Source organism: Corvus cornix, chromosome 7, assembly GCF_000738735.6.
Source record: "Corvus cornix cornix isolate S_Up_H32 chromosome 7, ASM73873v5, whole genome shotgun sequence".
Lineage (NCBI taxonomy): Eukaryota > Metazoa > Chordata > Aves > Passeriformes > Corvidae > Corvus > Corvus cornix.
The window spans coordinates 9,230,603-10,164,069 of record NC_046337.1 but is presented as its reverse complement, the minus strand read 5'-3'; the positions used below and the strand labels follow the sequence as shown (position 1 = coordinate 10,164,069).

Genomic DNA, 933,467 nt, shown 5'->3' with positions numbered 1-933,467 from the left:
AAATAAAGCATGATCCCACATAGAAATTATGGGACTAGGCAGTCTTCAGTTTGTAAATGTTTGCCCAACTGTGCTAAATTGGATGAGTGAGAAGTCCTTTCCTAAGATCTGCAGTGAATCAATCACACCAATGCCTCTAACTAGTCAGTCACATCAACTCAGTAACCTGGTTGTTTTACACTGGTAACAGAAATTCACAAATGCACTTCCCTCTCTCTATGGAATAGTTAAAAGACTTGAAGAAGTCACATGTTTAAATGCTGTGAGAAGGTTGTAGGTATTTTTCTGAATCCATAGTGAAACCCATGACTGTATTTCCTGTGTTGTCATCATTACCTGATAAGCTTTTAAATTCTGGTTTCTTGAGGGTGTGTGAGAATGCAGTTTGCTTTCCATACATATTGACTATCAATTGCCATTAGATCCAAACCCATTGCCTGCCTTTTGGTTTTCTTAGTAACTGAAAACACATGTTGTGGTACTGACTTCCCCTCATATACTTGGGTTTCTTATACAGAGACTGCCTGAATATGAGGTAGTGTGGAAAGATGCTGATGTTTCCTTTGACACAAGAAGTTTGCTCCAGTCTTCTACATTAACTATACAGAATCAGAGTGAGTGAGGAATAGCAAGACACAACCAGGATAGTGGTTCAGTAATCAGTCCTGGCTGCTGAGTGACGCTGGAAACAAAAAGGAAATCTTTTGTGATCACACTCACAGCAAAGGCACAGCCCTGCAGAAGCAGCTGTAGCAAACTGTTACATGAAGCCTACAGCTTTTGTCCCTGTCTCTCCAGCTGTCTTCCCCAATGCTTAATTTGTCATCAATTGTCTGGAAAGGAAAAAGCTATTACAAATATTCTTGCCTCATTGATCCCTGAAAGAAGACAGTCAAAGTAATTCCCACATTCCTAATAAAAGATTTCTTCCTGGCTTTCAGTGGTTACCTGGTTAAAACATGATTACTTGGTCTCCTTTTGCAACAAAAACATCAACTCAAAATCACAATATACAGCATCTTCATTCAGGACACCATGGAAGTATGAATAACCTTTCAACTCCGAGCAGGTTACATGCTAGGGCTATACACTTCAGCCACTCAATTTATTCAGTAAAATGTCCAATATTCCTTACACTCTCAAATGAGTCTTCTGGGAGATTAAGTGCCTCCTACATGTGAGCCAGTCCAGTTATAGGCAATATAGCACTCCCTTCCACCTGGGGATAAGCACAAATTAAAAATGCATCACAGGAAGTATGCATCCTATCTGCCTCCATTCAGAGGATGAAAGTTTTCTGTAATCCAGTATCGCCCTCAAAATACTTGACTTGGGCTTGACCTAGGCTTTTCTTTTTGAGGTGTGCTGTGATATGTGGCGAGCATTAGTGATATCAGAACTAACTGGATGGCCAAAGCCCGTATTTGTTTGGTACATTTAAGAAAGATTATAGCAAAAATACTTCATAAATAAAGTGGGAAGATAAAGTGGAAGCACATGAATGATTACAAGTCATAAAAATACAGGTAAAATTAACAGTCTGAGTACAGATAATAACTAGGTTTGTAACTACTGGAAGGATGTTAATTTTACAGAAGAGTGGCCTGAATAATTTTGTGTTTATCAGTGGACATTTATTCATGTGTATTCTTTCTTTGGCAAGAGGGGTATGACTTGGGTGAGCAAGTGATCTGAGTATGAAAAATGGAAATCTTCAGGGCCAGAGGAAGCACAGCTGAAGAAATAATCTACTTTTCACTATATAGAAACAGCTAATAGATCAGTATTCACCATCTCTTGTATTTATATTATCCATATGGAATATTTATGGATGTGTAAGTGGAGCAAATTACCCAAACTAAAAAGGTAGTCAGTGTTTACACTATTACTGGAATAACAGAATAAGAAACCTATGGATGTAGATTATCAATGTTTAATGTATTTGCCCCAGAAGTGGGAAAGATATCTCTTGCTCTTTGATTTGGGACCTTTAAGAGCTCTGGTGTGATGTCTTTCCATTCTCTCCAAGGCATCCTTCCTGATGTCTGGGGAACATCACTGTGGGCCACAGCAGATGTACAATAAACAGATTCAGATCTCTGGCATCAAACTTGACACGTCAAAGCAAAGAAGGCAAGCCTAGAGGTCACCTGGTCTCTTCTTCTGCCCCAAGGCTGGATCAGAGATGTCTGTGCCCATCCCACCAGGAGCCTGCTCTTGAAGACCTCCAGCCTTTCCATGTGGCATTCCATGTCCTGCAGCCCTGAGGGCATCAGTGGCCTTACTGGTCCTGCCCAGCCTCCCTTGGAACAGGCCTCATGCCTGCCCTTGGGCCAGGGACTTTTATTTCAGCCCAGCCAAGGGCCATCAGTGCCTGCTCCTGCAGTGCTATGGGATGCCAGGCTCAAGCCACAGCCCCACTTTGCTTGGCCATGTGCCTTCCTGATCTCAGTCTGCTCACTGGTGTTTGGCTTCACCTCGGACCTGCTGCATCACCAGAACTTGCCAGATAACACTGGCTTGACCTGCGTCCCCTGGCCTGCCCTGATTCCTTGCTAGGAGCAGTGGGATGGGCCCTGTGTGGGGGTCTCTGCCCTGCCAGTTGTGGCACTGGTCGTGGCTCCAGGCATCCCACCCCTGAGGGAGCCACTGGCCCTTGTGCACTCTGAGTTACCATCCTCCTGAGCAATCTGTTGCAATGCTTCACTGTGAAAAAGTTTGTCCTGCTCCCCTCTTAAATCTTCCCTGGTGGATTTGAACCTACTGTTTTATTATCTATACTTCATGAACTTGGACAGCATCACTTCCCTTTCTTCTTTGCAGTAGGGTTTTAAAGATTTGAAGGCAATTACTATGTCATTGTTGGTACTCCATTTTCTGTGGTAAACAACATGAAATTGCTCAATCCTGCTTGTGTGTTGTGTTCCATAAAACTTTATTTACTCTTATCTGAAAATTTCAGCTGATAAACATCTTTCTTGAAATATAATGCCCAAAAAGGGACAAAACACTTCAGCTGAGACCTTACCAATGCTAAGAATAATGGGAGGATTACATCATCTGTCTATAAATGTTACCCCTGTTTATATTTCCCAGTACAGTGTTTTTCTCTTTTGCAACAGCACAGTGTTGTCAACTGACGCTGAACTTGAATTGCATGATAGTCCCCAAAACTTTCTGCGAGAGTGTGAGAAATCCAGTTGTTCTTTATGTTGTGTATATTGCTGCTGAATTCTGACTCACTGTGTTGCACATTCCTGTATTGAATAGCTACCTTTTTTTCCACAAGACTTCTCTAATTTGTTAAAATATGTTAAAGGAATTTTTGATCTAGTTTTCATCCTCTAGGTCCTTGGGATTAGAATCTGCTTCCTTTAATCTACCTACATATAGCAACCTCTACACAATTCATATATCAAATACTTTCCCTTCCTATCAGCAAAGTAATTAATAACACAAACATTTCAATTACCATTTTGGTTCAATGTTAACATCACAGTATAATGAATCAGTTTTGTCAGAAAATGTTGTGAGAAAAATTCAGTGTTTTACACCTTCTGTACTGCTTGGGTATTCCAGGTTAGGCTTGCTGCTGTAGTGGTTTGGCTTCAGAAAGTGGCACTGGGGTGACGAGGAAATAGATTCACTGCAAACCTTGTCATTACATGTTACCTTGCTTATGTTATATATATATGTGTGTGTGTGTGTGTGTGTGTAAAATTAAGTAGTATTTTTGTAGGTTTGAGAAATTCCCTGATGCATTAAAAAAAAAAAAAAAACAAAACCACCAGACTTCTCTGCCTGTGAAAATTATGAGCTTTGATTATCTTTCTAGGGAATTAGGTAAGAGCTGGGCCAGATACCACCATCCATTTAAAATGGAGTCTCAGCTGGGCCCAGTAGAATTGCTGTAAATCCACACAAGTCCCTATTAATCAATACGTTTACCTGAGCTAGGAAGCTGACCTGTATTCTTGGTTTAGCCACTGGGAGCTTTCTGAATCTGAGCTTATCCGAGCTCCAAATATTTCTTACTCCTTTTGGACCTTAACCTCAAGCATTTGAAATGATATGGGAACTTACTATTTATTTAGTAGTAGTAAGCTTGTGATTATTTCCTTTATAAACCACATAACAGTGCTGAAAATGTATCATTATCTGCTCCTTGAAACAATAAGGAAATCACTAAAAATAAGCATGTGTTAGATATGTCTCCTTAGCACTGGGACTACATCAAAGGATGCAAGTAACGGCTTGAAGGCAAATTGTTGTCTTCACCTTAAATTATTCAGTAGAATTAAAGAGCATTAAATCATCAATATTATCATCATCTTCACCTTAATTATCTTCTCTGAGAAAAGCAATTATTGAAGTAGAATAGAACTTAGTCACAAAAAAGCATTTATCCTTTCAGCCCAGGTTCTCCTAACCTGTTTCATGGGACGAGAACTATCCTTCACTTTTTCTCATCCAGCTCCATCACAGTCTTTACCTGGAAAGTTTGCTTTTGATCTTCAATATTTCAATATTTCTCAGCTAAAGCACTCAAGCAATCATTTTTACTTCCACTTGTGGAACAGCCATGCAAATCCTATGATATCCTGCTCATCATATTTCCTGAAGTATTTGGGCAAATAATTAGACAACCTTTCTCAGGATCTGTGTCATATCTCTTTTATGTTAAAAAAACAAAATTAAAAAGTAAAAATCATTGCCTACTACTTTGCCCAGCCTGGTAATGAAAGTGACTGGAGATCTTTTCATATCTTATGACTCTCTGTTGTCTTATGAGAAATTAATTCAGTGGTCTCACTCTGCTTGCTAGTGAATATGTTAGCATAATTTGTGACTCCCACAGCAGAGAAGGCTGAAAATATAAAGACTTAAAAACAGTTTTTCCTTTTCTAGCGTAAATTATTGTGGATTACCCCTGAGGGACCCTGCCTGGCTTAGGCCAGGGAAGCTTGAAATGTTGTGTCTGTGCTTCTCCATATGGTGAGACATAAAGGAGCCATATATGAGAACTTCTCTAAGGCTACATTCTCTGTCCTTCTCCAGCAGCCTACATTGTCAATATTGACTTCAAACTCAGATGTTTTGCAATGGTTGTTATATCATGGGCCTGGCTGCCTTGTGAGCTCTGTAAGCCTTGCCTCGGGTGAACCAGGGTATTCTCAGGCCTGAGTTAGGCTAAGGTGACCCAATATGTTGGTCATACAGAAGATGACCTGACCTCCAGGGCCTGTCCTGAATTTTGAGAAAAAGTGGGATTTTTTTTCCCCCTTATTTGGTTTCTCTCAAGATGTTGGATTTTCACCCTTTCCTTCTCTTTGATTTGATTTCCAGGGCTTATATCTTATTCACAGCTTCATTTTCAGTTTCACTCTCAGAGATAAAACTGATGGCCTTGGTCTTGGCATCTGGCAGAACACACAGAGAAGCTTGCTGACTTGCCGTAAGTTTTTTGCTCCGTGTCTCCCACTGGATTCCTCACTCATAACTCTATTCCCCATTCTGAGTGCAGTAGTTGTCATCTCCCTTAGTTTATTTCCTATTTCTTTTGCCTTTTTCTTGCACTGAAAGTGTAAGCCCTTGAGTTATGGTGGGCCTGTCTTTACAAGGTTCAGTGCTGGTGTCTTGCTTCCTGTCCCACATGGTGTCTTGCAGAGAGGAGTATAACCTATGCTCTCGTGTTGTGAGCTCAGTGGGCACTTCAGTAGGTATGTGATAGATATAGATTTGATTTAGTGTTTGGATTGTGTTTCTGCACACGAACCAGAGGATCAAATAGAAAAAGCTATTTACAGTCCGGAAATTTATTCATTGACTTTACCTGTTCAATGTGATTAAGAGTGAAATGAATGGGGAAAAAAAGTTATAATAATCTCCCAAGTGATTACTAATAGGCAAAAGGAAAGTGCTAGCTCAAAAGCAGTAAAACAAAAAAACACTGCTGGAGGTGAATCTTAAATAACTTCCAGCAGAAGTTGGCAGTACTTGTTTAAGTGACTTTAGTGTACAAATGAAATAGAAATGGTTATTTTATTTCTACATAAAAAGTCTTTCTCCCTCCCTGATGCTTTTGTCTAAAATTGTATTTAGGGATATCTTTGAAGGTCAGAAAATGCTGGGGAGTTAGCCTGCTGCTTGTGGAAGTGAAACTCTCTTCCTTCAAGAAGTTCCTTTATTTTCCACAGATGCAAAAAGCTAAATACTGTTGCTAAACTGTCACTCACCAAAGCGTGAACTGGATATTGGGGTTAGGCAGCTGAAGTCAGTGCTGAGCGGGCTGCAGGCTTGCTGAGGATTTTTGATGAAGTTCTCATGCTCATTTATGTGTTCCCCTATGTAACTGTTTCAAGTTGTGAATAGGCTTTATGTATCCCAGAAAGATTTGTTACTAACCAATTAGCACTAATAATATTACTTTCTCTTTCTTGTTGATGTCAGAGCTGGCTTTTGTACTTGAAAATTGTAGGAAGAGGATGGACATCTTAATTAGTGAGGGCTGGATCATGCTGCCTTGTAGGAAACTCTGTGGGAGGAATACAAAAGAAAGCAGGATTCCTCCATCAAAAGAGAAGTAGTAGAAGGCTAACTTCTCCTTCCCCCTGCACAGAAGGCACGGGGAACACTGTCGCTAACACTTGTAAACAATCTGTAAGAATCACTGGCCTCAGCAGCAGTTGGACTTCATGCTCTTCAGGTTGGCAGAACACTGCTTACAGAAAAGGAAACGGGAGCTTGGTATAAATTAAAACCAGAAGACTGCTTTTATCTCTTTTATTGACTCCCCATAGCACCTGGGAATTGAACATCTATCTCTGGGCTTCCTCACCTTCAGGATTCACAGAAACCATTTGAGAATCTTCTGAAAATATTCACCCTGACTGCACATACATAATTATTTTACTCTAGATATACATATTTGTATTTAAACTTATTGCAATCTAAACTGGCTTTAACAGACAAGTAATTTTAAATCATGTTTTTTGTATTGTAATAGGTCAGAATATAATGACAAAACCATCATGTTTAATTCTGTTTCTCCTTTAAGATATTTTGTGCAAATGCAATAGAACATGGGCAGAGCAACTTTTTCCTCTGGATTGCTAAGAGCAGAAGTAAAGCTTGTGGGGAATGAATTAAATCAGTCTGAGAAACTGCAAATATAGACACTTAGTCCTTGAGAAAATTAAATTAAACAATCTTTATTGGGATTTGATTAAATAATAGGCGATTTTTGTTGTGATTCATATTTATATTCTATTATTCTTTGCCATAATTTCTTACTATGTAGAATAGTTAATAAACCTTGTTTAATAGGAATGTATTTCATTAATCTCAAAAGAGAGATGAATTCTTGGTTCAGCATAGCCTGGGCAATTTTGTGATAAAAACAAAAGCGTATCCTTAAACTTAATGAGTGGATCCAGGTGTGCAAAGGCAGTGTCCCAGAGAGAGCTGTGTGGTGAGCACATCACCACTGATGGAAGGAAGTCACAGGAGGCCGCTATGGATGTGCACACTACAAGTGTTAGGAAAACTCTGCCTGCACTCCTTCCTCCCCCAGCTGGCTCCTAGTGGTTCATCCTTCTCTAATCCATGTTTTGATAAGAAGGCGAGAAGAGAGTCTGATCAGTCCTTCATGGGTTGAAGCACTGGGATCATTTGACAAACACAAAAATAAAAGCCAATAGCCCAGGCAGTGGAGGCAGGCTGTGTTTGCATCCAGGCTTTCAGAAAGAACGGAGTCTGTAAGAGATATGGAAGAATGACAATGAAGAGGAGCTTGCTGGTTTTGTATCACCATATCCTTAAATAGGGAGGGGAGACTTGAATGTTTTTAATTTCCCTATTTGTAGCCATAGCCAAGGGAAACAGGAGCCTTGCACACCCAGCCTTGCATATATTGTCTGCTCTTGGACCTTAGCAGGGTGCAGTACCTATGTAGGTGGAGGGACTTGAATGCTGAATACATTTTGAAACTCAGATATTCATGTTCTCATGTCAAGGATACATCTTTCATCAAGCCTGGGAGGTCAAAATCAATTATTTACTGTAAGTTCCTTGTTCGATCTTGGTTTTCTGACATCCAATCTGACAATCCAAGGGCAGCAAAATTAAGTAGGGTAGCTCTTTCAGGCAGCAAATTTTTCATTCCCTAATTCTCTGGTGCAGGTGGGATGACACAGGAATGGCATGTGGCCATGGCTGAAGCAAAGTGTGCTGTCACTCATCCTAAATGACCCCTGAGCCTTTCCAACCACCTGCTGCTCTTACACTCGGCAGGAAAAGAAAAAGGACCGTCATGACCTGGTTGCTGGATTTTCTTATTTCATGGCCCCTATGCTTACATGAGTGGCAGGAGGAAGCCTGTTCATCATGGCTCATTTGGATCCCATCAGCCATTCCTCCACTCCAGTTCTCCTGTAACCTCCATGCTTCAAAGAGAAATAGAAAATAAAGCAGCTAGGGCAGTTTTGTCACTCTTCTCTCCATGATCCAGCCAGCATCCAGCAGAGAAGTTGCTATACAGCTGCAGCAGGGAAGGAACACTGTCTCACTCAGCCATGCATCTACTTCTGTGCTTGCTGGAGAAGAGGCAGAAGAGGTATTGTGTGATGGGTTGCCAGCTACACCAATAACAACTGATCCCATCAAAAGCCTCCATGTTTTCAGCTCTTCATCAAATACACATTTTTGTTAAGTCAAATTGGCACCATAGGAACTACAGGCCATCAGCAGGTGAAGGCACAGCACCTCTGACATGCTGGTGTGTAAACATGGTTGCTTTCTGGCCTTGGCTTTGAAAGTTTGGAATCAAAGAATGGAAGGTCACAGGGACATGGAGGAAGGAGATTCATTGAACAAGCTGTGAGTAAAAGATGACATTCACACCACTTCTGTGAATCCACCTCACACTTGCAACATCTCCCTGCCTTTCAGTCTCTCCTTTCTTCTGCCGTGTGGATTTCTCACTCCCCACATCTGTATCTCCCTGTGTCAGGAAGGAGACTGCAGTGTCCTATTGCATCTGTCCAGATGTTTTTAAGGACAGAAAAGACCCATGTTCATACTGTGTGACAAAGGCCACTGGCAAATGTTACATTCCTGACTCTTGTTCTCCCATTGGGCCTCTTGGTCAGTCCCCTGCCCACCACCAGAAACCTGCCAGTTTGGATAAAAATCTCCAGTTTTGGTCTGTTTTAACCAGTCTTTTTTGACATTGCTAAAGTAAAGAGACCAGAGCATTGCAAAGAACAGTACATAATGAAAGATGGAAGTGCTGTGTACATCTGTACATAATTTTAGCTAATATCTAAATTAGCAAAATATTTAAAGCATCTGAATTTTGCTTTGACTTTTAATTCCTTTGGTCCTTTACCACATAACTGGAACTCTCCTAATACTGCATCCGTATACTGTAAAGTGGAAAGCCCAACTCCATTTTAATAGAATCCATACTGAAAATAAGAAAATAAGATGAAAGATGAAGTTTTTGACTTCTGGGCTTTATCAGTCTCTAGGAAAAAAAATTTACATTTTCATCTGAAGAGAAGAGGAGCTGGGAAGCCAGAGCACATAGATGAAGAAAGATGAAAGCAGTTGAGAAAGAAGAGGAGGAGGTGAATGAGGCAAAACAGGGTGGAGGAGGTATGAAAGGGTCAGGTGCCTTACTAGGAAAGCAAAAAAAGGATCAAAGGGTAGGAAGCCGAGGAGCAGAAGAAAGAATTATAATTTTCAGCAAACTAGAATAGAAGACTCTTGATGGTGCACTACTGGAAAGGGAAACTGAAAGGTACTAAAACATAAAATTACAGTAAGATAGAACTTGTGGAGGAAACAGCAGAGACCAGCAAATAAAAGTGGCTGCTAAATGGAGAAGCATTCTGTCATTTGTATCAAGGGATGGTGGCATAAGAACAGTAATAGATTCAGCTTCAGCTGTTCAGGGAGAGGTGTTGGAAATCCTTTTGCAGTGGTGCAAAGAGAAATGTATTTTCCATATTATGTTCAGCTGAGGCACTTCAGCAAGCTGGTGGAAGCAATTAGCACAGCTGATTGGTGCAGTATTCTTTGGATACTGGTCTGCTAGACCTAGTTTTGGCTAACACATGATACTTACAAACGTTTCTTTCAAAGCATTAAGTTACAAATCAAGAAACTAATGAGAAACTCATGGTAAATATGATCCTGCTTTTAAGGACAAGTCTGGTGGCAGAGGCTGAATAATGATCTTCATGTGGGAATGGACTGACCTTCAGGAAGGTTATCAGGTGGGAATGGGAGAAAATAAGAGTGACTTTTCTCATTTTCTGGCTCTAGTTTTTTCTGTGTCAGCTTTTGTTGCAGTCTGTGTAGGTGGTAGAGAGATTTGAGCTCTTTATCATGGGAGCCTGTAGAGGAATCCACAATTTCTTTAGATTCTCTGGATTTATGTTGAAAATGATGCAGCAAAAATGCTTTCTATGCATATGTTTTATTTTGCTTATAGCTTTTTTTTCCTTCTGTATTTTTCAGTTATTTCTCCATTCTCTACTATGTGACAATCTTTTGTGAGGGTTTAATCCCCATATTGTGTTAACAAATGATCAAGATTTTTAGCACCTCTTCTAGATTTGGCTTGAGCCAAAAGCACAGCAAAGAAACATAGAGTTGTCCTTCCTCAAATTTCTGTGATGGAAAAAAATATAGACAGAAAAGTCAGGCATAGACACAGTGTTTTCCCTGGAGAGAGAGAAAAGAAAGAGGGTGTCAAGAGAGAAAATGTATTGTTTTAAAATAAGCTCTGTTCACTAAATCATAACTATGAGCAAGATTCCAAACTGTTTTCAATGAACTGAATAACAATTTTCAGTTTTAGTGACATTAAATGGCAGAAGACCTCCAGTTCACCCTCTCTCCTCACAGTGTTTTGTCCACTAACAAGGGAAATATGTGAGGGATGATACATCAGCAGAGAAATACTGAAATCAAATAGCAATAAAATGGGAGAAATTTGTGTGCATGTGCAGGAGGTGTTATCCCCTTCCAGTGATAATTCTAATGATTTTTACCTGATGGGTATCTCAACAGATAGTCTTCTAACCTGTAGAAGAGTTATACGTGCATGTGTGCAGCAGGATTGAACCCCAGATTACTCCTACTGCATTCCATTTGCACCCTTGCTAAAACTCACCAGCTACTGCTCCCTCCTGGGCAGGTGACAAGAAGCCTTGGCTTTTTCTTGCTCAGCCTCAGTTGCCACACACCCACATCAACATGCTAGAGAAACTTGCTACAGCAGCAATAGCTCACTACAAAATGGGACAAGTTTCCATGTGCCTTTTTTTACCCCTAATGCAATGGCCCCTTTGGTGCTGGCATCTTCTTGTAATCAGGGCTTAAGCCTGCAACCTTACCCACAGGTTTTGTATACCATGCATGACAGTTTGCAAATAGGATATTGAGTTTTCAACTCACTGCTTTACAATGTATTTTTCTTAAGCTTATGTGTCTCTACTGCCACACATTTTGCCCATTATGATTCTTTCTTGCCCTCTTTCAAAAGCCTACAGTTCTTCAACTAAGACAGAATTTTCTTGCCCATCCATGCTGAGGGAGGAAAGATGTTCTGGGACAGTGGAGAGGACAACTGGGGTTAAAGTGCCCCTTTGCCTATTTCCCAAATCAGCCACAGGGCCCATTTCAGTTAATGTCATTGTAAATGAACAAATTAGACTGACATTCCTACTATGTTATTTTAATGTAAGTAAGGTTCAGAAAGACTCTGGAGCTTTTCTTTGATAAATAAGAAGAAACTAAATATGACTGAAAACTTTTCAGTGAAAAGAAAATAAAGCCTTGCCTTTTATGATCTTGAAGAGTAATGTAATGGAAGTACCGATTTGAGCACCTATCATAAATCCTTTAAATTCAGAAAGCCTATCTCCTTCCTTTGCCTAAACAAGATGAAATCAAATAAGGTTCATTTTAAGGTTTTGTATTGTGTCTAAATTACAATTCCCTGGAAGAAAGATCAGGGCTTGGAATGAGGCCCGGGGGAAGAGGCAGACCAAGCTGGTGCCTGGGGTGCCACAAGTTGCTGCAGGGCCAGTGGGGGATGGAGGCAGTGCTGGGAAAGGAGCCCTGGATTGCCCTGGTACAGAGCTGTGTAGCAGCAGAGAGAAAAACCACCTCAGTGGCCTTCAGCTGCTAACAAGGGAAGAGGAGAGAGTCTAGTGCTGGCTTAATTAACAGACAGGTCTTGCTGTATAGCAGTTGTTGGCTAATCAGGAAGGCTGCTAAATCACAGCTTTACTGTAGAGAAAGAGCTGATGTATTTGAACACAAAGTGAAACTAGAGAATCATGTAATCCTGTTGTTACAAAGCAGTCCTTTTGTCTGCCCCGTGTTACTTGTCACTCTTCTGCTTTGGATCATTTGAAAATGAGAGCCTGATTTCTCTCCTTTCCTGGCCCTGGAAAGGCAATCAAACATTCCTGCCCAAAGACCCTTCGTGTGAGTCTGTTCCTATGGGTCTGAAATGGGCTCCTCCCATCACCTACTGACACTGGCAAAAGGAGCAGTGTCTTCTGCTTCTCCTGTGAAGCAGCTGTTGCTGTACAAATAACAACATAATGACCATGGGAGGAAATGACTTGGCAGTGAAAGTTGGAAGGAGACTACTGTTGATTAGTTTAGCAGTCAGAGCCTGCTTTTTTCACCTTTTGCTTTGATAAAAGTGGTTGGATTTCTTACAGCAAATAGAAGCATTATGAAGACAAGTTGTCAGTAGCATAACTCTGCCCACACCACGCAAGCACCATTTATTATGAATATGGGGGAAAGCTGTGAAAACATAGGGAATCTGCATATCCACAAGTTATGTACTGAGAGTTGAGTCTTCATCAAGCCTTTAAAGGAGCATCTCCTAAGGGAAAAGCAAGGGAAGCGAGCCTATGATGCCAATGAGAGATAAGTTCTTTATTGATTGAATTGGATTAGTTAATTTAGTTTTACCCAGAGTCCATGAAAATCTAGTTGAAAGGTAAGCTTTGGATCAGCTTAAGTGAAGGGCAACAAAACAATGAAAAGACACAGCCTTGATACATTATCATATTTATTAATTAAACCAGTCAAAATGACAAAATCAGAGTCCTGAGCTTTACTCATACATCTGACATGGAGATTTCTTTTCTTGTCACCAGAGGCTTCTTTGTGCCTGGAAATGCTTTAAGATTATTGTTGGAGAACTATTTCTGGATGATGAAAGGATGTTGGTGCCTCCCCAACCTGCTGCAAAACTAACAACAAATGTAGGATTCAATCTTGCCATAACATTGCAGTGTTGCAGCTGGGACGATCCAACCTTAAAGTGTAAGTAAGACAAATAATAGATCAAAACATTCTACATTCTAGATGAGATGGCATTATTGGTAAAAACCAGATGTGTTTTGGCAAATGTGTACCTCTTTTTAGGGAAAAGTATTTCAAAGGCCTGGAGGAAGAATTCTGCACCCAAAACCATGTCTGGTGTTTCCCAGTTATACCTGCTGAACTAATAAAAGATATTCCTTGCCTTTGCAGACCATATCTCTTTTTGTGATAGCAGTGTGATTTAAGATCTGGGATCTTTGAAATTTATCCTCTTTAGTTATGCTCATCTTCTGTGATGTGGAGCAGCTGGAGTAGCCTGTTGCTACCCTCCTCTAATCTACCATGGATGAAATGTCAGATGAATTAATAAAGTATGGTTGGAGAGAGAAGTTTTAGTAAAAGCTCACTGTTTTCTATCTGTTCTGTTCTTTGTGCCCCAACAAAGAGAGCAAGGACTGGAACAGCTGCAAGGTTTTGGTGAAAGCTTGAAGTTGGAGGTGCATTAAGGTAATGAAAAGCCACTTTGGCATTATATCTCACTTTTATTTTTTCTTGTCTTTAGATAAGGAATAATCAAAGTGGAAAGGAGGTGCATGTAAAGAAGGAATTTCCTTCTTGTATTTTAATGTGTGTTTTCTCTTTACTTGAAATAAATAGCTTTTGTTAATTCAGTTGGTGGTTAAACATCTAGAACTTTCAAGTTTAATTTAAGACAATAATCCTTGTGTCTGAAAACAAACACACCTGAATATCAAATCTTTCTGTCCAGGTCACGAAACCAGTTTAGAACTAAAAGTTTTGTAAGTAGTTCCAGACTTGGCCAAGTCTTTCATGCCAAACCCCCCTTTGTTCTCTTTGTTTGATGCTTATTGTGGACGCTTTTCACTTTAGCGTATTCTGAAGTGCACAATTTTTATTTTGTGACTTATTTCTTTCCTCTTCTAAAATGAAAAACCTTGGTGGAGGAAAAAAAATTGCAATTGTATGTGCTCATGAATCCCTGTAATTCCAATTATACACAGGCCAGTATAACTCTAGATTGAACTCAAGGCTGGCTATACAGGTCTCATGGAATTTTAAAATATGTTTCTGAATAATGGTTTTAATTAGATTCAAGTGATGGTGCTGCTATTTTGGATGTGCAGTCTTCACAAGGTGTTTGTCCATGAAGATTCTAAAGAAAAAAAAAAGTCTTTTTGAACTTTAAAATAAGTTTTTATCACTGGAAAAAGCTGTCCTAAGAGTGGTCAGTGGCACGATAATGTCAAAGTCAGAAATGCTTAGAAGTGATATTGAACTTGTGTTCTCTTTTATTAGCGCTGAAATCTTAGGCTAATGATTCACATTCATGCATTTTAAACTAATGCAGATTTATGGGGCTTCAAGCCCAAAGAGCCATATGCTTCCTCAAGCAGGGAGCCCAGAGTGAACAAGACGCTAGGAAGATGCTCCCCAAAGTGCCTGCCACTGCTTCCTGGCACAAAAGAAAAAAATCTCTTATGTTTAAATGCAGTCATGATTTCAGATCCTTGTGGGCTGCAGAGCACAAAGAGCTCATCCATTGCTCAGTGAAATCAGTGAGGATTTTACTATTGATTTTAATCAGTGATAAATCAAGAAGAGGTGCTTTATCCAAGCTGAAGAGTGGAGAGTGTGTTAAAACTAATCATTTGAGGAATCTTATCCTATGTAACTCAGATCAGCAGAAAATCAAAGTTCTCTCATTCCTTCCTGTAAAATATTTTAGAGAAATGATAGAAGGGAAATATTTAGATGGGAAGTTTGGAGGCGTATGAATCTTTTCTGTCCTGTGGTCTTAGAAGTCTTTATCAAAGATGCTGCTGCCTGTGCAAATGCCATGCAGGTCCGGGGTGATGTTCTGATATTTACTGGCCGTCAGCCCCTCCTTGGCTGGACTCCCTTTGCTGCTGATTGCTTTGAGCCATAGCAGAGACTGAGAAAGAGAGAAGGCAATTTCATATTGCCTCCCAGCAGGAATCTTGCACTAAAAATCTAGTGGCTATACTCTCATTCTCCATTACTGTAATATTGCAGAGAGAAGCAGCTTTTTTCTTAAATTACGAATCTCTGGTTGCAAAGGAATAAAGCCACTGAAAGACCAATTTGGTGCTAAGGCAACTTCTCTCTGTCCTCTGCTCAATAACAATCTATTTTTAGATGGTTTGGGTAAAATTATGTTTGGCCTCTTTGGCCTTTGACAGAGAATCAGAGTTTGTTTGAAGACTTTTTGGGTGAGCCCAGCACCTCGGCACTGAGCTGAGAAATGAGGCGGTTCTGGTAACGGAAGGCTCTGTGTGATTCAGTAATCTGCTTTCCCATGCATGTACAATTCAGCCCCGTAAATCTCCTCATGAATCACCTTCTTGTTTATTTTCTACTCTCCCTGATTAATTTGCTGATTTCCTCAGTGCTGATGTTCATAATGGGAGGCTGTTCAAAAGGTCAAAATGCCTCCCACTGGGCACTTACTATTTCTTTTTTTCCTTTGCCACTAGGAAACAAGAGTGTGATCAGTGTCAGAAAGGTTTCCTCATGTGTTTATGTTTTTAAGTTAAAACCTGCAGATACCTTGCTGGTTTTTAATATAGTGAAAAAAGAAACAAAAAGCATCGTGTTTCTTTGGATATTCTTTCCACTGCATTGCGAGGAAACATAATCATTTGGTTAAGTCATTCTGAAAACATGTTTTTTGTTGCTGGTTTTTTGATTAGTTGAAGTACTTTTAATTACTTTGATTGTATTGTATCACCTGTAGTACAAAATCATGCATATTTACAGTAGAGGGAGCAATAGCCCCATTACTGCACTATTTCTCTTTGGCTGTAGGTTGTGTTATAGCTTTATAGAGCAGATATATAGAAAAACAACAATTACTGATATGTAATGATGTGTTCTTTTCTGCAGTAAAGTTTCCCTCGTGATTCATATTAACTATAGAAATAATACCTTTCTTTTAAAAAGCAGAACATTTTGCTTATGTTGTCTTACAATAACCTGGATGAGCAGAGCAGCAATACTGTTTCAGCCTGAAAGAGATTTCCTTTTTCAACTGCTACCTGAAAACTATGCTCTTATCAGAGAATTTTAAATTATAATCAGCATATTTAGCACCTTTTTTTTTTTTTTTTTTTTGAGACTTGCTGAATGGTTTAAAACCTTTGTGAGTGTTTTGTGCTACCTGTGGTTAACAAGACCCTTCTTGGTGTTGCTATGGAAATTGTGAGGTTACAGTATGCACATTCTGGATCCTCTCCACACTCAAATCAGAGTGGAAGAGGGTGATGGTGGTTCAGCATCTCTTTGTTCAACCACACTTCCCTGAAGCAGGAGGCAGTCAGAAAAATTAGAACATTTTTTGGGTAAAGTCATCTTAATACAGGATGACTTACGTCATATATACAGTGTCTTATGACCTCTATTCAATGCAATCAGACTTACAGGCTGTATCTAGTATCAGCCTTCCCAGACTGGACTTTTTACTGCAGGTCAGATAAAAGTCAATGCAGCCCATTTTCACTAATCCTTTGGGTGGTCACTCAAGAAAGATTTCTGTATTGTACAATGTTTTTCCTTCAATTAAAGAGGCTCTTGAAAAGGAGGAGGAGGATGTGTTCGGCACAGATGTCAACTGAAGCTTTTCTGTGAGGCTGCAGTGGCTGCACATTGGTGTAGAGCTTGAGTTAGTGCCTCTTCAGATGCACAGGTCTGGATGATGTAGCCAAGAAATGAAATATGCCTAAATGCTGGTCTGGATTGCATCTTCTGCCCCATCTTCACTTCAGCACAATTACGGGAAGGATATTGATTCTATATTGTTGGGATTTTTTAACAGATTGGCTCCTGAAACATGTGGTGTCTTTTGAAGGGCAGAGATGTGACACATCATGGGAAGTGGTTCAGGTTGGAGGACTAATCTTAGGTGAGAATGGAAGGGTGAGGAACTTGAGCTGAAAGAAAAAGAAAGAAGGAAAATTTGATTTTTCCATCATAAAATGGAAAAAAAAGAAAGCCAGCAAATCAGGAATATTCCTGTCAGGAAATTTTGAAATCTGGAAGACTGTTTTTCTTAAAATGTAATACTTTGGTTGAAACTTCCTAGTCAGTTCTGCTGTTCAGGCTATAAACTCTTCCAAACAAAGGACTGTCTGCAAATACAGTCTAGATAGCATGTGGCAAGATAAGATCTGATCTTAGCATGTTCTCTAGACTTTACAGTAAAAACGAGACATTATAGGAAAAAAAAAAAGTAGGAATAGAGCTTTCCTCTGGTGATCACTGACAATGAGTAAATATAGATCTCAAGAGTGTTGTCTTTATGAAACCACTCTTCTCACCAGAAATGCACTTTACAGTCTCTTTGGAAGGTGATCAGAGGAAGGGGGGTGGGGGGGGAAAAGCTCATGGCTCAAATGATCCTCTTGCCATTCAAGATGAACAGTCAAAACGTTGTCATTTATTGTCACTGACTCATTTAAAAAGCTGAATCACTAATGCATAAATGGCTCTTGTTCATAACATGATTTAAATGGAATGCCTCTGATTTAGTTCAGTTTAATTTGGACGTCATGCCATCTTTGCAGAATCGTGTTAGTGTCACTTCCATTTTCTTGTTAAAGGCTGCTCATCAACAATTCCCAGCATCACCCTTTCATTTCACTTTGGCAGCCCAGTGTTGCCTCCATGTGTGCACACTGAGAATTTCTGATATAGACTCACAGAATGGTTTGGGTATCGTGACAGAACCATGGAAACATTGTTTTGTCTCCGTAACGGTGTTATAATTACATCATAATGTCTTGAAGCCATTAGTATTACAATAGTATGTTACAAAGTGTGTGTGATGTGTACATAGCAGTCTGTGCTGTAGCCTTTGTTTGGTTTGTACTGAAGTTTGTTTTGCTGGCCTCCAAAGAGTGGTAGTTTGTTATAAATGTTTACACAATAATTAGCATTTGGGTATACTTCAGCAAAAAAACCCCGAACTTCCTACCTTGTCATAAGTAATTGCCTTTTTCTGTGTTAACTCAGAAAGAATTGACATATTAAAGCTATTTTTAACCACAAGGTTGACAATTTATAAACCAATTAATTCTCCACTTTTCTATAGCACTCCTTGAGCATGTCAGAACACTGTAAACTAGAACAAGGGTTCCTTGCCACTCTTGTGAGGCAAATAGTATCACTATACCCATTTTACAGAAGTATAAAGGAGAGACTCAGAAATGTGAACTGCTTGAGGTTGTTTTGCAGATCCATAGCAGAACTGTTACAAGATCCAGAGATTCCTGTGTGTGTATCAGAATGTGTGTGTATGCATACATACACACTCGTGTGTGCAAATCACCCAGAGCCATCAAGTCTTTTCACTTACTGCTGACAACTCTGTCACACAGTTGTTGAGTTTTACTGATCAACCTCCAACTCTATTTTTTTATTCAGATACTTTGTCTTTCATTAGGATTATAGAGAAAAAGATGGAAAATGACATTTCTAAAAACATGGGTAGAAAATTGCCAATTGCAAGAAAATGGAAAACACTGCCCTAAAGAATCAGGAAATACAAATAAGAGTCAAGCACTGCAGTTGTTCTCTCTTTGAAATCTTGAATGAAGTCTAATGACAACTTTGTTTCATCTGAGAGTATTCCCAAAATGAGTAAGGATTTGAGAGCCCTGGAACTCAAACTGTCTTTCCTCTGACTTCTGTGACAATTGTACTGGACTCCAAAGGACTGGGTGTCTTTTCTTGTGTGGTGAACTAAAAGCAACATCTGTTGGGTAGGCTCAGAAGGAGGTTTCGGTGACCTTTTCATGGATTGGTTTCTTGAAGACTGACAAAGTTTTTTGCAGAGGGAGATTCCTGCTAGGTTGAAAGTTCAGAGCAGATTCTGAGTCAGTAGCTCCTCTGCCTGATGTTAGTGTCTAAAAATGTCCACCTACACTGTTATGGACAAAACCATAGCACAGCAGGGAGGCAGCTCTGTGCCTTGGCAAAGTGTGGCAGATGCAGTCATTTCTTTAGGGACTTTTGAAATCATTTTCATGGTCTTAGGCGCTAAATATCCACAGAACTGTAGTGGAAATGGAGTGCCTAAATCTACCAGGCTCTTGGCATAATGCCAGCATGGTAATGCTTTCCTTCTCTCCTCTTTTCCATTTCACTAATCTCCCTCTCTCCACTTGGGTTTGCAGGAGATAGAAGAGTTCCTAGAAGGAAGGTGAACGTGTCAGCAAGCAGTAGCAGGTTTGTGATGCTCTTCCCAGGCATAAGGAAAACTAAAGCAAATGCAGCCACTGCTGGTGCAGTGGGGATGTTCAGCTCCCTCGCACTGGAGGGGTTGAAAGCTTTAGGCTCTGTTTTAAATGTCTGCTTTTGTTAGCATCCCATAAACCACAGAAAGTGTCACTGGGCCTGGAACAACAAAGCATTGTGTCCTGGGTGAGCATGGGAGGCCCATCTAGCTTTTGTTTTCTTTAGGGATGTATGTTGGAGTATTTTTTGTTGTGTAATGCTTTCATGGTTGTGTTTCTTGCACCACTGAATGTACCACAGCAAAATCCAATTCAATCTTAAGAATAATCACTTTGTAGTTTGGAGAATATACCTTTCAATACACACCATAATGATCTAGAAGATTAATTGAATAATGAAGTGGTGAAACCAAGCAAGAAAGTATGGAGGACTGGGAGAATGTCCCGAAGGATTTCATAAATTGGATGATTGGGCAATAAGATGGCAAATTAAATTCACAGAAGATAAACACAACAATGCATTGGGGGAAATAATTTAAGCTGCTCCTGTGCACTGATGTATTCTGAATTAGCTGCAACTTCTCAAGTGTGAGAACTCGGTGTTGTCAAGGGTAGTGTAAGGTCTAAGAACTGATGAAGGAGGAAGTAGTGAGGGACATCCTGGGTGACATTAATACCAGGTGGAAGAATAATTTTCTGATCAATGCACTTTACTGAAAGCATGTAGAATGCAAACATGTTGATTTTTAATTCAAGTAAGAAATTGCTCCCGACTAAACTTCCTAGGGCTCGTTCTGGTTACATAATCTAGATCTATGATAAACTGTGTTGATAGTAGTATTTGAACCTGAGATTTTCAGCAATAAAAACATCTTATACTGATCAAATTGAAAGGCGTTTGGACGAAACAGTCTTTTTTATTTTAGAGGGACTTTGGCTTTTAATTTCACCAGATCAGGGACTTTCCTCCAGTCCCACAGTTAAAGTCAATAGCAGACAGAGGACACTCATGCACTCTACTGGCTAAAACTAAATGCTCTGTTGGGCCAGTGTTGAAGATACAAGGCATAGAAAATTTATTTGGTCTAATGAGTTAGACAAGATGATAGTCATTGGTAAATAAAGAAAACTATTTAGTAGAGGACATAAGTCTTCATTGCCAAAACTAGGGGGTTTTTTCCCATATTTTAGAAAAATACATACATTAAGAAAAGAATGTGTGTGTGAAACTTTCCATTGACTGTGGGAGAATCAGCAGAAGTATGCATGTGTACCCACACATATATGAAAGGAACAGGAGGCATGGCCTTGGCAAGAGATTAAAATTACTGAAATGCCATTACACGTAAACAAATACGAATTTGTGGATTCCAAATTATATTTGACTGCGTGAATGATAATAATGACTGTAGTGTTTATTTCTGTTGCCTAGGAAAGCCTCATATGTTTGCAATATTGACATTTGAATCTTAAATTCATGTTGTGCTGTTCAATTTTATAACTGATGAAGAGATGTATCTTTGAGATAAAAGCTTCTCCTGGCAGAGCTTACAACTGGTTATTCTTTAGTGCTAGCAGAACTTGGAGCAGAGGTGGCTGGGGTTTGGGTGTCGCTTCTGTGAGCAAATGGGGACCAATGTGGCTATTGCTCAGACTGCACCAGCTGGGAGGAGTTGACAGAAGCTGCAAGAGGAATGTGTGTTCTTGGGCACCAAAGTGTCCTGCTATACCTCTCTACCATCCTCCATAAATCGGAATGTGGAAACCACCTCTATGCATAAGATCCAGTAAGGCTTCTCACAGGAGTAAAATTCACCCCGAAGCTATGTGTTGTTCAGCTGTAGATCTAAGAGTATTTCACTGAACCGTAATGAATCTAGCCTTTCCCTGAAGGCAGGAATACACTACAGCCCTGTTGCAGATAGGTTAATTATTATTTAGAGGGGTAAGTGTTCTCTGGAATGTCACAGTTCACAGCATAAAGAAATCTTGTATTTGAATCGAAGAAATATCACTCCTAATACTTGTTTCTAATATAGATTTGTTGTTGGATCTTGGTAGCCAGATGGCCTGTGGCCTATAGCTCAGACTTCTGGCAGCTCTGGAGCGTGAGCTGTCTAGTGCTGGCTATGCAATAAGGCATGCTAGCATAGCATAGCATGGAATTGGTCTCTTCCAGATGGTCACCAGAGCACAGGGAAGAGCTGACGTGACAATCAAGGAAAGGAAGATGGTTGGTTCTTGTGTACAATTTCTAGATTCATTATATCAGTCAGTGATACAGAGCACTTCTTTTTAGCATATATCAGTGTTCCTAAACAGATCCAGATGACCACAGAGGATTTACCCTTTGAAGGAAGGCAGTACTTCAGCTCCAGCAGCTGTGAGGCATTATGTTTTCAAAGAGACTTGGAATCATGTGTGGTCCTAAAGAATTTATAGCACAGCTTCCCTGGAGGTCAATTTTGATACCAACCCCTATCAGATTGACAGACGGGGCTGTAGAAATACCTACCTTGAAGGCAGCTCTTCTGCAGAAAGTATGTCAGTCTTACCTGCTGTTACATAAGTGACCTCCCTCTCAGAGCAACTGTCACAGTGGTTTGGAACATATTGTTTTGAAAATAGTATCTGCAGATACTGTCTTGCCCCTTCTGCAGAACAGTATCGTCTGTGACTTCCCATCTGGTTCCTAATTTTGTCTCCTTCTAAGCTGTCAGCACACCAGATCCACACACTTCTGTATGAATCTTGGCCCCATCAGCACCGGAACTAAAAATACAGACATCAAAGTGGCAATATGTATTGAAAACTCAAGTTACACAGAGGTTCTTTCTTGAATGTTCTGCCACTGAAGCATCTCTTCTAGGGTGAAAAACATTAATACTTGCAATTGTTGAAATGGGCACAAAACGTCATCAGGAATCTTCAGTACACCATATGTACATTATCGTCCCTGACTGTTTGGGCCTCCTTGTGAGCCATAGGAATCCATCCCTGACTTTTTACTGCACGGAAAATGTAAGATACTCTGAGCAAGATGTGGTGGCAGTAGAGACCTACTTTTAAAGTTCAGAGATAAGCTGGGCTTTGAACTGAGATCTGAAGCACCACTGCAGGTAGGTAAGTGCCAAGTCTGGAGTCACCATGGAGAGGGGTGGAAGGCTGGTCCTCAGCCCAGGGTTTTGGGAAGCACAAGGATGTGCCCATCTGCATGGGCACATCTTCCTCCTTGTCCAGTTACAAGTCTTTGGTTGCAGTTACATGTGCTTCTCCTTTATTCCCAGTATCCCAACACCTCTCTTCCATCACACTTGCCTGTAGCAAGCAATACTGGGAGGAAGCTGGAGCTACTCTCCATCCTTGTGAACCTCTGTTTATAGGCAGCAGGGAAAGGAGACCTGCTGTTAGTGGAAAAGAAAAAGCCAAAAAGACAATAAATGAAGGACAACATCTGGAACCTTTCCAGCCATAGCTGTAAACCAGGCTGAAAATATACCTGGGGAAAGTGACAGAAGAGGAAGTGAGCTCAGCAAGGCTCTTAAAGCCCTCTGGAGAGAAGTGGTTACTTGAAAGCCGAGAGACGCTGAGTAACTGAGCCCTACTCCCTGTGTCAGGAGTGATGACTGCCCCTGACATGTAGCTGCAAGAACTGCTGTGTGTGCCTTTAGGAGTGTGGGGGAAAACTCAAAGTCACTGAATGACTCCAGTGCATCAGACTTGGTCTCAGTAATTTGCTGATTGCTGCCTTTGAAAACACTAATTTTTTAAAAAAAAACCAAACACCCCCTGCCAAAAAAAACCCAGAAACAAGCTAACAAAGCAACAACACAAAATCTAAACTGCCTCAAAAAATCACCACTGAGGGGTATCTTCTGACAGTTCCCCGGGTGAGGCTCTGTAGATAAGACTTACCCAAATCTGTTAGATGAGCAATATTGGGATATTTGCCTAAAAGCAAAATAAAATTTATTTTATTAAATTTATTTATTTGGGTAATTAATGGAAAAAACATTCCCTTAGTGACTGGAGTCTAGTATGAACATCACTATGTATATTTTCAGTGTTACAGCTATTGCAAAGCACTAAGCTGGATAAACAGCTGCCAGTTACAGGGGCTGCTGGCAGGATTTTCAAGGACTGTACTTTGTAGTAAGGAGTTCTAGGGGATTTTGAAAGGTTGTCACCTGATTCAATAAGAATGCATGACTCATTTGATGTATTAGCTGATTAATTTTTCGTTTACTAGGGCTTCTGAGGGGAATCCAGAGTTTAAACATTATGGTACATTTACAGAGCCAAAACTTTAGTTTTGTAACTATTTGTAAAAAAAAAAATAGAAATAAACTGGGCTCATGCTGTTTTTGTTTTTGCATACACCACTACTAGTTTTATCATGGGAAGAAACTTCTTTCTCACACTAATTTATACTGGTGAAATGGAAAACAGGTTAGTATTTATGTCCAACCATGTGTGAAATTAGTATCCTACAAGTGCATTGAAATGAGTGCTTGTGGTAATAAAGTAGTAGTCACTGTTTAATTTTAATGCATGCTTCACTTTAAAATTGGTTTTCTGAATAGCTACTATGTACATTTACATTCTTCCTAAAACACTTCAATATTTAATACTTCCTTTTTCTGGTCTAGTTCTGTAACTCTTTCTGCACTGGTCAGAACTTGCCTGAGAGATTGCTTGGAATTTAGGAGCTCCTGGTAAATAAGTACTGCTCAGTATCACTAAGAATCTGGCAAAATTTCAGAATCAGGATTAAATGTTTGCAGGGAACTTAGAATAAAATGTTCCAGCTTAACCATGCTTAAGACTGATGTTCTTTATGTACATAAAAGTACAGTGTAGACTTGGCCAACACAAGCTTCTCTTTTCAAGCCTGATGTAGCTAAAGGAGCCTGGCTGAGGGATACCCCTTTTGTGTTTAGATTTATTTATTTCATTACTTAACAGAATCTGTGATCCACTAGCACTTATTAGCAACTTATTTAACAAATGAATCCAAATAGTTACCAAGGAGAAAAGGATTTTCAGTCACTGTTGGCTCTTCCAGATTCATATCCATAAACTTAGCTAAGACTTGTGTCTTCTTAGATTCATCAGCTGTTCTGCTTGCTGCTAATTCAGTCTAAACTTCTGTGGCCAGAGGGGCAAATGCAGTTCTGAAACTTATGGAGACACACTTGTCTAACTGACGATGCTAGTAAACCTTTGCACTGCCACAGTGATAAAAATATTTTATATTTTTAAAATTGTTTTTCTAATAGTTATTGCTTTCTTCTGGGTGGGGTGACATTTCTGTAGATAAGTGATTATTGCTCAGCTTTCTGTCCATGTTCAGGGAAATTGGCTCTGAAAGCAGGAGGCTAGATGGCAACTGAGCAGACATTCCCACTTCAGCTGTGATCCAGAGGGGGAGGATAACAAGAGTAGAGATGATACTGGGACAGGGACTTTGGCATGGTATTAGAGTTTGCTCTATGCCTGCCCATACAGCTGTTCCACATCTGAGCAAACAGTAGAGCTAAGCCACACGTGTACATGTGACTGTGGCTTCTGCAAAGCCAACCTTGATGTGTGTGTGCTGTCTGTCAAGGCAGAAGTAATCTTTGGCATATACATGGACATTTCAGTCTAAGCATATGAAATGTGTCTTCTGCCTCCTCCATCCTGCCCTGAAGGCTTCTCTGAACACCCTATTTCCAGGGACTTGTAGATTTTCTCTTGCAGGATTCCTGATAGTCTGGAATACAGATGGAAATTTCCACCTCACTGTGCTTGGTCCCATGTAAGAGCATAGTAATTTCAAGTCTAATACCTAGACATAGGCCTGAACAGGTCTCTGGGTGTGAGAAATTCTTCTCTACATACCCAGAATGTAGCTGCAAATAACTTATTAACAAGGCAGCCCTAGGTGCTTTTAAGACACATATTTGCCTGCTCTACTATTCAGGTTTTCTCTCAATCCCACCTCCTAATAACAGTCTCCATTTAGACGTTGCTGTGTCACTGAATGGGAGGGACTTTGGGCACAAGCAATGGTCTCTGCAGCACCTTGCAGACTGCAGCTCGTCTGCTGAGCCTGGCTGGATGGTTTTCCTCCCTGTCCCTTTTGAATGACAACTCTTGGCCCATGTACTGTGTTTTGTAGCACTGGACTCCTGAGCCTTTGTGCAGGACACCCCTTTGCATGTGCCTTCTCAGAGTTCTGTTCTGATTCCAGCAGTGCAGCTGTCCTAGAGCCATCAAATATATTTCTCCTTTCTTGGATCTGCTGTCTTGGAAAGATGAATTTTACTGATTTCTTGTTCACATTCTTCTCCCTCCTCCCATCCTGTAGCATGCAAGCTCATGAGATTCAGCTAAAAAATGTTTCATCTCAGATGCTACCTATTGCCATCCCATTGGAAAACTTGGCTGTAGCAGAGGCCTTAAATCAAAAGCCTGTGTAACAGTTTCTGATCTTTGAGCAGCTTTAGGGGCTGTCAAAAAGAAAAGTATGCGTACCTAGTTATATGAAGTTGTTTGGTATGGATTGAGGTATTTGTCAAGTAGAGCCAGGCAAAAGATTAAAGCAGTGTCTGTCAGTGAAACTACTGTATTTTGGCTAACGTAATTCTACAGGGTTTTTTTCCATGTTCTGCTTTTCAAGGAAACTGTAGGTACCTTCAGCATTATATCTAAAAAGGGAATTATACGTTGCAGATAGTATTTCATTCTATATTTAACAGCTCTTCTTTGAACAACAAAAACTGTAAACTCATTGCTGGGACTTGAACTGAAGTCATGGTGGTTCTTAGTTGTTAATGATATTTTACAGTGACAGTTCTGTTCTGCTTGCAGAGTTAAGAAAAACAGTAGCTCCCTCAGTGTCTGGGTTTCCACTGAAGTTTACTGATATTGTACTGTAGTACTGCCCGTCCTGCATTGCCATGGTGTGTGCATATGAGAGGTGTGTGCAAAATGTGACAGCAGGACTGCTGCTTCAATGATAAAGCCATGAAAACAGTGAATATATTGTGCAGGGCTTCCCTGGCCAGTGGAGCTGCAAGTAGAGAAGAACAAACTTGCTGTGTCTTACACAGCAGAGATGAGCAAGACAAAGACATGGCTAAGTCTTGATAGACTTAAATGAAAAACCTCTCCAAACATCTTTATTCTTTAAAAAGTGGAAATTCCCATTTGTTTTAAATTATGAGAGATCTGGGACCATTCATGTTCTAATGAAGCTTTTCTGTGAAGAAAAAAAAAATCATTTGTTTTCAGAAGATGCTGGTATTTTATACAGTTAAATATGAGTATTTTCACTGGTTTAATCATTAAGCAGGAATCTGTGTAGGTATTGGGATTATCTTAGCTGGTAAGCTAAATGAACTTCTCTCCCTCCCCTCAGCATTTTCTAACACCTTCAATTGCAGATTATACAGAAAAATGTGCCTATATGATTTCTACAACTGATGTTGTAGGACACATCTTCAGGGTTCCTAATGAAAGGGGAATATAAATTTCTCTGTCATTGACAACAATAATTCCCTTTGGATGATGCTAAGTCTTCCTTGCCTATGGGTAACTCCTGTCTAGCTTCTAAGGATGCTCCAGAATGCTTTAACTGTAAAAACCACCAGGTTGTATCAAATCCTGAGTGGATTCCAAGTGCTTCATGAGGAAACCACATTCTTCCCAGCTACCAAACTCACACTCCTGAATGAGCATGTATGTAAGACTCCCGGGGAGCAAATCTGCTTTGGGCTAGTGAATATTCAGAGGTGAGATCTTGAGATGGCATTCAAAATGGTGCACCTTGCTTAAGCCTGGAAGAAGGAAGGCTTTTTTGCACTGTGCTGTGATGTGAAAGGAAGGGTAAATGGTCACTGAAGAAAGTCTGGTGCTTGAATGACTGATTTTACTCAGGTGCTTGTACTGTGGTACTGCCCTACTGCTGGCATGCCTGATATGGAGGTGCTTCTGGCATCCTGGTTGTCCTAAGGAGAGGAGCTCAGAGGCTGCACAGGGGTCTGTAATGGGCTTTGGCAGGATGGACAGAGCCTTTGTGGTGCTACTTTCTGCAGATAGTTGTGAAATGACCTTTATTAATCCATAAACATAAAAAGATAAATGGCTTCAGTTAAAACCAGCTGGAGGTAGGCTTTGGAAATGGCACTACACGAGATATCAGGAGGGAGGGAATGAGGAAACTAAATGCTAGCTGGATCTCTGTAGGATGTTTGCTCTTATTTCTAAGTCCGTGGGTATGACGTATTCTGTTTTAATCACAGTAGTAAACGGTAAGGTCAGAGGAGATATGACTGGGACCTCTGTGCTCATCCTGCCTGGTCAATACTATTTAGACAGTTAAATTTATGCAGGGAAATTTTCAGTCTTTTTATCAAGTGCAATATACATCCAAATCCAGCCTTCCCTTATGTTCTATTGAGAAGAGATCAGGTGGAGGAAACCCATGCTCCTCTTGCATCTAAAATAATCTGGGCTGAAACAGAAAAGGGTCTGCCAGCCTCAACTGCTGAACTACCTACGGATTGAGAACTGATGCAGACAGTGTCACTTACAACCAGTTGGCTCTGACACTTCTGCTAGCCAGAGTATTTTCTTCCTTAAGATGCATGAGACAGATACCTCTTTTGAAGCTCCAGTGCATCCCTCTGTGCTGGCCAGGATTTTGGAGAGGTTTTCTCCTCAAGTCCCTTAAACATCAGAGATTTTCAATAGCAAATGAGTGATGATTAGGCATTACCCCTACAGGGTAAAGACACAGAGGCCACAGGGATGTCCTGGCTAAAAGACTTCTTGAGAGCGATGGATGGAATTTTGCAGCAAGGATGGGTTATATCCAAGGGTAATACAGCCAGAGGGGTCATCACACCAACAGTTGCTTTTTCTTTCTAATGGTAGAGGAAGCAAAGATGAACAACTGTGAAGTGTGAGAGTAACATTCCTGTTTTACAATGGTAGTTTGAATAGGTGAAAAAGCAACATTTCTCCTTAAGCTCATTTTAGAGCTGTTATGCGATTATAGAAGAATGAGGAGCTGGGGCAACTTCAAATACGTGAACAGGAGAAGAAAGTGCCCAAATGGCAAACATCTGTCTTGGTCTATCTCTGCCTGTCTGTGCTTGAAGTCTTGATAGCTAGGCTCAGGGAAGAACATTTAACTCAGCGGCTAACAAAGTACAAACAAGTATTCCTCACAGCACTCCTTTTGAAACAGCAATTATTGTCCCAAATCACAAATATTGGAGCTACAGCAGAGAAATCAAAATCATTTAGCGAGCAGAATCAATGTCTGAGCTGGGACCAAGATCCTGGCTTTCCAAACTCCTTTTTGGCTCTCTAGTCACCGAGGACTGTAAAGAATAAAATATGAAGGCATACCTGCAACAACATGCACTTTCGCTGATCGTTTCCAAAGGAATCGTTCCCCAGAGCTCCTGAACATAAAAAACCCCTAACCCCTTTTCCCCACCCCAAAACAAAGAATATTTTTTTGTGTCCGTGTAACCACATCAGCGTTCACTTTCGCTCCCCGAGTACCTGCCCAGCTGACAGCCGAGCGCCGCGCCGTGCCGTGCCGTGCCCCCGCGGCTCTTCACCAGAGGGGAGACACGGCAGCGGTGCAGCTCGGGGATCCACAGCCACACGGCTGCGGAGCGCACAGGGGTAGGGAATAAAAAAAAAAACCCTCCTGTCCCCGCGGGGCGTCTGTGCCCGCACCTGTGCCCGGCCCGCCCCGCCCGGAGCGGCCGCGCCCCGCAGAGGGGCTGCCCCGGCGGCGGGGGGCGCCGCAGCCTCCCCGGCCGGCCCCGGCCTGGCTCAGGAAGTGCCGGCAGGGAAGCGGCGGGGGCGGCCGCCGGGGGCCGGGCCGGGCTGGGCTGTCAGCGCGGCGAGGGGCAGCGGCGGCGGCGGGGGGAGTGGAGCGGAGCAGGTCGGAACAATAGCGGGTGGAGGGGAGGGGGCCGGCGGCGGCGCGGCTCGGCACCGGCACCCCGCCCCGGCCGCACCGCCCAGCGCAGCCCGGGGGCAGCGCAACCCAGCCCCGGGGCAGCCGCCCCGCAGGCACCGCGGAAGGGATGATCCGAGCGGCGCTCGGTTGGGCTCGCAGCTGAACGCGCCTCCATCCCTCCCTCCCTCCTCTTCTCCCTCCCTCTTTTTCTCTCTCTCTCTCTCGGCTCTCCTCCTCTCTAACTCACTGGATATTACCAGCCGCCGGGCTCGCCGCTGCCTCTCCCCCAGCCATGAATCCCGCCGAAGGGGCGGCGGAGGAAGGCGCTGTCCCTGACTCCGAGGTGGATGCTTTCTTCCGAACAGGTAGGGGAGCCGCGGGGAAGGGGCCAGGGCAGCGCCGGGCCCTTGCCTCCGCCGCGGGATGCGGGGCTGGCGGCTGCGGCGCGGGCACCGCCAGCAGCGGAGCCGTGGGGAGAGAAGAAGAGGGGATGGAGGGGGTCCCCGCCTGCCTCCTCGCTTTGTCCGCCGCAGCCCCTCGGTACGCCCGTGCCCCCGTCGCCCCTCCCGCCCCCGGGAGGATGCTACCGCGGGGCTGCGCTCCCACCGCCTCGGGAGAAGACCGGCCAGGCCCCCGCCCCAAGCATGCACAAAAGCCCCGCGGGGATGCTCGGGGAGAGCTGCCGCGTTGCCACCCCCGCGGGAAGCAGCGCCGGCTGGGCCCCGCCGGGCCCCCGCCCCGGGCGGCGGCGGCCACCCGGGTACCGGCTGGTATTTGCGAGCGGAGCTGGCTGCCTGCCCCGCCTGCCCCGCTCCAGCCGGGCGAAGCGCCGGGCGCTACCCCTGCCGCCCTCGGGTGGGCAGTGACTGAGTGCAGAGGCGCCCTGGGCAGCCCCGCTGCCGGCCGGGGATGCTGACCTCGCGGAGACGGGCTCGCTAAGTAGCTCAGGGCTGGGCGAGAGCCCGGTGTTTCACTCTCCCGATTCAGAGGATGCCGAAGTGCAGCCAAAGTGTAGCTGGACAACAGCAGAGCGTAGAGGGCCTTTGCTAATGAAGCAGTGGTGAATTAAATGTTGTGGGCAATAGGTACGTGCTGGGGTCCCCACTGCATCATCACCCGTTTGTGAGGTGGTGTTTGTGTGGGAGCCCCCAGCTCTGAAACATGGCTTTGCACAGGATGAGCATCTCAGCTGAAGCAACTTGTGGTCTGCATGACACACCCCCCTTCTCCCTCACTCCCTCCCCCGTCAAAATCTTAAGAAAGTTTTATAATATTCTTGGTAGATTATTGTAAAGGATTAAGTACTTGTTTCATAAGGGGATTGACCCTTTTGGGATAGGACTGACACTTACTGCCATAGCTGTTTGTCAAGACTGTTTTTCAGCTGTTTTCCTTCTTCAACCTGCTCATTAGCTACACACAATGCTTTGAGCTCCAGTTACAAAAAAGCAATTATGTAATCACCAAAACTTTAAAGAAGTAAAATCCTGAAGGCCTGCAGCAGCTCCCTGCTATGGTAGACTGCACCCCATTTATGTGAAAACCCTTTGATCTAGAGGATAAGTATGATAAAGTCTGGCTGTGTGTATCTTATAATCCACAAGTCATTAAGCCATAGGATAACTGCCTGTTGATAGCCTACCTGGTTACAAGATAATTTCCTAAGTCTCAACAATGACAGATTTGTTAGAAAAAAGAAAAGAAAAATAGCCCACCAATTTTCCTTTTAAAAGAAACGTGCTAATTAAGGTTCCCCCCTACTTTTTCGCTCTCTCCCCTCCTTCACCCAAAGCTGAATCATTTCTCTGTGACACTGCCTTCTCAATGTAAGCATGTTAGCAGAATTGAATTTGTAGAGAGTTAAATCTGTCTAGCTTATATAAAAAAGTATTCTTAAATGAGGGAAAAGCGCAGGGAGCCATGTAGCTAGACATTTCTCCCAAGCTGCTCCCTTCACCTGAAATTTCACCTGTAGATCCATAAATACTCTTGTAACCTGCATTATACATTTAGCCCTGAGATTTCAGAGCGTCTCCTAACACTTCTGCTTCTTGAGGAAACAAAATCACAGCAACCTCAGCTTAGGAGAGGTGCCTGGGTCCTACCCGTGCACTGAAGCATGTATGCATAGGCCATCCCTGATGGTTGTTTGCTTCACCTTAAGCTTCATCAAAGAAGATGGCAAAATTCTTGTTTCTGCACCATTACACTGCATTTTGTGTCCAAAAAGATGATGTGAAAAAAAAAAAACCCAGACTATTAGTAATTAATTTTGGCTGTCTGCTGTTAGAGTGGCCTGGCAACATCCCTGAGAAATGGGGAAAGCACAAGCACAGGTATGACTTGTGTGAAATGACACTGCTGGTTCTCTGTGTTGTTTGGGGCCCCTTCACTTGTGGGGTTTGCACACTGCTGTTGTGCCTGTGCGAAGTTGGGTTTAATGGGTGGTAGAGAGAACAGCTGATGTGGGGCTTGGGAGGACAATCGTAGCCAGGACACAACTGACTCCCACACCTCTCCAGCTGACAATGGCAATCCTGTCTGAGTAAGGACTGTGAGATGGGGTCTGATTTGTAATAACTACAGAGACCTGCATTGACTTAGCATTCTTTTTCCTTTGATACTAGATTTTTTCTTTTATACCTTGTCTTGACTTGTGTTCTTGATTTGTAAAGCATAACCATTGTCTTAAATGCTCACATCAAATAAAAAAATGGATCTATATGGTTTAAAGATTAGCTGCTCTAATAACTCAAGTGTATACAAAGCAGCCTAAACTCTTCCCAAATTCACTGTTACCATATGGAAAAGCATGAAGTCATCATTCTCTGTTTAAAAAAACCAGAGTTGAAACAACTAAACCTCTCTCAGAGGTTTTTAGCAACCAGCTGGGCTTTGCACTGAGCCGCGAGGATCGATAAGCTGCTCCCTGGTACCGGCAGAGGAGGCTGATGCTGAGAGTGGCGCCGCTCTCAGAGCAGCTCCCCAAGCCAGCGCCCAAACACTCGAGGTACCCATCCCTTATCAGCGGAGACACCTGAGATAGCAGGTTTCTGAGCTGGACCTGGAAAGGCAAACTGAAGATACTAACTTGAAGTAATAAAGGAATGTCTGTTCTGGTGCTTATACCGATGAGAACTAGGAATGACTTTTAAGAAAAGGGTGGATTTAACAACGGTGTAGTTGATGTTGGCAGTCAGTTAAAACCTCCCTGGAGTCAGGCAGGAAAGGGACTATTCTAATTTTCACCATCAGATATATGCAGTAAGAAATTCAAGAATTCTCTTTTAGAGATTCAATCCCATGTAATTTGGATAAATATTAACAGACAGAGGGACACAAAGGGCAGAAATTACTATTGCTGTCTTCAGCTCTGATTTCTAGGATAACACCATCTGCTGAATTGTAGCAGCAATTTCTGCATGATGTCTGTCGCTTCTGTTGAGTAAAAAACTGAATCTATGCCTAGGTACACCTTACCAAGTTTCTTATGTCTGGTTTTTTTTGACAGGTAAAATATGACCAGGTTCTCTGGAACTCATAATAGTCTGTATTAAATGTGTACTGAAACTTTTGTATTGCATGGAATTGAATCCAAATAATTACAGTTTCAAACATAAAGTAAGTCACTTTGCAAAGTGTGCAAATAAGAGATATCATATGAATGCAGACACAGAGAGAAAGCTTTAGCTTCCTGCTTAAGCTGCAGTGTGTTTTGGATACAGGGGTGAAACACATAAGAAAATTCTTTACTAAAAATTTAAATATTTGTAGAGGTCAGTGACAGAACAATTTAGCAAACTACCAATTACTAGTGAAAGAAGTCATCAATATTTCTTATGCTCTAGCAGGTACTGTTTTATTTTCTAATTTATTTTTCTGGCACTTAAGTATAACATTGATTATGTCTGATATAAAGGTGCTGACTTTGTCATCGATACTTCCTGTGAGTGAGTTGGAAATTGACGTTCCATCTTCTTTGGATGCGATGAATTATTCTGTTTGCTCTCTGCTTTTCAGCCAACTGTACTTCTAGTGTTGTTCATTTGTGCACGAGTGACTGGCAGTTCTGCTATTAAATACCTTTAAAATGATTGGCATTGGCCAGGCTGTTTGATCAAAAGATGTGCTTGAAATGATGTCAGCAGAGAAGTGCTCCTCGAGGGTGATCGACTCAAGTGTCTCCTTGCAGAGCAGGTAACTTGATTCAATGGAGTTGTCACCAGGAGTGAGGTGTGTGTGTGTGATGCCTGGCTTCCTTACTTTGAGACTTTGTAATTCATAAGGCCTGGTCTGCTAATGTGTACTGATAAAGGAGGCTCTGTTGTCAGGTCTGTCCTACTGTTTGGAAAGCTCTTGTGTTCTTTGATGCTTTTAATCAAAATCTGTACCACTCTCCCAAGGCTTTGACCTCTGACCCTGTGAGGAATATGAATTTTGTTGTTTTCTTTCTTTAGTGTCTAATGTAGGTGGTTTTTATTTTTTCATGTGACTGACATGGGGGAGGAGCACAGTTGTTTCCCTACAGGTGGGCACCCAGGTTTCCCCCAAGCCTCCACAGTACATGGGGAAGGCTGTGTAGCTCTGCCCTGTGGTTGTCCCATCTCCTCCACCTTGGGACTCTCTGAGGCAGATCTGCTAGTTCAGGAATTTTCATGTGGACATGGGAAAGGACATATAGATGAATCAAGAGGTCTTGGTGGGAATGACTGTCCTCCAGCCCTTCTTGCCATGCAGTTGCTGCTGAGAAATGGGGCAGAAACTGCTGGATTCTGGGGTCTTGTGGCAAAGGAGAAGGATCTCTTTTTGTCTGATGATGGAAGGAAGCAATTTAATGAGTGATTTATGTTCAGAAGAGCGTTTCTTTCCCATACTACTTTCTTGCTTCTCACTCAGAAGTATGTACAGGCAACAGGGATGATATCTTATTTACGATGTGTTTATTCTGGATGAGATTGCATTGTGTTATAGGCCAGTAGGAAGATACTTATTCTATTTGATATTAATTCAATTAATGCTGAACTTACTTTCAGAGGAAGGGGCCTTTCACACCCAGCTTCTGTTCAGAGCTCATCTGTACTGAAGTTCACAATCATTGATTTCCAGGTCAAGGTGCAATAGGGAACATAAGCTAAAAACACAGACATGAGTAAAGGGCACTGTAATAAGGCTTGATAAGGCACCTACAGAAGTTATGTGAGGGAATCTGTTGCCTACACTGTGGTTTTGGGTCGAAACTCTGAAAGAAGTGTAATCCTGCAGTCATCACAAAAGAGGAACCCTCCTAGTGCTTGTGTAGACCGTTTTACCTGTGGACTTAGATGGCTGTGTGAGTCTTGGAATGATGAGTGGCATGGATACAAGTGAGTATCCAGCCTGGCAAGGCAAATACAACTATCACTCTTTCCTACCACCTGCCTCCCATACTGTATTTTATCAAGTCCCATAATAATAACCTACTGGGGAAATATGAGGTTTTAAAAATGGGAGCAACTTTGATGAGTTTGGTGGGTTTTCTTTGCTGTAATTTCCAGGCACACCCCCATGTTAAGAGCCTTTTTGGGAGTCCTCTGGCTGCACAGGTGCTCTGGGCCTCTTGAAGGTTGGGAATGAAGTATTCTGTTGTTTCAGCTGCTGTGACCTTATGGTCTCTGGAAAGGCTGATTATGGATGTATAGCAGCTTTATGGCTCCATGGTGGCATGTACCATACAGTACCCAGTGGTATTTTAAGTACTTCATAGTTACATCAAAGAAAATACTTATGGAGTATTAGGCCTTATAAACCCATAGTGCTGTGCCTTTTACAGCTGGAACTTAAAGTCATGAAATGACTTAGAGGTATTTGTGCTTTTGTTTGATTTGGACTGGTGTCCTGCTTTTAATATTTCTTTGGATAAACAACTCCTGTTTTACAGCCTTGCATGGCTCACGCACCCTGTGTTTAACTGAAGGGACTCTGCCACTTGGGGAATTTTGCCTAGAGAATCTGGCAAGAATAACAGTGAATATTCCAATACACATTTTGCAAAAGAGAGCTGGATATGAAAAGAGAAGTCAAATATGATTGTCTGAATGGAGAGCCTTAAAGTGTAAAGGACTGTAAAAAAAAGAAGTCATAATATTTTGAATTATTTCTTTCCCACTTGCTTCTAGAATGGATTGTGTTACTGCTGTACAGATCCAGAGAACTTCAGAGGAATTGCTTGGGAGTTTTCACGGATGTAACTGAAAACAGAACTTGGCCCAGGCACTGCAATGGCAATGGGAAATCTAGGTTTAAGTCAGTCACCTGTGTGATATGTGGCCTGCAGTGTGTTGAAATGGGATTTAGAGCATTTTGTGCTAGGAATGGAGTAACATTTCAGCAAAATAGCTAAGTTTTCGTGTCGTATTTCATATTTGGTTCAGAATGATCCTTGTATTTGAATCCAGGTCAAAGACTTTCCTCTGTTTATAAGTCATTGTGAAAGTCATTAACCTGTGTGATTACTGTGGATTCACATTAGTTTCAGTTGTTTTTAATTTATTTTATTTTGAACTATTCAGTGAACATATAAGTGATATAAAGTGATATATTGAAACTATGTATGTTCAGTGCTGGAGTGTTAAATATTTAAAACATTTGTTGCAGTTCAAGTAATTTCTGTTACTTAATCAAGGGCTTAGAAGATAATTCTGTTTCTACTTTTAAATATAAATATTCATTTTGTTTGCTCATTTTCTTTAACAAGTTCCCAGAATAAACTGTGGTTTATTGGGTTTTTTTGGTCTCATATCAACGTGTGGCTTTCTTACTAAAATCTGTGAGTGCTTTTTGTTTCTTTCAAATTGCACAAAATGAAAACATTCAGGTACATAGGTCTAATTTGTTGCACTTCCACTTCAAGGCAACAAATTACCTTTAAAACTAAAAATGAAATTCCTTTTATAATAACCTTAATTACATGAACCAGCATTTCAGTTTCACTGATGGAACAAAACTACCATAATTAGGCACACTGTAGTTTTTAGTGTAGGGTCACATCATGCTTTGCTGAGAATAATAAGAGGAAATGAGCTTCAATTTAACATCTTGGTGACTGGCAGACCAGCTGCTCTGGTCATTTCTTTTAGTGAAGTGGCCTTGGGAAAAAGGGTGAATGTATGTTGTTTGTGAGAGAAATTAAATTAACCTTGTTACATAATTAATACCCATATAGAGATGGTGGAGTTTTCAGGTTTTTAAAATACTTTTTTTTAGGTGGGGGGAGGGTAGTTTTGGTGTGTGGAATTAGCTGTGCTGAAGTGGTAGTAGACATGCCTTATCTTTAAAATAACAATAATAAAAACATAACAAGGAAAGATTTGACTCCAAGATGTTGCTCTCTTCTGGGGATTGTGACCCTTTCTTTGCCAGGTGACTGCTTGGTGAAGCAGTAAAGGCAGCAGGTCAGGCGTGCTCCAGTGCAACTGCAATAGAAAGGGTAGTAGTCGGCCCGGGTTGGTTTGTTACCTGAAATCAGAAAATATCTATATCTGTATCTCTCACTGTATATAAATATATCTCCAAAAGCTCTTGCTATAGGTTTCCCGGTAATATCAGTGCTGCTGGCATGGTTCCTGGCTCCTGGAGCGTAGCCTGGTGCTCCTGCTGTTTTAGTGGCAACTGGCAGCCTACTTTGGGAGCAGCATCGTCAGCTGGAAACAATAGTGTCTGATTCTTGTTTGTCAGCAGGGACAATACCCCGCTGATGGGCTGCAGCGGAGGAGAGGGGGCTTCCTTTGTATGGCAGTGCGGGCATGGCAGATGGCTAATTGGACATGATAAACCACGGGGGCAATGGGGAGAAAAAAGAGATCTGCAGGGATTAGCGGCTTGTATCTCCCACACTACAGAAAAAATGTATTTTAAAGATGTTATCAACTTTAGTGCTTTGCCATGAATATATCATCCAGTAATGAAGAAGGAGGACATCCTAATTGAAGTCTTTCCTCGGTTGATGTGAAGTCCACTTTATTAGCTGGGAACAAATCCTGTTACTGTATGGGAAGGTAGGTGAATGCATGGCCCCCAGAGGCGCTGGCATGGCACTTAGGAAAATTAGCAGTGCATATTTTTCACTGGTCTTGTAAGTGAATGTCGGACCGTTGTGCCAAACAGCATCCAAGCTGAACACAAAGAGCTTTGCCAGCTGTGTTTGTCATGAGTGGAAAGTTACGATCCTACCATAGCTTGACTTGATAAGAAGAGGTGTTCCTCAGTGTTGGAGCACTGAAAAGCTAAGCTGATTATCAAAGATGGAATTTATTTATTTAAATGTATTTTCTTGGTCTTATGAAGCCAAAGCCTGAGACCCTTGCGCAAACAAACTTTTGCTTATTTAAAACAGTTTAGTGAAAAACGGAATTAAATCCTCGAGGTTAGGCCCATAAAAATGATCAGAGGAGCTGGACACCTGTCCTATGAGGCAAGGCTGAGAGAGCTGGCGTTCTTCAGCCTGGAGAAGAGAAGGCTCAGAAAAGGATCAGTTGCAATAAGACAAGAGGCATCATTTTTAAAGTAAGAGGGAGTAGGTTCAGAGTAGAGATAAGGAAGAAATTTTTATGATGAGGATGATGAAACCCTTGAACCGTTTGCCCAGAGAAGTTGTGGGTGCTCCATCCCTGGAAGCCTGGACTCTGAGTAACCTGAGGCAGTGGAAGATGTCTCTACTTGTGGCAGGGGTGTTGAACTAGATGACCTTTAAAGGGCCCTTTCAATCCAAACTGTTCTATGCTTCTAAGGTATCCCAGGTAGTTTTTGGTATGAGATGTGTAGGCTTAGCTGATGGCTTCAGCAGCTTCAAGCTGTGGGCTGTGAGCCCAAAATTGTGTCCACAGCCTGGTAGCAGAAATCAAAATTCATTCTGATAAGTTGGATTAACTTCAGTTCCTTTTTTCCTCTCCCTCCCCCCCATCCTCCCAACCAGTTAAACAGCAAGAGAAGGCACATCACAACTTTGGGAGTAACTCCACAGAGGAGCTTTAAGAAGTAAGGCTGAAAGGGAGAGGGGGTCATATGCACTGGTGGCTGCTGCAGTGAGTAGCAGTCAAGTCATTCATTGCTGGCTGTAATTCCCTATTCTGCAAAATGGTATCAAGTGCCCAGAATACTTTGCTATTTTAGTGTCTCCCATAATAATAATGTTATGGCATATAACAGATACATTTAAATTGTAGTAAAAATAAATCTGCAAAAGGTTAAAAATAATAGCTAGCAAGAAACATGCAGTTCTCTGTAGAAGCAGATTTACTTTCTGTGGAAATATCTGGACTGTGTTTCTCTTCCACTGTTTACCACTGCCTTTTCCCACGGGACAAGTGTAGTGGAGACTCCAGATGAAAACTTTCAGGGAGTTGCCTTTGGTTTTCAGCAGGCCATTCAAGTGCTGTACCTGTCAGTCTGCACAGCTTTTGAAGCTCTAGGTGCTTGAGAATATTAAAAACATTGTGAGTGAATGCAATAAAACTTCCAGTTGGACTGTCCTCCTATAGGACCTACGATATTGTCATAATGCAATGATGGTTCTCTACCAGGCCTTATTATTTGTATTGCTGTTCCAGCCACTGATTAGTTCCTTCTGAAGCAGATGCTGTGGGAACACTGAACAAAAAGATGATCCTTTCCATTGAGTGCTTATGATAAAAGCTGTCAAGTGGACTGTGAATTCATTTAACCAAAGATTCATGTTTTGCTTTTGTTTTTAAACATGTCTGAAGGACAAGCCTGAGGAGTTATGGAGTCAAGCACTGGGTGCAGAGCAGAAGAAATGGCTGAGAATAACATACAAGCAGAAGGATAGGGAAGAAATGAGAAAATTGTAGGGAAAGCATGGAAGAATGCCGTAAAGTTACCTAAGAGAGCGCTTCAGAACTGTAGGGCACTTGGCTGAGAAAGGCGTCACAGCCTGCATCCTCTGGGGAAGGGAAGCAGATAATGTCAGTGTGGGGAAGGTCAGAAGCCAGAGGAAATCACAGGAATGAGACAATAAGAGGTTTGATTGGAGTTGTTGCTTTTGGGATAGAAAGCCAAAGGTAGGTTTTCTGACACTAGAGAATAGAATGGAAAGATTGCCTGGGTACATGGTGAAAGGAAGGAACAGGTAAAGCCTATGCATGTTCCATGCTCAAACTGGGTAAGACAGCTGTAAGCGCTATGTCAAAGCAGAGGAAAAATAGCAAGGTTTTCTCTTCTAGATGTCCCTCACCATTGAAGACTGTTATTATCACACTGTAGTCTTTTAATAGTGGTGCACCAGATGCCTGCCTTGCTTTGATGCTGTGAAGAGAAGGCATTTCCATATGAAGTGAAGACACAGAGCCAAAATCCTTGTGTGTTCTGCTTCATGTTTAATGCCTCTTGTTCACAGAAATATGTCATGGAGAGCCGACCTCCTTGGATCTGACTGCCACTGTTCGCAGCAATTTAACTTTCCTGCTCTGCTTTTCTGTGCCGAGGCAGAGAGTTCGGGAGTGGTGCTAATTGAGTCAGTCTGAAGCATTCAGATAAATTTAGTCCGAAGGAGAAAGTCAGGCCTACTGGGTAAATGGTAATGATCTTGTGAGCTTCGAGGAGTTAGATCTAAGGTGTGCGAATCTCCTGTTAACAGCTTGCTCCTATTCAACTCAGTCTTGCTCAAAAGTTAGCTGGAGTGTTAAATAGGTCACTTATCTCTTACAGATTCCTGCTAGTCTGTAATCTGTCTGCTGCTTCAGTTTATTTATCAAATCCCTAATGAGATGGTCTTGAACTCTTTGAGCTAGGAGAAAGTTTTTAACAGTGTTTTGGTTTAAAACACCTCTGATGCTAAAACTGGAGGGGAAACCCTGTTGGTTGGATGAGTTTAAATCAATTGAAACTGATCCATGTGGTAATGGGAGTTTGTAAAAATGACACTTACCAGCATATAAGTCTTTATAATAGGAAAAGATGATTTTTTTTTTTTTAAAGCTGATTGTCTTTGTCATTGAGCCATGCAGTAGGGTGGTACTGTCACCTTGGACCTGGTTGATGCTATTGGGATTGATTTCAGTGTTTGTTCCAGCTTCAGCTCCATCATGATGTTTCAGCCTGGGGGCCTTATGATGCTCATTTGCAGTAGTTCAAACCCAATGACTGATAGGTTCTTTCTCGGGTAGACAAAGGGAAAGTTTCTACATCATCCACCTCCAAAATCAAGAAGTGCTTGATGTACAGCAGGGTGAACAATAATTTCTTTGCTTGGCTCAGCCATCCTCAGCTCCTCTTGGTGTGCAGTGGTAATGGAGATAACAGTAATTAGAAAAAATACACAGAATTAGTACAGCATTTCAGAACACTCTTAAATTTTGCAGTCTTTGTACAAAATAGGGAAGTCTCATCTACAAAAAGGGGAAAATCATGCACAAAACTGTAGTAAGTGGTTTTCTTTAGGTTGTATGGACTTGGTGCCCATGTACTTGAGAAACCCATGTCCTGGTGGTAGAGCAAACCCTGACAAAGCACCTAATGGCTTCACCTTCTGTTGGCAGGGCATGGGCCATGAAAAGCACACCAATCCCTTTTTACTGTAGGATTTTCAAAAGTTCATGCTGAAATGAGAAGTGAAATCAGAAATATATGCAAACTCTTGTCTGTTCTTAAATGACTTAGTATGGGTGCCTATATATGGATGCAGGTGTCATACTTCAGACAGGTTGTACTTCTTGGCCTTAGCTGGAAATGAGATTAACACACCTTGCCTATGTCCACACCAAGAAGTCCAATGGTTTTAAGATTTTTATTACACTTGACCCTATTTTTAAATATATGTAGGTCAGAGCCACAGCTGGTATAAAAAATGGCCCAATGCCAGTGACAGCAGAAGAGCTACAGTAATTGACACAGGCAGAAATTTTGGCCCACGTTCGGCTGACAGACCTGTGTGGGGATAGGGCCAAAGAAGACTGGTAGCTGAGTAAGGATATTTCCAATTCAATGTGTTAATACTTCCACATGATTTTTCTCATCACTGTGCTGCCCAAACACTGACAAAAGAAGGCACTTGGGCTCTGGGTCCGTTCTGCTCACTGCTTGGTAAGGTCCATGTGCCTTTTTGGTAATGAGCATGCTGCTGTGAAAGTTACATCTACTAAATACTAAATGTAAGAGAGGTTTAATGACATGCTATTACAAAGTTCCACCTACCTAAGAATACTTTGCTTTCCAGCCCAGGTTTGCTAATGTATTCCATATTTCACAGAGATCTCTCCATGAATAGAGTGCTGTCAGGAGCCATTTACAGCTCTGATCCTACTTTGTTGTTGTTTACAAGTGCCAGGTTCCTTTTTGCTGCAGAGTCAGCTGCCCTACCATGAAGTTTATATTGTGGATGTCTCTCATGAGCATGTTAGTTACTTGGGGCATGGGATGTTACCTCCTGACTGGTTCTATACAGCTGAGTTTAATAGAGCTATAACCATAGTATATGATTTCCTTTTCTTGGTCTCATTTTTCCTTGTACATTTTCCTCTTGGACTATATCTAGCAAATGTAGAACCTGTGTGTTGCTATTCCAAATGTTTGCTTAATGTGGCGTCGTCTGGGGTAGAATAAATACCTGTGGCCTTCTGAAGAGCACTGATTGATTGCACATCCCACCTATGTTTGCCCAGTAACATTCTCCATGGAACATGTGAATAAGACAACTGCAGAGACTTCTAATTAGGTGCTACTCCAAAGAGTAATTTTCACACTGACAAACAGAAAGTCACATTGCATCTTCCTTTGGGAATCTATAGACAAAGGAAAGTTTCCTCTTTGGAATTTAGCTTTAGAGACAGAAGCTGTGGGAGGTGTAGCACAGGCCGTGATCACCAGTCTGAGGCCTGTAGAGATTCATGTGGGAGCTCTCTTCCCCCTGTAAATGCCTGTGGTGGGTTGACCTTGGCCGGTGCCCATCAAGCCACTCTGTCACTCTCCTCTTCAGGCCAGGGGGGAAGAAAATAAGATGGAGAAAAAACCCTCGTGGATCAAGATAAAGGCAGGTTGATAAAGAAAAAGCAAAGGTTGCACACAGAAACAAAGGAAAACAAAATATTTTAATGTCTACTTCCCATGAGCAGGCAATGTACCACCAATTCCAGGGAAGCAGGGCTTCGGTGTGTGTAATGGTTGCTCCAGAAGGCAAGGGTCATAAATAACAAATGACCCCCTTTCTTCCTTCTTTCTCTTAGCTTTTATGCTAAGCAGACATCATACAGTATGGAATATCCCTTTGGTTTTATTTGGGTCAGCTGTCCTGGCTGTGTCCCTTCTCAAGCCTACTGGTAAGGGAGGGAATGTGGGAGAGACGGTGGTGGTGCTGTGAGCTCTGCTCAGCAGTAGCCAAAACACTGGTGTGTTATCAACACCTTTCTAGCTACCAGTGCAAAGCACAGCACTGTGAGGGCTGCCATGAGCTGGCAGCATGCCCAGGTAGCCAAGGAGGTCGGTGGCATCCTGGCTTGTGTCAGAAATAGCATGGCCAGCGGGACCAGGGAAGTTAATCCCCTGTACTTGACACTAGTGAGGCACCTCTGATCCTGTGTTCAGTTTTGTGTCCCTCATGACAAGAAGTATCAAACCCATGCCCTGGCTTGTAGATGACCCCAATCCAAATGGGCCTCCAATTAGTTCTACTGAAGGAAGGAGAGAGTGCTATCACTCCTTTTTGAGAGACTCTGTCATTCCTTTTCCTCTTGTCCTGCTCCTGGGATGTGCAGTGACCTCTGTTTGTACACAAATTAGCTGAATGTCAAATAGTCAAGACAGAGACTTTATACAGTTTAAACTGAAAATCTTGAAACTAATAGGATAAATGTGGAGGGGAGACTAAGGGTGCAAGCAGGAAAAAAGGGAGGTTTTGGGGTGTTTTTTTGGTTTTGGGTTTTTGGATTTTTTTGTAAATCTGACATGCAGCTATGTTAGCAGCTGCAGCTAATGACTTCTGGAGAGATCTCCTCTCCTGGCTCCTTTTTTGCTCTCCAATCTGTATTTTCCCTGTGAAGTGTTCCAGGAACTGCATTTAAACCTCCCTAGACATTACTTTTCCTTTTGGTGTGAGGACCCCTTGCAAGCAGTGGCTCAGGCAGGAGGCTGAAGCAGTTAGATTCCAGAGGAAACCAACTGTAGCAATCTATTTTTGAAAGGTTATTCTGATGAATTGGATTTTATGACCTGATTTGAACTGGTGTTGAGCACCCATGTGTTACGTTGCTGCAGCCTGGACCACAGGAGTGTCCCCGTGTGCTGTTCTGTCATTCCAATTCTATCTGCTTTCTGTATCAGACAGTACCAAATTATTCTCTCCATTCTTAATCCTGTGTCAGTAGTGGAAAGTTGCAGATCTTTTGCTGAGGAAAATAAAACTTGTTACATTGCAGTTTCTTGGCTGTTCTGTTTCCCTTCAAGTAGTGGGAGTTGGGGTTTGGGGCTTTTATGAAACATTATTATGCTTATTTTGACTATCTTTAAAAAATTATTTAAAAATCTTCTATGACCAAAGATTTTATGCAAGAGTTGACATAAGATTCATCCTTAATTTTGTTACAGAGCTAGAGATAAAGGTACTATACTAAGACTTAAAACATCAAGCATCCAGAACTCTCAACTACAGCTGAGAATGAAATTTGAACAACCCTGATCCAGAAAGCCAGGGGCTGTTGCAGAATCAATCCCTGGCGCCTTGTCTGGACAGGTCCTTGCACTGCTCCTCTTAATATCAGTGGCACAGGAGCTTTACAATGCGATTTTGGCGGGCACCAGCCTGGGCTTGTACTTCCTTGTAGGAGGAATTCAGCATGTAGGAGTGAATATAAACCTTGTATTCAGTCCCTTAAAACTGTCTCAGTATTTCTATTGTATAATTCTACACAATATTTCAATTGTGCTGAAGTAACTTGAGTTGATTCTCAATCCAGGAACAAATGGGAAAGCCGTAATGGATGGCTTTGGATTAGGTATTGATGCTCAAGAAAGCTGTCCAAGTGACACACTTTTACACATGGATAAGTAAATGAATATGTTAATGTGTAAGTTTAGGACTTGTCATGGAGTGTGGAGGTTTTTATCATACTGAAGTCCTGCTGAGACTCTGCTGACAAATGGGAATTTTAGATAGAAAGCCTCCATGGATGAGTAGGTGCTAAGGGCTCTGTGGTTGGCACCCATCTATTTGAGCCCCTAAGTGGCACTTAGATATTAGAAGTTCACTTTTTTTGAAGTTAAGGCTTGAGGTTCATGGTTTTGAAGCTGTTGGTACAAATAAGGCATTCCCTGTGCAATTTCTGGAAAGGAAGGCTGCATTTCTATGTCTTGCCCAGATTCCTCTTGGGGTAGCTATATTCTCTGCTTTTCCACTTTTCTACTCTGTGGTTGTGCTTTGCAGTGCTGGTGTGCATGAGTAGTAGCTGAGTTTGACTGCATGAATTGCTGCATTTTCATTTTGAGAGGTGATTTGTATATGTGACTCTTCCATAGGGCTTCAGTGTGAAAATCATATTCTTAGCACCTCTGCTTGTCTTTGCGTAACGTCCCTTGCTTTAGTTAAGGTAAAATAAACACAGTCTCTGGCAGCTGTGTCAGGAACAGCACATACAGACACCATGTCCAGGCACCCCATCCTTCCCGGCTGCTCCCAGAGCCATCCGGGAACACACGGGCTTCCCCTGCGTCACGCCCCAGCCTCTGGGCCTAAAGGAAACCTCCTTGGATCTTCAGCTCTTCCTGTCCAGCTGCACATGGGTCCAGCACGTCACCGCTCATTGTTTCAGATGGCAAAGTGCGCCGCGGTCTGCAGCACGAGAGGAACTGGAAAATGTTATTTTACAACAATGTTATTGTTATTAAAGAGCTCAATAAATGGTTAAGTACCATGTGTTGGTCGGACAGAGCTTCCTTACTTATGCTGCTTGATAAGAGACTTACCAAGGTGTGAGAGAACACCTGCTATGAAAAGAAGGGGAAAGGCAGGCGTTGATTTTCTCCAGCATCCCAAATCAATGGGTGCTTTTTCTGGTGTTGACTGGAATTGAGTTCCCAATATCTCAGCCCTCTTCTGCTGTTTTGCTTGTCATGTTTTTATAGGCTTAAATTTGGGTGCAGCAGCTGAATTGCAAGCGCTTCTAACAAGAGCTCTTGAGCTTCTGCATCTGTAACTTTCCTGAGGCTCCCCGAGGAAAAGGCTGGCATGCTTTATCTGGCAGACAGCTCAATTGATACTTCTAAGGGTTTACTTTCGTGGTGTCAGTGCATCTAGGTGCAGCCAGAAACATTCATCCTACAGTTGTGGGTATCCCCAAGTTCCATTTACAAGTGGCAGTGTTGCAATAGAAATGCCTCAGCAGTAAGGCAGTAAGCGAGCATAAAGCAGTAAGGAGTGCTGCATCCCTGTGAGACAGTTGTATCTTTTTGGGTGGGAACCATAATTTGGATATGGAACCCAGGGTTTTAATTTTATGCATCTCACCTCTTCTGATCTATGCCAGACCAGAAGGTTCCTCAATTACTCTTGTTCATCTTAAATACCAGTTATCCCCTTGCTGTGGAAACAGATCCATTGCAGAACAAGGAATTTTTTGCCTTAGAGTAATCCTAAGAGAAAAGATTGCTGCTGTGAAAAGTAAAGCTCTTGGTGTTCTTGTTCTGTGTTCCCCTTGTCATCATTAAAGCTTCTTGTGTTAGCTTGTGAGCAGCCCACATCCTTACCAGCTTTCCCTGCTGTTGGAGCCTGCAGTGAGACAGTAATCCTGCATTTACCATCACAGTGTCTTCGCATACAGTGTGATTTTACAAATCTGATATTATGTTTCTCTGCAGGAACAAGAGCAACAACAAGCCAGCTAAACAGTGGTGTTAGCAGAAGTAAGCAAGTATCATGCCATCTGACAGTGCTGGACAAACAGCAAACTAATTTCCGCCTTGTAATACCAAGGTTGTAGATAAGTTTAGAGGATAATGTAAAATGCTGGAGATGAAGACCCTACTTCTGCTCTGGCCTACTGGATGATATTAGGCAATTAGTGTTGCTCCATGCCTCAGTTTCCCTCTGAGAGTTGGGTAATTGGCTGTGGATAAAAAGCCCTGTAAAATAATAGCCCTTAAAGCAGTGCATATAACAGTTATAAACACAGAACATTGTCATCATCTCCACTCCATAAATGTGAGGAACTGAGGCAGAAAACGGTTTGCCAAAAGCTATTGATGTAGCTGGGGCAAGAGTCCTCATTAGACCTCTGGAGCTGGCAGCTGCCTGACCAGCCTGCCGGCTTCATGCTGCTCATGGCTCTCCTGCCCCTGCCACCAAGCACCACAGCCTTGGGGGAATGCAGACAACTTTGGTGTGGGGAACAGATTTAGGCCCATTCCTTTCACTGTTCTTGCTGAGTGAATTGGAAAAGTCATAAACAAAATTGTTTTTATCTAGGAAAAAGGTTTTAGAGTCGTCTGCTAAATAGTACAAAGTATATGGGACAGCATTGTCCTAATTAGTTTTCTGTCAAAATTAACAGCCTTTGAGTTCAGTAGGAACAGATTTAGGCCACCATAGTGTCTTTGAAAAATTCACAAACTTTTTGAATATGAGTTTGAAGCTTCAACATCATGGAACCTCCTCTGAGCAGAGCTTTACTCTTCATATAAAACATTCTCCCTCCTTAAAAGCCTGCGTCTTAGTGTAATTTGAATCCATCTTATTTTAGGGTATATATTTAGTATCCAGCTGATTTTTTCCCTCTAAAGTTCTTGGATAGCAAGTCCACTAGGAAATCTCAGCATTGCCAAACCATTTTAAGACATTTGGAACTTCAATTACCTGCTGAACTCTTAAAAAGTAATTTGGTAATGAAAGCAGTGAATGCATTCTGCAGTGTTGAAGGATTGCTTACAGAGATAAAATGGTTTTGGCTGTAGGTCAGATAAATACTTTTATGATGAAGCATATGTGGAACCAGTTTTTCTCCTTTTTTTTTTTTTTTGAATGAATCTGAAGAGTCTAATCCTTCAGAATATCCCCAAACAAATTTTGGATTACTAGACCCTGTGTTCTTAAATGAAGAGAAACATTTATTATTTTGCACCTAAGGAACATCTTTCATCTTGATATATTTTACACAGACAAATATGTTCAGTTTTATCCAAACTTCTGTGAAACAAGAAAATGTAATTTCCCACTCTAGAGCTATGTTAGCCAGCAGTAGGACATGATCTGACTCTCAAGTTGGGCTGGTAGCAGAGATTGCTGGAAAATGATACGGGATGACATGCCTAGGTAAGAAACTTGGGGAACAGATTCTTGGAGTCTTGCTATGTTTGACATTGACTCAAATGTGATCCTGGTCACAAGTCTGGTGCCTCTTGTGGGGGAACAAAAGAAGGGTACAAAACTGTTTGTCTCCCATTGTGAGTTGCAGATTATGTTTGCATGGATCCGTTAGGAGTTCTGCCCATGCCTGGGAAGCCAGAGAAGGGCTCTGGTGTGTGTAACCACAGCCAGCGTAGAGGAAGAGAAAGATCTGAACTGCCTGGCTACCATACAGGTAACACGTGGAGCTTTTCTTGAGGGAGAGAAACTTCTCAGCTCTTCTAGTGTGCTTCCATTGCTTCCATTTTAAAATTCACATTTCTGGAGTGTGGTGGCTAAAATAAATACCCACAGAGCCCTGGTTTGAGAGGTGATTGAATTACTGTGGGATGCCTGTCTTGGTGTGTGGCTATGTAGTATTAACAAGTTTATTCTAGTCACCCTAAAATGAGGAATTTAGTTGAAAGATGAAGACCATTAGTACCAGAATTGGAGGGGGGAAGGAGGGGGAGGTTAAACTGTGATAATGGAATCTGAAGCTGAGTTTCGGAGTTTCCTGTGAATCATACTGTAACTTTTTACACTCCATAGTTTATCTAGGACACTGAATGTAGCCTCATTTGCCATTTTTTTTCCTGAACTTACAGCATCTACAGCTGTGGCCAGATGTGCTACTTGGCTTGCAGCTGAGCTGGGTTCAAAGGCTTTGAACCCAAGCCAGACTTAAAGTGCCTGGGCACTGTCCCCACAGCTGGGGGTTGGTGTCTGCAAGCGTAGCTGCACATGTACTCCTTCTCTAACCTAAATCAGTCAAAATTGTCTGGGTTAAAGAAAACCCTCCATGCTTTTAAATAGAAAGCCAACCTGGATCGTTTTGACACAACCGGGTTAGGGAGCGACTGCACACAGATATAGTGACAGATTGTAGGGGCAGAACCCAGCTCTGCTGCTGCTGTACCCTGAGTGGGACCACAGGCCAAGGAACACTGTTGTGTGAGAGTTCAGGAAGCTGCTCTGACTTTTGTCCTATACAATAGTCTTGTTTGTAGGAAACCATGAAATAGGCTAAGGGAGAGAAATGCAGCTGGTGTTTCCCAGTTTTAGCCTCTGATGGCCACTTTGCAGCCTGATGCCATCTATTGTAGATGTATGTTCCTGCCCAAGGGCCTGGTAATGGCTGCATTTTCCCCTATAGGCAATTTGGAGCAACTTCAAGATTCTGCTAAACTGTGCTTGCTTTCCTGGGCTGAAAGGAGGCTGCTACCCCGGCAGTATTTTCTGTATAACGTCAGTAATTTTCAGATATTTATGCACATGAGTGGCACACATGTAATCTTGACATGAGAGATGCTCTGTGGGTTTTCAGAGTGTTCTAAACATGCTGATAAGAGGCAGATACAGCAAGACTTTCTGCAGAAACTGAATGAAAACATTCAAGATTTTAGTTCACAGAGGGTAGTATGAAAATCTCTTGGGCGAGTTTGTAAGCGTGTGGGTGTTTGACATTGGACTTGACAGTGATCTCATTGATTTCTGCTGTGCTCAGACTCAATTACTTTGGCTTAACATCAGTGCATTTGAGAGCAGAGTTAGGCCTGCTGAAAGTATGGATACTTTTTCTCTCGTCTTGGGGAATCTTTTGGCAGTGGTTATGCAGGTCACGTCCACATGCTGTGACCTGTCTGCACAACAAGCCACCACTCTATCACTTGGCTTTAAACATTTCCGATACCTTCAGCTATGAAAAAGCATTTTCTCACCCTGTCTTCCCTCCCCAGGAGATACAATTCCCTTGTTCCCATAGCACACACACTGGATGCTGTGGTCCAACCCCTCACCAGGGCATTGTGTTCTTGCCATCATGTCCTCTTTCAGTTTCTGGTGGAGACAACAAGAGGAGAGTCCTGGTTTTGTGTGTAGACTCATTCAGGAGAGTCGAGCATCCATATAAACAAACGGAGGAAGCCCTGCTTCCACCAACAGTGAGATGAGCGGTGTATGGTGCTGAGGAGAGATGGCTGGGCCATTGGATAGGGTGTTCCCCAAACACCAAGGCCTGTGTCATTGACTTCAGTGATCCCATCTGGTGCATGTTGCAGGTGTGTTGATGATGACTTGTGACAGCTTCATGTCCTGTAGCCCTAAGGCTCATGAGAACCAGAAAGAAAAGACTTTTCCTTGTTGGCAATTACTTCCAAATGCATTCACAGCACAACACAGTGCTTCCTCCAGCTGTCTGAGGCAAAGACTTGACCTCTCCTTGTTTCACCTCTTGTGACATTTAGTCATAACAAACAGACCTAGATGTGGCAGTATGTTTTTCTGGGTCACTGAATGCATTGTATGCTTGTCCTTCAAAGGAGAAATACAGTATCTTTCATCACAGCCCATTAGCTTGTTTTTGTTAGTTTTAATTTTGTTGTAGTCTTTTAAACCCAGTCATTTTGGGGCTGTTAGGGGAAGCCATATAAGGTGTTCGGACAGTACTCTTGGGCACATGGTGTGACTCTTGGGGGTGGTGCTGTGCAGGGACAGGAGGTGGACTTGGTGATCCTTGTGGGTCCCTTCCATCTCAGCTTATTCTGTGGTTCTGTCAATAGGTGTAGTTCATCTGGGGAGAAATGAATTGATTCATACTGGAAGCACACTTCCTTGTGCGCACACTCCTGCAGGGCTCCACCATGAGGCAACAGCCATGAGTCCAATCCAGAGGGTCAGTTCCACTGCTGTGCAACCTCTGAGGGGGTGGGATACAAAATCCCACAACAGACACCAGTGGGGCTGACCTGTCCCAAAACAGACTCTGGCCTCAGGTGGTTGCATTTGGCAAATCTACAATTTCTCCTGTGTTATGAGCATGTGCTCCCAGCCAAGGCACTCCGGTCTCCGGCTTGCTGTGTTATATGTAGAAACAAGTCTACACACAGCCTACAGGCTGTCTTCAGCATTTTGAAAACCTCTGTGCATGAATGGTTTATCTGCACATCTGGAAATGAGTTTGATTGACACAAAAACACAGGGAAAGCTGCATCCCAGATGCTTTTGCTATGATTTGGTTGTGTTTTCTGTGAATACTTGGCATTTGTAGCACTGTCTGGTCTCCTTCAAATCATATACCTGCCTGGAGGCTAGGACTCTGTGAGCTCATGGCTTGAGCTGGAATTGGCTACCTTCAAACTTAAGCACTACTTTTCTGCAACAACTGTCTTTTATTTGTAGAATTTCAGTCCAATTTCATGGTATGCAGGCTGTTTCACTTATCATTTTGCATGCTTTTTCCACGCCATCTCTGTGTCCCAGCAGTGCAATGGTCTCCACATAACCTCGTCCTGAAAATTTTGGTGGTAAGAATAAAAATGTCCATGTTTATTGATAATTTCAGGAGAAATCTCTTCAGCTTTTCTTAAAAAAAATAAAATCAGATAATTTGACATGTTTGGACAAAACCACTAATAACTGAAAAATTTTGTTTGAAAACTACCCAGAATATTAGAATAGAAATTATTAGCTGGTAAGTACTGTATATTTCCCAACAAAAATATTATTTTCTTTGAGAACATGGGGCACTGATTATTTTTCTGAGTCAAAGACATATTTCATAATGAAAAGAAAGTTTTGCTGAAAACTCCTTGTTCAGCCCTGCTCCTCCAACTAGTTCCTTAAGCACCTCCTAAAAAACCATTCTGTTTGTATCACCAGTAAACTACCATGTTTTAATACTTCCTTCAAAATGAGATTTGATAGCATATTAACAAACAAACAAACAAGCAGGCAAGCCCGTGACCTGCATGTGCCAGAGTTAATGGAGCTGTCAGCTCTGTTCGTGCCATGGTGATTGATGGGTGCTCTGATGGAGTGGCCTCTTCCCTCTCTTTCTGCCTTGTCTGCATGTTAATACCTCCACTCACTGAATAACGAGGCACTTTAATACAGTTTTGTCTTATTTTGTTTCTGAGTGCTGGCAGGGCTGGGATTATGTCTGTGTTTCTCTGAAGCACCTGTCATGCTTCTGGCCAGGAGGAATTTTACCTGGAGATGAGAATGCCCTTGCTTTATGGGAGCACCAACCAGTAAAACCGGTTGCCATGTTGTATTTCAGTGAATCTACAGATTTGTTACTAGGGGTAGATGAGGTCCTTATCTTGGAATATATGGGATTGCATAGATGTGCGTGGGTATGCCTGGCATTTTGGGGTGGTTTCAGTGTGACAGAGGTGTGGGTTTGAGGGCATGAGGGGCACACAACGGACTGTTCGTGGGCTTCTTGCAGGAGTTTCTCCAGGAAGCTTTTGGGGGACACTCCTGAAAGTAGAGAGCAGACAGACAGATCTGTGCCCATCTTGTCCTTGTGTCTGCTCCTGAGCCAACTTTTGAGGACCAGTGTGGACACAACCAGTGCAGTTGTATGTGGTTCCCTTGTGGATGTGCTGGCTGAGTTATACCTTACATGATGGATTTGCTTGACTTTACACTTTATGTACAGGCACCTGAAGCTCATGTTAACCATCACAAGCAATGTTTCACCATGTGGACATGATTCCTTGTGGAAAGTTATCCATAAGGGTGATTTATTTCTACCCATGAACCACATATCTCAAATATACAGATTGCCAGTATTTTGTAGAAAGCTTTAAAACCAAGAGGTCTCAGTGAAGTTTAAATCCTTAAGTGTTTCTGTTGATAGTTTGGAAGACAGTTAACAAAGCTTAAACCATCCCCCCACTACCCCCAAAACAGCTCTGCAGCTTCCTAAAAGGAGGTTGTAGCAAGATGGGGATCAGTCTCTTGTCCTAAGTAACCAGTGATAATAGGACAAGAGGGAATGGTCTCAAGTTGCACCACGGGATGTTTAGGTTGGATATTAGGGAAAATTGGTTGAAGTTTCAACACTGAAAAAGGGTTGTCAAACAGGCTGCCCAGGGAAGTTGTGGAGTTATGCGTAGAGGTGTTTAAGACGTGTGGATGTGGCACTTGAGGACACGGTTTCATGGTGGCCTTGGCAGTGCTGGGGTAATGGTTGGACTTGATTTTGGGGTCTTTTTCAACCTAAATAATTCTATGATTTTAGAATTTCAAGAGCTCAGATCTTTTCCTTGTCACAATGATGGTCCAGATCACTCTTTATTCACTTCTCTGGTACGAGGCAGCGTTCTCTGCTGCAATGCACTTCCTGTTTGTCCTACTCGATATTCCTGTCTTTAATATGGGCATTTATGGTAGGGCCAGCTCAGCATGTTAATAAATTTACGAGCCCTTGGTGACATTGTTAGTAAGAATAAATATTTTAAAAGACAAAGGCAGTTTAGAGATCCTGGGTTAGGTGTCTCAATTTAAGCAGGAAAAGTCAATTGATACTCTGAATAGCATGTGCCAAGACTAGAGATTTAACAGTGTGGAAGGAAGGGGGCTTCGGGGAAATCTGCCACCAGTGAATATGGGATTGTTTCAAACACTGCAAAAGACCTTAAGATGTTTGGATCAACTACTGCTGTGTGATCACAGTGTGTGAGGAGGGTATATGAGAAGCAGGAAAGCCAAGATTCTCACTAACAAAATATAGTTCCCCACATACTTTTATACTGTTTCAAAAAAAAATTATTTTGGGAGTCTGGTGGGTCAAAGTGGTCCCAGGGCTGCTGTCTTGTGTAGGATACTTGGAAATCAGTAGACCTTAGGGGTAAGTAATTCTTTCAAGATTGCAAATACCCTCTCCCTCCTATTTGCTTCAAAGATAAGTCTTGGAATAAAAGAAAATTCCCTGTTTCTGTTGACAAATATTGCAGAATATAGCTATGTAGTGTATGTGTGGGAAAGCACCAATTTACCATGTAGCTGCAGTCAATTTTCATGCTATTTGGAAGTCAAAAAGTATCACAGTTCCAGAAGGACAACAGAGCTGCAGTTTGCAAGCTCTGCTTGCTCCTGCTCTTGTGCAGTATTTATCCACCAAACTGTGCAGAGGGCTGTTAGCCACCAAGGTGCTTGGAGATTTATCTCCCAGGCTGGCTTTGTTTCACTAAGGGGTATGGAGCTTTCATCCCCTCATCAAGCTACTCTGGAGAGGTTTAGTGTTGTGAGAATGCCAGTGCATGGTACAGCTGTCATAGTCCTGCTGCTCGAGCAGAAAGTTATGGCAAGAAAAGACAGATAGATGTGGTGGTGGGTTATGAGACTGACAGATTTGCTGTCATGTCTCATAGCAGTTTAGGTGAGATAAAGCTGTTCTTTATTTATTTTATTTTGTCATAGAGTGCAAAACTTGAGCAGAAATAAGGGATATTTAACAAGTAAAAGGAGCCTAATTTTCCTATGGGTGTAAATGTGGAATTTCTCTACTGACTAGAGATGATTAAAAAAACCATCTCAGCTAAGTGATTCAGAGGAAGCAGACAAGGTACAAGGCAGTGACAAGCACAACCTCCAGCATTCTGGGGACAGAGTCCCAACCCTCATTGGGACAATGTGAGCAGTGCTCACCTGCAATAGGTTATCACAACTTTATTGAAATTGTTTTCATGTGTGAATTGCTGTCATCCTTCCAGCAGCTGTCAAAACCCTCCCTTGGGTGTCTTCTCAGAGCGCTCTGATCCTGATGCAGGAGGCCACTTGAGCCTGGGCCCCCTGAGAGGTTGCTGCTCATGGCTGATCACACGGGAAGATGTGCTACACCACATGAAAATGAAGCAATTAGGGAAAAACCTGGAAACTGGGTTTAAAGCCAAGATTTTTAATAGTTATTACTGACTTACTAAATATTCTGGCCCCTGCCAGTAGTTCCTGAAAAGGAGTTTAGAAACTGGGGCTAGTCCATGCTGTTAGTATTTGTTAGTATTTATGTTTTGATACCATATATGTGACTATTTGTGTCAGAAGCTGTTGCCTTAAGCCAGCCAAGTAGTGAAATAAAGGTCAGCCGGTCTCTTTCTCCTTCTTTGTGCCTTCACAGTAGGTCTGCATGCCCATAACCTGTCCACTGAATGTGATTTAGGATGTCTAAGAGGAAAAGGATATTTTCCTGCATATATGAGTGTATTTCTGTCTCTGAAGTAAAATGTGAAGAATTAAAAGGAAAAAATCCATTCATTATGTAATTTCCTCCCCCACTTTACTGTATTTCCTTTGAAAAATGTAATCCCTATGACACTTGGATGTTCCAGTGAATTTGTTTTAAAAAAATCTTACAGGTGATTCCAAATACTTATTACTTCCTTAGTGGAAAATCGGTTTCTAGAGACTTCTTGGCAAATGTTTTTTTTTTTTTTTTTTTTTTTTGCTTTTCTTCCTACATCATGGTCACACTCTTGTCTAATTTATTGTCCAGCTCTTTAGAAAAAGAAATGAATCTAGGTCACATGGGCATGACCAGAACCATAGAGAGAACACTGTTGTGACTTAAAGCATCAGAAAATGTGTGTCCTTCAGGCTGGGGTGATTCCTTTGGGATTGCTTAGAAGAGCTGGCAATAGATACAGCCAGGTCTACCCTAGGCATGACTTACCTGGGCACGTTGGAGCACCTTGGCATTAATGTAGGTTCTGCATTTACCATGTTGTCAGGATGGCACCATGTATTGCTATGAGCTGTCTTTTATATCATAACTTCATTCTGGAGAATCTGCTGCCAGATATTTGGGGTTTTTTTCCCCTTACATATCTCTTTGCATCCCAACAACTAAGCTGCTCTGTGTACAGATATAAAATAATACTGCTTTTCTGATACTGATACTCATCTGAAAAAGAAACCCATTGTCTTGGTCCAAGATAGATGTCCTAAAAAGGAGAAAATATAACCTTCATGATTGCTTTGTAAATCCTGACATTCACTCCATTTTTTAGTGAATGGATTTCTTAATTTTCTTTGTCCACAGGGAAACCAGAAATTGAATGACTGCAATACTTGCTGCTTTTCATTATTTGTATATTTTTGGTACTTCACAAAGAAATATTGGTATTGGGAAAAGAAGCTCGAGATTTTTTTCCCCTTTCACCTCTGTATTTATCAAGCTCTTTTGTTTAAAACCTAGTATTAAAATGTGTTGAATATCTTCTGGTGGCTTTGGTTCAATCCAGCAGCAGCTTATATTGTGCCTTGGGTAAAGTATTTTGTTCTTAGTTTTCTGAAAGTTAATATCTGCTTTACCTGGAGTATTCCCTCAGCTAATGCAGCAATTTATGGTTATCTTTTATCCTTTAGACCAGCTGGAGTTGTTAACATCTGAACACCTTTAAGTAAAATATGAAACCTTGTTGCCTCATTCATGAAGCTGCTGACATGTACAGATGCTGAAAAAGAAAGTCACTTATTGCTGAGTCTTTAGTAACTAATATTCCAAGTATCACCAGTTCAGCAAACAAAACCACAAGCAAGTAAGCAAAAATCCCCACCAGCCCTATTGGGAACCCAAAGCAACCCAGTTGTTATATGTATCAAATATTCAATTTGTAAGCAAAAAGGTCTCATCTTCTCCATCATTGTGAAAATGAATTTTGATACCAGAGCTTTATGGGATGCGTGTGCTAAACGTTCAGACAGCAGTTCCTAATATTAGACATAAAACTACATTTTGGACTTGGATATGAGGAGAGTGCATTTTGGAAAAGAGCAATAACACAGCTCTCTTGAACATGTGCAAATGAAGTCACTTGTTCAGGACTGTGAAATAGGTGTCCAAGATGCTGGCTGTAGCTTTCAGAGTCTGAGTTGCAGCACAACTCATACTGGTGTTTACCTGGAGCGTCCTTACACCCATGGTGGGGGCTGGACCTGTGAAGAGCAATCTGTGGTGGTGCTCATGCAGCACAAACAACGAGGTAGTTGTGTCTGTTCTGAACAAGACAAGAGATAGAAATACTTCTGGTCTGATTCGTTAAAAGTGGGATGTTTGAGCTTCCACACCAAATAAGGCTGTGGTAGCAACAAGAGGTCAGTTTTTCTGTGACTTGCTGTCTGTTCTGTATCTTGCTTTTGTTGTTTATTTTGGTGATCAGGTGCTGTTCACTTAATGTCTCAGACATGCAGCCTGGAGCAGAGAAAATTTGAGAAGGAAAAATATGTTTTCTCTGAACAGTGTAATTAGGAACTTAGAATGATAAATGCAGCTCTGGCAGTGATGTGTCTCACACCCTTTTTTTTGCCCCACTTTGCTCTTCTTGAATTCACAAACAGCTAAAATGTCAATGGTGTAAGAAATTTTCACACTTTAAAGAAACCAGAAGCAATAACTCTATGGGTTTTAAAAACGTTAGTTAGAGTTCAGGTTCCTGACACCTCTAGTTAGCTATTTTCAGTAATTCTCCTTTCAGCAAAGTCAATGAGAGCTTTGCCGCTGCCTTTGGTAAGCTTAGGTCATTCTGCAGCAGAGAGAAACAAAGATTCTGTGATTTATTGAAAAAAGCAGGTCTGCTCCAACCACCAAAAAGTTCCTTTCTCTCTAGTCCCTGATCCTTTCTTTCATTGCTGTTCTAGCAGACATTAAAAGCAGTAGTGTAGCAGCAATATTGGAGGCTTGCTTAAATTCACATCTGTCTGCTGACGTAGCAAAGCTCTGTGCCCTGCTATCTGCAAGTTTTCCCCAAATTGTAAAGTGCACACACACAGAGGCTTCCCTCTGCCTCTCCCCAGTGCCATCTGGGCTTTGTTTATCTGTGTGTGAAGTGGGTGGTTTTATGTGGCCTCCCTGTTGCTGCACTGTCCTGGTGCATGTAGCCTGAGCTGGGTCGCACATGGGCTAAGTTGGGTGCTGTGAGCTGTAGCCCCTCAGCTCTGCAGCTTTTGCCAACAAAGGGAAAGCTCAGCCTGTGCCCACGAGGCTCTGCTCCAGCCAGGATCAGCACCAGCCTCAGCTGGTGCTGAACTGCCCTCCAGACCTGGATCCCCCCAAACAGCTTGGGTGCTGTTGGGAAGGCAGCTGAAATGTTTGAGCTCTTATTTAATGTTTTGTGCTCCAGTGAGCCTATATCTACTCTCTCCTTCATCCAGTTCTGATCACTGCAATTTATTCACAGTTGTGCCCCTACAGAATAGCCTATGACAGTTTACTTGAGCTGACTAATTGCTCCTTTCTGTAATTTTTTCTTCATACCAAGTCACGCTCTTTTTAAACCACTTGAGGACTAAAAAGTAAAACAGGACGTTACAAGAGGCCATTCTCCGTGCGTGAAATGAGGGGCTGCTGGTCTGTCCCTCTCATCAGATCTGCAGTGTTGCTCATCCTCCACAGTGGCAGGGCTGAAAAAAGTGTGTTCTTACTCTGCAATGCTTTCTCTCTCTACTGCTCCATGCTGGACTGGGAGGCTGCAGAAAGAAAGTTAGAATTTAAATTTTAAATCACATTCCTACAAAGTGATGATATGGAAATATGGAAATGATATTTATTTGGTGGTTGTTCTTTGTTGACTATGGACTTTTTGTGGGTTTTTTTGTGGGTTGTTTCTGTTGGGTTTCATTGGGGTTTTTTTTGGTTGCTGTTTTTGTTTTTTCTTCTTGATCATAAAACCCAATTCTGTTTTTTTTCAAATTCTTTAATCTCCTGTCACACTTTCTTTGAAGCAGAGTGTGACCCAAACTGGACCGCAAAGGCTGTTCTTGCACAAGCTGCAAGGAGACCATGTGATCCCAAACCTGATCTTACTTGAGATCATGAGATCTCACTTTACCCCACATCATCCTGAACTGCAAGATTTACATTAAAGCTGATAAGAGAAATTTGTTTCACTGGATTTCCTGCTTTGAGCGGAACTGCATATTTTGCTGACATGGTTTGACATTGCTGAAATTGTGAGAGAAGTTGGACCTTTCCCAGGGTCCCAGTTGTGGAGCCTGCCAGCTCTGCCAGCCACCATGGGGTTGGCAGTGCCCTCTTGGGAGGGATGTGGTGCCAGGGCATGCAAACCGCTGTGAGGCCGAGGATCCTGGCATCACAGGATCTGTGGCTCAGGCACAGGCTGCCAAGCCACTAGGGCCCCATTTTTCTGTTGGAAGAAAACCAGGTTTTTAAATACTGAAATGCTGCATTAGGCAACAGCCTTTTTCTTCCCAGCTCTAGTTGTTCCTGACCCAGAAGGAAGAGAACCATCCCAAATCCCCTTCTCTCAACAGTTAACAATTCCTTGGATGTTTCCCATTTAACTATTCATTTAATGCAGTCCTTAGATCCCAACAGAAGAAGATACAGCCCAGACAGCATGAGAGAAGTTCATTTAGTCTGAAATAAACCCAATGAAAACTTCCTTGGTTATTCCTTGAAATATTTCTGCAAAAACTACCATGATCACTTTTTAAATTTTTAGGATCTGCTATGGTTATAAAACTGTTGCTGTCTCCCATTTAGGAAGCTGAGTGGAATACATAATATAAACATGCACTTTATGTGTGCAGGCTTATCGGGTACAGCTGAAAGATGAAGGCTTTGGGCTGGCATTGCCTCCCATTACAGAAGTGTTTAATACCAGCCCAACAGGAGAGAGAACTGCAATCAGCAGTAGGTAGTGATACAGCAACCCTCATTAAAACAGGGTGAAAATTATATATTGATTAAAAGTTTTGTCATACCCAAGAATGTGACAGATGGTTGATTTGTAGGCAGGGAAAGGTTATTGGCTCTCAATTATTTATTTATTTCAGCAATTCAAACATACTCAGTTGCAAGACCTGGAGAATATGTGGAGTAATTAATAAGTTGAAAAAGAAAAGGGGTGATGCTGTGTATGTCCTGTGAGCGCCCATCAGCAGGACTGAAACACCACTGAGCCCTGACGAGTTAATTCACAGAACAGCTGTGAGATGTGGGGGATTATTAGCATCTCTGTTTTACAGATGGCACCAAAGCACAGAGAGCTGGTTGAAATGGTTTTGACAATGGTTGAGAGAACAGAAATTGTTCCAATTTTCTCCTGCTTGACTTCAGGACCTCCTTTCTCCCAACACTGCCTCTTGTAAGAAAAATTAGGTCCTGTGTCAGGTCCAAGTTTTGCCTGAGCATTTTGTGTGATACTCTCTGAGTTAGTGGTAAAGGAGGACAGGGAAAGGCTTTCATTGAACTGGAGCCTCAGAGGGATTGCTGGCCTGTTAATGGCTTGGATTACAACCAAGAAACCAGTGAGAAGCTGGTCAGCCTGGCTCCCTTAAGCTTCCCCCTCCTGTTGCCTCAAGCAGAGAGAAAGCTGCTGGCTGTGTTAGGTGAAATAACTCCACTGTCACCCATGGAGTAACCTCAGACAGGCTTGGGGAGAGTACTGGTCAGAAGAGCTCAGTGAGTTGGATGTGAGAACTGAAGGGAACGTACCTGCCTATTTTGGCACTTACTGCACATTTCCAACAGAAAGACTGTAGAATCATACCTGATGTACTGCTGCAGGTCATAACAGCCTGAGCCTGCTTTGTTGGATTTCAAAGAAAAGAGGAGAAACACTACAGTAATAATAGTAGCCCTTATGAGCACCTGCCAGGCAGTCAAGAAAACCAGGTTTTCAGCACCAAGCGTTCACATTGCCGTGTTAATGTCAGTGCACTACCCTCCTCCAGGAGCTTACGTGTCTCTTTTTCCTCTAAATGAAAGCAGAACTCCTTGAGACCCTCACTGATAGTGAAGTGGTTACCCTGGTGGTTTGGTGGTATTGGTCATTCAGGGTGTATGTGACAGTCTGCAGCAGCAAGTGTTGAGCTCACTAAATGCATGAGGTGGGAGAGGTGAAGGTGAGCAGTTCACCAGGCTAAGCTGTGCTCAGGAGTTGCAGCTGTCTTTTTTAAAAAATTGTTTTATTTTTTAATTAAAACCCCCAAGCTAATTGGGTGGTATCTGTGTTTTCCGAATGCTGGCATTAGGAACACATGGTTCTAAACAATCACCACATAAACCAGGAGGTAGTGATCTCCACAGAACTACATGCAAGTCTTAAGAAATAATAACTTAGCTTTTGGGGAAAACCGGAGCATTTGGAGGGTATGACTGCAGTTCTGAAATTCCACTTAAAGCCAATGTTTTCATCCTTCCCTCAATTACCTTGGATAATTGATTAGTGGGATCTCTCAATCCCCACCGTACTCCCTTAACTTTTCCTTATTTTAATTTGTTGTCTTGTAGTGAGCTTCTCTGTATCCTGGGCATCCTTTCTAACACTGACAGTTTTGGAGGGTGAGTTTTTAACGATTGATGATTACCTACATATCTAAACAGCTCATGGATTAAGAGCTCTTCAAAATTTTTTGAAAGGGCTTAAATTCTCCAAGTTTTAGTTCCAGATTTCTCTTTTAGACAGTGATGGATGAGATTTCTCATTCACCATTGCACTGATGGCATAATTCTAAACACGAGGCGAGGGGGGTACACACTTTGTTGGTTTTCTATGTGTGTGATAGACTTAATACCCCTGTTTGTCAGTTCCCAGCTTCAATTTTATAATTTGGAGTTAGTCAAAGTACAGTTTGTTCAGCATCCTCATTAGGTTTTTATGCTTATAACTGCTGCTTTAAACAGATTCAGCTTGCAAAGGGCCTCAGAAATCTTCAAAGAGTATTTACCAAAGGTCCAAGGAAACACAGTTCTTCTAATTGTATTATAAATTCAATAGGGACGTTATGCTGCTGGTTTCATGCTAAAAATATTATTTGTATGCAACAAAAGAGACACTTCCATTTGCACATCTATCAGTTCTTGTAAAGCACGGTTGTTTTCTCAGGATATTTCTTACCTGCACACTAATAATTAAACAAGCAACTTGTAAAATGGGCTGAGAAATTGAATTTCTCTAAAAATACAGGGGATGCCAGGCCAGCTTGTGTGTGGGCTAGATGGTGATACGAGGTGGTGTAGAGGTCTAAATGGCAGTGTAACAGATCCTCTAAAATGACATAAAACAAAGGCACTCTTCTGATCATAATTCTGAAGGGACTATGTTGCCCAGAGAGTAAGTTTCCTTGCACTTTCTTGGTGCTAGGAAGCTGTAGCTAAAAGTAAGAGATGAAGACTAGTAGTGAAATCCCAGTATTTTGGTCTAATTTTAGGTGTGGAGACACACTTTGGTGAATTCAGAAAATGGAGATTTCTTGCTGAGTAAACCCAGGCTCTTCAGCACCATGTTTTATTCTGTTTCAGCATTGCTCACCTACAGTGAATCCAGTTTTATCAGTAAAGTATTGAGTGATATATTAGAGCCACATTTACTGCTCTGGGGATTAAAATCTCGCAAAGCTGAAAGGAGTGTGCTCTCAATGGATGTGTGTATCTAAGTAGGGAAAAGCAGCTTTCTGTCATCCTAGAATTGATACAAATTTAGTCACATTGAAGCATCACTGCAAGAAGTACAAACCCCATTTTGAATGCACATCTTTGCTGTGTTGGGAGGTACAAAGGTCAAGTTAACCAGAGGAGGTCATGAGGTGATACAGAAAAGATACAGTAGGAGAAAATAATTGAAAACAGGTAACTTGTTCCCATACACTTCATAAATGCTAAGAGAAGGATGGGAGTAATGTCATTAATACACAGTTGGAGTTGCTGCGCCTGAGATCCGTTCATACAGTGTTGTGTTGAAAAACATAGGTTAAAAACCAAACTAAAACAACACAACCTCCCCTCTCACCATCTTTTTAACCAGTTCAATCAGATTCATTTGTACTGTGTTTGGAAATTACAGGCTTTAGTAACAGAAAGTCCTTTTTGTGCTGACTTTTCCTTATTTTGGTGTTACAACTGAAAATAGAGATGTAGCCCAAGATGGATGTGAGAGTCCTCTGGCCGATTTGCAAATGTGGAGCTGTTCATCATGTCTTGCATCTTCTGAGCTGAGTAGGAAGTTCTTTGTCATGTCCCAGTGAACATGGCAAAGATGTGGTGTTCACCCAGGTGTGATTTAAACCAGACAGTGGACACTATGAGGAATTCCCTCAAACCTGAGAATTTCCCCATTTTACTGGGAAAGCTCAACAAGCTCTTACTGAGTCTTAATAACATTTGAAGCAACCATCGGAGTGCTACCTGCACTGGGAAGAAAGCAAGGGATGTTACAGGTGGTAGCATCTCAGGGAAAGCAGAGCTGCAGCTGAAGTGCATTTCTTGATGATGACTTTGGCACACTGCATAATTGACAGGTCCCAATAGGCATCTTTTGAAAATTGGTCCTTTCAGTAGTTATTTTGTATAAAGGTATAAACAGGGTTTGCTTGTCAGGATTTTACATGTGTTTCTCATAAACTCCGTGTGCAGGTATCTAAGGAACAGTTTACAAGTTAGCAATATGTGAGAATGGAAAATATTATTTTTGTTGTAAGTAGTATTGGCTGAATGAATGAAGTTTCTCATAAAAGATCCAGCGCTTCTGAGGTGCCTGTGTCCCTGAGGAGCCTCCATGCTTGGAAGAGGATATATCTTGTGGTTCAGGACTGACTGCATCCCACACTCTGTAGGAATTTCAAATTTCCATAGAAACTTAAATGCAGTATGTCATTCAAGCTAGACAACTTTTGGCCTTTTGAAAGTTTTCAGTGTACACAGCCTCGGTCTGATGCTGCTCTTACTAAGGCTAATGGGAGCTTTGCCATCAACTTAATAGGAGTAGGAAAGAGTCTGTCACAAGCTGTGCCTATCCAAGCCATGGCTTATTTTGCCCAAGTCAAGGTCTTTGCTTTAGTTGATTTTTTTTCCCTCATTGCTATATTTTTCATTATTATTTGTATAATATATTTTCATTATTATTTGTCTGAGCTTAAGTACACTGTGCACTGTACAAACAGGTACCTGGAGAGAAGCTTGCCCCGAAGAGCTTGTAATGTAAATAGGAAGATATGGGAAAGCTGGCAGGGAAAGAAAGAGAACTGTGCAGAAGGGACACAGCTTGCTTGGAATGGCGGCAAGGATGAGGAGTCCAGCCAAGTCTCTTTGGTCCAGGTTCAGTGCTCCCAAGCACACTGCTCTGTTCTGTGCTGGATTAATTTTGGATCTATTCTGATGGGATTGAAGGAATTTTCAAATTGATTTCAGCTGGAGCACTATCTGCCCCTTGCTGTTGAAGGGCAGAAGGAGAAGGGACAGACTTTTGTGTATTGGGGAATTACAGTGCCTGTTATCATGGGGAATAGAAGGCATGTACAGCATTTCTTTTTGGCTTATCTGGTCCCATGAATAACTGTTTGCCTTCTAAGGAAAGTTGTCCTGATGCTGAGTGATGAAATGTGCTGCGTGGTGGAGTGCTCTTACGAGAAACACAATTGATGTTTTTCCTATTGGTGTTTCAGAAATGCCTGAGATCTTTGTTAAAACAGGAGTGAAGTCAGTCTCCTGGAACTAAAATGCACCTTCTAGTTAGAATTAGATGTTTCCATTTACGTTTCTTTATTCTTCAGCTTCTCTTGGAGAGAAGGAAATGTGTATTTTCATTTGGTTCATGATTAGTGAGGGTTCCTTAATTTTATCAACTGCTGTGAAGTTTCTTAATTTCATTCTTTTACTTGTATTTATTCTCTCTACAGCTCTATGGTTTACATGTCTTAAAACCACAGAATGGTTTGGGTTGGAAGGGACCTTAAACCCCATCTCGTTCCAGCCCCTGCCATGGGGAGAGACACCTTCCACTGTCCCAGGTTACCCAGCCCCATCCAGCCTGATCTTGAACGCTTCCAGGGATGGGGCACTGCAGCTTCTCTGGGCAACCTGTTTCCATGCCTCACCACCCTTAACGTGAAGAATTTCTTCCTAATATCTAATCTGAACCTACTCTCCTTTTAAAGCCATTCCTCTTCTGAAAAGGAGATTTCTGTTTTTTTGCAGGGGCTGGTTTATTTATTCCTAGGAACAGTCCTTCACCTGTTGAAGAAATGAATTAGCAAAGCCTAACAAGTTCTGGATTTGTCTCAACTAATTAATCTACTCTCTTCTGGGCAATATCCCAGGCTTTTTTTGACTACAGGGCAAACATGGTATCTGTTTAGCACAGGAGAACATGAGTTTTACCTGTGAGCAAAGACTACATTGCCCACACAGGTGTATTTATTTTAAATATGTTAGCATCAGACTTTATGCCAGGATAAAAATCCTCTTCTGTTTTCCGAGGTACATTTTTGTGCTAAATTTTGAGTGAAATTAATTCACTGTTGCAATAAGAAATATGACAACATAATCTGCTTCCTCCCTGTAGGAAAAGCCACCAACATGTACGACATGACAAATTGGCATTTGCTGTTATGAGCTTTCTTCTGTTTGTGATACTATTTGAGAAATGGAATGCTATGGTGTATTGAAGAGCTGAGTTGTAAAAATGCATATGCACAGGGGGTAAAATTAAGGTTGCCTGGGTAACCTTAATTCTGGCATTTCCTGATTTTTGAATGCTATTTTGTGCAACCTTCTCATTGCCTCAGAGTGGTGTTTGCACTGTGTTCTAATTATATGCACACAGTATAAACAAAAATAAATATTTTGTAATGTTAGTAGTGGATTTCAGCTGGTCACTTGTTCTTGATTTCATGCTTGAGTTGTTTTGTCTTTTGAGTTTGTTTTTGAATGTTTTTAACAGTTAATATTCAAAGGAAAATGTTACGGAATTTGTCTTTCCTGTACTGAACTCAGCTCTTTCCAACTGAACCTGACCATGTAGGGGTGAATCAGAAAAGAATTTTGCTCAAGTGATTTCTATTTCCTTTGGTACTTTTCTCTCTGTTTTGCAGTAGTTCTGGATACAGCTTTTCAGTGAGCAATATGTTTCTCCTACAGTTTCACTTTACTAGAGGGATCAGGATGGAAAACATAACATCCAATCAAAGTGATGTAATCTCCAAGGGAAAAGTTTCTTCAGCTTGCTATAAGTAGAAATTACGTTTCTTTTTAGCAGGTCTCCTGGATCAAGCTGTTTAGAGCTTCTAGAAGGGAGTGACTGCATCCAAATGGATTCTCTCCAAAGTAAAATGTTCTTTTCTTATTTGGCTGTGCTTTTAATAGCAAAAGTTGTTTTAGTTCTCATCAATTTCTAAAAAAGATAGAAGAATAAAGTTCATGGAATCATCTGAAAATGTAGCTGATAAGTAAGCATAAGAATCAAAGTGAGGAAACAAGGACTGGAGTGTAACCTATGATATATGGGGACCTCGAGGAAACAAAGATGAATGAGGTGTTTTATTGAAGCTAGGAGCAGGAAGGAAGCAGGTGGGTAGAGCTAGCTCTAAATCAGATAGCAGTAAATATGGTCCAGGTTATTTTTAATATTACATCTCAATTTCTTTTGATGTTAGGAAAGTATTTTGGTTTCCTGAGGTCTGGTAATTGAACAGTAAAAAAAGGTTCATGTTTGCAGTCAAGACTGATGGTGAAATCAGTCTTGCAAGATAACTAAGGGAAGAACCTGGTTAGTAATTAATTCCTCTTCACTATCAAACTCAGTAAATCTCATTGCCCTTTGGAGCATGAGGAGTGAGGGCAGGTAAACACCTTACCAAAGGGGTGGTGGGGTGCAGTACTGGGTAACACCTCCATCACTGAGTTAATGGCTTCCAGCAGCCCTGTGTCCAACCCAGTAGACACGATCCCTTTCTAAAAATGTTTGCTTGTACTGTGATTTAAAATTAACATTCCTCCCCAGCACATCATGTGATTTTTCTAGCAGGGGTAGAGTGAATAAGAGTGCTCAGGACACTCCCAGTATCAGCTGTTTAAATCTAAGTACGAGTAAGGAGTGGTTCGATGTCCTTCAGACCTGCTTTCCAGCCTGGAACATGCTGTTCCTTTTTCCCATCCTGACCTTTTCTACGTACTTTGGGCCAAACTGTCTGCTGAAGTAAACACCCAGAGTACCATTTCAGTTTATAGAATCCCAGACAGGTCTTCCTCCCAGTGGGGGCTGGGGAGGGTGGGGGAGTATTTTATTAGAACTTCCCCAAATCTAAGAGCTGCAATCACAGTGAGTTTGAAGTTTAAGAGACACTTAAAATAAATCACTATGATATATTATGAAATGCACAATTAAGTCAATCAATCTTTATACTAATGCCCTGCAATAATGTTAAATGTGTGATGAAGGAATTTAAGTGGTTGTGGTCCTAGAATACATGCAAATAATTATGAGGTACATTTGAGTTATTGCTTCTTCTCCTTCTGGTATCTTGTAAGGCAAAGACAATTCCTGCAAGACAGAGGAATTGAATCCTTGATTCAATTTGCAAAATGAAATTCAACCTAAATATTGATTTGCTCAGAGTACTGTCACAGTGAGATCATGCAATGACTTGCAGCATTTTGTGCCAGCTTCTGTTTCCATCAAGATCACTGGGAACTTTGTCACTGACTTCCTTGGGAGCAGCTCTGGGCTGTTCACGTGTACTTGTCATGCCAGCACTCCCACTCAGCAGGGCCTGAGGATAAACTGGTCTTGGAGGTGATGGGTCAGTGCTCAGAAAGCCAGCGGGGAGAGATGTGAATTTTTTGATGTGAGGTTTTCAGTCACTTCCTGGACTGTTTGGAGCCTCAATGCCATGTGGTTGTCACTGCTGAGCTTCTTTATCCATCACAGCTCTTCTGACCAAAGGCCCTTGCACAGATGCACCTCTACCAGAGCAGCTGTGCTCACCCTGTCCTTGAAAAGACTGGCATAAATCTGTCAAGCAGTTTTACCTTTTTTTTTTAACTTATAAAAGCTGCATCTAGTTGTCCTGGTTTAATTGCATTGGCATGAAACCCTTGCAACCGGCAGAGCTCTGTGAGCTGGACCAAAGACCTCAGCACATCCCTGGCAGACACAGTGTGCAGGCAAAACTGTGTGGCTATTTCGACACTTCCTTGGTGCTGCTGTAAGCCTTCCTTGTTTCCTTTTCTCCAGGCCATGACATTCCCAGTGATTAAGATACAGTTCTTTATAAAGAAATGACATAGACGGGTCTTGCCCTGGACATACTGAAAGTCAGGTCTTGGGTGTTTGTTACTCTGCTCTACAAGTCCAGCCAAAAAACCTGAAAGTTTCCCTTGTTTCTGCACTATCAGAAATACTGTTACCTGCATTTATCTTGAAAAGCCACCTGTATAAACTTATTGTCTTCAAATTATGCTCCCAGTGGCACATGTACAACCCCAGAAAGGAAATAGCGTTGGCCAGATGATACAGGAGAGATAATTAATGAGTAATGGATTTGCACAACACTGAACCTGAAAGGATTTGTATTGTTACTGATGATGCATGAGCCAGAAGACAAAAAGAATTTGACTTTCAACTTGAGGTGAAATTTGCAGTGGTGCTGTTTTCCTTTTAAACTCAGTGTTATGTTGTAGTGGTTCTTAGCAGCTGTACAAGCTGTGTACAGAGTTGTACAGAGTCACAGTGCGGGGCTGACTGACACCGCACAGGGAAGATGGCAATCCTGAACAACAGGAAAGCTCTCCCTAAAGACACAACAGTCCTCTGATGAGGAGAACAAAACTTTTTCTTTTTTACCCCACCAGGAAAGTATGTGATGGAATTGGAAAGTTAGGAATTCTTTCCGTCTCCTAATTCACAACTTTTAGATCAACATCACAGTACGTCATGTTGGAAAATTAATAGCTACAAGCTGAGTTTTGTCACAACATCCACAAGTTGGCCTTTACAGCCCAGCAAAAGCACAGACAGTGCTGGTTAAATTGTTCTCCGAGGCAAGACTTCTGGTTTATTTACTTCAGCAGTGTTTAGTTACTAAATATAATTTTCAGGCCTAAATTTTCACTGTTAACACTTGGATTTACTCTGTTATAGTTTGTTTGAAGCCAGCAATGCCACACTGTCATAAGAATGAAGTAAAAGAGAAATCTCTTGCTTCAATCTAAAGAGTTATCGGATGCTAACAGTTATGAGGAGGAAGGGCCAGTATTTTCAGCGCAGCATTCTAAAAAAGACATTTAAATCCATATATGGACGTGTCTTTAACACATGCCTACTTTCAGACATGCTGATCTCTGCAGTCCTTGTTTGCATAAATGGAAATCGAGATGTTTGTTGCTAATGCTTGTGTAAGGCTTTGGGTCTGCTTTGCACATGTGCATGCCCAGTACTGGAGCATCCAGAACTTAGAGCCAGATGCTGAGCTCCCAGCTCTCTGGGCTCGGTGGGCTTGCCATTCTCTCTCTTTTTTTTAGGGACTTCCTGCACCAGCCCTCAAAATTGTGAGCAAATAAATCAGCTTGAAAGCACAGAAGGCTATGATAAGACTTCCTTCAAGTCTCATCAGTGCTTTTCCTTATCATCTAGTTTCTATTTTCCAGACCCTAAGACTGGGGCCAAAGTGGGCTATTGCTGAACAAGACGAGATGTACCTTTTTCTGAAATAAGCAGCTTCTCTTGCCTCTTGAGTGTCCTCAGCCTCAGGAACAGCAGACAAGGGCCATTATTCAAACATGGCTTGGCACAGAGATGCAGTCACTAAGCTTCCAGGCTGGCTACAAGTTGGTTCAGTTGAGCAATTTTATAGAAGGCTGATGTAATTATTTCTTTTTTTTTGCTTGTAAGGGAAGAAAAAAATTCATATTCTTTGGGTTTGATTAGAAGTTAAATGATCCTCACTACAGTATTTCCCAAACTACCATGTAATCCATATAAGTCTGGATTTGACTGAACTCCTGTAAGAGGCTTAGTGATATCTGAGCCATTGTTTTAACTTAATTCTGTCTGGTGGGTTGATTACACCTAGTGTTGTAATGCTCAGAGGTTTGTTTTGCTTGTTAAATTGTGGATAAAGAAGATGAGAATCCTTTCTTCTCTTAGAAATTAACAAATCCAGCAATTGCTCATTTAACGGTTAACAGTTTGTGGCATGTCTCACTGTATGGGCTTTTCAGGTTGTATTACCAATTTGCACTTCTGATCTGTATGATTTTGGTGGAGCTGTGTGCACAAGGCATGATGATATTTTGGAAGTTTCACATCTTTATTTTAAGAGCCTCTCTCAGTGGGGGTCAAATTCCTCTCTTTCACTGCTGCAAATTTAGTGCAAAAGCTATCTAGTATAACACATCCGTGCTTCATCTTTTAATGGATGAGATTTACTGGCCTCCTATTCCTTGTTTGTTCTTGGCTAGCAGTATGATTTGCTAAATTATTACCTGTAGCTGCCAGACCTGTATTACGTGCCTGCTTACATCTTGTTAAGATAAAAACATGACAAAGGATCAGTCAAAATGTCTACTCTGAGGCTATTGTTATTAAACTATAACTATATAGATATCAAATATATATATTATATATATATAAAATAATATATATAACTGTGTAATATCAGTGGCAGAAGAATAACTCTGTGCAGATGTTGTAGCATATAGGAAAGAAATACTTTCCCAAAACTCTACCATCAACTATCAGCATCAGGAGAATGTTACAAATTGGCATCATTATGACAGCAGTGCCCAAGTTGTGCTCCCACTCAGATGTAAACAACCAGGGCAAATTCACAGCATAATGATGGAGTTATTAAGCACTGAGCCACACTGTGTCCTAGTTATTACCTTTGTGAATGTGTTCTGCTGAAGAGGTGATTTTGGGGGGAGCCATGTACCCCTCTGGACACATATGCCTAGTGCCTGTGCAGGGCTTTCAGCATCAGCTGTGTGTCCTGCTGAATGCCAGGCCTGTCCTTGAGATGCTGGATGGAAAGGAGAGACAGTTTGGCATCGTGAGGGCTTGAGAATCACAGGGTGTTTAATTATAACATCATCTGGCCAGCAGAGAGTTGATACCAGTTTGACAATTTAAACTGAAATCCAAAGATGCTCTGGGGAAAGAGGTGAAATTGATTCCCTCTTGTCATACAGGTATCTTGTCTGATATTTCGGTGACATTTACAGTGATTAAATAGAGAGGATCTGTAAACCTATGATTTAAGGTTTTTAAAAAATTTTATTTTAAAAAAGTCATTCAGGATTGGGAAGAAAGCTTTTATGATCTCTTTAATCAGTTGGGGAAGACTTGGTATTACAGCAGCTCATGAGAGTCTGGCTTCATGGCATCTTCTTTCCTGAAGTACTAACTGTTAGCTGTATCATCTGTATTTGGACTAACAAAAAAAGTATTGCACACTGGGGAATTTCTCTCTCCAGCTTCACTTCTTTCTGTAATTTGTATGAAAAATGCTGTGTCATGTGTTGGCATAATACACTTCCCAGGTCCTTGCCTTATTTCAAAGCATCAACTTGAGTTTTCTTTTTCACTTCCTTTATAATTTCAGTGCTGTTGCATTCCTGGTGTTTCAGATCAATCCCAGATGAGCTAATGACAGCAGGCAAAGTTATAATTCTGATAATTTTATTTATTTATCATTTGGTGACACCAAAAGCCTTAAAGAGGGTCTGAGGTCTTTCCCAGGTCCTGTACAGGTGCTTGCTGCCTGGCATTCAGATTTGCAAATATATTTAAGTGCCAAACTTTTCTTTTTGGTCTTAGGTCCCTACAGAAATGAGTAAGAATTTAGGGTCTAGATGCATCAGAAAATTAGACTTTCATTTTCCACTGATTTCAGTAGCCAGAATCTCATAAATAAATACTTATTAAGACAGGCAGTGAACATGAAGTAGATTGTGTGGATGCAGGTTACGGAGTGAGTGCTGTAGCTTTGTAAGTATTTTGGTAACTGTCCATGAGTAAACCCTTAAATTAATGAGTCACACGTCAAAATGCCATTTGAAATCTGCTTTACTGCATTAACTGCTGCAGCTGAGGCGTACAGTCTTCTTGATGTGGCTTGGCATCAAGGGGACAGCACACCAAGTTGTGCTTATGTTGATCAGGTACTTCCAGAAGTTGTGGAGCTTTTCTTGCCAAAATTATAACCCCTCCACCTGGACATTAGTGCTGTTATAGCTCCAATAAACACATATGGACCTACTTTTCCAATTGACAACAGCAGCCTATTTTTATTTGATGGCACTTGAGTCCTAAGTGGGGAACATGCTATTAATAATTTACTAAAAATATTTTGTAGTGAATTTATCATTAATGCAAAATGTAATTTTTTTTATTTTTGGAGTAGCTTCTCTGATTGCTCATTGGATACTGGTGGATATGGGGGCAATGGCCTATGTAGAAACTTGGAACTGGTTATAACAATTTTTTCTCTGACGACTTTGAAGCTGTTACTTTGGAAACTTAATGCTGGTTTACCTTCCCCTTCCTTTCTTGGAAACTTCAACCTGACTCCATCCTGAGCTGGGAGAGGAGCTGTGGCCTGCACACGAAACTGATGTTTCATATTGACCAGCAGGGCTGAGCTGCAAATGGAGTTCAGAAACCTTAGTAAATCTCTATTGATGTTTTTCAGTCCTAATAAACACTTGTATAAAATTTTTCAGAGTGCTGATGGGAGGAACTGAGATGGAGCTAGCATACAGCCTTACAGCTTTAAATGGAAATAATAAGTTACTGTGCTCAGTGAAGTAGGCTGATACGCAAATGCAGTCAGCTCAGTGGTTAAGGAGGACAGTTTAGTCACATACTGAATCTCTTTTATGTCTGAGGTGTGAATTCACCTGGAGTAGCCCTCAGATAGGTTCCTGTGCCATCAGGTGCCTCTGAAAGTCTCATGGTAGTTTCGGTGCCATCACAGCAGGGCAGTGGTAGCCACACCAGTGGAGGACACCTGGGGCAGCCTCTTCAAACACAGCCTCAAATGTGCAGCCCGGTCGTGTTGGCAGGAGAAACAGGCTTGTAAGGTCCTGCGTCACTCCTGTGTGCACTAAATTGAGAGGGTCCCTGTGTCATTACAAATTGATTTATTATTTTCAGGAAAAGGAGATCATTCTGGAGACCTCTCCTTTCCACAGATTTGTTTTTTCATTAATATCTAAAAGATTATTTGTGCTTCTCAACTCAAATATGGGGCTAAAGTGATAACTGCTCTTAGGCTTACAAAATGCTTCAACCAGAAAGAGGAAATATCTGAATTTCTATAGTCCAGTTTAGAAAAAACATTGGCTTTCCCTTTAGAAGAAGAAAGATTTTGTGTTGAGGGAGAAATGAAAAACATTCCCAGACATGGGTAAGTCTCTTACATAAGCCGTCCTTTCTTTTCAGATGCCCAGCAGTAAATGATGCAAATGAAAAAGATACAGTGTGGGGAGTACTATTTCAGTGTAATCTTCCACCTCACGACTGATGCCTGAATGATTTTATTATAAGAACAACATGGTTTGGGGCACAGTGTCAGAAAGTCAGCTCTTGCCTGGAGCACACATTTGAACATTAGTAACCCCTCCATTGCCAATTGTCCAGAGAAATCCCTCTCCCTTATATTGTAAAACACTTTCTGTGCTGAATACTACCACTGAATTTCAAACACAAACCCACTGAGAAGGCAAGGGCTCTCATATAGACTGGCTTTTCAGTGACATTACTGAACAGGCTGTTCAATGTGGACAGCTTCTTGTTAGTGTCAGTGTTAGGATGCAGTGTTTGTAGTGTGACTAGATCTTACCAGCTTGTCACCAAAAGGCTTCGCCACTGTCACTTGCTTCAGGAAAAGCCTCCAGATGCTCTTTGGGAGGGTGCTGTGTTAAGGAGAAGCTTGCAGGGTGGGCTATAGCAGTGGTTTGTAGCATTGCAGGTGTGAGGAGGTGAAAAGGTACTGCCCAATGACTTGGGTTTCAGCTTTCCCCCAGGAAGAGATTTTACTTCATAGAAGAGTGTGCTGTGTTGGTACTGCAGGAACAATTTGCCTGCATCAGGGAGAGAAAGTACAATCCCAGAGAGAATGTGGAGAGATAAATGAACATCAGTGAGATTTGCCTTATGTAGACACACCCTAGGCAAACTGTCATTGCTCTGTAGTATGTGCTCTCCTGCAGGGTCTGCACCAAGTCTGTCTATTTTTGGAGAAGGACTTCCCATGCTGACCCATGAGTGCCAGTCATATTTAGGGATACAATTAAATGTTTACTATATGGTCAGTCCATAATATATTTTACTTCCAGGCCAGTGCAGAAGTGATGTGCTGAATTACAGCCTCCCCCAGGGAGTGCCAAATGGGTGTCACTTGTGAAAATAATTACCTTCCTGGGACAACACGGGGCCTCCTCACCTGCAGCAGCTTGGGCAGCCTGTACTGCTGCCTGCCTGGGACATGGAGATGCTGATGTGAATTCTCTCAGCCATTGCTCGTCATTTTATTTCATTTTATTTTATTCATTTTTATTATGTTGAGCTGTCTGGAGTGGATGTTGTCTTTACTGTGTGTACGGTGGCCAGCTCGAGTTTGGTTGAAAGCCCCAGCTGCTGCAAATGATGTTACAAACAATAGCAAAAAGGCAAAGAGCTGCTGCTGGGAGAAGTGCAGCCTGTGCCACTGGCCCGGAGCAGCATGGATGGGGAAGTTGTTCTTCCATCTGTATGGATTGTGTGGACCCTCAAGAAGAAAGCAGCCTTCCTCACCCAACACCATAGCACTGGTCCTTGTTTTCTGGGAATCAAATAAACCCCAGGATGCCTGGGATGAGAGAAGCAGCAGCAGAAACATGGCAAGGAGCAGGAGGGGTTCAGCTGGTGTATGAGGAAAGGAGATAGGGTTTACCTTGCCATCAGCTTCATGTGAGGATGGTTGCAGTGGAGCAAAGTTGAGGGCTTTGGGTGCTGAGGAGCTGGGGAGGTCAGTGATGATTCAGTGGCTGTTTTCTGATATGTAGCCCTGCTCACCTGGCTGTGCTAGCTAACACAAAACTTGATGTTTTTTCAGATGTAAGCATGTTTCCTCCAAAACCATGTTTTCTGTCCCTTTCCACCCTCCACCTCTCTCTAGTGCACAGCCCCAGGCAGCAATTGATTCTCCCAGTCTTGGAGATGAACCTCTCAGCACTTTCAGCTTCTGCACTTTTGGACCTCACATTAAAACCTTTACTTTTGGCTGACTCTGTAGGGTGCAGCACATTTCCCACATCTGAGGGCATGTTGCATGACAGGGAAGCATTTAAGTGAAGGAAATAGTTTTTCTGCCCAACACATAATTAAACTAGCGAATTCATTGTCACAGGAGGTTGTAGGGTTCAAAATTATAAATGGATTCACAGAGGAATTAAAGGAACTCCAGCAAAAAATGTTTGGAAAACAATTTAATTAGAATTTGTTTCAGAGGAAACTGAAAGCTGTTTGCTGGGAGAGCATCCTGGAGAAGCATCACTTGTCAGGTGCCTGGGTCTTATATCCCTGTCTGTGAGGGTTCCTCAGGTTATATCAGTCCTTCCTGGGGTCAGGCCTAGGGCTGAACAAGTATAGCATGGCTGTTGTCCAGAATGATTCTTGTTTCTTCATGACTTCATTTTTTTTTCTGTGGTAAGTATGAGGATAAAAATAAAAGAGTTAGTAGGATAAAAAAAGGTGAGATGTGCATGTATATTCTTGCTGGTCTCTAGACACCAGCACAGTGAGTCCTCTCTTGAAAAACAGAAGTAACTTCTTGGGACCTGTGAGCGCAAGTGCTGGGGATGTGGGTGCTGTGTTCCTACCCTTGGTTCTTGGGGTGTCCTGTGCAAACTGAGCTTTAAAGACAGTATAGAAGCATTTTTTTTCTGCCTTGACTCACTGTATGCGTATTTCTTGGCTTAGAAGTAACCAACAACACATTTGAGAAAATCTGCAAAGTTTTGTTTAAGTTATGTGTAACCAAAATTAGATGGTTAATTTGGCAGGTGAATTTGTTACTCTGAAGCTTTTGCTGGTCTCTGATTTTGGGCCAGGTAGGTTTGTTTTTGTAGTTGATATTGCTTATGTAACTATTTAAGTGTCGTCGTGCCTTACTGAACTCTAAATGTGTCACCTCTAGTAATGTGTACAGAGTCAATGTGTTTTGTTTTTTTAATCAAACATGGGAAAATACTGATGCATAAGCGTATTGCAATCTTGATTTCTTTTACAACTTCTTTAAGCGCTTAAAAACTGCAAAGCCCCAACTTCAAACACTTCCTGCAACTACTTGGGGATTCATTTGAATTAAGATAATTCAAATGTTGGCATGTAACTATGAGTTGGGCTTTAAAAACAAAAAAAACTTTGCAAAATGAAAGGATTTAATTTTTTTTCCTAATAAAAACAAACAGCTGGGTCTCCCATATGGTATTCTCTTGTAAAATATTTACATTTGAAAGGCGCCCAGGCTCCTTGCAGTAGAATACAATTTAAACAATGAGTCCAAGTGAAAAAAATTCTATTGTTGTTGGTTCTGATTGTAAAGGTTTTCAGTGTGCACCTTCCTCCTTCTGACCCTTCTGTGCTCAGCATTAGGCTGTCATCTTAGTGTTGGAAGATTTGCCTTGTTGAGTAACTCAGTGTTTCCTTTTCTGAAGAAATAGTAATTTTCATCAAAGCTCAACCTAATCCATGTCAAAGGGTGTGTGAGAAGCAGGATATTGTGAAGGAATTGGGGGGAAAAAATGATAGAAGGGAATGAACTAATAGTTCATGAAGTTCTTAATGGTTCTGTACTCTGAACTGCAAAAAAGTTGGCAGTAGAAGAGTGTCCCTGGAAGCACCATCTCTTCCTGGTTAGTGGAAGCAGTTTCCTTGGCTGCATGGCTGCCAGAGTCTGTCTTTTTTACCCTACTGCAAGGATAAATGTTAACTTTCCAGCTGGAATTGCTCTGTTTGCTTTCACAGTGAAAATAGAACTAACCATTCTGGTAATGTTATTAAAAAATATTTGTCATGTCAAAAAGTCTTGCTGCCTGTAATTATGTTTAAACATCCCAAACTGAATAGCAACATTCAAACTCAGCTGAAGTATTTGATTAGACTCAGTTAATTGTTACTAATGGCTGTACAGCTTGTATGTAGGACTCGAGGGAGAGAATGGGGGAATTAATGGCAAGATTATTTGGAAAGCAGTGAATGACTGAAGATCTGTGAGGTCTTGAACATTGTCCTGTCCATGGAGTGGGGCAGGGAGGCTTGTCTCAGGCCTGTTTCATGAAGCAAGAGACCTGATCTTACCAGATTAAGGCAAGATCTTAATAGAAAACAAAACTGGTTTTATGTCTGATGAATGCAAGGTTGATGGGAGTTTCTTTTTCTTGCTCTTTTTTTTAATTTTAAAAAAGTTTCTGTTTTGCCTCAAGCCCACAGCAATCCTTGCTGGCTGTGTGTGTTGCTCATGTTACACTCTGCAGAGCAACAGGGACCTTAGTCTGTGGCATTTTATCAGCAAACTCTGATTATGGCTCATTCATGGTGCAGGACACATCTGAGTTTGCCAGATACCCACGGTAGTTTTCTAAGGCCTTCTCTCTTGGGCAGCTGTATCACTTGTAACACCCCCAGTGCTACTAAAGCAGTCCATCACTCCCCAGTGTAGCTGCAGACTGGAGTTTACAGTGCTTTTCCCAGAAAAGGTTGATGCTCAGGCAAAATTCTGCCTACATGAACAGAGGTGAGCACTGCAATCGTCCCATGATGCCACAGCAGGGCTTACTCTGGGAGGCTGCATTTACAACTGTATTTTATAAAATCCCATCCCTCACCAGCAGTCGCACGTGGAGAAACTGGGTACAGACCTGGCTTTGATAATTAAAGAAATCCATGCAGTTTTCATTTTATGTCATTCCAGTTTACCAAGGCCTCTTGGTATAAGATTCCCTGCTGTCCATGAGGATGTAGAAGTATGTTAAGAAGGAAGCTGTTTTACCTTGTCAGTGCCATCATGACATCTTGAAGAACTAGTTTCCAGCACAACTTTGTCCTTTCTCCTGTTTTTCTTCTGTATTTCCCATTCTGAGGACATGCTCTCCTAGTTGTAGGAAAAGAGTATTTCCCTATTGAATTATTTATCAACTCCATCCAGTGCATGTTGTTTCTCAGGAATAAATATGAACTCCTAACAGAAAGATAGTTTTATGCTTTCTGGCAGTAGCCACAAGATGGTGAAAAAAAGCTGCATCTTTTTATTATTTGCAACGCTTGGACTTTAGGAATATGTTCTATTCAGAAATAATGTGTAGCCAGCACCTTGGGAAAAGCCATGAGACTAAAGAATGTTTGGTTTTGTTACTTAAAAAAAAGGTTGTAAAGATAATGTTTATGACACATCCAATGTTTGAGATAAACTTGTTATTGGGGTGTGAAGCAGCATGCTGGTCTGTTGTTTGCTGTTTTGAATGGAGGAATTCAAAGTTTTGGATTTACAAATGCATTTTTTTCTTAATTTGAAAAAGAATCTCAGTAGGTCAGAATACAAGAACAGTTAATTTCAGTGCAAAACTGATGGTGTCTTTGAATAAGTCCGGATGATGCATTTCTGACACAAGTGCTAGAAACTAGTGCCCATTTTAAAAGCAACACAGGAAAGGCACAGCTATTTTATACTGGAAAGGAAAGCACCTGGCATGGTTACATTGAATTCAGAGTCCCACATCCCGCCCATGTTTTTGGACAGGTCCGGAGGAGATGACAGGAAGATAATAGCAAGTTCAAGGGGTGCTGCTTACAGCAAAAAACCCCAAAGCAAGGTTTTAACCCCTTGCTGGCTGCTGCTTTTCTCCTTGGCCATGTGTTGCCCTGGAACAGCTGTCGGCAGCTCTGAGCGCGCCAGGCTCAGCGCACACAAAGGCTCAGCGACACAGAGGTTATGACCTAATGTTAATGGTGCTGCCATTTATTGTGTGGCTGCCATGGGACTTCCCCTGCTTTGTCTAGGGTCCTGCCTAACCTAATATTCTCTTTAAAAGGAAGAATTATGAAATCAAACTTTCCCTTTTATTGTAGCAGCTTGTGTTTACTCTTGACGTGCTTGCTCAGAAAAGCTATTTTTGTCACCGCTGGGGAGAAGAGAGTAGGTTCCTGCGTGTCCCGTTTAATCAGAGTTTCAAATTCTTGTTTTCTAGGGGACAAAAAAAAAATCGGGTCAGCAGTCAAGGGATCTTTTTATGTTGATGGTGACAGTTTTTATTCTCCGGGAGTTTTAATCTAGATGAGAGAGGCAAAAGTACTTGGGGACAAGATATCTGGCTCTGCAGAGTAAAAATGTTAAGTGTTGCTGCAAGGCTGAATGTAAGTCTTTTTCACTCGAGTGCTTTACTGTAGCAGTGCAATTTCGCACCATAGATTTTCCCTTGTAAAATCTGTGCACATCTGCTTTAAAACTCACCGTAGTTTGTTGCTTCCTATCAATCAGATGGTGAGAGGCATTTATTTATTACATGCTTGGAGGATGTCTGTGGTATTCCCCCAACAATAATGTGAATACATACAGCAGATCAACTATGATTAATGATGATAATAGTAATAATTTAAAATATCAGTCCTTAGATATCTATCTTTCCATCTTATCTTTCTTTCTATGTATCTATCGAAATAGAACTCTTATCTGCAATAGGAGATAAGTCTAATTCCAAAAGGGCAGCAAGGATGGAGCATTGTTCTCCAGTTCCAAGAGCACAAGCCCTCTGCTAGCAGCATCTGTTCAAATTTGTCTGTGGTTATTAACTTATAGCTGACCCGTAGTACATGTTTGGGCAGTCCTTTTTGGGACAGTGAAGGGCAGCAGTGCTCATGCATGCTGGCCAATTCATTATAATTAGTTTTTCAAACTGGGAAATCTAGAAGAGCAAAGGTTGATTAAGCACAGGATAATCAGAGCTGCAAAATTCAGTAAAATACTATTTGATTCTAACTGTGCCCAGGGGATACTTAAGGGAAAAGCAGATTATAGATGCATCATGGCAGACACAGTGCTATACAGTCCTGTCCAGAATTATTCCCGATGTTTTTATTCAAGTATGCAGTTAAACTTGCCCTTTGGTTAGTCATATTTAATTTGAGATTCAAGTGCCAGAATGAGTAATGTATATTTCAGGTTCTTGTTTCTGTTGTTTCTAACTGGTGCCTAAAACTGAGATACCTGAAATAACTATGTGCTTGTTAAAATCTTTGTTAGGTTTTCATTCAGAAAAATGATAAATGGATGGGCAGGAACAGGAAACATTTAAATTCTTTGAACATAAAAGCCTCATGTGGCAGTAGAAACAGAATAGAGGCTTTTTGCCAAATGCCTGGGACAGACGCAGGGCCCTGAGCACCCCCACGTACTTGTGATGCCAGCGCTCAGCCACATGGTGAAATTCTAGCTCGCCAACTTTGTTTCATTACTTAGAGAATCTGTTTCAAATTTACTTACATAAAACCCCCACAACCTATTAAATATGGCTCATTACCAAGTTTAAAGGATATCTGTAATGGATATTTCTCAAACTTGCAGGTAATGGAGGGTACCCTTTGGAGAGTTACCTAAAATGACCCTTTGTGTGTTTAAACCATTTTCTACCACCACTGCAAAATGAATTATGAAGATATTTTAAAGGAATGCGTATTGATTAAGACACTCCTGGGATCCTTTAGCTGTGGTTCAGATTTGTCACAAGGATGATGCTGTCAATTGTCTGATGTTTCACAGCTGGATTTTGCATAGGGGGACCCCCATGTTTTATCTCACCAGAGGTACATGAGAGCCCAGTGCTTTGGATAGGTGACACTGGTGGGGCCTATTGCTCATCATCGACATATCACCTTTTGAAATGCTGCTTGCCAAAGTCGGGGGCATGTTGTGTGCAAAACAAATCATAGAAAATGTGGCCCTCAAGAGGTTGCACTTGCCCAGTCTATCCCGAACTTTGTGATGGGGACAGTGACTAGTGTTTTACCTAGCAGCTCCAGCAAGGAGATTGCCACAGGCCTTGCAGTGGCATGTGTTCCAGCAGTTCACTAATGCACTGTTTGCAAATGTTTTTTCCTAAAACTTTATCTCATTTGCAGAAATTTAAAGAGGAATCTGCAAGTCTGAAGCTACCCTTTCATGAATTTGTTTGAAAACCCTTTGTATGTCTTTCCATAGTCCTCTCTGATGGAATAACCCCAGCTCTTTCATCTTTCCCAGGAGCTGGTGTGCTCCTGCATATTTATGCAGGAGTTCATCTGCATTTTTATATCTCTGGGGAGGGTTTTTTCTTTTTCCTTTTTTTTTTGGCTTTTGGAAAAGTTACAGAATGTTTGCAAACAGTTAATTGGGTAAAATAGAAGGCAAAATGAAAGAATTAACATTTCATTGTTCAACTAATTCAGCTTGTTCCAGGTGGCCCAGTGCCAGTTTAGTGAATTTCTTGTAATTCTGATGCAAGTGATTGGGATGGTTTCATTTCCTGAATGTTGCAATTCAGTTATTGTCTCTTATTCCCTTCTACTTCATTCTATAGTATTTACTTGCTGCTAGTTTTCAGGTGGAATTCTTGGGTAACTGAGAATGAAACTAAGAGATCCAGCACAAGAAGGTGGAAATTTACTGACTTCCCTGTTCCATCCCAGCCACACACTGATTTATCTCTTTCTTCATCTGCAAGCCAGCTGCCCTCTCTACTTTCTAACCCTGATTCAGGCCTCCTTGCTCTTGTTGCAGTAGGGTGGGACATAGGAAAACTTCTCCTGTGTTTCCCTGATATCCTGAGACTGTTGAAATTGTATCTTAGCTTTTTCGTTGTGTTCAAGAACAAAAAATTCAGCCACAGAAATAACCTGAACTCAATTTTTCTGTGTTTTGTGAATGTAAATCTTGACTGGCTGTTTGCTGACACCAGCCATCCTCATGGCTGTAAATGAGAACAGAATATGGTCCTGCTTGTTTATAGAAAAAAAGAAAACCCACATCGTTTGGACTTTCAGTGATATTGTCTTTTGGTTGCTGATCTGTCCAATGGTTTTCAAATTATGATTTCTAAAAAGTTACTCATAAGGCATCTGCTGAAGGATTTTTGGCTTAAGCAGTTTGGCAAAGTGCTGGTTTTATGGGATCTGTAGCAGGGTACTTGACTGTTAGTGCTTCTACTGACTTATCGTTTCTATGCTGATTTGCAGCTCTGAGTTGTGGTTACCTGCAGTAATAACTTTGGCCCTTTCCACTGAACAAATGGCCCAGATTCAGCACTGGAGTTGCAGAGAGGTTGCAAATCAGGGCCACATGTATAGACTTAATATTTGCAGGAATATGGATTGAAGGCGCATTTCTGTCAGGGGAAGCAGCCAAACAGGACGGAGTCTCTCGCAGAAGCCAAAAGTTGGGGTTGTGCAGTGAAAATGCTCAAATCGCAGTCATGCTGAGATGGCTTGGAAGAACAGCTCTTACCTAAGTTGGCAACAAGATTATGAAAAAACCATCTCAAAAAGCACAGTCCTTTAGGAGGGAGGCAGCAACCATAGCAGTTCTTCAAGCTTCTCAATGAAACAACCTCCTGTGATGGTTGTATGTCTTCTTCAAGTATTCTTGGTTTTGTAGCAAAATGTGAGAGAATTTTTTATTAATCTAATACTGTAAAATAAATTTGTCATATTTGCATGCAGAAAAAAATGAAAGAATAAAAAGTACTGAACTTTGCCATACTCAGAGCAGTGTCTTGGGATGATGAAATGGATGATGGAGACCTGTGCATGACTGTCCTCTCTTTTGCAAGTTTAGTAGCCACAGGGTGCAATGTGGTGACAACAGGCATTTCCTGGCCGGGCCTGTAATTCTTAGAGCAGAATATTTTTGCATGCCTCAAATAAGTTAGGATCCAAATGTCCTCTTTTTATAGCTGAAGGAAACCATCTCTCTGACCAATCTTTTTGTTCACTTACTAGCTGTGCTCAGCACTTTCCAATCCGCAGTCATCTAAGTGACAGAGAGTAGTTGGCTTGGACTTTCAGTCTTGAAAAATACATCTCATGGAAGGGATCACATGCTGTTCTTGGATTTGGAGCTCAGGACACTCAGAAGTGCTGAGGAATTCCCATGCTGCTACATGCACAGTAGTAAATAATATGTAAGAGGGAATGAATCTGCACCTGAGAGATGGTTGGTGTGAAGGAGCTGATGTTTGAACACTGTGTATTTGAACACTGTGTATTTTGACTGTTGCACTTTGGACCAGCCCAGAGCACCCATTTGTGGGGGATGTGTGTCAAGTCATTTGAGCATCATCCAAAAAATGCTCTTTGGCTGTACATAAGCCCCCTTGGCAGCACAAATCAAAGCAGCAGGGAGATTTCTTCAAAAGTGCATTCTGGACCTGTGCTTTGGTGCTGAGATAGCTGCACCTGCTCTCACCCTTGTGAGGTGTGGGGCCGCTGCTCTCCCTCTAATCAGTGATAATTACTGCTGTGGCTCTGAAGGATGAATGCACATCCAAAACTGTCCTTCCTTACATTTTCTGTCCTCAGTGTGACACATTTGTCTCTGGCACCATCCATAAATCTCCCCTTGCAATACAACCCCTACTGCTGTCCGTGGGGGCTGTGCTGTGCCCCTCAGGCAAGCACCCAGCCTCCCTGCCTGGCCCCTTCACCTTCCTCTCTGCCAGGGAGTTGTGTGCACACATCAGCACTGCTCCCACTCAAGTGGTTGCTATTTTGGAAAAGAGCAGAGAGGATACCAGCCCCTGTATGGAGCACTTACTGGAAGTGCCTCACTGACTCACAGCAATTACTGGGGTATCTGAGGTTAAGGGAGTGATGAGTAATTGAGGTCTTTTTCACTTCAGGGATGCCAGATCCTGTCTTCTTGTGCACCCAATGGAGAGAAGTAATTTGCAAGCCTTCAGTAAAAGATTTATAATCGATGGAGTATTTTTTTTACCTCAACAATACTATCGGTGTCTCTAAAATGTCCCTTTGCGTTGATTGGGGGTGTCAGCAAGGGCAGAGAGTGTTGCACACTGCATCCTCTGTGAGAAGGGTGCAGGGCTTTACTCTCTACCAGGCCCGCAGAAATTGTTCTGAGACCTGACCTTTTCCTGCATAGCTGCTCTGAATTTGTTGTATCACATAGAACACAGGGTTGTGCCTAAATAAGATTCTCGCTGATAATCTTCCAAGAGTGCTCTGTGCTTCTTCTTTATCAACTGGTGAGCCACATCCCTGGCAGACTAACGATTGATGCCTGATAGCAGACATTCCTGGGAATACAAATCCCCAGGCTGCTGTGTTATGCATTCACGAGGCCATTATCAAAATGGAGCTGATCTTGCTGAGCATATAATTTGGATGCTGAATAATCTCTACTCAAACGTAGTATCAGTGCAGAGTGAAGGATCTGTTTTTTGTGCCTGAACATGTAAATCTTTGAGCAGAGAATACAGCCCAGCAACTCGGGTAGCTAAAGCATGTCAGGACTCTGTACCCACAGTCCATCTACTGCAGTTTTCTCACCTTCCTGAAGCAGGTTCTGTTGCAAAAATGCTTAGCCATTATCGGACACTATATATATTCCTATGAATTATTGCAATTCCATCAGATGTACCAGATGGTTGCTCCTCCTTTTCTTTTTAGACTTGGCGTAGTTTTCCATGGGCTTTTCCATGTGTCTGTAAAATTCAGAGAAGTTTGGCTGTCGTTAGTCTCTTTCCTGCCTTCCATCACCAACTTTGCTTTCCTTTGTTGTGATGCCTGCTGTGCCATCCTCCTGGAGGATGCCTGCCACAAGGGACTGGAGCTGCAGCCCATACACATTTAATTCTTGAACTAAAAATACAGAGATGTCATTCCAGTCATTTCTACCCTGAGGCCAGACAGGCTTGTGGGGTTTTTTATCATGTAATGAAATGCTTCCAGTGACACAGTCTAAATGAAGAATAATAACTTATGCATCTTGTGGAAATGAATTCAAAACTGACATGTAATTAAAATTGCTTCTAAAGAAGAACAAATCATATTGAATTAAAAATAAGGAAAATTTCTTTTAAAACATTCACTTTTCTGGAGAATGTTGGGTTTTAGTCTGATTCATTGAAGTAAAGAGAGCTTCCAGAGATCAATGTTTGTCTAAAAACTATTGGCTTCCAGTTATGTAGACTGCATATGCAACCAGAATGGACGAGACCTTTCAGGGGAGAACAAGTTTTGGTATCACTATTTAAAAGCAAGTCAAAAGAAGAAAGCTTTGTTTGAGTAAAACCTTTCATCCTAAGCTCTGGAGAGAGCAGATATGGGACTGAAGAGTGGCTTGTAGGGTCACAGCATCACTCTCTCTTCTCCTCAGGATCAAGGCGAAGTGACCTGTGGCAGGTCCTGGGTTTTGTTGCTTTACAGGGCTGTGTAAAGTGTGGATTCACAAGGCAAACCTCCTCTAGCATCACACTTCCCAAAACTTCCAGAACCTGGAGAGTGTCTTCTATCACGCTCATAAGGCTTCAGATCTAAACCCAGAAATGACCCAGATCAAAGCATTTTTTCCTTGGTGGTTCCCAGCTATGCAGAGTGGATTTCCGACCCTATGTTTTTGGGATTAAACCAGGAACTCCTCATGGCCCTTGGGTTTTCCTTAACCCAAGCAAGGCACCAGGGCAGTGACCCTGGGCAGACCCAGTTTTCTGCACCAGCGCCCATTCAGCCAAAGCCTGGTAATTGTGCAGCCAATTAGTCTTTGTTGGGAGCATCTGTGACAAAATACACTTTGTTTTAATAACAATCATTATTTGAAAAGCCACTAAAAATTAAAACAGATGCAGCCATTATGTAGCTGCTTACATTTGTGTGGCTCTACCGGCTTTCTTCAGTCATGAGTGAAATTGTAGCTTGTTCAGGGAATATGACAGACCCCTAAATATGGAGATCAGGCAAAATATTTTCACCCGGCTGCCTTCACACAGAGGAGCTCACACACGCCTGTGCTCCCAGTGGCTCAGGGTGAGACAACGAGCCGACAGATTTCTGAATTCAAAATAAATTCAAGGCAGCCTCAAAGGCAGGCATGGGAGGGAAGCCTATCTCACTCTCTCTGCCCCTCTTCACTCGTGTGAGTGTTAGGTCCTGGTAAAGCTCCAAATGAAAACATAATTTGCAGGTTGTAGTTTTGTGAGCATTTTTGTTCTCTTGAAAAATATTCTCCTAGGAACTCAATTAAAAAAAATATCTTTCCTCCACCTTTAGTGGTGGGAATGCATTTTATGGTAATTACAGTACCAGCAGTTACTGTTCTTACACTGTTCAGAGACCCTGCAATATTTGTCAAGGTAAAAATCCATAAGAAAAAAATGTATCAGCTGAATGGTACGGGAAATACTGTTTGGAAATGTCTACGTCATGGCTAAGAAGACAGCATCGTCTTGTCACAAAGCCTGTGATGATATTCTTAACATGCTTATTACCAGGTAACAGTGCAGTGGTCAAGTATTATTATATCTGCTAGGAGAAGTAACGAGGACTTGTTGAAAGTTTTCAGTGTATCATTGCCTGAAGAATATGACAGACCAGGAAAAGGAGTTAAGTGAGAGACGTGTCTTAGTTTAGTACATGCCACACTTGCTTTTTCCACACTGGTCCTTATTTGCCCAAAGTTCCCTTCCTTTTTCTGCACAATCCATGCCATGAGCTCCTATGAACAGCAGGGTCTCTGTTCTTCATTTGCTAAAGGGAAAAAGGATGTGATTCTCTTATTTTTCCAGACTTCATCCCTCACATCAGAGCCTCCTTCAGAAACTGCTCTTCCTCATGTGTTCTTACTGCCTCCCCTTTTCTGACTGTTCCACGAAGTTACAGCTCTCAGTAACAAACACTAGTTATGGACATCATGCATCACAGGGAGCACCAGCATAAGTAAAACCAGAGAAACGCTTATTGTGATCTTTAACTTCCCTTTATTTTCCTTTCTTCGTATTTCCTGCTGTACTGTGCATCCAGTAGTGGCCAGTTAAGTACCTGAAAATTTCCTTTAAAGTCAGAGGGATGAGCAATGTCAGCAAGAACTACTCACCTGAGGAAGAACTAAAGCATGACACTGGAACTGCAAGTCAGATCTCCTTAGGCACCTATTGGCTTTATTTCCACTTTCTTATTTTTGTAAGGCTTAATAAAAGTTTGTGATATCAGGGAGATTAAGTGAGGAGATCACACTCCCAGGCAAATGTGAGTGCTGAATTTGTGGTGTCCAGCAGCAGGACATGGAGCTGATGTGATGGGGTTGGTACCAGGTGTGTGCCAAGGTCTGCCTGAAAGGGCTGCCAGCCACAGCCTCCTGGCAAGGCTGCCCAGTTCAGGGACTCATCAACCTTTTGTGCCAGATCTTTGCAGTGGGAAAGCAGCTTCTAACTTGCTGTTCCTCTGCATGTCAGTGCTTAAATCATGACATTTATTAATTAAAAACCCCAAAATCCAATAGATGAAAAGATACACAGGGTGCATAACTTTGGAAAGATGATTAGGGACAGTAGAAAATGTGTTATATTAGAAGACCTTAAAAGTGAATCACACAGACCTTTAAATAAATAATTGATCCTAACCATAGTTTTGTAGAGGAAATTTCTGAGTAGAAACTTTTTTCCCCATTTTTCAAGTGATAGTCTGGGATGCAGTCATGTTAGCGGACTCGTCCAAAACTCAGACAGACAGTTTCAGAAGGAGATTAAGAAAGCAGAAATTCCTGGCTCTTGGCCCTGCTTTCAGACCATTTGCCCTAACATAGAAGAGGAAACCACAACACACCAGGCATTTGGTTGGAGTACACTCCATTAAAGAGAATACGAGAGTTTTAAATTCAGCTCTGTTTCAGTAAGGTGCTTTCAGTGTGCACTTAATGTTGTGTGATTTATGCAATGACTTCACATGTTTTCCATGGGGTTACTCACGCTTAATGTTATTTGTTTGCTGAATCAGGGCCTAAATCAGATCTTCTTTTAAAACTTCCTAGTTAATTAGTGATCTCATATTATTTTGTGCCCAGAGCATTTTCCAAACTGGCATTTTAGAACCTGTGGGTACAGTTAGCTTAAAGTAATCAAGATAAATGTTAGATTTGGAATGCTATTCCTATCCAAATTGTATGTTAACTAAAAATACTGTTTGCATAAGCTCTATTGAATGCAAGTAATATTAAAGAACTGAACCAGCCCATGTGTGCAACTTAGGAGATGTTGGAGAACAGGAAGAAGAGGGAGTAAATGAGAAAGCTATTGGCATATTAAAGAAGAAGTCACTGATTTCTGTCAGATTTGTGACACAAGGTTTTGCAGTAACTAGGGACCAGTATATTTCTCCAGCTGTTTTAACTTGGCTTAAACTTACAGCCAATTTTTCAGCTGAAGTAGAGGCATAAGATGATGGAGGAAGAGAGGTAATGTGTTTATACTACGTGACAGAAAGTCTTGTTCAGTTCTTGTCCTTGCTATAAATGTCCTGTTGGACCGTGGGCAAATCTCTATAAAGTTTTGTGGGCCTCAGATCTCTGTTTTCTGCTTAATGTTTCATTTACCCACTGGCTGCATAGCCAGAGACTGGGCTTTCCGGAACAAGAGTCCAATGACAAAAAGCTGAAAAAGTTTCAATATTGCTTCTGGTATTTTCATATCCCAAGAACTAAACACATATTTTCCATCTAAACAAGCTTATTTTAGATATAAAGAACCATGGTAATGGATAACCATGAGACCTATGAACAAATCTTCCCTAAGGGCAGAACTTTTAGAAATGTAAAGATGTTGTCCAGTGCATACACAAGAGAAAAATAATCTATTCTGCAACTCCACACATGATACTAATTACTTTTACCATGTAATGTTCACTTTAAATAATAGTGACATTTCATGCTTAAAAGCATTTTGAGCTAGACAAAAGGACATATTGATCACAATTAAATCCAGTGAAGCAACATACGCAGTTTGAGCTGGGATCTCGATGAGGTCCTTGGTGAGGTAAAGTCATGGAGCACTGCATCCACCATTGCAGCCCTGAGCAGTGTGGGTTACTGGAGTGGTACCAGGAGGAGCTGGGAGAACTTCAGCATCTCTTAGGGAAGCAGCATCACTTGTAGGACAAGATTAGCACAGAAGAAATGAAGCCAGGAGAGTAATTTTTATTTTTTCCCAAATGAATAAAAATGACAGAACATTGTAGTTCATAGAATTTTGTGATTTGATTATTGTAAATTGCATGTTGTTTTTTGTGTTTCAGAAGCACCTACATATATTAACCAGATGTAGGACCCAGTGTGCTAAAAACTGTATAGTTCTGTAGCACATCTGACTTGCATATCTTCTTCCCCGGTCCCTGTGTAACAAGATTGAACCCATATACTCTCATTTGGTCTTACCTTGAAATGTAAAGAAAAATGGGCCCTTGTCATTTGTAAGATTGCCCATCTCCATTGTCTTTAATTTTGTCCAAAGGAGACCTAGCCTATGAAAGTAGATAATCCAAACATACCTTAGAAGCACCACAGAGTAAGTTCAAATGAAATAGTTAAAGAATGAAAGCCATCATGTCATAATGTTAATATTTTTTGGTATAATTACAAAATAAGATTTGTTTGCTTGGTGTTGGTGCTGGTATAATACTGTTGTGCATTAACACAGAAAGCATGAGGTTGTGTTTCAAGTTCATCTTTATCAAGCAGCATTTCAACTTCAGTGTGATGTAGCTTCCAAATCAATCAGGAAGTATGGAAAAATTTACTTACTGGGTGGAATTCATCAATTAATTTGAACTGCAGTAGAAGTCTGTGTAGATGATTTTAATCTCCATGCTACCAGTAGTTCTCTGTGGTGGAATAAGATGACATTTTGTGATCTGCCAAAGTTGCTTGCATTTTTGACACAGATACATGGCATTACTAAAGTTAAGTGAAAAGAACCAGAGGGAATTAAATATGAAAGATTATTTAAGGTGGAGCAAATACGTTCTTAATATATGTAAAATGACAGCCACCCATCAATCATAGTCAGGAGCTGCAAGAGATGGACTTTTTTGTTTGAGTCCTTCCAAAATAGTCCTGGGATGTCTCAGAAGTCTCTTTATGAAAAGAATCAAAATGTGTTGTAAATCTTGTACCACTTCTCAACTTTAAACACTGCTAAGGTATAGAGAAGGAATTTCCAAACACCCTTATTGTCAGCCTACCTCAGCCTTCTTGGTCGTTGAAGCTTTACAAGTGATATCTGAAGGAAAGCCTGACCAACAAAGAGCTCTGAATGCTTCCTTTTCTTCTTATCCAGCCAACATGTAGATGATCTCAGTGCTACCAGGTCATGAATATACATTCAACCCTGGGAATAAACAACAAAAAAACATTGCATAAGGCATCACTAAAACTCTTGAATGCCAGTGAATCACAAGATTTTTTTTTTTTTTTTTTTTACTAGTACATGAATAGCCATTTCCAGGGGTTGCAATACTGGGCCTGTAGTTATTTGGCCAGCAGTGTGCACCTCACTGATGCAGAACCTAAAGTGTGATTTGCAGCTAGAAGTGGAAACATTAGTCTCTGGCTTCTATACCTGTATATTAATCTGGATATGCAGATACCTCATTTTTAAGTTCATTCAAATACAAAGCCAGCTGAATGATATCTCCAGAAGAAGTTGAGGATGTAAAAAGGTGCATAATAATATTCCCAAAAAATACAGGAATAAACCAGATGCCTGGCTAATACAGCTTGAAATTGCAGGTCTTCAGGCTTTGCCTGAAAGTCCATTGAAGCTGATGGAGGGATTCTCCTTGCATCACCTAGGGCTTGCTTTTGACTGCAAGTGTATGCCAGTATTTCAGAAGCATAAAATATGAATAATTGTCAAAGCAGCACATGAAAATACAGCAAACAGTCTAAAAAGCTGACGAACAGGTTAATTAAGGGGATCCTCCACAGGTTCTCTCTGTTGTGTGACAGTGCTGGGAGTTTGGAGATAACAGTAGGTGAGGTATAATTAAAGGGCATCTCAATTTAATGTGCCAGAGTTTGAGGTCTGCATGGTACATTATCAATCACTTAGCCTGGATTTTATTACGTGCCCTGTGCAGCTCAGCAGCTTCTGAAGAATAGTAATTTAAATGCCCTGCAAATGAAGAATTGATTTGGTGGCTATCCTGTTAGATTTGAAAACAGAGAGCAATGTTAGCCTTTGGTCTTTCCCCTGGATTCCTGTGGCCCATACATGGTCCCAGCTATGAAGCAGTCATTGAAATCAACAGTTTTCATGGGCAGAACAAGTACGGGGTCCATGGTGCTGCATCGCAAGGGCCTTCGTGACTTTCAGGAGATCAGTACTCCATTCTGCTGGCATTACCATTGGGGAAAAAATCCCATTCCCAGTTAAACACATGTAAACCGATTGACATCAGTCAGGCTAAAGGGGATTTAACTGCATGGGGGGCTTTAACTGCAGGCAGAACTTCGCAAAAATGTGAAAATTATATAGGAAATAATAAGTTTTCAGCTTGGAATAACTGATGAGACCTTGTCAGCATTTGATGGATAATTTTCATTTATCAGTCTCCTTTTTCTCCCTTATAAAGATTGGCTATGATGACTTGTGGATTTTTTTTTTTTTTTTTTTTTTTTGGCATAAAAGGATTTTTCCCTCAGCTGGTTTGGACAATACTTTGCTGAACTGTTTGTACCAGGGATGCTCCCTCGCACAGGTAATGTTCAGATGCCAGTGCAATCGAACAGTGAAAAATGTATCTGTGTTATAGGAGTGGCTCCAACCAGATGTTCTTTTAAAACTCACATACAGATCCTTCTCTTGCATTTAAATGCTGTAAGGGGAAATGCAAAAGCTTGTTGCCTATAGTTACAAAGGGTCGTCTTCTGTTCCATCATGGGCTGTTCCGACCAACAGAGTGGGATTTTCAGCATTTCTGTTAATGAAGAAGGGGTTTGGAAATCTGTAGATTTTTGCAGGCAATGTTTGCTGCTGCCTTGCAATGTGCATATGAGCACTTGAAGCAGACTATAGCAAGTCAAAAGGCTTAGCGTGAAATTTTGTTTGATTCACATGCAATAAGATACAGGAGGTCTCAAGCAAAGCGTCAGTGTTGAATAACTTAAAGAGTCTGTGGTAAATGCAGCCAAACAACTTTAAGGTGCTTTAGGGGAACTAAGGAAGTTGTCAGCAATTGAAAGAGTTGGGAGGTTTTAATCACTGAGAGATGTGGGTGGGACTGTCTTCACCAGTCACTGCTGACCATAAAAGCTCCTTCCTGCAGCCCTTAGGCGAGGCTTTCCTTGCCTGCAGTAGCTGTATAATCACACCTAAACATCCCATCAGTGTTAATGTCTGGCAGGTCATTTCACAAAGCAGCTGTTGGTTGTAACTATGTAAGCATATCTGCACTCCCAAAAACTCAGCGTTGTTATTGGCTGCTGGTTAGGAGTTTACATCTTGTGTTGCCCAGAAGAGACCAAACGTATTTACATTTCAGCGCAGAGAAAAATTATATTGGGATGGTTTAGTAAGCATTTATAGACAGGCTAACAGCTCCCATTAAGAGACACATAAAAAGGCTGTTCCTTGGCACGGCCCACACAGTTATGTTTGATGAACCTGAAGATGTTTTGTACAGAGAGACCTTGCTATGTTTTGTCTAATTGTCAGAAAATACTAATAATGTATCCAAGTTGCTGTTGTTTTCCAGAATACAGTGGTAATAATGAACAAGGAATAAAATCTTCCCAGCAGAATGATGTCATATGTTTAAATATGTAAACTGTGTAAGTGGCTCTCCAAATGACTTGAAGGAAGCCTATAAAAAGCAACCAAACATTACCCTTGTGTTCCATGCAGCAAAGGCCCTTGCGTGTGCCCAGAGTGGTCACCAGTGCCCGTGGGACGGCCCTTGGCTGGTGCATCGGTGCAGAGCTGGTGCGGAATCTCCAATTCTCTGAGGCGGAGATCATGGCAGCTGATGGCTCTGAAATGCCCGTCAAGTCGCAGCCTGGCTGAGCGGGTGCTGGATGTTGCTAAACAGCAGTTTAGTGCTGGAGAGAGCCCCGAGGAGAGAGTTTAGTGCTGGAGAGAGCCCCGAGGCTGAAGTCATTCATTTATGCATGGAGCGTCCTGCACCCAGCAGCGCAGCCTGGCCCCGCGTGGGGAAGCACCCAAGGCTGCCGGCATGGGACCAGCTGTCCTGGGCATCCTGGTGACTTCTGACATGGATGTGTGCCTGGAGAAACTGTCCAAAGGCCGCTAAGGCTCCTCCCATCCACCGGGGGTGCCTGGGTCAAACTGGGGGGACTCTTGCTGGTGATTCCTGTAGGTGGGTGACTCACTCAGCCTTGAGCCACGGCCATGCTTCCAGCTGCCCAAGCTCCTGAAAGGGTGGCATCCGAAATGCAGGACTTTTCCATATCAGTAATGGCTGGAGTGGGCATGTAAGTGAAAGGCAATGGTGATGTCTTCAAAATGAAAGCAAAAAGTAAGGGTATTTGGGAAAGTCTGGGGAGCATGGGCGCTATTGTACAACCTTAAGGCAGCACAGGGAATTTGCTTCCAGGAAAGATTGGATAGACTTGAACTGATGACATGGAAGTGACTGAGCATGGGTTCCTGTGGCCTCATTTGTCCACCCCACCTCAGGAATTGCTGTAATATGTATTACGTTTGTCGTAGCTGCTGGCAAACATTTTCTTAAGGCAGGGATGGACTGGCAGAACAGTTAATTTATGGGCTGCTTGTTTCCTTTGTCCCGTCCATATTCTGCTTCTCTAGAAAGAAAGATGTTTACAATCGGGCTGGATTACCAAACTGCCACTGATGCTATCAGGAGTGATGATTTAGAATTTATTTATACCCACCCAATAGGAAGTGATGGACAATGCTGTTTCTGGCAATCCTCAGCCACCAGCTCTTAAAGGAGACAGTCACAATTTCATGTGATCAGGATTTCTTGTTGTTGTCTCAGAAGGCAATTAGAATTTTAATTAAAATCAGCACTGTCTTTATTGGCTACAACTGTAAATATCCTAAAATGATCAGACATGTGTCTGCAGCCTTTGGAATCATGAATAGTGAACAGTTGCCAAAGGTTGAAAAGAAGGAAAGTGTTGGCATGCATTTAAACCCCATATAAATGCTAAATTAAATCTTTCAGATTGGATAATAATCTCCATATTTATTTAAAACTATTTTAAGTATATCGGTCTCAAAATAAAGCAAGGAGGCAAAGGGAACGACATATACTTTAGACAGAACATTACTCATCAGTCTTTTAACTTCAATGATCACAAGTCTTTTAAAAAACTCTCTGTGCAATACTGTAATGCAGAACATATTTTCAGCTGAATGTTTAGGACAAATAGTCAGTTGCTACAAGTCAGAATTAAGCCTCCAAGAATGAGCTTTTTAGAGGCACTGGGACGGCACTATGGTGGGGAAAAGCTGGTGACTTCTTGTATAATTCTCTTCTCCTCCCATTACTGGAGTAGATTACAAAGTTTGTTTACTTTTTAAGACTGCAGTAGATTTTTGTTGTATTAATATTTCTTCTATTTTAATTTATGTTCTTAATTTAAGGAGGTTTCAGCATATACTATAGGCAAAGAGTCTTGTTCGGGAGAAACACTGGTTTGAGGAGGAAACTCTACCAGCATGGCTTGGATCTGAGTCCAGTTGTATAGATTTAAATGAATGTGAATAAGTCAGAAAACCACCCCTATTTTGCTCCTTAAAGGTTAAATCACAGCCTCAGAAGCAAACTTCTTGAAGGTGTAGAGTCAAGGGATGTCTGCATTCATGAGGTATCAGGCTGTCAGCAAAATGGAGAAAAGAATCATAGATAATATAAAAAAGGGAATTTTATTTTAACGTCCCTTCTGTTTTGCATCCTTGAGTCTGACAGTCTCACCAGGCCTGCAGGAGAGGAGTGTCCTTCACTTCCAACAGAATCTCAGTGTTACACAATGGATCTCACCCAGGATGTTGTAAAAGCCCTTACAGTCTTTGTCCTGGTATTTGAAGCTGCAGGATGCTGAGTGTTTGCCTTGTTTGTTATGGGTTGGTTTTTTTCATGCAAAGAGGAAACCTCAGAAATGTGCATAATTACTAATACTGAACAGCCAGAGTGCAGTAAAAATAACATTAGGTCTTGGTGTAGTTGTAGCCGCAGAGCTGCTCTTGCTGGTAACAGCCACATGCTCAGCTGCTCCACCAAGTTATGTCTGCCAAGAGTCCAACTGACTGTTCTGCAGTCTTTATGTACATAGAGACTGTTGCTGTGGACAGAGGTGTTATTAAAAAGACACAGAAATTATGTTTTCTGGTTTTTCCATCCCACATGGAAAATGCCCTCCCAGTGCCCATTGCAGAAGTTGGGTGAGAAGTCAGAGGTGCATCGAAGAAAGAGTTTCCATTTTCTTTTCTGTACATTGATGCTCTGCTCAGGACTAGTGGTTGATTGCAGCACAAGAGTTCTCCATGTTAGAAGGTAATTCTTTGCATTAAATATGTGCCTTGATAACAGGGGGCTAAGTCCAGATATCCTTCTGTCACTGAGACAGGTATTCTTCAAATGTAGCCATTTTTCTGGCCTGCTTTTGTTAATCACTGTCATAAATAGTCCTAACGAGGCCAAAAACCTCCTCTCTCAGAAATGAGAAAATAGCAATGGTTCCTTTGGTCAGTGATATGTAGGAGGAAACAACACATCAGGAAGTTAATTCCCAGAGAAGTGTTGCAAGTGGGCTTAAAGAAGTAAGTTTGGTTAAGCATAAATTTGATCAGCATCAATAGTGTCCTGGTAAAAGCAGTGAGGATAACAGAATAAGATGCCCACTTTTTGAATGGAAAATTTCAAAATTATCTTCAGTGCTCTGTCCTTATAGTTGTGAGTGTACCTAAATCGAACCTCTGTTTCTCACACTCCTATCAGCATAAAGGAATCACCGGGCACAAGGTTGTTTAGGGGTGCAAGGTTTCTCTTTCCTTTCTGGCATATGATAGGGATCATTTGATCAACTTAGTCAGCTGGAAGCCTCAAGCAATATTGTGAACCTCAGGCTTTCAAAAACTGTGGGTTGGGTTCACCAGTGCCTTCAAAATGAGATTTGCAAGAAGTATATTTTTGCTAGCTTTTTGTATATGTACCCTGGTCTGAAGACCTCTAGGATGTGTCCTTTTAAAGTTTACATTGATAACTAAGTTTCAAGGGAAGCTTCAGGAGGTTTGCGGTAAAATCAGGAGCAATCCAATCTCTGTTTTACAGTGTGTTAAGTCCAGTATTGGAGAACTGAAGTTTTATATCATATTCTCTTATGTGTAATATATGTACTTCCAGATGTGACACAAATGGGACTTGTTGATATTTATCCAACACAATGCACTTATCATATGCAGTAATATTTTACAAATTTTATAGAGATAAAATTTTGGAGTTTGGAAACAAATTAGTCTGGCTTATTTGAACACACTTAAATACACACTCTGAGAACCTGCAGATCTCTGGGTGTTTTCCATTTCTGGTAAGATCTCCAAAGCTAAATTAGAGCAAAAGGCCTCATTAAAAGGCCACACAACTGCCACAGTTGTATCTCACCAACCTGTAATTACAAATAGTTCCCACCAGTTTGCCTCACTGACCTCCAGTGAGAGCAAATGAGCATTTATTTGGCACTGTGTCACAAATTGTCCCATGTGCTTCTTGATGTACATTGACTTTTTTATTCTTTCTGCTTTGTGTCTTTGTTTTTGGGGAATCACCAGTTGCTAGTATTTTCCTAAAAGTTATAAAAATAGGAGAGACAAAACTTTAAAAGTGAAGGGGGAATGTGTTGGCAGAAAAAAAATCCATTTGAAGCCACTGTAGAATTCCTACTGTCACTTGAAATGGCTGTTGTGGGGGGAGATAATATAAAGGCCTGGATTTTTAAATGTGATTAAGATAAACAAGCAGTGTTTCTTATCCTTGAGCTGGTTACAATCTAATCCAAGCAGCTCAGTGTAAAAGTGCATTTTTGGCCTTAATTGATATTTTTAATAATGTCAGTGCACAGTCTGGAACGATCACATTTTGCTTTGACAGCATAAAGCATTGTGTAAGTTTTCATCCATACCACTGAACTATAAACACTGCCTGAGCCAGCCCAGCAGAGCTTGAACGTTTGAACTGGAGCCGGCTTGCCTCGAGTGCAGGAAGGAGCCACTTTTCTTGCCGAGAGCAGAGTTGTCAATAGTGGTTTGGGGGGACACCAGCAGGGGCCACTTGCTAGAATTTTAGATTATATGGGTGTGATTCCACAAACTGCCCAGCACTGAACTCTCAGGGAGCAGAAGAAGTTGTATGTGTGTATGAGTGTGTTTGTGTGTGTGTGTGAGAGAGGCAGGTAGGACTTGGCCCCAAAATAGTTTTAGGTAGCTGCCTGTTTCTGGTGCAATTTCAGTATTGATGGTGAAGAGCAATTCCTTAAGTACTGAGAAATTCCTTAAGTACTGTTGGATGCTAAAGCCCTTGCACAATGGCTATCACGACTTACCCTCCCTGATTATTTGCTTTAAGGGTGTTAAGTCCATCTTAGTCCTTTGTAAGCCTGAGACTGAAGTTTTTGTTGGATCCCTATCCGTGAGCAGTGTCTCCACTAGTGGTGGGTTATCCCTTCTGGCCCTGGAGAGTGCTCACCTCCAGCCAAACAGGACTTTTGCCAGCGGATGCTTCCCTCTTACTCAGAGCAACATTGCCCTGCGCTTAGAGGGGCAGCAACAAAAGAAAGGATCTCAAAGAAAACATGAATCCTTATTTATTACATCCATGGTGCAGGTCAAGGCTTTGCCTGCTTGTTGCTGTCCCCAGGGTGTGGGGAAGCTGCTTTGGTTGCTGGGAGCCATCCAGACTTCTCTGTGTTTAGATGGTCTTGAAAAGCTTTGGGTAGCAAAGCATTGCCCCCAAAGAGTGGACCTCTCTGCCCTGGACCTGGCTAAAATGATGCTGCCATAGGTTATAATATAGCACATTACAGAGAGATTTGTAGGCTTTCTGCAATGATTTCCATCACTTGAATTCATCTCTTCCATTCGTCACCTCAGTTTCTGCCCTGTCCCCAAACCCAGGAGCAGAGAGGGTAAAAATCTACAGGAGGGAAAAACTACAGCTTTTCCAAGCAGCAGTTATGTTTTGATTTAGGGATGCATGGAAAAAAAGCTCGCTGTGAAGCAATAACAAAAGCAAAAGAAACCAAAGCAGAATGCAACAACATAAAAAAAATTCCAACAAACAAAACAGGAAGGGAAGATAAAGATAAAGTAATTTTCTCTTTGCTTTTGAATTTAGAAAAAAACCACCAATTCATAATGCTATAAACCCATATCAGTTTTATCTTACTCAACCCATTTTGTTTATTTGGAGTAGGAAAAGTTTGTATTTACTCAAACTAACTTACTTTTTATTTTGATGTATGTAGTGTTGAAGGGGTACAGGATAATGTTGATGAGAGCCAAACACCACATGGAAACACTGCAGGGTCCCCACACCAGCAGTCAGTGAGGGGCAGGCTCTGAGCTACACAGGACATTTATAGCTCCCACTAAAGTAATTTAAAGTTCTGCTATTCAGTACCTTCCACCTATATTGCTTTTCCCTTTAAATCTGTTCGCAGTCTATCTGTCTTCATCCCTTTAAAATAAATTTCTCAAAACTCCTCTTTGTTTTCAGAAGCATGAGATCATTGTTTTTGATGGTTAAGGGTTTCAAAAGAGAAAGAACACACTCATTTGCTTCATGTAGTTTGTTTACAGACATGAGCAATGACATTCTTTTGGTTGTTTCTGCTTCATCCAAAATCTGTATCTCTCCTTTGCAGTATTTAGTGGCCTAAAATTGTAAATTAAATTTTAGAGTTAGTTTGCCTGTGGGAAAATAAAACCTGGGACAAGGTGGCTTGGCAATCTCCAGACCAAACCTACAGCATTGAATGAGAGAGCTGGGAGCAAGTGTTGGTGAGCAGAAGGAACACAAACAAGGCACTGTTGAGGTTGGAAAACCAAAATTGGTTTAAGTGTCAAAGCTGCTGCTCATGAGAGTGAATGGGAAATAAGATGTGGAAAAGCCAAACCTCTGTGTTTTCATCTTGACCCACAGAGGCGACACTGACATGACAGAACACATCCACATGTGTCCAAGGACAGTCTCTGCAGGACACAGCACTGGGCTGTTACCAGCCTGTCTCCTTGCAACCTTTTCATACTCTGTGAGAGGAAAGCTGTGGTCATGGTTGGCCCCATCACAAGAAGACTCGTAGCTCTGAGTGCTGAGTGAGCTGGGATTTTAAGAAAATGACTAGTTTAGATATATGTGTTTGTAAAGCAAAGGGATGCTCTGAGTTTTGTATTGGTTCATCACTCCTGGTGTACAAGTGCTTCACTTAATTCAAAATGTAAAGTCAGGAATCTCTCTGGACCAGTTCCTCCTTGCTCAGCTGTGTATCTAGTAAGACAAAGAAAAATTGGTACTATCGTGTGAAACACGGTGTCTGTGCTGACTCTGCATCACCAGCCAGCTGGCTCCTCAGAAAGAATTTTAGTCCCCTCTGAAACCTGTGAAACACTTCACAAGTTCACACAACCTCAGTAGCCAGATCTTGCCAAGGTTGGCTGGGATCCACACCACCCTGCATGTGGGTAGTTCAACATGCCAGACTCCTGAACAGTGTATTTGGAGCTGGTTGATGATTTTGTATTTATCGAACAAACCTTGTCTGATTATATTAATTCACATCCTCTTTGTGCTTCATTGTCAAACAACAAATTAACCTCTCCTTATTGTCCATGACACAGATGTGCTCTGGGATGAGGAGCATGGACACCTGTGCACAAACATACAGTGTGGTGTCCAGCTAAAACCTGTCTCTTCATGGGATATTCCTATGTCCGTCTTGTTATCTTCCATGCTAATGAAGAACTCATGAGGGTAAAGTTGATGCTGATGCAGACACCAGTGGCAACATGACTAAGATGTTGACTGCACAAAACTTAATCCATTGCACCAGATTCTGGTTTATTTCTTGCAATTTCCCTCCATCCATTTCTTGCAATTTCTCTCCATCAATTTGGTGCACCCTCCATCTCATCAAACACATGTTGCGTGGCTGTTTTGGAAGAAAGAGGTCACAAATATTCAAGGCATCCTCACCAGCAGCAGAAAGGGCTCAGTTATGAGCACTTACCTGGCGAAGTAGGAAAGGATTTCACTTTGGCTCATCAACATCTTCAGTCTCTATCCAAAGCATGGACCCAAGGTTTTTTGAGCCTGCCAGTGGCAAAGCTAGGCCTCCCAACAAGATCAACAGAAGTTCTGTTTTAGAAATGGTCTGGTTTTGCTTCCTGCAAAGATAAGAGTTTAAAATATTCAATAAAGAAACGTGCGTCTTCTAGGGCCCTTAATTCTGTCTTGATGAGACTTCTGAGACAAATTTTGCAACTGTCGTCATTCTTTCCATTCCTCTTATAGGTGAATGGAAGAGCTACAAAGCTTCAATAGCAGGGCTCCTTTCCAGTCTTTTTAATGCATATATCACACAGAGACCTCACAGATCTCTATCAAAAGTCATCCCAGAATTCCATCCAAATTGGCCAATATATCCATCAATATTCTTGCAAGAACTTAAACATGGAAAAGCTGAGTTTACAGGACATTTGGGTACAGTGGATTTTATACAGACATGCATTTTAGATCCACTCCTTGGCTTTTTCCACCTGCTGCAAAAACAATAACTTAAAAAAGTGTATCTATGTGAGCATAAGGTAATCTTAGCCCAGCTCAGCTTGCATTTTGGAGACATCCTTTTCACAGACAGCTTGTGGCACATGTAGAGCTCTGCATGGGATGTTCAGAGGAGCAGCACCTCCCAAGATGAGTGCCTGGTACTCCCAGGGTGCTCATGACTGCAAAGCCCATGGTCTGTCTGCAGTGGGTTTTTCATTCCTCAGTGTCCTCTTTTGATGACAGCTGCAAAGAAATGAAGACAAGAACTGTTAAAAGTTAAAATATGTCTTTGTGATGTTTCAAATTAACACTTGGTATGAATTTTGGGGGTTGGGGAGTTTTTCTGGTTTTTTTTTTTCAAGAAGTTTATCAGATGAGCATGCTTGGTTAGTGCCTTTCAACTATAATCTGCAATAAAAACGAAGCTTGTGTTCTTGGCTCAGAATCAGCTATGGTAAACTTCAACAATGTGTGTGTATGTGCATGAGAGAAAAAAGATTTTAAGAGAATGACTTGGAGTAGAGAACTAGAAGCTGTTTTGGTTACAGCACAGTAACCCTTTTGCTTCAGACGAAACTGTTGGAGGCTGGTTAAGGGTAGTTGACTGAAGACAGTGACACTGAAGTTACTGAAAACATCAGGGAGTGGGTAACTTCTTTGTTCCTGGCGATGCATTTCCCTAAATCAGTTTGCTTAGAGCGAGTTGTCTGATAAGAGCTCTGTTCACTGTTTGAATGAGAAGTGGGTGTATTTAATTTGTGTCATCAGAGGTTAGATAATGCTAAGTCAAGGCAACTGTGCTGACAGATGGGAATGCTTAGTCACAACCAGCTGCTGGAGCCTGTAAGATCTAAGATTTATAAGGACCAGTACATTTGTTTTCTTACAAGTGATAAGGGAACAAGAGACCCTCTACAGAAACATTGATTAAGTCTTATTTTCTCTCCTAATGCCCTGAAGTTATCTGATCCTTCGTGAGAACTTGTGCCTACTTATCCTATTTAATTTCTTGAAATACTTTAAGCCTTTCAAGTTATCCACAGGCAGTACAGAAAAACTGATAGAAGTGTCTACTTCAGCAGCAGAACTTTCTTATTTTACTGAGGTTTGGAGGAGAAATAGATGCTGACACCAGGAGAAAACCCCGCTGGTATGGCGGATGCATTCATGGCAATTAGTCAAGGAGCTATCAGCAGGAATCCTTACATTTCTGTTGTCTGTGACATCTTGAGATTATCCTTTCCCAAAGTACAATAAACTTCAGGAGGCAAAGAATGCTACAAGGAAATTCCAGCTATGAAACACAGTGTTTCTTCAGTGTTATAGTGAGGAGAACAGAGGGGCTTTTAAGAGCATGGAGACTAATAAAGATCAGACCAATAATGCCTAGAAGTGTAAATTTCTGTACTTTTTAAAAAATGTTTTTTAATATTATTTTGCTTTTTTTGTGTCTTTTTTATTTATTTCCTCTTTGCTTATTGAGATGGAAGTGCATATCAAACATATTAAAAAAGCAGTGGTGCTATTTTATTTCAGGATGTTACATTTGTCCCATTATTTTCAGTCTATTGGGTGGAACAGTTTCATAGCATGCTTTGCTTGCAGCAGATATTGAGAAATGGACGTTTCTATCAGCTTTGATGTCTACTTCTTTTCCTTAATGATTGCAATGCTCTCCATTGAAACTCATTGTAAAACTAACTTGATCTTAGTGGAAATAGAATTTCACCTAGTGTGTTGCAGAAAGGTCTAATCATGTAGCTTGGTAAGACGCACATTGACACAAGGATAGGATTCATAAGGACAGTCTCATAGAGGCATTGTCAATTCAGGTCAGAATTTGAACAATTTGAACTTTTTTGAACTGACATCTTCCCTCCCAAAAGCCACAGGAAAATTTCAAGGCTAAATGATTTGTCATGAAAAACTGCATCTGGCTCAGGGACTGGAGTCTGAGCTCCACCGAGTCAGGGTTGCTTAGGGGTCATGAGAGCAAAGAGAAAATATCATCCATTGGTGGACATTTTCAGGGGAGCAAGAGTGGAAGGGAATTTGTCTCTGGGGAGGGGGAATTTGCTGGAGAGGAGAGGAGGGAAGCAAACGAAGGAATTGCAGGAGTTAGAAAGGGTTTATCTATGGACTTTGTGGTCTCCTTTGAGCATGCATTTAGGGGTTCGCCGCTGTAAAAGCTGTAAAGGGTTGGTGGGTACCTGAGTGTCCCTTGGCATATGCACAGGGTGGGGTGGAGCATTGTATCCAGACTCTCCCAGAGCAAAGGACTTGTCCTTTGTTACTGTCCTCGGAAGACTCTGCTGCCAACTGAAGTGCTATTTGGGTTCATTCCTCAGCTTACTCTTTTGCAACCTCAATTAAGAAAAAGTTCAAGCAAGAGCTGTGTACTAACTCCGTGAAAAAGCCACTGTGGCCTTGGATCTTTCCTCCCTCTTCAGATGTTGCTGGGGATGCATTCTTTCAAATGCTGATATTGTGTTGCTTCCAGACTGAGCCATTTTAGGATTGTGGTTAAATATCATATTGTTGAAATTACTGCTGTTGATATTAAATTGGCTGGATGGTGACTCTTGCTTGGGGTTACCACAAGAATAAATTCTTTCTCTAATGACTGCTTCAGGTTCAGTGCCACTAACATTGTGCAGCAAATCTGTTCTGAATGTGCTTAACTAAACTTCTTGGCATTAACAGATGTGTTGCTTCCACTGGTGTACACAAAACAGATCTTGCAGAATTTCTTTGTTTTGGGAAATCTGGATTCTTGACATCAAAGGGGTGAACCGAATGTTTAGAATAGATTTATGTATGTTTTAACTCTTGCCCTGTGAAAATATTGTACTGTCTCTTAGATGAGATACTTTTAGATTTATATCCAATACTGTTGACAGCATGTCTCTTAGAATTTGACATCTGAGTAGAATGCCACATACTATTTCAATGTGGAATATCTTCCCCTCATTTTATATGCATTTAAAACCTGCTAGTGCCAGCAAAGAACCCCTAAAAAGTACTAATTCTCTGCCAAAGTAAGCTTGGAGACATACAGTGGATAGAGCATGAGAAATGCATTGCTCTGCTCTACTATATCTCGTTTGCTTGCTAGAAGCAACATTTCCATCTTGGTTCTTCTGTTTGTGTTCCCTCATGTATGTGGATGTGCTGTGTATTTGTTAAACACTCGTAATATTCTCAACACCGCAGGAGATGCAAATATTAAAGTAGTCCCTTCCTCAGGTATTTCACAACTCAGAAAATACAAAAATAAAATATACACCTGAGTCAGGACACTGATAAGTCACCCAGCCCTACCTGAGGGGACAGAGCAGCCTTATAAAAAATGTTTAAGTGACAAGTGTGTTCTGATGCTGGAAAAAAAATAAGGCTTTTGTAGAGGTCAGTGTAAATGGGGAACATGAGCTCTCTGTGCCAGTGCCTGGGTGATGAGGAAACTGTTGGATTTTTCTTTGACAGCAGCTGCAGAGCATGAGGCAGGGAGGCAGACTGAGATGGGAAAGGTGGGACCTGTAAACGCTGCAGTTTCTCAAGCACATGAAGTGAAAGCCAAGGTGGGCAACTCGCAGTGGGCTGGTGGGAAACCCTATGGAGATGCTCAAGGTTGGGTGTCCCTGAGATGGTGGGTGGTGGGGAGGCCATGGCTCAGCTCCAGGACAGGGTGGCCGTGGCCAGCATTGGGTGTCTGTCTACCTTAGGCAGTTCTTTGCATTTAGCTCAGAGTTCTCTGAGGAGATTTGCAGCCTTGCACCTTCCAGCCAGAGGCCCTCTCTTCTGAACAGAGAAGGGCTGGGTTGGAGAGATTACAAAGCTGAAAGTAGTTTATTTTTATGATGGCTTTGTGACTCTTGTTTACATGGCTGATACATAAACTCTCTCCTATCTCTCTCCTCGCTTTCGTGCCATCTCCTGCAGTCTGCAGCATCTAAGTAGCACTAGTTATGTTTATTTAAAGAAACTTTTATGTTCTGTCCCTTGTACAGCTTCCTTCAAATCTCTCCTTTCTTACTTGAACCATTACTTGTCTGACTGCAAAGGGGAAATAATCTTTAGAATTACTCCTGGTGCCTACAGGGATAGTGTGGGAGTCACTGTCTTAATAGATCCTTCCAGAGGCTAACAAAAAGCAGTTGCTTGACCAGGGGGACTCAACATGTACTCTATGCTTGTAGAGCAATTGTAGGGTGCTCTCTTAGTAGGGGAGATTTCTTCATGACAAAGGCACTTCCAGAGGAGTTCACTGTGCATTGAAAAGTATCAGATTTTTATTTATAATGTGAAACCAAGTAATTTTCTCCCTTCATTAACCTGTGAAAGTACAATTGCCAGAGGTCTAACAAAATCAACAGAGCTGAGGCCTCTCTGATAATGACAATCAGTTTCTAGCTTTAACTTATGAAAAAGAAACATGATAGTATGTGCAAAGCCATTATTAACTGCGTAAGTCTTTGTAATTTATTTTCTTGTCTTCTCTAAACAGTCTTTTTGCCTTGGTCATTTGCATTATAAATCGTTGCTGCTATATCATGGGTTTAAATTTTTAAAATTGAATGTAATTAATGTATAAATAAGTTCATTTGTGTTGTAAACAATGCTAGGAATTCTGACTGAATAACTAAACAGATCTTTTAATTCTTCTGTTGTTACTAGACTACCAAACACTGTCAGGAACCATCATCCCTAGTGATGGATCTGGTATCAGTTGCTAGACAAAGATCTTCTTAAACTTTAGGTTTTCAGTTGTTTATATAGTCCTAATTAGCTAATCACATAGCATAATCAGCTCAGCTAAACCTCTGGCATGTTTAGAAATACCTGGAATGGGATGTGCAAACTGTGATATCTATACAGAGCATAAGATGTAGAAAAGGCTTTGCAAAACATTTTGATAAGCAACTGAACAAATTTAGTTTGTTCCTTAGCCTAGTTTCTTAAAGAACACCACCGCTGTGGTGATTGAGATATACTGACAGTTCTCTGGATAATTTTTGAGCCCAGTGGGAAAAGACTGAGTATGTATTGAGTTATATCATTATTAGACTGTAGAGAAGTCCTATTGTAAAGAGTGGTTCTGAAAGCCAAGCTGTAGAGAAAGCTTTGGATCAAAACATGTCTTACACCCCAGGGAACTCCTCCACAAGACAGAAACCCATAAGAAATGGACATTTTTAATGCCAGTGTTGATTGCACTTCATTAGAGCATGAGGTTGGGAAGCAGTAAATCTCTTGGTTGGTTGGGTTTTTTTCCTGACTCTGACCTTGACTTGCTTTAACTATTTGGTTAATTTTTTTTTACCATCTTGGGTAATCATTAAAAGGATTAAAATGTTTGGCCCTCTGTTCTACTCAGGGCGGTAAAACTGCTTTACTTAGAGAAATGGCATTTAGCCCTTGTGTCATCCAGACCCACTTTTCACTACACTGTGATGTTCTCATTAATGGGAATGTTTCTGGAAGCTTTTATTCACCCACAGGAGCAGGGCAGTGTTACTGAACTTGGATACTTACAGATTATTTCACCCTTCAAGAAGCTTGATCTAGCATTGGCATAAGGCTGTTTCAGAGATTGGAGGGGCCAAAAAATGCTCTTTTGTGACACCATATTATTTCTAGGCAAGCACAAACAGTGTTAAGGTTAGGATGAAATCATTCCGAGTCAAATCAGTGGAAGCTTTGCCAATTGCTTTGGAAAACCCAGGCCTTTAACATAATGATTAATTAATGAGAAAAAATCCTCACCAAGAAACTCCAGAAGCACACTTTCTACCTTGAAAGTTCAAACTCAGTTTACTCTTTGATGAAAACAAGAAAATGTTAAAGAGTTTGGAGTAAACTGGAAATCAACAAAGCATAAGCCTCTCCCTGGCTATGCTTTTCATCCCCACTTCAGGCTGTTAACCTGATAGGAACTCATTGATAAGAGCATTAAAAACTTATTGATAAATTGTTGAGAGAAGCCATGCAAACAGACGGGCCTGGGAAGACTTCTTTCCCAGCTGCATATCAGTTTGCAGATACTTTCCAGCCTTCTGAGCAGCCAATCTGAAAAGCTATTTACTTTCAGACATATCAGGTTGGAGTTCTAGCAGCTGGAGCTGAGTGAATAATTACTTCAATTAAAATACATTCAGCAAGAGGTCAGTGAATATTTTGTGTAACAACATACCCAGTACTTAGCAGCTTAAATGTGTGCAGATTTTTCAGCTATGCATATATACAGAGTGTCAGTTCGGGCCAGTTGTGGGAAGCTCAGGAGAGCCCAGAGGTCTGGTTTTTACTGCCCTGCTGTCTGGTGGTGGTTGTGCTGGGCTGTGGGGCTGGAGGTGTGATGGGGGGGCAGCAGCCACAGGGGATGTGCTGCCCTCCCTGGGTCAGGACTCAGAGAGAACATCCGCTGGTCTTGGACTTGGAGTGCAGACTTACTGACACCCGAGACATTATATATGAACACTGAGCACGCAGATGGGCTGTCCTCTGTTATTATTATGCAATAACTGCATAAAAATGCTATTAAGCTAAACATGAAATTAATTGAACATAATATGGAACAGACCCATGAACTGACTCCGTGGTCTGTCTGAGACGCTGTGGTCTGGTATCCACAAATATGGATTTATTTCTAGGTCTCATAACCCATTTTAGTTGTGACAGGTAGTTAAGGCACCTGACAGGGTGTTCAGAGAATAGCATGTCCTAACTCCTTGATGACCTGCTTGTCCTATTTGTGAAGTGGAGATATTAATTCTACCCATCAAAAGACCATGGAAAATATTCTTAATTTAGAAGCATTTTCCTTTCCTCTTTTTTTAGCCTTTCCATATGTGTATCCGTATTTGAAAAATCTTTACTCCTTTCCCTCTTTTTGTCTTTCAGTTGAATGGTTCAAATTCATTGAGCCTTCACCAGGTGAAGGGCAGGTGGGTGCTGCGCAGGTAAGGGGCCCGGGCCTGAACTGCAGAAGTGCACCAAATTCCCAGTAAGACATCAGGGCATCTGCTGTGTGACAAAGAGTGGATCACACCACTGAGCTTTGCTGCTGTGAGAAGTAGGGGACTGTGGGTCAGGGTTGACTGTCATGCTGAGTGCACAGCTTTTTAAAGGAAAATATTTTACTCAGCCATCTGAGGCTTAGCAGTTGAGTTAATTTGGCTTTTTTTTTTTCCTTCCTTCCTTTCTTTCTTTCTTGAACAAAATCCTGTTTAATACAAGGATAGTGACAACTGGAGAACTGACATAGGTCTTCCTAGAATCAAACTTATGGTTAGTCATGCTCTTTATATAGGCTTTTTCATCTGAAATTTTTTTCTAGAACTGGCAGGAGTTAGACCTTGTGATGTAGTCAGATGCTTTATTGCTGGTAAACTATGTAAATTAAGCTTTTGAAAATCTTGTTTTAGATTTTGTTTTCTATACTTTTATTTTTTATGGCAGTTTCTGCATCACTTTCAAAATTTCAATCTCACTGTAGCAATACTGATTGTAAGCTAGAGTAGTTTTCCAGTTTTTCTTCCAGTTCTTCTCCGTTAGCAGTCCTCTGTTTGCAGATCCCTTTTGTAACATCACTGAATAAAGAACTTGGGTTCAGCTGCTGTAGCTCATTAACCTAAATTCCTTCAAACTTGCTGCCTTCCAGAGAAGGTCCCACTTTCCCATGCCCTTTGTTTCTTGTATCATTTTTCACCTTGCTTTGTAAAATTACATGGTCTTGGAATGGATTCCCAAGCAACCCAGATGGTGGCTGTGCTAGAGTACTAGACTGTCCTGCCTTCATCACTCTTTGCTGCTTTACCAGGCCTTGTATTAATCAGGCATTACAGTAGTAGCAAAGTTACTTTTACTTCCTGAACACTGATGAAAATGTTCCGTGGCTTCAAGCATAATAGTAATAATTCGTGAAGAAACCTCTGCAAACACCCATCCTTCATGTGCAGTTTGAGATCTCAGTTAGCCAGGTCTGAGTTAATTTAATGCACACTGCATTGGGAAACTATCGTGCTAATTTTTAATATGGGTATTGCACCATACTAATTTAAAAATTTTATAAATAGATAAGTGCACTGTGCCAATACAACCAGACTTAAGCAGCCTCATTTTGCTGGCTCATTAAAGAATCAAGTCAGGTTGGTTTGACAAGATTTTTCAGTGATTGAAGTATGCACTGAGGTATTGACCATATTCATCTTTATCAATTGCATTTTGTATTAACTTTTACATTCATCTCCCTGCAGTTGATGTCAGACTCTATAGTTTACAGTTGTCCTAACTCTGTGCTTGTACTTTTTTCAGAGTTGGCACAGCATTAATTCTCTGCTAAAGATTTTTCCCTGGCTTAGTTTGCAAGCCAAACTTCTTAGCCGGCTTTAAGACCCTTGGGGTTTGCTGCTTTTTTCATTCTGGTTTTCTTTTCTATAGATTCTGCCTGAAAATGTTTTCAGGTTTTGATTACCTTGAGAGGAGTTCATCATGTTTGCATGATGGGAATTCATTGCCCCATTTCTCTCAGGGCACAGTGCTTTTTTTCCTGGTAACAATTCAACTTCTGGCATCTAGCAAAAAGGGTCTACATAATTGCTAGGATTATAATTGCTATGATTTCTTTTTCTACAGAAGTTTATATAAAAATCTAAAGTATACAGAAATATAGCTGAGGAAGAATAATTTACTGTAGGAAGTAGATGAGCACTCTGCTCTTACAGAACGCTCAGATCTAAAATGAAAGTTCAACTTGGCTTCTGGAGCAGCACGCTGTGTAGTTTTCCCTTTAAAGACTTTTCCACCTTCTGCAGTGAAACCTTTTCATATAGGGCTTTTCTTCCTTGAGAAGATCTCATGCTGGTTAATGTCAGTAGATACACCCACGGCTACTCAGGAGGGAGATGTCAGAAAGGCATCCTGCCAGGTTTGGATTCCGAAGGCAAGCTGGGTACCCTGCTCATGAAGGGAAAGAAGCTGAATGCTGCCTCATGCAGCAGTAATTTTCCCTGGTTAAAATGAAGCTTTAAATACAAAGCCCCATACTCCCTCCCCCACAAGCCTAATCAAAATACTTATTTCTTTTGTTTAAAAATCATAAATCACTATCATTTCATGTACTTGTGCATGGCCTAAACTGAAGCTACCTAGTTTTTCATTATAAAGACCTCTATTACTGTGACCTGTATTATATTTTCTTTTTGCAATTTGAACTTTTAGTCTTTGATGTTATTGTGATCTGTAAAAGCATGGCCAGTAACTTGTGTTTCCTCCTGTCCTGTCCTGTTTTATCCTATCCTATCCTATCCTATCCTATCCTATCCTATCCTATCCTATCCTATCCAGCATTCATGTACTGTGCTCACCATATCCAGAGCTGACTGTCCTCCAGTGGTACATTTGGCAATCTGAAGAGCTGAAACACGTGACAGCATTACCACAGCTGAAATAATTACTATGCTTTAATGGCTGACTGACAACTACAAACACACAGTACTTCCAAGCTCAATGTAAGATGAAATATGTACAGAAACCTGGACATCTCTGTTAAAGAAAGGTGTCAAAAAGAGCTACTGGGATGATCAAAAAATTGGAAAAGATACATATGAGTTCTTGTTGAAAAAAAACTACTCTAGATGGGGTTGTTTATTTCTCTAGAATAATGAAGACTGAGGCGAGATGAGGGTTGTTTTCCAGTACATACAGGAGGAGATAATCTATTATACCATCACTAAAAGAGATTGAACTCCATGTTATTGTCTAATACAGAATGTGTCAGAATTTCAGGTCAAGTTAGATTGGGTTAGCAGCTGGAAATTTTCTGAGTTTTCTAGGAAATGGGAAGTTGGTCATCATTTGTGAGATTGTTGTGAGCTTCTTCTAAGGTCTGGATAGATCCTTTCAAATCATGACCATTGTCTGGTTTACTGAATCAGATGTCTTGGGGTAACTTAGTTTCCTGTGACTTGCAAGCATCCTGTGAATACTTTCACTGATAGGCAAAGGGAGAAGATGGAGGATCTTGTGACTGACTAAGGTCACTCATGCACCAGCTGTGGCACTGCATGGCAGGAATGGTGTCACACCGTTGTTGCAATTAGCCAGGAAATTGTACAGGAAAGTGGGAGACTCTGGAAACCATGGCTAGCTATTACCTAAGGGAAAGGCAAATCCTGGGTTTTAGCCAGTCATCATGGATTGGTCCTCCCATTCCTACACTGCTGGACCCTGGATCTGGAAGCTCAATCTTCAGAGAGTGTGACTGATGTTGCTCAGCAAAGGCTGCAGTTATGGCAAGTCCTCTTGTACTCCTTCAATCCCTACAGCTCCTATCACCACTGGGAACACAGAAAAAACAGGCACAAAAGATCCAGTGAGAGCAGCTTTCCAGTGCATTTAACTGTCATACAGTTGATCATCTCCCTTCCCCCCAGTGTTTTCTGACTGATCCATAATTTGATAGATTCAGGATGATCCTGAAAATATGCGTAGAAGACTTTTTGTCTTTTATTTTGTTTTGTTCAAAGAGAAATAATTAATTCCCTTCCTGCTGAACTCAATTCTGTTGCAACTTAATTTTTATGCCTCATCTTACCACTTGACAGGCAAAATATGTTTGTGTAAGAACTGGCTTATTAAAGTGGGATATCCCAGTAAAACAGAAGTAAACCCATTGAATCCCAGTAATATCCTTGCCTAACAAAAAACCAAATATCATGCAAGTGTCCTTGTTTATTGTTCCAGATTACATAAAAGTTGTGCCAGCCAGTGATGGGAAATAAATTCTTATTTTTCTTTTTATATTTGAGTTTTTGGGTAAAAAAAAGAGAGGAAATATTCAGCTCTTTGAAAAGAAATGCCATCTAATCTCAAGCCATGAGGAGGTACAGGCCAGATGTCTGGATGCTATCTTTATACCTATCCTGAAGGTCTGTGGGAGGGTAATTTCAGGGCAGGCATGATCCAAATTGTTGGGTGCCAGATAGCTGGATACTGACCACAAATATTCAGTCACATTTGGATGGCTGATGTTTGTGTTATTCTGAGGGTAGGTGTTTCCTTTTGGTTTTTTTCTACTGCAAGGACTTTGCCTTTTTATGAACATCTTAGATGAGGGGGAGGAAGAGTTGTTGAGTACAGAAGGTCGGCAGCAATTTCATCGCTTGGAGTAGACTCAACTTGTTCAGAGAGAATAACCTTCCTTTTTACTCATTAAATGCTAATAGCACATTGGCTTTTGAAAACCTTTCTTTGCTCAGGTACTTGGCTGGTATCTGTGAATCGTGGTATTTTATGGAGGTGGGCTGAATATTTCAGTAGCTGCAGAGTACTGTGTTCCCATAGCAATGGAGAAATCTTAGTGCCTTGCACAGGCACTTGCATGATTCACAGCTAGGAAAGGCAATCAAGGGAGAATGGTGGTAAAGCCTACACAGTCCTAGATCTTTGGGACAGTTTGTTGTGTCTGCTCCTTGCTGAGGAGGAAATGCTGACACGGCAGTACTGGATGAGTTGATCAAATCGTGCTGAAAAGGAAGACATCTGATATGATTTCACATATTGGGGTGACAGTGTTCACCTGGATATGTGTTTAATGTTGTGGCTGTCCTGTCCACAGCTGAAAACAGGCAGGGTTGTCATGTGGTTGTCCTGTTTATCTGCCCACCACACCTTTCCTGAGGAGAAGGAATTTGGGACCAGCATTTTCCTGGTAGTGCCATTCTTCACTCAAGCTTCAATGCAGAGTGAAGAATCTGTGCATTGTGAATACCGAGGTACTGAGCTGTTGAGCAAACAGCTGCATGATGGTTTTGCTAGCTTTCAGGAGCAGCCAAACTTGGGAGAGGGCCTGACAGAATGAATTGAGAGGGAGAAGTATCTGAATATATTTTCTGTAAAATAATCTTCTATTAGTTCTTTAGTTTCTTTGCTTGATAAAACACAGAACTAGAGAAGTAAGGAAAAAGAGAATCTGGATTGTACAGACAGATTGCCATCTTCTGAGCAATGGATCGTAACAGACATCCCTGTGCAGGCTGAAGTGTCACTCCAACTTCTCCCTTAACAGGCTCTGTCTCTTTGGGATTAGAGGTCACGATGTATCAGGTGGGTTCGGTGGTGGAGTGGTTTGCTTGGACAAGGACATCGGGGACTGGATGCCACCCAGTGCTTGGATGCAGGTTAGGGTGATTTGTGCTCTATCAGTAATGCAGTGGGGCTGTGCCAAGATACATTCCTTGGGCCAGCCAGGCAAAAGCAAACATGGGTTTGCCTTTATGAATGTGCAAGGAGGAACTTCAACTGCTTGCAGACAGCACATCCTTGAGAGTGCTGTTTTAGTGACCTTCCAGACCTGATGTGAGAACAAGGCTCAGTAATGCCCTTTGGATACTCAAAGGAAGACACACCACGTTAAACAGCTGTTTAGTTAGTAGGAAGAGGCATTCTGAGATCCTCCCTCTGGAAGCTGTAGGCAGCTAAATTGAAACAGGAAAGATGGGTGACACTTCAGCCATCAGGGTTATGGCATTGGCAGCAGCTTACCAGCGGATGTTGTGTTGGAAATTCTTAATTACCTGCAATATTTCAATAAAGATTTAATATCTTTCTGAAGTAAATGATCTAATGTGACCACAGCATGTAGCTTTGTTTCCAAGAACTGCTAAGGAATTATCTGCAGCTTGTCTGAGGTGGTGGATATAAATTCCTGTGCTTGTGATAGTCTCTTCTTGCTTCAGAACACAGGTACTCATGCTTTGACTATTTCTGCATATACCTAAGTAGTGAAACTGAAGGGTTTGAAAAGGCAATGGATTAACATTAATTTTTGGCTTTGTACTTTTAGGCTTAAAGAATTCTCAGGATGAGTTTCAAAACACTTTTTGTCTTAGGCTTATTTATTATATATGTCTTAACTAATGAAAAAAAAGCATGCTGAAGTAAAGTGCCTCGATTAAGGTCACACAGGAGGGCAGTGACGTTACTGAGACTGGAAACATACCATGATTTTTTTAATATAATTTTTTTCTAGGACTGAGGAGACCCCATAGCATCTGTACTGGTATATTCTCTCCAGTTAAATTAGCTCACTTATACCAATACTTGGTCTGATGATCTGGAGAATTCGACTTCTCTGTCCATTGCTAAAAAAATAATGGGGGGAAAAAAGCAAGACAAGCCTCATTCATTTTGCATCCCATTCCTGAGCTGAAAGAAGGGTTTCGCTCGTGAACTTAACTAACTGTTAGCAGATACTCTTAGCTGGCTGGCTGAAAGAACCTTGACAGAAATTATAGTAAAAGCAGATGAGAGATACTGAATATTTTTCACTACATACAACTTTTGACCATCTATGCGGTCTGCTTATAGATTCTGGCAAAGAAAATCCAACAGAATAATAATGTGCTTGCCATTTTTGTATTTAATGATGTGATATTCCTTCTATCAAATCAGCAGAAGTTTGAAGCTCTTTCACAGGCTGCCCATTATGTTTCTAAACAAAGAAAAATGCATAATTGTGCCTTTATACTGCATTAATTAATAAACAGCAACACAATGGTTACATAATGCCTTTTGTGTCTCAACTTTACAACAATTAACAGGTAAATAATGTTTTCAATTCTTTCAGAGGAAGGAAAATGAAGGCGAGGACCATGTAACTCAGTGAACCAAACAGTGCTAGAGCTGACAACAAAGCTCCTCAAGTTCAGCTCCGTGTACAAGCAGCTGTCAGCTACCAATAATCACTGCTTTCAATCATGACTTGTGGCTTCTGTTTTATGATATGACTAATGACAGTGATACACAACTGGAGCACATTTTTAGAGTCTGAGCCATAAACAATTTTAAGAGCAAGTCTTATTAAATGTCTCTCAACATCACCTGCTAGTTTCAAACATTCAGATCTGTTTTCATGTAAATGTTGCTGATTTCTTTGTCTTCTCAAGAAAATAACATGTACTTTTAGGCTGAATTCTCAGAAAAGCCAAGCTGTCATAATCATTCTCTCTAGCAGAAAGAATATGTTGTTATCTGAACTATCAGAGGGATGAACTTCAGCTTTTTGAAGAATTCAATCTAAATCTTGAAATGTATCAAAGATCACAGTGATTTAGCAGAGCTTACCTGAACCTTATGAAAGTTCTTCTTTAATGTTTTCTCTACTGAACTTCTGCTTCTGAAGGTATTTGGGATGTCTGGGAACTTCAATTCACTTTTAACAGAAACCTCTCTTGATTTAGCCCATGAACAACAGCTGTGAAGATCAATAACCCACTGGTGGCAAGGAGTAAATTATATTGGCAGGATTATTTATCAAGAAAGGAAAAAAAATGGTTTTAGAATAAATCTAGAAGTTTGATAACTCATTTCTACTGTATTTATAAAATTTCCTATGAGCTTATGCATAGCTTTGTATAGACAGATTGGTGTAATTCTTAACCCAAGTGAATATTAGAATAAATATTTAATCAAACCACTTACAATGTGAATCATAGAATGAAACATAAATCTCATGTACAAACTCTCTATTTCTTGCTCTGAATTTTGATGCAATATTTATTGACTAGGTCAAGTTGAATAATTTAGACTAGCATGGCTGGATTTCCCAGAGCTGTGTGTACCCAGCAATCCTCCCATGGACATTGTTTACCATCTTTTCTCCAGGAGTAACTGAAAATGTAAATCTCTGAGTGTTTTTGATTTCTGCATCACGAACTTACAAGAAGTAAAACTAAAAGCAGAGGTAGTGTCCAAAGAGTTCAGTAACCAAAGGGGAAGAAAGCAAACCCAGCTGTAATCCATTGACATATTTTCTGTCTCAAGAATCTCTTCAGCAGGTTGGTTCTGTTTTTATAGGCTGGCTGTGCAATGAGCAGCATCAGTGATACAAACCAATGCATACTTGCACTGTTATTAGAGCAGGGAGACTTCCAAAATGAGTGTTTCAGGAGACTGAGCTGCCCCCAAGGCACCTGTTAGAGAAAGTAGGACAGCATGAGCATCTGGTATGTGCTGGAGCAGAGGTTCCTCTGCAGCCCGTGATGTGGACTGTGGTGAGGCAGGTTGTTCCTCTGGGACACACTGCAGCAGGGGGATGCCCAAAGGAGGCTGAGACCCCGTGGGAAGCCTGTGCTGGAGCAGACTCCTGGCAGGACCTGTGGATGTGTGGAGAGAGGAGCCCACACTGGAGCAGGTTTGGTGGCAGGACTTGTAAACCTGCAGTTGACCCATGCTGGGGCAGTCAGTTCCTGAAGGACTGCACCCCATGGAAGAGACCCACGCTGGATCAGGGAAGGAGTGTGAGGAGTTCTCCCACTGAGGAGAAAGGAGCAGCAGAGATGTGTGATGATCTAACCACAGCCCCCATTCCCTATCCCCCTGCACTGCTGAGGGGAGGAAGGAAAGAAATTGGGAGTGAAGTTGAACCCAGGAAGCAGGGAGGGATGAGGGGAAAGTGTTTTAAGATTTGGGGTTATTTCTCATTATCCTCTTCTGATTGATAATAAAAATTGTCCTCATTTCCCCAAGTCAAATCTTTTTTGCCTGTGATGGTAATTGGTGAGTGACCTCTCCCTGTCCTTATCTTGACCCATGAGTTGTTCATGATATTTTCTGTCCCCTGTGTACTTGAGGAGGGGAGTGATAGTGTGGCTTTGTTGAGCATGTGATGTCCAGTCAGGGTCAGCCCACCACTGAAATCAGAATCTCAGATACCAGATTTTGATTGGCAAAGTAAATCTGTGCTTTATGCAGCTCAAACATACAGAGCAGCAGTGACCAAAGAAAAATGAAATCTATCTGTTGTCATTGAATTACAAATAATGCCTAACACATGCATGTGATTATGACCAGGATTACATAGACACAGAGAGCCAAGTGAGAGCTGTAACATACTTAAAGAACCAGCAAGATCTTTCCAGTCCTGTAGGGATTATGTGACAGCATATTCATTTTACAAATATGCTTGTGGTCCTAATGCTCCAATTTCTGCTCCTGATAAGTTACTGTTGTCTTACCTCTCATCTTGACAGCTGTTTAACTTGGAGATCTTTAGTTACATTGTCTTGGGGACCTGGGAAGACTTAGGATGAAGGGCTAATCTTCAAGGCCAGGCTGTCATCAGATGCCATGCATCTACATATCCCACTGAACAAAATACTACCTGGGGCAAGGGTTGGCCAAGTGAAAACACTGGAGAGAAAAAAAACTTGTTGAGAATGTAACAACACTGGTAGCAGATCCATGGTTTTGTAAGTACTTTCTTCACTTACGGCCAATTACGGTGTAGTTCACTGTGCAATGAAAATTTGCAACACCTGTACCCCTTTCACATCTCTGCTGCACTGGAGAAAATCCAATGGCCCAACAGAGACACGAGGAACGGGTCTGACTTGATATCAGCTGAGGTGTTTATTACAACTATTATTGCTGTTACTGATCCCTTACGCCATGGATATATCACTTGTTTAAGCAAAAGGGAAAGTACAGTAGTTTTCCACATTTTGGAATAGAATTCAGTTAGTGTTTAGTTGTTTTTAGAGAGAACAACTTGAAACTCTTCTGTTTAGAAAGGTCCCTCCCTACTTCGTGAGTCCAGACACATCCTGCTGAGAAGTACCTTGCTGTCTCTGACATCCTGCATGTCTTGCCTATGCCCCTGGTGTGAGCTGCTGGTCAAGGAACAACAGGTGCATAGGGAACATGAAAAAGAATGGAGTCTCCTACTCCTGTTGATTTGAAAATCTGCTCAGGTGCATACTTTAACTCTGAGTGCTTTTGCACAAACCCACTAATGTTTGCAGCAGTAATTCTAGAAAATCAGTTATTTGTTTGCATTTTTGGTCATGATCATGCAAAACAGAAAAAATTAATGGTTACCTTAGATTTCCTACCAGGATAAGGCAGACAATTTTCCCCTGCAGCTTAGTTGTAGCTCTTTAGGGACTAATAAAAATTATAATACTGTATCTTGTTTAAATCATTAAGTAACTTTATCCAGTTTTATAGAAGAAAATATTGTCAGATTATCTGCTTGCTTTGATGTAGAAACTTCCTTGGGTAAAGCTTTTTCCATTGAAGTCTTATTCATGTCGTTTTTATTATTTTACTGTTTTCACACGTGGACCCTATTATCAGCTTAGGGATGAAATGGTGCTTCTATATTCCTTTAAATAGAGAGTTCAATGAAAATATTATTAATCTTTCTAGAGTATTTATTCAGCATTACAAGTAGCAAATCTGTGGCGTCAGTGTTAATGATTTTGTGCAGGAAGGAATGACATCTCTCTGTTGACCCTTAAAGCACTGTGGGTTTGCCAAGTATTATTTTGTAGCACAGACATCTACTACTGGTTACTGTGGTTCCACGGAAGAGTGTATTAGCTGCAGCATTGATTTTTCTTGTGCTCTTATATAGACAGGAAAAAAATGTGTTTGCTACAATTCATTTGAAGGGGAATCAAGCAAGGTTTTTGCATTCCTCTAGCCTCGGCTCACAGGGAAGTTTGGGTCCTGCCTTCGTAGGTGATACTAAGGTGGTGGCACAAAAAATAGTAGATTCTTTAAAAACCATGGGCTAATGAGCTACAAGTGAAATTTATTGAGCCTATGCTCAATATGTGCCTTATTCTACTGGAAAATAGGATGGAAAAAAGAAAAATGTTGACCTTTTCCAGGAAAAAGTAAAAGCTGCACTCCGAAATGGAGGGTGGTAGCTGATGCAGCACCCTGGCCAGAACCTGACCACTGCCCATAGTGGAAGATGCCAGAGAAATCCTTGTATTTGTGTCCTCTGAGTGGATCAATTCTGTAGCTGTATGAGGTATGACAGGCCCCCAGTGCTGCACTTTAACTCTTCTCACACCGTTAGGTCTGGCTCTATGTCCCTAGTTTATTTTTAGAAGTGCTTTGGCAGAGACAGAAGTGCCGAGACTTGCCCTTTCCCTGTGGAGGGGAGCTCTGATTATTCCTTTAGCTGCTGCATTCTTGTTTGTCTGTCTCTAATCTATTCTACCTCTGGAGGCATTTCTACTGCTCTCATTGCTGTGGTATGTGAGCACTTTGTGCAGTGAGCTGAAGAGCAGAGTCAAATACAAAACCCCCCGGCAGGATCCTGCACCATGTTCTGCTTCTCTTTTCAGGGAGGTGCTGGGGTGGGGGAGGGAACTGTTGAGTTTGCCATCCCCTTTCTGTACCTTCTGTATCTGGCCCCAGGGTGGCTATTGCTTGCTGTGTTTCCTGTCCCACCACCATGTGCTGGATGACTTCCTATATGGGGGTTTCCACTGGAACCTTTGGGTCCAACACACTGAAAGGACATCGACTATGATGGGGCTGCTGCAGTTCTGCCCAGATAGTACCCTTGATATCAAACCAGGATATCCCACATCAGCAACAGCACGTGTCCTCCTTTGGACCATTTCAGAGTGATGTGATTTTTAAAGTTGTGTGCTTGTTTTAGACTCATCTGTGCTCTGGACTACTCCCTTTCCAGCTTGGACAGCAACCTGCGAACTGTGACACTTCCTCTACAAGCAGGTCTTTATCTTTTCCCTCTCATGAGCTGATATGATCCTTTAGTTGCAGTGCCATCTGCCCTTGCCAGGGTTTAGTCACAAGGCCTGAGTGTGTGTTTGTGTCACACATGTCATACCTGGAGCAGAGGGGTTTTGTCCTGTTCCCTCATGCAGAGGCAAATTGCTGCCAGATATGTGGAGGGGCAAAGAGCCGTGCACAGAAAAGTAGAAGCACACACACTTGGTGGCAACTTGGCATGTTAGGGACACTGCTTTCTGTAGCTTCCCCCCTCTTGTATCCATAGTGTTAGGGGAAAAAAGACAGGTTGAAAAGTGCCTGAGTCTCCAGAAGATGCAATTCCCTATGCTGACAACCCACTGTTTGTGGTGCTGCTGAGGTGCCTGTCTTATTCCCGGCTACATTCCCTGTGCAATATTGCAAAGAAACACACTTGTCTGTGACGGTTCAAACACTCTGCTAGCTGCTGAGGTGTTTCAGTTTTTCCTCCTTTTGGCAAGGGATCCCTGCGAGGTGGAATACTTCTGTTTTCAGCAGTGATGGAGAGAATAAGAGGTACTCGTTCTCCATCTGCTGAGCACTTAAATTGTTATTCCTTCATGCTTTCCCCACCCTTCAAACATAAAATTGGCAGAAACAAATGAAGCTGTAAAATAACAGCTCCGAATTAAAGCTTAATTGTGCCAAGTGCTGTTAAAAGGAGCATTGCCCTCAGTACGCTCTTAACACTTCGGCTGTTACGGCTGCTGGGAGGAGAGGAGAGTTGTTCATTTTTACCTGCCTGGATACTGTGGGGTTAACAGACCCCACACTAGGTCAGTCAGTGTTAAAATCATTGTCTGGAACAAGTGGAAATCCTACTGCAAATGCAGTTGAGCAGCACCAGTTAATAGCCTGGCTGTTAATAGCTGGATGTGCGGGATTGCCAGTGAAAATACCCAGAAATGGGCAGGGCACTGCTTAGAAGGAATGCCTAGTAGGAGCATGCACAGTGCTGCTGGGAAGGGGGTGGTATTTTCACAAGGGTCATCAAAGACTGATGTGGGTGTCACATCTCTTGGACAAGACAAAGTGAGCAGTGTAATGCTGATCTATCATAAACATTTGTTTAAAGTCTTTCAGGAGACTCACCCAAGCCCAGGCAGGGGGCCCACTGCATTAGCTGACTGTCAAGCAAAGATACTTTGTATTCATAGGCAGGTAGCAGCCTGTCTGAAAATCTGCCAGATTTTCTATTTAATTATTTAAGAGGGATGTGTCACCATTAGGACTGTTTCCTATTTTGCATTCTTTGAGGAAACACAAGAACAGGCTCCCTCTGCCAATGACAGGGAAATCCAAGGATGCCTGGGAAGAGTGGCTTTGCTGGGGCTGCAGCTCTGTTAGGGGTAGTCAGAAAAATTTGGCAGAGGCCTCACTCTGTGCATTGAAGCTGAAATGTTTTGTGGTAACTGGTCTCAGGGATGTTTTCTAAAGGAATGATTTGGGAAACAGTGTAGACTGTAATTACTTCTGAAAAGAAGGAGAAATGTCCCCATCAGACCTCTCACCTTTTCTACCTTGAAACAGATATTTTCAGTGTACTGGTTTTCCTGTAAACTTTGAAAAGATTTTCAGTCGAATGCTGAACTCAAACGAAAGAAATGAATTTATCCTTTTTTTTAGCTCTAGGTTATGTCAGGGCAGGGAGATTCACAGGCCAGCACATCTGAGAACCTAAAAGGCCATCTTACATTTTTAGTTGGTAAGAGGATGCACGTCCTGTGTACTGCAGACTGAAAAATCTCTTCTAAGATCCACGTGATTTTCTCTAAGATTCAGGTTGTTTTTTACTTTTCCTTTGATTATTTATTGTTGGTTTGCTCTGCAGTGAGAAAACTGGTTGCTCAGAGCAATAATCTCAAGCTCATGTATGTCAGATGAAGATGTGTGATTAATTGGCTGCGGTGAGGAGGGTATCTCATTTAGATTATTAGTTTGGTGATGGTGGCGTGGGGCTATAGGTGAGCCAGCTGACCGGCTAAACGCAGCCACCTGATGATCCCATAGCAAGATTGGGTTGCTTATAGGTAACAGCAGGTCTGGAGCTGCCCTGAACCTTTATTGGCATGTCAGGTCTGTGCACTAAATGTGATTTATTTGGAACTTGATGGAAATATTAGACAAGAGAATAATATGAACAGATCTAGTTATCTACATTCTGAATTATTTAGAAATTCAAATTAAAGGACTTAGATTGTGGTGCTGCCAAGAAGCAGTAACAGCCAGGGGATTCAATCGAGAAGAGTGGAGCTCATATTCCAGCTCCACCACTGACATAGTGGACAGTGCTGGGAAAGCATTTTCTTACTTTGTTTCAAAGGCGTCTCTTTGGGTGCAGAAGCTGATGTGCTGTGTGCTTGGTTTTCAATGCCAGAGCCAGGGACCGGTGCAAATGCTTCGGGCTCGCCACTGCTGAGAATTTGTCATGGCCATCCTCATATTTGATGAGAGGACATTAAAGAACTCAGAGTCATGAATGTCTTTTGGAAACTCTGGCCAGGGGCGTGTGTAGAACTGGAATGGCAGCCAAGGCTTCAGCATCTTTTAATCTCCCATACAAGTACTGAGAAAAATGGCAAATTAAATGGACAAAATGGCCTCCAGGATTCTGGTGGACTAAAGCAAGTAGAAATATGAAATATCCAGAATTTACAGTGGTCCAGCCTCAAATGTCTTTGGAAATGAATGGGGCATACAAGATTTAGTCACTTATTAAGGCAATCCAGGTTCCTGGAGTACCCTTTCCTTCAGAAAGGAGTGTTAGCAAGCAATCCTTTGTTCAAGAAATGTATCTTCAGAATGAATTTTTTAAGTCAGAAAGGAAAAACTAGAGAAGCTTTATGGACACTCAGGGAAACTTAGGCTGAGAGCAGGTCAAGATACAAAGAAATCACTACTTTACTCTTTCCCTGCAACTTCATATTGACATTATTGGAAAAATACATTAGCAGCTGTGCACTTTTCTGAGGAGAGTGCAAGTTGCCATAATTAAGAGAGGGATGATGTATTATTTAAGAGTAATTTGCAATTAGTGTTCCTAAGTGCTCTACTATATTATTGGTTTCTTCTCCCTGTCTTGATCAAATGCAGTTGGATAATCTGTAAATTAAAAATGATGGAAAAACCACTATGAGTACAGCTCTGGTTCTCTGGACTGACAAGAGCTGGAAGAGAAATTGGCCGTTGCTACTCTGGTTGCAGAGGGCGAGTGGCAGAGTGGTGGTGGTGGGACCCTGGGGCACTCTGGACATGGGAGATTTGGGAGTAAGATGATGTGTGGGACTTTTCAGCCAGTCCAAGGCACGGCTGGCAGGGAGGGGATTTGCATCTTCCCATGGGACCACATTTCTGCAAATACTTCTCTCCTTGGAATGGGATCTCTGCACAGTAGGTAAAGCAGAACTTTGCTGTCAGACCTCCTGGATGTTTGCTGGAGGAGAAACCCACCTGTCCCCAAGTCTCTGTCCTGCCTTTGGGAATTGCACCTGCTCCAGACTTTATCTTTGTCCATTCACTGGAAAAGGTTGTAATTATGCTTTACATACCCAGTGATAATTGGGTAAATGCCGATAGAGTAATTATTTCTCAGAAGGTGTTGAAAAATGAATGTCTCATCCAGTGTCCATGCTTCTCCATGGACACTGGATAAGGAATTTACATGCTTTGAGACCAAGGAAAAGTTCTTTACTCTGTTAGAAGCTCTTTCTCTACACAGGCACGAGGCAGCACATGTTGCCACTGTCACATAATGCCAAATGAACAAGTTTCTCAAGCTCTTTGTCACCTTCTTGTATTGTTACGTTTTCCTTTCCCTTGGCAGATTTATACTTGCAGTGGCTGTAGCAGAGAATGATCAAATATAATTTATTATTTCAGACATTTCCCCACTGTTCGTGGCTTTAGCAATGTGGTAGGAATATAAAAGTGTTCAAGCTGTAATGTCAATGCAAAGAATTAAATATTTATCATATGTATAGTATTCCAGGGAGTGACTTGGGATTGATTAATGTGTAGATTTGCATACAGGAGCATTAGGAAACCCCATGAAGTGGATCATTCTTTTCTAAAAATACATGCAGAAACATGTTTTGTTTTCAAATTTTCAGATATATGTGTTTAAAAGAAACCTGAAGAACTGTGATTGACATGATCCTGTAATTCTGCTGGCTTCAATGGGTGATTATGCTACATATCCCATAGGGCAGCTGTCTCAAAGGCTTTTTTTCTATCTATGACTGTCAGTCTCTACTGTTTCTGAATCAGCAGCAGTTTTAATTTGAGCTGGTGTCACTGTGAGCACCCAGTCTTTCAGCTACCAGAGTAATGGTTAATTTGCATGGTTGGAAGCAGTCAGGTAGCTGTGGCTTCATAAATTCTAGTTTATCAGGCAAAACACGCTAATCTATTCTTAGTGTGCTCTTAGATTGGTGGGTTAATACCTCTGTGAAACAGCTGCAGATATCCCCGACACACATTTCCAGCAAATGTATTTTATTACAGTGCTGAAGTGGGCTTCAAGTGCTCACACACTTACTGCAACTCAGAGGATGGGCAGTAAATTGCTGAGCTGTAATAGCTCAATCATTTTTGGTTATGGGAATGTAGCTATGCTTTCTGGGTTTTTTAAGAGTTTGATTTTTTGTTACAGGCCAAACTTGAGTTGGCAGTGGTGAGCTGGAAATGCTTTTGAGCCTTTTTCAAAATCAAGCAAAACAACTTCAATATTTTAAAGCGGTTTATATTTGTTGTCACTAGTGCTGCCTGGCCATTTAAGCAGAGCCTTCTAAGAGCTCATTTCTTTCATAGAGGCAAATGAAATTGCTTACCCAAACTAGAAAACCAGGAGGGTTTTAAACCTCTTTTCACTAAGAGGGTATTTCAATCTCTCCTGTGTTTAGGCTAGCAGTTTGTGAGATACCCACACAGGAGTTAGAGGCCTGTTTTTTTGGGTTTTTTTTCCAAGCTGAGTCTATTAAGGTGTTTGATACTGGTTTGGCTTGTAGAGCTTGTGCCGAATCCTGCTGAGAACCTGGCAATTCTCTTGCAGAGATCACGTCTCACCATCCTGTTGGAGGTTATAGCCCATGGAAGATCTGTTTGTTCTGTAGCTCTCAAATATCTTTCCCTCTCCAGAAAGATAGGAAAAGCCCTCTTTGATTCCACAAAGCTCTACTGGTGTTAAAGGGAAATACAGAATAGAACTGAGCTGACTTACAGATATTGCAATATCTACCTTGCCATCAAGTTTAACAGAAAACTGTGGCTTTCAAAAAGCCTCTTGCATTTAATGGAAGTAAAGAATTCCGATTGGAGTCCCTCCATCATAGCTGTACTCCTGATAACAGTTTCCAATATATTTGCAACAGTCAGCATGGCTCCAGGTATTTAAGAATCCTAACTAGTCAGAATTGCCCAGATCTTTTTTACTTAATATTCTTTCCCAGTTTCTTGTCTCCTGGGAGAGGAGTGGGTGCCAGAGTGGGTACCCAAAAGAGTGGGTGACCCTAAGCCCGTTGAAGCACCTTATATGATATTTCCTGTCTTACCAACAATATTGCTTCTAAGTAGTGACTTTTTTCTTCTTAAAAACTCATTTCAACCAGAGCTGTGACGTTTATTTGTGCAAGTGTAAATGTCTGATATATAAATATTTCTGGTTTCTTTGGTCTTTTAAGTGTTCAGAGCACCAATATGACAGAATGCTGGGAGTTTGGTTATTAACAATAGATATGGTGATGCTATTCTGAGGATTAGATTATATTCAAGGTACAGCCCACAATGCTCATTCAGTTTCTGACTTTCTTAGAGAATTCAGACTAATGAGGGACAAACCTGAAAGAGAATTATCATTTGTAGGAGCTATCATGATGCATGATAGGGTAGCACATTGTTGAATCAGCTGGTTTTAGAGGCCAGGTGCCAATCCTGTGGTGTTGATAAAATTCCATAAAAAGGAAAAATGAAAGAAATGGAAAAGAATAAAACATGAACCAAGAGTTGAAATATTTTATGAAACACATGCTAAATCTCCCTGCTTTAGGACTGATGGCCTACAATGGAGCAGAGCGCTGGGCCAAAAAGAATAAATCTTACTCTAAATCAGTGAGACAATTTTATGCACAGCATGAGTTTAGAAAGGGGAGGAAAGGAGGAGGCCATAAGACAAAGCTTAGCAGGCACAGAAAGAGGTAGAATATGTCTGCAAGAGAATGCAATCATAAAAGGAAAATTGACACAATATGAACAAAATATGATGAACTCACTTTTTTGTTCTATGGCACTTTGTCTTCTCTGTCAAAGCCTATTCTACCATTACCTCACTCATTTGCTGAGTACTAACCTGTGCTTCCCTGGGTCATCTGTTGTTCCCAAGAACTTCACTACCCATTCAGATCACCTTGAGGCTTGATTTTGCATTACGCAGGTGACACTGGGTTTAGTCCTGATTTATATTGTTCTAATCATATAAAAATCGCACACTTCATTGGTAACACTCAGCATTTCTTTAGGGTTTATCATTCATTGATCTCAGAGCACTCTGTGGCAGTAAATAATGATCATTTCCAGCACACGGCAGATGATTAAAAAAACCAAGGAAAGCAGGGAGCACTTGCATGTTTTGCCAGTGATCACGTGGTATGGCAGGGAACACAACCCAGATCTCCTGATGCCTTGCCTATGAGATCATGCTGCCTCCCTAAATAAAATTAAAATGGAGTTCTGCAGTAAAAAAGGAATGACTCTGGTCTGATACTAGTCTTAGTGAGATCAGCACTGGGTCTCCACTTAATAACACTGTGTTACTGCTGGCTTCACTGGGAACACTATTAGACTGCCTCAATAACTGGAGAAGAAAGTGCCCAAGCTTTGGTTTCAATCTGTACACAAAATGCTGTACAACATGCAGCAGGAGTGTTCCAGCAGGTGAAAAAAACAGTCTTTCACCTCACAGTTTACAGAGCAAAGCAAATATTTGCTATATCCACCCAACTTGTAACTGAGATACCCCACTGTTCTTTTCCCTAAGGTGTCCCCAGTGTCCCCAGTTTATCTGTGTTCTGAGACTCATGTCTTTCGTGGGATGCATGTGTATCCCACTACCCCTCTCCCTCTCTTTCTACTTCGTTCTGGTTGGGAAATGTGTTTTTAATATTGTGAATCACAGATTGTGTTTCCACGCTACCAGCACCACAGGAAATTCAGCTCTTGCTAATAATAAAAAAAGACTTAGTGATTTCAATTGGAAGGGAGTTCAGGACAAGTGCAGTGTGCAGTGTTCCACCACAGGGATGCGAAGATGTGGGAGCTGGGCAGCAATGGCCATTGGAAGAGCTGTGGCCATGTGGAAAATACACCACAACAGGGAAAATACAAAGCAGTCCCAGGGTATGAAGCAGTTGGGATGGCTGCTTAGGCCTGTCCTGGTTGGTCTGCTCAGATGCTCAGTGGGCACAATGGCTCTATGGCAATGCTTCATGGAGACATGGAGATGCCAGGGTCATATTGCTGAAGGACACTAAGCTTACAAGCTCCCCTGTTGAAATTATTAATTTGGTACTCTGTACTCCAAAATGAATGGTGTATCCTGTAGACAAAACCATTTATGCCTTTGTTTCCCTGTATGAAAACAATGTAGAGGAAAAAAGAGGTTACTGTTTCACTATTTGCAGGTATACCATTTATCTGGTTTTCCTTGAAGGTGTACACTTTCTCTTCTTGGATTTTTTCTTCCCCTCTTAAGAAATGCTTTACATCAAAAGTTCTGGATAAATGCTCATAGCAGCTGTTTAGGCCACCTTGGTGAGCATTTGTTTATTTGTGTTGGGTCAGTTGGGCTCTGTGTGGTGTGTGGCCCACAGATCCTGAACACCTGAGGCAGAAAAGTTTTCCTTGCAGAGAACAGGAAGTCTCTGCTCCACAGTGCAGACAGGACCTCAGTTCTGCTCACCTTTTTCCTGTGTGCAGCCTTGGCTAATTGTGTAGGTATGAGGGGGAACAAGGGTTTGTGTCAGGCAGCCTGACCCCAAGGTATCAGCAGTAAAGCTCTCTGATGGCAATGCAAATGTGTGGGTGCCCTGAAATAAGATGCAATTTTCTGGGAAATAATAAACGTAGGGCAGCAGAGCCTAGGTACGTGAACATAAAGTAGTCTGTGATAAATGACAGGGCAAAGGTGTAGTGCTACTTCAGTGAGATGGAGGCTGGGTTTATACCTTCCAAAAATGTGGCTGTGATTCATCTTCATGGGTCAAGGTTTGCTTGTCATCCAGTAGAAGAATGTGTAGGAATCTGAGCATGAATTATCTTAATATTGCACAATTGACCTGTAACATTGAATTCCTGTGGTGGCATGAAGTGACCTATTGTACTTTCTTGTGCTTCTTCACAGGTGTGCATGGTCAGGGCATCCCTTGAAATACTTCTGAAATGATAACGTGCTGAATGTGCAAGTCATATCTGTAGTGGTGCTTTGCAATGACTGACCATTTTCTTTTAAAAGGTTTTAAAGGACATATTTAATATGTATGCTTGATGGCATTAAAATATTTTGATTGCTTTAAAACAACACAATAGGAACAAAAAGCAACTCTGAAGTTGGTGTGGAGTTCTTGTCTTCCTTTGCTTTGGTACTTCAAGTTTATACAGAAAAGAAATACTGGATTGCCATGGTAACTGCTTTTTCACAGGTTCACCCTGTGTAACATGCTATAAATCTTTCTTATGTGCTAGATGGACAGAGATAAGGAGGTAAAATCTAGGCTCAGAGTTTGATGTATGGAAAGGAAAGTATAAAGTGTGCTCATGTGGAAGTAATTCAAGCAGTGCAAAGCACACAAATGTGCCAGTCTATCAGTGCATCTCTCTCTATTTTAATTAGTATTCCTCTCTTGGGAGTACCTGCTTCATCAAGTTCCCTGTATTTTTTTTCAGGCCATCCAGTAGAACTGAAATTGTAATGTTATAGCTCTGTCATGTGGCTCATGGTTTTCTTAATAAACTTTGCAGCCACCTATTTCTTAATGGGATTTTCTCAAAGCAGACTGACAAACAGAATTTGTGATGACCTCTGTGGAAAATCATTATTGCTTTGCAAGGCAGTTAGTAGCCCGTAAATCAGTAAGATTGTAACTCTTGCACTCTCCACAAAACACAGCTCCTGCCTCCTCTGTTGCCCTGCTGGGCTCACGCATTTGTGCTGAGGATAATGCCTGTGCTGGGCTAAGCTCCCATTGCACCAGCAGATTTTAAAAGTATTTCAGTTCTGTTCAGCGTGCAGTTTGTAGTCAGTATCTAAATCTTAATAAGGAAAAGCTTTAAATTGCAGAGAAATGCATGTCAAAACTGCAAACATCTCTTGGTCATTTTTGGTACTGAGAGTGCAGCACTATTCTGACATGAGCAGTTTCTACCTTGAAAAACTTTTGGACCAAAGGGAGGCAGCAAACAGAAGTTTTAAGACAGAAATACAGGTGTGTCAGGACTTCCCAAAGAGCACACAGAGGTGCAGCAGTGTGGTGGGTAGCTGAGGGGAGCTGAGCACTGGGTCCATCTGGCTGCAAGGCATTGCTGGGTTTGTCCTCAGTGCAGGATTTTGTACACATTCATAATTTTGAATGAGACAGAAAACTGAACTTCTCAATCTCTCCTGGTGATTGTAACCTTGATGTGTGTTGCAGGGTGAAGCAGGGTGAAAGCTCTGGAGTGAGAATGTTTTGAGTGAAAAAATATGAAATGGTTTATTAGCATTTGTACCAGATTTCAATGACATCCTGGCTATGTACAGAGAAATATGCAAAACAAAGCAGTCCTTGGACACACAGTGTTTTGGTGCTACTCTTACAGGTATTTGATATTCTTGAGTTTCTCAAGCTCACTTCATCTTTTCACCCTTTTTGCTTTGTGGGGAGTTGTGTTCATGGTGAAACACAGCGTGGGAGACAGTACATTAAAACGTGAATAACTGGGAGCATACTCTAGTTCTCTGCAATAGGTAGATCAAAACAACACAGAATTTCCAACAAAAACCTGGCTTTCAGCCCTGTTTCCATTTTTACTGGTGGAATGAAAGCCTAAGGAGAACCTTGACAGCAAGCAAGTGCATGTGGCTTTTTGTCTTAATCTCTTTCTTAACAGATAGTGAAAGTCAGTTTTGCTAGAACTCTGAATTCTCGATCTGTGATTCACCAGGTTGGCATAAAGTGAGATCTGACACCTGAAATACTGGTTTCAAGGTCTGTCCCACGTTCCTCTGATGATCTGCAGCACTACAGCACCACACTGGCTTTTGCCAGTGAGATTCTTTTTGCTAGGCAATAAACTTAGTTGAGGAAATTACCCACATCATGTTTATGTTAGAGGAGTTGCAGCTAATTGTAAATATCCATATTGTATTTATTTATCCTAGAACTCGGGAGCAGCTTAGACAAAAGCCTAAGGTTCAGATTCTACTTACTGAAGGAAAGAAGTTGGACAGCGTCTGATTTTGTTTGCATTGATTGCTTTATCCATTACGCTTATATAGAGGGGAGCTTTTGTGAATGGTATCAGGCTGTAGGTAGGCAGCATAAAGAGCTGCTGGCGGGATGCTTTGCTTATTACCAGCCCCGCTGTGGATGGGGGCATCAATTGCCAGGAAAGTATTGAACGGTGAGACAAAAGGCTGACCTTGTAATGGGCAGCATTAGGGGCTTGTTATGGACCATTTCCTGGACAAGCCAGGCACTTTGGCACCAGCCTCATCATGCCCCATCCACACGAGAAACAAAAGTGCCTGAGAACCAGAGCCCACCTTGGCCATCGGGCTGTTCCTGGCATAGGGCAGAGCCACTTGCTGAGATCTCCTGTGAGTTCTGTGCATAAAAAAAAAGAGCTGCAGCCCTCACCAGAACCCAAAAGTCTGATCCTTAAATAAGGGTCACAGGTAGTAATAGTAATTAATAATAATAACAATAATAATAATAGTAATAATAATAATAATAATAATAATAATAATAATAATAATAATAATAATGTTGTGCCTTTTAGGGGATAAGGTTGGAAAATGACAGAGCAAAGGCAGTTTGGTCATTAAAGACCTTTATAAGCTTCCTGGGTGCCAAGTGTTTTCAACTTTCCATGAATCAGGAGTCCCAAATGATTTAATTGGCTCCAAAGCACAGAAGGCTGTGCTAAGTCCCAGTCGTTCAATGTGTTAAAGCATAACTTGGGTTTCCTGAATGACCTCGGTTTTCTTCCATTGAACACAGGACCTGGAGAGGAGACAGTGGGACTTAGCACTTTCCCCGATGTTAAGTTGGGATGTGGCCAGAGTATACATCCAGAGCAGTGGGAAGAACTTCCCAGACAGGATGGTTTAGATGTGCCCGTGTAAACACTGTCTGCTTTTCCTGATTTATTTGATGATGTCACCTGGATAAACTTCTACAATGCTAGGCAGTACCTTTGAAACTCCATCTCCTGCAGGGAATACTCACATATCACTTTTATGCTTTTGATCTGAGTACTTCAGTCACCAGCTTAGGTGATCTGTATGAACTCACTGGAGTTTCCAGTGGCAATTCAGAGCCTCTAAGCATCAAATTAGAAGCCACTTCTAAAGGGAGGCTCTTTTACATGTCTTTTTCTAAAACTGAAACAATCCAATAATGCTCTTTAAGTGAATTGTAGTAGTCCTATAAGAACTCATGAAGCGACTGTTTTGAGAGACCTGGAACAAAAAGATAAAAAACATCTTCAGTCTTACTGTGGTTGACGCTATCGCATCCAGATGGAGGATAACTCTGGTTAACTATGTCTCAGAAAGAAGAGTATTAGGTTCCTAGGTGTTAAAGGGAGCAAAGCACAAGGTGAAAGTATCAGAGATGATGAGGATATTGACTTTAAACATGTGCAATAGAGATAACACTAATTTTGTAATGGTTGCATAAAGGTGTGTGGGCATGAGGTTTTTTGTCTACTTGAAGTCACTCAGTTCCTGTACTGAGAGTTAAAATCTTATACAACTTCTGATCAGCTTGAAAAGTTTATTAAAGCATTGAATATCTTTTCAGCCTGGTTTTCGTACAGGGCATGGCACAGTGAAACTCTTCTCTGGAAAGGGATCTTGTGTTGTCACTGTGCATGTAATACATGTGCTTCTTGGCTAACGTGTTTCCTTTTGATTGAACTTCTTGAAGAAGTTCCAGATGTATCCATGATTTTGTTAATGAGATAACTATATCCAGTTTACAAACAGGAGGCAGCCTCTCTCCTGTTGTTGTGGTTCTTTTAATGCATCAATAAAAAAAAAGAGTATCTTTTTCTAGAGAACATGTTTTTCATGCACTGAAGTTCACTCATACTGTCATTTCTTCAAAATGGAAAAAACAAGTTCATTTGATTTTCCATGGTGCAATCATCAAATCATTAACAGAAAAAAGGATAAAACAGAAATGAAATGGAAATAATTTAATGAATCATATTTAAAGATTTATTGTATATCTGCCTTATTACTCTTCGTCTGCCTTTTTCTTTTCTAACCAAAATCTATGGCAGATTACAAAAACTGGAAAGCTTTTATCCTTTCTCCACCTTCTAGAAAGCTGTATGTTAGGCAAAACATACAGGCACTTGGACAAACTGTTAATAAATTAGCATCTTAATTGATTTTAAAGACCCCATCAGGAGACAAACACAAAATAGTAAATTATGACATTATATCTTTATATGTAAATTACTTACCAGATTCCCTCAAAAGAGTTTAGTCCCAATGAAAATGATATGCCCGTATCCTTGTATATCCAAAGCACATAACATAACCTTTCCTTTAAACTCTTGTAGTGATGAATTGTAAGCTCATTGTATTTTTTGATGTATCCATAATTGATTGAGATTACGAAAGTGTGACAGTAATTCCTCTTTTAGGAGAGTTGCTTTGCATTAATCATACTTGGTTGTGGGGAGAAGTGTGGGTGTGACTTTTCAAATTAAGCAGCCACAGAAAAAAACACCTAGTGATTTTCTTCAAGTAAGTTAAGGTTTTGAAAATTATTTTCATTTGAAAGCAAACAATCTTGAGATCTGGGTTCGAGAAGGAGGACCAATCTTGTATTTTTATTCTCATTTAATGTTCCACTCTCTTCCTTGGCATTTTACTTGCACTAAAAATATTAATTAACTCAATTGAGTTCATTTGGAAATAGTAACAGAAGGATGGCAGACACGTTTGTTGACCCTTTCCCTAATGAGGGAGCATTGTGTCATTCAGTAGCTGCCCAGTGCCGTGCATGCATGGAAGGAGTACAGCAGTGGTCCCACTCCCTCTGCCTCTTAATGAGCAGAAAACGTCCCCCCACTTCATTACCAGTCTGTAATAAAAGCTGTAAAGATGGTCCTGCTAGTCCCCCACTGGGGGTGGCAAGGCCGTATTTCTCATGCCCATTCAGGGCCTTCATTGTCTGTGTCCAGATTGAAGAACTTTTAGTAGGACAAATTCTTTGGAAAAAAACAACCAAGATGAAAAATGAAGATGTTTCCATCTGGAAACAGGACAAGGATGCCTCGTTCCTCTGTGCCTCTGTCATCTCTGAGCAGCTGGTGTTGGCATCGCTGCTGTGGCCCCTCCAGTCCTGTCCTTCTCTGTGGGTATTTGCAGTTGCCAGCCCTTCCTCTGGCTTTTCTGTGTGTTTGCATGCCAGTGTGTGTGCTGGCTTCAGATTTTTGTCTGGGCTTCCAGGTGCAAGTGCTCTGTGAAAAGTAGTTCTGTGCACCTGAGTAACAAACATCATCTGGGACAGGAGGTTCACTCGGAGGGATGCAGCCAGCGTGAAGTTTTTACTTTATGCTGGGATCATGCAGGGAAAGCTGACTGTACAGAAACCTTAAATAATCTCTCAGGAATTTACTCTTTTTACTTACATGGATCATCCTTTAAAAAAAAATTAATTTTTCACTTATTTTTAAAGCTGAAACTGACGTCACTGTTGGGGGGTTTATTTTTTGGGTTTTTTTACTTCCCCTATCTAACCAGACATCCAAGGAGACAGCCCAGAAGTCAAGAATAGGTGCAGGGGAGTTGGGGGCTTATCCTTTGTGGCACCTTCCCTTCCCCCTCGGGTTCAGGCTTCCTCTCCCCCCAGCTGCAAACGAGTGGCTCAGTTGGCTGCGTTGGGGCAGCAGTGTAGGCACGGGTGAAGACAGATCCTCTCCCACGTCAAGCCTCCCACGAAGCTCCAGAGGTCTAAATTTTTCTCATCATTTACGGTTTCAGCCTGGATGTTGAAAACATCTGCTAACCTATCCACAGACATGAAAAAAAGGGGATTTATGTATTGTAGTCAACTTGATTTAAAGGGGTAAGAGTTACTGCAAGACAAGGAAGTATTGGCTGTTCTTCCTTGCAAAGTGAGAACCACCACATGGCCACAGTGGACTGTTTTTGGCAAGCACAGCTGAAGTGCACTAATGTGCGTGTTTCCTATGAAACACGAGGGATGAGCCATGAAAAATGCCAAGCAGCTCTCCAAGAGCAAGGCACGCTTGGCTTTCCTCACTGCTGAGCCCTGTTTCCCCAGGGTGCTTCGGCTCCTGAGACTCTGGTTTACCACACCTCCCCTGTGCAGCAAAACACAGACACACATGCTTGAAGTTAGACCTACTCTTAAGCCTTATATAACTAATTAAATACAAGCATATGTGTTTAAATGCTCTCCTGAGTGACACCCTCACAGCACATGCCAGCAAACACGTATTGAATTTCATGCATTTGGTGAAATGTTGATTTTGCTTTATTTATTTTTGTGCCTGGTGACACGGAAAAGTTCTTTTTATTTTTCTGCAACTTTCTGTATAGAGAGTGTTGAAAACCTGGACTCTACACCATCAGTGAGGAGCTTTGCTACCTACTAAATCTAATTACTTCCTCTTGTAGTTTTAAAAAATCAATGGTGATTTCTAAATGAGTGTGCTATATAATAAATTAAATTATTTTAACAACAGTTTGTATCTTTAATATCTGTCTGCAAGATAAGATGTGTTAGTGATTGGGCATGATGTGTAGAAGAGGCAACATTCCCCAGTATAACTTTGTGCACCAGTGCCCAGTATAACTTTGACAACAAACAAGCAGTCACATTTATTCATTAGGAGAAGAACTGCGTATTCCTGCAAGTGAGATGCCACCATACAGCCCCAGCTCAGCAGAAAACATCCTGGCTTTGCTCAGATATTGCATGAGCATGGCTTTACTGGAGCAAGGCAGAATTTTGAGGAGATTTCTTATACATTTTTCTTCCAGGTGAACGCCATCTTCCCCCTTGCATGAGGAGTGCAGTTTCCCTATTTAGATTGGGCTGATTATTACAGATTTAGTTCAGCAAAGCTTTTGATCATGTTCTTAACTTCAGCAGGAAGTTGATGAGCATGCTTTGATGCTTGTGGATTCATCACTGCCCCTCTGATTTGGAGCAAGGTCCAACTAAAGCTGAAGCAGGACTAGAGCTACCGCACTTCAGATGTATCCAGGTTTGACTATTACTAGGATAAAAGCTCTTAAATTAATACAGGTGGAAAATTTGTACCAGCAGAGGTTTTGACGTGGGATCTTCATGGGGAAAGATGAAGCGCTTCTACTTTTCTAAAACTTGTACTGTCCTAGTGAGATTTTTATCTTTTTAAATAATGCCCTCCAGGCCTGGAAAGGAAACCCTCTTTGTTTGGCCTGAATGTGCAGCGGCGTTGGTGAATCCCATAAACAGACCTGTTTGAAAGTATTGTCTCCAGAAGAGTTGCTGAGAAAAGTGAAGGACCAGACAACATATTTTTATTATTTTTAAATGGCTAAGAGATGAACCATAAAACTGTAAGCTAGTTTACTTTAGAACAGGAAACTTCTTGGAAGCTTTCTCCAATGATGTGATAAGAAAACACCTGAATAAGTGTAGTTCCACTGTGAACAAGCAGGGTGAGGGCTGGCTGTGGGGGTCATGCTCAGCCACCTTCTGGTGACACTTGGGATATTAGAGGAAGAGCATTTTTTAGAAGAACTGCACATAGGCCTATGGCGGGAGACAGCTTTTGGGAAAAGGTCTGCATGGATGAGCAGTGGCAGAGGAGCAGTTGTGTGCTGCTGGAAACTGGCCTGACGCCAACAACTGATCACTGCAAAAATCAGTGATTTGGATTCAATCCAAAATTGAAAGGGGTCAATGGTGTGGAACCCTGTGGCACAGCCCTGCTCAGCCTCACCAGCTGGCGAAGCAGCAGGGTGGGCACCAGGGCAGATGTGGTGGGAGGCTGGAGGCTCCCAAGCCCCAGGCCTCCAGCAGCTGTGCCCCTGCATCTGGGGGCCCATCGTGCACATGGGACCACTCCTCCCCCGGGCTGTCTGCTTGGTACTGGCAACTACAGTCTGTGATAGGAGTCAGAAGTTCTCTCGAGGTATCATTGCCTTTATTAAAACAGGGTAAATAATGAATATTCTGGGGGTTTTGTTTTGCAGGTGGTGGTGGGAGGGGGTTGTTCATGCACAAAGGTTCAAACCAAAGTAGCGTTACAACTTTCCTATTTATTTTTTGTTATGCCAAAATGAGAAATGTATGGTGTCCATGATGTCTTATAATCAAAGTCTGTCCTGATACAAATGCATGTAGTTGCATATATTCATTTCTTTTGGACACAGGAGGGAATTCTTCTTGCTCATCTTTAAAGGTCATTGTCCCTAGTCTGTCTAATAACAAAATATTAATTGGAGTAACTGGTATAATCCTCATTTATCCCTGACAGTCTGCTAAAGCCTGCAGAACCCTGCAGGCTTACTACCAAATTGTAGTGAGTGCAAAAGATGCCTTGGATTTGTGGTCATGGTCGTTTCTTATGCTGTAAGTAAATGAAATGATCAAAATGCACAAGCAGCGTCTGACATTAATTGCATGAAATACAGTTCTACTGAGAGTTAAACAAAAGAGAAATTCACTGCTGGAGACTCCTTGTCTTTAAGATTGATGCTACGTGGGACAACAGCCTTAAAATTCATTATTTAAAGTTCGTTGGAGGCTGCTGACAGGGGAGGCCATCTCGATGAAAAGAACTCTTCATGTGGGATTTCCTAGCTTCCTAAATAGGGTTGGGCTTTAGAGAACACTGTGTTAATAGTAGTTAGACCTTTTGGGTTTTCCTTATGTTCTCTGTAATGTTCAGTAAATCTGTGCTGCTGCTCCATATTCTCAGATTCAGAAGTAAGGTGGTGCAGATATAGGCAGCTGCTTAGTGCACTCAGTTTGAAAAATGACATTTCCATTCCTGTTTGGAAGCAAAAGCACTGTGAAGCTTATTAGAGCTCAATTAACATAATATATTGCAGTTACCACTCTCAGAATGATACCAGACATCCCCTGTGGAGGGGGTAAATTGAATCCTGATAACTGGCATTTAAACAAAACTGGAAACCAGCACTTAATAATAGAAAAATACAGAATGTAATTGTTGCTCTTCTGAGTTCAGCTGAGTCTGGTTGCAGGTGAAGAATTAACCATAGACTTCCATCTTTTAAGAAAAAGTAAAAAACAAAGAAAACCTTAGCCTGAAATAATCATTACACTTCATAACATGGTTTGCTGTCAGTACAGAGCTTAGAGAGAAGAAGGAAGGTTTTATGGTCCTCAGCTCAGCACTTGATGGACATTTATGGACTTTATCAGGCATTTCTTCCCAGGCCCTGGTCTCATTTTCTTAAAGGACAAAGATAATCATTTTTCAGTCTGCTACAATCTCCCAGACCTCTTAATATGATCCTTTACTCCTAACACAGGAAAAAAAAAAGTGCGTTCCAGCTAAAGCCTTAAACAGAATTGTCTGTGTCCTCTGTAACATGATGGGAGAAAAATTAGTGTTGAGTTAGTGCCTCAGAAACAAAAATTCAATGGCTATTATGTTGCCCACAAATCAATATGATTTTTAGGTTTCTGAACAGAGCTTTGAGTTATTTTGGTGTTGTAACCAACAGTTTATGTGAAAATCTTTTTCTCTAAATATCTGTTTTTATCATGCTAGAAAGTCCCAGCTGGAAAATTTGTCAGTTGGAAAGGAAAGCTGAGTTGCAAGACCTGTAAAAGATGTGGGGATCTATGAAACAGAAAAAATGGTGGTGGGTCTGAGGGTATTTAGTTATTTTCATTACATGTAAAACACAGCTAAAATAACTTACTGGGATTATTCACGTGTAACCTGAAGTAATTATGACAAAGAGCTGGCAGGTAGGAGCTGCCTTCACGGGCCACTAGTGTTCACACTCTGCACCACACTTTTCCCAGGTCCTTTTTCTCCCCACACTCCCATTCAGCAAGATGCTTGAGGCCATGCTTACATCCATTAAAGCTCTCTTAAATGTATGACTAAGTACTTTATTAAATAGAAATCTTTGCTGAATTGGGGCAGTCAGTGCCATGTCAGCCTTTCTTGTGACCTGCTGCCTTTTGCCCCATGCTCAGGGCTGGGTGCCCTCAGCAGAGCCCATCCCTGTGGCTGTGCAGCAGCACACAGGGTGTTGAAGGCCTGATTACTGTTTGTTAAGTGATCTGAAATCTCTGGAAGGAAGTTGTCACAGGAAGGCAACATACTGCAAAATATGTCTGTTCTGATGTACTTGTTAATAGGTTCTGGGATCCCCTGGAGATGGAAAGTGTGGCATAAATGTGAAATTTCAATTATTTCATGTAGCATTACTCATGCAAAGGTACTGCAGACCTCTTCTATCTGATTAACATCTGTGCTGGTTAATTTCAGATGTGTTTAAATATTGTTATTGGACAAATTGAAACTACAAACAAAACCTAATTTGTAGTTTTATATTGATGGTAAGACTCCATTATTATTTTTTATGTAACTTAATACAGATTATGTGCATATATTAATTATGAATAAAACTGTACAATGGAATGGGTCATGAGTGGCCAGTATTTCAGTGATTAAAATAACAAAGCACAGTGGAAAGAAACATAAATAAATTGAGACCCATTTTTAATTAATATGAGCCTCTTTTGAAACATGTCATGCAGGTCTGAGAGTGGTGCTGCTGATGTCCATTGCAGTTTAATAGCCTCCTTTGTGTGGTTCCAATTTGCATGAGATTTACTTGGGAATTGATTCTTCTCCAGCCCTGCTAGCTGCTATTTTGGGAAGACAAAAGAGACCAAGTATGGTGCTGTAGCTCAAGCACAGGGCAGGATTTCAAGAGCTGCACCCCAACAGGCTTTGTGTGGCTGTCAGGCTGCTTTGTTTTCCTGAGCTGCTCCTGTCCAACCGCTGAGTTCGTGAGCTTTCTGTCTTACAGAATAGAAGTAATCATAGTTCAATTATTATTTCTAAAAATAGAAATAATAGAAAGTCCAATTTTCATTGGACCCCAAGCATTTAATAATCTCTTAATGATTTATGCAAGTTCTGAAGATGAGGAATTTCAGCTTCTTTGTAGCAGATGAAGCCCAAGTGTCTGTATGAGCTTCTCAGTCCTGCCCTGGCAGCCCTGTTCTGGTACAAGGAGCAAGACAGTGCCTGAGCCCAGTTGGAGCAGATCTCTCCCTACCTGGGAACCCAGCTGCCTCCCCAAGGTCCTGCAGGAAGGGTTTGAAGTGTGCCATGTAGGAGGCAAGGGCATATAAGGGACCTGGATTTACTAAGGAGGGTGTGACTGTGTATTTCACATACTGCAGTGTAACCACAGCTCTTAGGGCAGGCTTGAGGAAAGGCTGTGACACAGAGAAATCATCACTGAATTATGCCTATGGCCTTTCCAGCCCCAAAGTGTTGGGATTTGGAGTGAACAAAGAGGCCTTTGAGCCACCCAGGGCTGCTCTGCCCCATTGGCTTTAGCCAATGGTCATAGCATGGTTTTGCACCAGGTGACCTTATTCAAGTGGCTCGCCGAGGTGTGACCATGGCTGGGTGTGCACTCAACACCAACTTGACAAACATGTGAAGGTGTACAGGTACAGCACACTAACATCAAGGGTAGCATCCAACAGAAGATCAAATGTGGGAAATAGAATTTACACCACAGCCCTTGGCATGTCTGTTGAGTTTGTAGACAAGGGTGCCAAGCAGTGTTGGTGCTGAAGTGATTTTTGGGATATAAAGACCTATTTAGCAGCATTAGCACAAAAAAGATTACAAATTTGAAGCAACTGAAAAGGTAAAATCTAAGTAAACGGGAAGAAAAACTTAGGGTGTTGTGGCAGGGTTTTTATACAGTCTTCAAAGTAGAAACATATAACTGTAGCACCATCTGAGTCTCTAAGAGAGGCCGATTCTGCATGGTCCAGATTCTTGTAGGAAGCAGAGCGTCGGTGGGAGCTGAGATGACAAAGCTCCTGGCAGGATGAGACCAGGAGCTGGCATGTTTTACAAGTGGCTCTTTTTGCTGCTAGCAACCAGCTCTTCTTTGACGAGTAGCAAATTAAAATGAGTGATGTGCTTTTTTGGTTCAAGGAAGGGTTTTAAAATGTGATGGAGAACTGCCAGGATAGGAGCAGCTCTCCTCCCTTATCCTTGTTTTTGATGTGCAGCAGAGATGAAGGCATTGCCTTGAAATAGTCTCCTGCACTGGGCAAACAGGAGAAGATGAAAAGGAAAAAATTCCTCGTCTAGACCATGGCAAAAACAGTGTGCAGAATAGCCTCTGTAAAATGTGTCACGATAGGAAATCAATTTTGAATTACACTATGTGACACATACTGTATTTTCCATCCTTCATTGTAATGAGCAAGCACAGCCTTACGTAATTATGGCTTTTTAAGAGATTGCCTTTGGCTGAATTTAGTGCCAGATAGATCTATCCCATGGTGTTTAAACTTCACAATGCTATGAAATGTGCAAGCTGGCTGAAATGGCAGGAGGATGCTTGTAAAACTTCATGCCAGTGAGGGCCATCTTTCTTTTGCTCTTTCACCTCATTGATCTCCTGCAGTGGGTGAAAACCAACACAAACTGGTGCCACAGATCTTTTGCAGGAGCTGAATTTCACCCCCACTTCCTCTACCACAGCAGCAGCAACACTGCTGTAACAGGAAGAAGGGGTTTTCCTTAGCACTGAGATCCTCTGTCCGTGTATCATGTCCTGAAAGGAAGGCTGAGTAGCTGCAAATATGCAAAGGTGGTGACAATCATTGAAACCTCGCACAAACTGGGAAATGAGGTTTATGCTATCATTGTGGAAATCCCCAGGCAGTTTAGATGTGACTGGCTGCAAGCTGTTGGCATGCAATGTCTACAGTTTCACATTCTTCCACAAGACATTTGGGCACATTTCCCAGTGTTACCTCTGGGCTGAGACATAGTAGAGGCCCTGAGTGAGCCACTTGAGCTCAAATGGGAAGGGAGATGCTCATCTTCCATGCACATTTGCTTCCTCAGCCTTGCAGCTAAGGAGGCCGGTGCAGATGCAGGTTATGATGGTGGCTTTTGGCATGTGGGCATCCTTCCATTCCAAAAGCCTGTGGATGGATGGATGGATGGATGGATGGATATAAGTTCATGGAAGCCAGATATTGCATAATAACGTTCAGAGGCTGGATTTGAACTAGACCACTGTAGAAGGAGTGCTGTACTGGCTGTTTGCTGCTTCCTAGCAGGCAAAAAAATGCACTTCCAGTTGCAGTTGGACTGAACTGTCCTCTTCATCTTAGAGTGTATTCATAATTGACAAGACAAGATGGGATTTTCACATTTTCTGTATTTTTGTTGCTAAGTTTCTTTCTGCTAATGGTGTGGTGAAATCCCCCTCTCCTTTTCAGAAACTGGAGTACTATTTAATGAATATGAGCTCCCTCTCATCTTGGAAGACATTTTCAGCAATGCTCAAAGTGAAACTCAGTGATTTATTTGCTTCTAGAAATGGCTAGCTATCCAAAATTCACCCAGGAATGTCAGAGTGCTTGTCAGAGAGTCATGTTATAGCCCTGCTCAGCTGCATGAGATGATGATTCACTAAAAACCAGAAAAACTGAGGACTCCGTTCCTGGTTTTGTACAGTGAATTTAAAAGATAATTTAAATTAGAAAAGAACTGGGTTTGAGTTTCCATTTTGACATCTAAACTGGACTTGGTTGGATTATTCATTGTGTTTGCAAATTCTTTGAAAAATGTTGATATTTGTTCTACCCTTGTCCATTGAAATGAGGAGGTATCTCCTGGGTCTGAGATGGATGAGAGGACCCCAGCATGGAGCCTTGTCCTTATAGCCCTACAGAAGCCTTTCACATAAATATTCTCTGCAGCCCTGTTTCACTGGCTCTTTAAGGGTTACTTCCTTCGTGTTGAGAAGGTCAAAATACCATAAGGAAATTGAACATAACTTCTTGACATTTGAGATCGTGAATTTTCCTTTCGAATTAGAGCAGTAAATTTGCAAGTTAGTAAGAATAAAACTCTGAACCCTTCAGATGGTTTGGGGAGGGGGGCCAACTCTAATTAAATCCTCCAGGTCGAGCAGTCCTCACTCGTCTGGTTTGATTTTGATGAGCTGTCTGAGCTGGTGTGTACAGAAGTGTGCTGCTGTTTGTTTTGTTTCCCAAAGCACAACTGCTCGAATCCCCCAGTGACAACAGCAGACCTGGATGTGCTCAGCTGTGGCAGATTGATTGTCTTGGTGCAACCCTTGGAGTCACTGGCTGTTTGCACAGCACGTAGAGATGGCTATACATCACTCTGTCCCTTAGAAATGCACTGAGCTGAAGCTCCCCAGCTATAGATACTGGGGGGTGCTTAAGTGCAGATCTGGTTTGCACCTGAACTTTTCCTGTTCTCATCATCCTTCCTGTCCCTTCCTCGCCTTCGCGTTGTCTCAGCTTTTCCAGGGGGCTGTAGGGTTTTTGTTTGTAAAGTGATGGGGGCAGGACTTTGGTTTACTCTCCAGAAGGATGTGGAGGCTTCAGGGCTGCCCTCTCTATCCTGCATGCTGTGATCTCTGGATGGGGAAGGAGAGCCATGCCAGAAGCCAGCATCTCTCTGTGTGCATTCACGTGAGGTGGCAAGAAGTAATTCCCATACTGCAGCATAAGGCTCAGCAATCACCATCTTATTGAGAAAGCCACTGAACCTGGACTTGAAAGTGCATCTGGACCAACAAGTTGAATGTGGTTCAGATTGTTTTCTAGCAGTTAGGGCATCTGGCATGGGCCAGCCAGTTTTGTGCTCATACCATGGTTTAGCCTCCAGAGCAGGGTGGCTACATGCAAATGGCTCATGAGAAATGGTACATGGCCTGTGCTACCCTGCTAGGAAGTTGTTTAGGAACAGACCAGGTTAAATCCTGCCAGGCACCATTCATTCAACAGCAGAGAGTGTGGACTTCCAAACTGCATTTAGTTTACTCATCAAATGCAACCCGTGATGTCAGAATTCAAAGCAATGATCATCTAGTCCAGCTTCTGGAGGAGGCAAGAGGAACTGGCTGCTCCTCAGCTCATGCAGACTCCAGGAGGCTAAACTTCCCCAGAATATCCTGCAAGATGGGCAGGGAGAGCAGAGCTGTCTAAAGAGTATCATGAAACCTGTGGTTAGACCAGTCTGAGTTGGATCGAAAGAGCTGCACCAATGCAGAATAGCACAGTTATTTTATTAGAATTTTCCCAGGGAAGCATGGAGTGGTCAGTGAGGGTGTCTGGAAGCAGCAATAGGCTGTTTGATCTGCTAGTGTAAACAAGAAGTAAATCTAAAGCCAAATTCAGATCTGGTTTTCAACATATGATCTGCCTTGGCTTAACGAGGGTTAATGAGGTCTAACCCTGGGCTGGTAATGGGCCCTGAGAGGTTCCTTCTCGGCTGTGTAACAGACCATGGATTCTGCCTCGCTCACTCATAATTATTTCAACAACAACTCTGGGTCCAGAGTCAGGAGATCTATTTGTTCTACACAACAGAACAACTTTCCAGTTTATGGGTGTTTTACAGTGCTATTTTTGTTATCACTGGACTTATCTAATCAGTCTCTTCCAGTTCCAATTTCTACAGGTATTTGCAGTACAATTGCATTGCAGATACAAATATGGCAGCATTTCTCGTATCACTACTGCTTCCTATATGGGGTTCCTCCAGATTTTGGGTGGATTTTATTATCCATTCCTGCACAGGTGTATTCCAGCTCACAGTCACCACCGTCATCCATTAGTCCTTACCAGCTCTTTGGTCTGTGTTTGAGCAAAGCAGGGAGTCTTCCTGGCTCCTGGTCCAATGTGGGAACCTATGGAACAAATATTGAGTTATATATTTTTCAAGAACTACTTCTATCTGCTTTCTTGTATGGTGTCACATTTTCTAAGATTTTAATGACTTTTTGTTTTCTTTTTAAAGACATATTTCCTTTCCTTTTACATGCTTCATGCAGCTTTTCCGAAACATGCAGGGGAATTTGAAACACCAGCTGTTTCCTTTCAAGGTCTCTTTGAAGATCTCCGGGCCATGTACACCTTATTCAGCTCCTGCGTATCTGCAGGGTCCATGCTCCATGCAGACAGCAAGGGAACAGTTTCCAGCCTCTCAGTCTCACTCAAGAGTACCTGGGCCTGACTTGTCTCTTGCTTGTGACAACTCGGTCATCCCAGTCCTACCATGGTGAAAGCATGTGACATCTCTGTGACTGTCAGTGATAAAAATTCCCATTTCTCAATCCCTGTGAGATATGCCTCCATGCTAAAGAGCAGCAAGGCAAAACATGAGCAAAGTGAGAAAATACATTCCTATGCAATTTGCAGTCAGAATTTGGATAAAAATTACATAGGAGAGGTGGAAATTATCACAGCTGGTCTGTTTTAAGAATAAAGGGCTACAACAGATAAAATGCACTCAGCCTCCAAGGAGTTTAAAGACACCTGCTGAGAGCAGCCACTGAAGAAATGTAGGAGTGGTAATGCTGGACTTGGTCCTGGAAACATTCCACTGTAGTCAGGGGAAAACTGTAAATGGTTGCTAGGATAAAGTCCTGACTGGCCCCTGGTACATTTCTGGGCATGCTCTGCAGTTGGGGTCATTACCAGGATGCTGAAGCTTTCCCCATGAGCCCTACTCCCATCCCCATGACGAAAACATGTCTGGTATTCCCACTACATTGATGCTGCCCTTGCCTGGACACAGCCCACCATCCTGGGGTGATCAGTCCCATGGAGCTGGTCATCCTTCCCTACCAGCTCAGTGCCAAAATCTTCATGCAGCCAAGAGCATGGAGATGTGTTTGAAGCTGAGAAGTGGCAACTTAGTTGGTCCATGAAAGGACCTGGTTCTGTCCATCTCTCTCTTGGTCCCAAAGAAGGGATTTAAGGTGCTCTGGCTCTGTGCAGTGCCAGCTCTGGCTCTGTGCAGTGCCAGCTCTGCAGCTCAGTGCCATCCTGGCATCGGAACTCTCTGTGAACTTTTGGTCATCACAGAGGATGTGGCTGGCTGTGTCCATGCTGGTGTATCCATCCCCACACAGTGCAGGAACTTTTCCCCCTGAATGATACTCCATCATGAAGAATATTAGCACCAGGTGTAAAAGTAAATCCCAGTTAAGAAATATTTGTTCTAATGATGCATTCATAGCATTGCGTTTCTTTCTCTCGACAATGGTAATCACATGGGTTTCTGGAAGACCCTGCAGCTAAGAGATAACCATGGCCTTTCTATTGCAAATATGCCTATGGGTAACTTTTTATGCATATGCAGCCTCATTAAGCCATCTGTAGAAAATTAGACTGCTCACTGCATAATTGTTTGCAGGAACAGGAACTGGGTTCATCGCCTTTCTAACAAAAATTGTGTATCTGTCTAGAGAATGATGACTTCATCTTAATTTGCATCAAGGCTGTGGTAATGAGGTAGGCTTGATGAAAATGAAAAGCAGACTGTGAGAACCTGGCACCAGAAGTGAACTCCTGATAGCAGAGTCTCATTTTCAGTTCATCTTGAGACTGTGCTGTGCTGGTGCTGGGAAAGTGTCAGCTCCTTATTTGTATCCTGAGAACATCAGTCTTTTAAAGATCTATATACCAATATTGATACTGTGTTCTCACTGCTTATACTGTCATATACAGGCACTCTCTTTTTAAAAAAAAAAAAAAAATTAGAATTTTCTTCTTCTTCTTTTCTTTTGGAAAGGAAGGACAGTCCTTTACCTGAACACTTGACTGCTGGATTGAGAAGGTTTCACTCCCAGCTTTTTCTCTCTCTGGTCCTGCAGTTTGTTCATGGCATACATAGGATTGTGCTCCTTCCTGTCTCTTACTCTGTGTGTATTGTCTTTAGAGATTTTCTTTTCCTTGGGAAGTGTTACCTCCTCTGGTTCCAAGCTAATGCAAGCAGAGGTTGCCAAAGGAGGGGCTGGCATGTCCCTCATGCCAAGTGCAGCCTGGTTTTGTTCTGCTACAGACAAACCTCTAGATGTGAGCCTGCTGGAGAGCAAAGCTTCTTGCTGTGCTGGTGATCACACTGCCAGGCAATGCACAATGTACTTTGGTGTCTACTGTGTGTCAGGCACCTAACTTTTAGGATCTTATGGTAGTCAGCATAGAGGTTTGAAATGTGTTGTTGGTGGTTACACCATCAGCTTTTGCCTAAACTGTTGAAAATCTTCCTTCAAGCGTCATGCTTTTTTCCCAAGGCATTCCCCCCTCTAAAGCAGAATGTGTGGTGCTATTTGGCCTAAATATGTTGGTTTGCTATTAATGGCAAAACTCCATGCTGAGGAAACACAAAGGCACCCAAGGATCTCAGCTCTCTGAAGGTGTTGTGGGTGGGATTGGTGGATCCTACTTCAGAAGTTGACAACATTTACACCTTCATTTGGGCTAATCATGAATCTCTTTGTTGTTAATTTTGAGAGGTAGACACATTTAGAGAGTGATGCATTCGATTTCTCTTTAGATGTCTTTCAAATGAGATGAATTCTCCCTTATATCATGCCATTTCTCTGTTCTCTCCTTTGATTCTGTTGCAAGCCATTTGCAGCCCATGGAGCAAAACCACCAAATGTTGGCCTCTCCAGTTGTCTTCCAGCACTGAGCTGCAAGGGGAGAGTTTGCACCTGCCCCAACCCTATGCAAAGTGAAGGCTCAGCAGGAACCAGGGAGTTAGAAATGCTCCAAAGTGTTCTTATGTGAAAAAACAGTGATTGAAACCCACAACTGAAGGTATTCCTGAGCCCACACTGCGCTGTAGGGCTTTATTACTTTCTGTGCAGTGCATCTTTACAACCTGCACTATTTCTCTCACTTACTTTTCTTCTGCTTTTCTCAACTGGGAAGCTTCTTTGACTTGGAAGGGAGCAGTGAGAGACAGCGGCAATCCGCACTCTACCACTCCACATGCTTTGGCAGCTGAAAGGGAGAAACTACTTGAAGTGGAAACCTCCTTGCTTGCATTTTGCCACCACACACAGCCATAACTTACAGCCAGGGAAGCAGATATTGCATATGGGGCACTGATTCATTTCATACCGTTCTCTTGTGAGGCAACCATGGACTGAAGTGGAAGCACGCAAAATGGCCAGTGCCATTAGGGGTCCTTAATAAATATTAATTTAAGTGCCTGCTTTCCTGCCAAGAAGGTGACTGGTGAGCAGAGTGCACGCTGGCAGCTGTGCACAAATTAAGCTTTTCCATTTGCTGAGCTCATGCGTGGCCACAAAATGACATGGGGAGAGGAGATGCACCAAAGTGGGCAGATGCACCCTAACGTCATCACACCGCAGAGTCCATCCAGTCTCTGTAATTAACATCAGAAGTGTCTTTGTTTTTCTTTTTTACTTTTTGGAGTTTTTACAAGTTAGACTTGGTCTGGTTTAGTAAACTTTAGGATATGATGATTTGCCAAAGTACATAGTTTACACCAAATCTGGCAGTTTTGCCAGCAAGAGACTACATCGTACTCAAATGTAAGCAGTTAAATAGCTTCAAATTTCTTTCTCCTATTTGCAGCTTTTAGGCTTTAATCACTTAGAAAACAGTGAGCAATTTTATTTTTATTTACCAAGTTACTTTTCATTCATAGTTTATACCAAACTTGCTAAGGATGGAAATTGGATTTCCGTTTAAATGCAGAAAACCTGTACTGTGAAATTGCCTTAATATTAGTTAAGTAAATCTACTTGTGCTGGATGAAGAGGTTTGGCATTTTTTACTAATCCAAATATACTTGTATTTTAAAATGTTTAAAATACTATTTTTAAGCAATAAACTAGACTGAATCTTTTTGAGGAACCTGCCTTTCTGAATTATTAAATTCCAGTTTTCCACACCCATTTCTTTTTGATGTAACAGCAGGGGAAAACAAATCTTCCTGTTGTGTTTTTTTCCTCCCACTACTCACTCCTTCTCTTGCTCATGGTGAACTGATTGCACTGCTTTTACTGAACTAATTCAACCTAAGCTAAATGGATCATTCCATTGAGACAGTAAATGTTTGCAAGGGTGGCCAAACCTGGGCCTAGTGATAGATAAAGCAGTATCAAAAGGAAATAGATGTACTCGACTTTATTTTCCAGACCTTGAAATGTTAAAGTTTTCTGTAAAACTGTATTTAACCAAATGCATAACTCAGTCATTCCTAGATCCCTAATGATCAATTGCTTGTTATTGATTCCCAATGCTATTCTTGATCTAAAATGGACAAGAATTGATTTTAAAATGGTACATAGTACAATTAAATGAGGCGAAAGTTTTTTATGTCCAGAATATTCACTGAGATCTAGATAAATGAATAATCATGTGATTTCAGAGTTGAATATAAGTAGAAACTGAAAGAGTTCTTATTGTTAGCAAACATAGCTGTCGATTTTTAATACAGAATTCTTATTATTTATCTTTATGGTTTGTAAAGCTAAGAATTGTTTATACATTGGAAGTCAAACACAAAATAAGTATTTTATATGCAGAAGAAAAAAGTCGTGTAAATATATCGGGTTGGATTTAGTTGAGTGAGGTTATTAAATTATTCAGTTCTTCATGTGATATTTAGATAAATAAAGTCTCATTTTCCACTATGCAGCTGATCTCATTAAAGGGAAAAAAAACCCTTTAATGTTTAAACCATCCTCTAATTCTGAGCAAATCCCTAAGAATGTTCTAAGGAGAGAGAATTCTTAAATCGCTGGATTTTGTATCCTAATTAAATCTCTTGACAGCTCTCTGCATTCTGTGCAGCAGTGGCTCAGTGCAATACAGGAGGTGGAGTTCAGCTTTTCATCATTCTCCTGTTTTACAAAATAAGGCTTATATTTCCTTTTTTATTCTGTGTGCTGAGGAGCGCTGTTTCCGGGTGATCCAAGTTCAGTTACCCCTTGGAGGTTCTGTTTTCTGGGGTTTTTCCTTGGCTGGGAAAGGGGGACTGTCCAGAGGAGGGGTAAATGTTTCTTGTAGTGCAACAAATTAGGAGGAGGAGTGGATCCATTTCTGAACTTGTCTTAAGACTGAAGTATGGGATTTGACTGATAGATTTTAAACTATAAATGGATTAATTAGAGTGTGACTGAGATCATGTATAAAAAAGGAGCAAGCTAATTAAGTCTGAGCAGTACTCCAAATGCCTTTTGTACTGATGACTGGAGATCAAAGGCTAGAGCAAGTTTTTTAAGATTATATTTCTTTAAATGAATAAATGAGCCTTACTAAGGGTGGACAGGGCATTCTTTTCAGTCAATCCAGGCATATTTCTACCTGGTTGATATGCTTAGAAGTGCCTGATTTTTAATTGATGCTTGGGTATTCAGATATATTATGCTCCCATTCATTATGGCAGAATAGATTTGTCCTTTTGCATTTTGATGCTTAATTTAAGAGGAAGAATTTTTCTACTATGCCTTGGGCTCAGTTGTCAGAGATTCTGGAAATTTTATTATGGGTAGACTGTAGCTGCACCAATCCAGGAACTGCACATGCCCTGGTGCCTCCAGTCATGTATTTTCCTACACTCTGTCCTGTGTTGCTGCTGCCTGCTCTCCTTGCTTTTTGTGGCTGCATATATACATCCAGATTTGGGGTTTGTGGACATTTTTTGGGGCCAGGTTATTGTCATCTTGTTATGGATTCAAGGCAACAGTAATAAATAAGAAAAAGCATCTCCTGTGATGTGCTGAATGCCAACTATGAGCATGGAAATTGGGAAAATAAGGGCACTCAGCTTAATACAAAGGAGCCCTGAATGTCAGTGAGGATTAGGAGTCTAAGTGGCACCTTAGTTTTTCTTTAACATTCCATTGCTGTAGTTTAAATAGAAATTACAATTTCCCTGAGCAGAACAAGCCAAACCCAGATACATTCTTGTGGAAGTCAAGAGACGGTAGGAAGGCAGAAGGACAGGTGTACACCTCACTGAAAACTTTGGCATTTCCACATGCATGCGATTTTGATGTAAATTTTCTGTTTTGAAGTTGAGGGCATTTTTTTCTTATAGACAAGAAAAAGGCAAGGAGGGGGCTGCTAGTTTTTGGCAGCTTCATTCTAAACTGGGAGCTATGTCCAAGTGAATTTTTAAGTGAAAAGAGTAGGTTTTTGCCACTTGTGGGGTGGCATGGAGCAAATGATGTCTTGAGGTCCCTGGTTATGTTTTCCCCAAGTATGTCTTAGAAGTGACCCAACCATTCAGAGTTACACCATTTAACTCATGAGGCTTATCCTATTTCCTGTCCTGTGGTTCAGCTACCAAAATTTAAAGGACATTTAGGACAGTGAGAGTCACTGGTTGATGCCCAGGTGAATGTGCAGATTCTCCTGCTGAGGGTGTTGAGAAGCTCGGCTGCAGATGAAGTTTATAAGATATTACTCCTGGCAACCTCATCAGTCAGATTTAGTCTGATGTGCCAAGACTTGTGAATGGGATTGAAGGAGGATTTATTGTCCTCCTGCCCTGGATGGCCCGAGGTGGAGTGCTGCTCTCCAGCCTGTGGATTGTTTGCAACATCCCTGTAGCTTCCCATGCATCACAGCACAAACTGCTTCAGCCTGTAATGCTCCTAGAGAAATATCACCTTTGCATGACAGTAAACATCACTTGATGGATACTCCAAAACAGGTTTTATTGACCTTTGTGTCTTTTTATATTTTCTGATTTGTTTCTTTTTTGGTATAATCCATTGTAGAATGATATAATTTCAGAAATGAGAATAGCTGCTAGCTGGAGGCTCGAAAGCATCTCCTGTTACCAGGTTTGACCAGCAACATAGGAAAACAGGAAATAGCTGGTTCCTCAGCATTTTCCTCCTGTGTGAAGAATGAGTTGATGTTTGGTACCTTTCAGTCCTCAGCACTGGTTTAAGCCAAGAAGGATCTCCACCTCCCACTGTGCAGATGGGTGCTCTGCAAGCACCTCTTTCTTTCTCCAGTTCAAACTGGAGCGCCCAGCAACTGATTGCAGATCATTACAGTGGGATTTGGACACTGGAGAGCCTATGGCACAGCAGTTTTTAAACCTACTCAACGGCAGAGGGGACCTTTAAGTATCCAAATCAATAGCAGAACTCTTAGACTTGGAAAAAAATCCTAAATACATCTAAGGACAGATCTGTGTACAAAGAAGTGTAAATATTACTTTGTGTGTCTTGCCAAGTCCACTTAAACAGCTTTCCTAGATCTGCAAGCAGTTACTATTTGGAAGACAGATGACTACCAGCCAGTGTTCAAGCCATATCTACCTTTCTCAGGGCCTAACTGAATGAGATGATGCCTCTCGAGCACTTTTATTTGCAAATAAAAACAGCTCAAAAGCATATTATGGACAAAGGAAGAATTCTGTGGACAGGGAGATGGGATATATTGTGCCTGTTCATAGAAATTTAAACTGGATTATTTGGCAGGGCACAGCATGCATACAACCGCCTGTATTATGGAACCTTATTACTGTATGTAATAGAAACAAATCAAGTGCTATTAGATAAAAAATGTTATCATCTCCATTATTCTAACAGCAGCAGCCATTCTGCCTAGTTCAGGTGCTGTGAAACAGCGCTGGAGTCGCTCTCTAAGCACACAAAGGCAGGTAGGTGCCAAAAAGCTGTTTGCTCCTTGGCTGCTTGTCACATACTGAGGAACAAGTCTACAGGAAAGTCTTGTATTCAGGTACACAGTATGAGCAAATCCACTGTAAAATTGTGATAGCAGTTGCACTGCAGAGATGTTAAGTGAAAGTACATTGAGGACTTCAAAGTTTTCAGGAGTTAGAGTGGAAAGCACATTTCATTTGCTGTGTAAGAGCACAGCATAACTCAGCCCCTGGAATCAAAAACCATGTCACTCACAACATCTTAACCAGGTGGCAGCCAAAAAGAGCCATGCCATGGATGCCATGGGAGCTGGGCAAACAACATATGCCATCCATTAAGCCAGAGCAACACACGGTGTGGCCACATCTCGTAGAAAGCCAGGTATCTCACAGATATGGATGGAAAAGCAAAAAGCTCTTTCCACACAAAAGCATTTCCAAAAACTGTCTATCTCAACTGCTGTTGATGTGGCACTTCTTTTATATAGGCTGGTAATCTGACAGGTTTATACCATCCACATCTATATATGTGTCTCTCTCTCTAGGTATGGATGGTATAAACATATATATACACACATGCACACACACATGCTCAGTTTTCTCTCTCTGGCTTTCCCAACTCTGACTTTTGCAAGTGGCCTGTACAATGCATATATAACACAAGCTATGTCCTTTTATACCTTTTTTCTTGTTATCTGGATGAGTTTCTAAGCAGTGCTCTCACTGCTGTCTTGGAGCAGGGCTGGTGACTGGGAGGTTGCTTTAATAAGACAGGAGCAGAAATCTGAGTCTGATCTGTGTAGCAAGTAGTCAAAGTAATTTGAGATTATTGAATGGAAGATGTGATGCTTAATGCAGAGCACTCAGGTAAGGCTTTTGAAGCCCTGAGCCTTTATTGTGGTTTTCAACCTTCTAACTGAATTTAGGGTGCAGAATATTTTCTAGATCTTTGATATGCAGCCACACAGAGGCAGAAGGAAGCACAGGGATTTAGCCTGTCTCTCTCTTCTCAAGGCTGGCACACAAAGGGAGGTGCCCTAATTATGCGAAAATTACACCTGCAAAAGACATTCTTCTTTTGAAATCTCGCCCTGTCTGAAATGCAAGACAGAAAGGAAATCTGGTTTTTTCAGTGAATTGGGAAAATGTGGAACTTAAGTCAGAGGAACTGCTTGTATATGTGCTGCTACTGTTTGTCTTCCACAGGAATAAAATTTAATATGAATATGTTTATTATTACCTCATAAAGCCAAGCAGCATTTTAGAGCAGAAAATATCTTTGATGGATTGTTTCCCCCCATTGGAATGAAATCCCAGTGAAAACAATAACATGTTTAAGGAGTCCTTTGGGAAGCAGGGGATGACGAGGCTGGAAAGCCTTGTGCAGTTTCACACTGGTCTGTGAACAAGCTCACACCTCTCTTCTGTCTTTTCCTGTCTCTATCCACCTGGGAAGATGTTTATTTATAGGACACTACCTGTATTTATATTGCTGTCTCTGGAACTAGAAGCAGTTCTTGTACTAACAGGATTTACTTTTGAAATTTTTTGAAGCTGTGAACATTAAAAATTAGAGTTGTCCTGTCCCTTTCTGGAGTTAATTGGATGTGAAAGCCTCGGTGTATTTCACACCTTTAACTGCTTATAGAGTAGGGTAATATAAGTGATATGTGTGCTGGGGGGAGTTTTGTATCTGAGAGGGAAGCACAGGAAAGTGGATCCTGCTCCTGAGGCATGTAGGCTGCTGAGCTTGTGTCCGCTTCTCTACATGTATGCATTGCTCACAGTGAGGCTCTTACAGGGTTTTTGTGATGTCAAAACCCACAGTGGCTGTACTTCTCTGTCCCTCTGCTTGTAAGACTTGAACATGGACACAGATCACTTTGAAGTTTAAAGGGTAACTTAATTGACTCTAACGGACACTGTCTCTTCCCCACCCTTGATCTCTTCAAAACACCTTGCTCTCCCAATGGAAAGTGCTAAAAAGGTGAACAGTATTTTTCCTCCTGCACATACTATAATGTCCTTATTTTTCTTAGTGATTTGAAGGGCTGTTTCTGTGCCATTTGGCAGAACGGCATCATAATCTCCCTGTCTATACAGAAATATAGGCAATTTGATTTACCCCCCCTCAACAAATAACGGTCACCATTAGTTATCAAAAGTGTTAATAAGTGGAGCACATAAATATTACATTGACTATCTGCCTCAAATAATACAACTCCTGCAAGATAAGCTTCATTATAAAGATTGACCTGTCTGTCTGTTGAAATTTTTATGGAATTATACCATGCCAACCATCACGTGGGGGAAGCAGCTTAAATTACCTGGAGATGTAAGATTTGGGGGGGGGATAGGCAACCCCATTGCTGCAAGATTCAATGTCCAAAACAAAGAAATCCCCCCCCCCAACCCCCCCCAAATCACTTATAAAAGGAGAAAATTTAATTAAAAGATTGAACTTGGAGGCAGCAGTTGAATCAGATTTATAGTCTGAAGATCTAGGACACTCCTGCAAATCTTCCATCTGGATCACTTATTTCTTAGGAAAGGAATTTTTCTGCTGTAGATAGTTTACTATTACACAGCTAACATTTATGAAGCAACTGAAGTGGAAATGGTAAAAGAACCCACCTAAAAACCCCAAAAGAAGAAATACCCCAGAAGCAGTTTAGAGCAGCGAGGTGTCTTGTCCCAGCCAGTGCTGAAGGTCAGCTTTGGTTGTGGTGTTTTTCCTCGTGCCTTGCTGCACTCTCACGTGACGTCGCTTTTCTGTTCAACCCCTCAGAGATGTCCATCTTTTACCAGCAAATCTCTGTAGTGTAGAAGCTGGAGATGAAAATATAGGAGGTCCTGTCCTGCACTTGTCCTTTGCAGAATATTGTTCTTCAGTGTAGTTATCATTTCCTACTTGATTATGTTTAAACTGTGTAAGTGGCCTTACTGCTGAAGATGAAAGTAATTTGAAAGTGCTGTCTTTCAAGGTGTTGAGCATCCTTGTATCTATTATAAAGTCAGTGGGAGTTGATACCACTAATCACCTCACAAGAAGCATTTACCATCCATGAGGGTTGGAGTTGTACACTACAAAGTCCCTCAGGGAAGGAGTCTGTCATGATTTATTTGTCTTTGAATCTCCTGAGTCCCCTATGGTGCTGTATAAATAACAACACCCTTCTGGAAATGCCATTTGTGCAGCCTTGCTAACTGACCCATTTATCTTAAACATCTCAAACATCTCAAACTTCTTTCCTACTGTTAGGCCTGAGGGTGCAATGTTTGTGCTCTCAGGAAGCTGAGCAGGGCATGCTGGCAGAGATCTGGGGCCCCCAGCCCAGCAGCCTCCCCTCCAGCACCACACTGCAAAATGGCACAGGCCCAGGGGCTTCACCTGCCCTGGGAGCACATAAGAGCCTCACTCGTCATTAAAAGTTTAGCTGGAAACTAGTTTATCAAAGAGGTGACCTGCAAACATTGAGAAGAACAAAGAATTTTAGGACAGGTTTCAAATGTCTCAGACTGAGATGGTGGGGGAGATTCGTGGCTTGTTTTCTCCCTGTCCTAATTAATGGGATCTCAGTGGCTGGTTTGGGTGTCTGGTGCAGGATACGCTCCCCTGTCTGTGTTGAGGCATTGAGGTAATCACTTGCCCTCCACCACTGAGCATTGCTGTGTGTTGCCTCTGGATTTCTCAGCTTGGTTTGAACAGCAGAGCAGATCAGCTCACCCTCGCCTTGGCACCCTGCCTGCAGCTTGTGCTGGGGTGTCATCGTCACTAGACAATGATGTAGGCGTTGGATCTCTCACAGAAGATTCTCTGAGTGATCCACACGAGGTGCATCACTGCTCATTTCCATGAACCTAATCAGCAGATGTGTCTCCAGGTGGGAGCACGTGAGACCCACTGTCTAGACTAGGCGGTGAGGAGAAAAAAAAAGATAAAATCTGACATCTGTTCAGTGTCAGATGCCCCCCTTATCCTGCTGTTCAGCATGCTGCTGAATTACAGATTTACTGCAGAGATTGAAGGCTCTCCCTTTTAACACAGCCCAGTTGATGCAGGTTTAGAGGGCTAATTTGCTAGCTCCTCTGGAGAGAAAGGCTATATACTCCTTTGCTTGTAGCAAGTGAGTTCAGCAAGTACAAAAGCCTTCAGAGCAGCTTTGCCAGTGCATTCAGCGCTGGGAGTGTGCAGGGTGGTGAGGCAGGACACCAGCTCCTGTAGCAAATCAGGTGTGTGTCTGTGAAATCACACATGATGATGTATCCTTGGGGTTTGAATTTTTGTACTGACTAGTGGGGCAGGGGAGGAATTCAGGCTCAGCTCTGCAGCTTGAGGTCACCATGTGCTCTCAGTTAAGCAGGGAGTGTCACAGTGCAGCCCAGGCACTCATAGCGCTGTCATCAGAGCAAACCTGCTTGCTGCTTGCCACCCTCAGCTCAGGACAGGGCTGTCTTGTGGCACTGCACTGAGGGCAGCCACTCAGGAAGCAGCTTTTCACTCCATTTCAGACATTCTGAATTCAGTTAGAGCTTTCCTGGACTTGGTTAATTCAAGTTTTTGATTTTACACTATGCTGTCATTTCCTTCAGGGGAATGTGGAGGCTGAGCATAACTACTGTTTCCTTCTAGCCATACCAGCCCCACCGTTTCAGCAATGGTGAGAGCTCTATAAAAGCTTTTATACATGGATTGCAAGGGGATTGCTCCACATTAAAGTGCTTTCTGATCAATGATTATCAAGGTCAGCTATTACTCTGTAGAAGTTTCAAACCTACTTTTAAATTAGGAATTTTTTTTAGGGATGCAGTCCTGGAAGTACTGCAGATCAGGTGTGTACAATCCTCTGGCAGAAAAAGCTTCCTGTCTAATTCAGAAATACTTACATCTAGTTTTCAGTTGTTTTGCAGCTCTTTTTTTCACCTCTTCATTACACGCTCATCACCAATAAAAAAATAGGAGAATCTAAAATCCAAAGTTCACTTCTGTGGTCAAATAATTTTTTGTCTCATGTGAGAGTTTTGCTGTTAAATGTGTTATCTGCTGCAGGAGACAGAGCTGACAGGCCCTGGGCTGGGAGTTTGACTGTTAAATCCCGACAAGGCTGTTGATGACTTTGACAGATAGCACGGCTTTTATGTTGTGGCTCAGCTTCACATTCAGATTTTCTTAACCTCATAATATTGAGATCTTCTCATGAGGAGATGCTCTGACAAGTTGAAATACTATTTCAGTGGTTGCCCGCCAAATACACCTCTTATCCAAATGAAATTCTTTTGGCATTTTCTGTAATTACACAATGAGCCAAGGAGGTCTGTGAGCTACACAGTGAGGGCTGGGGACTTTCTTGAGGACATGTCTGTTGATGAACCAGCCTCTTGCTGGGTTTTTTTCAGAGGCTTGTCTTTAGTGTAACTCAGCAAGGATGTCAGGACCTCACAGAGGCTGTGGGACACCCTGAGGTCGGGGTGCATCACAAGGTGATGTGATATCTAATGTGTAAATGCAGAAAAGGGGCCCAGGGAGAAACTGGTGTGGGTTGTACACCTTCTTTCACGTGCTGAAGAGCTCTGAATAGCAGGGCTCCAACTCTTTTACAAAGGGATGGGTTCATCTGTGGATTTTGGATACACTTCTTCCCCAGGAGCCTGGCAGCCAGACCCTGCACAATGCTTCCTCTCCCCACATGGCCATTTCATTGGGGTTCATCTCTGCCTGTGGTGTTACTTCCCAAGTAGCTCACCGTCTCTCCTGATCATTATTTTGTATTGGAGTTTGGAGGAAAGCAAAAAATGCTGCCTTTTTTTTTTCCCTTCGTGTGTGTGTATGTGTGTGTATTCAAATCTGCAAAGTGCTGAGTTTTATTTAGGACTCACTTGTGCCAGTGAATGAATTAAAGTCGTGGTGATGCAGCTGATTTATATGCAGAGAAATGCATAGCAATATCCAGTGCAAAGATCCAGGTAGGAAAGGATGCCATGCACAGATTTATGTCCCCACCCAACTTTGGTGCAGGGTTGTACAGCCAGGTAGGGGCTCAGTGGAGTCTGTCCTTCCTCTCCTCCTGTTAAAGTGTCGGCCCCTTGTGCTGCATAGCCAGATGGCAGACTCGATGGCTCCTCAGCCAAGCTGCTCCCCTTATGATGTGATCTCTCTCCTTCTGTGGGCCAGATCCTCAGCTGGGACAAATCATAACAGCTCCCTGGGTTTCACTGCAGCAATGGGAAATTACAGCTGCTGACTCCAGCTGCTGAGGATCTAGCCGGTACCAAACAAAGAGCCCAGTGAAAACCTTAGCTCATGGAGATGGCTGCCAGAAATTCAGATGCACAGCTGTAGACCCAAAAGCAAATCTGGGCTGTGGTGTCATTGCTCACCATTGTGCCACTGAACCAGTGCTTTAAACCTGATGCTGCAATAAATACTGTGAAAGTGCTGGCTACACCTGCACAAATCCACTTCCAAACCCAGGGACTCAAAAGGCTGCACAGACATACCTGAGGTCAAAGTCTGGCACTCCCCTTTCCGCCTCGTGCCTTTTCTGCCTGCTGTTGGCTTCCTCTGACAGGTGCCAGCTGGACCTTTGCCTTTTGTCTGCCTTGGGTTTGGTGAGCATCACTTTACCCCCAGTCTGCCGGTGGACAGCCATTTACGACATGTTTATTCTTGTTGAACCAGTGAAACACTCATCTGGGAGAGCAGCCTGCCAGTCAGTTTGGTAGGAATGGGGCTGTTTCTCATGTTGTGCCATTCCTGATGTAAAATCCATGAGTTTCCTCACGCCTGCAGGAGAGGCCCTGGGGTACGGCTTCGTGCAGGGTTTTGGAAGATGCCCACCAAGCTGTGAATGAAGGGCTCCAGTGGATTTCAGCACGGCTTCAGTCCCAAAGCATACAGGGTTTCTGGCAGCAGGTTTCTTCCAGCATCACACTTTATATATATACATAAATACATATATATTGGATCTCACTTAGTCGTGAGTGTTTTTCTTTTACAGGAAGGAGGAGATGCATAGAAAGGAAATGTAATGGCTGCATATAGGAAAAATGTTACTTTCTTTGGCTTTAAAAGTTGAGTTCATACAAACCACAGAAATATTCCTCCTCCCACTGGGAGAGTCAGGTTTTGTCTGGGTATCATGTCATCTGTCCGCATTCATTTTGGATCCAGGAGAAATTATTAAAAATGATTGAAAAATCAGGCTTTGAAACAGTTGGTATGGAAGTGTGAGACCTGTCTATCACCTTCCATCAAAGAAGTCTTGGCACCTTTCTTGCCATCTGACAATTCTCCTCACTCTGCTTCTGTAAAAGATAAATGCTGGCTGCTTTGATGAATAATAGGGGAATGCAGCCTGGTTGATACCAGCAGATACTCTGTGCTTACCACGTGACCTGTTGGTAAACAGCCTTGATTTAAAATTAATCCTTTTAAAAGCAAATTAAGGAGACTGGAGGCTATTACTGTGCCCAAAAACACATGTTGGTATTTGGGATATGGTCCACAAGAAGTCTTTTTCCACTTTTTGTAAAGGAGGTGCTTTCTGTTCTCCATCATTGACCTGTTTGATTTTTTTTTTCTGCTCTCACAGGTGATGCTTTCTTGGTCAACATCCTGCACCATCATCTAGTCAGATTTCCTTTCAACTGTTTGTTTTCCAGCATTATCCCCTTTGTCTTCTGTTCTCAGAAGTGAGTGATTGACCTATTTTCTCATTTCTTCGTGTTTCTTCATCAGTCTTTTTATTAGCAGGCTGAAGTGTCACTCACTAATCTAGGAAAACAGTCCTGTCCCAAAGTAGCATAGCCATATGCCTAAGTGCCTTCTTGAGTTTAAAACTAAATCCATAGCCTTCTCCTGCTGTCTCCCACCAAGAGAGATCTGTTTCCGAGCTAGAAATTCAGAAATCTGTGCATGGCATCCTTTCCTACCTGGATCTTTGCACTGGATATTGCTATGCATTTCTCTGCATATAAATCAGCTGCATCACCATGCCTTTAATTCATTCACTGGCACAAGTGAGTCCAAATGAAGGGCCGCAGCAGAATCAGTGCACAGTCAGTTGGCAGCCCCAAACTGGGATTAGGTTAGAGGCTGGGACTCAGAGCTGTTGACTGCTCAGCTCATAGGCAGCTGAGCGACTGCAAGATGGGAGCAGAAAATTTGGACTTGGTGCTGACACAGCCTTTCAATAAGTGGATCACAGGTGCAGAACACCTCCATATGCACTAATATGTATACAGCTTTTTGAACAATAAGGAAAATTACCCCACATTACTTTTCCTACCTGCTAAATTACCACATATCTACTCTTCTGCACTTGCTCCCATTGGCTATAGAGAAGGTACTTGTCTGCTGAAAATAAATTCAACAGGATTGCCTTATTCATTCTGGGTCTGTCCTCATTGTCATCTCCCTACAGGAAAAAAAATAGGTCTGTCCACCTTGACACCCCTCCTGTGAATGTGTGTCACTTTTTATTCAAGTTACTGCCAGTAACTTTTCCCAATGCTGAGGCCAGGCTCAGGGAGACAGATATTCCTCACTCTCTGTCCTGAACCTGAGCTCGCCTGGTCTCTCATCTGCTTCTCATGGGGAGTTAAAGGGCTTCCTCCGTACATACAGGTTCTTCATGTTGTTGCTCCTGCCTTGCTGATCCTCCTGACCTCTCCAGAGCATTGTTTGATTTTAATAGTTCTTATCTCTTTTCTCAGTCATTTGACATACTTGCATGTTGCCTAGGATTTCATTAATTTTTCATTTTCTGCCCCCGGGAAATTTCTCTCCAATTTTGGCATGTTTCCCTCATTCTCCCTGCACTGAGTCAAAGAAATCATTTAGTTTCCTAGTAATATCCGCCTCATCTGTCATCAAGAGATAAAATTACTAAAACAATGAACAAAAGGTTAAAAAAAAAGCTGGATATGTCCAACTGCCAGATTATAGGTCCTTGCCGTCAAATACTGGTTGTGTGTGTATTTTCCCAGTATGTGTTCACATTCACCTCCTGCCTACTCCCTCCCCTGTGCTGAAACAACTTCATTTGATCTGATCCATCTTTCTTGCCTAAGAAACGGGGTGGAAACCTCTCCTGAAAGCATCATTTTTGCTGATGGGACAGATGAAAGGTTTTTGGAGATGTCTGTTGACTGTCGTTAAAGGGAAGTGTTGAGTGGTTTGTAGCACTAGAAGTTTTATCGGGATGCTTGTGAGTGGGAATGGGCAACCTTTGCCTTCTCAAAGCATGCAGGAAATGCTCAAAACATTGGGTAGACAGAGCCAAAAAAAAACAGGAACAAGAAGTCAGTCTGCTTAGCAGAAAAGAGGAAATTCATGGTTTATTATTATTCATATTGTAAATGAAAGTGTTTTACTTGGCCAGCAGATTGTACACAGCACAATTATCATTATTAGTGCTGAGAACAAGGATCTGCTAGTGGATATACCCAATTTCTATGGGTAGAGAAACTCCTTTGGAAGGCAACGGCTCACACAGGTGGGATGGATGTAGTGAATGACTGACGGCTTCCTCCAGTTTGCCTTCAGGATCCTGAGGCAGCACATGTTAACAGGGTGTGCTGCAGGTCCTCGGGGTGTGCTGCAGGTCCTCGTGGAGCCAGGCGTGGGAGGAGAGTGCCAGGGCCAGGCTCTGTCCTCTGCTGGGTGATGCAAACCCATAGCTCTTAGGGCAGTTACACCGGATTGACACTTGCATTGCTCAGATGCTCTCTCGTAACTGCGAGTTAGTTGAAGGTCTTTTAAACTCCAGAGATCTTCAGGCCTCTGCAAATTACCTTGCTAGTTTTTCACAAGCGAGTGTTATGTCCCAAGTTAGTAAAATTGAATAAAACGTTGTCTGAGTCATCTAAAATTTGTACTGGGGAGCTCTTGTTCAACAGAATGAGACTATCTGTATGTTTCAAACAGCTGTCAGGCTGAAGCTTGCTTTTATCCCAGATGTGTGAATTTCCAGCAATGTTATTAACTGGATTGTTCATCCTCAATGCTGTGTGAATTCCTTCCTGCTATTGCTATTGAAGGGAACAAAGAAAGAAAGAAAAGGCTGGGTGGGGTGGGCTGGGTGTTGCAAGGTGTCTTCTGCTTTCCTAGAGTGATTATAGAATAAAACTTCTGACAAAGCCAGACTCTGCAAGTCAGTCGATGTGTTTCATGTGATAAAGGAAAAAAAAGGTAAAAGGCCTCAATTTATGTGTCAGTTTGGAGTATTATGCTTTGGGCTTCTGGCAATTTTGGTGGTTATTTTGAAGTGTAGAAATGTGTGATGGCTTCTTGACGTGTTAGTACCACTCAAAGCCACCAAGTCACCACTAGCCAATGGGGAAAGTGCATTTTTCAAGTCTTGACAGAAAATATCTTTGTGTTTTGCATTTGGGCTGCAGTTCAATTTGAACTCTTTGAAGACCTTCTCATCTACGCTCCTCTGGGTTTGGATTTTTGCTTTTAAAATGTGACAAAGAACTCTTCCTGCTTGAAAAAAGACCATGGCCCTGCCTTAATGGTGCATTGATTTTCATATTGTTTAAGCATATGCAGAGCAGAGAAATATCAGCAAATCATGATCTTTATTTACAGAGTAAGTAAATATTGGCAACCATTAAGTTTATATCATGAAGTAAGATGGAAGACTTTTGTCCAGCCACTGATTGTCCAGAAAGTCTGTGTGTGGTCTGTCCTTTACAGCCCGTGGCCATGCTCTGTTGTGAATTTGCCAGAAGAATCAGTCTTTTTAAAAATGTGTGGTTTTCCAAACTGCTATGGGAGCAGTCCTAGACCACTTGCTATTCCATAACTCAGGTTAGTAAAACACTCTAAGTTTGCTTTTCTCATTTTAACTTGATGACCTGTGATGAACAAAAATTGAGCGAGCTATTCCAGTTTATTTCCCATGTGCATTTTAATTCTGCATCCAATGCAGGTTGCTCCATCAATTTATATTTTTCTTAGATCAAGAGTTGCTATTTAATTTTTCCAGATATTTCAGCTGTTTTAAATTTGCTTTGTTAAATGCCCACTAAAGCATCAGGATGACAGTTAGTCAACACTTGGAAGTCTGTTTTATGAAAAATTTTGACGTTACCAAATTTGTTTTCTTTCAAAACTCGAATAAAACCAACCTTGTTTGAATTTCTCATTAGAACAGAATTTACAAAGCTAGAGGTGAAATACCTCTTTCCATCATAATTTAAAAGTGTGAGAGGGCTCAAAAAGGCTGCAGGAAGCAAACCCCATCATTGGCAGTACGGAGGGAACTCTACTACTTTCTAAAAGACAAGGCAAGTAGAGGGATTGAACAGAAGACCCAAATTTTAAATCCATCTCCATGGCCCGTTATTGCTATGGCTTCCTTGCATTTTGCTTCAGACACCATCAAGACCCACTCCTTGTCCCCACAAATGTGGCAGATAAGGACTGGGGCCTCTGTCTCTCTCTTTCTCTTGTGTTTAAATGTACAACTCCAGTGATCTGTAGTATACATCACCAAAAGAAAACATACGGATCCTTTTACGTTTTTATTCAGAGGAGTGGGGATTCTAAGGTGACATTTCTGGTAGTCTCTAACGAGCAGCTTTATAACATGTGCTTGCATATGTATCCTCTAGTATAAAATCTCGACATCATGTCAGGGTCCCATATGACTTCACATTGTAAATGTCATTAGTGTCTTGTATGTTAACAACCCTAATTGTTTTCAGTGATCTGTCCTGAATTGTTAGCTGAGGACACCAGCTTTTAGCAGGAGACATTGCACTAATTACCTGTTTTTCACAGATTGGCTAAACCTTTGGCCTTTTGAAGTTTGTGTGTGTGTGTGTTTGTGTAATCTTTGTTAAAGGCATACAGATGATGAATAGAGCATTCAGCTGTGCTGGCATCCTCCAACAGCGACTATGGACCTCAGTAGTTCCTACCAGTGAGTTCCTGGGAAGAGCCAGCTGTTAATGACCCTGGCTTCTCTCTTCTACGTTCAGAAGCTCCCGGAATAAAAAGACACTACAGAACCTCACAGTTTATAATTTGTGTGAGACCTTGTTTAGCTTTGAATTATTTGGAATCTTACTTCTTGGAATCTGAGATCACATTATACAAACACACTTCAGCCATAAATTCTGCAGACTTGCAAAAGTGATTACAAAAACCAATGCTCTGAAGTGGTGAAAGCCCTTCTTTGGTGCTTTAAATGGTGTCTCACTTATTTGCAACTAGTGAAATTCAACTATAAAAATTCTTTTCTTAATGAAAGGAACTTCTGTAGTAAATAATCCTGACATCTGTAAAGCAATCCAGAGTAACAGCCATCTTCAAAGTAACGTGACTTACGAATTTAATGGCAAAAGGAGAATTTCTCCAGAAGACCAGGAGAAACAATTTGGGGGACAGTAAGGATTTCTCTTGCTGAGCAGCTACTAGAGCAAATCTCTCTGCTGCCTGGTTCAGCAGTTCCCTGTCTTATGGTAATTTTGTCCTGCCATATGAACCTGATTTGAGGTTCCCTGAGCCAGGCTTGTAGTGGTGATTTCCTTGTGCACAGTGTCACTCCATGCTGCTCTGTGGTGACAAATAGCAAAGCTGACAGGAGATGCTGGGACCCAAGGAGAACCCTCCTCAAATTGCTGTCCTGGGGTCAAGGGATGCCAGAGGCTGGGTTGGGATCGTGGAGGGAGGGAGCCCAGCATGTAAGCACACTGTACTGGGCAGCATCTGCAAACACAAGCCTGATGAGCCAAGGTTCAGGGAACTCTTCTGTTTTTAAAGTAATAGGGAAAAAAATGTTTGGTTTTGGCAGAAATTTGGATTAAATTCCATTTCCATCAGGTTGTGTTAAAAGAGAAATTGTGACTCCCTCATACTTGTCACATAGAGTTTTACTTTTTGAAGAAACAAAATATTAATAGATTCTGAAAGTGTAAGACCTTGTAGTGCTTGTGTTTTGATTTATGGCTTCTAATAGCAAAGGAAGCAATACTGTGTGAACAAATTATTCAGAGATCAGAAAAAGCCGGGAGGCAGGGGAGAGGGGGGAAACAAGAGGCCACTAAAGAAATTTGCCTGAAGAGGCACCTAAAGTGATTCCTCTTTCCCAGTGGAGATCTGGGATAAAGTGTGCAGCACTGAAATGTGGCTGAGCCCATCCCAGATGTATATTCAGCAATGCAGAAAGAGGAGGCAGAAATGGAGAGCAGAAAGGATGTTAAATGTGAGGGAAAGGAGAATGTTTGGGGTTTTTGTGGGGAGAGGATTTTTTTTGTGTGCTGTGCTGTGCTGCTCTTGCAGCAGTGGGGATTAGGAGGCTGCCTGGTACCACAGCAGGTCTATTGAGGACTCCTGTCTGAAGCAGTGCTTTAGCATTCATGATACATACACTGAACTGCTGACAGTCCATTCAGCAGGGCAAGTGAAAAGAACAAAACTGCCCTGTGTTCTGCTCAGCTGCACTGCTCTCTGTTTTGGACTAATGGAAAAACTCTGCTCCAACAGCAAAGGAAACTCACATCTCTTACTAGCAGTAGATTAGGCAAGCTTTGGTTGTATCTGATATTCCAGTTGCTGAAGTGTGGGATGGGATGTGTGAACGTTCTGCTTTCGGAATTGCAGGTTGAAAGAGTCTGTCATTGGATAATCCAATCTATACAATTCTCTTTAATCTCTTTTCCTAGTGGAGTCATTAAGTACACAGGAATGTTTGGCAGAGAAGTGATGGAGTGTGGTATATCTTATTTTGGGAACTGACTTTCTTTTTTAATAACAATGCACATTTTTTCCACCCATCACTTTTGTGACTGACATAGGAGATGTAGTAAAACTCCTATTCAGAAGTGTTAGGTCAAGCTGCAGCATTTCCTACATACACAAACAGCTAACAACATTGTCTGGGTAAACCCCTCAGATTTACAGCCAAGTATTTGCTTAAACTTCCTAAGCATGTTGAAAGATTGATCTTAATGTAAACAGGACCTGCTTGCAGCACTGACAATAACACCTTACTTTAGTGGGAGCAGGAGGAGGATGTACAGGGAATCCAGCAGGCTGTGTCTGGTACAACACTGAGATGAAATTTTGCTAATGGAAGCAGATGTTTTGAGAGTTTATATTTTCAAATTACCCTTCTGGAGCCTCCTACAAAGAAGGAAGGTTTAGAGCATGCTCATCGCTTCTCTTCTTGAAATCTCTACTCCTTAAGAGGTCTCTTGCAGTTGCTAAGAAACTAGGTTCCCCAAATGGACATCCCTTTGAAAATTCTGGTTTATTGTCAGAAGTGTTTGTGGTATTTCAAAGAAGACACAAAATGCTGAATAGTTTTATGTTTTGTTTTGGGGTTTTTTTGTTGGTTTTTTTGGGGGGAGGGGGTTGGTGTGTGTGTAGGGTTTTTTATTGTTTGGTTGGGGGGGGTGTTATTTTTGTTATTTTTGGCTTTCTGCTGTGGGCAGGAACAAAAAGAACCATCTTTTCTCATAGAGACACCTTGCAGATGAGAACCTTGGCAGAGGAAAGGACGTCCATCATCCCTGGTCTTAGGAGGATGCTGCTTTTATAATATGAGAAAAGTGGTCCATGTACACAGGGCCAACATAACACAATCCCACCTCACTCAGGTCTCTTTTCCACATCTGCATGGCTAATGCAGGTGAGGGAGGACCATGGGGACAGAATAAGGAGCATCTTTATCTTGACACCATGTCCAGCTTTTGCTGTTCAGGCTCTGCTTTTTCACTGCCCTGTGTATCTCCATTCCAGACCCAAAATATTGCAGTGAACAGGCTCCAGGAAGAATTTCCGGATGGTGAAGTTGTTCTTGTGGTTACTGTGGCAAGGTGACCAAGAGGCTGACTCAAATGGGGCCAGCTTGAGCAGCAGTGAGTGCTTGAGCAGGCCAGGGCACCCGTTTCTTTTGCCTAGAAGATGGGTAATGGCTCTGCCAAGTTTTCTAATGTGGTAGCTCATCAAGTGCACTTACAACTGCTTCATTATCTGTACATTCCACTGCTCTTTGACATGAAGACCTCCTCTTGTGAGCTGTCCTCAAAATCCTTCTCTGCTTCTCCAGGAAAGTGAAGACCCATCATCACCCTTTGCACTAACATGGTTTTGTGTTCTTCCCTGGGAAAACAGCCATTATTTGAGCCTATCACCAGTCTCTACTTTGCTCCATTTTTTGTTTAAAGACATATTATCTTCAAAAATAGAAATCAAGTTCTAACTTTTCTGATTTATACTCCATGCTACCCCCTGGTCCTGAATCTGCAGTGATTCTGTGTAAAGATTTCCCATCTCTTTCAGTGGGTGTTTCATGCATGGATAGTATGTACTGACTTGGCCTTGTAATGATATGTTTGCTGGCAGTATGTTATTAAGCTGCTAGTTATCTTTGTGTACTGTAGAGAAATTCAGGCTAGATTTGCTACTTGCTAAACAGGAAAGCAGGGTGGGAACCAAATTCTTTTTATGCATGTCAACTCCTTTAGGTTTTTTTTACAACAAATATCTTCTGTTCAAGAAAACAGTGTCTGACAGGAGAAAAGTGGGAACAAAATGATCATGGATTTTCAGCTTGGACAAGAAATTGCCTACTGCTTTTATTCCAGATTCTGGATTTGAATATTATCTTGTCTGGAAAGGTTTGATGAGGTTTCACTGCCAAATATCAGCATGTTCTTATCAATCCCACACCCTGTCTTCTTATCACCATGGAAAAATGGATCATTCAGGCCTGGTTTTTGTTCAGAAAGGCAGTTTATAACTTGAGCAAGTTAGCCTGAAATAAAGAATTGTGGCTTGGATGTCTGTCTTCCTCATCTGCATGAATTTACAACACCTATTTGAACTGGCACTGATTAATAGTCTTTAAAATAGCACAGGACATTTAATTGAAGAGGACTGACAATATGCAAGGAATAATAGGCTGTGAAAGGAATGAGGTTACATAGCTAGATGTTTTCTTTTTCTTTGTAATTTGCCTTTGAGACTAAGATAAATTTCCTTTTCTGTGTATATAAGATAAGCAGTAGTTATTGGTCTTGTTTGAAATGATTTCTTGATTTCATTAAGGGTCCAAATCATTCTGGAAAAATAGAGGCTCAGGCCCAGTGCAGAAGTCACACCGTGCCTGGACTGCTGGTCTGTAACTATGCATTTGCTTCAGACTTACGGATTCCTCCCATCTACCTCAAACTCAGGGATCGTTTGGTTTCCAGATCTCCCTTGGTTTCCAGATCTCCTGGCTATTCTGGTTTCTTCTCTTTATTTTTCCTTTCTTTTTATAAAAACACTTTCCAGTGTCGTGTCATCCCGGGATATCCACTGGCTGTTGGGTGTCTCTCATACCAATGCGGACATAAGTCCCATCCGTGCATCCAGAGAAAATGTGCTGTGAATTTTCTGTTTCCCATGAGTTGGGTATTGAGGCACAGCTGTAAACGACAGCCCAGGTAACCAAAGGGTAAGTTACTAGGTTGTTTCTAAGCAGGGAGAAAGGGGAAGAAAAAGAAAGGACACTCTTGTTTAACAAATTATTCTGAAACTTTTCCTCATAATCTTAATTATTAGTTCCTCACTATTTCCTTCCATAAGTAATTATGAAGAAGAACAGTCATAAATTATAACTTAATTTGCCCCAATTAATGTTGGATGATCAGAGCAGTTTGCAGAATTGAGTGATTCAACTGCACTAATGGATCATGGTGAAAATGGGTTTCTGTCACGTTATATAATGCTCTGTTATTGTCTTTAGCTCAGCCCATGGGATGTTAGAAAATCTCTTGTTTGCACTTGCTTGGAAGCTGAAGTCTGTCTCAGCTTGCTAAGCAAATTACGTGGATTTTCTCCTCAATGCTGTTACCAGGAACCTTGACAAAGTCCAAACCAGGAAATGGCTGGATTTCTCATTCAAGAGTTATCTTTATGGCAAAAAACCAGTATGAACTCATTACAGATAAGTGTATTTACTATGTCCTTCCCTAAGATCATGGTCTTACATATTAATTTTCAGGACTACCAATTTCCCAATAGTTTGACTGAGATCTGCAAAAGCCATTGATAAGAGTCTTTTTTCTGTCGTGGGACTAGACTGTTTTTAATTACCATGCTACAGCTTTATGTGTAGCAGAATATTGACTGTTTAGAAGACAGGATTAAAAAAAAAAACCTGTATAAAATGTACTTCTTTTAGCTTGTGCCACATTCAGATTTTCTTCTTTTGACTTTTAATCATGCAATTTAGTAGGATAATATTTTCATTAAAAAGTGAGTCTTCCTGTCTTCTTTTCTCTTTTTTAAAATTCATTGTCCTCATTTTCACTAATTATCTGTCTGTTCTTACCCCAGTTCAGTTTCAGCTGGAAAGGCCTGGTGATTCTGAGCTGTCACACAATCTTTGTCTCTTAGGAATGTCCTATAGAGTGCATTAAGTTCTTATAAATTCCAGTTGGGTTAAAGGAAGATCATAGGATTGTTAAATTACCCTGTTTTCAAGAAATAATATGTATCTGTGACTTGAATAAATATGTATTCAGCCTGAAGAAATGATAAGCATTGTCTTCCAGATGACTCAAGTTCTCTAACAGGAAGCTTCTATAAAGAGATATGGCTCCAGCCTGGAGAGATTGGAGGTGAGCACATCTCTTTATGACTTCTTGACTGCCTTTCAGGGCAAGTTCCCTCATAACAAGATCCAGGTCTTGGCCTAAAAAAGGCCTTGGAAAGGCCTTGGAATTTGGCCTTCTATGCCAGAAGAACATGTGGCTGGGACTCACTGTACTGGAGATGCATCTGAGACCCTGGATGTATCTCCTGTCTGGAGGAACAGATTTGACTCGAAGCTACAAGTCCTGTGTGAGACCTGGTTTCCCTCACAGGACAGCAGGATGAAGGACAAAGATAACCTAATCATGAATAACATCATATAACATTTCTCTGCTGCCCATTGCTATTTTCCCTCATTTTTGGTATGCATTTCTTTTTCATTTCTTTTGCCACATTATTGATTAGTTGACCAAATGTAAAATCACAGACACTATCAAACCAAGTATTCCAGAGTAGGAAGCTGTGGCACGTCTGATTAGTCTCTTCTTCAGCTTTTGGTCCAGATGTGACTCTCTCGCTGGGAACAGGAGGAGTCTTTCTGAAGCTTTCTGGTTTTTAACCACACATCAAACACGACTGACTGCCAGCTCCCTCTCCATGTGCTGCTTAGCACCTCACATGCAACCATCTGGGACAAGCATTTTAAATGAGAGGTAATTTGGCATCAGTTTGGCTGGTTCACCTGGCAAACAACTGATTACTCCAGATTTCAATGTGTAGGTTTTCCTATTGAGGACCAAATTTTTATTCTCATTTCACTGAACATGCCACACCAAGTTGGGGCATATGCCTTAAAATGAAGGTGATGGTTTTGGTGACCAAGTGCTCTTGCTTTGCAAAAACCGTTTTACAGAAGATTCGTGCTGTTGCCCCACACTGCAGTTCCTTTCTGCAACGGTGTTGGCAGCCTTCAGGCTCATAGATGGAGGAGTTACTTGCTCCAGTACCCTGGTGATTAGATATGTGGCTTCATGCTTTATTTTCAAATCTGTCAACTTTTGGAGCTGTTATTGCTCAGAAATTTAGTGCAGTCTTTGTCAGATATAAGGAAGACGTGAGGAGGAATAGATCTGGGCTAACACCCACTTTGTGCTTAAATGCCTCTTCTACCAACTAGACTCTGTACCTTCTGATGATCACCACTTGCTGTGGTGGGAATTTCAGGTCTAATGAAATGGTTGAAAGCTCAGAATATTGGAAATGTGTAAACACACTTCTGACACAGGCATCTTTTTGAAGCGTATAGTAAAAATACCTGTAAACACCTGCAGAGTGGAGGATAAGCAAGTGCCAGGTTCAGTCCTGGTCTGTGCCAGGGCAGACAGGCAGTGCATGGCACAGGGCTCTGCACAGGGGACAAGGGTTTATCCTGAGCCTGTGATAACCCCCTGCATGACCCCAGTGAGGGACTTGGCTTTCCCATGCCTCTCTCCCTTCACCCACACAGTAGATTTACTTTAATGTTTTCCATGGTGGCTGCACCAGAATAGGAGCAACCCTGCTGAGCTGTGTGTGTTGAAAGCTCAGGGATGACTCAGACAAGCTGGTTTTCTTTCTGAATTTCTGAATGCAGTATTTGCTACTCTGATTTCTCACTTCCTTCACTAAATATTTGCACCGAGTGCTGGGTTGCAACTGAAGGTCTTCACTGGGTCAGAACAGGGCAGTGGAGCAGCTGAGAGTAGCTCTCTCTGACCACCATGTGCTGGAAACATTCTGAGGCTTGCACTGCTGGTAAATTAGATTACACCCAGTGAAGTTCAAGCAATCAGCAGACTAATTGCTCAAGACTTCACTTGGCAGCAGTGCTAATGTGTGGCACTTGAATATTTTCTCACTTTTTTAGAGATGGACATTTTCTTTCAAGAACAGCTTTGTATCTTTGCTTTCTGCTTTTCAACTTCCCTCTGAGTAAACCGTACAGAAAAACACCCACTTAGCACTGATGGTAAGAAATTTTCTTGGCCAGTGGAAAGACAAGATGCTGCCTCCAGGCTCTGTGGCTGCTCTCGGGAGGCAAGGAAACACGCTGTCCCCAGCATATGGGTGAACCAAGATGCTGGCAGACTGAACGATTTGCTTGTGAACACAAGTTATGTCAGTAGCCAGGATTAAAAACCAAATGTTTCTGGCTAACCCTGATAACCATTATCCTTCCTTATCTTGGGACCACCATGGAAAATGTCAGAGCTTCCTGGAGATGAGAGCTGGCACAGCAAGACCCCAGGCAGAGCCACTTGGAGCTGGGGGAAGATCTCACATGCTGGGCCAACTGCAGCTTTTTTCTGCCTCACTGTGACATGGGTTACTTCCTTCACAGGCTTTTGGAGAGGGTACACCAAGGAAGGGAAGGCTGTTGCCTTCCAAGGAGTAAACTGCAAGTGTAGATTCAGTGCTAATTTCTAGAGAGTGTTCTGAAACGAGCCTCCAGAAAAGACTGGGACCTGCACTGATGTCTGGGTGTCTCCATCATCTGCTATTTTTTTGCAGGATAACAGTTAAATGAATGGTTAGAAACATCCCATGTTTATAAGGCAGTCACTGTTTCTTGGGACAAATTAATTTATAAGCAACTTTGAGTAAGATATAAATCCTGAGGCTTTTAGCCTTTAGATTGTCCATGATGGCGTTATTTTAATGTTGCATACCTCTGTGTTACTCTTAGCAGACAGATATGTGGTCTTTTTTTTCTTATCCTAGAATAATTTAATAAGGGAAAGATAAAAAATGAAATGGGCTTTCAGTATCAATTTAATCTGCAAAGGGCTTTCAATATCAATTTAATCTGCATTTATCAGTAGTACTGATAGTAGTACTAGCCATAGCTGTGTACTCCTTCCCTGGTATCCCTGGAGGCTCTGCATTGTTGCTAGTGTGCCTAAACATTGATTTCCATACTTCAGCTGTCTTGATTTGCTTTGACATTTAACTCAGTTCTGAATTTTCTGATATTTTTGTTGTTGTTGTTGTTGCCTGGAATAATTACAACTTCCCACAAAATGCTGCTTTTGCTTTCAGATATCTGAATTTACTCAACTTAGATTCCAATTTAATGTTATTTTTTATGAAAATCCAAGTAACTATGCAAGGTCCTGTGCTGTAAATGGCAAGGAAAATCCATTTCTTCTTATAAGGAATTAAAATAATTTGCAGAGAGACCATGATGAAAGTCACACAGAAGTGTGGAAGTGAAGGATGGTTTCAGAGGGATAAATCTACAATTCTCTGAATACTGTCAAGTGCTGCTCCTCTCTGCATCAACATGACAAAGGACAGGGTTTAATCCAAACTCTAAAGCCACGAGTATTGTGAGGGCTCAATTTTCCCTCCAGACCCAAGCAATTCTGCCATCCTTCCATGCCATCTGTACAAGGCCCTTCCCCTGACGTGGAGCAGCCTGTAGCTCTCCAGGACTGGGCTCAGCTTGGAGCACTGGGAGAGAAGCCGAGCTCTCAGCCTGCAAGCAGAAACACTGCGTTACCGGTTGGGAACTATTTGCGTTCTCAGATGAGGATGACTCAAATAGCACGAGCTGTGACGACTGTGCTGGGAAAATATCATCCGGAGGACGGAGTGAGCCACAAGTACACCCATTCCTTCTCACTGTGCTCGTTTCAGAGTCCCCTTGGCAGTTTATGAAGGCAAGTCAGCAGTGGCTTGTTGCAGGAGCAGCAGCCTTGCCTTGTGTGACTGTGAGTTTCTAAAATCTCCAGGCAGATTTCATCATCATGGGCAAGACCTTGGCTGGGGCTGGCTGGGAAAGGATTGGCAATTGCCTGGCACTAAAACACTGAGTGATTGACGGGACTCCTTGGGAATGAATATGTCCTAAGCAGCACAATTAGCATTTGAGGCTGCACTTGCTTAGCTTACACCTGAATACATAAAGAGATCCAGAGAACAGAAATACACCTCTCAGCACCATAACAGCCATAATTGGCCTGATGTTACATTGATCACAGCGCTCCTTAATGATGAAAGCCAAGCGCGCTGCTTTGCAAATCAACAATTTTACACTTAGCTAAAAATGTTAGCATTTGGATTTAATTAAACACCCTTGCTTGTCCTTGTTGGAGGGAGATAGCAAAGGGAGGAAAGCCACAGTAAAGCTGCAAGGATGGCCTGGCAGGACTGCCCTTGCAAGCAGGCACCTCCAGCTTATGAAACCAGCATGGCAAGGCCGGGTGTGTAAACCTGGCTAATATTTTGGAATGTTCCTCAGAACTCGCTAACTCAGTACATCTGCAAATGCTGGCCGTGTTCCCAGCCTTTATTTTCAGACCACTTTTCCTGTAAGCTCTTATGCATTATCTCTTTGGTTGCAATCAGACATTAACTCCCAAAGGCACAAGGACAGATGGGGTGGTGGGGTGGTCAGCATTAGTGCACCTGTACACGAAGGAATGCTTTGGGACAACTGGGTAACGGAGCAAACATTCCCTCAGTTTACCCACCATGAATCTGTGTTTCACAAACAGCTCAAAGCTAATGTTTCTGCAAATCCTTCGCAAGGCTCAAGGTGACCATCACACTGGGTTCCACAGAGCAGCCCTGTGTGTATATGTTTGACTGGTGGCATCCAAAACCATTTGGCACAGGAGCCCAGAGGAAAGAGCTGGATGTACTGGGGGAGAAGCAAAGGCGTGGCTGAAAATTTTTGCTGTAGGGAACTCATAGAAGACATGACAAAGGATTAGACGATCTGTATGTCAACATGGTAGGAAGCTAATCTGTTCCTCTGCCCCTAGAACATCTTGTTTCTTTCATGTGCAGGACAGTGGGGCTCAGATACCTGATTAGGACAAGCCAGAGTTGCCATGAGGGAAACCTTCTAACCCCTACAAACTGAGGTTTACAGACAGACAGCTGGGGAATGGTTAAGTTACATGTGCGCACGTGGGTCTCTGTAAGTAAATTGGCCATGTCTGTAATGCAGCAATTTGCAGCTGTCAAATAGTTAATGTTAACTCAGCCTGTGGACTCATAAATTTTAGTTTAACGTGCAATTCTGCTCTGACAAATGTCTATATAAAAATAACACCTTCCTACAGAAATTATCTGCTATCTATGTGTAATCACATGCAAATCTGATTAATTTGCTGACTAAATTAAGGGGAACAGTTTTGAAAAATGGGTGTCTAAAGTTAGGTACATACTATTTATGTACCCAAATATGCAGTAAGATTTTAAGTGGTGCTTAAGTCTTGTCACTTCAAATTGCCCTTGGAGTAGCTTTTAAAATCAGATTACCTTTCTGGAGCCCTGAAGCACAGAATTAGATAAGTGGGTTTGAAAATATTGTCTTCATTTTTATTCCTTATTTTCTCTGTTGAAGCTGGAAATACACAGCCGCTCCAGGAGCAGGCGAGCAGATTTCTTTTTCATTTTTCTTGCAATCGTACAAGCCAAAAAGATGACAACTTAACTTCTAGATCCCAGCATGAGTTTGTAGACCTGGTAGCTGGAAAAACAAACCAAACATCTTTTTTACTTGTAAACTGACTGCATTTGATCTGGAAATCATTGAGATGCAATAAAAATTAACTCCATGATGCTGTTTTTATGGAGTCAGTTTTCCGAGTAGAACTACACGTAACAAAACAACCATTATAGTTGAATAGCAATGCTTATGAAAAGGACTGGGTTGGAAACACTGATGACAGAAGCCTTCTGTTTATCCCTTGAACAGCAGTGACAGTGGTAGTGTAAGCTATATCACAGTGTTCCCCAAACAATTGACATCCAAGGGACTAACTGGTGTTACAGCTTCAAGTACACTCTTTGGCTGGGTCCCTGATTTCTAGCAGTGGTGGGTGCTCCTGAGCTAGTGGTGCTGTAAATGGTTGCAGAACCACTAATCAGGTACTGGTAACTTAGTGCACCTCACTGGCACTTTTGTAGCTATGCTATTGCTAAACACTTTTTGGAAGCAAAGGGGTGAGGAGGTAGCTCAGCTGCTATTGCTTGCTTGGTCTCCACAGACAAGCTCACTGCTGTTCTCTTGATTACTGCTGGCTGTGCAGAGCTTGGACTTCTTTTTCTCCCGATCTTTTTATGCTGACATCTGTCTGTTGGACATCAAAAGGCAATCTTTCAAAGCCAGAAAGTCATATGACTTACGGAACACTTAAGTGATGATCTGCAGAAATGCGGGTGAGCTCGCCCCTGGAAGAGGCATTCTGCTGTCGTGATGCGTTAAAACAGCTCTTTGTATTTGGGCAATTACAAAGATTCATTTGAAAGTATTAGCTATCATCAGGGCTTGACCTCTTCAGAAAGTATTCTTTAGTCAGGGTTTTAAAGTGGATTTGGAAAGATAATTATTCTTGTCCCCGGGTAGAATCTGGGCAATTTATGTGTTCAGCTGACTTGCTACTTTGGCTTCAATGGATATTTATTCCATGAAGTGCATGGTTGTGCTGTGTGGCAGAGGACTATGGTAATGGGCAGATCAGATAGATGCAGACAGAGATACTACTCAGGGTGATACATCCTTAATTGTCAGTAGTCTTATAACAGGCAGTGTGCTCAGTACTGTAGCACTTCAGTGCAGGGGAAGATGACACTATTTATCTCACTGGTTTCTTCTCTTTGTGTGAGTTCACAAAACATTGGCAAAAAAGCTTCATTTCATGGCCATGAAAAGATTGCTTGTATCATTTAAGCCAGTATACCACTCAGAAAATTGAATTTTGTACATCTCCTGCCTGATAACTTTCTTTCTATAATATTTCAGTATGCATTTTTTGTTCCCAAGATGTCATTATTGCTTTATCCTGCAGCTTTCATTAGTAGCCAGTGTCGTGTATCTCAGCTTTCTGGAGTTTCTATAAATGGATATAATAACATCTGATAGGGCTTCCAAGGAAAAGTGGTAGAGAGGGTAGATGTATTTCCACAGGCTGAATTTTCATCAGATCACAAGATTCAAAGAGGCATTATTAAGAGGATATTTTTCTGGCTCTCTCAGTCCCATGTAATAACCCAGAACTCTGATGTTGGGTCAAATCCTGCAGTAGGATCCACCGGGTGAGGTATAAACCAGAGATCTGTGGACTCACGAACATGTGTTCCTCAGGAGCAAAAGCTCTGGGTGGAACATCATAGCTACTTTTCCAGTGCAGGCTTATAAATATCAGGTTTATAAAAGGCTATCATAAACGTCCTGTATCAAATACCTGGCCATGATACCTGCACTCTGCCATCAGTCAGCTCCCATGAAATCTGGAAAATGAAGTTATGTGTCTGGTTGTCTCCCACCATAGCTGGCTCTGGCCACTTTAAGCACTTTGGAATAAAAACTGCTCTCTGTGATGTGTTCATGCAGCTCTGCCAGTGCTGCTGACTGGACCCATAACAAAGCTGCAGGATGCAGATGTAAGAGGTGGTGAGGGGCATCAGCACAACTACTACTTCCCATGACTGACACATGCACGTTGCACCAGCTGGTGGTGGCAGAGGGGTGGAAACAGATCTTCTTAATGTGCACCTGCTAATATAAATTAATTATTATAGTAATGAAGCTAAAGCGTGATGAATCTATTCAGTCTATCTTTCACTCTGCTTTTCTTTGTAAGCAGGTAGAAAAACATCACTGCATTTCTTTCTTTTCCATTGTGCAGTTAGTTTGCTATTTCTGATTTGTCATCGCTCCTAATGTTTCATTGACTTCTGACTGTGACTTGTTGTTTATTCAAAGTGCTATTAGCACAGTAGTGCCTAAGAGTTATTGAACAACTAACATAATGGACAAGTCATACCAGCAGCAGAGCTAGAGCTTGCAGGAAAAGGTCATGGAAACCCTGGGCTGAGATGTAGGTTGGAAATGTGGACATGGTCTGTCCTTCTATCAGCAAAGCTAGAACCCAAATATGAGAAGGTACATGTGGTTCCATGTTTGTGTGGGAGAGCAGGGATGGCTGGCATGAGATGTTTATGCAGGATGAACTCCTGGCTGGGGAAAAATATAAAAATGGATTATTAAAACTGCTGCAGCCAAAGGAGTGAAATCTCGCCTGCAGTAGATGTGGGAGAAACTGTTTTCTCCTCATCTCTTATTTACTGAAGGTATTAAATGTCCTTTGGTTGACTTAGCTTGGTTTAGATTGGGATCTGCTCCTCAGTGTTGTACTCAAGGGAGGCTCGACAGCTGCCTGTAGCAAGATTCTACAGGCTGAAATAGGTTGTCTCAGATCAAAGTATAATTTCCCTATCTTTAGAAACCTATCTAATAAACTTTGTGGACTGACACATTGAATGGGACAATTTCTTCCCGCCTGGAATTGCTGGTTTTTGCAGAGCATGCTGCTCAGTGAAACCACCAACCAGTAAAATCCCTTCAGAAGAAGGGAAAATATGTGTGGGAAAAGGATTTTACAGTTCAGTCTGTGAAATTAAAATATCATTGCCAATATATTGCACTTTTGTCACCTCCATTAAAAGAAAAAATGCAACCTGGCAGTGGGCTGGAAAGAGGGCCCCCAGACTATTTCCCTGTGTTTCAGGGAGGAGTTGGATGGTCATCTGACTCCAGCTGTCCCCAATCTATAGAGCAGCAGCTTGCACCCTCTGGAGATCAGTCAGATCCCATTAACCTGTAGCCAGTTATTTGTGCAGCTCTGAGCTCCCCCTTAGTGAAAAGAAGGCAATTTGCTGCATTTAGGTGATAATCTTTTAGCCTATTCCATAAAGAAAGGCATGTTTAGGATAGAGAACATATTCCTGGTAACTCTGGTATCCAGAATCACAGTCCAGTGGGTTTAGTGGTGGATTTGGCAGTGCTGGGTTAACAGTTGGACTCGATGATCTTAAAGGTCTTTTCCAACTTCGGTGATTCTATGACTCTGTGATTGATAAGATGCAACTAAATGCATACCCTCTGTCTTTGAAACCTGCCCAGTGGCTTTTTGTAGCTCTACCTTCTGATGAGTATCATTTTGGCAAGTTTAAGGGCTGCTTGTCCAGAAAGAGATTCAGACAGCTCACGAGACTTTAATTCCAGTTATCTCTTTATATGTGTCTTTAGCTGGAACAAATTAAAGGAAAGCTGCATTTTCAACCTATTGGTGATCCTTTTGAATTCAACATTACAGTAACAACAGGTTATTAGCACAAAAATGTCAAGCTTCTGACAGCACTAAGTCTTAGGGCTGTAAACATTTATACTAGCATGCTAAAGAGATTTGGGCATAAGGGGCCATGCTGGCATCAGGGAGCAGCTGAAAATATGAGTAGGCTAACATTAGATTAAACAGAGGCAGGCAGTAATTTAATTGGCATTTATACATAGAGAGAAGGAAAAAATAGTAAGTTAAAAAAAGAAATGCGGCTAGGAAGCTTTTGGAAATCAGGGAGGTAATTTGCTTTCCAAAATGATTCACAGCATCTCGTGTTAGCTAATTAACAAAACAGCAGGTTTGTGAATTTAACTGCAGCGGGGTTAGGGCTCTGTGGGCTCGGTTCTCGTCCATGTGTTCGTTGGGATCTGTTCAGCCCCCTCGGTGCTTTTGCTCTGCTCTTTGGCATCGGGGGGAGCCTGGCCTCTTTCAGAGGGCAGAGTTACAAGTGGCTGCACTCTGCGATAGGAGCCAGATGAGGGTGAAAGGGGCAGGTGGAGAAGCAGGGGATTATCCATTGACTGGCATGACTCAGCCATCCATAAAATGATTTTCATTAATGTTTAATGTGTGTCAAAAATGTCAGCATCTCTAGGAGAGGCAGATAAATTATTTAGTCCTGTGAGCGTCTTGCCTTCCCCCTCCCACTGATGTATGTAAAATGTTTGCCCTGGTTTTGTTTGGATTTGGGATGCTGGTGGGGAAGTGATTGCTGTTAGACCCAGAGTGTTTCCTGGCCAGGCCTTTGGAGGAGCTGCTGCCACTGCCACTTCGCATTTCAGCGCTTGGGCAGAGAGGTCTGGGCAGTCTGAAGTCAGCTGCAAGTGGGTTATGCACAGGCCCTGCTGGTGGGCTGGGGCTGGTTGTAGATTGGTTTGCAGAGACCCTGGGAAACTGCAATAAGCACAGAAGAGTGGGGCGTGACGGGAGGTCCTGCTCCCCAGGTAAGGACTGTGGAAGGCAGCTCTTGGAGTAGCCCAGCATCACAGTGCAGCCCCTGAGCATTCCCTGTGCTCCCAACAGGCCTGCCTGAAGTGCCACTGAGATCTGCCTCATATCAGCTTCAGCTGGAGTTCTTTCTGCTGCTCTTCTTGCTGCCTTGGTTTTGCTGGGCTTGTCCAGAGATACATCACCCAGAGACCTGAAACTGCCCTGTTTGGATGAACTGTGTCCAGCTCAGGGGTGGGAGCAGCCTCTGCGATCTCACCAGGGCTTTGGCTGCTCTCCCATGTACCCCTCTGCAGGGACAGTTTCTTTCTCTTGCCTGCCCTGTCTTGCTTTATCCCTAACCAGGGAACTGATGCACAGGAAGGGAAACTCCCTTTTGAATTGCAGATTTAGGTTTTCTTTCATTCCTCTTTTTTTTTTTCTTTTCTTTTTTTTTTTTAAATCAGCTTCCCAGGATGACACAATAGCTGCAAGCTCAAATCATAAGCCCTGGCAGAAAGAAAGGGACCAAAGGAGATGAGCGAAGGCAGAAATGTATCTGGTCAGAAGGGATTTGAGGCGACGTGTGACAGGGGAAATGTAAGCCTAATTAATTGTGGGGTGCTGGTTTGTGAATGTTGTATGAACCACAGTCAAAAATGACTAATTTAAAACCCACTCTGAAACTCATATTAGACTCAACCATCCTTCCTGGACAGGGTTTTTTCTGAAGTCAATGGGAACTATGTCAGTCTGTTTGGGGTATGTCGAACTCTGTCAGAAAAACTAAAAAGAGAAAAGGTAGAGTGTTTTTAAATGTGGGGGGAAATGCAATTGCCTTGTTGTTTAGGATGTTTTTTTTCTTTTTTAAGACAGTCACAGGCTTTGGGACAAGGATCTCAATTGGCCTCTAATTAAAGTTGCTTTCTTAGTGTCTGGCATGAAATCCCCCTGAGAGGCAGATGTTTGCAAAGCACACTTGGGGCACTGGCATATGGTTCCTTTGTACGGCTGGCGTTTCAGCAAAGTGCCTCCTCAATGTTGTACATAATTAGATATTTTATTTTATTTTTTTGTCCTGGAGAAGTTACTGGTGGCTGGGGACCTCCAGGATGTGAGTGGGAGGCTTTCTGGGAGACGGATGGGAAACCCTAAGCACGTCACTGCTGTGTGACAGGTGCTGGGAGATGCCCTTTTGCAGCTTTTTGGGAAAAGCCTGTTGACTAAACCAATGCCAGTTAAAGGATATTATTCTAACCTACAGAATTTAATAGAGGATGGGACCCTGGGTACCCAGCCTCTACTGCTTCAAAGAGGGCCTGCATCCTTCCTGCAGGAATCCATCAGCAGTTCTAAACTTTTTATGGGATTATAAAATTCTGAGGAATGTTTCCATAAGAAACCCAATTGTAATTGAGAGGGGAGTGAAATGAAAAGAAAATATTTATGCACACTAGGCCTGGATAGAGACCATGGCTGTGTTTAAAACGTGACTTCAGATTACAAATGGCCCGTAGCTGTTTATTAACACCATAAAAGACTCTTGCATCTGGGTGGTCACTGATGTGTAGAGCAATCTGTAGATGGCAAGAAACTTAACCACTAAAAGCTCAAGGTGCTGAATATACTTATTTCCCTCTAGGGCAGCACATCTATCCCTTGTACACTTAAGAAATAAAACACAGGATTTTGTGTCAGATGATCTAATTTTTCCAGTTCTCCTAACATCTCCCATTCCCTCCCAGAAAGCCCTTTCTGTGATCACCAGAGCAAGGCTTTCCTACTGTCAGTGCCTCATTTTTGCCTGTCTATAAAAGTGCACTGCAACAGTTCCCTGCCTCAGAGAACTCAGAGAGGTTTTTTCAGACAAAATTAATTCATGTTTGAAAGGTGCTTTTGAGGTCTGTGAACCTGACTGTGCTTTACTAATGTGGGCAGTCATTATTTCCGTTCTGTAGAGAGGAAAACCAAGATCTGGCACAGTTAAAACAGCTTGTTCAGGATCATAAAGCAATTTAGGAGCAGAACCACAAATAGAGCCAAGTCTTTTGATTAGCAGTCAGATGTGCTATCCACAGGGCTACCTATAACGTCTAATTATTTTTCTAAGTGTAAGAACTGAAAGATCTCAGCCTGATTCCAAAGTCCTGATGAAAATGAAAAGGAAATGTGCAAAAGATTGACTCACAGCCATTGCATTCTCTTAGCATCTCTATTAGTGCATGTTTAAAATGAAATGAGTAAAATCCCCCATGGATGGAGTTGAAGCAGAACCTCCTCTGCAGATTGTGTATAAATTCAGCATCCTTCTGATGCTTTGAATTGTTTTGTGCTACTTATGAAAAGCAAAGCCTGGCTGTTGGCTTAGGTGGGATGCACAGGGTGGGATGTTTCGGCTTCAGATGCTGAACACTTCTTATTAGAGGCCACACGTGCACACAAGGCTAATGAATTTGCATGCTTGCTGCAAGCTGCTCTGTCTTTCTTGAGGCCTTGCCTATTCTTTGGCTTGATTTCAAGCTGAGGCTACTGTTTAAATGTGTGGACATTCAAAGGCTGTGCTGGGAGGCTCAGTGCTGCCAAGTACCTCGTGGAAGGAATAACAATCTCCGCAATTAGCAAGGTCCCCCAAACCCCAGCCCTGCCTCTCTCGGTGTTACAGGCAGGAGAGGGAAGACGTCTGCGCCGGCAGGGGCTGTCCCTGCGCAGGGATTCGAGCAAGGAGAAATCAGAGGGACCGACCTGTTGGTGTAGAGGGGAGAAAAGTAGCTGCTTTTGCCGCTTACACTGGCAAAACTCAGAAGTGGAGGGTAGCCTGTGGCACTGCCACCTGATAGCTGTGACCAGAAGGATATTTCAGAAAGCAGGAGTGGTGTGTAATTAATAAAAAGAAGGACAGAATAAAGAAGCACAGAAAAAATAATATTACTCTTGGACTGAGCCTAACTATTACATATAAATCCAACATTCATGTTTTAATTTTAGAATAAATGCAGCAATGTAATGCATGTGACTTTGTCTCAGCTGGGATAAAGAGTGTGGCATGTGGTGCAGTGGGATTAGTCTTTTGTGCAGACTATTTGTTTGGTGTCCATGGTTCTTGCAACTTTTGGAGCTCTAGCATGGATCTATGTGCCAGTCTGTACACTGGATCTGGTGGCTGGAGAAAGCAAACACAGGAGCATAGAGGGGCACAGCACCGCCATCCTTGCCCCAGTGCTAATCCAACCTGCCTTTCAGCCTGTCCCTGCCACACTCCAGCCTGCAGTCCTAAATGCTTCCCCTGAGACCAGGTATTACCTTATATTGGTTATTATGGAGAAGCATATAACTCTGGGTTAGTCTTCAGTAATAGCTGGTGATTATATTTACAGCTTGATTTTGTGGTTTTTTCTCTCTGGTGCTGTCTTTAGATTCAATTCAATTGAATCCTTCCTTCCTCTGTGAAATCTAAGCCTGCTCTTCTGCTGCCTGCAGTGGAGAAGGATGATAGGAGAGCCTTGCAGGCTCCTGGGGAGCTCAGGGCACCAAAATGATCTTTCTTTGCATCAGGGATCAGGCTGTTGTCCACAGAGGAGCGATCGGCAGATGCAGAGTGTCCAGCCTCATTTATCTCGGCCAGATGGTGCTAAAATACTAGTCCAGAGCACATGTTGCTTCTATTCAACCAAATGCTTGTGCCATGCTGTGGCCTCTCTGCCTTGAACCAATGAGCCTCGGCCAGCAAAATCCCAGCGGCAAAGGCCCCAGCAGCCCCTGGCTAAGCCCCTCTGCATGGCTTGTGGAAAATCAGAGAAATCAAACTGGGAAGGCTCACAGCCCTGCAGGGACAGACAATAGCCTGCAGGAAGGGGAGGAAGGGGTTAAAGAGGGTTTAGCACACACAAAAAGTAAATATTTGAGGCATAAATGCAGAAGGAAAGAATAATGGAGAGAGAAGGGCAGGAGGAGGAAGCCAGAAGTGTAAAGAGAAGAAAAAGGAAGATTATATTCTGCTGGAAAACAAAGGGATGTTTGTATGAGAAAAGCGTTGGGGAAATGAGGGTTCAGCTCTGCACAAACTTTCTGTCTGACACTGGTCAAGTCAATCTCTCTGTGTCTCAGTTTGCAAAGGCTACAATGGGAATACTAAAGTCTCCTTTGTTCTGCCTCTCTCTGCTCACATCAGACATTCCTTCTGTGTGTTGTAGAAAGCCAAGACGCTACAGTACTGCAAAGACAAATAAATTCCACTGAGACTTTGAGGGGAGAAAAATAAAAAGGTGGGAAGGCAGATAGGCTATGATAAACCTGGGAGATAAATGCCCCAAAAACTGGGGTATGGGAGTGGGAGTATAGAAATACAGGAGAGGCCTTTACTGGGGGAAGAAGAAATACGGACCAGATTAATCCTACTGTTGCATCCTGGACTCCAGTGGAGTTCTTCGAGGGATGGGTTTAGCCCAAGGAGTTCAGTTTTGTTTGGTTAAAGAAATTTTATGCCAAAGTTTTAAAATAGTGAAAGCTGTTCTGAGAACTATGAGAATGTGGGCTGCCTTTCTTGAAATGTTGCATGGGACTTGGGATGAACAACTCTTGCTGAAGGCATCAGGAGCCAAGTGATTAAGCCCCATGCAGTGCTCTGACAGGAGGCCTTCTTCTTGCCTACGCATACTTTTTTTAAGTATAGAAAGTATTTCCATATTTCCAGCAGCTGATCTTTATTTGAAGCCAAGAGCTGCATTTTTCAGATTAGAACTGAGGCTTTTCTAGGAAAAGCCACTCTGGAGCAGACCATTGCTCTATCTAGCCCAAGACAGTGTCTCCAACAGAGATCCTGCACTCTGCTTAGAGAAAGAAATACTAAAGCTCACAGGGCTCTCTCTGGGGATAATTTATTTTTCACTCCAAGAGTTACAGCTTGGCTTTCACTTCAAAGTCTGTAGGCTTACATTCTTTCCAAAACTCTTGCTTATTTTATTAATCTTTATGGTTCTCTGGAGATGTTTGTTGTTTGCAGATCTCCAACCTGTTCAGGAAGCCCCTTGAGCTGCTGACCTCCATGTCCTTCAGCAGTGAGCTCTCCAGGCCAACTGGGGCATTTGTGCAGGGGAAAAACAAATTTCTCAATTTCAGAATTGCTGCGTTTACCATGGAAGCATGCCTTAAGCTTCTCAGCTCACCCATCTGGTTTCTCATTACAGCATCTCATCTAAAACTGTGAGCTTCTTCTGCCACCCAGGGAATCCCTTCTAGGAGATGTTCTGTGCACACGTGATGCTGCTCTGCCCTGAAACGTAAATCAGCCATGCTGAGGATCCACTCTTAATTCTTCAGTCCTTCCAAGTTTACAAGAGCACATACTGTCGGCTGCTCAGGCTGACATGGTGTGCTTTCTTGTTGGGTCACTGGAGTAATAAAAATTTGTGGCCAGTCATAGTGTCCCTGCTCTGTGAGTAGCACACTAAGCCAGGATGTGATGAAGGTGTGAGGGGCTGCAGGGTGACAGGGTCACAGCACTGTGCTCTCTGTGCCTCTCTTTTGGTAAAGGGGTGATTGAAGTGCTCGAGTACCTTGGCAGACCATGCAGGTAGAAAGCAAGAGGGGCTTTGTTGTGTAGTCCCATGTTTATGAGGATGGTGAACCAGCAAACCAATGCATGGACAATGGGCAGGATGGCTCAGTGTTCAGCCTGCCCTTCCTTCGTCCCTTTGTCCTTCTCTGTCCATCTGCTGCAGAGAGGAGCAGTAGAGAGGTGTAGGGCAGACTACAAAGCACAGCCTTTGTGTGCGCGGGGCTCTCTGGCAAAATGAGATGGTGCTCTGCAGACATGGCCTTGGATCCAGCACACAAACAAACAAAACAAATGTATTAGAAACAGCTGGGGAACAGGATGAAAATGAGCATCATTAGGGATATGCTTATAATAACTTACAAGCTGGGGAATGCAACATTGCTATGCTGGGCCCTTCTGGAGACAGATTTGCTGTTGCTTTTGGAGTCTTTGTTACAGCCATTGGTTTTCCCATTTATGCATACCTTGCCCCAGCTCTTGCTGGCAACCTGACAGCATGCTCTGAGATGTAGCCTCCAATGAAAGGATTTTGTCAGGAACTGGAGCAACCTCTGGAAGCACTGGCCATGGCCTCATCTGTGGGTCATGAGCTGCTACTTGGTTGAACACCGTGCATTGCTTTAGGTGCTGATCTGCCTTCCAGAGTTTCCTTCCTCATCCCAAGGGAAGTTTTGCAGCTCTTGGGACTTCTTGTTTATTCCTTGGTTGTAGGACAGCCTCACAGTTTTCCAATTCATTCATCATTTATTTTGGAGTGTGTTTGACCTGTCCTGGGCAATACTGAGAAAGGGGAAAGTACTTGCTGCAGCACTATCCCCACTCAAGTCTTTTCTCGCCTCTCTTATGCACAGTCAGGACACAGGGGCTGTTAGCAAAGAGCCCCTTGCCTGCAGCCTGCCCTGCTACAGCTCAGGAGGTGACCATCTTTTAAAGTCATACATTTCTCTCCCAGTCTCCATGCGTATTTCCTCTATGAGATGCAGTCCTTCCTTGCAGGAGTGTCTGAAACTGGCCTTCAGCCCTCAGTATAGTGGGTTCTTGCTAAGAAGTCCTTATGGTATGCTTTACATACGCCCACCAGCTTTTTTTAGTAATGCTCACAAAGATTTCAGTTGCATAGTCTGCTGCACAGTTGGATGCTTAAGAATTGATTTTGCCATTTTCCTGACAAATTTAACAAATACTGGCCAAGACTCTACTTGCACTGACACTTGCAGCTGGATAAATTTTGCCCACTACTCCACTTGAGTGTCTTCAAACCCTCATGATGTGTCTCACACATTGACTGTTCCTGTTTGCTTCATGGTTGGATGAGATGCTTATATACAGAGCTGCCTAAATTCCAAATGTTGCCTGTGGCTGAGCAGTTCCTACCTTTGATGTGAGAGCTAGCCGCAGCCTGGGATCTGAGAGGTTATTCTTGTCAAGAGGAGAAGTTAATAGCAAAGTCTCATATATTTAACACAGAGTGCACAAAGTCCTGCTTACTTGAACACAGAAAGAGTTCAGCAATCAGGAGTCATTTCCCTGTTCCCCAAACATTTTACTGACACAGTGCACTCTTTAGGCATCCCTCGGGACTGTGCTCCAGTGCCTGTTCAAATTGCAGTTACTTTGGTCTTGGCCTTACACTGAATTACCTCAGTCCTTTGACTACTGGTTTTCACTAGCTGTAGGTTTAGCTGGTGAGCTTACACGTCTCCTGGAGACACCTGAGAGCAACTGGGGACAAAGAGAGTTAGCTGTAGCTTTTGGTCACCAGGGAGGGACATATTTACGTGTACAAGACATCCTTGTTGCACAGTCTAACTGTGAATGGCAAAAGCCACTAACTCAACCATAATAACACTAACACTTGTAGTTCAGCTGCAGGTGAAAATGGCTGATTTGGTCTTCATCTTGTCTGTTCCAAATGTCTGCATGGATTGGACCACTTTGCCTTTGCAGGCTGCATGTTGGGAGCAATAGATGACAATATAAAAGGGGTGCTTTTATCCCCAATCCCTCTTTCAGACCCAAACAGTCAGGGTATCATCTGCTGTGTTCAGTGAGGAGGGTGTGATGGCCGCAGCAATGCCCTGTTTCTAGCAAGCTGCTTAGTGAGAAGATTTTCTTGCCCTGGCATCATCTCAGAAGAATGGTGGTTGCTGCCTGCCTGCCTGTGAAAGGCAGAAAGGGAAAATACAGGGTTTCAAATATGTTATATTATTTGGTGAGCTGGAATAGATCTAAGACCATATGGAAGATCACTTGTCATGATGGCTATTCACTACCCAGTGATGGATGACTTATTTTTCAGGGGAACGGCAAAGATGTCCTTCAAACACACCTTTTGTGGGAATAGCAGTGGCTGGCTTGGTTACTCTGGGGTGATCCCTTACTGCCGGTCTTTTGCAAAGCCAAAAGATACTGCTGGCACCTAAAACTGTGGGCAGCTCTGTTCCCAAGAGAGTAAAATTCTGTAATTTCTTAGGTGAACATTTAGGAGACCTGAAGTAATTTGTCACTTCAGGGAATACAAATGGCCTGCTCAGGTATGCTTAATCAAACAGCATGTATTACCTGAGGATGTGCAGGGGCTTCAAACCTCTCCTTACCCAGGGAAAACTTTGGCTGGCTTGTAAGGAGCATGTCCTCCGAGTGTGGTCCCATCTTGAACCATTCCATCTCAGCTGTGCTGTGCACAGCAGAAAGGGGGAAAGGAGAAAATCCCTTTTTAAGCCAGTCCCTGTGCAAATCTGTCTCAAGGGCTGGTGCTAAATGGATGTGTATGTGCTGTAATGTTCCCTGCAATTTTACCTGGGCTATGTTCAGAAGAGTGAAGGGAGAAAGCTCCTGACGCGCTGTACAAGATGGGCATCTCCCAGGCTTGATAGTATGGTTTGTGAAAAAGGCAGCAGGGATTAAACTGGTTACTTGGTGGGAAATCTGTTAATCTTTCAGAATTTCTGAAGGATAGAGCAATGAGCTGATTCTCGGTATTTAATTTTTTTCCATTAACATATCTCTATTGATGTTGATGCTGTTTGTTCATCAGCCATTTGGGTCTGTTTCTTGGTGCTTTTATGTAATTTATAGCATTTCTCCAGTCTGATTTTTGACAAACATGGCATGTCCATGAAGCTGGGAGCAAGAACCTGCTCTCTTCTAACGTGGCTTTCCTGTTTTTCTCTGTTTTGCAGGTTCTTTTCGAAATGATGGTTTAAAAGCTGCTGATGTCCTTCCTATACTGAAGGAGAAAGTGGCCTTTGTGTCAGGTGAGCATATCTTTCTTTGATCCCTCCAGTCCATGAGCACTGTCTGCCACATCCTGGTCCTTATGATGCTGCAGAATCTCGAGGGACTGGTTTCATGTTTGAACTTGGTAATACTTAAATTAGTTCTTTGCTAAGAAAAGGGCTGTATGTGGACCAGGAGTATCCAGTAATACTGAGGGCATTGGAAACTGGTCCATGTTGATTTTCTTCATATTCTGAAACAGGGGCAAATGAGCAGCACAGGTAGGATGAAAGGCACCTTCTTAGCTCCAGCCCAGATGTGAGCTGTCTCAGCATGCAGAACACTTCAGGGATCCTGCTTTTGGTTCAAGGTCAGTGGATAGCATTAAATTCCTGTATCTAGGAAGCACTCAGACCCATAAATCACTGGTGTTCCATTTACAGTCCCAATCGACTTGCAGTTAAAAGTACCATTGATGCTGCATTTGCATAATAACTCAGATGCTCAAAGTTCTCCTGCCATTCTGTACAAAGATTTACAGCCTTCATTCAGGAGACAAATCTCAAGCATCTGGGGGTGGATCAGGACTAGACAATATGGAAGAGGCTTTGAGAATAGCTTGGATGATAGTGCTTCTGGTGTGAATTACAACTTGTCAGTGAGAGGGGGAAGAGAAAGTCTGAAGCAATCATAATCTTGCATGAAGTCACTCAAATTGGCAGCATAAACCCAGGGTATTTCCAGTGGCAGCATTTTTGATGATTACAAACCATTCAGGCTGCTTGCAATGAGAAAACCTCCATCAAGAACAGCCAGCTCCCCTTGTTTGCAGTCTTTGCTTTTTTGTTTCCTTCATCTCCACAGTAATGCTGACTGCAGAGGGGAGGAGGTTGCAGCAAGGCTGTTAGGTGCCCACACTCTTCCTCCCTGGCTCTCTCCCCGGGTGCTGGAGTTGAGTCCCCAGGCCCATGAGGATGGGGCTCATCACCCTGCTGAGCCATGGAGATGTCATCCAGGGAAGAAAAGCTTTCCCCTTGACTGATAGCTGGTGTGAGATACCTTCCCATATAGGAACAGTTAAATGGCCCAGGGATCATGAGTCCAGCTGTGACCTGGGGAAACAATTTGAGGATCTATAAATGCTAAACTTTCTCATCAATGACATGAAAATCCAGGAGTTTGAGGGAAGTTTCTGAAACACCAAGTCTTGTCTGAAACCCTAAAACTATCCCAACAGTACTCACATGCAGGAACACTTTATCTCACACTGAAGTCTCATTCTGAATGTCCTGAAATGTTTTACATGGTTGGCTTTAACTGCTCCGAAGAGGGGAACATAGTCATAAAAACACAGCGTACCTGCACACTTGTTTGTGACACAAAAGCTGAACCGGGTGCTCTGGGAAAGTGAAGGGGAGGAATTTATGCAGGGACTGTACTGCAATTTAGTTTTTGGCTTCTGCTGTTGCTTTGCATGGAATGACTGCAGGATCATTTGGTAATTCACGGAATCTTTAATAATGACAACCTGTCTGGATTGTTTATGTAGCCCCTTCCACTGACGGTGCCTGTGTTCAGCTCTGAGCCAGAGGGTCTCACATCAAATCATCAGCTCATTAGACACTGTCCTGTGCCAAGCCTGCCTTGCAGAGGGGGGTGTTAAATAAGCAGCACCAACACAATCCCCCGGGCTTTCACACCATGATCCACTGCAGGCAGGGTACAGTTTGCTCCATATAGACTCACCAGCCTCCAGACTTGGATCTGCTCAAAATGTGCTGTTCCTGACATAGCTAGAGGTCCTGGGATTTACACCTCCTCTTCATGGTCTCCAAATGCAATGACTACAGGCAGCAGTTGCCTTTGCAGGCAGAGCACTCTGAACTGCTGGTGTTCACTGCAATAGCCCCAGAATTCCCTTCCAGCCCAGAGTGTAAGTACTGCCCAGTGTTCCCCTGGACTGTTGTAATAAAGCAGATTAAGAAAATTATTTTAGCATTTCAGCTGATGGCTCGGTTCTTTTAAATTAAAATGGAATAATTTCCTAGGCTATGCTTTGAGCACAGAAGAGAAAATGTTTGACAAAACAGAAAAATCAAATACCTGGACTTTCCAAGATCAACAAATAAAAAAGTTCTGTAGTTAGCACAGCCTCTGAGAGCACATTGTGTTTTAATCAGGCTTCTTTGAGGAACAGGAGAGTTTTATTGAATCTTCTTCAGAGTTTAATACTACAGTTAATTTTAACAATAACAGTACAGTAAAGTTGTCAAGGGGGTTCTCCTTACACCAGCAGAATTTATCAGCACACACAAAAACTCTCAGCTGAACATGTCAGTTACATAGTTTATCGCTTTTCTCATCAGCTGTGGCTCACCAGCTTGTTTGTCTGTGATTCAACAGGAAAATTGCAGGGAACACACAAGACCCTTCAGGCAGGGGCTGCACTTTGCTTTGTGTTGCAGTGGATGCTCCACACCTGGACCCTGCAAAGCAAAAGGGCAGAACAGGCAGGGCAGGGAGAGCAGCTGCCGCCTGCTTCACAGCAGGCACAACAGGACCTGCTTGCACAGCCGTGTCATCTCAGAGGAGCACTCAGGCTTTCACAAGTGCACTTAATTTCAGAGTTGACATACAGCTCTAACTGTCTGGGCACAGATTCATCCAGCCTAAGTGCTGTCTGGGGCTCTGTGCCTGGCACTTCCCCTTGGCTGGCTGAGCCAGCAGCAAGCAGCGGGCGCGGGGCTCTGCATCTGCATCCCTGCACCGCGGGAAAGTTGAGGGGTGGTGGATAACATCAAGATTTTTTCCTGGAACTAGTTCTTGGTTTCTTCCAGTGATCTCATGTATGAGCTAGACTGAACCTGAACAAAGTTCACATGTGTGTCTAAAGAGTACCTGAAAATCCCATTCCATAGCTCCTATGCAGAGCAATGGAGTGAGCAGTTGCGGGTGGGGTGCATCCCAGCCATCGCTGTCTGATTGCTTCCATCACTGACCTCCTGGAAGCAGATTAAGCAGGGGGCTGGCAAGGGGGAGGCTTTGGCCACCTGCTTGTTGTCTAAACCCTAATAAAATCTTGGCTTTGCCTGGGTGGTTCAATGTGCTGCTTTCAGCAATGGAATGGCTTTGGGAGCCATTAGGGAGTGAGTTACAAGCCAGAGACTGATTTTTGTATTCTGAGGAGGAGAGGAAGTAAAACAGGTTGTAGATTATTTTAGGTGCTTTTTTTCAGTGAGAGGTGGTGAAATATTTTGGAAACTGGGCTTATAGTCTTTCTTGGGAAACACAGACGTGGTGTAAACTGGGGCATTGTTCAGCTGCTTGATTATATTTATGGGAGATTTTCTATTGATCAGTGCAGTACAGAACAAAGTGGATGAACTTTCAAGAGAGGGAAGGGAATGTGTTATCATGTTCCCTTCCCATGCACAGAACTTTTCATGTACTTAGGCTATAAAAAGCTTGTTAGTTGACTGATGTCATGGGTCTCGCAGAAAGCGTTTCCCAACATCCCACCCAGAGGAGTTTCTCAGGATCCTTCCTGGTACTTCCGCTCCCTGGAGGGCTTGGAAGAGTGGTGGCGCGTGGGCTCCTGCTGTCATCCAGGTACTGTCTGCTCATCTGCCGAGGCAGGAGTACAAAGGAGGAGGCTGGCCAGGTTTCTGAGAGCGTGGTTGAGCACGGAGGAATCAGCAGCAGAGGGTGTAATAAGCTGGTGAGCTACTGCAGCTGTGACAAGCAGAGCTCCCAGCATGTGTCTGCAAAGCGGGAGGTTTTTCTGTGTGCTTTGGGCACCAAAAGGGCACAGAGCAGGGAGAGGTGGATGCAGTAACAGCTCAGCCATCTCCAACCTTTGGTAGCCCACTGTCTCCAACCGCACGTCTCGGGAGCAGTCTCGTTGTTGGGTCAGAGTAACGTCTGAACCTGACTGAGAGCCTTAAGGAAAAGCAGAGATTTCCTGAAAGGTCTTCCAGAGGAGGACTTTCAAGGTAAATAGTTCTAAAGAAAGGACAGCTTTGCAATTAGGTTCCACCAAATTTAGGCCAGCAGGATGAATCAAAGAGGAAAACTCAGAGAAGACACTGACCTTCCCAAAAACTTGTCCAAGGACACCACAGGTTGCTTAGTGTCAGGGGTACCACATGTAGAGGTGCATGTTTTTACTTTTTCTGCAATGGATGCACTTCACTCTTCAGAGAGAGGGTTGAAATGAGACCCCCCAGTGCCTCTGGGCACTGGAAGAGTTCACATCCTGGTTTCAGGGGGTCTCAGATGCTGATTTGTGGACATTGGAATTTGTATTGGGTTGGGAATAAAATTAACCAAAATATTTAATTTGTGAATGATGTAAACATTTTGTATTTGCACAAAAAGTTTTTATTTAAATTAAAAGTTTCCATTCTCCTCTTCCTCTGGAATGGAGATTTCAAATGAAGCATCAACAATTCTTCTATATTTTGTTACAGAAAAATATCTTCCATTTTATACCATTCCCTGGTGTAGTTTGAAATCAATGGAGATTTCAAAAAAGGGAAATCTGCTATTAGAAAAGCATGATTATTTCTCCATGCTTGTCTCAAATGAGGAAGAGAAGGAGTGTATGATCAGGGTGTATCTGACCTCTCTTTGTTTCTCCTTATTCTGTACAGCTTCTAGCACTGTGCCCTGTGGTGTGAGTTTGGAGTGTCTGTCTGTACCACCACCAGCAGTGACGGCATCACCATGTGCTCTTCCCTTCCCTTTTCCAGCAGCAAGAGGGGTGTTTTGTAGTGCAGTAGGTTTTGCAGTGGGGTGTTTTGTGTTAGAAGATTTGGGGTTTATTTTGTTCAGTCTCTCATACATACAGCTATTCCCATACATCTGCAATAGAGGACACAAGATCAACAAACGTTATTTGTAGCTGGGGCATAAGGCAGAGAGCTTTAGTGTCAGTGTTGAAGAGGAAGGTACAAGTGCTCCCCTGACTCCTCAGCAATCCAGCTACTTCCAGAGAAAAAAACCAAGCTCCTCTGTACTCTCTCTGGAAGTTTTCCTTCCACATAGGAAGGTATTCCCTTCCTTTTAATGAGTCTCACTTGTCCTTAGTTATGCCTTGCTGGAATAACTTTCTTTTTGGGAAATGAAATTATTTCCCCTGTGGCTTGTTGGCCAGTGTATATTTAAAATTAAAGAAGTACCCCAAAATACTTGCATAAAGCAGTGAAAACTAATTACAAGTCACAACAGGTGGTCTCTTCAAATCCATGCAGTGGCTTTGGGTGATTGAAGAACAAATTTACTTGGTAGGAAACAGGACCCTTCAGTTTCAGATGCTGCACTGGGTGTCCCATCTACAGCCTCTGACCTGCTCTGCCAGGTGATCTTCTGGTGAGAACAATTAGCCTTGTTTGGAGTCACTAACCCTAAAAGTAATGTTGTAAGGGTTTGCCATTAGAATTTGATTTGGGCAATTGACTCTGAGACATGGATGCTGCAAAGAGCAGCACTCTGGAGAATCAGGCCCCGGTGATTGCACTGCAGCTGTGTTAATTGGCTTGTTGTGGGAGCTTAAATTTCCATCACTTGCACTAGAATCACCTGATTGATACCAGCTGAATTGGAGGGTGGTCACACAGCTAATCCTATGTATGACCCTTGCAACTAATTAGTCTGTCTTGAAACTGAAGGAGTTTTAGTATAGAAGTCTGCTTGCAGTAAGTCCAGTAGCAAGCAGACTCTCCCAGTGAGAGCTCAGCTATGACAGGGAAAGGAATGTTATTTCAAGACTCTGGATACCAATTCCTTGATACTTTCCTTTCCTAGGAAGTCTGTTAATTAGATTTAGAAATCCAGAGTGTATTGTTTATCACCGTATTGAAGTGCCTGACATCAACTGAGCTCTGTCTGTCTCCTAGTTCTCTTCATTATAATTCATTTTTTCACCATATTTTGGACTGAAATACCTGATGAGGATTATTTCAGCTTCTCTGGAAACTCACTTACAGTCTCAGCAGGGTCTACAACATAAAGATTGATCAGCTTATGATCTACAGGGTCAGATGAAGTGGCGCATTCACTTGAACTGCAGTAGACATCTGAACAGAGGCCAGAGACACTGTGTGCTGCTCCTGCTTCCGTTGCTGGTGTGCTGCAGGGTGTTAGAAAAGGTTCTTGGGAACCTTCACATGCGTGGACGTTTGCCTGTCTCTGGTTAATCCTTGTGAATTCATGCTTATGAAGGGAGTGTGAAAGGAAGCAGAGGGTTTAAAACCCTTAAATGTGGATCACTGCAAGCAGGTAAGGATCGTGGTGGAAGGGCTGACAGAACTGGAGAGATGCAGAAACAGAGCTTGATAAAATCATTATCTGCTGTATGCAGGAAGCCTGCATTAACGGAAACTGATAATTTCCTGTCCTCAACAGGACTACAAATAGCTGGAATTCCAGTTTATTGTGTATTAACAGGGATGGATGTGCCTCGGGACTTGAGATTGGTAAAGCCTGTACACAGAGTTCATGTCACTTACACTTTGGGGTGGCCAATTTCTTGGCTTACCTGTGGGCATTTGGTGCCACTGTATGCAGAAACATTTGGGCCCACTGGTTAGAGGTGTCATGTTCAGGCAGCTGCCAGAACAGGGATCTTGTCACTGGAGTCTCTTTCCTCTTAGTTGCAGGCTTGACTGAAAAAGTGGTTATCAGAAAGCCACTGACTGTGGTGCTTGCCTGCATGCAGGTTTTCTGAGGTTTCTTTAAGGTTTTCTTTTAATGTGGTATGCATCACGATGCCTTGTGCCATCACTGCAATGTCCCTTGGATGATTTGTGGAGGAAAAAATTATGTGATCCCACTTCTGGGAATAAAACCTGAATTTAGCCATGGGCTCTTATAGGACAGAAGAAAGAGAGATGGGAAGAACTGGCAAGCAAGCCACTGACAGGAAAGGCCATTAGCAAAGGATTTTGTAGGAGAAATGCAAGGCATATATGGCTAAATATTTGTTCTCAGTGTACTTTGTGCCCTGAAGAACATGTGTTTTTCTAACTCTTTTTTTTCCAGAGCACTAATAACTAGACCATCTGTTTGCCTCTCTAAATCAGAGCAAAGCTCATGAAAACCCAACTTGAAAAACAGTAAGAAATTATCAGCTGTTTGTTTTAGCATTTAATAACTGTAATTAGCAAACCTAATGACATGTTTGATTATTGCATCCCATTTCTGTGAGTCCAGGGGGAGGCAGGAGATGGGACTTATTGATTAGAGCAACTGAGACTCCTGGCTTCCTTCTACTTTTCATTGTCCTTTAAAACAATGTGCTGAGTAGCTCTCTGAAGACTGCATGTACAATCGATGTGGAGATCATGGCTGACTTGGGGCAAGATTTGTCTCCCTGAGTGGATTAGTAACAAGCAGAGACAGATTCTTAAGCACTGTGAAGCTCTAACACAGTGGATCAAGTCAGAAAACCTCAGTTCTACTCCTGGTTTTTAAGTGACTCACTGTGGGATCTGCGCTGAACTTCTTCCCTTCTCAGTACTTTATTATTCCCCTCAGTAAAAAGATAATAGTAAAGAAAAGCAATGGTATAGACAGAGTCCCTGCACAGCCAATGCCAGAAGATTTTCTTCTCTTTTAGTGCCTGTTGCTACTTCTTAGCAGGCTCCATTAGAGGAGATGAGTGTCCTTATGTAAGTATGTTTGATGGTGCCAATACCCCCTTTAGTCTGCCTAGAAAAGCTGAGATTTTGGGTTACAAAGTGCAAGGAAAACGCAGCGTATTATCAGTATTTAAGAGAGTAAACCAGTTACTGAACTCTGCAAATCTGATGGAGAATTAAATATACAGTGGTTAGCTCTAGAAGAAATCTGATGTTTCTTTATACAAGCTCTTGATAAAATTGTAAATTATGTAGGGATTCATAAAAATTAGGGATTTCTCAGTAATTTGGATTGCATGGAGTTGAAGGACACAATTGAAGGATTCTAATATATATGATGTATTTGTAATAATTTCACTCTATTGCTGAAACCCTAGAGCTGAACTTCCATCAGAAATGAGAAACATTTGTCTCTAAACTTAGCCTATCTTACAGGTTATTATATTTTACCCAAGTCTTCTTGTTTTTGTGTGTTGTAAGACTAGAAGGAATCAGTCCAGGCACTTATTTTATCCTTCCATCATCCAGAAACCTCCAACTGGGTCATCATGTAACCTTCCCCCTCCAATGAGAATTAACCCATTTTCTCTGGTCTGTCCTGCTAACTTCTGACCCTGTGCCTGAGCCTTATTTATCCTGCTCCCCTGAGGACAGTTTAGATGAACTGTTGAGGGACAATTTTTATCCTGAAGCAAAGACAGGACAGGAATGTTCTGGATCCTATTTTCTCTTCTGTTGCTGAAATCCTTGTGTTGCTGTTACTAAAAGGGTAAAGAATTTTCTGACTTAATGTTTTCAGCCTACCAGAATTTACACAGGTTTCTTATTTATTTATTTTTTAGAGCTCACTTTGGTGGAATGGTAGGTGTTAAAGGGGTCCCTGCCTAGAAACACAAGGTTGGGTTTATGAAGCCAAGGTGAATGGGCAGCATCAGTGATTAGTGCTGCTGGGCTGTGGGAAGCTCATGGCCCTTTCCAGGTGTTTCATATCCTGGGAGAGGATTATAAATGTGGGCTTGGATGTCTTCTGATCATAACTCTTGGTGCTTTTCCACGCTGTACCAATATTTAAATAATTGGGAATGGAGGAGAGAGAGAGCCTGAATGAGTAGCGGGTAGCATGTTCTTCTGGGATGCAGTTCAAGTTAAGGTCTCTGCTTCAGCAAATATCTGGAAGCTTTTGAAAGCCTCAGTTACATCTTGATATGATGGGAAATTTTTCAAAACCTTGAAAAGCTTCTTGTGTTGAAAATATATTTCCTTCCAGCTTTAGTTACTGCATTGGTCACTGTATTTGCTATTCTATTAGTTACTGTATTTGCTATTCTATAGGCTGGCTTGCTTTTCTGTTGGACACATATCATGCATGATATAATGGTTTGGCATTGATGTGGTGTGTGAAATAATCTCAACAAAGGGAGAATGTACTTAAAATGAAGAAGCTTTTTTTCATAAAAAGGTCTGAAAATTTAAATGAGTTTATTTCCTTGTAAACTGCATCCTTTCTTACATTATGCCCCCATTTTCATGCTATGTGGCAGAGGTGTGGATCTGCCAAGGTGACGCTGAATTCCAATGGACCTTCCTCACCTTCATGGTGTAAAGCCAAAGGCAAATAGAAGGCACAGAGATTTGGGTGGAGATTAGAGAGGACAGTTTTTGTACTCCGTATGTACCGCTATCTGCATGAGGGCTCAAAATAAAGATGACATCTGTTGTTTGCCTCTCCATTTGTGTCCCTGGACAAATCAGACATGACCTGGTTCCAATGGAGACTTGCACAATGTAGCCCTTCAGGTGTATTGCATCCACTGAAAACCATGGGAATGTGAAGGCTGATGAACAGTGACATGGGGTACCAGTGGCATCTCTGTCTATATAATGAAGTTTGTGTAACAGACTGTCTTGTACAGGCAGCAGTGATGTAGAAGACTCTCTAGGCAGGTCTTAGCAATTAAAAATTATCTTTATTTTAAGAAAACTTATATATAGTAACAGGAATGTGCCAATAGCACAGCCTGCAGGTGTCCCAAGTTCTTAATGAGAGAGCGCAGTGTAGATCAGTGCCGGAGATGTTCATGTCCTTGTGTAGCTTTTTCTTCTTGTTGGCCAAGTGAATTAGCTCAGAAAGCATGTGGGTTTCCTTTCTCAGAAGTGATATTTCTGTTAAAGGGATTATACTTTCCATTGAGAAGTGCAAACTCATGTGCATTTTTACAGCTTGTTTGTGAGGTCCTTGCAGTTCCATGCTAGCTTTTTGAGCTGTAGTTTAGCTTAACTTTTTCCTAGATAACAGTGCAAACATGTATCTAACAACACACAATTCCTGGAAAAAATCCTGAGATAATATGTGAAGAAAGAACTAAACATTGAGTGATGCACTATATTTCAGTTTCAATCTTCTTAAACTCTATTTACAGGAGAGAATAAAATAAGGTGCTGTAGAATAGATGGTATAGTTCAGGGTAGAGTCATTCCTTTATGGCTAAGCCTTTAGACAATTTTTGTAAAAGATGAAGGGCCAGACACTGACAGTTTAAAATAAGGGTTTTTTTAAGACAGGAAAGCTACAGGAAACCCCCCTCCAAACAATTACTCTGATTGCCAGCAACAATTTATAGATAGAAAGCTTAGGAGACATGAACTTCTAATCAAAATTTCATTTTAATGAATGATCTGATAGATTAGAGCATTGTGCTGCATAAACGTTACTTGGATACATCCCTTCAAAGTGGCAGGACGTGGTAAACTATCTTGGAATGAATGGTGCAACACAGTGAGTAACAGTGAAAAATGCTTTCCCTCTCTTGCTGTTGACCAGTTTAAAACTATCCCCACAGTAGGCTTTCATTAGCATTGCCTGCTTGGAGTGGCAACTTAGATTTGATGGGATTAGGTGAAAGAAGAAGTGCTAGTAGCAATTTTCCTTGTGTGGGTTTTTTTTTTTTTTCTTATATCCCCTGTTTGGAGCTCCAGCAAATGCAAGCTTGTCTTCCTCAATTAGGCAAGTCTGAAAGCTACAACGGGTGTGCAGACTCTTAAATGTGCTGTAATTTATATTTATCAATTTGGTGCACATAGTTTTTTTGACGTGTGCTTCCTGCCTGATTTTCTAACAATCCTTTATTTTCCACAGGTGGCCGTGATAAACGAGGTGGTCCTGTCTTGACCTTCCCAGCCCGCAGCAATCATGACAGAATAAGGCAGGAAGACCTTCGGAAACTTGTGACTTATTTGGCCAGCGTGCCAAGGTAAAGCTAGAAAGAAAACACTTCAAAGCTTAGGGTGGATGGGTGGGTGGGGAACTTGTTCTTGGCAGTTGCTGATTTCCAAGTATTAACATTTAGTACCTTGAGTTCTTGGGGCGGAGGAACAAAAGTGTTCCCTTCCTCCTCCTGTGTGTGCTCCGGTGGTTTTTATGGCACACGTGGTAATGCAGGAGCCCCAGAGCGGGGACAGTGGGAGCAAACCTGGGCTTCAAGCTCCTCACAGCAACGAGGAGCAGCTCTCATTCTCCATGTTTCTATGCAACTGTTTCAGGGGAGTGCAAAGGGGGGAATGCTTAGAGGTCTGCAGTTAAATATAGCAAGCTGGAGAGAGCCTGCTGTCTGTTGTTGCTTTTTAATACCTTGTAGGAGAGATACCTCGGGAGAGCTGGCGTAGGGGACTGTAGTTGCTGGGGAGGAGAGAGTGCCTGTACAAGGAGGCAGATCTTGGTGCCCCAGCACTTTCCAAAGATTTCTCCAGGGTGGGGAAGGAACATGGGTGGACTCAGGAGGAAACTTTCAAAGAAAGCGTTTCAAATTGTTCTGAATGTAAACCACCACCTTTCCCCGCATTAGTCTCTGTGGCTCTCTTCCAACAAGCAAGTCCCCATCCTTTTCCCAGGGATGCTGGAGGAAAGGTGTGTTGCCAGAGCATATTTATTTTTTCAAGCTTTGGGAGATCATTTATAGGGCTCAGTGCCCAGATAGGTATTTCTGATCCAGCCTTAGAGAGTATGAGATTACATATGCCCTCATCCACCTTCCTTTTCCTGTTTTTAAGCTTGCCAAATATCCTTGCCCAGAAAGTACTGCACCAGCTATTGAGGTGAGCGTTACCCCAGGGCAGGTGAGGGACTGAGAAGGGATGCTCAGGGTTGTAGGAACACATCCTGTGCCACCCAGGAGCTCCTTCTCTTTTAAACCCCCAGAACATGAGTTGTTACACAATTGCATGTTTTGGCAAAGAGTGTGAAGTTAAGACATGACGAGCAGGTGGGTTGGCTGCATCTAGAAGTCAAGAGGTAAGGGTCTTGGAAATGCACTCGGTTCCTTAAACGTGCAATGTGCAGAGGACAAAGGTTGTGTTTGGTATGGTAGAGGGTTAAGGGCTGTTTGGAGACTTAATCACCTGGCTGCAGAGCAAGTGGCAAATGCAGCTGTGTGTACCAGATCTGCCAGGGCTTGTTTCCTGGAAGTTGTAAGTCCTCTGGTGATGCACTTTTTGCTCTGTTGGACTTTCAGTTGTCAAGGTTTTATTAATAAGCTGAGTCTCCCCACCCCCCTCATTTTATCCTCTAGCCAGCTCCATTTTCAACCATATTGTGAGAGAGATTACAGACATGCTGCAGGGCTGGGGAGCAGTAGGTCACTCCCTGGGAGTGTGCCCCAGAGCTTGGTAATTCCCCCCAGCTGCTGCAGTAATGAAACTGGTCCCTACATCTTACCATTTTTTGCATGGTTGCAGGTATGAAGATTGCTTTGGGTTGCAAGCAATTGCAGAGCAAAAATTACTTTCTAACATGTCAACCTTTTCTATTAATTGCTCTTCCCTCATGGAGGTGGCAGTAATAGAAAGATACATCTTTTCTGTTCCCCCCTGTCATACAACTGAATCAATTAGCTCAGTCTTTGATGCTGCTTTTGGTTGCCTCACTCTGGATCAGAGCAGCAGTGATTTTTCTCTGATGATACAGAACCTGGGGTCAGAGGTATGTGCTGAAGGAGCCAATATAAGACCTAGCTGCCTGTCTCTCTAGAAACGTTAAAAAAACATTCTCCTCCTGGTGGTCACTACAAGGCCTTGTTCTGTCCTGGTGTGTGAAGCCTTTGGAGATGTCTCTCTAGTTATACTGGAGAATATCCCTTCCTCTGTGGTACAATCTCCTGTCATGAAAATGTGCCCAGCAGTGAGGGGCTTCCCAAGTATCCTTGCAGAATGGACCTCTGGAGGTATTAACTGGAGTACTCTTTCCTTCTTGGGATATTTGCCCATTGAGAGGTGTGGAGCAGAAAGCAGCAAGAATGATCAGAGGTCTTGAAAAAGTGGCCTGTCAAGGAAGGATTAAATGTGTAGAGGTTGTTCAGTTGTAGAGAGTGAAAAGGGTCCATGCAAGTATGTTGTGATGCTGCAAAAGGAGAGAGTTTGTAGGGTGAAGGCAAACAAATGTGTTACACTGAAGCAAGTGAAGATTAGGCTGGATATGAGGAAAAGATTTGTAATGGATCCCCATTAGCACTATAAGTCATCTAATTTTTTTCTTAGATCTTTCTATTGCTGTATAGACAAGCCTCTGGAATTGATATAAATGTTATGGAGAGGGTATGCTAGATCAGGAGGTTATTTTTCCCAGTTCCTCCTAGTCCTGTTTTGTCTCGTGCAACAGCTGTGAACTCACTGCTGTAGGAGGGAAATGTGACCACAAACTTCATGGGCTTAGCGCATGGGATTGTGTAACCTATGTGGTGTAAGGAAACACTGAAAACTCATTTTCCCTAAACGTTTTGTTCACTTTAACAAGGGCAAGCAGCAAGCAGAGCTTTCAAACTTATGTTTTGGAAACAAATATATGGAAGGAACAGTTGGAATTCCTATCGCTGACTCTCAGCTCATGTTTATTCCAAGATGAGTGCTGTAGTTACTAACTGCATCAGCCATCCACCAAAATAAACAATGTCATTAGCAGAGACTCTGAGCAGGATGTCAGAAGAAACTGCTCTGATGTTGAGTGCTAAAAGGGGAAGAGTTTTTTGTGCTAGCTGAAAAACTAAAAATTCTTTGGGAAAAAGAGCCTGTAATTTATCATATTGACACCAGGATAATAATTCTTTCTTTATTCTCGGTGCATTGGTTTCTGAGTGAGACAGATTGCTCTCCACGTTGATACTATCTGTCACTTAACCCTTGTTTTATATCTTAATGGAGGGGGCAGAGGTGGCGCAGTGCTGGGAGCTTGGAGCAGGTATGAGATTGGTGATGAAATGTGATGACAGATTAGGGTAAGTGAAACCAGGGTCTTGCTAGCAGTTTTCAAAGTTTCTGATTCAGCTTTCTGCAGTTCCTTCTTCAAAACCAGAATAATAATGTGGGCTCTCTGAAAGCAGCTATGTGTGCTTGAGTTAGAGCAGAATAGTGAGGGCTTTCATGCAGCTGGGAGCCACAGTCAGGCAGGTGCCTGCAGGCAGTGGGGTTTCCTGTGTGGCTGAGGATTACTGCCTGGGGGTGAAGATCTAGGAACACAGCTTGTTCCTATCCCAAAATGGTAACTTTTCAGTCCATAGTGCCTGGGGTAATTTAAAGCTCCTGGAAGGTTCAAAAGCCTGATCTTGCAGTTTTGGGGAGGAGGAGGAGGTTGTGAGTGGGTATCCTGACACTATAAAATAATGTGCTCCTGCTTTGGTGCCCTACCTTGGTTCTTTCAGGCATATCACAAGGTCCTTTTCTTTAAACAGTGCCACTGTAATTAGTTACTAAGAAACGAAGATGCTATTCATTAGATATAATGATAATTGCCACAGATGCCAAGTTTCTACTACTCTGCCATTTTCTGCTTGGTTTACATTTGCACTAATGCTTTCTGGGTAGGCGAAGCTGTATTTCTTGTGACTCAGGATAGCTTCTATTTACATGCAAATTTAAATGGATGCAATGTTTAGAAATTTGGAGGGCGTGGCTGAATCGAGGATAACATGTTGTTTATGATCAGTGGAGCTGAGGGAGAATTTTCTGGCCTTGCTGAGGATTTTATATTTTAACACCACTGCAGTGCCATCTATTCCAGTAGACTGAGCTTTGATTTATATGTGTGTAAATGAAACTAGCACCAGGCCAATCTCCTCTGCAAGCCCTTTGGAATTAGGAATTAAGTTATGTGTAGGCTATAGGAGGATAAAAAGGAGACAGAATATTATTAGCCTGAGTTATCTCCTCGAATGGTGAAGCAATACGACGAAGGAAATGTTCTCTGTCAGCTATAGTGAACCTTCCAGCTGAACACATCAATCTGTTCTGGAGCCAAGATAAGCAATCTTCGGTGCTCTCTGCAGAGCGGAAACCCAAGATGCCTCAGGGACCTGTGTTTTTAAAGACATCTACTTTTTATTTGTCCTCTGTTCAAAAAGCTGCTCAAATGTTTCCCTGTTCTGAGGGACATCCAGGGCTCATAACAGCAGCAAAGTGTTTCCAAGGGCCAGCCTTGTGTGTTTGAACAGCTCCTCAGAACTGCCCAAGCTTGATGAGAGGTGCTAGGAACAGTAAAACAACTGAAGTGCCCCTAATAATTAGTTCAGTGACTGGGGCTTTGTAAAATTAGAAGAACAATACAGGGAATGGCAAAATGTAGCAATACTCACCCACTCTTGGATTTATTTTAAGCTCTTCTCCAGTGACCTGTGGTACTGTGTATATTAGCTCCTCTGACCGGGAGTAGTGTGAAACTCATTTTGTTGATTGATAGGAATTAAACCCTAGAGCTCTGCTTTTTGTTATGTGATCTTAGCACAGAAGGAGGTTTTGAGGACTTTTTTTTTTTTTCCTGGAGGCTATTGTAGATCTACAAAAATAACCATCTATTTAAAAAATAACACCAGGGACTTCATACTAATTTTAGTAACTAAATATCTGGTGCCATCGATAAGATAATTATTCTACCATACACATGTACCAAAATACAGCAGTAAAAAATGTGGTGGAACTAATGAGCCTAATGGAGACTTAGTATTCTGATATAATCTGAAAAATAATTGTAAGGTATTTTGGAGAAAGGGGTTCATTGGAAGTAAATAACTGATATGAGTACTGGTGAATTTAAGAGTGTTTTGCCACTCTGTAGCCAGTTCAAATCCAGCCTCTACCATATGTGGTATTGGTGTGTGATGTTTTTATCACTCTGTTAGGGATTGGGGGACTTCTGTTGAAGTGGTGGTGTTCTTACCTTGTCTTATTAAAAGGCTGCTGAGCTCACTGCTCTGTGTTGCTTTCTGTGTCCTCTTACTGACTACCTCACGGCCAAGTTACTTGTTCACTGCTTGTTGGAAATCAGCACTTCAAAAGGGGATCTCTGATTTCCTTCTAGCTGTGTTAATAACCTGTTGAGGCATTTTATTCCTAGATGAGTGGATGTTGGCTATAATTGATGTTGAAATTCTGCAGCAAGTGTCTACAGCTGCAACCTTGGAAAGTCCCATTTACCAGAAGCTGTTAGAAAATGTGGACTTCCTAGAAGTGCAGAGGGAGTGACAAGAGCTGTCAGAGCCTGGGGAGCAGGAGTTAGGAGAAAAGATTGAAGGTGTTGGGGATGCTTACGTTAGAGAGGGAAAATAAAGTGATGTGGTAAAATGCACTCTGCAAGCCTGAGCTAATATAAACAATTTAGTCTCAGTGCACATGAAAAATGGGGAAAAAAAAGAAAGTGAAAAAAATCACAGATTGAAAAACTGAAGCAGGTTTCTGTATCCTCCCCATCTTGAAGACCCTGTTAGGAGGTGTGTCAGGAGGTACCCAGGTCTCATCACGCCTGTCTTGCATCAGAGGCATGAAAACAAGTCACTCCAGCTTTTGTGACACTGTTTTGTATAACGATGTGGGGTTTTTAAACAAATACACAATTTTAATTTCCTTTGTTTGTTTTTAAATGAACACAAACCTGAGGGGGGGGGGGTGGGATTTGGTCTTGGTTTCCAAATTACTTCCTGCTTTCACTGCCTGTTGCTATTTTTCTGGATAGTGTGAGGTCCAATCTTGCACAGCTTTGGACCTAAAGCAGATACCCTCTATTCCTCTGCCCTCTATGGGAGCTGAGAGTGCTCTCTGAGTGATTCCAGCCTGGTTACCTGCTGAGCCCTGTTCTACTGTTCAGCTCCATAAGAGTGCAAGTGTTTTCAGACTGGTTTTGTGATAAGCAGCACAAATAGCATGATACAGAGCTTTGCAGTTGGTGTACTGTGAACTGCACAGCTCATGTAGCCTTTTCCCTCTAAAGACTAATAAAAGGCACTGTAAGCTGGGCTCTGCATCTCATTTCTAGCAGTGATCATCGATATGGGTCTAACAGAAGTTTCTCTATTGTGAAATAGAAGCAAATGAGATTAACTTAATGTTAATATTGAAACAAGCTCATGAAGATTTCATTATCTTTCTATTTATTATTCTTGTTTCAGAATGTGAGTTTGGCAATTGAAATAAATAAAATAAAGGTTGGTGTTCTCTCAAGAGTGAATTCCTTATTTAAAGTAAACTCCTTAAAGTACTTACAAAGGGATTTGCAAAGTATTTTCTAAGTTGTTTATCTTGTATCCAAACATTTTGTACTGTTTTGGAAGACCTGAAAATCTTACTGGTTCTTTTTGCCCACTAAATTCTACAATATTTGTTTATTCTTAAGTATAGCTTGCTCCATTTAATTATATTTTAATTGTATTCCAATAAATAATTGAAGTTACTGATTGCCACATGCAGAGAAACTAGGATTTCAACTTGTCATTGTGTTTTTAAGCATTGTATTCAACACTCAACATCTGCTTAATTTTAGACTATAAATCTGCAAATGAAAACAGTTAATATGAAGGAATCCCTCATTTATTATGTCTGAATTATTTCCAAGGCAATTGTTCTATTTTACAGTGTAGGGGAGGGAGTTCAGTTCACTCTTACTGCCAACCATGCAGACTCATGCTGAGATTTCAAAGTCATACTGGGTTCTTTCTGGTTCATCTAATATCTCCAGCACAAATTCAGGGTGGTTAATAATTTGAAGATTTAGGATTGCAGAGAGCACTACAGGCCAAGTTTAACATACGAGGGAAATGCACGGGTCTGGAAGAGAAGTTCCCTTTCCTGGCACTGGGCTGTTTTCCATCCCAGTGGGAGCTCAGTCGTACCTTCTTCAGTGGAGTCAGTGCATAGGGCTGGTGGAGGGAACACATCCAATGAAATAAAAGGTTACTGTTTTACTTTGTGCTCTTCCCAGGCTGCAAAAGTAAGCACCTCTACCCAGTTCAGGTCCAATGACTTTATTGCTTCAGCCCTGCTCTCCCAGCTGCAGAGCATTTCTCCTTCCCACAGGCAGTGCGTTCAGGCTGCAAGTTCAGAGCAGCCACAAGGATGGCAGGGAGTGGATTCCCAGCCACAGCTCTTGCAGCACCACCACACCTGGCCTCTCTCTTTCTTACTGGGAGAGGAGCAATGCTGTTAAAACCCTCTGAGCACAGTAAGAGATGCCTGTGGCAGTGCTTCCTGCCAAAGCCAGGGCCAAGGGGACCTGGAGACCACTACCTCCTACATGGGTGGTGATTCCATGCAGTAACATCAGCTGAGCCTTCTCAAGGTTTGTCAAGGGTCTGAGCTTTGCCAAGGCCCTGAGAAAACCTCAGATGTCTTCTCAGGGGAGCCTCAGGTGTTGCTCAGCTTCCCTGCAGGGGCTGCGAGGTGCTGGTTTTGGGTCTCTCACACAAGATGGGTGCCTGTCCTTTGCAGCCACTGCCCATGTTGCTGTATTTCTGTTAGCAATGATGTAGGTAGTACCTCACTGCATTGCCAACAGAGGATTCTGGCTGGGAAGGATTCTGCTTGGATTTCTCCAAATCTGGAGCAAACAGCAAAACAACTCCCCTCACTGTGCATGCCACCACTGCTGGGACACAGGAGCCACCATGGCCTAGTGACACCCAGTGGTTCTGGTAGGGTCTGGGGCCTGATCCCATCCCCTGAGTTGTCTCATGTAGAGCTGTGCTGCACACTCTGCTTTTTGAGCTCTGTCCAGGCCCTCAGTCTGGCGATTAGATCAGCATTGTTCCTCCTCCTAAATGGCTTTTGCATGTTGGTTGTACCAGCATCTGCTGCCTGGAGGCAGGAGTTGAGGTGATGGAGAAAAGGCAGAAACTTGTAAACTACGATATATCCTGCACCCATTCTCTGGTGAGGGAGCGGGTACCACAGGCTGCTATAAATTTTATTCAGAGCATCATTTTCTCCATCCTCTTCCTCAGTGGCTCTGACAAGTCTTTTGTGAGTCTCTGCAGCACACCTCCCCATGCTGCCCTCTCTGGCCTTGGCCATGCTAGTGCTGGTGTAAAGCTCTTGCATGTTCCTCATGGGCCTTTTAACCATCAGAACTGTGGCTCCACCATGCTCCAAGAGGTCCAGGCAGCAGTGACTGGGAGAATTCCTCAGAGAAGGCAGGCTTGTGCTAATGTGAGCAGTAATTCAGAAGAGCTAAAATTAGCAGACAGAGAGGTTTTGTGGGAGCGTCTCGCTGGCAGCAGAGCTGGCACAGGCTGTGCACAGTTCCCTCCTGAAGCTGTCAGCAGCCGTCAGTGGAATATGCAGCAGTTCAGCCAATCCTAAATTTTCTTTTAGGTGATCTCTTTCCTACAGTTTTTGCAGAGACTGTAAAATAGTTTTTGTCTCATTCCACTATGGATGCTTGTGTTCCTCATCAGTAACTCCAGTATGTGCTATATCCTTTTCACTATTAGAAATTATTACTATTTGGAAGTGGCTTATGCCATCTCTTCATGGATGTCATTAGAAGCAGGAAAACAACTGCTGTGCTTTGCAGTCTATTTTGTAACGGGCATATTGTCCAAGGTATCTCAACATCCATGGAAAGCTCTTCTAAACTCCCATGGAGAATGGATGAGATCTTTGCTGTGTGCCAGTATGAAGCAAGTAATAGGAGATGCAGAAGTGGAGTCGTCTCAGCCTAGACAGCCTGTTTGTTATCCTCATTGGATGCATGGAGGTGTTGGGGATGCTGCTCCAAACTCTGGGTTCCCCAGTGCACTGCTCGGGTAGGACTGAGGATATGTTTTCAGGAATATATTTTTAGCTGTATCTCCAAATGAATGATAAAAAGCTGATGCCATCATGCTGTCTGTCAGTCACTGTTAAACCAAATCTGTCAGGGAAAATGTTGAAGAATATTAAATTTCTACAAATGTAATGAGAATAGACAGCTGCATCAAGGAAAGAGACCTAATTAGTGTACACAGAGAGGGGAAGGTGGTCTGAAGTCAGCCCTTCTTAGAGACTGGAGGTGTGGGGGTATCTCTAGATCATGTAAGAGGCACATTTGTTATTAACCATTAGAGAATCAATGTGCAAACCACTACCAAGGGTTTGGCAGTTCTCATGCTCGTAAAAGCACATGCTAGTTTATGGTATTAGAAAATTTGATCATATTAAGACAGAACAATGACCAATTCACGGTAACATGTGGGATTGAGCAGGATAGCATGGAAAGTATGGCTTGGGACTGGCAAAATTTGTCTCCGAGGTTGGGATGCTCAGTTCCCTGCTGTTTGCAAAGGGAATTGGTATCCAAGTTTGGTAGACAGTTGTAAATCTCATCAATGGTTTCTTCTCGTTTTCCACAAGGTGTTCCTAACCAAGTCTGTGGTGTTTTATGTCTTCCTTGCGGATCCTGGCACAGCTTCAGAGTTCCCTGTGGATCCTGAAGCACTGCATGTAGCAAAACATAATTGTAACTCTATGGTGTGAGACTGCTGGGGTACTTAGATTAAGAGAAAAAAGAGAGAAAGAAATACTTTAATACAAAGTAAAATCATAAATAAGAAAAATAATTCTAGACTGTCTCCCCCCAGGAAAAGGCAGCAGAGTGTAATTCAGACATGCTTTTGGTTTGGCAAACATTGTCTGGTCAGCAACGTGTGCCACGTTGGGCAGGATTCGTTTCCCTGACTGTGTACACAGGGCTTTATTTTATGTCTAGCTTTAAAGAGAAACTGTAGTCTCTAGAGAATTTTCCAGTGATGTAATATTTTAGAAAGATCCTTTGTGGTATTTCACCAACAAGGCAAAGCACCAAAACAGCTTTCCCTTGTCCTGCAACTGTTTTCAGGGAAATGTTCCACCTCTTAAACATGCCTGCACTACAGTGCAAACAAGAGAAAGCAGGAACCTGCTGTAAGCTCCATGCTGTATTTACAAGGGACATCTTTGCTGAATGGTCCTTTTGGTTAAAGTCATTGAATAGAAATTGTAATAGAGCATGGGCTTTGTAGAATAATTGCATCCCTCTCCAAAAATCATAGCAGCAGTAGTCCATCTCCAGCCAGATTCAGGCTGCTTTCATATGCCTTTCCTGTCCCTTTCCCCTGTTTCACACAAGAAAGAATTGACAGTTTCTAATATTAATGCTGTGCTATTAGAAAACTTTCACTAGAAGGATAAGTTAAGTTTTATAGTTTGTTTATTTATTTGAGGGTCTGCCAAGCCAAATGCTTGTGCTATTTTTGTTGTCATTCAGGATCGAACAGATACTACTTTTTGAAGTTTAGTTTGAAAGAATTACTAATTAAAAGTACTTTTTGCTTGGTATAATTCAGCCCTTCTTCCTCCACTACTCCTAAACAAGTTATTAAGTGTACACATTTAAGGAATAGAAATAATGTGGATACCAATACAGCATTAATACAGAGATGGGTGGGATCCTTGACAGGAACTTGATGACATTTTAAAATGCACATTGTACTCATATATGGGCTGTGATACTGTGGAATTCCGGGAGGGATTTTCAAATTTTCCTTGTATGTTGCCATTCTGCAAGTCATGGTTCATGGCTTTGATGTTCTTGAGGGACAATCTGCAAAACCCTTAGTGTCAGGTCAAGAGGGAATGCTGTGTTCTGAAGTGCTGTTGCATGGTATTTAGCTGCTCCATGGGCAAAAATCACATTCCACTGGGAATAAAAAGAGTTTTTTATACCTTAGAGAACTCCCAATGGGCTTCCTGTACATGTGCCGTCTGCTATGCACCTACACTTTGAATGTCACATGGAAAAGGCATGCATACTACCTACACACTACACAGTCGTGGTAGATGGAGACCACTATTTGTTAAATTATACTGCTATAAACTATATGTCTAAATTAGTTTCCCATCATTTCTCATTATTTGCATGTTAATTTAATGCTAGTGAAAAATTAGCTACAAGCAATGTAGGCTTCTGGTACTGATTACTGTCCTCTCTTGGAAAACGACCAACAACATCCCTGGTTAAAATGATTTAGGAGGTCTCTTCTATCTCAGTCTTCTGTGATTCAGCAGTTGACTTCCCTAGAGGCCAAAGTCCTCTGTTAATGCAGCAATGCAAATTTTTTCCTTCCATTGCTTTTCTGCTCTGAGTCAATCCTAACTGGAGACTAAAATTGCATTTTCATTTCAGTAGATTTAGCAGCTCTGCTTAGACCACCAACTAAGGACAATGTTTATTAGCAGCTCTGTTCATGTGTTTTGTTAATTTTGTAGACAGTAATCAGATGGAGCCTCAGGTTTAATTTAGGCCACCCATTTAGGTCACATGCTGGAACCTGGAACATCAGGGAAGACACACAGTCAGAGCTTCCTGAATTTTAGTTCAGGACTCAACAGAGAGTTATTTTCTCCCTTGGTTTAACTGCATAACCTGTATTTACCAGTCCATACAGGAGACATCTCGTAAATGTTTGGGAAACCATATTAGCTGATATTTCAATATCCTGAAGATAGAAAACCCTAAGTGGTTTTATTATAGATAAAATACTACATGAGGCAGAAGTACACATCCCTTTAATAGTGTGCACCGATTAGACCTCTAATTTCTGGGAAGCAGGGTCTTAAAGCTGCCTTTCCCAGTACTGAATTGGGAGCACTGTGTAAGAAATTAGCCGTGTACTGTGTCGCTGCCTGACCTTAGAAAATGCACTTGGAAAACCTATCTCGTTATGAAATGTACCATTTTGCCATGCAGCAATTCTAGGGAGTGGAAGAAGAATTTAGGGGACAACAGTAATCCCAAAGGTGCCCAATTAACTAATGGGTGATCTTGCACATAGGAGGCATGTCTGAAAAAGCTTCCTTGTTAATAAACTGTTAGTCTAAGAATTATTCAAATAGGCAATATGTTCTTTTTCCTTAAGACCTCTGTTTTTCTTTTGTTCTGAAGACATAACTAAACTCTTAGAACACTGATTAATCACATCCAATGCTGTGGTTATGTCCCCTTATTTCTCCATTCTTCTCTTTCTACAACATTTGTCATTTAGTTCAGAAACTGCATCTGGAGAAGCAAACATTTCTGGGATCACAGATTAGTTAAGATTTTGCTCCCCACTGGAGATTTGTGGGTAGGAGCTGCAATTCCATTCCAAAATCTAATTAAAAGTCAGGTACATAGGAAAGTAGTGAAAAATCTTACCCATAGGAAGAATGTCTGGGAGCTCTGCTTTGTTAATGACCTGTTAGACTAGGAATCAAATACACAAGCAGTATGTGCAGGTTTTTTAGGGTTTTATCCCTCTCTGTTCACAAGGCAAAACTCAACTGTTATATCATTCCACTCTTACCAGACTTACTGGAAATCTCAGTTTCTCTTTAATTTCCAGAACAGCCACCCCAATGATTTTGCAGTGTCTGACTGTAAACTGTAGGTGACATGGAAATAGGGTCAGGTAAAAATTTTCCCTGGGATTTTCATTTAGGAATGAATTCTGTAGTACGCTTCACCACAGTAGTTTTAGGGACTGTTAAATTTTGTCTGTGTGTGTTAGCATCAGCAGCACTTGCCTGATGACTTGTTGGGCACTACTAATTATATGAAAAAGGCATAAATTTTTGTTCAGTAAAATCCACTCAATACCTTTGAGAAAGAGGCTACTTGAGAATCCACCTGCTCTAACTTGGACGCTAGGTTTAGAAATGTTCACCTTAGCAAATAAGATGCTAGTTGTCCTCATTATATATTTTTTACATTCCCAGGGGCACTTGGAAAATTAAAGCAGACACTTTTGAGTAAGGTAAAGAAAGTGGAGCAATATGAATTGAATGAATGTACTGGATACAGTACCAGTGCAGAGCTGTCTTGATCTCCATTTCTGGGCTTTTGAAATTGCTGACAAGTATTTCCAGAAGCTGAAGTCCATTTTGTTAATACTGTGCTCACATTGCCCTTTTAGAGGCAACTGACTTATAATTGTTTTTACAATGAAAGCATATTTTTTCCCATTTTTTGTGGGAGAATACAAATGCACAAAGAACTTTAACTGTGTTCATGCTGCCTTGAAAAGATGCCAGAAGTCAAATGTGTAATTAGGGATTCTATTAAAAGTCTAATTCCTACACCTGTGAACATTTTTTTGGCACATAGCTTTTTGAGTCATTGCTTTCCTTTTTGTATTTCTTATTCTCTTTGCCAAGAAGTAAGTTCCTTTTCAGAGGAAATTGTCATAGATCTTCTGGCATGTGATTTGTTCTTTGTCAAAGTCCAGTTTTGGTTTTGAGTGAAATACTCTAAAGCATAGTATTGGACCCTGTTTTATTTAACACCTGATTACTCATGGCAAAGCTCTTTAAAATCTCTCATAAGATGTTACATTTTAAGATGATACAACAGGTTATGTCAGCATTCCTATAATGTAGGTTTTTTCTTGCAGTGGTAAAATTGAATGTTTCTAATGCTGGGACACTGTTCTATGTCACATAGGTTCAAATATTGGTGAAGGTCTAACAAAGCTAGTGATAAGCCATTTCAGGCAGATAGGGCAGAGAGAAGAGCAACAAAATCATTATCACCAGGATTTTTTGGGGTGGATTTTAAGGTAGTTGGGAACAAATTATTATATTAGGTAATTTTATGAGTTAGTCTCAATTGATTTATCAAACCATTAGTTCTTCCTACCTTTGGTGGGTGCCTCCTGTGAAAATTACAGGATTCCCCTGTTAGTTCTTCCAGGCTACAGCTGACTTCAACAGAATCTGAATGAACTGGAAATATATATCTGCTCTGCAAACAGAATTAAGCAACAAATGAATCTCAAGATAACAGACTAGAGAGGATTTTTCTAGGCAGCCATTACCAAGCTCTCAGACTTTTCCACAAGTCTCCTACGTCTTAAGACAGAATAAAGATATTTATTCATTGTGTAAGTTGCCAGGGGCATAAGAAGGAAATCATTGAGGTGGAAACAGGCATTCACCATGTCTGCTCTTAGTCACAAATGAAAGGAAGATATCAATACTTTTTCAGGCTAACACATTAATTTACTACAATAAAATTGGAAATTGATGCAAGAGGTCAACCAAAGCAGTAAAAGGCCTGCCTGGCCTGCAGGCTTCTACTTACTGTGTCTTTTTTCTAATTCTTGTTTAAGTACTGTGATCCTCCTCCAGAAAAGCAGTCAAGTGTGATCATAAGTCCATCCATATCCAGCAAGTGTAAACATGTGCTTCATGCACCATCTTAATTGCTTAATCAAGCTCCTTCTATTGTGAGGGACAACCATACATACAGGAACCAGATGGAAGATATTTTTATCAGATGGGCCATAGGACTAAAGAAACATGGTCATTGAACATTGCTGTCCTTAAAAACCCCAGTGTTAGGATACAACTGCATCCATGCAACATCCCCACCATGTGATGATTCAGGCAGCAATCACTGTCATAAACCCGGACTTGATCTTACCTCCCTCTTCAGATATCAACAACCTGAGCTTGCTTAAGGGAAATAAGCACACACTGATAGTTATTTTAGAAGAGTTTATATTAAAGAAGGTTGAAACAGTTCTTTACATTTGGAATCAGGGCTGGCTTTTTTTAGGGTCATTAGTTTTGTGGATGATTTTAGCAGTTTGGATAACATCACTCTCGTAAGAGACCAGTGCAGTATTCTTTTTGTTTTCAAGTGGTAAGAAAAAGTCTATTTGAGCTGTTTTTCAAGCATGTCATAGCAACAAAGGTTTTAACTTGTTTTCCTTAGTTTTATGTCATAAAGCACTTTGAATTATGTACTAAACTAGTGCTCCTGTGGGTTCTATATCAAATCCCCAGTAGTTGTGCTTTTGCAGTCTTTTCCACTGTAAGCTTTGAGTAGTTTGATTATGCTGCGATCACTGCTTTTACTCCACACAATACAAAAAGAGTAAAATCCTTGATTATAATTGCAGGCCAGGTACTTGCTCAGTCCTAACTGACAGCCTGAATTGTGCAGCATGGCCATCAAAATGGGCAAGAGCTTATGTGAATAATTCATGGCTTTGACAAGTGGTGTGTCTGCAGCTTTGGTGGCAAAATTAGCAGCAGTGAAATAGTTAAGAATTCTGGTATTTAGGCTGCCAGAATAGGGTTTTCAGTTAACACCCCAATAAGATGGAGAGTGCAAGTTCATGTTCTAGTCTTAATGTTTCTTCCACTGACTGCAGACTCAGCAAGACAAATGTGCATTAGTTTATATTGTCAAGGCTATCTTTGCAAGCAGATGGGCTAGAAATCTAATTAAAAAACCCAAAAGCTTTGATTCTGGCAAAAAAATAGAAAAGTCGGTGGAACAACCCTAAATCCTCTGAATTAAATGGGTGTTCTAGGTCAATGCTGTTCTATTGTTCCACTTTATAAATAAAATATGAAGGGCTCTACTTTCACATAGACCCATAAATGTGCTCATTTATGAGTTTAATAAAGCATGTGTATTCAGTACAATTAGATAAGCATATGTATGGAGCAATAAATTATTCCTATATAAAATCAGCACACGTGTAACAGAGAATATATCCCAGTATGGATAAATAAGCACATGCTTAGATTATTAACTGATCTCTTTTAAGCTTTTGTAAATCAATCATGAGGCAATTTGCAATTTTTCTGCAATTCTGGATCCTCCCTGTGTCTGAAGATGTGGTAAATATAATACATTCCATGGAAGAATGCAGTGGCATTTTTCAATAAAGCAAAGTGTGGTAGCACACACAGGAAGGGGGTGAATAACCCAGCGAGGTTCACCTGACTCAGTCTCATCCCTTGGACTAAAGTGCTCCAGCCAGGTGTAAAAAATGCATAAACCGTGAAGCTATAATTGCAAGGAAAATAGCTGCATATATTTGTATTATCTCAGTATCAGGGAGTCACACGTCATCAGCTTTTCTTAAACTGGGGGATGTGTCCAGTGTGAGGCTAAGGGGTTTGCAGAGCAATTGTCAAGTGGTTTCTGTTGATTCTCGTCAGTTGTTTTCTGGTGGGGAGGGGAGGGGGTAACTATGGTGGTTCAGCTTGCTACAGAAACCCACTGCATTACGCCCATTTCTGCACAGGAAGTTATACTGGCATTAGTTTAACTCACAGGTAGGAAACCCGTTAGTGTAGTGGAGTAGATGTGTGTTTGATGTGCCTCTTCCAGGTCAAATGAGTGGCTCAGTATTAGGGAAATATCCTTAGGTGCAGTATTTCAAGAATCTGCTCTCCCTGATTTACATTACCGTGAGCTTGCCGACATCTACAATAAATAGTAATTTCTCTGACTAGCTGATTCCTATCATTACTATCCTGGCATATGTTAATTTATCAATATAATTTTCAGGTCTGTCAACAGGAAAAGCACCACCTGGGGTATGTAGTTCTTGAGATGAATAGGTTGATGTTCTTTCACATGTGGCACTTGTAGATGGATTTGCCAGTGAAGTTTTATTGTGCTTTTGATAGAGAAGCAATATAGCTAATAGGGAAAAAGGAGCAGGCAGTTGAAACCAGGCAATCATTTTTCAGAGCATTTATCTGAACCTGCTTCAGCTGATAAAACAGTTCCTCTGGTTTTTCCAATTAGAGGTGACTGATAGGTGGTAGAGGTACTGATAGAGAACTGAAATTATTTGCAACCGTGATGAAAGTTCAGGATTGTAAGGGAAACAACATTAAAACTGCATTGCCATGACAGCAATGTGTGAGTTCCTGTCGGTGTGGGACACTGCTGTGGGGTGATGGACTGTGAACCTGAGGAGACCACACACTGGCACCTGAGGAGCTCAGTCTCCTGCAAAGGTGACAGCATCTGAGGCTGGAGAAATACTTCAAGTGATCTTGGGAAGACACTCAGAGAATGTTAGCTCAGAGGCTGACTCAGCTGGAGTTTGCATATTTATTCCCAGGATTTTGACTGTTGGATTCATTTTTGCTTTCCAGAAGCTTTTTTAGATCCAGCTTTCTCACTCTGGGTGTCAACGGTATCTTTGAGGTCTTCTAATGCCTTTGAAATTCTGAGTTACCAACCTGTTTGTGCTCAGTCAGCTCCAGTGATTTTGATCTCTCCCACATTTATGTCTCCACACGTGAAAAGGGATGATACCTCACATCCAGTGGCTTCATTGGCACAGCTTAGCCCCTCTTGCTAGACACAGTGAGAGAGCCTGGCCTTGCTAGGAGACAGAATCAGAATAAATTGGACATAAGCTAGAGGTTTTGGAGCTGGGTTGGGAACAGCACATCAGTTTCCTCTGTCTCTTGAGGACTCTGTAAAAAGGACTTTTCCTGCTCTCAATGCCATCGTGGTAGCTTTTTGAAAGAATGAGTAAAGTCTGCTGTATAAAGGAATACACAAAAATTGATTTTACAAGTGTCTCTTACAACACAGATTGATTTTGTAGCTTCAGAGCAAGTCCTCTGGATGTAATACAACAGGCAGTCTTCACCCAGCCTGGCATGGCAGGAAGCATCTATCTGATAAGTGAACTATTTTAGGTAAATCATTGTGCCTACAAAGACCTGCTTTGTTTGTATATGGGTGGAGCTCAAAAAAAAAAAAAAGAGTACCACTAATTTATTAGTCATGGACAGTCCTCATTGTCCAACCTGGGGAAAAAAGAGGCGTCAGTTTTTAATTGTGCAACTCTAAAGAGAACTGAAATTCCTTTATAGTATCAAACCAGACCCACAGCAGGGACCACAGAGTGCTTCTGGGATGGAGTACTCAACCTTTCCTCCTAAAAGATACACTGGAATTCAGTGCTTGCCCCTATTTTGTGTGTGGATTCTGGCCAAAATCCTGTAAGTCTTAAGGAATAGTTAAACCATTATTGCTTAGAAGACATAAAGTGCAAAGCAAATCTCGTGCTGAACTCTGCACTGCAAATGGGCAGAAGCTAAGTCACTTAGTTGTGGAAGAATCTGCTATTTTGAAGTGCAAATTTTTAAATGAGGAAAAATCCAAAAGATTTAGAAATTTCCCACAAATGTAGCTCTGAAATGTTATGGCAGTCAAAATACTTTGATAAAATTCAAAGTTTTTGTACTCTTCTTTTCTGAGTAGACTGATCCGAAAAAGGAACAAAATGAAAAAAATTATTTCATCTGAAAAGGGTTAAACAGAATATTTTGCTGTTATAAAAGCTTTTTTTCAAATTCAGCAATACTTTAATGAGAACCTGCTCTAATAATGAAATATCTTATTTTGAATTGATATGTAACATCTCATCTTTTCTCCCTAGTTCCTTATTTTAATTACAGTTCTATAAACGGGTGTGCCTTGCTCTCTTGCACTGTCAGGAGCAGGGTGTGGGAACTGACGAGTGCTTACTGCAAGAGATGTCAGTACTATGTAGAAAAAGTGATTTTACTGTCTTTGAAGAGGGGTTTTTTCCTATTATCATCTATGAGCTCAGTGGAGCCCTGGATCAAATGTGCAAGTCCCAGAGTGGTTATACCTGCCTGCATCAGGAAGGAATTTGGCATTGTGTCTGCCTGTGGACATTATTGGATTTTACCAGGTGCTGCTGTTGACTGTCTAGACCTACATTAATCATTCTTTGCATGAGTTGAACATGTTTGCAGGCTTCTTTATACTACTAAAGGTCTTTCCCCTCTGGGTTTCTCTGCCTCCCACAGCGCATTTCAAGGAAATGTATGTATTTGCAATCTGGAGGCTTTCCACTCCAGGGTGACCCTGTTTATGGCGCTGACTGGAACTCCTGGAGCTGTTCACCCTGCTCCATTCACTCACTTGTTAAGTCACTGATGTTGTGAACTGATAAATTAGGATGCTGTGTCTAGGACCCCAAGCACTCATTGCCCAGATGAAGTATCCCTTTCCTTGTGTGAAAATCTGGCAGTGCTGACCATAGACTAAACTTCATAGTGACAGCATGTGAAATGGCCTTCACAGTCTCCTTGCCTGAACTGCAAAAAACCTCATAGTGCAAGTAGAAAGATCCATTTATTTTCTGAATCTTAGTAGTCTGGCTGTTCTAAGCACAGCCATATATTTATTTATATATCTATTTCTCCTCTGGAAATCCAATGGATTTGAATCTTCAAACTTACTTCCAATAGCCTCTGCTCATCCAAACCTTTCAAGAATCATGTGTTTATATTTCAACACAACCCTAATATTTATTTTTTCCAGCAAATGTCAAGAACATATAATTTTCATTTGGTAAAGCATTTTTGTTTTGTTTCTGCTAAATCATCTCAAATACAAGCCTTTAAATGCTCAAGAGAGAGTTGAATGGTACTTACTGTTCAAATATTTCTTCGTTGTAGTAACAAATCTTTAAATGTAGCCCTGCTTCAACAAAAACAAAGCCCTGATTAATTTCATATTTATCTCAGCAGCTGTTTCAAGGAAGACCTGCCAGATATTGATCCAAATATAGTAGACGTGCAACAACAAAAGGGGAAGAGGGTAAATGGGTGTAGATGAAGACATAATTTACCAGCAGAAACGGAACAGGAATGTGAAAAATTACAGTTTTTGTCTCCAGATTTGGCTTTAACAGCTGCGATCATGCAATTTTTGGACACAGCTGTGTTTTATATCTTTGCTATTTGAATGAAGACAGGAAGCTTCTCAAATAGTGTTTATTTGCTCAGTTAAATAGGAGGCCAAATGCCTGCAGAGCTCTGGGTCCCAGTTCTGGTCTGGGCTGTAATGATGTAGTTCAGGATTTTTACCTGGGTAGAAGAGAGCAGAACACAGCCCTGTTGGACCCTGACAGAGGTACGAATGGGACCTGCACCTCTCAGAACGACTCCCAGGAGCTCATGGGATCATGGTTATATATTGGAAAAAGGTTTTCTTACACCTAGCTGGTATCTGTTCTTGCTAGCTTACATCATTTTCCAACAGAATTGCTTGGAGTTCAGAGCCATTTTTCTTAGAAGTAAAAATTGAATACCAAAATGAGTTACTTCCTTGAGAATAGCAGGAGAACCCATCTGGCACCAGTTAGCTTCTGCTGATGTATTTGGGTTTTTTCTGCCTTTCTGTTCCCTTCCTGTTGACTTGGGGCCAGAGGCAGGGGTTGAATGTGGATGTTGTGCAGCCCACACATCTGCATTCTTGTGCCATTCACAGACACACCTCATGTCCCCTAAGAGCAGTGGCTGGAAATCAGAGACAGGAGGTTTGTCTCTGCCTGGACCTCACTGGCTCCAAGTCTTTTTACAACACATCACTGAAATTTCTCTAGATCACTGCTTTATGTCCAGCTCCAGCCACTGTGAAACTGGCTTTGATTTCCTTCTTTCTCTCTCTTTTTAAAAAAGAAAAGTGAGAATGAGTGATTCCTTTTCAGTGCTGAAAGAGAATAAACAAATTTAGGTCACACTAAGGAAGAAAGGATTAATTGGAAGTGGAGTCTGGGTGGCTGTTTCTCCTCTAATTGCAAAAAACCATTGTGAAACCAAGTTTGAAAATGTAAGAAGGAAAGAAGGATGAAGGATTGTCCACCTACAGTCTTTTAGGTGGCTGGAGTTCTCTGGCAGGAGCTTGCTGTGAATTGTTACTCCAGAGCAGTGGTGCTCTTGGGTTGTGCACCACTAAGCTCCTCCCCTGGTCTCTGATACAGCAGCACACAAGGGAGATGTGAGGACTAGGAGTCACAAGTGTCCCAGGATCTTTGCAAAGACAGTCTGTCTCATCCCACTGAGCAGCTGCTGCCACTGGCAGTGGTGGGTGACAGCTCAGACTGGCAGTGTGACACTGCAGGAACACATCTCTTAACTGGGATAATAAGCAAGGTACATTTTGCTGAGAAGTATTAAATAGAACAAAATATTTTAATAAATAATGCTGTTCAGGAGTGCTTGGCAAACAGGTCTACTACAAAGTACTATATTTGGTCCTCTAAATGTATTGGAAGGTATATTATGAACATGGGTACTGACTCTTTCTATTGACAAGGTGAACTTCAGGCTCGACATGGTGATGAGAAATTAAACTATGAAAGTCGGCAAGTGATGCTGATTATAAACCTCCCTGCCTAGTTTTATTTTCAAGCTGAGTAAATAAACCACATACAAAATGAATAAAAAATTGCAATTAACCAAAAATATTAACATATAAATTACTGAAGTGAACCTTGGTGCATTTTGATATGGAGACTAGGCAGCAGAGTTAGTCAGATCTCATATGAAGTGAGGCCTTTGGGATAACAGTTTGTGCTTGGAGGCTTTCACATACCTGTTTTTCTGCTCTCGCTCCCTCTTTTCCACTCTCAGCTTGTGAACCAATTGGCTGACTACAGCCACATTTGTCAAAGGAATGGTGATCTCAAAAACAATTAATTTCCTACAGATTTTGCACTTATGTATTGATGCCTGAAGAGCTACTTGTTATTCTGATAGTGTCTCCTGACAAGGTTATGCTGACCTGCCTTAAAAGAGATCTTGCTCTCCCCGTTAACAAATCGTATTTAGAATGAGATGTTGGATATGTCAGATCTGGGCTTTTAGTGGTCCAACAGGAATGCTAAATGTGCTGCTTCGTCATTAACTCATGACTGCAAAATGAGAATGGAGATATTACGCTATTTCAGCTAATCAAGTGCTGAAGCTTCAAAATGCCAGAAGCTTTGGCCAAACCATAAGGGTGAAAAATACACATAACAATAGGTATCTGAAAGATTAATCAGAAAGCATGAAGTCCTTAAATTCATTTGGTACCCAGCAAGACAGCTCTTGCCAAAGAAAATACAATTTAGAATGCGCTTGAATTAAAGAGGAAATCAAAATAGAGGCATTTATTTTTACAAAATTATCACATCTGCTTCTGAGTTTCAGTTTTATACCTTTTTTTTTTAAATTCAGATCATAAGTATTATTTTCACAAATATTCTAGGGTATTTTTATTAGACTGAGAAGCTGCTCTTTGCTTAAAAGCAGTGGAGCAACTGAAATGACTTATCAACTATCAAATAATTTCTGCTCACCATTGCAAATCTAGCCCAGATGAGCACAGCCAAAAGGTTGATGGATTGTCCAAATACCTTGATTTGAGCGTTTTTCCAGTTTCTGGTCAAATATCAATACCGGAAAAAATTAAGCACCACAATCAACGTTAATTGCCTTACTAAAGTGGTTACTTGTGTGTAATAGATATGTGTATTGATGTATCATCTTGGGAGCCAGGAATAAGGCATGTCTTGCTTGGACAATGTGGAGGAAGCTTGATTGCTGCTGCTGCTTTTCCCGATCAATTGCTAGATTGGGAAGGGTTTGGGTTGTTGCTTTTAAGCAATAAAGTTAATAAGCATGGCCAGACTATTCAAAAGGAATGTCGGGTCATTTCCTCAATCCATGCTGAGGTAACTGAAGAAAAATGACTGATTGTCAGAGATGACAAATCACCCCAGACTGCCTCACCAGAGTTTATCGGAGCTTCATTATGTCTAGGCCAACTTTTTTAGGACACTGTCAATAGCTGGAAATATTTGGATATTGCAACTTGAATTTCGGCCTTTTTTTAGTTTGGTTTTTTTTGGTTGGTTGGTTTGTTTTGTTTTTTATTAAATTGCCTGTGAGGTGTCCCCACAATTATGTAAGCCTTGTGTACTTCCACCTCCATGTTCAGTTTTGGTTTTGCAGACCATTATTACTCATTATTTTTAATTCCCTAGATTTGCATTTATGGTTTCCTCAAAAGTAATTCATTGGAATTCATTCCAGACAGCTGAAGACTGTAGTATGAATATAGGTAGCTAGAGACCTCTGGCAAGGCAGGCTCCTTAAACAAACACAGCATGGCAGATGGTCCCTGCCCTGAAGAGGTTACAGTTTAAATAATTTTCTTGTCTCCCACTTCTTTCTTTGAGATATTAGTACCTGATTAGTATCCAGCTACCTGTTTGTGCAGGATGAGTGCTCTCAAAGGCACCATCTCTGCAGCAAGCTCTGCAACTGAAAGTAGAAATGATGAGCAGGCAGCTTTCTGTCTTGCAACAATTTAAACACTGTTAAATAATAGATTTTGACAAGCAGGTTTAGAAATCAGGTGCTAATTTTCTGCAAGAAGTCAGAAGAATGTGGAGTTATCACTGTGCTGGGGGGATCAAATTGTGTAGATGATACTACAGACCCACAGATCTTGTTACAGGTTAGTACCATTTATCAGATTAAAAAAAAAAAAAATTGCAATTTTGGATCTGGATCTTTTTGTGTCTAAGACTCTAGTTCAGGTTCATGAACAGGAGACTTCAGTGTTTCAGGACATTTTTGTTCTGCTTACCAAAATAGGTTTTTATGTTGTTCATTAATAAGTGTTAACTTACTGTTTTACATCAGATTTGGTAAGTTGGCAGGTTGGCTGTGGCAAGGGGAGTTGGAATGAAGCTAATATTGGCTATGCCTTGCTGTGGTTGCAGTGGATGGTGGTGGTGTATTTACTTATTTATATCAGAAAAGACAGATTGCACTTACCTGTTACTTGTCTGCTGTTGGAGCCCTCCATGTGTCCATATGACTCCTGCATCTCTTTGTCAAGTGTTTGAAGAAATCCTTGGAAAAGTCAGTTTAGTAAAACAGGGATCAGTGATTTGGCAGAAGTTCCTGAAGATCCTATAAAGATTTGCAAGAAAAATAACACAAAACACAACCCCCTTTCTATTCTTTGCTCTCTGATTTGATTCCTTGTCTCAGCTCTTGTTCCAAAAGGCAAGAGGCAGTAGCACCCCCAACAAAGCTTCTTTTACAGCCTTTCTTTGGCATTAGTTATGAAAGGATCAGATGTCTGACCTTTCAGCAGTAGGTAAAAGCAGAATAAAAAGATCTGTATTCCTGAGTGTTTGGAAGTGCCTGGTCTCCGTAGTTTTTCTTTGCACTGACTATTTTATGCAGTGTGCTGTGGATGTACCAATAATGCCAAGGCAGAGGACCAAGCTTGTTGTCTCTGAGTGCTCCTGCCTGGCACTATGTTGAGACTGTTCAAGTTAGCTGGTTCTCTTAACATGTATTAGTCCGGTGTGTGCCTCCTATGAAGAATATTCCTGTCCTTGTTCCAGCCCAAAAACCTAATTGCAAGTTTATAGAGTTGCTTTCCGTTGAATATGTAGGATGGATCTTATTAGCAGAAAGAGTGTTTTAAGAAGTTAAAGAGGTAGAGTGTAGTGAAAGTCCTCCCGTGTGTTTGTGCACTGGGAATATTTCTGTGGAGGCTAAAGAGTCTTACAATTTCTGCATTATACATATACCTCTTTTTCTGAGGATAAATACTGCTATGTCCCTTGAAAAGCCATGCTGAAAGCTGCACAGACTTGACTTGAATGGAAATATGCTATTCTTTCTCCTCTCTTCTTGTGAGGAAAAAGAAGAGGTGTGTTTCCAAGTGAATGCTCTGGTGTTGTTGGGCCCCACCCATTGCTAGTGACCAGGCCAGATAACTGTCTTGGACTTCTGAGAAAGAAGGAGTAAAGGCTGTCAGAAAAGTCTCACTGTGGATTGAAAAAAGGTCCTGTAGCATTTGGAAGATCAATCATGAGGGAAAAGGGCCCCAGTGACAACAGTGCACATGCTGAGTCACAAGGGCCTTCCTGTCAGGGAGTAATTGCCAGGCACTTTTCTGGAAATGACACTTTTCTGGAACTGGAACTTTTTAAAAAGCCCTTATAGGGGCGTCTAAAAATGAAGGCACCCAAATTTACAAGTAGCCACTAATGCTAAGGCACAGGACCCTGCTTGTTGACTTTGGCTGGGTTGAATATGTTGAAAGCAGAATCCATTGTATGTACACATAAAGAGCTTCTATACAGATATATTGGATTCTGTTTTCAATTGTGTGAAAGTATGTATGATTTCAATGAGTATTTGAATTACACATGCTTGGAAAATTAGAGATTAAACTGTAATCTAGACACTTGAATTTCATGTAAATTACATTATAATATATGATTTATAATACATTTAATATAACCTTTCTTATAGCCTTTATACTGTACTATCTTTAGTCTTTTTCGTTCATTATTCCTTGCTTTGCTCTGAAGCACCAAACACCAGCAACAAAAGTCAAGCCTCCGTGTGGCTGCCCACAATATTAATTCTCATGATATGCTTTTATTCCTGCAGCGAAGATGTTTGCAAACGAGGATTCACTGTTATTATTGATATGCGGGGATCCAAATGGGATTTGATCAAGCCTCTCCTAAAAACCCTTCAAGAAGCCTTTCCTGCTGAGATTCATGTTGCCCTGATTATAAAACCTGATAATTTCTGGCAGAAGCAGAAAACAAACTTCGGCAGTTCCAAGTTCATCTTTGAGGTGAGAACCATGTAGAAATGTAAGCATTATCTCTGATAAGAACCTTTCTTCAGGTAAAAAACCCCCTGTGACTGAAAGCAAAATATACCTCTGGGGGAAGGTGGCAAGACTAGGCTGATGCCCTGGCATCAGGTTGTTTTCTGAGCACACTGGTGGAATGAGTTACATGTTTCATCCCAGAGGTTCACATAGTTCATTTTGCTGAGGGGTTTTTTTTGTGGTATTTATTTTTGGTGGTGGTGCATTAAGTCTTTCCTTTGTTTCTCATAGGAAAAAAAAACAAAAAAACCCCACCAAATACCAAATCAAGTCAAAATGCTAAAGATACTCTTTTCTAGATGCAACTGTATGGGTTTGTTAGTTTACCTCTACCAAACTTCCACTAGTGGCTTTTATTTTATAAAAGACATTTGCTAAATTGTCACCTCTTTCACTTAATTGAGATTTACAATTCAGGGGTGACATTAACAGCTCATGTGAATGATAAGGTGCCTCAGGCATGTCCTTTGAGAAGTAACCAGTATATAACAACTGCATAATTAAGGAAATTTTACTAACTTTGTTGTTGATGAAGACAAACCAGCTGTGTTCTCTAGAGCACTTCAGTCTTCTGTGAATTTTAGCTTCTTATCCAAAAAGAATCAAAACTCAGGTGCATGAAGTGCTCATACATCAGTCATGCCCTGCCATGACTTAGTCATGCATTATCTTTTAATAATTCACTGAAAAACATTTCTATTGTTGGCTGTCTTACCAATCCATTATTTTCAGAGAGACACACAAATTTTGCATTTCTGGAATGCAGAAGAAAATTTGGCTATAGTTATTAATGTTTACTGCAATGGAAGACTGTATTTAAGTATCTATTTAAGTTTTGGTGAAGTTGGTGTGATATAAATGTGTCCTTATTTTCAACCTGTTCTTGCAAGCACCCTTGAATGGCTATGAGGAATTATGTTGGCGTTACTCATTAACACAATTTTACATTATTATCACATTTTAAGTGCTTGTAAATTTTCACCCGTTTCACAAAATCCAGTCAATTCATAAATTTTGCTTTGATTAAATCAGTCTTTACACTCCTTGGTACCTTTGAGGACTCAGCCATCAAAATAACTTCCACTTGCTATCCCATATGTGCTTTTGAAAGCAAAGCTGCCCCCAGTATGGGTTTGTTAGACTCAGAGATTCCTCATGCTCACTGCCGTCACTGGTCCTGGCAGGGCAGCTGCCATCACAGTGCAGTGACATTGGCATTGCTGCCATGGGGAATGAGAGGGATGGGGGCGGTGGGGAGGAGAGGGGAGTTGTGTGGCTACAGCAGAACATGGAGCAGGAGGGAGCCTGTGCAGAGATTAACAGTAGGATAGGTTTAGGGCATGGGGAGCTTCTGTTTAAAATGTATGAGGGCATTGAGGGGCAGTCACATAGTAGCCCAAGAATATGAGTGTATATCCAACACTGAATTTCAATTCTCCAGTGCTTTAGAAAATGTCTTCCTAAAGTTTCATAGCCTAGAGGTAAAGGAACAGAGTTCAAGTATGTATTTTTAGGACATGGGTTTGGTTTTAAAATCAATACTTTCTGGAGGCTTGACATATGTTTTTATTATGTGGAGTTGTGATGATAGTAAAGAGTAAACTGTGATCAAGTTATTCTTCATGGTTACACCTCTGAGTCCGTAGTGTTTAAAAAGCTCTGGACTTGTTTGCTGTACATGCTGGAATGAATTAAATGTATTTTCATTTTGTGTGTGTTGTGAGTGCCCTTGAGCCTTGGTCTGTCTGCAGGGCTGTTCACATGGGTGTCCAATGGTCCGCAAATTTTTGGCCCAGAGGGGGAGAGTCAGTGCTTTCACTGTCTATTGAACCACCTGCAGACACTCAGAATCACAGAATGGTTTGAGTCCTTCAATTCCATGAATCAAACCAAGGTTTCCTAAGCTGTGGTCCACCCTACAATATACACACCACAATCAAGGAACTTCTGTTTAAAGGATTCTTTGGGATGTTACTGCTTGTCAATAAGTTCAGGCTCTTGGGCAGCTCATGCTCTCTCATAAGAACTGTGAATATCAAACAAGGCCCACATTTATTTGGTTTATGTGGGGCAGCTCACAGATACCCTCTCTGAACTGGCCTGTCGTGGCAATTTCCCACAGCTCGGCTCAAACACGAGGGCCTTGGCAGGAGCACGCTGCAGTGGAAGGCAATGGGAGTCTCTGCTGAACTATCCCATCCACAAACTCAGCAGTACCCAGTGTTACTTTTAAGGCCAGTTATTTTTAAGGTTTTGTATTTTTTGAGCTTAATGGAAGTATTATGTGTGTGCCAGGGCACTGTGACCCTTAGTGGAGGCTGATGAACTGGATTTTGTGGGGTGAGATTCCGGCACAGTGTTTCTGTGTCACAGTCCAGAGTGAAGCATGTACACAGATCTTCACCCAGAAAGAGAAAGAAAAGTGTTTGGTTGATGTATGTGGATCCCAAAGTTTCCTGTCACTTTGAGGAATGGACCAGGCAGCTTACTTAGCATTAATTCAGAGGTGCCTTCAAGATTATTTTCTTTCTCCTGCTGGAAGAGTCTAAATACTGGGCAACACTTTTAAATTGATTTCAAAAGAGGGATGAGTAGTGCCTAGGAAACAGTAAGCACCTACCTACCTCACTAAAATTGTTTTCATTAGAGTTTCAATAACTACTTAAAAAATCAAACCTGAATAAAGAAAATTTCTGCAGAATTCAAGAAACGAAAAGCCTTGCTACTATCTCATCTCAGATTCTGTCCATGATTAGAGCAATGTTTCCATTAGCTTGGATCCATGAGAGGGATCCCCAAGTGTTAGCCATCAAGAGAAATATTTCCCTGACAGGCAGTTAAACTCTAAATTGAATTATCTTCAAGGTTTCAGTGTCCTGATAAAGAGGTTTAAAAATTTGAAAACCCTCTGAAGCTACGTACTTACCTTCCCACTGTTTCTTTGCTCTTCCCACTCTCCTCACTTTTCCTCAATGCAAGGAATATTGCAAGAACATTTAAAAATAATCTTTCTCCTGAGCTTAAGTTCAATACAAGCTCAATTTTAATACATTGCAGAATGCCTGATATTTTTGGATGGATACAAATTGGAAGAAAAAGGCTACTATTAACCTTTAACCAGTGGCTAGCCTACTATTATGGACATAATTCAGGATAGTGGTCAGGACTTTAGGTGTTTTTCTTCGTAGATTACTTTTACAAGAGTGCTGTGATTACTGGGTGCCTCCATTTCTGAAGAGCACAAGCTCTGGCATTCTTTAGAGGCCTGATCTCTAGGGGATAGATGTGCAGTTACTGATGAAGATACAAGCCTTTAAGGACTGCCATCTTGGGTGTTAACATGACAGCACTGAAAATCTCTAGTTACATATGAAACCCTATGCTCCTAATTTCAGAAAGAAGTAGTTTGTCTAAAACAAATGGGAAAAGCTATCAGTTTCTGTGTCCTTGAACTGTAATCTGTTTTCCAGACATCCAGTGCTTTTCTCTATCACCAGTTACCGAGTCTGAATGAATTAAAACCATTTCTCATTGATTGTGTATGATTCATGAGCAGTACTTTCTATTGGCAACAAGTTCTAGTTGTTAATACTTCAATGACATTTCAGTTTTACATTGATTTTGGTATAATTACATTAGGAATTGCTAATATGGAAGAGTGACAAAAAGCCAGCTGGAATAACTTGGAAGAAGAAACCCAGTATATTCTCAGTTATGGCAGTTTGCAATACCTGCTTCAGTTCATGCAACTGAAACTTTTGCTTCTGGGTAGCCACTAGCTGGGGTGTAACACAAATAGCAGAGTCCCTGTAATACCTGTACCTGTTTAGTGAACAACCACGTCCAGATATCCAAAGGCTGCAGTAGGAAGTCTTCCGTGTCCAGCTGGGCTGATGAAAAGCTGTGGCAGAAGCATTTTCACTACATGTTGTTGATAGTCAGGCCAGCTAAAAAAGATAGGCATTATTTCAGTAAATATCATGTCTTTTAATAAATAAATAAATAAGTGCCATTAGTAGCAAAGTTTTCTGTCCAATTAATACATCAAAATTAAACACAGTCCTTGACATCTCTTACAATGTGCCTTCAGCTATGTATTGATGAGGAAAATACTCACTTCATGCTGTTTATGGGTTGTGCTGTTAATTCTGATTGGATAGCCCCTGATTTAAATGCTGTCCCTTTCCCTTCCTTAGACAAGTATGGTGTCTGTGGAAGGCCTGGCAAAGCTTGTTGACCCTTCTCAACTGACGGACGAGTTCGAAGGGTCCTTGGATTACAACCACGATGAATGGATAGAGCTGCGTGTCTCCTTGGAAGAGTTTTTCAACAGCGCCATCCATTTATTATCAAGGCTGGAGGATCTCCAGGAAATGTTGGCTAGGAAGGAGTTTCCAGTTGATGTTGAGGGCTCAAGAAGGCTGATTGATGAGCACACACAGCTTAAGAAAAAAGTTATTAAAGCTCCTGTGGAAGAACTGGATCGTGAGGGCCAGAGGTTATTACAATGCATAAGATCCAGTGATGGTTTTTCTGGTAGGAACTGCATTCCTGGAAGTGCAGATTTTCAAAGTCTAGTGCCAAAGATTACCAGCCTTTTAGACAAGCTGCATTCTACCCGGCAACACTTGCATCAGATGTGGCATGTCCGCAAGCTGAAACTGGACCAGTGCTTTCAACTCCGGCTTTTTGAGCAAGATGCTGAGAAGGTAGGGAATAATCTGTTCCTTTTTTCATACTTTAAACAACACTCTGTTGCAAGGGTGACCATTTTTTCTATAAGTGGCGACATGAGGTGTTCATCACAGGTGTAAATCTCATGTTGCCAGCAGATATACTTCATGTGACTCATAAACCAAATTCACCAAGGTAATTGTTGGATGTAGCAGGCATAATAATATCCAAGAGTAACTTGTCTCTGTCACTTTTGATGAAAGCTAATCTGCTTTTCTGTCTCACAGTGAGTATATTTGTTAGACATTAGCACAAGAATCTGGCTTTTTTTTTCAAACTTCTTTTACTAAGCTTATGAATATATTTGTTTGTCACAGCACTGAAAGAATGATTTTGGGGTTTAATTCACTGTGATTATTTGATCTTCTTGGAGTCGATGGGAAATTTCAAGTATAGGTTTCAGGGAATTTACTTTAGAACACTGTGTAGCACTAAAGCCTTGGCTTTCTTAATGCAGAAGTGCTTGGCACCTTCTTAGGTGATTTTGTGAGAAGTCTTTGTTGCACATTTAAAATTCCAGGCCACAGAGGTAGGGTATTCTCAGTGGAAGAGAGAATCGTGAGCTCTCAGAATCATGTTTATCTAGTCTGTATATCCATCAAAATCACCAATCTCTGAATCTTCTCTACTTAATGCATTATCCAGTTGTCTCACTAATGTGTTTGCCTGGACAAACCCAGGAGGAGTTGCAAAAGAAAAGCAGACCTCATCTGCAGGGGGATCTCATGAGGATGGTTTTTTTTAATCAGCTACTAGTTAGTGTTATTTTAAAACACCCTGGAGAAGCACATTGCTGAAACAAACTTAATCTTGAGTAGTGCAGAACCAGACACTTGACATTGGATTTCAATGCATGTACTAAATATCTCCAAGACTTGCTGGGACTGTAAAAGCTCCATCATTTTATAATCAATCGTCCTGTTGGGAAAACCTTGAATTCAGATGAGTCCCTCTAAAATAAGAGTCACTGCAGCATCACTCAAGGATGCATAAGAGCAGAGTTTAAATTCCAAATGCTACAATAGTAGCATTTCCCCTGTTCATTGTGTGTCATATGCTATAAGGAGGCCACTCACTTTTGTCCTTCCCAGCAGTGGCTGTACTTCAGTCAGTGCTTCACTCTGGATTTTCAGTTTCTTTGGGATTATTCGGATGACCGCTGCTTATTAATTTTATTTTTAAATTTATTATTATTATTTGATAATATTATTAGTAAATATTTAGGAAGTTATTATAATTAATAATGTTATAAGCTGAAAGGCTCTCAGATCAAGGCAGTGTTTGAGAAGTCCTTGTTGCCAAGCATTGTTCTGTGGCATTGAAGGAAGTCTCCAGGGTGTTTCCTTTCTACCTCTTGCACAGGCATGAAAGGATGATGTGATATAAGTCTAGGCAATGTGACAGCAAAGCTCTTTGCATGTGTTATTCTGTGGTTGTTATGTGTAAGGTCTAGGCAAGTCAACAAGTAAATGAAATTTCTGACGTGAAGGAAGAAGTGAGAATGTGCTTTCTGCCTTTCTAACACTGGCTGCCTTGAGCAATTCCAGTTTGACAAAACCAGGATTCTCCTCTTCTCAACTTCTCTTCTTCATCTGCCACACATTAACTAAAGACACAGCTTCTCTGCTTTAGCTCTGCTTGCCTTTTCTTTACTTCTGTGTTTTCCCAAAGAATATAAAATATTTTCTTCTTTTATATTCCCAAGTCTGTGTTTTTAGTCTTCTCAGTTTGTGAGTCCCTAAAATTCTTCCTGGAAGGGTTGCAGACCCTTTAACGTCACATTTCGCACGTGTAGACTGATGTAAAACACTGATGTGCTTTTCCTCTGTAGCTGCCTTTTTCAGATCTCTTTGAAGTAGTCTGACCACCTCAGACTGGAAAGTACTTGTTTCATAAAATGTTCAGAGCTAAATACAGTCTGAGTGCTGTCTCCACTATAGAAATAGCCACCAATATGTCTGCATATTGAATTTTAGAGTTTCCAGGTACCTCCATTTGCTCAGTTGCACTCTACTTAGGTGTGGTAGCAGAGCCAGGATACTCTTCATCTCCTGGAGAGAGACACAGATCTTTTTGTATAGCCTGGATATGTCGTTTAGTTCTAGTCAAATGACAACTCTAGTAGCCTGTGAAAGCTCAAACTCCAACATAAAATTCTGAATATAAACAAGGTTTTAGGGTCTTTAAAAATATCTCTGTATATTCATTGGATGATATTTCAAGAAACCTGTTATAATAAGGAGAAAATGGAGAAGCACTTTCATTTTCTGGACATCTCTGATTTCAAAAATTTAATGTGTCCTTATTGTCTGAAAAGTTCTTAAAAATGGGATAGAAAAAAAAAGGGACACAAGGACTAAAACACATAGTATTCTAAGGAAAGTTAATTTTTGCACCCTTTGGTATTACAATACCCCAGATGTTCAAAGCAAATCAATTCACTTTTTTTCCCCTCTTATAGATCCCCTCTATTGGAACATTTAGAAATGGCAGTCACTGCCAGGACACACAAAATATTTAAATTACAGGCATTACAAGTCACAGAAGTCTGTATAGTTGTGGGCTGAACAACTCATTGCCAAAATAAACAGAGGGGGTGGCAGTCACAGCCTGGGCTTCTCCCACTCAAATCAGTGGGAGAGAGCAGGGCTCTCTGTGGAGAAACTGTGTCCCCAAGTCAGGGCTTTAGAGTTTTATTTTCCTGTACTGGGGCCAAGGGAAAGGAAAAGTGGGGCTATCACATAGGCACAAACAGTGCAGTGAGATTGAATCTCCAGATGGAGACTGGAAGCTCCTTGAAGCTCAAGTCAGCAGGCAGGTCAGCCATGTGGGGAGCTTTGGCAGAGGGGTGTGAGGAAGTTCACATGCTGTGCAGTGCTGACTGTAATGATCTGCTGATAAATAACACATTTCAGCTGCTGGCGAAGCCCTGACCCTCACTGTTCAACAAATTTATTGCTCACCAACTAATGGAGAAATACATATGTAGATATATATAATTTTGAAACTAGAACTGAGGCTTCACTGTGTTTTACTGGGTAACAGGGAAAATATTTTTAGTCACCACTAACATTAAAAAATGTATCCCAGTCTAAATTGAATATTGTTTGAAACAAAAAACCCACAATCAGCGTAGATCCAAGTATTAGAACTATCTGAGAAATGATAATTAGTTGGTGGAAATCTGGACAGGGAGAAGAGTTCAGGCAAGAGTCCACATGTTTTGCACTTGAATAAATACAAAAAAAAAAGGCAAAAAATTATACTTACACTCCATACTTTCCAGCTTTTCTGGAAATCATTTGTAACTGGCACCCAATTTGACTTATGTAGGAATTTCCACATCATTCTGTGTTGGTTCCACACCAATTTTACTACCCCAACATGTCTGTGAATGAAAAAAACTCATGATGTAATCAGCATTGTCCATGTTAAGTATAAACAATACAGTCACCAGCTGGACCGAGCTAAGGGTCTGCACTGTAAGCTCCTCACAGCAGAGCAAGGAGCTGCTCTAACACTGTGGGAATCAGCCCCAATAGCAGGCAAGAGGGGGCTTGGCATGTTCTCTCTGTCCTCACCTCCCCTCTTGCTTCCTGACTTCCTACACAGTCCACCACTACACAAAGGCAAACTCCAAAAGATGGAGTTAGAAAATGCCATGAGTGAATTTCATTGGAAGTTTGCGGTGGGAGAAACATTTTATTTGGATCAGGCCAGCTTTGTAGAAAGTCTAGTGGCAAACCACAGGCCACATCTAGTCTTCAAGGAGCAGTGAAATAGCAGGCTTACAGTCAAAACCATCAGCCCCGTGTAAACCAAGGCTTCCCTTTGAAAAATACAGCTCTGCCAGTGATTTTCCTTGTGGAGCAGGCGATGGGAAGCTGTGCTGGCTGCTGGGGCTGCTATGGTGTGACTGCTCTGCGGGTGTCTGCAGGGAGCGGGAGGGGAAAGCATGGGTAGCTTGCAGCTCCTACTCCACAGCAGCTGTAGCTCCCTTTTTCCAGGTGATGTGACCAGCCTGGAGCAACAGAAAGATTTTGGTGAGTGCAAGAGTGATTGGAATGTGATTAACACTGCAAAGTTCATAGATAGGAGACAAATTTGGAGGGGGGTATAAGCAAAATAGTTAAGAGGAATAGGGTGCAGTAACAATTGCAGCAGTTCTCCTGCCTCCCACTCCCGGTGCAAGTGTGGGCAGTGAGACCACGGCACTGAGGAGCAGACACTGCCTTCCTCCCTCTCACACCCACTTCTGGCCCCTTCCTCAGTCAAGTCTCCTTACGTAAGGGAACCGTTGTGTTATTCTACTGAATGGGTGCTATTAAAGTCAGCCCCCGCTGAGTGAAATAAATAATGTGGCATTTGGTTTCTCAAGGAGGAAAGTTACAGCTGTATCAGATGTACTAGACTCCTGTCCAGTGTCCGATTCCAATTCCTAATGAAAGTATTGGGAAGACTCCTACTGATTTTCAGCAGAAGCACATTATATCCATTAACTAACAATATACCCATTCGGAAGTGCCAGATGAAATTTAGGAGTTCCTGGTTAAGAATGTCACTTAATAGGCAGAGTTAGTCTAGAAAAATACAGAGAAGCTCTAGCTCTGTAGTGAAGTCAGTGGGGGGGAAGAGTATCCAAGAATATATAGTCCAAGTACTTGAACCATGCTCATGCTCGTTTTGGAGTATTACATCTGCCAAAGGTTCACGTTCCTCAGAAGGAAGGAATGTTGTGCAAGCTACTCTTTCTCTAAAAAGATGCAGGATGGCTTTGATGGATAATCAAGTGCAACATGTAGAAATTTATGCTGTGGTTCAGGTGGGAAAAGATGGCTTTACAGAAGAAAAATTGATATCTTGATGTTTGGGAGAAAGGAAACTATCAGTACATTTATGATTGTATGACACCCACTTTAACTGTTTCGTACATTACTTCCCCTCATACTGCATTTAAAAATTCTGATGCTGTATGTTTTGTAATAAAATGCATTACAAAACTGATGATATGATTCTTCTTGCTAATAGGAGGCAGTTTATTTTATTACAGTCCATTAAGTAGAGCAATTGTAGCTGCTCCTTTAGTCAAGGGAAGCATTTCCTAGAAATGGGTCTTAGCTGACTTTCTGGAAAAGCAGTATAAGCAAGATTAAAAACCAACTTTGCTTCCTTTTACGTTCTACATCACCTCTAAGTTCTCTTCTTTTAGCGGTGTCAAAAGACCCTTGAAGTGATACCTAAAGCAAATTTATAGAGTTTTCCTCTTTGCAACACGTCATATTAACCGTTAAGGACTTGCATAATTCCACCAGGCACAGCACCTGGGACAGGCTCCTCTGACTGAGATAAAATCCACTTAGTGAAGGACCATTTCCCCTCTCTGATTTCACTGCTGGAAGCACTTGGTTTCTTTGATCTGTGCTATGTGCCATATATACAATTGCCTCCAAGATTTCATGGGAATTATTGGCTTAGAAGTTACTGTGAGAGGGTAGTGTCCCAGGGAGTGAGAACGGGAAGCCAGTGAGGAGAGTTCAGAGAAGGTGACAGGGGAACCTGTCATATGTGAAATGAATACAAAACGAAGGAGTTCTGGGGAGGTGGTTAATTAGGAGTGGGGAGGAGCCAGGAAGCACATTAAGAGGGGACAGAACCACAATGAAGATTAATAATGAGGGCACATCTGAAGTACATATGCCCCATGTGCTGTTTGACTATGAAAGGATTTGTTACTGAATGAGTGGTATTTAACAGTTAACAGTAGTAATCATACAGGCATAATAATCATGGATTAGACATGGATTTTTGTATAGGATTTAGATTTCATTTAAGTTACATGAACACTGCATTGGTGGGCAGAACTCAGCATGCCCTGGATTTTCCATCTAAGTACTTACACCATGGATATCACAACAGCACAGTGAGCGAGCATCACAGTAAGGAGCTTTCCTGGAGATTTGGAACACCAGTGGTGTTGTTAGGCCTGAGGTAAGCTCCATAAGACTTCTGCAATAAAAGGAGTCAATAAGCTTAGTGTCTTCTGCAGAGACATTTGACTGAGGGTCTAAGTGAGACTCATTTAAACATGTTTCTGTCATGCTTAGTGTATTTCAAATGTCTGTGCAGAGAAAGGACAGGGCCATGGGGTACGAATTCTGACTGGCAAAGGCACTGAACTGGCTGTCTGTGTTTGTGAACATGCACATGTTTGCAGAGAGCTTTATAAGAAGAGGGACCAAGAATTTCATGCTGAGCATAAATGAAATCTCTTACCTATAATTCCAGAAAAAGAGTTCTTAGAAGACAAAGCTGGTGGTGGTAACTACCCCTGTCAGCCCAAAGCAACAACTACTCTCTTCAGGTGAAACAACTCAGTTTCAGGCTAGTTTTAGCTGTACTCCTGATCTAGTTGTGTTTTGGAGCTTGAGGTCTCCCTGAGTCGTGTGCTAAAAAAGACAGACCTGGTCCTGTAAAACAGAGTTTCAGCTGCTATTGAAATGAGTGAAGGACTCGAGGTCTCTATCAGAGCTCCCAGTGACAGCACTGAGTGAGCTGGAGCAGTGTGGCATTCCCTGGTACCAGCTACTGGCTCTGGCTCCAGCTCTGCTGATGGCAGGGTCAGCCGTGGCCACCCACTTACGGTAACGAGGCCATGTCTCCATCTGTCCATGCTGGTGTCCCCATCCCGGGATTCCAGTTGTGTTAGCTCACATCTGAAACATTATGGGCAGCCTGATTTGCCAGGGCTTGCAATAGTCTTAATATCAGAACAATGAGCTTTGAAATGAATTCCTGACACAATTGGTTCTTATTTTTATTGTATAGAATAAATATACATTTCTCTACATTTATGGATCTGGAATAGACATTGCTCAAGAGTCTTTGACTTTAGTCAAAGTATTTTAAGTTACCTTAACATCTTTGTCTTTTTTCATGCAATGGACTCTTGAACAGAGCACGTAGTGTCTGTTCTCTCCTGAAACCTTGTTTCCAAATCTGGCATCTTCTCTCACATGCTGCCAATGAAAAATGCTTTATTTTATAATCTGAAGTTTCCCTTAGCATATGGTGCCTTTTTTTTTTTTGCTCTAGAGATTCTCACTAGATAACTGTTCACAGAATCAGGCTTGGGATGCCTGTGTTGGGAAGGAAAGTCAGCTGCCAGCCTAAATAAGCTACCATGTGAATAGAAGGTCATCATCTCATCCCATGCTTTGTACTTAAGCCTGCTCTGAAACTAAAGCAACAGAGGGCAGGTCCCATGTTCAACATGAAGTGTTTGCTCTGACACAGAATTTCTAATACTGGGCATAACACAAAAAATAAGTGCAGATAGGTCACTAAATTGTTAAATTGGCAGACACCATCTTACAGTATCAGATTATAAAATGTTGAAAATGTCATTGTATAGGTGATGTGGAAAGGAGGCGTGAATCGAGATTGAGTTGGGTGCACAAACAATAAAAAGTTGAGTGCGTGTTTGTATGACATCTAGCACAGTGAGGTCCTGAATCTGACTGGGATATTGGTTGTTTCCAACAAAGAAATGTGGATTTTCAGTTGAAAATGGCCCTTGGAGATGTAAGGGTATGACAACACTCCTATGGAATATGTATATCCACACAGGATTTGGGTTGCTTTGGCATATACTGGGAGTATACTGCTTCACTAAAGCTGTTTTGAGCAATAACTCTTCTGATAGCATCAATCAAGGACAGACAAAGGATCAACACAGGAAGTTCATATCAAAGGGGGAAACTGTACATCTATTCTTAAAAATCTCTGTATTTCCCCAGATGACCCTATGCCAGCTCTAATCACTTTTATTTAATTATTTCACACTTCCTAGAACAAAAGAGGCTCTAATAAACAGGTGAGAATTAAAAGCATGTAGCAAAAACTCTATTGTAGCAGGTTTTAATTAATTTTCAGTGTTTATTCAAATGTCTTCTTTGTCATGTTTCTGTAGCATTTTAAAATAATTCAGTTTTTGCTACTGAGTACTGCTTCTGCTTTGTCTTGAAGCACATCAGTACTTGCTGTCATGGGTAAGCCATTATGAGGTGTTCTGATGCAGCTGAATAAACAGTATGATATTCTGAATGCATCTTTACTGGGTTTTTTTGGAAGCTCAGTGGTGGCATAACAGGCTCATGGATTTCCCAAATTACTGGGTTTACCTGTTATCAGATTTTTTTTTTTTTTTTTAAACAAACTAAATAAAAGAACAAAGTTTGCCTAGAAGCAGAGAAAACATTATAACAAGGGGTGGTTGTGCACAGAGTGTGTGTTGACAGTTCCTTGTGATGCTGTGAGCGTAGATGTCATGTGCTAAAGAGATGTCATAGTGGGATCAGCACCTTCCATTTTGGAAGGCTCTGAGAGCGGCAGCTAAACTGTGTCAAATCTGCCATTTCCCTCACCTAGTCATGGACAAAAAAGAATCATTGGGTAACTGTGGGGGCGAACCTTCTTCAGCATCTATAACAATAAACTACTTGCAAATCCCTTCATCTTTAAGAGGAGGATGAATCCTGCACAGCCTGCATCTCTCAGTTCAGGAACCTGTGTGCAGGCACTTGCAGCCTTTGCAGGCTGCAGCTCTCAATTAAAGATGCAGCAAGCTGACCTCTGCTGTCGGAAGTTGCCTTCTGACAGGTTGCTAATTCCATCCACAATTTGTTGCCCCCAATCTAAAGTGAAGAGTTGTCGGAGCGGGAAGTAATCGTGGTGGGCTCTGTGGGAAGTGTTCATTATTTTGACCACTGCTGGTCACACTTAATAAGATCCTGTTCTTGGCACCTGTAGGAAAAAAAACCACTACCAGATTTTTGCAAGATCAGGAGATCATTATAGAAGTTTTTAACTTTCCTCAAGCAAAAACAGAGTTCATTTCTGCTAATTTGACTGTAAAAGAAAAAAGCCTTCATTATTAGTGATATTCCAAAGGAGCTTGCAGCTTTTTCACCATGTCAGGCTTGTATCCTGCTACTTTCCAATTTATCAGTCATGACCACAGGGGGTCTTCCCTTGTATGCCAATATTGTGAATGTTTGCTTTTCTGCCTTTCCATCCATCAGGAGAAAGCTTGGGGACAAAGCTGGTGACCACAGGACAACCTCACAAGTGCACACCAACTGCTTTGTGCTGCTCCTACAACTAAAACCAGCTACAAACCCCATTTTGCTATCTGGTTTGAGGAAGCGTGGGATTGCCTTGCCTGCTGAGCAGAGCAACTCAGGGGTTGAAGTAAATATATATATCAGAAATTCTCTTCCTTGTGGCTGTTGTTCTAGTGGTGAATGTCACCTTCCATGGCTGTAACCATCACTTATTTTTCTGTGGTAAAGGGGGCAGGACCCTTTTGTAGCCTCCCATTGACATTTCTGTTTCTCTTGCAACATGTCTGCTGCTGCTGGCTCAACAGCTCTGAGGGTACAAACTTCCGCCCTTAACACTTCCATGACCCAAGTTCAGACTCCAGAAGCAACGAACACAAGAATCTTCTGAAGGCATTTGTACTAATTTTTCAGATGTGGACAGCTGTCCATAAGGAAGGGCAATCATCTGCCAGACACTGATTTCTGTTGAGCTGGATTGGCTTTGGAGTAGCAGAATGAAGTGCAAAGGACTCAAAGTTCAAAGCTAAAAATTGGGAATTAAAAACCACAGGGGTTAACTGCCTTGCCTCCTGTGGCACAGGAAGCCTGTGCTGCAGTGGGAGTCCCGATCTGATGTGTAAAATAAATATCCCAGTGCTTTCCTTCTTTCTTTATTAATTCATTCTGCCCTGTGCTGCCAGATCGGGTGGGGTTTTTTTCTTTTACTGGCAGCTAAATATGTTGCCTCCACAGCACTTGGAATTGAACCTGATCTTTTAGCTGGGGATGTAAAAACACTAACAATGCCTCACTCTGCTGCTGCAGCTCGGGATGAGGAAGAGCTGCACGTTTCCTTCATGCTGAGCGTGCCCTATAGCACAGTTACGGGATCCAGGGTCACTCTCTGTCCCATTTACGCTGGAGCATCCAGCACACTCGTGACCTCTCAGTGTAAGAGGGCACAGCACTGCCTGAGCCATGGTGTGGTTCCTGCTCTGTTTGCAGGCTCTGGCAGCAGCCACCTCGCTGCCCATCCACCCTTGACTGTAAGGAAGCGGCTCGGAGCCGCCGCTGCTGGAACTGGAACATGGTGTGCTCTGCTATTTGTAGTTTCCTGCTGCCGACACTGGATACGCAGTTACTATTCCTCTTGCTTCCTCCATGAACATTAGAATGGGTCCAAAAATAATTGAAGGCAGTATGTTCTGGTGGAATATTTTTGCATTTGCAGAAATTTCCTCTTTCTTTCGCTTGCCAATTTTGATAGGGAGCATTTTGAGGCTTTTTCAGCATCTCCAACTTGGCACTGCTGGGAGGCACAGGAATGCTCCCCTGATCAGTATGGCACAAAAAAGAGGTTTGGCACCCGAATACAGGCTTAAAACTCATTTTTAAGGATGATTATAGCATGTTTTAACCACAAAGTTCTGCTTTAGCTAGTGAAGATGAGAAGACCCAAATGCTCTAAAGGGCAACAAAGCCCACACATCTAGAAAAAGAGAAGAAAGCTGGTTTTTTTTTATTTATTGCTTTGATCCTCAAAAAGGTTAGGTGATAAGAGACTAGCTGTCAGGAAATAATGTAATTAAGATGTACATGAGGTTCACAGATTTATTGTGCAGCATCTTTCAGATGTAGCCATGTGATTATTTCTAAATTAACGTCTTCCTGGCCTGGCTGAAATGCTTTCAGTGGCCCACATTTGGCAGAGCTTGGGGTCTTAAAAGTGTGTCTTAAATTACCCTTGATATCTATTTATAGGGAACAGATAAAGGTGGGTATACAGCTGAGAGGTTGCTTTCTCAGGAGCTGGTAAGGGTTGAAGAGGAAAAACCAGGAGCATGGTCTGTGGATAGCTTCCAGAAGTATCAGTGTCATTTAAAACCAGGTCGCTCTGAGTTTTTTTCTTACAAATCATGCACATTGTAGAAACTAATTCAGAAATATTTTCTTGAACTCTCATGTCTCTCAAGACCTCTCTGTATTATTTGGCACCAGAGTCCTGGATGCCTTATGTCCTGCACAGGTGCTGAAGAGGTGCCACAGACAAAACAGTCTTGAGTTGAGGAATTTTGCTCAGTTTAAAGCTTATGAACACAAACTTCTGATCTTGATTTGGGTGTTGAGAGGAAAAAGCAGAACACACTGCCATAAACACCTACTTTTCTCTGGCTTAAATTTCCCTCATTTTTGACTTGGTTTATAACCAGTCCATCAAAATTTTTTTGGTGGGCTGGTGGGCAGCGGGGCATGTCAGGGATAATATTCACATAAGTTTGTTTTTGCTGCTGTTATAGCTGTTCTCTGGTTCTTAATTTTTTTCTGCTGTTGTTCCTTAGAGTTCCTACCCTGACATGGGCCACTCATCCCTCAGGTGTGACCCCACAGTGTGTCTCCAGCCCTCAGCAACCCTCATTTTCTTTCCCTAACAGCTTGTATCCAGGTGTTCTCTGGCTGATTAATGTTCTGGCACCACGGTCAGGCTCTGGCCTGTGGTGGTCCCTGATGGGGCCCCCCTCAGTGCCAGAGCTGGTAGGAAGTGGTTGGTGGCAGCTCAGGACCCCCTGAAGGCCACCTTGTGAGATCCAGGGGCTCTGCCAAGGGGGCAGTGAGACCCAGTGCCAGCTGTGGAGCCACCTGTGCCACCTCACCAGCTGCAGACACTGTCTGCCCTTCCAGCTCCACAGATTTGCCAGAGCAAGGGGAAACATTGAACTAATTGATTTGTGGGATGGAGTAAGGAGGGCTGTACACCCCAAAGTCCAATGGAAAGCTGATATCCTTGGCTTTTCATCAGACATTCCAGCAACCAGACATGAAGCAACATGACATGTCAGGAGTTTAAAGCTATGGTTACACCACAGCTCCATCTCTGGGCCTCAGACACACTTGGGTTTGGTAGGGGAAATGCCATGATTCTGGTACCAACCAGTAAACATCTGTCTGGCTGTTTTGTTCTTAGTGGCAGCTATTTGGAGTCACAGGAATGTCACACATTCAGCCAGGAAGAGAAACAGAGTCTGTAACAAAGTCACCAAACTTCTACAGCATTTTCAACTGAGTGAAAATTTCTTCTGAAAACTGAGAGGAAGATCCCTCATCTAGGGGGGGAAATTTTCATAATTTACACTGTGTTTTCCATTCACATGGCTGTTGTCTGTTTATATCTTTTACTATTACATTCCCTATCCAACCAATGAATTAATTTCCACTTAGACAGAAAGCAGTTCTCTGTAGATGATCTGTGCCCAGAAAAGGCCATTTCCATTTTAAGGAACAGAAAATCCTTTCCAGGAATTCCCAAGTGTTTGATGTTACTAAGTGTGGTGGAAAGGTGCAATATTTCAAAAAGCAAGCAAAAAATGCAGATGTATAAAATACGCCCAGATGTCATTAGTCATATTTTTGTGTTCAGGATCTGTAATTTTCTCCCACCTTCAACAATAAAATTCTTACTTTTTTATTCAACATTGTAGGAATTACAAGCCTTACTTTGTGCATGGCTGTGGCTTGATATGTGTCAAGAAAAAATACACAGATCTCTTACTCTGGCATTTAGTAGGAACATTCAGTGTGAGTATGTTGGAAGTGGTGCTCTGCTATAAATACAAAGCTATTTGTCACGTCACACATCTCACTAATTTTCTAGTGGGTTGACAGTTGGGCCCATTGTCTGGAATAATTTAATGTGCTGTAGCCTTACTTACTGTACTCTATGAATCATATACACAGATATCCATAATGGAAAAGCTGTGCTCATGCAGCATGGAGGTTTACACAAATACAGCTGTGGGTCTGAATCTTCAGCTGGTGTAAATTGGCCTCGTTGGAACTACACCAATTTATCCTGGCCATGGACTGCACAGAACACATGTGAAAGGGAAAGATCTGGCAGAAGTATTGGCTTGTCCGTCACCATCTGTAAACACGAGACAAACACAAAAACAAACACAGTGTTGCATTTAGGCCCTGGCTTAGCAAAGCATTTAGATGTATGTAGAGTTCTATTTTAAAGCTGCAAGTGCTTTGATTTAATTAGGGCTGTATTTATAGAGTGGCAGCAGGAATTACAGCAGATTGGAATTTTTTTGTTGTTGAAACGGTTTCCATAAAATCTGTTAATTCATGAAAAAAAGTTAAATGTGCTATCAAAGTTTTCTTTAAGTCCAAAATTTATTCTGGAGCCAGTACCCTGCTGCCTGAGAACAGCCATTTTGCTGGTGACTGTGCAGGTACCCAGCCCACTGTCAGGGCCCTGTGGGCACTGGTGGACATTAATGACCAACCTCACTGCCAGCTTTGCCACAGGCCCTGCTCAGCCTGGCCACAGGCACTGCTGAGCCAGACACTGATCCATCAGTTCATTTTGTGGCATGACCTGGGACATCCCTCGTTGCTGTGGAACTGTGCTGTGGTCAGGGGCTGCATCTGGTTACCCTCACTGGGCCTGATCCTGACCTGCTGGTTGACTTCAGAGCTTAAGCTTAGACTTGTCACCAGAGCTTGTGTTATGTCCTCTTGTTTAAATCTGGTTGCTGTCAGGTTTAAACCTCAGGGGCTGTGGGACAGGCTCTGGTTAAAGAGGCCCTTGTTCTACTTGTTGGGTCTTAGTTTCTGGCTCCTTATCCCATAGGGAGCAGCTAGCCTGGACAGTCAGCATCAGTTCTCTGTTGTGCTGAATTTAGCTCAGAGGCTTGACTGGAGGGATTTTTCTGTATTCCAGGTAGAAGTCCTGATTCTTTAGACTGTTGGCATTTCCCATGTGCTCCTTCATGGAGGTGTTGCACTTCTGTTGGCCTTTCCCAGCCGTCTAGGTGACCTAGACATATGGCTGGTTCCAATTAAATTGTAGTTTTGATTCTAGTCTGGAGACATTGGGGGAGTTTCTTGATTGTCTCTTATAAAGTTAGCTCACATGCAAATCTTTCCTGGATTGTCCCCTTGCATGTCAGTGTAGATTGTGTGTGTACCACAAATCTGTTGCACAGTATTCTTTTTTGTTCAAATACTGGCTAAATTCAATTGCAAAAGATGTGAGAAATATGCCTTGGTTTTTGTTTAATTGAGTTGTTGTGAATACTTGAACTCCCTTAATGAGTTAGGAATAGACCTTGTAGCTGGAAACTTTCTAAACCTCAAGAGAGGAACTCTGGCAGTTACTGTTATTATTTCGTTTATATTGTGGAAACATATAAAAATGAACTTGCTTAGCTGTACATGCTCTCCGTGTGGAACTTTCTGTTGTAGATTATTCAGTTTTAACACTGGCTGGACATTTTTGAAAATACAAAATGCACGTGGACTCTTAAATGGACCTCTCTTTAATAAGTGATGTATGCTTACCTCCAGCATTTCCCAGCCTGTGAATCATGGATATTAAGTTCCTTCATAGTTGGGGAAGGTATTTGATAAAACAGATCTATTGTTGGAAGCCCTTAAGTGGCTGCAGTGCTTGCCTTGAAAAAATTTATGGGGTCCACAGATTGGAAGAGATTGGAAAGCACTAATCTAGTAGGGATTTCATCTGTTTTATAATTTCTGATCTACCCTCTCCTCAACTACAGGCAAGACATTCTTTTAAATTAACATTTTTTGTCTCCTTGTTAGCAGCATAGGGAGGCATAGTGAGAGAATGCATTTATGACTACCTGGATTTCAAAACCCTGCCTCATATTTTTCCTAAGTGCTCTTGAACTTGCTCATATTCAGAACGTCACCTGAGTTGTGCTTGTCAGAGTAAATCACATAAACACTACTGGTCTTTGTCAGTATTTATGCAGGGAACTACCAAGAGAAAAGATACTGAGGCAAAGCAGAAGGTACTGACGTTGATCCAGCAGCTGTTGCTCTCCCATTTTTGTATCTCCTTTTCTAGAGCTGATGCCAGAAGCACTGCACAAGTTACCCGAAATGATGTCAGCTGGAGTATTTAAAAAAAAAAAGAATCAACATTTCTCAAAGTCCTATTAGGATCTCAGCTGGGATTGAAAGATATCCATGAACTAAAACAAGTGCAGAGAAAGGCTGTGTATCTTAAGAAGCTTTAAAAGAGCTGGGCTCTATTAAAACAAACAGCAGGAGAGACAATGAACCCACCTGTTCCACACTGGAAAAGGTTAAACACCTGGTTAAACACTTTTTTAACTTGTAGGGAAATATTGACCTTAGAGAAAATGTGTATAAACTGGATGTGAACCTTGTGTAGATCAGAGTGTATACGAAGAGCTCAGTAACAGGAGCAGAAAGTTTTTGGAGCTGCTTCTCATAGGAGGAGCCAAGCTGTAGCACTTCACTAGTTTTCAGGTGGAGCTTCATCTCTTTACGAAAGGAAATTTTATCCTGTGGTTAGCTGCCAAAGCAGTGATTGGACTTGACCTGAATATCCCTTTGGAACCGTTTTCTTTGTATGTGTCCTATATTGTTCCTCAGGATGGTGTGGCTATAATGGTTATCATTCAGCCTTTAATTATATAATAATAATATATATAATATATAATAAATATAATAAACCATATGAGTTTGATATTTATGGCTCAGAACCTAGAGAAAAGATGATTTGCTACAAGCCTGTTCATAATTAATTCCAGCCATCATATAGCATTCGATAGATTTGAGATTTATTATTTCCAGCATGTTTAAACAATTTCATTAATAAATATATTCAGTTCACTGGCTGCCAAGGACATGAGGCTGTAATCCTCTCATCAATACCACTTGGCATAGGGTGTGCTGCCAGCCATGTGCTGGGCACATTATCCTGTGGTGCTCTGCACTGCTGTGTTCAGAATCCAGTGCTAAAGCTCCTCAGCAAGCACTGACAAAAGCCAGAGAGCAGAGGTTTTTATCTGAAATGATGTTACAAATCTCATTTTAGCTGATGTAGAGCTGGACTGTGCACAGCCTACATACATGCTCTTCCATATCCGTGTGTTTCTCGTCTGTTCTCAAACAGCTGTTCTCACCCTGTACTCACTGGCCTGCCAGATGTTACAAATCCAGGGAAAATATGGAGTCACGTTCTTTCTCTGTAGGACTTATGACCAGCTTGAGACCTGCTGTTTGGTCTAACACTTAACCTGGATTTTCTAGTAACTCATCAACTATGATGACAAAACATGAAGTTAAGGACTCATTGTTGCCAGCAGGACTGATGCTGGAGATGTGATCTGATACCCTAATCTCAAGTGAAGTTGCCTCAAGACCACATCTATAATAATTACTGGTGCATATATGATCACTAGTGACAGTGAGGCTAGATGCTTTACAATGCATGGGGAAGAGACCCTTTGGATCATTCTTAGTTCTTCTGACTCTCTTATAAAAGACTAATTTCCTTAATAAAATGTAGCATTTAACATTCTTCAGCATATGCATTCAATTTCCTTTATGTATTGTTAGAAACAGGACTACAAGAGATAATCTCATTGAAAGTTTATCTTCTTTTTTATGTGTTCTTAACCCCTCGCCTGCTTCTCAGTCACTGGAAAACTCCTGACTGACTACTTAACTGGTCTCCAGATTATCTACAGCAATGTGGAGAAGCGCCAGTCTGGGAGACATTGAGGACAGTTGGTTCATGTGTTTTTAGTGATGTAATGTCCAATCTTAGTTATTCTGCACTGCTGTTTAGTGTGAATTCATGACCGCAGGAATGATTAGAAGGCTTGAGAGCAGAATTATTTCACTGGCAGTCAGCATGACTCCAACTAAGAAGCAAGTCACAGGAATAATTAAAGATCAATTAATTTTATGGTAATCACTAGACTAGGTGTTAAGACAGTCTTTTTCATGGATGGGATGAGATCAGTTGATACATTGCTGTATAGCAACGTTAGAGTGACACAGAAAATCTGTTTGCTGAGACACTGTGTCTGGCTTAAACTGATCTCATGGGGCACATTCTCCACATTTTGATATTTATTGTATTAAAAACTCATTCCTTTGACAGGGAAACTGACTTGTCAAAGGATCTTGAACTTTTTTCCAGGAGCCCATGTTAGCCCCTTCAAACTGGGGCAGTCCTTGCAGGGTTGAGAGAAATTGCAGTTGTTGGGTCATTGCCATGTTCACATCCGTAATGGTGCATTTTAATTAAACAAACGAGGCAGCACACTTGCTTCAGGAACACAGGAAGCATCAGAGTTCCTCAAGTGGAAAACAAGTTTCACTTGAAAGCTTTCAGGACATATTGCTGGTAATATGGGCCAGGTTAGACAATGTTGACAGACCTTCATATCGGAACTTCCTGGCCACCCATTGCAAACTCTCACAGCACCATCACAACTCACCTGTCATCTGGTATTTTCAGAGCCTCAACTTGGAGTCATATTGTTATGAGAAAATTGTTTAAGACCATTTTAGATTTTTTTGGTCAAAGAAAACACAATCCGTTATATCTCAAAAGGAAATAAGGCCCCGTTTTTAGGTATTTCTTTATTTAAATTCCATCATTGTTAAGTAAATCTTGTGACTTGTGGTAGTGTGTAATACTTACGATTTCCATGCATCCTTGATCAGGAGGATGAAAATAAAAAGTATTCCATGATGCCAGACCTGTGCAATCAAGAAATTCCAGTACTCTCTTCTGGGTACTTGGGAAAATGCCTGCAGTTAAGTAAGCATTAAGCAGAAATCCTGGAGAAGTCACTGAAGGAACCAGCCCTGGTGTCAAAATCAGTGTGGACAAATCCAAGCAGTCCTGTGCCAGGCTGTGCTGTTTGGAGGGGCAGGTTGGTGTTTCTGCCCTGCACAGGACTGTACTATGCAGAGGCACCAGTTCATCTGGAACTTGTTTGGGTACCTCAGACACACCAATCATTGCTTAAGGTCGGCATGTCTGCAGTTTGCAAAGCCCTGGCTGCTGGCTAAAGCAAGAGTGAATGTAAACACTGCTTATTAGTCATTAAGACTTGAGAGGAACAAAAGTTTTTACAAAAAGCAAAAGCATCATTAACCCTACTTTAGCCCATAGTGAATCTGCACCATTTTTTACTCTCTACTGGTCCCTGTGCATCTTGCTTGATTTTCTCCTGACTCCAAACCATATGAAACTCAAAACTCTTCATTCTCTGGGCTTTTGTGTGGGATGTGAGAGAGTCAGGATGAGATTCTAGATTGTACTGATAGGGGATAATTTCCTACTGGAAAACTGGTCTGCTGAAACCAAAGCAGTATCATAGAAAGATTCAAAGTCTAAACTGAAAGTGAGTCTCTTTCAAAAATGTGCTGTTATCTACGGATAGAACTGGTTTGGAAGGTGGTACATATCTCATTATTGAGGTCTATCGCTCAGTGTTGCTCAAAATTCTTGAAGGACATCCTTTAAACTGTTGTTGTGTATTTCAGTTGATTTAACAAGACAAAAAAAAGGCTAATCATCTCTTAAACTGCTTTTCTTTTTCTTGATAGTTTATTATTTTATGTTAAAAAGGAGAAGCATGACTTAACTTAAGCTAGATTCTCATCCAGCAATATGTGTGTAGATTAGATGAAGGAAATGCTCCCTATCCACAGAACAGTAGATTACTTGTTTAAATTACTTGTCTTAAAAAGATCCCGATTCGGCTTTGCTGAGCATAAAATATTAAATTACTGTTTATTTTTAGTGGATTGCTGCCAATTTTCTTCTCCCTGACTGTCTTCAGATTGTTTAAAACATTAAAAAAAAATGTTCTCATCAAACATATATCTACTTACAAGAAATCTCTGTTGGTCTTTCCACAGAGACATAAAATTTTGTTGTTGGGACATGAACTTTGCTGTTATGGAATTTTCCTTTCTTTATTACCTTTGTGGTTTTCCTGTTCTCTTTTTTTTTTTTTTCTTTAAGCCCAAGAGTATGGCAAATTATGTTGTGCTAATGTTGCTTATTAAATCTTCATAAAGTGAGAAAATGGAATCCAAGGAGAAAGCTTTAGATGTCTCTTCAGGTGTAGTAGGTTGTTTCATTCTGTTTAATTGGCAGTAATGTTTGAAAACTCTGACCTCATCCTTGCAAAAATTTTGTTAATTGTTTCCTGAAAAATGGTGATAGGCCTGGTCCGCTCCATTGGTAGAAATGACAAAGTAACTGTGTCACTGATATTACTCTGTACTTGCATCTTTGTAATTTGAACCAAATTTGGCTTTTAGGAGCATTTATCAACACAAAATACAAGGCTGGTGTAGAGTCTATAGTTGCAAGTGTATTTTCATAAATAAAAGATTAAGAAGTCAGACATATGTGACAGATTTTTGGGACCAGGTCAGTGTAGTGTGTCTGCTGACACTTGGAATGTTTATTTGCCTTTTGTTGAAAGGGATATTCAACGTTATTTTTGCAAATCCCCTCCATACAGCAGAGCACTCCCATGCTGGATTGAGTGCTCAGCATGAAATGCTGTTTTTCCTGAGGGAATCTTAGGTGACCCATGCAGGGCCTTTTCTCTCCTCTCAGGAGCACCATCTCCACAGGGAATGGGGAACTGACCCTGAGCAACTACAGCAACATACAGTGCCTCAGCAGCGGGCTCTGAGTGTTCTTCAGGTGTCACAGGTCAAAAATTGTTATGCAGTGCTGAAGAACAAACCAGCTTTTTACTGGAGGACATGTAAATGTTGTAACAAACATCTGGACTGATCTTCTGACCCTAAGGTGGTTACTTAGAAGGTGCATCACTGCCTTTTTGCCTTAAAACACTTTCTCTAACACCAGGGACTGAACTGACCTGACCTTTGCTGCCTCTATAATTAGTTCCTCTTTTTTTATAATGAATTAATGGGGGGGGGGGGGGGGGGGGGGGGGAGTGTGCGTTGTTGGTGGTATTATTATTATTGTTATTATTATTGTTGTTGTTGTTGTTGTTGTTGTTGTTATGAAAGAGTTCTTATTAATGGATAGTTCCCTAGCTTACTGGGATGGAGATAAGGGAACATGATTTTAAAGGGATCCTGCAAAAAAAAATGTTTGCAGGAAAGAAGAGATCTGAGATTGCAATTTCCTGCAGAGCTGTAGTCAGGGGTAAAGAATGAAAGGTTCTCACTTTGAATGCATTTAGTCTCTAATACAACACAGAACAAGCTAAAACATGAATGCACTATCTCTTAGCTGACTTGTGACAGCTCATAATGAATGAACGTTCTGCAGATTGAAATGTCACACTGACGTGCTTCTGAATAAGGAATGAGTTTCATCAGCTTTATTCAATATATTTCTATCTCTGTCTGAAGTATTGAACAATCCATTTTGCTTGGGAATTTATTTGGAAGTGGAAGAAGTTGAAATGTGTGCTCTCTATAGATATTAATAAAGTACTTTTTTTCTTTTTTCCTCCTCATTCCCAAAAATAGTAAGTGAAAGGCTGGATTCTGGCTTTGAAATTGGAAAGATCTATGAAATAAAAGTGTAGAAAGTCAACTGGCTATTTGAATGTAATATTTGGAAACTTTATATATAGATAAAAAAGAAAGGGGTTTGAGAAAATCACATCATAATACTTACAGAATTTTTGGTCCATTTATGGATTAAAAGTACTTTACAGACTGCTAGATCTTTGGTCAATGAAGCAATCCCTGATTACAGTTCCTCTGCTGCTATCTTTCTTTATATGAAATTCCCATTACTTATAGGAAAAGACTATGGGATCAAGCTTACTGAGGAACATGTTTTATGAATTATTTTTCCTGACCTATCATTCTGCTAATAGTGAAATTTGGCAATAACTTCAATGCTTCCATTGCTCAACAGCAGTTTATTTTAAAGGGCACCATAGGTCAGGTGATTTTCTCTGTGTTGCATACATTTATCTCAGAAGAGGACTTTTATATTTTGCACTCTCTTACTGTTTCCCTCCTTGTCTAACTCTATTTTTTTTCCCTCTCTCTTTTGCAAACCCTTCTAGATGTTCGACTGGATCAGCCACAATAAAGAGTTGTTCCTACAGAGTCACACGGAGATCGGTGTGAGCTACCAACACGCCCTGGACCTGCAGACACAGCACAACCACTTTGCCATGAATTCCATGGTGAGTTGAGGGCACACTGTGACCAGCACAGGAGGGAGGAGAGGGCCAGCACAGGAGGCCACCTCCAGTGCACAGGGCTCTATGGACCTGTGAGAGGTGATGTAAGGAAGGTCAGGCTGGCTGTGACAGCAGCAGTGTTGCTCTCTACCCAGACACTGATCTATGGTTACTTCCTTGACTTAAGAGCAGCACAGTCCTGCGGAGTTTGTCTACATTTTGAAGAGCAAATACAGTATTTTTTAAGTTTTTGACATTTCTTTGACAGGGAATTAATGCAAGCTGTAGGTGGCACCTTAATAAATTATGCTTCTCCCTCCACACCCTGCTAAGGTACTTTTCAAAACCTTGAAAAGGAGACACTAATCAAGCTGTCAGTTGTGGCCACAGTGGGATTTTGCCTCTTTCAGTTGTTAATCGGTCAGAACTTTTGAATGCAAATCAAAATACCTTTCTTTTTTTAAAAAGAAAAATCATCATACCTTTGTAAGTGCTTTGCTCATTTTCTTATTCTTTCCAGACACAAGGTATTTGTTCTGGAAACTGCCCTGCTTTCAGCACAGAAATGAGGACAAGGATGTATTGATGTTTTGATTATTGCAGTGGGATAGAAAAATGCATGGATACCCCCTGCTGCAACTGCACAGTGCATAGATGAGCCCTCTCTGAACACTCTCTGCCAACTACAGCAAAGCTTGCCCTGAGTAAACCACTCCTGCAGGTGAACCTCCTCCTGCTGTGCAGGGTCAGGCTACAGCTGCACAGGGGCTGACACCTCGGAGGTGGTTGAAGTTGATGGTGTAAGTCACTGGAGAGCCACACCTGCTCTGGTACTGGAGAGCAGCTGTCTGAAATGGGAAAAAGAGATCCCACCTACCCGAGGAAGCTACAGACCTCACACTGCTTTCATCAGGTTACAGGCATTAACCCTGGGATTCTGGTGAAATTCCAGGTCAGGTAATTAACTTTTCTGACCTGAATTCCACAGGCCGTTTCCACCTACCTAGCTATTCCCCACTTAAATCACTGTGCCTCACTAGGGCATTGCATAACAGTGGGAGATGACAAATGTTTATAATGCATATTAATGTGTTTATTGGGATTATATCTGAACAGAGCAGTGAAAACCAGGCTCTAGGCACCTCATTGTTAAACTTGCCATCACAGTGCCATCTAGCAAAATCCAGGATAACACTGCCTCCATATAACACTGCTGCTCTCAGAGTCCCAACAAGTAAATGTATCCTGGAGGTTAGTGCATTAAAATTCATTTGACTTATTAAAGATACAAATTTGGCCATAATTCTTCAGAAAATACCATTAGAAGAGTCATGCTGAAGGATCTCCCTTTATCCTTTTTTATGGTAATAATACCACAAAATATGGTAATGTAAAATAATGTTGTGTGGTATTTTTCTTAAAATAACAGGCAGTTAGGCTTGGAAAGAGATCATTGCTGTTAATAGAAAATTAACGAGTGACAGGGATAGGCCACCTAATGGAAGAAAAGTTATTTTCCTCAATTTTTCTTCCATCTGTCCCCAAGTGAACCTTTAAGAATGAGGAATGTGAGGAAGTGAGAGATTAGCAAAGTTTTTGAGGGGAGGAGCCCCAAAATGTAACAAATATCCCAAACACTCCCTATAGGAATATAACAGATACAGCTGTACATCATTCTTCATATGCTACTTTTCCTTTAGCTGTAGTTGAATTTTAGAACCAGAATCCCCTCTGATGATGGGGTGATGTCTTCTCTTTGGTTTTGGATCAACATCAATTCATATAGAAAACAGGAACAGTTTATTCAACTTAAATTTTTCATTTGAAATAATTCTTGTGCTGTGCTCTTTTAGTAGGGACTTAGAAAAATTCTTCAGCAGATTTCAGTTGTCAGAGATAGGACAATGAGTTGTGGTATTGTTATTGGCAGTATGGCAAACTTGGGTTAAAAAAGACTCTAGAATTCCTCACAATCAAAAAGGTTTTTCTAGACTCTCCCTGTGGCTGAAAGGCTTCTATTTGGATTATGCATCTGCACAGTGGCCTTTTTAGAGGGTATTTCAATGCCAGGATTGCACAGGTTGGGAAATGAGGTGAGTTTTCCAGCCTGAAGAGATTGGCTTGTGGAATTAGACAGGGCTACTGTCCTGCAGAAGGCTGGGCATCCCACTTTTGAAACAGCAGACGTGGGGGTGTATCAGGCTGAAAGGACATTTGGAAAATAGTGGGGAAAGGGTAATACCATTAAGATATGGCTACTTGAACTAACCTGGAGCTGCTGTTCTACGTGAGCATAGTGCTACCCTCAGCAGTGATGTACCAGTTTTTTAGATGGAGCAAAGTCTTTGCCAGAAAAATCTGGAGTGAGTCCTGGTTTCCTCAGAAGTCAGTGTTGTGAACATGAGGGTGTTGGCATGCAGGAGACATCAGCTTGCTGCATTAGAGTGTTGGGCTGCATACAAGTCACTCCATAGGTAGTAAAGCATGCAGGAAGAGCCAGAGGAGACTGAAACTAAAGTGACCTTTTCCTCTCTTATTTTTATGGCAATATCTTGTTTCTGTTGTTCATGCTGCCATTTGATTTCTGTTGGAGACTGTTGGAAAATGACTGCTACATATTACTTGATAATGTTTATATTGCAGTAAGAGCAGGAGATTTAAGGCACTGTTACAGCTCCTGAGCACTTTCAAAGGAAGAAATGGGTTTTGCCTTGCTGTCTGTTGACAAAGTCTCTGCTCCTACAATATTAATATACATAAATTTTTTTTGCCCCTCAAAAATATTCTTGCATTAGATTACCCACTGATAAACATTTGTGAAGTTCAGGATTAGGATTAAGTTATGTAGTGCAGAACATGTTAGAGAAACTGTAGCTCTGGTGAATTTACTGTTGTGTAGTTGCAGATAGGTACTCATTAGTGTTTATAATGCAATATTTCTCAGTCTCTTCATGTAATACACTTGGCTGCAAAAAGAAAATGTCAGGAATTCTTTCCAGTGTCTTTAACAGAGAAAGGGGAGATTATTACCGTCACATTTGTTTGCTGTCCCAGGTAGAGTACTGTGACCCACACAAGTCTGAAAACTTACGATTCTGGAGAGCTTTAATAAGACAAAACAAGTATTAGGTTTATATCTGAGGAGTCTACAAGCTCTCTCATACTAATTACAAAACTCAGATATCTAGCTACCATGCTTCGGGCTCAGGACATGGAGATTGGTTCAAGAAGAATGACTTTTCAAACCCAGTTAGATGGTGTTTAAATGTTTTGTTTGTTAGTTGGGATTTTTAAATATATATACTATATATATAATTTTTTTTTTCTGAACTTTGAGAGTGAGCTAGATCACACTATAAACTTTTTTTTTTTAAATGGGAATTTGCTTTTAATTGTGATTTTGCTAGAAATTTGATTTATAAGTTAGCTGGATCTTTTTAGATGCAGTACATCAGCAACTATTGGATTGAGAATAGCTCAGCTGTTGGAAGTCTGAGTAATAAAATAATGAAATCTTGAAGTACTTTTTTTGGTTGTGGGGCTTGGGCTTGTTTATGGTACTGGATTTTGTTTTGTGTTTTTAATACATTAAGATCAGTATCGAGTGAAGATCTGGAGGAGGACAAAGTAGCTAAAGGTGCTGTATGTTTTGCAGGGAAAAAGCCTATAAACTTCGGTGGAAGTTGATCAGATCTTGGATCTCTGAGGTGTTTGGTTTTGATTGTGTTTGTTGTTTGGATTTTTTTCTTTACACTGTGCCTAGTGTCCCTTAAGCCTGGCATAACTAATAATAATTAAAATATGATCTTCAGTTTCTCTAGAAAATGCATGCTCCTAATGTTTATTGGGTCATGCCTTTTGTTGCATGATCTTCCTGTACATCTCTGTAGGCATGCTGTGACCAAAGCTCCTTCTCGGAAAAACAATTTGGTACTCTTGTTTGTTACAATAATAATTCTTCCTTTTAAATGATCAATGTGGGATGTGGGGAAATCATATATTTGAGGTAATAAACTGTAGTATGGTATTTTTCTTTTAAATAAGGAGCATAGATTATTTTTTTCTGTGATTCAAGGCAGTGCTTGTTTTCACTTCAGTTTCAAAATAAATTATGTTACTCTTTATCGCAGCTGTATAATGTTTATACTGAAGCAATAATACTTTCCACAAAAATGAATACTTAACTCAGGCCTTTTTCAGGTAATATCAATAATCTAAAAAATTCACTAGAAAACAAAACCTCAGTGTTTCAGTATGGCACAAAGCATACTGGGCTTGGATACCTGGTGTACATGCCATTTGTTCTGACTGAAGTTATTTGTATTTCCCTTGCCTGGACTTTCTTATGCCTGGATCAGATAACTTCCTTAAATTATGAGTTCCTGCTTTCTGTGAGGCATGCACACAAAAATGGGACTGTTCAGTGCAGATATTGCTGCCTGTCCTGCTGGCAGGGAGTTACCTGTCTGACACCACACAGAGATCCACGTTGTCCTGAATCACAATATATTTCAAACACATTACAATTATCATGTAAAGGCTAATAGTGTCTGTTGAAAATTCCCAACATCTGTCTTAAATTATTGGTATTTTTCTGTATGTAGGCTGAGCTAGAATGCCATCTAATACTACACAGACCAATAATTGGTCTTGTTCTAGAAACTTAAAGGTCTTAAAGACATCTCATGAGGGGATTTTTGTCACTGAAACATTCTCCTTTGGATTTATGTGTTATGGTCATTTCACATATGGTTTCTAAAGTCACAGTAACACAGTGCAAACTGGTTATTTATTTAATTTTAAAGAAAAACCCTTCAGCAATCAAATTTCATTTTCAATTAATCTGCAGACCCTTTCTCTTGCAGCCCACCTTTGCTGCTTGCCATCACAGTATCTCACCTAGTCCTCTTCAGAATGAGATCAACACAGCCTTGCAGATTTAATGCTTCCCACAGCTCATTTTTCTTTTGTGAGTGTCAGGCACTCTTTTCATAAGTGTATCATAAGAAAGTGTTGTCCCAGCCACGCTTGGAGGGTTTAATTAGGAGGGGAGGTCTCCCAGCATGCCCACGAGATGATCAGGGATGAATTACTGTATATCCCTGAGGGAGATCATTCCACAGTTGCAACTCCACTGCTGTCAGTGCTTATTGCTGACACTGAGGGCTCTTAGCACGTGCTGGGACCTGGGCAGTGCTTGCTGTGCTGGAGGGAATGGCTGAGTTAAACACGCTGGGGACCAGAATCAACGCCTTGGTTTAGCCACAGAGATGGACTGAGATTTGGTGGATAAAGAGGGGAATGTGAACTTGCAAGGCATTGCTCAGGGCTTTCCTAAACTGTAAAAGAATCTCTTACCTATCATGATGTTGATATACATGTGGGAAATTTTTGTTTTGTTTGCCAGCCCAGTGATTTTTAGAAGGCAAAAATCCCCTTTTTTGGACTAAAGTTTCAAAGCTGAAATAAAGCCAATAAAAAATTACTTCTAACACGAGGAGTGCTTTTGAAAAGTCTGCACATACATGTGAAATAAAGTTTTTTCAATGCTGAAAGATATATATTAGCCAAAATTTCAGTGTACCCTAGTGTCATGACTACGGAATGTCAACTGAAGTGCTTTTACTTCTAGACATTAATATATTGTTTCCTTATTGTTTGACCTATTTTGGTTATATATAGCCATAGATTAGTGATCCCTTGCAGTCCTCTTTGGGGACCCCTCTCAGTTTTGAAAGAAAGGTGAGGTTACATTGAATTTAAAGCAAGATTCTCCGTGCGCCTGCTATGGTGGATTTTCCAAGCTTAAAGGTAAAACAAAGTCACAGAAATTAGTTGCTCTATTGAATTTATTTCATATAAAGATTGAAAGATCCCTGTAATAGTGACATAGAAAAAAAAAATCTCAATTCACTCAGTTTATAAAAGTGAACAAACCAGGGGGAAAGGAAGGTTTGACTTTGTGAAATGTCAACAGATGATTTTTGTCAGCATAGATTTTTCCATTTTACTCAGAACATTACACATTGGCAGATAAAGATGAAAGAAAAAAAAAACTGTCTTACAATGTTGTTCTTCTTCAAGGTGGAAAAGAAATGTCTTGCATTTTGTGAATTGTGGTCAGTTAATGTTGGGTTTTTTTCCTGAAAGTAAATTATGGATTGCCTTGAAGCTGTACTGCATTTTACTTCAATCTGCAACAGCACTACAGAAGAGCACATCAGAGGTGATACTGCCCTTGAGTGCATTTGTTGCTCAAAAACAAGCAGGAGAAGCTCAGGAGTCTCTGTTTTCTGAGCCTTTTCCACTTGGTGCTCAAAGAACAGTGGTGTGAGCAGGTGATTCCCAAGCTGCTGCTTGCTTCCTGCTGAAAAAGCTATGGAGTTAGTGGGTTGGTACCCTTCCATGAAAAATTCTCCTATAGGAAAGAGAAGTTTCATCCTCTTCCCTGTATAAAAATATAACAGACATAAAAATGTATAAATCTCTCTGACTTAAAAACCAGATTCAGAATATCTGCTGCAGTTCAATTAAACTTACCCTTGCCCTCCTGCTGGGTAACACATCTATGCACTGGAGCCATTGGGAGCCACAGAACTCACAGTTGTTTCCTCCATGCCCATTGCATTGCAGTGGCTGAGATAATTCAGCATGGGGAAAAACAAATAAATAAAATCAGAATGAAAACAACCATTTACTACATGAAATCAAAACTTCTGGAACCTTTCCTTCAAACACAGCAAAGTTCCATGGTGCAACTCAAACAAGTTATAGCAGCTGTAGTGATGCTACACTACTTTCTACCAAAAGGATTGACCTGAAATGCTGCAAAATTATCTTGGCTGAGGTTTACTCATGGAGAATTTCTGGGAAAAAGGCTTAAATATTTAGCCTGATTTCCAGTTTCTTACCTAGCGGGACACAAGGAAATGTTTGACTGTGGCTGGTGATCAAGATTTCAAATCATAGTGTCTTTTTTTAGTATACTTTAAGCTCCAGAACAATTTTGATTGGTTTCTCTAATTGTACTGAAAAAAAAATATTTCTTTAAAATTAATCTAATGATTTTGAGCCAAATACAAATTTTAAGAAAAGGCTTTGTGATAAGGGGAAAACAAACAAGACTGAAGCCTGGGTATTGCTTTAGATCTATGTTATTTATGTGGCAGTTGTCACAGTCATAGTTCTACCAGGCAGAATTGAGTGGCTCAAAGGGCTGGGGCCCAATCTTTTTCCTTTAGCACCTACCCTTATGATGAATGTACTTCATAGTTATCCCACACACTTTGCAGACATACTTTGCCCTGCTTTACAACTTAGGTTGGACCTGTGCCTACTTTGGCAGTGCTCTGTTGCATTTCATGTTTGGATTGGCAGATACCTTTCCACGTTTTGCTCCCACTCACTCTGATGAGATCCTGCTCCAACAAACACTTCAATCTCTGATTTATTATTTGCCCATGAGTAATGCTGCTAAAATCATCAAGGTTGTGTCTGTCCTTGTGCGTGAAGGTCTTGCAGATTCTACTCTTAGAGATTTTTAAAGCCCTTTGGAAATAGTTTTGAGAGACAAGAAAGCAGCAGTAGGTCAACATTAGCAAAACATCTCAAATTTTGAGATGTTCCTTTCCCCTGATGAGGAGGAAAGAGAAAGGAAAAGTGCTTACATCAAATGCCTTTCCAGAAATCTGCAGGACAGCTGTCATTTGTCTTTTGATGGTGCATCGCTGTAAGATGTAAGTCATGATGGCTATTTATTTTCAGCATAAATTCCTATGCAGAATGTGGGGGTATTGTAATGCAATTACATTGCTGTCCACAGTTCAGTTTGAGAAAAAACTATTCTTCCACTTCTTCAAGGCTGAATAAAAACAATAATGGAAAACTCTTATGAAAGAAAAGAAAATATTACCCTTTTAGAGGCTTTTGAATCCTTCTAAATGCAGAATGGAGTTGAATAATATCTCTGCTGGAGAACAGCTTAAAATAGCCTGCAGAAAAGATAACATTTTAACTGAAGGCTATAACGTAATAGACATTTCTATGGAAACACTTATATTTCTGTAGAATATCCTTATAAGCTCTTTTAAATTCTGTAAGACTTTTCCATTTGTTGACACTACACGTCTATAAAGGATTATCAGACAGTTCTCAAAGGGCAAAAGCAAACCTTTTACTTACCAATGTGTCCAGAAATATGAATTAATGCAACAGAAATATCAGGAATAAGGTAGAAGCAATGAGTACACCCTAACAGGTGAGTAAATAGCTGAAGTATGCCAAATTAGTTTTACATAAATAAATTCAAGGAGAGAGGGGGAGATAACAGTGTTAGATAATGGCATAGATGTACAGAAAGAATCCAGAGGGATGTGTTTTTAGAGTGGCAGGTAGTATGACTGCTATTCACGCATATTTAAGCAGGTGCTTGATTGCTTTCACTGAACTGCTTGGCTTTACTCCAGCTGATGGTGTTTGGAATGTGTAATGAAGGCAGAGGGTGGTCACAGTTCTTCCTTCTCTTTATTTATGTCTGCTTTTTAATTTTCAGAATGCCTATGTCAACATCAATCGAATCATGTCTGTGGCGTCAAGGCTCTCCGAGGCAGGCCACTATGCTTCCCAGCAGATTAAACAAATATCCAGCCAGCTGGATCAAGAGTGGAAGAGTTTTGCTGCAGCTCTGGATGAGCGCAGCACCATCTTAGCCATGTCTGCTGTCTTTCACCAGAAAGCTGAACAGGTGAGTTCCTTTTGGGAGAGGCAAAATGGTCCAGTGCTACCTCGATAATGATGATACTGCAATTTTTACTTCATGGCTTTTGGCTTATGTGCAGTGAGGCTGAGAGCTTTGTTCCTGGTGGCTTAGTGTCTCAAAAACAAACAATAACATTTCCACCCCAAAAATGGCCCATGTCCCCTGATGGGTAAGAAATTATGTTTTCACCTTAATAATGAGGAAGAATCTGATCATAACTGAAGTGCACCAGTGCAGTAACAAGCTGTTTTATTTCTAATACTTCATTAGTGCTGTGGATAAATTCAGGTTTATTATGGTCAGGAAAACAGCATCTGCACTCAAATGTGTATGTGCTATGTGCACAGGAATGTTCACACATGTGATATAGACCCAAAACAGCAGGCAATTTCTAGGAGCCAAAGAACATTGTTGTTAATGAAAATTACAGAATTCATTCCAACACTTACTCTTACAGTGCTCTCCATAGCCCCAGACTTTGTTAGACCTCACCAAGTAGAGATTTCAGAGACAGCTGTGAACATCAAAGAAAATTTTCCATATCCCTGAACTTTATTTTGTGCCTTTAACAACTACTAGAATGGTTCCGTAATTCATAGCTAGAAAAGATTTAAAATGTCACTGAATAAACCTTGTGCTTTTTTTTGCATCTAAACCAGGTCCACCTAATGATGGTGGTTCAACATCGATTATATGTTGATTACATTCATTATCCAGTGACAAACACTGCTTTGGGGCTCTCTTCAGTGTTGTTGTGTGCTTGTTTTTCCAAGTAGTTAATACCAAAGCTACTAAGTGGGTGTGCTTGACGTTTATAAAATAACCCATACTTGAAGAATCTGAAGAAGAAATTGTAAGAGCTAAGCCAGAAACTGTGTCTCTTAAGGCAGAATATATGTATAAAAAAGGTTATCTTAAAAAGATTTTCCTAATTGTTTGTTTCTTACTGTAGAATTACAATGGATTTTTCTTTATTCCATGTTTCCTATTGACAACAGGCAATAGCATAGAGCAATTACTCACCCTACTGGGCACTTACTCATGTAAGCACACTCAGGGCCTTTGATGGGACTGATAATCTAAGATGCCCAGGACAAGAACTTTCATCTCCTTACAATGGACACTGTAGGGATTAGGTGTAGTCTGCATGTTAATAATTGGTCAATCATCATATATTCATAAAGTAAAATCAAAACTAGAATTTATATGCAGTCTCTAGTCACAATGAAAATGTTTAGGATTTATTAAAGAATTAGATAGTTCTTGTTTGCTTAGTTTAGGCTTGGGGTAGTTTTTATCACTTTTTTTTTTAAAATGAGTTATCCCCTATTTTTCTGAAGTGTCAGTCTTGTTTGCTGTTTCTGAGGAGCTGCTGAGGTATTGTGCAGCATGAAAGGCAATAAACCAGAAAACTTTATTGACCTGCACCTCTTCCCAACAAACTGAAGTTTGTGCTGTCTGACAGAAGCCAATCTCTCATGACTAACAGACAGGAGAATTCACTAATTGTGACAGCAGTTGCTTCTCACTTGCAGTAAGAGAAAATTCAGTGGAAGATAAATGCTGATATAAATCCTGTGAACTCAGCTACAAAAAAGAAATGTGGGTGTCATTGTGTCCATGAGCCAGGACTAAAATTTCATTCCTGCCTTAGTAACTCTGGTGGGATAAACCAATGGCTTGAGCTAATAATTTGGTCATTTAAGCTCTCTACAGTATAAATAGTGAGGTGTTTGAGATTTGGTCTGTTGTCTATCAGACATTCCTTCCAAATGTGACTCTTTATTATTTGGCATCAGGCAGGGGTTTTTTTTTAACTCAAATCAGGGCTTCATTATTTTACAATAAATAGGGCTTACTATGAAATAGGGCTTTATTGTGAAGCAAAGATATAGATAAACCCACTATTTCCTCTGTTGCAGATAGAATCTATTTTCGCTCTCTTTGTTCTCTCAATAAGGGTAATCTTGTTGCAGATGCAGCCATTTCTCCCACAGTGTATCCCTGCTTCCCTCACACCTATCTCTGGTGCAGATTGTCATTCCTTCTCCAGTGCAATAAGCTGCTACCGTCTCTTTGTTCATTCCTTCCTATTGATTGAAGGTCTTTGTGATGCCAACATGAAGCCAGTCTACTAGGACCATAATCTTTCAGCCTCTGGCACACCCCAGCCTGCAAAGGAGTCGTTGGCTGGAGACAGAGATTTATGAAATATCTATAATATGCAAGCTGAGCAGAAAGAAACTTGTTTTTTCAAGGTCTCTTCCTTAAGACCCCACACAGAAAACTGCATAAAATACAATTTTTCTGGCTTGGAAGGATGAAAGGCTGAGGCAACCCTGCTGGGAATTGAACCTCACATCTGTCTTCATGTGCCTCAGAATCACCATGCTTTCCTGGCTTTTATTGCAGATACATGTGGCATGTATGAACGGGACTCAGCTGAACGGATTCTTGGATGTTTTATTTCTTTTTTTTCCTTTTCTGTTTTTTAGTGTGTGTGCACATAATTGTCTTTCTTAAATTTTTAAGCACAACTAGCACATACTAAACCATTATCAAGAAAACAGCGAAGAAAAGAAAGAAAGCAAGACAAACCTTGCCAACTACTTAGCCTCCAGCTAGGCACCCTTCAACACAGGTGTTTGATCAAAAGCCAGTAGACTAAACTCGAAACAACCACTTTTTCCGGGTCAAGGTACCCCTCAGCAGATTCAGTGGAGGTTGTTTCCCAAATTTCCTATCATTCCCCCTGCTACAAATCTCTTGATTCTTTGGAGTTTTTTCCTTCTTTCCTCTTTTTTTTTTATTTCCCCTCCCTTTCTCATGCTTATGTGGAGATATTCTAGAGCAAAAGAGAATCTGCTTCTCTATGTATGTCTGAAACTATTCAAAGTGTCAGAAGGATGTAGGACAACATGTCTTATCTCACTGAGATTTCAAGAGAATGTGCTGATTTACTCCAGATGAGATTTCAGCTCACCAACCACCAGACGGGGGAAGCACCCACACCAGGTGTCCTCCCCATTTTGGATGTAATCTCTGAAGGTGTGCTAAAAGTGTTCGTAAGGTGTTCACTCTACAGATCCTGTCAGAATGAACAAATTAATGTTTTGAATCAGCCAGCAGATCTCAACCAATTAATTCTGGGTCAGTCTACCCTCAGAAGTGCACGAGCAGAATTACTGTTTAAGGTAGTAGGTGTTAAGTGCACACATTAGACGTTTATGCTGATTCTCAGAAAAGTGACCCCTGACCATTTGTTTCATGTTACTTTACTCCCCAGTCAGGACGATTACTGTTCTCATCTCTCAGCTCTGCCTGGATCTCTCTAAGCACATCTTCAACTCCCTTATAGGAGGCAAGGAAATGAAAAAGAGAAGAGAGAAGCGAGAAGCGAGAAGCGAAGAGAAGAGAGAAGCGAAGAGAGAAGAGAAGAGAAGAGAAGAGAAGAGAAGAGAAGAGAAGAGAAGAGAAGAGAAGAGAAGAGAAGAGAAGAGAAGAAAGGAAAAGCCAGTTAATATCTATAAGATGCAGGGCTAAGACCAAGATAGATAGGGAAATTCCAGAAACAGCATCAGGAAATATACAAGTACCTTCATACGAAAAATTTAAAAATTCAGGGTAGCAAGAGGTATTAAGAGTCACTGAAGAAAGTTGCTTCTTGGCTTTCTTCTCATCTTTCCCCACAGCCATGCTGGAACATGAAAGCACACTAGAATTTTGGTTTAAATTTTCTGGATCCTGGAGAACCACCCTGGTTATCCTGCAGCTTCCACACAGAGGCCAACAGTAAGCAAGGAGTGTGCAAAAAAATACATAGAAATAAAGAGTACAAAATGTCTGAGCTGTGTTTTGGAGCAATCTCGTGGTACAGCAGAGCAGTCCCTGAGGAAAATTAGTAAGAAGTCTGAGAATCCTTCATTACCTGTTAGAATCTGCATACAGAATTTGCAACTCATGTTGTGATTTAGGAGTAAGTGTAGGTCATCATTTTAAAGTTACTTTTGGATTGAATCAGAGGTACAAAGGTACCGTAGGGACTTCTTTATTTTTTGGGAGACATTCTTCCTAATCTTTCTCAAAGCCTTGAAAAGCATGGACAATTATTGTAGCCTGTCATTTCAAATCATATTTAAGCAGTTTTTATGTTCCCAATAGGAGATATTCTAGTTAATAAGCTAATTACAAATTTAAGCATTTCATTTAAATGGTATTGAGTTCTAGTAGACAGTAAGGACTCCTCTTCCAAACTAAGTTAGTAACTTACAATTTTAAATTCAAGTTTTTGCAACTCAGTCAAATGGTGATTTTGTGATAAGAATTTGCTTCTAGCATGAAGGACTACATTTAAATAATTTTTTTGTCTGCCACAGTGTATGACAAATAATAAAATTTTAAAAAGCTGCTCTTTTCAAAACATCCAAATCAATAGTCCTGTGGCCTGAACTAGCACTTTGCAACAATCTTTAAAAAAACCCTATTTGCTCTTCCTGCCTGACACTGCACAAACAGCACAGACCACTCTGCACTGTTTCAGAATATCAAACACTGACAGCCTGCATCTCTCAAAACTTTTTCAAACATATGATGTCAACTGCTCTTGCTAGTGGCAGAAGCAAAATTAACAAAGTATTTGTGACATTGTCTATGTACAAAAGATAGATGCAAGACAGCAAGGTGGACGTGGTTCTGTGCATTGGATCTTCTTGAGACTTCTCCCACCTACTGTGCAAATCACAGTCTGGGGATGTGACAATAGATGAGTAACATGACTATAAGAGCTTTTACTAAAATTGGTAGAATTCAGCAGTTTTGATAAGAGCCATAACAGTGTGACTCCAGCTGCAGGAACACTCATCTATGAAGTGTAAAGGTCTTTTGTTCACTGTTTCGACCAAGAGGTTCATGGTACAGCCCCGAAAGGGATCAATCTTGGCTCTGGGCTCTTAAACTGCATAGGAAATTATGTGAATTCTATTACTTTGGCAAAAAATACGATGACTTCAGCTTTATGCAGGGGTGTTTGGGGATTTCATCGGAACAGATTCAACAGATCATAAGTCAAACCAGTGCAGGAGAGCCTGCCATCCTTGCCTCTAGCTTTCTAGAAAGCACAGTTGTCACTGGTAGATTTGTACATTGTAGACATGAATGCTTAAGAATTCATCTTTGTCACCAAATCTTTGTGCACTGAAGTGTTTACAATGCACACACTTTGTAGCGTTGATTACACAGCAGCATGGTGAATAGCTTTACACTACCAATAGAAAAGGATGCTGATGCCAGAGACAGAGTTGGACTGGAATTCTTTGCTTTGAATCTCACAGCCCTTCACGCTGTGAGTGAGTGCTTTACTAACAAGCCACAGGTGAACACTTCAGGAGGCAATAAAGCTGTGATCCTGGGGTGGTTTTGTGGCATTATACATTCGTCCTACAGGGCAGCGCATCTGTTATATAATTAGCTGTTCTTTTTTATAAATAGCCCAAGGTATGGCAGGCTGGTTTAACAGAAAGGTGGAGGAAGAGAAAGCATTAATGAGAAGTAATGAGGTGGCATTAGGCAGTTCATATGGAGAAAATATGAACATGTGAGCTGTGTCATTGAACTAAGCCCTGCTTAAAAGAAAAACAGGGTGGGTCTTAGAGACTAAATTCCTATTTTCTTTTACGGAACAGGCAGCACCCAGGAGAGCTTCCTCAGTTTGTTCTGCCAAAGTGCATCAGCATTACTCTGGAGGCCTTTAAGAGTGGAAAAATATTTTTTTCCACCCCTTTGCTCCCCAAAGTGTTCAGTTTCTGGCTGGCTGTTAAGGCTTCCAACCAAGGTGCTAAACCATATCAATTGCAATGGCAATGCATTTTTTTTTCTCCCTTTTCATGGACATCTGCCTACCAGGAACTGGACTGAGACCAGCAGCTCATTTTGTGCTGGCTGCTTAGCAGGCATCAGATGGTAATGGTATCTGATCAGTGCTGACCTGGGCCAGAAGCACTTGTGACCCATGGGCTTAAAGCCTTGGCATCCTAATAGCAATCCCACTGAGCTGGACCTGGGTTGGGAGCTCCTTGAATGCAGACTGCCTGCCTTTCACTGAAATGAATGTCAGCAGTGATTTTAATGGGAGTTTTCTGTTGCTCATGCAAGTAGTTTTAAGGACAGGTAAATGACTGAGTAAAGACAGACAGATGAGTCAATGCCAAAGGCAGCTGGAGCTGGTCACTGTGCCCTTTTGTTCTTCACACTGATGGTTTTTTTCTAGACATGTTGCAGCCTCCCTGATGGTGTGCAAAGGCTTTTAGAATGAGTGTTTGCTGAACCTGCCTAAATAAGCATTTTTAATCCAGAAGAAACAGAAAACATTCCTTTGGATCCAGGTGTCATTGGAGTACTGAGGAGGTGACAGGAATGTGCCTTTTCAAAGTGCCCAAAAGGACTCCTTTATAACTGCTATGTTCTTCTCAGTCATTGCTGCAGTCACATGTGGCACTCTACAAAGTTTTTTAGTGTTGATCAGAGGTTGTTTTGTTGCTCATTGTTCCTGGAATTGTCTCAGTTCCTTTCAGGTGTGGATGCCTGGTGCAAAATGTGCAGTGATGGAGGCCTCCCCTCAGAAATGCAAGACCTGGAACTGGCCATCCACCATCACCAGACCCTGTATGAGCAAGTCACACAGGCCTACACAGAGGTATGTGCTTCCCAGAGAAAATGTGAGTACCTGCTGAGTGATAACAGACACATGGCTGCATTTAGGAGCTTAGCTTTGCTAAATGAGCTAGGTTCTCCTTTCCATTTCTGCAGCTCTTTCAAAGATAGAGTCAGACCTAACCCCAGGCTGTAGTATGTGACTTCCCAGCAATTTGCTTGTGAGGGAAGAACCAAAGGACAAATCTGAAATCATACAGAAATGAAATCTAGAACCAGTGTTGGCACCCCAAAGAAGAATCATTTCACTGCTTCTGCTGAACTGGGAACCCCTTTTTGCCACCAGCACCTTTACTCCTTGTGCTTTCCTTCTGTGGATGAGTCCTGGCTCTAGCACAGGTGTGCTAATGGCTCAAAGGATGCCAAAGGCTTTTTCCTGCAATGTACAAGTCAAGGAGATGTAAGGTCCTGATTGCAGCAAATGCTCAAAAGACTCGCTTTAGATAGAATCTAGAATCATTTAGGCTGGAAAGGACCCTTAAAATCCTGAATCCAACTGCTGAGCTAAAACTATCATCTACTACTAAATCCTGTCCCTAAGCACCACGTCAGATGTATTTGTATATACTGTTGTAAAATATCTCCAACCTAAATAGGGTATGTGCTTTTTTCCTTTAAAAGAAGATGCCAAGAATCCTGAGACAAATTCTCTGTAATTTTGTCAAAAAGCCCCGCATGAAGTTCTTTACTTGCTTTTTTCCCCATTCAGGCTATAGAGCATGAAGTAAAATGTCACATTTCCCTGGACTGTGCTCTACTGGAGTGTCTCTCTGGCTGTGAAGGGACTTTGCTCCTTGCAGAGTTTTCCAAGCTGGACTGGAGGATTGTGGTAGTGTTTGCTATACTTAGTAAATTACCAAGTGAAGACTTCAGGACAGAATAGAGCAATATTTTACACACACACACGTATATCTGTATCTATCTATCTATATGTATCTCCTACATGCTCATCCCATCTCTTGCTCTGGTCATCATATCCTTGAAAGAATCTATAGTACAAAATAGAAGAGAAGCTGATTTACTGTTTAATCTTGGTGGTAGGCACTCATGCATTCACAGTGAAGTTGTACAGTTACCCTGATGATGAATGTAAGGAGTATTAGAAATCTCTTCTTCCCCAAACACCTGCAAGAATTTGGGAGTTAGTCAAATAAGAAGGAACAAGTCTGGCTTGCAATCACAAACGGTGCTTCCTTACTCAGTCCTCAGGCTTTACAGGAGTAGTGCATTGTGTGCCAAACACAGAAGAGTCCTGTTGACCTATCTAGTTGCAGCTGTGAATTTCATACAAGTGCCTAGTCAGGTGAAACTACGTTTTTAGGTTTCATTTAAAAATATTTCTAAAAACTAAGTCAAGTTTGGATTAAATAAAAACTAATGTTTTAAACTAGCATTTTATTTGTCAGCCTTGATTTTAGTTTTTGTGAAATGAAAATTTTGTTTAAAACTCATTGCCAAAAGTACCCATTAACATCCATAATGCTTTTGCTGATGCTTCCTCAGAAGGATATAATTTTTCAGAAACACAGATGTTTAAATTATCTCTATACTGTTTTACTAGAAAGTACATTTTGAAACAGTATGTAGAATTGCCAGAATTGTGCAGGTCCATTCAGCTTAAGACTTTTGCAGTACTTAAAAATACGTTGCAAATAAGATGTGAGTGAAGCGATGTGACTAACCTGGGCTGTTTTCATTGTCTCCTTGCACAGTCCTTGAAAAATTAAAAAAGATTCACATGAAAAGAGTTTTGTTGATTTATTTTTGCAGTTATAAGGAGAACATGGAAACGACTGAAAGAGCACAGTAGGTGGCTTCTCCATTTGTGAGGCTGTTCCTTTCTGAAATCTGCTCTTTGGGGAACTCTGAGAGCACAAACCTTCTGAGATATTGATTGGGAATACAATATTATTCACAATTTTGGAAAACAGACTCTTTAAGCTGAAGAATTTCAGAGCTGCAGATGATACAAAACCATGGAATATCTATGTAATCCTTGTGAATACTGAGTACCACTGGTTACCTGATGGTCACCATGCTCCTTTTCATTTATTTAGTCCAGTTTGATGGGACAGGGGTGTAAACTGGAGAGCAGAAAAACACTTCTAATAGCCTCTGATTTGTATTAATGATTACTAACAGGACAACACAAGGACTTCAAATTTGGGGTTTTATCTGTCTGTGCAGGGAATAACTAGGAGGTTATCCCCATTAGGGAAAAATCATAACTTGTCATCTCTGGGGCTTTTTAGACAGACAACAGAAACAAACTGCCATACAATAGATAAAAACCCACATCCCATAGAAGAGGAAGGAGTAAGAGACAATACAGAAGTGTAGCTATTAATAGATCTGTATTATAGCACAAACGTTGTAAGAAAGTTGTCCTGAGTAAAACATGTCTGTTATATTTTCTGTGCAATCACATCGCTTACTGCTAAAGTTTTGAACCTTTATTTTTAATCCCAGTTCTGCTGCGACTGCTAGTAGTGTAAATCAAGAGGAACTCCACTAAAACCATTGGAACACCACCCAGGGGCTGATTCAGACCAACTCAAAGCCCAAAGCCCAGTAACAGATACATAGTGAATTACACAGTGAATTTCGCCAGTGCAAAGAGGGAGTTTCTGGTCTAATAAGCTGCACCCGCATGTGTCCATAGCCTTGGTTTCCTGTTCCCAGTGATTAAGTAGTTGCTGATTGCCTTCCCACAGATGAAATAGGATGTAGTATGCCTTATCTCCTTCCTCTGGAAGCTGCTTCTTCCTGGCTAGCAGCTAATGCCATCTCCATAATCTTGCCAAGGTAACACCTGTGCCTCAGTGTTTCCTCCTAAAATCCTCCATCATATCATATGTTGTTCCCTCTCTGACCCCAGAAGGCTCCGGCATGCGCAAATTATTCCAGCTGATCTTCAGCAGCAACTGAAATTGAGTGTGGGAAGCCACTCCCTATGTACTTTACACATATTTCCTCATCTAATTCCAAATTGCCTTGAATACTTAAAAAATATCCAAGAACTTGCCTAAGGCCACCAAATAATCATAAATATGATGAGATTTTACTCCAATTTTTGCCAGCATGCATCTCAGAAGGTATCTTGATTTCTCTGAAAATGCACCAGGTACACAGTGTTACCACAGACTGGAACGTGGCATGGCTTGCCAAAAGACACAGGTTTGGGCATTAAAGGTTATTTGCTACATTTGAACATGCAACTTATAATACAGGAATAAATGAGACATGGAAATCCTGGAGATGTGTTTTAACTTCGATAATGTTCAAATTTTGAACTGGATGAAAAACATTCTTTACCCTATTTTCTGGCAAAATCGGTAATTGTGACTGCATACAAATACACTTTTCAGGAAATCTTGTCATTTTCACTGCAGTTTGTTTCAGAGGGAAAAGAGAAAAGTGGGCTGGGAAGAGAGAGGGATTACAATAGTGTCCTCATTCACCATTTCTGTTGAACAAAATATTTTAATTTTATAATCTGGAACTGAAGAATTATTTCAAAAAGCCTTTTTTTTTTTTGAGAATCCGTGCATGCACACATTTTTTACTAGAAATCTGCTTTTTATGGTTACATTTGTCATTTTGCCCCTGCAATATGAAAATGGTACAGGAATGTTCCAGAAAAAAAAAATCTCGCATTCTGCAGGCATTTTGATTTTTTTAATGCCCAAATGCCTTTGCATCTGCAAATATCTTTTAATGTGCTTGAAAAAGGTGACATGTGTGCAGAGGGCTTTGCATTTACCAGCAAACTTTGTAGTCCATTGAAAATGGAGACCACAGGTCCCTCTGAGCTGTTCCTGAGGAAGAAAAGAATCAGTCATATACTAATTTATTTTTCACTGCCACTGAATGAAATACAGAATGGAATGTCACACTTCTCAACGTATAGACATACTTAGTAATCCTATGAAGAAAGGACTTTCCCTTATTATACAGAATATGAATGACTCTGCCATCTGTGGTTTTCTTAAAATGCCACCTCCTCACAAAAATAGGCCCTCTCTTGCAAATGCCAGCTGTCACCAAGCAGTGTGCGTCAGGAGTTTTCAGTGCCCGAGTGTCAGAATGGAATATAGCCCTGGGATCTCTGTGTGCAGCCCCAGCAGGGTGGTACCTGTGCTCCTGCTGAGTGACACAGCGGGCCCACTAAGAAGCAAAGGCAAGTGCTGAATGTGTAAGTACAAGTCAAAAAGAGATGTTATGAGCTCTTTCTTCCTTTTTGACTGAAATGAGGAAAACACGCAGCAGAAAAAGAATGAGCTAGAATGTTCTCTGTCAGCTGTTGCATATTTAAGTACCAGTGCAGTAAAGCAGACCTATTTCTTCATTCAGGTGAGCCAGGATGGAAAAGCCTTGCTGGATGTCCTACAGCGTCCCTTGAGTCCTGGGAATTCTGAATCTCTCACTGCCACTGCAAACTACTCCAAGGCTGTTCACCAGGTGTTGGATGTGGTACATGAAGTCCTGCATCACCAGCGGCGCCTAGAAAGCATCTGGCAACACAGAAAGGTCCGGCTACATCAAAGGCTGCAGCTCTGTGTTTTCCAGCAGGATGTTCAACAGGTAATATCCCTATTGAAGAGATTAAAAATGACCCTTTATTTGCAGCCATAAAAATTAGTGATTCATCCAGAGACTGGTGCCATAACCAAGATTTCACACACAGTTCTGTGTATGCTAGAAATCTGCTAAAGTCCTAATGCACCTTTCAGTATCTCTTGGTTTCATGTTGGAAATCGTCAGTCAGTCCATTGAATATTGATCAGTCCATTCCTCATAAGAATGTGACACTATTTTCAGTGGTTAATTTGTCACAAGTGAGCAATTAGCTATAGGTACTCTGCTGTTCCTGAGAAAGTGATGTTTAACAGAAAAAAGAATTTCAAGTGTAAAAAGCAATTGAACTGTGGTGTATTTCACCTTCCTGTGTGGAAACAACATAAACTGACACTTTAGTGATGCTGTTTAGATGATCTTTGCACTGTCACCACTTATGGAGTCCACATACCCATGCTATGAGTTTGCTGGCTCCAGTGAGTGCACACCCCAATGCTCAGAGCCCTCCTCACAGAAATACAGTTTATACAGCACAGGCTCGTCTCCGAGATCCTTGGCTCCAGGTGGATAACTTTTCTCTCCCAAAGGAATGCATATGAGTACCATCACAACAGTGTGAGTGACAGTAAGTATGAGATGCCATGTTTGTAGCTGACAACTATGCAAGCACAATCAACAGATGTTCCAGGGCTCTGCTCATTCAGGATGGTGTGGTTTGTTTAAGGACCCCATTACAGCCCAAAGCAGATGTTGGTAGCAATATGGTACTTGCTTTAAATGAAGAGGCTGAAAGCTCTAATCATGTTTATGGAGCATTCTAATGTCCCTGGGGTTCTTTATGCCATTGCCTTCCTCCAAGTGAAAAATGAGGCAGTGACAAAGCTGTCACATGCAAAATAGACATGAACCAACAAGGACAGGAGACAGGCAACTGTTATTCAACATGCAAATATGTGGTGCTGTTAGTGCCGTAGCTGGAGTGCACCAGCAAAGACAGAACTGTAGCTGTGGATATCCTTTGCAAATATTTGTGACCGTTTCTTTGGCAGTCTTCAAAAGTTTGCCAGTAATTCTACCTACTCAGGTTTTCCTCTAAAACCATAAAAATATTCATGCCATATATATAACTAAAACTGGGACTGAATGTAGCAGATGCTTAATTTAAGCAACTTTGCTTTCATTATGTGTCAGCAAACATACTGCATGGTAATGAAATTCATAAGCTATATATTAAATAGAGCATGTATTTGGTGTTCAATTGGAATACTTTCAGCAAATATATGAAGTTAATACAGTTTTAGGGCTAAAATCTGAAAAATCTAGGGGTTTAAATTCTGATGGTTTTATACTTTTTCTAATTGTGTTATTTAATGTCAATAAGAATCTGTACTATCTTAGGTATTCTTCATTCCCTAGGATGATTTACACTTTTGTTCAATCTTTCCAAATTGAAACTTTCTCTCTCACTTCTTCTGAATTCAGTAGAAGTGTTTGTGAGGTTCATTCATGAAACCCATTCAGACTTTTACTTCCTACGCATGCAAGGCAATGAGGCTGTGTCACTAGTTTTCAAAAGGAACAGGTCTTTGTATGTACTGTGGCTTTTGGTGAGAGAAAAAGAAACAGGCAGTGAGAGTCTCTGGAGCACAATCACTTTAGAGAGCATTACTCTGCGTGAGTTCTGTTGGCAGCAGTCTTTCCAAATTTTTCTCTTAATGGGTAGTTATTATCTGGGAAGCAACAACTTAATGGCAGACATGCTTCCATCCTAGCACACACTGGAGGCATGTCTTTGTGCTACTTAGAAAGTAGAGAGGAAGAGATGAATCATTCTGTTCACTAAACATCTGTACCATTCAAGATAAATGCTTTGTAACTCATAAATGAAATTATCAGCTAAACAGAAATATGAATTGCAGATTCCATGAGGAGGAGGAAGATATCTACGTATGGTGTTGGGGGCTTTTTTTTGAAACTAATCACCTCCTGTATATCTGTCATGCAATTCCTATTATGCTTATTTTGTTAAATGCCCATCAGTTGGCAGATGATGCTGTCTACCTGTATATTGTCACTGATCAAAAGCAACATTTATCTACAATAATTTCTTGCCTTGTCAAAATTAAATAACCTCCAACTGAGTTCCCCCTAATTCAAGTCTAAAATGAAAAGATGTGGGAGAGCAAATCCTGACAAGAGAGCCCTGAGTTTATTAGACTTCTGTCTTCCAAGCACGTAACGATACAGCGTAGTTTCTCTAAGGAAGACACTCCTTTCACACAGCTCAGAATTAAACAGTTTCTCACAGGTGCAGTTTTCCCTGTCAGAATGTCCTGTGGCTCACCCTCTCCAGCTGTTGTCCAGTGCAGTAAAAGTTCTGGTGAAAGACGATCTCTGTGGCAGAGCTTGCACTCCTTCACTTGCTCATCCATACCTGTCTTGTCACGTCACCTGTTCTGCATCAATCTTGTCTTACACGTGGATGTTAATAGGAACAGGTTTTGTTGTGTTGTATGTTCTTAATACAGACTCCAAGATTATTTTGCATCCTCTCAGTCTGCTAATAACAGCATTAATAGATTTTGGTAAAGATATCTCCAAGAAGATGGACCCAAGAGATCAGTAAATCCTTATCTAACTACTCTGGTTTTTCTTGCCAGAGGGATAGAGTATTTTGGCATGGAATATCAACTGTGCACAGAGGGGTCTTGCAAAACTGACTAGCTGGATTAAGGCTTTGTGTAGGCCAAGTGTGTGCCATTTGGACTGGGTTTGAGGGTTAAGCTGTGTTCAACAGGGCTCATTCATATAATTTCTAGTCATCTGCACCATTTGCAAGGCAAGACTATCTGCTGTATGTACTAATGGCACGTCAGGGCTATGTTCTCAGCGAGTTTCACACTATCAAGGAAATACTTCTGATTCTAGCTGAGCTTCATTTTGAACTGCACAAAATCCCTACAGTCACAGCCTAACTGAAATACACATTGTGCTGTATAAAAAACCAGTGTAAACACTGTGGATTGCCAAGTTACAATATTAATGTAAGAAATGTTATGTTATAAAATATCATTAGAAATAATCACTACCTCACACCATCAGACATTTTACAAGACTATTTGCTACTACATCTATGTATTAATACAATTACATCCATTTGCACATGTGAACCAAGGTAAATAATGGTGTGCTGAGGATGCTGAGTTATGAATATATAGTGTTTTGAAGAAGGAAAGAAAATAAATGGTGTGAAACTGCATTTGCAGCCTTCACAGGAAATATAGCATCATTCACACAAAAGCAACAACAGTTAAGAAAATTTGTGAGCTGCCATGAGGTTCAACACAGGCAGGAACTGACAAGAAACTCTTTTAACACCAAAAGTATTTAGGATCATTATAAAAAATGTTGGGTTGCTGAGTGTGTAAAATACTTCATTGCTTCAGTTGTTTTTTAGGAGTTCTCTGGTTTCAGATGGAGAAGAACTGTGCTGTTTGATCCTCTTAGAACACAGCTGTGGGAGGAGGTGCTGAGATTCTGTCCTGCAAGAGAGAAGAAAAATCCCTTTGACTTTCATGCTGTTATTTTGTAGTTGCTGCAGATGCATTGGCCCATTTCTAATACCTTTTCCCTTTTGCCTCCCTCTGCTCTGAGTTTTCCCCTTCTGCCGACTATTTAGCATCAAATTAACACCATTTCCCTTTCTGTTGAGATTTGAAACTGTTCTCATGTTTTCTCACGTTTCCACTGATTTGCACTGTTAGGTTCTGATTTATCCTGCCAGCCTCTGCGTACATCTCTCCACTCTAACATGTTCCCTTTGCCTCGTGAACAGCAGCACCATGAAACAGCAAGGGTAGCAAAAGGTTTGTAGCATGAGATGTTACCAAACAGCCTTAGAAATATCTGAACTAAGTTTATAAGGCTGGTCTTCACCCCACTGCCTCCCCCATCCCTTTTGTTTCATATGGGCAAGCATTTCACCTGAATTCTCTTTTCTATAAACTCATTCAAGTGAAGCACACCTGCTGAAGGAGAAGGAGAATGGAGACCCATTAGAAGCATTACCGAAATGGTCTGGGCAAGCCTTGAGCTTGGTACTTTAGCACACTTTCATGTCAGAATAGTCACACTGATACTCTCATTCTGCAGGCTTCATTGCTTCTCATTCTCAGCCTTTCCATCATGTCCATACCTACATGCCAACACTTAGCCTGGCACAGGCAGCCTGTTTCTCCACAGACTCACGGGATACTCTGACGGTCACTGCTGGTGCTACTTTCTTCTTGCTTCACTTTGGTTGGGATGTCTGCCTATAAATGAAGACCTGAAAAATGGGTGGGTGTAGAGGTACTGTGTGTGCTGGTGGTTTCTTGGCTATGAGCAAAGTGTTGAGTTAGATGTGGTGGCTCTGTGTGGCAAAATGGAGCAGGCCCATCATTGCAGATGAAGAGCAGTGGTCAACAGCAAGATGACACTAACAAACATTTACTGGCAGAGGGTAGGCAGTGCTTAGAAAGCTGGAACTGTTGCCTTTCCAGCTGCAGTGATGTCTCAAATCCTCTTGGTTATTGAGAAGGTCAAGCTAGACTAGTGTCAGGTTCATCTGATTTCTCTAAATTGGGGATTTGCCTTCTGTTGGCTTCATGCCCAGATACATTAAGGGACATAGTTTTGGTTTTGGTTTCCTTACGTGGTTATCTGCCTCTGGTGATGGATAAAAAGGCCATGTGGCCATTCTGATATCATTACATTTACCAGCTGCCATTGTTGTGGGAGACTGCAGAGTATTGAAGAGGAAAGGCTGTCTCTCTTCAAAACCAAGCACTTTAACTTGTAATGTGTCTGGCTTTTACTGGCAGAGAAAACAGATCAGGACATGATCCTGACATCATTTGTATGGAAAAATGTCCTGCCAACATCTGTCTGTCTCCATACACTATCTGAGAATGCTGAACACTTCATGTGATACATGTGATCTATGTAGTCCATTTGCAGAAGAATGCTTGGATATTTAAGGCAGTTTATGTTTCATTTAACTCTCACACAAGATTTTAGAGGATTAGGTCTGTAGATTACTCCCCCATTTGCATGTGTACACTCAGTTGTTTTGATCCCTTCAAGGCAGTGAAGAGTTCTCCAACATTCTGTTGTTTTCCAACTTGTCATAGTTTGTTTCAGAGACAGAAGAAATGAGACTATATATCTCCTTTTATGCTTTGTTTACAATAATACCTTTGCTGGGTTTTGTAAAACAAGAGATTTATTCGTAAACAATTGCTAAGGAAAAAAAAAAGAACATTTTAAGTAAGTCAAGATTGTATTTACTAACAGATGACTTCAGCTGCAGCACCGTGCAAGAATACATCACATGCTCTGTGTGCCATCTGAACATTTTTAGCCTGCAAATAGCTCCCACTGTCAATCACTAATTAAAACATTACAATTCAAAGCATCCTAGAGAATTTTTACAACTCCTTTGGTAAATTGATGAAGTCATGAGATGCACCTAATGTTTGTCACTTACATGTTTACATATTCAAAGTATTACTGCTGTACTTCCTCTGAGCTCAGAAGGTGTGTGTGACATTACCAGCTGTAAGCGATACTGAGTAGAGGTCCTAATCATGGTTGTATTGCCCCCCAAAATAATGAAAACAAATCAATACTGGTAAAACTTCTTGGCAACCTTCTCTCAATGGGATTAAACAGGAGAGAAAACAGCCTTTTATCTGTGATTAAGAGATAAATACCTTTGTTCTCACTAACCCTGCCCCCCAGCAGCTGGTGAGGCCACAGTGTCCCTGTTTATTATCTATTATGAATATCTCAGCGGACAATTCTGATAGAATTACTCCTCAACCAGATTGTGTTGGATTTGCCACACAAGGAGCCACACTAGGAAGGAGAATATTGCCCACATATTTCTTCAGTTTCTGGTGCTTTCATAGGGATGTTTCTCTAGTTCCTTTAGCTTGCAAAGACATGGAGCATTTATAGACAGTGTGCTCAGGGTTGTCCAATGCAAACAGGACAGGGTTCTTGGAAAAAGAACACAACTGAAAGAAGTAATGTGCATTTTTCCTCTTTACCAATAACTCTGTCTTGGAAATCCTCCCTTTGAGGGGCCACAGCAGAGCTTCCTCAGTGATGTGCTTGATATCTGGGCACGTTCAAACAGTGGCTGGTACAGAGGCAGGCTCTGTGTTTCTGTCCAGGCAGTCATATTTGCACCCTGAAACCACTGATCACTGTATGGTATAAGAACACCTCAGATGTCTCAGGCTACCAGCCTAAAAAGTAAATTGATTTACATACTTCAAACTCACATAAGAGAAAGGGAACTCTGTTCTAACTTTCTGACAATGCTCTTAAATTTAGGCTTGTATTTTCTTGTATTATTTTTGTGCCAAAATTCTTCATAAAGAACTATAGGTTTAAATTTCCATTTAAAGATATTTATTCTGGAAATCCCTTAGAGGTTGCTGATTAACAACACACTATCCTCTTCATAATTTGATTTAAAGTGTAACTTGAAATTATCTGGAAACAACCTTTGTCTCATTCTTCCTTTACATAGTTATTAAGATGAGCAGACAATTGTTCTTTATGCTTTTAAGGAGTCGCTGATGAAAAAATAATAATGATCACTTTTTAATTTATACACAGAGCAAGGGATATCAAACTGCAGGGGCCAGATTCAGTTACCAACTGAAGTTTACTTAGCACTGATGTATGAGCAGTGCGAGAACACTTTGATGAGTTTCACAGCTGTCTTGGGAGATAAGATCTGAAGAAATCTGAACCAGCCAGCTTGATCTCTGAATCTACCAAAGTGAGAAGAGGAACTTAAAAAAAAAATTCCTTTGTCTGTCAGAAAGTGTTTTTCTTGTTTAGAGCACTGTCTGTCCTTCAAGACCTAGTACTTTCAGTTGGTCTTTTTTGCTACTTCTTGAACGGCAAATGTTTGGGTTCTTAGGCTAAGGAGCTCTTGTGGAAACCCTCTGAAATTATACTGACTCATTGAGGATTTGGATCTCTCTTTTAGTGGATGAGGAGGAAACAACTCATGGTATGGAGAAATGGAGAAGGCGATATAAAGACGCAGTTCCTTCTCTGTAGGCAGATGTAACGATCCATGGTCTGTATTTATCCTGCCTGTCTTTAGAAGCACAACTGAATCATCCAAGTCAGGAGCCTAATGCAGAGTCTCCTTTTACAGGCAGTGGAGAGACACTGGCATCTCCTGAAAATGACTCTAATTGTACCCTGGATCCTTCCCTCTCTTATTGCAGACTGTCAGGGAAATAATGATAATGTAGGCTCTTCAGACAAGACCTTCACTGCACTACCTAATGCTGAGTGAGATGTATTAGGATGCAAGAACCCAAATCCTGTGTGGGGCCATTCTGCTGGGCATTCAGTGTCTTCCTGATCCCAGATTTGCTTTGCAGCAATCTGCGGAGAAGTCAGTCCTAGGCAAACTGCTAAAATTTGCTGTTACACTTGAACAGAATTTGTAGTCATTATGTATCATGTCCTCATTGTCTATTTCTGTCCCAGGATTGTTGGCATGTCAACATTTGTGAAAATATCGTGTGTAGTTTATTGTTTCTGAAAGGCATCGTTGGCTCTTAGTGTCATGGCAAAAGAGGAAAGAGAATTAGGCTTGTCTGTTACTGATTAGCCCTACAAAAATAGAAGGGTTGCAGTGGTGAGGAAAAAGAAATAGTTTTCTCCAGCTATATGTATATTTTGTGAAAGCAATGGCTAGAATGAGTAATGGTCACAAGGACATGGAGAAAAATAAGGTCTTTGAGTAGGTGTAGACTGGAATGCCAGAAAACTTTCTCCCCTGTAACTTTAAGAAGTAACAATAACAGTAGTGCTTCTTGCTTATTAAGGTTTCTTTCATTTCAGGATTATGGGTTTTCTAAAAGGTTGATGTTGATCAACCTGCCAAAGGTCTCTGAAAGCTTCATGACTAGAACTTTTCATGTCAGGATGTCTGAGTCACAAATCCCTGCTCTAAACCATCAAAGTCATTACTACTCCAATTTTACCCCTTTTGGAAAGATCTTACAGGATTTATTGGGACTATCTAAAAATTAAATAAAGGTATGTTATGCTAAGAAATAAATATGCTATTTTAGGCACTGTTTTAGGAGTCCAAAATAGTCATTCTTTTCTACTCCTTTTGTTTCCCTTGATCTTTCCTTTCAATTATCTCCTCATATGGCCTCCCAGCTTTTTTCATGGTCCTGCCTGTCACTCAGAGTGATCAATCCTCTTTCATATTGCTTTTGACTGATGGCCAACAAAAGGTATTTTCATTGATGTGAGAAAAAACCTTGCCAGACAACAAAGAGCATAATGAAAGCTAAGTTCCTAATGTATAACTATAACACTTTCCTGTGTTTTCCTCCACTGAGCAGATGCTCAGCCAGCTGGTTACTTTCCCCCTCTGTAATGAATTACACTCATGGTTTGAGATTATGATGTCTTGCTGGGTAGCAAGAGCCAACTTAGGCTGAGCTGATCTGGCACCATGACCTGTCTCTCCTAGCTGCTCCTCTCTATGCTGGTCATTCCCATTAGTTCTCGCTCATCCTAGCAGCTCTGCCTTGCTCCATGCCACAAACTACTTTCCCTGGCTGTGCTCTGCAGCAGCTCCTTGCTCTGTTAGCATCTCCTGTGGGCTGTGCCTGGTTCTGGTAGCTGTCTTAGCAAACCAACTAGACTGAAGAGTTCTGGTATTTCTGTCCTTGGAAGAGAGGTTGTGCACTATTCTGGACTAAAAGCAGAGTTTTAGCTCACAGGAGACTTTTAGGCAACTTCTTTTGTTTCATATTCCTCACAGGGAAGACTTACACAAAGCTTTTTGCTTGTTTTAAAAGTTGTAACCTGGATCATAGTTCTGGAAGCTATTGCCTAGGCTGGGGTAACCCTTCAGGCACATTTAGACAGAGCTGCTTGGCTCCAACTCCTGTATACTGTTACAGCTATAAACTTCTTTTATGTTACGCTATGGTTCCCTTTTAACAAAATGTCTTTCAAATGTGAAAACATGCAAACCAAACACATTTCAGGTCTATCCATTGGTCTTTCACCTTTCCACTCCCTTTGTTTTGAAAGTTCTTGACTTATTTTTTTTCCTGCCTTTTGGATTTTTTTAGATGGAACGTGTGTTGAGGGATGGAGAAAATTACTTTTATTTTTGGCTTCAGCAACATATAAAACATTCTGACCTTCAGATGGTTCCCTTCCCAAACAAGGAGGAAAAGTTGTGGGGGAGGGAAACCACAAAATGAAACTTTTTTTGTATTATTATTTTCCCTGTCCCTCCAACAAAAAGTAACTTTAAACAAGCAAAATATATTTTGGATATGGTTTCTGCTTGCTTACCTCCTCAGGCTTTCAAAGTCCACAAGGTTTTAGGAAACAACAAGAGAAGGAAGTTCAGGATGAGGGGATGCTGTAGCCCTGGAGCCATGAAGCTAGAAGAAAAACAAGAAAGAAAGCAGTTTTTCACATACAATTTAAGTTTGGGGAAAATTGATCCGTTCTTTAAAAAGGTGCTCATAGGGAAAGTCCCCATCCACTTCTGCCCTTCATTCTGCCCATGACTCTCACTCCTGGAATCATTTAAGTGTCTCCTCTTTTCCCTGAACAGGTCAAAGTTATTCTTTGCTGAAAAAGGTTTTCGTAAGTCTGATCCTGCTTGCCCATATATTCTAGTCTATTTTTGCATTACCTGTCTGCCATGGGAGTCTGGGCTCACTATCCATTTACAAACAGCTCCTCATTATCCATGGCCTCCTTTGGTGCATCTGTAAGGTCACTAGCCTTTCACCCTTTGAAGCTCTCAGAAAAGGATCCTCCTCTGCTGTGGCATGTGGAAGAATCAGCAGTAGATTACACAAGGATGTAAACATTCCAGCCTTTTTGTTTCAGCCCTGCTTGTCTGGCATAGGGAGTGCCCAGCTCAGCAGGGGTCTGTGTGCTACAGGTAAAGCTTCTCACACACCACAGCAACTTGGCCCTTTCCCTACTTCCCTGCAGTACTGAGCTGTGATTTCTCTGCCCTGGTTTGCCTGAACTGTGACTGGCAGACAGGAAGCACCAGCAGAAGAGATGCTGCAGTTGCCTTACAGCAAGAGAAAAGCTGTGGTGCAGGTTTGAATCGCTGGGCAAGACCCAGTGTCAGCACTGCCAGGAGGTCAGACATAGCCTTGTACTGCACTCCTTTCTCCCTGCACACAGCCTGGCACATACAAACTTGGAGATAAAATGTTGTGAGGCACCTGGATATTTATTTAAAAGACAAGAGATCATAGAAAAGTCCCTGATGAAGAATAGCCACTTAAAACATTCAGGGACTTCTTTCATCCCTGTTTTCCTACTTCTCCACTTCTCCTGCTTCTTCCCCACATGGTTCACACTCTCATATTTTGCCTCTAGTTTCTAATCAGGTCAGAGCCCCATGGAGAAAGGTTGTGTTTGCCTAGCTGTTGGCAGGATGCTCAGCCCCAAAGGGCTCTGTTCCTGGCAGGGATGTTTAAGACGGCTGCAGTGCTTTGCCATCCTGGTGAGTTTTTCTATTACTGTCACAAGACTGTACCAAGACCTGTTTGACCCAGCTGGGATTTGTTCTCTTGCTAAACCTGTCTCTGCTGTGTGCTGTGATTGTAAGCCTTGTTAAATTTGGATGATTAAATCATCATCTCCCCACAGTAACCCAAAGCAGTGCTTTATTTAATATCCTGGTCAATCAGCAGTTTCCTCTGTGGTGAAGTAGGCAACTCAAACACCGTGGGGAGTGCCTGAGTGCCTATCTAGGGCCTAGAGAACAGCACTTGCATTAAAGACACTCTTGCAAAACTCACCCTTGCTTTATCAGTCGTTTCTAATTGTTACTTACCTTTAAATATCTTGTTTAAACTAGTAACAGGTTTCAGTGGGTTGATGCTATCAAAATGTACATTTTATGATAGCAGTAATTATACTGTTTTCCTAGTCTGACATTATCTGACAGAGAATTTCTTTCCTTGTTTTACAAACTGAGGCTCTGAAAGGGACCATAAAGCAAATCAGTGTTGGAACTGTGAAGAACAGTTGTGTTTTTTTCTGAACCTTTATCCACCCTCTTTTAGTTTTGCTTTTTTTCTCCTCTTGAAAACCATAGGCACATCTGTCATTGTTGGAGTTAAAATCAATTGCTCTATTTACACATTTGAGAATAATGTACTTTTCTAAAGAGCTCATGTAGCTCCTCTTTTCCCTCCTGCATACCTGCTATATTTCTACATATTTCTTTCTTCTACATTTTGGACACTCCCACTAAGAGAAAAAAAAAAAAAAATGAAGCAAACAAATGCGAGGAAAATACTTCACAAGCCATGAAAGACCCCACTGCAAAATGCACAAATTTCTCTATCAGAAAGCTTTTCCTCTAAAACACGAAAACCAGCACTGTGCTGCTGTGTTCACAAACATGAACATTAACTGTGATGATAGCTGTCATTAGTAGCAACAACTTGGAGGTCAAGATCTCAGACATCTAAATCAGATGAGTCCTGTGTGTGTCTCCACTTACTATCAGGTCTGCAAATGCTTTTTTTCTGCTGGTGTGGTGCCAGAGAAGCAAAACAGGGAGTTACTAGAGGTAGGAGGAAACACAAGATGCTAAATAATTTGAGGAATTAATAAAATCTCAAGTGCACATGGTCACAGCAGAGTCTGAGCATTATTAAAGTAAAAGAGGTTTCAAATAATTAGGATATAGTTTTACCTGTTGGTTCTAAAGAGCTGTAGAGATCCCCTATGTAAGTGCATTGGGAAAGAAACTGGGCCAGACATTGAGAATGCTCAGGTGTTTCCTCTTCCTGGGAATTTCAAAGAATAAGCTAAAGTGGTGGAAACAACCATAGAGGAAAATGAAATGGAGATTTGCTTCAGCAAAAATCAAGGGCTTTTCAGGTTGCCTTTGCTTCAGTGCTTACTCTGCCTGGGACAATGTTCTTCCCATCCTCTTGAGCTGTGAGAGACCTGGGACATTCTTTCAGAAAACTCTGATTATGTCCAAGCAAACAGCCCAGACAGGGGGAGCCAGACCTAGACTAGAGCTGGCCACAGCCATGTTTGACCCAGTAGTTGCATCTGGAAAAATTATGTGAAAGGACAAATATGGGACGAGAAAGGGGCATCTGGAGAAAATGTCTTAGTCTCAGAAGGAGCAAAATCACTGTTCTAACTAGTGCTATGGACAGCAACAACCAAAAGTCTCTATATGGCCCAAGTAAGAAAATATTTCTGTATTTCTGAATATTACCATTGGTCAGAGTCTGACAGACTTGATTAATTGTATTGCTAATTCATCACCCTGCAGCTAAGTGCCAGGTATGATTCCTGAGAGCTGCAGAAAAGACTCACAAACAGCAACCCAGCAGCATAACTGCAAAAGAAATAATCTACCTGTCAGCCTGGAGAAGCTCCATGCAGAGCACAGCAGCATCTTTCCATGCTGATGCAGAGCACATTTTCTGTGTCTTGTACAGGAGGAACATGCACAAATGTGGTTATTTATAGCTTCTCCACCTACATGCAGCTTTGAAATTTTGTCTAAAAGAAGTGCAGCATTTAAAGACTACAACAAGGTTTTTAACTTGAAGATATGTTTTTTCTTTTCTTGGTTTCTTTAAAAACAACATTCTGGGAACATTAGTAACAATCCAGGCATTAAGGAAGAAACATTAGTTCTTCATTTGTCTGTCTATTGTTCTCTTACTTGGAATGTTTTCAGAGAGGCAGTTGCCTAATTTTATGAAGTAAAATATTTAATCGAGAAAATGAAAGATAAGTGGGGTCCATTTGATGAATGTGAACTTTACCAAAGGAAGGCAATGTTAAGTTTGAAGAGGTTCCTTCTCAGGGTAAGAGAAGCATGTGGTGTATATTCCCACTCCCTTTTGGGGAGCTCACATCCCAGATGATGGCATTTAGTGAAGGAGCAGGCTGGGGCTGCGTGACCTCAGGCAATGCCCAGAGGAAAGGGACAAGTCCCGCTCTCAGAATGCCCAGTCTACACCCAGTCAGCTCTGCCAGAGCCCGGAACTGAACGTGCTGTTTCCAAGAGACACATAACTAAATCCTACATTTTGCTAATTATTAGAGCTGGGACCAACTCTTTTCTTTACAAGAAGATGGATGGGACCAGAAGACGTTGTATTCTCGCTCTTCTCCAAACTCTATGAGTTTCAAATTGTGATGATACTTTTATAGATGTGAAGAACGTGCAAGTACATAAAAGCCATCTGCAGAAAGCAGACACAAGGTTATTTTTGCCATATAAGCCTGTGAAAAGGTAAGGAGTTTAGGTGGAGCAGCTCTGTGGGGGGTGTGTCCCTCATCATCACATAAGGGGAGCAGCCATGTTGCCCATGGAGGGTGGCATGTCTGGGAGCAGATGAGTAATTGTGACTATTGCTCAGGTCTGCAGGTCTACAGTAATGGGAAAGTTCTTGCAGGTAGGTGGGAGATGGCAGAGCAGTGCTGCAGCAAGTCACCATGAACTCCTGAGCCTCTGCTAGAAAAGTTGTGAACAGTCTTGTTGGTGTGCAGTCCATTGCTATGGGAGATATTTAGGCTGTCTTCACTTAGTCATCCTGTTAACTTTGCAGCCTTTTCATAACCAGTTTGCATATTTTTGCAATAGAAACTTCTAAGAAGGGGGTTGCTGGGGGAGTTGTTATTCTGTAGTGTTTTCAACTGCAGAAGCTGTCGATGAACAAAGATCCTGCTGCAAGGACTGTCTTCTCTGGATAAACTCCCACAGACCTGTTTCCAGATGGGCTTGTAGGATATCTGTGGGTGCTAGAAGCAGTGAGGAGTGTGAATAAGACTATATACATGTATTTTTGCATTTAGGACTTTCCTGACACTCCTCTGGACCCACATGTCTCAGTAGTTGTATAATTTACTCAGATGTGTTCAGCAGTGTCGGCTGTGCTTTGCAAGACTGCCCCCACTGCAAAGAACAGAACATGGATGTTCTGTTTTGACAAACTAGTGGGGCTTTAAACTACAGAGGTTAGATTTTTGATGTTGAAATGAGAAATTGTGCAGAGGTGAAACTTTCACGTAATGTCCAGGAAGCTCATAAAAACACCTACAATCTGACTTCACAGGGACTTCTTTTTTTGGTTGAATGTAGACAAGGGAATAAAGGAAATTTTAAAAAAAAATGTTTTAATTGGCTGTGCATTTAATTCCCTCGTTAATTTAGTTGCAGTATGAAGCAAAATACTGATAGGTCTGTAAGGTTGTTTTTCCCTCCAAGGCTAAATGGGACTGTATGCTTTTTCTTTTGAAAAGACCTCTTTAATTATGTGGTGGTATTTGGAATAGTTACAATTAGAGAGCAAAAGCAGGGAGTGATTAAAAACTCCTACTTAATAGCAGCTGCATTAGTTCTCTGGCTTTTGAAAGAGACCCAGGCACAGCTGAGTCCACACATACCACACAGACGAGTTGTGGTGAAAAGGAAAGGCAAAATGGTGGTCAAAAATTTTTGACTGACTTCAGGGAAAACTGTCTGTTCCAGTGTTTCAAGAGAGCTCTTCCTTGAGAAACTATTGAAGTGTCAAAATTCATCGTTCTTGTCCAGTCTTCAGACTATGTTAGTGAGTGTAGCTCTGTTCACTCAATTCCACCTTAAACAAACATTCAAACATACCCAAAAAACCCCTCTGAAACCTCAGATTGCTTGTCTGGTAATAGTGGGATACACCATGTCTCAAGACAGTTTGAAAGAAGTATGTCTGAGCTGAATTAAATACAGGAGAACTTGGTAGGCTGGCTGTATTATTTTCTGAAGATGAATTAGTCATTCCTGCATGGTCAGATCAAGCTATGGTATTTCAGGATTTATAGGTACCCGCTCTGCAATGAGGCATTTGTACCAGAGTGGTTTTGGAGCAGCTTACACCTGGTTTTAAAGCCCTGCCTTTCAATGGATTGCCTATTCCCTTTTGTACAGCTGCCATCACGTTGCTTATTATTTATATTTCACTATGTTCCTTCAGTGGAAAAGGTTCCTAGAATCCCCAACCAAATTTGGAGCCACATATTGCTAGAGGCTTCAAAAACTTAAAGTGGAAGGCAGCTTTCTTTCCACTTTCTCTGTCAGCCTTGCTTTTTTCAACTGTAAATATGATTAATGTCATTTTAGGAAAGTGAATGGAGGCAGGGACGTTGAGTCATTTGCTGAACTGTAGTACTGGGCGCTGAACCAAATCATTCCAATTCCAGTCTACTTTTTATATGAAATCCTTGTTGCTTTTTGCTTATTTCTGAAAACTTTTCCTGATATGACATATTTGACCAAAGGCAGGGAACAGAGTAAGGCCCTGCTCCCTCCTGCTGCTGCTGAGCTGCACCAGCAGGGCTCTACCTGTCCATGGGGACTGCACTTACCTGCATCAACATGTGCAGCTTGGGACATGCTGTCCTATGAACTACACATGTTCACAGGTTGCTACATGGGAAATAGAACATGGTGTTGAGATGTGTGTCCAGAGACTCAGATCCTGCTGGATGCACAACTAGGTACTGCCTCTTAACTTGACAAACATGAGGTCTTTGATCCACATTTGCTGAAGGCAGTTGAAACTTCACTGTGGTTTTTCTAGGAACAAGATCTGAGTTTCAAAGTCAGATATAGATGCCTTTGGAAATAAAAATGATTTCATGGGAGCCAAAGTTGATGTTTCTTGTTAAAACATGAGGTGTGATCCCCATCTTTAAAATATTTTGTAACAATATTTTATTGTGCCACCAACATAAATTTATAATGAAGAAAGAAGTGAAAAAGGGAGATCAGTTTTTATTAGGAGGTAAAATCCACAGATGAGAATGACTGACTTTTGTTTTGGGTTCTATTATAAACCATTAATAATAGCAGGAAAACCAGAGGATAAGTTCCTTTGTATTTCAGTGTATTTTCTCAGCTAGACCTTTACTTGACATTACCCTGCTGTGACAAGGCCAGGGATAATAAGGAAAAGAAATCTATTTTCAGCAATGACTTGGAATACAAAAAGAAACTGATTTAAATCAGACTTTGTGTGCATTTTATTCATTACAGAGGATTAGTATTTCTTAAGTCTCCTTGAGTTGTTGTGGGTTTGGGGGGATTTTTTATTTTGTTTTTCTTCTGTTTCTCAGTGTTTGTTCTGTCTTCCCTGGTGCTGTTGCTGACACCAAGTTCTCCTGGAGGGCCTGGTAGCAGGCCAGGGGTTGCCATGCTGCGCAGAACAGCATTACCCACTAGGTGGAACGCCAATGGATAGAAATTGACAATCCCACACTGGCTGCTGCCTTTGCTCATAGTCAGTGGTCTCCCTGGCAAATGGGCAAAGTATCTCTTAAAGGCCCTTTTGCCTCCCAATAAAGGAGGGGTTTGTGGGTAACCTGAGAGCACATCTTCTTTGAACTGTGTTGTTCATAAATGCATATATGATGTATAGCTTCTAGTTCTGCTAGAAGAAAATGAAGCATCTTCTGCCAAGAGATTCTGTCTTGTATTTGCAAAATCTAGTACATCCAGTAAGTATTACTAACTAGGCTTGTAGAATTTTGAAGGGCTTTGACAGAAAAGATTGGATTTTGTTGCTGTGCAGTGGAACAAAACGTTTACAATAAGCTTTGGATGTAAAGTATGATCTGAAATATGAACCTTTTAACTGCATTTCTTGGTTACAAAAAGCAGGCTTGGCAAAGGCAGAGATTCTGGAATAGGAGTTTCAGACATGCAGGGCCTTGGAGTTAGAGAGCATTCCTAATAGCAGCTACAGAAGAAGTAAAGATAAGGTTTGATTCTTGTGAGTTTTGAAGTGCCATATGAATTCCTGGTATCACACCAGCGTTTAGTTAGCCCATAGTGTCTCAAGAGCAAGAAAGAAAGTGCTCATAGGGGCAGCCTGACACTGCTTGGCTTCCTCTCACTACAAGATTTTAGAGGCATTATCCACATGTTTAAAGTTAGGCAGTGCTTAATGCACCTGTTTGAAATGGGGCCTCATTTAAAGCTGAATAAATTAGGTGGGATAGCTCTGGAATTTATTACAGCTCTGTTACCAAAGAGTTAAACTAACTCCTTTGGGTTATACCAGGTTGGTACTGTTTTGAGATCAAGATCTGACTCTTAACTGCTGAAGTGTAAAATGGTATCATTTATTTTCAGTTTTCAGAGTAAGCTAGTTTTTAGAGTCACTATGGCAACAACAGTGAGTCCTAGGGTAACAAAGATTAATGCTTCCCTTGGCCAAGACACTTCAGTGGGCCACCTCACTCAGGAGCAGTGGAACTGTTCGACATGGCCTGGGTCAAATGCAGAAGTCAGGGTGCTCTGTCACTGCTGGTACAACACGCTGCATCTTAATCACCAGCTCGCACTTCTCATCTCTTCCTGTTGCATGAGGGCAGGGGTCAGGGACGGGTGTGTTTGAGCAACCCTCAGTGTTCAGGCTGCCTGGGAAAGTGTGGACACACCGCCCCTGGAGGCATTTAAAAGACACGCACAATCTTAGGGACCTGGTTTAGTGGTGGGCTTGGCAGTGCTGGGTTATTGGTTAGAGTCTGATATTAAAGTTCTTTTCTGACTTAAATGATTCTGTGATTCTTACCCAAGTCATCTTCGTTTCATCTTCATTTATTTCTGCTAAAAGAAATGTAGTTTAAAAGATGTGAAAATACAGAAGTCTTTCAACTAACTTCAACAGCAGATATAGTTCCTTAAAGTAATGGATTTACTACTTCCTTTGACATTTTGTATTCATGTAAAATGGGTGCAGATCATGAGAACTTGCAAGGAAGGAACTGGTTCCCAAGGAGATTTTGATTTAAATTGGATAAAGTTAAGAGATGTTTTTTAGTTTTCACATTTCCTGATTAGGAAAGATACCTACAGAAAGAGACTTCAAAGTGCTACATTGAAATGTCTGTCTGCCCTTTTGAAATAGAGCCCCATTGCTTTTTCTTATTATTTAAAAATCAAATTAACTTTTTTTAAAGTTTTTAAATAACTTGACCTTAACTGCACTCATGCAATCATCTTGCCATATTCCCATCATACAAATTAGCTTAGAGGAAGAGCAATTATCATCCCAGAGCTTTGCTAAATTATTGCCTGATTGCTTCTTCAACCTTTTTCCTCTAAAACCATTCTTCCATCTCTTTCTTCCCATGTTTTCCTACGATATCCCATACAAACTATCAGCGTTCCCTGCAAGTGGACTCTCAAGTACATTTTTCCCTGACCTCACCTGGGCAGGATTTGTTTTGCCAGTTTAGTTGTGCTGTAGGTCATAGATTTCCTGTAGGCAGGACTTCAATCCTCTGCAAAAAGGAGTGTGGAGAGGGCTCTGGAAGTGGCTCTCTTCAAAGCACCTGCTTCCCAGTGCTGTGCTCAGATGAAACCTGTCTGAATTGCCACTAGTATTATTTCAGCAGTTACACAGATCATTCTACAGGGACAGTTAGGGCTATTCTTCCTCCAGGCAGCATTTTGAATCTTGTGTTCATCCAGCCATATAATGACTGTAACAGCTGGCACAGTCAGCCTGCTGTAGCTGTACTGAGTTTTATTTCATTTTCTCGGTGACCTGAGTTTGCTGCATGTTTTTTTGGGTGTGTAATTGTGGCCCTGAGGAGATAAGGAGACAGGAGATGCACATCATAATAGAAAATAATCCTTCTATCATTTTTGATCTTAAACTAGTGAAATACATTTTTTTTAAAAAAAGATATTAACACATTTTTAGCAGAGGAACAGGAGAAACAGCTACCCCAATGAGCTTGACAATAGTGACTGGGTCAGTAAGGTGTGGGATGGGAATTTGCCACTGGTGAAGGTAAAACACCAAGACTTACCCTACAATCCTTTCAGCAGCTGTCTGTGAGTTATGATGCTTCCTAGGTGATTCCAGGGATGGCTGCACCCATTCTTGGAGATGTCTTGAAGTCTGAACTCAGCCATGTTTTCATTAATGCAGGACTATGTAATGGACAGCAGCCTGGACTGGACAAGGCTGCCTGCATGGGGAGTGTGTCCACACGGCAGTGGTTGGCCTGGAACTCAGCTGCAGGGTCAGGCAGGGTCAGGCTTCACTGTGCAGGAGCTGCAGAGCACAAGGGCCTTTCTCAAGCACCTTTCAAACCAGTGCAAGCACAGGAGTAAATGCACCCTAGAGAGCTGGCATATACTGGAGTTATAAAATACATTTTATGCTTCAAGAAACACCTCAGATGATGGATCTGTCTGTAGCACAGTATTTTAATTCCAAAGAACTCATGAATTACAGCCATTTCCTAGCTAGAATAAAATGCAGCTTGGCAATAAAGCACAATTAGGAAACCTGAAGATTTAATTTGGAAAACACTCTTAACTGCGTTTTTAATGGCATCTTCAAGCTGCTTAAGTTTTTAAGGGATAATAAAATTATTTGAACTAAGTCACTGTAACTTCAATGTCTACCTGTATCTCAGGATGTTAATTTTTGGCAGTGGAGCAAGTTATACAGTCTGTGCTCTCAATTACAATGTTAAATGTTTATCTTGAATTATTACATACTTATTCTAGTTCTAAAGACATTTCCTTTCTTCGGGGTAAGGAAGAATTTCTCCAAATACACTGACATGTAGATGTTTACAAGTGCTGGTGATTTCAGGTTTGATGGGACCTTTCAGAGTTGTTCCTGCATTTGCCACAGACTGACTGCTTAACACTTCTCATTGTTTGCACTGGGGAATAAGAGCTATGTCTCCACACAGATTTATGTTCTTGCTGTAGTTTTATTCACTCAGTTATTCCATACATCAGTTGTTCCATATCTCAGCTTTTTTAAGTGCCAACTTTCTGTGTCTTTTATGATGGAAACAAAAATGTGATATTTGTCCGTGTTTGCAGATTATTGTGATCCAAGTGCTTTATATAAGGAAAAAACATACTATCTTTATTAGCACCTTAGCAAATGCTGAGGATTCTTTAGTTAATTATGGCTATTGGGTTATCAGAGCCTCATCCTAATATCCTGTCTTTTCCCAGCTTCGTGAGACACCTCAGGAATTCACTTAGTCTTTTTATATAATATCTGTAATGTATATATGTAATGTTTTTATTTTCTTCTCTTCTATGCAAAATGAAATTATAGCATTTATGTAGTTCACAGAATGATTGTGAAAACAAATTCATTGATGACTGGAGTGATCAGACATGTTAACATGGGTTTCCAAGAGCAGAAAGTGCTATTCAGCAAGTTATTCTCTAATTACTACTTCAATGCTTTAAGCATGAAAAAGTTATTGGAATAGTTTTCTTCAGAGTTACAGTAAGTGGCTATCAATTATTAATAAATAAAAAGCACATACTGCATCCTAATTTAATATGAAACATTGTTTAAAGTAAAGCCATTTTCTATTTGAAAAAGAATATTAGATGAGATTTTTTTCCAAACTTGAATTTGGCTCTGCTTCCATTTTTAATAGATACGTTGAAAACTGACAAGAGGAAAGAGGTTGTTAATGGGATTATTTGCAGACTGTTAATGACACAAATGCTTGGAGATTGGCCCCCAATAATTGTTCTTATAAGTCATATAGTCATTCCTGGTCAAAAATATATTGCAGAAAAACTCTTAGCAGACCAGTTGGGACATGGATTTCAAACAATTTGAAGAAATATATTTGGGATTCTCTGTGCAGAGCAAATGGGAGACAAGCTGGTCAGAGAAATGGAAGCAGGAAGTGATGACTGAACTGCCAACACTTCTGGTCCTGCTTCCTCATCCCCACAGTGTCACTTGTGCCAAATATGTGTTCTCCCTTCAGGACATGAAGTGCTTTGATACTCCGTTCTGTGAAATTACTTGTATGCTGTGGATGGAAAATAAGTTGTAAGCACAAAATATTAATTAATAAAATGCTTTTCTTTGTAAAGAAGTAGGGTTGGAACATAAATATATGTGTATAAAGGTTTGTTTGTACCTAGGACTTCCTATAAAATATGCCTGGGATCTACATTACAAAAAAAGCTCAGAGCCCAGGCGGCTTAGATTCAAACCATGAAATAGTTTTACTTGCCTGAAATAATAAATAAATAAACAAATAATCACATCTTCCATGTCTCCAGTGGTAGGTTTCTAGGCTTAATCAATAATATCTCTGATACTATCACTATCCTGGGTCTGCTTGCAGTGTCTTGTCCCTTCAGAGTGACAGAAGTTCCAGCTGTTGTTTCCCTGTCCACCAGCATTGGCTGCAGTGGGGATCCAGAACTCGCTGCGAGTGCAGGGCTCCTTGCTGAAGGAAGTCCCACCAGTTACAGAAATTCCAGTGCTGCTCAAGTACTCTGTATTCCCTTAGCTTTTGTGTGTTGGGAAAGAGAAGAACAGAGTATCAATCTCATCCTGAAATTTCCCAACCTAATATTGTCAAGTTTGGGGTTTTTTTCCAGCTTGTAGTAGACTCCAGACAGATTTGATCTATATTTTAGTGCCCGTGTTACTGTGAGGAGAAACTCCACATGGATGGTGCTCATAGAGATAACATACTTTTAAAAGAGAATCCTCTGTAACTCTCAGAATATCAGATTAGTCATCCTACTTTTCCATAAGGATCAGTTAACACTTGGAACTCAAGAACCTGAAATGCTTGGAGGGTTCACATTGTCAATATTTAATGGCCTGCAGTGTAGGTTTCTCAGCCTTTTCATTCCAGTAACTCTGATAATGCTTTCTGTCCACATAAAATAGATTTTAACTGATCCTTCCACCATGCTTTTGGACTCCCTCTCACACTGAGGTGTGAAATCAGCTGTTGCTGTTTTGCAGTTTACACAAGCTCATCAGAGGGTACTTCCTGTAAAAGATTCCAGATTTCTGATTGCCTTCCCCCAAAAGTCATCTGTGTGAAAGTAAATATTTAATATCTGCCAGGCTCAAATAACTAAGCTACACTTCAAAATAAATTGAATAGCAAAAATTCAATAAACCTAATTTAGCAATAGCGTCCATGAGCATTTATCTTCTCTCCAGTTAGAATGGACTTTGACAGAGCTGCTTGTGTTCAGCCACAGCAAGCACAAAGCATTCCTCTGGAGCTGTTCCATCCTCACCTTCACAGGATTTCTCTGTGCTGCTGAGACAGGAGAGGTAACTGGATGTTCTTCTTTTCTGGCAGGTACTGGACTGGATTGAAAACCATGGGGAAGCCTTTCTGAGCAAACACACAGGAGTGGGGAAGTCTCTACACAGAGCACGCGCGCTGCAGAAAAGACATGATGATTTTGAAGAGGTAGCACAGGTAAGAGTCAGAGACTTCTGTTGTCTGGCTTGATTTTTGTTACTCCTTTTGCATATTTAGAAAAAGGTATCTCTGTTTTGGGTCACACTGCTCTCTTCAATCATTTGATGCTGCCCGGGATTCAGTCACCGAGGTCTGGAAGTCAGCATGAACACTGCAGAGCAGGATAGTGGCAGGACTTACAATCAGGAAATCACCACACTGGGTCGATGAAAGGTCTCAAAGCCCATGAGGAATTACAAGCAGTTTACAGGAAAGTAGCACAAACTGTTGGGACATAGAGGAGAATGGTTATGAGTGAGAGCAATGAAAAAATCAATCGTAACTCCTACGGTGGAAACTGAGGGCCTTGAGCATAAGGTGGGAAGCAGGGGAAACATCAGAGAGTGTTTGCAGTAAGGACTAGTACCCTTCCCATCCTTCAGTGCATTATGCAGAAGGGATTTTTTGTTTTGGAATGAGAGGCAATCATTACAGGTAGACATTGTTATTGTTATTAATTTTCCTCATAGAACACTGTAAGCAAGATTTTTCCAGGAATTTAGTACGAAGCCAAAATCTTACAAATTTTCCTCAAAGTGGAGTCATAGTAGATGTTTAAATATACATCCTGTCCTTATTTATAGAAATTAAAAGAAAGCGGACCTTTGGTAAGTTCTTCCATGGATTGAGTAGTGCTTTTTTTTTCCCCCCTAAGTATCCATGGTCAGAAATTTTCCAGTCTCAGCTCTGGCTGCCAGACTGTGTTACACTCTTTTGGGGTAGATTTGAAACATCTTCTATCTGTAACTGATAATCTGTAACAGTACTTCTCCTTTGGGTATTTTGGATAAATTCCTGATTGATTTACGTAAAGCAAAATGTATCAAATGCTTTGTCTTCCTGATGCACACAGGGCAGGTTATTGCTCAAATGTCTCACTGTGGCATAAGATGAAAATTTGTTATATTTTAGTTTTGGTTTTCTGCAAAACCTTTCCCATGTGCTGGCCTAGTTTAGTTTAAGATATTTCCAGTAACAGGGACGTACCTCTTTTACTGTTTCCTCAGGGAAAATATTTCACTGCCTGATGGCAGCTACCGACAACATTTTTTTTCTCCTCTCCCTCATATTGAATTTATATTTCTCTCAATCTCTTTTTTTATTATTATTCCCTTGTTTATATCCCTGTAGTCTTATTTATCTCTCTTAAGGAGATAAATCCCAGGAAATGGGATGAATTAACAACCCTGAAATACCTGTAGAATGTTGGCATGTCTTGTCCTATGTGCCTCAACCATATTCAACATATTGAATTCTGCTAATATGTTTTTATTCACCAATCCCTTGAAAATATTTTCCTATCTATGTTGTTGGAGATTTAGATTACCAACATTCTTCTTTTCATTAGATGTTCAGTTCTTGATGGAGTATCCCATTGCTTGGCTTGCTAATGAATTTCAGTGTTACCTTTCAGCTGTGATGGGAAATCCTTACATACCATTGACAGATCACACAGTCTGAAAGCAGCAGTTCTGTATTGGTGGGTTTCTAAAATTTCATGGGATCACCTGTGGATTTAAGCTTTCTGGTAATAGGCTTGAATTTCTAAAAGTTTAAATTTCTGCAAATTTCTTAAAATGGATTTTAGGCTGGAGGTTGAAAACCGTGGTTCTATAAGGCCTCATCCAAAAGCACAAGATAGGGTTAGTTTTCATCCTAAAATCAATATTAGGGGCCTCTCCAGAATGAGTGCTTGAGTCAGCTGTGATTGGATGCTATACTGGGCTAGCAAATGAAGATTAGGATCATGTAATATACAGGAGCTGAAACAAGGTGATTTCATGTCCTTTGTGTCATTAATATTTTCTAAATCACTCACTTCTGATACATTATCTTCATAATTCCCATTCCATCTCACGTTTTCTGGGTCACAGTTAGCATTTTTTTCTACCTCCTCTTTGAGTATGACTTAACTAGAGATGTAGGAAACAAATTATGAACAGGTGAGAAGAGACAGAAAAATAACACGGTCCTGACAGTAGAGATGAGAGCCAGCCATGTAACTGTCTGCACATGGAAACAACAGCTCATTTGGCCACTGCTCCCCTGGCTGATGTAATTTGGAGACACATCCCCTCATCAGGGCTGAGGAACCTTCCAGTGTGCAGTTTGCATGTGTAGGTACTAGGGTAAGTCAAAATATAATTACTTTGCTGAAGACTTTTCTAACCTCCCTGTTAGGCCTCCTTCTATACCGTTTCAGCACATCTCTCTGTGAATAACTTGAGACACGTTTCCTTTCACTTCACTAGGCCAAATTCAGAGCAAATGAATTCTGTTCACTGGGTGACCACATGTGTTCAGATGAAGGTGGGTGTTTCAAAGGGGGATGCAGAGGAAAGAAAGAAGTGTCATTTACATGGTTATAGAACCTCTTGGGTTCCTCTGAATCTGATTCCTTTACAGCTGGTGAGTAGAATCAATGAGCATCTCATTGCTCTGCCTGGACTGCTGTGAATATGAAGTTTATGATGCCTCCTAATTCCAAATAATTGACACAAATTGAACCTGGTTCCTCCCCAACAGCTTTGACAGGAACAGCTTCCCCTGGTGCATTCACATGAGAATATCACTGCTAATTTATGAGGCCTGTCTGCAGTGTGACAGTGGAATGTGGTGCTGGCAAATGGACATGGGGACACGCAGTGAGGGGAAGTGAAAGGAATCTCAGGCTTTATCTGAGGTCAAGGACTTGGGAATACAATACTCTTTGCTTTGGACAGAGTAAAAGTGAGGGTAAGAGGAGAGGGCATAAATCTATCATGCCTGGAATTCTCTTGCAGAAGCTTCTAGTGGGGTTGATTTTGCCGTTGGAGAATAAATCTCCTTTCTACTCTGATTATGACCAATTTTTATTCTTCCTAATTCCCTTCTTGATGCTTAACACTTTAGAGTTGGTTGGAAATTAATTCTAAGTTTAAATATTTTTTATTTTTCTTAAGCTAGCAAACATCTTTGCCATGACTAGGGTGGATAACTGGCAGGACTTTTTCCCAATATAATCATGTAATAAAGCAGATATGCCATCATCCTCAACAAACTATTGAGTTTGCCCATTCCCCTCATCAGGATGTTAATTAGTAGCTTTCCTGGCAATAAAAAGGATTATGTTTATTTTTCTTAAATAATATAAAAAGTCTTCACCTGACACACCTGGTGAGCTTGACAATATAAGCAATAGTATTTTCTATTGGCAGTTCTCTGATAAGAATGCTTAGCCTGCCATACAGTATAAATTTATTCTCAAAAATACGCTCTCTTTGGCTCTGATATATTTGTTCTTATCTCTTGCTGTTTCAGGAGGGCATTTGCAAAGGTCAGACTAGAAGCAATTTTCAGGAGTCTTCTTGACATTTTTAACAGGGGGCAAAACATTCCTAGTTTTGCCTTACTGCATGTTTACCAGAGTCTTGTGTCTGTCATTGCTGTGCTGAGAAATGCTCTGATTGACTGACCTGCCAAGACACTAGATTGAGAGGTGGAACGTGCTCCCTCTAAGTCTGATTAGAAACTGCAGATTGATAAATCTGGATGTAATGATTCAATCAGGCATGGCCCAAATAGATCCCATTCCTGCATGCAGCTGTGCTCAGAAAAATGTCAGTGATTTTACAGCACTGTGTTGTGGGCAGTAGGAAATGTAATTTGGGGTCTCTTTCTCTCCTAACTGCTGTTTAGACAAAGCTCTGGCAATTTTTCTGACTGTATTTATACTACACGGAACACACAGATGGCAAATGTTTGAATTTGGATTAAAAAGCCTGAGCTCCTGGGAGGGAGGTTGTTGTCTTGTATATACCTGCAACTGTTTCTCGGTCGGTGCTAATACTGTTCACAGGCTGCTGCTGTGGAAGTGCCAACCTCGGCACAGCACAGGGCCTGCTGTGCCCTGAAATTTAGTAGCCTGGCATTATCAAGACATCACCAAAGGAATATCACTGTGGATGTAGCTACAATGTTCCAATGATGGCCTCTTTGCTTGGCTGGAGTTATTTTTTGCAAATCAGATTAACTGTAGTTCGGCCAGTTATGGTTGTAAATGAAAAGACAATTTTATTTTAGTCTCTTTAACTTTTCCTTATTCAGGGCTTTTATCCTGAAAACGGCATGCCTTCCAGTTGGAAAATTCTCCCAACACTTCAGCACTACCTAGCTGAACTGCATGTGTTGTTCTCTGTATATGAAGAGAGGGTCACAGATCATTTTCCTCTCTTGTGGCATTCCCAGCAATCAGAGGTTAAGGTGGCCTTCTCAGCATCCTCTGCTCACAAAGAGCATTGCTGCCTTTGTGCTGCTGCAGAATTAGGAAAGGTACTGGGAAGCTGCTCTGACAATCCCTTGCATTCTGCTGCCACAGGTCTGAGCGGTTTCGTGAATGGTCTGAAACGAGCATTTCTGCTGCCTTTCTGCCTTTACGAGCTTTTCCCTCAGACGTGCCGATAAGATTTCCTGTCGTTCAGGTTTATCCGCCCTTTGGCCGGCGAACCGGTGCGGATTTCCACCTGCAGATGGCACTCGCAATGCGCTGGAGAGCCTTGAGCCCTAATGGGAAACAGAGCCGATGTTTCTCATCCAAACTAACCAAACATTGTCTCGCAGTGAAATGAAGCAGAAGTGGAAGCTGGCTCGCTCCCTGTCCCGTGGTGTTCTCCCACCCCTGCCAAAACCCACGTTGTTCAAGGTCACCCAGAAAAACAACCCCCCTAATATTTCATTTTTTTAAGTGCAGACCTGGGCTGTCCATGGTTCAAGTCAAGGTGGTGCTTGTCATCTGTGTTTATGGGATAAGCTGCCCTCAGATCTTTGGCGCTTTTCTCAAGGCTCTTGGGCCACATTCAGCTCACAGCTACAACTGGGTTTGCACTCAGTACCTGTGTGTGTGTTTTCATGCAACAGTTGGTGTATTTTTCATGGTAATCCAAAGGCACTGATGTTTATAAGGTGAAATATTGCAACAAAGCACATGTTAACAGCCTTGGCTCAAAATAAGAAGGCTGTCCCTTCTTATCAAACACAGTAAGAAGAGTGACTGGAGGCTGTGTGGCCATCAGAGTTCATGGGGTTTGTCCAGTGCAGCAGCTCTTGGTTCAGGCCTTGTGTCTAAAACAGTTTTGATGTAGGTACATGGCTGGATCTTCTATTCCTGACTTTTAAAGCTTTATGGGATTCATTCTGCTAAGGTATAAGTGCAATGTAGTGGACTGTTCTTGAATTATTACAAAGAAGAAGAGCCAGACAAAATGTGAAAAAAATGCTGGACTTTGCACTCTGGCATTTGGGAAGCCATTCAGTTTTCCTGTTCTTGGATATCTGTGCTTGCCTTCCTCCAAGACAGCTTTGGAAGATGATGATTAAACACCTGAACACTGGCTTTGTAGGTTTGTATCATCAAAGTTACCCTTATGTGTACATGCACAGTTCCTTTAAGATTCAGCTCTTCCTTTTATTCATCTCAGGGAGTTAAATATATTTTCTGTAAATGAAGGCTTTCAGCAGAGACCTTGCAAGCCAAGGGCCTGTATTAGCTATAAGAAATCAAGGCTCAGGTGATAGTCCTCATCTAAGAAGCAATTTGTTCTCCACTATTCCTTTCTAGAGTATTCCCTTCCTCCGTTCTGCTGTTCCTAAAATACTGTCAGTTCAAAGTTTTTGAAAAGCCCTTGCAGATAAAAAGAACTTTAGGTGCAAATATGTTGAAAAAATATGATCATGTTGTTTGTCATGTGAAATGTCCAGAGGATCCAGTAAGAAATTTTGCAGGTAAAAATGGTGTTGTGTCACCTCTCAGTCCTACACAGTTTTACTTGAACTGCTTTAAAACTAAGTGTGGTAATGGAATAGTCAGGCCAAAGCTGAATTGCAAACAGCTACTTGTTTGGCCTTCAGGATAAAAACCTAGTGCTTTCCCATACAAATTCCAGCTCTGTTGGATGTCGTTGTTCTAAAGTTTGGCATGAAGTTCGGTACTGATGTAAAACAGCTAGGAATAAATTAAGAGTCCATGTTGATAATGAGCACTTAGGAAGCATTGTCCCAGGGTGGGTTTTTTAACTATTATTTTGTTTTACTTTTTACAGTTTTGTGACCTATCTGGTTGTTGAAAGGAATAGCTTGCTGGGTATACTGGGTTTTTCCCTTTGGGCTGAGTGACTAAAATCTTATGTAGGATGAAATCTTAGCCCAAAACAGGGAGAAAGCAGACAATTAAACCTGGTAAGAAATATGCTCAAAGTTGGCAAAAATAACTGTACTTTCAGTAATGCCAAATCTTTTTTAAAATAACAAAAGCATGAGACAGGCAACAAAAAATCAGATCTACTCTTATTTTCATCATCCTTTACGTGGCCATTAGCAAGTTCTGAAGCTATAATCTGCTTTTTCCTGTTCATTTATGTAAATGTATTCACTTCTACACAAAGAGGAAAAAATGCCCACTGGCAGAAGATTACACAGGCCTTTGTACCACGGTGCAGGAGCTCCAGAACTCTTGGTTTCTCCTCCTGGCTGGCATCAGGCTGCATCTGGCAGTCACAGCCAGCAGAGATCAGTGGAATTGCCAATACATGGGCTGTCTGTGAAGGTTATCTAGGGACTGCTGGATCCAAAACCTTCTAACAGAATATCTGGGGGCTGGATAGTTTATCATGGGAGCTGTATTACAACTCTGTGCATGAAGTCTAGAAACCTCTGGGTGCCTCAGAGCGTATCTGCATTGCAAGAGCAGAGATACCAAAATGGTTCTGCATAGCCTGGGCCAAGAACCAGAAAGGCTGGGAAGGGCTGGGCAGATTGCCTGGGTCGGATGTGATGCTGTGGGGACTCGACTGCCAGACCTAAGTCAGAAGCAGGGCATGTGAGATGTGTTTTCCCTGAGGAAGTGTGAAGGAAGGACTCTTCAGAGCACATTATGGATATCAGTCCCATGGAGACTCCAGTAGCAGCAGCCTGGCAAATATTCTGGAAGCCATGGAATTGAATTGGTGGCCAGTGGTACTCCATGATCTAGTGGTAGTGGGGAACCTGTTTTAGACAGGCTCTATAATGGCACAGAGATCTTCCTGGCAGTCATATGAAGAGCTGTGTCTATTATGCCATGTCTTTGAGTTTGCATTTCAGTGTATTTCTCCTCCAGCTCAAGGTGATTTTCTTTCCTATTTCTTCTCTTCCAAAAGCACTTGACAGCTGAATCTTTTCATTAAACCTCCTGCAGCATGATTCACAATCTAAATACTCCCTATAAAATCTCAAGTTTTGGCAACACTGTGCATTTTTTTCACAATTGCCAGGAGCTAGCTTCCTATCACTGGTTTATTTGGGTAGGTTTATTTTTGTGTCTTTAAAATATGTTCCTTTAATTTCCTATAAATGCATAATGCTCTTCCCATGGCAGAAAGGGAGACAATGAAGCTATTTAAGAAATATATATTTTTAATTCTGGAGGTTCTGGAAAATAGAATTTCTATTGTGTGCTGAATTCTGAGATTTTGAACTGATTTCTTTTTGAATCAGAAAAGACAGCCAATGTTTCCTAAAGAAGATAAATCCTGGAATTTGTTTCTTCAAGGCCCAAAACTTCTTAAAGAGAACACTGGAAAATTATAGCACTGGTATGTTATATAAACTGAGTACTAAAAATATATCCATTATGATACTGATGTATCAACTGAATAAACCTAGAGCTGAAACAAAAGGTCTGACAATTTCTGTGAAATATACCCACTTAAAAGAACTGCTGCTGTTCTGACTGACCTGTCTGTGTTGATGAAAACCATCATCATCTAAAGGCTTTTAAAACTTTCTGGTCATTTTTCTTTGTGCTCTTCTTATTGGCAGGTCAGTGGGTTATCAAACTGTACCTTATCGATTCCAGAAGATTAATTGCAGCAATGTCCAAGTCTCATTTGTAATGATGGTGGACTGGTATGCTTCAATTTCTTGTAGCTATTGATAACGGGGAGGCTCCAGGGAAAAAGAGTGACACTGTGAATCGTATCAGCATTTTTAGTTTGTGATTCTGTTCTAGTGCAGTTGAAGGACCTGCCCCGGGCTGTGCTGCTGCCTCTGGGCCAGCCAGTGGTGGCTTTAGGAGAACAGCACAACATGAGCCACAGCAACTGGTTATGACATTGCTGCCAGTCACAAGTATGCTGCTTTGCAGGCACTGGTAAAAAGGAAATTTCATGTAGATTAAGCCAATATAAGAGATTTGTATGCAGTAACAGAGCAAAATAATTTTCAAGGACAAATTTTAAGTATTTGTTATCATTGCGCAAATTTTCTGGAAATAGACCGAGTTCCATTGATCATTCTGCTGCACAAGGTTTAGAACAAAATCACATTCCAATTTCAGACAACTTGCTTATAATTAGCTTGTTCTAAAGAGTGGAGAATCTAGTTCGATGGCTCTGCAATGCAGAGAAGCTGCTTGGCAGTGTGACTGTCCCTCTCTTCTTTCCCAGTCGTGGATCCCTGATTGTCCAGATGAAGGATGTTCTCTTAGTCCCACATCAGGCGTTTGAATTGTCTAAAAACTACACTTGCCTTACGAGACTATTGCAGAGGCTTTATACTGATTATACATAAATTGAAATATTCAACCAGCATTTTATTGCATATAAACCTATTTTTAAATTTTATTTTCCTGGAAGAGTGTTCAGATCTCAATTTCCCCTCTATAAGATAGGGAAATCTCAATGGATTTACACAGTTCTTTTGGAATTACACATGTGTGAATAGGGACAGAAATCTTAATGTGTGTATAAATAATTCACTTGTTGATTCAGTGCTTGTAGCCCAGCCATTAATATTGCCCTCCATGTGGTCTGTGAGGTCTGGTTTTGCGTAACCAAGTCCCAAGGAAGCACTGTTTTGTGTCACTATGGAAATGGCTTCTGGTTCAAGGCATTTAGGCACCTTTGTTTAGTGTCTGGTTCAGAGCACCACCACATACAGAGCCCTCTCCTCCTTTGCTGAGCTAGGGAGAGAAATTCGAAGATTGACATGAGGAAAGCAGGCAGAATCATCCTTGTCATGCCTCTACATTTAACATGAAGCTTGTTTGGGGAGAAGGAAATTACAGAATTTGCAAGAAGTCAGGAACTGAGACAGGAGGTGTCTCTGAACTGTCAGTGAGCGTGTGCACACGTGTTAGTTTAGCATGACTGCCTGTTTTAGTATGCAGCTGATACAACAGAAACCACTGCGTGCTCCAGAACAATGGCACCAGCTCCTATTAACACGACTCTCATTTTTATTAGGGTGTTTTGTCCAATATGAGATTTTGTCAGTGCTGGATTTTTTCTGTACAGTGTAGGTGAGTCTTTGTCACACTGGTGAGATCCACAGCTTTGCAGCAAGCAGAGAGCCGAGCCTGCTGTTGCCTCCTTTGGAGTAAAGTTAAGGCTCAGTTCAGAAGCACACAGTGTAAAAGGGTGGTTGTGACTCGTTAATATCAGGGAATGGGCAGTGCAGCCTTCACATTAAATGTGTCAGCTGAAGCGAGTGCACTGTTGGGTGGAATGAAGGGTGTCTCTGCCTGGAGAGGAGAGATGGCTGACACCACTGGCCTTTGGCCTCTGGCCCCTGGTTGTTTTGCCAGTGGCCAGGATTTATATTGACAAACCAGAGCTTGGATTTGTCAATGCCCACACATCAAAGTTAAGTACAGGAAGGACTGGAAACCTGCAGTGCTCCACGGTGGGGGAGAAGGGTCTGGTACAATCTCAGTGTTACTTTCTGTTGTCTTCTTGGGTTTGTTTTAGGCTCAAAATAGATCTAATTGAAACCTCTTGAAAATCAGAGGTACGTGTTTGCTCCCACCACAAAAGTGGCTCAGACAAATGCTACCCAGCCAGGAATGCATTTATAACTCTCCTCCTTTGGAAAAAGGTAACCTTTTCTGACTCGGGGTGGAGAGCTGCTCCTCCCAGTTCCAGGCCCTTTCCCAAAGGATTGACAGTTTCATCTGTGCCACAGCACAGTTCCTCAGTGCACACTGAGTGATGGGCACTGCTCAGGCTCCACTCCTTTGTCATGCACTGAAAACCAAACGGGAGAGAAGCAGCCCCGCAGCACGGCCAGGGCTGTGCAGCCACGCTGAAATGCCAGTCATCTCTTCTGAGTGTGCTCCCCCTTGGGATGGGGAATTGGGTCAGTGGGTCATTTAACCATTGCAAATTTAAGGTTTTTTTATAGGCAGGCGCATGTAAATGTGGGTCAGAAAAAAAGAGATTTTTCAGAGCACAGACGCGAATCTGATTTGTGTGCTAGCATCGGGATGTGCAAAAAGGAGATTTTGGATGAGAATGCTGGGAGGAGAGTGACTTGCAGTTTGGATGTGCTGGACATGTCTCCAGGGTGGGGGTAGGTGCCCAGATCCTACTGTTTGGGGTTTGGCACAGGGACAGCAGGCAGAGAGAGATCAAAAGACAACTCAAAGAGAATTTCTCTGATCTTTGCTTTTGTCTCGTATCATGGCCAGTCTTATCCTTTGGGGGTTGATTTGGGATTTTTGAAGGGGATTGGATATGGAGAAGGAAGGACTCAGCAACACTAAATAAAGAATACAGTAGAAAGCCATCAGGATATGGTGGATCTTGACTACAGAGGCAGTATCTCATATGCCTCTGATATTCATGGAGATCTACGACTTGCCAAGAATCAGTATGTTTTATAGCATGAAAATTTCTGGTGGGAATGCCTCTGTACCAGATCTCTCACTGTAAGTCATTATTAAGATATATTTATCTCAGATCATGTGTGGCCCCCTAATAAGAGCCAGAAATAAAACCGTGATATTTTTCTAAATCTTTGTTGTGCTTATGGATAAGCTGAATTGAATTTCATTCACACAGTAGAACACATTTTTAAAATGGACCCCATATGAGTGATTTCTGGCCAACATGAAAAATGTTAGTTCCTGTCTGGAACTTTTCTAAAGTCTGGTATAAAATAAATAAAATGTTCTGTTACTTCCAGGGTAGTGAAACCTCCTTCCATTTTTCCTCAGTGTAAGTATGCAATACATCTCCCTAGGTGTTACAGGAGATTTTAATCTTTTGAAGTTTTGGGGAAGACAAAGCCATTAGTCCATCCTGCTTTGGTGGCACCTCTGAAGAACTAATTTGATGGGTAAGCCTTACAGACAGTTCAAATGTCAGAGAAATAACAGTGGTGAAAAATGGGTTTATAAATCGAGTAAGATTCAGAGAATGGTTTCTACTCATTTGAAACAAATTCCAGTGTGTAAAGCACGACAGAGAGACGAATTAATGTTGATAGTGAAGAGATTCTCAATCCAAAGGGACCGTTTTGCTGACCTGCTCCTAAAGATGCTCAGCTAGAACAAGGAAGTGAAGTAAAAAGTTACTTCAACTTTAATTGAAGCTGAAGGAGACTGTTTTATTATTGTAGATAGCAGAGGGGCATTCTCCATGCAGTTATCTGAGGTCCAGAGAGCAGGGAGATGGAGATGGATGTTATCTAAGTGGTGTGTTACTATTCCTGTTCATAGAGTATGTTGAGAAGCCTCCTCTTGCCAAATGGAATTATCCAAATTGTGAACAGAAGTGTCGGTGTTTTATTCTAATTGTGTGTTTGTTTCTGGTAGGCAATGTACTGAAGTGTGAGGTTTATTCTGGAAGGAAAGTGCTTTTTTTTTTTTTTTAAGTGATGAATTTTTAAGTGATTCCTTGCTACTAGTTAAATTTAACAGCGCAAGTAGGAGGGATCCAGGAGAACACCAAGGGGCTCCCTGCTTCCCTCTGAATCTCCAGGGAATATAGACAGTGCTAGGACATGGCACCACATGATGTGATGCCCTCACTGAGAGCATCTCCTGCACCACTCCCACCTGGGCTGGTGCACAGGAGCTGATGCAATGCAGCGTGTCGGGGAGGAAATCTGTATTTCAAAGGAGCGGCAGCAAAAATGTAATTAAACCTCGGCATCCTTCCTCAGGTAGCAGCAGTGCACTAACTGTGCTAAAAGGATGTGGTGTATCTTCCTCTGTATTTTTTTCTGTCAACAATCAGTTTGCTTGTCAGAGGTGGCTTTTCACTTATGGCAAAAAGAGCTCCCTGCAAATCTGGAGGTCCTATGATGCATTAGTGGTACACTTACCTTTTTGCAGCAGGCTGTGTTGCATTTTTGTCATATATTACCAGACAGAAACAATGATTGTTATGTGATGTATATACAGCACTGTCTTGTGCTCCAGACTGCCTGGTCTCAATATTCAGCTGTGTAGGAATTCTTAAGCTGAAAGCTCAGGAGAATGTGGGTCAAAGTTTTGCCGAATTTTCGTCCATTAAACATTATCTCATTCTATGAACAGTCCCATGCCACTTCAAATGGGCTTCAGGAAAGATGTAATAGCCTGTCCCCACATTCATGGCAATAAGAGCATAGCTGAGTCAGGGTAGTGGCTGTGAGGGAAATGGAGAGGAAATGCTTTGCTATCTTATTTAAAGTAGCTTTTATAAAAATACAGGCACAGAATTCACATTCTCACAAGTTTATTTCTGCTTCTGTTTTCAAGGCAACCATGATGCCAGTTGTACTTGGTGCTGGCTTTTCACAGTGCTGAAGACAGCCCAAAGCCTTTGAATACTGTTGTTGCCATGTCTTTGAAATCTCCAAACCATGAGCATGATATTAAATCCAGAATGCCTGGAGTTACTTCAATTCAGGAGTCCAACTGGACTTGATAAAGCTGTCATAATTGCACTCATGTCTGTAGGGCTCAGAAAAGATGTGAACTGAGCTTCTGGGACAGAAAACAATACCATGCCCTCCTGAATTGCTGCTCACCTTGGAGCTGCTGCATGTTTATTTCTTCACCACCCGCTTTCCCTTTTGCCCCTATCATAAAGAAGTTGTGGAGCTTTACTGTGAACCACCTGGGTTTTTTGATGATATTAATCATTTAAGAAGCTTTCAAAAGGAGCTGCATTTCACTCCTGACAGTTTGCTTTCTTGTGCTCCCTTGTCATTTCCACAAAAGAAAATGCTTTCCTCATTTTTGCTGAATTTCAAAGGCTCAGTTACCATACAGTCACTTGAGCAGCTCTCAGTTGTACACTCTGCAAGTTACTCAGTTATGAAATTGGGCAGTGATAATTCTGTTTTAGTGGTACACTCTCTGTGCTGCATAACAGTGAGCAGAATCAGTTTGGTTTCATGTTTGGTACCAGAACAATTGTTTTGTTGTCTTCATTGTCCTTCTTTCCCTGCTGCTGCTCACTTTCACATTCCTGTTCCTGTACAAGGATGGTCTCAAAGTGAAGGGACCAAGCTATTTTCATGTATATTACCAAGAATAAAATACTAGAATAAAACCTAGCCAATAATCATCAATTTCAAATATGTTTCCTAATTCTTATAGATCCTTGTAAAGACCATAAAATAGTGAAACAGCAGGGGTATTTCATCATCTCATTTTGATATTCTGTTTGGATATGCTTCTACCAGAAGAGCAGTAAGGTGGCAGAAAATAAAAACTGAAATATTCTTATAAGCACAAAATGAGCCTCCATGTAATTTGCTTTCCCAGCTGTCCGCCTCTCTTGGTCTCAGGATGACATTGAAGGGGCTGAGAAGTGTAGATCCTTGCCAAGCCAGCTTTTGTTCTTTGTGTATTTGTAGTATGTACACACAGATGTGCATCTATGTGTCTTTACATACTTACTAATATTGGATGATGTGTGTGATTTTAGATATAATTTAAGACATTATTTCACTGTATATTTCACTGGCATTTCGTTGAGTAATGGTTGTGATCACACTGGAGTTAATTAGCATGATTGTGGTAATGGGAGTGTTTTCTACTTGAGGTATGAGTGCACTCCTGATTAAGATGAACAATTGATGGGATGAAATACACCATAGCCAACTTTTTTTTAATCTAAAGTAAGCACTCAATATGAAACAGCACTAAGAGGAATTATTTTTGCTAATGTATTCCCACTATTAATTCCAATCTTGCTTATTTATTAGTTTGAAGGTAGCTTTTAATCAATTTATCTGGTATTTCAGCAGTTGATGTAATGTGTAAGTGTCACTCTTTTAAATTCAAATAATAAATTCATCTTGGTTTGTATGTGAACCCTGAGGGAAAAATCATAAATAAAAGTAACAATGCATGGAAAGATACTTGGTTCTTCACAATGGTCAGTGAGGATTCTGGGTTGTATCCACCTTGTCATTCCTGGGAATATTTCATATCTAATTAATACTGAAAAATGCCATATGCTTATATTTAAAACATATTATATACAGTATATTATATGTAGCATTTTATACAGTTCACTGAAATAATGAAATTACTGGAGGTGTAAAGTAGTCATTAGTATGAGCATGATATGAGTGCATGGAGAACTGGGGTAAAATTATGACAAGAAAAACTAAAGATGAATTGCCGTATTTAAGGGAAGAACAGTCTGAAGAAGAAGGTGCTGATGGAAACTTCATTAGCCTGGATATTTTTTTAAAAGGTCTGAAGAAGTTTCCATTCTAGTGTGCAGTGGGGAACAATCTTGTACTGACAGAGTGAGTGGCTGCATGACCTCAGAGAGATGTTCTGCCTGTAACTTCTGTAACTGTAATTCCTGGTAAGTCTGTTTTGAATTAGAGCCACAGAGCACAAGTAAGAATATGTATCTTGATTTGATTATGTGCAATTCAAACGGAATAAAATCACAACTTATATTAGATCATCATATGCACTTAGCCTTTGCCCTTCTTAAGGGAGGAGGAATTTTGACAAAGATGGATGCTTCCTTAAACCCCAGATTTCTTTATCAAAGAAATGTTTCATTGTGGTCACTTATTTTAGCTTTAGAATATCAAGTTACTAAAGATATAATTCTCCACAAAGGCCTGACTGTGAGATCACTTAACCTCAACAAATACTGGAGCTAATTTTAACAAAGTAGCTTGAGCAAAGAATCTGATAGCAGTAACTGAGCTTCATAATTAAGGATAACAGTAGTTTATTAGGTTTGACAAGAACTGCAGAATCAGCTCTATAGTTATGGTTTTGCCAATGTGAATCGTGCTGTAGTTTCTTTGGGCAGGAGTTCTACTCACTGTCTGTGCACAGAACAGGTACCAGGCCTCCAGAGTACTATTTTTAGCTCTTTGCCATTTTTTTCTCTCCTCCTGTGATCTTGGGGAGATGGTTAGAAGGCTGACCCAGTTCTCCCTGAAGTCAGTAAAATCCTTTTTACTGCTTTCAGTAAGAGATGGATCAGGCTTTGAACTTTGTCTCAACATCCCAACTTCCCAGCAGGAGTGCTGATACAGAGATTTCATCTTTGGTGTTGAAGAGTCGAGTCACAACTCTAAAGAACATAAAGGAGATATCACTTCAGAGAAAGCCTAATAAGTCTCCTAAACTTCAGCCTGCAGGCATAATAAGGGATTCACATCACTAGTCTTTAGTCAAGAATATCAGATCTAAGCTAGTCCTCTTTCTCTCTCTAGTTGGTACTTACTGGCTTCCAGAGATGCCATCTCTTCCATGCCTTTTTCGTGGTAAAACCCTGGTGACAAAGCTCTCTGAATCAACACAAGGAACCTGGAACTGCCTTGCACAGCCCCAGAACTTGGTTGATACAGGCTAGTGCTACCTCATTCCCCTTATCTCATCATCTACTTGGGAAGTGAAGTCTAGGGCATGTAGTTTGTGTTTAATGTGATCATGTATCTGATCACCTGCCCTGTTCCCCTCCCTCATGTTTCTCCTCATGTTTACAACCAACATCTTTCTCTGGCTGGTGGGAATGGTTCAGAACACATTGGAGAACTTGGAGACAGTTACCATAAAAACCCTTCAAATATAATAAACTGCTGTAAAATAGTGTGCAGGGAGAGATTTTCTGGAAAAAAATTGTCCAGATTAAGGCCATGAACTCTGCCCTGGACTACCACTAGACACAGCTATTTTCAATGTAATCAGCCTAGAAACATGCAGCAATAAACTAGTTGCACGTGTAGTTCCTAGCAGTAGATAAAAACTACATGGAATAATTTTCTGTAAAACCACTTGGGCCAAAACCAAAATGCTGCACTAAATTGAGGGATGCCTTAAAAATGTGGGGAAGATCACAAAGATATAGGTATATTTCCCTTGTGTTTGCAGATTTCATGATAGAAATAGGTCATTATGCAAAGATTGATCTACAAAGATTTTTAAGAGATAGGAGGTGGAAGCTGGTTTTGTGCATGAAATGGTGCAGAAGTATAGAATGCCTTGTAGCAGTTCACTGAGAATTTCAAGGGTTTGCACCTGACAGTTCTATCGTGGGTTAATACAATATTAAGAAAAAATGCCACACAACCCTAACATTTCAGAAAGCATATCATTGTATGCCTCATAGATTATTTTTTTTCTGGATAACTCGTGCTATTATTATTTGTGAGGAACTAATCTCCACAGATGAACCTGAGAAATTCTTCATGGGATCTCCCTTCTACAGGGATTAGTCATTTTTGGTGTCACCTTCTTCAGAATACTACAGAAAACTTCCATGGATCTGTAGTTTGCAGAAAAGGGGACAGCCATGATTGTCCTTCTAGTAGCAAAAATTTGCTTCTGCAGTTGCATTAGATCTTACTTTCTTCCAAAGTTTTGAACTGTGACGCCAGTTTGCAGATGCGCCAGATCCCATCCTGCAGCTGGATCTCAGCAGGGCTGGGAATCTGAGCTAACCTCTTCTGGCTGGGGATGATGGGACAAGGAGGCATTTCATGCTTTTCTTCATTGTAAAACTTAATTCTCTCTTGGATTCCCACCCTGACAGATCCAGGGTTGTGTCACACCAAAAAAGTACAAAGTGCTTCAAACAAAATAAGGGTGTGTACCCCCAAGAGCTTACTAACAAGAGAGCAAGCTCAGGATGAAAATGTAGGGAGCAAGGAAGCAGTGCAGCATTATAGCACCAACCAGGATGAAGCTCTCAGGTTCAACAGCGCTTTGGTTCAGTGCTTGTAGAGAAATAGTTGTGCATTAAAATATTTGATATGTGTAACAACTTCTGGTATGATTTATGTGCACTTTAAGCAAACAAACAGAAGAGAAATAGAGCAGGCCCTTAGCAGATGAGTAACCTCTGGCTTATTTGGCCTGTGCTGTGTGTACATCTCGACAGCTGACAAGAGAGGACAGTCCTTTCATGAGCACGTCAGCCTCAGGAGCTCAAGGAGAGGGGTGGGTAACTCCCAAATGTGGTTGCTTATTTAAAATGTATCTAAGTCTCTTAAATCTGCAACAGTGAGCTGGAAATCTCTCAGCACCAGGCCTTCCTTCTAGAATGAGCAGGAATATAACCATTAGTTGTTTTTCCTATCATAAACTTTATCTCTTTTTAAAATCCAGACACTTACCTGTGACATCAGTGGACAGAGACAGAACAAGAGGTGAACAAAAATTACTCCATACTCAAAATGCTCTGTGTTCAAACTTTTTGTGCATGACACATTTATGCAAACACATCCAAAATTAGGTATGAATTCTTCAGGGAAGCATCCCTGTATGCTGACAGTGCCTGTCGCAGCCCAGGGAAAACACTAAGTGTGGCTCCTTCCACACCCAACCAGCTTCCCTGCAGAAAATCCCCTTTGCCTTCAGAAAATCTTGTGCAATGCAAAGGGGCTGCTATATCTTTTATTATCTGTGCAGTGAAGCCAGAGCTTCTTTTGAGGCCAGTCTGCATTCTTTTTCCCCCAAAGTCTAGGGTCCAACCTACACCCTTTTCACCAGCGTATTTACATCTGGTCATTGTATCAGTGAACTCATCTCATCCTTAGGTAATTCAACACAGCACATGTTGGAGTCAGTAAACTGTGATGGCTTTCAACAGAGATGGACCTAAATGTGTTAGGGACAAATGCAGCAAAGCTGTGTTCAGACTGTATTTCAACAAAAGTGTTCTGTGTCCCAAATCTGTGCCACATGGAGAAAAGGAAGGCATTTACAAGTAAACTAAATAATACATATAAAAGCAGGAACAGTCTTCTGCTCAGGGAGCTGGACTGCTGTGTGAGCTGTTGTAGTGGTAATGTGTGAAAAACCCGGGGGTGGACTAGACTTTGAAAAATAGTGCTAGCTTTGGCATACACTCCAAATACTATTGGAAGAGGATCATTCAGAAAGGATGCTGTTAAGTGAAACCGGACCCTAATTCAGATCACATTAAATGGAACATTTTTTACAAACTCTCAGCTAAAGAGGTTTCCAAAAAATGATTATTAAAACATAAAATTTTGCTGCTGTTAACAGCCTAACCATTATAGCAGTAGCCTGAAAGTGAGGGAATAAAAATTTACAATTGGTAACAAAACTGTCTTGAATATGTTCTTCACAATCCAAAAGGAGAAATGCAAATACCAGATATTTATAGTCAGCCCTCAGAAACTGGGAAGATGAACACTGAATGAGATGTTTTCTTTTTGCTTTTTATAACTGGAAATATTTTCCCCCATTAAACACTTGGAGGTCAGCGTTCCATCTCTGTATTGAATATTTTCTCAAACAACAACTGTTGGCTGCAGCAGGATATTACCTAAGTAGGAACAACATGGCTTGATTCATGGCTTTTATTTTTGACAGTGTTCATGTGTGGCTCAGAAGTACATGTGTCCACGGTGTTCAAAGGTATTTTGTGTATATGCATCAAGTTAATGCATTTCTAAACTGAGGAGGATTTTGACAAGGAAGGTGCTACAATTCTGCTTCTATTGAAGCAGAGGTTAAAATTCCCACCGGGAGCAGTCTTAAGCCAATGCCAAGAAGTTCTGAAGATCTAGCCCAGTAATGGAAGGACCCTTAAGTTGGTATCTTTGTCTCTCCTTATTTTTGTTAAGTGTTGAATACCAAAGAGCTGTTGGCCTCATTTTGAGTGAAGAAATCTTTTATATGATGGCAAGGGCTGGCTATGTTTAGTTTGCTAAACACAGCTGACGAAGGCATAGCTCCATGGTTCTGGAGAAGATGACTGCACTCCCTTTCCATTTCTCCTGTTGTTTATGAGACTCTCTGGTGTATTAGTTGAGTGGTGTTTTCCAGAAATGTGAAAAAGAGAGAGAAAGGATAGGCAGGTAGCTTGAAACCTGAGGTAAGTTGAATGGAGTTCCCCTCTCTTACTTGACAGTCTGGCATATCTTGGGTACATTAATTTGCTTCTGGGTTCTTCTGTTCCCTCTCTGTAAAGTAGGAGTCATACACCTCATATCACAAGGGCCCTAGCTGTTCAGGACAGTGCAGTGTTCAAATTTTTAGGTAGTGCAGGGCAGGTACGTGCCCTGGGCAAACTGGAAATGAGCTTTACATATTGGCAGCTGCAGACAAATCGCATGGACTCACTCCATTTAGAAATGCATTGCAGGACAGCAGAAAGAGGAAAAAAGCATAGAAGGAGCTTGAAGACATGGTCTGTCTCACAAAAGCCAGTGAAAGGCAAATATTTCTTGGGGCTGAGACATCTCTGGCTAGCATGATTGCATGCTGTAATGTGAGAGCAGTTGGGAGGCCATTGCAGTGAGCTGGTGGCTGAGTGTCACGTGAGGCATGGTAGCCTGAGCTGGTGAGTCCCGCTTGCTTCATTGCATTATCTTTGAGAAGTTGCAGGGAACTTGGAAATAAATAAGTGGGAAGTCCTATTGCTGTGCCTGGCAGGATTGTGTTGGAGTGGTGTGTTTCAAATAAGAAATTATTTCATGTGTACTCGGGGATTAGTCTACGTGGCTTTACACGTTCTCCTTTCACAGATGGCAATGCCACTAGGAAATGCTGCTATTGTTTTAAAACTCTGGTAATCACCCGTTTTCATGCCTTAAGGATAAACAGCCTTCTTCAGGGGTTTACTTGCCACAGTTGTATTACTCATACTGTGTTTCTTGCTTTGTTTGCTGGTAGAATACATACACCAATGCAGACAAGCTCTTGGAGGCTGCAGAGCAGTTGGCTCAAACTGGGGAATGTGACCCTGAAGAGATCTATAAAGCAGCCCGGCATCTGGAAGTTCGGATTCAGGACTTTGTCCGGAGGGTGGAACAGAGGAAACTTCTCTTGGACATGTCAGTCTCCTTCCATACCCACACCAAAGAGGTAAGATGTGCATGAGGGAATTTTGCTGTGTATTGTAGCGTGCTGCAAGAGGCTGTCTTTGAAAACTCAGATCACAGAGAAAAGGCATTTTCACCACACAGGCTGTAATTATCCAGTTCATTTCATGCATATGAGTAACTGTTGTAAAGAGGATTTAAAATGTGAATTAAGCATATGAGTGTTACAGGACACTAAAATACAGGGACACAATATCAAGTGGTGCTTAATCACAACTAGGATGTATTGTTAGAAAACAAGAATTCTCTTGTAAGAACATGAGTTAATATTAACTCATTAGGTATAAACATGCCAGCAGCGTGATCCTCTGAGGATTCCATTTAAATGTACAGTTAATTAATGTATGCAATATCATTATGTGTTACTAGAAATCTTACATTGTTTAATGAGGCAGACTTGACTTTTCAAAACAACTGTTAAAGAAAAAAACAGCCACATACTGATACAGTGAATCAGTGAGGACCTGAATAAATGCTGTTTAGTGTAATTGAAAAATATCCAGAGATAAGACTGTCTTGCCAGAGATACAGTGGACAGGACATCAAATGGGAGGCCACTGGGGATGTAATTAAAGCATACTTCACATTTTCTGCAGTCCAAAGGCCATTCAGTGGTGAGTGACTTTTAAAGATAGGGTTTCTGCTGAGAGAGATGGAATTAGTCGGGACAGTTGTTTTCATGCTCTGCAGCATCTGTTTGCAAAAGCACACTTGATCAGTAAGATACTCTGAGAAGCTGAAGCTTTGCCTGTGCTTGTTGATTTACATGTTACAAACAAGTTGCATGTATCAGGCTTCAGCGTGTTGGCGAGCCCCTGAAGTAGAAGGTGCATGCACACCTTTGTTTATATGTGTATGGAAGATGGAGTTACAGCATGTCCATTATAGCTGTTGGTACATGAAGGTTTTTCTTTAACATCCTGCTTCTGCAATATATTAAAATACAGTTAACTTTCAACTTGTGGATAATGCTGTTGTTCCCAGAGTTGCTCAAACACTATGCTGGTTTGCCACTGGGGAAACTTAATTGGTTAAATCCTCAGTAAAAATTATTTCATAACAGTTTCCTGCTGTGATTAACCTTGATTCACCTATGCAGGTGATGACTAGTGAAAAAAAGAAAGTTACTGGTATTGTGTAGGCTAATTTGGCTTTGGGAAGTAAAGCCTCCCTATGTGAAGGGATTTGGATTGTAGTGCACTTTACTCCTGTTCTTCTTCAACAAGAAGGGAGTTTGCCTGCTCTGCACACCTGGTTTTAATGAGCTCTGATTTGGTGAATAAAAATGCAGATGTATTAAAAAATCACATTTTTAAAAAATTACTTTTAAAACCAGTCTTTTGTGATAGCATCAATGCTGCTCACTAGATGTTGAGAGTAAATGCTAAATCTTTGCCTCATTAATGTTTTCTTGTGGGACAGATTGGTTCTGTGATGTCTTTTTGGAAAGCTCAATAATTAATTTTTTTCACTTTTAAGGAGATCCAGAGTGGACAGACTCTGGGTGCCTCTTTCCTATGAAGGTCCCTTCCAAACCAAACTATTCTATGACCCTGTGACTCTCTCCAGAGGGACAGTCAAGAGAGCTGTAGCATTGCTGGGACAACAGTAAAGTCAGGGTGAACACAGGAATCCACGTCCATGATAATGAATGACAGACATTGGGTTGGGTTGATAAAGTTGTTCAGTCTCCAAGAGTTCCCCAAAGTCTGAGGATGCCCAGGAACTCTGCAAGGGGAAGTTTTCGCTTACTTACCCCTGTGTTAATTCACTCCTGTAGGGGCCAAACACTCTGATTTTCTGCAGGTTCAGTGAATGTCATTGTGTGCCACTACCTGGCTCCTTCAGTGCCATGTTTCTGTGCTGGTGGAAGCCACACAACTCAATACCTCGGCATTTTTTTGCCAAAACTATTAAGTGAGGAAGTTGCTGCGGTTTTAGTGTTTGTCTGCCAGCTCTGGGGATCCTCACAGACACAGTGAAATAACAAAAGACTGCTGGGGGGAATTGGTGCAAAGGGCAAAGCATTACAACAGGAGAGCCTTAGCACGTGTTTGGATCTGTATTTGCCTTTTAATGCTATAAATAGATTGGCTTAGGTAAAAATGAGTCATTGCTTGGCCTTGCTGGGCCCTTCTTGTGTATTGTAAAATGGCAAGTTAACCAATGTAATTGTCATTCTTCAATATGAACACAAAACAGGTAAATTTAAATAATAACAAATCAATTTAAATCACAGCAGATGTCAAGGCAAAGAATTTTTTTGCTGCAGCAGCAGTAAAATAGTGGGAGATCTGAGGTCCATTGCTGCTGTTTAGCAGGAGCCATTCCAGCCACGGTGCTCACACAGGCCTCCCTTGCCCTCCTACCTGCCATGCTGGGCCTGATGCTGGACTTGCTATGACCATCTAAACCCATCTCCTGGGAGTGTCCTGGAGTGAGGAGAAAGCAGTTTGGTTGCCATGCTAACCTGGTTAACACTTGACGTATTTTGCATTATTCTAGAAGGCATTATTAGTTCCTTAATAATAGCCATCATTATTAATTTCATCATTTGTAGTTCTTAAAACCATTTCTTAAACTATGAACAACTCTTTCTCTTGTGTCCTTGGAAATGAAAAAAGGTTCCCTTCATATTTTTTTGGCCCTGATGCAGGAAACTATGGCCTGGAAGCATTTTTCATCTAAGCTTCACAAATTCTCACTATTTCATGTTGGATTAATCTATTGAGACAGAACTGGTGAAAGGGAGAATTAAGTAGGAAGAATCAGTCTTACTGACACTTTTTCTTTTTTTGGAATTATTTTAAATATCTTCCTACAATGAACATGTTTCTTCTGACAGTCTTCGTTGCACAGCTGAATTGTATTTCTGATGTGGTAATTCCCAGGTGTGGATGAGTTGATTGACTGTGAACTTCTCATTGCTTCACCTCTACTCTGCCCACCTCTTCATCTCCACATGCAACTGCTCAGATTCCCACCACCTGAGAAACTTTTAACTGCTCCTACTTTTAAAAAGTGATCTTATCAAAGAACTGTTTCCTTTTGTAGTCAGTCTTCCTATAATTTCTTCAGGACAATAGGTAGTGTTGAATTAGGCAGTCATTTAAATTACCCCCATGGGTAATGTAAGCTCAGAGTTGCTTTTCTATACTACAGTAGACTCGAATCACTGCCTGTTTCATGTGAAAGCACTAAAGAGGATCCCTTCTGCTAAACACTGACTCATACAGTTGAAGGAATATGAAAAATGCAGTCAATTAAGCATAACAATAATTTTGATGGGTTTTTTTTTTTAAGTGGCCTTATTTAACAATACATACAATAGGCTGAAACAAGGACTTTTTGGTGTGGTAATAACACTTTAGAGGCATAAATTGGAAGCAGTCCCCTAAGTGCTTGTTGGTAGCATAACTCTTGGGTAATGTTGGTGTCCTATTGCTATGCCTGTAAATGAGATTTTGTGTGTCTCACTGTCCTATAGCATTCATTATACTCTTCTAGTTTTGTAGTCAATATTTTCGTACCCTTTTGGACCAAGGCATTTCTGATGGTGTGAGCAGAAACCTGGTACCCTGGGAATCAAATCCAATTATCTGTATGGCAGGGTAAAGTTATAAATTATTATCACTGGGATAAATGCATTCAACAGCGTCGTACCTGAATAATTTCTCTCAGGATTAAGTGTAATTAAATTCAGGTTCTTTCTTCAAATCTGAATCAATTATTGTCAGGATTGTCGGATCTTTCACTTCTATCACAAATCTCATGATAGTTGATGTTTTTCTGTGAACTTTCTGCTTCTACGATCAAATGATGATACAGGATTTTTGGCTGCCATTTGATTTTGTTTAAAAGAGAATATTTTTTTGAGCCTCCTGGAGAAGAGGTTGCAGATGTCATAACATCACACCCTGAAGACTCAAAACCCTCAAGGCACATAAGAAACCATCTTGTAATTCCTTGTCTAAATCTTAATATTTTACTGTCTCACAGTTTTATACTTAAGGTTCTGCAGTGTACTTTACATTTCCAAGTATTAAAATGTAGACAGGAAAGAGCACTGTCACCATTTCTATATCCTTAAAAGCTTTTAAAATCCTCTTGCATCATTAAATGATAACTTAGGTTTGTTGTGTTGCTTGTTGTATTGGCTGATAATGCAGTTGCTAACTTAAGAATGAGGAGTAACTTCGCTGAATTTAGAGTATATGGGCCTTAACTAAACTACAAAGCAGTTCTGCAATTGTTTCATAATTCTTTGGGGCATGAAAAGCATGTCTTGCCACCTCTAGGTTTCTCATTTCTCATTGGCCTCAGATTACCAGTTCTCTGTTGAGTCCAGCACAAAAAAACAGCAAGGGAGAGAATTGTGTTTTCAGATCATGTGCCTTGTGCTTTGTTGGCCCTTAGTGGGTCAGAAGAGCAGGAGGACAAGATGCTCAGTCCTGGCACTTCCATGTGGAGCCTGCCATGAATACCTGGCCCTCAGAATGGGGGATGAGTATGCTCAGAAAATATTTAATGTTGAGAAAAAGGAACTGCCAGATTCCTAACAGGTTCCTATGAACATGAAACCGGAACTTGGCAGAGGGCTTTTGAGTGACCAAATTTGGGAAAATTTTCACATGAATGACATAATGTGTATTCTTGACATCAAGGCTAAGCCCTGCAAAATTTCAAACCCTTGCTTAAAAGCATGGAGGGTCTGGAGCATCTCATTTGAGCAGAAATAAAACTCCTAACACAGGCAAAGTACCTTTTTTATCCCTTCATCTCATTCTGGACTTTTTACCTCAAAATTCATCAAGTTCAGCCTTAGGCAGACACCTGGTATGGAAAGTTTCAGTCTGAAAATCTTGTCTGATAAGGCCATGAGAAAGTGAGAGCTGAGTCCTGGACCATTAGGTGTCAGACAGCTTCCTATATTATAACCTAAATTATTTGTGGTCAGCAGGTCACCTTGGTCACCCCACAGATGTCAGTGGGGTTACTCAAGTGGGTAATGGAGTGGGTCTGCCCTATCAGTCAGGAACAGTAATAGTGTTTTATTGCAGGCACTGCTAACTTAATTTTGCTTGATAACAAAGACCTGTGAAATTAAATTTTCTCTGCTTCAGTTGAATATTGTGATTAGGAGATTATTTCAGTCTAGATCACTAATTCTGACAGGGCTTGTTCCTCACTTCAAGGCAGAGCTGCTGGGACGCAGGGAGCAGAAAGCTCAAGGGACTGAGGTCAGCTGCTATTGACTCCCATCAGAAGAGTTGACAGAATGTATCAAAGTTAATCATGGAGCAAACATGACAGTGGTTCTGGGATATATCCTGTAATCCTGTCACTCACTGTGAATTGACACAGGAATCAAAGTTAATGTTACTGAACTTAAAAATTTGTTGTTTGACTTTTACTGCTAATATTGACTTTTCAGAGCAATCACCCACTATATAATAAAGATTTGTGATGCAAGGGATATTCAGTTTAGCAACTCCACTTGCTGGCAACTTCTGGAAGTTCTGAAAATGTCTTGTTCTCTGAACACGTCTACCACGAAGTGTTTGTCTTACACACTCACACACTGCTCCTGTCCTGGACAGCACTTTTTTTTCCTTTTCTCATATTATGTCCAGATTAAAAAAAAAATAAAAAAGGAAAGAATAAAACATTAAAATGATCCAAACTGTCTCTGTGCACATAAAATATTCACTGAGTAGCCAATTCACACCCCAGAACTTTTCAGTGTTAGAATTAAGGACAATGTGCCTTGTTCAAAAGCTTGAAATTTTGTCCTTCACTGGGATAATATTAACAGCTGATGTAGATGCACAACAGCATGCAAAATCAAACTTTGAAAATATCTGTGCCTCTTCTCACTGCAGGGCTGTGAAACATCAAACCTTAGACTTATGCCTCTTATAAGTATGACCATTATTTTTGCTGGGAGCTGAATCAGTGCAGTGGTGGTGCTAGATGGATGGCTGGACTTAGTGATCTTAAAGGTCTTTTCCAAATTTAATGATTCTGTGATTCTATGATTCTAAGTGAATGCTGTTTTGTTGTGTTTGTTTGGTTTTTTTTTAAGAAGTGCTCAGTTCCTGGATATTCTCCTATTCCCATCAGAGGTGAATTAGCAGGCAGAAGTCAGAGGGTGTGGTAGAAGTGAACTGCCAGATGTACAAGTAACACATGTGCTGTCCCTTGCCTGGGTGGCAGATACCTTGAAGAAGGCAGATCGCCTGTCAGTTTATCATTCTGATAATTGTGGCTGTGGAGAGGGCTCTGCTGGTACAAAAAGTGTTATTTTTGTGTGAGCTATATAAAAGTGCACTTTGGGTTATCAGCAATTAATTACCATGAAGCAGTTAAACAAAAGCAAATCCCCCCCAACTCCAGAGGGTAGACTGTGGCTTGGACCAAAATGCCAACATTCACCAATCCTTAACTTTGGTGATTCTTTTGCAGAGCTAAATCGTATCTGTAAAGCTACCAAAGATCTGGGACTGAGGAACCAGGACAGCTGGGGTGGTGCAGGGTGCCCTTCTTTCCTGTCCATTTGTTGCTGAGAGGCAAGTTTTTTCATGAAGGATTAAGTAGCTGGGAAAGAAAAGAGCTGTGGTATCCTGGCAGCACATCCTGCTCTTGAGCAGGGGAGTTTGAAGCACAGCCAGACCACTAGTGAATAAAATTCTGCCATCTGTGATGGCAAAAGATTGCAAGACAGAATCAAAGTACTGAGAATTAAATGCTTGTAAATGCAGCCACATAAACCAAATGTCAGGAAGTCAAACCTGTGCATGGAAGAGAAGTTCTTTCCACCAGTCTGCCATGTGCTAGCCAAAGGATTCCTGTAGACTGCATTTAAGTTCATACTTTATTATCCACATTTTTCAGGCCATTCACCATTGTTTCAGACCAATGGCTCCACTCAAATATTGTCCTTGGCTTTTGAGGGCCTTTGCATGTGTTTTGAGTGTTGTGGAAATGGGTCTCCAGCCTGTATGCCTTGCTCTCCAAACATCAGTGGGTCATGTTGCAGCTAAAAGGGAGTTTTATGAGCATCTTTAAATAGGATGTGCCAACTCTCATGAAGTACTCTTTTATTAGACACATTTCTGCCCGTTCCCCTGATTTCCTGAAGCTGAGGAAGATGAGCTTCTCCCAGTTCCAGTGTGTGGGCTTTAGTGCTGTGTACAAAGGCAACGGAGTAGGCAGCCAGTGCCTGCAGTAATGAGTGTACTGAGTAAATCTCCATCAAAGCCATACAGGGACACTCCTGTAATTCACTCATCACTCAAAAGACACATTCTGTCTTTCACCTGAAGTGCATGTATGCACAGGAGTCTATTTAACTAGTTGAAAATGGTGTCAATGGAGTGGCTCAAGTCAATGCATCCAGCAAGACTGATCAGTTTAAGAAAAGTTATGCAGTTTTTTCAGTCCTTAGCAAGTTTCAGAATGATACAGAATTGTCACAAATGATTTGTTTCTGCGATTCCCAGGGCGTAGTGCACAAAGTTGTACAAAAGGCTCGAAGCAACAGATCAGGGTAAGAATCCCAGTGATAAATACAACCAGTCAGTGGAAAAAGCATAGAGGGAAGGGGTGTTGCAACTTCCATTTGAGAAGTGATGAGATGTTTAGAACCAGTGAACAATTTAGAGGAGAATGTAATGGTACCTACATTTAGTTTAATAAATTGCTGCATTTGTAGTGTGGGAAGCTTCTGCACCAAACTGTTCTGTATCACACTGGTGTAAAACTGAGTAAATCTTCCAGTGTAGGAAGAACTTTTCTAAGCCTATTACCAGTATGATCAAGTGCAGAACTTGATTATTACAGTTACTGAAGTTAATTATATCCAGATTCCTAATTACAAATTACGTACTAAAATTATGCTAGAAGAGGAACATGTTTTTACAATTCATGATGGTAGTAGAAGCAACATAGAGCATGTACATTTGATTCTTCAGTTCTAAATCAATCTTCTCTCCTAGAGTAAATAGTTCCTGAATTACATTTACATGACCTTGGGCTGGAGATCTACACACTCCCTGATGTAAGCCTAGCTACCCAAATCATATTTCCCTTGAGAGGAGATTATTTTGTGCTATATCAATCTGGTCCACGCAGGACTTGGAAAAAGCATCAGATGTTTAGGCAGTGTAAATCCTTTTGCCATAGGCAAGGTTACTAATTAAAAAGCCTGAGCATACAGAAGCACCAGATGCAGCCCAACCAAGGATGAATGTCAAGAAATTGGCGAGGAAAAGGGAAAAAGCAAGAAAGAGGTTTCGAAGAGATCAGATGGGTTTTTTCACAGAATGTTCCCTTTCCACTTGTCATTTCTTCCCAACCAGTTTGGTGGTATCTGACAACATCAGGTCTTGCAGCAGGGAGTCTTACGGGTTGTGTCTTACCATGGAAGTTGCATATTGTGGCATTTCATACATAGTGTCTGGTCATATCCCATCCTGTCACATTTTATTAGTGCTGTCATTATGTGACACTTCGATGGTGGCATGAGGTCACTTAGCAACTCATCATTGCAGACCTTGTTTTCTGTATTTCTGTTGACGTTTCCTTGAGAGCTTGAATGTGACTTCGGACAATGTTGTTGAAATATGCTTCCAATTTACAACAACCCATCAGTTCTTTCAACTGAAACGGGACTATTACTGCAGGCCTAGGGTATATCACCGTGTCCCACAGCCATAGGGAGGAGGAGGAGAGAAGATCCAGCAGGCAGGAATTGTGCAGCAAGATTGATTTATTTAATTATTTTACAAACTCTTTTATAGACTTTTTTCTTCATAGTCTAATTGGACAAAGGATCAGCCACCCCTTGGGGTGATTGGCTAAAATCCTAAAACATCCATTGTCAAAATATTTTTCTACTATACTATAAACAAGACTTTTCAAGGTTGCAGGTGGCTTGGTTGTTTACATTCCCTGCTACCTCTTCTCCGTGAGAGAGAAGTCTCTCACGGACTTAGAAAATAGCAAGAAAATCCTTGCTAGCAGCATTTTTGTATCTACACGGGACTGGATGCGTTCTAAGTGTGACTAAATACCAGCTGATGAGGGTTAATTGTGCTGGAAAGTTTTATTTTCTCCACCATGTTGGTGTGGGGAAATTAAAGTAGAACAGACAATTTACTGAAGGCTGTGCAGTCAAGCTGGATGCACAGCAGCCTTTGAACAGACGCCTAAACACAAGTGCAGGCTGAAGTTCTGCCATAAATTAACCTGAACTTGAGATCTGTGTGACTTTCTAGTGCATGTTATGCATTCCTAGCTAAATGTTACTGCCATAGAATAGGTTTGGACAAGCCTGGCATAGTAGCAGAGGGAAATAGGGTTGATGGACATCTCTCTCTGGAGCAGTTCTGCTTGTGTGGTTTTGGGGTTTTTTTTCAGCCTGCCCTTGGTTCTCTGAACACTCACATTGCAATGGAGTGGCAGCAGGGTCCCTGTATGTCACTGAATTCTCCTGCATTCTGTTCTAGTCTTCATTGCTGTGGTGAATGTTCTGTTCCTGAGTTGTCATGAGCATCCTTTCGGGGCCTGCCCTGCAATACCGGATGCTTCTCTGACATAGTAAAGGGGTGGAACATACACCCTGGGAAGTTGCTTGTTTCCATTGACATCCTTGTTTTGAAGACTAGCAAAATGATGTAGAGTGGTAAATCTCATGGATTGAACTGACTGGTTCTTTACACTGCTCCCATTACTCAGTGCTTTTAAACTGCTTTTGAGGGGATTATAACTCATCTCTGTCGTTTACAAATAGCAGCATATAAACATTAGGTGTTTAAGAGTTATTCCAATCATGCAGGCAAGATTTTCTTAGCAATCTCTTTAGGTTTTGGATTTTGTTTAAAGTGGTTTCTTGCTCTAAGTCAAAAGTATTAATTTTTAGGTAACAGGCACAGGTGTCCTTCAAACCTCCACTAAGTGGTCTCACTAAATACTTGAGTAAAATGAAGGGTATTTCATCAGATTAAGTAGTTGGGAATAAAGAGCTGTATTGTCTCTTGGATGGAGGGAAACTGCCTGTGTTTTATATCCAAGAAAGGCACAAATGTTGTTGTCAAAATGCATGAGGGGCGCCAGATGCTCCCCCAAAAGAAAGGAGGGGTGTCATTCTTCTTTCCCACTGTTCTAGTAATCAGAGGAGAATTAGTTTTCTTGTTTAAAGCCTTGATAAATAAAGCCTCAGTTGTGGAGCTACTATGGACCTTCAGCATGAATGTCTTAGGGATAGGTATTTACCTGAGACTCCAGTGTAGCTGACAACTATGACACATTTACATGTAGCTTGCATGAGTCAGATTTGTGGCTGGATGTCTCTGATAGACTTAATTCAGGTTCTACCACTAATGCATTGGTATTTCCATATCCATTAATCATATTAAAGCATAGATCAGTTGAAGGAAGAACAAAACTTACTTTTGTGATACTTCTTTATTGTTTTCTAGGATTCTGTATTTTTTGTTTAGTACCTGTAAAGTAACATAATGCAGAGATTATCTCCTTTTCTGGACACATGCATCACTGGCTAACTTAGTGAAAGTCACCACAGGTAGATGTGGAAATACTGTCTTTATATGTGGAATATCTGCATGTATCTACATACATCCCCTGTATGGGATCAAGTGGTACCTTGGTAATAGTTTGAATTATGTATGAGAATGGGACAAATGCTCACCAATTTTGTTCATGCTGAGAATAAAAGTCAGTTTCTGCAAATATGAAATAAGAGTTGTGCTGTGCAATAGGTCAGATTTAGATGAAAAATGGGAACAGTTCCTTCAGTAATCTATCTAGCTTAGAGTAGGTCACAGCATGGACTGGAAATGCACCAGGTATCCAGTGATTTGGGGCTTTAACTGTCAGGATTTTTTTTAATCGGTCAAATACTTCCATTGGAATGAAACATCATGCTCTAAGAGGGACTGATTTTCCTGAGCAGTGACAACCAGGATGTGATTTCTGTTTTATGATTAACAGCTGTTCTGACTGTGGTGTTGCAGTGATACGGAGTTGGTCTTGTAGTTGCTGTGGCATTCACAAGCGATGCTTGGTAACAATTTGTTTCAGGTGCTGTTAGTTGTAGCACAGAACCTAGAAGGTTTTGGAATCAAGTTCCTATTGTGAATTGTTCCTGAAAGGTCTTCCTAATCTTACTAATATTGACTGATTCTTTGTATTAGGGTTTTCCAGGGATTGGTGGAGTCTAAAGGATTAAAGGGCTCTGAGTCAAGGATGACCTAAATTCTGATAGGTTTTACTATGCAAATCCTTACAGTCAGAGGTCATTAATGGAAACATCTGAAGCTAATATGAATTAATGTATTTGACTGCTCTCTGAAATTAATGAGTGTTTTGGTTCCAGGTGAACACAATACAGTTTATGTTTAAGTATTTTAAAACTGCTTCGATTTAGAAGCCTACTCAAAAAGTGAAGTAGGATATTAAGTGTCCAATGCTCCTGCTGAAAAGCTGGTTTCTGGAGATACTTTTGAAAACAGGATTTTTCTCTGAAGGTTGGAAACTTTCTCCTCTGCCCTAACATTGATAATTTCAAGAAAACAGCAGATTCCTAACAATGAACAAAGTTCCTTATTTCACTTTCATTTTTGTACAGAAAATTCCCTGAGCTTTTTTTTGTTAAGTTGACAAGTGAACTAAGAACTGCAAGACATTTAAAAACTACTGTATTTCCCACCTCAAAACAGAAGGACGATTTATACACATAGCTATTTTTCTGTATTTACAAAGTACTCTATTACTTTAAGGTCTGATAAGCAGAAGTAATATTCCCTGAACAACCTGGTCCATGTCTGTTATAGTCCAGCTGTCCCTACTGTTTGAGTGGGTACAGGGATTGGATCAAAATCAGGAAGATTCTCAACGTAATTAATATATAAAGGCACTAATGCATTCTCCTTTATGGTAGCTTCCCGAAGTTCAGCACATGGACCTCAGACCAAAAATGAAAAAGCCTTCTATTTGGCTCTTTAAGTATATTTTCATTTTTTCACTTCTTTCTCATGCCTATTTACTTACATTTTTTCTTTTATTAATAGTTGCCCTTTTATACCACGCCTTTTACCTAAGAATGTGAAAGTATGTAAATATCCCAAGAGAAGACATTCCGTTTCAGGCCAGTAGTAGGGCAGGCCATTATGATTAGGCTATTTATGAATAAACAGAGGCGTTTACCCAAGATATTCAAAGCTGACTCTGAAAAGCCTACAAGTTAGGCATATGTTTGAATACTTGTTTTTGTAAGTCTGTTGAGCAAGGAGTCAGTAGCAGAGGTGGGGACAGAGCACAAGGCACTGGGCTCTCCCTTTTCTGGTATCATGAGTGTGCTGGCACAGGTTCTAAGTTTGATGATTTTGGTTTGGACTGGGGTGATATCCTTGAAGTCTGTAGCATGTATATAGTGTAGCATTTAGTGACTGGCCTTAGGTGTGGGCCCTGGTTATGGGAAGCTTTGGCAGCTGGAGCTTTAGACGTCCCCATCCTCCTCTCATTTAATGTGGACGTGCAGAATTCACAGTCTCGGAGGAAATGCTGTAGGATGGGATACAGTGCAACTCGTTTTGAACACAAACATTTTTACCAGCTCTTTGCCACCCACGCACAATGTCCTCCTCTGCTTCACGTTCACCCCAAGGTCCCTGCGGGACAAAGCCGTGCAGTCCCTGGGACGGCTGGAGAAGCCGGCGCCGCATCCTTTGACATTTCCCAGTGCGCTGGTGCTGCTTCTCACTCTGGTACTTCGCTGCTACCTCCAGCGCATTCCAGCAAAATGTGGGTTAATGGGGCAGGCGTGGCACAGAAAAGAGTCTCTGGTGGAGTCATTAGGGTTTGCTGGCAGGCTGCCAGCTCGGTTGGTGCGATTTTGCACTCACTTTTCAGCACAAGCTTAAAGGGGAAACCTCGGTTCGCTTTAAGCCTTTACAGCCAGCGAGAGGCTGCCGGGGCATTCCTGCCCCTGTCCAGACCTCTGATGAACAGCTGGATGGAAATTCTCATCTAAGCACTTGCAGTGATTTGTTGCTGTGATTGTGGCTTTAAAACTGGTAGTCAGGACTATTCAAAATTAATGGAGCTGCATGGGGTTGATTGGTAATATTTCTGTCTTCTATGTTTGGATTTTCTCAGAGTTAAAATGCAGTCTGAGTGCATTTTGAGGAGGGGGTTTAAGTGCTGGAAACAAAAAAAACCCCAAAACCTCAACCCCTGGGAAAGCATAGCAGAGCAGGCACAGCTAGACTTCAGTCAGTACTGTACACACATACCAAAGATTGTAGGTCTGTCCTGCAACAGGCTTCAGCTACATGTGAAATTAATAGCAGCTGATAGTGCTCAGCTCCTGAAAGGGTTAGGTTATCACAGCTGTAGGGGATTTTAATTTGTTACTTGTGTAAAGAGTTAATCAGAATAAAATAATTAGTTATTATGTTAGTATAATGAACAGAAACTGAATTTTTTTTACAAAACTACCTGGTATTATGTTTATTTTACTTTATTGCTTTAAATAGAATCAATAACAAATGTATCTTTTTGGGTTTAGAAATTTGAGGTCAGTTTTCCTGTGAAACATGCATCCCTAGCTAATGCCTATTGATCTGGAATTAGAGAGGAAAAGGGTTAAATCTCAATCCCTCTCTGATTTATATTTCCCTCCCCTCTACCCAGCTGTGGACATGGATGGAAGATCTGCAGAAGGAGCTCTTAGAGGATGTCTGTGCTGACTCTGTGGATGCAGTTCAGGAGCTTATCAAGCAGTTTCAGCAGCAGCAAACAGCCACCCTGGATGCTACCCTCAATGTTATTAAAGAAGGGGAAGATCTAATCCAGCAGCTCAGGTAAGCATCCACCTGGGGCACAGGTGTTGAGAAATCTGATGCATGCTGTGCTTTAGGGGTGCCTAAATTGGGAAATGCAAGCTAGGATCAATTGGGAGAGTTTGTTAATTCTTTGCTTATTTGTAATTCTTCAGATCCTTTGAAGGATCCTTTCAATGTTTTATTGAAATTACAAGGAGTGATTTGTGTGGACTGATTAGAGTAGTCTGTGGATGAACATGGGTTTCCTGTTTGACAGAGAGATTATTTATAGGCACTGGGAAGTGAATTGAACCAAATGTGTTTGAAGTGAATATTTTTAGTTGGTATTTATAGAAGATTGTTAAATGGTTGTGAGCTGAGGCCTCGTGATTTATATGGTTTAGTTTCCTGATGTAGGGTAAGTGTAGTCCTCTTAATAAAATACACACGTGTCTAGCAGTCTTCACTGTTTCATTTTGCATGCAGCACCCTTCTATTTAACTTTGTGTATGTGGGGTTTATTCATAGTGTCAAAGAGGCTCTTATACTGCTGATTCTACTAGCACTATGAATTAAACCAGCTCGTTTTTGCCTAATTTAAAATACATGAAGAGACTAACCCCAAGAATTTATCAGAGGGTGGGGGGGAAGGGGTGTCGGGGTTTTTGTTGGGGGTTTGTTGTTTTTTCTTTCTCGATCTGCAATTATCATCAAATGAATATTTGCAGAGTAAGCTTATACAGAATTTGGAGTTGTGAAATCTCTCTCATTTGTTGTAACAGTGGTTTTCTGTGCCTTTAGCTTTGTTGACAGCAGTGAAGTTTTCCTGCCTTTTAGGGATGTTACTGGGCACTGAACCATCACTTATTATTTAGATCTTTGTATTGGTACAGGTTGCCCTTATCCGCATGTACATGGTGTGCATGTTCTGTATGCATTATAATATGCAAATATCCCAGGTTTTATGCATTTCACCAGGCTGTCCCAGATAGTTACAGCATCCTCCTCACCCTGAGCTTTCCTAATCTGATGCCTTTACTTTTCACCTGAGATGTGCAGAAAGTCATGAGCCATGATAGGAACCTGATAAGAAAATCCTAAGATGCTCTGGAGTAGAATGGACATTGAGGGCTCTGGTGGAGCTCTGCCCTTAAGAGCCCTCCTGGGGTCCTTAAGTATTTTACTACTGCCACATGCTGAGCTTTCCTCTAAGCTTTTTCTTGTCATTCTGGATGCAGAGTTTTCTCTTCTGGGTCAGGGGAAAAAAAAAAAAAAAAAGAGGGATTTGAAAGGACTGCTCTAGGTTTTGATTGTCATTCAGCCCTGGGCAACCACACTGGAGAGCCCATGGAGATTCCTACTCTTGCTGTGTGTGATTTGCTGGCATCATGGGAGAGGGTGAGGGACCTGAGCTGTAGTATTGCTTGCCAATCTTAGAGTTGGAAAGGAAGGATCAGGAGTTGACATAGGTGGGTTCCGTCCTTCTATTCATCTTTGCTGATGAGATCAGTAGGAAAGAAACATGCTGAGTAGGCTAAATGAGCTGCCAGAGGGGAAGGGGTTTTAGCTGAGAATGTGTCTGTGGCCAGCTGTAGCAGGTCAGTCAAAGGTCTGCATGGTCACTTACTTATGTGCAAAGAAATTGTTTGCAAAGTTTAGGGCATTTCTGTGAGATCAAAAAATGGCAGTGAAATTGTGGACTAAAGACTTTTTGTTATTCTTCCCAAGTATTGGAATGGCATCACTTCAGTGCAAACACCCATGGAGAAAAGTCTGAAAGGGACCCTGTACAAGGCCATCAGGTGGAGTGTGAAGTGGTTTGTGGGGTTGCAGAAAGTGTCTAAATTCAGAGTCCTTGTTCTGGTTGTGAGATTGGCCTAAAGGCTTTTTGCCTGCACCTGAGTTGTAGGGAATTGTGGAGAGTGGCCAGGGTAATACCTGGAGCTGAGAAGTCAGTGGAGCATGAGGAAGAGGTGAACTGCAAGGTGATGTGTGGGACTTGAGGTTTCCTTAATGTGAACATGGTCAATTCTTAGTTTCAATCTTGGAAAAGTGATGGTGGCCTCCGCTTTGAGACATTGGAGACATGGAATTCGTGTCACACTCAAATGTTTGTAAAATACCAAGGCAGGTTTCGTGGTGGCTGTGTTTAACAAAAAAAAGTTGGGTTTGAGGTCTGGCTTGTACTCTGGGCAGTGAGCAAGGTGGAACAAGGTGAACATATTTGTGCAAAGTGATTCCCTGCTTCTGATGGAGTTAACACCAAAGCCACATAGAACGGCTGCCAAACTTTTGAATGCACACAAAAATTTGCAGCACTGAACTGAACTCATCTGAACGTCAAGATTAGCTGGTTCAAGTGTTGGATTTGAGCACTCTGACTAACTGCAAGCCTGTAATGTGATCCTGGACTCTTTCAAAAAGTGAGGCAGAACTGTGTGAAAAAATGCAGTGAAGCTGCCTCTGTGTGTGCCCACTCTTAAAATCTTTCATGGCTGCTGGTAATGGTAAAGAACACACAGATAAAGAAAAAAAGGAAAAACTAGAATTGCTGCAATCTTTCCTTAACACTGGATTGCATTTCAGTGTGGATCACCTTGTACCTGCCATGAAGAATAGATGAAGATTGCAAACGCTACAACAATGAAGAGAATGAAATACACTGCTCTTATCAAGCATGTCAAAACACAGGTTAAAAGCAATAAAATTGCTGGAGCTTTGGAAAGTTTTGTGTTTCTTGTCCTTATCTTTGAGAGAACAGATTTTGGTTTAGAGAGGATCACTTGTGTAATAGCACTCTGTGTTCCCTCCAGATAGGCGATGAAAAGCTCAGCTGCCTGAACTAAATACCTTGCCTGGGACTGCTCTTCACACAAGGTCTTCAAGGCCTCAGTGACTACATCAGGAGCCCATACCTATCAGGAGTAAAACAGGCCTACCTAGCAACTCTGTACATGTCATGATTCACATTGGAAACACTTTTCACTCTTTCTTATCAGTGCTTTACTGAGGTGATTGTTGTTCTCAACAGTCAACAAGAAGCAAACCTTTTGAACTGCGGTTCCAGGGGTGCTGCTGGGGGCAATATTTCTGCTCATCTGTGAAAGGCAAAACAATGACTTGCTCCAGTGAGATGTGAAAGAACAGGAATGTTCGTGGCTGGAAAAAAAAAAAGCAGCCAATGAAGAGCTAGGTATCTTGCCCATAAGCTTTAGAAAATGGGTATTTCTCACTGAGCTTTCTCACAGTTAAAGCACTGAAAGTGGTTTTAGGAGCACAGTGTTCATTTTAAACAAAGTCAGCAGCAATGTACTGAGTCCAATTTTATGTTCCCCGAAGTTTATTTTGGGGATTTTTTTCCAATAATTTCCTTGAATTTTAAAACTCTAATCCATAGCCTTTCAAAGATTAGTAAGGATCTTATATTTATTCTTTCCCAGAGTTTCTCATTGCCAGACAGAGCAAGAAATATTGTGGCAGAGGCGTGCAATCTCAGAAATGTTTTTTTTCTGTAGGGAAATCTTTCTTGAACCAGACTAGCTAGGGATTGTCAATACCTTATCTAAGGAGACTTAAAAAAAGTACCAGATTACTACTCTTAAACTTTTATATTGCATCAGTCACTGAAATGCAAGTGCGGCTTGATTTGAGGAGTGAAATGTTTAATGAAATAGAATTTCTAAAACTAAGTGTGTCTCTAGATCCCGTGAGAGATTATTCAACACTAGTCTTGAATAATTCATTGAGCAATTTAGATAATATATGAATAGTAATAATCCTCCATTTGAGTGAAGATTTATTTCATGTCCTTTTATAGGAGACAGGTGCTGACTGAAGGAAACAGAACTTTATTGGATGCAGCCTCAGATTATGCTGTAGTTTCAAAATCTCTGGTTGTTTTCATTCCTTCTTCCTCTGTACAGCTCTAATGTGGAGGCAGAGAGAGATCCTGTGATTACCAAGAATGTGAAAACAGAGTGGGGCAGAAACCATAACACCTGGAGAGAGAAATATTGATGTAATATTATTCCCTTATAAGCAAGGGAAATCGGTAGTTCTTGCTTTAGAATAATGCTGGAGCATCTGAAGTTCAGCGTATTAAATATCAAGTAGTTGAGGGAAAAGAGGTGAAACGCATCCAAAGAGCTAATTACTGTACAGTTAATAGTATTCTGTATTTTTAACTTTATTCTCAGTCTTAGATGTTCAGGCAAATGCTTGTTCATTTCCTTCAAGGCACTTAATGAAAACAGAATAATGTGTGTGTTTTATTGCCTTAGAACCTGAAAGGTGTGTTTTAAACACAGCCAAAATGACCCTGTGTTAAGAGCCCAGTTCAGTTTTAAAAGCTTCTGCTAAAGATAATGCTTGATTTTTTCTCCATTATGCTCCCTGACAGTGTTAATATTAAAGTTGACTGCTGTTGTTTTATTCTGACCCTGTGTGATGACAATTTGCATAGGTCTTTCCAACAGTGTATTTGATAGGGTTTTCTGTTGTTTTAGTTTAAATATACCAAATAATGCAGTTGCTATCACACACCTTTGAGCAGGTTGGATGGAGAAAACTATTGCATCTGAATCTTGTTTTAGCTGACGTGCCAAAGCCAAGATTAAACTTTGGCTTCAGAGTTTCCTTTCTGGCCCTTCTGAAAGTTGAGGGCCTTGTGTGGAACATTTGAGGATAAATTTCACTTCTTTATGTCTGCAAATGGTATTTATCCATAAAACAGTCACTGAAAAAAAATTGCTGAAGACATAGCAGACTTTAGGTGAACCTATTAATATACATGAAAGCACAAATAGAAAAGGAACTGTCAGGACTGTCTTGTGCCCATGCTAAGACTTCTTTCAAGAACAGCAAATTCCCCCTTGGCCCTGGCCCACCAGTTAAAAGGTCTGCTCCCTTCTGCTGCTTGTAAATGGAAAATGTTAACTGGAGCAGTATCTGACCTGCCACAGTCACATCTCATTTCACTTTTCCAGTGAAAAGACAAGTCAGAATCTCTCTTGGAGTGTTGGAAAGGTGTGTTGTGGTTTTTTTGCACTGTATTCTGTATCCATTTCTGTACTACGTAATCCAGAGGATATCAAGGCATCCCTAGCCATTGGTCTCAAATACTCATCATTCTAATTCAATTAGTCTGTAAGTAATAAGGTAATGCAGGAAATTAACTTGTAAAGGTCCAGGTGGCTGATGTGAGTATAGGCTGGAACAGGTGACCCTGTAGCATTAAAGGTGATTGCCTGCCAGTCTCCTCAAGAGAGCCATTGAGATTGATGTGCCATCTCTTCCCCTGCCCCTCCCAAGTGTGTAAGGTCACAGTGTCACCACACAAAAAAGGATGATCCCCCTGCTCAAACTTTGTGCCGAGCTCAGGAGCAGGAGGATTTCAGCAACTAGAGGAGATGAGTGTTGCACACACCTTCCCTCAGCCCTTTGTGCTTGGGTTTTCTCCTCAGCAGCACACAGAATCACAGATGTGTAGTTCTTGCTCTTTTGCCTGCCTCACAGCTCAGCTTTAACCCTGCTCTCTGCCTTGCTACAGGGACTCTGCTGTTTCCAACAACAAGACCCCCCACAACAGCTCCATCAGCCACATTGAATCTGTCCTTCAGCAGCTCGACGAGGCCCAGGTACAGATGGAAGAGCTCTTCCATGAGAGGAAGATTAAGCTAGACATTTTCCTTCAGCTCCGGATTTTTGAGCAGTACACCATTGAGGTAAGAGCTGGCTGCATGACCTGAGCAGGGGGGAGATGTGGGAGAGAGAGGACACGTGAACATAGCCTCTGAGGGTATGTCTCGAGCTGTTTGTTTGTGCTCAGCTGTCCAGTGAGGGGGAGAGCAATTTACAACCATTCTTTAATTCAGACTGTTGGACCTAAAGTATACTTTAGGATAAACTGCCAGAATGCACTGAAATAGGTGCATGGGTGCTTAGCTGACTATACTGAGAATCTGCCTGCTTTGCAGAGAAGCTTTATGAGATGCCTGTTATAACTCTCTGTTGACATGAGTCACTTAAGGATTTGAAAGTCGTGTGTCACTTATCAGTGAGGTTTGTCTCTTCAGATACAGATACATGCCTGTCTTTAAACCACAGAGTGAAAACTGTGTTATGCATAAAAGGAAAGGATATTTAAAAGGTGGGCTTTTCAGACATTACAGTGGATTTATTTAAAAAGGAAAAGAATATTAGAGGGGAAAGTTAAAGTACATTTTATGTCTTCATGCAAAAAAGGTCCGTCAGTTGTGTTTTGAACTTATGTTTTGGAATCAAAAGCACTGGATGGAAAATTCATCAAAACATTAATAATTGGGGTATTCTTGGACTGAGAAATTTTGAAGAGACTCCAGCCAATCTCAGTAATTAGTTACTGTAGTTCTGATAGGACATGATGAAAAAAGAACAAAATGTATATTAACTTGTACACAAAGTCCATGAGACTCATGTCAGTGCTTGTGTCCTTTCCTGGGACGTGTTCCTCCTGCTGTATCCCCCTGGTGCTTGTTTAGTTCAGGGAGCACGTGTAAGTGTTTGAGGATGATACCTTCCTGAAGGTATTGCTGGTAAATCCCTGCATACTGTCAAGGTGGGTGCTGGTAACTAATGGGAGGTTTAGAATGCCACATTACATTTTGTGTTTAAGACATGGCATGATGAATTATAGTGGAATAAAAGGCAGGAAACAGGTGTCCTGTTTCCTAAAAGGTGTCCTGTTCTATAGCTGAATGCCAGAGATAGGAATCAGTGAGGAGTATCTGAGCTTGTCTGTTGCAACTGCACGGTGAGGTATTTCACTGCAGTCTGTCCTACAGTGCTTGTTAATTATGTAAATTGGAATAGTTTCCTTTACTCACCAGTTATATGCAGCCTCCTTGCTATTGAGAGGCAGTATTCTTTGGTTGTGTATGTAAATATAAATGTATTTATTTCATATCAGATACTGCTCTTCCAGCAAAGTATGTCACCTCCTATGTTTAAATAGAGGATACTTTGATACATGTGGTGTGGCAGATGCTGAATAATTGAGAGTTTTACTCTAAAGATGTAAATGGGTGTGAATGCTGTACTTGAACATACCTATACATGGCACCTGTGTTTTCAAAAATGAAGAAAAAAAATAAAAGAGACAACCAATATGTGCTTCTGGAACACCCAAATGTGTTTGTAGGCAGTATGTGGTGAACCCATGTGAGTTATGCATTAAGGTCTCAGCCTGTTTCACTGCAGATTCAAGGTCTGAATCTATAATTGTGCTGATTTAAGTAAAAATCTTTTTTAAAAATTAAAACAAATCATTGTGCTAAATTACTTTTCTTTCTAAATAGTCTTTCAATCAAAGAGTGTCACCACCAGGCATTACTTTACTGATGGGGCAACCGAGGCATCAGGAGAGGATGTAATTTACACTGTTCCCCTCCAGATGGGATACCAAAATGGGAATGCTTTGTGGATACCTCTGATTTGCTTCTGCATAGATCCTACTTCTTTATATTCACAGAATGGAATGGCTGTGATACATTAAGATATTTAAAATTGGAAATGTGCTTCAGAGTCTTCTAAAATCAGATTAGCTAGAAAGGATTTTAAAGAAAGTCACCACTTAGTTGTCAGTGTAGATTTGCTATTTTTTTTATCAAATGAACATCTGAATTCCCTCTGCAAGATTAATATTACAGGGAAATCTGAGAGTATGTTTCATAGAGAGTCTATGGGCAGATGATTTTATTTAGAAAGCTCCCTCTCTCAGAAAAATATTTTTTGTTTTAGAATAATTGTGACAATTTCTACTGAAAACATGGTGAAAAATATATCCAGGTCAGCATCTTAAACCCTGTAAGTACAGTTAGTACTTAAAGAAGAAAGGCAGTTTGAGGGATAATAAAACAAAGGCAGTTTAAAATAAAACGTTAAGTAACACATGTATGCTATGCATTTCAAACAACAGCTGAATTGGCTCAAATTGATACAGTAATGGTGCTTAGAAAGTAGATTTCAGTCAGTTGCCTCAGCTGTGTAATAAAGATTCCAAGTCAGTAGGAAACTGTTACAAGAATTAACAGAATTATCTCATGCCATTGTTGAGAAACAAAGAGATTTTTTCATCACCATAATTTAAAAGCGTGTAGTATTTCTAATGGTTGACTCTTCCCAGCTATTGAGGGGAAAAGATGATGACATTTAAAACAGGAAATTAAGTATTTTTTGCTACTAAAGACAAGTAGCTTGAGCTATGACTGGAAATGTATTTAGGTTTTAATTTTCCATAATAGCCTAGATCCTGCATAGATTAAGAATAGTGAAATAATGTGTACCAGTATGATTGATTGTCAAATGAATTTCTCCTTTTCTAGTCTAGATAAGCCCCCTTCCATCTGTCCAAAGAGCAGAGCCATATTGAGCACAACCTTAGTGAAAGACTTCTACCTGCTGCAGCTGCGTTAATCCTCCCTGCGCTCACACAAACTGCCTGCAGAGTGTGGGCCCTCCTCCTCCTCTTCCCGAACTTGAACACTTTTCTCCTCATTGCTGCTTCTGCCTTGTTAAGCCCCAAGTTTCCAATTTTTCCTTCTTAGGTCTGTTATTTGGGTCTGTTGGTTCTTGTGCTCCAGGGAATCCCTTGAGATGAGGTCCCTTCCCTGGCAGCTCTGGCGAGAGGAAGATTTGCATCTCTCTAGTGGAAGCCAGAGGGATGCAGCTGTGGGAGTCAATCTGCTTCCAACAGCTTTAGGGAAGGCTGCACGTTAGAGCTCAGCCTCAGAGAACATTTACATCTCATGTTTTCTCTTTCCATCCAGTTTTGGTACTGAACATTTTCAATTCTGTTAATTTTCCCTGCTGCTCTCTCTCCTTTCTAATTAATAAAGCAGACAAAGTATTAGGATTTTTAAAAATTCACAAATGGCAAATGAGTGATTTGCCTTTTTGTTTAGGAAGTGTCTGCCTTTTGTTCTTTGGAAACTTCCCTGCTTTGTCTGTTCTCCCCAGATATCGAAATTTGTGCCACAGATCACATAACCCGTTCCTCTGGCACCTTCCTAAACTTACACTGTGCCCATCTGTTTTGTAGCCCTCCTGGTTTTTGAGATTTTCTATAATCTTTGCTTCTTGACAGAAGTTTGGAGTCCAGACAGACTTCAGGATTAATGATTACTGCACAAGCAACACTTATTTCCATCTATTTTGGCATTATTGATCTTGTACTTCAGTAAAACCTGTCAACTATTGTTGCGTTTTATCTTCAGGAAAAATGCTTTCCTTTAAGAGAAGCCACCTGCCCATTTCTTCGGCAGGGCAGGCCAGCTGTGTTCATTTAGGACTTTTAAGGACTTCTAAGCCTCACAGGCAGCTTTTGTGTTGTCCTGGAGTCATGGCAGGTTTGGCAGATATGAATTTGGGTACAAACCCACAGGCCCATCGCATGAGCTGCCTGTTCTTTCTTGCCTTAATCTCATTATATTGACTGATATTTACACTCTGGATTCTTGGGTTAAGTTATGAAATCCCAACTATGGCAACACCTGGAAACAGACATAACAGAAACATGAGAGAGCCTGGCTGTCCCTATGGGAGGCTGTTCTGCCCTAAATTTTAACACCACAAAATGACAGCCCATCTTTTATTTAGGAAACGTGTCCAACTCTGATGCCTGATATGTTTTATTCCTTTACCAAGCCACTGCGCATTTCAAAACAAGATGGGATCATTGGGATTATATGGTTGGTCTTTCTGTATGACACTGACTTCAACTGAGTTTGTGCAGCCAGCGAGGTAACTCGGGAGATTTCATGGAATGTGAATGTGGTAGCTGATCTGCTGCGAGGAAATCGGGAGTAAGGCTGGAGGGCTGAGGGCTGGCAGACATCAGCAGCAGTGCTGGCACCACGCTGAGTGTATTACACATATGAAGCACAGTCTTGCTCCAGAGTTCTATCCTCAGGAAGCTCTGTCAAGTATACTTTGTCCTTTGCTTCAGGAATAGCAATTCAGAGGCTTATTAACCATTATTTGAGTGACTGCGAATGTACAGCAAAATGCTGACTAAATGTGTAAGAACCAAATGGTAAAATGCACTGAGTTGCACCCCCTAAAAAATTACTGCCATGCAAAGTCTTTCTGCGTATTTTTCCTTTAAAGCTTTTGTAGAGAGATTATCAAATTCACCTGTAGGCCTCTGTAAAACGCTATGACTGTGAACAGGAATGATCTCAGCCAATATGTGTCCAGCAGCATTTGTTGGTTACCTCAAAAGAAACTTCCTTCTCCCTTTCCCAGAAGTGTCCAGCTCCTTCCCTTGCATGTATTGTTTCTTTTCCTACAATGTGCAATGCTAGACAGAACCTGTGTTCTGTAGTCTTAGAATGATGTGGTTCCTACACCAGGACAGTCCTGGGAGGGATTAAGGGGGTTCCCACAGTACAGTGTAAATTGGATCTTGTATGCAGTTTGTTATATTTCGAAAAACCCCATGATGACTAAAATCTTCACCTGCTGGACATCTAATTTTCCCCCATCAATTTCTTTGGCTCTGTTTCACCTGCTAATTAAAATTTTCAGTCTTGGTTTCTCTTGCTGGCTCTTCTGGCTGTTCACAGCCATCCCTGAGCATGAGTTTAGGAGGAAACAGGAGGCAGCTTTCACAGCAGCTCATTTCACTGTTATTTACAACTTGTTCGAGCATCCCATTCCAGCTTCATAACACTAGCAGAACCTTTCAAGAGCATTAGCTGCCTGCATGAAGGTTTTGTATGTAAGATGTTTTGTAGCCCCCTCACTGACTAAGAGCTGACACCCAGGTATGAACTTCTTTATTAGAAATAAGTGTTACAGTGATTTTGAGATAGATTTGAAAGGAAGAATGGTGAAAAAAATTCAGCCTGTTCTGTTCATAAGCTGGAATCCTGTAATGTTTCATGCTTATTGAGCTTTTGTTTCTCTTTTCCATGTATGCCAAGTTTTCCAACTGCATGTCACTTCATTTTAAGAAAAGGAATGCTCTAAGCTGATCTGGGCACCCTGGGTTTTGGAGATGAATTCCATTGTTGCTCCAGATATTTTTGGGATTCAAAGGAGTCAAAAGCACCAGAGCAGAATCATCACTGTGACAGTCCTTTCACACTTCAGTGGCTCAGGTCCCCACTAAGCCAGTGCGGCATCTCTGTCTGTTGTCAAAAAATTGGGGTGACAGTGTTGTCATTTTGCACAGCATCAGCCAAAACCAAGGCCTGAGAAAGAGGAACAGCAAACTTACTGCTTGTATGATCTGTAGAAGTGACAGTTCAATTTACCCTTTCCTATCTTAGTCCATTCCTGGACCCACTTACACGGTTGCATCCAGCCCTCTGCTCCTTCAGCCTGCTCTGAATGCTGCTGCCCTTGGTATTCCTGGTGCCCAATCTCTGGTGTGTGCCTTAGAGTTCTCACCAACTCTATTATAATTCCTTTCTTTCTGCACTCACAGACGATCCCTCTGCATCCAGGAGTTGGAATATTTTTTTATTCCTTCCTGGATCAAATCTTACCTCTCATCTCATCCATCCTCACTCTGTTAATCACAGCTGTATGGCTGTTACTTTTTTTCTCTTGAGCTAGATCTTGCCTTTTCAGTACAGATCTGCTCTGTGCCTGTGTGACTGTTCTTCGTGTCCTGGCTCACCCCCATGCTCTACCCACTCTTCTCACCTTTGCTTCTCTTCCTACTTGCACCATCAATTTTTGTTGCAACCTGCCTCCTACATTTGCTTATTCTTTGCAGGCATCTTTATTTTAGATCCCTCTCAAGCCCACTCTCTTTGTGTCCATAGCTTGTGCTCCCATGATAGAGCGTTTTTCCCTCCTCCTCATATGCCCTTCCTCAGCCCATACTTCAGAATATCAGCTCCTATGTGATTCATTTTCCATATAGCATTTATCTTCTTTCACTTCATTCCTCACTTCCCCTCTCCACCTCCTTCAACTGGCAAACAAAATTTTCAGGTTGCCACTAAACAACATGACTTTAGGTGTTGAACACTGAATTAAGGCTAAACAAGGAGCATTCAAGGCTCAGAAGCACCATTTTGTAGAAAATCTCAGCAGCAGCAGCAGCAGCGTAAAAAATATATACTTAAGGATTTAGATAACTTATTGGAGATGTACAATTGCCTGTACAGCAGCTGCTGCAGCTCTGGCAGGCTCTTTGGCTTAACTCACAAACAAGCTACAAGGTAGGCATGAGCTGCCTGGACTGCTCCTATTGTTGCTATTATTAATGCTACTACTTTTCACCTGTGTGTCTCTTCTCTATACCTCTCATTGTTCTCCAGGACTGGAGAACATGTCCCTCTCCATTTGGTAACGTCTCCTGCTGGTGTTGCAACATGATAAATCCAGGAGGCAGCAAATGCAGCAGTATTGCGGCAGTGGGAATTTGGATATATTAAATTGCTGCTTTAGGAGGATTCCTGCCTAAAGACCATGTGGTCTAGACTGTGGTCACTGTGTCTGCCTGGAAAACAGACCTGGCTGCCATAGTCTATATATCCATAATTGCTCTGTGGTGGTCTCATGGAGCTCACACAAACCCAGCATTTGCTCACATGCTTCCTCCATTTCTCTGATAAGGATATCTCAGATATCTCACTTCATACTAGAGTGGGTTCACTGCCAGCATTGCTTCTCCTCCTGTCATCGTGGCAGCAGGAGCATCTGTTTCAGGTGAAGAATTACAAAATGTGCTTCCTAAGCTCATTGGAATCAACAGCTTTGTCATGTCTTTCTCTCATCAGTACTCCTGGATCATTTGACCTTCCTTTAGTACTAGGGAGCTGTTTCTTGGCCACTGACCTTGTATGACCCACAAAAAAGGAGGGTGGCTCAGTCCAAGGAGTTGGCTGAAGTGTGGCTGACAATGAGTCGTATGTGCAGCTTTCCTTGGAACAGTGTGGGAACCAGGGGATGAGGCTGCTGCCTGTCCTAGTGTAGACCTGTGCACTGCTGCTCTTGCTGCTCCCACAACCCTTTTACTTTGGTACAATTTCTTTCTCAAGCCACAGCAGAACAGAGCAGAGCTCAGATCTTCTATTACAGCAGGGCTTCCCTTCTCTCACTGCATGTGAAGGTTGCTGAGGTCTATTTAGAATCACAAACACTGGGAAGTAAAGTGAATAAAACAAAAAGCACTGTCAGTTCTTCCCACCAAAAAACTAGCACATGAACAGGGTAAACTAATCAGCCATTCTTCTTTGTCAAAAGGGAATAAAACAAGTTCATGGCCAAGTGACCCTCATTTATGAGAGAATTCCTGATACAGAGCCAGTGCAATTGGGTCTTGCCACAGCTTAGGGAACAGGACACTTCTGTTCGATGCAGTCCAAGTTTTATCAGAGATATCAAGGCCTGACTAATCTGTGAAAGCATCCAATTTTTGGACTTGAAAAATATATGACTGTAGTTAACAGAGCTGCCTAATTATATCTTATTCCTTAAGAAAAAGAAATCATTTTCCCTGTACCCAAAGCAAACCAGTAGATCCAGACTCTGGCACCATTTCTAAACGGTCCTGTTTGAAGTACAGAAAATGCTGGGATTTTGAGGCATTGTCTGTACAGACAGAAAAGGAAATGTCTTAATGAGATATGTAAAGCAGCATGGACTCTGGAATAGGGCACCAGATTGGGATTCAGGAAACCTAGGTTGTTATCACAGCCCTGCTATTGCTTCTTGCCTTAGTGTGCATTAGATTCCCTGCTAGCCATCTGTTTGTTACTCAGAGCAATGTACCCAGCCTTCCTGTACCCACTTAGCCTGAGAAATTTGATGTTGTTCCACCTCTTGCTGTGCCTGATTCCTTCCTCTCTTCCCCTGACCCAGCACACGGATGACTGTCACTCCTTCATCAGCCCCCACTCAAAGGCTGCTTCCCTCCTTCCCTCTACTGGTGGCCGTGCTCTTGGCCTGGCAGAGCTGGCACTCACTCTGACAGCTTTGTCACTGCTGGACGTGTCTGACTGTCTAGAGCTGCTCAGGTGCAGGCTGAGCCTCTGTTCCTGGCCCTGACAATGTGACATGGAGCACGATGGGCTGGCCTTGCATCCCGCATTGTTTATCAGCTTGTGTCCTCACTGCCTTGTACCATCCTTTCCTCTTTAGCTGGAACACTGATGTGATCTGAGGAGTGTAGATAATGGAGCAAAAACCCTTTAAGCTCCATTGTCCACAAGGGACAGGTAGAAGTTTAGGTGCAGCTCCTTCTGTGTGTGTAGCCTGGTGAAAGCTGGTTGCTGCCACAAGCATGAACTGCACTGGTTTTCTGGGAGCCACCCTTCTCCTGAGTGTTTGCAGATTCCTCTCTGCTGCAGACCTGTCTTGGACACTCAGGGCTTAGGGGCAAAAACCAGTATGGTCAGGAAGAACCATTTCCCAGTGCTGGGATGGAAATTATTGTAGATTTAACAATAAAAGCAGTGCTGATCAGTGTCCTTTCTGCAGCCAAGTGGAGAAGTTACCAAGAGAAAGTTCTTCTGATTCATTTATGTCACGTGATTTTCCATTAGACATAGCAGAAGAGATTTTACATTGAACTTTGTGTTCCTGTCATGACTGTAGGAACCTGCTCTCACTCTGACTTAATTCTGTTGTTTGTTGTTTGAAATGAGGTCAAGATCACCTCAGTTCTGATTACTGTTAGCTGAGCATCTGTCCCTAAATGTAAATGTATCTAGTAAAACTCTTCTCCACCATCAACTTTGGACAGTTTTCCATAACTGTTAACTCTGCCAATAAGTCTCCACAGTCCAGGAACTCCTGCTGTGATATGTGTATGAATCAGAGGCTGCTGGAATCAGGAACGGGGCCAAAGACAGTGTAGAGATAGCTATTATTTAAAGGTAATTGAGTGGAATGGGCAAAGGAACAAGCTGAAGAAAAATAGAGGCCCCTCAGGATAGCCACACTCTGCCTTCTACCCTGCAGCTGAGTCCCAAGTTCTTCATTGAGTAAGTCTGCTTTTCTGCTTCTCTCAAAAAAGAGCCTAAAACGTGCACTTTTTCCTTCTAGTACAAAACTATGCGTTCCTGTCCATTCTAATGTGAGAAAGGCTGAGAGCTGGTCCGTTTGGGTCGTCTTCCTAAGCTTGTGTTGCATATAATGTATGTTTTCTGGAAAGGAAAGCTGAATGGAATATTTTGAATCTTGGTTCCTTAGGAAGTTAAGTATCTCACTGCACACAGGCCCTGAAGAGCACTTCGTGCACAAATGGGAATGTAGATACCTACTTTTAGCTCTCCTGAATCTAGCTATGAGGAATTGACCTATTAATCAGAATTAAGGCATTTATTTAATAATTTTCAATCCTTCTAAGACTTGTATTCTGCCCTGTATGACTTAATTCCCATTTCCCTTGTCCCCCTTCCCTCATTCATTGTCACTAGCACATTCTTCTCTTTTTTGCCTGCGGTAGCAGAACCTAGGTTGAGGTGAGACTGGGCTGTTTAGGTGGAGACTAGATCTTACTTTAATTGCCCAGGCAAAATTGGAGGACTTTGATACCAGCTGGCTACTGTGGAGAAAGATGTAAAATGCAGAAGATACAATAAATGGACTGCTAAAATCGGTCTGTGTGTCACAATTAGGAAGCAGAGAAAGCAAAGAAGATTTTGCATGTTCCCAGGAGTTACTGGCAGGTCTTTGGTTACAGCCAGGTACCATTCATGAATCTGTAGATGATTCACCTAAACCTTGAGTGTGATGTTACTGTGTTGTGCATTACATCTGTGATATGTAACATTTAGTGTGTTGCAAAACGGTTTTAGAAACATTCAGGCCATTTTGGGATTGCATGTTTGCAAGGTGCTTTGTAATTCCAGAAATGTTATTTTTTCATTTAATTTGATTATATTCAGAAACATTCTTTCTGCCATCAAGGATAATGTAGTGGGTATTCTCTTCCAGTGTCATTTGGGATGTGTAAGGGAAAAGGAAGGTAACAGCTTTTGTTGGACTGATAACCTTTTCATGGATCCTCACCTAAAAAAAATGTGAAGTGTGATCATTAATTGAGCAGGATCTGGAGTGTACTGTGGCTGTGGTTTGAAGGTTTCTGGATCAGAGTCAAAATGTGAAGTATTTTCTGGTCCAAACATTGTTTGAGAGTAAGGTATTTCATTGATCCTGAGTGAATACAGTGCCTGTCTTCTGCCCATGAAGGTCACAGCAGAGCTGGATGCCTGGAATGAAGATCTGCTGAGACAAATGAATGATTTCAACACTGAGGATCTCACTCTGGCTGAGCAGCGATTGCAGCGGCACACTGAGCGGAAACTGGCCATGAACAACATGACCTTTGAAGTCATCCAACAAGGGCAAGACTTGCACCAATACATTATGGAGGTCCAGGCTTCAGGTGAGCAGAGCAATTTGGTCTCTATTCCACTTGGAGAAAAAAATAAAACAAAATAAAACAAAACAAGAAAAAGCCCAAGACCCCCAGTTCAGGCAAAAATGCTGCAATACATACCAAATAAATAAGCTTTTAACGTAAGTATGGGCAATACCTGTCTCTTCTCTCCCAGAACTGTTCCGCTTGTTTTGAGAATTTTGATTCAGGATTTTATGTAAAAACCTGCTGTTTCTTTGAGATTGAAACTCACTGAGGAAATGAAGCTGACTTTCAAGTTTCATTCAGAAAGTTTCACAGCTGCAGGATGTTTGTGATTGACTCCGAACTGGATGGAGAGGGGAGGGCAAGACAAGCTCCTTGTCCTTGCCTCCAGCTCAGAAACAAGCACTGCAGAGTCATGAGCTACAGATCCTTGAGCTGGGCAGTCAAACCTCAGGTCTGGATGAAGTCTAGTTGTTCTAGACTTCTTAGCTTGTTAATCTTACTGCAAATAGACTTTAGTGAGAGTCAAACTGACCAGTTGGGCCGGCTTCATTCTCTTCAGACCTTTTCCCTGTTCCCCATTTCAGGGTGCAGACATGCCCAAGGGGAGAAAGAATCTAGTTATCCAAGAGTCCTCTGGGAAAGAATCCAAATATGAGAGCCTTGAAACCAGTCATGAAATGGAGCTCTTGTTTCCAGCCAGTTCTACTTTGAATTTTTTTGTGTAAAAAGGGAATATGATAAACCATACTGGAATTCTCCTTTTCAGAGTACACTTAAAAGTTAAAGGTAGCAACTTGAGTGTAAAAAAGCCCTTTGAGATGTGCTCTTAAATGAAAGTCTTGATTCATTTCGATAGGGAGTCTTCTGATTTTACTCTGCTTCTCAGCATAAGATCCTATTTCTAATACATCCTAAGAGTCAGGATTTTTGTATCCTTGCATTTTGCATCTGGAAAAGGAATATCATAATTCAGATTAATCACTGCATAAAGCCCAGAAGTGAATGTTACTTGTGTAGTGTTTTAACCTTCTAAAATGTTTGGAAAGAGTGCAAAGCAAGAGCAATTCCTGTTCCTTCCCTCATTTGAAATAAAAAGGATTTTATGGTTTTATTCTTTGGCAAACATTTTACATCTAGGCACCTACCTTCAAAACAATCTGGCAGTATCCAGCCTGATTTGGCAGGCTGCACTCAACAGCGGCTTGAGGACTGCTTCAAGAGTATGTTGTGAACTAGATAATGTGGTGCATTCTGTGACCCGTGTGTGAGCCTCTCTGGGATGTGCCCACACAATGCCTGGCCCTGTGCTTCAGCCTCCCTGCTTTCTGAGTTAGAAAACTCGTCCTAAGACATTGGTTAAGATGTTTGTGCTCTTTTGTCTGTTTTTTTAATCCTGAAGGAATCCATGGGAGGTAAAGAATATGATCCAGAACAGAGCACAGTCAGGAGCCTCAGTGACTGAATTTTAGAAAATAAAAAATAAATAAATTCTGTGTTTGTCAAGAAGTTGGAAACAACTTCTTTTGGCTTGCTGACAAAAGGTTAGCAACTCAATGAACTGACTTCTAAAATGTTTTTGTAGAATTATCTAAGATGACTTTCTATGAAGCCTACCCAATAAAAATCCACTGCTCCCAAAAGCAGGGAAGCAGAAGTCCCATGGGGATGTAGAGTAACTGCAGTTAATCAAAGGTAATGGCCATGTCTGCTATGCATGGAATGCTAAATGCTGGGAGAATGGAAAAATAAGGGAGAGACATAGCACTTGGGAGCCTACTGCTTCTTGCTTCAATAAAGAACAGTTTTACTTCATAAAAAAGTGATTTAATTTTACTCCCTCTTCCTGAATCCTTTATCATAGCCATTCAGTGCATAGGGTAGGGGATGATTATTCTTAACTGCCAGAGCTGAAAACTTGCAGGGGTTCTGGGAAATCAGATGCTATTGCTGCTGCCTATTGTACACTGTCACCACTGCTACAATCAAAACTCAGTTGCAGCCACAGAAGATAAAGCCAGAAAAAATGTGATTTTCCAGAGCCATTCTACCTAACCAACCACCCTTAATTGACCAAGTTTCTTCCCTTCCCTGTAACTCTCTTTGAGCTTTATTCTTTTCAACGTGCCACACAGGAAACTGACTTGATTTTGATCACTCTGTCGTTTGGCTTGGAGGTCTTTAAGCCAGCAAGTCTGTCAGATAAAATTACATCCAGGTGTTTCCATTTGTGATGTCTTTTTCACTTGGAAGTCTTGTGGAGGTAGAAAAAGAAGGTTTTAAACATTCACCCATGATTTTTGCATGTCTGATGCAGACTGACCCTTACTGGGCTGTGGAGTGTCTGGAAATCCCTGTGAACGTTCTAATGTTGGCACAATAAATCCGGTGGTTCTGTGATGCACCAGGTCAGACTCTGTGGATATTGAGGGTATCTCTGCAATCAGGCATCTCTGCAAGTCCAGTCTTTCCAAAGTTCCATCCAGCACAGGGTTATGTTCCTGCGATCACTTCCACTACTCCAGCACATGCGAGTGATCCTGGATTAGACTGTTTCAACCATCGGAATAATTATTTTTTAAAGAAATGTTTGGTTTTGTTGGGGAATAGGTAAGATCTGGAAGTCAGGTTGTGTTTCCTGAAATTTTGCAGTACTTGCAAATTGTCACTAAAATCTGTGTCAATCAGGAAACTTTTGCATGTATAGAATATAATAACAGTACTCTCAACAAGATTGGAGTTTTTAATGATCCAGCACTTTTTATTTCAAGGAACCTATCTGCTACTTTTCCTGTTTGATTATAGCTCTACCACTGATAGCAAAGCTAAATATGTGGGTAAATACTCTCAGAAATGCTTATTGAGTTTTCTGGGTGCCTAACTCAATATGTTGAAGGGGCCTGGTGTTTCCAAAAGTGACAACTTGGACATTTCTGAGAAATCCATTTCGCATGGAAAGTTTAGGATAATTATTCAGGAGTGATTTACCACTTGAGCCCAAGCTGTGGTGACGACATTCTCAGGTAATTTATTAGCATATGCACCTTAGTTAGTCTGATTCTAGGCATTAAAAGCAGTTACACTTTAATAGCTGGTTAATTGATTATGCAAATTTATTTGATTATTAAAGTCCATTTGCATTGTCAGTATCATTGTCATAATGAGCCTCCAGCTGGGAGTCTCCAACGGTTTACAGAGCTCCCTTTTTCTATCTTAGACAAATTGCTTCTAAGCCAAACCTGAAATACACTGTAGAGCTGAAGTTGGGGACACTACCTGATATGTGTAAAATTCAAAGTCTTTTTGCTTCCTGGTCATCAAGCTAACTCTTTTCACCTCTTTTCCAAGTGTTGCGTTGCTTAAAAGGGAAGCAGAAATCTACTTCATTTGGTTTGTGACGTCCTTTATAGTTAATTATAACTGTAGTTTATATTGCAAAGAAGAGACTATAAACTCTGCTATCACAGGCTCTTAGTGTTTCAGGCCAAAGCAGGTTTAAAGCAGTTTCAGAGGAGTTTTGTGAAGATTAAAAAGTAATACCCCTTCCCTAGACTGAATTGTACCTCACAGTGCAAGCAGTTCAGGTGTCACTAATGTATGTTTTGTAGGATGCCAGTTAGTGTGGCTCAATACTCTCCTTTAGGATTTTTTAAAAACATTTCCAATTCAATATCATTCACTTGACATCTGCTGTATTGCTTGAGACATTAGAAGAAAATGGCAACCAAGTTTATTTTATCAGAAAGTCAGCTGTGCTTTTCTAGCTGTCAGAACACAATGTAAAGATAATATGTATGAAATTATTCGGAAAACAGGGCTTTCTATTTTGCCAGCCAATACTTGAGAAGAAAAAGTGCTCTCACTGCATGCACTGGCACTGCAGAATAAATCTGTGTGACATATGACAAGCAGGAAAGGGCAGATCATTCATCATGGGGAGCACACACTGCCCTTGGATAGCATCCCAGGCAGTTCCCTGGTTGCTGCTGATGAGTTAGCATGATCAGAACTGCACCAGCTGAGTGTGCAGGAGGGAAAGCTGTGCATTTAATATCCAATAGGTGTGGTGAAGTCAAGCATAAAAAAATCCATCATGTCCTCAGGATACAGAACCATATGCATGCTAATTGCAGCAACAATGCCTGGTGTCTGGCAATTGAAAGGAACTTCACTCCTAAGAATAGAAACATATATTAAATTTCCAGTTTTAAATGGGAAGCCAGGGGCCATTCCATTTTATTTGGTAACGAAGGAACTGTTTTATTTTGGCTGGGAAAGGAAATAAGCCAATCATTTGCATTCCCATGTGCTTTTCCTGATAAAACCAGAAACCAGGAAAAAGAGATAGGGTTAGTAATAAGGTCATATTTATTTTGTGTGCTGTCCTGTGTAGATACCGCTGAATGAAAGTCATGAACCTCTGAGGTGGATAGAGGGGGAGGTAAAGACAACTTTCTAAATGGTTTTTTAAAATAGTGTCCAAGTCTTTTTTTCAGCAGCTTCTAATTAACACATTTCTTTTTTAATGCTGTATTATTCTGTGAAATCAAATGGCTTTGGAGGAAAGTGCAGTGTTTTCTCAGCATTACTGCAATCACATTATTTTTATATTAGGTTCCTTATCCTTCCTGCTTCGAGGCCAATGGCAAAATTCCAGTAGACCTTACTAAGGGAAGAGTCAGGTCTTTATTAGTTTGCAATCCCAGGGACTGCAGTAACATGGGATGACATCATATTTCCTCCAGGCCAAACCTTCCCTGTTGCACTGGTAGTGAACCCAGTGTCGCAATCACACCGGTGTCACCCCGAAGGAAGCTCTGCACTGTGTGTCATATAACCACTACACACGTGGCTCACAGTGTCAAAAAAACATTCAGGAGGCAGGAAGGATCTCATAAAGTCTCTATTTCAATCTCCTGATCAAGTCAGGACAAAGAAATCAGACTAGGCCTTTGAGGGGTTTTTCAAGTTCACGTAGGATGCAAGGGAGGGGGATGTGGTACTAAGACACCCCTTCTCTTTGGTATGTGAGGATTGGATGAAAGTCAGTCTGTGGAATAATTCTGAAAGAACTAAATTCTGAGTTAAACTAATTCATTGTTAATGATCCTCTGCAAGCATCCAGATGGAAAAAAGTTTTCACCATGGAGTTCCCCGCACTTGTAGCACTACTGTAGATCTGGTGCCTAGAGTTGACTTCCCATATTTCACTTTTCTATTTTCTTCCTCTTTTCTCTTCTAGGTTTTTTTTCAACATGCATTTCTAAAGTATAAGTCTATGAATTACCCTAAAACACGGAGGTCTTTTCTGTCTTTTTAAAAATTTGATGTTCATGCAAGTTTTTTGATCAAGACTGTGCTTAAGTCATGTCCTACTGGACAGATGCCAATGAGTCAGATGAGCAATGATAACCAGAGAAACACTGTTTTGTAGAAAAATATAGTGATGAAGGGTAGGCAACTGGGAAAGCCAAAAATTACATGTGAGAAAGTTAAGTGAGAAAGAATTACTCACAGAGTTGTAAATTATTGTGTTAGGTGGCAAAAAATTTTGAGGTTTACAGTTCTGCAAATTTGAAATTTCAAGTGAGTGTGATGATCTCTCTCTCTCTGCATGTTACAGGCATTGAGCTGATCTGTGAAAAAGACATTGATCTTGCGACACAGGTTCAAGAATTGCTGGAATTCCTTCATGAGAAACAGCATGAGCTGGAGCTTAATGCTGACCAAACTCACAAGAGGTTAGAGCAGTGCCTACAGCTCCGGCACCTCCAGGCTGAGGTCAAGCAGGTGAGAGTTTTAACCACACGAGGGGCTTAAGGCAGGTTTCAGCCATTGCAGACATTCAAACTGCTAAGCCAGTGTCTGCCAAGTGACAAACCTTTAGGTGAGCAGTCTAAATCCCCCTTTTTGTAACAGTACTTGATTTGCTGACAGGTTTCAGAATGGCCCTTTGCAAATGAGGAGGGGCTCTGCTCCCCTAAGTGCGCATGTTCTTGAATTCATGAGTAGTTGCAGGAATTCTGCACAGAACTGACCATGTAGCTTCTCAACTGGAGAAACAGCCTCAAACTCCAAGTGTTCTGGGAATATACTGATTTGACTTGTGCCCCAGAGTTTAACTGAGGTGGAGAACAGGCCCAAAGCAAAGGCAACTGAGCTGTGACATACGTATGACATTATGGTAGTTTTACCTTTTCATTTGTTGCTATACATCTGTTGTCTTGCAGGAATCTTTAACATCTTCTGGTGATTTAAAAAATTCTGTCAGTGGTCTCTAGATCCCAGGACTTGTTTAGCCATCTTTGTATTGTTACACTGCCTTTCTTTCAGATTTTATCCTTGTGCAGGCAGTCATGTTCTGCCTCCCTTGGTTTTCCCTACTATTTAATTTGGATGCCTCATGTTTCTTTGTTTTACTTTGCTGCACAGGATAACATTACACTTCCTGCTTCCTAGCCCATAGGTGGCTTCACACTCCAGTGTATGTCTGGATTTTAATTGAATGGTCTTCATTTCATCAGGAAAACCAAGAATATTTTTCCAGACACATGGAAAATTTAGTTTTCCATTTTACTTATACAAATAGGTGGGTTGGGAGTGGTGTTGGGAGGAGTGTCCAAATAGTACAAGGTGTTCATGAAAGATACCTATCTGCTTATTTGTTTACTTATACACACACACACACTCTGAATGCTCAGTACATATGATCATAAATACTCACTTTTGATGACAGAATAACTGAGTGGTGCTTTGCTGAATTGGTTTATCATTGCTGGCAAAAAAAAAAATCCTTCACACTCAGAAAGCTGGCAGCATTAACACCAGTGCATACATTTTCTTTCAAAGTCTAGTTTGATGTGAATGTTTTGCAACTCTACCTGAAAGTAGCATAGAACTCTCCTAATTTTTATTTTTAAAATATGGTCATTTTGCATTTGTGATTATTGAAGACCAGCTCCTCATGAAGTTCTGGAGCTCTGTTGACTGCTTGGCTTTCTTCTGAAAAGAATTAAAAAAGAAAACAAGCAAAACCCAGAAACACTCTGTGATATTTACAATCACTATCTTAACATGGTTATGAAGTATATCCTTTTTTTCTATAGGTTCCTGAAGTTTCTTATACACAGCTTAGCTAAGCTTGGAGGTGTGTGTGATAGATTTATGATGAAGCAGAGCCATTTTAACTTATGACAGAAAACTGGGAGGAGTTATATGTGTAGCAGAAAAGCTCAAGATGCAGGTTGCCCACTTGCTCAGGATGAAGTGCAGTCAGCCCTGTGGCTGCTCCTGCAGCCATTCAGTGGCAGTGCAGCACCTTCTGCAGATGCCTGATGTTATTTGCTTTATTATCAAATATCTGCTGGTCCTTAACTGTTTTACAGCCAAAATCTACCCAAAGGAAGTGGTTATAGGACTGAGCTAGTACTTACTGTGAGAGAACAGCTGCCTGGAATTAGCATTTCCCTAACGGAGCTTGGGACCATCAGAGCCTTTGTTATTGTGTGACCTCTCAGCAAACCAGTAGTGAAAAAACATTTTATTTGTTCAGCTGAATACTAAGGGCTCCTTTGCTTGTTAACCCATAAATTACCACAGCTACAGTCTCCCTTAGAAAGGACACAGAAATATTTTAACTTGCCTCTTTCTATTTGGTTTCCTGTAGATGAGTCATATTCCCAACCATTTAGTAAAATTGGGAAATATATTGATTTTGGCTTGTAGTTCATCTCCAGTCTGGTCCAGGTTTCCTTCACTTTCAGTTTAGTGCATCTGAGATGATGGATGATCTCATTACCAAATTGCCCTTTCTCTTGTGAATGAGTTGAGATGTGGTTGTTGCAAGACACCTCCTGTAGCTGTGTTAAGTTCTGCTGACAGAGTAAAATTGGTCAAGGCTTCTACATGTACATGTGTTTGCATTTTGATAAAATGGCTCATGGAAATAAAAAGTATTTTAACTGTCTCTATCTATTTAAGTTTCGTTTACCAGAGATTTCTGCTTTATATCCTACACACCAAGGGTGAATGCCAAGACAATGAATTGAAGTTTGGAGCCATTAAAGTGGAGCAATTCCAAATGAGATGTTCTGTGAACTGCTTTAGCGTGGAAATAGTAAAGATCAGTAATTCACAAGGTCTTTGTTATTAAGAAAAATTCTGTCCAAGCCTGATTTTCCCTCATTTGGATCCCACTTATTTCTGACAGAAACTACAGAGCTTGGACTGTTTACATAAAAGTAATAGCAGGATAGATTTGTGGAGATCAGTTTAAAAAAACAAACTCTAATGCTCTGCCTGCAGCTGTTTGGCTTCCCTATCCCCTTAATTTATCTTTGTATGGTTTGGGCTTTTTTTTTTTTAATAACTGTTGAACTTGACCTAATTTGCTCCAAGATATCCTCAAGGTGTCCCACTATACTTGCTTTCCAGGTTGTTTTGAAGTATATTTAGTCCTTTTGATGTTCTTGTTATCCATCTATTTTTGCTGTTTGGCGTAAGATTTACTTCAAAATATATATGCCCAAGGGATGATGGGAAGTAGTCATTTGAGAGACACTGAATATAGTTGGTTTTTTTCTAATCTTATGTCAAAAAGCTCCTGGAAAACTGATGCAGTTTTAAACATGGTTAAAATTACCAGAAGCTGTCCTTGATGGTTGTGTCTGTGTTAGTAAAAGCTTCTCAAGGAATCTGCAAAGGGTCTGGAGGTGTAAAAGATTCACTTACATTGTTTTGTCTTTTAAACATAAAAATCTTTTCTTATCTGACTGGAGAGGTATCCATAGCAAGGCCTTAAGTCTTTTTTAGAAACATGAAGGAAGGCATTCTGTATAAACTGAGTAGTAGACAAAAGCACTGCATGGTACAGAACTTGCATTTCTTGAGGATGCCTGCACAAGGGATGCCTCAATCTTTATTTTTCCTGTAGAGTCTGATTCTGTGCTCAGTGAAGATGGCAGATTTCCAGGGAAGAAATTATGAGTTTTGGAAGAATTTGGTACTATTATTTAATTACAGAGAATCCCTGTACAGGAGCTTGGCCTCTGTAAAGCAGATTGGAATCAAATGTGGGAGTTGTTTCAGAGCTGTGGTGGTTGCCCTGTTAAACTACCCATGCCTTGCAGTGAAACTGCTCTCCAGTGACAAGTGCCTTTTATATAAGATCCTGTAAAAGTGTTCCTGCTTCTCTGTTATAAAAAATAAAAAATTGTTAGGCTGTATAAGAAAGTCTTTGAAGATTTATTTAACTCCAGAATTATTTAATCACTGCTTCTACAAAGCTGATAAAATGTGTAATTTGTAGGAAATGTCTGTTTAAAGCTATCTTTTAGGGTTGACCTGTCTGCACATTGCTAAATAATGGTGAACCTATGAATACAGGAAATGATCACAGAAATGCCTTGATGTTGTATTAGGAGCTTTTCTAGATATTTTAATGAAAAGGTATTAAGTATTATATGAGTAGGAGTCAATTTGTGAGCAGGTCTTGTAAACCAGTTACAAATGTGTAAATGCCCCCTTCCAGCCAGTTCTAAACCAGAGACACAAGGACTATCTCTGCAAGTGTCTGAGTTTTGAACTTAGACTTAAGAAGCCTTAGTTGTGCAACTGATGTTTTTTTCCTTACTGTATGTAAACAACACACACAAGTAAGAAAGAAACATTACTATGAAAGTAGCAGATGCAATCCCAGATGAGGCTCTGACATTCTGGCAGACTTCTGGAAGCAGAAAGGGTCGCTGTAAGTGCTTCCAAGCAAAATTTGCTGCTGCTTGGGTGCTCCTTGGGCCGGGAAAGGGGAATGTAGGAGCCCCAAAATGAGTGTCTAACCCCGCACTCCGGGGGAAGGAGAGGGGGCAACTACTCAGGGATGGCAGCAACCTTTGTCAGAAACGGTGCTGGCAGCATTGCTGGCACATGGAGTCCATCAGCCCACTGGAACTGCTTTCCCCTGGATAATTTGAGTCTGCAAGACACTTGAATAGAGGGATGAATATGTGTTGTTAACACTAGAGGAAACCTGGCAGACTGGTTGTGTGGTCCCTCTACCTAATCAAGTTGCTTTGTTTTAAGACTGAGTTTCCACAGATTTTTATTCTGATGTTTTACTATTTAGAGACTCAGATATTTGTGTGAAATCTGTGTCAAACTGTCTGTGGCAGTTTTTGAAAAATTCAGCTGAAATAAAAGCTGTTCCACAGAGGGGGAAAAAAAAAAATCTGGGTTTTTATCATACACGCTGAGTTTTTTCTACATTCCAAATGGTCCAAGCCTGGATGTATTGCAATATGTAAAACATGAAAGCATGTCTTGCCTCATGATGTCCTCAATTCAAGCCTTTTCCAGGTACTGTGATCCTTTGGCTAACTTCACTGTTTGGTACCAGATAGTTTGTAATAATGTAGGGTTCAAATAGGATGGATTATAGAACAGGCCAGACAATACAATTGCCATATGCTAACTCGATTGCTTTTCCGTTAAATGTGTGATGCATTTCCCACAGGAACAATTACACCTGCTGATGAAAGACAAATGAATGAAATGAAATCTTCCACACTGTTGTACTGAGCAGAATGTAATTTTCTACAAATTAGGGTCAGCTACATGTATAGATGTCTTCCTTTTTTCTCCTAGGGAAAACTCTTTTTTTTATCCTACAGGGAACTGAATGGCACTAACTAGGGTGATGCATGATGTAGGGATGAAAAACAAACAATAGAAAATCCCTGTTTGCTTCAGGCAATTTAATGGATCGCTTGGAGAAAAGGATAGTACAAAAGGGAAATTGCTATGTAGAATATTGCAGCAAAGTCAATTTTAGAAACCGTGAACTAAATTTAGGGTAGTCATTGAGCACTCAGAATTTCCTGTGCATCTATGAATTGGATTCAGCAACTTTCTGGCTTTACTGGACTGATTTGACACCTTCACAGGTAGAAAAAAGGCTTTGAGACAACACAGGAAAGAACTTGCATGTGCATTCTGGGTGCAAACACGTGTCTTAAAATAGCAGAAAACGTTGGTGTTTAAATGAGTGAGTACAAGCTTGACAGATTAATTATGTACATTTAGGACTTGATTCTACAGTCATTACAGCATGGATTGCATGCCTACGAATAATTTGAGCATCTCTGAAGTAAGGCTTCTTGATTAAATACAAAATGCAAGACCTGGCGTTTTTTCCTAGCTCTGTGTGTAGGTGGAAACTCCAACTGCATCTTAACTCCATGCCAGATTAAACCAACTGTATCTTTTCCCTCCTCACCCCTAAGCTCAGACTTTTCTGTGAGAGAAACACAGGCAAGTGAAGCAGAAAGGTGTTGCAACATCTATGATTCCAGATGGAAATTTGAAAGATGTTTAAATTCAAATTTCCCTCATTATGCTTTGTGGTTTTGACCTGGGGTAGTTCTATAGGGGGCCATTAATTTTTGTGGTCAAACCTTGGAAATGAGTGCTCTTTGCTATCCAAATATCCACGTAAAGCATATCAATGTAAAGCGAGTTTAATTCTTCAAGCAATAACTTCTTCAATAAGATCTTTGCCTTCTAAAAACGTGTGTCATTAAGATCTTATCCTAGGATTTCTTTCTGCTCACAGATTCAGCCCAAGACCACACCTGTTGTTCAGCTAGGCTGAAGCATTTTGTGGTAGGTGACTGCATAAACCTTGGTACAGAAGCAACCTTTCCATGAGCACACCCTTTGTTTGCAGGTGCTTGGCTGGATCAGGAATGGGGAGTCAATGCTGAACGCCAGCCTTGTCAATGCGAGCTCCCTCTCGGAGGCTGAGCAGCTCCAGCGAGAGCACGAGCAGTTTCAGCTGGCAATAGAGGTAACACCAAGTTAACTTTGTTTCTCCTTCCCAGGTGAACATCATACAAAAGCTTATCTCATGGGCATCAATCATTGCTTTCTTGAAGGAAGGGGAGGAATAGAAGCTTTAGAAAATCAACTTACTGTTAAACTCATAATGTAACCAGAGGCTAATAGTGAAATAAATTATTTATCACTTGCAGCTAATTCTTCTGCTGCCAGATATCAGATTTTCCATTCATGAAAATGACACTCAGGCATCTCCTGATAATTTCTTTGATAAAAAATTAAGAAGATTAAAATTCATAAAGTGATTGGAAATGGGAAAAGTTTGTCAAGTCAGTTTCTTCCCACATCCACTGTTTGCAGGTCATTTCACAGCATTCATTTGTGAATGTTTTCTTACTGGATAATGCTCTCACACTAAATAATCTTTCATTCAGCTTTCCTTTCATGAATACCAGAAAAGAAACTCATTCCAACCCTCATCCTCAAATAACTTTGACTAAGAAGCAAGAGGGGCAATTGTTAAGAATTGCCTCCTAAACTGCTTTTGCCCCTTCTTGCTCTGGAGTAACTACACATCTTTGACCTGGCCCTTGGAAACAGATTGTGAGCCAACCCATTTGCCCCACTCACAGGGCAAGGAGGAAGAGCCCCTGCTCTGAGCAGCTTTCCTTTGAATGAGAAGGTAGTGAAGGGCTAAGGTCTGCCCTGCGTACAGGATTCCTAGTTAAGTTCAGTACTTCGTGTGTCTCTGTTATTATGAGCAAACCCAACACACAGGGTGTGCTCACTTCAGCTGCTAGAAGGAGGTTCCATTGCTGTCTCCTGTTCCATCTTAAAAGGTCTGTCTGCTTCCCAGATTATGCTAAGTGTCAGCTTTTTACAGAGAAAAGAACAGTTGAAAAATACCCATATACCTGAAAAGGAAACCAAACTTTAAACTCTGAAAGTATAGAGATTTGAAGAGATGCCTGACTGGGGGTGGGAGGTGGGGGGAAGAGGAAGGGATGTCTCCTAGTAAACTTGAAGTAAATCAATATACATTACAGTGATGCTAATAAGTTTAGAGTTTAAATCTCAGGTAATGACTTATTTTGATCCAGCTCTGCTCAGAGTAAGGAAGGAGCAGCTGTTGCAGCTCCTAAAGGAAAAGGAAGAAGTTTTTTATCAATTCTGTATGAGCTGGCTGGTACCAAGCTGTGCTGACCACATCTTGGCAGCCACCATCAGACAGCAGTGGGGAACACGACAGCCACTGGCTGAGTTATCACAGCTTCTGACACTGGGGAAGTGCTTGCATTTGGTGGTAAATGCAAATCACAGAGGGAGAAGAGGGTTACACCACATTAAGAGGAAAATAAGTTTTCAGAAGGAAAAACCACTAGATTAAATATTTAAAGTATTTAAAGCTCAATATGGGGAAGAGATCAGCAAAGCACATAAGGCAGACTGTTCTCTAGAAGCATTCTAGATGTGGAATTGATTTTCAGTTGAAATCCTTCAAAGTCTATTTCAAACAAGTATTACAATTCTAACATCAGTAAAGCAGCTGGATATTAAATTTAACCAGTTGTTCTTGAACATCTTCCTAAGTTTCTGCCAAATATTAATCCTCTTTGTTTTCTAATAGCTTTCTCTACATTGCTTTATTCATCAGTGTATTACCAGATGATTTCAAGCTTTTTCCCAGGTTGATGGCTTAGATCATAAAACTATCACATGAGAATTTGTCAGCAACAGTTACAAATGGGACGTAGCAGAGGAGTCTGAGAGATTTTAGGGCTTCTGTTCAGAAGACTAAAATCAAATACTGGACTGAACCATGTCTGAACACAGTTACTCAGGAGGCTGTGCAGGGATGGGGGCTATTTTAGCAGCCCACAGAGGAAGGTGTAGGCACCACTTGGTAACTCTGTGAGGAGCTGGTGTAGGCTGGGGAAAGGGGCAGGTAACTCAGTCCTGCCTATAAAGTGGTTACTGAGTAAACTGAGGAATGGTAGAGGGAATGTTTCGACTCTCCCCAGCTCTGACCTTAAACGTGGGAGCATAAGTCTGATCTCCAGTATGAGTGAACTGCCTTTCAGAAATGCATCTTGTAGGGGCTGATATCTGTGATACAATTCATGCCCTTTACTAAGACATCTTCGTATCTTCAGGGATTGATGTTTAGAACAACTGCACAACTAAAGCTGCTGATGCCAGGTAAATTGCCTGGCAAGGGCCAAATTAGGGTGATTAGGCCCATAGTTTGCCAACTGTTTAGAGTTTGCTTTTGGGTCTGCAGATTGTGTGGGATGCAGTCAGCACTGAGGTTGGGTGAGAGCTCAGCACAAGAGCTGTCAAAATGGACCCCTGGGAACTTACCCCATGTTTCTGCCAAAGGGGCAGTGGCTGACCAGTAGAGCCGGCCCATCTTAGCAGTGCTTACGCATTCCAAGCTTTAATAACATGTTACAAATGTGTGTGAATAACTGAAACTAAAATGCTTTGCAGAAAGTGACTGTTAACTGAAGATAACTCTCTGAAAATATTTCACTCTCTCACATCCCCATGCTCACGCCTCACTTCACCTTTCTACCATACATCTGGCACATCTGTACAACCTCCCTTTCCTCCCCTCATACACAGTCCCTCTTTCATGCCACTTCCTTACAGAAGACACACCAGAGTGCCCTGCAGGTCCAGCAGAAGGCCGAAGTGTTGCTGCAGGCTGGACATTATGATGCCGATGCCATCAGAGAATGTGCTGAGAAGGTGGCCCTGCACTGGCAGCAGCTGATGCTGAAGATGGAGGACAGGCTCAAACTCGTCAATGCCTCGGTGGCCTTTTATAAAACCTCTGAGCAGGTGAGCTGGACAGTGTCATCTCTGGGCCATAGCAAACCAAGCCTGAATCACTAAAATTCTTTCTTTGACAAGTATTGTAACACAAAAAAACCCCAAACGCAAACCAAACAAAACATAACCCCCTCCCCAAGAAAAAGACAAAAAGAGAGCAGCAAGCAGTTTGTAATTACCTTCATCTTAAAGTTTTCAATGTAGCAATGCAATTCTTGAAGTTGTTATTTTTGTTGGGTTTTTTTTCAATTTTCCCCTTTCAAACAGGAATAATTTTTGAAATCCCACCACTTTTGTTTCAGGTTCTCCTGATACTTAGTTTTCAGGAACATAAATCTGCTTTTCCTTGAGAACCGCTTGCAATTAATTAATTGTTACTTTGTGAGCCAATGTCCTCACTAATATTTAAATACCACGATGCCAAAAAAGATGCCAAGATTCAAAGGGATTCCTCTTAAATCTACCTGCAACACAGATAATTACAGCAGGAACCCATTATATGCTAGCACAACTCTACTTCATTCCAGGTGTTCATGAATTGCAAAACACATTCCACTTGGCTGCTGGCATGGTGGGATTATTCATCCCTTGCACAAGCAGGTGCCCTTTATACTGTAGTCAGTGAGAATTAGTGTCACAGTGTGGCTACTCGAGCAGCCTCGCCTGATGTCATTTACTGCAGCCAGGCAGTTGGTGTTAGCATGGACACTGCAGGAACCTGTGGTTTTACACAAAAGGCAGCAGTGATTGCCATGACATTTTCTATTGTTGTTATCACACAGTTAGGTCCTCAATTAGAGAACCAGACATGGGAAGATTTTTAACACAACTAGATAAGTCATTAGGGAAAGAGTGTACTTTTCCTTAACTTGAAGACTGTAGTTGATTCTTGGGCCACTTCTTGGTGTCATTTGTGTAATGTATTTTAAGACTGTTTAAGATGAATTCATTCCTTGTAATTAATGTATTTCACTGTGAAGAGTTTCAAACAGATTTACAGTCCCTGAGGCATTCAAGATCAAAATGAATTACTGCTGATGGAGGAGTGTGAGAAATGAAAACTGTTAGGGGATTCATTAGAGCTTTAGGCAGTTAAATGTGCTGGCCAAAGTATGCATAGCCAGTAATTTATGAATTCAGTCTCTCTTCCTGTTTCAAAGTCTCAGACAAGCACCCTGCAGTGCCCACCAGTTCATTCATTGCTTGTGTCTATTCAGCAAACGTGTAGGGCAGGGATCGCTCAGTCTTTGAATGCTCACGAACTCATGCTGCAAACCTGTCACCTTCTCTTGGGCTGCACAGCTGATCTACAGTCCTTAACGGTCTGCTCCCTGACTGCCTGACAGTGGAGTGAATAATTTACTGAATCCTGAATTCTCTGAGTGTCTAGAAAAAGCAGCTAAAAGAGCAGAGAGAGTGTCACATCCAGCCAAACTTTTTCATGCCTGTCTTCCCCAAGTATATTATATTCTTGATGTAAGTGGTGGAGCCTTGGATTTCAAATAGCCCAGTTTCCCTCTGACTTTATTGACAGCCCATTTTATATTCACTTCTCTCACCATTTTAACAGAAAGATGATATTTGCATGTGCAGGGACAATTCTTTTTGGAAAGATGTGAATCCCAGGCAGTCCATTTACTTTCATTCTTTAAATCACCGAAGTCCAATAAAATGTCAAGGTTTTCAAGAAGTGAAATGGAAATGCTTTTCTGTGCTGAAATAACACATGGAGCACTTGCTCTCCACTAAATGTTTGAGGGTGAATGCTGTTTTGCATCCAAGCAAGATGATTTCAGATTGCCCAATGCATAAGGTGCTTGCATAGGGCATAGTGCATGAGCCTGGCAGCAGGATCAGGTATCAGCTCACCTCAACTCACCAGTTTTAAAGTGGAATTTGATGTGCCCTTGATCAGAGTAACATAAAAATGGCCTGTGATAGTGGGGATGATTGGTGGGTAATTCTGGAGTCTCCTTCAGACTGTGCTCTTAATCACATGGGGTCCCCTCAATTATAACTGTGTTCATGTGAAAGCTGCAGGAGTGAGCAAGAAAAGAGTGGACATAGCTACCTGGATGCCAGCAATAACTGAGTGGATCATCTCAGCAGTGGAGTTTGTAGGAAGAGCCCTCTGGGAAAGAAGAGGAAGGTTCCAAATGTCCTGGAAAACTTTTGTGGTGTCTGCACAGGCCACTGAGAGTATTCTTAGGATCTGCAACAAAAAGGACTCAGCCTTGTCTGAGGCAACTGCATAATTTCCAGGCTGTGTTGGTTTATTTACCTCATTTCCACTGTTCTGCCATTCTACCAAGACAGATGTGTGTGAGCCCCGTGCAGTAGAGAACCTGCATCCACCTAAATTGTGACACTGATTTAATGTCTATTGGTTTCCATCAGCCTTAAAAAAGCTGTATAGGGAGCAACTAAAATGCAGCTGAAGAGAATTAGTTCCAGCTTCAGACTTTGTTTCAGGAAAGTATTTAAGCATGTGCTTTCCTTTAAGTATATGTTAAGTCCCTTGACTTCAGTAGGATTTAAACTCATTCTAGAATAGGGATTGTTTCCTAAATGATCCACTGTGGCTGGACTAACCCCTGCCTTGATTCAACCTTTTCTTCTTCCTCCCTTTATTCATTAGAAGAGAAGAATGATTTATCAGCCTTAAACCAGATAAATTGTATCCCAAACAGTAAAGATCCCTAGGGGTAAGAAAAACACCTAGAATTTTGTCTAGGGCCTGTTTTATACTCAATTACCCCATAGTACAGGAAGGGTAGACTTGAAAAGTCATTGGTCAGAGACTTCTGAATGTGCTCCTCCTGGTTATGACTGTAGATAACTGAGTTGTTGTGTTATGGGCATGTTTCAGGTGTGCAGCGTGTTGGAGAGTCTGGAGCAGGAATACAGACGGGATGAAGACTGGTGTGGAGGCCGAGATAAACTTGGACCAGCAGCTGAGATAGACCATGTCATCCCTCTGATCAGCAAGCACCTGGAACAGAAGGAGGCTTTTCTCAAGGTCTGATTTTAGTTCTCTAGTAAATCAGGAAAACTCTCCATTAAGTAGACACTTTAGAGCAGTGTTGGTAAGTTTGAGAGGACACTCTGAGGTGTAATTCCAGCTCAGCTACTGGCTGGCTGTGTAAACCCTAGGCTGGTTTTACTTTGTTATAGCAGGGGTAATAAGCATTACTATCGATACATATGTAGTGGTTTGGTCCAAAATACTCATTACTGTTTATCTGCTGTGAGATAAGAATTAGGAGAAATGCAAAACAGGCACCAAACTTGAAAGAATATAAGAAGTTTATTAACAGACCTAAAAGAAGAAAAAAAAAATTATACCACCTTCAGAACTCTCCTCCTTCCCCCACCTTCCTCCCTTCTCCCACTGACAATGTTCAAAGACAACCCTTAAAATGTTCAGTCTGTTTACCACTGCCATAATAACCTTGTTCAGTCCATTTAGAAAGAGAAGTCTCTTCTTGCTCATGCTATGAAAACATTATCACAACGAGACAGCCTCCCACTTCCAAATATTGTTCAGTCCATTTAGGAAGAGGAGTCTCTCTGCCTGCGTGTGAGTCCTTTCCCCCGACTTGCAGCTTTTCCCGCAACTGCTTTCGAGGGTCCACTCTTGAAGTTTTTGGGGTACAATTTTAAGGTTGAGCCGTTCAGAAACAAAAACAGAGGCCCTTCTCCTTCCCTGGGAGCAAAGGGTCTTCATCATCTTCATCTTTAGGACTATCTCTGGGAGCATCTCTAGGGACTGAGGTTTTCTCCTTTCCCGTTTGGAGCAAAAGTCCTCATCTGGTTCATCTCTCCCTGTCCAAACTTCTCATGAAATTACAGCTGCGTCAGCATCTGCCTATCTCAGCGCAGGTGCTTTTGCTCACGAGTTGAACACTCCACCCCCCATATCTTCATGAAATTACAACGGGATACTCTGATATATCATAGCTTCACAACAGAATTTCAGCTTTAAGCATCTCCTCTCTCTCTTCCCTCAGGTTTTCAGCTCTTCACAGCAGTAAAAAGGGTTAATCTCACCTCGGCCTTGCAGCTTTGCAGCTGGAATGTTGAATGTTTCTTATCGCAGTGGAGAGGGGGGAGAGCCGAGCCGCTCCGGCTGCCCACGGCAAGGCAGTGGGGGGGGGTTCCACGGCTGGAACAGGTCCATCGGCTTCAGGATGGCCGTGGCCCGGCCCAGCCTGGCCCAAGCAGGGCCTGGCCGGGCCCACTGGGCCCTGCTCGGGGCCTGCAGCCACCTGTGCCAGCACCAGAAACGAGAGAGAGCTTGGAGGGGAGTTTGCCTATTCTTAAATGTGGATCACAGAGGTGGTCACAACTTTAAGTGGCTTAGAGAATTGTCCATATTCAAACTGGCCAGCTGATAGGTTCTATCAGTTCCCAGAGGAAACTGTAAGCACCCCTTAGCAAGGACGTCCCTTCCGGGACTATGCTTGCTAACCTATGACAACATATCTCAGAGAGATGTCATCAAGACCAATTAGGTGGTGTTTGCATTGCACTTGCAGGATATTAGTTGTTGTGCTGGTTCAAAGTTCAGTTCTTAAAATTGCATTATAAATGACAGGTATTATACATCATTTTGGTGTTGGCTTGTACAAACAATCCAGCATTTCAAATTTTGTCCTCCAAGCCAATAACTGAAGATCTAATAACAACCAAAGCAATTTTTTCCCTGCAAGGCAGCACCAGGATGGAGACAGAGATTTCTTCCTGCCTTCCAGGTGCTGCTTTGGAAGAACTGGGGAGCTGACAGGCTGACAAATGAACTGTCAGCCAGCCTCCCACCTGCCACTAAAACGGATACATAACATGAAACTACACTTGCAGTCAAGGCTTAAGAAATTATGCCTCTAGATTTGTGCATTTTTTGAAATGAGTACTTTTCTAGAGAGGTGCGTTACATTTGTTTAGACAGAAAGTATGTGAGGTACCAGTTCTTAACAAGTTCTTAACAAGTTTTATTATTGTCATTAATTTGCCTTAATATATAGAATGAACCACTGTATTAAACATTACACGTGTTTTAATACATCTATGAGACTGTTAGTTTATTAGCTGAGTTTTTTGACTCTTAGCTGAAGTTCTCATTATCTTCCCAGATGAAAAAGAACTCCTCCTTGCAATTTAAGCAGAGAAGTCCCGTGGGTCTCCCTTGCTTTCTTTGCTCGTCTTTACTGATTCTTTTTGGTGGGGGCTGTATTTCCTAGGCCTGTACCCTGGCTCGGAGGAACGCCGAGGTGTTTCTCAAGTACATCCACAGGAACAACGTCAGCATGCCCGGAGTGGCCAGCCACACCAGAGGGCCCGAGCAGCAGGTCAAAGGTTGGTGCATGACAGCGCTGAAGGTCTGGTTTGCCTCCCCCTCTGCAGTGTGGTCATCCTAAAGTCTGTGAACATGCTCAGAAGGCAAACTCTGTTCTAGCATCATTTCCTTTATCAGATCACTCTGCAACTACACTTGCTTTGTGGTGGTTTCTTGTGAATGTGGTTTGGGTTTTTTGGTTTTTGGAGATTTTTTTTTAAGCAGCCCCTTTGAAGCAATGCTTGTTTTTAAGAAGTGCGATCTTGGGCTCTGCTTTTGGGAGCAAGGTCCAGGCAAAGTATTTAAATTCAGCATTTCATAGCTTATTTCTGTATGCAGTCAAAGAATCCCTAGTCATGCAGATGTTTTCCTTTGCCCTACAGCCATTCTGAGTGAGCTGTTGCAGAGGGAGAATCGGGTCCTTCACTTCTGGACCCTGAAGAAGCGGAGATTAGATCAGTGCCAGCAATACGTTGTCTTTGAGCGCAGTGCCAAGCAGGTAGTGTGAGAACCCCACCTTGTCTTTCTGTCCTGGCAGTGTGTAAAATGTCCTGTATCCATGTAATGCCTCTGTGTGGAGCTCCTGTTGCAATCAAAGTTGTATTTAAACACTGTAACTTTGAAAACATGGTGAATATAGGCTTTGTAACAACTTAGGACAATTCCAAAACCCAACAACAAGATAGAGTATTTTTGTCACCTCAGATTAATTTCTGTATTCGTTCATTTGTTTGAAAATAAATATAAGAGCAAACTTGTCTTATTGAGCTATTTCTGAATGAGAAAACTGCTTTCCCTGCAGGTTTATCTGTATATAGGTAGAATTCCCTACACTCTTTTTTGTTCTAGGAAACACAGAGTACCCTTTTGTATCCTTTCCCACCTGCTTTCATTATTTTATTCTTTTTATGTGTTCCTAGAAAGTGTTTTAGTATACAGAGTATTAAGTCCCAATGCATTTAATATTCTTTGTTTGTCAAGGGGGATTTTTGTCCAAGGATTAGTTCTTGAAATACAAAGACTGTTTGTTTTGTTTTTCCTTTGGTGTTTTTGATACTCACAGGCCTTAGACTGGATCCAAGAAACAGGCGAATATTACCTCTCTACTCACAGCTCCACAGGGGAATCAGCAGAAGAAACTCAGGAACTCCTGAAGGAATATGGGGAATTCAGAGTACCTGCCAAGGTAAACAGTGACTTTAATCTAATTATTCCATCTGCTTTAGTCTGTATTTATAGTCCTGTTTCAATGCCTTAGATCTCTGTAATAATTTTCTCTTGATTTTATAGTTGCCCTCTAAAAATCCTAGCCCTGAAGATAAATGTCTTTTGAGAACTTTTGGCAAGATACAGGCACAAAAAGGAGGTTTTCTCTATCTTGGTTAGTACAGGTTATAAAAATTTTCTGTTCTGATCAGAAGGAAGAGAAAGTCCATTTGCATACAGATTTCAGAGCAATCTAAAAAGACATTCCCTCCTCAGACAATCATTCCAGAATGGAATAGCCTGACTAATTGATCTGAACGCATCCAAGGTCATGATGGACTCCTAGTCTCTTTCTTCTGTCATTAAAACCACAATTTGTCTCACTAATTCTAGTGGGGTTGATCATAGATGATCATTTATCTCATTAGAAATAATCTGCTGATCCCAACAAAGTACTTTAAATAGATGAGTCTTTAAACTCTGGGGTGAACATTTTTGAATACAAAACTGCATTACCAAGAATATATTAATTTATATGGAGCAATTCTGGGAAATCTGGTGGGGTTTACAGAGGAATGGTGATTGGATCTGCTTCAGAAAAATTAATTCAAACCACAGGTAATTCATAGACAGTGAATCCACAGGGGTATTAACAGTCTCTGATAAGGATGTAAACTGCAGAGCTGGACTGCAGGAAGACCACGGCTTTGGTATTATGTAGCTGCATTTCACTGTGTCCTGAAATTGATCTTCTGTAATCCTTAAATTCCTCGTTAGGCTCTCCGTGCTTGTATGGGTTTGACTCAAAGGCTTTGTGGTGTTCTTGTCCCCTTCTTTTAGCTTAGCTTGCATGTTTCTGAAAATGTGAGATAACTAGCAGTGGATGGAAGGTAATTTCATCAGACAGGACACATAGGACATTCTTTTAACTACTTCTGAATTCTAACCACCCATAATTTCTCCACCTGAAATGACGTTCTTGTTCATAATTTAATTTTTGTCATAATAATCCAAATTCATAACGAAGTTTCCAAATCATTTTGACTCTTGACTTAGCCTAGGATTGGATTTTAGACCTTGTTGGTTATTAAACATTACTGGCTGTTTCTTACACTGACACATCCAGTCTTGCTCCCTTGGGCTGACCTACTGCTCCTACTGCTGACATAGAATATTTTCACTGCCATGTGCAATCTGGTAAATGCATGTCATTCCCAGACTGATGTTATTCTCAAATTAACCTGTAGCTGAAAGCCTTCCTGATCCCAGTAACTTTCTGGCCAAACTGATTGTTTGGAATGCAAAATTGTCAGCAGCTGTTGGGAATGAAAAACCTTTAAACATGACAGGAAGTCAGATTTTTACATCTCCATACCTAGCCTTGCTTAGGTACTCATTTAATTTGTTAGGATAATGTCTGATTCAGCTGTTAATCTATTATGGTGGTGAAATTTCTTGAATTTAGTTTTGTGTTTGAAATCTACCGGATATTTTCTGGTCTGACGTGTGTTTGACCATTTGTGGTCAGATCACTGATAAGTCAAGTATCTGACAGTGTGTCTTGCCTCAGGCATGGTGGAAAGTCCTCTCTATCTTTGGCAAGAAGCTTGCCAGTGCCTCCTTTCCTGGGATAGATTTGGAATCAGAGCTAAAGTTTATAACTACATCATTTGTGCCAGTTTTGACTAAGGGGCAGTTAGAGCCTAAGTGGAATAGAAAAGACCTCTGGAAGGTTTGGGGGCTCAGTGTGTGCTTTGGAGTTCAGGCATCTTTTAGCTGGTAATGTTCAAACTGGACCTAAAATACCGATGGAGGATTTTATGGTAGACCATGAGTTTGGATTTAAATTCTGTTTGTTTTTGAAACAGAGTAGTAATGACTCAAAATCACTTCCTGGGCTGGTATGTGGTGTATTAATGACCTTCCTACACAGATCTGCAGATCCACCAGGTATAGACTCAGAGTAACTTGGTGTATTTTATGAGGTGTGATTTTTAAATCTTGTCTTCTCCAAGGCTCACAAAAAATAAGCTCTTGCTTATGGGAAAGAGGCTTGTCTAACTTCCAACATGCTTTATATGTTTGTGTCTGCGGGGTTTCAAAAACTTGACTTTTTCTATCTTCTTCAGCTGCATGAGTGTCCTTATAAAAATGTCATTCCTTTTCCTACTGAAAAAGTTTAAAATGTCTGATTCTGTATAAGATGAAGTACAGACACTCTCTAATGATGTATAAAAATTGTGATCTTCTTTGGACTGCTGTGTGAGTTAAAAGCAAAGGAAATAGTAATAAAACATAACCAAGGACCGTATTTTGGGCAGCAAACAAAGGAGAAAGTGAAGCTCCTCATCCAGCTGGCTGACAGCTTTGTAGAAAAAGGACACATACATGCCACTGAAATTAGGAAGTGGGTCACCACTGTTGACAAGCGCTACCGGGACTTCTCTCTCAGGATGGGGAAATACCGCTACTCCCTGGAAAAAGCCCTTGGAATCAACCCAGAGGTACTGTAAGACCATGTCCTGTCGGGGTTTTATACCAGAGTCACAGAGGAAGGTGAAGTCTGTGGTATGAGTGCTGTAGGTTTTCATGTGCCCGTTAGAAACACTGAAAATTCAGCCAGCCTACCTGGCCAAGCTCAGAAGTGCTTCTGGAGAGAAAGGGTTAAAGGGTTTTTCTGTGGTAGGTCAGTGATGTGAGGAGGAGAGAGATGAAGATCAGAAAGATTTTCTAAACAAATGTTTGCACTGTTTATCAGGACACCATACAGCTTTCAGGGGTGGGGGGGGATAAATTATTTGAATAAAAATCTGTGTTGATTTTGGTATAAATCATAAATCCTGCTCCCACACCATTATTTTGCATCACACTCAAACTTTGACTCCAAGTTGTCATTCTCTAATCTTTTAACTAACATAAACAATTGATCCCCAACCTCATCTCTGAACTCTTTTAGGTGAAATAGAGCATCATAAGAAGCAAAAATTAGGATCTCCTGCTATTCTCTGGCCGTAGTATTAAGGGAGAGTGCCAGAACCAGAAACACTTCAAAACCTTTCAGTCAATGACTCTTTGTAATTAAGTATCACAAATAAGGAATAAATTCCCTCACACCTTCATGATACTTTAACTGCGCTGTTCCTTGTAGGGTCTCTGGTTTAGACAGAGTTCTAACCACAGCCTGAAAAGGTGTTCCGTGGTAAATGGCCACTGAAAGTTGTCTCTGCATGGTGCTCTACTTTATCAGACTGGTTTTTATGAAGTCCCATACTAGACAACTAATTTAGGTATGAAGGAGTAAGGTAATTTAGACTTTTTTACCAATTCCAGGTTAGGAGTAACAGTGAAGATTACAATGAATATTGTTGATAATTTTTTAAGATTTCTCTCTCACCACCATACTTCTCACAGTACTACTTCTTTCTGAATTTCCTTCTTTTTGATATTATCTTACTTTTGTCCCTTTTTACCTCTTTGATCTCATGAACATGCTGCACTTTACACAACAGTGGGATTACAATGAAGTTAAGCTCTGTACTTCTTGGTTTTTTCCTAGGATAACAAAGACCTGGAACTCGATATCATTCCAGCAAGTCTTTCAGACCGGGAGGTAAAGCTGAGAGATGCAAATCATGAAGTCAATGAAGAAAAAAGGAAGTCAGCCAGAAAGAAAGAGTATGTTCCCAAACACTCTGTCTGCATGGCCCATTATCTGATAAAGAATGATTCTGTGATACTTCCATGACCAGAACTGACTGGCAGTCCTAGAACTCCTTCCAGCTGCAGAGTTATCAAGATAAGTCTACAGGTGTAGGGTAGAGGTTGATACTTGTAGGTTACAGAATTTCAGAACATAAAGGTTGAATTTCTTTTGGTTTTAATCAGAAGTTACTTTTGGAAAGGGAAAGTAGTGAGTCAAACACTTGGATTAAACCTGATGTTGTGGAGTTGCTAATTTCTTTCTGGTTATATGTAGAAAGTAAAATTAGCAGGAAAAAATAAAGAACATCTTTAGATGTCTAAGTGTTATCTAAACATCAGTGACGCAGGAGTTCACTTGAAGTTCAGGATCAAATTTCAGCAAGCGTAGGACTGAGAGAACTGGAAATAGTTCATGCTAGAAGAGATACTTGAAAAGTGCTTGTTGCGCTCAAATCTATAAACAGTCCATTTTCATGTTATTTTGTCTTATTTTTTTTGTAAGAATACTGGAAGAGTATTTCTCAGCCCTCTGAAATTGTCACTACAGTGCGTGATTGATAAGAAACCACTTTTACTTTTGGAAATGTTACTCTTGGTCTGCCTGTGGCAAATTTGCAAAACATTGGGAATTTCAACTTTGAGGGGCCCAGCCTGAGGCTCTACAGATGCCACTGTTGCATTTCCCAGCGTCTGGATTTTCTCTGGTCAGATACCAAGCTGTTGAAGTCTCTTCAAAGTAGTGGTGTCTCTTAAATCCATCTGTATTGCCTCTGAAGTTAGTTTTAGGGTGACTTCCCACTGGCTGTCAGCAAAGATGCAAATGTTGTTGGTGAATCACAAATTCTTAACCCTGGGTGGAAAATATTCTGAGAATCAGATGATAGTTAAGAATAGGCATGTAAATGGTAAATCCCATGGACTCAAGGTTGCAGAAATACAACTTAATAGGATTTTATGCAGAAAAGACTTTTAGAAAATAACCCTGCAAGGGACTGGAGTATGAAGTAGCATTTCAGTTCTTGACCTGAAAAGTGCACTGTAAGGCAGCTGAAGGTCTAGGGTGAAAACACCCTTTTTCCTTACAACAACAGGAGGATGTTTTGTTTTCTGTTCATTGTAGAAGTGATTATAATGTCCAAAACACCTAAAATGGTCCCTTTTTTTCAGATTCATTATGGCTGAGCTGCTGCAGACAGAAAAAGCTTATGTCAGGGATTTACACGAATGTTTGGAGGTAAGTTATGGCCCAGGAGGCCTCCAGTATTTCCTGGAAGCACACGTTGTCCTCTGCACTGGGCGTGTTCACTTTACTGCACAGGCCGTGCACATTGATGCATGGAGTATTTCCTTAAGGATTCAAATCTATTCCTTTGAATCATCTCATACTAGAGAAACTTCTGGATTTGCACAGTCAAATACCTTGCCTAGCTGTACAGCAGGTTGTTCCTAAAGTGGATGGTGATATTCAAGGCAAAAAACAGAGTGTAATTCAGTGAAATCTGTCAGCTTTCATATTCCTACAGTCTGACAGAGATTTTTATGTATCTAATGCTACTGAAGTGGCAAATCTGGCTTATCTTTCAGCTGTTTCTGCCTGCAGTTTTTGGACACCATCAGGTGGACAGCAAAGATAGGTGTTGTTTCCCTGTTTCTGCTTTTCTCTCAGACAACTTCAAAGTGTCAGCACTTTGAATTTCTCCGGAGAGCTTTCTGTAACACTGGAAAATTTTTGCTTTTAGCTTGTTTATTTAATCTCAAAGTACATACTTCCCTTTCAGCCTGTGCCTTTGGCAATAAAACAGGGAGATCTATTCTTTTCCACTGCATTTGTTCACAAAATTAAGAGTTTCTGGTGTCTTCCAGACTTACCTTTGGGAAATGACAAGTGGAGTGGAAGAAATACCAGCTGGAATCCTTAATAAAGAACACATCATCTTTGGCAATATTCAGGAAATATATGACTTCCATAACAAGTAGGTTTCCCTAACAGTTCTGTTAATGTTTAGGCACTTAATGCATCTGCAGAGAACACCTACAGTACAATGCACAAGGGAGTGTAAAGCATGATCCAGATTTGCAAAATAATTTCTTGTTTTGTTTATTTTACAAAAATGAATTGCCACTTAGTTCAAACTTCACCTTCAAGCTGATTAACAATCTTAAAGTCATATTATACCAAGGCTTTGCAGTCTGATACATGATTTCCATCTCACAGCACTAGATCTAGTCTGGGTACTTGCCTGTCAAAAATATGATCTTGGAAAACACGGAGGGGAAACGGGAATTGTTGGTGTGAGCTGAGTTAATAAGTAGCTTTCTGCCACTTCTTGGAGACTTTCTGTATTTAATCTGTAACTAAAAGTACTTCATCTTGTTAAGATAAGACTGTGTACCAGATCATCTTAGAGGACGTTGTTTCCATGGTATAATGTGAAGGCAACAACAATTATAAACTTAACATTTAGGGCTGTCTGAATTTCGAATCTGTCTTCAGGGTACACATCAAAACCAAAATGGTTTTAAAAACATATCAGAGAACCTTTCCCTGTTCAAGTTCTGGGACATTTCAAGTGCTCCAGCCAGATAAACGTGGCATCACATAATATGGCCCAGCAGAGCGTGCCATATGCATGCGTTTGTGTGAGCAGCTTCAAAGCATGTCAGGATTGTAGATTCAAGCTACATAATACATTAGAAAAGCCTTTAAATAATAGATGAATTGACTTCTAGCCCACAAGAATTACCCTGCCATACAGACAAATATTCTCCCATTTAAAACTATCTTATGATCAACCAATTGCTTTCCCACTTCCCCTTTCTCTGTGGTGCTATATTTATTGTTTTGGTGACCCTCACTGATGCCATCTGATTACCCTCCTTTTTGGCTTTCCCCTGTTCCCATCTACCATCCCTCCAGCCCTCAGTCATGTCCCACAGCTTCTCACTGCTTTCATTTCTCCTTTCTCTGACCTCTCCTCCTGCAGCCTGCTCTTCTGCATAATCCTTTTTCCTCTAAAACTTCTTTCTAGCAATACTAAAATAAATTTCCCCTGTCCCCTCCACAGCCTGCTCCTTTGGCTGGTGATGTTAAGTCATCCTCCAGCCTGATTCAGAATCTGTGTCCAAAGAAGGGCAGCAAAGCTGGTGAAGGGTCCAGGAAACATGTCCTAGGAGGAACAGCTGAAGAAACTGTTTCACATCCCTCTTTTCACCCAGGTGTTGTGCAGGGCTCTGTCTGCAAACAAGTGTCCCTTGTGGTACAAGCTGTTGAGAGAGAGTTGATTAAAATAATCTGTATTTTGGAAGTTTACTACTTATATATTAAATGCTGAGCTTGTTTAAGTTGCTGTCCTTTGTGCTGAGTCGGGTGTTGAAATCTGGCAGCTCTGGGCTTCCCTTTTTGCTCTTCCTCTGAACCATTACACAGCAACTCTTTGAAGATCTGTGTTCAAATAGAACAGTCCTGAACATGCTGACTCCCTACTAGGGATTGCCTCTATTTCCTTTCTAGTGGAGTCAGGCATGACTGTACTCAAAAAACAAAGCACACCTTGGCAAGAGACACTTTTTCCACTGGCTGGGCACTTGAGTAGCTTCATAATCAAGATACAAGTATTGATCATTAGCACTGATTAACTCATTGGTTATCCTGCATCTCCTGGTATGTGACTGTAAATAATTACATTGGTGTCTTCTTTTTTCAGCATTTTTCTAAAAGAGCTGGAGAAATATGAACAACTGCCTGAGGATGTGGGCCACTGCTTCGTCACCTGGGTAATGAGGCTGCTGCTTCTCATTATTTATTCAGATTAATTCCTCCAACACAGACGGGAACAAGCTGGGAATAGGTGCAAGGGTTATGTCCCCAGTGATAAATGAGATTAGGAGCTAGTCTGGAGCTACAACTGCTTTGTCCTTCACCTGCCCCAGCATGGAAGGTTCCACCCTTCTCAGCAGTAGTGTGAAGGCTTTCCAGAGCCCCTCTCCTTGTCCTGCACTGACCAGCACAGCTTTTATTTTACCTCTGCTGGTTTCTGTTTAGCAGAACTTCATCAACCAAACCTGTTTTTAGGGGTGACATTCATTTCCCTGTGAAAGGACCTGGGAGGGGAGACATTTAAACTCTTAATATACCTTCCCTAAGGAATTTTAGTCATGCCATGAGAACTCCACAAAGGTATGAAGAACATATTTTATTGACTTTTTTCCTCCAGAAATTAGTGTCAAATTTCTGAGCCACCGTGCTCTCTCATTCCATTATGCAATGCCAGGATAATTTCCAACAGGACTTTGAAATCTTGATGTGAAGAGTCTTCCTGAGCGTAGGAGGCTCTGGGAATTGGCTACAGTAATTTATCAGTATGAAAGCTGTTCCCTTTTCAAAGTATTTACCAGTCAAGTCAGCCATCTTTGTGTTTTGTCTGATGATTTTATTCATATATCAAAGCTAGGAATTAGAATTTTAAGAGTAATTATGGAGTATTTTCACTTATCCAAAAAATTAGCATGTTTAGATGATTTCAGATGGGCTTTTAATTTAAAAACACGTCACAGGTCTTGATGAAATGGATGCAGAAATTTTGTTTACAAAGAACAGGTTACCTGTATAGGAAAGGTGAATGCATTTATGTATCATTCTGTGCAAGATCTTCATGGTTCTTTTAAGATACTACAGCATCATCTCAGCAAAGGTACCTGTCCAGAGCTGTGTGTATGGTTACAGGCATACCTACAAAGCTGCCTGCCCAGTTGCAGGATCCTACTCTTTCGATACCTGGAATAAAAAATGCAATAGCAATAAAAGGAAAATATCCTCCTCTTTTATTTGCCTCCCTCTTCTTGAGACCAGAGTACGGTAATAAGAGGTGGGAGTGCACAGATGCTTTTAATTTCTGCTTGGAAGTAAACAAATTAGGAAATAAAATGCAAAACACTCCTAGCACAACATAAAAATTGAGCCATTGAAGTTTGAACCAAGGTAGGGAAGGCAAGTCTGGGCCAAGTGTCACAAATTTCAAGTAATAAATGGCTTGAGCCAGTTTAAACTAGATTTAAACACTTGCCCAGTTTCTAGACTGATTTTATCTGCAAGTAGGTGATAGTCAACACTTCATGACTGAGTTTTGAGACCTTCAAACTCTTTTGTAACACCATTAGAGCTCTTAGAAATTATTTTACAGCTATATTAAAGTTTTAGGCCTTCCCTCTGTGATACTTGTTAAAGAAAGCCTCCCACAGCCCTCAGAACTACTCAGGTAAGGTATGAACCTTAAAGTCTTCTGTTCTTAATTTACAGTTCCTGTGTTTCTTGGTGGCAGGGTGTGAGGGCAGGGGGGTGGTGGTGGGTGTGTGGGAGAGAGTTGTCACCTGTATTTATCCTGGTGTGCCTTAATAAAAACCTGTGGGAGCAGAGAAATAGCTTATCTTGCTTTTCCTTTGATGTTTGTTTTCACAGGCAGATAAATTTCAGATGTATGTCACCTACTGCAAAAACAAGCCTGACTCCAGCCAGCTCATCCTGGAACATGCAGGGACTTTCTTTGATGTAAGCAGCCGTTGCTGTTTTCCTGCTACACACCTGGTGCAGCTAAACCACCTCTTTTTCACACTTGAGGAGTGGGTTCCTTTCTGTGCCTCGGCATTTGGGTTTTTCATTCCACTGCAAATATCACATGCTGTGAGAACTGATAGGCTGTGGTGTGGTGTGTGATCATCAGTGTGCTGAGGCAGGCAGACACACATTCTTATGGGAACCTTTGGGTGTTTTTCCTACCAAATCCTTCCTAAAGACCTGGTTTAGATGTCATCTCTGTTTCTGGGTTTAGTGGTAAACTGAAAACCTCAGATTCCATTGTATTTTGTGACCTGAAATCCCTAAATCTAAAATGAGATCTTGTCCTCCTGTTCTGCCAATTCTACCCAACCTATTCCCCATTTACTTCATTGTGCTAATAAGGAACTCCATTGACTCCAATTAGACAATGTATGTATTTCCCATACAAGCTCTACACCCAGTGATAAATGTTTTTAGGCTCCAATTCCAATTTTGTAGGCTGAGAAAAATCTTTAAAGTTTTTGAGTACATTGGAACTAAGTTCTTCCTCTTATTTCCTCATCCATTTTGCCATGCTTGTCTACTGCCGTATAGCTTTAACTAGTTGCCTTTCTGAAAAAAAAAAAAAAAAAAGGTGCAAGGACCTCTCTTCAAAAGCATTGAAACTGTTCAAAAATGTAACAGGATCAGCAGGATCCACGCTGTGATGGAGTTGGCAGCTGACCTACAGCAGCTCCTCTGGGGTTTGTATGTGCCAATGGTTGTAGCATTTCAGTCTCACTCGACACCAAAAGGTCTCCCATGAGCCACAGGAAAAGTGATGAACACGTTTTGCCCAACTACCGAATGGTCTAGCAGTCGAATGGAACTGAAGGGGGTTTTCCAGGAGATGGCGCTTGAGCCTGTTGAATGGGTTGTGCTGGTCTGCGACTCGTAGAGGCTCGGAGCCGCCTTAGGTGTCTGTCAGTGCTGTTTGCACAAGTTAAAAGCGTTTCCTCTGCTCAGCTTTTCCACTCCAGCTCTCTGTATGGGCTGGAAAGCTGCCTGATATTGCTTCGTAGTGCATATTCATGTGTCAGCATCTGCTGTTTTGCCAGGGGCAGGTGTTTGCCTTCCATGGGTGCTGGGCCACCCCAGTGATGCCTGTGCAAAAAGAGAAAGCTGTCTGTCCCCCCAAAAAGCCTCAAGGAGGCACTCAACGTGAGGGACTAAGGTAATGCAAAGTACCTGTAGATCCTCCTTACCTTGTTCTTGGAGTGACAGTGGTTCAGTAGTGGGACAGGACAGCCTGGCACAAGGAATAGAGAGAAAATAGTTGGTTCTTTTCTTCCAGGCAGAACCTGGAATTTCCCAAAACACCCTGATGATGAGAGTGAATTATCTAGAATAACACCCTGTAGTAAGAAGCCTGCTTGAAAATCGCAAGTGTTCCTCAAATTTCATAAGCTTTCATAGAAAGCCACCTTTGAGATGAAAGCAAGCAGTCCCAGTAATTTGTTTGAACCCTTCAAGTCCATGGAAAACTTGCAGCTACAGGGCTCGTTGTAAGGGTTGACTAATTAGGAGAAGGAGCAAAGATAGGTGACATAGCTCATTTGAAAAATTTGAAGAGAATTACGAGCCATGCTTAGAGCTGGGATGTTCTTAGGATGTAAGTGAAGCAATGTCTGTAGAGAAAAGCAATTTATTTTATTGAACCAGTTGAGACAGGTGGAAAACAATGCACAAACTCTCAACTATGAAACATGCCTAGTTCATCTTGCAGCATTAGTCTAATAAAGCATAAAGATTACCATCTTCCTTCCCTACAGATGGTGCTTTGTTTGTAAAATTCAGAAGGTGTTGGTATGGTTATGTTAGCTGGAAATTGCACAGGGAATGAAAATAGTGTGCTTATTCTGACTTAACTGCAGTAGACTTACTAATTTCACTCTTTCAGTTTTTGTGTCTGTCTTGTTCATCATTACTTAAAACTGTGTTCTTTATTCGGTAGTTTCAAAGATAAATGATGCCTGCCATGTTTAGCAAATTTTAGTATTTGTAATACCATATACTTCAGGCTAGCAAGGTATATTTTTGATTACCAACATATGTTAGCTGTCAACTTCAATTGGTAGAATCAGCATATTACTGAGGTAATCATGTTGATTTTAGTGTCTTTATTTAAGCAAGCTTCGATCTTTGGGACAGAGTTTGGTTGAGCCATGTACATGCTTCTGCTACTTGGAATACTTTTTTTTGCTTTGAATCTTGGAAAAGATCGGGTTTTGTATTCAAGAAGCCACAGGGCACTTTTGATTTGCATGACCAGCATGGAACATGGTAAAGCTCATTGACTTTGGTAGCATTGCAGAGCATGGTGTTTCTGCATGGATGAGAGTTCCTGGACAATTTCTCACAATGTCCCTCAGGAAATGAGCAGAGGCACAAACAGAGGGGCTTAGTTTCTCCTTACTAATATTTTTTCTGGAATTGCTCGTCACATTTGTGTCATGCATGACAAAACCTAAATGTTTCATGGGAGTTGTAATGCTGAACCAGTCTACTTAGCATGTCTTTGGTCTGTGTACCCAGTTCAGGATACAGTTTGTTCTCCTACCAACCAACTGTACACAACTAGATGACACCTAAATGTGTGAATCTCTGGATATTTGATACAAAATTTGGGTATGTTATCATTGCTTCATGGCCAGTTCAGCAATTTTTATGGTGTGAAATTTTGTTTAAGTATTCCTGTCTCCATGTTGTCCATCCAAGGACTTCTGAGGATCTTGTGCTGCCCTACACAAAGAATATTTTTGGGTTTTTTCTGGGATTCTGTCATTGCATGTAAGACTATGTGTTCTTCCTGCTCTGCAGCTCACCTGGTTTGCAATGCACAGCTGCCAGCACACGCTGTCTGTGATGTGCCTTCATTTCTTCCAGGCCCTTGGACACTTTTCCACCTTAGGAATAAATAAAGTTGTGAGCTATGGTGATGCACTTTAATGTGAACCAAGCTTGCTTTAAACAAGAAGCAGGACAAAGTGGAGAGCACAGAGCCCTGTGTCGAGCTTGCTTCTGAAACTTGCCAGCTGCTTCAAGGCTCAGACACCTCTGGGCTTCCTGTTCCTCAGAGATGTGTGAGACGTCTGCTCAGCCTGCTCTCTGCTGCACAGACCTCTCTCACCTGTAGCTCTGCCCTAAGTGAGTCCAGACCTCTCCAAATGTCACAAAGCCAACCCAAGACACCCCCCAAGACACACTCCAGCAGGCTGCCTTCTTATCTGACACTTCAGGGACCAGAGGGAGGAGCTGCAGGGAGACTGTCCCTTCCCAGTAGTGCACTTGTTGAATGTCATTCCACCAACCGTCTGTGTCTGTGCACAGTCTGACCAGGGAACATCCTGGCAGATCAAGGAGTGCCCAAAGGGGAGGCATCTTGCTGAGAGCATGCTCTGCTAATTCCATTACTTGGATCCTACAAAAACAACTGTACTTTGCCAGCACCAGGAAGTTCACAGCCATGGCCGAGGTCTTGCTGGCTGCTGCAGTTATGAATTGAGTCCCAGCCATGTGCTCTGCAGGCACAGTTCCTGTGTCAGCTGTGACTCAGCTTCGTGCGAACTCCATTAACCCCCAAACAGAGCCCCTTCCCTTTTGGGTCTTGTTCATGTCACCAGAGCTATTAAAAAAAAAAAACCCAAACAACTTGTCTAGTAAAAAAATCAAACCAGCAAACCAAACATCTTTTGGTACATTGTGTGAATAGTGCATGCTTTTGCATCCCAGCATTAAGACAAACACTGGAGCTAAAAAGAAGCAGTAACCTCACTAGTACTCAGCAGAAAATCAGATTGTATACAGAAAGAAAATCTCTGTTCTTGGCAGCTCTTCCCCCTTCATCTTCCTTAACTTCTTCACTTTACAGTCTCAAATTTACACTCCAGTAGCTGGAGAAAAGTCCCATTCCCCTTTTCCATTTGCTTCCTTAGGAATCAAGGATTTCCTGGTGGCCAGGAGCAAGGCAAGGCATGCCCAGGGCCTGGCAGAGACCCTGGGTTTCCAGAGAAGGGTTTCCAATCTGTTCTATTTCAGCAGGGAATCTGCCCCTGTAGGGCATGAGTTTGGAATCTTTTAGATGCTAAATATGTCCATTAGGGTCCTGTAGGATTTCCAGGAGCTCCTAACTCCCCCCAGAACAGCTGGGAGGAGGCAGCTGGGTCCTTTGTAGCCCTCAGCAGGTGCCTCTCTGTGATGTCTCCAGAAATTCATGAGCACATCACACTGATCAGCCCAGACATTTTGGGTGAGGTTCAGGTGACGAAACAGAAGTGTTCAGTGCTGTAACAGGTATCATAAAGGGTATCTCTCCTGGCTCCCAGGTGCCACCTCAGAGCAGAGCAGGTCTGTCAGCACTGTGTCAGACCTGTTATTCCCATGTGGATATTTCAGCTACCCCAGGGCTCTCAAATGGGACTCGATGCCTATGTTTAGACAGCTAAATTACACCCTACTCATGCAATTTAATTTAATGTCACTTCAGTTTAATTGAATGTTAAGATTCTGCTTTCAGCCTTCATAGCTAGGGGAAACCAAATGACATGACAGGTAAGTCATACTTAAATCAAGGCCCGTTTACTCAGGAGAGCTTTAGCTTGACTTGCAGAGGGACCCTGCAGTTTAAGTGGCCTTAGGGGGACTCTGAAGTTTATTGCTAGGCTCTCTGAAACCACACTTACTTGCATGCAAGCTTAAAGAGAGTTAAAAGACTAAACATAGAAATGCAGGGATCCAGAGCTAAAATTAGTTATGGGTGGTTCTGTCTGGCAGAGGGTTAATAGTTTTCCATGACTGACTGCTGTTTTTATCCCTTCTAGGAAATCCAGCAAAGGCATGGGCTGGCCAACTCCATCTCTTCTTATTTAATCAAGCCTGTCCAGAGGATCACAAAATACCAACTCCTACTGAAGGTAGCTCAGTGAGCTGCACAGATCAGCTCGTGCAGAGCACTTCACAGGTGTAATGAGTCACCTTATGCTTAAGGGAGCTGCTTCATGACCCGTAAGCATAAGTCCCCAGAAAGCTTCCAAGTGCACAGTCTCCATTGAGGGCACCTTGTTTGGTTTTGTGTTATAGTTGTTCCCATTTGACCCCCACTATTTGTGAGCACCCACAGTGGGGTTTGCTGCAGTTCAGCTTTCTCCTGTCTTGAAGCAGCTGCACATACCTAGTAGCACAGTTGGGTGTGAAGGCACCACCTTCATCAGAGTTTGTTTATGGGTGTCTGCCTTGCTTCTTAGGAACTGCTGACCTGCTGTGAGGAGGGCAAAGGGGAGCTGAAGGATGGTCTGGAAGTGATGCTCAGTGTCCCAAAGAAGGCCAACGATGCAATGCACGTCAGCATGCTGGAAGGTGGGCAAGGGCCAGGGCAGGGGAGGGACCTGCTGAGAGATTGTTTGTAACTTGTGATGAAATTTAGCAGAGGTTGACTGTAGCAATACTGTTGTTTCATCATAATTTTTAGGTACCTCCTGGCTCTTTCCTGGTATTTCACCAAAAGTCTTGAAAGAATAAAGCTGGCTAGGAAGTTTTGCGGGGGGATGGTTATTTATCTATATCTTCTGTGTTTGTATAAATATACATATGTGTGTGTGTGTATGAATATGCATATGCAATGTATGTATATATATTTAGCTAAAACATTCCTTCTCCATTAAACGAAAAAATCCCCTCCTGAAACAGTACAGTTTAGCTGCTGGCAGCTGTAACAATTACTGGATGAAAACATTTCTAAATACTGTTTCAGCATTTCAAAAGTTCTGATTTTCTGAGTCAAAACAGCTTGTGTTTCAAAATGTTAGTATAATTATGCCAAAGATTTAAAAAGAAGTATTTAAAAAAATACTTTAAAACTACAGGAAAAAAAAGTTTGATTGGCACAAAGTGAAGTCTTTTATTGGCTTATTATTGTGTGGAGTATTTCTAAAATGTAAAAATTTTATGCTGGACTGAGATGCTTTATTGTGTCTCACACATTTTCTTGGCTTAGGAAAATAATTTCCAGCCTGGCTTGAGGAAAACCAAGGAACAAGCAGAGTACTAAAACAAGTGAAAAAAGGAACTGGTGCCGGTAGCCAGGCAGCACAATAAGCCCAGGTGATTAAAATTGCAGGAGGGCAAACTGAATAATGAAGTGCATAGGATTTCTTGCAATGCAGTTCTGTGTGCAGAAACCACCAGCAAAACCTTCATAATGTTAATTTTTGAGCAATTTTTACTACACTTCAGCAGTAGCCTTATTTAGCACATATGAGGTATTTGCGCCTGGTGAAGTAATTACATCATTGCAATAGGAAAAAAAGGAAAGTATTTTCACTGAGGCAATGGATACCCATTATTGTCCTTTCAGAATATGAAGGAATAAAAAAAAGAGAAAGACTCCTTTATTTCAAGTCCTTACTGCTCTGGTTTTTCTGTAAATTGCTCATCCCAAGAATAAATACAAGTGATTGTATTTTGTGCTTTTAGGGTTTGATGAGAACCTGGACGTCCAGGGAGAGCTGATTCTTCAGGATTCCTTCCAAGTGTGGGATCCCAAGTCTCTCATTCGGAAAGGCCGTGAGAGGCATTTGTTTCTCTTTGAAATCTCTTTGGTGTTTAGCAAAGAGATCAAAGATTCTTCAGGACACACAAAATACGTTTACAAGAACAAGTTACTGGTAGGTGTGGCTGCAAAGAAAATATTCTGGGTGTTGTGTTTTTTGTAGGTAGAAGTGGAGTTTAGGAAGCTCATGTGTCCCCCTGCTGGGTTGGGGATACTCTTGCCCCTGGAAAGGCTGGCCCCGAGTCCTGCAGGACTCACCTGGAAGTCAGCCTGCAGTGAGTCTGGAGAGATTTAAGATTGTGAGGGTGGGGGGAAATGCGAGCAGGATCGCTCCAGCCGTTCACTTCCCTGCCACCCCAGAGGCTTTCTGTTTCTTTTATCTGTGTAGCACACAGAGATAAGATCCTGTTCCCCTATCCATCCCAGCCTCCCCACTTCTTCCTACAAGTCCAAAGTTTTCTGGACTCATGAGGCTTCATATACATGAAATCTTTCATCATCTCTCCTCTACACTAGACCTCAGAACTGGGAGTGACTGAGCATGTTGAAGGAGATCCCTGCAAATTTGCTTTGTGGTCTGGACGAACACCATCCTCAGACAATAAAACAGTGCTCAAAGTAAGTATTTTCTTTTTGTTTTCTTTGTCTTTAGCACTTCTGGTTCAGCCCTTGGGTTCCTGAATGAAAGGTCGGTTTCTTGCCTCCTCGCATTCACATGGCTTCCGTGTCTGCCAGTGGGGTCATGCCTGCATCAGGAGCAGCTGAGCTCTAAGGCTTCAGTAGGAATTGGGACAGTTGTGCAGCCCTGCTGGAACTGCATCTCCTCTTGCAGCCTGGGCATGCTGACACAGGGCAGGTCTCAGGGTGTTTGGCTGGGAGGTGTAATTCTCTTAGTCCTTTGCCACTGGACTTATCAACAATCAACCTCTTCCACAGACCTCCAGAGGTGACAGCCTGTTCTGTCAAGTGAGTCTCAGCTGAAGAATTCAAGTTATAGTTGTTTTGTCTAAGGAAATCCCAGCTGTGCACTGATAACCTGTTTCCCCTCTACTGAGCATGCTGTGTTGCTAGCATTAAATGTATTTATCCAGAGCTTAGCTGCTTTGCTGTTGCTTGCCAAGTAGGTCTGGTCAAAATGCTCTCAGTTCCCCTGGGGTTACCAGGTACTCCAGCAGCTGCAACAGTGCAGCAGAGAGGACAAACTGTTAATCGTGGCATTCATCAGCCAGCCACAAGTCCTCTACACAGGAGGTGAGAACATGATAGAGTCTCTGTCTTTCTGCCCTGTGAAACTTTAGGCATCCAGTATTGAAACAAAACAGGAATGGATCAAAAATATCCGGGAAGTTATTCAAGAAAGGATCATTCATCTGAAAGGAGCTCTGAAAGAGCCAATTCAGCTCCCCAAGACACCAGCAAAGCAGCGGAACAACAGTAGGAGGTAACTTCAGTCACAACCTGAAATCACTAGTGTTTTCTCAACCCACAGCAGTGTAGTGTCTGTGGACTTTTTACTGGTTTTTACTGTAGTCAAAGCAGTTTTCATCATCTTGGCTTCTTATATGTTGTCTTGGCAAAAGTAGCTAGAAAGCTTTTTTTATGATATATGTACAAAGATCTTTTATTTTATACTCCGAAGTATAAAGAGAAACAGTAAAAATTCTTCAAAGTCCAAGGTTATGGTTCTTTCCTAAAGTAGATTTTACTTCTTCACATTTGAGTAAAACCAGACATTTTTTTCCTTGTTTGGCGTGTTTAAGTGTTTGACAATGGAAATCATAGTTGATCCTGACAATAGATTGAAGAATATGTAGCGAAGAATCTGCATTTTATCATCAAATACAAACTTGTTTCAGCCTGTTAAATAATATTAGAATTTTTTTGTCAACTGGTTTCAATCCTGGATTAAATAGAAATTATAGATAACGAATTGTTCTTTTTCTGTTGTGGCATTCCTAAAAGCCATCTGTAATTTGAGCATCTTCACTTACTCGTCAAATTTTATCCCTCTCTTACTTCAGGCTGTGTTGTAGGGACATCCAAAGCATAAATAACCAAGGTCACCCAGGAGACCTGTAGCAAAGCAGAGATCCAGACATTTCGTCTAAGAACATGCACCAATACAAAAGTTTTCTAGTACAGAATGAGGACACTGATTTTTTAAACTTGTCCCTAAATATGTATTTTGTATTATTTAAATATTTACTTTGAAAGACCAATAAACATTTATGAGAAGTTTATCTCTACAGCCAAAGGGAAGAAAATACACTATGTTAGCAGCCTCAGAGAGGTAAATATATAGAGCTCTGTACTGTCTTTATCTATGTTTGGATAACATCTTTATGGCTTAGTATTAAATTCCTGAAGAAATTTAAACAAATGTTGTGATTATGTGCAAATCCAAACCCCATGGCTGAGGGTGATGTCATTCTAAATTCAAGAGCTCTATAGCATCATGGGCTGCCTCAGTGGGGTAATTTTAGCACAAAGCCAGCTCTGTCCTGCTGACTTGGCACTTCTCAACTCCACCTGTAACATTGTGCTCACCCTGGTGGTGTGTTAAGGAATGTCATTGATTCCCTATTCCATTTCTTGCAGAGATGGAATAGATGATGCAGACAGCCAAGGGGATGGCAGCAGTCAACCTGACACCATTTCCATTGCCTCCAGGACATCACAGAACACAGTGGACAGTGATAAGGTAGGACTGAAATGTGAAAATACATGGCAGGTAATTGCCCCCAGAAAAATGTAAGTGAAAAGCACAAGAGAAGGTGAAAGAAAGCAGCCTGTCTTCTGCTGAGTGAGCTGAAACTCGTATTCCCCTTTGCTAGGTTATTAAAATCCCGTCTGTTTCTGTGTGCTTATCAGTACTGCTCTTCTACATGGTAACATTTCTGTTATTGCAGCTCCTTTGTGGTTAATACACAGAGGTTCAATTGGCTCTGAAGAAGCAGCCCAGAGCAACCTTTTCTTGCCTAGGACAGCTTGTCCTGTGAGATCAAGCTTCTGAATGAGCAACCAGCTGGTTATGTTACATATTTCCCTCTGAGCTGAAATCAGTTGTTTGTTGGAGGGAATGCAGGTACCTACACACCAATTAATGTAGCAACACTGGGATCCTGGCTGGTATCTTGAGAGCCTGGGAGACCTACCATTTCCAGAGACTGTGATTCTGGACCCCTCTCCTCACAGACATATGGTGGAGCATATGGATGGCCCTGAGACACGCTAGATTCTGTTGGAATACTGCACACTGTCGGCACGTATGTACTTGTCATTTTACTTGTCAGACAATCTGAGTCCAGATCCCCAGCTTCACTAGGATGCCTCACTTGAATTTGTCACCCTGATACCTCCAGCTGTGCTCTTCCACTGAATTAGCAGTTGATTGTAGGAGAAAATGGGCAGTTAATAATTACCTTGGCTGTGCAGATGGGGTTTGTCATATCCTCTGAGAGAATGCCCGTATTCTCTTCGTGTGTGTTTTGAAATCACATGTAACTTGAAAAAAGCTGAATTCTCCCATGCCTTTATGGATTTATCTGTTTGTTGGGGCTTTAATTATGCTGCCACTTAGACAAGGCAGAGGGGTGTCTTCACAAAATCAGAATCCAAGTTTTGGTTGTTAAGTTCACAGGTAAGGTTCAGTGCAGATACTATTTTGAAAGCTGGACTCAGAAATATAAGTTAATTGCAAATAAATCACCTTTGTAAGACCATCTGTTGTATTTATCTTAAATGCATGTCCCCATGATTTTACTTTTGTGTCCAATAATGTGCATTAGAAAAGTATTAAGCCTCACAATCCAAAGGCCACTGTAATGTATGCAAATACTTTGCCCGATGTCTGAGAAGTCTTCAATCCACATGGACTTGTCTTACTTTCTGTGTTTTTCACATTTATCATTCCTGATAAAAGGCCCTGACTTAGTGCAATACTTGAGCTCATGCTTAATTTTAAGCACTCGCCTAAGCTTTGCTCGTTTGCCCCCAGCCCGTTGGCTCGGTTGCATGAATTCTGGCCACGTTGAGGTAAGATGCTCCATGTTGCATGCTGCAGCTGCATACAAGGGCTATGGTGCCAACCCAGGCTGTGTACCCTGAAAGACAGCCCATCATGGCAGGAGTTGGTTTAAGGATGCAAGACTGGAAATGGTTATAGGAGTTTCTATCCAAAACCTTGTTTGAACTGAACAGCAAATGTGTATGAGATAAACTGAGTAGAGCTCGTACAGGGAAAAAGTTTTTACCATTGGGGAAAGGGTTGTGCCATGCTTTAATTTTTTTTTAAGGTGGGTAGGTTCACTTGCTGACTTAAGGCTGTGTGGTTTTGTGTTGTGTTATACATTTAATGAATAGAAACATATTTGAGTGTACAGCTAAGGCTAAAGGTTACTTGTATGTGCTTTGTTGAATCTGAGGTAGCAGTGTATCATCCTTAAGTAGAGAGGCAGCTCCTGCTGGACAGTTTCCTTATTGTCACTGACGCTAATGCCAGAATACTGTGGAGAACTCAGCTCCTACAGTGCTGCATTATCATTCTCCAAGGAGAATGAACTCCCTGCATCTCTTTATAGTTCTCTCATTTTTTTTCTGTACTATGTTACCCATATTAGTGGCAGATGAAGCTGAGCTGCCTTACCTCCTGCTGAATTAGCATGGAGTCACACCTGTGTTCAGTGTCCACTCAAACATCGGGCTCACCTGCTGGCACAAAGCCCTCAGCACACGTTGCCACCTGCTCCAAGGGGACTGTCTGTCAGCAGTTCCAAAGCTCTGAAATGACTCCTAATGGTGACATTTTACTACATGGGATGTTTCTCCTTCAGTGTGTAGTTGAGCTTTTCTTCTAGGAGGGTGTGAGTGAATGTGGTTGGACTGGGAGGTTTTATATTCTCACATGGACTGGTGCTAGTTACCAGCACTGGAAGACTGGCTCATCTCATGCTCTCTAGGTGGGTTTTCTTGGCAGAGTTGACAGTGCTTGGCACACACTGTAGCACACATGCTGTAGTTAACTCGTGTGGGGCTGATAGCAGCTCTGACAGATACAGGGTTCAGCAGTCAGTGGTTTCCCTGCCTATTTAACTCCAGCAGAGTCAGCAGTGTTATTCCCATGAGTTCAGATTCAAGCCTAGAGGCTTTTTGCAGCTGCAGCCTCCATGGGTGACTTCTCTAGTGCCCCAGTGAGATCTCCATCCAGAGGAGCCAATGGAAAGAGCTCCTACCTTTAGAAAGTCTGACTGTTCACAGCAGCCTTGTTTGCAAACCCATGCCAAGAGCTTTGCAGTGCCAGCAGTGTGCCAGGATGGCAGCAGATTAATCCTGCATTGGGACCATCTATGTATTAACTCCATGCCAGAAACAATTCTCAAGTAACATGTAAGAGTTGAAATTACTCTCTGAAGGCAAAAGAACTCAAAGATTTAGCTGACACACTTTGTCCTTTCCCTAAACCTTGCTGTTATGCCTGAGGATTGCCTAACGCATTACTTGAATGTTCAGACAAGAACGTCAAACAACATTTTAGACAAAGAAAATCACAACTTCTCAAAGATTCTCAATTTCAAGTAGCACTTCTGCTTAACAACGCTCCTCATGCCTCAAGTCATGTGTGTTTCTTTCAACTTATTTGTGAGTCAACTCCTCCTGAGTTGTAAGTAGCAATTTCTGTGTTCTCTCGCCATGGCACAGCCCTGGAGCTAAGCTTTACTTTAGCATTTCAAACTCCTAAAAAGACAAAAGGTTTTTTGTTGTTAAGAGGGAATGAAATAACATTACTGTAAATTCAGCAAGGTTTCTTCTCTAGACATGTGAATGTAGCTATAACAATTATCAAGGGGATGCTTTGGTGCAGAGGATAGAGCACTTTGACTGGGGCTGAGTCCTAGTTCTGCTCTGTCACTCACGTGTTGGGTGCCATTGCAAAGTACATTTGATGGCACATTACCCTTTCCTTTTTTTCCCTTGTTTGGATGGGGAGATAGAAATTCTTGCAAACATTACATTTGTACATTAATTACAGCATTGTTCTCCATTGTGCCAACACATGATGCAGAGCTGAATTCAGACCTGTTTTTGTAGCCTTTATGGGAGCAGATTCTGCTTTGAAAATATTCTGAATTATGTGCCTGACTCCAAAAGTGTTATTAAGCCTTTAAATATGCAGGCTTTCCTGACTGCAGGCAGTGGTCAGGTGATGATATAAGACTCACCAGATTAAAAAAAAAAAGTAATAGTGTCTGTGTCTCTTTAAATTAAATACCTGATTAAGTAGCTTCTTAAATCTGGGTATGACTATTTAATATCTTCACTTTCCTTGGACTTTTCTCTCTCAAAAATACATAAAGCAATTATCCCCAGGCTCAAACATTTCATTTTCATTAAATACCATATAGTAGAAACACAGACTTCAAGTAAGGTCTGTAGGTCTGCACCTTTGTAAAAGGAAAGAAGGAGAGAACATATAAAATGTTTATTTTTCCATTCGCAATCCATGACTACTTATGCAATCTATAATCTAAAATATTTCATACACAGGAAAATATTTGGATTGTCATTTGAATTGTGCAAGTTTTATATAGAGGGGGGAAAGTGGGTTGATGACCCAGACTTAGTGCTGAAGAATCAATAGATAATGAATACTATTACAGTAATTGCAATTCCCATTGAGCATCCAGGTCAGGTCCTAGGTAACCTACCACGCAAAATTTCTTCATCCTTTTCCAAAAGGCAACGGAGACAGCTTTTGTTCTATGCAGTAAGCCCTCTTCAGCATGCTATCTAAAAACCTCTCCTTGGAGAGAAATCCTTGCCCTATTCACAGCAGACAGGATTTCAGTCTTTCTATTTGGATTCAAAGCAGCAGGGAATTGCATAAAGGAAATGTTACATGCAGGGCGTTCTCATTTGGTAAGGCCATTGAACTGCTGGCTTGTGAAACAGCTGTTTCTGGCGATACTGGCCCATCTTCCAATGGCCTCCTTTTTGTTGGCTTTTGCAGGGTACTGAGGAGAGCAGTTCTCATTTCCTTCTGTTGTTTTTGGATGTGGAAAAAGGCTCTGAAATGTGAACTGAAAATGTTTTACTCTCTAAAAATAAATCTACATTATACACTTTTATCTTTTCCATTAGATACTAGACTCAGCTCATCTTTCAGCAGTCATGAGACAGAGATCTTGACCTCTTCCACATTGGTGGTATTATATAAAGTCTGGGAATAATCATTTTTCTAACTGAAGGTAATTTGTACAAGAGGGGAGATTTTAGAATTAGGACTTACTGGAACAAGTCACTTAGGGGCAAATTCTCTTTTCTTGAGAAGCTTCTAATCAAGGTAAAATAGCTTTCTCCCTATGATATCGTCGGTGGAGGAGGAAGCGCTCACTCACTGGCAGTGAGCTCAGCGTTGAGTCACGTGCCAGAGACACATTTCTACTGCAATACTGGGGGAATATCAAGGCACAGGGAGGGTTGAGCCCCAGCAGTGCTTGTGAATGGCCAAAATATTTGTCACCATGGACTGGAGTCTGTGCCGCACCTGAGCAGTGGGACTGACCTGAAGAGCCAACATCTGTCAGTGGAAAAATCTCTCTGCCAGTGTTAGCGGGTGCTACGGATTGCAGCTGATGGGAAGGAAGCTGGAAGGTTCAATGTAAACTCTCAGGCAGAGCCAGGGGAGAGCAGGATCATGAGAGTATGGAGTGGGTGGTGAAGCAGGGAGTCACTTAAATACAGGAGCAGGAGTATTTAGAAATCTTCCTGTTTTCTGGAGCACTGTAATAGGTGCCGGCAATTTATCTGCCAGGCATTGACCTGAAGAGGTTTCTTCCTCCAACCAAGATAGTTTACTCTCAGTAAATTGAAATAGATTAAACAACTTTGAGTTTCTAAAGGGCAAAGGAAGGGATTGATTTGGTCTCATCTGTGTAAGTATTGTTGTGGTTATTCTGCCACCATCCAAGCAAGTGATGTGCCAGAATTCAGTGTACTGTCTGGAGTGCTGCTTCCTGGCAGGGACTGATGAGTTATGGGACCACAAGAAAAACTAAATTTATGTAATAGAAAATGACTGCTGGCTGTTAAGTGATTTTTTCCTGTGAAGGTATGATAAAGAGGAGTGAATTATGGCCCCAGAAGATATATTTCTATTGCTTGAATGCTGCCTAGCATTAGAGCAGTTCTCACACTGAGTCCCTACTGCCCTCACCTGTGGAAAAGGGAAAACATGATAGCAATCAAAGGAAAACCTGACATTAAACATTTTGGCACTTTAATTGGCTTTCTTGAGGGCTCACTAGCTATAGGTGGTTAACTCTTTTCAAGATACTGTCATGTAGTAGCAAAATGTTTATCTTACCAAGGGAATAAATTGTTCAGCCAGGAGCTGACATCACTCTGTCTCTCTAATGATAGTTTCTTAAATTTTCCTTAGGCTTTGGGAGACTGCCTCCTCTCAATTCTGGCTCTGAATCTTGGTTAGGACCCCTGTAAATTCAGCTCTTCCCTGATAAAAATATACAAATGTATGTATCTTTTTTTTCACTGTGACTGGTTCCCTGAAACTGAAGTAATTGAAGTGAAGTTTGGAGCTGATAACATCAGACTGGTTTGTCTCTGCTGGCAATGCTTTATTTGGCATGAACTTGCCTTTCTAATCGTTGATGTACAGTAATATTACTGTGGCACTTTTCTTTTTTTCTCTCCTTCCTATGTATAAGTAAGGAGTTTGCCTTTGCTTCCTGTATTTCTTATCAGGAATGCAGCAGTGCCAACATCTTGAAATGTTCCAGCTTTTGATTTGCAGAGCTCTACTTGTCTGTCTAAATTTGATATTTTTCAGTCTTTTGGAAAATTAACTTAAGGCTCTTGGAGTGAAATATAACACACTCAAACGGACAAAGTATAAATTACATTTTTAGATTTCCAAGTGAAGGAAATCTGGGCTGAAGTGCTACACATACCTTGAATTGTGCAAACCTTCATGGGCACTCATAGAAAACTCTGAACCTCAGAGGGGATCCAAACAATTACAACCATTCTTTGCCCAGTGTTGGGCCTGTGCTCTGCCTTGGTATAACTTAATCTCTGCTTCGGGGACTTAGCTAATAGGTCTCACAATGCCTTTTATCATCTGTATACCAGTCACTATGGCTTGTAGCTGCACAGGAATTTACCCACCTGCATCTGCAAGCAGAGTCATTTGACAGCTCTTTTCTTAGTGATTTATAATACATGTAGCACAGAATCTCCAGCTCAGGTATTAATACTGGCTCTGCCTATGGTACAGATCTCCCAGGACAATTCTGGGGCCTTTGGCCCTTTTTTTTTTTCTCTGTGGAGTGTAAAAAAATGGACTTTGGTCTTCCCTGGATTGGAACGAGATTTCAAAACAATCAAAAATGTAACTCTTACCAACCTTGATTTTTAGCCAGGTTTAATCCTGGCTTGAATTACAAGTTATGTCTTTCCTGGCACCCATTTCTAAATGTAACAGGTAGGTGATCAGGAGATTTACCTCTGAGGAGAGATATGTCAAGGGTGCAAGTGCTGCTGACGGTAGGGACGTTTGCTTTCTGTTGCCAGCAAGTTTTTGCTGCAGCTGTGGGCGGAGGCAGCACCAGGCACAGGCTGTCTTTTTTCACAGAACCTTCTTAGAAAAGGTTTTTTTGAAAAACAAAATGAAATATGATCAGCTGCTTTTAAAACATAACACTTGTTGGAAGCACTTGCAAACTTCATAGTAATTATTCAGGGGACTTTAGAGAAAGTCCTAATCAGGTAGTGGAGCCTTGTTCATTTTTTTTGTACTGCAGGGCTGGACAATTCCCCACACACCTATCGAGGAAATTATGACAATGGATGAGTTTCCCCAAAGGTCCTTTTTTTTTTTATCTAATAGTTGAATTTTACCAAGAAATTTCCAAGAGATTTGAGTGTTTCACACTGTGAAAATACAGCAAAGCCAAAACATCTGCAGTGCCCATGGAAATATCAATCATGTCGTTCATTGGGTAATATTTCCAGGAAATAGCTTCATAAAAGGCAGACATGAAATTTGCCATGCATCTTAAATATCTCAGCTGGGATTTCTGGAAGTACTATTGAACTTTAGTGGGACCTCTGCTCTCAAAATTCTTGGACACAATTCTTCCCCCAAAAGAAAGCCATTCCTGTGGTGGTCAGCACAGGGTCACTGCTCAGCACTCACAAGTTTATTTCCAGACCAGTGCAAGAAGCAGCAGATACTTTCTTAACACCTCTCCCAGGTTTGGTTGGTTTTTTGTGGCTATAAATGACCACAGATATGAATCCAGATTCAGTTTGGTGATCAGATGCTGAGAACAGATTCAAGAAGTCCCTGAAAGAAAAGTCCTACAGAAAGGTGTTCTTCAAAGATTTCTTTTCAGCATTTTCATCTGTGCAGAACTGGCAGTTACATACAGGGCAGGTAGAATATGTTCCACTTCTTTTGTAAGGTGCATTATTTTGTACATTTTCATTTCTATTGCTATCCATTTCGTAAGGAACATTTGCAATTGACTTTAATTTTTTTTTTTTTTCATTTAGGAAACGAGGGTCAGCATTCAGTATGCTTTCAGTCTTATTCTTAGATCATTTCAATCTAAAGCATCCTTTGGTGGAAAATAAGTAAATCAGTAACACTTGAAAATATAAGTCAAGTCCCCCTATGATAAAACAAATGTATGGAACTTCTTCAGACTGAAGTTCTCCTGAGAACATTGGAGGTATAAATATCAACTCATTCCTGTTGAGGGTATTTAAATGTGATTTCTGTGGCCACCCACTTGATCTCTCCTTTTTATTCCTGCAAGCAGTGTGAAAATCAGATCCTATACTAATGTGCATATGGACACCTTCCCCAGAGAGGTGCAAGGAACACAGTTAGAGTTTGTATAATGATATAATCTTAGTTCATGTGATGAGTATCCCAAATCTACTGCAAATGTGGTATCTCTCAATCACAAGACACTTCTGAAGCACATGTGATCCTGCTTAGGCAGGATGGCTGTAATTTTAAAATGTACAGAATAAGGTGGAGAGTGCTGCCCTATAAAAGATGGATGGAAACTCAGCTGTGTCCAACACTATGGTCTTACATGACAGGAAATAAGCTCCATATCAATAAATCTATATTACTAAACAAACAAAAAAAGATATTTTGATGCCTGCTGTGAAGAAAGAGGATGTTTAAGTTAGGGGGATGTTTAAGTGAATGAGTTTGGTGCAATCAAAACAGACTAAGAAGGAAGGAAGTGCAGTAAAATCCTTGTCTTTATTTCAAAGACATGATCAACACCAGTGATTTTAAAATAGAAGGATTAAGATAAATTATTGATTTGCCCAGAAGAATTAAAGGATATTCTGTTTTTCAGCTGTAAAGTGAGACCAGCTGTTGTTTGACTTTTATAAATGTGCTGTGATTTTCAAAGAATCAGATGTCAAAGATTTGTTGCCATTTACCTTGCATTAGAAATTGAGTTGGACTTTAGATGGGAGAGGAGTTTCTATCTCTGAACTGGTCTTTGACTGATGCCGAAACAATTCAAATTGATTCATGTTAGTCAAAATTAGTATTTTTTTTCCAGCAAAAATGGTTAGACAAAAACATATGTATTTGAAGAGATCAAGTGATTGATCTTCTTCCTCTTTATCTGCTAATGCAAGCTGAACTCTAAGTCATTAAAGGCCATTTCCTCATTATTGCTTATCTAAACTAACATTGTGTTCCTTCCCTTTCTCCTCGTGAATGATTCCTTTTCACCTTTGTTCTTGCTCCTCTTGCCCAGCAGAGGATGCCAGTCCTGGAGTGACACTGCTGAGGTGACTCCTCACCTGGGGCTGCTGCAGACTGACCTGCACCGTCACCTCTAATGTGGGTGCACGGCACCTGCCCAGACCCAGCTTCCCAAAAATCTGGCACCACTTTGGAAACCAGCCTGCTCAGGACATAGAATGGACACTCCTGCCTCAGCCTTGTGCTGCTGCTCCAAATTTGTCTGTTGATTAAAGGGACAAAATGGTTAATTAAAAGTGGATAGAGTACGGTGTCCCCCCCAAATGAGGACATAAATAGAATAGGAATTGTCCATCAGTATTCTGGAGTTGCCTCTGTATCCATTCTTGGGCCAATAGATCATCTAAAGTGCTTGGTTTGGAAAAGAAGGAGCAAACATTATTCAGAACTTGTTTTTAAAAAGGGTATTTTTTTTTTTTTTGTATTTCATCTCAAGTTCTACTTTCTATGTTGTCATTAAGCAATAAGTTTTTCCTTATCTAAATCCAGTTGTTCTCCTCCTGTTCTTCAAAGAACTTGAGTTCATGTTTATTTTTCCTGTGCTGTTGTTTTGAGTTGTTTCTAGGGTTTCATTCTGGTGATTACAGTGTGTTTGTTTGATTTGGATGTACAATATAAAATATATCCCTCTGGAGGAACAATATGTTTTCTTTTTGGCATAGGGTTTTTTTTCATTTTAGAATTCATCATTTGTGTGTGGTTAATGCTTACTAGAGGTGCCAGGTTTGTTCAAGAAACTTAGAAAACCTTGGAACAGGTATAAAGGGCATATAGGGATAACACAGAATAACAGTCTAGAAATGAAGAAAAGTTTAAGTGAGATCAGAACTTAGTGTTAGGAACTGACCTTTGAATAACACAACTTCATTGATCCAGGACAATAGAGGACATCAGAGATCATTCAAGTTCAAAGTTAATATTAGCAAGAGGTTTGATACTGGAAAAAACCTGTGTGTGAAGGAGGGAGACAAAGGGAAACAGTTTCAAATTCCTTTTTTCTTCATATCAAGGAGATCAAGTGAGGAAAATACAGTTCAAAAACAGTATTTATAGGAACACCTTTAATTCAGGCAGGGAGGTTTGTACTGGTGAGCAGCAGCTTTCAGGTGGGTGTTCAGAAATTCTGCTGAAGGGTCCTTTCTTTCATTAAGTGCACATGTACATCTGCAGCAGCAGCCCTTGCCACCTTGTCTCTATTCTGCGTGATGTTAGCGTGTGCTGGTGGCCTTCTCCTGATTTGGCTGATTCTTGGTGTGCTGAATTTATCGGTTCCTGGGGATTCATCAAGACTGTGTCTCCAGAGCTCATCAGTTCTTGGGAAAATCTCACAACCTCCCATCTCAGCTCATACTTCTCCCGTCTTCACCTTGCTGTCTGCTGGTCAAGGTTTCTTCATCCAAACTTGTAGATAAAACTTCTATAAAAGTCATTCACACATTCTCCTGTGGCATGGCCTCGTACACGGTGGAATGCCTGATTATGGGCAAAAGGGAGCAGCCAGATAGTGAGATAATTGGTTTTAACTCTTTAACCTCAGTCTTTGTGTGTTGCCTGGTTGAGCAGAGCTGTGACCATGGAGGAGCACGAAGTGTCAGAACACAGGTACTGGAGTGGGAGGCAATAGAAGGAGACATGGGAACATGGAGGGCAAGCCACAGGGAAGCACAGAGCTGGGCAAGTAGCTGAGGGAGGTGAAAGCTTTCCTGAGAACCGGAGACATTCCGTGTGAGGGGACTGGAGGAAGAGATCACACCACACAGTGTATCATTATTTTGTCTTCTTTTTCCCCTTAAATCCCAGTAAGGGTTTACCTCTTCTCAGCCCTAGGTCATGTAGGTAGGAAAAGGCTTTGAGTTACAGGGAGGGCTATTCTGATTTCTTCTGTTTGTCCACAAACTCACGGCCTTTTCAGTGATCTGAGGCAGTATTTATTCTGGAGCCAAGTATTTTTGCAGCAGGATGCCCCAGGAGGCACTTCCCTGCCTTGGAGTCAGCATTCTCCCCACCTTGTAAACCACAGGCATGCCTTGCTACTGGCAGCTAACAGAGAGACATCCAAAGCTTCCCCCAAGCCTTTGTGTCCAGGATCCAAGTGCTGCTGCTGTCCAGATCAACTTTATTTTTCTGTTTGTATCTTGCATTAATTTAAAACCCACCAACAACCCAAATCAAACTCTCTCTCCTCAAATGTGTGCAAGCAAGAAACAGAGGAGTGTGAAACATGGCAGAACTCCACAACCCCTTTACTCCCTGGGTTCATTTTTGCTGACACTACAGCATCACTTCCTGACCCTAGTTGCAAATAAACAATTATTGAAAGAACAAGGCTGGACCACACATGCGTGTTTTCCACTGGCATGGAGAAAAGCTGTGTGTTGATTGCTGATTATTTATTTTCAGAAGAGTCAGTTGGGTTTCTCGCTATGTCTTTAGGGCACCATCTCTACAGGTGCTGAGCCTTCTCAGCTTGCAGGAAGAATTGAGGGTGGGAGCCAGCTGTGCCCCACAGGTCCTGGGCCTCAGTTGGCATTATTACTAGAAGTTTTCCAGTGTTGATATTTACTGCATGATCCTGAGGAGTCAATAGGAAAGGACAGCAGGAGTCTACCCAGCAGAAGGAACACTTAGCCAAGCCATGTGATTTTCCTTTAAAAATGGAGTTGTAGTTAAACCATCAGTCATAAGTACGACATTTATGTAGAGAAAGGAAGGGAAATTGAAACGCACACAGAGAAACTTCAGCTTTCTGACTTGCTGCAGATAATGCAGTGAGAGCTGATTTTTGAATGAATTTCAGTGATTGTCCTTAGAAAGGTAAAGGGCTGTTTTCTCTATCCATTGCTACCTATAAAATGGGCAAGATAGCATTCAGCTTACTGGTCTTTGCCTTCACATCCTGAACACTCCTCTACTGTGCAAGCTTCCAGTGTGTGCTGGGGGCAGTTGAAAGGCTCGTGGCCCCCTGCCCCTGGACCTCCCTAGCAGCAGATCCAACCTGCCCCCAGCTTAAACAGCTTAAACAGCTGCTGACTGTGGGGGACAGGCTGGGGGCTGAGGTTCTTGCATGACTTTCTGACTTTTGTTGCAATGGTTGAGCAGACTATGGCTGCATTCCCCTCCCTCTGCCTCTCAGGTATAACAGAGGTGTAAAGCAGGCCTCCAGGGGCTGTTTTTGTGTGTTGTCTTTTGAAATCTCTGAGGTTTCATGTTATTTCTTAGGTCCTGCCCTCAGTGCAGTTATTTTGCAGAAACTCCCTCCAGCTCTGAAGTCCTGCTGCCCTCCCCAGCAACTGAACCTTTGGCACCTTTTGCCTTTATGAAACCTCTGTCTTTCAGGCTTCCTAGGAGAGAAATTTGAGGACTGAGAAAGGACTTTAAAAATCAACCCTTTCTCAGGCTCATCGAGTTCCTGCCTTATGACCTTCTCTTTGTGTGATGCCTGTGTGTTATTTATGAGCACTTGGCTGCTCATTTCCAGAAAAAAAAAAAAGGGGGGGGGGGGGGAAGATAACATTGTTGAGGCCGAAATGCAATTAGTTATGTGGCACTGCAAAGAACAAGAAAGGGGATGGTGAGTGCAAGTGCTGTAGTTCTGGGTTAGTCAGCTGCTAAGGTCAGAGAGGCAAGGCACAAAAGGTAAGTAATTTAAAGAAATGCAAAGAAAACAGGGTGATACGTAAATCAGTTTTATTTGAAGTCAAGAAAAGCACCTCACTGTTCACCAGGTGAATATCTGGCTCTGACCCTCTCATATCTCCTCATCACATCCAGCCTTTCAGGAATCCATTGGCTGCTCAGGGTTTTGTTTCAGCAGGAGCAGGATTTGCCTCCAGCCTTTAAATAAGCCACTTTCCCTGTGAGGGGGGAGGTAAAAGAATAAAAATAGTTAAGTAAGAACTGGGCTGAAGCGGATGTCTTTTAAACAAATATACAATTTATTTTCCATCTGCTGGTTCCCAGTCCTTGATTGCTGTGAGAGAGAAAGAGAAGAGCAGGAGAACCAGGATGTGCTCCCCAGGTGTAGATCTGAAAGGTGGCCACTTGCATCCATAAACCTGGAATTTTTGTTGATAGGAGCAATACAGTTACTGCTAAAATTGATCCTAATGAATGTGTTTCTTTGCTTTTCTTAATGTTATAACTGAATAGTTCCCCAAATAATTCTTCTGGGCATCCCATCGCTATGTAAAGACTATGGCCAAGTGGCTTAATAGGATAAGTACTTTGTAAAACAGCTCTGTAATATTTTAGTTGTCTCTTTTCATTTCAGTAACAAGCATAAGGGAAGCTAATGTCCAGTACACAGGCATTTGCAATCACCATTAATGGAGATAATTCCCCTCATGGGAAACAATAAAAAATACCATTGCAAGAGGTAGAACTTTGCATTTTCGTCACAACAGATTGTGTCTCTCTTGCTAAATTTCTTTGTGTTCTAGAGGAGACAGTAAATCTGGCAAATTTTAATTGTAATGATAAACTCATGATGGGGGACAGGAGGGGTTTCTGAGTTTCCCAAGACAGCATCTGTATGATTGAGGAAAATGAAATAAAATCATGGCAGCTATTAGCATTTTTAGTGAGTTTGAAATGAGTCCTGAATGATGGCAGAATTAAGAAGAGTTTTTGCCTTTTTCACATTATCATCACTAACAGAAGAGGTCTCACTTGCTGTGTGTTCTATTTTGATGGTAAATCCTGTCCTAACAAATATGCTGACAAGCTGTAAGAGAGCAACTGACTTCAATTACATGGGAGATCTGTCTCGTGTTCCATATCCATAGATCTCAGACTACTGCAAAGCAGTCAGTGTCAATTTATGGCTGAGAGAACCAGGTCACAGAGCAGCCACGTGATCTGCCAGAGCTGCCCAGCATGAGGAGAAGTCCTGTTTCAGTCCTACTTCATGCCGAATCCACTGGGCACCCTTTCTTATGGGTGATCAATGGGCAGTGCTTCTTGATGTTGGTTGTCAGGTTTGTGGAGTCTGCAAGACACCATTGCTCCACCAGGGGCTGAGAGAATCTCTTGCAGACTTCTTCTGAGGTACTTCATGTTTTTAAGGAAGCACTGGGCAAAGCTTGGTTTGACACTTTATACATCTGAGTCTTTAAATATAGCAAGAACCTTTTTTTGTTTGTGGAAAGTTTTTTGGGAAAAAACCTCTCAGGGGCTGAATGCCAGGTTACAAATGAAATGTGCTGTAAGAATGAGAACATGAAAAGGAAGGAGAAGCCTTTTAAAAAGCCTATTTAATGTTATTTCTTCTTTCTTTTCAAAATGCAAAAGCAGCTTGTGGTGCTTAAAAGTTCTTAGAAACTGGTTTTCATGTCTTTAAAATATGCAGCAGTGGAGATTAATACATTGGTTTGGATTTTAATGAGTGAACCTTGGATTTGAACATTTGCTGCAAACTCTTCTATTTAAATGCTTTCTTATTTATGGCACCATGCTTAGAATGTTATGCATAGCATTATCTGACTATTAACTCGTGACAAGATGGATTTTAGGATTAAATATATTGTGAGCAATCCTTTTAAATTGCTGGAGCCGAAGGGGTTAGGAGTGTAGGAGTGTTAGATTATCCAGCTGCAGCCATTCCCCCTGCACAGCCTTGTGATAGGTTACAGGGGTTCTGGTGGCTGAGCAGGAGGGAAGAAGTCGCTGGAAGCAGCTCGGACTGCACATCCTCAAGTCACCACACAGGGTAGGTGACCAAGCTCTTTCATGAGCAGCAGGCAGAGAGAGGGAATGGTAGCCTTGATTTAGCACAATATAAGCTCCATGCTGAGCCTATAGTTACTGTCCTTTGAAATCAGCCAGATTTGAACCTTTTGTGCTTAGTCGTGATTGCTCTGGTGAATTTTTTGCTTTGCCCACCATTATGAGGTAGCGCAACGTGCTAATGTAAGTGATTATTCCAGGAGCTCTTTGAGGGTCAGCATGTTTCCATTGTGTGACTGGTCCCAGTGATCTTTTTGGTGCAGGAAAATAGATGATTTCTCTTTTCTTCAACTGCAATGTAGCAAATATAGAATTCTCTCATGGTAGAAGTGTTGTGTTAGAACGCACATACGAGCTGTGTGCATTCAGCTGCCTCTCCCACCTGTGCAATCCCACCTCCACTTTTGGAAACTAATTCCAGGCCAAACCCTGTCCCTTTTAAGCACGCGAGGACTGGCTTTAGTGGGGCCTGAATTGGTGAACCTGCTCTCAAGCAGGTTATTGCTTTGAAACAAGAGAATGTTATGAGCCTCCCATTGGCTTTGAGCCAACACTAGTCTTTTATTCAAGCAAGGAAGAGTCATGTTTTTGGATCCAAAGATTAAACATTTCCTTCCTGCTGTCACACCTGTTTCCATTGAATAGTTCTGGCTGCATGAAGAGCTGCTACAATTTACAGTCAGCTGTTTGTTGGAACAAGGCATCCTCCCTCCCATACACACCTTTCCAGCTTCCGCTGAAGTGTGTTCCTGGGTGATTGAGTCTTATGCAAACAAACTCTTGACTGGGTGATCATTTCCTTACCTCTTTCTCATATTCATGTGTTATTCCCCCATCTGCTGCATAGTGTGCTGTGGTTTACTCCAGCTTCAGTTTTTTTAAAGAAAAAAATGAAATTTCCTGTCCTTCATTTTTTCATATATCTAGATCGAACCTCAGTGTTGCCAGGGACTTTGTTCACTGATGGTGGTTAGTCAAGGAATTGTTTTTGTCCCACCATCTAGTTTTAATTTTAGTCAGTTTTTTGGCTGGATAACTGGCCCAGTTATTCGGGTCGATATGTCTCCGTTGTATCAGGCAAATATATAGAGTTTATCTTATTACATTGACTTCAAATACAGCAGAAATCAATGTCAACTTGAACGTCACTGTTGGGTGAGGCTTTTATGTTAACAGAATGGAAAAGGAACAGGAAAAGGGAAGACAGTAAAGACTGAGTTGCTCAGTTCCACAGAAATGAAATCAGGAGGGTGTGACCTTTAGTAGGAAAGAACTAGCAGAAGGAGAAGGAATCACATGAACCTGTCTCTTATGTCAGTGGATAAATTGGGTGTGTTTCAGCACAAGGGGTAATGGGGAAAAGTGATACTGTGACTTTCTTGTCTGTTGTGTAGGCTTGAACAGTAGTGTCATTGTTTGGTCTGATGTTGCCTGTAAAATGGAGAACTCAAGGTGCTTGTGAAAGCTCTTTGGTCTGATTGCTGAGGTTGTTATTTTGCAAAAATCAGAAACACTCTCAGGCAACGTGCTTGGATAGCAAGAGGTAGGAATGAGGCATGGTGCCTAAAGTGCAAATGGTGGGGAGCAGGAGAAGGGGAACATCAATAAAGCCTAGGGACTGAGATGGGGAAAAAACAGGAAGTGAGGCATGTGGAACAGCCCCAGGCAGTGGCTGGGTGCTTCTCACCTGGGATCGGGTCCACAGCCCATTGGGACTGGTTGTGCCCAGCTGGCCAAATGGGTCTTGCTTTTCTGAGAGGAGCCTGGTGAGAGCAGCCCATGGCGAGGGGCCTGGTGGGACCCAATTGTTGGCTGCAGCTGAGGAGGAATCTGACAGTCCCCAAAGATACCAAGGAGCCTGTTGGCTGAGATTCCTTCTCTAGGAATGAGACAGCATCAGTTAAAGATGCTCTAGGTGCTGTTGTGCTAATGTCTTTCCCAGATGAGTAGGAGAAATGACTGGAAATATTGTCTTTTGGAGTAGGTTCCTTGCAAGCAAATTACATACCATGAGTAATGAATGCATTTGACAGCAGAGTTTTTGATTTTACAACACATTCATAACACCTTGGAGCACTTAGTACCTTGTTAGCCCAATTAGCATACTCTGAAATTGCCAAGGCAATCTGAACAGCTATTAGTCACATGCCAAACTATCCAAGATCATGCTTTGTTATTACTGCAGAGGTAGCTAGGAGTGGATTGGGAAAGAAGCAGCTTTCAACGTAGAAATGCACAGACAACTGGTTACAGTAAAGCCAAATAATACTGAATCAGAAATTAATACAATAAAACAAGCCATCATACCATAGACTGGCCTGCCTCATTGGTGCTTTAGTAACTATAGTGTGTGAGTGGAAGTTGCTTATCCTGAAGCTATAAAAAGAGCCCTACGTGATTTGTGCTGAGCAATGCTGACGGTACCACTCCAGCCTGGATGCTGTGCAGGTTGTTTCTAACATGGCCCAAAAAAGGAGCACAGCTGCAGCCTGCAAGTAATCAGACATGCACCTACACCTGACTTAACGTCCTGGCATTGAGCAACTTCAGATTATACCCACTGTGAGTCATTTCCAGTCTCCTGGGTTCAGGGCTAACATTAAAGTGCAGTTCACCTCTCAGGAACAGGTGATCCTTGACCTTTGTTGCAAGACAGCTTTTAATGGTGTTAATGATGTTAATGTAATGGGACAGTTTGGTCCTGTCCAGGAGGAACAGGACCAGGGATCTGTGTCACAAATTGGCTGCATTAACACGTCCATTAGGGAGCTGCTTTCCAAATCTGTTCAAGTTTCCATGGCAGGATCTCTTATGCTAGAAAAATGTCTAAGCTACAGCAGCAAAGCTGGTATGGTTCTACTGACATAGGAAGGGGTATCTGTGTTCCTGCATGAGATATAAATAATACAAAAGATCCTGAGAAGCTTTCAGAAATTGAATTTAACCTAAAATAAAAACAGTAAGAGGATTCATAAGTGTCAGCTCATTCCACCTCACCTGTGAGCTGACAAAAACATTGCAGTTTTCAAAATCTGCTGTCTCATTTGTAGTTGATACCACTGAGTTGCATACCTGGAATATTGGCTCTAGGAATAACTATGACATGACAAATAAAGAGCACGAGTTGAGTTAATGATGTATTAAACCCTGTTTATGTAATTAATGCAAGTTAGCACCTGTTTATAGAAAATAAAATTTAGCTAGCTTGATTTTTTTAATGAGGTTATAATTCAGCTAATAGACGAAATAGTGATAGATTTTTGGGGGTGTTTGATGTGGGCCATGTGATATTTTTATTAAAAGAGCAGAACAATAGAAAATAAACATGTCATGTATTAAATGATGGAAATCTGGCTAGTTGACAGATACAGATAAAATGGAATTATTACAGGGCAGGCAACTTTGTAGAGAAATCCTGAAGAGACTTACCCTTACCTTTACCTTTGTGATAGGAGAAAGTTTTTTACTTAGTTTTCTAAGGTAACTTTTTCTTTCATGTTTTCCACATCTATTTGTGTTCTGCCCTCTAACAACTTTAGTACCCATTGGACAAATTTCAAGCAATTTGGCAGAAGCTTCTGATCTCAAAAATCATTTCTGTGGAAATCAACATAAGGATAGGGAGAGCAACCAAGAATTTGCTCTAATTAGAAGAAATGTAGTAGTATGAACACATGTATTTATGGACACACACATTACTAGAGACCTCATCTCATGGCTGAGAGATGCTTGACCTTCCGGAAAAGCTTCTACTCTAGCTGGAGACTGACCACACAGCCCAGATCTGTGGGAAGCTGGCCTGTGCTGGGTCTCTCCATGGGGATTACCAGTTATGCATGAGAAGCCAAAAAAATTAAAAGTATGTCACTAATGCCTGCAGCTGGGTGAGCAGTCAGGAGCAAAAAGAACAGGCTGCTGATACAAATAGCTTGGTTGGCTTTCCATAGGTAAACAGGGCCAGCCCTAACACCTGCAGATCTCACTGGCATGGAGGGAAGGACATGAGTCACTCTTTTAGGCTCATGGTCAGTAGTGGTGTTGAGAAGGCTGGTGACTTCCCCAGCACTGAGGTGGCTTTTCTCTCACTAGAAATGTGCTGATCCAAACAGCATGTTTCTTGCAAAAAATAACCATTAGTTAAATGTAAGCTTGTACTCGATCTCATAAAAATGTGACTGGCACTACCCTTGTTTCCAAGACTCGGAAGAGATATAGGAGAGTGGAGTTGTCCAAGTTAAACATTGGACAAGAAAGAGAGTTGGGAGTTAGAACAAAGATCATGCATGTCCCAGAACTTCTGTTAGGTTATTTTACCTTCCATATCTGTATGTTCCCATTTTTAAGTGGCAAACCAATCCATGCAAACATAAAACCAGCACCTTTCTTATGTGAAGGTTTGTAACAGCTTGGGGCACTCAGCACTCCTGAGACACAATTATGGTCTGCTCCATTGCTAACGCTTCTGGATTTTAATTATTTTGCAAACGCATTTGTAGCAGCATATACAAGAGCAACAGGGTAATAATAACAATAAAGCTATGTTGTGTTTTTGGTATAAACTTTTTGGTTTGGAGTTTACAATTTATGTGTTCTGGAACTGGATTACTGCCTTATAAAACAATGCAGCAGCCTTTTCTCAGTTAGCCATCCATTTTTATTAGGGTCCTCTATAGAATGCCTGCAATAATATTTTAAAAGTGGACAAGGTTCATTATTTCACAACAAGTGACTAGCCAAGACCATTATTATTTTTATAACAGCCAGGCTTTCTGTTGAAATACAGTTTGGATTATAACCTTTTCTTCCTTCTCCCTCTTTCTTTTTTCTCTATCCAAAGCCAAGATGTGCAATTGTTCCTTTTCAGATTGCTTTTCCACTCCCTTACAAAACATGTAGTTTTCTGTGAAATGGATGGATTATAATGGGAACAGATCAGTGATAATGCATTGCTGGAATACAGCTATCCCCAAGAGAGCTTATAATAATATCCAGTCTTCCTAAGCTTTAAAATCTGCAGTTTGGACAGCCTATAGCTCTAATATGGAATCTAGCTCTGAATTTTCCCTGCACTTAAAATTCTTTGATGCTCAATTATTGTTTGGGTTCTGCCCTCCCTGTCATGTTGCCATGGCAACTTCCTTGCATAAAATCCTGTGCTCAGACAATACAGCCCCTGCTTTATAGAGGGGCTCTGGGCTCAGAAAAGTTGAAATTGTTGTTCAGAGAGATTACTGAAGATTAATGACTGTGCTTTGAGTGCTGCAGAGCAAATTTCTGAAAATCATGGTAATTAAATAAAAAAGGCATGCAGGTGGTGTGTTCGAGTCAGGAGTGTTGACACCTGCTGGGAGCAGTGGAGTTACAGTAAATCTATAGTAAAATCACCTGTGGGTATTATTCCAGCATATAGTTTCTTCATGCTAAATAGCTACGGTGCATAATTAGCTGTGGTGGTTTTCTGTCGCCTGTTCTCTGGTTGTAAAAGGAACACCCTCACCAGGGTTCCCCACTGGGGCTGGCATGGGTTGGTGTGTCCTGGGCTGGTGCTGTGTCCTGGGCTCTGTCAGCCCAATGGGCCCCTTGATGAGGCCAATGCTCCATTTCCTGCCACTGGCCTGTCGTAATTCCGTGGGCACGTTAGTGGTTGTAAGGAAGATGAAAACAGAGCTGCAAACTGCTCGTGCTGAATCATAAACCAGGATGTGTTTCATGAGCCCGTTAAGCACATGCCCCTAATGTTAAGCATATGCTGAGCTCTGTTCCACAGGAATAGAGTTAGGTTAAATATGTGTTTTTAAGACCTGCACTGGTTTGAAGGTCTTTAGAGTTGTGAACCTCCCTGGGACAATGAATTAAATATGTTGATTAAATTTGCAAAAGTGTTAGGTATTTTCATGTTCAGTAATAACATCTTCAATATTACATACAACATTAGTTGTAAGCAGCTGTCATGCAGCAGGATTTAAAATAATCTTAATGGGAGTCAAGGCATTTTGTCTTCCCCAAAAACAATAGCACAACCTTGGTTTAGACTTTGCTTCCCTCTGAAGGTGAGCAGTACTCCTTGGGATAGCCTCCAGAATCACATCTGTTTGAGAGCAGTACATTACAACCTTGTGTTACTAAAACACGCATACTAGGAAAAGCCTAGCTTAGGAAAAAATCTCCTGTATTCTGAAGGGATACAAATATTAACTCAAACCAGATGCATAAAGGCTAGGGACATCTTTGTTCACTACAGCAGGTCTTTCAAAATCTGTTTCATCTCTTATGTCTGCCACATTAAGATCTCTGTTTGCAAACATTGAGAAACCTGCAAGTATGGGAATTAATGAAAAATCTTAAAGTGTCAAGCAGGAGAAATGCATGCAGTCTGAAAGGGAACAATAATTCGTTTTGAGATCTAAACCTGTTTTTAAATTAGCTGTTTGTATGTTAACTTCCTCAATTCAGAAGCTTAGTCATCTGAGTCAGTGAGTTAGTTAGCCCTTGGCTGAAGTCTAGTCATTGTAGGAACAAGAGGTAGGGGAATCAGTAGTCCTAGAAGATCCATAGGAACTATACCCAAGAAGTTGAATTTAGCATCAATCCCAGTGCTTAAATATAAAGGGTGGCTGTTTTGATGCACAGGGCAGGAACCCTGCTGGTGCCAGCATGGCAGAGAGGCTGGTAGGGTTGCACAGCTGTAGGGAAGTGTATTTTATTGCTCCTTGGTGAACCTTTGGATTTGTTTCCATATCCAGGACATGATCCTCTTTGAGGGCTGCTGGGTTCTCCCTTGATGAAGTGAGAACAGTAATGTTGATGATAAATAAATTTGTACCTCCAAATTTGCTAACTTGTTGTTCATGGCCAGAATAGTCCATTGTTCTCCTGTTTGTGGTGAGCTGCAGGCCTGGGGTTAATTGCAGCAAAAACCTAAGAAGCATTCAGGCAGCTGGGCCAGCCTTTTCCACTGGGGTTATTTCATGTCAATTGCTGCAAATTAGACACATATAAAATTTATAATGTGTGGGTGCCTGTGCACAAAAATTTAACTTCCTCAGTATTTACAGAACATAAAACAGTCCTCCTTGTTTAAGGCTAGGATGAACACTTCTGTCACATTAGGAAAGGCGACCTTATTTCATTCTGCAGCTGCTATTTAAATTCTACAAGATCTCTTTTAATCTTAGGCAAAGTTCAAAATGAGATGTTTCAAACATCTGCTTACTATTACAGGTCATGCCTGCTAGTAGAGGTAATAAATTACAGCCGAGAAGAGAATTAAATGCCTTAATAGTGTTTTTTGTTCATTCCTTCAAAGTTTGTCCTCTTTCAGCGTTATGTGTTCTCTTTTTGAGCATGGTAGTCAGCATGCCTACAAATAAGATTGTGCTGTGGGTGAGGTGGGTGGGATCACAGTGGGATGAGGGTGACACCCTCTAGTTTAAGTAGGGGGAAAAACAGCACACAAGTTAGTTTCTCTATTTCAGAGCAGAGGGAAATCTAAATCAATCACGGAAGCGCACCCTCTGCGCTTCGTGCCAAAAACAAGGTGGGTGGGTCTAGCAGAACATGGGAGAGAGGGCATTTCAATTTCCTCCAAAGAGGAGATAACAGATCAGCTTTCTTGTTTGTCATGGAAACCTTTTGTCAACCCAGTAACAATGACGTCAAGGTGGCAGTGGCACAGAGACTGGGTTAGTTAATGTAGCATACACCTGTTGAGCTGCCAGAGGGGAAGGTATGTTGGCTTTTGCATTTTCCGTCCCTGATTCTAAACAACTTTGGTGAAGGTTTAAAAAGTGTTATTCAAGTCCCAAGGCAGTTTTCCTGAGCTGTAGCAGATTCCTACCGTAAGCAGGTGATGCTGGAGCTTTCACTCAAGGAGAAATCCTACTAAAAGCCATTTATTCAAGCAGTGCCATTCCCTCCTCTTTTGGGTATTCTTTTAGAGGGTGGGGAGAGCAGATTTGTTCTTCAAAAGAATAGCACCAAATTCCTTCAGTGTGTTTGCTTTGCTTGGGAGGAAAGGCTCTGCTGGTGTTTACCAAAGGAGTTTTTTAGAAACACTTCTATAAAAAGTGAACCCCAAATTTACTGTGCCAGATCTATACCTGTAGATGTATAGCATTACACTGTAGCTCGTTTTTGGAATGACAGCTCTCTTGCCTGTTTCTCTGGTGGGTGCTATGCTTTTGTGTTTAGTGTTGTTGACTGGCTACTTTTTCATTTGTAAAGTGAGATTAGATCACGTTTTCGCTTCATTCAGTGTTGCTTGTGTGACTACCTTCCTATTTTTAGTAATCAAAAAGTTCTTTAACAATTCCTTAGAAATAAGCTTACTTATTTTCATGAGAAAAATGTGTAAACAGGGAAAGCAGTCCATCTTTTCTGCGCTGTTCGTGTTTACCAGCAAAATCACAGAAGTTGTGTTTGCAGAAGACTTTGAATCAGTTAAAGTGTTGCACTGTGTCAATAGTTGATGCAGGTTCTATTACTATGGGTAAAAAACGAATTTACTTTAGTTGAGTTTCTTGTTTATGGTAACACATGATAATTCTCTTAAATTAAATTGTGCCCTTGTTATTGCTAAACAGTATGCATAATACAAAATATTTACTCTCATATAGCTTGAAAGAGGAGAAGTAGGACCTATTATAGGGATGATGAGTCAAATTATATCGGGTTGCAAAGCAGAATTAAGGCTGAGAAAAAGAATGGCATAAAATGACATAAAGGGATCAGAAAAGGAAAATTGAGTCAACCAGTGTAAATGACATTTATTGTACAATTAGAATCCAACTGTATGTAGTGGTGCCAGTGAGTTGTAGAATTTTTTGCAAAGGAACCATCTGGGATTATAATTGTCCAAATAGCCAATGTTGATAACCCATGGTATCCTAATGGAGATGGATGATGTCAAATGGCTGCCAAGTTTCAAGGAGGTAGAAAAAATAATACTGGGCGATAAACGCTGTTTTCTGTAGAAGATGAAATCGTCCTTCATTTGAAAGAAATAAGTTTTAGCTACATTAGTATTGTTGCCATTGTGGTATGTGTAAATACTCTGGAGATATCTGTGAAGAACTATAATTCTCTTTGGCTTCAGTTTGGAAAATGTTGTACACTCATCTATATTTTTTCTTTACACTCATTACTGGTGATTTCAGCCTGACAGAAAGGTATTTCATGTGATCTAAAGTCTCTGTAGTATCATTCAATTTTATTTGTGACTTTCTCACTGGAAGGCCAGAAAACGGCATTATAGACATTTTGAAATGAGACTCTTCCTAAGTTCTCATTACCACTGAAAGGTTACCTGCCCCCCAGGGAAGGGGTCAGTCTCAGAGACTGGCACATCTCCTGCTGCCACCTCTCAGCAAACTGCAAGTGTCCCCTCTGCCCCTGCCCTCTGTGGGGAGCAGCAGGAGCAGGGCAGTGGGAAAGGCTGTCCTTGGGGAGCCCAGGAGCTTCTCAGCTCAGGCGGGGAGCAGATGCTGTTGCTGCTGCAGCTGGGCAGTGATGTGCCAGTGACTAAAACCCTCTGTCTGTCTGCCAAGAGTGAGCCTGCCTCTGAATACTGTGTCCCCTGAGTTTTCTCTCTGTTTCCTGCAGGGGCTTTTTAGACTCTCTTTGGTTTTTTTTCCCATGCCTCAGTGGTGCATATTACTGACAAGAATACCTTGGGTATAGGAGAGAGGCAAATTAATTTATCTGCACCTTGGAACAGTTCAGACATTAGTTACAGTACAATATGGAGCATTGCAATAAAGGGTCCCTTTTTTGCAGGAGGGACAGAAGGGGGACCAAGAAAGAGGAGAAGGAAACATTGCAGGCTGGGATAAGTTCGGTATATTAAATAGGGTTGCTTTAATAGGGTCACTACTTACTAAGGCCTTGTGAACTCTGAGAAGGAAAGATGATTTACATTGTGTTTTCATTATTTTCTTGCAGAAATTTATCATTGAAAGAGCCACCACCTCATAACCATAGTGTTAGGTGTGGTGATGCAACAATAAATTCCTATTTCATCCCGTAAAGGCTAATTCATTCTCTTCTACTTCAAGTGTGTTTTCCCTTCACTTAAGACTCATTCTGGAAAACAGAGCATTTCAGCAGTTTCTGCTTTAGATTGGGTGGGGATTAATGAGGTTTGAACACACAGCTCTGCTACTGTATTGCTTGGGATAGAGGAAATTATTATTTATCATTCTTTTATTATGAAAGGAAACAGATGTTTATGCCAAAAGTCTTACAGCATAGATGATGTAATAGTGAATTCATAAAACAGAATTTGTTAAGGGAGCCTAATTCTGTCACTGAAAAAGGAAATATTCAGCCAAGGAAGTACCCTGTTGGATATTCAGGTTAAGTAGGTGGGATAATACCATGTTAATTGCTACAGGCACAAGCATGGCAGGCAGGCTGTGGATGTAAGAGTAATAAGAAGTGGAGTTGAAGCAAGTGCAACAAAGGTTAACAGTTTTTTCCCTAATTTTAAGATTCTCCAGTATGCAGTTTGAGAATCTGATCTCAAAGTGAATTAAAGTTGTGTGTGGGAATTGCTCAGTTTCTTTACCAGGTTGTTTATCAGCCTGGCTGGTTATCACTGCTGGTGTTCACCATCTTCCTTTGTTTAGCCCCAGGTCCCTGTGTTGCCATCTGTCCTCCATTGCTGCAGCCCCAGTTCTCCCGGAGCCCTATCACTTTCCAGAGCCTCTATCCCTTTCCAGAGCCTCTATCCCTTTCCAGGGCCTCTATCCCTTCATGCATGGGCTCCTGTTGTCCGTCTCTCCTGAACATAGGGTGCCACAAAACCCCTTGCCATTCAAGCTGAAATAAAACAACTCAGAGCCACTGTCAAACACTATGGATTCGCTGTCTTTCTTAAAGAGAATTTCTTACAGTTTATCTTTTTTTTCCCAGCTACTAGCAAAAAATCAAATGTGGTTCCCCTGAGTACATATCTTTATATCTGCCAATTCAGGATAAGATGGAGATTTAGTCAAGGATTTGCAAAAGAAACCCAAAGGAAGCAGTGTCCAATTCACACTGAACTTCGCTGGCTTCAGGCTCTGTCCCTTCCCAGCAGCAGCTCTATAACTGAGCTGCCCTGGACATGTCCTCCACATGGCTTTAGAGACACACTGGATATGCTAATGACAAACATTAAGTGTACTTGGATCTCAGGCTAAAAATGTTATACTTGGCTACCAAAATCTTTTGTTCTTCCTGGACAATCTTGCATTACACGTTGTTAAATATCCTGAGGATGTTTTAAGCTCAGGTCATATCACCCTCCTCTGCATGCATTGAGTGCAAAAGAGAAATGTGGGTTTAGGGAACAAAAGAGCACATGTATGAGTGTTGTGGATAAAGGCAGACTCTGTGTTTCACTCTGTGAAAACTGAGACCTCCATATTGGCTGAATTGAGTCCAGGAAGAACAGAAATGAACGTATTCATCCAGGAACAATTTACATGTAACAGTGATTGCACAAGCCAGAGCATTTTATTGAAAGTGTCTTCAGGGAAAGAAATTAAGCAGGAGCTGGGAATGTGCTTATCAATAAACCTTATTATTCTGCTCAGCCTTTGATAAATGAACCTAGCAAGTTCTTTCAGGCTCCTCTCAGTCTTCTACTTGTTTGTGCTGGATTTCATTGATTCATATTTAGCTCTCCCTGATAATGTGACATGACAGCAAATGTAAATGACAGAGTCAATGAGCATTTCCTTTCAGTTGAAACAAAGCAAGTAAGATCAACTATCAAACTCTTTGGATTTACATTCTTTGAAATAGAATTTATTACCTTGTTAGAAACTAAAACAAAACACACCAAAAAGAAAGTATGCAACCATTTTTTATTATTGTAGTTAAAGAAAAAAATTTTATGGGAGGAGTGTCCTTTGGGCATGCTTCAGTCAACTCTATCAAACAGAGCGGCCAGAAATGATAAAATTCAAAACCTGCAGCTGCTGGTTCCTTTGGGAGTCACATTACAGTAGTACAAGCAACAATCTTTCATTTTAGAAGGGAAGCATATGACTGCAGCCAAAGGCCTCTCAATGCTCTTTTAGGTAAGCTGATGTTCATAAAGGCCATTGTAATCTCTTGTGCTGCTCAGGTTTTAGGCGATATTTTCATTTCATAATACTGTTTCTGTGTCCACTGAAAACATCTGCTTAGACGTGCCAGGCTCGATTGTGCACACTGTTACATCACTTGGGAAGTGAGGTCACCTCAAGTAAATGGCAGTATTATGGGAAGGGAAAGAAAACCCCAGGATTTAACTGTTGGCACTCAAGCTGCAACCCGTCATGGGTTGAAGATCCTGCAGCAATGCTGGAAAGGCTCAGAGGGTGCAGTGGGCAAGGCAAGCAATAGGGAGGACTCAAACACAAGTGGTCATGTCTCCTTTTTCCTCAGTGTAAAACACCATCTGAGGGTATTGGCATGCAACGGATTTGCAAACTCTCCTGCTCAAGGTCGGCTGTGCTTCAAGCAGAGTTCAGCCTATCTGCAGCAGCAGTGGCCTGGGTTTATGTGGTGATTAATGGCAACACTGAGCTGAAGCAGATCATTAGGATGCCCTCAGCCATCACACATTCTTTCAGCCTGAAGCCTGCCTGGCACCCAGCACGTTCTAACAGTCATGTTGATCACTTGTGCTGGTTTCTCTAGCGTGCACTAAATCCCTCTGAAAATTCACTGTCTTCAGTGTGACATTTGCAAGGGGAAAAGGCGCAGGAAAATGTGCCAGCCAGGACCAGGTCTTCCTTTAGTGGCTTGGAGATGAACACCACTCACTGTCACCATTCCTCTCAATGTGTTTTCTGTATTCACATCTGCATTTCCCTTTATGTTTTATTAAACCAACCTAGTACTAAAAATCATGCAAAGCAACTTGTCCAAATCCACCTTGGAGTTAATTTTGGGCCTAAGGCCCTGATTTATAGTAACAGGACCTAGGGACCAATAATAAGAAAGAAAAATAGCAGCTATTAAATCTGTAAAAGGAAACAACTTGGAAATGGAGAGGGATGCGAAGCTGGTCTCTCCAGCAGTGGCAGAGGGGAGTCAGACTTACAGGACCATACGGCTTAGACATAGTTTAAATAATCTCCTCCAATTAAAAACAAAGCCAGTTTTATGTCAGACATCTGTTCGGTGAATTCATCAATTTGGGCAAAAAAACCCATCAGGGGATATTTTAAGTACTTCATTGTGGTTTTGGTTTCTCTGTGCAGATCCTCACCCGTTTTGAGGGGCTAATATCCCTGAAGGAGGACTGCTGTGGTTTCCTATGATGCTACCAGGCATCAGGGCAGCCTTTTGTGTTTCTGTGTGCTGGGCTCCCCATCCATGTTGCCTTCAGATAGCCAGCATTCATTGCAGGGGGGGGTGTTTTAGGAGAGTCCAGAGCACCTGAGGCAGGTCAGTAAAGGTCAGCAGAGTGTCTGCTGGAAGCTGGGCATGGCTGTCACTGGAGAGGGTATCTATCTAAAGTAATCAGTCTTATTTGTGTCGAAACTACGGAGGTACTTGGCTACAGAATCCTGATTCTTGCATGCTGGCAGAGGTGAGAAAGAGAATATAAGATTATCCCTTTTCTGCCTTCAAGCCCTCACTTCTTATAGCAGGACTGGGAAAGCGTAGCTTTGAAGCAATCTACAACTTCTTGTCTTGAAAATGTCTGGTTTTTACTTGACAAGGGGAGGGAGATCTCTTGCAGGTATTGTTTGAAATTGTATCACTTTTCATAAGTCCATTAAAAGTATAACTGCAGACAGCAATGTACCTGTTTAAAATAATTATCTGGATTATAAGGGAAATGTAAGCTGGGGATATGTGTATTAAACAAATCTGATCTAGTGTACAAACTGAGATTTACTTTGTTCTAAAGCATCCCCAGGTGGCCTTATTGTGCTTTTTTTTATTGTTGTATCATTTGTCCCCTTCCCAAGGGGGCACCTGAGGTTTCTCCTCAGGTTATTGTGAGCCCTTGTTCACAGTTCTTCAGGTAACTGTTTACCTTTTGGTGTCATTTAAAAGCTGAGGTGGTTAATTAAGGACCTAATTATTTCCTGATGTTGCTGTCAGGGGATCTGTAGGTTTCTTGCTGAGAAACAAATAGTGGGGGGATCATACTCAGCTGGGAGCACTGTGGAGGGAACAAGGCTTCTGCAAGATTTTTTGGTTTCTCAAAATTCTGCTCAGGGCAGAATGCACCAGTTAGATAAAGACAGATGTGCACATAACCCAGCCTTTGCAAGGGCTCATTTTCTTATCCCTTGTGTTTCTAAAGCTTCTATCAGACTCAAATCCTCCTTTTCCACCAGTACCAGGTATGTGATGCCAGCAGCTGGGTTTCTATTTTAAACTCATCAGCTGTGAAGAAAGACTTTTACTGTGCACACTTGCCTCTGCTGCTTATACCTGAAGGTGTTTCACAGAGTTCCTGGCCAGAATACATGATCAGATTTTGTGTACTTGCTAGGAGTGTCTCGGGAGTTGGTGTCTGATGAATCATCTGTGACTGGAACCCTTGATCCCCTGGTTCAAAATTGTGCCAAACATGAAAGAAAACAGCTAGTCAGCTCCCTGATTTCAGTCTATTCTTGCATTTTTATTAACCCTGGGTTGGCTGTGGCTGCAAAAGACAGCAGGTAGGGTTTACCTTGGAGGGTTTCAGCCATCTGTCTTGCTTACCCTCCAAAACTAAAGGGTTTTGGAGCCAGATGTTCCGGCTGTGTGTCACTGAGGAGCACAGATGATATCTGCTCCGTTTTGTGCTTCTCCAAGGAAGGGAAAGGAATGGAATTTGGGTACCAGCTCTCTGAGCCAACTGCCATGAGGAAACCTTCAGATCAAACACAGGCATGCTCTGGTTCAATTTGTTGAGTGAAACAAAGTGAATCTGCTTTTCTTTATCTTCAAAAGCATTTTTTATAGTTAGAAATGCTGTTTCATTTGGATCGACTTTAGTCTTACTTTCTGGAAAAAAGGCTCCAGAAATAATTCAGACAGCTCCCTTCAAGCTGTTCTGCAGATGTCAGCATATGCCAGAGTCCAAAATCCAGCAGTCAGGATATGGTCGTCTAGTAGGGACTCCAGCAAGAGATGCTGGAAAGGTATGTGCTATTTGAGACAATAACACCAGATTTCCTTTGCTTTAGCACATTTACATGTCCCACGTGCCATCTGTGTCTTTTCTTCCTGCTGTGGAATGATTTGCTGTGTCTCTGTTTATAGTGCTGCATATCCAGATGCCTCTGGAAGAGCAAAGATGGTACCTTTGGCCCATTGGATGTCACCATTATCCCAGCCATGTGTTTGATTTATTGCCTAAATATGAACAGGCCTTCCCCTGAAACTGAAGCACTGTTCCTCTCTGTTCAGTCAGACAAAACAGAAAGAGTGGGAACCACCAGCTCCATCCTAATGGAAGATGGGTGGTGGGGCCTGAGGACTGAGAAGGACTCAGATGAGTCAGGCATTCTCCACTGAATTTTCAGTCCAGAGCAATTCAGTCCAGAGCAATGTTACTGACTCTAGTAGGTTGTTCCTGGTTAGCCCATGGCTCCTGAAATACAGCCTGTCCGCACAGAAACAGCCCTGAACAGATGCAGCAAAGCATTCACCAGCACTGCCAGAGCTCACAGCTCAGCATCCTTCAGAGCTGAGAGGCTTTAGAGTGAGAAACATGGGTAACTCAGAGTTCACACTCCAAAGAGAGCCTGTTATAGAGTAAAAAAACTAAAGCAATTCTCTAGCACTGGAATTCCTCAGAGGCTTTTTCTGAATTTGATCTCTCACTCTCTAAGCTCCCAGTAAAAAGAAAATCTCTATGAAATTACAGAAATTTTCACAAAGAACTCCGCAGGGGATAAGATTTCTCGTGTCCATCCCCCAGCTAAAGTGACAGCTTCTGGATTTATTTCAGTGCAGACAGAACCAACATCTAAGTGGTTTTATTCACTTTTTTAATCTCTTGATAAGAATGCAAATCCCATTCTTGCTCCTACTGCCTCTCTCACCCTCTTGAAATAGGCTGTTTATGGTGACTAAATGCTTCTATTCAAAACTGGCTTTCTTCCAAAACCAGACAGGCAGAAAGCCCAAAAGCAAAAGAAAACTAGCAATTTATATTAGGCTGTAGTGCTGCACCACACAGAATGCTTTGTTTAAACTAGCCAAGCCCCGTGTCCTCTTGAATAGATGTAAATAACCAGCTTGTGTGGATTTCCACAACAGTGTTGGCATATTTCAAAACACTCAAACAGACTTCAGACACCCACCTCCCAAATACCTGCTCACCCTGGTGGAGAGCTAACCATGCCCACTTTACTTTCACCTGGAGTGGATTTAGTACTATATAAGATCTGTTTTAGGGATCTGTTTGAGGGAAGGAAGGACAGCCTGTGACCTGGTAGGTGTTTTCCATCTGCACTATGATGATAAATATGCCTCTGGTGTTCAGTCTTTCTTCCTCTGGCTGCTGCTTTGTGGCTGAAAATGAAACAGGTGCACAGTGACCGTGCACACACACTGTGATTTAGGAAGGACAATCTCACGATAATCCTGCACTGACCAGCGTCTGCTGGCTGTTGGAACTGAGCTGGCTCCTGCTCTTGGAGCAGCCTGGATGCCCCCACAGCAGGATGTGACCATGCCTGGGATCATTTTGGTTGCTTGTACTTCACCCTCTTGTGGCTGATGGGCACTCGGGTGGGTGTTCCCAGGAGCAGAAGGGCTCATGTGAGTGACAAAGTTCACTCCCCAGAGTCTGTGTAGGATGTAAACTGCTCACATCGATGCTCTGAGGTTTGTGAGCAGCATCCTGCAGCAGAGAGGGGAGTTTCCAATGGCTGTGGCTGGGTCCCTGCTCACACCCGTGAGTGTGCAGGGCTCCACTCCAGCTCAGATGTGATCATTAGATTAGAACATCCTGATGAAAACATTTACACAGTAAATTTACACAGTGATGTTTCCTAACCCAGGAACACGTGAAGGCAGAGGATGGGAGATGGTTTGCTGATGGCAGGCACTGTGGAGACAGACTGGGGCTCCTGCCAGCTTCTCTCAGGACATGCAGCACATTCGCTCCAGACAGCTTGGGGCCCTCTTGCTTCCTCATTGCATTTTGCTCTTTGCTTCTACCATTTCCTTTTCTTCCTAATTTTAAGGCTGTTGCTTGCTGTGTAATTGGTTAGATCTGTCCCTGTGTCAGATCTTTCAGTTATGCCTTGTGCTCTGCAAAGGCATGTTGCATTGTTATTTTTATTTTAATGTGTCTTGTTGTGTCACATACAGATTAGAGTGCTGTCTGGGTTCTAAATATATCCAGTCAGTGGCTTTAATGGTGGTTTTAATCACAGGAATAATAAAAGTGAATGTTACATGGTAAAATGTGAAGGCATTTACCTGTGAAGTTCAACCTTAAGGGCATTCTCTATTTTCTTTCCAAAACAAGTGCAATATATATGAGAAACAAGCAGTCCATCAGTATTCCTATTTCCATGCTCCAGCATAGAGAGAAGCATGATATACTTCTCTAAAGCTGGAAAATTGTGTTCTAAAAACAAATTGAGGAACTAACTAACAGCTTGAGTGATCACTTAGTAGGTGCAATGATTTCTGTCATCGGGAATCAGATGTATTTGCATTATTCCTCAGTGGCTTACAAATTGTATATGTATTCGTTTATCATAAGTTTTCCAGAGAGATTACTTTGCTGTGGGTTAATTTGGTAAGAAAATGTTCTATGTGGTGTGGTGGTATGTAAGACACGGAACAGGCCTTGGAAATACTTGGAAGCCCTTGGGCAAAAGGAAGGAGCTCCTTTTTTGTTCTTTGGAGCTGGCACCTAAAAATGATCTATGGGCCCTCCCTGAGCTAACTGCTTGTACCTGCCACCTGCACCTACCTGTAAAAGGGAAACTGCTTAATTCCACCTGCCAAAGAGGGGCTCTTTCCTTGAAGCACTGGCTCCAGCCAGTCAGTTGGAGCATTTGGAAACCCTGTCCACATTTCCATCCAGCAGATACTTAAGGAGCAGATGATATAAATTCATATGTCTTCAGGGATAGTCAGGCCTCCAGGGAGCTGAGGGAAGTGAGCTCCCTCCCTCCCACTTCAAAGGTATGGTCTGAAGTCAGTGGGGCGAGAATCTCCCCTGCTGAAGAACTTGATCCCACCAGGTGCCCAGGAGCTCCTCCAGGGGATGATGACTTCCTGTTCTCATTACATTAAATTGCTGTTTTTAATGAATCAAAGAAAACAGGCACACGGGGCTGGATGGTACCCAAGGGTCATGGAGCACACCTGCCTCCTCTGGGATAACATTTACAGGTGTTGCCCAAATTGAAGCATCTGGTTGTGTCACTGATGTTTAGTTATTTTGGAAGGGATGACAAGGCCTGCCATAAACTGATGTAAGGTCAGCTGCCCCTCAGCCCCCAGTGAGGATAGCAGGGAGCTGCTTAGGGTAGTACGTCCCGGGCTGGTGCTCCCTGGGAAATGCCTTGTTTGTCCCAAGCTTTCCCAGGTGTCATCGTAACCAGGCCTTTTTCCCTGGAATATTCCTGGGCTGTTTCACCTTTCCTGCTTAAGCAATAAAAGTTACTTCTTTCTCAAAATACAATCTGAACCATCTGAAGAAAATTTTTTAATATTCTGTAGCATCCTGTGACCATATCATTGAAAGCAATGAGTTTGGGGATCCTGTGTGAACCAGCTCCTTCATGCCCAGACACTGCACCTCATTCTTAGATAAGCACCTCGAAGACAAGCAAGAGTTAATTCTTTACAGAAAATCCAGTTGCTGTGTGATGGCAAACACGGACACCTAGTGGTACTCCGGGACAGGGCATGGAATGCTCTAAACAGCTCTCTGGGAGAGAAGCTGATACAGCAGAGTATTTGCTCACATTTTCCCCTAAAAGAAGGAGAAATTTGATTATTTTCAGAGAATATATTGTAGATAGCATAATTTGGAGAACAGAAAGTTTACTTAGCATGGAATAGTGGAAGAATTAGGAGAAATTCATCACTTTTGGTAAGATATGTCTATGTATTTAGCAAGAAGTAATCAGGTTTTTTCTTTGTGTCTTAAATATCCCACACCATGCCAAATCATACAACATATTGGATCAGGAATATTTTCTACTCTTCAAATTAGTCCATAGCAAAGAAACCTCAGCAAATATTATGGTAATATCTCATCCTTACCACCCCTGTCAATGTCTGTACTCCAGTTATGGGGAGATTGTCAGCGTGACGAGTGGTGAGTTTGCTGCTAAACTGCCCAGCTAGGGGCACACTGACCTCTTGCAGTGCACTGAGCTCTTTCTGCCAGGATTAATGCCAGCACTTTGTCTGAATGGCCTCAAACAGCTGCCATGGTTTGTTTTGTTTGGTTTTTTCTATTTATTTACAAATAATCTTTCAGAGAAATATTTCCTTCTTCTTCCCCAAATCTAGCATTTCGTCTACGGCAGAGACACAGGACAGGTGAGAACCAGTCCTTGTCCACTGACCCCTTTCTGTAATCGTGAATATCACCCCTGTGAGTGGGATTTCTTTCACATCTGCACTGAACACAAAAACCCCTATGCCACTGAGTGGGGAGACAGGCTGTTCCCATGGGAGTGTGTATTTGGAGGTGTTTGGGCTAAGATAAGGAATTTTGAGATTGTACCAGCTCAAGAGTGAAGTCTATAGAGATGTGTGTGCTCTCCTCGAGAGCTCCCCCATTCAAGCTGAAAAGCAGACCCCAGTTTTTACTGATTTCACAATGCTCAGCATCTGACAAGATTTCTTCCAATTCAGTTGGCTTTACAAGTTGTTCATTTAAAATCATTGTATATTATCCTTGGTTTTAGCTTCATATCCTAAGAAAATAAAGTTTATAGTATTATGCTTGTTTACTGTTCTCAACTTTTGAATCAGTGAACTAATTTCTATCAAAATTTCTATCAAATTCAACACTGGAATAAGGACCCCAAAGATTCCTGCATCCCTCAGCGAAGCAAGCAGCACACAGGACAAAGAAGGAGGGCCCCTAATGACAGGCAGACAGCAAGAAATCCACATTACAGAGGAGCATTAAGAAAGATTCCACAGGCCAGAAAAACTTAGATTCATTCTCACACATTTTAGACATGCAAGAATCCAACTCTGAGATCCAATTATGTTAGAAAAACCCCAAGCTTTGTTAAAAACAAATCTGTACAATACTTCTTCTGTATGTACACGCAAGTGCTTATATTCCCTGTCCCTGGCTATACAGAGACTGTGATTACACTGAGACCAGTGTTGTTCTTCGAGAGTCACAGGGTGTGAGGCTGAAGGAAAGCAGCAGTTCCAGCACTCAGTACGGAAGTAAAAGGATACGTTTATTCCTAGGTACAAATCCTGAAAGTCAGCATATAATCAATCACTCTGCGTTTATATATTTACACCTCTGGGTTCCATCAGAGAGCATGGGAGGAGCTTTTCTGATCTGCCCCATCAGGATTTCCAAGTCTCCCAAGAGGTCCCTAGAGTAAGTTTGGGAAGATGAGGCTATGTTTCTTGTCTTCCAAGAAAAGTGAAGCTGTTTCCTCACTGCACTGGTGGCAAGTGGGAATGTGTCTAGCTCATGCTTTAGAAGGATGAGCTGGAATTTGTCCCACCATGAGGCACAGCACTGAGGCAGCCTGGGCTATTGCCAGTCTAGAAAGTGACCCCAGAAATTAAAGCAACAAAAAACCCCCAGGGTTTCTGATGGACACTCGCAGCTAGAAAATTCACAACTCAAAAACTCCCCCACAGCTAGCATTCAAAAGGTTACTGGGTGGGTAGCTTTGGTGTCTCACTTCAGCCCAGCAAAATCAATAAGAAGTAAAGGAAACCAGGACCACAACATGTTGAACTTTGAGAAAACAAATTATTAACTTGGCTTCTAAGGAACACAAATCCTGTCTTTGCCAGTGTAAATATGATGCAAAGATGATTGCTTTCATCCTACCCTCGCTAACATCTATTCCTTTTCTTTTTTTTTTTTTTTTTCTCTTTCTTTCCTGTTTAACCTGGGCAGTTGTCTGGAGGGTGTGAACTAACTGTGGTGCTCCAGGACTTTACAGCGGGCCACAGCAGCGAGCTGAGCATTCAGGTGGGGCAGACAGTGGAGCTGCTGGAGAGGCCGAGTGAGAGGCCAGGCTGGTGTTTGGTCCGGACCACAGAGCGGAGCCCACCTCAGGAGGGTCTGGTCCCCAGCAGCGCTCTCTGCATTTCCCACTCCCGCAGCAGTGTGGAGATGGATTGCTTCTTCCCTTCAGGAAAAGGTAGGCAACAGTTCAGCTGGTTTAAGGCTGTTTCGGGTTTTCCCATTTGTATCATGTAAGTGCAAAGCTGCTTGGGCTGCTCCTGCAGTCGGTGGGTAAAAGGCTGTTCAGTCCTTGGTGAGTTTTGTTCCCAGGTCCCTGTGCATGGGCACAGCACAGCCTGACTCCATGTCCATGAATCAATGTTTGTACATGTGCGTCTTTTGCTATGTGGTAATCATTGTCTTGAGATTCTGGATAAAAATAAGACCTTTAAACAACAGGGGAACTGTTTTCAGTGCCTAAAGGCCTAGAAGGAGGGAAAGCCATGCTGTCTATACATCCAGGGTGCCCCAAATTATGGATATGTTATTTTATGACTGCCAAAGTGCACACTGGTTCATGTTCTTTTAGTATATCCCGTCTGTAATTGCAAAGAGGCCACCAGTGAGTACTGGTAAACTCTACTACCTTGTGAACTGGAGACATTGTGTGTAATGGCACAGTACAATGGGGAAAGAATCCTTTACAATCAATGTGGAACAAAACACGTTGCTGGTATTATCCTGAGAGCTTGGGCTTCACTCACAACGGATGGTGAAATATTGTTCGTCTCTGTGGTGTCTGTGGCCTCTTTAGTTGATGTTCTGTTCTAAGCAATGTGTGTCCCACTTACAGCATCCATGCACCCAGGCTTAGGAGACGCTCCAGACTGATAGACCAGGATTGGTTCAGCTCAGTGTGGCCAGAACAGTTCTCCTTTTGGCTATCGCCCTACTTCTGGCCATCCGCAATGCAAGTAAGGTCCAGGGAGGCTCCTATCATCCCACTCCCAACTGGAAGCCAGCAACCTGAACTGTCTTTTTAAATTCTTTTTCCACTCAGCATTAAGAGAAATAGAATTTCATCCATTGTTGCTTGAGCAAATTAGGCTTGGTGGTTTTGTTTGTTTGGAGAAAAAGCACTGAAACTGAGCTGTAGTTTGTGCTCACTCCCTGCCTACACTCCCACTGCAGAGGCTGGGAGCAGGACACACGCCCAGGACAGAGCAGTGCCATAGGGCCAGAGTCTGCTATCAGAGTTTCCCTTCAAGAGGATCTGATCCAAACCCAGGGGAGGAGAGCTCAGCTTCTCTCAGATTTGATCCCCTCAGCTGTCAGCTCTCTCTGCAGTGTGAACTCCAAACTCCTCATGCACTTCTTAGACCTGCTGCCACCTCTTCTTCCTGCTGCATTCCTGGGGCCCTGCCCTGCTGCTGCTGCCACGAGAGCCTGTCCTGGCCCTCAGCTGAGAAATGTTGCAGTTCCTTACATGCAAGTTATCTGTGAACTAACAGAAAGGTGAAGCTGAAAATCAGCCTGGTCTGGGTAAGAGCAGTCACTGCCTGGCATGACTCACAGGAAGCTGGGGACATGTCTGCTGTGTGCATGGTCCAGCAGCTGGGCTTGTGTCTCCACTCAAGGGCACTGTGAGACACCGCTCAAACTGCATTTGAGAGTGTCAGGTTGTAGAGCTTTTTCTTAAATGAAACAAAACTAAATGTTGCAAGAGTAGGCTGTGAAAAGGGAGGCAGGAAATCCTGAGGATGAAGACACGGTGGTGCAGGGCTGGAGGCTAGCAGGGCACATGGGGACCCTGCTTTTGGAATGGTTGACTGAGTTTCAGGGCACAATTGCACTGCGGGTAGGGCAGGATGGGCGCAGTGCTGGGCTGTGGCTGGCGGACCAGAGCCCGCTGGGAGCTGGGAGCCACCAGGCTGTGTCAGCAGAGCACCGAGGCTTTGCTGGCACGCTCTGCCTGCCTGTGGGAAGGTTTTCTCACTTAACATGCTGCCACTGCTCCTGGGCAGGAGCTGCCTCTTGGCCCAGCATCTCTGAGCAAGTGCTGAGTGAGTTTGGGGCTGGCTGGCTCCAGCCATGTATTCATGGCCTTTATTTCCTTTATATCTGTTTCCCCTTGGCCTCAGTTTTCTTCCTGCACATACCAAAGCTGTATCAGGGAGCCTCAGAATTAATGGGATCTCCAGAAGTGCAGCTAGAAATAGTAAAAATAACCACCCAATCCACAATTTTGGCCAGAGTACAGCAAATAGGCTCTGTGTCTAATCAGTTCTCCCTCTATTAGGAAAACAGGAAATTGTTTAAACTGAATGAACAGATGCTGGGAATAAAGAAAGAAGAGTAAGTTTAAAGGGGAAAATGCAGTAGCTGCTGAAAGAGCCTGCTGGTCTCATGAAGTGCTGGAAAGATTAGCCTGACAAATGGTTTCTGACTATTCAGAGTTGTGCCCTTCTCTACTTCCAGTAGCTTTAGGCACAGGTCATGTGCAGAATCCCTTGGTCCAGGCTTCCGCAATTTCTTGCCCTCTCTACAACCCAGAACAAAGGCTGGCACATCTTACATCAACATTAATGATGTTCCTGGTCTGCTTCAAGTATGTAAACATACACAGTTGCAGAAAAGCAGGTTAATAGCTGGATTTTGCTTGCAATTACCAAGGCACATAATTCTTTGCTTTTACAAGCACTGTAATTTCAAGAACAGAAAGTACCTATACTCAAAACTTAACATTTCTAATAATAGAATTTGGCATCTATTTTAGAAACGTACAGAGTTTTGCCAAGTATCAAAACATAGTTACATCTGCATAGAGGGAAACTGCAAATTACTGTTTGGTCCTATTGTAAGTAATGGTGGCGTATAAATGTAAATCATGGCTCACAGAAGCTACCTATTGTCCTTAAAGTGAAAAAGTAAAGAAAGTAATCTTGTCAACCAACACCTGAACAGATGAAGGCTTGAAAGATTTGGTGGGACCACCAGAACATTTTGTAAAGCATCAGTGCAAGTCCTCATCAAGCCTTTTGAACAGTAACTGAAAGTCACTGGAAATGCAAAACCAAACTTCACAACTGAACATGTGCTGTGTCTGGCTCTTCCTCACTCTTTTACACTATTCCTTTGAAAATAGGTGGTGAATTAACATAAAATATTGCAAAGGGAAAGATGTGGTGTGAATCTAACAGAACAAACCCAGAAGAGAACGTTTCCTACCTTTTGTAATGAAATATCTGTACAGATCTCTCTTGTTGATCAGTAAGAGTGCAGAGACTTTAAGGACTGGTCTCACAGCCTTCTGTCTGACTCCTGGCTGTGTTCCTTTGGAGGATACACATTTGATTTTTTCAAGACCTGACTACAGCTCAGAGCTCAAGTATCCTCCTGCCTGTCCTTCCTTTCTGATGAGCTGACAGTGTTTGCAATTACCCTCTGTAAAAAGGCAAACAGGTTTCTGGGATTAACCTTTTGCAAGTGATATACAGATGATTGAGAAAAAGGAACTTGTCTGCAGTCTCTGTTACTGGACTCCAGAATTTGCAGGATGTTTTCTTTTCTGACTAGCATTCCTAGGAAGGAAAAAGAAAGATCTCTGGTACCAGAAATGAAGCTCTGTTTGAACTATCCTACATGACTAATTACAGGAAAGCTGTGACTTTTATTTCTGTCTCTTTTACCATATAATTGAGCTCTAAGGTATTAAGCTATAAATTTGAAATTGAGAGAGAAATCCACTTGGATGGAAAGTAACTTAATGACCTAGCCAATATTCATTAAGCACGCTGCACCAAGCATATTCCTGTCAACCTGTTAACTTTGACTGAGAGATTCCAAATTTTAATTTGGCCCATGAAACAATTAGATGAAATCTTGATCTTAAAAGTCTTTGTCTTATGACCCTTTACACAGTGTTTTTCTTGTAACACTGAACACACGGAGTAATTCAAAGAGTAACAAAGGCTAGTTCTTGCAGTAATTTTAAGCAACCTCCATCACAAAAAGAAAAAGAGGGCATTATAAAAAAAGGTAGGGTTTCATGGCATTTGTTTTGGATTGATGATACGTGAGAGGAAGGTCCCGTTCAGGGCCCCAAACCAGATCCTGCCCACAGGATACTTGTGTCTGGTGCATATCTCTGGAGGAGATGAGGAATATATTTTTTAAAGATGCTGTGCAAACATCTTACTGTGCAGGCTGAAGACTGCTTAACAGCAGGGCTTTGGTGGCAGTGGTGGGTCCTTATACCAGAACAGAGTGAGAAGCAGCTGGCTCTCTTCCAGCAGAAGAGATCTTCCAAGGTGTATGTTAGCAGAGTGCCCATCTTGCCTGCGCTTCCCAGATGGGTCACTTTGTCCTGGTGTGTCACTGGCAGTGCCAGACTTTGGGGAGGAGGGATGAGAGCTTTGGTGCCGCGCCAGTCACAGCTCACGTGTTCAGGAGTCACCCGCAGCCTAAGAGAGCCTGGGGCTGGTAGGTGCCATGGCAGGCTGGAATGGGACAGCAGGGAACAGAGTAAGGATTTAACAAGGCTGGTGAGAAGAGCGGTATCAATGAAAAAGAAGTCACACTGAGACCTGCATTTTGGTAACTTCTCCACGGGAGAAAGAGCAGGTCATTTAATGCATTAGTGTGCAAAGCTGGTGAGGCTAATCCAGCTCTTGCCGTGTTTGAAAGACTCTTTCCTCCAGTTCCTGAACTCAGAAGAGTCCTCTGTGTAGGGAAAAGCATAATTGTTTCTTCCCACATCTCTGTTTTTTAAGAACATCTTGGGTTTTAGTGAGGGAAAAGAGTCTAGGCTGCTTTTGTTATATCCCTGTTCCTGTTGAGCTTTAAATTGCGATCTGCCCTGGCTCACGCGCTCTCTCAGTTGTGTTTTAAACAATCTCTGTTGCAAACGTATTTGATGGTAATGATTCCTGATGTCCCAGGGGAGCCGTGTGAGGACGATTCAGAAGTTTTAGTGTGCTGCATTAAACCTTCATTTGTCCTTGTGGAGGCTGAGAAATTGTTTTTGTTTTTGAAAGTCTTAATGAAGAGCGGTCGATTAAAATGCTTGTAAGGCTCTGAACTAAAGGAAACATTTCATTAGGTAACACGGTTGATTTAACTGGTACATAAGCTGGTCATGGGGTTTCTATTAAACAAACAGTGTTCAGGCTCCCATTGTCAATATAAATATGCAATATTTAAATTAAAAAACAAACTCTCACTTCTGTTCCTAATACTGATCCAACAAGGGTGTTCAGAGTCAAAATTTTGTAGTACAGACTGTCTTTCAAGAGAGGTCATGTAGACCCCTTCTGCTGGCATTAAGGGCCTCATGGCATTCTTGTTAAAAGTTCAAGACATGGCTTATATATTAAAATCCCATCAGGAAATGTTCATTTTCACCCCTTTTTGGTTGCAATAGAGCAGCTGGAACAAGTCAGTCACCAGCGTGGTGGGACATGGCAGCTCTGTGGGCTGGCACCAAGGCCTGCCACAGCCCAGCTCAGGGCTGCTCCTCTGCCCCAGAATCCAAGTGTGACTCCATGCAGCTGTGAAAGGAATGGGAAAATAAAGATGAAAGAATTCAAAACCACTTTGCTATTTCAGTCAGGTCACCCTTTTCCTTGTTTTTTCTCTACTGAGTCTCCCTCCTCTCTCTCATCAAACAATGTCTGTCTGCCTTCACTTTGATGACCCTTCACAGTCCTCCCCATCATCTCGCTCCCTTCTACCTCAGCGGGCAGTGTCTGCCGCAGTGCTGGAGAGCTGGTGATGCCTGACTCCCCTCCCTACTGCTGTATTTTGATCCCACGCTTCTGTGCTTTCTCCTACTTCACAGCCGCCCTGTAGAAGAACTCAGACACCCATAAAGTATCCGTCCTTAGTGTTATCTAAGCTTATACCTTCTCCTGGGCTCAGTTATCTCCAAAAGAATAAAAAATAAACAAATATTTAGCAATATGGGTGATGCAATCTGATTTTCATTGTGTCTAAGAGGTGGGCCAAGTCAAGGCTGAGAGGATGAGCCATACCTGTGTAGGGGGATTCATATCACTATGCCTGTAGCTCTACCAGGGATCTTACCTGATGGGTACATCAAGAAAACAAAACTATACTGAAAAATCCTTGGGAGATATGTGTCCTCCACTACCAGTCACAGGCACAGCTCGTATGCAGGCTGTGGGAGCCATGCTCTCAAGGTGCAGATAGTGTGCAGGCTGTTGGAGCCACACTCCCATGGCTTATGAACAGCCCTATTTCACTGATGTGGTATTTCTGTTTCATTATTTTTTATTTTCAGTATGGCATCACTAGATATTAACACCTACATTCAGCCATGGGGATTTGTTTAGGACATACCAGGTACCAGTAAAGCCACTTATTGTTATTATTATAAAGTCTCTTTATTGCTTCAGCTTCAGTTATCTAGTCAAAACAAAAGGCCTCCAGTACTCTACCTGGAACTTTATTTTTGTGGAGAAGGACAATTTTGATGAATGCTTTGATAAAACAGGAAAGGCTATTTTGGGGGAAGTTGCTTTGCTTTTGTACAGTGGATTTTTATTATTTTAAACACAGGATTCTTTGTTTAAAAGAGAGAAGGCCTGCAAATTTTCTTGTTTGCTTTGTCTTTGCTTTCCCTTCTGACAGGGGGTAAAATTTATCCACCTAGTTGCTGTTAGCTTAACCCCAAATTTCACTGTACAGTGTCTATGTTGGTTTTATCACTGGAAAAGAAAATTTGAGGGAATTTGAAATGCTGTGGACTGCTGAGATTCACCAAGAAAACCAAAGAGTTCAGCACCTGGTCTGGCAAGGAAAATGTGGAGAAACTCAGTAATGGTATCCCTCTCTGTGTCAGGCTCAGGACCGCAGTTCCTTCCACAGCCCCTGGAGAAGACCAGGGTCATAAATTCCCCATGCCCTCCTGGTTCTCCTGTCTGCCTTCCCAGCCTGCTTTCCTGGGGTCAGCCCATGCATTCCATGGCCAGGTTAAGCCAACCCAGATATACCCCTTTTGCTATCCTGCATAGAAGTGAGAACCTCCCTGCTCAGCTGCAGCTCATGAAGGGGAGGTTCCAGCTGGCCCTTGGCTGCTCAGGTGATGGCTGAGTGGGTGGCCACAGCCCTCTCCTGGCCCCACAAGCCCTCTAAGAGGGGACAATCTGAGAGGACTTCAGCTATTCATACCTAGTCAAACAAGACTGCATCAGTCTTTTTTTTCCCAACTTGTCTTCAAACACATGCTGGAAAAGGACTCTTTAATTTTTATTGCTCACATATTGATGTCCCAGCTGTTGGGAAATCACAAAGACCAAAGACAGTTCTACTGAGTAAATACTAGACTTGTAATTAATTAAGTGAGGTAGTTTCCTAGAGTAATGTGGGGTTATGCAGCATCCCATACGGCCTGGGGAAGACCAGAGGCATCTTCCTGACTCTAAGCCAGTCCCCAGGTCTCCAGTGATCCCAGCAGGTGTCTGTTCATAGAATGGCAGAGCTCAGCCTTCCCTTGTGTTAGCAGGATCAGAGCAGGGAGAGAGGGCATTGAAGGGACTGTACAAATGGTGCTCACAGAGTCTGAGCAGTGGTTGTTGTACTGAGAAAGGACTCAGCTCTCCTGCTGTGGTACTCAGGGTCAAGAGAGCAGGTCAGGGATTATCCAAAGCACTCTGCACAGTTATCCAGGGCCAGCACCTGCTGAAAATGGGCCGAATATTCCATTTATTAGCTGCAAAGGAACCTTATAGATGCCTTCTGTTTCTTCTCCTCCTGGGAGCTGCGGTGCCTCAGTGCAGTGCAGAGACACCGGAGCAAGCAGGCAGCTCAGTTTGTGCCACGAGGTTTTACACTAGCTCTGACCCAAAGCCAGCAGCCAGAGCATCCCCACGCCTCTGCCCCACCAGAGGAAGGGTATAAAAATAGCTCCTTGAGTAAAGTCTGTTTGCTCTGTATTTGGTCGTGAGTCTTGAAATACAGTAGTGTGGTGAGGAGGGGGGGTTGTTCTGTAGCGCTTGGCCCATGGAGCTGACAGGAAGGTCATCCTCAAAGATCAGCTGGAGCATGTGCATGACTTGTGTCTTGTGTTTCCTCTGAGGACAGACTAAATTTAGCATTTTCACAGATGGACATTGAACCATAATCCATGTAGGACTGTGCGGTGAAGAGTGGGATGGGAGTTGTTTGCCTGGGCTTTTTGCTGTGTAACCAGCTTCAGTGCACCACCACCCATTGGCATTCCTCAGGGTTTTCTGCTTTGTTCAATATTCTGTAACTTACTTCCTGATCCTTTTCCCTGAACTTTTAGAAGTTTAAGCCTGAAGGAAAAGTAAACCGCTGATTCTAGGTTCAGGCCTGACATTCCCACTAACTTAATGTTAAACCGTGGATGTACCTTCTAATAGCACCATCACAAAGATTGAACCTATAACTACTGGTCCTTGCAAGAGTTGCAGTAAGACAAATACTAATATCTGATGATTTTGGCTTCCCCAAAATGTTGCCTCCCCACTCTTTCAGCTTCCAGACAGCTAAAGGGACTAATCCTAAATGTGGTATTTATACCCTGCAAGGCCTGTATACTGCTGGGCTGGTCCTTTCATGGCTAATCTTAAACAAATATTTTACAAGCATGTTTTGAAGTGAACTAGTTCTGCAAAAAATCACATTTCCCTGACTGGTCTGAGCAGGAGATAGGCAAACTATGGTGCGAAGCACATGTCTATTAAATAATGTATTTCCAGTAATAGAAATTATGTTTCTGTGTATCTGCTTCAGCACACTGCACAGATTTGATTTATTGATCCTGACACAAGATGCCTGATTTTCCTGTCATTTACGCAAGCATTTTGTCAGAGCACTTATTCCCAGGTTACACATTTTGCAAAAGAGCCTGAAACAATGTCAAATTTGCTTAGTTCAGATTAATCCCAAATTTTAGAAAGTAGAGTTAATGTTATTGCCACTATGATGGTCTAAAAGTCTAGAACAGGAGGTCATCTACAAAAATGCTAGTGTATCTTTTTCCGTTCATATTAGCTGGTCTCATAAAGAATATTATTTCTTCATAAAAATATTGTCTTTTGCTCCAGAACTGTACTTTTCTTTAAGGCAGAGTCCATATTTGACTGTATTTTTCTTAAATATGTTTAAATAAGTCTCTCACAATCTAGAACAGGATAACAGAAGTTAAGCCATTCTTGTGCTTGGATGTCCTAAGCATTTCTTAGAAGGTGCTATTTTATATTTGTATCATATATTCTTCATAAATGCATTGAACATTCATTGATTCTGCAGAATTGCAATGCAGACATATAAGTTGTTTTTTTTCTTTCCAGAGTTTGCAAAATACAAATTAAATTTTACACAGCTTAGAGATAGCTTGCCTGCATATTGCAGGAAAGATTGGGATGGCCTCCAGCCTCCCTAAAGGTGTGCCTTCCAATAAAAACAGTACTCTTACACTGTCCAGCACTTAACTGATAAAGCAGCACTGGCTTCTTCTCCTTAGCAAGACAATTTGCAGCTCATGAGTGTTGGTGACTCTGGTTTTCATGAAGTGAACCTAAGGTTCCATTTTTCTCTCTGATAACATTAAAGTGCCTGATGCCAGACTACAGGGTTTCATTGCCCCTTGCTTTTGCAAACCAAAAAGATTACAAGTTCAACAGAAGCACCCAGTGTTCATTTTTCAAGGGCACTTTTCTATTTCCTAGACTAGGGAGGAACACTGAAATATTTGAACTCAAGATACACTTCTAAAAGGTATTTTTAGGTCTTTGTGCATTTCAATTTTACTTTTTCCAGACTGTACCCAGCTCTTTATTTTCTCTGTAGATTTCATGTATTTTCAGGATTTTAAGTTAATAGCTGCATTTTGCCAAGAAACATACATCCAATTTCTTTGGAAATGTATGGGAATTGCATTTAGGTACCAGAGAACAGATTCTGGCTTTAAGAACCAAATGACGCTCTTCAGAAAAGCACCAAAGAACTTATTAACTCTGCAGGACTCCTACTCAGTGGAATAAGAACATTTTTCCTTTCACTGACTACAAAAGTCAAATTAGGCTTCATGCGGTGTGAAGGAATCGGGGTGCTCCCGGTGCCAATCTGACCTGTGAAAAACCTTATTGAAAAAAGCTTTGTGCATGGCTGGCTGGGGAAGGTAGTTCAGGCTTTACACCCTGTAACCCTCATGGCCATTGCACATCTGTTCAGACAGATCTGCTGTGGTTGTGCTGTGCACACACAGTGCTGCTCCACAGGACAACTGCTGGGACACAGCCTTCACTTGTGAGCTCGACATGTTCTGCAATGTTCAATCTGCTGCAGCCTTTCATTATTCCAAAGATGTGCCTTTCTGCATGTAAAAATGCAAAAATACTCATCCCTCTCCCATCAGCTTCTGATTGCCATCATAAAACAGGACATGCAGGCACAACAGAGAGGCCTGGGCTCAGCAGCACCGGGGGCTGGTGCTTCTCCCAGCTGAGCAGAAGATTGTCAGCCAGCTGGAAGTAGTGATTTTGTCTCACACCGGGAGGCTTAACCTCCCTGAGTATCAGGAATGTGTCCTGTGCCTGCCTGAGCAGCCAGGATCTACCACAGCAAGTGGGATCACCCAGACCAGGAGACAGCACAGTGGTACAGGTGATGCAACAGCCACACAGCTTGAGGCTTTAGCGGTGAAATCTGCAATACTGACAGGAGAGCTAAGGCAAACCAAGGAACAGATCTGGGCTAAAACAAAGCCTTTTTTGACCACTAAGTTAATTTTAACCTGGCTCCACTTGCGGATCAGATTCACTGTGAGGCTGCACAAACATTTCTGTTGGCACAGGGGAAGCAGGAGGAAGGAGTAGGCACCTGGGAGAGACAGAAAAAGCAACAAAAGGATTTGGCAGGACTGTTGGCTCTTGACAACTCAAAGTACTCATGGAACTATCATGTAATGTGGAACTGTTACATACCAAGAGATTGCCTGAACATAGGAATTAAAAAGTGCTCCATGACATCATGTACTTGTCCTTCTCACAGAAAGACAAGAGGGTTTTCTGTCTTGTGGTGACTGGAAATTCCAACGCGTGGAAATCCAGCTTTTGGCAATGTCTGATGGTACCAAGCAGAAGGGGGATTTCCAGAGTTTTCGATGCTAGACTGGCAATCACTCACTGGCATTCCCAGGAGCAGCATTTCTGTACAAGATATCAGCAGAAATCCTGCCTGTCAGAGAGCTAACATCCTCAACATATCCTGGCTGCTGCTATATGGACACCAAAGAATGAAAGCAGGCAGAGGTTCTCCACACTGAAAAAAGAAGAAGGGTTGTTTTCTAGCCAGTCATTCCACCAGCTGATAAAAATAGCTTTAAAACTACTTTTTTTTTTCAATTCTCTGCACAGCAGGCTGCCTGTTATATGTGCTCTTGTTATTTATACCCACCATAAGTTTCAATAGCAGCTTTACAGATTCTTTTATGCTTGTCTTAGATCTGGTATTGTAAATCAGAAAGCTTTGCCATCTTAAACATTGCCTGGTAAGAACTCCTCTGCGTTCTTTTTACCTTAGAATAAAAGGGAAGTGGAAAATACAGTTAATGCAGTAATTTGGCCCAAATAAATATAAGCCTTTACAATACTGACATTGAATTTTATTTTAATTCCAGTGCAATTCCCCCAGATTGGCCAAGCAGAGAAAATTTTCTCTCTAAGTAACAAATAGTGTATGCCAGTTTTTAAATTTTTCTTTTAGCTTGCCTTCAACGCTGTTTGTGTTGGGTACTGGATGGGGGAGAGGTGATGAAAGAACTTGCAATTTGCTGCAGAACATCTCAGGAAAATAATCTGAATACTCTTCCATTAAACAAACAAACAAACAAACCAAAACAGGTAACAACTTACTCTAAAGAAAGAGAAATGGCATTTAAAGGAAAATCAGCTGTGGCTTCTACCATCCAAATAGAACAACCTCAGGCAAGTTGGGACAAGCAGGTCAGGAATATTTTTCTTACACTGTTAGTTTGTAGTTGCTAGAACAACTCACCTTTGTCATGCACAAGTGGGTGAGGTGCCTGTTTGTCTTGGAAAGCAGACCATGATGGGCTGAGATAGGCTCGTGATTTCCCCACCGAGGCCCAACACGGTAAGACAGGAGCCAAAACATGTCCAAAAGGCAGCGCTTTAATGCTCCTTGTCTTCTGTCATTGGGTATTGCTGTAACTCCCAAAGATATGTCTCTGTTCTAATGGAGATAAGTGCTTCAGGAAACAAACACAAAACCTGCTTTAAATTTTTATTTCATTCTTTTCTGTTAAAGGGTTGGGGTTTTTTTATTCTGACCAGTAGCTCGTTCAGGATGTGCCCACCTTCCAGCACAGCTCCCCAGCAACGAATCGATAGTGTACCAACACAATGTGGTGTGTGGTTTCGCTTACGGGGCCTCCCAGGTCACACTGGTTTGTGAGGTGAGGCTTTTTGCTGCAGAATCATCTGAGCATAACTCATCTGGTGGTGCTGCTGGCAGGCCAGACAAGTCCCCTCTGCTCACACAAGACCTTGCTGAAGCAGTAGAGCCACTCCAGGGGCAGGTGAGCCTACACTGAGGTCTGGGAGGAGGGTAACGGGGGTGTACTTTGCACCAGCTTGTAACTGGTTTTCTTAAGCAACTCAGTCAGCAAATGGTTACTGCTTAGGAAGAAGCTGTATATATAGGAGAATTGGTCCTGTGCCCAGGAAACCAGAGGAACTGGATAATGTAGGAATCTGTTCTGAGATCTCTGAGAGGCAAAGTTAAGCTGGAGGTTGAAGGGGCACATGTGTTCTGCAGACATGTTCTGCTCCCGAGAGCAGGTGAAACTATCCTAGGTTGTACCTACCTGAATATTTTGGGGACAACTCTAAATTCCCTTGAGACAGACTGAGACACATGAAACCAAATATGTGTATCTTATTCTGTGGTGTTCTCCACAGTCATTCACTTTTACTTGAAGATCTTTTTAAGACACTTTCGTTGATAAGTCTCCAAGCAACTTCTCTCCTTCCATAGACTCTTCTTTACAGAATGCAGAGAAAGAGAGAAGATAGGTTGTAAATAAGGAAAGAAAGGCTGGTGTCAGTAAAACTTGGGATGTTTGGGAGAGGTGGGTGAGCAGTATGTAAAGGTGAGGTCCATCACAGCAGAGCAGATGGATCTGGCTGTGGCCTTTGGCTTTACAGTAGAGTTGGTGTGCCAGGATGCTGTTAGGTCATGGCAACTCATCTAAGCTGCCATAAATCCATTCCGTGCTGACATCCACAGCAGAGGGATAAGAATGATATATCCTAACATTTGCTGAACATATGCCTACATTGCAGTTCAGCGTGGAGGTTGTTCTGGACTGTCTATATTTCTTCTTAATTTGTTTGGTTTAGCTAGTTGAGAATGTTCTTTTTTTACCTACCACTGCGCTGAACTGAGGAGCCAAAAACCTCTCCTTGGAGTTGTGCTCTCTTGCACCAGGAGGGAATATGACTCCGTTTATTTATTTATTTTAAATTTATTTTATCTGTTTTAGTACCCAATAAACTTGTTGTTTTTTCCAACTGGCATGACAAGGCTCTGGCTATTTTTAAAGAATGTGGTTCATTTGATTTAATCTAATGACTGTTTAGTGCTGTTGAAAATAGTTGGAGCCAGAGCCAAGAATAATGTACTGAAATGTGTTGGTTGAGCAAGGACTGCTTCACTCTGCCAGTCTGTTTCCCTCCAGTTGTTCAGATTTACCTGGTTTCATGAGTAGCATTTGCAGGCAAGACATATTGATCCAGGTGCTTTTAATACTGATTCTAAAGGCCAATAGTGCCAGAGCCACATTTTGCCACACTCATTTAAAGACATAGCTAACAATGACAGCTCTTCTTGTTGTTCAGTGTAGGATATCTAATCTCTGTTTCAGACCACTTTAAAGGGAATGTGAAATGTTGATACTCTTTTATTGCACATCGGAAAATTGAGGCATGAAATGGTCATTTCTTCCCCGAAAGTCACCCAGAAAGCAAGTGACAGAATGAGTAACGAAACCAGCATCTACTGGGCTCCTGAAGCGGCAGTGTAACTCTTGATTTCTCCATGAACTGAAATAAGACCGCAATCTGAAAACAAGTTCTGCTAAGTCCTTATTCCTGGTGGTTCTCACTGGCTGGTTTTCAGAACATCCATGTTTACTGTCCTATCTGCACCCTCTGAACTGCTCTGTAGAGGTACCTACCTCTCCCTATTAACAAAACTTAAATTTCGTGCATGTCTTTACGCTATCTGAATTTGACTCTGCAAGCCACACCACATATTTAACTGACAGCTTTAAAACCCTACAAATCCATCTTCCTTTTGCCCTCCATGAGTTATTTCTGTTAGATAGTTGGTTTGCTATTCCTCCCTAAGAAATGGGTAGCTAATACTTAAGCTTCATTGGATTAAAAAAATAAATCAACCATAGTACCTCTTATTCCGTGACAGTGATGTCCATAGGGATGGATTTTCTGCAGAGATCTCTTTACACCCTAACGCACAATGTGGAATTGACTTGCATAAGTAATGAACAGATGCTCCTGACAGCTATTACATTATTCATCTCCCTATGCATGTGCTGGGGGGAAAGAAACAGCACCTGTTACTATGGGAGAAATATTGTCACTGCTGTTCTGCATTACAGACCTCCAGGGCAATCTGGGCCAGGCGTATTTCACTGCATTTGTGTTGACCCAAAATGAAGCCATGCCAGTTTACATCCCTTCATTATTTTGTCCTGTGTTTCCCTCAGATAGATCCCTCAGTTTATAACCTAAGAAAATAAAATAGCTACTGCAGGTGTGAGGGAGCACTGAAGGCAGTGAAAAAATCTGTGTTCCATCTTTCACCCCAACTTTTTCTCAGGAAGGCTGGGTAAAAGTATTAGAACTTATTTCCCCTCTGCAACAACAGTGCTTTTAACAGACGTTCTCAGATGTCATATGAAAGGGGAACTCATATGCCCAGGGAATTCCTAAAGGTGTATTTAAGAGCAGACAGAAGTAATTCCCTTGTCATCCTGACATTAGACTGAGATGACTTCCCCTCCGTCATCTGTGTTGGGCAGGGCAGCACACATGGCCCATGGTGCAGGCACACTGCTAATGGCCTGAGCTTCAGATGCAGCTAGTCAGGGCCATAAAATTTTCTTGCTCCCTCCACTCCAGGTAATGATTGGAGTGTTTGGAGTGTGGTGCCAGGAGATGTTTCCTCAAAGAACTCCTGTGACTCAGCCTTCCAGTAAAGGGAGTTTATAGCAAAGAGGGAGGTTGCCTTTTCACATGGGCAGATAGTAATAAGACAAGGGGGAATGGTTTTGAAGTAAAAAAGGAGAAATTTAAATTAGATGTTAGGAAGAAATTCTTTACTGTGATGATAGTGAGGCACTGGAACAGATTGCCTGGAGACATTGTGGCTGCCCCATACTTGGAAGTGTTCAAGGCCAGGCTGGATGGGACTTTGAGCAACCTGATGTAGTGTAAGGTGCCCCTCCCTATGGCAGCGGGGTTGGAATAAGATGACCTTTAAGGTTCCTTCCAACCCAAACCATTCTATGACTCTATTCTTTGACTCAGGCACAGGTTAGAGCAAGGATAGGGGTGTTTTCCTTCTCAGGGGACATACAGATAATTCCATAGAGATATGGACCACAGTCACACATTAATTCATCCTGCCCAATAATCTAGACACAGACAAGCAGCTCCTTGCCCTGCACCTAGGGCAAGTGGGCTGTACAGATTTCCATCCCCCACGCAATCTCTGCGGCACTTCTACATCCCAAAGGCTGAATTCCCTATTTGAAGCTAAAGAGTCAATGCAGTTGGCAGCATAGTGCCTATCTGCTACTGCTGACAGATGTTTTTCCCAGCTAGGGCTGGAGCTGAACTAGACTGCCCACAGCATGTCTCCTCCTCTTCTTTATGGGGGCTAATTGATATGGTGTGGTTATTAAGAATATGGCTTTCAGCCTTATTTTGTGAAATATTTATTCCATGTATAATTCATCAGTGAGTATGTGTAGATGTATGTGTTTTTAAAGAGCAACTTTATAGAGATAACCTTCACAACACTGCTGGAACTGCGGATCGGGGAGGGGCAGAGCCTGCTTTCTCCCACAATAATTACTTCAATTCTGTTTTAATTAGGGATGGAGTTTTTTTAAGAGCTGAGATTGCACCTTAATTATGTTTTAAAGCTTGGCTGCAATTACAAGAGCTATGACCTTGCTTCCCAACTCTCCTCACAGTCTCAGACTCCATGTCCATGTGTTGGTTTAGCGAAGCCTCATCCCCCAGCAGGGTTACTGTGGTGCCTCTACCAGCACACTCTCCGTGTTTTTCCACCGCTCTGGCTCTCAGCTGATGGCTCTGATCAGCCCAGTTCCCTCCTGCCTCCCCGGGCTCCTCCCCACCATGCCAGGTCCTGCTGCCAGGCTCACACAGAATCACAGAACATGATGAGCTGGAAGAGACCCACAAGGCTCCTCATAATGGACATCTCTTCCAAGAGTCATGGGAATTTAGAGGTGAAATGCTAGAGGTGAGCAGCTTAGGCTGTTTCCTAGTTTCTTAAATGAGGAGTCTTAAAGGTTTTCTGAAGATGATTTTTAAAACTCACCAAGAGCTGGGATCTGGCAAATCAGGTGCTGCATATGGCCTGCTCCTGCCTCAGGTCCTGTATCGCTGGTCTGGGCAGATGCCACATGAGCAGTGAAATGCCAGTGAAGAACATGTTCACCTTACCACTTTTCTGTTTGCACACAGCAGGCTGAGATCAGGTGGGAGGCAGCCAGCCCATGGGGCAAGAGGTGGGCATGCTATGTGAGGGTGGGTTAGAAAAGAGAGATGCAGTTCTAAGTAAAAAGCAGAGGTGAGGAGCTGCCTTCTCAGAAGAGCCCTGGTGTAAGTTTCCTGAATCACTCAGAGGACCTGAGTTGGTGCCTTCTTACTGCCTGGCACTTTGGGTGGCCAAAAAAGCCACCTGAAGAGCTGCTGCCTGGAGAGCCATGGCAGGGACAAACACAGAAAGGAAGAGGTGCAGAAGGTGAGGGTGTCCCAGCTCATTCCCAGCCCACCTTTTCCTTCTCTGGCTGTAGCTTTGGTTTCTGCTTCATGTGTGACTTATTATCTCCCTACTACAGGCACAAGAGCCTTGAGTGCACCCCCGAGACATTCCCTTGCAGCTCTCAGATAGGCAAAGGCCCAAGTCAAAGAAAGACACAACACCCAGCAAATGGGAAACAGTTACAGTGCCCTTTGTTCTCATGTACTGAAAACACCTTGGTGCTCAAGGGCATTGGCAGAAAAGTTTGCATGCTTCAGGATCGTTATGAGGTTGTCAGTCCTTCCAGTGAGGCTGTAGTCAAAGAACAATTCCTGCAGAGCAACCAGAAGCAAAGCAGGAAGGTTTCATATTTGCCGCAGTGGTGGACGGAGTCTCTCAGGGAGGGCCTCTGTCCCTCTCCTGGCACCGGGTACTGGGGTCTTTCTGCCAGGAGGCCTCCAGGGTCTGCATGATCCCACCTGATGGTTCCATGGAATCACTCAGTCCAGGCCTGCCCCTGGACAACAGCACCCAACCACACAGGTGCCACCTGAGGTGGGTTTGTGAGCACTCTGCTGTGGCCACAACGCTTCCTTCGTCTCCAGAAATGGCCTTTGGCCCCCTGGGAGTGGCACTTACCCCGAAGCCATTACCAAAAGACTTAGTCCAGATCAGCAGTCTGCGGCACCAGTAGAGCCGTGCCTGCTTGGGCTGAAGCCCTGGCACAGAGCGGCACAAAGCGTGGCACATCTCCCTCTCAATTCCTATGTCTGCCTGGGAGAAGTAGCTTGTTGGGTTTGTTCAGCTTTTGATGCAAGAGTGCAAAACTATGATGCTGTTGCTCTGGAATCCTGCCCGACCTCTCCTACCAGCTGCCTCCAGCAAGGTTCGGGATGTTTTTGGCACCTCCAGTTTTCTATGCTTTAGGTGGGAAATCCTAACACAACAGGCTGGCACCTTCCAAAGCAAGCTGTGCCTCTGGATCTCAAGTGTCTTGGTCTGTGTGTCAGAAGGGTAGGCATTCCCTCTGCGGTGCTTCAGGCAGGTCTACTGCTGCAGGAAGCAGACAGAACCCTTGGGATCAGCCGGCTGGGCAGTATTTTCAGCTGGTTGTAAAGAGTTTCAGCTGTCAGATGCTTAAGTTAAGGAATGGCACGGGGAGCGGGAAGGGAAACCAAGAACATTGTGAAGTTTAAAAAAAACCCCACAGCAATACAAGTTTTGCCTTTTAAAGGCTTTGGTGGAACCCCCCCCTCCGCAACGTATCAGAGCTTTAGCAAACTTCCTCCCAGACAGTTTTTATTTCTCGCTCCCGATCTCACATGCCGCCTGCCCGGGCGCAGATACCGCCGTTCTGCATTTCTTCTCCCTGAAAACTCCGTCTTCCTTCCAGCCAGCGGCGGAGCTCGGTCCGGCCGCAGCCCCCCCCTCCCCGGCCGGGCCGGGCGCGCTCCGCCCCCGCCGCCCCCCGCTCCAGGCACCGCCCCCGGAGGTGCGCGCCGGGCTCGGCGGGGACAGCGGCTGCCGGCGGCCGCCAGCGGCTCTGCCGTGCTGCTCGGCTGCTTCCAAGTAGCTTTTTTTTTTTTTTTTTTTTTTTTTTTTTTTTTTTTTTTTTTTTCTTTAGGGCCTTTTTTATTATTATTATTTGATTTGTTGTTTTTCGCAAGCGGGCTGGTGGCTCCTTGCCATGAGCAGCCCGAAGGCAGCATGAAAGCGGGCAGGCGCGGCTATCCCGCCCGCTCCGGTGTAGGATGGCTCCTGGCGAAGTGCTGCTGCTGCTGTGCCTGCAAAGGTCGGTGGGGCCCGCGGGTGGGGAGCCTGTCCCGGGGGCCTGCTGGGGGGCTGGGGGCTCAGCGGTGCCCTCGGCAGGGCAGCGTCCCTCCGCCAGCTGCCCCGGGGACAGAGAGGGACAGCGGTGCCCTCGGCCCCGGGAGAGCGGAGGGACAGCGGCGGGTGAGCCGGTAACGGGCACGGCGAGCGAGAGGGCTGGAGTTGGTACAGTTTTACAGTTATAGTTTTTACATTTTGTCATTGCTGGTAGGAAACACCCTGGGACTCTAGGGTCAAGAGAAATATTTGCTTAAATTATTTTCTCCCCCCCTCTTCCTTTCTAGTCTTTCTTGGGCTCGAGTACGAGCAAAATGCTTGGAGAACATCTGTTTCTCACAGTTCACAAATCTCTGAATGGTGATGGGGGAAGGTCTGGGGAAGCTGGCTGAGCTGAAATGCTGAGAGGGATGTGGGAAAGCCAGGGCAGCTGGAGTGCCTTGTAAAAATAAAATCAAAATCTGGCTTTTATGTGGAACAGCGCAGCTCAGATGCATTGACTGAAGGGTTCACAGCCTGCACTCTTTATGCTGCGATATGGCTCTTGAACTTGTTCTGGATAATGTGAGGTTTTTCAAAGATCTGCTTGTGGTATTTCGATGTTTCCTGTTCTCTGAATGGCCAAGCAAAATGTCCTGAACAAAACTTGGCTTTTGTTTTGTGTCTTTCTTTTTTTAAAAAATAACTAAAGCTCTCTCAAATGCAGGATTTTTTGTAACTCTGGAACCCAAATCAAGAGCAGATAAAGATGACATTGAGGACGGGTGGGACTACTCGTTTCCTGAGGCACACGTTTGCAATGCAGGAGTCCTCTTTCCCCAGTTATTGAATTAGTCATGCTTATGTGGTGACAGCAGCAAACTAGTTGGTGATGGAGTTTGCCACTACTTCATAAGATGTGATCTTTTTTAGCCTGGGGAGAACGCACCACTTCATGCCAAGGAAGTGATTCTTGAGGTCAATGCACAACACCCCGCTGTTCTGCAGCCTTTAAGGAGGAACATGTAATCTGGTTGTAGGGGTAGGGCTGCCTGCAGAAAGGCTGTGGTACTAAACCACTATGAAAGCCAAGTCTCTTGGACAGCCTGTGCTTTAATGTGTTGGCCCATGCATCAGGCTGGAGCAGTATTCAAGCTCTCTGACAGAGCTCTGGTCTTGAAAATGTTGATTCTAATGGATTAGAGTCTCCCTGCTGCCTGTCCTGCCTACAGACGTCTCTGGAAGGGGGAAGGGGAAACAGCTGGCTCTTCTCTCTCTGGTTGAAATGTTAACTATGTTTGCAGTTCTGGTTTACTGGGTCGGTAACAAAAGGTGTTTTGCGATACAGATTGATTTACTATTTTCTTGTTCTTGTTTGTAAACTTTGGGCGAAAAGTTCTAAAAGGCTGTCTGTCATGCTGTATTTATTAAAGAAAACCAGAGATGGTGGAAATACTCCCTGAATTTAAGCAGGTATCAAACCTGACATTTGACAAGGGATTCAGGTGCTCCAGATTACAGCATCAGTGTGCCCTTGTTGGCAGCTTCTGCCATTAGGCTTGGAGATGCTTTAATGTGGCAACCAGACCTTTGAAGCTCTAACTTCGTGTATTCTGTGTTGTCAGCGATCACCGGGGGGAGGGGACACTGTTCATCCCAGGGCTTCGCACTGGTCTCAGGCTTGCAGTGCAAATAGGTGACTGAAGTTTGTATTTAAGATGGGTGTGAAGCACCTCGGAACTATTCTCAGTGCTGCCCCATAGGTGACCTTGCCTTCTCCTTTGGAAATTTGTCTCTGCTTTTTCTTGGTGTCAGTGCCTGATGTATCTTGATCTTTTGCAATAACTGAGTAGGTTTTGTTGTGTGAATAAGAGCAGTCCAGTGAGAGAAATAGGGAAAATGAGCCTGCAGTCTTTGTCAAACACAGGTTTTGTGCTCACGTAGTGGGTATGAGCTGCATCATTGCTTTTCATGGAGCTTGGAAGTGATGTGGATGCTTGATCTCCTAAATAGCAGCAATAATGCAGAGCTGAAAAAACCCAAACCCGAGGTCCCCTGTGTATAATGAAATACGTAAGTTTTGTGTAACTGGGCATTTCTCTGAAGGATTTTGACAGATGACTCAAACTCTTTTGCATTAGTATTCTACTGTCTGTTGCAGCAGTAGAGATCTTGATGCTGCTTTTTTGCTTGCTTCTCTTGGTGAGTTTCTGATCTTGTCAGCTTTGCCCATGTACAGAGCTGTTGGGATTCATCCAGAGAAAGCAAGTGACACTTAGTACCATTTGCAATTTTACTCTGACCCCGACAGTTGCCTGCAGGAACTAAATAAGGACTATTTCTCTGTTCTGCAGTATAGAGAGATACGAATCCTAATATAGGAGTGCCTCAGAGCAAGAGTCTGTCACTTGCTTCCAGCCATAAAAAGGGGTAGTTAGGAGCAGTACACTTGCATAGCCTTTAGGCCAGTGGCCTTACTAAGCCAAGAGTGAGCAAGCAAGGCTTTCTGCCGTATCTCCTAAACACAGAAGTACAAAGTCACCTAGTGTAACAGGATGCTTCCTAATGCTGCAAAACTGTCCCTGGGAAGAGGCTGCAAATTCTGATAGTCTGCTGAAAGTTAGAAAGCCATTTAAATCTCCTTAGAAATCAGCCTAAGATTTGCAATTGAATATACCCTATCTTTTTTAACGCGAAGTTTATCTCCTCAGTTATCTGTGTGGTTCAGATTAGAGATTACTTTAAAAGTGGGGAAATGATGGAAAATAAAGAGATGGGAGGGATTCCTGCTTTGTGAAATGTCTTTTCTAAAGCAAATGGTCAGCTGCATGCCTTGAAAGTGAGAAGATCAAAACTTTGTTGCCTTTAAGCACAGAGCCAAGTCCAGTGTGTCAGTGCTGTTCCTCTGCACTACCTTCTGCACAGGGGTCTGAAGCTCATCAGTGAGTGGGAACATGGACATTGGGTGGAGACTAAATTCCAGGCTCTGATGCACAGGGAGATGTAAAGACTAACCAGTAACTCAGATTTAACCTGAAAATTAAATTCTGTGTGCTGCCTTAAACCTGGGGCCTTATTTAGAGGACATTTTTTTGCAGTAGTTCAACTCACTCAATTCTAACCCAAACTGGAGGGTGCTGTGGTCTCACTGCCCTAAGGGACACCAAGAGGGTGGAAAGCACAAACAAGGTGTAGGAAATGCTTTTCTTTGAGCACAAGGAGAGAGATGTTCCCATCTATTAGACTTGAGATGCTGGCTGTGAGTGTACCAGGTACAGACAAAGAAAAGGGTCTGTGGTTAAAAGTAACCAATTTTCAGAAAAACTTAAGAGTTCAGCTGAGTAATATTACGTGGCTGCAGTGTGGCTTCAGGTGAGAATATAGTACACTTTCTACTTGAGGGTAGCCAGAAACCAGGAGGATGGATTTAAATGGATGCACTGTATTGGCTTCAATAAAGAACTCATCCTCTGCCTCCTCGAGCAGTTGCTTGAGGTTTTATCCAAACTTTTAATTTCAGAACAAAAGAAACTTAATCTGAACATCAAACCTTAAATCTCAGGGTGTTAAAATTGAAAGGTTGAGTGGGTTTCTGTCTGTGCTAAGCTCCTGGTAACCCTCTTATTTTAAATTTTCTGTCCCTCCAGCTTGTCCTATCTCCTACACTTTTGGTCTTCTTTCTGCAATTTTCGGGTTTACTGTCTTCTTTTTCTTGCCTTCCTTCCTTTTCCTCTTCTTGCCTAAATCTTTGTTACTGGGTATTTGCTGTAAGTTTAACAAAGAAAGCTTGTCTTGACAGAGTGTTGGTGACTTCTGTGCAGTGATGTGGGTTCAGCCAGACACCCTGTACATCTTTCCTAGCTGGGCAGAAACAGAGCCTTAACTGGAAGTTAGGAAAACCAGCATCATTACAAGGGCTGTCAACAGCACATTAATAAAACTTATTTCTTCATTTGGTAACAAGTAAGACCTGATGGTGCTTTTTATAGAAGGTGCTGACACTGTTACAGGAAGCTGCAGGGCTTTGCTAAGGGAACTGGTACCTTTGTGCTGAGTGGTAGCAAGAGAGTGATCTGCAGTAATATATTCAAGCCCATAACATTTCCTAATTTGAACATATTTTATTTAGTGCTTCAGGCTGAACCATGGTTGCACTGTGTAAAGCATAATGGAATGCATGGCCGAAGCAGCTCTGTCAAAATTGCGGCAGAGGAGAAAACAATAGTAAAATTAAGGGTGTCAACCAAAGCTTGCTTAGTTTCCTGGTCCTTCTTGAATGAAAAATATGAGGAAATTGTTAGGTTCCCCAAATAAAGTCCTTGGGTGATGTCCATCTGTTGCTCATTAGTTGAATCTCAGCAAAGTCAAGAGGATCAAGTGTTCTGGTCCTCTGTAGGCAGTCTCTCTCCCTCTCATGCCAGAGTTGAGCTCTGCTCTTTGTCCTGGCAAATTCATGAGCAAATGGCTGTGGAGAGGTTTGTGAGAGTTGTTGTTATTTCCTTCCAGTTCTATTAAGAGAAAACTGGTTAGCCCATGACAGGAACATCTCTTCCAAGTCCTGTGTTTTCCCACCTCTGCAGGCTGAGTCAGGAGTCAGAGAAGGTCATAGCAGAGAGTTACTGAAAGGGACAAAAGAGTTGATGAAAATGCTGCTCAGTTGAGCAAGCAGGATTAACGTGACAAGGTGAATACTATTAGCAAAAAAAAAACAGGTCACTCTTTTTGTTGGTGTGAAACTGCTTTCTCACACCTGCTCTACACCCTCCTGACACATGGTCCTCGGTTGAGCATGTCCCAAAAGCATGACTGACAGTCCCCATGCCAGTCTTTTGGGGTAAATAGACTCACTACTCTGAACCTCTTAGCATTTGTGTGGCAATGACACATAGGAGGACTTCAGGAGAAGTCCTGGGGCTGATGAGTAACCTCTAAATATGGACAGTCAAAGGAGGAGCCATGGCAGGCTGGGGGGGACAGTGAGTTCATTTTAGGATTACTTAGTTTTAATGCTTGCAGGAAGGTTTCTTCAGGATGGGAACCTTGTTCATTGATACAGCAGGTCACATTTTCAGTGGGTCTGTATTACTGTCAAATATAAAGTGTCCAAGAACGCAGGAGGTTTGAGGTTTTCAGAAGTGCTGGTTGCTGCACTTTGTGCTCATTGTTCTCATCTGCCACCAGCCACTTTCTGTAAATTGAATGTTTGTCATGTCAGTGCCAGTGTTGAGATGCTTTAGCAACTTCTTCTCAGTTTCCAAGATCCAAGCAATAATACTGTTACTATTTTTTCTCTTGAAACTTACGTGCACTTCTAGACAGCTCTAACTCTCCTGATACAAGCTACCTCCTCATCCTCTGGCTTCATGTCTCCCTGTTGTGACTAATCTTGCAGTCGTTTGACATGTGGTTATATAGAGGATGCAACAAAAAGTAGTACAGAAAATAAACTTTCAGATATTAATTCATGTGTGAAAAAGAGATAGCAAGAGCTTCTATAAACATCAGCTTTCAGTTGCTGGTCTGGGGGTGAATACATGGTGGCAAGCCTTATTATTCAGATTGCTGTGTTGTTTTCTACTTTTATAAATTCATCCAGCTTTAAAGAAACATGGGATTTGCTTTTATGCAGGCAAAGCTCCAAAACTTCCCATTCACTCCAAGGAGCATATAAGAACCCACAAAGCCTTACTCTCTTGTCAAAAACCTGAAGAAGGGAGACTTTATTCTAAGGAAAATAGAGCAGATAATTGTGAAAAATATAGCTTTGGTAACTCCCTTCTCAGTGCAAAGACATGAGGTAATTAAACATGCTGTTTTCCTATAAAATAAGTGCCTGCTAGATGTATTGTTCAGGAATTCAATGCACGGATGCTGAAATAAAATCTATCCATTTTGAAGTGAAACAAAAAGGGCAGTTATTTCACATGACCCCAGAAGGATTTTGTTTGGGTTTCTTCCCAAACTGTTATGTTTCAGCACACACCTTGTTAAAACTTGTGTGTGTATTGGGAAAACTAATCTATCATTTCAAACTTAAAACCCCCAAACTCCCAAAGTTTTCAGTCTAAAAATAGCATCAAGATACTTCTCAAGCACACCAGAACACCGTTACGTTTCAGTCTAATTCTGGTCTGTTAACAGGCTTTATGAAAACATTTTCATATTTGGCAAAAGTTGCAATTTCTTTTCCAAAGAGAGGAATTGGTTGGGCAGTTAGTGATTACAGCAGTAGTGATTACAGATATTGTGGTTTTCAGTTCAGTAAGGAAATCCAATTTTCTGCCAGTTTAGCCACTGCATCAGTTGCTATTGCAGAACTGTTCAATTGCTAATATTGCATCACACAATTCTGTGTCATGTTACCTTTTAATATAACTATAGAAGCACATCTGGCTGTTTTCTTAAAAAAGATGCATAGATCACAAGTAGGACTTCAGGACATGTAAAGAATTATTAGAAAATAATGAGATTATCTCTAATGAGATAAGCTTGAAATCATCTCCCTTGACCATTCCTTGCCATTGGAAAACCACAAAACAAAAATTAATGTGTTTGCTCTTAGCTCCTGTTGTTTGATGTGGCTGTTTATGCTGAAACACCAAGCAGTCCTTGAATTAAAGGTAGTTAGTGCATCCCACTGGGGCTTCTGTTGAGTTCGACCTGCCTCGCAGTCCTTCAGCCTCTGTCCTGGACCAGCCCCACAATGCTCTCCCCAGCAGGCTGAGAACTTGGGAATCACACCATCACCTGGGCTCCTTTCATATAATTAGGACAAAATATGAAAATGTCTCCAGTGAAGTTCTAATGAGATGAAAAATAGAACCTGCAAGCTGAATTACAGCAGTTAATAATAGAACAGCCATGGGGTTTCTTCTCTTTGATAGGGAGAGACCCATTACACACACTTCAGTTCATGTATTTGTCATTTATTTTTTGATAATGTAGCACACGTAAGATCATGTTACAGAAAGTCCTGACTGGATTTTACTCCCTGACCTCCCAGTACTTCCCAATGGTTGTGGGTGCTCCTTTACTATACAGAAACCGTGGCTACTTTTGGAAAATGGAAAAAGTGTGTCTCCTGTTTTGTGTTGCCACATGAGGAGTTAGTAACTGCTATTCTGTTGCCCTTACTGCACCCCACAGTGCACTTGGTTGTCCAGTGTGGTATAGCTATTGCTAGTCCTGGCAGAGCTCAACAGCTTTGAAATCTCAGATCCCCTGCAAAATGACATTCCAGGCTGTGAAGTTCCATAAAGGGGTGAAGCCTGGGAGCCAGACGTCCTGGAAACCCATTAGCAAACATCATCCTGGGGAACCAGTAGGTGGTTTTTGGTGGGGATTATTATCTTTTGTATTGGAAGGTTGTAAATTAAACATGGAAATTTGAAGTTGCTGTGTACAGGAAAGCACAAGTACAGTCTATACGTGAGTTTTGAGCAAAGATCTCTTGTTCACTTGCACAAGAAAACATTACAGTAAAGTTTAGGAAAGTGATGGACTGTGGCCTGTGGTGATTAGGGGCTGGATTTAGTGACCATGGAGATATCTCTACTGTTATGTTTTCTGAGCATTTTTCCTTGTCCATTTTTCACGTGGAGCAAGCAGCTCAGAAGAAAGCTGGGAGTGGCACATGCCTAGCTACAGCTAAATCCTCTGAGGACACTTTTTCATGCAGTTGAGGCTTGCTGACAGTAACAGCTACAGACTGTAGCAGCCAAGGGCCTCTTAGGCTCTGTTGGGTTTTTTTCTCATCCCTTCATAAGGCACGTGCAGCTTTGGTGAGCAGAGGTTTCTCACATCCCCAAGACACGCGGTACAGCCACAACCTCTCTGAAAACACATTACAGCTCAGTGGGTGCTCAGAACCTTCCTGAGGTCACGCAGGAAACCAGTGACCAACTGAGCATCAGATCATCAGCAGTTACAGCTTCCAGATTCATATGGACCAGTTGATTTCAGCCCTTTTGGAGGCCTGCATGGCCTGGGGAGCACATCATGCACATACCCGAGATCACGTTGTTCTTTGTGCCAGTTGACTGCGGCCAGAGCAGCCATTCCTGCTCCTGTATGTGTCCCTGCTCATCAACTGCAGTCCTGAATCCAATTTGTCCATGCTGGGAACCCCTGATGAACAAGGCCCCAGCTCTCCGCTGCCCCAGGAGCATGAGCCAAGGCAGGCCATGGGAAGTGTTGCACAACCGGTATAATTTCACCGCATGCTGAATAAATACACTTTTTAGAACTCTTTTGAAGAGATGTTGCCTAATTAATCCTGCAGGGGGTATAATATGTATATTTTTGAAATCCAGTTTTAGCATCGTGCAATTAGCTTTTATGGCCTAGGGATTCTGATTTAAGACATTCTTTAGTTACTGATGGTAATCTGTTTTAATTAGAAATGGAAATGTATTTTAGATCCAAATGTGTCTGAATGGTACAATGTAAAATGATGATTCACAGTGAATACCATTGAAGTGCCTCAAGTCTGGTATTCTTTGTACCTTCTGCAGTTTGAACTCTGAGGATCAACACAATGTTCAAACATTGCTTTCAGCTGAAGCATGTGGAGGCTGAATAGACTTCTTTAGGAAACGGAATAAATATTAATCAACAGGGATTCTTTCTAGGACAGCAGAAGAAAAATCATAGCTTTAGGCAAGAAGGAGGCAAATGCTTTGAATGTTAGTGGTAACTTCTGCTCCACAGTAGCAGAGCACAGCTCCTGCCAGGGCACAGGTTCTGAGCTGAGAGCAGCATCTTACTTGACTTTGTCTTAGTATCAGAGAAATTACCCAGGCTCGAACATTCCAGGCTGCTTGTGGCGGAGCAGTAGCTGCTCAGAGCTGTGGTGCTGTAAAATTTGATCTGGCAGTGTGTCTAAGACAAGTCTACAGCAAGGCAAGCTCCAGACAAACATCCAAAGGCTGGTGCTTGCTCAGTATTCACTGCAGTCACTTGTCCTGGAGATACTAAACTATCAGGCAGGTGATGTCTGTGTTTAGATATCTTAAAATGCAGTAACAGGTCACCTGTATTCAACAAAGCCTTTCTGGAATCAGAGAGCCTCTGCTGCTAGACTAATCCTTGCTGTTGTGTTCAAGTAAGTGTTTCTTTTTCCTGATTCCTTTGAAAGATGGGGCCAAAAGAAAGCAACCACCCAGAAATAGTGAAGATGGCTTTTGTAATGCAAGTTTATTAGGCATGTTGTTGGTAGAGCATTTTTACAGCTGTTTGCCATGAGACTCAGTAATGCAGAAGGGAATGAAGCTGTTTATGCAGGGCACCTCTCCACATCTCTGCAAAGCTGGATGTAAATTTTTTTTTTTTCCATAAGGAGGCTGCTGGTAAGGAGCAATGATGTAGGCACCATAAAAGCTGTGGGTGGCTCTGTGTGGCCCTTCAGAAGTCACAATCAATCAGTTTCTTAGGACTAGCCTCACTGGGAAGGCTGGTGTCCGGGTCAAGGCAGTGGCACAGCTTCAGAAGGCTGAGACCTCGGCAGGGTGCTGCAGAGAGTTCTCCTGTTCCCATGTAGCAGATGGTTCCTAAGACTTCAAGTTCCTGTCCATCTTTCTTGCTGACGCAGATAGAGTGTAGTAGTGACTTTGTCACCTGAAATTTGATAAACTTGTTGACTGGCATCACGGGGAAGCTTCCTCACAGAGCTGCTCCCTGCTGAGCTGTCAAACGAGAAACCAAGATGCAGATCGCGTGAGCCTGTTATATGGGACAGCAAGTGGTGTTCTGGTTTTGCTACTTAAGCTGAGTTAATTAAAGCTTCCCACAAGCCTAACTGATAGTCTTGAGTGTGCAGTTAAAAGTCCCTGAGCTGCTTAGCCATTTCCCTGTGCTGTGTTCAAAGAGCAAAGCATCACAAGCACCAGCAGTTCTTATCTGTGTGTTTTATTTCCAAACCGCTGTTTGCATTGACTTCATTCATTACTTCTTTTAATTCATCCCAACCAGTACCTTTGCTGTGAGCTTGTATTTTCTGCTGCTATTTCTGGAGGACGAGGGCGTGGAGAAAGCTGCTTTGGGCACCAGCCCTGGAGGCTGCAGCTGCAGTGTGTCTGTCGTCAAACACCCCAACCTCGTTGTTCTTGGTGGTTACGTGGTGTCCGCTCCTGCCCTGCACCACTTTTGCAACTTATCCTTATTCCGTTCTTTTCTTTTCAGGGGCTGTCAGAGCCTGAATAATTTAAGAGTGAACAAATGAGAGACGTTCATGGAGGACTCTGTTCTTACCTAGGCACAAATTGACAAGCATGTAGATTGCCTTGGGTTTCCACTGCACCTACCACAACTTTACTAAGAGAAAAGCCCCCTTTCCTAGACATCTGTGTCACTCTTGCTTAGTAAAGTTATTCAAGATCAGCGCCTTTGGAATTGGTTGGTAAATGGACAAAGACTTTCTCTTTGCCCGGAGCTCCTCACAGCCTCCAAGTACCAAAGAGAACTCCACAGCACTAGAAAGCAAGAGACAGCTGCTGAATGTTGGAAGCTACTGCATTTGGCAAAAGAAGCTGACGCTAAGATGCACACAGTTGTGTTTGTTTGTTCTGCTTGTTTTCTGTGCTTTCCGAGCCCTCTGTGTGCCTGGAAAGTTTAATGACCAATCCCTTCTTTCTCAACATGCAGTTTTTCTTCCTATCTCAAAAAGCTTTGGGTTCTGTTCTTGCTTTTTTTATTTTTCCAATTCCAAGTTTGTCACTGATACTCTTCTGTTGTTTCCATGGAGAATTGTTTGTGTACATAGCCACAGTTGGCTTTGAGATAGGGAGACTTAAATATGATACTCAAATATCACTGTCTTCCCTCCTCTCCCCCCATTTAGCAGAATGGTCCACCTTGTCATAGAGGTTGCTGGCTTCAAGTATAAGGCAGAGTTGACCTTAGCAATGATGTCATTTAACTGAGAATTACTTCAAAATTCTTACAGTAGCTCAATTTGGAAGCTGCTGAATGAAGCTGACCCTTGACACTTCACAAAAGAATAAGGCTTGTGTTTTACTAACAGCTGCTTGGAAACCATGTGTAATAAAGTTTGTTTTTGTGCCCAACATCCAGGATAAAAGATGGCATTTGCCAACTCTGGGTACCCTTACGCTCCCAGAAGAGCAGAACTGCTTTGATCAAAGTTAAAAAGTCTGCTTCTATGTGGGTGTCTAAGCATTTCCCAGTTCCTTATGCTAAAAGTAACAGTGTACTTGCAAAGGCCAGCAAATGCTGCTCTCATTCAGCTTCAAACATGACATTTTCCTCCTTGTCATCCCATACAGCTTTTCGTAAAGGTTCAGGGTTAAAACTTTTTTATGGAACATGCAAAAATCTCCTATCAAAATATTTCAAGGGGCATTTTTGCTTTGTGTTTGGGGCTTTGTTATTTTTGCTGCTAGCGACACTTATTCTGGAAACTTCAGGGTCGGAGATTATTTTATTTTTGTCACAGAATGAGGAGAGTGTAAATACAAAATGTAAAGTAGAACTGAGAGAAGTGCTTCAATGAGTTGTTTCACTACATTGAAATAAATGTTGATTTGTTCAAAAAAAAAAAAAAAAAAGCATGCCCTTTCTGGATCTTGTTAGTCTTGACTTTTTATTTCCTTTCTTTGCTAAAGAAATGCGTGCCTCTTGACTTCAGCAGTCTGCTCACCCAGCTGTGAGGCATTACGGGAAGGCTGCTCCAATGGGCACTCCCAGCAGATGTTGGACTTGCTGTCACTGTGCTCGGGGCTGGGCCAGGACATGTGCTGGGCACAAACTCGAGGCAAGAGAATGGGTGAATGAAATCAAGTCTGCACAGATAACTGCGTCTGGCCTCCAGCTCTGCTGTGTGGAGCAACTGCTTTATTTCTGAGCTTTTCCACACCGTTTTATTCAGAAAAAGCCTATTCTAAAAAGCTGTTGCTTCAAGGTTCCCTTGAAGGTATGTTACTGCCCTGCCTTGACTTCTGTCTCACAGTACTTCAGGATAGGAGCTGTCTAGGAGTATCTTACCAACAGGTTGGTGGATTCACTCTGAATATTTGTTCTCTTATTATTCTTGTTGTGAACTCACAGCAGCTTATGTGGGGGATCAGATGAGGCTCTGAAGCAGGATGAATTAGGCTGATACATGGAGACAAAAAGGCTCAAACCTCCAACCAGTGAAGTTTCCATTGCGAAAGTTTAATGTACTTCTAATGTACCCATAACAGTTGTAAGCTGTTCTGTGGAAACCCTTTTCAGAGCAGGACACCCAGAGGGAGGGACTGCAGGTGTCTCAGCTACTCTTCAACTGCTTGGTGCTATGGGACTGAGTTGAACACTTTCCTGAGGGTCTCTTTGGAGGCACAAAGAGATGTTCTGCTTTCAGGTGCAGCAGCTCCTGAGTTAAATGCTCATCTGTAGGAAACGAGACCCTGCCCTATATTCACTTGGGGAGTCATCTTGCTCTTTTCTCCTTGCCCTCCGTACGGTCACCGCTGATAAAAGCTTAGATCCACATGAAGCAGCAGATACAATAGAGAACTTCTGCATTTGTTCCTCTCACTAAGCACTCTTGGATAGTACTGAAGTCATGCTTTATTTCAGCAGGCTCTCTCTCTCTGTGCCTTCCCCTTGTGCTGTTTCTCTCCCTGGAGACCCAGCTCACTCATTCAGCATGCTCTCAGGATTTCAGTAACTTTTCTTGCAAGGTCTCTGGGGACCATGCGCCTCTGTGCTGTTTCTCCAGGCTTTTGGTTTTATCTCACTCTTTGAAACTTTCCCAGAACTGCAGTGACTTTTCTCTGACCTCCAGGAACTGCAGCTCTTGAGCCCTGACACTCCGACTGGCACAATGAAGACCTGGAGACTACTTTGGGATGTCAGCTTTCCCAGCACATGTTGGATGGAAGCTGCATCTGAGCAACACCAGCTAAAAATAAAAGCTATTCAACTGAAGCTAATGGCAGGTTGCCACAAGTTATTGCTCATTAAAGTGAATTGACAGATGCTTAACTTCAGCTAATCATTCCCTGCTGCGAGATCGGCCTGGTATGAAGCATACTCAAACGTGGGAAGGGGATTCACAATAACTAAATTTAGCTGAGGGTATGATTTCCTCGGACTCCCTCTGTAGTTAATGGAAAGAGAGAGGCTCCTACGGGGCGTGTCCCACTCTGCATCGCCCTTGGGCAGAGCGTGCACAGCTCCTTGACTGCCGAGAGCAGGAGGTGAAGCTGCTGCCTGCCACAAAAATGAGTGGCTCCAAGTGACAGTGTTTACTCACCCCAGCTGGGTCAGTGCTTGTTTTCCTCACATTAGGTTTCAACCTGGAAGTGATGATCACAAAGGTGAATATTAAAGCCAACAGATTTGTGACTGTTTCCCAAAGTCAAAACCCATATGCAGAATCCCTCAGGAGCATCCCCTGCTTCGAAGTGTGGTTAAAGGGAGTTCTGGAGATCATTCTCTATCTCGAAGCAGCTCTTCTTTCATATTTCCAAGAAATGCCAGCTATTCAATAGCAAAACAGTGTGTTCTGAATGTTGTGTGATTAATTTAGATTCTAGTCCTTTTTTTCCCTTGTTCTTTTTGGAAGTTAGTCATGTTTGCATGCTTGGCAGTGAAACAGAAAGTCAGATTTTGAGGTTTTACATTACAGTGATCAGAAACTTTGTCCAATATGTCTGCTGCTTTCTCTATTGGACTAGAAACTTTTTTATAAAATATTTAACTCCATACCATTATTCTTGAGTTTGGATAGAAGTAATTTCATCCATGTAAATGGAGTTGTGAGAATCTTGCCAGATTGATTTGTACCTTTTGATGTTACTTCCAGCTTGAAGCTTGAAATAATACTCCCAAGACACAAACAGAAAATTCAGTTGAACATTTTCAATTTGCTCATTTCCAGGAGATTATGAAGTTAGGGAGAGCGTTTGAATCTCTGAACAAAATTTGCATTTAGATATCAATGGCATAGTTTGAACGTGTCTTTACCCTCTGGTGTGAAATTCTCTCCTACACGGTCCCATCTCATTTTTAGCTCGAGCTGGAGCACGGGGCAGATCTGTGGTTGGACACGTGTGGAGCGGCTGAGCAGAGCTGGGAGCAGATGGGAAGCCATGGAAGTCTCCAGGGCACGTTTTGCAATTCCATTGCGAAAGTTTAATGTACTTCTAATCTAAAGGGCTTTTCAAGCCAGTTGTCCTCTGCCTTTGTCTGACATGGGCACTGAAAATTTCCTTGTTTTCACTTACATTCTTCCCCAGAGCCTGTTTCAGAGGCAGTGTCTGAGGAGACAACTTATCTGTTGACATTAGAGGTTGTAGGATACATTATTTGCGTTGTTAAAACCTAGCATTTTCACTAGAGGAATAGCTGTAAAGTGACTTTGTATTATCCTAATATTCTTGCCTCCCGAACAAAATCCATGCCAGGTTTTACAGGCAGAATGGGCTCCAACACTTAAACCAGGATCGGTACTGTCATCTGCCTCAGCCACAAAGTTTTGTAACTCTGACTCGTGCCAATAAAAACGTTTCACTGAGCATGTTTTGGACATTTAATACAAAAGCACAGAAAAGACCAAAGGAGCAGTGTTCATACCTCATTCTGCCATGTTTGCATCCATCAGGTAGAGCTTTAGTCCTGAATCCCTTGAGCAGATCCGAGGGGCCTCTCAAAGCAGCATTTCCCAAGGGGTAGTATAAAGGTTCAAGAGGCTGAGAACTGTGACCTGGAACCTGCAGCCTGGATGATCATGGAGGTGCTCTTGAAAAGGACAGGAGAGGGTGCATTTGATGGTTTAGATGGATCTTGTTTGTTTAGCGTGAAATACTAACACAGAGGCTTTGTTTGTGCACAGGATGAGTCTAGAAGATTCCTGCTTTCCAATAAGTTTTGGGATGGAGATTCCCATTCTTTAGGAAATTTACTCAAGTAAAGACCAAGTCTTTTACCCACATCTGATTAAATTCTGTCTTCGCACAAGTGTTATTTTACAGGAACCACTAAATGTGGAAAATGGGCTCTGTTGAGTGCAGCAGAGCTGATTTATGTGCCCATCAGTCAGATTGCCATTATTGGCTTTCATTCACAAGTGGAATTATCTCTGTTAAAAAAACCTGTTGATTTAAATGCACATGCTACTAGGACTTCAGAGTTCCCATTCTGGCTCATTTTCTTTGACGTCTGTGGAAAAATCCTTTTCTCTCAGGCTGTTTTTCTGGGATGTAAATGGAGCCATAGATAAATCAGAAGAGGATTCACCTCACTTAAAGCAAGACTGTGCCCTGCTCTAGTCTCCTGTTTTCATAGCTATATTCTGTATTATCTTCTGGTTATGGACACATATTTCTTTCCTATCCTTTATGATCTGTCATTATTATGCATCTAATAGAGAAGAGTAATGTTTTCTTCAGAGTTGCTCTGAGAAGCCTTTCCTTTCCCTGTTAGAGATCTGAGGTCCTGCAAAGGAGTCTGGTGCTGCCTGAGCCTGATCAGACAAACCTCCCCTCCCATGTGTGCTCTGGGGAACAGGGAGGTAAAAATAAAATGCCCTGCATTTATGTTCCAACAGTAATTCCTACTGACTCAAATGAGAATATTACTGTGCCTCTAAAACCAGGTCTAAGAAATTTTTGTTTTTCTTTTCACCCGAGGTTGCACAGAACTGGAACCTTCTATTTTTCAAGTACAAGAGCTGTGCTTTTACAGATGTCTGTTCATTTGACCAACAACAACAAACATTTCATGGCTGCAGCAGTGCAAAAGCTCTGAATGTTAAAGCCCTTTGGTCTGGCTGAGTATCTCTCACAGTCCTCTTGCCAGAGGTTTCTTGGAGGTTTTCTTAGGAGTGTTTTGGAAACCATCATTTCTTCTGTCTGAATGAATGGTTTGGCCAGGAAATCAATCTAGCCACACGAGTCTGCTGATCTCCCTACACCCATTTTGCTTCACCAAATACCTTTTTTTAGATGTGTGTCCTGGGACATTGGTGGGAGGACAGCTCCTCAGGGCAGACCCGCTGCAGTGTGGGGACAGCTGCTGCATCTTTCCCAAAAGCTCTCTGGCTTTTCTTAAGCAAACTGTGTTTCCAAAGAGCTCTACTAATGCAACTTGAAAAGCACAAATGTGCTAGTGCTTTGCAAGAAGAGCGTGGTAATGTGTCCTCCTCTTCTGCTTGATCCACCTGGTGTCTGGGTCTCGGGCCAGTATCGAGTGTCATGATTAATGTGTTTGTAGCCATATGTGCCGCAGAAGCAGAGCTCATGTGGCTGAGGAGTTTGTCTGCAAGGTCTTTCCTGGCAGATTTTTTTGTGTTTCATGTTTCTTTCTCTCATTTTGTGAGCTCTGCTCTTCCTTGAGCTCCAGTCCTTCCTCTGCAACCATGTCGCTGTGACCTGCTTTATGTGCCAAGGAGATCATTCTCAGCAGGGCTGGCAAAAGGCAAATGTGACTTGCTCACAAATGTATCCAAATTTGCAGTTCCTTTGAAAAAGAAGAAAAGGTTATGAATATTGTGTGTGGACTCTCTGTGTGGCTTTTGGATACTGCGTGTTCGGTAGCGGAGGGAATTGGGATGATGGGATGGGAGTGCTTTGTACCGATGTGGGGTGTGGGCAGAGATCAGCACCTACCATCAAAGGGCTCTCATGGTGGCTGTGGAGCAGGGAGATTGATGCCAGCCTTTCTCTCCCACCTCCCTGCCTATTGCCCAGCCAGCAGAGACTGCCTTACCAGGCAACATAAGGCCGTGTTTCCAGTCTTGGGCTGCATAGGCCAGGCAAAGTGTGGGCTCTGTCCCAGATGCCTTACCGTGCTGAACCAGGGCAGTTCAGCAAACAAGGAGAAAGAAGGGGACTTCATATCTGACAGAGTTGCATGGCATGACCAACATGTAGTAACTCTTTGGTAAACAGCCTTTTTCATCACCAAAGGCATGACCTTGAGCAGGAAAATCCAGAGCCTTTTTCAGGTGGGATCATTTGACGGTGTAACAGCCTCCCTCTGGAAAGCTGTGGGTTGGCTTCTGTCATGGCTGATGGCTCTGAAACCCTGATGTTCAGTCTGCAGGGGGTTCCTGGCTCTGGGTGTCAAAATTATTGCAAACAGGCAGGGTGGGCTGTGGGCCAGCTTGGGACTGGGGCTGTTTCTGCCCACATGCTGTCTTCCTAGGAATGACAGCATTACTGACCGTCACTTCCCCAGGACAGCTGAGCAAAGAGTGCGGTGGCAGGAGAGGTGCTGTGTGTCTGTCCATGCCCCAGCTGCAGCTGTGCTGCTGGGGAAAGGAGAGGGAAGCAGCAATGCAAGGGCCTGACCCTGCTGGGAAGGGAGGTCACTGCCCCTTCACAGCCATCGGGGTTCCTGGATTTGGCCCTGCCTCAAGCCCACCAGGCTGAGATAGGATTGCCACCTCAGGAACAAACCCTTGGGGTTGTCTCAGGCTTCATTAGCCTTCTGTCAGCTCCCTTCCCTTACCAAACGTTAAATTGGCAAGGTGCTGTCGACTGGAGGTGGGGGGGTTGGACTGCATTACTTACAAGCTGTAGTAAAAACCTCTCTGTACATCAGCTGAGATGTGGTGAGATCAGCTCATCCTTGGTTCTCCTCAACCTCCCACCAAGCCCAGTTCCCAGCAAAGGCAATGAGTCCATGATACAGCAGCTTCCCCCAAATCATCCCTGGGAGTGGCAGCCCCGCAGAGCCATTGCTTCCAGCATTTCTCCATCTGACTGCAGCCCATATCCCTTTGCTGCAGTAATTCCCAAAGTTAATCCTCCTGCAGCAGCAGTAGGAGCGCAGGCACCTGCGGGCACTCCTCTCAGCAAAGCCCCTAGGCCAGGAACCTTCAAGCTTCCCCCACCGCCTGAGGGGCTTTCAGTGCTGCCAGGGGTGCGAGGGCACTTGGAAAATCAAACCCACCATCGTGAAACCCTGAATTTTGCTGACGCAAGGCGCGCTGATAAACTCGCAGAGCATCACGTGGAGCCTGCGAGGGAGAGCTATCCAAAGCCTATTGAGGGGGAGATAAGCTGGCCCCTGACAAACACTATCTTGCACTGGTTGATTTAACGCTACTTTGTGTACATGGAATAACATCAGCAGGAGCTGGCTAAACCCAGGCCTTTTGGAGATAAGTCTGCTACTTTGCCCTTACAGAGGAATGCCAGAAAATCCCCAGCAGCTCCACCTGGGATCCGCTCCACCTGGAATCTGTCCTCCTCCCAGTTCCTCTTGCTCTCACTCCTGTTGTCAAAAAGCAGATGATTGAGATTTTCTTCCTGTCTGGAAAATGAACTTTTGACTTTCTCTCTAGCTTATTAAAATTATTCCTGTATGTTCTAAAATTTAACTTTTGACCTCAGGTATGTAATAATTTATTGGTTCAACTTCTGACTGATGCTGTGTATGGCTATAAAATATTCTGACTCTAATAGTCTGCATTGTGCAAGCTGGCAGACAAGGCAGGATGCAATCTCTGCTCCGTGCACAGAGAGCTGCAAGCAGCAGCTGTGCCCAGAGGGGATATGATTTCTTCATGCAGGTATCAGGAACTGGCTTCTAAAACAATACAGGTAATGATTCTCTACGAGAGTAGCTCTCGCTCAACATCTGTACAACCCAGCATCTCTAATTGTATTTATTGCTGAACTGAGAATATCTGGATGCACCAGTCTATTTTCATGTATTGTAACTTCGGTTTTTGGTTTCTGCTGGGACAGATAAAAGATTCAGTGATAACAATGTAAAAATGTTTGATAACATCAGCTGGCTCCTTTCTGATGTACAGCCTGAGATGTTTCTTACAGGAGTGCAACAGTGTCTGAATTTTGTAAAAAAAAAAGAAAATCTTCATCCTAAACTGTGTGGGATTAAACATCTCAGTCCCGGATAGGGAGGGGAGGGAGTTGCCTTGCCATGGTTTCAGAAAGTTGAAAGCGGGTCACTTGTTCCTGAAGGGCAACTGGGAAATCTTTGAGCAACTTGTTTGTTTTGGTTTTAAAGCCTTACTGACGTTGGCACATCTTTGGTCTGTTGCATTTGGGGGGAGTAAGGAGGGTTGCAGCCCTTTCTAAGGTGCCAGTCTGAACATGTGTATCAGTAACTGAGGGTGGATGTCGTTCAGCAGAACCTCCTGCTTCCATATAATGAAACTATTTTTTAGTTTTAAGCCTGTCTCGTATCTTCTTATTAAGAGTTGCCTTCGGTTTGAACAGTTTGTCGTCTTTTGTAATTGTTCATTCCAGTTGCTTAGTTCTAGGGAATGTGTGAACTCTTCTGACAGATTGCTTTCAGAGGCAAAAGAGATAATTTTAAGGTGCTTCAAATGTTAATAATCAGTCTAACTAAATCATGTCATTGGGGTCTGGAACCAGCTGAGAAACAATTATGGAATTGGAACCTGACAATGTGTTGGTGTCTGTCAGGTCTCCTGTAGTAATCTACTTTTTGTGCTTATTTTCTTCCTGGCAATTCACAATGAAATTGTGGGAGGAAGCTGAGAAATTCAGCACTTAGCATGAAAATCAGGCTTCCATAAAAAAAACCTGAATAAAAACCTGCATTTAAAAAACTTCACCATCTGTGATCTTTCATAAGGACAGATAGTGTGGTAGGAAATAAGAGAGGTGTGTGAGATTGTGGGAAATGCCCATTGCAGGGCATATTCCTCTCTCTGGTGTGCAATAAAGTTTGCATAAAGTCCATAGGTCACAAACCCTTTCCCCAAGGCAGGCTGTGTTCTCATGCTCAGTGCTGCGAGCGCCTGACGTGCCCTGGGGAGCAGAGGGGTGCTGGAATGAGCTCTCACCTGCGCCGTTTTTTTGCAGAAGCATATTCAGTCTCTTCCAATGACAACGGGGGCAAGTCTGACTCAGTGGCCAACTTACAACCCCAGCCATCCCTCAACTCCATCCAGAGCTCTCCGGGCCCCAAGCGCTCAACCAACACCCTGAAGAAATGGCTGACCAGCCCCGTGCGCCGCCTGAACAGTGGGAAGACCGAGAGCCACATCAAGAAACAAAAGAAGGTGCGAGATGGCAGGAAGAGCTTTGACCTGGGCTCCCCAAAGACTGGAGATGAAACCACTCCTCAAGGAGACAGCGCAGATGAGGTGTGTGTTGGTGTTTGTTAGTGTTCATTGCAGGAAAGAACGTGTATCTGGGATATTCTCCTCTGTGGGGTGTGAGTCATGCTTGAGTAAATGCAATTCCCTTAGGGTCTGGAGGGAACAGCCCGTGGTACATAAAATTGCATTGTTTAAAGCTCTGTTGCAAACAGCTTTGTCATCCAAAGAGCAGTGGAATATATAAGGAACAGTATTTCACAGTTTGCATATATTATTGTCTTTTGACTAGGTTTTTTTAATAGCCAATTAGAAAGCTGCCAGGGAAAGAAAGGAAGTTATTCTTGAGCAGCTGTTACCACTTTTTGCTGAGCTTCATATCACCTTTATGCTACAATGGCAGTGTAATTCCTTAATAAAAGAAAATACTCAGAGAAATAGCCATGTTTCTGTTAAATCTGCTATACAGTTAAACCTGCAGTTTTTCTGCAGGCATGTTCTCCACCAGAATGGCACGTTTCTGATAAAGTGAATGAGGAATTAATGCCAAAAATGCAGAAGATACTAACTGAACATAAATAGAGAAACACATTTTTAAAACTGTACATTGAACAGTTCTTACTTAAATGAAAAAACTGCTATTCTGTCAGCACACAGATGTAGCTGCCTTAGCTGCATAAGTGACCTATAAACCATATTTCTGTAAGCCTTAAGATGCAGCAGGATTAACCAGCAAAACCTTATGTCTTTACTGCTTCTCTTCCATTACCTGCAATTCCCTCCATCCAGCAAAATACTGAGCTGAAAAGATAAAATATGCTGTCCCTGTTTCTAATTATATTTAACTTTTCTTCAGAAGAGCAAGAAAGGTTGGGGAGAAGATGAACCAGATGAAGAGTCTCACACACCTCTTCCTCCTCCTATGAAGATTTTTGACAATGATCCTACCCAAGATGAGATGGTAAGGCCTCCCCTACTATATAATTTTTATGTTTAAGTGCATTTCTCACATAGCTATATCACAGTGGTTTCATAGTGGTCTTCTAGTATCAAGGGCCTAGGCTTGTGGTTATGAGAGTCTCCTATATGCAAATCATAATCTAATACCTTTCTCCAAGTGGATTTACAAACGAGTGGATTTTGCTGGATAAGCAATTTAGCCCTGGCATCCCATCTCATGACAGGTCGATGGTGTGCCTGTGTTGTGTGTGATTAGAAAGCCCCTGCAGATCGATAATGCGTGTTTTCTACATCTGTTTGAAAAGTGCTGTTGGTGTCTGTCTGTAGCAGTAGAAATGGTGTTTGGTGGCACCGTGCTGCTGGTGGTAGTTGTCTGACATGAAGTCAGAGTTTGCTGTGGTGGTTGGCCCTGTGGCTTGCAGAGTCCTGTCTTGGACTCGGGGTAAGAACCTGTGAATATGGCTGAGACAGTGGTTTGCATTCACAGCCAGTCCTGTCTGCATGTGTCCCCCCACCCTTTCCTGGTGCTGTCATCTCCCTTGTAGAAAACCATCCTCCTGTTCTGCAGTTTCCTGCTTTCCTGCTGGCATCTGTTTTTAGCACTGCCACTTCTGTATCGCTGTCCTCTGATTGTAATTGCTGCAGGCAAAGAGGCAAGGATAGGGGAGATTAATAAATTGTCAGGAAAGAAAAACCAAAACAACCCAGAATGTTCTTGGGGAAGGTTCAGGCAGAAGTTTGGAAATACAGAGAGAGGAGGATGTAAATATTTCTGGGACTCAAGGAGCAGAGTGATGGAGTAAAGGATTCGGGGGCTTGCTGCTAATCTGTCAGGAAATGTTATGACATTGTGGTGGCCGCAGGAGCAGAAGGAAGCAGCTGGAGCTGTGGACTCCTGCCCTCAGAGTGCTCTGTGTGCTGCTGGCTGTCTGGCGAGGGGCAGAGGCGAAAGGTCGGCGGAGCAGAGCCCTGGTGGATCCATGCCCAGCACAACAGCAATTGCTCCTGGCTTGTTCCCCATGGCGTTTAGCTAAACGTTTGGGGCTTAGTTTGCTTTTTGATTTTGGGGACATGGTTTTATTTTGTGTTTTGTTTTAAAGAAAAACAAAACTGCTGCAGCTCGGGTCACTGTTTTTGGTGTCCAACATGCCATGTGATTTCAGTATTTCATGAATACATTTCTGACAGCATAAGTGTTGTGGAACTAAGCTGTTTTCTGCTTCAGATGTCTGAGCTTTACACAGTGTTTTGGCATCCTGTTTCTTCACCCACTTCTAAAACAGAAGATTAAATAGAGCAAGATGCATCTGAAACCCCTTTTTTTCCTGGTTTTTTCTTGCCCTACTCAACCTTTGTCATGGGGGTAAAAAACGAAAGCCCATAGGGTCCTGCATTTCCTGGCACAGGAGCACCGTATTAGCAGTGTTTGAGCCATGCTGGAGCTGAAAGCTCCTTAATGGTGTCAGTTTGGGCACAGTGGCCTGCTCATGTCCGCCCTGTGTGCTTACAGGCACAGGCTTAGGCTGCACCAGCAGCAGCAGTGTGGGGCAGTAGCTGTGGTAAGCAGGAGAGGTGTGCATGTATGGGAGGTGACACTTTTCCCTGAGTCCATCTGCCAAGCAGCAGTAATCGTGCCTCACTGCTCCTGGAGGCTCTCATAAAGACAAATTGCAAGATCTCTTCGTATTAGAAATTCTTAATTTGCTTCATGAGAAATAGAAATACCATCTTTCAATTTGCCCCACTCAAACCAGACTCCTGTCAATCTCAGAAGTTTTATTTAACCCCAGAATTCTTGTAGGCAGCAAATGTTTTCATGCTTCCTTCAAAATCCTGCAGTTATTTACTTTTCAGAGACATTGAGCAATTTCAGTTAAAATAAGTGAGAGCAACAGCTGTTTAGTGCCTCCAAAAATTGGACTCCTCCTGCTAGAATGGTTATGTTTGGCAGTTATCATCAATGTATTTGTCCAGTATCTCTTCAAAGTCCTTATTTTCAGTCTTTTTTTTTTCTAAACACATCTGTCTGCATTGCAGGTGAAACAGGCAGGCTGAGTTTTTACATTAGTATGAGATTCCTGCATTACCAGCCTAATTCCTCAATTACTAGCCTGATTTCCTGTAGTTTTTGTTGTTGTTGTAATTAGAACTGTTGATTAGATGTATTATTTGTGGAAGACAAGTTGATGAGTAGCAGTGTGTTCATGTTTCTGTTCTGTCACAAGGCTTCTGGTTAGGATTAATCTCCTTTGCCTCTTTTTTTCTTCTCCTGGGGATGTGTCACTCAACAGGAGCAACCTCCCCAAAGGGCTGTTGAAAGAGGTGGCTAGCTGCCCAATTCCAGCCATCACATTTGCACATCTCTCTCCCCAGCACTGTTTAATCTCAGATGCGTGTTCGCTGGCACCTGCACAGTGACTTCATTGAAATAGCTGCCCTCCACAAGACTTTCATTAAGCAGCTGAGAGATGAATAAACTTTTTCATAATTTATAAAATTTTAGCCATGCTTTAGTCTGTGTCAGCCTGACAACAAAAGGGCTTGTAGTTTTAGTCAGTGCTTGTATTGCCTTCAGAAGAAATGTATATACAGGTGAGCTAATAAATCCCAATTCCCATAGCTATCAAGTGGGTTTGGGTGTTCAGACTGAGGTTAGGACAACAATCAAGGGGTGATATGCCCTTGTAGAGCAAAAACCTTAAACTAAAACTGAGTTTTTCTGCCCTCCTGTGCCAGGTACCCAGGAGAGATGAGATATGTAGGGATGTTTTGTCTCCACTCGTTGCTGAGAAGGGACAGAGGAGTTACACATTTTAGATAACTGAAGTTGCATGAGTGGGAGGTGTCATCTAAGTTCATTTGGAGTTGCAATTGGTCTGTGGGGAAGGGATGGAGGTGATTTGTTCCCCCCTGCCTCCCTCCCCTATTGCCTGTAACTCCATGTGTACCTTGTGCTTAACTGCCTTTATTAAATATGCATGTATGGGGGAGGGGGTAATTTCTTACATCTGCAGTAAGAAAATCAATTTTCTGGAGCCTGTAAGACCTTAGACGGCCTCAGAAGGAGGAACCAACTTTAAGAGTACTGTGACCTGTTTGTAAATGAACTTCAGTTCTTTGCTGCTGTTCCCTGGTTCCAGTCTTGGAACTGCTGCAGGGAGATGTGCAGCCAGAAGTGGATGGCAATTCCATGCTTGTCTGACGCAGCAACACTCGCTCACCTGACTTGCATGTGTCCCTCTAACCCTCCAGCCCCCTTTCCATGTTCCTTCTCTTGTCTTGGAAGCTTCTTCACTGAGCACTTGGGTTTCCTACTCCCTTCTCCCTTCTCCCTCTCCCTACTCCCTCTCAAGCTAACTTGCTTTTCCTTTGCCACCTGGTGTCTTGCAGTCCTCTTCTTTGCTAGCTGCTCGACAGAGCTCCTCCGATGTCCCAACTGCTGCGGATCTTGTCAGTGCAATAGAAAAGTTGGTCAAAACTAAGCTGGTAAGTTTAGTGTTGTGAAAACTGTGTACACAGCAGGCCCGATGTGACTCTAAGGAAGGGCTTTAAAAGGCTGCCTCTTGTTCTGGTTTCCTTGCTTTCTACCTTCATCTGCTCTGCTTTTATTAACCCTGTGTGCTCTGCTTCTCAGTAGTGCCCAGTATTTTGCTCCCCTGTGAGATGAAGCCTACATCTCACGTAGGCTCTGCACTGCATAGTCAAAAGTCACTTCTGGAGTAGGCTTTGCAGAGCGTGAGTTACTGTACTGTACACTTTCTGGGGTCTTGTTGGTATTCAAATGTTACACAGTGGGATGTTTTGTTTGTTTTATTTTAAAGATTGTTCTGAGGCACAGTGAGTTTTACTACCCACGTGAATTTGTTTGGTGTTCTGGTTTCAGTAAAAAGACCCTCTAAAGAGTAGAACTGCTTGAAGTACCACAGCTGTGCTTTAATTGTACAAAGATTCATGTGTCACTTTTAATCTGCCTTGTCAACTCTTTCTTGCAGGGAGTGGAATAAGCAATAAAAATGCTCTGGGATTAATTTGGTCAAAAATTTCAGTATTGTGTGTTCTCCCTGCTGATCCCATGTCTGCTGGACAAGGAGTAAATCCTGTTTCATATCTTGGCTTCTTTTAAGTTTTCCCTGAGCAGTTCAAAAATGTTAATGTCAAAGCTAAACCTTTTTCTACATGTCCCAGGACCTCTAAAATTAGCTAAATGCTTTCTCTGAACAAGTTTAACATAATTAACAAGCAGGGATATGATGAGCCTACAAAGGTTCATTTCCTTACATCTTCTGGAACAATGAAGAGAGTAAAAAAAATTTTTAAATCCCCACAGTGATCATTAAATTACTGCAACTCTGAGCAAGCATCTTTATCTAGTGAATAATTTCAGAAGGTTTTGGTGTTTTCTCGGTTTGAGATGTTGGTACAGGAAGAGAGTCAGCATTCATAGGGTGCTTGATAAGGCATGAGTGGTAAAGGAGCTCTTTGTGGCATGGGAAACCAAGAAGGCTATTCCCAGAAAATTCACTTTAAATAGTTTTATTCCATCGAGGGACTAACAAACTGAAAAGTATTTCATTAATCCGGTTAGACATACTTTTTTGATGATACATTATTTTCTCTCCCCCACATGCAGTCTATTAGACTATTACAACTACTTTCAAGGGATTTGGGGCAAACTTTAATTATTGTGGAATGTTGCTATGTGTCCATCTATTTCTTTTTGTGTTTTATTTTACTACAAGAATCCCCCATTCAGCTTTTGGCAGAGGAACTTCTAACCATGTGTAGCCTAACAATGGTCCTGATTGAGACATCAGGATATTTCCAGGTTGATTTGTAATAATTTGGAAGAGTTTTCTTTTCTCAGATCTACTGGAACATCTTTTTCCACCTTCTAACAAGAGGACGACAACTCTGCTTTAAGGATTTTTTGGTGGGGTCCTACATCAACCTAAAACTAGTTTGGTTGTGTTTCATGAAGTCCTGCAGGAGAGTGTTTCTGAATACTCTGTAGTGGTGGTTGCAGAACTGACTTGAATACTGATGCTGGAGTTCAAGGAAAATGTTTATTCTGTTGTTCTTTGGGGTTTTTTTAGACCCTTGAAGGAGGATCTTACCGAGGAGGCTTAAAAGATGCCACTGGATGCTTAAATGAAGGAATGACACCTTCAACTCCCCCACGAAACCTTGAAGAGGAACAAAAAGCCAAAGCAATGAGAGGCAGGATGTAAGTTGTATTACTGGTTCTTTCCAAAATATGTACCCAAGGGGGACACACAGCAGCACTGCAGGAATACTTTGTAGTCAGTGAGTGAGTGTGGAACTGAGAGTAAAGCTGTGTTCTGCTTGCATCTGTTTTTCTTAACATGTAAAAACACTTCATAAAAGCACTTCCACACACAGGAAGCTCATCTTCAATCTAAAATGTAGAGCTTTTACACCAGATAGGAAATATCTATTGCTGTAAAAGCCTCTGAAGAGCTCAACAGGTATTACTGAGATGTGTGCATTGGTAATTACTGCATTGCCAGAGGTGAAAGCTCTCAGAGGGGGAATATGTGGTTGACCTTATTAGGTACCTTTGAGAAAAAGAACAGTGAATCCCTCTTAAGATTTTTTGAAAGAGATATTTTTTGCCCTCATTATTAGCATAGGAAGGGACAGGATTCAGATGCATCTGTGGTGGAAATGTGCCACTGAAGAAAAAGTTCCATTTGGGAAACCCTCATGCCTGTGGTAATGAGAGAAAAAAGAAGTGGTGACAGCTCATGAAAGTTGTTTTTTAAAATTAGCTGTACACTCCCTTAAATTTAAAAATAATGCTTATTCCTTCAAAGCCTATAATGATTAAAGCATTTCTTAAATGTGTGTTCAGCTGAAGAACACAGAGAATTGGAGCAACGGAATCAAGAATTTTATGAAAGAAAGCTGAAGTAGCTGTTTTCTTTGTATCACCTCTTACACCAACAACAGGAACTGCAATGATTAATCAAATGGTAGATTGAGGGGAGAAGTAACATTCCATACAGATCTCATGGGAGTGTGGTAAGGTGAGAGATGGAAGAATAGCATCCCATTTTAGGAAAGATGCCAAGTCAGAGGAGAACCAGAGGAAGTAAGAGCAGTGTCACAGGTCTGTGAAAGCCATCATTTGCTCCTGCAGTTTGTTGTAGGAAGCCAGAGGAGGGATACAGTGAGGAGCTGGAGCAACTCCCAGTAGCAGACAAGGACATGACACTCCTGCATGTGTTTCTGAATGGGAGAAGTTTTCTACAAGGCAGCTGTCAGCCTTCCCACAGGGAACATCTCTGCCCATGACTGTCTCCTGAAAGCTCCTCAATATTGCAGGATCTGGAGTTCCTCTGGTGGCAGTTCATTAATTAGGTGACTGGCAGCTAACTGCAGGTTGCAGTTTTAGTGCAGAGACCTCTGCCAATGTAAGAAGAGCTAGAGGAACGCTTCTGGCAGGGACCGGCAGCCTATTACGTGCAATTAGTAGCTGCCAGAATTCCTGAACACCAGGATGTTTAGGAGCACCTGCTAGTGGCTTTCAGCACTAGACATCTGTCTCCCCCTCCAGCTCCTTTGTGTCTTCATTCTGTGTCTCTCCAGCTTGCTGGATTTAATTCCACAGTCATGTGAGGCAGCTGATCTCCCAGCTTGAGCTGTGACCCTCCAATCCCCACAACACAGCAGCTGAACCCTTGCACAGGCATAGGCAGCAATGTCCTGTGTTCCTGGCAGCACATGCATGCCAGCAGTTAGCCCTGGGGTTAGGAAACTCCTTATTCCATCAGGCTTGGTTGCTGCATTTCTGTGAGCAGTAAGACAGTAGTGTCTCCTTGAGTGTCATTGTTCAGTATAGGTCTAATAGGGAGTTTCCAAGATATCCAGATATTCAGACTCAATCAGAAGTGAGGAGGCTCTAACCTTGCTCCTGTTCATGCCAGTTTAAATACAGCTGTGTAGTCAATAACTGCTGGTGACCAGTGCAATTTGCAAGCAACTCCCTGCCCTGTTATCAGAGCAGGAGATGAGTGAACTTGAATTTTTGTCTACATGCATCTTAGAAACCTTAAATTTGGGAGTACTTCTAAGGTGCTGCATCAGGTAGGCTTCAGAGAATGAGTAGAGATGGTAAAGGTTGATTTTCCTGCTTGGTACGAAGAGGGGAGCAGAGGGAACCCTGGTGCTGAATTTAAGGTAAGCAGTGGAGGTGCAGACCCTGAGTCCTAGTAGAGGTGTAAATTGGCAGGTTTTGTCTGTTCACCAGAAACCTGGCTGCTGCACTGATTTCTAACAAACACACACCTGCCTGCATGTCCTGCAGCATTATGTACTACAGGTACCCGCTGCTTCATTTTTAGAGCAGAACTTGGCTGGGTGGATCCTTGCAGTAACCTCGTAGATAGGAGAGGTTCTCCCATTCCCTCTGCAGCTCTCTGTGCTTGTGGGGAGCAATGCAAACAGAGGTGGTGCCAGCTGGAGGGTCCCCTCCCAGCCTTCCTCTCCGGGCAGAGGGGACTGTGGAGCCTGTCCCAAGGGCACGGGGGTCAGGCAGCCTGAGGGGCTGTGCAGCACATGCCTGCTCAGGCCACATGCTGCTGGGAAAGAGCAGCCTCTTGCCTTTTGCCCTACACGTGTTTGCTGCCCGGGCACAACTTGGCAGGGCGCTCCAGAGAGCCCAAGCATCTGGTGTGGCTGCTGCCAGCCCTGCCTGCTGCCAAGGGGGCTGGATTTCACTCTCAAACCAACAAGAAGCTGTTTGACTTTTTTCTGCCACATGGCCAAAGTATCGCCTCTGCTTTGTCTGAGCAAGGGACACGTCGTGAGCGCAGCAGGAGCAGGATTTATTTTCTCAGTAGCCTCTCATAACTAAGTCTCTCCTTGCCAGTTTGGTTGGTTTTTCGCCCTCCAGGTATTTTAAACCAGGCTTTATCTTAGCACTGTTTGCCCTCAGCCCTATCACTTCAAGTGGGTCAGTCTGGTGATTGATGTGGACAGAGAAATATCAGACATGAAAGCACTCCTCTATCTTGTTAGCCTTGTTACTGCTGTAGCAAACTTGACGACAGATGAAGTTTTATTTGTCATGTGCCAATCTATGTATTGGCATAATTGAGAGACAAACTGTCTGCAGCAAACTGTAACTTTTTGAAATTGTCCTCAAAAGAACATTATGTGATTAGTCAGTTTGACTTACAAAGGAGGGGCTTTTTTTAGCTTGCTGTTGTTTGCATGCATCAGGCCTTCATTAGATGACTCCCCTACCCGGGGTTATTAGCTCTGAAATCAGAGTTAAAACATTCGACACCCACACACAGATTACCTACTCCGAAAGATTAAGCTCTTAGTTATGACGGGAGAGGGGCTTTGTTTTCCACGTGTTTGAAACTTCCAAACTGAAATGTACTTGATGAATCTTGGGCAAAGCCAGATGGACTGGAGCAAGAAATCCTCTCTGCTTGCTGCAAAATGGGTCAGGACATGTCTCCATCGTTCTCAGGGGGGCTGCATAGGGGATGGGGAGAGGAGATCAGGGAGGGGTAGTTCAAGGTACAGGCAGCTGTTTGTGCTGCTGCTTTTGCACCGTCCTGGGATGTGGTGGGGGAAGAGGGATAGCAGGAAAGAGTGGTTAAGAGATTTGAAATTCCTCTGACCTGAAATGTGACATTTTTGTCTTTTACATTCCACTGAGCTCTGAATTAAGGGTGAATTGTGTTACGTGACCTGGATGATGATGGGGTTTTATGGTGAGATCATATGTGGTAAAGGAGCAAATGGTAACATCAAGGAGTATGGTCAAATTCTTGTGTGTTCTGTTTTAATTTAGGTTTGTCTTAAATGAGCTGGTGCAGACTGAAAAAGACTACGTCAAAGACTTGGGAACTGTTGTGGAGGTGAGCTGAAGCAAACCCTGCTATGCAAAATGTTTTCCCACTAAAAAGCACCATGCTGACAAGTGACAACAACAAAAAATACAGCATGAGAAACAAACTGCTTTATTTTGCAGTCTGCTTCCATGGTCCCCTTCTCATGTTGACAGAAACAAGAAGAAATGCCTTTGGAAACTATTTTTGTTTCCATCTAGTAAATGTTGTATTTTAGGTTCAACTCCAGTGTGCAAAGGTTTTTCTTGGCTACCCTGCTTGTGACAAACTCTTTTTGCTGTAAGGAGCCTTGGAGGCATTGGTGGAGAATAATTTATCATCCTACCCCTTATTTCATGCTTTTCTTCCCATCATAGTGGGTAATGTGAACACATACTTTGCTTGAGTTTGCACCTGGACTTGTCCTTTGTCTGTGTACCTTTCTAGAAGCTGGGCCTGGAACTGTGTTGAGCTGCATGTGTGACCCATGGATTATTGTTTTGCAGAAAAGCTTGAGATAAAAGAGAATTTGGGGGTTTTTTACATTAAAAACCAGTCCTTTTTTTGCATTAAAAAACAGTCTTTTTTTTCATAAGCTTCAACTTGTAAAGATCTGGCTGATCTCTAGGGATCACCTGTCAGGTCTAACTCAGTGCAGGGTTCAGTTTTTTTCCCAGCAAGGACTCAGAAGTGGAGACGTGGGATTCACTAGTGGCATTCGCTAGTCCAGGGAGAATTATCAGTCTATCTAACAGGGATTTTCAACAGCTTCCAAACTTGGAAACCTTTGTGTAATGTTCTGCTTACATCGTGCACCACTGGCAAACCTGAGAGGGCTGTCATGCTCCAAAGGCTTACACAGAAACTCTCAGGAGGTGTGAGAAATCCTGTTCTTGTGACTCTAAACTTACTGCTTGGCTTTGTGCTCCCACAAGATACTCATGATGAAGAATGGAAGAAATCTGTGCAGAGTCTGATTTCTTCCTTTTACCAGAGAAGCCAAGAGCTTGACAAACTACTTTAACTTTTATCTTACAATTGCACTTGTCACTTCAATTGCATCTAATAATGGTTTGTGTAAGTATTGCAGATATTCCAAATAAATCCTTTGAAGTTTTCTTTTAAGAAAACTGTGTAATTTAAAGTATCTACTTGCTTTTCTGGTTTTAAATTGTTCAAAAGATATTTTAAGCATTTTCAATGTAAAATATCTTGGCATTAAGCTTTTGCTTCTTTAAAAAAAAAGTGTTTCCCCCTTAAATGAACTCTTTGCTGACCACTGATCCTTAATCCTAAAGGGCTTCATGAAGAGGATGGAAGAAAAAGGAGTTTCTGAAGATATGAAAGGGAAAGACAAGATTGTATTTGGCAATATTCACCAGATCTATGACTGGCACAAAGAGTAAGTGTTTTGGTTTAGTTCCTCTTTAGACACCTTTCTAACCACTTATCCATAGAGGGTTGGGCTATGTGGTGTTTGTATGTCTAAACTGCTTTTAATTGAACATCATCAGGTCATTCAGGGCTGAGCTGCCAAAGGATGCTGCCTCTCTTTAGATTATCTCTGTTGGTTTGTAAGGGCCGCTTAATAACATCACAAATCCTGGCTACCTTGAATCCTGAGAAGATGTTCTGATTTATGTGCTTTTAGCCACAGTTTCTCAGTACCCTAAATCCTGATACAGGGCTTTGTTTACCCAGCCAGAACCAGCACAACTGCCTGATGGAAGGCATCAGGCCTACCTGAAATCACTCTTCCCAGTGAAAAAAGAACCTTGGTGTGGGATAGCTTTGCACTTCCTGGCATCATGGGAGGGTGTTTGTCGTGCTGTCTGTGATCACAGGTACAGCTTTATGCTGGCTCAAACACAGTGCCAGCAGTGCTGGTCAGTGTGACAAGGATGCTGCACACAGGACGCTGCCCTGTGTCAGCTCTGTGCTGCTGATGGCTCTGCCACTCTTGCTGGGGAGCCCCAACAAGAGGCATCACTTGGAGAGGGACCACTGTGGTCCATCCACAGCTCCTGAGCTCATAAGTATTCCCAGCATCGCTCTCAGAGAGTTGCTGCTTGTGAGATATTCACTGAATCTTCAGAAAAGCTACTGGGGCTGCCATAATTGAGTTTCTTGGGTCACAGCTGTAGCCTCAATGTATCCTACTGATGGGCAGTAGCAGTGCTGGGAAGTCATGGTTTCCTTCCTGTGTCTTGTGGATCTCAGCAACATCTTCACATGCAGCTGATTCGATCATTAAGGCTGACCATACCGGTGGTATTTGGCTAGAAGGGTGATAAAATACAAATTCTTTCAAGATCCTTCTTATTCTGGCATGCTTTGGCCTAGTTGATGCTTTTGGCTCTGAGTTAGGAGCTCAATTCCTTGAAAATCCTACTCCTACAGGTAGATTTTGAAAAGCTGCTGGAAACACAAACCCTGGGCCATTTCCTCTGTAACTGTGTGAACAATGTCTTGCAATATGGTCATCATTTCAACTCTGCCACTCACAAATACTCTGCAGCTCCAATTAACTAAAATTTGAGCATGTATGTGTAGATGTGAGCAATGGACTTTGGGCTGGAGCTTCCTTCAGCTCTGGGCATTTCCCTCACCCAGGAAGCACAGTATCCTTGCTGTCATGTGTCCCACAGGTGCTTATCTCATGGCCTCAGCCTGTCCTTATGTGCTGACAGATGACTTTGTGAGCACAAACTAAAAAATGTCAGAGGAAGCTTCACCTTATGTTGATACCAGAGAATGGAGTGTTTTTACCAGTGCTGTTCCTTGATTAAGTGTGAGGATAGGAGTTTTCTGTAACACAAATGGAAAGATTCCCTATTTTTAGTTCTGTATATCTGGGTCAAGTAGTGTATTTAAATGCAGATGAATGTAGCATTTATAGAGGATTGGGTTATGGAAGCAGCTGTATCTAACAGTAGAAATGGTGATTTTTAATTGGGACATCTGCCCAATTTGCATCATTTTTTGAGGTTCTGGGATTTCTTGGGACCAGATTATTGCAAGCATGTCCTCTCACAAAATCTTGCTACTGTAGCAAATCCATGGAGGCATTTGAGACTGAAATCCTGAAATGAAAAAGAGGAAGATCATGGACAGGGCAATTGTTTGGATTTGCCTACCAGACAGAAAAATCTAGCAGTGTGTCTGATGTTTTCACCTCACTTTTAGGCATTCCAGTATATTTTTGATAAGGGCATTTGAGCTAGAATGAATGACCTCCTTGAAGCTGCAAGTCAAGATAGAGATGGTGTTTATGAATTACTGTGACTATCATGAATAACATGTCTATTTATTATGAAATTAAAAACAGTGACAAACAGAACATATCATAAGTCCACCAGCAAAACATATTGATTTGTTTATTCAGGTGGAAACATATGCAATCTCTTTCATGTTGACCAGTACTCCAAATCTGCTCATGCAACTGAGAACTCTTGGTCAAAGCTGGAATTTTCATAAGCTGAGTTTTCACAAGCGTTTTGATATATGGGAGAGTTTTACTCTGGGAGTTCTCAGTGAAGGAAAGCAACTCCTGCAATTAGACAGTGATCAGCACTTTTTGAAAATTCAAACCAGAAGAAGAGCAGACAGTTTGCAAGACAAGACCTCCACATTTCACAGCTCTCATCTAATGATTTAGAAATCCCACCATTAAGGGCTGAAGCCAAGCTTACCTTTTCATTTATTATTGGATACTGGAGCTAAAGTGCCACTCTTATATCTGAAGGATGACTAGTTTGCTGCTGGGATGACCTAAAGAAGTATTCTGAAGTGTTCATATCCTTTCTTTCAGCTTTTTCCTGGCTGAACTGGAAAAATGTCTTCAAGAACCTGACCGTTTAGCACAGCTTTTTATTAAGCATGTAAGTTTTGTTTTGTTTCCTATATCTAGTACAATTGTCTTTTAGGGTGTGATGGCTCCTTTTCAAAAACACCTGTTTGTGTCGACTCGATGCTTTTGCATGTCTAAACTGAATTTAAACATAAAGTATCCATACAGTTAAGCATTTTCAGTGGGCAGCTGGATTGCACTAAAGCATTAATCATTGTCTTTTTGCAGACAACTTACTTGGGGGGCAAAATTGATGTGGCCGAGGACATCTGCCGAAATACAATTATGGCAGGTGCTACAATTTACATGTTCATGTGATATTAGCCAGAGTATAACTCTAGAGGAAATTTCAGACCTGTCAGTGTGGGTGTAACATCTCTCACTGGCCACAACCCAGAAAGCTCCCCTTGCCTAAGTGCAGCTGTGGAGGACAGAACCAGTTACCAATTTTCTTTCCTGCTTTAGAGAACTAAGTCTTTGGTTAAACCAAAAATAAGCAGAACATCATAGCAGCTTTCTGCCACCTTTTAATAACAGAAGGGTGGCCAATATCTCACGTGGCTGCTGTGCCTCTTGCCTTCACAGGAGCGGCGATTGCACATGTATGTGGTGTATTGCCAAAACAAGCCCCGGTCTGAGTATATAGTAGCTGAGTATGAAACGTACTTTGAGGTAAGCACGGCTCATTATGCATTACTGCTGCTTGCAGCTGTGAGTCCAGGTCAAGGAGACTGTTCTGTAAGCTGTGGGGTTTGCCTCAAACAAACCCCTGAAGATTTTGATACTGCACGTGCTGCTGAGGTCTCTGCCATACAGAGAAAGTGTTACTATTTAATTGCTTTCAAATTCTCATGTTGTTTACATATTTACATATTTACAATAAATATTTACATATTTACAATAAATATTTAATTCAATACTAACTGTGTGTGGCCCGCAGAGTACCACAAAGGCACTCATTTCTGTCCCAAGTAAGACTTTTAAATCAGTAGTGTGCAAACAACAGGGGAGGTAAAAGCTGTTGGAGCTGGGTGGTGCCTCTCATAAATCCCCAGCAATCTTGTTTCAAGAAGGCTTTGGGACCAGACACATTGTGATAGTAATGTGAAAGAAGCGTGTTTAACAAGGGAAAGATGTTTCCTTTCACCCCAGGGCAGGAGGCCTGTTCTGCAGGACTCACTTGTGAGCTAATCCCCGCTGCAGTGGACAGAGTGACCCTCAGACCCTGCAGGGCTGCTCGGTCAGCTCAGAGGGGGAGGGATCCTGTGCTTTCCAATGCCTTCAGCTCGGCCACGACTTTAACCCAGGCCTTGCCTAAATAGGATATGCCAGATTTTTAAATCCTCAGAAATTCCGTCTTGCAAACAAAAGATTAAGAACAGACCAACTTTCTGTGGAAATAAGTCTCTGCTGAGACGTTTTATCGTGTTGTCTGTCTTACTCTGTGATTGTTTGCAATTGTTTTTAATCCTCATTTTTTAGGAGGTTCAGCAGGAAATAAGCCAGCGGCTGACCATCAGTGACTTTCTGATTAAACCCATTCAAAGAATAACTAAATACCAGCTTCTTCTCAAGGTGAGTGAAAACATACAGTTTGGATTAAACTGTAGTCTGCATGTTGGGTTAGATGCTGTTATTTTAAATCAGACTTAGACTTAATTGAGGAATAAATTCATCAAATTAAGAGGAAAGAGGGGTCTGCTTTCTGGGCATACAGTGACAGAGGCCCATGGAATATGTCCAGAGAGCAGGAGGCCACATCTGTGTGAGTGGTTTGCAATTTAGGATAGTAAACAGATGATTTTTTTTTTTTCATTTTCTTTTGGAATTTTTTAATAGAAGGGTACACTTCAAATACGAATTTTTTTCCTCTGAGGTTTCAGAGCAAACTCTCAGTTTTTTTAAAATTGGAACAAAGATACACAAGTGTATTGCTAAAGTCTGTCTTTGGTGCTGAGGCATGCTTCTAGTAAGTGCTATAGCCTCCATTTCTGAATATCTGTCTTCAAATTAGCTGAAGAAACTTATTTTCAGAATATTCTGTTGTCTTAAAATTTGGGGAGCTCACCCCAATTTTCTTCCCCAGGAGCCTGACCACTTTGGTTTATGCTGACTTATCCATAATGACAATTACTCAGCACTCTTGAAAATTCATCATGAGGGGTCTGAAGCCAATATCTAAAAGCAGGCATGTCTGAACCCACCCTGTAATCTCCAGCAGCACTGGGGCTCTGAGCTGGTTTCTCCTCTTTTTTGAGCTATACCCAAGCAGGCTGCCATCAGCCCTGGTTTGGGAATTGCACACTAGCAAAGGCACAGCAGCGTGTTCCCCAAAATGCCAAAAGGAAAAGAAAACTCTTCGTGTGTGTGTGTGTGTGTGTGTGGTCTTGTGGCTTAAGACAGGGACCAAGTAAGCATTCCCAAGGACTAACCCCAGCTTTGTCTTTTTTTCTGTGATCTTTTCAACAACCCTCCACACCCCTTTTCCGTATCTCTAAAGTGGTTATGACATTCAGCAATCTCTGAAGATGAATTTATTAATAGTAGCAAGTTTCTTCTCAGAAAATCACATGCTGAATATGCTTTTCCCTTTTCAAACTGGTGCCTTTTGTACTCTCTTTTCTGAAGTGCCTTAATGCAAACCTTTCTGCTTTCTCCAGGACTTCCTGAGGTACAGTGAAAAAGCTGGTCTGGAGTGCTCCGAGATAGAGGTACATTTTCATGCACTGGACAATAGGGCTGATGGGACTTTGTATGGAGGAATGAAAACCCCAGTATTCCTTTGACAATAGTTGAAGATCCTGCTGGTAGTCTAAATGTAGTATTTCTCTTAGCTTAAATCAGAATTAAAAGATGATGGCACAGTCCTGCATTTTAGTCCTGCACCATCCTCTTTTAGACATCTATTCATGAGGGCCTCGCCATGAGTCACTGCAGCAATTGTGCTATTGAACTTCATTATTTGACACTGTGCTTTTAGGAACCCTCTGGGTCTCTTGTAATAACGCAACATCCCTTTTCCTCAACAGAAAGCAGTTGAATTAATGTGCCTTGTACCAAAACGTTGCAATGACATGATGAACCTGGGTCGCCTCCAAGGCTTTGAGGTATGCATTTGCATTTGTCTTATAATAATAACTAGGCAAGGAAAATTATTTTATCTTCCTATGATTGTCTCTACAATCTACCCAAGCTGCTTATTTAGTGCTTGTTCTTCTGCGGTGCTCAGCTGCATGCTTTGGTGAGGTTCCAAAGGTGGGGGGGTGACACACCTCTCACTCTAAAGTTGAGGCAATCTATCTATTGTTTCTTCAGAATGTGATGTCTGTAAAAGCTTCTGTAAGCTTTAATGAGACTTATTATCCAGAGCAAAATAAGTGATGAACCAGCCTGCTCTGCCCATTAGTAAGGTCACCTGGCATTAACACATTAACTGCTCCCACCGAGTTCAGCAACATCCAGGAGGGGACTTGAGAGTTACAACCCCACAAGTTGCAGCATGTGGCTTGTAACTAAGCCAGTGTAGGCTTTGGTGAGAGGTCTTATCTCCAAAATGAATAAAGATTTGTCTTACTGTCTTATGCACTGCAAACAGGTAGGTCCTGACTTTTGCACCTTCAGAGGTGTTGTGTCAGTGGCTGCTGGCTTAGGGCATGATGGAGAGCTCTTGCCTGGAGCACTACAGTAACAAGCTGCATAATGGGAGCAGGGTTTAAAATGAAGTGTACAAAACAGTCTGATTAAGACCTCTTGCTTTTGGTTTTATATACACCATCAGTGGCAATGAGAGCAAGAAAAACCTGTTACTTGTCTTCAGCTGAGTTTTACAGGGTTGCTGCTTTGGTATCTTAGAGGGCATATGTCTCACATGAATGCAGGGCTGCCTGGAAAACTTGGGCTGCATGAAATAGAGCATATCACCTTGTGGGATCACGGTGGGTCAGGGTTTGTGATGTTAGTGCCTTGTGCTCCTCAGGGCAAACTGACAGCTCAAGGCAAGCTGCTGCAGCAGGACACCTTCTACGTGACGGAGCAGGATTCCGGGGTTCAGTCTCGACCCAAGGAGCGCAGGGTGTTTCTCTTTGAGCAAATAGTTATCTTCAGTGAACTCCTTAGGAAAGGATCTCTAACACCAGGCTACATGTTCAAGAAAAGCATAAAGGTAAGAAATGCAGAGGGAGAAGCATATTCTCTTTGATGGTTGTGTAAGGTTCATCCTGTCATAGGGGGACAGCAATGTGCAGAAAACATTTGCATTTACCTTTCAGTGGATCAGAAGCTGTTTAAGACCATCTCTAAATAAATTGCTGGGTGTCTAAATGTACTGGGCAATTCTTACAGGGAACACAGCCAGGGCAGGTCCTCTATCATTCATAGCTCTGAATTAGCAAATATTGCTGCAAAACCTGCAGTAGTCAAAGGAAGTTTACAGTAGTTGCTCTTAAGCATGATTGTAAAAGGTAGATGAAAGTACAGTGTCCAAAACAGTCATTTAGGCCAAACTATAAGTCAATACTAAGCCTTTATGTGATATTACTGGAAATACTCCCCCTAATTTGTGTGAGGGCTCTTAGTACAAATATGGAGGTTGCAAGAATGTTTCAAAGACAAATAAAACCACATATAATTCTAAAAATAAAGCTGTGACAAATTACAAAACCAGCTAAACTATAAAGAGAGTTTTGAGAAACTAATTTTGGTTTTAAATAATCTATCCAGATTATGGGGCTGGGGCTAAAAGTAAAAACTGAAAGTAACCAGGGCAAATATTTACTCGTGTCTTTTTTTGTTTAAGGGGGGGTTATGTTTGTTTAACAAATGCAAAGTTAACTGGTGAAATAGTAAGTGAAGGTGAATGAGTGCTGCACATCTCCTGGTAGAGCAGCCTTTGCTGTGCCTGCAGAAAGAGCAAAATCACTGATTCATTTAAATTTCTGGGTCATTCAAAGCTCAGAAACCAGTCTGGCATTGATTTCCTTTTCAAAGATACAGGTTAAGAGACATGGGAGAATGCATTGTGTTTGCTCTAAATTTTAAATGATGCATTAATATGAAATAGAACACTATCAGCTGAAATAATGCATATTAACATATATAACTAAACAAATTTATGGTAAACAGCATATTTACTGAAATGAGGTCGTCTTCTTGGCTGATGGAAACAGCAGCATTTACTGAAAAGCCTATATCCATTTGCAAGTCAGTGTATTTTATAGTTTCCAACCAAATAATAGGCTATAAAGGGAAAACCTAAAGTGTACAAATAAACAATCGTCTTGATTTAGATGATCAGCTTTGATTTTATGTTTTTGCTGATTTAAATAATTATTAAAATTGGAGATGGAAATAGTATGAATCATTTTTACTTCAGTTTATTGTATATATAACAATGAGGCTTTTATCTGCAGGAAACAATTCCTGAATTGTATATTGTAGATAAAGAGAGAAAAATAAATCTCTCCTAATGTCAATAAAATTAGCTTGCCTCAAGGGTATGAGTTGCTTTTCTAGTTAAACAGCCTACGAGAGAGAAGGCTGTTCCCACTGCCTGAGTTTAAAATTTTCATGTGATAATTTTCCAGCCCCTTTTCTTCCACTTGGCAAACAGCTCATTCTCCTGTTGAGTGTCTACAGCAAGTGTGGGATCCCACGTGGCTCCATGTGTGTCTCCCCCACCTCAGCATGGATTTTGTGTGCCAGCAGCTCTCACACCCTCCATCCCAGCCCCCACTTCAGCTTCAGGCTGCTTTTGCATGTCTGCTTCCCACAGAGAAGAGCTGTGGCTCTCAGTGGAGCAGGACCATCCCTGCCTCTCTGGGCTCTGGGCAGCCTCACTTCGCCGTGGGGCCTCCACCTGAGCCAGCACCACAAGTCCCATTTCTTTCCTCTGTCACAGCCACAGAGTAAAAAGTGCATATGACTTCAAATGCAGCTGTTCTGGTCTGTCAGTGAGATGAGACTCCCAAATATTCTTCTCCAAAGTCTGTCACACTCAAATCGTGAAGAAGCTTCAGCATCTTGTCCTGCATTAGCGAAGAACCCATTTTTACACAATAAGGTCCTTAGTGTTCAGAAATGGCACATCCCTTCTCAGATACTTCTCAGCTGGACACCCTCAGGCTCCCAAAATACCTAAGTGGGAGCCTTGGCAAATGCATCTCCCTGAGATGCAAATAGGAGCCTTCTACGTGGAGTCATACCAGGATTGGTTTGACTATCAACCAGAGGAAAATGAGCTCAGATCAGGAGGAACAGCACAGTCTGGGCTCACTGTGAGTCCCTTTCCTTGTCCCCATGTCAGGGGAGTTCCTGCATGTCAGTGTAACTTCACAGGGACTGCCAGAAGCAAAGGAAGAGGCTAATTCCATCTGGCAGCTTGAATGCTGGACAGTATTCTGGTGTGGAGTGGATCTCTCCATACCTTGACAGATACTCAGAGCAATTGGAGATGGACTTCTAGGGGACATTACTGCCTTAGTCTTCAGAGCTGTCTGCTTTTGACATGAAGACACTCCCTCTCTTTTTTTTTAGGGAGGCTATGCCAACCTATTCTTGTTTACTACCCTCAGTATGTCAGGAAAATCTACAGTTACGAGTACACTTAAAACAGAAGCCTCACAAGGGCGGGACAGCAGCCAGAATTGCCATCCATGTGATTTCCAGCAAGAATGTCTGTGACTACAGTCGAGTGAAGTGATTGCACACAGATGACTCTAATCTGCTAGAAATAAGATCTGCTGGAGCATCACGGGAGAATTGCTCTTTTTTTTCATTATATCCCTGTTTACAGTCCATTCCATTTTTAAAATGTGCTAATGACTGAGACTCTCTTATCAGAGGACAAGAAATATAAACACTTATTTAGATTGGAGGAATGATAGACTTCATTAACATATTAATAGGAACATTTTTGCTCTATTTATGGGTTACAGTAAATTTTAAGCCCACCAGTCAGGTCTGTGTTACCTTAAAATAGAAGTTGTAATTCAAGACAAGGAGGGTGGATGTCTGGTACATCTGTCAGAGCTTTATTAAGCATCATATTTAAGATTTAGATTTATCTGGGTAAATCTAGATGAGACAAATTCTTCTGATTATGGTCTAACAGTTTGTTATTGGACTCAATTATTTTCAGGAACATTTCACAACAGTTTTGATTCTTGTGTAATGTTAACTCATGCTCCCTGTAACATGCTTACCTTGGCTTGTTTCAGATGAATTACCTTATCATTGAAGAAAATGTGGACAATGATCCCTGCAAGTTTGCCCTAATGAGCCGGGAAACATCAGAGAGAGTCATTTTGCAGGCAGCTAATCCAGAAATTCAACAGGCTTGGGTACAGGACATCAACCAGGTCCTGGACACACAAAGAGATTTCCTAAATGGTACGTACGTGGTCTTTGTTCTGTTTCCCAAACTGTGATGCTAAATGGGATTTAGAATCTTTATGTCTTTGTTTCCTCTGTGAGAAAATTACTGAGCCACTTCTGCATGTGTCAGTTGGGTTCATGTTCCTATCTCAGGTCCCGCTGTGGGTGGTGTTTTTGTTGGTACTTTTGCCCTGGGGTTTGCAGGGCTCTGTCACCTGGTGCTTTCCATTGCGCAGCAAGATTTTAAATCTGATGCCATCCCAAGATCATGTTGAAGCCAGGTTGCCACTTTATCTACACAGCATCTCCCATGTGCTCAGAGCAAGGTTTATCCCCAAGAACCTCCTGTTAGACATCACTGCGTGCTGCCAGCTGAGGATGTGAGGTGGGAGGAAGGCTGCCTCACCGTGCACCCCCCTACAGGTCCCAGCTCTGCAGGGCAGCAGCAGCTTTCAATTAAAAAAAATAACCAAAGGAAAGGGCAAGGAAACAAGGGCAAGGGCTTGTTTCTCCTAGGAACCATGGGAGCTGTGCATGAACAGAGGCCTTTCCAAAGTATCAGCTTTGCTGTAGAAATAGATTTGAGGTGGTCTGAAATAATATTTCAAATTAAAGCTATGTTTTGAAAAAAAAAACTCTCAAAAACCAGACACACACACAATCAGCAGAACTGTGCAATTTGGAAATACAGAGGGGTCAAATTCAGTTAACAATTTTAGCTTGTTCTTGCTCACAAGTGGATGAGGGTAAGAGAGGGGAACAGGACTAGAGAAAGAATCTAAAAATAGTATCTCTTTTGTTTATTTGGAAACAACAGAGTGGCTTTGGATGTCTCCACGATAGCTTTGCACTATTCATTTCAAACCAGCTTATTTTATGGAGTTTATATTAGAGTTCTATATTTAATAGCTTAATACATGTTCAATAATAAAACATATTTGCTTGAATCAAGATGTTTTGGCTTGGCACAATATGTTAGATTTTTTTTTTTTATTTTTGGGTTTTGTTATTTGGTTTTGTGGATTTTTTTTTGCAAAATGGGAAGAGGCTCTTTCAGTTCACATCAAAGCAAAGGTTCCTTTTTCTTGAATGTGGAGGTTTTAAAAATTTTAATTCAGCTTACTTTTACTTTTCAGAAGTTAAGTGGGAAGGGGTTACATGCAAAGGTTGTTTGTGACAGTTCAGAATCTATGGCTGAGCTGATGAAGGGAAATCTATTTCAGCCATGATGCCACAACTTGGTATTGGGTTTTCATGACCTGGAATAGAAGTGGCTTCATGCAACCATTTAAAAATGATTCCTTAAATACATTGGTGAGATGAAGAGTCTAAGTTCTCCAGTTTGACCAGTTGGTACCAAAACTTGGTGGGTTTATGTCAGTGCACTTGGCTTTGACTGACGAATTATTGGAATAAAAATAAGTTCCACTAACAGTTAGCTACAGACTTTTTTAAAAAAGCCTTGTGAGAACTCCACAGGCATTAATGCAGGGTCTTTCTGTCCCTTCCACATCTTTCTTGCTTGTTCTTTTTATTTTTTAAGTATTCCCTCTTATCTTCACAGGACTTACTGCCCTGTGAGCCTCTTTTCCTACTGAGGCGTCTTCATAGCCCCTATTCAGCCTATCTTCTATGAGGCCAGCAAGCAATTTGATGGGTTAGGAACATAATCATCACTATCTCTAAAGCAAAAGTAAAAATAGATTTATATTAAAACACAATCTTAAGGATTTACCTTAAAACTATAAATAAGATCCAAGAAAATTATACTGTATCCAGTAGAGCCTGTCCAGTCCAGAACATTTTAAGTGGCTTTTAGAATGTAATCTTACTGAGGCTGACTAATCTTTAAATATGTTCTTTAGCTTTGCATTTCGTTAAAGCAGATGTTTTCTGTCTTAAAAATCATATTAAATCCACACTGAGCCAATGCTGCATAAACTTAATAACAGAATATTCCCCATGAGTTCTTGCCCAAGCTGTCTCTGATTTTTCTCTCTTCACCAGGGAAGTCCTAAAGAGTTGGGGCTGTGTACAAAGCACGGGATTTGCATCCAAACTTCATTAATGTAAAACTGTAATATTCAAGTTTTTCATATTTTTCCATGGAAAAGTAAAAGCTGCTAAGCTTGAGAAACAGGCTGTGCATCAAATGATGAGCTGTTCTGACCTTTAGGAAGCAAGGTGTAAAAAAAATATGTCCCTGCTGGACATAGTTCATAAGGAAAATGCCATTCATCTGTACCTTTTTTTTAATCATGTTTTTGGGGGGAGTTTGAGAGAGAAAGAGAGAGCAAGAAGCAGCAAGTAGATGGACACTGACACTCTAAGAATACTGACAGATGTTTAACAGGAGGCTGGAAGCCAGGCGTCACTGTGATAGTTCATGGTGGAATTAGCAGTCAGAAATGGACACTCAACTAAATACCCTTTAAAAGCTCTGAGTACAGTAGATTGTTTCAAGCTAGACTAATAAGTATCCATTCAGATCTTACTGCTAAAGACCTTGCAGCCTAATCTACTGTATACAATAGAAAAATGTCACTGTCAAAATCACTGTCAAAGTTCTCCCCAGCCTTCCTTGCCCTCTGTGGCTGGTCTGCAGCAGGACCAAATCATTTCCAGCTGCAGCTGAGGTAAGCAAGTGAAACTGGCAGTCACTGTGGCATAAATACAGTCTGCTTTTGTGACAAGGGTCGGGTTTTAGAGACAAGTAATCTTTCAGATTGCTGCAGATCTGTGTCTGTGTCCTTTTGAAGAAAATGGTGATCTGGCATCCTCCTTGATTTTTTTTTTCTTTAAGTCATTTGTTCTTTAGTATAAAGTGGTTTCTTGAGTTGCCCTGCCTTTCTCTGGAAGGGGAATGCTAGAGAGTGCTGTATGGTGCTGAGCTTTTCTGGTTTTCTTTCCTTTTCATCTTGTTGTGAAAGACATTCCTTCTGTTGTGGTTCCCTGGTGGGGCTGATGCTGTGACATTATGTCCTCTGTCTGCCTCTTGCTAGACTAGTCTCTCTGCATTCCAGTAGGTTTAGTCTGGTGCATGTACACAGTATTAACTGACTATAAATCATCTGTTAAAGCCACATGACATGCGAAAAACCAAGCCCATAGGTCTGGGGCTCATAGCCTGAGCCCAGCAAATCTGCTCACTGCGAGTCCCAGCCCTGATCCCTTCCCCTCCAAACGTAACAAATTATTTATTTCTTTACAATCTGGAATTTTTATCCTTCCTTTTCCCAGTGCAAGCTCTCTCCATGACGATAAAATCTACTCTCACAAGTAGTTGTTTTTTTACAACTGCTTGGTTTTTTACAACAGCTTATGGAACTGTTAAGTGTTGCCCGTTGGGTGTTTTCTGGAGAGGTTTGTACTGCTGGGAATAATATCTTGGTGCCATCTATACTTCCTCACTTGCTGGCCAGTTCCAGCAGTTTCCTTGAACCAAAGTTAATGTAGAAAGCACACTGAGAGCCAAGCTGCAGTGCATCTTGTCTGAAGAGTATTTAGTAGTCACACTTTCTTGGGAATATGCACATGGGACTTAGAGGTCTTGACCTGTGTTTCCTGATGTTAGCAAAATTCACTGTAAATGTGCTGTGCACCTCTTAGTCAGACTTTCATTTATTTTGACTACAGGATATGATTAATTTGTGCGATTCCAAAGAAAATGAATGCAATTATGTATGCTATAAATGGCAAACATTTTAGCTTACTCACTGTGTAGGTTAGAGAAGCTTTTCTTCCCATCAGCACGGAGTGCTGTGTTCAGTTCATGCACAGCACAGTGTAACATGCTTGAGTCCTGTCTAGCCATGAACGCACCGTGTGCTTCCATGGGTGGCATGTCCCGTTCCTGTTTGGTTTGCAGCATATGGGTCTGTTCTGTTTGAACCATCCCACCTGTTTGAACACCTCTGCAGCCCCTGGCAAGGCTGTTGGGAGCCTGTGGCTGACTCTTGTCCTCTCTTGCAGCACTGCAGTCGCCCATCGAGTACCAACGCAAGGAGAGCAGCTCGGCGGTGCTGCGGCCCCAGGCCGGCAGAGTCCCTCAGCCCAACACCAGGCCCCATTCTTCTATTCCAGTAGGGTCTGAGAAGCCTTTGAAGGCTACAAGCCGTAACCCATCTCTCCCACCCCTGAAGTTATCTACCTCCAACGGCAGCACAGGGTATGAGCACTCACAGCCTGGAGACAAGTATGAACAAAGCAAGGTACTGAGCTCATCTGATAAAACATGATCTCACAGCCCATTTCTTATACCACAGGTGATCCATGATGTTAGCTTTGATTAGCATCTAACTAGGTCAACAGGAATCAACAAACTGAAGCAATGGGGTAACGTGTGATTTGGGATTAAACAGCTCATGCAAAAGCCCTGGCATCCACATGGAGGGCACTTCATCTAGGAAACAGAGACAGAGCCTGACCCTGGAGCACTGATCCCAGTGTTTTTCAGGGCACTGTGCTTGCAGATCTAATGAACTAGATATCCATTTGCAATACTGGCAGAAGCAATATTCAGGCTTCTCTAATAGCCATTAACCACCCATTCCTGAAAAAGTCTATGGTAGGGAAGAGTTTAGACCTTTTCCCATATAACAGCTCACAGGGTGCCAGCTAAAGGTTGTAGTTTGGGTACATGTGTGCTGCACACAAACCACCAAAGAGTCAGTGGCCACCAACCCTGCTGCTGGCTGAGGCTGACCAAAGCCACTTTCAATATGACCTATATTTAACTGCGAGTATTCACTCAGCATCACTGGTCTTTCTCCCTATTTGGCTCAGCACAGACCCTTCATCTGTAACACCCGCAGATGAGAACACCCAGGGGCACGGTTGTCAGCAGCTTTGAAGTCTGATGTGAAATAGGAAACTGGTTTGTATTTGTTACTGCCACCTTTCAGGTCCTTCAAATCCTTTTCTGCCAATGTGAACTTCCAAGTGTTTTGTGTCTTTTTCCCTGGTCTGGTTAGGCTGGACATGAAGTAGTGGGATCGCTGCCAGAAAGGGCAGGTTCCTCCGCACCGGCCGCTCACCGGTTTGTGTTGTGTCCGTTTTCAGACTGATTTGGGAGGGTGCAATGGGACCTCTTCCATGGTGGTGATTAAAGATTACTATGCACTGAAGGAGGATGAGATCTGTGTGAATCAAGGAGAGGTGGTTCAGATCCTTGCTATCAACCAGCAGAACATGTTCCTGGTGTACCAGCCCGCAAACGACCACTCTCCGGCCGCTGAAGGATGGATCCCTGGCAGTATCTTGGCTCCCCTCCCTAAATCCACTACAGATAATAGCGATGGAAGCATCAAGTAAGTGCCATATTGGCTTCGCTGGGAGCACTATGTGGATTTTTTGAGGAAATTAAATAAATAAATAAATAAATAAAAATAAACCCAAATGGTAGGGAAATCCTGCTGATTTTTATCTACAGTGCCATTGGAACAAGCTGAGTGGTCAATCCGCAGCATCGGGCAGCCATGGTGGATAGCTCGGGTTTTGCTTATTTTCATTTTGTGGGATTTTGTTTATACTTTGGAGAGAAATAAAACCATAGACGGTTAAAGATATGCTTTACATGACACCATTTTACACCAACATGGACCTGCTTGGACTGGACTTATATTTATGTTGTATTAAGTTGCTAATCTATATATTGGTTATAACAGCATCTAGATAAACAAAAAAACACAAAAATCCAGGCTCTGTGTTGGACTGAGGTTCGCTTCTCAAGGAGGAGAGATTTTGTTGTCTATGGCAATTTCCTTGTACAGCTTGTATTTTTTTTTTTTTTCATTTGTTTTGGTTTTTTTTTCTGTTTGCAGTAACTTTTGTAATATATTTTTTGGTTTGCAAGACCCCCATCCAAGTACATTCCTGTATAAAGTATTTTGCACTATTTAAAAAAAAGAAGAAACAAACTCATATTGATGAAGTCAGGTTGTGCAATATAATGGATAGTCGCAATGTTCATCATTGTACCTGTAATGTAACTAATTTTAAATGTACTATTTTAAATATGTAAAATAAATTTTCACCATGAGCATGTTTTAATGAGGTAAAAGAATTAGTTGGACCCTTTTTTTTTTGTTTTGTTTGATTTTGTTTTGTTTTTAATTTTGTTTATAATATTTTGTTGCTTATTTAACAAATGTGTGGATATATATTTTTCTTTTCTGATTTTTAGAAATTTGTCAGTCTGAAATGACTAATGCAAGAAAGTGGTTTTTTGGTATTAAATACAGAAGGTACAACCCTCTTTTCAGTAATACCTGTTGATTTCTTTTAACATCTAAAATGACTAGATGGTAATGCATGATGTATGCTACAAACTGTGTTTTACCTTACACAAATACCTCGAGGCGCAGAATTAAACACGAGGAAAGATTTTGTGACAGATTCACTAAAAATAATAACTTGATCTCTGCTGCCGTTTCAGTTAAGAGAAATGATGACTTTACCTGTCAGTCAGTAATGAATGCTATCTGGCATTGCATGTTAAGCCAAAGGAGTTGCTTGGCACATCTCTTGCACATCCACCACAGCCATTCCCGGGTTCCTCTCTAGCCGCAATATGCAACCACATGCCCTTAGAATCATCCACGGTACCAGACTCCTGGTGAAGACTGATTTCATGGCAGCTGTACAGTAAAATTCTGCATCAAATTCTGTAGGTGGATGAATTGTGGCCAGGAAGGTGTAACAAAACTGAAAGACACATGAATTGCAATTCTCTCTTTCTCACTGCAGTGAGATTTAAAGTCCTAAACAATGTTTTCAGACTCAAACAGCTAAAACAACCCAGAAAACAAAAAGACACTTGAATAATAGGAGTCCTATGAGTAAAAAACAACCTGGAGCCGTGTTATCTTCAACCCTATCTGGTCTGCCAGATCACAGTGACTACTTAGTTTGAGTAATAAAACTGTTTCTTCTGTGACAAATACTGTACACAAAATATATGGTTGATCCAGCAGTGTTGGCACCATGAATTACTCACCTATCGGTCAGGGAGTCCCATCAGCCGTGTTCTTGACTCTTACATTTCCTAAAGGAAAACGTAACAGTCCTGAAGTGTTGGATAACTTCCCCTGCTCTGCACTTCTCATTTGGACCTTCTCCAGGAACTCCCAAATACCAGTCAGCACTTAGTGCCTGTCTGAGCCGTGCAGGATGCTCTGGTGCTCCCTGTGCTCAGACACGACTGCCCATACAGTCTGAGTTAGTGCAGACTCTAATCCTGGTTGCAAAAACAGTTGTTGTGACCCCGTTCACTCTTGTGGCAGTGGCAGCATTTGCTTGTTCCTTAACTGAGCTATTGTACAGCTCCCATCAGGTGCTGAGGTAAAAGCAGGAAATGCTTAGGAGTCAGACGCAGTGTTCATGGGGGAGCGTCGGCTGTGTGGGGCATCCTTTGGGTCCTACCTTGCTAACATACTGCGTTTTATTGGCATCACAGGTGATCCCTGGAATTCATACAACTTCCTTTGTAAAATGTATCAAGGTACTGTAGACGTGACATGTGCCAAACATTGGGCTTAAACATGCAAATCAAATTTGCATGACTTAAAGGTGGGCAGATGCTTTGAACCTGGATCCCAGCTCATCACACTGCTGTTTTGAGAGCTTTATGCTTTGGACAACATACCCCTCCCCAAATTCCCCCCCAACCTGTCCACTCTTCACTTTAAACCAAATGAAATCCATATCAAGAACTGTTTTGGTTTTTTCTTAATTTCTTATGTCTGCTTTGATACGCAATTCTCTTGTCAACACAGCATTGCTCTTACAAAGGGTGACATTGGTCTTTTATTATTTTTTTCCAAGAATAAGGTCATAGGAGCAGTAATAAGGGGTGAAAAATTTACTGGAAATGGTGCCTGCTGTGATGCTAGCCAAAATCCATGAGCTGACTGCTGTCCTTTTTAACTGGATTGGCAAAGTCAAATGGGAAATTCTTGGTCTTGAGAGGCACAGCAGAGCTTGTCATTCTAGGACATGACTTATCTCTTGGAAAATTAATAATGCAGCTCCTATTTATTGAGCTGTTTGTGTTCTGAGCAACATGTAGTGAGTAACCACTTGAATTTCTTAATTTTTTTTTTAATTTGCTGTACTGAGTAATCCATTAGGACCATTCTTTATATTTGTTACACTGCTTTTTTTTTCAACAAGACTGAGGACTAAACTGGTCTTTTAAATGTAGCAAAATTAAAATAAATTTCTATTTGTGGCAATGCAAGACAAAGTCCCTGAAACCAGATGACCAAGTTCTAGTTGCCTGTGCTTCCATCATGGACATTTTTTTCCTGCTCCATGCATTTAAACAGCAAGTGTGGCACAACATCTGCTTTGCAGAACTCTTTGGTTTGGTTTTGAACTTCAGCTCTCATTGCTGAGATTGAGACAGGCAGATTGCCTGCCGGTGGCTTTCACCTTCTAGGGAACTGCAGTAATTGCAAATGTGGATGCTGGTTCCCCTTTCCAAAACCTTTCTTCCTGCTATGATTTGCCATTTGACTGCTGCGTTTTTTGGTACAACAGGAAGTCATGTTCATGGCATACCCTGCGCATGAGAAAGCGGGCGGAAAAGGAGAGCAGTGGCAAAAATGAAGCCAATGGGCCACGTAAATCCAAGGATATTCTGGGGAACAAAGTCTCTGTTAAAGTGAGTAAGGCCATCTGAAAGCTCTGTGCTGCTCTCCTGCTTCCCATCCTTTCCACCCCCTGTAGCATCCTCTCCTGAGAGAGGGAGGGGGCGGCAATTTTGAGTTTGGGTTTTGGTTTTTTGTTGGTTTTTTTCTTCTTTTCAACTTCAGTTATCTTTTTTTGTTCCTTTTTTGTAGTATCCATTTTAGCAGGATTTTTGCATGCAAGATAAAGTGCAGTCTTTGTTTTTTGTTTTCTTTTTCCTGGCATCCCACATGCAAGTAAGTAATCTTCATTAAGAAACCCAACTATATACATGGTTAAATAACTTTAAATTGGGACACTAGTAGTGATTTACTGACCTCTGATCTAGCCCAGGTCTGCAGCTTCATCAGAGCAGCTGCAGCAGTGAGAAAGCCACTGGGTGAACCAATGGCCTTGCTGAAGTTGCTGAGTTTTCTTTAGGTCAGTATTTTAGCAGATATTAAGATAACGGGTTCCCAGCCTGGGGATTCTTAAGCTTTTTGGTCTAGGGAGATGGTCTCAGTGACCTTTTTCTTTCCATGTTATCAGACAGGGCAGAGATGCTGACTCTGTCTTGCCAGGAGAAGGTCTCGTGTGTGTCTGCGTGTGTGTGTGTGTCTGTGTGTCTGCGTCTCTCTCTCTTTCTCTGAGATCTCCCAGTATGGAAAAGGTTCAGAACTGTGGGGTTAAGCTCCATCTTCTGCTCTGGGTGCCTGACTACTGTGCTCCAACTCAGAGGATCCATCCCTATAAACCGACCATGAGGCCTGCTCAGGACTAATCTGGGGCTTTCCCTCCCAACAGAGGCAAGCAAACACTTGTGATTTTGACACAACCAAAGCTCAGCCTTGATTCAGGAAAGCACTTGAGCATGTCCTTTGGATCCACCCCTCTCCAGGAGAGCCCATGATTAAGTGTTTTCCTTTGCAGAGGCTTTGTGCCTTACAAGCCTGGTGCAATAGCCCTGGCATGTGCAAAGGGAGGAACCCTGACACTGCATCCCGGGCGCCCTCGCACCCTCTGGACGAGGAAGGACTGGGCCCGAGGGAAGTGGCTGCTCCAGCATGGTGGCACAGTTCTTCCTCCTCTTGCTTCCTCCTTGTTTTCACTACCTGAACGAATTGCAGAATCACTGCTGCTTCTCTGGCAAAAGCATGTCTTTGCCTTTGCTTCCCTTGTTTTGTTGTCGGTTTGTTTTTTGTTTGTGTTTCAGGAGCATTTTCCCTACTGTTGCCCATTTTCGTGCTGCTCCCAACTGTGCTGCTCTGCCCTGACTAACCAATCTCTTTTCTAATCTCTTGTTCTCTTTCTTCCTCTTCATGCTGCCAAACAAGGAGACAAACAGCTCAGAGGAATCAGAGTGTGATGACCTTGACCCCAATACTAGTATGGAGGTAGAGACAATCATCCTTGTGATTATTTTTTCTCAAGAACATGTGTCTGTTTTGAAATACCTTTGCTGCAAGGGGAGTTGGTGGGTCTGTATTGCTCGCAGACGTGTGTGCCAATTTAGTGTGAGTCACAAAAAGTGTCAATTCCGGTTTTGCCAAGCCTTGAACTGGAGTTTGGGCTTCTTTTGGAGTGGGAGCAGTGGAGTGAGCTCAGTAACAAGCTCCTGCTGAGCTGGAGTCTCACATAGCCACCCTCAGTCTCTGTTTCCCACCTGGGACCTCATTCCAACAATAATGCAAGTGTGTCAGCTGCTGATAAACGTGGCACCTTTCTATATTAAAACACCCCTTGCCCTGGCAATACACACTTGAGCTGCCAGTCAGGCCTGTGTTGTTAATCATGGAGCAAATGTTGTTGTACCACAACCAGCACTTTATCTAGAAAATCAGAAAAGACAACATTTCCTTTTTCTCTTAGCAGAGTAGGAATTGCATTTCTGTCAAGGTACTAAGGAAGAATGGTAAAACCAGTTGTGTGAATGTACCTGTATCTCAGGCAAGGCTGATGAAGATAGGTGGACCCAAATTATGGTACATTATGTTACTGTTTTTCCAGTGTGAAACCACCAGTTCTGGTGCCTTGTCGAGAGAGCCTAAAAGAGCTTAAAATCATGAAGAGTTACGTATCTGGTTCTCCTCAATTAAGATCTAGCAAGATCTTTTTTTTTTTTTTTTCCCTGTTTATAGTGACCACACAAAACATTTCTATACATTGTTCCAAGGCTGAAAGAGGTTCCTGCTGAAACAAGCAAGGGCATGGTTCAGAAAGAAGGTGATTTTGTGGTGATGACAGGATAGGTCACCGGAGAACAGAGATATCTGTGTCCTAGCAGATCTCCCGGATGCTGTCAGCCAGGCTGCACTATAAACATCCTGCAAAAAAAAGCTGATCTTCCTCCTGAAGGGAAGATAAAAAGAGGGAGAAGTGTACTGAGGTGCACCACCTAAGCTGTTAACCTGAAAGCATGTTTTTATTTTAATTGTGTTGGGATGTGTACTAAAGGAAAGCTTTTGACCCAGCTGACATCCTGGAGACTGAATGGTCCTTACCTCTAAAGCTGCATTATTCTCAGGACTGTGTTTACATTTTCAAAGAGCGTTTTGCCAGTCACAGGTAACAACTGGAAGTGTGTGTATTTGTTGTAAGGCTGTGCCCATTTTTACACGTGAGTCTGTGGAAGCTTTCACTCACTGAAAATTGCCCTGTGCACCAACAGGTGGCTGAGACACAGGTGGTTGTGCAGAGCTGGGTGAAAATCACTGTTCTTTTGCAGAGGATTTCTGTGTTTTGACTTTGTTCAACAGGAGGAAAAAAGATAGTTTAGAATATATCCAGTGGGAGGTATCTGAGTCCTTGCATTGTCAGCATTTCTAGTCTTTTTGATGGCTTGATTTGGGTTTTTACCATGCTACAGTCTACTGTTCTGAACTTCAGGAGAAAAAAAACATTTCTATTTAAACCGAAATACACCAATGTGAAGTCTTAGCTATGGAATCAATCTGCTGTTGGGGGAGTAACTGTGTGCCTTCTGTGTGACTCTGTTTACACTCAGGAAGCCCCGTCCTGCATCTCCTAGGTCACTTGCTGGAGGTGACAGTGCCGCTGTACTGCAGTCCCCAGGAGCCACTGTGTTCCTCATGGCTTGGAAAGCTCAGTTTTGCTTCTAGCAAAACTCTCTGGGGCTGAACAAGTATTTAAAATGGCAGAGGAAGAGAAAATAAGAGAACAATTGTGGGGGTGACTTACTAAGGTCACACTGCCCTGCAAGGAGCAGCATGGCCCTTGTTTGTGCTGGTTTTAGTACATCTGCAGCCAGAATTGACTGTGGTCATCTCGTTGATCTGGCTAAGAAATACTGGGAGGAAGGGATTGCTGATACCCAGTATAAACTAAATAGAATCCTCTGGAGGGAACAGAGCATGGGCAGGCTCATAAAGTGCTGGTGAAGCCCTAGAAGAGGCCTGGTCTCTAAAAGTCTGGGGTATTCACCTACTGGAAGCCACGGTTGTTCTCCCTTTCCCTTCATTATGAGATTTTGATTCTCCTTTTCAAACGTGTTACAATAATTGGGCTATATTACAGCCTGGGAGGCCAAAGTCTTTTCTCATTAAACCAGAGGCAAAAGAAGCTAATTCTAACACCAGAGCCTGATTCAGGCCTTCATCAATCTTCTAGGCTTCGTGTGCTAGGCTTAGATAACTTAAACAGCTGTGCTACCCCCCCAGCCCAGCCTGTGTGTGCAGTGAACATCCACATCTCACCTGGTTATGCTTTCCCTGCTGTGTGGAATGTCCACTGATGAGTTCCCAGGGCAGCTGGAGACAACGTGACTGACTGCCCAAGGAGAGGGAACACCTTGTCCTCACACCTGGCCAGGCTCATGAGGGGTTTTATAGATGCTGGGAGTGCTGGCAGAAGAGCTGTGTCCTGGCCATCAACACTCAGAGGTACCTTTCCTGTGTCATTAAGGTGGAGTCATCATTACAGCCAGGTAATAACAGGGCAAGTCACCTGGCTTCTCTTACAGGACTGTCACCCCTGACATCCCTCTTCCTCCCTTCGTGCATGAGAACGTGCACCCAGTGCTGGAACAGAGAGAGCAGTCTCTAAATGCAAAGCAGACATATTAATTAATTACCGGGAAATGTGGGTGCAATTTAGCTCCACCCTACTTACTGCACAAGTCAGTAAGCTGGTCATAGTACCCATGAAGTCCCACAGCTACTGTGGCCTTTCAGATCTCACTTTGTTTGCTGTTTATGAAAAACCACAGTGGATTCCATTCAGTAGATCCCAGGTTTCTGGAAGCACTTTGCCTTTGTTTCAAGGGGACACAAAGACAGAAAGAAATGTGGAAAACATATATTGCGAGAGCAGGAAACTGAAATTCTGGGTGACTGTTTAAAAGAGCTAAAATTCCACTACTGGGTTTTTGCTCACACAGGCCTTGGAGAATTTTCTATTCATTGTAGCTTTGACCAGAAATAGCATCTCTTGGTGACTGGTTTTTTCCTCTTTGTTAATTAATAAGTAATGAAAGTGCATAAAGATGGAAATGAAGTTTGTTTTTTTCTGCTAGTTTTCTGCTTTGTGCTGTAGTTTCATAAAGCAGAAGGCACGAACTCGCCCACTGAGTACGTGAGTGTAGGAGCAGGCGCTTGAGGGCCACGTGTAGCCACGTGAGTGATAGGAGTAGCCTACACTTAAGGATGATCAGAGACTCTTTCCACATGTCTGTAGTTAATTGCACAGGGACAGGCAACTCCACTTCTGGGAAGATGTTTGCCCTTGTAAATGAGCAAATACCATCCACACCCAAGTCTGGGGTCCGGGACAATGACACAACTAATTGTCCTACAGTTCTGTGTTGTAACATCTCATGGGGTTGCAGTATTGCTGAGACGGTCACAAGGCAGCTGTGCAGATCCCATTGGGCTACCTCTCTTGTCTAAGGCAATAGTCTTCCAGCAGTCACAAGATCTGACTGAGCTAAACCTCACTAAATCTGGCAGCAGCTCCCCCAGCTTTGGGATGGGCCTCAGGTGTAGGGTTCCGACATGGCTGCAAACGTTTTGCACAACTCCAGCTGCAGTGTTACAAGCACTGCTGGCCCACACACGTCTGTCACTGAGCCTCTGGTGTCTGTTCCAGTGTCTCAGCTGTGCAAAGCAGAGATGAAGCCCAGGCCAAGTCACTGGAAGTGCCATCATTAGATTAGTGAGCTGTTGCCAAGGTACATACGTTGGGCTTCTTAATCTGCTTTTTTCAGTTGTGACATTTTAGCATGTCAGGATCTACTCAGAGACACTTAGACCAAGATAAGCACTAGGAAACATCCACTGTGGCAGAATACTGTGTTAGCACTCCCACAGTCCACGTGGTTGAGTAAGTAATGGTTTGGTGGATACAGCATTGGCTCCAAGTCACCACTCAGCTCAGGCTAAGAATTCCAAGTGCTTTAGGCAAATGCCTTCAGGCCCTGCCTGAGGTTGTCCATCTCCAGAGTAGTTGTAACACTCTCTTGGCAAAATCTTGTTCAATACTGTTAAGAAAGCCTTTCCTGGCCTGTTAGTACAGTGTGAATGGGTACAATCCTGAGAACTTCCCTGTGTTTCCCTGGGACAGCCTCCATGGGCAACACCGCTGTCCTGCTGCCCTGAGTGGCCAGGGATTGCTGAGACAGACCTGGAAGGTGGCTCATCAGGTGTGACATGACCTGAGCCAGCAGCACAGACATGGTGGAATAGCTTTTGGAAAAGCAAGAAGTGACCTGCTTCATCTGCAGGAAGGTGTAGGGAGCTACAACGCAGTGCCAGGGATATCCCACAGGCTTAGCCATGGAAACCACCAGCCATTAGGGCCAGGCAGCAAGAACATGAGGAGGGCAAGAGGGTTTCTGCACTGCATGGATGCTCTACAACATCCCTTGTGCCTTCTCCATCAGTCCTAAAGGCAGCCAAGCCCATCCATGCTGGTGCCAGAAAGCATCCCCCATCCCTGCTAAAAGGCTGATGCCATGGAACACTTCATTAGATGCTGTTTTAAATTATATTTTCCCTTTGGTAGCATCTATCCATCTGTGCTGGGATCCTTATTTGCTCATTTTATCAAGAAATTTCTCTTGTTAATTTTTCTTTTTTGGGGGAGGGGAGGCTGGTGACACTGTGAGCCTGTCACCCCAAAAGTCTTAAAGTAAAGTTGACCTAGTCAAAGATGGGTGATAGATATTTTCCTAAAAATTAGAGTTCACCTAATTTCTAATTAATTAATTAATTTCTTTTTTCTCAGAGAATCGTAATTTTTGGTTTTGAACGAGGTAGCAAGGAACATGCTGCTGACTCTGCTGCCAGCACGTGCAAATGTGTCAGTATTTTATTTTAACTCAGTGACCAAGAGGTGCCATGAAATGTTTACAAAATGCTCAGCTGCTTGTCTTGGAGTAAACATGCCCTCTGCTGTTTAGGTGAAGCACCGATCTTATTACAGAGGGCTTGATTTGCAGCCTGTTCTTAAGCTTTGGGGAAAAATATTCTCACTCCTGGTTTTGATATATTCCCTTAAAATGGGGTTGAAACATGGCATTGAAAAAATCTGGACATCCCCTGGGCCCTTCTGTGCATTGGTGTGTCAGGGCTGGGTGAAATCCCTGCAGGGAAGTGAGGTAGGCATGGCAAGGACAAGCCTGCAAAGGAGAAGCAAACCCTGGCCAAGGTGAGAACCCTCCCAGGCAGCCGAGCTGTGCTTGCAGAGCGTTTTGGGACTGGCCATTGGCATGGCAGGATGGCTTCTCCCTCCCCACCAGATAAAGCCTGTGTGCACAAGTGAAAGATAAGATTACGCTAAGAATTAGGGTGGTTGGAGTCGCTTTGCAAGTGGGCTTTGCAGCTGCTGCTGCAGATGCCTTTCTATCTTTGTAACATGAGCTTCACAAAGCAGGAAAAATACTGCAAAATACTGAGTTTCTGGAGAAGCACCCATGCTGCTTTTCTAAAGCCTGATGTTAAGTTACACTTAGTTGACCTAGATCTAAGTCACTTAGATCCCTGCAGGTCCCCAAAGGCATTCAAGTACGTGCCTTATGTGCCTTTCTTGGTCTGAGCCCTGAAACAGCACTGGAAGAGGGAGAAGCAAGGTCTGTTTCTGGCTTTTTATTGAATAACCCTGACCTGTCCTCCCATTCCTTTATCTTGCCCCCCTCCCTCCAGCTGCCTGGCTTTGCCTGGTCAGTGTTAGACCCCACATCACGTGAGCAGAGGCCGTTTCATGTTCTGCCTCTTGTTACCTTGCATAGGATTTCCATTTTTAGATATCATTGTATGGAAAACAAACTCTCCTGGCCACAGAGGGGACTTTACAAATTTTCACCTGCCCTGGGCCATGCAACAGGTATTCCATCCAATAAAAAAAAAAAATTACCTTATCTCAGTTAAAATTATGTTCCAAGGAAAAAGAGCCTGGCTGTGTTTCTTACATGCACTGCAAACTGAGTTTGATCCCCTTAGGGCTTGTGTTTCCATGGTGTAGGCTGACACTGAAGATGGAGTGAGAAGTTCTTGTGCTGGATAGTTCCATCCCCATGAGTTTGTCCTCTCACAGCCAGACTGGCAGCCTCACTGGTGCAGGAGGTGTTTGCTGGGATTTTTGCAGGGAGCCCTTGTCAGCATGAGACCCTGGGCCACCTTCCCCTGCTCATGGCCACCAGGGGTGCTCGGCTGAGGGCTGGGCTGCGAGATCCTCATTCAAACTGCTGCAGACTGAGTGGGCAAGCATATCCATAAGGGGACCCAGCCCTGGCACCAGCAGGAGGCTGTGTGGAGAAGCAATACATGAGCTCCCATCCTCTGAGGGCAAGGACACGCTTTGGAGCTCCCCTTCTCCACCCACGGGGATTAAAAACCTATTTGGCAAATGAAGAAATTGTCTCCAAAGATCTTGCACTTAATCTAGGAGGACTCTATGGAGGCTGCCATCTCCTGCCACCCAGCCATAGCCCAGGAACCTGGCCAGCCTGCAGGGAGAGGCAGCAGAACCCCAGGGCTTGGGAGCAGATGTGTGAACCAGCCGAGCCGGCCCCTGGATGCAGATCTGGCTGTGAACCTTTGCTTTCCCATTTCTGCCCTTCTCACCCTATCATCTGACGCCATCCTTCAAAGCAGAAGAAATCCCATTCCCTAATAAGGTGATGCATTAAATCACTTAAACGTTCTTGTGCAGACAGACTTTCATTTCTGTCTAAGCTTACAGCAGGTTAAAGCTGTGATGTAGCTGCAGGGGTGTTGTTCGGTACCATTTGATTAATTAACAGATGAAGTTTTGGGAAAGAAAATGTAAATTTTACCCACAGACTCTTCCAATATTGTGTAGCAGTGATAATTTTCTTTCTGCTAGTCCCATGGTGAGGCAGTGAAAAAAAATTGGTAAGGCAATTATTATAAATTATTGTACCTTGGAAGTCACTACAAATGTAGAATTATTTATTTATAGGGATATCCATTGCATTCATCATTGTAGTTGCATCTTCTAATGAATCCTTTAGAGTTATAAAATAAATGTAAAGTGTTAATGGGTGTTTCTTTCTCCTGATCTCTAATCCTACAGGGATGGAGATCAGTGAATAATAAGGGAATTTAGTGCATGCTGCAGGGAAGGAAGGGTAGAGCTTTGGAGAATGGATATTTCAGTTAAGCCAAACACAAAAATGAAGATGTATGTGCAAATGAGCTGATGCCTGAGGTTACTCAGCTGAAAAGTAGATGGTGTCTGTGAGTGAAAGTGGCAAGCAATGGTTATCCACAGAGCAGCTTTTTCTTCCTTTGCTGTGTTGTGTGAGAGATACAACTTAATCACGAGGATCCATCTCTCTTTTTTTCACATGCACAGACAGGAGAGAGGATGTTTTCCATCCAGTACCCCATTGTACCACAATTTCTTCCTGTCTGCAGGGTCCAGGGGGCTGTGTGTGGGTCCTGGACCCTGTGGAGAAGCAGTTGCTGCTCCCTGAGTGCCTGGGCTGGCAGGTGCATGTGCTGATGCCAGTGCCCAGCTGCACCCTTCAGAGGGACTTTGTGCTTTCCAGGTTATGCCTGGTTCATCTGGGCTTTGTGGTGGTGGGGGTGGTAAGGGAAAGCAGACCTGAGGTCTCAGTGCTGGTACCAGAGCTTTTCCTGGGGCTATAAAGAAAGGCTGTGAAACCAAAATGAACCTGAATGTGCCCAAGTGCCTCCTTGAATGGCACCCTGAGCCATCGACCTTGGAAAACTATTTATAAAGCCAAAATGTAAATATAAATCTTGAAGATGTATCTACTTTATTTTGAAGGGTTATTGCTTCTGTTTTGTAGCCTGGTTTCTGAGCCTCTGCAAAAACCTCCTATCAGCTTTGGCAGGCCATGAATTAGGTCACTGCTTCATTGGCATCTTCCAAAATAGCTCTGAAATAAATAATAACAAAGATATTTAAGGCAAGATAAACCACACTGGTGTTTATGGTGCTTTAATATGAAATTATTAGATGGAATTTGAATAACAAGGCCTTATGAGATTATTAACACAGTTAATGAGGCTAAAACCTCTATACTATTGTACACCATAATGGAGCTAGGATCAATTCTGTAAGAACTTAGTGACAACGTCTTTGCTTTTTCCACCTTTGCTTCCAGGATTACATTGGCACATAGACACTACAGAGTAACAGTAGCTTTTCAAGTCTTTGCTAACTTGATCACTTACCTAGTTAGATAAAATAACTACTGGTTATCCAAACCTAGTTTCAAGCTGGAAAGTTTCCAGCAGTCCAATGCAAGACTGAATTTTTACTCACGTTAGTAGACCAAGAATTGTTGCAGGACTGATCCTCAGCAGTGGGCAAAATTAAGTATTTATGGTTTAGTGCTTTACATTTTTTCTCCTGAAGCTGAGCACAAGTTAAAAGATGTTTCCTCAGACCTGGTTAGTGGCCAGCATGCTGGTGACATGCCCCAGGTGCATGGTGACTGCAGGTGCTGTGTGACACAGGTCTGGAGCTGAGCACAGAGGGTGCACAAACCACCTCTGGGAAGAAGCATTAATGGCTTCATCATTATCACCCAGACAAAGAAGAAACATATCCACCCTCCTCAGCCTTGGTGTTGTTACCTTTATCAGGGTTCAAGAAGCCGTAGCTTTCGTTTACTTTCCCAGGTGTGTTGTCACCAGAGCTTGCTGCACCTGTTGGTTGTTAGAAGGTGCTTGTTGCCACTGCAGCAGCTCTGCAGTTCTGGTCAGAGTCACCATGGTGCCTTGTGAAAACAGATGTCTCTTTGTCACTGTCTAGGAAATAAATGCCTCTATCTCTTTGTATTTTTCAGATAATCAACCCCAATTTCATCCAAGAAGGTAAGTTAAGGACAGCTGTGCTGCAGTTGTGATATACTCTGGTGCCACAGCATGCTCTGCACCTACCAGCATTTGCAGCAAAGGCAGCTCTCTGCTGCTCAGTCCCAGGGAAAGCAGGCTTCCTGCTGGCTGCTTGGCCCAGACAGCCTGGGGCCACAGGCCAGGCTGAATCCCCTGAACCTGCCCTCTCAAAATCTCATCCACCTGCCAGAGCACAGGGCTGGGGGATGGAAGCTCCCCTCTACCTCTTTCTCTGAGCTGTAGACAGCTGGCTTTTACTGGAGGGCAGTTTGAATAACACAATCCCAGGACTCCCAGCTCTTTGGGACCCAGATCCCATAGTTCATCCTATAGCATATCCTGTAGCCTTGTATGACTCTAGACATCCTCACCCGGAGATTAAAAGAGGTGTCGTGTGCATGTTCCCATGGTTTTTTTTACAGTGGCTCCAGAGTTTCTTGTGCCATTAGTGGACATCACCTGCCTGCTTGGGGACACAGTGATGCTGCAGTGCAAAGTCTGTGGGCGACCCAAACCAACTGTAACCTGGAAAGGACCGGACCAAAACATTCTTGACAATGACAACAGCACGGCCACTTACACGGTGTCATCCTGGTAAGGTCCTGTCTGTGGCTCCCAATGTAGCTGGTCCTGATGGTCATGTTACCTTCAAATATGGCACCAGCCTGGCTAAAAGACTCATTAGGATGCAGTTAATTAAGCCTGGTATGGCATATCAGCACATCAGTGGGGCAAACATTGGCTGGAAAGGGTCAGATTTTGGGGCTGGGGTAGCTGTATTTGTTTCCCAAGCTAGTGTAGGGTATATCCACAAAGTACTGCTGGCAGACATGAGCTTGCTCCTGTTGACTTCCTGAGCCAGCTGCAAGCCAGAAGCCAGAATGTTTACAACCTATTAGTTTGGCTAGTATTGCCTCTGCTTGAGTTTGATGCCATGATCTCCTTTGGGACTCAAGCAGAGCAAGCCCTCACCAGCTTGCAATACCCGTATCACTGGGCATTTTCTCATCTTACTGGCAGAGGTGGGGTTGCCGTTTTCCTGAGCCTTCCCTCAGCTGTTCCTAAAAAAGCCCACATGTGCTCCTGGGAAGGCTGCATCTGGCTGTGCTTGGATGGAAAGATGCTTGTCATTATGTTCCTGGCTTGGCTAGCAGAGAGGAAAACTATCTTTACAACAAGCACTGAGAAGATTCAGAAAGATCTGGAGTTGAATTCAGGTCAGGTAACAGCCTTCTGCTGGATGCTCATCTGCAGCTTATATAAGCAATTTGGGCCAAACTGCAGTGGAAATCTCCAGGAGGCAATCTTTCATTTGAACTTTCAGCACTTCTGGCTCAGGCTGAAATGAATCCAGGGAGTACAAAGTCACTGAAAGTGAAAAAAAGAACACTAAGAGGGAAGGGACTTTACATGTTCAATAAAAAAAACCCTTACATCTGATCAAGAGCTTCCTTCAGAGACCATTGGCTTGTGCAGCTGCCCCATAGCATCCAAAATTGTCTTCAGCTATTGCTCACTATATCTCCTACTGCCTTATCTTCAGCCCCTGGCCAGGCTTGGGACGGGGGGATATTTCCATCAGGGTTCTGGTTTTCATCACGGTCCTCTGCCTGTTGGCTCCCTGTGCACTATCAGTACTTGTATTGTCTTGTTACTCAAATACTCTTCCCAGTGAAGACACTGCCTGCCAAGCAGAGGCCCAGCGGATCAGTGGCTCTTACAAATCTTGCTGGCATGTGTGTGGATTTCAGGGAGAGGGAATGTTTCTGTCCTGTTTTAAACCAGCACAGTCAGACCAGCAAAAGCTGCAGTGTCCAGACAGTTACCCCAGCAACCACGTCCTTCTTCAGTTCCCGACAGATTAAGCATTCAAGAACTAGCCTACTTTTGCCATCAAGGGAACTTATTGTTGGCTCTAAGCTGTGTCTCCAGTACAGCTAAAACAGTTACACAAGCGAAATCCTTTAATTCAGGCCAGCTCCCTCACACTGCATATTAGAGACTGAAGTGTGCAAACAGCAGTGACTATGAACAGACCTGCTATAAATTCATGAGACTCCACAGAGCTGTTCATTTTCTCAGATTGGCCCAAAGACTGAGTGTGTCTCACAAACCCAGTGCTGTGCTCTTTATCCCTGGCTGTTACAAGATGTCCAGCCTTCCAGCTGGGGCCCTGGTAGCAGTGTCAGATCAATGGCACATGCTCCAGGGGTCTGAAGCTCCCTGGAAATGTCCCCCTGTGCTGTGTGACTGCTTCCTGCATCTGTGGGAAGCCCAGTTTGTCTGGTGTGTGTTGGACTTCACTGCAGAGGCACAGCAGCTCACCATCTCCCACAATACGAAAGATCTGCATGGGTAAATCTTTCCAGATATATCTAGTCTAAGCATCCAGCTCTGGACAGGCACAGGCAATGTTCAGCTCCTGGACTGCTTGCTGCTTGAGTGGTCCTTCACATCTCCTCCTAGGACACAACAGACATGAGGATTTGCCTGCCAGGCAATTTGGACCAAAGGTTTGCTCCAAGGATTCATTAACAGCAAAACCGTGACATACGAAGGGGTTGCACTTGGGCACCAGATTTCTGGAGGGATGTTCCTTCAAATGAGTTAGCAGGATTTGTGTGCATGTGTGTTTGCAATGGGGCAGGACAGGAACTATATAAAAACCATTAGCAAGTGAAGCAGTGCTTCTAACTGGGGCTTCCTGCATCCACAGTGACTCGGGAGAGCTCACCTTGAAGATCTGCAACCTGATGCCTCAGGACAGCGGCATCTACACCTGTGTGGCAACCAACGAACACGGAACCGCATCAACCTCTGCAACTATCAAAGTCCAAGGTAGCACATCAACTTTAACACAACACAGGATTTTTCCTATGTGTGGTCCCTTGGTGGGGGCTGGGAGCATGCAGGAACAGCCCGTGCAGAGGCAGCCAGATGTGGAGCTGTGCCAGGTGAATCGAGATGTTAAAGTTGTACAACCATTCCTCAGCCACAACTCCCACTGATGGCTGAAGGCTTTGCATACTCCTTGTGCTTGATTAAGTTGTCTGACCATAAACATCACATTTGGGAAATGAAAATGCACTGGCACTGGTTCAGCTCCTGCATCCTGCTCGTAGTGCTGCTTCCCAGGAGCTCAGTGAGGTCGGCCAGGGGAAGCTCAGCTCCCTTGGGCAGCCGAGTCCCTGGGGGAATGATGCCCCAGCTGACTGCAGGAAGCTCTGGGCTTTAGAATCTGCCTGGAGTAGGATGAACTGGGATCCAGTGACACAGATTTTCTGCCTCCCCTTCTCTTTAAAGGGACAGAGGAGGTGAGAGTAAGATTTGGCCTGGGCAAAACTTCTTTGGGGATTCAACTTGGAGGCATGTCTCCAAGCCTGGATTCTCAGCACTGTAATTAGTGACCCATCTAATTGTAATGAATATGGAGTAACAAGTTGATGCTCATTGCCTCCAGCTCTGAGAAAAGATCTGTTAGCATGAGAGATGAGAGGTGCCAGCTATGTTGAAGGGGATGGTCCAGAGATTAATGTCTAACTGGAGAGTTACAGATGCAGCAATGTCACGAGCATTTAAAAGTTGATTTGTTTGGTCTCATAAACCACCCTAGAGACCCAATTTCCCCAATTTATCCAAGCAAGTCAGTGGCTGCACTAACTACTCCTGTGTTGAAGGGAGCCCTAAGCAAAGCACAGAAGGATTTACTGGTCATTTGTCAATCTGCTCCCAAGCACACAAAGTGCCCTACACACAGAAGAACTCTGAATGCCTTGCTTTTGTCATTTTTGGGCATTCAGTGGTAACTGACTCCTCACCTGCTGCTTAGTGAAGCCCCTCTACAAGGTGCAGCTGCCCCATAGTGACCTGATGTACCTGATACACCTGATCTTCAGAAAAAGCACTAGTACTTATTGCTGTGATGCTGGACTTGGTCTTGTTTCTTCTTCCCAAGGTGTGCCAGCTGCCCCAAACCGCCCCATAGCTCAGGAGAGAAGCTGCACCTCTGTGATCTTACGCTGGCTACCCCCATCCAGTACAGGCAATTGCACCATTTCAGGCTACACTGTGGAGTACAGAGAAGAAGGTAAGTGGTGTGAGCTGTGCTTGCTGGCTGTGAGAGTGAGAACAAGGTAAGTTTCCTTTATGACACAACAGGTCCCAAAAGCATTCCTATCACCACTGGCGTGCCACTAATTGTAGCTTACAGATCACAAAGTCTAAGGCAGAAAGAAGCCCTTCTACCATCCAGTCCAACCTCTCATATATTACAGACCTTTCTGTTTCCTCTAGTCACTTACAACAAGTAAAGTGTGCTAAGCTAAAACATATCCATCACTAAGGCATCCTTTAATCATTTGCATTCTACCACCATCCTTTCTGGTGTGTGCTTCCCAGAAATGCAAAACCAAATCAGTCTCATTATTTTTTTGATCTGGATAAAGTTGCAGATCCCTCCATGCTTTTCAAGCTCAGCTCTGAAATCCATTTGTTCTTAAATCCAACCATCCTTTCTTTTCCCATGAAAAATTAACTAGATATTAAATGCACTGTTTTCCCAATATGCACAGGCATGTGCTCTTGAAAAGGGCATTTGAAATGATTCACATCCCTTTTTGCATTCTTTCTGCAAAGGTGTGAGGGTCCCTGGGCAGTAAACCTTGCCTTAGGTATATGGGCTCTGTTTTTTCCCTTCATCCTTCAAAAAATCCTACCCCATTTTATTAAGTGTGTAAACCTAACCATTCCATATGATTCCCTTCTCCGAGTGAATATTCTCCCTTGGCCCTCACTGTGCCATCAGTGTGACTGGCATTTTTGTAAAAGAATAAAAGTTCCTTTATTAACAACAACCCCCGAAACAAACAGCAAAAAAACCCAGCAGTGTTTTCAGTATTCCTCCCACTTCAAAGGTAAAACTGACTCTTGTAAAACCAACCATGACCTTGTGAGACCTGGCAATCAGAATTTGTCCACAGGACACACAAAATAAATGGGTCATGGTAAATAACATAAAGGTAAAAGGCCCTGAACTTACTAAAATAAGATAAAATTTTATTTTTTCTTGAAGAAATCACCATCTGTGACAGGGCTCTGTGTTCCAGGGGTCCTTTTCTGTTCTCTGACCCTGTACAGATGAGTAAGTATTGCTCCTTTGGTTGCCACAGGTTAGGCAGTGGCTGGGTTTGTTTCTGATAGGAGCAGAAACACATGAGAGTCAGACATTTCTTTGCTGCAGTTCTGCTCATCTGCAAGCTGCCTGTGCTAAGCCTCAGAAAGCTGGTTCTCCTCCTGAAGCTTTCACTGTAGCCACCACATCTTCATCTGCAAAAGCATTTGGATTGCGCAGACACCCTGTCTCAGCTTCACCTCCCTTGCCCATGGTTTTGGGGGGTTTTGCAGTATTTCTGCTACTATTTCTCTCATAGCAGACCTGTCATCAAATCGTCCCTCCACTTCTGTCTTACCACACTGCCCTGAGACATCACTTGTAGCACACAGCCACAGCTACAGTGCTAGAGAGGTCAGCTTGTCCCCGGACTGAGCTTTTTCCATCATTACCAGTCAACTGAGGGGCATTTCCTTCATTTCTTATTTAGCCAGATGGGAAGGTGGCTGCAACACATAATAGCTTCCTGTGATCCATTTCTGGTTTAACAGTCTGCTGTAACATTGCCTCTTAAAAACCCTATGGATTTTACCCTCCCAGGGTACCACCTAAGCTGGGCAGAGGAGGCCTCAGCCCTGAGCTTGCACAGTGAGTGTTTCCCTCAGCTCCCCCTCTCTCCCTCTGTCCGACAGGCTCGCAGGTCTGGCAGCAGTCAGTGGCCTCGACTTTGGACACGTACCTTGTCATTGAGGACCTGTCCCCAGGCTGCCAGTACCAGTTCCGAGTGAGTGCCAGCAATCCCTGGGGGATCAGCTTGCCCAGCGACCCATCCGAATTCGTGAGGCTCCCGGAGTACGGTGAGTGGGTGCTGCAGGGAGGGACTGATGCACACAGGAGTCCACCTGTGCTCTGTATGGTGTGTTTTGATGGCTCCTCATAAAAACAGGGATCCTGGACCAATGAGGAATACAAGAAAAGGCCTGGGAGATGCTCAGAGCCAGCTCCTGCCCCCAAAAAGGATTTTCCTGTCTTCACCTCCATCCAGGCTCAGAGCCTCCCTCTGCCACAGAGGTTATTGCAGATTCTGAGCAGGTGCCTGCTCTCTATGCCAGGACTATTTCTTGTCTTTATCTCTGCCCAACAGGGTCCATATCCTGGCTGGTGTTCATTCTGCCTTTCCAGCAATGCCAGCAGCACCAGCAGCTTCTGCTGGGCAGCCCAGCTGGGGGCTGCAATTCCACTTGCAAAATGTCTCTCCTTGAGCAATGCAGCTGGAATGGGAATGCTGTGATGGAGGCAACTCCCAAGCGCTCGGTGCTGCAGGAATTTGGGGTGCAGCTTGTTCTCAATGGTGCTGTGAGCAGAGCCCACTTTTCCCTATGTTTTAGCAGCCCTGGTGTGTAACAAGGTCTGTGACTGGCTTGGATAGCCTGTGCTGGATGGAGAAAGAGCTCACACAATATAGTTCTATCCCCTGTCTCTGTGGCCCTTTTCAGCCCAAAATTGCAAGGACAGATTTAAGTCCCCCTTATCGATACCTTCCTCTGAGGAGCTCTTGCATTTAGTGGTCCAATGCACTGGAGCTGTGCCTGTGCAGTATGAAACTGGACTCCTAGTGATAATGTTTCCTGTCTTAATAAGATAGTCTCACGTAATTTTAAAATATGCTGTTTATAGTCCACAGCAAACTGTCTTTAACTTTGTACCTTCTTCTCTAACTTTGTTTTCTCAAAGACTCTGCTGCCGATGGTGCCACTATTTCATGGAAGGAAAACTTTGACCTTGCCTATGCAGAGCTACATGAGATTGGGAGGTAATATTAACCCTGCAATCAGTGCAATAAAACACTCAAACAATGGCTTGAAGCTTTTTCCTTGGTGGGGAGTTTAGTTTACTTTTCTAGTTAGCTTGAAAACTGCTGCTCCTTTCAAAGAGCGTTGCTTTTTAATCACTATCAGATAGTGATTAAAATACTGACTAAATTCTGTTTTTCAAGATAAGTTCTGATTTGAGAATTGCAGCTTGGCAAACTAGTGAGCAATTAGGCAGCCAAATCTCTGGAAGTTGGTATCTTCTCTGTCATCTCTGATTTGAGGTCCTGTTTTGAAGTCATGACAATTTACTGGTTCTGGATAAGCTTAATCTCAAAGACTGAGTCTGCCAAAACACTTGGGCATGTGACTGACTTATCTTTGCTGATTGGGAGGGTGAGTTGAACAGAGCCTAAACAGGAGTTGCTCATGTTGTCAGCCCTTGGTGCTCTCCACAGATAACAGATAAGGGGCATGCAAATAATTCAGGTTAATGCAATTATTTCTTCAGCTCAGATGTCAGAGACAATTCTGGGGCTGAAAGAACAGGAGTCCCTCTGGTTCTGTAGAAAACAGGGATGTATTACCAAGAGCTCAGCACACAGTTTCACTGGGTAGTTTTACTTTCAGGAATGGTACTATGGTCTGTATGAGTTTCCTAAATGCTTTCCTGACAGCTTTTTTCTTAATTTCTTACTGTGTGTCTGAAAAAGTGAGACAAAATGTTAGGTTAGTTATTATTTAACAAGGCTTTTCTTTTAGTTGTTTGAGAAAGTTTGGTCTCTTTAATAAAGCAGCTGGAGAAGGGAGACCCACGGCTAAAATAAAAGGAGACAGAACCTGTAAAAGTGGCAGCATATTGAACCCAGGGGAGGTTGTTAGAGGATATCAGTATGGCTGCACAAAGCAAAGTGACACCATTTGCTCTCAGTGTTTCCTAATCCCCAAAGAATCTCTACACCCAGGGTAAGAGATGGAGGGCCTTTGTTGGAAAAGGTTATGAACAACTTGTTAAATCTGATGCCTTGTGAAATATTAATGTGATGAATCAAAAATCACTCTGTTATTGCACTAAAAACTAGGCATGATTTATTCATGAGGCCACTTCATTATTCTGTTTTCTTTATAATTTCAGGGGTCGATTCTCCGTAGTAAAGAAATGTGTCCACAAAGCCACTCGGAAAGATGTTGCTGTAAAATTCATTAGTAAAAAATTGAAAAAGAAAGAGCAGGCAGCACATGAAGCAGCTTTGTTACAACACTTACAGCATCCTCAGTACATCACTATCCATGATACCTACGAGTCTCCTACTTCTTACATCTTAGTTTTGGAACTGTAAGTACGCGGAGCTTGGATTCAAGTGTCTGGGTAGGAATCACAGCCCTATTAAAGCCAAGCATAAAGATCACCCTGAGTTCAGCAGGGCAAAGATTTTATTGATTGTGATGTCAAATGAAATAGCCATTTTCTGCAGAGTTTCCACTGCCTTTTCTTTACAGTAAGCAAGATTCAGAGGGACAAAAAACCTGCTTTCTACTTGGGTGAAGCTTGGGTAATTTGTCCCATTGAAAAGTATCAGACTTACCTGGGCAGTTTTGTCCACTTTTTACATTTGAGTAAAAGTGCTTCAGCTGGATCAAAGCTTACATCATTCTGATGCTTTTTGGTGAAAAGACCCGTGTAGGAACCATGCTTGCCCCGTAAGGAGAAACAGCAACCAAAACCCAAGATGCTTTGTTACAGTATATCCAACAAAGTATATTTGGGCTGTTTGATTGATTGTTTGTACAGATAAATAAACTAGGTGGAAAACTTTTATTGGGTTAGTTTTCCCACAGAAAACATTACCAGCTGAAAATGTCAGTGATTTTTTTTCTGCATTACGTAACCAGCTCTATAAATAAAGAGATGAATCCAAATAATTAAGATGCTCTGTTTCCAAAGGGATTGTCTCTGTCTATTGAATCCATCCTTAAGCAAATGAGTTTACTTTAAGACTGTTGCTAAATTTGTCAAGGACTGGAGATAACAATTGAAGATTAATCATTCTACCACTTCCATGGCCTGCGGTATCTTGAGATATCATTAAACACTCATCAGATCTTGCATTTTATTTTCCTCCCCTTTTTAGGTCACAAAGTTTCCACTGCAATTTTGTTTTCAAATATTAACTGTACCTAGAGATGCCATGTGATGTTTCACTCACAGGGTTTGGTCTGTTTGTAGGATGGATGACGGCCGTCTCTTAGATTATCTGATGAACCACGATGAACTTATGGAGGAAAAGGTGGCGTTCTATATACGAGACACAATGGAAGCCTTGCAGTACCTCCACAACTGCAGAGTGGCTCATTTAGACATAAAGGTAAGAACAGAGAAGAATGATGCTGTTATTCTGCACCCTGGAGCAGAGAGCTCCCAGCCATGCAGGCAGGGAGGAGGTGCAGCTGTTGATCAGAGAAAGGAGTTATTGTCCTGCAGAGCCAGGTCTTTGCCTTCAGACAAGAAATTCACCTTTTCCTTTGAGTCTCTGGTTTGTTCCCAAGGGCTTTCTGGATTTAATGAAGGAGAACGAGGATGTCTGAGAGACAAGAGTGAGATGTCACTAGCACTGAAGGGACTGAAGGGAAACTATGTATAATTCTATGGAGTATGGTTTGGGCTCACAGTGCACCAACTCAGCCACCAAGCTTCCTGAGCAGAGCTGGCTGATGCCCAGGCAGTTCAGGGCAGACCAGAAGGAGCCCATTCCCCCCTCATATCCACAGCAGTGCCCTGGGGAGCCCAAAGCAAGGGGAGAGAGGGTGCCAGGGAGCAGGAGGTAGGCAAGGCTGGCAGGGGCAAAGGAAAAGGAAAGCAGCACACTGCATTGTGCTGCAGAGCCTGAGAAGGGAACTGGGTGGGAAATACACACAGGGAGGGGTTCAGAGGAAGAACAAAGAACAGGTTGCACTGTGGAGAAGAAATCTGGGTATTCTCTAACATCACATTCAGACTAGTACAGCTCGTACCTGCTTTTGTGAGCACACATGGCAGGAGGCACTGTACTGTCCTGGATTTGGCATTGTACTCCTGTCCTCCCCAGCGTCCCAGTTATCTTGGATGACAGAGAATTAGCCATTAGCCATTGAAGTTGTGATCAAGTGTTTCAAGTTTTGTGATCTGCAACATTGATTCTGGTTGCCAGGGATATCAGATAATCTATAACACTTCGCAGATTTAAATGACAATTAAAAATGGAGAACGAGGGATGAATTTAACTTTCTTATATAGTGGACAGTCCAGCTTCAAGGAGATCTATTCTCATCTGTCCAAGCCCCAGGCATGTCAGATGAAGTGATACTTTCATTTTTCTGCTGCCTCTACCCCTACAAAAAAAATTCCATTTGTGCAGGACCTTATGTGAGAATTAGACACAAAAGGCTAAATCATCCTGGTTTCTTTCTATGAGATTGTTTGTATTTTTTGCTCTATTGCTATGACCTGTCAAAAAGTAGGTATTACTTGGAGGTAAGAAGCTGCAATGAATTCTCTGTTTGATCCTAAGATACTTCCCAGAAACAAGGTGGGAAGCTAATTTTCTGTGACCTACTTGCAGTTCTCCTGAATGAAGGTTGCCAAATAAAGCACCTTCAGTTGCTAAGTGGGTAGCAGGAGATGCACTGGCAGTGACAGCAGACCTATCCATGGACTGTGTTGTCCCAGGATCCTGCTCAAGGATGTGCTGATTTTGTCAATAGAGACTGCACAAGAGAAAAGCAAGTGGAGAGACTGGAACAGCAGTGTAGTGAAATTTGCTTTTCATATGTGTATATATATATATATAGCCATGAGGCAGCAGTAAAATATGCATGAGAATAAGGGAGAGAAAAAAAGATCTAGAAGGGTGCAAGAAGTAAATTCAGAAATTATCTCAGAACCAACAAAGGAAGGATAATCCATGTTAAGTCCCCAGAACAGAGTATACAGGCAATTCTCAGGATCTCTCACTGAGAGAGAGACCTTAAATACCAAGAGCTGCTAAAACAGAGAGAAAACCAATGGGGATGAAATGTACTTGCATGCTGGCTTGGAAAGCATGACTGTGTCCTGCTGTGTACAGGGGCACACTGGCAGCTCCATGTCAGCCCACAGCAGCAGTAATGGCACACACCAGTCCCTCCCAGGGTAGCGGGTGCAAAATTGAACATTTACTTCATGAAAAACATTTCTGCTGCAAGTTATAAACTCTTACTTGCCAGCTGTCATCTGAACAAATGGAATCTAAAAAAACTGAGAAGATACATATATATATATCTTATTAAAATTTAAAAATCCATCAGTGCTCTTAATCTGGAGAGATTAGTTTGGGGAAAATAAACTGTAAGTATTTGGGACAAAGTGCAAAATCCCAGTGTGTTGCCCTAGTGCAAAAGAGGATCTTGTCATTGCAACTGCAGCATTGATCTTAATTTAGAGCAAACAGCAGCTGAGCTGGTTCCTTATCATTCAATCTCCTGATCTCTACCTTGCACATCTGATTAAGTGCAAGTTTTGACTGGCTATTAAACCTACATGAAACCTACACATTCTATTTGCCAAAATATAGTATGATTAAGTTTATATCCTTATTTTTTCAACAGCCAGAAAATCTGCTCATTGATTTAAGAATCCCGGTGCCTCGCATCAAGATCATTGACTTGGAAGATGCAGTTCAGATCACAGGTCATTACCATGTCCACCACCTCCTTGGAAACCCGGAGTTCGCAGCCCCTGAAGTTATCCAAGGCCTTCCTGTCTCCCTGAGCACGGATATCTGGAGCATTGGGGTCCTCACCTACGTCATGTTAAGTGGTGTCTCTCCATTCCTGGATGAAAGCAAAGAGGAGACTTGTATCAACGTGTGCAGAGTGGATTTCAGCTTCCCTCACGAGTACTTCTCCGATGTGAGTCACGCTGCCAGGGATTTCATCAACGTTATCCTCCAGGAAGACTTCAGGAGAAGGCCGACGGCTGCCACTTGTTTACAGCATCCGTGGCTGCAGCCGCACAATGGCAGCTATTCCAAGATCCCACTGGATACCTCCCGCTTGGCTTCCTTCATCGAGCGCCGCAGGCACCAGTACGACGTGCACCCGATCCCCAGCGTCAAGAGCTTCCTGTTGAGCAGGATGAACCCAGGCACGTAGTGCCTCCATCCATGGGATCCTATGCTGCTGGTCCTGAGCCGGGTGCCGGGAGCGCCGCCGGGAGCACGCGGATCCGTCTGTACATATCCCGTGTTTGGCGTTTGCATTCCACAGCTGCATGGTGGGAATCGCTGCGGACGTGGCAATGGGACCAAGGCAAAGGGGGTGACAGCAGCAGGGACACGCTCCCTCTCTTGGGGCACGTGGTATTGTAACATCCACCACCAAAAAAGGACTGCGGGACGCAAACACCGACTGGGAACGAGAGCCAAAACTGCAGTTGCCTTAATCTTTGTGAGGCAGCCTTATAAGAAATCCTCTTGATCTTGCTGAACTGAATTCAAAATGTACAAAAGATTAGGAGTAGAATAGTGGGGGGGAGTGACACCAGGCTGACCTTAGCACGTACTACAGAACTAGACCAGTCAGTTTTTGCTGAAATCATTGCAAGCCTGCTCCAGGTTATCAGTCAGATTTCTCAAGCCCCATATGCCTGGGTCTGCCATGATTTCAGTGGAGACTTTGCCTGCATAGGACATGCAAGATCAGGCTCCAGTCACTGCTGGATCAGCTCCCATGGTGGCGTGGCTTAGGTACACTCCTGTTGCGTGGTAGTGCTCAGACCAAAATCCTCCATTAAGCCCCTCCTTGGGCTTTCTGCTGTGTTAAGTCAACATGCAGCACCTTTCAGAGCTATGATTAAGGCAATTAATTCATTGGAGCATACAGCTGGTTCTGACTAAGCACAATGGGACTATGGTGGGTTTTTTAAAAGCATTTTATACACATTGTACAGAAATCTTTTGCAAAACCTGTGCATTGAGAAAAGGCAGAGTTCAATTTTTGCAGTATCTGTAAACTAGATGACGATGGTGATGAAGACAATTTTTTCTATCACAGGTTTTCAGTATACATATATTGTATCATAGATATAAATATATATAAATATAAAAGATCCTGTTCCATTTCTAGCTTCAGAATTGCTTGGCCCAAAGTCCATCTAAGCCTTTCAGAGTGCAGTAGGAGTGGTGAGTTCATTCTTGTGCTTACAGCTTGAAAATGGTTTTCAGTGTTTAAAGTATGTCATTTGTTTCATTTCCAAACTTGTAAATATCTCTCAGCCACCATTAGCACCTCATAAACAAAGCATTCATGAGGATATTTTTATGTCCAAAGCCTAATTTGTAATAAAAAAATAATATTCACAATTAAAACATTTCTCTCTTGCAAGCCAAGTTGCAACATCATCATATTGATGTTACAGTGACGGGGCCAGCCTTAGGTATAACCAACACAGGGAGTCTGCAGTGACAAATCAGAAGTTTGTAGGTTGGCAAAATCATCCTTTCCAGAAATGCGACTGGAAGGGGAAACCAGCTGGGGCTTCCCCATCCCATTGCCACACCACAAAGCTCTACAGCCTTGAGGGGTTACAATCAAAGAGATTTTTTCCCCCTGGCATGCAGGGACTTTGTTTCGGTGCTGAGTACCATTTGTGTGCCTGTAATGGGAAATGACAGTTGTTACCAAAGGTTTTCCTAAGGAAAAGGGCTTGATCTGACCACATGTGCTCATACAGACTCTCTTGTAAGGGCGAGAGTCAAATCTCATTTACCATCCAAGTAACTGCACTATGAGCATACAGGAGCAAGTGCTATCTCTGCCAGTGGGTGGTGGAGATAATGGCTCTGATAGCCCTTTTTTGATCCACCTCCAAGCTCAGTTTCACAGCAGGGAGGACACCTGGCCCTTCCCTTTTTGCTTGCTCTCCCACTACACCGGAGTGGTCAGTATTTTGTTAGTGGAGAAGAGACAAGGCACAGCAAAAACCCTCAGTGCTCAGCATTGTGTGTGTGCAACAAAGAACAGCCCTTGAGATGGGGAAGCCACAGGCAGAAGGGTGAGCCCAGGTGCCTCAGCAGAATGAGAAGTGAGAGATTTAACACAGGCAGGGAGTTGTGGAAAGGTTTGAAAGAGACAAGTGTTCACAGAAGGTTAAGCTTTTTGAATCATCTAGAACCTATCTCAGTTGCTCTCTAGAGCAGCAGCTGAATTTCTAAGCAATCCAGCAGCACCTCTTAGATAAAGACCAGACTCTCATCCTGAGCAACAGTGCAAAGTATACAATTTCTTAGCAACTGAATACAGACAGCAGTCAAGGGGGGTCTTTAATTACCACCAGCCTCAGGTACTTTCTCACTATAGGACTGTCTGTAATTCTTCTTATTTGTCAAAGCTGGCTCTTTGTGCTGTGATTGTGCTGCCCTTAAAAAATGTTCATGGAAGTGTGGTCTGTAAAACCCACAGCTTTTATTAGGCCCATGAGTGCAGTTTAACCCACAGGCTTTCCGCTTGGCGTTAATACAAACAAATTCTCATGTATCACATGTGATTTGGAGTTATTTAGCATTTTGTTTTCCTACCTCCTGCATTCGTATGTCAAACTACAACAGCAGACACTTCAGATGCACAGGGGAAAAAAGCTAGATTCTTTAAGGTAATATTTATGCCTCTCATTTCTATCAAATAACAGAAAAGAAAACCCAAAAGGCTGAAAGAAGGAGGGTATATAATTAGGTATTGGTGCTCAGATTCAAAAAAGACTCCTTGTTGAGAGAGCTGGAAGTGCTGAACTCTGAAGAATTTGAATGTTCTGGGGTTACTTTCTTCTGTGGTTTTCCTTTTTCCGTATTCATGTTAGAGAACGCCTCTTCCCAGGCACTGCTCTTCTTAAAGCACGTTCAGGAATACTTGAACCAGTTAAAACTTCCATATAACATTTGTGATTATCAGCCGTCCTTGCTTTTTATCTCAAATATTTCCTTTGCCTGAATAATGCCAAGTTGACATGGAATTCTGCCATATGATAAATACAGAGGAAGTATACTGACTTTGCTCTTTCAAAGTCTTTTTAAACCAACCTGTGGTGCCTCTGCAGATAAAACAGGTCCTGTAACTCTGTTGAAAACTGTAACTCCATTGTAAAGAGATTACAGAAGCTCAGTAAGTAGGCCTGGAGTGCACCTGCTGGGTGAGAAGCAACACAGCCAACCCCCTGTGTAGCATTCTCCAACCACTGGATTTTTTGGTGCATGAAATATTGTCTGTAACAAACATGGTTTCTCAAAAAGCTCCCCAGAGAACATCTGACCCCGAGGGGAAGATTTCCACCTGCAGCTGCACCACTCAGGGTGTTCCCAAGACAGCCAAGTGAAGGCATGGTGGTAGCCACACCCTTCAGCTTCTCCAGCAGCTTCCAACCATCCAGAATGACCAACAGGAATACAGACAACAGTGCAGCACAAGCTCGGTGTGGAGTGCCACTGTGCACACAGCCACCACCTTCAGACACCTCCACAGTGTTCTTAGCCTGCTCTGACATCAAAGGGTGGCTCACAGTGTCCCCAGGTGCTGGGTGACAAGAAGGCAGCAGCAAAGGTGCTGGTGACACAGAGCCCAGAGGACGTGGTGGCATGGCAGGCTCCTTATTTAAGATGGCTTCATTTAATGAATGTGCAATGAGAAATTAATTTGCCTCTCTCTCCACTCCACTTGGAGCAGCCAGGCCAGGGCAGGAATTCTGCTGGCCAGTGTAACAGATGTCCGGGCACTTGCTGCCCCGTGGGAGGCCCCACCTCCCACCCAAGCTACAGCCAGAGTTGTAGACGTTAGCATTTTAAAGCAATCTAGGCTTTAAAATTTATAAAATGTCTCTCTCTTCTCAGTGATACGAACAAGTTTCTTTTAGTCTTACTGCCCTTTCATTTTAAAAGACTATGGATTGGAGTTTTTTCAGTAACATGTATCTTTTTACTTCTAAGTTAATGCTGAGACAAAGTCTGTGCCCTCAACTGACCCCGAGGCTGTGGCTTCAGTGGAGTTCATTAGCATTTCTGACAATGCTGTTAGGCCTGTGCTACAAATATTGTACATAAAGGCTGAATACAGAACCACACGTTATGACCTGACTGTATATAACCCTATTTTAATGCCCTTGCAATGAGGGGACCGTGTCAATTAACCAAGGATAACATAAACTTCAGAGACAGGTGTAAAGGCTTCTCTGTGCACATAAAGCTCTAACAGAAAATTTACATGCACAGGGGCTCACCACCTTTTTTTGTTCCTGTTCCTTTCACAGCAGAGGTGGATTTTCCTCTAACACAGGGCTTGGGTTTATTTTTGAGCTCATTCACTCACGTCCCATCAGAAAATGGTGCTTTCCCAAGGAAACAAAATAAAATCCCATTTTACTAGGCTGACTGCACACTGCCATCAAGTGATGTACTCTCGTTCTGGGATCTGTACGGTGCTGAGTGTTTCCATGGCGTCAGGATGCTGAATGTTTGCTGTAAGTGTAGTCTTTATTATGGAGCTAGTGAAAAACCAACATCTTCTCTACTCAAGCCATATTTCACCTTCATGTCCTACTTCTGATGCTGGTGCTTTTACTTCTCTTTCTACCAAACTGTTCAACACTGCTCTGCCACTGAGGTCAATTTGCTGATAACTTTTGGAAAGAAAATGCAATAGCAAGTGCAAAAAACAAAATTAAATCTCAGACATTCACCGAGATAAGAGCAAACAGTTGGAACATATTGATGCTTTTCAATTTTAGCAACAATCCACTGAAGGAGGAAAAAAGAAACAGTATTGCTAACAGCTCAGCATTTTCAAGGTGCAAAGTAATTCCACAGCCTTAATTATTTCAGTGTATTGCTGGTCTGCCTTAAATGTATCTTCAGTTTTATTGCGGATTTCATTTTGTACGCACACAATGTTGGTTTGTAAAGGCAGGTTTGTAAATATTTCCTTTGTAAGTCTAATCACTCATGTGTACTGTTGTGAGGTGACTACTTGCTGTCCCATGTTGTTGTTACTATACTGCAGTATATATGATCATCTACAGATGTAGCTTCGACCTGTACATCTCCTGTCCTTGCATTCCCATAAATAGAGTATACTAACAACTCCATTTCTGGGCTTTTTTTGATTAAATAAAATTATTCAGAGAAGACCGGGTCAGTCTTATTTCACACGTGTAGTATCTTTCTGAGTGAGGTCGGGCTGGCTGAGGGCTTTATTCAGCTCGTCTTATCCGCAGGAATCTCTCAGGGAACCAGCCCGCGGGATTGTCACCCTGGCTGCATCCACCGAGCGGCCTTTTGGGAATCACCCCGGGAGCCGACGCGGCGAGAAACCCTCGGGTCACATCAAACCCTCCGTGCACCGGCGGTTTCTGCTTCCCGGGGGGAATGGGCTGGCGGCAGCACTGGGACTCGGGGAGGGCGGAACGGGCCTCGGGGAGCAGCGCCGGGACGGCGCAGCCGGGGCTGCCGCGGCGGGCAGGGGACGCGGGCCGGCCCCGCCGCTCCCCGCTGCTCACGCGGTGTCCCCGCCCCGCGGCCCTCCCGCCCTGCATCATCTCCGCGCGCCGGGCCGGCCATGGCGGCGGCGCCTGAGGGGGGCCGTGGCGGCGGCGCTGAGCGCGGCGGGCGCGCTGCGCTTCGGGCACTTCGTGCTGAAGAGCGGCCGCGCCTCCCCCGTGTACATCGACCTGCGCGGCCTCGTGTCCCACCCGCGCCTCCTCCGACAGGTGCGGGCCGGGGAGCCCCGGCACCGCCCGGGCCGGGCCCCACGTGTGTCCGTGCCCTTTGCGGCGTGGCGGGTTCCTCACGGCTCAGGGGAGCGGGGCACGGCAGCGCCGCCGGGGCTCTCCAGGGCCGGGAGCCCGCAGGGTCGGCTCTTGGGTCGTGTCGGGAAGAGGGGGTTTCATTGATTTCGTCACGTTCGCGCCAGCGTGGCGCTTACAAAGCGTTTGGGTTTCCGTTTCAGGTTGCAGGACTTCTTTTCCAAGCAGCCCAAGATGCCGGTTTGGAGTACGACTGTGTGTGCGGCGTTCCCTACACGGCGTTGCCGCTGGCCACGATCATCTGCGCAGAAAATCAGGTTCCAATGCTTATACGGAGGAAGGAAGGAAAAGACTACGGTAAAGCCTTCAAATCAAGAGTTGGCAACTTACCTTGTTTGGGAAATGACTTTATATATTTGTGGTTCTTTTGTAATGCACAGCATCTCCGCTCCAGTTTAAGGTTACCATTGCAATTGAAGAAGCAGGCCCTTTCCCCCACTAAAGCAAACCTCCCATAGCATCCCAGCCTGATCAGCCTCTCCCAGCTGTTAAGCTGCAGCTTTAGTCCTGCTGTAGGAGATTTGGAGACTCTTGAAGGGTGTTTTGTGTTTCTTTGGTTTTGTTTGTGAGAGTTTGTTTCTTTCCTTTAGCAGCGTCTTTTTTTTTTTTTTTTTGACTTGTTACCATTGCTATGGTTCTAGGTTAGTGGCCTCGTCCAGAAACAAGGATTTATAACTCATATTCTCCAGCATGCTGACACCAGAACCACGTTTTGCTCTTAAACAGAACTTTTTGCATACTGGCTCCAAAAGGAACCTTTCTAGTCTCTTCATTTATCTCTCAAACCCCTTTTTCTTTCATTATCCTGTAATCAGTGAGCCAGGTAAGCAGCAGTCCCTTCTCTGCTCAATGTACCATTTATTTGTGATAAAGGAAGGGGGACAGCAGACTGAAGCATTAAGCTGCCATATAACTGGATTTCTACACATCCTCTTCCAACAGTGTGCAATTAGAAAGTACCCATGTCAAAACTGAATGCTACTCCTGTGTCAGGCAGTGGGCCAGGCATGGAAACATTTGCTGTTCCTTCTTGTGAGGCACAAGCCAGTTGTGACAGCGATTAGCTGCTCCTGGGAAAGCCAGGCATCCTTTGTCATTGTCCCCCCAGGAGGCCTTTCATGGATGTGTGCCTGTTGTTAGTTAGGACAAAGGCACTTGAGGCTTTCCTCCTTCTAGTTGTTCTAACAGGCATATTAAGCACAGAGTGCTGCCTGTGGAAAACAGGGGACATGCTGAAGAGTGCCAATAACTTGGCTGCCTTTAAGATGTTTTAAATAGCGTGAGAATAATTTTGTAAGTCTGATCTTTCAAGTCATGACAGTAATAAACTTCTGAAGTCATCTTATTCGAACATTTGAATTAGTGCTTTTAACTGTGTGTCAGTTTTGTTAAGGGAATGTAACTTCTGGAAACATAAGGTAGTATTTTATTAGCTTGGAGAAGTAACAGTTTACACATTGAATTACAGGTCAGCGAGTGAGCTGTGGTAAGAATTGTGATAAGTGGTATCATCTATTAAAGTTTTGATAGTCTTAAGGTTTTTCTGGGTTGTCCAACCTTTCTTAATTTGGTGGAGTGTTTGCTTTTTATTTTTCAGGTACTAAGCGGATGGTAGAAGGCACCATTAATCCAGGAGAGACATGCCTGATCATTGAAGATGTGGTAACAAGTGGATCCAGTGTACTGGAAACTGCAGAAGTTCTTCAGAAAGAAGGATTAAAAGTCACAGATGCCATAGTGCTGTTGGACAGGGAGCAGGGTGGGAAGGCCAGGCTAGAGGAACATGGAATTCGCCTGCACTCTGTGTGCACCTTGTCTGGGGTGCTGGAGATTCTCCAGCAGCGAGGAGAAGTGGCTGCTGAGATGGTTGAAAAGGTGAAGAAATTCATTCAGGGAAGTGTGTTTGAGACAGTGGCTCAGAATGGTGCTGCTCCTGTGAAGAGAATCTGCAAGGAGCTGAGCTTCAGCGCCCGTGCCCAGCTGCCAGGGGTGCATCCCATTGCAGCCAGGCTTCTCATGCTCATGGAAAAGAAGCAGACAAACTTGTGCCTTTCTGCTGATGTCACCAGCCCCAAGGAGCTGCTGCAGCTAGCTGCCACCCTGGGCCCTAGCATCTGTATCCTGAAGACTCACATAGACATCTTGAATGATTTCACCCAGGAGGTAGTAAAGGAGTTGAGAATGCTCGCAGATCAACATGAATTCTTGATTTTTGAAGACAGGAAATTTGCAGATATTGGAAACACGGTGAAACATCAGTATGAAGGTGATTATCATCAACCTGGATTTACTATAACTTTGCTGCTGGTGTGTGTAACTGCAGTGCTGGCACAGGTTGTCAGGAGAGAGTGTGGAATCTGCAGCCTTGGGAAATACTCAGGGGGATAAGACCCTGAGCAACCTGACCTAGTGTTGAAGTTAACCCTGCTGAGAGGGCATGACCTCCTGAGGTCCCTTTCAACCTTAGCCTTTTTCTGAATCTGTGGTTGTGCTCAGTAAGTACTTCTGAGTAGTTGTGTGCTGTGAGAAACTGCAGCCTGGCTTCTTAAGGCAGCCTGCTATTATTGTATTGCTTGTGTGCCCAGCATGGCTTTCCTTTGGTACTCCATCTGCAGCTGCAGGACTGCTGTTCTCTTTTCCTGATCCTTATGTCCCATATGGTCTATGTGCTGTCTGGGAAGATAGCACCTGTGACAGCAGATTTCTGGGCTACCATAAATGTCTCAGTGAATATTAAAGGTGAGACACTAACAAGTGTTTGTGAAGAGTAAACTGAGAGATTACACTTTGTGGTTAGGCAGCTGTCAGAACTGTCTGATGAGACTGAACTTATAACTGTCAAGCTACAGCAGTAAAACTGTCTTTTAAATATGTGAGTGATTTAGTGTGCAGCTGTTTTTGTTTAACTTGTGGTTCCTGTTTAACACAGTTCTGATGACTCTGTGTCTTCCTGTCCATGTTCTCAGGTGGTGTGTTCAGAATCGCATCCTGGGCGGACATAGTCAATGCCCACGTGGTTCCAGGCTCTGGAGTTGTGAAAGGTCTGAAGGAAGTAGGTCTTCCTCTGCAGCGTGGCTGTCTCCTCGTTGCTGAGATGAGTTCCCAAGGGTCTCTTGCCACGGGTGAATACACAAAAGCTGCAGTAAGTGGGCAGTCTTGTTTCAGGTTAAAAGCTTGTAAAGTGTGACAGGGAGGTTTTATGTGTTTCTACTATTTGCACTTCCAAAAGTCCCTTCAGCTCTAAGTATTACAGGTGTTTGTTTTTTCCTTGGAGATTCAGGAATATGACAGTGTGGTGTTTAAAGGTTGCAGCTGTAGGCCAGTGACGTGAGATGGTCAGAGTTCACACCTGGAATTCTAGTATACGTGCCAGGTTTGCTATTAGCAACCCACACTTCTTCTTTTTTCTTTCTTTCTTTAAGCAATGCATTTCTAATTAGTTTAAATTCATTCGTGGTATTGTTTATAACATAGAAAGAAACATAATATTCACTTTCCTGCCAGAGGGAAGCAGTGACTTTACACTGGGAAAGCAAGAGGTGTTTCATACCCCTGCCTTGCACAGTTTAAAGTGTCAGAGGGTGGATGAGAAACAGATTGCTAGGCCAGCTGAGTTTTAAGTATATCATTTGTAACTGTTCACTGATCTTTTTCAGGTACAGATGGCTGAAGACAACCCAGATTTCGTTTTTGGATTCATATGTGGATCTAGAGTTAGTAATAAACCAGAATTTCTTCACTTAACCCCAGGAGTGCAGCTTCAAACTGGAGGTAACTTTTTCTAAAATATTTTTAGTCTGTTTGTAAGTACAGAAGTGATCTAGTCTCCAGTGAAAAAGTAGCTTCAGAAGAGGATTTGGATGCTGATTCTCATCTGGGAGGAGTCTGTTTCCCACTAAGGGCTCTCTTCCATATTTCTGGGTATGCTCATCCTTTTCCTGGGAACTCTGGAAGGCAACCAGCAGGCTATGCAAGCTTTTTTCTTGTTTTGAGGTCTGTGCATACTATAAAGCACATTCCTAAAAACATGTAAAATATCTTCAGATAGGTGTTAGATGAGATGTAAAACTATTCAGTAGGAGTGAAAAAAAAATTAACAAATAGAGAAGTCCAGGTGAAACACTAGGTATTGATATAGATGCAGTATCAATGAATTGGAAGTCTTGTGCTGACTAAAGAGGTTATCACTGAAGCAGATAGGCAAGATACGTTTCTCTGCAGTACCTAATTCTTAGAAAACCTAAACTGAAATCACAAGCTTTTACATTAATATTGGGGGTTATGCCTGTTTTAAGAAGGCTGAGGTTTATTTTAGTAATCCTGATTGGTGCTGCTTTGAGTAACTGTTCCATCTACTGCGATTGGTAAACCATGAAGAAGGAGGGTGCTGGCTGTCAGATTTGATCTGGGTTGGTTGGTTGGCTACGCAGTTTCTACTTCTGTTTGTGGATTGTTAGGATGAGAGCTGGAGCAGGGCACCTGTTCTTGGTTCCAGCACTCTTTGAAGGTTTTTAGTAAACACCGTTTTGTGCAAACTGAGAAAAAAATGGTGTCTGTATTTCAGGTGATAACCTTGGACAGAAGTACCTAAGCCCCAAGGAAGTCATTGGTGAAAAAGGTTCAGATATCATTATTGTGGGACGTGGCATCTTGGCAGTTTCAGACCGTCTCCAAGAAGCAGAGAAGTACAGGAAGGCAGCTTGGGAGAGCTACATGAGCAGGCTTGGTATTCCTGCAGAAGACTGAAAACCAGACACTGTCCTAGCCAGTAAGCAAAGCTGATGGAGCTGCAACCCTCATGAGAGTTCCAGTTAAATACCTGGACACTTCAGCCCATAGAAAACTGCCCTTTTGGAGAAAAATCTCTTACAAAGTTGTTTTAATCATACACACAGAGATCAAATTGTACTTGCCGTTGTTGTTTTTGATACTTGAATGTAAGAACCCAGAACTTCATGCCCATGTTTTAGCCTTAGAAAGCTTTCTTGTTTGAAAAATGTTGCACAAAACACTCCAAGGGCATTTTGTTGGCTGTTGTTGCCTTTGTTTCTTTTCCCCAACCTCAAATTTTTTTCTGGCTGTGGAAATTGTATTTTATTGTGTTCTTAATAAACTTCACCTGCACACCTGATGTGCTGCCCCACCTTCATGGGTTTATTCAGCTCTCCTGTTTCTAAGGGGCAGGTGCAGGTTTTAATGCCACCCTGTGGAATTGAATTATGTGGTGCTTAATAAATACGTTTTTGCTACCATTTTCCTTTTCAGTGGCTCTATATGTTTTTGTCCTGTGGCATAAGTGTCATAAAAAGTCATTCTGGTGTGTCTGTGACTGCAGGAATTGCTCATGATTCTGTTCACAGACTTTGTCAGAGCAATTAGTTGTGCGCTTCATTACAGGGGAGCTCTCAATTCCTCTAATAGGAAACAAAAATGTTCTTTATTAGACTTCTTGTGACAATAGCTGTAATACTTTCAGGCTTTACTTTCCTTTACTCTTAATGGTGAATAAGAAGAAGTAGAAATATTGTGTATAATTGGCTTTGATTATAAAGTATAGAATAGCCTTAAGTTTATAACTGGCAGGGATGTGGTGCACATAGCAATGAAAATCCTATTGATCAAGAGGTCAAAAACCAGTGGTGATGCAGTTCTGGACTGTTGCTGTTCCAGAGCACACAGAAAGCAGGGTCCTTTTGTTCATACACTTACCTGTACACTAGGAACAACTGTATTTAGTGAGAAAAGGTTTTTGCCATTAGTGCTGGGCTCTTCATCAGATCTTTGAAAATAGGAGATGGGATTTTTGATTGGCTTAATTTATGCAGGATGTCTAATGTTACAGCGCGGATATTGCAACACATGTATCAAACAACGAGGCCGTGGAAAAGAGATATATATGGACTGATTCTTGGTAGATGTTTCAGAGATGTTTATTTCCCCAGCTGCATGGCCGGGATCTGCCGAGGAGCTGCTCAATCACAGGACCCGAGGGTCCTTGTCCGTGCAGGGGAACACAAACCAACCAATGGGGAACGAGGCTGACCAGGGGCAGGGAAACACCGTGCCTCCCCCCAGGGCCCCTCTCCCAGGACCCCACAGTGGGGGGGGAGGGCCCCAACATTTCACCCGTTTATTTTTAACAAAAAGAGATTTAAAACTTAACATTGAAAACAACAAGGACAGTTTCAAAACAAAACAAGCTACCTACCCTCCTGAGTCTTTAAATGTCCAAACAGATTCTCTAGAACATTTTAAGGCTGACAGAAGGGAGACAGGATTCTCCGGGCATGCTTTGTGGGGAAACTGAGGCAGGAGAGGGTTTAATTTCTTCCCTCCCCCTTTTCATCCCCTCCTCGGCATCGGAGAGGAGTTGTAGGGAAAGGGAATTGTATAGGGAAGCCATGGGGTGAAAAACAGATTAGGAATAAACTGGGGATGGGGTAAACTTAGGAAAGGGCTCATATTGGGTATAGGATAAAAGGGGAAAGTAAGTTATGGGTAGGGAAGTTGCTGGGATGGATATTGTTTATAATTTTGTGCATAGCGGCTGCCTTTGACTGGAATACCTCCAGGCCCGGTAACATTCGCTGCTTGTAAACCCTTCTTTCCTTGCACTATATCAAATTGTACAGCTTCCCCATCTCCTACACTTTGCAGGTAATTTTAGGGTTATTCCTTTTAATGGCAGTTCTATGGATGAATAAATCTTCCCCTGTATCATCTCGTGTTATAAATCCATAGTTGTTTTTTACATTGTACCATTTCACAGTTCTGTGACTTTCATGGCTACAACTCCTCCTATCACATGCTTGCGTGTTCGTCGTGGGTGCCGGTCCCGCGTGGCTGCTGCCTCGCCGACTCCGATGTCTCGGCCGGGCCCCCGCGTTGCGGCTGCTCCGCGCCCTCCGAGCGGCGCTGCTCCGGTGTCTGGGCTCTGCGCGGCCCCGCGTTGCCATCGCTGCTGGCTCCATGCCCTGTGAGCGGTTCTGCTCCGCCAACTCCACGCTGCTTTGGGTGCGGCCCCGTTTCGGCTCGGCGCTGCGCGGCTTCTCGTGTCGCTGTGGAAACTGCCGCTTCTCCCTCCGCAGGGCTCTCCGAGCCGTGTTCTCAGAGCAGGCTGCCACGCCGATGCCCGGTTCCTGGCTGCTTGTGGCCCACGGTACCCGCGGCGCCTGCGGCATCGCTCCCTCACTCGCGGTCGAGCGGCCGGGGACCCCGGGACAGGGATGGGGTCCGTGATAAGGCGCGTTCTCCTGAGGGGGCCGGGCGCACCCAGCGCAGGCACCTCCGTCATCAAGGCTGCAGTCACGCACTCCTGGGATGGCGGCCGCGCGGTCTCAGCCACAGGATTAAGGCCATCCTCTGCTCTAGGGTTAATGGGACCATATAAATGCTCCTCAAGGGCTTCACTGATTACAAGGGATGCACAGAGAGGTTCTATCACTAGTGCATATTTTGTTTGATCCCTTATCCCAGATCTTGTGCCAAAACCACCCGTGATTAATTCCAGTAATTCCAGGAGGATTAATATCAAAAAGTAAGTCTCGAGAAATATAAAAGAAATTTTTGAAAAGCCAGTTAAAAAAATGTTCTAGATCTCCCGGAACAAATATTTTGTTGTTCAAGGATTCCTTTAACTTCTAGATACATTTTTTTCTGTGACTCAGAGCCACATTTCCCACGATTCTTCCATAGTCCAGAGACAATATCCAAACCAAGGTGAGAAGAGAGAGCTAGAGTGGTTTTTACTCATGAATTTTCTGTCCTTAGGGATTGGGGATTGTTCTGTTCACAATTCTCCACCATTTGTTACAGTATGGATACTGCAACACACATATCAAACAACAAAGCCCGTGGGAAAGAAATATATATGGTCTGATTCTTGATAGATGTTTCAGAGATGTTTATTTCTCCAGCCGCATGGCCGGGATCTGCTGAGGAACTGAGGCAAGGACCCGAGGGTCCTTGCCTGCAGAGGGGAACACAAAACAACCAGTGGGGAACGAGGCTGACCAGGGGCAGGGAAATCCCGTGTCTGTCCCCAGGACCCCTCTCCCAGGACCACATGGCAGGGGGAGGGCCCCAACAGTCTGAGACCAAGGGACACAGGTTGGGATCTGAGGGCTTTGCCTTATGCCTTGTGTATTAGTGACACAGAGCTCTGTTTCATGACTCAGCTGCTTGGGGGGCTTAAGATGTTGTGGAGAGAATGTTAGAAGGTTGTGTGTGTTATTTTCCTTGTGGCTACCAATTGTTTCAGTAGGCTTACGTATCACAATTCACACCTGGAGAATTCCACCCTGGGGAAGATGGAACATGTTGATCATGAGGTATCCTGTTCAGACACACTGCAATGGATAGTGAGGTGGGATATTTCACATCAACTTCTAAGAAGTTCCAGTCCTACAAAGGGAACAGAGGATTTGTTTGCTGTCTAGGTAGCTCATGGCCACGAGGCCTGCAGCAGGAACAAGACTTTCTCACTTAAACCTTTTTGCAGAAAATGACCTTTTCCACCAGAGGGAGCTGAGACTCTTATTTTCGGGGAGTGTTGACGCTCTGGTGTTTTTACAGCTTCCAATAGTTTCCAACGATTATACCAACTCTAGAATGAGTTTTCATTAGAATGAAAATCTGTACGGTTTTTAACAAGTTACACCCTTGCTGTTGGGTGTATTTAAAACATTTAAATGTCATTCAAACATTTAAAACAGTATTCTAAAACTCATTTAAAACAATCAGAAAGCTGCCTCAGGCTGAAGCTCAGCATGGTGTGTTGTGGGCTCGCTGTTACAGCACAAGCAGAATTTCATGAGTTCAGTATTTTCCACTAACTCTGCTGAATCGTGTTTAAGCATGTGGCTGACAGCCATGGAGCTAAATCCCTGAGCAGGCTCTTTGGAGAGTGAGTTTATCAGGCCTCTAGCTTAAAAAATAGCAACTGGATTTGGAAAGACGAATGTGATCTAATATCCAGTCACTTTTAGAGAGTACATGCAACTCACTTTCTTTACAAAGCAAGTTCTGAGGAACAGATCAATTGGGAAACTTCATTTCACGGTCCTTCTTTGTGCACGCCAGAAAGAGCTGTGTTCTGGCACTTTGAGTGACACCAGTGCAGCAAACATTTCAATTAGTAAAACAAAAACGTGTTACCTCCTATACACATTGTTCTGTCAGAATGACTATACTAAATAAGTGTGTGCACTTCCTTTGAGGCACCTGAAAGTGATTAAAAATCCATTTCAAATTAAGAACAAATGTTCATTTCCTTGCTTGCCCCTGCTGCTCACAGTCATCGCACAGTCCCTGCTGTTGGTCCCAACTGTTCCTAACATGGGAACTAGGTCACAATTTACAAAACTCATTTGCATCATAATATATGAATCTGAAACTCTTGCAGTTCATTCTGTGATCTGATTGAGCCTGTGGTAGAGGCCTAAGGCTATATTTAAATTTCTGGGTTTAATATTATCTGGCAAGTAGGCCTTTATATGAAATTGCGATCCTTACCCACTCTGGAGTATGGTTTATAACAGAATGAAAGGAAATCACTCTTTTTATAAGACTACAACCGTTGCCAGTGCTTGCAGCAGAAAGCTGCATGACTTGCTGCTATTTCTGAGCAGCAATTCCTGAGGACTGTGTGAGACCAGCACAAGCTGGAACCACTAAGGAATTGTTACGTAACTTTTGATATTTGTGTGTAAAGTTCACTCTGTGTCTTGGAGGTTGTGGGTCTCTGTGTCTAGAGAACCCAGGAGTGCTATGTCAAGAGAACCCAGCCAGGGCACTTGAATCAGTGTAACTGCGTAAGTACAGTGCTTTACTCAGACTTAAAATTCTTGCAAAATCTTGATAAACCCAGTGCTGAATTAAAACCAGCCAAGTTGAAACTTTTGTCCTTAAAAGTATTATTTGAATGCCACTGTATCAACATTGCTTTATTATTGGTTAACTGACAGGTCATATTATAGTTTCCATAGCCTAGTCTATGAAAATTTATTTGAAACTTAATCCCAGAAAAATAACTGAATCATTTCCCTTTATGTGGAAAGCTTGTTGCTGTGGATTTTTTTAGTAAGAGACACAAACATTGCATTTAGGGAATAGCACCAAAGGAATGTGAAACACCCAGAGGAAGTTTGTTTTCAGATCTGACTTTCGGAGGTCACTGTCTCAGGGAATGGTCAGTTTTGGAAGGCTTGTGATTGGGCTGTGGCCTAGACACGCTGGATGATTTGTTTGTTTGTAATCATGCTGGTGGTTCTTGGTCAGTCTGTACCACAGTGACAAGTACAGCTTTGAATGCTGCAGAAAATTAAAACTCAGCCTGGTGCCTGCTCCAGCTTCAGGTTTTCCTCCAACTCCTTTGGCAGGCATCTGCAGGATAGGAGAGGTGACCCTGCCTGTGTGTCTGGGTTGGCTCTGTCCTCAGTCTTGCTTTTACTGTTCCTGCATGACCCATGTGCCCCTCTGAGCATTTTCTCATAAGCTGGTGTGAGCCACAGACCGGCTGTGAAAGTGCAGGGTTGTAGGTGGACACTGGCCAGGACAAAGGACAGGAGGAAGCCTGAGCAAGGCTGTAACTGTGCATAAGGGGGTGGTGTGTGATAGGCTGTGTAATACTGAAATATAGACTTGATGCTAGTATTGATTGCAGCTGCTGTGGAAAGCCATGTTTGCTTTCTGGTAGTAATTTGTAGTAACTTGTAGAGTAGATACACTTGTTTGCCAACTCTAACTATACTTGCCTGGATAGTAGTAAACGGTAATGAATAAGAGAAAATAGGTTAATAAATCCTCTGTGTCTTCGTGCACGACAGAGTCAGGCATACTGATAACAGTTGCAATCTTTGCATGCTCACAAGCCAAGTAATCCTTCTGGGTTGTGGCATTAATTGATGTCAGAATTGTGGATCTGTGATAAACAGGTCATGGATACTTGGGAGAAGGCAGTAGAAAAGCAGTGAAAATGGTAAGATACTTGTGGAAAATCCCTCTGTGGAACAGGGATAAGGTGTCTAAGAATTGGTTGAATTTGGAAAGGCTGCAAGCTGAGTTTCAGAGATGACAGGACACTCAAATCCAAAGCAGAGAATGGCAAGGCCCCCTTTGTCGGGCTTCTCACAGAGGTGTCAGCTGTGGGTGCTTTGTTCAGCATTGCTAGGCCGGAACTGGAAGCTTTGCAGCAAGCTAAGGATGCAGAAGTGTGAACAGTTGCCTTTGAATCCCATTGTTTTGTTGCAAACCAATTAGTTAAAAACTAACCTCAGGCGTCTGGGTGTATGGCAGCTGCAGCAAAAGCCTACATGCCTGGTCAGAGCAGGATCATTGAAAATACACATACTGAAAATGGAAAAGGAGGAAGGGGCTTTGATTCTGGCAATGAGTCTTCCTCCCCCTCTTTGTTGCCCAAACTTTATCCAGATAACACAGCCTCCTTGTACCCTGACATTAAAACTTCCCCGGGGCTCCTCCTGGCTCCTTCTGGAGAGGAAGGCTCCCCCCTGCCACCCAGGGTCACAATTATTTCTAGGAATTTTCATGGTGAGCAGCTAAGGGAATTGTCCATGCAGGACAGCAAAAATCCCTATGAGGACTGGGTGGGATGGGTGGTACCTGCTGGGGGCTGGAACAGTGATCCTTTGTCAGGCTGAGGTGGGACAGATATTCCTGAGAGGAAGAATATTTCTCCTAAACACTGATGCAGAGGCCAGGCTGAAAACCTTCTCCCTGTTATCATCGATAATAAATGCTGCTAGAAGAATGCTGGGACTGTGGGGCTGTCTCCCTCCCCCTCCCTCTAGTACTCTTGATGGATTTTCTGGCTGGACAATGAGACTGACTGCTCAGGATGTCCTTAAGGGACAGAGACAACATCCTGGGACATGATGGCTGTGCCAGCAACAGCAGCAGGGGAACTAAAATTCTTGCAAAATGCCGCGTCCAGAGGGACCAAAAAAAGCCTGTCCTTAATGTTATGGCATGAAAGCTGGCACTGAAACACCATAGTGGCCCAAGGGCTGGAAAACTGACAATCCTTGTGGGGAGGCAACAAGGACAGGGAAGCACTCCCAAAAGGAAGGTCAGGTCAGGGTCATCCAGAGGCTTAAGGGAGCTCAGAGCAATAAGAATAAGGGACAAAATGCTTGAAATGCTGAAATTAATTGATCTGACACAAAATGGCCCCCTGCAAACAGGAGCGTGATCTGGAATGGAGACACTTATGGGATCTCCTGCAAGGAACAGGACTCACAGCAGGCTGACTAGAGGAGATGCCCATGTTTATCTTGCAAAGACTGTGGGGTAGGCATGATGGGGTGGCACTAGCAGACTGCAGGCAGGGAAGGAGCCACCTCCCCTCCTCAGGAAGCTGCAGAGCACAATGAGGTCTTGCCTCAGCCTCCTTTTCTCTGAACTAAATAAACCTGGAGTCCTCTGGGTGCATTCAAGGACCTTAACATCCTTCTTAAATTGTGGGGCCCGGCACTCCACACAGTACTGATTCAATTGTATTTAATTCTCATTACTGAAATCCCTTCTTACTAATGCTTGCAACTCAAACTACATAGTTAAACCACCTTTATAACCAACACAGAGATTTCTGCATTCTCATTAACTGCTGTCCCCTGTTCTTTAACAGATAGATAGTCCTCTCAGGGTCCATGGGCTTCCTCCACTCCTCCAGATGTTGTACTAATTTGGCAAGTTGGCATGAAGTGAAACAACATCATGAGCATTTGTCTTTTTTGTAACTGTTACATTATGCACACCATATCTTTTAATTACATTATTGCTTGTTCCTTATTTCAAGGATGGAATAGTGATCACTTTGTTCAATTTATGAATACAATTTCTCAAGCAGGCAACAAATTGGATTGTTGGCATTGTTTATACTACCCGTGATCATTAGAAGCCAAATTTTGAGGCCCAGGACAACCTGTCTCTGAAGCATCTTGGGGTCAACCTAATTTGGCATGCTTTCTCCCCAGTACACCAAATTATCAACAACAACCTTTAAAGCGCATTCATATGTTGAGGCCCCACGGTGCATTATGATGGCCCAGGACACAGATTCAATCTGGGTGAGGAAGACAAGCAACTGTAATTACACAGTGTTACAATCACCCCCAAGCATGGTTTCAGTGTAAATGGGACAGAGCACAAGCTTGTATTGATTCTGGAAACCTCATGGACCTGAAATAATGAATCAGCAATTACAAACAAAGGAGGTTTTAATGGACTCTGGCATCTCACATGGAATGTTAATAACATGGATTGTCAAAAGATACTGTAATCTCACCGGTCCTAATTCTACATGCTGCTGTCTGTAGAGTTGGCTTAGTACTAATGATAATTGGGACATATAAGACCCAAGCAACACAATTGGCTGTATAGATCATAACCTCTTTTGGGCACTCTGATTATAACAAAATTGATTTTTGTTTTTAATCCATGTTTTTCTAATTCATTCTACAAACATGACAATGACTCTGGGTGAAGCTGGTAGCCAACTTTTTAACCCATGTTTTTGTGGCACTAAGAGTACCACCACAGACGATAGACACTTGTACCACAGCACATCTTGCTTCTTAGGCATTTCCATCTCAAGTTCTGACATTTAACTTTAAACGCAACCATTACCCTGTAGGTGATCAGGGCAGAGTGTTTAACCCTGTACTAACAGGTCCATGAGGTTTCCAGAATCAATACAAGCTTGTGTTCTGCCCCATTTACATAATCATTTATTGACTGTGCCAGATGAAAACAGAAGTCAGCAGCACCTACTGGCTGTTCCAAGTGCTGGTATCCTATGCCTGGTTATGTCTCTGTGGTATAAAAAGGACTTACTTTTTACCCTAAATAGAGCCTCTTTCTCTGATGCATCCCAGTGCGCACAAATCTTTGCTCCCCATTGTATTTCCTTGGTGGAGCAGACTCTCACTGGGAATGCCAAGTTGACTCCAGGCTTTGCCATGTGGAGTGAGTTGACCTTGGCTGGGTGCCAGGTGTCCACTGAGCTGCTCTATCGCTCCCCTTCCCAGTGGAACACGGGAGAGAATAAGATGGAAAACACCTCGTAGGTTGAGATAAGGCAGTTTACTAAAGCAAAAGAAGACAAGTGGAAGTTTGTGTGTGCATAAGCAAAGGGAAAAGTCAATCTCTACTTCCCATCTGCAAGCGATGTTCGGACACTTCCCGGGAAGCAGGGCTTCAGCCCGTGTAGTGGTTGCTCCAGAAGGCAAACACTGTAGAGTAATGAATGCACCCCATTCCTCTTCCCCCGCTTAGCTTTTATATCTGAGCTGATGCCATACGGTATGGAATATCCCATTGGTGAATTTGGGTCAGCTGGCCTGGTTGTGTGCCCTCCCAGGATCTTGCCCATTCCCAGCCCCTTGATGGGGACACAAATGTCACAGGAACAGGTCAGCTCAGCAGTAGCCAAAACACTGGTGTGTTATCTACACCTTTCCAGCTCCCACTGCAAAGCACAGCACTGTGAGAGCTGCTAAGGGAAAATGAACTCTATCTCTGTCAGACCCAATGCCTTGTCCACCCCTTATTCCATACCATTTGCATCATACTCAGATCCCACACAATTTATATATCTCCCAACTGTTCCACTGTATTTATTTCTCATTACTGGAATGCCTTCTTGCCCACACATTCAACTTGAGCTACATCCTTAAACCATCTCTATACCAAACATACATTTGCATTAACCACTATCCCCCGTTCTTTCAAAGATAGATATTATTTTCCCATTTCATGGGCTTCCTCCATCCCTCCAGATCCTTGACTTGGGCTCCATTCCATCAGGATGAGTGGTCAGGACAGGAGAAGTAGCACACTTGATTGTTGGGCACCAACACCAGCCTGGCTCGGGTTGTCATTGCATTCTCCTTGCTCCTCGCAAAATTCACTCTTCATCAGTTCATGTCACTCCTGCTACTTTATTTCCTGCAACATACAACTCACACCACAGATTATTTTTCCCCCACGCTTAAATCTCCTTGAGGCACACACCATGTCTCCCCATCCTTCTGCATTCCCCACCACGTACACCCAGGTCCTTGGGCAAAGACAATCCCACAAATGGGCTTGCCTTTTCCCACGGAAGGAGAAATCCACACCAACTTCCCCAGTCACTTCCTTATGTGTAGTGCAGGAACCTTATCTCCTCCCACAGTGTGTAGGGGTTTAGCTTGGGCAGGACCAGGGCGGTTACCAGATCCCCTAGCTGACCAGCCAAGTGGCTTCTGCTAAATTTGCATCCCAGTGCTTCCATGGCCCCATTGCCTTACACTCTTTACATAGTTTTCAGCAGTCTGTGTCACCTTTCAATCTTCCCAGAGGCGTGTGGGTAATAAAGGAATGTGATATATCCACTCAATGCCATGTTTCTTTGCCCAAGAGTTTATGAGGTTATTTTAAAAGTGAGCCCCATTGTCTGATTCAATTCTCTCTGTAGTATCGTGTTGCTACAAAATCTGTCCCTCAAGGCTTGGGATCTCAAGGTGTCCCGAGCAGTGGCAATGGTTTACAGGGGATGTTTCCAGCCAGCCAGCTGTTGCCTCTGCCATGGTGAGGATGTAGCTTTTGCCTTGGTGTGTTCATGGCAATGGCCCAATATAGTCAATTTGCCAGGCCTCACCATACTGGAAACCAGCTACTGCCCTCTCTTCCAAGGAGACTCCACTTGTGTGGCTCGTTTGATTGCAGCACATGCTTCACATTCATGTATAATCTGTGTGGCACCACTTGGCTGCCTTTGACTCCAGCTCATATTGGAGTTCCAACATGTCTGGTACAGCAGCACTCGCAAGTGGTGTGACTTCATTCAGGCCCAGGCAGTCCACTGTCAGCCTCCATTCCCCATGAGACTTTCACACTGGCTATATGGGGATGTTAAAGGGTGAGCAGGTCCTGCTGATCACTCTTTGGGTCTCCAAGGACTAATTAGTTCATGGATGGGGGTTACAGAGTCTCGGCTGGTGCAATACTGCTGCCGGTGCACAGTCCTGGTAGCAATTGGTACTTGCTGGTCTTCAATCTGCAGCAATCCTACAATGAAGGGATCTTCTGAGAGGCCAGGCAGGGTGGATAGCTGTTTGATCTTCTCTGTGTTCACTGTAGCTACACTAAAAGCCCACTGATATCCTTTTGGATCCTTGAAGTACCTACTTGATGCCAAGGATACAAGGGGCCTCTGAGCCAGTCACAGTGGGGTGCTTTTCCCACTTGTCCACTGTTAAGCTCACACACAGAAAACTCCTGGCATCCCCCTGTCACTCCAAAGATCCAGATGGATTCTGCACTCCTGTGCCTTGATGGCATCAGTGTACACTGTGCACCGGTATCTACTAAAGCTTTACACTTCTGTGGATCCAATGTGCCAGGCCATTGAATCCACACAGTCCAGTATACCCGGTCATTCCTTTCCTCCCCCTGGCTGGAGGCAGGGACCTTCTATTCCTGGTCAGAGTATTCACTGTCTGACCTTTGTGATGCCAGATCAGAAGTCCCCTCACCAGGGTGAAAGGAAGTGATTTTAGTTCTTTTATGTCTGGGAAATCGCTGATTGCCTTCTTGTCTCTCTGTGGCAACTACACTGGCAGTCTTTTTGGGTGACCCTTTAACAGCTTTCTTCCCTCTCAGTTCACGGACACGGGCTTCCAGCTTAAAGGTGGGTTCACCGACCCATTTCCTCATGTCCTCCCCCTGGTCACGCAGAAAGAACCAGAGTTCACCCCGGGGCCTGCGCTTGGGGCTTCCCTTCCCTCTGACCGGGGAAGGAGAGGACCGATCTCTTGGGCTGCCCCTAAAAGCTGGGCTGCTGGCTTGTAGGGATGAGGAAGTGCCCAGAGTTTCTTCTACATTTCGGAGCCAGGAGGATGCCATCTCTATGGTTGGTGTATCCATCTGTGGGTGATACAATGATACTAAGCTGCTGGAATATGATGCAGGGGCGCTTTGAACCACCTTCCTCCACATGGCCATGGTGCAAGAGGCATCCTCTGGATCTTCAGGGACCCTGTCACTTTTTAGATCCCTATAGACAATTTCCAGCACTGCTAATTCTCTCAAGTACTGGATACCTTCATCTGCAGTGGTCCACTTCCCTGGGGAGTTCACAAGATCTTCCTTAAATGGGTATCTTGCCCTCACACTTGAAAGGAGCCGTCTCCAGAGGCTGCAAATTGCTCCTTCTTTTCCAATTCCTCTTTCAATTTCCCGATCTTTAGCAAGGGATCCCAGCTGTTGGGCTTCATGACCTTCTAACTGCTGTCTGCCAGCCCCATTGTCCCAGCATCGCAGCAGCCAGGCAGAAATCGGCTCACCTGGCTGGCGGCTGTAATCTTTTCGCAAGTCTCGAAGTTCTGATGAGGTCAGGGACCGAGTAACTTCAGTTTCCTGTTTGATTTGCCTCCCTCCTTTTGATTTCTTTGTTGAAGGATCTGCTTCTTGATCTAGCCCCTCCTTTCCTACTGTTACTTCCCCTTCTTCTTCTTCCTCCCATACTAATGGATGGTAAGGGTGTGTAACTTGCCTTGTCCATTTTTTTGCTTTCACTTCTGGGGCAATTACTGCAGCTGCTGTGGTTTGAGTCCCTGACTCGGCCATAATGTCCTCAAGTGCAGTTTGTGTTCCTGCCTCAGCTACAGTCCTCTGAGAATACTGAACAGTGGCTCGGTAGGCACAGGCCAAGCCCCAGTACAGGGCGAGAAGCTGCTGGTTTTCAGTGGGGTGGGCAAGGCACCCTTCTATCAGTTGATGGGTCAGTTTGTCAGGGTTGATTACCTGTTCAGGTGTAAAGTCCCAGGCAATGGGAGGTGATAACCGCCCTAGGAACCTGCCCAAATCCTTCCATGCACCTTGCCACCCAGGAACCGGATGCCTCAGGGCATCTTTCAATATCTCCTCACCTAAAGTTTGTTTTCTCCTACCCCAGGATGATGCCAGATTCCATGAACTCCATAGCATGCCAACAGTATTAGCTAATACTATTAACAGTGTTAAACGGCTTACATAAGGATGGGCAAAGACCATGGGAGCCTGCATTATAAAAGCATTCACATCCATCACCAGCCCCAGAAGATAGCTCCCCCCACACAACAAGGCCATCAGTGTAAGAGCAAAGCACAGAGCCATTGTTTTTGTTAACATGTTCCCAAACTCAGCAAAATAGAGATAAGCAGTGCAGCTGACAAACTCCGTGTCCTGCACAAGAGCTTGCTACTCTATAACTATGATTTACTTTTTACTACAGCATGCAACATAGATATAGATATACATATATATAACTGCCTTTATCTCACCCCACGTTTGGGTACCAAAAAGGATGGTAGTGTGTTGACCTTAGCTGGGCAGCCGGCGCCCACCAAGCCACTCTATCGCTCCCCTTCCCAGCAGGACACAGGAGAGAATAAGCTGGAAAACAACTCGTAGGTTGAGATAAGGCACTTTACTAAAGCGACAATAAAGACAAGCAAAAGTTCGCACATGCATAAGCAAAGGGAAAAGTTAATCTCTACTTCCCATCAGTGAACGATGTTCAGGCACTTCCCGGGAAGCAGGGCTTCAGCACACATGGTGGTTGCTCCAGAAGGCAAACATTGTAGAGTAATGAATGCCTCCCTCTTCCTCCTCCCTCCCTTAGCTTTCACATCTGAGCTGATGTCACACAGTATGGAATACCTCTTTGGTTAATTTGGGTCAGCTGGCCTGGTTGTGTGCCCTCCCAGGATCTTGCCCATTCCCAGCCCCTTGATGGGGGGGGGAATGTAAGAGGAACAGGTTGGCTCAGCAGTAGCTGAAACAGTGGTGTGTTATCTACACCTTTCCAGCTCCCAATGCAAAGCACAGCGCTGTGAGGGCTGCTAAGGGAAAATGAACTCTATCTCAGTCAGACCCAATGCATTGTTTGAGTGAGATTTCACCCACTGTCAGCTGGCCCCACTTCTGGAATGGGTTTGATGAGCACTTGGTACTAGTAACATTTTATATAACATTTTATATATGTATGTGCACATATACACACACACATATATACACAGTGACATATATATATACACACACATACATATAAGCATGCATATAATCATTTAGGTTGAAAAACACCTTCAGAATCATAGAGTATATATTTTTAGTCTGTGCTGCCATCCAAAAACCCTTGGAACTGAGGGCACAAGAGAAGGGTTGCTGCCTTTCTGAGCACATTGTCTATTGTTCAAATACCTCTAAAGTTAACCGTGACCTCGTCACTCCAAGAAAGAAAGGTTTAGATTAGAATCATAAAAACATAGAATCATTTAGGGTGGAGAAAATCCTTATGGCTATTGAATCCCAGCATTACCCCAGCACTGACAAGTCCCCCACTAAACCACATCCCAAAGTGCTACACCTACTCGCCTTTTAAACACCTCCAGGTTTGTTGACTCCACCACTTCCCTGGGCACCCTGTTCCAATGCTTGACAACCCTTTCAGTGCAGAATTTTTTCCTGATATCCAAGCTAAACCTCCCCTGGTGCAACTTGAAGCCATTTCCTCTTGTCCTAAATAATAATTACTGGTAAGTATTTTTGCTGCTTTACTAGTGGTAATTTTATAGTGACTTGTAAAATTGAAATATAGACTTGCTACTAATATTCAGTACTGCTAATAGTGATTTCTGCTGCTGTTGAAATATATATTTGCTTGAGCTGCTTTTGGCTGGGATAATTTTTTTCACAGCAGCTAGCACAATTGGGATTTTTGCTGGAAACAGTGTTGATAATACAGAGATGTTTTACTTTCAGCTGAGCAGAGCTTACACAGATTCAAGGCCTTTTCTGCTCCTCCCCGCACCCCACCAGCGAGGATGCTGAGGGTGCACAAGGAGTTGGGAGGGGACATAGCCAGGACAGCTGACCCCAACTGACCTCAGGGATATCCCAGAGCAGATGGCATCATGCTCAGCACAGAGAACCAGGGGAAGAAGAAGGAAGGGGGGGTACGGTCGGAGTCATGGCGTTTATCTTCCCAAGTCACCGTTAGGCACGAAGGAGCCCAGTTTTCCAGGGACTGGCTGAACACCTGCCAGCCAGGCTCTGAAGGAATGAACTCCTTGTTTTGCTTTGCTTCCATGCAGCTGTGGCTTTACTTATGGAACTGTGTTTATCTCAACCCACGTTTTCTCAGTTTTTTACTCTTCCGATTCTCTCCCCTATCCCACCATGGCAGAGTGAGAGAGTGGCTGTGTGGGGCTGAGTTGTCAGCTGGGGTTAAACCATGACAGCCTTAGAGTAGTTATTTGTAGCAGAGATATACTTGTTTTGCTAATCATCAGTATGTTTGCCTTGATAGCGGTGACTTGTAGTAAAATGCAATAAAGTAATTTAGGCAATAAAGCCTCCATGTCCTTGTGCATGACAGGGTCCTGCAAACCCATGGTTGCAGGCTTTGCCCATACACAGACTGGGTGATCCCAGGTCGTTTGGACAAGTTTCTGACAGGCTGCATCCAGTGGACACCATCATAAGCTAGCAGGCACGCATAAAGGGACAGGATGAAATAAACTCCTGTGTCTCTGCTGTACTGTTTTGACTTTTGCAGGCTGGCAGTGGAGAGGAGAACAGCAGTCAATTCCAGTTCGTGTGTTCAGATATGGAGGTGGTGCTGGCATACAGCAGCCAGGAGATGCTGCTGGGCTGCACATGCAGTGAGTTACCTCCCTGTGGCATTTCCTGCAGGCAGCTTAGTGATCCTTTTCTCAACACTGTAGCTCCTTGGCTTTCCACTTGGATGGAGAAACACAAGGTTAAATAAGTTCAAGAGTGTGGAGCATTCATCTTCCAGAGCCTGGGCTTTGCCTTCAGCTGTTGAGCACCTTCTTAGTCCACCATAAAGGGCAGTGAGGATGCAGGAGAGCATGCCTCACTCAGGCTTTGTAACAGGGAAGGGTTTCACTGCATCTCCACAATTAACAAAACAAATAATGCTGCTATTGGCCTTGACTTTTCCCAAGGAATGATGTGCTCTCCTCCCCCAGACCAGCAGCACAGGGAAAAGGCACTGGTGAGTGCCAGCAGCCCTGCAGCAGCAACAGCCATCAGCTGTGGCTGGGGAAACAGGAGGAGATGATGTTGCAAGGGCATCCGGATTCCAGCTTGGCTAGACGAGCACTGACGTTTTTCCATCACATTTGACCCGTTGATGCCTTCTGCTGGAGTTTTCATTCAGGAATGCTAGCTGTGGTCAGGCTGCATGTATTTACAGGCACAAATAAACTGCTGCTGACTGAAATACACCACTCCCATGACTGTGCTTGGCACTACCCTTGCAAGGGTAAGGGCAGGTCTGCTTACACAGCAACACAAAGCCTTAGCAGCACTTCCTTACTTTTTTTAAAGATGTATCCCTGGGGAGAAGCTAAATTTGGGGGACTGCTCTGCACTGCCTGGCACAGCACCACAGGCAGCATCAACCCTATTCCCTTCTTTTTGTATACTGGCTTAGCCTTGCCTGTGGCACCCTTCCCTTGCTTACTTGGTCCCACATTGCTCCCTGCCTACTCTGCAGACCAGTCTGCTTTACAGCTGAGTCTCCCAGTGCAGGGGAAGGAGGGCACTTGCAGTCCCATCCCCAAGCCTTTTCTCTGCTTTTTCCACTCTCTCTGCCCAAACCACCCCTTAGCAATGAGTCAAATCTTGGCTCCCTACAACTGCCTGGATTGCCCAGTCTCCCAGCCCTAACCCACTGCTGTGGGAAATGCCACAGCACAAAGGTAATCTGCAAGAGTGCAAGGGAAAGGGTGGCAGGGGGCACTGCCTGTGCCTCTCCTTTCAGAGTGCAGAGGGGTGGATTTGTTTTTAAACTGCTTGGTCCCTCACAAATTAACTGAAGCAGAACTGTATTCACAGCATTTGCTGCTTTGGGTGGCAAAGCTGGTTTAAAGCATTCCTGCCCTTCCTTTCCCTCCACTTTCCTTCCTGCTCCCCCTTTCCGTGCCTGGGGCAGTATGACTTGCGTGAGGCAGCCACATGAACCAAGCTAAAAGTTACTCGGTCTCCTTGTGATTATTTTCTGACTGCTTTCTACTTTTTCTTTTGTGACAATGATGAAATCTGTCTTGCCATCTTGGCACGAGGCAGTGGGTTGGTCACAAACCCCAAATTTGCCCCATGGATGCTCCTTCCCAGGCGGCAGGGTTAGTCCCAGGTATTCAAAATGCAATTTTCTCAGCCTGCAAACTTTAGCCTGGATTTCATTATTGTGTCGGAGATGTGGAGCTCTGAAGAGCTGCCCCTGTGCAGTACTCAGGCCTGTCATGCTGCTTGTGGTGCTGCGGGGAGGAGGTGGCACAGCCTCCAGCCCACCCACGGTGGGTTACATGAAGGCAGCATTTAACCAGAGCCTGCCCCTGCACTTGTTTTCAGGATGGATGTATGCACCCTCCTCCCCTGCTAGGGCAGATTTAGTGGAATCAAGTGGGAAGACAGGGTACAGATTTCATTTGCTTGAGGTTTTGAGGCTTTTACCCCACCTCATCAGCACCGATGCTGCCAATGCGCCACTTGCTGCCTCCCTAAAAATCCCAGTTCCAAGATATTTTTAGTATGGTCTGCTGCATTTCTTCAGTGCTGCTTTTAGGAGGAGGGGGGCCATAAAATTCTTAAAGGAGAGCTGTTTATACTGAACAAATAAGAGCTTCTGTTTATAGAGGCAAAAACACATTAAAAAAAAAAAAAATCCGGAAGGATGGGCCCATGGCCCTTTTCCAATGAGAAGAGCAAGTCCAAACAATGAACACCATTTGTTTTTGCTTTTCCCTGGCAAGCTTCCTTCAACTGACTATTGCATGATCTGTTCGGGGCGAAGAGACAAGAAAAAAAGAAATTTGAAAAAAAGAAGGAAAAAAAAATCCAGGCAGTAGCAATTGCTCCAGCTTCTCTCTCCTGTGGCAGCTGCAGCCCCGTCTGTGTGGGTTTAAAGCTGCAGCTGTCAGCAGGGTAACTCAAACCCCAGCTCCAGAGGAAAACAGACAGGGCTGTGGGAATAGTTTGGGGGGGAAAAAGAAAAAAAATCAAAAAAACCAAAGCAAAATGTATGTTCTGAAGCAACAACACTGGGTTCGATCCAGCTCCCTTTCCAGCCAAAAGCTCAGGGCTCCCCTGCTTTTCTGGCTGGGCTCCACTGGACCCCACAGCAACAGTCCTCTGGTAAAAAGTCTGAGGTCTGGAGGAGCTGCTGTGTGCTCCCAGCTGCCTTCCTGCAGGCACACGGGCTGGACACCTACATGCACACCCTAAGGAATGGGTGTTTAATTTCGTTTCCTCAGCCTAAACTCCCCTTTCCTTGTGTTCCCACCAGTTTCCCATCCGTTTAACACCCCTGGCTCAGAGCAGGAGCTCCTTGAGGCACTCCCTGCCCTGGGTCAACACCAGTACATTAAATCAACACAACTTCTGTGGCAGTCCCTGCAGCTCCAGCTCCTAGTTTTATAGCCATGCTTTGACTGGTAAGGCTCTATTAATAAATCCATCAGGCAGCACCACTCCTGCTTGCAGGAGGAGCAAGCCCCAGTTTTGATAGGGGGCTCAGCAAAGAAACAATGAACTCACAGCATCATATATGCACAACTGTTTTATTTTGGGGTTTATATAAAAAAAATTCCTAAAGACTGCAGAACTTTTTAATCCTAATTTCTTACACATATGGTTCCAAGACCCTGTTTTTAAGCTAATTCCCCCCTAACAACTTGTGATGGTGTGGGTTCCCCTGATTTTTTACCTAGTCACCTTTCCTAATGGGATGTGTCTAAAGCTGCAATATGGCACTTGGTTGACTTAGTTGGCAGGTTTAATACATCTGGAAAGCTGGGGTATGGAGATGCACATGGCTCAGAGTCCATCAACACAGGCAGGGACCCTGCCCTCATGTCTGTGCCTCCAGAATGAACCAGACCTTTCTCCTTACTGTGCAAATAACAGGCTTTGGTCATCGACCAGTCCTGTCGTAAGGGATTCTCGCCCCTGAAGAGAATCCCATCTTCAAGTGGGGAAGCAGCCCGGCCAGTCAAGCAATTGTCCACGGCAGTGCCAGGCGCTGAGACCCCTTCAGTCAACTGTACCGTTGTAAGACTTGTTGAGCTTGTTGAACGTGAACTCTACGTTATGCGTGGAAATAGGCTTTCGGTAGAGAGGATTGGATGCCTTTGGAGAAAGGAGCAGACAAAAAGAACAAAGATAAGGAACAAAGTCCATGTCATGGTAAAAACATACCAATTAGTTTGGTGACAGCACTGCGTTTGGCTTTGAGTGAACTGAGCATTCAGTCCAAAAGCAGTGTTATTTATCCAGGGTTGTTTATCCATCAGACCCACCTTCCATCCTGCCTGCAGGCAGAGGCACTGCCCTCAAACGCTGAGGACCCCCACTCAAAGTCTCCCAGAAGGATTCCCTCACAGACCTGACCAATTTGGCTGCCACCACAGTCTCCTCTACCTTCTTCAGCCTCCAGCTCTGCTGGGAAATAGATGATGGAGCCAAAGGCTGGGTATAGTTTTGCAGAGCATTTATAACTTGCCAAGGAGAAAGCAGTGCGACATGCTGGACCCTGAAGGCACCACAGGGTATGGACACCTGCATCCCTCGTGCCTGCCACCCTTCTCCCTCACTGCAGAGCTGTTGGCATCCCAACAGCCCCCCCATACACCAGCAGCACCCCTGCCCCAGGCTCACCATTTCATATCTGGCCCGGGAACGTTCGCTCTGGAATCGGTCGAACTCCCGCCTGTCGTGGATGGTGACGAGCAGCTTCCAGAGAGCCAGCAGGATGATCCCAATCAGCACCACGCTGCCAATCACTGCCAGCACGATCGTCACGGCGCTGGGGGCTGAGCTGCAGGCTGGCAATGAGGGAGAAAAGGTAATTAGCTGTGGTGTGAGTGTATCCCGGATTGGGATACAGGGATGTAAAGAACTGGACTGCAGCCACTGAGCAATTGACCCCAGGGCAGGGCTAGCAGCAGTGGCTAAATTTAAAAAAGCAACAGTCCCCTCTGAAATCACACTGATTTTTTTTTTTTTATTAATTAAATACATTCCTGGCTAGAGACAGGTCAAAGGGACACTTCTCATGGATGTCACCAGAGCTGGGATGTCACGTAGTGCTTCAGGAGAAGAGTAGGGCTGCAGTGCCACTGTCCAACAGTGACGCAGGGTTTTAATGCCAGGTGACCCACGTGGGACACAGAGCGTTAAGGTGCCTCTGGCAAAAGCCAGCTCAGCTTCTCCCACACGGAGACAGGTGATCACTAAGGTCTTTAAATAAGGACATTAACTGTTAGCTAGTCAACTGGTCTTTCAGTTAAGTGCAAGCTGCAGCACAAATGAAATAAAACATTATTTCCCATATTGCCCCATGACTCAGAGGACCAGAGCAGATCACAAGAAGCTACTGCTGGATGCTTGCCAGCTTGTCCTGCAACACCACGAGAGGTTTTCTTTGAGCAAGTGCACTGCATGTGATTAAAATAATACTGGGAAGCACAGCTGTCTGCACAGCCTGGGGAGGGGAGCAGAGACACCCAGCCCTTACACTGTCCGGGTCAGAGCTCTTTGGCAACGTGGAAATCCTTAGGTGGTGAAGGTCTTTCCCAACATCCTGACTTAACCAGCAGCCGCAGCAGGTGTCCCCTTCTGATATTTTTGCTTCCAGGGGCTGTATCTCCAAATCAAGCATGCTTTTTACTACTTAAATAGGCTCCATTTAATTCAGCCCCCTAAAGCTCTTCAGCCACTTGCTGGCAATGCTGATGGCTCAGGTGCAAGTTTTAATCTCACAGTTCTTTTTTAGTAAGTTGGGAGCATTTGGAGCTGGGTTTCATCACTGTAAACCACTTCAGTTTAAATCACCCTGGATTATCTGCTCACACATGCAACCAGCCTTTCTGCAACCCACCAGGCTCCCCAGCAGCCCATCACCTCTCCTGAGGCAGCCAGTGCTGTCAAAAAAGAAATCCAAGGGAGGGCCAACCTGGCTCTTTGAGGACGGTGAGGTTGGATTTCCCACTTGGAAGCTCCAAGTAAGTGAACTTCATGACGCAGTTGTTCACCGGGTAGGCGCAGAGGATCGCGTTCGGGTCATCTGTTTCTGGAACCAGATGTAAGAGTCACAGGATTTTGTATAAGTTTTTATACATTAAAAAAAAAAAAAATCCCAAACATTGCAGAACTTTTGTATCCTAATTTTTCAAAGAAATGCTTCCAACACCCTCTATTTTTTAACATAATTCCCCCCAACAACTTGCAATGGTGTGGGTTCCCTGATTTTGAACTAGTTACCCCATCTAACAGGCTATGTCTAAAGCTGCAATACAGCACTTGGTTGATTTAGTTGGCAGGTTTCATACTAGGAATTAGCACAGCTCTCCCCTGCAAGGTAAGCAGAGCTTTCCAGGGATGCCTGGGAGCAGAGGAATGGGGAGTAAGTCTGGAAAGCAGCACAGTTTGATCTCAACTCATACAAATTGTAGCTGAGCAGTGTCCAGATTTACTGCTTGAGAAAATGTGGCACTTGGCAAACATCCCATAGCAAACAGACTCAACCTCACACACACACACATTCTTCCTTCATGTAAGTCTGCTTTGGCAATAAATGTTGTTTTCTTCTTAATCTGCTAAATTTCTTGAAGAGTGGAAGGTGAAGGGAAAGCAAGGGACACCGACTCAGACGGGGCCAGCAGCAGCAGCAGCCCATGGCCAGCTCGTGCTCCAGCTGTACTGAATAGTTCCAGCTCCGGAAACGGCTGAGAAGTTTGTTTTTAAAGAGTGAGATAGAAAAGGAAAATGGGAAAAGGAGGAGGGAGGGAGGGAGAAGGGAGGAATTGGTTGCAAGGATGATGTGTAGATGTGGGAGTTGCAAAAAATGAGAGGACTTTATTCCCAGGGCCATGTGGGCGCTGTGTGTTTGTGTCTGACACACCACAGCACCAGACAGGACCTGGTCACTGTGAGGTGCTGCCTGAGGAAGGCTGCTTCATAGAAGCAACTTAAGATTGAGCAAAGCCATCACCTGAGGTTTGCAGATCTAGCTTAAGGGGTGATTTCAGCAGAGCCACTGCCCGGCACAGCCACAGCTCGTCGGATGCCCCTGTTGCAGGGACAGTGACTGGAGGCAGATGGGGAAGCATCTCTGGCTGTGACAGTAGCACAGCTCTGCAGTCCTGCAAGGGCTGAGAGTTTCATGCGAGAGGAATTTGAGGACCCAGTGCTATTGGCTGGCAAAGACATGCATGACCTTGTCTTAGGCACCTGGAAAGAGATTTCCACAGTTCTCGTATCCATGCCTGTCTGTCATGCTGAAAAATGATCGCATTAATAAGCAAGGCTACACCAGCCCCTTAGCTCTCTCCTGTCTGTTTATTTTTCCTTTCAATGCCTTTGACCTGCATCCAGTTAAAAGATTAATACCCTCCATTTCAACAGCTGAGCTCAGATGCAGCTGCCCCTCTCGTGAGTCCTGACGTGTTCCTGGTGTGGAGAAATCTCAGCTGTTCCTACCTCGGGACAGGAAAACCTGCTCTACGCACACAGTGGTAGCAAAGCATGGGCTGGAAATGTGCTGATTGTTACAAAGCAAAGTACTAACTAGATTAGTATAGATAACACTTCCATGTTTCTTGACTAATGCTCTTTCGAGTTGAGCAGCAAATCTTAGTTCCCGTAGGTCTAGCTGCTTTCACTCCCATCTTTGCACCATTATTTCGGTAAAAGACACAGTGATGAAAGTCTGAATAGTTATGGTTTCTGTGATCACATGTCTACAGAGAGAGGTGTGAGGGCCCCACTGAACTTTCAGGTCCACTGATGTGTGCTGTTGCCAGGTGCAGCTCGGAGTGGGACCTGTCATGCTCCCCCTGGAACTGTCAGGAATGCAAATGTAATACTGCAGAACCCAAGGAGATCCTGCAGAGTCCAAAGCAAGTCATACAAGCCTCCCATGAGGCAGCATTCTGGCTCGTGGGTCCAATGACAGATGCCTTGCTCTACAAAGCTTTGAAGCACTGGCTGCTTCATATCCAGAGTCAAAAGGCAGTTGGGATGTTCAAGACTGTGTTCATTGCAATTCAGTATTTAAGAAGGTCCCATCCTCCTCTGCCAGGACAATACAGACTTATGAATTCTGTGACAAGTATCAGCATTCTGCCTTTCAGCAGGGACTGTAATATGAGCTAAATTATACAAAAGCACTTGAAAACAAGGATTTGGCCAAGTCCACCTGTGAAGAAGTCCATAGTCCAAAAGAACTTTCTTTAGGAATATTTTGCTTTACCTCTTTCTCCAGCAGCCCAGATCTCCAAGTCACAGAGTGCCTTGAGCTCAGCACTATGTGCAATCTGACTGCAATAGTTCAACAGAAGCATAAGCACAATTCCCAAAAATGTCTTAAAGCAGAAATCTGGCTGGTTTTTTCTCTAAAAGCCATGCAAGGGGCTGACAAACCACAGCCCAGCCTCATCTTCCAGGGAGCTGACAGAACAAAATCTGGCTTTGGCATAGTGCATTAACGAGGCAGGAGGGATGAGTTTTGATTCCCAGCATTTGCTGGCCAGCCAGGCATTAGAAAGGAACTTTGCGTGATTTGAACTTCCAAACCTCTCGGTGTGGGCTGGTGCAGGTGCACTCCCTGCTAAACTGCAGAGTGAATGGAGAGAACAAGAGCAAGTGTCCCAAAGGGAAAGGTAGGAAACTCCACTGGTCATAATTTAAAAGCTGGACACTGGATATGGGAGGAGTCAATGGGAAAAACATCACCTGCAGGCAGCTTAGGAGGAAGGGAGTGAAAGGCTGAGCAAGGTGTGACACTCCCACCTCTATAAACTACGAGAAGAGAAGGAAATGCTAGATGCAGACAGTAATTTATCTCTGTTTGATCTCCATCCCTCCCTCCACGGGGTATTGCTAAGGCCAAGCTCAGGATAGTGATTAAATCTGCCACAAGTCTGGATCCCTTCTACTCCCCTAAATAGCAACCAGGGACTCCCAGGACATATCATGAAAAGAGCAGGGAGAAAGTCATCTGCTGAGAGATGCACATGTGGGGTGACCTCTAGAAGAGAACACAAAGGGCAGGAGATTGCCAGGGGGACTTGTAGCAGTCAGTTCCACCAAAGCAGAACTCATTGTTTTCAAAACAGCTTTGCTTTCTCTTACAAGCTCACTTCTTCCAAGATGAAACCTCAGATGATTAGAAAATGCCTTTTTTTGGGTGGTACTTTGTCCTTTTGCACTCTCTCACGATTCATCTCATCTGTCTCATGTGACCTCATCCCACTCTCTTTGTTCCCTGCACTGGCAGCAGTGGTTAGATGTGGTAAGATGTTACTTAAAATCAAAAGATTTTTACTTCAGTATGGATGATAGCCCAGAGAGAGCGTCACACATACCATACATAGACATATACCCACTACCTACCCACATACATTTCTAAATACCAGGTGTTCCCTGAAGCTTTCTTTACAGGTATGTCTTAGTCTGGTTAAGAAGAGTTCAATGCCACAGTCACTGTCTGCCACCACCTGCAGTCCTGCTGCTGCCAACTTACCAAGAACATCCACAGTGGTGATGATCTCATCCTTGCAGTGCTTTTGGCAGGTTTGGTTATCAGCCAGTCTTCCTGAGTTAAACAGCTTGCATTCAATACAATCCCTGCAGGAACACACACAGAGAGGAAGATTAAGCACACATCAGAAACTGCATGAACATAGGGGTTCAGCCCTTGGAAAGGGACTCCCTGGGTGCTGGTCTGGGGGCTGCACATCTGCACCACACAGAAAGAGCAGCTTCAGGCCAAGCATCTCCATCGCAAGGATGGATTTATTCCAGGATTTAATGAAGGTGCAAGCAGCTGGTAGGTTTGGGGTGTATTTGCCCCTTGGATCTTAGGAACTGCACATCAGCTACTGCAAAATCCATCCTGCCTGAGACCAAGGCAGGCAGTCCTGCTGCTCTGTGCTAGTCTGAGGCTGATGCCTGGGGCACCTCCATCGCTCTGAGGCAGAGACAGTGATTCCAGTCCTCCCCTCCTCTGCAGCTCAAAGCTGTCTCCACCCAGACATCTGCAGCTCAGAGTGCAGCAAAACCAGCCCTTCCTGCAGAGTGAGACAGCACTGGAAATGAACAGGGACATGAATCTCCATGAGCACTTGGGCAGCAACACTTGTTGCTGCTCTACCTGGGGTACTGTCAGGTTGCTTAGCATGGGCTCCTAGCAGCAGTAGGCTTGCCTGGGGCTGACCACACATTTAACAAAGCAAGAGTAATTCCTTAGCTGAAAAGTCTCCCAGGAACCAAAGAGCTGCTGTTCCCACCAGCAAGAAACCCCTCCTGAACTGCCTGTGAGTACCTTTTAGTGCTACAGACACCTGGGCAGGTGGGACACTTCTCACAGGTCTCTCCGAAAGCCCCTGGCTCGGTGCACTGACACTTCCCGCAGACACAGGCGCCCCGGCCGCTGCACATCTGCCCATCACTGGAAACACAGCTGTCCATCTCGGTGGAGCAGTTGCAGTTGTCCCCGATGTACCCAGCGTGGCACTTGCACTCCCCGCAGTGACACTCCCCATGACCTGAAAGCGAGAGCAGGGGAGAGGTGTCAGCAGAATTTGGGGCCACCGATGGGTGCTGTGGTTGGGAGGGACCAGCAGCCCAGCAGGAAGAGCTGCCAGAGAGACCTCACTTGGCAGAGCAACAAACAGATGCTGATGGGAAACACCTAAATATCAAATTAATATCTACATTTAGCAGCAAAAAATACCTACTCACTGATCTTCCAGCTTCCCTCTATAGTTGCTCAAGATAAATGGGCACCTCCCCTTTCCTAGTTTTGTGTGAAATAATCTCTTCTTTCTCTGTCTACATCAAGAGATATTAAGAAGGGAATGAAGTAGTGCTTCCTTGCTGGTTTTGAGCCCAGAGTTTAGCAGCAAAAAGCCTAGCAGGTCACCCACTTCATAAAGTATTTCCTTCCCTTTCTTCTTAACAGTTTTACTTAAGAAGTTCTCTTAAAACTTCTTAAAAAGTATGTCAACAAGCACCATTTCCTGTGTCCAAACAGGACCTCTGTGTCCCAGCCAGAGCCATGAAGGTTGCTGGGACCAGCTGAGCACCCCCAGGGAGTAGCACAGGGCAGCTCACAGCAGAGATGGATGAAGAAACCAATCCAGTAAGGGCTCTCCCTCCACTGAAGCATCCCCTTGGAGCTACAGTGTTTAGTGAAGGGCTGAGAAAGTCAACAGGCTCCAAGGCTGTCAGTGACAGTAAGTGGAGTGGCTGTCCACTGAGCAGCTGGTTTCAGAGAGGCATCCATCTGCTGGAGACTGCTCGAATTCTTCCTTGGTCAGTCCCTAGGAGAAGGGATGCCTTTGCAGGCATAGTTTATAGAGCTGAAGGGTTTGTATACAAGGCTCATCAGCAACCTAATTACAGCTCAGCTTTTCCACTGGAAAGAGCCTCGAGCGTCCCAGACATGATAAATTATATACACACTCCTTTCATCGACACAAACCCGCTGATCTCCCTGCCTCTCCCACCGTGCCAAGATAACCAGAGGCTGTGGACTGCCAAGCTATATCCCTTGCCAAAAGCCATGGGAGCACCTTCTCTTTTACTAGGCATCTCGTATGTCCCAGCACATCACAAGCCGTCCTTCTACAGCCTCTTCTGCACACCCATCGTTTGCTTTGGATCCAGCCTGCATATTCAAACATTACCGGACAAAGGAGATTATGTTTACAAGATCTCTAGAGGTTACCTCCTTCTGTGCCTACATCTGATGGAGATCAAAATCCCTTGCTCTGCTCACCTTCAAAATGACAGCCTTGCCCTTTCCCCAGACAGAAAGCTCTGGGTTTGAGCCCATGGACTCAGCTACACCCACAACTGCTGCTGTTTGGGGGGCTCCCAGGACCACCACTTCCCAAGCAAACTAAATGGGGTGTCTGGCTTTTATTCACAATTAATTCAGGTGATTGGGCTCTCACACACAGCAGGTTTGGTGCCTCCATGGCAATGCATGTGTCCACATTAGCTATGAACTATGGTTTTCCTAAATGGCACTATTTCAAGGAATCCAAAGCAGCTAGCAATTAGTAAATGTTCTCAGGCTTGAATTTGAACTGTGAGGGCCAAAAGAAGCAAGCTGATGGCATTCATATCACCCCTCAGTTCTCCTAAGACACCACAGAATGCAGCGCAAGATGTGACTCCAGAGGAAATCTGTTTCTGGACCATAAAATGGTTCCATTTTTAAAGGCATCAGAACTAGGTCGTAGGATGGTAGAAAGACTGCACATCCCTTCCAGCCCCTGGCAGGCTGGACATGGAGCCTGGAATTACTGTCCTGGGGAAGGGAAATGGCCATTTTCAAATAATGCATCCTATTAAACCACTGTGATTGGAAACTTAAGAAACAGTATCTTAAAGGATGTGGTTTTGTTTATTGAAGGGGATGAAGAAAAAGCCGTTCTGTATGAGGCTGACTAAGTGTGGGGTGTGAGCTTAAAATGTCAAAACATGTTATCATGTGTTTCCCGCCTCGGCCACACTGGCTCAGTGTGCAAGAAGTCACTGGCTGAAGCTCATCATGGCCAATGTGCCAAGAGCAGGAATTTCCATCTTGACCTTTAACGGCAAAGATGTCACAATCTTCACTGCTTCCATCAGCCTGAAAGAGTGGCCACTCCTGCAAGCACCATGAGCTACCCTTCTGGTGCCCTCCATCTCCCACACAGCCTGAAGACTGGAGAAACTCAGTGAATGGGAAACATTGAGTTTCCATATGGGCACAAGAGTCGTCCCACTTCTCAGTGTCCACCTGGAGCACTGGAGATGGGAATCCACTCCATCCTCTTGCTTGGGAGACAAACTGAGAGGAGCCCCAAGACAATGTGGTAATGAGGCTTTTGGTAACAGTGACCCAGAGCTGTGGTTTGCAGAGTGTTACCCAGCACTCACATTTTACAGAAAACTGTGCTGCCTGTTCCCAGTGCCAGCTCTCCCACGGCCACACACAGTGCTGATGTGGCTAAGCAGTCTCTGTGCCATCATGCCTGCAGGACGCCTTCCACCACTGCACCCAGGATGAGCCTAGTTTCACTTCCCAGTTTCATTTCCAGGGCAATGTGTCCTCAAGGAGGGTGTGTTTCAAGACACCTTTGCAGCAGCAGCAGTCTCGTGGTGAAGGATATCACCCTGGACTTTATCCCCCTTGGACCCTTTGAGTTTGCACATCCTCTGTTAAAGCCGGTTTGTGAAGCCAAAATACATTAATTATGTTCTCCAAACATAATAAGAGATGTTTTCTTCTGTTCCCATCCTTGAAATGAGACAAGCTTAGAAGTTTAAAAGATCAAGATCTAACTAGGAAATGAAATGCTCCCTCTGAATTTGATAACATACTTTCCAGCCAGCTCTTGACCTTAGGAGGGGCTAACACAAAACACATGTCAGGGAGGCTGCAGGAACCCGCTGGGAGGGTGTGCAGCGGAAAGCAATGCTTTTGTGGGGGGAGAGCAGTCCCCAGACTGAGCTTGACTAGTCTGGGATCCATCAGGGCAGGATGCTCTGCTGCTTGGAGACACCTTCTTCCCAAGGAGGCCACCACAGTAGGTGGAGACTCACAGCCCAGCTGGTACTTCCACGTCTCTCCCCATCCCAAAACACATCCCCATCCCACTCCTGTGCCCCAGCTGTGCTGCACATCTCACTGTCACTCAGACAGCTTTTGGCAAGACATCCAACCATCCTCATTTCACCCCAGCTGCCTCTGCCTCTCCCCGCCAGCTGCCCCCCAGGATGGCAGCCACAGGCCAAATCCTTCCTGCCCTCAGCCTGGCACCGCACAAACCCAGCTTGGCAGCCCTGTACCAGCGCTCTTCTCCTTGTTCCCAAGCAGGGTCATTCCCGAATCGGGATAGCAGCTTCTGGCAGAAGCTTCCAGCCTCTGACCCTGATTTCACCCGAGTCTTCCTGACAGCAGGCTGTGACCCTGCTCGGCAGGACAGCCCCTCCACAGTAACTGTGTGCCTTTTAGGAACTGCACCAAGAGGTCTGAAACTCAGTGCACTAAAAGTTCTGTCACTAGGGCTTTTCATAGAAGGTGGTTTTCCTAAAGACTCCTACTTCTGGGCACCACAGAGTTATGCAAAAAATACCAGCTTTCTTTTGAAAGAAAAAACATGATCCCAGCTTTTATGGAGAGGTAGAAAAAGTTTGAAAACAAGCCTCCTCCAACACTCCTTCTTTCCCCATCGTCTAGAACATTAAACTGATGTGCCTAACATACAAGAAAAACAAATCCTGATTTTTAAGCCAGTTTAGTGGTTTCTGAGCACTCAGGAGGAGAAAGATCATACCGTATTTTGCTCCCATTAAATCAAGCCACTTATTTTTGTGCCTCTGTGCTCACATCCAGACTTTGGGTCAGGACCTCCAAAAGGCTGTGCTTTTGTGATTTTTGGTTATTTGAACAATTAGTCTGAAACAGAAAAAGCCCATAGGAAAAACAACTAAGAGAAATAAGTTATGGCAAGCATTTTCCAGATTCTCCAGTGCCATCCCTTTAACAAGCCCTGGCTGCTGTGCCCATCACCCAGAGAGCCCCAGCGCAGAAGCCACACTTTGTTTGTACTCCCAAGGGGTGGAAGCATCAAAAACATCTGCTTATGAGAGAAGTCAAACCCTACTGACAGAGGGCACTGCTTGAGCACCAATTTTGTACCAGACCAGCCAATCTCTCAGAAAAAGTGCTCAACCTCTGGGGTAGAGGCTCTGTGAACAGCACATTTTGAGTGGGAGGAAGAAGGGCAGCAGAAAAGGCTTTGAACACTTGGAAAACATAGGGCTTTTCATTTGGGAAAGGGCTCAGGTAGACACAGACAAATAAATCATCAACTTCTCTACTGACTTCTTTCCATGGCTCAAAGCAGCCAGCACTGCACATCAAGAGGCCAGGCAAGGCCAGGCCAGGCCAGGCAGCCTGCCCATGGCACAGCTCAGGCCCATGGCCAGCACCCAGATGGTCAGCACCCGCAGGGATTTAGGGAGAGCTCGGGAAATTTTAAACAGCAGGGATGGGTTTAGGATCCAGCCCCTGGGTCATGTCAGTCTGGCAGGGAAAAGAAGGGTGGCAGGTTGGCAGCAGCAGCCCCAACCCCTGGAGCCCCCTGACAACAACCTCCTTGTGCTAAGGAGGCTACTACATAAACACAGACAGACAAATGTCAAGGGTCCAAGGTTTCTGTGAAACCTGGAATTCATCCGGCTGCCTCCACTCACACCAGGAGAGAGCTTCCCACACTCATTTATCCACAACGCAATACTGAAACAGCAAAACAAACACTAAGAGGTTAGTAAGAAGTAAATAGTGCTTTTCTGAATGTTGTTTACGCCACACACCATGGATCTGTGCATCTTCCCATTGCAGTGGATATTTATATCCTGAAGCACATGAGTTTAGCCAAGATTTAAGTCCCAGCACTGGCTGAGCTCATCAATCATCAAAAATAGCACTGGAGATGCAGACTAATGAAACCAAAGGTGAAGGAATAAATGCAGGCTCAAGCTGCTAATTCAGCCATGGATACCACAAGCCCCATCACCAGCTGGACACTACTGTCAGCATCCCCCACAGTGCAGCACTGCCATTACAAAAACCCCCCTATTCAAGAAGCACCCAATCTTCTCACTCACTTGGGAATTTTTGGGTTCAGTGAGAACTGGGCAAGGAAGACATGGTTTTGGAAACTGCTGTCTCATGAAGGCAGCCGAAAGCTATCCGGGGCAGGAGGATTTCCTGTGGTAGCCCTGGCCAGCCTTTCCTCATTTTCCTTCTCTCTGCTAAAGAAGTGGAGCTGAAATGCAACCACGAGATACAGCTGATGATCCATCAGAAAGCCAAAATAGGCAGTGAGAAGTCATTTCCTGAAAGAGATCTAAAGCTGCCTTTCTTAAAATAAAGCCTTCCTTTTTTTTCCTTTTTTTTTTTTCCAAGTAAGCTCAGCACTCCACAAATCCTTGACTTCTACTTACATTAGCTCCTCAGCCAAGCCTGCCACATGTGGCCTTTTGGATGGAGACCCAGAGCTGGGAATTGGAGCTTTCAGGTCCCGCTGCCAACTCTGTTACTGATGCAGGGAGAGCTACGGGGCAAGGGCTGGTGCCAGATCCTCCCAGAGGTACAGAGCTTCATCCTGAGTGGGGACTGCTGGGATGGATGTGCTGGATTCCTTTGAGTCATGGGCCCAAATACCATCCCACCACTCTGGGCATGTGCTCATCCTTGGCTTTGTGCCCCCCATAGCACCTGACATGGAAGGCAACAATTTATATTATTCCTTAAGCCAGATCAGAAGGGGGGTGTGTGTGTGAATCCTCTGGGGGTTTTGCCCCTACTGTGTCTCCCTCCAAATCTCTAACTCCAAAAGGGCCACTTTTCCTATCGACCTCCATCTCTTCACGTGCAGATGTTCATTGGGTCTCCCACAGGACACAGCACCACCTCTCTCACAGCAGTGCTCCTCTCTCCAGCCAGCTCTCCAGCCCCTCACAGACTTGCTCACAGATGAAACCCCCTTGAATGCAGACCTCTCCATTTGTTTCCTTTCTCCCAAAAAAACCTGACAAATAAAGCCGCTTGAAAAAAAAGAATCATTCTCCACTTGGCTCTCCCAATCCTGCCCAGATACCACCAACACCCATGGGTGCAGAGCCAGGAGCTTCTCCCCCACTTACACACTTCTTGGCCCGTCTCTGCCCAGATCTGTTTATACAACTCTGCACTTCAGCTTTAGTCACTCTGAAGGCTCTGGAAGATTTGGAAATGACATATGGCAACCACGCAGCTGCTGAACGGCAGAGAAAGGGCTTGAGAAAAGCTAAAGGGCTGCAACCCTTCCACCAACAACCAGGAAGGACAAGCTTCATTCTCCTGCTCTGACGCCTGAGCAGACTCCTACCAGCTCCTACCATCCCAAAAAAACTCCAGATATGTTCTTAAAATAAAACTTGGCTCCAGAAACAAAGCTGCACGATTCCAAATCCCTAAACTCCAGGGACAAATTCTATGGTTCAGGTCCATCCTTCAAAAAAAAAAGCAGTTTAATTTCCATCCTGCTGAAGCCCAAATGGGTTGAATGTCCTTTCTGCTGGACCTTGTTGAGAGGAGTGGGCTCTGGAGTAGAGACATTCTTTCTCTGCAAAATGCAGTGCCGTGGGAGCCTTGCCCAGTTCTGTGTTTGGATGCAAACACATCATTTGGTGCAAGTTTGCCAAAGGTCCATGGTTTTGGAACAGATTTCTCCCTTCACAAAGTACCTGGAAAAAGTCAGAATATCACTCAAAATAAGACCAAAAAAAAAAAAAAAAGGAGAAAGAATGAAAAGAATGAACACACAGGCTGTGCTGCACTTCCCTGTCAGGTCAATTGCTTAAGCTCAATTTTTTAAACAAAACTGAGCAAAGTTCACAGGTTGTCAGTGCATGTCAACAAGAAACACAGAGACCCAGAATTCCACTCACCTGATGAACTGAGGCTTTCATCTGCCTTTAAACCCCAAATACAACATTCATTTCCAAATGTGCATTTCTGTCAATGACTATCACCAGACAGACCAAATTCAGACACCAAACTCACCGAGATGCTGGCCAGTAGAGCATTTAAAGTAAGTTTGTTTTAAGACAGGCTAAGCTTTATTTTCTCAGTTTATCTTGGCAGGGTTTTTTTGAGCCTTCTATGGGGTTCCTGGCCCTGGGAGGGGGCAGCTGCACAGGACAGGGGCTTTGGGTACGTGCATGAATCTTCGGATGACACCTCCGGTTGCAACCGACACGCTGTGCCTCTTTAAGAGCAGAGCCCCAAGAACAGAGCTGTGGCTCCCATAAAGACGTCAAAGACATCACTTCTGTATTCTTTAATTCTGCCCAGGCATTTAATGCCTCATTAGCATGCATTAACACTTGCTAAAGGTCCGCTCAGGGACAAGGAGAAACCGCAGTGAAAAGAGGCAGGAACAGCAGCGCTCTGTGTGGGTTGGTCCTCAAGGAGCTGCTGCCAGATTTGGGGAGAGCTGCAAGGCTTGGACAGCAATGAGAGCCTGGGCAGGGAGAAAGGAGGGGTAACAAAGGGCAGCTTTGCCTTTTCGTGCCAGGAATACTGGGAGAGCAGTACTCGATACACTGGGGAGAGAATGTCCAACTCAGTTGCTGTTTCAGTGAAAAGCCAACACAATCCCTTGGTGTGAGCAAGGTGGGGCAGGCAGGGTATGCCTACTGCCAGGGAACGCTGAGGAACATGAGGTACAAACACACCACTGAGCACAAACACAAATGGAATCATCATTTGTGTTCCTGTGTGAAATCCATGCAAAGATCATCGAGTATCTCGAGTTGGAAGGGACCTGTAAGGACCACGGAGTCCAACTTTGCAATAACCAATAATATTTAACAGGCAACAATGTAATGCTAATGCCCGGTGGTGGAATACCAAATACTGCATTTAATTGCTGTGAAAGAAATCCAGAGGAGCATATCCATGGCACACAGAGCATTCCAGCTAACAACCATCCACCTGCACTGACCTGCAGCCACCTCTGACCTGAAGCACAGCACGGGGGTCGTTAGCAGTGCAATTAGAGGGGGAACCAGGCATTTTTACATTGCAGCTACAAGCACTGGCCATGTTTTCACAGGTCACAGCCAGCAGACAAGGGATCACCCCATGCTGTTTGTCCCAGCCCAGAGGCCATTTGAACTCTGGGATCTTCAGCTTTTTGAACGGGCACGGAGCAGTATGGGGAGGCGCACACTCTCAGAGGACAGTGGCATATGACTCAGTATTAAATTGAAAAGAGAAGAGAAACCAGGTTAAGGGGGAAAAATAAATTTGGAGAGGAAGAAGAAGAAGAGAGAGATTGGGGAAGGATGGAAATGATGCCCCAGGAGGAAGTGGTTTCAGGAGCCACCCAAGGACTGGAAATGTGAGTAAACACATGCACTGAGTCAGCCTCATGCTCCTCCAAAAGGCCACTGAGGATCTGTGTGCCAGACTTCATGAAGATGAAATTTGGAATGCAAACACCTCCCACAAGGGTCTCAGCCCCTCTCTGCATTGGAACTATGAGCCACAGCTCCCGGAGATGAGCACACCCAGAACACCATGGGACACCCTGCTGAATTTGGTCCTGGCTGATGCTCAGGAACACTTTGCCTACAAGGAAAAATCAAACACTTCTACAGAGGAATGCTACTGCCAGCCAGCCACTCACGCAACTCAAGGGTGGAACCCCTCTCCAGCCTTTCAAATCATCTGGGAGCTCAGGGCAGGGTGTCCCTGCTCCCCATCACAGAAGGTGCCACCCTGGTGCAGGGTTCGATGCGAGCACAGAGGACCGCAGGCTGCCCGCAGTGCGTAAGCATGTCCCACACACGTCCCTGCAGTTTCTGCTCCTCTTCATGCTGTGTCAAGAGCAGACTTTCTCAATGACACTCCACACTAAAGGCTGAGAGGTTTCAAGTGTTGCTCTCAGAGCTCACTGCTATCTGGCAAAGCACGGCCAGACCCAAGGCACCATGGAAAGCAGCCTGGGATGACCCCAGGGCTCAGACACCAGCTCTTGTTGTCAGAACGAGGCCTCAAAGCCAACATCCCACATGTGTCAGCAGCAGCAGGTGCCTCCACAGTTCCTTCCTCACCTGTGGAAATGTTTTCTAAATCACTGCTTGAGCAGTCACGTTCTGCTGCTCCAAAACATTGAAACAGCATGGCAGCCCCATGCTCTACAGGAGGGCAAGCAGGAATGCAGGCATGCCAACAGTTCAACAGCTGGCCTCAGAATAGATCCGGTTTATGGATACACACATTTAAAAAAAAAAAAAAAAAAAAGGCTTTTTTCCTGGTTTGGGACTTGGACATCGTGCAGTCAAATTACACTGGACACACAGCCAAACAGCATCTGCAGGGAGCTTTTAAGTAGGGCAAGAGTGGCATCAGTCCAAGCTGGATGAAGGTGGATTCAGTTGACTGTTCTTCCCCACCACAGTCCTCAGCCCTGCCTGCTCCAGCTAACCTGGTCCTTACATTCTTTTTAGGCTGACCCACTGGATGGGAATAAATGGAGCTGACCTAAACCTTCCACTTCTTTACACCAATCCATGTGACGAGAGTTAGTAGAACAGTTTAACCCCAGAAAAGGTAGAGGACAGCAGAGGTGCCCTATTTGATTTGTTTCTTATTAAATGTTTGTAGTCTATTCTTACTGGAGCCAAACTGTTTCACAGGTGGAGGGGGGATGTAAGCTGGAGAGGGGATGCCCACCCAGTGGTGACGCCAGGCACAGGTGCTCTGGCCTCAGTTCCTCACTGCTATGGGACACAGCAAGTCAGAGGTTTATTTTTCCTTCTTATTCAGGGGGATTATTTTGTTTTACCCATTTATTCTCTGGCACGCAGACATCTCAGGACAGGACCTTTGGCTGAGCAGCTCCTGCAGGTGATAAAAGCAAAGGGCCAAATGGGAATGCAGCAAGCAGAAAGGTTTTTAGGAAGCTTGAGGATAAACATGCAGTCTGACTGAGTCTTGACCATGTAAAAGAGAGATGCTACAGCAGTGCCACCTCTTTATTGTTTGCTCTGGCCCATGGCTATTCAGTGGCACTGTAGGCAAGAGACCTCAAGGTGTCTGAAACCAAGTTTGTGGACTGCCAAGGAGCCATGGGCACCCCGTGCCCCACACAGTGTGACAACATACACATACTGCTTTGTCTTCTAGCCCAGACTCAGCTTGTCTCTAGCTCCCTGTCCCCTACCCTGCTCTTTGGTGGGAAAAGGGGCATTCGCAGTGCTACAACGCCCTAGTGATACAGGGTTTTGTGTCAGAGGACTTTACTTGGTTTTGCTCACCCCAAACCACCCTCCCATGCCCTGCACCGCAACAGCACCCGCAGCCACTGACCCCCGAGCCCCCAACCTGCTGCTAATGACTGGGACTACTCACAAAGCAAACGGGTAGTGTGAGGTTACAGCACAGTGACCCGAGCTGACACTGCATCCTCTGTCACCAAAATAAGCCTCAGATATGCTGGTAGATGTGTGCTCTCCATCCTCCTCCCACGTGGGAAGCAGAGAGGGATTGACCTGCGGGGCAGCTGCCCCAGAGACGGAGCTGCATCTCCCTGCAGCTGCCTGGCTCACAGCTGCACTAGCACTTAGCAACAGCCAAAGGATTATTTTTAACTTCCATATTTATATGGTCCCTTTGTCTCTCCCCTTCAGGTTCTCTTTTACTAGGCAGTGCTCAGAAAAACCAACAGATAACAAGATTTGACGTGACTTAAAAGAAAACATTGCAGATGTGGTTTAGGCTCTGTTCCCTCTCCTCTTTCTGCCACAGGCCACCCTCTTCCCTTCTGGCAGGGGTACATTTGTCACAAGCCACCCCACCCACAGCACAGCCACAGGCAGTGGGCACAAAAGAAGCTCTCCTTCCTCCCCAAACCACACTCAGAGGTTGATAAATCAAATACTATCCATTTCTTTCTTAACAGCAGCTTCTGGTAAAAGTTTAGGCATTAGGAATGAAGAGAATTAAGACCAAAAAAAATGTTGATGTGTGTCTGAAAGAGGTGGATCACCTTTATTCTCACATCTGAGCTTTCAGATGCACACCAGCTATTACCACCCAGGACAGTAGTTTTATTCACCACTGGGCAGGTGAATAGTAACTACAAAAGCATGTGAGGAAGAAAGCCTATTTCCACAAGATGTGTCCATGGGCACAGTGATTTGTACAGTAACAAACCCCATCTAAAACCCCAGGGTGGAGATACCAGCTGGGGAATCAAACCCAAGTGCTATTCTCAAAGCACGGGGCTCTAATGCAGGACGAGAAACTGGGGCACTGGCCCTGAGCCATCATCCCACTGGCTCCCCTCAACCACAGCACTGTTAAATGTGCTACAGACAGGGGACAGCAAAAACAAATTGCAAAAGCACGAGTGAGATTTCTAACATGAGGCTGTGTTAAAACAAAAAACCAAACCAACCAACCAAAAAAGCCTTATCTTCCTGGACCTTCATACAGGCTAAAGCCTCCCTGAGCTTCCCCATTTACTGAAACCAAGAGAGGAAGCATTCAGAAGTAAATACTGAGGACTTGTATCAACTCAGCAGTTTTTGAAGTGGTTTCTGCAGGGCAGCTGGAGTTGCATCACACGTCAGCTTGGCTATTCTCTGCAAAATAAACCCTCCATTTTCAATGAGCTGTCTCTTCCCACATCCCATCTCAGAAGTGATTCTGGCACTTGCATGTACTTGCAGGTTTGACACCCGATGCTTTATTGCTGACCCGAGTTTTCTGTGTCACTGGAAGCCGTGTGCTGGCAAGGGAGGCCAGACCAGCTCCTGTGCTCCAAGGCATCATTGCCGTGTTGTGCTTTAGCCAGCCATGACCTTTAGTCACCTTAACCAGCTCAGATGCTCACAGCTGCTTACAAGCTAGAGAGACGTTGAAGGGCTTCATTTACAGATGCAAAGCTGTTTATAAATCTGATTTATTGTCTAATTCTAAAAAAAATTAAGATGAGAAACCACAAAAGACCCAATCCCCCAAAGCTGGACCACCATCAGTAGCTGCCGTGTTGCTCAGGCAGTATGGATTTTCGGGATGAGATCTTTTATGTTTTAGGGGGAGGAATGGCTGCAGCATGACGAGTGCTCTTCCATAATTAGAGATGTGCCTGTGCATAACCAGAACCCTGGGCTGAAGGGCATACAAATGACACCCACACAGGGAGCTGGGGAACAGTGGTGGGTAAGGGGAAATTTCTTTAGAGACCCATATGATGCCGTATTACTCTGTCTCCCCATCCAAGAAAAAATAGGTCTGGAGCAACTGAAGCTAATGAAGCTTGGCCTCCAACGAGCCAGTCTCTCTTCATTAGAGGCAAATGTGTGATGCCCTTACTGGGGCCTCTCCTCCCTCCTGCCACCTAGTTTTATGGGACCTTCAGGAATGCAATTAGGGCAGAGATGTTTCCTCCTTTGTCAAACTGCTTGGCAGGCAGCCAAGGAGTTCAAAAGCCTGTGGGTTGTGCAGCCAGCTGCCCCTTCCCCAGCCCAGCTGCAGGCAGGAGGGCTTTCAGCCCCTCTCTCACAGCCACCCACATTTCAGAGCAGAGGAGACAGAGTGATGTGCCAGAGATCTCAGGGCAAAAAGGCACCCTCTCCACTCAAAACTGGGAGTAAAGCATTTGAGGGTTTGGGAAGCAACTGCCTGCTTTGTCAGAGCACGGTGCTGAAGATAACCCAGCTGCATTTTAGAAGAACAAAACGCTCGTGCAACCCATCCCCTATGGCCCTTCCAGAAGCTGGATTAATGGTTTGAAACAGCTACTCTGGAGCTCTTAACTGGACTTGTGGAGCAGCAGAACAAATGCCACTTATTAGTGACTAAGTGACATTGACTAGGAGTTGGCTGCAACTTGAATCAGCATTTACTCCATGTTATGAATTACTCCCTTTTCCCACCTGCCTCACAGATGCAAGCACATTAAACCTCCCACTAGCAGGAATTAAATTCTTGCTGCTTCTTTAGATTCTCTCTCACCCAAAATCTGCTTCTCCACTTCATGGGGGGGACTACAAAAGGACTGGAGCCATGGGCAGCACTGTCTGCAGGCATCTCTCCTCTCAAATGCTGAAAAAATGAGGCTCCAATATTTATAAATGGATCCAGGAATGAAAATGTTTTTTCCTAGCCAAAGGACCAAATGCCAAGAGACAAGAAACCAGTCCATTTCAGAGCATCCCACCATGGCTTTTGCTAGGAATACAGGATGCCTGAGCATAACATGCCACCCATCCCTGTGCCATGGCAGTGACTCAATGGGGACAGCTTTGCTACAGCTCATAAAAGGAAGAAATGCCTGAGCTGGTGATGGGCTCATGGGGCCTCTGAGCTGAGGCATGCCATAAACCACAGCCACGTAGGTGCAAAGCAGTTTGCCTGAGTGGATTTTTACTTCTCAGCTCAGAACTGTGCTTTCCTCCTGGTGCTCCCCAAAACCTCAGCTCAGGCTGGACTGGCTGTTTTCTCCCTAGCTCTGTCTGGGATGGGCACTCCGACGTCCATGGTATCATCTTGCTCAACAGCTGGGGCAGGTGCAAATGCATTTGCTGGGGGACACCACAGCCTGTGTGCTAAACCTGAGGTGGGGTTCCACTGCTCAAAGTACAGTCAGTCATCAGAAATGCACTGAGAGGCAGTAACTGCCTTCTACTCAACCAGAGGATTCAAAGAGTATAAGTAAAACCCTTGACAGCAGTGATGAGATTCCCTCATGGATCCAAGCCAAGAAACTCCCAAGCAAGGACAGACAATAATCTGCAGCGAAATGACAGCTCCCTACATGCCACTTTTTTGGTTTGTGCATTAGCTAAAACTGTTGGTCTCCCCCTACACTGGGATTCAGCCTGTCAGAGTGCTGGGCACAGGGATGCCAGAGCCTTTTAGGGACAGACGTTGCGCCCAGGAAAAGACAGAGTGAGGGCAGGGTGTCATTTCATCCCCTAGCAAGAACAAAACCGGCAACCAGCCACTGTAGCAACTGCCCTGGCAATCAACCTGCTCCCAAGGCATCAGCCAAACTCTCCTGGATGCCAAATCTACATGTGCTGGTGGACAGATGGTTAATGCTGAGCTAAACACCTAAGAAGGCCCCACTTGTAGGGGGCAGAGAGCTTGGTCTGCTGGAAGCCCCAGGGATGTTTGTGTGGCAGAGGGCTGTTTGTTAGGGGCAGCTTTGGGCATAGCCCTGCCATGCAAGCTTGTGGTGGGCTGGTAAATCCCAAGCCTCTTGGCCTGACAAAACCACCTCAAAATGTTGTGTCACTGGCACAGTGCTTGCTACGATTCAGATTCAGCACCATAACTGCTGGAATTTAAGAAAAAAAAGTAAAAGCCAACAAACCACCCCGTTGCCAGAGTGCCAGACTCCACCCCATCCCTCGAGCAAAGAGCCTGCTCGGCCTCAGCCTATCCTTTGTTTTCTTTCATAGCTATGGACTGTGAAAGAAATTATTATCATGGTTCTAAAAAAGGACTTTAAAACTAATTTTAAAAACTTCAGCAAATCCCAAACCAGCTATGCTGCTCCTCCCAGCACCAGACACCCTCCACAGGGACAGAAGCAAGCAGGTGCTACAGAAAATAGACAACTTGCTTTCCAGTGGAGCAGCAGAGCTCTGGCCCTCCTGCTGAACGGGAAATTTGAGCAGAGGTGTGTCCTTCTCTTGCAGCAACTGCTATACCAGTAACTTACAACCTCTCTTTATAGCATTCTGCCCTGCTTGCTTGTAAATATACTCCTTATGGGTGGGATCATGCTATCAAAGCAATGTGGTCTTCTGGGGAAACCCCAGGCAGTACTGCTCCTAATTACTTCACAGTTGAGTTTAATTTCCCCGCCATCTACTTTCAAACACCTTTTTCCTGCTTGCTCACCCATCTTTCCACTCTTGCATCAGCAGGAAGAGCCCCCCAGACCCCCCAGTCTGGGCAGTCACTGTCAGGGTGGGACTGGCCTTTCCCATTGCTCTGCAGCAGGAAGCTCCAGGCAATTCCAAACCTCGAGTATTGCCTGCCTCATCTTCAGCAGTGACAAAGTGACAACAGCCAGAAACTTGCAACCAAAGCTTACTGCCCAGCTCTGAAACATGCAGGCAAGATAAACACCAGCAGAAAAAAAACACCACTTCCCTGGAGAAAACATAAAAAGTAACTATTTTTTCCAAGCTTACACTTGTTTGGAATTTTTGTCCAAGGTTTTCAGCTACGGGAATATTTCACTTGCTTGAAAGCAGGAAAATTTTAAAGAATAACCCTTTGCCCTGATCCAACTGAGGGAATTATGTCCGAGGACTAATCCAGGCAATTATGTTCAAGGTAAATTATTTGACCTTGGACTGATGAGGTTTTAAAACCATTTTAGCAAACACAGCTAAATAACTCTTCTACCTTTATTTAAGCAAAGCTGACTGGCTACAACTTTCCCAGTGAATGACTTGCTTTCCCAGTGGGAAGGGCAATCCATACATAAAACAGCTTTAGGAATCTTTAAAACAGCTTTTCTCTAATAAGTAACAGCCTGAAACACAACCCTTCCTTTCACCTGTGACATGCCAGGGGATTACACCAAATACTTCATCTTTAAAAGAAGATTGTTTCTGCCTAGGCAGGGAAGGATGGCACACACAGCAAAAATCCAACCTATGAACACACCAAAAAGCCTGTGCTGGTTTAATCTTTCCTAAGGAAACACATCAATGTACAAGAGATGTGCATAGTTACATCAAAATAGCACCACCAAAGCCAAGACTCTGCTCATCTCCATGGGACCCAGGCAGCAGACAAGCCTGCAGGGAGAGAGCATTTTCCAATGCTGGAAACCCAGTTCTGACAAGGATAGCGCAATTTTTGCTCTTTACTGCGGATGTCTCTAAATCTCTCCCTCCTTTTTCCCATAAGGAAAAGAAAGGGAGCACAGACTCCTCCAGAAAGAGGGCAGATCCCCTGCACACTCCAGCCCAGCAACCTTGCCCATCTCGGGGCGCTTTCCCCACTGCCACGACGCAGAGGGCACAAGGGAGGCAAGGCTCCTACCTGAGCAGAGGACTCCCTTGTACCTGGCGCAGGAGAAGTCGTCGCACTCGCAGAAGAGCCCGTAGATGTTGCCGAACTCGCTCTCGTAGCAGAGGCACTGGTTGCAGCTGCACTCCCCTCGCCCGCTGCACAGGGGCTTGCCCTCGGCCTCGCGGCACAGCGCGTGGTGCAAGACCCCGCTGGCCCCCTCCTCGCACTCGCAGCGGGCCCCCAGGTAGCCGGGGTCGCACTCGCAGAGCCCGCAGGCGTAGGTCCCGTTGCCGCTGCATTTGCCGCTGGCCGGCGCGGCGTGGCCGGTGCAGCCACACAGGCAGCTGTAGGTCACAGCCACCTCCAGAGTGTCCCGAAAGCCGGCCGGCTTGATGGTGAAGGTGTGGGATGTGTCCTCGGCGGGGCAGCTCCGCGCCTCCACGGCCACCTCGAAGGACACCTGGAGGGCAGGTGGAGATGTAAGGTAACAGGTGTGGCCCCAGAGCAGCTCTCGAGGGTGTTCCCCAGAAGGGAAGAGCAAATGTCCTGGGGAGAGTCCATGGAGCAATTCCACGGAACAGGGCCCAGCTCAGCGCATCAGAGCTTCATTCCCAGGGGTGCAAAAAAGCCCCAAACAATTGCACATCCAGCAAGGGCAGCTGCACCAACATCTGCCAGTCCCATAAGGGGTTGGGCATCCTTAGCATTTAAAAACTCTCTGTTGTCAGCCATTCACGGCAATTTTCCCCATCAGGAAAATATAATATTGGTTTCTGTGAAGTGGGAAGGAACCTGCCTATTCCCATGAAATAAACAGGGCAAAACTCTAGCAAACGGCCCAGTTTTCATGTTATTAAAACCAGAAAACTCTCTCAAAACAAGCACTATCAAAGACCTAACCAGCACAGCAAAGGGCCTGAGGTGCCTAAAAGATCATGGATTTAGGAGGTTTTATGGGACTCCTGATTTGCATGTGGAAATGTGTATCAGCCCCACAGTCCCAAGCTTTTGGCATGCTGCTCACAGGCCATTTTTAATGTACGCTTCTATCAAGCCTGGCTCAGAAGGGTTATACAGATCATTAAATGGTTATACATCACACCCCTGCTTGTTTTATGTTGCTAAAATCCAGTGTCAGGGATTTTCTCCTTGAGAAAACTAAGACCATACTTTGGTTGCTTGCTTGGCCCCTGATTTAATCCTACTCTTTGTTAGGGCTGGCCAGCACTGCCCAGAGCTGCCAGTTAGCAAGGAGGATTAACCTTATTCCAAGGAAATGAGACCCTTTCCTAGGCCTCAGGAAGGAATGCTTTCTCACTGGGGACATGTGGGGGTCACCTCAAGCTCTCACTGCCTTCACTGTCCCACATGTTAAGAGGTGATATGCAGACGAAGGCACAGCAGCCACCCCCAGCGGCAGAGCTGCACCCCCAGGAAACCTCCCTTGACCCCCTCCCATTCCCAAGGCCTGAAGCAATTAGGATAGAAGCTCGAATTACAGAGGAGAAGGAGATCAGAAAGCAAGCTATGGGGATCAGGGTAATCCTGCTCCCTTTCACCCACTGACACCCACAGCCCCAGGACTAAACCCTGCCAGATTAGGGTCCAGTGCCAGCATTATCCTCTTTGTGGAAACTTTCTTAGCAGGAGTCAAATCTCGAGCCACGTGGAAGCAATGGGGCAGAAAGGAGCTGAAAAGAGGGAGTGGAGGGACATGACCCCCAGGACCCTGTGGCACCTCTGCCTGTGCAGGCACCTCAACACTCAGGGTGCCCCTAAAACAGAGCGGTGCCAGTGCTGGCTCCCTGCTGCACTCGCTGCCAGATCCTTTATGGCACAAGCTGCAGCAGCTGGAGCAATCCCCCTGCTCCTGCCGAAGTTGGGAGTCCAGGATCAACCGCCAGATTGACTCTGCTTCCTTGGGGGTTCAGGTTTTGCTGTAGGAACACGGAGCTACAGGGATTGCTTATACCCACCTATCCAAGACCCAGTAAATGCAGTTAAAAAAGCACGGCCACCTCCCTTTTTAACACCTCACATGATCCTTATTTGGCGGGGTAAAACTCCAGCTACTGTTGACTCTTTCAAACTATTTTTATATGCCACAGCACTGAGAGTTCTGGTATGTTTGCAGAGTCACTCTTCTCAAATAAGGCAATCAGGCTGCTAATGAACCCACACCCATTGCCTCAGACAGCAAAAGTCAGAATAAAGGGAGGAGGTTCCCTGCTGGCCTGAGCCCTGCAGCCCAGCAACCCATTTATCTGCACCAATACTCAATCTCAACAAGCAAAGCTTAGCTTCTCTGCTTTTTAAAAAGCACAGGATGGATTATGCCATGTTAACATTTATTTCAGTCTGCGCTGCCACCCAATAACCCTAGGAACTGAACACAGGAGAGGAGGGTTGCTGCCCACAGAATTTCACAGGCGAGAGTGTGATGTGAATATCTGGGATTAAAGGAAAAAAGCCCATTTTTGATTTGACTATTGCATCCTGCTGCCTGATCAGGACCTTTAGCTCACTGCTGTAGACAAGATGCCTGTATTCCCTTTCCTCACAGCTCACCTTGGACTGACCTGCACCACGCAGAACTACTTCTAGCAGAGCCACTCTCTGTGGGTTTCTATAACATCATGAGGAAAGCAGAGGAAAATGAGCAAAACTGTGTTTTATTGCCCAGGAACAGACTGAAAGGCAGACTCACCGTATCTCCAATTTTGAGATCCCCACACTTCCTGAGCCCAGGATAGGACAGCCCGTCCTGGCACGTGGCAGTGAAGGTCAAGCCAATGTCCTCAGGGCTGTCCCAGACTGTGAGCTCCACCTTGGACCGAATACTCTGGAAACACAATGGGAAAGCAAACCATCAAGCTCCCAAAGACAGATGGGTTTCTTCTGCTTTACTCTCTTCTCCCAGTGTTTCCAGAGGGTGGGTAGGAAACACTGCACACACATTGACATTTGAGTTTGACTTAACCAGCCCAGAAGACTTCTGATGATCACAACTAGATTCACAGGGAGCTGCCTACCACCCCTGCAGGTGGCTTATGCCCTCTAGGATGGGTGTGATGGACACAGCAGCCAGTACTGGAAACGTATGGATGCACAAGAAAAAGAAGAGAACATTCTCAAGCGCAAACAGAAAATCTCTGAATTGAAGGTCAGAGCTTTGTGTGCACATTTGCACCTCCTCCTCTCCATAAACCTGAGCAAAGTGCACAGCCTGATTCTCCACTGGCAGCTGTCCTACAATGTCTGTTGTGCAGCACAGAGAAGATGTGAAACTGCACTAACTCTGTCCTGCTTTCTTCATTTTACCCAACTGGTCAGAAAAATGTATTCTGCCTCCTAGAAGAAAAAGCTGAACAAAAAGCACCCTTTCATAAGTGTCAGCTGGAAACAGCACCACAGGAAAAAATAAATGAGAAATCTCTTTCTTTGAAAACACTTCTCAAAGTGAAGAGCATTTTCCATCTGTGAGGTTTTGGTGTGCTTCAACCCCCTTTCTTCTGCTTCTCATCTCTCTGCCCTGCTGCATAGACAGACTTTTAAAGTCACAACAAAATGAAGTTTATAAATATTAATTCAGAATGACATTGTTTTGTTTAATTCTTCCAATGGCTGGAACTGATTTTTATACCAGTGGTGTCCAAAAACGACAGTTTTTCAAAATGGAGCTTTTTGTACAAATATGCTTATTATCCAAAGCCAACTTCCAGCTCCATCCCTCTCCCCCTTGTCCCCAGCCCTCACCAAAGAGGCCAGATTAAGGAAAAGTCCTAAATCAGACCTCTTGCCGGTACATGTGATGACAAAAGCAGGGTTCACGTGCCAGCAAATGGCCAACACTTTTAGAAACGGACAGGAAATAAACGAGTTTTGGCTGGGTGAATCGAAACAGTCCTTGAGGAAAGAAAGGAACAATTTCCCATCTCTCTACTGTAACAGAGAAGCCGTTCATGGGGCAGCAACTGGGACCATATGGAGCATCCATCGCCTGTGAGCTGAACACTGGGTGTGCCCATAAGTCTATGGATACTGCTCTGCCCCAAATCATCCTGTAGAAAATAGCTGCCACACTGATAAGCTCTCCTGTCTTCTTTCCCAGAGTATCCCGTCTGGGGCATGGCAGAAAACAGGACACCAGGCCAGGCCTCAGTATGACCTTGGACAGGCTCATCCTGTGTTCCTGCACAGACGCCAAATCCTCTTATTAGCCCTCTATAGTCATGCTGTTACCCTAAATGCAGTGCCATTATTGTCAGCCCCTTTGCACTGCTATACACCAGTGTCTTCTGACAGCACCACAGCCACCACGGAAGGCAACTGCTGCTGGCAACAAGAAACACTCCCAAGACCTGCCTGGATTTGGTTTAGGAATGTGCTTCTTAAACCAACATCCCATTTGCTCTCTTCAGTCCAAACCCAGCCCAGTGTCTGGGCATGGCCTCCTATGAGCTTTTCCATCTCCCAGGTATGTTGAGATCTGGGGGATGGGCAGGGAGAAAGCAGTCCCTAATCTCTTTTGCTTCACACCTGGTGGGATGAGGGCTAGGGGACAGCATGCTGGGCAGAAGAAAAGGGAGATGGAAGATGAAGAGATGAGGAAAAGCAATCTTGAGCAAGTCTGGTGTGTGCATTGGTAGAGGGAAGCAGATGAGAGAGGACCAGAGCTGGACAAAACACTGAAGGGGAAAGACTGAGCCCATGCCCACAACACCAGCCACTGCCACCCTGCAGGAGAGGACAGTCCCTGTTGCAGATGAAGGATTTCTCCATGCTCAGACTTTCCTTTACACAGGGAATAAAAAAAGGTTCACTCCCACTTGGGAAACAGAATTTTAGCTGTCTCCCTCAGTGAGAATTTCCTCTGTCACTTCAGGAAAAAAACAAAGCTACCAAGAGGAGACGGGCTGGGCGGGTGCCAGGTTTCCGGTGGCCCCAGGCTGACCGTGGCACAGGCGGGAGCTGTCAGCTCCTGGCAGCACTCCCAGGGGTCCCAGCCCATACCCACCACCCAGGCAAGAAACTAACCCCAGTCTCAGCAGTCGGTCATCCCACAGAGCTCATTCCATGGGGCACCTTGGTCTAAGCACCCAAGTGGTTTCCAGCCAGCTGTGCTGGAAAGCTCACAAGCAAAGAGAAGGAGGGAGCAGTGGGGCAGCCACAGGATTCCCAGTGGTTTTCATCAGCTTGTATTGATCTGCAAAGGCTTGAGAGGTAGTAAAATGGAGGCAGGGATGCATCTTACAGCTGCAAAAACAAGGGAAAGGAGGTTTCCATGTGATGGCACATGCAAACTCAACGTGGAATAAACATTCACTTCTTTCTCCCCAGCCAAGCATCTCGGACACAAGAACCTCCTTCCTCAAGGGGACAAACTGGGACAACTGGGCTTTTGATTAGCAGTATCTCCTGGGCCTCATTAGCAGCATTAGCTGTTCATTGCCTTCCTGAGAGGGTGAAGCTTTGGGAAGCACTCTTCCCAAGGGCATAACCAAATGCTGCTTTAACTGCAGGGAGCTGGGGGAAGGAAAGAAGAAATTTACAGGTCATGCAAAGCACAGCACAATCCTACATGGACTCTGGATGTGTAAACTCCTCCAAACCAGTCCTTATTGACTCCCTGCACTAATGAACACATAGTACCAAGAAGAGCTTGCAGCCATTGAAAGCTGTGTCCACAGGTCTCATGCATGAACAACCCTACCTGACCTGTTAAGGGGTCAGATCTCCAACCCAACACCCAACAATATCCTTGCAGGATCATGAAGACCTGACCCATAAGAATTTGGGGAGAAGTCAACACAAATGTTGACCCTAACTATCCTATGATCTTGCAATTTAGCTGCTTCGAATTGATCTGCTCCCTTGATCTCCATGGAGCTGGATGACATCAGGTCAGCAGTACCACCCCAGGTCCCTTGCTGTCCTCCTCACTGTGGCAGTGCAGGCTGCACTGGCAATGCCACACAGGCAGCTCCTTTGGGAGCGTGGTGATGCTCACAGGGTGCTGAAAACCACCGTGGGCTGCTCAGAGAACAACACAAGGATGCGACCTTATCTGGACCTGGTCCCATCCTTGGGAGGCCTCTGAACATCAGATAACAAAGAAATAATCTATTTTACCTACTGGTAGGATGCTCTGAGAGAGACCTGTTTTAGGTGGGGGCTGTGTTTTGTGGGTAATTCTGCACATGAGAGACATGAGGTGAAATTTCTGCTCTTGGGTATCCATGCTTCTTCTCCTCCTCACACACCTTGTTTCCCTCCCCAGGGTGGACATCCCAGCTCCAGCAGAGTGGAGAGGAGTGGGGAGGGAGGTGGCCAAGCCGGGTGGAGCTCGCCGGGGGGAGCTGAGCTGGCCAAGTTCTTAGCACTCCTCACTTCAGCAGCTGTGGTATTAAAATGCACTTACATTGTAGGCTTTGACGATCAGCTCAATGATATTCTTGGAATCTTTGTGCAAAATCTCCACTGTTGTTCCAGGAATCAAAGTGGTAAAGTTCTTAAAAAAAAAAAAAAAAAAGAAGAAAAATTAAAATGTTGAGGTGCAGAGAGGAAAGCAGAAGATGAGGAGGGATTGACCCCATGCCAGGGACACAGGGCACACACACTGCCCCGTCACCCAGTGGTGTACATGGTATGGTTTGGCTCCCATTGATGTGGAGCTTTCAAAAGTAAAGCATTGCTAATGAGGCATGTCAAATATTAAACAAAGCTCATGGCCATGGGACAGGGACAAACAGACCTGGCTCTGCTGCTGAAGGGGGCAAGACCCAGCTGCTGTGCACTGCAGGGAGGGAGGGACAGCTGTCCCGACTTCCCTCACAACCCTGAGCATCCCCAGGAGAGGGGGTGGAGAATAAGCTCAGCCCTCCCACTCCCCATGGGCGAACAGCAGCATCCAGACCATAGCAACATGGCTGCTTGTTGTTCCTGCTTGAGCCTCGAGGGCCTTGGCAGAGGTTCCCGAAAGCAACCCCGCCTGAACCACCAGCCCTGCATCCGCAGAGCAGCAGAAACCCCACAGCTCCAGACACAGGTTGGTCATTGTGCCTTGGGTCAGCTTTCCTTTTGGAGGGGTGAGCGGGAATGGCAGGACAGTTCAAATGGTGTGTGGCACATCAGGGCCCTGGACTCGGTGATGGAAAAACACAGCTGGGCAGGAACGCTGTGCATGATTAGGTAATGGGATTAAGTCACTGCAGAATGGGCCGAGCAGGTTTCTGCTCTCTGGCACGCTGCACGCTGGCAGCCGTCCGAACCTCCAGATTGACATGGAATCTATTTTAGGTCTTCACATGCTCACTAACACATATATATCTGTTTGCTCTAAGAAGCTTTAGTGCTTTCTGCTGAAAGGACTAGCAGGGCTGAGCCTTGCCTGCCTGCACTGGGCAGCCTGTGGCCGCATGCATGCACCCTTATCACTGCACACACATGTTTACCACTGCATACACACGTTTGCAGCTGCCTCCACTCCCCAGGGCCTTAAGAGGTGTTTCAGTCTCCCCCCAGCCCAGGCAACTCAGCAGCACTTACCTTGTACAGGATGTAATGACTTTTTGTAACAGCGAAAATCAGGTGGATGTTGTTTTCAGCAAGTTTCTCCCCAAGAAGTGCCAGGGAAGGATAATCCTAAGGAGGGAAAAAGGGTAGAAAGACTAGTGGGTAACATGGAAACAAAGACTAATTTCATTGCTCTTCTCTTCCCAACAGCAAAATTCATTCCAGACGCATGGCGTGTTTTGTTGTGGGATGAAGTCCCTGATGTACCAGCACAATCCCAACTGAAATAGTAGAAATCTGTTAAATATTTCCAGAGCACTCTTCACTAGACTACATGACTGACAACACCATTAGCCACAGCAACACCCAAAACACTGGGTTTATTTCTTCCTCCTTCTACTTTGCCATCAGCAGATGCGTATGTGCTAAATGGCTGCTACCTCGAGGGGTGCAAGGCAGGGAGATCTAGAACTGCAGAAGTGGAAATGTATCATTTTTTTCTCCCAAAGCAGAAACGTCCATTGCCTGTTCTTTCTGCATACTGGGACCATAAAGAGATTACAATAAGCTCTTAATTCTGCAGATTTCCCAGGCAGAGAGGATGGCAGGGAGACACTGCTCTAGCAACAAAACAATGAACCAGCGCTCAGTTTCAAGAGACCCGCTTGAGTTTAAAACTCCTGCCTGCTTCTGAAGTGCTGTCCTTGGAAAAAAACATCTCATTTACTTGCAGACTGGAGGGCTGATTGAGAGCCTCTAAGATTCAAACATAGAAACACCAAGGCAGCATCCCCATGCCAGCTCCCCAGCATAAACTCCACATAACGGAGCCAGTTCAGGGACTGTGCTCCCTTACATATACATCCACTTGCAAGGATTGCACAGGGGGTTCCACTGCAGAGCCCAGCTTCTGGCCTTAACACAGCCACCCAGATTCCTCTCCCCTTACAAGGTGACATTCAGGAACAAAAATCATAATTAGCGTATGTGATCTGCTGAATAAAGCACCATTCTGCAGAAGGATGTGACAATGAGGTGGCAGGCAAGTGCTCATTCATCCCAGAAGTTTCCTCCCCTGAGTTAAATTTTTTAAAAGGGATAGTTTGCCTGTTTATTACTAAAACTCATGTTAGTGCTGTGCTCAAAGGCTGTGAATAAGAGGAGCATCCTGCTGTACTTGCTAGTGTAGCCACATCACGGTAGATACAGCCTCCTCAAGAAGAGGCTGACAGTCCTCTGGACATTTTAGAAAAGGGATTACATATTCTGTTTCCTCTACATTTGCAGGCAAAATGTAATGCTCTTCAGGACACCAAGTTACTTTTCCCTCCCTTGCAATGAGCCCTGAAGGAACTCACTAAGTCTCATTTTTGAACATCACAGGAGCATTCACTGTGGGGGAATGCCTAAGGGAACAGCAAATTTTATTTGCAAATTGGAGAAGCTGGATTAAACCAGGCACTGCATTTGCCAAAAGCTGCTGGAATGGGGGTTGGCTGGTCTCCAGAGAGGTCCATCAGCCCCCAAGGTCTCCAAGGGCTGGGCCCCGTGCCCCGCTCACCAGCTGGCTGGACGCGCTGTACTCGTTGGCTTCATTCAGGTGGCACTGGCCATCGTGGGGCTGCACCAGCCCCCCCAGCTTCCCATCCAGGGCTATGTGGGGCACATCGTCCGTGGTGAAGACCAGCAGATGAGACGCCTCCTTACGCCAGCCGATCTTCTCCTGGGAGAAAGCAAACCCTGTGAGACAGCGGCCTGCCCCTGCCAAGCCCACACTTCACCCCTCACCCTGCACATGGTCCCAGCCACGTGCCTGGCCAGCAGCAGACCCATTAGCATTAATTAGGAGAGTACCATGCTCCTGTCTACCCATCCCTGGTAAGCAAGCAAAATGTCAGGAGCCCATCCAGCATTTCCCAGCATCTCCTTCCAACATGCTTACTTTAAAAGGCATGAGGGGAGGTATGCGGACTGTCCACCAGACCTTCTCTACCCAGATCCAAGAGTAAGAATTTCAGCTGCTTTTACAGTCAAAGGAGATCTGCCAACTTCCTCCACACACATTTAATCTAACCTTGTTTCCTCAGCTCTGTGGAGCAGCCAAGGCAACAGCAAGAGCTGCAACATCCCCACTCAGCATTTTCATTACTGCCCACTCATAAACTGTTTCTGAGCTGTGATGGACAAAGCGAGGTCCCTGCCTGAGGGGACTGGCTTTGGTGCACCCACATTCATGCCCAGGCAGTCTGTCCTGATCCCCTTCTGCACACATCTCCTGGAAGCCGTGGTGCCTCTGTTATTTCATTGTACACCTCTACACATGCCCTGAACAGCTCCAGCCCCCTGCACCACAACCCAGGAGGGCAGGAGTGCACACAGCCAGAGCAGAACAGGGACCTTTGGCACTGGGCACTAATCCTACACAACCCCTATGCACAGTGCTGCTCTAAGAAACTTCTGCCTATTTAAAAACAGGGTAGTGTCAAGACATGCTGTAGAGGTCCCGATGAAAGCACTGAGGTGTCAAGCACAGCACATGAAGTGTCCTCTGCACCCTCCTTGGTCCCTCTGTGCAAGGACCAGACATTATGGACTATCTTTGCATGAAGAGAGACACAGGAACAGATTTTTTTCAACTAAAGGGGTAAGATCTAGATTATAAACATTTCCCTCCCATGGAGCTTCCCCAAGTTTTCATCAGCCCGAGAAGCAGGTCTGTAATGGTGCCTGTAACAGCATACTGAAGCACTTCGTTGCAATGGAAGTGGAAGGAAACAGAGGTGCCCAAAGGAAATTTTTGCAAACCACAATGCTGCAGCAAACCTGCTCTGCTCAGTGGCTGCTCCTGCTGCCAGGTCACTGCCAAACTGGGTGGGCTGGGGTCTTGCTGCTGACCACGGCAGGGAGATCCTGCCATGGCACGGACTGGAGCCAGAAAGCTCCATTGCCTGGAGCTTCCCATTGAGCTGGTCACACTGCCCATCTGCCGGCAAAGACATGGCCCCACGCCTTCCCTGCCCACACACTTCCAGCATCCCCCTCCCTCCAGACCCTGGCTCAGAGCACCACCACACAAATCCTTAGGGAAAGCACAAGGGAAAAGCTAGTAGAAGGTCACTGATGGGAACATGGTGCAGATGGAGATACCCAACTCCTCCAGAGCTACTGCTCAGCTTATTTAGCAAAACCCAAACTCTGCCCTGTTTACAGGAAGGTGCTGGCCCTGCCTATGAAAAGCACTGGCGTGGGCAGGGCAGAGCAGGGCAGAGCAGGCAGAAGGGTGCAGAATCACGTCTGCCAGTGCAATTTTCACCTCCAAATGTGAGTCATAGCCCAAAGCCTGCTGATTTTTCCGATAAATATAATTCTTGCCTTGGGGACACTATTCCAGAGTAGATTCCTATTTCCTCCCTATTTCAGAAGGTTTCTTTAATGACGTTTTAAAGACCCCATGATGCATATAAGGCCATAGGAAGAAATCTTTGGCAACACACATCCTTTACCATGCACCGGCACGTTACAGTCCAGCTCAGGAAGCAATGAGGATTTTTTGCTCTGGGAAGCAGGATTCATTCCACTGAAGTTACCCCACTGGACAACAGGCTAAAACTTCATGCCAAAATGTAACTTCTTAAGATCTTAACTCAAAAGTGGTTACAGCTCTAATAATGCAAGAGGCAGTTTTCAGTCTACTTGGCCACCGGACAGAAGCCCATCCAGTTCACTTTTCTTTGAGTATCCAAAGCTGATTTCTTTTTAAATTATTAAGGCCAAGAAACTCCCAAAGAGATCAGAAGGATTAATCTCAGTTTCATTTCCTTAGAAATGTGCTGCAGACAAAGAAAAGGAGCTGCATTCAAGCAGCAGTTACACAGTCACTTCAGGGGTGCTGGTGCTAGTCGCCTGCCTGCTAAGCCCACCTTTAAATCACAGGTTAAGCATTCCTTTGCAGACAAACTCTCCATGCCTCTGACACAATTTCCAACATCAACAACATCAAAACTGCTGTGGCCACTCAGTTCAGGAACTCACTCCCACAAAGCAATGAGCACCCACAGTTTCAGTGCCAATATCCAGGCACCAAAAGCATGTGACACCTCAGAGCATGGAACCAGGTGCCTTGGATGGGCTGGCTGAGCCAATGTTGATCCCACACCAAAAAAGCTGTAGACCTACAAAAAAAGCCCCCCAAGGAGGCTGGCATGCCAAGGAGCATCTCACACTGCCTCTGCCAGCAGCTTCCAGGCACTGGAAAATACAGCTCTTCAGCATGCAGTTTCCACTGAGAAACCCAGAGCAGCACTCTGCTCCGCTTAAAGCAAATAACCAAGGAAAAATTCATTTGTTTTTATTGGACTGGGATTGTTGAACAAAAAACCCTGCACTGATGCCTACCCCCTCATCTGGTTTTTGATCCATATGGGTAAGAAGGATTTTTAAAGCAGAGGTGGGACTGGACCCAAAGCAGAGAGTAACATGTTTCCACAGGGAAACCGGGCATGCAACGGATCCTGCCCCTACTCCCACAACCAGCTGCAGTTGCCTTCTGTATCCCGAAAAAACAGCTTCTCACTCCATATACCCAACATTGGCTGGCAAAACTGCCACAGCTGCCTCAGCACAGCTCTCCAAATACTATTGAAAAGGCTGCAAAGCTTGTATTTCCATGCCTGAATAAATATCTACATTTATACTTTGGGCACTGAATAAAATCCATTCAATTGCCAACACTCGGTTGCCAGGAGGCCCCCCTGGATTCATCAATTTGTCAAAAACCTCACCAGTTTCTCACATGCAGACCTTTTTGGAAGCAAGAAACAGATACAGGTGCAAGGCAAGTATGCCTTAGGGATCAAAAGCCAAAACCTCCTTCACTTGGTACTGCTCTGAAAGGCACCCCAGTGTCTCCCAGATGCCTTGGCTATCTCCACATACCAGTGTCTAGCAAGCACCAATCAAAACCATTCCAAAAGATGCTTTATTTTCCAATCTAGCATTGTCTCCTCGCTGCATCTTAGCATGTAAGATCTGAAACTTACACATGCCACTGAGCCATATGAGGCTTGCACTTAGAGAATGGCAAAAAACCAAAACACTGCAAATGGAAAATGTAATTATGGAAGGCTGATTAATATTCCTGGCTTACTATTTTAGCATCAGAATAAAGGCTTGTTGTCTCTGGCTCTTTCATTGCCTCCAGAATAATATTTACCATATCTTTATCTTTCAGAAAGGAGCCAAACTCTGGGCCTGCTCCTCAGTCTGTATTAGCTGTACAAAGTTTCTCCACTCCTTGGGTTGAAAAGCAGGCCAAAAAAATGACTCGAGTGCTACAGAGCCCGTAGGCAGCTCATGCAGCAGAAATGCTTGCTATGCATTACAGTGTAAAAGCACCTAGTCAATGCACGAGGTGCTGTTTCTGACACCTCAGAAGGGGAGAAGAAGACCTTGTTTAGACACCATGGCTTGGAGACAGCGAGGCTCTGCTATGCCATGACCAGCTCTCCCAGGGACAACATCCTTGATGCTCAGCACAAAGTACTTCATGGGCAACACACTACATGTCCCCAAGGCAGGGGACTTTCAAAGGTGATAACTATCCTGGAAAAAGCTGGAGCATGCCAGTGAGATGCAACGGGGTACCACAGAAGTGATGAGGAAACCCACCTCAGAAGTCATCAAGGTACCTATATGCTGCTCTCCTTGCATGGGGGGGAATAGTTCCTGAGTTAACAGAAACTACTCTCTGTTTCTGGGGGTTTCATCCCCATGATACTCCATTAGACACTGCAGGATGCAAAACTCCATGCAAAGAACATCCTCATCAGCAAGCTGCACTTCACTGCCACCCCAGATGTCTGCATCCCTCACCCATCTCAGTGGTGTTGAGCCTCACCACAACCCACAGCCGCCAACCAGTCTGGGCCATCACCTGGGGACCACAAGGGAAATTAAGCAATAAGTTCCTATTTTGGCTATGGGACCAAACATCCTAATGTCAATCAGCTGACCTGAAATCCTGGCTTTTTTAACTCAGTCTTTGCTGCTCATGGCTATGATCAGAGGAAGCTGCTCTGGGACTGCCAAGGCAGCACAAGTCACGGTACAGCTGGTTCTCCTGCTTTGCACACGAGTCCCATGGACTTCCTTTCCCCCACCCAAGCTCCAGTAATTAATTAACTGCTGTGGCTGCAGAAATTCGCTGTCATGACCTGCCACATCATGCCAACAGTCATGCATGTGCACATGGTCACCTTTGCTCACCCTTCCTAGAGGGTGCTCATTCCTGAATTTAGATGGTATCAGCATCTAAATTAATCTTCTAAATTTAGAAGGGACCAGGTGGTGCATTCAAGAAGCACAGTTAAAGATTTTGGTCCTTACAACAGTCTGAGACTGGCACAAATATACAGGAAATATCTTGCAGGTCTCCTGCCTTCCACCAACACTTCAGAAATGAGCCCTTGTGATACACACTGAAGTACTGCTGCACCATAGGGGAATATTGTCCTGTTTTTGCAATAACATGGTGGAAGGGACTGCAAAAACCCATATGGTGAATGGCACAACTGAGTCACCATCCTGAGCCATCCCTGCTCTAACCATGGGAGCCACCTCTCCAAAACTGAGAAGCACTTTATACCCAGACAATTACTGGGAGCAGCACTGTAGTTGTGCCAACAACAATATCCATGGGAAGATGACTGTTGGGTGGCATCAGATCCAATGGGGCAGGCTCAGCCCTGCCAAGACCATGAAAGCACAGCGAAGCCAACCCAGGCAAGGAAAGATCTGGTTTCCCACATGCCTGCATCCCATCACTCCCACAGACCATGCCTATCTCCCAGCTCCCATAATTCAGACCCAGAAGAAAACATGCCCAACCAAAAGGATTTTCAGCAAGGCTGAAGCAAAGCCAACTGCAGCAATAGGGGAAAGAGCAAACGGAGCCTTTCCTGGTGAGCAGGGAAGCTCAGACTCATGTCAGAGTGGAGCAAACACTTTAATTCATGACAAACTGGTGCAACCCAACTACTTGCTCCAGAAAGATCTTCAGGCAAGCATCTCCAACAACCCTAAGGACATGGTTAACATGGCACCAAGCTAATGAACTCTGCTCCAGTTCTGCTGACAAAGAGGGAGAGCAGGCTATCAGCACCCAGAGGTGAGATCATCCCCACACACACAAAGAAGGAAAGTATGAGCAGTAGGAACCAGCTCCAAGCCTCAACATGGGTCAAAGGCTGCAGGATGTGTTTGACACAGCCTTGAGAAACACAGTGAGCTGACGTGCAGTGCTGCTGCACATAAGTGGATGTGAATCTTAAAGGATTCTGTCCCAGGTGCTCAGCACCATAAGTCTAACTGTGTAATGAAATCTCAGCCCTAAATTTGCATTTGCAAAAGCTCCAGTTTTATCCCTTTAAACTAGATAAAGCATTAACCTTTTTTCCTTTGCCTGTTTATCTACAAAAGCACATGAAAACAAAAGCCTCTACTTTTCAAAGCATTTTTCAGTTTCTCCAAGAAAAATTTAGTAGTTACTTCCAAGAAATGGCAAACTGAAGCTTTGCCTTGGTTCAAGAACAGAGCAGAAGAAACCCCCTCCTCCTCCTCTTTGGCTTTGTTTTAAACCCCCAGAAATCAGAGCAGCTCACCTTGCACACAGCAGCCTGCAAAATGGCATCGAAGCCACCCTCTGGAGCATCTCGGTTGCGGGAAACTTTCTGTTTCTGGACTTCTTCGTTGAAACGGTCAACTTTATCCGTCAGGGACAGGAGGTGGCGGAAGCCAAAGGATGGGACACAGCTGGGGAACAGCTTGTAGCTGCAGGAAGAACAGAGGAGTGGTCAGCTGGGAGGAACCACACCCACAGCCAAGAGCTGCAGAAACTCACGGCTCTACCCGGTTGGTCTTCGAAATTCTGTTCAGAGGGTTGAAATATTTTCACAATGCTTCGTATTTTGGACACTTCAATTTCTGGCTATTTCTCTGCAAAACCCTACACCAGAGCCTGTGGTTTTTTGTTTCCCCTCAGGGGCTTTCAGAAGCCGAAGTTTCCAGAGATCCCACCAGGACTGAACATCTCTTTCCAAACACGGTGTGAGTGGAGACACCGAGCACCAGCACACCCTGGGCCATGCAGCTCTGCAGTTTCAGCACTCATAAAGTGGTTTTCACACTGGGAATCTGCAGCCAGTGATGTGATCCACTGATAGAGAGGCTGCATTTTGGCAGATCCACCCTTCCCAGCAGCCCAGGAGGGCCATGGGAGCCATGTCCCACACCTGCAGAACCAGTGGGCTGGTGTCAAAGGGCAGGAGCATCCCTGCCAAGACCTACCTTTCCCCTCTTCTGCAGTATGGATTTTCACTGTGTCATCCCATTTTCTTGCCCGTACGAGCCACCCTACACCCACTGCACATCACCAGGCACCTGGCAACTGCCCAGTATGAGATGCAGTAATAATCCACACCAGCTCATGCTTCCTCCTACTCTCCCTGCAAGCTGGTGAGCAAATACCATCTCTGCTTCCCAGGATGCCACCAGAGCAGAAAGGTAGGAGGGGCACCCTAAGGCAGAGAAATGTTTTGGCAGGTTACCAGGAAACCTTTTTTTTTCCATACAAAACCATGAGAAGGCAGTTTTGGTGCTCACCTGGAGAGCTCAGCAGAGCAGCTCCTGTGGCGTGGGAAATCAGTGAGTGTGTGCAGGGGAGAGGGATGGGAAGGGTTAAGAAGAACTGTGTTTAAAAAGGAGTTGGCCTGGCACTAATTCACTCTTTATCTTCAAACATATAACCCAGAGTACAATTAAAAGCCTCTGCTGACACAACCCTCTATGGGTAAGTTGCAAGAGGCTTTTTACACAAAAGAGTATTCAGGATTCACCATCACTGAGAACGCAAACCCCTCACAAGGAATCCCAGACCAGGGATTTCCATCCATGCAGCCACACACACACCTAACCATGGGGCAGGTCTCACTGCCCTGGGCTTGGCTGGCAATTAGAGCCATCCCTTTTGATCCATGATCCATGTCCAGACTTGCAGCCTGCTCGCACCCAGGAAAAGGCAAGGAGTTTGATGTGCCTGAAACCCCTGCACTGCAGGGTCTCAGCAAGCTGCCCTTAGCCCATTCAGGATGCCCAGTCAGGAGCAGGGGTGATGGAGGAGACACAAGGGAAACAGGGCTGCACCCCACCTAGACCTGCAAGTCAGTCACTGCCACAAGGAAGAGAAGGGGAGAGTCTGGACCAGGGGCAAAAAGCATCCACTGCAGCTCATGTTTACTTCCAGCTTTTCTTAGATGGTTTGTTTTGACACCAGAAATAGCTGCAAACAAAACCACGCCTGACAACTCACCTCACTGCACCAGTGAGCCACATGGCAGCAGCCAGAGCCCCCTCTCAGAGCAGGCTGGGGAAGGAGATTCCACCAGAGAGCAGGGAGCTAGCATCCCTGGTTTGCTCAAAGAGGAGACCTATGGCAACTGGAAGGGAGCACCTACCAAATGAGCTGCCATGGGCAATCCTTCCTAAATTTTTTCCCAAGAGCAGGCTGGCTTAAGGTAACCCATAGAAAGAAAGCAACCACCTGGGTAAAGCCAAAAGAACAGGCAGATAGCCTGATCATGGTGGGAAAAGCTGAGGTGACAGCTCTGGATGTTCTTGATAAAAGGTCATCACAAGTTTCAGGTATGCCTTGTTGCTGAGTTGTCCAGTTCCATCCTCTCCTCCTTTTGCATCCATCTTCTCCTGCATGTTTCACTCTGTTTCACTTGGCCAAAGCCATGTCACTCCAATTAAATCACACCCCAGCCAAACAAATTTTCCAAGATTTCTCCAGCTGGAGCCTGTCCCCAGCCTAAGGGTAACACAAGCAGGTGTCAAGAGACTGAGGATGACAGAGATGAGTGAGAGGACCCTTCAGAGGCTATGCCAAATTTCTGGGAGAAGCACTATGAAGAGTGTGGTGTGCAATGCCATTGTGGCAGAGCCACTTTCCTGGCTCAGTGTGGTCACTTTCACCTCATAATTAAAACAAGAGTTTTCAGTGTCAAAATTTATGTGACTTTCCACTCTGGACAGAACTGGTGAAAAGAGAATTCAGATAATTTTTGTCTGGTCAGCATGCAATGTGCAGTGAGATGCCAGTGCTTGGTCAGTGCCAAAAGCTGGCCTAGAAACTCACAGCTGATGCAAGCTCTTTTTATCTGCCTCTCATACTTAGAGCATGCACAGAGCTTGGCATCCATGCACGAGGTGATGTTACACCGTAAGTATCCACAAATGGCTCAAATAAAAGGGTTATCCTCACTGCCCTTACATGACTAGGAAGCATCCACTGATGGATGAGGTGAAGATGGGGACAACAAAGGTGTCAGTGGTGACACTCTCCCAGGGGGGCACTTGCTGCTGTATCCATCCTTTAATTCCAACATCCAAACCTGTCTGAGCCTGGACACTCTTCCCTACATCCAATTTCACTCTGGCAAAATCCTCAATTCAATGTACTTGATCCCAACCCTGGTGTTTAAAAGGCAAACAAAAAGATTCTTGCAAAGACACAAGCAAACAAAAAAAAGGAAATAAAGGGATCAAGGCTCTGATATCACCACAAAGTAAACCACATCATTTGTGTCTTTTGTAACTGTCAGTTTGCCTTCCTTCCACAGCAATAAAGATGGAAAAACCTGCCTGCCACCTTCAAAACACTCTACAAGAACTGATTAATCAGCACAATAGGCCACCACAAATCTCAGTTCCTCCAAATACTTTTGTTGAGAAGGATTTACATTGCCTTGGTCTCCTTATCTGTAAAATGCAGACAAAAAGCTTAATTGATTTACTCAACGCCAAACTATGACTCAGAGCTAGGATCAGAAATCAGGAATTTCTGGCTCTGGCTCCTTTTCCTCAAAGACTGTAAAAAAGTCTGCTATGTCTGCATCCTTTTCAGGTACTTCAAAATAGCTTCAGGCTCCCTGGTACAACAGTTTCCCATGTCTAGATGCACAGATCTCCCAACAGCCACAGCAAAACTAGAAGCTGTCCTATTCTGAATTGCTCAAGTATCACAGCGACAGCCATGGCATCATCATTCCCAAAAGCCAGGGCTGAGGTGTGGTGCATTATTAAAAGCAAAAGGGCACTTGAAGACTGCAGCCAGCCTCTGTGCAGACACAGGGCTTGCCCCTTCAGGGTGCACCCACCACTTACCCAATGCAGGGATTGTTTTGGTATCTTGGTGCTGTGTAGGAGAAAGGAGAAATGTTCTTGTCCACGAAAGAGCCAAACCCCAGGCGGAAATTGCTCGTGAGCTTTCGCATCTCTTCAGCCAGCTTGGTCCCCAGATTGCGGATATTGTCCAGGTCGTCGTTCATGGACAGCGAGAGATCCATCAGGTAGTAGAGGTCCACGGGATAGTCCTCCACCTGCCGCACCTGAACTCGGAACGAGGTCTGGTCACCTGCACACACACACAAGGGTTGAGCACGGTGAAAAGGAAACTCCCAGCACACATACAAATCCAGACTGCATGCTGCTTTTTTCACTTTTCAAAAGAAGAGGGTGAGGGGAATAAGCTTTTCCAAATACACCCCTTAGGAGACAAACAGGAAAACAGGTATTGACTTTGGGTCCTCTAAGCTATGTAGTGTACTGGCTGGCAAGAAAAAGACATGGAGTGCATGTCTCTGTTTAGCTCTTTGGAGGTGTGGGAAAGGGTCTCTCCATCTCATCTTAGAGAACATCTAAGGGAGGGACACATGAGAAACACTGTTGCCCTGGGCTGTGTGCAGTCCAGGGATGTTTTCCTAGAAAACGGGAAAGAAAAGCAGAGTGAACCTTAAATGGATATTTCATGGACTACTGAAACACTGCCCACACTTACTTGGGTACATTCTCAAAGCAAACCAGGAGCAGTCCAAGAAGTCCTGCACAAAAGAGAGGAGGTGGAGTAGGAGAAGGAAGAGGATCAAGAGAAAAGAGCCAGCACAAGGTGAATGCAAGATGTCCTCTGTGCAGGGAAGTCAAGGTGAAGCAGACACAGAAGAAACATCTTTGAAAAGGAGCTCCCCCCAAAAAAAAGAGCTGGAGAAATCAGGGCAAAAGGGAAGTGAACTGGGAAAAGAAAGTTGTTAGGGTCACCCAGGGAAGCACTGAGGCAGAGGTAAAACTTCCTGAAGTGAAGAACACAAGGGAAGGAGCTGACAGGGCTGAGTCACAGGCTGTGCAGATGCGAAGAGAAGCAGAGGAAAGTCTGTCTCTGACCTTCCCCTTTGCCAGACTGATTCACTAGAAATCTGGAAGGGGTGCCAGGGAAGGCCACCACAGGCAATGCCTATGCCTCAAAAAAGCTGAAGTGGCTTCAAAATGAACTTATCAACTTCATACCAGATGGACCTCAGTGGAGCCAGACAGCAGGTAGCAAAAGTTTGCCTTTCACTTTGCTAAGGGAGGGTCTAAATAAAACCCCAAACCCCAACCTCACAAGCCAGGCTGGTTTGGAGATCCCATGTTCCCAGCTGCCACCTTGGCCCCTTTTCCCGTTCAGTGGGGTCTCAGCCCCAGGGAATTGGATCCTTTCAAAACCAAGATCCCACTGCTGCCCTCTCCAAGCCCTTCATGGCTAAGGCTGAACTTGGGGCAGTGGCAGGTTCTGCAAAACACTTGTGGCTTCCCCTCTTCTTCCCCAGAAATGAAACTCACATTTTTTACTATTGTGAAAACATTTCCCTAACCACTTTGTTGTTCTCCTTGTGCACAGCAGCACAGCTGCTCCCACTTACTTCCAGCCCAGCAGCAACAGCATCCCAAAACTGCCATGCTGGCATTGCACAGCACAATGCCTGGCACCTGGCACCTGGGGTAGGCTGCACCGAGCTAGGACTCCTCAAACAACACCCTCCTTCTCTTTAAGCATTTCCCTACAGCCTGCTACAACCCCACCTGGAAAAAGCAGGGCTGCAGGAGGCACCCTGGGCAAACATGCACATGTAGATACTGCCCAGCTGTAGGAAGCAGGAAGCTCATGCCATAAATATTCCTCCTTATTCTCCCCAGCTTTCTTGCCCAGCAGGAGTTGGACTTTACCAGCACAGGGCTGGGATGTGGAGTGCAGCAGGTGCTCCAGGTGGGCCTCACATTGTACCTGGCATGCATTTTAGGGAGGAACAAAGAACATAACTCATGTACCACAAAACCTGTTAGCACTGATTGAGGGTAAAAGACTGTGATTGCAAGCTTGACTTAAATTCAGTGCTGCAAAAATATGTTTAAGTCTGGGAAAATTCATTCCCATGCCCCTGTTTTTCATTCCTACCTATTTTTCCCACTAGAAAAGGGGATGTGTCCTCTGTATTTTGCAATATTTTCATGTCCAAAACACCGTTCTTCCTGCCAGAGAGGGTATTTGGAATGCTGTGATCAAACGTGCTTCTCTTAATAATTACGAATTTATTAGTCCCTGAGAAGCACCAAAACCAACAGGATCCTGTGGTTGGTTCTTCTTTCATTCCTAACTGCACAAACCAATTATGTCAGAGAAAATATCACTAATGTATGTAGATGTAAGTGCAAAAGAATTTATTATTCTCTGTGGACAGTATTACTCTCACACTTCTAGGGATAATCCAGCCCCCTCCTTCCTCATGTACTGTCGCCACCATCCCCTCCTTAGAGCTTTTACTGAAAAGTTTTAAAACCAGGGCTTAGTTCAGAAATTTTTCTTGGATACTATCACACAGAGGCAGTGCAGAAACTGGAAAAATTGATTTTGGTCAATTTAAGAACATAAACTCGACAATCGTGCTTATCCAGCTTATTCCTGCTTGGTAAGGCTTATGGTTTGATGGGCAACACAGCTTGCATCTATTCATTTTTTAAGTCCTTTTACACTGTTTCTATTTAATTTAGCTAGGACACACTGCTTTACAGCTGGACTCAAGATTAAAAAGCAATATTATAAAAACTAAATGCTCAATCCAAAAGCTACCCGGTAAGGACATTGATTTAAGGCATTTGGAGTTTAGCTGAGGACACAGATTTGGGGATGTGACTTCTGCCACAGGATGATGAGATCAAACTGCCTGGGTGGCAACAGCAAACAATTGACAATCCACTCCCTTCTGCTTCTGCTTAGCGGTCTAAGAATAAAAGATCACCATTGCCACAGACCGCTGCATGAATTCATCTTTGAAATTGTACACCCCTCATGCCCAAAATTAAATCAACATTGTCTCCTTTTTGTCTTGGGTTCACAGGGTGAAACCCATTCTCCCAAGCTCAAGGATTAATAGATAATTTAAACTGGGGCTGCTAATACAAGGGTTTAGGAAGTCATCAGCCCAGAGGTGAAGTGCTGCCCAACATCAAAAAGAGAGCAAAAACGGGAGATATTATTACAAACATCTAGGTTTGTCCCTCCTCCTGCAATGACTCTGATGCTCTGCAAGAGGAGCACAGGGAGGGGAGTTCACTGGCTCAGCATGGGAATTGCTGCAGGGGTCCTCAGGGTGATTCCTGCAGCTCACCCCAGACCTGGAGGGCTTCTCCATCATGAAGAACTGAGGATAGCCATGAGCGTGGTCCCCGCAGGGGTGGGCAGAAGCAGCACACCAGCCCTGTGCAGCCCAGGGTATCCAAGAGCACAGACCCCAGGAAGCCACAGGGAGATGGATCCCCACACCCTGCCACCAGTTAGAGTGGTGAACACTGGATGGGTAAAACTGCCAGGGATCAGGAAAGCGGAATTCGCTGAGCACTGGGCACTGCGTGTGGAGGTGGAGGTACAGGAGGTGAGAGGTGGAAGCTGAGCCAGCCCTTTCTGTCAGGAATTGCCTCAAGAAACAGCAGTAATAACAACTCCCTTTTGCTCCCTTTTCAACACAACATTCAGTGGCAGAATCCACGCATCCAGACGCACATACAGTGGTGACTGCTCTCAGGTATCTGATTTTAAGGCTTTGAAGCAAATTTTTTTTGGATTTGAGGGTCTGACCAATGATATCTAAGGAAGTTAGTTGAGAAACATGACAACTTCTAATTTACACAGCTAAAACAAAAACCTCTGCAGCAACTGGTAGGCCCTGGGAGAGCACTGGTAGCATGAACACCAGCTCAAACCCCTGTTTTTCTTGGGCAAAACATCAATATTTCACTTTTCTGTATGCTCGTGAGAGCTGTCACAAAACTGTAAGCCTTAGAAACCCACACCAATAGTTTATAATGAATCAAGCTTTTATATTTGCTTCTTATCTTTGCAATAAAGAGCTTTTTTTCCCCTCTTCAGAAATGTCAGCTGCCAAATTTTTGCAAGAATTCTAAACCCACATTAAAGCCTCCCCCCACCATGCAAAAACTTTTGATAACAAGCATGCTCGCATGGCTCAGATGAGCCGTTCCCTTCTAATTTTTAATTAAAAGGAAGAGATTGAAGAAAAGTGATGGCTCAGGAGAATGAAAGAGGGACCTGGCTACAGTCCAAGGCCTGAGTCACAAGTTCAAATCTCCATCTTCTGCCTTGATCCCATAGCTCTTTTGCATACCGACAGAAAACAGATATGTGGGTTTGTTTCCAATTTATAGAAGGAACTGTCTCAGTTTCGAGTCATGCCCTGGCTGCTTAGTAGAGGAACCAAAGTTATTTTAACTCCTTCCACGCAGTGATTCCATTTTTAAGCTGAGCAGGTTCCTTTTAAACACATGTAACTGTTAAGACCATTATTGGTAGCAGTTGTGGGTGGGCTTTGACTGACTTTGCCCAACAGCAGTGTCCTCTCACAGAGGACACGTGCCCCAGCCCCAAACCTGTTTGTGATGCACCACCGAAGGTCACAGGTATGGAAGGGGCCAGCAGTCACCTGCTTTAGTGGGCTACAAGGCCACGAGCTACAATGTGCTCTTGGCATGTGCTGGCCACCTTTTCTCCCTGCCCCCACACCCCATGGAGCCCTGGGGACTCACCAGGGCGAAGATTCAAGGCGACCTTCTGAGGCGTGATCTGCGTGACATCCAGGTGGCTCTGGCCAGAGCCCTTGCTGCTCAGAGGGACATTCCTCACCACGCTGATGCTGCTGCTGGGGTTCTCGATGGCTCCGGCACAGCCGTTTGCAATCAGGTTCTGCAGGAAGTCGCACCGGGATGTGATGGACTTTGTGCTGCCAAAATCCTGGGGGTGAAGAACGGACAAAAAGGAAGTGGAGGGGAATACATCAATCCCACAGCAGGGGCTTTGCTTTGACATGCTGGTACCTAACAACTAGGAGATGGCAAGGAGAAGCTGGTGTCCTTTGGGATGACTGTACTTGGAAGGAGCCTGCACTGAGCCTTGAGCCTTTCAAAGGGATTGACCAAAAAAGGAAATTCTACGAGGATCTGAACACTGAATTTGCTCGCAGAGCACTGAAACAGAAAGCTAAGCCTATGTTTTCAGCCCAGCCCCAGAAGCTGCACCTGTTCCCAGCCCTGGCCACAAGAGAGCAAGGCAAAGCACTTGGTTTGCTGCGGGGACAGCCCACTGCCTTCCCTATTATTTTATGCACATACGTTGCCTCAAAGGAGCTTTGCAAAAGACAGAAGAAAGGACAAGGAGGTGGCACTGAGGGAAGCAGGACAAACCCACCAACCCAGAGAGGGCCAAGTAAAGATGTGAAGCTGAAGACAGGCTGGGTGGCTCCAGGGACCTGCACCCTCTTCCCTGGGTGAGACACCACACGTCCCCACACAAGCACTGCATGGAGAATAAGGGAGGTGGGCGAGACTTCCCGGGAGCTGGTTAAAGTGCAGTCTGTGCCCACTACAGGCAGTTAGGCACAGGCAGCAAGGTGCAGGCAGTGGCCCACTCCCAAAGGATGGCCAGGAGTCTCCCAGCACCCATCCCAGAGCTCCAGCCCTTGGTGCGAGCCCTGTGCGTGGTGCACAAAGCAGCCTTGTGCAGGCCAGCACTCAGGAACAGCCGGGAACACAATGCACCCTTTTGCAAAGAGCCTGTTTGTTAGAATGCCTTTTTTTTCCTCCCCAAAAGTGCCAAAGGGAACAAGTCACATGCCCAAAACTTACTGGATTTTCAACAGTCGATTCCTACTTATTTCTGCACTACAACAATAGAGACAACCCTCTTCAGCTCCAGGGCTGAGGGACTAGTACAACATGAAATAATGCAGAGAAGATGCTTGCAGCCATGCCAGCCCCCCCTTCAGCTGTGCAGCCAAAACCAGTGTGGGGCTGAATAAACCTCACTGGTTGCTGAAGCTCCAGCATGGCAGAGGACAGGAGAGACACCAAGGAGGGAGAGGCTCCTGACAGAACCTCATGGGGTGATCTCCAGGGGTCCCTCAAGGACAGGCTTGAATACAGGGCCCTGGGAGACAGACAGAGGCTTCCAGCTGCATTTTTCTCACTACAAGGTCCCAACGCTATTTGAAAAATGCGAGATTTGCATTCCAGCATCCAGCAACGGGGTCCAGCCAAGAAACCGACGACGGCACGTCAGATGGATACGAACACAAATTTCTTGGAACACGTCGTGTAAACAGATGAACTTCCAAAAAAAGGAGGACTGGGACTATTTAAATCATCTCCAGCATGACAAAATAAAAATCAGAATCCCTCACAAAACTGAAAACAACGCCCAGCCTTTCAGAGCCGCACATTTCAGGCAGCCTTGGAGCAAAGTTTCTCTCGGATGTGGTTTTACCTGAAATTGGCAAAAAGCTGGTGGGGTCCAGGTGTTCTCCTGGGCCTATCCACCCAGCAGCAGGGCACCCAGGGAGAGACGCTCTCCTGCTCTCCCAGTACCCAGACCACAGCTCCAGGTGAACACCTCTGCCAGCTCATTTCTGCTGCCACCTATTAGAAAGGACACTCCGACTGTGCAAAAAGCAACACAAACAGCCCAGGGGCACAGCTGGAACTTCTAGTTACTCACAAGTAATTAACATTGGAGAGAAGCATCCAAATAGGACAATATTTAGGGCTGCTCACATAGCTGCAGCTGCTATCAGATGTTTCCAAGCCTTCCCAGGGTCTGCTCCAAAGACTCCAAAGGAAGTCCAGGAGGTTGGGGAAAAGCCCCTACACAACTCATAGGTTGGCAGCACCTTTGCGCTCCTCCAGTCCCCAGGTCCCCCTTGCTTGACCCAGCTATTTTCTCTAAACTTTCTTCTAAAATGGGTCCAGAGGACTTGCCAAAGGGCATTAACTGCTAAGCTGCAGATTCAACCAAACCCAGGTATTTTCTTGCTCACTGCAAAGCCGTATTACCTGATATCCACCCCTCAGGGGTGCAAATGCCTGAGGGGTGGGTGGTGCACCTCAGCACCTAGGGGCGCAGGACTGACCCCTACTTCTGCTTGATTTCTTACCCAGGCAGAGTAACACTGAGCAGGGGGATGATGGTGCCCTTGGGAAAGTCCCAGCAATCACCACGTTACTCTGCAAACACACACCCAACCTGCAGCCACAGGTCAAAACCCAAAGCCAAAACTGGGACTAGCAGGTACCACCCAATTCTAGTGCAAGGTTTTCTGTGACAGAGAAAATCAAAGCTCATGGAGGTTCAGTTAAAGGGAAAAAGGATGAGCAGATCTGGGGAGTAAAGGGCATTGCACAGGCCCAGACAGCTCATGAGGAACCACACCAAAAGGCACCCCCACAGCAGCACGCTGGTTCAAGCCCCAGTTTTCCCCAAGCAGGGAACACCCTGCGGTTAGTTAAGCAATTCAGTGCGCCCACATACCTGCCAAGCTGCCCGCAGGCCTGCTTGGGCAAGAGCTGCCCCTCACCAGCAGGAACCACCCCGAACACTGCTCCGTGCCACAGAGGAGCGCTGGCTGGGAAGGTCCCCCAGCCCCTGTCAGCAGCTCTGGCTGCTCCAGCCCCCCGGGCAGTCGCGGTCCGGCCTCGGCGCTAACGAGCTCACAAAGGCGAATGCACCCGAGCAGGCAGAATGAATGGAGACAACAGCGTGACAATTACATGCTCATCAGTTCGACAGTTTTAAGACAAATTGCTTGGTTCATGCGATAAAAATGGAGAATAGCATTCACTGTATCTAACATCTAATTCCTGACTAGGCATGTCCCTACCATTTTTTGGTTTAATCAATCCAGTTCTGCATTAAATCAGTCTGAAATATGCCTGCTTTCTCCATTTAAAAAAAAAACAACCTTGACATGTTCCCTTTTAGGAACACCCTTGGTTTTCTTTCCTCGTTCCCTAGGCATACATTTCTGAGATGGGAGAGGATGGGGTAAAAGCACCTGCTGGAAAACAGAGGGTGCCATTGAGGAAATTTCGGTTCACTTACTCAAAAAGGACATTTCAGTTTAATTAATGTGTATCTCTAGTTTGTGTGTACACACACAAATGCATCCACATAAATAATGGATAGGTGAACACAGTTCATCCACCTAACAAACACATCTAACAAACAAGAGGAGCCTCTGCACACTGGTACACTGCTCCCCAAAGCAGCAAAAAAGAAAACATCATATTGAAATTTCCCCTCCCATACTGGTACTCCCAAATGCTCTTTTGAAGAGCTTCCCCCCCTGCAATGACCCCAGGTAGGTTTATCATGATCACAACCCACACCTGTTTATCACACCTGCCCTGGCAGCTCAGAGGACAGCACTGAAGCCACTTCCAGAGCTCCCTGTTCTCCCCAGCAAACCCAACAAGTCCTGCTCAGCCTGGGCAACCAGGTGCCACTGCAAAAAATTCATCAAGCATCCTCTCCACACACATGGAAACCAGGCTGCCACAGAGATCACAACCCCACAGGCCAGTGTGCAGTTTCCAGTCATTTTACCAGCACCATGTCAGCAGTTTCTTGTCATTTCCAGCTTCTCCTGGACCTTGCAGATTCCTCAGATTCCAGCATGGATGGAAAGGCTGCAGCAGTCTCCACCACACAAGAGTCATTCTCCCTCAGAGAATGTTTCAAGGCATGCTCAGGTGATGGTTAAGGCCACATATTCACACCTCCTCTTCTAAGAGCCACTGAAATCACCTCCTTTAAGGCCTGGCTTTCAAAGTATTCTTCCATGAGCCAACAGAATCGATGTCTGCTGCCAGATTTCCAAGAGCCCAAAGGCTTGTGGTTATCTGAGCAGCCCCTGGAGGCTCTAGGGCTGCTGCACACCAGAAGCTGCTATCATCAGCTCATCCATCATCACCCCTTTGGATGGGAACAGAGATGCTGAACACAAGCAGAAGTGAAGTCCAACCAAGCCAGGGGACATGATGCACCTTGTACCAACAGGTTAGGAGGTGGCAGTCATAAAGTGAGAGCACCGTGACTGCTCTGCTGTAAGATCTATCTGTACACATCCCCTTACCCTCAATTCAAGGCAATGTAAACCCCAGGAACCTGATCCCTCCTGGGAATCTATTGGGATAGGGCTCCCAAACAAACTAGTGTGATGGTACCACCAAGTGATATTATGCCCCAAATATTTCCCCAAAGGAAATTCAAGAAGGTATACATATACAGGAAGATCAATAATATACATAACTATACTTTGTATAGCTATATATACATATATATATATATTTAAAAAACATAAAACAGACATCTCTACATTTACTGTATACATAATACACAGAATTATACATGTACTGATAGACTTCTACTATATATATATTTCCCAACAAAATTATTAATTGTTGCCTACAAAGTTGATAAAGGCTGGCCCAGTTTGCTCCCAAACCTGTAAAGTAAATGTAAAGGGAGCACAAAGTACACACAGATCAGCTGATTGAGGTTCTACCACAACAAAACTGCCATCTGTGGAAGCCATTCCAGTATGTTACCCCTGATTTATAAACAGCAGAAGAGCTGTAAAATCTGACTGGCGTATGTGCACCCAGGCAACATAGATAGCGGATGGCAGCTAATGGAAAAAGCTAAGGAAAACATATTAAGAGCTATTTAATAAATTTAATAACCTGACTAGGCTGCAGCAGAGGGAAGGGGAATAAGGTGGTGAAATGACTATGAAAAGAAAGCAGATGTTACAGAGTTTATAATATTACTTTAAAACTTTTTAAAGTTGAAAAACTCCAGGTATCTTTTGGAATCCCATTACCTCACCTGATGATCTCACCCAGAGAAATAATTTGTTTCAAACAGTACATGCTAAAAATAAACAAATAAATAAATAAATAAATACAGAATTAGAATAAGAACTTGCTAGGTTTTAGCATGTAGCATGTAATGGGAACAGCAGCTTTTAAGCACATAGCTCTTGGCACAGAACACCTTAAACTGTGTATTTTTAAATAGCTGATGGCAGGCTAAAGGTCAGGAAGTATTACGGGACTTCCCTGTAAACACCCATCTTCCTCCTTGGCCCCTCCATTCCAGTTAGGAATTTTCTTTTTTTTTTTGGTAACTATCCTGTTTGCATGACAAGAGTCGGGCTGCCAGTCCCATTAGTACAACTAGTGGTCACAGTGACCACAAGATAAACATTTCCACTAGCAGCATTTTGCAGAAAGTTGTCTTTTGATGCCAAGTAAGAAAACAACAACAAAAAAAAGCACAAGCTATTGGGTTCCCATAGCATAATAGCTGGCATTCCTGGATCCAGTCTCACCACCACAGGTTAGCTGGCTGGAAGAGGAGCTCTTACAGCTGTTTACAAGATGTGTCAGAAGCAAGATCTATTGCTTCACCCTTTCCCTTCTGCACACCAATTGCCTTGCTGGAAAAAAACACCCCATGAAAGCTATTATGCTGTCAGGCAGTGCGGTGTTTGCAGCGTTACAAGGTTTTCCTTGGAGAGCTGCAACTGTGCTTAGGAGTGAAAAATCCAGTGAAACAGACCTGGAGAGCCAGTGGCTGGCCTACCCCCCCAAGACCCAGCCAAACCAGGGGGACTGGAAGTCGCCTTCGTCCCACATCCATCTCTATCCCCAACCCCATCCTCTGCCCTGGAGCTGCAGCTGCCCCAAGCAGCCCTGGCAGGAGGAGGGATGGGAACAGCAGAGGGGGCAGTACCTGCATCCTCAGCTCAGCAACACCAGCTGCAGCTGGAAGGTGAAGTGAGTGCTCAAAAGGGGACAGGGATGGCCACAGTAGAGGAATAAGGGTCAGCAGGGAACAGAACAGCCACTGGCCATGCCCCCTGAGAGGTTCAAGATCATCCCCTGCTCTGGGATTCTCACATCCCAAACCTGGTTCCTGACACAGCAGCTGTGCCTGCAAGGCATGGTTTTTCCATGCATCTGAAAGCATCCAAAAGTCTCTCTTGAACACTTAGGATAGGGACTAAGCAGGCAACTGCTTTGTATGCATCAGACATTATCAGGTCTTTCACATACCTTGTTCTCTAGAAATTGTAAGTCTACTTGATAAGACATATATTGGATTATATATATAAATCTAAACTCATGAGCAGCCCCTAGGGAGCAGGGGGAGGTATTTGCAATTCCTCACAAAGAAAGAGGTGCAATTGAATAAGGATAAGCAGCTTCACCATCAACGGAAGGATGTATTTTCCCTCTGAAGTGCTCGGTTACTCTATGCAACTCATGGCACCAATGCCAGAAGCATGGGTCACACCCCCAAAATGACACAATAGATTCAGAAAGGAGAATTATCTTTGTTACAGACAAAGAGCCCATGCCAGGCCAGGCCACGCAACAAGGGACACGTAGCAGGACACCAGCCAGAGGCTTGGGGCTTTTTAGGGAGAGAGCTTAGGAGCAAGGCTCCCTGCAACACAGAGTCCATGCAGGGATCCAGCATCCACCGAAAACAAGAAGGTGGTTGAAGGGACAGAGGGACTGAAGGAACAGTGCTGCTCTGTTGAGGGTGCATGGGGGCCAGTGGGGTCAAACACTTATTTCCTATGATGTCAAAGAGCTGAGGAGTCACATACACCCAAAACACGCACGGCATGGAGCACCCGCTGCCCTCGCCCCCTCCTTCTATCATGGGACTGAGTCAGGAACAGGCAAGGTGAGAAAAGAACTCTCTTCCAGCCTTACAGAAAGCATGCAAGACAAACGAGGTGTGCCCACCTACCTCCTTGGAGCACCAGGCACACTTGGGATGGATGAGGAGACACTCTTCACAGGACGTGGCGCTTCCACTGGTGCACAGATTGAGACCTTCAGCAAGAGAGAACAGGATGGGCTGAATGGTTACTCCAAAACAGTGTTTAGGGATGCTCTGAGACATTCTTAATGCTAAACATACTGTAAGTTCAAACAAGAGCAAATAATCTCCTAGGAGCCTAAAAGGCAGGAGAAGCTGTAAATCTTTCTTCACCTGTAAGGAGGTCTTGTTTTCTTTTCCTTCCCAAAGGTAAATGAAAAGGACAGAAACTTGCTTTGGGGTGCTGAGAACCTCTAAAATATTACTGAATCTGGTGATTTTTCTTCACTCTTTTTCAATGGTTTCTGGTTAATCAAAGAGTCCAGCTACTCATCATCCTAATGAAGTATTTCCATTGCTGTGGACAGAATGCAATAACTGTTTGACCAGCCTGAAACACAGAGCTGGCTGTCCAAAAGCCCCCAAGACGCTGATTTTTAAAGTCACATCTTTAGGCATATCTTCTCATTTTTTCTAGCTGAATATATGGGGGAGCCTCTCCCCAGAATTTTCATATTAAAGCACTCTTGAAACACATCCATCTCCCCTTTCCGCACAGGTGATTTTCACAGCAGATTCATGTTACATTAAATTACTTTTATTTTACTACGAGAGACATTTCCACAGGATATCCAGGTTAAGCCTTGCAGTGTGTTTGCACTGGGACATGTCCAAGGAAGGCAGCAGGGGTGGAAGACAACGAGGGCTCTCCCTGCCCGTGATCCCAGCAGGAGCATCAGCTCCTGGATTGCTGGTGTCCAGCAGCACAAGGGGTCTCGAGTGAGTTTCACTTACAAAATCCACAATTTGGGCTTTGGGCTTTAAAAATGAAGTGGAACCACACAGGTAAAGCTGAAGTAGACATCAGTGGTATGGGCTTTGAATGCAGCAGCTTGTTCAAGCCTGCCTGTGGCTGTGAACGTGCCCTTCGATACCACTGATGGCCCAGCTCCCCCGGGTGCAGCTATTAACTTCCACTGTCAATAAATGATTAAAGAAATCTTCAACTGAGGTTTCAGCACAGAGGCTGCACACTCCAAATGAAACGACTCAGGCTTGAACTCCCAGTCTGCTATTTTTTCCAACCCAAATGTCAATAAAAGCATTGTCAGGCCCCTATTTTCAGCCAGTTGCATCTGCAGATACCAGCGCACCACGCTGCTACGGGGTGCAATCTGCAGATTCCACAGACTTGCCAATAGCTGCTGAAGAGCCACATGGAGTTTTCTCCTGTCCCAAGAACTTTCTGCCATGAGAGCTTTGGAAGAAGGATTTTTGCTGTATCCCACGTGAATATTGCACCGAGAAATGAAAAGCTGCCTGGGTTGCTCCCATAAGGGGCTGGGCTGTGAGCACAGGAAACAGTGAATCAAGCTGGACAGCTGGAGGAAAACCTAGCAAGCCCTGGACTAGAAACAAAAGGAGGATAAGTAGGTCCTGTCAGTCATTCTCAGTCACCGCAGAGGCCTGACTGTGCCAGAGCCCTGCACTGACGGGTCTCTGCTGCCCGCAAGGTGGTTAACTCTGACCCCAGAGAGCCAAGCCCTGCACTCTCTCTATGGCTCTCATTCAAACAGGCTCCTTGGGCTCATTCATACCAAACAAGAGCCTTCTTAAAGAGTGTGGGTTTTTTTTCCTTCTGGCTGTTACCACATACCCAGACATTTCATTCCTTGTTCCCATTCAGAAGTTATATTCCAGCTCCTGGACATTTCAAGAGCTCAAAACAGAAATAGTATAAAGCAAAATGTAACTTGTTCAACTGAGTTAAAATTTAGACAGCAATTAACACTTGCATTTGCAAACCCTAAAACGTGGCCCAAAGCCTCTCCTTGAGAGCTGCTGCTCTGGCAGCCATGCACAGGGTAACCCAGCAGAAATAATGGACTTTACACAGCAAATACTTGCATTCATACCCTGGCTACCCAGGCCTGGCTCTCCCACAGCTTCACTTGCCCATCCACATGGAAATATTTACCTCCATTCCCGACTGCTGGATTTTTGAGAGTTTACTTAGTCACAGTAATAGCTGGCTGAAAAGCAAGGTCTCCTCCTTCCACTGCGCGCCATGACCAAAGCAGCCCACGCTCCTGTGGCCAGCCATGGGGTGACATTCTTCCCGGTGGCAGCTTTTGAACTTTCCAAGTATGCTTTTCTTTCCACTCCGTACCAACACTAAACCATTTCCAGCATTGTTGTGAAAACAGAGCTTTGTGAAGCCCTCCAGTTTTAGACTGAAACCTGAGCTTTTTGAGCTGGAGTAGAAACATGCAGGATTTTCCAGATGCAAGTCTTTGCTGTGCTTGATTCAGTGCAGTCTTTCCTGAATCAGGCAGAGGAAGGACCTGATGATGCTCATGCCAGTCCAGATCCTTGCAGATACTGGGGCAAGTCACCCAGTGAGACTAGAAGGAACTCAGTCTGCTCTTTGACTGTGATACATTTAATGAAACCACTCCTGAAAAATCAACTAAACTTCTTATAATCGGGAAAATTCTATCCAGGATTTAGCTGGGATTACTCTGGAGGCAAATAATCCACCCCCCCTGGATTGCTGAGCTGCACAGCCCACATAGTCCTTCGTACTGATGCCACTTAGTCCTAAACCCTGCACCCTACTTATTTTGCACAGTAGTGTCCAGCAAGCACAAAGAACATCTCCAAATGACATCCTTCTCTTGGACTGAGCTGCAGGAGAGCCCAAAAAGCAGAGGAAGACAGTGTATCCCACCAGACTGTGGAGATTTTAATACATCAAACTACAGATGCAGAGCAAGATAGGAAACTCTCATGAAAGGTACTCAGCAAATTTACTCATAAAGATGCTCCAGGCAATCAGACCTCATTTTAAACCTGTTCTGCAAGAAATCCTAGTTTGGGCAGCTCTTCAAACAGAGGTGAATGTACTAGCTTGCTTAGGGAAGACAGAGAAGAGGAAAAAAAGAAAGAGATGCACTTTATACAGCTAAGCATGAAAAAAGAGCATTTTACCTGTGCTTGCAATAAGCATTCTAAGAGACTTGTCCCCAAGATGGTCTGCTGCAATACTGAACCATCAATTTCATGGACCAGACACACACCAAAAAGAAGTTAAGAAAACCTTTTCTGAGCTTTCACAATCATGTGCCACAGCACTCTGCAAGATAAGCCTCTTCTTAAGAGCATTCATTAAAGTATCAAGCACTGACAGTAAGTACTGGAATGGTGGGCTTAGGCATTTTGTGGGCACCCTTCTCATTAAAAAGCTTCCCCGAGCACTCAGAGAGGAGAGAAACCCCATCTCCAGAACTGCTGGAGCGGAGTTACACACTGCACTGCAATTCATCTATGTGTGTGGAAACCGTGGGAGCATCCCCACGGGGGACAAGGACCTCTCCCTCTTGGTGCCAAGCGGACAGGGCTGGATGATACAAGGTGCGAGCGTGGAGACCGGTCACCGGCAGGGCGACAGCCTGTGTGTGGCTTTCTGCTGCTGCTGCTGCTCATCCCATCGATTTACACATAGCGCTCAGGCAAACATCCCGGGGAAGTGCTTATCCCTGAACAGAAGTGGCTGCAGCCGCTTCCATTAGGAATATATAGAGAGCGAGTCGTATAAATAGCAGTTCGGTGCTTCTTAAGACGAAGGTGTGACACCCCGCGGACGCGGTCCGTGCCCCGCAGCGCTGCCGGAGCGCGGGTCCCCGCCGCCCGCAACGGGGGCACGGCGGGAGGGGGCCGGGGAGCAGCGCCGTGCCGGGGCCAGCGGGGATGCACGGAGAGCCCCGGCAGCGGCCACCCCCGGGCGCGGGGACAGCGGGGACAGCGGGGACAGCGGGGACAGCGGGGACCCGCGTCCCGCCGGCTGCGGGCGCACGGCAAAGCGGGCGCCGGGGGAGGCACCGGGAAGGGGGGCGAGAGGAGGAGGGAACACAGACGGTAACAGAGTGCACCGAGGCGGGTCTGGGGGACAAGCCGCCTTCCGGAGCGGCGTTCGCAGGGCCCGGGGCGGCGGTAGCGGAGCGGCCCTTACCTCTGCCGGGCTGCAGCGGGGCGGCCAGGAGGAGGAGGCGGAGGAGGAGGAGCGGGGGGGGCCGGCGGGCGGCGGCGGGGGCCGGCAGCCCCCCTCGGCGGGGCATGGTGCGGCGGCCGGGGCGGCCGGGCTGCCCTTCCCGGCCGGGCCCTCCCCGCCGCCTTTTGTGCGGCCGCGGCGGCGGCGGCGGGAGGAGGAGGCGGGGGCGGCGCCGCGGAGCTGCCCGGGGGCGGCGGGACGGGACGGGGCGGGTGTGAGGGTCCCCGTGTCCGTGTGCCTGTGTGCCTCTCCGTGTGTCCGTGGGTCTGTGCGCGTGTCTGTCCCGCTCCCGAGGGTGCGCTGCCGCCTCCCCGCCCCGCCGCCCCGCGCAGGGAGGCGTAGCCCCGTCCGCTGCGGGCTCGGAGCGGGACCCGCGGGCACGGCCGGGCCCACGCACACGGGACACGCACCCACGGACTCGCACAGGCTGCCGCTGCAGATGCACATGCACCCGGACAGACAGCTGGCCACAGCCAGACACGCACGGCGTGCGCGGACACACAGGCACACACACAGATGCACCCACAGAATGTGCACGCGAAGAATGCGCGCCCGCCTCTCCCGCTCACAGCGGGGCTTGCACTCATTCCCCACGGGTCAATGCCTGCTCTTACGTGGCATTTTCCTGCTTCAGGGATTTTCTCTGTGCAAACAGACTGTGTCCATTTACTGAAGGGCTCCTTGAGCCAGGGCACCCGGGCAGCGCTGCGCTCACTGCCTGACGGCTTTTTGGCACGGTCCACGCCCCCACCGCTTGGGACATCAACACTTCAGATCGAAAGGAAGCATCGGGTTTATGATCGTGTTTGCGTTGCTGGAGAGCTTTCTGTATTCTTCTGCTTTTAAAATAAAACACAAATCATCCCTAGAGCTGATCACTGATTTTAAAAGCAATTTGTAGTAACAGGTAACCTATCCCTGACCTGCAGACCTTCATGGCACCCTCGTGTCTACTAGATTTCACCATCAGATTTTGCTTAAAACACATGTGTTGTGTTGCTGTTCTCAGACAGAAGTGATTAACTGTAATGCCACCTGCCAAAATTTCCCCTGGCTTTCACTGATTTCCTACACTGCTTTCACAAACCTCGCTGATTTCTTCAACCTCTTCATACCCCCCAGGATAAACCAGGTTTGGGTTTAAAGTGACTATTTGTTGTTTTAGGAAATACACAACTACAAAAGTTGTAACATTTTAACTGTCCCGCTGCTGCTAAATCAAACCAAGTGCTGGTGTGGCTGTTGGAGCATCACAGTCATACTGCTTGCAACCAGTGCAAAAATATCACTAAATGCCTCATCAAAACTGCTCCCATGGTAGGAGTGTGGTATGTGGGACAGGCAGTAACCTAAAAGCTGCCCTCGAGCTGTTGGCTGTGTGTGGGGAAAGGGACAGTGTCAGCCTTCCCTGTTATCCCAAACACATAATAAGGTGTATGCTGTCACCCTTTATTAATAATAAAATTAATACTGACCATGTTGGGCTGACCTGGAAATGCAAGATGTGGTATGAAGAGACTTTGATGCAGGTTGTTCCTCTGTGGTGTACTTTTTAATATTCCTGTGGGAAAAAAAAAATTAAATGCAGATCCTGCACTTGCAAAAGGTAAAGTACCCAATATGAGCCTTACTGCCCAGAGGAGCCTTGTGTAGACCTAGAAGTTGCTCCTTGGATCTTCTGGCCGTGCCCAAGTACCCCAAGACACAACTACAACTACAAATATCCATGGATAGACTAATGTTTGAGAGCTTTAAACTATTCCTGGTTGTAGGAGCAGGGAGACCCTCATCCCTTATCCCTGAGTCTTGTCAAGCTGCCCTGGGAGCACTGGGTGAAGGAGCAGATGCACAGGGGCGAGTGTGAATGAGCAAGGGGGGAAAAGGAAAAGCAGGGGCATGGGGTGAAGAAACTACTCAGAGGGAAGGAAACCACCTTCAGAGACTCAGCTGTGGCATCTCAAGGAGCAGGGAAGAGGGCTTGAGGAAGTGGGCAGTACTTTCAGAAGGAATGTATTGCAGCAGGACCAGAGCCAGGCGAGGCGTAGGAGCTCGCCAGTCACTGGTTATATTTAGCTGGGCTCAGCTGAGGCCGAGCTCTTGCTTTCTGCAGGCACTGGGCACTGGCACAAGCACCTGGTGCCCACCTTGCCCAGGCTGTCCTCATCCCACAGCCCCCATGAAAAACCCCCATGAGAAGGGGGAAGGTCAGGAGCTGCTACTATGCAATTTTTGAGCATTAAGATGTTGTCAGCGCTCAGCATCTGCTATCAGTCATCATGTTTTTCAAGCCAAATCCTTTGAAGGTCCCACAGAGTCACAGGCTGTTTATCTTACCCCAGTATAACACCACTGACCAACAGACCACAGTGTGGTGTGTACAGGAAAAGACCCCTGGAGCCGCAGGGGAGGACGTGCTGTGGCTTCCCTGATGAGAAGAGTGTTAATATCCTTCTCTGAAGCTGGTGCTGTTCTCTTGCCCCATACACAGCAGCAAAAGGATGTAATTGCACAAATGGCCAAACAAGCAGCTGTAACACCAAGAGGGAGAATTTGTGGTGATTGAACATGAGGTGGGCAGCTCGGCCCCAGAGCAAGCAAGCAGCCTTGTGCTCCCTGAGGCTGGCCACAGACCAAGAAATGAGGCATGAGCAGTGGTAATATGTGGCCTGAAATTAGGTGCATAAAGAAGGTGGTGGTATGAATCCTTCCTGCTTGCTGGTGACAAGGGTGCTGGACCAATGTGTCCTGGCTGTTTTTCTGGAGTCAGGGATGGGGTAGCAGTAGAAGCCCCCAAAAAAGTTTGTCTCCATGTATGAAACCAGATAACTCCTTGATCTTCCTCCTGGATTCCCTTATTTTCTCAATAAGGGATTGAGAAAAAAGGCTTTTAGTGCCCATGTCTTAACAAGATTTTTATATACTCAGTAGAAAATGAGTTTGAGGCAGCACCAAGATTTTGGGATGAGAACTGAAAGAAGGGCTCTGTGTCCTCAGGATCTTGACAGGATGACCTACAACAAAGTCTCCCTTGATCTCCAGGAGCAGCCATCACCATTGCCTGGGTCTTTTCTCTCTTGACCATCATGTCTGCTGTCTAGAAAATGCCGTTCTTGAGGATCACATAGCCCATGAGACTGAGATCCCTCAGGCTTCTCCAAGTACTTAGGTGCCACAGAGGCCCTTGGACTTGGGTTTTCAGTATCACTGCACAGTTCTGCTGTACCAGAGAGAGGAAAGTTCCCGTCTGGAAAGGGCTGATCTTTATGTTCACTTTCTTATCACTTACATTTTAACCTGTGGTTAAAGTATGACATAAACCCAGGGTATCTGACCTGGGCATGGATTTGAAAGTGATGTAATTATAAGTTGGTTCTTTGGCTCTTTTATCATCAGTTAAAACTAATAAATCATTTATCTGAGACACTCCGAGTGTTCTACAGATAGGTTTTCATTATCATATCTTCCTTGGGGCAGAAAGGGTGGATAAAAGCATCTGAGTCACATCTAGATGTCTGACATGGCACTGAAGAGGTTCTGGATTTTCAGTTGTGACTCTTTCCTCTCTCTGCACCAGTCTGAGCAGCTCCCAGGCCCTTGCACAAAGCCACAGCCTGTTTCAGGGTGAAGCTCCACCTCTACAACCTCTGCATTAGTGTTTCACAAAGTACTGCCACTCTCCAGCAGCAAAATCCTGGGACATCTCTGACTTTCTCCCATTTCTAGACTCTGTGGCATAAGTTTAGGTTTGCTACTTCCTAGCAGCTCCAGCTGGAAGAAACATCATCTGTCTGGATGTCACTCATTACAGCCACATTATTTGGTATAACTCATTCAACCACCATATTTGCAGTAAGTTCAGGATCCCAGGCACAGCTCTCTAGTGTGCAAGAAAGACCAGCTAAGACATCTAAGATTACCTGTTTCCAGGAGTCAGATGGCTGGAGGAGTAATCCAGGTGCAGCCCGGTCTCAGGTACCACTGGTGCACAGCAGGTCCTGAACATCCCTCAGTCCTTTGGTCCAAGCAACTCTACATGCAACAAAGGATGGCCAAACTGGAATTCAGATGGTGAAAAAGCTGGGCTGATTTATGGTTTTAATAAAAAGGAGTTTTAGGAGAACTGGGGTCAAACTGGGGAGTAGGATCAGGGATGTGAAATAAAAGGCAAACTCCTTTGAACCTTGCAAACCTGCACCGTGTTACAAACAGTTCTTGTTTTAGGAAAATATTTCATTTTCCTTTCCAGGTCCTCATTGTGCTGATTGCCTGTTCCTCCTGGCTGTGCCATGATGAGAAATAGGGTGGGACAGAGACACAAGCTGTGGGCACCGTGCAGCTTTGCCATCCCCACGCCGCCTCCTCACACAAGTGAGCCCACAGACCAGGCTGCTGGGGTTTCCACTGCCATGGAAAAAGTTTGTCTCCTGCTTTTTCCAAGGAAGCTATAAAAAAAATACAATTCACACAAAATCCTTGTTAGTAATAGGCAACTACCACATGCCAAAAATTACAATAATAAATTTAATCCTATTTCTATTCTCTGGCTAAAGATGCACCGCATATTGCTGCTGTCTGCCATAAAAACAGATATTTTTACCATCTAAGGACCAACCTCTGTTCTCAGATACTCAAGAGCAACACTACTCCTAAACAACTCCTGACCTGCTGAAGAGCAGCACTGCAACACTTCTGGGAAGCAGAGAACGGCACCTAAAGTCATTTTGCCAAGTTTTGACCCTCTAATAGATGAAAAAAAGGCAGAGTTCAGAATAAGTCTCTGAGCTAGTCCATGCCTGAAGCTGCTGGGCTGGAAAGTGAGGGAGGTACAAGGGGGAGACTTTCCTCATGCCTCTGTGGTAAAAGAAGTTGAGACAGAGATGATGAAGCAGCCAGACCAAATCTGGCCAAGTTTTGGTATCCCTACAGTCCCTGGAGCAGGCTGGGAGGCACTTGGCTGCCTGAGAGGCTATTTACAGGAGGGGCTTACTGATGTGCTGGACTGAAAGGGTCATGGATACCTCCAGCCATGACCCATCCCAAAAAATATGCCCCAATCCCCAGAGTTAAGTAATGCGCCCTCAGAGGGGTGGGCGTGGGGATGCACAAGGCTGGGACACAGGAGAGGGTTAAAAATTAGCAGCTCCGTGGAAACCTGCCTGTGTGTCTGTTAATGGTTAGCCCCAAGAAAAGCGTGCTCATTAAAAGGTTTTGCCTTTGGGGTGCCTTATCCGGCAACTGCAAAGAGCCAGCTCCATCTTGTGGCCAGGGACTCTGCCCGGTGGCACAGAAGAGGCAGCAGGAGGAGGGTTGGTTGGACAGCCCGAGGGTCCGTCCCCAGCACCCTGCGAGGCGTGTTGAGAAATATGCTGTCTTCCTGCACATCTTGCCTCACATAAACTGGTCCCGCTTTGGTTAGCGCTCCGGGAGAGCCGCAAAAGCCGGGAGTAAATGCTAGATGCCTCTAGCAGAGAGTTTCTTACAACCAGAGAGCCCAAAGAGATTGCCTTTGTATGCCTGCATGTAGGGGAAGCATCATTAAATATGATTTTAAATGTCAGCAGGTAGAGCCAGCTAGGCTTGGCTCCACTCGGATCTCTGGCAAAATTCCCACTGAATGGAGTAAAATCTCCAGTCCTAAGCACCTGGGCGAGCAGAGTGCTCTGGAGGTACAAATGGGTTTCCAAGGAATTCACCTGGATCCGTGCAGTTTGGACCTCACAATGCCCCGTGCGGCTTTTTCAAATCACAGCTGACACCTGGCTATTTAATCACTATCTGAAATAAATCACTGGACTCTGGGTTTTCTGTTAATGTTTCTGGCAAGTGGGTTTTGCCCAGCATGAGCTTGCTGCAGAATCTGTTCACACCAATCTTGGAGGGACAAAACAGTTGAGAAATGCTAAAGAGTCTACAAGGAAAGACCTTGCTTTGAAAAGAATAATAATGTACTGTTACACATGTGCAACACAAGCCCTGTTTCATTTATAGGAATGATATACAGGCCCAGGTCCACAATTCCTCCCCAGAGACCCCTATTCCCATTAATGTCAGTACAAGTTAGGCACTGAAATACTTGCCTGGACTTGACCCCTGTTTCTCACCAATTTAAACATTCCTCTGCTTGAGAGGGGATTAGGAACCTTAGCACTATAATGACCTCTTGAATTCATTGACTGTTCCAGATATGAAACATTTCTTCTTTTAACTTTTGGCTGATTTACCCTATAAAGATCTCTATGGTTAAAAAAACTTGAGAGAAAGCCTTTTTTCCCCCCAAAGTCTCATTTATAGAGCAGACTTTCTTTCCCCAGCTACATCCAGACATCTGTGACTAAAGGAGAGGCAGAGATTCCCTAATGTTTAACCAGGCTCATGTCTGTGAGCATGGGACAGGCTGCCACCAGGGTGGGTCAAGGAGAGCTCTCTCAGGAGGGCTGGGGGCTTTTCTTGCCCTCCCACCCACCAAGATGTGATAGATGTTATTCTGGGAAGACGTTAGTATCACCTTTGAAAATTGGCTGCCAAACAATGACCTAACTGGGAAAACAGCTGGGACAAATGGCCCTCAGAGTGCTACCAGTGGTATTAGAGCTTCAGAACAGGCAGAATAAAAAAGGAAGAAAATTCTTGGTTGCCATAGATGCCCACCAAAAGCAATGTTGCTTCCCTCCACAGCCATCTCTGGAGTTCTGAGCAATATTTTTTATTCTTCTCAGTGCTCTGTTTTCCTTTTTTCACTTTATCTGACCCTGCAAGTCTCCAAGTTCCCTGAGGAGATCTCTGCCATGTTTGGGCCACCAGCTGGGCAGATGTTTTCTCTCTGCTCCCCTTGATGTCACCCATCTTAGTGGGTGCTCTGGGGGGACACTGCCTGGGGCTTGGAGACATGGTCCAGGGAATTGGGAACAGTGAGAAGCAGGTGAGGCATAGCTCCTTTACAAGATGTTTTGCTTCCACCAGGAGAGGGAGAATGGGGGCTGTTGATACCGGTTTGCTTCTCCCGGAGAGGGGAGGAATCGACTTTGCTCTCCAGAGGTTCCTCTGTGTGTGAATCACGGCAGCACCTTCCAGACTCAAAAGCAAGAAGCATTTTTCATTTTTTCAGTTATCTGCTTGTGACATTTCCCCTTTGTTTCTTTTATGAGGCTGTTTTTACAGAAACAGCAGAGCCTCATGTACAGCACCTTACCCTGCCTCTGTTCTATAAACAGCCTGGGCATAACTAGGGCATACGAGACCCACTCTGTACGTGCCACAGCCATCACCTTCCAGTCCGTGCTGCTGTTGAATAAAGCAGGTCAATGCATTCAGAAGCTGAGAAATGTCCCTCTGGTCCAGGATGTTCATCCAGCCCCAGGCTCTGCTCCAGAGAGTGCAACAGGACAGACTGTCTTGGGGCCCCAGCTTCTTCTACAGCCCCTTCCTCCAGCACCCCCACTTTCTCATCCTTTTGTTTGGGGGTCCATCTCTCAAAGATGCATTTGCACCCTTGAATTTGCCTAGTCTCTTTTTGTACCTGCAGATACAGCAACCACAGCATCCTGTGATAGCATGTTCACCAACTGTGCCTGTAGGGTTTTTTCTGTCTGCTTTACGCTGACCTTCTTTAGCACTGTGTACCCCCAGATCGTGGTGGGTGTTTGGCTGCCACCCTGAGTCAAAGGCTTTGGAAACCCATCAGTGATGGCTCAGTGCACCTCAGTGAGTCTGCAGGGGGTGTGTGATGTGCTGACTATGCCTGGGAACACAGCTGGGCACCACAGCCCCCCACACCTGCACCACTGGGCTGTGCTGCTCCTTTGGGTCCCCAGGATCAGTGCCTAGGCCCAGTCCCGTGTTAACAACCACTTTTTCTATTTGACTTCACCCCTCCTTTTACTTCAGTGAAAGTTACTTCACTTACTTTTCCTTTACTCCTGTTAGCTCTTTACCGTATTGCCTTTCTCCTTCCAATTTCTCCAGCTCTTCCAGCTGATCCACTGCAGACTGGCAGACAGGGGAAGCTCCCCAACAGCTTCAGCTGAAAAAGCAGCCACAAAGTTATCACTCACTGACTTTCTCTGCTACATCATCCTCCCCATCTGCCACTTTTGTACCCTTGTTGTCAGCATTCCTACTGATTTCCTAGCTGCCTTTGTGGCTTTGGTATATTTAAAGAGCCTTTTATCAGCAGCTAGAGCATCCTTGGCAAAGCAATTTACGGATTCTTATTTTTAGCCCTGTTTCTTTCCTGTTTAATTGTGACCTGACATGTTTTATGGGTTTCTTTGTTCTTAGACCACTTTGGGCTTTTAGTGTGGGTTTGGGGATTTTTTTGACAAGTTGCTATAAAAATCAGTGTTTTCAGCTCACACCCCAAAACGTGGGAGAGGTCAGTTTAGTCCTGCTGGGAACCCTTAGTAAGCAAAGCTACTCCATCCCTCCCACAACACCAGACATGCCTTTGAAACATTACTGAGCTAAAAGGCTGAAGGATGGGAAATTTGGATAAAATAGCAACTGATGACTTTGCAGTTGCCAAACTTGACAAATGTCAGTCCTCCTCTCACAGGAGGGACAGATGAGGCAGCGCTATGCTTGCCTTGCTGTAGATTGTGGGTTATTGAACCACAAATTACCAGCAGGATCCTCTGTCTCTGGGTTGTACCTAGGTCCAGTCACCCTCCTGAGCCTGGGATGAAGCTGAGGTGGTCTCCCCAAAACCAGCTAGGAACAGCCATGTTCACCAGGACACCTGCCCGAATCCCTTCAACTCTCACCTGTGTTTCCCTAAATGCTCTCCATACCAGGGGTTTCTGCTGGGAAGCCATTCCTACTGAGGAGGTGAGCACTTCTTGCTAGAGGAGAGGCTCCTTTTCCCTTACCCCTGTCCCTCCTGTTGGAAGGAGTGCTGTCATTCACCTTGAAAACAGCCAGCCATCAAACTCAAGGTACACAAGAAGTGAAAAGCCAAGCCCCTTGGTCTGTAGTGGTGTCTTACCTTCATTGTTCACTTTTTCTTGTTTATGCCTTCAGCTTGGCACATCACATGCAGGACCTATGAAAAAACAGTCTCCTAAAGGAAACAAGGGGTGGCTTCCTCCAACAGGCAATCAGAAAAAATGCAAAGCACTTCCTGCTTTCAGGCCTGAAAGGTGCTGCTTTCATGTGCAAGTTTGGATGCTGGGCTTTGCTGGGGAATGTGTGGATGCAGAGGTTTAGGGCTCAGTTTTGAGACTGGTTTCAGGTATAAGCAGTGCTAACAGCAGCAGGCCTGATCACCCCACCCATTCTTACCCTGCCATCTCATTACATTCCTGAGGTGCAGCTCCTCTCAGGCAGCTGCCCAGACCCAGGTTCTTATCCCACTGCCATCCTCAGCACCTACCATGCCCCTCCCCTCTCACCCCACATTGCTTGAATGTGTTTGGGTATATCCTAATAGATGGAGAATGGCACGTGATTGAAGCTATCCCAATATTCCCAAGCAAGTATGTGTTATAACCAGGCAAACCTCTGTCCCAGTTCCTTTAGCACTGTTTAGCACAGCCTGTGCAGACAGGCCAAGCAATTACACTCTCCAGAGTGACTTTTGGTCTAGGATAAAAGTAGGTGGCAGACTTGAGTGGCAGCAACTTCCCACCTCCTCCACGGGTCATGTGCCAGCAGGATACTCTGCTTCTCAAGGACACACTGCACCTCAAGGGAGAAGATGGATGGGAGAACCCAGGGTGCAAAATGATTTGTGGCAGATCCCTGGAGCCTCTCAGCCTGCCTGCAGGCATGTCCACACTCACACTGACAGTGAGGGTCCAACTCAGCTGCCTTTCCTATGCCTACTTGGATTTTGAAGGATAGGCAGCCGAAACAAAGCATGAGTCAAGAGGGAGCAGTCATAAAACACGACAAAAAGCTATTTTCCATGATCACATTTCCCAGAAGAGTCACACGTTGCTAATCGACAAACAGAAGTGAAATATCTGGGAGTTTGCCCTTTCGGTACAGAATTCCAGTCCAGATAAAAGCCCTGTAGCAGCCTTTGAAATGCTAAAAAGGAGCAGGCTCACAGTGGTATCTGATAGCCGCTCCCCAGCACGGGCTAAATGAGAACTGGCTGCAGTTGCAGAAATTAGCTTTGAATTAGAGCAATGAAAATTCCTCTGCAGTTAAATGATGCAAACACCTGACTATTTTTGCTGCTTTTATTACCAGTGATAGAACATGTTGGGATATCACACCCTCAATATAGTTTTACTGCATTAAAGTTTCATTTCTCGTTCAGCCTTCAGCTGCATTTCCAAACTCTATTGCTTTGTAAAAGAACAGGAGATAACACTTAAAAGCCTTTCCACATGCCTCTGTAGCAGGTTACTATTTGCATGTATTTTATGCATGGATCCAGACAATTTACCTCAGTGAAAGACCACGATGACCATTCCAGTGGGCTGTTACTGTTGATATAGAAAAACCTTTTTATTCAGCTCCATGTAAGCCTAAGTTTCAGTCTGCCATACAAAGATAGGGAGGAGGAGGTACCCAAACAAAAGTAGCCAGCTGAATGAAGCTGAGCTTCATGACTTTTGGACAGTTTCTGCCTTTATCCCATCCATTTTCCAGTGTCTCAGCCCACGCAAACTTCCCCAGATGGAGCCTGCATGGGTTAAACAGAGCGCTACAGACAGCGGAACCTTTTCCTGTGCTGAAAAGTCAGAGAAAAGGGGGAAAGGAAAGGACTGAGCAGAAGGATTAGAAGCTATGAGCATCTCCTTCACCCAGGTTGTTGTGGAGACACACAGGGCTCAAAGAAAAAGAAGGGAGCAGCAGGCATGGGGGGTCACACATTAAAGGGGGGGCAGAGCTCATCCAGTTTGCAGGGCTTTTCTAACTGGAGGAAGAATGGGTCTCTCTACCTCTTCTTAAGTGTAAACACTGTGCCTTGCTTTGCTCCTCACAGGTGAGTACTCTCAGAGGAAAAGTCAAGAAAATAAGACCAAATCCCTCCCCATCCTTTGAACAAGGTATCATGAGCAGTTAAATCCAGCTAGCCCTGCTCCCATGGAGCCATGCTGAGCATGCTGAGATGCACACAGATGGTGGGGTTGGCTGAGGCCACCAGAACCTGGGCTCTTACAGACCCTGCCAGTGGCAGATGCTGTGCAGCCAGGTGACAGCAGCAAAGGGGACAGGAGTGAACTGGAAGGAAGAAACAGTGAAACCTCAGAAAAACAACAGGGAGAAAATAGCACCTTTTCTCACCAGGCTACTTCTGAGAAAGCAGGGCCTACCTTCTTTTGCTACAGAAGCCACATGAGAAAGATCAGGACTGTTTAGTTCTCAGCTTTCAATCACTTAACTGGCAAGTGGGAGCTGGTTTTGGTCACAGAGAGCACTGGAAACAAGCATCTGCATAGACATCCTGGTCACCTCTGCAGCCACATACAGTGTTCTCTACCACTGACCCCCAAACTTGTCATTTAAACTGAAAGACACTTTTGTTTTTCATCTGGGCCATTAACAGCTGCCATCAGACAGAGCAGCTTGTCCAGCATTTTCAAAGGAAACCCAGCTGCACTGACTACCCAGCTACCACCAAAAGCAACCACTGAATATTGGTGCCAGTCTCACAACTATAAACATTTTAGCTTCTGTAATACTTAATAACATTTCTGAACTTCCGAGTGAAAGCTGGGTGCTGATGTGCTGATGTAACTAGTCTGTGCACACTTGTGTCTAAACTCTGCACAAATTTTAACATAAAATAGTCTCTGGAGTTTAAAAAAAACCAAAACACATCACTGGGAGGAATATAAGAAAGCCTTGGTACTGAGAAAAAATAATGTTTAATAGGAAAACTTAATCTGCTTATATAAAAACCAAACCACAAAATAGAACAGAATTAAACGATGCTTTAAATGATTGTAATCTATAAATATATGTACATATATGTGAATATAAGTATTTTTTATAAGTATAATGTTAATGCCAGTCAACAGATGATGCACACTCAGTAAAATACACTAAAATGTAAATTCTTTTACAGACAGATTTATGTAAGAAATTTAAAAAACCCCAAACACCAAGCTTATGATCATTCAAACATAAAAACTGCAAGAGAAAAAAAAATGCTAACACTTTCCACAGGAGCTAAAAATGTAAAATCGATGCAGTTTTGCAAGATGAAGAAGAATAGTGTTTGTTAGAAGATATTGTATCTTGTCATTGTATTGGGAAGGAAGGCTGTGGAAAAGGTCAGACAAGTCCCATTGTCTCACACAACACAGATCAGCAGAGATCTGAACAGAATGCTTTCAGATGGGAAATATTTGGGGGTTGAGGAGGGTGAAAAAACCTGTATTGATACAGTAAAGTGAAACAGGTCAGGTTCTCATGAAAAACAGTTTCCATCTGCCCAAAGCCATAGTTCAAACTGAGTGAGCACAAATCCAAGCAAAGTTCTGGGTACTGACACTTTTTCAGCATCACATATATTGCCTGGACCATCTTCCAGAAGAACTGAAAACCAGCAGGGTTAAAATCCTTTATCTTGTCTGCATTCACTCTCTTGCCAATGTACTGTCCTCATTGAAGAAGTCTAATGTTTATTGGAGCACATTAGTTCTTTTAAAAGAAGTTCTCTTCTTCTCCCTACTCTCTTACATTTTTCCCTTATTTCAAAGTTGTCCATGATCTCTTTCAAGCAGGAGTCTTCCTCTAGGAAATCTTGAGAGAATCTGGGGTTAAGGACGTTGTTGTCTCTTCTGCTGAAGTAACTGCATTGGTGAGAGGCTGTGAAACTCTTTGCTCTTGAGCCAGTGTTGTGGTGGTCGTCCATCCTTCTACTGCTCTGGTTGCTCAATATCTGCTCTGCATCCTAAAGCCCCTAGGCTCCCGTGATATTTCGTACTACAGAGAATTTTTAGACAAGAAAAGAAGAGAAATAAGGAGTCACAAGGATCATCAAGTCCAACACTTGCATGAATGGCCCATACAGAGATCAATCCCATAACCTTGGTGTTATTAACCCAAACTGAGCTAATATCAAGCCTCTGCTTCCTCCAGGGCTCCCTTGCAGAATTCAAGGATGAAACAGGCTTTTTTTTTTTTTTTTTTAGAACATTCCTTCCAGGTAATGACACACTTCTGCTGACCAGGCTCCCCTGGGCTACAGCAGTGCAAAAGCTGTTCTAGATTATTCACGGCACTTCACACCTTTCCCCTCTGCAATGCTGCAGCAGCTGCTGAGGCTTTTGCTGTGAACAAGGCAGCAGCAGCTGGGTGGGAGGACACAACCCCCTGGGCATCTGTCCCAGCTTAAACAGACTGTGAATCTTGCAGGAGCCTGCAGCTGGGAGGTGCCACTGCAGCACCTGTTGACTCTACAATAGCCTAAAAGAAGCTCAGGTGGTAGCAGCCTGTGATACTTGCAGGCACACCTGTGCTGAGGGCTGAGTTTGGTCAGTGCAGGCAAATATCCTACGACACAGCAGACCACTGGGCAGCCAAGCACTTGCTTGGACCCTTGCTTTTCACATATCCCTCCTGTGGCTCAAGGATGACTACTGGGGCTTAGAAAGGTCTTTATGAGGGCTGATCTCTGTTCTAAGGCAAATTTCTGTATTAAGGGAATTTTTTTCAGCTGCAGCTACAGTTGTTTGGATGCCTTTATAGCACTTTGGCCTTCTAGACCAAGGGAGGATGTAAAGAGGGGAGCTGAGGTTCCAACAGTGTCTGCAGCCCACAATGCCACCGCTCAGGAATTCCATTCCCACAGGACTATGTGAAACACTTACCAAATCATCATAATCCCTCTCTGGAAAATGACCTCTATTTGTGGAACGCATCTCATAGGGGTTGTTTGACTGATATCCTGGGTTTGCATGGCCAGAAGTGGTCTGGACCCTGGGGAACATGCCCGGTCTGTCATCAGATCTATTTGTGTTGGAATACTCTGGCTGTATCAGGCTCCTCTTCTCTGGATTTCGTTTTCCTTTTGCTCTTCAGAGGAAATGAAAGAACAAAGGAGATTTTAAAAGACTATTTAGTGTGCCTTCCTTATTAAGTCCAACTTATTGGTTGCCCACTCCCACCTTATTTTGAATGCTCAGTCCCATCCTGAAGCATGCAACAGATTTTTATAGCATACCTAGCGCAAAACCCTTTTTAGGAACACACAGCAATGCAGTTCCTATTCAACTGTAAGAAATATTCTTACCTGACTGAAATAATAGAGACTGCTATCACTAAACTCAGGATAATGGCTCCAAACACTGTGCCCACGATTATAAGGATGAGTTCAGTATCTGGGGGGAAAAAACACAGCAAACAAGAAATGTGTCAGTTGATCAATTGAAAACTCACAGTGAATATTGAAAAACAAGGGGAAGGAAGGGAGGAGGGGAGGAAGGGAGGAATTTATTCCCAGGCTCCTGGCGCTTACAACATTTTGTGGACACAGAAAGATGTAAATTAAGGATCTGCATTGAAGACCATCTCTTCTGGATGGCTATTTTGACCTCAGCTCTAGTTCCTAATGCTATGCACTGAATGGTTTTACACATAGTTATAGGTGAGGTGTAGGAACAACTGGGAGGGTGCAGGGGTTGTCTAAGCTAGTATTGATGCTAAATTACGCAGTTAGGTGTCACTTAGGCTCTTCCCATGCCCTAGGCACATAAGGCAACAGAGAAATTTCACTTTTTATTTCTAACATTTTCCTTCAATAAATGTGGAATGGTGGCACCCCTAAAGGCTACTACTTTTTTGTTCTCTCAGACAGATTAAGCATAACTAGGTATTCTTCAACACCATAATTAAAAATCAGAAATTCTTATACTTACTGTCACTGCAATCCTCCCCAGAGTAGCCCACTGGACAACTACAGAAGAGAAAAAAGAAAAAGAGGAAAGAAAGCAAATATGATCTTTAGGGTCCCTTTTAATCCAAACCATTCTATGATCACAAAACAATATCATATTCCCCCTTTTTATCAGCAATTTCTCCACAAAGTGTGTTCATTACAGGTTTCCTCTTTAATCCTATCTTACTATTGAATTATTTACTTCCATTAGAGTGAAACAATCTGAGATTTTCGGAGTGATTGGTGATCTCAGCACTCAAAGTTTCAGGTTCTTAGTCTGAAAAATGTTGAAAGGACCTAATTTTTCTAAAGAACTAAGCCCTGCACCTCTGAGCCACTTGGAACTGCCATGCAATGTCTTTAACAAAGAGCTCAGTATAAGGTCTATAAGGACTGGCAAGTCTTTATCTTCCTCCCACAGTAGTTCCATATATTTAAAATATATCAACTTTATGGTAAGAAATTTTCAATTTGCAGCAGTAATAGCTACAAAAAGAGCTGAATTAATGGATATGGGGAGTGAATCTCTCTGCTTATCCACCAGAGTGGAGCACAACCAGTCATTCACTCGGCTTCACCAGCAAACACCACTGTTCTGTCCTGATCCTGAGCTGACAGAAACACCCTCAGGAGAAAACCAGGAGGGAATAACATAGGTCTGAAAGTTACCAGGAAACAGTCCCCACTGATACAAGTGGAAACATTCCAGGGATTGGAGGCACGTCTTGCTCTGATGCCTGTTGCTTACTAAACACTTCAGCACAGCAGTCCCCATGGCTCAGCCACTCTGCAGGAGTAGTTTGTGTTTATGTGGTGGTGAATTACTTTATCTTCTTCACTGACTCACGGGTGAACCTTGGCTCTCTTTGACTTTCCTCTGAGGTGTTATGAGTGCACACAAAAGACTAATGCCAAGGAATGAAAATGCCACAACTTGTGACACCACGGGAGTTTGTCCACCTGCTCTCCCCCTTGGGCACCTCTCTGATTCTCGTAGCTGCAGCCCATTCTTCTGGATTGCAGCTGACCCTGTAGTAGATGTTCTTCTCCCCTACCTTTGCCTACAACACAGGAATGCAGTAAAAACCTGAGTACTCACGCCACACAGTTTCCATCCTCCTGTTTAAAGTTAGCCATACATCTGCATACTGGACCCATTTTTTCTTTTACGCAGTACTTGTGTGCCTCTGCAGTACAGTTTTTACTGCAAGCTGTATTTTCAGGGAGAAAAACATGAGTGAATTGCAGATAAAAGATTATTTTATTGCTCTGGAAACACACACACCCCTTTCTTGTGCTTTAAATCATCAGAATGGCTTTTTTAGGACTGTACCTATGCAAAACAAAAACTGAAATATAAAATCACAAAATCAGAAGTAAACAGGCTGTGTTTAAAACCATCCAACTTCATCAAAAAAGAAATCTGGCTAGGCTGCATCTTACATAGGCAAGCAATGGCCTGCAGTTTGATCTCACAGCAGATGATTTGTATGGCAAACTGTATCAGTTTTAGACAGGCATGGGGGTCACAAAGGCCTACACCGGATCACATCTCACTGGGATTTATTGTAGCCAGCTTTCATAGCTTTATCATTGATTTTTGAGGGGTTTTTTGTTTTTCTTAAAATCTTAAATATTTTTTTTCCTTCTGTAGTGTGAAAACTTTAGTTTCCATAAGAAAAAAGTAAGGTATTTAGAAGAAAATTAGGTAAATCACAGGGCTTTGGAGGGTAGCTAAAAATATAAACAGAGCACTCACTAAAAGAACTCAAAACAAGAAAATAAATAAAACCCCAACAACTAACAGGTCCCAAAAATGACAGAAATCATTCTTCTCACAAAAACCTGTCTAAATCTGGGTAATGCAAACCTAGAATTATAAGCAAGGAAGAGAGCCTTAACACAGCCTTAACATGTAATGCATCATGAGACTTCCAGTTCTGTCAGCTGCCTTCAAGTAACATGTAGAATTTATTCCCAAAATATGTCCTAGCAGAGAAAGCTGTGAGTATAGGATTCAATCTGTTCCATCCTTTACCTGTTTATGTTTCAGTTCTTACCAGGAGTCTAACAATGCTTTCAAAGACTTGCCTACTCACTGGTTTCAGTGATGATTTTATCAAGTTTTAGTAATTTATTCTACTGGAATAAAAATTATAGATTTGTTCAAAGTGAAACATGAGGATGTATTTCTATGGCTGTCTTCACAGGATGCACATTCCCTGATTTTTAGAGGTCAGCACATTTGCCCAGCACCCTTCTCAAAAAGGAACTGAGAGAGGGAAAAAGCAGGTCAGCCTTTCAGGGATAGAAAAAGCAGCAAGGTTCTTACCTGAACAAGAACGATCATCCCATTCTGTCTTTTCTAAACCAGGTTTGCATTTGCATTCTGGAAACATGTCCCCTTCACACACCGTGGTTTGAGTATCACATTGATAAATAGCACAAGATGTTGCCTCTTTAAAAGAGAAACAGGGAGCAAACCTGAATACCTTTTCATAGAAAGCAGTGCACTTGCCCAGTAAATCATAAATAAATTATTTAGTAATTCTAAAGAGAAAAAATTATAAGTCCTTTTCCTGGGACATCAATATTGCAGACTTTTGGACCAGCCCATTGTTTCCCCTTGCTCTTTACCAATTAAGGTCCTGTTTCCATCACATCTTCTGACCTTCTGTTTCTCAGCCTCCTACAACTGCTTCCAAACCTTCCTGGCTCCAGTCTATGAAAAGGGACATTCTGCCTGTAAGTTCATATTCTGAACACTGACTTTCTGACTCACCTTGAAAAAAAAAACCCTACAGAGAAAACTATAGAGAAAGAGAAAACTATTCTCTTAGTTTTTTTCTACAACTGAACTGTGAGACCTAGATCCCATATAGTTCTAGAGAGATATAAACATTTATGGGCATGCAGCTCATTTCATGAGTAGCATTAGTATTCTGTTTGCCCAATGTGTTGCTCTTTAGATCCATGTCCTTGTGGTGGGAATGGTTTCAAGACCTCAGTGCATGGCATGCTATAGAGGGATGTGACTGCACTGGTGCCTTGGGAGCTCTCAGAGGTTTTCTATTTCCTCCTCATGCTTAGGATCAGCACATAGGAAACGTCATGACTGAGGCAGATACAGTCACCTTCAGAGACCAAACTCAGGCTTTAAGCCATGAAATGGACTCTTAATTATTAGCTATGCCTTTTGAGAAAGCTGATTTCAAAATAGGAACTTATATTAAAAAAAAAAAAGAGAGAGAGAAAAAAAATCTTATTTTAATTAGAAAATCTTTCTCCCAGTATTACACTCTTAGTAATGCAAGACTTTACTGGTTTAGATCAACGAATCACTTAGCAGCTAATCAGTGAGGCCTTGTTTCAATTACCATGGCTTATTATGGGAGAAGTCTAAAGAGACTTTCATCCTATTTTGCCAGTAAAATACTGGCTTATTCTCAGAAGCACAATCTATCGCTGTATATATTTTATCCAGAATTTTCCCACTACCTAACAATCAGCAAGTTAAAACTGCCATGTCATTGCTTACCACAGAATAAATATTCTCCTTTTCTTCTTTACATAGGAAGTAGAAAGCCTTAATAAGACAAAAGACCCTAGCACTGAATGGTTGAATCTTCAGAATTATCAAGATTGAACATTCAGGCCCTTAAAATCAGCAAGGCTTATGATTTGATGAGCTTCTATGCCCACAGAAATCTTCCAACCAGGTTTTAAGAACCTCTGTTTCTGCTGATTAGTTACTTCCCTAGTAAGGAGTTACATACCTTTGTAAGTACGGACATATGACTCTCCTCCACTGTTTATTGCATGTTGTACTGCAGAATTAACTGAGGCCTCATTTACAGTTGAGTTCCACGTGAACAGGTTTGTCACTGTTACATTCACTGGAGCAGAATTTCTGCTTTCTTTTGAAGGTCTGAAAAGGACAGATAGCACCATGTTGAAGTTTCACATAGTCCATATGAATGGCAAGCTAGATGCAAAGACAAGAGAAAATTTCTGCCAAATCTCCCTCTTTCCCCTAGCTTCTTTCTTCCCATAACATAGGTAGTTGCCAAGAGACCTGAAAATGAGTGTAAATCTTGCTCAGGAATACATTACCAGCCATCTTCCCAGTGGGTCCAGCTGTAAATAGGTAGCTGCTGGATTTAATGCTAACAACATTGTTCCTTTGTGTGCTGCTGACACACAACTGACATTTTGTAACTGGGTTAACTTCAAGCCAGCTGTAGTGTGGAGAACCTCATCTGTTAGACCCCAACTTTCACGTGCTTCCATCAGCCTGTGGTGTCAACCAGGCACGATGTGGAGAACACACCCTTAAGTGTGGTGAGGATAATTCAGGGTATGGCCACAATGAATGCAGAAGGGTCTCTGCAATGTAGAGATATCTGTGCCAACTGCACACCAGCTGGTTGGGTTCAGCTCACAGCAACCTCCCTGGCGTGAGGTGGAGAACAGCAGTGACTTCCCTGTTCTTCAGCTAAACCTCATGCTGCCAGGATATGCACACAAATATCCTTAAGTGGCAGATTGCTGTAGTTCCTTGAGGTGTTACAGTGCCCCATGTCACAACTGCTTAGCTGGAAGTTACTGCCCCCACAACTCTGTTAGAACAACACTACTTAGCTGCTTAATCCCTGGGGTGCACTGAAAGTGCACACGCTGGTGTGTGCTAGCATGCCAGGTTTTGCTTGATGTGGGTTAGGGAATACAGAGAAGCTGGCAGAGCTCTGGGGACAGTAACCTGTAACAGATGGGGATGGAAAGAGAGGGACATCTGACAGGGTCTACCTAGACCAGCAAGGGACCTATGCCCACAGCTACAGTCACCACAACCCATTCAGTAACATCTTTGCTCAACCTGCCATCAGGAGACACCAACAAATTCACAATAAAATGCATTTTCTATCCCTCCTGTAACGAGGGCGTTTTTTAAATTAAACTAGGACTCCAAGCTGGGTAGCACTCCCAGTGGTCATAGGAACCTCAAAGTTAACTTAGAATTTCAGACATGTCAGATAACACAGGGACTGCTAGTTACAGCACAGTGCTGTATCCTACATGGTAGTAAAAGCAGGACATCCAGTGTGGAGCTGCCTTAGCCAGCCCATTTCACAGACATATTGGGGTAAAAATGGGGCCAGCATCCCTCCTTTAAGGGGAAGCATTCTGAGCTGAACTCATATCTTTTATTGAACTGAGTACTTCATGGGAAACAGATTAAAATGAGGTATGTGGGAAGCATGTACTGAGCAAAAAACAAACTGGCAAACTTACTGAATTTTCACGATGACAGTTTGTATGTAGCCTGTTAGATTGTGGAAGGCCTTCTCAAACTATTAAAAAGAAAAAAATTGGAGTTCAAGGCAAGCAGAAACATAGACTAAAATCACATGAACCATTGAGGCTTCTGCTGTAAAGCTTTAATACAGAATATGCTACTATAGGCATAAATAAAGTAAGGTAATGTGTTAAATCCACCAGGAAAGATATTGCAGAAGAGTAACAGTGGGGTGGTGCTGTAGATTATGGAAGAACAGGGAGCATGGGAGGGCAGTGGAAGGATGGAGAATGAATGTCAGGCAGTGTATTAGGGTTAACTGGCTGATAGTTACAGATACTCCCTTGCAAACTCATTGCTTAGGAGAGCATCTCCACAGCACCAATCTGTACAAGTAGAGGGAAGAGGAAGAAGTCAACCTCCTCACAAATGGCACATGTTCCTGAGAGGCAGTGAAGGGGGATCGTCAGGGCTTGGTTGATCTTGTGGGAAGAAGCACTGATGAAAGCATTGGGAGCTGAACAGGATCAGAAGAAAAGTCACTGCTCTCCCTCATCCTATGTGAAGCAGGGAACAACCAGTGGAGGCAGCTGCCTTCAGCTGCCACACAAGCTGGACACACCATGAGAAGAGGATAAGATTTCTAATTCAACTGAAATGAAAGATATACTATCCATATTTCTTTGTAATAAAATTCTAATTATTTTCTATGCTATTTTCACTTTTGCATTCTATTATGTATCTACTTTAATCCTACATATGATGCTCTCCTGTAGCCTTATCATGAAAAAATGCTGGACAAAAAAATTGAGGAAATTATTTTTTAACATTCTGGAGGAACAACTTTTTGTACTTTCTGATACAACATTCATAGGAAGCAATATAATAACATGCAGAAATTGATAGCCATTTTTGATGATTCCTGATTAATATCTGGTGAATATTTTTTGATCAGATGTCTGGTAGAGCTTTGTGTCTCTTCTTCCTTACTGCCAGAAAGAGAAAAGACCAAATCCACTGTTTCAACATGGCAGTATAAATCAAACTGTTCATCTTATTTCTCCAGGGACTCTATTACCAGATTTTATGTATAATCATAGAATTATGAAAAATGTGCAGTATCCATTTCACTAATAACATTAAAATACTAATACTGGTAGATTATTGAAAGAGGCTTATTATTCGGTATTTAGACACAGCTGGACAGCCATTCTGAAAAGTTTGTGCTGTGTGGAACTGATAATTTTCTTTTAAAAAGTTAAAATTTTTCATTTTTACTCATACCACTGAGTATTATTGAGCCTTCAGCAAATAGCAGAGATCAGAAACTCAGTGGCTGGAAAACTTCACTCAGCCCCATTGTTTCTGGAGAGGAAATGGTGAAAGATGCAGAAGCAATTTATGTGAGAGCTCCCCAGAATAGAAGTGGTACTAAAAATGCAGATATTACTTCAGGGATTCCCTTCACTTCAGCAAGAGCCATGCATGTGCTCATGTGAGGGCAGAGTTCAAGTCTTTTATAAATAGGTCCAAACTAATGTGAAGCATTCTTTGAAAGAAGTAGATCTCTAGTAGAGTGGAACTTTTCTAGGCCTCACATTAAAGACAGTGTGTGTCCTCTCTGTCTGCATGACATCCAGTATAGCATCAAATATATGGGGGGAAAAAACCATCGTCACTCACAAATGCTGCTACACTCTTGAACAGCTGCTCATACTCCGTGGAATTTACTGTTTGAAGACTATCACTGTAAGATGCACTCACTCCAATGGTTGCTGGGTATACTTGCCCTGGAAAGAACAGAGAGTGTAAATTAGAGAGCATTCAAGAAAGTCAAGTTTCACCTTAGAGGTCGCCAGCCTTCAGGGATGGGGAAATACAATGCAGAAAAAAAAAATCACTGCTATTTTTCATGTATGGGAGGGATCAGTAGAGGAGAAATCAATGCAGTCACAATGGGGGATGTACTTTGGCTACCAGGGAAGAAGGCAGGATCCTGGGACCAACCAGACTGTCCTGATTATGAAACTGAATAACATTAAACTATCAGCATGGCCTGAAGCTACAAGACTCTCTGAGAGGTGTTACAGAATTTAGTGAGAAAATATGTATATTAAGGACTCCAAATTTGCAGCTATTAAGCAGCTAATGTGGTTCACTGTGGTTTATATGGAAAGTAATTCAGAATTGACCTGATTCTTAAGCCTCAAAAGTAAATTTGAGAACACTGCTTCCTGACACTTAAATAAACAGCCCCATTTGCTCACATGCTTGGCCTTCAGAAGCATTTCAGAAATGCATTTCAACAGGACTCTGATGAGTGTTTAGCAATGGGGAAAATCAATCTGGTTGTTCAGAGGTCTTCATGAGTCTGGACCTTTTTAAATCATGGCCATTAATATTGATGTTAGGTTGACACTTGCATTTTTTCCTGCTTTTCACTCTTTTTAATCTCCAGCACCCCTGACAGATAATTCTCCTTCTCTTCCTAGAACATTAACCTCTTTGGGTGTCACTGTTTTGTGAGATAGCAATCTAGGTCATTGTAGGAGTGGCTGTCTGCAAAGCAAGGAATCGATCAGCAGTCACTTTCCCAGACTGATTGTGTTTTCAATTATAACACGAAAAAAAGAGAGATGGGAAGCAAAATTCACCTGAGCAGGTAACTAAAAGCATTGATGTCCTTCTGCAACTCACCTCTGTAACAATTCTTATCACTGTAGTAGAATCCATATTGGCACTCACAGGTATAGTTGCTTTGTAAGGAAATGCATGTAGCCAAATTTCTTCCACAAGGATATTCACGGCAGAAGTCCACTAAGATGAAAGACATTGATGTTAGGGTTTCTGTGAATTTCTGCAATAGCCAGTTCATATATAAAGTAATTCATATATTGAATAGTTCACATGATTCTGCTAAAGGACTCTACCAGGAATGTTTTAGAGAGAATGTTATTAGAGCAATTGTAGAGCACACAGCTATATCTTGTTTAATGTACAGTAACTGTTTTCCCTACACAATCCAGCAGGACACAGAATATGGCTGAAATTCATTATCTGTCATATTGAGCACTCACAGTTCAGCTCTACTTAATACAGCTAAAACCAAATCAAAGAAAGAAAGTATACCAAGGGTTGCCAAAAACAGTGACTGTTAGAAAAAGGCAGACTACAACAGTGTCTCTTTAATACTGCACTGGCACATATTTGCTTTATGACAGTGTCATGGCAGGGTTCTTTACTGCAGACACATTAATAAAATGAAGGCTTCAAAGTTAATCATCATAGCATATTTTCTCAGATAATTATATATATTCTGTAAAGGCTTTAGAGCATGTATTTTATTTCTATACATAATTTAAGTGGTTAATAAGTACTTAAAAGTTATATTTCAATACATGTTATATATAGGATGGTAATTACAGTTCTGCTCTAAGACATAAAATTCTGGTTTTCACCCTGCCTGTTTTTTTCACAATTCACTCCATGAGTACATTCTCATAGATGAGGCATTTTCTGTGAAATGGGGAAAAAATGGGAATTCTCATTCATAACCCAAAAAATAAAAACATTTAATGAATTTTCATTCCCTATAAGGTTCATCTCCAAATATTTTTCCAGAGAACCTAGTGAAGCAAAGTTTTTTTACCTGATGAGAAAGATCCCAAGCAGAAAGCAACAACAACTGTGAACTCTTCCAAACACATTCCACTTGCAGCAAGGGCCAGCAGGGAAGAGTGGCAGGGAGATATAGCGTTAAATGGGGAAACATTACCTACTCTGGAAGGCCCTACTGGGATGGAGGATGGTGGGGTATGGAGAGCTCCTGGGACAGACACACGCACGGTCCCCTAGGCACGGTCCCCAGGCCCAGCCCCACACCGGGGTGTGCCCCAGCTCCCTCCGTGCCCGTGCTCCAACAGCCTCAGGCACAACTCCCTGCAGGGTCAGGGCAGGGCTGACCTGGGCCCCTCTTTGCAGGGATCCTCTTGCATCCCTGCCTGGTGAAGGAGGAAACGGCACCGAGCACAAAAGGAGCAGCCTCCTCTCATCTTCCTCAATACATTCTCCTTGCAGGAAAGGCCAGCAGGGAGAGGGAAGACTGGAGGGGTATTCATGGCAACGATCTGGGCAGCTTAGTCTCCTCTGGAAGAAGAACTTGCAGCAAGGCAGGGGAACTCCATATCTGAGGGGGCTACAGAGCTCCCTGGGACTTGGTTACTCCAAGCTGTCCCTAGAAAATGCTGCCTGAGCATTTTTTGCTCCTTGCTTGAAGCTTCTGAGGTTGGTGTCACTGTTGTGCCAGGAGCCGTTGCATTTACAGTACCATTTTCAGATGAAGGGAAAAGAAAAGACATGACAGCACTGCTTACCACTGTGCTGGAAAAGCCTTGGGGAACTCTGTGAGTGCAAAACAACCTCTGAGCAGGTAAGTGTGGTGGATCCTTGTGGGGCTGAGCAGTCAAAGCTCTGAGCACCCCTGCCCAGCCTCTAGGCTCTCCCTGGCTGAGATGCCTGTGTCATCTGACGTGTCCATGACCCCTTGTCCCCAACGCCCAGGACTTGAGCACACATCCACAGAGGCACCATATTGCCCCCAGCACAGCTGTGCTCCTGGCTACAGCTTTCTCAGCCACAGGCACATATGTGTCTCTGTGCAGCAAATATCCCGTCACATGCCCAAGGCAGCACACAGTCGGGGACAGCAGCCAGAGCACCTCAGGGGTGCCATCAGACTGTGGACAGCCTGCACATCTCCACTCCCCCACACACTGTGGTCTTCTGCCCAGGATCATTTGGGTGAAAGTCAGAGGCACACGGTCTTTCACAATGCTGGGCAATCGTGATGGGAAGTGAGTGCTGGCAGGAGGGATGTGTTTGTGCAAGCCCACTGTGGAGGAAGAACGGAGGGCCTGGTTGGGCTGCCCCTCCTCAGAGTGATGCCAGCAGGAGCTCTGACCCTCCTGGATGGGGCTCCCCAGTCTCAAGCTGGGACTGGAGGACAGGTAGGATCTGCTCTCTGCACCCTGGCCATGGCCCCTGGGCCCTGCCCCCTGCTGGGTGTGGCCCACCTCCCTCCCTGCCCATGCTCCAAAAGCCTGGGGCACAACTCCCTGCAGGGCCTGGTCACAGGATTAGCCCTGGGCTTCCCTTTGCATGGATCCTCCTGTAACCAGGCCTGGCACAGGAGGCAAAGGCACCGAGCATAAAAAGAGCAGCCTCCTCAACTCTTCCCCAATGCTTCCTCCGTGCAGCAAAGACCAGCAGGGGAAGAGGGACTTGTGGAGGGTATTCACAGCCTTGATCTGGGCACCTTTGTCTCTCCTGGGAGAGGAACTTGGGGAAACCTCGGCGGGGACTGCAGAGCTACTGGGGACTGTCCCCAGAATGGGAAACCTGAGGGCGCTGCCCCTTACCTGCAGTGTTTGTCGTTGTCGACACGGGAGTGTTAGCAGTTGTTGTTCCAGTGGCTTTTGATGAAGGGAAAAAAAGAGAGATGTCAGCACTGGAGAATCCTTTGCATGCAGGACAATTTATGAGCAGATAAGTGTGGGGGGACCTGTGTGTGGCTGAGCAGCCACACCTCTGGGCAGCCTTACCCTGCCCTTGGTCTGTCCTCAGGCCTCGTGTGCCATCAGTGTTATTTTTCTCTCATAATCCTTCTCTCACACCCTGCTCTTGCACTCCTCCTCCTTACCAGCAGCAGGGTTGTGCCCTCCCTGCCTTTCTCCTCCCGGTGACTTACTCTGAGCTGTAGGCACACACATTTCTCCCTGCCACACTGGCTGCCAGGGCAGGCTCTGAGGCATCCCATCCACGAGCACACAGCCCCTGGGCTCAGCACTACTGGAGCATCATTTAAAACTCCCTCTCTACTCTTCCAGAGCAGTGGAAGAATGACTGCCTTTGCTAACACACACTGCTGTGCTGCAACAAATTCATGTGGACATTGACAGCAGACTATTTCTGCTCCAGGAATGCTTCTGCTGCTATATTATCATCAGCAGTCCCCAGGCCCATCAGACTGTGGACAGCCTGCACATCTCCACTCCCCCACACACTGTGGTCTTCTGCCCAGGATCATTTGGGTGAAAGTCAGAGGCACACGGTCTTTCACAATGCTGGGCAATCGTGATGGGAAGTGAGTGCTGGCAGGAGGGATGTGCTCGTGCAAGCCCACTGTGGAGGAAGAACGGAGGGCCTGGTTGGGCTGCCCCTCCTCAGGGTGATGCCAGCAGGAGCTCTGACCCTCCTGGATGGGGCTCCCCAGTCTCAAGCTGGGACTGGAGGACAGGTAGGATCTGCTCTCTGCACCCTGGCCATGGCCCCTGGGCCCTGCCCCCTGCTGGGGTGTGGCCCACCTCCCTCCCTGCCCATGCTCCAAAAGCCTGGGGCACAACTCCCTGCAGGGCCTGGTCACAGGATTAGCCCTGGGCTTCCCTTTGCATGGATCCTCCTGTAACCAGGCCTGGCACAGGAGGCAAAGGCACCGAGCATAAAAGGAGCAGCCTCCTCAACTCTTCCCCAATGCTTCCTCCGTGCAGCAAAGACCAGCAGGGGAAGAGGGACTTGTGGAGAGTATTCACAGCCTTGATCTGGGCACCTTTGTCTCTCCTGGGAGAGGAACTTGGGGAAACCTCGGCGGGGACTGCAGAGCTCCTGGGGAGTGTCCCCAGAATGGGAAACCTGAGGGCGCTGCCCCTTACCTGCAGTGTTTGTCGTTGTCGGCACGGGAGTGGTAGAAGATGTTGTAGCAGTGGTTTCTGATGATGGGAAAAGAAGAGAGATGTCAGCACTGGAGAATCCTTTGCATGCAGGACAATTTATGAGCAGATAAGTGTGGGGGGACCTGTGTGTGGCTGAGCAGCCACACCTCTGGGCAGCCTTACCCTGCCCTTTGTCTGTCCTCAGGCCTCGTGTGCCATCAGTGTTATTTTTCTCTCATAATCCTTCTCTCACACCCTGCTCTTGCACTCCTCCTCCTTACCAGCAGCAGGGTTGTGCCGTCCCTGCCTTTCTCCTCCCAGTGACTTACTCTGAGTTGTAGGCACACACATTTCTCCCTGCCACACTGGCTGCCAGGGCAGGCTCTGAGGCATCCCATCCACGAGCACACAGCCCCTGGGCTCAGCACTACTGGAGCATCATTTAAAACTCCCTCTCTACTCTTCCAGAGCAGTGGAAGAATGACTGCCTTTGCTAACACACACTGCTGTGCTGCAACAAATTCATGTGGACACTGACAGCAGACTATTTCTGTTCCATGAATGCTTCTGCTGCTATATTATCATCAGCAGTCCCCAGGCCCATCAGACTGAGGACAGCCTGCACATCTCCACTCCCCCACACACTGTGGTCTTCTGCCCAGGATCATTTGGGTGAAAGTCAGAGGCACACGGTCTTTCACAATGCTGGGCAATCGTGATGGGAAGTGGGTGCTGGCAGGAGGGATGTGCTCGTGCAAGCCCACTGTGGAGGAAGAACGGAGGGCCTGGTTGGGCTGCCCCTCCTCAGGGTGATGCCAGCAGGAGCTTTGACCCTCCTGGATGGGGCTCCCCAGTCTCAAGCTGGGCCTGGAGGACAACAAGGAGGATCTGCTCTGTGGTCCCCGGCCATGGCCCCTGCGCCCTCCATGCTGAGTTGTGCCTCAGATCCCTCCCTGCCCATGCTCCAACAACCTTAGGAACAACTCCCTGCAGGGCTCAGTAATGTGCTTGCCTTGGGCACCTCTTTGCATGGATCTTCTTGTATCCCAAACTGGTTCAGGTGTCAAAGACACCAAATAAAACAGAGCAACCTCAAATCTTCCCCAACACATCCTCTTTACAACAAAGACCAGCATGGGAAGAGGGAAGAGTGGAAGTTATTCAGAGCCATGACCTGGAAACCTTTGCCCTCCCATGGGAAAAGAATACAAGGAAACCCTGGCAGGGAAACGCCTCTGTGCTTGGGTATCTGTAGTGTTCCCTGGGACTTGGTTACTCCAAGCTGTCCACAGAAGGGGAAACCTGAGGGCTCTGCCCCTTACCTGCAGTGTTTGTCGTTGTCGACACGGGAGTGTTAGCAGTTGTTGTTCCAGTGGCTTTTGATGAAGGGAAAAGAAGAGAGATGTCAGCACTGGAGAATCCTTTGCATGCAGGACAATTTATGAGCAGATAAGTGGGGGGGGCCCTGTGGTGTGGCTGGGCAGCCACACCTCTGGGCAGCCTTACCCTGCCCTTTGTCTGTCCCCAGGCCTCGTTGTGCCATCAATGTTATTTTTTCTCTCATAATCCTTCTCTCACACCCTGCTCTTGCACTCCTCCTCCTTACCAGCAGCAGGGTTGTGCTCTCCCTGCCTTTTCTCCTCCAGTGACTTACTCTGAGTTGTAGGCACACACATTTCTCCCTGCCACACTGGCTGCCAGGGCAGGCTCTGAGGCATCCCATCCATGAGCACACAGCCCCTGGGCTCAGCACTACTGGAGCATCATTTAAAACTCCCTCTCTACTCTTCCACAGAGGCAGAAGAATGACTGCCTTTGCTAACACACACTGCTGTGCTGCAACAAATTCATGTGGACATTGACAGCAGACTATTTCTGCTCCAGGAATGCTTCTGCTGCTATATTATCATCAGCAGTCCCCAGGCCCATCAGACTGTGGACAGCCTGCACATCTCCACTCCCCCACACACTGTGGTCTTCTGCCCAGGATCATTTGGGTGAAAGTCAGAGGCACACGGTCTTTCACAATGCTGGGCAATCGTGATGGGAAGTGAGTGCTGGGCAGGAGGGATGTGTTTGTGCAAGCCCACTGTGGAGGAAGAAACGGAGGGCCTGGTTGGGCTGCCCTCCTCAGGGTGATGCCAGCAGGAGCTCTGACCCTCCTGGATGGGGCTCCCCAGTCTCAAGCTGGGACTGGAGGACAGGTAGGATCTGCTCTCTGCACCCTGGCCATGGCCCCTGGGCCCCTGCCCCCCTGCTGGGGTGTGGCCCACCTCCCTCCCTGCCCATGCTCCAAAAGCCTGGGGCACAACTCCCTGCAGGGCCTGGTCACAGGATTAGCCCTGGGCTTCCCTTTGCATGGATCCTCCTGTAACCAGGCCTGGCACAGGAGGCAAAGGCACCGAGCATAAAAAGAGCAGCCTCCTCAACTCTTCCCCAATGCTTCCTCCGTGCAGCAAAGACCAGCAGGGGAAGAGGGACTTGTGGGAGAGTATTCACAGCCTTGATCTGGGCACCTTTGTCTCTCCTGGGAGAGGAACTTGGGGAAACCTCGGCGGGGACTGCAGAGCTCCTGGGGACTGTCCCCAGAATGGGAAACCTGAGGGCGCTGCCCCTTACCTGCAGTGTTTGTCGTTGTCGGCACGGGAGTGGTAGAAGATGTTGTAAGCAGTGGTTTCTGATGATGGGAAAAGAAGAGAGATGTCAGCACTGGAGAATCCTTTGCATGCAGGACAATTTATGAGCAGATAAGTGGGGGGGGACCTGTGTGTGGCTGAGCAGCCACACCTCTGGGCAGCCTTACCCTGCCCTTTGTCTGTCCCCAGGCCTCGTGTGCCATCAGTGTTATTTTTCTCTCATAATCCTTCTCTCACACCCTGCTCTTGCACTCCTCCTCCTTACCAGCAGCAGGGTTTGTGCCTCCCTGCCTTTCTCCTCCCAGTGACTTACTCTGAGTTGTAGGCACACACATTTCTCCCTGCCACACTGGCTGCCAGGGCAGGCTCTGAGCATCCCATCCACGAGCACACAGCCCCTGGGCTCAGCACTACTGGAGCATCATTTAAAACTCCCTCTCTACTCTTCCAGAGCAGTGGAAGAATGACTGCCTTTGCTAACACACACTGCTGTGCTGCAACAAATTCATGTGGACATTGACAGCAGACTATTTCTGCTCCAGGAATGCTTCTGCTACTACATTATCATCAGCAGTCCCCAGGCCCATCAGACTGTGGACAGCCTGCACATCTCCACTCCCCCACACACAGTGGCTCCACTCCCCCACACACTGTGGTCTTCTGCCCAGGATCATTTGGGTGAAAGTCAGAGGCACACGGTCTTTCACAATGCTGGGCAATCGTGATGGGAAGTGAGTGCTGGCAGGAGGGATGTGCTCGTGCAAGCCCACTGTGGAGGAAGAACGGAGGGCCTGGTTGGGCTGCCCCTCCTCAGGGTGATGCCAGCAGGAGCTCTGACCCTCCTGGATGGGGCTCCCCAGTCTCAAGCTGGGACTGGAGGACAGGTAGGATCTGCTCTCTGCACCCTGGCCATGGCCCCTGGGCCCTGCCCCCTGCTGGGGTGTGGCCCACCTCCCTCCCTGCCCATGCTCCAAAAGCCTGGGGCACAACTCCCTGCAGGGCCTGGTCACAGGATTAGCCCTGGGCTTCCCTTTGCATGGATCCTCCTGTAACCAGGCCTGGCACAGGAGGCAAAGGCACCGAGCATAAAAAGAGCAGCCTCCTCAACTCTTCCCCAATGCTTCCTCCTTGCAGCAAAGACCAGCAGGGGAAGAGGGACTTGTGGAGGGTATTCACAGCCTTGATCTGGGCACCTTTGTCTCTCCTGGGAGAGGAACTTGGGGAAACCTCGGCGGGGACTGCAGAGCTCCTGGGGACTGTCCCCAGAATGGGAAACCTGAGGGCGCTGCCCCTTACCTGCAGTGTTTGTCGTTGTCGGCACGGGAGTGGTAGAAGATGTTGTAGCAGTGGTTTCTGATGATGGGAAAAGAAGAGAGATGTCAGCACTGGAGAATCCTTTGCATGCAGGACAATTTATGAGCAGATAAGTGTGGGGGGACCTGTGTGTGGCTGAGCAGCCACACCTCTGGGCAGCCTTACCCTGCCCTTTGTCTGTCCCCAGGCCTCGTGTGCCATCAATGTTATTTTTCTCTCATAATCCTTCTCTCACACCCTGCTCTTGCACTCCTCCTCCTTACCAGCAGCAGGGTTGTGCTCTCCTTGCCTTTCTCCTCCCAGTGACTTACTCTGAGTTGTAGGCACACACATTTCTCCCTGCCACACTGGCTGCCAGGGCAGGCTCTGAGGCATCCCATCCACGAGCACACAGCCCCTGGGCTCAGCACTACTGGAGCATCATTTAAAACTCCCTCTCTACTCTTCCAGAGCAGTGGAAGAATGACTGCCTTTGCTAACACACACTGCTGTGCTGCAACAAATTCATGTGGACATTGACAGCAGACTATTTCTGTTCCAGGAATGCTTCTGCTGCTACATTATCATCAGCCGTATCAAGACCCTCTTTCCCTAGACTACACTTCTATGCATTTATGACAATTTACGTCATTTTTTCTCTTTCTATTCCTTCTTTGTCATGATTATTTCTGAATAAAGAGAAACCTGGCTGATACCAATCAATTCACGAAAATACTTCCTCGCACCTTGGTTTCAGCCTTCTTTATTGCATTTACTCCTCCAAAATATTTTATTTTTATGTTGTTGGGTTTTGCTTTATTTAACCTTTGTCATTCTCAACTCTGTATATAAAGATTGAGTTCAAGTTTGAGGGATTTTTTTGTTTGTTTTGTTTTTTCCTAGATGTAAGAAGAGGAAATAATAAACTAGCTTTGCTGTTAAATTTTTGATACTGACAAACGGCTAGTTTGGATCATGTAATCTAACTTTAATCTGAATTAGTTAATTATTAATTATAATAATTATTAATTAATGAGTTAGGAATAAACTTATTTACTCTGAGTTAAAGCTGCTGCAATCATAATTTAATCTAAAGCATTAATAGCAGACAGGTAAGAGTCTAATATATTTGTGGCTAAAATCCATGTCACTATCAGACTCTGCATGTCTCAGCAGACATTTGAAAAATAGACCCCACTTTCCTGGAGCTTTATAGAGCTCTAGGAAATCCAAAGTGAGCAAAATCTTCTACACTTTTTTTCTAATGGTCAGTGTATCTCACATAGAAAAGGCACATGCAAAAGACAAGTAATCCATTAGCCTCCTCTAGGTGAAGGGGAAACATGAGCAATTGTGCCAGTTCCCTGCCAGATCTCCTGCCTCCACTGGTCATTTAGTTCTATAAACAGCATTATTTGTTCCCCAATCAGTGTAAATGCGTATTTTTCCTATAACCATGGTAATATGAATCTCTGCTGGCCACAGGCAATGGATCTTGGAACAACAGCCTGTTACAGAGCTAGTGCTTTTTTTAGAACAACTGCTACAGCTGGGAGGCTCTGGCTAACAATTGTCCAGGAGTACCCTTTGGACTCAGGAAGAACAGCATCTGTGGTGACAGCAGTGCATGAGCTGCAATTGAACCTTGTGGGTGGGCTGGACAAAGGCAACCTGAGCAAAGGTGGCTAATTTATGGCTCTGTGTTCCTAGACCTAACCTTGTGTGTAAGGAAACAGGATGTGTTAATGGGCTTGGGCATTACTACAGTGATAAAGAAATGGATGTTACCACCAAGGTTGTACAATAGCAGAGACATCTGGCTGCTGAGCAGGGCAGGGCCTTTGCCAGTACTATTCAAATGGACACATCCTGCAAAGCTTTTACAGTGTTTGCTTAGAATGAAAATGGTTTCTGGGCAGACCTATCCTGATGCAAAGTCTGGTCAAGTGAAAAACTGGTATTGCTTTCAGTAGCTCTTGGCTCAAGATTTTTCACATCTTGCTGTTACCTACAAGCCTCCAATCAGAAAACCAACCAACGACAGTCTTGAAGACTTCTATGCTTATGATTTACAGCTGCAAATTGGTCTGTAGCATACTGTGGATATAGATGGAAATACAATATATTCACTTACAGTAGTCAACAGAGACCCACAACCATCTGTCACCAGTTACAAGCTTAACAGGTCTTAATTTGGCTGATATCTCTGCAATTTTATCTTTGTATTAGCTCTATTAGAGACAGGAGTTCTTTTCCTCTCACATCTTCAAGCTGCCACAAAACTCTTCGTATAGATGTTTCTCCTAATGTCTTCACCCCCTCATACCTCTCACTGAGTATCAGGGAAAAGCAAGTTTGGCCATAGGCTCTGGCCCATGACTACCAACTTTGGCACAATGTCAGAAAACACACTAAGTGGCTTAAGGAATGACACCTTTAGTTTGAATAGACTATGGCACAATCCTCTTGAAAGCTGGTGGTGATGTTTCCATTAATTTATTTCAACAGGAAGGAACAAAAGCTCTGTGAGCCAGCTCAGGTGGAGCTGCTTTCCAGACTGGTTGGTTAAGGAGCCTCTGGCCAAAAGGATACTGGGGTGGAACAGTTGCACCTTTTGTTGTGACTGTAAAAGAGCTTGAATTACCTGGGTTTAATATGAAAGTCCTGAAAACTGCTCTTGGAATAGGCTGAATTATGTTAATCATAAGCACCAGTGATTTTCCATTGTTCTGTGAACAAGGAAAGCTGTTGGCTTGCATTGACATCTTTCATCATTAATTAATCAAAATCTAGACATGCTGAATTTTGTATCACAACTGACTTCTCAACAGCTGCTGAAAGTACTAGAAAATCCATTCACTGCCACACAATAGCTGCCTTGATAAATCACAAAACAGAAGATAGTGTTTCTTACCTTTCAAAAGGCTCAACACCAGGCTGAGCCACACAGCGAGGAACACAGAACACCTCATTGCCGCTCCTGTTGCTGCTGCCACTTGCTGCTAAGCCTAAGAGAAAGTGCCTTTCTCTTCTGGTGTCAGCTCATTTAAGGTCCCAGCCACAGGTAAAGAGCTCAGCCCTGAGCTGACGTCATGGTGGCAGGTGGCAAATGATAAATTCAAGCAGTGTTTTTCTGCCTCCTTGGGCTGGGAGGAGATTTCTGGACCTGCAAAGTTTTTCCTTTAAGTCATAAATATTTGAGATATGTTGACACAAGGAAGCTACTGCTAAGTGAGCTGACATGGGAACTGAAAGCACACCAGCTATCCTCTGCCAGCTTTCCATATCAACACCTTCCGTGCAAATTAAATGAAGGGTGCAGTATAATCTGTTCTTAAAGTGGAAGAGGTGACCCCATCCCAAGACATGATAATTATACACTTGAAAAAGAGTACCTGGGATCCACATGCTCACTTCCCTTGCAATAAATTACCAGTACAGATGAGCTTCATTTCTCAAACTCCAATTATTTTTTCCTTATAAGCAAAATCTTATGCCAAAGCACTTCTTACTGCTTAACAGGGTAAAAAGAACCAGAAAACACCTGCATCTTTGACATCAAAGAACCAGGACTGACACTGGCCCTTCTGGCAGTGACCATGGCTGTTTTGTTTGCTGCCCTCTTATGCGTGTTGTGGGCTTACTAAAGCAGTGGGCCAAGAGAAGGAGGAGCAGGCAGGACAGCCAGCAGGTGTTTGTCTTTATCCGAGTGGCAGCCTTCCTTTCTTGAGAGGAAGCCTATTCCTGCTGGGGAATTTGTAACCACGGATGGTCAGGCCGAAGCCTGCAGCAGAGCTAGAAATGACAAAAGGCCCAGAAGGCTGTGAAGCAGGTAACACTGCTGTGATGCAGGGAAAATCGGTTGGAGACTGAGACTTTTTAACATTGCATTCCAGGAAGCTTCTGAAAATGGCCAGTGAGAGACAATCCCAAGATGGGAAAAAAGGTTGCTGTGGGCAGGATTTGGTTATCCCGAAGTCTCTTATTTTTGGCTGCCTGCCATCTCCAAGTTCTCTAGTGTTTTTTCTGCTTTGTGCTCCAATAAAATGCACTGCTTGAGATCAGCTGGGCCACAGTGATTCCCAGTAGCTCCTTTTCTGGCAAAGGCATAATTTCTCTCATTTTGAAGGTCTGAGTGACTCTGTATCCTGCCACAACTGCCAGTAAAGTCTTTCTCTGAAGTAAACACAGGTTATCTCATCATTATCAGACACAGACAAGAAGGATGAGAAACCCATCAGTGTATCCCCTGCAGTACCACTTCTAATGGCTATGGAGCTAGTGTCTTCTGGCAGACTCCCCTGCCAGCAACATAGGCAGGTTATGAACACATTTCTGAATGCCAAGTAACAGTTCAGTGTGGTAAATGCCTCTCCCTTCATCTGCTTTTGTTTGATCTTCTGTTTTAAGAACAAGAACTGTAGTCTTGGGTAATCTCCTATATTGAGAGAGTGGCTGTCCTTGAATGAAGGAGGGTGAGAGAGACCAGAAGTATTACTCAATTCATTCCTGAACTTAGGGCTGTCCTAAACTTTTAACTTGCACTGAACCAGGAAATACTGCAGGCTTACAGACAGCAAAACTGGTTGTGTGCTTCTCTGCTGGCACAGGGAATGAACGGCCTTGGTCCCTCTGCAAACTTGCTCAGGATGCTAAGCCTGAAATGTGGGGTGTTTTGCCTGTGCCTTCCTTTTTCCCTCCATCCCCAAAGCCCCTCCAGTGCAACCTGCTCCCCACAATTACCCCTAGTCCTCACAGTGACCCTCTAGCAGCCCCCCTCTCACTCTGTCTGCCCCTTCAGGCTATGCTGGATTCAGCTCCTGCCCTGCTGCTTCTCCCTTCTGTGATCCTCCCATTGCCCATCCCTGATCATTCAATTCCTCCAGGCCCCTCCTTAAAACTGCTTTGCCATGGAGCTGACAAAATAAGAGAAGGAAATGCCTGGGAAATGTTTGTCCCCATGTGCCTCCCTGCTTGGGCGGTGTCCAGCCTCCACCACCCTCCCAGCTTCAGGGGACATCCAAAAATTAATCCCAAAGTCTCATTAGAATAATGTATTTCAGTGCTGTGAGCCCCAGACCCCAGCACGTGCTTCAGGTGGGAATGGGTGTGGAGAGGACAAACCTGGCTGTGGGAGGGTGTTTGGCAGAGCTGTATACCACCCATCCGCTGGCAATGTCCATCTCCCAGACTTAACACTCTTCAGTCTTCATGATACATCCCGATTTTCCAGTGCTGCCTCAAGGTGCAGCTAGATTAACCCAGGTCTTAAAATCTCCCTGTTGGCTGTGAAGCAGAAGTGTGGGACCAAAAGAACTTCTCAGGGCACTATTGAAAATGAGGGCCAGGTCTTCAGCAGGTGTCAATGGTGCAGCTCTGCTGCCTAAACTAGAGACTACTGGTTGATTGTGCAGTCCTGCACATTGGAACTGTTCTCTACAGTGAATGCACATCAGGAGCTGGTGTATTAGCTCTATTTTTAAACTTTACTTCCATTCCTACCTGGTTGTTTATGTTTATTACAACGACAGTTTTGGCAGTGTGAGTCATTTGCAATGCAAAAGGCCCCAGTTTTTCCAGGAAATAATGCACTGAACAGACATACATCTTCACAGACCAGAACTTTTCATCTCTGCTTGCCCTTCCCTGTACTTTTTGTGACACACTGGTGGTCACAACATGCTCTCTCCAGGAAGGAGGATGACAGGCTCTATGTGCCCCATTGCTTGATGATTTGTGGGGAATTAGTTATAGAGATATGGTGGTTTAGGAGAACAGACACAGAGAATTACCAAAATAGGAGAACTGATACCAGTGAACTAGCAGCTCTGGTGCAATTACTAATTAAGTCATTAAGCACAGATCTAGACAATAAGAAGTTGACCGTTAGTCCAGACATACTCACACAGTTCCTGCAAGGAACTACGGAGAGAACTTTCTTTGCAGAAATAACTCAGTAACTTTACAGAGGCTGTAAAATCAAACTGTTGTCTGTCAAAACTCAGATGTGACAATCAAGAATACTGAGTAATTATTATGGAATAAAAAATATGCTATGTTTAGTAAGAGTATTTGCTCTGTTGGCGATACTTGTTTATGGCAGGAAAAAAGTATCAAAGGTAAAGGGCTTTATTTATCTATTAGAAAGTGCATAGTCCAGTGTAGCCTCATTATGTAAGTTGCATGTAATCAAGAGGCAGTCATGCTGTCAGAAGACATACATTAAAGTAGGAAAAAGTGTCTTTTGCAGCTCTTTCTGTGCATCAGCTCAATACTTTTTTCCTGCTCATTCTGCAGTCCTGCTCCTTACTAGATTCCTATACGTGTTGCTATTCCATGTAAATTTGGTTCATCCACTATTTATGACATATATAAGTAGAAATATTTGTTTTAATTAGCTAAAAGTAAAAAAAAAACAATTTCAGAAAGCCGAAATCAAATATTTAGATAGATATAGATTCACATATAATCAGGGGAAGCAGATGCTCTTTAACTTCTTTTCAGGTGGTTCCCAAGATGGTTGAGGGCACACACTATGGATGCATTCAGTGGTCTCAGAGGCACTGGTATACAAATCTGAAGTGGGCAGGACTGTTAAATCATGTGCTTGTCCGTAAGTCCAAAGACCTTTTACTTAGTCCCATGGAAATGTTGTGACCTATCCTTTTACACTGCCAGTTTCCTAAAAGATACCAACATCACACAGAAAGAATAACCTGAAGTAGTCATGGTGAGTGATCTCTTACCATGGGGTGAGCTGCCCTCTATGAATGCTTGTCTCTTTTCATGGCTACTGGGGGAGCCACATGGTGTGTTCAAACTGGCCACCTAACTTTTGATAGACCAGAATCCCACCTTAGTCCCATCTGACTGCTGTCACAGTTGTACTGCTCTGGAGCAATATAGGAAAAAATTGCCCCAAATGAACCTACCTGCCATTGCTCCAGATGCTCTTCCACATCATGCCTTTTCTCAGCAGCCTGAGTTGAACTTGGTGTTCATCTGGGTTCAAGGTGACCTCCTTCTTCCTTTGAGGAACACTCAGCTGTGTATTCCTCACTGTCTCTTGTGGCTTTTACTGGGACAGGACTGATCTCACTGTGGTCAGGTCCAGTCCTTTGCCCTTGCAAACAGCCCTGCTGCACCCACCTCTCCTGAGGTTTTCCTCCCCTCCAACATGCATTCACTCACATAAACACACAACTTCAACAGTTCCAGCAAAAATTAAACTGAGGAAAAATTAAAATTATGAGTTCCTTGGTGCCACCAAGATAAATGTATCATAACACAATTTGTGTTTCAGCTGAGCAGAATTTCGTTTGGCACAACTAACAGAACATACCCATTTCCTCTTTCTTTTTCAAGTTAGTTATTCCATCAGGAAGCACCATCAGAAGAACAAAAGAACTATGCACTTTCTTATTTTCTGGATTAGCTTTATAATAAGAATTAAAACCACCTAGAAATTGCATATGTTTCTCTTTACAGGCAAAACTAAAGACAAAAAAGCAGGGCCATAGTAATATTCATTGTTTTATTGATCTTTTTATAATACTGACTAGAACGCCAGATTTAATAATGTTGGATGCAGGTATAAAAATAATCCAATCCTTAAAAATTATATTTTGCTACTACAGTACTGTATAATTAGTGGAGGCTGAAAATATGATACAACTTTAAATAATACTGGTTTGGAAAACATCCTCAGAACCTCAGAGACTTGGAAGCAAACATTCAGAGATAGAGGGAAGCAAATGAAGCAATGTCAAGAACATAAAGCAGGTCTACATTCAGGTTGTAAAGAAGCACAAACAAATGCTGAAAATTTACCTTTTGAAAGAGAGGTCACAAAAGGTGAGCTTTACTACTGCAATTGTGAAAGCTGCTCAAATAAATCATTATGATTTTACACACCAAGTTTGACCTTCTGCTAGGAGAAAGTCCTGTAAAATTTAATAGGGTTTAAAGCAAATAACTAAGCTTAACAAAATTTCTTTTTAAAAAGGAAGGTAGTAACTATTTATTCTGTTGATGCTTTTTTGTATTTTTTCTTTAAAGTAAACCCATCCTAGCAGATTTTATTGGAGACGTTTTATGTCCAGTGAATTCTGTAGCCGTATTCAAGAGAAGTGATCAGTGTTGACTGTATTCCACAGGACTTTTCCATACAGGATTTTGCAGACCTGGGGGCTGCCTGTTGCAGTCATTAACCCAAGTAAGACTCCCGTCCCTTCTAGCATTTCACTGAAACAGAGACTGAGTGATTTAGCATTTAAATACCACTTTGGAGGAACATCAGGTACCCTCTCTAGGTGTTCCCTCTCTAGGTGTTCCCTCAACAAGGATATTATGCAACACAGACTAGACACAGAAGAGATGTCATCCCACACATGACCTCACAGTACTGAAGTCACACTTCTACAAAATAAGTAAGCATATTCTTCTTTTTTTTTTTTTAATTTTGGTATTTCTTACCCCTTCATGGATTTCTCTCCTGCTTTTCAATTTCCACAGTTCAAGGGAATGAAGAACTAAATTCACATTGAAAAGGTCCCAAACTCTTACAAGCACATAGGACGTACCCCTTCTGAAACTAGGATATCTTGTTTCATTTCTAAAGGGACAAGTAGGAGTGATCTGCAGAGCAGCTGATACGTGTGACTGCAGGAAGCATCTCCACATCCCTAGATATTACATGATAGGAAACAGGCTGGCTGACCAGTAAAAGAACTACACAAAATTCACATTCATTCTCTTCCCAGGAAGCTGTTTCAGACCTTGAAGCTGTTTTGTTCATTCTCACATAATACAGGTCCTGCTACAGTAACAAGTATGCTTTAAAAAAAAAAAAAAAATAGACACAACACAGAAAGGCAGGAACAGTATCACAGAAATAGGCACACAGAGCCATGGGAAAGTATGTGCTACATGCAGATGACCCTGGTGGTGGAGTAATTCAAGCCTGAAAAGAAAACTTCGTTACAGTCCATGGGAGAGTTACCCCAGTCACTGTAATGGATGCTGGATTACATCCTTTGTGTGTAAAGAGGAAAAAACATTAGTCAGTATAGGAAGAGCATTTAACTAAAATGCATCCGTTCTTGTTAATTTAAGGAAGAAAGCTAAAGATTACTATGAGGGAATGAAAAGTCCAGCTGGATTTGGAATGGATATGGCCATTGACCAGCATCAGAGACAAGTCTTGGGAAAGCACTTGGTCTATCTGCAGCAGTGTCCAAACCCGCTCTGTGCTCACTCAGGTCCCAGCAAACAACCTGTACAAGTATCGGCACAAACAATTTCACAGTGACAAATACCTCTCTCTAACTGCAATTTATTGTTATTTTTAAAGCCTTTTACTACCCTTCAGTGGAGAGGCAGATAACTTTGATAAGGCTGTTCACGAGCAGTAACTCCGTACATGACTGTGCCAGTGGGTCTTCTGGGAAATGCCACAAGAGCAATGAGATTGATTGCTGCTATAAAACCTAACGCTTTCAATGTGGGGCACAAGGGCATCAACCTGGCCCTCTTTTTCCACCTGTAGCCCAATTCAGTGCTGTGAGGTTTCAACAGTATGAAAAAACTACCCTGATTTTCCCAGTGCAGCTGGAAGGACTGGCCAGGGCAAGCGGCAGAACAAAGGAAGACAGTATGTTCAAGATGCCTTTTGAAAAATCCCTCAAATCTGCATTTTGCTGATCAGTTCACTGGAACTGCCTCTCCTATGCTGACTGTCAGGGGTATTTTTGTGGGTAAGGGGTTTTGTCAGTGTAACTGGCAGAGCACCATAGCAGCAAACACATGCCTCTCACAGCTTTTCCTGTCAAGCAACAGAATTAGCATCTTTTTCCCAACTTTAATTAAAAATACACCCACACAACTGCCCATGGGCCCTTGCTGACTGCTCCCCTCACTTTCCACAGAAGCCAGGAGCAATAGCAGATTTATGAGCGGTGTTGGTGTAGTTTTTCTTCCTTTCCCCACATCTGGCTGAACCACTTGCATCTTCCATACCAAAAACATGCCACTTCCCTCTTATTCTCTTGGATAGTGGAGAGTGATTCCCCTTGTGAAAAACATCCAGTGTGCTCAAAATTTTTAATTTGGGGTAGCTAGAAGTAATCTAAAAGAGAGATGAGAAATAAGCTGCATGTATTTAGACATCCTACAGGGAGTTAGGTAGTGAACAGAGAAGCATCTGATTTTGAAAGTGGGCTTGAGGACACAGAGACCTTTTTTATACCCAAGAGGAGTAACAAGCCCCACTGCACTGCCAGAGGGTGCTTTGTTTACAGCACACACAGAGAGGATCCTGGTGGCAGCTGTACACAGAGACAACCTGCACTGAGACAGGCCATATCCCTGCTGTGGCTGGGCGAGTCCATACTGCTGGGGTGAGGCAGTGAACACCTGCAGTAAAATAACCATAAACTGTGACACAACACAGTGCACTGCACCCACCCCTTCTGTCCTGGCAGAGCTGGGAGCGGGTGGTGCCTGGCTGAAGACAGAAGCACTGCAACACATGTTGCAGCTGGGCTGGTGGAGAGCCAGGGGCTGAATTCCTGCAGGCTGCCTCTGTCACTTTCACAAAAGCTTCCTGGATCACTGTAGGGGAAAGCACCTGCACTCATCTGGCTGCTGACTCCTCCTGCCTAAACCTTCTCTTGCCTGCTGGGCAGGGCCTCCTAGGATGCCCAGAGAAGGTGTGGCAGGTCAGGAGAGACCCTCTTCCTCCTCCTGCTGTGGACTGTGCATTGGCTCTGTGACTCCTTTCTCACCCAAGCTCAATAGGAGGTTAGGCTGCAATGGATAAACCCTCAAAAGAAATGCCCCAGCGTTTACCTCCTATGGCAGAGAGAAAATTTCAGTGCAATAACACTCTCTGTTTCAGAAAAGTCCAAGTTTTGCAGTCCTCACTCAAAAAACCTTGCTGGATTTATTGAGACTCTTTCTCCCCAGATATACTTTAAGAAGAATTTGAAGACCATTAAGATATTAAAATTAATTACTTGCAAACTTTTTTGTGTTCTCAATTAGAAATAGTCCTATCTCAATTACACTCAAATCCCTTCCAATTTGCAATGTGCTGGGAGATATAGACCAAAAGTTTTGTTCATGTACTCTTTGTACCGAAGGACTGATCTGCAGTTTTGAGTTGGTATGTCACACTTTGTGCTTTGTACTTGACACGTAGAGGTTCATCTCCTAGTCTTTGAACTAACCAAGCAATTAAACATCTTTGCCTGTAAGCATGGGCCTAAATGCTTCCCTATCTGAGGAAATGCTGGCACATGCTTATATCACAGGATTGCCGTAATTGCTGGGACACCTCCTTTATCACAAGGTGCTTTATTAAAAAGGGACAAAGTCCAGTGCTTGTCTATAGGCTTTGGATTTAGATTTAGCATGAATTGCAACTTCCTCTTTTTTTTTTTTTTTTTTTTTTGTAACAAAGACACAACTCTGCTCCATACCATGGCAAAGGCAGACCTTTCTGTCCTGGGCACTCTCAAAAACAGAGGCAACTCACCCACACAGAAACAACTCTGCCAATCTCCTGTCTGAAGGATCCCACAGCACAGAAAATTCCTTAGTTCTCATCAGCCAATGAATCCTGTGCAATTAAGAGATCAGCTGCTAACAAAACGGAGAAGAACCTCATTTGTGGACTGCAAACTCTGATCACTGTGGCAGGGAACAGCTAATTCTTGTGCTTTACCTGTTATAATATTTTGGATACTGTAAGTAGAGCTTTCCTTTTCCTCAGGCAGCTGTACTTCCCATAAGCATCCATTTCTTTTCCCCTGTGGGTGAGATCAGCTATGTACTACCAGCTGCAAGGCTGATTATGGATCAGGCAGGCATGAAGCTGCATGCATTGTCACCAAAAGTTCATGTAAGTGCAAAGAATACTGCCCCAGGCAGTATCAGAAGCAACTCTGAGCAGGAACCAGAAACCTCTAAGCCAACACAGCAATAATTGCCTGTTGCTATCTCCCTTTCCTCTGAGTACCTGTTACTGACCTCTGGGAACACCACAGCCTTTAAAGAGCTGTGAGAGGATCTGGGAACTCACACCATCTGTAGGATGCAAGTACCTGCTCCCTGATGGGGAGGTCCTCATCATCACCCCAGGTTTGCCTCCAGTGAGCAGCCACACAACACATGAGCATCCGAACTGCTGCCCTTACGTGGGGTTAGGCACTTCAGGGATGCACCCTGTGATCCTCAGTGCTTCAGCAAGCCGAGCTACCTAATGAACTTACTTGTAGGCACTGTGCCTTTTAAAGCATGGTGGGGAAGAAGGGAATATCAGCTTATGTACACACTGCAGATATGGTGGGTTAGTGACTAAGGAATTGTGCTATTCGTTATCCTCATACAAGCAGCCATCTTGAATTAAAAGCACAGCCACATTCAAGAGGAGAAACTGCATCTGGACCTTGTATCTAAACAAGGTTTGGGTGACTCAGATTAACAGTGCAGTAAAGATAAGCGGTAAATATACTTCATTATATTTCATTATATTTCCTGCATGAGTCAGGGCAATCCCAAGCACAAATGTGGGCTGTTGGAGAATAGAAAGTAGCCCCGAGGAGAAGGACTTGGGGTGTTGGTTGACGAGAAGCTCAGCACGACCCAGCAATGTGCTCTCTCAGCCCAGAGAGCCAATTGTGTCCTGGGCTGCACCAGAACCAGTGTGGGGAGGGGATTCTCTCCCCCTGCTCTGCTCTCCTGAGTTCCCACCTGCAGTGCTGTGTTCAGCATTCCCGTAAGAAGAAACAAGTCCAGAGGAGGCCACAAAGATGATCAGAGGCTGGAGCACCTCTCCTATGAACACAGTCTGAGAAAGTTGGGGCTGTTCAGCCTGGAGAAGAGTAGGCTCCAGGGAGACCTTAGAGCACTTTACAGTAATTAAAGAGGCCTATAGGAAAGCTGGAGAGGGACTTTTTACAAGGGCATGTAGGGATAGGACAAGGGAAAATGATTTTAAAGCGAAGAAGGTAGATTTAGATTAGTTATAAGGAAGAAATTCTTCATTATGAGAGTGGTGAGGCACTGAAACAGATTGCCCAGAGAAGTTACCCAATCCTTGCAAGTGTTCAAAGCCAGCTTGGATGGGGCTTCAAGCAACCTGGTCTAGCGGAAGGTGTCCCCAGCTTATGGCAGAGGGGTTGGAACAAGATGATCTGTAAAATCCCTTCCAACCCAACCCATTCTAGGGTTCTGTGATTAGTGAATCTCTTTCAACACCCAGTTTAGGTCAGAATACAGTCCATGAGTTTCCATCTGAGCTATGGTGAGAAACGCAACAACTTACATTCTTCAGCTTCTGCTAATATGAACGAACACACCTGGAGGAGGAAACTTGCCTGGTCTGAATCACTCGAAACCAGGATGGAAGAAAGAAAAACACTTCAATGTAAGTGATCTTTGCTATGCTAGGATTGCAAGCATCATGTTTTTCACTTCCTTAAATGCAACTGACTGCAGTGAACCCTCTTTTTGCAATGCACTGAAAGCCTCCACGGCTCCTTCAGAGCTCAAGGTGGACTGTGAAGTTTTGAAAACACAATGTTCCACCTTCAGTGCCCAGAATTCAGGTTCCTCTGCCCAGCCAAGGCTACAGCATTATTGCTCCTTCACAGATTCCTCATAAAGAGCATTCTGAATTCACAGCTCATCTTTTTCTTCCCTGTGATTAATTATTTAACATTGTATTGCTGTTTCCACAGGCATTTAAATCCTTGCAGGGAAACAGAGCCCCAAAGGATCCCATATGGAAGCACCATGATGGCATGTAGTGGCATCACTTCTGAACAACACCGCTTGACAAAACAACAACATTCCCTAGATACAGAAGGTTTGCAAAGCAGCACAACAGTGCCTCTTTTCAGTTAAAATTGCAGTGGTGTGACTAACCTTCCTGCACTCCTTGGAGAAAATCAGTCCATTAATTCAGCCAATATTGCCAGACACTGGGCTTCAGCAAGGACCCAGACATCTGGAGAACTTTTACCAGTAAGAAGGTGAGGGCCAGAAGACAAGCCAGCTTCCCTGTCAGGCAGGGAGCAGACAGCAATGCAGCGGTGTAAAAGGGAGTGGGCAAACCTGCCCTACCAAAAGCAGTCGCACAGTGAATCTTTGCATGAAGGCTGGCTAGGAAGACAAGCACAGTCAACAGTAAGTGAGATCTGTAAACGAGACACTCCCTAGTGGTATTCAATGCAGAGTGCTGGGCACAGTTCATCTGCCTGTACTGATCCGTGCTTGCCATGTAGCGCGAAGAGTGAAGAACGAATATGGAGTACATGTGTCAGCTTCCCTCTGGGTTTTTTAGTGATGTGCTTCTTGAGCCATTCCCTCCTCTTCCTCCTCCTCTCTGATGCTCAGCAACTGTGACCGTCCCTCAGGGCAGCAATGCACTGCATGAAGTTCAAAGTCCTTCCTATTAAATGGGAAGAGTAAGATTGATGTGGCCTGAACTACCCAGGAGACAGATTGTACCTGGGGATTAAGGGCCACACAACTGTGTCAATCTTCCACTCCCTCCCCACTCTCTGCTAAAAATAGTCTCTTCTTCTGGTTTCATCACTAATGAAGGATGGATTGTATTGTCCAGGGTAGATGCATGAATGTCGAGATCCAGGCAAACCAGTGTAGGGAGGATAAAGTCCATTTCTTTCCAGTTCAGGATTTCTCAGTCCAGTTGGCTGTATTAGCAAAAAAATTAAATGAAAAGGGTCTTATTCACACACTCAAATCCTCCTTCAGGCACAGCCTTACCACATTTCCTTGCTGTTAGTTCAGTAGCTAGAAGGAACAATGTGATCTCTAATGATCTAATAATCTAGGATGATCTATGCTGTATTGCCCAAAGGGATTGTTATGATGAAATCTAATTTTGACATCTGGCCAATGAACAGACTTGAAGTTTACCTAACTATCAAGTGCAGACTAGGTACACAGTTAATTTTTAATTAAAAAAAAAACAACCTACTGCTGAGCTCAGGTATTGAAACAACTCTCATGAAAAGGATATCGTCCCAGAGCCATCCTGTCTTGGAGTGACGTTATGATGTGTATCCCATATCGCTGCCTATGCCCAGAAATTTTTTTTCCCGAACCTGGTGGGGGAGGGGTGGTTGTGCCTTCTCTCAGAGGATGTATTTCTAAATTTGGCCAAACCGGTACACATCCTTAAAGGAAACAATTCTAGAAAATCAGAGTTAGTCTCCTGCTTTGAGTATTACCTGGGAGCACTTCTCTCCCCATTTCCCATAGGTACCTCCTCTCCCAACACAGGCCCTTGAATTACATGTCAAATACAAGACAATCTGACCTTCCTTTCTCTTCCCTTCTTGTAACTAAGTAAATCTCCTGGGGACACTTGATGGAGGAACATTGATGTCTAAGATCAAGACTGTACAATCCTTTCACCCAGTGAATAACATGAAGCCACTTGGTCTGATCTGTTACAGAGCAGATCCATTCAAAGCCCTCATCACCTACTGCTTGCTAAAATGTTTCCCTCTCTAGTATAATAAGAGCCTTAAAAAAAATAGGAAATGCATTTTCATTTTCAAATATCTCATTCTTAGTTGAAGCATGAAGGAAGATTATTTGCCTCCATGCTGTAGAACCCAGTAAATTTGCTTACTGGAAAACTTAGAATATAAGCCAAGAAAATAGTAATGCTCTCTGTTCTCTGCTCTGGAAAGCAAGGAGTCCAGAATGTGTGATTTGGGTGAAATCCTGCAACCTTCACTCACATGAGTAACCCACACAGACCTTAAAGAGTATATGTTGCTGAAAATGAGTGACAGATGATACAGCAGCACCACAGCTCTGGATACAGACATTAGCAGATGGTACCAGCCATGACAAAGTCTTGTGCTTCTGTCTTTCTGTGCCCTACACAGCCTATTACCCCTTATTCCCTCAGAGCTGAAGGGATGCTCCTTACGTACCCTAGAGAGGGAAGGAATGGAAGAAAAGAGGGGTCCTCAGTGACCAGCATCTTCCTGTTTTGGGGCTAAGTTCCCCAGCTAAAGGTTTCAACCTTCCACTTCATCAGGGAGGGTAGACAGGAGAAAATTGCCTACAGGGAACCCTAGCAGTCTGTCCAGAAACTTTAACTGTCCATCTCTACTCTAGCATTGGGCTTTTTGGGCTTTTTTTCCAAAACATTCCTAGACATTTCCTAAGCATTCTCTCTAATGACATGTCTGTGATATTCACCACAGCTAATAGCTAGAGCCCATAGGACTCCTGCTGCCTTGCTGTTTAAGGAAGAGATTTGCTTTGCCCTTTTATCTTGCAGGAAAGGGATCTGCTCTTCCATAAAAAAAAGGAATATCTTTTTCCTGTGTGAGGCACAAAGGTTTAAAAGTTAAGCTATGGATAGATACCGAATAATACACATCTGTCATCTGCAACAGGTTCTTGGTGCTTCCATTCTCCTGCATCTCGATGGTCTCTCTGCCCCACTCCTGTGCCCGGGGATTCTTCGGGTATTCAGCATAAGGTGACATCTGGAAATCCCCACTCTTGAAAATCAGTTTACTTATGTCATTTTTATTCTTCCTGTTTATAAAACAATGAGGGAAAGTGAAAACTTACAACTTATCCTGCTACCTTGTATACACTTCTGACATGATCTCAGGAGAGATCATTACTTGATGTTACGAATCTTAACTGGGAACGAGGATCATTTCAGAAGGACTATAGTCCAATCTTCTGCTTTGAAGCCAAGTCAGATATGAAATCAGATCATGCAACTCAGGGCATTATCTGGTGGGATTTGAAATCTCCATAGACAGAGATAGCAACCTCCCTGAGCAACCTATTCCAGTGCCTTACCATTCTCTTGGTGGAAGAATTTTTCCCTACATTCAGTTTGAATCCCTCCTGTTCCAGCTTGTTCCAGCTATGCCCCTTGTCTCTTAAAAACATGCATGTTCATCTAAGTCAATGAAAAACTCATGGAAATTGACGGGGGGAAAGTATAGGAGCCCCCATACTATTAATTATAGCACTTGCAGACACTATGTTAGTTCCTAAGAAGGAAGACGTGCAAGGAGCTGGCCTGAGTGACACGAAATGTCCCTCCAGGACCATAGTGTTGTATGAGTAGACTTTGGTGACATTTCCAGTTCAAAGCAGAGTATCCTCCAGGAAGTCACATAAGCTGCCAAAGGCCAGGACTCATGAGAAGATCAGTCCATCCCTGTGGAGATCTGCAGTGTGGGGCCTGGAGTCATACTGGCCACCTCATTTCCTGGCTGGGGTTTGCTGGCATCCCTCTGGCTCAAAATACTGGGTAACAGGGGCACGCCACTGTGCCCACCAAGCCACTGCTATGTCTATATTACTGACAAATCCAGTTGCCAACTTTATCAGAGAGCTTTGAAACCCTAGATTTGGGGACTGGAATGGTGGGGAGAGGGTGTTACTGCAAGACATCCCTTTTCAGATTACATAAATCACAAAACAACTTCCTAGGCAAGCACATCTTGTCCAAAGCCACCTACTGGTATGGGAACTAGGGATGTGTGTGTGTGAGAGAGAGGGAGAAAGACACAGAGTGAGAGCACATGCAGGACTTGTCCAAAAAGGTAATTGAAAACCACAAAGTCACCAAGTTGGAAGAGACCTCTAAGATCATCAAGTCCAACCCAAAAGATAGCGTTATATACACTCAAACAGCCCTTGAGCAATGCCAAGTGACCTCTCCTGTTGCCTAAACTTCTCCTTTCTAATTAGCTTGCACTTTTGGAGTCTGCTTCCTGGCTTCTGAGCCTTACAGCACTGCGTGGGAAGGACTCACTCTGCCTCTCCATCCTTAGAGGACATGATTCCCAGATGTATCATTAAAAGACACCCTATTCGGTTGTTAAGCCTGGCTGCTGGGGGAAAAAAATATATATGCCAGAAATGAAAACAAAATGTGATACTTCAGTATCTCTGATTAACCCACTTGCTTAGCTTATGTTTTCACCTATGTTTTGGTCCTTGGCTATTGTATGTTTTAGTCCTTCAGAGTTCATACATGAAGCTCTGAGTGTAATCCACTGGAAGGATACCCTGGATGAGCCGGGCCTGGCAGCGGTACCTACCGGCAGCAGGTGACAATCAGTGCTATGCCCATGATCAGCAGCAGTCCCCCTCCTGCAGCTGCAATCACCACCGTGATGAGCTGGTACGCTACAGACGGGAGAGACAGAGACTCAGAAACCCCAGTGTAACATATCCACAGTCCCCATGCAAAGGGATTAACTGTTTAGTTCCCACCTTCCCCCCCCTCTGTAAGCAATATTGCCTTAAATTTTCAAGTGAAATAGAAACAAGTTCTTGTTTCCCTAGGGAATAGATTCCCTTCGCTGATAGATCAGAATGATTCAAATGGTATTTCATGGATTCACCTTCAAATATCTTGCTTCGAGAGTGCCCACTATATGTGCTATCCTGACAGACTATATAGGGAAAGAAGATGATCTTTCCTCCGTTTAGTTACGGAAATTTTGTCAAATTAAGTCAATTTTGTCAAAGAAGGTCCCAAAATGACTTGCAACATAAAATGAATAAACAATGAACAGCGACAAAAGTAACGTGTACCTACTGCATTTTAGAGACAATCACTTGCAATTGCATGTTTCAAATGTCCCGTTTCTGACACTGTGGAAAATAAAAGAAATGAAATTTGGTACTTACGGTTTCCACAGTTGAATCCACCCAAGCCAAAGGGGCAGCTGGGAACAGAGAACAACAGGGAGTTTCAGCGGCTCAGTTGTGCCAACAAGTCACCAGAGCAAGGATGGTGGGGTAGGAGGAGGGCAGAACAGTCACCATACCTCACACAGGTCTCGTTTTCCAGCTTATATCCATCTTCACAGGCTGAAAACAGAGAGAAGGGCCGTGAGCACCGCGTAGTGGAGCGGGGAGGGATTTCCCACCGGCGCTTCCCAGGGCAGCCTCACCTCCACCGCCCCAGGGGCCCGACCGCACCGCGGCTGCACAGCAGGAACGCGATGCGCTTTGATGGGATGCTGGATGTCCTCTGGTTTAGGCAAAACATCGCCCACTTAAATTCACCTCCCGCTGGCTTTAATGGAGCCGTTTCAGGGCTTCCAGGCAGAGCCAGCCCAGAGCCTGGCACAGGGAGGGCTGCTGGCAATGGAATTCCCAGCACAGCTTCTTCTTCCCCAGATGAAAACTCACTGCACGCTTGTAGTGCTTCACACAAAATAGCAATGTAAAAAATCTGCAAGGGCCTCCAGTTTTCATTTTGAAAGCCCATTGGAACTATGCTACTTTAGCATTGGTGCATGTTATTAATTACTTTTAAATGTTAGTATTGCAACAAGATGTTATGCAAACACAGTCAGGGTAACCCAAAGTGGTATGCTAATGGGTTGGGGGCTTTTTGTGTCACCTTCTTTTCTGATCTTTCAAATTTGCAGCTAACTAATATTTTACTATACAATAGAAATTGAATTTATGAGGTCTAAATAATCCAGAAAACTGCTATGTGCAAAATATTGGTGAAAAACTGAAACCATTACTTCAAAATAAAATAATTTCCATGCTTACGGACAGCTATCCTAAATTATCTGAGGAAATTATACTACCCTTCTGATGAACAGCAAAGGGGCTGATACACTGGACACACACAAGGTTCAAATTACTGATAAGATCACTGCTTTTCACAGCAATAGCCCCACCAGAGCTCTTGCAGATCTGCTGCCTTTCACAGAGGCAGCAAAGGTGGTCACTCAAAGGCCTGGGCAGGAGTGATACAGACAGAGTCACCTTGGGCAGAGGGACAAGCCAGGGCCAGCACAGGCAGCAGCCCTTGGGGGTCTGCAAGACATCGTCCGAGACTCTGGGAAACCCCTGTAGCACATTACACAGGGAATTGTTAAATGAAAACAAAAATGCTCATGGATTTTTTCCCTCCTCAAACACTGTGTGCTGTCACTGAATTTCCCTGAAATTAATTCCAGTTTCAAATCAAATAGTTGGACTGGAACTACATTCTAGAGAAACACCCAAGACTGATTTTAGTATTTTCAGTGACAGACAATCAACCACAGCCCTGGGTCAGATGCTCACAAAGTTAATTTTCCTCAGCCATTAAAAACACTCACCTTCCTTCTGGTCTGAATTGCCCCAGTGTCAAATTCCAGACTTTGAATGTTTGCTTATTAGATTGGAAAAGGTTATGTGATCAGGTTTCTCCTCACCACCCCCAAATCATTCCTTTATCTTTAATAAAGCCGAGGCCACTGAGATCTTTGAGTCTCCCTAATTATTGCAGCTTTTTTCTGAACACTCACAGGTTCTCTTTGACCCTTTTGAGTTCTGGCTCCCAGAAATAGATGTTGCAAGCCCAGGTATAATAAAATTTCCCATCTTCTGCCTGCTTCACATCCTCAGGATGTGTGGACACAGAAAAGTGCTGCACTCACATCACTTCTGTGCCTGTAGACACAGACTTGCTGTAGCAACTTGCACCAACAATGATGGTGGGGCTGATGTCCACGATACCTGGTCTTGCACACCTTTCTCTGCCCTATATAACCCCACTACTCCTTCACCACCTCCCTCACTCCAGAGCTGGGGATCAGGAGGGTGAAGCTCATTACACAGCCCCCCTGCTGCACCTCACTGCGATGCTTTTTGTGCTGGATGTATTTTTCTCCCCCTAAGATGATGGTTTTGAAGTAAAGGAAGAGACCAGAGGTAACTGTGAAAGAGTTAAGAGCCTCAGTCAACCAACAGCCAGGGCAAGGATAGTAAATCCCAAAGGATCCTTGCCTGACTCATTCATCTCACTGAGGCATTAGCAAAAGGAGATTGGATGGGTTGCTCCTTTCACTTGCTAACAAAAGCAGACTGAAAACATTATGGAGTGAATGTTCTGCCAGAGTGAACCACAGGATCAGGCAGTAACGAAAAGTGCAGTGGAACAGAGGGAGGCATCACCTCACAGCTCACTGGGGTTGCCTTCTCTAATGAGCACAGCAGCCCCGTGTATCCCAGCCCCAGTCCCAGCTCCAGCCCACTGCCTGCATGTTGGGAAGGCCTGCAGGAGCAGGCAGGTGGGTGCTGGAGCCCACCCTAAGCCCAGCCCTAGCCCAATAATGTGTGTGGGCACATACACCTTGAGCAGTTTCAAAGCTGGAGCTGTGCCATGGGCAGGAGCAGCCCTGGGACCTCGCTGGCACACAGCTCTCGGGTCAGGAGGATATAGGAGCAGTAAAGAGGAAAAGCAAGATCCTGAATATGCTTTTCTCTGTCTCACTTAAAAACTTGGTGCTTATGTATTTTCCTCTCCTCACTGTGTCTTTTCCTGCCACTTTGCTTTCTCCTTTGGCATCTTTCCTGCTCCTTTGAACACATTCCCAGGAGAGCTCTCACTGTCACACTCACTTGGCAAGATTTCAAACACAAGCAGGGAACAGAGGAAAGGCATAAGTGTCAGGGGCCAAGCAAAGCTATCAAGTTGTGCTCTTCAACCTAGGATTCCTTTGCCTTTGCCTTCCCAAAAGACACTCAGGGGTCTCTTTGGAAACCTGCTTTGCTGCTCCTTGCTTCATTCCAGAAACACTCTGTACTAGTAAAAATAGCATGCCCTTGAAAAGCTGGCACATCAGGTTTGTTGCTCTGTTACTGAAATAGCCCTGAAGCTACTGAGAAGTTTGAAAATCAGCAGCAACCCAGAGACACTGAACAGCACAGCAAGAGGTAGCATGGCCAACATGTTGGAACTCCTGTGGCTCCGAGACCCAGCCCTTCCCTGGTCCATACTTTTCCAAGCATGTCCCCAAGGACAGATGCTACAAGGAGGACAGAACAAACACTGTGGGTCAGGGCAGCCAATTCTCCCAGCCTTCCCACGGGGGAGACCGGACAGGGCAGCACAATAGCCATTTCCCTCTTTGCAAATACTATAATTGGAGCTACTACACCCCATTTTCACAACCCACAATGAGGGTCGGATGCTCACGAGACCTCGGTTCCTGTTTAGGCACAGAGAGGGCAGTGATTTTCAAAGAGGCTGGTATATTGTATGCTATATTTATCAGCAAAATAGCCCTGAATATCAAATGGGGACCATAGCTTGGCTTTTGGAAAAGCCTTCAAAAATCCCAACCACCTGGCTTGCCCAGATGAGCACAAGTGATAATGAAAATCTCGTATCTTGTCAGAGAGTGGCACCATGCATTCAGTGCCGCCCTCATGCCTCTGCACTACAGCCTAAATCCCACATCAACCCTGTCCCTCAGATACTCTCAATCTGATCAATAAGATGTTGCCTACTGACAGCAGTGAGATGAAGGTGCAATTGAGGCTGCACTCTTTACAGATAAGGTTTTTATATTTTCCACAGCAAACAAGTTTCATAAGTATGGAGTAATCACATGTACACGATCTTATATCTCTTAGCCCTCTGCAACCATCACATCCAAGTGCCTCACAGCCTTTCAGCTATTTATCTTCACTGCTTGACAAGAGACATGAACAAGACAATGAAGTAACTTTTGCTAGGTCCCCACTGTCCATGATGGAACAAGAATTGGGTAAAAACCTCCCCAAGTTTCAGCTCAGCTCCTCACTCACTACATAAGCCTATCTCTGACTCTCTAGGGTTGGTTTTTCCCAAAATAAATATTTCCCAAAAGAAATCCTTCCTCCAACATACAAGATGAGGGGAAGGAAGGAAAACACAAAGGGAAAGGTTTTGACACAAAGGAGCCACAGAGTGCAGGAGAGGCAGGACCCTGACCTGGCATGCAGAGATGCCCATCTCTGAGCTGTCCCTCCCAGAGTCTGTAGCACGTGAGTTATTTCCAGGCACATTTTTCTCACTCTCAGATTTGGAACCGACAAAACATCTCCTCCTATTTCAAGAGCAACCCAGCAGGCAGTGCCAGAAGCAATATATAACCACCACTGCAATTGTTATTGATATGTCATCAGAATACTGCATTTCTTAAGAAGGCCTACAGCAACCACAAACTAGGGAATGGACAACCTGATCCTACAGAAGTCATTTGAACGCTGGCATGCAAAGACTTTGTTTAAAATGCAGCAAAACCAGATTTGTTGATCTCAGGAGTAGCTAAAAAATAATGCAATCTTTAAGCTTAAAATTTCTATTTGGAAGCCAGCTGAAAAATAAATTCATAATCACTTTCAGATACAAGTTTTTAAAATACTGATGATGTATTAATATAAGCTTGTGAGTTTAAAGCACTTCCCCTAAGTTCGCTGAGAGTTCAGACAAAATCAAAACAGGCAGAGACACACGTCATCTCTGCTCTGTGCCACTGAACTGGAGCCCAAAGCAGCCAGGCCCCCTTCTCCCTCTCCTCCATCACTGTGACTCACAGCATGCTCCAGAAAGAGATAATATTATTCCTAGAGAGAGACTGTATCTTCAGTGTCTGCTGAAAAGCCCCCTAACTAAATAAAAGAAGCTTGAGCTGCTAATATTTATTCATAATATTGAGGGGTTTGCATGTACAGCACTACATACACACACTCATTTCCACTGGAACAAAAACTTTAAGGAAAGTTCAGGCAAAATACACCACATAAAGTGCAATACCTCTGCAGGAGTGGTCCATCTTGTTGTATTTGAAGTACCCATTTTTGCACTGGCAGAGCGCAACTCCGTCAAAGTCGGTGCATTCTGAAGTTTCCTTGTCACATTCAGGGTCTTTCTGTCTGCACAAGCTGCCAACTGTTAGATTGGAAAGAGGTGGCCAACATCAGCATGGTTCTTGCTGAACCCAACATTATCATTATGCACATTTGCTTTCCCTGGGCATCCCACTCAGCTGATGGCTGCTTTAATCTCTTTTTTTTTTTTTTTTTTTTTTTAGTAATATTTGTTCCATTAGGAGAGAGTCAACATTACCCTATGTCACCATTTCTTGTGTATCTACCATCACTTGTACAGGCAAATAGAGGGGGTGAATAATAAATGTTTCAGTTCAGAAGCAGAAGGGGAAATGAAAAAGAGAAATCTGGTTTGGCTCGAGCTCAAACACATTAATTCCCTGACACAGTTCAACAAATCAATTTTTAAGTTTATATCAAGCGAAACATTTTGCTCAGACCAAACCAATTCTTTTCCATTTCAGCATCAAGCACTGGATTTTTTCATTTTTCTAACAAAAAAATTGTACTTTCATTTACATTACTTTGAAGCAGTGTTTTAATTTAGAAAGTCAGACTTGTTACAATGAGCATTCAGCAAAACTGTGGATAAATTATGGAAATTGTGACATCAAATTTACTTTTTTTACTGGGAGGTCAGACTAAATGGAATTTCGTGGGAAATAGGATTTTATGGAAAATATGTCACTCATGTGGCACTCGCCTTTTACAAACCTCTCCTTGCTAGATCAATTTTTTTTTAATCTGACATCTTTTTTTTAGGTACTTACACAAGAATATAATTTGTTTCTTATTCTGCTTATTTCATGTTAGAAGTTGACTTTACAGAAGCATTGTCTCAGAGGTAATGGGTAGGTATAATCTGGGCAGGTTTACCAAATAATTTTATGCAATCCCTGGCCAGAGTGTGGCTTTAAAATACAGCACATTGCAATAAAAGCACACACTAAACTTCTCATCTGCATGCATACTCTGCCAAAATGATACCAGGGCTTTCCCACTAAACCTGGGCTAAGCATTGCCCTTCATCCTCCTCAAGGCCAAACCTGAAAGCCTTGAAGCCAAAAGTCACAAAACTCCACGTGCAGCAGTTTCCCTGCAGGAAACTCTTTCAAGGATCCTGAGGTACCTCTCACAGCTAAATGTCCTCTATTGCTCCCTCAGGAAGTGAGAACTGGGAGATGCCAGGGCACAGCATTGGGGTCCACCTGGAGAAGGTCATGCACAACACTGGTGTCCTTCTCCACACCTTTCTGTGCTGTATCCACATTCCCCTCTAGCAGAGAGAGGATTCAGTACAGAACTCGAAAGGTCTTCATTGTGAACCATTTTACAACCTGCAACACTGAAATTGGGCAGGCAGGAGAGCAGAGCTCACTGTGCAGCCTCCAGCAGTTCTAATCGAGTCCACTGGCGGGGTTTTGTCTCTTGGCTTTCACACCATTTTCCTGGCTCCCAGCTGTGTGTGTGGAATTAAGACTTATGGGTTTTTGATCTGGCTGGGCCTGGTGTCACATCCCAGAGATGAAAGGCTGCCCCACAATGCCTCTAACCCTGTGCTGTGCAATATTTTCACAGAGAGGCAGATTTCTCACACATGTGGCAAAGATAAGGCTCGGTATCTGCATCCCTTTTGTACTTTGAGGTTCTTAAGATGACTCCCATTTAAGTAAGATAAAAAGATTCAGAGGGATTTTTCCAAACGGCAAAACGTTCTCCCCCTGTTATAAAAGAAGCCAAATAAAACATCCCTTTCCCCTCCTGCCACAGGCCCTCCAGATGCTATTTACCTCTGTGGAGTGATTTCAGGCTGGAGATGAACTGGCAGGCTTCAGTGGGGGATTTGCAAGCCCGAATGTAGCTTTTCACACTGCTGATAACATCGTAGAAAGTCACGTTGGATGCTAAAGAGAACGTGGATTGCACTGAAACATGCACAAAATTTGCCTCCCTAACAAAAAACAAAACAAAACAGCCCTGAGTATCATGGGTCAGTCTGATGTCATCATTAGCACCTCATACACAGGACTGTTATTAACACGAGTGATGCTTATCCCGGACACAGCACTACATGCACACTGAAAGAGCCCTGCACTGTAACAGACTTTAAAACCAGGACTAACCAATACACAGAGAGGAGAATATGGAGCTGGAAGGGATGCTGGTAGCTCACTTTGGAACCAGCCATAAATCTCTCCTGGGCAGCCCATCTCCAAGCTGCTCAGATCAGGAAGAGAGTACCAGGTGAGGGAGGCAAGCTGGTCAGGCATTCCTCATGCCCTGTACCACTGCCAGGCCAGATTGTATCAAGCCCAGCACTGACTCAAAATGGAGAGTGTGGATCTCAAGTTGAAGATCCCAAATGCTCAAATTTCTCATTCTTCCCCTGGTAGCCTTAGCCTTACCTGCTTGCCTTAACTGTGGAGTGGTGGTATCCTGGCAAGCCTGACAACGATGCATTGAGCTGCAAGGAAGGAGAGAGCAGTGGTTAGTGCCCCAGGGGATGATGGAGGGAGGCAGCCCCATGGGATGTAGCACAGGACAGTGCTCCTGGGTCACTGACACCATCCCCTGTGTTTCCCAGAGATGCCTGCTGAGACCAAGGGCACTCTGAGCATCCCAGGGGTTCATCTGCTCTATAAGAAAGATGCACTGCCCTGTTGCCAGTAAGGAATGGACAAAATCACCACTGCACAGCCTTGGACAAGAACAAAGACCTGGGGATTTTGACATGAGCATCTGCCTGTGGCCCTGCTGTGTAATGACCACAAAGGTCAGGGATGAGCCAGATGCCGGCAGGGAGAGAGCCCCATGCAAGGCTGACCTCAAAGCAACCCCCTTGGAGACCGCAGATCTTCCAAGGAGCCTCCCTGACCCTGGATCTGTGCAGTTGTTTGTATTTACTCCTCAGCACAAGCTGTACAGGCAGCATCACAGTGACTCCACCCAGCACCTCCCTCCTTTGATAGCATCTCCAAATCACCTACTCCAAAGAGTTGGAATAAAGTGCAGCCAGCCCAGGAACACTAACAGGATGAACTCATGCATGCAGTGATCTGGATAAAAACTGCACAGAGACATACCTATCCCCAGCCCATGGGTCTTTTTGGAGCAATTGATGGCACAGCCTATGGGGAAGCCAACAGTCCATCCAGCACTGGCTCTCAACTGACCGAGAGCCACATGGCTACAACTGAATGGCTGGGAAATGTGACAGTCATAAGAGGAGTGAAGGGGGACTTGTCCCATCATCATTGCTGAAGTCCCAGCAAGGACACTCACCATCTCCAGGATCTCCCTCTCAACGTGGAAGAGCTCTGCATACTTCCCATGAGTGATATTAAGTTTCAGCGGAACCTGGCCAATAAATATTCTCACTAAAAAGGAGAGTAAGACAAGTTAGTTGGAACACAGCTCTGTGCCACGTGTAGATGTGCTTTCATCTTTCTTACACGAGAGGCTGTTTGCATAAAATATCCCTTTACAAGGCGTACAGAAAACTCAGGTCTGAGCTTCACTGCCCCAATAAAGCAAAGTCACAGCCTTGGGTTTTATCCCAAGGGTTGCTGCAATGTTCCCACAGTCCCAGTCAAATTCCAGAGCTCAGTGCTGCTGAACAGACAGCATTTCACTTCAGTGTTCATACATTTCATATAGAAACACAGACTATCTTAAATAGATCCCTCAACACAGAGAGAGATGGGCAAATGTAGTAATAAGACATTGTCAGGTACCAAAACTACTTATGATAATTTGGGGTAAACATGTCAAATCTCTCACCCCTCCCTGCAATGGAATGAAATCAAATAAGGAAGTCAAAATAAAGCACTGGAGAAAGGACATTTTCATTTTTCAAACTGCTGGAGAGCATGAGCAATGACATTTGAAGAGAGGTCCAAAAGATGCATTTTTCTGTGCTTAGATTCATATTTGATTCACAGCAGCAGAATGCAATAATCTGAGTTGTCCAGACTTGCAGAGATAATACCCCTAAATCTTGTATTAAGTGTCATGAGATACGCAGTGGAAATAAGAACTCAGAGCTCCAGCTTCATGTTCCACCAGAAAAACAAATACAGTTGCAGATAACGTTATAAAGTCTCCAATTCTTTCCCATTTTTTTCCCATCCATTGAGCCTATCTTCAGCACAAACTGTGTATCAGACATCTCTAATGTAATAACTCTGGACAAAAATTATGGTGAGAATCACCTTCACAGTATTTATATAATCTGCCCATACCCCAGTTCAAGGCATAGTCAAAACAAGCCTCTAAATTAGAAGCTGACACATTCCAACTTGAAGAAATGTTTCAAAACACTCTTCAGGGACACCTCACCCATGCTTCCTTAGCAAAATTTCCATGTCTCTAAACCTCGTTGATTAAGGGTCAGAAGAAAATCTATGAAAACAAATTCCCCTTTACAATGGAATATTGTAAATCCTTAAGACTGAGAGTCCTCTAATAGAAAGGAAGGGGTCAGAACCTGAGTTCCAGCTAATAACTGCCCAAAAAAATGCTAAAGGTATGAAACAAGACCTTGATCTTACAAAGACTTTCACGGCTGCTTAGCTTTCCACACATGGCTGATCCCACTGAAGCCAGGTTACACAATAGCCCCACTCATTTCTCCCAAGCCAAGTGCCCTCACTGGAGTTTGCAGGGCTGATAAGCTGCTGAATGCTTTTTGGGAGTTGTAAAACACATCAGGAACAGAAGGGGCACATCTGTCCTTACTAACAAGCCTGAGCCCACCACTCCATTGCTGCATTTTTAGGAAGTACTTAGACCTCTCTGCCTGCTCCCCAGGCAGCCCAACACGACAGGCATTAGACACCACACTTGTATAAACACTAAAAGGCTCCGATGAAAGTGGTGGTTGGGAGAAACATTAAGCTCCTGAACTAGTTTGAGCCTAAGTCAATTTATTTTAGAAGATTAAAGATAATTATTTCCATCCCTGGTTTTTCACTTTTGTTTTCTTACCTAAATTGCACTTTCCTTTTTCCAGCTCATATCCAAGAGGACACTGACAGATGTAGGAGCCATGGGTGTTGTTGCAGGTGGCCAGCGCAGGACAAGGGTTGGAAAGACATTTATCCACCTCTACAAAAGCAAAAAAACCCCAAAACAGGCTATAGTTACAGAATCATAAAAATCATCAACTGTTGGGCTAAAAGAGATTAACTGGCTCCCCATCTGTGACTCCTTGAGCATTATCAGATGCTTCATTGCATCATTTGCACTTACTATTTATCCTGCTCCTAATTATTCTGTAGGGAGCTGAAAGAATAAATATAAACCACTTGAATATTCATTCAAAAGCCCTTGGGGTCTAGCATGGATCCATGTAAATATGAACATCCAACTTAGCTACAGCACTGCTCATCAGAAGATCTCAGGGTTCTTTCCAAAGGCAAACAACCCAACAGTTTATGGATGAAAAGACCAAAGAAGGAACCTCAACAGCCCAAGTTAGACATGTGAGCATGGGCTGCTTCACCAAAATCCTGCCCTTTTCATCCAAGCCCTGTTTCTGTGCTCCAAAGGTAGTGCTTGAGCACTGATCTGGTTTGGGGATTACCCAGAAATGGTGGAGGCTGCAATCACCTCCTTTCTCAGAGCTCCTCCCATGCCAGCCTGGGGATGGTGGCAGCAGTGATACCTGTGCCACCACTCACAGTGCCCTTCCTGCTGGGTGAGCAAGGCCTTGGGGAGTAGACACTGCTGTGATATACAGTGTCTCTGGGGATTAAGGACTGTAATCTCAGATGCTTCACAGATTGCACAACTCAAACTGCAAATTCTGAAGGATATATCCAATATTTCCTCTCAAAAAAAACCAAAAACAAAAAAAAGGTCAAAAAAGGCTCCTTTTGGTGTGTGTACAACTTACATGAGCACAAACACACATCACACACGCCCACAAGAGCAGACCATAAGCAGGGCTGTGGACATGTCAGTGATAAGGCTCTACAAGACCAGCAAGACATCTTACACACCACTTGTACCTATCTTGTGGCTGCTGCTGAGCACTGCAGCAGAGGCAGGAAGGACAGGTGTGGATACAATATGCTGCTAGCAAGAACTTCTCTTGCTTCTTTCCAGTCCCGTGAGATATTTTTCTCTCTCACGGGAGATATTAGCAGAGTTCTATAAGCTATGAACACCTGCAACCTTGCAAAGCTTTATTTATGGTACAGTAGAAAAATATTTTGACAATGGATGTTTCAGGATTTTAGCCAATCACCCCAAGGGGTGGCTGATCCTTTGACCAATTAGACTATGAAGAAAAAACTCTATAAAAGAGTTGTAAAGTAATTAAATAAAGGAATCTTGCTGCACAATTCCTGTCTGCTGGATCTCTCTTCTCCTCCCTACCACTGCGGGATTCTGTGACAGAAAGGCTCTGTGGTTAAAGCACGAAGCACAAGAGCCAAACCCGTGTGTGCATTTCTGGTGTCACCACAATACCCCACAGCACCACAGCCAACCTCTGCACCGGGACACACCACTTGATGCAATCTCATGCCTGGACTAGCCTGGCACAGCTACCTCAGCATCAAGCGAGAAGGAGATTTGGTGACTCTAATCTAGAAGTGAGTGGGTGTGATTTAAAACCATGGCTTTCACTTTGCCATCCTTCAGCTTGTGCTTTGTACAGCAGAGACCAGGGCAGCTTCTCTCAGGGCAGTGATTGCCCATGTACAAAGCACCATGTCCAAGACAGCAGAAGGATCTTTTGCATTCTGGTAAACGGCAAATCTCGGTTTTCAAAGGAAAGAGTAATTTGGCAAAAGTGTGAATCAGTTGCTAAAAAGGATTCATTATCTTAATTTTTCAATTTAAAAAAATTCATTTCAGGAAAGTAATTTTTTTTGCATGAAGCTGTAATTAAAACCAATCAGCCTGAGAAGTAACCTTTAAATACTTAATTATTGGATGGAGTATATATTATTGCCAATATTTCACTGAGATTAATGCCTTTAGCGCACACAGTATCCTTCAGCAGCATGATGGCCAGGCTCTGAACTTGAAACACAAAGTCAATTTCCTTTCATTTAAGACTTCAGCAAATATATTTACTTGAGAAGATAAGGAGACTGGCAGTGGTAATAAATTACTGTAACAACACACTCAGTAAGACTATGGTACATAGCCTACCCGGAGAAGCATCAGGCCCCTAAGTAGAAGATTAATGTTTAGTGAGGTGGGGAGAAAACAACCATAGGTTGCAATATGAGAAGCAGTTTCAACACAAATACCAAGTGCTGGCCAACTGTACTTTCTCATTAATAAGATAGATATCAATCATTATTAATTATTATCGTTAACCTATCAACAAATACAAAGTGCATCCTGTGCTTACCTGGAAGGCCAATCAGCTTTATTTTCTTGAAACTGTCAAATTTCAGCTAAACCTTTCTATCATAAATGTTCACCAAAGCACTCACCCTTATTTCAGCCATTCAACATGATTGGTAAACCCTTAGCTTAAAAAAACAGCATGGAGACAGAGTTGTTGCCCTCAAACTCTGCTGACAGCAGACTTGTCATACATACATGCACACACATGTCTTTGAAAACTCTTAAAGTGGGACCCAGGCATTCCTGCCCTGCTTGTTCCTGGCCCCACCACTGGTGAGAGCCATTGTACACATTACCTGTTGCTGGAGGTGACGTCCTCAGCCCGACCGTGCTGCTCGACGGAGGAACATTGGTTGGTTTGGTAGCAGCCAAAGTAGTTGCAATGCTCACAGTGGTCTTGGTTGTTGGAGGGGCTTCAGAAGGACTTGTAACAGGCATGTTTTCCTCAGTGACTTTGCCAGGCTTTGCAGGGGTGGGATCCATAGCTTCTGTGCTTTTACCAGTGGTATACCTGTGCTTAGTGGCAGTGGGTGTCTGAGCCCTGTGGTCTTTCACAGTGCTGGCCTCACCTGGGGTGGGCCGGCGACTGGCCGGCATTGTCAGCACAGGAGGTTTCACCGTGGTCACTGCCACTGTGGGGACAATGTTGCTGTGATTTGTTGCACTTGGTGAAGGACTAAGGGGTGCATCTGTTGGACCAACCCATGGAGCAACACTGGCCGTGGTGAGCTGTGGTGTTGCCTTCCCAAAGCTGTCCCCTTGGGTGGTGGCATCTCCAGGCAAGACAGTCTCTGTTACTGTCACGGGGGCAGACACGGACACGATGCGTCCACCAAGCAGCTCCATGGGTGCTGTAGAAAGAGGTGACCTGGTGGGGGTGAAGGTGGTGCTGTTTTGGGGCTGGTGTGTGACATTGGGCTTGTTGGTCTCTCTGGGTGAGCTTCCAGCTGTGGCAGCTGTGGAGGGCAGCTGCCTGACCACATTCGTAACCACAGTGGTGCTTGCTTGATCACTGTCGCTGGACTGCGAGATGGATGAGGGTGATGAAAACACAGGCAATAAAGATGTTAATGAATAAGATGGGGAGGGCAAGGTGGAAGTGGGCAAGGAGGATGACAAAGCCTGCAGAGGGGGTGAAGATGCCATCACAGAGGGCAAGCGTAGCTCAGGTGGTTCTGACAGTGTAAACAGACGAGTTGGTGGTGGTGTTGATGACAGTGAGTGCTGCAGGGATGACACTGAGGAAGAGGCGGGAAATGCTGATGAAGAGAGAGACGATCTGTCAGTGGCCAACAATTCGGTGTCAGTGTTGAAGTGAGTTGTGTTTTCTATGCTGTCTGTAGAAGCAGAAGTCAACAGTTTGGAAGGGTGCACCAGCAATGGCTCCGTAGATGGTCCAACAAAACTGCTACTGTTTGATGCATTGGTCTGCCTGTCATGAGCCACAGATGATTTTGATGCATCAAAAGGGCTGGAAATTTCAGAAAAAAAGGTGGAACTTTCTGAGGAGTCAGCAGAGGTGCTGCTGTTGGAGATAGACAGAAGGGTCCTTTCTCCTCCTCTGGTATATGTGGTTGAAATGTATGTGCCATCTGTGTGAGAAACCGAGGTCCTTTTCTCAGCATCGATGCTACTGACTGGCTGATGGCTACCTGAAGAGTCTGGAGCAAAAGGACAAAAAATATTAGAAAGAGTAATATGAAAGTATTTTGATGTCACATTAAAACCGCTTGCTAAATAAGATGTTCTTGTCTGTGAACCTGTCCATGCTTTTCTAAAAATTTCAAGCACCATTCAAGCATGGGTATGGGATTAGGAGTCTTACGCACTCCTTAATTGATTCTAAAATGGTGAACCCTGACAGACACAAGAGTCCCATGAAACGTGCAGGTTTCCAAATCACTGTTCTTAACATATTGCTTTCCTAAAGTGATCGAGCTCTTAACATTCCATGATATTTGTGGCAAGCTAAGCAGGAAAACCCAACTGTTCTCTTTATCATTCATAATTTACAAAACTCATATCCTCTCCCGCTTATCCTCCATTCCCATCTACAGAATATCCATCTTGTTCAGTCAATTTGTTTTTAGACACAGTGAACTTCATGCCTCTGCAGGATGAAATTATTACATTATGTTAATTTGCAGCTTATCATGAACCCAGTGATTCAAAACTTTGCATCAGTCTGCAAAAAAATTCAGATTATTTATCATAAAAGGTGCAATCAATCTTATAATGCCAATTTCGGGATGTACAGCTAAGTTCAGCCAACTTTAAAAAAATAAAATAGGGTATGGAAAATTTGTTTTCATTCTACAATTGACTTAGGTCATCACGAAACACTTCTGAAAGCATCACTCAAAAGAAACCAATTAGGATGCAAAAAAAAGTCATGCGGCCCTCAAAACAGGAGGGTTTATGGCTCCACTTCTGGAACAGTTCCCCATCTGTGTGGGGTCTGGATTTGAGTCTTTTAATGGAAACATCCCCCTGAGTTAACCCACAGGTGGTATTGCACGTAGTAATGAACGAGAACTTTATGTACAACATCCTGAAAAACAGGACACTGTGAATTCCCCCCAGATGTACACCAGGAAACGTCAACTTACTTGTGAGATTGTTTTGGAAAGAAGAGTAAGTGGGTATCTTGGCAGAATGTACGAAGACCGTCTCTGTTGCAAAGCCTGCGAAACCCCTGCCGCTGCTGGAGACGTTGGCTGTCCTGCCCTGCGCCACCAGGGCTGGCTCAGATGGCTCTGGAGAGCTGGAAGCTTCAGCATGGGAAGAAGAGCTCTCTGTGCCACCAGCCAGTGTGCCATGTGTCACTGAGTGCAGCATGCTCTCCTCACCACCCGCAGGCGTGGATGAACTGTACACGGGTTCGGTGATGGGGCTGGACATCCTCTCCTCAGCACCTGAGCTGCTTACGGAGCGATGGCTGCTGCCAATGGCTGGAAAAGGATCGAAAAGCAGACATCTGATTTTATCACCTCAGAGCAGACAGGACTGTCCAAATACAGAGGAATCAGTACCATTAGAGTCATAGTGGTAGGTTTATGTTATTTATAATTATCACCCCAACCCAGACAGGCAATCGATGTGTCCTACAGCAACAAGCTACATCTCTCAAGAGTAAGACCCTTTCTGTTAAGCATCAGCAGCTGCAGATAAACACCACCACTGGGCAGAACCATGACCACTTATAAATGCTGCCCATGACACCTGCAACAGCTGTGTCATACCAATCCCACAGAGGAGGGAAAGGGAGAGGCAATCAAATGCCCCCCCAGAGTTCAGAAAAACTCACTGGAAAGTTCACCAGCAGCCGAGGAGTAGGTGAAGACCCTGGATGAAAGGGTGCCCTTGGGCTCTGGGGATCCTGCTCGGCCAGATGACACATGTCTCATGCCAGGCCACACCGTGGAGGATGGGATAGGGCCAGTGTGGGTGTCCCCAGCTGTGTCAGGATGAGATGTGAGGCTTTCTGCTTCTGTGCTCCACATGCTGTGGCTACCTGGGGCTTGAGATGTCCCCTCCTTGTGGACGAAGAGTGTGGCTGAAGGTGAAGGCACTGAAATGCTGGGAGAAAATGCAGGCAGCAGCTTTGTTGGAAGCTCACTGAGTCCAGCACCACTCTGCGAAACATTACTCTGCTTCCCAGGCTCTGCTGCCGATGAGGACAGCAGGACAGTGTCCAAGGTGCTGGTGTGGGGCGGAGTGGGAGCGGAGCTCCCTGTGGCACTGGAAGGTCTGTGGGGGTCCAACACCAGCACTGTGCTGCTCTCCTTACTGGCAGTAGTTGACACCACACTGGGTGTACTGGTGAGAGGCAGGCGTCCTCCCATTGCTGAGGTGTTTTCTGCTGAGAAAAGGCAAAGCAAAATTATTTATGCACCCTAAGCTATAAAGGGGCAGGTGTGCTCTCTTCCATCACCACCCTCAGGCTGAGGGCACAGAGAGCATGTGGCAGAAAACCTAAACCTGTGGAAAATGCTAACTGTGAAGGCACAGCCTTTTCCTGTGCTAGGAGGGGCTGCTCACAGCAAGGCACCCTGGAGATGGCACTGGGAACAAGACATGGGAGCACTTTTGGGTTTGCTTCCCTTCAGCTCTGCTCCCAGTGCTGCAGGTCTGACCTGGCATCAGGCACCCACACTATCACCTCTGCACCTGCAGTGAGTGAGGGGGAGGTTACACAGCACCCAAATCCCTGGTACTCAAAAGAAAGCATGGCAGGCTTGTACGGGATCAGCAAATACCACCTTTGCACCCCAGGGTGGCAGTCAGGAATGACTGGTGCTGCTCCCACTTGTATAAACACAGCCAAAGGGGCAGTCTTAAAATCGTACTGTCTCTGAAAACACAGCAATCTCGAGGCCAGACCACTCTGGCAGCAAGGCTGGCTTTCCCTGGTGGCTAAATGCAAGAGACAGATTATGCGCTTTTCTCTGGAAGTTGAAATTTTCATCCGTAATGTCCAATGGCATCATCCAGCACCTTCTAGCATGCCCTCACTCCCCGTGCAGCTGGGTGTCTGCTGTGTGGTCAGAGCTCACCTGGGGAATTGCTTTCTGAAGCAGAGCCCATATGCAATGGGTTCACGGACGACACGGTGGCACCTCTGCCACCAGCATCCTGGGTTCCCAAAGAAGACTGAGAATGGCCTGGAGAGCTGATGTTCTCAGTACCAGTGGTGGCAATCTCTGTTGTTTGGGCCAGTGTGGTGCTGGCTGGCAGAGACCTTAACGTCTTCCCTCCACCCTTGGTGCCTGTTGTGGAAACGGAGGTGCTGGTGGTGGGGAAATTGGTTCTTTGCTCTGTTGACAGGATGCTGAATGACACATGGCTGCTTCCAGTAGCTAAAATGTGATAAAGAAACAAGTTACATTTTTACACATATGAAACTATAAATAAAAATAAGCTTTCCTCCAGTAGCACCCAGAGGCAGCAAGTACAAACACAAGTAGAAAATATGAGAAGATGTCAATTTCCAAAGATGTAAATCCTTCCTACAAAAATTTGTCTTCTAAAAAACATAGTGTGATGCTGAGAAAAGTGCTATTGTATAAAAACTGTTGAAATACTAATGCTGTGCACTTGATTTCACCATTATGTGCCTGAGTGCACTCCATGCTGCTAGAACAAATACCGTGACAACCCAGAAAAGCCTGGAAATCAGTTCAGACAAGGCACTACCCTGAGCAGTGTGAAGGCCTTAGAGAAGTCTGAAGAAACAGAATCAGGGGGATCAGACCCCTTCAGCACCACAGTAGGGACTAGGACCAAACAGCAGCATGAATGACCTTAGAGATCACATTCAAAGTTGCCTCAAATTTGTTGAGCTGGTTCAATTTCTGGGAAGCAGCATGGTCCAAGAAGTAGGACAGAAGGTAGGAACTGAAGTCTGATCCCTGGGACTGCAGGGACATGATCTAATCCTCACATGCTTAGTTCTCTTGTCTGTAACATGGAGATAGTAACTGGAGATAGTAAAAAAGGGATTGTGAATTGGAAGTTAATTATTTTTCTTGGCATAATGAAACTTTCTACATGTGCCCTTTCTGTAAAAAAAAAAACCTAAAGCACATTTTTTTGGTCAAGCAAGAGCTGAATAATTTCAGACAAAATCACACTGCATCCTTCCAAACAGTATATTCTGCATAGCAGGAAAGAGTCAGGCAAGTGCAAGCTGCAGGAACAGTCCTCCTTTGGCTTATAAAAAAAATGGTATTTCAATTCTAGCGTTAGCTCACCTGGGGAAGGACCTTCCGAAGGAGAGTGAGAGTGTGTTAGGGAAGAGTCTGCCACCTCGGTGAAATCTGTCATTCCTGTGGACCCCTGAGCTCTGTAGGTCTCTCTCACAGAAGATGTGGACAAGGATTGGGTTGTGCCCAGCGTCCTGTGCGTGCCACTGCTGGACGTGGAGCCCTCTGCTGCTGCCCAGAGGCTGCTGCCTGAGGCAGACCTGGGGGGCCTCCCGCTGCTGCTGCTGCTGCTGGACACGGCTGAAATGGGAGCGTTGGTGGCAGAGGAAGGAAGGGAGGTTTTCTCTGCCTCTGGTCGGTGGCTGCTTCTGGCACCTAAGATACAACAACACCAGGTTTGATTTATGCATCCAGAACCATCCATTTGATTGTTTGCTCAGCGCCCATTGAGAAACTGAAGGTGTTTCTCTGGGAAGAGGTGAATCTCTTAAGTACAGGCACATGTGCCTCAAAAAAAGCCATGAAAATCTCAAGCCCATGTCCTACAGACCAGCCTGCATGGCAGATGTAGCACCAGCTGACAGCTGCAAAACCCCAGCAAGTGTCTCTGGCAAGGAACGTGTATGCACGTATTTCTAACCCTTTTAGTATTTCTAATGCTTTTCCCAGGACAGGAGTTTCATTAGCAACAAGAACATCAATGTTTCTCACTTTTTCACCCAAAAGCTGAGCTCTACTCTCCCCCTTCCCACCCACCCCACTGCCAGCCCAGTGCAGCCAATAATAAAAACATCCATGTATCCAAAAATGACTGATGGCCATATCTGAAGAAAAGCAGCGCAGGGATGTGAAATCTCATCCAGCCCCAAGGCAGACAGCTTTCAGACTAACAAAGTTACCTCGGAAAGGACCTTCGGAGGCAGAGAGGGAGCTTGTGAGAAAAGGACTCCCAGGAGGGCCTGGGAGATCGGTGCCTTCCCGTGAACCTTTGGGATGATGTGTCCCATTCCTCAAGGAAGAGGAGGTCCTGCCCGAAGAGCTTGGGGGGTCAGTGCTGGTGGCAGAGTCCCTTGTCACCCCAGCTGTGTGGCCATTTTCTGGGGACATTGGTGTCCCCACTGCCATGCTGGACATGTCAGCACCCTGAGGGTCCGAGTGCAGTGTCACCTCTTCTGCACCTGGGATGCTCTTGGGGGGTTCATAATTGCTGCTAAAAGCTGAAATAGGAGAAAAGAAAGCCAAAACTGCATAAACATAAATAAAAACTGTTGGGTAGGTTCCATCCCACTATCAGTAGATGTAGACAATGTATGTGTGAATATTCAATACAGAAATATTTAATACTGGGAAATGATTAAGACAGGGGGAAAAAGTGGTCTCTGAGTAGGAACTGCTGAAGTTATTGCTTGAAAAATTCAACTGGAAGTTTTCAAGGAAAATCTATCCTCCCCTTCCAACAAGAATAATATTTATCCATACTTTCATTTCTGTGAAATGTTTTTAAATGTACAGAATGTGCCAAATACAATATTATTCCTCCTTTCTTTAAAATAAAACGGATGTATTTTGTTAATAAAGAGTCTTTAAATAAGAGTTCTGAGGTATACAGCTATCTATCAAAACTCACTTGTGGAAGCACTTTCTGAAGCAGACGGCGAGCCTGTGAGCAATGGGTCTGTGACACTTCTGCCTCCACCACCCTGGGCACCCACAGACATCCCAGGGGTCTGGCTCTGGGCTGAAGAGCTGGTGATTTCAGTCCCAGAGGTGGAAATCTCTGCCATGGTGACCAGCCTGGTGCTGGCTGGCAGAGATCTTAATGTCCTCCCTCCACCCTTGGTGCCTGTTGTGGAAACGGAGGTGCTAGTATGGAAATCCAAACCTCTCCTCTCCGTAGCTGAGCTGTCGGATGGCTGGTAGCTGCTTCCAACGGCTATGGGACAATAAAAAAATGGATTTATACATATGAAATTATAAACAGATGGATCCATTTTCTTCCCAGATGCTTACAGCACACATACAGACATTAAGCTTAGGAAGTTTTCAATCTGGACAAAGTGCTCTTTTGGAAAGGCATGACTCCCCTCACCACAGGAAGACCTTGTACAAAACCCAGGGCTTGCTGCCAGGCTTTGTGAGAGTGGGGTGGCCCAGACAGCGGAATACCCCACAGGACAAGGACTGCAGGGACTTGCCTTTAAAATCCCACCTTTGCTCTAATATTGCTGGAAACAGGCTCAGACCTTTTTTTTTTTTTTTTTTTTTTTTTTTTTTTTGGTGGCCTGGGCACCACATGAGCCTGCAGCTCACTACACATCCCAGGGCTTAGTAGGGCACTGTCCTTCAGATACTGGATCTCAGGTTTCCTGCAGCCCCAGTGCTGCTCCCAACACCTGTGACAGAGGGAAGGGTTGTGTCAGTGTGAGAACCCTGGAGATGTGTTTGCTCCTGGAAAGCCCTGAACAAAGGATAAGGACTCGGCAACACTGAGGTTTTCAGTAAGTTCATGTGGAGCTGGGCAAAGTCTCCGTTTTTGAGAACTCCAGAAATTGGCTGCTGCAGAGCAAGCAAGGGGAAGCCATGGAGCCCAGGGATCTCAGGTTTCTTGAGCAAGTTGCTAAGTACAGGGCACAGGTCAGATGGGGCTCAGAGCTGCCCTTGTTGTACAGCTGGCACTGGCCCAGTGAAGGTATTCCACAGCTGCAGACATCCACCCTGCAGAAAACACTGTGATAACATCCAAAGAACTTTATTTTTTTTAAGTGGAAAATGCTGGGGGGGTGTTGGATCAAATTATTTTTTCCATTGCTTTTTCCTGCTTTCAGCAGTGAATTTCAGCTAACCATCCAAATAATATAAAACAGAGCACATGCAAAACAGCGCATCTCCTCTGTTTCAGGAAAGCAAAAACTATAAAATGGCTTTTTAAAGCTATGAAACAAAGGCCAGCAAAGCTCACCTCCGAAAGTGCTGTCCGTGGGAGGTGATGCTGTCAGCAAAGGGCTGGTGGAGTTCCCCATGGCACCCCTGGGGTGTAGCATGATGTGCTCTGCACCAGTCTGGGTACTTGAAGCTTGGGAGGAGGCCTGGGGCTGTCCCAGGGAGCCGGGGAGGGCGGTGCTGGGGCTGCTCCCCAAGGGGCTGGGTGAAGCCGCTGCAGTGCCCATGGCAGGGCTGCTGCCCAGCTCTGTGCCCCCCCAGCTGCTCACTGGTTGAGAGAGGCTGTCAGTGCCTGCAAGGCAATGGGGGAAAGCAGATGAGAACCCAGAGATGTGCCCACACACCATCCCCCACTGTCACCCTTCCCCTGCCCCTCAGTCCCCTGTCTGCACTATGCCTACAGCAACTTTGTGGTTGGAAGCTGCACCAAGTAATTCATAATTCTGAATACCAGGAGAAGCCACATGGATTCTTCTCTCCATCCTTGTGCATAAAGCAAGCCAGAAAACTGCCCTGAGTGCACGGTGAGGATGGAGAGCTGGATCCACAAAGTTCTACAACGCAGGAAAACCAGGCTTAACCAATGCTGGTTGCTCTGGGGAGCAGCATTCACCTTGTTCCCAGGTGTTGGAATATTTTCCCAGTGTTCCTAGGCTGAACTGGGATGGCTCGCCTGAGTGATGAGATTCTGAAGATGAAGGCAGCAGCACTGTCCTCATGGTGTTGTTAAACCCTGACACCTCCCAGACCCCGCCCTGCATCCCCTCAGCTGAGTCGGTGCTGACAGCTTCCAAGCCTGGTGGTGTCCCTCCGGCAGCACCAGGGGTGTTGGGAGAAGCCAGAGCCCTCTTGCCTCTCTCCTGCCTGCCTGCAGCATGGTGATGGCTTCCAGGGTCTGAAAAGCAACAGGGAGAGGGTCATGTTGCTCTGGAAAAGTTCCTTTGTCTCAGCTGGGTGGCAGCAGCATCACCTGCAGTGGTACCCAGCCCTACCACATGCAATAGGAAGGGTAACAGCTGCATCCCTCATGTTTCCTCTGTTTTACAGAGCACAGTTTCACTGCAGGAGGGATTGATGGGAACAGAGGGTTTCTGTCGCCAAAAAATAATGGCATTTTAAACATTGTCTTCATTTGTTCGTGGCAAAAGAAACAGATTTTTTTTTTTTTTTTAGAGACATTAAAAATGCAGAAGGCAGCAAGGAGCCAGTGCCAGAACAGCCCACAGCTGGCAGCCTGGGCATGCCAGCTCCACATTCTAGTCCCCAAGCAGAAAAAAGCCCAAGGACTTAAAAAGTTAAAAAAAAACCTCTATGCTTATATCTTATTTCAGCTGGGGATATTAAGGAAAAAACTGATGTGGGGACAGGGCAATCAGCACAGCTTTGTCCTGCTGCTGTGAGAAACAGGCCTTGATTTAAGTTCATGCTTAAAAGAGTACACTGGTTTACTTATGACTGAATATTACGGACAAGCCCAAAGGTAAGTGTTCACTTGCAGGATTTCCATGTGAGGACCTGGGCTACAAATCATCGACACAGCTGGTCAGGTATGAGTTGTTTTACTTAAGATGAGTTCTTTTATCCTAGGCTGGGCTTGAGATGGTGTTCACCTCCTGCTGGGAGGAGGTGTGGGGATGCCCAGGGGTCTCCAACCATTGCACAGCCCCTGAGCTCAGTGGATGGGCAGGACTCTCTGGATACTGTTGGGTGGTGAAAAACAGTGGCAGCTCTTGAGAATCAGCTTCGTTGCAATGTTAAAAAAAAACAAAATCAGCTTTCCTGAGATTGTATTTCCCTTAAAAATCCACATTTCTAGCTGTGGGGCAGGAATTCTTCCTAACCCGCTCACTATGCTCAGTCCAGGGACTGGGAACAGAACAGGGACTCTCACATGCATTAAACTCACCAGAAGGATGGCTGTGGGCGAGCAGGTGGGTCACTGTCCCAGCAGATGGGTTCTCTGGGGATCCTGCTCCTGGAGGGGTGACATCCCCATCACTGGCAGGGGGGCCAGTGTGCCCCGTGACCCTGCTTGCTGCTGGCACCACCCTGTGCCTGGCAGGCAGCCATGCCCACTCCCTGCTCCCAGCCAGCATCATCACCAGCTCCATGCTGTCCAGGGGAGCACCAGGAGTCCTTATCTCTGTGCTTGAACTTCTCTCCTGATGGCTGCTTTCAATAACTAAAAGAAGAAACAAGAAAAAGACTTAGATCTCATCAGCACTGATGTGCAGGCTCGGCTCACTGCAGTAACCCCAAGGCCAAGCTCTGAGCTCATTTACTTACACTAGAGAAAAATTCTGCATAATCAAAACACAGACGTGAAATTTATTTTTTGATTTGCACCAGTGGAAATTAGATTGGTCTGTGGGACCAAATACCACAACCCATCTCTGTGCACAAGATTAATTCAATTCAGCACCCTCAGGATTTTTTTGTGTTAAGAGAAATAAATCTTGAAAGGAGAAAAAAGAAAGTCTTAAAATAATTGATGGAAATAGTCGCAGTGTCAAGTCCATGGGAGGAGTGTGAGTCTCCAGAGCTGACAGCCCAGCACAGCCCATGTGCCCCATCCTGAACGTAAGATCGAGGGGAGAGGGTCCCACAGCTCCTCCCCTCTCTCCACTTGGCCAGTGCTTGCTGGACACCTGATCTCGAATCCCATCACCTCCAGAGAGCTGGCACAAAGCTGGCTGAGAGCTGCAAGGCATTCAGGAGGGTCAGCATAACCCATCCAGACACCACGAGGCACTGGGGACAGAAGAGATCAGTGTATGGTGTGGATTATATGCACCACCCAGCTGCCAAAGCACCCCAAGATGGTGAAATATTTTGGCATTTCTAACATTAATGTCTACCAGAACATGAGAAACAAGATGGAGAAGAAGATTGTGCATGAGTGGTGGTCCGAGGAATCAGGGTTTTCAGCCTATGGTACCACCCAGGGCTGTGAGGATTTCCCTGCACATCAGTTCACACAAAAACCAGCAGCCGTCATCTGTGTTACAGTCCCAAGGCTTGGCTGGCACCACAGCCTCAGACGACATTCAAAGCCCACAACAAGTCCAAGCAAGTCCAAATCCGAAACAGCAAGGTCCCGGTTTTGTCCATCTTCCTTATAACCAAAATGCAGTCTCTGTCATGAGCATGTCATCCAGAGGCAGAAGCTAAAGGCAGTCAGTCTCTGCCCAAAAGCTCTGATGTCAAAGGTTAAACCTATTCTGGTCCTCCAAACATTTTCTGTAAGAAAATTGCGTGTTCAAGAGAAACACCTATGGGACACCTCCTCCTTGTCTTGTACGTCTTCTTCGGAGTTGCTGCACCTGCCACAATAGAGGTGGCAATTTCAGAAATGGTGTCCTCTATCCATCTGCAGTAGCTTCAGTGAGAACTCACCAAAAAATAGAGGGGTAGGTAGGACAGTCTGTATTTCATCCTGGCAGCTTGAGCCCCATGTGGGCCAAGGAGACAAGAGCTGTAGTGGAGCAGAGCCCCTGGGGTACCTTTACTGGCAGCCCTCTCAGTGGCTGCGATGCCGAGCACACTGAGCAGCCACTGCCACCCAGAGCCCACTGTGAGCCACCTCCTGTCTCATGGGACAAGGTTCTAGTCCTCACCAATTGGACAAGGGGATGGGAAGTGGCAGGGGACGCTTGCTATGTTCATTTGCAAGCCAATACCCAGCCTGTAATTGTAGCCCACAAGTCCATTTATAGTAGCCCCGGAAAGTGTGGCTGTGTTGGAGGGCAGTGCTCTGAATGTCTCTTCATCCCCCTCTCACTAAAAGCTTTCAGCTGTGCAGCCCGGGCTGCCTGCAAAGCCTGTGGCCAGCTCTGCTGCACGAAGAGAAGGCAAAGCAGCAGATGCTTAAAGAAACCCTTAGGGCTGAGGATAGACAGAGGGAAATCTGCTTTCTCAGGCTGCCAACTCATTTGTCAGCAAGGGCTCCAGACAGGCAGGCTAAAATATACAGCATGACACTGCAGCAGGCATTTCACTGCCACTTCTTAAAAAGTAATCCTGGAAATGCCAGCAAGCAGGGCCTTCAGCTATGTTCCTTGACTGAATGAGACCAGTTCAAAAGTAAAACACTGCTGTTTGCTTATCTGGTGGTTGTTTGCCCTGCAAATCCACCTCGGAGTTTTCTCTATCCTCTTTTGGCTCTGCAGAGCTGCTGGGAATAAACCGGAGCAAAATCCTTCCCCTTACTGTGGGCGCCAGCAAACCTGGCTTTGAGTGCAGCCAGGGAGTGGAGGGGCTGAATAAGAAGGTATTATTTACACAGGCTTTTTAGAGTCATCTGGCATTTTTAATTCTGCCCTGCAAGGTATGCCAGGTCCTGGTGCAGGGAGGAAAACCTCATGCCAGCATGGGCTCAGCTCCCCAGTTTGGTGGATGCGGAGCACGAGCCACTTTGGAAAATCCAACCCACAGCATGTAGTAAGGAAACCCAAAAAAATCGTGTTGTTCAACAAAATAGACTTGAAATCTCACATCCATCAAGCCTGCCAGAAGTGCCAAGATAACCACAACATCCTCTTTGATTTGTCTGCAAAAATTAAGACTTCAAAGACGACCCTCCTCTGGATCAGATGGACCAGATCAAACTTCTTCCAGAAAAAATCCCCACGGGACCATCTGGCTTCCCCTGATGCATTAAGGACTTAAAAGAGAGTGGCCCTTTAGCTGAGGTACTGATCTGTCACTAACAATTTTGTCACATCCTAAGCTGCCAACAGCTTTCCACAGTTTAACTCCACTTAATTACAGCCATTGAGAAATATTTGACTTCCAGCACAAAACCCTGCCACCCACTGGATCGGTGTTTTCCTTCCCAGTTAAAACTAGCAGTGATGCTCACCAGACAGGTCGAGGCTCGGAGTTACTTTTTCTCTGCAAACATAACAAGTCTGTGGCTTGCTGTGAGCCGAGTTACACAGCTCAGCCAGGACAAACAGATCAAGTTCCAGCTGATTTCTCAAGGCTTTGGGCTGGCCCCTGGCAGCCCAGTTGGATATCTACCTTGTGAGACTCCTGAAAAATCCCTTTTGGGCCAACAATTTTCTCTCTCCATCCCTGACACAGCACAGGCATTGACCTGTTTCAGAGATGGCTGCTACCAAGGCAGCATTGTGGTGATGTTCACAGCCCAACCACGGGTCAGCACACCACCAAAAAAGTGGCACAATAATGCAGGTTTTCTGCAGTGACTGTGGTGGCACACAGACATCTTAGGGCAGGGAGGGAGGAGGGATGTATCCTGCTAATGCCAGGAGAGCAGCATCCCCGCAGGCAGCATTTGTCAGGAGCATTGCAGCCAGCCAAGGCACACCACAAGCTATCCCAGCCCCATTGCTTCCCTGCAGATGGGATTTTTTTCCCCTCGAAGTGCAGAAAAATACTTTCTTGACTGGGGAACGCAAATTTAATCTGAGTTCTCACAGAAGGAAAGCCGGGAGCAGTGGATTGGCTGTCCAGAGTGGCCCTTCACCCGGAGCAGTCCCTCCTCGAGAGGGTGGTGATTCCCGGGGGACCATTCCCGGTAGGGCCGCCCATGCAGCGGCTGTTCTGCCAGGGCTGCGGGCCACCCCGGGAGCATCCCATGGCGAGCGGAGCGCGCGTGGAGCGAAAGCAGGCTCCTCCCGAGGACAGGCAGCTATAATTGCAAACCCCACATCTGTTAACGTTGCATAATCTTAACATCATCCGAGGCTCGCGGAGGGGAGAAAAAAAAACTCATCCCAACTTAGAAAACTCCTTGCTGGCTGTAGGAGAAGGTTAGGAAGAAAGGCAGGCTGCACGGGAGAAGAAGCGGGGAGCAGAGCCGGGGCAGCGGTGGCTGGGGGGCGGCTGCCGGTCCCTGCCGGGGCCGGGCTCTGCGCTCTGTTTTGAACGGCTGCTGCGGATGTCGGGATCATGGGTGGAGGCCGGTTGGGAGCCAAGTGAGTTTGTGCGAACAAAAGCTAAAGCCCTAAATCTGGACCGTCCAGGGCTCTCTGGGATTTTCAATTTCCTTCCTTGTTCTTGCTCTGAAAGAAGCAGTTCAAGGCAGGGGGGTGAGCAGGGGGGGCTGAAATGGAGCTTAAAAAAATTTCATGCTTGAGATGGGTCAGTTGAGCATAAACACACTGATAATACTGCTCAGGGAAGGTCCCTCGTGTGCACTAAGTGCGGGAAAAATGCAAGAGGTTTTTAACCACATGTGGTCAACCCTGTTCTGCTCATTTTTTTATATCAATACAAGGAATTATTCTGTCTGGATTAAGAAAGGCAGCAAGAGAGGGTGTATAGGGAAGAGAAGAGGTGCAGAAGCCTTGCCAGAGCCTCTCACCCTTCTGTGGGGGTTGGTTTGGATGTGGTACTGTACAGACACATTCCATGGCAGTGCCTTGCTCTGGTCCTTCTGCTCCTCATCCTCTCCCCACTGGGCCCCAGGCAGAGCAGTACAACAATTCACAGGACCTTCAGTCATTTTAACCATAATAGGAAGGATTTATGCAGGCAACAAAGGTGACTAGAGCTTTAATATGTCAGCTCAAGAAAAGTGATGGGGATTTAATGCCAGCAGCAGCCCCTACAAGCTCTGAGTGCCAAGGTCCACATGGTGCCCACGGGTCTGGGGACAGCATTGTCCTCAGTCACTCCAGTGCCAGGCCAGGGCACCTTGCTTGCAGTTCTGCTTTATGACACAAAAACACTGCACTTCCACATCACCTCCCCTCCAGGACCTGTAAAACCTTGGAGGATGCTAAAGACCATTTTTGCTTCCTACACTTTCTTTCATTATCCCAGAGCCTGATGCTCAGAAATGCTATAAGGAAAAAAAAAAAAAAAAAAAAAGGATCCAATCACTGCTCTTAAAAGCAATATCCTAAATCAGGGAAACAGGTTCTCCAAGATAAAGAGTACACAGAAATCTGTTATCCTTTCCAAAAGCATGGGATATACGCATATGGAGTGCCCACAACTGGGGATAAAACCTGCACAGTGCAGGAACAGGATATTGTTCTGCTTATCAAGCACTTTATAGTCTCTTAGTTTTGGTGTCTTAAACATTTCCCTGGGGAGGTGCAAGCTCCCAGATCACCAGCTCAAGCCCATGAAATCCTAAGCTTCTTACTCATCTTTCTTGGGCAGTTTGGTTCAATCCACAGATCCCGGAGACCACATGGATCCATGGGACCACCTGTGCTGCCTGAAAACCACCAGCCCAGGGCTCAGGGCAGCTCCTTGAACCTCTTTTCATGGACTTTTGTTTTTAAACAGCTTTTAGCAACTGAATTAAAAAAAAAAAAAAAAAAGAGTCCTGGTTTATCATCAAGTCTTTGAAAAACACATTTATATAAAATTCCACCTCCAACAGGGATAAGCCATGACTTACCATACTGCCAAAAAACCTATAACCATGCTGAGGCTCCAGTAAAATCTCAATCCATCTATCCATCCATCCAGTGGAGATTGAACCTCCAGCACCCCAGGCCCCGTGTCCTGACTGCCTTTCTTGAGCAGAAAGCCAAACTCAGCTATTTTCTTCTTGCTTGACAGATCGTTTATATTCTGCCCTAGAAGTGTCCCTCCAGCACTAATGTGGGAAAAGCCCCCACAGCTCCAGGGCAGGATGAAGGCAGCACCAGCTGACAGGTCCCGGGAGCACTTACCAAAGGGATTTCTTTCTTACTGTTTCTAGTAAACATCAATAAAACCAAGCCAAAATAAATCTCCTGATCTGCACAGCTCACTCAGCACTCACAGCTCCTCTCCATCCCCTCTCCCACAACCTTGCAATGCTGAAATGTCCCCAGCTATCCTGCCTGCACCATAGATCCCAAATACTAAATCCCAGCATCAGCAAATTCACTTCTAAAACCCTCCAGGCTTTTCTGTAATGTCCTGCAGAAATATTACAGAAAATATCACCCATGGATCAGTTCTCCTTCCTTTTTCTAGGGTTTTTTAAGTCCCCTGGAAGATTTTCTAGTCGAGAAGGCAACCCTCACCAGCACACCTGAGGCCAGAGCAAAAGCCACACAGGGACCCAGCCTGGTGTCATTTTAACTTCTGCTCCCATCCGAGGGCAGTGCTGCTGGAGACTATCAGACGGCTTGGGGAGGAAGTCTCCTGGCAGGACTCCACCAAAGTGGAGTTGCTAGGTCATTGGAACAATAAAAAGGCAAGAAAAAACATCCTGGCTGCAAAAAAGATGGGGGGGGGGAAAAAAAGAAAAATCCATGGCAGTGTGTACAGTTCTGGTGGAGTGGAAAGAAACAGGCTGGAGAGGCTGGAGGGAACAGGACCATGCTGCTGTCAGCTTCTGCAAGCACACAACTTCATTTCTAACGTGGCTCTTTCTCCATACCTCTCACACAAATAGCTCCAGCAACCTGGAATTTGTCTGCAAAGTTTGCAGCTGGTGAAAATCTCACAGGGGGCAATATTTCCAAGGCAGCAAGTTCACTGCTGCTGTGGAGAGATTCACTGCCCTCTGCATGTCAGCCGGGCATCACAATCCATCAGATGACTTTGGCTCCCCAGCAGCTGCCCCCGCTCACTTAAACTGGCAATGTAAGACACCTGCCCCCAAGCAGGGCTGTGTTTTGATGATAAGGGGTGAGCATCTCTACGAGGGGCCGAGCACTGCACAGACCTGGGGCTCGGGCTCCCCTGTCAGGAAAGGTGGTAGAGGCTTAGAACCTGCAGGATGAAATTTTGCTGTCTGAGAAGTCTAATTTCCAGGCCAGAAGGGAGCATTAGCTCATTCTGTGTGACCTCATGATAACCAAAGTCACTCCATGTAGCTTATATACTCCCAATGTAAGTTCAGTGACTTGTATTTGACTTAAAGAGATCTTGCAGAGGAAAAAGCCCCAAACTATTGGTACTTGTAATTATCTGGGATTTTACTCAAAACCACAAGAACTATGGGCTGACACACAGATTTGTTTGCAGGAAACCTCAATGCCCATCAAAGAGTGATGCCAGGCAGTGTGAAGCAGATGACATCTGCCACAGGGGCTGAGGACTCAGCCCTTTGCAGACCCAGGTGAAAACAAGATTGTATTTTCACATCCCACTCTGGAAACAAAACCACAGGTCCCTGCTGCAAAGTGGTCTGAGCCCAGGAGCTGCTTCCCACACCCAGGAGGGGACAATAAATACTGGGAAAATGGAGGAAGGAGTAGGAAAAGGGTGCTGTAACGCTGAGAGGTGATGCTGGGAGCAGCCAGGGGCTGCCATGGGTCGCCGGGGGCCGAGCCATGCTGCTCACTGATGCAGGTGGGCTTTGGTCCAGGTGTCTTGACCAGATCCTCACTCCAGCAATGTACTTAAGAAGAGCTCCCCAGGGAACTATTCCCTGTGCCTAACATTAAGCACTTGCCAAAGAGCTTTGTTGGCTGGCAGTCACACCAGGGATGATGACCAGCCTGGGAACTGAGCAACTTCTCAAGGATGTGGTGGGGATGAGAAAGATGAAGAGCCCTCTTGGATGCAGGAGAATCATCAGACTGCCAAGTGGTAGATGCCATCTGGTGACATGCAGATGCAAGGCTCACTGGATCCTTCCCTCCATGCAGACCAGCAAAATGCAACCCCATCCCAGGGGAAAACTGAAGGTAGCCCAAGCCTGACACCCAGCTGAAAGTAGAATGCAGGGCACGATGCCATGGCAGCGAGAACCATGGATGCTCTCGTGGCACCTACCCTTCAGCAAGGGACAGTGAGGCTTGTGAAGGGATGGAGAAAAAAGCAAACAGGGGGGGGGAAAAAAGGCAGCTTAAAGAGAAATGAATCCCCAGAAGAGATAAGGGCCCCCACGTCCCTTCCCCCATCTGCTGCGAAAGGATGATGATCTAAATCGCATTTCCTAGATGACACCGCACCGATCTGCCGCCGGAAGCGGCGGTGGCAGCGCTCAGGATGGCGCCGGACCTCCTTCTTCCAGGGGATGAGCCAGGTCCTTCCCCGCTGGCATTGGCGGGCCCGTCACCACTGACAAGCAGAGGAGCAGCACTGCCCGGGGCAGCTGGAACTGAAGTCCCGCCCGGCCACCCTGCACGCTCTGCCACTGCCTCTGCAGTCACACGTTTCCTTTCCGAGAAAGGGGGAAGCGATTTACCACTTCCAGTGCCTTTCTGCACAGTTGCAGGGAGGCTGAAAAATAGACACCTTCTTTCAGATGTGGTCAGCAGCGGGAATGGGTGCTGGAGAAGGGCAGGACTGGGCTGTCACCCTCTGAACTGTCACCCTCTGAGCTGTCACTGAGGGCTCACAGGGAGTCAGGATCAAGTCACATCCTACCTCATTGCCTAGGGGCATGCTGTGCTGAGCCAGGCAGCGCAGAGGACTGAGAGGACAGAAATCTGTGCCCAAAACCCATGTGCCCACACACAGACACAGATTGTCCAGCACAGAGCCACCTCACATCAACTGCCTTGGCACATCCATGCCACCAAGTGACCATCAACTTCAGTCTTAACCCAGAGTGTGACACAGCTTATCCAGCACCGTACGATCTCCAGGTGTACCAGCACTTTGCAGGACAGGATTATGAGGATCTCTGTCTGCATGCTGGGGACTGTCCTCAGAGGCTACAAAATTGCTGTCACTCCCATTCCCCAGTTTAAAAGCCTCCTGGTTCATTTAGCTTTCTTCATGCATCATATTTGCTACCTGCTCCTAAGAAGAGACCATCTTCATGATTTTCTGCATTCTCTGATTATGTTTCCCTCCTAAGAAACGTCCTTTCAAAGGGCCTTTATCTGCAGGGGTGGCTGCCAGTCTAATACTGCATCCCCTTTCTGCTTTTGCTGAAAGAGCTGATAATGTCCTAAAAAGAATTAACATTTGGATGTTAGTCCTGTAACCAAATCTGAATCAAACAATGATGACTATTCAAATATCTAAAGCTACTCAGGAGTATTTTCATTTAAGCCCTACCAAGCTTGTACCAGGGGTAAGGAGGTTTCTAAAGATGCCTTTGTGAGCACCAGCCACTGAAACCCTTCTCCTTGTCCCTCCAGACACAGATACAATTATACCCAGCTCCAGCACAAAGATAGAGGCTGAATTACAAGAGCAGCATTATGCTCCACAATCAGGGTCCTTGATTCCAGTTGACAAGAGAGCAAATCATGCGCAGTTGGTCTGTGGATGCTTCCACTCCTGGAAATCATTCCCATCACAGGACAGAAACGAGTTCAATAGACAGGGTTACCTTTTGTGTTTCCTCCCCAAATTGCTAAATTACCTTGTCAGTTTGTGAGATCTTACCAGTAATGCAGGGTCAAACCTGGCCAACACTTGTCTGGGGTATTTCTTTGCAGAAGGTTTAACTACCAGCTACTACAGTTTCCCTGATAAGAAAGTGTTTTCTTACCTATAGTGGCACAGATGTAGCAGGACAGTTACTCAGAGATGCTGTGAAACCCTTCTCATTTTTAAAAAAGTGGTATATTTATCTACCATTCTGGGGTGATCTTGCAAGGGGAGATATATTGAGACGCCTTGGGAGATGGCCTGAGACCCCTTACAAACCTGCCTTTTGCTTTTATAGAGCACTCAAAACCAAATGAAAAAACCCTCAATATCCAAACTCCCACATCAACCCCGCAATTCATGCATTCTCCAAAAAGTGCTGTCTTCCCCCCAAAATAGATCCTGACACCCTGGGTGGGTGGGCAGCAGTACCCTCCGCTAGGCTGTCACAGAAGGTATCTTTTGGATAATATATTGAGGCCAAACTTAGTGTGATTCATCCCCGCTTCAGCAAAGTTCACCAGAGCATGACGTTTCACATCAGTCCTCAGGGCTTAAGAGATTTTCCACAAGAGGAAGGGTGTTAACACCAGCATCCTAACAAGCAGTGATGTGAATAATTGTGCTCCATAGATCTAAATTCCTCTTGTCACTCCAGATGCAGAAGTGCCTTTCAGCATGCTCTTCAAGGAAAAAGAGAGCTCTCCTTTGCTACCGGAAACCAAAGAAGCCTGTCCATCAGTCTACAATGCCTGCACAGGATTTCTTCCATGCTCTGGAGACCTTGCAGGAATCTAAGGGTGGTTCTGGTAGCAGAAATTACCACAATGTCTGCCTGGTTATAGAGGCGAGAGGTCAGACTGATCCTGTAACAGCTTTCAAAACCTTGCCATCACAGCGTGCTAAAAAATAGCTGAGAAAAACGCCCTAAATGTGTGTGTGCAACTCGATGTCTTCTGGGAAATGCAGCCTGGGCCATACCCCTGGGACAACAGCTAATCCTGCTGACTTAACCCTTTGTGCACAGTTTGCATGCCTTTCTATCAGACCACTTAAAATTCCTCCTCACTCCTTTCCCACTGACTTCATCTCAGAGTTAAAAAGAAAAGGTTATTTTCTCCCAAACTTCAGTGGCAAGAGCTTTGTTGCCATCAAATCACTGTGTAAAAGGTCCCTCAAACATCTCCCTGTTTGCCTTGGCAAAAGAACTGCAAAGGTCATGGCACTTCCAGAGGACTTTTTCCAAGCACCGAACTGGAAGCCCAAGATGGGGTGCTCACACTGCAAGGCAAAGGGAAGGACCTGCAGCATTTGGTCACAGTGCAAGTGACACCATCACCCTCAGCCAGACCACAGTCAGAATGCTGCAGAAGCCGTTTTAAAAGTCCTCCCAGCTTCATGTCCTTGCACAGAGTGAAAAGGCAGATGGAGCTTGTTTCTCCCAGTGGAGAGTCAATCCACCAAGGTCAAGGCACTTGCACAAGGTATTCGGACAGCTGGGCAGAGAGCAACAGGGTTTGCCCTCGGCGTTCCTGCTGTGTTACCCTGCACATCTCCCTGTTCCCTCTCTTCCCCTAGCAAAGCAGGACAATGCAGAGGGTTGCACTTCTGCAGATGCAGTGGCAGAGCCCTGCCAAGCCGGGGTGTCTGAAACAACCCTTCTGTCTGGACACAAAAGCTTCTGGAGACCAACTTTGAGCTAGTGGTATTTTTAAATACACCCAACCTGGGCTTCTTCTATGATTCCTGGATTTGCAGCTAATGTTTTCCAGGCTTTTTTGTCTACCACCTCAACAGCCAGAAGCTCTTTTTCTACCCCTCTAAGTGATTCTCCTGTAATGACAACTCCAGGAGTTGGGGTTTTAAGGAAAGACAGCCAAATCTTAGGAGGCTCTTGACACAGATCCTGACTTTTGGCAGTAGTGCTCCCTCGCCCACAGCTGAGATGCTGACTGCAGCTTGGGAGATGCTTAAGTGACCAACTGCAAACCTATTTATCAAATGACTCCAAGTCAAGGGCATGGCAGATGCAAAAGCAGATATGACCCTCCTCAACCGCCCTGCCTGCACAGAGGACAGGCAGCTGGAAATAGCTCCATCCAAAGCCACAGAGGGATGGGGACAGCAGAACAGGAGCAGCAACAGTTTGTAGGTTATTACACCCTAGTTTTGCATTTCAGGCACTTTTAAAATTATATTTTTATAGCTGATGCATTTCATACTGGTTTCTGAAGGAATGAAGCTCTTGAGACAGCTTTGTTTGTTCTCATACATTAAAACAAATTAGCCTGGAAGGCAGAGACCTCCAAGACAGCAGGTTCCTACAGGTTTTGTGAAGACCAGCATTTTAGTAGATTCCAGTGTGTGTCCAGCTTGGGGAGCTGCTGCACCCAGAGCAAGGGGGACCCCCATGGCTCGGTCCATGCCCTGGCCCTGAGACCTGTACACACTCAGCACCCACAGAGCCCCAAATAAACCACATCACATACTAATGCCACCCACCCTGTGGCGAGCAGAAGAGAGCAAACTACAGGTATTACTCACAGAGTAACTTTCTCAAATGTCTCTCTCCCATGGGTTTGCCCATACACCGACAGCTCTGAAAATGAGCCTCTTTCTCCCCTGGTTTTATACAGCCAGGCTTTTGACCCCAGTGAGTGGAAACCTTGCATCATTTTACCTTCCTCCAGCTGATCCCTCTGCTCACCCTGGCTCTGCCTACCCCTTCTCCAAGTCTTCATGACCATGAGTGGCCATCACCCTCTCCAGGACCCAGCCAAGATAAAAAAAACCAAATTAACAGCAAATAAGAGATGTAACCCAAGGTCCTAAAACCTGTATTATATACCTCATGGTATTCAGATCCTACAAGAGGTCCTCATTTTATACAAGAACCAGTTCCTATTCCCTTTATCCCCTGTTCTCTCCAGAGCACTTCAGTAAACTGGGTCTGACAGCAGCGTTACTACAGCACAAGCAACAGCTACACTAACAGCTTGGAGGAGCTGAAGTTTACAGAGCTTCCTTTACTCAAGGGAACTGCATTTTTCTAAGATTATATTATTACTTGGGCTGGTCGCTCAGTAATGCAACATCATTTCCCTTTTGGGTGGGAAAGTTCTCTCCTTGTCCTCAGATGTGAATGATTTCAGCCTGAAAGGATGAACGCAGACTCTGCATGAACTGTGCCCCTTGCTGAAGCAGCAGGATGTTATATATATAACACCTGGGCATTAAAAAATATATGGTGATGGGTGCACACACATCAGCTGCATGTATGCAGAAAACGGTGAGAGAGAAGAGCTGCCAGATGTGACAAAACCATTTTCTCCTGAGAGGCACCCACAGACTTCATTCTTTCACCAAGCCTGTGCTCGTAGCCCTCTTGCATCTCCTCTGGATGAATATCCCAGCAAATGAACCTCTCGTATTTACAGAAACAGCAAATTACAATGCAAATGTTGCAAAAATTGCTCAAAGAAATAAAAAGTTGAATTTCTAATCAGGTCAGCTGCCACTGAAAATTGGATTCTGCCTTCTGTGCTCAGTCATTCAGGAAAGAGAAAAAACCTATTGTATGACCTACATCTTCAATTGAATGTAAATAACAGGGCCTGTGGTTGGGGTATTCAGGCCTCGTGACGAGTTCGCTCACAAGCTACAGACTATGGATTTAGTATTGAACATTTTCAAGGGAATATTCTGAACAACCAACCTTTGATTTGCGTGGAGCACCTTCTGACACTCCAGCTGGTCAAACTGCCCCAGTGCTTCTTTGCACCATTTCAACAGCAGAAAGACACCAGAGCAGGTGCCAGGATCTGGCCTTGCCCCTTTCCAGAGAAGCTCTGTGCACATCTGAGAGGATCAGCCCAGGTTTTAGCAGTGCTGTTTGTCTGCCCAGAGATATCCTGACACCCCCAGACAATTCTCACCCCTCCATACCAGAGAAACTCTCCTGAAACTATGTGAGGAAAGAAAGCCAGAATCCAGAGGGTTTACACTGGCTGTCTACAATCCATCCAGCTCCAGATCATCTCTCTGGGGGTGTTTCAGGGGTTGCAGCCCTGCCTGGAGCACCCCAGGTGGCTGGACTGGGCGCAGAGGCAGAAAGGCAGTGTTTCTGTGCTGCAAAAAGTCAGCAGGCTCAGCCACAGCTGCACCCTGCCACTCCATAGCTATCCTTATTTTGGAAATGGCACACAGCTCCCATTGATGGGGAACCCACAGTGCCAGCCAGGAGGTCCCTCTGGCAGCAGCTCCAGAAGAGCTGCGGACGTTAGTGGTGCCTTAATCTCTACACCACAGCACTGAAACTCTATCGCTGTGCTGACAGGTTTTATTGGCTTGATTAGCTTGTTAATTGAAATAGTTCTTTATTCTGTTGGGGTTATTTTATTATCATGGATGAATGCCTCATTAAAACCAACACAACCAGACTGATGCTACCAAGTTTCATGGTTTACATTTTGGATGCACAGGCACAGTCAGCAGCATCCATTCATTTTCACTACAGCCATCAAAACCAACAGCTTTTCTAACCTGGCATCGTAACCCCTCTGCTAAATGAGCAAAATCCTCTGCCACCTCTGAGAGATGTGATGGTGATGGAGCTGTCAGTCTCAGCAGCTGTGACATGCTCCCTGCAGATGAGCAGGATGGGGAGAATGGAGGATGGAGCACACACAACAGCTTGACAGTTCAGTCACAGAGGGTTTCTGACTGCCAGCCCAAAAATTGGTATCTGTAAGAGCAGGTGAAGGAAACAAGTTGTCCCAGAAACTCCATCCTCCTCTAAACAGATCAACATCTGCAACTTTTGATACTGAAAAAAGTATTTACTGAGGAAGGCATCCCTGCAGCAGCAAGGCTGGCATCAGCCCCTGCAAACATGGCAGCAATAGCCCATCTCCCTCGTCCCCCTAGCCACAAGTAAACAGAGCAAGTTAAATTATCCTTCCCAAGTGGTGATGGCTGCTGGAGCAGAACATGCTGCCAACACGTGCTGAATGGGCACAGGCTGGTGCTGGTGGTTTGGTACTGGGAAATCAGACTTTGTGGAGAGCCCAATAATGAGCTTCAGCTACAGCAGCTCCCCCCTTACCTGCTGCCCTGCTCACAGCTCCGCACGCGCGGTCACCGCGCAGGGCGGTGTCAATCAATACACATCCCTGTGTGCTCCCTGCCAGCCAGGTCACACAATTAGCTCCCAGACTGTATTCATTTAGCACTTAAATATCACATAAAGTGCTTCCACAGATTGATGCGAACCCAGCTGGTCAGTGCATGACCCCTGCTACCTTCCAGGGCTTGGGATGGGGAACAGGCAGGAAAGCTGATCTCCAATCTTCTTTCCTTTCTGAAATGCCTTTTCTTCCTTCTCGTTTCTTTTTTGCTTTAAATTATGTACCCCAAAGGAGCAGAGCTAAATCCATACAACCCCCGGGACTTCATGTTCACAGCACACCAACCAAATCCACTTACAGCTCACAGAGGAGCAGCAAAGATGCCCGAGACAGGAAAACCCTGCAGCCTTTTGATAGTGACGTGGAGGCGCTGGAGGCAATCTTTCCTTGTCCCTGCACCACAGGGGGAGGAAGCATTCTTCCTGCACCACCCACAGTCACCTGAAGTTGCATCAAAGCTAGAGAGCAGCATCTTACACCTCTCTGCATCAGTGTGGCCATAGGGAGAGCCAGGCTTCTGCCCCCAGGAGCCACAAAATACATACTGCAAAATGTGAGGCAGGTTTGGAGGCAACACCATACCTTTGTGCAAACAAGCATCCTCAGCATCTTCTTCCCTTGCTCCTAACTTTGCTTCTTCCTCACACAGAAAGTTTCAGGCAGAAAGTTAAAAATATACATAAATAAATACAGACTGTTCAGCCACTCTAAGAGTTTTAGAAACTTTCTCCCAGCAGCCAGCCTAAATCTCTGCTGTGACTAAAGCTGCTTCCTTCCCAGGTGATTTCATTCCTCATTTCCAGGGCTCCCACCAGGGAAGCCACAGAGAAAGGTGGCACCTGCCATGGGAGAGAGGGAACAGGGACAGAAGGACAGACACAGATGGCAGAAAAGTAGATCAGCTTCTCAGGGAAAGCCCATTGCCAGCAGCTCCGTGCTGTGCTGGGCACCATGGCAGAGCACCTGTGTGGGTAGAAGTAGCAGGAAAAGGGACATGGCAGAAACAGGGAGACCCCAGCCATAGTGACTTTGTCAGGGGCTCAGTGCTACCTCTGCTGTCCCTGTGGTGTCACTGGAATTATTCCCATTTCACAGATGGGAATATACAATATTATATAATTAAATAATATAAATTAAAATACCAAGACCTGCAGGAGGACAGAGCTTGTAACCAAACCCTGACCTGACCCAGGCTGGTGGCAGACAGTGCCCTTCAGCTCACTCGGTGCCCATGTGAAGTAGCTGCCAGAAAAGATTTCATGGAGGAATTTGATAATGCTTTAACTTTACTGTCACCAGCTTCCTTGCCTCCTACTTCACCTATTTTTTTTTTTTCTGTGTTACTCTCCTTGGGTTCAGACCATATTTTAAACACAGGCTAAAGCCATCTGTCCTCATCTCTCCAGCAGACAAGCCCACAGAGGGTCTGGCAGGGAGGGTGGCAGATGCAGGCTGAGGCACAAGCTGGCCAGGAAGGCAGTGAGGCTCCAAGGGCAGCCCTGCTCCTGCGCCGCTCCCTTGCCCCACGCTTTGTGAGAGACTCAAAAGCCACATTTCTACACCCACTGCCTCACCATCTGCTCACTAAGCCCTGCCTGAGAAAGGGCTTTTGCCGCCCAGCCTCAGACTGCTGCAAAGGGAGATGTAATCTTCATTTCCTGGTAGCGCTGGGGTGATGGGCTGGCAAGAAATGCTCCCCCAGCTTCAAGCAAGCATTTTCAAAGGTGGGAAATGCCTCCAAGGGGCAGGAGCAGCGGTGACACAAACAGGGATTTCTTAGGAGTCTACAACTCAACCTGAGAGCAATTCAGGAGATCCCCCCAGCCTGCTCCCATGACGCCAGACAATTCCCTTGACTGACAGGCATAGAGCTGGAGGTAACAGCGAGTGAATCACAGCTGTCACGACCCAGTGTAATTCATGATGCCGTTTGCTGGGGAGCGAGCTACTGCTGGGCTGTTTATCACTCCTTCACGATGCATCCCCTGTTCCTTCTGGCTGGGGCTGACATAATTCACAAGCACCTGTAGCTGCTGAACACTGGCTGCACCGAGCAAACCCTCCACTGCCGAGATGGGCAGCCAGACACTGGTGGCCTGACAAATGGCTTTTCCAGCATGTGGACAGATAGTCCGAGCTTTTCAGACTCTTAACAAAGGAAATGCATTCCTCCACTAACTCTCAGGAGTCATCAAGGTCACAGGAAAAGATGCCAGACCGAAAGCTGAGATGAAATTAAATACTTTTTTTCTGTCCGCCGAGGAATTTGCGCAGCTTTCGTCAAGTAATAGGTGAGCACTTCTCTGGCAAGTTGCAGATTTTATCTTCACAAGGTTGGTAGCAGGTAAGACAGCATTATTCTCTCCCAGTTTGGAGGGCAAACCGATACTTGGAGTGGCACAAAGTGGCTGAGCTGGGAACAGACCCAAATCTCCTTCCTTTCCATGCAGTATCCTAGTCACAAAGCTGCTCTCACACAAGCACTGCTAGTTAGGAGCTTTCTAATCCACTGCAGGGTACATTCCAGCTGATATCCCCAGCTATACATTTGGTCTAGTGTGGATACATCCTACGAAGGCACGCCTTGGGCTTGTGAAAAAAAACTAAAATGTTATAAATGTAGTTTTGTCACATTTCCTGAAATTTTACAGCTCCATGCAACTAAACTTAACCCCAAGTTCCAAAGCACGATGTTCTCTCCTCATCAGAAATTAAAAGATGAAATTTGACAGTCCAGCTCAGGCAGGCAATGAATCCTAAAACCCACTTAAAACCTACGCAGGACTAATTTGACATATTGGATTCCTTATACCACCTGCAGACACCCAATGCTTTCCAAACTCATTGAGAATTAGTCATCCTTAGAGCTATGTGCCTTCTTTGGTGAGTAAGTGAGCCAGTTTACTGAATGGCACTTGAAAGGTCCCTGCTTGTTCTGGGAAAAACAAGGTTTATCCTGTGCTGAAACCAAATTCAGCACAATTTGTAAAGCACAAAACTAGGCATTGCTCTTGATACCAGCACTGTAGATGTGGCATGCAAGCCACAAAAATGTGACTTTATACATGGCTAATCTGACAGTCTGTAGGCTATGCAGAGAGAGGGGGTGTTTAGAGAGACCTAATAGCATCTGTCCCCACATCTGATGGGGGTCAGTACCTAAGGTGAGATGAGAGCATTTCTGAAAACAAGCAGGAAGCCACCCAGATGCCAAAGATACAGGAGCCACCAATTTCCCCCCCTGGATAGGTAGACACGTGTGGATAGTACTCCTGGTGCCCCCCAAAGCCTTTCTCAAGTTCGTCTGCAAAGTTCCCACTGCTTCCACCTTCCAGTCAGTCCACACAGCTACAACGTGTTTACACTTTCCCACCCACCATTCCCATCCCAAACCTTCACCCCCTGAAGCAGTTGCCTGTAGCACGAGCTGGGCAAGGTTAAAAAGGGAACGGAATTGCGGGGGGAGTGTTACACTTCGCAGCTGAAGCCGCTCTGGGTGATGTCGGGATGCTCAGCAGCCCACGGTCGCGATGCGGTGGGGAGTGTGCGGGGTCCCACGCCACAGGAGACCCGTACGATGTGCACCCCGCGCACTCTCCGCCGCACCACGACCGCTGCCGGGGTGAAATCCCGTCCCTACCCTTATCCCCATCGCGGGGCACTCACCCGGGCTGCCGGCGTGTCCCGCGGCGGGAGGCGAGGAAGGGCGGCCGAGACGGTTTCGGGACGGAGGAGGAGGAGGGGGAGGTGGAGGAAGACGCCGTGGGGAAGCGAGGGGCAGCGACCCGGCCGGTGGGACCGGGACCAGCCCCAAGCCCAGCAGCAGCAGCAGGGTGCAGGCTGCCGGCATGGCGCTGGGGGTGGATGGAAGGGGAGGCGGGGGGGGGGGCAGGGGGGTGGTTGTTCACATACCCGGAGCGGGGCAATGAATAACCACGTAAATAGCGATTTTTAATGAATTCCCCGTGCGCCCCCCCTCGGGGCGGCGCCTTAAAAGTGTGGGGTGCCCATAGCGGAGGGGGCGAGGGGGGGCCCGGCTAGCAGCAGCAGCCGCAGCCTGCGGCCAAGTGCCGGCGCCCGAAAGTAAAAGGGCAGGCGGCGGAGGCTCCTCCTCGAGCCTGACATCACCCAGCCGCGGCTCGGCTCGGCTCGGCATGGCCCGGCTCCCCACGGCCCCCCCCACCCGGCCCGGCCCGGCCCCCAGCGGCCGCCCCCTCCCGCCCCGCGCAGCCGTCGGGCCGCCCGCTCCCTCACCCGGCTGGCTGCGGCATCAATAGGAGCAGTAGTAGTAGTAATAATAATAATAATAATAATAATAATTAAAATTACGTTTCGTTTTACTTTTACTTTATTTTTCCTGCTGCATCTCGCAGCCGCGCTGGGCGAGCAGCACCCCCCGTGCCCAGCGCCCGCAGCCGTCGCGGAGGTGCCCCGGTACCGCGTCTAAACGCGGGCAGCGCGCAGGTCCCGCGCCCCGCGCAGCGGCACCCGGCGGGCACGGCCCCCCCGGCTCCGGCAGGGTCACCCCCCTCCCGCACTGGATAGCCCCGAACTTAATTCCCATGGAAATCGAGTCCTTGACAAATAACTTCAGCCCTTTCCTTGGTTGTAAAGCTGACTCCCTTTAAACGCCAGCAGCAGCGTTGGAGGCTGCAACTTCTTGCAGTGGTGAATTTCCCAGGCTGGGCTGTACGGGAGGCAAAGGATTTCCCTTCATTGTTCTGAAATTCCCCTTCATAATTTTATGCTCCTGGTTCTGGGAGAGAGCACGCCGCGGAGCTGTGGGGTTGGGCTTTGCCGGAGCTGCCGGCATCCCGATGCGCCAGGTTTGGGGTCCCCGGCTGAGCTCTCCCTCCCCAGGGAACACAAACCCGTCCTGGCCAACCTCTCCCCTCGAGTCGCTCCTGGGCCCTATGCTTTTCCCTCGAGCTGGTTCAGAATCAGACTTGATTTCCACAAGCCAAGCAAAATCCGATCTTCCAAAGTGGAGGGTGACAGGTGGACAACTCACCACGTCCAGACGGCTGCAGCCTCCGACAAACCCGGGGTTTGGTCCACAGCCCCCCGCTGCTCGTTTCGCCCTTCACCGAAAGCCGAAGTCGGTGGCTGATGTACACAAACTCTCCTGAAAGCCTCTTTCCACCCAAGAGGTGGCACTGATGAGCCCCCACCAGCGTGTTAGTGGCCTTGGCTTTACCCCGTCAGAACTTGCTCTCCACTGCTCCTGGGCTTTTCTCTCCACGTGCGAGTGTTTTTTCCCGCACCTTCCCACACCGCTTCACCGTGAAGCACACTCAGGAATCCTCATTGTGCTACTTGAATAGTTATGGACGAAAGCCCTGGGAAAGGCTGCCTCTGAGGCATTCCTCTATCATTCCATGCTCTAGTCTACTCTCCACAGCTTTTGCCATCTTCTTGCTTCAAATTTGTCTAAACCCAAGGAACAAGTAAAGCCATGTCAATTTGGGACATGAAGCACAAAGCAATCATGATTATGCTTTAGTCATACAAGTAAGCACCCTAGTCTTGGCAAATGGGGTGACCTGAGTGACCCAGAAGCCACAGGCAGTCACCACGAAGGTGCCTGATCTACAGAGGATATCTTTAGACTCCTTCATTCTATGTGCAGGTATTTACACATTCTGTATGGAATAGTTTTGCAAAACAAAGCTTTCTTCTTGATAAGACAGAGAGACCAACACACAACAGAAGCTCAGGGGAAGAGTTGTGAAGTATTTTGATACTTTGGGAGATGGCGCAGGAAGTGCAATGCAGCAGCTCAAGCACTTGGGGATATCTTTATACATGAAATGCAGGACTCCACGCTACCAATTCCTAAGATAGTAAATAATGTCCTTAATAAATATGGTTCTTTAGAAAGTTTTGTTAGTCCCTGGAAAAAAGCCTTGCCAGCCAGCAAATCTGACACTTTTAACTGTGCAGTACAGGTAAGGCAGCAGGGGCACAGAAACCTCTCTGAGGCCAGTGATGCACCCTCAGGGCTACAGGGGGCAAATTAAAGCCAAACTTCGCCCCAACATGAAATGGATGCTCTTCTATCCACTCACTCTCAAGCCTGAGGGCCCTAATACTGAGTCTAGAGCTTTTTCCAAGGGACTTCCCCAACATCTAAGCCACAACAGCAGCTCCCCACTCTTACTGCATCCTTCCAAGCTTTAAATCCAACAAGCAGGAAGCACAGTATCAAATGCTTTTCCAAAAAGGTCTCAATAAATTCTTCCTACTGTTTCACTCAACAGGCCCACCGAGAGCAATAGCAGACACAGGCAAATGCAAAACAAACACTGCTGCAAGAAAAACCCGTGTCCGTATCGAACAGCTCCATCTCACCATTCCCTCGTGGTGCCCCCAGAGCACGACCCACCATGCAGTGCCACTAGCTAGGAAAGCTGGGAAGGCTGAATTAACCCCCTCTGGAAGTGGGGGGAAGGGGGTAGCTGATGTCCTCCCCAAAACTGCCATTAAACCTGCCTGACCTGCTGCCTTTCTGAACCAAACAGGGCACTTGTGACCATGACAGGGGTGACCGCAAGGACCATATGCCCAAGTGCAGAGCCTGCAGCAGGAAACACTGGCCAAAGGGCCCTGTGCTGCCCTTGGGTGAGCCACATCCTGGCAGGGCTTAGTATTGGTGGGACAGGAATGCCATTGCAGCCTCTGAAGCCCGTGGCAGTGGTGAGGCTGCCGTCTCCACCAGCCTCAGCAAAAGCCCCACGAGCATGAACCCGTGAGCCTAAACCAGTTCCCACCATCAGAAAATAATCTCTCTCCTCTCTCCATCATGGTCCCGGTCACGAGCAGCACATTATTTACAAGCAGCTGGAAAGGAAACACCGATATTCAGGCAGCTTCAGACTTCCCAAATGTAGGCCCTTCCCCTGCAGGCGCCAGATTTTCCAAGGTTTAGTGCCTGTAAATTTAAAGCTACTGTGTTTTCCTGCCATCTTATTTTTCATTCCTACCTTCAGGGCTTCGTAAGGAATATCGCTGCATCAATTATGACTGATATTTTTGAGATCCAGTTTCAACATCCACATGAAAACAGCAGATAAAAAAATCTCACTTTGTTGGTTTTTATTAAAAAATTACTGTTTTACCCATTGGAACCGCAGAGGGTAGTGTGGAGGCAATACCAACCCTGCCACCCACGTGATGAGTTTGACACCCTCCTGGGAGGCTGGGAAAGAAGCTTCAGTGGTGGGAGAAGGAAGCACTGCAGCAGGATGAAGGTGGCTGTGTGAAGCAGAAGCACTCAGTGAAGGGCACTGGCACTTGGCTTTTCCCCATGTGGTGCTGGAGTTGTTTATCCCAGTGGCACAACTGCATGCCCCGCTGCCACATCCTGCTGATGCTGCTTCCAGGGCCGCTCCAGGCCAAGGGCTGCTCTCCTCCCTCCTTGGGACCACAAACTAGTAGGAGATTTAAATGCATAAAATCATGTCTGAGGAGCCAGATGGGCCAGGCAAAGCCTGGTGTCAAGTAATGCCACAGCATCCTCCTGAATGACGCTGCGACCTCAGACATCTCCCCAAATTACGTACAAAACACATTTAACACTTCCATCTGAAAGCAACCAGCACATTCCACACACAGCAAAGGAAACAAACAAACAAACAACCTCATCAACACAGGAAACCTCTAACAAAGCTATATATAAAACATGATTGATATTGATTAATAGAAACCCGCCCATCACCTTGTTCTGGGGAGGGAAAATACAGTGTGTTTTTATTTCACCTTGACTTCCAGTTTCCAGCTTGAGGGGCTAGAGACATATGACCAAATTTGCTGGGTTCTACATTGTTTTGGTCTGAAATCACCAAAAACCACAGGATTCTGTACAGGAGAGGCATCTCTGTAGCACTTTGTGAGGATTACAGTGGCTGGTCCCTTCTCTCTGGTTCTATAGGAGCCTTTCGCAGCACAGCCAATGTCATGAAACTCCTGCAGCTCCCTTGAAACTCATCCCAGATCTGTCCAAAACTTGGATCAGGCTCATAAACTTCAGACAAGTTTTAAGTTGATGATGAATTAAGGTACAAAGTGAATATTTTCTCCTCCTGGAATTTGTTATTAAAAGCCCTGAGTTTCCAAAGTGGACAAATAGTTCCTAACTGAGTAATTAATTACCATCCCATCTCCTCTTGATGCCGCAAGCCATCCATTAATGGATACCAATCATCCAAAAGGCACTTAGTACCTGACCATTTTTCTTGAAATTTTGGGGGTGGTGGTATTTTATTGATTTTTTTTAACAAGAGCTGCTTGCCTTGTACCTCCATTGCAAGCAGCTTGTTCCAGATACTTGATATTTGGAGGTCAGGATGGATATGGGTCTTGTGATCTCTCTTCATCCCTCACAGAAAAATGCACAACTTGAAATGATGTCGCATTTTGAATCCTGTCACTGGAAAAAAAATCCTTTCTTTTCAGGGGGAAAAAAAAATAAATCAGCCATCCAAATCTATCTGGGAAGCAGCAATTCTAAATTCCTTATTTATTTCTTTTAGGACCTTTTTCAGCCAGCTCTGGTTTGGAGCACACCCAGACATTTTGGAGCTGAGCTAAACACTTCAGAGCAGTGCCCTTAAATCTGGAAAGAAGCCCTCAGTGAAATTTAGACATGACACCTGGATCTGATAAAGTTACAGGTGTACTCCTTGACCGCTAAGTTTCTGGGAACACCCAGGCTTCCATTTGCTATTGCAGAAGGGGGGCAAATCCCAGGTATTGGGGGATATGAGCATAAAAATCATGTGAAAAAAGCCACGAGGAGCAGAAGGCAGAAAGGAAAGGAGCCTCTCCTGTGCAGTATGGGCTTTAAAGTGATTTATTTTTAGCCTGCAGTTTGCTCCTAGAGCCTCTCATCCGTAGCTTTTAAGGCTGTTACTGCTGAGGTCTCACCTTGTCTTAGGTTTAAGGGGTGCTATGCCAAATCTGGGTTGCAGAATATAACAAGTGCATTATGTTCCACTTTCATACAGAGCTAACAAATTTATAGGTTGTCTACAAAATATTCTCTCTTTTATCCGTGTAATTACCTTCTCTAAAATTCACCAGGCAAGGGCAATATTTCAAATAACTTCAATTTCCCACTAACCTAAATGTTAATCCTAGGCTGGCTCCTGTGCTTCAGCAAATCTCTTCTGACCTTGCAGATATAAGTATGATGGTGTTTAAGAAACTCTGCCTGTCTGAACCTAAATCAGAGGCACATGGGTGAGAGCAAACCATCTCATAAGGTACAGGGACCCCCCTGAGCCCTAGATTCAGCCATGCACACAAGCATCAGTTCATATTCTGCCACCTTTCTTGGCCACTTCAACACTGTGGTCACAACTATCTGCTGTGAATAAGTGACCATGGCAGGTGTGTGATGTTTTGGTCACCATACACAGCAATAATCATGCAAGGAAACTCAAAGCTGATCAAGAGAAGCCAAGAGGAGAGAAACAAAAAAGAAAGTTTGAGCTAAGATACGGATTTAATGAGCTTGATTCTCCCTGTGCAGACTGCTAATGGGACACAGAGAGGGGTGGATGTCAATTTATACCAACAGAGAAACTCTCTTAATGCCAATATCACAACAAAACTTCACTTTTCTTCTGCCCATTCTTAGTCCTGACTATTTGTGCTGCAAGTTTTTTGAGGCAGAAAATTCCAATTTCTGGACCCGCTTAGTGCTAAGGGATCACAAATGCAGCATGAGCTTCCAGACAGTACTGCAAGGCAAGTAATAAAATATTTATCCTCAACCTCCTTCTGTGCTTGTATGCTCTGCAAAGGAAACCATCAAAAGTAGAGCCACCAGTTTACAGCCAGAGTCCTCAAAAGGAACAAAACCATGTGCCATATCCACATCTCTCTAGAAAACAAATGTTTTCACACCTTGACCCATTGCAGAACATTTTGATTTCTTATGTAATAATAATAATAATAATAATAATAATAATAATAATAATATCAAATTTCAAATCAAAAGGAAAATAATTATAGATGATAAAAAAGCTCACGTGGCTTAAAAAGCAGTAAGGCCTTTCCATAATTACATCAGCCAAGCTGCAACCTTGATATACAACAGGGCATAAGGTGCTCAGAGCTGGGTCCCAAACTCACCTTCAGGGAACCTGAAAGCCCCAGCATGTGGAGGCACAGCTTGGCTCTCAGGGGATGAAAGCAGCACATTACCACTCACAGGAGCAATCCCCACCCACATTTCTTCCCCTCAGCCACTAAATGTGAAGCTGATAAATTCCTGCCCTCCTAATTTCACCCATTTTTTTTAGAGTGCTACCAAAACTACAGCCATTTTTGACATTGACACCACAATCTTTAGCCATACAACTGCTTTCTTTCTTTCCTGCTGGAAAAGTGTCCTTGATGGGCAAAGCCCTGCATACCCATAGGGCCTGGATTTGTGGAGTCTCCAATGTTACCCAGACTGGTGCTAAAACAAGGCTTCCTGCCACTCTTACCATTAACTACACCAGAGCTAATGCTCCAGGGAACATCAGCATGTCCCTTTCCAAGCATTACCCAGGAAGGTTGCTGTACTCATAACCTGTAAAGCAGCAAGGAAATCAGCCTTGTGCGATGCATTTCTCCCTGCAGATACGAGGGAAAGACCAGGTGCCTGTGCTTACCAGGTGGTGGAGGGAACTGCTTCCTGCTGTGGTGGTGGTGGAGGTGCCAGTGAAGGAGGTGGCAGAGTTTCTCCAGCAGCACAACATGGAGCCCAAAGACCTGGGACAGTGTGCTCTGCAGAGTATTTCCTCCACTGCCAGGTCTCAAGAGAAGCAATCCAGCGCTGATGCCAGAACTGCCGCTGTCTTCTTCCAGGAATACCAAGGCACAACCCATCCCCGCACCCCAGAGCCATCCAGGTGTCCTCTCACCATGGCCTTGCATGGCACAGCACAGTGCCTTTCCCTGGCAGCCAGCAAAAGCTTCACCAGCACACAAACACAATGGGAATGTTTCCAGAGGATGCTCAGGTGCAAAGGGCTGCTGGACAGTGGTGGCAGGAGAAAGGCACAGCTGCTGCACTCTTAGCTGAAAGCAAAGCTGTGGGGCCTCCTCCCAGTACTGCTAGACCAAGGGAGACTAAGGGGCCCATCATGTCCCAGTTTTGGGGACGAGCAGGGGCCACAGCATTGAAGAGGCAAACACTCTCCACCAAATCACTTGATTTCAACCAGTGCAACTCCTCAGTGAGCGAGATACACAGCCAAGGACCTTCCCCAACCTCCCTCTCTGGATCTCCTAACTCATGTCTTATTTTGAGAAGGGAATTAAATTGTTTAGTAGCTAAAAAAGAAGCTACCTAGGAATTTCTGCCTATTAATCTCTTCATACCATGCTCTGGGGTTTTCTTTTGTTCAGGCTACAGAGAAATGCCAGGCTGAACAATTCTTGACTTGGGAAGAAAGGGACCACGCATGTGACCAGACTTTATGGAACACAAGATTTTACAGCAATGGCATTATGGCTGGGTATGAAACTCTAACACAGCCCCAAGCAGCTTGCCAGCAGTGGGGCAGCACCAAGGAGTGCTTGAAGTTTGCACAACAGGGGCATCTACCAAGGTTAAGGATGCTACAAGCACAGGGAGGGCTCTCTAGAGCCACTGGCAACAGGGAACCCAGGGGAAGCTTCAACACGGACCCACAATCCACACAACAGACCCAGACTCTTTGGAAACCAACGGCAAGAGGCAGGGAGGAAGGAATCCTGGAAGGGTGCTTCCAGCACTGGATGACCGATTTGAGGTGGCTCAGAGCTGGTCACACAAACACAACTTCCCTCTTGCCTCTATCGAGATAATTAAGATTAAAAGCACTTAGTCAAAGACCTGCAACCTTGAAAAATGAATACACTTTCTGCAGTGCGCCAAGGTGGCTCTTTTCTCCATGTCAGCAGAAAGCCTCCTGTGCCTCCCTCTGTAAGAAAACGGAAAGAGCCAAAGCTGCAGCTGGCCAGACCATGGGATGGGACCCACCCCACCTGGTAATACCAGGACACTGAGCACTGGCAAGTGGAATGGTGCTCAAAGGCATTGAGGGTACCCACAGAAAGGATGGAGAGGAGTTCCTGGTGTCTCAGGCTTTTATTGCACAGAAGGAGAAATAAATAATCTAAAGGCTGGAATTATCAGAGATGAAACAAAGTGAAAGGCAGTGATTTTCCCCTCCTCGTAATGTCAGAACTGATGTGTGGTGCTGGGGCTAAACTTACATTGCTAAAGCCATTCTGAATCATCTGTCCCTTCAGCTGGGAAACACTCTAAGTGGGCCCAGCTATTTTGTCAGGTCTCAGGTCTCACATCAGAAAGGATGTGGGAAATAACTATGAACAGCTTCTAAGACATAATTTCACAGTTTTACAGAAGAGGTCATTATTCTGCATTACTGCATTTAAATGTGCGATTTCAGTAGTGAATATACTTCATAATCTTCTCGTACTTGCCACTGATTCTGGCCTATTGTCTAACACCTTAAAGTACTTTCTAAGACCTTGGTAATTGAAATGCTGAGGTAGAAAATTACTGTATTACAAGCAGGGAAATTCATGCCAAGAGGAGAAGTGAATTGACCTGGAAGGTCTCATCCATCCGTGGCACAGCTGGGAGTGGGGCACTGGCTCCTGCTGTCAACGTCACTGCTCCCAGGCAGAGCATCCCCAGTCACCCAGAGGACATCTGAAATGGGGTGTTGTAAGCTTTTAGAGCAACAACCTCTTTTAGAGCTCAATAGGGCTTGTAATTGAATTCTTTAAGAGGGTTATACTGTCCTCAGTAACTCATCACTTCGCTGGACTGGCCCTTTCATTTCCATTTTTTCCCCTCAGTTTGGGCAAAGTTTGAAGCCCAGCAATGTTGTAGTTTGCATAAACAAGCAAGCCTCAAATACATAAATAGCCATTCACATCCTTTGTGCGTATATTCAAGTATTTCACAAGGCACTCGTGGCAGCCACTAGCACTTCTAAATGCTTTTTGAAGTAACAGATTGATTGCGTGTGTGTGTGTGTGTGTCCTTCACTGGAACTGGCTGCCAAATTCCTCTCTGCTGATGAGTGAGGACTGGTGATAGCGGTCCCGTGAGGCGAAGTCCTCGTTCTCCTCGGTGAGCTGCCTGGTCTCCATGCCAACTGTTGCAAAGGACGGTGTCACCACGATCTGCTCCTTGGGAGATGGCCTTCTCCTGCAAGCAGAGAAGCAGAGGTGCCTGCATCACCCCTTGCTTTTTATCCATTACCAGCCATGCTCCTGGCTGTGCAAACAAGGCAGGGTGATGCCGGGAGAGGCTAAATCCTTCTCGGTGCCCTTTGGAGGCACAGAGCTAACCTGAAAGCATTCTTCTTAGAAGGAACACAAAAAATGTACTCCCTTTTCCCAAATAAACACTGCAAAATATACATTTTTTTAACAAATGTGTTTCCTCTTTGGATATAGACCATGGCAAACACCTTCCACACTGTGCCGGAGAAGGAGGAGCACAAACCATTTCTAATGAAAAATATCCTTTTCATAGTTTCCTAAGCAAAAAAAAGATTACAATAATTTTTGTAACTTTTAAATAAAATGGGAGATTTTCCTGAAATCTCTTCATCCCTGAAGCTGATTTTAAGAAAACCCTATTGGCATTTTAAAATCAAAACTGTAAGACAAATATAGCACTGACTAAGACCTCATCAAGCACCTAAGAGCCTTAGAGGTGTCAAGAACCCTTGACTGCTTCCAGCGCCCTTGTAGTCTAGTGGGATTTATTATTTTTCTCAAATTCATTAAAATATCTTGACTGGATTTCAGAGCTTAGAAAAAAACTCTGAATTAATTCAGTGCAATTTCTTGCAGCACAACATGGATGGGCTTCAAAATGACCCACCTGGCTCCCAAGCAGAGCCCAAGTTGTCTTTGTGGCAGTATGGGCAGGAGCCCTGGCACTAGGATAGGGTGACCAAGCTGGCTAGCTGACCTAGAGATTGTACTCTTTGAGGAGAGAGAAACAGGATCAGTTTCTACTTTGGGCACTCACCAGATCTCCCCTCAACCCTCCTTGGCAGGGTCCTTGATCATCATTGCACTGACCAAAGCACCAAGGACTCTGTTGGTCTGGTAACCCAGCGATAAAATCCCCCTGTGACAACAGCACCTCTCCACACGAGAGGCAGGGATAGTTTCTCCTTTCCACACACAGTAATTCTCCATGAAGCCTCACACCTCAACCAGACTCCCATGGGGATTTCTGACAACAGGCAGGAGACACGGCTCAGATGCACCAAAGGATTACTGGGAGGAAAATGCTGTTCTATCATCACAGAGGCGGAGCTAAAATGACCAGCCACAAATCTGCCTGGGATGGAAGCAGACAGAACTGCCCGGGATATGAAGCAGCAGGGTCTGGCTCACTGTGCCATGAGTAATTCTGGCAGCATTTCAGCATGGTCCCACACACCCTGTTCCCAGTCTCAACTCCTCACCCTTGGCTTGGGCTCGTGTCACCAGGCCAGCAAAGGGACAGGGAACAATCCCTTACTCCAAATGAGATAAGCAGACTATGCGGTGGTGCATCCCATGCCCCCTGCCCCTTGGGCCGCACTATGATCTGAGAAATGTTAGGCCTCAGCCTTGACAAACAGTACCTGGGCTCAGCTCCTCTTGAGCTTATCAGAAACACTGTCTGCTCCAGGGAACTTATGCTGTCTAACAGCTCCTGTTTTTTAGTGAATATCCTTGGAAACTTATTTTTCTTGCATGAGTAACAACTCAAGCGGAACTGTTACAGAACATTCAAAGAAAGTTACTGACCCAAACTGTGGCCAAGATGGAAAATTACTATGACCAAAGCCAACTCTCTTGCTACACTCTAAGCAGCAGTCCAAAATGAGACCCTTTGAGCTCTCCTGGCCCACAGTGGGCTGAGACCAGCACCTCTGAGTGGGGCCTCTCAGAGCAGTGAACTCTCAAGTTTTCTGTACTTGGAGGACCATCAATGAACACTGATGATGGAGCCTGGGCTGATTCCCCTGCTCCTCAAGGTTCAACCCTTCACCTCTTGATAAGATACAAAGGCATCAGAATTCCATAAGAACAATAACCATTTTGTTAAATGGTTTAAATTAAGCTATAAATTAAGTGCTGTTATGTCTAAGACCTGCCATGGGGTCCTCAAAGAGATCCCTCACTCCTGGCTTCTCTCCCCAACCACTTCTGCTACCAAAAGCATGTGGTCATATTATAGGAACTGTGGGCAGAGACAGGACCTGTCAAGAGAGACCAATGTGCTTAATTGCCTGGATTTTCATTTATTTTAAAGGAGCCACCAAGTTGGCACATATAATGCATTGCAGCTGGTGTTGCACAGTCCTTGCTACAGCATTCACTCACCCCAACAAAAAAGAAAACCCAACAGACTGGGAAACTCAAAGCTCATTGCTCAGAGAGAGAGGTGCTCATAAGCGACTATAGGAAACCCAACATGATGGAATTAATAATTAATAGTATCAAATAAGATTAACAAAACTAGTTAATAACCAACCAAACAAAACCCTCAAAGTCATCTGGGCATCAAAACCCAAGACAATGCTACTGCAGTCCCATGCAAACTCAGCATGGAATGGCTCCTTCACCAAAGACCCTATTTATCATATTTGTCCTGAAGTTATTGCAGCTCCCTGCCCCAGGATTTCCTCTCTGAAACTTGAACACAGCTGCCATGTGTGCCTGTTCCACACTACCAGAGGAATTCTCCTTCAGTGAGTGGAAGAGGAGTCTCCAGTTTCTCATTTCCTTTCAGATTTTCCAGTTCAACCTGAGCCATAAAGGTTGAGCACAGACCTTTGGGGTAAGATAAAGCTTCAGGCACCAAGATACTGTTATCAGCTGACATTCCCACATACAAAGCAGAGGAGACTCCTGCTTCCCCACATGCACAGCCAACCAAATGCCAGGCTAATGGGAGAAAACAGCTCTTTTTACCATCAAGTAAGAATAACCCTGAGTATGCAAGAAGGGGCAAAAAGACTGCTTAAGGTAATAAACAAGTCAATTCTTCCAGCCCTCTCTGTGCACATTAGTGGGTCACGGGAACAACGAGCAGCGTGTTGGTCACTGCCAAGTGACTGGTACCAACCTGCATGAAGTGATCAAAATGGACTTAATCCAGCCAAAGAAACTGAAATTTGCTGCTGCTCCTACGGAGAAAAGGCACAAGAAGTCAGTATGCTGCTAATTCTCTCATAATAGCATTACACCACTGAATTTTTGCATAAAATCTCAAACCAGCACGCTTGTTATTAGTCTGCGGTACCCAAAGATTTTGTGATAGTGAGAACATTCCTGCAGTCTTCCTACATGCTGTGGCTTTTAAACAACTGTCTAGAAATGAACCCAAATTTCCTATGGGGAACAGCTATCCATTCCCAGCCCGACAGCTTGTTAAACCCCAGTGAAGCATGAGCAAAGCACAAACACCCACCACAGTACGTTTCACTCCCTGGACTGCATAAACCATTCCCACTGCAGGGACAGGGAGACAGAAGGAGCTATTCAGCCAGCCTCAGCCAGGGTGGTTGTGGTCTCACCATTCATTCCCTCTTGTCTGACCCCACAGAGAGCTGCTGAGCTTATTACACCAACACTGATTTCTTTTCTGATTTCTCAGTAGTTAGTTTCCTTCACTGGCTCCCTGCAGGGGCAGGGAAGTGCCAGAGCTGGGAGCAAAAGCAGCAGGAGAAGTTTATGGTGAGGGACAGGGAGAACTGAGCCCTGTCAGCACCTGCTGGATTTGGCTTAGGCTGCTGGAGAGGAAGAGAGAGAAGGGATGTGTAAATCACAGGGCATTTCACCTCCCAAGGTCTTCATCTAGCTCCTAATCCAGAGCATCTCTCAGGCCACTGTCTCCCAACCTTTCTAGACAAAGATCCTTTGAAGAGCAAACTCACAGATCAGTGGGAGCCTTGTGACCACAAAATAACATTCCCTCACAGGCAAGAAAAAATCAGGCTGAATTTTGAGCATTCACTTCTAACATTTTCAATGCCATACACTGTTATTCTGTATGCATGAGAATGCATGTGCAAGAGAAACCAAGAAAAAAATGTCTAATCATGCTGCTATTTCTCAGATCAGCTTCCAAAACCCTCTACACGCTGACAGAGAAATTCTTATTAAAGTAATTTGTGGTAAGTATTTCAAAAGCAGACTACAGAGATATAATGCAGTGAGTATACAAAGGCAAAAAAGATTCCAACACCTGAAAACATTATTTGTGGTTTGTTTAATGTATGGGGGCCATAAACAACTTTGTTAAAACTTATAGATATATTTCAAAAGATACAAAATGGCAACTACTATCCACAATCTCAGCTCTTTTCTACTATCCCCTACAGATACATAGAAAGGAAGTCACTCAAGAGTAGAAAAAGAACAGTTGAGCAATGTTTGGATGGTGGTGATTAGTTTTTGGCTTCTCATCATCTGTGTTTCTGAAATCTAGTACTTGCTTACCTACTGTCTAATGATCTTTCTCCTAAATAAACCCAGGTAGCTATTTCTGCACATATTGCATATGAATTCAGGCTCTTGATTTTTCTCATCCTGGAGAACAAACTGCACATCCAGGCATGCACTCAGCTATGTATGCACACACGTACCGATGGATGGATGGATGGATGGATGGATGGATGGATGGATGGATACATTCATGAGCAGGTGAGGATGCCCACACCATGTCCCTTCAGAGACACAGAGCACTGCAAACCCCCCCGCTGGCCTTGCCAAGCAGCTGTGAGCTCTCATGAGCTGCTTGCTGAATGTTCTTCAATATTTCATTTTGAACTTGTTTAAGCTGATCACATGCACAGATCTCTCTAATGCCCTCTGCCTAAAAGTATTTTCCCAGATTATGTTCCCAACATGTTCAAGGTGTTTAGCTCTGGAATCAAAAGGCTCTCTTGTTCCACAGTTATGAATGCTGAGATTTGATGCGACACTCACCATAATTCCCATTTTCCTTAAAGTTCTCTCAGGTGGGTTTAGATTAAGTTTATTAAAACTTATTTATGGGAGGTTTTTCTCATTGCTGGGATACATTTACAAACTGTCATCCCTATCAAGTCTTAGTATCTGGTTTTGTAATTTAAAGCACAATATAATAAAGCAATAAGCATTATGTTCAAACTATCCAACCAATGCTAGTCACAGCTAGAATCCAAAAGAAAATCAGACTCAGAGAGAAAATGTATTAAAACTAACAATGAAACAAATCCTCATTGTTCACTGTGTCACCTGCATATTAAACACAAGAGTCTCAATTCCTAATTAAGTTTAATTAAAGTTTAATGAATTTTTAAGCAGGTTTAATAATACAGGAAAAACAACTCACCAAGAGGGAGTCCTGGGCTCACTTGGCCAATGTAGAAATACAGAATAACTGCTGCCCCCAGGCTGACAAGGGTGTAGATCCACTGAATGACAACCATTATGATGAGGGATACGATTGCCTGTCGGAAAGACACAGTTTGGGGTTACCCCAGAGTCTGGGAGGTAAGACCATGCTGACAGTCTGACAGCCATTTTTCTGCAAAGCCCAGTTTTCCATGCTATGGAGACTCATTTGTTTTCAGTCTTAAAAGGAGGGACAGCACAGGTTTACAGTGTCACCCTCAGCAGCATGGAGGTAGCTCCAGTGAGCTACCCTGAGTCGCAGAGGCAGTGTGGGTCTCTGCTTGGGCTTCTCCAAGAGGAGTATCCAGAGGCTCACCAGCTCAGGAGGAGATTTGGCTCAAGTTGCATAAAGACAGGGGCAGAGGTAGCATCTCCATGGGAGAGGCTGCCAACGGCAAGGGGCAGCATACAAAGAAAGAGCTAAAATGGTCCCAACTGACACAACCAGTGAAGCTCAAAGAGAGAGGGCAGAGGGGAGAGGAGTCAGGATGAATAAACACATCCAATTTTTGCTTTTGTGATTTTATTTTGCATTGTCAATCCCATCCCAGCTCTGTTGCAACCTCCTTCTGAGTCTGATTATTGACAGGAAACCAAATCTGCTTTAATGAGCACGTCAGTCACCCCTGTAAGCAAATTGCCCTGCGAAGGCAGAGAGCTGATGGCTCTGCCATGAGGTGCACTTGGGAGCCACATTAGATACGAGCCCAGAGATGGCATCAGCACACAACCTCCTAAAGATGTCATCCTGAAGAGGGGCCACCCCAGCACTGCAGCCCAGGAGAACCCCTCACCAGGAGCTGGCTGCTAGCAGCAGCAGCAGTGAATTTGAAAAGTAGGTGTCAAACTCCATCTGAGGATTAAACTAACATGGTTTGGTGGGTTGTTTGAGTGGGTTTGTTACACTTTATGCACAGCTATGAAATCCTTATCCATGCAGCAAAGCCATATGGCTCATTCATTATACCTATCTGACCCTTTCCCTGTCATCTGCCCAATAATCCATCTTCCCAAGATGAATTTAGGTGTATAAACTTCTCAACAGCTTGAGGCAGAAGCTATTTAAAAGTTATTTAAAGTAACATGCTGTAGGAATGCTCTCCTTTCCTCCCTCGAAAGATGGAATTTCACAGCTGGGCTGCTGGTATCAGGAGGTCAGCACTAATGAAACCCCACCCCAAGCTTGCAGAAACTGGCCCATGAATAAAAGCAACACAGCTTTGAAGGTGATGTCTCAGTCCATCCCACAGCAAGAAAAAGCAGACTGGCACATGGTGAAAACAGGGACACTAATTTCTTTTTCCCCATTCAGCAATGCATCTTTAAAGTCCTAAGACTCCAGGCTTTGAATTTGTACTTTTGAGTTGGGTTGGGGCTTTTTTTGTTTGTTTGGGTTTCTTCCTGTTGTTATTTAATTTAATATGCTATCAGGCTTTCCCTGAATTTGGACTGCTGGATGCATGGTACCTTGAGTATTTAGTTCAGGTGACCTGCAATACGAGAATCAAAAGCCATTATTTAAAGTACTGGAGTATTTACACTGCAGTGTGTGATGAATTTCCTTCTGTTTTCTACAATCACAAACCACTTCTCAAAATAAGAAAAAATTACTTACACCAGCAAAGGCAATCCAGTGACTGAAAAATCTGGAGTAGAAGGATTCTGGTATTTGCTGAATTCCCAGTTCTGGATTTTGTTGCTTTATAGATGTTTCTACCAAAAAAAAAAAAAAAAAAAAAAAAAAAAAAAAAAAAAAAAAAAAAAAAATTAGAAAGGAGTTATAAAGTGGAGTTTTTCCCTCTACTTTACATTACCACATTCCAGGAACCAAAGAAAAAATTCTATCTGACAGCTGGGTAAGACAGAGTTCAACCAAAACCTCTAAAATGAAAACTGACAAGAAGTGCAAGAAAAAACCCAGAAAGTTGCCAGATCTGGTACTAAGTCCATTTAAAGGCAGCATCTGTCTATCTCAGTCTCAGTTTCACAATTTGTGAAATAAGAATAATACTTTTCTCTCTCAGAAGGGTTTAGGAAGCTTAACTGACTAATGCTGATGAAACACTACAGCACTGGGAATGACAAACTCCATGCACGCACACTGTACCAAATACCCACATCACCAACAGAACAAATTCACACCTTCACCTATGGATGCTGAGTTACAGACTCCACCTGTGTTGTGGGGACCACTGCATTTTGATAGCCTGAGTTTTAGACTCACACAGCTCTAACCATCCATCCTACCCCACACCAGGACCACGTATACACCCAAACCCTTTTTAATGTACAGCATTCAGCATGCCTGTGAAGAATTATGAGTATATTGTAAACAACCCAACACTAAATTTAGTCCTGCCTGCTTTCCTGTGATTAATCTTCTGTAAGAAATTGCTTTGGAACTTCTCCTGTGATGCCTTGCAATGAGCTCTACCCTCACCTGGAATAAATGATATTATTGCCATGAATCACTGAATGACAGCCCCATAAAAAGCTCGTTTCACGCCTGCCTTCAGGAAAGCACTGGGAGGACCAAAGTTGTAAACAATTTCCTCTGAGCATGGAGATGTCCATCTCCTGCAGCCCTTACCTTCTCCCCTCGGGCCAGGGAGCATCATCACTTCACTGCAGAGCTGTTCCCTCTGCTCCAGTGTCCTGGGTGTGTGCTGGGCATCCGCAGTGGGTGGTGAGCACAGACCTGCATCCCGCTGCCTGCCCTGCTCCTCCACATCCTGCTGGCTCTTGTGGGGCTCTGGGGTCTCATCCTGGCCGTACTGAGCCAGGGGAGCATCGTGATGGAGATCCAGGAGAAAGCTGTCTTGTAATGTCTGCTTGGCTGGCTTCTTTGCCTTCTTTTGGTTGACCTTTTGGGTTAAATTCTCAGCTCCTTCTCTTTTGCAAGTACTTGGCTCACTAAAAAATGGTTTAAAAAGCTGGTCCATGTCTTTTTTGAATTCCAGCAAAGTGCCATTTGATCTGCTTTGAATTACTCCATCTGCTGCATGGCTGGGGAGCTTGTTGAAAATTAAAGGCTGGGATGAGTGAGCAGGTCTAGCAGTTCCCATCTGGGTCTCATCCGGTTTCTGCTGAATGTTGTAGCTCAAGGATAGTGAGAAGTAGGAATAGTCCACAGCAATATATGTCAGCATGAAGTTGATGGTGACTATGGGAGCAAGAACATTCACTTGCCCAATGAAGACAAAAGCCATGGTGATGAGACTTGTTAAGCAAATCGCAGCCACTGGAGTCTTGTTGGGGCCTTTCTGGCTCATAAATAAAACAAAATTACATTTAAATTAATAACCATGAACCTTGCCATGAGGATTCCCCACTTTCTCAGCTGCCATATATGGTTACCTGGGTTGCCTGCAGTACCCCCCTAGCCATGAAATGCATGCATGCATGTGCAAACAGAGGCTCACAGGCTTAATAAATTAAAGAATAGGCTGAAAGCCAAAAGCTGGTGAGCTCCCACCTCATCCCTAAGCCTTATTCAAGCTCTGTCTTTGGTAAATTCATCCACTCTCACTCATATCTCCATGGTAAAACAATGTCATTAAAGCAGCAATAAGCCTTCAGAGAGATTTGTGGGGCTTATGGGAAGCCTGGCAATAAAACGTGTTAATTAGAGTTAACTGTTCATCTCTAATTATTCTACAGGACTCTGCACCACTGCCTACCCAAAAGGCTCCCTCGTGCTGCCCTTGGAAAAGCTCTGCATGGAGCAGTGCCACCTTCATATCAGCAGCTTCTGGCCCTGCGCTGACAGGCAGCCGAGCTGAACCCATGGTCTGCTGAGCCTCTGCACACAGAGCTCCCCTCCTTCAATCCACCCCAGCAGCAGAGGGAAAGCAGCAGTGAGGCTGGGCAGGTGAGGAGGCTGGGGGTGGCAGGCAGCCCCAGCAATGCCAGGCATGTGTCAGGAGGGCAGGGAGCCAGGAGAAACATTGCCCTCTCCTCTCCTTTGGGACTGGGTGAAGGCAGGGAAAGGAGAAGGAAAAGAGGGACAAAACAAAGAGCATCAGGAATGGAAATACCTGAGCCTTTGGCTCATGAACTTTAATTCCAGGTCTAACATGCCCTTCCTTGGACCAGACACCATTTTGCCATTTTGCCACCTGGCAAGCCAGTGAAAGCCATGTAAAGACTTTGCTGAAAAATATCTCACAAGATATCTTACAAAATATCTTAGCTTTTCACTTAACTGCATTTACTTCTTTAATGAACACACAGCTCAAATGAAAACTATTTCTGTTTCCTCCATTCTTATTTATTAAAAGAAAATTAGACCAGTTCTGGACCATTACATCTTTTCAGAATGAATAAAAATACATCTCAGGGACAAAGGAAGGCAGATCTCAGAAAGCATCTTCAGTGTCAGAAAGATGTACTGAGATGGGGAACAGATGGGATGATCTCAGGATGCATCTGGCTTGGGTTTAACTACAGAAAACACTCGTGTCCTTCCCATCAGCTGGGGTTATGGTGACCACACCACCTTCTTCACCCATGGAAAAGAAGAACTGATGTGGAGTAGATTGCTAAGGACAAATTAAATGTATTTACTCTCCATAAACCAAATCTAAACAATTCCCAAGGTGGCAGAGAGAAGAAAGTGGGGGGGGAAAGTGATCTGCCTTTGATTTCTCACCTTCAAATCTTTTTGTTTTGAAGGGCTCAAAAAGAAGCCTTTCCCATCATAGCACTCTGCATGGAGTTCAGAACAGAAAATTTGACAGAAAGACAGAAAACTATCAGTGAAGAGAGGAAATCAACTTTGTTAAACCACTGAGAATTTCACAAGGGTTGCCAAGGGGAGCCTATTCTGGAATCACCTGAAAACCGCCTTCAGGAAGTTTTTGAGGTCATTACTGTTCCTGCTTTCCCTACAATTATTACTATTATTTTTGCTATTATTATAAGTTTTAATTTAGAAAATTACTTTGAGAAACATAAAACAATGGAGAGAAAATTATTATACTTATAAAACATTAAAATATTTTAAAACATTCATAAATACCAATATTGAAAAATATATTTCTGTATTTTCAAGCTGCTCTGAAGGAGCAGAGCATCATAAGGCTTTTCCAGACACTCTGTTCAGACAGGTACTGCAGGTTACTGAGAGTGATGGAATTATTTTCTCTCTATTCAGAAAAGGGGAAAATCATGCATAGATGAATGGCCCAAGACTACAGGGTCTTGGTGACAGATACCTTGACTGACGTCTGTAGAATGACTCATGCATAAAGATTATTCACAAAGCAAGGAAAAAGCTTCTTGTCATATTCCAAGCAAGACTTTGTTTCAAGGCATATCTACAGCTTAGAAGCCCCCTAACTTAACCTTTCAAATCCATTCTTTGTTTTTATTTAATAGTGTCCAAAAGGCACCTTATCTTACAAAGAAGTGTCCTCTTCTCCACCGCACACAGACTGAATCCACAGCATCACAACTGGTTGGCTATGAGGTTACCACGGAGGATAGGAACAGATCAAAGAAAATGCACAGGAAAGAAGAAGAAAGAAAACAGATAAAAGGTAAAGAGACAGTTACCATCCATTTCAGCAAGTGCTGGAACAAAAGCTTCAGGCTTCTGCCCTGGACAGGAGGGTGGAGGAGAGGTAGGTGCTTCCTTCGGTCATGGTCAGGATCAGCACCAGCATGAATAAGGTGTGCGCAAAAAAACCCCACAGACAAAGCTATATCACAAGTGCTTGTTTTAGTGGGGACATCTTGAAGAAATGGGTCAGAGGGAGGGAGGGGACTGAAGACAGCCCAGGAAGGGCTGTGTGTTCACGGGGGCAGGACAGAGAGCCCAGGCTGGGGAGCGGAGGCGGGTGAGAGAGATGCCAGGATGGTGAGGCAGGGCTGCTCCTGCACAGTGCCAAACCCCATGGGAGGGCTCAGAGCAGAGGCAGTGCACACAGTGGACAGGCAGGGAAAGGACCACAGGCAGCTGGATGCTTGGGTTTTTTCATAAAACCACCCATTTCCTGGCTATTTTGCCTATGCATGGGATACCAGATCCTGAGCCTTCCTCTTCATGCATCCCCCATCTCACTCTACAGACACACAGAAATCTTGGCTTTTTAAGTTCAGGTGAAGGTTTGACAGCAATCCCAGAGAAAGGATGACTAACCCCACGTCCAAGGAAGGCGAGCATGGGGATCACGTTCTCCTGGGCGATGCACTGCAGGATCCTGGGTGCTCCGTACAGCCCTCCCATGCAGGAGGCCAGGGATGAGATGTACAGCCCTAGCAAAAACAAAAAACCCACCAAGGATACCTGGAGGAAGCAGAGAGAATGCAAAGTTCATTATATTGTGCCTGAAAGACACCCAAGCAGTCTTAAATACATGTATTTTAAGAGATCACATATTTTGTAACATTGTTAAATGAACAGAGCGAGCCCTGGGAAAGCAGCAATTTAATTGGTCTGTGGTATAAAGTACAAGCAATTAATACAGGAAAATTATCCCATAAAAGTAATTTAATACTGAACATCCTGTACCGACAGAACCATTTTACAAGCTCATATCCAAGAAATTCTTTGTCACTTGGAGCAATTGCAGCAAAGCAGCAGCTATTAGATTCCCCTTAAGTAACTGGAAGTGAGTTTATTTCAGGCAAGATCACTTATATACAGAGCACATCATACAGGAAAAGCTGCCCAGGCTTCCCACCATCCAAAACAGGAAGACAAACCCCTGTGTCTCAGAGGGGAAAACCAATCCTGAAAGAAAAGCCACAGTAAAACCAAATCAAAATTGCCACTTAAGTAAATGGCATCTCAAAAAACATGCTCCAAAGGATATAATACAATGACCTTATTTTCCTGTCTTCAATGAGAAAAGAATTTCCTTTGGCCAACGTGAAACTTAAAAAAAAATTTTAAAGCCACAGTGCTAACAAGGTTGGTTTCTGAAGCACCCTTTCAAGCTGGGAGCATCTCCTGCAGGTGTGGAGGGAAAGGAAGGGCAGCTCCTGGTCTGTCACACAGAATTGAGAACTGAGGTCCCCCTAAGCAGGTCCCCACTCTTGAGAGCTGCAAGCACAGACAGCGTATCTAAAAAACCCCACCCAAATACACAAAACCCCACAATACAAACATGGTGCAAGAAAGCTTTGAAATGGGAGTGCTCCTGGCACCGCAGGATAAGGACACGGACAGAAAAAATGAGGAAACCAAGGTCCAGGGGCACCTGAGACACCCCCAAGTCCTGCAGGACCACACAAGTCTGCCAGCCAGCAGCCAGGCACAGAGAATGGCAAGCCATGGGCGTAACTCCAGCACAAAGGCCAGGCAGAGAGGAAAACCCCACATTTTGGTCCAAATCCAACATGTCCAAACTCCTCTGGAGCGAGTGCTGGAGGCGCAGACAGACATCTGTGGCAGAGGATGTCACCAAGTGCAGGTCCCCTGCATGCCACATGTCCTTTGCTCCCACCCCTCCTACTGTGGAAAAGAGGGTCTAAATGAACACAGGCCCTCCCAGCTTCTTCCCCCATTAAAGGCAGGGGGCACAGGTTTTGTTAGAAGGAATTACAAGACTTTACATGGCTAAAGATGATTCAAGCTACATCTGACTTTTTCTTGTCTACGAAATCTGCAGGCAGCAAAAAGGAGGTTGGGTAAAAAGCCATAAAAAGCTCACTGATGGGGAAAGCATGTGAAATCATTGTCATGATCCAGAACTGTTCAGTCTTCCTACCACAACATTTCCCCATGAAAATCCACTTGGCCTTGTGAATGGTATCTTGTGGGACAGAAGGAACCTGAGGCGAAGATGAGCAGATACCAGCTCTCATTAGACCAACAGACAGACACTCAGCGGGGAATCCTCCCTTTCCTCTCCTCTAATCCTACTCTGCTCTGAGAAATACTCAGAAGAAACAAACAGTTGTGCCAGACATCATATATTATTTTAGCTGCCAAAAATGCTTGCATTTAAATGTGCTACTTGACATTCAAATCAGGGTTAGAGGGGAAGAGTCCCTCTCACTGAGGCTGATGAAAGGTTTTGCTACGGGTTTTGAGCATCGAAGAGTGTGAATACATTGCAAGGAATTGGCAGTTGGAGCTCATTAGAAATGAAATTACTGAACCTCATTTTTATGTTTAAAAAGCAAAAAAAATATTGTAACAGAAAGGCAGCCAAGCACTTGCTCACCTGTGATAGAAAGGGAGAGTTTGGGGGAGTAATGATCTCTCCCTGCTCCCTCTCTCCAAAATCATTAAAATCTAACGCATCTTTTAATAACTCAAAGAAGAAACATGAATATTGGGATTGCACCATTTGTTTGTCCAGTATTAGGGGAAAGAAAACTGAATTTGTTTTTTTGGGGGAAGGGGGGTGTTTGCTTGCTTGTTTATTTTTTATATTTGATATTATTAAATATCTTCTCATTCATTGCTAGGGGATTTTTCATTTCCCCCCTGAGGGTTTTGAATTTAAAACATAGCTTTAACAATCCCTTTCTCTTCAGCAGATTCATTGAAAGCTGATTCTTTTGGTTACTGCACTTTTTGCCCATTAAGTCATTGACATACTAAGAGGTTGCCTTACAGAAGGCAGATAACTCTTTTTTTCCCTGACACAGAGGTGTGTTTTTTTACTCAGCAGGAGGTGGCAGAGCCCCACTAATAATTGGGAGTTTATTTGGGGGGTGAGAGAAGTTTAAGGCTGAAATTACTTAAGAAACAAAGCCAGAGCTTCAAATTGATATTTTAGATTAAAACCATCTTACAGGTCAAACTATGTAAACTTCTCAACTTCAAATGAATCACAAGAAATAGTGTCAAGTACAGTGAACCCATGATTTTGGATAGCACTGAATAACAAAAAATTAGCCCTTCTATATCCCATCCAGAGAAAGACAATGGGACACACCAAAATCTCTTGCTGTTTTTCTAGAGGCCTGCAGTGGTGAGGTTCATTGTGTATTACACTACAAACCCCCCTCATGTAAATACTCTGTGTGGAATGTCTCGAGTTTAATAATCCTATTGCTCGCCCTGCAATTACAGCTGGCTGGATATGGAAATGTGAGCTTCGCTTGACTTAGTAAAGATAAGCAGGGGGGGTTCTTTAGAGATTTCAATTTGGTCTAAGCTTTCACCAACAAGAAAGGATATACTGAATAAAATACAGCATTTATCATTAGACCACATTAGCATACTTTAGCTCCTAAAGCTATTGCTGGGTGATTATGCCAAGGTTTGGCATTACGGGATATGCTGGTGAAGGCAGAGCTATTCAAATCAGTTGTACACTGGGATTTGCAATGAGGAAATCCCCCTGGATTTTAACAAGGGATGCATACCCAAATTTCTTAGGCTTTTGGAAAGTCAAGCATTCAGTAAGGCAGATGGCAAAGCACCATTATATAAAACACAAGTTACCTTCTCTGCTATCATGAAGTCATAGCGGAGTGACTGACGGGTACAAATGGCTCCCAGCAAAAAAACGAAGACCATGTACAGAAACCACCTGCAAACAACAAAAATAAACCAATTTCTTCACAGCAAGACAAGACCATTGAGAATTCTGCCACTAGGAGAGCCAGGAGACAGTCCAGGTTGCCCAGAGATGTGGTGGATGCCCCATCTGTGGGAACACTCAAGGTCGGGGTGGACAGGACTCTGAGCAACCTGATCTGGTTGAAGAAGCCCCTGCTCATTGCAGGGGGTTGGACTGGATGGCCTTTAAAGGTCCCTTCCAGCCGAAACCATTCTGTGATTCCATGGATCTGCAGGTAAACAGGTCCCCCCACCTGGCAGTAACATTGACAGCACAGCTCCACAGCCTCAGCCAGGATCCTCTTCTGGTGTTCTGGCCTTTCCAGTACTCAGGTTGGGGGATAATTTTGTCTGTTAAGCCCAGAGCAGAGAAGGGAATGACCACAGCCTTGGATAGATGGGTACATGTGATACTTCTGTGTCCTGTGGAATCCCCCCACATAAAACAAGCACCAATTTCAGCAGGAAGCACTCCAAATTGTGAAGATTCTTCCTTCCTGACTGAACCTTGGTACATGATTAAAAGTAATAATTTCAAAGGCAATTTAGATGGCAATGAAAGCAGGCAGGAAAACCCCTACTGAGGGGTTGTTTTTTTTTTAATATGTAGCAGTGGAAAGTTCTCCTGGAAAGTAGCATTCCCTTGGGAAGAGCACTACTTGGTGATGCAGGGCTTCTCTGTTTCCCTGGTCTTGCAGGTGGCTAGGTCGTCTCACTTCTCTTGGCCCCATTTTCCCAATAAAATTTTGATACTCCTTTTCTATTTATATAGAAGAAGGACACAAAGGAAAAAAGAAAAAGAACTACAGACCCCCCACCCCCTTTGAAATCAACAGCAGTGAATGACAAAATCATCCCCCTCCCAAGCCTTGGAGAACTCTGCATCCCACTCTGGGACAGCCAGGCTGCAGCTGCACAAGCACCCCAGCACCAGCACAGATCCCACCCAGCAGCAGAAGGACTGAGTACATCCTCACCAACAAACGTCTCCTCCAACCCACCAGAGTACCTGGTGGTAAAGGATGACAATTTGAATGAGAGCCACACTTTAATTTTCCAGATGGCTGAGTAATGAAAGGTTGATGGGAATATGAAATGGATTGGTCACACTTAGGGCAGTCTGCAGAGCAAATTTTCCCCAATCAATGACTTACGAGGTACCAATAGCAGCCAGAGACCCCAGAGGGATGTTGGAAGAAGGCTTCTGGAGATCTCCACTCATATTGAACCCAGCCATCACACCTGTATTTTGCAGACACAAGTGCAATTTAGAGTCCATCTAAGTTGTAGTATATATAACACACATTGAACTATGTAATATAATTTAATCAATCAGCTCATTGATTGCTTCAGAACAGTAACTATATCACTTCATTGCACTGCCACACAGACAAATACTGGCTCCCACCAATTACTTGGTTAAAAACTGTTCATGTCTTTAATAGAAGCAAGTCACCACTTACATGTCAAAGAACCCTTTGTCCAGTTTGAACAATGCTGGGGGGAAAAGAAACAGTATGTGAACAAAACCCATCTTATCTTCATACAAACCTAACAGAAGACAATGCTGCCCGATTGTTGAAAAGAGAAATGCCACTGTTCATTAGGGCAGCACATGCAGCAGGTGGTACAACCCCCAGAGCAGATCCATTACAGGTCCCTGCATTCACAGGGGACAGCCTGTCCTGTCCATATTAAATGATGATCACATTAGCAGAGGGAATAACAGTGCTCTCGGCACGTAGGTGGCACCTTCCAGCCGAGGGATCTGCTTTGGAAGTAGGCATTATCTCTGCCTTGCAGACAGGAAAACAGAAACACTGAGAGGGCAAGTGATTGTCCCAGTGTCACATCGAAAACACATGGTAGGGCTAAGAATAAAATACTGAACTGTTATTTTAGGCCAGAGTACAGGGTATTATACAATCAGGGACGCTCCTTAACCTAAAAAATTACCATCTAAAGACACAAGAGAGGGAAACAGGATGAAGAAGAGGATTACAGTCTCCCTATTAAGGCTAGAAAGCCAAGGTACAGATTGGTTAAGGGGCTTTGTCCATAGCTGAAGGACAAGTCATACCAGACTTATCAAGAAAACAGAGATTCCCTTGTCACATTATGCCAAAAGTTTTCTTAGAAGACTTCAGGTATCTGCTATAAATAAAAATACATAAATAAAAATCTGCGATTTAGAGTCCTGATGGGACAATTTGAAGGCAGAACCAAAGACTTTAAGACTCTAACTTCTGCCCATCACTGTCCCCCTCCTGGGATGTCAGACTTACATCTTCATAAGGACACGTGGGCCAGGAGCCAGGCAGCAGTGCTGATGGCACGGTCCCTGGAGCCAGGGTGAGATCACCACAGAACAATGGGAAGGAGGACGCCAGTGCCATGGCACTCACAGCATCTGGCAGCCCCGGCAGCAGGGGACCGACCGCACGCCAGTCCACCACGGCTGCCAAGCCCAGCAGCCATTCCTCAGGTTCAGAGGGCATAAGAATGACAAAGTCAGTCTCTGCAGCTGCAAATCTGAGTGACTACAGCTCTAAATCAGCAACAGCCCATTGCATTTCAAAGCTCAAACATTGATTGCTGCTTGGAAAGGTTTTATCCCAGGATGAAGGATAGACGAGCCATGGGACCAATCCCAGGGGAAAGGGGACAAGCCCAAATCAGCCAGATGGATGCCTTGCCTATTCCCTATTCCCTACAGACCTTGGCTGCTGGTGGGCTGTCAGCAATGGCTCCGTTGCTAATCATGGAACACGAACTCTGCTCTGCTCTGTCCCAGGCTTTGCTGTGCATCTTCATAGCACCATCTCCACGTCTGCTCAAAGGGAATTGTAACACCTCCTCTCCTTGCTGCCCTGCCATGGGGACAGCACATAAATGGGCACAAGACACTCTCACATTGCCAAACACAACCAGGGCTTTATTTATTTATTACTATTAATGCTTTTTCCTTGATCATCTCTTTTTTCCCCCTTGATCAGTCCACTCAACATCCATCTTTTCCTGTCATCTCCACCATGGAGCCAGAGCCCCAACAACCATTCCCTGGTCTCCAGGGAATCCTGGCATTCCTCAGCTCCTGGAAGAGTTTTTCTTCCAAATTCAGACCAGATTTGAATCCTTGACACCATACTGAAAGCATTACAAATTGAGTTCTTTATTTTCTCCTGGAAGACTGTTTTGTGGATATACTTCTGAACAGCACAGCTAAAAGCCTGTCTGCTGCTCTGGTTTTCTCTAGATAAAGCTTCCATGCAGATTTCAAGCCCTGCTCCTTTCAAACAGCTACACAATAGCTTAGCTAGAGGTGAGAAAAGTTAGGAAGGCAGAAGTCCATGGAAATGGTCACAAATATGCTAAATAAAGTCTCTATGAAGCACTCTTTGATGATATGCTACTTTGCAATTCAGAGACAAAGCAGAAAACTTAGAATTCTCTGAATTTTTCTTCCAAAGGGAACAAAGTATTGTCAGGAGGACAGCTGTTAATCTCATGTGCTTCTTGGACAAGTTTCTCAAACATCTGGCACCACCTTTAAATGTTCCAGCTTGAGTCACCTCTTCCTCATCCAAAGTCCTGCCTCAGCAAAGCACTGGGGAAACACCAAAATGGCATTTTCTGGACTGAACATAAAAAAGTTGAAGACGTGAGTCATCGGCACAGCAATGACTGCACAGCCTGGGCTGCCTCACTGCCTCCCTCCCACAGACCCACTCATGCTCAGGAGCAGCCAGGAGATGACTTCCCAGAGCCTGCATAAAGAGGATCTTGAGACTGATGATTGACCTCCTGCCCAGCAGTGACCAGGGGTCACACCAGGCCACTGCACACCACTAGCTTCTGTCAGGGCCCCCAGGAGGTCACCAGAGTCTCACGGGTTCCACAACCAAAGGTCAAGGCCACCACAGAGGGAGCCAGCTCAGATATTCTCAGCCACTCAGGCCAAAGCAATCTCCTCTGTGCTGCAATTATGACACTGACCCAACTAGTGCAAAAGTATGGACAATCTGGTAGTATAGATGTATAGACAAGCCAAAGCCACCTCTCCACCACCACCCAAAAAGTAATTTTCCAGACAGGATGACAGCTGCCAAAGAGCCATTGTGAGAGGGTCTTTTGCAAGCAGCTGAGTAAGCAACCCACTTTTCAATGAAAGGACAACCTGACTATTTAAAAAAAAAGTAACATCCTAAACAATCTCCATCATCCATAGCCTCGGTCAGCCCCTGCCAGAGAACTGATCCGACTTGCAAGAAGCCGCAAAAAGCCTTGTCAGAGACTGTGGCTGCTCCACAGAGGAAAAACCCCACACTTGCACCTAAAACTCAGCAACACAGAAAAATCGGGATGTTCCTTCCTTCAGACACAGACTATCCCTAGGGAAATGGCCAATCCCTTCTGAACTCAAGCAATCATATCTGCAGATTGTCCATGGAGAAAATTATCCACCTCTCTGTTTCAAAGAGATAGCAGGCTGGATTTTCCACACTGGCTATTATCGAAGAGAGCAGCAGATAGTGACAAAGCTTCTGGACAAAGAAGCACGAAAACACAGTCAACCCAGCCAGGAAATTATGGCTGAGACAGTCTGTACATTGCTGCTATTCCCAGTGTAATCTGGTCCTGGGCATCATCCAGGCAGTGGATACGTGCATGAGGGGACCACCTACATTGTGTGTCAGACACAACCATCAGCTCCACCAGCCATGGTTTATGATCGCAGATATGATCGCTCTTGCAAACGCCCAGTGCATTTTTCAGTGAACATACCATAAAATATAAAAGGTGGGTTTTTTTCCCTTCACCCAGGAGGCAAAGAATGGAAAATCTTAGATAAGAATTGTGGCTAATTTTTTTAAAGAGCCAACTTCTCCACTGATGTAAGCTGGCACCTCGCCATAGACTTCAATGGAGTTGTGCCAGTTTACATCATCTGATAACTTAGCCCAAAACTTCTAAATCTATTTGCTGTCATTTTGCAAGTGCCAAATATGGTTTATTTCAGAACTGGTTTCTGTGCGATGATATTTTCCACTAACGCCGCTTCAAACGACATCTTACTTTCTTGTATCACAAGACAACACACTTCTTTCATTAGACAGAAAACCTCAGGGATTTCAGTAGAAAAACATTTTTTGCACAACAGAAACAGCATTTATCTTAATTTTAAAAATGCACTGATGGCTGCATGGCTGCTGCCGAGAGCTGGCTGTGGGCAGGCGGCTCCCGAGACTCCCTCCCTGCTGAAAAGCCCTGGCTGGGTGGGCAGCCAAGTGTTCACCTATCACAGCACAGCAGCAAAACATGTGCATTAAGAAGGTATTTACAAACATGTAGGAAAACATCTGGTTAATGCACAGCATCTCTATAGGGGCACATTCACATCTTCCACAGCGTGTATTTCAGTCTTTTGACTGAAGCCAGCAAATCTGAGTCTTCCATGCCCATGCTCTCCCATTTAGGCCAGCTCTAGATGTGTGTTTTGGATCTCTTGGCTACTTCCCTATGATTAAATGAGAAATGTGGGGGAATAAAGCCAGCTGCACTTAACATCCAGCTGAGATGGTTTAAACAGCTAATGCACAGGGAGCAAACAGACCAGCCTCTGCTCACCAGCACTCAACCATAAAACTGGGGTAGCTTCACTCACATTGCTGGAGTCGTATCAATAAAACACAGAGGAGCAGAGAAAACAACCTGACCTGGAGCAAAACAATCCAAGGAGGATGCTCGTAGGAGGCAGCATGATGCTTATGGTCTGCTGGGATGACCATCCTATGCCCATGAGCTGAAGCATGTCCCCAGCTGCTCCTCCTGCCTGTTTGGTCCTGGCAAGGGTGTCTCCACAGGTCCTGCTCCCTCTTCTGGAAGTGGCTGCCCTCTTTGCTTTTACAGCTACCAGCCTGCATTTCAGACATTTCTGTTTCACTGCTATGTCTGGGCAACTTACAGCCACTTTTCAGTACATCCCAGAGACCAGACTTAAACTGGTTGAATTCAGATAGCCATTGGAGAGAGGGAGAGGAAAAAGCCTATCCTGAAAACATCAAAATAGTTTCACTTCAAAGAGGAACATTTCATCTCAGAAAGGCCCAAACAATGTGTTTCACAATTTCTGAAACATTTTTTAAAAAACTTTGTTATCAAAACAGCATCTTAAATTGTAAACTAGCATATGCTAAAAATTAAAAAGGGTAAACACAACGTTTAATAATTAAAGATAAACAGAGCATTGCTCTGGGTCAAAGAACTGTTTCAAACTGGCTCAATGTAACCCCTCAAAACTAAACAGCATATTGTTTTGCTGAAACTCTCCCCAGATTTCTGTTGTATCTTAAGGCAAAGGATTTTGCTTCCAGTGCTTCAGCTGGGTCACTGTGGGGGTTCCAGCAGAGGTGGGTACCACTGGGGAGGACCACAGGCTAGAGGGGACAGCCTGGGAGCAGTGCTAACCTGTCCCTGTCATTCCTCAGTGCCACTTGCTCGCAGTCTGCATCACGCTGCCTGCCCTGCAGCAGCAGCACTGGCAGCAGAGAAGTCTTGCCTCCCATCCTAGAAATTTCTTAATCAGACCACAAGCTCTTCCATGCAGAGCACCAAACACAGCCCTGCATTTTATGAGGCTCCTGAACTCCACAGTGCTCCCAACAGCAACGAGAGGAGTGATAGTGATGTTATATGGTACCACTGGCACTGCTACTCTGAAGGAATAATTTAAATCCTGTAAATAACCAAGCAATTAAAAAGAACACATGAAAAAGCTGTGTTAACAACCAAAGTAATTATACATCATCCCAAACTGTGTTTTCAGAGAATGTTTGACATTACTACTGGTATTACTACTGCTAACTAAACAGAGCAACAGGCTGCCAGGGCTTTAAACAAATTTTATCTATTAGCTTTGGCATTCTTCCTAGCAGCCAAGCATTAGCAGTGATGAAGAATCATTTAATATGGCTAATCACAGTAATTTTATGTACAGTTTTGTCATAACTGTTCCTTCTTCTACAACCAGGGAACTGGAAAAAACCCTGCTTTCCTACACCAGTGGCAGAGCTCACGAGGAAGGTCTTTTTCTCTTGGGGACTCACTTGAGCCAATCAAAATTGACAACAAAGAAGAGGGCAGAAGACGTCTTCTCCATGGCACCAAAGGTGAGTATTCCAGGAGGAAGTCTACACAGAGGCAATAGCCAGCCTGATAAGGTGGGAGAGAGGATCTCAAAGAAAAATTTGAAGTCCTGCACTAGGTGCACCTGACAAAGTGATTTCTGCTACCAGACCATTCCTCCAGTCCCATCTATTTCACAAAACCTTTTAGTTTGTCTCCTTGTACCGCAGCAATTCTGCAACTTCCAGGGAGTTGCTTAGAGCTAATCCTCTGAAAATTCATTCTGTAATCCAAGGATTCATTGCTATGGAAACTGCTTATAATCAGTACTTTTTATAGCTTAAAACACCCAGCATCAACAAAAGGTGTTGTAACTTCAACTGATAGTTACTGCATTCCCACTGGAGATTGTCAGCTCTGGAAAGGGGACATGCATCTTCCTGGTAATTTAAGGGAATGAATAATAAGAAGGTATCTAATTAAGCTCATAAATATGAGCTCTGCTGACTTTCAAGGATGAACCTGTGACACCACACAGCGAGTAGTGGGTCCATCCTGGGCAATGGCCTGAGCCCAGCTCAGCCACCTGCTGAGGTAAGATGGAGAGAACATTCTCCTGTGCTCTTCCCACTGTCCCAGTGCAATCAAGTCATAAGGCTCATCTGATATGATAAATTATGGTCAGCCCTTTTAAATAGGCTTGATACCTTCTGCCCTGACAGCATTGGCCAAGATCAGTGCCTGAGCCTTGTCCTCGGCAGGGAAGGATTTACACCGCCACATCAACCCATAATGTTCACCAGCCATTTCTGACCACAGAGACAGAAGAGCATGTTCAAGTGAACAAGACAGGAGTGCACAAAATTTGAGATGCTGGAGGGAAGCTTGAACCTTTGAATTGACAACTTGGGTCTGCTATGGCCAAGTGCAGTCCTGCTCTCATCGCCTCACAGCCCAGAGGAGCTCCCCTTGCTTCTCTTCATCTCCAAAATGTTCCTGTGGAGGAAAAAATGGTGAGGATAAAACTTTACTGTACCTGTGGCAGCTGGGAAAAACACTCCAAAAACAGTGAAGAAGGACTCCCCCTGGCTGTAGTCTGGCAGCGTGTTGTTGAACATCAGCTCTTCCGAGTAGCCGACGAAGCCATGCTCTGCGGAGACATGGAGGGCAAGAGAAGAACCTCAGGAACCACCAGGGCTCCAGGAGCCCCTCCAGCGGCTCTCAGCAGCCACCCACCCTCTAAACACATAGGCCTGCAGGGGCTGCTTCCAAGGACCATCTGAAAGGATGAATGTCAAGTGATGTGGTGAGAAGGCAGAAACCGGGGTTGCCACTCCTGCCCCATCTTTCTGAGGTCACACACACACAAGCTCTACTTTCCAAATAAGTTCTACAGAAGATGGGGGAGAGGAAAGCAATGGGTGGGATACCAATGTCATGTGCCTGGTTTACTGGGTATATGGTGGGGGATCCTACTCCCTCACTACATACTTGAAGAATGGGTCAAATTCTTCCACAAACCTGAATTTGTTAGGAAGAATTAAGCCTGACAGCTGGCATGCAAGGCATTAATTAGGAAACATTTCAGATGCTTATAGATAGAAAAGATAACTCATGAAAGCAGGTTAAGGAATTAATGGGTATGACCATGAAATTATTAATTTCGTTTTTAACAGGCAACACTGCTTTTTAATGGAGTATCTTAATCTATGGAAGCTTCTCCTTCCTGTCAGTAATCCAAATGCTCATGCCAGCTGGGGGTGGAAGGCGAGCAAAGTCAGTTCCTTTTTTCCTCCTGCCACTACAGTCTTTTTCCACAAGACATGTGACTGCAATATCTTGAATTTTCTCATTAGCAGGCAGGATGTTGTTTACGGCTGCGTAGGGTGATGGCCAGAAATAAAAAAAAGACTCCATCAAAGCTGTCCCATGCCTCAAAGACAACTTTAATGATGTTTGGACAATAGATTAAACCAGAACATTAAATCAGAGCTCTGAGCACAAGACATATCCATTTAAAGTCTCAGAATATAACTAACCACAGAGCTTTGAAGTTTTCACAGAAAAGCCCTATAGATAATCAAAAGTTTCCTACTACATCTGCATTCATTGTGTTGCCCAAACATGGATGGAAACACTCTGATAGAAGATGTCTCCTGCTGCTAGGCTTTGTAAAAGCACTAGCTCTCTTCACTAGGAGCAAGTCCCAGATGAGATTTACAGGGAACAAGCTCAGCACAACACACTGACCTCTGCACCTCACAGATGTCTGCAGAAAGTGCACTTTCTGGAGAAATAGAGGGGGAATTTGTGTAGGCTGTATGTTCTAATGGTCCAGACCTGTGTGGCTTCAACCAGAATTGATGCTCACGACAGCACAGCACATGGCCTGGCTGCAAAGCTCCCACGAAACTGCTCAAGGGAAGCACTGGTCCTTGGCCAAGGGATTTTTCACCAAGTATGTGCTCCTCGTGGAAATGTTAATGTTCCATTTAAAAAGTGAACAAAATACTCATCTCACCCCACAAACATCTGCAGACCTTCTCCAACCAGAGCTTTGAAGCAGCAGCATCAAATACATCTATGCACTTGACAGAAGTTTGCCCCACTGATTCATAAAAATCTCCTCTCATGAAGATTTACCCTCACATATTTCTATCCTTCAGGTTTTCCCTAATCACAAATTGTCCTTTTCACACCACTTGCCCAGTTTGTAGAGGTCATCTGAAAGCCTGACCCTCTCTGCCAGGCTGTTGCTAGCCCTTCCCAGCTGAGGGGTCATCTTCAGGTTGAATCTGCGCATTCCCTTTTCCATCATCCAGGAAGTTAAGAAAAATGCCAAATAACACCAAACCAAAACCAGACTGTTGCAGAACCTCACCAGGCACAGCGTCCTGCTTTGTAAGTAAACCATCTCCAGCTGGCGTCTTCCAATGGTGTTTGGGGCTATATAATTCAAATGAGGCACTTTGGGTGCCTCCTGTTTCCTTCCTCATACAGAAGGCCAAGCATACAGACCAGTGAACAACCACACTGTATTTTCTGTGGTACCATTTTGGCCATATTATGGCCACAGACTGACCATGAGACCCATGAGTCCAATGTCTGACCTGCACCTGTGTGCATCTGACCCCTATTAAACTTAAAAAATTAAATTATCCCCTTGTGCTCCATTCATTTGTATGTTGTTCCCTTTCCGACCTTATTCCCCTAAGTGGAAATCCTCAGTGGAAGAGACAAAAGCTTGAAGCCATGTCAGATGTCACTGGGACCACTGAAAACTACAGCCATGGATTTGTTGAAAGAGCCACAGGATGTGCTTACAACTGCATCCCACTTCTGCTTCCTCTCCTCACAGCTCTGGCAGGTGAGAGGCCATTCCACATTTCCCCTGTATACAGAACCAGGAACCTTCTTGACTAATTAGAGAAGTTCGTCCAAATGTTAGTTGTCATTGCATCCTCGTTTCTCACTCAATCACCCTCCTGTGAAGCAAACCTCACATCCCTTTTGATCAGACCAGGATTTGCAATCGCTACCAATTTGGGGGCGCACAAGCATGGGGCTGAGGAAAACATGCTGGGAGCACCTCCTGCCTGCCCTCGTGCCTGTGACCAGTGCAAGTCATCTGTGACCTTTCAGCTGTCACATTAATGCGACTAATTGTAGCTGACAGGGCAATTGGGCTGAAAATCATCCAAAACAAAACAGGAATCAGCAACTGAGACCAATCGGTTAAACCAACAGAGTCCTCGGTCAGTTGTTCGCAGAGTCAATTATCCACATCCCATTGAAAGTGCACTTCAAAAGGACGAGCTTCGGAAGGAGGAGGGAAGGAAATGCGATAGGGTCTATATTTGGCACTCTGATCTTCAAACGAGAAAGATCATTTTATACATTTTTTCCTGTAAGGAGATCTTTTTCTCCAGCTTACTGCTGGGTACATGAGATCCAAAGCAGATTCCTCCCTCCTTGCTCATTACAAAATATTTGTCTGAAAAATTTTGCTCTCAATCAATTTATGCAACCCCACAGCCTCTAAATCCTGCCTTTAATGATCCTGCTCTCAGCTGGCTTGCAGAGGGCTGGAGCTGAAGTGCTATAAACAATCTTCCTTGTGTCATGCTAGAAGAAAAGAATCCGGTTTCTTCTCCGTGTGGTGTCAGCCTTATGGGAAATGCACAACAAAGAGCAGCAACAATTTATTTTCATCATTAGATATTCAATAAGGAGAAAGCAAATAATGTGTTTCTCAAGTGGTTGAGCTGATCTAAATAAACAATAGGGAAAAAAATTACTTAGAGCAACATCTGAATTATTCCCGTGATTCTTCACAAATCAAGTCCTTCCAGTTGCTCTTACTAAACTGATGTAATAAACAGTAAAAACCACCTAGCAAGTTTGAAATGGAAGAGCTTTCAGGATGAGTATCCTCCATTCTCCTTTGAAGGGGGACCACAGGAGGCTGTACACCAGCCCCAGCCTGATGTAGTCAGAGGAGGAGGAGGAAGATGATCGGAACTCTCATGTCTCTTCAGCCACCAGAGATGCCTGAGAGGAGGCACCTTCTGGTTGACACTGCTGCATCCCCTCTCTTCCTCAGCGCGTTTCCATGTTTGGGCTTTTCTTGTACTTTCTCCCACCTCTCACCCTGTGGAAGAGCATGAAAGCAGGAGGTTTTTGGCACTCAGGACTCCCCTTACGAGGGCAGCCCCTCCACGAAGCCCAGGGTTCCAGAATGGGAACTCAAAGAGGTTGGAGAAGGGGTGCAAGACGAAGCCGTGGTTACATGGGGTCAGGCCATTATGCAACAGCACAGAGCACGGCGGCACTGCCAAGTTCCAGGCAACCTGGAGCTCATTACAGCTTAGTTAAGTCTTGGCCAAATTCAATAAGCCTGTTCACAAGCTTAAGGCTAAAGTAAAGCCTGGCACCGAGGCAGGGGCTAAATAGTGCAAAAATGGAAAACCACCTTAAGAAACAGCTCCCTGAAGACTGTCGCATATTGCACTCTGCTTGTGATTAGAGATTTTAATTACAAAGGTGAATGCTGAAGGGTTGAAATGGTGATATTTTTTCTTTTCCAAAATAAGTGAGCCCACACATTCCCTCCTGGAAGGTACTTGCTGAGATTCGCTTTCAGAGGAACAGCTGGAAGTGTTTGTCTTGCAGCACATTTCCCAGGTCTGACCTCAGCATTTTCAGGATCCTGTGTGATGTAAGACATGGAGTGCCAAAGAGTAATTATATATCCTTGGCATAATTATCTCTGCTCTCTATCTTTTTCCCATTTCTTCTTCCACCACTAAACCCTTCTGGCATAAGTTCTGAAGTCCAGATGTTCCCCTTGGATGCCAGTCCAAGCACACACCCAGAACGAGGTCCTAGTGTGGGTGCTGGAGATACCCGGGCACACCACTGTGGAGAAAACAGGAATGGTCCTCACCGCCGGGTCCCACAGCTGCCATCCTCATCTGAGCACACACCTCTGCAGTAAGATAAAGTTTCACTCCTCACTAACCACATGCTTACATTTTCTTCCTCCAAACTCTGAGAGCGAGGTACAAGCCCAGAACTTCTGAAATGTTGACTCCCCCACGGGCAAGTCAAGCTCTGTCAGGCTGGTGACTCTCAGAAGTTGTGGTCTGTCAGATGACTGCTGGGTGGCCTAAACCAAATTAATTCCTACGTAGGCTGGAGTGCTCTACAGCAGGGAAGGAGTGAAATTCTCCTCCCTAAAGCCCTTGCAATATGAATTCTTCTCCTGCCTGCAGAATAAGCTCACTCATCATCTGGTGATAACCAAACTTCCCCAAACAAACATTCTACCCATAGCTTATCACATCAGAACAGCACCTTCACTTGTCAAACGAAAGTCAGGCATACCTGGCTTAAATGAAGTAAAATTTGGATGCCAAAGCACCACCAGCAATAGGTTTTTCAGCACCTCAGTGTACAATTGCAGATACACAGGATTAACCATCCACATAGAAACTGTGGATGTGCAGAGATGGGTGCAAAGCCATGAATGTTGCCAAAACCCCAAGAACTTATCTTTGTGTTCCCCCCCACCCTATACAAATGCTGAAATTTAACTTCAAGCAATAAACAACACAGGATCAGTTGATGCAACAGCTCTGAAAGATGCTCTGTACCAACACAGCCACGTTCTGGGTGGCTCTGAATTTCCACAGTGAAGTGCTGGATGTGCCAGAGAATGACATGGGTCCAGCTGACCACAACCACAGCCCTGCAATGCCATGCAGCACACCCAGCGATGGGCGCTGAAAATGGTGCCCCTCTCCAGTGGATTGGCATAATCTAAGAGGCACAAAGAGGCAACCAAGATCATGCCTAGCACTTGAATCACCTTTCCCAGCAGAACAAAAAATACATCAATCAAAGCAGTGCAGCCACAAGCCTCACATCCCTCCATGCACACACTTGGCTTCCTGTGTTTGGGCTCATCTAATACCAACATTAATAATCACATTCCCAAGCTCTTCCAAGCTTGGGCTGTTTCTGCAGCCATGCCTTCACAGCTACCTGGCTCCAGCTCCCGAGGTCCTCCCAATACTTGTTCCCAGGCAAGTCCAACACTACCACTGCTACTCTCAGTCATTGTCCTACTGCTGCCAGCCTGATATGGGTCAGGTGCAGGTAGAAATGTATGAGAAAAGTGTGGAAAGTGTGGAAGGAAAACAGGGAAAGGGAAATAGCGCTGGAGGTGGAGAGAGGACAGTGTGGTGGTTTTCACATGCTACCACTCCACTGCTCAGCTTGCTGCAGGCTGGCACTCGACCTGCAGGATGCATGAACAGATTTTCACCAGAAAGTCCCAGTTCTCTAAGGGAATGGTGAGGGAACTCATGAGTCATGGAAGCAGAGAGCGTTGAGCGGTAGAACCGTGCTGACAAGAACAGAGAATAAACATGACCTTGGCTGAACTTGTACAGGAATACAAAAATGTTTTAGCATCTTCCAGGACATCTCCTGCTTCACCTTTGGTTTTGGCTGGAAGACTGGGAAGAAGCAGAAGGAAAAGAGAAGAGCTGCAGGGGAGCAGAGATTGAGGAGATGGGACAGACTGATGAGACTGATGCCCCTGTCCTCTGTCAGCTACAGCTGGACTCGCCCACCCAGGGGACCACATGCACCAAACCCAGGTTGCCCTTTTCTGCAAGTCCAGTGCAACTCCTGTGCCATGTGAGTCAGCATAGATCAGTGCACATTTCGTGCAAGCCAGGAGGACTTGTGGGCAGCACCACAGCCCCATAGCTGGAAATGGGGAATGTGCAGCCCAGCCCAGATGGGGAAGATCAATGCAGGATCATTCCCTTTCCATATGTCAAATATGATATCATGACTTTGGTTCATCTCAGTCCTCAGGGCCACATCCTGCCTGCTGGCAGCTCCCACAGTCTCAGTATTTCTGCTTTAAGAATCTTAAACTAGGCGAGGGAAAAAATGGAGAGGAATTTTTGTGTTGAATACATGCAGGTCAATGATTATGCAGTGACAAAAATGAAGCTATTATGGCATTAACACATCAGCATGTGGCCACGCCAACAGATCAGCGCAGAAAGGCTGCAGAGCATCTGCCTGAGCTGCCAGGGCACTGAGAGATGCAGGATGTGGGAGCTCCTCAGCTCTTGTTCTACCCCACCCCAACCCATGCTGCTGTTGGCAGCCCTTAACAGAAAGGGCTGGGAAGAAGAGGAGGTAAGAATGCAAAGGGACTCAATTCCCTCTGTAATTTCATCCCTAAATGCCACTTAAACACATTTATTATCAAAAGAGCTCAGAGTGACCACAGACCCCAAGCCACAGGGAACAGAAGTGAAAGCAGCACCTCTGTCACTGCTGTGGCCCCGTGTGTCAGAACGGGGCCAGCTGAAAATTGCCATAGCCAGCATCGCCCCACACCTCACAGCAAGTGACACCCTCAAAAAGGCCAAACCAAAGCTGAGCAGCAAGAGGCAGCCCAGGGTGGGGACAGAAGCTCACTGCTATTTTTCCACTTGTGAACAAATAAGCTCCTATTTTATCATCAGCACTAGGGAGATTGTTTCATGAACCAGGACAAACTCCACACTTACGTTTCAAACTCGTCAGAGCTGCAAGTAGCAAAAAATAGACAGGTTTTAGTGGGAAAAAAACTTGGCAAGAGGGTGGTGGGGAAGAAGGATCAGAACAAATTTAAAGAAAGCAGGGAAGGAGTTCCCTTGCCCAAGACTTTCTCTGCACCCACAATAAACCTGGCAAACCTAAAAAGGGAGAGTATGTACAGTCTGTAATTGAAGGAGAGAAAGCCACAGTTAAAACAATCTTAAAAGGCCAAGCCCTGAGAAAGGCAACTCGGATCCCTTATCTTTTGATGGAAAAGAATGTGCTGCCTGAGATTAATGACGTGTTTACCCAAAAGGAAATCGCCGCCCTTCTGAAGCAGCGAGTGTTTGTTCCTCCCGAGTCCCCGTTTTCTGCTCCAGAGCTGATGTCCCAAACCTCCTGTTTAAAGTCAACACACAATACGGCTTCCTGCTGCCATGGGCTCCGGGGGATCCCACCATTAACCCTCTCCCAAAAACCACCCTCCACCGCACCTGTATCCTCCTCCAACACCGGCGGAGACAAACCCGGGCTATTTGGATGTCACTTAGAGCAGCAGCAGCCCAGGGACGGGCGTCACGCTGACAGCTGCCAGCGATCTGGCTGCAGGGCGATGAATCAGCCCCGTGCATAAACACCGCTCAGGCGAGCAGACAAATTAGCCAGCGTGGAGACTGACAGCGCTGTCGAGGGAAAGCCCTCTGGGCGACCTCTCCTTAAATGGCTCAGGGTTTCGGCGGCGCGTCCTGCAGTCCAGCCTGCTGCAGGAGGCTCCTGGAAAGAGGTTTAACATCAGCCACAGCAATGGTCTGCTGTGTTAGAGGAGGCAAGGGGGGACGTGGGATCTCTGCACTGAATACCCTCAGGCGAGCAAGAAAGACCGGAGCAGAAGCACCAGGGCTGCTCTGTTTGAGGAAACCCGAAAAAAGCCTGCTCAGGGTCATCATCCCTTTACCTATTTACCCTCTCTGGTAAGTACACCCCCAGTCTCCTCGTGGAGCTCCCCAACCATGGGAGCCATCAGATCACAAGCGCCTCCTCTCCCTAAAGTCAATGGACCTGCAGTACTGGGTGCTGGCCAACAGCTAAAAATAGCACAAAAGGCAGAATAAACAAAGGGAGTTGCTTAAATCTGTCTCCGATGTTTGTCTTTAGCTAATGGAGCAATTTTCGTTTGCAGGATGCTGTCACCTCTCTCAGATCAGGAGGTAGCCTACGCTCCCCCCAGGCTCCCCCCAGCCACACCACATCTCCTGCAGGACTGGACTGGTGGGAGGAAATGCTAATTTCTGCCCAACTCCCCATGCGCCTGCTTTATCTCTGCCTCAGCTTCTCGGGAAAGTGGAAAACCACTAACGCACACAAGAGCACACTCGGAGCCTGCACAGGCAGCTCCTCATCACAAAAGCACTGCTTAAATAAGGGAAAACTTAGGAATGTGCCTGTGGAAGTAGCTAGTGGAGCCGTTTGGCACTTACTCTGTCTCTACAGCTTGGTGGGGTTTGATAATTTTTTCCCAGAAAAAGCCAAAAAATGAACATTTTCTGCAGGTAGAATTTCTGAAATGCTGGTTAGCAAAAAAGGAAGATATTTTAACACAGGTGTTTCAACTTTATAAATTCTACTTATGTTTTACATTATTTAATGCTAAGCACTAGACTTGCTGTAATATATATAAATCCTTCCATTACTATTTGATTTTTTTATGTGGTATTTGCAGACTGGCTTGTTCAGTGGTATTCAAAGCAGCTGGCAAAAATTATTTTATTCATTGCAAAGAGGACAAGAAGTACAGTGTCCCTTGGTCCATCCTTCTTCTACGAAAATAGTTTTCATCAATGGGGTATCATTATCAGTTACAGAATGGTATTTCTTGGAAGCCCTGCCCAGAGTGCCCAGCTGTGGGAGGCTCTGAAGAACTTCTCCAGTGAAAAGCCCTAGGCTTGAGAGTTCAGCATTTAGGCTGAGTCAAGGCACAACAATTGGAGGAAAATGAGTGGCAGCTGAGCAGCAGCAATGACACACATCCTTTGGACTCGTCGGAGTGACCTCCCCTCCATCTCAGAGCTACTCTGTGTATTGGCTGGGGCAAAGCCCAATCCATGCTGATCAAATCCCCATCCTCCAAAGGAAAGATGATACAACTTAATTCTGCCATGAGTCTTCTGCCATCCTCATGACAACAGCACCCTATACTCCCAGCTTCCCACATTAAATTATGGATATATTATCCACATGACAGTGGTACTTCAAAAGAAAACTATTCCTTTTGTTGGCTTTTTGATTTTGTGTCTAAAATGACTGGTTTTGTTTTTGGAAGGTTTTCATTATCCTCTATACAACACACACACAGCTACAGCTTTAAGCCTGGCTTCAGAATGCAAATCAAACCAGTGTTTGATTTTGGAAAGGCTGAGCAAGATGTTGTCACCTAAAAGGATTTTTTGTTTGTTTGAAACTATTAATTGAATTCTGTGTAAGTGATAGAATACATTTTCCCTACAAAAATCAAATTTTCAATGGATTCATTTCCCCCTTTGAGTAAAAAAGAAAACCAGGAAGAACCACCAAGCCACCATCCTGATTAGTGAAGGTACAACCAGGATAAAATGCCATACTTACAGCCAAAAAAGGCCAAGAATTGTTAACACAAACCAGGAAAGAGGATGAACCATAGATAAGGACCTATTTCCCACACAGACTTTTCTCTTTAGCCTAGGAGAAGACTGCAAACTACAAGCGAAGCGGCAGGAGGAAGAATCTAATATCTAGAAATTATCTTAATAAATTAAATTCCTAAATAAGGAAAGCTGATTCAGGGCACAGCTGAACTGTGACTGGAATTAAACATTGGGGGAATGAAAAAAGAGGAGGTAAAGTATCTCCATCATTTGAAAACGATTATGTGGTGGCATCAAAAAAAGAGAGAAATAAAATCAATTCAATTAAATAAAGCTGTCCCATCTAAACACAGCAATGGGGAGAGCAGGAAAGATAGTGGGATGAAATACATCTTCCTCAAACCAGTGAGTTTTATTAGTTCTCTAGCATTAAACAAGTTGCTGCTGAAGGAGAGCCTGCACAGGAGGTTTTATGGGAGGAATGGCTAGGGAAAGCCCACATGAAGGCAAAGTCTAGCAGGGAACAAAGCCAGCCGAGGTATTTCAGGATTTATTTACAAGCTCTAGGAAGATGAGCTTAGCATTGCCTTTCAGGGAAACAGCGAAGAAATTAAAGGTTAAATCAATGTGTACAAGACCTCCTGTGTACATCAGGAGCTCTGTTACCTACTGAGCAAGTTTAAACCTGTAACAACCTCAGCAAACCCTCTCCTGGCTCCAGGAACGGAGCGGGGCCAGCCAGTCCCTGACAGCACCATTCAGTGGCACATTTTAGGTTTCAGGGGAGGCAAGACCCTCCTTATCCTCAGCAGCACGTGGCAGAGGGCTGCTCGCTCCCATGGCCACTCAGATGGGGCTGCCTAGAGAAGAGAAGACTGAAGACGAGCACCAGGGGTCTTCCGAGCAACGTGGTTTAATGCAAAAAGGAAGGATACCAGATTGTGCCAAGTCCTCAAGAGACCCAAAACAGCGGGTTTAGGCTGCAGGAAGAAGGGGTTCATCTGAGATAGCTATGACTAGAGCAGGGTCCCCAAGGATGCAGCGCAGGATCCATCACTGGAAATTTTTAGGAGCAGATTGGATGCACATGGCATCCATCCCCAGTGCAGCCCAGTAGGTGCAGAAGGGCGGGACTCGCAGACCCTAAGCCCTCCTCCCCTCTTTACCCACCTCCTGAGAGATGCCTCGGGGCGGTAGGCTCGGGAATCCTGCCTGGTCGTGGCAGAGCAGGGTCACAAGGATGCCAGTCCCAGCCCCGGGGTGCAGCAGCTGTGCTGACACCTGAGCATCTGCCGGCAATCGGAACTGCTGCTCCTCGACACAGTCCTTCTGCTGGATGTCCTCCAGCAAGGAAACACCGTGAAAACCTACCTACAAGCAGGGCAGCAGAGTTGCATCTCAATCTAAATGGGTTGGGTTTTTTCTCTTCTAAATAAACTGCTTTAAATACCTACTTCAGAGAACCTGGACAGAGTGGGGTAGCTTTCCTCTTACTGTCTAAATAAGGCCTCTAACAATGTTATCACTTTCCAAAACACATCTGTCCCGCAGCTCCTAGCCCAGACAATTGGCAGGTAACCAGTTAATAAATGTCTTCGCCAGACTGTTGAATAGGCTGGCCCCAGCTCAAGAGTGATGTCAGGGCCATTCAATGCACTATAACTGGAAAAACCTGGGGAAAGCAATCCCATGTTTTTTAATAAATAAAAGTGCATTAGCAGTGTCCTGCCTTTATTCACCACGGTGTGTACCTTGTTCAGTAGCAAAGCGGATTTTATTTTTTTTCTGCTGCCACTAGCACAGTGATTTCTACTTGGGATTTGATGCCACTTTCCAGATGTGTCTCAGGCCAGGAAGTCAGCAATCAGCCTGGATAAAGCCTCTGGGATTTGCTGCAGATCATCTTCTGACACACACATCCTTCCTGCACCCTCTCTTATGATATTGGGGCACACCCCTTGTGCCCAAAAATAAAATAAAACAACCCAGAGCCAAGCAGAAGCCCCTGATTAGGATGCTTTGATCACTTTCATATTCAATCTGTAGGAATATTTCTAATTAATTCAGTCCATCAAAGCCCCAGAGGCAGCATTTGCGGGATCTTTACAACAACAGAGCGCCTATATACATAAATCACTTCAACAATTGCAGGTTCCCTGTCTGCTGGAGCAGCTCCAGGCAAAGCTCATCTCCCACAGCCCCTCACCACTGGCACCCACAGGAGAGCATCAGCTCCCCGGCTCGGCCATAGAACATTGGAAGGGGATGAATCCTCCAAAGCACTTGCCCTTGGAGGAATAAATGAAGATGATAAATGAGTTTTCTGGGCTCTGTGTGAGCAGCTTCGGGAAGCTAAAACCCAAGCGAGTGACATGAAGGATGTGGTTTGCATGGAAAATAATGCCAAGCAGAAGCACCCTGACAGCAACATGCCTTTCAAACCTCCCTGCATCCCTGAGAAATGAGCTACCCAGATTTCCCAGCCTGAGGAGAGGGGTTTAGCCCCACACAGCCAAGCTCCACGCTAACCCCAGCCACGTGGTACCATCTGCCGCAGGGCAGGGGAATCCCAGCCCAAGGGGACACAATTACTGAATTACCAACAAGATAATTTATTTTTTCCCCCACCAGGCATTTAAGAGTCTGTTGTTGGGCGCCTTTTGCTCACGTTGTGATTCCTTTCATCTCCCCATCAAAGCACAACCAAATTAACACCAGCCCTCCTCCCAGTGATTCCCCCCCCTCCACGAGCTCCCAGAGCCGCTCTGCTTTAACAGGGCACCTGGGAGCCACTGCCAAAACAGGAAAGCAGGCGCCTAATTGAAAGGGAGTATTTGGGAGTCACCCTACACAAAAATTAGCAGAGATATGCTAGGAAAATAAAAGAGTGGGCATTAACGGACGGCTTATCTTCTTTTTTCCGTGACTCCAATGCTCAGGACATGAAAAGGCCAAAAAGTTTCACGTACTGGTCTGAGGAGCTGGTCAGGGAGAAGAGCATCCTCTCCTCTACTTTCACTGCTCCTCCCAAAATAATTCAGGCTGATTTTGAGGCATGGGCCTCCATCATTAAAATGCAGACATACACAAGCCAAAACAACCCTGCACTGCCACTATGAAAATTTGTAGCAAGTGCTGGGTCTTGGTTATGTGTTGAGAAGTGGAGCGCTGACCAATTTCAACTCACTTGTGTTAGGTTTGCTGAAAACACTAACTTGTGCCTAGGGAGAATGGGAATAAGGATGTCTTCTGTCTGAAGGAAGGAGCACAGGGGTCTCTGTTTCTGGAGGAGGGACTGAATTTTAAGGTGAGGAGCCAGATACAGCTCAAGGAGGCTGGTTTTCAGACAAAACAGGGAGCCCCTCTCCTTGCTACCCACCCTTGGCAGAGATCCCAGCCTGGGACTGTGACCAAACCCCAGGGGAAGTGCCAGCTGGAGCCAAGGGAGGATTTAGGATTAACTCCAAAAATCAGCAAGTCCCACCCCACCCTGCAGGCAGCTTGTGGAAAGGAGCAAAAGCCCTGGGGGCCAGGCAGAGGGACAGGGTAGCCTGGTAGCAAGCAGGCTGGCAGGCCCAGAGGGTCAGCAACATCTGGACAAGTGACCCAGAGCACTCCCTGTCTGCTGGAGCCACTCAGCTCCTCCAGTCCCAGCTCCGGGCTGCGGGAGGCTGGCTGGCTCCTGGAGCAGGACTGAGCCACAGCAAGAGAGAGGAAAAAAAAGGAGAAAGAGCAGCAGGAAGCCCTGCTGAGAAGCCCCCTTTTGTGTAAACATGCTCCGTCGTCAGACTAAAAATAAAGGCAAACCACAGGAAGGGAGTGAGTGCTTGGACAATATCCGATTTGGTGTGTGCCTGGGTGTGAGCTGCGGGAACGGGGAGAAGAGCAGGGGACTCCACCCAGCGCAACCACACAAAGGCAGCCGGTTAAGACCTTCAAGATGGACAGGCATTCCTGGAGATTATTTAAATTCAAGTAACTGCTGCTTGGCAGATGTGCAGCCCTTTGGTATGTGCGCAGCACTTGGAAATGTTAAGTGAGGGAAAAGGCTGCCGTGGCAGCAGCAGAAAAGGCAGGAGGACTGCGCAAGGCCCATTTTACAGGGTCAAAGACTGAGACCCAAGGCTGTGAACTGAAACCCCATAAACCTGCCGTAAAACAAGGACACGACCCAGACAAGCTGTCAGCTACAATCCAGCTCACAGGTCCAGCCCCCAAAACCACCTCTCCCTGCATGCTGCCTTTGCCTCTCAGTCCCTGCTGCAGCCACAGAACCAAACTGAAAACAACTGCACGCTCCGGAGGGCTGTGGGGAGCCCATCAGTGGAACGCCCACCCCAAAGGGGTCTCAAATGCTTCCCCCGGTGCTGTGCTTTGATGCGCTGCACCCTGCCACTGTCATCATCTGGCTCTGGAGCTTGGAGCTTCACCACCACCTGCGTGTCCCACCCGCAGGCTCCTTGCAGGAGGGATGCTTTGCTGGTGGGTGCAGTCCCAAGAGACAGGCATCCATTCACCCGTGCGGCGCAGAAAGCGTGCAACACAGCGTGAGGAGGCTCACCAGAGCCCAGCGCTCACCCTTGGTGCTGACACACCACTCAGAGGCCTTCTGGGGAAATGCAGGACTTGGGAGGATCCCCCCGCCCAGCCTGGAGGGAAACGGCACGCCCGTGAAAGCAGAGAAACGCACAGCTCTCCCTGGCCAGCAGGTCCCACCCGGGGGCAGCGCTGCTCTGGGGTACTGGCCTTTGGGGCTTGCATCCGGCCACCATCGGCCCGATGTCCCTCCATCCACTGGAAGCCCTCCTCTCCTCAGTCAGCCACGGCTAAACTGCGGCATCTGCGAGGCTCAGCTGCCTCATTTCCCTTCCTTTCTCTATTTTCTGTCAGAAGAAAATGACAGTGCTTGGCAGTGGAGGAAATCAAAGACAACTACGTTGGCCTCCACCTGGGCATGTTTCCTGCTGACGTTTGTATTCCTCTAATTCTTGCCTCCTGGTCCTGTGTTCACTTTCCTACCACCAGGTCTCACCTCGAGTCTTCGTTTTTCTCTACTATTAGAAAGGTCTACTACGAGCACAACAAAAATACAACACACACACACACACACACGGCCCCATTTCCTTTAGAAAAAAACTTCCTGTGAAACGCAGCTGTTTGGAGCAGGTCACTGGTTTGCTTTCTCTGCAAAACACGCCACAGCAACACAACTGTCCTTGCTTCATTCTCATTTACAAGGATCTGCTGAAACTTTCACAGGCTCTCATTTGGGGCATTTCTTACATGCTAAATATAAAGAGCAAATGCCTTTCCATAAAGCTCTGTCTGACAGGGGAGCAGCTGCTTCTGTCCCCGTGCCACCGTCCTCGCACACCACACTGGCAGCACAAAGTGAAACAGCAGCATGAATGACCCTTATCAGTGTTACAGCTACCCACATGACACCTCCTGCCACCCAGCCCAGCAGCTGACCACAGCTGTCAATGAAAACTGAAGATCTTTCCTCAAACTCAGTTTAGCAGGTCACTTGCAACCCCCCAAGGTGCTGCTGGACACAGAGGAAGCCAAGAAAAAGGTGACACCTTCTGTTTACTCAGCTAATTACACTTCATTATTGCTGGAGTGGCCGCTGTGGCGTCCGAAGATGTGTTTCCCAGCAAACAGACAGAGGGAAGGGAACAGGACTTGAGGTGTGAGCAGGGCTGCAGGTGGGAGCTCTGAACCTCCACCTTGCCTGAGCTGAAGCTGTCACTGCAGGCTGAACTCAGTCTGGGGAAAGTTAGTGGGAGAAATCCCACTCGTGGCTCCTTGAAACCCCAGCAGTGACCTGCCCTCACCCAGCTCCCTCCTCAGGTGCCCAGCACAGCCCTGGGCAGCAGATCCAGCAGAGTGGATGGCACAGCTCAGCACAGCCAGGGTCTACTGGGACAAGATCTCCATAACCCAAAGACACAATCCTCCATTTTCATGGGCACAATGCTTAATGCCGAGTTAGGCAGCAGAAGGCTGCAAAGAACACTGCAAACACAGATGGTCTCTGTTGTTAGAAAAATTCCAAGTGAAACATAACAAGAGCACAAATTGAGAGCTCAATCCCTGGGCTTAAACACCTAAATCAATAAGGCATCTTCAATCATGCTCTGGAAACACTCCTTGCAAAATTATGTGTTGTCTCTAAAAGATCAGGAGAGACATCTGGAAGCTCTGGACTCTACCTCTGCCCAAGTGCGTGTCACTTTACCATCACACCTAAGGAGAAAACCCCAGGGAATTAATGAAAACCCCAGGGAATTAATGCCTCCTGACCCCAAAGCAATGAAACCCCGGTTTTACCTGGATCAAGGTGTGTAAAGGACCCAATGACAAAGTCCAGTGTTGAGACAGCCAGCAGGAAGAGCAGCAGGAGCTGGAGCCTGATGATCCACTTCACCCCAGCCAGGTTGATCCCCAGCAGGCCGAGAAGTACAGCCAGGGAGATGCCACGCACTGCCCAGATGTTGCTGAGGCTCAGGACATCTGCAATGGACTCTGCAAAGCCGGTGATGTACATGGCGCCTGCAACACACTGAGGGACACAGCTCTGTCAGTGCCCCGCAGGAGAAAAAGGGATCCCCAGCCCCAGCCCCCATGCCGGGCTGTGGGGACCTGTGTTCAGACAGACAGACATTTGTGTCACAGTACAACCTCTAATGTTACTCTGGCCTGCAGGGACTGAACCTTATTGCTGTAGGACAGCACACTGCCAAGGCAGCAGAGCTGCTGCCCGGGCAAACAGGGAAGGCTGGGTGCTAGGGCTGGCAGCCCAGCAACGTTCCACTGTAACACCTACCCTCTATTAACACTCCAGGAGAAACCACACTGGCTTCTCTGAGAGAGAAAAGGATGAGTCAACTTCTATGTTTCTTCCCTTCTCCTGTTTCTCTGGAGGAAAGGGTCCCAGTTCAACACCTGCCTGAAGAACAGCAGTTTGTTTCCCCCTTCACTGCCTCCCAGGGGTTATTTTTAACTCGGTGTTTAGTTTGGATGCAAACTCTGATGTTTCACCAGCTCCCTATCTTGCTGGAATGGAGCCTGCACTTTGGAGGAGAGCACATTGTGTGAGCCGTGCCCCCCTGAGCTCCCAGGAACACTGCCTTTTTGCCTTGCAGCAGGACAGGGCACACACTCTGCTCCGGGTGGCAGGACAGGACACCTGCAGCACGGCTCAGTCCTCAGACCCCACTGCAGGGCAACAATCCCAAAAACCAGGACATTTCCCTGCAGAAATTCCCACTTGCTGATATCTCAGCAACAACCCTTTCCAGTGCATGGCACCCCGGAAAACCAGGTTAGGGCAGACAGCTGCATTTGATATGGCTGTGTGATCTCAGGTCCTGCAACCCCACCATCCCTGTCCACAGAGGAGGGATGTGCAGCTCCCGCACGAGTGGAAGGGAGAAAACCCCACCCAAGACAGCAAGAGCAGAGCAGAGCCTTCATTCACTGCAGATGCCCCACCTTGGACAGACCCAGCACTGATCCTCTGAGGGCGTTCAGGACAACCTGGCTCATGCCCGCGAGCTGCAGGATTTGTGTGGTTTTCAGCAACGTTCATGGCATTCACCTGTTTAGACTCAGACACCTACAACTTGGAGATCCTGGAGGATTCCCTTCCATCACAGGCAGACACCTAGATCAGGGGAACTACAGCGAGAGTCTTTCTCTGCAGCATGTAGCCAGTCATTCCTCACTTGCCCCAGTCAGAGCAGGGAATAGGGAATACCCCGTTTCTGGCAGTAGTTGCCTTATGACAGAGCTTACAGCGCTCCCTGAGCATCCTGTAGCAGGGGATCAGCCTGCAGCTGGTGCAGAGCACGTTGGGCAGAAAGTACAACTGAGAAGGGAAAGGCATCAGCAGCTTTCAGGAGCAGGCAAAGAGATTTTAAGTGAGTTGCCAGCTCCCAGCCTGCAGCCCCTGTGCACATAGGATGCCAAGCCTGGGGCCAGGGCTGCTGCAGCCCAGCTTTTACAACCCTCAGGACAGGCTGCAACCTGATTGCTTTCCCAGACAGGGTCCTCTCAGAGAGCAAGAGTGGAAAATATGACAGGAAGGATTCTCATGTGTGGCCCATTTCCATATCTTGGCTTGTAACTGGGTTCAGTTTGTATTTTATGGACACTTGCTTTTAATCTGGAGTGAAAGGAGAAGAGGGGATTATTTTTGGTTTGGGGGCTGTTAAGGGGTTTTGGAGATTGCTGTAAGCAGTCTGTTAAAAACAAACCTCCATAAAAATGCTTCTCTGCTCACCACATTTTATACTATTCATAACATCTTTATGGGAGGAGAGGGTTAAGTTACTGCAGGTTTAAGTGATTATTTTCCATTCTTTATGCATGTGTATTTTTGTGCTTCACCACCACAAACAGCTCCTTAGGATCTTTCAGAAAACCCAGAACTGTGACTTTTGGCTCACAAGAAGTCAGTTAGCTGTGGCCCTTACCCCTGCCCAGCTCTCCTCCCACACCAGCTCCACTTCTGCTGGCTCCCACAGAGAAGCAGCCAAGGCTTGCCCAATCCCTAAGGGCATGTGGAGCACGCCAAGGCCAACCTGCCAGTCCACAGCCACTCACTGAGCTTGGCTTGGCCACCCTGACCTCTCCTGCTTCATTTAATTTCAGTCTCTTGCCAGCAAGGGCATGTCCTGGCAATGGGGGTAATTTGGGATGGGAAGACATGTCCTGCATGGCTTGTCCAGACACTCAGCTCCTCCACCAGAGTGACCCATGCAGAGGCTTGCTCCTGGGGAGCAGCGTGATGCTCTCCCATGTTGTTCAGCACAGTGGAGCATTACTCAGATTTTACCTGAAACACTACTTTCTGCAGCAGGACAGCACAAGATTAATATCTGCATTGCAAAGCTTCCAAATTTTCTTTAAATAACTTTTTAAAATTACCTGGCCAAAAATGTAAAGGAGGCCAATGGTGCCCCCTACTCGACCCCCAAGAACAGTAGAAATCATGGAGTAGACTCCTCCACTTCCAATGCTGCACTTCTCACACACCCCAATTCCAGACAAGACTGTCACCAGGGCAACCAGAATGACAAAGGACACCAGAAACATGCCCATTACAATGCCAGTGTTTCCCTGGAATGAAAAAAAAATAATCAAATTAAGATTAATTCACACCAATCTGCTGGGACAGAAAAAGGACCTACCCACTTCTAGTCACTAGTGATCTATGAATCTGGAGTCATTACAGATTAAAAGAAACACACAGAGACACCCCTACTTGTCTAATTAACGTAATTGATTGCCAAATTAACAGCCTTTATTAGCACCTCTTTGATGAGAACCTGTCTTGTCCTTGAGCCTGGGGCTGGGCAGATCTTTGCATGAGCAGGTTGTGCTCTGTCAATGGGCTCCTCCATGAATCACTGATTTTGTCCTCTGGTTTAAAAGGAATGAGGTCAAACAATGATTCAGCCACCGCAGTCAGGGGATCACTGCCTGTCTGCACGGTTTAGAATGACATGCTTAAAAAAAACCCAAAACACTTTCATAACAAAGAGTAGTTTCAAAATTGAACCCCTGGGATTTGCAACAACTGATTTATTAACAGCATCAAGCTTGCATTTTAATTTTTCAGAACATTTACCTTTGAAAGCTCTGATCCTTCCAAACAATGAGATCCCAAAGAACAAAACCCCAAAGGCAACACAGCGTGGAAGATAAATAACACTCTCATAAAGCAGCGTGCGTCAGCCCTTATCTGCGGGGCGTACGCAGAGAGGCAGGTGGCTCTCGCCCTGCCAGGACTCGGGGGAGTTTTCTGCAGAGGATTCAGCCCCGTGGAAAAAAAACAACCCTTCCTGCTTGGGGTAGAGGGAGGGCCCCAGGAGGAGCTGCTGCACCCGCCACGGTCTCGCTATGGGGTGAAGAGCAAAAGCCTCTGAACAAACACAGCTGCAGGTCCCCTTCGGCAGCTTTAAATGCCAGCACGACCCCTTTTTTGGGGGGTTCAGTTTGCCATTTATGGTTGGAGTTTCAGAAAGAGAAGGTGCTTAGTACCTCCAAAATAATTTAAGAACTCTTCTGAGCTCAGGACCTTCCCACTCTCTTACACATGGCTGTAATTTATTTTCCAGGGTCAGGAGTTTTCCCTTGGGCTCCAGCCCACCTTCCCCTGCTGACAAATCGCTCAGGCCGGTGCACAGCAATCAGAAATCTCCTCCAGTGCCCAGTGCTTCGTTAACATCTGGCTTCCCTTCCTTTTACTCATATTCTAGGCCATGCCCATATCCCCTCTTTCCAACCTTGCTCCAGCAATGCTCACCTCTGAGGTCATGCTAGCCGTGATGGGGTTTTTATCACCAGCACTAAAAGGCTGCTTCCCTGCTCTGGGGTTGGTTGAAATCCCAGATTTTTTTTCCTTTTCTCTTTTTTGTGTAAAAACAAAAACATATCCAGGATGTTGCTATCATCATAAAATCCTATTTTGGTTCAGCATCCTGCTGCCTTTGACAGGGGTGTTATCTGGTCAGTGGGGAACAGAGCCAAGGCTTGCTATAAACACAGCTGTGGTTGGGTCAGCACCACAGCCCACTCCAACCCCATACTTCTTTTTAAAAGGACAATTGTTCTTTTTCTTCAGCTGCTTACCCCAGGTTAAATGGTTAATAAACATGATATACTTCAGTTAAAAAAAAAAAAAACAACAGACATATGCAAACATTCACTTAGCCTTGGGCTTTTCCAGAAACGTGGTACCAGACTATGGCAGCAGTTAATGGGCAATCCAACAGAAGAAAGGGTTAACACTAAGACCGAGGGGGAATGCAGGACTCACAGCAACAATAGCAAGCAGAGAAAGTGGGAAGAAAAAGCCACCATTAAACACTGATGCTTATTTATGCATGCGTGCTGGAAGGGGTTCGTGCAGCAGCAATCCCTGTTGAACATTTCAGCAAGATTAGGTCCCCTGGAACTGCAAAGCTTCACCAGCCCCAGCTCCAGCTCTGGAAATTTATAGCAAAAGCCTGACTCTGGGAATAGCTTGACATATGACTGTCCTCTGCCAGGGGATCTCTCTGCCAGCCCCGACTTCTCCTCCCTTCCCTTTCATGCTAGCTTCCAGCTGGTTCCGTTTTTCTTTTATTTACTGGCTTTATTTATATTTGTGTTTGCTCCAGCAGTAACTTGCTTTCAAAGGAGATGTGGAGGAAATAAAATCAGAAGGAAAAGGAAGCTAGAAAATCACCCCAACTTCTCCATTGCGACAAATGCAGCTCCCCTCAACACCTCCAGCAAAGCAATTTTCAGTGCAGAGTGCAAGCATCTTCCTGCTCCTTTTGGAAGGTGTCCACCATGCCTGTGACAAGAACTCTGCCTGAAGCTCAAATCCCGTCCATCCCTGGGGAAGCATTCCTTCTTCCAAGGGGAAATTTTGCAGCAAAACACGTTCTGCATCAGGAGGGGACAGTATTCCAGGCTCTGACCCTCAGTGAGATACTACTATGGACCCAGCAGTGGAAGATCCTTTCATGGCAATGACAATTTCACCTGACTGAGGATTTCCCATTCAAAAAATCAGGGACTCCAACACTGGTATGTTTGGAAGAAGCCTCCTCAGTGGTGTTGGGAAGATGGACAAGTAGCTGTAACTTTACCTGAAAAGTGGTTGTTTTGCCTCAACAATACAACACAAGGGTGTCCCTGTTCGTTTTCAAGGTTGGTTGTTGTGTTTGCCTTTCTCTCTCTGAAAGCTAAAAGAGGAAACCGCTCACAAAGACCACTTCAGCTACACATTTTAGTGGAACTTTTTGAAAGGCTACAAATTACCAGAGGGCATGAGCAACATCTATAACGAAGAGCACAGAATCCAAAACGATTGGGTGGTGATGGAGATACAAGGTAAGGAGAGGCACCTATTCAAACATTCAGCCAAGTCAGCACTCACTCACCACAAGCCATCCTGTCCTCAGGAAAAGAACCACTCCAAAAATGTTGATCATGCAGGAGGTGAAGACCCCATCCCACGTTCCAAAAAGCACTGGCTCCCATACAAACAGCTGGATCTTCCACCAGGGCTCGGTCTGCGTTTGAGATACCTAGAGAAAAGCAAAGCCTGGGGTTTACCTCTCGTGTTTTACAGGCAGGCTGCACAAGTGGTGCCACAGCCAGCCACCAGCAGTGGGATGGCCACCAACAGCTGCTAAGATACCCCTTTGCTGCAAATTGTCGCTAAAATGAAGGGCTGTCGGGCTGCTGGGATCCCTGGGCCCTGAAAGAGAGGGCTCCCTGCAATACCTTCTTTATATTCTTGTAGAATAAGCAGCAACAGACCACTACTCAGCCTCAGTGAATTAACTCCTATGCATAAACTAAAAACACCATTCAAGGGTCCTTCACAGAGCCTGCAGCTATACACTGTGCTTCTCCTCCTGTCCCTACCAAACACCCTGCCAAGCCAAGCAGGGTGGGTCCTCAGTGCACAGGAGAAGATCCTTAGGGGATATGACAAACTAGGCTGGACCACCTTGGACCAACAGAGTAGGTTAAGATGGTCTTCCCATCACAGTCATGTCTCATCAGGACCCTTTGTTTCTCCAGGAGACATGGGACTCTGGTACTTGGGGCACAGTGAGTTTCCAGAATTGCTGGAACCAAGATCTGAAACTCCAGGGAAACTGCCATTTTCCTATGGCAACTGCTGCCTCCTGCCCTCTGGAAATCAGTCTCCTCTTTCCCTTTCTAAGTCATACACCTCAGATTTACATAGCAAAATGAAGGGCAGTTTTGCTACTTCAGTCCTGTTCCCTTGTCACAGAGGTGACCAGGAGTGCAGAGACCATGGAGATGGAAATTTGGGAAAGGAAATGGCTCTCTGACATACCTGCTGTGCTTCCTCATGGAAGAGCTCTTGGACATATCCCTCACTTCGGGCACCATTCCGGCTGAACATCGTCTCCTCCACGGCACCTCCACCTGCCCAAAGCGCAGCTCTAACACAACCACAGGCAAAGGTGCTCTGAGTGGAAGGTCAGCTCGGTCAAATTGCTGCAGTGCTGAGTCCTCCGTGGTAGAAGATTCATGGTTTTATTCCAGCTTTACTGTGAAAGCAGGAAAGATGAAAGACATGACTGCTGCTTTCTCAGTCTGCCAAAGCACGAGGCCATTGCCCACACAGTCAACAGCAGCTCGTAGCAGATGCTGAACCAGAGTGACACCACAGCAAGAAGAGAGCAAGGCTCCCCCAGCACCCTCCCAAGCCCTGCCCCCAGCACAGGCTCCACCATCAGCCACACATTTAACAGTCCTTGGTAACCTTTTCCAAATCTATCCCCAGCATCCTGTAGCACTGGTTCCACAGCTCCACAGTGTTGTCTGCAAAAGGCATTTCCTCTTCTGGTTTTAAATCTGGTGCCTGGTTATGTCATTGCATGCTCCTGTTCTCCAGTGACACAGGACACATGGATTATTCACTTCCCAGCACCACTCATCACTTCACAGCCTTGATCATGTGTCCTTCAGCTGTACCTTTTGCAGACTAGGGTCCTGCCAGTGTATTCAGTTACCCACAGTCTCCCACACCAGCTGTCAAGAGGGACCTTTTGCCTATTCCTCAGTACAGTACACCATGCCTAGGTAAGAGGGCTGCAGCCAGAGGGGAGCAAGATTTGCTCCACAAATGTGGAGAGGGCAGTTTGTCTGGATCATTGGCTCTCAAGGGACTGGTAATTTGCTGGCCAGCTGAGCCCACATGTTTACAAGGGTCAACCGTGATCGCACAAGGCTTGTACCAATGGCTGGACACCTTACCTGAGACCAGAGACCAAATTAATCGCAGGCACAGGGCAGGAATTTCTGACTCCTCAAGCCTACAAACTATGGAGGCACAACAACCAACAGAAATGTGCTTTGCCCATTGCACAGGGACAGTGACATACAGAAACTACTTTGTGTCACTCAGGATTTCTGCACTAGGGTCTGAATGCCTTTCACTGTCCTGCCCTTTTTACTCTACTTTGAAATACCCAATAATAAATAACCAAAGCAGATGCTGCTCCACCACGGTGTTTCAGCTGCAGGAGGTCTCCTGCAGCTGGAGTACAATGGCCAGCACGGGAGGTTTTTCTTTGCCCTGCCCACATGGCCAGTTAAGCAGCACCAAAACCATAAGAGTTCACTGATGCCCCACTGCTGCCTCCACTTTTCTTGAAGCAAATAACCCTTCATAATATCACAAATGGTTGCTCTTACAGGGAGACTGGGGCTTCAAGCGGGGCAAAAGCAGCAGGAGCAGATGAAGTCTAAAGAAACAAAGCTCATGTTTTTATTCAAATAGCCACAGTAATAAAAAGTGGAAGAAAATACACAACGTGAAACAAGATTACAATTGAATAGCCATACTCTCCAAAGAGTATTCTCCCAGTGCAGTCCTTCCTCAACAGAGACTTCACTCAGTAAAGCACTCACTGGGGTTATCCAAACTCCAGCCTGAAACAGCAGTCCCATCTGGATGTAGAAAAACAGGGAGGCTGCAGCCGTGTGGCCCCTGCTCTCCTAAACCTCTCCACCAAGAGAGCCAGAAGGAGATGGCTCCAACCTCTTGCAGTAGCTCAGGGCTGAAGTGACTCGCTCAGTGTGTCTGGTGTGTAACATTACATGGATAGGTTTGATGCACCCACATCACCCATCTGGAACTTGCAAGATGCAGAAAGAAGGGCTGCACACATGGATTTTAGACCTGAAGCACACCTGAATGTTAGAAATGTTACCCACCTAGACATTTAAATCCCCTTGTCTCTCCATTTCCTTCCTTTTCTCTGCTTTAAAACCCTTCTCCTGCCCTGTCCTCCAGAGCCCTTTCTGCTCAGCTACTGCTCACCTTGGTGTAAGATCTTCCTCCTCCACAATCACAGGAAATTGCCTCTGCACTACAGCTCCTCTGTGGCATTCCCAACTGCCTAAAATCTTATTACCCAATTCTGTAATTATTTACATCCCACCACAACTCATGGACCCGTTGGTCCCTACAAGGCAGCCAAAGCAAACAAAGGAGGAGGTGTAAAGCACAGAAGATGGAGCTGAAAAACGTGCCAGGGGGGCTGCTGCACACACAGCTGCATCCCAAACCAAGGACATGCAAGTATTTCTGGAGTTTAGGGTCTGCAAGTGGAAAGTCCCTGGGGCAGGAGCCCTCCTCTTGTCCCAGGCAGCACTCTATCAGCACGGGGGTATTTTTGGGCGCTATTTCATATCTAGGTCACCAATCCTGAGGAAGCTTTTTCTGCTATACACACCAGTGGGATAAACAAACCAAACAGGCACAATTTTCCTCTAATATAAGTGAGCCTCTAACTTGAAAGTAAATTGATGTTATTTTTCCTAAAGTTTCTGCCAAATACACTAACCAGTCTATAAATTAAAGAACGTCTGTTTTAATCTTTCCAAACCATTTAGCACTCGAGAGAGCAGAAGAGCATTAGCAAACCTCGCAGAAACATTACAAATGCTCATCTCCTTTTCCTGCAACACTTCTATATTTAATTGCAAAACCAGATTCCAATAGATTAAATTTCTGTGCCCTCCATATCCTTTCAAAGCACTATTTTATTAATCATCACATTAAAGCTACTTCTGAGCTAAGCGTCGCTGCTCTGAGCTACTCAACAGCTGGCTGATTTTGAAGAGGAAAGGTTAACGCCTTCCCAAGCACAACTGCGTGTGGTCCCACGACCTCCGAAGCCTCCGTCCTCTCCAGAGGAGGTGCTTCCAAAGCCTCCCTCCCCCAAGGGACACAGCAGCCAACAGCATTTTAGTTTTAATGAATCCTTTCAACTCCTCTCCGGGTCAAGTTCTTAAAAACACCTAATTTAGGCGACTTTTAGGAAAGCGGAATTAAAGGGAAATGAAGCAGCCATCAGTGCAACAAAGGTAATACCACACAGGGCAGCGCTTGGCTATTCCCAGTTACTCATTTACTGCACCAGCCAGGACAATTACCCAGCTCGTTTTGTTTTCACACATCTCCGTAGTGCAACGAAGGCTGCGGAACACCAGACGTAGGAAACGAGCTCGGGCTCTCCCCAGCAGCTTCAATTTCCCGGTGTGGCCGGAGAGCTTCTGTTTGGCAGAGGCCACGGCGCTGCCGACACCTTCGTGCCGCGGGCTGCGGCCACGGCCACACCGGGCTGCCCACCCCTGCCCGGGCAGCGCTCCGACTTACCCGTTCCCTCTTTCCTCTGCTTGTGTTTTCCTTCTGTTAATTCATTTTTTTCTCTAATTTTTTCCATTTCCCCCTTTTTTTCTTTTTGTTTTCCTGGTTTTTTTCCCTCTTTATTTCCTTTTTTTTTCTGGTTTTCTTTTGCCCTTTTTTAAACTTCCTTCCCATGCCCTTTTTTATTTACCTTTTTTCTTTTACCTTTGGGGGGGGGAGGCCCTCTTTTGTACCTTTCTCCCCCCACCACCATTGTTTTCATTTTTTAGCTTTCCTCTCCTGCGTTTACCTCCCTCCCTCCCTCCCTCCGCCGCCTCCGCCCCGACCGAGCCGCCGCAACGCCGGAGGGAGCAGCGGGCAAAGCCAAGCCGAGCCCGGCGCCACCTGCGCGGTGTCCGGGCGGCCCCCGCCGCTCAGGCTGGTCCCTCATCCCGGCTCGGGGGTGTCCCCGCGGTGCCGACCCCACTCACCTGGCGGCTCCCGGGCCCTCCCTCCCTCCTTCCCGCCGGCTCCCGCGGCGCCGCCTCCCGCCGGGGCGGCCCCGGGCGCTGCCACGTCTGCCCGGGCACGGCGCCCGCCCCCGCAGCGGCATCTGCATCTGCATCTGCCCGGCTCGGGCCGGTCCCACCCGTGCCCGGGACACGCCGGTTCCCGCAGCGCCGAGACCCCGCAGCGCCGAGCGTGGGAAACCGAGATCATGAGGGGTTGGGAGCAGATTGCCACTAAATCTGCAGTTCTCGGGAGTCTGACAAAGTAAGTGAATAAATAAGCAAATTCTCAGCTGCTCGAGGAAACGCTGGCCATGGGGAAAGGGGGCTCTGATTCCACACAGGAGCGGCTGCAGCGACGTTTCAGTAGAACTCGATCCAGTCTGACTTCCCAGCCCTGAGCTTCCAAGAAATCCTGTGACCCTGCACAGGCAAAGCTCCATCTGAATTAAAGACACGAGTTTTTGATAGTCTCAATATAAAGAGGATCAAATCTAGAGCCAGTCACCCTTCCTTAGAGCCCACATGTATTTAATTTACTTCCAAAATGAGTTAGAGCCGTTTTCATTTTCAAAAAGGATCCATACAAGACATCCATGTAATCCAGTGAACCTGTTTTGATTTTCCTGCAGAGGCAAAGTGTAAACACGCCTTTACTCTTGCATAGAAACACCAAATTTCTGAGAGTCACAGAAAAGGAAAGCAAGAGCTCAGAGAAGACAGATAAGTTCTCAAAGGAGGATGAAGCCTGAAGAAATCACAGAATGGCTGGGGTTCAAAGGGACCTTAAAGACCACCTCATTCCAACCACCCGGCTTTGGGCAGACACACCTTTCACTAGGTTGCTCAAAGCCCTGTGCAACCTGACCTTGAACGCTTCCAGGGATGGGGCATCCACAGCTTCTCTGGGCAACCTGTTCCAGTGCCTCACCACCCTCACAGTATAGAATTTCTTCCCAGTATCTAATCTAAACCTGCTCTCTTTCTCTTTGAAGCCATTCCCCTTTGCCCTGTCACTACACGCTCTTGTCAATAGTCTCTCTCCATGTTTCTTTTAAGCTCCCTTCCGGTGCTGGAAGGCTGCAATTAGGTCACCCCTAAGCCTCTTCCAGGCTGAACAATCCCAATTCTATGGATATCTCCCCAGGATATCTCATTCCTGGAATATTTCAGAAGCTCTCTTACACTCCCTTCTCTTTATGAATACCAGGGAACAGGTTCAGCCAGATTCTCCCATCATAAGGGCCAGTGACAAATCTGAATATTTTGGATTTGTTGCAGAACTGGTGAAGAGTCACTAATTCCCTGAGGACCAAGCCCTGTAGCCTGCCTGCAGGCACTTCTGTGCCCCCCCACATACGTGCACACCAGGCAAGGGCTAAAGAAGTTTCTTGGGCCAGCTGCTACTGCCACTTGCTGCTGCTGAACGTTCCTTATTCTCCCTCGTTATGCTGAGTAACTTAGCTCTACAGGGAATAAAAGGGGGGAAAAATGAAACTAAGAGTTTAAATTGTTTTCTCAAAGTCCAGTTCTTGAGTGCTTTCAGGGCTAGAAAAGGACACTGCGAATTACACAGACCAGCTGGAATTCTCTCCCTCAAGTTACGTCAGTCCTGGGGACTACCAGATGGAACCATCCAAAACCTGGCGTATTGGACATCCTGAACTGCAATTTGAGAAGACTTTTGATGGTCCATGTGGTGTCACTCAGTGGAAATTGCTCCAGGGAATGGAGTCTGGAAATGTGTTTGAGAGTGAAGAGGGTGACAAAAGGTTATTTGGGATGGAACAGGTATGGGAACAATAGAGGTGTCAAAGATATAAACGTGGCCTCCAGAAACAGGGAAAGCAGCAGCGTAGAGGTTGGTCAGCGAGAGAGGATGTGAATTTGAAACATCCGTAAGTCTGAGCCATCCTGTGAAATGTGGAAAGGATTGATTCTTAATAGGATGGATATTCTCACCTACCAAATCATCTTCTTCAGCTGCCAGACATACACATCTTACAACACAGCAATGTGCAATTTCCATGTACACACACAGCACAGTCTGTGCATAAACTACCCAGTTTAGCTAATCACACCACTTAATGACCTACAAACCCTAGACTGACAGTAAAATGGGCTGTGACACGTAGAGTACGTTCTCAGACCAAATGAAGAGACGATCTTTTTCAAGTTCACTCACAGCTGCAAACTGTAAAATACTTTGCCTTTAAAATGGATTTTTATCTGGTGTTGTTCTGTGTGTGTAATAGCAGTTATCAACGTAATACCTGAGCATTACTACAAACACCACTCGTTACAATTCCTTAAAATGGATTTTCAGGCAACAACTCTGTGACAGCCAATACTGCCAAAGTGCATTTCCACACCCTCTGTGGGGACTCACGCTGTCCTTACAGCTCATTTTCAAGTACCTGCAACATCCATCACTCTAGCTATGTGTTTGACTTGGAGACTGATCAATCATCCTTTTTGCTTCCTCTAAGGTAACAGATGTTGTCCTAAAGAAAATCCCCCTTTAAGAGTCCTGGTTTGCAGGAAAAGATCACTTTGTCCCACTGGTACCCCTGCACTTCCTTATCTGTCTGAGCTGTATCTTCCTTAGGCTGTTCTGTCTATAATTAGCTTTACAACAAAGATGATTTCAGGAATGGCAAGAGAAATGGAAGAAAACATAGGATTTGAGAGAAAACAAACAAGTCATCCTTTCAGCTTCTGATGTCATCCTCTGTTTTGTTCCTGCACATCATGCATGGTTGAGATTACCTCGCAATTACCCTGAACATTCCCAGCACTCGCAGTTGTTGCTTTATAGTCTCTTATGACTCAGTTTATCTTGTGACAAGACCAGTTAAGGACATGCTGCTCCTCAAGAGCTTTCAGAGTATAACACTTACACATTTTGAACAGTCGTTATTCATATTACAACAGAGAAACATTTTTTTATAAATTACACAGCTAAAATAATGGATTCTTTTGGTTTCACTTGGGCCAGGCTAGTGCTTTTGATCTAACAAAAGCTGCTACTTCTGCCTCTGTGAAACGGCACTAATGATCACATCTGACCATGAAAACAAAGATTTTATCTGAATAAAAGTGAAAATGAACAAGTTCAGTAGTACTACTTGTACTTCTATAGCTGCTGAGAAGGTATCACCTCTTCTATATGAAGGCAACTACGTACAAGCTACTGCCAAGGCACTGATCTACCTAGTGAGATGTCAGCACAAAGCCTGGTCTGGGACTAGGCACCACATTTCTAGCCAAGAGGCCTGGAACACACAGCCATGGCCCAATGAAATCACACAAACAGCGATCACGTAGCAACATGCCTTGGATCTCCTGTGGAAGACATGCAGAGCTGCCCAGGGAGATGGACTCTGAGTGGAAAAAACAAGTGACTTGGTTTTGACCAGCAAACATCCAAAAGTGAGTTTAAATAACATAGGTAGGAACTGGATTCCATGATTTCTGCATGAAGTGCATGGCTGCTGACACTGGCAAAGTGATATAGGCTGGCCAGACTGCAAAAGACCCGTGCACACATTTTAAAATGGAACCTCACCAAATCATCCTATTTAATCTCTGCCAGTGACTTGTACATGTATGCATTCGAAGCAGATGGTGCAGCAGGGATGTCAGGAACCTGAAGACCAGCCCTGGTGTGAAAGGGGAGGGACGCTGCAAAGGAGGCAACTCACCTGAGCAACCAGGGCAGAGCTGTTGGCTTCAGAAAAGACAGCATAGATGGGCTCCTTTTTAACCCCCTGTTCCGGTGAACAGCTCTCTTCATGAAACTCCATGTCTTGACAACTAAAGCAGACAAAAAAGCAAACAATATTCTACAGAAGACTATCTTCTGTTGATTTGGCAAGTGCCATGCAGAAGATAACCAACAAACGGGATACTTTTTGAGACTACCTCCCTAAGCCAACACACCTCCAAATCATAAACTGCTGTCTATCCCGATGCCACAAAATAGTTTACCCTGTGCACTGCAAGAAAAATATTAATTTCAGAGAGTTATTTTTAATGCTTCTAAATAAACAAATAACCAATTATTTTAACAGAAAACTGTTTCCTTCTCCTAGCAGAAAATAAAAGCAAGCTAATTTAAATGGACTATTTTTCTCACTCAGCACAAAATGTAGGTTCTGATAATTCTTTTCAATATCAAAATGTTGAAAAAGTCTTTTCAGTATCACTTTACTCTTTGACAGTATTGATCATGTAAGTCAATAAGCAGACGTGATCAGCTTTGATTTCTTATTTCCACCACATAATTAAAACAAATGAAAATCAGTATAACTAATGTAAGCGAACATTAAGGACAAGCAGGGTGGCTGAGTACACGCACACTACGTCATCACACATTGCACAGTCAGAGTGCACCCACAACTTAAACCTGTTAAACATGAAACCATTAAAAGCAGTTACTATGCTGGCTGGATGTTAACACACCACATGAAGTTTATAAGGTATTTTAAAAAGGCAACACCATAACTTGCACACTGGAGTAAGATTGAAACCAAGAGCTGTGTTCACACCCTGCTCCAGGGGCACACAAAGGCACTCGGAGGCAGCAGAGCCTCCCACGGCTCAGAGGGACTGAGCAGGGGCATTTTCTACAGCCAGTTTCAGTCTGTGCAGTCAGTGACCACCCCGGGCTGTGCGTGGCCACCCCTGCCAGGGCTGCTGTCCCTGGCTAAGACGAGAGCAAACACGAGTGCCCTCCTCTGCTATGGCCAAATCCAGCCAGCTGAGCCAACCTCCTCAGCAGGGTGCAGGCTAAGGCCAGATGAGAAGCTCCTCTCACGCAGCCACCACTGCCCCGAGGAGGTTCCCCGAGGTGGCTGGTGGATGCCCAGGTAGTGGCCCTGCTGCACCCACCGGGTGAGGGGCTGGTGACATCCCAGACCCACCAGCTCTTCCTGCCACGCTCATCTGATCACAGCTCCAGTCTTCACATCCTGCTTCACTAAGTTTTTTTCTCTTTAAAAGGTATTGTGCCACTTTTAACACCTTCTTACATAAAACTTGTTCTTACATGAAGTAAAATCACCAGAGCCAAGCATTTCACAAAAGTCAAGTATTTACCAGGAGGGACCCTACCAAAAGATTCAGGGAAACATTATGCCTTATACACATGAACAAATAAAAGGCAAGAAAACTGAATTATCAGTAATTAATGCTACAGGGCATATTTCTGGTTTTGTAGGTGCATAAATGCTACGATCCTCAGTATTTTTTTTTAAGTATTTACTTTAACAATAGAAAAATCTATGTAACAAATACTCCATATACTACACGCTACAAAACGATGCAGTGCACACATGGCATACTGTTATCCAACACACTTGAAATCTTGAGTAATCATGTTCACCTTCCTTACAACTGAGATTAAAACAAAGTTCTGATTCTCATTTATGTGAGGAGCTGCTGGCACTGAACAAATTCACTCCAGCACAAACAAAAATCACAAAAGGAAAGCTGGTCTAACACTAGGTGTTTCTATTAAAGTGATTCCAGTGCAATCTTCTCAGACAACCAGATTAAAGTTAAGGTCAGATTTTCTGTTTTCTATAATCAAAGCAAGCAAGGAGATCCAAAGGAGAAGAAAACCCAAATGAGTTGTGTGCGTTTCAAATAAAATATTGAAATATTTCATTTAATTGTTGAAAAGTATCCACTTCAGTTCTTGCACAATATGTATCTTTACATGCCTTCATCTGTCTCATTAAGAAAGCAGATTTTGTTTGAAATTATCTAACATGAAAAATACTGCTAAGTCTATTCATAAAACAGTATTCTATATTTTTATTTTTCAAACAGCAAGTGACCACATTTAAAATGCATCATTTGCAAATATAAATTATCAAACTATTAGTTTAATTAAAAATAAAGCAAAAACATAACTTCCCTTAGTATCACAATACATAGAAGGGTATTATAAACCCAAAAAGACTAAGTTAACCATAAGAAAACAATAACGTCAAAAGTGATGAAACTCATTAAGTCACTTAATGAATAAATCAGTCCTAAGAATACAATACCATTCACCATGATTATGTAAAAAAAGAGCAAACTTTCATTGTATTATACAGATAAAACAATCCAATCCTTCATGCCACATTTTGTAAACCATGATATAAATTACACTCACAGTCAAATGAACAGGAAGAGTAACTCCCAAAATATTTTAAGTTGCTTTTAGGGCAGAAATAAAGGCAGAAATAGAATCATTTAAAATATATCAAGTTTAACCAAAAAAATTTCATTTGGTCAAGCCTGCTATCCAAATAGTTTTGTTCCCTGCAAAACTATTTTTGTCTTTTTTTGAATTATGAAATTTAAATGTTTCTTTTACATATTAAATGTAAGTCATGTGTTGAGCTACATTAAATCCTTTTATACTTTTATCATTTTGGCCTTGAGACCCAAACATCTTCCACTGACCTACACACACACACACACACACACACACACTCACTCTCTCCTTGGTATCAGGAAATTCCTCATTTCACAGGAATAATGAAAGACTCACATACTGATTTCTGTCAGAAACATAAGGAATATGCAAATTCATACTTTCCAGGTTCCCATAAAACCATCTCTCACCTTTATATACAAACTTCAACTGATGGAATTCAGGTTACGGCCTTTTGTCTGATAATAAAGGGACGGAATAGATGTTGTAGGATAAAGAAATACTGTATAATGATTGAAATAAACCTATTATCCTAAATTATCTATACAAATTCTCTTTTTTTTTTATTAACTGAAATACAAAGAAGGCATACTGACTTCAGGAGAATAGCACTATATGAGAAATTCACTGTAACAGTGTTTCACTATATATCATCAGGTTTTTCATAACACAATTTCTTCTGTACACGAGATTTTGTACTAATTTCTCTGCCTTCAAATCCATTACATTTTCTGATCCAATTCAGCACTACATAGTATGCCTTCAAAATAAAAGGAAGTCACTTGCTTTATTGAATACCAAGTTCCCTTCCAGACAGTATTAAAGAAAGACAAGACTACACAGACGAAGTCCAGTATAATTCATTTCTGACAATGAAAATTTCAACCCCTCATACTGTTGCAAAATTCCTCCTACTGAAATGTCTACAATAATAATAATTATAATAATAATTATAATAATAAAAAGCATACATTACATATAAAAGATACCAGTGTACTAAAAGTGACAGAAGTGGACTAGCAAATCCTTCAAAGCACATATTATATAAATGACTAGCATTTAAAAACATTTCTTTTTCTATAAAATGTAGGTCATATACATTTATAAATTGGGGGAGAGGTTCTAAAGCAGTGATGACTGTTCAAATAGATATGCTGCTCTGTACAGTCTAATACCTATTCAATTCAAACTATAAGTTTGACATCTAGTTTATCAGAATAAACCCATCTCATCATCTCATAGCTCATAATTTGAAAAATATGCAACACAAAGGAAGAGGTGACTCAAAAGTTCACTGTTTATCTGCATATGAAATAAGAAGAGAACTACTCCTTTCTATGGGTGGCCCAAGTCTCATCAGTTCAATATCCGGACTTAAAGACTCCAAATTTATGTAGAGGAACTGGCAGGAATCAGCACAGAAGCAGAATAGTATCTCTGATCCTTTAGAGACACAGCTATTCAGCCTTAGCAGTCTTCCTCCTCTTGCAGAAGTGCAGCCAAGCCATTCATTTCTCACTCAAAGTGGATGAAGCCATAGATCTAAAGACTGTCCTCTCTGTGACTGAAATTGTGCTCTGTAAACAATGTTATATATTCCAGCAGGAGGACATCTGAATTTATTTATTAAAAAAATGATTAAGAATATTCATTAACTCAAACAAGGCTATTAACTCCCAAAGGTATTTTTGGAACTTATCCTTATGCTACTTGTCAAGTTAGCACTGTCATGTATTATTGCTTACAAACAGTACATCATCATATGCCTTCTAACAGAGCAGTACTGTGATCAGTTCATATTTACAGGCTTTTCTGTTTGTTTTTAAACAAGCTATAAAAACATTACATACTTTACAGACAATACAAATACTCAAGTCAAACAAATGGAATGCATAACAATAAGAAACGTCATAAAGGAAGACTGACGTAAGTCCTTGATTGTCAAGACACATTTATATTTATATATAAACTCTAGCTGTGCAGAATCAAAGATTCAATCATAGGTACATCCTTATTTGATAAATCATATTTACAGCATGATATTGCATAAAAAAATAAAATAATGTTGTTTACACAATATTACCTTTCCATCCATTGGATTAAGGAAAGCAAGAAACAACTCTTAGAAATGTCTGCTTGCCTCAGTTTGTGTTTCCTACCAAAAGATGTAATTTTAAAAAGGAAACAGAAGGTTTTGTATGTTGAGTAGAGCAAAAGCGACTATAAATTTATTTCCCTGACACAATGCAAATTGAACAGAAGTTTAAATTTCAAATTAAAGACATGTCTTTTCATTAGCAGTAATACTTTCTTAGTGCTTGTCCTTTGCAAAGTGAGTTTCAGCTAAATGCATTACATGCCTAACATAAACATGCATTACCGTAAGTCCAATGAACTTTCAAAGTTACAAGGCTTCATTTTAGTAAAACAGTTAACTCTAGGAAACTGTAACATTATTCATTTGCTTCAGTACCAACCATGTAATTTGAAAGTTCACATGTGTACTGGTACCGACTGCATAAACGTATTTCTGCCTGTCAACATTTCCAAACGGATTCCCAGGACTATGAGGATTTTCCCTGCGATTCGTAATGGTATTAAAACAAGCAAAGAAAGAAGAATGAAAATCAAAGCTCTCAAAGCCAAGAAAATTTAGTTAGCAAATATACATACATAATGTAATCCAATGCTGCAAAATTCAGAGTGAATTCATCCAAATATTCTGGTTCATTTCAAATAGCTACTACATATGATACGAATACTACAAAAATATTCTGATCAAGCATGGAATATAACGTATCTGTTCAGGTGGAAAGTTTCATAGGAGAACATGAATACTTCGGAATAAATTCCAAAAGTTACAGTAGAACCCAAATAATTCGCAGCAATGCCTTAAAAATCCTTTACAAATTACAATTTTGAAAATAGTGAAGAAGCAGGCAACAAAAGCAAGGATGTCACATCACAAAATGTACTTTGTTCATTTATTTTGACAACTGCAATTTAGTTTGCAATACTCCTTCTACCTCCCAGTATACTAATATAGATGCTGTAGTATACTTGGGTGAAGTAGTACAGTATTATTGTGTGAGACCTTGCTACAGTACTTTTAGACCATTGCAGAGAGGTGGGAAGGGACCATGAGGGATGTAGAAACCTGTCAGATGCTCTGTTTAGAGGTCAGCGAATTAGCAAGATTTTACTGTACTTCTCAATTAACAATGAAAAGCTCCCATCATCCAAAAAAACCTGACAAGTACAATATAAAAATAATACAAGTGTTATTTCACATGAATACTTTCTTGTCCTATTTTCTTCTTGAAACACAATTTTCCTAAAGACAACACTAGGAGACACAAGATCATAAACATGGTTCTTTTATCATCCAATTTAAATTGTTTATGTTGTTATTCGTAAACCAACATACAGTAATACACATGGTTAATCCTTCTCCCCAAAACTTGTCATTTATGATTAATTCATTCTCAAATCAAATGAAGAAAATGTAAATGCCTATTAGTATACCATTACAAGCTGATTCCTTCATTGTCTGTAATATTAATGGTAAAACATATCAAAAGATTCATGCTAAAAGGGACACTGTCAAGTAATTTAGGACCAAAATATGGCCTATTAATAAGTGCATGTATATATATATATATGTATTGTGTATATATATATATATATAGAGAGAGAGAGAGAGAGAGAGCTTGGTAATAAATGTCATCAATTTCCTCTTTTTCAAAATTATCATTGCTCTATCACTAGTAGATATCCCCAAAAATTCCACCTTACACACACACACACATCCGGTGCTTGCATGACCTTTCGGTAAGAATGCCTGCTGTTAGCTCAGGGGAATCTCCAGCTCACCCCAGCCTTATGCTGACAGCACAAGAACAGAACAGACAACCAAAGCTGCTTTTTTCCAGACATACATAGAAAACTAACAAAAATGACCAGATCAACATGAAGAGTGTGCATCTGCAGCAGATTAAAAGTAGCAAAACGTGAGCAGTGAAAAAGGTTATTAAATAATGCCATTATTAAACAAGCAAGAGCTTTTTACAGAGTTAAACCTCCCAGAACTACATAAACACTTATTCCAGAATAAAAGGGGATGTAGTCAGGAAATCACAGCAGTATATTTGGCTAACTCCTCCAGTGCAGAAAGCTTCAAGCATCAGCAGATCAACTACTCACACCACTGCTTTAATTGTCCACGTGGAAGAACCCTACAAGACAGTCCCTGTGGCTTAGACGGGACTTCACAGCCTGTCCTAAGGCACAGAGTGCAGCTGGAATGGCTCAGCAGCAGGCTAGGGAATGAGCTGTGATGTAAGGAATAGCAGTTCCTCTGGCAATCCCCATTTGGCTGTGGGGAAGAGCAAGTTCCTTCACTCTGTACAGCAGCCTGCTCCCTCACACACCCTCGGAGTGATTCCCAAGCGTGACGATGGCATGGGAGAGTCACTCCCTCTGAGTCCTCATTCACATTCTCACACCAGAGTGTCAATGCAGTAACTTTTTTTAAATAAAGCTGAGTCAGTCCCCTTAGGGAGAAGGAGGCTTCATTCCTCTTACCTCCCTATGGGGCCACAGCAGTGCAGTAACACAGTAATAACCCAGCCTTTTTTTTTTTCCTTTTGTTCCTTGCTATATTTAACAAATAGTACAATTAACCGCCATCTCCTTGCAACTTCAGGGCATAGGAACAAAAGTGCCAACATAGTATTATTCAGGCACCACAAGCTAGGATGTCATGGAAATGAAACACTGAAAACAAAGTATGCCTTCCAAGAGGTGGTTTCCTGGGATATAGGGACCGTTTATGTTATTTCTGTGCAACACAAAATGGAAAGTCAAAAAACCAAACTGACCATAAAGGAAGAAAAACAGAGAGACCGTGAATCAGTTTAAAAATATTCTTTCAAAGAAATTTCTTTACATGTATCATTAATAATCCATAAGGAATTTACTTTTCTCCCTTGATGCCCACTCTTTTTAAGTCATGGCCAAATATTCAGACAAAATTACTCGTAAGTCATAGCATGCTGAAATGCCTTACTGTATTACACACAGGGTCAAAAAATCAAAAGAGCCTACTTTCTTATACAAAAGTATTAAGAAATTAGTTTATATAAACTGTATTCTTGCCAATAGAAGAAGCAGGCTAGGGATAATAAATGCCCTTTCTCCCTCAACTGTACCAAGTGAAGTTAGTGCTGTAGTAGTGCTACCGTAAGGGAAAAGACAAAGTGGGATCAGTTTCCTGGTAATGAAAATTCAGGAAAATATTGCTACCGCTTTGGTAAGAGGTGGGAACTGTTCTAGGTCCTGCTCGAGTCCTTTCTTAAAAGACAGGATATATTTTAGCCCCTTGAAAAGCAGCCTTTTCTCCTACCTGATGGCTTTGTCTGAGAGATACCAGCTGGCAACAGTGCTGTAAAAGCATGGATGCAATCCTATTTAAACAACCACTATATACACACCTACCTCTATGTGTGTGTGTGTGTGTGTGTGTGTTTTTCCCTGGTTAATCAGCCTACATGAGGCCTAAACTGCCTTGAACTACCAGACAGTGTCCCTTTAGGGAAGGTGCAATAGAATGAACATACAGTTCAAAAATCTGAAACTTGTTAACTTAAACTACACAATAGTTAGGCTACTCAAATCTTACCACCTTAAAAATGCACACAGAACTACTTATCGTACCATACTGTATACTTCAAGACAAAGTACTATTCAAAAAAACATATTTGTGGTACAGGGATAAACTTTGCAGTTTATTTATACTGTGAAATGCAAAGAAAACTTCTGATCACTCTCCTAGGCTGCAAAAAGAAATCCCATTCACTAGTATCATTCACCAGTTTGGGTTGGTAAAATTGTAGTGACTTTCACTAAGCAAATACTAAAAAATAGGGAATTTGAATGCCCACTTCTTCAGCTTTCAGGGATACTTCAATAAATTTAATAATTGGGTATTTTTAGCTTCCGTAAAAACTGTTTTATTCTCTGTCTAGAATTTTGACAATTCCAATCTCAAGTATATTGAAAAGAATTACTGGAACTGCTGTATGAGATGAAAATGATGCAACTGTATCAAACCTAAAAATCTAAAAATGGTTTTATTTTTTGATAAATCAAAAACTATAAAGTTGGCTAAGTGCTCTGTGTTAATCGTTATGAGGATGTAGGGTAAAGTACAATTAAGCTTTTAAATCTTGGAATACACAGTTTGTGTAAGCATTTTGCAACTGGGAATGTTGTCTACACAGTATTTTAACTAAAACTTCAAAATCTTGGTTTCTGCATATGAAAAAGTCATTAAAAAGTTACATCTAGATTCAGCTGTACAAAGAAATACACATTACTTCAGGAATGAAGTAAAGGCTTTAGCAGTTAGGCATTTTGCTTAAAAAAGTGTTTGAAGTATTTTAAATTAATTAGACTTTTAAATAGTAGAGTTAGTCTATCAGAATTCACTTTCTTTCCCTCCAAACACAACTCAAGGTAATGCAAAGCAGAAATAAAGGGCACATGGTCTAAAATCATTTTTGAGAGATTGAAGATTTTTCTAGAAAATGCTTTCTTTTAAAGTCGTGTTTGACTTCTGAAACTTACTTGTTTGTTCTGTGTGTTTAGTACACGTTGATTCCCTGCTGAAGAGCAATGACTATGCTGACAAGCTTAGAAATGACAATGTGAATAGTATCAGACAATAAACTGTCCTCCCAAAGCATACAAGGAAACCAGCAAGGAAACAATCATGGGGGAAAGTCTTACCTGGGGATTTTGTTTATTTTAAAATTTCATAGAAGGTAAAATATTTTCTGGATTCAAACAAGTGAATAATAAACTGCCTTTGATAGGGGCACCAACATCAGGCAGTTCAATGACTGATGGCTAACCAAAAAATTAAAAAAAAAAAGAAAAAAGAAAAAAAGAAGCAGTTACTGGTCTTGCTAATATCAGCTTACTTTTGTTTTAACATAGCGCTCTTAAAAGCTGTACAGAACTCCATCTTATACAGAGCAACCCCCTTTTGACAAATGTGTTCTAAAGTGCCGGTATTATTTACAAAGATTTCTTAGCCAAAAGTCTGGCCCGTTGTGGCATCAGGTGAAGAAGTCATCCCAGCTCTGCTATCATTTACATTCACCAAGGGAAATTCTGGGAAATCAGCACTTGTCCCTGGTCCCCGAAGGTTCACCTGTCCATTGGCAGTGCTAAACTGAGATGATATTCCAGCTCTTGTCCCATGGTACTGAGCTCTAAAGGGCTGCTCAAAGGAGCTAATTTGATATGCTTGATGAACAGACTGTGCCTCTGCTTTCTTCTGAGAAGTTACTTGATCCAAGAAGTCCTGTGTAGAGGAGGAAGAAGAATGATTTGCCTCATCACCTGAAAAGGGAAAAGGGTGCTGAGAATCACCAACCATTAGTCCAAAGTGAGACTTGTCTGGAGTTGTTCTTAATGGAGAGTTCATTCCCGACCGAAAGCTATTGACGGGTATAGATGTATAGACCTTCTCCATGGAAGGAAATGCTGGCTGGGTTGTAAGAGTCTGGTTATCAGTCACAAAATTAAGGCTTGGGTTGTTCAAATAGGCATCATTTTGGCTAGTTCTGTCCAAAGCTTGTTGTAAAAACTTTGAATATTCTTGTAACATACTAGCTTTATCTGATGAGGAAGCTTGAGAGCTTGTTCCAACCGTCTCAGATTGGGTCACCTCAGATACTTCAGAGGAGTTGATGGATATACTGGAGGTCACTTCCGTGTCAGCCACACTGAAAGAGATCTCATGCTGCCCATTAGCCTTGTGTGAATAATGATCTAACAGAGTTTGCAGTACCTCATCTGGAATGACATTTTTGTCATGGTTACCTTTAATTTCAACATTCAGTGCCTGTGTGTCTAGTATTGAGGCTGTAGCAGTTTCATCAATGACACTGGCCACAGCTGCCTGTGTTACTGAAGGCTGAGATGCTATGGTACTTACATTCAAGGCATATTCTCGACTGTTGTTACTAGCTGCTTGTAGATACCTCTTTTTCTTTAAAAACTGCATTGCATCATCATAATTAGTGCTGCTGTGTACAGGTTTACTGGGCCCTTCCTGTAATGTGTCAACTTGATCAATGTCAGCATTACCCTCAGAGTCCAGTAAACTTTGCTTATCCACAAGATCAAAGGCATACTTTGAAACCTTGCTGTCTTCATACGTAGATAAAGGTGAAATGGTTTGACTTTGCTCAAGTGGCTGCTTTAGACTCCTCTTGTTGACCTTTTTGAGAACGAGCTTCGGTGGGTGTATTTCTCCAGAATTTGCTTCCTCTAAGTGCGATCCACCGACCGAAGAATGTGGCATCTCAACAGCATATTCTGCTACCATATATTCATCTTTTACTTTAGTACTGGAAGAGTACAAAGGCAAATAGTCATTTTTGTCCTTCTTGTGTTCTGATTTATCTGTACCTTCCTTATCCCCAGATTTTGTTTTCTCTGTTTTCTGCCTTTTCTTCTTTGGCAAGGAGCTGTCTTTCAGAGGCGTAGAGAAACCAGAATCTTCCTCCGATGGCAAAAAGCCAACTTTGGTGGCACTTCTGTTGGGTTTCTTCTCGCGGTTCTCATGGCACATACGTTTGTGTTTCAGCACTCGATCGGTCCTGGAGAAATACTGGAAAAGATGATGGCGGTGATTATTATTATTATTATTATGCAAAAAAATAAATATATTAGCAGAAAGAAAAGAAAGCTTTCATTCTAATGAACTTACTTGATGATTCACCCACTTTACCAATTTCTAATGAAGTGTCAAACAATACCATACAGCCAATGAAATCAAGCACAGCCAGCTGTGACTCTGCTCTGCCTGTGCACCAAGATAGCCCATCTTAACAGGAAAACCATTCATTATAGATTTATTTGTATAAAATGGAGAAAGCCCCATCTGCAATACTGGGGAATTGACTGGTGTTTTGGTTTTCAACCACAAAAGATTTCACCAAGTCTTCTTACCTGCAAACAATATTCACACTGGTAAGGCTTCTCTCCACTGTGAGTTCTTTTGTGCCTTTCCATGTGATACTTCTGAATAAACCTCATACCACATTCATCACAACGAAATGGCTTTTCACCTGATAAAAAACACACAGCAATATTAATCTAAAAGAATAAATCAACGTTTTTCCATAAAACTTATAAAATTACCAGGTCAAATACTACATTCTCTATTAGAAGCAGTAAGAGGATTTAGTCTATTGCTATTGAAAAACAACACAGGGCTTGCTTACATCACTATTTTTTCAATACTCAGCTGTTGATGCCTCAAATTACTTTAAGCTTTTATGCTATAAAAACCCCCCACCTTTAAAACTAAATCCTTACTCCTCTTTCTAATGGAGGTGCAGGTATGTCTTACACATAACAAATTAAGAACTGCAAAGATGGTCTTCCTAAATTGTTGCTACAGTATGCATTTTTTAGGGCAGATGACTGTATAAAAATACCTCAATCCTCTCACCAACTCATTAACACAAACCCATCCCTTCTAGGAGAGAATTAATGCATTTCCAAATTTCAAATATAACATTTTGGAGGGTGCTTTCTATTTTTCCATGTTTTTTCCCTTATCTGCATGTAGAATTGAGATAACTGCTTTGAAAAAGTCCTACTATTTTGGTTGAAATCCAAATTAATTTATTTTTTTAAAAACTGATTTAAAAATATTTTTTAAATTAAGCCAAAAACAAGAACCCTCTGTAGCGAACTGGCGTTTGCATACTTACAGGTTTCTCATTTTGGTTGTTTTGTTTGCTTGTTTTGGGTTTTGGTTTTTTTCTTTACTTCCACAAAATACTTGTTCAGACAATATGCACTGCCCTGAATTCATCTTCAGTTCTGCCCTTATTTTTCCTAACAAAGAAACCCTGTAACAATCCCTTCTGAGCAGGGAGTAACCCTATTTTTATTTCTTTTAACTTCTGCCTTACATCTTCCCTCTGATATTTTTTTCTAGGTTTCTCTGACAAAACCTAAAAATTCCAAGTGCATTGAAAAGTTAGTTTTGCTTTTATAGAAGTTCACTATTATTTACTAGGACTCACCCTGAACAACAGTGATCTCTCCTCTTAGTATTTACTGTGAAATCATTTAGACTGATATAGAGGTCAGGGATTGCCTTGGCAGCATCTGTCAAGACTCTCTTTGTTCTGGATACTGCACTGCATTGATTTTTGGGATATAAACCATTTATGTCTTGTTTCCAGAAATATGCAGACTATTGCTATTTTCTGAGGCAGTTTTATTTTTACTAATTATGTTATGAACGATTAAATTACCAACAATTAATTTTTAAAATTTAAAACTTTCAATTAATAGATTTTATTATTTAAAATGTTGTCAGAATGTGTATTTTCCATTTAGAATAGAGAAATTTATCCACATCCTTCTGCAAATGGGAATACAGTACCTTAAAATAAGGTTCCAGTATTTATAGAAACTAGAATGGAAAATATCTGTATCGCCCACACATGTGCTCCTAGTCAGATCATTAATGCCCAGAGTTCCAACTTCCTTAATTCCAAGCAATTTCTAAATCTCTCTCTTTGTAAGCCTATGTCCTATTTCCAATTATTAATTCTTACCTCTCCATGTGGCTTCTCAGCCAATCCTTTTCTTGGATGAAATTATTCCAATTTATTCTCTCCTAAATCAAATTATCTCCTCTCCTCAGATCTCTCAGCTTCCATCAGTTCTTTTTCTACAGGCTCACAACCTCAGCATCCTACCTCTTCTTTCACTTGAGTTAGAGAACTTCACCATTTCTTGCTTATTAATAAGCACCATAAAATTTTGCTTTTTTATCAACATCCCCTGTAACTCCTAACACCTATCATACCATTCTCTCTCATACTGCCTATAAGCAAATCCTCCTCTCTGGCCTATTTCTTAACTTTCAAACTCCAGTTTCATTCTTCATGTTCTCTTTATTTGTTAGGCACCTTCACAACTACGGTGCTTTACTCCCAGCAAGCCTGTTGAGACTTTCTGAATTAAATTCCAACCCTTGCCTTCCATTTTCAGGAAGCTGAGGCAAGACATTTAGACCTCATTGTTCTTGTTTAATATACAGGAACTCTTCCATTCCTGAAGACTACTACTTAGTCCTTGCTACTTACTGTTTTCTTTCCCTTTGCTCCACTATTCTACTTTGTGGTTTTTTTAATTGCCCCTTCAAACAACTCTCCTTACATTGTCTCAAAGCTTGCTCTCATGCTACCTTACTTTTTTTTTTTTTTTAAGAGAATAGAGTGGCTGTTTGGGTTGAAAACTATCCTGAGCCTTAAAGCAAGATAGCTGAGTCTTGTTCTGGCCTTGAAAGGCCCTCTAAGGAACCATCCTGCAATCCCAAGAAATGCAGAACACTTCATTAATACACTTACCTGCAGCCTTACACTCATTTCTGTAAATGAATGGACACAGAGTTCCTTATCATTTTCCTGCTCAAGCTGGCTATTTGCTGGCAGAAGACTCCCCAGCTACCTATTCCCATTTCAAGGCTTAAACAGGGCCAAACAAGGGTCTGTAGTTTTTTGGTGTATTACAACCACCAGCTATTTTGGAGACTTTCAGGGCACATATAAATGCACTGCTGGCCATGCCTTAACAGGGAGAAAAATCTGGGGACACTGTCCTGGAGTTACTCAGCACAATACAGAAAATGGTATTTTTCAGTAGAATTCCAGAACACTCTGAAAGTAAGATTAAGAAAAACTTTGTGAAACTGATACCATACTTAATTATGGCTTTAATCTTCATATGAAAGATAATATTAGAAAAAGATTAAAAATTAATATGAAGATAGGCTTCCAATAATAATTTCATCCTAGCAGAAGCCCAAAACTTCAGATGCCTTCCGCAATTTTGTTGTACTTTTCAAACAGGATCTATTGCAAATGGAGGAGATCATTAATAACAGCCTTTTGCTAATGCAGGGAGAATCCAGGACACATTTTTCTGAAATGTCTCGCTGAGTGGGAAAGAATCAGTTGTATAAAAAAAAAGGTCAAAATTTAAAAATACAATACAACAATCAATGCATTATTTATGAAAACAGCTCATGTGTTGCGTCTATGTTGGCAATCTATTAAAACCAAGCAATAGAACTACTCATCAAATGTACTACAAATACTATGTGTACAAAGGCTGTAACAATTATAAACCCAGGCATTTTAAAGTCTAAACAGACAAAAAACAGATTATAAAATACCAAAGAAGGCAATAAAAAACCAGCATGACTGAAGAATAAGAAGGCACTTGAATTGTTAGCCCCAATGGTGTTCTATTTTTTTTAATGTAATCTTAGTTTTTGTGTTTAAAATGGAAAGTAGGGTGGCTTACACAATTAGGACACATGAATGCATGAGTGGGTAAGGTATATAGAAACATCTCTAAGTAAAAAGTAAGCAGACATATTTAGAAAAAAAAAAAAAAGAACATTCAGCATCTTCTTCAACCTCATAAACTGAAAATATTTGCGCACCAGTGACTCTTTCCTCTCTTGCAACTAAAATAGCAATTTTCTGTATCATTAGGGACAAGTTTAGCAGCAGGGCTCCAACACTGCTGCCCTCCTCTACATACAATTATTAGCAAATTTTGTATTAATGCAATGTCTGCTTTTAGATGCAACTGTTTAATTATTTATACAGAATAAGGGTGTTCACTGATTGCTTCCTAACTCCCTCGCAATATTTCCTTTGAAGGAGTGGTTCAGAGAGCCAAAGTCAAATCAGACTGGAACTAGCTGGGACACCTGTAAACTGGGGGCTTGTAACAGGCATAAAATGGGGCTTCTACCTGCTACTACTCTCCTTGACTGGCTTAAAATAAACTGGAGAATTTGATAAACATCATTAAAAGAGTAAGAGATTTCTTGTTCCTCATCAGTATTTTGAACACTGTACAAAAGCTGGTGCTAAAAGTGATCATTCATAGAGATAAAAATGCAAAATAAAAAGAAAAAAAGTACTGAATAAAGTTAAGAAATGTTTTTAAAAGAGAATGAGTAATATAAACAGATCTTTACTGTCATCAAAGTGTAACACAGACTCACTGCTCACCCTCTCGTTAGAGAAGCAACTTGAAAATTCAGCTTTTCTCGATGGGTTTAGTTATGCAGCCCTGAACAACAGAGTAACTACACAAACAGCTAAGGCCCAGCAGTGAACACTCATATAGAGGTGAAAGCACAGACAGGTATGCAGAGTGCCAATTAGCTACACTATAACTGGGTGAAGCCAAAAATTAAACACTAGTTAAATTCTTGTTAACTAAACAGCCTTCAGAAAAAATTTTGCCACTTCTGGAAGCTGGGTTTTACGTATTTTCTCCTAATCATTACTAGCTGTCACCTAGGAAAACATCCATGATTCAACAATTTAAACACAAGCACCGCCTTCTCTTTTCTGAGAAACAACCAAACTGTACTTATAAAGGAGGAAAACACAGTTATCTTTAAAAAGTCAGATAACAACATGGTTAATTAGTTAAATGGCACCTTTTTCTCTGCTAAACAAAGACTAGCATATGTAAGAACTGGCATAAAAACCTACAATCCCACCACATCCACCCCCTCCCTCCAAAGTTTACAATCGACAGAATTCCCATTAGAGCTAGAAGCTAAATTTTAAAAGATAATTAAATCAATTGACAAAATATTTGCAGTCAAGTGTTAATTAACAATATTGCCCAGACTCTCATTTTCAAAGCCACGTACAGGGAATAACCCTCATTTGAAAAAAAAAAAAAAAGAAAAATCTTCTAAAAAATGTGAAGACTGCACTTAAATTTCTGCCTTTTTTGGGGGGGTTGGGGGACAGATAGATGGAAGAGACTGAATGAGCATTCTTTTCAAGAATAAGTATCTACACAAAGTGGAGGCAGCATGGTTCACCAATTCAGAGCCAGAGGAAAGACCCGGAGCAGAACAAAGACACTGGACAGAAGAATGGAAGACTCTTCTGTGGCTGACTGGCTGAAGGAAACCTACTTAGTCTGGACTCATGGCAACCTAGGATACAAAAATCCCATAAACAACAGGGCATTTGTGCATGGAACTCCCTGTACACTGCTCTGAAAATTCATTTTGCAGAGTTTTTTCTCCCTCTCGACCCTTACACATGCACACACTGCACTGCGTGTTAGTAGCTTTCATATCCATTTAAATGCTACAGCCAAGAAACACTGTGCACATTCACCAGCTCTGCTTTTCTGAAAAAGAGGCTGAGAAATTGGCATCTAGTCCAAAAGGGACCATATTACAAAATATTTAAAGAGGGATTGAAAGGCCATGCACCAAAATGCCAAAAACCCAGTGAAACCAAACCTGTTAAAGAATGTGGTTCTGTGTGGTGCAATAAGATTTAAAAAAATAAACATATATAAACTTTAACTCTCTTTGGCTTAAAGCTTCGGGCCTTATTTGACCTATATTGCATATTTTTAAACTAAGATTCTTATTTTTAGAACAGTTCTGAACTAATCCTAAAAGAAGAAAAGAAGTGAAAAGAAAAGCTGATACTAATACCTTTGGGGTTAGGCATTTTGGCCATTTTAGTCCTGGCACTTTTCCACCAAATTCCAAAACAAACAAACAGACAAACAAACAAATAAATCTATGGAAATGCAATTTGGAAGTCCCTCTTGTCTGAATTAACTTGATACAACAAAAGACAGAACTGCTTAATGAACTTTGACTTTTATGAATGCACAAACTTCAGGATTTGCAGCTCTGGGGTTATTTATAGAGAACTACTTTCAGATCTGCTTACTGGAGTTCATACTCATTTTACAGCCAAAGAAAAGTGCAACAAGTTGAAAGCACAAAACTAGTTTCTTTTGAAAGTTTTATAACTTTATAACATGTGTTAAATTAAAACAAACTACAGCAGGGTTTTAGGCTGCATATTTATTACCAGAAACCTTGCCTGAGTGGGGAAACAGTTTTTAAGCACGCCAGTAAAGATACTCAAGGCACTATACTCACCAGTATGAATCTTCTCATGCCTCTGTAGCAGGTACTTCTGTATGAAACGCATGTCGCACTGACTGCACTGAAATGGTTTTTCACCTTGAACAATATAATTCCACATCCATAAGTTAATAACTACACACTGTTGTTTCTGATAACTATTTTCGAGGAATATTAAAATGTCTATTAAGAAAACCAGCATCTGAGCGAATTCCAAAAATACCCTGACACCAAAAAACATTTGCCTTACTACGTATATGAACTGCAGAGTTCTCTCCATGATCCTAAGAGTCACATTAAGACTAGCACGGAAGAGTGATCTGGAATGGCTGTAATTTCCTCATGAGCAAGATCAATCAGGATGCTGGCACAGACTGCATTCAGGATACTGGCAAGCTATTATAACAGTAAGTACCTTTTTCACTTCTCCGAACAGAGAGATACCTCATCAGGCAAATAAGCAGCCGCAGCACATTTTACAAAGGGGTCAATTTTTGGCACTTAGGCTACAAGTCAACCCATTACTTTCTGATAAAGAAAGAAAAGAAACCTTGTAAACAGTTAGCTCTTCAGTTTATTAAATATATGTCGATTTATTTTTTCTGATATTCTTTTGACACTTTGGTGCATGGAATCTCTAAGCTTAGATGCCAAGTTAGCTACACTCTTAAAACTGAAATTCGCATAGAGCTGAAAACATTTTTAACAAAAGTAAACAACTCTTTATATAGTAGAAAAGACAAATTTGAAGTCAAGCAGTACCTGTATGAATGAAGACATGTCTCTGTAAATGGTAGTTGGTTCTAAAGGCAGCATTGCAATGCTCACAAACATGAGATTTGTGGGTTTTCAGACCAAGTGATCCATCCTCATTTATTGTAAGGATCTATTTTAAAAAGAGTAAAATTTGTTCTCACACTACCCTCTAAAGATGTCTTATTAACTACAAAAAAAAAAAAACATTAATTTTTTCGATGCAGAAAACGCAAATATTTCAGGTAAAACAATACTAATTTCTACAAAACTATGCGTTAAGCTTCTAACACACATTTCCAATTGCAGTCCAATCCAACTTGTGTCTCGTAGTGCATTAAGAGATACTTCAACAGGACAGAGACAAAAGCAGCTCATGGAAAATCAGCTCAGAGCTTCCCTAGGCACAGCTGAGTCACTTTATACGCTACTGTTTATTTTGTCCGTCTGTTGGAAAGGATACAAAGTAATCAAACCACTTCTGGGCACTAAACCATGGATAATCATATTTTAAAGCAAAAGCGAGAAGTTATATTCTTTTTTTCAAATCACAACTCTAAATGTTTGCTAAAAGTCATTAAAGCTTAACCAGAATAGTCATAAATATTATCTACATCTATATAATACCAATAGTCTCAAAGGCGAAATTGTATTTTAAAAACCAAAATCTCAAAGCCAAACAACCAAGAGAATAGTATTATTCTTCTCCCCTTTCAGGTTTTTCACTCAATAAAGTATTGCTCACTTAATACACATATTAAAGCATCTCCTTGATGACTTCAACTTGCCACACTCAATTGCTTTGCTGTCAAACAAAGCCACTATTTTCATATAAAGTTAAAAAACCTTAAATTTAAAAAAATGCACCACATCTACCTTACTCAATAAAGCTAATCACAGGTTTCCTCTAATTTAATAATCAAAAAGAATAAAATAAAAAAATAATAATCAAAAAGAATAAAAATAGAAAACTAAGCCAAAACTCAAAATCTCTTCTATCTCTGGCAAGAGAATAAGAAAACCACTAAACAAATTACATTTACAAAAGTCTTCCTTAACTGCAAACAAAACTATAAAGAAGAGCTTAAGGAACCTTAAATAATACAGTTTAGTCCCTTGTTATTAACAAAAAATAAAAGTATGCTGGGAAAACACATCTGCAATTTGATTAGCTACAGCGTTTTAGGTTTTATGATAATGACAGTGATGAGAAAGAGAGAGTCAATAACTGAAACAGTATCTCCGAAATAGTAGCAAATGCTGTAGGATCTACTTAATTTTTAATTCTACTGCATCAAAACAAGAGTGAAAGTCTCAGACTAACAAATTCTTGTGCATTCACTCTGAAGGACAAGCACATTCATACGTTTGTAAGATTGGTGTGTTACAGCTCCAGTCACAGATAGAGACAATTATAAAGACTCTGCTCTGTAACATTACCCAGCTGATGAAGCCAACTGCGTCTTTAAAATAAATTTAAATACATGTTATGAAATGTTTTTCATATATTATATTGAAATTTTAAAATAACTGTGCAGAAAATACACTTAATTTCATGGTTATCCTAAACCTGGGCTCTTCTACTTAACCTACTCCTTGTACCACCTCTTAAATGACGAGAGTTAACTTTGTCAGAGCAGCTTCCCTACTAAAAGCAACAAAGAAGCTTGTGCGTGTGTGTGTGAGCGTGCGTGTGTGTCCGCGTGTGCACGTGTGTGTGTGCGGGGAAGAGGGAAAAGGAGACAGGAGTCACCATACCTAATGACTTCTTCATTATCTGATTACTGCATTGATAGAAAATAGAATTTATAACGTTTCAGAATGTTAACTGACTTCCCTTTGTCAGAGTTCCAGCTGCTGTTTGGATGGAAAATCAACCCCATTACTCTGGAAATACTGAAACTGCAGTAGGCTCTCACCTAGGTCAATCCTTCAGCTTTTTCTACTCTGCCTTTCTACTCTGACAGGTCTGAAACAGGGGAAGAGAGACTGAAAAAGAACCTGTTTAACAATTCTCCTGATCATTTTTCAATCTTTTGTCATCTCAAAAGACTAACCCTGGCAGATTGGGAGATAAAAAGGAAGCATGCAAGTACACGTCTGTAGAAAGAGGGGCACACGCCTCTTCTACCTTGCCATGTTTCCATGGAAGTGATCTCTGGATGTACTCAACCTAGACCTCCTTTTTCTCTCAAAGGGAGAAGTGAGAAAAAAATGCACAGCATTTGGAACTTGCTTCCACACCCAATCTGAAGCAATTTCTCAGCTTTCCAAGAATACTACAGGTGCAGCCCTATTTGACAGTGCTTTAAGGAGGACTGGAGGGTCCTGCTCCCAGGGCAACAAAAAGGAGGTTTGGGAGATTTTCTTTGTATTGTGGCGAGTCTTCCTTTGATGTACAGTCTGGGTTGATTTCTGAGTAGGTTTATTTTAATGCTGCTGTGTGATAACATATAACTGATTTATTTCTATCAGAGCAGCCTGCATATGTTCTATTTTAAGTCTGAAGATTAATACTGACTTGGGGAATTACTAGAAGATATAACACTGCTACCTCATGAGGTGAAATGATTCTGGTTTTATCTGAAGTGCTTCTCAACAGAAGAAAATTGTTTTCAGACATACAGGGATACATACTCCTCATGAATGGATCTACAAAACAAATTTTTAAGTAACAAACCAGCAGCTAGGGTAAGAATCTTTTGATATAAATAAATACATATATGAAGATGATTATGACCACAGGAATTTTCCCTAGCAGTAAATTATTTTATATATATTAGTAAACTTTTTAGAATTTTCAAAACTACCATTTTAGATTTCTTTTTTAAAACTTTTCACTATTATGCATGAAGCATATAAAAGTATCAGGCTCACAGAAAAGCACAACTATTATTAGATAGATACAGAGTAATGATTTATAAATGGTCTACAAAGCTACTGACTCATAATTTAAAAAAAAAATATTTGGAGAGAGAACTGCCTGGAGAGACAGATGTTAAAATATGTCAAGAGTTCATGTTGCTAAAAAGAGTTCAAAGAAAAACACTGTTATATCAGTTTTGTTTTGGGTCTCTGGTGAACTTCAGAACTGCATCTTTACTGAGCAAACAAACAATTTCCAGCCTAACTAGTTCAAATGCTAATGAAATTAGTCATAGTCAACCAAATCTTCAGGTCCTTTTAATCTTGGTTTTGCCAAATCAATGTCTTACTTTTGCTGGTGAACGCTGTTTTCTTTTCTTCTTTTTCTGCAAATCTACTGGCTCTCGTATTTGTTTTTTGTCTCGTTTCTGTTGTTCAGATGCATCAGTAAAGGTAATTTCTTGCTTTACACTGATCTGTTAAGATACCAAGTGCCAGTTTCAGGTAAGGTTCTCACTACAGAAAAGCAATTTTCAATTTTAGAAGATGACAAACTGCTGAAACAGAAAACCTTTTCCTAAGGGAATTATCTTCTGGCTTCACTCTTTCAGAAATTTAAGTGAAAGAATTAATATGTATCTTAAATAAAAAGGGCACAGTTAATTTCCTCAGTAACATTTTGATGTATCCTTTCATTCATCTCCCAAGGTCTTTTTTCCTGACCTGTAGTGATTTTGAGATCAGTTCATATGTTAAAATCACTTCCATCTGTAAAACCATCCAGTTTTTCATACCTATCTTACTTTAGTCCGTGCTGTTGTCAAGGCAAGATTTAACGGAATAGTTTATTATATATTTAAGACAGAAGTATTTTTTAAGAAAAAAAAAAAAAAGACCACTTCTAATGAAGTTTTTGAAAAAAAAATTTTAAAAATCTCGATCTAATGTGAACTTTAATAAAGACCATGATACTCTTACATTTTTCTAACACCTGAGCCACCTGATCTACAGCTAACAGAGTAGTGTTTTAACAGTGCTGTGTTTCTGAAGATTATTCTTCGTGTGTAAGGCTATCTACTTTTATAGTCCTGGTAATTGTCCTTTATGTTTGAAGGGTAACAGTGATGATGTGCTGTATTACAGACAGATGCTCTGTTTTCAAAAGGAAGTCATCTCTATGCTCTAGGAAAGCCAAGGTATGCCTTCTATGAGATATCGTGGAGGGGCATATTTATGGTCATGTATGAAGTGTCACAGTCCAACCTGCAGTGTGAATGCAATTGCTAAGCGTCCACATACCTTAAAACATACCAGATGCTTCCTATAGCAAAAGCAACTAAACAGTACTATCAACAGCATAAACAGTATGCACCTTCTAATAACACTATTTATTCCAGTTTGTAGTTACCCTTGAACATTAAATATACTTAAAGGAGCACATTTTAACGCTTTAGTTCTATGGTAACAGCCTGCTTATAAAATATTTATAAAACAGCTACTTAAAGATTATACTTAATTGGCAAAATTTATCCACAGCCAGAGGCAAATGACATAAATATTTTGATAATCAAAATCCAAACAAGCAATTAATAGATTCTTGCCAGAGTAGGATTAGACTACCAGATCAAGCTTCCCAGTAATCTCTCCAATATTTCACAAAGAAATTGCTTACAGGGACATTAACAGCATACTGCAGCCCTTGAGGAAGTCTATCTTGCGCATCCATTTCATCATCATTTTTTACCGTCTCCTCATGGACCATGAGTTCATCATGTGAAATCATCTCTTGCTGTCGAAGTTCACTTTCCTGTAACACTTCATCTGTTGCAAGAATTTCTTGGTGCGGCATAGTCCGATCTTGAAGCACTGCCTCTTGCCGTTCTCTCGATACTCCAGACTGGTCAGATACTGCACCCATCCCTACCATAGCCCTGGATGACTGCATCTGGTCTATGCCACCACATTTAAGAAATAATCCTCCCAGCTTGTCTTCAATGTTCATTCTTAAGTGCAATTACCTACAAAGAAAGTTTTAATAGTAAACATCTACAATTGGTGCACTTGCTTAAATTTTTTTACTTAAAAACATTTTATAAGAACTCAAATCAGTGTACTCAAACAACACACATGCAGACCTAAAATTGATACTGAGTGAGAACCAAAAGTTGGATATCTTGGAGGAACATGAAAAGGTTCTCCTTTCACACACATCCATGTGTACACAATTGAACACTTTCAAATAAAAGGTTTCAAATCAAACTACTTCTGACTACTGGCAAAATTCTGGTAATTAAATGATGGCTAATTCTTCCTTCTCATTCCTTAGAAAACTTTTCATTTTTTTTCCTGTATGCCCTCTTTACCCCATTCTCTTTTTCCATTTTTCCATTTTGATTATCTTTTACAAACGCCTCTTTCATATTGGTCCTGTTCTCCCTACATCCTTGTCCTTTCAGTGCCCTTTCACTGCTGCTACCCCAGGCCATACTGTAGCTCCTGGAACATTTTAATATCCACAAGTGAGAGAAAACTGGGCTGTATCCAAAGCAGCAGTTGAGGGAGGTGATTCTGCCCCTCCACTCCACTCTCTTATGACCCCACCTGCAGTGTTACATCCAGCTCTGGGGCCACAACATAAGAAGGATGTGGATATGCTGGAGCAAGTCCAGGGGAGGTAACGAAAATTATCAAAGGCTTGGAGCATCTCTGCTATGCCAACCGCATGAGAGAAAGAAGACTCTGGAGGGACCTTATTGCAGCCTTTCACTACTTAAAAAGGGGCTTTTAAGATGGGGAAAAACTTTTTAGCAGGGCCTGTTGCAACAGGACAACAGATAATGGTTTTTAACAGAGAGATGGTCAATTTAGACCAGATATAAGGAAGAATATTGCTACAATAAGGGTGCTGAAACACTGGTACAAGATTCCCAGAGAGGTGGTGCCCCATCCAGAAAAACACTCAAGGTCAGGTTGGATAGGGCTGAACAACCTGACCTAAGTGAAGATGTCCCCGCTCATTGCAGAGGGTGGGACTGGAAGGCTTTTAAAAGTCCCTTCCAACTCAAACTAGTCTGTGATTCTATGAAAATGCAACTTTATAGCAACTAAAGGTATACATCAAATAAAGACTATAGAGAGGTCAGAACGGTTCATAAAAGACATTCACTTTCACACCCACTAAGTAAGAGCAGTGGTGAAGAAATATAAATTCCAATCATGAAAAGCAACACAATTCACAATATTCCAGCAAGTGTCATGACATTATTAATTGGTTTTTAACACAGAGCAGCAGGCTTTTGTGAAGCTGGAAGTGGCAGCATCTTCTCATTCTACTCATTATTATATATGCAAGATAGTTCTAGGACTCTTCTTCTCCTTGGCACACTGGATGTCCAGTCAGAGCAGCCAGTCTCCTTCACCCTATTCTGCAGGCCCATAACCCCTACCCATTCCTCAGTGCTCCTTCAGACAGACACACCAACAGACAGACAGACAGACATCCTTCCTCTGTCCCTCTGTGTTCCCACAGCCAGAGAGCAGAGGCAATGCACACACAGGCCACAGCAGACACAGGGGTGGGAGCAGAGGCACAGTGGAGCTGGACAACACACAGCAGGCCCAACCAAAGCTCCAGACAAGACCTTGGGCAGCATCGTGACAGCAGCAGCACCTTCGACTTTGACGCATTCATAGTTAGGATACAGGTGTGATGTGGGCACATTGCCAGACATCAGCTGCAAATTCCATCCCCCTGAGAGTGCAGCATGGAGAAAGGATCCATCTCCATTCAAGTCTAAAGTCAGAGGCTATGCTGCTTTCCCTGTAGCTTGCAATGACAATTCATAACCAAAGAAATCAGGTCTCTCTACAGGTCAGGTCCACAGAAATCAGGTCTCTGCCTAAAATCAGCAGAGCTGTCACTGCAGAACTGCACCACAGCAGCCCCCTGCCAGTCTAACAGCCTGCCAACATGCAAAAACATTCCATCAAACAAATGCACATCAAATGTCTAAATTTGCATTTTCAGTTTGATCTATTTGATTACTTCCTAAATAATTTTCTTCACCAGGAAAATATTTTGAAAATTCTCAATGTATCGTAAACATTTGTGAAGCTTTCTTTATACCAAGCTACACCAAGTTTACAAAACAAATACTGCTTTCTCTTTAGGTGAGATCCTAGAGTACTTGATAGGTATGGAAGAGCTGAAAGAGCTGAAAAGAGCTGAAAGAGCTGAAAGAGCTGAATAATCTCATGAGGTTCTCCTACACTGTACTTTATTTCAAATATTACTATTGATTCTTATGATTCCAAAAGTAAAATTAACTCAATTTCTTAAAAAACAAACAAACAAAAAAAAACCCCTCATCACACACTTCAACAAGTAAAGTAAAAAGTCCATTAACACCTCCTAATGGCAACTCATGTCTTACAACTCGAAAGTGAAAGAACATTTGTCCCTATTCTCTACCGTGAGAGGTTCGAAACTTCTGAATACATCATAGAAAGGCTGACAGCCAGGATGGTCTGACCTCTGTCAGTTCAAATACTTAAAGAGGCACACCAAAGGAAGAAGCTTTTCAGTCAAATACTTTTTTTATTATTTTTAGTAAGCCTTGTTCTGCTGGAAATCAGGAGGACAGTCACCCAGCTAAATGTCTTTATATATGACGGTGTCATCAATTTTTTTAACATTCTTCCTTTCTATATAAAAAGCCCATTTTAAGGAGCAAAACCATCTATGACAGGAGAAAAACATGGAAAAATTCTGTTCAGCGCATTTATGCTTGCGATTGGTCCTTTTTTGTTCTCCTGCAATCTTAACATAAGGAAGTTTGAAATCATCCTTTTGATTTTCACAACATCTGCCTTCAAATACAGACAACAATTTCTTAACGCCTTGAGTTAGCTCAGGCAGTGCTGTGTGACAAGTCGACTCTCAAATTAATCCAGTTTAGAGTAAGAGAATGAGATGTCTTCAAGGGAAAATGCAGGTCTGGTATGCCACACAGCCACTTGCAGACATTATATAATCCATGAAGTATTTTTCAGATGTAACTGGGAAACCATACTGGTAGTTCCTCAGCAATAACACAAACAAACAAAACCTGGCACTAAGGCTGTATTTTTCCCACCGATGCAGATCTCCCAGAGATATTGCAACAACATCCTAAAAGAAGAAAACGAGGATCAATTTATCATCTTTTTGGTTTGGAATATCCTGTGCCAAGTAAGAAAGGTGAGACGGAATTGAAATCCTTAAGAATCTGCCTCCCATGAAGCCATCATTTGGTAAGAGATGGTGCAAAAGACCTAAGGCTGAGACTGGTTCTTTCAGTAGAGCATTCTTAACATCTAGCTTGAAAGATAAACTTCAAGGAAAGTAAAACATATAGATCTACTCATTTCAGCCTTTATCTGAAGTCGGTCCTCAGGGTACATCTGACACAGATTGTGATTCACTGTGCTTGTGTTCCGCACTACAGAAATACAACAGCATCAGGTCACTGCAGATTCTCCAAAGGGATGACATGGACAGGTATGAGAATACAAGAACTCAAGATGCTGAAACATATTCAAGGGAGAACTAACAGCATCAAATGTGAGAACATGGTGGCCCTAATCTGTCTGCTCAGGCCACTGGCGAGAACAGCACAGAAGGCTGTTCCACATGGAGGATGATACTGCCACAACACTCTGAAATTAGGAAGGAATTGTGGAAATCCTGGATTTAAAGCTACTTCCTGGCAGGAAGTTAGGCAGGCTAAGAAGCCGAGTGTTTCACCGCACAGAAGATCCTGCTACTCTCACCAACAGAGGCAGGAAAACGCCTGACATGCCAAACCTTTGGACAGCTGGCAAGATACAGCAACTTCCCAGAGGACAAGCCAGCTGTGGACTGGTAATCATTGGTCTTGCTGACTCCCGTTGCCAAGGATATCGAAACAGTTTCTTTCTCACCCTGACTAGCAGGTTTAGCAGAATCAAGCAACTGAAAGTCCTTAAGTTGTCTTCCAGCCATGATCTTGAGTCATATCAGAAATGGTGCAGCGAGTGCACTACTTATTAAATGAGGCTTTCAAACATCTGGCTTTTCATAGAAAAATAGTGAGAACTCATGTTAGGCTGCATATGAGAAGTGACGAAACACAACCTAAGTTACATGACTCACAGGTGATGTTTCAAAACAAAGAGGTAATGTTTTAAAACAAAGAACCACAAACAAAAACAGGCTATTAATCCAAGCAAGAAGCATCCCAAATGCAAGTAATTCACTAAAACACATGTAATTTGTCAAGTGACACCTTTCAGCTCACACAAAAGGAATCCTATCATTCAAATTGAAGATGAGAAGTGTTCTTGGAAGAATGACAGTGTGATAAAGAAATGTAAGTTTAAAGCATTCAAACAAGACCACTTTACGAAGCCTGGAAAGATTAAATACATTTTTAAGTGCAAGATGCATTTGAGAAATAAAGATCAACTTACTTAGAGATTATCGCTAGGGAAGCTATAAAAATACAAACCACATATACACAAGCAAATTTCTTGGCATAAGACATTGTTATCCCTATTGCAGAGATGTTTTCCATGGAATTTCAAAACTTCTATTAAGCTTCACCAAGTAATCTCACGATTTTTCTTAGAGTATACAGTTCCTCTATAAACTGACAGAAAAAGAGCTGTCAATGAAACCTTTAAAGAATCCACTTTGCTTGGTAGAGATTCTACAGGCCTTTACTGTAGGCAAAGCATCTCTCAAGAGACATCTAGAGGCAGAGCTCCCCAGGGGAAGAGAGAGGAAGGGGAAGGACTGCCTGGAAAAGGACTCACAGGACCCTCCCAGCACCTTCTCTTTTCACAGGGTGCTCCACAGCTGCCTGCAGCACATCCCCATCGTGAACCACATCGCCTCATTCAGAAACCGCTGCTTTGCCAAAGCCTCCGGCTGTACTTCAGAACTATTCATTTCAGGAACCCTGACATCAGCTTTTCCAAAGACTCGTGCACTCATCTGGGGAGCTGAGCAGTAAAGACAATATTCCTAATTAAAGAAACAACCACTTAAATAAAAACATACTGCATGAAAAGCATGACAACATTTCAATTTAGAATCAAAAATAAAAATACCATCAAGAGAAAACATTAACTGATTCAGAAAGTCTGCTGGGATGGTGGCTGCTACAAAGTAGATCTGAAGAGAGACCCTGAAGGAAAGCAGCAAAACTTGTAAGCCACTGGAGTACAACACATGGTCCAGCTCTTGTTCTCCACTTTGACTGATGTAAGGGCTATTCTGTCTTCTCCCCTCTTTCCTTAAGCAAGCAGTAAGGTATTATTTAATTTAATGAGCAAATACTCAGAAATACAAATTGGGTTCACTTTAAAAATAAAACCCATATGTGGAGAAACATGAATTCTGTAGGACTTAAAAGATTATTTATGACATATGAGAAAAGAAAATACATTTCAGGATTAACAGCAGAGACAAAAGATGAAAATCATCTGCAGTTTAGCTATTTGTAGAACAGAACTAGTTTAATGTTTTTGCTTTTTTTTTTTGAAAGTAAGATGGAGTTTTTGTATTTGTAAACATTGTCCTGCAAATGTCTTTCTTGTTTTAGAACTTCTACTGCTCCTTTTAAATGTTAAAAAGCAGGATTTTCTACTTTCTATATCCATATCCCACTCCACCCTCTCCCCTATGTGACCTTCTCCCTACTTTTTCAAGGCAAAAAGGAATAAAAGAAGGCTGAGGCAAACGGGAAAAGAAAGTTGTTAAAATGTAACTATTCTTCTGGCTTAAACCTTAGCTCCTTCTCTAGCAAAGGCTAGAGAGACTTGCAAAGACTTGAAACAGAAATATGGCCTTCAGTATAGCAACAAGTTCTCTTTGACCACGTTTTCTAAGATACAACAACCCAAACACAAGAGCCAGGATGCACAACAGCAATTCTAACTTGCCTTTAGCAACCTGATACTGTTCTGATGAAAACGACCTCCAAGATTCCCCTCACAAAAGCCGACACTGTGCTCAGCCCAAGGTATTAAATGGTTTCAGGGTAACCTTACACTGAAGTATCCTGATGACATTATTTTAACTCCACATTTTGGGAAGTGTGTTTTCATTACAGTAAGACAAGGTAAAATTCCTAATGAGCAAATACCTGAAGCTATAGAACATGTACCTGAGCACATTCCTTCCACATCCTTGCTTCAAGAGCCTTTGGAAGAATGAGTGCATGCAGAGCCCAAACCACAAAATCTATAAAGGTTATTACTGCAAAATGCACATACAAGAAACTTTTCAAAAGGCAATCTGGGGAGACCTCGCAAATTCTTAGGGCTCATCTCCATGGTTATGCCACAATTATTTGTGCTAAATTGTAAACATATATTAATATAGTACATATAAATCTATAAAACTCCCTAAATTAACATTCTTGTTCTATTACAGAATTTCTTTCCATCCCTATTTAGTGAAATTCACTTTGGAAGAATTTATTCTCAATTAAAAAGCCAATCACTTTATGATCAGAACAGTTTACTGGCATGAGTAGTACAACTATTCTAATTAGCCAAACTTCTACAAAATCAACTACAGCTGATAGACCATTCCAGTAAGACATTTGGTGTGTTTTGTTATTTACCCAACTCTCAGTGATATCGCAAGAAACAATCCAGTACAGGGGGTACCTGCCCAAAGGGAGTGCCCTGCACCTCTCCCCCCTCGGGCCTCCTCTGGGTTGATCACAGCATTCTGCAACTGAGAAGGGAGCTGGACAAAAACATTCCCACAGAAAAGCCATGAGGTTTCGTTTGGATCAGTGGGATGGAGCAGGCGGAGGATACGGAAGAAGATGGGCAGTGAGGAAGCAGGAGCAGGGAACAGGACAGTTTTTTCCAGGAGTGGTCAGTGGTTAGATCAGATTAAAGTGCATTGTGAAACTGCTCCACAAAGGCAATGCGTACACACAGATGAACACCTCAGAGCTGCCACCCAGACATACCCAACGGCTATGCCAAACACAGACCACAGGAAAAATGGCTATCTACATTCTCAAATGCTTTCGTCCTAAAACGAAGTATAAAAGTCACCTATAATTCTGCAATTCCTAATGCTAATGAAGAAAGAGAAAGCAACAAGGCTTAACAGCATATTTAAAACTACTAATGTTTAAGCATTTCTATGAATGAAACCACCATCAGTGCAAACGCCTTCAAAAGAGAGAGAAAAATTAGAACTTAACAGGTTCCTATTATCCATTTTAAATCCCTATCAAACCATGAAAAATGCTGATTATTCTCATCACATCAGAAAATATATTTAGTTGCACTATTAATATATGGATATAGTCCAATCTAAAAGGAAACAGAGTTAGCTCTCACAATATCAAAGGTTCAATTTTTACCATACCGCAGAAGCCTTTAAAGTAAAGAATAATACCCTACTTAATGGTTCTAAATAAAGAACATTAAATAAAATTCTCTCTTCTCCCAACTCAGAAAAATAACACTCAGCTAAAAGAACAATTTTTAAATTAACAGCAAGTATTTTTAAGAATCAATTAGAATGTGTTGACTTGCAAAAAGAAAGCAATCAAATATAAATCATCATGAAAAGTTTAACAGATCATAAAATCAACACATTCTAAAAGGTAACATATGATACACTCTTAGGACTTGTTGCACAGTTATTTCTGAGTGCTCCATGTTGCTGAACACGTGCCAGTGCAGGGCCTGATCCCACTAAGATTTACACTCATACTGAGCTGTGAATAGCCCTATTACAATCAACAGGATTACTCACAGAAAGTCTCCTTATCGTGCACAGAATTATCCATGCGTGAAAATCTTTGTCATCTTTCTTATCCTGAAATCTGTATTCTGTCATCACCAGCATAACCATAATTTAATATCTAATGTGCATATGGATAAGCTTGTGACACGGTACTTAAAAAGCCACAGTTCCATATCAAAATCCACAGGGGTGTCACCAGTGTCACAAACATACTTTAAATCGTCCAAAAATCACAGGCAATGCTACTTTTTATCTGGAAAAAAAAGCCACTGGTTTTGTAGCACTAAGTTATAAACTACTAGAAAATAGTTATTTTTGAGAATTTATCTGTGGAATTTCTACCACTGGGTAGCTAACCTCAGAAGAACAATGCAGGATTTCTGTCTTTGCACCATGAAACTCAAAAGTGTTCACCCTGGGGACTTCTGATGACATGTATATCCAGGAAAATAAGCACTACACATAACTAAGGCTACCCAGCATCTTCTAATAGCATTTTATAATTTCTGTCCAACTGGTGAAAATCTTGTGAAATTTCATCTATCTCATGCACGCCTCAAGCTGAAACTTTATAAAAGTATTTCAGATAGTGTATCAAATGGTTTTTCATTTGATTTTGACAACAGTGCAGTTCTATCACAAAGCTGAGCCATCTAACAGCTAAAGGTCATTGAAAGGGGCGATCCCTCCTCCTAACTCTGAGAGTCCAGCCTATCACTGGTGCCTACTCTGATGCTCAGATTTTTTAAAATGTGATTTTTTTTACAAGGCCTTAAACTCCTCGGGCGTCACAACTTCTTTACCATCTGCAAGTATCTGTGATGCATCCCTACTCATCAAAAGCACTGTGCTAGTGCTGTTTTACAGATGACAACCTGCTGCTGCTCTCAGATTGGCCCAAACAGCAAAGGTCTGTGTATGTGTGTGCATACGTTCCTTGTCCTTGGTGGAAAAAGAATTGGCTGGATGTTGCACTCAGAGAGTTGTGGCCACTGGCTCAATGTCCAAGTGGAGACCAGTGACAAGTGGGATTCCTCAGGGGTTGGTACTGGGACTGGTGCTGTTTAACATCCGTGTCAGGGACAGGGACAGTGGGATCAAGAGCACCCTCAGCAAGTTCCCAATGACACCAAGTGGTGGACGCCCTGGAGAGAAGGGATGCCATCCAGAGGGACCCTGACAGGCTGGAGAGACGGGCCTGTGTGAACCTCATGAAGTTCAACAAGGCTGAGTGTAAAATCCTGCAAGTGAGACAGGGCAATCCCAAGCACAAATACTGGCACTGTACTTTTTTAAAATACAAATAACATAAATATATGTGCATGTGTTTGTGTGTGTATATATACACACACACACACACACACATATATATATATATGTACACATATGTGGTTTTCTACAGCACACTGGAGTGCTCCACAAAAATATATTAAACTAGTCAGACAGATTATAATATTCTTGCTCTGTTTGTTACAAGTGCCAAAACATGCATGAGTCACAGAGCACATGAAAAGAAAGACATGACCATTTAGGCAGTTGAACACTACCTTGCAAAATAGGATCAAGCCCCTTCTACCAATTTTTTTTTTAAATAAGTGATCAATAATTATATTTGGCACATTTTCTGGCTGCTTATTCTGACACATTTGGGTCAGATTTACCCAAAATGCTGAGTACTCAAGGCTGCAATTGTATCACTTACAGCAATACTTTAAAAATACAAAGATGAATGCAATGCTGTTATTTTAATTTTAAAAAAAGCTCTTAAAGAGCTCAATGGACATCCACACCAAATACAAATTTTCGTCTTGCTCACAGGCACCAATTCTCCAGCTGTAAAATAAGAAATATCCATTTCCTCTCCCTGAGGCATAGTAAAATACTTGTAATAACAAGCAATGTTCAATAGAGGTCACAAGGGTGAACTAATCAGTTTATGGTGCTCTTGCTCCTGCGGCCAGCACAGCCCCTGAGGGGAGAAGGCAGCACACCTCAGATGGAAAGGTAAGCCAGCACCAGTGACTGGGATAACTGCTGTGAGAAGGTGGGCAAGAGGGGTCTGGCCTCTCCCAGGACCTAACCACTGAGCAGAAAGCCCAGCCAACCAGTAGGTTTCCAACTAACATGGAGCAGCTGCTTTGGTGCAGAATCACTAGAGGAATGGGGCACACCAATGTGGGATTGCCATCGAGAAAAGGTAAGCACAACAGTAAGACTTTGAAAAGAGAAACACTGTTTACCACCATGAAGTAACAGAACTATGAGAGATTTGGCTTCTTTTTCTGGCTCTGCCACTGCTTTTGGGGCAAGTCTGTTATCCTGGCAAATCATTCCCCCACCCATCTTTCCACTTCTTGTCTCTAAATCAGGTTCAGTGATCCACCTAGGATTTAGGTGTGAAGCAAGCAGTAGACACTATCTATGAGGGCCTCACAAGCCTACTGATAACCATTTCAGAAATTTCACAAAGAAATATATTCATTCTGCCTTTAGAGCAGGATTAAGCAGAGCACAGTAAGAGAACACATGTTACGCAACAAGAAGAAAGCAAAGTACAGAGCAGCTGCTTATTCTATTCATGTACATTCAAAAAGGTTGGGGCTTTGGGGTGTGTTCACATACCATGAAATACTACGGTATAGCATTAAGGTACAATATATTAATAATACAATGAGGATGGTAAAATTAAGTGGCATAGGTAAAGCTCAATGCTGCAATTTTAAGGCTTGCATGCTTGACTTAAACCTAAAATTGCTCTTTCAAAAGCATGCTTTTCTTGTAGTATCTTCAGCTTCATCGTTTTCTAAAAGGCCATCTACATGTACTAAAGAAAAAGAGTAATTACAGAAAAAGTCAAGACAATTACTTAATATATCCACATAGATTAAATAACATTGGACAATAAGCTAACAAAAGCATAACCAAGAAGATTTTGCTCAAAAAACCTGGAAGTTAGCTGCAAAAGCCATCTTAGAGATTCTGGAAGACATTCCTCATTTACATGCATGACAGCACAAGGAAAACTCACAGGAAAAAAATAACACTATTCTAAACCATAGGTGAGAAGGCCATGAATAACAACAATACAGATCTTACAGAGCACAGGTGATATCTAGATCTTATTTCAGCACTTGGAAACGTTATTTCAACATGGGCTCTCAGGTTGTGAAAGCAATGCAAGTATTTTAGAATACAGGAACCATTCTCCTAAGTTCCAATTTCAACTTTAGCATGTCACCATGCACAGAGTAGGCATTTTTTCCCTAACTTTACTTCAGCAAACTTATTCAGAGTAAGATCACATTCTTTGTAACATCTCAAAACAAATTCTACAAAGTATGAAGTAGAATGTATGGTTGGCTCTATGTAGATTAACTTTCCACCTTGCAAGGAACATTTTCTCATCTCACTCTTCTGCAGAGGAAGCATTGTCATACCACAGCGTAACTTCATTTTTAAAGGATATTTATTTCATTTCAGCTCTGTTTCAAACATACCCCTCATCTACACATGGAACAGAAATTCAAATAATCCAGTTAATCTGAAACATGACAGAATGTATTCATATACATATATATATATATATATATATAGGTATTCCTCTTTAGCAAAAGATTCACTCCAGACAGACCAAGCAAATCCTGTGCTTTCTGTACTGTTTTTCAAATACCACAGTGTTACCTTCAGTGGCACACTTGAAAAGATGGGGCCAAAAATCTGGGCCAGGAGACCTGAAAGAGCCCCTCCTAAAGCTCAAAGACATAGATCTCTATTCACTGCTCCACTCTTCAAACCCTACCTATATAAAAATAAAGGCCTTTTAGGGTCCTACCTATTCCATAAGATTAATGTGCCTGCAACTAAAAATTATGTATCTATCTCACATTTGCTAACATAAACACAAGGCAACACACATGTAACATAGTCAATGGAAAAAATAAGCCCATATAATAATCTCATCAGGTAAGAAAAAAAAATCACAGGTGGCAGTTACTTGTCAAAATGCTCATGACATTTCCAAAAAGCATTTGGACCCTTCAGAGATGGCAGCTGTCTAGGAACATAAAACCAGTGCAATTACAATGATTTAGGTATCACTAGAAGCAGCATCTCAACCTGTATACCCTGGTGGTAGCCCTTTCTTTCCTTTAATGCATGATAAAAAACAAGGAGCAGAGGATGTTGTGATGCCACATTAGGGAGAACACTGACCAACAGTGAACCAGAAAATCTATCACTGTTCTTCAAATATTTGAGCAGTTACAAACTGGGCACCACCAAGGAGCAATATTCATCAGTGGAATCAGGGATTGCTGTGGCCTAAACAGCGCTCTGTTACAACAGCATCAGAACAGTATCAAGCACCTTCATCAAGAATAAACAGAAGAGTCAGCACATAAACTGACATGTGTTAGTATTTAAAGATAGTATGAAATCAGCCAGAGGGGGAAAGAGTAGAAATAAACTCTAAAATCATGGAAGTGAGCAAGCAGGTCACTTTCTCAAAACCCCTCTTGGAACACAATCATGTTATAGCCCATGTCAATTTGCCAAGACAACAAAGAAGGTTTTTTTAAGAGTATACTCATCTCCAGTTAGGATTTTTTTTTTCCACATTGTTGCAACAAATCCACCACCTCTATACTGCTAACCAACACTTGTGGTCAGATTAAATCAACTAAGAACTACTCCTATCCCACTTACATAAAATTCCAGAATTATAAATCAGCCTTTTAAATTCATTTTTAATCTGAATGATCCTCACTTCAAAAGAAAAAAAAAGGCAAATCAGGTACTAAATCCAGTGTGCTTCTGCAGTGTATTCTCTTCAAAAGACTATCCACAACCTCAGCAAGAACTTCCAGGTAACTCTTTCCCTTGGTACTTCATAAATGGTATGAACAAGGAATCCCACTGACTTCTACCACATACCCCAAGGTGATCTTTCCTCATTAGTTTTAAATTTCTCAAACAATTTTCAGGCACTTAAGCCCATTTTCAGATTGAGGCAAGCCAAAACATGAGATGTCTAGAAACTATTTTATAAGAGCAATAATAACACAGATATCCTGGCCCATTAACTAACACTGAAAATGATCCAAAAAATAAAACTCAGACTCCTCAAGATTGTGCCCTCTTGAATAAAAAGTTTGCGGAAATTAGATTCTACCTCAATGACTTTGGTGCCCTGCAGCTAATTCTCATTAATTAAATCCTAGAATACACTAAAACAGGAATTCAGAATGATCAAAAGATATGATACATGTTTATAACAACTCCCGTAATTATTAGGAACAAAAATCTTGAAGGTTCTTGATGCCATTAACTCACAGACCAATAATTAAGGGCTACCACTCCAAACAGGTCTGAAATTTCTGAGAACCCATAGTCAAATAACTTCATGATGAAGCCAAGTCTTAGTAAAATACATTCAATACAACCTTTATTACTAAGCAAGCAGGAGACCAATCTGTAAAGTCAGAAAGTATTCTGACAGGATTCTGATGAAAGAAAAATTCAGCACATTCTGCCTTTATGAACTGCTTTCCAGATCTGTTTCCTCATCCAACCTTGTTAAGAGTCTCAGCTCCTGGAGCCCTGAACACGCTGATGCAGCTGCACTCACCCAGGCTCCCTCAATGCAAAGATGTGTCTCATAGGTAACAGGGCAACAGTTTGTAAAAGAATCGTAGAATGCTTTGGGTTGGAAGGGACCTTAAAGATCACCTAGTTCCAATCCCCCTGCCATGGGCAGGGACACCTTCCACTACACCAGGTTGCTCAGGGCCCCATCCAGCCTGGCCTTGAATACTGACAGGGACAGGGCATCCACAGTTTCTCTGGGCAACCTCTTCCAGTGTCTCACCAACCCCACAGAAAATAATTTCTTCCTAATATCTACTCTAAATCTACTCTGTTTCAGTTCAGTACCCCTTGTCCTATCACTACCTGTCCAGGTACCCAAGATGGAAGCCCCAGAGCCAAGACTTCTCTGCTGAACTTGTGTCCAACCAAACATGGGAAATGAAGAGCTGTCCAATATTACAGCAAATTTTAGGCATGTAAGATGTAAGTACAACAGATTACATTTTTTCTGCATATGCAGCCACACTCTGATCACCACCACAACTGCAGAAAGGCCCCTTCCTGTCCTATGACCTACAAGGAATGTAAGCCAGGGATGACACAAAGGCACACTAGACAGTGAAACGCAAGATCATGCAAAGAATTGAGAGATTAGGTTTTCTGTCAGTTTGTCCTTTTACATGGCTGTTCCTTGAAAAGTGACAGTAAACTCACACTTACAGCTGCACTACATTTGATCCAATACAGCGTATGTAACACTGAGTACAGATTCCTAACAGGCACCAGCTGAACACGCCTGGTTTGCATGATCTACTTTTAACTGTCAGATTCAGACAACAAGCCCACTGGTTTTGTCTACAAATTGCCACCTACTCCACATTTTCCAGCAAAATACTGTGACAACTGGCTGATCATCTTCTGTGTGCTCCTCTTCTATAAACTCTTATTTTAATCCCTCTCTCAGTAACTTAATTTCATCATTGGTGATCACAAAAAAAATACATTTCAAATACATAAAAATTCTTCCCTACAAGTCATTTAAAAAGACAACTTCATAATCTCTACCAGGAAAAAAATAACATTAAAGCCAAGTAGCTTTTCCCTAGTTCCTTATACCCCATAACAATACAAGCTTTCCTGCTCCTCATAACACAATCACATAACTTTGACATCTTTTTGCTGACTCAGACAAAAATTCATCACGAAATATAACTGTCAGGTTCACCAGTGACAGAGGAAGCTCCTGAGAACCACGGCCTAATAAAGCTTTCCTCCTTGAGGGATGACAGCAGTCTCTCCCATATGAAAGACTCATTTTTATTTGATATTGTTAAAGAAATATTCACACAGGGCACTTTCACACGAGACTTTACTTTCAAGAAGACCAGTTATTAGGTCACAACATAAGTTGAAAAACAGTATTTCATGGGCATGTCTGGAAAATCTGCAAGTGACTTTGGTAAAATAATTGTATCACATGTTGGTATCCTGAGGATTGACCACCTCCCTCTGCAGCTGATTGACAGTGGTCAAAATGAAAATTTTCTTCAAAGTAAGCAGTGCAAGATTACTCCAGCAAAAAGGGAGTTGGTTGAGTTTACCAATCTATCATGAAGAGCTTCTTTGTTAAAAAAACCTTTACAGACACAAAAGAGAACATTTCTTAAATTTATGTATATAGCCACTGTTGTATCAAGAACTGCTCAGTACTATAAATGACCCAACTTAAAAGCCTGACAATTGTCATCCATTTCACATGTATTTTGTTTGATAGAGACTGATATGTAACAGTGACCTATGTTAGAAACCACTGTGCGTATGTGGTCAAAACCAGAGGAGAATCATGCCTCAGGAGATGATACTTTGCTTCAGAGTACTCCTATTTGAGACACTCTGAAATCATCCACTGAATCTGGAAATTCTGACTGTTATAATGCCTACAGACTAAAAAAATCATCCATGGATCCTGTGAAATGTATTTATTTCTTGGCTTACATACTCATTTTGCTCCCTCTTCCCTGCCTTTACAAAACTGAAGAATGGCTGCAGTGCAATACTAAAGATCACTTGTTGAAAGCACTACTAAAGAGTTTTCAGTACCCAAGGAAGCCTGCAGAAACCCGGTGTATTTAGAAGCTGCTTCCTTGCTTTGCCCCTTCCCAATGACATTCCAGGCACTAAAATACACAGCTTATTGTCTGGCAAAATAAACTTCACTTTATGATGAACATTTCTCATTCTCCAGGACTAGAGCTTTAGGCTAGACATCATCATGAATACATGCTACGAGTGTCTTGCATATACATCCACATGCACCCACTTTTTAGCAGCATACAATCCTAACAACAGAAAAAGAGAGATCTGACAAATTTTCAGGGCAATCACATGGCAGTTAATATTCAGAGAATATAAAAAGTTGGTTTTTCCCTTTTCTTGAATACTGCTAGTGATCATATGACTATGACACATCTGCACAGCATCAGTATTTCTCACTTCACCTCTTGCACTAAGGTAAAACACGACCTGGTCATGATATTACTGGCATTGTAAACCTCTCTAATGAAGTCTTTTATATCCATGGTGGGGTGCATAGGTATCAAAAGTTAATAGAGACTTTATGGGAAATTATTACGGACACATTTAAGACAGTTGTACAAATTTTTATGAATGGGCATCTTTTAACCTTGCAGATGTAGCTGTCATTTGAAACAATTTTAGAGCAGCAGGCTTTATCAGTCACATAGCTGAGCTCACACAGACATCACAACAGCTTTACACATGAGTAGTATCACATGTTATATCAAGAAACTGTTTTATGGACATTTTACAGGCACCTGGATTTTTGGTTTGGGTTTTTATCTTGGATTTTTTGGGTTTTTTCCAGTGCAAGAGATCTAGACAGTTTATATTTGATAGGCTGTTCATAAATTATACCCTACTGCTGTTTGCAGGTTGGAACTTCTTCCCACACAGATTTCATTTTATCATCAGACTGTTTAATTCTGCGCTTATAAAAATGTCATCCTAGTCATAAGGGAAGAATTAGACAGCACTGTCTTAAGATTTTCTGCACATACCATGACAAGATGCAGATACTGTGATACTAATATGCCAGTAGAGTATATCAGTTCCAGGATCAGGCCAATACACATGCTGTTACTGAGCTATGGCTTTCTGTTTTCAAAAGTGCAATGAAATCATAAAGTAATATAAGTTAGTAATACATTAACTACATTACAGTATTCACACTGCTACCTCTTGATATCATAGCCTGGAAGACATTAACACACTGATAATATCCTAAGAGTACATTAAAAATTATTTTGGAGCAAAAGGAGTACCAGTTTCTATATTATCTCCCAAAATAACATTCTGACAGTGTGAAAGAAGTTACCAGGAGATCTGAACCCTTCTGCATGTTGTGGATTCCACAGTCTTTCTAAAAGACAGCGAATTTCCCCTCAGGACACACTTACAATCAAGTTTTGTGAGAACATATTATAGATTTTTTCCAGGTATTTTATCCAACATGCTGAATGATATACAAAAAATTTCTCTATATGGAGTCAGGGGAAGATAATTTAATCACATATAATATTTGAATACTCACATATGTTATTGTATTTTAATTTGTACAATAATTTGTAAGTTAAATAGTTTAAAATTTTATCACTTGTGTAGTTCATGGAATTACTGCTGATGTATAAAACATTCTGTTCTGTGTAGATTAAAAAACTGTATATTTAAAATGTATATAGAGTACTAGCTAATGAGCTAAACAGATGGGGCTGTGTATTTAACTTCACTGGGAAGTACTGAAATAAAGGAACTAACAGCATTTGTGTAAATGAAAATAAATCTCATGAAAATCTGAATGGATTTTCCTTTGTTAGACAGAAATTTGTGCTTGGCATATAATTACATATTATAGCCAATGGCTGTGGTTTGCTGACATGTCCTGTCAATAGCTATGCCTCAGCTGTTAAAAAACAGTAAGTTTGTACATTTAACTCAATACTAGTACAAGGGTTTCTGTGCAGATACCTATTTACAGAACAGAAAAAAGAAAAAAAAAAAAAATCATGAATCTCAGTACTCCAAGGAATGTAATTTTCCCAAAAGCATTTCTTTCAAAAAACCCTAAACAAATTGAAGTGGAACTTAATCACAGTACTGATCCTTCACATAAGCCCTGCAACCTGATAGAAGCAGACACCCATGCCTGGTTTCATCCACCGAGTCTTTGTGGAACCACTTTTGTCTTTAAACACTCAGTTATTCAGATCAGACTGCAAGCTGAACGCTTGAATCTATTTCATCATAAAGGATGCTGCTTTGAATGGCAGCTATCATTAAAATGCCAGGCAAAAGCACAGGAAGTACTTATTTTAAATAAAACCTATCTATTTCTCTGTTAGATCCATTTAAGAGCCTTCAAAGTAAAAAAATATTTCCACTGGTATTTACTTTTCAATGCTTGTGCCATTCATTTAATAAACAAGACATGTTAAGTTTGGACAAGAAAGCTGGATGCTTCATTCCACATTTAGGGTAACAGCAGTATCTTCATTTATGAAAGACATTACCCCAGTGTTACTATTTCTTATTTAACTTCCATTATTTCACAGAGAAAAATGTATTTTATATTAGAGCCAAAATTAAATCAAACTTAATCCCAAATTATGCTAAACACTTAAAGGGGTTTCGATAGATGAAGGCCCACTCCATCAAGCTGCTCCATACACACAGGTCTCCATTTGTAAGAGCCCACACAGCCATCCTCGCCAGAGGAAGACACCAGAGATTCCAGTCACAAAAAAATCACAGATGTCTTGCAGAAGACACAAAACCAAATCCATCATGTTCCTCCCCAGACTACTAGAATACAACAAACACTTCCTCCTCATTAGTACATTTTTAAATGTTTAACCTAAATCCATACTCTGATACCCTGAGCTCCACTATTTGCAAATCTACATTACTGTGCAAAGAATGTATCTAGAAGTGAGCTAAACTCTTTAAGATGAACCATCACCATATTTCACTAGAGTAATATATTATTAGCATTCTCACAGCTCAACTCTAACATTACTGGTACACAGAAATTCTCAGATGGAAGTACAGACTTCCAACCTCAATGGTTTTATACCAACTGTCTTTAGAACACCTGCACACTCCACAGCACTTTAAATCCTCATACAAATAAACTTGTGCACACTGAACTCAGAGGGAAAACCACCTTTTGAAAACTACATAACAATATTCCCAAAGTATATGTTCCTTCAGGTGAACAATTTAGCCCGCAATACAACTTTTCACATTCTGAATAATTTTTCTCCCAATTTTTTTTAATCATTGTGGTTCTTCAAGTAGCTACTTACCCACTTAACAGTTTCATTTCATAGTCCATTATATTAGGGATTTTTCCATAAACAAAATATGTTTGCAATACAGTAGACATGAAGCACACATGGACAGGACAGACAATAAAAGAAGCATAGATTACATACACATCTGTTCTCTCAGGTCTCAGCCTGAGGAGCGAAGACAGAAGTACACATGCACACAGCAGCTCAAATGCAAGATATCACCCTCATCTTGTTTAGCTTTCTTCTTTATATGAGCTCACTGACTAAGTACAGGTATATTTGGGGAAGAGGGGCATGCAGATATCCAGAAAAAACTACACAGACAACACTTTTGGAAACTGAACACACACATACATTCAGTTGCGTATTCATGACGAAAGGCCGTGACAATAGTTTTCAGGAAACTGCAATTGAAAACGAATTTTGTTTTCCTAAATTACTGCAACAAGAGCAGGCTTTGCTGGCCTCCTATGGATGTGTCTGTACCCTGTACCGAGAGCCTGCAGATCCCACGAGATCCACAGGGAAGCAGGCCTCACATGCTCCAGAGCTTCCGGTGCAGCCAAAACTCCTGCAGATGACAGCTGTCACTGGACAATGCACAAATCCAAACACTGGAAGTGAACACTGGAAAACTAACATTGCCTGAAGGTATGAAAACTTTTCACTCAGCAGGATAGATTTTAAGTCTCAATCAGACCATTGGTTTACCAGACTGATTTTGAGAACAGCATAAGAACACCTGCAAGAATTGATGCAGGGTAGTGCTGTTTTTCTACTTCTTCCCTTCACAAGGCATATTCACCAAACTCATGGAGAATGGCTACAAATTTTGTATCACTTACAACAATGAAACTGGATATGGGCACTCCAAAATGTTGAAGCATGATGGGTCGGCCCAGGTATGCATTCCTAGCAAGCTTGTAAAGTACTACTGACATTTGTAAACAAGTACAGGAACAAACAAAGCAACTGAGATCCTATTCAAAAGAAAAAACACAGTCTTCTGTCATTTGTCCTGGCCAGTGGCAAAGATGCTGCTCATCAGGACGAAGACATCTCTCCCATCTACAACTTCTTGGACCAGAACGTCACGTGTATGCAGACGGAGATAGGTCATGCTCCAAGAAGACTTCCAAAGCAAGACTAAAGTTGTGATCACTGGATTCCACAGATCTACCTTTTTTTTAATCATTCTGCAAAATCTCTCACAGCTGCCCTAAACAGTTTACAAAAACAAAGTGATCAGAGTGATGATTTATGTTTGCAACATAAATGTCTTCCCTTTCCATGAGCCAGCTTAATGCAGACGTTGCTGCACTCACCCCAGCTGAGGTTTGGCAGGAATCGGGGGAGGAATGATGTTGATGAGTGAAAGTGTTTGAAGCCCAACTAATTTCTCTTCAACTCCTACTGGTCCCCCCTGCTCTCCCAAGCCACTTCCAGCCTGGCACTTGTTAGCAGCTCCCGACGCTGGGGAAAAGAGGTGCCTTGCAAAAGCTTCCTCCGAGCAGCTGAGAGGAGACTCTGAGAAGGTTATGCAGAAATAAAACCAAACGAAATGACTGTTCGCAGGTCGGCACGCTTCACCTATCTTACACCGGGAACAATGGAGAGGCGGGCAGCGGGAGGATACGGCCCGGGAGGACGGGGCCGGGGGGACGCCTCTGTCCGTCCGTCCGTCCGCTCTTTGTCCGTCTGTCAGGCAGCCCCGCTGGCCCCATCCCCGCCGCCCCGGCGCGGCCTGCGCGGCCCCGCGGCTCCCGGCCGGGAGAGCGGGAGCAGCGGGAGCAGCGGGAGCAGCGGGAGGCGCGGGAGCAGCGGGCGGAGGGCGCCCGCCGCCTCCTCATCCCCCGCTCCCCGCCGGCCTCTCCGCGCCGGGGCCAAGTGCGGCCCATGCGGGACGCGCCGCGCCGCGGCCCCCCCCTTCCCTTCCTTCCCTTCCTTCCCCTCCCTGTCCTCCTCCTCCTCCCTCCCTCCCTCCGCGCACCGAACGGCCCCGACCGGCCCCGGCTCGCTCCCGCCGGCACTTACCGGCCGCAGAGCTGCGAGGAGAAGGCGGCCGGGCCGGGCCGGGCCGGGGCGCGGCGGCGGCGGCTCAGAGCGGCCGTGCCGCGGCCCCGGGCATGGCGGGGGCGGCGGGGCGCGGGCAGAGGGGCCGGCGGGGCGGCGGCGGCGGCGAGGGGAGCCCGGGGGGAGCGGCGGCGGCGGCGGCGGCGGCTCCTTCCTGCTGCTCCGCCGAGCGTCCGCGGGCGGTGACAGCGACACCCGGCCAGAGCGCCGCGCGCGCGCTGCACCACGGGAAACGCGCTCGGAGGACCGGCGGGACGGGAGGAGGAGGAGGAGGATGGGGATGACGGCGATGGAGAAGGGAGACGGGAGCCGGGAACCCCGCCGGGGCTGCCGCTGCTGCCGGGGCGGGCGGTGCCGGGTTACGCGCGGGTCAGGAGGCCGCCGCGGCCGTGGGAGCGCTGCCCGCGCCGGCCCCGAGCGGAGGCGGGGCGGGAGAGACCCTTCGGGCATGGGCCTCGGCGGGGGGTGGCCTCCTGAGCCCCTCGGTGTCGTGCCAGCGGCTTAATGCCCAGCAGGGCCTCCCGGAGGAGAGAAGGCCGGAGCGGCCGCGGTCGGTGTCAGGGAGAAGGCTGAACTATGACAGAATTGATGTGGTTGGAAGGGATCTCTGGAGATCATCCCATCCAACCCCCCTGCCCAGGCAGGGTCAGCTGGAGCAGGTGACACAGGAACGCGGCCAGGTGGGTTTGGAATGTCTCCAAAGAGAGGGATTCCTCGACCTTCCTGGGCAGCCTGTTCCAGGGCTCTGCGACCCTCAGTGTAAAGAAGTAAAGCCTGATGTGGTTCCCCACTCCTGACGCATCTCTGGGGTGAGGCCCCGCTGCAGACTGCCAGTGCCATTGCAGAGGTGGTATCCCTCGCACTCTCAGGGCCTCCAAATCCATCTGAAAGTCTCGAGATTAGTTTTCTGCACTATAATCTCCACGATCATGATGTTGTTCATGACCCCACACAGTAAACTATTTGGAGAATTGCTAGAGACCAAATCTTGAAACCCGTGCCTTGCTTGGACTAGCTCTCCACCCAAACTGGCTGCACCTCTGCATCCCGGGCTGTGGCACGGTGTCGCTTGCACCTCTCAACTTCACCACTTTCAGGGGTTACCAACTTTTCCACGTTTCTCTAAATAAAGTCTTTCGCCCAGCAACGCGCTTGAACACGTGCGTACCTCGATTGCTCTATGTCATTTGCGTATAATTAAGCATGTGCTTAAGTGCTCTGCTGGATTGAAGCCAAGATCTGCATAAACTCTGTTGGGTAAAATTTACCAGCTTCGCTGGGCTTAGCTCTGTGAATCATTCAATCAGCAGCAGCCCAAAGCTTTTTGCTACAAGCTTAGTTATTCCCAGGCTGTCCTACAGGATCGCCCTGTCTCAGTGACGAGGCTTATGCCCTTCATTCAGGTCCTGTTAGAAGTGAGACGCATCTGCCTGGTGAGTCAGCTGAACGTAGGGTTTCGAGTTCCCTCAGCCAGGTGCATTAATAAGGTTCTGCACCCTTACGCAGGTCAGAGGTTGTGCCATCAAGTTACAGTGCAATAAATTGCATTAAGAAGAGAGTATTAATGACACCGGGACCCCGATGAAGGTCTGCCCTGACTTTGTGCAATAAGTACATTTCAAAATGATGGTGTCGAGTACTCAATCTCTATGAACAGAGGAAGGAGTTAATAAAATGTAGCTGCATTCCATGCAGTCCTCTACAATTTTACACAAGAACAAGAAGTGTCATTAACCTGCTTATTGAATAAAATGGGAAACTTTTTCATTTCCAAAACCAGAGTTTTAGAAACTGAGGAAAGACACACATTTATTCAGCTTTGATTTTTTTTTTTTCTTTCAAAGGCAATTAATTTGGTGACTCTACTCATTTTTCCCTGTCAAAGAAAATATCTTTTGAATTGCATTAAGTCTGAGTCAGGAAGCTCAGCACTAAAACCTTATTTTAAAACACACTGAGGAATTAAAGCTTTCTGCAGGGTGAGCACAAGTCTTTCTCCAAGGACACATCAATTGGAACCTGCTTTTCAAAAAAATTTGTTTGGCAATTAACAGTGTAATACAAAAAAAAGAAAGACTGTCTTGTAGTTAATGCAAAAAAGTAAGACTCAGCATATTTGAGTGCTGTTCATTACTCTCTTATCATTCTTCTATGATCTTAATCAAGACATGTTCCAATTTTCAAATGTCAGTTTGGGTTAGGGTGCAGGTTTTCGTGTTGTTTTAAGGGGAATTAAGCACCTATAAATTGTCAAGTTCAGTGAGAATCTTACAGTGCTTTGTTCATCTGGAAGTCCCCTGCAGCAGGGTAGAGGTGGTGAAGGGACACATCAGACCTTGGACCTCTCCCTCACATGTTTTCAAATGATGGCAGTTCCTCACCAGGTCACCCAGCTGTGGCACTGATGTTCATATTAGTGTTTGGACACATTTAATACTGTGCTGTTTATTTATTAATATTAGTGTTTTGACATAACAAAATAGAAAAGAAATATATAAACTCAGTAGCTTGAGAAGCTTAAAGCAGCATTCGCATTTTGACCTATAATTTTTTTACACTGCTCTGTAAATAGCAGACAAACTCTGCTTTTCCTAGGTAAAATAATTAATAGTCTTTAATATAGTCTTTCCTCTCCCTTCTGAATTCCAAAAGTTGCCCACCCACCCTCTAAAAGGCAATGTGTCTGCAGCATGGAGCACAGTACGTTTCAGTTTTAACAGGGCTAAATAGTGAAAAGTAAAAAGCACTTCACCCTCCTTCCTTTTACTTTTTTTTCTTCCCTCTTCTGTGTAAATCTAGAAACAAAAAAATTTAGGAAGCATGAGTAGTTTATGTGTTAAAAAGTGGCTTTGGGGCATCACTGGGGAATATATGTGTTTTAAAACATCTTAAACAGAAAGCGGCTGGAGAAGTAACTGCACACATCAAGCAGAACCACCACATTTGACCTCCTGCATGACAAACTGAAATATTTAATTCAGAAATTTTTGCATCAGGCCAGTAAATTCTACTGAAGCAGCTGTTGATCTGGAAAGATCCAGTCTGGGAATTTGAGAGAGAGGTCCACCAGTTATGTAGGCTTTTGAGATGGTCCCATAGCCTAGCTCTCAAATTTATGCCTTCACATTTGTCTGCATTCATCAAGCCTGAGCTTCTAATTATTCATTTTAGCTATCAGGTTTAAGGACTGTGTATCAGGATTTTTAACTCTATTTGCCAGGTCTTGCTTTATCCTTGTAACTCTTTATAAATCCCCTTCCAGTTTTTCAAAAATTATTTTTTGTTTGAAAATACTCTTAGTGTGGCCCACTGCTCAGTCATTTAGACCACAGACACATAAATCAACAAACATCAGGTGCAGCTTCTTTTCACCCACCCACATCCACATAACCTTTTATCTGTGCCTTTGGAGTGATGTAGAGAGTCCAGTGATGTGACCTGTCCTACTGTGACTCTGTCCAGGGTGAAGTTTCTTGCTGCTTCTCTGTCCTTTGTCATATAAAACAAGGATACACCACATCCCTCTTCTCCACTTCCCCCTGCAGATGTCACAACTCACAGTTAACAGTCTCATTCCTTCCAACACATACAGTTGGCTTCTCTTGAAAAATAATAATAATAAAAAAAATAAAGATTTGTTGGACTATTTATGTCTATTTGTGGTTACAAGATCAGGCCAAAGGAAATGTGAAAAACAATCTGCACTACAGCAATCGATATTTTTACTGAGTATTTTATAATGATGCTAAGTCTTGAAAAAACAGACTGAAGATGATCAGTGAAGAATTCATGTCAGTAGTTTGCATATGGAGAGCACTGCTAGAAAAACATTTATGTACTCAGAATAAGGTATTTGCAAACAGAAAGTTCAAGAGAAAGCACGAGGAGTTAGGGTGTGAAAATACACAATTCATCTTCCCAAGCAACGCTAAACCCACCTTTTCTGCACTTGTGGAATCATCAAATAGTTGAAGTTAATAACTTCGGTGGAAGATGAGAGTAATTTGACCTTCAGAGGTTACAGATGTGTTCTCCACACCCCACTGCCACTATTCTTCTTCAGTTTCCCTCCTCCTCTCCCCTCCTTCCTTGTCCACAAAGGTTGCTGTAGCCCTGGCTGGTGCCAGTATGTGCCAGAGATACAATGCATGGTGCTTCAGAAATACCTTGGTGAATGCCTGACATTTCAGCAGTGGATTCAGTCAGGGAACAGTTGCTACTGAAAGCTAGAAAATCACCTTCCATCTATTTTTTTTGATCGGAATATTTCACCAGGGCTTTAACTAGCACGCATATTCAATGCAGAAATGTAATGAGTCCATTGTCTGAGCATCCACTCACGTTGACTGTAAATTGCTCCTCTTCATTTCAGCATCCCTGGTGGAATTTGTGTTTTAATTATTTAATGTTTTTTATAGCAAGCTTTCAATTCATGATCCCACATAAGCCTGACTCAATAGTCTGCCTTGCCCTATATTGCTGGCAGATCAGGAATCAATCACAATGCTCCAGTGGCACAGTGTGCTCCCCCTGACTTCACCAATGCAGGGAAATACGGCGGTATGCAATGGCTCAAAACACCTGGGCATCTGATGTTTGCAACCAAAAATTATTAATTACAGTCAATATTGGTTAGAGGGTGCATGCAAGTCACCCAGCTCTTTTCCTTATTCCCAGAATCTTTTCTGTTCCCAAAACTGTTTGCAGGAGAGCACTGTTCCACCTGAGCCCTGAAGAATTCTTCATATCAGATTAGTTTCTAATGCCACAAACATGCCTGACTTGACTCAGTCATTTATTTTAGAATAATACAGTAGCCTAAAATGCTTTAAAACTTGAGGTCAAGAGAGCACAAAAATCCCAGAAACAAAAAAAAAGAAAAGTTTGATGAGAGATATACCTGTCTGAAGAAAAGAAAGATAGCAAGGCAGCATCAGTCAGGGTGGGTTTGTGTTGACACGAGACGTTCAGATATCTGTAATACGTCTGGCTTGGTCCCACACGGCATTCCTGTAAAATTAGCATTATAAATCTCTAGACTAAAAGAAGAGAGGATGTTTAATGTCCCATGCTGAGATGTCTAATAGAAAGAAAAAGCAACAAAAATGATGATAATGTAGTACTTGCCTAACACAAGTTGTCAAATGACACTAGACAGAACTTAAAGAACCAATTTCTCTGCCTTAAAACACAAGTTATAAGTAGAGCAGAAAACCATCTCCTCTTAACTTAGATTGGCAGCCTACCTAAGACATTTAAGTTGAATTAACTGCAGATAGGAAAGCAAAGCAAGAGGGCCTTAAACCCCAGTGTGCCCAGAAATAAATGTAAAGGAAGTGAGGGATATTTTATCTGTAAAAGAGAGAACATCCACTCAGGGATTTGGTGGGCTTTAACTGTTGCAATTTAATGTCACACCTTTACTTAATTCATCTTAATCTTTCCCATGTGTCTGTCCCACTGCAGCTGAGTTCTTTAATTTGAAATATTATAGTGGATCTACTTTGAAAGACAGCATTAGCAGAACCATTAGCTAAAGGCTTGTCCAGGTTACTCACTCAGAGGTGAGTAACCAGCTACTTCATACCTACTTTGTGTCAATGCTCCTGGTTTATATTATCACATTGTAGGCTGCATCACACCACCTTGCATGAACTGAGAGTTTGTGCAAGCCAAGCACAGCATTTTAAATTCAGATTCACACCTCTTTACAAGTCTAACATTGACCTGATTAAAAGCAAGACGCAGCATCTGCAGAGCAGGTAGGACATCGGGCTCTGATGCAGTGGTAATGATGGGAGATTGATACTTATCAACCAAAAGTTCAAACTGGAAAACATATATTTTAACTTTAATATATATATATATATATATATATACTTATATGGCATGTATATATTATATATATAGGCAGGATCTTGGAATTAGATGACCTTTAAGGTCCCTTCCTACCCAAACCACTTTATGATTCTATATATTTAAGCCTGAGAGGTTGTACATTCCCAGGGCTACAAGGATGAAGCCGTTATGCCAAATGGGATGTTTCCATACATTATTTGGGCCACTTGGAAAGCCAACAGAGTGTAGAAGTCTGAATCTGTGAAAGCCAGTAAAATCTCTAGTTTCAGTTGGCAGTGAAGGAAGGGGAAATGAGAAGAGCACAAATGGACCTTGGAGACCAGGGAGGGATTCTAAAAGGCTGGAATTGGAACTCCGTAAGCTAATTGCTCAACACAGCAAAAAAAGGAAGGGTTTCGGGTTTTGCATAAAAACATAATAAAAATCAGTGTTGCTCTCCCATTACTGGTTTCCTCTGGTACTACTCTCAAAAATTGCATCAGAATAAGGAAATGTTGGAACAAGACAGGCTATTAAATTCTTCATATTACATAGAGCCTGTTCATGACTGTCAGAAGCTGAACCAACTGGGCTACCATAAATTTATTAAGTTAATCAAGCCCCAGTGGGGACTAAGCAAAACCTTTGAGGCCTCCAAAAAAGCTAGATGAATGGACAACATAATGGCCAACAAATTTCATTGTATCTGCATGAAGTTCTGAATTTAGAAGAAAAGGTAAACTGCTAAGATCCATTACAAATGACAAAAGGCCAAGGTACAGCTAAAGAGCGGGGTCTTGGCAGGGAAAGGCAAGAAGGTAAAGTTGTTGATAAGTTTTTTTCTCACGTGTCTTTCTCATAAAATGAGAAGTGAACTGGGTGAAATCTTTCTAAGGCCAAAGCAAGCAAATTAAATACTACTTGAATGTAGTTATGACTGATTTTTCTTCCAAAACACGAGGATGCATTGAATGGAGATGATCAGGACTTGTACCAGACTATTCAACAGGAAGATGAGGACAGTTAAATTTTCAAATTGCACCAAGCAGGAGATGGTCCAGGTCCAGGTCCAGCCTCCTCTGGAAGAGGATGGAGAAGAAGATGATGGAGTTCAGCTCAGTAACGATGGAGAAAAGACCTGAATCTATGGCAGAGCTAAAGGACAGCAGTGTTTCAGAAGGTGGTTTAGTAGGGCAGTGCAGTTGTTCACAAGCTGGACATCAGCTGATGTGCACATCATGCTGTTAGGTCTGACCTGGTTTAAACCTTGTAAGACACAAGGGAATCACTTCCATTCAGTCTGCACAGCACAGCTGAGAGTTTAGCTGGGCAGGAAAGGTATGGCCCAGTTGAAAAGGTCAGTAGGAATGCCAAGAGATCTAGGAAACCTGACCAAAAAGGCACATGTTCCACTGGAGAATGCTAAAGGGGAAACATGATGAGGGTCTTCAAACATGTAAGAGGACATTGCACAGGCAAGTGAAGAAAGCTGGTTTCCTTGCCCTCAGGAGGTATGCAAGATATAAATTTTTCCCTTTAGGTTAGGTATTCTTCTGTTTTTCTAATAGCAAAGGTCACAAACCACTGGGATGGCCTATGGGGCTATGGTGCCAATAGAGGACTTAGGAACAATTTGCACAAATATACGATGAATGCTTTAGGAAGTAACCTAGATCTTGGCCTTTGCCACCAGTGCCACCCAGTTTTGTTTTTGGAGCGCAGATAAAGTAAGCAAGCAGATAAAATGGGCTGAAGAATAATAAAAAGATAAAATATCTTCACATAGATCTGTGGTACAACTTCAAGCAGGCTGCTGTGGTCCAGCCATCTCCAGCCATCTCTGAGACTAGGAACTTCAGATGATTCAAAGAGCAACAAGTAGGATCAAGGGTATGGCAATTCACAAAAGATTGAAAAGATCTGGATTATTATCTTCAGAGAAAAGCAGGGGAGACAGAATAAAAGTACATAAAGTAACGTCTGGTATAGAAAAGAAATCAACAAAGAAAGAATACAACAAGAGATTAAAATGGGGAACTTCTCTGCTACGGCACATCCAAAGCATTGGTGCGAAACCCAAAAGGATTCTGAAGGAAAATGTCTTGCCAACATGGGTACCTGAGGCACCTTCAAGTCTATAAAGTCTGTTTCCTCTTGCCTGACATCAGCCCTTTGCTCCATACCCTGTGGTTGTACCACACTCTGTCACGGAATGAGCACGAAATGGGCAAAAGCAGCCAAAAACCTGAAGTTTCAGATATTGCTCTTTTTAAAAGCAGCAAAGGGATCAAAAAGAAGAACTGCTTATTTCCAAGAGCATGCTGTTTTTCCTGGTACGCTGAGACTGGCTGGCCATGCCTGCTCATCACTGAAAGAACAGAGGAAAAGTCTGTTCCAAGCACTCTCTGTCTTGGGTATATCACATGCCCTGAGCCAAAAACACTGCTTTGCCCCAAAGCAGTAGCTTGAACAGACTTTGTAAAGTTGTGGCCTTGTCATCTTAAGAGAACTCAGTGTGTGAATCAAGGAGGTGCCTCTGTGTGTCTGGCTTATCCAATAACGAGCAAACAGTGACAAAGGATCTCCAACCCCCATGACAGCACTGACTACCTAAAAACAGAAGGGCAAAGGTCTTCAGTGCTAAGTCTCACCCAAAGTTAACTTAACAAACCTTTTTATTACTGAATAACTCCAACCATTAAATTTGCAATTATCTATATATATCAGCTGGTGCTTGTGAAGAACTAAACTTGGAGGGGGATCCATTTAAGGACACATAGAGACATCAGAAATCTCAGAGACATACCAGAAATTTTGCCAGAAATTTGTTTAAAACACAAAGCAAACATCAAGAGATTTCTGTGAAGGAATGTGGTGCTGTGTGTAGGCATTAAGAAAAATGTGACCTTTGTAATGCTGATACATCTCACTATTTTACAGACGGGGAGAGGTCCCTCCTCAGCTTCTCTCCATGGGTCCACTTTGATAAGGAAGGGATGCTGCACATTATATGGCCTCTCCATGGGTGGCAGCAGTTGTTTTTTAACATCTGAGCCCGTGATGTAGCAACACCAACATGTTTTCAGCTAACAGCACTGATGCAGTTTTCCAAACTGTACACAGCTTCCAACGAGCTTGATGGAAAAGCACCGTCTCTCCTGGTTCCCTAGAACATCACATCTGGTGTGGCACTTGTGAAGCCCCTTTCACACTGACATAAGCCTTTAGAAAGTTTTGGTGAGGACTTAGCACATCCTGCCAGCCAGACCCTGCGGAAAGAGAGCACACCCTCACACTTTGTGCCCAGGCAGATTCAGAGAGCCTGAGCTCAGTCAGGAGGTTGGTCCATGTAATGCCAGCTCAGAAAGCTCCAGAACAGCAACTACCACCTTCCTGGGAAATCCAGGGAGCTTGGCTAAGCCTTGGGGACAATGTGAAATGAAAGTGGTCAGAAGAACGTCAGAACGGCTTGAGTGTGGGCTGGGGATATCCCAGACAACAAAGGCTGTTTGGTAAGATCTGCTTTCCATCTGCAAAGCAGATGAGAGTTCAATGCTGAGGATAATTTTAAAGTCAAATAAATGGTTTAAAATGGCTTGTATTAAGTAAAAGCATATTTCTTTGTAAAGTAAACTGCCATTGTTTCCTGGGTGGATGTATGCACACCAAGCCAGACAAGCAGATGAAGAAAAACTGGTCCCTGGGTTTAAGGAGAAAGTCTTGGCCAGTCTGAGAGGAGGTGCAGTAAAAGGTGGAAGAAAATATCCCATCAGTGCTTCAAAGGGCAAGTGGACAAGGAGCTGGTGGTGGATGAAAACACATAGCTGGAGAGGACAAATGGTTACAGTGGATTGCAAGGTAATGCACTGGATATTCTTCTGGGTCAAAGCACTGTCTCAAGAAAGAAGCAGCTTCCCTTCCCCACAGCCCCTCTGGTGAGCTGACAAGGTTTGCAGAGCTGCCAGTGGTTGTGCAGTAGGTCCTAACTGCCAGACAAAGTTAAATCTCAATTTTCAGAAGCCAGAGGCACAGAGGAAATAGACCCTGATAAAATATCTAGCTGATAACCTTGACAAAATCACAAAATTAAATAAATAGCAGGAGCTGGAGTTTCTGGGTAACTCATGGAATACAAAAGGGCAAACCCAACAAGGTCACCCCAAATCCATATACCTCTGGGGGAAAATAGCTTTATTTAAAAAAATATCATCATATTATCAAAGACTCCTTATCAACACGAGTAGATTCAAGCTGACAGGCTGAAATCAATGCCAGCTATTGGAATATGAAGGCATGATAAAAGGCTACGACTTCCTTTGAAAAATGTGTATTTAGATGCAGATTAAGGACACCTTCATTTTGTCAGCTTGGCCATTTTTTGATCAACTCACTTAGCATATTTGATTAAAGATATGGTAGTCAATCTTGTTCCTAATTGTATGCAAAGTGGCAATATTTTGCGGATTGGTTCCTGCTTGGGAAATGTGTCTGTTTGTAGTACAGCCCACTGATGTACTAAAATGGCAGCCTTCTCTCCACAGTTTACAGAGACGTTAACGAAGCTGGAGCTGTCAAAAAATAAAACATCCTCTGCTGTAGCTGTGCATACTAACAAGTAGTCTTAATGCTGGTGAAATTTTCATGTAGAAATCAGTAAGCCAGTGGCCTTAAAAAGGAAGAAAACCGGGCCTTTTTTAGTGCCAAAGTAGGCAAATAAAATAGTTTGTTAGAAAGAGTGAAAAAAACCCACAAAACAAGTTCAAAATACCATAGAATGTGTTATTGAAGTAAATTATATTTGTAATTTACTTCAATCACAAATAAAGAAAATAAGTAGAAGAGTGGGGTTTAGCATAAGGTGAGGCAGCATCAAAATATCTCATGCAAAAATAGCAAATAGGCTGGGTTAGAACAGAAAGAGGATGTTGCTGTGTCTTCAACACGGAAACACTGATCATAGGCATATAAAATGGTTAATACTGCAGCTTCAAAGTTTAGTCTAGTGAAAGATGATTTTCATAATAATATAGGGACATGTCCTTTGAAGCGAAAATAGGAAAAGGCAAAGGTACAAAAATTGCAGTTGCTGTTGCAGGAGCAGTATCCTGAAGCCAATGACAAAGACCAGCTGCTCACAGTTAAATCAGATCAAAATTCCCGCAAGCAGCTCAGGTTGTACAGCCCTCTAAAACACAGAGCAAAAAAACACAGATAATGTTTACTGTTGGAAATTGTTAATGGTCTGAATCTGTGAAATTTTTTCACACTTCAAATCATTCCTAACTAATTGGTATTGTGGTACCACCCAAGAGGTCCTGCTGAAACTGAAGACCTGCCATCAAAAGCACGAGATATCTGCCCATCCTTAAGTCTGTTAAAATGCGTGAAGACACAACCACCAAAAGAAATATAATATTCTCTGTCTCTCATTGCTGAGTTTGCACATCATCTCACCATTCCCCATAAGTTGTCTATTTTTTATAGCTGCAAACAAATGAAGGAATGTTAACCTTAAATCACCGCAGCTCGGGAATGTGGGGAGGAGAGAGGGAGTGCAGGGAGCTGCCGTGATCCTTCCCTGTGATCTGCCTGACCCCAACAAGCAGCTGCTGGTAAAAGCACCACCTTGCACAGTCAGGCTGTCCCTATGTGTTTGCATAGTTTCTAGTGAGGGTCATGCATTCAGTGTCCAGAAAAAAAAACTTCTTTGCACAGTGGAAGCTTTCTTCTAAACTTCTAAAGTCTGTAGCAGCAAATCAGCAGCAACACAGACCACTACACCTAAAGGATTTATCAAGTTTTGGTGATTTATCTTAGATAAATTGTTCCCTTCTCCCCTCAGTAGGCCTTAAATTTAAAGAAATTTGCATCAGAGTGTGAAAAAGAAATCTCAATCACCCTCTAGAAAATGAGATACTGGTCATCAAACATTGCACTGTAATTGCCATCACGTTGTAAGAGCAGTCATGCTGGCACGAATTGCAGCTTAATTGTTCACAAAAACACTCAGACTACACAAGATGACCCATTTGATCCCAGAGCTGGCACAGCAGCCAAGCGTTGGAATGTGCTCACAAGTCCTGTTTGAGGAGCAATACCCCTGAGCTGGCTTCAAAACACCAGCAGCTGTCACCCCCTGTGCACTGCTGGATGTGCCCAGGGCCTGCATCCCTCCCATGTCATGTCATCCCCCCACACAGCTCACAAGCATTCCCAGCAGATGGGAACTGGTCCCCTGCAATGCATCCCTTCCCTGTAGCCTCCATGCAGACGGGCACTCCTTTGTGCAGATGGTCCTGCCTGTCCCCAACCTCCCTCCCAACACCTTAAACCCCTTAAATCACTCTATAAACTGCTTCCCCCCACAGGGACATTTCAAACCACATCACAGCCCACCCAAAGCTCCCACAGCAACCCACATTTCTTCCCTTGGAACCTTTTTCAAGCTGGAAAAGGTGGGACAAGATACTGCCTGCTGCCACACCACTAAGCACACTTACCTGTAGCTGGGTTTTATTCTAGATCCCTTCCAAGATTGCCTAGCTTTGCAATTACCAAGGAGTACAAATAGCAAGGATACAGCAAGCAAGGCACCAGAGACACAGGGCCACACCTGCAGCACCTGCTTTGTGGTGTGAAATAAAGGATTGCTGACAGTGAGCATGAAGCAGCCTCGAGCTGCTCCCTGGGGGAGCAGAGCACATGGAATTTTGCAAGGAACAAGGCAGTAAGAAAAGCAGAGGAACCAAGGGAAAACAAAACGATGACCAGCTAGCATGTGCCTCTTTGGAGATGTCCAACTCCATCAAGCAGCAGCACTCCAGCCCCAGCCAGGCACAACATTCTCCTCACCAGGATGGTGGCAGTTCCTGCTCTCCAGCAGATCCAGAGAGCCACAGCAAAAAGCAGGAGAGCCATGGATAGGTGAGGCAAGGAGAAGCCTCCAGGGCTGTGGGTTGCATTTGACCACACTCACAGGAAAGGAGGCTCCCATGGCAGCTGGTGTGTTTTCCAATCAGTCACACACTTACCCTGGGAATTACCATATCTGCTACTGAAGAGCACTGTTTGAACTGCTAGAGAGCACTGGGAGGAAGAGGTTATGAGTAGCTGCCATCTGCAGCAGGGCAGTCACAGAGCAGAGCAATCCACACACAGAACAAAATATGGGTGATCTCAGCCCAAAAGAGCCTTATCTGCCATCTCATTATTGCCAGCTAGACACATGCTTCATTGCACAACCTAAAGAAGCATCCCACAACAGATTTTTTCCCTCCAAATTCACATCAGCAGGAACCAGGCACTAAACTGGTATGAAATGCAAGCTTAGGGGACCATGGTAAACAGAGAGAACTTGCCTTCAATTTATTTCCTAAAGCGGACAGGCCACGGTGGCCACAGCACCAGGTGGTTTGTCTCTCCATTTCCCCTTCCCCCTCCCATAACTTCTGCAAGAACAGGGAGGTTTGCATTTCCCCAGCCCTGAGGAATGCTCCAATGCATTCCCCATGGAAAGGTACCGAAGGAGCAGCAGCCCCTGTGGAGAAGGACCCTTCCTGGAAACTTAGCAAAAAGACGATTTTGTTCACAGTGCAGAGGAACACAAGTCTGAGCCCCTCTTCAAACAGTGTTTAAGGATGCCAGCAAGTCCCACTGAATCTCATATTGACGTCAACTTGTGGCCATAAATTACTCAGACGTGACTGAAAGAGGGCAGAGACTGCCAGTGTCCTGTCCAGGGGATGAGCAGAGGAGACTCAGCCTTGGGAATGTGCAGCTCCGCAGGCAGCACAGCCACCATGGGTATCACTTGTGCCCATCTGCCCTATCCCTGAGCACAGAGACCCCCAGCAACCAGGGACAGCCTTTGCCACAGCCCTACCTGCCCTGCATTTTGTGAATTGCTGGCAGCTAAATCCATCTCTCTTCTTTTCCTGCTTTGTGCCGTAGACACCCAAAGCAGAGGATGGAGGTGGCTAACTATCATGTCCTTGTCTTTCTGCAGTGATTTCCAGTTCATCTGCCCCTAACCTACATCTTGGCAGCCCGGCCCAGTGACACATCACAAATCATTTGCATCAAGCAGACCCACGGGTGTGTTGCTGTCAGTAGATGAACTCCTTCCAAGTCCCAGGATTTACGGCTGCATCCAAACCACCGGTGCCATGGCCAGGATGGCGCAGACTCACCCACAGCTTGACTCCATCAACTACTCTAAAAAAAGACTGAAATGTTAAGGATGAGCAAAAGACCATGCCACAAGGCAAAATGAGATAAATTATCAAATAAGGAGGAAAAAAACAGACAACCCAAAACCAAAGAAAATGAGGGCTTGGCAGTGGCTGAGGTTATGCAAGAAGAGGAAGGGAAGAAGCATCTCCCGCTCAGCTAGAGAAAGTCAGCACGGAAGAGGCTGCAGGAGAGCAGAGCACCTTGACTTCACACTCTGCCCTGAGGTGTTTTGTTTGTTTTTTTCTAAACAGGAGGTACAAGTCCAGGCTCTGCTCCTGAAGATCCTGTCAGAGATGGTGCCCAGCCAAACGGGAAATCAAAAAGAGTCTCAGAGGAGCTAGAACAAAGCTTTGTATCTGGAGCTATGTATGATAAAAAAACTCAGATCGGTCTGCTCCAAGCATTGAGGAAGTTTGGATGAGGGTAAAAGCATGATGGCCAAGATCTGCCTCTTCTCTGACAGGTTAGCCATAAACAAAGAAGTTATTTCTCTGATTTTAACTTTCCAGGTCCAGAAATGGGAATAGTTTCTCTCAGAGACACTGTCCAGTAGTCTGAGTAATCCTGAGCTGAAGGATTTTGTTTTCATCATCAGAGCAAAGATATCAATTTTCAAGGCAAGGCCAACAGCTAGTGGCTTTTCTTGGGGTTTAGATGGCTCTTTTGGGTTTCTTTTTTGCTATTGCTTTACATTTATGTCACAAACCAGTCTGTCTAGCAAGCATCCCTTCCCTGAGAGTGCTGGCAAATAGCAGAAGTGGTTTCTTCTCCCCTGCGTCTCCCACCACGCCGAGTGCATCTTACCAGCTGTCATTTGCAAACACTTATCCCGTAACAACGACTGCCGCTCCAGGTTTATTTCCATTCCCAAAATCCACGACAAGTGGCCTGATTTGCAAAGAAAAACCAAAGGTTGGGAAAGAAAGCCAAAGAAGAAGAAACACAGAAACAATTGTTCCCCTTGCGAAAAGCATGCCTTAAATCTTGTCTCTCTTTTTTGGCTTTCTTTACTCTAGATTTGGGGTTCTCTGCCGAACCCCACCGTCAGAGCGAGGCACAGCGTGGCTTTGCCTCGCGCGGTCCCCCAAACCTGTGCCGGGGCTCCCCCGCGCGTGACCGTGACGTCAACAAGCGCTAAAATGCCCAGTTTTGGCGGAACTCGCCACGGCGCTCGCAAGCACCCAGGAGACCGAGCAGCAGCGGGGCGGCCGCGGATGGCGCTCCTGCCAGGAGGGCTGGCGAGCAGCGCGGAGCCAAGAGCGCCGCGGGCGCGGCGGGGCAGGTACGCGAGCGCTGACGGACGCGTGAGCCGAGACCGCGTTGCGAAACCACGCACTGGCTGTCGCTGCAGCCCGCAGCCTCCACGCGGTCCCCCCCGGCTGCACGGGGCTTGCACAAGAGCCTCCGACCCGAGGAGCGACGCTGCCCGGGCGCCGCCGGTGCCCGGAGCCGACGAGCCAGCGCTCCGGCAGGAGCAAGCGAGCACAGGTACGGACAGGATTTATTTTTCCTGTTGAAACACATTCGTCTGCAGATTAGCTGCAGCTCTGCGCACAGGGAGCCCAGATACCGCCACATGACTCTTCTCTGCCAGCCCACAGCCATCCCGAGAGGCAAACAACACCCAGCTCTGCAGCCAGCACCTGGCTCCTCTGGGATCAGTCCTGCGCCCCAAGCAGATAAACCCAGGTGTCAGAGTGTCACTGACCCACAAACTATTTTCTTTTTTAAGCAGAGAGAGAAAACAACACCTATAAGACAGGATTTCCTTTTCCCAGAGAACAGCAAATCTAGTGTTTCTGGACCAAATCCAAGAAGGCTCTGTAAAATTCCCAGTTTCTAATTTTTACCAACAAAAAGAGGTCAAAGCAAAAGCAAACCCACAGAAATCCACTGCCGCTTCTGTACCTTATTTAGGGTAGACTACATCTCAAATCTAATTATCTCTCTGCAACTCCCTGTGCCGTCAAGGCAGACAGAGAAGGATCTCCAAGGAGCAATTCTTTCAACCTGCCTGAAACACCTACCTGGGGATGTGACTGACTCTCTCTCACACCCAGCACCCAGGGATGCTATGCTGAAATTACTCCAGATCCTGTCTTCTGGGACATGCAAGTCAGACTGAACTCTTACACTCAGCAGAGCAGCTCGTCCTTCCAAATATTAACCTCTTCAAACACCTGGAGGTGAATGAACATCTTGGGTGTGTGTTGACCCAAGGGACTACAACACTGGCACAACCAGTCTGCAAGAGGAGGCTATGTCATGGTTTGTGCTTTATTTTCCTTTCTTTCCACAGACTATGGCAATCTAATAACTGGATTTAGAGTTCCCATACAGCCATGCAACAGTTTGCTTTTCCAGTCATTGGATCCAGAAATGTCTCTGTTCAGGGGCAGCTGTAAGACATGAAAAGGATATGCCAGCATGGGAAGCGCACCTCCTGCCTGCTGCAGTGTTCCACATCCCTGTGCTGCAGCAGGAGAGGTTCCTCAGAAGTGAATGCTGGTCACCTTGCTACAAGAAAATCCATGCTTTGGAAGACAAGCGTTGATGCAGCAGTTGAAGAACTCTTGGACAACCCAGCCAGAGAGGACTTGCCACTTGCTCTGTAAGGAAGATGGGGAAAAAAGGAAAAGTGACTGCTGGGGACATGGTTCATATAAAAGCTAAGCAAGAGTCTCTGCAGTTTTTAAACATGAGACAAAAGGGCAAAGCACAAATGGTGAGAGACGAAGCACCACTGACGGTGCTCAACACAACCTGAAAGGCAATCCATGCTTCCTGAGAGCTCTTTGGTCACTGCAAAAAACCACAAACTTCTAGATAGCAGAAGAAAGTACTTCAAGGGACACAGCTCCTGCCTCTCTAGAGCCAGTATGTAAAATGTAATTAAGCTTACATTTCCAGGGACAGCTAATTATGGAGCCACCTGTAAAGAAGCAGTGCCATCCCTGCCAATGTACATCCCAGGAGGCTGGGAGTGTTGGTGAGGACTTAGGACTCTCTGCACAACACAAAGAAGCAGATATCTCAGCAACATTTACTGAGACCCTTTCCATCCTTAACCAATGGATAGGAAGAACAGAAAGAAATCATGGGTGCAATCGCATTTTAAGTGAGAGATCAAGGTTTTGTGGCTCCTTCTTCCAGATGGAAGGCTGTGTACTGTGGATGGCCACAGTAGGAGCCACCCCAATTTTCTGACCATTAGGCTCAGGCAGACTAAACAAGTTTGAACGGATTGAACCAGCATGAAGAGAGGCTGAAGGGGAGCAGTTGTGGAGCTGGAGTGTTCAGAACAAAAGCAATGAAGGAAATGGACCAGCTGCCTGCACAATGCCATGGAGTGGGTAACACATAAAACCAACAGTTACAACACATTTGCAGGCACAAACTTAGCACAAAGGTGTTACCAATACCTGGTAGAAAGATTCACATGCCAAAGCATCAACACCAATGGAAAGGTAGGTGACAAGAGAGGAAAGGTTCACCCTCTGGCAAAGACATCAGGAACCACTTTTGAACCAACAACCCTGTCTAGCTGAGCAGGCAGCTCAGTCTGCCCAGGATACCAAAAATTGCCACCTCACCCCACACAGGCCACTCTAACCTGAGGCACAAACTCTCAGCTCTGTTGCTCAAGACCAGGGCTCTTGCTTCCCACGTGTTGCTCCTCAGATGGAAAAAGTAACCCCAACTCAGCTGCCAAGCTGAGCCATCTCCTGACCGTGGCAGATTCCCGGGAAAGTCAGTCCTGGAGGCCAAATTTATAAACACGCTCTTCCACCAGATGAGCGTGTGTTTGCCAAGCCTTACCCAAACCTCCAGCTGGGCTTGCAGAGCTCTGGTTTATTCCCTGTGCTTATCTCCAACCCTGCTCCCATTAACAGCTAATTTCCCCTCTACAGTCTTATCTGCCAACCCAAAGAGGGATGGTGCAATACAGAGGTTATTAGTTCCCAAAGGCGGGGTCCTACAGTTGCTCACCACCCTCTGCTCCCCTGAAACCAGACAAATCCTGTCAGCATCCCCAAACCTGGAACCTGCTGCCCTGTGACCCTCCAGGAGCACCTCCATCAGACTGAGCTCCCCAATCCCCTGTGTGTTTGCTGGGAATCTCCAGCACTGCAGTGCCAAAGCCATCCTGCTCCAGTGACTGGGCATAGGGAGAAAGGAGAAACATCACCTGGATCAAGTCAATAATTCCCCAGGACCATCTGCCAAGGACCAGCATGGAGGCATCTGTCCTGCCACTCACACATTTGCTGGCAATCATCACTTTATTTTACTTATCATCACCTTCATTTAACTCCAGCCCAGGAAGCTCCACGGTGGATGTCAACATGAGAAAGAAAAAGGAAATGTTTTCAAATTTAAAAGTAACATGAAACCCAGCAAACACTAAATTGCCTTGTAATCGAAATCATTATATTTGTTGGTAGGAAACAGAAAAGCCCCAGCTAAGCATTATGTATTTAGCATTTTAAAGCTAAAAATAGCAGTAACTACATCAGCAGGGAGAAGGAGTTTGAACAGAAAGTGAATGATCACCAGCAATTATTTTTGGATATTTTAAGTAAGTGCCCTGAAACTGAAAAAGGCAACACATGTTCAAATCCCTGTCCAGGCTTACAGGACAAATATAACCAGGTAAAGCATTAGGCAGAGGGGAGGAATGCTAAAGCCAACCATCAAGAGAAATTAGAGGTTAGGAAAGATCAATTATCTATAAGCAAGCAAGATGTACTTTGGAAAGATTTAACACTGAGAATAATTTCAGATTTTGAAAGGAGGATTCCTCATCTCCTCTAATAGTTTGGCTACTCCTAGTTCACAAATGAGTCCACTCCATCTGTGAATATTCCTGTCACTTTACATGGTTCAAAGGTTAATTCCTCACTTTCATTCTGAGATGTCAGAGAGTCAAACTTCAGCAACAGCATAGAGTTATAATGTAATATTGTGCTAAACTACACAAGAATATGCTTTTCACTTTATTTAGGAGGATGCTAAAACCAAACCATGCTCCGTTCATGCTCTTCATCAACCACAGCTGTGCCTTAGCTCCATCACATAAGGGGATATTTTCTCCTGAGACACACCCAGGGTGCAGCACTAGACAGCGGCTGCTTAAATAAATGCCTGTATCTCCAGAGCCATACAGCTTTTTCTCAAGCTTATAGATGTCTCAATGTAAGAGATCTCTGAGCCATGGATGTTGATTTTCAACAAGTCTTGGATTTCAGGGGAAGTTCCGTAAATCTAAAAGAAGGCTGATATTTTGTGTGTTTATAAAAGTATAGAACTACAGAGACTGGAGTACTATAGGCCTGTCAGTCTGAAACTAATCCCAGGGAAAAGAATAGTTGATACAGAGCTGAAAGAGATTAATGCCAATCAACATGTTCATGAAAAACAAATCTTGTCAAATTAATTCTCATTTTAAGAGATCACAGTTTCCTTGATGGAGCAATAGTATTAATGCAGCAATCCACCACATCACAGCTCTCCTCACTCCGGTTGGGCCAGTCCTGCTCTGAATCAGAAAGCCAGCCTAGCATTCCTTAAAATAAACTAAAATCTGGTCAAAGGCTTCAGGATGCAACTGGAAATGGGAACTCTTTGGGGAAGCAGGGTCCTGCTGTGTTCTCCCATTGGCTCTGTACTGGTCAGAGTCTTTACTGACAGCCTGGGCAGTAAGAGCATTACTGAAATGGAGGTGGAAAGGATTAGGGAGCCACTGGAAGAAGAGGAGGCTGTGCTACTGGGAAGCAGTGATGAATCACCTGATGGAAGCAAGGAGCAGGTCAGTGGTAGGCCCTGCACGGTTCCAGGCAGCCCCAGTGTGGTCAGGCTGGGGGAAGAGCCACTCTGAACACAGCAGGAACACCAGAGGTAGCTTGAAATCAGCAGCATGACCTCGGTGGCTAACAAAATCCACAGAGGAGTGCAGGGAATGTCACACAGGAGTGGGAATGCTGCTGTGGCTGTTGCAATGCCCACTCCAGGTTGGCAGATGCCAGAGGAGGGGGATGTACAGCTCTGTCATGTGGCCTAGGAGGGACCTTACTGCAGCTCAAGGAGCCCACAGCTCTTCCCTACTGCCCTCTGAGCATCTAGTATCTGTGGGGCCATCAGAGGTGAGCAGGCAGAAGCCACCAGCACCTCACTTGGAACATAATCAAAACAAAGGAGACTGGAAATAAAGTCCGTCCTTTTGGCCCCAGAAACAACCATCATGAGACTTTGCCTCTCTGCCACCACACACTTCAGGAAAACCTCATTCAAAGCAGCACTGGGGCAGGGTGACTTTGCCATCTCTTACACAGGACTGCAGCTTGCACAAGTGGTCATGGATCATTCCTTCTGACCATGCAGCTGGCACCACATCCAAGCAGTTATTAAAAATAAATAAACTTTTAGAAATACTGCTAGCTCAGAAACCTCTGTGTCCAACTCACGGCAGTGTTTGTGCAGTGTGAAAGGCACTCAAGCTGCAAATCACAGTGTTACACACTGCGTTATTAACAGCAACCTACAGCAGGACACGAGCTCAGCACTAAATCCTGCATGGAAAACTGCTCCAGATCACCCATCCCTTTGTATTTAGGCTCCCATTACACCATGGCTGTTGCACTGCTCTCATATCTCTGCAGGCCAGGAGGAGAGAAGGCGGCCTTGACCTCCCTCCCGCAGCGGGATCCCGGATCCCGGATCCCGGGCCCTGCGAGCTCCTGCTGGAGACCCACCAGAGGGCGGTCGGGGTTGCCTTTTCCCTCCGACGACATCATTTTCCACCTTTGCAGCCCGGGGAGCCTCACCACAACGTCGCTTTTTATCTTCTGCGGCCACTTACAGCTGCTTTCCGAAGAGAATATAATTGGTGTTATCACATGCCACAGATAGGTACAGATATCAGAACTGGCTACAGATGAAGAAGCTATTTATTATTTGGAGTCCCTAGGATGATGGTGGTACATGGGACAGCCTCTTTTAGAGCTGCATCAGACAGCAGGCCCCCACATCCCATGGTTAATTATGCTGGTGTTTATAGGACTGGAGTGCCCACAAAGTTTGTGCTGGGTTTTTGAAGTCTGAAGCTTCTTCTCCTGTTTTATTTATTCAGAAAGGTGAAAAATACGATATTAAATATAGATAAAAGATATTAGACAAAATAATATCTCCTTCTGAGCTATATTACACCATAATCACTGTTGATCTCAGCTGCAGGACCACAGCCATCATGACAAGTTTCAGTCAGATCATTATCATTATACTACCATTAGTATTATATAGCTGCCTTTGACAGCTCTTGAAACCTCCTTTACCTCCTGCTTTCATCTTCCTTACTTCTCCAAAACAAGGACAACAGTGCTGCTTTTTCCTTCTCCTGCACAGCCCAGCCTGCAGGGACAGAAGCTTTCCATCTGTTCTTCTCTCCAGTTCCATCACCCATCCCATCTCTGCTGTCCTTCTTCCCTGCCTCATCTCCTTACCTCCTTACCCTCTTGTGTTTCTCTCCTCAAAACCTGTCTGCCCTTGTGTGCAGCTTAACCCCATCCTTACCTGTCCGAGCAGGGCACCATCTCTCCTTACCTCCAAATACTCTGTACTTCCACTATCTGAAGCTGTTTTCCTCCAAAACAACCCCAAATCCTTTCCAATTTGTCTTTGTTTCATGTTTTATGTATGTTCTACAACCAGTCAGAGCAAAAGATTCTTTTTGAAGAAAACACAGCATTAGGAAGGCCAGTCTAGGTAAGCCATTCAAAAGCAACCAAAAGGCAACCAGAAAAAAAAAAAAAAAAACCAACCCCAAAAATGTTTCTCCTCTGCATTGGACCTTCAGAAAGCCAGAATCACAAAATCACTTTGGTAACACTGCATCACACCAGGAAGCATCGGAACACAGCAGCCAGAGAGTCACAATCCTTTGCTTACGCAGGAACTTGAGGTTCTCCAGACTGCACAAGGTACCCGTGGCAGTGCTATTGTGAAGGGGACACAGGTGACCCCCCTGTTTCAGCTGGAGGGACAACCAAGCCTCTGCCACTCAAGAGAGACATCTCTCTGCTCACGGCTGAAGTCAGCATCCTGCCTGCCCCAGGGGCCGCCCACAGAGGGAAGCGGCTCACACCACTTTCTGTCCTGCACTGCCAAGGGTCTCTCAGGAGATGGGATCCTTAGGGAGAAGCCCCTGTCCCAGGAAACACAGCTCTGCTGGGGAAGCAGGTGGGAGCACGCCAGGCAGGAGCAGACAGGAACTCATGGCAGCAGCAAAGCGAGTGCTTACAAAGGCAACTGCTTTTACTGGTGACACACAGGTACTTGGATTTCACACCAAGGCCTGTGCTCCAAGTTTCCCAGCTCCCATTCCACTTGCTTCCTCTCTTTGCATTATTTCTAGAGCAGCCCTGTGTGGGGATTTTCATTACACATTGTGCCTCCCCACAGAGCTCTGCAGGCAAATACAAGACAGAGGCACCAGGGATGGGCAGAACAGGAGGCATAAGGAAACGTGGATTAGAGCCCAGCCCTGCCCTGCCACTGTGTGACAAGCACAGGGCATTCCCTGTAATCCTTTAGGCAACATTAGAAAGTGTTTCTTAGTTCTTGAACCAAGATGAACAAAGGAATTTCAGTGGTAGGGAGAGTGATACAGGAAGATATCCTGAGCTGCAGTGCTTCCAGCCCAGCCAGCTGCTCTGGGACTGCAGCCTTGCTCTGCTGGCTCTGCTGCGTGTTTGGCCCCAGCCAACACTTTCCTCTGGCTCACCTGCACAATGCAAGCTCCTCAGTGTGGCTCGAGCTCCAAGATTTGCTCTGCGCCTGCCAAGGCAGTCCCTGCACACGGCTGCCAGGTTAACAGTGCTTGGGCTGACGTGCCAGATACTGAAATAATACATTAAAAAAAGAGAGTTCATGAAACTCTATCTTTCCATTGCAGTTGGCTCCCTCACCCCTGCTACATTTCAGGAACAGATAACAGTAGCAACTAAAATGCACCGACAAGACAAGGTCCTGCTAGTAATGGGGAAGGTCAGAGATAGCATGAGCAGTGATAATCCACCCAGCAAAGCTTCCTGCAAGAAGCAACAGAATCAGCAGATCTGATGATCCAGGCAGGTGAACATTTTCATATACAAGTGTTTTGTCAAGATTAAGTTAAAATGTTCTTCCTACCTGCTACTATTCTCAAGGCCTTCCACCAATTTTTGATGTTTACTGGATAACTGGTGAAGTGGAACAAGTTACAGGAGTTAAATCCACACTGTAACTGGAAAAAGGCACACTTTGCAAGTGTACATCTGTCATGTGGGCTCTGTTACCCACATGGAAACAGCCAGTAACTGACTGGTTTCACCTTAAAATGTTGAAAAGCTAAAAGAGGAGAAGCCTTCACTGGTTGCTATGATCCCCAAGTACACAGACCACATGCAATGCTTTTCTGGAAAGACAGAAGTACAAGAAACAAAGTTATTGCAAATTACCCTTAATTTGCTTTTCATATAATTTCTGTCAAATAATGCAAACTGTTTTCAAAAGCATCTTCTCTTAACCAGACGGAGACACACACGAAATTCAGACAGCTGACTGGTAGCAAGGATCTAATTTTGGCCTTAAGCACTATGTTCCTCACCTAAAGGGAAAGCTGTGCACAATTCACTGAATTTTAAACCAAAATTTGGAGGCTGCTTGAGAGCTAAGATGGACAAGAACCACAAGAAATCAAACAGCACTTTTCAGAATAGGAAAGACAGAGTTTTTTACAAAAAAAACCAACATAACAAAAATATCAAAGAGCAATTTTATTTATCTTATTTGGCACAAAACTTACAAGAACTGTTTTGTTCCCTTCTTAAATTTAGTAGAACTAGCAAGGAAAAAAAAGGCATACTAATACATTTAAATGAGCTGTACAGCAAGTGACATGTGGAAGGAGGCACCAGAAAGATCTACCAAAAATCAAAGTGCATGAAAAATACCTACTCTGAGCGCCTCATGGTATTGTATTAAGGCACCACTCTTTTAGAAGGTTTACTGAATACATCAAGTGTGCAACTTCTTGGTTTGGAATGTAAGAGTCCTTCAGCCTGTATCAGGACCAGATACTGCAACCTCTGAATGGAACAATGTTTCTCCTTGCAGATGTTAAAGAAAGAGACCTCTTTGTGCCCAACATCATCTCTCAGCTAGGCATGTCACTGTCATATGCTTTGAAAGAGCCAACACAGGTTATCAGAGTACCAGCATTTTACTTCAGAGTTTTAAGCTGTAGTGTGCACCAGACCTATGCATTCTTTACAACGGTTTTATAGAAAAGAAAGGTTGAAGAGACAAAAGTAACATATGACATACCAGTAAATACATTTAGATAGTTTTATCAAAAGAACATTTAAGGACTTTCTGGAGTATCTCTTAAAAAAAAAAAAAATCTGAGTAGTGTTATAATCCAAAATAATTAAATACACTTTTCAACAGATTATTACAAAGCTTCCTTCAGGACTAGCCATCAAGTCTGACAAATTCCACAAGACTTCAGGAACTTTCAGTAAGGATGTAGAAAAAGCCCAATATTAGACAGTGGTAAGAGATTTTCATAATTGGAAACATTTAATGCAAACCCTGTAACTGCAAATCATGTTATACAGGTGTGTATATACATACACACATACACACACTCACACACACTGAAACATCATTACAAGGGCCAAACAGACACCCTGGTTCATTGTGGGTTCTGCACATCACCACTCTGAAGTATGACAGAAGCTGCACTAGGTTTGTTATTTCAGCACCTTCATTAAGAACTATTTGTTTAAGAACCAAACCACTTCAGTTACAAGCTGCCACAGGCCAGATTCACACCAAGTGTAAACAGGTTCCAACTGCATCTGCTTCTTATCAGCTTTGACTTTGGTTTTTCTGCTCAGCTGGATCACCAGTCTCCTTTACTTGCAGGAAGTAGTTTAGTAAGAAATCAATGCCCATATCAAAACTGAAGTGGGAACCAGTAAATGCAGAATATTGTTATCAAACCACTGTACAACACCTCTACTGTAGAGAGTTTCAAACATCTCAGGAGTTTGAGACTGCTTAACCTGAACTCTGGAAAAACATATTTCTCTATGGACATGCAAAGGCATTTAAATATGAACTCTAGGCATTACAATATCTCATTTTTTGCCCTCTTATGGTGTAGACCTCGAGAACACGACTGTGTGCCCCATTATAAAACCAAAGCACCCTTGAGCATTAAAAATTCTAACAGTAAGGGCTGGAAAGAAGGGCATCTGGAAGTGATCTACACATTACAGAGCATGGTGTTTCACAAGTCTCAGAACAGTTTAGTTCATACTTTCTGGGATAACTTTCCCAATACCTTTGTCCCAATACAGAGCTGTAGTTTTCAGTAACTCTTTTACCCCTGCATTATTTGCTACCACATATAAAACATGCCACAGAACTGGCAGTCAGGGCTAAACATTTAACAACATGTCCTTTTCATCCTTTATTAACAATTACATTTATTTCATGATTTGTATGTAAGTCATGTAGCAATATAACATTGGTGTTATACACTGTGCTTCCGTTCTCTGGCACTTGGAGGAGGAATTCATTTCCAGATAGTCACATCTTGCTGAAGCATTCCTTTGCATTTGTCCAAACCTGAATTCCCTTTTAAAAGAACAGTTAAAAATCAATAGGCGGGAATATATTCTATTTGCAAACCTCATCCACAACTTTCTTCAACAGAAGACTCTACAAAGAAGTCAAATAGAACTTCACAGAAGAATAAGGCAGAGACCACATTGAAATTGGACCACACTGTCTATTTTATATCTATATCTACATATATCTCAACATTAACATGTCACTGAGTTCAAGTAGGATGGAGTATGTGGGAGGCTTTATGCTAGTGACTTCCAATCTTCTGTGACTGCCATGTTCCCAGTTACTGACAGGCTGCATCTCCCCACAGGACAAATACACTGGGCCAGCCTTATCCAAGCCACACGTACCTTTTTGCACATGCTAATCTGCATAACAGCGTAGCTTATAAGTGCCTCCTTCAAATCATGATTCTTCTGCTCTTTAAACCGTTCAATGTCAGCCCAGGCACTTTTCACAAAGTCTCTGAAATTAAAAGCAATTATTTCTGTTAGAAAGTGTTAGACAGTGTTGCACCCCCAGCTCTGGACACTCAGCAGAGAAGCTATGTATGACAGAGTGCTCCATCTTTCAGTCAGTAAATCCAGTCCTGCAATTATTATGCATCCCTCAGTGTCCTCATTTTACAACTGGCACCGCTACCTAATTCCCCACCTTCTTTTTAAGGTTTTTAACCTAGAGAATCAGTTTCACAGGATACATTAGGATGTTTGTTTGGTTTGGTGTTTTTTCCTGAGGAAGCATCACTGCCATAGAACTAGCATAAGTCAGAATATACTTTTTTCCTCCAGATTCTGCTGGTGTAACTAATTATCTCTATGCCAACATTCAGCACACAACACTGCGTGTTTCTCCTTCAATTGTCAAGCCAGAATCTTCATGTCTTCAGCATGAAAACTCACTTGTTGTCAGGATGTGAGACAGTCAAGCACAATCAACATTTACAATGTAAATTTAACTTGGACAATTAATTCACTTCAGAAATTAATTTTGCTGGTTTGGTGATGTGTAGTCAGGTCTCCTTAACTAAAATGGATGCATGTATCTGTAATTCATGCTTTGATTCGTGCTGGACTAGCATTCACTCGGAAATTGCTTCCAGAGCTACAAAAGCACATCTCCAATACATCTGCCAAAATTATTAAGATACTGCATTTACTGAATGTCTTGTTGTTTTGAACTAGTCATGAACTAGTCTTATCTTTCCAGCTCTAATGCTAACATATCAGGAGATACCACGTTTACCCTTTGTGTTATATGACAGACATGCTTTGACAAAATCCCATTGCTTTAAGAACTTTAGTTCCTATTTTTCATTTTTGCATACCTAAAGAAAATTTCATTAGAGTACCAAGAAGCAGTTACTCAAACACAACACCCCAGACCTTCTAATCTCTTTCAAACAGGAGTAAGGTGTCCCCCATATGAGAAGCTGCAGAATATGGGCTCAGGACCCTTATACATAAACCAAACCGAATACTGTATTTGAAGCAAATCAGCTTTTGAGTCTCAGCCTATTCAGCTGCAGACCTCCAAGCCCACCTGCTAAATATATTACTAGTGGAACATAAAAGCATGCAAGTCAGCTATTAGAGTGGGCTCAGGAACTGGGAAAGTCATCAGGTTTTACATAAGCCATTCACTCAGACCAGAAGCTAACTGCATGTACTGCACTTTATTTCACAACTTGCAGCTGACAGGAGCTTTTATAGACAGCTCATAAACACCAAGAATATATTAAAAACACTTATAAAATGCAAACACCTTCAAGAGCATCCAGTCAAGGACTTTTGCTAAGACAAGCCCTGTGTTTTCTTTGAAACAGTCAAGCCCATTTACCTGCCCTCCAGATTTTTAGACTTCAGTTGCTCTTCTCCTTCCTGTATCTGCTCTTCTAGAACCTTTATCTTGGCTTCCCTCTGCTCAGGGGTCTCTTGCCCAAAGAGCTTGCTGGTCATCCCCTTCAGGGAGAAGGTTCTCACAGTCTACAAAAAACAAGGATACTCTAGGTTTGGGATTCCTGAGCACAGCCACAGGACATCAGGTGACATCAGCATTTGTGCTTATTTGGCTGATTTTTTGCTTTAACTTCCATTTCATTAAATGATAAGTAGCTCTGGTGACTCAGGTTAGACTAAGCAAAGTGGGGGGGGGAGGTAACTTGATGTTCGAATGCTTTAAGGCTGACAAGGGTGAACTTTCAGAGCAGCCTTCCTAGTGAAGTAGGAAAGAAACAAAGAGAAACAAAAGCCATAAAGGTGTTCCATAAAGAACACCAATAGATCCAAGAGCAACATTAAAAATTCTAAAACTGTCAGTTACCATTTTCAGATAATATTTTAGGTAATGTTATCTCCCATATAAAATGGGCTAACACAACGTATCAATAACGCCCACTGTTCAAAAGGCAAAGGAAGCCTTTCAGAATTCCCAAAATTTTCATCTTTAGGATAGAGTTGTCTGTGTTATTCTGTTCCAGTCATATTTACTGCAACTCTTTACTTGCTCAGTATTCAATAAAAGAAGTTTGGCACAAACAGCTTATGTCACCAAGAACCAAGTTACTTTAAACCTCACATGTCTCCAGCTCACATGATACCACTTCTCAAAAGCAGCAGCCAGCATGCTGGTGCCATTTCAATATCATTCTAAGTAACTTGGCTCAAGTAAAAAATAAATTCAAAAAGAGGCATCTTGGAGAAGAAAGTGGAAAAAGACTCACTCCTGTTGCCAGCTCCTCACACTGCTGTTTCTTAGATGTTAAGTCCTGTGCAGCCATTTCCAAATCATATTGCATTAGTTCATGCTTCCTGCAAACTGCCCTGAAAAGTAAGTAATGAAAGATCTGTCACGTAATACTTTGCTTTGCTACATTTCCCTCCATTCACACTTTACAAATAGCATCATGTTTTGTTTGTTTTTGACAGGAAGCACCTCCAGTTATTCATCTAGCCCAAATTCAACAGCCCTATCACAGACTCCATAACTCTGCAAATGCCATAGTTAAACAAGCTTGGATCAAAGTATAAATAAAGTTCTTGGTACAGCAGCATTCTTCTCCTCTTTTTAGACTCATTCTGAGATACACTCAGCAATACAAGCCCTACCATCTCCTTAAGGACACCACTGTAAAATAGTTTAATTCAAAATACATTACAGAAATATCACAGCTTTAACAAAAGATACCTGGAGATGGTACCTGTCACAGCAGCAATCTATCAGTCAATCATAAAATTCATCACATTTTCTTTTTGAAACAATGAAACAAGAAACTGTTTCTAGATTCATACAGTGCCTTTCATCTGGAAAAGAGGAGTTTCCTCTGACCACCTGCAGTAAGTCCCAGTCCTGTGTGGGCTGATGATGCTACATCCGTACTCCACAGCCGGAGGCACATTCATCTCCCAGAAGAGGCTACCAGTGCTCCAGGTTCCCACACAGCAGCCCTCACACTTGCCAACCCAATCCTTTACTGGACCTCTCCAAGAGGTTCAGAGCCAGCCCTTGCAAAGCACAACAGCTTTAGGTACAGTCTTACAGTATAAAGCAATTTGCTTTTTTGTCCATGCTTGTAAGGGGTGACTGACAAAGACTAACGTAAAACAAACCAAAAAGTTGGTATTTAACTGTGTAACACTGTGCAGCCGATGGAAGTTATACTGGGCACTTTGAAAGCTCCTGGGATTTATAAGGGCTGAAGCAGCTCTGTTTGGCCCATCGCATTTGAACGCTGGAGCTCTTAGCACATTGGGGCACTATCACACCAAAAGCCAAGGAAACAGTGGAACCAAAGGAATAAATAGCATTTTCTCCCATAGTATACAGATTTTAACATTTCTGTCTTTTCACTTCTGATCAGCCCAGCTCTAATTTGTACTGCCGCTCACACAGCAATCAAATACAAGTAAGCAGTATAAGAAACAAGAACATGGAGACCCCACAACACTGAAATTTTCCCTTCTCAGAGAACAGAAGAGGATAACAGACTAAATTAAGCATCAGCAGCACATTAGAGAAAAGGACTACAGCTTCCTTTTGAGCTTAGACTTCTGCACATACCGCAGTGCTTCTGCATAGAAGAGATATTCCTTCAGCTGATCTGCATAGTGTTCCTCTTCTTCCAGTATGTCATCAATAGAAGCTGCATATCTAGTGAAAAACAGCCACAGTTAAATGTAAAGCTGATTAATTTAACCTTTAAGGATACACATCCAGTAACAAGGGAGACCTGTTTGACAGAAACACCCATGGACAAACAGCAAAGAGCTTCCAAACTTGCAAAAAGGTTTTTTCCTTTGTTTTTAATTAAACTCTGAATCAGCTAATGTCAACATGCCCGTGGGCCTGCTTCTTTGGTTGTTACTACAATGAACCTTTCAACAAATACAAAACCTATCGTAAGTCTCCTGCTGAAGAGGAGGCAGCTTTTGTTACAGGAAAAAACCCCAATTTATTCCTTTTCTTCAGTAGACAGTCAATAGGCAGCACCAAGACAAAAAAAAGACATAGTGCAGAAGGAATCCTTCAAGGCTGAAAGCACTAAGGCCCAGGAATGTGAACATCACACCTTCTGAGAAGCAGAGGCTGCTTTCATGGCTCATTATTCAGCATGAGTACAAGATAACTTACAGTGGTGCCCTGAACACCACAACATTAAGTCCCTTCAGCTCCTTCAAAGTCTATAGCTTTGTCTACTGTGTAAGTCAAACATATTAATTCAGAGCAACAGCAAGTTTAACCCTCTTTTTAGGGAGAAATCTGAAGTACAAGGGCTTGGACCAAATCTGCAGCTCTTGCATTCAGTAAGAGTTTTGTTATTTAGACTGATGTCTCCTACAAATGGCAAAAAGCACTTTATTTTTCTAGTTGATACTGCTTATTTGACAGTATTTAGTATGTTTGTGCTGATCAAGGTGACTGTCTGGGACACATTTGCAGGGACAGCCTACAGCTAAGAGGTAACTGCTCATCTCACTTGGCACAGGTACAGAAATCAGATTCCACTTTAGCCCGGCACTCAGGGCATGTGCCACTGGAGATAACCAGGATGAATGACATCCCACACAAATACCTTCATCTATTCTGCTAACTCAGTCTGGATTCTCAGCTATGTGGCAATCTCTCACACATCTGCAGGCTCTCTGAAGTGAGCATATGTCCATTCTTCTCTAGCAACCAGCACAATGTGACCCAAATGCTAATTATGGTACCTCTTGGCTTTCAAGTTTTTGCAAAATCTTTGCATTTTTCCTTTTCCTGGAGAGGATATGCCTCTCCAGTAATTGGCTCTATAGAAGAAGTGGCAGAGTCTCAAGCTGAAAGGGAACTGGTAACATGAATTTGGGAAGCTTGAAATTATGATGAGTTGTTTTGATGCTCTGTGAAATCAAAGACATGGCACATCCAGGAAAAGCCCTATCAAGGCTCTTGGTGATGAATAAATATAACATATGAAGTGGTCAGTAACAGCAGACCAGTTTAAGTAGAAGGGATAAAAGAACAGAGAGAACAAGAATTCACACCATGAATCAAAGGAATAAGTCAAAACTGTTGAAAAATACACTTGTTCCGAAAAAACCCTGCAGCCACACAGGTCATAAATGGCTTACCCTATTTTAAGTTCTGCAGTGCAGTAATTTTAGTATAGTGGTTAGATTTCTCAGGGCAGCAGATGGACTACATTTCATTTTCAAGTAAAATCTAAGTTTAGAGCAGTGCTAGAGCTCATCTGTGGCAGATGACTCTCAGAAAAAAAAACCAAAACCAAACAACCAAAAAATCTCACCAAACAAAATGCTACCTTACCTAGACAGGTTTTTAAACTGAGTATAATTTGGAAAAAAAAATATTATTAAGACAAGCTACATTTCTGACTGCCTAACTTAGGTAAACTAGGAAAAGTGTTAAAGAGAAACATTGCAGTAACTTCTAAAGGCACCTGACATGTTCTCACTCTTTGTGTAAGCTGTCAACTAAACCTTTGTTTTGGTTTAGACTGGTTCAATATATAATGACAGTCTAGTTGATGCAGAGATAAAGGGTCACTCATTAATGGAAAAAAGGACAGAAGTCAAAGGTCTGGCATTATTTTCTTTCATCTTTTAAGTGCTAGTTAAAGCCATTCACTCCAACTTTCTCAGCATACTCTGTCACTTTAGCAAGCCTCATCTTGTAACACAGCCCACACCCAGAGAAGCTTTGGGATGTCTTCTCCAAACATTTAGCAGTTATAGATCATACTAACCAATAACAACTCAAAAGCTTAAATAAACATCTAGTAAAGACTACAGCATATGAGGCAGATAGAGAATAATTAAATTAGTTTTGAAGTTTAACATCTATATTAGGCAACCTTCTAGAAGTAGCTTTATGTTGCAATAAATTCCTGCCTGATATTATGGGAATGGTAACTGAACTGGTAAGTTGTACTTTAAAGAGATTATAGATATGAACCTTATTGGTAGGAGACCACATGGGTCACTGAATGAGTTCCTGAATCTCACAACTGCTGCTTCCTGCTTGGTGGTCATCACTGAGGGATTACTGTTGTACAAGAGTGCCAGAGCAGAGGAGATGACAATGAAAGCTTCATGCAGTGGTTAAAATTACCCAGAATACCAGTTACCCACTGCTATTACTCTGGATCTTTAAGCCCTAACTGTGTTACAGACAGAAATATAAATATTAAGAGTGTGTGAGAAGGTTCGACCTCCCAATTGAGAAGTGAGACAAGTTTCTTTTAATTGGTTATGCATTTCCAGGTGTTTGACATCATGGCGTGGTGTATCTGAACCACTGAAAACCTACTTGCAATTCCTTAACGCCACTATATTATACCAAGTTTTCATAATCTCTTCAATTCCTGCCTGCCGCAGAAGGTGCTTAACACCGTATTCCACCCCTACTTCAATTATTTTTCTTCTGAAAGCAGAGTGCATTCTCCATTGCTTTATTCTCACCAGAGCCCTCTGCCTTGAAAATATTACAGCTTTTCTTGGATGGAAGCCACCCCATGAGCCAAAACACAGAAATGTGAATAAATTATTCAGAGGGGGTCAAATTCTTAAAGATTTGATAAAACCAGAATTACTCTGAAGAAGATGAGGGCATGGCTCTTCAAACCCTTCCACTTGACAAGGCCAGTAACAATTGACAACCTGTTAACTTGACAACACCAATAACAATCAGGCAGCAGTACATATGTAAATCTGTCCTATAAACTAAACCTGAGAACTTTATTTCCACACCAATTACACCTTATTGGTAAAAATATTGCATGAAGTGTTAAACACCTTCCATCTCTTGCTGGAGTTGTTACTTATCTGTTGTGTGGGATCACAGAAGAGGAATCAGAGTGGTAAGAAATGCTGTTTCACTTGCTATATATGACTACCTGAAAAGCAGAAGTCATGAGCCTAGAATACCACTTCTGTGAGCACTCTCAAGTGCTAGACTCTTATTTTGAAGGCTGTGCTTCACATACTCTGCCAAATGACTCTAAAGATGCAAAGAGAGGATTCTTTACTTTATTATATCCAGTCACCGTTTGTTTCAAGAATCCACTGGAGTTTTGGTGCCGATTAATTAAATTTCTTAACTCCCTGTAATTAAGTCCAAATCTGTGTACCATCTACTGCATGGTACAAAATGCTGCTATCAAAACCAAATGGATCTCATCAGGTCTGCAGTACATTAAAGTTGTATTCCACCAGTTTCTGGCATAGTAGCTTAAAAAAACCTGGAAGGATTCCAAACACTTCTACGATTTCAAAATAATAATAAAAAAAGAAACCCCTCTGGTTCTCCTGAGGCTTTTTGAGCTACTTAATACAGTATATGGATGCTAAAACTGTGCCTGCATCCAAGTCACAGAAACACTGTATACTTAAAAACAATGCACCCCCAACTTTCTCGGTACTCATATGTACTTTGGGGTTGAGGGAAAAGAGAGGAAAGAGGGAGAGTTCCACATCTGGCTTACATCAAACTATCAGATATTCAGTCAGTACTTACACATCCATGTGGTGGCCAGCACTCTGCAACCCATCCCCCATCTCCTTTTCTATTGCACTCCACTCACTGTAGGAAAAACAAATGAGAAACAACATCACACATGAAGGGTAAGGGAAGTTAATAAGCTGCATCCTGTATAGTTTCTTTCCAGGTGACACCTGAATGGAAACTGCCTCAAAGTTAGACTTGGTCAAACTGTTTTCTTTCTTTAAGGAACAGCACTAACAATGTGACAAGGCCATTTATGGCACTCTGTAATACAAACAATTGTCCCTAAACTCATCATCACAAATATATGTAGTTTGGGATGGGTTTTGAGCATAATCTTGTTTAAATAGCTGAAACTCTATTTAAAACAAAATCAAACAAACAAAACCAAACCACCTAGCACTTAATATAAATGGGACAATGACAATGATGAACTTTCTGAAAGAGATTTTGGTCTCACCAAGAAGAAACTAAGCTTTCCAGATTTACAGGATATCAGATAGAAGCCTCTCATTCCAAAAACCAAAGGGTGGGATTTGACTTCTGTAAGCATTTTACTTCTCCTGAAACTATTTGATGTATGTAGCTTTATGTTTTCATAGTAGACTGCTGTTTAGTTCTAGTCATGAAAAAAATACCTACTTGCAATTGTCTCAACTACCTATTTACATTAGGGGGATTATTTAGATAAAGAAAGAAAGAGAGCTACAAAAAAGATAGCAACAGACTTGTTCTGGACATCCTGGTACGTACACTGCCATTTTAATTGTGTTCTTAGCTTTGAGAAACCTTATGAGAATTCTTAGTTACAAGAATTACACCCACAACTCATTTTACAACGAAAAAAGAGGTTCCCCTTATATTTCACATGATTTATGTGTAATGCATCTATTCTGCCCTTCACTTTTTCATACACATTCCACTCTGCTGATGTTGATATTTGTTTGTGTTATTACAGAACTGCACCTAATTTCATTTAAAAAACCCCAATGAGAAAGACATCTGCAATCCATTAACCCAGAGAATTAAATTTAGCACTTGAACAGTGTGTAGAAGCAGGAGGTTTCCCTTAACCAGAAGTTTAGATTCTTGAATTCTCCAGTGAGATGGAAAACTTGAGCATGCAATTCCCTCATATAAATCAAAAAAATTATTGGCAAATTCACTTACAAAAGATACTAAAATTGGATAGATATAATTGTTGACTTTTATCCATTAAAAGGACCTAGAAGCTTTTCAGAGACAACTGCATGAAGTACAGTGAGTTACTTTCTGAAGAAACAAAATGCCAACGCAGCAGCAGAAGGCCTGAAGGTCTGGCATACAAAGCAAAGCTGAAGTCTTCCACTAGAGACTAAGCTCAGCAGATCCAGAGATCTCTGCATGCAGCACAGAAATCTCATTAGCACTACAATACAGAGTTTTTCAAGATAGACAATGAAATGTTTCAGATATACTTTTCAAAAGCATAAAAACATAACCAAGAAATTCCCTTCTCTCTCCCCATAACTGTCTATGTATGTATGTATATCAAAACTGGATGAACTCTTACCTGAATACTCTTCCGTAGTTGCCATGGACTTTATAGACACCATAAAGCCGGTCTGCTACCCTCTAAAACATTTTAGAGACAGGTTTTGGTCATCAACATTAAGTGTAATTGCCTTGTGAAAACCCACATACACAATCCAAGTTAAAGCCCTAATGTTCTTACACAGGTAAACAAGATTAGGCCTAAATCTAACCTAAGCCACTACTGAAAGGAAAAAAAAAAAAAAAATCAACAGCTTTAAGTCCTGGAAGACTGAAGTCACAATCAAGGCTATGTTGAAAATTAGCATTTCAAATCTGTCTTTGGAAGTGCTCATTGATAGGATATGTCTGTGGAGACCATAATCAAGTTCCTTTCAGTTTTTGATAACCAAATATAAGGCATTCTTCATCCAAATAATGCCAAATTTATGCACACACTTGTTTATTTAATTTAGAGATGGCAAGCCAGAAGTCCATCTTGACATCAAGATTGTAGGGAAATCTTTAGTAAAATTCTAACAAGTGATCCGATTTTTCCACCCAGTTGAGTGAACTGAGGGAAAGGAAATGAGCTATCCATTGCAGGACTCATTGCTCAAGCTAGAGGTCATTTCAGCTGCTTGGAGTGTCAGTATCTGCTGCAGCCAGCACTACAAAGCTGGCAAAACCTCAGAAAAAAAGACACGTGTACACTCTGAAGTGTGAGTTGTAATCCAGATAATGCCCTTGCAATCATGATGTACCAAAGAATGAGAGTGAAGTTCTGCAAGAGCTACCATTATTATTATTATGTCTGTCACAGCAGTAGTAAAAAGGAAACATAAACAAATTGCCCAACAGATCTCACACACACAACCCTGAGAAAACAGGACTGTCTGTAGAACACCACTCTTCAGAGTGATTAATTCTCTCAAGAATCTGAGTTTAGCAGGGCAATCCATTACCTCTCTGCCGCACAGGTCCATCAAAAATTAAATCCCTGTTGAACATACTAAAAAGAAGTATCATGCTCTCATTATTGGAATTTAAATTTCCTATTACCTTTTTGTGTCTTTAAAAAAATAACAACCTTCCACTCTCAACCCACAGAGTATCTTAATGCACAACATAATTGTTGCCATCATTAAAAAGACTATTATTCATTGCAGATCAATGAACGAGCCAAAAAAGAAAACACATACTGGAAAGCATAAAGGATTCATACTACAAGCTCAGGAAAACAATTTATTATATGTCTGACCAGAAAACTGTGTTGAGGCCCTTCCCAAACCAAACATCCAGCAAAAGTAACTTGTCTGCTGAGCAGAGAGAAGCAGACACCTCAGTCCTCTTTAAAATACCTCCCTGTGGTACGTGACCATCACAGGACAGGGCCGATTAGCAACATGCACTGTCAACTCAACCATCATATCTGGAACTCTTTCCCCCTCCCTAATCTCTACAAAGTCAGTGCCCTCACCTCTTGCTGTCTCCTGCTCCACACTCCAGAGACAGACTCCCTCAGGCAAAACCGCCCTTATTCTAGAACACATATACCACTTCTCTTGACTAAACAAGAAATACTGCCTTATAAATAAATCATACTATTTGTCACGACACACATGGGAAATACTTACAGCTCTGACTCGCAGAAGGTGTGATATGACGGACTGCAGTTCATCGCTGTAGTGTTTTAGCTCAGTAAATCTCCTGGGAGCAGGAAACAGATAGTACATCATTAGCCATCATGAAAGCAAGCTTTCACAGCATGCACAATAGAGCCACAGCCCTGCGGCCAGCGAAACGGAGCCTGGGCTGTGTTGGAGTGGAATTAGCTGAAGACTCCTGAAGAAGTGACTGCTGAGTTTAATTTCCCCAAAGTGAACAAACACCCCAACACTTGCATGTCTTCTGGTTTTCTAAATGCAAATGTTGAAGGCTCAGATCAAATTAAGAGATAAAATTTTATGAAATGAAAGTAGTTAGCTGAAGTTATTACATCACTGGTTTGTTGTTTGGGTTTTATAATGGGATTTATAAAAGCAAGGGTTAGTGAATATGAAAGCTTCAAATAAAAACAAAGCCAAAATCTGCTGAAGCATATTTCTTAATAAAAGCATGTTTGCATTTCTGACCTGACAAAGATACTTCACTTTCAAGTTGCCTCTATCCAGTTTTGGGCACAGCTTTTCAGGGATTCAAGGAAGCATTCACAATTCCAATTCCCCTAAGGCTAATCCTTGTACAGTAACGTTACATGTGAAATCCTACTGAGACTTGTACCTGCACAGGAGCCATGCATGGCTGAAGGCCATCAAATCACTACACCTCAACAAGGTACCAAACAGGGAAGCCACTGCAAGTGACATGTGCACACTGCTGGCTTGTCACTTCTGGAGAAGAGGCATTTTATCAGCCAGCCCAGTTAGGTTTCAAAGGCAATTTAAACTGACACCTTTAGCTCTTGCTAATAACAAAGGTGAATCGTTTGCCACAGCTTTGCTACTGACAGGTAACCAATTAAACCACAGCAACAGCCTCTTGTGTGCACATAAATCCTCCCTACTACAAACAAGTCTAGCTCATGACCTACTTTGGTACACAAGAATGTATTTATTTCATCCAGATGGGAAGCCAGGAACAGCTTTACCTAAATGACTAAACAACAACCTGAAAATAAGCACAGAAGAATGCAACTAGAATTAAGGAACTGGAGACTGAGATTAGTGTTTCAGGTTGATGTTCAAGAATGAAAAAAAATTTCATCCCTCCTCCCACCACAGGCACACAGTCAGGCTTTGTATTTCAGAATAGCTTGTACCCAAGAGGTCTTACTGAAATGAGTCGGGTCACTTGTTTTGGGTGACCAAGTATGAAATTCCAGGGTTTTTCATTTAACACTTCTTCCTCCCCTGCCAGGAAGTCTTCCCCTAAAATATTCCCATTCTTACATTCAAGAAGTAGAAGCTTTGTTATGACTTCTAATATTTTTGATTTCCAAGAAGCATTTTTTATAGTATTATGACACACACACACAGGGTTAAAGTACATAAAAAGATTTAAAAGTTAGCAGAGAAACTGTATGGGGAAAAAGAAATGTAGTTGCTGATCTGCATAGTGGGATTTAGAGAGCAATCTTTTCAGTTTACACTTCATAAAATATGCACCAGGGCTGCATGTCAGACAGCTGCAGACACGTACAGTGAAGATATTTGAAATAATTGAAGTAAAAACAAAAGATTAAAAAGTATGCCTCCAGCTCAGGAAGACTCCCCTTTCCACTCCAGAAATTTATAATGGGAAGTTTTATTTATCCTGTTTTGCCACAAGAAATCTTTTAGGAATGCTGTACTCCCTGAAGGCAAGAGTCAGGAACCTAGGAGGACTTTCAGTATCCTGGCCTCCAGCAGCAATACATCTTCTCCCAGACCAATTCCTCCTCAATTAAAAAAATAATTTTTAAAAATTACTACTTCAGAATCAAGCTCTCTTCTATTTTGTCTCATAAAAGCATAAACCAAAGTGCTGCTATTTTTTTCCCAGTCTTCTGTAAAAATTGATAAATTTACAAATATAAATTTCAGGAAAAACTGTTTTTAAGAGACCAGTGGTGTTACAGATCAAAAGTTTATTTCTCAAGTATTTGCTTAAATCCTACTCATTGCTCATGTAAAATAAAGTTACATAATTATAAAGTAATTTCCAAACAGAGCTCAGTGACGCACACAAAGGGATGTTTACTTTCCAGTGTATCCTAAGAGTAGAAGTGTAAAACAAGACACAGTTTCAGCACTCAGTAATTGAGGCTTTTTTAACCAGCACTTTTCACTTGGTTTTACTGGTTCTGCAACGTTACCAACAGTCTAGATACTTAACTGAGTTATTAAATAGAACTTGAGACACAAATGAAGGACTGCTTGGGTCACATTGGTGTAGGAACACCAGAAGGTCTCTCAAAAATATCTATTATGATACAGGCAAAGAAAAAATTTTCCTTTACAGTAGACAACATTGCAAAGTAAGTTGTTTACTCTGTGCATTTTACACAGCAGTACTCCTCCCTGCATCAGGGGGTGGCAGTGCCAGTCTCCTGTTTTCTGAAGGGAGATACTACAAGAACAGAACTCTTCACTAAAAAGCAAGCCACTTGTCTGAATAACCAGACAAAAAAACCCCAGAGAGCTACTTTAAAAAAAAAAAACTGCCTTAGGAAAGAATTTAGTATTCTCTAAAGAAATCTTTCACCAAAAACCGAAAGCTATGGTTTTGATTAAAGCCCAGAGAGAGAAAGAAAAGATGAGTGCCATGAGGCCAAATCAGAGAGGTCTGCAGTAGATAAAAATTCACCTCTGAGTACCAGAATACCGTATTTTTATCACCATTTAATTCCACCATTGAAACTATAAATTGCTTCCCACAGGAGAAGGTTTAGTTTTCAGTCTACATTTGACCTCAAAGAGCAGCCTTGTTTCAGCTGCATGAAGCTCCTCACGTTGCCAAGCTGAAGGATGCAGCTCCATGGCACCGCAAGGCAATCCCAGCTGGGAGCTGCAGCTCTTCCTCGCCTGTACCTCCGCTGGCCCAGGAACCCGAAAGCCTACACTCCACACAGCAGTCACACCTTTTGTTTCAGCAAGGTGAGCTTGCTGAACCACTTCACCAGCCAGCCACACAAAAGCACCAAAGGTAAAGCAGAGAGGCCAGGCATCACATTCCAGGCAGCTCAAGCACAAGTGTGCTGGGCAGAGCAAGGCACTGTCCCTCCTGTTAGAGCCACACATGCTACAGTGAAAGGCAAACAAACAACTCCTGCTCATCAGTTATTTATTAAACAATTTGTATCCCCAAGTTCAATTTGGAAGTTATGTAGCTGGCAGAATACAACAGAAAACATGTGCCATCTCTCACGTGGCTCTACCAAGGCACACACACTCAAGGACTGTTTTTGTTACAAGCCCTTTGCTCATGTTTTCCTTGTATTAACTCTTTTCCTGCTTTTTAACAAGCTACTTCTCACAACAGCTTTGCTTTCTGAAACATTGTTACCTCAAAAGATAACAAGGATGCTCCTTAAACAGTCTTGCCCACCTGTGCCTACAGTCAGACTTCTGGCAGTTTCCCTGCTGTGAGAACAGGAAAAGATAACTCCTACTGGCCACAGAGGAAGATGACTGAGGATGAAGCAGTCAAACAAGGGACCATTTTCACCTGCAGATACAGAGAATTGCTGTCTTCCAATCTCATTCATGAATGTTAGCCTTTATATTAAACCCTGGCTAAAAGCTTCCGGGCCACCAGAGAAGGCCCTAAAAACAAGCACGATAAAAAAGGAGAGACTGGACCAATTCACAGGTTAAGTCTTTGAAGAGGTTCAGAAAGGTATGTACCCTCTAACACCGTTAATACAATACCCACAGATCCTATGGAAGTACAAAGGGAACAGACAACAGAAAGCAGTCCGGCACAGCATCCCCTAGGGCCACTGCTGGAGAGCAGGTGCACCCAGAAGGGCACTTTGCACAGGTCTCCATGGCCTGTGGATGGCAAACAGCAACACCTCTTGGCCCCATCGCTGCACACTGATGCTTCTAACTACTGCACAAGTAGAAACACCCATTTTACCCTTCCCACATCACCAAGGGTGTGATGAACCTCCCACTATACACACTTACAATTCTGAGCAGTTTTTCCATCCAGCAGACTGCTCCAGTGCCTGTCTCAGAGCTCTGTAAACCACAACAGAGCTGAACTGACCTCTGGACCTCCAATAGCATCTGTGAAAATTGGCAGCTTGGAGAGAACTATGAACTGCAACACCAGGGTGCATGCATCCAGAACTGTACACTAGCAGACTTTTGGAAAGACCTACTATCAATCTGTACTCTGTTCATGCTTGAAAAGATTTCCTGAAAACAAATATTAAGAGGTTCTTTTTCTGAGTCTGGTTTTGGGGGTGTTTTGTCCCTTTGTGTTAGTCTAGCTAAAATGGAATACTTGTTTTACATAAAGTGATGGAATTTTTCTGAATGTTTCCTGCTTTTAGAAGCAGGATTTATCAAATCTTTTCACACTACCTCTTTACTGAGCTTCTGTTAAGATTTGAAGTGCAGAAAGATAATTTTTCTTTTCTGAATTTATACTAAAGAGATAGAATATTCTGTCACCTGAAGTAATAGCTGTAACTGAAAAAGGGAAAGGGAGGGAAGAAGGATGTGGAATCTTACTTGTCTGGGTTTTTCACTCTGAATGTTGCATTAAGAGCTTTTAATCTGGAATCTGCCTGAAAAAGGGGAAAAAAAGCTTTGTTAATTTAATGCAATTAAATTTCAGTGACAAAAAAAATCTCAGCCTTCTGGCAGCACCATTAGAAAAAAGTCCTGCCTTCATGGAGTATTTAAATCTTCAAACATTGAACAAGTTGACACCAGCTGCCCTGAATGTCAGATATTTTTATTAAAAAGTCAAAAAACTAAGCTATTTTTGTGAATATGATGTAAACAGTAACCACTAAAATAAAGCTGGTATAATCCACGTCCCACAAAAATAGCCCCTTCTTAAAATGCTGCACAAATCATGGAGTTAAGATACACAACCCCACATTCTTTTTAGATGAAGCAATTAGGTAACTTAAGACCATATGGACAAGCTATTTTATATTTTTCAAACCAAATAAAACCAGTGGTAGAGTGACCTCTATATGCTCTTTATTACCAGGAACAGTTCCCCAGTGAAATCAAAATCTTATATATGGTGTTCTCTTATTTTATGACTTGCTTTACAGAAAATATGTAATTTGTATATCAGAATAGAGCCCTTTTTAATGCAATGTTCTTCTCTATAGTAGAGCATATATAAATCTCTACAGAATAAAGTTCAATACCTAATTAAAAAGCTAATTGACTGTTTTAGTTTTTGAGATGTTGGTTTACCAATTACTGCAACAGTAGCATTGAACATTTCTAAGGAGATGGAGGGGTTTTTTTTCCAATTTTTTGAATATTAAACTGTGCAATGAGTATTTACTCCTAATAAGACACCAACAGATGAGAGAGCCCAGCCTCATCCACAGAGGTCCACATCATTACAACTCTTCATTTCTATAATGCATTTTACACACAGCTCGCTCAGGGCTCATCTATACTAAAGAAAAACTCCAATTGTGGGTAAATGGCTGGAGTTTACTTTTGATCAAAACATCCTTCTCTTCAGTAAAAGGAAAATAAATCAGCACACCTTGCAAGGCGTAGAGATTTCCTATAGTGTACCCCTTTAGCTAACAGGCTGTGCCACAGCTGCAAGCAGTAAGTTACTTCAGCAGTACTTGTTAGTGCTGGTGTAAGACAAGAGAATATTTTGTGCCCTGTTACAGAAAACTCAGAGCTTGAAGAGCTATTTTGAACTTGTCAGTGAAGAGAACACAGTGTTTTCCCAAAACAAGGAGAGAGTCCTTCCTTTGGGGCCCTTGCAACACCCTCTACAGATAAGACTGGCACAGTCTGAGACTCTTTCACCTCCCACTGCATTTGGGCTGAGTAGAAGATGCCCCAAACAGCCTGGAGAAAAGGAGGCTCAGGGGAGACCTTACTGCTCTCCACAATTACCTGAAAAGAGGTTGTAGTGAGGTGGAGGTTGGTCTCTTCTCCCACATAACAAGCAATAGGACAAAGTTGCATCAGGGGAAGTTCAGATTGGATGCTAGGAAAAAATCTCTTTACCAAAAGGATTATCAGGCTGCCCACAGAAGTGATGGAGTCACCATCCCTGGATGTGTTTAACAGATATGCTGATGTGGCACTCCAGGTCATGGTTTAGTGGTGGACTGGTAGCAGAGTCAGGTTAACTTTAGCTGTTCTTCCAATGACCAAACCACCAAAACAAAACATAACCCACAAACCAAAAGGTAAGGGAACAAAACCCTCCACATTATAGTAGGAGAAAGCAGGTTCATTGCCACCACTGCATGTGACACTTCTCTAAGAATATCTTGCAAAGGGAAGACAAGGCAGCATGGGGAAGCATGTCCCAGATAGCACAAGAAACACAAAACACTGCAGGAGCTCTAAGTCCCAACCTTTACGCTTATTCAGAGCACTTCTGAGGCTTGTACAGTCTTGAATCTCCACTGCTATACCCCAGCAAGTCAATACACAAGCCAGTTACATTTTGGGTTGTTCGCAAACACCTGCAGGTACTCCTCACACATTCTCACAGTACAAACATCATCTAGATACACTGACATTATCAGAGTCCTTCCCTCTAAGCAGCTATTTCACAAAACACTGTATTTATGTTGAAACAGCAGGCACCAAAGCCATTTGAGTCTGTTGGGGCAGCATGCACATCCAACAGCTTTACACTTGGAAAGGACCACTTCCTACCCTACAGTTACAGGACAACTTTTCGTCTTTTGTCACAGGCACACGCAGTGCTCTGAAGAAAGAGTTCAGTAAATTCACACAAGCACTATCAGGCAGGAAGCATGAGCCTGACAATGCTCAACCATGTCATTAGAGCTATTTCCTTCTTGCCAGTTGTAGCACAGTAACTCTCACACACCGCTTCTGAGCATTTACACCAGAGTTAGGCTTCTTGAGAAACATCTGTCCAATCTTAGAATTGATTTAAGAGTAATACGCACAAGCATTTTAGAGAAGAACCACCTATCAAATGAGGTACAGCTGAGGAGTTTTCAGATTAATGCCTACTATGATCCTATAATCATTTATGTAAACTAAAGAGAGATGGGAATTTTCTCTTTCCTACAGGAAGGGTTAAAATCCCAAGTGACAAATCCCTTAAATATAAAATTAAGTGCTGGGATTGGAAGGGAGGAAAGGCATGATTTAATGATACAGCTGGCAGAATAAACAAAGTCTCCAACATCAACATTCAGCTACAGCATGCTACACTGCATTAATTCCTAATTTAAATTTTAGTTAGAGGGTTCAAACACTCTCAGACAAAAGACACGTCCTGCTTAAATGCAGCAGAGGCAGCAGAAACATAAACAAATGGTCTGATTCTAGTCTAAAACATGCACTAAATAGAAGTTTTCCTTCCAGTGTAGTGCTAAGTATTGAGGGTTTATATTTCAGATGTAGAATAAAGGGAAGATTCTTTTCACCAGGCTTTTGAAAAAATTATTTTTCTTTCCTAAGGAAACTGGAACTGTAAAAGGGAAAACATACACAATCAAATCTAGAGGGAAAACAAGACTTGCTCATCTCTCATTTAATCTACAATGTGGTTTCAGGGAGGCAAATATTCTCAGCACTCTGCTATGAGTTTTCTTCCATAAACACACTACTGTGTGCTCTCCTGAAAACACCCTGCCAGTACAAACTTTCTGAACTCCTATGAGTGTATGCAGCTTCAGAGCTTTACATTGTTTGCACTGTGAATACTAGGAGTATGCAAACCCAGCTGTGATGGAAGAGAATTATTGTCAACTTAACTTATCAACAGTAAGTGTCAGTATCAAAGCCCCTTGGACACTGAGGATAAGAGCACCAGGGATTTTCTTTAGCTCTCAGTATTTAGAATAATTCTTCATAATCCACCTAGTTTTCAGTTGTGATTTCATGAGAGCAGATCACATTACAATGAAACAAAAAGCTCAGTATTTGTCCCCATACAGTAATTCTTCCAGACACAGCCCAGCAATCTATCAGCTTCTCAGATTCTTGACCTGTACAGACACACGACCTTTGATCATTTATTCCTACAAGTCTTCCACCAGTTTACCCAGCCATGAACTCGCTGATGTCAATGGGGATAGGATTACTTCAAGACACATTCTGTTAAACAGTTAAGGGGCACCAAATCCATCTGTCTTAGTCCCTTTCACCAACTGCTCCTTGCAAAGAAGTCCTACAATTCGGACCTCTTTGCTTACCCTTTTTTGACACCTTGCACCTCTTACCAGACTAAATCTGACACCCACCTTTAAAAATGCTAAACTAAACTGAAACACAAAAACCCACTGGTATGGCCTCAAGTTCATTACTTTTAAAGCTTATAAGGATCATACTTCTCATTACCAGCAGAATTACATAGGCACGTAACAAGCCTGCTAGAGAACTTAACTGCAATCCTACCTATCACATGCCAAGAACATGGTTTTTGTAATAACAAGTAATCATAAAGAAATGCCTTTGACCCATTCTTACAGCAAACATCCTTTCCTAAATAGCCTAAAACATGTTTGCTGGAGTATGTGTCACAGCAAGCATGAGACAAACAATTACAGTCATTACCTTCAACTGAAATCCAGTCTCATTCACCATTTCTTTCCATCCACCTTCCTAAAAATACAGGAGAAGAATGTTCAGTTAGAGTGATTTAAGAGTGCTGCAGCTTTTGCAAGCCCCCACGAAAGCCTGTATCAAAGGAGCTTCTCCAGTATGCCTGGCTTCTGCCTCAGTTACCCTCCCTATGTCTTTTCAAGAATATGGGTTAAGAATAACCAATCATTATGTTGTGCTTACATACTAATCTCCCCCCCAAAAACTCTCTTCTCTTCAGTACTTAATTACCTCAATCTATTGGCCAGGGGCAGAAGCCACACAGCTTTGTCTAAAGACGTAGCTTAGGTCTTTAGAGAGAAGAGTAGCTATCATCTGTTGCCTATGAGATTACCAGCACCTCCAAGGGCCTGTGTGGCTCAAGGCAGAGAGAAGACAACACACAGGTGACAACAGTTTGCAGTGCACATGCCTTCACCCAGCTCAGGTGTACTGGCTGATTTTCCACTATTTTCAGGTCCCATACATTGGTTCACCTACACACTGTACTGTGCCATGGCAAACACAGCTGCTCAGTCCAGTATTTGGGAATCTCTCATCCAAGTACAGAAAAAAGAACCATCCAATATCTCCTAAAGTTGAAAGCTGCAGAATGAAATGCTTCAGCTCACAACTGGACCACAACTTTCATGACAACGTATTGTACTGGTTTTGGACCACGACACATGAATGGATCATGATCCAAAACACAAGGCTGAAGAAACCATGGATATCCAAAGAGTGAATTGGAAGCCAGTGCTGTCTGTGCAGTCAGCTTTAGTCCTATAGAAGCTTTTCCAACCAGCATGCATTAGGTTCCCAAAAGGCTGTTCCAAAGAGGTGGAAATTCTCTCTTAGGAGCCTTACAACTTGACTGGAAAAAAGTCGTAAGGTACATTAGAAGGGCAACTGTACAACTGCAGTGTGCTGTTAAGAAGCTTCACATTGTCTACCCTTCCTCCTGACACAGAGCAAGCTATGGGTCAATAGAAAGGAAGAAGATCAAAAGGACATTATCTTAAATAAATAATCACTAAATAATGTATTTAGAAATAACTTTACTATACCTGCGTTAAAAAAGCATAGAAGATTTTGTCTTGGCAAAGAACAGGATGTGAAGCCACACGTAACAAGAAGTTTTCCAAACCAATTCTTCTTCTTTCCACAAAATCTGGATCCATATTATCTGCTGATAGCTTATGCCAAACAAAGTCAGCCTAGTTAAACAGAAGAGTGTCAAGAGTAAATTAAAAAACAAACAAAACAAAGCAAGCCACAGTTCCGGTTTCCTTACCCTTTTTTCTGGCAAAGGTGGAACAACAATATGTGGGTAGGTAACTGACAAATAATTCCTCAGCAACTCAAATTCACTGTAACGTCGCCACAGGGAGTCCACAGGGGCACATTGTCCCTCACTCTGGGACTCAACAGCTCTGAAAGATAAAGCAGCAGATTTGAACATTAGTGAGCTACCACCTGCTCCCTCAAACCATCAGTGCAATTACAGCAAAGGCCCCAGGAATAGTAGTGATTACTGCATGACTTGACCATAACCTAAAGCAACCTTAATTCATTTCATGTCTACATACTTAATTTAAAAATATTTATAGTTTCTGCCTGATAGCACTCAAATTTTCTAGGAACACAGGAAAAGTCAACGCACTTACACATCAAAAACAAACAGGTGCGTCACAATTAAGTAAAGAGTCACACACGTGACTTAGTCTGCACCATTATAGAAACAGCCCAATTTCTCTTGAAACAGTGTTAGGTTCAAAGTCAGTAAAATTTCATGAGTACCTGAAGGATACAGAGTATTGTAAGAAGAAATTTACTATTAAGTGGGAAAGTCTGCACTTCAAAGGACAAAAATTGTCTTGCATACAACAGTTGATACAGTTACAAATATAACTTTAAAAATATTAAGATATTTTAAAGGATATTTTTAGAAAAAGAGAAAATTTCAAAGCACTTCTAATTTTCTTTTTGTTCAAAGTGACATATTTAAGGACAAAAAAATGTAACAAACTAGCCAGAGCAAATGGGTACAAAATTGATGCATCTCAAAAATTCGTTGAAGACTTAAAACCAACATCACCTATCAAGGTAATAAAGGATTTTATGTTACTATAAAAGGAGAAATCATTGAATATTGTAGGATTGGAAAGTAATACAAAAACTTGACGAGAAAAATAATTTTTCATACAAGACATTCAAAGCAACAGAATCATAAATCAAAAAATCAATATCATAAAATAAGCATTGGGTAGTAACACTTCTTGGCAGTTAGCATTTGCCAGAATACAGAGAGAGAATTCACACAAGGCACTTAACAGAAAACAGTGATGTCTATATCTACTTTAGTTCTTCATTGAAGTGACTAATTAGCATACAGAGCACTGGTATAAACCTACATGGAACAGTACTGACTGCTGAGTTTGGAAGGCACCTCTGCATGTCTGTGATCCAACTCCCTTGCTCAAAGCAGGCTGCTCTGAGCCACATCCAGCTGGGTTTTGAGTATCTCCAAGGACAGAGACTCTACCACCACACTCAGCAACCCATTCCCATGTTTGACAAACCTCACAATAAAAAGGGTTTCTTACTTTTAAATGGAATTTCCCATGTTTGAATTTGTAGCCACTGCCTTTTGCCCTCTCTCTGCATGACAGGAGTCTGACTCCATCTTCTTTACCTCTCCACCAGATACTGATCCACAACTGCTAAAATCAGCTGTCTCTTGCACAGGCTGAACAAGACCATCTCTCTCAGACTCTCCAATCAGAGGTCAGACAATCCAAGTCCATAATCATCCTCATGGCCCTTCACTGGACTTGCTTCACTAAGTCCACATGCTTCTGGTGCTGGAGAACTCAGAACTGGGCACAATAAGTTATGAACTACAATTAAGTTACTCACGTGGTACTTAGTAGAATAGAGTGCTACATTCTTTTTTCCAGCAAAAGTCAGGCTTTACAGTTCCTGAATTCATAAGAACTTTCTGAAGTTTTAAAACATCTAAGTTGTACACAAATTATTGATAATTTTAAGCTATTCTTAACCTACAAGGTCGGATTTCTAATGTTCTAACTGAAAAACAATCCCACTCCAAAGCGGCCCCAATTATTTGATACATTTAAACAAAATATGAAATGCCTCTATTTGTGAACTCTCATTAGAGAGGAACAGTCTTGATATATACTTTGGTTTAGTTACATCTTAAGGTGGAAATAATATCACATAGAAGAATGCAAAAGATACTTTTTTAACTTAGTAAGCTGGAACATTTTTTATGTATCTACCCATGCCTTGGAGAAAGAACATTTATTCCAGGTGACTGAATTTTTAGGGAAAAAGAAACTTCACAACTAAGAAGAAAACAGGATAAATTCATAGCATTTAACACAAACTGCTAGAGATTAAAACTATTTGAGAGCGACTCAAGAGAAAAAGGCGAGCACACTGCTGACAGCCACTATTCACACTGCCAGCATCCTGCAGAATTCTTCCCTATTAGAGTATTTTAATTCAATGAAGCTGCACCTGCAAATACTGAGTTCTGAACAGGGTAAGCTCAGCCTAGCCTGCAATGACAGGCTGTGAAGCATTCCTCCCCACACTAACTGCTGCACCATTTAAATATTTCAAGAACACTTCGGCTCAAAGCAGGTATCTAGTGATTGAACTATTGATGAGTAGAGGTAAATTTGAATAGATAAGGAATTGAGCTACTATGCCTCAAAAGATGAATTGTTTAGTCGAAAGCTGAAGGCACAAACATTGCATTCCTAGAGGAGAAACTCCCAGCAGGTTTGGTAAACAATCTGGCCATTCAAGACACATGAAAGTACTTCAGAATTACAGATTCTTTTTATCTTCACCTTCAGCAGCTGTGCTGATTTACACCATGGGATTCAAGAGCACTACTTTCACATGGGTTATCATCACCCCTTAAACAAGACAGCTACCATCCATACATGATAGTATTATGGGGACCCTGCCTGAGAACAGGCTGCAAAAGCAAACATAAGCAAGAAGGCAAGAAAAACACAGGTCAGGACTGTCCTGAGAACCCAGCCACATCCCAAGAGGGCCCATCTGTGCTGCAGATACAGATGGTGCTGTGCCAGCCTTCTGACAGGAGAATGGTCCACTCTAAATTATGCTTTTAATGCTCTGAAATTGTTTTGCAGAGTTAATTAGAAAGTAGGAGCAGCAAAGACCATGGTTGAGCCTTAACTGCCAAAAAAAAGAAGCCCTTTCTAAACATGCCTGCTTATCAGCTTTCTGTTTGTTACAATTAATAAGAACCCATCAGTTATTTTAAAAAACCCATAGTAGTAACATCTCAGTCCTACACACATTAAGCAGAAAACTAAATTTTAATCAAAAATTTTAAAAGGTCACTTGGGAGCACAGCACTTCAGCAAGAAAGGACCACAGCTTTATAGAGAAGCCTAGTCCTACATCAGTACAAACCACTACCTTGTTACTTGAAATTTTATGCCCGCACAGGGCCTCAAGAACTCCAGGAGGAAGGAAGCAGACTGCTAGACCAGTTCATACCACTCACTGCATCTTTCCTGCCCACACTGAAGACACTAAGGAAGTTTACTACATCTAAAGCCTACTGTCAATTTATTCTGACAAAGCAGATCTGTGGACAACAGCTAGGCTTTCCTCAGTCTAAGTTAATCATGCTTTACAACCCTTGTGAGGGACACAAAACCTCACACTATACCCTGAAGAAAAAGATTAAATTACTACCAGAGGATCTTGAAGGTCAAACCTGCCTGTGTAGTTTATTCTTTCTTAACTAGACAGCATCTGATACAACTCCTCACTGTAGTCTGTGTTAAGCAGCCTGCAATTATTCTCATCTCAGATCATACTTGTTTCCTTTATTCTAACATGCATTTATTCTCACTGTCTCAGAAGCGCAAACACTGCCTTTTACAGCTTTTATCTTCATCAGAAGGGCACCTATGTAGCACCTAACAAAGAAACCATGCTTCTTTAATTAATTGGCTTGAATACATTTAAGACATTTTGAAATTATTAATATCAGTTTCAGATTCCCCCTTACACCCAGGCTCACAGTAAAGCTCCCAGATTGTGCTTTCTAGAGCACACAATGCTGCAGAGTTGGGTAAAGGAGGGGAGCAGCAAAGTTCTTTGCAAAGCTGCGGTGGGAAAGCATTGCACAGCCCTCAGTTAGGAGCCTGTGTCAGCACCATTACCTTTTAAACGAGGTAATAAGAGTTTGAAACTGCACGGATGGATTTGGGACAAGCAACCAAGATGAGAGAAATCTTTTTTTTTAATCACACCAAAAATGTCTCCACCTGGTTACATATGAGGTCATAAAATACCACCAATTACAAGAGCATTTCTCCCCAGGAACACCATTTCAGAACGGAAGTAGAAATCCACAAAGGCACTCATTACACTTAATACCTTCACTACCATCTAATTTTTTAGACCACATTATGAACTCCCCCATTAAATGCAAGTATTGCAGACCAGTTTCAATTAAGATTATAATCACTTGTTGACATTCAGTCAAACTTCTCAATTTGTTTTGGTTCTAAAAACACAATATAATACTTGTGCAGTCTTCAGGCAGGAAAACCATATGTTTCCCCTTTAAGTACACTTTTAACAATGCAAGTTATTCATTGAATGAACCAACCTGCCTGAAAAAATTAAAAAGACAAAATTGAAACCTTCAGCTTTTACATTTATAACTGATGTTATCATAACCAATTCAAAGATTACATTACTCCATGTCTCATTTATTTGCCTTAACTCAAAGTGTCAGTGTGAAAACTTTAGTCCATCTAATTAACCTCTTCTCACTTCCCATTTAAGACTAATTATCTTAAATGAGCCATTAAACAATTCTGAAAGCAATAAAAAGACGAATGGCTGCAGAGTACTAAATCAGACAAGAAGGAAATACACAGGTTTATTTCCTTGTAAAAGCAATCACCTCTTCAACGGGAGAGGCAGTAACTTTGCTTTCAGCCTTTGACCTTCCAGTGTACGAGAAGTGACACTTCCTAGAGCGGGCAAGGTTCACTCGTGTGCAGAGGAACACCATTTTAGAGGGATGGGCAACTTTTTCCACCAGCTATTTAGAAATAGTTTCTGTATTCAGGCCTCTCAGACAGCTGATGTCTAATAATTGCTCTTCACCTGGCAAGCTGTATGACAAGGAGGCACTTCTCTTGCCAGAAGATTTTTCACAGCCAGGTGATTCTTTGGTTTTTTTACACTGTCACACAGTTTACTGTATTTAACTAAAACATACATTTGTTAGGCAGATGAATGATTCACAGTATCAATCAAGCAAAAACCAACAGAAAACTAAGTTCTCAAATCCTCTGTCTTCTTTCACCTCCCAACTCTCCCCTGTTTAAAGCTCAGGCTGAATTTAGACTTTTTCCCCTCATACCTCCTTTGGAGTACTTTGGACAAATCTTCCTGACTCCCATTTGCCAAAATCTGCCTTTTGCTGTTTTATCAGAACACAACATACCTCTGTGGGCATTCATCCTCTGCCTCTTCCAAGGAAACCCATGCCTGGGCTTTCCACCTAATCCAGTGTGAAACAGGAAATGTTGAGAAGGGGATTAAACAAAAGCAACAAAGGAAAAACTGAAATCCCACAATGCGGCACTGCTATCACTGAACTGTGGCCTGGCCAGCTACTAATTTCCAAGTTCATTTCTTGCACAGAAACTTTCTTTAGAAGTTCTCACACATTGGATGGGCAAACCAAGGTCTTAGCAGAGAAGCAGGTATCACTCGTGTAACAATTTAACTTTTGGAAAACTTTCCAAATACTGAAAACAGAAATACGACTAGTAACTTCCCAGCCATATTGGGGGAGTAAAAAGGAAATTAACTGAGCCCCCTTGTCAAATTACTGCAAGAGGAAGTGAAGACTAGTAGGGCTGGAAACTAGGGATCCTGCTATTAAGTGGTCAGATACCAGGCTGCACAAACTTATGCTACTTTTTCCTAAAGCCACATTCAAAACAGAACAAAAAAAATACACTCTAGTCATCATATTGTTTGATCAGGAAGAACAGGATAGAGACCTTATAGTCAGCAGGGATGAAAGGAAAGTGAACTAAATGGAAGTGTCCTACTACTACAGAGGAAATTGTTTACTTTAAAGGAGACCACGAAATAAAAGGCATTCCCTGTATGTTCTATAATTAAAAGTGCGATACTACAGAGCACTGTAGAGTCTGATTGACTTTCAGCTCTGTCATGAAAAATACCAGGTACAAGGCCAAGAGTCAGATTCAGGGGTTTATTCTACCTGAGTTCTTGTAGTTTCATGCAGACTCTGATATAAAACAAAGCTGCCTAAAATTCTAAGAAGTAAGTCTGGGTTTAAGTGATGTCCTGAATATTTGCTACTTCCCTTATAGAAAAGCAAGTGATATGCTGAGCACATCTCATGAAGGAATATTTAGCTACACATCCTAAGAATTTGTACTTGCCTTAATGCCATTTCCCACAAATAGGTAGAAGTGAACTCTGTTCTCACCGGGGGAATATAAAAATTGATTTATTTTTAAATAACTGTATCGTTTAACAGAAGCTGTGAAACAAACCGACATCACGACGGGTTGAATGGAAATAGCTCACCATAAAAATCGAATTAGCTAATGCAGAAAGGTGTACACCAAGAAGACTCTTTCAGGAAGCACAGCCTTTGGAATTGGCTGAGGCTCTGCAGTCTACAGCAGTGAAGTTTGTTTTGTCTCCAAGAAATATATCTACATCAAGGTATAATATCACATAAAAAAAAAAAAAAATCAACAAAAGTCACACAAAAATGTGAGCATAGTAATAAATCTTTTCATTTTAAAAAACAACAACATCACTAGCATTTTGAAAACATTTTCACCAGCACCAGTGAAACTTACGTGTTAAAGGTTTAAGCACTCAGCTCCTACTCTGTAACAAATATACTATGGTCGTAATTGTATCCATCTTGTGTCTCTTACTCACCCAGATAGAATTCCTCAATTCAAACTGAAATTAAATGCTAGATAGCAATAATGGTGGAACCCCAGTTCACATAAACATAATGCAACTATTATTAAGTGGTCTTCCCTTTATATTACTACAAACAGTTTCATTCTTCAGCTACAAAATATCTTATTACCCACAGACAAATTACTGTGAAGCCCACCTACAGCTACAGGCCCAGCAGGAAGCACATTTAATAGCCACCAATTATATTTATGCAAGAAATTTTGCCTTCTCAGCAAAAGGAATAGAGAACCTATTTTATTAGAGATGTGACAAACCCACATTTTCAATAGCTCTGTGACAAACATGTAATTGGTCTTGGTATTTGCTGACTACAGAGTAAAATAAATCTTAATGAAAGAACACAATCTGGCCAGCAAAGTACAGTTTTGCCACTACGAAAGAACAACTGGGAAAGACCAGTGGGAGCAAATCTAAAGTAATGCAAGGATGACTGGAAAAGGAGATGCAGTCAGCATGTTCTGGGGCTGCATAAATCTGCCCCCAGAGTACACTTCATATCACAGTTAGGCCCCACTGATTACAATTTTCTTCTCTTTTCCTTCAGAAATATCATTACAATAAAAATAACACTACTTACATGAGAGGGTGTGATCTTTAATATCAATACGCTGTAGAAGGATTTTTAAGCATCTGCGCAACTGTCAAAGAGTTACAATATTTGAAAAGTACATGTCTATTTTGGATTTCATTCTTTAAGTTCAGCGGAAATATAATAAACTTATCCCAGCAGGCCTGCAGTCGGTGTGACTGGTGTGTCCATCAGTTAAACAAGCAAAGAAGCCTTTTAACTAGCAGATAGAAGGCTTACGTGACAGTATTACAATTTGAACTGCTCAGAGCCTTTGCAAAATGAAACTGCTTCATTTCAGAAGGTTTTCTTTGTACAGCACATCATTCCAAAGGCGAGGCCCAAAAGTTAAAACTAGTAATATAAAGAAGAGCAAAACAAAACTCCCAATAAAGTCTAATTCTGAAATTCTTGTTTCTAATTCTGAAAATCTGAGTAACATGATCCTGCTTAACAGGAGTTATCTGTGACTGTTTGGGAGGTAACGATACGTTAGAAGAGATTTTAAAGCTTTGCTCACTACTCAATACTTGAAGTTTTGTGTTTGTGGTACTGAGAATGTTTATCATACCAGTAGTATTAATCTTGTTAACACAAGAAGACTGGGAGCAGTAAGTTCCCCAGTGAAAGTTCAAGCTAGTATGAAGAAAGGAAATAATTAACTCTAACCCTTAAACCATCTACAAGGAGTATGTGGTAATCAGATCAAGCAAAACACTTAAAATATAAACTGAGCAGTAAATTTTGACCACATGACACAAGTCACAAGACTTCTTTCTTGTCATCTCAAGCAAGCCTAACCGTTACTTTAAACCTCTCTCAAACACAATCTCACAAATACACGTATAAACTTGTCCAGCTTATGTCCAAAAAATAACCAAGCAGTTGCTGACACCATATTAACGCAACAACTTTCAAACACACATTTTTCCACCTAGCCCCAAATGAAGAATTACAGTACACAGTTACACAACACCAGCGCTAGTACTGGAGATCAGCTGCCAAATTTTCGCAGGAAAAGATCCTCCAGAGTGGGTTGATAACCACATAACAAAGCACAAAACAGCTAAATCCTCTCATCAACTGTACCTGATTATTTTTAGGGGTGGAAGGAAGGAAAATCTGTTTAGAGTGGCACATCCATGTACTCTTGAGAGTGAGCTCTCATCACCCACCTAGTCTCAATGAGGTAAGCAGTGTACGTTTCTTGTATGTTCATGGCATTCCTCCCAGTCCGTTTTTCAGCTTCTGAAACCGTGATTTCCATTTTCTTTGCCAAACAGTCTTCCATCTTTTTAGAAGAGGAAAATAAAGATTCATGTAACATTAACCACACAAGGCAAAGGCTACTAACCCTGCCTTCCCTTCTCCTACACCACATTCGTTCAAATAAGACAGGTCTCTGTGGGATAAAGGCCTTGACAGGGCTTTGCTTTATACCTATGTTCTGTATCATATTTTCAAGTGAAAACTGGAAACCTGCTTTAGGGGGAAAACAGAAAGTCAACAAACTGACAGCTTCAGGTACCAAAAACCACCCTGAGCCGGGAGGATACAGAAAAAAAAAATATTTTTCTTTACAGGTAACAAAGTAACCGTTTTAAAAAACCAAACAAACTAAGCAGAGTACTTTCTATCCAAACACTTCCCAAATACCAGCGAATTCCTCCCCAGGACACCCGGGACACATGTAGCCACCTCTCCCCTTTCACAGGAAACAGAATATATCCGGACCAAGATGTTTTTCTTTTAATCTCTCAGAGGAGGATCGTTATCTTTTATACACTGGCCGCCAGAAATCAGTAAGGACCACACGCCCACCACGGAAAGGTAAAGCTGCACTGACCAGGGAGGGGGAGTCACTTGTGAAGTTAAGGGGGGAGGGGGAGACAAAAAGATATTTGATAATTATAAATAATAATCTGACACTAGGGACGAGGATAGAGGGTGCACAAAGCTCTCTGACAGCGGCCAGAACGGGGCTGCAAAGCGAATCCCGCAGTTCAGAGGGTCGTGCTGCACAGCTCTGCCCCGCGCTCCACCGAGCAGGGCTCGGCCCCAGGCAGCGGAGGAAGGGCTCGTCCCACCTGTAGCCCCTTCCCGCCGCGGCGGCCAGCGCTGGGTGAGCGCCCGGCCCGGCCCCCCCGAGCCCCGCCGCGCTCCCCGCCCGGCCCGGGCACCGCGCTCAGGAAAGCCCGGTGCTCGCCCGGCGGAGCAGGCCGTGAGCCCGGGGAGGGGGACGCCGCCCCTCCGCCGCCGCCCCCCGCACCCTCACCGCGGCCAAGGGCTGCTCCGGGGGCGCGAGGGCGCCGTCGTCTTCCTCCTCCTCTTCTTCCTCCTCTTCCTCCTCTTCCTCCTCCTCCTCCTCCTCCTCCACCGGGCGGCTGTCGCTCGGCTCAGGCTCGGTGCTCTCCATGGGGCTCGGGGCTCGGCCGCGGCGCTCCGCGCAGGCGCTAAGCCGGGCTCCGGGCAAACCCATGGCCGGTCCTAGAGCCGGGCCGGGCCGGGGTGTGTCCGCGGGGCGCGGGGCTGCGGGCGGGGGCGAGGCGAGGCGGCCCCGGCCCCGGCCCCCGCCCTCGGCCCTCGCCCTCGCCACCCTCCGCCGCCGCCCGTGCCCATGGAGAGGGTCGATCCGGGGGTGCTGAGGGCGTCCTGCCCACCCTGTGCCCAAAAGAGGCTCGTTCATGCCCCTGTGCACGGACACCCCTCGCTGTGACAGTGCTCCGCTCGCCCACAGGCAGCCCTGAGCCTGCTGTCCCTGTCTGGGACAAAGCTTCCTCCGGCCCCTCACCCGCACTCTTACAGCTGGAAATGTTTATTTCTAGGATTTGTGGTGTTGTTCCCCTCTTAGTTCTCAGGTCACCGAAGAGTTTCTTGTGCCATGCTTGGCACACCTTTCCTGCTTGTTTGTTTGGGTTTTTTTGACACCCTGTGTTGTTATAACAAATAGCACACCTTAAACAAAAAATACATTCCATATTAACGGGAAATATTTCAGATATTTTCTCCTCTTTCGTCTATAGTAGGATTTGTCACTTTCCTTTATTGAGCCTCTTTCAGCAGCCATTAACTTTCCCACAGGATGTTTGTTAGCATTAAGCAGCTCGGGTTATTTTTTTAAAGCCCAGCAGCCCATTATTGTCCCACTCACTCCTTCACTCGTAGTGAACGACTCAGTCGTGCTATGCTCCTTTTGCCTTACCCTCCTGGCTGCCAGCCTTTTCCACCAGCTCCCTCTAACACCAACAGTGGCTGGACATCCAGAAGTGCATTTTCCTGCCCACCATCTCTGCTGAGCAACACCCAAGGATGTCCCATCCTGCCACACTTCCTCAGGAGGGAATGGAGCAGGTAAAATCTGCCAAGTTCATCTCTGGGGAAGCCTCTGACATTATATAATGAAAACCCCAGCCGTCCCATCTCTTTTCACTGAACAGGAACAAACCTCCCTGTGCATTTCTGTCATTCCTTATCTGTCGTTTTAGAGACATTCAGCAAGTCCACCCTGCAGCCCCTACAGAACATCCCCACACTATATATATACATATACATATACATATACATATACACACCCCTTCACTGTTGGGTTTATTCCCTCATGATCCCATGGTGCCTACACAGACCCCGTGGGACTGGCAAACTGGACAAAGAGGTTGCTCCTCTTTATTTCTCGTTCTCCAAATGCCATTTTGGACACTCAGGAACAGTGCCATTGTTCCCTGGTTTACATATCACATCAGCCCTTGAGATTTCCCATTTTTGCACCAGATTCATGTCCCTTGATTCAGGCACTACATTCCTTATTATTCTTATGTAGCTTTTTTTCTTTTCCTACTCTTTTCAAACCCAGGTTAAAGGCCACTTTGGGGGATTACAGAGTTGATATTACAGGTTTCTTTGCTTTGCTTTTTTCTGCTTTGTGTAGGAAATGGGGGTTTTTTAGTGTTGACCAGAGATGAATTTGCATACATTTTTCATCCAAAAATTAATCTTTTTCTTTCAACAACAATTAAAATAAATCTCAAAATCCCCTTTGAAGACCCCATGAATTAATATTTGGCGTCTGGTTTCTATTCTGTTGTCTTCAATGTTTATTCAACTTTTTCCTCAGATTGTTTGAACTGATACCTCAATCTGTCCTTTCCCACCCCTCCACCACTGTAGCTGGATGGAGTTTCCCAAGCTTTTCCACAAAAGGCTTTCCTAAAACAAAAGTTTTTTACAAGTATGTGAACTGTGATTTGTCCTCTGAATAGGACTGATTTAAGATTTGTTTTCTAAACCCGAGGTCCAGTTTAGATGTAAAAGCACGATTGCACATTGTAAGACACAGTCTGTTTTTCATTAAGCTATGGTTTTCTTATGTTTATTCAAGATGTACATTAAGATACATACCTTGTATCAATTACACTTGCATTTGCAGCATGTGCATACTGAAATTTTTCTGATCCATATCAGTGATATAATGGAAATATTTATGTGGAACTCATGCAGGATATCATACTTTGTACTAAATATTTTTATTATGGAAACAATATTATCAATAAAGTACAGTAATATATTGTTGGTCTAACATTCTATAATTTCAAAAACTATTTTCACCTTTGAATTTTCTTCATACTACTAAAAGATGTGGAGAAGAGTTAAAACATTACATATATAGGATGAGGGTAGTGATAGAAGTGCCCAAATCAAGGTGACTGGGACCCTGGGTAGCCTTCACGTACATTACAGCCTGGAGAGTTTAGAGGAGAGTGAGATGTCTTGAAAAAACCAGTGTGCAATGGAGAGATCTTCCATAAGATCCAAAGTCTCCAGCAAAGTGCTCTTCCTGAGCCATGTCTCCCTTCCTCAGCCTGCAAAGAGGGATAACAGTATTTTCTCACAGCACAGTGCTGCTCTCAGGAGAACCTGTGCTACTTTGGTCAAAATAAGCTGTAGTGCTTCCCCCCTCACTAGGCACAACCATTCATGCAGCCAGGGTCTCCCTGTACCCCCTCTTGTCAGGATGTGAGTCCAATTTCCTGCAGGTCAATCTGGCCAGGACACTCTCCTGCTCTTCAGCATCTTCACTAGGCAGCATGTCTCATATTCTTCAACTTTAAGAAGGCAAACTCTACTCGACTTCCTACCTACAAGTCCCTTCAGTCTCTGAAGCCACCCTGACTCCAGCTGCAGTCTCTAGAAAACAAGGAATTTCATATTTTCTATTCTGTAAGTCTATTTGTTTTAATCCTGCTGTTACACTGGATAAACTCCTTTTTGATGGAAAAAAGCTAAGCAAGGTATATTACCTTATAAACTGGCTTCTTGGTGGTTTTTGTAAAGTTGTGTGTTCTTATTGGATCTTTCAACAGCCTGTGTTGCTCTAGCAAATAAAACACCTTGAAAAAAATGTATGCCATATTAATGGGAAATATTTCAGTTCTTTTCCCCTTTTTCACAACATTATTTATCAGTATCTTCATTTAGAGTTCCTAAATGAACATCGTTCAACTTCTTAGAAGTAGTTAGATTTAAAAGATAACAAAACCACCAACAACAACCATTGTGCTACTGAGAACTAGAATGAAAACACCTAAAGCAGTGGCTCTGCTTTGCATCTATCCTGCAACACCCGCAGCCTTTCAGTAACCTCAGGAAGAGAGAGTAAACCAGCCAATATTCCTGCTGACTGCATATCCTGTGCAGGATCTGGCTGTGCCAGTGCTCGAAAGCAGGGAGGTTCAGGACAAAGTAGATTCATGGAGTGACATCCTGGAGCTGTGGACCCACCATCCACATCATACATATTTTAGCTGATAATTTTTAGGGTGCCTCTAGCCCACTCCCAGGGACTGGCCACCCTTCACACCTTCCAGTTTAGCTGCTATTGAAAAAGAACACCGTGTATGCCTGCCTTAAGACTGCCTTGTAACACAAGCCAAAGCGGGAAGGCCAGGAGTTTCTCTTCAAAAGCACATTCCTGATCCATGGTTCAGGCTCCTGGATCCTATCATAGTTTCACTACCAGTAATAATAATACAAAGATCATGAGTTAGGCTGTCAAACTGCTCCTACTTCCCTCTACAGAGTAATTCCTTCAGAACTGAAGGTATTTGCTTTCCAGAGGCATCCGGCAGCCAAAGTGATGCCAGGTTGTGCTGTTGGTCTTCAAAGGCTGATCCTCACTGAAGACCCTAGCATCTGATCTGTCTGTATGTGATGTCCTTGGTGTGATGGATGCCGCAGAAAACAGTGCTTGCTTAGGATCCCTAAGAAAATACAGAAGAGGAATTAATGTCAAGGAACTGTCAGTAAAATGCTTGAGTAGCTGCTTCAGCACGGCAGAGTGCAGGAGGAAAAGTAGATGAGTTCAGACTGGTCATAGACATATTTCTATCATCTAAATATCTGAGTGAAATAATCACTAAAGAGTAGGAAAATCCGCATTTTGTTAATTTTCCAGAGAAAGAGTGGAAAAGAGATATGGGTGACTTTTGGGGTGGGGAAAATCATTCAATTTCACTCAGTCTGAAATTGGTAGCAGTGGTTTCCATCCATTTCAGCAACAGCATCTCTCAGTCCACAAATAAAAACAAGAAAACCAAAATTAATCCATTTTTTTGAAAGAATCTGTACAAAACAGTATGAATGTAAATGTTTTGAAAGTGGCTTCAAAAGCGGCTCAAAGTGAACCATGAGAAAACGTCAAAGGAAGAAAGCCAGACGATTTGGGACAGAATTGAAGAGAAAAAGACAACAAGCCAACTCAACAACATTGTAAATGGTAGAGATGGATAGACCTTTAATCTTGATGCAGCTTTGGTCAAGGAACCTGTTACACACAGTCTGTGAGAAGTTAGAACTCAGGCCAGTGTATCTGGACTATGCAAAGACTCCAGTAAAAGTAAAGCATCACTTAGAAAATGCAATTATCCAGTGTGGCTACTGAAACAAGCATTAGCTGAAAGGCTGGAGAACAGGGTTGAGGAGAAGAGGTTGTGGCAAAGCAGACAAGGCCACCTGTGCCCAAAGAAGGTACGGCTGTGTCCCTCAGGATGCAGTGCTGGATTTGATTGCACTGCTCATGCCATCGGATCATCAAAGGTTACCACTCCACCACTGGGACAAGCTGTAGCTAGAGAATGGAAAATGCCAAAGGCCACCATGGTATTTTTCCTGAGTTTGTAGCAGGGATCACAAGCCATAGCATCACATCCAAGATCTCAAACATCAACCCAGTGAAACTGAGACAGTGCAAGGTAATGAGAACTTTCCCCAGAGAGTGATGGGCACCCTCGGTGCCACCAGGTGATGTTTGAATTTAGTCGACACTCCCAGGACTGGAGCCAGTGTCCTTGTGAATGCAGGGTGGAGGCAGTGGCTGGATTGGATCCACACTGCAGGGTGCACATCTTTCTCAGGCAGCTGTTGCTGATGGCACAGTGAAACCAAGGTCATGCTTATAAGATTCAGAAGAGATGACATTCCTGGGGTTCAATTAACTGCCAGGAAAACTTGGGGTTAGTTCAATATAAGCACACAACATAAAAACAAATCCATACTCATAGATTTGTGCTCACTAGTAGAAGCTAAGTCCTGATCCTACCAGGTAGATATTTTCCTTAGACCTGTCATTTAATACGTCAAAGTATGAAACAGATTCTCCTAACAACAAAAACCCTCATGGATCTCATCTGAAGCCCAACATCACTACTGATATAAACAGATTAAAAAAGAGCAATGCAGATGCAACAGATATTAGTCCAGTCATGTATTGTGTGGGCAATCAAGAGGGCCAAGGGGATATATCCTGATTGAACAAGTAAACCTAACACCTTTTGTTGTAGGCAGTCATTTTAAACCCGGTGCCCCTGCTAGCATCTCTGGGGCCTAGAAAGCACGGAGGAGGTTCAGTGAAGCTCAGGAGCATTGGCCCTTGCATTAGCACTGTCTGGGGCATGGTTACATGGCTCTCTTCTCTCTCTCCTTTCACATTCCCTGTCCCATGAAGGTGATCTTCACCTCAGGGAATAATAGCAGGTTTGACTCACCTGGGCCTGGCACATGTTCATCATGAAGTTATTCTGTGCAGGGGTATTTAGTGCCTATCTTGGGAGCTTCAAATCTATTGCTTGATTGCTGAGCCTTGTCTCCCACAGTGGAAACCCAGGCTGCTTGAAAATTTCGTTTAAACATATGCTATATTGTTTCAGGTGTCCAAAGTTTTATTTTACTTCTCTAGTAAATATCTTCCAGCTCCTAAACGAGAACTTTGGGAAAACTGCTCCCACAATGCAACTTAAAAATCACCCTGTAGAGACCCTACGTTCCTCAGCTTAAATCCAGCCTTCAGTGTGTCTTGAGTTATGAGGCTGTCCAGACCACTAATAGAGGAGCAGGGGAATTTACACCGAAAGGAATAAACAAGCCAACAATAAAAATAACCATTTATCTCTTCTTCCTCCCCAGTGTCTTACTCAAAAGGTCACTGTGTTCTTTCATGGAAGCAAAGCTCGGTAATATGAGTTTAGGCACTTTAGGCTAAACCCCAGAGTTCTTACTCACTTTTCTCTAAGTAACTTTGGTGGATTTTTAATTTGAATTTTTTCCTTAGATAAGGTCTAAGAAATAACCAGGTTCTCCAGAACAGAGCTGGCAGTCAGAGAAAAGCCTGTCTCAGTGGGACACGTGCTAAGGGGCTCCCCAGCTGACCTCGGGTGACTCATGGCGTAGTGTTAAGAAACAAGATCCCAGCCTCACTTCTGTTCTTCAGATGAGGTTTGCTTACAATAGCTTCAGCTCAGTGGACTACAAATGCAGGTTGCAGGAGGATACATCTAGCTCTGTGCAATCTTACGCAGGGGCTGAACAGACAGGCAGGTTCCCCCTGCACAGAAAGCAGCCGGCAGTGCCCAGTGGCCAGTTTAGGAAAGCAAACCCCTGCCCATGTCATCATGGCAGCTTGTTTTGCCAAGCAGAAGGTCTAACACCATCTAAAATTATGTACAACCGTTTAGGAAGAGCAGGACATGCATTGCTCCCCAAAAGTTTCCTCTTGCACAGCTTCCTGTAGACATCCAACTGCCTTGTAGAGATGCCATTGCATGGGACAGCTACTGCCTTTGCTCTCATTTCAGTGAGATCTGGCCCCAAATGTATCCATAAGATTATTCTGCAGACAGGACAAAGCATTTTATAGGGTTCAGTCTGGCTCAGAAGTTGTTTGGGATTGCCTGGAATTTTGGAAAATGCAGATCCTGCAGCTCAGGGTCCCTGGCTACAGTGACACTGTGCAGGCTTCCTGCTGCCTTCCCAGGTTCTGCTGCTAAAAAAAATAATACTCCATGCTTCCCTTGCACTTCCAAATCATACAGCATGTTTTGTCAATGTCCACCATTGTTTAAAGCCCCTCTGGGCTCCTGCTGGGGACATTATTTCTCTCCAAGTTTCATAGGCAGCAGGGGTTCCTTCCTGGTTTTAAAGAGGGCTCCCATGGATCATGAATAATCTGTGATGTTGCTAACACAAGCCTTATCCAGTTGTCTTGTAACACACACAAGAGTTCACATCTGAAAATCCAACTGGCACTCTGAGAAATCCATGGGCATTTTGAAATTCTCTGAATCTGAGAGAGTTGGCAGATCACCCCAAGAAATCACCATGCACAAAGCAGTTCCAGTATGAGCAGTTCCACTATGTTTATTGGAAAATAACATCTTTCTGAAAGTTTGCTGGACATTTGGTCATTCTTAGTCCTCAAAGGCCATATTTGGTCTAGGACATGCAGGCATTTCCCCATGGAAGACATGCTGAGCTGATTTGCATCTGGGCACCCTGAAGCAAGTCAGAGCAGACCAAGCAACCCTCTGCAGAGTCATGTGTGTGTCACCATGGCATAAGAGACACACTTTATGTTTATCAGCTGTGTCTGTACCACATCTCACATCTCGCCTTTTTCCTTTTTAAAAGAAGAAGGGAAAAGAGATACCATAATTTAACACCCTAACAGAATAATTTATATAAATAGTTTCCAAAACAAGTGGGGACACATTATCAGCAAGATGGATACAAAGAAAGGGCCTTCAATTCTGATGGAGCAAAACATTCACTGTAATGAATACACACACAGGCATACATTGGTACACCACATATCCACCTCAAACTGATTAATGAACCAAAAAATTCATTGTAAAATGGGGTAAACAAAAAGCTGGAGATTCACTGAATTAGAGTACAGTGTATGCATTAAAAATTAGTCAATATATTTATCAGTAACTATAAAATATTATCTTATTTTTTGGCTGCAAAAAGCCTTAATAACAACATCTCTTTCTCTGCCACACTCAAATACATCGATCTGAATGATTGGGGTAGATCATAGGGCAAGAGTTGGAGGATTTTACTCCTCCTTTTGCCACTGATTGATTGCGTTAACCACCAAGGCAAGTCAGAATTCTGCTACATTTCACAGTTTCCCTTTTGTAAGTGGGATAATATTTCTTACAAGTTTTTGCAGAGCAGTTCGAGTCTTGGGGAGAAAGCAGATATTTAAATGCTCTATGTTATTATTTTAGGCCCTGATTCAGGAAAACATATAAGTATATGTTCAAATCCTGCTGCTTTAATGGGTCGCAAGCACCTATTTTAGACTAAGCTCACACTGATGTGGTCTTTCTGAAAAAGCCGCCCTAAAATTTCTAATTATCCCAATTAAAAATATAGCTCATTGAAGCTTATTTAAAAGATAATTTCTAAAATAGAGGGGGGAAGCAGTGAATTAATGGCAGCTCAGCATATTGAGGTATTACCTTTCGTGCTTTATTCAGATGAAAGACTCATGCAGGAGTACCCATGCCTTTTTGATTAGATGCATGCAGCAGGCTTTAGGTCCCCTTCAAAGATCCTCGGGCCGTATGGAGCCAGGAGCAGCTCCGCACTGACATCGGGGAAAAAAAAAAAATCAAACTCTTTTTCTCAGAGCCTGACTTCTTCCCCCAGCTCCCCCCTCTCATATTTGTATATATTTCGAGAGGAGAGTCAGGCTTAGTTTGTTCATAAACTGCAGTTCCTGGGCGGACCCCACGCACAGCTGGGCTTTAGCGGCTGGATCCGCCTTCCCGGCAAGCCTGAGCCGGGAGCCTCGCAAAGAGGGGCTCCGGGCTTGACAGCAGAAACGCAGGAGACTGGCTCCACCGAGGGAGGATGACTTGGTCAACGCCGTGAAGCCGGGCTTCTGGTTGCCAGTGGGATCCAGAAATGGGGTACTGGAGGAGACCGGGTCTGCTTTCCTTACTGCTGCTCTCCTTGTGTGAGTAGAAAAACATTTCTGGTTAGGCAATGTTAAGCAACATACTCAGAGAGGTGGTTTATTTTTCCTTCCTCCAGCAAAACAGCTAATCTTTGATTTCTCCCCTGACAGCAATTAGCCAGAGGATTGGAAATAGCAGAGGGTTTAGTAGAATACTCTGCTACGACTGCATGAGCTGCGTATTTCTTATGGCGAAGGGCGAGCGATTGCTTGGTGGAAAGTGCTGCGTGCTCACTTGGAGCTGCTCACAGATGTCAGTGTTTACAGTGCAAAAATATATATAGGTCAGCATTACTTGTTGGGAATTTTTATTTTATTGAGGGAGATTAAAAGCAACTGAAGTGCACCGCTGAACGATCTGGCTTCGACAGTGTCCAGATGTGGTGAAGTTTGCAGCTTAGAACTTTTATCAGCCCTGGTTTATGCGCAGAATTAATCGAACTATTAAAGAAGGAAAGAAGTGGGGAGAGGGGGAGGAGAAGTGTCTTTGCAACAACATCTGGTTATTCAGCAAACCTTTCCAGCACTTACGTAAAGATTTCTTTGTAATAAGTGCCCTGTTTCAGTTTTGATAGCACTTCTTCAATACTGTAGATAAAACCCTCCAGCAGCACTTGAAAATGTGCCCATCCATGGTTTAACTTTTTCTTGTTTATATCTTGATGATTGTTTCATAACAGGGAATGGATTTGTATATAAGTGAGTGTTATATACACATCTCCTAAGTATGTGTGTGTGTCTTTCTGTATATGCAGAGCCTATGTATGTGTATACATGCATATATCCCTACAAAGCACGTATTTATATATTTGCGTGGACACTGCTTTTTAAAGTGAACTCTTACAAACACAGACCTCTTGCCCTTGCTGTAGAAATTTCAGTGCAACTAAAATCACTCTTTGCTCAAAGTGATGAAGGAGGATTATAACTCCAGTATTTTTGCATCCAAATGAAACAACTGGGGGCAAGGATCTGTATCTGCGTTCACTTTACATGGGTCCCCCTATCTACAAGACTAGGGAATAAAAGAATGATCGGTCAGTAATCTGTGTGTAGGCAAACAAAACCATGGGTGCAACTGTTGGAACAGAGATGAACCAGATGGGGAGATTTAAGACATAGAATATTACTGATTTTTCAAAAAGTTAGGGAAATCTACAGTATTCATTTTTTTAGATAATACCCTAAAGTGTGGTTTGAAATGTAGGATGCTATACTGATAACATCCTGCTAACTTAATCACATTTGGAGCAGGAATTACTACAAGTTATTATTTAAAGCACAGTCTTGGGTTGTTTTCAGTAAAGAAAGAAGACCACTAATTATCCTTCAGAAATACCTAATTTTGGAGTTATTTAACTTACGGTTTCCTTTTTCTGAAAGGCAAGGTTTTAATCTGAAAGAAACCAAACCAAAACATATCATGATTACTAAGTTCATCTGAAAGGTTATGTGAGTGATATGATGACAAAATTTGCCTCAGCACAGGGTAAAAAAAATAAGCCAGGGCTTGCTCTCTGTGATTCAGCTCATCAGTGATAGATGTTTCCTGGGACTACATCCACTTCCTTTGCATTTGGTGTTAAGATCGACCCTACAGTCATTCTGAGAAAGTAAAAGTACCCAAGGAGCCCACTTTCCACTGACATTAAAAGAGAAAGGAAGAGCTAGTTCCCCAAATTCCCCAAACTGACAGAATATGCACATTCAGCTGTTCTTCAAGCAACAAATTGTACCACTCATCCAGCCTCTCTTTAAAGAGTGACAGCACTGGCTTGGTGACAGCAGCAAAATTGCTCCTCTTAGCACAGAGATTTAAGACTTGCCACAGAGAACATGGCCCAGACTGTGGCTCTGTTACCCCAGAATAACTCCAGCTGAGCGTTTGTAGGGACCTTGCTGCTGTCCCTAGGAGTTTACCCCAGGGCAGCAGAGACCCCAGCCTGTGCTCCATGCCGCCTGTGTCTTTAATCCCCAACATGACTGAATGGCCATCACACAGCACATCCAACCATTTCAGTTCATATGCAGTGGAAAAATGGGCTCTGACAGACCACTGAAATTCAGCTACTGGATTTTCCTAATTCTCCATGGCCAGCCCTACCAAGGCTTCAAAATATCTTCCCTTAAACTTCTCCTCAGCGGCAGTGCCTGCTGGAGGGCAGCATTTTTACATGGCTTTCTCAGCAGAAGGTGCAGACAGGAGCTGTAGTTTCACCACTGCTAACACAAACTCTCACACAGGTGAGCAGAGAATCCTTCCAGGACAGAGAGCTGGGGCAGCCCTGGATTTTAACTAGACTGGGACAAGAAAATACAAGGATCATTCAGAATTGGAAAACTGTCTTACAGGACGGGGAAATGAAGGCTTTCAGTGCCTTTAGTTTGACCAGGAGAGAGCTGAGAAGTGAGCTGGCCATCTACAGCTGGGTCCTGGGAAGATGTTTTCTGGCAGAGGGCTTCCTCTTCTATGGAACAGAGATAAAACAAGATGTACACACTGGAAGCCAAAATGAGGCACTTTTGTGTTAGAGCACCACACAGTAAAGTTGTTCCAGCAGGTAATTACTCAGGCTTGGGATGTGGTGGATATTTGTTGCTCAAAGCCTTCAAGATTGCAAGACTACCTGCTTGGACCTCTATAACCTAAACAGAAACAGACTTGATATCAGGATTACTGTATTGTGCACATGGAAACACTTTGGCCTTAAAATTAAGAATTAGGAGTTTTCCTGCCATTTTCTACTAATATTGGGAAATTATCCCTTGTGCTCCATCTGTCAGGAACAGGGCTCACATCCGGACAAACAGGCATGGGGCTGAGCACTGTCTCATCTCACAGAGAGGACCTCAAGAATGTGAGTGTCACTGGTGTGACAACAGCTCTCAGGGCTGTGAACAGCCCCAGGAGCCAAGCAGAGTCTTTGTGCATCCAGCCTCCAAAAGAGGACATGAAGCTCCAGATCTGCCAAGGCACATAGCACTTACCAAGGGAGAGCAAGATATACCCCTTGGGCTCTGATGAGGCTCCAAAGAAAGAGAAAGAAGATTTTTGAAATGAGGTGAGGTTGCAGGTCTGCTACCCTAAGTCCAGACCTCCCACTTCCTGGGGTTTGAGTGTGCTTCCCCAAAACTTGGTCTTCTGTTAAAAATGCTGGTCTGCTAAAATATCCTGATATTTTTACCAAGTCTCCTGGGCTCCTTTTGCCATGGTTGATGGCTCTACAGAGAGTGCTTTTGAGGGGTTGTCTCCTGGTAGACAGTGGCTTTCTGAAGTCACATTCTCTTTCCTGCTTGCAAAAACTGTTCCCCCAGTGAGCCTCTTCAGCTAAATATATAGAGCGTATAGAATTCATAAATCAGGACAGGGAGCTCCAGGGCTGTCAGAAAAGCATCTCTGGCTTTTGATCTGCTCAAGAAATCTCTGACCTATCCCAGGCTCCTCAGGCAGATTGTTCAAGAAGTTGGCCTCTTATTTCTGAGGTCACCGGAGCTAAAATCAGGGGCTGTAGTGCCACCAAAATGCTTGCCCACTCCTCAGGCAGGGGAGATATTGGGATTGCACCCCAATACCAGTGGACACACAATTCAGGAAAACAGGTCAAGCCTGAGCTGGTGAGAGGACGAGAGAAGGAAAAAGACAAAGGAAGAGTTATGCTCCATTTTACAGGCATTTGTAGAAAAGAGCTTTTCTGGTCCAAGGATGAGCCAGAGCAGCCAACAAACCTCTCCTCTCAGGCTATGCAGCATGTGGAGGTGGGCACTGCCCACCCCAGGACACAGGTCTGTGGGGCTGGTTATAGCAATCCATCTCAAGTAGCACCATGTTTTGCTCTAGTATTGATTTAAGACACCAAAACACCAAGGAAGAAATTACCACCCTCAAAAAACTCCAACAGGCTACAAGAGCCCTACATCAGCTCAGTGTAGGTAGCTGCATTGGCAGAAGGCACAGCATCCCACTGCATGAGGGAGAAACTTGTGCATCCTACCATGAGGCTCAATAAGAACAAAGCTGCAACAATTTCTCCAGTTAGGAAATAAAAAGGGAAAACACGAGAAAAACCCTGACAATGCAGAGCTGGAGTCCTCTGCAATGTTGCAAGTGCCATGAGACTCAGCAAGAAAAGTGATGGCTTATTTTCCTTTCACCTTTACCCATCTCCAAATCTAATGCTGTGGTTTCAGTCCTTGGTGTAAATTAGATAACCTGAAGGTTAAGAAGAGTGGCAGTGTACAGCTATGTCAGAAGAATGAAAACTGGTATTTCCTCTCCCCTTGCACCTCCACCTTTGCTCAAACTTGAGACAGTCTAGTCATCAGTAAAGCTTCACTCTATATTTTAATTGAGGGCTTTGTTGAAAGAGGTACTTTTTTTAGATATTCCATACAACTTGAAATTAAGACACATAATTTTCTAACAAAAAAACCCAAACAACAAACACAAAACTGATGTTTACTGGTATTTTACTGGTTTTATCACTATTTAATGATGGTCAGAAAGACATTTTTGTGTACTAGTAGTAAATAAGTTCAGCCAGCTGCAATCATACTTGTTACTCCCATTAGAGACAGAGTTCTGGGCAGATGTATCCCACGTACTCACTGAATATGCAGAAAGCAAACACTGGCATTAAAAACAGGTGACTGGGGGCTTTTATTCTGAGAAAGAATTCCGCTCTACTGCCTGTACTCCACAGCTTTATATTGCTCCACGATTTGCTCTGTTGAGTTTATTTCCTCAGGACATTGTTTTCCTCTCCCCTTAGTGATAACTCTTTGCAATAACATTTGCTTTCAGCCAGGCTCCACAGTGTTGCAACTTGCCATAAACTAATGAACTCTCCCATAGATTGTCGTGTTTTCAAGGAAGCGCAACATCTGATCCTTTTATTAAAAAAAAACAGTCCCACCAAGGAGACAAAATCAGCAGCTCCCACACACTCTGCTCTTTTCACATCCCCAGTTTAGTGCTGTGTGCCAAGTGAAAGCCTCACACTGGAAGGGGCCTCTGTGCAGAAGGGAGATAACACCACTGATGGCTGCCTGCCCTATCAAACCTTCATTATGTCTGTGCTGGATCCCAACTGTGGGATAACATTTCCTTAGGGATCTTCAGGGGGAAGTGAAGGAGTGGCTGAAAGCTGTCTTGGCCCTGCTTGCATGCACATCCCTGAATTCAGAGTCAACTGTTGTGATCCTGCCTCTGGAAAGGATCTGTAGCATCCATCGGGGTCATATTTCTTCTTCTTCAGTTGGTTCATCTTTTTGTTACAGCCCATGTAGGGTTGAAACTCTGCTGCCAGCTTCTGGTAACTGTCAAAATTTTAGGAGAAGTGGGAGAGCCTGCTTATCATGCAATCCCCTCTGCAGCCCGTGCTCCTACCAATTAAGTGGCTCCAGAACTTAACCTTTCATGGAGCTGTTCCACTGCAGTGTTTTCCTTCCCATTGATAAGCCAGGAACAAACGACAGCTGATTTATACTACAGCAAATGTGTTGTGGCATGTGGGTCATTAATGTGTCCAGCTGTGACTGCAGTCTGCCAGGCTGTGCTGGACAGAGGGCTATGGCCCATGTGGACTCTAGCAGCCCAAGGACATGCCTACATCCAACTGCTACCCTGGACTGCACAGGGTCATTTGGATTCAAGATTAATTTGGTTTTAAAGGACATTTTCACTATTTGTGCTGAGTGATTTGAGGCAATCAGCCTGAGCATGCTGTAGATGGGGGGCTGATGTGCAGTTCCAGCTGTAGTGGGGGGCTGAGGTGTGGTTCCACCAGTGGCAGCTGCAGAGTATCACTTTGCAGGGTCTTGTGCTCCATTTCCACCCATGCCACTCTCAAAGTGGGCCACAACTCTCAAAGTAGTTGAAGCAGCATCATATTGGACACATACTGCCTGCAGGAAGATCTCTCAGCTTCCCACACTGTCGGTGGAGATGTTCCCTTTAGCTCCAAGTCAGTTACTCTCCACTGGACCTAAAACTCCAGTCTTTATGGATAAGTAGGTGTCCAAACAAAGCTGTCCCCAGCAGCTTCTACCACAGCTCCAGACTCAGTTCTGATGAGGCCTGAAGGTTTCTGAAGGAAATTCCAGACTGCCTTCACTCAGCCTGCAAAGAGCTGTTGTCCTGCCCCTGCAGCACATGATGGCAGGTCCTCTGGACATGCCTTGGAGCTGGAGAGTTCAGCCCTGCAGGGCCATCACACACCCTCTAATGCATGCCCTGCAGGCAAAGCAGCACAGATGTGTTTGTGCCAGCAGTGGGAACCAGCACAGCCATGGCAGCCAGCAAACACGGCTGGTTTATCACCCTGCTCTGGGGTCCAGGCAGGGCAGAGCGCTGAAGCAATCACCTGAGGTGACACCCACTGATGTCTAATACTGCCCCAATATCCAAATCTCTCCTAACCTCCTCAGTTCCTCCAACACCCCTGTGACAATGTTCCCTCTGGGAAAAACCCACTTACATCTTTGCACCTGGAAGGCCCAGAGACATCTGCTGAAGTTCCTGGCCACTAAGAAGGGCGTTTTCCTTAGATCAACAGTGCAAAAACTTGGGATTTTGATACTGATCCCTTCTCACTTCAGGCATCCCAAACCAGAGTGCTTAGCTGTATCTTACATAGCCATAGCTCACCAAGTACTCCACCAGAAAGATGCTGTTGCCAATGGGGATTCATACCGTGCCCAGCAGTGAAAATCCAGAGAAAAATTTCTTTGTTTTTCCTGCAAAATCAGTAACTCAGGCCCCTTCCTGGCAACAGTTTTTGTGAGTGCCGTGATTACAAGTGCTTCTGGTGCATTTACAATGAACACTGGTACAGATATTTCTTTTAAAAGATCCTTTGCTGTTTCCAGGTGGAGCATTTAATAAACTGTCGTCCATGCAGAATGAACATCTGTGTCCTCCTCAAGTGTTTGACTGAGCAAGTTGCCAGTCAGTGCAGCTGGAACACGATGAGGAACATCTGTTTGATGTTGCTTGATAAAACTTCCTTCCTTGGACATTCTAAGCACCAGCATCCAGCATGGAAGAAACTGAATTAGCCACTGTCTTGCTGTGTAAAGCATTTTTTCCATGCTAGGTCTATACCAAAATTAGCCCCAACCAACCAACCCATGATAGCAAAGAAGACCCTTCTTCTTACAATGGGAAGTGACACACAGAGCCATAAGCTCCAGCAATTGAATGAATCATCCTTCTTCAAATAGACCCAGGGTACAAGCATCCACAGAAATAAGACCAAAGGATCCCCTGGGATCTCAATTCCTGCCATGTCTTTAGTATGTCAAGAGGCACTCAGTGAAAGAAAATGCAGACATTCCCACCAGAGGCAGAAGCCATTAGCTTGGGAGTGAGACCTCAGCAAACATTTACTGTGGTTTTGTATATGTGCCCTGTGCTCACCTGTTTGTAGAACAGCATCATCACATCTGAGCCTTCCTTTCACCCTTGCCAGGGCTATCAGCTTGGCAACAGGCTGTGGCTTGGGAGGCAGCTCTTGGGCAGAAGTGCTGCTTAGCATTTCCAGACCATGGCATGTCTCAGGAGGTGTCCAGAGGCGGGATGCTGAGTTGAAAAGACAAGCAGCTACTGAAAAATGATGAGATCTTGGAGCAGGAGATGGTGAACAGAGAACATTCCCAGCTTTGCCATTTCTTCCATGTTGGAAGAGCAGCTTTGCTCCCTGAACCCCATCTCCCCCAGCTGCTGAGTCTCCCTGGAGCTGTGCTGCAGCTCTGCCCTGGGGCTGGGACTTGTGGGAACCTTCTCCTTCTCCTGCAAGGGGGATCTCTTGAGAGGCACTGCAAAGACACACAAGCTCCCATTACTTCCACTTGCAGAGAAAATGCACTTCAGGCTCTGTCAACAGGACTCTTGGTTCTGTTCCTGAAAAAAATTCCTTTCCAAAACCCTGCTCCCGTGCCCTCCTCCCATAGCTCTCTTCTGCTTTAAAAAATGGAAAATATTCAATTTGAATTCAACCCTATTGGGCAGTGCTTTTTGGTAGGTTACAACACAAGCTCCTTAACAGATATTTTTTAAGAGATGAAGAAGGGCATGAAAGAGAAGAACACACCATCTCTTTATGCGCTAAACATGGGACACTTCAGGAGAAGGAGCAAAGTTCTTAGCATCTGTAACCCAGGCTAGCCTCAAGTTCCCTCTAACAGCACAACTTACTTACTGTTAGATCTGGCCTAAACGAGGGCAAAATCTAATTCTACATAATAATTTTAGCAGAGAAGCTCTGGCATTGTTGAAAGCACATGGATGGAGAATTCACAGAACATCTCTGCCCCAGCTGCTTATCGCACAGTCCTTGCAAGCCCTTTTTCTCTTTGGGAATCAAAGTAATACAAATGCAAGAAAATACACACTGGTCAATCGTGAGAAGTCCAGCCAGAGACAAAGAGCAGCAGCTCCAGTCTAGTGTCTCTTTGTGGGCTCATCAAAGACCTTCTAGCAGATGGAAAACCGAATGTGTGCCAGGAATTTCAAACACTCCTCAGGAAGTTCATCTAAATCATCAGTAACCCATTTGCACTTAAAACAGAGCAAACCCTGTTGCCCAAATGTGACCCAGATAATGTTTCTGACGTGTTTACCTACTTGGATGGTATCCTTAAATTTCCATTCCGTCTATTCACGGACATCCAGGATTCATGCAGAGCCTGAAAAATATACAGAAAATTGAATTCCAGAGCATAATATGATGAATAGTAAAAAACCCTGACTGCTGCACAGTAGTTTTACTTGAACGGCAGTAGTTTAGACAGAGCAATGTCTGCTACCGACTTGCAGCTCACGTGCTTTTGCTGCTTGGTTCATTGCTGTTGCTGCCTTTCCAGTGTAAAAGGGGGAGACTCATGGCTGCTGCATCTGAGAATGAGCTGCAGAAGCTGCAGTTAACTGGGATACAGGAGAGACTGTTGATGCCTCTGCAGAAACAAGAGCAACAAAAATTATAGCAACAGCATTGTGGAGTCGGTTGAATCTTGCCTTCTGCCATTCAGCTCCCAGTCCTAAAAGTACTCTAAAATCCTCAGCAATTTCTGCAGCAACTTGCAATAAGATGAGCTCAAACCACCCATGCATGGCCAGGCAGTGACTCCTGCTCCCAGGCAGTGTGGGAGGTGGGAGAAGGGATTTGTTTTTAAGACAAGAATTTCGTCGAAACCAGATCACTGCAAAGTGCTCTTCAAAGGGCTGAAATCTCAGAAAACATGGCATGCAAATCCCCAGTCATCAGAAGGCAACTTCCACTGGGGATGTGCCAGCTTAGCCCTCTGCAAACCCCACTGGCAACCCACGGGCCCCAGAACGTGATGTGCCGATAATGCATTGCCTCACCCTGCAAGGCCCCAGATAAGCAGAGGTGCTGGCAGAGCTGCTAAAATTACTTATGAACTGCTAAAACTCAGCATTTCCCCACCTCCTTAGACCTTGAATAAGTTGCTTTGCTTTCCATCTCACCAAGAGGAGTGGCACATTCTCCTCGTGTGCTGTCTGGGCTGGTGGGAGTTGCTGTGGCGGTGGGGCCATGATGCTGGTGCAGGTCACCACACTGTATCCATGGTTTTCTCTTGGGCTGACCCCTGGCTGTGGGGTGTTTTTCCCTCCCAGACACTTCAGGCTGTGCTGCTGGCTTAGCTTTTCCAATACAACACAGGGTAGAAAGGACAGCAAAATATAGGAACAAGAAAGAAATGGGGACATAGGTGCAATAAAAGGGACTTGTTTCCAGACAAGGTTGCACCTTCAGACACAGGATGGCTGCAGAAGTTGATTTGTGTCATAGCTCCTCACATCTGACATTCATAGCCCCCTACTTATCCAGTGGCTGACAAATGCCTAAAGGGATAAGTACGGGTATTACCAGGCAAACTCACACCTGCTTTTGTCTGCCAGGGAAGCTTTTGCCTGGCCTGGTAATGGCTCTGGAGGTACTGGCTGTAATTACACAGTGACCCACAACATCCAGCAGGCATGGAGTGAAAAAACCTCACTGTTAAGCTGCTGTCCTGGGCAATGTGAGGGATTCCTGTGCTAACCCTCTGTTCTAATTCTCAGCCCTCCCTCAAGCCATCTTTTTAAAGAAGGATACAGAGCATCCCTGCTCATCTCACAAAGGAATAAACCAGAAGAGGGGACAACCCCCTAACTTGTGAGTTTTCTCCTTGTTTTAGGACAGCTTTCCTCATCTAGCAAGTCAGGACAAGGCTAGGAGCAGTGGTGACACCCACATAGAGCTGTGAACTTGCCCACCAGCATTGCCTTCAGGGCTGTCCCATCCTGCCCCTTCACCACCCCATCATCTGTCCCTGGATCACGGCTTGGTGCCACCCTTTTGTCCAAATTGCAGCCCAGCAATTGACAAATGATGTTACATGATCCATGAGCCCAGCCAGGTCTAACACAGCATTTCAGCTTAATTGCACTTAGCTTCTTACCCAGGTGAAGCTGGTGCTTGGCTGCCTCAGGGACTTAGTGAAAAATAATGCAAATAACATGCAACTAGGTAACCCCCAACCACCAACTTCACTGATATTTCAATGAAGTGTGTCAGTGAAATGGATCCAGAAATACACACAACATTTTCAGGCATTGCTGAAAGTTTCAGAGACACTGAGAAAAACAAATGAAATAGTGCGAGGCCACTGCTGTTTTATCCATTCCACATTCCCCCATCCTCAGCTCAATGTCTCTGAATGCAAACTGGTATTACTGGGAAGGATGTTATCCATGACACCAGAAAGAAAGTGTTCCTGAAAGAGCTTGAGTTCAGAGTCTAATGGGGGTGTACTTTTTTGCCTCACCTGATACCTACAGTTCTTCCAAAGCTCAGCAAGGGCAGAACATCTTCCTTGTCATGTTGGGCTGGGTCCTGCTGGGCTTCAGGACCTCAGGACTGCAGGGCTGGCTTGCCTGATTTTTCAAACTTCAATGCCAAACTTTCTTTGGCGAGTAATTTTCACATTTGAAGGAATTCCCCAGCTAAAAGACAAAAAATAGGCAAGTGTTACACATTTCAAGGAACAGCAGAAATCAACAAACTTGCTTAAAAATATTTGAGTAAAATAAACTTCATCTTAATAATTTTTCCTCGTAACACACTGTCACGTCCTATGTGCAATTTTTCCATAACTCCTTTCTAACGGGTTCCATGAGAGCTTGAATGCAAATTAACCACGAGGAGATGGGAGAGATCCTCCAGGAATTGCTCTGCATGTGGAAATGAATTTCAGCTCAGCCACTTCAGAGCAATTTTTTTGTTTACTTTCCACTGACATGAAATCAGCCACGATTGCATCGCATGCGGGATTGGTTAGCCAGTTACATAATGCTTAATAAATCCAAGAGAAATAATATAAAACACATCACCCAGCCTGGGAAGAGGAACAGTATCTCAGTCAGTGTCACCAACCCACCCGGGCCAGGCATCAGTGAAGCATCTGATCCAATGCTGGGGAGATGAAGGGTTGTGCTGTTGCATGATAAATGTGATTAGGAAAAATGCTTGTGGCATGTGTGGAGGCCTTGAAGACAGACAGATTGCGTGTGATGGTAAGGGTCTATCAAGAAGCAGAGCTCACACCCTCGCGGGGAGGGCAGCTCACCCCGTCCCTCGGGGCAGAGCAGGCACGTGTTCGCACGCCCGGCTCCAGCTGGAGCTGCTGCTGTGTAAGGTATTACCTCACCCTAATAATGTTCCTCGGAGTACTTCGTAAAATCATAACGGCCCTGTAAACAGAAAGAGCAAGATTAGGTGATTAATTATTTACCACAGATTATTTCTGCAGTGGCGTGTGGAGGAGAGGGAACGTTTTGCTGGTGGCCCCAAGGGGGTGAGAAGGAAGGGAGGTGACCCAGAACGGGGCTGCCAGGCTAAACACAAAACGGTGGTGCTGATTTAAACCCCCAAAAAGGGGGGGGGGGGGGGGGGGGAGGGGGGCGTGTAGGAAGACTGAAGATACCTCTGGCCCTGCAGTGCCAGAACCCTGGCTCTCCCAGGAAAGCTGCCTGGCCCATGGGTGTATTGCTCCAGGCACCCACCACTGCTCTGCCTGCAGCAGCTCTTGGCCTCCTTTCCCACATTTCCCTGCCTGCTCTGCTCCCCCACTTTGCTCCTAGTCCCAGAGACCTGCTGATGCCTTCACCCACGCTGTGGCTAACTTCCAACAGAGGAAAAGCTAGGGATGAAGGGGTTAATTACTACAGGCACAGCACAAGCCAAGCCTGTAAGTGACTCCCTATTGCTATTTCGAAAAGAGGCTGCCTAGAAAGGGAAAGGAAAAAAAAAAAGAGAGGTTTACTTTACAATCATCATTATTTCATCTGCAGAGTTTATACAATGGAAAATAAAAGCCAGGGTACGCGAAGTCAAATAATTTCTGTTTCATTAATGGTATGGAAATCGTTTTGTTTTTATAGGGGAAAAACAAATGTGAACTTGATGTGTGTGTGTGTGTGAGAGAGAGAAAGAGAGCGCGAGCATACAACTCCCTTCATTGCAAAGGGCAGAGCAGTGAAATCCAGAAATAAAAAATGACTCAGAGGCCGTAGGATCTATGAGTCAGTTTAGCTGTTGTTGTTTTTAAACACAAGTGAGAGCACAATATGGCAAATAATTGCCCCTGCAACCCCCCTGCCACAGGCGTCCCCGCTGGCCCAGCCGTCCCGTGGCACAGGCTGCTCCCTGCCAGCCCCTGTGCCGGACACCAGCACCCAGACCCCCAGGGGCCCAAAGGGATGGAGTGGGATGGTCCCAGCAGAAGCAGCTTTGGGGGTCAGAAAGTGAAATCTGTGAAGGAAACTTGAGATCCTGTCAGAGTGGATGGGGGAGACAAGTGGCTGTGAGGGCAGACAGAGGAGCCCAGGCCCAGGTGCACTCCCCTGTCCTCACCCAGACATCAACTGACCAAAATCAAAGAGAAACTGCTCTGGCCAAATTCTCCCTGTCCAATGCCAGGCATCTCCTCACTGGCCCCTGGCATTCCAGCTTGCCTGGACTCTGCTGGCTTTGTTGGGGCACAACCCTGGGGTACCTCAGTATGAAACATCCCCACACCCCAAAAGCAGAGTCTTTGCACTGATGCACAGAAAACTTGTGAAGGCACCCGAGAATACTGGAGATTACCAAAGCAGAAGGACAGACAGTAATCTGCAGAGCTTGCCCCTCCCGTGGGTGAAGTTAGATCATGATGTAATTTAAGCATCTGAAAGAGACCGGAGAAGCCTGCTGGTATGATCCATACCCAATTTATTTTGTTATGGGACTAAGCAGTATTTGCTAAACACTGAATTTAAAGGGATATTTTCACAAAGGAAAAAGTAGTAGAATAAATCAGTTACCAGCCTGTTTGAAGAAGGTCCAAGCAAACCAGAAATGTATACTGCATGTCTTCCTGGCACTGGAAGCACTGGTGTCTAACACAATCAAAATCAGTCCTTTTTTATGCACTAGGAAACATTTCTGGCTCATTCCTTGCTCCATACTGTACTCTGCCAAATGCACTATTTATTATGCAGGACTATGTGGGACCACATACCTGAGGGTGGAGCCTGGGTCCCCTGATCCAAATGCAGCCTGGGCACTGATGGATTTCCTGGGGGAGCCAGTGGCTTTTGCCTTGCAGAGGCAAAAACTGGGATAATAAGTTTTTTCAGCTTCATTTGGTCTGCTCTGCCTCTCCTAGGAAGATACAGCGTAAAACACATGGATGGAGGAGAGCAGCCTGACACTAAAAACCTCTTTGGTTCAGCAGCTGAAAGCATCACCAGACCCCATCACTGGAGAACAGGAGTCTGCTGGAGGAAACTGAGCTGCGTCCAAAATAGAAGTACAACATTTTGAGGTCTGGTTCTGGGGAGATCCTGTAGCACAGCAGGATGCTGCAACGACACCAGGCATTTTTGGCAGGGCAGACCTAACTCCAGCTGACTGCAAGAAATCCAGGATCCCTGTTACACAGGTAGTGCTGAACAACTGTGTGGGAACTTCTGACCCTGCACAGAATCTCCTGGAAATCAGGGCATAGGAATTACCCTGATGCCCATCTGTGGCACTGGTTGTTGCATCATGGAGAAGGCAGCTCGGGAGTAACCTGGTGATGGGGATCACCTGGTGCTCTCACATGGGTCAGCGAGAGAGCAGAACCCATCAACTCTGCTGTTGGATTAATCTTAAAAACAAAGTACTGCATATAAAAGGGAAGGAATTTGTTTGTTCTCATAATAATTTTATGAGAGGCTCTGTTATTGCGTAGTTGTGTCATTAACCATGGATAAAAGCCCAAAGCAAAACCTAATCCTAAACTTGGCGGCAGGCGCAGGACTCACCGCGGAGCCCAGGCTCACCCAGGTGGGAAAGCAGGTCCCAGTGCAGGTTGTGTTTCCATCAGGGCACATATCTGGAGGTTTCCAGGAATAACAGGGCTGCAGGGTTGAGTTAGAGCTGCTCCCCAGTCCTGTGTTTAAGTGCTGTTTAGGGAAAGCATATTTAGGGAAAGCTGCTGATTAGGGAAAGCAAAGAGCATCTCAACTAATCTCCCTGGCCTTAGTGTCTGCCAGTGCAAAGCCTAGGGACTACAGGTTGATTGACCTGCATGGAAAAGATGATGCAGGAAGCTCCCAGAGCCACTACAGTAACAGCAAGCTGGGCAGCCCTCTGTGACAGCTGAAATAGCCTCAGCCCCATCCCAGGGTGCTTGGAGATACGCGGAAAGGAGGGGATAGACCTCACTGTAGAGCATTTGTGACCTAAAAATTATCAATTTTTCTTTGTCCTTGAGAAATACCAGCAATGTAAGGACAGTTATCACTGCAAGACAAAGCATGATCTGAAGGTCCTATAATGGAGGTCCTATGCAGCAGAGGCCTTGGTCCACTTCCACCTTGGGAAGGGCAGAGCTGGGAACAGGGATAAGAGCCCCAGCATCTCACTCCAAACATGTTCCCTTAAGCCCATCTGGTGTTTAGCTGTCCCAAAGCAGCATGTCAGGGAGAATACTTGAGAACTCTGCCCCTCAGTGAAAATGCATTGCCTGCCATCGTTTGGGCTACGAGGCGCTTTCTCCTTGCCTGTAACAAATGTGCTGTGCCTGCACCCCCAGGCACCCCCAGCTTGCTCCTTAGTGGTTCCCCCTCCTTGGGGACCACAGCGTGGGGAAAGCTGGAGCCAGAGTTAGGTGCTGGATGACCCACCTGCTCTCTGGGGCTGCAGTGATAGAGAGGGGCTCACAAAATCCCCCTCCGTGTTCCTCCAGCCGCAGTCCCTGCTGGCAGAAAGCTCATCTGCTGGGGGGGCTGCTTCTGCGGCTGCAGCGATGGGACTGGGGTGAAATTCTCTTGCAGAGCTGTTTTCAATGACTCCAGTATGGGGAAGAGGGTGAGTTATTGACTACAGCAGTGGTGTTTCCATGGGTCTTGCAGGTGGCCAAGCTGAGGTTGTGGATGCCCTGTGGGCAATGAGAGGCTGGGGGGTTGCTCCGACACGTGTTAAAAAATATCCCGGTGTCCTTGGGTGGTGGTATCACCCCTGCTGCTATTGCAGGAGAGACACAGGCACTTCTGGCATCATTTTCCCTTTATTCCCTGACTTGAAAATCATCTCATATTCTCTCAGTAACCTCTCTGGGGTCCCAGTTATAGATACCAGAAGATTTGATCCCACTCTCATGCACAGGAGAACAAGCCTTCCTATTGATGGGAAGCCAAGCTTGCTGTGAGCCCACCTATCGGTGACTTCAAACCATCCCTCCAACTGTCGTTCCACAATAACTTTGACTAACTGTACTATTTATTGGCTCACATCACATCCTTATGGCTTCAATTTATTTTTGGAAAACTCAACCCACATTTAATTAGTTTACAGTTTGTTCCAAGTTTTGCTTATCCAGCTTTTTTTTTTTTAGCTTTTTTTTTTTAAGTTTGTATTTTGATGTTTAGCATTTGCCTTGGCAACATCTGGAACCCGTTTATGGAAGTGTATTGTTACTTTTACTGCTTGTGCAGCTTTATTAAATCATCCGACTATTAATATTGAAAGTGTTCATCTGGGTCTAATCAGGGCCAAGATGAGTGATGTGGCAGTTAAATTGTACCTACGAGCTGATGGGTCAAGGACACACAGTCCTGAAGAAACTTGCAGTGGGCTTTGTGCTCTTCTTTTTAGCTCCCTAGGACAAGAAGGAGTTGAAGAGGGGGGAGAAAAAAGAGATATTCCTGCTCTGACCTTTCTTGCAGAGCAGATAACAGAATCACAGCCTGAGTTAGTTTAGAACAATTTGTCTCCAAAGAATTTTGTCCGGTTACCGCTATATTTCTGGATCTTGTTTCCATATTTAACTCCTTCATCTGTCCTGGCTTCCCCCCTGCACAGCGCAGCCAAGTCAAGATCCCCACCACACACACCAGTGCAATACTGGCAAGTCTGATGTTCTGCTCTGAGATCTCAAGCAAACCCTTGACACAAATAAGTAAATAACATACCTGGTGGGTACCAGCAGCATCCACAACCTGGATTTGTCCTTTTGCTGCTCCTCTGCAGGGCCTCCAGGTATCCCTGGAGTGATGGTGCTGAGCCAATCCCACATGAGCCTGTGTGAGTACAGCATGAACCGCGGCATGGATGGGTTGAGCTGAAGAGGTGAAAGAGGAACTATGGCAGTGACACCACCAGAGCACAGGCCTGGGTGTGGTAGGGCTTGGCTTTGGGGCAAGAAACCAGTTTACCTTCAGTTCTCTGTTCCCACGAAATAACGCAAATGGAGTTTGTAGGGTGTGGTGGCTGTTGCTGTAGGTTGAAGGCTGCACACAAAAAATGCTGGGCTAGATTTCTGTTCCACACCCAAACCTCTCATCCTCCAGTGGAGTTTTGCCTGAGATTCTGCAAGCCCTGCCCCAGCCGAGCAAGGCAGGGAGGTGAGGGTAGCTCATGCTCGCTGCAGGTGCTTCAAATCCCAGCTGAGGCCATGGTTTCAGTAGCTACACCTTGGATGGACGTGGGTCATTGGATCTGTTGAGATCACCCACAAAATCTCAGGGTAGCCCAGCAGGGCCAGAGCAGCCCCATGGATGGGGAGGATGCTGAGCAAGAGGTTGTGGGCAACATCTTCACCTACCCTGCTCCCAGCTACCCCAAAACCTGACACAACACACTCCCTGCTGAAATTCATTTTAAGCCTGACATGGGTCATTTAAACCAAAATTTCCTCCTTCCAGCCTTCAGATGCAACAGGCTTTTCCTCTGCACCCAGGTCTCCCCCCCTACATACAAGGCCATGGGAGCTTGTAAATGGTTTATTTCTGTGTGGGAGCCTTCCAGCAGCTCTTTACGACTGTCGCAGGGAGGGGGGTCTGGGCCAGTGAGGGAAGCAGAGCCCGCACGTGGGATGCTGTCAGAGCAGGCTGCATGCCCTGGATTTGGGGAGCAGAGAAATTAAAAACCCCTTTTTGCTGTTGGGACAGTATATGCATTTAAAAGGGTCCATGGGCTTGGCTGTGGAACACGGGCAGGTCACAGAGGTGACCACAAAGAATGTAAGAGTTCCTGCATGTTGCTGACAGACCTGGGGTGCCCATGGGTGTGCTGGATCAGCAGGGCCTTGTTTGCAGGGGCTGAGGCTTCCCAAGCCACAGCCAGGGATTTTGCAATTTTTTTTTCTTCAGACTAACAGCTGGTGATGGAAAACTCTGTGAGGGCTGTGGCAGCACAGTGAGCCATGACTGCCATGGGGGCTGGGTGGTTCGGGCACATGGCAGCCAGAGAATCACAGACAGCTCAAAATTTCAAAAAATTAGCTGCTGTAGTTTGAGTTCATACCTGAACACTTTAGAGTACACATATTTACATAAAAAAAAGTATAAATATATATTTCTACATAAGCCACTCAGTGGCTTTTTTTTTTTTAAGCCATTTAGCAGCCTTAAGACAGGAAGTTTAAATTTAGCTGGGATTTATCCCTTAACCAAGCATGGTTCATGCACTCTTTCTATAAAAATAGAGATAATGCTATGCCTGTGAGATACAGGCAGAGCAGCTCCCCACAGGCAGCAGTTATTCCTGCTGCTGTGGCAGATCCTGGCCTCCGGAGGTGGGAGAGCATCTCATGCTGGGATGGGGCACAGCGGGCAATGAAGCCCTGAAGGGAGCAGCCCCTGTTGCCACAGAGCTTGAGAATTCTCAGCCCATCCTTTACTGCAAATACACAGATGCTTGGGGAGTGGGTAGCAAACACATTTCCCAGCTTGGCCTCATTGAATAGGAAGAGGCAGGTCAAGGAGACAGCAGGAGAGGAAGGAGCTGTCCCTGCCTGGCCATACATCCCTCCCCAGCACCTCTCTTCCTGCTGGGAGGGGAATAAATGAATTCTTCAGGCACACAGAGACTGGAGATGTCCCATTTCCAACACCAAATGTACTTGGGATGAGGGGAAATGCCAATTTGAGCCTAGGTTGTAGAGGAAGAAGTAAATTTCCCCTTGATGATAAATGCTACGGCAAACACAGAGGGAAAACGTGGTTCTCTGCAGTTTCCCAGGCTCTTTTCTGGCAGGACCTGCCTGATGGGAGCATCCTCCCATCTCCTCTAGGCTTTGGAATAACACAAAGCACAATTGACTGGGCAAAGGAGAGCAAAAAACCCTTTAAAAAAAAAACCGCATGGAGAAATAGGGTCAATTGAGGCTCCTTCTCCCCTGGCTGTGTGAATCACTTGGAATGGTGGTTGTTCTTCCACGCTCACCCACAGCCCCTCTCTGCTCCCCAGCCTGCAGCGCCGGCGCCCGCCGCAGCCTCAAGACCAACCTGTGCAAGTGGTGCGACTCCACACCGCCGGCCTGCGAGGAGAAGGTGTGCTACAGCAACTGCAACCTCAACTCCTACTGTGAGGACCCCTACGAGATCTGCGTGGCCATATGGTGAGAGAAAATTCCCTCCCCAAGGGGAGACGGGGGGAGGAAGGGGTTCAAGTGTGTACTCCTGTGCTTGGATTACTGATCACTGCAGTAATTCAGCATTTCTCTTCCTCTTTCCTTGACTCCACTATAATTAAAATTACAAGGCACAGTAAAAAAATCATTTGGTCTGCCCTGTAATTAGTACCAGTTTATTTTCTAAATAAATTAAGCTTTTGAGTGCCTGACACAAAGAGTAGCAAGTTTGCTGCAGGACCTATAAACTCCCATAAACCTCTGAATTTAGCTTTACAAGCTGAACCCAAGGGCAAACCAGCAACCCTGACCTCCAAACCTATGATGTCCTCTTGCATCAGGCAGGTGAATCCTCAGGTCACATGCAGGGGTGCAGCCAAGGTCAGTCCCCATCCAGAACATGGATATCTGAGCTGGCACCACACTGGGGTTAACCCACTGGGTTTATCCCACCTCTTTCCCATCCCCTGGAAAAAGCCCTTTTCTGCTCCTGCGAGAGGTGCCTGGACAGGAAACGCGATCTTGCCTTTCAGGCCAAGCACACACTGCCTGGTTTGGCCCGGAAGAGTGCCTCCCCCAGCTTTTTGGTCCCCATGAGCAAAACTTAAAAAACATCCATTTGGGTCTGCCCAAAGTGATTTCCCTCCACTTTCCCTTTTAATTTGGCTGCCAAAGTGAAAGCCAGCCAAGCACTTATCGCTAGGCTTTATCTCAACCTGCTAATTAGCGTGAATGCTGTATGCCAGCTTTCAGTAGGAGTTCGCCTCAACACAATTGTTGCATTATGGACTTTTAAAAAAGCTAAACACAACAAGAAACCTAAACAAACAAACAACAAAATCCACCCCCTGCCCCAAATTCTCCTACACACACTTGGAGAAGCCACCTTAAATCCTGGGTAAGCAATCTAGCATGTTGCTGGGTTTTTCCCATTAACAGTTTACATTTACAGGAAAAAGCAAGGTCCCTGCAGCAGGAATCCCCCTGCCAGGGAAGCAATCCCACTGCACAGGATGGGGCTGCACCCTGTATCATGTACCAGATGGGGTGAGGCACCTACGCAGTCACAAATAACCTGCCAACCCCGCCCAGCATCTCCCATCCCATTCTAAGATTCATCCAGAGAATAAGATCCCTGCAGGCAGGGCTCACCTCCAGGCCAGCCTTGCTGCTTGCTGCTCACTCTGCTTGCTGCAGAGACTTATGTGGATCATCCAAACTTGTCCTGAGTGGGTATCTCAGTCACAGCAGCAGCTTTGGCCCCACGCTCATGTCCTCCAGGTGCCCAGCCTTGGCAGCTCATGGAGAAGGGATCTCACCTTCCAAGGACTCTTCAGCTGGAGCTCCTCTGTCAAATTACCTGGTAGCCCCAAGAAAATGTGGGGAGCACTGAAACCAGGGGACTTCACCAGGGAGAGGGTGACAAATTTAGGTTCTTTCCTTGGCTTTTATGTCTGATTGCCCAGCTGACCTCAAAGACATTGTGAAATCTCTCCATACCTTCATCCTCCCGCTTTGCACCACCAGGTCATGAAGCAGAGGCTGTCCCTGGAAAAGTAATTAATTGTAACGAAAAGTAATTAATGGTTGTAATTTCCTTTGAACGCACCCAGGAGTAGCTGCAATGCTGTAGCCTGTGCAGGGCCAGTCATCCCCCATCACCGGTCCTGTAAGTACATGTAAGTAGAATTATACCAGAGCCACAGCAAACAAGTCATTCCCTACATACCTTGAAAGAAATGATCTTAGAATCGGGTTTAAGGTGACACACAGGCTGAGCTGCCAGGCCAATGCTGTGTCGGTTCATTTGTCACACACAGGAGACAGGACAATGAGAGCATCAGGATCAGCACGCTCTGCCACAACCCCCACCGCCCCATTGAAAACCTCATGGTCCCCAACTACAACACCTCGCGCTGCATCATGAGCCACCAGCCCAGCGAGGATGGCATCATCTACATCTGTGGCTGTGTGGACGAGCAGGAGTGCAACGACAAACTCATCTTTGAAAACCACACTAATGGTGAGTGCTTTTTTTAACACTATTTATGGGGGGAGCAGCACCCAGTGCCAATGACAAATCCTTTGTGTTTCCTGTGGAGTAGGAGATGCAATGGCAGAAGAGGCTCTTTCACCATCTTCTTTGACCCCCTTCTATAAAAGCCAGTTAAAATCGCTACCCTGTTAGTGAGCCCGGCATTTTGTCTATGGCCAAAGTGTTCCTCCCAGCAATACCTCCAGCCTTTGCCTGGAAGCATTAAGTGACGGAAGATCCACCATATCTCTCAGTGGGCTATGCCTTCAGCAGAGGGTAAATCAGCTGGGGAACCCAGGAGCTGATGTAACCAAGTGTGAGTCAAAAGCTCTGAAAGCTTTAAATAAATTGCGCCGGAGCAAATCCTGCCCCAGAACACACCCACAGGAACTGCTGGCACCCCTCGAAGCTGTAACCTGAAGAGGTGGAGGCGCTGGGGTGCAGGGCTTGGCATGCAGGAATGCCTCCTCTGCTGCTCTCCTGGGAATTCTTGCAGTTTCTCCCGGGAAGGGGCAGCTGGAGCTGCCCCGGTGCTGAGCACACACGTGAGCGTGGCTTGGCTCGCTGCTGCACATGGCTGGAGATCCAACGGGAGCTGTAAATCCATAGGAGGGAAAACTAAGAGGCAGCTTATTTCTGTACCTCAGGAGGGTCGTATACTTTGGAAACATTTCCAACCAGACCCTGAGCCTTTGGGGGTTTGTCCAAACCTCCTCAACTCCAAATAGACCAGGTTTATCCAAGTGTCCATCAAGAATGTGATCTGTAACAAAAGCAAAGTGAAACACCTCCAGTTTTCCATAATCACAGAACAAGGAGAGACTGAAGATGAGTCTAAGCAGAACCTGCATGCCAGTAGCATAGCTTCTCCTGCAACATAAGGAAAAAAGAAAAACATCACATGAAATGTAAATTCTCTGAACAAACAAGCCACTTTAATGGAGGCAAATGATGCTAAATTTGGCGGTTCTTTGCTGCTTCCCCAGCCAAACACAACAGGTACACACACTTCTAGAGAGAGATAGTCAAATCCCAAAGCTGATGCTGGGATATGTAATTTCACACAAAAATGACAACTGGCTCATTGGAAATGCCGCCCCCAGTGAAGGCTCCATATCCAGCCTCCTCCTGTCAGCCGGCGCAGAAAGTGCTGGAAGTCAGAGCAAGAGCAGTGCAGGTCTTTGACAACTCTCTCCTCTTACATATGGGCCACAGGACCAGCTTAGGCAAGCCCCAGGCTCACACACCCCATTGTTTACCTCCTTTTCTTCTGCTTTAAGGGATCATTTGCATTCTAAATATTTACTTGTGGTCATATTCAATGGTACAGACAATTTTCTAAGCAGAGAAACATCTAACAGAGACAAGCACTTCTCCAGCAGCACAAGCAGGCAGATTTTTTCCTGTTTCTTGATTCCTTAAGTTCTGCTTTCAGGTCTGGGCTGCTGGGTGGCATTGCCCTCACACTGGGGCTGCAGGGGACTCCATCAGAGCTCAGAGATCACAGTAATGAACACACAGAGCCATCATTTCCTAAAGCTGTGCACACAGGATCCCAGTGGACACCTTGGGAAGATGCTGGGTAGGGTGGATCATGCCAAGTTCTTTCCACCTCTACCCCAGCTGAGCCTGGCCCTGGAGGTCCATGTCCCCTCCACAGGGATGGATAGACCCAGGCAGCAATGCTCAACACGATGTGGGTTTACAGACCTGTGGTCATTGCCAGAGCAACTACATTTGCTCTCTGTAGAAGGGGTCTAAATCCTGCTACAGCCCCTGTATTGTATTAAACGACTTCCATCAGGAAGGGGCATCCTCATGAAGGAATTTCCTGGAGTTGTGTTAACTTCCCCTTTTTGGGACTTGTGCACGCAACTCCCTTAAAAATATCTTCTCTTTCTTCAGTTTCAAAGATGGGATCCAAAGCATCGGGTAAATCCATTAAAGCAGTAGGTGATATCCAAGCCCAACACTTTCCAAAATAAACATATTCCTGAGTTAGTTATTGATTTATATCAGTTTAGGTTGATCTTGTGGTTTAAACCTGATGCCTATTTTAGAAACGCTTTCACAGCCTCGCAGAAATTAGCTGCAGCACATTTTTTTGAAATTTGCCAAGGAAAATAGCTAAATGCTCTGTTTTTCCAGAACCTGAATTATGATCTCCACACACTGAGGTCAAGCAGCGAGAGTTTTGCTTATGGAATGATTCTTATCCCTCTTCCCCTGGGTTATTATACTTGGCAGAAAAACCTCTGAGTAAGATTTTACTTGAATATCTCTACTGAAGTCAGCATGTTTATTCCAGGAATCGCGAACATCAAAGGATCAGACAATTATATGTTGTGTGAGGGTTATGGCTTTGTGTGGATGTCCTCCCCCCAGCAATCTGAAGGCCAACAGGGGGTTTAACAGAAACAAAACAAATGCAGCCATGCCCTGGTGATTTTTGGGGTTGCTGTTGTAACGGGCTGAGGAAGGAGATGCCAGAACTAGCAGACAAGTGCTGAAATGATGCTCCTGTGTGCTAATTATCCTGCAAAGCGTCCCGGCACTCCCCTGGGCTGGTGGTCCTGCACACTGCCCACCCCCAGCATCCCTCCTGGCTCTCTGTGTACCACAGGAGTCCAGCAAAGCTCCAGCCCCAAGCCCTCTCAGAGATTTGCTGTGTTCAAGCCTTGCCTTGGATTTATCACTGTTCTTTCCAGCCCAGCTCCCCTTGCCATGAGCACAAACAGCACGTGGGACCCCCAAAAGGCCCTTTGCAGTCTCTTGTGCCACAGTACCCCATCCAAATGATGCTGGCCTGTGTCTTCTGTTGATAAATGGAGCTGAATTTGAGACCAAAACCAGTCAGCCCCCCCTCTTGCTAAGTGCCTACATCTGGGTTCTGTGCCGGGACGGGCCCTTGTGCGGCCCCACAAAGGGCTGCGCTCCATTAACAGCTTTGCATATTTTCCTCCTCCGCGTGATGAAAACGAGCTGCGGCAGACCCGCAGCAGCAGCATCTCGCCTTTGCTTTCCTCCCCTCAGGCTACTCCATGCTGCAGAGCAAAGAGGTGATCCCAGTGGCTGCCATCAGCCTCCTGCCCCCGTTGCTGGTGGCGGTGATGATCACGGTGATATTTTACCTCTGCCGCACGCAGAAGCGACGCAAGAGGGCCAAGGCGTGGGGTGGGAAACAGGGACAGCCCCCGGCGCTGCCAGAGCCGGGGAAGGCAACCGAGCGGGAGGAGAAGTTGTCCGTGCTGATGGATGAGAGCCCAGCCGGCACCAGCCCCGGCTGCGCCAGCAGCCGCCCCGCTGAGCTGCTCCCCATCGAGCTGGACGAGATGGTGGGCAAAGGGCAGTTCGCGGAGGTGTGGAGGGCCAAGCTGAGCCACAGCCGCTCAGGGCAGTACGAGACGGTGGCCGTGAAGATCTTCCCCTGCGAGGAATACTCTTCCTGGAAGAACGAGAGCCAGATCTTCACTGACACCAGCCTGAGGCATGACAGCGTCCTGCAGTTCCTCACTGCCGAGGACCGGGGCACGGGGCCCCGCCGGGAGTACTGGCTCATCACCGCCTACCACAGCCGCGGCAACCTCAAGGACTACCTCTCCCGCCACGTGCTGAGCTGGATGGACCTGCAGAAGATGGCTGGGTCCCTGGTGAGCGGGGTGGCCCACCTCCACAGCGACTACACCGCCTGCGGCCGCCCAAAAATCCCCATCGCCCACCGTGACATCAAGAGCACAAACGTCCTGGTGAAGAACGAGCAGGAGTGCGTGCTCTGCGACTTCGGCATCGCCATACGCCTCGACCCCTCCCTGACAGTGGATGACTTTGCCAATAGCGGGCAGGCAAGTATGACCCACCAACCCTCTCTGGAGGAGCCTTTGCCAGCCACGCCCCTGTCCTGTGGCCAAAGTCCTTATCCACCGCTGCTAACACCTCTCTCCTCTCTTCGGGCAGGTGGGCACCGCCAGGTACATGGCCCCAGAGGTCCTGGAGTCCAGAGTGAACCTGGAAGACCTGGAGTCTTTCAAGCAGATGGATGTCTACTCCATGGCCCTTGTTTTGTGGGAAATGGCCTCCAGATGTGAAGTAGTAGGAGGTAGGAGCACTGCACCATGGTTGCTGTGTGCCTTTTTACTCCCTTACTACCACATACCAACTGATGGCACAAGACGTGACTTGGGGTGGCCGAGGTCTCTGCAGGGCTGCCAAGAGTTGGTGACAGTTTCCCCTGCTCTGTGTGCCATGGCTTAAGGGGGGTGGTTCAGTGGTCAAGAAGCAGGACAGGACCCCATGGGGACATCCGGTCCAGCCCCTGCTCAAAGCTGCCGAGCTGCCGAGCCCCATGGAGCCTGTGCTGGTGATAATAAGCTAACCAAGCAGGAAGAGCCAAAGGTGTCTCTGCCTCCTCAAAACCATTTTCTTCTTCAGACCATACCAGAGTGCTTATGTTGCAATGGGGACTCACAAACCCCAGCCCCTGACAGTGTGACATCCCCTGTCATTTCCCAGAGTCACACCCTGGCATCTGAAATTGTGTGTAGCAAAACATTTAATTAACTGCCCTGGAGTTAGCCCCTGCCTGGCTTCTGCCTGCTCCCCTTTCCCTTCCTTCTCTATCCCAGCCACTCACAATACAAGCCCATAGAGCTGCAGAAACCTCCAACCCTTGGCCAGAAAGCTGCTCCAACTGCACTGCAAGCCCCATGGTTGGCCCTTGCCTGGCTCAGATGCCCCATGCATCCTTTGTTCCCAAGCCAGCATCCCAGGCCATCTCTCTCCACTTGTATCTCACCTGAATTCACATCTGGGCAAGACCTGGCAGAAACCAGGGTGGCCTCTCACCTCTGCCAACAGCCAGCTTCTCCTTGGTCTCCCACGACATGGGGTTTCTCTTCTGGAAGGGCCACTTCTCCTCTAACCCATTCCATCCCTGCTGCAGAAATCCAGAAAATATCATATGATAGTCACCCCTCCCATCCTTCACCAGCACAATACTTTCTGCCTGCTCAAAATATGTCACACCCAAAGACAAACCATGTCCTTTGTACTGCATCTTTAGGGTTCAGGGAGAAGGTCAGATCGATCCCGGTGCTGTCTCTGAAAAGAACCTTTATGTGAAAACCCAGCACTACATTTCTGTGTTCAAATTCTCAATTGTTTCCAAATCAGCTTATTTTTTTGCAGACTGTTAAAAACAAATCCATTCTCATCCAGTGGGCCATATCAAAACAAAGCAGGGAATTCATTAGAAACATCCTGTGATGCTGCTGTTGCTTCCTTGCAGAGGTAAAGAATTATGAGCTGCCTTTTGGGTCGAAAGTCCAGGAGCAGCCTTGTGTGGACACCATGAGGGACATTGTGCTGCACGGCAGAGGCCGGCCCGAGATCCCAAGCAACTGGCTGGTGCACCAGGTAAGCTGGGAGCAACTGGTTCAGAAAAGAGCAACACACGTTGTCCCTCCTCACTAACGCAGCCTGAAAAATTAAATTTATAGTCAAAGGAAAAGCAGGCAGAACTCCTGGGCTCTACTTCCAGCTCCATTGTGAATGGCTGGGCCCACACAAGTCCCATTGGACTCATTTCCTTGTTGCACAAAAGCCACCAGCCATGGTACATCAGCATTTGTTGATCAATAGCCATGGTCAGGAAGCTGTGAATGCCAGGTGATGGGTTTCAGCTACCCTAAGGATAACAGGAAAATGGAGCACTTCAGTGCAGCTCTTCTCATGAAACAGTAAATCATTGGAGTTCACTCTGCTTCTCTCCTAAGCACCTTGTCTGGAACACTGAGGAAACACACAGCTCCTCACACACAGCCATTCGCAGCAGGCACAGAGGGCAAGAGAGCTGCATCCAGCCTTCTGCCTGCTTGGCTGTGGAGGTTTCAAGCTCCAAAGTACCTTTAACATGAAATTTCCATTTCTACAAGGAAGAGCAAACCAGGAAGCATGTCCTTCCTGTGAAACACTCAGGAAAAGGGAGTGAAGCTGAGAGCAGGGACTCTGCAAGGCTCGAGGCTTGTCAAGGGAGGTCTTTCACCAGCCTTCAGAGGGTCTGAGAGCAAAGTGTGTCAGCACAGAGGGCATAACCCAGTGTTCTAGAACAGGAATATTTCAGCAGTAACAAAATGTGCTCTACTAAAACCACCCACAAGCACACCCAGAGCAACCAGCTACAGAAACAGAGCTCCCTCCTGGCCCTGACAGGGTCCTCTGCCCCAGGCTAACACTTTCTGCCACACACTAAGGACACGAAGGGTAACAAGCATGCTGATTGTGATTTCCACATCTTGCCTGACTTTGGTACTTCCTGAATTTCACATGTCTCGTGGAAAAACACCATCTGCTGATCAACACTCCCATTCACCTGAAAATCAAGCTGGAACATTGAGCCTGCTGGCTTTCAGAGCCTTGCAGTGCTCAGTGCATCATTTTGCAATATCTACCTGTAAAACACACTGCCTCTGCTCCCACTCTGCCCTGCTGGCACACAGAGGAAGGCTTTGCAGAGGGAATGAGAAAATTTCTCGACCTTAGGAGGCCACACACATTCCCTACAACGTCTCCTCTCAAAACCATATTTGTCCAAAGATTCACAGCTGACCTGACTCCTGACTGCCCAAAACTGCAAACAGCATCAAATGAATCCGCAGCTTCTGTGGGACCCCCGGGACGTTTATCAGTCAGTGAGTCCATTTCTGAAGCTCACCCAGCCCTTTACATTGACAAAGGCAAATACAGGAACTTCAATCAGCAGTGCCACATATTTGAAGCCTTTTGAGTAGTCACCTCAGACATTCACCTCCCAGGGTCTCCGATAAACTTTGAAACCATAGAAAAAATATACAGAGGCTTGGGTTGTCAAAAATCCTGCTTTGATAGAGCATGAGCATAGCTGTGCTGTTCCCAGGGCTGAAGGGAGGCTGACTGCAGTCACCTCCCAGAAATAATGCTGCTGTAGTTGGACTGGTCTAGCAGGCAAACAGAGCAAAGCTTGTAAGGTGGGAACTTTTATTGGACCATCTGATGGTCACTGGGGAAGGGGAACAGCAAAGCCACGTTGTGTTGCTGAAAGTTTTTCTCTGACTAATCTCTGCTGGTGTAATAAACATCTCTTTACAAGCCTGGCTTTACAGCATTTTCCGGGCATTTTGCAACCGGTCTCCCTAGGATGAGGAATTGGGCAGCACCATCTGCTGGGAAGCAGCAGAAAACCACCGGCTTGTGCCACTCCGGGGGTCCAGGCTTCCCTTCCCGTGTGAGGAAGCATTGGGTGACACCGAGAAAGAGTGACAAGTCACTCACCTGAATGGGAGGCACCCACAGGTGTTCCCACCCATAAGTTTGCTGCAGAGCTCCAAATGCTATTTCCGCGTTTCAACCATCAGGATTGCTCTCAGTCAAGTGAAGACCATGGTTTGATTTTCAGCAAGTGTCAGCACTGATTTCCCTGACAGGCCTGACTCACCCAATAGCAGCTTCAGGGCATTTGCGTGCAAAGCCCCACAACAAAGCCAGCCAAAGAAATTCATCCCCAGTTTCTCAGATAACTTACCTTGTTTCACACACCACCACACTAAAAAAGAAATTTTTTTTTAGGCCAGGTAAATTTCTGAATCTGGTTCACAAAGCAGCCGAACAGACTGATGTACTGGCACAACCAGAGGCTGGTGCAGGATAGGAAGGAGCAGTGGAAGCTTAAGTCAATACTGCCACTAAAAATACACTTGTACAACTCAGCATTCTTTGGAATCTTGGAAAAACAGATATCAAATATAAAAGCCAAACTAAGTCCATTTTGTAAGCCAAACAAGATGTTCCAGTTATACCATTCAAGAGAGCATCATCACTACAAGGCAAACTGCAAATAAATGGTATGATTTCAGGGAAAAATAAGTACAGAGAATCTTGGATGTCCTGTTGGAGAACAGGCTGACTTAAAAAGATTCACCTAAGCTAGCTCATTTTTGCATGTAATCAATTACCCTCAAATCCTTTCAACTAAGCTAGTAAGTGAGTGACGTCAGAGGTGCTGAAACACACCATCTGTCAGTTTTGCTGTACAATCCTGTTCTCTCCAATTTGTGTCCATTGTGGAAGATTTAATACAACGAACCTTAGCACAGAGTAGTGAGTTCTGAGTAAGGTGCAGAAGGGCAGATGGCACTGACCCTGTATCTCTGTAGGACTCGGATTTTCCCCGTGTGGGTCCACATGAGACTTTAGGGTTCTCTTAATTACAAATTATGAAATACATAAAACCCACTGAAAAACATGAAGCTTTATTTAGAATAATGATTTTTCCACTGTGTTCCAACTTTAGTTGACAATGATGCCAAGAGCAATAGCACATGATGGAATTACATGGGCGAGGGAAGGTTCAACACAGCTTCTGGTGCTAGCTGTGTTACTAGCTAAAGAGTGGGAAAAGCACCAGCTGAATACTACCATTTATTTTCTTTCTAAGCCCAAAATATTGTGGCTCTTTTCAGAACCCTACACAATTGGACAAAAAAAAAAAATAGTTTTCTGGGAGACATAAGCATTGTAGCTGAGAGGAACTCTGTGTGTTCTGGAGCAAACTGGGAAGCACCTCATCCCATCTCAACCAAAAGGCTGTTTTGTGATCAGAGAACAAGGTTCAGCTGCACACTGCAATGAGTGTTTGGCACAGCACACCCTTCCAGAATGCCACTAAAACAAGAAGTCAGATTTAAGAAATTATTTCCAAACCTACCTTTGAAAACCACCTCCCCCAGATGTAACAGGCAGGGTGCAGCTCAAACCCCAAGGCCTGGGCTCAGCCAGCAGCCTACAGGTCACCATCCACACCTCCCCTGCCCCTTGTGATTTTAGATTCTCTGATCCAAATGGGCAAGGTTGAGACAGGAAATAAATAGGGGCTGGATGGAAACAGGCTCTAAATCTCACAGCCAACACAAGCCAGTTTCCAGGGAGCATGGGGAATGTTTGGGAGCAGATGCCGGGGGAGCCGAGGCTGCTGCTCTAACACAAGCAGTGCCAGTGGAAGAAGCATCAGCACTTCCACAACTTACCGAGGCTGACTCCTCTTGTGCTTAAGCTTGGCCAAAACCAGCCTTTATGCAGGAGGCTGTCAGAAGTGTGGTAAACCACCGAGATTGTGTTAGATCCTCCTCTTCCTGCCTTCCAATCCTAATCTCAGCCCTTCCGACTGCAGGGAATGCGCTTCCTGTGCGACACCATCACGGAGTGCTGGGACCACGACCCCGAGGCTCGGCTCACCGCCCACTGCGTGGCTGAGCGCTTCAACCTGATGGCACAAATGGATTGTGATGACATCCTCAACAACAACACGGACAACGAGGCCAGCAAAACAGCTTCTCCAGGTGGGGAGCACCAGGACAGTGACGGGAGCAGAAACATTCAGTGATGCAGCAGGCAAAAGTCCTCATCACGAGGAACAAGAGGATAAGGGAGAAGCATTTAGCTCATGAGGGAAAAAAGCCTCACTGTTTTTCAAAATGGAACTAAGATCTAGTACATAAATTATTTATAAGATCTGTTTCCTCCCACAGATACAGTGAACTGTGGAATCAATATTTTGGTTAAAGTGCAACATTATTATATGAACTGACTTTGTACTTACTTAAAATGTATAATGATGCAAAGCATTCCTTTTATTATTTTTTAAAATAATAATGTTTAATCTTTTATTAATAAGCACCTGAATTCCATGTCTTTTTTTCCATGTCATTCCTTCCATATTGTCATCATGAGTTTTTTTCTAACTTATTCTGCAGTGATCAAAACAATTTTCCTTTTTTTAATGGCCTATACACACATACAAAATCTGTTGTAGCAGCAAAAAAAGACATCATGAGATATACCACACCCTCAATGGAAGAAATGCTGACATCCAAGAAAATCACTCATTCAACATTATGCAAAGATCCACAATAATCCAGTTTGTAAAAGCCTGATACAATGCAACTACAACATACCTTTCCTCACTGGGGAATTCCTGGGTTAATTGATAGTTCAGGTGGGTGTGTGATGCTTCTTTGAGAGAGAAAGAAGAAGTCACCAGTGTAGACATGGTTGCTTCACCCTAAAAACTCTCCATGCAGGATATGCAGACAACCCTTTCCCCCATCAGACCAGTCTCCAGTCACCTCTAGCCAGACCTGTGCCACAGTAACAGTGTCAACACAACGGGGTTGGCCAACTCTTCTTGCGACTCTCACACCCCCCCGCTGGGTTACCCCACCTGGGGAAACACGATCAGAATGAACTGAGACCTTAATTCCCATGATCACCACATCAACCCAGGCTGCCTCTATCCTGGAAATCAGTTAAGGAAAGGTAAGTCACACCTCCCTCTGAACCCTGGTACTGTGCAAATCCCTCCACCCTTGGGATCAAAAACCTCAGGTGCTCCTAAGCCCTGCAAGCCCATACCTGACACCTACACAGAGCTGTAGTTTTTGGGATGGCACCCGAGAGGAATACATTGCTTGCCACCACACAGCTGCATGGATCAGCCCAGAAAGAAAGGGAGCAAACCTTCCAAGTTTTCTACAGCCGAGGCTCCCCGATGTGGAGCAGGGAAGCAGACCTGCAGGGCTGGTTTGGTTTTCTAAAGTGCTCAGCTATGACAACACCAACCCATATAAAAACCTTTTCTTCTCTAGCTATTGTTTCCACCTCCTTGGACTGTTTTTACAGTTGCTAAATTAAAAGCCTAGAACCAAATTGTCTCTAAACACTTCAAAGAAGGACAGAAGGGGAATGAATTAGGTTGCATCAAATCTAAATAACAAAAAATTTGCTTAGCTACCACTTATTACACCTGCAACTGTGACCACACCTGTCATTCTCAGTAATCTTCACCTGGCTGCTACCTCCTGACACCTTACAGTTTTTCAAGTTAACCCTTTTCTCTTGAAGCACACCCTCCTCAGTTCCCCACAAATACACATTTTCCACCCACCTGACTTCAGTCTCATTTCTTGACTGTAATAACCACTGCTCTGGCACAAGAGAAACAGAGCATGAGGCAGCTTTTCTGTCAGGGAGACAAAAATCTACAGGAAAACAAACCAAACTCCCCCTGCCACCGACTGCCCAATCTTTCATTCCCATAGTATTTTGTGCAGAATTTCCACACCAAGTTCTGCACCAAGTTGTTTGGACACACTGATGAATGTGTTCACTTGTTCTTCCAAGCTCAAAAGGATTTAAAAGACACTCTGACCTGTTCTTCCCACAGGTGACAGGGACAGAGGGGATCAGTCTGTGCAAACCAGACATTGAAGCCTGCATCTCTGACTCTGATGGCTGAAATCCAAATTCTCCAGGGTAGACAGACTTCATAATTGGCTTGAGTTCATATTATAAATATGCTGAAAAACTTTATCTTTTCCCCTACCCATGCCTAAAATCTTGAACAAGCTGATTTGCATAGTGCGTTTTTTTCCATCAATCCATCAGGATTGCACACCTGAATGCCTGTGTTAAACAGGGGTGACTTGTCACACTCTGTTTTCCATGAGCAGCAGGCTGCACAGCACCTCTAAAGACAGCCACTTATTTAAGATCCAAGATCTGTTTATGATTCAGGGAGCCTAAAACCACTGAGATCAATGAGAATTCTGCTCTTAATTTCAGTGGGGCCCAATCAAGCCAAGAAGACAGAAGGTAACATAAGCCAATGTCCTATTTTGCCATGTTCCCTGTTGGAACACACTGTGGTTCTAGCAAGTATCCACACAGGAAGCAGCACTGAGCCCTTCCCTTTGCTCCAGAAGGTACAGGATGGAAACAACATCAGTTATGCAAGAGAATCAAATCTGGTCAGAGTTAAAAATACATTCATTAGTCCGCAGGGTGCTTGCCACTCTCAGAAGAATCACAATTACAATTTAAGCTGGATATTCAGTGGCTCATTTTTCTCTTTTTAAACTGTTTTCAACTATGTCCTTTGTTTCTAGAAGTAGAAATATGCATCATAACTAAATCCACATCAGGAACCATTCCAGTTCTGGTGATCACTTGAGCAAAGGAAGGTTTTATGTTCTTTTTTCCTAGAAACATCTTCATGTTGAAAGAAATCACTTCATGGATTTTATCAAAATATTGCTTCAGCATTTGGTCTATTTTTACACAACAAAATTAGTAACAGCTTTCTCAGTGTGAAACCACAAGCATACCAGATGAGAGAGGAAGAGAAATAACTTTACTAATAGTATTTTATAAGGAACACAAATGAGTTTATGATCAACGTGGGAGCTTTTCAGTCTCATTTACAGGCATCACCTTGACAAATTCCCAAATCAAAATTTTAAGGTGAGTTTAGTGACTGAGTCATAAGTCTCTATTTCAGTAAGCTTAACTTTGATCCCTGGAGTATGCTCAGCTGAAAAAGGTTTGGTTTTGCTCTGATCACTGCAATATTAAAAGCTGGACCTTGCACCACAGCCCTTGCTGTTCGTTTAAAGCAAATGTGCCATGTGACACAGGTAAAACAACCATGAAACGTATACAGTGTTAATCTGTTTCTCTACCAGCCCCAGTTTGGTGCAGGTACTGATGAACCGTGGAAGAATTCCACACATTGCCACCATGACTCCTACCCCAAATCCTGGAACTGGCCAAAGAGCACACCCCAAATGTGCTGCAGACCCAAAAACAAGGAGGAACTAATCCCACTGTTTCAGTTTTTATTTTTATTCCTGGTTAAACATGAAAATGCCCAATGGATATCCAAAACTATCACAACAGGATGGTTGTATAGAATATCACAAACAAGACAAGCAGGGCCTAAAACATTCTTCTGCTGGAGAATAGTTACCACTCAAGCACACAGTGCCAAAATATCCCACTTTTAGGACCAAGGAAAGCCCAGACAGATCTCCAGCATGAAAGAAAACAACCACCTACTCTTTCCTGGTCACCTGATCTCTAGGAAAGCAGACAGAACAAATGAATCATTTTGTAGCTTTATTATCCCCCCCCACTTCTCACAAATGGACTATGACTCGCATTGAGATCTCAGTGCATTTCACAGCAAAAAAAAAAAGTACAAGAGGATCAAAACAGTTGTGCATAAACCCAACTCTTTTTTTTTTTTTTTTTTTTTGCATGATTTACAGTTTGTGTTGAAAGTTAACATGGGTATTTAAACCTTCTGATGCATTCTTACACTTGCATCCTCTCTATGGAAAACATCTTACCAGATCATACAGTTGTGAGTTCTCATGATGCTGGATCAGGTGCAGCCATTGCCATGGCTGGGAAGTGGCAGATAATGTTATATACACTGATTGGAAGACTACATCAGAAGAAAAAACAGATTAAGGCACCACTGTTGGAAAAATTAAGGTAGCTTGTAGTTACAACAATAACGAAAGCCATAGTAAGTACTATTCTTAATTGCCAGCAATTCTTAGACTTCAATAAAATAGTTATAAAAAGGAGAAAAAAAAAAAGAAAAAAGGATGTTTGTACCTGAATACAGTTTCCTGATATCTGATTGTGTTTCAAATCAATACCCAGTCCTCAGCATAATCAGTTGTTTGTTTGGGTTTTTTTATGGTAACATGAAAAACCAGGACCTACAGTCCATGTATTCAAGGTCACATTTCACTGCTTTGCTCTGAACACCACCACAGGAGAAAAAACAAAATAACCCAAAGGACAGTTTGTAACACTGATACTTCATCTCTGAGACAATTAGATGGGCAGAGAAATTTAAATACAAAACTGTATGTTTTCTGTTCATTTTGAAAGCCTTAGTCCTCAAGAAGAGAAGTTGGAGGAGAAAAAACAGGCCAGATCTCATTACATTATAACTTGAGAAAAACCAGTCACTCAAAGAGATTTAATAAAATTAGAGCTGAAAAGTGTTCAAATTACTTTTCCAATTCAAGTCAATTATTTCAAGTATATTAAAATGTTTCAGAGGAAAAATTTCTCCATGGTTACACTTCTAATTGCTTTTATAAATCCATAAAAAAGAAAAGTAGTCTCTACGTACATCCCATACTCCTCCAATGCATGCACGCATTCTCTCCGAAGAAAAGGTCGTCATGATCCAGTTGTTTCTTAATACTGATTTCAGGCACATCTTCCAAACACCCTTCCAGTTTTCGCCAAGAAGGTTAATTACTGGGCATAAAAGCAGCAATTTTTTGTTGCTGTTGTCTACATGTGTACTGAGGAGGTTTCAGTGATTAAAGAGCTTGACACAGATTCCAAAAGAGTTCCTATGTCACTCCGAAATCCAACAGGTTCCTTCTTCTCTCAGGCAGCTTTTGCAATCTGATCTACTTAGAAGAATCTTACACAATGCAGGTAAAATCTCTTGGATCATAGAAAAAAACAAGTTGGTTGAACGTACCTGGCAAGTCTGTCTCTACAACTTGGATTTTTACCTTTTTTTTTTTAAATAGCTTTAAAGTGCCCTAGTATAGTTATTTCTTTATGCTCATTTAAACTTGCACAATTACATAAAAAGGGGAACTCAGTGTAATTACTGTGTTCAGAGAGACAGAGGAAAAGGAGAGGAAAATCAGAAAACTCATCTTAAAGCAGCTTTTTTCTAGTTACTGTCCGTTTGCTGAGTTTGTGCAGTAGACACTGTTTTCCAGAGGGGTTTATGATAAAGCCAGCCATCTCCCTGCAATTTAAAGAGAAAGTACAGTTATAATAAAGACACTGCCCTGGGAGAACTGCCTTCACAAAACTATTGGACTGATGGCTGTGAACAGCAGAGGGACAGAGCTGGTATCTTTACCTCCCACAGATTAAGGCACAGAGATCAGCACTGCAGGCTGCTGACACTGCTTCAGAACACGTGCAGGCTCCTGCCAAGCCACTGTGCTCTCTGGGAGCTGACTGCACTTATAATTAACCCAGTCAAAAAGCCACTCTTGTGAGGTGTATGTTCCAAATTACTTGAAGAAGCCACATAAGCAGACAGCAGAGAGGCAGCTACCCAGGATTATCAGCTCTAACACAGCCCAACAGCTTACCCAGAAATGAAGTGCCCAGGATCACATTTAAACGTTTTCCGAGTACATCTGTATCTTGAACTAGCGACAGAACTTCATCTTTTGTAAATCTAACAATACTAATAATGCAACTACCTAACTTTGAGCTAATTATACTAACACAGCTTTAGAGAACAAAAACCATCATGGGAGCTAACTTGTCCTGAACTTCACAAAACAAACCTGGAAGATATCCAAGAAAAGGTAACTTTTTAGCTGGTGTTCTAAACCCTTCCCATCTCTGTGATCTAGTAAGAAGAGGGGGAATTACATTACTGCACTGTAACAGATAAAGCTTGCACTGTGAGGAGAATCTAAACTACAACAGCATAAATTTTACTCAAGAACTCTCCTGTTGCAAAGGCTCAGCAAAGGTCTCTACACTAGCAAGGTCTCACCACGTGGATCACAAGAAAAGCCTATTTCAAAGTTATCATAGCAGCATCCCCCAATCCTCCTGGGCAGGCTGTAGTTCACTTTGTTAAGTGTCTTACTATATTATTACTACTACTACTATTACTGAAGTACAGATTAAGACACTGAACAAATAAGCTCTAACCAAAATGTAATGTAGGAGAACAAAAGAAGTGTAAGTTGAGAATGAACTCTCATTCCTGCTGATGCCATGAAGATTTTTTGCCTTTTCTTTTATACCCCTGTTATATCTTTTTTACAACTTCTGTATTCTTAGTGCTTTTTGTCTACATTCTTGGACTGGTTTGCCAAGCTAAGAGACTAAACATTTTAGAAGCTTTGTAGCCAGGGATCAGTGTGCCCCAGACCCCAAGGCTCTCTCCAGAACACATTCTGTAAACTAAGATAGAACCATCCAGGGGAAGGTTCCTTGGGGAGGGGGGCTCACTTGAGCCTCTCATTGGGGAATTTTTGATTGATATGCTAATTAGTAAAACCTATAACGTTATACCCGATCTTTTGGGGGTGTGCATTGCGGGGTGCATTTTGGTGCATTCGACCTGGACGTGTGCACCTAAGGATCCTTGAAATAAATACCAAGGTAAAAATTCCTTTTCCCCTTCTAACCGTGTTTGACTCTTGATTTTAAGACCAGGAAAAGGCATCACTGTTTGCTAACAATAACATGTTGGGTACACACACACACACACACCACCTCAGCAGAATTAGTACTACTGATTATTTGCTTTGAGCATTTACTGTTGCAGTCTGCCTACATGTGTATATGCAAAGCTATTTTCCATGTGCCATTGAGGACTTGCTTGGTAAAAGAAACTGGACCAGGAAACTGGCAAACATTTTGATGCAAGGGCATCACAAAATCCAAGCATTTGGAAAGTGGAGAATGAAGTCATGCCTTTACATGCTTAAGAATTCTTATGTCACCTTACCCCTAAGGATCCCACAGAGCTAAACTGTAAGATCTAAGGCCAAATATTCTGACAGGACACAGACCCGTATGTGCACCTGCTTGCTTAACAGCTTTGCTTCTGCCTTCATTAACAGCAGCTAACTGCTTGGGAACTTACATCTTTAAGGAAATATTTAGTACACCAAGGTGTTTCTGTTTCAGCACGAAGTCTCTCTTCATTCCTCTGCCGTTCTTCCAGGGCTCGCTTGTGCTCTGTAGCCTTATCGATGTCTCCATCCCGCAGAGACTCTGTCACATGCTGCCACAGCCTCCTACAAAATAAACTGGTAACTTTACTGTTCCAAAGGTTTCCCAGCCTGCCACCTCGAACTGCAAGATCACTGCAGGCAGTTCTTGTGGAACAGGAGCACTCTCTCCACATACACATGAGAAATCAGCCCAGGTCAGAGAATTGCAGCACAGGTGAGGGCTCATGGCCAAGTCTTACAGCTACACCAGCAACTGGGAGCATGTAGGAATGGCTCTGAGGTTCTGGCAGTGCCAATCTAATGTCTGTTTGCAAACCCTTTAAAACTGCCATGGAAGTGTTATTCAACAAGCAGCTTCTTGTGAGGATGTCAGGAGCTGCCCTGCTATGTAGCTGATGAGTAAAAACAAAACTAACAGGGAGCTTCTGTTCTGGAAAGCACTTTGTGAACTCAAAGAAACACCCTCTGCTCATAAATAGGAGACAAACACCCATGTGCCTGCACTTGGGTTGTGCACTTTTTACTATGCTCTTGACTTTTATTTTTAAAAAACATAAAAAATAAAGATCGGTGCTGCTAAGCGTTATCCACAAATACTATCTACATTTGCAGGTTTTCCTAAGGCACTCACCAGACTGCTTAGGACAAAAAGGGTCAGACAAGAGCAAACATATACTCTACCTAGATTCAAAGGGGCCTTGCTTCTCCAGGGGCCGGACTCGTTTTCTTGTCACGGAGAGCTTTGTCAAATCCACGTATTTGGTCTCCCCGTTGCTGTAGGTGAACTCAAGCACACTGTTCCACTCCCCCTGCACTCTGCACACCACCGTGTTCGTCATGTTCTGCTTCACTTCACCTGTGACTCTAGGAAAGAAATTTATTTTTAAAAAGCCATGGCTGAAGAAACCTGAGGACTATTCCTTGCATAATCACTCAGTCCTGGACGAGTTTGCAAACTTGTCACACTGCCTAGAAAAATGTTAGTTATTTGAATTGCATTTGTGTGGAGAAGCTCAAAGAGCAAAGTGGCTTTCACTCGCTGCTCTAGTTCTCTTCAAGTTACCCAGGAAACTCCATTTTTGGGTTCAGCTTGTTTCAAGCCTCTTAAGGAAACTGAAAATGAAAAAGAAACTAACACAGGCGGATTCACATATAACAAGCAGTTGATCATTTCCACTTGAAGTATCACATCAGATACATAGTTCAGACTTAAAAAATAAAAATTAAACTTTCTAGCAAGAATATATCTCACTACCTGCTGGCACGTCATCTCGCATCTTTACATGTCAATATTCTCCTTATGTAGGTGGTCTCATTCGCATGTTGCTCTCATAAGCAGCAGACACAAAGGCAGAAAGCAAGGTAGGAAACTAGAAATCAGGAGAACTGCTTTTGCTTCCTATCTCTTTCCCAGAAACCTCTACCAATAACCAAGATAAGAAAAATGTCTTTCTAACATGCAGTATTTCATTCAAGGTGTAGCATAATGCTCAAGTATCACCACAATCGCACACACTGATGCATACTTTTCTTCTCAGCTTCAAGACCTGTACAAAGACCTCCACAAAGACCTCCTGACACCCACTTCATCCTGACCCAGTGTTTGAGCATGGCTTGGCAAGCAAATTGCCAGTCTTAAACAGAAGGTTTCTCCTAGAAACAAAGAAACAAAAGAGTCTGTGCACTATGCAAACCAGACTTGAGAGATTCTTACTTGTAAGGTGCTGCAGGATTCACAAAAGATACTTTCTCCAGCTCCAATTAAACTGCAGTTATCTGTACACAACCTCCCTAAAACTCACCACTTTCCAGCTCCCCTTCCTGCATTTCACCAGTGTTCACACAAAGCATAGGCTCATCTCCTTCCAGAATTCTATTGTGAGCAGCTGAGAACAGCTAACTTGCACACCACTGGCTTGCTCTGACGACCTTTGAACAACTGCATCCAGGAGAGTGGAAAGCAGCACTTCTGGTGCCACACTCAGAGGAAAAGGGAGCACAGGACACAAGTGCCACTTCCCTTCTTCCACCCACACTAGTCACTTCCCACTGTGCCTGCACCTAACTGTCCTCCCCAGTCCTGGTATCAAAATAGAGAAATTTATCTCTCAGGCAATGAAACAAGTATCACAGGTCAGACCCGCCAGCACAGAGATACTGGATGCCAGCCAAAGCAGAGCTGCAGGGAATCTCCAGGGCAAGGGGGGAAAGCTCACAGCCAGCTCACAGCAGGAGGCAGCTGCCAGGACTTCTGTCACATTGTGATCCAGCAGCTCGAACCTAAATTAACCTCATGAGAAATATCTTAAAAAACCCAAATTGATAAGCATGCACTGCTCACAGAGCACAGAGTTTTCCACTACAAAAATTTAACAGTTGTTGAAAAAAACAGGAGCAATAAAAGCACACTTACAATATTTTTTTTGTGGACTTTAAGAAGCACTAACAATTACTGAAAACAGCAGAAAGAGCAGCTGACAAGCAAGCAGCCTTAATTTTGTGCTGCTTCTCACCCTGTGACTTCCACACCTCACCAAAGCTATTACACATGGCGGAGTCCCTGTCCTCCTCCCAAGAGATCTCTGAACAGCCTGAATCCACAGGATGCCAGGGATCAGCCAGGTCAGACTCTGCAGTTACTTCCCCACAACTTTAACAGCTTGATTTTTTCCAAGCATTGTGTGGTAACAAGACAGCACTGACATCCAGTATTTTAATATCAATCACAAAATTACTGCCCCTGCTCAGCTGAAAATAAACAAAGTTATATCACTCACTACTGGGGTGCAGTATTGAATTGCTCCATTAAACTCTCATTACCTTTATTTCTCCAGGTTGCATTGCTCTGACACACAACCTCTGCCAGCACTGCAGACCACAGTAGCTGCCTGAACCACTATTAGTGATAAAAACCTGCTGGCACTTATTTGTAATCTTGGCATGACTGATACATGTCTAGCTGTTCGTTATCATTATCCTCTATTTCATCCAGCTAAAGAGGTACAGGACCAAGGAGCCAACATCCAGCTGAGGTCTAACAACAAGGGTCACTCTACAAAAAAATCCATACCATTGCCATAGCAACTCCCGTGCGCTCTGGGTAACCATGACAACACTGCTGCTTCCCATCAAGAGATTCTTTTGGCAATGTCCAATCATCACCATGTCAAATTTTCAATAGTTCCAGTACCTTGAACAGATCTCTCTTTAAAAAGCCTCTACGTCTGTGACTAACTTCAGAGACACAAATAACAACAGCTTCCAAAATTAAATCACTGAACTAGAACTACATCCTCTAACTTACCTTGTATGACGCAAGAGGAGCTATTGCAAAGTGGAAGATACATCATGAGCCATAGAAAAAAACCCAAATGATGTGTCACTTTCAAACTGCACCAAGTGAAACAGAACTACTAATAAGCTTCAGTTCTCCAAATGCCATTGGGACAGGCAAGCTTTGCTTGCAACTTAAATTCAGACCCTTTATGGAAATTTAAAGAGCAAGGTGGATTTTTTTGTTTTCTTTGAGCAACAAATATGGCCTAATCCTACTGCTTCAGGAAAAGTCATTCAGAGAAAACAGCTGATTTTTGCAACCTGTGACAGCAACGCACATCTAGGAAATTCTGATGTTCTAGGCTGTTACATATTTCATTATGATCTGCGAGATATTTAATCTAAGAAACATTTAAATAAACTCTATTCAGTAAATAGCTGAGTGCAAAATGCTCAAAATGCTCTGCAAACATATTCTTTGTGAGACTACGACTTAATTTTCTCCTTCCTCAATTACTTGTCTATATTAGCATGAGGTTAATCTACAGCAGTCTTACTATAAAATGTCTGAAAAAAAGCCAGTGCTCCTTTGCATCAACTGTGCATACTTCCTAGAATCTGCTAAAAGCAACCCCATGCAAACTTTCCCTGGATGTCCTTTACCTGTTAGTTTTTAAACATGCATACAGGTGAATAACTACCACTATAAGAACTACCATTTTTGTCTTTACAAAAAGGTATTTTTACCTAGATATTTTCTGTAAGATGCTGAAACTTGATAGTGTTATATTTCTTATACAGAAATCCAAAGACAATGATGCCAGCAGAGCACTTACAATGCACGTTGCAAACAACACTCAACCCTTTAAGACAGTGAGATCGATCTCATTTCAAACAAACAAAAATGTTCTCACCGATGCAATTTGCCACCGTAGAAGGGCTTGGTGTGAAAGTTAATACTTGCAGAATACCCAGTTTTTGCACAGTTAATGTTGACTTTTCCTCCCAGCTCTACCCAGGGAACAGTTAAAATTGAGCGGGCATATGCGCAGGGCAGAGAGAATGTGTATTCTTCCCCATGTTCCAAGAGGTGTAAGACACCTGTGTGAAGAAACACAAGAATCTGTATATCAGCACCACCTCAGAAAAGGCCAAACAAGTTGTTGAAACAAATAGCCAATACTACATCTGGTTACTTTTCCTCATAGCCCCTCACACAGAAAAAGAAAATTAAAAAAAAAAAAACCAACAAACCCCAAAACCACAAAAGTGACATTTATTAGATTATAGGTAAAAACATTTTCCTGGAAGTACTAACTTAAGTAATGGGCATTTAAGCTTCTTTTGGGAAAAGACATTTATCCCAATAATATTGTTCCATAAAGTACAATACTGTGCCATGCACATACTTTTCAGCAGTACATATAAGGGCTGCTCACTCTCTTACTGATGGCTCTGGAGCATCGCAAGACAAGACTTATGCTGACAAAAGGAAGTAACAAATGAATCCCCTGAACTGCAGATCCTGAGGAAGGCTAATACTCCTGTTTTCCCTTCCTATAATACACCTTACCCAGTCTCAAGACAGGTAGCAGAGACAATTCTCCTTACTGCATCTCTCTGCTAAGATAAACCCAATTCTTTCCTGACAGCAGTTTTTGCAATAAATGTCAGGAATCTCTTAAAATACTAGAATTTTTATTCAGCTTTCAGCTAAGTGGATTTGATTCCTATAAAGAACCCAAAAGCACAAGATCTGCCTCTTGCCCTCAGAAGAGCACAGCACAACGTCTGAATGCTGCCTGCCCCAGCCCATGCCTCTGGAGCACAGTACCCCTGGGTGTCTGACATCAGCACAAACAACATGGGAAATTCTGAAAAAAGTTATGATCTGATTTGAGAAAGATCCTGCAAGAGATATCAGCTTCAGAGATTACCTGTACAGCCAAAGATGTGCCTTTGACATACCCTGGCATTCCCTTGGTCATTCCCTTGTTCAATGAGTAATTTACGTGCAAGTGCCTGGAATCCCCAGGTACTGGGCAATATACACAGGGGACACAGAGTGGGAGAGGCTGTCTCATCTTGTGCAGTAAATACTCATAACTAAAGGGAAATTACAGTTTGAGGGCAGTTACCCTTCTCTGTCCCTAAAGGATCCCATTTTTCTAGTTAAAGAAAATCAAAACATATATAGAAAGATTAAGTGCAATACGTGGAAATGCAACAAGACTTCTATTTAATAAATGTATGACGCAAATTAATTCACAAATATCAGTTTACATTGCAGAAACTGACCTTAGGTTTAAAAGGCAAAATTTTACTTCCAAATATAATTCTGATTTTTGGCAAAGCATAAACCTAATTATTTTCTTCTCCCATAGGAAAAGTTGCTGTTTACAATGACAACTTGTATCTTCGGAATATAACATCAAATTTGCCATCAAATTAACAGTATTTCAACAAATTTCTAAAATGAACAAAGGACAGAATTTGCACTTACCCTCACCAACCATTGTCACTCCTATTGACATTCCCAGGAATTTACTTTTTGTCCAGACGTGGGCATTGACACACATCTTCCGCTCTACACACTCAGCATAAAACCCTGAGACAGGAGGATGGTGGGACACTTGCTCAGCTACAAATTTCACTGTGTAATAGTCCGGCTCTGCTTGGCCTTCCGGATCTTTAGGCAGAGTTACTTGCTCCGAGGGGGAGTGAGCAGAGGAGTTGGTGCCAGCTTCGGTGGCCACGTCGCTCTTGGGCATCCTCCAGGAGCAGTGGAAGGTCTCCCCGATGATGGGATTGTAGGGCTTCTTGGCAATGGCTCCCTTGCGGCCCTCGTGGAAGGAGGTGAGGTAATACTCCACGAAGCGGATCATCCTCTCCTCGGGGCTGCCGCCGTTCGTGATGGCAACGAAGAGATCGGGGTGGGACATGAAGTCTGCGTACATCTCCAGCAACGACCGCTTCTCTAGAATGAAGGTGGGAAGAACCACCTGAAAATAAAAGAAAAGCCATGAGGCTCTAGTAAGGGAAACAGAGACAGGCATTTTATAAGGGAAGTCCTTGGGAGGAGGATTCTGAGCTGTTTGGGACACCACACTTTCAGAGTGCACTTTCTTGTCCCTCATGTAAGATGTGAGCAAAAGACAGTGGTCAGAAGTTCCAGAAAAGCAATTTACAAGGCAATAAAAGCCCAATGAGTATTATTAAGACTAAAGAGGTCGAAAGGGACTGAGCACCAGTTAAAAAAAAAAAAAACAAAAAACATACAAGAGTTGCAAAGAGATACTGTGTCCCATATGCCTGTGAAAGAGAAAACAAGCATGAAGGAACTCAAACTATAGCAAAGAAGGTTCAGAGCAGAAGTTAGGAAAGGTACGGTCTAAGGGAGAAGAGAACAAGGAAGCTATACCAGCTCTGGAGAGCTTGGAGAATCTCTCTCAACACAGCAACTAGGACAAGCATCCATGAGAAGCAGCATAGTATGGGTTGAGCCTGTGCCTCTGAGCTTACACTCACCTTACACTCTCCCAGTTACATTCAACTCTATAAAAACCAACAATCCTGTCCTTCCTGAGCCAAGGGCAATGCCCTAGAGTGAAAGGCTGTGGATATCATCAGTGTTTTCCTTCTCTGCTGTGGGAACTAGCCTCACATAACTAACTAAACACACACAACTCACAGAACTAACTGTTGTAAACAGCAACACAGGGTGTCTCAGCCACGAGATCAAGACAATCCACTTAAATCAGCTGCATTCAAAGAGAAAAAGCACAGACATAAGACTTAATAGACGTTCAAGTTAAACTGAATACACTTGCCATGTTGTTGCAACCCCAGCCTTGAGTACTAAGTGGTTTTTTACTTCAGTTCCCTGATAATGAGTTACGTACAATTCTAACAACTTCATTACCTGTTTTGAAGCCAGGTTAGTCCACTTCAGTGATTTGCCTGCTATATATAAAGACAATTCTCCCCACACAGCCAAAAGTCACAACTGGAAAACAGGCTTAACAACTTGTTCCAACTAAGAGAAAAAGATATCCTAAATCCAATCTTCAATGTAAGTGAAAGAGTAACTTCATCAGTTTCTGGTACAGCAGCAGCGGTTTAAGTCTGACTTGCAGACAGGAGGGCCTGTTCATATCACGTTTTCGTTTTCCCTCTCAAGTTGTGAAACATAAGCTGCACAATACAAGTTTCTAAGGGCTATGTAGCTCGTGCTCAAAAAACATAGGGTTAAAAAAATGTAATAATCCATAATTCCAAGAGAGAGTGTTTTTCTCATTCCATGCTACTGTAAAATCCATTTTCTGATTTCAAAGTGCCTAGTGCTTATGGCAAGAGGTCTTTACAGGAGTGAACTGAACATAAGCTGGTAGCAGCCTGCTCTTCCCAGATTTGCTGCCCAAGTTGTCTAATGGCACCTGAGCGTTAATTTTTCCAAGCTGCTTGCTTTTGAGTTCTGCACTCAAGTGTCAAATCCAATTCTCTCCAGTGCAACTTTGTTCCTGCTTGCTTGTGAACAAACACAGAAATGAGAATAGAAAAGAGGCTTAAACAGGCATCTAAAGGTAAGGGGGAACCAAAAGAAAACTTCTTTTCAGAAGCAGCATGCACACAGGTGTAGGGTTATACAAGCTGTGCGAAAAAGCATTATCAAGATAGAAAAGAAATCATGGAAGGAAAGAAGAAAGAGAAATACGAGAAGGCTGTAGAAAACAGCACAAAAAGACTAAGGTTCAAATACAGGAAAGAAAACAGGCCATTACAGGAAAGGCAACAAAAACACGGTAGAAAACACAAAGAGAAGGTAATAAAAAAGATAGGTTTAGGTGAAATGTGCTGACCATCTCAATCTGGGACATCAAATCTTGGGACCTGAAGTTGCTACTGGCCACAGTTTCATACTAAACTCCATACTGTTCAATACAGGAGCTGAGTTTTAAACGAAACTTCACTTTTACTGCAGCCAGTCTTCACACTTCAGTTACTTACTCTTGTTAAGTCCATGCCAAGTTTCAGCTGAGACAAAAGGTGCAAGATAACACTGCGCTGCTCTTCCACTGCTCCTAGATCATCTTCTTTATCGTCACAGATATCCTCTAGCTCCTCATCTGGATTTATTTCTTCAGGTTCCTGCAATAAGAGCCATAGGCTTAGCTCAAAGATGGAACTGGCCAGACAATATTCAAAAAGGACTTAATATTGTATTTAACTGTCCATGTATGAAAAAGGCTAAATAAACCCCTGCAGAGGGCTACACAATGGAATCTACTCCCAAAATAAACAACAGCTGAAGAATTTGAATGGATATGAAGATAACTCAGTGCAGATTCCATCTGGAGGATTCAGGCTCAGATTTCTCACCCTCTCCCACACGGGTCATGGAAAAAAGAAAAAAAGCTTAAAAGAAATTCCTGTAAGTTTTGTGAGTTCACAGAATGTCAAGCATCTAACACATACACAGAAACAGCAAAGCAAAAGCTAGCAGCAATTCCAACCACCTCAGTAACCCCTTTCACCTCCACACTACTTCAGCCTTTCCAGCGTTGCCATCACTACTCCAAAGGCTGTATCAGACTGTAGTTCCACGTTCCTTGACTACCATCCTGCCTGGTATCTACAAGCTGCTCCTCACAAGCATTATCATGTTGCTGTGAGTGCAAATATATAACAGCGAAAGAAAAAAAGTAACTTGGAGTAGTTTCATAAAACAAAACCCCACACATACAAACACTGCAGGTGCCGGTGTCTGTGTAACTAAAGCAGACAGACTGGAAATTATATCAGCAACGATTTAACAACCACCACATCACAAGCAGAAAGTCAAACACTTCAGGCAGAAGGGATGGTGGCATTCCTAGGGCTCTGAGCCGCATCCTCCTGGGGCAAGCAGCTGGAAGGAGGCAGATGCAGAAGGGAGAGGCACTGAATGCCACGGGAAGGCAGCAATATGCCTCTGCCTAAGCAAAGCCCTTTGTCCTGAAGCAGCTGCCCCAGCCCAAAGCAGATTTATGAACACTCAACCACCAAAAACAGGGGGCCAAGTCCTCACACAGAGCTCAAATCCCGATGACAATTGCAGTATCACAGAGGTGACTCCTTTCCAAGGATGCTATGCTGATCTGCTCTCAGAAATAAAAGTTGAAAATACCTACAGGGAGTGATAACACCATTCATACCTCAAACACACTAAGTACTCAAACTGTAGCTTGCTTAATTATTGAAAGGAAGGAATTAAGCGATTTAGTTGAAAGCTCCTAGTTTTGTTTCATCTTTTCTTTTTTTAACTTAATAGTAACTACTCTGACCCATTTAAAAATCTATAAACTATAGCAACTGAAAAAAATCTTTTCCATTTTGATTTTGCTCTAAGACAGCCCAGTGCTATTGCAGAGACCTAAACCAGCACATTATCTTTTCACAGTGACACAGTCTCAGCCAAACAACTGTTTGAAACCAACTAGCATAAAGAGGATGTGATTATGATTTTCTAGCTTAGTTAGGAAAACATGTTCTTCATCATAATCCCTGCTGGTATTTTACTTCAGTGTTTTGCAATTCAAATCCATTTTGTCAGCTATAATGATACAGACTGTAGCTGATAATGATACAGACTGTAACTGTATTTCAAATGCATTAAGCCATCCTGCAGTCAAATAATGAGAGTTGCTCAGATTAAGAAAAACAGATGCAACAAGACCTAGAAAGAAAGGGAGATGTAATAGCTGAAGACCAGCAATTTCGTCTTTTGTCTACTTAGGCAGTTCTTCTTGGGCCTATTTTGAGAGTGTCATGAATTTCAGTTAGGCAGTATTCCCTTGCATTTTATTTTAGATAAGTAAATAATGAAGTGCAAAAAACCTATTTCAATGCCTTGCACTACCACCCCAATTGGCTCCCTCCACTTGACAGCAAGTTACATAAAGCAGCAAAAATTTCTTGAATAAACAAGGTAGAGAGTTTCATCTACTGCAACTGTCCTCACTTCTCCTCCTACACAGCTAACCAATAGTATGAGAATAGCTGTCACTAAATAATTTTCACATAATACGATTGAAACATTTACAGGTATTCCTCCGAATAATTCCCCACAGAAATGGGATGTTCACATTACCTTACCCTTGTTAGCTGGCAGGGCTCTGCAATGGACTGCTCTTCTCTGACAGATGCTGGCTTGTTTATCTCTGCTGGGAAATTCTGAGCTGCTCCATTTTTGAAGTGGTTTGCCAGAGAGATCTTCGGTTCCAACCAACTGATCGTGGTTCCTGAAGCAAAGGAAAGTTTGCGCTGAAACTTGCTCATCCTCTCCAGGGTCAGTAAAAAGCAGTTTCCAAAAGAAGAGCTATTTTTAATGGAATAAGCTGAAAGCAGCCAATTCCTCCTGCAGCCAATGCCTCCAGCAGCCACTAAACAAAGGTGGTGCAATGAGACACCACCTTCAGTGATCATTAGCACAAACACTGGGATTGGTGAGCTGTAATACATGCAACTTGGACTGGAGAAACTAGTTGGTGTCATGAAAAGTGTAATCAGACACTACAGGAGGAACCCAGTATCATGGGAATGTTAAGCATCCCTTACACTTTTCTTTAACTGGTACCAAAATAAAAAAGGGCAGCTTTCCACTTATCAGCTTCTAAAACTCAGCTCTGTTCTAGACTAAAAAGACCTAAAGCAGAAGTTTTGTTGCCAGTGTGTTCTCTGGAGAGGGTGCTTGTCCTTTCTCAGCTGCAGAGAAGGCAGGCACACACTGTTGAATAAATAATAGCTGTCAAAAAAAAAAAAAAAAAAAAAAAAAAAAAAAAAAAAAAAGCTGCAGGGTTTGGAAAGCTATTACCCACCTGATGATTCCGGCATCTCTAGTTACTCCCAGTTAATTTATCAGAACAGGTCGGGTTCCTCATTAATAATACAAATGTTCCATTCTTTTTCAAAGGGTAATAATGTACAGGTGATTCCAATCAGTTTTTACTGAAGAATGCACAAACTGACAAACCATCTCGGGTGGATTGCAAACACAGAAATTATTAGGAAATTCTGAATTTCTACCACCCAATAGCAGTTCCCTGTGCTATACTAAGACACCTATACTAAGGTGTCTGCTGTCTCTTCCCATATGATACACAATCCTTTATTACCAGACCCCTGTTACCTGCAACTAGGTCACATCCCCACCCACAACAGGCAGAGTAAGCTTAATTCAGATAAACAGCAGCATTTCTACCAGGAAGACAGTGGGGCAGGAAAAAAGTTACTATTGAGACAAGACAACTTTTCCACAGCAAGGTAGCTTATTTTCATCATCCATTACTCATTAATTCACTACATCCTAAGAAACAAGAATTCCTGACCACACTAAACTTAAGCTATTTAAACAGAAGTGTCAAAGAAGTCAAAAAGTAAGACGCTCAGAATGTCATTATCATACCTTTTTGAAAAGGTTTTACTTGTCTTTAAAACCTCCTCATGACACCTGCTTTCTAAGCTGTAAATTTCAACACACTAATCTCTAACTGCATGTTCTAAATTGCATTTAATCCACACTCACTTGCCTCTGTACTATCTTGAATTTAACCCACAGCATCCCTTTTATATTTTCTATCAGAAACCCCTAGAATAACCTTATTTATTACATTCTCTGTTTACTTTTTGCTGTTTGGAGGGTATTTTTGAAAGATTTGAGCTCCCAGCTGTGTTTTAGTCTTTGTGAATGGACAAGATACCACCTTAATACTTCTCTTCCACTGGAAAAGCATATACAAATCTGCTCTTAGCTATTTTGCATAGGCACAAGCCATTCTCTTTACTTGTGACCTCTTCCTCCCCTAAAGTCTTCACCCAAATTCTTTTTAAACAGTTGTCAGCACTTCCCCTCTGCTACAGGGCAGACCTCTTGAGTTTTCACTTCCTACATTTTTCTTCAAGAGTTGCAAATTGTTGTTGCACAGCACTTTTGACTTGAATTTAGGAAAAGTTAACGGGTGGAACTTTCTTGTTCATCTTTGTGTTTCACAATACACTTTGATGTGTTGGGGCAGTATTTTCAGTCTTCTGCTTTTTTTCTTTTTTTTGTTTGTTTGGGGGGGGGAGCAGGGTTTGTCATTTAACAATCTATAGCAAACTGGCACTCTTACATAATTTCTAATCCTTGGTTTTTAAGCCTGGCTCCAGCAGCTGAACCAGAAGGATCCCTCCTGAGTCAAGAGGAGAAATCTAAGCTAAATGGATTTAAAAAAAAAAAATTTAAGAAGTTCTTGGCAGTCCTTGAAAGGAACAAATGTATTACAGTGTCTCTAGAAAGGCCACAGCAGGGGAGGAGATGGAAGGCTGCAGAAAGACACAAGCATTCTTTTAATGGTCTCTTTTTAACTCTGGCCCCAGTATCCAATCTGCTGATCCTCTCTTCTCCATCCATCTCCCTAGGATATCACTGAAAATCTTCAAGATTTGGACATGTTCAAGCAGTATTTTTAGATCTGTCCATTAACAAGCAGATACCAACTGAATAGCAATCAGTGAATTAAGCTTTTCCCTGCACGGTTTAAAAAACTAAAAACCTACACCACTTGTCAAAAAGACCCCAAACCAAAAGTGTCTTCTTAAGTTATTACAGTGGTGCTCATTGGACCCTACTTATGTCCCCAGACACAAGTCAAAAAGCCATCCTAGTAGTGCCTATGTGAAAATGCCAAAACAAAGACACTTCTGATGTGCACCTCCCACAGTTATGCATTAACAGTCAAAAAATTCACAGAGAATAGGAAGAGTTCTTTCAGCATAACTTCAGAGTTCAGACAAACAGCTCATGAGTTGCCATCCAGTTTTTTTGTTTTAAAATGAAATTTTGAACTGAAATACAGCAAAAAATTTAATTCAGTCTATTCACATATTCTCTTTTAATGCCTCTGGTGATTTTAAAATCACAAACACTTTTTATATCGTTTTAACACTTTTATATAACTTTTTTTTTCATCTTTGAAGCTAAATTAATTACAGCTCTGAAATAATACGCCCTGGAAAAGCAGGCACCACAAATATGAGAGGATTATGGGACAGATAAGGGGAGAGACAACTTCTGTGTGTACTTTGTTACCTACTTACTATATCTACTGACCAGTTGTGCAAGAGAAGCATTTGAAAATCCTGTAAAGCTCACAAAAAGCCACAAAGTGAACACATGAAAAAAAGGCACAATAAGATGCCAAAGAATTTACAAACAACCACAACCACATTCAGCTCCATACACTGACATGAATCAGGTAGAACAATTCCACTAAGCTCTTACTTGCATAGAAGTGATCAATTGTGCAGACATGGCAACATACTTGTCTGCTGCCTGTGAATGCACAGATTCCACACACATGAGCAGTAGGGTTTGGGGGGGTTTTGTTTGTTTGTTGGGGTGGTCAGCTGTTTATTAAAAAGAGATTTTCTGTTTTTCTCAACCTTTAACCAATTTTCATTGGCTTACAAGTCCATTCTGGCCTCAGAATAGAATACACTTGTCTTTAGACCATGGTTTAGACTAAGACAGTAACTCAAAACAAGAATGCTGATATTTAAACAGTATTAGTAACAACCAGTGCAAATTTAGAGTATTGTATTTTAACGCTTAACTAGAAATGGAAGCTACACACATGTAAATACTTAGAATAGGTATTTAGTGTGCAAAAAAATGATCAAAAAAGCATGACATTTGACAGAGATGTAGTGGACACTACATGTCCTAGAATCTGCAATCCCCTAAATTCCCCCTCCACTATTACTGTTCCTGAGTAGCCAGTTACATCCCAAAGGCAGCCTTCTTGTTGGGGTGCCTTATGTAGTTTATTCTGTTGTGAGATGTTGTACAACAATTAGATGTTACATTTATATAGCTGCTGACACAGACTTCTTGATAGAATAAATGATTTTTAAAAATATATACAACATGAACAGAGTTCCACCCAACACAAACAAGTTGGTCTCTGGAAAAATTTACAAGCAACCAGGCAGTCAGCAGTTTCCTTTGCCCATGTGAAATTGCATTTGTGGAACGAACATTTTTGCAAGAAGGAAGGGGTTTGTATTTGTTACAGAGTTCTGCTCTCTGTGAGCACCTATACCCACCTGCTGGTAAGGATCCCTTTTGTTGAGAAGCATGTTGTAACTGGAGAATATGGAAACAGTCATTTAAGCAGTTCATGGTCGCCATGGAAGTTGCTTTGAGCATCAATAGGTCTTGATCCAAGGATGTAAGGTGACCGGAGGCAGGAAGGCATTCTATGCTCCTGATCAAGTCTCTCTGTTGGCCCTCAGCCTGAGACATCATCTGTCAAACAAAACAGTCACTTATCAGGTGGTAGAAGTGTTGTGTGATACGTGTTCAGCTGTGTACACAGAGGATCCCAAATGATTTTAGGACAATAATAAAACTACAAGGCAACAGATGTATGTAAAATTAACCGTACTTACGAGAACTACTACTACTAGAGAGTCATTAAATGAACGATGAATTTACCCACGAAAATACATGGCACTTTATTAACAAGCCAACAAATATCAAAGCGACTTCAAAATAAAAAGCAAAGAGGAATTGGAACATGATACTTATTGCAGTAAATATCAAACGGTTTCATGACTAGTTGATAGGGATGGGGGGGAACCCTACATGCACTCTGTGTGAGAAGTAATTAAGCTCTGTGCTCTGCACAGCCTGGAACAGGATCTACTGTCTGTGTATCAATATTTTTTCACTCCCTGTGAGCAGAGGTGCAGCACTCTAACAGAAAAGACCTCTATTCCTCATTTTGGCTCAAACCATACAGGATCCTCATTTATTATCTGCACTGACACCACACTGATTATCACTATCTCAGCATTTACTTTGCAGGGAGGGAAGAAAAGCCAGCAGGATTTTCACTTTCATTATGTGTTCAGATTGCAGCTGTCCTGCCCTGTTGTCATTGTTCCACTTGCTCTCCCCCAAACTCCTTTCCTCCTTCACACAGAGCTCCACACCCCTAAATCACAGAATCTGCAACAGCACATCTGCCCACATGAGGTACAGGGGGGCAAAGCACAACAGCCATCAAGCAGCACCTTCCTCTTTATACTCACAGAAACAAAATATTACCTGATTTTGAATCACAGGGATGAAGGTAAATTCCTACATATGCTAATCCCCCTTTCTGGGGAGGAACAACAAACAGCATCCATCTAACTGGACAGCACTACTCTGCAACCATTATGTGTTCTGGCAGTTAGGTAAATGTAAGGACAGATTGATTTAGCAGAGCAGCAGCAGAATTTCTTTAAAGAATCCTTAAAGAATAATGCATTTAACTGCTATGGCACTACGTAGCTTTTTCGCTACAATTATTTAATTCCCAATCCTAGCAGTATCTGACTGACTCTTTTTTTCAGTACTACTACCTGCAATCCCTTCCAGGAACTGCTTTTAAGATTTTATGCAATACTTAAGGAACATGTATTCATCCAAGTTCATAGTATGTGATCTTTGGAACTGTTAAGGGCTTGGCTCCATGAAGGTGTGAATTCACAGAGCATTGGCTCTTTAAAAGTGGTGTTAACTGTGCAGAGCCAGCCTTAGCATATCCCAAGAGCAACAGGACAGAAAGCTACTAAAACATTTAGTTATATATAGCCTTGCCTATGCAAACACACCAGCTGCTATCACAACATGTGTCTCATTTTTCTCCAGTCACAAACGTGATAAAAGCCTTTGAGCGCAGTTTTTTTCCAACTTTGAAAAAGTGTGTTGGCTTAGAAAAAACCCCACACAAAACCCCCACAGATAATTAGTTGACAAATCACCACAATCCTTCTGGTGACCTTTACTGTTAGTAATTCACCGTATGGTAGGCCCCAAGCACTTCATTCCAGGATCAGGCCAGTCAATAGGACAAGCCATGCTATGCTTAGCTATGAAGTTCAAATAGGCACATCTTCCCTTTCAAAGAACACATTTTCCACAGTCCTAAGGCTTTTCATATTTATACACTCAGCTTTGGAAAATAAACAAAAATAGTCCCAGGAGAAGAAAAGCACAGTAACTAAAAATTCAGAATCTAGGAAAAATACACAGGCTATTGTTCTCACTTTGCAAACACACACACGTGCATTTAGTGCAAGTTAGCAAAAAGATCTTCTTAAACCTCCTGCTTTGCATGGTAACCAAGTCGGCATCATGACACATATTCAGCCAAGAACAAGGGGCAGTCAAAGGGAAAGGGACTGACAGAAGACCCAGTATAGTGCAATTCATGGGGAAATCAAAAAAGGTCACAATGTAGCAGATCCTTTGAAAAAAGTTGCTCTTCCCACAGCTTTTCAAAAAGAATTTTTAAGTATTCCAGCTGTGTGATGTTCAGGGGTAACAGGCACGTCCCTGCTCTTCAGTATTTTAACCATATCTAAAAAAAGGTAGGCATTCTATCTAATGAGCATTTTAACTTTAAAAAGGCAAGCAAACTAACATTCAGAAAAGCCAGTACTACTGAGGATTCTTCATCTGTACAGGTCAAAAGTTTTTAAGTTCATAAATAATCATGCAGCAGCAATCAAAAGAGCATGAATAGCTTCCTGTGCTCTTTGCAATGCCAAGAAAAGTCATTCCACTTCATCCCAATTAGAGGATGCAAGCCACTGCTTCAGTGCTCCAGCTCACACATACTCCTCTTTCCTCCCTGAAATTCTGAATGCCATAATGATGTTTGAAAATTCAAAAAGTGAAAAAGCCATTTCTGAAACATTTTTATTTTCCTGAGTACCTGGCAGGACTTCACATGTCTCTGCATTAGCACTATAGGAGACTTTACTGCTCTAAGAGGGTAAAAACAGGATGGCAGCAATTACCCTTTTGCAAGACATCTGCAAGAACAGTCTGCTGTGGAGAGAGATTCAGAGACTCTAAGGTTTAAAGAGGCAGTCACCTTGTGTAAACTACTGAATAATTACACCTTATCATTGTTCCTGATACGAATCAAGGAACAATGACAGCATGCCATACCAGTGAAAGTATCTGCAACACCCATTTACCTGGGAACTTACTGGAGTGCTCAGCCACATATTTTAAGGTTAATGAGGCTCACAATACACAGCACTCTTCTATGCTAGTTTGTCAAAGTTCAGTTTCTAGCAATTCGTCAATAGAACTCCACACTTCCTACATCTTTATTTGCTAAATTAAAAAGCCCTCCATCTGGAACTTATTTTTTCCAAGACATGTATCACACCACACTAATTACAGTTAACATTAAAATGCTTATTAACATCAATGCTACCACTAAGTAACACAGGTTTGCAATGTACTCTTTAGATAGGCAAGATCCATCCTGGAAATATTTGCAAGTTAAAATCAACCAGTAGTCAGTCTGTTCTGTCAGTCAAGATGGAAAGGTAATTATTTCTGGGTTTTTCTCCTAAAACACACTGCACCTGAATATACAGTGAAAAAAACCCAGGCTTCTGAATTGCTCTCTGTTCAGTCACACCCATCCCTAGACAATTTGTCTAAATGAATCAACATACCAGAAAGTGGTATTAGCATTCTGAAACACCAGTCATGACCAACTTCTCCTTTGTAATAAGGGATACAAGCACAGCTTAGTCAGTTCTTCTATAGCTTGACGTGGGAAGAAAAGTGTGTAATAGTATCATAGTACGTGATGTTATATCCCTTAAGGATATTCCCTTGTCACCTGTAGCGCTACGACTTGCAAGGATGAGAGCATGGTTCTACCTTCAGCACCAGGATACTACTGCAGAGTACAAAAATCACAGAATATACACCATGTACTTCTACAATCAGCCAGGGCAAGTTACTTTTCCTCACACAGCTGTGCTAACAATAGCTAAGGACATGATACTGACAATTTACCCAACTAAGAACAGCAGGTTTCTCCACAACCTTACAAATACCACCATGGCTCTCTCAAAAAACTGTAAGGCAATTCAAAGCATACAAACCTCTCTAACATCTACAAGGTGATCTGGCTGCATAATGGGAACTCTTTTTCCAGTTGGCAATCTGTGATGTCCAACATTGAAGAAGGAAACTGCATTTTGACTGGGTCTTCTCTGCACACCAGGAGAGTTGGCACTTCCTTGGGATGCAAGAGAGAAGCTGCGAGATTTCAGAGGAGGGTTGTTCTAGTGAATAAATAAGCATATTAAGAAATGTTTACAATTAATTCTAATAACCAGCAAATGTTCTAATGTGAAAGATATAGCAGAACAGTTCCATTTTTAATTTTTTATAGAGCAAGCAAAGATGGCAAAGCCCTAATAATGCACTAGTAGCAACTGCTAAATATTGTGCACTGTCTGCTTCTACCTGCCCTGTTTTACAGTCTAATTAAGAACAATCTGTGAAATTAGATTGATCAGTAAGTATCACTTCTCTGACTTAAAGATGAGTCCTTGATTTGCAACAGTACCAGAAACTGACTCCTAACAGATCCTGCAAGGATAGAGCTGACATTTAAGAGAACGGAATTTCATTTAGAGATATTAATTCAACTTATCTCTTATGACAAAGCCAGCTACAAGATGTTGATTGTAACTTAAAAGCAAGATTTTAATCAGGTATCAGAACAGGTGTTATGGGAACCAGGAGGTTCTATAAAATACACTATATGCATACCCACCACATGGCTAGCAAATGGAAACAACAGTACTCAGATACAGTGTTGAGGACTTGCTTCTCAAAGCTGGGAACTCATCCTAAATTTATCTCTGGGCTGCTGAGTGGTTTTTAGAAAAAAAGCAAGGGGTTAAAAAAAAAGGGAAAAAAAGGGAAAAAAAAAAGTAAAGCTCCCAAAATGGAAGGGCTTCAGTAACACTGAAATTGTATTGCAACTACTTCTACCACCAGCCTAAATGATTTTTGCCCATAAGAGCATCAGTCATACCTTTCCAATAGCTTCTGTGTGATGCTGTGTGCATATCTGTAGCCTGCTAACCCAGTGCTGCCGCTCTTTAGCATCAGTAGCTAATAAAAGCAAACCAAACGGATTCTGTTAATGAAGACATTACAAAGTATGGGCAAAAAAGGCTGCTTAATTCTTAAAAAGCACAAGACTTTAACAGTGCAAAGTAATTTATTTTTAATCTAAAACTTGTTTGCCTGTAATAACTACAACATCAAATCAAGTTGAACATAAATAGTGTACACTTTTTTCGTTCTGTATGCTATTTTTAGTATTACAAAACTGATTTTAAAACATCAACAAACCATAACTGCTCTCACAAATACTGTAATCTAACAACATGAAACATTTTCCTGGAATAAGAGTAAGGTATCCCAAATTAGAAAATTACAGCAAGTCTTCAAGGGAAGAAACACTCAAAGTTATTAGCCTAGATTTCTGCAGCCTACAAAATCAGAGAATGGGCTTTTATAACCACCATAAGGTGGCTAACAAACCGAATGTTAGGAATAATTAAGTTCTCATGAGCATCACCACAGTATTGCTATCTACAATGATTTAGAAAACTTTGAATCAGTACAATTTAAGGACACCATATATGAAGATTAAACCCCATTCTACACATATGAAGTTCATAGTCTTCTGAAGGTCATCAAACCCAAACATTATGGAACTATCCATAAGTACAGACCGTTTCTAGCTGAACAGTGCAATGGAAGTTTTGCACATAATTTTCATGGCAGCACTTTGCCAACCAGGTTCTCTCTCTTTGGCCCTGCAGCCAAGCCAAGCCCCAGGTGAGAGCCAGGACTGTCCTCTAGTGGAAGGATCCCCTGCCCAAGAATCCAGGTCCTACCTCTTAGTTTATACTGCTCCCCACTGGCAGCATTGACTGTGAAGGTGTGAGAGTCTTCATCACTGGGTGAAATGACAGCCCCAGCCAGCTGCAGGGTACCTCTGGGCTTCAGATGTCTAGACTGCTCATTCACAAAGTACTCCAGCAGGCCAGCATCATTGTTTAACACAAAAAACCTGCAAGGATAACAAAGCAAATACACTAAATAATACCAGCTCCTTTTCCTTTTTTCGGGCAGGTGGTAGTACTGGGAGAATTCAATACTTTCATTACAAGTTGGCACTGATGGGATTGGGACTGAAAGACTTGTGTCAGGACAACCCTAAACATATGAATTATGTCCCCAGGATGGCACAAAAATTAATTTCTTGGCATTTTTTTTTCCCAGAGAGCAGGGACTGCACAACAGAACAATGTGTCCACAGAAGAACACTATCGCAAGATTTTGGGAATCAGAAATGATGCCCTGAATCATTAAGGCTTAATAAATCCTTAAACTACATACAGTAGAACAGCCCCAGATACAAAAGAGTTGAGATGCAAAACCATGAAACTGAAGCAATTCCAGATTTTTTTCTCAAAAAGGGACGTGGACATTATGCTTCAACTTTCACTTGAGTTTGATGATGAGTATATTGACACGAGTCACCCCACGCCAGAGGCAGCACAGGTGGCACAGGGTGGTACACTATGGGCTTGTCACTCCAATATTAATTTGGTTGCACTGTGCTGCTCTAGGAACAGCATTAAACAAGAAACCTGACCAGAGAATTTCACCTGACAGAAAATCAACTTATTCCAGCGGAGACGACATCCTGGGGAAAGGGAGAAGGCTGCTTGAGTTTGAATTTACAGTAATGAAGTCTTAATTTTTTTAAGTGGTAGCATTACTTGGGACCAAGGGGAAGACTCATCAGAAAACACAAAGACAGTATTTTTTAATGGAAAAGGAGAAAAAAACTAATGTTTTTTACACATGCAAACATAGTGATAAGCCACTATATGAGTTAAGTGCTTTATATTGCCTGTGCCTTTTCTATATTCATGCCTTAATACAAATATTATTCATCTACATATTAGCTTAATCTATACTGAGAAAAGCATAAGATTCTTGCATAAAGTTTGTCTACTAGAAAAAGGGAAATCGAAGCATTATTAAAAAAACTGAAGCATGTTCATTTGGATGCTGCAGAAACCAACATTACTAAAGAGCACTATAAAAGACTTACCGGTATTGCCAACCAGTGACAAGATTGGTGTATTTCATCAGGTAGCCATAAATATTTTCCATGTGATCGCTATCAAAAGAGAGAAAAAAGCAATCAGACCATACCAAACACATTTTAGATCTTCCCAGCTTCTGACCATCTTTATCTAGTCTCAGAAGATGAATTTTCATGTTCATTTTTAGAATGGCACTATCAATTTAATAAAGCTACACTTTAAAGATTTTCCAGCTTTGTTCCTAATATAATTTCTTACAAAAATTTAATCAGACTTACTGAATTCCAAATAATTTCAAACCATAATTAGCTGCACCAATTCAACAGGCACTTCTGGACACATTTTTACAAGTTTCAGGTAATTAAAGACTTAGAATGCACGCTGCTTCTGGTTCCTGCTCGGTCTTCAAAACAAACTTTGTACTCCTGAACAAAATTTATTTTCACTAGCTTATTAACAGACCCTTGATCACAGTCACCAACCTAAACAGTCTGCAGCTACTCCTACATCAGTGTGGTGTTATTAATCCTTCCTGTCCAGCACCCTTCCCCCTACACAGTCATGCTCCTGACAGATGTTCTACAGAACACAGCATCCAAGTGCAGCTCACATCAACATAATTCTGAAATCTAAACCAGAAGCCAAAACATCTCCTCCTCTGGCCTGACACAAAAATCCAGTAGTTTCTCCTTCAAAGATTCAACTTGCAACAACCACCAAAAATGAGAATCCATCAAAGGCATTCGGCATGGAAACTTAATATCACTATAGGCAAAATACACTACCACTTCTGAAAATCAATTGCCCTAAATAAGGCTTACAAGTACTATGGCTACAAATTACTCACTTTAAGACCACAGTTTAAAGACCCACTTTATGATGTACATTCCCATAAATCTAGAAATGTCACCTAAATGCCCTCACCTCTTCCACTAGGGCATAATCCTACACTGAAGAACACACTCTTGATAGACAATTCAGGTCCAGCACAAGGAAAAAAGCTCCTATTATTACAATGAAGAATTGAAACAATGACCCAAATATCAGACACTATTTGCCTCTTTCAAAGAAATTTGTGTCTAATCTCATTGAGATTTTAAATTAAAAATTCTGTAGGTTGTAGTATGTTGAAGATTAAATGAAATTATTCGAAGTCCATTGGAGCAGCAGCAACCTGTCTTGGTTGTTAAATGGACAAAGCAGGCCCATGTCAGCAAAAGGGGAAAGGTGGGGCAAACAGGACTGTGAGAGCCAAGGGATCATCCCCATCAGTGGGTTTTGGCTGCAAACATAATTGGGCTAAGTATTGGGGTAAATTCCAAACAAAACCTGAAGCTGCTGGCTACACCTCATTTATAGATACTATCACCAGATTAATCAGAAATCGGACAGTTTGATAAATACAACATTTTACACTGTTTCATCCTAAAGGAAGCCATTTAGGGTGACACTAATGAAAACAGCCACAGAGTAAATCACTGCCTTTCAGTGATACAAGAATGTACATTTTTTGAAGAAAAAAACCCAAGCTACTGATTTTTAATGTTACTTTTAAAAGCAAAAATATGTATTCTAGCTATTACAGCAGCAATCAGTATTGCAGTAATATCCTGCAATGGAGAGCAGCCAGCAGGACTATCTAGGAATTTAGTTTCTAATAGCTCATTAAGTGGTGCTACAGATAAAAATAAAACCAAAGAGAGCAGAGGGTGTCGTATATTTTAAACGTACAGACAGAGAAGCTAAAGGAGACATAATCAAACTCATCCTCTGCAGACGCCTCTCATTTGTTATTATTGGCATACAAGGGAAGTACAGTTTAGACTTGCTCACTGTCTTAATTTAGCTGAAAATTATGAGATTGCACAGTCATAAAAATGTATGAGCTTGGGTTTTAATGATCTGCAAATTGTCCCTAGTCACAGCTAATTGTTTTTCAGCTCTAGTGAATGCAAGCCTCACCCTTGCTTTTCAGTGAGACACTGTACATAGCCCTGCACATTTAGGCTACAGCCACTGCACTCTCCCATTAACTAATGTGCATAAATCACAGACACCTTTAACAGAACCAAAGAAAAACCAGAAAGGTAAGTTCAGACTGCAGTGAATGCAGCAGGCCTATGTGTACGACCTACGGAAGTCCATTCATCTGACAAGGGTAAATTAAACAGCCTCTGATTAAAATAATTCGACCTTTTTTTTTTTTTTTTTTGGTGTGACAGATGAAATAGCTAATTTTGTCATCCAGAAAAAGGCACTGTAGAAGGGAGCGCAGCTCTTCTGGTGATGTAGTTCCACATCCAATGACCATCACATTTTGCCATCATCTGCATGTTCCTTTCCACTTGGATTTTCACTTTGTCTAGTGAAAAAACTTCTCCAAATGCCTCCTCTTCAATAATTTTTATCTCTAGTCGCACCAGTCCCAAAAGTTGAGGGGTTCAATTGAAAGGCTTTGAGAACAGCGCCCCATGGAAGTCTGAGAAAGTGACTGAGAATTAATATTTCAACATTTGAACTAAGGTTTATTTTTAAAAAAATGAAAATTATATACACTAAAGAAATCTAAACCCACTGCAAACTGCAATGCACAAAACGGTAAATTCTATAACTGTACATAAATCCATGACAGAACTACAGTTAGACTCCTAATCTTCTTCTGCATGTATGAATACAGAAAAATATTCTCAGTATTTTTTATGAACAAGGCCAGGGACTGTAATTAAAGCATTTCTTCAAGATTTTAAGATTAGTGCCTCCACAGCAAGAGTTAAACCAAGATACCTGTTGCTGCTAAAGCAGTGATATAAAGCAGTTAATACAAAAAACAAAAAAAAAAAACAAAAAAAACAAAAAACAAAAAAAAAAAAACAAAAAACCACCACAACAAACCCAACCCAATAGAAAACCCACTAATATTTCACTAGTATGGAACTAACAGCCAAGCTCTACAGAGCACTACAGAAAACTCGTAAAATGGTAGACTTTGAGAACAAGAGGTTGAGGTTCAAGCACTGGCTCTGCTCACAGATAACCACAATTCACAAAATATGAGTAAGTCCTTACTGTTGTTTCATTGGAAACAGTGCTGGCAAAACTTGTCTCAAAGTCACCAGTGTACTTCAAAAGTCCCCAAAATTTCCCACACGGGTTTTTGACTTGTAGAAAACAGATTTCAGACGTGAACTGGACACAAAACACTGAGCAACTTAACACTGACAGTGAGGCCTGGCTCCCTTGGGATCTTTCTGCTTTTCAGAATCCCTTTGCATTCACACTGCTGCCTACGTGCACGTACTTGTACCTATGGGTACGTGTGTCTTTCCATAGCCAAGATGCTGTTGTTGCTATTTAAAATGCTCACCACAGTCTCAGATTGTCAAAGGAATAGCAACAGCTCAGCAACAATGAGTCAACAATCCCTAAAGGCCCTATTTCTGTTGAAATTCACATGTCCTGTCAAAAAAAGGAAATGTTGCAACAGACACATCACAGTCTTAAGGACGTAAAAATAAAATTGATTTTAATTTTTGCTGGACTACTTTAAGTGAGGATACTATACAAGTCATGATCCAGAAAAAAATTATGCAGAACACATGATAGGACACCTGAACTCTAGCCCAGCACACCTACCACCTCCCAAAACCTGGGTTATTTTCCCAAAGGCTGAACACCTTTGAACTTGACTGTCCATTTATCACAATTTTTTAGTTTCTAAATACTGTGAGATGGACTGAAACTGTCCATGTAAGCAAATGACAGGCCTCTGTGAACAATTACATATCAGTTCATATTCTTCCCACAAAATTATCCCTCCCCTACATCAAAGATGTTTACCACAAGCCAGAGTTACGCATATCTACATGCTACTAAAAAAAAAAAAAGGAATAAAAGATTTACAAAGGATCATTGTTAGCTTATTTATCCTTCTCTAGTTTTATTTGTCCTTTCCTAAGTTGCAGCAGCTGTCAGTGTCTTGCAGGGTGGTCTCCTGTCCTGGGGAAGAAAGAAGACAGTGACAATCAGGCCAAATTCCCCTGTATCCTGTTTATGTGCAGCACCCGAGCCTTGGACGCAGATACTGAGGAACAGTAGTCCCATAATGACGTCTTTCAGGAGCTTCTGCCAAGAAACCCAGGCTCACACCTGACAAGTGCTGGGCCAACATTTTCTCTGAGAAGCAGCAACAACGCAAAAGGCTTCACCATCCCTTTTTCATACCCCTCACGTGTAGATCTCCGTGAAAGCCCTACCCCAAAAAAAAACCACTGCTAGCAGTGGCAAAAAATTACACCCATCTGGAAAGCAGTTACAGAACAGTTCCAAGGCTGTCCTTCAGATGATTCTAATTTTGCTAGGACCCAGACAGCACCACGTGGGATGCTTTGAGCAGCCAAGTCTCTGAAGACCCAACAGCTGTCTGAAGAGCAAACGCAGCTGCCAAAGGCATCCCCACAGACTTGCGTAAGGCCTGACTTCAAGCGGCAGCTGAGTATGTGTGGATTTGCTGCCAGCAGGAAGGATGACCAGGAGTCTGGAGCCCATGAAGATGTCAGAGAGGGCTCCTGAAGGGGGATTCAGCCTCCAGAACTGCCACCACCGTTATGACAGTGCCTTTGGTTCCTGGCCAAGGGAAGACGCTCCCTTCTACTGAGCTCACAGCAAGATGCAAACCCCCGGTGAAAGAGACTGTCTTCATATTAAAAGCTAGCAAAGTGTAAAGAAAAAGAAAATAAAGAAATGAGGATTATAAGAGTGCAAACCAATGACTGATTTCAACTATACAGTTTAGAAAAAGCAGAGACCATTTTCACTGAACTTGTTCATCTCTATTTGCCCACAGGTTCACTGTTGGCAATGGCTTGCTTTTTCCTCATGGGCACTGCAAAGTGCTTATCTACAGTGCACTGACTGCCCTTTTCCTCACACGAGGGCTAGGCAGTGGAGAAGAGAAAGTGGAAAAAAAATCCGAACAGCTATGTCAGCACTGAACACTTTGGGCATATCTTCTGCAACTGCAAGAAACCACCACCAAGTTAAGCACACTCCAGTTCCACAGCTCTGTGGTGCAGGAGCAGGTTCCCCAGTAAACCCAACAAGGTAAGGCAGAAGCATCAGTTGCTTACAGAGTATCTGCATCCATAAATTACTTTTGCTTTTCCAAATAGCTTTTGGAAGGAAGGAAAAAAACTGTCCTTGCTGTACAACTCACCAGCAGCGTCCTATAGTCAACTGTGAAGTGGCAGCAAAGCTCCTGCTCTTCAGCTCATGTGTTTGTCTGCTCAATTATAAATTTAGAAAACAAGAACAAGTGCAAGGAAGAGAGGTCCAACACCATGACAAGAACATCAACAGTAGACCCCAAGCATACTTCAGAACACCACTTGGCTCCAAGTATGCTAGCAACACACACCCCCTCATTAGATATAAAAACTTCTCTTCACATGCACTCCTGTAAATCCTTGGGAGTACAGACAAGCATTGGAAGAGCAGCACAGGCTTGCCACAAAGAAAAGGTGTGGCACAGCCAAAATAAGCCATCACCAGTCTGTGATTCCAGCACGATGCAGCCCCACCTCCCTACCCCAGGGGTAAGGGGCTCTCCCACGGCCCACCCTCCTCAACCCCTGCTCTCAACACAGTAATTGTGTTGGTACCTCAAGTTCTATCAATACTAGTTCTCAAGGGAAATGATATATCAAGCTAGCAGGGTTTCTTTAAAAACCATCTTCACTAAATCCGTATTCCATTCTCCTCTTTTGAGCAGTAATGGCAGAGGTCAATTACACACAAATGAAACTACTGTAACACTTTTGCAGTGTAGCAAGTAGAAGAAGACAGATAATATTTAATTAATGTAGCAAAACACTGTTCTCACATAATCACTATAAAACTGATTATTTAACCACTTTATAATTTACAGAGCTCTCCAGCTCTCACAATACATCTGCCTAGAAAAAATTGCAGTGACATTCAGTTCAGCAATTTGTCTCACACACAGGTGAACACCTCAAGTCAGCAAGAACTCCACTCAGGGACAATTTATTTGTGGATTTGCGTCAGCGGAACAGAACTGAAGCTGCACCCAAGAGTCAGTAGCCAACCCAACAGATTTTGCTGCAATGGTATCAGTGGAAAACAAACTGTAAACTTAGCTAACAACATTTTAGAGGTGGAACATAAAAAAAACAAGCACCCCAAAAGGTCTGAACTCTCCCCTTAATGCCTCTGGAGAGGTTGCCTGCAGCTTTGCTACCATTTATGTTACCAGTTTACATCAGCACACCATAATGCACAGTTTCACACATTACTGTTAACCCAAAACTCTCTCATCTAGTTTCAGAAAGTTCAAGCAGTCAAATTAAAGCTGCTCTGCCCAGTGAACAGTACTGATATACAAGGCAAACACTGATGGATGAGCATCTTTGCAGTTTTGGACAATCTGCTGCCTATGATATCTGGGAAAGCAGTGGATCCTGGTTAGCATTATCCACAGAGACTGGTGGAGCAAACCTCTGCATTGTTTAGTCACTCTTTGGCACAGTTCAGTGTGGTTCAGCTTACTACACACTCCATCCCAAGGCATTCTGCTCTCCTACTCTCATAGCTCTTATCCTATCAGAAAGATGCAGATATGTTCCTGCAGTTTTGAAATGTATTTGTGATTATCAATTTTGAAAGATTATATTAACAATTACACATTCCCATTCTAGACTCTGCAGCAATGAAACACTGAAATGGAGCGTAAATACACTGATCAGCTACCTCAGATGAGCCTCTTGTTTTTTAATTATTTTTGAAATATTATTTGCAACATTTCAGGTTAAATATTGAAGATAATAATTATTATCACCTTTCAAGTAAGTAAGAACACACTTAAATTGTCTTTGTCAATTAATGCTATTTAAATATTCATAAATACAAGCAGAAACCTGTATGGACCACCAGACTCAAGAAGCAATGGCCAGTAGTTTGAAGTCTAGCTGGCAAACAATTAAAAGTGGTGCAATTCAGCAGCCCTGAATGACATCTTCTAACTCTGAAGCTTTGAGCAGGAGGCTGGATTAGAGATTTACCAGAGGCCCATCTCAACCCAAATTATTCTATAAATCTTGGACACAGAGAAGTTAGGCAAAATTATTCTTACATTAAAATTGAGGCATAAGTCACCAGGAAGATTTTAATTCTAAATAAGAAAGCACACACGTTAACTACCTATGACTATGACCATATATAAAGAGAGCAGGACCACTTTCTTGTTTGGTGCTTTAAGGGAACAGTGATTCCCAGACAAGGAATTATTCAAAAGTGCTCCTCATCATTGCACAATGAGGATGAAGTATTATTCATTTGGCACTCATGTGCTAATAATGAGTTCCCTCGTGGTTTTCTTGTGTTTGCTGTGGACATTTATGAAGGAGTCATGTAATGAACAATAAGAGGACAAAAACATTTTCATTCCATTTGCATACAGGGAACAGAGGCACAATGAATTTTCTGACTCTCTAATTTTGAGACAGATACAGTCCAATTTTTATTTTATTTTATTCATACATTCAAATCATGGCTTCTGCTGATTTCAGCTGCAACTGTGACCCTGCAAAAGTTTCGCAAAATCAGAGCCAACTGTTCCAAAACCAGTCCTCCAAGAGAAAGACGAACGCAGTTAGTGATCATGCGGGAAAACAAGTTTGAATAATACATGACTATTAGCACAAAGGAAGTCAGAGCCAGGGTCAGAAATCAGCTCCCTTATACAGCATCCTGCAGTTCTGTCCAGCAGATCTCTTGCTTTCTGATACATCTCCATGCAATGCAAGTAACCAACCTTCTCAGTGCAAAGCAGGCTCTCTGGGAAACTAATTTGACAACACCTAAAAATTAACCAAGATTTTAAATACTTCCAGCCTCCTTGAAAACTCTGGAATTTACAACTGAAAGCAAAAAAGAAAAAATGCTTACCCATAACAAAAAGCTCCAAAGCAGGCTGTCAAATACAAGATTGGCAGCTTAAGACACACGAAGAAACAGCATTTCTCCTACCCAACTTCAGCCTGCCCTGCCCTCCCATTTCAGCATTAAACACACAGAAGGGGAAATCTGAAAAGGTACAAGCTTTGAAAGCACCCTAAGAAGAAAGTTGTCTGGCAGCATTGCCAGCAGGCAGCGATCCCCTACAAGAATTCATCAGCACTGGCAGGTGATCAGAGGGCACGTCAAGGCAAGGTCTGTAAGTAAACAGGGGTCACTGCACTTCTGCCTTAATTTTCACAGTACAATGAGGACAGCACAGGAACCTTCCCAGAGTAACATAACAGCAGCAGCTGCTGCTTTCTGCTTCTGCATTAAGCAATGTGATTAGGTCAGGCACATGCAGTTTGTTTTTCATCTTCTCTCTGGGGAGAGAACGTGTGTGGCAGAGCAGGATGTTAATGTTGTACTCGAGTTAATTAACACTCTGCTACATAATTACATTAGAAAAGGTGAAGTTGAAAAATACTGATTGCACTTAGTGAAGGATAGACACTTGTAACAGCCATTAACTCCAGCAGAAATCTATTCCATGGACAGCACAAATTATTTCATATTTAGACACTACCCAAAAGTTGGTGCTTCTTCATTCTAGCTTAATTTGAACTCTAAACGAGCATCCCACTATGAACATAAGTACACTGGATGCCAGAACCAACTCCCACATGCGACACCCCTGTTTGTCCAACATGGAGAGGCTTTGAGAAGCAAGAGAGGGACAACACTCTTGATAGTCACTCACTGAGGAGCCACAGGGCTGGAGAAGGGAAACCAAACCTTGTCACCTGGTTTAGGAACTCTCACACTCCCTACTAGAACATCAGTCAACATGAAGCTCCTGTTGAAATTACCCCCAACTGCACCCACTTACTACCCCTCACACCAAGATTTACCTCTCTAAATTTACAACACATCTGCTCCAAGAGCAGTGTTCCAAGTTTAAATACATGTATGAACACGAAGGGCTCACCTGCCTTTCGAGAAGTGCCTGAGGCTTTAGCAACTGTAAAATCAGTTTGGTAAAGGATGACCTTAATATTTTAATAACACAGAATGCATCCTGAGATGGACGTAACTGGCTGATCATTTTAAATGTGAGCTTCTTGTCTATTCTAATGAGCAAATTATGTGAAGGGCAGAATTTCTAAATTAGTGTTAGGAGCATGATATACTCTTTAAGCAAAAAGTCACATGAGGATAAAGAAATTCAGGCACCAGGTTTTTCAGTCAGTTCCCTCCAGCATATCAAACAAGTGTGACAGCACTTCTAATCTGATTTCTAGCAATAAAAAGGAACACACAAATTGCAGAAATAAATTTTGAATTTCACAGCAACCACTTGAGAAAATCATCTTTTCAGCACCCCATATCATATCTCAAAAGACCAGTGACAAGTCAGAAAGTGAGCAGCATGGGCTTTCTGAATGTCACACCATGCTGAGGTATCTCCACACATCACCAGAAACAGAAGCAAGGAAGATCAGGACTCACTTTGACACAGGCTTGGCATTAAAGCCACCAGCCAACCCAAAAGATGCCAGCAAAGCATCGTCTCCCTTGGGAGCTAGCACCTCAATGTGACAATGCCAGCAGGTTCTTATGACAGTGGGATACTGAGGAAGTGAGGTGGGCTGCAAGAGCAGGGGGAAATCAAAATAGGAGCAGCCCTTGCCAGACCTCCCACCTGGGAGTGACACCACTAAATTACAGCCTCTCTCTCCCTCTGCAGCTGTGCACACCACAAAGAAGGGAGTTACAGTTATTGATTCCATCAAATATATGCAAATTCCACCTAGAATCCCGAAGAATTTTGTTTCAAGCAATGCAAAAAGAAAATCCAGAACAAGGGAGATGGGTACTAAAAAGGAAGCATTAGGGATACCAGTGTTACGTGAGAACCGTCCTAGGATGACACTAACATTTACAGGAAGGTTTGGCAAGTTTCTTTTCTTCTACTTCTCAAGCAACAGGGAGCGTAGCTAAAATTCTGGCCTGCTCTCAGGAGCCAGTTGATTAGGTCAGCTCACACACCCTACTGGAGCCTCAGCAAGGATTTGATGCCGGGACAAGAACAGAGGACCAGCAAAGGAGAGGTTTCCATGTGTTGTTGAACACTGAGCTGCCATTACCTCCTGTATCTGTTTCTACCAAGCTGGTTCCAGCTTTAAAGACCAACCAGATGAAGTTTATCCTCCCAAGATCAAACACTTCTTGGAATGTGAGCAGAAACATAGAGAAAGGAGGAACACTCGGTTGTCTCCTGCAACTAAGACTGACATGGTGACACCCCAACACAAGGATCAGTATTGTATCAGTTTCAAGACACTTCCCTTTACTACTGCTAATTAGATCATTTTTTCAAGACAGCACGAAGGAAAATCAAACACTTCCACAGCCCAGCTCAGTTTCACATGCTTTGCTTCTACATGTTTGAAGTGCAAAGCATTGTTAGTCATCCTCAACAGTAACTGGGATCAAACTTAGAAATGAGCATTGCCTCTAAACACACTTCCCATTGGATCATTTTATGAAAAAGTGTTCATGATCATCTCAAAATGCAGACTTAAAATATATTCATGTGTTCCAGTTACCAGTTCTTCTGCTACATTGTCACATGCTGGCCTGCTCAAACACAGGAGATTGAATTAAGGTCAGTAATTGTTTACTACCTTTTTTTAGTATTTATGAAGATGCTTGCATAGTGTCAACTGAAAAACCTCTAAAAGCCACAAGACTGGCAACCATTTCACTTGTTTAAAATTTGTCATCCATTTGCATTCGATACCAAAAAGTATTTAGTGTTACCCTTTGGCAAAACTCTCTCTGCTCTTCTCAGCCTCTCACTCCAGCCCAAAGCCACACGGAGTAATTCTGCAAGAGAATCTGTCTTAACTTAAAAAACTAATTAATGACAAGCAGAAGCCACCCAGCATGAGGAACCGTCTTACTGGCCATTGTCACACCTAGCAAGGAAAAAAAAAAGTAAAAGAAAAAAAAATACTACCAGTCTAGGAAGTTTACTCCTTGGAGCTACTTTCATCCAAATGGTTTACTATACTGACAACTGTGAATAACCCTGCAGCATTCAGGTAAACTCTCAGGAACAGCTAACTAAAGGTAACTTGCTTCCTTAAACAAAGAGCGAAAGACACAATCTGTAGCATTTTATAACTATACATGGCTAAATCCATAGTGAGCAGATGCTAAAACCATTTGAGAAATAAGGAACAGAGGCAGCTATCTAGAAAAACACAAGCAGAACTGAAAAAGCAAATAGGTTTTGAAAGCTTGTAAGCTTCAAAATCAGCAATCATTTGGGAAATTCATGAACATTTTACATGTATTTCTACCAGCAGGGGAAGAAATGCTGGGAATACTTTCAATAGCAGCTGAATTGATTTATGTATTTGAGAGCAGAAACACTAAGAAAAATATAAGAAGACAGCACATTAGCATGTGCTTTTCCAACTGGGAAAGACAATCTTGTTTCTCTAGTCAACCACAGTACTTTGAACACTTCATTTTGTAGATAAATAAGAACCAGTGATTGCAAGTCACTTCTCTCAAAATTATCTGAAAGCCCCTCAAGCCAGGCTGACAGGACTTGTTACACTTCTCTGGCACATATTCTGGTCAGCTCTCCATTCAGCTCACAGAGACACTGCCTTCTGGTTGTGTAATTTTTATGTTATTTGAATGACTACAAATCACATGTCACAGAGGTACTGGCCCAACCTGTCTCCTTTCTCTCACTACTTTGAAACCACTCTTGTTCATTTAACCCAGAGCAAGGCAAAAACCAAATGAAGATGGTCACGAGTTAAGGCAGAATTGCTGACTGAAAGTAATTCTTTTTATAGGTAAGGCTGTACTTACTTCATAGCTTGGTTACTGATAAAAATAATTAAAATGTTACAATCTTAAACTATTTTATCAAGTAATCTTTTAATAATCTGAAGTTATTCAGACGTCTTACCTCCTGGTAACTGTTTCTCTAAATGAAGACAGGGTTAAAGAATTTAGCGTGCAGCACAGGCTCTGAGGGTCCCTTTATCTACTTCAACGCAAGTTAACATTCAGGCTGTTCCTGACCCCAGTGAGGAAAATGAAGCCAATGGTTAGTCATTCTCAGACACACTCTGACCTGATAATACACTGACAAGAAAACAAGATCATTTCCTGTCAGATGACTAGAGGAGCAGCTTCTCAAGAACTCTTAACTTCTATTAAGTAAAAAAAATAAACTCTTCCTACCCTCAGAAGAAACCAATCCCTTACAAATATCAGAAGAGGCACTGCTATACTGGCTGCCTAAACTCACCAGGACACTGCTACAAGCAGGAAGTCTGACAGGAGATTCAGCTGTATCTCCACATCATCTGAAGTGTCTGGCAGCCTCTGGTTGTCCTTCTCCACTATGATAGACATCTGATCTAACTCTATCACGGCTACTTAAAAATCTCCCTATTACTCCCCTACAGAAATATAAAGTCAGACTTCCTGCTTCATTTTTTATTTTCTAGATACTCAATTTGTGCCAAGGATCTGTGACCTTGCACCTCTTTGAGAGATCAGTTTTCATTAGTTCAGGTTCCAGCAGTCTTGGAGGTTTATTTTTTTATCCATAATCTTAATTCCCTACTTGGAGCATTAGAGTATCAAGTACCTGTCATCCCACTGTCTGACAACTCTGCTATAGCTGTTTTGACCAGATGCTTCACCAAACAGTGAGCTAAACTTCTGTAACAGATGTGGGCTAGGGAGAGCAAGTACTTCAGCACCCTACTCCTGCCAATCTGTGGGACCACACATTGCTCACACTGTGCTGTATGAAACCTAAAGATCAAACTTCCACCAAAAGTTCCCAGAAAATCTGTTTCTAAAACCCATATGTTAGACACTGATTTATCATTGGGGAGTTTGTCTTTTGTCAAAAACATTTCAGCACAGAAGTAATTTCACAAAGAGAAAGCTAAGCTACAGCATCTCGTTCAGGAGGGCTTCCTAGGGAGACAGGGGAAAGGTGATATTTTATGGGTAATTAGATAGAGAGACAAATGTAGGAGTAAATAATTGATTCCCAACAAAGCAGGATTAACAGTGAGGTATCTCAAGTGTCCACAATAATAGAATAAATACATTAAGTTTCTCCAAATTATCTAGAATGAAAAAGAAAAATAGCACCAAAGTGGTAGGGCAAATTAAACAAGATATTGATAGCTACAAGGAATAATAAGGACAAGTCCCACTTAGAGCTGTCAAGCCACAAAATGGCTAACACTCAGACTCGGTTAAATTTTTGTCATACAAGCCACAGCACTGAAAAAAGAAACAAAACAGTTGGATGGATAATTTTAAAAAGTGGCATTTCACTGCACAGCACTGACCAGTGACCACCGTCCCAAACACAGCATAGCTGAAAAGACATCCAGGCAAATCAGGCACCTCATCCCAAGACTGCCTCCAATTCCACATAAAAATATAAAATATATCTATTTTGATTGCATAAACTAACTCTTGTGTTTCACATGCAAAGTATACGGACAATAAAAGCGTGCTTGGTTACAGTAATAGCAACTTTCATTAGAAAATTCAGTCCTACTTGAATCCAGAGTTAAAAAAAAAAAAAAAAAAAGTTTAAAAAGCAGCTGGGAACAGTGGTTAAAACAGCCGATAGCTATACCTGACAATTAGCTTTCCCGACTTAACAGCCTGAGATATTCACCCTGAAATCACCACCTCTCTTTCTGGCACTAGTCACCAGAAAAGTAAATTACTCATGACCCAGATTTTCAGCGATGACCGAGCTGTTCGCTCCCTGTTAAAAGCACCGGGGCGCTCGGTGCCTGCGCATCCCAGGCCTGGGTGCTCGTGTCCCGAGCCGTCCCCGTCCCTCCGTCCGTCTGTAGCACGCTCCGGCTCTGCGGTCTCCACACGCAGGGAACAGCAAGCCAGTCCATCTGGGCTGGCAGATGACGGCTCTGGAGAGTCTCCATTTGAAGGAGAAGTGTGCAAACTTCACAGAACAGCAGCATTTTCAACAGCAACATGGCAGAACTCCAGCCAAGGAGGAGAGACCCGGGAGCAGAAATCCGGAAATCTCTCAAGTGATGCTGTAGAGCCCGCTACCAGCGTGTGAGTGGGAATGTGTTCAAACAGAAAGCACAGCAGAAAAAAAAGCATATGGAAACCCTCAAGTCTCCCGAACACACAGGCAAATAATTCAAACTAATGCCGTGTGCTCGGCTTCTCCGGCTTTCTCTGCTCCCTTCTGCTGACTTGCTGAACCTGAGTAATCACCCTGATTTATGCTAAGCATAGACGTTCTTAAAACAAGTTAGATAAGACTGAAACTCCGTGCACACTCAGTTTTGCTAACAGCAACTAACAGAAAGCACCAATAAAAAAAATTAATGACTGCCATTAAGTTCTTAAAGAAGATCTAGAACTCGGCACAAAGTTTGGCTTTTTTTGGAAAGGCTGGAAAGCGGCGAAGCGCCTCCAACAACTTTAAACCGGTCTCCACGTTCTGCGAGGGGAAAAGAGGATCTGAAAGGCAGGAGCAAAGGTACATCATCCCCCGGCAGCTTTGCGCTGATACAGGAGAACGGGAGCCGCCCGCCCTCGGGCACCACAGGGATGGAGGGCACAGGGAGAGAGGGAGCCGTGTCCCCCGTGCCGCACCCCGGCGGTGCCGGGGGGGTTCCAGCGCTGCTGCAGCCGGGGCAGCCGCGCCGCCCACCCGCGCTGGGGCACCTCGGGGCCCGCCGCCCCCTCACCGCGCCTCACGCCCACCTGTACTGCCAGCCCTTGCTGCCGCCGCGGCCGCCGCCGCTCCTGCCGCCGCTCTGCCCCGCCGCCGCCGGCAGCGGCTCCGTCTTGCCCTCGCCCTCCGGCCCCTTCATGGCCGCCGCGGGTCCGCGCCCTGCATGGCGCCGCGGCTCCCGCCCCTCAGCGGCGCCCCCGGCCCCGGCGCACCGAGCGAGCCCGCCCCATGCGGGCTGCGATGGCGGCGGCCGCCGGCACCCCCGCGCCCCGCTCGGCTGGGCCGGGCTGGCCGCGCTGGGCTGGCCGAGCTCCCGCACGGCCGCGCCGGGATGGGCGGTCCCGCCCTCCCGCTCCCTCACCCGGCCCGGCCCCGCCGCCCCTTCCGGGTCAGCACGGCCGCCATCTTTAGTACGGGCAGCGCTCGCAAGGCTTCGGAATCGTCTGAAAGTCGCGTGTCACGTGAAAAAGGGGCGATTTCCTCACAGCGTTAATGTTTCGTAAGGCTGTCAGCGCCCTGGGAAGACTCGCGTTAACAGGTTAAGGAATAACAATAAAATTGTAGCACGTTAAGGGTCGAGGATTGCCGGTGATAGTATCTGACCGCAAAAGTGCTCAAAGCAGTAACCCTAATTCAAAGCAACATGCTAACAAGCTTTAATCCCTAACAAAAGTTAGCTCGAGATAATCATTCAGCGCTCACAGAGTACGGTTCTTACCCTATAGGTGTTCCGGGAGGGGTGAAGGCAGGTGCACCGATCGACATTGTAACTTCTGGTACGCCCAGAAGTTACAATGGAGTCTTCCCTAACTTCTCCCCATTTCTTAACTTGTATACTTATATTTATATTCCTACCTTATATAACTTTTACACTATTTCTTCACATTCAGGTGGAGCTTGAGTGACTTTAGTCATAGGTCTCAGTGAGGGGTGGTCGTACCTTGCGGTGGGTATCAGGATAGCACCAGCGATAACCTCGGGATGGAGATAAGTTTCAGTCCAAGGAGAGTGATTTCACCACGGTTGCTGATTCAACAGTGGGATATCTTCCTTTATCTCCCTTGGTTTTCAACTAGAAAGTGCCACGAAGTTCCCTCCTCTGCAAGGGTTTTGCCAGAGCCTGGCCGCAGTGTCTCCCTCCCGCAGCCCCTCCACCCTCAATTTAGTCCT

The 933,467-nt window shown here is 43.3% G+C and overlaps 10 protein-coding genes and 3 long non-coding RNA genes across 43 annotated transcripts; 3 read left to right on the top strand and 10 right to left on the bottom strand.

Moving 5' to 3' along the window:
• The first annotated feature begins 29,300 nt into the window (after positions 1-29,300).
• KALRN (kalirin RhoGEF kinase) lies at positions 29,301-513,936 on the top strand. 14 transcript variants are annotated; one of them, XM_039555509.1, is made up of 62 exons: positions 29,301-29,321; positions 29,865-29,969; positions 187,234-187,308; positions 198,047-198,161; positions 223,270-223,462; positions 227,698-228,210; positions 249,216-249,338; positions 257,887-258,078; positions 264,653-264,784; positions 269,155-269,385; positions 291,616-291,738; positions 311,696-311,887; positions 325,621-325,790; positions 331,300-331,474; positions 341,943-342,138; positions 347,741-347,907; positions 353,837-353,956; positions 356,572-356,790; positions 359,651-359,800; positions 362,022-362,136; positions 362,500-362,615; positions 363,180-363,302; positions 365,644-365,826; positions 366,879-366,997; positions 368,192-368,258; positions 368,888-368,997; positions 370,729-370,798; positions 372,480-372,569; positions 377,438-377,530; positions 377,861-377,972; positions 379,089-379,279; positions 379,681-379,782; positions 380,463-380,605; positions 381,763-381,865; positions 416,180-416,209; positions 417,777-418,023; positions 456,530-456,813; positions 457,622-457,726; positions 461,116-461,211; positions 462,819-462,949; positions 466,556-466,622; positions 467,891-467,994; positions 470,404-470,473; positions 471,028-471,114; positions 471,925-472,017; positions 473,103-473,153; positions 473,472-473,549; positions 474,419-474,604; positions 477,657-477,828; positions 481,786-482,024; positions 482,875-483,122; positions 486,355-486,478; positions 487,818-487,877; positions 496,781-496,808; positions 497,252-497,423; positions 499,546-499,667; positions 500,785-500,916; positions 502,632-502,796; positions 503,674-503,752; positions 504,886-505,086; positions 505,978-506,116; positions 508,374-508,919. In XM_039555509.1, exons 2-62 carry the CDS (start codon positions 29,897-29,899, stop codon positions 508,917-508,919), a joined length of 8,952 nt encoding a protein of 2,983 aa, XP_039411443.1. In that variant the 5' UTR covers positions 29,301-29,321; positions 29,865-29,896. The 14 variants fall into 14 exon arrangements, with proteins under 14 accessions (XP_039411443.1, XP_039411453.1, XP_039411444.1 ...); XM_039555510.1 differs by lacking the exon at positions 29,301-29,321 and having other exon boundaries at positions 29,668-29,969; positions 457,625-457,726; positions 508,374-513,936; XM_039555508.1 differs by lacking the exon at positions 29,301-29,321 and having other exon boundaries at positions 29,668-29,969; positions 508,374-513,936.
• LOC109145667 lies at positions 271,342-279,407 on the bottom strand. The gene is made up of 3 exons (XR_002047223.3): positions 279,134-279,407; positions 278,785-278,876; positions 271,342-272,921 (listed from the first exon to the last, which is right to left on the bottom strand). It is a non-coding gene; the product is annotated as an uncharacterized LOC109145667 (long non-coding RNA).
• Positions 358,289-360,872, bottom strand: LOC120410310. The gene is made up of 2 exons (XR_005602406.1): positions 360,832-360,872; positions 358,289-359,773 (listed from the first exon to the last, which is right to left on the bottom strand). It is a non-coding gene; the product is annotated as an uncharacterized LOC120410310 (long non-coding RNA).
• On the top strand, positions 512,189-519,863 carry UMPS (uridine monophosphate synthetase). The gene is made up of 8 exons (XM_010407069.4): positions 512,189-512,327; positions 512,741-512,889; positions 514,024-514,515; positions 514,755-514,908; positions 516,209-516,877; positions 517,578-517,753; positions 518,268-518,382; positions 519,176-519,863. The coding sequence occupies exons 1-8, from the start codon at positions 512,189-512,191 to the stop codon at positions 519,355-519,357; spliced, it is 2,076 nt and encodes a 691-aa protein (XP_010405371.2). The 3' UTR covers positions 519,358-519,863.
• Positions 519,864-538,225: 18,362 nt separating this feature from the next.
• Positions 538,226-596,097, bottom strand: ITGB5 (integrin subunit beta 5). Its single transcript, XM_039554688.1, has 15 exons — positions 595,921-596,097; positions 591,837-591,922; positions 584,768-584,972; positions 580,022-580,271; positions 576,460-576,628; positions 570,363-570,524; positions 568,835-568,930; positions 567,708-567,797; positions 563,994-564,128; positions 561,317-561,746; positions 545,009-545,231; positions 544,208-544,311; positions 540,638-540,754; positions 539,341-539,507; positions 538,226-538,812 (listed from the first exon to the last, which is right to left on the bottom strand). Exons 1-15 carry the CDS (start codon positions 596,024-596,026, stop codon positions 538,717-538,719), a joined length of 2,436 nt encoding a protein of 811 aa, XP_039410622.1. The 5' UTR covers positions 596,027-596,097; the 3' UTR covers positions 538,226-538,716.
• An 11,708-nt stretch (positions 596,098-607,805) lies between these two features.
• MUC13 (mucin 13, cell surface associated) lies at positions 607,806-631,416 on the bottom strand. Of its 3 annotated transcripts, XM_039554774.1 has the most exons (15): positions 629,642-631,416; positions 626,731-626,787; positions 624,121-624,174; positions 622,799-622,855; positions 621,509-621,562; positions 618,789-618,908; positions 617,775-617,881; positions 616,088-616,146; positions 614,572-614,723; positions 613,128-613,253; positions 611,895-612,006; positions 610,776-610,813; positions 610,151-610,238; positions 609,729-609,933; positions 607,806-608,841 (listed from the first exon to the last, which is right to left on the bottom strand). In XM_039554774.1, the coding sequence occupies exons 1-15, from the start codon at positions 629,697-629,699 to the stop codon at positions 608,791-608,793; spliced, it is 1,338 nt and encodes a 445-aa protein (XP_039410708.1). In that variant the 5' UTR covers positions 629,700-631,416; the 3' UTR covers positions 607,806-608,790. The 3 variants fall into 3 exon arrangements, with proteins under 3 accessions (XP_039410708.1, XP_039410709.1, XP_039410710.1); XM_039554775.1 differs by lacking the exon at positions 621,509-621,562; XM_039554776.1 differs by lacking the exon at positions 622,799-622,855.
• Positions 631,417-640,691: 9,275 nt separating this feature from the next.
• Positions 640,692-686,982, bottom strand: HEG1 (heart development protein with EGF like domains 1). Of its 5 annotated transcripts, none has more exons than XM_039554769.1 (21): positions 686,543-686,982; positions 668,344-668,619; positions 667,051-667,332; positions 666,457-666,729; positions 665,125-665,430; positions 664,397-664,714; positions 663,546-663,872; positions 662,349-662,651; positions 661,100-661,654; positions 660,402-660,743; positions 658,089-659,453; positions 655,411-655,530; positions 653,707-653,801; positions 652,830-652,888; positions 652,215-652,375; positions 650,351-650,485; positions 645,588-645,630; positions 645,448-645,485; positions 644,853-644,940; positions 643,146-643,320; positions 640,692-641,447 (listed from the first exon to the last, which is right to left on the bottom strand). In XM_039554769.1, exons 1-21 carry the CDS (start codon positions 686,724-686,726, stop codon positions 641,298-641,300), a joined length of 5,595 nt encoding a protein of 1,864 aa, XP_039410703.1. In that variant the 5' UTR covers positions 686,727-686,982; the 3' UTR covers positions 640,692-641,297. The 5 variants fall into 5 exon arrangements, with proteins under 5 accessions (XP_039410703.1, XP_039410704.1, XP_039410705.1 ...); XM_039554770.1 differs by having other exon boundaries at positions 661,100-661,651; XM_039554771.1 differs by having other exon boundaries at positions 667,111-667,332.
• An 8,005-nt stretch (positions 686,983-694,987) lies between these two features.
• On the bottom strand, positions 694,988-745,446 carry SLC12A8 (solute carrier family 12 member 8). Of its 2 annotated transcripts, XM_039555488.1 has the most exons (14): positions 745,394-745,446; positions 741,597-741,813; positions 740,665-740,811; positions 737,657-737,848; positions 735,056-735,287; positions 719,029-719,142; positions 712,022-712,109; positions 710,751-710,838; positions 707,487-707,633; positions 703,935-704,607; positions 702,960-703,057; positions 701,283-701,400; positions 699,030-699,090; positions 694,988-696,098 (listed from the first exon to the last, which is right to left on the bottom strand). In XM_039555488.1, the coding sequence occupies exons 2-14, from the start codon at positions 741,663-741,665 to the stop codon at positions 695,933-695,935; spliced, it is 2,193 nt and encodes a 730-aa protein (XP_039411422.1). In that variant the 5' UTR covers positions 741,666-741,813; positions 745,394-745,446; the 3' UTR covers positions 694,988-695,932. The 2 variants fall into 2 exon arrangements, with proteins under 2 accessions (XP_039411422.1, XP_039411423.1); XM_039555489.1 differs by lacking the exons at positions 694,988-696,098; positions 699,030-699,090 and adding an exon at positions 699,122-699,696.
• Positions 745,447-751,066: 5,620 nt separating this feature from the next.
• ZNF148 (zinc finger protein 148) lies at positions 751,067-793,152 on the bottom strand. Of its 4 annotated transcripts, none has more exons than XM_039554970.1 (7): positions 793,072-793,152; positions 771,953-772,298; positions 770,631-770,756; positions 767,425-767,548; positions 766,678-766,761; positions 760,647-760,765; positions 751,067-760,305 (listed from the first exon to the last, which is right to left on the bottom strand). In XM_039554970.1, the coding sequence occupies exons 2-7, from the start codon at positions 772,280-772,282 to the stop codon at positions 758,716-758,718; spliced, it is 2,373 nt and encodes a 790-aa protein (XP_039410904.1). In that variant the 5' UTR covers positions 772,283-772,298; positions 793,072-793,152; the 3' UTR covers positions 751,067-758,715. The 4 variants fall into 4 exon arrangements, with proteins under 4 accessions (XP_039410904.1, XP_010405381.1, XP_039410905.1 ...); XM_010407079.4 differs by lacking the exon at positions 793,072-793,152 and adding an exon at positions 792,363-792,686; XM_039554971.1 differs by lacking the exon at positions 766,678-766,761.
• Positions 793,153-816,973: 23,821 nt separating this feature from the next.
• On the bottom strand, positions 816,974-849,795 carry SNX4 (sorting nexin 4). The gene is made up of 14 exons (XM_039555125.1): positions 849,575-849,795; positions 848,475-848,590; positions 839,947-840,085; positions 839,720-839,869; positions 838,626-838,673; positions 834,594-834,649; positions 830,007-830,079; positions 828,410-828,471; positions 826,870-826,935; positions 822,916-823,005; positions 821,579-821,678; positions 820,696-820,841; positions 819,207-819,321; positions 816,974-818,862 (listed from the first exon to the last, which is right to left on the bottom strand). Exons 1-14 carry the CDS (start codon positions 849,776-849,778, stop codon positions 818,815-818,817), a joined length of 1,413 nt encoding a protein of 470 aa, XP_039411059.1. The 5' UTR covers positions 849,779-849,795; the 3' UTR covers positions 816,974-818,814.
• A 1,696-nt stretch (positions 849,796-851,491) lies between these two features.
• LOC109145690 lies at positions 851,492-875,625 on the bottom strand. 7 transcript variants are annotated; one of them, XR_002047314.2, is made up of 3 exons: positions 867,216-874,639; positions 866,010-866,407; positions 851,492-853,553 (listed from the first exon to the last, which is right to left on the bottom strand). It is a non-coding gene; the product is annotated as an uncharacterized LOC109145690 (long non-coding RNA). The 7 variants fall into 7 exon arrangements; XR_005602293.1 differs by lacking the exon at positions 851,492-853,553 and adding an exon at positions 875,097-875,625 and having other exon boundaries at positions 862,232-866,407; positions 867,216-873,086; XR_005602296.1 differs by lacking the exon at positions 851,492-853,553 and adding an exon at positions 875,097-875,625 and having other exon boundaries at positions 862,232-866,407; positions 867,216-870,347.
• LOC104694032 (TGF-beta receptor type-2-like) lies at positions 858,344-889,283 on the top strand. Of its 2 annotated transcripts, XM_039554697.1 has the most exons (8): positions 858,344-858,592; positions 877,375-877,525; positions 879,151-879,216; positions 879,358-879,560; positions 882,606-883,414; positions 883,527-883,668; positions 884,857-884,984; positions 888,772-889,283. In XM_039554697.1, the coding sequence occupies exons 1-8, from the start codon at positions 858,541-858,543 to the stop codon at positions 888,982-888,984; spliced, it is 1,764 nt and encodes a 587-aa protein (XP_039410631.1). In that variant the 5' UTR covers positions 858,344-858,540; the 3' UTR covers positions 888,985-889,283. The 2 variants fall into 2 exon arrangements, with proteins under 2 accessions (XP_039410631.1, XP_010405386.2); XM_010407084.4 differs by lacking the exon at positions 879,151-879,216 and having other exon boundaries at positions 858,346-858,592.
• Positions 889,284-892,259: 2,976 nt separating this feature from the next.
• On the bottom strand, positions 892,260-933,062 carry OSBPL11 (oxysterol binding protein like 11). The gene is made up of 14 exons (XM_039555062.1): positions 933,016-933,062; positions 932,327-932,740; positions 917,506-917,574; positions 916,277-916,452; positions 915,403-915,482; positions 914,459-914,641; positions 910,598-910,799; positions 906,608-906,753; positions 904,481-904,621; positions 901,977-902,475; positions 900,388-900,574; positions 896,879-897,061; positions 896,107-896,260; positions 892,260-894,231 (listed from the first exon to the last, which is right to left on the bottom strand). The coding sequence occupies exons 1-14, from the start codon at positions 933,060-933,062 to the stop codon at positions 894,154-894,156; spliced, it is 2,559 nt and encodes an 852-aa protein (XP_039410996.1). The 3' UTR covers positions 892,260-894,153.
• Positions 933,063-933,467: the final 405 nt, after the last annotated feature.

Excerpts from the sequence above, each read along its gene's own strand:
- KALRN (XM_039555508.1), top strand. The coding sequence starts at position 29,897 with ATGAATCCCGCCGAAGGGGCGGCGGAGGAAGGCGCTGTCCCTGACTCC. Across the intron at positions 359,801-362,021 it reads AGAAGGAGGCTTTTCTCAAG|GCCTGTACCCTGGCTCGGAG; the intron begins GTCTGATTTTAG and ends TGTATTTCCTAG. Across the intron at positions 467,995-470,403 it reads ATCTATGACTGGCACAAAGA|CTTTTTCCTGGCTGAACTGG; the intron begins GTAAGTGTTTTG and ends CCTTTCTTTCAG.
- UMPS (XM_010407069.4), top strand. The coding sequence starts at position 512,189 with ATGACCAACAGGAATACAGACAACAGTGCAGCACAAGCTCGGTGTGGA. Across the intron at positions 512,328-512,740 it reads GTGGCTCACAGTGTCCCCAG|TTAATGCTGAGACAAAGTCT; the intron begins GTGCTGGGTGAC and ends TTTACTTCTAAG. Across the intron at positions 518,383-519,175 it reads AGTGCAGCTTCAAACTGGAG|GTGATAACCTTGGACAGAAG; the intron begins GTAACTTTTTCT and ends TCTGTATTTCAG.
- ITGB5 (XM_039554688.1), bottom strand. The coding sequence starts at position 596,026 with ATGCCCCGCCGAGGGGGGCTGCCGGCCCCCGCCGCCGCCCGCCGGCCC. Across the intron at positions 545,232-561,316 it reads CAAGGGAGTCCTCTGCTCAG|GTCATGGGGAGTGTCACTGC; the intron begins GTAGGAGCCTTG and ends TCTCGCTTTCAG. Across the intron at positions 538,813-539,340 it reads CCCGGGCCAGATATGAAATG|GCATCCAATCCTCTCTACCG; the intron begins GTGAGCCTGGGG and ends CTTTCTCCAAAG.
- MUC13 (XM_039554774.1), bottom strand. The coding sequence starts at position 629,699 with ATGAGGTGTTCTGTGTTCCTCGCTGTGTGGCTCAGCCTGGTGTTGAGC. Across the intron at positions 618,909-621,508 it reads GACAACGACAAACACTGCAG|TGGACTTCTGCCGTGAATAT; the intron begins GTAAGGGGCAGC and ends CTTTCATCTTAG. Across the intron at positions 613,254-614,571 it reads ATATGTCCGTACTTACAAAG|AGGCAACATCTTGTGCTATT; the intron begins GTATGTAACTCC and ends TCTCTTTTAAAG.
- HEG1 (XM_039554769.1), bottom strand. The coding sequence starts at position 686,726 with ATGCCGGCAGCCTGCACCCTGCTGCTGCTGCTGGGCTTGGGGCTGGTC. Across the intron at positions 667,333-668,343 it reads CGCCCACAGCCATCCTTCTG|ACCCTGGAAGCCATCACCAT; the intron begins GTGAGTTTAATG and ends GTTGCTTTTCAG. Across the intron at positions 652,376-652,829 it reads TCCACAGTTAAGGCAAGCAG|GGAGGCAAATTTTGTGCATG; the intron begins GTAAGGCTAAGG and ends GTTTTTTGTTAG.
- SLC12A8 (XM_039555488.1), bottom strand. The coding sequence starts at position 741,665 with ATGTTCAGCCGGAATGGTGCCCGAAGTGAGGGATATGTCCAAGAGCTC. Across the intron at positions 699,091-701,282 it reads GAGCCCAGGACTCCCTCTTG|GAGCAGCAGCAAATTTCAGT; the intron begins GTGAGTTGTTTT and ends TTTTCTCCGTAG. Across the intron at positions 696,099-699,029 it reads ATTTTGATCACTTCATGCAG|GAGAAGGCCATCTCCCAAGG; the intron begins GTTGGTACCAGT and ends CTCTGCTTGCAG.
- ZNF148 (XM_039554970.1), bottom strand. The coding sequence starts at position 772,282 with ATGAACATTGAAGACAAGCTGGGAGGATTATTTCTTAAATGTGGTGGC. Across the intron at positions 770,757-771,952 it reads AGTATGCTGTTAATGTCCCT|ATCAGTGTAAAGCAAGAAAT; the intron begins GTAAGCAATTTC and ends GTATCTTAACAG. Across the intron at positions 760,766-766,677 it reads GCATGAGAAGATTCATACTG|GTGAAAAGCCATTTCGTTGT; the intron begins GTGAGTATAGTG and ends GTTTTTTATCAG.
- SNX4 (XM_039555125.1), bottom strand. The coding sequence starts at position 849,778 with ATGGGTTTGCCCGGAGCCCGGCTTAGCGCCTGCGCGGAGCGCCGCGGC. Across the intron at positions 840,086-848,474 it reads GCTTACCTCATTGAGACTAG|AGCTGTTGAGTCCCAGAGTG; the intron begins GTGGGTGATGAG and ends TTTATCTTTCAG. Across the intron at positions 838,674-839,719 it reads TCTATGCTTTTTTAACGCAG|GAAGGTGGATGGAAAGAAAT; the intron begins GTATAGTAAAGT and ends CTGTATTTTTAG.
- LOC104694032 (XM_039554697.1), top strand. The coding sequence starts at position 858,541 with ATGGGGTACTGGAGGAGACCGGGTCTGCTTTCCTTACTGCTGCTCTCC. Across the intron at positions 877,526-879,150 it reads GAGATCTGCGTGGCCATATG|GAGTAGCTGCAATGCTGTAG; the intron begins GTGAGAGAAAAT and ends GAACGCACCCAG. Across the intron at positions 879,561-882,605 it reads CTTTGAAAACCACACTAATG|GCTACTCCATGCTGCAGAGC; the intron begins GTGAGTGCTTTT and ends TCCTCCCCTCAG.
- OSBPL11 (XM_039555062.1), bottom strand. The coding sequence starts at position 933,062 with ATGTCGATCGGTGCACCTGCCTTCACCCCTCCCGGAACACCTATAGG. Across the intron at positions 914,642-915,402 it reads ACACAGAAGCTATTGGAAAG|AACAACCCTCCTCTGAAATC; the intron begins GTATGACTGATG and ends TTTATTCACTAG. Across the intron at positions 904,622-906,607 it reads AGCCCTGCCAGCTAACAAGG|GAACCTGAAGAAATAAATCC; the intron begins GTAAGGTAATGT and ends CTCTTATTGCAG.